General features: G+C 41.8%; 4 protein-coding genes, 1 non-coding gene and 1 pseudogene across 6 annotated transcripts in view; 4 read left to right on the top strand and 2 right to left on the bottom strand.

The window, feature by feature from the left end:
* The window catches only part of CADPS (calcium dependent secretion activator), a 480748-nt gene extending 446058 nt beyond the window's left edge, over positions 1-34690 (top strand). Inside the window, exons 33-34 of the mRNA XM_052657031.1 lie at positions 31154-31258; positions 34511-34690. Of these exons, the coding sequence (XP_052512991.1) occupies positions 31154-31258; positions 34511-34690 (285 nt within the window). The remainder of the gene's footprint in view (positions 1-31153; positions 31259-34510) is intronic.
* A 23720-nt stretch (positions 34691-58410) lies between these two features.
* FEZF2 (FEZ family zinc finger 2) lies at positions 58411-61228 on the top strand. The gene is made up of 4 exons (XM_052648182.1): positions 58411-59262; positions 59613-59747; positions 59950-60082; positions 60969-61228. The coding sequence occupies exons 1-4, from the start codon at positions 58411-58413 to the stop codon at positions 61226-61228; spliced, it is 1380 nt and encodes a 459-aa protein (XP_052504142.1).
* A 47949-nt stretch (positions 61229-109177) lies between these two features.
* Positions 109178-123040, bottom strand: C1H3orf14 (chromosome 1 C3orf14 homolog). Its single transcript, XM_052647896.1, has 5 exons — positions 122978-123040; positions 122273-122357; positions 120793-120916; positions 111355-111429; positions 109178-109312 (listed from the first exon to the last, which is right to left on the bottom strand). Exons 2-5 carry the CDS (start codon positions 122323-122325, stop codon positions 109178-109180), a joined length of 387 nt encoding a protein of 128 aa, XP_052503856.1. The 5' UTR covers positions 122326-122357; positions 122978-123040.
* A 46327-nt stretch (positions 123041-169367) lies between these two features.
* On the bottom strand, positions 169368-938167 carry PTPRG (protein tyrosine phosphatase receptor type G). 2 transcript variants are annotated; one of them, XM_052648333.1, is made up of 30 exons: positions 937396-938167; positions 736149-736259; positions 497472-497651; positions 481331-481479; positions 402522-402617; positions 344467-344533; positions 322043-322200; positions 309545-309737; positions 282504-282688; positions 279452-279560; positions 274515-274564; positions 272197-272959; positions 258296-258428; positions 247392-247478; positions 229779-229870; positions 215759-215850; positions 207024-207120; positions 201156-201238; positions 200832-200966; positions 199167-199301; positions 196867-197039; positions 194703-194838; positions 194073-194219; positions 192103-192196; positions 191139-191215; positions 190528-190656; positions 186480-186626; positions 185377-185519; positions 171046-171181; positions 169368-170486 (listed from the first exon to the last, which is right to left on the bottom strand). In XM_052648333.1, exons 1-30 carry the CDS (start codon positions 937478-937480, stop codon positions 170340-170342), a joined length of 4329 nt encoding a protein of 1442 aa, XP_052504293.1. In that variant the 5' UTR covers positions 937481-938167; the 3' UTR covers positions 169368-170339. The 2 variants fall into 2 exon arrangements, with proteins under 2 accessions (XP_052504293.1, XP_052504302.1); XM_052648342.1 differs by lacking the exon at positions 247392-247478.
* TRNAE-UUC (transfer RNA glutamic acid (anticodon UUC)) lies at positions 625432-625504 on the top strand. Its single transcript has one exon. It is a non-coding gene; the product is annotated as a tRNA-Glu (tRNA).
* Positions 890466-891455, top strand: LOC128055799 (60S ribosomal protein L23-like; annotated as a pseudogene).
* Positions 938168-1136663: the final 198496 nt, after the last annotated feature.

The following is a 1136663-nucleotide window of genomic DNA, read 5'->3' as shown; positions in this document are numbered from 1 at the left end:
TCTGTGCCATTTACTTCCTTACTTCCCAAATAACCTGCTCCCCTAATTTACAGAATATTGGTGCTAGGCAACCTAACTGATGTCGTGCAGGAAAAGTTCTTGAATCTGTCATGATTTTAAAACATTTGTCATTCGATAAAACCCAGAGCTTCTCAAGAAGCTTCATTACCATGCAGCCCCAGTAATTTAATTCAGTACTTACTGTTTTTCTATAATCTAGCAGCAAAACATCAGATTACCAACATGTTTGATTATCTTCGGCTTCTGTTTCCTCAAGTAGGATGTTTATTTCTCTACATATATGCTCTGGAAGGCCCTCATTGTCTACTAAGCTACACAAGGGAATAGGAATATTGAGGCAAAAAGGATGTCTGTAAAACCTCTCACCCTACATTTCTTGCTACCGTGGACTTACCCTTTCAACTTCATTCTTAATGATAGTGGTCCTAGGGCGGGTTTCTAAACAATTGGCAGAAAGCTATTGAGAAAAACTTGTTGATCTGAGAGATGTCTCTTCCAAATTGTTGCATTTTGATAAATGGCAAAAATGAATAATAGAACATTAGCATTTTGAATGAGGAAAATATGTATCTCCGAGATTGTTTGCTGTTTGGAGGTTGTTGATTTTGATTATTGTGTCATTCTGTTTTATAGTTCCTGCTGGCATCTGTCATTCAGAGGAGGGTTCTCAGAGTTCCTGTTGTATTTTTAACGGTGTTTCAAAGTCTCAGTTTAATTTACCTGGAAAGTCCTTTAAGCTCTTATTATTCAGGATTCTTTTCTTTTTCTTTTCTTTTTTTTTTTAGCCTCTGAGTGTACCTTGTGGAAGAGTCTGGATGGCTTTAGTGTGTATCTGTTCCTGAGAATGTTTAGACTAATACCCAGTCATTTAATGAGTGCATCTTCCGTTTTATCCAAGCACCGATCTCCGTGTTCTCTCTCTCTGTCTCTGTCTGAGCTGGGGTTTTTCTTTTCCTCGTCATTGTACTTCTGGCTGGAATTGGGTGTTTGTGGGAGATTATCGGCATAGCATTTGGGGCTCTATATTTAATGTTCTGCATTTTTATCTATTTTATTATGTAACTTAAGAACAGCTTTCCAAATTCATCTTCGCCAAAAATTTTTTTTAAACAGGCATTTTCTAGGTTGATTGAAGAAATACAGTCAAGCATAATGTTGTCTCACCAAGTCTTTTCAATGCAGTGAAAGTTTCCCTGTTTATTAATCACTGATTCACATAGTCCTCCTATAAAATGCTAGCAACCTTTTTAGTCATGCACCTAAAAAAAACACTGATCAGTTCAAAATTAAGTGCTGACAGGAAAAGAATCCTTAAACTGTTTTTCTTGGTGTTTCAGATATGTACATTTTTTCATCTGCATGTTTGTAATTTTTTTTTTTTTTTGCTAAAAAAATGGTGAGCCATTGTAAACCAGTTCTAATTGCTCAAAATAACAGTTTATAATATTTGGGGGGAAAGATGCAGAGGTTTAGAGCAAGCAGATATGCTGATATGTACAATCATAGGGAATCTAAATTATATTAAAGATGCTGAATTCTGAAAAGAGAATCTGATTGCTGTCAGACTCAAGTGAGAGCTTGGCCTCTTTGAAAATTATTGCTGACTTTTAAAGAAAATATAAAACATGAAGATGAATAATCTCCATATTCCTGAAGCAGCAGCTTGAAAAGGAAAGCACAGCCCAAGAAATAACTGGAAGACAGCAATTTAAAGCTTGAGTGTCCATAAATCATGCAGATAGCTTCCCCCCACCGCTGGTGATTAATTCACCATTTCCCCTGAAACAAAAACATGCTTTTGGAAATTAGAGATCAGATCATCAAGAGAAGCACCTAAGATTTCAAGGTCTAAACAAAAATTAATTTATTTTCTTTCCTCCTTGTACTTCTTGAAGACACAGACTGAGAAGAAAATCGGGATTAAAAGAGATGTGCTTAGGGTGAATTCATCTGCTTGAACCTCACAGGCTCGGAGATGAGTGATTAAAAAGCCATCTCAAACTTGGATGGCATCCACGCTGGGGGTAATGCTGCATGCGCACTGCCTTCCCCGGGCCCTCGTGTCACCGTGAACCAGGCCTAGCAAACACTGGACTGGAGATGATACGTGGATTATATAGGTCAATTATACACTTAATCTGCCTTCTGGAGGATTAAGTATTTGCAGATTGACTCTGCATTTGGCTTCTCCGTGGCAGTTATCAGATCAGGAAAGGGCCCCCTCACCACACCGCCTCGTAAGCACTTAATCAGGCAGCACAGTCAGGTTCGGTTGGGGCTGCCGCCCCGTATTCTCTGCCTTTCACAGATTTTAATTTGCTGTTCCATTATCAAATCATGTATTTGTCCACTTTGTGTGTCAGCCCAGTAATTGAGTGTGAATATGTCCCTTTAAAGGGGTAATTTGAAAACTGAAACCCCTGCCTATTAAAATATATTTGCTGTATTTATTTATATAAGATGCCACAGATAACCTGATTAAATTACAAAAGCACAACCTAAGTGAACATGTATCAATCAAAGTAGGAGCCATTCTGCTGGAGGAAGGAAGTGTACAGAAGACCAGGCAGCAAGAGAAACATTATGTTCTTAGGTGATATCTGTCAGGTGTGTGGCCAGCTATGCCTCAGAGGGAAGTTACCTCCAAAAGAACAAAAGTGGAGAGAAGCATACAAGATTCACCAATAGAATAGGTTGTAGTTCTAAGGGCTGATTAAAGAAAATCAAGGCATATGGCGTTCAAGACACAGAGACAGTAAGTTATCTCCTCTAGAAGCAGGAAGCCGGCTTGGCTGCCCCTTCATGGGAGTTCTTGGATAGTGAGCCCAGGCCTGTCTTCTGGAGCCTTCAGAATTCGCCCTTGATCCTCACAAGCTAGGTGACCATGAACAAGGTACTTAATCTCTCAGAGTTTCAGCTGATTCATCTGTGTAAGAGATGATAATAAGCAGAACCTTCCTGTGGAGTGGTTCTGAGGGTGGAGCACCGGGCACTCCTGCCAGCATCAGGCCCAGGAAGCGTTTGGTAAGTGTCAGCCACCACCACCACCATTATCACATCATCATCATCCCTGAAGTGGAAAGGCTTTTCCCAGGCATCTTTTTTTCTTGTTAAACAAAACCCCATATCCATGTGAAGGTGCTGTAAGAATCGTGCCGTCACTTGCAGGCATTAACTCCAAACTTGCTTAGAATTACAGGATGTACAGTCGCCTTGTACCTTTGGTAAAACATAGTTCTGAAGCAGGTAGAAGAATGGTGATCAGGGTTGGGGCTTTGAAGTAAGCCAGACAGGAGAAGGGGTTCTGTTTTTGCCGCTTCTTAGCTGTCTAACTTCGGGTTGATTAGTTTATCTCTCTAAGCCTCAGTTTTCTCACCTATGAAGAAACTGACTTCTTAACAGTTGTTTTGAGGACTGAAGAACATAATGAATATAGACTGGCATGGTTAAAAATCTAACAAGTCTTTTATCATCATCATCATCTCATAGAACTATCTGTTCATTCCATTGACTCTGAAATGACCTAGCCCTACCTCCTAAACAAAGCAACAGTATGTTGGCAAATAACTTATAATTGACCTTCTGATTGGGGAAGGGAAGGATAGGAAGGAGTGACTATACCTTTTATTATTACAGAGGAAACAAATGTACATGTTAGACATTTAGAAAATACCGCTAAGCAGAAATAAGAAAATGTTACATGTCCAGCAAGCAGAGTGTTTATTCTTTGATTCTTTTTCTGTTTATGTATATGATATACTTTTAACCAAAGTAAGTGAGGAAAAATTGTTATTTTTAAGTTGATGGTCTTGATTTTCAATGTCGGTAAGTGTTCATTTAATTCACTGTCCATATTCAGAATTTCCCACTTGTCCCCAAAATATTCTTTATAGTTGGTTTGTGCAACCCAGGCTGTGATTCAGGGCCACACGTTGTTTCTGGTGGAGATGTACATTCAATTTCATTTTTACCAGTACTGGCCCTTTTTTCATGATCCTGACTTAAAGGGACTGTCGTGCCAATTGTTCTGCAGACTGGAGGAGTTTATTACTATCTAAACATAGAACTAATTTAAGGAGAAAAAAATATATATCTAGCTGAATTCAACCAAGTAGCTCTTTTGGACATAATTAGTAACTCAGCATAATTCAACCAGGGTTGTTTTTTTTTTTTTTTTTTTTTAAAGCTGTTCTCTGTATGTAAGGAAAATTTCTGAAGCTAGTTTTAAAATAAAAAGCTAAACCACAAGGACTTCACAGAGGTCAAGAACAAGTTGCCCATATGAAGAGCTGTGGTGATTTTATTTCCTGCACTAAGGCACAGGTATCTGAGCTGAAGAAGGAAACCTGAGGTCCCAGTTCAGTGTTTCTCATCTCACTGTAACTGCTTTGGTGAAATCTTGGGCTGGGAACTTAGACTGGCCTCCCCCACTCCCCACCTCACATCGTTTGGAAGGGTTCTTGGTTAATTCTGCTAGGATTTTCTCTGAGGTTATCAATCTGAAATTAAGCCCTTCAAATCAGTCTGAAGCTGAGCTTTTCAATACTCCTCAGATCCAGCTTTAATTGAACTATGACCTCAACCCCATCATCCTCAGTGATGAGGCTAAAGATTGTTTTCTCCAGGCTCCTAGGGTATCCTTGAGAATCTGTGTGATAATATATACTTGAACAGGAAAACAGATCCAAAATGAATCAGGAAATACAGGAAAGGAAAGATTACTGATTTTTTTTTCCACCTGATCGTGAATCCCAAAGTAAACTCTGGCAGTTCAGGCATGTCCTGGGCCAAGTATCGTTTCCCAAGTAGAATGTGGAAACGGAGCACAGAGTCAGAGGGAATTGAGAAGTGGAAAACCTGTCCATCTCACCTTGATTTGTAACATTATAAGGAATATAAAATACAAACACACACACATATGATTAGGGTTTGAGTTCTTGCAGTGAACCTCAGACTCGGGACCGTTCCAAGCTGGAATTAGAAAACAGTTCACTTTCATGACTTTTATCCAGTGCTCCTTAAAGACCCAGTGTCTTCATGACTTCCCTGTTTCCCATCATGTAGATCTGCTTTTAGCAGATGTGCTATTTGCTCCAGTATTAAGGTGAAGAAGACTTAGTTCTGCCCTTGTTGGAATATTGGCAGTTTTATTCAGATATTAAGCCCAAAGAGTAAGGCATGAATAATGGTGATCTTTGACATGATGGAAAGTAAGCTCTACTAGAATGCGAGGGGATGGAAAGAAGAATGTTTTCATGCCTCTGTTGCCCTATGGCAGTAAATCTTATTTTCAAATACATATCCTTCACAATAACTAGTAAATGATAGCAGTTATTTTGCATTTCAAGTCTTAGGTATAGAAACACATTTCTGTTCCACAGGCTTCTTTCCATGCCTGAGGTTTCAATAGTCCTGCATGCCGAAAAGATAAGGAGGTATTAATAGATTTGGATTATTTGGAGTAATTGTATCAAATGAGCTGTTACTATCCAAAAGGAAGTATTTATTTTTTGTTAGCATCATTCTTACAGATTTATATTTCAGGGCCATGTCTTCAAGTAGTTCTTTCTGCTCTAGATGTTGTTTCTGAAGCCATTCACAGAAATAGATCTCGTTTACTTTCAGGCAAACTTGACATAAAACCAGTCTTCAATTTTTTCTGGAGCTTGCGCCTACCAAAGAGTTTTGCTAAGTATCTTTATCAGAACAGCTTTCTGTGTTCCAAGAGACATTTGGTGAATACAGTTAATTTGTTTTCTTTTCCAAGGGAGAATGTTCCAATAGTCATTCTAAGAAGCCAAGCTGATTGCTCTGTTACATTAAGGTCACAGTATCCTTGCTAACATGACCCACACAATACTTTTGTGTCTTAGAAAAGGTTTGTTTTTTTCTTATGACAGACTTATGGCATGGAGGCAGTAAGTGACAGACTCACATGTGCACACACACACACACACACACACACACACCATATATATAGGCACACACACAGTAGCCAAGGCACATTTTGTGGAACAAATATTATCACATTGAGTTTCAAGATAGGAGATGTACTAAATCCCCAAATACTTCCCTTCTTGCAGTGCTCTGTAGAGGTTACTATCATAAGATTTCACTATCTCTTGATGTCTAAGTCATAATCGCTTGCCCTAAAATTTTTTAATGAATAGATTTTAAATATCATCTAGGTTCTTATTATTCAAAGTGTGGTTCTATGGACCATCAGCATCTGTCTCCTCTGGGAGTACAGAATTGCAGCCCAACTCCAGCTGAAACGGATCTGAATCTCCATTTTAACAAGATCCTCTGTTGACTTAATGTTTGAGAAGTACCGGGTAAGATAAGTGACTCTCTTATATGCCTATGACTCACAATAGGAAGCACATTTTATATTACAACCCAGTATGTATTTATGCATATGCAACAACGAAAGTTTATGAAACAGTTTTCACCCTCTGTGAGGTGCAGTGTGATACCTTATTTTCCGTCTTTCAGAAATCTTGATGGTAACCAATGAGATGATTTCATTGTATGATTTGTAGGTTGTAAGAGGTCCTTAGAGAGCAGAGGTTCTCACTCTTGGCACTACTGACATTTCAAGCCAGATAGTTCTTGGTTATGGGTGTGCTGGCCTGTGTATTGAAGGATGCTAAGCAGCCTCCCTGGCTTCTACCCACCAGATGCCAGGGGCAACCCCTTCTCGACTGTAATGACCCAACCTCTAGACATTCCCAGAAGTACCCTGGGAGCAGGGGGGTGGGACACCAAAATGACTCCTGTTTGAGAACCACTGATCTGGATGACCCAGAGGTTAACGCTCCACATGAACAAGGGAGCCTTACGTCTCTATGTGTCATATGTCACTCTGCCACCACCATCGCACACATTTGAGAAGTGTGTTTAGCATCAGCAACGAAGAGTCCACTTGTCACCCCCAGAGGTGACATGGAGGCTGTGCCTGTTTTGGAAGTAGATTATATTTGGAGGGCTTTGTGCAGCGATGGTACAAGCGTGTGAGACATCCAGGACTCCCCACCTCCCTCACCATGGCTCTCAGGAGGAGTCGCTCAAAACCAGGGGAGGGATCCAGAGCAGCAAGTTAGGTCAGCAGTGCAGAGTCCCACTTTGACCTCCCTCAATTGCTTTGCTTTTTATAATTTCATCAGGACCTTGGTTAAAAAAAAATTATTTTTTTTTGCTTCTATTAGGTGGCTACAAGTTATTAGGTGGCTACAAGTTATTTGTGTGTGTCCAAAAACCTGAAAAGAAGGCTCAACTTGAATACTTCATTCATCCTAAATTCCCAGTTCTGAAGAGAACAGTTAACAGCTTCCTGTTCTGTTAAACTCCTGCTGAGTTCACTAAAAATCCAGTTAATGGAGTGTAGCAATTTGCCACCAGTATGAATATTCCTGTATCAGAAAGTTTATAATGATTGCGCGGCTTGCCACATTGGGTCACCTTGACTGCCTTTGGCAGAATTTTTCACCCTGACCATCCCTGGACTAATTAATGCCCATTATACCAACAAATCTCCAGGTCTTGTCCAGGATGGAATTATTATTAATTACCAGATCTTCATGCCATCCAGAATATAAAATATCCTATCATATTTTGTGTAAAAAAATTTTTTTGGCAAAGAACAAATAATACGTAAACCAAGTTAAATTCATGAGTTTTCCAGTACAATTCTCTAAGTCAGTAGGGTTCTTTTTCCCCCATTTGGCTTTTTAAAATTATTTTCTACAATTTTTAAAGGTTACTTTCCATTTATATTTATTACAAAACATTGGTTGTTTTCTACATGTTATACAATACATCCTTGAGCCTGTTTTACACCTTTTTTAAGGAAGAGAACCATCACCTCCTTTTGTTCAAAAAGTTCATTATTTGGCCTAGGGATCCATCCTGTTAAAGAGAAGAGACCTCACCGATTTGAGGAGTACTAGACCAGTGGTTTTTTTTTTTTTACCCAGAGGTGGTTTCACCTCCCAGAGACCATTCAGCAATGTCTGGAGACATTTTCAGTTGTCACAGATAGAAAGTTGCTGTTAGAATCTAGTGAGTAGAGACCGGGAAGGCTGCACTGGACAGCCCCACAACAAGGAATTATATAGCTCAAAATGTCAATAATTTAAAAATCCTTTGTCTGCAGTGATATGGGCTGTTTAACTTTAAATGTTGATAAAAAACATGCAATTATCTTTGGATCATTTTCTCACCAAGGGATTCCGATTTCTGTCTCTAAAGAATACTCGACTTCAGAGATTTATCAGAAACTAGTCTCCAAAATCCTTTTGACAAGCGTCATCCAAAGACATCTTTTTAGGGTCTCAAAAATAAAAACCAAAGAATCTTTAACACCTGCCTTTCTCATCTTGAACTTAACACTTATCCATGAGTGGTTCCCATGAAACTTCAGTACTTCAATAAACCTCCAATCTTGTCAGTTAAATGAATCACCACACCTTCCTTTTACTAAGAAGTGTCCTTTCAAGTTTTTAAGGAACTAACTTCTTTATGTCAAACAGACATGAAGAGCATAGGCTTTGTAGTAAGACAGCCCCAAGGTCAGTTTTTGGGTCTACGACTGCTTACCTGTTGTGTGACTTTGAGTAACCTCGATTTCCCCCTCTAAAAATAGATAAAAACAGTACCTACTTCTTTGGATTAGAACAACTCAGTGAGGCAATGAATAAACCATATGATGCTTGGCGCATTAAAATTGCTCCACAAATGCCCCTTCTTTTGCTGTCTCCATCAGTAGTGGTAGTACCATGAAACCCAACAGAAATTCTTGCCTAACCCTAAAACAAGCTTTGCAACAAAGAAAAGTAATGATACGTTCCTTGTCAACAGGAATTTGAAAAACCAGAGATGAAATAGAGAATATAATAGTAAGTAACAAAGAACCCAGTTGTGCTACAGGATCTCTAAAGAAAAAAATTTTTTTTCTAATTGAAGTATAGTTGATTTACAATATTATGTCAGTTTTCTGTGTCAGCAAAGTGATGGAGTTGTATAAAGAGAGAATTTTCAGATTCTTTTCCATTCTGGTGTATTGTAAAATATTGAATATAATTCCCAGTGCTATAAGTAGGATTTTGTTCATCTATTTTATATATAGTAGTTTGTATCTGCTAATCCCCAAATCCTAATTTATCCCTCCCCCACTCCTTTTCCCCTTTGGTAACCAAAAGTTTGTGTTCTATGTCTCTGAGTCTGCTTATATTATCTAAATCCATTTGTATCATATTTTAGATTCCACACATAAGTGATAGCATATAATACATATCTTTCTCTGACTTACTTCACTTAGTATGAGAATCTCTAGGTCCATCCAATCCGTGTTATTGTATGATTTCATTCTTTTTTATGGATGAGTAATATTCATATATATATATATACACACACATAGACACACACACACACACACACCATATCTGTTCATCTGTCGATAGACTCTTAGGTTGCTTCCATGTCCTGGCTATTGTGAAGAATACTGCTACAAACATTGGCGTGCATGTATCTTTTCAAATCAGAGTTTTCTCTGATATATGCCCAGAAGTGGCATTTCTGGATCATATGATAGCTCTACTTTTAGTTTTTTAAGGAACCTCCAACTGTTTTCCATAGTGGCTGTACCAGTTTACATTCCCACCAACAGTGTAGGAGGGTTCCCTTGGGAAAATCTGCTTTAAACTAGAGCAAAGTCTTGTAGGTTGGAGCCGCAGAGATAGTACCCCAGAGGAGCCAGCTTGGGCAGGTTGGGTTTGGGGAAGAGAAAGAGAGAGGATTCTGTGCTCAGGCGCTATACAGGGAAACAGTATTGCTTCTTCTGGGAGCATCCCTGACTCACCACCACCGTAGCTTCATCAGCCTCGGCAGGACTTCTGTTTGGAGATGTCCTTTCAGAACTTAAGTGATAGCTTCACTCAGGTTATGATGACTCCAGTCTAGGCATCTGGATATTTGCCACGTAGGCATCAGCTGCTCCATCATCTTAAGGGCTAAATTCTTTTTACGTTAATAGGTATTGTTTTGTCATTAATATGTGCTTGTTAACCAGGGGTGTACATAAGAATTACTTACATATTTTTGTGAGCCACAGTTCTCTCATACATTTTTAGCTTTACCTAATGTCCTTTTTCTGTTCCAGGATCCTATTGATCATATCTCATTATATTCAGTTGTGTGTCATGTTAGGCTCCTCTTTGAATCACATGAAATTTTAAGGAATGTTGGTCAGATACATAGGATACCCCTCTGTTAATTATCTGATTGTTTGAATCATATTTAGACAGGGCTTTAGAATTTGGAAGTTGTATATTTATATATATATATTTTTTTTAATTTAAAAAATGTATTCATTCCAGCCACAGATTCTGTATGCCACAGATTCTGAGTCAGTAGGTGTAAGATAAAGCTCAAGCATCTGTTTTTTTAAACAAGTCCAAGGGTTCAGCCCAATCATGAATCACTGACTTAGAGCAGTATTTTCTGCACCGTGGATCATTTTGCATTTGGAAATGATTTGGAGACGTTTTGACAGTCACACCTCTGGGGTCGGGGGAGGGGTGCTACTAAGATCTGATGGTAGATGGTCAGCATGACCCTGCACAGGACAGTCCCCACAACAGAGAATTATCTGGCCCCAAATTTCAACACTAGTAAGGTTGATAAGTCCTGATTTAGTCAAAAACACATGTTTAGTTCTATTATTTCTAGTAATAACCTCTCCATCTTGTGGCCAACAAAACTGCTTGATAACCTTTCTATTTATATATATATATATATAGCAAGCATACAAAGAGATAGAAGAAGGTACTATTGTTTTCATTTTTAAGATAGGAACCTAAGGTCCAAAAAGAGCTTGCCCAAGACCCCCAAGTCCAGGGACCCCATCTCTTGAAACTGTGGCCTTGCCACTGCTGCCGCCCTCCCCCACCACCACACTGAGAGCAGCACTATTCTCTGTCTTACTCACCATTGCACCCATGAACTCTCAGTCACTGTGTATACACAGGTATTGAATCTCTAACCTGTCTCATGGACCTTGTCAGAGATTTTTTAAAAGGATTTTGTAATTTCCAATTCTAACTCAGAAATAGTAATTCTTTAAATGTCTCACTATGGATTTTTGCAACTGTCACCTTATTTTTTGTTGTTGTTGTTCAGAAGCCTTGAATATATAGTATTCTGGTTAATTTAATGAGGAATGGATTGTTTGGGTCCATTTGGCTTTTCAGCTTTTCAGTTATTTTGAAGATTTATTAGAAAACCGTTTCTCTTTCAGCCCCTACTTTGGATAGACTTCCTACAATGTCTTAGGTCTATTTTCTGCCTTACTGAGCATTTTAAGCCAAATCTCATTCCCTGGGTCAGCATCTTTCAGGGCTCTGGCTTTACCCTGCTTAACCCCAAGTGACGCTGTCCAGTCATGAAGGTGTAGAAAGAGTGAGTTATCCAGTATTGCTAATAACCTCCCCAACTCCAAATACAGTGCTCCTCCTGTCATACCCCATGCCTTAGGAAGATGGGGCTGAAATGTTTATCAGCCCAGAACACATTTTGAAAGCTGCTTTTGTGAGCCAGTCCCAAAGAGGACTTGTGAAGGGAGGGAAGAGGATTGCTTTCTAGGTACAAACAGGGAGGAAGAGCTCCAATAATTGACAGGTTTAATAATAATGATAAAGTTTATTTAGTCTTTCTTTTAGGTATATCTCTTGACTGTTCATTGATGGTAACCACATCATCTCATTTAAAGTGTTATTTCTTGTAAGTCCTCTTCGCAGCCCTAGAAAGTAGATACCTAATGATCCCCACTTTACAGCTACTGAGGCTGATGAAAGCCAAAATTTATGGGGTACCATGGAGAAGGAAATGGCAACCCACTCCAGTATTCTTGCCTGAAGAATCCCATGGATGGAGGAGCCTGGTGGGCTACAGTCCATGGGGTCGCAGAGTTGGACACGACTAAGCGACTTCCCTCACTCATCTGTGTACCAGGGTACAGTTCTAGGAACTTAATGTAATCATTTCTGTAACTGTCATAACTTTCTTTTGAGGTGGGTTTTTACAGACAAAGAAGTTGAGTCACTGAGAGGTACACTGACTTCAGTAAATTCAGGAGCCAGGGAAGTGATCAGTCCTAGATCAAAGTCCTTTCTTTCCAATGCAGAGTAGACACCTAATCATGATATCTTTCAGAAAAAAAACTATAGTCTTCAAATACGCAGCCCCAAATTCCCATCCAGTGAGGGCTCTGCCTCCCACATTGATCTACCACACATGTAACAGTAACACAGTCATTATTTCCTGCTTGCTACCACAGCAGCACTCAAGACAGAAATTGCAGTTGTGACCCCCTAGTAGAAAGGAGCTTGTTAGTCACGGCTTGTCCACTAACAATGATGGGAGTTGCATAGCTAATCAGGCAGACTTTTTAATGAAAACTCAACCCAGCCTCTTCCTGAATGTGAGGATTTTGTCATCAAGCTGGAGTTCCACCTGTACCAGCAAATCTAGACCTAAAGGTGGGAGACCCCAGGAAGCTCTACTGTACCCACTTCAGGGTGAAACCCCATCCTCAGCAGAGAGGGACCGCAACACAGTGGGGAAGCTTGCATGCCATATGTGCTGCAAAAGCCTCTTCTACCTAGGCTTTCAGCCTTCAGTCTATATTTCCCTCTGGGTGCTGTCTAAGATCCTTTATCCCATAAGAATAAAGTTTTGTGGTTTATTTGAGGCAAGGGGGATGATGGTAACACAATACCATTACATCCCAGACAGTTGATAAATGGTTTAGGGTAGCAGCTTAAGTTCCTTAAGCAAACCTTGACACAAGTGGTATAATTCAGCAACAATGCCCCAGAGTCTCCTACAAGGCCCCATGGACTCCTTTAACCTGCCCACATAGCTGCGTTGTCAATGGCACTAAGTTTCACAGATCAGCAGGGCTTTACAGGAGGGGGAAAGTAATCCAGAATTACAGAATAACACGGTTATACAATCCATTCGTAACACAAATGTAGTTGCAACTAAATCTTTATGTGGTCATTATCCAACAATGCCCAAGATGTCAGCAATGTGAAAGTTTGCGATCGGGTTTCACCAAAGTCCTTCCTTGACTTATTTCCAGCCAAAGATTAGAATAAACAATCTGACAGGGTGATAAAAGAGGAAGGAAGAAGGGAAGGAAGGAAGGAGGGAGAGAGGGAGGAAGGAAGGAATTGTGTGTGTGTGTGTGTGTGTGTGTGTGTGTGTAAGCCTTAAAGAGCTTACCAGATAGATCGTCAGCTGTCAGCCAACCCTGGAAAGTAGCAAATCCCTTGGCCACTAGAAAGTCGTCTCTCCACATTGTTTCTAAAGAGTTTGTTTATTGAAAATATGTCTGCTTTGGGCATTCAGCTTCCTGAGTGCAGGCTCACGGTGGCAGCAAGGTCAGCAGTGGTACACTGTTCACTAAAGCTCACTTCTGCCTATGGTTTCTGGAAGTCACCAGCTAGTGGTGACCACCGCACGGGAGGACGTGGATGCAGACGTGCTAGGATTCTCTTAAAGGTGCCCCCCCTTGGCTTACAGAGAACTAGAGACATGAAGGCCTGATGGCCCATGCTGGTGCACATTAGAAATAAATTTGGGCACTCAGCTTAAAGAACTCACGAATGGCAAGATGTACAAAGACGAGTGATTCTGCGTTTAGCTCAGCTTTTGTAAGCCTGGCCAGGCAAGGGGGCTTATTACAAGAAGTATGTAAATAATGCAACCTGCTTTACAAAGGAAAACAGAATGAAATTAATCCAAGACATCCGTGGCATGATACTATTTTTTGTCCTCAGCTTTTCTATTTATAACTTGAGACACACAGCCTAACAGTCCAGTGCAAACAATATCATGCTCAAAAAAAAAAAAAAAAACCAGACCCAGGGCATCCTTCAGTCCTTAGGATAGAACTTGGAATCCAGTCTGCAGCCTGTCACACAGTATTATTATTAAATCTATAATGTGATCACAGCCAAATCTTTGGCTTGGGCACAATCCCCCCATTCTCCCTCCTTTTAGGGGAAAAAGGGGGGAAGCATTGGGAGGGGCCAAGGAACCAAGCCAATCAAAGTTAAAATAAAGTCTCTTTCTAGCAAGACTACTGTCTATAACATGTTGTTCCTTATAGAAAGTGGGATATGGTGGCATTTGCTTGATTAACTTGCTCGACAAAAGTGACAGCTGCTGTGGGTGCCTGCGGATAAGCTGCACGGCGCAGTTCCGCCTTTGTACATCTGTCAGCAGAAAGGGAAGAATAAAGAGTGAAAAGAGACAAATTGGTCCCAAAAGACACTCCATTCAACTTAGGAGGTTTGCCCCATTCAGGCACTCGCTGTGCGCCTCAAGTACTGAGAGCTTATTCAATTTCATTCACTCTTTCGAATGAACCCACAAGTGTTTAATTTCTTATTCTGTCGCCTCAAAAAAAGGAAGGGGGGTTGGAGAAGGGGGAGGGAGCCTTGTGGACGGAAAGCATTAATGGCAAGGCAGAGGGATTCCGCCTGCACATATTAACTCATGGCTAATTTACGGTTTAACTCTATGCGCTCAGGTCCTAGACTCGTCTGAATGCTGCGGCAAGGCACCTGACGCAGCCTTCCTGTCTCCTGGCTGGTGGATCCAGAACCGTCTGTAGACACTGAGGGCGCCCAGCAGGGTCTGGTGTGTGTCCTGTGTGGGGACAGTGGTCTGAGGTCCATGCCCTTTGCAGAGATGAGGTATCAAGCTCCCCCAAAAGGAGGTTTGGGTTAGTGATCTGGCGAATGTAAAGTTTTTTTTTTTTTTTCTTCCCTCCCAGAAAGGTAAAAAAAAAAAAAAAAAAAAAAGAGTCACACTGAGTGAGAAGTAGTAAGTGGGGAATATGGTTTACAGAGATTAAAAATAAAGCAAGAGGAAAGGGCGCCTTTGGGAAGCAGAGCCCAGCTGTACATGGTGAAAACACATGTTAACTTTAAAAAGCAGCACTTTGATTTTCTTTTCTTCATCTCTGAGCCCCAGGCATCAGAACTTACCTTCTGATCTCCTTTATATAGGGGTGATCACCATGTACCCCTCAATGTTTCCTCCTCAGAGTTTGAGAAGTCTTCACCAGCGCCCCCGCCATCTTTTCTCCTCCATTCTCATGCCACTGACTTGTCTTTGAAACCTGGCCTTCCTGAACCAGCATCCGAGTATTGTTCCATGGACAGCTTCTTGGAAATCAATGCCATCTCTGGTCCTAAAAAGATGGTACCCTTTCCTTATGGGAAACCATTCCCCAGAAAGCCCAGGTTCCCAAGGGCTGACATTGATGTAATTTTAAAACTGCTTAGAGAACTTTGGGAAAGGGTCCTGGACCCATAGATATAGTTGTTGGCTTTATTGTCTTAGAATCCTTGCGGCTCTGGACTCTGCCTCCTGGATGGTATATGAGAAGCACCCAATCATCTTCTGCTTGGAAACTCTCTGTGTGGTTGGACCAACAGCATCCCGTTTGTCTGTTTACCTGAATGTTTTCCATGGAATAACAAATTATGTGAAGGTGCAGATCATGGGTTTTGGTTGTTGTTGTTTTTAATATTGAGAGTAGTGACTAAAACAATCTCAGCCCAGAAAAAGAACTCCCTGAAGTCAATATGAATTTTCCCACATAAGAACTTCAACTTTGACTCACAAAACTCTCACGAGTCATGACTTTATAGACAAAGGTGAATATGTGTGAATTATGAAATTAGCCTCTTAATGTGATTAACCAACCCTGTTTTAAAAAGACATAGTTGGCATTCCACTTTATCTTTCCGTTCGGTACATGAGTTACAATCCTTATTTTAGAGTATGATTTCTATAATCATTTCTATATGGTATGCAGATTTCTTATTCAGTTGCTTACGTCAATATGCTTGTGAATTAATGCAGTTAACTCTCGATGCACTTCCCGTACCTATGAAGCAGTCGGGGGCGGGCAGATGCTGTTCGTGAACAATCTGATTTCCGCTCATGGGATGAATCTCTTTCCTCCCTCTAAGGTCCTTGTATGCGTCCCAGAGAGCAGTTTTCAGATAAGTATTAACCCTTCTCACGTGGATAATAGGTTAGTAGGATGTGCCACCAAAACTAGTTTCTTTTTCAACATAATTGAGCTTGAAGTGATTGAGATGACTTGAAAGTGTGAATTTGGATTGTAACTATACATTTTTCTCAAAACAGTAGGTTTCTTTGAGAGGACAGAGGCTCAAGGCATGGGGGTCCATTTTCTCAATGCACAGGGAGGCCCAGGACTAAATCCCCAACATATCCAGAGAAAAATAGGCCCTAGAAAAAGGTATTGTTAACCGGGGTGAGTTTGTTAATGTCCAAACTGCACACCTGCCCTGGGCAGCCCAGGCGGCAGACCAGGCCTGGCTAGAAGCTGATTGGGGATTAATCGCGTTTGGCTCATTATTTACGTCTCTCGGAGAAAGAAAGAGCCTGAGAAAATCCAGGTACCCGAGAGAGCTTTTTTCTTTTCCCTTAAGTATCAGGGATTGCTGAAAGTTAGGTATCAGCTTCTGACATTTGCTGAAGAACTTGTCTAGTTAATAAAAGTCCGAAACACAAGTATGTTCAGATTTACAGTGATAGGTCCCATTGGTCAGCCAGAGGATGTTAGAACAGCTGGTGTTGGGCCCATGTTCCATCTTCCATTCAGGGCTTGACCTCTAGTTACATTTTTATTCAATTACTTAGGTGTCCAGCAGTTTTAGAAATCACGTTGTGTACAGGAAAGCACAGATCTAATTTTGATACCTAGATTGGATTCTTTTTTTCAGGACAGCAGGGCATTGGAGGCTAATCAAAAGAGACAGAGGAGAGAGAGAGATTTTGCTATTTGAGTACCTTAAGTTCACAGGTGGAAGGATTTTGCAGGGAGTCATGCCTCACTCCTCATTTAACTTGATATTAAATAGGGCCTTGAGTTATAGGGGGAAAAAAAATATATATATATATATAGGGGGAGCTTACATGCTTCAGGATCTCTGGAAACAGGAAAAATAGAATGAACGTTAAAAGCCAGCTTATTACATATGGATTATATTTCCTTTTCTCCCTCTTTCATGGAGTATGAATCCATATCAGTATGGTGCTATAGAAGTGTAAAATGGAATTTAAAAAGTAACCATTTCTTGAGGTTGTTAGGAGAATTAAATGAGTTTAACCCATATAAACCGCTTAGAATAGTGCCTGACACATAAAAAGTGCTCGCTAAATGTTTACTCTCCTTATTTTTACTACTATTATTGTTCATTATTATTAGTTATGTCATTATAGGATTTTTTTTCCATAGTGGATTCAGCGGAACATTAGTACCCTGAAAGCTATTACTAGGTGGCTCATGAAAAGTGATTCTTTAGTCAAATACATTTGGAAAATAGGAAGCAAAGTTCAGTGGGTTTCTTTACTGCAGGACTTTTCAGCGCATTTAATGTGTTGGTGCAACCCTGTGGCTCTGAATCACCAGTAGTATTCAGGCCTAGTATACAGTATGCATGTGTGCAAACACATTCACAGGCCAGGTAAAATTGAAAAGCTTGAAAACGTTACGCTAGTATCACTTGTAATTCTTTTTAAAAGCTTGTGATGAAATTCCTCTGGGTAGTCATTTTGTCCTGTCTGCATTTGGCCCCATGGATGGGATAAGACAGCCAACGTCCCCCATTAAGAGTCTCCCATTTTTCCCCCTCACAAGGAGGCCCAAGGGGCAACATGACTATCGTGCAGCTGGGAGGTTGCTGGTCTTTACTTGGCATTGTTCTGTGTCTTCATAGTGGTTTTTAAAGACATCCCACAGCCTCCAATCCATAAACTTCAGAACCACCTTGGATTCAAAAGGTGAAAAGGCCTTACTCAAAATCTCAAAACAAGTTCTGATCTTGGTCAAAGAGAGGAGTAGCCTCCCTCTGGAGCTTTCCAGTCCAAGTATATGTCACCGTTTAAATAAATAAAAAGACACAAACTCTGCGGATTAGTTCAGCTGGGCTGGGAGCCTTGAGATAAGAGGTCACTGGTGTGAGTTACTATGGTAATTGAGTAGTATCAGCACTAGTTTTGCTCTCATGAGCATTAAAGCACATAATAATAGGCAAACAACAGTGGTTAAAGCAAGCAGGTAGGATTACTATGTTCTTTTGTCAGAAGTATATAATGTCTTGTAGTCAGTTTTAAAGACTTCTCAACCCTCAAATCCACCCCACCGTCACCTGCTGAGTAATTTTGTATGCTTAATCTCCTGCCCTCAACTCCCAGATCTCTGCTAATTTGAGGCAAATGGGTATTTCTGACATTAAATAGGGCAGCCAGGAAGCTCTGACCTAGAAAACCCGCATTCTGAAGCACTGAGAAAAAAAATATATTCTTTTACCAATTTTGTTCAGTCTCTTTTGAATGATGAGGAGGGGGGAATTAGCTTTCACTGCAATGGGAGGTTGCAGCCACCCAAGGATGGGGTTTTTGCAGAACCAGGAAAAAATAAAAGAAAGAAAAAAGAAAGAGAAACTTGCCGAGCATCCCCATTCCCAACTTCCCCCATAAAACTTGTCACTTCGCATTGCCATCCGCTACCCCAACAATAATCACTCCGTGCCTATTGCTAATTGCAAGCACAGCTGAGGCCCAGCGGGGGGCCCTTGCACAGTCTCAGGCCTTTATACGAGGCTCAATCTGTTGTATGGCACTTGTTCACACACAAAAAAACTACCAGCAAAGGCAGAAAGAGGCAGAGTCACAGGTTTCTTGTAATCCCTCCGCCTCCCCGCTGACAGCCCAGCCCTAGAAGCATTCCTGGTTTTGTCCTCCGCTTTACAAAATCTGAAGTGACCTTAAGCTACGAGCATGTCAGCTTTTGAATGTCGAGTTGCCGGCTTCTTCAGGTGCATTAAGGAGCAAGGGGGGTGGGGGGGCTACATCTGGCTTCTGCGTGTCTGTTTGCAGCACCCCTGGGGCGAGCTGTGGCTTCCTGTAACATGTAAAATATGAGTGTGAACTCAGGGTTCATGGCAAGGAACAGGAGGTCATGCCTCCATTCAGTTCTAAGTAAAGAAGCTGGGAGTTTGCAGATGTTTTTCTGTATGTGTAATGACACCACCCCCCGCCCCAGCCAGCGAGCACCCGAGCGCCGTTTTTTGATAAAATGTGCCACAATCAGTGTGCTACTTGCAGATTTATTCATATCAATTTTTGCAATTTATATATTCAGAGACAAGATTGCTATTTCGGCAACTTTATGTTGGATGTCATACGTTTGCATCTACAGAAAGAGGGAACGAAGTATGGGGTGGGGAGGGTGGGCAGAGAAAGAAAAGAAATTAAGTCTGTTTCTCGGGCCACCAGCTGGGGTGTTGTCAAGGAGACAAAGCGTCCAGCGGGAGGGTCTGTGTCCCCCTTTTGCCCAGCGGTCACTTCCTGCCCAGGCTTGGAGGTGGGAAATCTGTAGATTCTGGCCCAGAAGAAGGTCCTGGAATGGCTACAGTGAGGAGGAGTCAGCTTGGGAATTTGGGAGCGAAAGTCCCCTTCCATAGATGAGGCCCAGGCCACCCAAAGAAAGGCCTTCCCATCCTCCTTCAGGGTCAAGGACTGGCCCAAGGAGGTATTTGGCATGGGCCTCCAGTGGGTCTGGTAGGGGGCACCCAACCCTTCCTGTCCACCTTGCCACCCTCTAAGATGAGAAGGGAATTAAGCCTCCTGTGAGATCTCCGCTTACAGAAATTTCTGTTTCCAGCCCAAAGCCTCATACTGTATTTTCAGTGAAGGAAGACATTGGTCGAGCAGACATGGAGATTAATCCTCCTTAGCCTGGGGAATAAATGTTCCTCAATGGGGCAGTGTTAATTGCCGAGCTGGGTACAAAGATCATTTTGAGGCATTTAAGAAATACATGGTTTTTATTAGTATAACTGTTCCACGTAGGAGTTATTTTTCAGCAAAGGGCAAAAGCTTTGCCTGCCTCGCATTATTAGTCTAATTCTACTTAATTGTTTCCTAAAATAAGGGCTTCCTAAACACACATTCCAAACCTTAATAAGTCTGTTGTTGGGGGGTGGTGATTCTGAATGGTGGAGCCGCTGCCCTTTTGGGCAGAGGGAACCAGGGTCTCGGGGCTGAGCGCTGCTTGATCAAATCTGTACGGGGAACATCAGGGGGCGGGGAGCAGGAAGGGGACGGGGGAGTCTCCGTGAAAACATATGAGGTGATGTGTCACGCGGTGTGAAAAATGCATCCTTTCTGGCTGTTTGGACCCAATTCTCTATGAGGATTCTCAGTTCTCATCTCTGGGCTTCATTTAATTCTCTTTCACAGATTTAGAAATGTTGGCCCCGTGGCATGTTTTAAATAAACCCAATAAGTGACTGAGCAAATGCTACCAGATATGTTCTTTGTTCTGCACAGTCGCAGAGCTCGGCCTTGAGAAATCATCTCCTCCCGGCCCCCGTTCCTCATGCACATCATTTTTTGGCTTTTTGTGAAACACGATTGAGTGTTCCAGATTAGAACATGTACATTGCTACCTGGCCGTGCTTTCTTTAGCAAAGTTTCCTTTTCAATCAGGAGAGCAATACTGCATTTCCCTTCTTTTCGTTTTGATTGTGGTAAAAACAAGCATGATGTAAAATTGATCAGGTTAACCATTTCAAATGGTACAGTTCAGTGGTGGTAAGTGCATTCACACTGTTATGCAGCCAATTTCTGGAACTCTTTTAAGTCTTGCAAAACTGAAAGTCTACAGCCATTCAACAGTAACTCACCATTTTCCCCCTCCCCAGCCCCTGGCAACCACATTCATACACTGTTCTATGAATTTGACTACTCTAGATACCTTATGGAAGTGGAATCATAGTATTTGTCTTTTTTTTTTTTCACTGACTGACTTAGCACAGTATCCTTAAGTTTTCTCCATGTTACAGCATTTGACAGGATTTCCTTCCTTTTTAAGATTAAATGCTGTTCCACCATGTATAGATACCACCTTTTGTTTATTCATTCTTCTATCCATAGCCACTTGGGTTGCTTCTGCCTTTTGGCTCTTGCAAATAATGCTGCTTTGAACACAGGTGTGCAAATATCTCTTCAGGATCCTGCTTTCCATTTCCTTGCATCTGTGGAATTGCTGAGTCTCCCATCTTTTTATAACAGCAGGTACTCAGGTTGTGGAAATGGTGGAAGATAGGTATCCCAATGGAAGTTTAAGCTCCATTCACAGCAGAAAATTCACTTTCGTGCCTCCTTTCTGTGCCTTTCTGTCTTTAGGTAAATATCTGTGAGCTGATCTTTGAGTTTTTTTCATTCAGAGTTGGAAAACTTTACAGAAATATCTTGGAAGTATTAGGGAAGCAGACCTTTTGGATGCTATCTCAGCTCCTTGCAGGTGGCCATTCACCATACTGAGATGTGGGGTTGGGCGGGATACAAGGAGACTTGTGACCTGCTGGATTTCACATAGTTTGATTGATTCAGAACTGGCAAACTCATTTCCCATATGGCTTTGGGTGTTTTGGACAGCTTACTGAAATTGTCAGTTTATCAAACCATTAAAATATATATATATATCTTCCAAAGAGAGATCCCTGTATAACCTGTATAAATATAACCTTTGAATTAAACTCTCCTGCTTGATTTGATCCTAGAAAGAACCCTTTGGGACTCTTACTTTCCTTGTATTTTCTCCCAGGCAACTAGTAGTGATGGTATTGACTTGGTGAAAAGGCTACAGTGCATTTAGTCAAGAGTCCAAGTAGAGTCATTATTTTGAACATCCATTTGAAATGTCATTCCTGAAGACATTGCTTATTGCACATTTCTCTATATTTCAGGTTTAGACAGGTAAAATTTGGTCTTGAATAGATAACTGCTTATTTTGATAAAAGAATATTAAGGTATCACTTAGGCCCTTTTGAAGGAAATTAAAAATAAAATTGCTCCCATATGTTAAATTCTATATATGTTCCTATAGAAGAAGCAAAAATTTTAAAAAGTATCAATTTAAGTCAAAGTTTAAAAAAAATATTTAATTTGCAGTATCTCTTCCTTATGAGAAGAAACTAAAGGCAAAAGAGTTGCTGGGTTCTCTTCATACCATGTTGGGGTTCTCTTCTTAACACATTGTAGATAGCAAAGGTCTCTGGAACCATGGTTTCAGCAAGTTGCCTCTGATGTCCCCCTCAGTCTGGATTGCATCAGACTTTCAGAGGTTGCTGTCCAGAGTTTAGAACCCTGAAAAGCCATAGCATCTAGACAGCTTTGTAAAGATTTCAATGAAATGGTTTTTAGCCATCCAGAGAATTATCAGTTCAGTCACTCAGTCGTGTCCAACTCTTTGCGACCCCATGGACTGCCGCATGCCAGGCTTCCCTGTCCATCACCAACTCCCGGAGCTTGCTCAAATTCGTGTCCATTGAGTCGGTGATGCCATCCAACCATCTCATCCTCTGTTGTTCCCTTCTCCTCCTGCCTTCAATCTTTCCCAGCATCAGGGTCTTTTCCAGTGAGTCAGTTCTTTGCATCAGGTGGCCAAAGTATTAAAGATTTAAAAAAAAAAAAAAAACCTTCAATTTAAAAAAGAACACTTGGGACAGCCTAGAATGTCACCCTGATTATCTATACCCTCGGATTGTGGTATCTTTGTGCTTTTATCTGGGCGTCCTGAAGCTGTGACTGGAAATACCCACTTCGAGAAGCAGTTGTTTTGGTGAATCAAATCCTGAATTACAGTGTCACTCATGTAAGGCAAAAGATTGCATCTTTCAACTACATATCATTTTTTTTAAGGACTCAGATGATACACCCTCTTAGTGAAGCATATCAGCTCCCTTTGGGGGCTCTGACAAATTCTGAAACTTATGTGCAGTCTTTTAGTGTTCATCGACTTGGCACAGATGTCTTGAACATGCCAAGCCTTTGTCAAACCTTCTCTGAATCTGGAGTAGAACACCAAATACAACCAGATCCTTAGCCGTAAGAAACCCGTGAGGCTGTGGAATTTTGGCCCAGGTCAACAAAGCTTTGGAGACTTTGGTAGGAGTGTGGAGGAAACCTTAATGAAGCTTTTCACATGCTCCTAAGTTACCCAAATTGTAAGAAAGAAATATGCATTGAAAGCTTCAAATGTAAAATATTTCATTACAGTATTTCAATACAGCCATTTAAATAGGTTGCAGGTTTCCTTTCTGCTAATAATAATCTACTTTTGTCCCAAAAAGCAGCATGAGGAACATAGTCACATGGGTGTGGTCCAAGTATTATCTTTCTCTTTGACTCTCTGCCAACATATAAAGTGTCCTTTCTTCATTAAACTGCTGAGGCAGTTTCTCTGATGTCTGGCTGTGTTGCATTGGAGAAAGGGTACTTTCCAAAGAAAAGAAAAAATCTTCCAGGTTTCACTGTGTTTCCTCACTTCAGAAATACAGGTTGCTTATCAAGAAGTTATAAATTACCTGTTTGCTCAGGTCTTATGCAAAGAATGGGAACTGCTCAGAAAGCTTTGCACAACCCTGACTAGCTGGCACTTAGGAACGTACTATTAATATTTCTTATTCATGGAATAAGGTAGGACAGCAGGGCTAGATAGTAACAGCGAACACTTAGTATATGCCTGGTGCTGTTGTAAGCATGCCACATGTATTAACTCATTTAATTCCCACAACAACCCTAAGTGGTTTTTCTGATCATCCCCATTTAGCAGATAAGAAAACTGAGGCACAGGGATGATAAGGAATTTATCAGGATTCTAACACAGGACAGGCCTGATTCAAGTCCAGTCTCTTAAGCTGTACTGCATCTCAGCCTCTTGAGGCCAGGCTTCATCTCTTGCTAGCTAGTAGACCACTCTGCTTCTCTCAGTTTCAGTTTCCTAATCTGTGAAGTGAGGCTATAGATGATGATAAAGACTCAACTGTTCAGACTTTAGCCACGAATTGCCCAGGCACTTAGCACTTTGCCTCCCTGGCATGAGTAGGGTGAACATGCCAGTTTCAAACGAAACATGTATTTGGAAATGAGCCAACAGTAGAACTCAGATCATTGTAAATTTTGACTGTCATTCGTGAATAGGTTGTATAGGACAGAGTCACAGTTTTTAATCAAAGAAGGTGTATGAAGAGATGTGTTTGTGCATGGTGTGGTTATTGGTCCTTAACCAAATACCATAATTTCTGAAAGGGTACATTTTCATGTATCGGGCTAAATATTACCTTCTGTTGTAGGCATGTGCTTGGAATTTGTATGGAAATGCTTATGGTTTGCCAAAAGTGGTACACTATAGTGTGCATGTTATATACTTCTATAAAATTTTTCTTTGAAGAAAAAAGCAACACAGGAAGAACTTTTTGCACTAGACTATTTTCATTGGATTTGATATTCCACCCAAAATCATTTCCCTTTCAGCCCTTTCTGATGACACCCTATTTAACTGAACATGAAACTGAATTTCCCCAAGGCTCTCTTCCTCTCCCTGTTCACAGACAGTGTTAAAGCTTATGATGGATACTTTTTCGGAACTGAAATTTTGGTCAGTGTCATAACTTTTGTATCTCCAACACTCTGTTAGGAAAATTAAATCCATTGTGACAGAGGCAGTTTTTCTAGGTGTATTTGTCATTGAAAACTCAAACCGCCCACAGTGAGAGTTTTCTCTTAGTAGCAATTGCTGAGTTACCAACCTAAGAGAAAAGAAGAAGAAATGAGGTAGGACTACAGAGAGAAATTAAAAATACATTGATGCTAGCTAAGAAATAGCATCCCACACCCCCATCCAACTTTTCTGAATCATTTCTCTGTAAGAGTCAACAATGATTGTCTCTCATCCATTATTAGTTCTGTAAGGCTGTGGAGTTTTTTGTTTTTTTGTTTTTTTGTGGTGGGAAAACCCCTGACTCCACACACTATACCTAGCAACTTTCTAGGCTCATAGAAAGTAGAATATTTTCAATAACAGGCCAAGCTTAGACTCTGAGGGAGACAGTTCCAAAAACACTGGAACCCACCCACACACTTCTCCTTTGAGAAATTCAGAGCTGAATGACTTTGCTGAAAGGGTACCTGGCAAGTAGATCTGTTTCTATATAAACAAGCCATTGGTTTTTAAAAGTATTGAGCCAAGTGTGACAACTTACATAGGTGTAGTGGTAAATAACCAATTTGAAGCCTGCTTCACTGCTTACCAGTCATCTGAATATAGGCTACTTATTTAACTTACCTATGCCCCTTTTTCTCATCTATAAAACAGGGTTGTTAATACCATTGATACTTGTTTAAGTGTGTCATTTTGTTTTATATTTTTTATTTTTATTATTGATGTATTTACAATACATATTTATGTATTATGTATTTACAATATGGTGTTAATTTCTGCTGTACAGCAAAGTGACTCAGTTATGCACATGCACATATGCATACATTCTTTTTTATATTATTCTTTTCCGTTATGGTCTATCCCAGGACATTGAATATAGTTCCCTGTGCTATACAGTAGGACCTTGTTGCCCATGCATCCAGTATCTGATAGTTTGCATCTGTTAACCCCAAACTCTCAGTCCATCTCTCCCCTTATTGATACTCTTAAAAGTTCGGCTCTGTGGTGAAACTACATAATGCTGATAGAATGCTGTGCACTTTACTTGTACATTCCAAGGACTCGATGTTCAGGGAGTAGGTAGCTATATTAATTTGGGGTACTGTGTGTTTGTGTGTGTTAGGAATCCTGTACAAAATAGCACTTTGCCAAAACTATAGACTCTAAAGTCTTAGAGAATGGTATGGTGTGATAGGCAGCCATGTAAGGTAAGCAGATACGTTAGCCCTTGCGATTTAGTGAATATGGAAACACTACAGAATAGTTTTATCTCCTTTTCAGCCTCTATTCCTTATTTTCATTGCCACTCACGAATGCGATGTGGCTGGCTCTGAAAACAAATGAGTCATTAACAGTAAGGTCCCTTGGGATGTTGAATTAACATCAAGGTGGGGGAGGGTGGAAAATTTAGACTCATCTAGGTGGCTGTGCTGGTAGAGGAATGAAGGCAGCAACCTTTTCATAGTGTGGTAACACTGTATCCCGCTGATGCGGGGCTATCCAAATCCAGTATAACAACCCAAACATGTTGTCCAGTGAGGTGTGAATTATCTATCCCATCTCACAATCCTACGGCACTTCCAGAGGATAAAATTCCCAGATAAACAGTGAACCCAAGTATAGGGACTGGGGAGAGATGAATGAATCACTTCTCAGTTTCAAAATCTTAACGAGTAATCAAGGTAAATGTCTTAATATGTTTTTTAAAATTGAATGCAAGACATCCATAATGAACAAACTCATATTTGAGTTTGTAGTAATTAAAGGCAGCATCCAATCCTGCACTTTTGCAGGATCCTGCCTCACCCTAATTCTAGCTGCAGTGAAGCCCCACTTACAGAAGAGACATGTTCTGTGTAAGGATTCCTCTGCATGAAGTCAGTGTAGTTAGTTGCAGGACAGAATGTGTGACCTGAGTATATCTGCATGTTGATTTTTACTAGAAATGGATCATGAAAAGTCTTCTGTATTGTGTATTATTCATAAAAGGATATCTGGTCCATTTTGGGGAGTAATAATAACAATACTGGCTAAATTTTATTGAGTGCTTACTATGTGACAGTCACTCTGCTAGGCACTTTACACAATTACCTCTTTTCACTCTCACAGTAATCCTATAAAGTAGGTACTAATATTAACCCCAAGAGGAGACTAGGGGTCAGAGAGTTAAGTAGCTTAAGAGTTGAGTTTATCCAGCTAAGAAGTATCCAACCCAAGCTGAAGGTGTAATTTATCCATGTAGAGTTTGCAAAATCACTCATTACTTGTCTGAATCCTTTGAATCCAATATTTAAATCTAGGTCAATATAGTTTCAAATGTGTATAACGGCACTCAGGATGGTTTTATAGGTTTGGGTGATGCTCTAACACAAAGCCTCTCTACAGTGGGATTGCTTTGTTGAGAGCTAGTCATGTGTCCTCTAAGACTTAAGCATATGATCCCAGAGATATTCCGATAGGAATAATCTCTTCCACCACCGCATGGCTTTCTCTGGTCATTTGTTCTGTGCTCTTCCTTGTTTTATGGCATTTCTTGGCTTGAGAAAGAGACGGAAAAAAGAGGAGAGAGGTGATGGTGATGATGACGACGACGGTGGTGACCGTTGTTGTGATGCTGGTGGTAGTGTTCATTGTGGAAACAGCTAACATTTATTGAGGCCTTATTATGTGCCAAGTACTGTGATGTGAGCTTTATTAGCATTAATTCATTTAGCCATCAGAAGGGCCTGTGAAAGAGTGACTAATTCCCTTTGAACAGGAAACTGAGTCTCTGAGAACATAAGTAATTTGCCCAGGATCACAAACCTAGGTGAAAAGGAGGTCAGGCCTATGACGGTAACAATTGTGTGGAAAAAAGGAAGGAAAGTGAAAAGAAAAAAGAAAATCAACGGTAAGGTTTTAGATCAGCCTTCCAAGTTCTCTTTTTTTATTTTTTTGCATTCAATTAAAAAAATATTTTTTAATTTAAGTGTGGTTGATTTACAGTATCATGTTAGTTTCAGCAGCTTAGCTACCCAAGAAGTTCCCAACTCTCCAAGGGTTTACTAGCCTTTCTTCTTTTGGCTTCTAACTGTAAAACCTTCACAAAATTATTCCCTAGGGAATGTACTTTCATGGTGCCCAGGTAACTGGTGATTTTATTTCTCGAGGGCTTTTTTAGGATTAAATTAACCTTATGTAGGTAGTTTGCAGTTAATATACCTGAACTAAGGCAAGGCATAGTATATGTCATGCACTCGCAAGTTTTATTTCTAACGGTTTAGAGTGCATTTTACCAAAATTTTTGTGGCTATCTCTGGAAAAGGCGTATCTGAACCAAAGACAAAACAAAGCAGGGAGAACTTAAAATGTTGTATTAATTTCATCTTTCAAAGAATCATAACAAATCTGCTATATTAGCATCAATCTCAAATAAAGCAAACCTGATTAATAAGCACTGTAAACTGCATGAGGAAAAGCAAGAACACCCCAGACACCCAGTAATATGCTGATGAAATGCTTTAACAACTGGCTTTCTAGAAAGGAGAAGGCCCTAGTTGGTGGCGTTTGCCAATTTCCATAGGGTAAGAACTCCCACTAAAGCCTATTTCTAGCTATCAGTGTGATACCCCCCAAATGTAGAGTTGGGAAGAGATACACCAGATTAGCTCTCATGCCCAGTGCACTGTTACACCCTCCTAGGTAGCAGTCTTTAGATGATCAGCTTTTTCATGCCAGTGCCTAACCCTGCAAAACCGCCACTTAACGGACTCACTAGCAGTGTGACTGCGGGCAAGTCACTTCACCTCTCTGGGCCTTGGGTGCCTCCTCTCCAAGGTGGAGATCAAAGGAGGAAGATCCCTTTCACCCCTTAACGTTTTCAAGTTCTCGAAGGCAGTGACTCCTGCTTCCTCCAACATCCAAGTGCCTGTAAGCGCCTTTCTGGAAAACCAAGTTAGCACCGCACTTCATCCAAAAGTGTCTCCAATTTCATCTCCTGAGCATAAGGTTTGGAAAGGAGTGACTTACTCCCTTTTGCCTCTTGAAATGTGTAGCCAATGGGGCATCATACATTTTTTACACTTCTTTCACGCGATGTGAGATCCAGGAGGAAAAGCATGGATGTTCCAGGGCTTTCTTGTTCTCCTGGAGTGGAAATCTGTGAGTGTGATAAGCTGACGCATCCATCTCCCTTTCAGCAGCACAGAAAGAGTACTGAGAGCCGTCTACCTTTTTCTTGTTCTTGTTTGACTATCCAAAAGCCATTTTTTACAAGAAGGGGAATTACTTATATGAAATAGCGGGTGGGGGGCGCTCATTAGTTTTTTCTTCCCCTGAAAGGTGGCATGTCTCTCAGCAAAGAGAAAAAGGCATGTTGCACAAGGCTTGCTGGCAGCGATAGAAGCCAGCGCCGGTTTGCCTGTTGTCACAGCCAAAGCGAAATGCCACCTCTGCCTAGAAGCCCGAGTGCCACATTCCTCTTTTGTGTCCCTGAGATGCACCCATCATGGGGCCCTGGTCTGGGCGAATTGGCCGGGAGGTCACCCAGGTTTCCTTTGAGGGTCATTCTCCAACCGCAGGAGGTGGGAGTGGGGGGATAGGGGGACGTTGCTCATGACTCTCAAAATAGACTATTTGAACCCCCAGACTGCACGTCAGATAAAGCCAGTAAATGTGGGAATTTGAGACCTGGGGTAAACACAAGAGGGCCCCCCAGTTGCTGAGAGTAAAGCAGGGCTACACCCATAACCTAGTCATGTTCCTGCCCCAGCCCCTTAACAAACCCAGAAGTGGTGACAGCAAGAGCTCCAGGATCCCAAGGCAGGAGGTGCCAAAAAAACCCAAATAATCACATCCACCACCCCCACCAGAAAACAATGTTTCAGTAAATGTTCTTACTCCCAGAGGGGAAAACCTGTCCACGCCTAAAGTAGCTTGACCAGGGCAAACCCCCTCCCAACATGGGGTGAACTGCACATCTGAAGGAAAAGAACACCCCCACCCCACCCACTCTTTTGGGGAGGGACAGAAGGTTCCCCGAAACTGAGAGTTTCGCCTCCATGATCTTTAAAAGAGCAGAAGTTGGCTGTGAGGCTGCAGTGCTGCTTCGATTGGGGTAGTGTGGTCTCTGTTTGCGGCTGGGCTCCAAGGAGAGCCACAATTGGCTCTGATGAGGAAAGAGCCTCGAAATGGGAGATTGCAGAGAGGGGCCATGGCTGCGACTGTGTCGTTTCTTGCAAGGTGAAACTTGGCAGTTCTACCTTGCAAGTAAAAACCGAAATTAATTTTTTTTTTTTTTTTTAAGAAATTAAGTCAGAAACAAGGCTTCGGAAAAACTGTGAGTGTTAGGCATAAACTGATTTTGGATGATCTTTAGGTGAGAAAGGGTGGAGTTACCATCAGAAACATGTTTTTATTTATGCTTTTCAAATCTCCACTGGTGTGCGTGTGCATGTGTGCGAATGTGCGTGTCAGTTAGCGGGAGAGTATGCAATGTTTCAATTCTTTAACCACTTTTTTTTTTTACATCTTTTCTGTGCACAGTTCATATACTTCCCTATAAATAAATATATAGGTCCATCCACACCTTTTCATTTTATTTGTAAATTGTTTGGTATAAGCAGCAACGCGTAATGAAACCTGGTGAAGTTTAAAAGATTAGATTTTTTTTTCGTACTGACACTTCATAACACTGTTCATATGTCTCCGAGTGAGATTTATGAATATATGAGCAGTGCTGCAAAATTATACCGCACCAGAGACTCTCTTCACCACAGGGGTGGCAGTCTAAAGTGACACAGCTTCAAGCATTTTTCACAGACAAGAAGCAAAATTTAACCCCCTTAAGGGGAAGTATGATTTCAACAGCTTGAAATGAGCTCATTTGTAGATGTTTTTTTCCCCCCTCTCATCTTTCATAATTTTTGGGTGTTAAGATTAAAACAGATTGCACAGCCAATGTAAGGCCACATAAGCTGCCCAGAGTATAATTTGGCCGTTAAAGAGAAACCCTCCTTCATTGTTTTTATTCAGATGCCCCATTAGGGTAAATGAAGGTAAACTTTGCCCTAAATTCCTAAGGCTCTCAGTCTGATTCCCAGAACCATCCTAAGTAGACAGGGTCTGGATTTCTCAACAGGTAAGTAGCCAGTGGCATCAACTGGCTCAGTGGAGCCATCTTCCCGGACCCCTGAGACAGTGGCATTAGGACATACACAGTGACTTACATCTCGGCTGAGTAAAATGAACCAACAGAGCAAAAGATGGTCCTTATGAAATTGATTGCATATGAGGTGTGTAGAGTGGAAGAGTTCTGTGTTCAACCCAGAGTCCAAACCGCTCTCTTTTCGGCTGGCCTAGGACTCTGTGACTTTGTGTCAAATCACTGTTTGTGATCTCTGTGCTCTCAAATTCTAACCATTTTGTCTTCCTTTTGGAGCAGAGCAGGGTGCTCACACGTGGCCTGTTCCCTCTCTGCTGTTTAAATGCTCCACGATGTGTTGGCTGGAGAACTTTTGTCTCTTTTTTCAGCAATGGTACAACAGCTCCATGAACGTGATCTGTACCTGGCTGACGGACCGGATGGACTTACAGCTTCACATTTATCAGTTGAAAACTCTAATTAGGATGGTCAAGGTAAAAGAAAACATGGTGATTCTCCTTTGCAAATAGCTGGCTGAAATACATTGCATTGGCAAGCTGTAGGACTTCTCTAACACAAAGAATATTAGTTTATGTATAAAACAAGACGATTCTAAAAACAGTATCTCAGGCAAGAAAAACCGATGAAATCATTGTGGGCTGCCTGGTTAATTTATTATTCAGACATCAAAGGGAAATTTAATAAAAAGGCATTTGATACGTTATCCAGACTGGAAAAATACTTTATGTATTTGCCATGCAAATACTGCTGGAGCCATTGTGCCCTTTTGCATTAGACTTTCAGAAGCTGGCTTTGGGGTACCGCCATGCTAATCACCTCCATTATGAATTTCATTTATGGTTTAATTAAATTAAATTTTGCCACAATTAATTTAATAGAAATATTTACCTCCGGCTTCTTCTAAATATGTCCTGTGACCATTATCAGGATGCAAATCAATATTGTTCTCATAGTTAATTGAAGTAGTTTTTCTTGCAATGCATGTATACAATCAAATGTAAAGGATCACGAAGGTGAGGTAACATACCCTGAACGTAGCTTTTTTTCCCCCTGTTCTTGTGTGTGTGCCTTGGACTAATGATAATTATTTCAGCGTGAAATCTCAGTGGTTTACATGAAATAATAAGATCACAGAAGGGGGTAAATACGTTTTTGATCATTTCAGTTTCCATTTGATGCTGCACCGTAGAGGGTTTTAAAAACATTCGTATGCAAAAATCTCATTCAAAGCACAAAGTCTCTTTAAAAATATTTTAACAATAAAACAGGGCTGAATTCTATTTCTTAACAGTTTGCCAAAAGTCACCCCCTCCCGCCTGCCCCATTTCTTAGTCTCTTTCGGATTAGCACCATTTCATTCAAGGTACTCCTCTACCTCAGTGCTGACTTAAAACCAATTACTGTTCCGTTGAGTGTAATTAAGGAGAATTATTATCATATGCATTTGATCTCAAAAAGAGTCCTCCCAGGGAAGGTTACAGACAGTGTATTGCAGCTCCTAAAAAAGAAACGTATGCAGTCGGACTATGTACCCAGCCTTATTTTCATATTTTTAAATGTAAGTTCCTTAAGGCAACCTCACTAACCATTGCCTGATCCCTTGTATTCCATTTTCTGGCTATAAATACTCTTAGGGGAATTTTTTTCTATTTGACCTTTCCTGGGCAGACATGCATTTTAGTCTGTTACAATATCTTCCCATTACTGATATTTCCAGATTTTTGTTGAGACTGTTGGAATTAGCAATATTTTATTAAGAAAAAAAATATAAGTCAGAGAGGAGGTTGCTTCTTAGCCTCTGCCAAAAACAACACAGACATGAGCCACAGGGAAAGGGACACAGAAACATCCCTGCCAAAGGAACTCCTTCACTTTTGCCAAAAGTGGGCCCGGCTTAACTACAGCCACAACACAGAGGGATGAAGCAGAACTCACCACCTCTTTGCTAAGTACGTTAACCAGGGGCCTCCTCCTCCTTCAGGCAAACTTCCAATGATAATTGGCTTTTTTCCCCTGCCTCTCCATCCACTCCATTTATTCATCCATTCATTCGTTATCCAGCAAGCATTTGTTCATCCATCCAACCTCAGACAAATATTAGTTGAGCCCCTACTTATGTGTTACACAGTGGAGTATTTTAAAAAAAAAGAAAAACAACTCTATGTCATTAGACATGTGGAGTCTGGTTGAGAAACACACTGCTCTGGAATTTGAATAGAGAGGAGAATATTTGAATGGTCTCTACCTTTCTTTTCCCCATCATATTCTGGCAACCAATTCTAAGTGATTGAAAAGTACAGAACAACCAAGTAAATCGTCTGGATATCTGGTCTCCACCAGACTGGCCTCTAATCAACCTCTTACCCATACCCCCTCCAGGTGAAGACACAATTCTACTAGCTACCTAGCCTTGCAGCTTGAGCCACAGTTAGGGTGACCTTTGAATTTCTTTTAAGTAATTAGGATGTACTTTTTAAGTAGTTAGGATGAACGGATTACTTTTAAGAAAGAAAAGTGCTACAGATAATCATACTGGGACCACAGATAAAACCTGGCAAAGGGAACCCATGGTCCTCCTATTTATAATCTTTTGTTATTGGACTTCAAAATTGAGCTGAGCAGCATTCACGAGTTAACTCTGCAGTCATTACCACATGTGATTTTCAGGAGTGGTTGACGTGGTGAATGACACTAGGACTGCATCAGATGGACTCTAGAAACCAGAAATCCTAATGCAAGTGGTGTTGAAGTATGTTACTGTACCTTCCTTTGACCCCTTAGCATGCTTCCCATATCAAGAGGAGAAACAAACAGCAGAATCAGTAGCTGAAATGATATGCAGTGTGATGAGGAGAGTTGTAGTTAGAGAGGGACCTTCTGCAAAAAAACATGTCTTGTGAAGTAGACAACAGCCAGATGCTTCTGGTCATGTTCAATTAACGCAAAGGGATTCCTAGAAAAACAGTCCCTGGGATACCTCAGGAAATCCAAGAGAAATTGCCTGAAGGAACAAAGAAAAAACTGGTGGTACAGCAACACCAAACCATTGTTCTTGAAAAAGAGCCAAATTTCTTCCCTGAGACCACGAAGTTGTGAACAGAATAGATACACTTCTTTCCCAAGGAGACAAGCCATGAGTCACATGCCTGCAACATACTGATGAGGCATTAACGCTCCATCTTCCCCCTAATTGTGGCTGCCCGTGATCGGTTTCATACACCAATATGCATATGTCTGTCTTGTGAATGAGACAAAGGGATACGCAGTCACAAACCTCCAAGAATACTGAAGACCAGACTGCAGCAGCAATCACAAAATACCATATCACGCAATCCATTATTTATGTGTTACAGCTATTCACACTGTCTATCATATGATACTATACTAACCCAAGAGAAAGAACCAGACCCAAAAAAAAAAAATAAGGGAGAACCAAAACAATGATGGAACATTTCCCTTTATGAAACTGAATAAACAAGCTTATGTTCTTTGCTTTGTCTCATCTAATACAGTTTATCCTGTCACCATTTCTCATTTTCTGTCATTCAACAAATCTCTGTTTTCAGTACAAGTGAATTCTGAGCATGGTGGCTTCTCATGTGGCAGTGCATGCAGTGTGACACTTAGCTGAGGCCACTGTTCTCACCCCCACGCTCGCCTTGAGCCCCCTCCCACCCTCCATGGAGATGAGACCTCCCTCATCACTGCATCTTTTCCCTCTTTAGAAAACCTATAGAGATTTCCGATTGCAAGGAGTCCTGGACTCGACCTTAAACAGCAAGACCTACGAAACCATCCGGAACCGTCTCACTGTGGAGGAGGCCACAGCGTCTGTGAGCGAGGGTGGGGGCCTGCAGGGGATCAGCATGAAGGACAGCGACGAGGAAGACGAAGAGGATGATTAGAATGCTCAGGCTCGGGGTCCGTTAGGACAGAGTCTTGTAATCAATGCATGTCCTTAGTCTGTTAGTTAACCCCACTAGGGAATTTTCTGTCGACTACCATGCCCATGAGATATGTACTGAGACAATTGCCATTTTAGGTATGTGGTACCAAGATTAGCAAATGACCTTTCAAATACCATTTTGGAGAATACATAGCTCAATTGCTAGGTGTACCCCTGTGTACAGCAGAGTCCAGTGATGCTTCATTAATGTGCTGTGTGTGTACGTTGACAGTAAATGGATATGAGGGCGAGTACGCCAAGTACCTTCTTTATTTCCCATATGTGGATGCCAGTTACTTAAATGAGTACAATAAATTAATTTAAGACAAATAGATCTGCTTTGTTTTTTGAAAAACAAAAGGCAAGTCTCCAACAACCAACTTTTGGTTCCTTCTCTTCCCCTGAAACTGAAAAAAATGAACCCTTGGCATCCTTGTTAACCCATACTGTCATTTATCCAAACAATTACCCAAAAAAAGGATGGCTACATACCAGTGGCTTGATCCTCCTAATTGCTGTGGCACGAGCGACCCTCTCATGACATCCAGCACAGTTCAGAGCCACTGTCTTCTATCAAAGTTTATCCTATTAAATGTTACGCTTTTATGTTTCCATAACCATGTATGTAAAAAAAAAAGACCTGAATATTTAAATTATGACCCTAGACTATAAATGTGTTTATATTAAGATATGGATATTTCCTTCAGTAGATTGTAACCATAGTTTAAAATTATTTTGTTCCATGTTGGTTTTCATATCTGTCATGTACACTGCATTTTGTTCTGTAACTGCATGACCCTGGGGTCCTCTGCAGAGCTCTTTCTTTCTGTGTAAAGTAGTAGCTCCATCTTGCTTTTGCCTTATATAAAGCCTACAGTTATGAAAGTGCGGAAAACTGTGGCTTCTCAATAAATAACTATTCAGATGTCCCAAGAGTACTTTTGAGTCTTTTTTCCTTGCATCTCCTTTGAAAGCCGGAACTAAAACACACAAATCAGGAAGATGTGGACAAGAGGAGGCAAGGGGTCGTTTTCACAGAGTGTTCTCGAACCTGCTGGAGTGGGTAGTTTACAAACACTTGTCTCCACGAGAAACAGTGTAAAATTCCATTAATGCAGACTCCACTAATTCAGAATCTGTGGGCATTTGGACATGTTGGGCTGATTACACTTGCATTATAGGATAAATAAGGGTTTGCTAAGCAAGAGAGTAGTGTAAACGAGAGAAGTGTTTCTCCTGTATGAAGAGAAGGCCAACAAACTGTTTTTAAGCACCACTTTAACAGCAGTGTTTGCATTCAAACAAAGCGTGTGCCAATTATATATGATTCTTATATATTTGTTAAAGCATTTTACAAGATTCTGTAAGATATGGAGTACTCGTCTTGCTCCCCAGTCTTTGTCAGCCGTATAATCACCTAAGTTTAAAAGACAACCAAACATTTTGGTAGCCTTGCCTGTTTTATTTGTGTCTGCCACTAAATCAGTCTGACCTTTTCCTTGGGGCTGACAAAGGTCTTAGAGAAGCAACTGCTTTTTCATTAGGACCAGGCAAAATGCTCATCAGTTGGTCTCGACAGATCAACCCCTCTAAATACAGCACATCTCACTCTATTTAATCCTTAAGGTCTGCTGGAACAAATCACCAGTACTTCCTGCCCTTGGTACTGAGAATACCTCCCATTTATTGAGCAACTATTTTATACCCATAGTTGCTGTTATTGGGCAACTATTTTATTATCAAATGTACTCACTTTATACATTCTACATGTCTTAACCACATTCAGATTTCACAACCACCTTGGGGAGAGAGGACTGTAATTATCCTCATTCTAGACGAGAATACTGAGATAAGAAAGGATAAGGTAACTTACCCCATGGTGACACAATTCCATGTAGAAACACTCACCTAGAGATACCAGCACACAATTGTTCAGACAAATGATAAGGATACAGGTGTAAAACATCTCTGATTGCCACTGACTCAATGGACATGAGTTTGAGCAAGCTCCAGGAATTGGTGATGGACAGGGAAGCCTGGCATGCGGCAGTCCATAGGGTCACAAAGAGTCGGATACAACTGAGCGACTGAACTGAACTGAGGATGCATCTCTGATTGCCCAACAGCACAAAGTCAGGGTGGAAGAGTTAGAATGCTGTAAGATATACTTGTATCGGTGACATTTTGAATCGCAAAACTAAAGTCTGTTTCTTGCTGTGATTAAAAACCACTAAACAATGCAGAAGAGAGCACATCACCTGTATAGGAGTTGGACGAGGAAGAAAATGCTCAGGAGCCTGGAGCAGTGAGGCAACCAACCCAAAAGGCAGAAAGAGAAGCAAGTTAGAAAAGACCTTAAAGCAAGGCTGGTGGGTTTTTATTAAGTTTCCTCCAAAAGAAGAACTCAGCACAGCGTAGCACTGAGGCTCCTTTCGGACACCATCCCTCCATGGGGAGACCCCAGAGGGAGGGCTGGGGGAGAGAAAATGACATCCAAAGGGCTCAGAAACCAAAAACTGACCAAGTTCACATTCAGATTATCCTGAGCTCAAAACTGGGGAGGAGACCATTTGGGAACCTTGAGCTTTCTTTTCTATTCCTTTGGGATGTAATGTGAAGTTTGCTTCTCCTTTTTCTAAATAAAAATATGATATACCTGCAAAGGAGTATGCACATCCTAAGCATACAGCTCAGTGATTTGTGAAAGGGAGCACATTTTTTGAATCACCACCAGCTCAAGAACTGGCACATAAGGAACACCCCCAGATAGACCCAGGCCCACGCCCCTTCCCAGTCTCTCCCCCTCCTTAGGGGTAACCACTGTCCAAAGGTTACCACTATCCTGGTTTCTAATTGCATCAGTTAAATTGAAACTCTGATGCAGTTAGACTCACAGTACATAATCTTTTGCTCTGTGTTATACTGTTGGTGTGGCTGTGCTTCATTTCTTTTCAGTGCTCTATAAACTCCAATGTATGACTATACTACAGTGTATTTATGCTAACCTCTTTTGTTTTTTTCGGTTTGGGGCTCTTATAAATCATACTGCCATGAATTTCTTTGTGCATAACTTGTGGTACAATTGCTGGATTAGAAGGTAAAGATATATTGTTCATTTTTAGGAAATACTGCCAGTTTTCCACAGAGCAAGAACAGAGTTACAGTCTTACCAGCAGAGAATCAAAGTCCCTGACAACCATAGGTATTGCCCTTGACAGTACTAAGTATTGTCACTACTTTTAATTTTCATCATTCTGGTAAGTGGTGCAGTGGTTTATAATTATAGTTCAGTGATTACACAAATGGAATTGATTGCCTTTTAACTCATATAATAGCAGTTTGGGTAGCCTCTCATGAATTGCATGTTTAAATTTTATTCCCTTTTCTTAAAAGAGGAAAATCCTAGAGTTGTATGAACACTGGTAGGGAAGAGGCCGTAGGAAAAAGTGCCAGATGGATGGTGAGACAGAGATATAGAGGGAAGTGTGAACCTGATGGAAAAGCATTCACTCTATTAGCAATCAAGTCTGCAGAGAGTTGAGTCCTACTATCCGGCCAGTGCTAGAAACACCCAGGCTCTCTCTCTCATCCATTCCCTCTCATTAGCCAGTGGGTCCTTTCTAAAAGGTAAGTGTGATCTTGCCCATCCTCCAATTAAAAGAATTCAGGGCTCCCTTTGCCCATAGAATGAAGCCCAAATTCGTTGAGGGACATACAAGGTCATATCTGATTGGATCCTCACTCTCCCACAAGCCTCCTCTGTTAACTCTACCCCCCTCTCTCTCTAGGTTACAGCTATACCTGCCATCTTTTACTTCCTGGGCACCATGGTGCTTCCCACCTGGGCCCCTCCCCTAAGCACTTCATCTCTTCCTTCACATCCCAGCTAAGTAAATTTGACTTCCGCAGGGAAGCCCTTCCACACCCAACCCTCAGTCCAGCATCCACGTTCCTGGTATATATCCTCATGACGCTCTCTGCTCCTCTTTCATACTGTTCCTCACACTCTTCTTGGAGGGGCTGTTTGCATCATTACATGTTTCATGTAGCTCTTCCCCACTGCCAGAGGATGTGATCCTTGCCAACTTCCCTGCTCTATCCTTATTGTAGTCACTCCATATATGATTACTGTTCTCTTAGAACCTTTAGTCTAGCCAGTATGATTCTTTAAAAGACTTACACTGAATACTCTGAGATTCAAACGAGGGAAAAGGAAAGGAAGGCTTCCTGGAGGAGGGGGCCTTGAAGAGCCCAAAGAAAGGACAGGAAGAGACATGGTCCAAAGCAGACAGAGGTGAGGGGAATGTGCCACTTGGCTGAAGATGTTCTTTTTTTTCCTTCCTAAGATAGATTCCCGGTGAACATAGTAAGCACTCAACAAATACATGTTGACTTGAGACATTAATGAATATGCTTGGTGGGTTATGGGAACCTGGCTCCATGGAAAGATTTATGCAGGGGGTTAGAAGAGATTAAGATGGGAAGGGTGCATTAAGGTTTCAAGTTTCATTTAGTTTGGGTTTAATGGTCTGCATAACTAGGATTTTTACTTTTTCAAAATATTTAAAGAAAAAAATTTTTAAGTTAAAAAAAATCAAATAGAGCAGAATTCTATGAAACATGAAGTTGAAGCCTCTTCCTTCCCCAACCCATTTCCCCAAAGTAGCCATTGCTAACAGATGGGCCTATATTCTTCCAAATATGTTCAAATTATATATAAGTATATTGGATATATATTTATATATATAATACATATATCCAATATCCAGTTGGATATATTTATATTTTTATATATTTATATATATATTTAGAAATATATTTTCACAAATGGGATTCAGCCTGAGCCTACTGAGGCAAATCATATTTTTCATTTATCAGTGAAGGATCATTTCCATGTCTGCACATACAGATTTTCTGTATTACTTTTAATGGTTGTGCTGTGTTGAAGGAGATTGTCTAATCAAAGAAGAAACAAGAGCAAAATAAACTAAAATTCCGGGAGGAAATCTAGGATGAATCAAAACATAATGGTGGAAATGAGCCATCTGTGGAAGTGACCCAAGAGACTGTCTGAAATGTGACTGAAGAATTTCTGAAACACCCCAAATTCAATCCCGGTCTAACTGCACTATACTATACTGATTTGTGTGTGTGTGTGTCTTGTCTCCTCGACAGACTGCCAACTGCTTGAGGTCAGGGACTCTGTGTCTCTTTGTGTGCGCCATTCAGGTGCCTGGAATATAGTAGGCATTCAGTAAATGTTGGTTCAATTGAATGGGAGAACATCAGAGAGGCATACTGGAGTATGATCATAACTAAGAAAGTACAGACTGCATTTACTACAGTATCCTCTGTCTATAAAGAAAGAATTACAAAATAAAAAAGATGAATCTCAACAGCCTTAGGAAAACCATCCACCTCGTCACTAACATGACCCAAACTTCTGGTGCACGCAAGAATAGTCATGCTGTCATAAATTTGGGGTTCTGTAAAAATTTCAGGAAATCAACCAGCCAGGGTTGTATCATTATTGTTTCAGCATAAATTTTAAGAAGTTCATTTTACTTAAATTTTAAAATCCAAAATAAGTGTCCTTTGTGGCCAGTTTCCATCAGCACATGATTAACAAATCTGAACTGAAATCACATTATGCACAATTCTGCAATTCTGGGTAAACAAATTTTAAAAAATCAATATTCATCTTTTATTCAAGGTTGTTTTTTTTTCTTCATCTAAATACTAAAATTATCATCTGTTTCCCTTCTTATGAAACTATGCCTTTCATGTAAAGTTGTAAATCTGCCTTTGTGGTAACTAAGCAGAAACGGAGAAAAGGACTGGTGACAGTGCCGCCAGCCAGCAGAGTCCTCTCTTCTGATGACAGTACACTGAAAAGGTCAAAGAAGAGCCCTCCACAACAGTTTAATCACAGTCCCCAGCAAACAGAGGGATACACTGATCACAGTTAATACACTGACTACAAATAAGAGGACTGCAAAGGCAACAGAAAGCCAAGAGCACCCAAATAAAATTTTTCCTTATTTCCTAAGAATTGATGATGTGATGGCAAAAAGGAATCGTAAACATGGTTAAGCTGGCATATTTCCCTCTGTCCATCAGAAACAAGTTGGCTTGTTTCCTGGGTAGAGAATACAATTGCAAAGAATAAACAAGGCTTTGCTTAAATCTCCAAGCAGGAAACATGACTGAAGATAGTACGGATTTCAGAGAAAGTGTTGGAAATTTTGGAATGCACTTAAAACCAAAGGGAATATAAAAAGACAAATACTGCCAGTATTTCATGCAAACAAAAGTACAGATTAGGTGGACGGTATGACCAGGTCTCAAACTCTGATGTCACTATATGAATGGTCCTGAACTAGGCACCTCACTGAGATTCCCCAGTCACTGCCCAGAATGGAACTTGGAGCACAATATATTCCTCCACCGTGTTCTTCTGTGCAATTACTTTCATTTTAAATAAAAACCACCCTTCAAAAAAAAAAAAACCCAAACATCAAGATTATAGACTAAAAATTCCAGAGCATATGGAGAATACTGACATCGTAATGTATTTGGAAAGTTTGAACTCTTCAGAGGACGCTTTAATTAAACGACAGTCTCTGATCTCGTGATACTATAAGTTGAACCCCTATGAAGTGATTTTTGGCAGGCAGGGGAGATGTCTTTCTCTCTGGAACTCAGGATATCTCTGATAAAATAATTTTGGAGAGATTAACCTAGATTAATGATCTCCGAATCAAGGAAATGGTTTCTTAACATTGAAATGAAGTAAAACCATCTCTGATCCACTTCTTCTCTGACTCTAAGTGAAATCAATTCTTATGTTTCATTGAGTCAAAGACAAACCTTTTTCTTTTCTTTTTTAGCATGTCTGAGATTGGAGCTCATCCCTCCACTGCGAAAACAAACATAAGCTCGCATTGCGTCTACCCCTGCCACCACGCCAGCTCTGTAACAGCACTGCTGTACACATAGTGTTAATATTGCTTTGGGAAAATGCAAGGAAAAAGAGCTATCTATCCCAGGGGAAGGCCTCCCACACAGTGAACTGAGGGCATAGGCAGAACTAGGAACTGGCTCAGGAATGGATGAGAAACAAGCACCCCTTTGCTCCCAGGATGTGAGGAGAAGATGATCCTTGAAATGGCGAGGGGCCCCGATCCTGGTATTACAAAGGATGGGGGTTCAAGCCACTCTATGTAACGTTAAGTACAGGTGAAAGCAGGGGCTGCAGGATCTGCGGACCCCTGGGTGACAGTTACAGCACGAAGGAATAACAGGTGGAGATCAAGAGCACAAGCTCAGGTTCTGGAGTCAGGCTCACCTTGGTTCAGTTTTCAGCCAACTGGTGGGAACACCTACCCTGTGACCTCAGACAAATTACCTAATCTTTCCTAGGCATCAGTTTTCTCATCTATAAAAGAGAAATAACCAGAACAATACCCTAAGCATGACCTGTTGTTACACTGTGTTCATTAAAAGAAGGACCCCAAGGCACAGCAGCGTCAGACACGCTTCAGTGTGGCTGCTGGTTAGACCAGGGGTGTTTCCAGCGACTATGCATTTGCCCAACAGCAGCCCAAGCAAAACTGTTCCCAGGGCTCTCGTGTCTGCGCCTCACTTGACCCTTGGCTCCTGACTGAGCCTGTTTCCCCAGCCTTCAGTGGGTTCTCGGAGCTACCGCATCGGCTCCTTGTCTGTTGTCAGTTTCTGTTGCTGGTGACCAACAGCACTGAGTCGTACAGGAGGGCTTCAGAAGAATCTGGTAGCAGTGTTCACCTCTGGGAGAGGTGAAAAATGCATCTCTCGTGTACTGCTTTATGTTTGGTTCCTTTAACCATGTGCGTTCACTACTCTTTCAAATTAAAAATAGTTTAAAGGAGTGTCATTTAAATGAAGCTACTGTTTACAGTGTCCCAACAGAGCATCATCTGAACAAGAAAACTGTGGACTTGAGTACAGTAGTAGCAGCAGGTGCAGGATGGAACGTTAAGTTTTGCTCTCTAACCTTGGCTCATATCCTCTTGCAGGCGAGAGAGTCTGAACCTGGAGTGTTGGGGCCAGAATTCGAGAGGTCTGTGAACTTGAAGAAGAAAGAATAAAAAGAGAGAGACAGCAAACCATAGTAGCATCTGTGACTTTGTCACCAAGAGAAATCACAGATATTTTCATATCACATTACAGTTGTTGCAGTATCTCAAAATATCATTGACACTCATCAGTACTTCTAAATTTCCATAGTTATTACACCTGCCACCAGATCTTATTTAATGCATTAAAAAGGAAGCACGTATATCACTGTGCCACACATTGATTTTTTAAAGATTCTGATAACTGTGTATGAATGTGGTTGGCCTGCTTTGCAATTATATCTACTTTATGCCTTTTTAAACCATTATGCTGAGAAGAGGTCCATAGTCTTACCAGTCAAAGGGGTCTACTGTTTACATACTGTACACATATAAACACACTCATACACACACACACATGTGCACACACAGAGAAAAGTTGAACATTTATGCCAAAGCTCTTCATCTTTTGCCTCCCCACCCCACTCCTTGCTTTATCCATTGTTTTTCTTCCTAATTTCCTTGCCTATAAAATGGGGACTGTGTCTTTTCCTTTTTTATACACACCATGTAAGCTGTAGAGTTTTAATTTTTTGAAAGAAATTCAAACCATCAAACTGGCAAAAACAGTTTGACAAGTGACAGTCTACAATTTACTGTTCAAGGATATCAGTAGGTCATAATTTTGTGTTTCTAGACCGGATGGTTAGTGGCTAAGAACCATGGGTGTAGGATCCCATGCTGGCTAGCTCTGAGTGTTGCCTGTGCCTCTCACCTAAACATGTGGCCTTGTGGAACTTCCCTGGAGGTCCAGTGGTAAAAAAGATTAGTGCTTCCACTGCAGGGGCATGGGTTCAATTCCTGATCATAGATCCTCACAGTGTGGACACATCTTCACTGTGCAGCCAAAAATAACTAACACAAAACCAAAGACATACAGCCTTAGGCTAATTACCGATACCCCCTGAGTCTCATTTACTTCATCTGAAGAGGAAGATGCCCGGTCTACTTGCTGTACAAGTTCACACTATTTATGCAATAATAACAGTAACTGGTAATAATGATTAAGCTCACAGGATCTGGCACGCAGTAGGAAACCAAAGTAAGTAGTTGCCTCTGGGGAAAGAGGCCAGAGATTTAGGTGGGAGACTTGATTTTCATTGCATACGTATTACATTACTTGAATGCAGTTAAGTGTTAGCAATTAAAGTCATTCAGTCTAGAAACACAAAAGCTTGATCCACCAATAAGATCCTCGGTGATCAATATTAATTTACTTACTCCTTTATGTGTCCTAAGTGAAAATTTAATCTGAGAAGAAATCGAAGGAGAATTCTTCCTACCCTTGATTATGTTAAATAAGCATGTGCTCCAGTTTAATTTAACAAGAGGGATAGAGACATCCTTGCTACGGCTCTTCTTTCATTCCTTAAGCAAGCCCTTATTTATAGAATGTTAAGTTTCCCCTGTACCGAACTCTGTACCACCTCCACTTCCACCCCCAGGGGACCTATGGAGGTGTGGGTGGGAGAGCACTGCAGCTCTAAAGGAAATCTTTCTTCTGGAATTAAATACCTTCTCAATATCCATGGAAAAGTCTGAGAGGGCTGCCTTCTTTTCAGTGAACAGCCAGATTCCCTGGTGGCTCAGATGGTAAAAGAATCTGCCTGCAGTGCAGGAGACGCGGGTTTGATCCCTGGGTCAGGAAGATCCCCTGGAGAAGGGCATGGCAACCCACTCCAGTATTCCTGCCTGGGGAATCCTATGGACAGAAGAGCCTGGAGGGCTACAGTCTCTGGGGTTACAAAGAGTTGGACATGACTAAGCAACTAACACTTTAAAATATGAGGAGAATAAAAGCACCAGTATACACTCCAGAACCAAAAAAGATGAAAAGTCAGTTGGCCTTTGAACTAGTCATAACTCAGAATCTTGATCTGTGTGGAGCATCCTTATAGGTGGCGGTAGAGAAAACGTCTGTGTTTTTAAAAGCAGCATGAGATCTATCCTGTCCTTAGACACTAACCACACATGGGGGAAGAAATACATGTGATATAAAATGCAGGGCTGCAAGCTGAGTTCAGGGATGTACCCGGCAGAAATGTAATGAAAGAACGTAATTCTTTCAGGCATTCGATTCATCCAACCAACCAGATGTGCTTGCTGTCCAAGCGGTGAGTGCAAGTGGCTGCAGTGAGAAAACTGAACAAGAGATGCCCCTGCCCTCCAGGAGGACACAGACCACAGGACTTAGCAAAGATTTGCTCTCAAAGGAATGTTCACAGAGTGGCAGTGAGGACAACATCTGAAGACATGAGTTTTTAAAATTGCCAAAACTGTAGCTATTGTCAGCAAAATGTAGACTGTGAAAGAAAACTCTATAGAACAAAAACAACAGCAACAAAACCTGAGTTTTCATTCAAGAAAGAAATTGCAAGGGGAAAGAAAAGGTGGAGAGAAATCTAGAAATTAAAAGAGACTGATAAGGCATAACAACCAATTGTAATATATGGACCTTATTTGAATCATAATTTAAGCCAATGATTACTGAAAATTCTAACATTTAAAAATCAGAAATTGACATGCTGGGTATTTGATGATGTTGAGAAATTATCATTAATACCTTAGGTGAGGGTACTGAAATTATGGATGATGAAATAGTACGTCTTAGACTTGTTTTAGAACGATGTGAGGGGGTAAGTGGATGGGGACGTAGATGAGTCATGATTGGCCACGGACTGGTCTTACTGGGACTCTGTCTATGGAGTCATTATATTTTTATGTATTTGTTTTGTGTGTGTTGAACGCTTCTGTTAAGATTTGGTTATTTTTTAATCACCAGGAAAGGTAGAGAGGTGATGGAAATCGTGCAGTTCTCTGCCTGCAGAGAGGCTCAAGTTCAGCGCGAGACTCTCCTTAGACCCGCTCTTACTTGGGTCACATGTGCGGGACCATGCTTCTCATTTCATGTCATTTCCTTGGCCTGGGGATTCTGGTTCTTTTTCTGGGCATGGTGAGAGATTTTGAACTGGTCGAGCTGCCTTTGGGAGGGAGACAGACCACATTAGCCTCCTTAGCCCAGGATTCCACTCTCGAGGCTGGACCTTCAGCGACAGATTGACATCCACCTGCAGGACCTAGGGGCAAGCCAGCCTGCGGAAGGGCCAGATGGCCTAGAAGCAGTAGGAAGGGAGCAGCTCGCTTTCTGCTGGGCGTGAGGAGGCGTCTCAGGAAATGTTCAAATCCTACCGCAAACTAGGACCATTTGGATGCCCCAAAATATGTGACGCTGTCCCTCCTTGCTTTCTCTGGATGTTTCTCTCTCTCTGGGGACATCCTTTCCCATATTTCTTCCTCTCTTCTGTCACCCCAGTCTGTACCAACAGTCCTACATTCCAAGTTCTCCATAATTTGGCACCTGAGTCTGCCCTGGACAGGAACAGATAGGCAGAAATAGCAATGCAATACCATGTGGGGACTATCGGGTTGGTCAGGGTGTTTTAGATGATAATTAATGCCCAATGTTAGTGACGGTGCTGGGAAGGAGGCATGGCACCCCCTCTTGGAAGGGCAATCTGCCACTTGGTATCTAAAGCTTTAAAAATGTGCATATCTTTTGCCACAGTATTTCTCCTTCTGGGAATTTATCCTACAGGAGTTAGCTATGCACAAAATTAATGTGTGAGAATGTTCCTGATGGAACTATTAGGGAAAAAAAAAAATTTGTGAACAACCTACATATCCAGCGACAAAGGACTGTCTAACTCCTGTTAAAGCCAGGCAGTGGAGTACCATGGAGACATTAAAATCATGTCTTAGTTGCATATTTAAGACCAGGGAAACATTCATACTATATTAAATAGAAAAGCAGATTATCGAACAGTATATATCCTATGATGGTAACCATTCAAAGGCAAAGAAACAATATATACCAAAGCATTGTCTGTGATTTCTCAATTACAAGATTAGGTACAATTTTAATATAATTTTAATATGCTTCTTTGTAATTCTCTGCTTTTTCCAATATTTTTTCCACTGCTTACTTTTTAAATCAGGGGAAGAAAAACCACCTCACTTTATTTACCGAAAGAAGTAAAACAAGTACAGAGCAAAGTAAATGTTTGTGGCTGTCTTCTCCCATCTCACTACCCATCAGACTGAAGGACCATATCTACAAATAACAACACTTAGAATAATAATTATAGCAAATGCTCCCTGAAGGCTTTCCGTTGGCCAGTTATGGGTGCTGAGCTCTCTCTCTGCATTTTCTCATTTAGTCCTCACCACCCTGCGACCAAATAGGTGTTCATCTCCTGCCCAAGGTGGGCAACTCAGACTTGAAGAGATGTTTAGTAACCTGCCTGTAGACCGACAGCTCTCAGACAAGCCAGGCTTCTGACCTGATCTGATTCTAGAACCATTCTCTGGTTCAAAGACACTCAGCCCTTCCAAGCCCAGAAAGGAGTTTCATGCTATGTCCTAATATCCTAAGAAATGCCATGCTCCATCCAAACCAGAAAATTCTGTCTCTAGGAAAAAGCACCAGATGATAAATTATCAGAGAGCGGTCTACCTACCCATCATGGAAATGTCTCTAGAGAATTGGTATTTATGACTTCAGCCTGTGGCCTCTGTTGGAGTGAGAAGCTTTAAAATTTTTTAACTTCCCCATCAGGGAGTTCTCTGGTTATATTTTGGTTCTTTGGGTATATTTTTTACTTTTTCCCTCAAATTCTGCTCTCTTTAAGAATCTTGCACCACCTTAGCCACGCCCATTGTCTTTTCTCCATTTCTGAGCCCATAACCTGGTTTATAGAAGGTACTGATGTAAGTGTGTTAGTTGAATGAACAAATGTAGGAGGGATGATGGTGTGATCACTCATCAGGAGCCAGATATCCTGGAATGCGAAGTCAAGTGGGCCTTAGGAAGCATCATTATGAACAAAGCTAGTGGAGGTGATGGAATTCCAGTTGAGCTATTTCAAATCCTAAAAGGTGATGCTGTGAAAGTGCTGCATTCAGTATGCCAGCAAATTTGGAAAACTCAGCAGTGGCCACAGGACTGGAAAAGGTCAGTTTTCATTCCAGTCCCAAAGAAAGGCAATGCCAACGAATGTTCAAACTACCACACAATTGCATTCATCTCACACACTAGCAAAGTAATGTTCAAAATTCTCCAAGCCAGGCTTCAACAATACGTGAACCATGAACTTCCAGATGTTCAAGCTGGATTTAGAAAAGGCAGAGGAACCAGAGATCAAATTACCAACATCTGCTGGATCACTGAAAAAGCAAGAGAGTTCCAGAAAAACATCTACTTCTGCTTTATTGACTACGCCAAAGCCTTTGGCTGTGTGGATCACAACTGGAAAACTCTTAAAGAGATGGGAAAACCAGACCACCTGACCTGCCTCCTGAGAAATCTGTATACAGGTCAAGAAGCAACAGTTAGAACAGGAAATAGAACAACGGACTGGTTCCAAATTGGGAAAGGAGTACATCAAAGCTGTATATTGTCACCCTGTTTATTTAACTTATATGCAGAGTACATCATGCAAAATGCCGGGGTGTATTAAGCACAAGCTAGGATCAGGATTGCTAGGAGAAATATTAATAACCTCAGATATGCAGATGACACCACCCTTATGGCAGAAAGCGAAGAAGAACTAAAGAGCATATTGATGAAAGTGAAAGAGGAGAGAGAAAATGTTGGCTTAAAACTCAGCATTCAGAAAACTAAGATCATGGCATCATGTCCCATCACTTCATGGCAAATAGATGGGGAAACAATGGAAATAGTGAGAGACTTTTTTTCTGGGAGGGGGCTCCAAAATCACTGCAGATGGTGACTTCAGCCATGAAATTAAAAGATGCTTGCTCCTTGGAAGAAAAGTTATGACCAACCTGGATCATAAAAAGATATTAAAAAGCAGAGACATTACTTTGCCAACAAAGTTCCATCTAGTCCAGGCTATGGTTTTTCCAGTAGTCATGTATGGAATGTGAGAGTTGGACTGTAAAGAAAGCTGAGCACTGAAGAATTGATGCTTTTGAACTGTGGTGTTGGAGAAGACTCTTGAGAGCCCCTTGGACTGCAAGGAGATCAAACCAGTCCATCCTAAAGAAAATCAGTCCTGAATATTCATTAGAAGTACTGATGCTGAAACTCCAATACTTTTGCCACCTGATGCGAAGAACTGACTCATTTGAAAAGACCCTGATGCTGGGAAAGATTGAAGGCAGGAGGAGAAAGGGACAATGGTTGGATGGCATCACTGACTCGATGGACATGAGTTTGAGCAAGCTCCAGGAGTTGGTGAGGCCTGGCATGCTGCAGTCCATGGGGTCACAAAGAGTCAGATACAACTGAGCAACTAAACTGAATTGAAGAGGCATGAGGGTATGGATTGTGTCTATCTTGGTAAGCACTATATCTCTGGCATGTAGCTTGTAAGTACCCAATACAGAAAGTCTCAGATAGATGAGGCTAACTAATGAATGAATTACTTTATGTTGGGTCTTATCTACTTGCCAGAGAATTTTTATCTTTTTAGTCTGTCTAAATTATAGCTTACCTTCTTACCTTCTCTTTAATTGCTTTAGTTGTAGGTTCTTTAAGATTTCTTTCTTAAAGTGCTGAGATCAGATTTGCAACCATTGCCCCTGGTAGAATTTACCTTGGCTTTGCACAAAGGAATTGTCAAGTACTTGATTTCTGTGCCCCAAAGCTTTTTCCTGCTGAAATAAACTTCCCCACCCTCTCCTAAAGCAGAGCTGCTCCTTCTGCTAACTGGGTCACTTTGCCAGGCAGCCAAGACTTTTTTCCCCCTGGACTCCTCTGGGCCAGGAACCAGTGAGTTGAGCTCTAAGGACTTGCCAAAGCTTTCTATTAATGCTAGTCCCTACAAACATCCCATATCCCACCCTGCCACCTTCAGCCATAACTCCATCTCCCAGCGCAACCTGCCGGATTGTGTTTCTGAAAGGTTTGAGGCAGTTCCTGGCCAAAGGTTCTTTACCTGCTTCACCTGCAGCGAAGGGTACAGGTCCAAGTTCAAAGCTACCACCCCTACGCTAAGATCTTGGGTGAGCAGAATGCTTCAATTGAGTTCCCCTGATTAAGCATTCTTGAGCCCATTGCAGGTTCCCTGGGAAGTTGGATCCAATGCCCAGGCTCCAAAGACAATTGTCTTAGAAGTCTGGAAGCTGCTTATTTTTAAGTATGAGAGCCCAATTAATTGATGTGGTTGTCTGGTGCAAAGGAAGAAATGCAAGGCAAGAGGCAGGTAAGGAGCAGTATCTTTTGGGGAAACTGGGGACGGGGAGTGAGTTAGACATATTCAGGCTGAAAATTCACTTATTTAACAAATACAGAGATATTGGGCTTCCCTCGTGGTTCAGATGGTAAAGAACCTGCCTGCAGTGCGGGAGATCTGGGTTCAATCCCCGAGTCGGGAAGATCCCCTGGAGAAGGGAATGGCAACCCACTCCAGTATTTTTGCCTGGAGAAATCCATGGACAGAGGATCCTGGTGGGCGACAGTCCATGGGGTTGCAAAGAGTTGGACGTGACTGAGTGAATAACACTTTGACTTTAAGAGATATTATAATAGATATCTTAAAATGCGAACAGATAAGTGTATTTAACTGATATATAGAAGTTTACCAAACATATACAAAACATTCACATAATAAGTGTGCACAGTTCAAAAAATATTCACAAACCAAAATCCAGATCAGAAAACAAACCCTTACCAGCACCCCAGAAGCCCCCATTATGACCCCAAATTTTGCCTACTTTGAACTTTAAGTGAAATCATGCAGTGTGTAGTTTTTTGGATCTGGCTGCTTTGGTCAATATTATGTTCATGAAACTCATGTTTAGTGTAGTAGTGGTTAGTTGATTCTTATTGATGTATATTATTTTATCTTGATTTATTTATGGGTGCCACACTTGATGGTTATTCAGGAAATTTCCAACATAGGACTATTACAAATAGTGCTGCTATGAACATTCTAGTGCCTGTCTTTTGGTGAACTTAAGTACACGCTTCTGCTGGGTATATACTTAGGAGTGGAATTGTTGGGTTATAAGGAATGCACATATTCAAATTTAATTGTTACTGCCAACCAATTTTCCAAGTGTTTACCCTCTACTCCAAATTTTCCCAGTTTACACTCCACCAGCCAACTCAGGCTAATTGTCTAGATGGTGTTTTTTGTGAATTTCTTGGCATGGTCCTTAGGAGAATGGGTTCTTAAAACAGTCTCTTGCCAGCTGTGTGACCTTGGACATGTTATCTGTGTAATGGGCACATTGGCTATAGGTACTGACTTTATAGGACAAAACTGAGAACTGACTAGAGTGGATATTTAGCTACTCCTGTGCCTGGCATACAAAAGGCCCTCAGTAATAAGTAATCATCTACTGATGGCCACGTCTACAATGCGGGAGACCTAGGTTTGATCCCTGGGTTGGGAAGATCCCTGGAGAAGGAAATGGCAATCCACTCCAGTACTATTGCCTGGAAAATCCCATGGACAGAGGAGCCTGGTAGGCTACAGTCCATGGGGTTGCAAAGAGTCAGACACGAGTGAGCGACTTCACTCACTGATGGCCACCCTAGCTGAACCCCCAAAGTGGGAGGGTCTGTATGTGAGAGGGAGACAGGGATGGAACCAGAAAGAGATTTATTCATTCTTGGTGGAGCGCTACTTAGCACTGTTACAGTTCCTATTTTGTTATCTAAGCCCAACTGCAAACTGCAGAGGTGAGCACAGAGACGGAAGTCTTTACCTAGGTGAGGAGAAGATGGGATTCGCGTGAACTAGTAAGAACTCAAGAAAACTGGGCAGGAAAGAACTTTTCCGTTCTTACACACACCTAGCAAAGCCAAACCAAACCAACCAAGCAAACAAAACAGTACCAAGAGATTCACTTGTAGAGCGATCACAGAGTTCGGGATTCCTATCCAACAGGCCATCCAACTCAGACCTACTCTGCCCGGCAGACTTCTAGAAGTTTGGGCGAACCTGGAATCAGTTCCTCTTACCCCCTTGGCCCCTCCAGTCCCTCCTTTTCACTGCCGGCTTAACTCCAGCTCTTAGCACTTAACGCTAATACCTTTGGGCAGGCTCCACCGCGGAGTTTAACTAGCTGCCAAGTTAAATAACGCAGAGGATCCTAAGCCGTCTTCCCAGGGAGTTAGAAATCCAACAGCATCCGAGCTACAGGGTCTGTTACTCCTCCAAAATGCCTTTTTATTTCATATATATATATATATATAATGCACACTTATATGTATGTACATAGTGTATAAAATATATGTAAAATATAACTGTTCTTTGTAAACTATTGTTTCCTTTGAGTTTTACCTGGAAATCACGTGGCAAGAAAAAAAGGCATTTACAAGATGACTACCTGCCCCCACTACTGCTCGGGACTAGCAAACTGAGACATGCAGTTATTGGATTCAGAGTCCTAATCAAAAGGCATTTTAAGTGAAGGGTTGTGGAGAGCAGTGAACATATATACATATACATACAATATACTTACGTGTGCATATATATGCGTGAGTGTGGTTATATGTGCATCGAAAGCCGAGGGGACAGCAAGCACACCAAACCTGCGTGTAGGGGCTGCAGATCTGCTCTCTGGGGAGAGTCCCTCTGGCCAAAGAGTGCGCACACTGCCCCGGATTTCCAGACGAGATGGAAGTCCTCTGCAGAGATTGAGGTGGGGGTTGAGAGGGTCCTGGAAACTGTGACAGGTTCACAGCACCATCCCCCTCCCTCCTTGGCAGCAAAGCCGGCTGCCCTTGATGTACAGGCATCTCTCCTCTTCGAGGGTGAAAACCAGTCTGTGGGTGCACTGAGATTTGCAAACCAGTCCCCGGATGCGAGGGGCGCTGTGAAACAGCCGGGTGCAGTGGGCCGGGCGCTTCGCCACCCTGGCTGTGGGCGCCGCAGCATCTCCCAGGACGCGGGCAGATGCAGACGGCTCTGGCCCATCTGTCCCTGGAGGCCCGGGCCCAAGACTGTGCTCGCGCGGTACGCGTTACCGGCGACCGGGGCGCTCCGGGCCTTGCCTGGCCGGGGGATCAGGGCCTCTTTTGTCTCCCCGACGCACTAATCCAGCTCACCGCGGGCACTAAAGGCGGAGGCCCCTGGGCCTTGGACAAGCCCGCCGCTGGCAAGCCGGTTCGAATGTTTTCAATAAAATGCTTCCTAGGGGATTGAAAAAAAAAAAAGGAGATCGCAGAAGAATTTCTCTGCAGAAGTTAATCTATTTTCAGCGATTAAACGCAGCACCGGGTAAATCCGATCCTAAATATCCCTTTAGAAAGAAGAAGGAAGAAAGGGAGACTCCTTAAACCATGAAGTTTGTTTGGTTTGGGTTTGTTTATTTGTTTCCAAACGAGTTTCAGAGCAGCGGTGAAAAAGAATATCAAATATGCCCAGTGGGCATTTCCCCAAACTCAGCAGCCTCCAGCCTGCAGTGGCCCCCAAGCTACTCAGCTCCCTGGAGAGAGGACACAGGATGTTATATTATGTATTGCAACATAATAATAGGGTGAGGAAATAATTATAATCGTAATACTTAAAAAAAAAAAGCGCCTTTTGCCATCTAGCACCAGGAGACACAAGCCACCAGGGCTGGAATTGCAACACTTCTGTGGAGCAGAAATGCTTGCTTTTTCCCTCTGCCATCTCAGAAGTAATGCAAACGTGTGAGCTTTTGCTCCCGAGGTGGGTTTTCCTCTGAGGTTGTCTACACCCCAGGAAGGCGTCTGCTAAGTAATTTATTCTAAAGTGAGGGCGATTTCTGGCATTAAGACATTTTTGAAAACAAAAGTCATCCTTACAGTGTTCGGCTTAGTGACCATAAAAAGGCCCGAGGGAGGGGGTAAAGGGAGGAAGACTCTAGCCGTGCCAGTCATATTTAATATGCTTCCCACAAGAGAAGCCTCTGCAAAATCAATAGACAGCCGCCAGCTGTGCTTAAACCTGCGATTTCAATTAAAACATTGCGCTCCGGTCCCTGGTTGAGCCTGGATCCGCAGTCAGTGGTGTGCAAGCGGCTTGGCCCCGGGCGCGGCGTCCCACAGCCGCCGATCCCCGAGGTCGTGGTCCGGGTCAGGCCCAGCGGCGTTGCCGAGCACCGGGCCGTGGCACCCTGCTCTGCAGCGTGGGAAGAGCACCGGCCGCGAGAGGCGTCAGGCGCAACCCTGGCAGTGTTTCCCCACCGCGGCCGAGCTGTGGAGGCCCAAACGTGGGCCAGATGGGCCGAGAGGAAAGCGTCTGGCTTTCGGCGGAGGCGCCCAGGAGGAGAAGGGCCTGAAGCTGAGGCCACAGGGCCCAAGAGGACCCCACGGTGGGTCCAGGGCTGACAGGCCGAGCTCAAAGAGCTGCAGCCCGCGCCGTCCAGCAAGGCCGGCAGCCTCTGGCCTGGGTGCTCCGGGACTGCGGGCAGGCAACCCCTTGTCATCTGGCCCCTGAGGCACAGCGGCGTGCTGAGTGAGGCCTAGTGGGCCTTGCTTGCGCCGCGGCCGCGGGCCTCCAAGTCAGGCGCCTTGTTTGGGGCTGAGACCAAGGCACTGGCCTCTCAGAGCCACGTGTATGCTAGTCTGGATTGGGAGAGAGCCTGGGATTTCTTATCTATCTGGATAGTCACCGCTCACTCCTCTCCTAGAACCATTGCTTAAAAGGACAGGACTTGCTTAGAGTGGGAGATTTTGGAAAACAACTGTCGTGGAGGGATCCACATCCCTGAAATAGTTGCTCTCCGGCTAGCCTTCTATTGCCCTTACTGTAGAGTTACTCCAGATTTTTTTTCCTTCACTAAAAATGTGTGGGTGGAAAAAAGTTGTCCTTATTCTTGAAGAACCCCTCCAAGAACTCCGAAAATTTGTCACATTTCCATACTGTCCGTGCACCCCCCCCCCGCCCCGCCCCTTTCTAAAAGGCATTTCAGCCTCGGGGGAAAAAGATGCTGCGGTTGAGAATGATTTTAGAGGGCTGGGAGCAGCAAATCGAAATCTCAGCATTGCCTCCACCGAGTGCCACGGTTCCCCAGTCCTCTATTATTCTGCCTGAAATCATCTCGTTTACAGAAAATATTTGTTTGCACTATTAGTTGGTACTGGAGTTAATTACTCAATGTGTTAACGTGAAGTAATATGTATAAAAGTAGGATCAGTGTTTATTGTGTGGGTGAGCTGTTGAGCGGTGCTTGAATAAACTGCAATTAGGGTTAGATAGAGATTAATTAACATGTGAGTGGCAAGGTGTAAAATAGTTTCCAACCCTCCACTTCAATATAATCTGCAGGCAGGGAAGGAGAAGTTTGTGGAAGCTAATTAAATACTTTCATAAAAGCCAGTGTATTCACCCAACATTTGGAAAGAGAGGCACATTAGGGGCAACTTGTTTTTACCCAAATGTTTTCTTTCTGTGGAGGTAGCACTCCTTTGTGATGCTGGGGAGAGAGAGAGGGCTTCTGCAGCTACGGAAAGCACTAGGGATGGCAAGGCAGGTTCATGGGAAGTCTTTGGAAGCCTTTCAGCCTGATGGAGCTTTCAGACCAGCAGATCTTTCGAGCTGCTGCGGAGATCAACAATTACCCAAACTGGAAAGGGGGTTGGGGTGCAAGTGCTGATGGCTGAACAGGATCCACAGGAAAGTCGGGATAGAAATGCAGGTTATGAGACCTTCGGGTGTTATTGATACTGTTTCAATTTCAGGGTGAGTTTTTGATTTGTTTCCTGCTTGGTGGTGGGGTGGGGTAGGGGGTAGTTTATCTGTCTTGTTTTTACCTTAACATAGGGATGGGGGCATACTGAGTCTGGAATTCTGCCTCTCTGAACATCTAAATTAAATGGGGTATATGGAAATGTTCTCTTCCAGAGGAGTTAGCCTCTTTCTAGCTTTGAAATTTGGAAGTTGGGGGTGGCAGGGTTGGAATGCTGGATAACAGATTTAAGACTGCTGAATTTAGGGGTAGTTTCCAGGCTTGGCAGGGTGGAAGAATTAAACCACGGCTGTGGCCATCCAGGGCACTTTCCCCCGGAGACGTCTCTCTCTGCTCCCTCTCCTAGCGTTCCAAGTACACTTTTCCTTTTCTTTACCTGCCACGTCCATATCGTGTCTGCAGTTACACGTCAGAGGGGGAGTGGGTAGAAAAGAGAAATTCCAAAGGGGAGAAAGGAGTGGTTTGCCTGAATTTAAAACTAGACCTTTCCTGTCTCTTTCCCCTGCTGGTTTTCCTGGGATGTTTTGCATGAGAGAGGCCTGGGATGGGGCACTCAAGTGAGAAGGGAGAGGGTTTTCTTCCCACCAGCACTTTCTGGAGCTCCACAAGATCTTACACCTTTGGAGAGAGAATTCACTATCAAACCCTCAGCCCTGTTTGCTCATATTATACCAACCATAATCCTCTGAAACTGTAGTTGCTGCTACAAAGCTCCTGGTCTTGCAAAAGCCGGCAGGCAAGATATAATTGTCCAGCAAACAAAACCCTCCAAAAGTTTTTTTTTTCTTTAACCCCAGAATCTCCCTTCTCTTTTCCTAAACCTAATTCTCTCCCTCGCTCTCTTGCTAGCCGCTGTCCCGCTCCCCATTAGAACCCTCAACCTCGATCACTTTTGTTGTCGCCAAGAGCACCCGGCCTGTTGAAAGTGCTGGAGCGTCTTTGAGCAGTTTGTTGTGATACGCAGGTGGAATGGTCTGCAAACAGATGAATTCAACCCCTCCAAACCGAGCGCGGAGTGCGCTGCTTTTGTGGCGAGGCACAAAACGCTGAATTCCTCCGAACTTACTTGGGGCCTGTCTAGAAAAGGGCCTTTTCTTCCCTCTGCGTGTACCTCTGGCCACACTAAGTCTCTGCCCGCCCCCCTTCAGTCCTCCTCCCTCTCCCCTCTGATAATCCTTCTCTTTATTTTAGAAAAACACAAAACCCGGTTCCACGCGGTGCTTTAGTGGCTAAAAGTGAAAGAGCTGCCTTGGCAGAATTCAGCTCTATGAATCACTTCGGAAAATTGGTTCGACTGAATGGCCTTAGGAGGAAAAACGTTTTAATAGGATCCAGGGGAGGTTCTGCTGTTTCAATCTGCTCCTTAAACAGGTGGAGATTGGACCGTCTCAATTATACAAACAGTAAGTACCCGTCAGCGGGGAGACCTGCCCTCGGAATCCTCCTCGCTCACAGCCCTGAACCCGCAGTGGAGTTGGGCTTTGCCTCAGAAACCCGATCACAAATCAGCGATCCCGATCAATCAAGCTCTCAAACAGCCCTCCCGCTCAGGGTGCAGCCTCCCTCAGCCGCAGGCGGAGAGCGAGTCGGAGAGGGGGACGCGCACCCTCCAGGCGCCGAAACCCCCAGGATCGGGGCTCGCGGCCTTGCTCCTACGGACGCTATGGGGTCGTCCTTTGGCTGCGGGAGCTCTCTCCCGACCTCCGACGCCAGCCAAGGCGAGCTGGTTGTTTTTGCATAAATTAATATTTCCCCATTAACAAGTTCCCCCCTCCAAACGCGGCGCCCGCGTCCCTGCGCCACATCCTAATGAGGTAATTATCATTTGCGCGTGTTCGGGGCTGGCGCCGGCTCCGTGGGTAAATGGCAGTTTATTAGCACGATGCCCAGCGCGGCTGCAGAGGGCTAAGGGATACTTCGGTGACTAGACGGACACCCAGGGGCCCTTTGAGGCGGCGCGCCCGGGACCCCGTGCCCTCTCCACGTCCCCCAAACCTATAGGCCCCCAAAGTTGTGAATCACGCACGGAACTCTGCCTGGGTTTGGGCTCCCCCCCTTTTTTTTTCCACCGGCAAAACCATCACGATTCCTCCCCCTCCCCCTCCCGTCTCTTCCCTCCTTCCCGATTCGCGAACCGCTCGCACTTTCTCGAGGGGAGCGCGGGCGCCAGTTGCCTCCTTTTAAAGTTTGAGGGGCGGTGGCGGCGGCGGCCGGCAGGCGCGGTGGAACACAGGGGCCGCTACAGGAGCCGCGCCGCCGCCCATGTCATTCCACTTCAAGTGACTTCATGTGATGTCAGCTGAATGTAAAAGACAGTGATCTCACGCGGAGGGGAAGATGTTTGCCATCAAAATGTGACAGAGGAGACAGGCTGCATGGCTCGGACCGCATCTCCTTGGCGGTGGGGGAAAGAGGTAAATGCGAGGTGGCTCTCCCGGTCCTCTTTAACTTTGCCCCTTCACTATCTAGCTCCCAGCACGCGTGGCGGAGGCCGGGGTCCAGGGAGCGGCTCAGGGGGGTTAATTTGAGGCTCTTTTCTTTCTTTCTTTTTCTCCCTCTCTCTTCCTCCTCTGTAAACCCTCCCCCCCTTTCCCCCCTTTCAAAGTCCCGGGGCAGGGGCTGGTGGGTTCCTTTGCGCGGCGGGTTAATGGGCGGTAATTTGGTACCCTTGGGTGCACTTTGTTCTGCCCCTGTTCATTTGAATGCAAATGGGTGACCTGGACCCGACAAGGTGCTTATTAAATTGCGGTTTCCCTCCCTGCCTTTTCCGGAATGCAGACTTAGAGGAGAGAGGCTGCGCCCTGGCCCAGTCCGGTACGACTCGGCTCGGCGCGCCATGGCAAGCTCGGCTTCCCTGGAGACCATGGTGCCCCCGGCCTGCCCGCGCGCAGGAGCGTCGCCGGCCACTTCCAAGACTCTGGCCTTTTCCATCGAGCGCATCATGGCTAAGACGTCGGAGCCCCGCGCGCCCTTTGAGCCCCGGCCGGGGGCACTGGACGCGGATAGCGGCCAGGGCAAGAAATTGCTCAACCTCTGCTCGCCGCTGCCCTGTATGATCCCCCTGCAGCCCCTAGGCTACGAGGTGCCGTCCAAGACGCTGCTCAGTTACTCTGAGCTCTGGAAAAGCAGCCTCCGGGCGGGCGGCAGCGGCGGCGGCGGAGGAGGAGGTGGAGGCGGCGGTGGGGGGACCCCGGTGTGCGGCGCCAGCGGCTTGTGCAAAACCAACTGTGGCGTGTGCTGCAAGGCCGAGCTGGGCCTGGTACCGTCGGCGCTGCCCGCGGGCAGGGTCATCAAGCCGCAGGTCATCAACCAGGCGGTGGGGCTTCCGGCCAGCGGCTCGCTCTACTACTTCAACTACCTGGACTCCGCCACGTACCCGCCGTCTGAGCTCCTTGGCGGCCACCTCTTCCCGTCCGGTCTCCTCAACACACAGACCCCCGCTGCTCTGGCTGCGCACCCCAAGCTCTTTCTGCTGGAGAACGCCAAGTTGGCCGGCCTGACCGCCGACAAGTTTGCCCATCCAGCCCCCTACGCCCATAAGGAGCGCTTGCCTGCGCCGCTGGAGCAGGTGCTGAAGGAGAACTCGGGCCTGACTGCTGAACGCGGCGGAGTCAAGGGCCACAGCAAGCTGCCCGGGGGCTCAGCAGACGGCAAGCCTAAAAACTTCACCTGCGAGGTGTGCGGAAAGGTGAGGCTCGGGGTCCTCGGAGTCTGGGAGGGGTGAGCAGCTGCTTCCTTGAGGGGCAGCCTGGACGGCCCCTTTCTCAAATTTGGGAGCTCCCTAGTAGCTGTCTACTCGAATTGAGGGCACAGTTGGGCCTCAGTTTCCTTTTCTGTAAAATGGGGATGCCTTTGTCAGCTGCCTCACAGGACTGGCACGAACAGTGGATTCGGCAGCTCTTTACAAAATGAAAAGGGCTCTGGTTTCTGAAGGGGATATTGGTTGGGGGAGGTGGTCTCTGCGCGCCAGCCCCCCCTCAATCCTGCCCAGGCGGACTCGGACAGACAGCCACAAGGCCCCCTTGTGTGCTTCTATAGGTGTTTAACGCTCACTATAACCTCACCCGCCACATGCCAGTCCACACCGGAGCCAGACCGTTCGTGTGCAAAGTCTGTGGCAAAGGCTTCCGCCAGGCCAGCACGCTCTGCAGACACAAAATTATCCACACCCAGGTACGTGGGCCCCGGGTGTGGCCCGACCCGTACCCAACACCCGGAACTAAGTGATGGGGATGGGGAGAGAATGACCAAGGGTTCCCCTTATAACCTCCACCAGAGGCCCCTGTCCCTTCGGTGTGCCCCTTCCAGGTGCCCCCCAAGGTGGCTTCTCCTGGCCGGGGCCTCAGCCTCATGATACGCACGCCCTTCTCCGCAGGAAAAGCCGCATAAATGCAACCAGTGCGGCAAAGCCTTCAACCGCAGCTCCACGCTCAACACACACATTCGCATCCACGCGGGCTACAAGCCCTTCGTCTGTGAATTTTGCGGCAAAGGCTTTCACCAAAAAGGTAACGTGCGGGGCGAGGCCCTCTCCTCACCTCCCCTTGGGTCTCGGCAGGTCATCGCTAGCGGGAAGGCAAAGAAGGATCTGGAGAGAGAGCAGAGAGCGCGCGAGGGCCGCGGGCTCAGGCGCAGCATTTCTTTGGAATCGGGTTGCACGGGGTTTCGGTGGAAGCTCTCCGGGTTGGATTAGTAGAGCTCGCTGGACTCAAGCTGGTTGCGCGGGGAGACTGTGAATTTGGGAGATGGGAAGAAGGAAAGGGGTAGAGGGAAAGGAAGTTGGAGAAAGACAAGGTATCGCCCTATGGCGGAAGCATCCCTTTGTAGCCGGGATTCTTTTGAAAATGGAGAAAAAAAAATTTGAGGCGTAATCCACCTCCTGGGAACAATTTAGATTGGGGGAAACCGCTACTGTCTCCAGCATTCCGCTTGGATTTTCCCAGGCACGTTCGGATCTCCAAGTGGTAGTTAGGGGACAACAGGGAGTAACTTTAAAAATAATAATAAGAAAATAATAATAATAGGGGACGAAGCCCGGGTTCATGCGAATTTCTTCGAGCGAGGCGGCGGCCCGGACAAGGGCCCCATGCGTCTCTCTGGGCAGCACAAAAGTTTCCGGGCCGGCGGAGCTCAGCGGGAGGGATGCTGCGCGGGCCTCAGGCCCCGGCGGGGCTGGGACGCGGGGCGGCTACGCGGGACTCGGCCCTGCATCCTATAGTGAGAGCCCGGGGCTTGACGCGTACGAAGTTTGACAACTTCTTCACTCGGAGAGGTCGCGCCTGCCTAGCCAAGCGTCGCCTTCTTTACGCGGGCACCTGAGCCAACCCCGGGACACCCGGCCCCTCCCCGTCCCACTTTATCCCCCCCCCCCTTTTTGTTTTTGGTCTCCTGTAGGGAACTACAAGAATCACAAGCTGACCCACAGCGGCGAGAAGCAGTACAAATGTACCATTTGCAACAAGGCCTTCCACCAGGTCTATAACCTGACCTTCCACATGCACACCCACAACGACAAGAAGCCTTTCACGTGCGCCACTTGCGGCAAAGGGTTTTGCAGAAACTTTGACTTAAAGAAACACGTGCGCAAACTCCACGACAGCGTGGGCCCCGCCGCCCCCTCCACAAAGGACCTGACTCGGACAGTGCAGAGCTGAGAGCTCCTGCCTCACCCTCCCTTCCAGTCCTATCCAACCCCCAAACAGATCACACGTATAAACTTTCTAAAATTAAGAGAAAGGAGAGAGAGAGAGAGAGAAAAAAAAGCTATAGCAGAAAGGCTAAAATCTATTTATCGAAACCAGCATATTTTTGGAAAGCTAAACGTTTCCTCGATGACTGGCAGCAAACGCCTGGCTCCCCACCTTTGTATATTCGGGAAACTTATTTAAACCCAGCGCGCCGAAACGTATTTAATTCCAGGCCTCGGCTTCTGGCTTCTCCTACGGCGGCAGCGGGTTTTAACCCCAGCCTGTCACGTGAACGTCCCGGAAGAGCGCGGCGCCCCCAGCCATCTTTATACAGCCATGTAAATTCTCCTGTACACACGAACACGGAATATATACATATATAACTCAATAAACAGAATCCTTAGTGCGTCTTTTCTTTTACCCCCTCTCCCCTCGCCGCAAATCAGCTCAGCAACCCTAAAGAATGAAAAAGAAACAGGCGTTTTAAGCATTTCTCGGCCGCCCACATGCGACGTTTTCTGAGGGCACTGGAACCAGGGTGAGGCCAGATCGGTCCTCCTGCCACGCTAATGTGTTCAGATCCCCCCAGGAATCAAGGATGCAAAGGCCTACAACGGGCCTCACGTTGTACCAAGTTTTTATTTGCTAACTGTTCTGACCAAGGGATTCTGGGTGTTGCCATATTTGGGTGAGTTTTTTAAAAAGAAGGGATTAAAAGTGGCTAGGTGTTGGAGAGCAGGTTTGGGGTGCGTGTCCTAGAGCAAATAGCCGTGCCACAGTGGGGTAAATGGCGTGGGCACTGCCGCGCCGGGCGCTTCTAGGCACACCCTCTTGTCTGGGTGATGTAAAGGGAGCCACTCTTCCACGCAATCATTCCTGGCGGCGAGAACTGGGGGCCAAGTGTCCCAGCCCATCCGGAGCTTTGAGGCTCCGCGGCCCGCGCTGTGGTCTGGGGCCGGCCTCCGGGTGCGGTGCGCCCTGCCGCGGGAGGGCGCACCCGGGCTCCCGCGGCTCGCAGCCACCGCCGCCGCCGCCCCCAGCGTCCTGATTACCGCGCAGTTAGCCCATTTCCTGAATAGCTATCTCCGCCGCCGAGCACGCTGATGAAATGATCTCACGCTTGCTTTCTAAGTAATGACCCAAATTAAGAGAGAAAACAGAGACCCTTCAAACAGCATTACATTAATCATCTAATCATTCCCAGGAGGGGGCCGGCCGCCGCCGCCCCGTTTGATCCGAATCTGGATAATCAAGAGCTCGGATTACTGGCTTGGCGCGCCGGGCCTTCTCCTCCCGCCCCTAATATTCGCACCGCGATTCAGCCCACGTTTTCTGGAACAATGTTCCCCAGCGCCAGAAGGAAATGTGGCTCGGGGCCGGGGAGTGGGCTTCCACGCAGCCTCGCCACTGCAAGGGCTAGGGCGGCGGCGTCTGGGCGCTGATCCCACGCGGATTCCCACTGCAGGTGGAGGGTATTTGGAGGGAAAGATGGTTGATGCAAAAAGAAACTCCCAAGTAAGTCTGAAAGTGACTTGAGTGGGGATTATCCCAGAGCCCGGTATACAGTTGGCGCTTAGCGCTGTTTGCGCCAGGGACTCTCACAATCAAAGAAGCTCACATTGCCGGAGCGCTTGCTCCACGCCACTCAAACCATATTCTTTCGAACGTTCACAACCCGCAAGCTGGGGGGTGATTATTCTCACCCTGTGGAAGGACGGACAAATTGAGGCAGAGATCAAAACTAAATGACCTGCCTAGAGTCCCAGGACTAAGTAGGGTCAGGAATCGGAGTCTAGACTTTTAGAAAATCCCAACTGCCTTCAGTCCTCTTTGGTGGGGGAGGAGTGTCCCAGCTGGGACTCGGGAGAAGACGTTCGGCTGCTGGGTGGAAGTTCTCTCCAGGTCACAGCCAAAGGTTGGGTCCTCATCCCAACCCCCGCCCGATTAGCAGACCCATTGCGCCGGGAAGGAGAACTGTCGATTTTGTTTGCACAGAGGACAGCGACAGCTTCCTCAGGCTGTCGCGGGGGTATTTTTAGTACCTCCGATTCAGAAATAGGAACGTGTACATTAGAATTCCATTTCCTGAAAGGAGAGCGTCCTCGTTTTTTTTTTGTATTCCTCTCCCCCTCCCAAGTCTGGGAAGACGCAGCCAGGGGAGGGGGGCGAGGAAGCGAGGAGGAATTTAAATGTTAGCTCGTTCTGGCTGCATTTCGCTGAGGGGAGATTGGGACCCAGAGGGATATGCAGATTTAACTCCGAAATCTCGGTGGATGCCACAAACCCCAGGAAACCCCACATTGGGCGAGGAGGACTTGGCGGCTAAAGATACGGAAATAGCGCCTTGCTCTTCCCAGACATCTATCCCCAGGGGGCTTGTGGGCTGGTTTGAGGAGTCCGATCTTATCCCAGTTTTATCTCCCTAGGTTTTATTAGCCCCTCCTCACAGATACACACCCCTTCCCCATTTCTGGGAGCTCTTGGGTGCCCTCCGACTGTCTCAATCAAAAATCCTTTGCTTCTTGCATCTCTGGAAGGATCCTTGGCAGAGGGGCTTCTTGGAGACCAGACACTGGCCAGGACAAGCCCACCTTCTTCCTAAATAGTTCCAGAACTTTGGGCAAGGGGCAGACACCACAAAATTTAGCACAGAAACCTCCTCTTTAGATAATTCTTAGAGAATTGGGTTTTAAAAGTTGGCCCGCATTCGGGAAAGGTGATTCGGTTCTCCTCTTTCTCCTTAAGAAGAAAAGATAAATAAAAAATAGATGGGGCACTCCCATCCAGGGAAATAACTTTCTAACCATCAAGTGAGAGAATGGTTCTCTGAGGAAATTCTTCTGTAATGTTTTCACAGGAGAAAGACTAAAAGGGTTGCCCATCTCATAAACTGGAGACATTTATTTCCAGGTGACGGTTCTGAAGAGGGTTGAAGAGCCCATGTTTGCAAAGGACTGCAAGTGAGATAATACTAATACGTGGAACAGGAGGCATTTCTCTCTTGGACTGCTCATCTCTCTCTGCCGTCGGGGAGAGGTAAGGAATCAGAGCTCTGAGTGGAACCTGAGCAGAGTTACTTGACTACTCCAACCTCCTGGAGGTTGTTCCCTCATAACCTGATTGTTACTTAACCTTCATACCAGCGCCTGTCAACTGCTCTGCCCTGAGAAGGGTGTTATTTCACATCTGGTGGTAATTGTAGATAAACAGACTTCTTTCATATCTATAGGGCTTAGCGCTGCTTCGCTTGAAGTCCCTCCTCTTCAGTTTAAGATGTCTGCTTCCTTCAGTTGTGGGGGATTCAGAAAAGGATTTCTTCACCTGGAAAGTAGTGTGAGGAGAAAAGGAACCTTCTGGAGAAAAGGAACCTTCTATCTGTATGACTAAACACCTTTCGCAGCCAGTGCAGGCTCTGACGCCAACGCTAAGCTATTGTAAGTAACTGTCCTCACTGAAATCCTTCTAGGTTATTCCCCATGCATCGGAATTGATGGGTGAAAGGTTCTATTTTCTGTTTTTTTTTTTAAATTTGCCTCTTAATATTAAGCTGTTTGCATGACTTGTAGCTTGCATTATTAACACATGACTTAAACAAGGTAGTCATCAGGCACATATTAATATTCTAACTTTGATTAAATTGAAGAGGCCGCCCTTAAAAAATATTTCAAAAAAATCAAATTGCGGGGGAGGGGAATCCTGTCACAGACACAAAAAAGACTCCAATTATCTTTTCCCCTACAAGATGTTTGTTCTGTCCATGACTGCTCACACTTCAGCAATCTTGCCAGCAAGACTCAAAAAAAAAAAAAACCCTCCTTCTTCCAAAGCCACAGCCTTGTACATAACAGATTGTACAGTCCTATTGCCTTAGGCGAGTAAGAGGTTCCTCTCTGCAAAGAGCGACACAGAGAAGTTGCCAGCATCCAGACGCATTTTGGGGGGCACTTGTGCTCACTCTTGCCTCGGCTGCAGAAGTGTGTCTGTAAGGTCCCCATTTTGCTGTTTGGCTCACGAGAAGATAGGGAGTCGCCTGAGCCAGGCCCGAGAATCACAGCAACAAGGCATCCAGGTGTGCTGGTGGTGAATGAGCTGGGGAGTGAATAACAGTGAGGGGTGTGTGTGGGGGGGTGCTGCCAGAGAGAGGACTGGAGTCTTGAGAAAACGCTGGGAAATAAACAACCTCAAGGCAGCTGCGTTGCCCTTTTCCCTGCACTTCCCTCTCAAACGTCTGAGCAACCAGTTTGCTCCTAGAAACATGTTAATTGCCAACGGAGCTCATTAAGGCATGCACATGCAAAACACAGCAAGAAAGATTAATGGACAAAAGCGCAATAATGAACTGTCAACAATCGGGCCCATCTACGCGACCAGGATCACTCAAGAATGAGGCATTTAGAGGCAACAAAGGATTGTCTGGGACAGGAAGAAAAGACGACCTAGACTTTTGTTTAGTCAACACAATTGATTACAAATGAGAGATTAACAGGATAGCTTCAGATTTTTTTAAAAAGAGGCAGAAAAGAAAAGTCCAATTAAGTCCACTGAATGTTAACTACATTGCGTTCCATGCCTAGCCCCAAAGAAATTCTCATTAAACCATCCCTGGCGATCCCTTTTGGAAAGTAATTTGTCTCCCTGATGGAGCAGAGAAAGAGAATCGTGTAAAAGAAAGCGTTAGTTCTTGGCACAATGAGCTTAGGAGACACACTAGAAAGAGCCAAAGGGGGAGTTAATGAGCATCTGACAAACTGCTTGGATTCAGGCCTAGAGAACAGCGATGAAAAGATGAAATTGGCCAACAACTATTCTTTATATCAAACATAAAAAGGCCAATCTGAAATGGGGCTGCTCAAAACTGGTTGAAAGTACATAGCCCAAGAAAAGGGAGCCGCTGCCAGGCCCCTTGGTGGACACTGGACAGACAGAGGCAGAACTCAACCAGCCAAGAGCGAGGAACTAGGCAGAAAGGTGGGCTTGCCAGCACAGAGCAAACTCTACTACGAGCCACACACCTTTGGTGGTGCTGATCTGAAGCTCTTGGTGCCCACCATCAACCCTCTGGATGTTTCTTTCATAAGTAAAAAATGTATCAGGCTAGCCTTTGAGGACTCCCTACAAGCTCTAGTAATCTGGTTATTAGCTCCCAGCATTCTTCAAACTACACCTCCCCCTCTTCTAGAGTTAAGGTCACCCCCACCCCCTCCCACCCACTGGGATACCAGATATCTGTAATTCACATTCAGTTCTTCTACCCTCCATCCTAGTGACCATTCAAAACTGTCACCCACCCCACCCCCCACTCCCCCGCCCCCAGGTGACTGCCTTCCTAATTCTGCACAGGGCACAGAAGTGGAGAGAAAGACATTCATCACCCATGGCTTTGTGGACCAGGTGATCAAGTATTTAAACTATTTCTCCTAGCTCATCTGGCCTTAAGAGACTGCATCACTTTAATGTTTCCACTTTTTAACAAAGTAGGTCAACATATCTGTCTATTTCAGATGCATATTACATCCCAATTAAACATAAATGTCCAGACATTCCCAACAGCGGAAGTGTTTGGGGTTCTTTTACACTCAGTGTTCAGTAAAGCCAGGTAAAGAGAACCTAATGGTGTGTGATAGGGTTTTCCACTTCCAACTAAGGAGTGTGTTAAGTGTCCAACTCTTTGCAACCCCATGGACTGTAGCCTGCCAGGCTCCTTTGTCCATGGAATTCTCCAGGCAAGAATGCTTCAGTGGGCAGCCATTTCCTTCTCCAGGGGATCTTCCCTACTCAGAAACTGAACCCAGGTCTCCCGCATTGTAGGCAGATTCTTTAGTGTCTGAGCCGCCAGGGAAGCCCAACATCCAGCTAAGGAACCCAGAACAAATCATGCGGTTGCTTAATGCCTTATTTATTCCATATTTGACGTGGGACTGGTGCCACCTCAGATACTAGAGTGCAGCATTGAAATCTTGATTCTAGGTTTTGTATTCTTACTCTCAAATCCTTGGTAACAGCTATCACATTTCTGAGGTCTTGGCTTGCACTTCAGGCTTTGCTCATGCTTCATGAAAAAAATATATTGGTGCCTAGAAGTAAAGAATGGGGAAGAAAAAGTATACCAATTCAAAATAAAAACAGTCATCTAGGATGAAAGACTGGTTCTGGTTTTCAAAGCACAGAGGTGTTATACAATCTAGAAAGACAGATTTCAGGAAATAGAGGAGAAAGTGAGACGTTTCTATTGTAGATCAATCAGAATCTGATATAATTTGTTTTTTATCAGGACATCCTGTGAAGGCCATGTGACCCGACACATGACCTTTGTGGTTTCTCCTTCCATGTTTTTCAGTCCTAGGTCATTTTTGGAGTTCTTTTCTTCCTCAAGGAGTTTCACTGTCCTCATTTTGCCCCGCCCCCACAAAGTGGGTGGTGATGAATTGCCTTGGGAAAGATAACTTATTATTTATAAGGAGAAAATCCAGTGAGTGGTTAGGAGCCTGGGGTCTGGCATCAAAACAGCTGACTTCAAATCCTAGCTCAGATACTTCTCAGGGAAGACTACCTTCTCTCTGTTTCTTCATTTGCAAAACAGGAGTAGTTTCTATCGTGCCTGAAACTAATATAATGTTCTGTGTCAATTATACCTTAAAAAGAAAAAGAAAAATTTTTTTTTCTCACAGGGCTGTTGTGAAGCTTAAATGAGTTAACACGTATAATTAGAATAGTACCTGGCATGTACACAGGAAGAATTCCAGAAGTTAGCAGTAATTATTAGAAAACCTCAAGTAGCAAAACATGAATGCAGAGCTTTCTAAAGAAAATTTACCTGTGTTATCTTGTTGACTCTTCATTACATATTCATTAGGTAAGTTTTCTCAACCCCATTTTAAAGAGGGGCAAACCTAGTTGCTGAGAAGGTATGATTCCTGTTAGTTCTCATGACTAGAAGGCGATGGACTGGGGACTCATACTCAGATGATTCTGTCTAAATATGGGTCATGGTTTTAAAAGGAAGGTGTACAAGAACCGCATAACATTTTTGTTTAAAATGCATCTGATGGGAATATAAATTGATGCCGTCACTGTGGAGAACAGTATGGAGGTTCCTTTAAAAACTAAACACAGGGGACTTCCTTCATGGTCCTGTGGTTAAGAATGTGCCTTGGGATAGAGCACAGGTTCGATCCCTGTTCGGAGAACTAGGATCCCACAGGGCAACTAAGCATGCGTGCCACTATGAAAGAGCCTGTGTGATGCAATGAAGATCCCATGTACTGCAACTAAGACCAGATGGAACCGAAAAAAAAAAAAAACTAAACATAGAACTACCATATGATCCAGTAATCCCACTATTGGGCACATACCCTGAAAAAACCATGATCCAAAATGACGCATGTACCCCAGTGCTCATTTCAGCACCATTTCTGATAGCCAGGACGTGGAAACCTAAAAGTCCAGTAACAGAGGAATGGGTAAAGAAGATGTGGCGACATACACAGTGGAATACTACTCGGCCAGTCACAGGAATGGAATAGGGCTATCTGTGGAGAGGGGGATGACCCTAGAGTCCGTCATGCAGAGGGAAGTAAGTCAGAAAGAGAGCGATAAATACCGCATATTAACACATACACATGAAATCTAGAAACGTGGTACGGATGACCCTATTTCCAAGGCAGGAATCAAGATGCAGACACAGAGTGGACATGTGGACACAGAGTGGGAAGGGAGGGTAGGACGAACTGGGAGATTAGGATTGACTTGTGTACACTTTCATATATTAATGTAAATAGATTGCTAGTGGGAACCTGCAGTAAAGCACAGAAGCTGAGTTCATGCTCTGTGATGACCCGGATGGGTGGGATGGGGGCGTGGGTGGGAGGGAGGTTCCAGAGGGAGGCTATGTATGTCTCCACAAGGCTGATTCACTTCTTATATAGCAGAAAGTAACACAACATTGTAAAGCAATTATGTTCCAATAAAAGAATTTTTTTAAAAAAGGAAAAGGTACCTGAATTCCATTTACTGAGATGCTGGGTAGACAGTTCTGCTCTGTAGCCCAGGAATCTGCATTGTAACCTGAAGCAGTTGGTTCCTGACTACACTTAAGAAACACTGATTTAGCATCTGTGTTCTTTCCACCTCACAGTGATGCTGCCTTTAAAAGATGAAACGACTGTGGCCCACTAGGCTCCTCTGTCCATTGAATTTTCCAGGCAAGAATACTGGAGTGGGTTGCCATTTCCTATTCCAGGGGATCTTCCCCACCCAGCGATCAAACCTGTGACTCCTGCATTGGCAGGTGGATTCTTTACCACTGTGCCACCTGAGAAGCCCCAATAACACCATTAGGACTTCATAAATTAATACACTTATTCATCCAACAAATATGATAAGAACACCTCCAATGTGTCAGACACTATGCTGGGTACTGGAATTACAAGGAAGAGAAGAACATAGCCTCTGCCCCAGAAAAGTGTGAAAGTTAAGTTGCTCAGTCTTGTCCGACTCTTTGCGACCCCGTGGACTGCAGCCCACCAAGGCTCCTCAGTCCATGGGATTCTCCAGGCAAGAATACTGGAGTGGGTTGCCATTCCCTTCTCCAGGGGATCTTCCCTACCCAGGGATCCAACCCAGGTCTCCCGCATTGCAGGCAGACGCTTTAACCTCTGAGCCACCAGGGAAGCCCTTTATAATAGAGTAGGGGTGAAAATCACATACAACAAAAATCCCCATATGATACCTGGTCATGAAGATGAAATTCGCAGTCAGTCCTGTCTGCGGTGGGGTGTGTAGTGGACATCTGTTACTTTTGCCTGCTGATCAACATTCTCCCCTCTGGTAACAACATCAACATTTCCTTCTGAGACACCACCTCCCCTCCACTCTCCATCGGTATGGTTAAGGTGGGGTGGAGGCTGGGGTGGGGGTGAGCCCTCCCTCCACGGTGGGCATGTGACCCAGGTCTGAACAATCAGAGTATGGAGTCTTCCTGGCCATGGTGACTGGCTGAGGACCAGTCACATGACCCAATCAGAGCCTTCAAGTCGCCCCTGGCGTGGGTCAAGGCAGAAGCCGTGCTCCTGAGGTTCGCGAGTGGACTCAGCCTGTCTGGGGACCAGTGTACACGTGTTTGTTACAATGTTGTGGTGTATGCATGTTTGTTACAATATTCAGACTTTCCAGTACTGAAAGTATTATAGGCGGAGAGGGAGAGGAATCGAAAGCAGGCCCGGAAAGACCCCGTTGGACTCTAGTATTTGAACCCCGAGGCACACATGGACTTCATGGCTATTTGCTCTAAAATGGAGTCTCCCAGCTCTCACTTCTGCGACTCCTGATGGACATTGGGCAGAAAAAAGGAAAGTGTGAGATGTTTGGCTAGAGAAAGTCGTGCCTGCGTTGAGTCTTCAACAAGCAGAAGGCATTACCAACGGAGAAATGGAAGGAGAGCCATCTCATGCAGCCCACGTGAAAGCCCGCAGGTGAAAGAAGGACGGTGAGTTGATGCGTCTAGATGCGGTTGGGTGTGGCTGGGTTTAATATGAAGAGCGTGACTTTGAAACTTAAGTTGTGCCTCTGAGCAGCTGTAAGACTCTGCGCTACAGTCTTGCCTTCTCTGAACCTGAGATTTCTTCTCTGCGAAGTGGGGGCAGTAAAGTGGGCCATAAGGATTCGATGCAGTGGGGCTAATCAAACACCTGATCCGTTGCAGGTGTTTAGGTAAATGACTGTGATGATTATCACCAGAATGTGAGGCACCTTAACTCATTATTGACCAGATGATTTTTGCTGCAACTGCTGCTTGTGATTGGCAATTTTTATTTTGACAAACCAAAAATTAATCGTTATTTAAGTAACACTTTGTGGATTATTACATTCAATAATTACACCCAACACACCTGTAAAGTCTTCTCATGTACCATGAGTTTTGTTTTCACTTCCCATAACAGTCAGTCACTAAGGTTTTTGTCTTTCTCTTGGTCTAATATTGAGGTCGCCTGATTTAGAACTATATTCTGAAGGACTGTCCTCTTCAGAGACACTAGTATATGTGTTGCTCGAACAATCAGAGAAAGTTATCTGCATGAAATTCACCAAAAAATTATTCTTCACTCAAAATTTCACCATGCGCCATTTTTGAAAATTTTCAGTAATAAACTTGAGTTTATAATATACACAAGTTGGAAAAAAACCTAACGGAGCAAAATGTGATAATGATAGCAGTAAGTTGTATAATGAACCTTTGATGAAGTTTAAGCTCTAACAAACATCACAGCTCCAGTGATGTTAATTGTGTCACTCTCTAAAACAAATTGATATATCCCTGGTCAATAATGTTCAGATAACAAAAGACAAACCACATATCAACGATGTGGTTTAAGAGGGAGGGACTGTCGGTATTCTGATTTCCCACATGGTCCAATGGAGTGTTCTGCTGGAGTTTGAGGTGTCGTAGGGCAAAGATTGGTACCCTAGCGCCCTGTCAGCATCTGCCTGGCTGCTGAAGCCTGCCTATTTCTGAGTAAAGCAGGGAATATAGATCAAATATCATCGACTTTGTGGAGTACCCTAGACTAAGCTGCGTGACTGAGCTTCTAACGTTGAGACCCAGTTGCCTCATCTTTAAATTCTTTGCCAATAGCAATGCTGTTAGAAGGACTTAAGTGAGCTAATATGTGTAAAGTGGCTGGCGCATAGTTGACATGCAATAAATTATAGCTTTTTACTCTGACTACTAATTGCTAATACTACAGTTGTTACCCTTCAAATTTTGAGGTCCGTGATGCAATGTTTTGTATTTTTGTAATTTGATTGATTTGGGGCTGGGCTGGGTCTTTGTTGCTGCAGGGGCTGCTCTCTAGTTGCATTGCCCGGCCTTTCCATTGCAGTGGCTTCTCTTGTGGAGCACAGGCACTAGGGCACGTGGGCGTCAGTAGCTGCCGCGTGCGAGCTCGGTAGTTGTGGCTCACGGGCTTACTTGCTCCTTGGCATGTGGAATTCTTTACCACTGAGCCACCTGGGAAGGCCCTGCAAGTTCTTTAGCAAAGTAAGCGCTGCAAGGGCAAGGTTGTCTGCCTTGCTCACTGCCATGTGCCCAATGCTTGGCACATAGTAGGTACACGAAAATGAGCTGGATAAGAACTTCCACTGCTCCCCGTGGGCAGGGAGGTTACCTGCTCAGTCTTCTGGGCAGCCACTGGCCCTCTCATCTTGTAACAATTCAGTCCTAAAACATTTACTGAAGGCTTGCTGTGTGCCAGCCATTGTGGTGAGGATACAGCTGTGAAAATCACAGACTTTGACTTTGTGGATCTTAACATCCTAATGGTGGGACACAGGTGATGAACAAGCCAAGAAACAGCAGACAGATTCAGATGCTAGTAAACACCAGGAAGGAAATCAAAGAGGGTGACTTGATAGAACATATATGTGGGAGAAGGCTACTTGAAATAAGTCATCGGTACAAGTCATGATACAATTCAAGACCCTGTTGTATCCAGGCACCAGCTAAGAGAAGCAGCAACACAACTCAAGTTGGCCCCTGGAGTTAATCCACTTGGACTTAATCTCAAGGCCTCTGCTCCCCCACAACTCCTAATTATCCATTAGTTGGTACAGCACAAACCTGCTTGGGACTTGGTGAAAGGGTTTTCCATGGTATGATACACAAAAGAAAAAGCACCCCTGGGCAATGAGTGCGTATAGGCCATTGACCCACATATCATTTTCCCACTGAATGACACAGTAATTGATCAAAGTTAAAAAAAAAAATTTATAGAAAGAGATACTGCTGCCATGTTTTTAAAGCGCGCGTTTCTCAGCCAAGTCTCCAGATGGAATCACCGAAGCAACACATCCTTGACTTAAATGTGACTGTTTAACAGTTATATTGGGTAGGCCATATTTTTCCACAAGGAGGTGGTTGCTTGTCTTAGGAACTTGAGACTCTTAACAGACTTTTGGGTGAGAGCTTTCCAGGATACCAGTCTTTTTCTCTCACTTCCTGAAGTCACAGAAGTCAGAGACCTGGCCGAAGTGTCGGGAGAGGGGAGTGGAAGAGCAAATTGTTGCACAGCTTACGCTGATGAGCTCCGTGGGGTGTCCTTGCGCAGCGACTGCCGCTAATGATGCTGCATAAGCATAAGCATGGGTTGTTTTCGCCTGAGCATTCTCTGCTTTCCCTCCTGATTATCAGCCTTCTGGTTTTGCTTTGAGGGAGCTGCCGTTCTCCACTGAGCTCAGATCCCCGGTATTGTGAAGCAGTCCCCCCTGGGACATGTCCACCAGCCAGGGGACAGGTGTGGAGCTTAAGTTGAATTATGCAGATACTTTATTTGGAATTCAACTCTTGAGCAGAGGGACAAGACTACAGATAACTGGACCTCATTCATTCCAAGGAGACCCGAGGGTCAGCCTGTTACATGAGTTGCCCTAATTCCTGCCCTTCCAAACCTTCTATTACAACCTCCCCCTCTGTTCTGCTAGCTCCCTCATAACCTTCCAGTGAATTAATTTTCCACATAAATTGGCCAGAGTTCTCTTCTGTAGTTTATAACCAAAAATACTGAGTACTACAGTAATCTCAGCCATGACCCACCTTCTCCTTGTAATCCTTAGAAACAGAACGTCTGAAGTTCAAGATTGGTTTTCCTTGTGCCTCATTTTTATAGTCTGCCTAAATCCCTTCTTCTGGTTGTGAGAATCTTTCAAGTAGACATGTCCTACTTTGCGACGTGAAAGAAGTTTGGAGGAAGAAAACTCTATAACCCTATCCACACATCGTATTTATATACAGAATAAAAATGTCTTCAGAGGTGGGGCTGAGGCTGAGCCAAGGAACTTGGGGAAAAGTTAAAAATACAGCACCACCATGATGAGATTTAGGAAGATCTCTCAGGGAGGGAAACGGGGAAATGCTGATCAAAGGGTACAAACTTTCAGTTAGAAGTTTCATACGTTTTTGGGATCTGATAGACAGCACTATAAGTATAGTTAACAATACTGCGTGTTATACTTGAAAGTTGCTAAGAGAACAAATCTTCAGTGTTCTCACCACAGAATATGAATGGTAATTATGTGACGTGATGGAGGTGTTAGCTAACGCTGTAGCGGTAATCATTTCACAATATACGTCTATCAGATCAGCATGTCATGCATTTTATAATTGATATAACGTTGCGTCAGTTTATCTCAATAGAACTTTGGGAGAAACAGTAAAATACCCCTCTTCCCCACCAAAACAATAAAGAAGAATGAGCTCTTAGGATATAATCTGGTTATTTTTTGCAGTACTCCCATGATGTAGGAACAATTTAAGTGTGGTTGACTGAAAAAGAGGACATCTCAACATAGACTTTAGGAAGATACTGACTGAGGTCAAGTGGTACCATGGAAGAAGTCTGGTTTCCCTTCCTGGGGTCTGAACCTAGAAGTCTGTGCCTTGTTTGTTGAAGGACATGGACCCTAAAACCCGGTGGACCTAAGAGGCAAGAACCATCATTTATCATTTGTCCCCTTCCAAAAGTAAATCAATCTAATGTCACTCAAAACCACTTTTTAATTAGGTAGTCAATGAAAATATTCAGTCAAGGTAACATATGGGAGGAAACTAGACGAGCTACTAGGTTACTGAGAGAAAGCGTTACTGAGCTCCCAGGGCTACTGATGGAGACGGTCACTGAACTTCCTGGTAGCCGTAAAGAAGGACAGTGGGTTACATTCTGACATTTTCCAAGAGATGCCAGAAAACCGAACAGCTTCCTTGATCCAATTTGTCTTACTAGGTTTCAAGTTAGCTCTTTGGTCTTGAATATTGTGAAGTGTGCACCCAGAAACCCACATACAGGTTAACACCAGCTGGGTTGTATAGTAATAACTAGAAGGTGCTAGCCAACTTCTGTCATGTCCAGAGCTCACAGAGGAAAAAAAAAATGTGGAAAGTCAAAATGCTCTGACTTGTGGCTAATTCATGAAAATGCATGACTTTTAGATAAATTGTCCTCTTGGCCTGAATTTTCTCTCACATAAATTTCTCACATACTACACGCCTGTGCTAACATGTGCAGGGTTTCTCTGGGGAGGAGAGCAGAGCGGAGTTGGACGTCTTGAGTGAGCCAGAGTAAACGTGGGATTTAAACTGTAGGCCGGAGATTAATTTGAAGAAGATGCGGGGTCTCCATGGCTTTCTCTCAAATCTTTAAAATTGACATAAGACCACTGACGATCTACTGCAAAGGAATATTTTGTTGGAAGAAGAATGCACTGATGTTTGCAGTTGCGTCCCTCGAGAGGTGCTCTGCGGAACTCACAAGTGGAAGCTCTGTGCTTAAAGTACTCCTCACATCGCTTCTGCTTAGATCATGGGAAATCAATAGCTTCAGAAGTCAGTGTTAGGCATTCCGTCCTCTGGGAAAATAGATGCCAGAGTGCCTGCAAGAGAGAAGAGATTTTCTTTTCCCCATGAGGTTTTTATTTTTTTTGATGTGGCTGATTTTGTTTGTTTGGAGTTTTCCCCACATCTGATAGTTTGCACCTGCGCTTCTTGTTCTCAGCTGTAGAGTGGCCTCCTCTCCCTCACTGTTCTTGTGGCTGGCTCCTGCTCATCCTTTGGGCATAGCCTGCATCGCAAAGGTCTTTATTCAAAGGAAGGACGTACATAATATAAACTTGATAGTAACATTGGGGTTGGGTCTGGTCTTTGTGAGGCTTATCCTTGAAAAGAGCCCCAGCTCCCCTCACTCCACCTCATTAATCCTAGGTGGGCTTGTAGTAAGGCATGGTTTACTTTTTCTTTTCTTGTTTTCCCTGAGTACACTGGGAGGACCACAGTGTGGGGTTGTCAGTCATGTATGTCCCATGCCAAGTTCCATGCTCATCAAATCTAGATCTGAATGAAGCTAGGTACTTCCTCCTTAAAAAAAAAAAAAATCAAGTGTTGAAAAGGATATACAAAGTTCAGAAGATACCTGTTGCTGGTTTCCTCCTGTCTCTCTAATTGGGGGACAAGAACTTAAATCAGCAGCATTTATATTCTATTACGAGAACTCGCAGGCTTCCCTGGTGGCTCAGATGGTAAAGAATCTGCCTGCCGATGCAAGAAATTCAGGTTCGATTACTGGGTCGGGAAGATCCCCTGGAGAAGGGCGTGGCTGCCCACTCCAATATTCTTGTCTGGACAATCCCATGGACAGAGGAACCTGGCAGGCTATAGTTCATGGGGTTGCAAAGAGTTGGACATGGCTGAATGACTAACACACATGAGAACGAGTATTTGTTTGGCATTTACTATGCACAAGAATTTTGTGAATAGTAGTTTTTATTTCTCTCAAACCTTCCGGGCACATGCCCTTTCATTTAGGGGAAAAGGGAGTTCCCAAGGACTGCAGTGGGGCCCAGCTATTACAGGGCGAGTGCCAACGACAGGGTTCACTCCCTCTGTGCCCGTCCTGCCTTCACAGGGTCCTCTCCCCTCCTGGCGTGCCTCAATTCTGTGCCCCCTCAAAGCTCAGTTCAACATAACTTCCTTCCTCCAAGTGCCTCATTGAAAACTCTCACAGGTTTTGTCTGTAGCTCTTGTATAATGTGTGACATTTTTCTTCCTTGGATCACCAATGTCTTCTTCAGATCTCTTCCCCGGGGCTCAAGCACTTTCTGGTCTGCCCCCAGCCTGAGGCTACAATCTCACCCTCTGTCTGCTGTCCTTCATGCTTCGTGGACTAGCTGTCCTGGCGTCTTTCTGTCCTTGCAATAAGTCACACCTGTTCATATCTTGGGCCCTAGAATATGCAGTTCCCTCTGCCTGATGTTGGAAAGATCTCCTGGAGTAGGGCATGGCAACCCCCTCCAGTATTCTGTGATGGAGAATCCCAGGGACAGAGGAGCCTGGCGGGTCCATGGGGTCGCAAAGAGTCAGACACGACTGAAGTGACTTAGCACGGACTGCCTGACGTACTCTGTTCCCCATCATTATATTTAGCTCCTCTGTCTCATTGAAGACTCACCTCCAGTATCACCTCCTTGAAGATGTCTTCCTCAACACCTAGACCCATTCTCTAACCCCATCTAGCATTATGCAAGGATGCCAGGACCTGGATTTTGTTTTCAGAATGCTCACAAGCCACCATTTTTGTCAGCTGGTTTTTTTTGCTTGTGTTTCTGTCCTTCTCCAATCTAAGCTCCGTGAGGGCAGGGACCGTGTCTTCCATGCTGATGGCACATCCCCAGCACCCACATGTCAGGACAGCGCCTGGCTCACAATAGATGCCAGTAACTGTTTGCTGCAGAATATCAGCTCACGTCGCTCTGCTTGAAGCCCTTGAATGCTTTGCCATTTACCACTCAAGGGTAAAAGCCTAATTCTGACTTTCAAGGTCCCACACCCATCCCCTTAAATTGGCGTCTCAGCTCGTCTGCTTGTTCCCCCTCACTCGCTCCATGGCCGGCTTGATATTGCTCACACATGCTGGGCAAGCCCCTGCCTCAGGACCTTTGCACTTTCCATGCCTTCCTCTGGAACTTTTCCCCCCATGGATTATCTCTCCCTTCAGGTCTCTAGGAAGGCCTTCTGTGCCAGTCAGTTTGAAAGGTGAAACTTCCCTCCTTTCTATGCCCATAGACTCACACTCACTCCCATTTTTTCCCTCTTCCCTTTCCTTCTTTATTAGGGCAGGGATTTTTATGTATTTTCTTCATTGCTGTATTCCTTGGATCCCAGAATAGCACATAAGAGGTGTTTAGTAACTTTGGAATGAATGACTATCTTGGCCTTTCTTTTTTTTTTCTTTTTTTAATCTTGGCCTTTCTTATCTGCCCCATTGTTCTTCATGGCCCTCCAGGGTTCCAGCAAACATTCACTGAATATCACATCGAAGAATGAATTAATCTGTCCCTGGATAGTAAATGTGGTCCCTTCAAAGAGTGTGCCAGACATATTTGAATAAACTACAGGCTTCCCAGGTGGCGCTAGTGGTAAAAAAAAAAAAAAAAAACACCCACCTGCCATTGCAGGAGATGTGAGAGACGTGATTCTGATCCCTGGGTTGGGAAAATTCCCCTAGAGGAGAGCATAGCACCCCATTCCAGTATTCTTGGGTGGAGAATCCCATGGACAGAGGAGGTCTGGTGGGTTACAGTCCATAGGGTTGAAAGAGTCGAACATGACAAGCAACTTAGTGCACGTGCGTGCGCGCGCGCACACGCACACACGTCTTCAGCAAACACTTCGCAGTCTTTGAGAGAAATCATATTGCAGTAGTGCTGCAAAGCGTTAGCTTTCAGTTATCATTGGTGAGTCTGGCTAATCATGAATGAAATCTGCTCTCTTTGACATCTCTCCTGGCTTCCCCTCTGCGGACTCACAGTTTCTTTTCATTGAAGACCATCTCTGGGCTGAGATGCTGGCTTCTGAGGATGGAGCAGTTCTATCAATGAATGGGGGTGTATAAACTTTTGGTTTAGCTTTATTCTTCAGAGAGAACAAAAAAAAATCAGAAATTGTTGAAGAGGGTGGATTTATGAAGCATTTTTCAACCTTATTTCTCCAAAACTAAAAGCTGCAGTTCAAGAGTGACCTTAATTAGTATGGCTTTCTAGTCCCTGCAGGTCCCAAGGTGTGGGCTGGCAGCTGCTTCTGTAGCAGCTGGGCTGTGTGGGTCATATGGACCTTGTGAAGGGAAGTTGTCTGAGTTTGTTTTTGTTCATTTGCAGAAGTAGACCTTCCTTTCAGGGTATAAACCATTTTCCTTTCGTGGAGCTCTTGGGACGTGTTCCTGCCTACCTCGTTATCTCCCAGGGTTCACTTTCGCCCTTGCGTTTGCATTTTCTTCTCCGCCAGCATTTTGAGCTGCTCAACACCCTAGCACTTGGCAACCTCTGCTTCTTTCACCACTTTCCTCGCCCCTGCCCATCCTCATTTATAAGCTTCTTGAGCAGAGGGAGAGTAGGGGTTCCAAAAGGAAAAGAAAGCTCATGGAAAACATTAATGAAAAGAGTAGGGACTTCCCTGGAGGTCCAGTGGTTAAGGCTCTGCGCTTCCGACGCAGTGGGTGCAGGTTGGATCCTTGGCTAGGGAACTAAGTTCCCACACGCTGTGGGGTATGGTCAAAAAAGGAATTGAGGACACATAGGTGTGACAGAAGCAAGGAGCTAACCAGAAAGGATGAAAGTTGCCATGCATCAATTGTCCCGCCCACAAAATAAATAAGAATTTTTAAAGGAATATAATTCATTCTCCTCTTTTCATTAGTCATTTGGATTGCTAATTTACATTGCTAAATGTGAGTCACATTCTAACTACCCTTCTCAGATAATGAATGAAGGAAAAAAAGTCTCATTTTAACCTTTTAAGAAATTTAGGCAAAAATATTTGCAGAATCCTTGTCTCATGACCTTGATTTAAAAAACAAAACAATTACATCTTAGCACAGTTTAAATGCTTCTGAGAGAGGCCTGTTAGAAATCCCTTCTTTAGAGTATTTTTACAAAGTATGAACATTGATGAAAAAATTGTAAGGGTTAAAAAGCCATGAATTTTTATAAAAACTCATCTTCTCTTAATAAAAAATGTCCCTTAAGCCAAATAATTTCTAAATCTTACTTCAGAATTTGCTTCTGTTCTGTAGCACTTAGACTGATCAATTTTCAGAAGTTGTAGGAGAGAAAATAAATTCTGTCTCCAAACGATGTTTATAATCTCAAATCTAAATTAAAACATGTCGATTCCACAGCAATAGTCACTATGGAAATAGAAACATATAGGCCTCGATTCTAAATCAAGAGAGTGTTTAGCTGGGTGGTATATATTTTCCATCATGTTTTTGAAAAATCTGTTACAGTGTATGCATTTTCAAAGGCTTGGGTTTGATAAGCTTCTAAGAAATTGTACATGTGTGGGTCAGATTAGATTTAAATGTGCTTTGTACACTTTGCAAATGTGGTTTATAAAGTCTTGTCCCTATTAGTGAAAATCCCTGTTGAACCATTAGACTTATTTTATGGGATTTTAAATAATAAATATATTTGAAATCCATGGTAGCTTCTGTCACAGGCAGATATAGCTATACATTATCTCCATTCAAATTCGACTAAAAATCAAATGTTGCATTAATACTAACAAGTGTAGAATGGATTTTAAAGAGTTTAAATAGAATTGCCACTCACATCTCTGTTTACACCTAATTATCAAGCTTTCTTTAGTTTTAGAAACTGTTTAAAAATATATTTGCTAGTTTAAAAAACTGTCAGCTAAAAAAAAACCCCAGAAGTAATAATAGAAATAATTTATTCTAAAAGGTGTATTTTGCCAAAAAAAAAAAAGATTTCAAATTTATTTAGAAGTTTTGTATGTCAAGAAAGCTTTCCCCCCTATGTTTGGCTGAATAAATGTTCCACCTTTTCAACTTTTTCTAGTAAATACTCAAGAAATACTTCTTCAACCAGAATCTGCATGCCTACTATGTGTTGGGTGATGTTCTAACATTAAATGTCACTTAAGTAATGTAAAACAAAACATATGCTGTGATCATTTTGCTTTAAATAGCATATGCCAAGCATATAACTCCTTTACATAAAATACATAATTCCCATTTAGAAATGACATCATTCCTTTCTTTCAAGGAGCTCAAGATGTTTTTCAAGTCAAAACAGTTACCTTCACATTATCCTCCTGAACTTAATGAAAACCAAATGCTACCTACTGTTTCCTGTACCTGGCATGCCTTTCTAAAAATTAGGAAGAGTCCTTGGTGAAGACAGAGTGATACAGCACTTCTGCCCATTCCTTGCCTAGCTAATCGTTTCTCATCAGTTGCAAAATGAGGGTGGCCTAGCATCCCCTTTTCCCACGAAAAGATCTCTTGTCAAAATTCAGTCATTTTCCTTCTCTCTCTCTCTCCAGCCCTTAGATTAGATCAGCATCTCTCCTTCTGGTGATACTTAACTTCAGAGGTCACCTGCTTTGATACACCACACAGTACCATGCAGTCTCGTAATTAGCTGAGCTCTTTCTCACTTGCACTGACACCTTGAAGTCATGCCTCCAGACATTTTGAGATCCATGATATATGAAATTCAGACGTTTGAGTTGTTGCCCCCTTGTTCTAATCTTTTTGTTGTTGTTGATCTTTTCTTCTCTCTACTCAGCCTCACCCTGTTGGCTAGAGTACTCCTAAATTTCTCAGAGACTGGTACATTAGTGTTTTTCCCATCCCAACTTACTTTCGGTGTTTCGAGCTGAAATGACCAGCTGTTCTGGAGTCACACAGATCCACTCAGTTTAAGCTCACAGTTTACTTAATAAGTGATAGATAGGAAGTTTAGTTTAAAATACTAAAAAAGCTCATGTATCATTTAAGAACTCTTACCTGCAAGTGACATGCAAGAGGCTTAAACAGTAAGGAAATTGACCATTTCACATTGTAAGAAACTCAGAAGTAGGAGCCTCAATTCTTTGTATGTGTAATTGTCTTTGACTGTTTCTCCTCTATGTGAAGTTCTCTTTGAGGCTGGTAGAAAGATGCTGCAGGGGACCCAGCCTCATGTGCAGCTCTGACAGTGTTCAAGTGAATAATCTTCTACCTCTTAGAGGAGCAGGAGAAACTTTCCCAGAAACCCCCCCAACTGGCTTACTCTCCTATTTCATTGGCCAGAATTTTATCACATGTTCATTACTAAACCAATCAATGGCAGGGAGAAGGGGATTACCATAACTGGTTTAGATAAAAGGGTTTATGTAACCCAGCTTCCCTAAAGTGTTTGAGGCTTGGAAAAAGGTGACATTTGAATAAAATAAAGTTGCAGTTAAGCAGGTGGAGGAAGCAGTGTTATAAATGTTTAGATATCCAGTCACATTCACAAGGTCACAGTGGCATTTTGGAACTGATGGGCGATTTCCCCCAGGTGATCAAATGGAAGGCTGAGTGTGATATATTTATCTTTGGGATCATGAGCATTTTTTTCAATCCATATCTCAGTACAGTAAAAACACTGGGTGTATATAAATTTAATGTTGGAAATTCCCACATAAAAATATAAAATTCCCACATTAAAAAAAATAAAAAAATTGTCTTACATTTCAGCAGCATATACAATCACCGTGTTGTGTAAGTTAGCAATTATAACTAACAACAGAAATGATGCATTTGATAACCTATGTGTCCAAAGTTCAAAATATTATCAATGGAGATAATTAATTAGCTGAAATCATCTGAATACATTTTGTAATTTGTTTTCCTCTGAGTTGATTTGACATTTACATTAAACCCAGCTTTTGAAAAAAAAAATGTTTTTGATGCTACTTGGCATATCCTTGTACTACATTATGTGTTGCTGTAGAATTTACAAGATCAACATTTAGATGTCACCAGAGAGACATGCATCCTTGTACTGTGATAGACATTATCAGGCGCTCCCAAAGTAGCAGCAGCTATTTACATTGAACTTAAATAGACAACTATGGAAATGTCAGGAAGCATTACATTTTTAGAAGTTGGAAACATTGAATAGAATTAGGCTTTTTGTTTTTGATTTGCACTCAAGTGACCAAGATGTCTCTTTTGTGATAGAATGATTCCATATGGGCAGAGCAAAGACCAGGTAGCTATAAATCTCAAATCATGTACCACAAACCTTTAGAGCATCATTAAATTAACTTAGGGGGTCACCACCACCATTCTTTTCCCCTTTTATTATTTAGTTTTAAAAAACCCCAGAAATACGAAAGAGCGTTATACACAGCTAGGGTAAGAGCAGATTCATTTCCTTTGAACTTAATTTTTTTACTATGAAAAAGTTCAAGCATATACAAAAGTAGAGAGAATAATATAATAAACCCACATATGTTCATCACCCAGATCCAACAGTTGTCAAGATTTGTGCCATACCAGTTTTATCTCTTTTTTGGCTGATTATATTTTAAAGTGAATCCCAGACATTACTTCATTTTACTCTCATATATTTCAGGATGTATATATATTTTTAAGTGTGTGCATTTTCTTACAAAACCACAATGTAATTGTTACCGAACCTAATAAAATTAACAGTTAATATCATGTAATAACCAATCTCTAAAATATTCAAATATTCTAATTTCCCCAGTGAACTCTTTTTTAAAAACAATTTATTGGAGTATAATTAATTTATAATATTTATTAAAATAATGTTATTTAATACATTTGAGACATCATCCATACAAAGCTTTATTTTTTAAACTTTATTTATTTTTGACCAGATCATATAGCATGTGGGAATCTTAGTTCCCCAGCCAGGGATCGAACCCCTGCTCCCTGTGGTGGAAGCACAGAATCTGAACCACTGGCCCACCAGGGAAGTCTCTCATTTACAGTTTGTGTTAGTTTCAGGTATAGAGTGAATCAGTTATGCATTTATATATATCTCCTCTTTTTTAGATTCTTTTCCCATATAGGTTATTACTGAATATTGAGTTCCCTGAGCTATACAGTAGGTCCTTGTGTGTGCTCAGTCACATCTGAATCTTTGTGGCCCAGTAGACAGTAGCCCATGAAATTTTCCAGACAGGCATAGCTGGGGGGGGAGCCACTTCCTGCTCAGGGGAATCTTCCTGACCCAGGGATTGAACCCACGCCTCTTGCATCTCCTGTATTGACAGGTGGATTCTTTACCACTTGCGCCACCTGGGAAGCCCTCAGTAGGTCCTTATTAGTTATTTGTTTTATATATAGGTGTGTGTGTATATGTCAATCCCTACCTCCCGAATTACCTGCCCCACTTTCTCCCAGGTAACAGTAAGTTAGTTTTCTGCATCTGTGAGACTGTTTCTGTTTTGTGAGTTCACTTGTACCATTTTTCCCCTAGATTCCACATATAAGCAGTCATCATATTTGTCTTTCTCTGATTTACTTCACGCAGTATGACAGTGTCTAGGTCCATCCATGTTGCTGCAAAAGGCACTATTTTGTTCTGTTTGAATGTTTATAACATTCCATTGTATATAGGTACCACACCTTCTTTATCCATTCCTCTGCCAGTGGACATCTAGGTTGCTTCCATGTCTTGGCTATTGTAAATAGTGCTGCAGTGAACATTGGGATGCGTGTATCTTTTCAAGTTAGGATTTTCTCCAAAATATGCCCAAGAGTGAGATTGCTGGATCATATGGTAGCTCTGATTTTAGCTTTTAAAGTCACCTCTGTACTGTCCTCCATAATGGATGCACCAATTTACATTCCCACAAATAGAACAGGAGGGTTCCCTTTTCACCACACCCTTTCCAACCCTTATTGTTTGTATACTTTTTAAAAAATATATATTTTGGACATGTGCACACTACCGCATTTATTTTTTATGCGTTTGTTTTTGGCTGCTCTGGGTCTTCATTGCTTCACACAGGCTCTCTCTAGGTGTGGTGCACAGGCTTCTCATTGAGGTGGCTTCTCTTGCTGTGGAGCTTGGACTCTAGGGTGCACAGGCTCCAGTAGTTGTGGCCCAGGGGCTCACTCCTTGTGGTTCAAGCGCCCTAGAGTGCTCAGGCTTCAGTAATTATGGCACATGGGCTCAGCTGCTCCAAGGCATGTGGAATCTTCCCGATCAGGGATCGAACCCATGTCCCCTACATTGGCAGGCAGATTCTTACCCACTGTGCCACCAGGGAACTCCTGCTTGTAGATTTTTTTTTTTTTTTGATGATGACCATTTTGACCAGTATGAGGTGATAACCTCCTTATAGTTTTGATTTGCATTCTCTTATAATTAGTGTTGATTAGATATTGAACATCATTTCATGTACTTTTTGGTTATCTGTATGTCATCTTTGGAGAAATATCTATTTAGATCTACCCATTTTTGATTAGGTTGTTTGTTTTATTGATACTGAGTTGCTCTTTATTTCTTTTGGATGTTAATCCCTTGTCAGTTGCTTGGTTTGCAAATATGTTCTTCCATTCTGTAGGTTCTCTTCTGTTTGTTTTTGTTTTTATTTTTATGACTCTAGGAGGTGGATCCAGAAAGATCTTGCTATGATTTATGTCAGAGAGTGTGTTCTTCCTATATTTTCCTCTAAAAGTTTTATAAAGTATCCGGCCTTGCGTTTAGGTCTTTAATCCATTTCAAGTTTATTTTTGTGTGTGGTATTAGAGGGTATTCTAATTTCATTCTTTTACATGTGGCTCTCCAGTTTTCCCAGCACCACTTATCTTTTTAAAATTTATTTTTAATGGAAGAATAATTACAATATTGTGTTGGTTTCTGCCATGCATCAACATGGATCAGCCATAAGTATGCATACATCAGTTCCCTCCTACCTCATCCCACCCTTCTAGGTTGTCACAGAGCCCTGGTTTCAGTTCCTTGAGTCATACAACAAATTCCCACTGGCCATCTAGTTTATATGTTAGTGTATATATTTCCAGGCTACTCTCTCCATTCATCCCACGCTCTCCTTCCTACCCCTCCACGCCTGCTGTGTCCGTAAGTTTGTTCTCTATCTGCATCTCCATCCAGCTTCACTTATTGAAGAGACTGTCTTTACTCCACTGTATATTCCTGCCTCCTTTGTCATAGATTAGTTGACCATAGGCCCCAGTGAACTCTTTTTAAAAAATCTTTTTATAGTTGGTTTATTTGAAACATGAAACTTTTATTTATGTGTCTGTGTATCTGTGGTAAGTCACAATGAGAGATAGCTTTCTTAATATGAGTTGTAGTCAAGAACATTCTGGAAAGTTATTTCTGAGGGTATTGACTGATGCTTGTTGGGAACTCAAGAACAAACTTCTCTTCCTGTAGACAGCCAGTTTCTGTACATGCCAAGAGGTAGCCCAGAGTTAAAATTTTAGCCGTCAATTGCTTGTGTCATTTATATGGAGCTATAGAAATGCTTTGGCTCTTCACCCACCTGCCCCTGCCATGAGGTATAAAAATTTTTCTTATATTATGTATATACAGGCTACTCATTCTAAGAGGTTATTGATTTGACTATTTGTGGAGTTTGATTAAGTAACTCAGACCAGAGAAGATGCTGCAGCATTAGATTTGTAGTCTTATTCTCAAGCAGTGGATTTAAAGCCTTGTTTGGGACTTCTTTTTTTTTTTTTTTGAAAAAAAAAAAAAAAAAAGCATGATTCACAGTAAGATGGCAAGGTCAAGTGTTTAGTTACATGATATATCAACTTTATATTCTCATCATTTTTCTCCAGGTAAAGAAATTAGCAAACAGCAAAAAAACAAAACCATATTTTTTTCAGCTATTGTGTCCTCAAAGGCCCTTTGAAATCTTTGCATTCTGCGTTTGGGGCCACAGGATGTTTACTTACGCTGTTCCGTTTGTCAAGAGGAGTTAACTGCCTTATCCACTGCTGCAGAACATAGTTTTGTTTTGTTTTTTTTTTTCCTTTTCTTCCTTTAAATCTCAGTCTCTACCTCTCTAGAAAAACTTTCCGTGACCTTCTTAAGTCATATTCTCCCATTATGTGCTTAAAACACCACGGGCCATTCTTTTGTAGAACTTATTTATTGTTTTTGTTGTTCAGTCGCTCAGTTCTGTCTGACTCTTTGGGACCCCATGAACTGCAGCACACCAGGCTTCCCTGTCCTTCATCATCTCCCAGAGTTTGCTCAAACTCATGTGCATTGAATCGGTGATGCCATCCAACCATTTAATCCTTTGTTGTCCCCTTCTTCTCTTGCCTTCAGTCTTTCCCAGCATCAGAGTCTTTTCCAATGAGTTGACTCTTTGCATCAGGTGGCCAAAGTCTTAGAGCTTCAGCATCTGTCCTTAAATGAATTTTCAGGGTTGATTTCCTTTAGGATTGACTGGTTTGATCTCCTTGCAGTCCAAGGGACTCTCAAGAGTCTTCTGCAGCACCACAGTTCTAAAGCATCAATTCTTCGGCACTCAGCCTGCTTTATGGTCCAACTCTCACATCCATACATGACTACTGGAAAAACCGTAGCTATAACCATGCAGACCTTTGTTGGAAAGTGATGTTTCTGCTTTTTCAATACACTGTCTAGATTTGTCATAGCTTTTCTTCCAAGGAGCAAGTGAATTTTAGTTTCATGGCTGCTGTCATGGTCCGCAGTAACTTTGGAGCACAAGAAAATAAAGTCTGTTACTGTTTCTAGTGCTTCCCCATTTATTTGCCATGAAGTGAGGGGACCGGATGCCATGATCTTCATTTTTGAATGTTGAGTTTTAACACAGCTTTTTCACTCTCCTCTTTCACCTTCATCAAGAGGCTCTTCAGTTCCTCATGGTTTTTTGCCAGAAGGGTGGTGTCATCTGCATATCTGAGGTTATTGATATTTCTCCCAGCAATCTTGATTCCAGCTTGTGCTTCATCCAGTCTGGCATTTCCATGATGTACTCTGCATTTAACTTAAATGAGCAGGGTGACAATATACAGCCTTGACATACTCTTTTCCCAATTTGAAGCCAGTCTGTTGTTCCATGTCCGGTTCTAATTGTTGCTTTTTGACTTGCATACAAGTTTCTTAGGAGGCAGGTAAGGTGGTCTGGTATTCCCATCTGTTTCAGAATTTTCCACAGTTTGTTGTTATCCACTTAGTCAAAGGCTTTGGCATAGTCAGTAAAGCAGAAGTAGATGATTTTCTGGAATTCTCTTGTTTTTTCTATGATCTAACACATGTTGGCAATTTGATCTCTGGTTCCTCTGCCTTTTCTCAATTCAGCTTGTACATCAGGAAGTTCTCAGTTCACGTTATTGTTGAAGCCTAGCTTGGAGGATTTTGATCATTACCTTGCTAGCATGCAAAATGAATGCAATTGCATGATAGTTTGAACATTCTTTAGCATTGCCCTTCTTTGGGACTGAAATGAAAACTGACCTTTTCCAACCCTGTGGCCACTACTGAATTTTCCAAATTTGCTGGCATACTGAATGCAGCACTTTCACAGCATCATCTTTTAGGACTGGAAGTAGCTCAACTGGAATTCCATCACCTCCACTAGCTTTGTTCGTAGTAATGCTTCCTAAGCCCACTTGACTTCACAGTCCAGGATGTCTGACTCTAGGTGAATGATCACACCATCGTGGTTATCCAGGTCATGAAAACCTTTTTTGTATAGTTCTTCTGTATATTCTTGCCACCTCTTCTTAATATCTTCTGCTTCTGTTAGGTCCATACTGTTTCTATCCTTTATTGTGCCCATCTGCGCATGAAATGTTCCCTTGGTATCTCTTAATTTTCTTGAAGACATCTCTAGTCTTTCCCATTCTGTTGTTTTCCTCTATTTATTTGCATTGATCACTGAGGGAGGCTTTCTTATCTCTCCTTGCTATTCTTTGGAACTCTGTATTCAGATGGGTATATCTTTCCTTTTTGCCTTTGCCTTTTGCTCCTCTTCTTTTCTTAGCTATTTGGAAGGCCTCCTCAGACAACCATTTTCCCTTCTTGCATCTCTTTTTCTTGTGATTGTTTTGATCACCACCTCCTGTACAGTGTTATGAACCTCCATCCGTAGTTCTTCAGGCACTCTATCAGATCTAATCCCTTGAATCTATTCGTCCCTTCCACTGTATAATCATAATGGATTTGATTTAGGTCATACCTGAATGGCCTAGTGGTTTGAATTTCAGTCTGAATTTTCAGTCTGAATTTTGCAATAAGGAGTTCATGATCTGAGCCACAGTCAGCTCCTGTTGCAGTTTTACATTCTTTGTTGCAGTAATAAATCTAATACCTTTCCCTTCCTAGTCTGTAAATTCCATGAGAGTGGGGATTGTCCTTGCTCATCAGTGTAGTCTGAATACCTAATACCATTGAGCTCAACACAAGTTTGGGTGAATGATATGCTGGCTAATAGACTGAATGCTGTCACCATAAAGCAGTTAATTATGCAGGCTGAAAACATCTTTATAATTAAGCATCCTCATTTTTCTTTGAACTTCAAGTTTTTTCCTGGAATTTCAAAGAGATAGGGCAGGGTAATTTAATAGGTGCCATATTCAGCCTCTGGTTGTTTTTTTTTTTTAATGACGGCCAAAAGAATATAATGCTTTTAGCAGGGCAACTTTTGTACATCATAAAAGGGGCTTATCGGCGTGATGGTTGTGCAAGGCTGCAAGAGAATGTAATGATTTCAAATACATTTTAAAATGTATAGGGTCAGTCCTAATTATTGAGAGATTTCTCTTGGTTCTCAAAGCTACAAATTAAACTGGAGAAATGGATGAATGGTGTAGAATCACTGAATAAAGTCCACAAGACTTAGCCTGGTACACTAGCCTGTTCACTGCTTGCCCCAGGCAGCCTCCCTAGTCTCAATTACTGCCACTATTTGCCTCGATCTTACTGCTCCAGGAGTATATACCTATGTATTATTCTGTGCTTGGTTGCTCAGTCATGTCTGATTCTTTGTGACCCCACGGACTGTAGCCCACCAGGCTCCTCTGTCCATGGGGATTCTCCAGGCAAGAATACTGGAGTGGGTTGCCATGCCCTTCTCCAGAGGATCTTCCCAACCCAGGGATCGAACCCAGGTCTCCCTCATTGCATGAAGATTCTTTACTCTCTGAGCCACCAGGGAAGCCCATATATGTTCTTAAAATAATATAATGTACTTGTGGGCTTTCCTAGTGGCTCAGAGGTAAAGAATCTGCCTGCCAGTGCAGGAGATGTAAGAGACGCAGGATCAATCCCTGGGTCAGGAAGATTCCCTACAGAAGGAAATGGCAACCCACTCCGTGGATAGAGAAGCCTGGGGGGCTGCAGTCCATGGAGTTGCAGAAGAGTCAGACACGTCTTAGCAACTAAACAACAACAACAGTTCTCTCTGTAAATTACCTGTGAAATAGTAAGGTGTTACATATAAAGATGAGCTCCCCTTGAACAATTTACTTGATTTTGTGTCCTCCAACATACAAAAAACACTATATCCTTGTGAGATGTGTAGTAATCTTGTGTCTTCACTTCAGTTCAGTCGATCAGTCGTGTCCGACTCTGTGACCCCATGAATCGCAGCACACCAGGCCTCCCTGTCTATCACCATCTCCTGGAGTTCACTCAGACTCACATCCATTGAGTCTGTGATGCCATCCAGACATCTCATCCTCGGTTGTCCCCTTCTTCTCCTGCCCCCAATCCCTCCCAGCATCAGAGTCTTTTCCAATGAGTCAACTCTTCGCATGAAGTGACCAAAGTACTGGAGCTTCAGCTTTAGCATCTTTCCTTCCAAAGAAATCCCAGGGTTGATCTTCTTCAGAATGGACTGCTTGGATCTCCTTGCAGTCCAAGGGACTCTCAAGAGTCTTCTCCAACACCACAGTTCAAAAGCATCAATTCTTCGGCGCTCAGCCTTCTTCACAGTCCCACTCTCACATCCATACATGACCACTGGAAAAACCATAGCCTTGACTAGATGGACCTTAGTTGGCAAAGTAATGTCTCTGCTTTTGAATATACTATCTAGGTTGGTCATAACTTTTCTTCCAAGGAGTAAGCGTCTTTTAATTTCATGGCTGCAGTCACCATCTGCAGTGATTTTGGAGCCCCAAAAAATACAGTCTGACACTGTTTCCACTGTTTCCCCATCTATTTCCCATGAAGTGATGGGACCAGATGCCATGATCTTCGTTTTCTGAATGTTGAGTTTTAAGCCAACTTTTTCGCTCTCCTCCTTCACTTTCATCAAGAGGCTTTTTAGCTCCTCTTCACTTTCTGCCATAAGGATGGTGTCATCTGCATATCTGAGGTTATTGATATTTCTCCCGGCAATCTTGATTCCAGCTTGTGTTTCTTCCAGTCCAGCGTTTCTCATGATGTACTCTGCATGTAAGTTAAATAAGCAGGGTGACAATATACAGCCTTGACGTACTCCTTTTCCCATTTGGAACCAGTCTGTTGTTCCGTGTCCAGTTCTAACTGTTGCTTCCTGACCTGCATACAGATTTCTCAAGAGGCAGGTCAGGTGGTCTGGTATTCCCATCTCTTGAAGAATTTTCCCCAGTTTATTGTGATCTACACAGTCAAAGGCTTTGGCATAGTCAATAAAGCAGAAATAGATGTTTTTCTGGAACTCTCTTGCTTTTTCCATGGTCCAGCAGATGTTGGCAATTTGATCTCTGGTTCCTCTTCCTTTTCTAAAACCAGCTTGAACATTAGGGAGTTCACGGTTCACGTATTGCTGAAGCCTGGCTTGGAGAATTTTGAGCATTACTTTACTAGCATGTGAGATGAGTACAATTGTGCGGTAGTTTGAGCATTCTTTGGCATTGCCTTTCTTTGGAATTGGAATGAAAACTGACCTTTTCCAGTCCTGTGGCCACTGCTGAGTTTTCCAAATGTGCTGGCATATTGAGTGCAGCACTTTCACAGCATCATCTTTCAGGATTGGAAACAGCTCAACTGGAATTCCATCACCTCCACTAGCTTTGTTCGTAGTGATGCTTTCTAAGGCCCACTTGACTTCACACTCCAAGATGTCTGGCTCTAGATTAGTGATCACATCATCACGATTATCTGGGTCGTGAAGCTCTTTTCTATACAGTTCTTCCGTGTATTCTTGCCACCTCTTCTTAATATCTTCTGCTTCTGTTAGGTCCCTACCATTTCTGTCCTTGATCGAGCCCATCTTTGCATGAAATGTTCCCTCGGTGTCTCTAATTTTCTTGAAGAGATCTCTAGTCTTGCCCATTCTGTTGTTTTCCTCTATTTCTTTGCATTGATCGCTGAAGAAGGCTTTCTTATCTCTTCTTGCTATTCTTTGGAACTCTGCATTCAGATGTTTATATCTTTCCTTTTCTCCTTTGCTTTTCGCCTCTCTTCTTTTCACAGCTATTTGTAAGGCCTCCCCAGACAGCCATTTTGCTTTTTTGCATTTCTTTCCATGGGAATGGTCTTGATCTCTGTCTCCTGTACAGTGTCACAGACCTCATTCCATAGTTCATCAGGCACTCTATCTATCAGATCTAGGCCCTTAAATCTATTTCTCACTTCCACTGTATAATCATAAGGGATTTGATTTAGGTCATACCTGAATGGTCTAGCGGTTTTCCCTACTTTCTTCAATTTGAGTCTCAATTTTATTCAGTGTTTCATTTTTAAAATGTTAAACAATATGATATGTAGATAGGATTTGAAATTCTGTTTTTATCATTTACTATTATATTACAAGCGTGTCTCATATAATTTAGTGTCTTTACAAACATTACAAACAAATATTTTAACTTTAGATTCTTACCAGCAAGGCTTTTTTATTTTTTTATTTGCTTATTTTTAATTGAGGGATACGGCACCCCACTCCAGTATTCCTGCCTGGAAAATCCCATGGATGGAGGAGCCTGGTGGGCTGCAGTCCATGGGGTCACTGAGGGTCGGACATGACTGAGCGATGTCACTTTCACTTTTCACTTTCATGCATTGGAGAAGGAAACGGCAATCCACTCCAGTGTTCTTGCCTGGAGAATCCCAGGGACGGGGGAGCCTGGTAGGCTGCCGTCTATGGGGTCGCACAGAGTCGGACACGACTGAAGTGACTTAGCAGCAGCTATACAATATTATGCTGGTTTCTACCAAACATCAGCATGAATCAACCGTAGGTTTAACTGTCCCCTTGCACTTGAATATTCCTCCCACATCCCTCCCCATCGCACCCCTCTAGGTTGTTACTGAGCTCCGGTTTGAATTCTCTGAGTCATACAGCAAATTCCCATTGGCTATCTATTTTACATGTGGTAATATGTGTTTCCATGTTACTCTCTCTACATTCCACCCTCTCCTTCCTCCCCCACAGCTGTGTCCATAAGCCTGTTCTCTATGTCTGTGTCTCCGTTGCTGGTCTGCAAATCTGTTCATCAGTTGTATGTACAGATTTTTAATAGAAATGATATAGTGAATAATGGCTGCATGTTCCCTTTTCCACTTAGAAGTGTGTCTCACAGTGGTACACATGTTGTTATATGTAGATCAAGCTTCTGCCTTTTAACGACTGTATAATATCCCATTATATGAGTAGATAGCATGCTTGTCTCCATTTTCCTACCGAGGATGTCCAACTTGTTCCTAACCTTTTAAATTCTACAAACCAAGCTCCAGGCAGCATTCCTGTGTATGCCTCATTGTCCAGCTGTGTCAGTGTTTCTCTAGACTATAAATGGAAATATTGGATGATAGGCTGTGTGAATTTGGGGATTTTATAGATACTGCAAAGCTGCCCTGCAAATTGGCTGTACGGCCCCTCTTTACATTCATACCAGCAGCGTCCGAGAGGATTTTTCCCCATGTTTTTTACCGCTTACTGATACCATACTGTGTTACTTGCTCCCATCTGATGAGTGAGAAATGGTGTCTTGGTGTGGCTCATGTGTCCAGGATTATTCTCAAGACTCGGAATCATTTGCTACCTTGGGTGGCAGTTGTGTTTTTCTCTCCGCACCTCTCTTGCCTCTGGCTCTCCAGGCTGGCTGCTGCCTGTCTGCGCCCTGGTTCTCTGCTGTAGCTTCTCTGCTCTCTCTCTCTCTGTTTCTGGCTCTTTGCTGATTTTTTCCTCTGGAGTTATACTCTGCTCAAGTATAACTTGAAGTAGAAGGAAGGTATTAACTTCTTTATGTTCAAATTTATTTAAAATAATATTCCTCCAGTGCCTGCTAGGTGCCAGGCACTACAACAGAGTGTTGACAATACAAGAGCCTCTGCCACCCTGAGTCTGCATTCCAGTGGGAGAAAGGGACAACATATTAAGGGTGTGTGGCTCAATGTCATGTCCTGTGAAGATGAGGCGAACAAAGTGATGGAGGTTATGGGCATAAGGCAGGGAGAAGGTGGCCAGGAAGGCCTTTATTAAGAGGTGCGGTCTGAGCAAAGACCTGAATGCAGTGAGGGAAAGAAGAGCCGTCCCAGGAGATGCATCAGCAAGTGTAGAAGCACTGAGGTGAAAGTGAGAGTTCAGAGGGATAATGGTGTGGCTGGAGCCCAGAGGCCAAGGGGCAGACTGCAGGAAATGATGTCACAGAGGAAGCGGGATCCAAATCATGAAGGACACTGAGGTCCACGATAAAGGTGCTTGTATTTCCAGGGTATAGAGGTTTGTGGCTGGGATGGTGTTATTTAGGCGACTCTGGTGGTGGGAAGAGGGACAAGTGTGGCAGCATGGAGAACAGTCAAGTGCGTATTGCAGCAAGTATTGCAGACGCCCAGGCAAGCGGGTCTGGGATCGTGGCATTGGAGGTCGTGAGGAAGAGTGAGATACAGGATGTATTTTGTAGGTGGAGCTGGCATGTGTGGCTGATGGTGGATGATACATGTGTATGTATGGTACGAGGGGGAAAAAGAAGAGATGAGGGTGACTCCAAGAGTGATGTGAGCTACTCGAGGATACTGATGACACTTAGAATGTAGAGAAGACTTGTGAGGGGAGCAGGCTTGAGGGGACGAATCTAGAGCTCTAGGAAATATTACATTTGACATGCCTACTATGAGGTTGGTACCAATGTAACTGCAGTTTTGGACCATGAATTTTAAATCATTATAACTATGCTCAAACACATCTTCATTAATCAAAATAGGAACCATTACAGTCAACACATATTTGCCAACAAGAAATAATTTTATTACTGTAGTGTAAAAATCTGTGCTTGGGGATTTGATGAACTCTTGGAAAGCATTTTCTGCACCCTGTTGGTTGTAGAAGTGTTTTTCCCTGCAAAAAATTGTCCAGATGCTTAAAGAAGTGGTAGTCAGTTGGCGAGAGGTCACGTGAATATGGCAGATGAGGCAAAATTTTGTAGCCCAATTCGTTCAACTTTTGAAGTATTAGTGGTGTGATGATGTGTGGTCAGGCGTTGTCATGGGGAAAAATTGGGCCCTTTCTGTTGCCCAGTGTCGGGGGCAGGTGTTGCCGTTTTCAATGCATCTCATCGATTTGCTGAGCATACTTTTCAGATGTAATGGTTTTGCCAGGATTCAGAAAGCTCAGTGGATCAGACAGGCAGGCAACCACCAATCAGTGACCATGACCTTTTTTGGTGCAAGTTTGGCTTTGGGAACTGCTTTGGAGCTTCTTCTTAGTCCAACCACTGAGCTGGTCATTGATGGTTGTTGTATAAAATCTGCTTTTCATCACATGACACAATTTGGTAGATAAATGGTTCATTGTTGTTGCATAGAATAATAGAAGATGACACTTCAAAGCAATGGTATTTTTGTTTGTTTTTTATTTTATTATTATTATTTTATTACTTTTTTTTTTTTTGCTTTACGATATTGTATTGGTTTGGCCATACATCAACATGAATCCACCACAGTCAGCTCATGAGGCACCCACTTGTTGAGCTTTTTCACCTTACCAATTTGCTTCAAATGCTGAATAACTGTAGAATGGTCGATGTTGAATTCTTTGGCAACTTTCATGTAGTTGTAAGAGGATCAGCTTCGATGGTAGCTCTCAGGTGGTTATTGTCAGCTTCCACTATGCTCCTCATCTTCAAGGGTCTCATCTCCTTTGCAAAACTTCTTCAACTACCACTGCACTGTACGTTCATTAGCAGTTCCTGGGCCAAATGCATTGTCTCCGCTGCTTTGCAACCCATTTTGAACTCAAGAAAATTGCTAGAATTTGCTTTCTGTCTAACATCATTTCCATAGTCTAAAATAAATATAAACAGCAAGTAATAAGTCATCAGCCAAAAAAAAACCCCATAAAGCAAGAAATGTGCATTAAATGATGTGTAACATGACCACATTTAAGAATTATTGCAATTTCAAAGGCAAATTTCAACAATGCAAAAGCTGCATTTACTTTTGCAACAACTTATAGCTGTAGGTGTTGAGTTGGTATTAAACTTAAAAAAAAAAAAATCAAAACTGGGACTATATATTTGAGAGTAGTCCCCTTAATGGGCTTTCCTGGTGGCTCAGATGGTAAAGAATCTGCCTGTGATGTAGGAGACCTGGTTTGATTCCTGGATTGGAAAGATGCTCTGGAGAAGGAAATGGCTACCCATTCCAGTTTTCTTGCCTGAAGAATTCCATGAACAGAGGTGCCTGGTGGGCTACAGTCCATGGTATCGCAAAGAGTCGGACACGACTAAGTGACTAACACTAGCGCTAGCCTTAAGGGAGCATGCTTAATACAACAGACTGGATGTTATCACTGGAAGAATAGAGAGAACAGGGTCAGAGAAAGAGCTGAGGCTGCTCCAAATCTGGAGGCAGAGACTCGGAAGGAGAAGACAGTAGACAGGATTGCCAGGGCTCTGGAAACCAGGAGAAGGAGTTCAGGAATGTGAGATTGAGGAAGATGCATGCTTAGGACACACGTTGGACTTGGTGAGACAGAGGGCAATGGTGACTTTACTTGAGAAGTCTCAGTGGAGAGAGCTGGGGAAGAGATCACTTGATGAAGTGGAGATCCCCACGTTTATAAAGTTTGGGTACAGTGAAAGAGCTGTGGCCTTTGCTTCTCTGCTGTCTGAAGGCTGGAAGTGCCTTGGCCAGTTTGTGCTCTTCTACTCAGAGATGCTTAGAATGTAGCGCTGGTTTCTTCTTTCTCCCAGCTTCCATAGCTCCCACGCCTATCACCCCCCACCCCACCCCCTGCCATTCCTCAGACTGCATTGGAAGTCCCACCTTGGTCTTATCACTCTCCACTTTATCTCTGTCCAGGTGACTCCCCTAAAGACAAGAGGCTCTGGGACAGCCATGTTGTCGATCTCTTCCCGTAATCTTAGGCCATTCTGGGTCTCAGTAATAATTATTTCTTGAATTGAATTTCACTCTGAATTCCATTTTAAAAGGGGAGATGAGATAAAGGAGGCTTTGTTCTAGTTAGAGAAGAGTCTGAATTGGATGAGCATTGTAGGGAGTGGATGAAGAAAATATGTTCCATTAGATGAGCAGGCAGTTACAGAGTTGATATAAAAACAGCACCATACCTCCTGACATTGGTATTGCCCTACCAGCTGAGTAAGACAATTCAAGAATCTTGAAGTTCATGGTCAGAGCCTTTCACTAGTGAGTGACAATGATGTTAATTCCATTTTGAACTCAGACTATTTGTTAGTTTATGAGGTTGAAACATGTGCTTTGTGAAAAGTGTTTCCTTTCCACTTAATTTTAACTGGTAATTGCTTCTCTATGGTTCCTCTGGAGAACCTGTAGGTGTGGGAATGGGGATATGGGAAAGAGAAACTAACAGTTCTGAGTACACAGGTATAACAAGAGAACCCCTGATGTGACTTGACTGTCACTTAATGTCACATTTCACCATCTGCAAGTTGATGATTAATAGTAGTTGTCAGTAATGTACTTTTCCTATAAAAGATGCTGTTATCACCAAGTATTAATATTGCTTCCAATGATTACTAAGTTGTTCTGAGGAAAAACAGAGCTTTGATTTCAGTAGCCAACTTCTTTTTAGCTTGTACCATAGGAAAACCAATGCAAAATTATTTTATCCGGGTTGACGCTTCGTGCCATTTGATCTTTAATAATAATAATCTCATCAAATGTACCTTAATTAAGAGTCTGGTCAAAATGAAAGTCCTCATTTTAATATTGATGTAACATATTTATTGAACATCTGTATCTCTTAGGCATTGTACTTGGACTCAAGATTCTAAACATGAATGTGTCTAAATACAACTATGAAGATAAAACAATATTCTCCTCTGCTGTTAAAAAACTTTCACTTACCTTGTGAAGTTTTGGAAGTATGAAATGTCCATTAACTATTTAAGTTTTCCCCCAAATTCAGTAATTATTGTCTTTGTTCTTAAATATTAGAGTGGATTTTAGGAAATGTTTATAAAGCTCCTGATTCAGGGAATTGCTGTGGCTCTGAGAAATTGTCTAGTTTAATACTCTTCAGTAAAATATATTGCAAGGCCCATATGGAACTTTGAACTTTTCAGCAGTTACTTTAGAAAAAATTAAAAGAAATAAGTGAAATTAATTTTAGTAATACATTTAACCCATTGAAAGTATCTCAATATGTCATCAACACAAAAATTAACAAGATAAAAGCATTGCTTTGTTCATACTGTCTTTGAAATCTAGTGTATATTTTACACTGAGAGCACATCTGCACTTGGGTATGAAATTTTCATTGGAAATACTTGATTTCTATTTAGATTTCATAAAACAGTTAAAAGTTATTACAGACATATTTAAAGATTTTTTTTCTACAAATTTAAACTTAAATAGAAATTTAGCTTCTCAGGAGCATTAGCTCCACTTTAAATACTCATAGCCACGTGTGGTTAGTGGCTGTCACGTTGGACTGCACAGACACAGGACATTTCAACCACTGCAGAAAGCTCTGTTGCACCGCACAGCTCTAATTCAAACCACTGAGGAAATGGAGCGGCAGTTAGTGGCAGACTTGGGGCTAGAATGTTGTTTATAAGGAGTTTCATAGACACAAAACCACTGCCACTCTGGCTCTGTGAGTTTGGTTACTCTAGGTGTCTTACATAAGTGGAATCATACAATATGTGTCCTTTTCTGTCTGGCTTGATTCAATTAACTTCCTCAGGGTTCCTCCATGTTGTAGAATGTGTCAGAATTTCCTTCCCAAATATTCCATTTTATGGATAAGCCACATTTCAAAGTTAGGATATGATTGACCTGTAACATGGTATACAGTTAAGATGTACATGTTGAATTGATACATTTATTTATTGTCTTGTAAGTGCCTCTGTATCTTTAGCTAGCAACTAGTTCAAGTCATATAACTATTGCTTCTTTTTGTGTGTGATGAGAACATTTGAGATCTAGATTCCCACTAGTTTTGAAGTATTGAGTACGATATTACAGACTGTAATCAATATGCTGGGCATTAGATCTCCAGAACTCATTCATCTTCCACATCTTTCCAACTCCCCCAAGCCCCAGCCACCATATTTTGCTGTCTGTTTCTATGAGTTTGGCTTTTTAAAGATCCTGAATAAAAATGATATCATATAATATTTGTCTTTGTCTGTCTGACTTATCTCCCTTGGAATAACACTCTCAAGGTCCATTCATGTTATCAATAACGACAGGATTTCCTTCCTTCTTATGACCGAATAATATTCCAGTGTATACCACATTTTCTTTTTTTAAAATTTTTATTGTATATTGGAATATAGTTGGTTAAGTGTTATGTTAGTTTCAGATGTACAGCAAAATGAATGAGTTATACATGTATTTATTCTTTTTCAGATTCTTTTCTGATTTAGGTTGTTACAAAGTATTGAGTAGAGTTGTTTGTGCTACACAGTAGGTCCCTATTCATAACTTTTTTTTTTTTTTTGGTATATAGGTGATTTACAATGTTTCACCAGTTTCAGGTATACAGAAAAGTGAGTCAGTTATACATATACATGTTTCTCATACCATGTTTTCTTTATGCGTTCATCTCTTAATGGGCACTTAGCTTGTTTCCTATCCTGATTATTGTGAATAATGCTGCAGTGAATAATGTAGATGTCTTTTTGATATTCTATTTTCACTTCCTTTGGCTATGTACCCGAAGTGGGATTTCTGGATCCTATGGTGATTGTATTTTTAATTTGAGGAACCTCCAAACTATTTTTCATAGGGGCTGAACCAATTTACATTCCTTCCATTGGTCTACAAGTGTTCCATTTTCTCCATATTCTCCTTAACATTTGCTTTTGTGTGTGTGTGTTTGTTTTTTCTTGTTAGTAGCCCTTTTAACAGATACCTCATTTTTGGTTTAGATTCTCTGATGATTAGTGATGTTGAGTACTTTTTCATATACTTCTTGTCCATTTAGATACTTTCTTTGGGAAAATGTCTTAAGTTCCTCTTTTTTTTTTTTTAAATAGCATTACTTATTATTGGTGGTGTTATTATTGAGTTGTGTGAATTCTGTATATATTTTGGATATTAACCACTTATTCATTATATGGTCTGAAAATATGTTCTCCCATAGTTTGCCTCATCATTTTGCTTATTATTTGTTTTTCTGTGAAGAAGACTTTTTAGTTTGATGTAGTCATGCTTGTTGGTTTGTTTTGCTTTTACAGCTTCTGCTTTTTGGTGTTGTATCCAAAAAATCATTGCCGAGACCAATGTCAAGGAGTTTTGTTTTATCAGGTCTTATGTTTAGGTCTTTAACCCATTTTGAGTTAATTTTTGTGAGTGGTGTTAAAGTCCAATTTCATTTTTTGTCATGTGGTTATATAGTTTTCTTACCATATGTGGAAAAGCCTATCCTTTCCCATGAGTGTTTGTGGCTCCTCTATGAAATATTAGCTGACTGTATATGTGAGGGTTTACTTCTGAACTCTTATTTCTGTTTCTTTGGTCCATGTATCTGTTATTATTTTCATTTTTTTTTTTTACTATACTGTCTTAATTACTATAGAACTCCGAAATGCAGTACTTGGATGTAATATCAAAAACAACACAATAATCTCCAGTCGTTTCCAAGGCAAACCATGCAATATCACGTAATCCTAGCCTATGCCCCGACCAGTAATGCTGAAGAAGCTGAAGCTGAAGCTGAACGGTTCTGTGAAGACTACAAGACCTTCTAGAACTAACACCCCAAAAAGATATCCTTTTCATTATAGGGGACTCGAACACAAAATTAGGAAGTCAGGAAATACTTGGAGTAACAGGCAAATTTGGCCTTGGAGTATATAATGAAGCAGGGAAAAGGCTAATAGAGTTTTGCCAAGAGAATGCACTGGTCATAGCAAACAGCCTCTTCCAACAACACAAGAGAAGAGTCTACACATGGACATCACCAGATGGTCAATACTGAAATCAGATTGATTATATTCTTTGTAGCCAAAGATGGAGAAGCTGTATACAGTCAGCAAAAACAAGACTGGGAGCTGACTGTGGCTCAGATCATGAACTCCTTGTTGCCAAATTCAGATCAGATCTGATAGACAGAATGGCGGATTCATGTTGATGTATGGCAAAACCAATACAATATTGTAAAGTAAAAAAAAAGAAAACAAAAAACCTGTTGAATCAACAACAAAAAAAATAAATAGGCAGAGTGCCTGAAGAACTATGGACAGAGGTTCGTGATGACATGGTACAGGAGGCAGGGATCAAGACCATCCCCAAGAAAAAGAAATGCAAAAAGGCAAAATGGTTGTCTGAGGAGGCCTTACAGATAGCTGTGAAAAGAAGAGAAGTGAAAAGCAAAAGAAAAAAGGAAAGATACACCCATTTGAATGCAGAGTTCCAAAGAATAGCAAGGAGAGATAAGAAAGCCTTCCTCAGTGATCAGTGCAAACAAATAGAGGAAAACAATAGAATGGGCAAGACTAGAGATCTCTGCAAGAAAATTAGAGATACCAAGGGAACATTTCATGCAAAGATGGGCTCGATAAAGGACAGAAATGGTATGGACCTAACAGAAGCAGAAGATATTAAGAAGAGGTGGCAAGAATACACAGAAGAACTATCCAAAAAAGATCTTCATGACCCAGATAATCACAATAGTCTGATCACTGACCGAGAGCCAGACATCCTGGAATGCGAAGTCAAGTGGGCCTTAGGAAGCATCACCACAAACAAAACTAGTGGAGGTGATGGAATTCCAGTTGAGCTATTTCAAATCCTAAAAGATGATGCTGTGAAAGTGCTGCACTCAGTATGCCAGCACATTTGGAAAACTCAGCAGTGGCCACAGGACTGGAAAATGTCAGTTTACATTGCAGTCCCTAAGAAAGGCAATGCCAAAGAATGCTCAAACTACCGCACAATTGCACTCATCTCACATGCTAGTAAAGTAATGCTCAAAATTCTCCAAACCAGGCTTCAACCATGAACCGTGAACCATGAACTTCCAGATGTTCACTCTGGATTTAGAAAAGGCAAAGGAACCAGAGATCAAATTGCCAACATCTGTTGGATCATTGAAAAAGCAAGAGAGTTCCAGAAAAACATCTACTTCTGCTTTATTGACTATGCCAAAGCCTTTGACTGTGTGGATCACAATAAACTGTGGAAAATTCTGGAAGTGATGAGCATACCAGACCACCTAACCTGCCTCTTGAGAAATCTGTATGCAGGTCAGGAAGCAACAGTTAGACTGGACATGGAACAAACAGACTGGTTCCAAATTGGAAAAGGAGTTCGTCAAGGCTGTCTATTGTCACCTTGCTTATTTAACGTATATGCAGAGTACATAATGAGAAATACTGGGCTGAATGAAGCACAAGCTGAAATCAAGATTGCTGGGAGAAATATCAGTAACTTCAGATATGCAGATGATACCACCCTTATGGCAGAAAGCGAAGAACTTAAGAGTTTGTTGATGAAAGTGAAAGAGGAGAGTGAAAAAGTTGGCTTAAAACTCAACATTCAGAAAACGAAGATCATGGCATCCGGTCCCATCACTTCATGGCAAATAGATGAGGAAACAGTGGAAGCAGTGAGAGACTTTATATTTTGGGCTCGAAAATCACTGCAGATGATGACTGCAGCCATGAAATTAAAAGATGCTTGCTCCTTGGGGAAAAAAGTTATGACCAACCCAGAGAGGATATTCAAAGCAGAGACATTACTTTGCCAACAAAGGCCTGTCTAGTCAAGGCTATGGTTTTTCCAGTAGTCACGTATGGATATGAAAGTCGGAGTATAAAGAAAGCTGAGTGCCAAAAAATTGATGCTTTTGAACTATGGTGTTGGAGAAGAGTCTTGAGAGTCCCTTGGTCAGCAAGGAGATCCAAGCAGTCCATCCTAAAGGAAATCAGTCCTGGGTGTTCATTGGAAGGACTGATACTGAAGCTGAAACTCCAATACTTTGGCCACCTGATGAGAAGAACTGACTCATTTGAAAAGACCCTGATGCTGGGAAAGATTGAAGGCAGGAGGAGAAGGGGATGACAGAGGATGAGATGGTTGAATGGCCTCACCGACTTAATGGACATGAGTTTGTTTGAGTAAACTCCGGGAGTTGGTGATGGATAGTGAGGCCTGGCATGCTGCAGTCCACGAGATCGCAAAGAGTTGGACACGACTGAGAAACTGAACTGAACTGTGGATCCATAAAAACTTTAGGGTTGTTTTCTCTAGTTCTGTGAAAAATGCCATTTGAATTTTGATAGGGATTGCATCAAATTTATGCAGTTTGGGTGGTATGGACCTTTTAAATAAGTTTTCTGATGCACGAACATAGGATAGCTCTCCATTTATTTGTGTTTTCTTAAGTTTCTTTCACCAAAATCTTTTAGTTTTCATTGTTCAATCTTATACTTCCTTGGTTAAATTTATTTGAGTATTTTATTATTTTTGATGCTGTTGCAAATTGTATAATTTTTATTTAATGTTTCAGATATTATGCTGTTCATGCATAGAAGTGCAATTAATTTCTGTATGTTTATTTTTATATCCTGCATTTACTGATTACTGAATCTGCCTGCCAGTGCTGGAAACGCAAGAGACGTAGGTTCAATTCCTGATTCAGGAGGATCCCCTGGAGTAGGAAATGGCAACCTACTCCAGCATTCTTGCCTGGGAAATTCCATGGACACAGGAATCTGATGGGCTACAGTCCACAGGGTTGCAAAGAGCTGGGAATGACTGAGTAACTGAGCATCAATACAAGATCACACTTTTGATGTTTTTGTTGAACTATCCCTGTGTCACAGGGATAAATCCCACTTGGTCAGGGTGTATGCTCCCTTTAATGTGTTGGTAAATTCAGTTTGCTAATATTTCATTGAAAAGTTTTGTCTCTGTGTTCATCAGGGATATTGGTATAAGTTTTTGTTTTGTTTTTTCTTGTAGTGTCCTTATCTGGCTTTGATATCAGCATAATACTGGCCTTGTAAAAGGAGTTTTGGAGTGTTCCTTCTGCTAATATATATATATATATATATTTTTGAGAGTTTGAGAGGGATTGACCTTAATTCTTATTTAAATACATGGTGGAATTCACCAGTGGAGCCATCTGGTCCTGGGCTTTTTTCTGTGTTGGGAGGTTTTTGATTACTGGTCAATTTCCTTATTATTGGTTTGTTCAGTCTATTCAAGATTGCATCCTGGTAGATTGTATCGGAGAAGGCAATGGCACCCCACTCTAGTACTCTTGCCTGGAAACTCCCATGGATGGAGGAGCCTGGTAGGCTACAGTCCATGGGGTCACTGAGAGCTGGACACGACTCAATGACTTCACTTTCACTTTTCACTTTCATGCATTGGAGAAGGAAATGGCAACCCCCTCCAGTGTTCTTGCCTGGAGAAACCCAGGGACGCCGGAGCCTGGTGGGCTGCCGTCTATGGGGTCGCACAGAGTTGGACATGACTGAAGCGACTTAGCAGCAGCAGCAGCAGCAGCAGATTGTATGTTTCAACAACCATTTCCCTATCCATTAAGATTACATTGCTTCCAAATTAGTAGCAGTGGAAATGGTGCTTCACTGGACAACCCTAACTCAAGATCTATGAGTGGGGGTGTGGGGAGTCTCTATTCCAGTCATATTTTCTGTGAAACTATGACATTTGCTTTCTTTTTTTTCCATAGAGAAGACATTTTAGAAGTTCATACATTATTAGACATTATCATCATCTAGAGATCATGTGTTCTTTTTTGATTCACTGTCTTCAACTCCTTCCACCCATTGCCCACTCCAGAATGTAAATTCCATGACAGGTTTGTTGTTTTTTGACTGTATTGTTTATTGCTATATTCTTGGTGCTCAGAACTGTGCCGACTACACAGTAGGCAGGCAGTAAGATCTAGGGAATGGATGAATGATGCTCAAGTGTTATCCACCATTGTGTTTACTGGACATCATTTTAAAAGGCTCTAGATTTGGCTTCTTTTGAATAACTCAGTATTTGGTTTCCTAGAGTAAAACATGCTAGTACAAAAATATGTTTGTCAGTATTATAGACCTTGTAAATGTATAAAGAGAGAGGTATAAAAAATAATTATTGGGAGATGAAAGAAGCCAGAGATAGACTAGACAAAACAAGTGGAAGTTTGCTTCCTTCTAATTTAATAGTATTGTCTCCGAAGTGGTATTATGTAAAACATCAGAAACTTTTCAACATTGATAGCTTAGACTTATTAAAGAGTAAAAAGAAAACCAACCTTTGACTGTAAGGGTGGAGGTTAAATGATCCAGTTGGATCATAGTTGTCAAGATGAGAACAACTATCATTCCTGCTTTCTAAAATAAGAACCCTTTATTGTTTCCTCTCTGCAACTTTTTCTTGATTTGCACTGTGATCAGGCTACTCCTTTGACAGTCTCACACTCTGCCTGAGACACAAATTAGAGTTTTTAAAATAGGAAGAACTTTAAAACATTATTACAGTGTTGGAAACCCAGTCCTTTCTCTTGTAAGCGAGGAAACTTGATTCTGAGAGGTAAGATGATGTCCGGAAGCATTCTCCAGCCTCTTTTTTGTTGGACTGGTTTTCCTTGTCTTGGATTTTAGTAAGGATATAATCCCAGCCCCAGTTAGAAAGGGAGATCACAATGCCAGGTGTCAAATTCACAAATCAGTCCTCTCCATAATTGCTGAAGTTTGACATGTCCCATGTTTGTCCCAGGAAACTCTAACTGTTCTCTTATTAGCAGTAGGGAATTAAATTTCCTATGTAGACAAATTGACTTCTAAATTAGAAACAAACAAAAATACCAGCAAACAGACGCACAGACACACTTTCTTGTTTCAGTTTGAAGCTTTCTCAAAGTAATTTCTCTCCCTTTTCACCTTCTCCATATTTTCCACAGACTTACTTTTACTGTTTGAATTCACCATCTAGTTACTACCTTCTCTGAAGAGGAGATTTTGGTCAGCAACTCTTAAAAACAAACTTACTATCCTAATTAAAGTGGAAGAGTCAAAATAGACCTCTGAAATGAAGAATGTTTTAAGTTATATAGGTATTATGTTTGGGCAATTCTTGAAAAGCGGGGGAAAACTCTTCAGGGAGCTTTAGAACTTTTTGTTCTAAACAAGAGGATTTATTAAAAAAAAAAAAATAAAAGGATGTGAATTGGCTTAGAGTAAAAAGACAATAGACTTAGGAAGGAAAAGAATGTATTTTGTAGATAAGACAAATTCATGGCCTTGTGCATTAAATTTTACACAATATAACCCACATAGTGTAGTTTTAATGCTAATATCTTCCTCCTGTCTAAAATTAATGATGATTGGGCACCCTGGTTTTTCACATAAATGTTCCCTTACTCTACCCTAATCTGTCTCCAGTTGCCTCAAAAGTGACAAAATAACCTCCAAATTAATTTTGAATCAAAAAATGAATATACCCACACACCTTGTTTCTTACTAGAAAAAGAATGAAGCAGAGAACACAAAATGGTAAAGACTGTTAAAGATTATTTTAATTCTTATCTAAATCTTAAGCTAGCAAGTTAAAACACCTTGTACAGAAGGCAGAGAAAAACTGTCCTTTTGACATCACTTTCATTCACACTGCTCCCTACACATGGGAAAGAGCAGATGTCTGGTTTCCAGAGTATTAGGCTTATTCCTGAGTACTTTAGTAAAATTAATATTTCAGAGAAAAACTGCAGCTCCTTCTGATCTTTAGCATTTTGTAGCTTAATAATATTATACACTAGAAGTGTTTCAGCAGAAAATGAGCTTTGAATATTTATGCATTTGCAGTAACCCAAGAAAGGCTATGAAAAATTCTTGGAACAAGCTTTATTTAGAAAGCCCCATTATTCTGAAGGAAAAAAAAGAAACTCATAGTTTTCATAAAGACTAGTGGATATACAATATAGTATATGTAAGGGCACTGAATAAGAGGGAAAAGACTCAGTGGATGACACTTCTTTTTCCTTGTCTTTTTCCTACTAATTATGTACAAAATCTGTAGTAGATACAGTATTTCTCCCCTCCTTACAGAAAAAAAAAATTTGGAAATTCCTATCTAAAACTAATTTGACATGAGGAATATATCGCCCTTTAATGGGGGTATCCAGGTCCCTTTGGGAATTTTTTTTTTTCTAACATACACCATGTGGTGCAATCTGTTCCAGTCTACAAGGAGGGGACTGGGGAAAAGCTCTATGGGGGCCAGGAATAAAGTCCTCTCTGGGAGTTGTTGAGGTAGTAACTAGAAGTAGGGGAAATGGAACAGTCAAAGCCCAGAAATCCCTTCCCCTCTGCCCTAAATCATAACCCAGGGAACATTAAACTTAGGCTTTTTAAAAACATGATTTAGCAAGTTAATCAATTTGGGGGAGAAAAAACCTGAACCTTTTCTGAGATGGTTACATTGCTATTCATTTTGTATTTTAATCTAACCTACTGGTGATTTAATTTACAGAACTCAAAGGAAGCGTACTGCTCAAATATTTGAGGACGATCACGTATCAACCACTGTTTAATTTTGGAATGTGCCTACTTGCTTGACACAATATTTTACCATCTCAACAAATGTTTAGCCTTTTTTTTTTCACTTGACTAAAGAGAAATAAGTTTCACATTGCTTCATTCACCTTCTTATGTGCATATGCTGGGAAAGATTGGATGTTAAGAAAAAAAAAACTTCCTCATGTTCTCCCTACTACATCTAAATCTGTTTACCAATTTGAAGCTGCTAAAAAGCCCTGCATTCTCCTGCTAAATCAACTGGATGGCTAGAAACCAAACTGTAATGTAACAGGAAAAAAAATATATATCAATTTATTTTCGTGACAGAACATTCTTGAGAAGGTATAAAATTGTTCTGGTCTCTATGCCAGTTTTCTTTTTTCTTCCTTTCTCTGTCTTGCTTTTTAAAGGGCTTTCGGTTTTTAAGCCGATCCTTTTTATAGTTATGTAACAGTTCTAATATTTTGTGACATTTTGTATTGTGACACTATAGATGAAATTGTCATCGGACTGACACTCTGTGCTGTTTATTCCTTAATTACAACTGTTAACACTGTAGAGAAGTGTGCTCATCTGCCAGCACATATTATGAAAACAACATTATTGTTACCCACACCAACACCCACTCAACAGGATATTTCCAAGATGGTAGTTTAAAGGAACTTATCAGCACAATGGATTTTTTTTTTTTTTCCAGCTTGTCCTATTGTCATATTATAAAACCACAAACCGGTTTGAAATTGAAAGTCTTTCATTGTGATGTGGACTCCCTTTACTAAGCAGGAGCTGCTTTTATAATTAGAAAAATTAGATTTTTTTTTTTTGAGCTCTCTAGCAGTGGTGGATTGAACAGTCTCAGAGCTGTTCAGGGTTGTGACCCAAAGCTTTCTGACTGACAGTTGTTTGAGAACTAACAAAAATAGAAGGGAGAAGGAAGGGCAGATTTAAAGATGAAAAGATAAGAGAGGAGTTACTTGTATTCATAGGTTGGCAATCTTTAAATAATCAACTCAAAATCCAGTGACCATTCACAGCTCTACCAGTTCTTTTCTCAGAACCCAGTCTGAGCCCTCCTGAAACTAGCTGCTTATTGAATGCTTAACAGTTCACTTCTTTCTTCCAGAATTTGTACAGGATCAGTTATCTATGAGGGACAACATCCTATGACTCTATTTCCTAATCTCTGTTACTATACTAAAGCAGTTGTCATTGTCTTTTCACCTGTTAAAAAACTAAAATGTAAGCAAACCTCTTGGATCCTGTGCCTTATCCTCTTAATAAAATAACTGAAAAGTAAAGATTCTAGAAAATATCTAATCTGGTATTCACTGTTTAGATGAGAATCATGGTATATGATTAGATAAAAAAAAAAAAAAAAACAGCACACAACACTCGGTTAGCAACTTATTTACTCAACAGTCCATTTTCCAATATCAGCTTCTAACACACTTCCATGGATTTGGTAGAAAACAAATTTATGACACTGAAATAGCAGTGGAGCTTCCAGTGAGAACCTGAAAGCTGCCGGTAGATTCTCAACCCTTCATTGCCGCAGAGGAGGTGATGAGGCAATCTCTCTGAGTCCTGAAGTCCCCGCAGCGACCTGAATGCTCTTTAATGTACAGCTTTACTTGACAGGTTTCTGAAATACTATGTGGAGAAGCTATTGCTTCGCCCTCTTTGGAATGGTATCTTCTGCTTCATTTCCATTTTCACTACTAGCAGGATACGGCGCTCTTCCTAAAAGAAACTGCTCCCATTTGGGAATATATTCTTCTACTGATGCCCAGTAAAGAGTCTGGCGGGGGAGGGGGGGACAACATCCAAAAGTGAAAAAGCATATCAGGCAATTGAACTTGGCGCTTCATAATAGTCTAAATGTTTATTCCCTTAAGTGTGTGTGAGTGCATGTACACACACACTCACACACACTCACACATATACGTAGAATGCACTTCCTCTGCAGAATATTTTATGTTAATTTTAGAAAAAAAATCTGGCTACTTACTAGTGTTAATTTTCAAATTTCTCAGTAAAACCAGAGCCTGGCAGAATTACAGGTTTTACAATTTTATTGTGATTTTACACGCCCTCTTGTGGCCAATCATGTGATTATTCCAAGTAGTATCATTTATGGCCCCCAAATCATTAAAAGTTCTTGCTTAATGTTTCTAATCCCATACCAAATGACTCCTCATACTGTAATTATCACAATGAAATGATTCACTGTGAACAACTGCTTTAGAATTAACAGAAAAAGAAGTGACCTGGGATGAGATCAGGAACTGAAATATAAAGAGGATGATAACAGGATTTGGGTGAATTAACCCCTTAATTGTATGAGGGAGAAACATTTAAAATATGTATCCACTCTATCTATTCGAAGAGCACATTGGGACAAACTGTAGTTTCTTCCCACACTTTTTTGGATAATGACAAAATAATACCAACATCACCTAGCTCTTTTTAATTCAAATAACTTGGAAATTGAGGTGCTGTGTTTCTGCCTTGGCTGGAGCAGTCCCAGCTCCAGAAGCTCCAATTGCATCACTGGATCGCTGTCCACCAGCTGGGTGGTTTCTTGGTTGACTGTCCTAAGTAAGCTGCCAAAACCTCTGTGTCGTAGGAGGGCATTTTATATGAGATCGTCACTACCGGTCTCATCTTGGGAAATTCAAAGAGTTAGATAGCATTGGGGACACACTCTGAGCAATAAAAAGGTATGGGGTGGGAGGAACTTCCCAGTGGTCCAGTGGTTAGGGTGTGGCGCTTCTACAACAGGGGACTTGGGCTTGACCTGTGGTCAGAGAACTAAGATCCCATGTGCTGCATGACCAAAAAAATAAAATACTGTCATTAAAAAAAAAAAGATAACGGGAGTTCTGAAAGCTGAAAAAGGGACTCCACTTATCTGTGCATCTATGCATGTGGTCTGAGAAGTAGCCTGACATACTTAAAACAGGGGCCATCCTGCTGTGCGAGACTAGCTAAGAAAAATACCAGCCAGGGCCTGTGGTTGGGTGTTTCTCTGCCATTCACGGCTGGATTAACCCCTATTGTGTGAGCCCTGTGCAGGCCAGGGTAAGGTATTGGAAAATGCAACAAAGGAAAAGACATGCCCAGGGCACAACTTTGAACGGGAGTTTTTTCTGTCCTTGATCACTGCCTTTTCTTATTACCCTAGATGACACAGAAGATTGCGGGGCAAATTCTCAGCCTTTCATTTTTGAGTCTGTTCACCTCCTTGGTTAGGCAGCAAGCAAAACTGCACTTAGAAAAAGGTCATTAAAAATACAGTCAAACTATTTTATATGTAGCAAATTCCCGTTCAGCACACATACATGCATATACCAACTATGGTTTATTTTTGCCAGCCATCTTCTCAATCTGTTCTTGAACAGAGCAAAATCAAACAGACAAAAGCCACGCTGTACTGCATGATAATATGCATTTAAATAGCGTTGGTTGCATTTTTCGGTGAAGAGACTGAGCTGCTACTTGTAACATCAGCCAACAGGAAAAGCATTTTGGTGAGGCTGTCATCTTAAGATTTAGTGCATATTGTCTGTTAGGATTTAACAAGAAAGTAGTTTCTAAGTGACTCGGTGAAAAGACACAAAGTCTTGACAAAATTTTCACTCGACGTAAAAATTTTTTTAAAACCAAAATACTTACAGATTACTACAATGTACAAGGTATGGCACTGTGGACACAGATCAATCAGATACATTTGGTGTATTTTATTGAACGCAGAAAGCTGGGAAATACACAGAGCCACTTAAAATGCACTACTGACAGAATAGGGTCTCTTGTTGGACATTTGGTCCTTAAGATTCTCACCTCAAGAGCAGCCACCTCAGGTGGTAGAACTGGATGAATCCGGGTCTGTAGAGACTTCTCTGCCGCTTCTATATCCTGAAACAGATAGAAGCATTTTTCAAAACATTCACACACACACACACACACACACACACACACACACACACACACACAGCACCTGTAATAGCAGTATCTATATATTTCTAATCTCTTGCTTCATCTCTCCTCTGCATACACAGTTTAAACTCATGGAGATGATGCTGACAGAGAACTGATCACTGCTTAATTAACCAGTTGCAAATAGAGAAGGAAGCGTTTCTTGTTTTAAAATAAAAGGCAGGGGATGGGGGTGGTACATCTAAGTTCTGCCTTTTTCATTTTAAGTAGTTAGTAAATGCCAATAATTCTTGGAAAAAGAACTTCCTCTAAAACTGCTCAGAGGACTAACTTAGCTTTAAAATCCTTTAAAAACAGCCAGATGGATAAAATAGTCAAATATTCCGATACTAAAAACAATCAGATCCTCAGACCCACGCTAGGCTAACCTTCAAAGTAGAGAGTTCTAGTCTGTCGAAATCATGCACATGGTATATTAATGACACACCTTTCATTTATGCGGGACTCCATATTTGAATTTTATACATAGGCAAATATTCCCTATATTTAAAAGGTCCATGAGGTACCTGAGTACTCAGGCAACAAGAACCTTTCACTACGCTGTTTAGACTTATAGTACCAGGTTTCTAAGCTAATCTCAAAGGCAAATTTTATTGCAAGGTAGTGTATCCTTCAGCTCATGGCATTCAAGCACTGTGTGTTACTAAGTACTTCAACATGTAGATATTTATGTTTTCTCCTATGGATGTAGAAACACAAGAGTATTTAAGCTTGATTCATACTTCAGGAACGATTTTCTCTAGATCTAGACATAAAGTTCATGCCCAGAAACATAAGACTTTACCAGTCGTTACAGAGATACTCAAGCCCTGTGTGGTAAATTCTCCCCAAATCAGCACCTCTGCTGTCTTGTGCTTGCTTAGGTTTGTCAAGTTCACAGGGCCACTGGTGGGAAGGCTGTGTAAATTCTGTCTCTCAGCTTAATAAGTTGATAGAAAAGAAAAAGTTCTCTGCTCCATGTAGAAGCACAGGAGCGATCTGAGTACAGGGCTGTTGGACAGAAGGAGAGCGATGGAAAAGGGCGTGGGAGTGGGGTGTGAAGAAGCCAACGCTGAACAGGAGAAAAGAGATAGCAGATGGCAGCGGCGGGAGCAAGGAATGGGTGTGAAATGGAAAAGGGAAAAACAGGAAATTCCCTAAAGGGACTCCCCAAAGTTGCACAACCATTAGTGCACCTGCTGTCTGGAGGAAGGTGATTTGAAGGGGAAAGAAAACGATTTAGGGATAAAAAGCCCATCTATTAGCATGTCTATCCCATACCAGCAGTTCACAACCAACACGCAGGCTTAGAGGGCTTTTGATGTCAATGATACAACAGACAGGGGATACCAACTCTTCTGCTTACACCAAGATTCAACAAGGTTCTGGAAAAACCACTTTATACATCTAGGAATCAAACAAAACTCACAACCCCAATGTTACCATTATTCTATGAACAATTACAAAGTTGCCTGAACTGGGAGATCCAGGTGCTACTAGCACCTATAGGCAAGATTAAACATTTTTCTTAAAGATCAGAAAATAAGAACACCAAGTATCTTATAGAGAAGAGCAGATTTGCAATGGAAAGAGCAGACAGGTGGAGAGGGACGCATGGCCTGGAAAAGCAGGCCCAAGTCCGCTGAACCCGGCTGCCATCTCTGCAGCATTTGGACAAGGGATTATCACCCCTCCAGAGAACTTCTTCCTTAGCTCAAGTCGTATTTCACTTCCTTCGATGTTTCGCTTACCTCTCGGACTCCTCCTCCTCCTCCTCTCCTTGGCTGGCTGTTTTTTTCTCTCATTAATCCTCAGTGTGGGCTTTCTTAAGATTTGAGACATCTGGCCCCATCTTTTCACTTTTTCTCCCTCCAAGATTGTCTCTGATGTAGTATCAATTATTATCGTAGAAGGATGGCTAGTTTCTTTCCTGGCCCTTAATTCTCAACCTGATAAAACTAAACTCATCTTTTTCCACTGAATGTATTAAACGTATACTAGTGGGAATTCTATCCATTCAGATACCTATGCTATATCGTGTAATTCCAAATCTTATTCCTGCCATTTAAAAATTCAGCGCTCCCTATATTGTTCTTTCAGGATGTTTCCTCTGCCCTTTTCATGTGATTCTTAATGCTGTGGCCTTCTAATTACACTTATTCATTCAACAAATACTTAATGCTTACTTGTACTCATGCCTAGACCATATCGTACTTTAATACATACATAACTTGGAATTGATTAGCTCTGCTAAAAACTACTTTAAATATGTCCTCCCCTAGATTAAAAAAAAATAATAATTGGTACCCACAACACAGAGGATCAAGCAGGCATTCCTTAGCCTGACTCAGAATCTCAGCAATTTGACGGCAGCCTTCTGTAGCAAGTTGTATCTTAATCCTTCAACATAAGAACCTTCTTTTTCACTATATGCTTCCCAAAGGAAAGGACTGTCTCTTATAACCTTTAAGCATCTGAGAATCTAACAAGAGGGTATGTACTAGGTACTGAAATATTCATTAAGTAAATACAGGCTGAAGGGTCAAAGAATCCTGAGTATAAATCAGAAACTTAAGAAAAAAAAAGTACCCAAGGAGGTAGGGTAAGAAAAGGAAGAAAGAGGAGAACAGGGGCTTGCTGGCCAGCTTTACCTGACTATCTTGTTGTCCTGCTGTATAGACTTGTCACTAGACCATTGAAAATTGTATGCAGTTAGAAAACAACTGAAAAACCAGTCCCTACAAATTGAAAATAAATAGATCTAACTGCTATCTAGTTGGTGGCATAACCACACAGAGAATAAATATATCAAATGACCTTAGAACACGATGTTTTGAGTGAGCACCCCTAGTGAGATATACCCTAAGGACAGAAAGAATCTTAGTAAAAGCATCTTACTGAAAACCATTCTTTATAATCACATGGATGGTGACAGTGTTGTCTGGATCATAGGATATAAGGTACAGAAGTAGTTGTGCTGGTGTTGGAAACTTCTTTGGGAACAGATTTTGGATTTGAGAAAAAGAAGTCAGAGGTATGAAATCTATGATTTTAAGTTAAAAGCCTTGCAAACTGGAATCCTGGAATTTCTGATAGGATCTCTTATCTTTAAAAAAAAAAAAAAAAAGGTCACAATAAACACCACCATTGCCCAGATAGAGGGCTCTGAACATATTTTCTACCAAGAGGATCCACGGCTCCTTGGAACAGTGGCTGTTCCAGGTCTCAGCAACAATTGCACATGATGAGCCTGGAATGTCTCATCAGAACAGAAAGGAAACTGTCATGCTGCTAAGATTTCAGCAGAGGCATTCAGGAGCTAATCTGAAGAAGTTCCCACTTGTTAAAAATGGGACAAGTTGAGAATAAATGGGAATAAATGTTGAAATGTATTGAAACATTTCCAATCCAGGACACCTCAAAAAACAACAGCAACAAAACACAAAACAATATTAAAAAACAACCAAAACCAACAACACCTAATTGGTCACTTTTGTAGGACAGTAGAGAGCCAACCTATTATTTTGAAAACTAAATAGAATCAAGCATTCATCATGCTTTTTCCTCTATGAAATATACGTCAGTGTAATTAAATAATTGATGAGGACAAGTGTCTCTTAATATAACTAATCAGCAGTTGAATGAGAAGGAATAAAAGAATTTGAATACTGCTTTTCATAACCCCTAATGAGTATACTTAGGCAGTGATCATCAATGCCTAACATTCCAAAAAAAGAGAGACAGCTGGCATTATGGAAGTGTTCTTCCCCAAAACACAGAATCTGAATCTACTCAGGCCTCTCTAATCTGCACTGTTAATGGATTATTTCTTAGCCTCAAGTAGCTGCTGAGCACTCAAAATATACAAGTCTGAATTAAGATGTGTTGTGATGTACAATACACACTGAATTTTGAAGGTCTAGTAAGAAAATAGAATATAAAATATTTACTAACTTTTAATAGCAATTACATTTGAAATATGTTTGAAATCTTAACATTTTATTTAATCTGTTTAGGTTGACATTATTAAAATTAGTTCCTTGGAAATTTAAAATTACATATGTGGCTTGCACCACACTTCTGTTGCACAACACAACTTAGATCTGTCAATTATATTAAAAGGAGTGAGGGGGAACAGAGGAACATGTTAAATGAGAACCTCAGTGATGGAAGTAGCAATACCCAGAAGCTCAACAGGACAAATGACCCAGTTCCTTTAACAAATGTATTAAAAGGGGGGATAAAAGAGCAGGGAGTACTGTGAGAAATTTAGGAAACCTATCAATTACAAGTTGACTTTTATTTGGAACCTGATTAGCTATTTGAGGGTTTATTGTTCATTTCTTAGGTTGACACTGACATTTTGATTTTGGTTAAAACAGTCCTTATATTTTAGTGACAGACACTGAAATAAAGGGATACACTGAAATATTTACAGGTGAAACAATGCAGGGTCTGAGGTTAGCTTCAAAGTGATGTGAGGGGTAGAGGTGAAGAGTATAGACAAAACAAGCTGGCTGTGTTCTGACAATGATTCAATGTGGGTGATAAGTGCATGGAAACATTCTTTTATCCCTTATTTTGCATAGTTGTGAGATTTTTCATAGCAATTAAAAAACAAGCTTCCAGTGGATGACAGTATAACTGTTACTCTATGGCATGACTCGGGAGCCTGTATAAACAAGTTGACTCCTGAATAGGAAAAGGAAGGAGCATAAAGCATCATATACCAAGATCTGTCTTTCCTCCTCCCTGCGTACATCCATCCCTCCTCATCGAGCTGTGGCTGGCCTGGGTTTAATCTTTTAAGCTGCTGGAGGGGCAATTTCTGGGATACAAAAAATAAGATATTAAAGACATGAAGTGCAAGGGTCATTGGTACAAAGAATGCAGAGACATGTGTTAAACATATGCACTGGGGAAAGTGAGAAATGTGAGAGGAAAGAGGAGCACATGGGCCGGCAAGTACTGGCCATCCTGGGTGGCAGTTCTGACTGCCAGCTGCCCCATGGAGGCTTCCAGGATGTCCCTGAAGGAAAGCACTGGCTGTGTGTCTAATCTGCTGGAGGCCACTCTCATTCTTCCTCACTCTGTCCTGTTGGTCCATCTCACAAGAGGATGTCTGTTACCAAAAAAGCATCTTTTGGGGTTTAAACTAAATTTTGTGGAGGGAAAGGTGGGAAAGAGGGCGGTTTATATCATGGAAATATTTGTAGAAATAAAATATTTTCTGGCTTCTAAGTCCATTTATGTTTGATTTTAAAAGGCAGATAGAGTTCATTGTATTAACGGTAACAGAAAATAAAAATCACTGAGCTAGTGTTCAAAATCCACTGTCTTCTATGATATTTACTGACTAAACCCTCACTGTGAATTTTCTTCACTACTTACATTCATATACAGTTTTTACTAAGTTTGAATCTTTGATGGGATTACTCTTATTCCCCCTTTAAAATCAGTCTTTGATATTTGTGCTAATTTATTTATTCAAATGCAACTAAAGAACATTTTTCTTGGGATTTTACTAAATCTAAAAATAATTTTGTGACAGATGACTTAGAAAAAATAATAGTTTCCCCAGTCAGGATTAAGGCTTATGTCTTCATTTAAGTTTTCCCTTAAAACTGCCACTGAAGTGTAATAATTATCTTCATAGCAGTCATGCAGATCCTTTGTTAAGAGCATTCCCAAGTATGTATTTTATAATTTTATTGCTAATGTGAATGTGATCTCTATTTTCCACCTGTATACATAGGATTCGAAGAAGGCAATGGCACCTCACTTCAGTACTCTTGCCTGGAAAATCCCATGGATGGATGAGCCTGGTAGGCTGCAGTCCATGGGGTCGCTAAGAGTCGGACACGACTGAGCAACTTCACTTTCACTTTTCACTTTTCATGCATTTTCATTTTCATGAAATGGCAACCCATTCCAGTATTCTTGCCTGGAGAATCCCAGGGATGGGGGAGCCTGGTGGGCCGCCGTCTATGGGGTCCCACAGAGTCAGACACGACTGAAGCGACTTAGCAGCAGTAGCATACATAGGACTGCTATTGATTTTTATACGTTTGTGGTTTACCCATTAATTTTACTCAACTCATACTAGTTGTGAAACAACTTTGGCTTCTCTTAAGTATAAAGACATGTCATTGAAAGATACTAGTGTTTTATCTTTCTTTCTTAAAGCTCATGCCCTTTTAGTGTTCATGATACTGTTCAGAACATGGGAATAAGGTCAGATAATGGACAGTATACAGTCATCCTTATTTTGTTTACTATATTATAGGAGTGCTACCTGGTTTTAAGGGTACCATTTTCAATTGCACTCAGTACTTCAGTAGCTATCCTGCTATAACTTAATCTCTTTGTGTAAGTCTGTGTGTGTGTGTGTTCAGGGGTATCTTAATTCCTTGACTGCAGATCAAATCTGTGCCCCCTGCATTGGGAGCAGAGTCTTAACCACTGAACTGCCCAGGAAATCCTATTTAATCTGTTCTTGCAAAGGGATGTTAGGAGTGATACATGATGGTTTTCTCATCTCTATAAATTAAGGGATTAGCCCAGATGAGTGGTTTTCCCAGTTCTCTAGAGCCACGGCAGTATAGTCAAGGAATGGATTGTAGGACTTTGGGCCAAAGTAGGACCACTTTTATCTACTGTGTGTGCTCACTCATGTCTGAATCTTTGTGACCCTTTGGACTGTTGCCCGCCAGGCTCCTCCGTCCACAGTATTTCCCAGGCGAGAATACTGGAGTAGGTTGCCATTTCCTCCTGCAGGGGATCTTCCCAACCCAGGGGTTGAACTTGCATCTCCTGCATTGGCACGTGGGTTGTTTACCACTAAGCATAGGGGAAGACCTTTATTTTACATCTGTGGGAAAAGTTTTTATGCTAAAAAACAAAACAAAGCAAAAAAGACTTTAGATAAGAATCTAAAGCTATATGCTTTTTACAGTCTTTTCCAGCTCAAATTCTGTAATCATGTCCTATTTATCTTAACAATAACTTCTGTGGGAGAGCCACTAAAATTATATCCCTTGTATATAAAAATTATATGAGGGAAAGAAGGACAAAAAAAAAGGTTGCATATCCAATTATTCAAAGTGACTAAGCACACATGTTAAAAAATAGGGGGAAATTGTATCTCTAACTTTACCTAGGATTAAAAAATGTTTATAAAAATTGTTTATAAAAAGGTGAAAGGAAATATAGAAAAATATACTAATTTCTAGATAGGCAGATGATATAGAAGGTTTTCCATCTTTGCTCTTTCAAGTTTTTTTATAATGAGAGTGTATTATTTTTGGTAATTAAGGGAAAAAACACCATACCAAACTGGTTTCTCAAGACTATGAAACTAGGTTCATTACCTTCCCTCTAGATATGACAGTGATTTCTTAGCTACCTCCTTAAAACTCTCCATTTTTGAAATTACTTTGCTAAATAGCAAATGAATCTTTCTTTAAAACTCTTTCATATGTTTAAGTCTTGCTGTTTTTTTTCATTTTTTTGCTCACAACACTATATTATCTCTACATACCAAGTCTCAACTTCATTTTGTCTCACAATATATATTCAGCCTGTTTCCTGGGGCTCTCCAAGCCAGTTAGCTTAGGATCCCATGAACATTAATAGGCCATTCATTCTTCTTCTGGTCTTGGCTCTTCCTTGAAAACTCAATGGAATGTCTTCCCGCTTAGCTTAGCATCTTCTCTGAGACCTCATAGAATATTCTAGCTCTCCAAGAGTTTTTAACACTTCTAAAGTGCTAAGTACTTTAACACTCCTAAAGTGCTGAGTACCCTGGAGGAGGGCGTGGCAACCCACTCCAGTATTCTTGCCTGGGAAATCACCATGGACAGAGGAGACTGGCAGCTGCAGTCCATGGGGTCGCAAAGAGTCGGACACAGCTGAGCAACTGCGCGCACAGCAAATTGCTGAGTCTCCACAGCATGTAATTAATGTTTGATCATACAGGGTCTCTATTTTGTGCATATTTTAGGTCATGAGCAGAACCTGTAAGCTACTTAATGTAAAGGACCTAGCTTGTAGTTACTTTGTTACCCTCACTTTCTGCTCAGAACTAGTTCAAGAGTAAAGAGCTGGGCATTCGTCAAATACTTGGGCATTAAAAGGAAGACAATATTACCTGCACTCGCCGATATTACCTGCACTCGTCGTAACAAGTAGCAAGCAAGCCGTGAAGACTTCCAATTTGGATTTTCTGACTTTTCAGAGCAACTTCTAGATTACCCTATATATTTCCATTTAAAAATAAATATTGCAAATACCATTGGGCAAGTAAGACATATGGCAATATAGAATGCTTTGGTAGCACTATGGCTGTGACTTAAATTACTGTGGATCAAACTGCCAGAAGCTGAGAAGATAACTGAATTTTCCTCTTCCTTTATCCTCTAGTGAGGACAGAAGAGAACTACATCATGCCTATCGATGAAAATATTTAACAATAAAAAACTGAAAACACTGCTTTATAACTTAAATAATATAGCCTTACTACCAAATGTTTTAGTCATAGGATCTCTTGGAAGCTCGAATGGAAGCAAACTTTAGGGTTTTAATTATGGATGAAGCCATACAATTCTGGAAGCAAAGTACAGCAAGCAGCCAAAAATGTTACACATATGATTTTACTCCAAATGGGCACACTGGCCAAATGGTGAGGCCCTGCGCAGTCACATACTTTGACCACCTCCTCCATCACCATCAAAGAAGATCCTGGGAAATCTGTTACCTTAGATACGAAATCTGTATATTGACTGTGGCCCCAGGAGGGCAAAATCAAATTATTTAGAGCATATTATAGGTACTTTATCATGTTTCAGAATCTCCCTACAAATAAAAGAAGATGGAAGATAGAAGCTATGTCTTTTTTTTTTTTTTTGGTTGTGTTAGGTCTTAGTTGCGATATGGGCATGAGGAATCTTAGTTCCCTGACCACGGATCCAACTCACATCCCCTGCATCAGAAGACGGATTCTTAACCACTGGACTGCCAGGCAAGTCCCCAGAAGCTATGTCTTCTATTTATTACTTCTTGCACAAAGGTGACTTTAAAGTTCTTTTTATAGTGACTGATTTTTCATTAGCCTAAGCAAACATCAAGGCTTTCATTTTAATAAGTGAGAATCCATGCTTCTTGTCCAGTTAACATGAATTTAAATAGCAGTGTATCATTAATTCTATTTGTTACTTAAAGGAATTACATAAATCAAAGTAATGAAATTGAATTAAAACCTTTTTGCAAAAGTGGGGAAAACAGGTTTAATTCAGAGAATCTTACCTTTAAAAGACTAACATTCCTTTGTAAAGCAGCCTTAGCTGCTTGTGTCTGAGAGGCCCTTCCCTTGTTTTGATCTTCAGGTTTATTCTCCATTCGTTGAAGTAACATTAATCTTTGTGATACTCTACAAAAAAATGAAGATTATGTAAAGATTTTAAAAAGAAACATTTTATTGCTTGGCCAGTATAAATCATTGCTTAATTGCACCTCACTCCCAGTTCAACCTACTTTGAAAGCCAGTTACTATATGTCAGTTAATAAGACAGTGAAAAACTTAGGGAGTTCAGTAAGTCTTCAGTCTCAGTGAAATTATTTTTATTTTCATATTTACACTGTAAGTACACACTTGTGTTTTTTTAACCTCTCTAGTCTTGAAAGTATTTTAAAGTGTTGGAAAATATTTAGTGAAAATGCAAACTGTAATCCATATCCCTTTGTACACATACTTATATATACCTCCCCACACATACATTGGTATGACTTGCTATACAAAACCTTCTGCTTAACACTTCAGTACCCCTGAATCTTATGTTACACATTTAGAATTGTGCTAAACTTCCATATGTTTGAAGAAGCAATAAAAATATTTTTTTCCTCTTTTTCCAAGAGAAAGATGATGGTTCCATATATGAGTGAGAGGCTGTGTGTACACATGCATACTCACAACATGGTAAAACTAATCGAAGATGTAGAAAGTTGCAAATAAATTATCAAACTAACTTTGTTATATATAATGGACTTCAAAAGTTTCTCCATGGTTAAATACTCCTTTTATAAGTGTTTAGTCTTATTAAGTGATCAAATGAGAAAAAATACACCAGTTACTGGTGTTACTGTACAGTAACAGTCTAACTATTTCTCAAAGAGTTGAGGAGATTCTCAGGAAACAGTATGTTGCACAGGGTTGTTCTTGAGAGTAGAAATAAAAACCTAGGTCTTTGAAAAGTCATTTTCATAAGAAAAATACCTTAGAAGGCCATGGCAGAGAGGCTGGTAATTAATTAAAGAAAAGCAAAACATGAGAGCCCACAAACAGAGGGTAGAGAAGGGTTAATACTAAATAAAAGTGCAGGACTGGCCATATAATTTGCAGAGCCCAGTGCAAATGAAAATTTTGCTCCTAGACTAAATCTAGTGCAGGGCCTGTGACTATAAAGGTCACATTCTCATGAAAGCTGGCCTTGGTAAAAGGCTTAGAGAAGTTCATTGAATAGCAGTGTAGAGCATAGAGCGGGTAAGAGGGAGAGTGAATTTATGTAGGTATTAGTAACAAGAAGTTAAAAGACATAAAACATAATTAGACCTTTTAATCTGTGTTATTCTTGAGGGGTAATGACATTCCTTAAAACCAAAATCTCTCAAGTATCACAAAAAATGACACACAGATTTTTAAGTTTTCCTGTGCATACAGTGTCATTAATAAAGCCAGTACAGTGTATACATTGAGATTAGCCTTTTTAAAACAACAACAACAACTTACATTTCTTCATGTCTTATAGAAAGGCGAATTTCTTGAGTGAGCAGAGATGTCATCTTTAATCAAAGCTGCCTCGATAAGCTTTCTGCTAAATAGTAAGGACATTTAAAGTTATTTCTACCCCATGGCCTTAGCTTTGATCATTCAGCACCTCAATCTATTGGTTCTGTCTCAGAAGGGAAGAATACAGCTTGGGCTGTACTGATGTTTTTAAATGCATTCTTTCATTTTACATGTTTACTCACAATGCATAGTTTCCCAGGTGCCATATGCATCCCAGAACACTGACGCAGGTAAACACAGCATACTTCCCCTGTCCCCCCCCGCCCCAACCACACACACACTTTAACCTTAATCAGAATTCAAAACAAAGAAGCAGCTGGTACCAAGACTAGTAAACATTTTACTGAATCAACAAAAAAGAAAAAAAAAATCCACAGTGTATAATTCAGAGAAACACCATCCCTCAGATACACAGAGAGATAAACAAGTATGAAAACCAACTGGAAACTCATGGTCTTTCCTTTTTTTGGAAGACTGCCCAGTTCTACTATCTCTCTTCCAAATGGGGAAGTATTTTTCATGCCTAACGGTGAAGAAAAGCACATTAAAGTGGTTTCACCTTACCCTGCCTGCTCTGGACTCTTCATTAGGGGAGTCTAGGAAAACCCATTTTCACAACACACTGTACGCCATAAGCAAGCTCACCTTGGTAGAAGTGCCTGGGCCAATACAGACAGAGGTCTAGCGAACTACTTGGATGGCTGTGAGTCTGAAGGCAAATCATTTGGTTGGGTGCAAGGACTGAAGTTTCCTGACTGCACAAAGGAAGAATGCAACTAAACCGAAATAATATATATTTTTTTAAAAATGAAAATTCAGTCTTAGAATGAAGCACTGGCTTTCCTAAATTTTATGAAACAAATACTGGTTGTCTGCTCGTCGCCTGCGTGTCCAGCGCTTATTTAAAAATAATAATAATAATGAGCCTTTCCTTCAGCACACACAGAGAGACTCTGAGCAAAGCCGAGGAAAATGGAAATACTGCCCTGCCCTCAACGGGTTTCTTCCTGAAGATACCGCTCTGTTTTCAGCACCGCGGACAGCAATCGCGCGCAGGCTAGCCCGGAAGGGGTCGAATTACAGATTTCCGACGAAATCACTGCAGACCTTTCTCCCAGTTTTGAATGCGGTGTCAAGGAAATCGCTGGAAGTGAGTCCATGGTAACTTCTTTTCTGTGTCGACCAGCATCAGCACTTAGGAAAAGTCTGCCTTCGGAGACGAAGATCCGCAGCTTTTCGGAGTCATCAGCTCACCAACCACTGCAACTCTCGCTTACTCTGGAAGGACTCGGGAACTTTCCTCATCACCCTACCTCTTCCCCTTTAACAGCATCCTCGCCACCAGCGCACAGCTGTCCTTCGGACACTCGGGGCACTCACCCACCGGCCGTCCTACTGTTGGACCTCACTCACCGAGCCCCGTATTGACTTCTTCCGGGAAGGCGCGCCACAGACTGTGCGGACGTTAGGTCTCCGCGCAGGCGTGGGCGTGGCCACGCCACCAAGATGCGCAAGCGCAACGCGAAGTGATGTCATCACGTACTTATAAAAGGAGCGCGTCTAGCACCAAACGGTAGTGAAGTAAGGCGGCTCCGAAGGACTGTGAAGTCGTTGCAAGCTGAGTGGAAAATCACTTTGGTGGTAGCTTAAGTTCAAGCCTCTTTTAAGTGTACTTGCATGTATTGAAAATACTGTAGAGAGTGAAAATGGTTTCTACAAGCCAGAACATCACAGTAGAATGTGGAGGGGGGAAAAACACTTAAGAGTCCTGCGAAGTGTTTAAAACAGACTTTACAATCAGGGCTTCCCAGGTGGCGCTAGTGGTAAGAACTCGCCTGCCAAAGCAGGAGACTAGGAGAGGCGGTTTGATTCGTGGGTTGGGAATATCCCCTGGAGATGGAAATGGTGGCCCACTCCAGTATTCTTGCCTGGAGGATCCCATGGACAGAGGAGCCTGGTGGGCTACAGTCTGTGGGATCGAAAAGAGTAAGACTCGACTGAAGTGATTAATCACGTAAGCACGGTCAGGTCCACAAATGCCCAGGGAACAGCTTCAGAGAGCTTCACCCTGGGCGTCTGATGCCCAGCCGGACAGCAGAGCTCTTCCTGCTTGTAGGGCAGCCCCCATAGGGATAATAATGCTGATTTTTCACTTGTTGAGAAATACGCGTATCAGTCCCTGTATTTCTGTGGATGATCTCATTCTGAATCCCCACAAGGCCTGCTGAGATAGATGCCATTCTTCTCATTTGACAGACAAGGAAACAAACTTGATCATTGATTTAAGTGGTAGCTGGAAGCCAATCAGAGCCTCCATTAAATTTCCCACAGCCCTCTGGACAAAATCATTTGAGAATAATCCTTCGGTGCTGTACATTCTTAAACATTCCCATTGAAAGAACTTTGTAAGTTACATGGTAGTATCCTTAATTACAGAGTAAAATATTGAGGTTCAGGTGGGATAATGTTTTCTTTCTGAAGGTTACTGAGTTGGTAAAGGGCAAAGAGCTAGGACTCCATTCTAGGTGTTTAAATTATGTTTTTTCTTCCAGAATATCTCCTGCTTGAGGACTACTGCACTTCTGTGTTTTCTTGGCTTGAAAAGGCCTTTCCCCAGATATTGACAAGGATTCAGTTCTTATCTTTCAGTGCTGCTTCCTCAGTGAACTAGTCCCTGAACCTCCAGTAGAGGATCTCAAGTCTGCCTCTTCACCCTTCATGCTCCTTCTCCTCCTTTGCTTCTCTCCAGAACACAGTATCATTCCACGTATTTTCTAATCACTTGTTCATTTGTTTAGGAGGCACCTCCAACTAGGATTTGAACTTCCTTTTAATTTTCTCTTTTTATTTGCTGAGCTATTGAAACTGCCTGACTATAGTTGTTCAGTAAATATTTTTGAATGAATGGGTTAAATAACTTCCCCTGTTGAAATTTCATCATAATGTAGGAGAGCTGTGTCTTCAGTTGCTAGGACTTAAGCTTTACTTCAGTTCAGTTAAGTCTCTCAGTCATGTTTGACTCTTTGGGACTCCATGGACTGCAGCATGCCAGGCTTTCCTGTCCATCACCAACTCGTGGAGCTTGCTCAAACTCATGTCCATCGAGTTGGTGATGCCATCCAACCATCTCATCCTCTGTCGTCCCCTTCTCCTCCTGCCTCCAATCTTTCCCAGCATTAGGGTCTTTTCTAATGAGTCAACTCTTCACATCAGGTGGCCAAAGTATTGGAGCTTCAGTATTAGTCCTTCCAATGAATATTCAAGATTGATTTCCTTTAGAATGGACTGGTTTGATCTCCTTGCAGTCCAAGGGACTCTCAAGAGTCTTCTCCAACATCACAGTTCATAAGTATCAATTCTTTTGCCCTCACCTTCTTTATGATCCAACTCTCACATTCATACATGACTGTCAGAAAAGCCATAACTTTGACTAGACAGATCTTTATGGGCAAAGTAATGCCTCTGCTTTTTAATATGCTGTCTAGATTGGTGATAGATTTTGTTCCAAGGAGGAAGCGTCTTTTAATTTCATGGCTGCAGTTGCCATCTGCAGTGGTTTTGGAGCCCAGGAAAATAGCCTGTCAATGCTTCCATTGTTTTCCCATCTATTTGCCTTGAAGTGATGGGACTGGATACCGTGATCTTAGTTTTTTGAATGTTGAGTTTTAAGCCAGCTTTTTCACGCTCCTCTTTCACTTTCATCAAGAGGCTCTTTAGTTCTTTACTTTCTGCCATAAGGGTGGTGTCATCTGCATATCTGAGGTTAATGATATTCCCCCCAGCAATCTGTATTCCAACCTATGTTTCATCCAGTCCAGCATTTCGCATGATGCACTCTGCATATAAGTTAAATAAGCAGGATGACACTATACACCTTTAGTTTTACTTAGTAAAGATTAAAAAATAGACCTCTAACTGGTCTTGTGTTGTAGAAATAGAATGGAGTTATTGCATGGTGACAAGGCATTCTTGTTTATCTTTTATTGACGTTAACAAATAAGGATTTTTCTTAAATTGGTAATGCGTTGCATGAAGTAGAGAGCTGGGAGACAGCACATTAAAGCATTGGTATGCTGCTTAAAACAAGCTTCACACCTCTCTTCTTTATGTAAACTTGCATAGTGACACAACTGGGTCAAATCCAAGTCTTTGACCTTTGAACCCAGTTTCTTTCAGTCATTTCCTGCCTTGGCAGTGAACTATGGAATGCTTTGGAAATTTTCTTGCAATTTTTAAGAGAATGTAAGTAGGGCTACTTCACAGACACTTAGAGATCATTTATTTTCCAGTATTTACTCTCTGCCCAAAGATGTGCTATGATAGGCCCCCTCCTCCTGATGTAATCCATGGTTGATCCTCTCCTGGCTAGGGAGAAGAACCTCTGGCAATTCACAGGCTAGCTATTAACATATAGCTTCTGTATTCGCTATGTAAGTTTAGGTACTTTCTGGAGTGAGATATTCATGGCATACCATGAAAATTATGGTAACCTACTAAGTATCAGTTGGTCCGTAATGAGGCCTTCTCTAAATATGTGGTGGTTGTTGCTTCCTAACCCTAGACTAGTGCTGTGCATTAGTATACCATAATTATCCCCTTAGCCTTTCATGTCCATGGGGAATTCCATGGAGAGAGGAGCCTGGCAGGTTTACAGTCCATAGGGCCGGAAAGAGTCGCACACAGCTGAGTGACTAACATGTGATTTAGTTATAAAGATGTATTTATTCAGATGCAGTCTCTGCCCTCAAGGGCCTAGAGTCTGGCTGGGCTGTGAAGGCATATGCAAAGCTACAGGATGACGATTGACAGTATAAAATACCTATTGACTGCACGTTCTGTGGGAGGCTGTTGGCATGAATTACTCTTCTAACCCATGAGCAACAGTGCCAAACTCTTACCATCCCCGTGTTCATAGCTGAGAAAACCGAGACTTAGTTTTGACTAACTCAAATGACTTAAGAGCCCACTGCTAGGAAATGGACTCCAGCTTGTTTGATATTAGTATTCTAAGTAGTTATGTTTATTGTCTTGAGACTGTGTAGTTAAAATATATCATTCAGATATTGAGAGAGCTTGAAAGGTCAGGAGAGATGAGTCTGACTTGGAATAGTCTAGATGGCATTTTGGGAGACTGAGGTGGAGTTTGAAAAGGGGGTGGGATTTGGAGACTTTGCAAGTGGACGGAGTTTGGAGGTCTGTTTTTGTGATTGGGTGTACAGGGTGAGTGGGCTGGGCACAGGAGTGTGTGCTTGAGAACACACCTCGAATGAGGGCCAATAGAAAGGAAGCATTGAGAAGGGTGTTTTCCTCTCTTTCCCCCCAATTGTAAAGGTTTCATTTCTGGTACCAGAGAATATGAAAATAGAGGATTGACAGTAAGAAAGAGAAGGAGTGCTTTTGTAGATGAGACTAGTAAGTGGAAAATAGAAAAGAGGAGAGGCTTGATGATGAGAAAGGAAGGGCATGCTGTAGAGTAAGAAATTATTGAAAGAATTGCGGAATCCTTGACAATTTCAAAGACTCCAAGTTACTAACAGTAAATCCTGTTATGGTTTGTACAAAGGCCATCTTTTTAGATTTCATTTGGGTTTATTCTGTATATCAGTGTTAGTCGCTCATTCGTGTCCAACTCTTTTGACCCCACGGACTCTGTCCATGGGATTCTTTAGTCAAGAATACTGGAGTGGGTTGGGGGGTGTCAAATTAAAAAACCTCACTAGTTCAGAAATGCACTTGAGGAAGTATTAGAATTTTAAAGTTGACAGCACACATGATAATTCATAGGAAATTATTTGTGTATTGTATACATAGAAATATATACTTGTTACTTCCCAAGTTTTAGTAACTCAAAGCTCATGTGATCCTTCTGCCTTAAAGCAATGTGCTCATAGCTGTATAACTTATAAAGGCCTTTTTATCACCTCACTTCAGTCCTGTCTCCTTGATTTCGCAGTGGCTTTTAATTCATTCACAAGTTTCACTATAACTGTTTAGCTCGGGTTTTTCTTGAAGTAAGAATTTTCTCTTTCAGAGCCTTTCTGCCTGTTATTTTCTCCATCTCCACCTCCCTCCATTTTGCTCTTATAAGTTCTGTAACAGCTTTATCATTAGTCCACTATTGATTAAGCAATTGAAAACTTTCTTAAACATATGCTTGACTACTTGGTAAGGTAGTCCACCTTTTTAGAATGCAACGCCATTGTGTTAATCCAGACCATTCAAGGCTATTTGCTCCGTCTGGTTTTTCATCATTATTGTTTGGTATATGTATCTACTTGAAAACTTTATGTACTTTCCTTTTGAAAGAACAAAACTGGCATTTTCACTGCATTGCAACTTCTTAGTTTCAGGACCTAATGATTTGTAAAGATATTGTCAAAGAAGTTGTTGTGGTTTAATGTGTTTGGTACAGATTTAAAAAAAGAAAACACCCATATCACATTGATTTGCATATATTGAAGAACCCTTACATCCTTGGGATAAATCCCACTCGATCATGGTATATGGTCCTTTTAATATATTGTTGGATTTGGTTTGCTAGTGTTTTGTTGAGGATTTTGCATCTGTGTTCATCAGTGATATTGGCCTGTAATTTTCTTCTTTTGTGTGTGATATCTTTGTCTGGTTTTGGTGTCAGGGTGACAGTGGCCTCATAGAATGAGCTTGGGAGTGTTCCTTCCTCTGCAAAGTTATAGAAGACTTTCAGAAGGAGAGGTGTTAACTCTTCCTTAAATGTTCAGTAGGATTCTTCTGCGAAGCCTGCTGGTCCTAGACTTCTGTTGGTTGGAAGTTTTTAAACTAGTTTCAATTTGAGTACTTGAGATTGGTCTGTTCACAGTTTCTATTTCTTCCTAGTTCAGTCTTGGAAGATTGTACTTTTCTAAGAACCAGTTCATTTCTTCCAGGTTGTCCATTTTATTGGCATGTGGTTGCTGGAAGTGGTCTCTTATGATCCTTTGTATTTCTGTGGCATCAGTTGCAACTTCTTTTTCATTTCTAATTTTATTGATTTGAGCCCTCTCCCTTTTTTTCCTGCTGAGTTCGGCTAAAGGTTTATCAATTCTTCTCTTTGCAAAGAACCAGCTTTTACTTTTATTGGTCTTTTCCGTTTTTTCCTTCATTTCTCTTTCATTGATTTCTACTCTGATCTTCATGATTTCTTTCATTCTACCAAGTTTGAGTTTTGTTTGTTCTTCTTTCTTGCTTAGGTGTCAGGTTAGAAGGTACTGCTTTTCAGTCATGTTTTTCTTAAGCTGAAAGCTGAGCAATTTACTGGTAATTTATTCTTATAAACCTTCTCCTCAATTTGAATACAAATGCCATTTTTAATTTTTTTTTTTGGCTGTGTTATGCAGCCTGGGGGATCTTAGTTCCCTGACCAGGGATCAAATCTACACCCCTGCCTTGGAAGCGAGAAGTCTTAACCACTGGACCACCAGGGAAGTCCCTGGGTGCCACTTTTAACATAAGAATATTAAAAATGTTAATTAGTTAAATATACAGTTGGAATTTGGCTGATTTTCATAATCAACTTTTTCAGATATAAAAATGGAATAATTCTATAATATCTTTATATATGAGTGCTTTTTTCAGACTCTGAAAAAAATACAAATAGGCTGTGTATATAGAAATAGAAAGTTAGTTTTAAGTTGTTATTGTATTTCCCCAAGTCTAAATGTGTATTAGTTGCCCATTGATTTGTTTATACATTCAGAAATAATGTTTTAACTAGATTAAATGTGAGCCTCACTTTTTACTTAAAATATTTGCAGCCGGTAGAAATTTACTAGTGCTTTGAAAAGTTGGATAGTCATCCTTTTACAGTTTTGTTGTTTGAAGGAAAGAAGGGGTTAAACATGTTGGCTCATATGCCTAAAATTTTGAAGAGCAGTAGAGGGGAAAGGAAATGGATTCATTTTAACTCTAGATGGCAGTTAAACACAACTAACAAAGACCAACTTGTTTTTGAAATACAGAAATACAAAAACAGTAAAACACACACACATTCTGTTCTACCGTCCAGTTAATTATATTTCTCAAAATGATGTCTTGGATCGATATTACTAAACAAACACATATAAAACGTAATTGCACACAAATGAAATAAATAGTGGAGGCCTGTAATTGCAAGATTTTTTTTCAGCTGGTAATATGGCATACACCTGTGCAGTAGTGTATTGCCTGTATTTTATTTTGCCATTTGTGCTGACGTTTAATTCAGTGTAGTTTTATTTTATGTACAGTTATTTACCAATATCAATTCAAGCCATCTGCCACTGGGAAAACTGTTACATATTTAACATCTCGAAAATTTTTAATACAAGCAAAGCTTATTTTCATAAACAAGGTGTTCCGTAAAAGTCCACTCCAAAACCTGGCACAGATATCCCAGCGTGTTCGTTTGGGATCATTTTTGCTTTGCTTTGTCTTTGAAAACAGGCTTTTTCACGTGTTAGTATTTAATTCACAATGGTAATGTAACAGAGCAGGCGAGCTAGCCAGGAGATCTGTGTCCATGGCAAGCTGATGCCAGCCAGGGGCTGCCCCTTCCCAAATTCCCAGCAGCTACCAGAGTTCATTTTGCTCCAGGGGACCAGGAAGGACTCTCCCTGACAGGTGCCGGCCACCACAAGGCACAGGCTGTTTGGAGCAGAGAAAGGTCCAGAGCTGTGGTCCATACTTGGTGTCAGTCAGGCTTGTGCAGGCTAGGAATTCCGTCAACTCCATTTGGGCTGCTTCCCTTGCAGGAAGTGAGCCGCTTCAGGTTCATTCTCTTTTGAGAGCTGGCCTCTCTGCTTGGAGGCCTCTGTCTAGGAGTGGAAGTGGAGTTTTAGACTACACCTTCTGTGATTTTCTGTCTCTGTGACTATAGGTTATGTGTTGTTGGTGTGTGTGTGTGTGTTGCTTTGGAGTAAGCCCTCCAGTTTGTCCTTTTGTGTGGGGGACCATGTTTGTTACTTGTTTGTTCTATGTGTGTGAATCAGTATTTGCGCTGGCCAACTGAGATGTCTTTGAATAATGGAGCTTGCATGTGACGACACCAGGGATCCTTCCCTACTCCATTGGGTTTTGTCTGTGGTGGAACATTGATTGGCATTTTCCCTTTACAGTGTGTGGGTATCTCCCTTTCTGGTTCTAGGGAACTGTGATCCTGAGAGACTGTTTTGGTGAAAGTTACTCTGTCGTGACCGACTCTTTGTGAGCCCATGGACTATACAGTCCATGGAATTCTCCAGGCCAGAATGCTGTAGTGGGTAGCCTTTCCCTTCTCCAGGGGATCTTCTCAACCCAGGGATTGGGCCTAGGTCTTCAGATTGCAGATGGGATTCTTTACCAGCTGAGTCACCAGGGAAGCCCAAGAATACTGAAATGGGTAGCCTGTCCCTTCTCCAGCAGATCTTCTCAACCCAGGAATCGAACCCAGGTCTCCTGCATTGCAGGCGGATTCTTAACCAACTGAGCTCTCATGGAGACCATTTTGTCTTGCCTTTTGTTGTTGTTATTATTTGATAATACCTGCTGTGATAATCAGAGCTCTGTTTCATCTTATAGTTCCCTTAGGGTATAAGAAAAAAGATTTCTTTACACTGTGTGGCTCTGGAGGAGGGGAGATGGACATTGGTTAAGATGAAACTTCTGAAATTCCAAAACTGGCTCTTTTTGCATATGCAGTTTGAGAATGGTGGCTTGATGAAATGCTTTTTTTCAGAATTCTGATACTGAGAAAATAAAAATTTCTAGAAGAAAGCATGACGTTAACTCAGTAAATGTAACTTATTCCAGCCGTTATTTCTGGTTTTGTGTTTGTCAGGTGAATTGCCATGACACGCGTTCATGATTTCCTGTCTTTCCATTTGCACGTCATTTATTATTACCAAGAGGAGTCTTTGAAAAAATGGAGGAAGCTGTTGATCTTCACCCTTTTGTTTTTGTCCTGCAGGAACTAGATTTGGTTCTTTGTGTGTTTGTATTTGTCTTGTGTGTTAGTGTGCATGCTATGGAAACTCACATTTGTTTCCTGAATGTAGTCCCTTGAGGTGCATTCAAGAAATGGATCATTTTTGGTTATTATACTTCTGAGTTAAGTTTGCAAATGAGCTCTATTAACTGACTTAAAAGTAAGAACTTTCAAATTAAATACTTGATAATATTTAGAAAATAGGCCAAAATGAATTTCAAATCCTCATGATGTGGGAAATATTGAGTACTGAATCCATAATCTCATATTGAAGCTAGCTTGAGTTTGTGGTTTTGCTAAATGTAACAGTACTGTTGTACCTAGGTTTGTTGGAGATCAAGACCTTATATCTGTTGCAAACTTGTCAGCAAGAAATATCAGTAACTAGATATAATGAAACTTTAAGTCTATCAAAAATAGCCTCTCCAGATTTTGGTACATTGAAACTGAATTAAGTTAAATGGCAAGAATTCATTGACTATCTGGGTCATTTCAAATAGGATAAAATATTAGAACATTGTTTACTGGGCGAATCTAAGCGTACTAACCTTTGCCTTCTTAGGAGAGGAAAACTAAAGCTTAAGTTTCCAATCAGAAAATGCTGGTATGACAGACAATTCACAATCATTTGCTTCTTGGTTTTCACTAAAAATTAAGATGTTTTAGAGTTGAGGATTCTAAGCTAAATGTGTAGTTAAAGCTACTAAAAAGAAAGGGGAAAGTTTTCAGTATATAGTAGGAATGTAGGATATACGTGTTGAGTAAAAAGAAGTTTTATGTAGATCAGGCTGAGATTAGATTAAAATTAGATAAATTTATTTTGCTAATATATGTGGATAATTTTCAGAAAATATGAAGAAATGCTATATCATCACATTAAATTGGAAAAAAATCAGAATGTAAAATCTTTCCATGTAATACACAAACATAATTATGCTAAAATACACATAGAAAAATAACAGGAGAGAAATACTCCAGATTTTAATGCTGACTGTCTTTGAATGGTAAATTATTTTGTTTTCTTCTTTAAAGTTTTCTGCATTTATAAAATTTATAATAGAAAAAAAGGCAAACATTGGATTAGGAATCGATCTTGTAATGACTCATAGCATGGGATGTTGGGATTGCAAATGATGTCAGATGTTGGTCTTTTTACTTCGAAAGGGCAGTCATTCTTAAGGCTGAGACCAATTGCCTAAGGAAATCACCATCAGCTTTAGCATTCCAGTTCAGTAATGTCCTCCTGACATACAGATTTGAAATGTGCCTCCTTGTCAGAAAATAGTTGTCTATGTTCTGCCAGTTTAGGATTTCTCCTTTGTTGCCAGCATAAGAACTGCTTCAGAAACTTTAACTTCTGGGAAGTTTCCATGCAACCAGCACTGCATTAAAATGCTATAACTTGAAGGAGGTTTAGTCTCCCAAGAGAAGATAATATCAATATGTATTTTCAGAGGAGGTTCCTTTGAACCTATAGTTATGAGCATTTCAGGTTTCCTCCAAAATCTTCAACCACTAAGCAAAGATCCACATTGGGAGGAGCAACTTGGAGAAATTTGGGCCCCATTATTTTATAAGAGTCCCTTGGACAGCACGGAGATCAAACCAGTCAATCCTAAAGGAAATCAGTGCTGAAAATTCATTGAAAGGACTGGTGCTGAAGCTCCAATACTTGGGCCACCTGATGCAAAGAGCTGACTCTGATGCTGGGAAAGATTGAGGGCAAGAGGAGAAGAGGGCAATAGAGGATGAGATGGTTGGATGGCATCATTGACTCAATGGATTTGAGTTTGAGCAAACTTTGGGAGATAGTGAAGGACAGGGAAGCCTGGCGTGCTGCTGTCCATGGGGTTGCAAAGAGTCAGACTTGACTTAGTGACAGAACAGCAACATCAAATTTTACAAGATTGCTAGTGAAGACATAGGTGATAGCAGAATTAACTAATCTCACCACATTTATTTATCCTTTAGTCATCCATTTATTAAGTATTAATTGAGTACCAGATCTTGTGCCATAGTGTACATAAACTTCAGACTATATTGTCTTACAGTGACCAGTGATCTTATTTGACCAAGTATTTTGAAACTTTTGACAAACATCCCAAATATCAAATTTTAATTAAATTTCTTTTGACTTGCAGCTAACTTTGAAGTTCATTAGGGGTCCTTTTTATCTTCCCCTTGTAGCTCAGTTGGTAAAGAGTCTGCCTGCAATGCAGAAGACCTGGGTTTGATCCCTGGGTCAGGAAGATCCCCTGGAGAAGGAAATGGCAACCCACTCCAGTATCCTTGCCTGGAGAATCTCACAGACAGAGGAGCTTGGCAGGCTACAGTCCATGGGATCGCAAGAGTCGGACACGACTTAGCGACTAAACTACCACCACTACCAGGGGTCCTTTAAGACACCTCAAGGAGGAGTATATAGTTAATTTTATTTGGTATGTTGAGTTACATGGGAAGTATTTTCAAAGTGTTTTTCAAAGCCTTCTAAGATTATACTTTATGGGTAAATGTTACTATATGTCCTGGTATAATCTTTCAGCCATAATTCTGGTTGTATCACAGCAACTTGATTGAACTTTGTTAACACGTGATGAGATTGTTAATCTTGTCTTTTAAGTCTTTAATAGACAGTTAAGCCTCCAGTACTCTTGCCTGGAAAATCCCATGGACGGAGGAGCCTGGTAGGCTGCAGTCCATGGGGTCGCAAAGAGTCGGACATGACTGAGCGATTTCACTTTCACTTTTCACTTTCATGCATTGCAGAAGGAAATGGCAACCCACTCCAGTGTTCTTGCCTGGAGAATCCCAGGGACGGGGGAGCCTGGTGGGCTGCCGTCTATGGGGTCGCACAGAGTTGGACATGACTGAAGCGACCTAGCAGCAGCAGCAGCAGACAGTTAAGCTGATGGTTTGCAAAAGTACTTAATCTTCAAGAAGATTCATAGAAAGGACTTTTAAACAAACATAGGTCAGGTATATCACTGAATTTGGTATGAAATTTCTATCAAACTGGTGAAAAGCGAATCTTCCCTTTCGCTGGCAGCCCCAATGGGCCCTAAGGCTGTCTGCAGCAGAGTTAGCAGTGACAAGACAATCTTACAGTGATACTCACCCTTGAAGGGAAAGGGGTTTTGACTGTGCTGTATGCTAGTATTCAGGAATAAACAGTGAAAGAGGAATTGTCAGCTGCTTAATTAAGAGAGAGATGAAATACTGGCTTTGAAAAAATCTGATTTTCGTAAAACAGAATTGCTTACTTTGCCCCCTGAAACAGCACAGCTCTATTGAGACAATCCCTTGGCAGCACAAAGGTCAAGGGAGAAAAAACAATCAACTCGCAGGCGAACCATGACTCCTTTAGAGCAAAACAGGAACCGCCCTCTGAGTGTCTCTTATGCCTCCTGCATTGGCAGGAGGGTACTTCACCGCTAGCACCACCTGGCAAGCCCCAGACACGAAGATACAGAGGATCAAAATAGCCTTGAACATCTCAGGTCCTGGAATTAGCACCTTGCCTAGAGAATCCCATGGACAGAGGAGCCTGGAGCACTATAGTCCAGAGCATTGAAAAGATTCAGACACGACTGAAGCACCTGAGCATGAACATGAGCATCTGAGTTGGTAGAATACGTGTGAAGCAGACTTTGTAATAAGAGATGTGATCCCACGGTAGAGTCCCCAGTGCCGCTGGAGTTATTTCCCCAGACTGCAAACTCCTAATAACAGGTGTTGGTTTATAATAGTTTCTTGATGAATGCTTGTTGAATATAACTTGGCAGCATGATAAATGCTTTGTTTCTTTTCCTCTTTTTAAGCAACATAAAAACAGTCCTATGTTACCCCCAAAACTTTATCCATTTATTATACAGAAGTTTCTGTTAGAATTTTATAATGATTGATGCAGTTGCTGCTCATGTTTCCTTGCTTGAATATAAATTCGCGAAGCTTCTAATTTTTTTTAAGTGAAGACAGAAATTGAATTTTAATGTGAAATTTTCCAATATTTCAGCGTTAGCAACTAATTCAAATAAAAAACAAAACACACACACACACCCGTGCACCCACATACCAGTGGTCTGATGGTTTAGTATGTACCACTCTCACTTTGTAAGCTATTTTACAAGCTAAGTTTATTTTATTTTTAAAATAAAATGTTGGATCTTTTAGTTACGGTTGTCATCTTATCATACTTTCTTGAGGTTGCTCTTTAGTTCTCTTAAAATTAGGTTTGGGGATCTTTCTAAAAGTCTTCAATTTCATGTTCACTATCATTCTCTTGAGTAATAGCTACAGATATCCCATCCTTTGCAGTTTGATTCTTCCTAATTTCACTTTCAGAGAATAACCTTTAATTAGGTTTCGGAAGTAATTTGTTGCGGGTAGCACATGCCACCCACATAGGATCCAGATATGCAAGTACTAAAGACTAGTGCATGAAAACCTCCTCGTTAATTTTTTTTTCTACTTTTTTTCCTTTCTGCAATCTTCTCTCCAGTCACAGTGGGATTTTTTTTTTCTTTTTCAAAACTTGTAATTTCAGAACTTGTAATTCTCATCCTCAAACCCCGAGGTGATCTTTCATTGCCCTTCAAGGATGATCCATGCTCCTTCCCACGGCCCTGCTCGGTCAGGCCTGGTTACCTGTGTTCTGATCTTTGACCAGATCGCCCCTCATTTACTGTGACCTTGCTGATGCCAGCCAACCCAATCCTACCTCAGAAACCTTTGCACTCAGAGTTCTCACTGCCAGGAACATCTTCCACAAAGTTTTTCATGTCCTTCACATGTCGCTCCCTGAGAGAGTCCCTTCTTGCCCACCTTGTTAAAAATAATCCCATCACCATCATCTTCTATCCTATTATTTTTATAGCACTTACCTCTCCATGATGTATATTTGCGGACATATGTGTGTTAATATGTAGACATATACGTATATAGCTGCTATATTGACTGATTTGTTTATTGTCTGTCTTGCCCACTAGAATGTAAATTTGATGAGAACAGGAAGTTTGTCTTACTGACTGCTGATTCCTCAATACATAGAACAGCCGCTAGCCCTATGCGGCATAACAGTATTGTCAAATAAATGAATAAAGAAGATCTAGGCAGCAACTTTGATAGTGATAGAAGAGAGGCCTCAAGTTTGGAAAGGGGTGCAGAAGCAAAGTTCTGACTCAAGGGCCTTGGTGCTGTACATTCAATGTAGTTGCCCATCATCGTAGCCACTGACCCCAGAGGTTTTTCTTTTAATTTGTGTTATATGCTAGAATTTTAAAAAGATACGTTAAACATGCTTTGCACAACTACACTCTTCTAAGTGACTTACTAAATTCGTGGTGTGATTTTATATGTGGAATACTGTTATGATATAAAATCTATTAGAAAGTTATCCTTTCTGAGTTATATTCTCATGTTAATATTTGATGTTCACAAGAAAATCCTGGAGATGTTTCATAGTAATACTTTGCATTGAGGTCAAATAATTAAGGATTTAGGGAAATAAGAGTAAATACTTATTTATATAATTTTTTGTTTCACATATCAGTATATAAGTTCTTGGTAGAGAAATAATTCTCAGTAGACATACCACAGAAGATATGTTAAATTGTTAAAGTATTTCAGCATTGTTGAAATCAAGATATTCTTGTAGTTTCTGTTGTAATCTAGTTTTCCCTGTGAATTTCTTAATCTGTTGGTGTAAGACAACTTTTTTTCTGACATCTGGGAATGTTTTTCAGTTTTTTTAAGCCCATCATTTTATTTTCATTGATGGTTTAAACATAGTCTGTTGATAGTACTTATGAGACTTTACAGAAAGTTCTGTGAAGAAAAAAAAATGTAATTTATATTCATTTACTCCTGTGCCAACTTTGCTGTACAGAACTATATCCTTATAACATTTCTACCTTGACTAACAGTAGGTCAGCCTTAAACATGACACACACAGAAGAAGAGGTGTAAAAATAGTTCGTTTTCCTATCGCAGACCTTCTACAAATGTTAACCCAGTTTACGTTGTGAATAAAACTAAAGAGTCTGACCTTCACAACAGTTCGAACTGTTGAGGAACCGGGCCCTGATATTTGCCACAGAGGCAGCGTGGTAAAACAGCCAGATCACCGAGTCAGAAAACAGGGCTTCTAGCTCCAGATTTCCCGCTTAAGAACTCGGTTTCTTCACTGACCAGGCAGAGGAAACATCGCCATCTCTCTCAGCGTCAGCGGATGCTTGTGAGGGCCCAGTGGAAAAATGCATATGAACGTGCTTTCACAGTTGAGCGCCACTGCGGCATGCAAGGTTTCTTTTTTGAGTGGGGGTCGTGGTAAAGCAGATCTATTTTATTACACTGTATCACACATAGTCTTGTTCCATGTGGTAAAAAAATAAATAGAATTTGGGTAATTTAGAACATAGTTCGATCTCATGGACTAAAGTTTCCTTCACAGCAAGGCTGTGGTATGTTTTAATTACCACATGTAAGGCACAGGTATATTTTAATTCTGATTTATTCTTTGAATTTCCGGTTCACATCTTTTCAAAGATAGCATTTTCTCTCATCTCTGAAATAATGACCTGAAATGATGGCTAAACCACTATGTGGGGGGGGGAAGATATATATTTATTAAACATGCAAATAAAGGTACAGTTTTAACAATAAATCTTTAAATAGTATCCTGAGTTTTTTATTAGGCTTTGTGAACTAATTTTCTCATGCTTTTTAGACTCAAAAGAACCTAGTATCCACTTTCATTCTGAAACTTACAAAATTTAATTCTCAAAAGTGACTGATAAAGTGAATAATCTAAACTTAATTTTAAAAAGGTTTTAAATGCACATTGTAAAGATTTCCAAGAGAGTAGAATTAACAAGTCTATTGGAGTTTGAGGTATTGCTTGGAAGCGCAAAAGTATAACACTGTTTAATCCCTAGATGGCTGAAAAGAAATTCACTTATTTCTGGCTTAATTGTTTAAAAGAGGGAGATAGTGTAGGACAGGAAAACCTGGCATGTTGCAGTCCATGGGGTTGCAAAGAGTCAGACGTGACCTAGCGACTGAACAAGTATTCGTATTTAAATTTTGAAATCATTCCTAGGGACAGTTTTAAGTAGAGTGAGCCTTATCCGGAGATGTTCAGGAAAATCCTGTCTTTCAAAAAGAGGTATGTTTTCCTGAAAAAAAAAAATGTGGAGAAAACTGACTTGACTGAGAAAAATACTCTCTTCTGGGACTTCCCTGGTGGCCCAGTGCTTCAGACTTGGAGCTTCCATTACAGGGGTTATCCGTTCCATGCCTGGTCAGGGACCTGAGATCTCACACACCCCATGGCACTGCAAAAAAACAAACAGAAAAAAGGTTGTTTCATGGTCTTTCTTGGCTTTATTTTTGTTTTCTTTTGATTACTTTTAACTTGAGAAAACACTGAAGTATAGTTGATTTACAATGTTGTGTTTCTTTCAGGTGTACAGTGGAGTGATTCAGTTATACACATATAGATCCCCATCTTTCTGATAACCTTATGCTTATAGGTGACTGAAGAATATTGAGCAGATCTCCTGCTGCTGCAGAAGGAGGCCCTTGGTGATTATCTAGCCCATATTGACTAGTGAGAGGATCTTGATCCCAAGCTCTTAATTTATCCCCACACCCACCCACACCGTGCCTCCAAAACCATTTCCCCTTCAGAACCAGAAGTTTGTTTTCCATATGTGTGAATCCCTCTGTTCTGTACGTTAGTTCATTTGTATCATTTTTTTTAACTTAGAAATCACATATGACTGATGTCATAAGATATTTGCCATTCTCTGACTTACATCAGTTAGTATGATGATCTCTCAGTCCAGCTATGTTACTGAGAGAGACATTCTGTCATTTTTTTCATGACTGAGTCACATCTCAAGCTGTATGTGTGTGTGCATATAAATATATGTTTATATATAGATATGTATATGCATACACACCTATATGTATACACACACACAGATGATAGCTTACGGTGAACAATGTTGGATTCTTGATCTCCAAAGAAGATTTAGCTTTGGAACCAGGGTCCAGGAAGTACAGAGACAAAAATTGGTGTGTTAAAGTTGACTCCTTGAGATGGTCTCTCAGGGCTAGCCCTGTTTTCAGTTGCTTGTTTGTTGCAAACCTGGGACATTGCCTGAGGGTAGGTGTCCTTTCCAGCCCCCCAGGTCTTATGAATTTGAATTGCTCAGAGGATGAGATGGTCGGATGGCATCATTGGCTCAGTGGACATGAGTGTGAGCAAACTCTGGGAGATAGTGAAGGAGAGGGAAGCCTGGCGTGCTGCAGTCCATGGGGTTGCAGACAGTCAGCCATGACTTAAGTGACTGAACAACTGCAGCCTGGTATTTAAGCTGTCGTTATGGGAACTGTTCACAGGCGGCACACTTCTTCATGCCCCCCTTGAGTTCCTCAGGCAGCTGGAGCCCTAGAGAGAAACTCCCCTAGCAGGCCTGTAGATTAGACGGAATGTCACAGGCCTCATGTCTGATGACTTCTTCCCCTTCCCCTGCAATCCCTAGAGAAATCCCAAGGTCTATCCACACTGTGCTCCTGAGGTTGCTGTGAGCTTAGATGGGGTGACTTAGTGGAAGGAGGCTGCTGGTGGGAACCCCGCCACTGGGAGGTTTGGAGACCAGGTCCCGTTTCATAGCTCTTCATGCCCTTAGGTCCACCATTTTTTAGGTGCTCCTAGGCATACCTGCCTCTTGAGAAATCTGTGTGCAGGTCAGGAAGCAACAGTTAGAACTGGACATGGAGCAACAGACTGGTTCCAAATGGGAAAAGGAGTGCGTCAAGGCTGTATATTGTCACCCTGCTTATTTAACTCATATGCAGAGTACATCATTGAGAAACGCTGGACTGGAAGAAACACAAGCTGGAATCAAGACTGCTGGGAGAAATATCAATAACCTCAGATATGCAGATGACACCACCATTATGGTAGAAAGTGAAGAGGAGCTAAAAAGCCTCTTGATGAAAGTGAAAGCGGAAAGTGAAAAAGTTGGCTTAAAGCTCAACATTCAGAAAACGAAGATCATGGCATCTGGTCCCATCACTACATGGGAAATAGATGGAGAAACAGTGGAAACAGTGGCTAACTTTATTTTTTTGGGCTCCAAAATCGCTGCAGATGGTGATTGCAGCCATGAAATTAAAAGACGCTTACTCCTTGGAAGAAAAGTTATGACCAACCTAGATAGCATATTCAAAAGCAGAGAGATTACTTTGCAGACTAAGGTCCGTCTAGTAAAGGCTGTGGTTTTTCCTGTGGTCATGTATGGATGTGAGAGTTGGACTGTGAAGAAGGCTGAGCACCGAAGAATTGATGCGTTTGAACTGTGGTGTTGGAGAAGACTCTTGAGAGTCCCTTGGACTGCAAGGAGATCCAACCAGTCCATTCTGAAGGAGATCAGCCCTGGAATTTCTATGGAAGGAATGATGTTAAAGCTGAAACTGCAGTACTTTGGCCATGTCATGCGAAGAGTTGACTCATTGGAAAAGTCTCTGATGCTGGGAGGGATTGGGGGCAGGAGGAGAAGGGGACGACAGAGGATGAGATGGCTGGATGGCATCACTGACTCGATGGACGTGAGTCTGAGTGAACTCTGGGAGTTGGTGATGGACAGGTAGGCCTGGCGTGCTGTAATTCATGGGGTCGCAAAGAGTTGGACACGACTGAGTGACTGAACTGAACTGAGGCATAGATGAGCTCCTGGAGGGCCTACCTGGATCTGGAGATTGGGGTCCCATCCACAGGGGACCAGTCACTCCAGGTCCAAGGTTGGCAGATCCTGCCCAGCTCCCTCAGGCCAACCCACTCCCACCTTGGGACCCAAAGCTGCTCAGGCTCCAGGGATATGACTGGATCCTAGCTCACCCAGAATGAGGGAAATAACTGTTGACACTTGAAACATTTTGTATGTTAATTTTTATTGTACAGGGGAATCCAGTGGATTCACAGTGTCTTTTAAACCCCCCGATTCAGTTATAAATAGGCACATATATATTCTTTGGTTTCCTTTCCATGTAGGTGATTACAAAGTGTGAGTTCCCTGTGCTCTACTGGAGATCTTATTATGTGCTAAGGTACACTACTGTGCATACGGTCATCTTCACCCCGTAAAGTATGCCTCCCTTGCCCCCAGCTTTCCCCTTTAGTAACCAGAGGTTTGTTCTCTACAATTCTGAGCCTGTTTCTCATACGTAAATGAGTTGTTTGGTATTTATTTTTAGATTTTACCCAGAAGTACTATCATAGGCTTCTGGCCTTTTCTCTCTGGCTTCCTTCACACAGTGTGATAATCACCGGGTGTATCCATGTCACTGCAGAAGGCATCGTCCATTCTTCTCTGTGGCTGAGGCATATTCCATCGTGCACACAGCCATATGCCACATCTTCTGTGTCCGTCAGTCTGTCGGTGGACATTTTGGTTATGCACTGATCTCGTTCAGTGTAAATACTTGTACTTGAAACTTGTGGAGCATGTGTTGATTCTTACGTTCTCTCATCAAGTTGAGGCCCAGGAGTGAGCATGTCAGGTCCTGTGGTAGCCCAATTTAAAGTATTTTAAGGAACCTCCATAGTGTCCTTTGGGCTTCCCTTGTGGCTCAGCTGGTAAAGAATCTGCCTGCAATGGGGAAGACCTGGGTTTGATCCCTGGGTTGGGAAGATCTCCTGGAGAAGGGAAAGGCCACCCACTCCAGTGTTCTGGCCTGGAGAATTCCATGTACTGTATAGGCCATGGGGTCACACATAGTCGGACATGACTGGGCGACTTTCTCTTATAGTGTCCTGTATCCTGGTTGTCAACCATTTACATTCCTAAAATCAGGGTCGAAGAGTTCCATTTTCTCCACACTCTCTCCCACTTGTACTGCTTGTAGGCGTTCTGTGATGACCATTCTGAGCAGTGGGAGGTGATAGCTCATGGTAGTTTTGATTTGCCATTCTCTAATAATTAGCAGTGTACAGCGTCCTTTCCTGTGTTGATTTTTTTTTTTCTTCATTTTTTAAAGAGAGAGAAAGAGCTGTCAGGGGGAAAAGACTATAGTGTTAAAGTTGACCTCTTGAGATTGGTCTCTTAATGCTCGCCCTGTTTTGAGTTGCATTTTTGTTAGTAAACCCAGGACACTTCCTGAGGGCAGGCGTCCTGTCCAGCCCCACCGGCCTTGTAAATTTGAATAGCCCACAGGCACTGGTGTTGAAGTTGTAGTTATGGGAAACACCCACAAGGTGGCAGCACCTCTTGATGCCCCACCAGGGTTCCTAGGGCAACCCTGGAGAAAGTTCCCCTTGCAAGGTTGTCATTAGAGTGTAATGTCCCAAGGCTGGTGTCTCATGACTCTTCCCCATTCCCCCTCCCCGCCTCCCAGAGAAATACCCAGGTCTCGCTGAACTCTGCTCCTGAGTTGCTGTGGTTCTTAGGTGGGGTGACTCTGTGGAAGGAGGCTGCTGGTGGGAACCTCACTACCGGGAGACTTGGAGACCAGGTGACATTGCAGCTCTCCATGCCCAGCAGGTCCAGCGTTTTTTGGGTGCCCTAAATGCGGGGGAGCTCTAAGAGGGCTTGCCTGGATCTGCAGATTGGTGTCCCATCCACAGGGACCAGTCAGTCCAGGTCCAAGGCAGGGGGGGTTACTTTCCTTGGTGCATCCTCCCCAGCTCCTTCAGTTCAACCCAGCCCTGGGATTCTTGGGATGAGGCTGCTTAGGCTCCAGGGATGTGACAGCATCCCAGGTTACCCAGGCCTGAGGGAAGTGCTGTTGATATTTTTTTTAAAATTTTCGTGTTAATTTTTATTGTTTAATGGAATCCAGTGGATTTACAGTGTCCTGTGAAACCCGAGGTTCAGTCACACTTAGGCATGTGTGCATTCTTCTTCGGTTTCCTTTCTTATATAGGTTATCACAGAGGGTTGAGTAGAGCTTATTGATTATGTTTTCTGTGTGTGTTACTGTGCACATGGTCATCTTCACCCCCTAAGCTATGCTCCCTCCACCCCACCGTGCCTTTTAGGTAACCAGAGGTTTCTTTTCTATGACTCTGAGGCTATTTCTGGTCCATAAATGAGTTGTTCGGTACTGATTTTTAGATTCTACCCAGAAGTGATGTCATAGGCCACCCAGCCTCCTCTCTCTCTCTTTCTTCACTTAGTATGATCATCACCCGGTGTATCCCCGTCTTGCTGAAAAAGGCACTGTTTCCTTCTTTACTATGGCTGAGGCATATTGCATGTTATATATATTAATATGTGCCATGCCTTCTGTATCCATCAGTCTATCAGTGGGCATTTTTGGCTGCTTACCTACTCATCTAGTGTAAATCCTTCAACGTGAACCTTGTGGAACGTGTGTGGATTCATATCATGTTTATGTTTACCATCCAAGCAGAGGCCGAGGAGTGAGAGTGCCAGGTCCTGTGGTAGCCCAGTTTAGAGTATTTTAAGGAACCTCCCCTTTATCTGGGCTGTCACCAGTTTACATTCCCCCAAACAGGGTAGGGGCCTTCCCTCTTTTTCAAGCCCTCTCCCCCCGATTGTCCTGGTCGTTTTGAAGGTGACTGTTCTGACCAGTGAGAGATGGTACTTCATGATAGTTTTGATTTGCCATTCAGAATGGGTTGCCATTTCCTTCTCCAGGAGATCTTCCCAACTCAGGGATCGAACCCGGGTCTTCTGGATTGCAGGCAGACGCTTTACCACCTGAGCCACCAGGGAAGCTCAATAATGAGGAATGTAGAGCATCCTTTCCTTCGTTGGCTTGTTTTTTTCTTCTTTTAGAGAGAAAGAGGGCAGGGGGGACAGAGGCAAAGATCAGTCTGTGTTAAAGTTGACCCCTTGAGATTGATCTCTTAAGGTTGCCCAGATTTGAATCGCTTTTTTTTTCTTTTTTAAGCAAACCCAGGACATTGCCTGAGAACAGTGACCTGGTCCAGCCCCACAGGCCATGTGAGTTTGTATTTCCCACAGGCACCTATGTTCAAGTTGTAGTTACAGGAAATGTCCACAAGGCGGCAGCACTTCTTCATGCCCCCCCACCCCCTGCCTAGAACTGAGCCCTAGAGAAAGTCCCCTTGCTGAACGGTAGGTTAGAGTGGAAAGTGCCAGGGCTGAGACTTGGAGACCAGGTGACATTTCAAAGCTCTTCCTTCCCAGCGGACACATGTTTATTTCAGTGCCCTACACGTGAGTGTGCTCCTGGAAGGCCCACCTGAATCTGAAGGTTGGGGTCCCATCCACAGGGGACCAATCCCTCCAGGTCCAAGAGGAGTTTCTTTGCGGGCACACCCTCCCCAGCTCCCTCAGGCCAACCCACTCTTGGGGTGCTTGGGACTCAAGGCTGCTCAGGCTCCAGGAAAAAGTCCAGGTCACCAAGGCCTGAGAGGGATGCCGCTGGCATTTTCTAAACATCTGCATGTTAGTTTTCTGCTGTATAGTGGACTCAAGCCCCTGGCTGAGGTATGCAGCTGCATGTACGTGTCCCCTTCCGTTTCTTCGCCATGTAGGTGGTCACAGGGTTGAGCAGAGTTCCCTGTGCTCCACAGGAGGTCCTGTCGATTGTGTTCTGGGTGTGTGTCCCTGTGTATGTGTTCATCTTCACCCCACAAGGTATGCCTTGCTCTGCCCCACCGTCCCCTTTGGTAACCAGAGGTTTGTTTTCTAAGATTGTGAGGCTGTTTCTGGTATAAATGAGTTGTTTGGTATTGACTTTTCGATCCTACTTGTTAGTGATACCGTAGGCTACCTGGCCTTCTTTTTTTTTTTTTTTTTGTCTTTCTTCATTTAGTATGCTCATCACCAGGTGTATTCATGTTGCTGCAGAAGACATTCTTTCTTTCTGTTCGATGGTATATTCCATGTCATATATATTACGTGTATGCACCACATCTTCCATATCCTTCAGTCTGTTGGTGAGCAGTTGGATTCTTCCACGTCTCATGCAGGATAAACAGTGCTACAATGAACCGTGTGGAACACGTGTTGATTCATATTATGGTTTCTCATCGAGTGAGAATGCCAGGTCCTGAGGCAGCCCATTATAAAGTACTTTAAGGAACCTCCATAGTGTCCTTTTCCCTGGCTGTTACCAATTTACATTCTTAGAAGCAGGGTAGGAGGGTTCTCCTTGGAAAAGGCCCTGATGCTGGGAAAGATTGAAGGCAGGAGGAGAAGGGGACGACTGAGGGTGCGATAGTTGGATGGCATCACCGACTCAATGGACATTAGTTTGAGCAAGCTCTGGGGGTTGGTGATGGACAACAAGCCTGGAGTGCTGCAGTCCATGCGGTTGCAAAGAGTCGGACACGACTGAGCAACTGATGAACTGAGGAGGGTTCTATTTCCTATGCCTTCTCCCACTTTGGCTGCCTGCAGGCATTTTGAGGATGCCCATTCTGAGCAGTAGCAAGTGATAACTCATGGTGGTTTTGATTTGCCGTCCTCTAATAATTTACAATCTAGAGCATCCTTTCCTGTGTCAATTTATTTATTTATTTTTATTTTTTCAGAGAGAAAGAGAGGGCAAGGGAAATGGAGGCAAAAGACAGTGTGCATTAAAGTTTTCTCCTTGAGATTGGTCTCTTAAGGCTCGCCCTGTTTTGAGTCGCCTTTTTGTTAGCATCTGCCTGCAATGTGGGCGACGCGGGTTTGATCCCTGGGTCGGGAAGATCCCCTGGAGAAGGAAATGGCAACCCACTCCAGTATTCTTGCCTGGAGAATCCCATGGATGGATTCAGTCCATCCATGGTAGGCTACAGACCTTGGGGTCGCAAAGAGTCGGGCATGACTGAGCGACTTCACTTTGTTAACATACCCAGGACTCTGCCTGAGGGCCCACCTTGTGAATTTGAATTGCCTGCAGGCACTGTTATTTAAGTTGTACTTATGGGAAACGTCCACAAGGCGGCAGCACCTTTTCCTGTCCCACTAGGGTAACAAGGTGGCCCTAGAGAATGTCCCCATTGCAAGGTTGTAAGTTGCAGTGGAATGTGCCGAGGCTTGGGCTTCCCTGGTAGCTCAGCTGGTAAAGAATCTGTGCCAAGGCTGGTGTCTTATGACTTCTTCCCCCTCCCCTTGCCCCTCCCCCCAGAGAAATCGCAAGGTCTCGGTGAAGTCTCTCTCAGAGGGTGCAGTGGTACTTAGATGGGGCAACTCCAAGGAAGGAAGCTGCTGGTGGGAACCCCTCACTGGGAGGCTTGGAGACCAGGTGCCATTTGAAAGTTCTTTTTGCCCCATGGATCCACCGTTTTGAGGGGTGCCCTAGGCATGGATGACGGAGAAGGCAATGGCACCCCATTTAGTACTCTTGCCTGGAAAATCTCGTGGATGGAGGAGCCTGGTAGGCTGCAGTCCATGGGGTCGCTAAGAGTCGGACACGACTGAGCAACTTCACTTTCACTTTTCACTTTCATGCATTGGAGAAGGACATGGCAACCCACTCCAGTATTCTTGCCTAGAGAATCCCAGAGATTGGGGAGCCTGGTGGGCTGCCGTCTAAGGGGTCACACAGAGTCAGACACGACTGAAGCGACTTAGCAGCAGCAGTAGCAGGCATGGATGAACTCTAGAAGGGCCCGCCTAGATCTGGAGATTGGGGTCTCATCCACAGGCCATAAGGGACTCCTCCTCCAAAGGGCAGCTCCTTTGCTGATCTGTCCTCTCTAACACCCTCTGATTCAGTGCCGTCCAGCCTAGGGACCCACCGCTGCTCAGGGTCGAGGGATGTGCAAGAGGCCAGGTCACCAAGGTTTCAGGGGTATACCATTGGCAGTTAGTAGTAATTCACCATTTTTTAGGTTTTCTAGGTGTGGATGAGCCCTAGGAGGGCCTGACTGGATCTGGAGATTGGGGTCCCATCCACAGGAACCAGTCACTCAGGGGCCGAGAGGGGTTCCTTTCCTGGTACATCCTCCTGAGCTACCTCCGGCCAATCCACTCCCATCTTGGGACCCGAGGCGGCTCAGGCTCCAGGGATGTGCACGCAGCCCAGGTCACTCAGGCCTGAGAGGAATACCATTGCCGATTTTTTAAATTTTGCGTGTTAATTTTTATCGTATAATGGCATCCTGTGGATTTAGAGTATCTTGCAGAACCCCTGATTCAGTTATGTGTATTCATGTGTGTGTGATTCTTTGGTTTCGGGTCCCATACAGGCTATCACAGTGTGTAGAGTTCCCTGTGCTCTCCAGTAGGTCTTGTTCATTGTGTTCTTTACGCATGTTCATGTGTATATGGTCATCTTCCCCTAAGATATGCCTGCCTCTGCCCCTCAGCTCCCCTTTGGTAATCAGAGCATTGCTTTCTAGGACTAGGAGGCTGTTTCTGGTCCATAAATGAGTGGTTGGCATTGACTTTTAGATTCTACCCAGAAGTGACATCACTGGCTACCCAGCCTTTTCTCTCTGGCTTCCTTCACTCTTTGAGATCATCACCCGGTGAATCCATGTTGCTGCAAAAGGCATTCTTGCATTCTTTTCAATGGCTAAGTCATATTCCATGGCACATATAGTATATGTCTGTGCCATATCTTCTGTATCCATCCGTCTGCCAGTGGATGTTTTGGTTGCTCACCTATCTCATCCATTGGAAATACTCCTACCTGAACCTTGTGGAGCGTGTGTCAATTCATATTATGTTTACTATCCAAGGGGTGGCCACGGAATGAGAATGCCAGGTCCTGTGGTAGCCCAATGTAACGTATTTTAAGGAATCTCCAGTTAGAGATACCAGGGGAACATTTCATGCAAAGATGAGCACAATAAAGGACAAAAATGGTATGGACCTAACAGAAGCAGAAGATATTAAGAAGAGGTGGCAAGAATACACAGAAGATCTACATGAAAAAGATCTTCATGACCCAGATAATCACGATGGTGTGATCACTCACCTAGAGCCAGACATCCTGGAAAGCAAAGTCAGGTGGGCCTTAGGAAGCATCACTACAAACAAAGCTAGTGGAGGTGGTGGAATTCCAGTTGAGCTATTTCAAATCCTGAAAGATGATGCTGTGACAGTGCTTCACTCAATATGCCAGCAAATTTGGAAAACTCAGCAGTGGCCACAGGCCTGGAAAAGGTCAGTTTTCATTCCAATCCCAACAAAGGGCAGTACAAAGAATGTTCAAACTACCGCACAGTTGCACTCATTTCACCTGCTAGCAAAGTAATGCTTAAAATTCTCCAACCTAGGCTTCAACAGTACATGAGCTGAGAACTTGCAGATTTTCAGCCTGGATTCAGAAAAGGCAGAGGATCCAGAGATCAAATTGCCAACATGTGTTGGATCACAGAAAAAGCAAGGGAATTAAAAAAAAAAAACACCATATCTACTGCTTCATTGAATATGCTACAGCCTTTGACTGTGTGAATCACAACAAACTGGAAAATTCTTAAAGAGATGAGAATACCAGACCACCTTACTTGCCTCCAGTGAAACGTTTATGCAGGTCCAGAAGCTACAGTTAGAACCGGACATGGAACAACCTACTAGGTCATAATTGGAAAAGGAGTACATCAAGGCTGTATATTGCCACCCTGCTTATTTAACTTATATGCAGAGTACATCATATGAAATGCTGGGCTGAATGAAGCACAAGCTGGAATTGGTTGCAGGGAGAAATATCAATAACCTCAGATATGCAGTGATACCACCCTTATGGCAGAAAGCAAATTGGAACTAAGCTTCTTGATGAAGGTGAAAGAGGAGAGTGAAAAAGCTGGCTTAAAACTCAACATTCCAAAAACTAAGATCATGGCATCTGGTCCCATCACTTCATGGCAAATAGATGGGGAAACAAGGGACATTGACATTGAAGTTGCTCAGTCGTGTCCGACTCTTTGCGACCCCATGGACTGTAGCCTACTAGGCTCCTCTGTCCATGGAATTTTCCAGGCAAAAGTAGTAGAGTGGGCTGCCATTTCCTTCTCCAGGAGATCTTCCCAATCCAGCGATTGAACCCGGGTCTCCCACATTGTAGGCAGATGCCTTACCATCTGAGCCACCAGGGAACAGAGACTATTTTTTTGGGCTCCGAAATCATTGCAGATGGTGACTGCAGCCATGAAATTGAAATATGCTTGTTCCTTAGGGGAAAAGCTATGACCAACCTAGACAGCATATTAAAAAGAAGGTCCATCTAGTGAAAGCTATGGTTGGACAAAGGTCCATCTAGTGAAAGCTATGGTTCTTCGTAGTTACATATGGATGTGAGAGTTGGATCATAAAGAAGGCTGAGTGCCAAAGAACTGATGCTTTTGAACTGTGGTGTTGGAGAAGACTCTTGAGAGTCCCTTGGACTGCAAGGAGATCAAACCAGTCCGTCCTAAGGGAAAGTAACCCTGAATAGTCATTGGAAAGACTAATGCTGAAGCTCCAATACTTTGGCCACCTGATGTGCAGAGCTGACTCATTGGAAAAGTCCCTTTATTTGGAGAGACTGAAGGCAGGAGGAGAAGGGGATGACAGAGGATGAGATGGTTGGATGGCGTCACCAACTCAATGGACATGAGTTTGAGCAAGCTCCAGGAGATGGTGAAGGATAGGGAAGCCGGGTGTGCTGCAGTCTATGGGGTCTTCAAGAATCGGACACAACTGAGTGATTGAACAGCAACAATAGTGTTCTTTATCCTGGCTGTTAACAATTTACAGTCCCCAAAACAGTGTAGGAGCCTTCCATCTTCCTCAAGCCTTCTCCCACTCTTCCTGTCCAAAGACATTTTGAGAATGGCCATTCTGAATAGTGAGAGATGATACCTCATGATAATTTTGATTTGCCATTCTCTAATAGTGAGCAATGTAGAACATTCTTTCTTGTGTTGATTTCTTTCTTTCTTTTTTTTTAGAAATAGAGGGCAGGAAGAACTGAGACAGAAACCAGTGTGTGTTAAAGTTGACCACTTCTGATCAGGCTCTTAAGGTTGCCCTGGTGTGATTTGGCTCTTTGTTAATAATGCCAGGGCACTACCTGAGGGCAAGTGTCCTTTCCAGCCCCTTGAATTGCCTTGTTAATTTGAATTGCCTGTTGTTCAGTCCCTCCGTCGTGTCTGACTCTTTGCAACCCTGTGGACCACAGCACGCCAAACTTCCCTGTCCTTCACCATCTCCCAGAGTTGGCTCAAACTCATGTCCGTTGAGTCGGTGATGCCATCCAACCATCTCGTCCTCTTTTGTCCCCTTCCCCTCCTGCCTTCAGTTTTTTCCAGAATCAGGGTCTTTCCCAGTGAGTCAGCTCTTCACATCAGATGGCCAAAGTATTGGAGTTTCAGCTTCAGCATCAGTCCTTCCAGGGACTATTCAGGGATACTTTCCTTTAGGACGGACTGCTTTGATCTCATTGCTGTCCAAGGGACTCTCAGGAGTCTGCTCCAACACCACAGTTCAAAAGCATCAGTTCTTTGGCGCTCAGCCTTCTTTATGATCCAACTCTCACATCTGTACATAACTACTGGAAAAACCATAGGTTTGACTATACAGACCTTTGTTGGGAAAGTAATATCTCTGCTTTTTAATATACTCTCTAGGTTTGCCATACTTTTCTCCCAAGGGACAAGTGTCTTTTAATTTCATGCCTGCACCACTAAATTTAATTTCAGTGGCTGCACTGTCCACAGTAATTTTGGAGCCCAATAAAATAGTCTGTCACTGTTTCCATTGTTTCCCCATCTATTTGCCCTGAAGTGATGGGACCGGATGCCATGATCATAGTTTTCTGAATGTTGAGCTTTAAGCCAGCTTTTCACTCTCCCTTTTCACTGTCATCGAGAGGCTCTTCAGTTGCTCTAGCTTTCTTCTATAAGGGTGGTATCATCTGCGTATCTGAGGTTGTTGATATTTCTCCCAGCAGTCTTGATTCCAGCTTGAGCTTCATCCGCCTAGCATTTCGCATGATATACTATGCTTATAAGTTAAATAAGCAGGTGACAATATATAGCCTTGACATACTCCTTTCCCAATTTGGAACCACTCCATTGTTCCATGTCTGATTCTAACTGTTGCTTTCTGACCTGCATGCAGATTTCTCAGAAGGCAGGTAAGGTGGTCTGGTATTGCCATCTCTTTAAGGATTTTACACAGTTTGTTGTGATCCACACAGTCAAAGATTTAGCATAGTCAATGAAGCAGAAGTAGATGTTTTTCTGGAATTTGCTTGCTTTTTCCATGATCCAACGGATGTTGGCAATTTGATCTCTGGTTCCTCTGCCTTTTATGAATCCAGCTTTAACCTCTGGAAGTTCTCAGTTCATGTACTGTTGAAGACTGGCTTGGAGGATTTTGAGCATTACCTTGCTAGTGTGTGAAATGAGTACAATTGTGTGATAGTTTGGACATTCTTTGGCACTGCCCTTTTTTGGGATTGGAATGAAAGCTGACATTTTCTAGGTCTCTGGCCTCTGCTGAGTTTTCAAAATTCTCTGGCATATTGAATTGCCCTTCAGTTCAGTTCAGTCGCTCAGTCGTGTCCAACTCTTTGCGACCCCATGAATCGCAGCACGCCAGGCCTCCCTGTCCATCACCAACTCCCAGAGTTCACTCAGACTCATGTCCATCGAGTCAGTGATGCCATCCAGCCATCTCATCCTCTGTTGTCCCCTTCTCCTCCTGCCCCCAATCCCTCCCAGCATCAGAATCTTTTCCAGTGAGTCAACACTTCGCATGAGGTGGCCAAAGTACTGGAGTTTCAGCTTCAGCATCATTCCCTCCAAAGAAATCCCAGGGCTGATCTCCTTCAGAATGGACTGGTTGGATCTCCTTGCAGTCCAAGGGACTCTCAAGAGTCTTCTCCAACACCACAGTTCAAAAGCATCAATTCTTCGGCCCTCAGCTTTCTTCACAGTCCAACTCTCACATCCATACGTGACCACTGGAAAAACCTGTATTCAAGTTGTAGTTACAGGAGATTTCCACAAGGCGGCAGCACTTCTTCACGCCCCACTTAAATTCCTCCCGCAATGGGAGCCCTAGAGAAAGTCCCATTGCAAGGTTGTGGACGAGCGCGCAGTTTGCCAGGGCTCCCATTTCATGACTTCACCCCTTTTCCTTGCACTTCTCAGAGAAATCCCGAGCGCTCCCCACACTGCCCTGCGGAAGGTGCTGTGGCACTTATGTGGGGTGACCGTGGGGAAGGAGGCTACTGGCGGGAGCCCCGCCACCAGGAAGCTTGAAGACCAGATGGCCTGTCAAAGTTCTTCCTGCCCAGCGGGACCACCGTTTCTTGGCCTGGGAGGGGTTGGGGTTCCCCTGGTGGATCAGACAGTAAAGAATTTGCCTGCAATGCGGGAGACCTGGGTTTAATCCCTGGCTCAGGAAGATCCCCTGAGGAAGGGAATGGCAATGTACTCCAGTGTTTTTGCCTGGAGAATCCCATGGACAGAGGAACCTGGCGGGCTACAGTCCATGGAGTTGCGAGCCATGGATGAGCTCTTGGAGGGCCTGCCTGGGTCTGGAGATTGGGGTCCCATCCACAAGGGGTCAGTCACTCCAGGTCCAGGCGTGGGCTCCTTTGCTGGCACAACCTCTCAGCTCCCCCAGTCCAACCCAGTCCTGCCTTGAGACCCAAGGCTGCTCAGGCTCCTGGGATCTCCGCACATCACCCAGGCCTGCCTGAGGGGAATACCACTGGTACTTTAAAATTCTTGCATGTCATTTTTTATTTTATAATGGAATCCAGTGGTTTTACAGTGCCCTGGGAAACCGATGATTCAGTTTACATAAGCATATATGTATTCTCCTTCATCTTCCCATTCCGTGTAGATTATCGCAGGGGGTTGAGCAGAGTTCCCTGTGCTCTCCAGTAGGTCTCGTCGATTCTGTTCTCTGTATGTGTGATTGTGTACGTGTTCATCTTCACCCTCTAAAGTATGCCTCCCTCCGTCCCACCTTTCCCTTTCGGTAATCAGAGGATTGTTTTCTAAGACTGTGCACCTGTTTCTGGTCCATAAAGTTGTTTGGTATCGATTTTTAGATTCTACCTAAAAGTGATATCCTATGCTACCCACCCTTTTCTCTCTGGCTTCCTTCACATAGTATGATCATCACGTGGTGTGTCCGTGTTGCTGCAAAAGGCGTTCTTTCATTCTTCTCAACGGGAGAGGCATTTTCCGTGGTGTACGTATTCATGCGCCACAGCTTCTGTATCCATCAGTCTATCGGTGGACGTTTTGGTTGCTCACCTATCTCATTCAGTGTAGACACTTCTACTTGAAACTTGGGGAGCAAGAGTCAGTTCATATTATGTTTACTCTCTGAGAGGCGTCCGAGGAGTGAGAATGCCGGGTCCCGTGGTAGTCCAGTGTAAAGTATTTCAGTTCAGTTGAGTTGCTCAGTCGTGTCCGACTCTTTGCGACCCCGTGAACCGCAGCACGCCAGGCCTCCCTGTCCATCACCAACTCCCGGAGTTCACCCAAACTCATGTCCATCGCGTCGGTGATAATGAACCTCTGTAGTGTCCTTTATCCTGGCTGTTACCAATTTACATTCCCCGAAGCAGGGTAGGCGCCTTCCACCTTCTTCACGCCCTCTCCCACTTTCACCGTCTGTAGTCCCTTGAGGGTGGCCATTCTGACCAGGGAGAGGTGATACCTCCTGATGATTTTGGTTTTCTGTTCTCTAATAATGAGTGATGTAAAGCATCCTTTCCTGTGTTGATTGCCCAGCCCCCACCTTTTTTGAGAGAGAGAGAAAGAGAGAAAGAGGGCAGGAAGGACAGAGACAAAAATCAGTGTGTGGTAAGGTTGATCCCGTGTGATTAATCTCTTAAGGCTAGCCCTGTTTTGAGTTGTTTCATTAGCAACCGGAGGACATTGTCTGAGGGCAGGTGTCCTTCCCAGCCCAGCAAGCCCTGTGGATTTGAAACGCCCCTGCCCCAGGATTCTGGTTGTAGTTCCAGGAAATGTCCCCAAGGTGGCAGCACTTCTTCCTACCCCGCCTTGGGTTCCTTAGGCAACAGGAGCCCCAGAGAAAGTCCTGCGGCAGGGTTGTAAGTAAGGGTGGAATGTGCCAGGGCTCGTGTATCATGACTTTCTCCCCTTCTGCTGCGGCACTCAGAGAAATTCCAAGCCCTCCCCAACTGCCACTGAGAGTGCTGTGGTACTTAGGTGGGGGAGACTCTGTAGGAGGAGGCTGCTGGTGGGAGCTCCACCACCGGAGACTTGGAGACCAGGTGGCGCTGCAAAGCTCTTCGTGCCCATCAGGTCCATCATATTTTTAGGTTCTGTAGAAGCGGGTAAGATCTAGGAGGGCCTGTCTGGATCTGGAGATCGGACTCCCATCCCCAGAGGGCCAATCACTCCAGGTCCAGTGGGGCCTCCTTTGCTGGCACATCCCAGCTCCCTCAGGCCAACCCAGTCCTGCCTTGAGACCCAAGGCTGCTCAGGATCCAGGGATGTGACCGCCTCTCAGGTCACCCAGGCCTGAGGAATATACTCCTGACATTTTAAAAATAGTTCATATTAATTTTTATTGTGTAATGAAACCCAGTGTCCTGTGAAACCCCTGATTCAGGTATGCAAATGAATTGTGCATTCTTTGGTTTCCTTTCCAATACAGATCCTCACAGAGTGTCTGTCGAGCAGAGTTCCCTGTGCTCTGAAGCAGGTCTTGAGGATCATGTTCTGTATGTATGTTGCTGCATATGCTCATCTTCTCCCCCTAAGATATGCCTCCCTCTCACCTCCCCTTTCTCCTTTGGTAACCAGAGGGTTGTTTTCGAGGACTGTGAGGCTGTGTCTGTTTTGTAAATGAGTTGTTTGTGATCTATTTTTAGATTGTACCAAAAGTGATATCACAGGCTACCCGGACTTCTCTCTCTGGCCTCCTTCCTTAGTATGATCATCACCCGGTGGGTGTATCCCTGTTGCTTCAAAAGGCATTCTTTCAATACTTTCCTATGGCTGACATGTGCTATGCTGAGTCACTTCATTCGCCTCTGACTCTTTGTGACGCTATGGCCTGTAGCCCGCCAGGCTCCTCTGTGGGATTTCCCAGGCAAGAATACTGGAGTGGGTTGCCATGACTTCCTCCAGGGGGTCTTCCCACCCAGGGGTTGAGCTCTTCTGTTTCCTGCACGAGCAGTTGGGTTCTTTACCACTAGCATCGCCTGGGAAGTCCTGGTGTGCATACATATATGCACCGTGTCTGCTGTAGCCACAGTCTGTCAGTGGGCATTTGCTTGATCACCTGTCTTGCGCAGTTACATAGTTCTGCTTGAGCCTCGGGGAGCATGTGTTGGGTCATATTATGTTTACTATCTGAGTGGGGGCCCAGCAGTGAGAATGCCAGGTCCTGTGCTGCGGTCCAGGGCGTCAGAGAGTCAGACAGGACTGAGTGCCTGAATAAGTACAGCCCAATTTAAAGCATTGTAAGGAACTTCCACAGTGTCCTTTATCTGGGACGTGTAAATTACCAATTTACATTTCCCAAAACAGGGTAGGAGCCTTTTGTTTTCTTCAAGTGCTCTCCCACGATTATTATCATAGTCTTTCGAGCATAACCATTCTGACCAGTGAGAGGGGATACCTCGTGATAATTTTGATTTGCCATTCTCTAATAATGAGCAATGTAGAGCTCCTTTCTTCTGCTGATTTGGTATTTTTTCTTCTTTTAAAGAGAAAGAGAGGACAGGAGAGGAGGAGGCAAAAATCAGTGTGTGTTAAAGTTGATCCCTTGAGATTGATCTCTTAAGGCTGTCCTGGTTTCTCATTTGAGTTGCTTTATTTATTTATTTTGTAAAGCAAACCCAGGACATTGACTGAAGGCTGCTGTCCTTTCCAGCCCCACAGGCCTTCTGAGTTTGTATTAACGGGCACCTGTATTCAACTTGTAGGTACAGGAAATGTCCACAAGGCGGCAGCACTTCTTCATGCCCCACTTGAATTCCTGCTGCAACTGGAGCCCTAGAGAAAGTCCCCTTGCGAGGTCGTGGATTAGAGTGGAGAGTGTCAGGGCTGGGGAGACTTGGAGACCAGGTGACATTTCAAAGCTCTTGCTTCCCAGTGGATACATCTTTTTTTTCGGTGCCCTACGCATGAATGTGCTCCTGGAAGGCCCACCTGAATCTGAAGATTGGGGTCCCATCCACCGGGGACCAATCAGTCCAGGTCCAAGAGGAGTTTCTTTGCTGGAACATCCTCCCCAGCTCCCTCGGGCCAACCCAGACCCACCTTGGGATCGGAGGCTGCTTAGGCTTCCAGGGGTGTGTGTGCAGCTCATGTCACCCAGGCATGAGAATACTGCTGGTAATTTAAAAATTTTGCAGGTTAATTTTTATTGTATACTGGAACCCATTGGATTTACAGTATCCTGGAAAACCCGTGATTCAGTCAGGCATATGCATATATGTGTCCTCCTTTGGTTTCCATATCAGTGCATAATCACAAAGTCTTGAGTTCCCCGTGCTCTATAGGAGGTCTTGTTGACTGTGTTCTGTATGTATATTTCTGCGCATATGGTCATCCTCGCCCCGTAAGATGTCCCCCTTTACACCAGCTCTCACCTTTGCTAACCAGAGGTTTGTTTTCTATGACTCTGAGGCTGTTTCTCTGTAAATGCATTGTTTGGTATCAATTTTTAGATTCTACCAAAAGTGATATCATAGGCCTCCTGGCATTTTCTTTCTGGCTTCTCTCGCTTAGTGCGATCCTCCCATGGTGTATCCTTTCACTCTTTCTTGTGGCTGCCGCGTATTCCATGGTGTACATATCCATGTGCCGCACATCCTGTATCCATCAGTCTGTTGGTGAATGGCTTGACTCTTCCGTGTCTCACGCAGGGTAAACAGTGCTATAGTGAACCATGGGGAGCACGTGTCCATTCATATTACGGTTTCTCATCAAGTGGAGGCCCAGGAGTGAGAATGCCAGGGCCTGAGATCGCCCAATTCAAAGTATTTTAAGGAAGCTCCATAGTGTCCTTTTTCCTGGCTGTTACCAATTTACGTTCCTAAAAATAGGTTAGGAGGGTTCAGTTTCTCCATTCCTTCTCCCACTTTTACTGCCTGTAGACATTCCGAGGATGCCCATTCTGAGCAGTGGGAGTTGATAACCTCATGTTAGTTCTGATTTGCCATTCTTTAATAATTAGCAGTTAGACCATCCTCTCCTCTGGGTTTTTTGTTTGTTTTTTAAAGAGAGAGAGGGACACAGGGGTAATGGAGACAAAGACAGGGTGTGTTACAGTTGACCCCTTGTGATTGGTCTCTTAAGTCTTACCCTGTTTTGAGTTGCTTTCTGGTTAGCAAACCCAGGCTATTGCCTGAGGGCGGGTGTCCTTTCCAGCCCCACAGGCCTTGTGAGTTTGAATTGCCCACAAGCTGCTGTATTCAAGTTGTAGTTACATGAAATGTCCACAGGGCGGCAGCACTTCTTCATGCCCCACTTGGGTTCCTCATGCAACTGGAGCCCTTGAGAAAGTCTCCGTGCAGGGCTGTAGATGAGAGTGGAATATGCCAGGGCTGGGGAGACTTGGAGACCAGGTGACATTTCAGAGCTCTTCCTGCCCATGGGGTCCATCATTTTTTAAAGTGCCCTAGGCATGGATGTGCTCCTGGAGGGCTCACCGGAATCTAAAGATTGGGGTCCCATCAGAGGAACCAGTCACTCCAGACCCAAGGGGGCTCCTTTGCTGGCACGTCCTCTGCAGCTCCCTCAGGCCAGCCCAGCACCGCCCTGAGGCCCGAAGCTGCTCAGGATCCAGGGAGGTGCAAGCAGTCCAGGTCACCCAGCCTGAGAAGAATACTGCTGGCCTTTAAAAATTGTTCAGTTCAGCTGCTCAGTTGTGTCCGACTCTTTGCAACCCCATGAATCGCAGCACGCCAGGCCTCCCTATCCATCACCAACTCCCGGAGTTCACTCAGACTCACGTCCATCGAGTCCGTGATGCCATCCAGCCATCTCATCCTCTGTCATCCCCTTTTCCTCCTGCCCCCAATCCCTCCCAGCATCAGAGTCTTTTCCAATGAGTCAACTCCTCGCATGAGGTGGCCAAAGTACTGGAGTTTCAGCTTTAGCATCAGTCCTTCCAAAGAACACCCAGGACTGATCTCCGTTAGGATGGACTGGTTGGATCTCCTTGCAGTCCAAGGGACTCTCAAGAGTCTTCTCCAACACCACAGTTCAAAAGCATCAATTCTTCGGCGCTCAGCTTTCTTCACAGTCCAACTCCTCATATCCGTACATGACCACAGGAAAAACCATAGCCTTGACTAGACGGACCTTTGTTGGCAAAGTAATGTCTCGGCTTTTTAATATGCTGTCAAGGTTGGTCATAACTTTACTTCCAAGGAGCAAGCATCTTTTTTGAGGCTGCAGTCACCATTTGCAGTGGTTTTGGAGCCCAGAAAAATAAAGTCAGCCACTGTTTCCACTGTTTCCCCATCTAGTTGCCATGAACTGATGGGACCAGATGCCATTATCTTCATTTTCTGAATGTTGAGCTTTAAGCCAACTTTTTCACTCTCCTCTTTCACTTTCTGCCATAAGGGTAGTGCTAAGGATGGTGCATATCTGAGGTTATTGATATTTCTCCCGGCAATCTTTATTCCAGCTTGTGCTTCCTGCAGCCTCAGTGTTTCTCTTGATGTACTCTGCATAGAAGTTAAATAAGCAGGGTGACAATATACAGCCTTGACGTACTCCTTTTCCTATTTGGAACCAGTCTGTTTTTCTGTGTCCAGTTCTAACTATTGCTTCCTGACCTGCATACAGGTTTCTGAAGAGGCAGGTCAGGTGGTCTGGTATTCCCATCTCTTTCAGAATTTTCCACAGTTTATTGTGATCCACACAGTTGAAGGCTTTGGCATAGTCAGTAAAGCAGAAGTAGATGTTTTTCTGGAACTCTCTTGCTTTTTCAATGATCCAACAGATGTTGGCAATTTGATCTCTGGTTCCTCTGCGTTTTCTAAAACCAGCTTGAACATCTGGAGATTCATGGTTCACATATTGCTGAAGCCTGGCTTGGAGAATTTTGAGCATTACTTTACTAGCATGTGAGATGAGTGCAATTGTGTGGTAGTTTGAGCATTCTTTGTCATTGCCTTTCTTTGGGACTGGAATGTAAATTGACCTTTTCCAGTCCTTTTCCAAATTTGCTGGCATATTGAGTGCAGCACTTTCACAGCATCATCTTTCAGGATTTGAAAGAGCTCAACTGGAATGCCACCACCTCCGCTAGCTTTGTTCATAGTGATGCTTCCTAAGGCCCACTTGACTTCACATTCCAGGATGTCTGGCTCTAGGTGAGTGATCACACCATTGTGATTATCTTGGTCATGAAGCTCTTTTCTGTACAGTTCTTCTGTGTATTCTTGCCCCACCTCTTCTTAATATCTTCTGCTTCTGTTAGGTCCATCCCATTTCTGTCCTTTATTGAGCCCATGTTTGCATGAAATGTTCCCTTGGTATCTCTAATTTTCTTGAAGAGATCTCTCGTCTTTCCCATTCTATTGTTTTCCTCTATTTCTTTGTATTGATCGCTGAGGAAGGCTTTCTTATCTCTCCTTGCTATTCTTTGGAGCTCTGCATTCAAATGGGTATATCTTTCCTTTTCTCCTTTGCTTTTCACTTCCCTTCTTTTCACAGCTATTTGTAAGGCCTCCCCAGACAGCCATTTTGCTTTTTTGCATTTCTTTTTCTCGGGATGGTCTTGCTCCCTGTCTCCTGTACGGTGTCACGAACCTCCATCCATAGTTCATCAGGCAGTCTGTCTATCAGATCTAGGCCCTTAACATCTGTTTCTCACCGCAGGCCGTTTCTCACTTTCGCCTGCGGCATGCTCTGCAGTGTATATGTGCCCCACCTCTTCATGCATCCTTTTGTTGGTGCTTTGTTTAGCTTCAGCATCCTGGCTATTGTGAACAGTGCTGCAGGGAAAATTGGTGGTACATGTATTTTTTTGTGTGTGGGGGCTTCCCAGGTGGTGCTCGTGGTGAAGAACCTGCCTGCCTGTGCAGGAGACATAAAAGATGTGGGTGTGATCCCTGGGTCAGGAAGATCCCCCGGAGGAGGGCGTGGCAGTCCACTCCAGTATTCCTGCCTGGAGAATCCCATGGACAGAGGGGCCTGGCGGGCTGCAGTCCATGGCGTCACAAGGAGCCAGATATGACTGGAGAGACTAGCAGCCAGCATGTATTTTTTTGTAAGTATGGTTTTCTTCGAATATCTGCCCCCAGGTGGTATGACAGAGTCATGTGATAGGTCAGTTTGCAATTTTGTAAAGGAACATCCATAGTATTCTGTGTTTTGGCTGTTCCCAATTCATGTTAAGACTTTGTAGGATCTGTTTCTTCCTCCAAACTTTCTGTAGCATTTATTGTTCACAGAATTTCTGATGATGGCCATTCTGATCCTTGTTAGGTGAATGCATCAGTGCAGTTTCATGCCTGTGTTTGTAGTAATCAGTGATACTGAGCATTTTCTCATATGCTTCTTGGCCGTTATGTCTTCTCTGGATGAATGTGTTTGGGTCTTCTGCCTGTATTTTTGGGGGATTGTTTTTTTTGGTGTTGAGCTGTATGATCTCTTTGTGAATTTTCAAGATTAACCCCATTTTCATTGCTTGTTTGCAAATACTTTCTCTTATTCTGAGGCTTGTCTTTTTGTCCTGATGATGGTTTCCTTTGCTGTGCAGCAGGTTTTAAGTTTCCTTAGGTCCCGTTTGTTTATGTTTATTTTTATTTTCTTTACTGTGGGAGGTGTGTTTAAAAAAAGATCTTTTGTCCATTAAAATTCCTGGGATAATTCTTGAAAGTCAGGGGATGGTTTTAGAAAAGCATGGCCTGTGTGCTCTCATGTCTGCACCCACAGAAAGTATTGAGAAAGAAGAGTAAAACTGCCAATAGCACATGCTTTTTCTAGTCGGGAACAGTTGATTACTGGTTTGGTTAAAACTTAGAAGTAAAGAATCCTATGCAACTTGTTGCAGTAGCCCAACAAAAAATACAGTTCAAATATGTATTTTTTAATATAGTTCAAATATTCTTAAGCACTGTTGAGAGTTTTGTCCCACCAAAAGGTGTCTTGAGAAACAATCAATCCTACTAAGTTCATTTTAATTTTGCATGGTTATTATGCATCTTTCTATGAAAAATGGTGTTTCATACCCAATATCCTATTGTAACAGCTCATCTCATATTATTTTTAGAAGTTCAATTTTGAGACATAAGTATTAGGATATGTGTTTTTAATTCAGTTTTTTCATGGAATTCAAGTGTATTTAATACTGAAATCAGATTTAAAATGTTGTGAATAAAATTATAAACTCTCAAGACTTTTAAAATTAAAGCATGAGGCATCAATATTTTTTTAATTTCTTAGATTTATTTCCCAGACTTCCCTCCAGGAGGATATATTCATATAAGAGAACTTAGGTTGAACAGTATGAGATGTTCTCTTCAGTGAGATAGAAAGTAATCTTTTTTTCCCTGATAACCTTTTCATGAAGTTCTAAAGTTGCAGAAAAATACAGATTAAAAAATCTTCACTATCAGCTTCTCTGAATTATCAGATAGTAACAATTCCAGTTTTTATTCATATACGTGTTTGTGTGTATATATATTAATGACATATATATATATGTATACATGTGAACAGAAAGAGGTAAAGTTGTACTTTTAAAACAATTATAGTGAAATATGCCAAGAGGTCAAATATACTCATTATGTATTCTAATTATTTATTCCTACTTATTCAGTAGAGCTTTGGCAGAGGGACAGATTATCTTGTATATATAATCAGATACTCTGGAATACTGTGGTTTATAGGCTTTAAGAATCTGGTAAAGAGAAAGGAAAGGCCTCTGATTCGTGGCCACTCCTTCACAGTAGGATCATCAGAGGCTGCATAGGTCTGGGGTGAGGAGACGCGATGGTTGATGATGACAGTGATAAACTGAAAGCAGTGGGGAGTTAAGAAGAGAGAAAAGGAATTACCACTAAGTATACTCGTGTGTAGGCCTGAGGGTTGAGGGAGGGCAGTGTCACAAATAGTGCCACACAGTAATCTGCCCTTGGTGTTGGAGGTTAACAAATACGAAGCTTTTGGCGTCATTCTTCTGAAATTACAAAGCTTGTTCCTAAGAAAACAATTAACTTCCTTGGAATGGAGATTTCATCCATTAGAGGCTGAGACAGTCAGGCTTGGGCATCGTGACCATCTATCTGTTCTGCCCCTCCCGATTCTGGACGTAGGCTGTGTGGGTCATGCTCACCGTCCAGTTCTGTCCCCATTATCCCTCTTGGATCTGGTTTGAAGTGCTCAGCTTCCTTACCAGTGAAGGAAATTCCTCACCACTACTGTTAGTTGGGTAAGCAAAGGTAGCTGACTTTGTATTTCATGGTTGAAGAAAGGTCTGCTAAGCAAATTTTTTAAAATAAAGCAAACTTATAGGCTAGGTATGTAAGTTAGTATTCACTGACTTTCTCAAGAACTTCTCATTCACTCCTTGTAGCAGTCCTGCGAGGAAAACATCCGTTTCTCTTTTTCAGTTCAGTTCAGTCGCTCAGTCGTGTCTGAGTCTTTGCAACCCCATGGACTGCAGCACGCCAGGCTTCCCTGTCCATCACCAACTCCTGGAGCTTAAACTCATGTCCATCGAGTTGGTGATGCCATCCAACCATCTCATCCTCTGTTATCCCCTTCTCCTCCTGCCTTCAATCTTTCTCAGCATCAGGGTCTTTTCAAATGAGTCAGCTCTTCGCATCAGGTGGCCAAAGTATTGGAGTTTCAGCTTCAACATCAGTCCTTCCAATTAATATTCAGGACTGACTTCCTTTAGGATGGACTGGTTGGATCTCCTTGCAGTCCAAGGGACTCTCAAGAGTCTTCTCCAACATGCCAGTTCAAATACAGTTGTTAGATCCTAATAAACTGTGGCCAAACTTCATGATCCCAAAAGTCAGTTTTACCTTGTTGGTTCTTGATTTCTAGTTCCTATCATTTTCTAGTACCTTTATGTTATTTCACCAAAACAGGCAGAAATGTAAAAACAGTGCTTTTAATTCTGTCTGTGAATCCAGGCTTGGTTAGTAGTGACTCATTTCTAAATCTTCATGTGCTCAACAGTCTAACCTGTTTGAAAATGGGGTTTTGGACCAGTGGCTTTTGCACTCGTTTCTTTGCTCCATTCTTTGTAACAAAAATGAAGTTTTCTTGTCTTGGTTTATTTCCTTTGAAAGCCATGGAGTAGAGAATAGATTTGTTAATTATTTTGAACAGTCATACCTCCTGCCTCTTTGCCCCTTGCTGGCTTCCTAGTATTTTAATGATGGAAGACCAGTATAAATCCTTCTGCTGCTCCTTTTGGTTGATGATTTACCAGCCTGAGGCAGATGATGGTCTGAAAATTCATGGGCAGCTGCTCGGAGGATCCAGGCAAGGTAGACTGGTGATGGGCAGGTCGATGTGGTGGGACAGGCGTGGACTCTGGTGAACTGGAGAGAACACGCCTCACCTGAAGGGGCGACAGCTCCTCTTCTACGGGTCTTGATGCCCAAGTGAGAACAGGAGCCTGGGGTTTCAACCATGCACGTTTTCCAAAAGAGCTTGAAATCTGAATCTTACTGTTAAAAGTTTTCACTTTTTAGATGTTAGAAACTAATAACTGTGATAAAGATGATGGCCTCAATATGTGGAGGGAATATGATCTACAGGTCAATGATTTGTGACCACTCATGTACTCTGTGATAGAGAGGATTGAGTCCCTGTGGGTGTTTGAGGAAGACCAGGCTTCCCAGGTGGCGCTAGTGGGAAATCCACCTGCCAGTGCTGGAGATGCAGGAGATGGGGGTTTGATCCCTTGGCCGGGAAGATCCCCTGGAGAAGGAAATGGTGACCCACTTTGGTGTCTTTGCCTGGAGAATCCCATGGACTGGCAGGCTGCAGGTCCATAGGGTCACAGACATGACGGGGCAACTGAGCACGCAGACAAAGGGTTACATCAGTAGAGTTCCATTCTTTTGTACTGAGGGGTTGATGTAGGTACCAAAAGAAGGATTAATATGCTGTTTGTCAAATTCCCAGTTACTTTTGGAGAGTGAACTATCAATCAGTTCTTTATCTTGCTGGAAAGAAAAATTGGAGCCAAAGTGATGAGTTGAATTCCTGTAGTGCTGCTCAAAGTTCAGAGAATGGTGGACCCAAGCTGCCCAGTTGGCAACTTGTGTTTGGAGATGGCAAAATGTCGCTCAGTAGAAGGAGTTACAGGATCTTATGTATTTCATAGATCCTCCCAAAGTCTTGCCAACAAATGTCTCTCATTCTACAAAGTAAATATTTAGAGGGAGGAGTTGCTCCAAATCTATTTGATACATTGGATAAGACAATAATTCTACTTATAATTTAGCAGGAGGTTCATAAAGTGAGCACAGTTTCATCTGACATGCCGGTGAAATATTAGTTTACTCTTTAAAGGAGGAAGAACTCAGAAAAGACATTTCTGTGGTTTTCTGCCTGTGTGAAGATGACTCCTAATAATGATTTACTACCATGAAAACTAAGACCAAGGGTCTGTGTGTATAAACGTGACCCATTAAAAGAAACAAGTAATCTGATATTATTGGATGTAGGTATTTTCTTAGAAATGCTCAGCACTAATGAATACATCAAAAACCATACTTTATTTTATGTATAGCAATACAATTTACATATTAAATAACACTATAATAGAATGATTTGATATACTTTTAAACAGAAGAAAAAAGGGAAAAATTTCAGGTTACAAAACCCCTCCCCCCGAACAAATTAAAAAAAACAAAAACAGCACTTTATCCAAATGGGTCAATGCAACAAATGTATTCAGTGTGACTAATTATGTCTAATTCCTATTGCACAAATGGTCAATGAAATTAAAAAAGAAAACCCAACTGTCACAATCACTGCCTCAAAGAAATAACACATGTTGGATTCTTTTGGAATGCAAAGATGGTTCTTGCTACTTCAATACACAGAAAGTTGAATTCACATATCCACCACAAAGGAAAAAAAAAAAAAAACTATGACAGAATTGAAACTAGAAAAAAATTAGCTTTATATGAAAATATAAAATTCTATGATTATATACCATAGATACAAAGTTCCCAGAAGATGCTTATCCAAGCAACAAAATATTTACAGTTTTAATGATTTTCGCTATTTCAAAATGAAGTGAAAGAAACATGAATCCACACAAAGGCTGAATTTTTTTTTTCTTTTTTTTAAGAAACGATGGCTACTTGCTAGTTTCAAATGTCCTAACAAAAAAGGAGTCACTACCCCAAATGTTGGAGAGTTGCGACATTTTATAAAATCGTTTGTCTCCTTTTCTGGAGATGTTTTATTTCTTAAAACTCAAGATTATTTTTCTTGAAATTAATTATCCTCTGTAGAAAATGCTTCCCTTTGCAAATATTTAACAAAAATACTAAAAACAGTTTAACAGCTAAGACAAAGTAGAGGCCAAATACCATTCTTACAACTCCTTCCGGTTTGTCGCATGCCTTCTTTCTAGAGATAAGTGAAGCCAAAATCGTATGTTAGATGGCAGCTATGGGCAAGCGCAAAGGGGCAAGTGAGATTACAGCTGTTTCAAAAAAAAAAAGCAGGCATTTTCCCTTCATATAAAAATTCACTGGCACCATTTGAACATAAACTTTAGGACTTGGAGTTGGAAATGTATTTTCCAATATAACTTGCTAGATTCTGAAGACAAACTACATTTTTGATTATCATTTCCTAAATTATGATGAGTTTGGGTTTCTTTAACATTTTTTTGCTTACAATTAGTATGTGTCTTTGGTAAATTGGTATCTATATTTTAAGTTTTAAATACAGTATATATGCGTTTAAGAAAATTCATAACAAGGCAGTTGTGCTGTCATTATAAAATAATTAAGGTTATCTGTTGATTTCGATATGTCACTCCGGGCTAAAACCTACAGCCACCAGACCCTAAATGCCATAAACATCTCTGACCTTGCTGGACTTTTCAACTTGAAATTGACTCTGAAAGCTCCAAGGCATAAAAATTAGGAAAAGCGATTCACCTCATCTTAATCATCTTGAATTTCAGAAGGAAACTTTTTTTTAAAGTATAAAAGTATTGTGACTTTCAGATGCAGGAAAGTTCTTGGCGCAGTGAGGTGTGTTTTCTCTGATGTCCAGCATGGCCACGTGTCCTGATCTCTGCAGTTCATTTTGAATGTGTGCCTTCTGCTTACCTAGAACTCATACACTCTAAAAGCTTATTTTTATAACAGCACACAGTAATTTGCAGTAGCTATTTCCTTTCCTCCTGAGTGCATGGGCTAATAACCTTGTTATTTAGTTAAGCAATGTGCTTCTGTCTCAAAGAAAACACCATCTTTGAAACTCTTTGCCTCTGCAAAGATACAAGCGTATATTTGCCAATGCCATATGAATAATAATAGGATACACTCTGTAGTCAAAGGGAGGAACCGCTGACTATAACTATCCTCCACGAAGTGTGTTTGGACCATTTTGGCAAGATGGGCAAACCGCAATTGCTTGTGGTTCAGTGGGTTAGGGTTTGTAGACTGGTTCAGGCCCACTACAGACACTCGAATGCTCACAGAGAAATTCTAAGCCATCCTTGTGACGTTTCTGTTTTATCTCCAACCTATTTCTCTCTTTTATCATGATTCTGATACCCATGGAAGAAACGGTCACAGAATTGGAGGGTATGAATGTCCATGAATTGGGCCCTCTGTAATAGCACAGATAGTGAAGGACAGGGAAGCCTGGCGGGCTGTATTCTATGGGGTTGCGAAGTGTCGGACACGACCGAGTGACTCAACAATAGCACAGAAGGGAATACTTGCCACGTGTCCTGAAAAAATTAGAGGGACCACAAGCCCCAACCCGCATGTTGCTTCTGAAAGTCAGGTCCACTGTGCCATCCACTGAGGAGTCAGCTCATGTCAACACTCTACAGCTAAAGTGAGCTCCGTAATGGACTAGTGACCTAGCTCTTGCCATGCGGAGGTGAAACTGTGCTGAAACCTTCCCCTTCCTGGTCTCCCTCATCCAGCCCGTGGCGGTAGTGTTGGTGAGGTCAGGATTCTCCCTCAAGTGTTAGGAAGAGGCTCCGCACGTCACCTCTGATGGGAGTGGAGGGACGGTGAACGAGTCTGTGTTCTCCACCACTCACGGTTGGGCTCTCCTGTTCACATTTTCTCAAGCAAGCGCTCACAGTCCGTGAATAGTGGACTACCCTGTGTGGCTAAATCTGCGCGATGAGAAGATGAGATGAATCCTGGCAAGTTATGTTGTTTATGAAAACTTGGTTGACCTGGCCCGTGTGTTAGAAATCCCAGGCCAGGAGGCCTCAGCAGCTTTGGTCCTTTGAGCTCTGCTCTGACAAACTTCATAGAAAATCAACTCAGGACAAACAGAGTCTCCGTGCTGCTTATCACGGACGTTTTAATGCCTAGCCAGAAAGTATGGTCACAGCCAGTGTGACCTGTTGGTTGATGTTTATTGACATAAAAAACTTAACCAAAACCCTTTTCCTCTTCCCAGGCTGAGTCCTGGTGATGGCTTAACTTCTGACAGAAGTCACCCGTCAAAAGCAAATATGCACCAGAAGAAACAGATCTCAGTAAGTAGCTTATGTTTCTAACTTGCTGAACTGAAATTTCTTGTGAATGCTCCTGATTTCCCCATGATGGATGGCAGGGTGAATGTGGCTCTGGGAAATTGCCTCCTTGGGCTCTGTGTCCCTATGAGCAGTCTCTTTTACTGAAGTGACCTGTTTTTGAGGCTAAAATACACAAAAGCATACAAAGCTGTCTCCTACTGTTAAGAACTCTTTGAAAATATCACTGTTACCTTTCACTCAAGATTCTAATTCTCTCTCTCCACATCAGATTTCTCCATGTGGAGGAACCTAGATAGTCCCAAGACTTTTTGCTAATTAATTAATACAATATTTTCAGCTTAAGTAGAAGAATACATGTAGTTAACGAGCTTTATCATGAACTATTTGGCCAAAAAGAAAGGAAAGAAAAGAATGTAAAAATGTTAACTCTATAGGTAGTTTTTATTAGATTGCTATATGAGTAATAGGAATATTAGGACTACTTTCAAAATTATACACCTGCCAAGATTTGCATTATTCCACCTGCCAAGAGGTATGAAATTATAAACCATGAAGCATTAATGAAGACTCACTAAAGGATTTCATTACTGGAGTTATGTAAAATATTGCCATCTCTCTTTTGTAAAAGATGGCCCTGATTTGGGGGGCAGGGATGCAACTATTTCAGAGAGTCAAATGGAAATAACACACACTGTCCACATAGCTACTGTGAAAACTGTAATACAGAGATATCCTTTATTTTGACACAGTTGGGCATTTTTTAAAGCTAGGAATATAACTTTGAAACTAGGAAGTGATGTTCACATCAGATGACTCTTCAACCTTCTTGTTTCTTAATGGACACCTTCATCATCACAAATGGGACTCTCTCAAGGCCATGACATGGACAGGCCTTCAGAGTAGCCCCCCCGCCGCTATTCTTTAAAAGAAAACAGCGCTCATCCACTCCATTAAAACCCAGAAGGCATACAGAAGTACTGAGCAGTGTCTTAAAAAATAGGAGAGGATTGAGGAAAAGGACAGCATTGCCTGCTAGGAGGATGCAGCTGCTTTAGCAAGAGTAATAATTAAAAAAAAAAAAATTAAGAGTCACTGTCATAACAAAGACCTTCACTATACTGAATTAAAAAGTAGCATGTATGGTGTCGTGGAATGTCACATCAGGGTTTGCTGTAGTATCAGATTATAGGCAGTTAACACTGATCAGATAGTGCAAACTAGGAAAAACCGCGTTTCACTGTGGGAAATGAACAGAGGTGCAAATGCTCAGTAGGATACCATTAAGACATAAAATGGCAAAAAATAAATATCAAAACTTTTATCAGTGTAAAAAAGTAACTGGGTTATCATATAACCTAGACCTAGAGTCTGGCAAAAAAAAGGCCTCAAGAAAGTTCTCAGTCTTCAGAAGGTTTACAAATGAAGCACTCTTTCACGATTCCAGTCACACCAGCGACTCCATGCTCTCGGCAGGGTCCGACTCGTCCGCAGTGAGAGCGGCGCCGTTTCTGTCCACTGTCATGGGGCCATTTCCATTCTCTTTAGTGCTGACCAAGCTGAGCATCGCTTTGTAGACAAACTGGTACTGTTCCTGGAAAACGAGAGGAAGATGGTTTTGGAGCTGAAGAACAGCTTCATCTCATTTCACTGCAGGTAAAAGTACTGATTAAAAATCTAACTGAAAAATACACTAGAGACATGGGAATATATGTCTATGCTCCTGAAGAAACTTACACAATCATCTGTGGAATCTGTTATGATCAAAACCGACACCTGCTTTGTGTCCTTTGCATCTCTTACCTTGGAATGGTCCACTAAGATAATAAGAAATCTGTACTTTATCTTCAGAAAACACGACATACTCTAGAAAGCAGAGTTTGTTTGCTCAGCAGTTCTGACATGTGGGCCAGAGAATCCTTTATTGCAGAGGGCCATCTCAGGTGTTGTGGTATGTTTAACAATGTCCCTGGGCTCCACTCACTTAACCCCATCCCCAGTGGTGATCATAAAAAGGGTCTCCGACATTGCCCAACATCCCCTAGGGGGCAAAATTACTCCACCCTCACCCCCATTGAGAACTACTGTTGTACAGGATGAGGCTGAGTTTCAACTGATGTTGTACAGGTTTTGCAAATAAGCACAGTACTTACAATGTCTGTAAATACTCCAGGCCTCATCAGATTGATCATTTTTGCAACCTGGAAAACATCCACGGCATTTTCATTCTCCAGTTGCTGGGACAAGGTGGTAAGAGCACACAGCATTCCTGCTGAAACCGCGCCATACCTTGGGGGCAACAAAAGAAAAAGCTATTGCAGAATCACTAAAAGACTGAATATACTGGAATGAAGTCACCATCACGTATTTCTGTAGACGCTAGGGAGCCTGTATTGATACCTATTCTAGAACACAAAAATGAATGAAATGCTGACAAGAGATTTTAAGGTTAGCATAAAGGTGACACTTGTTCATAACGTGGCCTCTTTTGAGACTGGTTTATCAGTTGTTTCACTTGATGGCTAGTTTGAAAAGTTCAAAATTAGACTTGCGAGGGCAATAAGAAGATTTGACGTGAGGGAGGAGTTAGGTGATATGATAGGAAAAATAATATGAGGATTTTAACTGGAGGCTATGAGATAAGTAGAAAGAGGCAAAAAGCTCTGGAAAAAAATTATTTTTTAAATTCCAAATGGCTAAACTGAACTTTCAGAATCTGAATAAAAATGGAAATCTATGGCCCAAAAGGCAGTCAGAAAATTTTCACAGTGAGTTTCATATTTAGTAATTATTTCTGGCATGGAAGTGGAACTTTCCAAGTATGACCACCTTCTATAAAACTCTTGGAAAAATATGTTTCTGTTTGCTTCACACACAGGCACGAAAAAGGCTTAGAAAGGGTAGCAGGTATTTTCATCAGGCCATTTCAAAATGCTTTCTTGACCCCGGTATTTAAGAAATATTCTCCTAAAATTTTCTACCTCATTACATTTAATTGTTGAATTCATTGGAATCTTATTCTTATTTTGATGTAAGGCAGGGGTCTCATTTTAGTCATTTTTCCAACAGATAACCACTGGTGCCAGCATGTTATAGTGAACAGTCTCCTCTTTCCTCATTGATTTAGGCTGCCTTTTTAATAATTTGCCAAATTTTCATATACACAGGCGTATTTCTGAACTCTCTGGTTTGGCCCTTTAATCTGCTTGTCTGTCTTTTGATACTGTATTTCCCCACAGTTGCTTAAATTCCCTTAGGTTTTTAGTAGTCTTGACACTTGATGAAGCAGGTTTATACAATAGTCTTGGCTGCTAGCAGTACAGTTACTGTTTCACTTTTAGGGCTTCAGACATATGTATTTGCATTTTTCACTTGTACACTCATTTCCATGTCTACCCTCCTACCTCATCCCATTCTACCTTATATTAACTGATACTGGACTGTCAAGGAATATAAACAGTTGTTGGGATTTTGGTTAGGCTGCACTGAATATCTTAAGTAGATCTGAGGAAATAAACCTCTTTTTGAGCTTTTCTGTTCATGAAGATACCTTTCTTTCCATTTGCTCAGGTCTTTTATAGTTTTCAGTTAGATTTTACAGTTTTCTGCATATTGTTGTTTAGTTGCTAAGTCGTGTCTGACTCTTTTGGGACCCCATGGATTATAGTTGACCAGGCTCTTCCATCCATGGGATTCTCCAGGCAAGAATACTGCCATTTCCTTCTTCAGGGGATCTTTCTGACCCAGCGATCAAACCCCCGTCTCTGGCGTCGCCTACACTGGCAGGCAGGTTCTTTACCACTGAGCCACCAGGAAAGTCCAGTTTTCTGTATAGTCTTCCCCAATGTCATTTTAGGGTGATTCCTAGGTAGTTCCTGTTATTCCAAAGAATGGCCTCTCTTTAGGACATCAGTGTTTGGTTTCAGTGGCTATATATAGGGAAGTTATTGATTTTTCACATGGTGAACTTGTATTCAGCCACGTAGAACTTTTTTTTAAGTTCTAATAATCTGTAGATTCTAGAACTTTTTTTAAGTTCTAACAATCTGTGGATTCTCTAGGTTAGTTGGCTACACCATCATCCGCCAATAATGCCAATTATGTCTTTCTTTTATACCTCTTACATCTTTTGCTTTTACTGCTTTGGATAGGATATCAATAGTCTTCCATTCTGACACTGTGAAGAGTTACCATATTGTGTTATGGTAAAGCATCTACTTTCTTAATAATAAATAAAAGTATTTCTATAGGCATCTGAGAAATAACATTTAACAAGTTAAAGAGAATGCTTTTGACTTTAAGTTTGCTTAAGAGTGTTTTCTTTTGGGGATGGGGATAATGAATGCGTGTCATTTTATTGTATGTTTTCAAACATCTATAAAAAAAGTTCCTAAAGTCCTGAATTCACTGAGAACAGTTTTTTGGTACCATTTAACTAGCTCTGTATTTCTGGGAGAAATCTTTTTAAATGATGTATGTAATTCTTTCAATATAACACACTGGGTTTTATTTGACAGCATTTTCTTCAGATCTTTGTACCTGTATTCAAGTAAGTAACAATGGCTTACACTGTTCCCTTCCATTCTGGTGTTAGCTTTGTCTGTTTTCTTAATCAAGGTGACATTACATGTTTTCTCTGTGTGCTACAAGTGTAGCCTGGTCAAAACGCAGTGGGCCTAGACAGGTTGAAAACTGTAAATACCAGGCTTGTAAGTACTTTACATGTGCCAATGATTTTAATCCTCAGAAAAATCCAGGTACTATTAACATCCCCATTTTGAGGTTGAATAAACAATGTACATCCAGGTAAGTAACTGGGGTCATAGCTTGGGAGACGAGATTTTTTTTGCTGCGGCTGATACACATTGGGGGCTCAGATCAGAGACTGGTAAGTACCATATGTTCCCTAAGTATTGTTTATTATGATTAGGTAGGCTTAACAATTTATTGGTATAGCACTATAAATAGTTTAAAATGTTTATTTCATTTCTTTTAAAACATTTATATGATTTTTAACCTGTTAGCAAAATACAAAGTATAGTAACCCTCATGGCTCTGTCACTAAACTACAACAATCATCAGCTTGCAGCTGCTTGCGTTTCATGCCTATTTCCGCCACACGTGTTTTGAAGCAAACCCCAGATTTTTTATCCATTAATAAATCAGTGTAAAATTCCAAAAGATATGGACTTTAAAAATAAACATCATCTTATCACAGTTAACAATTTTTAAAACATTTGAGGACTACAGGTTAAGTGGGAGACTTTTTTTCCTTCCCCAATGGTAAATTATGCCTTCTCTGCTTTTTTCACCATTTTCCAGAGTTGTATCTCTTGTTAATAAAATTTAAGCAATAAAGTTGATCTGCTTCCCGGGTGGCTCAAATGGTAAAGCATCTGCCTGCATTGCGGGAGACCCAGGTTTGATCCGTGGGTCAGGAAGATCCCCTGGAGAAGGAAATGGCAACCCACTCCAGTACTCTTGCCTGGAAAATTCCATGGATGGAGGAGTCTGGTGGGCTACAGTCCATGGGGCCGCAGAGAGTCGGGCATGACTTCACTTTCACTTTCATCCTTGCCTCCATTTCATTACTATTTGCTCTTCTTAGTACATTTTGTGGATTTATTTAGTTCTTTTTCTGGGTTCTCCAGTTGAAAGCTTAGTTGTTCTTTTTTTAATATTTTCTCCAATATATGGATATATATATGTATATATAGATACATACATTTTTTTCCCCCTCTGAGTGTGAATCCTGTTAGGTTTTGAAAGTAACTATCAGAGCCTCTGTGTTAAAAATTGGTCATCAATTTGACTCCATGGTCAACGTGGGGCAGTACTGAGTCTGAGTAATGGACCGTAGCCTGGACCCTTATTCCAGCTTAAAGTAACAACTACTGTAAGTTCAAAATCCAATGAAGTTTAAATGTGACTCATCATCTGACGAGATTCTCAGTGATGGTCGAGGTGTTTAAGCAGTCTTTACTCCCCCCAGTCTGAACTACTAGTAGCTCCTCAACTATATACGGCGTTTCTTCCACTGTCCCTGCTTTTGTCTTTCTCGCCCCTATACTTGGAATGTCCTTCTCTTGGGTACAGACTTTAACATTTATGTATTTAATTTAGAAATGTTTACATTAAAAAAATAGAACTTTAGAAATATAGTTGACTTATAATGTGACAATCTCGGCTGTATAGCAACGTGACCGTTCAACACATGTATACATTCTTTTTTTTCTACTCTTTTCGATGAGAGTTTATGCCAGAAAGCCCCCTGTGGAATATACAATAGGACCATGTGGTTTCTCTGTCCTCTGTATAATAGGTTGCATCCACAGACCCCAAGCTCCCCATCTACCCCCCACGCCCCTTCTCCCGCTTCACGAGCACATGTCTGACCTCTGTATGTGTGAGTCTGCTTCTGCTTTGCAGGTAGGTGCATCTGCGCCGTATTTTAAATCCCACAGATAAGTGATGCCATATGGTATCTGTCTTTCTCTGACTTACTTCACTTAGTATGGTGTTCTCTAGGTCCATCCATCTTGCTGCAATGACACTGTTTCACTCTTTTTAATGCAGGTGTAGTATTCCACTGTGGATGTGTCCCACTTTATCCATTCCTCTGTTGATGGGGGCACATACCGTTATAGGCCACTACTGGACCAGCCTTGTTAACTGTGGTTTTCAGATCTTTTCTCTGAATGTTACTATTCTTTGTATCCTTGTATCCTGATAATTCATTTTAATATCTCATCCCTTTATTCAGTTATTACAGAATCTTCAGGCCATGATTTCTTCTCAGCTTTTTTCTTCCTCGTTCATCTATCTCTCCATAGATCATCCCTTAGATCGATGTCAGAACTTCTGTATCTGACTTCCATATCTGAGTCTAATTGCAGTTTTGTCCATTCTACTACTAGCCCGTCTCTTATCCTTTCCATTTATTAGCCTCTAATTTGTTCCAATTTCATAATCAGTGTTTCTGATTCATTTCATTAAATCTTTAGAATGATGACTGCTCTTTTAACTCTGATTCACTGTATTATTTTTTCTTGTTCATTATGTTGTCTTTCTTCAGATTCTAAAATGAACTGAGTTTACCTTCTCATTGTAGCATAGCTAGGATTTCCCACCTCCTCCACCCCAATCATTTGTATTAATGTTTTTCAACGTTTAACCTTTTAATCTCTGCTTAATTTGTTCTAGTGAAACTGTTAGGATCTTTTTTCCTTCTCCCTTTCGAGCTAACCTCAGCCATCAGTTAGGAAAGTCAGGTATTACGTGCTTTATTATGCAGTGTGCACTCCATGTGGGATTACTCTGCCCTTTGCCTGGGTTGTCTTTCCTTAATACTTAGCCACTCTTAAATAAGTATCTAAATAAAAGGAAAGTCCTACAAAATAAGACTTTAAACATGACTAGAAACTAGGTCAAATCAAATCAAATGCACAGATACTTTGAAGTATCAGTCTTGAAAGACTGAAAAAGGCCATTCTCTTTTAGAAGTTTAGGAATTCAGCAGGATTAAAGGAGGTTTGTCAAGTCTCATGCATTTGCACTTCACATTACAGAGACTTGGTGGAAAAGCAACACAGGTAATTTATAACTTAGCTAATACAAGAATAGTATATAAATTCACTGGTTTGGTAGTTTGCCACTTTCTCAAAGGGCCCCCTTGAGAGTAACAGTGCTTTAACTCTTAGCTGTTACAATGTATTCTCATCTTCCTCTGTCAATGCTTCAAACAATTGAAAGCAATTTCCCAATATACAGTAATATTTTTAAGTGGCTCTGTCTATATTCATTTGAAGAGACACTGGGGTTCCTTCTATCATCAGTATGTATAATACCTATGGCCTTTTGCCACTTAATTACACTTTTTACTACTTCATATAATTATTGCTGAAAGCAACTACTTCGTATAATTACCATTATTGTTGTTTTGCTTATGCGATGTTTTAAAAATCATAACCAAGATGGCAATGCAGGGGTAAAAACCCTGTCACTATGAAGGAAGTGAAGCTTCCTTTCAAAATCATTACGGCAGGAAGGAAAACAGAGTTAAAGCTTGAATATACTTTAATCCTGGAATAATGGCAACTCAAGCCTGTAAGACTTTTGGAAGTGGATGAGAAAATAAAGGCAAGTTATTCTGACTGGCGTGAGATCTGCCTAACTGTGCCTTTGATTTGCATTTCTCTAATAATGAGCGGTGCTGAGCATCTTTCCATGTGTCTGCTGGTCATCTGTATGTCTCCTTTGAGAAATGTCTATTTACGTCTTCTCCCACTTTTTGTCTGGGTTGTTTGTTTTAGGATGTTGAGCTGCATGAGCTGTGTGTATATTTTGAAGACTAATTCCTAGCTGGTTACAGAGTTGGCAAGTATTTTCTCCCATTCTGGGGGCTGTCTTTTTGTTGTCTGTGGTTTCCTTTGTTTGTGGAAAAGCTTTTGAGTTTAATTAGGTCTCATGTGTTTCTTATTTCCATTATATAGGAGATGGATCAAAACAGATAGTGCTGTGACTTACGTCAGTGTTGTTCTCTGAGTGGTGTTCTATGTTTTCTTCTAAGAACTTCACAGAGTCTGGTCTTGCCTTTAGGTTTTTAATTCGTTTAGGGTTATTTTTGTGTATGGTGTTAGCTGTTGTTCAAGCTGCTCAGTCATGTCCGACTCTTTGTGACCCATGGGCTGGAGCAGCCAGGCTTCCCTGTCCTTCACTGTCTCCCAGAGTTTGTTCAGACTCATGTCCATCGAGTCGGTGACGCCATCCAACCATCTCGTCCTCTATCGTTCCCTCCTTCTCCTGCCTTCAATCGTTCCCAGCACGAGGGTCTTTTCAAATGAGTTGGCTCTTTGCATCAGGTGGCCAAAGTATTGGAGCTTCAGCATCAGTCCTTCCAAAGAATATTCAGGGTTGGTTACCTTTAGGATTGACTGGTTTGATCTTGTAGTGAAAGGGACTCTTGAGAGTCTACTCCAAAACCACAGTTCAAAAGCATCACTACTTTGGCGCTCAGCCTTCTTTATGGTCCAGCTGTCACATTTACACATGACTGTTTCTCTTCTCATCTATTTGTAAACCTCCTCAGACAACCATTTTGCCTTTTCGCATTTCTTTTTCTTGGGAAAGGTTTTGATCACTACCTCCTGTACAATGTTATGAACCTCTGTCCATGGTTCTTCTGGCAATTTGTCAGATCTAATCCCTTGATTCTATTTGTCACTTCCACTATATAATCATTGGGTTTCCCTGGTAGCTCACCTGTAAAGAATCCACCTGCAATGCAGGAGCCCCGAGTTTGATCCCTGGGTCAGGAAGATCCCCTGGAGAAGGGATAGGCTACCCACTCCAGTATTCTGGCCTGGAGAATTCCATGGACTGTACAGTTCATGGAGTTGCGAAGTTCGACATGACTGAGCAACTTTCACTTTTTCAATGTCTAATCTTAAGAGATTTGATTTAGGTCAGACCTGAATGGCCTAGTGGTTTTCCCTATGTTCTTCAATTTGAGTCTGAATTTGGCAATAAGGAGTTCATAATCTGAGCCACAGTCAGTTCCCAGTCTTGTTTTTGCTGACTGTATACAGTTTCTCCATCTTTCACTGCAAAGAATATAATCAGTCTGATTTTGGTACTGATCATTTGGTGATGTCTGTGTGTATGGTATTAGAGAATGTTCTGATTTCATTCTTTTAAATGTAGGTGTCCAGTTTTCCCAGCACCACTTAGTGAAGAGACTGTTTTTGCTCCATTGTATATTCTTGCCTCCTTTGTTGTAGGTTAACTGACCTTAAGTGCATGGGTTTATTTCTGGACTTTGTATCCTGTTCTATTGGTCTATATTTCTGTAGCTTGCAGTATAGTCTGAAGTCAGGAAGCCTGATTCCTCCAGCTTCTTTTTTCTTTCTCAGGCTTGCTTTGGTTATTTGGAATCTTCTGTGTTTCCATACAAATTAAAAACTCTCTTGTTCTAGTTCTATGAAAATGCCATTAGTAATCTGATAGGGAGTCACCGAATCTGTAGATTAACCTGGGTGGTATATTTTAACATGTTCTTGGATTGGAAGCATCGATATTGTTATCCCTCTCCATCTGTTGCTATTGTTTTTAAGTTCTTTCTTAATAGTTTTCAGAGTGCAGGCCTTTTGCCTCCTTCAGTTCAGTTGCTCAGTCGTGTCTGACTCTTAGCGACCCCATGAATCGCAGCACACCAGGCCTCCCTGTCCATCACCAACTCCCGGAGTTCACTCAGACTCACGTCCATCGAGTCCGTGATGCCATCCAGCCATCTCATCCTCTGTCGTCCCCTTCTCCTCCTGCCCCCAATCCCTCCCGGCATCAGAGTCTTTTCCAATGAGTCAACTCTTTGCATGAGGTGTCCAAAGTATTGGAGTTTCAGCTTTAGCATCAGTCCTTCCAGTGAACACCCAGGACTGATCTCCGTTAGGATGGACTGGTTGGATCCCCTTGCAGTCCAAGGGACTCTCAAGAGTATTCTCCAATGCCACAGTTCAAAAGCATCAATTCTTCAGCACTCAGCTTTCTTCACGGTCCAACTCTCACATCCATACATGACCACCGGAAAAACCATAGCCTTGACTAGACGGATCTTTGTTGGCAAAGTAATGTCTCTGCTTTTCAATATGCTATGTAGGTTGGTCATAACTTTCCTTCCAAGGAGTGAGTGAAAGTGAAGTTGCTCAGTCGTGTCTGACTCTTTGCAACCCCATGGACTGGAGCCTACCAGGCTCCTCCATCCATGAGATTTTCCAGGCAAGAATAGTGGAGTGGGTTGCCATTTCCTTCTCCAGGGGATCTTCCTGACCCCGGGATTGAACCCAGGTCTCCCACAATGCAAGCAGATGTTTATCCTCTGAGCCACCCCAAGGAGTAAGTGTCTTTTAATTTCATGGCTACAGTCACCATCTCCAGTGATTTTGGAGCCCCCAAAAATAAAGTCTGACACTGTTTCCCTATCTATTTGCCATGAAGTGATGGGACCAGATGCCATGATCTTCGTTTTCTGAATGGTGAGCTTTAGGCCAACTTTTTCGCTCTCCTCTTTCACTTTCATCAAGAGGTTTTTTAGTTCCCCTTCACTTTCTGCCATAAGGGTAGTGTCATCTGCATATCTGAGGTTATTGAAATTTCTCCTGGCAATCTTGATTCCAGCTTGTGCTTCCTCAAGCCCAGCGTTTCTCAGGATGTACTCTGCATATAAGTTACATAAGCAGGGTGACAATATACAGCCTTGACGTACTCCTTTTCCTGTTGCTTCCTGACCTACATATAGGTTTCTCAAGAGGCAGGTCAGGTGGTCTGGTGTTCCCATCTCTTTCAGAATTTTCCAAGTTTATTGTGATCCACACAGTCAAAGGCTTTGGCATAGTCAATAAAGCAGAAATAGATGTTTTTCTGGAACACTCTTGCTTTTTCCATGATCCAGCCGATGTTGGCAATTTGATCTCTGGTTCCTCTGCGTTTTCTAAAACCAGCTTGAACATTTGGAAGTTCACAGTTCAGGTATTGCTGAAGTCTGGCTTGGAGAATTTTGAGCATTACTTTACTGGTGTGAGAGATGACTGCAGTTGTGCGGTAGTCTGAATATCCTTTGGCATTGCCTTTCTTTGGGATTGGAATGAAAACTGACCTTTTCCAGTCCTGTGGCCACTGCTGAGTTTTCCAAGTTTGCTGGTGTAAGAAACGCTGCGGGAAGAAGGAACCACCCCTATGGACCGTTGAACAGGGCCTTTTATTGGGCGGTCGCTCTCGGGCAGAACTCCCGGGGGCGGGTAAGCAGGAAAGCGAGGGCGGGGGGGGTCTGTGAAGCAAAGGGAGTCTGCAGGGTAAAGGGAGTCTGTGGAGTCTGCGAGGTGTGAGGGGCGGGGAAGGGGTTTTATAGCCCGGGCCGGGGCTCCCATATAAGGAAGAAAACGTGGGCTCAGCGGTGATTGGTGTGCAAGGGCTCCGTGTCGGTTCCTGATTGGACGGCGAGGGCTTCGTGTCGGCTCCTGATTGGTCAGCTTGGTTGCCGGCCCGTCTCCGGGGTGTGTCTGCAGCGCCCTCTGCCGGGGCATGTCCCGACATGCCCGGGCATGCCTCAGCACGCCTGACCTTTCCCTGACCTTTCGTCCTGACCTCGCCCTGACCTTTCGTCCTGGCCTTGCCCTGACCTTTCAGCTAGCATATTGAGTGCAGCACTTTCAAGAATCATCTTTCAGGATTTGAAAGAGCTCAACTGGAATTCCATCACCTCCACTGGCTTTGTTTGTAGTGATGCTTTCTAAGGCCCACTTGACTTTACATTCCAGGATGTCTGGCTCTAGATGAGTGATAACACCATTGTGATTATCTTGGTCATGAAGATCCTTTTTGTACAGTTCTGTGTATTCTTGCCACCTCTTCTTAATATCTTCTGCTTCTGTTAGGTCCATCCCATTTCTGTCCTTTATTGAGCCCATGTTTGCATGAAATGTTCCCTTGGTATCTCTAACTTTCTTGAAGAGATCTCCAGTCTTCCCCATTCTGTTGTTTTCCTCTATTTCCTTGCATTGATCGCTGAGGAAGGCTTTCTTATCTCTCCTTGCTATTCTTTGGAACTCTGCATTCAAATGGGTATATCTTTCCTTTTGTCCTCTGCTTTTCACGTCTCCTCTTTTCACAGCTGTTTGTAAGTCCTCCCCAGACAGCCATTTTGCTTTTTTGCATTTCATATCCATGGGGATGGTCTTGATCCCTGTCTCCTGTACAATGTCACGAACCTCATTCCATAGTTCATCAGGCACTCTATCACATCTAGTCACTTAAATTTGCCTCCTTAGGTAGGTTTATTCCTAGGTATTTTATTCTTTTTGATTTGATGGTAAACAGAATTGTTTAACTGGAAGTGCTTTACTGGTAATAATTTTTGAGCAAGGGGGGTCCTATGTTTTCACCTTACCGTGGACCTTACACATTAGTAGCTGGTGCTGGCTCTGATCCTTGCTAACCAGATACATGTGCACACAGGCCCTAGGACCTACCTTTGCAGCTCTCATTTCCTCACACAGGAAGAGTGGATCCTAAAATTACTCCCCTCATGGGGTGATTTCGAGGATTAAAAGAAGGACTCAATTAGTTCTAACTTGAGGGGGGTGTCTTTACAACAGCTGGTTCAGAAAGCAGTCCATATATTTCAGAAGCATTTGCTATAGACTATCTCAGGTCAAAATTAACAATTATTGAAAACCCCCTAAAAGAGCTTTTTCTTATTTGGCTGTTAGCTATCAGTCTTTACTGTATCAGACATTAGAGCTGAGAAAACATTGAAACACACCACCATGCAAGCACACATTCCCTTCGCTGTCAGAGTGGGGATGTCACCTGGGTCAGGTCACTCTGAGAAACTCCTCTGTACACTCAAGACAGAATAAAAGTGAACAAGGCTACCAGTATCTTTGTATTATTCTGAAAACTGTTGTGTCTGCCTGGATCACCTGGAAGGTGATCCAAGAGACCATCCCGCCGCCCTTCCCAATCGGGGACCCTCAGATCCCACTCTGAGAACTGCTGAATGAAATCAGCCTACTCTGGCATGCAACAGGGTGGTAGATTCACACAAGAAACCAGCCTTTTGGTTCTGTAAGTGAAGGTCTAAGCTACTACTGTCTCATAAAACGGTATAAGAACCATGACTGTGTTCCACACTCTTCTTAGGAAAATAGGCTGTGTGTTTACCATTTGACAGTAATGATTAATACAGATCAGCCTCTGGATAGGACTATCTTGAGCAGAAGAACATAGGAAGCTGAGAACAAAGCGGTTTGCCTTTAACCTATGCCTGGGCTCAAACTGAATGAGTGTACTTTTCGTTGAGGAAGTTTTACTCCTAAAGATCGTTTTATCTAGAAACTCCATTCACCTGGCACACAGCTGTGAGGACCAGGCAGAGAGCACAGAGTTTGTGCGCTAGAAGTTAACTCTCGGTCAGTGGAAGCACCCAGGCCTTTCCAAGCCTCCCCCCACCTATTTTTTGACAGGGTTTTAAAAACTTTGTAAATTGGCTTTATAGTCCACAGATAAATGTAAGCAGGTAAAATAACAATAACCAAAACAAAAACAAGGCTCTCCGGGCAAAGTTCATATATAAGCACATATCCTGAATAATGGGTAAGTCATCCTAACTTGAAACACGGTACCAACTCATATCAGTATTTTTCTACTGCCCACTGTGTGTCAGGCATGGGACTTCACTCTATGGAGAATGGGACAAATGAGTTCACACTGCTGGTCTCTGCAGTGTGGGGCTGACAGTCATGTAAACAAGCAGTGAAAGCGGATCTGATAAACAGGAATGGTACTGGTAAAGATGTGTTGTCTGTGAATGATCACCTCTGGGATGAATTAGAGACAGTTTCAAAGAGCGTGCCTTTTGAGGTGTGTGTTGAATGAGAAGACAGGAAGACTGGGATGATAGCTGGGGCAGAGTAGACTTCAACCAGGCTGCAGAAGGATTTGGAAAGTGTACTGAAAGCCTGCGGAGCATCTGCAAGCTCTGGGGGCCAATGATACATGGAGGTGAGGAGGCACAAAGAAGGACTTTGATGTCTTTCTGGTTTGTACAACTAAGTGGATGGGAGCAGGACGGGAGGCTGAGTTTGGACCTACAGATACTAGACTTGAGGTGTCTGTAGGCTAGCAGGAAGGGATAGTTAGAGGTGCAAAAGGTAAGATGGAAACTGAAAGGTAACTGGCATTCAGAGTGATGTACTAGAGCTAGCAACTACTTAAAAACTTCAAATTTGCTCAAGTAATGTAGAAAAATAATTTTAATGGACTCACTTCTCTCTTAAAGATGGTGGGTAAATGAATGAACACTTGATCGTTAGGGGCTTTTCATCCAGCTCACCTACGTAACATGTGAAGATGCACTAGTGTAGGATTAACTTGCTCTTTTCTTATTTAGACCTAAGAACAAGCTGTATCTGATTAAGTCCAGAGGTAACATATACAGCATGTAGTGTAAAGTGAAAATCACTGCATAAGACAATCCACCTCAAAGCTGTATATGGATGAATGAATCAAACAGTTCTGTTAAAATTGTACTTTTTTCCCCCTTTCTCCGTTCTCCAATATAAGATCAGCTGCATTCCTGAGTTAAGGGCAGATCCTTGGAGAACTATTAGTACCGCAAAATCCAAAACAAAACCAGGCAGCAACATCAGAATTTGGTCTGAGTTGCTAAAAGCTGGTAAAATCCAGAAGGTATTTGAAAAGCTAACCCAGATTAGTGGGGAGGAGGGAGACTCAAGAAGCAGTCCTCACTTTCTGCTATAACTGCATATCCTACAGTTGCTTAGACTAGGAGCAGGTACCTAGTTATTCTGAAGCTGTCTGTGTCATTTAAACACTACTGCTGGTTGTCACATTTCCAGGGATCTTACTTACTGGTGGTGGTTTAGTTGCTAACTTGTGTCCAACTCTTGGGACACCATAGACTGTAGCCTCTTAGTTCTTCTTAATCTAATTAAGAGGCAGGCTAACATTCTGAAATAGTCACTATTTTAAAAAGACCATCAGACTCCTTGGAAAGAGCCAGTCATGTGGCTTGCTTCAAACTGGTGACAGTACTGACCTCCGGCAGAAGTCTCATTTCCTCTGACCGCAACAGTTCAAAGCAAAGGCTTATTTTATAAGCTTCACTGTGAAATATATTAGTATCTACTCTAGCAGAGGGGGTGGTAATTTAATAGAAAATGCCTAACAACGTGCTGACTAAGGAAGCCACCTACCGTGGAACCTGGGCTAGAAGCTTGTGAGATTTGAAACCATCTGCCACTGTCTGGCAGGTCAAGTCCCAGCTATGAAGTCTGACTCCAGATATTCACACACCATTAGGTATATCTAGGACCCTGTCCCTCTCATTAAAGTGAGAGTATGTGGGGTCTGAACTCCATTCAGACACCTAGCAGCTTTGAGCTAGAAGCAAATCATGCTTTACCTTTAAACCACCAGAGACGGTAAACTTCAAAACACAATGTAAACTATAAATATTATTAAGAGTTAACTTTATGATTACTAATCAACTAAACATATTTTAAAAGGTTTTCTACCTAGTGTTTGTTGAAAATCAGTCTAAGGATTTAAAGATAATATAAACTATGACATTAAATTAATATAAATGTAAACATGTACATTACTGTCTAGTTTGCATTACTGAAACAGAAAACCTAGGAAAGCATGCAGATATATTGCGGTAGGCTAATACACAGTACTATCTAGAAAGATGAACCCTATAGCAGAACCTGAAGCCTCTGACAAACTAAAATGCACAACATTTTACACCGGTGCACACTAGAAACCGCATGTACCCAGTAGAAACCACGACATGTGCACATTAGAAATACCCTGGAATTGTCGCCCGCAGAGAGAGGGCTTGTCAGTCTCTCCCTCCTCCCTCCTCCTATCACAGTGCAACAAGAAAATGGAAAAAACCTGGTACATACTCATCATGCACAATGGTGGGGCCGTCCCTTGTCAAGGCCTCTTCCTTGATGACGTTGATGAGCTCAAAAGTACTGCTGATGGGGGCGTCTGGGTTGGGCCACTTGGGGCACTGGAAATGTCGGACTTCGAGGACATAGTCATCCTGCAACCAGCATGACACGAGTCACAGGTCACCCTTCACTTCACCCCATCTACAGTCTTAACAACTGGGACTTGCTAGCACATAGTACAGACCACTGAAGAACGCCATGATTGCCAGGAGACCCAAGCTGCTCTAAGGAGGAAAGTACTAGGGAGGTCTCTGCCTGACAGTTAACAAACGAGGTTGGTGGTGTGGTACTGTAGTTGCTACAGTTGTGTCTGAATCCTTTCTGATGCCATGAACTATAGTCCTGCTCCTCTGTCCATGGGATTTCCCAGGCAAGAATACTGGAGTGGGTTGCCATTTCCTTCTCCAGGGGAGCTTCCTGTCCCAGTGATTGAATCTGTGTCTCCTGTCCTGCAGGCAGATTCTTTACTGCTAGGCCACCAGGGAAGCAACAAATGAGGGTATCACAGTGAAATAGAATCCTGTTCAGGCAAACATTTTAAGGGACAACAAACTATAAGAGACTTTATATCCTATTCTATCTTATCTATAAAAATAAAAACAAGGAAGGGGAAAGGACATCAGTATTTAATTTACTAAATAAGATAACTCCCCTCTTAACCACTCCATAGAAAGATAGTTAATTACTCATCAAAATGTGTATTTTTTTAAATGTATAGTCTTAATATTATCACCCCTGCAACATATTATATTCTAAGGCTTACATTTCTGATGGCAAAGTAACTATAGAGCTCTAGTATATTGTTCTTATAATCAGGTCAACAAGCCTATTTGTATGCATGCTCAATCCGAGGAACTGCTACATTTCATCCTTCCACCTGGAAAAAGCAAATACTTGATGGCAGCAAAAAAGGAAGTGTGCACATTTAAAATTAGGTCATACTCAAGACGCCTGCCTGGGCCTGTCCTCAGGGTGGTAGATTACTTCACTGTGACTTAGAATCACCCAGGACCTCGGTACAGCTGTTACCAAGGACCTGAGGTTGAGGTTACCTGTGTAGCTTCAAGGATAAAGTCATGGATGATAATTTGCTCTTCATTAGAGAGGCACAGTCTGTCTTTGCTGATAAGGGTAACGGTAAAGGCCTCACAGTTCATGGATTCTTCTCGACTGGGCCAGTACACAAACTCATCTTCAGCCTACAGGCACCAAAGAAAAAAAGAAAAAAATTCTTCTGCAGGGCTGTCAACCATTCGTTCTTGAATTTTCTTACCAATTTCTTATGTTTGCAATTTCCCATGATTCCCAGATCATCTTTTAAGTTGGGTTCATAAAATTATTGATATACACATATTGCATCATGCTGAGGTCAGTGGTTATTGTATTTTATTGTAAAACACAATCACTATTTTTTGGCACCTCTCATCTGTGTTACTCAACCAACCAAAAAGGCTCCTTCTGTAGGGGATGTCTAACCCCTAGCTGAGAAACGCTGTGTAATGGTAAGTGTGAGAATAAAAAAGAAGATATGATCTCCTATCCTATCCATTTTATTATTTCACAGTGGCTTAGTGCAATTAAGATATGCTAATAGTTGTTCTATGGATTATGTTATTAAGAGTTCTACAGTTGACTAGCATTTTCCAAAAGACTTTTTGTAAACATTATCTTATGTACTTTTCTTAATATACCAGTGAGGGAAGGCAGTTTTCATCTACAAAGCTCAGACAGGTCCATAAATAAGCAGGCTGGCTATAAGTATAAGGTGCTTTGTTAAAGGGAAGTTAAACTGTCAATGTTAAGACTTCAAGTCCTTCAGTCTTGAATCAGGCAAGCTTCAAATGTTTATCTATTTTAAGATTAAACATAAATATTCAGTAACAGAAACTACAGTACATAAAATAGATAAGCAGTAACAATTTACAGCTCAGGAAGCAATATTCAAATATCTTGTAATAACCTGTAATGGAAAAGAATCAGAAGAAATAACTGAATCACTAAGCTGTACATCTGAAACTAATACAATATTCAGGCTTGATACTTGAATTCTTCCCCTGAAAACTATGAAGGCCTAAGGAAAAGATAACCGTTGCCTAGGTTGGAGACTGAGAAATCCAACCATTATGATGAGCCTCATCTCCTTTTTCTCATCAGTTCAAATGGCAAATTATAGTTTGCATGCAATATATAGATTTCTATGGGCATTTTCCTGAAAAAGCCTAGACACTATACTAGTGAAGTCAGAAATAATTCTGAATAATGTTCAAAGCAAGGTTTTGTTTAATCTTACATTGTTGCATTAGAAATGAGCCAACAGTCCAATAAGACTTATCACCCTTTCAAGTTTCAATATAGCTTATTGCCAAGTACATTTTTATTTTTAAAGCTCAGCATAAGGGGAAACAGATTAGCAATCGGGTTTAGTCTATACAAAAGAAGTCTGTAACTGTCTTGGATTTTAATACACTGTGCCCTAGGATATGGAATTAGGACCCTTTTAACAGGTATCCTGGTGGATGAGTGGTAAAGAAGACACTTGCAATGCAGGAAACATGGGTTTGATCCCTGGTTTGGGAAGATCCCCTGGAGAAGGGAATGGCAACCCACTCCAGTGTTCTTGCCTGAGAAATCCCCTGCACAGAGGAGCCTGGCTGGCTACAGTCCATAGGGTTACAAAGTCAGACACCACTAAGCAACTAAAATAGCAGCAAAGACATAATGATGAACAAGGCCTCTCAATTTGACCAAATACACAGATTAAGCATAGGACGGGATATGCCCCTGAATAATCTGACTAGGCCTTAATTTCCATGTTGGAAAAGTGGGAATAATAAAACTATATACCCCAAGTAACTATTATGATGATAATATGAATTAGAAATTCTCTAACTGGCCTACCAACTGCCAAAAGGAGTTAGTAATGGCAATCCACTCAGGTCTTCTTGCCTGGAGAACCCCATGGACAGAGTAGCCTGGTGGGCTATAGTCCACGGGGTCACAAACCCCACAGCTGAGCAACTAACAAAATGGTGGAAGAAAGGCAGAAAAATAGTTTTGAACACAAGACAGTAAACTAGGGAATAATGCCTCAACTTGACAGACTATTACAAAGAAGCAATGCTACTGACTTCAGTAGGAGCTCTGGTCTCATGGGTATTTTGCTGATGGATAAGGCAAAGATGCCTTGGCCACAGTGACTTTTGGGCCATCCACAGAATCATGGGCTTGTAGAGTTACAGTAGTGATAAATAACAAAGCAAACAAAAAATGCAGAGACATTATCATGTCTGACTCCTTGCAACCCCATGGGCTGTAGCCCACCAGGCTCCTCTGTCCATGGGATTCTCCAGGCAAGAATACTGGAGTGGGTTGCCATTTGCTCATCCAGGGGATCTTCCTGACCCAGGGATCAAACCCAGGTCTTCTGGATTGCAGGCAGATTCTTTATCGACTCAGCCAGCAGGAAAGCCCTTAGGAAACACTACATCTGACTTTCCACCTCTGAGCTATGAGCGCGGATGTGCAGGATTCCAGCATCGCCTCCGTGGCCCAAGACCCGGAAGTGGCAGGCCTGGCCCTGCAGCCTCACTGTCCGCACAGCAGACTCACTGGATCCAGGCTCCCACGTGCCTGCCCATGCAAATGAGCTTGTGGGTAGAGCCGTTTTCAGTGGCTGTCCTCTGTTCAGTGAGGATAACAAAACACTGACTCATCCAACAAATGCATGTTTTAACAACCCTAAATGCCTCCAATTTCCATATGCCAAACAGAATAGACCCCTATTGCCAGCTAATTTGAAAATTTACACTCCAGTTTTTAGCTTAAGATTCTCAACTCTGTTGCCATTCTATCACACAGAAGCAGTCTTGGTATTCTGAAGCTGGAGCAGAAAGCGACAAAGTGAAGTTCCTACTGACTGGGCACACAGTCAAACGCATGTCATCAAGACTACGGGTTCAATCACATGCTGTTCTTTCCTGATTAAAAAACTCACTACTCTTGACACTCAAGGAAGCAGATCATTTTTGTTTTTGTTTTTAGTCTGTGTGCTTCCATGTCCTCATAGTAACTTCCGAAGACCCAACTGATTGAAAACTTCAGGCAATGAAAGTGCAGCGGTTACACTTAAACTTGTTTTCATAAACGTGCTCACCCTTCTCCTCTAGGGTCTTACAGACCTCAGGTGTTGTTTAGTTGCTAAGTCGTGTCTGATTCTTTGTGACCCCCTGGACTGTAGCCCGCCAGGGTCCTCTGTGCATGGGATTTCCCAGGCAAGAATACTGGAGTGGGTTGCCATTTCCTTCTCCAGGAAGGAGAAGGTCTCCTGCATTGGCAGGTGGATTCTTTACCTCTGATCCACCTGGGAAGTCTGGAGACCTTAATAGGGAAGGACTAAAGGGAGGAGAAAGAATTAGTAGCTTAGTCGAGGTCTTTAAAAAGCACCGTTATTTTCCAACAAAAAAGCCTCTCCTTTTCTCCTTCCCTGTAACAGATCTGGCTTGCCTATGGAATGAGGGGTAAATGATGATACATTATTAGTACTTTTGATACTGACTTTTTTTTTTTTTTTGGCTAGGAAACATTTCTGTAATGTGGGGTTGGACATAGACAATAACAAAATAAGACAAGTGACTCAAATCATGGCCATAATTATTTGTATATGCCCCTGGGCAAACTAGGTCCCTCAGTTTTCTCAGCTCCTAAAGGAGGTGAAGACTCTTAGTACCTACATCATCAAATTGTAGAAATGATTTAATGAGCTAATACATGTAAAAACAAGGTCATATAATCAATACATGTTGACCACTGCTCATTTGGTTTTCAACAGTGACATGTAGCAACTAAGAGATCAGTGTCAGTTCATACACTAGTGAGGTTGGAAACAGAAGTTTTTTTCAAAACCTTCTGTCACCTACCGTGTACAGTAGAGTTGAGGGGTTCTACCACTAGGAATCAGAAATCAAGGATTGGAGCAGACCTATGAAATGAGCAGTCTACATTCCCTCCCCAGCGGGTGCAGACACTACAGCCCTACTGCAAGGTCATGAATGCATGCGGCCTCACAGGCCCGTGAATGCAGAGCAGGAGTGCCTCACTCACCAAGCTCTGGTTGTCTGGCAGCATGACAATGATCTGTGCATTGTGGTCCCAAATCATCCTCCAGAAATCCTTGGTGGTGTGCGGCAGAGGGTGCTGGGTTATAATAAACTCATTGCTCCTGTAATAGCCCTTTAGTTAGGAAGATGAAGAACCAGCGATTATGAGTGCCTTATTCTAACTCCACGGTAGTAAAACACATTCATGAAATAAGACCAGCATGGTGCTACCCTCACTGAAACAATCCAAAGAGGCTTTCAGTGCACTTGGCTAATTTTTAGACGTACTTCTGCTAACACGTAGAGACAGTTTTCTGTGTCCTATTCACTTCTCATTCCCCCTGCTGTTTTTACTTAACAGTCATTTCAACATTTATTCCAAGACTAGATGGGTGAAATCAATAAGAGGATCACTTCCTTAACAAGCTTGTTTCTTAAGCATTTTTGTGTCCTCATGGATTAGGTATTCTTTGTTAAAGGTTTCCAGATGCAGAAATCTCTCAAATTTTGATATTACACATTGAGAAAGTATCTGAATAGCCACATAGGTGGTGTCTGCTCTTTAGCACTATTTAGTGTAATCGACTTCACGTATAAGTAACTGTTGACTCTCACCATGATATAAGAAGCATTAATGTAGTCTGTTCCTTTCATTCCAGGCAACGGTGCAAGACCCACTCGAGCACGTTCAGCTATGACAAAAAAAAAAACAACCAAACACATTTGCCTTGGTTACGCACACACCATCAACAGCACCTTCTCAGAGTTACCTGATGAGCCAGAGTCCCTTGGCTCCTGTTTCTTTTTAAGACTTACCTATGCTGTTAACCAAGCTAAAACATTATCAGCTAAGACTGAATGTAAAAGGAAACTTTACACGTCCATCTGCACGTGCCCAGAGGGACGCAGGCATTATGCGAATAGCATGCAACTGTGGGAGACACTTTCTCAGCAGGTCACGAAGAAGCTAGAGACGAAAGAGGAGTTGAGGTCACTGTTGACCCCAGTTTGATGTTCCTATAATTAGACCAACATATTGCACTCTGCTCTTCTGCATCCCCTTATCTCTATCTTTCTGTTCAGGAAGCACTTAGAAAATCTTGGCCTTTTTCAATCAAGAGAATCTCTCCATTGATTCCCTAAGTCTGTTTCTACAGCATACACACAATATCCTCTGCTGAGTCCCAAGTTACTTACACGATGGTCACCACCTATCAAGTGTCCTGGTCTCAGTTGACAGGATAACTTATAACTGTAGTTCCAGCTGGACAGATTAAACCAGGACTTTCTATTTTAAGAGAGCATACATGCCACAGTGACAATGACTTTACCTTTCTTTTTAGGGTTTTAAGCGAAGACATGGTGGAAATAGCCTCACTCTTCAATCTCGAGGTGAACTTGAAGCTAGATTTCTTGTCCCATAGACACAGCAACTTCCTGGTGCTGACAGCTGCCCCTCCCATCTGTTCTATTTGTCCTAAGCATAACTTTTCCCCATGGTGGTGGTTGCCTCTTTACCGAACACACAAAATCTCAAGGAAAGAAAAACAGTCAAGTCGAACAGCTGTTAAGATCTTACATGGCACGACTGAAGAGTTTCGGTTTTTTTCTTTGTTGCACTCTTTCTGAGCACTGAAGCATTCCACATATTTTGCATTGCACTGTGTGACCAGCTGAAAGAAAAGCAACATTTTCGTCCTCACTCAAAGGACTATATCTGTACATGTGTTAACTTACTGTGGCAAACATTTTCCAGTATGCACATAAACATCAAATCATACCTTGTGTCCCCTGAACTTAGAATTCTATCTCAATAAAGCTTGGAAAGACAACAGAACAAAAACAAAGCTATAACTGAGAGCATCTGCTTGAAGATCTGGCAAAAATGCCAATAATCAGATAACTGATGACTTTTGAACATTTCTGCACCCTAAGAACACTTTGTGTCTGACTGGTGGTACTTTTCTCAACTGTCTCGGTGGAGTGCGTCTTGTTTCACTTACTTTTAGGCCTTAGGTTTCTTGACGGTGGGCTCTATGTAAGCAATATTTATTGAATAATGTGGACTTACTGAATGACTTCTTTGGATTTACTGAATTAATGTGGACTTTCCCATGCACTCTCTACTAGAATGTATGGGAATGCTCTCCTGCTCTACCGGCTTTACAGCTACACCGTCCAGGGCCCTGGAGGCAGCCTGAGTTTCTGTTTCTTGTGTTTTCTTTCTAGGTAAGTTCTATACCTGTAAAAGAACAAACAACCCGGTCTCCTTTGATGAATTTTTAAAACAAGGTATAAACAAATGTTTCAGGAACAAACGGCAGAATTTTAAAAATACTGGTACTCCACACTGCTATATTTAAAATGGATAACCAACAAGGAGGTACTGTAGAGCACAGGGAACTCTGCTCAATGCTATGTGGCAGCCTCGATGGGAGGGGGGTTTGGGGGGAGAACGGATACATGTCTGTATATGGCTGAGTCCCTTTGCTGTCCACCTTAAACTATCACAACATTGTTAACTGGCTATGCCCCAATAAAAAATAATTTTTTTAACAAAAGAAATATTAATTTTTAGAGAGTTCATTTTCAACATTCAAAATAAGACACTATGTCCTCACTATTAATTAACTTAATGGTTTTTAGAGTGGGTAGGACATTATAAAAGGAGACCTGGAAATACAAAGTTGTTATGACTGAACCTGGTGAAATTAATCTATTTTTCATTTCATATCACTTGTTATCACTTGCTTGACAGTCTCATTTCTTCAGCTGAGATTCAAAGGAAGGTTTCAGTGTCTATGGAAAGTTTTACCATGAAAATGAAAACTGCAGCGATTCATCTCATTCTTTTTATCTTGACACAAAATGAGAAATAGAACAATGTGCAAAAAGGACAGATTTTTAAAGTCTAATGAGAGACTGCTAAATAGGAGGCATTCAGTTACTTTTGAGATGGCTAAGCTGCTCTGACCTTAATTACTTTAATAGTTCTTATAGTCTCTCTTTTCACCTTATTTCACTCAATTCCATATAACCCTAACTGTCTTCACACCTTGTGCCCCTATCAAAGAGAAAGAAAACCCCATTTAGGAAAAATTAACCTTTTTTCTAGTATTGCTTAGTAAGTCTTTTTTAGTTTCTAAATCATCTACTGGGATAGTCTTTCAAAGAGCTCAGCTTTCAAGATAATGTCAACAAACTGCCGTTCTTCATAAGGGTATGATAAATTGGGTCAGAAAGAATACAGGGGATTTTTTTTTTTTGATTGGAACAACTAACAACATATTACGTTATTGTGGCCAGGGGCAAGTGTTTATGTTCAAATAAAGTTGTAAACTGCACAGAAGAAAATATAGCACGGCACTGTCTACTCAAGACACTTACAAACAAGTCGCAGCTTGATTTTCCCATGTATTACATCTCACGAGTACACAAAGTAATCCATCTCAGTCTAAACATTCATGCAAAAAGGACATGGAGCCCTAAACTCAAGGCATTTCTTTACCTCCTTGCTTTCTGCCCAAAGAAATGTATTCAAAGCAGTACCTTGAACTGTTTTTCCAGCCGCGTCTTGCCTCCTACTCCTGGTATGAGGATGCTGTTAACGTAACTGTGCAGCTGACTGGAAGACACTTCCGTCTCCTTTCCAAGAATGGCTTCCAACAAGGCATCGTGGATGAAAATGTACTGCTCCTAAAAGGCAGAGGACATGACGGTCACCGAGGTGAGCTGTGACGAGATACCACCTGTTTCCTGCAAGAAATCTACCTTCAAGGCACTCTTCCCCTGGCAGGGACCTCTCCGTGATTCCCTCAGCACTCACTTCCTAACGCGCCAGAAGCGGCTTGAGGGCAGGGACTGCACTGACGTCGGTTCTGTACGCCACACCATGCTCCGAACACGCAGTGGGGAAACGCATGTTCACTGGAGGGCTTTACAACCATCCTCTCGGGCCAGACAATGTTTAACTCCCAGATCAACGAATACACAGCACTAGGTATAGTGTCCCAGCTCCATTTCACATCCACACAAACGTGGGGAACAAGCAGATAGCCTCGTCAGGACACCTTCCAATCCAAACCCCTGTAGCTTCCTCCCAGCCCTGTCTGCTGACGCTCCTCACCCTTCCGTTCCAGCGCATGGAGACCCCACGGGGGCCGCACAGTCTCTCCTCACCTCAGTCTGGACGAGGTAGTTGCGCTGAGTCCTGATATGCTTCAGGAATCCCAGGACGTTGACTGTGCTTTTGTCTTTTATCTGTTGCAGCATGCTGTCAATGACGATGTAGGTGCCTGTCCTGCCCACACCAGCGCTGGAAGAAAGGCAGACGCTCAGCGAGCACCCCTGCTGCTCAGCCCTGGCATGAACTGCAGAAACCGTCCTCTGCATCTCTACGGCCCTGAGAAATAACCCTGCTGTTCGAGGGACCCGGCGCAGGTGATGACGAATGGAGAGCATCCACAAACGACAAGAGGATCCTTCCTCCCTCTTGAGTCTTGATGAGGAGGGAAGACTACTTCATTCCTTGTATGAAAATAGAGACTATGTATACTTAAATAAAATATATATAAGCGACATACGAGCTTCCTTGGCCTTCCTTGTAGCTCAAGCAAAAGGATCTAAGTCCATGATGCCAGGGAGCCCAAGGCATCCCTCCTGGCAGCCACGTGCCCACACCAGAACCACTCCCGCAGAGGCATCACCTGGCTCTCCTGCTCCCGCAGCGGTTGTGGGGGAGCCCATCGTCCTTTCAACATACGGGCTTTCTGCCCACCTTTCTGCTTTGAGCCCGGTGGGCTCAGTATTGGAAAAGTCCCTGTTGAAAAGGATACTTTCCTTTCATAATCCAGAGGTGGACTCTGGAAAAGCCAGCCTCTTTAATCCCACATCCTAACTGTTATTTCAGAGAAACAAAACATCCTAGGGAGACCCGAGTTCTGCCATATTGAACAACAAACTTCTTTTTGGCAGAATCTCTGCTCCCACCCCCCTAGAAGGTTTCCCGTCTGACACAACTCTGCTGATACACAAGCTCTCTGGTAGACTCTCTTCTATTTTAGTGATTGTAAATGGATTAGCAAAAATGGAGAGTTCTCGAGGCACTCTGAACAGAAGACAGGCTCCAACTCCTGCTGCTCTGTGGGCGCCTATTAGAGGAGCCACCCCAAAGAAGAGCCAAGGAAGCTGTGCAGCCGTGTAAGATACATCACAGAAGCAGCAACATCTGTCTGAACGCCAAAGCCAAGCAATCCAGTATGGCTCAGGAAACTTGAACAGGGGCTCTGTATCAGCCTAGAGGGGTGGGATCGGGTGGGAGATGGGAGGGAAGTTCAAAAGGGAGGGGATATATGTATACCTATGGCTGACTCATGTTGAGGTTTCACAGAAAACAACAAAATTCTGCAAAGCAATTATCCTTCAGTAAATAAATAAATATAGTAAAGGCATTTTTAAACAACCAGCTGAGGTTGATTTCCAGGTGGCTAAGTGTAAAGAATCTGCCTGCCAATGCAGGAGACACAAGAGACATGGGTTCGATCCCTGGGTTGGGGAAATTCCCCTGGAGAAGGAAATGGCAACCCAACTCTAGTATTCTTGCTTGAGAAACCCCATGGAAAGAGGAACCCAGAGGGTATGGGGTCGTATAGCTGGACACAACTGAGCATTAATGTTACTATTTACTAAGGTTGTTTACGGTAGTTTAGAAGGGAAAACAGGCTTTTTATGTGCTTTACAAAGGTATTTTATATAGTACCTATAAGCTCAAAGCCTTTCACCCAGAAAATAAATACTAATTTTTGGAGAAACCCTACAGAAAAGCCATATTCAAAAACTCAATTCAAAAAGCTCCTCAATGTTCTGTGGTGACCTAAATGGAAAGGAAATCCAAAAAACAAGGGATGTATGTATACATATAACTGATTTACTTTGCTGTACAGCAAAAACTAACAAACCCTCTAAAGCAACTATATACTTCAATAAAAATTAAAAACCAAACCAAAAAAAAAAAAACCTCAAAGTTTCTAGTGTGGGAAGTTCTAAACTTGTGTTTAAGGTTTTTATATATTAGGAGCTACCAACAATTGCCTTACAAAATAACACTGGATTTTATCAATAATGAGATGGTGTTATAAAAACTGGAGACTCATCCTCTAAGAGTTCATTCTGTTTCACCCTCACAAGCAGCAGGTGCTTTCTTACTGTTAGAGGACTATAGTGACCTCCTGTAACTCCACAAGTCTCAGTCGTCCCAGTTTGGGGTGGAAGACTCTAGTTCGCTGTCAAACAAAGCAGCGGCAGGCCCGCAGCCCCTGCCCTCCCCAGTCGGGTGGGTCCTCACCTGCAGTGCACCAGCACAGGGCCCATCTCCGGCGTGCGGGCTGCCGAGGACCTCCTCACGAAGGTCAGCACTGGGAGGGCGTACTCCGGAACCCCCATGTCGGGCCATTGCGTGTAGTGGTACTGGATCACTACCCGTTCGTTCTGCCGCCCCTTGGGGTTTCCCTTCTGCCCCTAAGAGAAAGGCAAGAAAGCACATCTTTAAGCCAACAGTGGGCATTCTAGATGAAGATGCTGTAAGGACGGCAGGAATCCCCAACCTCTGTTCTCATTCGCCTTAACTGCTGATATCCTCTCTGGCCACAAATGAGGACATGACCAAGCTGGATGAGATGGCGCAGATACTTCATAGAAGAGAATATGGTTACCTTCTGCACCAAGAATGAATGTTTCATATTTCATTTTTCTGGATCTGCTATCCAAAGAGCTCAGTAATTTGCCTACAAGACTTCTATTTCCTAGGTGCTTCCCTGATGGCTCAGCAGTGAAGAATCCACCTGCCAGTGCAGGAGACACGAGGTTCTATCTCTAGGTCAGGAAGATCCCCTGGAGAAGGGAAAGGCAACCTGCTCCAGTATCCTTGCCTGGGAAATCCCATGGACAGAGGAGCCTGGCAGGCTGCAGTCCATGGGGTCGCAAAGAGTCAGACATAACTAAGGAACTACTTAGCAACTACACAACAACTTCCATTTCCTGACGTCCTGCCCCAGCTCCTCTGACTGTGCGCCAGGACTCCCATTCTTTCTCCACTGTCCAGGCTGATCCTTTAGGGGCTGCAAGGCGTGTGCTGTGCAACCTCCAGGAAGTGTGGGGAAGATCCTTCTGAACCTCCAGAGTCCAAGGCAACAGTCGATTTATCTGTCCCTTTCAAAATGAATTTTTTAGAGTTGTTTTCCTGTAAGTGGCTGAACTTTTTACATTTCAACCACTTTGGTTGACAATCTTCTTCAAATAGATCAGTTTCTGAGATGTGTTCTTTATTACTATTATTACCAATACTTGTAAAATTTACAAATGTTTTTGGTGATTCAGGGTCATTAATCTGTTGACACTCAACACTGTAGGGTGCTTGGCTCCGTGCTTGGATGTCCTTGATTATTAATTCTCCAGTTACCTCTCCTTTTCCTTCCTCATTTTCAGTTCCTACTGTCAGTGTGCAAAACTCCAGACATTCCTGTTTGACATCCTCCTCTGACTTAAGCCATTTCTAAAATAAGAGTAAGTGGGCCACATTTAAATACCTGAGGTGTTTTCATGCCTAATGGATGTTATACTTCATGAACATAAACTGGTTATTGGTTAGCTTGAATCAACTAACAGCTCTGGTGTAGAGAACACAGATAAAGACAGTGCTACTGATCTATATATATAATACTTCTGCCATTCTTGGGAAGAAAGCTACACATGGAAAGGACTGTTAACCTTGGACCATGAATGGGCTTCAGAGCCACTGAAATGGTGTACAAAACCCTGAGTAAACGTGAATTCTTCTGGGGCAAGAGGCAGACAGTTTTATCACATTCCCAAAGATGTCCAAGCCTAGAAAAATAAATGAGGGACCAGTGCTACCAACAGCTGCCTACCTAAGCCTCCAGAGAGTGAGTAACACTCCACACTGTCCTAATGAGCATCTGTCCTGAGTTCCTAGGACCGCTAGAGTCTCAATGGGACAGTGGATTTTCAACAAGAGAAACTGAGAAAACCAGAACGTGCCATTTCCACAAGGGTGATTCTCAGGATGGTAAGAGTTCTTTACTGTTAAATCACATTAGGAAACACGACAGAGTTACATTGGTTTCCTAACCCTGGCACTCTGGGTACTTGTTTTCCTTGTAAATTTTTAAGGGGGAATTCAGGCTCATTTAGCACTCATTTTGCACACTTTGAGTTTTGCAAGCATATTGCAGGGCTAGTATTCCTTGGGACACACTTTGGGAAACAATGCTTTAAAGCTGTCAGAAAATTAGATTTAAAAAGCTAAATTACCAAACAGATGCTGCCATATTTGCTGGCTACCAAAACCTCAGAGGACCTTTTGTCCCTCCCCCCACTCCAAATGAAGCCTCTTTCATGAGGAGATTAAAGAACTCAGTCAGGCCAGTTAAATTCTATTATGTGCTTTGCCAATATCTTTCACACCATACATTGATGTCAATCAAAAGAGTTGTGAAAAAACGTTTCAAAAATACTTAAAAAAAAAAAAAAAACAAGTTGGTTATGAGAGTTGGCCTTGGTCGCACAGTGATTTTCATACTAGTTTAAAAAGAGACGCCCTGGCAGCCCACCCAACCCCTTCAATACCTTTTTCACTTTTGTATTTCTGACTGAGAAACGACGAACAGTATAGCAGGCATGTACTTTTGTGCTCTTCAGGGTGACAATAATGTTTCCATACTCCTCACTGTTCTCTGTGGGCCAATACTGATCACATTTTCGCTGCAAAAAAAGATAAATAAAAAAAGTTGTAAATTATAACTACAATCAATACCACAATGCCACTGTTGGTAATGTGGTTTCAAATAGCACTGTTGAAACACAGGTACTCTCACCATGTGGCTGACTCAATCAGGAATGAATGGGCTGAAGTCCTTGCAGGCAGCTGCAACCCCTGCAGAGGTTAATCTTGGGACACGTGTGGGCTAGCTCATTTGAGGACTGGGCCTAGTATTTGTGACCATCCTGCATCTCATGATGTACTTTAAAGGGGGTCTAAGAAAAGCCCTGTATATTTGACCCATATGAAATGTGGGTAGGATATGCTACCAAGGAAGTCTGAGTATCACTTGGGAGGTTGGCCTGCATTCACAGGTAAAAGAAAGTCTCTTGCGGGACTTCCCTGGTGGACCAGTGGTTACCACTCTGCACTTGCAATGCAGGGGTGCAGGTAGGATCCCTCATTGGGGAACTAAGATCCGATATGCCATACCATATGTGGCTAAATACACGAAGGGGAGAAAAAAGGAAAGTCTCTTCTAACTGTGAGAGCCTGTGTGTTAACAACTGGTCACCAATTCTGACTCCACAAAGTGAGGCAGTAGTGATTCTGAGTAAGGGACTACAGCCTGGAACCTTATTCTATTCCATTCCATTAATTAATTAATATCTAATGTAAGTTCAAGGAGAAGGCAATGGCAACCCACTCCAGTACTCTTGCCTGGAAAATCCCTTGGATGGAAGAGCCTGGTGGGCTGCAGTCCATGGGGTCACTAAGAGTCAGACACGACTGAGAGACTTCACTTTACTTTTCACTTTCATGCATTGGAGAAGGAAATGGCAACCCACTCCAGTATTCTTGCCTGGAGAATCTCAGGGACGGAGGAGCCTGGTGGGCTGCTGTCTATGGGGTTGCACAGAGTCAGACACGACTGAAGTGACTTAGCAGCAATGTAAGTTCAAAATCCAGTAAAGTTAAACTATGACTCACCATCTTATAAAAAAGATTCTCTTAGAGATGGTCGAGGTGTTTAAGCAGTCTTTACTCCCCTGGATTTGAACTACTAGTAGCTCCTCGAATATATAGTGCGTTTCTTCCACTGTCCCTACTTTTGTCTTTCTTCCCCCTGTACTTAGAATGTCCTTCCTTCTCTTTCCACATCTGTGTGACTCTTCTGCCTTCTCTTTCATTGCTTAAATCTCACCTCAAACATTAGCTCTTTAAAAAGTTATCTGTACTATAGAATATGTCCATGCATTTTGCAGCATCCTCCTAATTAATACCTTATTCATCTTTTTTTAAAGACTTTTATAAATGTATTGTTAATCTATTTGAGAAAGACAGATTAACACCTAAAGATACCCTGTTCACCTTGATCATCATGTTGAATCCACTCTGGTAAGTGACCACTTTCCTGGCATGGTGGACACTTCTCATTTCTCTAACTCGTCTGGCCTTATCAAGTTTCTGCCCTACAGCAGACACTCCACAAGTAATTTTTTGAATGCAGGTACATGAGTAAAAGTTCTTACTCTTCCTTTTTCCACAAGGTTCGTAATCATGACAATGATTCCAGTGTTTTGTTCCCAAATCATCCTCCAGAAATCTTCAAACGTGGACTTTAACGGTCCCTGGGTGGCGATGTAGGCTTTCGCTTTGTTGTAACCCTTCAAAGATGACACAGCACACAGTGAGATGAAAGCAGTGCCACAGACCGGTTAATAATTCAAGCGCCTTCCATACTGAGTAGTCTGTGTTTTTCATGAAAGCTCTGTGCAGTACGGAAACACATTCAACCGTCTCAGCAGCACTCTTCATTTATCAGAAACAAGTTTAGGAAAACATTTCTGACTTACATCGACATAGTTTGCATTAATGTAGTCGCTGTGCTTAGAGTCTTTTCCTGGTAAAGGTCTTAACTTCACTCTACTGTGATCATCTATAGAGGGTAAGAAAGCAAAAAAAGCAAAACCAAAATGTATGATTCAAAAACTAGCAGCATTCTGAAGCACACAACAAAGCAGAGAGGCAATGTGGCATCTCCCAGAGGGCCCTGGAAAAGCTTCTGGCAGACGAACCACTAAAACACTAAAGCTTCAGCATTGGGACCCCTCTCCATATCACGGGGACACTTCCACCACATGCTCTGAGCTGCGAGTGCTGATATGCAAGAAATGCAAATAGTGGTCCTTATTAGTTCATGCAAAACGATTCAAGATGCAACCGTCTGAAATTCCCTTATCCTACATTTTAAAACGAGTTTCCAAGATCTTTCATTACCTCTGTTCCATCCCCTCTCCACTGATAGATATAAAAAGGTGATTATTATCTCAAGTCCAGAACATCAATTTTTAGGAGATGCCACTCAGCTGGACTCCCCACCACCCCAGCAGACCCTGAGAAACTGAGGGAACGGAAGCTTGCTTCTCAGAGTAATCTCAATGCAGGCATCTGAAGTCCATGATCAGATTCAAGACCCACTTAACCTTTGCCTATGAACAAAGGGTGAGTGCTGATATGTGCCTCTGGTTGTCCAACAGAAGGAGTTTGTATTTATAAGGTAACAAACAGAAGAAAGCTGAGGTCATACTTTTTTTTTTCCCCCTAGCTAGAAAGAGAATGGGCAAAAGCTGATTTACATTTCTATTTATAATCATGATCATAAAAGGCTAGTTCGAAAGGAAGTCCAATGAGTGGATTAGCGTGGACATTACTGACCTCAGACTACATCATGCACTTCTGGAAACCCTCCACATTCTTGAACTCTGAACTGCTTTTGTGCTGAGAAACGCACAGACGCAGTGAATCTAAACAGGGGCTGCCTGTTGAATCTAAACAGGGGCCCCACATGAAAATATTCTCTTAAGGCATCTGGATTCAAACTCTTTGTAGCATTATATTGTTATTTCACAGACTGACAAGTAAGAACACACACTCAAGCTGTGTCCTTCATAGTCAATCAAAAAGGTAAAAGACTGGCTAAAAAAGATAAATACCGGAGGTGGCATACACGTCTGCTTTGAAAGCTGTGATGGTTCCATGAGAAAAGGCTCTTCCTATATTGTGTATCCAGCATATTCATGGACTAATTCTACTTGTTCCATGACACTTCCATGCTATTCTCTGCTATATGAAAGCATTGATATAGGGGAAGACCAAAGTGATGGGTGATGTGCCCAGAATCTGACGAGGTAGCCGAGATAGTACCAAAACCTAACTCTCTGAACTGTGAAAATGAAACACCTAATTTGAATTTGTGAACATTATACGTCAAGTAAACTTGTGAAAATACAAACACATCCAACCAGAAATGGTGGTTTTCTGGCAAAATATGATGACCCTTGAGCACATCACACAGAGTTGCTCTGACTTCCTCTTTGCCACATACTTTTAGCTAAGGCCGTGAGGTCACTAGAAGTAGAGGTTACCATGGTGGAGAGTGATGCGGACATATGTAAGGCATATATGTGTGTATATCTCTGCCTGACTTCTATGATCAGAAATGAGGTCTGTAGATGGACAATTCCTCACAGTCTCAGGAAGGTGAGCCTTGACTGAGTTGGTCAACAAACGCTGCCCGAGGAATCCATCCAGAGACTGGTGAGAAAAGTTTGACTCTTCTTCCTTGTTCTCCTTTTCTCCTTCTCTCAGATAACTGAAACAAATACTCTTACTAAAAAATGACTTTTAGTTCTTTTAAAACTTTTTCTAGAAGTAAAACTACACTCACAGATGACATGAGGTTGTACCTTAAGGTCATATAAGACAAATCCATAGCTAACATTATACTCAATGATGAAAAGTTGAAAGTTTTCCCTCTAAGATTGGGAACAAGACAAGGATGTCTATTCTTGCCATTTTTATTTGTCATGGTACTGGAAGTCCTAGCCAGAGCATTTAGGCAAGAAAAAGAAATGAAAAACATCCAAACTGAAAGGAAGAAGTAAAACTGTCACCATTTGCAGATGACATGACATTGTATGTAGAAAACTGTGAAAGACTCCATGAAAAAACTGTTAGAACTAATAAATGAATTTAGTCAAGTTGTAACATACAAAGTCAACATACAGAAACCTACTGAATTTCTATACACTAAGAATGAATTATCAGAAGGATAAATTGAGAAAAGAGTCCCATTTATCATTGTCTCAAAAAGAAGAAAATACCTAGGAATAAACTTATCTACGGAGGTGAAAGACCTGTATGTTGAAAACTGTAAAACACTGAAAAAGAAGCTGAAGACATGAATAAATGGAAAGATATGCTATGCTCATGGATGGACTAGAAGAATTACTATTGTTAACATGTCCGTATTACCCAAATCAATCTACAGATTCAGTGCAATCCCTATCAAAATTCCAATGCTACTTTCCACAGAGATAGCACAATCCTAAAATGTGTATGGAACCATAAAAGAACTCAAACAGCCAAAGCAATCTTGAGAAAGAAGGACAAGGCTGGAGGCATCACACCCCTGGTTTCAAATTATATTATAAAGCTATAATAATTTGAAAAGTACTTGCATAAAGACAGACACATATATCAATGAAACAGATTAGAGAGTCCAGAAATAAACCCACACATATACAATCAATTTATTTGTGACAAACAAGCCAAGAACACATGATGGGGAAAGGACAGTCTCTTCAATAAGTGGGGCTGGGAAAAATGGGCAGTCATATGCACAAGAATGAAACTAGATTACTATATTACAACATACGTAAAAATTAAGTCAAAATGGATTGAAACTGAATTTAAGGCCTGAAATCATAAAACTCCTGGGAGAAAACAGAGAAGAAAGCTCCTTGACATTGGTCTTGGCAGTGATTCTTTTTCATTCTGACACCAAAAGCAACAAAAGCAAAAATAAACATGTGGGACCACATCAAACTAAAAAGCTTCTGTATGGCAAAAGAAATATAAAAACAACTCATACAAATCAACAGCTAGCAAAACCAGCAATCAATTAAAACACAGGCAGAGGACCTAAATATACATGTTCCCAAAGCAGATATATAGATGGCCAATGGGCACATGAAAAGGAGCTCAACCACCACCAATCTTCAGGGAAATGTGCATCTCACACCTGTTAGAACGGCTATGACCAAAAAGATAAGAAATAAGTGTTAAATAAGTGTTAAACAACTGTTAGAACTAATAAATAAGTTCAGTCCAGTTGGTAAGATATAAGGTCAGCATACAAAAATCAATCACATTTCTATCCACAGTCTGAAAACACCAAGTAAACAATTCCATGCAAAAGAGTAATATACTTAGAAATATATTTAACAAAAGCTTAACACTTGTAACACACAGATCATAAGACATTGCTGAAAGAAATAAAAGATGACCTACATAAATGGAGAGATGCCCTATCTTCATAAATTGGCAGACCTAATTCTGTTAATATGGCAGTGTTCCCCGTATCAGTCTACAGAATGAACATAATCTCTATTAAAATTCCAGCTGTACTTTTTGTAGTAACAGGGAGATCCTGAAATTCATATGAAAAACAAAGGATCCAAAATAGCCAAAAGAATCTTAACAAAGAAGACCAAAGTTGACGCATTCACAGTTTCTAATTTCAAAACTTACTACAAAGCCATGGTCAATCAGTAATCAAGATAGTGTGGCACTGACATAAAGACACACACACAGATCAGCGGAAAAGAAATGAAAGCATGGAAATAAACCCTCACACTTACAGTCAGCTGACTTTCTGTGGAGTGCTTAAGACAATTCATTACGGGGAAAAAGAAACTTACAAAAAATGGTGCTGAGACCACTGGATATTAACATACAGAAGAATGAAGCTGGACCCCTACCTCACACTGTATACAAAAATTAACGCAAACGGGTCAAAGACCTAGATGTAAGAGCTAAGACCAGAAGATGCTGACAAAAAAAAACAAAACAGGTATATATTTATGATCTTGGATTAGGCACTGGTTCATTACATATGACAACAAGAGCACAGCAAACAAAAAAAAAAAAAAACAGGTTTCACCAAAGTTTTAAAAGTTGGTACCTCAAAGGACATTATCAAGGAAGTGAAAAGATGACACAGCGAATGTAAGAAAATATTTGCAAATTATGTATGTAAGATATTTGTATCTATAATGTATACAGAATTCAACAACAGAAAGATGAGTAAACAAATATAACAATGAGCAAAGGATCTAAATAGACATTTCTCTAAAAAGGACAGAAAGGTGGACAATAGACACTGGAAAAAAACGTTCAACATCACTAATCACTGGGAAATGCCAATCAAAAGTGAAACTACAGTGAGACACCACTTTAGGCTCATTATGATGGCTATTATCAGAAAAAAAAAAAACAAAGTAACAAGTGTTGGCAAGGATGTGGAAACCTTAGAACTTGCATATACTGCTGCTGAGAATGTAAAATGGTGCAGCCACTTTGGTTAACGGGCAGTTCCTCAAAATATTAAACATAAAGTTACCATATGACCTAGGTATTCTATTCCTAAGGATATACCCCCAGGGAACTGAAAATAGATGTCTATATAAAACCTTATACACCAATGTTCATAGCAGTATTATTAATGACAGAAAGTAAAAACAAATGTCCACCAAATTAGAAATGAATAAACAAAATATGGTCGATCTATACTGTGAAGTATTATTCAGGCATAAAAACAACGCCATGTGTACCTTTTAACAACATTATGCTGAGTAGAAGCATCTAGACACAAAGGGCACGTATAGTATGATTCCATTTAGATGAAATACTCCGAATAGGCAAATACACAGAGAAAGAAAGTAAATATGTGGTTTTTAGGGACTTGGGAGCAGGAAGAATTAGAAGTGACTGCTCATGGATAAGGGGTTTCATGTTGAGGTGATTAAAATATTCTAAAATTAGACAGTGGTGACGGTTGTACAACTCTTTGACTATAAAAAACCACTGAAATTAAATTTAAAATCAAATTATCTTTAAAATGGGTGAATTTTGTATGTTATATAAATTGTATCTCACTAAAGTATTATTAAAAATCTGTCTACAGCAGTGTGTAACTTTAAACACTATTACATGAAACTGTACATACGTTAACCATAAACATCTGTGCTCCTGCCCTTAATATCGAAGTGAATATTTTCAGCCAGTGAGTCAAGTCTCAGTGTCTGTGAAAAGTGGCCTGTCCTCCTAGCAGCCTTGAGGCTCTGTAAGAAGAACTCTTATTTATTTGCTCCTAAACTTCCAGGGTACTCATGGCCCTGGAAATGTTTTGGACAGGACTAAACACAGAGGCCACAAGGACTAGAATAAACCAATTACCTACTCTTTGAAAGACTGCTCTGAAATTCAGCTTCCTCAATTCAGCTCTCAGTATTTCCATTTGCATTAAAAGGCTTGGCTTTCACTGGTTAAAAACAATGTTAGGCTAGCCACGTGACAAACTTTGGTTCCCAACACTGGATATGAAATCACTTCATGTAAAAACAGTAAAGCTCAGAACATTTCCTTTGATCGCCTGATTATGACAACAAAGATCTGGCAGCTTCATGAAACACTAAGGGGGCAGAGGATGTCCCCACTTCTTCTTACACATTGTTGAAGAAGACGGGCCAATGAGAGGTTAACTTGCAAGTGTAATGTCCTCTTGGCATCCTGATTTCAACTGCTTGCATTTCAGCTCATACCCAGCAGGAAGATTTCATTTCCTTGCAGTTGAAGATAGTTTAAAGTTTATTACTCACATGCTAAAATATTGATGTATCTGTTTTTGTGCTTGTTATCTGGATGATTGGAATGTTCTGCAGTGATGTTCATATCAGCCGTGCAGCGCTGGACTTCCTAGAGAAGAAAATATACAGGGAGGTTACCAAGAATTTTAGACATGCTTTTAGATGCTGAACAACAGCTGAAAGCAAGAAACTACAAACATCCAAAAGCCCAGAGCCTTTACTCACTCCGCAGTCACTGGCCACCATCACCTCCCCAAACTCAACTTCAGAAATGAATACTAACATATTCATAACAGATGTATGAAGGATGAAAACAAAATAAAAGGATTTCATTCTTTACTAATTCATCAACCATCCATTTTATTCCAGATCTGACCTAGGCATGGGGATTACAGAAATAAGTGTCTCTTTTTGAATATGCTGCAGTCAGATGGGTGAGAAAAACATAAAAAACATGATAATAGTCAAGTGTGATTAGGAGAAGAGAGGCCTGAAGAAATGGATAGGAACACAGGTGAAGGTTTAGATGGGAGATAATTCACCTGGGTCTTAAAAAGATGAACAGGAATATTCCAGACAGAAGAATCATCTCCACCATGATTTGCAATATGCTTATATTATGGTCCTCACAGCCTTGTTTTATAACAGACTACCAAGTGACTATTCTCAGCCCTGAAATGACAGTGTGTGTGTGCTAAATTGCCTCAGTCGTATCTCTTTGTGACCCCATGGATTGTAGCCCACCAGGCTCCTCTGTCTGTGGGATTCTCCATGCCAAGAATACTGGAAAGGGTTGCCATGCTCTCCTCCAGGGGATCTTTCTGACCCATGGATCGAACCCACGTCTCTTATGTCTCCTGAACTGGCAAGCAGGTTCTTTATCACCAAGAATACCTGGGAAGCCCTGAAATGACACTGCTGTTGCTGCTGCTAAGTCGCTTCAGTTGTGTCTGACTCTGTGCGACCCCATAGACGGCGGCCCACCAGGCTCCCCCTAGAACCTAAAAACTGTCATATCTGACTTACCCATATATGGCTCTGATGCACTAATTTTTAACTCTAATTTTACTTACATGATCCTTCTTTATAAAAACAGCCATGGGAGAAGCAAATCTCCTCTGCTATTACCTTTGCCATGGATAGAAACATTATCCATTAGCCCAATAAAAGATTGTTAAAAAAGCCAAATTTTTCGACACCATATGCTTCAAATCCCAAGAAACCACTGGTGCTAACTAATAAAGGAAGTCATTTGGAGTGCACAGCTGCGACAAAGAGCAGGGCAAACGGACATGAGGGGATCAGGAAAAACCTTTCACATGTGACAGATGTAACTGAGTTTACGAGTGTGCAGACTTTTCTGCACAAAGGAGCTGCACAGCAAGTACAGATGATGTCCACAGCATGTTCATCATGCACAATGAAACCTATCAGGAACCAGGTGTCTTTTATATTCACAAAGTACTCAGGAGAGGCTCACCATGATCAAAAAACCAAGGCAAAAAACAACAGGTCACTAAATATTCAGAACCATACTCCCAGACACCTGATTCCTGGAGGATGTACACACAATTTTTCAGAATTGGAGGCATTCCCGGGGGAAGGAAGAATGAGAAAGAACAAAAGGAAGAAAAACAGGGGGCTTCCCAGATGGCTCCGTGGTAAAGAATCTGCCTGCCAATGCAGGAGACATGGCTTTGATCCCTGGTCTGGGAGGATCCCAGGTGCCACGGAGCCACTAAGCCCGTGCACACGCCTACCGGGCTCTAGAGCCCAGCAACCACACCAAGAGAAGCAAGAGCACTGCAGCGAAGCCCTGGCTCACCGCAACTGCAGAAAAGCCCACGCAGCAATGAAGACCTAGCACTGCCAAAAATAAATGCACAAAATTACATATTAAAAAAAAAAGGAAGAGAGAGAAGGAAGGAAGGAAGGAAAGAGAGAGAGAGAAAAGCCACATCCATTAGTTCAACACATGTCTCTGGACAAAGTGTGTATTTCATGACCGTGCGTTAGCTTTTTTTACTTTTACTAAATGTGATAAACTCTGAAACCTGCTGTTCTATCTAAAATGGTTTATAACCTACAGTTTGCTGAATGCTGGTTTAAAAAGGCCTGAAGGGTGCCTTTGGCTGTTTTCTCTGAAACAGACATAAAATGTGAGCATAATTTAATGAGTCTGCTGTTTTAACATCTCTAGGAACAGGAGCAATGGTAGCCGTACTCAGAATATCTGCCATTCAGGATTGCCTTGAAAGCCGAAGGCGTACTCTTCTGAACAGTTTCAGGGGCAGAAAACCTTTGAAAATGGATTTGTATTCCGGAAGACATTAATTCAGCCTGTATACAAATCTGTGAAATAAGCTGACATGCTTTGGTTCCTGGGTTCTGAAGGTCATACCTTTGGCATGTACCTCTTCTGGGCTGAGCTGTTCAGATATCTTGTGCTGAGATTTCAGCTTTGAATACTTTAGTTGGAGATTTGCCTTATTGATATTTTTTTTCCCCATTGTGTGACTCTGACCACACTCACTGGACTGAGGTGGGGCCTCTGTTACAGTCTAAGGCAATTGGCGGAGCCTGTGTGGGAGCAGCTGTCTGCACTGTTTAAAGCGGCCATTCAATATGGCCAATCAAACTCTGCGCTATCTAAAACCCTTAGTCTGATCTGTCGCCTCTATTTCACTTTTCCAATTACGTGAATGACAGAAAACAAAGAATGGCCATAAATAATGCTACATCTGATTTTACGAGAACCCAAGGGGTTGGCCTACGGCCTTCTGATTTTGTCTTGTGGGTAATAATGTCATCTGTAATTCCTTGCAGTACCGCCTGGTTCATTTAGATGCTGATAATATCACCCGATCCTAGAGTGCTTTTTCTCCAGCTGAACTGGCATTTCAAAGTTAATGTGATTTTAATAGGTGTTAAGACCCTTTGAAGTGACACTGGCCAATAGAATGTGTATAGTGCAGTTACTTGGTCAATACCCAAATAAAAAGTTGAAGATTTAAGCTTGTTTGCACTTTACTGTCTCTATAACAAGAGCCGGAATTCTCAAAATCAATACTATGCGAATAACCAGGACATACCACCACCAAGAAGAGCCAACTGAAAACAAGGGATCTACAACAAAGCATAACTTCAAAAAATGAACCAAAAGAGAAAAAAAGAAAAGTACAAGTTGACAGATACAGAATCCTTCGGAGATGATACGGGCTGCATCATCTGCTGCCTGGAGCTGTAGATGGAAGAGGCTGTCCAAAGGCACATGCTGACTTCCTGTCCTCCCATTCAGAAGCTTAATTGGAAAAAAAAAAAAAATAGCCGAAACAGATCTAGAAATCTTTCAGGTTACTCAGCTTCACAGTGAAGCAAGCTGAGAAGGAAATATTTTGGACCTGGTGACCAACGGTTAGGCTGAGCGTGTATAACAGCCTTAGTATCTGAGCTCAGGCCACCCCCATCTATGTTCAGGGGCCTGTCCTGCATGAGGATAAGTCAGGACCACAGCGCAGTGCTTGCTGAATTTGGACACAGAGCTGGCCCTCACCAGGTACTGGTCACACCATCTTCCGGCCTCTCCTTCCCTCCGCTCAGGCGACCACTACGGCCACACTGGTTTTCTTCAAAGGTTGCTTACCTATGTTCTTTTCTTGTTCAGACATCTCTTAGAGAGATTCCAAATCCCCGAGTCAGGCTTTCAGGGCCCCCACCTATGTACCTCTTCCTTTCCAAGGCCGGACAGTTTTAACTCGGTGCCCTTTGAACAGCCTGTACGACCTCCTCCTCTTTGCTTCACCGCAATTTTCCTTATTCAGGAAAGCCTGTGCTGCTCTTCATGCCCCTCTAAATCCACATGTCCTTATCTCAAGTGTCTGCCTTACCCTCCAGAAAATCAACCCATCTCTGAAGAAACTATCCCAGTGTCTATCATCCTGCAGCTGGTCTATAAAACAGAATTATTTTTTCCTGTACAACTTGGCTAACGTACTTTTTCCCTCACTCTTCTTAAGAGCCTCAACTTAAAAACCTCAGCTTCATCACCTAGGATTTCTTTCATGATAAGGGTTTACAAAGTTTTCCTTTGGGTCATGTAAGACCCACACTGGCATTTTGTCACTGAGGCTGAGGAAACTGCCAACCTGCAGGCAGCCTTCTTTCTGCAGTTTTCTGCCTCTGTCAGGAACTCCCCAGTATGTGTCATCAGCAACAAGGGAACTCTGCATCTTACCTAAGGCCATTGTGGCCACTGGCCCCTTGGTGCCTGGGCTCGGGTGGACAAAGCTTTGTTCTCTTGATGTAAGATGAGCAACGGGCCCAAATTCAGCTGAGCTGGAGTTCATTTTAACAGACTTGATCCCCCAAAGGATCTTATCAAGGGGGTATTGGACCTCTGGCCTCATCTCTGCACTCCACTTTTAAGCCTGTGATGCTCCTGACCTCTGCCTATTAATTCTGCTGACCCACAGGGCCTTGAAGGTCCACTGATTTTGAAAGATAATTTGCTAGCACCGAGCCTCTGGAAGACTCCTTGATTATGACCTGGGAGGCGGGGGAAGAGTGAGGCTGAAGTCAGCTAAGGTAGTCACGGGAATAGGGACTGAACACTATCCTGACACCAGGATTGATGCTATTTCCAGGGACTGCAAAATCTGCTAGAGGTATAAGGTCTCCAGCTTTTTAACAGCCTCCAAAATTTATCTGACAAGGACAAAAAGCTTGCATTCAGCCTCACCTCTAGACAAAGACTCAAAATTACCAGCAGATCATTTCTCATTCTCCTTAAGCAGCAAAGTTCTGAACATATGACAGGTATTCACCATTTTTTTTTTTTCCATTTCCCTCCATGATCTGAAAACAAAATGGGGCAAATAGAAGTTTCGCAGAAAAACCCAATCAAAATTCCTAGCAGCCTTTCTCCTCTGCTTCCCTGGCAGAACTTCATTCCTGGATTGGCACTTCTTTTGCTTTGACCTCTTTCTGCATTAGCTGTGTTCACTCTGGTCTCCCCCAACCAGAATGAACTCTCTGAGGGCAAGTTCTCTGTCCAGTCCATCTTTGTGCCTTATAAAACATCCAGAGAATAGCAGGTACTCAGTAACTGTAGAATGACTGGCTTCAACGCCTTTTCATGGGCAAACTGGAAAAGACCCTGATACTGGGAAAGATTGAGGGCAAGAGGAGAAGGGGACGACAGAGAATGAGATGGTTGGATGGCATCATGGGCTCAACAGACATGAATCTGAGCAATCTCTGGGAGATAGTGAAGGACAGGGAAGCCTGGTATGCTGTAGTCCATGGGGGCACAGAGTCAGACATGACTGAGCAACTGAATAACAACATGGGCAAATATTAACCGTTAAGTGGTTTTCTCTACAATCTTAACATTTGCTCTTGGGCTAACTTCAGGCCTGTATTCAGAAGTTACGTAAGATTTTTGTAAGTCAGATTCTCAGCCCTTTGGGAAGGATCTAGCCATGAAGATCATGTATGGGGCTCCTAGTGTTCTTAGCTGTGGGATGGGGTGGGGGGTGGGGTAGCTCCTTTATTCTAACCTCCCTCTCCTACTTTTTTTGCCAAGGAATTTACTGGTCCGTCAGATGCATGATCAGTTTTAGACAATCACTGATCATCTTGGTTAATTCTCCTCACTATAGGACACTACTTAGTTAAATGAAGAGTCTGGATGGCCTTAGGGTTAAACATGTGGGCTTGAATCCGAAAGCTTTGGTCTTACTGATCAGAAAGTGGTCCTACTGCTGCCACTTCATTACTGAACTAACCAATGCCTCAATCTTCCTCATCTGCAAAATGGGGACAAAACAGCTCACAGCTCACAGGGGTTATTTCTGCGGAATGAGTGAAATAATCTGAGCAATGGTGCCAAGCAGATACCAGCTGTAATTATTCCACATAAAAGGACCCAGAAATCTGGAGTTGAGGTTTCTACTCTCTTAACAGGATGAGGGTTTTGTTTTATTCTTGTTGAATTACACAAAATCTCTTGTCCTGACCTTATTATCATTATTATTTTTTTACAGTCTATGACTATCTCTTGGCTATAAAATAGCCTTGATAAGGGAATCTCCTCGTGGTCCACTGTTCAGGACTGCTGAGCACTTGGGTTCAGTCCCTGGTCAGGGAACGGAGATCAAGCTGTGTGGTACAGCCAAAAAAACCAGCCTTGATAGTTTGTTAAAGATACTATTACCGTTGTCCTTTTTAGCAGAGCTATGCAAAAGGAGCACTACTGTTTTAAAATACTTCAAATTTCTCCTAAATTAGAAGACTGACAGTATAGTAGTAGGCTTTCCTACTGTCTCATTTCCTTCTCTGCATGAGTGTCTTACTATTCTTTTTGGAAGAAAGGATGTTCTTGCTAGGGTGAAGAGCCCTGACTTGAAACCTTTCAAACCAGCACAGACTGTGAAATAACAATGATAGAACAAAGCCACCCTTCTCGTGCCCTCCCTGTTCCAGTCCCAAACATACCAGGTGATAAGCTATAGACTTCAATATAGGTGACAAAAGCTACAGCCGTAGTAATATTTTTTTTAGGACAGAAATAGGGTGCAGATGCCCAGGATTTGTTAAGAGGCGTGATTTTGATGCAGTGAAGCCCATTTTAAGTCAGAGCCAGTTTACAGAGGTGTAGCTGATTATTTTGAATAATTAAATGGTGTCAAAACCAGCTGTGATGAATAGCACTGGGGTCTCAAATCATAAATAATTGAGAAACTGGAGCTGCATTTGATCATCCTGATCAAATTCTCGTCTCGAGAGGATGAATGTTTGTCCGGAATACCATCAACATTGTTAAATGCCTCAATATTCTTGCTCAGTCATCCAGCCAACAGTCAATTGAACTAAATCACTCGAACACTCCACACATGTGCTGTCCTCATGAATGCAAAATGTCTGACTTCACACCATGTGCTCTGTACTTGGACAGGTACCTTTTTTTGGGTCAGCATCTAATAGCCGCATTAAGCACTGGACATGTGTTTTTGCTTTTTCCAGGAAACATATGACTCTGCAGAATACATCAGAGGGGTCCTTCTCTCTACCACCTTTGCTCTGCTTCTGCTCCAGAAATAAAACAAAGAACCAAAAAGCTAGGAGAGGGACTTCGTTTAAAACAAGTTGTCAATATAATTGCCTTTAGGATGGCCTTCAGGGACTCCCCAATTTGCATAGAAACAGGGCTTCTGGTCTTCTTTTTTCCTCTCTCTTCCTCCGTGCGAAAATAATTGAGCCTCCCAGCCGTATGGCTCCTAGGTGATCTCCAAGGGCTTCCCTTCCATTATTCCAAGTGAGCCCCCGGACCAATTTTGTGAAAAGAGGTGGGCAGGTTAGCACCCTCGGCGTCATTTCCATTTTAAAGGAGAAATGAGACAGAAAGGAACTGACTTACCCACAAAGCTAGAAGACAGCTGAGCTGCCACGAAAACTTGGCCCCCTCAGCACCACTCGTGCTGCCAGAGATGTGCCTCAGTGAAGCGCCTCAGTGAAGAAAAGGGCAGTCTGTTTAATAGCTCCTCATTGACACCCTGTCACTGCCGAGCTGGCGCGGGACCCGGAGCTGGCAGGGCCGTGCGCGCTGCTCTCTACCTTCCTTGTTCCCTGCACACCAGCTCTCAAAATCAGGAGGCTCTGCTCACCCGTGTCTCCTCTCCAGGGCTTAAGAATTGCGAAAACAAGAACAATCCACTTTTGCACGGGCTTAACTGTTAACAGAGAAGGCAATCGCAGCCCACTCCAGTACTCTTGCCTGGAAAATCTCATGGACGGAGGAGCCTGGTGGGTTGCGGTCCATGGGGTCATGCAGAGTCAGACACAACTGAAGTGCCTTAGCAGTAGCAACTGTTAACCTAGCACTCTCCTGGATGTTCATCATTCATTTCTGCCAACATGGTTGGGGTAGGATGTTGCTGCCATTTTAAAAAATGAAGGGCCGGGGGGGGCTTCCCTGGTGGCTGGGTGGTGAAGAATCCGCCTGCCAGTGTAGAAGACACGGGCTCGATCCCTGGTCTGGGAAGGTCCCCCGTGCCATGGAATAGCTAAAGCCTGTGTGCCACAGCTACTGAGCCTGTGCTTCAGCGCCTGGGAGCCGCACCGACCGAAGCCCGCACACCCTAGAGCTTGTCCTCTGCAAAACCAGAAGTTGTCACAATAAGAAGCCGATGTATCGCAACTAGAAAGGGACCCCTGCTCCCCATAGTGAGAGAAAGCCTGTGAAGCTGCAAAGACCCAGCACAGCCACATAAATAAAGAAAATCGTAAAAAATGAGGAAACTGGGGATCACAGGTGAAATGACTGACTCCAGAACGATCATGCCTGGTGGAGCCGGCATCCGACTCCTCAGACTGACAACCTGTGGTCTCCCCTGCACCGTGTGCCTCCCAGAACGGATGTGGCATTAGGAGCCTGTCCTCTGCATGATGGCCGCTGTCCCAGTGAGAATGCAGGAGGCAGAATCCGAGTCTGCCTGTTTCCTGCCACTGAGTCTGTTCTCTCATAGAAGTGCATGTTCAGGAAGTGTGCAGCCAACTCTCTTTACTCACTTGTACTGGGAAAGGAAGGCCCGTGAGAACTCTCAGTGTAAGGAAAAGACAGCCAGTCCCCACTTTCTTCAGTGACTGCTTTTGTGACGCTCGAGATACATTCATTTAAAGTTTACAAACAAATCCCTGTAAAAGAAGAGTTAGCTTTCTGGAAAGGAACGTCCAGTTTTAAAGCATACCTCAAAATCCTCGGAGAACCCGTGCTGGTTATTAGAATAGAGCTCACCGATGTGTTTAACAAACTGTTTGACAGGAATGGCTTCCATGTCATCTGTAGGAATAAAATAATATTCAGAGTCACATAGATTTCTTTCAGAAACAAATGACACCAATAAGGGAATTCCTGAAGACAGGTGTTTGATTTCTACAAAGAGTGATATAATTGTATTACCGGAAATAGGCATCTTTCAGAAAAATGCCTTCTCTGGATCTACTTGACATTAGGGTCTCATTATGATTTTTGAATGCTTATTGGAAAACACTCTGATGCTGGGAGGGATTGGGGGCAGGAGGAGAAGGAGACGAGAGAGGATGAGATGGCTGGATGGCATCACCGACTCGATGGACATGAGTTTGAGTAAACTCCAGGAGTAGGTGATGGACAGGGAGGCCTAGCGTGCTGCAATTCATGGGGTTGCAAAGAGTCGACTGAGTGACTGAACTGAACTGAACTGAACAGCTAAGTATGGTTTTTAAAATGGTCTATAAAGAATTACCTTTAGTTTTCATATTCAAGGAAATTTACATACTTAAAGCACCACATCATACTTTTAACTAAAATTGAATTTACCAAGTGTACTTGTTTGTTAAGAAATGTTATCACGACCCAGGTTTTTCAAGAATTTGCTGTTCAGTGGGGTCCAGCTTGAAGTTGGAACAACTCAGTTCTGTTTCTGATCTTTGAAGTCTATGCAATCTTTATACACAATCACAGACAGTCCCAGACAGGTGCCATTGAACCAGCTGGCTTTGGGTACACTGCCATCTACGTTTACGTGTTCACAATTTTCGTGCGAGACAGCTGTGTCTACACAATGCCAAACAACCAGTTTGATGGAATTAACTGGATTTTCTTTTGGTGTTGACAGAACTAGGTACAAATTCGGGAAGACTCCACATTCCAATTTATTTGTAATGCTGTCACTTCAAAAGGACGTTTTCAGTTTGTGAGCCTTGTGCGCGTTTTACGCTGATTTACCCAGCTCTGCTCTGCACCTTGAGGACGGCCACACCCCACCCACTGGAGCTGCCCGACCTCCCCCTTCTCTCCTTCCCTCGCCCCTCCCCCACAAATATTTCCTTTTAAAAATACTCTGCTGAATTTGAGATAAACAACAGACATGACATTTACTTTATTCAGAGTGAAAGATCTTTGGCAAACGCACAAACATCTAAACTGCCACAGATGCTTTTCTTAGCAAAGGGTATGAAGATCTGTATGTGTAAATGAGGTCCTACTTTGGCAAGAGTGTTAGAGATCCAGGCTTGACAATCTGATTTCTCTTCATCTGGTGACAGCTAACATTGACTATGTCATTCCTTCTCGACTTTCTTTCGAGAGAGCAAAGCTCTAAGGGTGGCTTTTTGCATCTATTGACATTTTCAAACTTGAATCATTCCTAAGAGGAAAAGAAGCGTCTCTCATATACTTTAAGGAAGGTGACTTATAAACGTTCGTAATCCAGACTGCCTAGCGAAGAAATGTGACTTATCAAATGGGGGTGCTTTGTAAGTACCAATTCTTTCTGTGTGAACCATTAAAGACCTAATCATTTTAACAGGCCTCCTTATGAAAAAAAAAATTGCCAAGTTATTTACAAATATTTCAGGATTGAAGATGTTCATGAATATGCAATCATTTTGCACGCCCAAGAAATCTATAGCGCCCATAATGATGTAACCGGCATTAACAAAGTGAGCTGAGCCAAAATGTTTCCCCGGAATATTTAGCAGAATGCACAGTTCAAGAAAAATTTCCCAAATTATCTGAGCACTTCACTTAAAATGTTTAGAAGTAAGCAAATTCTATAATAAAGATCAAGTGGCAAAGAAAAGATCTTAAGTAGAGAAAAGGCTAATGTGTACAAAACTAGAGTGTATCTAAGAGGTTAACCCAAGAATAAACTCATCTTTGAACAAGAGGCAACATAAATAAGATGGGACACAACCTGGCCCCACAAACACTCCAGCCTACAGACTGCAGGCAACACTTTTCTCCTATTTTGAAATGAAAGACATTTCATGAAAGACACTGTTTCCAAGAGTGGAGTGACATGGTTAATAGTTTATAGGTTGTGTGCCTGAGTCCCCTTGCACCTACCTGAAACTATCACGAAACTGTTAATCGGCTATGTGCACTTGTGTCCAGTCACTTCAGTCATGTCTGACTCTTTGAGACCCCATGGACTGTAACCCAGCAGGCTCCTCCATCCATGGGATTTTCCAGGCAAGAATACTGGAGTGGGTTGCCATTTCCTCCTCCAGGGGATCTTCCCGCCCAGGGATGGAACTTGCGTCTCCTGCACTGCAGGTGAATTCTTTACCTATACCCCAGTACAAAATAAGGTTAAAAAAATAGTGTACTAGGTTGAGGGCAACATTTATTCTGTAATGATAGTTTAGAACTGGAAATCCCCAATAAACTTCAGGTGCCATGATTAAGTACATGGACTCCCAGGTAGCATTAGTGGTTAAGAACCCTCCTGCCAATGCAGAAGATATCAAGAGATGTGGGTTCCAAATCTGGGTCGGAAAGATTCCCTGGAGGAGGGTATGGCAACCCATTCCAGTATTCTTGCCTGGAAAATCTCATGGACAGATAAGCCTGGCAGGCTACAGTCCATGAGGTCATAAAGAGTCAGACACAACTGAAGCGACTTAGCAGGCACGCATGCCATGATTAAGTACACGGACTCTAGTTCAAAATAAGACTGTAGTTCAGCTTCAGAGTTATTTTACTCCAAGGTACATACCACAGTGTTTTAAAGGGCAGAGTCCTGCTTGAGTCACTAAAAAAAAAAAATCACTTTAAGGTTAACAATTTATTATTTTTTCCTACAAAATGCTCAACTACACTATCTAAGCTAACACTACACATGCCTATAAATCAGTCGGTCCATTCCTCCCACGGTTAGAAGCAGCAAGACCCAGCAGAGCTCAGTTCGAGAACTGCATATGGAAATACACGACTCACTAGTCTCTCAAATTTGGTTCTTTATCCAAAGAAGTCTAATCACAATCCTCTAGGTTTCCAAGCACCACTGGTAACGTCACAAAACTACCAAACAACCAAACAGAAAGATATATACACACACATAAACACGCATGGTATAGTGACCATCCAGATAACACATTTTTGTCTTTCAATCAACATAAATGAAACTGAAGGGTCGTAAATCTTTTTTCCTTCGATATTAAGATAAATATAAGGCTGAAGCTAATTAGAAGTCCTAATAGTTTTCCTCTTACACTGGTTTCCTATTAAATTTCTCTCAACATGAGCCAGATAATTATAAAATTACTCTAACTAGCCAGAAGGCCAAGCAATTAGGACAGCATTGTAGACCTGATCTGCTCAGTTTATATCTGCAGAAAGTCTGTGTTACAAGAAGATACCCATCTGTGAGATGTTATTTCCACCTATACAGCCGAGTTTCATTAACAAATGTCACAACTATCAGCAGCACTATGGACCAGGCACCTTCTGTGCCCTTTACATGTGTTTATAAGCACTCATTCCTCCCAACATCCCTAAGAGATAGGCACTGTTTTCAATACTCATCTTAAGAGTTGAAAACACAAGCTTGGAAAGATGGACTGAAGCCTGGAGCATGGCGGTGGCGGCTGGCTGGAGAGCCAGGCAAAGAGTGCTTCTGGTGGGAGAGAGTGGCTGTCGTCTAGGTCACAGTGAAGGGGAAACCACTGGAAGAGGTGTTTAGTGAGCACCTAGGACTCAGCCAGATATTAGCGAGATGGTGTCTGCTCAAGGGCAACATGTGTTCTGCTGAACATAAGAAAGTGAGAGCAAGGACCATGTGAAATGACAAGGTGAAGACTGCCAGTGTCTTAAAACGGATGGGTTTGATAACTTGGTGAACAGGGAGGGACATGAAGAAGAGGAAAAGAGCTGGAATCAAAGTAAAGATGCCTTGGGACTTCCTTGGTGGTCCAGTGGCTAAGACTCAGCATCCCCCAATGCAGAGGGTACAGGTTCCATCCCTGGGCGAGTCAGGGAGCTAGATCCCATATGCCACAGCTAAGAGTTCCCATGCCACAAATGAAGATCCTACGTGCTGTAATTAAGACCTGGCACAGACAAATAAATAAACGATTTAAACAAAAACAAAGATGGTTTCACTGACCACAGGTTAGACGTTGGATGACTATGACACAGTGAAATGTCTAATGACAGAGTTGAAACAAATGTGAAGGAAGCCCTTACTGACTGCCAGGGATTATGCTCAGCCTTTTGCATACACTTATCTTCACAAGGACTAGGCACAGAGGATGCCGTTGTCTTCAATTTACACGTAAGGAACCTGAGGCAACTTGTCCAAAGCGACGCCATTACTAAGCAGCAGAGCTGACATTCGAATCCTGGTGTATTAAGCCCAAAGCCTGTGCTTCCATGTGATGGGACACACTGCCTTCATTCTCAGAACACAGTTGCAAGGAAAAGCAAGCAATTAGGCAGAGCGTGTCTGTTAATCTGATAAGATGTTTCTACACAGTATAATTTTGTGCCAGTATTTTTAAGTATAGAGCTTTCAGATACCAAAGGTTTAAATAAGGCAAAAATGGGATAAGTACTATCACCACTACATTACCCTGTTACAAAATATTTGATACAGTTAGTTGAGGATCAGGAAAAGTGGGCTTGTTGGTCTTAAATAACATTATTTATACTTTGTTCCAAGATTTTAGCCTTTTGTGGTTGGAATTAAATCCAGCACATAAGAGGTCCTTTATTTTGGTCAGTCCACAACAAAACATCCTTATGTACCACTTCTGATCAAGCCTGAAATTAGTTTCTGGTTCATATGGATCAAAAGCAGAGCATTTTAAGAGGCTGAACCTCCGCTGAAAACAAAGTATGAACGTGAGAGATTCCAAGAGGGAGGAAAGAGCTGGTTTATGTTGACCTCAAATGCAAAACTGTAAAAAATAGAGAAAAATGCATGTGAACATAAAGAAAAGTTGCTTTTACAAACTAAGTGTCCATTGACAAATGAATGAAGATAACAGTAATATATATATATATATATACACACACCCCCACAATGGGAATACAGCTTACCCATAACAAATAATAAAATTTTGTCATCTGCAGCAACATGGATGGACCTAGAGACTGTCATACTGAGTGAAGGAAGTCAGAAAGAAAAAGACAAACACCATATGATATTATTTACACGTAGAATCTAAAATGTGATACAGACAAATTTATTTATAAAATGGACACAGAGTCACAAGACAGAAAACAAACATGCAGTTACCAAAGGGGGAAGTGAACGGAGGAGGGATAAATCAGGAGTTTGGGACTGACATATATACACTACTATATATAGAAGGGGTAAACAGTAAGGTCCTACTATATAGCACAGGGAACTATATTCAATATCTTGCAATAAACTATAACAGAAAAGAACATGAAAATGAATACATATACATGGGTGTGTCTATATAACTGAATCACTTTGCTGTACACCAGAAACTAGCACAACATTGTGAATCAACTATACTTCAATAAAAACAGAAAGAAAAAAAAGAAAAGTTGCTTCTAAAATCTGTGGTTATATCTCTGTTGTGCTTGCATGCTCAGACTCATTCCGTTAGAGAAAACTCACCCATGCTAAATTTGCAGACTCTTAGTATTAAGGAACAACAGATAAACCAAAAGGAAAAACTCAGCAATTTTTCCTTTGAAATTGCAAAGAAAAAAAATCAGCACCTGAGGTGGTCCCTGAACATCCACCACAGGGGGGCGCTGCAGAGGGCCTCGCCTAGCACGCTGCAGGGTGGTAGGGTCTTTAGACTGCAACTCAGTGTAACTGTGTAGCCCTTATTCTCACCTGCCACTGCGGCCAGAATGCTTCCTGTGCATCAGGTACCCAGAGATAGTGGTGTAAATGGAAAAAGCCAGAATCAGTCAGCCTGGTGATACAGGACCTTACCTCTCTGTGACTGTAGTTCCTCATCTAATTGGGAATCAGAACCAGCTAATTCAGAGAGCTATGCAGAACAAACTGGAAAACATAAGTACTTACCAGAGAGCTTGGCATTTAGTAAGTGCCATAGTAAATCATAGTAAAGCTGTGATTTACTATGAGGTGAGAATCGCTATGCATGCGAGATCCTATGATCTGGGGGCTAGGAGAAACAAAGAACCTGGCCAAGGTCCACTGCCATCAATTGGCTGGGCCAGGCTGACCCCAAAGCTGGCTTCTTGGGCCTTAATGTGACCTCTCTAGGTCTTAAACTGAACATACACAGTGAGAGGGCAGAAAAGCATACAATACGTGTTAAAGAAGTTCTCCAACAAAAATGAGCTGAAATGAATCATTTTGGCTTCATAGGTAAACTCTGGTTTACCTGGAAAATTCACACTGATATTCTGGTCACCCTGAAGATGCCAGGTAAATAAAACACCATGGTATTTACCTTCCTGCCTTCCAAGAAGCTTAGCTGTGGGGTTGACTGGCCTAAGGTCTGTTTTCAGAAAATTATCGCTGCTTGTTTACTCTGGCAGGCTCTGGGTATACATATAAATTTACCATGAAGATTCCAGAAGGCCTTCAGTCACTTACTGAGGCCAATCTGTGCAAACTTCATTTAACACTTAGCATTTCCTTCAACCCTGTTCCAAATCCCAACCAAATCGATATGAGGGTAGGGAGAGCCTAGTACTTGGGTCCAGTTCAGTCATACTCAGGCATCTTCCTGACCCCAAGCCCCATGACTGGGCTGTTTTCAGGGACTGCTAACCAGCCCTGTAGTGGACAGACCTTAATGTTGAGAACAGTCTCCTTCCTTTCTGAGGAAGGATCAGCCTCTCATCTCAGAAGCCAAGTTCAGGCCTCTCTCTGTGCTTGGTAATACCTGTGTCAACTTAAGAAGATAAAGCAAATAGCAAATATGATTACTGAGATGTTTTAGCTCCTGATTTAGGACACAATAGATTTTTATCTAAATTAGACTCTTAGGATGCAAGGAGTGCTGTGGAGATGAGGACATTTTATTTCCTGCCATAAAAAAGAAATCTCTTTTCATTTATGACACAATGAAGTCAATAAAGAAAGGGCTTCATTATAGTCAAAAGACCAATGAATCTCCTTTGGAGATAATCTCTGTATAAATAAAATATGCCAACAAGGTTGGTTTAATCCCAAGGGTTTTAAACTGCATGTTTAAAACCCCTTTATGTGCTGACACCCTGCTGAAGCCAGTGACCTTCAAATTATTAAGATGTGTTTTAACTGCGGGAAAGGCACGAATCATTTCTGGATTTCTAAACTACTGGTTAGCAGCAACATTTTGTTTTGTAATGTTCTTGTTAGAAAGTTAGAGCTTCTAGTTTCCAGAGAAAAACATTTATAAGGACATTTGTGTTTGACAGTAGGCACATTTGGAAAAGCCCTTTCAACATGCTCTATAAACAGGCTAATTCAATGAGCTGAGTTCTAATTTTAAAAAGCTACATATGATCAAAGTCTAAAAGAATAAGTGGCATAATACACTGAATATAATTTGCAGATGACATACCATATATAATGTTTCATTAAGAATTAGAGTGAAAATGTAATTCATTAATAACTGCAGTGAAAATATAACGCAAGCTTGGTGTTTCAAAAGATTACCCCTAAGACGGAAACAGTAGATTTTTAAAAAATACTTGCAGATATTAATAATAATAACATCAATTTAATAATAATATGGATCAACTGCCATGGCGTGGGTTCAATCCCTGGTTGGGGAACTAAAATCTTGCAAGCTGCACAGCGTGGCCAAAATAATGATGATGATGGTGGTCTTAAAGGACAGAAGTTTGTGACTACTTCAATATCTTAGAAGACACACTACCAGAACGGGGCTGATAGCTAGGTCTTAACATTCAACTGTGCTTTATCTTCCCAGAGTAACAATGGGAGACCAGTGAGCATGGAACATTTGATTTTGAAAAGTGATTAGTGGGACGTATGAAGAGTCAAAGCCCCTTTCATTCTCCTGAAGAAGTCACAATTTAACTTATCTGGAAGAAGACTGCGTGCTTTTCTCAAGCATTATACACATAGCAGATTTCACAATTAAAAAAATTTCCTGATAGGGACTATCCTGGTGGTCCAGTGGCTAAGACTCTTTGCTCCCAATGCAGGGGACCCGGGTTCAATCCTTGGTTAGGGAACTAGAGTCTGTATGCCACAACTAAAGATCCTGGATTTTGTAACTCAAGATCCCACATGCCGCAACCAAGACCCAGCACAGCCAAAGAAATGAATGAATTAAAAAAAAAATTCCTAATAAAAGAATTGACATCACTTCTCTAGTGATTGGAACTGTCTGGTAAAATGTTTACATAAGGAGTTCTCTCTCATATGCTTGGCTAACCAACCTTCACTGCCATATTGGGTTTACAATTTCCACACTGTACAGGATTTAGGTGAAAAAAAAAGTCTTCCTTCTTACAGCACTATCTTTGCCAATTAAACCAGGACACTATGAAGAGTCTAAATTGCTAAATTTCAGTTAGAGCTAGTAAATCTGATAACTCAAATTTCCTCAAAGGTTCCTGTAAGCATCTATCTCCAAGAGATGAGTATCAAAAGGTTAGCAAAGCTTTCCTTAACCTTTCGTCTATTTTATAATATTTTTTTAAGAGCCAGTGTAACTTGCTGGTTCTACTTACGCTTTGGGATTTCAAGATCAGAGCTGTTTATCCGTGAATTTGAACCACAGCAGAATCACCCAAAAATTGGTGATTTAGAGTCTAAATTTATTCAAAATTCAACATGTTTTTGAGCTGTTCTCCAAGTCATTTAAATCATACAGCCCCGGGATTTCCCTAGCAGCCCCGTGGTTAAGACTCTGCGGTCCCAATGCAGGGGGCGCGGGTTCAATTCCTGGTCAGGGAATTAGACTCCACATGCCGAAACTAAGAGCTTGCATGCCACAATCAGAAGAGTCAGTATGCCCCAACAAGGAGTGAAGACCCCATGTGTGGCAACTAAGACCTGGAGCATAAAATCAATCAATCAATCAATCTCAAATTCCTACTTGGTACAGGGAATGGCGATATTGGTGGTGGTGGGGAGAGTCTTCTTCTTAGGAAAGAAAAGAATAAAGATGACTAGGAAACAAAGAGGAGAGTTTTGGTTTGTTTGTTTGTTTTTTTTTGATATGGAAGAAACTTCAACAGAAGAATGATGAAATGCTCTCATGGAGGATGAAGGGGAATTTAGTGGAAAAGCAAGTGGTCAGTGCTACTCAAAGAAGAATATCCAGAAAAAAATTTTAAGAGAACAGTCCACATGTATTTGAAGATACAAGCCTTGATTTAAGGAAGCAAAATCCAAATGAGACTGAAATCCTCAGATATCAGAACTGGCAGAGGAATATGCCAAGAGGTGGCAGAGCCATTTCTAAGCATCTGTGCTTTGAAGTCACACATAGAATTCCAATGCTAGCCCGCCATTTATCCATGCAACCTTGGGCAAATAAAAGGATGTCTCTCAGCCTCGGTTTCTTCATCTGTGAAATGGGGGTATGGACTGCACCACTTTCCCTAAAATTGATGTTGGAAAAAAAAAAAAACATAAACCACATAGTTTTGATCAATAAATGCTCAATAAATATCAGATGATGATGATATTTTCTGAGGAAGGCTAAGTGCAAAGTAAGTTCTTGGATCAGTATGTTACACCTGTTATAATGATGACTTAGGGACTCTACAACAGTTCAGTAGCTGAATTTTCAGTCTCACTCTGTTGCCCACACTTCAAAACTGTGTAATGGTTCAGTTTACTGGTCATTGTCTGGAAATATCTTTTTCGAAAAATCAGTGATAGAAAGTGAGGGGTTCAAATGATGAAATAACTGAAGTTGATACATCTAGGGCCTAGAAGTCTTCCTCTTAGGTTTCGAATATGGACAAAGAATGAGTGAAATCCAGTGGGCAGGGTAAGTAGTCCGTATTAATTCAATAAATATCCTACTATTTTTAGACATAAAAACAATTAGAGGAACTTCCCTGGCAGTCCAATGGTTAAGATTTCGCCTTCCAATGCAGGAGGTACAGATTTGATCCGTTTGGGGACTTGAGATCCCATATGCCTCATGGCCAAAAAACCAAGACATGAAACAGAAGCAGTGCTGTAACAAATTCAATAAAGACTGCAGAACTGGTCCACACTAAAAAAATTATAAAAATCAGATAATTCCTAAGGTAAATCATTTAACAGGGTACTAAGGAGGTCTCAGTTAAAGAAAAATTGTGCTGAAACTTAATAGAGTATAAAAAAACTGGTGATAGTTTAGAAATTCATGTTTTCCTTACATTGCCTTTTCTTATGCAAGACAACCATCCTGTAATAACTGGAAGAAACCTTAAGAATAAATACAATCATGGATCGTTACAATGAAATTATAAACTATGTTACAAATTTAGTAAATAGGACTCTGTAGTTTTAAGAAAAACAAGGGATTGTGATCTGGTTGAAAGATTTTTAAAGAAAGGTCATATAAGGTAACTTCTCAGTGAAGGGTGAAGTAAGTTTTCTGTCTAGGCACACCCCCACAGAAGGCTACTGCTATCTATAAAAACCTGAGGAAACACTAGAAGAGCAGCCTCACGTTTGGTTTCACCAGCTAAGTCCTCTAACACTACAGCATTTCAAGTCATTCATTCTCACAAATGTGTCACAACTCATCGAGGGGATGTCTACTAGGATTTCCCTAGCAGTCCAATGGTTAGGACACTTCACTTGCAATGCACAGGGCAAGGGTTTGATCCCTGGTTGGGGAACTAAGACCCCACATGCCTTGCGGCATGGCCAAAACATTAATCAACTAGATAAGCAACAAAGATTTACTATATAGCACAGGGACCTATATTAAATATCTTATTTCAAAAAAAGGATGCATCTACTACACCAAGGAAGATTCAACTGGATTCCATGGATTTCTCAGTTAGTGGAGAATCTTACGCCATGGAATTGTTCCTTCCACATATTTCTACCTTCAGTGAGTGAGAATCTCACATTTAAATAGGTATGTTGTTGGACTGTGAGTTTTTTACTTGTTGCTGGGAAATGAAGCAGAGAACATTCAAAGAGCATTTCTGGTCTAAGACACCTACTTAGAGGTGTGGCAACGCAGCCACAACTGATGGCATTTTCTGAGGATCCCAGGAATCTACAAGTCCTAAAATCCAAGCCCAAGAACGCGGTGAAGCTGGCTGCACCCAGTGTATGTGGATCCGTGTTTGGGACAGTTTTAACCTGGGGATTGTGAAAATGCTTGCTGTCTACAGATGCTGGGAAGAAGGATACCACGATTTGGGAAGGAGATATCCAAAGCTGACAACTCTGGCTTCCATGAATCTTTCCAAACTGCCCTGACACATACCACTTCATCTAATCTTTAATTTCCTGCTCACTTTGCAGATTCTGGAAACTAGGCTCAGAGAGGTCAAGTCATTGACCTAGGTTTCATGGTGGAGGCAGGGTGAGATCCTTGGCTTTCTGATTCCCCATCCAGGGGGAAAGAAACTAAAAATGCAAAGACAGTGCAAGAAGTATCTCTCACCACTTAACCTTTTAAAATGGATTTCAATTGCACAGCTACCCAACAGCTGTGTTTGTTGGCTGAATCAATTCAGAGGGGAGAGGCCCCAGGCATTTTCCAGAGGTCAACACATATTCTAGGTGATGCGAGAGGAAAATGATTATACACGCACTGCTGCACAAATGTGGTAGAGTCAACAAAACTTATTCCATGGGGATGGGGGGCTGGTTCCTGTCTGCCTCCTCTCAAAAGGCAAAGAATGTAATAAAGGGTGAGGGTTAGTGGAGAAGAACAAACGTAACACAAAACCTACCCATCTGTATGGGAATTGTTTGGCAGCCACAGAATGACCCAGTAGGGGACTTACCCAGAGACTTTTCTGCTACCCTCTCTTTGCTGTGTGACAAGCTTTAATGAGAGAAGCTCACAGAATGGCAAGAACATGGCCAATTCCAGCAATATCTAATGTCTTAACATAGAGAGACATACAGGGCCAAAGCAGTCCCCGACCACAACCATATCTAGAGAGGACGTGCAGACAACAGTAGCATTCCTTCCGGGGACTCAGAAAAGTACTGCATCTCCGAGCCTCATAGCAAAGGTCTTGAAAGAACTGTAAGGAAGCTTTGCTCATATTCATCATTCATCCAGAGAGTTCGAGAATCCCTACCATGTGCCAGGTATTTATTCTTGCACTAAGATGACATCCATTTGCCTTTAGGAAGCTCTCATTGTAGTTGGGGGAGACCACAAACCAAGTGAAATGTATGGTGTACTAGATGGTGAAGAAAACCATTCTAGAGAATGAGGCAGACAGCTGGGATCCAGGTCTGCAGGGGAGTAGGAGATGGCACCTCTGCTTACAAAAGAATGATGTCAAGAGGATCTGCGTACACATTGCTATAAGTAAAATGGATAACTGGGACTTCCCTGGTGGTCCACTGGTTAAGACTTTATGCCCCCAATGCAGGCGGCCCGGGTTCAATTCCTGGTCAGGGAACTAGATCCCATATGTCAACTAAAGATCCAACAACTAAAACCCAGTGCAGACTAATGAGTAAAATAAATATTTAAATAAAACAGATCGCCAGCAAGGACCTACTGTATAGCACAGGGAACTCTGCTCAGTGTTACCTGGCAGCCTGGGTGGGAGGGGAGTTTAGGGGAGAATGGAGACATGTATTACGTCTGGCTGAATCGCTTTATCGTATACCTGAAACCGTGACAACATTGTTAATAGGCTATACTACTCCATTATAAAATACAAAAGGATGAATGTATAAGATATCTGAAAATATGTGTTTCCAAGTGCAGAATGCAACCCAGAGAAAGAACATTTGATTCTGGCACAACAGGAAGGGGACACCAAATAAAAACGATGGAAAAGAAAAGAAGTGAGTGTTAGTGGCTCAGTTGTGTCTGACTCTTTTCAACCCCATGGACTGTAGCCCACCAGGTTCCTCTGTCCATGGAATTCTCCAGGCAAGAATATTGGAGGTGCGTAGCCATTCCCTTCTCCAAGCATCTTCCTGACCCAGGGATCAAACTTGGGTCTCCCACATTGCAGGCAGATTCTTTACCATCTGAGCCACCAAAGAAACCCAAAAAACGATGGGGGCCACCTTCAAATCACTCACACCATCTACCAGAGCTAAGCCACTAATGAACTTCTCACATCTGTGGCATTAGCTAAGATTTACTAGAGTCCTGGCCTGCAATGCAGGAGACCTGGGTTTGATCCCTGGGTCGGGAACATCCCCAGAGAAGGGGATGGCTACCCACTGCAGTATTCTTGCCTGGAGAATTCCAAGGACAGAGGAGGCTGGAAGGCTATGGGCCATGATTTCATAAAGAGTCGGACATGACTGAGTGACTAACACTTTTCACCAATCCCTACCCCAACAGCACCTGAGCATTTCCTACTTGTATCAAGGACAAATGAAACAGATACCAGACCAAGAACATCGTTCTAGACCCCCATACAAAGAGCCTGAGTACGAAAACTTTCAACCATCATGTAATTATTTTCAGAGTAAGGAATCTTAGAATAAAACTTTAAAATATATAACAGTATTTCAATTTTTTTTTTAAAAGCAAGCACACATTGCCTGTCCTAACAAAATCGAGTCCAAGTAGACTGCAAGTACATAAGTATGTTTTCCCCTTTTTTCTACTCTTTCTTCCCTTTCTTCATGAGACTCTATATTATGTGAACTCATAGTCATCTGTTCTCTGAAAGATGATTTCATTACATGGAAGAGATGTAAAGGAGCAAAGATCTCATTAAATTAAGGCTCTCTTAGACTGGGCAAGCTGGAAAAGACTAGAAAAATTATATCTGGTCATGGCTGTCGCATAACACTGAGAACAAAAAAAGAAAAACCATTAGCCCACTGGAAACAGGAGTTGTGTCTTACTTACCCAGAATAGGAATGATTGGAATACTTTCATTGGGGACCACCCGAGGTGAACTGCTATCTTCCACATAGAAATGAGCCGTCTGAAAACATTTTCTGTGCAGGAAAGAGAAAAGCAAACAGTGAGAGAAGAGAAACACACTTTGTCTGAGTTCACCATCTTTCAATTCTTCTTTCAGACTCTCCCAGCTTTCTATTTCACCCAGCACTGAGTACACACCCACGGGAAAGGAACAAGATACAGGAGGACAATGTCCAGCCGATCGGAAGGACCCCCCCCCCCAACTGCCGCTGAAGAATATCCACTTTTTTTTACACTATACCCATCCTGAGAGATAAAAGGGACACGACTTAGTCATGAGCCACTCAGACACATGAAAAGTTGGCATGAACTGAGGAAACTCGCTGTATAAACTGCAAGGATTAGCTCACAATCTTCCCCAATTCAACCTGCTCCAGAGGAAGAATTATTCGCTATTGTAAACTCTCAGCACCAAGTTCAAACGATACCTCGAACCCTCCCAAATGCAGTCATGGAACGGCCCAAGCACACAACAGCACCTCACTGTTAGCGCTCAGCGGAGGCCCCACCCCGAGCCCCAGACAGCTCCTGAAGGGGGTCAGAGGGCTTCCAGGGGCAAGCACCCTAGCCAGATCACGTCAGAGACCAGCACCCAACGCTGTCGAGTGTCGTCTGTATGTCAGGGGTTCTGTTTGATTTTTACCTGGACTTGAGACAAAGCAGGGAGCAGACACTGGTCATCACTGGACAGGCGGGGAGCAGAAAAGCCATCGGCGGCTCGCTCAGCCTCTGCCTGCTGCCGCCGGCCGGCCCTCGGTGTTCCCGCAGCCACGTCACTGCTCACTGCGGCCCTAATGAGCTGCCGGAAGCACCGGCTGAATATTTAATGAGGCTGCTCAGCGTGAATGGCTATTGTGACCAGAGACGGGTCCCTGTTCATCTGGCAGAGGGGCTTCACAATAGCTGGCCCCACTGCTGGGTCTTTGAGACAAGCAGGCGGCAGCCTTCTGGTGCTCGGGGTCCCAGGGACCCAGGCCACTCCTCTGGCGTCTCCCAAGAGCCCCGGGTAAACCCAATTAGAGCTCCACTTTTTCAGGGGTAGCCGATGGGTATCCCTACCACGGGAGTAAGTCAACTTTTCTTTGGAGTTGTCTTGGCTCACCTGATCCCAAGTACTCTTGCGATGATTCTGTTGGGTGTTTCCTGTTTCTACGAAGCCAAAGCAGAGGGATTTGGGGGGGAAGAGGAAATACCAGGGAACCTCAGAGAGTACAGAAGATCTTGGTGGGAGTGAGGAAGCCTCTGAGTTCTGCAGATTATTGGAACTGTAGGTTTGCACGGAGCTGTTGTAACTACACACAATCAAGAAGGATCACACATCCCACTGGGAAGTGTTTTCCTTTCAGTGGCGCCTGTGTTCAGACAGGAAGTAGTTCTAACCAACTGCATGCCCAGGCACGGCTATGGAAGCAGTCTGGAGGGCTGCTCCCTGCCATGAGGGGCTCCGGAACATAAATCACTCCCTCTCCTGGCACACATCTCACGGGACTGCTCTTGCAGAGCACTGAACAATAGTTTTTTCCTATGAACTGCCTGGCATTTGTAGTATAAATAATAGAACACGTTTTCACCACTCACCGTCTAGCTGTCTACCCCTAAATTTGGAAGGAACAGTCAGTCTGACTTAAGCTACAAGGACATGAAATGTACAAAGTATTTTAGGGCTACAGTAGTGACAGGATCTTCTACTGCATGTGAAATGAAGCAGATACATGTGAAAAGAAAAAACCATGATTTTGTGATTTCATGTAATAGTTTCTTTGTTTCCAAGCTCTTCATCAAATTTTCTATTTCTCCATCCCTGCCACCTCCCATGTCCCTGTCCCCAGTTTACACAGATTTCCAGAATGCAACCTTAGAGTTAAAACACAGAGGATGAGACTTTGCCAACCACCTAAAACTGTAACCACCCACTGCCATAGGTGAGGAGTATCTATTTTTCTTAAGATACTGGACCACTGAAGTATTTAGTAGCCCAAAAGAGTACTGTATGATAGTGAGTGAAAAGAATGGCCCAGTTTACCAGCTCAGATTTGAACTATGCACAAAGGGGGGGAAAAGTGCAAAAAAGATACCACACAACAAAGAATTAACTATTCTAAGACCATAATTACGCTACCTGATAAGGTTTCTAAAATATAAAGTATTAGTCAAAACAATCAGCATTGGCCAAGTAACTGTTAACATCAAACGACTTGGAAAGCATGAATTGACATGGCAGGTTCTTTTCCTGGAAGAAAACAGGCAGACGGTTCACCCAGACCCTCAGTTACACGTGAGGCCAGAGGCTCCATATCCTCTTTGGAAAAAGTAGCATGGACTGAAGCATATCACATGCTCCAAATGTGGCTGTTTATAATGGATTTTCCCTGGAGCAAAGGACTCTGGGATTGCCAGAGAAGAGCACACCCTGGGAATGAAGGTCAGAAACTCGGGGACCGAGGTCACTACATCCGCACCCTGAGGCAGGTCACACGGACTCGGGTGGGCACCCAACTACAGAACTCGGTGGCAAACGTCTTCCCTCGGAAAAAAGGTTTCAGTGGACCCGGTGAACATTTATTCAGCACTCACTGCTTAGTATGGTGCATGCAGAGAACACACTCTCTTTCTGGGAGCTTTAAAAACACCTCCTTAAGCCTGGCTAAGCATTTGAGTAATTAAAAATTAGGAACTATTGATACAAATGAAAAACAGGAGAAAAAGAATCCAAGTTACCCTCATCCTTCTCTTGGTAATCGTCACTAGTGCTATTTCAGGGTGTATCATTGCACACTTTCCCTCATCTAGTGACTGTTCTTTGATCACTGACAATGACAAACTGGGAGCAGAACAATAAACAAAAGACAGAGAAGGTCTCGCCCTAGTGGTGCTTATGTTCTTTCGGGGAAATCAACCACAAACAAGTAAACAAACAGTTTCAAAGCGTCAAGAGCTATGAACAAAATACAACAGGATGAGGTGGTGCTAACTGAGGGGGGAGGTGAAGGAGGGGTCCTCCCTGAGGAGGTGGCCTCAGAGCTGACACGTGATTGAGGAGGAAGGGTCATGGGAAGGTGCAGGGAAGACCATTCCAGGCAGATCCAGGAGCTGGTTAAAGAGCCTTAGCATAGAGTGAGCTTATCCATTGCTGGAACTGAAAGGAAGGCAGACTTAACAGCAGGGAAAGGAGGAGACCCAGAGAGGTGGGCAAGAGGCAGGTCATGCCAGATCCAAGGCCATAAACTTTGTTAGCATCTGTGGGCAATGAAAAGCCAACAGAAGGCTTTTATCCACAGACTGGAACGTTCTCACTCATCCCCTTCAAAGCACGTGCTCTGGCTGCTACATGATGAATGGAGTACAGGGCAGCAAGAACGGAGCAAGGAGCGCCATCAGGGGCTACTGCTGTAATCTCATCCACATACCGACAGGCAGACAGTTTTAACAAAAGGAGATCATATTATACATATCTCCTTGATAACAAATATGAACTGACATCCTCAGTCTGCTTACTTCTCCACTTTATGGACACACTACACTATTAGATGTTTAACTTCTTATTTCTTGAATAACCGTTGATGGGGGAGTCTACTTTGGTCAAGTGAAGTGAAGTCGCTCAGTCGTATCCGACTCTTTGCGACCCCACAGACTGTAGCCTTCCAGGCTCCTCTGTCCATGGGATTTTCCAGGCAATATACTGGAGTGGATTGCTGCTGGGAGCCAGTGTGGAGAATCCCACCCATGGCAAAGGTCATGAGGAAGAGGCCTGACGGGCAAAGGCGAGATCAGGACTCAAGGGACCCCCTCAACTTGCTCGAGCATCTACCCCCGAACCAGAATCTGTCTGTCTTATTATTTTATGTCTTTCACCAGCTCTTCTGACATTAGCAGGGGTCTGTCCCTGACCAAAAGAGTTAACATTGGGCTTTAGTTTCTAAATCTCCTGGGCATGAAAGGAGTGTTTCAAACCCTCTGTTAGCATTCTAGCTTACATGGCAGCTTTATCCAGACTCTTGCAACATTGTTGAGCCTATGCAATGCTTGCTGCCAAGTTCTCACATCCCTTATCCATTGTGTTCCTGGGAGTGCATATAGTCAGGATGTAGAAGAAGCAAGTAATAGCCTTAGCATTAGCAACATCAGACTTTGAGTTAATAAGTTCTTTCTTTGCTGTCACCTGCTGAATCTTTGCTCCATAAGAATGTAACTCTGTACTTTCAGGGTGACGCAGGCTAAGAATTTAAGAAGAAACACTTTAAGGGAAAATCACTGTTCTGATGTCCCGGCTGGCCAACCTTTATCAAAAGGAGGTCATGGAATATCAACAGGCCTCCGGAATAAAAGATGATGTACAAAAAATAAGACTTTTGCAGGAAGGAACCTGATATCGATAAAAGTTATTACTGATGGAATGTTGAGTTGACTCTGCATTTTTTCACCTTGCTGTATGTATAACTCAGGGTATAAAAGCCCCGAGAAGAATAATGTAAATGGGCCTCGCTCAAAGAAGCTTGGTCACTCCGTGTCTCTTTCTTTCGCCCTGAACAGGGTGCCATTGCCGAGGTCCAGCCTCAGCAGAGTCCAGGGATATCCTCAGGATGGACGACGTCGGTGAATGAAGAAAGATAGATAAAGAGATAAAGAAAGAGACACGGGGTGAGCAAGCTTCTTTGAGCAAGGCCCATTTACTTTATTCTTCTCGGGGCTTTTATACCCTGAGTTATACATACAGCAAGGTGAAAAAAATGCAGAGTCAACTCAACATTCCATCAGTAATAACTTTTATCGATATCAGGTTCCTTCCTGCAAAAGTCTTATTTTTTGTACATCATCTTTTATTCCGGAGGCCTGTTGATATTCCATGACCTCCTTTTGATAAAGGTTGGCCAGCCGGGACATCAGAACAGTGATTTTCCCTTAAAGTGTTTCTTCTTAAATTCTTCGCCTGCATCACCCTGAAAGTACAGAGTTACATTCTTATGGAGCAAAGATTCAGCAGGTGACAGCAAAGCAAGAACTTATTAACTCAAAGTCTGATGTTGCTAATGCTAAGGCTATTACTTGCCTCTTCTACATCCTGACTATATGCACTCCCAGGAACACAATGGATAAGGGATGTGAGAACTTGGCAGCCAAGCATTGCATAGGTTCAACAATGTTGCAAGAGTCTGGATAAAGCTGCCATGTAAGCTAGAATGCTAACAGAGGGTTTGAAACACTCCTTTCATGCCCAGGAGATTTAGAAACTAAAGCCCAATGTTAACTCTTTTGGTCAGGGACAGACCCCTGCTAATGTCAGAAGAGCTGGTGAAAGACATAAAATAATAAGACAGACAGATTCTGGTTCGGGGTAGATGCTCGAGCAAGTTGAGGGACCGAGTCCTGATCTCGCCTTTTCCCGTCAGGCCTCTTCCTCATGACCTTTGCCATGGGTGGGATTCTCCACGCTGGCTCCCAGCAGATTGCCATTTTCTTCTCCAGGGGATCTTCCCAACCCAGGGATTGAACCTGGGTCTCTCACACTGTAGACACTTACTTTACCATCTGAGCCACTAGAGAAGTCAAGAGACTGGTAATTTTGCTGGGTTGTGGCCTCCTTTCCACTACCATTGACCACGTGGAGATGAGTCTTCTCTGGGTACAAATTCTACACTGTGGGTTTCATGCCTAAGAAAAGTGGCTGGTTCAGAGTCATCACCACACGACATTTTATTTGACTTGCTCATCTCAGAGAAGGCTCATGAGATGTTTTTGGGGTTTTTCTGCCTTTTTTTTTTTCTTTAAACCTTCAGTAGTATCCAGGAATTAAAAAAGTAAAGGCAAGAGATTTTGGACAAGATGAAAAGAAAGTGTGAGTTTTAATGCCTCTAAATATCTAAATTGTGATGTGTTCCAAGAGGCAGTATTGTCTCTAATTCTGAACTCAGGAAAACAGAGATAAAATTTCTGAAGATGCCTCAGTGTGTCACCAAGTGTGCAATTTCAAAGTTCTATTTAGGTTCAATTCTCCTTCAAGTTACTGACTCTAACATCTCTCCTTGAAGGAAACAGATTCTTTGGATCAAGAGCCGTCCTATAACCTTATTTCTTCACACTGAGCATTTGTTTCTGTCAGTATCTCCAACAGGGAAATAAGTCAGTTGTGTTTGGAATAGGAAAAAAAAATAAAAAAACATTTTTAAGTTTAACTACAAATTACAGTCTCCTGGATACTCACCATAAATTTTGTATTCGCCTCTTCCCCCTTTTCTTACTTTCCTTTTTCTCTGCCCCTCCCATCATGTCTGGTTTAAGAACTTGAAAACATCCTTTTTTTTCCCCAACTAACCCTGACTGGCTCAGTAATGATCTAAATTAGTTATCTTTTACTTCCTCTCATCCACCTTTCAGCAGGTATTTTCCTGACACCCTGTGCTTCCCAATTTAGGAATCTGTTTTTTCTCTAATAATCTCTCTTTATTTCTTTAAGATTACAAATATAGTATTTACTCCCATGCTCAACTAGCTAAGCCATTTTCAGATGTGGAAACCAGCTAAGCAAAAGAAGAGGAGAAAAGGCTCACTTCACAACTCCAATTAGTAAGAGCAAAAACAAACAAAAAAGGCAAATAAAATTACTTGGTTTAACCTTACTTTCTACTACTCTTTTTTTTCTTTTGTAATTTATTTTTTTATTGAAGGATAATTGCTTTATAGAATTTTGCTGTTTCCTGTCAAACTTCAACATGAATCAGCCATAGGTATATACATATCCCTTCCCTTTTGAACCTCCCTCCCATTTCCTGCCCCATCCCACTCCTCTAGATTGACACAGAGCCCTTGTTTGAGTTTCCTGAGCCATACAGCAAATTCTTGTTGGCTATCTATTTTACATTCAATTTACAAATTTTTAAGTTCACCTTAGTTTTGGAGGGTCCTGAAGTCAATCAGCCCCTCTCTCTCAATCTCTCTCTCACACATACAAGAACACTCCCCACTGAAGTTTCAATCAAGTAGTGGTTATCACTCAGCAGCCCATTGCTCTTCGCCTTGGCCAGCTTTTAAAATCCCATGTTGGATGAGCCCCATTCCTGGCGATTTTAGCTGGGCAGGCCCAGGGTGGGTACACAGATCTGTGTCTTCTGCAAAAATTATCCCCAAATTCGGGTGTGATTGTCTCTGGTGAAGGACCACTGCAAGAGTGAAAATGGTTCCCTAGAGTCTCTAGGCCCTAAGAAACCCCTAAAGAAATAAAACAATCCTGGGTGGTGCCACCTTAAAAATGCCCAGTGAAGACTCTAGAATTTAAAGGGTCCTGTATGAGAAAATGAAACTGGAGTAAGAATTCAAGGATGTTAACATAACTCATCTCAAACACAGAAAGAAAACCTGTATTGCACAAAGCTTGAACAAAACCATGGAAGGTCTTCTGCTTTGTTTCTGTGAGAACCTAAGTTCCCAGACATAGGACGGAATTCTCTAAGAGAGACCAAGCGTGCTGCCACTGTATGTAAAACAAGCTTCAGAGCACAGAAAAAAGTCAGATTTCTCAAATGAAAGTTGTTCCTCCTACCGCTACCTTTTAAGCCACCTTTGTGGCTTTCTGGCTCTGCTTGTCTGCCAGCAAAATAAATTTTAGTTTCCATGAAGGAATTCCAGTTATAGATACGAACTTGACTGTCAAGTAGTTCATGATGTTCTGATGTCCTCAATTCCAAGCGTCCTGCCACTTGAACAATGAAAACCAGTCGAGTTAGAGGGCTTTCTAAAACCCACCCCTAGGAAGCAAGTACCACAATAAAGAGTTCCACCACACGTTCACTGAATGCTCCCAGATGGACGCAATGAAGAGGCATTCCAAGTTGGCAGGAGAGACTTTTCCTCAGTTCAACTCAAGTGGGAGCTGGATCAGAATGAAAATGAAACAGAAGACGTGAGTCTGTGGGTCCCACTTTACCTAAGCCTCTCACAGAGTAAGCATCTCTCACCTTTTCTCTCACCTTGAAGTCTGACACGGAAAGGTACGCACATCTCATACAACACAGTCCCTGAATACAAGCCAACCGCCTCCTTTCTTGACCAAAGGTGGTCCACTATGTGCATCTTACAGGAAGCTCTAGGTAGCTAAGTGGAAACAGGCTTTCTGTACTACTCTCCATTCATTCATCTCTTCTGAGAAAACCAACACGGGCTCCTGTGTTTTAAGATGTATAAGAAAGCTTTGACTAGAAGTCAAGAGGATGATACCCTACATTCCTCTCCATGTAATCAGATGCACATAGATCCTGGCTAGAAGCTCCTTGGTTTCAAGACCACACCCCACTGCCTGGGGCCCAGAACCCATTCAGGGTCTGAAGGCCTCGTGGCAGGACTGGATATGTATGTATGTATGGATCAGCCGGGCTTTTAAAAACCCATAGATGTTTTCAGCTTACAGTCACGAACAATGGGTGTTAGACTGAAATTTCTAAAAACAATTTTCCATTCTTTCAAGTCAGGCAGATACTTTGCAGAGAGACTTTTTCAGAAATCAAAAATCCTACTCTTGAGACAGCACAGCCTATGTACCAAGGACATCTTCCAGTCAAGTTGTAGCAGATACGGACTGAGATGCGAAAGCCATCAACACCAGTCCCCAGAGCTCCCCATGGGAACACACATGCTGCCAGCACAGGACAGACTGGGGTGTTTAATTGGCCCTCTTGACAATGAAAACCCCCCCACCCCCCACACACCCCCAGCTGCTCTAGTGGTGCCCGCTGTTAATAAATAGACTCAAGCTACAGAGGCTTCCTATTCAAACAAAACGTAGCCAACTACAGAGATAAGCAGGAGCCCTCCAGGTTCTCCCTCCTGGCCTCTCATTTCTTTGCAAGAATCACCCAGAAGGACCAGTCTTCTGCAGAAAGGCTTTCTTTTCTGCTCCTCCTGTTTTCCTGGGTATAAGCCTCTGACACATCCTCACAATTTCCTTACTCAGATCTCTTTCTGCCCCTCTAACAGGAAGCTGAGAATAATTTAGATGCAAGATACTTTTCAAAAGCTAAGTGCTGACCTCCAGTCCAGGAAGACTCTATCTCGTAGCTGTCTGGAACTCCACTGCCCACTGTTGCCGATGGCAGGCATCTGGATCTGCTTACAGGAGACTTTCTGAAGCCTCTAGACACCTGGGTCAAACTGGACATCTCTGGCGAGCTTGAGATGAGACCCTGTTCTCATCCAGGGTCCTTGGCTTATGGTAACACTTCCCTCAGCATCACTGTAACTGATGGGGCATGGGTGACAGTAGGGCCGCAGGACAATATGCAGACTCCTATGGAAACCTGGGATTATGGAAGTGAAAGTGGAAGCCGCTCAGTTGTGTCTGACTCTTTGCAACCCCATGGACTATACAGTCCATGGAATTCTCAAGGCCAGAATACTGGAGTGGGTAGCCTATCCCTTCTCCAGGGGATCTTCCCGACCCAGGAATTGAACCAATGTCTCCTGCATTGCAGGCAGACTCTTTACCAACTGAGCTATCAGGGAAGCCCATGATTATGAAACTACCAAATACTGATACACAGGGAACCAAATACTGATACACAGGGATTAGGAACCAAGTCACTGTCTTCAAATTCAGTTCAATGGCTCTGTAATCACACTGGAGTGACAAGGAGTTTGTCTATGGTGTGCAGCTCAAAATGCTAGGGGAGGCTAGAACAGGCGGGTGGCTGAGATGCTGTTGAATATTAATTAAGTAATCTTAACCGATCTGTATACTGCCCTCACCTAACATCACGGTGGCATGCTTGCTAATACTCTCATTTATTCTCATGCTGTCAAGCACAGAAATCATGTTAATATTTACTTTTGTAAATGGAACTGCTGTAGTAAACTGTGTATGAATAAGAGTCACTTATAAACAGAAAGTGGGAACACGTTCACGTGCCTTCGAGGAAGATGATTGAGGGCTATGTTAAAAAGACACGGATTGATATATTATGGCAAAATTCGAGTTCTTAAGAAATCGAATGGACAAAGACAATAACAGAAGGGAAAGGCTGTGGGAGTTGATGGGCTTTTTCCTCCAAGAGGAGGGTCTGCTAGAAGTAACGCAGGGGTCCCGCTTGGAAAGCAGTCCCGTGTCAGTTCTCAGCTGAGATGCTTTCATGTGCAACCACTCACTCATGTTAAGTTCCCTTTATTGCATCTGAAATCACACTGGAAAATTCGGTTTATACTCAGAGTATCTCTTCAGGAAGGCATCTTCTAGAAAAAAAGGAATTCAGACCTGCGCTTCTTATTTGCATATTCTTTAAACCTTCAAAGGGACGCTGAGATCTGATAAATACTAATATCCTTGTGGGCATAATCTAATGGCATAATCCACACGAGGGTGCTCCCAGGCATCCCAGGACACATGATTGTCATACCCTGGATCAGTGGGGCTTTTCTGCTGTGAGGAGGAGATGATGGGAGAAAGGAAGAGAAAAAGCGAACAAAATTGTTTTGGAAATGATGGGTGGGCAGGGTGACAGGGCAAACATACTAAATAAGGAGAAAATGTTTGGAAATAGTTTGGATCTCACATGGATAGGAGAGATGTCCCATCCAGCTCTGGTTACAGCTGGAAGGGACAAGACTCTGATTTCTGCAGTGAGAATTTTATTGAAGGATACAAACTGCCTGCAATTAACATCTTAGGAAAGTGGGAGAAAATTAACAAATAATACGCAGAGAAGCAGGAGCAAACTTCCAGGCTTGACATTAAGTTTTCCCGGAGACCCCTGCAGACACCCTTGAGTACTAGTTACGCTTTCTGGGAGATATGAGAGGAAAAGGTAATTTCATGAACCATATTTTGACAAGACCAGAACCTGAACAGGGCAGTGTGTACATTCCAGCTGGTTTTAAGACAGTGAGCACTAGACAGTCCTTGCCACACTCCTGGCTGTTAACTCAGAAAGAGGGCCTCAAGTCCACTCCTGTTCAGTTAGTGCCCCGGTCTGCATGTTCCCAATTTCTGAACTGAGGCTTCAGCAGCTCTTCACCTTATCTTTCCCACTGTTGCAAGAGACTGACACAACACCCTACTGACTGGAAGGGTTAACAGGGACAGGACAGTCCAACTTATTTCAGGCAGGAGCTAGTAAATGCAAATTCTCATTTCATTTATTGCACGTACGACTGAGTATCTATATCATAAAGTGGCCCGGTAAAAACCTTTGCCAAGTACTTATTTCACGAACATAGTGACTGAACTAAGTCCGTCAGGTTTTTGCTGTAAGAGCTATTTTAAGGATCGACTGAGGTGTTATGTGCCTCTCCACTAAACAGCCCCAGATTGTAGTACTTTTAAAATATTTGGGACCATCTGGGGGAAAAAAAACGATTCAGACATCACACTATCAGTCAGGTTTCATTCCAAGTGATTTAAGAATTCCACATTAACATTTGAAGCCATAAAAGTACCTTAAAAAAAAAAAAAGTAACCTCAGTTGGGGGAAAGACTTTCTAATGAGAATTCAAAACTCAGAAACCAAAAAAAGACTTTATGGATAAATCTGATTATATCAACATCAAAGAAGGAGCATAAACACAGTTAAAAGGCAATGCACAGACTGGGAAAATACATTTGCAACCTGTATTGCTGACAAGAGGTCTCTCTCTTGATTAGAAAAAGACCAACAATGCAAAGAAAGAAAGAGCAAAAGATCAACAATTTATAGTAAAAAAAAATACAAGTGGCAGAGCCATAGGAAAGATATGTAACCTTTTTATAAAATACACTAAGACACATTTTTCCTTTCCACCTGTGAAGTTAGCAAAAATACCAAAGTCTGACAACACGCTGTGCTGGAGAAGCTGTAGGTAAACAGGCAGGCTCACACATTGCTGGTAGAAGCCCACCTTGATGTCCCCTGGGGAGGGCAAACGGGCACTGTCAAAGTTATGAATGCATGTAGCTCAGAATACAGTCAATTTCTTGAATTTATACTAGAAATAGACCTATCAACTTGCAAAAGAACATATCAAGTTATTCATCACACGACTGTCAGTCATAATAAGACTTGGAAGCAACCAAAATGACAGCCACAGGGGAATGGTACAATAAATCACAACACAACTATACCAAAAAAAAAAGAAAATATCGTGCTTCTGTAAAAAGGAATGAGAACTACATATGCATAGAGAAAAAAATCATGTTATGTGAAACAAAGGTTGCTGATAGCATATGCAGTATTCTGCTCTGTAAAAGGAGACAAAGGAATATACTGACTAAATTCATATATATCCACACACACAGAAACACACGCACACACATACATAACCATCTCTGAGAGCAGACAACCAACTAGTACTAATGGTAACCATGAACAGTATGAAAAGGCGAAAAGATAGGACACTGAAAGAGGAACTCACCAGGTCAGTAGGTGTCCAATATGATACTGGAGAAGAGTGGAGAAATAACTCCAGAAAGAATGAAGAGATGGAGCCCAAACAAAACCAACACCCAGTTATGGATGCGACAGGTGATGGAAGTAAAGTCCAATGCTGTAAAGAGCAATACTGCATAGGAACCTGGAATATTAGGTCCATGAATCAAGGTAAATTGGAAGTGGTCAAAGAGAAGAGGGCAAGAGTCAACATCAACATTATAGGAATCAACGAACTAAAGTGGACTGGAATGGGAGTTTAACTCAGATGACCATTATATCTACTACTGTGGGCAAGAATCCCTTAGAAGAAACAGAGTAGCCCTCAAAGTCAACAAGAGAGTCCAAAATGCAGTACTTGGGTGTAATCTCAAAAATGACAGAATGATTTCTGTTCATTTCCAAGGCAAACCATTCAATATCACAGTAATCCAAGTCTATGCCCCAATCAATAATGCCAAAGAAGCTGAACGGTTCTATGATGACCTACAAGACCTTTTAGAAGTAACACCCCCAAAAGATGTCCTTTTCATCATAGGGGACTGGAATGCAAAAGTAGGATGTCAAGAGACACCTGGAGTAATAGTCAAGTTTGGCCTTGGAGTACAAAATGAAGCAGGGCAAAGGCTAGCAGAGTTTTGCCAAGAGAATGCACTGGTCATAGCAAACACACTCTTCCAACAACACAAGAGAAGACTCTACACATGGTTATCACCAGATGGTCAATACCCAAATCAGACTGATTATATTCTTTGTAGCTGAAGATGGAGAAGCTCTATACAGTCAGCAAAAACAAGGCTGGGAGCTGACTGTGGCTCAGATCATGAACTCCTTATTGCCAAATTCAGACTTAAATTGAAGAAAGTAGGCAAAACCACTAGACCATTCAGGTATGACCTAAATGAAATCCCTTATGATTATATTGTAGAAGTGACAGAGAGATTCAAGGGATTAGATCTGATAGACAGAGTACCTGAAGAACTATGGACAGAGCTTCAGCAATCAAGACCATCCCCAGGAAAAATAAACACAAAAAGGCAAAGTAATTGTCTGAGATGGCCTTACAAATAGCTGAGAAAAGAAGAGAAGCTAAAGGCAAAGGAGAAAATAAAAGATATACCCATCTGAAAGCAGTGTTCCAGAGAATAGCAAGGAGAGATAAGAAAGCCTTCTTCAGTGATCAATGCAAAGAATAGAGGAAAACAATAGAATGGGAAAGACTAGAGATCTCTTCAAGAAAATTAGAGATACCAAGGGAACATTTCATGCAAAGATGGGCTCGATAAAGGACAGAAATGGTATGGACCTAACAGAAGCAGAAAATATTAAAAAGAGGTGGCAAGAATATACAGAAGAACTATACAACAAAGATCTTAATGACCCATATAACCACGATGGTGTAACCACTCACCTAGAGCCAGGCATCCTGGATTGTGAAGTTAAGTGGGCCTTAGGAAGCACCGAAACGAACAAAGCTAGTGGAAGTGATCGAATTCCAATTGAACTATTTCAGACCCTGAGAGATGATGCTGTTAAAGTGCTACACTCAATACGCCAGCAAATTTGGAAAACTCAGCAGTGACCACAGGACTGGAAAAGGTCAGTTTTCACTCTAAACCCAAAGAAAGGCAATGCCAAACTACTGCACAAATTAATGTTCAAACTACTGCACAACTGCACTCATTTCACACGCTAGCAAAGTAATGCTCAAAATTCCCCAAGCCAGGTTTCAACAGTATGTGAGCTAAGAACTTCCAGATGTTCAATCTGGATTTAGAAAACGCAGAGGAACCAGAGATCAAATTGCCAACATCTGTTAGATCATAGAACAAGAGAGATCCATAGCAAGAGAGTTCCAAATAAACATCTATTTCTGCTTTACTGACTATGCCAAAGCCTTTGACTGTGTGGATCACAACAAACTGTGGGAAATTCTTCAAGAGATAGGAATATCGGACCACCTCACCTGCCTCCTGAGAAATCTATATGCAGGTCAAGAACCAACAGTTAGAACCGGACATGCAACAATAGACTCATTCTAAACTGGGAAAGGAATATGTCAAAGCTGTATATTGTCACCCTGCTTATTTAACTTATATGCAGAGTACATCATGCGAAATGCTGGGCTGCATGAAGCACAAGCTGGAATCAAGATTGCCGGGAGAAATATCAATAACCTCAGATATGCAGATGACAACACCCCTATATCAGAAAGTGAAGAGGATCTAAAGAGCCTCTTGATGAAAGTGAAAAAGGAGATGAAAAAGCTGAAGACTAAGGTCATGGCATCCAGTCCCACCACTTCATGGCAAATAGATGGGTAAACAATAACAGTGAGAGACTATTTTCCTGGGTTCGAAAATGTCTGCAGATGGTGACTACAGCCATGAAAGTAAAAGACACATATTCCTTGGAAGAAAAGCTATGACCAACCTAGACTGCATATTAAAAAGCAGAGATATTACTTCACTGACTAAGGTCCAGGCAGTCAAAGCTATGGCTTTTCCACCAATACTTTGGCCACCTGATGTTAAGAACTGACTCATTGGAAAAGACCCTGATGGCTGGGAAAGGTTGAAGGCAGGAGGAGAAGGGGGTGACAGAGGATGAGACGGTTGGATGGCATCTCTGATGGACATGATGGACATGAGTTCAAGCAAGCTCTGGGAGTTGGTGATGGACAGGGAAGCCTGGCATGCTGCAGTCCTGGGGTCACAAAGATTCGGACATGACTGAGCGACTCAACTGAACTGAAGTGAATGGTTACCTGTCTACAACGGGGCAGGAAACAGGTGGGTGTTTGGGTGAAGAGACAGTGATCTCAGGGTAAATATAATTTTATACGTTTTGCTTTCTGAACCATGTCAATGATTACCTATTCCAAATTTAAACCTACAGTTTGTTTGAAAAAGGAAATACTTGGATCTGATTTTTACTGCTTTTTCTTCTCCTTTCAGTAGGGTATCATTAACAATGATTTCTAACAGCCTTGGTCCTGCATTGGCAATGGTGTCCACTCTGGGACTGCCTGGGGCCCTCTCACCCACAAATGAGGAGGAGGAGTGTTAAGGTCAGTGAGGCTATCAAGGGAGACAAGGTGGGAGCCAGAGGGGCTGATGGAAGGGCAGCTTCTTGCAGCAGCCTGGGAGAGAGAGAGTACGGTGGGGTAGCCACAGGGAGGAAGAGCAGAAACTTGCAGATCAGGTCAGTATGGGGCCCAGGTCTTCACCAGGGAGTGGTCAGCGCAGCACGTGGGGGTGTGAGAAAGGTCATCACTCAGGACTCACACAACAGAGAGGGCCGTCCCCACTGGGTCACCTGAGCAGCGTGGCCCTAACAAATAACTTCTCAGAGCCTCGATCTCCTTGTCTTCTAACAGTGTAATAGATCTCACACAGTCAGTATTTCATACATATTACATTTACTCCTCACAACTCCACTACAAGGAACCATCACAGACCCATTTTCTGGAGGAGTCCATTGAGGTTCAGAGAGCTTAGGTAAGTAACTCAAGGTCATAGAGTCACAAAGAGGCAGAGCTGCAGTTAGAAGCTACTATTCCCTGAGCCAAGGTCTGTCTTAGCTGCTACACTATTAAAAAAAAAAAAGTAAAGTCAAAACTATGATTCACAAGTAGGTGAATTCTATAAATACTTGCAGTTTCCCAAGATAGTCCTCGGGAAACTTCTAGACCTACATAAAACTGTTCTTTCCCCAAGCTTCTGGCACTCAGAGGTAGAGAAGATACCAGAGGGACTGAGTGCTTTATAACAAAACATAGCCTCTCTAACGAGCCCACTCCCTCATTCGGGGCCAAGTACAAAAATCAGAGCTAGTAACAGTCCACCTGGCTGTGGCACTGTGTCTGGAAAGGACTTAGAAACTGGATGGGCATTTATCTTTGTGCCATTCACAAGGTAATGATGGCTTTTTAAAGTGTTAAGAGTCAAAACTACATTATATTTATAATGAACTGGGCATGAAAGTTGGTCATTTAAGTGAGGTCCCAGGTCTTTCTCTTAAGACTAGATCTTTGAATCTAAAACTTATACAGAAGGGTTTCTATTTCAATTTTTACTCTTGAAGTGCTGAAAATGGGATTCAAAATTAAAGACTTCAATAAGGAAAAAGAGACGATAGAAAGAATCATTGCATTACCAGTTAGCAGTTACTGCCTTTCTCTAAAAGCCCAAAATTGCACCGTTCAGCTTAAAAGAAGATAGATCATAGAATCTGTCATTGATCTTCCACAGTTCTTGTACTATACCTTCCTAGATCTCACAGCTATCCCCAATTATAGTGGGTGCATCAGCTACAATTTCATCTCATCATCTGTTTTACCCACAACCAATGGAGAAAAATAAGTTCATGCAAAAAGTCAAATATCAATTCAATAAACTGGTTTGTTGAAAAGGAACAAGGGGCTACTAACAACAAAACGTTGATTAGTGAATTATTCTAAGAGGCCATTTAATATTAAAGCATTAATTACCATCTTAAGTAGAATTTGCCTAGATAAGCCTTACACAAAGTATCAAGGGCTTACGTGTGGTGATTAAGATTATATAATCTGGACTGCTAAAGGTTTATTATAAATCTCTCCAGGACAGTAATTTTTTTAAGTACTCAAGCCATCAAAAACTCTTGTATTCATTTGAATTTTAGCCTTCTTATGGAAAAAAAATGCTGTAACCCCATTTATTTCTCTCTTCTCTTCCAGCCCTTCTCCTTTAACTCATTGACAAATTTAGGTTTCTACAAGATACCTTTCACTCATAAGGCTAAATGCATGCATAAAGTGTTTTTACAGCTCTCCAACATGCAAACATCTGAAATTGCAGAAAGAAAAGGGATGCAACAGACATACCAACATATAAACATAAAATATTCCCATCCTAGAAATAAAAAACATCCCCCTCCATTGGCAAAATCAAGCAAAGCAAGCACACGCGGGACATACTGGCATTGCTACCAGCTACCCGCCAGCCACACTGATGTTTGCAAGCCATCCTTTTGGGAGCTGGGGTAGAACAGGTGAGTTTCAGCGCTGTGCTGTCTGGAGGGCTTGACTCCCCATGGCAACAGAACAAAAATCCGGCAAGCCAGTCCCGGCCAAAGAGACCCCCTCCCCACCTTCAGCTTGACTGCCCCTCACCTGCTCCCCTTCTCTCCTCTCTCCCCAGAAGAAGGCACTTCACGGAAACGTCTGGGAAAGCCCTTGGACTTTATTTTGTTACACCCTCTAAATGGACAAAAAACAGAAGAGAACAGGTGTAGAAGACAGTACTTTCAATTGGCCACCCCTCCCTCCCATTTTGCACAGACCAACCCCACCACTGGACCTCGCAGGGGGCATGCTCCAAAGAGAAGGGTTTACCCACAAAGATAGCTTGGCTTCTTAAGGTTTTTTCAAAACTGAGGTAAGAAATGCAAAAAGGGAAATTCTGCTCTTAAAAGCTGTCTTTAAGATACTAGAAATCTGTTATCACCCCCAGTGTGATCAGAAGGTAAGGATACCACCGACCCAGTAACAGCTTCTGATGAGCCTCCCATCTTTGACAAGCTCCCCTGGCAAATAGGGTGGCTTAAAACACCACTGGGATAAACACAATTTGGCAGGAACAGGTTGGGTACCATTTGAACCTCAGCTCTGCCACAGATTTCTCTGAAACTGGTGCCATGAGACTGGTCTGGGGCTTGGTCTTTCCCCATGCATGTCACTCCTCTCTGGAAAGACGCTTTGATTCCCAGTGCAGGGGGTGGGATCACACGAAGGCAGCTCAGACACGGGCAGCTGGGGTGGGGTGGGGCAGCAGTGGACAGGTGACTGGAATACACTGGGTCTGACGCTGAATTTCCTCTTAATACTTAAATAAGCAGAGCATTGGAGGCTTGGTGCTAGCATTTGAAAAGATGCACTGTGGCCACCCTGAGAAGTGTTGCTTTAATTATATGCAACCCCCAAACCACCTGGGCTATAGGATTTCACATTGAAAGGATTTTCTTTCTCAACTCTGTAGGACAGTAGAGACTAACACGGATATGGAAACGTTCTCCTTTCTGGAAGTTCTTCTTAATCTCATGCAGAACTCTGCATTCAGGACGTGATTTCAAAGAACACTTGACGTGATTTCAAAGAACACTTGAGAACTTCTGATTGTCTTCTTCTCGGAATGGACTTTCTCTAATGCGTAGCTGTTAGTTTTTTCGTCTCCATCAACACAAGCTTTCCTTTATGTTGATAATTAATAGCCTCGATGGTGGGTAAAAGTGCTTGGTGCCGAAACCAAATGAGGGCTAAGTCAAAACTTGGGAAAATGATTAAGAAGTAGTGGAGGGGGGAAGGTGCTATAAATCAGAACTTCTTGTCTCCCTCTACTGAGCACATTGTGGAATTGCAACAACTGTCCTCAAAACCTCTCTCTCACATGCAGCGCGGCTACCAACATCAATCCCAGGGAATCACGAGTGTGTTGGGAGTGTTTTTGCAAATTTTCATAAGAACTTGAAATTTGCAGCTTCCTAAAATATTTAGACTTCTTCTCAACCCTTAGCCCTACTCTGAATTCTGCCAGACTCACTCTTTCAGGAATTTTGGAGCCGAGCCGGCTATCTCCGCAGTTTCTCCTCACACACAATCGCAGGCGCTTCAAACTCCCACCCTGTAAACTGACAACACTCCGCTGAGAAGCAAATGCTACAAAACTAATATCCCAAATAATCGAGGGGGCTACCTGAGAAACCCGACAAGGCAGACCTCATCAACCCTGGGAGACAGGACTCTTCATTCTAAGAAATCCAAAGAAAGGCACCGGGGATGTAACAGACACTGAATATGTCTAGGAGTTTCCCTTTCCTGCAAAGCGAGCGTGGTTGAAAAACGGATCCATTCACTTCTTCACAGAATCAGTCCTGTTTCTTAAGGATCACAGTGCATAAATGGCAGTCTTTAGTGGTGAGTCTCTCCCTGCTTTTGTCTAAGTGACTACGTGTTCCCTGGTTCCAAGAGCTTCGGCTGGCATCTCAGGGCCAACTCGACAGCAGGGGGGCTGGTTACTATAACAACGGATGGGTCTCCTGAATTCTGAAAGGGCCCTGAGTAGCCACTTGGGAAACAGTTATTGAGCAAAAAGTTGCCTGGGATCTGCCACGTGACCCAGATTCCCCTGCACACAGCTGTCCAGAGAAAAGAAAGAAAGAAAAAAAATAGGTGACCATCTTCATGAACAGCTGGGGTCTCTAAAGGCTCCCCACCCCCATGCCTTTTAGCATCTCAGAGCAAGACACCAGCAAGTCATTAGAAAAAAATCCTCAGAGGCAAGCCATGTTTCAGCATCAGGAAATGCGCTTTCTTCTCCCCACTGGCTCCACACACTGTCAGGCTTTGAAGAGCTGGATTGCAACAATTATTCCTAATGACTACATTAAAACCTTCTTGAACTATGGCTACAAGTCCATAGTTTTGGACAGAGATGAGTGACATGAGCAGTTACCGGATTAAAAAAGAAAAAAAATGATGCTTGGAATACAGGTGGCCCTGAGGGCACTTTGTTTCCAAAATGATAAAGGTGATTGCACAAAGCCACCAAAAATTACGACTTGGAAGCTTGGCTTTTTCCAGACTTGAGAAAAGTTGCACGTAAACCTGTCTTTTGACCCTCATTCCCTCCCTCACATGAGATGCAGAAGAGCAGCTCAGACTGACCCAGGGCCTTTGTACGTGCCCCAGATTCCCTTAAAAAGAATCTGAGGCTGCCCGTGAAAGTGGACTTTATTTTGCAAAGAGGAAGTGTGTTTTTCCTCGAGGAGTATCAAACACAACAAGAACACATGCTGCTCTATCAGCTCACACAGTTTCCTCCACCCTGAACATCTATCCTTCTCAGTTCTATGAAAATCAGAGCCAACCATCTCCTCCAGGAAGCCTTCCCTGACTCCCTTCTGCCCAGCTCTGGCGATGGTCAAGTACCTCCGGGAGCACAGCTTCCCTTCATCACCACTGACCTTGGGAATGCACATACGAGGGCAGGGCAGAGATGGGCAGACCGGTGAGCAGGGGGCCACGGTCAGGTCTGTGCAGCCCACCAGTGCCATGACAGAGTATGAGAACAGTGATCTCACGAGAATCCAGACAGTGGGAGTTTTAAGCAAAATCTTCCAATTTTCAAAGAAATTCTCGTTTCTGAAAAAAAGAGGTCAGCTACACAAAACTAGTACAACAGGGCACCAGTTTGTAACCTCTACTTGGGACAACCTTTTTCTACCTGCTCGTCTATTCTGTTAATCTACGCACTTTAAAAAAAAAAATGTAATTATTTATTTATTTTTGGCTATGCCGGGTCTCTGTTGCTACGCGGGCTTTTTCTTTAGTTGCAGCAAGCTGGAGCTAGGTTCTAGCTGGGGTGTGCAGGCTTCCTATTGCAGTGGCTTCTCCTGCTTCAGAGCAAGGGCCCCAGGGCATGTGGGCCTCAGTAGCTGCAAGACATGGGGTTGCTGGGGTTCCTGGGCTCAATAACTTTATTTATTGAGCACAGGCTTAATAACTGTGGTGCATCGGCTTAGTTGCTCCAAGGCATGTGGGATCTTCGACTGGGGATCAAACTTGTGTCTCCTGCATTGGCAGGTGGATTCCTTACCACAGAGCCACCAGGGAAGACCCCTTACACACTCCTTGACGCAGGACCTCTATCTTCTCGCCATATCTCCAGTGCCTGACACAAACTAGATGCTTAAGAAATATCTTTGAATAAACGAAAGGAAGGAAGGAATACATGAGCCACCTGTAAAGGGTCTTTTAGGTGAACAAAACAAAACAAAGGCCTAGGTTTGAGTACAGCTGACCCTTGAACATGGAGATAAGGGTGCCAACATTCTGCAGTCAAAAATCTGCATGCAATGTCCTTGGCCCTCTGTATCCACAGTTCCTCGACATCTGTGATTCCACGGATTCAACCAAACACCAGACTGCATACTCCTGCAGTGCTGACTACTAGAAAAAACTCCAAGTATAAGTCGATCCTTGCAGTTCAAACCTGCGTTGTTCAAAGGTCAACTGTAGGGACTTCCCTCATGGTCCAATGGTTAAGACTCCAGCCACACTTCCCCCTCAGGGAGCATGGGTTCAATCCCTGGTCAGGGAACTAAGAATTCACATACTGCATGGCACAGCCAAAAAAAAAAAAAAAAGGTCAATTGCACTTCTCAAAGGTACTAGCTTGTGATCCTGGGCAAGTCCATTCCCTCTGTGGACACTGTTTCCTCCAACGGGAAGGAAGGAACAGTCCCCAACACCATGGCCAACACCCGTGGCTGCTGGGAGGATTAAGTCATGTCACGTTTGCTTTGTGCTAATTCACCACTATTGGCTGCTGTAACTTATTATTACTGTGCTTATTATTATTATTTAATAATAATATTATTATCGTGACTTATTATTATCATGCTTCCTCCTCGCTAGCTTGTTCACAGTCACGCACGGGAGGAATCATTGCTATTGCCCCAGCTCCTTTGTGACCTTCCTGGGATGGGGGTGGGAGACAAATGTCTAAACCAAATCCAGTGATTGGCGAGCAGGCTTGGAAGCACCCGCTGCTACAGCAGATGGGCAGAGAGCCTGCACACGGCTCACAGTGCTCTGAGTGTCACTGCTGCTACTGTGGAATCCAGGAGGGACCAGAGCTCTGCTGGGCACACGTGGCCAACCGTCCCTCCAGCAAGAAGGATGTGGCACATGCCCACACTTGACTTCACATGCATCTGTCTGTTTGCCAGAGCCTCTGCCATGCCAGCTCAAACCCCGCACACATTTGCGGTTTATGTCCCTTCCTATTTATTACACTGTCTCCCCCTGAGCATCTAGGAGAGAGAAAAATTGCGTGTCAACAAAATACACTTGCTTTCACAAACAGCATTCTAAATGTGGAGGCACTGACAGAGGGCAAAATTTCTGGGAGTCTAAAGATGAAGAGTAAAAAGAGAGACCTTTCTCCACCTGCCTATGAAGCTAAACTGGTGTGGACTGATGTACCATGGAATTTACAGACGGCTCAGTTGTGTGCTTAAGAGGGATGTGGATTTCTCAGACCAGAAAGTGAAATCCTTCTACTACCAAACTTCAACCAACGGGGGCTACTTTTTACATTTCCCACTTAAGGCTTTTCAGTTTGCTGCTCCGGAGTCTCTGTACTTAGCTCAGCTCTCTCTGCATCTGAGAAGTAAAGCTGTTTTTACACTTCTGGAAAGTTTTCTCCCAAGCTACAGTTATGGTCAATGAGATGCTCAATTTGTCATCAGGTAAGATAGCACTGATTAGCTGGAACTAAGAATAGGACAGGTAGGTAGGATTACTCAGCATCAAAATCTAGTCTGCTTCTTAAACACCTGAAAATAGGGCAGGTCCTCAAGTTTTCTCCTTTGTGACTTTGGCAAACCCGAATCATAAGATCTTTTCAGATCTTTTCAACAAGCAAATGAGCTATGAAAACAGACTCTGGAAGGAAGAGAATGCCTCCAGACAAGCTACTCCTCATCTAGGCAAAATAATGTAACGATTCACATAGTGGGCAATGAAGTCACATTGTGCTGTGTGTTCTCAGTTGCTCAGTTGTGTCCGACTCTTTGCGATCCCATGGACTGTAGCCCTCCAGCCTCTTCTGTCTGTGGGATTCTCCAGGCAAGAATACAGAAGTGGGTTGCCACTTCCTACTCCAGGGGATCTTCCCGACTAGGGATTGAACCTGGATCTCTTGCATCTCCTGCGTTGGCAGGCAGATTCTTTATCACTGTGCCACCTGAAGTCACATTTGCGGGGTTCAAATCCAGGAGCCACTAGAGATGAATGCTCTCACTTATGATTTTACCAAGCCTCAGTTTTCTGATCTGCAAAATGGATGTAATAATTCCTAGGATTTGAATGTGGCAATGCAACCCATGTAGCACATGTGTGATTTGCTGAATACTCAGTAAAAGACTCTTGGCTGTTTAGACCTTAAGATGTATGAAGCCATTTCAGGGGTAAGACTTTCTTTGCTCATCAGAGAGAGAACAGCTACCTTCAAAGCAATTTTCTTCAAGGTTACAGGAAAAAAAAAATTAAAAATATTTTCCCAATCCTGACAATTCCAAGGGGACACTAATGTCTTACTTACACAGTATTAAGCTATTCCATCGAACAAGATAATAAACGAACAAGATGTGTGCCCTAGCATATGGTCTGGAGGTCCTGAATACAGCTCTTTCCCCAGCATCAGCCTTAAGTGATGCAAATTGCAAAGAAACCTTCTCCAAAATTTCCTCTTGTTTCTGAGTGGCAGCAGCTGGCTGCTCCAATCTTTTCAGGAACGCCAGCACATTAGTGCCATATAAACAGCTTGTCTTGGTGAGATGGGGGCTAGAGCTCTTGCAATGTACTTTGTGACTGTAGTCACTCAAAAGGTGCATTTTGTTACTGTCTGGAGGAACAGGGCCAAAATGGCACAGTTTAAAAAGTATGGAATTGATTTCTCCTCCTTCATTTCAACACCAACGACTACAGCTCTGCACCGTCGCATGCTGACATGGGCTGCACTATTTAAAAGGCACACACAGGGCACTACTTGTAAAATGAGGCAAGATTTTCCTCGAGTTTATCCTTATTAGCTGCCCCACCACTCTGTCCCTTATCCCCAAATGCTCTGCATGTTTATTTCTAGCTTTTCAGCAACTTTTGCATTGTTAGGGATTTGATTACATCTCTTCAAGGCAGACCCTGGCAAGGGGAATTTGAGAGAGAGCTACTAGTAACATCTCAGCCAACTAAGTTTCAAAACAAATTTCTCCCACAAACCCATGTTGATAACTGTAAAAATACTGCTCAGATGGTCCCCAAAGGACCTCTGTACACCTTCCAGTGGAACAAAAATATATGAGGTCTCCACCTATACTTTTTGCTGGTTTAGTCACTAAGTTGTGGTCTGACTCTTTGAGACTCCATGCCCACCAGGTTCCTCTGTCCATGGGATTTCCTAGGCAAGAATACGAGTGGGAAGCCATTTCCTTCCTTCTCTAGGGGATCTTTCCAACCCAGGGATGGAACGGACGTCTCCCGTGTCTCCTGCACTGCACACGGGTTCTTTACCACTGAGCCACCTGGGCTTCCCACCCTGTATTTTTCAGTTTTGGCCAAATGTTGTAACAAAACTAGTATTTGGCCTCCAAAGGTGTCCTTTTCAAGAAACATACTCAGCCCAATAATGCCAACATTTGAGGACACTTCTGATGGTGCTCCATGAATACCCGCGTACTCTCCCACTTCTCCCGTGTTCCTGGGGCTGTGTGACCATGTCTGGCCAATGGGAGTGAAGGGTTACACTTCTGGGCCATGCAGTTCAGCCTCAGTGAACACGCAGAAACCACAGCAATAGCTGCGAAGACTCAGTCCTCGGTTATGGAAACCGCCACCATGGCGAGTCGGTTTGAAACCTCAGCGTCAGGCCTGCCACCTGAGGGAACACTCCAGGAGGTTCTGATCTGCCTCTGTGCTCTACTTATGTCAAGCCTGCTTGCCAACCATCTGCTCTCACGGTGCCTCAAAGGCAGGAGAGGTGTACTGTTGTTTTAGCTTCAAAACCGCATCGCTGGAGGGGAACACCCATCCCTTCAGCATGTATGCATTTTCTCTGCGTACTCTCCCAACACATCTCTCTTTCATGTTCATAATAAAGAAAAAAAAATCTGAAAAAAGAGAAAAAAAAAGATCCTTGTTCCCTGTAGGCTGTTCTCATGTTTGGCCAACTCATCTGTCCTGATGCTAATCCAATTTCACTTTGCTTGTTCTGAAAGAAGTTTCTCCTTTGCACTCAGTCCTGTGTACTGGCATGTTAGGAGTTTGGAAAAAACTCACAGGCAGGGCTTTCCTGGTGGCTCAGTGGTAAAGAATCTGCCTGTTAGTGCAGGACAACACGTCTGATCCCTGATCTGGGACGATCCCACGTGCTGCAGAGCAACTAAGCCCGAGCACCACAGCTACTGAGCCGGCGCTCTAGAGCCTGGGAGCCACAACAGGCCATGTGCAGCCACTGAAGCCTGCGTGCTTAGAGCTTGTGCTCCACGGTGAGGGAAGCCACAGTGATGAGAAGCCTCCGAACTGCAGCTAGAGCGTGACCCCCAGTAGCCGCAACAGAAGAAATGCCTGCACAGCAGCAAAGACCCAGCACAGCCAAAAGTAAATAAATAAAATTGTTAACAACAACAACAAACAAAAAACCCCCCTCCAAAACAACAACAAACACCTCAACTCATAGGCAGTATCTACTGAAGGAGGTTTAAACCTCTCGTTACTTTAAAGCAAGCTTTGAATACACACATGTAATGTGTGTATCAGCTTCTCTAGCGGCTCAGATGATAAAGAATCTGCCTGCAATGCAGGAGACCTGGGTTTGATCCCTGGGCCAGGAAGATCCCCTGAAGAAGGGAATGACAACCGTCTTCAGTATTCTTGCCTGGAGAATTCCATGGAGAGAGGAAACCGGCAGGCTATAGCCCATGGGGTCACAAAGAGTTGGATGCGACTGAGCAACTAATAGTAACTAACTAACATGTAAATAACATGTACAAAACGTTATAAACATATTTTAAACATGAAATAATAATATATTATTCAATATGTATGTGCAATTCAGACTCACTGAGTTTTTCAAAAGTATATACAGTATGAATTTCTCATGGGGAAATACATCTTGAATGGAAGGACCTTAAAAGCTCTCTTGACGACATTGCACAGCCCCTTCCTGTAAGCAGCTTGCCATCAGCATGTCTGTCTGGTCAGCCTGGTATCCACATCTGCTTGACCGAATAGCCAGGGTCCTCAGTGGCCGGCATGACCTTTATCAGGGAGGCAGAGAACCAAGGTGGGCCAAGCAGAAATAACACTGAGGTTTGTGCTAGAACTACTGGGAACAGGAACTTTTTCACACTGGAGCTGCTACGGTTACCAAGCCTGGGGCAGCAGTGGGTCCTCTCTGCTCCTTCTTGCAGAGAGTCTGCAACTAAAACCACACAGCCCCAAGCAAAGACAAGAGGAGGGCGTGTAGACTCTTTGTTACCTCTAGGCACTCAGTTTAACCCATGTGAGGCAGCCTCCGATGTACCAATCAGTGGGCTCCAGAGAGTATCTGTTTGCAAACCATCATGTCTCAGAGAAAGGGTGACAGGGACCCGAGTCTAGCGTTCCTAGGCTCACCCTGAAACACAATGTCCGCTATCACCTAGCTGGACTATAGCGCGAACAGCACCACGGTTACCCTTAGACGGCAGCGGAAGCCCTCAGATGAACCCTTCCTTATTCCCTTGACCTTTCCGACTGAGAACAGACCCAGGGACACCATCTGTTCACAGATTCTGTTGATCCCACCTTCAGGATGTGTCTACAGTCCGTCAGTTCACAACCTGCGTGGCTGCCCTCAGCCGAGCCAGCATCACTCCTTCTTGGACAAGTCCGTAGTCCCCTAGCTGGCCTCTCTGCCTCTGCCCTGGCTCCTTTTCAGTGGTCTTTGCAACAGAGCCAAGGGATCCTGAATCACAAGACTTCTCTATCAAACACTCCTTCTGTCATGGTAAAAGGCAATGTGTTCCAGCGGTCTGGAGTGTCCACAAAGCTGTCCATGACCAACTCCCCTTTATCCTGTTTCTTCCTGATACCCTGTCCTACACTCTCTCCCCACACTCATCTGCTCCAGCCACAGCTCTTGGCTCTTCCTGGAACACAGCAGGCACATTCCTGCCTCAGGGCCTTTACACATGCAATTTCCTCTGCTTGGAACCTGCCCTAGATGGAGCCCGTTTGACTCCTCTGGACAAATACCCCTTACCAGGTAGGCCTTCTTTAACCACACTGAGGGCTTCCCAGGTGGCTCAGTGGTAAAGAACCTGCCTGTCAAGAGGAGATGAAGGTTTGATCCCTGGGTTGGGAAGATCCCCTGGAGAAGGAAATTGCAACCCACTCCAGTATTCTTGCCTTGGAAATCCCATGGACAGAGGCGCCTGGAGGGTTACAGTCATGGGCTCGCAGAGAGTCAGAGATGACCTAGCAACCAAGCAACCACCACCACCACCACTCTGACCACTCTGACCATTCACCCTAAAGCCTCAGCATCCCCCTCCACCTTCCAGACTGACTTTTCTCATTGTACACTTAACATCATCTTGTTTGCTTTATTTATCCCCCGTCTCCTCTACTAAAATGTGAGCTCCATGAGAGAAGACTGTCTGGCACACAACAGGGGCTCAAAATTCATCGAATGAATGGAAAGAAGGGAGGGAAACATGACGCCTGTCCATTATTGATGAAACTTGTTAAAGGGCAGAAGCTTCCTACATCAGTTTGAGAGGTGAAGCCTGCCAGGGCAACCAAGTGGGCCAGCCTATCTCACTCAGTTAAACTGGCTGACAGTGTGGAGCTGAAAAAACAGACAACTTTTAAATAGAAGCTTCAAATAGGCTTCCCTCGGGAAGCAGTGAGAACCAGTTCAAGGATGATGCTGGTATAAGGATGACTTACCATCAGCCATCTTTATGAGTATTAAATGCCACAGAATATGATAAATGTTCCATCACTGAATTTTCAGTAAAAGGCTATGAAAAAAATTTTAAGGTCAAGAGGAGCTATTATGTGGTTATGACAAAGTGGAGCATGGTCTCAGAGAAACTAGGAAAGCTCAGAAACTTATTAACTCATTTTGCAGGTTCAGAAACTAAAGCTCAAAGTGAGAAATGGGATTTGTAGCCAGCAAGTAGCAGGGCTGGTATTGGAACTCGCATCTCCCTGATTTTTGAGCAAAAGCCTCTTTGGCACTAAATTCTAGGAGCTCATCATGGGTGCCTTAATCTCAACAGCGGCTCTGTATCGCCAATTTCTTGCAGATAAAGCAGGTCTCCCAGGTGGTAACACTAGAAGCACCGCAGCCACCTTATCTTTCTAAGTGAAGAGGCCGTGGGCGTCCCCTCCCCTTGGTTAAACCCCTCTTATGGGCACGTGCTGACAGTGGAACCCAAGCCCCACGCCAGGGCTGCCTGGTGACTCACCTCCAGTAAACGAGCACAGCAATGAGAAGGATGAGGCACACGAAGGTCAAGGCTGATACCACAATCAGAGGGATGATCCACTCCATCCTCCCGGGGGAAGGCCGGCTTATCATCCCAGAGGTGTTCTTCTCTGCTGCAAAGAGAAACCGTGCCAGTCAGAGGGCAGAGGCGAGCCGAGCGCAGGAGCCAGGGGAGCCCCACTGTGCCGGAGAGCTCTGCTCCACTTCTGGGTGTTTCTGGAGAACGGGGCTGCCCGGTGATGAGGGGCAAACCACTGTCCTCGCCGTTTCCTGGGGAGGCCCAAGCCAAGCGGGGCCTGTTCTGCAGGCTGCACCCCGTCATCACCAGTGGGATGGGTTTAAAGATAAGAGTCAAGATGTCTTTGAAAAGACTTGAGCCAATGCCAGAGACCCAGCCTCGCTCTGAGAACGCTACTGACCCTGAGTGGCCTCTGGATATACTGAAGAAATACGCTCAGGTCTGAAAGGAGCACTGAGCCCGCTTCTGGAAAATGGACAGGGGAGCCTGGTAGGTTTGCCAGGGCGGGAGGGAGGGAGGGAAAGATGGGTTTTACTAAGACAACCTTCTGTGACTGATCGGGTGTATATTTCTTTGCTTAGCATCCATTACCCCCTCCTCTAGTCCTGCTGTGGGAAACCACCCTCCCTAACAGTCCTGGTGAGACAACTGTCCAAGAGTGGATCCCTCAGTCTCCCAGCCAATGGGAAGGAGCAGGACTCAGGCACACCCCTGCAGAAGCACCCAGGTTCCTCCCGCCCATCAGCTCCCACCACCCAGATCCCCCGAGAACCCATTTTCCCTCAAATCTGGTTCGAAAGCTTTTCCTTTGATCCCATTTCCCACCTGCCCCCTTACCCCATCCTTCTAAAGGCTCTCAGAGAGGCAGCCACATCTCTCTCTGCTCCCAGCACACATCAGCCACTCAACAGTAGCCAGCCTTGGCGGTGGCAGGGCGGGGTGGGGTGGGGGTGGCGTTAAGAGGGGAAGCTTGCGGAATTACTAGGATTCTCTCGGGTCGGCTAGCACCTCTTACCCCAGCAGCTCCTCCTCCTCTCTCTCAGGTCCCAAGGATCTTCACAAGTTCCCAGCAGACTCAGGTGAGAACCTAGTCTACAAACAGTGAGGTTGATGCCTGGAAATCTCCAGGTGGTCCACAGGAAGCTCAGAGGGTGGCGTGGGGTTGGGAAGAGCCCAGGAGCACAGAGATGGTCAGGAGACACACGTGTGAGAAAGCAAAGGTTCCCTGATTGCAGGGAGAAGCCCACAGACACCTCCACCACTGGCTGCAGGGCTCAGTGAGGATTCCTCCTGCTCTGCAGAAATGAGGCCAGCGTTCAGCCAGCCCCGAGCACCCCTGAGCTGGATGGACTACGTGAAGGGCTAATCAGGCTGGGTTTCCTGGAGAGAGGAGGTGGGCTGAGCAGGAAAGAGATAATTAGCCCTGGGAGCAGATTATTAAAGAGGCAAGACCTGGAGTGAGAAAGAAATGGGCTACAGCCTTTTTACTGGGTTTCCTCAAATGTGGTTGACCCTGATCCCCTCCTTTGTTTCATGCACAGGCGGGACCAGATGTATGCCCAGCTCACAGGTGACAAGACAGAGGCACGCATACTCTGATGAAAAACTTCAGCAGGGCAAACGGAGGTTTATAAAGAGCATCCCTAACCACGCTAGCCCATTTCTTGTGATAGCATGCCCCAGAAGCTTCTGTTAGGCATCTATCTGACTGCGTGCCAGGCATGGTGAGACGGGATGCGGAGGCAAGAAGACATCAGACAGGAACAGCTCTGTGTCTGTGGGGTGGGAATTTGAAGGGAGAGGAGCAGACGCATGAACAAGCAATTGGAATAAATGAAAGTGATGCCACAGGCAGCACACGGGGTCCAGGGGAACAGTGGTCTCAGCCTAGGGATTTGGGGCGGGGGGCTTCCTGATGTTCAGATGGCAGCTGAAGGATGGATGAAGATGAGTTAGCCAGGTCAAGAGCAAGCACGGATGTGTTCTGGAGAGAGAGGACTGAAGTAGAGGGGGTATGAGGATGAAGGGGGGTTCCAAAATGGAGAGCTGGAGGCCCCATCCGCCAGGGTTTGTAGGCTGGATTAAGGGAACCGGTTTTAGGCCACAGGACATGTCCTGCAAGACTGTAAGCAAAGACAGACAAGTGTCAGATGTACAATCTCTCCCTCATATCATGCTTTCAATATCATGCTTTCGCAAGCTCTGGTCACCAGCCGCAGAAAGAATCCAAGCTGCAAATGAAAATTTTGCCGGGCTCCAGCAGGGGGTAGCCCAGCCAGGTGATTATGTGGCTGGTGGTGGGGAATCTCAGCCAGGATGGTGCCCTTAATGGAAAATATGGCAGGAGCGCTGACATAAACGCCTTACAACCAGCAAACTCACTTTCCACCCTGGGAAGCCCGGGCATACCCAATGTTTTATTTCTCTCCTTTCCTTCTCACAGAAGAGTCTTCCTGTCTGGGCTACTGCATGGTTAGGCAGGGGTGGGGAGGAGGCAGAAGGCAAAGTCCACGTCCTGCTCGTCCTCAAATCACTGAGAACGACCCTCGCCCAAAACTCCCTCAGATTTCACAATGGAGCTGTTTCTAACATTTCATCACGCCTGTGTGAGCACTTTTTTTTTTTGAGAGGTTGAGGGAGTAAACATATCTCAAGTCCCTCTCAAGACAGCCCCTTGAATGGCGGCATTTGTGGAAGAAAACTCAGACCAGCAACAGCTGGCAGTGAGAGAGCAAAATCTAAGGATTATTTTGACAGCAGTTTGGTCTTCGCCTGGACTAATGACAGGCACCGGGATCTGCCTAGGTCGTTTACGTAAAAGCCAGGCAAAAATAGGAGTGATGCTGGATTTCCACTTGGGCACAACAAAGCTGACTGCATGTTAAAACTCAGAGTCCCGCTTTGTCTTCACGGTACCAGGAGCCTGGAATTCCACTCCATGGCCACACAGTCATGCGCATCTTCTCCTGAGGAATCCCGTCCTGCCCCTGGGGACAGCAAGGTCCTCCCTGAGTGGGCCTCCCCACCCCATCCTCTCCTGCTACGCGCCTCCACTGCAATGGGTTCCAGCCACATCCACCCATCCAGTGACCAGCTGGGCCATGATCCCGCCTCTCAACCTCTGACCCTGCTGAGCTCACTGCCCGGGAACACTGCTCCATCCTGTCCCCGGAAGGTCCTGATCCCTCAGTCCTGGCTCAGGCGCAGGGATCACCTTCTCTGTGAAGTCTCCCCAGACCCTCAGACTGTGCTCTCTGGAAGGTACAGTAGAGATTACAGGTTTGAACCCTGACTCTGCCACTTTCTACATGACCTCTAACTGATAACTTGCATCACTGGGGGCCTGGAGTTCTTTATTTATAAAATGGGGAGACAAGAACTTATTTCCCTGATGTGGCGGGAAAACTCAAGACACAAGCAGAATGCTTAGAGGTGTGCCCGGCACTGAGCAAAAACTAAATAAATCCTCTAATCCTCGCCATGGTGGTTGTCATCATGCACTTTCCTTACGGCACATGTAATTTCAGGTGTTCTGTTATTACTTACTGTAAGGTCCCCCAGAGAAGGCTGATGGGTCTCCATATAGAACAGTAATAAAGCTCTGTCTCTTCCTAGTCACGTGACACTTGGGGAGTTACTTAAGCTCTTTGGGCATGAGTTTTGCCATCTGTAAATGGAAATAATGATACTTCCCACTACAGTGGGGTGGGAGGGGGTGTGACGATTACATGAGTTAATTCGATAAAACCCTTAGCGTGTTGCCTGGCACCCATAAGCACCTACTTAACATTATCAACTGTGATGACCATCATCACCACCACCACCCTCTTCCTCTTCAGCACCCTAGCATAGCACCAGGAAGATGGAGAGCACTCGTCAGGTGTCTGCAGAATCTGAATCCCCCTGTAATATACGAGGGCTCGCGTGGCAATCACACAGAACCGCAGGTGGGTTCTGGGGACATCAGCAGTGGGGGCAGCCTGTGAGGTGACCACCAGTGAAGAGCCAGAACCTCAAAGTCTGTCCTAAGACTAGAGCTTCTTGCCGTGCTTTAGGAAGAGACACTTGTCCTGGTGCCTAACTCGAGGTATGGCCCAGCGGGCCCTCAAAGGAGAAAGTGCCATCAAACAGTCAACTACTAGAAACTAACTAGGAACACGTAGCCTGCCACCTGAGCTAGGTCTACACTCTTCCTCCCCTGCCCTTGTTCTCCCAACAATCTTCCCCACGCCAAGGCCCCAAACACTAGAACATGCTACTGACTTTTCAGAGAAACCAAGATCCTGTCCACCAGGATAGCAAATTCTGACTACACATCCTGCCTCATGCCTTTTTCACCCTGTGACTTGGGGTAAGTGACTGTCTCTGAGCCTCTCTGGTCGCTCCTCTATCAAGGGAAAACAGATGACAATGCTCACCTCTTGAGGGACGTAGGGGAATCAGATAACCTACGCAAAGCAGACTATGCTAGATGCAGAAGGAAATCATGGGGCCTCTTTTTCAAAAATTACTGAAGAGTTTCAAGAGCTGATGCAGAACATAAATGCAAACACACGGCCTTCTGAGCACAGGGCTGTGTAACTGCAAAGGTCGCATCCCCAGAAAGCTGGCCCTGAGCAGTCAAGCATTCAGCCCAGTACCTGCGTCCAGGGGACATTCGTTCCTCTCTTCATTTCAACCAGGCGACACCGCTGACTGTGATAAACTTAGATGCTCCCAACTGTTAGGAGTAGAAAATACCCTGATGCTGGGAAAGATCAAAGGTAGGAGGAGAAGGGAACGAAAGAAGATGAGATGGTTGGATGGACATGAATTTAAGCAAACTCTGGGAGACAGCAAAGGAGAGGGAGGTCTGGCATGCTGTAGTCAATGAAGTTGCAAAGAGTCAGACATGACTCAGTAACTGAACAACGGAACAGTTAGGAGCAGCTTACTTGTACTTAGAGCTTCACTTGTAACCCAGCTACCTCCTGAATGGTCCAGCAGAGCCAGGCTGCCCAGCTCCAGGAGAGTTTGCACGAACCCTGACACCAAGACAAGCGCAGGACCGCTGGGTTACCACAGCACCTTCTTGCCTCCATCTCTGATCTGTCCAGTTGGTTTGGTTTTACTAGCAGGACCAGCCCGGCCATTCCAGCCTGCCATGGGCAATGTGAACTGGCAGCCCACAGACGTGTGGGTTGGCACCCTTCCCCTGGGAATTATTAATTAAATTGTGAGGTAGGTGCCAAGATTTCATAAACAAGAGAGTTCAGCAAAACATAAAAATCAGAAATAAATTAAAAAAAACAACTCCCCCAAATCTCCTGTATTATTCCCAGACGGCGCACATCAGCTGGAAGCAAGCAGCATACACTCTAAGACAAGCTATGGCTCCTTGGCCTGCCACAGTCCTCACTGCCCCCTAGACGCAACGAAAGACCTGCTTTCTTTATCCCCCAGTCCAGCGGCCAGCTCCCTCTGGCCAGTCGAATTTCAATCTGTAGCATGGCACTCTGACCCAAGGAAGCAGCAGGAACGCACACACACGCACACACACCTGGGGCTTTTACAAAAGCCTTATCATCAAAAGCAAGAATCATGGTTTAACAGAACTCCTGACCAGAATTCTGAAAACACTAACGACTCAAGAGAGAGGCTGTACCAGGCAGCTTTTCCAATTCAGCTTTTATCCTGAAAGTGATTTTCGTTTTCAACCAATGAGAAGTGACTCAGATTGCTGCTCCATCTTTACAGCATGGGCCATTCCCCTCTGTGAACCTAGAACCTGTTCACACTCGTTCCAGGGCTGCATCTTGTTGTTCTGTGTAAAAGGATGAAAATGGGAAGGGGGTATCGACTTATGCCCCTTCTCCTCCCATGGATGTGATGTGCAGATGAGGGGCCGCTAGGAGGGTCAGAAGATGTCAGGCCAGGTAGGCCTGGGACTCAGAGAATGATCCAGTTTCAGAAACATCTTCCAGTGGAAATGTAGAGCAAAATACTAATATATAATCTTCTTTAAGCATTTGTGTGCTGAGGGTGGGGGAAGGTGAATGACCTCCCCACAGATCATCTTCCTCTTTTATTTCAGCATCCACAAGAATCTGAGTAAACTGCCTCCATTCTGCTTTCTCAAAAAAAAAAAAAAAAAGAAAAGAAAAACAGTTTTCAGTGGCATATGTCATCACTGAATTAATGCTGTTTGCCTTTTACTGGCTTGGCTCTCATCCCAGTAGAAGCAAATAAAAACGGAGTACAATGTACTATAAATGCTACAGGCAGGGAAATATCAGATGGACCCGTAGAAGATGCCTCCTACCCTGCAGGAAGGGCTCAACTTCTGCTTTGGGACAAGAACCTCTATATGGTCAATACTGAAAGGGGCTTGGATCCTGACAGGCCACTCTCAGGGGCTGGGCAAAGGTGGATTTGGTCACATTTCAAGGGAGATTGAGAGCAGGACAACCTGCACACTCAAAATCTATAGCTGGGTTTAAGTCACAAAAAACTAGACTGTGTTCGTTTGGATAATGCTACTCCTTCAAAACCAGCTGCAGCTATGAATTAAGGTGCTACTTAAAAAAAAAAATAGTGGTAAAACACACATAAAAGTTACCATCTTTACCATCTCCAGGAGTACAGTTCAGTAGAGTTAAGCACATCACAGTGTTGCTCAACTGATTTCAAAGAATCTGTTTTTCATTTATAAAATTGCAACTCTGTACTGATAAAACGACAATTCCCATCAGCCCCAGCCCCTGGCAACCACCATTCAACTTTCTGTATGACCTGACTACTCTAGGTAACTCATGTGAGTGGACTCGCGTGTGTGTGTGCGTGTGCGCTTGCGCACGCGTGCGCATGTACGTATGTGTGTGTGTGTGTGTGTGTGTGTGTGTTGTGACTGGCTCAAGGTTCATCTATGCTATAGCCCTGTGACAGAGTTTCCTTCCCTTTTAGAACTGAATGGCATTCCACTCTGGGTATATACCACATTTTGTTTATCTGTTCATCAGTCATTGGACACGTGGCTTGCTTCCACTCCTTGGAAACTTGGCCACTATAAATAACACTGCTACAAACATGACAGTTCAAATCTCTCTTCAAGACCCAACTTTCAGTCCTTTCGGGTCAATACCCAGGAACAGGATTCCTGGGTCATATGGCAATTCTATTTTTAATTCTATTAAGAACTTCCATACTGTTTCCTAAGTGGCTGCACCATTTCACATTCCCCTCAACAGGGCACAAAAGTCTTCATTTTGCCACATCCTCAACAACACTTGTTTTCTATTTTGTTTTTTGAGTCTTGCGCTAGCATCCCTAACAGCTGTGAAGTAAAAAGAAAGCTGCTTTTTTATAGGGCCATAAAACTTGTCTTTATTTTCTGAAGCCCTGGTATTAGCTAAACTGCTGTTGAAAAGAGACATGACTGTGAGTCACAAATACATATATTCTCCTACAACGGGACATGGGTTTCATGTTCCCATGACCACGTTTGAGCTTGATTTAGAGCATCCATCCTGTCTCTCCATTTATATCACCACTAGGAGTTGTCCTCAATAAGCCCCCTTACCATTTCTCACAGAGCTCAGACTCAAATCAATGCAAGTGTCACCTGTATTTCAATAAGGCACTGGAACAATGAAGGCACTTGATAAATCCCAATTTATTTCAAGTTCCATAAACACGGCAGGTCCTGGGTCCCGACCTACTGGAAATCACCACCATAGATGTTTCACTAGAACATCATGTGTCTCTGCCGTTAATCAGGACTCATGCCAGACACACAGCCCCTTACAACCGGAATCCTTTGCTCCAGCCTCTCTGGAAATCTGCTTGTTCTCGGTGAGGTCTGGTTTCCTATATCAAGAGGTATACAATTTGTCCTATTTCAAGATCACTCAGTGAGGGACAGAAACTTCCAAGGACCCAGACACTTTCTAGGAGGAAACTAAACCACACTGCTGCCTTCAGGGCACCCAAGCTAGTTCTTCTCAACACTTGCAGGAAAATCACAGTCAGGAGCCAGGGCAAGCCATATGACGCAGAAAAGTTCTCCCCACAACAGGAGCCTGAGCAACCAAAGCAGGAAGGCTGAAAACTGCGATGACAGTCCATACAAAATCCTGGTCTGATTTACTTTAAATAAAGCATGCAGGGACCTCCCTGGTGGGCCAGTGGCTAGGACTCTGCACCCAGTGCAGGGGGCCCAGGTTCGAGCCCCTGGTCAGGGAACTATATCCCACATGCCACAATTAAGCGTTTGCATGCCACCACTAAACGTTCTGCACACCACAAGGAAGGCTGGAGATCCCACACACTGCAACTGAGACCCAGCAGAGCCAAAACACCAACCAACCAACCAACCAAAGCATGAAGCCTCTCCCCCGCTCCATAAACCCCGGCTGAATTTCACAGTCGTAACGTCTGCTCTATATTCATGAGCCTGTATTGCTACTTATTTCTGACCTTAAATTACCTCCTATTGTTTCCTCCCAAGTAAACATCTTTGAAAAGGAACTTTATGTTAACCTATAAATCTGAGTTTCTCCACCATGGCACTATGGACATTTTGGACTAAGAAATTCTTTGTTGTGGGACTGGTCTGTGCCTTGGAGGATGTTCAGCAGCATCCTTGATCTCTTCCCATTACACGTTAGGAGCAGGCCCTGCCTCAGTCATGATAACCAAAAACGTTTCCAGATATTGCCCTGTGAGGAAAGGGAACAAGCTCATCTCTAGGTGACCTTGAGAGTCTGTGTCAAAAGTGAAAAAATGGTTTCTTTTTACAAGGACACATTCAAATATTCACTTAATAATTAATAATTCATTTGAATTATTTGCCCACTTGGAAAATAAGCCCCAAGGGCAGGAAGCCAGCAGCACCAGCTGGGTTCTGGGCCTGTGTCTGACCCCCGTCTTGCCATGTCTTGCTCAGGCAAATTCCTTAACCTTTGAGCCTTGGTTTCCCTAGGCCTCCCAGGTGATGCTAGTGGTAGAGAAACTGCCTGCCAATGCAGGAGATTTAAGAGACACCAGCAGTTCAATCCCTGGGTTGGGAAGATCCCTTAGGGGAGGGAATGGCAATTCACTCCGGTCTTCTTGCCTGGAGAATGGACAGAGAAGCCTAGTGGGGTACAGTCTATACGGTTGCAAAGAGTTGGATACGACCGAAGCGACTTAGCATGCACGCCTCGTTTCCCCACTGGTTTAAGGGCCACAAAGACAGCAGAGGCCGCCTGGGGTTATGTAGGATAAGCGACATCACATTTTGGCTTTTAGTACCCACATCACCAGCATGGAACAAATATTAAGCAGTGATGCAACTGTTTCTAGAAGTAAAGATTTCCAAGCTGGGCTTCCTTAGAGCCTATGTGTTCCCTAGAGGTACTCAAGGTTTGCCCAAAGCAGAGAGGTGACTGGAGCTTAGCACCCTCGACTCTGAGTCAGAGCAGAAGAGCAGCCCCAAGTCTCTGACCAACTGAGTGTGCTGCATGAGCATGCTCAGCTGCTTCAGTCATGTCCTTTTGATTCTTTGTGATCCCATGGACTGTAGCCTGCCAGATCCCTCTGTCCATGGAATTCTCCAAGCAAGAATACTGGAGTGGGTTGCCATGCCCTCCTCCAGGGAATCTTCCCAATCCACAGATCAAACCTCAGTCTCCTGCATTACAAGTGGATTCTTTACCACTGGACCAACTGGGAAGCCCATTTCTAGCTCAGGGTTAGGACCAAAGTCAGTCAAAGGCAAGATCTGGTCTGGAGACTCTACTCTCCCGACCCCTGAACTGGAGGAGGCACTCAGCCAGCTTTTGGTGAATGAGTGGTTACATAATGGGGTTCTGAGCAAGATGCAGTCTGAAAAAGGAGTTTCCCAGATATAAGGAAAGAAAAAGGGAAAAACCTCAGCATTAAATGATGAGTTTGTAGACTGCGCCCACCCTGAGATGCTACTGCCGGGGCATGCTGCGTACCCCAAGAACACTGTATTGCATCAACTGGCCTCTGGGGTTGTCTTCACCACATCTGGGCCGTGGCTGCTGAGGGAGGGACCCTGGCTGTTACCTGCCTGATTTCTGCATGTGTCTGAACTGGCCCCTTTCTTCTAGAGAATCGTTCTCTCTTCTTCCCTGCAAGTTAATACTGAAGATACTAGTCATAGGATTTTTTGAAAAGATGTTATCAAACATCAAGGAGATTTAAATAAGCCTTTTGGAGATGCTGGTAAAAAAATAACACAATTTGTTTAACGTTGACGCTTTTTTTGAAGAGACTAAATATCGACTGGAAGAATTGTTTTTAACACGAAGAAAAAATAAATGTGGAACAGATTTACACAAACGTACATCCAGAGTCTTTAAAAGAAGTCGCCGCTAACATTAAAACGATGAGGATTTTGTTTAAAAAAATAAACACCAAGCTGGAGGAGGCAGATGGAGAAAAGGAAGATGGATCAAGGCAAAGTGAGACCTTGGGGGTCATGCACAATGTGGGGTTTTACCCTCTAGTTACTTATATCTTTTATTAACCAATGGGCACACATACATTTGCCTTCAATCTTGCCTAGCATCGGGGTCTTTTCTAGTGAGTCAGCTGGCCATTAGGTGGCCAAAGTATCTGGAGGCACAAGGAGAAGAGGGTGGTAGAGGATGAGGTGGCTGGACAGCATCACTGACTCAACGGACGTGATGGGCAAATGGGCAATGGGCTAATTCCGGGAGACAGTGAGGGACAGGGAGGCCTGGTGTGCTCCAGTCCACAGGGTCACAAAGAGTCAGACACGACTGAGCAACACACATACACATTTCTGTGTAAAGCCACAGGGGTCAGCAAATGATAGCCTGCTGATCAAATCAGGCCCACTGCCTGTTTTTGAAAACTGAGTTTTACCAGAACTCAAATCACGTTCGCCCATTTGTGGGGTGTTTCAGGCTGCTTACATGCCCCCTTGCAAAGAGGTACAGTTGCAACAAAGACTTACAGTCCACAAAGCTGGAAATGTCCACTCTTTGGCTGTTTGCAGAAAACGTTTGTTCATCTCTGGCTTAACCAAGCCCCAACACCACTCTCAAATTGGAACTACCTGAAATTCTAAAGGAAGATCCCTCTGACTTTGGGAAGAAGTGGACGCTCCCATTGAGATGAAGGTGGAAAGGTAGAAGCTCTGCTTTACCAGTGTTGGGGACAGACTGGAGTTTCTGGAGAGTGTTTCTAGGGCCAGATCGTTGGGGACCACAGTCTCCTCCTGCTTTTCAAAGTCCCAGGATGACTGCTGGAGAGCTGCAAGGGGCTGCCTCATAGTCGCTCTTGCTGTCCTGTGGACCTCAGGCTGTGTGAAGCTCCTCTTCCCGTGTCACTGACAAGAAGGGTGACTGTTTATCTGCACCTCCTTCAGCACTAAGGGCTCTAGTTATGCCCACCTTACAGGTGAGGATGCTGAGTGGAAAGACTGGCATGAGGACCCTGTGAGAATAAAGGGCAGAGCCTCCTAGAAGAATCTGACTCCACAAGCTACTCTGCCAAGATCGTGGACACTCAGATGCATGCAGGGTTGAAGCTGGAGACTCACAGGTCCTGCACCTGAAGGCAGAAGCCTCCACAGGATTTACCAAGTGTTTCTGCTCCCCTCTCCCTGGAATCAGCAACTTGACTGCCACTGCCAGGACTCATTTCCGCTCACCTGGACTGAATCCCGGGCCCCCACCCTCACCAGTCACTCAAACTGCCAAAGCTTCAAGCTCTTTGCTTGGAGAGCTTTTCAGGAGTGTGGACAAAGAAATGTTTAAGAGGAGCCAGCTGGGAAGGCTACTTTGCCAGAGCCCCTAGTCTGCAAGCGAAACTGTTCAAGCCTGAAAATCAATTCCAGGTCCACTGCTCGTCTGTGGAGAAACCACACTGGTCCAAGCTGCCTCAGTCATCACCTCCTAACTCAATCAACTGCCTGTGTCCATTCCTGCCTCCCTAAACGTCCACAAAGAGGTGGAAATGACCTTCTGAAAAAGTTCATCAGATGAGTAACTCTGCTGGGGAAATCCACTGCTGGTTTTCCACAGTGCTTAGAACTCAAGCCTCAGCATGGCTGACAAGCCCCTTTCTGAACTGAGCTCTGCTCTAACTCATTCTGCATCCCTGATCTCGGGGGTCCAGACACACTGGCCCTCTGATGGCTCCCTGACTGATCCAAGTTAGCCCCCACTTTAGGGTCTCTGGACCTGCTGCTCTTACAGCCCAGAATGTTCTTCCATGCTAGCTCCTTCTCACCACCGGGGTCTCCACTCAAATGTCCTTCCTTGACCACTGAATGAAAACTGTCCCTGACCCCAACTCCAGCACTTGATGTTAATGCATCTATTTACTGGAACACTCTCAAGCTTTTCCATTAGAACATAAACCTCAGGAGAACACAAGCCTGACTAGCTCTAGAGTCTATTCCCAACGCCTAGTCCAGCGCCTGGGATTCAGTGGTTACTCCAAAAATATCTCTTTTAATATCTCCAAATCCAAGAAATCCAGCTTTTTCACATCAGTTCCTGTAGGGAATGTCACTGCTCCTGCAGGAAGAGCTGCAAACAGCTTCCCAAGTGGCTTGATACTTCCTTTACTCAATTCTTAGAGGGCTACTCTGCACTTTCCCCTAAAACTGGGACAAAGTGAGCAGCACCCACAGCAGACCCACACTTCAAAACATGAGTCCATACCATCTTTAAGGAGGGATGTAATTCAAAACATGAAAATTTATTCTAAGTTGTATCTTAACATACGAGGTCTCAGCTTTAGATGAATTTTAATGTTTACAAGTGCAAAAGCAAATAAATATTTACCAGTTGCTTTTTTTTTTTTTGCACTCTTATAACTCCACAACAGCTTAGACGCAAAAAAAAAAAAAAAAAGAAAGAAAAAAAAATTGTTACTAAACATCTTGTAGTCTGGCAAAAGAGAGACTTTGTTATTAAGAAAACCCCCACAACAATAACAACCCCTCATGTTCAGGACTCCCTTGTAAAAACTAACAGGATGTTTCAATAAGATATGAGCATAGGACAGAGCCACAAAATCACCCCTGGCTAGGAAGATGGCCATCATGTCCTCCTCGTGGAGGGTAGACCAGCTGTGCCCTGGAGTCATCATCCATAAAAAGCACAATTCAGAGCAAATGGGGCACTATTTCATAGGCTGGGGTGAGCGAATCCCAGTTCTCCCCACGCTGGAGCTTCTCACCCTTGTAGTTTTAATATAAAGTTACTTCCCCCAAGTGGCCCTTGGTGGTTAAAATAGCTCCCTGCCCTCTTCCTGATTATTTTCTTTGATATCACCCTATTTTTTTCCTTTACTATGACCGTTCACAGTCTCCAACAACCGTTAGCTACGTTTCTGGCTTGCCCATGGATTTGCTTGCTTGCTTTCCAACCTCTCTGTTTCCTAACTTCCCTGGTTCGGGCTCCTCTTTCACCCTGTGAGCTTCAAGCTGCAGCAACAAGCTCACCTCAGTCAGCACCCCGGCCACCGCCTGGCACCGATCAGGCAGCCCAGAAACACAGGGGCTGGGGAAGAGCCTAAGCAAACAAATCTGAAAGAATACATTTCTTAAGACGGATGCCTTTTCCCATCATGTACTTCATAGTATGGCCGAAGTGCCTGGAGTTACTCTGAGGCAAGTTGACTTTACTAGGAAGCAAGTATGAAGGCAAGACTTAGTCCAGCCACTTTAATAGAAGAGGTGATTTTTATCAGAGGAAAACAGAAAGAGACACACACACGCACACAATTCCAGGAATACTAAGCACTCTCTGGATCTTCACTCTCTACCCTCAAATATTTCTTCAAGGGTAAGACTGTTCACATCAGCTTGAGGGCTCAGGGGAGGGCCGGCCGCTTACCTGGGTTAACAGTGATGAACCTGCTATCCTCAGGAAACCGGTCCCCTGGGGGCACAGGCTTCCTGGATGGCACCTCGGGCCTCGCGGGATCACTGTCTTCGTCCTGCTCCTCTGTGACTGTGGGGGGCACTTGGGTGGGGGTGACCGAGTGGGGGTCCAGGGCGTCCTGGGGTCGGGCGGTGGGGATGGCAGTGCGGGCCCGCTCGCGCCCGGATGTAGTCTGATGCGCGCCCTCCTGGGCAGCGGTGCCGGGGGCCGAGGGCGCGGCGGTGGGCTGGGTGTGGTTGCGCGCCCGCGGGGCGTGGGTCACCCCGCTCCGCTCCTTCTTCTCGGAGTCCTTCTCGCCTTCCTCCTCGTGCTCCCGCTCGCCGTCCTCGCTCTCGCTCTTCTCGTCCTTTTCGCTCTCCTCCGCGCCCTCGCCGTCCTTGCTGGGCGCCGAATCGCCGTCAGCGCCCGGGCTGGCCAAGGCCTCGGTCGTGGCCAGGACGGGTCTGCCGGCCTGCTTGCTGGCAGAGGCGGCCGTGGGCAGGCGCGTGGGCCACACGGTGCTGGGGAAGGAGGAGATGCCGCCGCCGCCGAAGCCCAGGCCGGCCAGGAGCGTGCTGGTGACCACCGAGGCCACGGTCGCCTGGCTGCCGCTGGACGACGGGCCCATCCCAGTCGCCATGGAGACAAAGGAGAAGGGGATGCCGGAGGATGTCCAGGTGGAAGAGCCTGAGCTGATGGGGGCCATGTCCGCCGAAGAGGCCGGCGATGCTGTGGGCTTGAAGGGGTTGCCCAGGGAGGTGGGGGGAAGGGAGGGAGGAAGAGAAAGCAGAGTGTCAGTCACTGGGATTGGGAACCAGGCCCTGGATGCGACCCTCCAAGGGCTTCCACTCATCTTCACCTTTATTCTCAGGGTCTCCCAAAGGCTGGTGCCAAAGCTGACAACAGGCCATCCGTGGCTGACCGTCACCTCTCTTCATGTTTTTATAATTACTTAAAATTTGTAATCTACATATCAAACCCAACTTCAACTTTTCACTGATATTGCTCAGGAGGAGGAGGCTAAGTGGCAAAAAAGTAAGCAGCATTCTTCCTGTCGGGTTCTCTACACACCTGGGAAACCCTACAGGGGCAACACCGGACGGTCACGTGCTGCTGGGGTGACACTGGAGGGGGCAGGAGCTTTTGCATTCACTGTGTCCCTTGTGGACAACTCGCAGCCCTGAGGTCTACAGTAGCTCTCCAGGACCCGGTTGCGCATCTGAAAGCGAGGAAGTGGATGGACAGAGGACAGTGGCCGGTACATGTCTGCAGTGGCCGGGTCAGAAGTCGGGCTGCGCTCTACGCTGCAGGCCTCGGGAGCCAGTTTACACCCGCATCCCTGGGTCGGGTGCTGTACACCTGCCATATCTGATTTCAGACCCTCCAGATTTAATCATAGTGAAATACATGCTTGTATAGATGACAGTAAGAGTCCCATTTAAAAAGCTCCAACTGTGTGCCTGGGCATCCCAGGCTCTCCCGGGGACACACGTGAACATCACCCTACTTTAGAGGTGAGGAAAATGGGGCACAGAGAGGTTAAGGGGCAGAGGTGCAGCTGACTAGCTACGAGTCTCAGCTCATTCTTCCCATCCTACTACATGAGGCTGAGTTTTGAAGTTGGTGAATGAAATGCCAGTTGCCACCCACGATAAGGCACTGGAGACAGAGCAGTCAGACAGTCTGGCTTGAGCATGATGCCTCACTTGCTCTCTGGGAGATGCTGGGCACATTAACTCACTGAGCCTCAGCTTCCTCATCCATAAAATGGGAGTCATAGTAATACCAAACTTGTGGGATGCTGTGAGGGGTAAATAAACTAATACTCTGTGCCTGAAACCCAGGAAAAACTCAATATATTGTAGGATTTGTTATTATGAACACTGCAATTATTATTACAATTATCAGTTGTACTAGAAAGGAGAAAACATAGATACTGAGGCTCCAGCATGGGCAAATTCATGTAACTTTAGTCAAATAACAACCTTTCAATCTTAGCCTGTCCCTACTCCTTTGCATTCTTACATCCTATGATCTCACAAATTATAAACCATTAAAAATTTTTATCTTGACAAAAACAATACAGTATAACACTGCTGGCTTAACTCTGTTGCAAGGCTTTTTAAAATAATGCATTGTACTGAATTATACCGAGTGTATAATTTATTCAGTATTTTAACTAGGTCTCATTGAGCAGTTTGACAACATCATACTGCCACCTTGTGGTGACAGTTCTAAATGCATGCAAATTACCAACCAGCCATGACAAAGCAATTATATTCTCTACTTACCACTCCTGTTTTGACAATTCTGGTCCCTTGGAATATTCGAGTGGTATTAGCTGAGAAGCAAAGAAATTATACTGTAAATAGCAGAACTTTCTTGTTGTTCCAACAAAACTGTACTTACCTACACAAATCTGAAAAACATAATTTTTACATGTTATAAATTCTTTATTGTTTTCCCCCTAACTATCAAAAAATGTGAAACCCATCTCAGTTTGTGAGTCATCAAAAAACACGCAGATGGTCGTATCTGGCCATATCTGTGGGTCATAGTTTCCGACTCTTGTCTTAAGCTCTTAGTTTAAAACTTTACAAAATTGTCATCATTTTCTTAGTTAAGATAAAACTTACATAACAGCAAAATGCACAAATCTTCAGTGTAGAGTCAAATTAATCTTTACTGCTGTATAACTCGCCCTCATATTAAAATACAGACATTCTCCAGCACCCCAGCAGGTTTGTACATGCCTCCATAGAGGTGTTCTCACGACCGCTCTGACCTTTGTCAACATTCTGTCTATTTTTGAACTTCATATTATTCCATTGTTACTCTCTATTGTCTTTTTTTTTTGGTGATAATGTCTTATATTATCCTTTCAGGGACTATAATATGCATCCTAAACTTATTACAGTTTTCCTTACACTAGTACTTTTTATCTCTTCCTTAAAAAATGTAAGAACTGTAATCTATTTGTCAGACTCACTTTTTGTGCTGATCTCAAAAACAACAGTCCTATATAAAATAAACATTTGCTTCCCATACACACATGGCATTGAAAAAGGTGCAAAAAACCCACTAAATTCCCAAATAAATAACATTGTATCTGCTGGAGTTTTTACCTAAATTAGAAGTGGGGCAAGTACTGGAACTATTTTTTATTTGCCCTGCAAGCTTTTTGAAAAACAAAACAAAACAATGAATTTATTGTCAACATTTTAAACAGCAGCTTTAACGTGAAAATCCCAATTTCCTGCTCATCCTGAAAAAAATCGCAACTTTTGGCAAAAGTAAGTTCACCTTCCTGCAGGGCACATTTGGCAGGGGCTAAGTGTCCATCACCCCCTTTCAAAGGGCACCTCTCCAGTTTTCCATGATGGTCCTGCCTCATTTGTATGTGGTTCCCTGCTGGGCCACAGGACGTCTACATCTGCAACCCCCAACTTAACGATATATTCACTTTGCTCAGCTGGAAAGTGAAACGTGTAAAGAGACAACTGTGGGGAATAGACTGATCTACACGTCAATACAACCAGGTCAGATGAGGCAGCCCAGGACGCAAACAGTCCTTGCCTGGCACTAAATATAACCTCCCACCATCAGTTAGCTGCTTCGGGATCAATACTGTGCTGCCTCAGACAGGTATACACACCTCCCTTTGTTAACACAGGAAGAAAGCTTCCTAAGAGATCTGCTTTTCCTGCCCTTTACAAAGGCCTTAATTTAAGGCCAACAAACTCAGTGGCCACTCCATCACTGTGGCTGTTTTCATTGATCTTGAACAATTCGCACTGGGGTGCTACTTGTGATGACTAGGAAGCTTCTACAGGGCCTTTCAGATCACCAGTCCACCGGCCTGGTGGAATTCAGGGATAGGGGGAGAAAGAGAGACATGTCTCCACTGAGCTGTCAGGGAGATGTAGCTTCTTCTTGCAAGAGGAGCAGAAGCTTGGAATCTCAGCTCTCTTTAGCAGGACCATCCTGTGTCTCCGTCTATGATTGAAATGGGATATTTTCCTGCTGCCTTACAGTTGCTGGAGCTATTTTGAGTATCATTTATGTTCATTGCTACTCAGAAATCACCATCGCTAACAGACCCACCACTTGTCATTGAATACTTTCATAAAAGAAGTGCAGCAATGACTACATTGCCGATTTGCGTGTTTAAAATATTTTGACAACTGTATCTAAGTGTAATTGGTTTCCTTTCCTACGTATTTTAATTATTTATTTTAAACCATTCTGAGAGAGGATCTGATGGGTTGGCCAGGCTGCCTGATGGGTCTGTGGCTCAAAGAGAAGGCTTACAAGTCCTTATTTTGCATGACTGTTGAGACCTGCAAAAAAACTTTTGAATACTTGGCAATCAATCTTTTGAGCTGTTTGCTGAAGACCCAGGATACAGGATAATATTTATGCTTTAGGGGTGGTTTGCTGTTGTATATAAATGACTGGGCTTTGGAATAAGAAACTGGACTCTGCTTTGTAATCAAATGTTTTTTTTTGGTGGGAGGGAAGTTACTCAATTGCTCAGAACATCGTTTCTCCCTCTAGAAAATAAAGTCTGCATTACAAGCTGCCACGAGGTCAGATGAGATGACTTAGGGCCAAATGCTCTGTAACTAGGAGCTGCTCCACACACAATGATCACCATTATTATTATCATACTTACTACAGTAAGGTAAGCATAACTTATTTATGATGTTATACAGGACATAAATATCGTGTTATTTACTACGTGCTGTGCTGTGCTTTGTCGCTTCAGTTGTGTCCGACTTTGTGACCCCTTGGACCACAGCCCGCCAGGCTCCTGTGTCCATGGGATGTTCCAGGCAAGAACACTGGAGTGGGTCGCCATTTCCTCTTTCAGGGAATCTTCCCAACCCAGGGATGAAACCTGCGTGTCCTGCATCTCCTGCCCTGCAGGCAGATTCTTTACCACTGAGCCACCGGGGAAACCCGTGTTACTTATTATAATAATGAAAATATTCCACATGTCTTTCTCATGCTGCCAAGTCAGAGGCAAACTTTATCAAGGGGAAACCTAATTATTCTTAACAAAGTGCCCATGAAATTCCCTAAGTTTCTTTCTTTCCCTTTTAACACTGAACTCTTAAGTTGATCTGTCTTGAACTTTGGCCTCTACTGCTCACAAGCTCCTAGCTGGTTCACCAGAAAAGGTGCTAGATGACCTGCAGAGTTGATTTTTCCACTGCCCACTGGAAGATGCAGGGAAGATCCCAAGGCCACTGTATGTCCCTTGGTCAACATGCAGGGACAAACACTGATACAGAGAATGAGTGAATGCATGTCCACCCCTGAGCAAGGGAAGTCTTCAGGCAGAGGAGGCACTGCCATCTTTAAGGAGTCACCGTGATCAGACATTTTAACTATTCCGTGCTCAGAATTTACAGCTGACGAGGCTTTTGGGAACTGCATTATATTACAAACATTTCATTTTTCAAAGTCTGTGCAGAAGCCAGTGAGCTCAGGGACCTATTAATCAGGAAAGGCGGTTTTGCAGATTCCAGGTTTCTAGTTAGAGCGCATGGGCAGCCTAATCATGATTTATGTGCCCAAGTTGCCGGGCTCTGGCCTCAGCAAGCGTGCACCTGGCTTCCCCTCCTGTCTCCCATGGGCTGGCCCAGACAGACCTGGCCTTGGCCTGTGGACTCTCCTCAACACAAGCAGATGGGCCCGTGCATTCAGGTGGACACACGGTGAGAGCGATTTACTTGTGAAAAAAATACAGCCATGTTAATTTCAAGTAGTTTAAACGGAAGGATGAGCTGAGGTGAATGTCAGCAAAGGCTCTTTCAATACTAGAGGCAAACCTGCAAAGCTAGAAGGGATCCTTGGAGGCAATCTCAGCTGCAGGGGTTCCTACTCTGGGTTCATCACATACTATCTTTTATACTAAGCCTCACACTAAGGGGATATTGAGCATTGGTTCTAGGCTCTGTGCTAATTACGTAACATGAATCACCCTGTCACTTGACAAGGGCCCCATGAGGGCAGTACTCTCCTAACCACCACCTTCAGACTGTGAAATTGCAGCTTAGATACATTAGTCAACATTTTCAGAGTCACAGAAAGATCACATGGCAGCCAAGATTCAACGTGGGGCCCTCATGTCAGGCCCCGGCTCTGAGTCAGCAACTTCTCCATCTCTCATTGCATGCCTGGTACCTGAGCCATCTGGTTCAAATTCAGATTCCTGGGCTTCATCCTCTCAGATTCCGAGATGATTAGTCTGGGAGGGCCCGTGAATGTGCATTCTTCACAGGATTCCAGACAGTGAAGCCGGATCTATGGTTTACAGGTTTCTGAGACCCTGGAAGCTGTGATGCACAAACTTCTGGCATTTTCTAGGGAAAATGTCCAAAGTCTTCAACCCAGATACATAACTTACAAATGTGAAGAAGCATTGGCCTGGTTTGCGTCTCTGAAACCGAGGATTCAGGAAGTAAAGAACCTTCCCAGGGAGGACATAAGACAGGCAGAGCAAAGCCTGATGCCCTGGTCGCTCCCTCCACACTGGTCTTAGTGCGCTTCACAAAATTAGGTCTGCCAACTACAGCGCACAGGCCAGCTGCCAATTTTTGTCAATCAAGTTTTACTGGAACCAGGACTGAGATGATCGTGGGGCAAGTAAGACAGAGAATATCCTGTCTTCATGCAAAGTTTTGACTTTTTGTTGCTGTTCATGGGTATTTTACACTGATTTTGGTTTAAAAAATATTCCATTTAAAGATGACATCTTTAATGACATCTTGATGACAAAGTTTTTAAGAGCTCCTTTAAATTCTTCACCAAAGTGAATTCTCCTCTTGCCATGCCCCAAAGCTGACCTGAAACATTCCACTAGACCCTAAATCAGCTAACTGGATCATGCTGGAAATCCAAAGACAGCACTCCTCCCCGTGGCTAGGAGACGATTCTATGATCTGATACAGTAGCAGACACATGCTTGGATCGCCACGGTTGGAAAATAACGTTAATTTTAAAAAATAATCACTGCACCCTTCTTCCCCTCCTCTTGCCTGTGAAACCTCCTACCTACAAGACAGGCCAAAACAGCCTAGGCTTTTCAGGTGTGACTGCAAAAACCCACACTGATGTTTAGAGGCCAGGTTTGTAGTCTCATGTGTAAGTACCGGAACAGGAAAAAAGACAAAGCCCAAAGGAGAAGGGCTCAGGGCAGACGAGAAGGCCAGCTCCTCACCTTGGAAGAGCATGGTCTGGCTGAAGTCACTCCTCATGTCGTTGCGACACACGGCCTGGACCCGGAACAGGTAAAGGCTGTCAGGTGAGACGTGGCTGATGGTGGCTTTCTGCAGGGTGAGGAAAGGACAGGACTAAAGCCGAATGTAAAAGACTATTAAGCATCACATGTAGGTTTCTGGGTACCATGCAAGCCCAGCAAACACGGTGCTTCCTCACTGACCAAAGGCTCACTCTGAAAGGAAAAAGCATTCAGAAGCAACCTCACCTGGGAATATGTTCTCAACACAAAAATATGTAGAGTAAGAGAAGGGACACCAGCCTCGACACAGATGCTGGACTCCGTCTTGGAGCGTGCCTTCAGCCCTGTTTGTACCCATGAGGCTGGGACTTCTATCAAAACTGCTCTACCTTGTAAACGATAATGATTTACCATCTAGAATCATCAAGTGTACTGAATTTCCGGGGCCGTGCAGAGTTTAGAGAAGCCACAATGAAGTCTCTGTGTTACTGTTTCTTCGCAGTTTAAAGGCACTGTTGTACCTTGACCTTGGATAACACAAGGCGTGAAGCTGGAAGAATACCTGACCGGAAGTCAGAGGACAAGAGATCTGTGTCATGCCACTCACCAGCTCTGTGATTCTGAGTCAGCTGCTCAATGTCTTCTGGCCTCTGCTCCCTCCAGCTGTTAAGTGGAGAGAGTAAGATTTCCCTCGCAGGGTTCTTGTGATTGCCATACAACAGAGGTCAAGCAAGCCTTGACTGGTAGTCCTCACCACACAATAGAAACCATGCCCCTGGTCTAACACAGGGGTTGGCAAGTGACAGCCCACAGCCCCAGTCTGGCCCACTGTTTGTTTTCTGTAAATAAAGTTTTATTGGCACACGGCCACACCCATTCATTGCCCTGTTGCTGTGGCAGCTTTCACCCTTCAGTGGCAGAGTTGAGTAGTTGCCCACAGATGCCTTAAAACCTAATATCTTAACTCTCTGACTCTTTCAAGAGAAAAGTTTCCCAATCCCTGGTCCCAGGTCAGGAGCCAAATCCAGATCCCCATCCCGCAAAGCTTTACTCCAAGAGACTTTTAAAAATCAGAAAATGGAAAATGCCTAAAAAGTTGGCAGGGCTTGCTTACCCAAAGAAACAAGTAGCAAAAGCAACTGATTTTTAAAGACTCCCTGATGATGAAATGTCTCGTCACTGAATTCTGGGCCAGGTCCAGAAAGCAGCTCTGGGAGCTTAACCACTGAGTGGGTTTCCCCCAAGGTAGCTATTGAAAACCTCTGCAGAGGCATTAACAAGTTACTGTGGCCATGCCTGCTGCCTGCTGCCTAGCAAATGTATTCCTGGGTAGAGCGGGAGGTTAGGGTCCCGTTATTTCACTTTCAGCCTACCTTTTGGAAAAGGCAGGCAACAACACCTGTTCCCCAGGTTGGCAGTGAGGGTGTGTGTGTCAGGGGGATGCTGGCAAAAGCCAGGAAAATGCTTGGGGAATGTTTCTGGGCCACAAGAATCCTAAATTGGAGAAAAGCTTTGCTGCCACTAAGTCGGCACTCTCAACTTCTTGAGGAATTTAAGAAAATTAATTTTGTGTGTCCCCAAAGAAAAGAACCACCCCTAGAAATCCTTATAAAAAACTTGCTGTCAAAGCATGTTTTTCTCTACATCTCTCTCTTTCTCTGAAACTCATTTATGCCTCAGTCTCTAAACCTGTGACCTCGTCTTCTGTGCAGAGCAAAAATCTTCGCTTCCTCTAAGCAGGGATTTATTAGAATTCACTCTGAGCTGGTATCTATTCATCTTTGCATGTTTAATTATCTCCCACTTAGTGTAAGAAACCGAATAAGTGCCTAGCTAGTTTCTGCTGATTAATGCAAGCCCCTTCAGCTCAGAAAGAGAAACCTCCCTCCCAGACTTCGGGTCCTGACAAGAAAAGGTTAAAACACATCACAACCTTGGGTGCCTTTCAACAGATTCCTCTCTGATTTCTTGAAGCTCATCATTCCCTAATGTGACCCAGATAACAACGTCTAGTGGGGAAATTGAAAATATAAATGGAAATGAAGTGAAAGAATCGTCATCTGAAGCAATACGGAAAGTATTACTCTGTAAGTGATTGACCGGGCCCTGGGGACTCTGTATTGGGAAGAAAAAAAGCAGTAACAGTCATTAAGAATCCCACTCGGTGCTATTACATTTTTCATGTACATATACAATGATGGGCTTCATTATCCCAAAGACTTCTTTTGATTAACAATAAACGCCAGGCTTTCAAACCCAAATGTGTCGCTTTGAGTTTCCGGGCAAAGATGTAAAGACCAGCGCTTGTTGGAGTGATTGCTTTTCTAGGGGAAGAAGACTTGGCTTCTGCAAACATCTGTTCTCAAAGGCCTTGTTGGGGGCTGGCCACTAAATATTTATGCACATCTAAGATGAAACACGGAATTTGGCACAGGTAGCTCAAAAGTGAAGTCAGGTATTACAGGGTCTGAGAGCCTGAGAACTGTGGTTAAAAATGGTGTGGTCGCCGAGGTCTCGCAGGTAGAAGGCGTGAGGCAGATGAAATGTGACAGAAGGGAGCGGTGGGGACTGCAGAGGGTTGCCTGGTGGGGGTGAGGGGAGGAGGGGTGGGGAGGAGGAAGGCACAGGGGGAATAACTGCAGTAATGATAACAGCGAGCACTGACAGTGCTCACACCGTGGCGGCCCCGCTGTACAGTTAACTGTGTAACGCACTTAGCATTTACGCTAACGCTATCACATGATGAGGGCTTCGTGGAGGCTTTCTGACGTCTCTTTTTAAATAATGAAAGAAAAAGCAGTCAGTTTTGAAGGGCTTAACTACAAACAGATTAACTCTTCCTGGCAGTGTGGCCGGCAAGTTTAAGGGTGGGATGGAGCCCAAGCAGGCGCTGCAGCGCTGTCCACGGCAGTACCTGCTTCACCAGGAAGGCGGCCTGGGGCTGGAATGTCGCAGAGGAAGCACCCCCGGAGATGCACGGGGGCCCCCCTCATTGCCCTGGATGCCCCGACTCAGAACAAGGCAGTCTTACCAAGTCCTTGTCGCTGTCCTTGGTGAACGTCTTCTCCTTCTCGTCCTCGTTCTTGGTCCAGCTGTAGGACACCATGTAGTTCATGATGGGTGGGTGGTAGATGGTCTCCGGCTGACTCCAGGACACCTGCAGCGCGGTCTGGTTCAGCGGCTGCACTTTCATGTGGACGGGCGGGGAGCTGCAGACTGGACACACACGGCCGAGCTCAGCGCCTGGCGGCACCCCGGGCCCCATGCCCCGCGCTCCTGAAGGCCACAGCCGCGAAACGCCGGCGCGGGAGGACGGAGAGTGCCCACACTCCCGCCACTTAGAGCCTCCCCCTGCCAACATTTTCCCTGCTAACATTTCCCTGTTTTCCCTCTCTCCTCCTCCTTCTGTACACACACACACCACACAAAGACACAACACACACACTACACACACACACCACACACAGACACACCCCGCACAGACACACAACAGAGACACACACCACAGAGACACACCACACACACACCACACACAGACACACACCACAGAGACACACCACAGAGACACACCACACACACACCACACAGACACACACCACACACAGACACACAACACACAGGCACCACACAAACACAGACACACACACACCACACACAGACACACCACACCCCCCACACAGACACACAACACACACTCTACACATACACACAACACAGACACACACCACAGACACACCCCACACAGACACACAACACACACCACACACACACACCACACACAGACACACCACACACCACACACCACACGCACACCACACACACACAACAGAGACACACCACACAGAGACACACCACACACATACCACACACAGACAACACACCACAAAGACACACACCACACAGACACACACCACACAGGTACCACACAGACACACACACACCACACACAGACACACCACACACAGACACACAACACACACACCCCACACACAAGACACACAACACACCTCACACACAGACACAACACACACCCTACACACACACAACACACAGACACACCCCACACACACACACCACACAAGACACACACCACACACACACCACACACACACACCACACACAGACATATACCACACACACACACATACCACACACACACCAGACACACACACACCACACACACACCACACACCACACACACACAGCATACACACAACACACACAGACACACCACACACAAACACACAACATACACACAACACAACACTTTCCTGCTTTATCCCTGAAAACAAGTTATATACATTCTGAACTTCACTCCTTAATACTTGGGTCTGTATCTCCCAAGAATAAGGACATCTGTAATGACGAGGATCCGAGTACCTGTGTGCCCCTAAATTTATGTGCTGAAACCTAATGTCCAACGAAATGGTAACAGGAGGTCGAGCGTGGGGAAACAAGTAGATCGTGAGGGTGGAGCCTCTGAGAGTGGGATGAAGGTCCTGATAAGACCCCAGGGAGCTCCCTCACCCCGTCCCCACATGACAACACAGCGAGAAGATGGCCGCCTGTGCATCAGGAAGCAAGTCCTCACCAGAGAGTGAGTCCAGCACCTTGATGTCAGACCCCCAGCCCCCAGAACTGTGAGAAATAAACTTCTGCTGTTTTAAGACACCCAGGCTATGGTGTGTGATATAGCAGCCCATGCTGACTACTCTCGTACCTAAGAAAATAAACACTAACTTGATATTATCTGACTTATTGTGCACATTCCAATTTCCCCACTTGTCTCCAAAAGATTGTCTACAACCCTTTCCCCCCACATCACAGTTTAGACTCAGCTGTTATGATGCATTAACCTCTTTTAATCTTGCGTAGTCATCTGGCCTTTGCTTCCACAACAAAATTTTTGTTAGAAACCAAGGCTGTTTGACTTGTGGAATGTCTCAACTAAAAATAGTAGATCAAATTTTACTGTAAATAGACCAGAGTGTAAACAAATACAATTAAAAATGGGACTTCAAATAATTTTTAAAGCAAATGTACAAAAGGTCAGGATGACTCTCTTGGGAGCAGGAGGACTCTGTATAACTATTCTGATGTAGGTAGAGCACAAGGAAAAGTCAGGCTAATCCTCCCACTTATTCCTTCTGGCTGGTAGTTCTTAAGGGATGCCGTGGTTCTGTACCTGTCTACAGACAAGCCCATTTAAAGGCTGAGAGTGCTGAGTCAGCCTTTAAATGGCATTTTGGCTCTCCAGACGACCTCCTTCCCAGTGGCCATGGTTCCTGCCTCCATGGGACTTCCACTCTGAGGCAGGGTTTTTCTTTTTCTCAAAAGACATTTTTGAGTTTATTATTTAATTGGAAGAAAATTACTTTATAATATTGGGATGGCTTTTGCCATACATCAGTATGAACAGGCCTTAGGCATATATGTGTCCCCTCCATCCTGAGCCCCTCTCCCCCTCCCTCCCCAGCCTGCTCCTCCAGGCTGTCACAGAGCGCTGGCTTTCGGAGCCCTGCGTCATGCATCAAACTCGCCCTGGCTATTTACTTTACATACGGTGACATGAATGTGCTGTGCTGTGCTTGGTTGCTCACTTGTGTCCGACTCTGCGACCCCATGGACTGCAGCCCGCCAGGCTCTTCTGTCCATGGGGATTCTCTAGGCAAGAATACTGGAGTGGGTTGCCATGCCCTCCCCCAGGGGATCTTCTTAACCCAGAGATCAAACTCAGGTCTCCGGCATGCCAGTCAGATTCTTTACTGTCTGAGCCACCAGGGAAGCACAAGTTTCACTGCTATTCTCTCAAATCATCCCGCCTTCTTCTCCCCGAGTCCAAGAATCTGTTTTTCACATCTATGTCTCCTTGCTGTCCTGCACATAGGATCGACATAGTATCTTTCTAGATTCCACATGTATTCGTCAATATCTAATATTTGTCTTCCTCTTTCTGACCTACTTCCCTCCGTATTATAGGCCCTAAGCTCATCTACCTCGTTAGAACTGACTCAAATGCCTTCCTTTTTATAGTTGAGTAATCCACTGGCTTCTTGGGCCAGACGATTCTCTGCTTCTGGGGGCTGCCATGTGCCCTGTATGATGTTTAGCAGCATCCTGGCCCCTACCCACTTGATGCCAGTATCCCTCCCGCCAAGTTAAAACAAGCACAAATGTCCCCAAATATTGCCAAACGTCCCCAGGGTGGCGAACCATCCCTGGCTGAGAACTGCTGGTCTAAAGGGGAGAGACAGCGATTCACCAAAGAATGACATGTATGGAGTTACTGTTACCCTGGGATGGGGTGGGTAAGGGGAGGAGCGCTGTGCTGCATTTTCCAAGCACTTTCTCGGGAGATTTGACTCATGCTACGCAGTCCAGGGAAGGCCCCATTTGAAGAAGACACATCCAACTGAGGACTGAGTGGACACTCACTGTGTGGGAGTCAGGGGAGGAGGGGAGGGTGGGCCAAGGGACCTCAGGAGGCAGAAGGCCTGGGGGAATCAAAGACAGGCTGCTGGCTCGGGGTGCAGGAAACAAGGCAGGAGGCCTCACATGCTCAGAGGGAAATTCCAGCCTTCACCCTACAGCACTCAGAAGCCACGGGAAAGATCTGAACCACAGAACCACAGAGGCAGGTGGGCACTTCACAAAGCTCCCTGGAGCTTCAGCTGAGCTAAGGGAGGAGAAGAGAGGCCTGGGAGGAGGTGCTGCAGACAGTGGGGGTGCTTGTCGAGCTGGGAGAGAAAAGGAGGACAGGATCGGGTTCTAGAGCAAATAGGCAAAGGCGATGACGTGCTGGACAAGGAGGGTTATGGGGGCGAGTGAGCGAGGGAGGACAACGCTGCACAGTGGCAAGCAGGAGGGGGGCGGCCCTGGAGGACTGGAGCTTGGTGTTGGTTTCTCCCGGGAGGCCAACTACAAGCCAAGCAGCCCACACGAGCCAGAGTCCCCTATTTGTCACACGAGAGCCCCAAGCCCAAGGCAGCCTTGGGGAAGATGGCTTTCCTGCCAGAAAAGCAGGGCTTTAAGGAGCCAGCTGCTGGAGAAAAGTGGAGATTGGTTTTGACAAGGAGGCATCCTTTTTTGCTCTTCAACTGCCAAACCCCGCTTCAGTCGGACAGATTCGTTTTGTGCAACTGAGACAGGAAGGAAGGGATAAATTAATGAGGCATCCCCAATGCCCTGAAGAACCCCGGGAGGCATTTCGCTGCCTGCTGCACAAATGCCACCAGAGCAGAGACATCAAACAATGAATGTGATGGTCGGCTCCTCCGGAGACAAGGGGGTGAGATGACAGGGTGCTGACACTAGGTGGCGCCAACACATCATTAAAAAAAATACCCTAAGTGGCTTAGTTTCTCTAGAGAGTGTCAAGGTTGGGGGACGGGCAGGGGCGAACCAGGAAAAGATCTACATTCCGATCTATCCAAATACCAATAATGAACCAAGGAAATTTATATATTGGGAAGACTGTGTCCCCTCCAATGACGACCATGTCAGATTTTCTGACTTCTAGATCTTTTCTCACTTTCTCCCATGTTCTTACTTATCTCCTTTATTCTGAAGATCCAATTAGGGATGAGCCGTATGGGAATGCATGTGTCTCTACCAGTTACATCACAACCACATAAATAATTCTATCACCCACAGGCGGATGCAACCATTCTTCTTATTTGTTCTTTGAAATTAAAATAGCTGGCTTTTTCTTTACTGATTAAGATGATTCATGCTAATGTTTTTAAAAAGCAACCAAAGTCATCCAAAAAAGTAATAAGAAAGTTTTAAAAATATCACCCAGAATCTCAGTATCCAGAGATAACTGTTAACTTTCTGGGGATCCAACATCTTTGTACATTTGCAAAAACACAAACATACAATTTGACATAAATGGGATATAATGCATTGTGGCTCTATGAGTGAGTTTCTTGTTGTTTTAAGTCATAGAAATATTGTCTTATCAAGAAGAACGTGGGGGACTTCCCTGGTGACCCAGTGGCTAAGATCTAATCAGGGGGCCTGGGTTTGATACCTGCTCAGGGAACTAGATCCCACATGCCAGAACTAAGAATTTGAATGCTGTAACTAAGACCAGCATAGGCCAATAAATAAATAAATATATATATTTAAAAAAAAATCTGGTATGACTGTTTTGATGACAGTATAGAATTCCACTGCCTTAAAGGGCTAGAAAATATTGCTTTAAGTTCATGGAACAGGCAGGTCTAGCCTCACTCTAATGGGACCACCTGCCATGGGGAGAATTCAGTAACTGAAAAAAATGTTAGGTGCTCACTCGTGTCCAACTCTTTGTGATCCCATGGACTACAACCCTCCAGGCTCCTCTGTCAAATTTTCTAGGCAAGAATACTGGAGTGGGTTGCCATTCCCTTCTACAGGGCATCTCCCTGACCCCTGGATTGAACCCTGGTTTCCTGCATTGCAGATGGATTTTTTACGATCTGAGCCATAACTGAAGGGGCCTCCAAAGATGCATGCTTGTCAAAGGTTATACAAGGAAGCTGAAGGTCAGGGGCCTGCAGGCTGAGAACCCCCAGCTAAGCGTAAGGGAAGAGCAGGTGGGGCAGGAATTGCCCTTCTGCTCTCCTCCTCCCTGAGACGGTGGATGTTCTGGGCCAGACTGGGAGGAAGCACTTGCAGATCACGGGGAGGACTTAGGACAGGAGTGGGCACACTTGCCCCGTGAAGGGCAGGACAGTAAGTGGGCATGACTTCCCCAGCCACATGGTCTCTGTCACGACTACGCGGCTCCGCCTTTGAAGCACAGAAGCAGCCCAGCTCATCTGTATGTGACAGGCATGTACGTGCTCCAGTGAAACTGGTTATGGACCCTGCGTTTCCATTTCATACCATTTTCATGTGCCATGAAATCGTTCTTGAGTTTCTTCAACTGTTTAACATATAAACACCACTCTCAATTCCTGGGTGCACAAAAGGTGCTGGTGGGAAGAGTTTTGGCCTGTGGATCAATGGTTTGTTGATGCCACACACAGAAGCTAAAGAGAGGCCTAATCTTTGTTTGAAACACGTTTTGTGATTCCGTGGCCAAGTCGTGTCCAACTCTTTGCAACCCCATGGGCTGCAGCACACCAGCCTTCCATGTCCTTCACTATCTCCTGGAGTGTGCTCAAACTCATGTCTGTTGAGTTGGTGATGCCATCCAACCATACTGACTGCATCTGTGTTCTCTGCACTGCATTCGGCCCCCTACCCAGCCCAGAGCTGAGATCCTCCTGTGCTTGGTACCACTGACCTCGTGGACTGCCTGCAATGAGTAATGACACTTCACTGCTAGAATGTGAGCTCCACGAGGAGGCTGCACACTTCTGTCCTGTTCACTGCACTTTCCTCGGTACTAGATCCGAGCCTGGCACCCAGTGGGCTCCCTGTAAATGTGGGCTGAATGAGTGGCATGGATGGATTTGATTCCCTGGTCTCGCCCTGGCCCACAGGTCCCCTGTGACGTGGCCGCTCCGATGTCTCCAGCCTCACCACCTTCACGTCCTCCTCATGGGCTCCTCTCGGGCCAGCTCCACCCAGTCTCCCTGATGCTCTGGCCTTGTGCTTCCACACTTTGCTGGCCTGTTCAGGAACGCACACCCTTCCTTCCTACAACACCTCCATCAAAATTCCAACTATTAATCAGATAAAAGTGGCACTGAGGTACATCACAGAAGGGACTGGCACTGAGGTACATCACAGAAGGGACAGCTTAGAAGAGCTGGTATAATGAAGAAAGTGTGGACTCTGGAGCCAGACTCATAGAGACCCCTGTGTTCTCATCTGCGAAATGGGTGGCTGGTACCTGGCATTACCCTCCTCACAGGGTTGGGGGTAAAGATCACAGAGGACACTGTGGCTCAGCCAGAACCTGAGGGCCCGAGGCCCAGCAGCACATGCAAGGACAAACCACCAGGCCCACATGGGGATTACTGAGCAGGGGATTTTTGCAGAAACTAACATGGCACCCCACTCCAGTACTCTTGCCTGGAAAATCCCATGGACGCAGGAGCCTGGTAGGCTGCAGTCCATGGGGTCTCTAAGAGTCGGACACGACTGAGAGACTTCACTTTCACTTTTCACTTTCATGCATTGGAGAAGGAAATGGCAACCCACTCCAGTGTTCTTGCCTTGAGAATCCCAGGGACGGGGGAGCCTGGTGGGCTGCTGTCTATGCGGCTGCACAGAGTCTGACACGACTGAAGCGACTTAGCAGTAGCAGCAGCCACGCCTGTGGCTGGTGATTTGTTATGTAAGCGAATACTGAAACACTCTGGCCAATAACATTTGGGTAACAAGAGACGCATTAATATGTCAGTAAGTTGTTAAAAACTGGTATATTTTACATGTAAAGCCGGCTTTTCAGTTGGGTCTGCATCCACACACAGCAGTGGTTTCCCAGAGCTCCACCTTCAGATGGGGCTGTGCCCTCGTATTTGCCGTAGTTCCCACTGCCCTCCTTTGCCTTCACTCACAGCTGTCTCGCCCTAGGCAGGAAGCAGGTGTCCAATGCCCTTGACGATGACCGTCACAACTACACCTACCACAGGGCGTCGGCCAATCCTGATACATCCTTTTGCGCAAAATCAAAGCCTTTTAACCAGGTGGGAGGCACCACACCCAGCTCTCTGAACAAACATCCCCCATGAGGTGCTCCTGACATCAGCCTCCCCTTGTGGGGGCCTGATTACCTTCCCACTGGAGTCTGATTGCATTTCACAGGCATCTTGGCTGATGCTGGGCGCTGGCTCCGAGAATCCCTGCCTTTCTTCTAACCCACCTTTAATTATGATTCCAGCCCTCGTTACATAATGAAGAGGCTTCTAGCCGAGCACCCAAGGTCCTCTGATTCTCAATCAATGTCAGGAATATTTTCTTGGTGGTTCCACAAATATATGAGAGATTCCCCCTCCCACCTCCTCTTCATTTGCGGCCTTAAACTAATGGCAGGCTTTCAATGTGAAAGCCAGTGTAAGTTCCAAGTGCCTTACATGATTTGGATTTGAAATCATCCCCGGGGGCCTCCACCCGCCACCAGACCCTTCGAGTTTTGCACCTGAGGCAACAGGCAATTATTGATCTGGCGTCAAATGAACAGCACGGCTCTAACACAGTGATTGGGGCCATCCGCTCTCTCCCGGAGCTTGTCAACGGACAAGAGACTGCTGTCTCCTGTGAAGTGGGGACCGGGTGGGGATGATATCACATGGACCCAGCGGAGGACCGCAGGGGAGGCAGCGGGTCCTCGTGAGCAGGTGGGAACTTCTCAGCACCAGCCTGGCCTCAGACCGCCTAATGCCCGTCACTGCTTTCTCGCCTGGCCTAGCTCAAGAACCCTCGAATGTGGAGCGCTTTAGGGAAAATTTCCAAAGAAATGGCCTCGGGGAAGGATTTCTGTTTCTGAAGGGCTGTATCAAAAAGGTCTGGGTAAACACAAAGTCCCCCAAAGCTGATAGTGTAGGACTTCAAACCTGGCATCGTGGTACTCTGGGTGGGGGGTGTCACCTCCCCCAACACTGCCTAAGAGCTCCTGAAAGGGAAACCGCATGCACGAAGTGCCAGAACTGGGTCAAAGCAGGGTCCCAGCCCTGGCATTGGGGGGAAGGACAACACCCGAACTCTTACCTAGATGGAGCTGCCAAGCACCTGCCAGGGGTCAGGCACCGTGCCTTCCTCGCAGACGGTCCACAGGGCCACCCTCTCCCCGAAAGATGAATGAAGACACTGGCATTCAGAGAGATCAAGCCACTGGGCTGGGCTGTGCACCCTGGGTGGAAGGAAGACTCAGAACTGGCCCCAGCCTGCCGTACTTCATACCAAGGAGATAGGTGCAGTTATCACACACACTCTATCCATAAACACCTCCCATGTCTGTTCTCCCATCTGCAAGACGCTACTGAAGAGGTCAGGAGGGTCATTCAAAGGGCTTGAAAGGTGGAAAACGTCCCATACAGAAGACATAATACATCCCCGCTCCAGCCTCAGGTCTGTGCCTCCTCCCTGGTTATCGTTGTTTAATTGCTAAGTCGTGTCTGACTCCATGGACTGTAGCCCGCCAGGCTCCTCTGTCCGTGGTATTTCCCAGGCAGGAATACTGGAGCGGACTGCCATTTTCTTCTCCAGGGGATCCTCCCGTCCTAGGGACTGAACTTGTATCTCCTGCACTGGCAGGCGGATTCTTTGCCACTGAGCTAAGTGGAAAGCCCCCTGGTTAACAATACTCTATGCAAAAAGCTTTCTTCCCACCCGTTCTTTCTGGTTTTCTTTGTTCTCAATGACAGATAAGAGTGTGCATCTCTTGACAATTTCCAGCATAGCCTCCAACTCCTTCGAGGCCTTCTAAGACTGGGCACAGCCCAAGTACAGTTCCCCTCCATCAGAAATACAAACTAACCTTGTGATCCCCTCAAGCCACCATGTGGAGGCTGGAAACAGGAGTGGTAGAGCAGGGTGCCCACCCCAGAGACTTTGCTTGCGCTGTTCTGTGACAACATTGCAACAGTCACGAGTCCTATCAGAGGAGCCTGGTTCTGGGCTGAGTTTGTGCGTTTCACAAATTACATCAGCACATCCTCAGGTCATTCTGTGGGGCTGCTGGTTCCATCATTACCTCTGTTTTAGAGTCTGAGATTCAAGAAGGTCATTTACTCACTTTGTGACTCTGGAGTCAGACTCCTTCGGTTCTGGACACACCAAGTGGAGTTGGGATAAAGCTTAAGTGGAAGTATCAGGAATAAATCTATGAAACGTGCAAGCACACACTGGCTGCTGTGTTGGAAGGATGCTCTAAGACCTGGCAACTGTTAAATATTTTTTAAGCACCTACTATACGGCAAGGAACTAGGAATAAATGTGAACTCAAGATGACATGGTCTCTGATCGTCTAGAGATTACAGCCCAGAGGGGAAACTGACATTAACTGCTTTAACCCAGTTAAAACTGGCTTCTTAATTTGGGGTTCCTTAGGGGCTCTGGATAGAATCCACAGGAATGTGTTAACTTGAGTCGGAAAAAAATACACTTTTATTTTTGCTAATCTCTAACTACAATTTAGCATTTCCTTATATTTCAAATGTTGGAAACTGCGGTAGTCAGCAGAAACTGTGTGACATCACCAAGAGAAATCAGATATATTCCTATTTGATTGCAGTTACTGCTAATACTTCAAATTTTCCTTTATGTTCATTATTATTTTGAAATTATAATGGTTATTAGATCTGCTGCTAGGTTTTATAATTGAATGTCTTCATCAAGAAACAGATCAATTATTATATTACAATTAAAAATTACTTTCATATTATCTGAAGAAAATTGGCTTCTTCAGTAATCGATCGAAAACCATCAGTAATGAGAAGTCTGCGGGATTCACCCGATGGCTTAGAGTCCATGGCATCAAAAAGGTTAAATACTCCCAGCAGTAAGGAGTATGTGATTACATGCTTTTAAGGAAAATGTCATAGTCACTCTGTAAAATGGTTTAATAAAGAACTCTGACCTAGATTTGAGAGACTGGTTAGGAAAAGCTTACCGAGCACAGTGATACTTGAACTGAAATCTGAACAATGATTAGGTGTTTATAATATGAGCAGGAAGGAAGGAAACTTACATATGGAAGACAGAAAAAGAGTTTGTCCAAAGTCCCTGAGGTGGGAAAATTGGGAAGAATACTAGCATGACTTGGCAAGCAGAGAATGAGGAGGAGGATGGTGGAGACCCAGGTCTCAAAGGAAGGAAGTGTGTAAAGCTGAGTCCATCCTTGGCAGCTCTGACTCAAGGACCACTTTCTCAAGATGTGGGAGACTCCAAGTTTCCCCAAGCATGAGGACAACTCTGTTTTCAAGTTTTAAATCTATGCTGTCTTAAATCATGCAAACTCTAACCTGTTACAATAGAAAATATATATATTGGTCTTTGCCATGGGTTCCTGGCACACAGCTCCTAAAAATTTGTCATTTCCCAAGTGATACTAGAAACATCTCTTACTCTTTTCAAAAATTTCCTTTCAAAATTGTTCAATTTATTCCAACCAAAAAACAAAACAAACAAAAACTAGCTCACTTCTTTTCCCCACCCCTAAACCTTACCCCTGTCAGTTCCCTGTATCTATGCCCTTGGTTTTTGTTTTCACATATAAATGAGATCATATGGTATTTATCTTTGTCTGACTTATTTCTCTTAGCATAATACCTTCAAAGTCCACCCCTGCATCTGTGCTAAGTTGCTTTAGTCGTGTCCGACTTTTTGTGACCCTATGGACCAAAGCCCACTGTGCTCCTCTGTCCATGGGATTCTCCAGGCAAGAATACTGCAGTGGGTTGCCATACTCTCCTCCAGGGGATCTTCCAGACCCAGGGATAGAACCCAGCTAACTTACATCTCCTGCATTGGCAGGTGGGTTTTCTAACCATTAGCGCCATCTGGGAAACCCTTGAAAGTTCACCCATGCTGTTGCAACTGGCAACATTTCCTTCTTTTCTACAGCAGAATCACTTCAGTTCAGTTCAGTCGCTCAGTCATGTCTGACTCTTTGTGACCCCATGAACTGCAGCACACCAGGCCTCCCTGTCCATCACCAACTCCCGGAGTCCACCTAAACCCATGTTCATCTACTTGGTGATACCATCCAGCCATCTCATCCTCTTTCGTCCCTTTCTCCTCCTGCCCTCAATCCTTCCCAGCATCACGGTCTTTTCAGATGAGTTATCTCTTCTCATCAGGTGGCCAAAGTATTGGAGTTTCAGCTTTAACATCAGTCCCTCCAATGAACAGCCAGGACTGATCTCCTTTAGGATGGACTGGTTGGATCTCCTTGCAGTCCAAGGGACTCTCAAGAGTCTTCTCCAACACCACACTTCAAAAGCATCAATTCTTCAACACTCAGCCTTCTTTGTAGTCCAACTCTCACATCCATACATGACCACTGGAAAAACCAAAGCCTTGACTAGATGGACCTTTGTTGGCAAAGTAATGTCTCTGCTTTTTAATATGCTGTCTAGGTTGGTCATAACTTTCCTTCCAAGGAGTAAGTGTCTTTTAATTTCATGGCTGCAGTCACCATCTGCAGTGATTTTGTAGCCCAGGAAAATAAAGTCAGCCACTGTGTCCATTCTTTCCTCATCTATTTGCCATGAAGTGACGGGACCAAATGCCATGATCTTCGTTTTCGGAATGTTGAGCTTTAAGCCAACTTTTTCACTCTCCTCTTTCACTTTCATCAAGAGGCTCTTTAGGTCTTCCTTACTTTCTGCCATAAGGGTGGTGTCATCTGCATATATGAGGTTATTGATTTTCTCCTGGCAATCTTGATTCCAGCTTGTGCTTCCTCCAGCCCACCGTTTCTCATGATGTACTCTGCATAGAAGTTAAATAAGCAGGGTGACAATATACAGCCTTGACGTACTCCTTTTCCTATTTGGAACCAGTCTGTTGTTCCATGTCCAGTCCTAACTGTTGCTTCCTGACCTGCATATAGGTTTCTCAAGAGGCAGGTCAGGTGGTCTGGCATTCCCATCTCTTTCAGAATTTTCCACAGTTTGTTGTGATCCACATAGTCAAAGGCTTTGGCATAGTCAATAAAGCAGAAAGAGATGTTTTTCTGGAACTCTCTTCCTTTTTCCATGACCCAGCAGATGTTTGCAATTGGATCTCTGGTTCCTCTGCCTTTTCTAAAACCAGCTTGAACATTAGGGAGTTCACGGTTCATGTATTGCTGAAGCCTGGCTTGGAGAATTTTGAGCATTACTTTACTAGCGTGTGAGATGAGTGCAATTGTGCGGTAGTTTGAGCATTCTTTGGCATTGCCTTTCTTTGGGATTGGAATGAAAACTGACCTGTTCCAGTCCTGATACAGTAGAATACTATTCCATTATTTCATATATATATATATATGTGCGCACACACCACATTTTCTTTATCCATTCATCTTGAATTGGGGTGCTAGAGAAGACTCTTGTGAGTCCCTTGGATAGCAAGGAGATCAAATAAGTCTATCCTAAAGGAAATTGACCCTGAATATTCATGGAAAGGACTGATGCTGAAGCTGAAGCTCCAATACTTTGGCCACCTCATGTGAAGAGCCAACTGATAGGAAAAAACCCTGATGCTGGGAAAAATTGAAGGCAGGAGGAGAAGCGGGCAACAGAGGATGAGATGGTTGGATAGTATCACCGACTCAATAGACCTGAGTTTGAGCAAACTCTGGGAGATGGTGGAGGAAAGAAGAGCCTAGTGTGCTACAATCCATGAAGTCACAGTTGGACATGACTTTTTGTTGCTGAACAGCAACAATCAATGGTCACTTAGGTTGTCTCCATATCTTGGGTATTTGTAAATAATCCAATGAACACAAGTGTGGATTTATCTTTTTCCAGTTAGCGGTTTTGTTTTCTTCAAACATAGAGGAAAACACAGCCATACCCTGGGAGGGTGAACAGACCCAACAGCAGTGATGGAAGGTCCTGTGCTGGGGACCTGCTCAGACCTCACCCCATGTGTCCCTTCACCTCTGTCCATCTGTCACCTTCGTCACACCTTTCAAAAAACTGGAAGACATAGCTCCCTCAGTTCTGTGAGCCTCTCTAGCAAATTAATCAAAGCAGAGGAGAAAACTATGGAAACCTCCAGTTTGTAACCAAATCAGACAGAAGTTATGGGTAATTTGGGAATCTGCTCCCTGGTGGCTGGCATCTGAAGTGGGGTGGGAGTGGTCTTGTGGGCCAGAGGCCAGGCAGTGTGAGAGTTGGGTTACATGGTAGGACACTCAGCTGGTGCTGCAGAGAATTACTTGTTGTAGGGAAACCCCTGCCCCTACATTTGGTGACTAGGAATGAAGGATTCTACCTAAAAGGTAAAGGAGAAACACCCAGGAGGTGGAGAACCTACCCTGGAGGGAGAACGCAGTTTTCCTGACACACCCTTGGGGTTCTTTTCTACATCACCCAATGACATTCTATTCCCATGAACAAGCTTTGGTGCATTAATACAATTCGGTTTTTCGGTCAATAATTGAGTACCAGAAGCTGTGTGCCAAATACCATCAGTTCAGTCGCTCAGTCATGTCCGACCAAATACCATGGAAGACAGAAAACCGGAAAACTTTCTCATCTCATCGGATGTCTCCACGGTGCATATGATGGAGTCATAGGCTCCAAACACATCAGGGGACGTCCCTGGTGGTTCAGTGGCCAAGACTCCACGTGACCAATGGAGGGGGCCCAGGTTTGAGTCCTCGTCAGGGAATGAGATTCCACATGCCTCAATTAAAAATTCCGCATGCCACAAATCAAAAAAGATCCTGCATGCCACAAGAAAGACTGAAGATTCCATGCACTGTAGCTAAGACCTGGCACAGCTAAGTAAACGAGTAAACAAATATAAAACACACACACACACACACACACACACACACACACACACAGCAGCAGCAGCAGCAGCCACAGTCCTCCAAACACTCGGGTTTGACTTTCCCACATTCTGCTCATCCAGACCTCTCCCTCTTCCTTGGAGTCTTTGTGTCTGCATGATATCCGTCTTCCTCTGAGAGCTAAAGGCCAGGGGAGGTACCTCTGTCCTGTGCAGGAAATAGCATTGTTCAGCCTGCCGCTAAGGGAGGTGGCCAAGTTCAGAGTGACGCATCATCCCAGTCCTGCCTAAGAAGAGCTGCCTCTCAGACCCTGGGTGCAAGGCTGGATTCCATGTGCCCGAGAGCCCTTCCTTCCGTCCCAACATTAACATGCTGTGCTTGTCGGCCAGAAGGGCACAGTGGACCTATCCCACTTTAACTGAGCACAAGCATCGTTTCTCCATGATACCTCTTAACTTCACCTGCAGTCTTGCTCTAACTTATGGGTTGCAACGGAGGGTCGGTACCAGAAAGCAGGGTGCAGGCCTGAAGTGGGCAAATGCCCAGTGCCCTGAGACTGAGACTGAAACTGGGCCTTCTCTTGACTGGTCTCCTAGTTTCCACGGCTGATATGATGTTACGGTCTCGTTTATCATGAAGAAACAGTGGACTCATTGGAAAAGATGCTGATGCTGAGAAAAACTGAGGGCAAGAGGAGAAGCAGGCAACAGAGGATGAGATGGTTGGACAGCATCACCGACTCAATGGACATGAGTTTGCACAAACTCTGGGAGATGGTGAAGAAGAGGAAAGCCTGTTGTGCCGCAGTCCATGGGGTCGCAAAGAGGCAGACAGAACTTAGCGACTGAACAACAAAAGCTGTCCTCAGTATTGGGAGACTTTTCTAAACACCACTCACGATCTAAGATCCCATGAGCTATCTTTTTTAAGTGATCCCAATGGCCATGTCAACAGATCAACTAGTGAGCCACACTGATGTGCTTAGCCAGGCTTTTATTTAAATCTTTGACTCTAGATGACTATGACTCTGCAAGTCACAGTGCTTTACTCCTTTGCTTGAACTTGGTCCTTAAAGTACTTTTCCGCTTAGAATTAGGGATCACTCAGGTACCGACTATATCTAAAAGGAGTGTTCTGGCTCTCACCTCACATTCACGTTACTAGCTCTGAATCTGATTTCTGGCCACCTGCGTTTCTTACTTGTTTTGCCTCAAGGAAGCCACTGGATGTGCTCCACTGGTTGAATTCCAACCTTGTTTCAATCCCGAGATGTGGCACCTGTACCAACAGGTCATTTGGTAAGGATGGCCCTCTCTGGTCTGGTCCAGGGTCTTCCACTGAGGACTGGCCTCAAGCAGACCCTCCTGGCCTTGGGTAGGAGGACCCAAGAGATCAGAAATGGCACTTACATGGGAGAGACCAGGATGTGATCAAGCAGTGCTCCTAGTGGGCCCCAGGGGGGAACTCACCTGCACAGCATTTGGGAACAACAGCCCCACTTCTGCCTCCTAGCTACCCCCTTCCCCACCCCTGGGCACACAGATCCATATGCTCCAAGGAGCTGGGCTTCTAGCTGAATGGCGAAAACCAACAGCTTGAGATGCTCAGTATACTCCTTGTGGAGAAGGCTCCTCTCTTCTCAGAAGCCGTTTTTTGCATGGAAACCATGGGGCTCTGTGCACTTGATAGACAACACCTGTTAGCACTCAGTATCAATGGGCAGACAGCACCTTCTCTACCACAGTCGTACACGTGACATGGTCCAAGACGCTCATGTGGGTCCAAACCAGTGTTCTGGAATCACAAAACCAGTCCCGAGAGGACCCAGGAGTGAAGCCAGGAACTGTGACGACATCTGGCTGTGCTTGGAAAGAAAGAGGAAAAGATGGGGACTTCCCTGGTGGCCTGGTGACTAAGACTCTGTATTCCCAATGCAGGGAGCCCAGGCTGGATCCCTGGTCAGGGGACTAGATGCCACATGCCACAACTAAAACACCCCCGGGTGGCACCTAAGACCTAGTGCAGCCAAATAAATAGGTACATTTTTTTTTTCTTTTTAAGAGAGAGAAGAAAAAAATGATTCCAGAGGCCTCATCATGGGCTCCCGCCCTGTGCCTTTACACACAGTCTCAGGCGCTGGGGTGTGACAGCGCTGCTTACGCCCTCAGAAAGCCAAGGGTTCTGGCCGCGTTCCTTGTACCCAAAGAAAAATCAACCTCAAGGAGCCTGTGTTTGCTCATGGAAGAATGAATGAAGAATGGAGCAGATAAATCATCCGTCTCCCAGCTACCCTCCTCGCATGACTCCGCGGGGACGCACGCAGGCATCTTGGTGCCTCCTGCTTCTTGGGCTGTGAACTGCTAGTTAGCGACAGAAAGGGGAAGTATGTCGCTCTGGAAGGAAGGATGCTGGTGGCCTTTATTAACTTCCAGGCTGTGGTTCGCAAGCACCATAGCGCCCACACAGACAAACCCAACGTCACGGAAGGTTTTTTCTAGAGGGCAGGGAAAAGCTGAAGCTGTAAGAGGGTGATTATGTCGGCCCTGAAGGTGAAACTATGCCTACCTGCCTGGAGACAGAGGATTCAGTAATTAGCGGATATCGATAAAGTGTGAAAATGACAGACGGCCGCTGGCGTCTGGTACCAGTATCAGCTCAGCAGCTCCCAAGCCATAAAGCGGATCTGCCAGGGAGCACCCTGACACCAGCGTCTGACTCATTTGGGGCCTCCTTCCCTCTGCTTTTGGCAGTGGTGGAGGAGTTGAGTAGCATGGTTGTTCCTTGGGACTGAGAGGAAAGCCTTCTTTACATGGTGTTGTCATGCCTTTCCAAATCTTAGAGGCTTTTCTGATTTCAGGTCCTGGGAAAGGTGTGAAGTGCTCACTGGCTAAGTTGTGTCCGACTCTACGTGATCCGATGGACTATAGCCTGCCAGGTTCCTTGGTCTAGGGGATTCTCCAGGCAAGAATACTGGAGTGAGTTGTTATTTCCTCCTTCAGGGGATCTTCCTGACCCAGGGATCTGAACACACATCTCCTGTGTCTCCTGCACTGCAGGTGGATTCTTTATCATGGAAGCACTGGGGAAGCCTGGGAGAGGTGCGGAACGCTACTCCAAGTGCCTGGCCTAGCTCCCCCCGTTACAGCACCTAGTCTGGGCTAGATTATAAATGTCTCAATTGTGCCAATTCTTGTAGCAAGCATTCTTTTACTCCTGACCACCTGGCATGTACAGATTCGCTCCATCCATCCATTCCAGCATTTCCTGTGGAGCTAACAGTGAGCACTGTACCCACTCTCTAACAAAGAAAAAGCAACACAAAACAAAAGAACAATTTTACCACTTATGGAGCTTGTAAGGTAGTGGGAGAGCTAGGTATTAGGGGGAAAAAACACACAAGTGAATGTAAAATTTCGATGTTGAGAAGTGCTACAAAAGGGTACCAATGCCTTGAGAGTATCTGGGCCGAGGTACACTGTCTCACGTAAAAGTCAGGGAAGGAAATGTGATTATTAGCTCCATGCTACAGAAAGGAAACGGAGGCTTAGATATTTACCAGAGCAAAGACATGTAGGAGTAAACGACTGGTCTGGAATTTGAGTCCAGATGTGCTTGACTTCAAAATCTACATTCTTACCCACTGGCCTTATATTGTCTCCCCATTCATTCATTCAACGAACAGTAACTGTTTGCTTATGTTTAGGAACGGTCAGGTCCTGTTGATTCAAAGATGCACAAAATCCTCAGTCTAGGAGGCTCTACCATCCCCATCAAGTGGGTTCACTGACCCTCCCTGGGAGCAACCCTGTGATCAAGGCCTCAGCAGCCCCTGCCTTGAGGACTTAAGATAACCTGTCAAAAGTAAGCCAAGCAGATAAAGAGAGTCCAGTGATGCCATTCAGGAAGATAAACTTGATCTTTAGGAAGGGTATCTGATTGCCGCAAGGATGTTTAGTTTTAAAGCTCCTTCATTCAGAGAAAGAGTAATAAACTGTGCTGCTCAAGCCACCTGATGACATTTAAAAACAGAGGCCACTGCTTGCGGATCCATAGGGGAGCTGGCAGTCCCTCGTGAAATATAAAGAACACTGTATCTGAACACAAAGGGATCTGGGTTCACGTCTCAGTTCTACTGCCTTTGCTGGGAGGCTCTGGATGACCACCTGTTCTCTCGGAATCTCAGATACCTCATCTGTTAAACAGTAACACTGCATTTCTCTCTTTGCTTGCCCCCACCAACCCTCCATCCAAAGTGTTAGTAAATATTAGAGACTCTACAACAAAATGCAACCCTAACAGACAACTTTTACCTTCATCCAGATTGTCCTCATCCAAGCAATGTCATCCTGCCAGGAGGAGTATTTCTATCAGCCTCCAGCTGTCTTGCCAATTTCACCCCATGTCCTCTGCAAACATTTCTCACCTAACAGTCAATGATGGGTTTAAAAACCTGGTCAGATGGTTCCACAGCCCTGCTTAGCACCCTTCAAAGGCATCCCATGGTTATAGGAACATAGTCTTAAGTCTTCCCTTACCAAGGAAGGTCTTTCAAGATCTCACCTTCACTGGTTCCTATGCCTCAGGCAGGGCCTTTGCAAAGGACTTTCCCCTCTCAGAACTTTGTAGACTAGCCCACCAGTTGGACCATAGAGAAGGCTGAGTGCTGAAGAATTGATGCTTTCAAACTGTGGTGCTAGAGAAGACTCTTGAGAGTCCCTTGGACTGCAAGGAGATCCAACCAGTCAATTCTAAAGAAAATCAACCCTGAACATTCATTGGAAGGACTGATGCTGAAGATGAAGTTGTAATATTTTGGCCTCCTGATGCAAAGAGCCGACTCGTTGGAAAAGACCATGATGCTGGGAAAGACTGAAGGGCAGGAGGAGAAGGGGATGACAGAGGATGAGATGGTTGGATGCCATCACCGACTCAATGGACATGCAAACTGTGGGAGACAGTGAAGGACCGGGAAGCCTGGAGTGCTGCAGTCCATGGAGTCACAGAGTTAGACACAACTGAGGGATGGAACAACCACTCTATCAAGGGAAGCTTGCTTCCCCACGGCCTCACTACACTCTGCCACTCCTAGCAAACCACCCAATTTGATCTGCAGAAGAATACCGGAGCTTTATCATTGGTTGACCTGTTCGTTTCTTTCTTCCCCTTAAAACTTAAGCTCCATAAGAGACTCTTCTCCCTTGTTCAGCCTGATGTCTAGTACCTAATACTTGTTCATAGTAGATGCTCAACAAATATTTGATAAATGAATGTGAATCTTGACAAAGGCTGTTTTGAGGATTCAATAAAACAAATATGAATGGAAAAGGCCAGTATAGAATCTGGTCCATGAAAACCCCTATGTAACCATAGGTGCAGCAGGCACAGCTCCTAGAGAAAGCTCTTCATTGTAGATGAAGTTGCCTGAGACATGAAAAGAAATTCACTGCCTACAAACATGAGCCCAAAGTAGTTAAAGCTATGGTAAATGTCAAGTGTTAACTTTATGCCAACCAATCAAAGGAAACTTTTACCAACTCTCTACCTATTCACATAAAATTAATCATCATGGGATATCTGAGCATGAAAAAGTGTTTGATAGAACATGGTATGACCTTCAACAGCAATGAGAACCCAGAATCTGAGAGAACAGCATTGAAACATATACATTACCATATGTAAAGTAGACATCCAGTGGTTGTTTGATATATGACACAGGGAACCAAAGCCAGTGCTCTGGGACAACCTAGAGGGGTGGTGTGGGCAGGCGGTGGGAGGGGAGATCAAGAGGGAGGGGACGCGTGTAGATCTATGGCTGATTCATGTTGATGTATGGCGAAAACCGTAATATTGTAAAGTAATTATCCTCCAATTAAAAAGAAAAGAAAAAAAGTATGAGAAGCCAGGATGTTGGACAGTCTTAAAAAACCAGCTGTGTTTTTTTTTTAAACTTCTTTCTTAATCACTTTCAAGATGGGCATGGCAACCTACTCTAGCATTCTTGCCTGGAGAATCCCCATGGACAGAGAAGCCTGGTGGGCTACAGTCCATAGGGTCACAAAGAGTCAGACACAACTGAGCCACTAAGAACAACAGAAGAGGAATTTCCCTCCAATTACACAAAAAGAAAAAAAAAAAGTATGAGAACCCAGGATGCTGGAGAGTCTTAAAAAACCAGCCTTATTTTTTTTTTCTTTTTACTTCTTTCTTAATCACTTTCAAGAATAAAAAGTAACAGCTAGTAATAGTTACTTTTTAAAGAAAAGTGAAAGTGAAAGTCGCTCAGTCATGTCCAACTCTTTGTGACCCCATGGACTATATACATCCATGGAATTCTACACGGCAGAATACTGGAGTGTGTAGCTGTTCCCTTCTCCAATCTTCCCAACCCAGGGATTGAACCCAGGTCTCCCACATTGCGGGCAGATTCGTTCCCAGCTGAGCTACCAAGGAAGCCCAAGAATGCTGGAGTGGGTAACCTATCTCTTCTCCAGTGGATCTTCCCAACAAAGGAAATGAACTGGGGTCTCCTGCATTGCAGGCAGATTGTTTATCACCTGAGTTACCAGGGAAGCCACTTTTTAAAGAAGACAGGTAACAATCTTCTAAGGGGCTGCATTTAAATGTTATTTTCCTTATACTTCTCTATGCTGAAACTTTCTAGAAGTACTAAGGTAACTTTTGGGAAGAGTTTCTGGGAGCGCAGCTGCCTACAAAGGAATTAAGTGCTCATATCAGAATTTCTTCTATGAAGATAAACTGATTCAAGCTCATTAATCTGGTGAGTGAAAATGATCAAACTGAAAATAGAACAACATTAATATTTTCTCCCAAAATAGCAGAAAACCATGATTTCAATGTCAAACTCTTTTGAAAAGCAACCATGGATTTACTTCGTTGTTTGCTAATTTGGGTGGAAAACGGGATGCTCTTTCGCAGTGTGTTCTGATTTAAAATAGGCTAGTTACTTAGGCATTCTCACATTGGTATATGTCCTTAAAAACTGCCTTTTAACCAAGATAGGAAGCAATCTTTAGCACTAAAAATATAGCTAACAAAGAGATTCCTCCATCAGCAAAAACAAAGCAAAAATCATTCTCCAAAAACCGTGGCAGTGGCTTTAGGAGACTGGGTGGGACCCTGGCAGCTCACTGTCCTCTTCCTTTGCTTTCATTACATTATACAATGTCACTTTAATTAAGCCATCAAATCACATTATCAGATCAAGTGGTTTTGATCCCACTGTGGTTTGAACAGGTTTCATTACATTAATAAACCATATGTTTCATGTTGTTGGAATGAAAGTTATTTTTCTCTGTTCGCTGTTCCAAAAGTCTTCACAATAGACAGTATTCAGCACTTAATCACCGACGTGCTCTTCCACGCGCTCAGGATGTGTTAAGAGGAACTAAAATGACAGCCCATTAAATCTGAAAGTCTATCCAAGTTATTTACTGACAAAGGGCAGAGTGGTGACTTGAATGTCCCGTGAATAATCACGGAGCCTAAATATTGTTTCCATTTCCTGGAAACTAGAGCTTTATATTTTTTTACAGATGATATCCATTCTAAGTCTGTCTCAGGCATCAATACAAGATTAGATGACTTCTCCCCCCTCTTTGGGTGTCACATGCGGCCATGCATCTCCTGCTCGGGTCTGAAAGCTTGATTCTGCTTTTTCTGTTCCAGTATGTCGGATCATCCTGACAGAAGGGCAGGATGGGGGCACCTTAACTCAGGCAGCCTCCACGGTGCTGCTCAGTGAACACCAGTTGATGATCACAGCCAGTGAAAGAGGGAGGTGGGGCTCAGTCTCCTGAGGCTCTGCTTATACATCTGGAGTGGAAGATGAGCAGATCTTAGGGTGGACTGGTCAGTGAATGGTTACCAAGCTAATAAACCTCTTGCAGTGTCTTGGAAATGCAGAACCAAGCCATGGACACTTTCACAGTCATGGCCACCATGAAAATACCTTCAAACATGCCTAAGACTGGATTTCTCCATCTAAGTCTGAGCCATCCCCGAGAGCAGGGGTATGTAAACTACTGTTCCGTGGCTAAATCTGGACTGCCGCCTCTTATTACAAATAAAGTTTTATTAGAAGACATTTTCTACACCTACTCATTTATGTGCTGTCTACAGCTGCCTTGATGCTACAGAGGCAGAGCTGAGTAGTTGCAACAAGAGATCACATGGCCCAATACCTGGTCCTAGATTCAAAAAGCTTACTGGGTTTCCCTGGTGACTCAGTGGTAAAGAATCCACCTGCCAGTGTAGGAGACATGGGTTCGATCCCTAATTCAAGAAGATTCTACATTCCACAGAGCAACTAAGTCCAAGTGTCACAACTATTGAGTGTACACTCTAAACCCCTGGAGCTGCAACTATAGAAGCCCACATGCCCTAGAGATTTTGCTCCCACTTCTCTCTAGAGAAGCCACTGCAATGAGAATCCCATACACTGCAGCTACATAGCAGGCCCCACTTGCCACAACTGGAGGAAAGCCCACACAGCGATGAAGACCTGGCACAGCCAAAGATAAATAAATAACGGGATCTTCCTTTGTATCCACTCTTCTCCACTCAGGTCACTAAGCTCGATAATCCAAGCCCTTCCAGGCTTCCTGATAATTGCGAGGACTGGTGGCTGGCTTTCAGCCTTTGGTGCCATGGAAATATCTGAGTTTTCTTGTGGGGGATACAAGGAGGAGCATTTCGTCATGTGGACCATGGTTGTATGATATTTAAAACAAATAGAAATATCATTTAAATGCAATAGGGAAGAAAGTTCCCTGGAGGTCCAGTGGCTGACTCTGCGCTCCCAATGTAAGGGGCCTGGGTTCAATCCCTGGTTGGGGAACTAGGTCCCTTACACTGCAGTTAAAGAGCTCACACGCTGCAACTAAAAGAACTGGCATGCAACAACTCCAGATTCCACATGCTGCAACTAAAAACATCCAGTGTGCCACAACCAAGACCTGGCACAGCCAAGTAAATAAACACATAAATATTAAAAAAAGACCAGACACATCAGTAGTCATCAGGAAAGTGCAAATCAAAACTAGAAAGAGATACTATTTCATATCCATTAAGATGACTACAACAAAAAAGATACATAACAAGTGTTGGTGAAGATGTGGAGAAATCAGAACCTTCACACGATGCTGACAGGCATGGAGACTGGTACAGCTGCTTTGGGAAAACTGTTCGGCAGTTCTTAAAAACAAGGAAAACACAGAGTTACCCTATGATGCAGCAATTCTACTCCTAGGCTTATGTCCAAGAGAAATGATAACATTCATCCGCACAAAAATGTGAACATGAATGTTCAAAGCAGCAATATTCATAATGAGCCAAAAGCAGGATCTATCAATTGACAAATGGATAAGCAAAATGTGGTATATCCATACAATGATGTATAGTTTGTTCATGAAATGAAATTCTGACACGTGTGCAAATATGGATAAATCTTGAAAATATGATGCTAAGTCAAAGAAGCCAGAGACGAAAAAGTCAAGTATTGGAGGATTCCATTTATGTGCAATCCCCCTAACAGGAAACTCCATACAGACAAAAAGCACATTACTGGTTTCCTGGGCCTGGGCAGGAAGCAGGCATGGGAGAAAAAGGAGTGACTGCTAAGAGGGATGGAATTTCTTTTGGGGGTGACAAAAAGTCCTGAAGTAGATACTTGTGATGATCACATAGCTTTGTGAATACAGAATACCACTGAAGGGTACACTGTAAAAGAATAAACTATACGGTATGCAAATTAAATCTCAATAAAGCTGTTATTTTAAAAACTCAAACAGGGATACTACTCAGCAGTAAAAAGAAATGAGCTACTGATCTACAACATGGATAAATCCTAAAACCCTAAAGTCAATAGCAGAGTTGAGGTTAGGAGAAAGAACTGACTGCGAACAGGCATGAAGGAACTCACTGGGTGAAGAGAATGCTCTAAGAGAGGATGTGGTGATGCCTGCACAACTGTAAGTTTGATAAAAATCACTGAATTGCACATTCACTACACCTGAACTTTATGATATGTAAATTAGGCCTTGAAAAAAGCGTAAAAAAAAAAAAGAACACTTTCTTACATCACTGACAGAATTGTAAAGTGGTACATACAGTCATTCTGGGAAACTGGTCAGTATCTAATCAGATCCAAACATACATGTATCCTTTAGGCTGTAGTCATTTTACGACAGGGTGCATAACCAACAGAGACGTGTCCACATGTTGGTTAAAAGGCATGTTCAAGAACTTCCCTGATGGCTAAGACTCCATGCTTCCAATGCAGGAGACCCGGGTTTGATCCCTGGTCAGGGAACTAGGTTCCAACATGCTTCAGTTAAGGGTTCCCAGGCCATAACTGAAAAGATTCCATGTTTAGCAGCCAAGACCCGGCACAGCCAAACAAATAATTAGGAAAAAAAAACAACTTTCATAATTACCAAAACATGAAAATAAATCTACAACTTCATGTATATTAAAATGGGTAAATTCAGGTACAGTCACACACTGAAATTCAGCCACAAGAACAAACTACAACTACGTGAAATAGCACAGGTGACTCTTCAAAGCAGTGTAAAGCAACAGAAGCAAGACACACACAAGAACTTGGTGAACTGATTCTATTTATATGAAATTGATCAGGAGGCAAGACTATGATCATGGTTATCCTTGGGAATGGGCAGTGACTAGGAATGGGGAGAGCAATGTGCTTTGGGAAGCTGATGTGATGTTAGTTTCTGGATCTGGGTGTGTGTCACTCAAGTATATTCAGTTTCTGCAAAGTTATCAAGTTGTATGCATACTGTGTGTACACTTTTCTGTAGCTTATACTCCAACAGTATGCTAAAAAAATAAAGAAGACTGTGTCTACATCTCTGTCTCTAGAAAGATCACAAAACATTTTAATATTCAAACATCTTAAGAGTCAGCAATGGATGCACACCATGATCACTGTAACCTTGGAAGATGAAGAACTGATTCCCTCTACCTAAGGATGGGTGCTTGGTTCTGCTCAAAATCAAAGAAAGCCCATTTGGTGGAGGATACCGTCCACTCTGGCAATTTAACACAGTGGAAACCAGTTCCTCTCTAATTTCCTTGGGTAAGAAGGACTATGCACCCTCTCTGCACAGCTGGTATATCAGATGGTCAAGCCCATTTATTAGGAAAGAACTTTGTAACTGTCATAACGTCAGCATTTCCAAGCTACCAGATCCTATACTCACTTGTGATATAAATTCCCCATCCTGCAAATGTCCCACCTCTTGCAACATAGTCAGCCCTAAGAGTCCTCCTTTCCCTAAGCATGTTCTCTTGGGAGAAAGCTTTACAGTTTGGCCGTTTGCTTTATTTTTAACTTGGATTGAATAAAAAAAAAAAAGGCCAAATGAGGTTCTTCATGCCAGTCCAATCCAAGATATTTTACAGGTTTGCATGCTTCTCAACCTTCCTGCTGTTCCCAGTTGATAAATGATGCCCTTGACAAAGTGTCAGCCCCAAATTAGTTGATTCTCAATTATGTCTTGATGGAACCTGGCCAGACTAGCTTCTTCGCACCATCCTCTGACAGAACTACACCGACAGGAAGGAGATGATCACATTGTTAAAACTCCCTTTCCTCTTCTTTTAGCTCCTTTGCAGATACATGAGCCTGGAAAATGGGCTCATTCTTATCATCAAAGGGCACATCAATGCAGTTATTTCTGGAATATCAACTCACTCCTCTTATTCCTATAAAGGTCATATGCCAGTAAACTGGTCCCTTTTACTGGAGGGAGGGGTATGTACACTCCTGAAATAAAGCCCTTGCATATAACTCACGACGCTAAAAATACCACAGTCTACTGTCAACGTCAATAAATGACAAATGCTTCCCACATCACCCAAGCTCACTATTTCAAAGGAGAGAACTGATTTGGGAAAGACCCATCTCTTCAAACCCAAAGGAAATACCTTCTTTTTCCTTCCTCCCTTCCAAATACTGGGTCTTTGACAAGCCTTATTCCTCCAAGAGTTTCCTGAGCTCTGTGATTTTATGACAAATCACAGAGCTTGAGGGCTGAGGGTAGAATCAGACTTTCCAATTTCCTGGGAGAGAAATTCATGACCATTTCCCATGAGAAAGGAGAAATGGAAAAAGATTAGGACACAAGCAAGTTATGAAACTTATGTTTTTCAGATCTGGGAGTTGAACTGTTAAACAATAGATCTAAAAGGTTACATGATGTCTGGTGGAGGTGGAGAGCTGGAGGGGTACTTCTTGCCTAGTATGGAAGTTAGTAAGGAAGCTGAAGACTGGGGTGTTGAAAGCAAGTCTGAGGTCCTGATGTTTGAGCTCAGAGACAAACACCTGATTGCAGCAGGGAAACAGTTAAAAAGTAAGACACCAAAAAGCTTTAACACATCAACGAGTTTAGTGCTGACACTACAAGGTCAAATTACAGAGAGAAGGACTGATATTTCGCTAGTCAAAAGGGCAATTCCGAACATATCTATTTAACTGAAGTTATTCCCACAAATGCTTCTATTTATCACCCAGACAAGTCTCTTTTAGCAGAGAAACATGCTTTTAATGCCAAGTTCCAATTCTTGGCTGGTTCCGAACTCCTTTTCACTTAAAGTAATTTATGATAAGGAAATCTTCCTCTGGGCAAGGGCACTGAATCCAAATGTACCTTTAGAGGCTTCCGTCCCCAGTGGGTTTTCTAAGAAGTCTGTCATGTCGTGGTTCCAGGCGTCACGAACGGCAGACTTGTACACCACCCTGTTATTCAGGCCCTGCTGTGGCCGGAAGTTATTTCTCAGATACTCCACCGACTTGACGTGGTCTTGCTGCTCCGTGGTGAAGATGGAATAAAAAGCCTCGAGCTGAACACAGAACCAGAGAAAAGGAGAAAAAAGAAATTTGGTTAGAAGGCTACATGGTCCAAACCCAGGAGGGGTGATGAGAACAAAAGGTGCTGGGAGGTGCCCGAAGTCGAGTGGGACAGACTCAGCCAGACACAGGCTGCCGGCTGGAATCACTGCCAGTGGGCTTATCCAGCTGCGGATTCTTTTCTGTCAACTGAAAAGGAAAACACTTCATTGGAAGGTGCTTAGAACTCTTGCAGCTCGTGTCTCAGACAAGAGGCCGGGTCTTTCTGCAGCAACCCCCCAGCCATCCCTACCCCAACGCCTGGCAAGAATTTCCCTATTACAGGAAGCAGCACAGAGTTACATAGTGAAACTGTAAGTTTGAGACTCAGACTTCCTGGGTGGGAATTCTAGCTCCATGGTTCAACCACTCTGTGACCCTGAGAAAGTTGTTTAACTTCTCTTGAGCTTCAAATCTTCCTTGGTAAAATGGTGAGAATTACTGCAACATCGACCGGATAGGGTTTGAGTCACCAGTAAATGATTATCCATGCGTGGTCATTAAAACAGTTCCAAGAACAGAAGAACTTTAGAAATATTCGCAATTTATCAAAAATTCTTACTAAGTACCTCCTTATATACTAGGGATACAGTTCAGCAGTTACTAAGTTACAAAGTTGACAAGCCCATGATGTGCAGGTTAAACTACTGAAGTTCAACATTTATCAGATGGGTAATCATAGGCAAATTATTCAAGCTTTCTGTAACACAGGTTTCCTCATCTATAAAATGGATACGATACTAGTACTGCCTTTCTTGAGGTTGTTAAAAAGATTAAAATCTATGAAGCAGCCAGTAAGCCCGTAGTAAAGATTAGGTGTCATTTTTATTAATATTACTAGGAAACATTTTCCTCAAGACTGCTGTCTACACTTTCAGGGGAAATTAAAGAAAAATTCAGGACTCCAGGATCCTATTTATACTATCAAAAAGGATTCTTTATGGCCCTCAACATTCTGCATAGCATAAAAAAGGTCGTATGGAATCTATAAAAATAGTACAGATGAACCTATCTGGAAAGCAGAAACAGAGACACAGGTAGAGAACACATGTATGTACAGCAATGGGTACAGGGTGGCAGTGGGATGAACTGGGAGCTTGGGAGACATATATATACTACTAAGTATAAAACAGGTAACTAACGAGCATCTCCACAGGGAACTGTACTCAATGCTCTGTGGTGACCTAGGTGGAGGGGATTACAAGGGAAAATAGAAAGCCACTTCCCAAGATGAGATGGAGTGGCTTCCCTAAACTTAACAGGACCAGGAGGTGGTTAAGCCAATGGATAATAAGAGAATTAGGACCGGGATTTCTGGATGGACGTCTTGAAGCTTGGAACAAACCCCAGTGGTTCTCTAACAGCCTCACGGAATGACAGAAAATGACTGGCTTACAGTCTGAAACTCCTCTGTTTGCATGAAAAGGCACTGAATTTACACCGTCAAGAAAAATCATTTAAGTATAGAGATTCACTCATCATTCCACCTCCTCTCCCAATTCTCCTGCACATGGAAAGTGATAATAAACCATGAAACCTTTTCTGCTTTTTCCTCAAGGGAATAGAAACAGGTGGTCTTTCACCCAAAAGTAGCCTGTTATTCCCCTTTTATTCTAGTTCTCTACAATTCATAGAACTTCTAACAACTCACGTGGTTGCTATTTAGAATTTGTCTTTCTTCCATTCTTCCTTGTGATGGTCCCTGTTTATGTATCATGAAGGGACAAAGGCCATAAAAGCAGAATAATTAAGAAAACTGGACTGTTTACTCTGTCCACAGGTGGCCTATTCAGATGAAAATAACTGGAGGTGCTGAAAGGGAAAAATCAGCTCAACCTAGCAAGGTGCACACACTTGGTAGAGACTACCAAGATCAGAACTGCAAGCGTCTCAAAGTGAGAGGAGCTTTCAGGATTTTCTCAGAGAAAATAACTCCTAAAAATTACATGAAAGGAATTAACAAAGACCTTCTGGAGGCAGTCAAGGGAAAGACCAACCAACATGATGAAAGGGAAGGCGCACAATCCCCTGCGGAAAGGTTAAAGGAAGAGGAATTGTTTCGCCTGAAGAAAAGGCGAGTAAGGAGTAATTTGATTAAAGGCCTTGTATGTGAAAGATGATGACCAGCCCTTATCCACGTCCAGAGAAGGCCAAATAAGAGAAAACTGGTTTGCATTAAAGCCTTAAGAGACGTGAGTTGAATAGAGGAAGGAATTCCTTAACTTCAGGGTGATTTTTTTTTTTTTAAAGAAGAGTGGGCTGTCATACATAGCAAGTTAGACCAGAAATTTTTTAGAAGGGACAGCCATCTGTCATCAAATACTTTCATCTCTGGGATGCCAGGAAAGGATGGCCTGGGAGACCCTCAGCAATGTGACTCCAAGGTTTGTTTATTCTCTCAAATACTTGCTTCTTTCACAGCTCTCTTTTAGTACTCCTGAAAAGTTTATTTCTGATGCCTCAGGAAAGAATTAGTCATACAACTGTAAAAAGAGGCAAGTTCTGATTTCAACACAGCAGTGATTTTGCTCAAATTGCTCTTACAGTTTAATGACATGCAATGGCTTAAAAGCTCAGCCACATCCTTGTCATTAACTCAACTTGCCTGAAGATTTCAAAGGAAGGATGTGATGGTTCTGAGAGTGAACTGATGACCTGGGTGATATTATATTGTCACCTGGATCATAGCTTCTCTTGACAGTCGCATAGAAGAGGAAAAAAGGAGGACAAGCTTAGCAGGCTCATCAAATGTCCTTCGGTATTGGCAGCGTTTACTAAAATCCTGTCACTCCTCTCAGCTGGATAAAAACTGTCAGTGGCCTCTCCTGCTGGTGACGGGAATGCTTGGCCATTGAGTGGAAGCATCCATGGTCTCCAGACTGGCAAGGGGAACCTATATTTTTCACTTGGGCAGGAGGTCAGCGGTCATCTGGACCAGACAACTTCTGCAGCTCATCACACAGCTGCTGCGTGTTGTCCCTCAGTCCTTATCCTTGCCTTGAAACCCACAGTTGCTAAAGGTAACCCTGGCCACCACCAGGACCCTGACTTTGCTGGATTCCATGGGACGCTATTCACAGGGCAGGCAATGATAGGAAGGTGCCTCAAAGAGTTGGGCAACAAGGCAGCCCTATGTAAAGCGCCAGACATAGAACAAACTGCAAAGCTGCGTCTCTCCGGCCTCTGATTGGTCCACACATTTGGTGTGTAAACTGTTCAGTTCTTCTAGATCTAGTTAACTACATTCTTCTAGATCTAGCTAACACAGGGATCCTTCTAAAAGGTACACAAGATCCTTCTCAAATGTACCTTGGTCCAGCACCTTTAGACAGGTATTATCGGTAAGCATTTTCCTGCCTGGAATAATTCCCGACACAGAAAAGGTACTCAGTCAATATTACTGTCATTCGTGCACGCATCAGTGCATAAGTTGTGTCTGGCTCTTCTGCGACACCACGGGCTGTAGCTCACCAGGATCCTCTGTGCATAGGATTCTTCAGGCAAGAATACTGGAGTGGGTTGCCATTTCCTCCTTCAGGGGATCTTCACAACCCAGGGATAAAACCCAAGTCCTCTGCGTCTCCTGCACTGGCAGGTGGATTCTTTACCCCTGTGCCACCTGTCATGACTATTATTATTTTGTGAAGAATGTAGTAACTATGATTGTGTGCTACGCTTACAACAACCACAAGAAGTTCTTGGCAGCTTCTTTTTCCTTTTCTTTCTTATAGTATATATAGACCTATATATCAACAATGTACATTATACATATATATAGTAAACAATACATACGTAGTTACATGTATAATGTCATTATAATGTATCTATGTATATGTATCATGAATATTTGCATCTTATCAAACTTATTATGTGCCAGGTACCTTTGTCAAGCACTTCATAAACACTGTTTTGCTAACTTAGTCTTGGCTCAAAATAACACCGTTACAGTGACATTATTCATAATATTATTATGATATCACTAACACTAGAAACTAACATTTACTGAGTGTTGATTAGGCACAATGTGCTAAGAATGTTATCTGCTTTCTCCTACTTAATCCTCATGTAAATCCAGTACTGTTGGCGGTATTATTATTTTTTATTGTTTTGTATTATATTGTTTTGACTGAGCAGGAACTTCGGCTTAGAGACATTAAGTCACTTGCTCAGAATCACACAGAAAGTGAGAGGTGAAGTGAGGATTAGAAGCCTAGGTCTATGTGACTCTGGTTTTCACACTTTCACTTACTTTGTGCCACATGAGTGACAGGGCTTCAGTATTATTCACTGAAAGAGCAATACTGTAGTGGACAAATGGAATTTGATGTTAGTACAGATGACCCTAAACCATTCCTTTCAGCTGCCCTCCAAAGACCCTACCATGCAGCGCACCCACTACTGCCATTTCACTACTGGCAATATACATCTATTCACATTTTTCTGCACTCTGGAAAGACAGAGCCTACAACCCAACACAGGAAGAATCAGGAACTATGAACAAGACAGGAGGTGCAAAGAGAAAAGAGAATTCACCTCACAGAGCCTGTACTTTTCTTTCCCTTATTCTTTTCCAGAGGCACGTAATAAACACACTTGGATTAGCCTTGAATATAATTAACAAACTCTTTATCATTTAGGGAAAATAAATGAAAGTTTTTATTTCTGTAATATTAAATTGACTTTTTAACTTTTGAAGTGAACATGTAAAACATTTCCTTCTTTTATCCCTGCTTGGGGAGTCGTAATTGCATTTTAACTGGTGCTGTTTCAAGAACAATTTTAACCTTGAATTGCAAATGTGCTGGCTGGAAGTGTATATAAATCAATTCAACTTAAGTTTTTATTGTAAAAATATTACAGAGAATAATTAGTTTTTAATCTGTCAGTTTGAGTCAAAGGAAATTTGAAAACTATTCATACTGTTTGTAAGATCTGGTCCATAAGATGTGGGAGAGGACTATCATGGTTGAAGGGGGCAAATGAGAGAAAATCAAAAGTAATGTAATTACTGATCACGGAAAGGCTGATGTGCACGATATTTTATAGGCTGTATATAGAATGGCAATTAGACAAAGCCAGACGACTCTGGCTTTGTCTAATAATAATTATTCTTCTTATTATAAGAATAATAATAAACTCCAGGGTAAACATTGTGATCTATAATGTTGCACCTAAGGTCATGGGGACATGAGTTTTGTCATACATTTAAGAGGTATGTATGGCTTGGCTGCCGCATGAGTAAACAAGATAATAATGAGGGAATATGAAATTCCCAGTAGCCTGGAGCATTCACAGTTTTACTTATTGAACCATGGCTATAAAACTAAAATCTGAGAATGTTCCATGTCTGCAGGCTGTGCTCTCTCCCTGCAGCTATGGACAGTTTTGGGTGAAGGTGATTATAGAAAGGCCTTCTACAGAAAGAAGATTTAACCATAATTTAACAATGAAACCTACCTGTTATGGGCTAAAGTAGCATCTTCACTCACTATTAAAGGAAAGTCTTTATTCAAATCACTGCACGTTGTGTAGTGTTGGATAGAAACTTTTTGAATTACGTGATTCATCAGTTGTTACGGCCTTAAGATAAATATGAGAGGCCCAACCATCAGCAGTCACACATGGCCATTCTGCTGGAAATGTGGCTAGTCCTACACATTGAAATGATAGTATTTTGGATACATGAGGTTAAATAAAACTTATTATTAAAATTAATTTCACCTGTTTATCTTTAAATATTTTAGTGTGGCTATCAGAAAATTTAAAATGATATATGTGGCTTGTTTGTTGCTGCTGGACAGTGCTGTCTGAGTGGTTTCAGCAATTTAAAAAAAAAGGCAACAAAGCAACCCACCTAATATCTCCAAGTACTTCCTGTGGTGACAGGCATTAGTCTTGAGCATATCCTACATGCCCTCCATCAATGAATGTCTATAATGACTCCATAAAGTAGGTATTATTATTATGTCCATTTTACAGATGAAAGTTGAGGCAGAGTTAGTAGGGTAATTGATTAACTTGGATGAAGAATATAGCCAAAAAGGCAACAGTTTGGCTCCATATGGAACATGGTCTTAATTCAAAAGAGTTGCTCTACTCTTTATGACAGGGACAATATTGGTTGCAATTTTAAAAAGTCATGTCACTTAAAGACCCTACATACACACTATTAAAACTAATACACGAATTCAGCAAAGTACAAGGGTACAAGATTAACATTCAGAAATCTGTTGTATTTGTTTACACTAACAGTGAAATGCCAGAAAGTTTAAAAAAAAAATCCATTTTAAAACTGCATCAGAAAACAAAACATCTAGGAATAAACCTAATCGTTAGGTGAAAGACCTATATGCTGAGAACTATAAGACACAGATAAGGGAAACTGAAGACCCAAAGAAACAGAAAGATATCCCTTGCTTATGGACTGGAAGAAGTAATGTTTAAATGGCCAGATTACCCAGAGCAATCTATAGATTTAACATGATCCCTATCAAATAACCCATGACATTTTTCACAGAACTAGAACAAATATTCCTAAAGTTTATATGGAACTACATAAGACCCTATATTGTTAAAATAATCCTGGAGGGGTGGGGGTAAGAAATCAAAGCTGGAAGCATTACCGTCCCAGACTTAAGACAATATTACAAAGCTACAATAATCAAAACAGCATGCTATTGGGATAAAAACAGATGTATGGATCAACAGAACAGATGAGAGAGCCCAAAAGTAAACCCATATGTCAATGGTCAATTAATCTACAACAAAGGAAGCAGAAATAAATAAAGGGGGAAAGAAAATCTCTTCAGCAACTAGTGCTGGGAAAAGCTGGACAGCTGCATGTAAATCACTGAAGTTAGGACACACCCTCACACAATGCACAAAAATAAACTCAAAAGGCTTAAAGACTTAAATATAAGACATAACACCATAAAATTCCTGGAAGAGAAAATAGGCAAAACATTTTTGGACATTAATTGTAGCAATGTTTTCTTAGGTCACTTTCCCAAAGCAAAATAAATAAAAGCAAAAGTAAACAAATGGAATCTAATTAAACTTAAAAGCTTTTGCATAGCAAAGGAAACCATCAATGAAGCAAAAGCACAACCTATGAAATGGGAGAAAATATTTGGAAACAATGTGCCTGACAAAGGGTTAATTTCCAAAATATACAACTCAACATCAAAAAAACAAATGACCCAATCAAAAAATGAGTAGAAGACCTAAACAGACATTTCTCCAATGAAGACTTGAGAGATGCTCAGTATTGTTACTTATTATAGACATGCAAATTTAAACTACAATGAAGTATCACCTCACACTGCTAAGAATAGCTATTATCAAAATGTCTACAAATAATAAATGCTGAAGAGGGTGTGGAGAAAAGGGAACCTTCTTACACTATTGGTGTAAGTGTAAATTGGTACAGCCACTGCGGAAAATAGCATGGAGGTTCCTCAAAATACTAAAACTAGAGGTACTATATGATCTAGCATTCCCACTCTTGGGAATACATCTGGAAAAGACAAAAACGAATTTGAAAAGACACATGCACCCCAATGTTCACAGTAACACTATTTACAATAGCCAAGTCATGGAAGCAACCCAGATGCCCATTAATAGATGACCAGTTTAAGCTGTGCCCCCCTTCACATACACACAATGGAGTATTACTCAGCCATATAAAAGAATGAAATATTGCCATTTGCAATGGTATAGATGGACCTAGAGAATATCGTGCTAAATGAAGTCACAAACATTAGATGATATGACTTATATGTGGAATATAAAAAATAATACAAATGAATATATATACAAAGCAGAAATAGACTTATAGACATAGACAACAAACTTATGGTTACCAAAGAGAAAAGTGGCGTAGAAGGATAAACTACTGCACATAGCCAGGCACGTAACAGGATTTACTATGTAACACAGAGAGCAATACTGGACCTCTTGTAATAACCTATAATGGAAAATAATCTGGAAAATATATATATATAACTGAAGCACTTTGCTGTACATCTGAAACTAGCACAATACTGTAAATCAACTATGAACTCCAATGAAAAATCAACTAACTTCAATTTTTTAGAAGTCATGCAAATAAAACAAATAAACTCGTCTTTTTGATAGAACCTCCAAGAAGCCCTTCAATAAAACTGATGCTCGGAGAGATTATATGCAGTGTCATATTTCAAACTATAGAAGCCAACAGCCTTGGAAAGTGAAGGTTGGGAAAGTCTCCGATGGCCAAAGTATCACCGTCTGACAGCCACTGTTGGAGAATGAAACACATCCTAGACAGTAGACTAAAAGTCGTCACGTTCCCTGACTGATCATGAATACGAGGCAGGACCCATCTCAATGTGCTAGTCCTTGCTCCTCTGGCCTCCTGCGCCAGACTGAGGGTACCGCCGTTTTGTTTGGGTGACAAAATCATGGTTGGATTTTTGCCTGATATTTACAGTCGACCTGAGTTGGAGCCACAAAGCCATGCTGACTGCTGATCAACCAAGCCAACCAACGTGATTCCATTACCTACACCACATTCAAATCTAGATTATCACAGAAGCCAGTGTTAGAGCTCACTGGCTACAGGGTTGGTTTGAATGCCCAAGGAAACCCACAAAAGACGCTCATATTTACTCAGAAAGACATCCACATCGTACAAGTCAACAGGAGGGCTCAGCACTCTATTTTAGCGTGAACCTGCTCTCCTTTTCACGGCTGACAGATCCCCACCCTGTAGAAGAGAAGAGCCTTTGGAGAAAAGGAAGGATGAATGACTAGGAAAGCTTTTTTTTTTCCCCTGACAGAAGCAGACATGGAATTCTGTCTACTTGTCTTCTCTGAATTGGCCATTTGCCTTTCTGAAATGAACATTCTGTGCTAACTACAGAAAGAATGTTGGCAGGCTCAAGGTGGGAAGGGCTGAAACGATAATACTTGGATGGCTAACACTTTCCTGTCTGAGGACTGACACAGCGGTGACCTCCACTCAGCTCTCCAGCAAGGAACCAGTGCGGCCACATGAAAATGAGTTGCTTCCTCCCTTGGGAAACAGGAAAGGATATATGAAGCTGTGCTTGATGCAAGTGAAGCATTATCTAAAGGCGGCTCAGAGGCAAGAAACTGGGGAGCCAGTATGACTACTTTATTTCATCACTATTCTCTCGAAACAATAGTACCTACAGAGAGGTCATATACTGAAAAATCTCAGGGGGAAAAAAAAAACTCTTTCATTATTTCTCTTTGAGAGTATGAGTAGCAGAATAGAAGCATAAAAAGATGTTAACAAAGCACTTTTTAAGATACCCGGTTCCCAAATGTCAAAATGCTTCTTATTGACAAATACTTGACAAGACATCCAAGCCTAAAACTCTGTCTTTTGTTTAAGATTCACCAAACTGCAATAAAACCCAGTATGTGTTAAAGGTCTATTTCACCTCAGCCAAACAATTACCCCTCTATGCCTCCCTCTCACACGGCACTCTCCAAAAAAAACAAAACAAAAAAAGCCAAACTTGAATTTTCTAACCTCATTATCTCAAGCCTTTATATCTTTGAAGACAAAAGCATTTATCTTAATCGACAAAAAGGGTCCCTTTTCAAAGCTCTGTCCCCCGCCCCGAACCTTGAGGATATAAATATTTGGACTGCAGTTTTCTTACATTTTAATAAAACAATGCTGGCCTCACCATGAGGAAGAAAATTTGTTTTATATTTCATTATCTCCTTAAAGCCAGCAGATCCTGTTCAGCAACCAAATTGCTAGTCCTTCTTTTTCATGACAATGGAATTAAAAGGAAAAAAAGAAAAATCTGAAAGTAAAATGTCTGCCAACTGTAGTAAGGCCAAATTAACCTGTTTCCCCTGGTCACACAGCACCTACTGTTTCCAGTAGGGTCTCTCTCCTTCACATAGGTCCTTCTAGATAATCTGCTCCCTTCCCACCTCCCTCCCTGCCCAGAATGGCAACAAACACTGATGTCTCAGGACACAACCAGCACCTCTGCTGATTTATGAAGAAATGGACACAAGACCAAGGCCATCCAACTTGCTGTTGGCCAACTTCTACTCAGATCTATCTTCCCAAATACTTGACACAAGACCCAGACCACTAACAGCTGGCAGCTGGGTGGTGCTGGAGAAGACTCCTCAGAGTTGCTTAGACGGCAGGAAAACAAACCAGTCAATCCTAAAGGAAACCAACCCTGAATGTTCATTCAAAGGGCTGATGCTGAAGCTGAAGCTCCAATACTTTGGCAGTTGATGTCAACAGTCAACTCGAAAAAGACCCTGATGCTGACAAAGACTGAAGGGAGAAGGAGGAGGGGGCAACAGAGGATAAGATGATTGGATGGCATCACCAACTCAATGGACATGAGTTTAAGCAAACTCTGGAAGACTGTGAAGGACAGGGAAGCCTGGTGTGTTGCTGTTCATGGGGTTGCAAAGAGCTGGACACAACTTAGCAGATGAACAACAAACCATATTGGGCTCCAATCCCCTCCAAAGAAAACCATACTCAAACTGGGAGAGAGAGATGGCACCAGAGTTTTGCAAAAGGACAGAGTCACAAAGTTGTGGCAGAAACTCTTAAGATGTAAGAGCTGGTCCCTAAAAGAGAGTAAAACTCTTGTGCCTCACTTGCTAGAAACAGTCCTGGTCATGCTGTCTTCATCTCAGGATGTCCCTGCTCTGGTTTCCTTCAAATATTCCCTCTACTGAAGTGAGTTACTGTTTCTGATATCCCAAACAGCCCTGACCAGGACACCATCCAATTCTATTTCTCCCACTCCCTTTTCTGTACTCTCTGCCCTTGTTATGAAAATCTCTGGGCATGAAATTCCCATGCCAGCCAGGTTCTTAATCTTGTTGCCCGTGTCTTCTTCTGTTATATTAATTAATCATGTAATTTGAAAACATCCCCCTTCATCTACATTAGCTTCAACCCGAGCTGACCAACTTTAAGGATGCATTTGTATGGATGTCTCTGATATTAATGTTCCATTTTTCAAACAGTCCTGAGTCAACGGCTCAAATCCACGCATGGTCTTACAAATCCTACCAATCGTTCTTGGTCCTATTTTATGAAATCATGGAGTAGAAATCTACTCTTCTTTTACTGCAATACACATTGCTGCTGCTGCTGCTAAGTCACTTCAGTCGTGTCCGACTCTGTGCGACCCCATAGATGGCAGCCCACCAGGCTCCCTTGTCCCTGGGATTCTCCAGGCAAGAACACTGGAATGGGTTGCCATACACACTGCATTTTTCATCAAAAACAATATTTCCCCTCTCTTTCCCCCTTCTATCTATTAATCTTCATGGGGTGAGGTGATGTCAAGACCTCTCACCCTCTGGTGGCTCCTCTTTCTCTGATATTTCCCCCCAATCTCATCCCCATTTCACCAAATTCCTACCCACAGTTAAGAGTTCAGCCTTAGCCCACCAGACTATGACATCTGCCAGGTCACACTCAGAGAGACACAGTTCAATGTAGGGGTTGCCAACACGGGTTTGCAATTAGACAAACTCAAGCTTGTTTTTCTGGCTGCAACCTTCATTGACCATGAACCCCTGAGCATGTTATCCAACCTCTCCATGTTTTCCTTATCTGTACACCTGTGTGCAATATACCTAACCCTCAATGTTGTTTTGCAACGAAATTGATTGCATGTAAAATGCCTATCACACAGAAAGAGCTCCATTGGTGGCATTTTTTTCTTTCATTTCTTCATGTATACCAATTTCTCTTTTCTGAACTTTGGGGAGGTTTAGTAGCTCAGAGCATGACCTTGGGGTCAGACATCCTGGCCTCGCAGCTGGCTGTGTGACCTTGGCAGATCACTTCACTTCTGTTGTGTCTCTTCTGTAAAATGAAGGTACGAACAGCACCTACCTCCTAAGACTGCTCATGAAGACTAAATGAGTTAACGCATATAAAGAGCTCAACAGTTCCTGGCATAAGGTCTCATCATCACAGAGGGTGGCTTTTATCGGCTCAAGCCTGAATACTTACAAGATATCCGCTTTCATGCCTGCTATTCTCTTCAACTAAGTTCATTTGTGGCTGAGCAAGCATGTCTTATATTTTACAATTCTCGGGTGCAAAAATATGTAAAGAATCAGTGAGAAGCAAAGGATACCAAAAAACAAAATCGTTATCCTGGTTATACTCTAGCAACGTCATCAGGTTAAGTCAACACAAAACAAGTTAAGTATGGAAGCCCTCTGGGGGCTCAATAGCTACCTGGTGGTAAGAGATGGGGACGGGCCTCCGGAACACTATCCACTCCACAATCTCGCTACACGGTGGGGTCGTCAGAGAACCTGTGTACCTGTAATAGCTCCCTAGGGATGCAGGCAGGAGGTCCCGGAGGATGAAAGGATCCAGAAAGGTCTCTTTCTCTGTTTGGGAGAAGAGGGAAAAGAAAAGCACAGTGGTTAAGTCCTGCTACACGGCAGACACACAGTCAACACAGTCAAAACCCTCGGCAACGGGTGCCGCGTCACGAGTCTTGTGTTTGTTTACATCCTGAGAAGCACTAGCATTTGGTGGTGGGAGAGCCATGGAAAATAAAGCAGCATCTCCCAGGGTGTGTTCTGAGACTTCGCACAGCGCTGTGTTTCATGAAAAACAGGTTCCATGGCGAACAGCACCGGGCAACATGCAACCCTCTCTCTTTCCCCAGGAAACAGACAAAACATGAGCACAGCCGCGCCATTGAGCCCAACAGAAAAGAAACAGACGTGGTTTTGTTTACCTCATTCCGTTCCAACTTTTTTTAAGCTTTCATAAATTTTAATTAATCCACTGTATTTTAAATATTATTTCAATATTTAATCACAGTTAAAATTATTAATGAGATATTTTATATTTTTTTAACTAAGTCTTTCTATTTAACTTTTTATTTTACATTGGGGGGGTGCAGCTGATTTAACAGTGTTGTGAGTTTCAGGTGAACAGCAAAGGGGCTCAGCCATACATATACATGTATCCTTTCTCCCCCAAACGCCCTTCCCATCCAGGCTGCCACATAACACTGAGCAGAGTTCCCTGTGGTATACAGTAGGTCCTTGTTGGTTACCCATTTTAAATATAGCAGAGTTGTGCTAAGTCCATATTTAATGTCTGTTTTAATTTTTTAATTATTTATTGAAATATAGTTGATTTACAATGTTGTGTTAATTGCAGGGGTACAGCAAAGTGATTCAGTTATACCCACCCTTGTTGCATCATAGACCCCTTTTCCATCTAATACTGATGAACTAATAATCAGGTGAACAAACTCTAGGACACCCATGAGATGAAGTAGGAAAAGGAAACTACGGCAACAATAAACTGCAACTCCAAAGTTGATAATAGTTTCAGTATGGCTTCATCCAAGGCTTACTCAAATCAAAGTGAAATCAAACCAAGGTACGGCCCTGAATTTATAAAATGATGGCCCAGAAAATAGGCTTCTTCTTTTTACAAAAGTGGAGGGGTGTTCTCTTAGGTAGTGGAAATGCCATTTAAGTTGAGACCCAGCACTGATATTGCACAATAACTCTATGAGGAAAACAAGCGAGAGAAGAGCTCAGTTCCTGTGTTGCAGAGCTGGGATATGAGCCCAGGCACCTTGACACCAGAGCTTGCACAATTCTGATTCAGCTAAAGAAGCTAAAGTTAACTAGGTGAATACTGAACAGGAAAAGAAGAGCATTTTAAGCTGCGTGAACAGCATGTGCAAAGGTCCTGAGGCCGGAAGGAACAATACAAAAGATTAGGGGACTATATTATAACTCTCCCCATTAGACACAGTAGATCACCTAGCTTCTCTCATAGGTCAGAGAAGGTTGTGATCTCCACCTGGCTATTCAAACGACTAGGCTGGAATTCCTTTTAGGAATCCTCAATCCTTTCAGGGCTGTACTAAGGTTACTGTTGTCTAGTCACTAAATCATGTCTGACTCTTTTGTGACCCTATGGACTGTGGCCCACCAGGATCCTCTGTCCATGGGATTTTACAGGCAAGAATACTGGACTTAGTTGCCATTTCTTCTCCAGGTGACCTTCCCACCTCAGGGATCAAACCCTCATCACCTGTGTCTCCTGCACTGACAGGCGGATCTTTACTATTGAGCCACCTGGGAAGCCCAGTCCTGCTAACAGGTTGCCTTAGCTCCTTGATGGCCTCCTCCACAAGCACCCCTGGACACTTCTTGGGAACTGCAAGGCTCCAGGTAACTGCATGGACACTCCTGTGACTTATAGGAACACTCTTTCCAGCCTCACACCTTCTCCCTCCTTTTCCTTTAGAACAACCGGTACACAGGTATTTGGGCAAATGTGTTATCCTTAAACTTAAGAGGTCTATGTAACTGAGGGTTAAGTCAAAAAACCAACAGAAATCAAGTAATGAAAATGAAAATTTCCTTTTGGTAGAGATTTGTTGAACAAAACCTAGTATTTATTCCACTTTTACTATATACCAAGCACTCTTCTGAGTATTTACATGTTGCAGACATTTAAACTGGCTTCCCAGGTGGCGCTAGTGGTAAAGAACCTGCCTTTCAATACAGGAGACCTAAGAGATGGAGAGTTCGATTTCTGGATTGGGAAGATGCTCTGGAGGAGAGCACAGCAATCCACTTCTGTATTCTTGCCTGGAGAATCACATGGACAAAGGAGCCTGGTGGTCCATAGGGTTGCACAGAATTGGACACGATTGAAGTGACTTAGCACAGCACACCACAGACATTTAAACAACACTTACTGTATGTGCCAGGCCCTGTTCTAAGAGTTTTGCAAAGACTGATTTATTTAATACTTAAAGACAGTCCCATGAAGCATGACATCACGGGATTATTATTACCATCTCCAGTGCTGTGGTGTACAACCATGTAGCAGAGTTTGGAATTCAGGCTTTCATTTGTCTTAGGCCACCACCACGCCCTTTCCCTTTAGAAACCTTTAGAGTATGTACTTTTAATACTCCAATTTTCCAGATGTAGAACTTAAGGCACAGAAAGGTTAAATCAATAAGCCCCGGGTCACTAGTGAAGACTAAAGCACCAGCAGTTATTCATGAGGCTCAGAAACTTTGGCTGATTCTGCAGAGGTTTTCAGTTCATTTTTTAAAGGGGAAAATTAAATGTTAACTAACAAATGCATCATAGGGTGCTATAATCAAAACGACAAAAGCAATTTCTGTGGGATAAAAGGCCGGAAATAACAGAGTCACCCCCCTACCCGCTGGCAAGTCTAGGCTTTAATTTAACCTGGTTACCAGCCACCTAATGATAGGGGAAATTCTGTTAGTGTGCTTGGCCAGGGCTGGCTTGGCTGGGAAGAAGGACCCTTTTGGCCTCTGCTTGCTGCTTCTGGACTTCCTGGGCTGTGCAAATAGTCAATACAAAGCCCCATGCAATACAGTGTGCACAGGGTCTGGCATCAAAAAATGCCACCTTCATTCTTCCACAGTGTTGTAGGTAAACCTGGCATCACACCAACCTGCCTGAGGATCAAGGGCTCTAAACTGAAGGACAGGAAAATCTTCCAAGTTTTCCCCGAGGGGCCTGACCTAACATTAGGGTTGCAGTTAAGCATGCTGGATGCAGACAGGTAGTGACAGGACAATCCCTGTAAGCCCAGGGTAGCAAAGCCTTCATTGAAAGTACCCACTCTGGGAAGAGGCTGTGGCTTTAAAGAATATAGACAGATAAGTCAGAAAAACCTGCTGTGCCAATCAGAGGTGGGTGAATTTCAAAAGGGAACACTATTTCAAGGGAATCGGGACTCTCATATACATTCCTGTATAGGCTCTTAAATTCGGCAAGGACTGATGGGAACTGTAGGCAGGACCACTGCTACAAATACAGCAGTGTTTCTCTGTTCTAAACCAACCGAAGGGCTTCAGACACAGCTTCCAGTTTAATTCATTAGAAGAGAACCTACCCTACAGCTCAGGGAACTCAGTGCGCTGTGGTGACCTAAATGGGAAGGAAATCCAAAAAAGAGGGGATATAGGCATATACATAGACAGTTCGGACTTCCCTGGAGGCTCAGACAGTAAAGCGTCTGTCTACAATGTGGGAGACCTGGGTTCGATCCCTGGGTTGGGAAGATCCCCTGGAGAAGGAAATGGCAATCCACTCCAGGACTATTGCCTGGAAAATCCCACGGACAGAGGAGCCTGGTAGGCTACAGTCCATGGGGTCGCAAAGAGTTGGACACGACTGAGCGACTTCACTTCACTTTAGATGATTCACTTTGCTCTACAACAAAAACTAACAAAACATTGCAAAGCACCTAAAATTTAGTTTTTTTTTTTTTAAAAAGGTGCAGTAAGATGAGTGGTGGGACAGTTAGACCTAGTGATGGGGACAAAAAAGGGAGGGGCTTCAGTACTTATTGTTACCACACTGTCACTACTGTTAGACCTCCCTGGGTCACTGGTTTCAGGAACCCAAGAACCCTTTCTGCAAACCCCATCTTACACAGGAGCCAGGCAAGTCAACAGCCAGAGTGCAGCCACCAAGGTGGAAGCTGAGCTGGAAACCCCAGGGACACTTTGAAAACCACCCATCTAGTCCAATTCTTCAATTTTACAGCTGGGAAAACAGGAGACCAAAGAGGATTAATGAACCCAAGGTCAAAACTTAAGGAGAACACAGAGGCTGGGACTGGACTCTTTCTTCAAAGATACCACTGAGAATCAGAAAGTTAAGTCTGTGAGCAGGAAATATCACCAAATGCTGAAAACTTCAGCAGTACCTTCATTTCTCCATTCCTACAGAAATTGGTGAAATGAGCAGATTCTCATTCTACTGGGTTCAGATCCCAACTCTTCCACCTGTGAACTGTGTGATCTTAGTTACTAAACCTTCCCAGGCTGTTGTGAAGATTAAATAAATCAGTATGAGAATGGAGTTCAGAAAGAGCTGGGAACAGACTAAACATCTCATAAACGACAGATATGATTCTCACTCTAGTTCTTACTACTTGTATTATTACTATTATTATTATTCCTCTAAACTACTAAGCCTATACTTAGCCATGTACTTCCTTGAATGTTTCTGTGTGTGTGTGTTTTTTTTTTTAAACAGAATTACTAGTGCCTTAAAGGCACAGCATGTCTGATACAGTCTCCATCAGTCTGAGCACTATAGGTTACAATTTTCTTTGCCAAAGCTCTAGCATGAGCTTCAGAATCAACTAATATTCAATAGCTATGTGACCTTAGGAAAGGCTCTTAACCTCTCTGAGCTACTTCCCTTATCTGTAAAATGGAAAAACTGAGGCTATTTACTCCTCAGGAGTGACAATTAATCAGACTAATAAACATGACATTCTTATTAGCACAGTGGCTTGCAGCCGAGATTAGTTTGTGTTTTAAGCCAGGGACTAGCAAATGTTTCCTAGAAAGTGCCAGAGAGTAATATTTTAGGTACTGCAGGCCAAGAGGCAAAACCAAAGATGTTACATAGGTAGCTATATAACAAACACATTCCCACGACTTTATTAATGATGTTCAAAATGCTAATAACAACTGAGGATGGTTTAAAAAATATACATCTACTAATAGGAAGAATGGAATTCTTTAGGACTGGGGAGAAGGCAGGAATAAGATTATGCTTAATTAGGGTTCACATATGAGAACAATTCTTAGCTCAGGAGCCACACAAAAACAGTGACACGGATTTGGTCCTTGGGCCACACTGTGCCCACTCCCAATTTCAAGCCAAGCATTGGAAGGTGGAGGGGGGTTGTGTTAGAAAGTCATCCTAGAGCCACAGCAAGAAGCGGGGGTGTGCCAGGCAATTTTTCAGGGGCCTCCATCATTAACGAGGATTTCTTCTATGAACATACATTACAGAATTAACTCTCAAGGTGTTTTCTTTTTCCCTTGAGTTTTCTAAGTTCAACTCGAACATTAATTATTACTGCTATTTCTGAAAATTCCATTTTCTGCTCAGTCCCATGGTGCTCCACTGGCAAGATGGGGGCACTCATAATGCTTAACTGTTAGAAACAACTTTAGAAATGGTAGCCAATATTTCTGGCACTGCCCAGAAAGCTCTCACAGGCCACAAGACACTTAACTGGCTGGACTTAAGATCGAGAGTTCCTGAGTATAGCCATTGGAAATAAAGAAGAATGCACTTTTCATCTAAAAATTTACACTCCCTCACTAAGACAATCTTAATAAATATACATCTTATAAATGTATGGACTGCTAAAGCTAGGCTTCTGGAATTGAAACCTGATTAGTCTACCTAACACCTACCTAGAGTCTCTCAGTCATGTCTGGCTCTTTGCGACCCGTGGACTGTAGCCCACCAGGCCCCTCTATCCATGGGATTCTCCAGGCAAGAATACTGTCATTTCCTTCTCCAGGGAATCTTCCCCACCCAGGGATCGAACCCAGGTCTCCCGCATTGCAGGCAGATGCTTTAACCTCTGAGTCACCAGGGAAGCCCAATCTACCTAAAGGCCTGCCTAAGACAAGTTACTTTAATCTTTCTGCAACTGTTTCCTCATCTGTAAAGTGGGTTTATAACAGTGACTCATCTGAAGGCTTATCTTATCAGGAGAGTATTACATGAATCAACATTAGTTAAAGTGGAGTTGCTCAGTGGACTCTTTGTGACCCCATGGACTGTAGCCTACCAGGCTCCTCTGTCCATGGGATTTTTCAGGCAATAGTACTGGAGTGGGTTGCCATTTCCTTCTCCAGGGGATCTTCCTGATCCAAGGATCGAATCCGGGTCTCCAGCATTGTAGACAGATGCTTTACCATCTGAGCCACCAGAATCAACATTAGCTAAGGGCGTATGAAAGCAGAGAATAAGCAGAGATAAGTACTTGTTAAAATGAATCCTATTATAAAGGGCAGTTTGACTCTAAAGCCATCCAGATCAGGACACTCTGCCTCCAACTTTTATCCTAATTAGTAATTTGAATTTGAAACATTGCTGTCCCAGACACTTAACTAGTTGAGAAAAATATTTGAAACACTCTGCTTATCCCACCATTCATTCCATTATACCATAATAAGCAGGTACTGTGCATTACTAGATAAAAGAATTGAAAAGGAATGAATTTCATATTCCATTTTCAAGGATCCCAGTGCTGTATGCAGACAATATTATATTTTAATAATTAATTGTTCATCAAAGAAAAAGATGAGGAACAGGGATGCTAAATTCAAAGTTATTCAAATTGCAAAAATGAATAATGTATGACTTTTTTATTAAATACACACTGTATTAAGTAGTCTACATTTCACCCAACTCTGTCTTTTTCATTTTTAAGCATTTTGAACGACAATATGAATAATCAGTTAGGGGAGGTTTATTTAGAAAAAGAAATACCTTATTTGAATGCAAACGGAGTGTATCCGGAGATGATTAAATTTTTCTTATCAATTAGAAAATTTTGTATGAGGGCTTTAAAGTCATGGTCAACCATTAAATGCAGAGAGGCCCAGTTATCCTTGCAGTTTCCTTTCAACATTAAATTATATCTGGCTCAATTCTGTTCAATTTCTTATTTCTGATAGCAGTGCCAGGAGGCAATCTTTAATTAAAGAAAATTTGAAAGATTCAAACATGCATAATTGGATTAAAAATGTGATCATTAAAACATTAGATGATAATCATCTGATTGATTGCATTTTTCAGTGTGTTAATAACCTAATATTTTCAATGCTTTGGTTATATAGGAAAAAAGAAAGCCTTTATAAAATATGATGAACAATCAACACAGAGAGGAGACCTATGCACTAATCAAGGCCTAAGGAATTATACTGAAAACATATGCACACACCCCAATTTACAGAGCATTGCACTATAAAGAGTATGGACAGAATGTGATGGTGTCAACGGGAAGAAAATCCTCAAAACAAGAACTCAACCAATTTCAGGGACGTATATAAAATAGACTAAGAACAGAAAGCCCAAACTTCGATATTTAGCCCAAGGACTGGTTTCTTCAGTGTTTTCCAAAACTTTTTCTAAGGAAAAGCTATTAATTTTGCCCTAAAAGCTTATAATCACTGGGGTAGGACTGGCCTTCTGCTTCATACAGGGAAAGGCAGGGAGAGAATGACACTGGGCAAAAACTGGGGATTAGGTGACGCTAAATGGGAGAAGATTTATGATAGGGCTGCTGAAAACCAATGTGTATGCAAATCACCTGGGATGCCTGATATACTGTAGATTCTGAGCCAGTGGGCTTGGGAATGGGGACTGAGATTCTGTATATTTAATAATGCTGACCACACTTGAGAGTCAGTTTTTATGAGGACTGTGTCAGTGGGCTCCTCTGCCTTCTGCAGTCTCATCCTCTGCTGCTTTCTGACCCTTAGGCTAAACCACACGGACCTCTGGCTACTCCATGATCATATCACCCCAGGGCCTTTGCACTGCCTCTCCACTCTGCCTGGAAAATTTTTTTCACTGCTCTATTCATGGCTGGGTTTGAGACCAAATTCAGCTGCCAACAACTTAGTTATATTTGAATGACCCATTTCTCAATCACGTGACTCTCTCTGACTATTGTCCTGCAAATGGGGTTTTAACCACAGACCCCTTGAGATGGAAGCCTCTGACTGAAAAACCTGAAGATGGAAATGAGCCATGTGCCTACCTGGGGAGGACCTTCCGGGCAGAGAGAAAGGCCACTGCAAAGTGGTTCTGCCTGGTGTGTGATGAAGTGAAGCAGAGGAAAAGGAAAACTGAAGAAAAGTTCAAGAGCCCAAATCTGACAACTCAAGGAGGGGGAGGAAAAAAAAACATCAGTTGCTGGTTAAGGATAACCTGGAATATGGCTAAAAACTGTGAAGAGGCCAAAACACTCAACTTAAGTCAGCAGCTCTGGGTGAAGCCTGGACTAGGCACATGTGGACTGTGTGATCTGGGAGGGGCGATGGGTCAGACAAGCTGGTGACAGAAGGGCCTGCCGAACAAAAACAACAAATGGGAACTCATAATGGGGAGAAAGAGCCTGAGGGCCAGAACTCCAGGACTTCAGGAGCTTGGCACCTAGAAGCCCCCACGGAGGTTAGAGAGCATTACATTGTAATTAATGATGGTGGCAGAGGGACTCAAGGAACTCATTTCATGATCTAAATATAAGAAATGAAGCTTGCTCCATCTGACTGGATGGTGAGTATCAGACATGCCATCTCTCATCTCTAAGGAGGATTAAAAAAAAAAAATAATGAGGATAAAATGGCAAAGATGGGGCAACCAAGTGGAGCTGGACCATTTTCAAGGTGTAGCTTCGGCAAGGCTTCATGACAGATGACTTTAAGGAACAAGTACCACACTGAGGTTACACAAAGGGGATCCCTGAGGAGTCACCCCAGAACCACAGAGAACTGTGGGGTTCTGAAGAGTTTCAAAGCATGCTAGTTGTATTCCACGTACAAATAAAGAAAATGAGGTCCGGAGAGGGAAAGCAACTGACCTAAGATCACACAGAGAAGTGTGAGGGAGGCTGGGTATCCTTCTCTACTACCTGATTCCATGTCTCTGGGCACCTTGCCTGCAGCGGATACAAACATGATCCGGTGAAGAAATCTCCCTGAAGACTGAAGAACTCATTTAACCTTGTGGACATAAATCTAATCCTGATGCTGCCCAGCTCAGAATCCTCCAGTGGCTTCTCATTTCATTTACAGTAAAATCCAAGCTTCTCGTCACAGCCATGAGGCCCTCCAGGATCTAACTCTGCAGCCCAACTTCTCTCCACCCTCTCCCTTGTTGACCATCACCTTCTTCCTCACCTTTCTGTTGTCTTTTCCTTCCTGTGTTTACTTATTTACTGTTGGTCTCTTCTCAAGAGTTGGATAATTCCACAAGAGAAAAATACCGCATCTTTTTTGGGTACCCTGTACATCCAGCAACTAAAACACTGCCCAGAACAGAGCAGATGCCCAATCGCTGTGAAAAGAGAATGAAGGAACAAACACAGCAGCTGGTGTATTTTAAATAACCAATAAATCCTAGATTTCTTCACGGCCGTGTCACCATCAATCGTGAGATGAATCATTACTTCAAAAGTCATTAATAAAGGCAACAAGTTGCTAATTAAACAATGGTCATAGCTATACAATCTGTGTAATTAGTTAACAGTAGCCTTTTTTTTTTTTTTTAAAGCAAACGGAAACTCTATTACACCAAGACTGTGGCTCCTTACTGTATCCCCGGGGCCCAGGACAGTAACTGAGAGAAAAAGCCGACTACACAGGGCTGAAAACATTGATCAAAGCAAGTCACTAAGGAGCTTTAATTCAGAAGTAGGGAAACTGTGCCCCGAGGCCAAATCCTCTCTAGAACCTGCTTTTGTGAATAAAGTTTTACTGGAGCACGGCCATGCCATTGCCTATGGCTGCTTTCTGGCTAAAACTGGGCAGGTGAGTTGTTGCAGCACACAATGGATGGCCGGCAGAACCTAAAAGATTTTGCCATCAATCCTTTTACTGAGCAAGTTTGCTGACACTTGCTCCTTTGTGAAGGGTAGGGTGTTTAGAAGGAATGGGGACATGCAATCCTATTCAAATGTAAATGGAGCAAACTAACTGGTAACTCAGAGATGTGTGGAGCTTATTTCTGCCTCTGAAAGTCTCTGCCAGTGGGCAGAGAATTTAATACATGCCCCTTGGCCTTCACCATGGGCATGGTCTGAGAAAACCTGAGAAGTTCCCACGATGGCATCTTACTGCAGGGTCTGAGCAAGGGCGGCTTAAGCAGGAGAGTGCTCACCTGATAATCAGACTCCTGAATTCAAGGACCTAGGGTGGCCCTCCAAGGTTAACAGCCACTTTACGCAGGTTCAAAGACATCTAACCCCCTTGAGTTTAATGGCAGCTTCAGGTGGCCAAATGTGATATTTTGATTTAAAGACTGATGTTGAAGTGAAGCACATGCTGACATTAAGATTTCCAAAGAGAAACTACCCAAAGAGCAGAGTCCCATCAACAATTAGAAGGCACACGACACAGATTGTATATACAGAGTTATATAGTGACAAAGACCCAATGTTACCAGTGAACAGTTTCACTGCCTGCCTCTCTCCCTGACACGGTTCTGGTGGCCATAACTGACATGGTGTGTATATTCTTTTAGACATTCAGTTAATGACCTAATTCACAGAGGAGAAACCTAGGCAGAAACCCAGAGTTAAGTGATTTTGACAATAATTAGGAAGACAGTCGAGGATGGAAATGAAAACTGGTCCAGCAGAATGAATCTGAGTCTAAAACTAATGGGTTCAAATCACTGTTTCACTGCCATGAGCTGGGACAAATGAGACAGCTCTATGAGGCTCAGTTTACCCATCTGTACCATGGGTTCAGAATTCATATCTCCCTGGGCTCCTGTTGAGATAAATGACACTCTATGTTTAAAACATCCAGGTACAGCTCAGCACACAGCAAGAAGTTAACAGATAAAAGGTTCCCCTTTCTTCCTTTCAGCCTCTTTCTGGTTCCTGTGCCCTATGCCCTCACCTCGAAGGGACCGGCTATCCCCAATCAAATTTGTGAATATTTTCTCCCTCACTAATTTGATTTTTGAATGACCCAACTAAGTCAAGCAACACACATTCTATTTCAATAGCCAGGTGGTGATGGGGCAGAACTCAGAGATCCACAATCATTTCCTCTCACCTCATGGTCTCCATCATACCCACATCAACAAGTAACAACAGGGACTTCCCCGTTGGCCCAGTGGCTAAGACTCCAGACTCCCAATGCAGGGGGCCCAGCTTCCATCCCTGGTCAGGGAACTAGGTCCCACGTGCCACAACTCAGAGTTCACCTGCTGCAACTAAATATCCTGCATCCTGCAATGAAGACTGAAGATCCCAGTGCTGCAGCTAGGACCCAGTGCAGACAAATAAAAAATAAATCAATTAAAAAATGAAAAAATACCCAAGTAACAATAGTAACTTGTCGCTAGGAGTGGGGGAGGGCAGTGAAAACTGTTGACACTGGATGCTGACCGTGTCCCAGGCACAAGTATGTACAGTAAGTCACTGGCTCCACGAGACAAACCAGTAACTAATGTTACTATTACCACTTTACATGGCTAAGAACATTTAAACACAAAGAGATGAAGTGATTTGTGCAGGCTGTACAACTACTCAAAAGCAGAACTGAAACTCAAACCCAGAGCGTCTGCTCTTGGCCATGACATGACCTTGCCTCTACTACACCAAGGTGACGTGCACAGACTAGGGAAGCAAAGTCACCCCAGGGAGCCCCAAGCACTTGACCAAGTGCTTCTGCAGGACACAGTGGAGACATCTGAAAACTGTCTCTTTGCTCTCCACACCAGTAAAACAACCAGGAAAAGGGCATTTCCCTGGGGTCCCACAGTCCTGTTCTCATGATGACATATTGATAAAGAAGGCTGGCTAAATGAGAAGAAGCCTCCAAATTCAAATCTAACCTAAAAAGGAATCACTTCTGAAGGCTTTTTCTGTCTCAGTGATTGTTAGCAGCGTTACTGGTGATAAAAGCCCACAGCATCCCATTTCCTGGCTTTGGCTAAGAAAAGACATGGAAGTAGCCCACATCTATGGTGGTAGTTCTGACACACCTAAGTCCAGGAAACTGTGGAAATGGCTGAAGTGGGCCTGTTTCTAGAAGATTTTGAGATCAAAGCGGGTTCAGATAAGCATCTGCCCTTCCCGGATCCGCAACAGACGTGAGCCAATTAGTCCAGAGCAGGGTGCTGGGTATTTATAGCACACTTCAGGAAAGTTCCATGTAATTAGATGCTGGAAACATAAACTTCAAAGGGGAAATTTTGTCACGTGTTAAGATGTTCAAAACTATCAGTGGCCTGTAAATAATAGAGCAGTGGTTTTTCCCTTCAAGAGGGAGAAAATTTGAATGATTTCTTTCTGGAAGGTTAACATTAAAACAGAACCCCCTTTAATTCCACTGAAATATATTTGGATGATGTAGCAATTTGGGCAAAATCTAAACTGAAGCCCATGTCTGTAGAGTGTATCAAATGGTAAGTAATGCACATACCACTGCCATGAAGCAACACTATTAGTAGACCCAGAATAGGTCCCATTTAGACAAGGCAGGGTTGACACATTTTTTCTGTAAAGAACCAGCGAGTAAGTAAATATTTAACACTCTGCAGGCCAAAGAGTCTCTCTGTTACAAAACTCTGCCATTATAGTGTAAAAGCAGTCATGAAAGTGTTACTTCTCAGGTGTGTCAGACTCTTTGTGACCTCAAGAACTGTATGTAGCCCACCAGGCTTCTCTGTCCATGGGATTCTCCAGGCAAAAATACTGGAGTGAGTTTCTATTCCCTTCTCCAGGGGATCGTCCAGACCCAGGGATTGAACCTGGGTCTCTTGCACTGCAGGTAGACTCTTTATCGTCTAAGCAACCAGGGAAGCCCTAGTCAAAGACAGTAAGTAAATGAATGGGTGTGGCTGTGTTCCAATAAAACTTTACTTACAAAAACAAGGCAGTGGGCCAGATCTGGCCCACAGATTGTATTTCCTGACCTCTGATTTCAAGGACAGTGGACACATGCCAGGCACCCTTCCTTCTCAGTACTTTCCCTGTCTTAAAGCATTTATCATTAATACGAGGCAGATACTTTCATAATCACCATGTCCCCAGGTGAAACCTCAGGGACAAAGAGAACCAACGATTTGAACAGGATCACACTGCTCCCAAGCTTCAGAGCCAGCATTCAAATCTACGACAACCTGAACTCTATAGCCTTGGTCTAGAATCCTTGTTCAGTAATGTTCTGGAACAGTCAAATTTCAAATGAAAAATAACAAAATTCCATTCCTCTAAAATTATCCCATAAGCAAATTTTTTTAAAATAAAAATTCCTTTCAAAGTGCCAACTATAGTCATGTGAACACATGAGATGACTCTGCAGTCAAATAATAATCTCTTTGACCTTAAACAACAAGAATGGTAAGAACCAAAAAAAAAAAAAAAAAAAAAAATCCTCATGAGATTAAAATTTTTCCCAAAGCAGAGGACATCTAGTTGATCATTTTGCCCTCAACACCCAAACTAGCACTTATTAAGCATCTGATGGATGGACACTATGATCAAAGGGGTTCAAAGTTCACTTACACAAAACAGGCAAGACCCCCTCAAATCACATCAATTCATCTCTCCTCCATTTCCTTGCTGCTGGATTATAATAATACAGACAGACATTTCCGACTAATAGTATACTTTGTTACCAATGTTCCTTGTGCTAGGATGTCTTCTTCCAAAGTCCATGCAAGATATTTTCAGGAGATTCAGCCATTAAGTCTTGGACAGAAAGTTCAGGCTAAGCTCTTCGCTTCAAGGATAATCAAAACGGTGTTAGAGTGATGATGAGAATATGGTCCTCAAGTATTTCTTCACTTGCCCCTTCAACAAGTCTATATAATGGGCTTCAATCAACTAAAAGAAGCAAATGGTAACCCTGGCCAAGAACAGGGCAGGAGATGGCCTGGGAGTAACAAGAGGCAGTCTGAAGTCACGAAGACCTTGGTTCAAGTCTCCCAGGTACTGTCTGCTTGCCTTGCCTTCCTATGTAATGGGGAACGTGAGAGTTGTATCTCAGAGGGTTTCCAGAGGATTTAGTGATGGCTGCAGGGCAAATTACATCCTGACCTGGTGGCAGAGCCAGCATGTACCAGCACATTAGCAGTGAGGAGTTTCTGTTTTCCAACCTGTCACCTGCCACCTCATCCCCTTGGTTTCTGATTTCTTTTTTCTAAATTCCACAAGGAACTATTGGCTTCCAAAGTCATCACTTAATGATACAGTCCCAAGATAGCCATAGTTCTTTCCTGGGTCTTGCAATCAATTTGTAGAGAGAATAAACTACATGTCAGGGGTACTTATGATAAAAAGTTTATAAAAACAAAAACGCTGTCTGTCTGTTTGGTGTGAGGCCACTTGGTACTTGATATGTCCCTGAATAAAGCACTGCCTGAATCTCTGACTTTCTAATGCTCATCAGTGTCTTCTCTGACGGTGAAATTTAGCACACATGCAGACAGGTGCACAGACATAAATGTCCTGCTGACCAATAATCCTAAAGCGAACCCTGGCCTGACCACCACTCTGAACATGAAGAGACCTGCCACCCCTCCCAGGGTGGGGTCCTCCTCATTCTCCCTCCCCATCCCAAAAAGTAACCACCACCCTTTGCTTTTAAATATTCACTATTTCCTTTTCTTACACTTTCACCACCGACATGTGCACTCCGAAACACCAGGTCTTCTCTTTCTTTTTTTTAAAGTTTTATTCTTCAATTGGTAGAAAACTGCTTTACAATGTTGTGTTGGTTTCTGATTCCCCACCCCCACCTTTTTTTTTTTTTTTTAACATCCAGTACATTCTTTGGGCTCCTGCATCACCTTATGGTTTTCAGATGTGCCCATGCTGGCAAGAGCCGCAAGGTTCCACACGTTTTTCACTGGGGTGAATTGTTTCGTTGTATGACCATACTTCATCGTATTTATCCAGCTTGCTAACAATAGGCATCAGAGGTGCTTCTGGGTTTTGGCAGTCAGGAAAAACAATGAACGCCACATTCTCATACACAGCTCATGGTGTGCTGTTATCTGAGTTTTTCTAGGGGACACACGCAGCGGTGCAACTACTCAAGCAATTCGACTAGACACTGCCAAACCATTTCCAGGAGACCTGAGAATTCCTGGCATTCAAATCCTTGCCAACACTTGATATGGTCAGGACTTTTAATATCTGACTACCTGGTACATGTTGCCAGATTATTTTTGATCTTTGTGAATTTAAAACCTTTGAGAAATAAACATAATACACATATGCTATTCTTTAGTTTGCAAATAGTCAAATGCACGAATCTAAGGGGACAGTATGGTAAATGTTTATATTATACTTATGACATCTAATCATTTTCCAGATCTATAACACTGTTATTGCCCGGGAGATTTCTTTGGGTCCTTTCTCATTCAGTGTATGTACGCCTTTACCCCACTATTCTGCCTCTTACTACCAAGCTTCTATTTACTCTACATAAATAGAACCATGCAGCACATGCTCTCTCATTTCTGTGTGAATCAGGTTCATCATTTTACATTGCTGTAGACTATTCCCTTGTTATGACCAGACCAAACCTTGTATATCTAGGCTCCGCTAGGACATCTGGGCTGTTTACACTTGGGGGCCATTATAGACAAAGCTCCTGTGTACAAGTGCTTCTGTGGCCACTTCTCCTGGGTATATACCTACATGTGGAACTGCTGGCTCAGCGGGTAAGGCTACACAGCCTTTGTAAAGGCTGCACCATCTGCAGTCCCCACAGTACCTCTCCTGGAATGTCAACAGTGCTGTGCTCAGGGCTAGTTTTTTTTTTTTTTTTTTTTTAATAGTCTATCTGTGGCAGTGGCAGTTGACAAGGCAAAGCCTACCCACCTCTTTAGAAGGAATTCAGATTGTTTCATGACTGGAGTCTCTTCCGGGTTAGTGTCGATCATGGACACTTCAATCCTCGCAGGTGGGATATGGAGAACAGAACAGACGCAGACACACCAGATCTCAGCACTGAATGAAAACCCTTGGCTGGCAGTCACATAGATCTGCAGGATTTATGTCATCACTTCCCTTTCTGCAAGGTGCCTAGATTGAGTCTAGCTATTCTCGGACTTTTTCCATAGACCTGGTGAGTGAATGATGAGTATCCCAGAGCAAGGGAGAAGACGAGCTAAAAATACCCTCTAAGTGAGCCCAGTGAATAAACTAGTCAGTTAGGGGAGGTGTTCTGCAAAGAAAGTTTTGATCTTTCATAGACTCAACTTCCACTGTGCTGAGTTTTAACAAGTAAAGCCTGTGGGAGCCCATTGTGTGACACCAATAGAAAGTCACTCTCAGGTGATAATGTATGCGCACTTTCAGTGATAACTTTCTCAGAAGTGTGCGGGAAGGGAAGACAGAGAGAAGAGCCATCTTGTTCTGCCTAATGTCTGAGGCAATTTCTGTCTTCCTCACGTTTCCGGTAAATGAGGACGATACCTTCCTGCTCATTAAAGTAGTACATTCAGTGGAAGAAGAAATCACAAAGAGCAAGGGGATGACAAAAGAGAAACAGACGGTCAAAGCTCAGGACTTCCCTGCTGGTGCAGTGGCCAAGACTCTGCACTCCCAACGCAACGTTCAGTTCCTGGTCAGGGAACCAGATCCCACGCGCCACAACCAAGGTCCTGCATGTCACAACAAAAGATGCTGCATGCTTCAACTAAGACACAGTACAGCCAGACACATAAGTAAATAAAAATGAATGTCAAAAAAAAAAAAAAGACAACAGTCAAAGGTCACCAATTAAACTATCACTACTCTCAAATTTCCTTCACAAAACTCGAATCTTTCTTGGATGATGGACAGGAGGGAATGGTTTGTCTTCTGATGCCCGACAGCATTCTAGAAGAGGTGTATGTAGAGTCTGCTGGATTTCCTTTGGGTAGATATTATGAAAAAGAATAGAAAGCAGGCAATCTGAAAATTGAAAGAAAAATAATACATCCCTTTTCACTGAAAAATTATACAATGTCTATTTCTTAGCACTGGTCAATCGGGTACAAAATACTTACACAGGAATTGGTATATTTTTATACTAATTCAGGCTTTTATACCAATTCACATACAAGTTTATTTTTTTAATGGGTTTTGAAAAAATTAGAATTAGACTAAATTCTTTGAAACTAATTATTTCTATCAGGCGTGGCTGCTCACAAGTCCTGGTTCTTACATACAAAAAGCATTGTGAATGACTGAGTCAGTGCTATGAATATGATTCACAATTTCTTTCCTTTCCAGCAGATGCTAGTGGTAGTGTAAATAAATTCTCTGATTAGATACAGTTTAGTGCTTCAATCTGTGGCTCAAGAGATAGACAGGATCAAAATCAATGGCAAATCACCTCTCTTCATTCTATTTCTTCACGCCTCTCAAGTTTGTAAAAATCACAATTTACATAGAAAAATGAACCCTTAAGAGAGTGCACTTTCCGCTGCCAAGAGGTTTCCAGGTATCTCTCCCCAGCATGAGAGAAGCCAGGTTTCGGAGCTCAGGCTCTCAAACATGCCACCTCTATGCTGGTGCTGCTTGAAACCTTAGGCTCCCTTCTCGGCCTGGACAATGTTTACGCACTCTTTAGGTCTCAAGGGTCATTTTGTCTGAGATGCCTGCTCTGTAATCCCAAGTCTGAGTAAAGTCTATAATTCCATATTTAACCTTATATCTCTCCTGACTGTCTATAAACTCAGCTGTGCTCTCTCTCTAGGCATGGCTTCATGATGTACTTAGATTAGGTGCTTAATAAGTGCGCACAAAAGGAGCAAGCAGTGCCTGTAAGAAGCTCTGCGCATTTGAAAAGTGAGAGGCCCAAGTCATCAACTTTTTGGCAAGGTGATCAGGAGAACGTGTTTGGAAGGAAAACGTGAATGGCTGGACCAGTCATGGGGGAACCCCTAAGATCTTCCTTCTAGAGACAAGCTGCTGTGAGGAGGCTTGTCAGCCTCTGTGCCTCCAGGGAGACCGGTTGTGTTAGGATGCTCTAGTCAGTGACCACATAGAGGACTCCTCTTACAGGCAGCCTTGTCTCTGGGGTTCTCCAAGGGCCCAGCCAAAACTTCCTTAGAGATGCTTTCAGCCAGTCCTCCTAGCTTCCCTCTCTTTGGAGGTGTCAGACCTGTGTTGGGGTTCTAATGCTCTCCCCACCCACTCCTGCTCCCTCTCCTCTTTATCCTTCCTAGGCAGTCTCTTCCCCTTGAAATCCAATCTTTCATCTGCTTCACAGGGGACTCGAGTGACCAAAGGCCAATGGTTGGCTAGTGGAACCAGATTCCTCACTGCCATTTCAGCTGGAGGAATATGTAAGATTCTTCCTATTGAAAAAAAAATCACTTAATGAGAAATTAATATTCTAAGATAAGACTCCCAGAGCTGAGGAAATAAAAGACAGTGGTGAACTGGAACAGAAATCCGTATTGATTTCTTCTTGGTGCATCTCTCTATCATCGTGCCCAAGCCAGACACTCTGTGAAGGGTATGATTATTTATGTCTCATCACATTAACAGAGCATTCAAATCCCTCATAGGACCTTCAACTCAAAACACTTCTAGTTCCAAGAGCAGTTTTTGTTTTTTTTTTAAACCAATTTCAGATGTTTCTTCTCTTCTGGAAGAATGACAGAAGTGATGGGAGTTATCAAAACGAGAGTCAACCATGGCCCAGGAACAGAGGGCAAAATCAAGTTTCCAAGACATTATCCTACTTCTTTCTCTTCCCAACGAAAGCAAAGCCTGGGCAGCCTTTAGTTCCACCTCTTCTTTTTCCAATTTTATATTTTTCACCTATTTGCATCGTTACTTGATTCTCTCTTTTGGCTAACATTCCTGAGGATCTATTAGCTGTTAAATACACATGGGTTCTGCTCCCATGAAGCTTACACTTTAGGAGGTAATACAGGGGTAAATGGGCTTCCCTGGTGGCTCAGTGGTAAAGAACCCACCTGCCAATGCAGGAGGTACAAGAGATGATGGCTCGACCTCTGGGTGAAGACGACGCCCTGGAGGAGGGCATGGCAACCCACTCCAGTATTCCTGCCTGGGGGCCTACAGTCTACAGGGCTGCAAAGAGTCAGACACAACTGAGCGACTGAACACACTCACACAGGAATAAATACACAACATAATTTCAGATACCTTTAAGAGCTTCAAAGGAAGAAACCTAAGGTGAAATGACAAGGAATGATGGGAGTGGGGAGCCAGTGGGGAGCTGGGGAGGATAAAGGAAGAACTGTTTGAGGAAGCAAGATCTGAACCAAGACCTGAAATAATTAGAGGAAGACACCTGGGTTCACTTATCTGGCAGAGGAAACAGAAACAGCAGATGCAAAGACTAGAAGGGGTGACAGTCTGGGCAGGCTAGGGCGAGAGGGGGTGGCATTCATCTCCTCCTGGGTCCCTGAGGGCTGGCCTGGGTCTGTCTTCACCAGTGCATCAGTCCAGCAATCAGACTGAGTGGGCGTGCAACACCCCTGTGGAATAAACAAGTGAACCTTCTCAGAGGGGCTCCAGAGGCAGCTGTTGAGCCAGCTAGGGAGTGGCAAAGCCGAGATCCCCACCAAGGCCAGTCCGGCTCCAAAGCCCACACTCTCCCCCCACAAGAAGGCCCTGATGAGGCCTGTGCTGGAACATGGAAGGCATCCTCTCCCAGAATGGCTGGGACTCCCTCCCAGGCTAGGTCACTCTGTTCGCAGAAGTGACTTTGCAATTCCTCACCTCAGCTTGGCACACGTCTGGGTGCCCTTTGTGGTATATGTTACTCAACATAATCAGGATAAAAGCCAGACACTAGAAACCTTGATCTGAGTTCCATAACTGGGCATGATGAATAATTCAAGGGAGCCCTAGGGCTACGCCAGCCATGTGTGCCCAAATCAAGAGCAGCCTTTGACCAGAAGACTAAAGTTGAACCAAACATACTCACAAATAGAAATGCTCAAGCCTTCATCAAATATCAACGATTAATAAACAGATTTGGGGAAGAATAGACACATGTATATGTGTGGCTGAGTCCTTTAGCTGTTCACCTGAAACGATCCCAGCACTGTTAATCGGCTATACCCCAATACAAAACAAAAAGTTAAAAAAGGTGCATTTCCAGATTTTAAGAGACAAAAGAAACACATTCCCTTGTGTGTTAAAGAAGAAATCTGTCCACCCCTCCAGGGGATAATGACTTCTGAGTTACACTGACATGAATGCTGAGTTCTAAAAATTAAAAAAAAAAGAACAACAACTGAACTTCCTTTGCAGCTATTTTTCGCAGGTCTACTCTGACTTTTCAATTAGGAGGTAGAGTTGAAACCACATCGTGGGCATCCCTGCCAGAACAGGTACCACATCCTTACACATAACAGCCTCTTAGAGGGTAATTGTGGAGAATGAAGAAGGATAACATGATCATGCCAGCATGCAGCTCATGAACCAAACGATCGCAATGCAGTGCGTTTGCTGAGATCTGGGGACTTAGGGACTAAAGGACGCCTACTGCTTCTCTCTAACAGATGGAATCTCCTTCACTGATCACTGTGGAAACAACGCCAGATGCCACAGACACATTCAAGGGCCGCAGCTGACGGAGCATCTCCTCTTAGGCTGGAGAAGAGGTACCTGTTTTAAAGATTCTAGAATTCCTTGTGGGGTGATTGCATTATAACAAGAAGAGCCAGGGGGAAGGAAGGCCTGTCCATCATTCAGTACATTTGAACCCCCCGAACTTATCATCTACACAATGGGCTGGAATTTCAAGAAGCTGTTTCATCAATGGAGATTTCTAGGGCACCCTCTGAGAACAGGCTCAGAGAACACAGCGTGTTGCCCATGACACCAACATCCTGTGCATTTTTGAAACTGTTCAGAGTACAACGCAAATCTCCTCCTATATTGCTATCCTCCACCTCCTATGCTGCTCTCAACATCACGTCACCAAGGGGCAGACAGCCTAAGAGTTGGCAAAAGCGTTTTGCTCCCTAAGGGAACTGTCTGTACCATCTACTTCCCAATTTTGCGTGAGGGGATTTCTTTGGAAATGGAGAAACAATGGAAATTTCCAACGGTGAAAACCTCAATGGGGTGTTTTCAACTCATCTTACTTTTCTACATTGACTAGGTTTATTCTCGTTACCTGCTGTACGATTGAACGGGTCTAAGAGCAGAAGAATTAATCCCAAATCCTACTTGCTTCCACTGAACACTGAAAACTGGTTTTGTTTCCCTGAGAGAAAGTAGGTAAAATGTTTGTTAAGCTCGGCAGAGTTGGCTAATGTGGAAAGACACCCTCCCAGAAAGCTGTGAAGATGTTTTATCACAGCCATGGAGATGAAAGGGAGATTTATTATGGTTACTAATGCTACTTCTGTCAATGTCTTTGGAATTCTAATTAGATTATTAAAACTTTGCAAATCATTACATTACTTCTCGACTCCACACCTCCCCGTGACAGGGTACTTTTGAAACTAGACGATCCTGATGTCATAGGTAATGATGCATCGCCAATAATAAAGTTGCAGGGAAATTCCTCCAATAAAAAAAGGTTGGGTAAGACAGAACCCATCTATCTTACTTTCTCTCCCAGTTTTATGCCTGAGGATAAGACATGTCTGCTGCACAGAACACGGCCCAGCATTTTCCATTCCAGTAGCTGATGGTACTTGTTCACATGCAGCAAAGTTTAATGACTTGTCAGGGTTACTTAAACTTATTCCCCAAAATCTCAGAGGCAAATCAAGAAATTCATAAATGAAAAGTTACTTGAAAAGGGAATCAATTTAGGATAGCTATGAGGCAGGTGGCAGGTTCAGTGTGTATGAATGGTACCTCTTAAGAGGTTCTGATTTATAACATATGCATTCTGAGTGGTACCTGAAGAGAAACAAATGGCTTACTGTTAACCCAGATCCATTTGCAGGTAATAAATGGGTGTGCTCTTTACCCATCAAATAATGGCTCTCATGCCCTTCACCATCAGGGCATGAGGAATAGGTGTCACGCTCTGTCCTCTGCAAGATAACCCACTCCTTCAGGTGGAGACCTTAGCCCTCCCCACTCCAGAAAAAGGGAAGTGTACGCAGCTGCCTTACCGTGATGGACGACGCCCTTCAACCCGTGGATAATAGGATCCAGTGCAGAATTGTCCCTTGGACTGACCTATATGTAAAGGAAACATGATTGGTTAAATCTGTTCTGGCATCAGACACAACAGTCTCAGTTTAATCTTCTAAACAGAAGGGGGAAGGGGGATCTTATCAAGCAAGCTGCTTGGGTCTCACATACACCATGCCTCTCACCAAACACAGGAGATTTATGACATCATAAAATCAAGTGAGGAAGGCTAAATCAAAAGAGAGAAACTTCTCAGAATACATCAGAACAGGAGAGAAACACTGTTGTCCCAGCAAGATCTTAAAAAGCATGCAGACTTTCCCCTTGCTTTGTTTTATTAAAAGTAGACCCCAACCGACTAAAAAGTCATTGAAAGTCATCAGAGACCAATCCATCACTGACCGAATATTTCAATACCTTTTTGTGATTTTTTTTTCTCTTCTTTTTTGAAAATGGATTTGTTCCCTGCCAGCCTTCTCTCCTTTTTAAGGATCCCAGTCCCATGTGCCTTAACTTATGCTCAAAGAGGCATTTCTAAGAGTCACTCAGGCAGGGCAAATATAGATAGGAAAGGAGCTCAAACAGACAGTGTCTCCAACCTTGATTCCCCCCTGGAGCTTTCTTTTTTTTTTCCCTTTCTTTCTTTTTAAAATTTTGGCCATGCTGCACAGTTTGCCGGATATTTCAGTTCCCAGACCAAGGACTGAATGCAGGCCACAGCAGTGGAAACGCCAATCCTAATCATTAAACCACCAGGGAACACCCCTTCTCCTCCTCCTGGAGTTTTTAATCCCCTCAAATGTCAAGCTTCTTTGATCCTGACTCACATACTTTCCCCTTAACTTCTGATACTGCTCAGCATAACTCTCAATCTTCTCTTTTCCAAAAGATTAAAATTTTACCAGCATGCTATAATTTTGGTTTTTAAGTTCTTTCTTTGAGACACATATTCAAATAGCAACAAATGAAATGATCTTTGCTTCCAAAGAATTCAGCAGTGGGTAGCAGGGGAAGCAAGCAGGGTACAAACGCATCAGGACTGGCCATTAATCACATTTAGGATCTTAGGGCATTTGAATCAGAAGGGCCATGATGTGATTTTCTCTGCTTTTGTGTATACTGAACTTCTTCCAACTGAGTTTCTCCAAATCCATTATCTATGACTAGTGTATCTCCTGAAACTTCTCATTGTTTCAGGGATGTTATTTATATTTAAGCCACTTCTAACATAATAAAGTTAAGATATTGATGAACCTTTCAACATGTAGCAAGATCCAACTTGATGTTTCCTGGTTAGTCCAGGGGAATCCGGGGCCATCATAGGTTAAATTTTAAGGTGACCGAAAAAATGAGTGCACCTCTTCCTCCCTTACAATTCTCCTTGTCTGGTTGCCAATCCTAGTTTGCTCTCTAATAGAAGTCATACTTCGCAATGTCTTTCTCTCTTCTGCCTCAGCAGTGGTTCAACTGGAGGCATTTTTACCTATCTCCCCATTCCCACCCAGGGGCCATGTAATCATGTCTGCAGACACTGTTGGTTGTTATGAGTAAGGGTAGAGGAGGTGGGGCTATGAGCATCAAGGGGGTACAGGCAGGCCTGCTCTGAACATCCAATAACATTCAGAAAAATGCAAGGAATTAACTAGCCCATGATTCCAACCATGCATTACGTTGAGACAGAAATGCAGAATGGATGCTCTGAGTTAACAGTGATTACATATTAACGTCTGGAGCCCTGAGTTACGACTAAATTCAAACACAGTTGTCACTGTGTATGGGGTTATGTTTATAGACTAATAAAATGAGGTAGAATTTGGTGCTACATCAAAAAGACTACAAGTATTAAAAAAAAAAAAAAGGGATCACTGTATCAGAGCACAGTGGTAGAATTCCAGAAGCTGTCATGAGTGTTACCTCCAAAATAGCCTGAGAGGAAGCTCAAACCAGGGGTTTAATACACTGGTCGTAGAACAAAACATTCCTGAAAGGCAGACATCCACGGAACACCACACAATGAAAAAAAACAAACCATATTTGCACCACAGCATAGACTAATCAAACATTTTAAAAACTTAACCAAAATGGAAACACAATTCAAGAACGCAAGATAAGAGAGTCTATCAGTGAATGGCCAAACTTTAAGAGTGATAGAATAAAGTAAGACTCCAGACAAACACCTCGTATCAAATTGAAGTTAGAGACAAAAACATGGTCCCCCTTCTCCCTTGTCCAGATTCAGGCTGCTGGACATGTTAATGCCAGTTCAACTACTCAAAGTTATTCTAACGCATGTGGAAAATGGCAAATGGCCACCAACGCCTGCCTTCACTGTCACACACACCTTGGAAAGGTGGTTTTCTACTCCTCTCATCAAGAGCGCAGATCAATTTCTCTACTCTTTGAAACTGGGCTTGACCACATTTGCTTTGGCCAAAAAGACATTAGCAGGCATGATGCAGAGAGAGGCTTATATAGGCACTTGGGTGCAAGGGTTTATACTGTCTTGTTAATCTTTGAAATCTGGAAACCCCCAGGTGAGGAACGCCAGGCTGGAAACAAGAGAGGTCAAGAGACCACAGGAACGGACACACACAGTCTCAGCTGAAGCCATCCTAGACCGAGGCCAATGGGCAGACAGCAGAGTAAGTCTATTTGAGACCATCCAGCCTTAGAAGGACCACCTGCAGTCTGCAGAGACCACCCAAGTTGGCCTTGACCAGAATCACCAACCAGCTCATCTAGGGAATCAGAAAGTAACAAGATGATTGTTGTTTTAACTAACTGGGATCATTTACTAAAGAGCAACATTTACCTGAGTTTCATGACTGTGTACAGAGGTGGAAGATGGGGGATAGGCTATGATACCAACCATTTTCTTAATTAATACACTTTGCCTATTTATGGCTTGTCTGGATGGTTTCTCAATGAGATCTCACATCACCAGACACAACATTTACCATCAACCTGATCAACTCCTGTGCTTCTACAAAATGGTGTTACCCCTCTTCCACTGTGGCAACATTTAACAGATACTCTGATTTTTTTTCTTCTATTTTTTGGCCACACCCTGCATAATGTGGGATCTTGGTGCCCTAACCAGGGATGGACCCTGCACCCTCTGCACTGGAAGCATGGGGTCTTAACCATTGGACCACCAGGAATGTCCCCTGGATACTCTGATTTTTGATTCTAATAATAGGGGTATGTTCTGTACTCAGGCGAACCCTTTAATGCATTTAGCCTTATCAGACGATGTGAAACTTCAAAGAAAGTGTTCTAATCCCCTGTGACTTACATCCATCAATAATGTTGTAGCCCATGAAAAAAGAAAATTATCTGGGACCCTAATCCACCTTCAATTTCTGGTTGCTTCTGACTCCACTAACTCTGTGTTTGATTACTCAAGACTGGTCTCATTCAGGCTCAAGAGCCTGACCCTAGATTCTAAGCAATGCTGAAAATGAAAAGGCTTCTACAATGTCCATTTACCTGCACAGCCTCTATTGCTGGTTTATATGGTTGAGGTTTAGAAGACAGACAGAAAGAGGGAGAAAAATGAAGATTACTGGATGGTCAAAGTAACTTACTAATAATACAGAACCTGCTTTCCAGTTCATGTCTTGGATTTAAAAATCAGGATTAGAATCCTAAGAGCATATTAATACGTGGGTTTGTTCCAGAAGGCATAAGCCTAACAAATAATCCCATCCACTCACTGCTTCAAGCAATGTGCCACTCAAAAAAAATTCAGAGACATTAGCTTAGCAATTTGGGAAGCTCTGAAATATGCCTTCAGAGAAGGTGTACGAGGTAACTTCTGATCTCTGCCCAGGATAGAAGAGGCCAAGAGATAGGGGAAGATGGAAATCTTAGAGCTTCAGTGCCTTCATCTGTGACATGGGGATACAATCTCATGGCTTTTTTAATGATAAATTTTTTTTCAATTTTATTTATTTATTTGGTTGCACCAGGGCTTAGCTGTGGCAGGCAGGATCTTTCACTTGTGACATGTAGGATCTAGTTTCTTGACCATGGATCGAACCAGGCCTCCTGATTAGGAGCTCAGAGTCTTAGCCACCAGATCACCAGGGAAATCCCCAATCTCATCACGTTATGAGAATGCAATGTATGAAGCTTGGGATATAATGCTGAGTCCAAATGCAACTATTCATGTGGGCTGCATAGGACTGGGTAACAACCTGACCCAAACACTCAAATGTAAATGAATGTCAAACACTAGCCATCTTATCCCTGACACTTCTTAATGCACTTGGCTCTAAAAGCAATAATACCTCCTTGAGTTCAATTTTCAAAAGATGCAAATTTATTTGACATCCACTCCATTTTGTAATATGCCGCTCCCGCTAAAACCACACGAGGAGTTTTCCTGGCTTTTGAAATTTGCTTCCTTCCACTTTAGAGTCAAAGAAGTTATGCAGTAATATGGAGAAGGCAGCAATTGCACAAATGAGCCTAGAATGGATGAGGAGAAATAGACACTGCTTTCCCGGAGAGCAGTCCTTTCCTGCTCTCCTTGCATAACGTCGCTTCGGGCACTTCCAATTCAGAGCAGCTTTCACGGCATTAGTCATCTTTAAAAGGATAGCATGCTGACGCAACAGAGGGCTCTGAATTAAAGCTTTCAAGTTGTCTTTGGATATAATCAGAAGACATAGGGATATCAGCAATACAGGAAACCATGACATGTAGGTTTGGGTAAAAGGGCAAATTTATATCAACACAGATGATGCCTAAACTTCATAAAATTTTCCTTCTAAATTATAGCTGTAAGGATTCAGCCAGCTGTCAATTAAGTAACTAAGTTATCGATAATCTCCAGAGATGTCTCTCTATAATCTAGGCTCTACAGGCAGACATCCATTTATTCCTGCTGGAAGCAAAATGACATGGAAGTAGACAGGCCCTGCCAGACTGCGTGTGTCTGCATTCAGAGATGAGCTGCCATTTACTTTTTCCATCCACTGTGCCATGTAGCCCTTGACTTGGATCCTAATAATCTTCAATCTATCAAGTCCTGGCCATCTGCTGAATAGGATGGCCAAGACAACCTAGTTGCCTTGAATCCGACATCGCCAGCTGCTCCGTTAGTCCTATAAACGTCATATCCAGCCAATACCCTCATGTGGGAAAAAGGATTTATGCCTGCTGAGGGCGAATGGCTACCCCATTAACCACAACTATGAGGGAAAGTGACAAACAGCAGGACCAGAGGCTCTGCACATCCTTCCTGAATTGCAGCAATGATGATCCATCCATAATGATGGTTAGCAGGTAACTGTGAACTCAGAAGCTAAAGTGTTTATCAAGAAAAGGGCAGGCTGATTTCAGATCTGATTCTTCTCTTCACCCACAGCTATCACTTAAAGGGCCACACAGCAAGGATGCTGCAGCTTCTTCCATTCTGGCTCCAGCACCTTGGGTACCACTCACCAGGGTTTAGTTCAAGCTGCTCTCAAGACGTTCCTGACAAAAACCATTCATGACTGGGCTATTTTTACAAAACTGCATTCCAAGTTAAGCCTCAGAGGCAGAGCACTGACCACATCCCTTTATTAATAAAGAGTTGTGTCCAACTCTTTTGCAAGCCCGTGGACTGCAGCCCACCCAGCTCCTCTGTCCATGGGATAATCCAGGCAAGAATACGAGAATGGGTTACCATTCCCTTTTCCAGGGGATCTTACCGACCTAGGGATCGAACCCGGGTCTCTGACACTGCAGACAGGTTCTTGACCATCTGAGCCAACAGAGAAGCCATTAATAAATTAAATGCTTGTCAATAATTTCAGAATCTATCTACGTTCAAGAAGATAAGAGCATCAAACTACTGACACTGTTGAAACAATGCTGATCTATATTGAAGTATATTGATCTATATAACACTGATCTATGTTGAAAACATCATTGTTTTCTTGACTCTCCTTTTTAATACTCACAAATATGACTTCTCTTCTTGTACACCCTATACTCTCAGTTTCTAAGGTAGAAATTTCTTTTTCCCTTTTGACATCACAATAACATTTTCTATTCTCTCTGATTCTCTCTGGACTGTCACTGATGCGGTGGGATTGCAAATAGTGGAATCAGAGGTATTCAAGCGCATTTAACACCCCACACTGCCACAGAATAAAGTCAAGGAGAAAACAGAGACACAAGCCAGAAGGAGTCGTGCCTGGTGAAGAAGAGCTCTGAAAGGCTGCAGGACTTCTGAAATGAATGATTTTAGTCTCCTGATCAAGTAGTGGCAAGTAACCAAGTATGAATTCCTAAGCAGGAGGCTTGGATTAACTTCAAATCAAAAATTTCCAGAATCATAGTTAAGCCTAATCTAATAGATATGCAAAACATCACAGAGGTGTCTCACCAGAGAAAGAAGACTTCCGTCAGAGAGAAAGGTCATGGCCCCGTATCTCTTTTCCAGCACTTGACAGGACACACTCCTGGGACTGGTTTCCATCAGCAGATGAGAAAATTCCTAACTCCTCAGCCATGGGAAGGGATTAATATGAGAGGGCAACACAATCATAAATGCTAATAAAATTCACCCTCCTCACTTCCAGTGGCCCTTGAGCATGGACATGGGCTTACTTCCTGTTCATTCATAATATTCATGGAGACTAGTCAATTCACAAGTTATTCATCTCCAGAGAACTGAGATGCATGGCCAGAGAAGGCTACAGATGAAATAAAGTTAAAGCTCTTGGTCTGCTTAAACTGACCACTCTCTATCCCTCTGCTCCCACCTCCCCAGCTCACCAGAGGGTTTACCACTTAATTGTCAGACTTGGCTTGGAGGAGTCTATTACTGGAAAAGCCAACCCTGCAGGGTGACAGGGAGGCCCAGGAGCGAATCTGTACAACTGCAGATCTTGCCAGCAGCAAGCATGCCTACTGTCAATATAGGCGATTTCTCATTTTCATGAGAATCAAACTGCCCTGGGCTCGGTCTACAGTGCCATTTCCTCTAGCTGTGGACTCACTCAACTCTCAGTTTCAAAGCCAAAGCAGAAGAAAGCGAGGGAGTGGGCAGACGGGGGCACCTGGCAAATGGGACTTCCACAGGGGCCCACATGGTGGTTTTTGTCCTTCTTTGTCTTTTTAATGCATTGCGTTTCAAAGCCAAGAAGATAGTGGGGAGGGCTTCACAGCAGTTCAAGACAGGGTCCCTGAGCCTGCCTGTCCTACCCCTGCCAGTCTTCTCAATGTAAAGGCGGCTGTTGTACTGGGAAGAAGCAAAAGAGAAATTCCAATCCAGCAAAGTATGACCCAGAGTCTTAAGCTACTGTTTCACACAGATGTTCTCAGGACCTTTGAAATTTAAAAAAAAAAAAAAGAGAGAGAGAAGCCTGGGGCAAGAGAAGCTTATTTCAGGTTCAGTGCCTTGCCAGCAAGTTTCTCTTGATTTGGTATCGCAATGCTGGACAATGTTGACTTTCTCTTGTTCATAATCCTGCCATGCACTGAAAACCTCCAACAATAGCAGAGGCTTGGGGGAGAAAGCAGGGCTGTCTCCACATGTAGCAAGTGACTTCAACTAAAACATGAAATGTGAACTCTCACCCTTGCTTTTCCATTCCCTTGAAGCAAAAAGCTGCTCAGGGCAGTCCATTTACAAGAGCCTCAGAATCCAGGAAGCAGGATGTAGGGACTGTTTTAAATCCCCACCACATATGCAGCAAGAAAAACTTAAGGAGACAAAGCATATGATCCTTTCCTTGAAGAGATTCCTCCTTAGGAGTAGGTCAGGTCATCATTCTGGATAAACTTTAAGTCCAGTAACCAAAGATCCAAATGGCATTATGAAGGATGGGGAAGACTATATAAATATCACACAGGTATCATATATAAATTATTAAAACAAACCTTGCTCATCTTATAGTTACATATGTAATGGCAGGGTGGCGGGGGCGGGCGGGGAATGATAGGATCTCTTCAGCTCAAATCCTAAGAACCCAGCTCTTACGCTCATTCACTCAACACACACTCACTGAGTGCCTGTTGTATGCTGTGACAGGCTGACTCTTAACGAATCTCCCAATGGTCCCCATTCCAGGTATTCAGACCCTACAAGTCTCCGCTCTCTGAGGCCGGGCTGATCTAGTGGCCTACAGGAAGTCCCCTATATACAAGCTAGTTCTGTTTCGAGAGTATGTTTTCAAATCCAATTTGTTCAAAAGTCCAACAAAGTTAGCCTAGGTACCCAACTAACACCATCAGCTATATAGTACTGAACTGTAACAGGTTTATAATACTTTACAAACAATACATAACAAACACACACACACGAAAGAAAATATTTTTAATCTTACAGTTGTAGTTGTTTAGTGGCTAAGTCATGTCTGACTTTGTGACCCCAGGGATAGTCCCCTATCAGGCTCCTGTCAGGATCCTCTATCCATGAGATTCTTCAGGTAAGAATAGAAGAGGAGGTTGCCATTTCCTTCTCCAGGGGATCTTCTCAAGCCAGGGATCGAACCTGCATCTCCTATATTAGCAGGCAGATTCTTTACCACTGAACCACTGGGGAAGCCTCAATCTTACAGTACTATACCTTGAAAATGACAACAGCAGAGTATGACAGCTGGCATGCAGTGGCATGTTTGCATTTTTGAACATTGTAGGGGTCTTACTGTATATTTTTACAACAGTAGAATGAGACAAAAGCAAAGGGAAGTCACTTCTATGATTAGGCAACAAGGGATTCTCATCTCCATCTTGCTAGCAGACTTTTACCAGTCCCTACTCAGCTGTGAAGAACACAGCCATGCTAGAGGGGCAGGTGTGGCAAGCAGCTGCAGGAAACCGAGGTCCTCAGGAAAACAGCCCTGGAAGAACTGAATTCTGCCAACAACAGTGAGGGCGGAATGGATCCTTCCCCAGCTGAACTTTCAGATGAGACACCTGCCCGGCTGACATCCTGACTGCAGGCTTCTGAGAGACCACGAAGCAGAAGGCTCATACAAACTGAGATGGCAAGCGTGTGTTGGTTTAGCCTCTGAGCTTCTAGTAATTTGTGATACAGCAGTAGATATGCACATGTCAAGAGCAGGGCACTGGGATATGATCCTGGACAAAGCATGGCGCTTATCCTTTCAGAGCAGAGAGTCTAGCTCAAGTTCACATAGATGACCAGTTAGAATGTCTGCGATCCAAAAATCTGCAAGCAATAAATGCTGGAGAGGGTGTGGAGAAAAGGGAACCCTCCTACACTGTTGGTGGGAATGCAAACTAGTGCAACCACTATGGAAAACAGTGTGGAGATTCCTTAAAAAATTGCAAATAGAACTCCCTTATGACCCAGCAATCCCACTGCTGGGCATACACACAGAGGAAACCAGAATTGAAAGAGACACATGTACCCCAATGTTCATCGCAGCACTGTTTATAATAGCCAGGACATAGAAACAACCTAGATGTCCATCAGCAGATGAATGGATAAGAAAGCTGTGGTACATATACACAATGGAGTATTACTCAGCCGTTAAAAAGAATACATTTGAATCAGTTCTGTTGAGATGGATGAAACTGGAGCCAATTATACAGAGTGAAGTAAGCCAGAAAGAAAAACATCAATACAGTATACTAACACATATATATGGAATTTAGAAAGATGGCAATGATGACCCTGTATGCAAGACAGCAAAAAAGACACAGATGTGTATAGCGGACTTTGGGACTCAGAGGGAGAGGGAGAGGGTGGGATGATTTGGGAGAATGGTATTGAAACATGTATACTATCATGTAAGAATCGAATCGCCAGTCTATGTCTGATGCAGGATACAGCATGCTTGGGGCTGGTGCATGGGGATGACCCAGAGGGGTGCTGTGGGGAGGGAGGTGGGAGAGGGGTTCATGTTGGGATCGCATGTACACCCGTGGTGGATTCAGGTCAATGTATGTCGAAACCAATACAGTATTGTAAAGTAAAATAAAGTAAAAATTTAAAAAAAAAAAGAAAGAAAAAAAAATTCACATAGATGGGGTGAAGCGCCCAGGATTCCTTAAAGAATCCACACTTCCCCACTGTCCTCACCCTGCATCAACTATTAAAAGGCAGCTTCCACCCTTCTAAGTAAACCCTTATCCCTTTTAGACCTAAGCTGCTACGTTACACCACAGCTTGAGAGTTTAAGGGGACGCAATATGTTTAGAATCTAAGTTCTAACCAGGAAAATGTGGTAAAAAAAAAAAATAATAATAATCACCAATTCTTAAACAGTGTCAACAGTCATTGATAACACATTGTGAGCCAACAGTTTTCAGTAGCTCTTTTGTTTAAACAAACATAGAAACCACTAAGTGGCAGCACAAAAACTAATGCCTTCTTGATGAAACCTGCTCCTGGGCAAGGTGCACAGTGAAACGCATGGGCCTGAGCAGCTGCTGTTTCCAAGTCATGGCAAGCAAGCCAAGTGCAAGCTAATTACACATCCGGATGCGTTTTTTCTCTTTTTCTTTTGGAGGGGGTATTTCTACTTTGTGCTTTGTTTGGAGCACTGAATGACTGCTCCTACAGTGTAGTCTCTGAAGATTGATTAAGTATCAATCCACTCTCCCAAGCAATGCTTCACAGGGCATTTCCTATTTCAAACCACATGGCCCCGGGAGGGCTTCGGGGCCTGTCGCTCTAAGGCGCCTGCCCCTTGTCACGGCCGTCTACAATCAACCCCTGAACTGTTCTAAACATCCCACTTCGTCCACCAATAAACTGATGAAAACTGTTTTCAGCAGACAGTGTTAAAGCTGTCAAGTGTCTGATTCAAGAGCCTTCACTAAACGACATTTTGGTGGGGGATACAAAATGATTATTTAAGTGGATGAACGTCTTCAAATCCATAAATTAAAGAAATTCCCTCTAAGTAAGCGATACCTCTTCAACAAAAGCCAGCCCCATCTCAAGGAGGACACAGATGAATAGTAACTGAACAGTTCGGGCTTTGTATTTAAAATGCACCTGAGTTCAGCAGAGGATAAAATTAAACTGCAACAAGGAAAGACAAAAATCTTTCCCAGCAGGCCTTGACTGATAGAATGTGCCATTTGTAGCAGAACAAAAGGGAAAACCAGAAAGTTTGTTTGCAGCAATCATTGCCTCACTGAGCCAACTTTCTCTCCTTTGAGACAATAATATGTCTTCCTCACAGAGCATGTAGTCTACTTATTTAAGCAACAGTACTTCAGGATTCTTGAATTCCTCCAGCATCTCAGTTGAAGAAAATGGCCCCAGTGGGGTAAGTACAGGTAAAATTTAACCAAGATGAAGCTTATTTTATACAAACAGCTGTTGACAATAGCCTGAGAATAAAACTCCTTAAAAACAATGCAAATAGGTCTCCTGTAGTTGAATGTCACGAACTTACCCGAAACAGCAACTTGGGTTTCTAAGACTAGTGCTGTGACTAAGCATAGAGTTTTGGAAACTAGGTTGGTAGACCCAGGATTCAAACTTAACTCTTCCACTTAATAGCTGTATGCTTGTGGTGCTGGTGGTGGTGGTTTAGTCGCTAAGTCATCCGACTCTTGCGACCCCATGGACTGTAGCCTGGCAGGCTCCTTTGTCCATGGGATTCTCCAGGCAAGAATACTGGAGCAGACTGCCATTTCCTTCTCTAGGGGATCATTCCAAACCAGGAATTGAGGCCTGGTCTCCTGCATTGTAAGCAGACTCTTTACCAACTGAACTAAGTGCTTAGTTGTTCAATGGGACTTACGCTCGTGGGAAAGTTAATTTTAACCTCACTGTGCCTCAGTTTCCTCACGAGTAAAATAAGACTATTCCCCCATAACTTCAGAGTGTGGTGAAGGGGATTAAATTAACGTTTAGCACACTGACTAATATATCCAACATTCTTTACAAAAGCAGATATAGCCTCACTTTCCCCCAAAGAGGTACCATGACCAGGCACACACAAACATACACAAAGATACAAATATGACTCTACTTCAGGTTACAGACAGACCAACAGTTTGGGCAATTCCAAGCTAAATTCCCTTCTCCAGGGGATCTTCCCAACCCAGGGATAGAACCCAGCTCTCCTGCATTGCAGGCGGATTCTTCACCATCTGAGCCACCAGGGAAGCCCAAGAATACTAGAGTGGGTAGCTATCCCTTCGGCAATGGATCTTCCCAACCCAGGAATCGAACCGGAGTCTCCTGCATTGCAGGCAGATTCTTGACCAGCTGAGCTACCAGGGAAGCTGCAGCCATGAAATTAAAAGACACTTGTTTCTTGGAAGAGAAGCTATGACCAACCTAGACAGCTTATTAAAAAGCCAACAACAGTCTGTGTAGTCAAAGCTATGGTTTTTCCAGTAGTCATGTATGGATGTGAGAGCTGAACTATAAAGAAAGCTAAGCATCAAAGAATTGATGCTTTTGAATTGTGGTGTTGGAGAAGACTCCTGAGAGCCCCTTGGACTGCAAGGAGATCCAACCAGTCCATCCTAAAGGAAATCAGTCCTGAATAGTCACTGCAAGGACTGATGCTGAAGCTCCAATACTTTGGCAACCTGATGGAAGAATGGACTCCCTGGAAAAGACCCTGATGCTGGGAAAGATTGAAGGTAGGAGGAGAAGGGGGTGGCAGAGGATGAGATGGTTGGATGGCATTACCTACTCAATAGACATGAGTTTGAGTAAGCTCTGGGAGTTGGTGATGGACAGGGAAGCCTGGCATGCTGCAGTCCATGGGTTTGCAAAGAGTTGGACACAACTGAGCAACTGAACTGAACTGAAGCTAAATTCAGTCGATCACGACCCTTTCACTTTCATGTCAAAATTCCATTGCAATAAAATGGTATCTTTCAACCCAGTAGACTAATTGCCAAAAGTGGGAATTATTTTGACTCCTCCCTTTCTTTCCATACCTATTATGATACATCAGAAAGTCCAGAAAACTCCATCTCCTAAAAATGACTTCAGTTGGTCCACCTTTCTCCACCTCCTCCATTCTCACTCTAGGCCAGGCCACCAGCACCCTGAACCTAAGCAAACACTGACTGATTTCCCTGATTTCTTTACTGTACCCTCCAGGCAGTCCTTCTCTGTACAGCAGTTACACCAATGGTTCTCCCCTGGCAGCCTACTGCTATCACTTCTAATCAGTTCTTCAAAGAACAGAAACAGACAACAGCTGTTCTGATTGACCTGAGCTGTGGTCTGAGCTTCTGGGTATTTAAAAGCTCTCTAGGTGATTCTGAGAGTCACTGAGTTAGAATTATCTATTACTCATTATTATTTTTAGTTTGTCTTGTACAATCTGAGTTCTCCCAACAGAGACTGACCCTGTGCCCTCTGCAGTGGAAGCATGTAGTCCTAACCACTGGACTGCCAGGGAATTTCCATCTTTTAAAAAGTAAATCCAACGACAACACAGCCCTGCTTGGAAGTTCACCAGGATCTGGGTCAAGGCCACCTATAGATTCTTCCTGCAAAGTCTTAATTCTTATTCCCATGGTGTACTACAGTCCAGCCTCATTGGCCTCCTTCCCCTTCTTCAAATACGCTGAATATTTCACTGCCTCCAGGCCTTTGCCCCACTGATCCTTGGCTGAGAATGTTCCTCATTCAGCTCTATACAGGACAGTTCTCACTTTTCAGACCTTGGTTAAGTCTGATTTTATCAAGAAACCTTCCCTGAGTGCCCATCCAAACTGGCCCATCCTATATATATTAACCATCACTCTGCTTAGCTCCCTGCAAGCACCAATCTCTCTGCCTGTCAGTACCTGAAGGTCAAGGTATAGCCCAGGTGGTCAGTGCATCAGAGCCAATCTAGGATGAAGGGTCCAAGAAATTCAAGCAGGTCAGAGGTCCTCATCCCCTCCATGTGTGACCAAGGTATCACCTATAACACCTGCTCTCTCATAGCACTTTCTACTTTACTTTAATGACCTATTTAAACATCTATTTTCTAACTGTTCTCCCGACTGTCTCCCTGAAGGCAGGGCTCATACTTTCAATGACAAATTGAGATTATAATGGAATAACCACAGTTCAGGCATGCAAAAGTGGAGCGGGGCTCTTTGAGAATCTGGTCTCAAGACACATCACTGCACCACTGAGAATTTAAACTTTCTCTGAACTGTGCCAGACCAATGGACACCACCAGGCCTATTCAGAACACCTGGCAGCTGCAACCTGCTGGTCTCAAGGTCTCTCCTTTTAACTATGAACCATTTCAGACCCTAGCCAACCCTTGCTTAACAAGCACCCTTACTTCTTGCCAGCTCCAGTTATAATTCTTGATTAACAACTCATGTAACTAACTATAACCTTGTGATGTTTCTTGCCTTTAAAATCCTCATTTTCTAGCCCAGTGGAACACAAGTCAAGTGTTCCATAAATCTATGTCTCTCAGGCTACAGTCCCAGCAAACCCCAAATAAATGCCTTTCTACTTCAACCTGGTCCCCGTTTCTGAAAATCCGGTTAATGCATTCTTTAATTTGATTTTCTATTACCAGCTTCATTTTGGTGCCTACATAGAATAGGCACTAACAATGTCTGTTTTAAAAAAAGCAAAATAGGTAGCTATTGAAGAGGTTTAGAAGGAGAAAGAAAAAAGGGAGAAAGAGTTTAAAGGAAACTTTAGCCAGGGTATCTAGAGAGCTGAGAGAACTCTGGGATTTCTGATTCAAGTCCTGGTTGTATGTTGGCTGTGTGACCTGAAGTTAAGTGACTTAATCAGACATTTCACTGAGAAGGGCTTTCATTTTATTTTCTTTGAAGGAGATTTTGAAAGCTAAAATAAAAAAAAAAAAATTCAATAGCAATGATAATGGGAGGGAGAGGAGAATCAGTAAAGGACAGCTAAAGCAAGTTTCCCACTTTTTTAACAGATTGCAATTTACTCCTAATTATACATGGTCTTCAGAGTCATGTTGCTTTGGTTCAAATCAAAGTGCCATCACTGATGAGATGTGACAGGGGTCAGCAAACTCCAACTGATCAGCAAAATACAGCCATTGGGACACTCCCACAATCTATGTTTGTAAATAAAGTTTTATTGTAACACAACCCTGCCCATCGGTTTACATACTGCCCATGGCTGCTTTTGCAGTGTAAAACAGCAAGGAACAGTTGGCACAATACTTCATGACCTGAAAAGCCAAAAATATTTACTATCTAGCCCTTTATAGAAAGTTAAAGAAGCCCAGCTTTACACAAATAGATTATTTAACTTCCCTTAAGCATCGGTTTCCTGGATCTATGAAATGCAGATACTAACGGTGTTTTCTTAACAGAGCTATTGAAACAGTCAAATGAGATCATCTACATAAAATACTTCACAAAGTGTCAAGTATATATGAACTAAATAAATTCTGAATAATAAATAAGCAATAAACTTCATCCCTTCAACTATCTAACTATACTCATTCATTAATTCACTCAGTAACGCATACATTCAACAAATATTTACTAAGCATCTGGTAACTGCCAATGATTGAGCTAGAATATATTTGACTGCGGATACATCTATCAGATGAACAAAAGCAAAAAGAAAGGAAAGAATGAAAAATATCTATCTCTAATGTCCTTACAGCCTGGGAGTTATAAGATACGAGCATTAGCAGTTACAGTATTAGACTATGTTGACAAGACTTTGACTTTTGTTTTATTTGAAAAGGCACTGCATCGGGAAGCCGTTCCAAAGTCTGTGGGGGAATGACTGACTGATGGATGGTTGTTACAAAAGGTTCAACTTCCAGGTAGGGAGGCTTCCAATGATGGTATGAAACTGCCCCAGTTTTCTGATGTCGTAGAGGAACTCTGTCTATCTGTAAACACTACATGAAAATCACCCACAATCTAGAGACAGGTTTCACAGGTGGTGTTACTCAGATCTTGGTATCACTGCTAAAGTAATTCCAAAGGCTACGAGTGCACTGAGAAATGTGAGGGTTGTTTTCGAACGTTAAATCTGCAGAGTTCCACACTGTAACGTGAGGCGCAATGCAATAATTCTGTTCGCAGAACAGCGTGGAGAATGAGCCATGGAAAGCAGTCTGTCAGTGAACTTGCAGAGGTTCCCTTTAGGCACTCCAACTTTCTTAAACTTCAGATAAAATCTTTGTAAAAGCTACTGCCTTCTCCAAAACAATCTAAGCCTTAGTAAATTTTTTTTGTTAATTTTTTATTTTGTATTGGTGTACAGCTGAATAACAATGCTGTGATAGTTTCTGGTGATCAGTGAAAGGACTCAGCCATACATATGCCTGTATCCGATCTCCCCCAACCTCCCCTCCTACCCAGGCTGCTGCAGAACGCTGAGCAGTTTCCCATGCTACGCAGTAGGTCCCTGTTGGTAATCCATTTTAAATATAGCACTGTGTACACATCCATCCCAATCTCCTTAACTATCGCTCCCCTCCTACCTCTGCTGGCAATCACAAGTTTGTTCTCTAAGTCTGTGGGTCTGTTTCTCTTTCGTAAGTTCATTTGTTTCATTTCTTTCTAGCCTTTGCACGTCAGAAATGTCATATGGTGTTTCTCCTTCTCTGTCTGACTTACTTCACTCAGTATGACAATCTCTAGGTCCATCACGTTGCTTCAAATGTAAGTCTTATGATTAAAGCTGGTCCTTTGGAATTATAAACGGGTGACAAAAGTCTCACAAACCCAGAGTCTCAGGGTATTTGTATCCTTGCCAGGTGTCACCAGAAGCGAGGGCCTACCTGAGAGTTCCCTCGTGAATGCCGTACACGCACTTCAGGATATGGGTGGAGTGATGCATAAACTTCAGAAGTATTTTAAAGCTTCTCAAGGTTGTCAGATAACCGATCCACACATAAGTTGGATGCCAGTAAGAGGTCTCATTAGGCATCAACTCTGAGATGCAAAGGTCCAGAGATTAATTCACCCTTCACAGACACTGGGGCCCTGGATGAAATGAGTGCTGTGATTTACTTTTTAAGGTTGATTTTTAATTGAGATATAACATAAAATGGTAAAGTACACAGATTCTAAGTGCACAGCTGTATGGATTTTCACAGACATAGAGACACATCTCAGTCCAAATGAAGACAGGTATTTCCAGTACCGCGGAGGCCTCTTTTATGACTGCCTCCCAGCAGGCAGCCCCGTATCACACATGTACAGTAATGGAATTACACACCAGTCTCTTCTTTTACCTGCTTTCACTCATCACTGTATCTGTGCGATTCACCCAAGTTCCACAGAGCAGTAGTTTGCTCTTATTCCCTACTACGGAGAATTGAATCATATTAATCATACCATTCCTTACTTATCCAATACTCTGTTGTTTCAGTGGGCAATTATTTCTCTGTCATATAAACCATCACCAATTTCAGGCAGTTTATGGAAAGGTTTTCAGTCTAGAAAGCACATCAGGGTAGGGTACAACATTTCAGGAAAGTAAGGAGCATAGAAATGACATTGACTTTGACCTTTGTTCAAATGGTATCTAGGTCAAGATTCTCAATCAGTGCCTTGACCTTGGCGGTCAGGAGAGCATTACTGTCAAGCTCAGGGACTACGAGAGTTGGGTAAAACTTTGGAGTTTAGGCTACCTGGCTGACTTGGGCAAGTCCCTTAACCTTGAGACTCAATGCCTTCAACTTCGAAGTGAATCATCAGTAACCTCTTACTGCTGTCATGAAAACAGATGCAATCATTCATGCTTTAAGGAAGCAACTCCAACACTGGTTATTTCTGTATAACAATAGTACAATATATACAATACTTGGAAAAGTTGTTTTCAGTATAACTGATTGACAAAAACATCATAGCAAGATTATTTTTAAAAAATATTTTATCATTCTTATTCTAAAATTTTTTTAAAAATATCTGGCCATGCTATATGGCATGTGGGACCTTAGTTTCCCAACCAGGGATTGAATCCCTTACCCCTGCATTGGAAGCTCAGAGTCTTAACCACTGGCCCTGCAAGAAAGTCCCAGAGTAAGCTTATTTTTGAACAACTCTTTCACTTACATTGTCTCCCACTAAAGGAACGTGCCTTAGAACCATGAGTACTTTGCCTGGCACAATTCCACTCCATAATCTAAGTTGAAATTCTTACATAATAAAGAGATAATAATAAAATAATAATTTCTCTTGCTTGGGTTCAGTGAAGAGCAGACATGAGTTTCACAGTCTTTGCTCCGTCATCAACCCACCTACTTTTGATTCCCAACCCTTTGAAAATCTGTTGATACTCAAAACTACAAAACAAAATCTTAGTTGAGAGTCTGTGTCAAAGATAAACATTCTTTATAATCTCCTGAGGGAAAGGAAATTTTTTCTTTGTGATCTTTGGTCAATTGCATTAGTATTGAGATGATAAACCAAGAGAATGTTTATCTATGAATTTTAGATATGTATACCACCTCCTAGGAAGACAGAGAGAGATAAAAATTCTGCCTGGCTGGAAGTTAGACCACTGGGGTAAGGAATAATTGGGAGGTAGGACGATAAAGAGAGGAGACAAACAAGATGGCTGAAAAATCTGTATTTTCTTGATGACCTGAAAATCCAAAAGCTTTGTGCCTCTGTACAATGGAAGCATTCAGTTCAATCCCATTTTAGCAAAGCTATGGTCACTAATACTAGCCCAACTGAGTAAACTGCAATATTTATTTTGGCTTAAAAAAGTTACTTTTTATATTAGTATGTTTATAGGTCAACATTTCTTTCATTTCTAGTCAAAAGTTTCCTATTGACTTTCTTATATAACTTAAATAGTTGAGGCATATGAAGTACCTAGGCTACACAAATACAAAGGGGGAAGAATGAAGTTCAATAATAGCACAACATCCTTGTGAGTAACCTCGTACTGCTGTCATGAAAACAGATGCAATCATTCTTGCTTTAAGTAAGTAACTCCAACACTGGTTATTTCTGTATAACAACAGTACAATATATACAATATACTTGGAAAATCAAATCAAAAATGCCTCATGTTGATAAGAAACTTATCAAAGGAGCACGGCATGCTTCTTGGAGTGTTATAATCAGGTCACACCTTTTCAAAATGAATCCTGGGCACATTCAGTGACCCAGGGAATCTTCTAAGGAAAAAAAACAAACTTGAATACCTGGAGAAAAGGCAGAAAGATATGAATACCACACTTTGATGTTGTTCATTATATTGGAAACAACTAAAAAAATCCATTAATAGCTAACTGGTTAAATGGATTATGGTATTGCCATTCAGTGTAACACTATGAAGCTTGAAAAGGATAAGGAAAACATGTGTCTTCCAGCATCAAGACATGGCTATGACATATTATTAGGGTAAAAACCACTTTGCAGTAGAATTTCATCCTCTTTGGGAGACGCTTGTTTACAAATGTTCTTAAAACTGTAGATGGCAGATAGAGCAAACATCAGCAATTCTCTCTGGAGCTTGCGATCAAGGGCATACCATTTTCCCCTTCTCATTAATGGAACCTCATGCTGCTTGAAATTTGTACAACATGATTCTTTTTAGAACTAGAAAAAAAAAATCTGTTCATATTCTGGAAAAACACTGTATTTGAATGTTGATATATATGTAGATACCAACTCTGATAGATTTGTATATTCATCAAACTTGATATGTGCATTTTGTGATCCTGATTTGCATACATTTCAAATTTGGTGTGTTTATATCAAGTATATAAAGGATAAATGAAAAACTTCATATATGCCTATATTATGGCAAGCAAGTGTTTTGGCAAAGACAGCCTAGGGTAAGTGGTAGCAGCAGTGCTGTTTTGGTTTCCAATAGAACCAATATCCCATTTTGGTTCTTTCTGACCAAATGGAGTCATTCTGACACATGGTCAGGGGTTGTAAAACCACAGCATGATTTTTGGGTGGCTGACAACAGGTCACATTTCTGCACCACTCATCTATAATCCCTCTTTCCTCCCACGTGGACCTGGCTGGGGACAGAAGATGCCGTTCCTGAATATATCAATGGACTAAAGCGAGCCCAGCCTCCCCCTGACCTGGGCAAGGAAAACAAGACAATGATTTGCAGAGCATTAGCTGCTGTTTCCCCAAACAGGCCAAGAGTGAAATCAGCTCTTGGACAGGAATCGTTACTTTACACCTATGAATTGTGATGTGTGTGGTTCTCTGAACTGGGATAGGGTTTGAGGTGACATGGTTTACGGTGAAAAGCAGGGAAGACCTAAACAAATGCACCCTAAACTGACTGCTGGAAGAGCCATTGAGCAGATGGGACCAGTGTAGACACGCGATGCCCATCTGGAGGAGCAATTGCCGTGGGAGCTGCTGTTTTTCTTGCTTGTTCCTCAAGGGTCCCTCTTCACAGACATCAGCGCCCCCCACACACAGATACACCCATCTCAGTGACACGGTAATCTACCTCGCTTAGCCTGGTGACAGTTACAGTCTCTTCCATTTTACCAGCAGAACCTCTGCCAACCTAGTTCAAAATGATTTTGGTCACTGGCTCTCTCACATCCAGGAAGGATCTGCAGAGAACCACTCCCAAATACTGGCCACAGTCTGTTCTTTTTCAACATCAAAACAGTATCTACTGAGGTTACAATGTATCTCACAGTACACCTAGCGCTCTGTGGTCATTATGTCACTTTGCTCTCAACAACCCTATGAAGAACAAATCTTCACTCTCATGTAACAGATTCAAAAACTAAGGCCTGGAGGGAAAAAGTGGTTTTGGCCAAAAGTCACAGTCCATGGGGTCACAGGTGTCAGACACAACTTAGCAGCTACATCAGGACTACCAACACACACCTACAAATAGGTGGTAGAGGGGTCTTGCTGGTATATCCTAAGGCATTGCCTACATTGTCGTAATTCCTCTTTCCCATATGCACGTTTCCCTTCCAGCCCCAAGGCCATTTACCCAATCCTTCAAAGTCTTAAGGGTGGTAGGGACCATGGAAAATCTTTTAAAAAGCCAGATGAGGGGACTTCCCTGGTGGCCACTGGCTAGGATTTTGTGCTCTCAATGCAGGGGGCCTGGATTCAATCCCTGCTCAGGTAACTAGATTCCATATGCCACAACTAAAGATTCTGTGTGCTACAATGAAGACTGCAGACCCTGTGTGCCGCTACTAAGTCCTGGTGCAGCCAAAGAAATCAAGCAAAATCAATCAATCAATCAGCAAACATTTTCTTAAAAAGCCATATGGTATACATACACACACACACACACACACACACACACAGAGCTAGGTGAAAGCTTCTTTAAAGAAAGATATGCAAAAAATGGCCAAGTTCCCAAATTCACATAAGGAAAAGAAAACCTTGGTGGGACATCAGACATTTAAGAGGAAAAAAAAAGGGCAAGCAATATTTAAGGAATACCATGTTGGAAAATGATGGGTTCCTTTCATTTCTGGACTTATCAGAGAGTGCTTATGATGTGAAAACTGAACTGTCTCTGAGAGGGGAAGGATATTCTAGACTAGAAAACATTTCCTAGGTTTCAGTCAAGGCCGAGCATCTTCCAAGACTAGTGCTCTGAAGGGTGTGTGCCAGGGAGGGCTGATTGAGTTAATTTCAGAGCACCACCTTCAGCAATGGTTCAGAGCTGCAGACTGCAAAGGTATTGCCTGTGTGCTTTAACTTCTCTGCAAAAACCGCACAGAGAAGAGCACACCATTCCACTCAAGGGACTCACTAGAACAATTCTGGGAAGGGAACATCTTAAATATTACTCTGCAGAGTGTGCATCTCTGACAGGATACCAGACTACCAATCTGGCTTCATGTATCTTGTCTGCATAAAGGCTTCAAAAGTAGAATCACTTCACACAGAGCTCCACACTCCCCAAACCAATGAGATCCCACCCAGCACTCCTGCCTCATCCTGCACAGCTGGCTTCCAGTAATTTATACAGTAAAAGAAATGTTTCCTGAAGTCCCAAAGTGTGCATATTCAGACTCCGTCTCAAAGATCTAGTGTCATAAACTATTTTCATTGGCTACAGAGGACCTACCAATTTGCAACCCCTAAAACTCCTCCCAGCAAGTCCTGTGGATGTAGAGAAAACAGGAAACAATTGAAAAGACAAATGAATGCTCACACGGTTAGCAATGTGAATGGATTGTACAGAACAGAATACTGCTGTTCTGTAACATTACTTAGTTTAGAAATATGAAGCAATACAAATGCTAATGCGAACCCTATTGCTTTGTTGGTTAACTTTTCACACACCCAGGTCCTGTCTTCCTGACAAACTTGCAAGGCAGGGCCTGAGTATCATGCCTTTTTTAAGCACCTACTCCAGTGCCAAGTATGCCAGCACTGCTAAATAAATCTCTGCTGAGTGGATAAATGCCTTCATACTATAAACGCATAAAAGGGTATTTACCGGTTTCATACTCAGAAAAGCGATACTGGTAGGAATATTCAGCACCTGATTCTGGAATGTCTGATGTAAGCCACACTAAAATAAAATTAGGCATTAAGCAGAAATATCAAAGAAGGTCAAAGAAACTACAGTACTGGTCATGAGCTGGCAGTTTAATAGCAAGTAATTCTTTTTGCAGGAGGCTTTTTGCTTGTCCCTTTCCTTTCAGAAAAGGTCCATTCAGGAGACAGAAACCACGTTGGTAATCTGAATAGGGAAAATTTAATATAAAGAATCGCTATCAACTAAAAGATGGTTAACTCCCAAAAAGAGGGAGGGTGGAGGCGGGGTTGGGGGAAGAGAAAGGACTCTAAAGGGAACAGGAGAAACAAATGCAGAAAGTAGCCACTAACTTCAGAACAGAGAGAGTGGGCAAGGAGGAAATGAAGAACTCAGAAGGCTGGCACTGAGACCTTCTTGGGGAGGGCGTGGATGCCACAAGAACATGGTCTGGAACTCACAGCATGTAGCCTGCTAGTGTGTGCTAGCAATGGTCCAGGACACTGGCTCACTGGTTAGCAGAGAAGCGAGAGTCAGCTGGACAGCCTCAGATGAATGGTTTGTTAGATGGTGGCTCGCAGAACCAAAGAGCACAGCTTAGTACAGACACACTGCTGAGGAATCAAGTGGGCTGCGGTTGATCTAAGGAGCAGCCCACCTAGTGGTGAAGAAACTCGCTGGAAGGTGTGGGCTGGAGCTGCTGTGAGAGCTGCTAAGAAGAGAGCCACAGAGCCGCCCTCTTGCTCCCCAGCTGCCTCCCACTCCCCAGGAGGGGAAACTCACACCTGGCGGTGGACCCTGGCTCCCTCTATCGACAAAATCCACCGCTGCACGAGCTACTGAAGGAGAAATGTTTACAGGGCTTAGCTCAAATATCACAATAGGCAAAGAAGGGTGAATTTATAACTGAGAGCGGAAAAACGGCTCACTGTTAAAAGACTTTGACCGAGAAGCTAGAAACTTCCATGGATTCATCAGCAGATGCCAAAAATTTTATAAAATGCTGATTAAAAAGTCTCTCTCTGTAAAATAATTGGGAAAGAGTAATGTGGCACGAGGGGTAAAGAATCTGACTGCCAGGGCAGAAGACTTGAGATTCGCGTTCGATCCCTGGGTTGGAAGATCCCCTGGAGAAGAGCATGGCAGCCCACTCCTATATTCTTGCCTGGAGCATCTGATGGACAGTGGAGCCTGGTGGGTCACAGAAAAGTCCATGGGGTCACAAAGAGTTGGACACAATGGCAGAGACTCAGCAGAGCACAAGCTCTTGGTACAGTGCCTGTGCCTGCTCAATGAATTTGTAATCAATGAATGAACAAATAAACACATAAATGTTTGCAGTGTTTTATCTTTGATCAGGACACTGGTTTGTTTACCAGCTGCTGGAGGAAATATCTGTGTTCAGACAACAGAAAATATATTTTGCATTTTTTTCTTCATTACAGGGTAAGCTAGGACAACTTACTATATGTATCATATATTACTCAAAACTCAATTCACATGGAAAATTATCTCCAGAGAAGTCTTAATCCGTTTTATATAATGTTATATAAAGCTGAAACAAACATTTCTTCAAGTTATTAGGTTACTGCCTGAGAGTTAGAAACATTTTGGTTGAATTATAAAAAGCTGCCTTTATCATCACAGTATACATTGTAACAGTATTTCATATAGATTTTTAATGCTGCAGGCATATCAATATACCTTTTCTGGCCCAGAAGTTTCCTTTTTATGAAAACATGGGGGACATAAAATTGCAACTGAAATTTGGAGGTGATTAATCATTTTATGGGAGTATGCTACATGGTATAAATAATTTACCATACAAATGGTTGGAACAGCAAGCTCCCATGATGCACTTAATAATCTAATTCTATTGACAAAATTTTTATTGAGACATAATCCATCACAGGCATGTCCATTGTGAACAGTGAGATATAACCAACCATATGCCTGTAATTTCCATTTCTACAACTGGCTGTTTCACATTTCTCCTGCTCTCAATATTAATGGGAACATCTTGAACACCTCTAATTTACAGGTGAGAGAGATCATGGTTCGATACAGGAAATCAAGTTCTTAATGCTAAGAGTAGCCTGACATTGATATTTCTAGTGAAGATAATCAAGGAAACAGACAGCTACCATTCTTCTTTTCAATAAAGTTCTTACATGACTATCAATTTTTATACTCTTCTCATAAAACCATATGAACCCTGAGAAAGGAGAGTGGGCATAAGCTGTACACCCAAAAATATTCAGTGCTATGAACTAAATCAAAAAGATCTTCTTCAACACAAAACGGTTACATTGCAAAGAGTTACGTTCCAGGAAGCAGATCAGGGATCTGCTTTTAGGGAAAACATGGCTTTACTAAAGACATCTGTGAGGTCTCTCAGAGTCACAGGGGACCAAATGAAATCAGCACCAGGATCAGAAAAGAATCACGACCCCAAGAAAGACAACAATCAGCCAGTGCATCCCTAATGCAGCTCTACCCACACTGATCTGACTCCTGTCTGAGTGAGGCTTCTCAGTACTTCCCTGCTTGGTGTGTGGTATCTGCCGAGACAGTCCACCAACAGGCTAACTCACCCTGATGCTCGAGTACAGCTAATGTTAAAAAAGAAAAAAATACCCACTGTGAGTCAGGGATACCCTCCCTTCCCCTCTCTAGATTTCCAACTGTGTTTTTGATGGCAAAACCACAGAAGTGGTAGAAAATCTGCCTGCATCACCTCCTTCTCAGTTTTGGAATAGAGGATATAATTTTACCTGGGCAAAATATATTTTTACAATTTTATATAATACTCAGATTCAGTTGGAGACCATGAAAAGCAAATTTGGGAATTGTATTTTAAATATATGATAATAAAGATCAGTTTTTTGTGATATAACTTTGACATTGATAAGAAAGGTAGCAATAATCCTGACATTTGTGACTATTACTACAGAAACTAATTGTACTAGAAATTCTCACATGAAGGCCAGAATTGCATCTGCCATGCTCACTGCTGTATCCTAATAAATCACATAGTACAGGATTCACTTAACAGATGAAGACAATTGAAGGGACTTCCCTGGTCGTCCAGTGGTTACGAATCCGCCTGCCAGTGCAGGAAACATGGGTTTGATTCCAGGTCCAGGAGGATCCCACATGCTACCAGGCAACTAAGCCAGTGGACTGTAACTACTGAAGCCCAAGCACCTAGAACCTGTGCCCTGCAGTAACAGCCAGAGCACCACAATGAAGAGCAACCCCGCTTACCCCGACTAGAGAAAAGCCTGGGCACAACAACAAAGACCGCGTGCAACCGACAATACACAACGTTCAAGGAAGAAAACGGAGAAGAGCCCACGATCCAAGGTGCACTGTGAACAACAGACAACTTGCTACTAGGTAAGTCTATAGTTCCTGACGATCCAAAACGTGTCTAGGGTTCTGCGTCATCTTCAAAGGTTTTAGGACCAGCTGTCCTAAATCGGAAATACTGAATCCATCTAGATAGAGGCTCTACTCTATACCCCTTGAAGGTATTTTCTTTAAAGAATTTTTTTATTATAGTACAATGCTGTGTTAGTTCGAGGTGTACAGTAAAATGATTTAGATTTTATATATACATATATCTATATATCTTTAAGATTCTTTTCCATTATAGGTTATTATAAGGCCTTGAGTCTAGTTCTTTTCTTACGCGCTCAGAGGCAACTTCACTATACCTCTCTCCAGAATGTACTACACATATTTAAGTGTTAGTCTCTCAGTCATATCCAACTCTTTGTGACCCCATGGTCCACAGCCCGCCAGGCTCCTCTGTCCATGGGATTCTCCAGGCAAGAACACAGGAGTGGGTTGCCATTCCCTTCTCCAGGGCATCTTCCCAACCCAGGGATCGAACCCGGGTCTCCTGCAGGCAGGCAGATTCTTTACCATCTGAGCCACCAGGGAAGCCCAACACATATTCAAGGGGAAGTGAAAATCAAAAAGAGGCTTTCAACATTAAAGTAGGAAATCTTCACCTCCTCATGGACAGTGTGGTTTTATAGCTGTTGATTTCAGTTGTCTATATTAGAAATTCATTTGCAGCAAGACAGTTAACACCAATCCTGAATTTCCTCATGTTTTATTTGCTGGGGGAAAAAAGTCATGTCAAAGCCTAATAAAACTATGACAGTAATTAACCCAAATCACACACCAGAACATTTAATATAGCTATTCGGCCACTGCTGCTAATACACATGCCCTAGAAATACAATGAATTTTCCCACTGATGACAACTAAATCATGTTCTTTTGTCTTAGTGAAACTCCAGCCATAAATATCTGTGGGAAATTGTTGGATCCTCCCAGTTCTACTAACAATAAAGTTCCCACATCTTTTGGTGTAAAATGCAGGTACTCATAAGCCCCAAATGACCACACTTCTTTAATTAAGGTGTTTTCCCTTAAAACTCTAGTTAAATAACTATTTCTTAACATGTATTAAATGCTAAGTACTGTGCTACAGGGCTTCCCAGGTGGCTCAGTGGGTAAAGCATCCGCCTGCAATGCAGGAGACATGAGTTTGATAACTGGGTTGGGAAGATCACCCAGAGGAGGGTTTGACAATGTACTCCACTATTCTTTCCTGGGGAATCCGCACAGACTGAGGAGCCTGGTGGGCTACAATCCACAGCGTCACAAAGAGTCTGACATGACTGAATCAAATGAATACAGCATAGCACCATGCTAAAAGCACTTTAGGTAAATTATCTCATTAATTTTCACAATGATACTACTTAACTGATAAAGTATTACCACTTAAAGGATAAGGAAGAATTCAGGCTTATACCAGATATTAAGTCACTTTCCAATAGTCACCAAACCATCAACAGTGAAGCTAAATTCCCAGGTGCCCCCTCTATGCTTCCCAAATGTCTGAAAAGTATATGTAAAAAAAAAAAAAAAGAAGTTTCACTATTCTTCAACATCACTTTTAGTGGCTGCACAGATAGACCATAACACATGTAACCCATCCCACTACTGGACACATGGGTTATTTTAAACTTTCACTACTATGATTTTTTTAAGTCTGAATGAACGTCTTTATGGCTAGGTACATATCCATGTTAATTTCCCTAGGATAAACTTGTAGCAGTAGATTTTCCAGGTTAAAAAAAATACATTATGCTCTACTATTCTGGACCCATGATCACAAGTGGTGTGGCAAATGGTTCTAGATTTCACTCTCACAAGAACTGTTTGGAAGGACTTTTCCCAATGGAGTGTTTAAGTGAATTCTGTTCTCCATCAAAAGCAAGTCTAACGAAGAAGCAGAGAAATGTGCTCACGTCCACCATTATAAATGGTTGTAGGACTTCCCTGGTGGTCCAGGGGTTAAGAATCCACCTGCCAATGAAGGAACCTGGGTTCAATCCCTAGTCCGAAGAGACCCCACCTGCCACTGGGCAACTAAGCCTGTGTGTGACAACTACTGAGCCCACACGGTCTAGACCCTGCGTTCCTATAACAAGACAAGCCACCACAAGGAGAAGCCAGAGCAACTCCATGAAGAGTAGCCGCTGCTTGCTGCAACTGGAGAAAGCCCAAGCACAGCAACATAGATTCAGCGCAGACAAGCATAATAAGTAAATAAATAATTTTTTAAAATGGTTCTTGATGTCATAAACACAACCAGCACTCTTATTCTCCACTAAACACTGACACTGTCATGAAAAAATCTTAACAGTGCCTGGTGCATACTAGCCATTTCATGTAATTTACTAAGTGAATGAGTGAATCAGCAATTGGTGAAAGCCAAGATAATTGACCAGGGAAAGTCGATTTCCAGAAAACAAGGCAAAGGACCGAAAGCCCTTTAGGTCGGACTTCTCAGTAGCATGTAGAGCTCCAACTTAATTCTTTAATTCTGGCTATTAGAGTGTGATTCTGGAACTTCCAGCACTGTAGGATTTCATGCCTCAATCTCATATTTGGTTCAGACAAAAAAGCAAACGAAGACAGTAAGTTGCACATCATGGTAGCACAGGATGAAAGGAAAGCCATGCTCTCTCATACTGTCATTTCACCATGAGTCCATAAGTTGGGTGACAGGGCACCACAGCCATGTCCTTCTGCCATTTATAATAATGAAAAAAAATTATTTGGAATAAAAATATTCCAAAGTACTGTTGCCATAAAGGTGCATTTTGTAATTCAATAGGAAGTAAAGCACATAGGGCTCCCTTCTATGTAGCAGAAACTGTAGTCCTGGGCTTCCCTGGTGGCCCCTCAGTTAAGAATCCACGTTACAAAGCAGCAAACTTGGGTTTGATCCATGGTCCAGAAAGATTATACTTTCAGTGGAACAACTAAGTCTGCACAGTACAACCACTGAAGCCCGGAGCCTGTAGTCCACAATAAGAAACCACAGCACCACAACTAGAGAGTAGCCCCCACTAGCTACAACTAGAAAAAGCCTGCACACAGCCAAAAAGACTCAGTGCAGCCAAAAATTTTTTTAAAAAGTATTTTTTAAAGAAAGCTTAGGCTCCAGTGTGATGTGTGCTTTGAAGCAGAGGAAACCATACAAATAACTCTTATGAGACAAGTAAGTCACATCACTTTCTTCAGATTCAAAATCAGGCACAGCTTACTCTTTCCCCTACTATGGTCAGAGTACAGAGCCATGCTGAATCCGTTTTACCAGGTCAAGTTGGGAAAGCTTTGTTATAATTTGAGAGTCTTAGAATGCACTGTTGGTGACATTCAGGAGAGTGTTAAGTAGCTAAAATTATACATACATAAAAATGATTTGAGATAAAGAGACAGAGGAACAGGGAATCACAGAGTACTTAGAGGTCGATAAAAAGACATAGCTGACTACAGAGAAAACTTAAGCATCCTCTTCCTTTCCTCCCTTATGTTAGAAAAGGGTATAATGGCAAGAGTTCAAAGTCGTCAGCTCTTCCGTTTCCATGCTACCTTCCAGAATATTAGCTCGGCAAGAAGTTAGGGACAGAACTTTGTAAGAGGAACCTTTTAGGTTGGATAGTCCAGCTGACTTGAAAATGACATGCTGACTTGACAACAGATATGTCTAGGGGCAAAACTGCAACTTACTCTCTGCCAAAGCATAGTTCAGAGAAGCTAGGCTGGAGAACCAAACTATACCCAACGCTGTAGAACCTGAACTAGTAACAACGTTGGTTCATTAGAAGCAATGGCACAAAGCTGACTGCATTTCTCTTTCATTGATGATTTTATTCCAACAGGATACTACACCTGACTGTAAGAAAATTACATAAGAGAAAACATGATTCAAATGATGAGCAACTCTTGCATCATGCAGGCTGTTTACAAATTTGGATCTGACTACAAAATCACATCAAAATTACCTAAGCTGTTGGGACTCCAATACAGCTCTTCAGCTGGTGGGCTTCCCAGGCTGCCTACTTCAACTGCCTTTGTCCCCAGACAGTATTACTGTCTATGTTCCTGGATTCTCCAGTGACAGGTGTCATCAAAATGCAGACATAGACCCTCTGCCACATGGCCTGGGCTCACTGCTTTTATTCACCATCTGTCACAAAATGATATCAAAATGAAAAAAGAAGAAAACATTATAGGCTTGAATTTCTTCATGGGAACTGAGGAGAGGGAAAAAACTAGGCGGTAATTAAATAGTCCTTTCTAGGGCTAGCCTGACTAGGAACATCTCAGACCAGGGGAACATGAAAGATTTTTTTAAACATGAGACTGGGATCTCAGGTGTTTGAAGTGTATCACTCTTATTTTATTCCTCTAGAAGAATCCAGTGTAGACATGTGTGGGATGAGACGGGCAAAACCCTGCTTAACACTGTAGCTGGCGGGGAGCTGGTAAGAGTTGAGGGCTACAAAGTCTCATTAAGACTTTGAGTTAATGAACATCTATTCAGCACAGCCAGCATGCAGAAGGCTGGCTTCCCCATGTCATAAAAGAGTCCAAGCATGCTGTAGAAAGACCAGAGTCTTTAGGCTGAGTGTTCAAAGCTAGTATTACAAAACAAAGGAAATGTGGTGAGAAACAGAATTTATGAGAAAATGCTTATTAAAAAATTTTTATAGGACTAAAAATCACAGAGGACAGAGGGGAAGTAGAATACTAGCAAAGATGGGATCATAAGACACAACAAAAAGATGATGATGTGACTTTTAATTTTTAGCACCAACATCGAGAAATGGGTTTTAAAAAGTCACTAAAATAATCTAGAGCATCAAGCTAAAGAAGTCTTATCAAAACTTGTCAATCATTCTAAGTCTTTGATTTAGGTGATGGCATGAGCGCGAGAGATGTTACTGGTAAGTGTCATGTAAAAGGACCAACGTTCAAGTTGGCACGGAACACTCCCTTTGCCTACACGAGGCTCCTGGTAAGGGAAACAAAGCTCAGAATCATAAGGGCAATTCTTCCTGAGTTATAGCCACCGCCCTCTCAGACCCCCTCCACTGGCCATCTCTCAGTTGTAGTGATAAAAAATACTTCCTACCGAGGAGTATTAAAGACATTCAAACCCCTAATAAACCCCATTCTATTCTTCTCACTTCCAGAAGAAAGATGTTAACAAATGAATAGAGACAGTGAAAGTGTTAGTGGCTCAGTCATGTCTGACTCTTTGTGGCCTCATAGACTGTGGCCCACCAAGCTCCTCTGTCCATGGGATTCTCCAAGCAAGAATAATGGAGTAGGTAACCAAGCCTTTTTCTCCAGGGGATATTCCCAACCGAGGGATCGAATTCTGGTCTCCTGCATTGACAAGTGGATTCATTACTGTCTGAGCCACCAGGAAAACAGATTTTTAAGTACCCACCCGGCATTGAGCTCAAGACCAGATACAGAGGATGAGAAATGGGTCACACACAAGGATCTCTCAAAAAATCTACTTTTGAGAACAAGTAATGAACCTTTATTTGGCTGTAAAATATTACTATAGAATATATTAATAATACAATAGATAGGGACATAAATATACATTAAATTGAAAAAAAAATGAATCTCAATGAAAATCTGAAAAAGGTCCATCTTCAGTGACAATTGTAAGAGAAAGATTTATTTTGCAGGAAGGTACTTTGAAAGATAATAATACTTACTATTTATGTGTGTATGGTGTGACAGGAGCACTGCTATGTACTCAGTGGGAGTACAATTTCACTCAAATATTTCAGAAATTGTTCAGAAACAAATTTCAGGGATTTTAAAATAGCCTATTCTCTTGTGCCTGTGTGGTTCCATTTGTAAGAAATGGCGGGTAGGAGGAAAAAAGCCCATTTGCAGGAGTAAGTTTGGGCCAGACTAGAACATCTGGATTTTATTCACAGGTAATTAGAGATCCACTGCCAAGGTCTGGACAAGAATGATAAGGGACAAGTGCTACTACTTTAGAAGAAGCACACAGAGGGGCGTGGAGGCAGAGAGTCTGAAACCTAAGTAAACACAGATACACGTCTATGTACATGCAACTGAATCACTCTGTTGTACATCTGAAACTAACACAACACTGTTAATCACCTACACACCAATATGAAAAATAATTTTAAAAATACCTTTTAAAAAGGTGAACATTTCAGATACTTTTATAAAGTCCACAGGTAAGATAGGAGTAAGAGGTTCTAAAAGGCTGATAGTTCAAAAGTACAACTTGAACATATATAAAAATTCATTAAAACTATTCTCATAAGATTAGTTGAACTGGGGAAAAAAAAAACCGGTCAATTATTCTTTGGCACGGTTGAGCCTTGTATGCAAACAGTGTGATAGACTGTCAGAATTTATCACATTTCAGTGGTTTGTTTTGGCATCTTACAGATTAAAGTTCTATGCGACTTCCCTGAACGTTTGCCTTTCAAACTGAATGTGTCGTTTTCCATGATGCAATAGAATTGCTAAGATGGCAGTGAAGTCTGCTTCACTTTTTTATGATAATAATTTTTCAACATAAACAAAAATAGAAAGAGTCCTCTAATGAGCCTCTGTGTCCTCATCACTATGCTTCATGACCGATCTTTTCATTTACATCCTTATCTTCTTCCAAATATGTTGAAGGAAATCCTCAATCATATTTTCTTGGTAAATATTTTCATATGTATTCTTAAATGAACGGGCCTCTTTCAAATCGCTTTTAATAGATTCCTTTAGCATTTGGGGTGCTACTTTATCATTGCAAATTAGTTGACAGGGGAAAACATTTAAATATGGCTTAGCAGAGAGAGTAAAAAAACAAAAGAACTCTGGTTCTACTTTTCACCAGCAAAAGAACAACAAAAACAAAAACCAGGCTGTATCTGAAAGACCATAAACAACCCATCTGTCCATCGCTCAATGGAAACAGTGCCCCACTGAAAAATGCTTCCCATTATTCATTCCACGAGATCTTCACTAGTGTTCATCCCATGGCTAAAATGCCCATGCATTTAGCCAAATCACCTAAAAAGTTATGAGATGGGAACTGAGAGATCCAGTATTCAGATCAGACATTCCCAAGTGCCCCCTGAATTTTTGCTTATGATTGAAAAGCAGAGAAATGTCTAGGCAAACTTGCTTGGTATATGGGCAGACACGCTCTCTGACTGAGGTGATGCACGTCATGGTAGAGGAGACCTAACCTCTGTGGTTTGACTGCTCAGAAATGAACACATGGATATGACAGCACAGGATGGCTTTTCACCCAGTGGCAAGGAGACTCTGGGAGACAAAAAGGAGGCTTCTATGTACTCACTTATGTAACACTGCATTATAGACTTCGTTGGTGGTCCAGAGGTTAAGAATCCACCTGCCAATGCAGGGGGACAAGGGTTAGAGTCCTGGTCCAGTGGAGCAACTAGGCCCATGTGCCTCAGTTACTGAGCCCACACGTTCTAAAGCCTGTGCATCACAGCTAGAGAGGAGCCTCACTTACCGCAACTAGAAAAAGCCCAAGTGCAGCCATGAAGAGCCAGTACAGCTAAAAATAAGTAAATAAGTAAAAAAATTTAAAACTGCATTATGTTCTAAGAACAAAAATATCGCAAGTTCTTTGTAAGATACAGAAAAGACTAGACCAGGACTAAACCTCACAAACTCCCATCACACAGGTCACCAGTGCTGGAAACTGGGTCACTCGTCCTTCCAAATTTTCCACGCACATGTGAACACATTTTATAGCACTGGTGACATCATGTGTTAGGAATATTACATAGGAATTTTATGAGTAAATCAGAAAACACAGCTGTATTTGTAGGCTGGTGGCAATCAGAACTACCTCCTGTCTCAAACAAGTCTAAATTCTACCTTTGCATACAAATTCATCATTTTGGGAGTTGTTTGTCCAGTGACATTTAGATGCGCACTTTTGTTTCTAAGACATCTTATATCTTAATTCAGCCATCCCTACTAAAGTCAGAACACATTCTGTGGCTGCAGCCCTTTGAGTTGAAGCATCCAGTTCAGTTCCACCATTTGTTAGGGATGAGATATAAGCATGGAAGGTTAGGAACTATCAAAGACTGCTATTTTCCTAAGACTATATACAAAGACACTTGGCATGGCTTCCAGAATATTATTTTAACCTATCCATCCATGGAACCTAAGAGGAGGTCAACAGTTATAGAAACATCAGCTTTCCGGGAAGGCAGAAAAGGATACAGCATAAAAGCCAAAGGTCTGGGTGCTAGTTTTAACTCTGTGACCTTGAGCAAGTCACCTGACCTCCTATATTTCTTTCCAAAAACCTGCTAAGAAAATGACCAGAGGAAAAGCTGGGGCCAGAATGAAGGGTGTGAGGGGATCCACCACACCATATCTACCAACTTAAGAACCAAACAATATAAGTAAAGACTGGTGATAAATTGTCATGCTCTGTAGAAAGGTGAATTGGTACTAAAATATTTGTTGTCGTTTTTTAAATCAATTAGCCCTGTAATCTCTCAAAAGCTTATTATCTTTTATGAAGATAATCTCTAATCAGGATTAGTAAATCTCCAAATAGTGATCACTTGAACCTGGAAAGGTATGACGACAGTAATTATTGTTCTGAGATATTTACTGCTTATTTTCATGACTGAAGTTAATTTCCTAGCTTTATATTGTACACTGAAAAAAAACTTTTTTTAATCAAAAGTGCTTTTGAGAATCACAAATGCCTCTTCTAGAGAGTTCTTCATGAGATGAATATTTGGCTATGCCTGTCATCCATTTAAATATTTATAAAAACATAAATAATATACTTTCTGTACCTAACAAAATAACAGAAAAATTAAAAGAAGACTGAAGAGGAAAATCAACACCACTTCTCTGTATTAAAAATGAGTGAATGTAGTTTAACTTAGGTTTAGAATAGTGCATAGTAGAATAGAAATTGCATAGAAAAGATCCTCTAGGAAAATGAATTTCTAGTTTTTAGATATTTTCTGGCCATATTAGTCCATATTTATAATTTATTGAAGATATAATATGATGTTCATTATTATTTAATACCCAAAATATAGTGAAGTTAATTACGGGACTGTTCGGTTTCTTGAAAAGTCTATTTTCCGAGCACTCTACATACCAACAGTACCAAAAACAGAGTGCAGTTTATTTCATACAAGCGATATCATCTAGAAAACCTGTTTTTAAGGGAAGAACTAGGACTCTGAGCTTAGCAGATGTAAACTGTTGTATACAGAATGGATAAACAACAACATCCTACTATACAGTAGGAAACTATATTCCATACCCTGGGATAAAGCGCAACAGAAAAGAATATTTTGAAAAGCATGTCTACATGTACATAACTGAGTCACTCTGCTGTATAGGAGAGGCTGGCAGAACATTATAGATTTATTATACTTCAAAAAAAATAAAAAAGATCCTACTCTGCTATGGTACCTTTAACTGGGGAAAGGAATGTGGAGGGGGTTCGCTTTTGCCGCTAAAAGAACATGACCTTCTAATTTGTACTTACAGATCAATAACAAGAGCATGTCAAAAACGCAACATTACTCACCCAGTGTTCATTTATTTATGTGGAAACACTCAGGCCAGGAGTCCTTCAAAGAACACTGGGTGCTCTTGTGGAGTTTATTTAGGTTTTCATTCGCTGGACCAGCCCCAGGTTTGAAGCAATATCGCTTTGGCAGAACATCCTGAACAGCATTTAATAGGAATCATATTCTCACTTCTCAGCTGGAAGATGACATGAGCAAGATCTTTATAAAGGAACCAGGAAGGCCATCCTTTAGTAACTCAATTCTGTGCCATTATGTTTTACAACCAGTATCTCCTTCACAGGACTAAGTGGAGCAAGGCAACCAGGTTCAAAGAGAATCTGAGTTCACCCTCTGCTTCTTGTTGTTGTTCAGCCACTGAGTCATGTCCAAGTCTGCGATTCCATGGACTGCAGCACGTCAGGCTCCTCTGTCCTTCACTATCTCGTAGGGTTTGCTCAAATTCATGTCCACTGAGTCAGTGATGCTATCTAACCATCTAATCCTCTGCCGCCCCCTTCTCCTCCTGCTCTCAATCTTTCCCAGCATCTTTTCCAATGAGTTGGCTCTTCGCATCAGGTAGCCAAAATATCGCAGCTTCAGCATCAGTCCTCCCAATGAATATTCAGGGTTGATTTCCTTAGGGGGCTTCCTGCTGTTTCTGACAGTGGGTTACTAATGGAGTTATCTTCAGCCAGCTCAGCTCTATCATTTCACTTTTAAGATGGAAAGCTCTTTGCTTTGTGTTTTTAAAACGAGCTAGTAAACTGTGTTTGTTTAAAAATCCTTCTGTGCTATTGACAAAACCAAAATGGAAGGCTTTGGAACTGTAACCTGTAACAGAGTGTAAAGTCTGATTGGGATTAAAAGGCCTGGGACCATTCACTTCATTTGTTCTTTTATTCTGATAATTATAATGAAGCTTCAGTCCGGTCATCCGTCATTTAACAGAGGGTGAAGAGCTAACATGACATTCTGAATGACATCCCTAATTTTTATATATTAGACATCCGAAGACTATTTGCAGAAACACACTAATGAAACTCCCATGAAGTTCGATCTACAGGCTTACGGGCTTAACAACATGGCTGCAAAATTCATTTTTCACAATGGAAAGTAGTCAGCCTGTATTTGCAGACAGGGCATGGCGAAATGCACACACGAACTGATTATAATCACACCCTTGTCCAGCTCTCCAAAATTAAAATGGAACCTGACGAAGACAGAAGGCCCATTCAATACCCTTGCACAATGCACATAAAACAAGAAATACACACAACAGGAAGAAAAAACATCCAACACAACAATCAGTGAAAAGTGAATGTAGAAAAATTGCCGGCCTCCAAACAACAATGAGGATGTTACTACAAACTTGATCGTGAGCAGCGTTCATAAAACCCCTCTGACCTGCTTTCCTACCCTAGAAGTACTCTTTTCATTCATCACCAAGTTGCTTCAACTGCACTCTCCCAGAGCCTGAAACTAATTTTCCTCCTCCTACATAAGAACATAAAATTCCTACAATCTTGGTAATAGAAAGGGATCATTTTTCCCCAGGCCCCAACCACTGCCATCTCTTTTCTTTGTGACAAACGGATGACAGTGCCTCCTCCTTGTGTTTCTCTCCAGCTTGTCCCCCAAACACAGCTTTCCTAATTGGCTCCACAATGCTAACAAGTTAGTCTCCCCACCCAGCCAGTTTCTCAACGGCTCCCCTGGATAAAATCCCAGAGGAGATGGCCTTCTGGCTTCGTGGGGTCCAGCTGCCTGCCTTGTGGTTTCCCTTCAGGTCTACTGGCATTCTGTTCTCCTGCCTTGGGGCCATGGCACGGCACTACTATTCCCTTGAAGCTTCTTGACCTAGTGAAATTCTGGGCAATCACATCTTCTTCAGGAAGCCTCTCCTGACCCCCAGATGGGGCCTGGACCTCATGACACACTCTCAAAGCACTGAATGTCTCTTTCCTTCATTGAGTTCAACACAAGTTTAACCTTGCATCCAAAGCACATTTATGTGATTAATATCTATTTTGCTAACAGACTGCGATGTCCACAAGGACCAGAGCCACATGGGTGTGTCCTAACTAAGGCAGGCCTGATGTCCAGCAGAGCACCTGGCCCTTGCTGGGCTACGAGGGATACTTAGTAAACACTGAAAGAGATTAGCTTATTCTATATGCACGTGCTGGAAAGGTCTAGAGAGTTAACACGCTTCTTCCACTGAGAACTCAGGATAGCACATGACCCACTGTACTGGTGTAATGTTCCAATACTGCCTTAAAGAACATTTTTCTGGCCTTGCTGGGTCTTAGTCGCTGCACACAGGCTCTTGCGGCATGCTGGTTTCTTTAGTTGTGGCTCGTGGGCTTAGCTGCCCCATGGTATGGGGTATCTTAGTTTCCAGACCAGGGGTCAAACCCAAGTCCCCTGCATTGGAAGGCAGATTCTTAACCACTCAACCATCAGGGATGTCTCCCAATACTATCTTTTACAGCCGGAAAAGCCTTGGAAGTCGCCAGTGAGGTGACATCAAGGACAAGCTGCAGGAACCTCTTTGTAGAGCATCCTTCCTTTGCCTCACTGGAGGCCACACAGGGGTGTGGCTTTGAAATGCCCGAGAACTGATAGCATCGCTGCCTACCAGAGTGCCCTCTGACACCAAGACTGTCTACTTAGCAACTTGCGATGGTAAACGCTGCTCTCTCGCTTTGCTTTATGGCCCAAGAATTTTTAAATGAAGCTTTTATAACAAGGATGTAATTGAAGGAATGGTACTTTGCCGGGAATCTGGGCTGATTTTACACATTCTCCCGACAGAAGAATGCTGTGCAGCACTTCATCGAGTGTAAAGCTGGAGAGGAGAAGATGATTACGGTGGGGCTGTTCTGGCAGATGAACACACTGAAGGTGGACTTTCGTTCCTCTAGGCTAAGGGAGCCTGTGGATGGAAGTGCCCCTCTGCAGCAGGTCACAGCCCTTCTGATCCAGAAATGTTGAAAAAGAAAAGCCTGTTGGCAGACCACAGCCCAGATGTGAGCAGGACTGCTTCTGGGCTTCCAGAAAGTTTCAGCAGCACCGAGGGGTCCGACAGGCAACTGAGAACTCCTGGAGCCTCCCCAAGTCTCCCAATTCAAACACCTTTCTTGGCCCACAGCCTGAGCTGACTTCTCAGCATCAGCCCTGCACACAGCCTCAGTGGGGACATTGGGCTCGGGGGAGGTCTGGCTCGGCTCCCAAGATCTGGAGCAGGTGCTGCCAGTGCCTGGGATATCCAAGCAGAGAACATCCATAATCTTCCACTGAAGCAACCACACTCGGGAAGCTGCATGGCAACAAGCATAAAAACCCAATGTCGATGGGCTCGCAGTGAAGTTCCACGGGTAGCCAATTAAAATCATGTGCTTTGGAAGCAGGTAGTGGAAAACACATAGCTCTCCAGCCTTAGCATCTTCCAAATGTTAAGAGAGCTGCTGGCAGCAGTGACTCCAAAATATAAGTTTCCCCAATAAAGTCTTTTCCTGAAAGTTCTCATCGCTGATGTCCTGAGTGCTATCACCACAGAGCCCACCTCGAGGGCTGAGCAGAAACACTTTGAGGAACTGGCCTCACCCAGGTCCACACTCCTGGGAAGAAAAAGCAGGGAGGTAGGGTTTCCAGGATGGTAGGAACGGATCCAACTGAGGTTGGCAAGACAGGAAAAGCCTCCAGAGCAGGAAGAATAGGTTCTGATCCCACCGTTTTATATTAACATTTGTGTGACTCAGGGCAAGTTACAAACTGTCTGTTCCTTAGTCTCATTTGTCAGTCAGGGATGCAAGTTCTTACTGCACAAGTCTGAGCATCAAAGAAAATAACAGGTATGGATTGGCCAGACAAACATAGGACTTTCCTCCCTAATGTGATCAGTAACAGACAGTAAGCTGGAGGATGAAGACACAAAATGCACCCTAGCTCTATTCTCTTCTCCATTTCCTCCAGGCTCGCCAGAAATGGGGATCTGTCCCAACATGGATTTATCCAGAAGGGCCTGGGGAGCAACTCTCTCTGTTCCTTGGAACTCTGCTTCTAGTTCCTCTCTATAAGCCCCTGTCTAAGTTAGGGAAAGATGCGAAAGTCTTAGTCACTCAGTCATGTCCGACTCTGCGATCTTTTAAGACTGTAGCCAGCCAGGCTCCTCTGTCCACGGAATACTCCAGGCAAGAATACTGGAGTAGGTTTCCATTTCCTTCTCCGTGGGATCGTTCTGACCTAGGGATCTAATCCGGATCTCCCACATTGCAGGTGGATTCCTTGTTGTCTGAGTTACCAGGGAAGCCTGACCAAGTCAGGGAAGCCCCCCTAAATACAACTATTTGAAGAAAAGCAAGCTCAGCTGTTTTTCCTACACTGTCTTCCCAGTGCCCACAGCTACACTCTGGCCAGAGGGGAAGGCTGGGCTTCTGGTCTCCAGCTTTGAGCAGCCAGCCCAAGACAACAGTCCCAAGACCTTGCGCGTGGGTTAATGCATCAGCTTGGCCTTGCTCTGCCTACTCATCCTCTCCAGATGGGGAGAAGCTTGTAAACTCATCTGATCCTCAGTTGCAGTCTCCTTCTATCCGCCTCATCGCTAACAACTCTTACACCTGAATTTCTTCTGGCACAAACTAGGAGGTAGGAGAGACGACTAGTCTCCTCTACACCTAGGAGATTATTGCCATCCTGGGTAATAGGATAAGGTGGAGTCACCCACAGACAACAACACTTCCTGAAACTGTTCATTATAAACTGAGAACACAATGCATGTGGGACTGGTGCTACCCTGGGATATGAGAGTTGGGGTGTCATCAGCAGAGAACATGCCCTGTTAAGGAGACTGTCAAGTAAGGCCCCAATGAATCATTAGCTGCCTAAGCAGGAATGCAGGGGGTGGGGGGAGGTGGGTGGTAGGGAGGACAATTCAGGGGACCCAAGGGAGTCCCAGAGACTTGACCAGTGGCTCAGCGGTAAAGAATTCTCCAGCACTGCAGAAGCAGCTGGAGATGAGGGTTTGATCAGGAAGATCCCCTGGAGGAGGGCATGGCAACCCACTCCAGTATTTCTGCCTAGAGAGTTCCGTGGCAAGAGGAGACTGGCGGGCTACAGTCTATAGGATTGCAAAGAGTCAGACTGAAGAGACGGAGCATGCACGCAAGGGAGTCCCGAGAGCCAGTCACTGGCTGCGCACTGCATCTAAGAATTACACACGAGCAAGGGCAGGGCCGAGGGCGGGGAGAAAGACTGCTGCTCAGACCACCGCCCAGACCAATGACATCTAAATCCTGGGAGGGGGCCCCAAATACCAGGAGATTCACAGCTCTTTCAGTGATCCCACTGGGCAGTCACTAGGGAGGACAAGCTTCTTTGCTCCTGCCAGTCCCTGAGCTTGGCAAGGAAGAGGAAGAACAAACCGCAGATAAGAAGTCATGACCCCAATGCAGGGAACAACGCCCTTCCTCTCTCACACAATGCGGGTTCTTTACTCTTCCTTCCACATGACCGCAGCCCTCGGTGACCGGTTTTTGTTACTGCATAAATGATGATACCTGCTACTGCCTAGATTACAACAGAAGCTCACATTTTCTGAGAACCTACTCTGCACCACACACATGCTCATTCCATCTGTTTTCACGAACACAGTCCTCACGGCAATCCTGAAAGGTAGGTCTCTTTTCATCTGTTCCATTGTCCAGATGAGAAAACAGAGAGGCAGAAAGGTGAAATTTACAACTACTGACTGAAGTTTACAACTACTGATGAGCTGGACTAGGACTGAATCAAGCCAGCGAAATCCAGAGTCTCTTTGCTTCATCAAGCAGACTCTCTCAAGTAGTGATTTCTGCTTGTGTTCAATACCTCTGAGGGCTTCCCAGGGGGCACTGGTGGTAAAGAATCCGCCCGCCAATGCAGGAGACCCAAGAGATGTGGGTTCGCTCCCTGGGTGGGGAAGATACCCTGGAGAAGGGCATGGTAACCCTCTCCAGTATTCTTGCCTGAGAACCCCATGAACAGAGAAGCCTGGCGAGCCACAGTCTATGGTATCAGAAAGACTCAGACCCAACTGAGTGACTGTGAGCGCAGCACAATATGTCTGTGGTAAGCAGTGAGATTGTAGCAGCAAACAGAGAAAAGTTCTTGTCTTAAAGAGCTTACGTGTGTGTGTGTGTGTGTGTGTGTGTGTGTGTGTGTGCACGCACACATCCATGTGTGTATGCACGGAGTTGCGTCCTTGATAACACATGACAGGGTCCACAGCCTATTCAATTCTCTGGACACCATGCTGCCCACAGTACATGGGACACCATGTGGACTCTGCAGCTTTGCAAAGGGAATAAACAAAGAAGGCAATGGAACAGCCACAGGAGAGGAGAGAGGGACATGTGTATGGGCTGATCATATCCCCTTGGACAAGGAGGAGCAGAAAGTTAGAGCCGCAAAATGCAGATGACAAGCACCTCCCACTCACAACCCAATGAATGGAGCACAGTGACCATGGGGATGGATGAAACGGATTGCCAGCACAATCATTCTCATGCCATAGTATTAAGAAGCCTCCAGCAATCACATCATTACTGCTGGCACTGTCTCTAACCAAGCAGACAATAATAAAGGATCTCCAAAGAGAGGATACATTTCCAGCACAAATAAGGCCACATAAAGGATACCTGGTTTACATCTTTGACACTGGAGTGAAATTCACGACTAGGAATTCAGCAGTCAGTTGGGGGCAGAGCTGATGGGGGTCCTCTGACTTCCAAGGAGGACCCCACACACACCATGTGCAGGCATCTGGGCCCATATCAAGGTGTTCCTTGTTTCTCCCCCAGCTGACTAGCTGCTCCAATTAAATTAATATTTATTTCACCATCCCAGGTGTTGGGAGTAATTACTTTAGCTCCTCTTTAAAGGAGTAAGAGAGATGTGTAGATGCTCCTTGAAGAAATTTGAATCTGGTTACCTCCTCCTGAATTACAGCACCAATAACAACACTTAGACTTCAGAACCTTGTCTCACAGTCGAGGTAATCAGAGAGCTCAAGCACCCTCCACGAAACACAAGGAGCCTGGGAAGATGCATATACTTGATGTGCCCAAAGCAGTATGATTATTTTAATGTATCTATTCTGGGCCAGGCTTCAGGGTACAGGGAAGCAATCATTTGGAGTACTCCCTTTTAGAGATGATACAAACGAACTCACTTTATAAAAGAGAAACAGACTCACAGACTAGAGAATAAACAAATCTATGGTTGCTGGGGAGCAGGGAGGGAAGGATGAGGGGAGTGGATAGTTAGGGAGTTTGGGACAGACGTGTACACCCTGCTACATTTAAAATGCTTAACCAAAAAGGACCTACTGTATAGCACAGGGTACTCTGCTAAGTGTTATCTGGCAGCTTGGATTGGAGGGGGGCTTGAGGGGAGAATGGATACGTGTATATGTATGGCTGAGTCCCTTCACTGTTCACCTGAAACTACCACAGCATTGTTAATTGGCTACACCCCAGTACAAAATAAAAAGTCTTCTTAAAGAACACAGTATTCCCTTTTATTTTAGCATCTGGACTCCAGTTGTTACTCATTATCAATATCATGTAAATGATTACTTACTTATAGTCATTGAAATATTACAAATTTTATAGAGCAGTTCAAATTCTGCTCCATAGCACTTTCCTAGACACGATTTTATTTGAAGCTCATAACAAATCAACAGGATAGCACTATCTCCACTTTATGGACAAAGAAATTGAGGCAGCGAGAGAAGGAATAGCTTTGTCCAAATGAGTAGGCCAGTGAGGGGAAAATCTAAATTTCAGGATAGAATTATCATTCCAAAATGCCAACCCTTACCAAAAATTTTTTCCTAAACATTGATTTCACAATCAAAGGAAATCTAAATATCGGAGAAAAGTTCTGGAATCAGAAGCTCCTTCTCAGAGGACTGGCAGGAGCATTATAAGAGATAATGCATGCACAATGCTTGGCAGAACAGTCTCTTGACCAGGATCCACAACTGCCACCTGCTGCGTTTATTTTTTGTTTGTTTATATTCATAGAGAATTGGAAATTGTAATTCTTTTTTAGAAGTCTTGGAATTTTACCCGTCCGAAGTACTTTAATGGGATGAGGACATCTTTCACCTGTACAACATAAAACAGAGAGGAACCAAAGCTTTAGGTTGACTGCCATTTAAAAAAAAGGAGGGTAGCCAGGTTGCCAAGTTCAGATGTGGCCCTAGACATTCGTTTCCTTTCCTGAACGATCTAGTAATTGACCGTGTGTTAGTTAGCTGCTTGCATTTCTGAGACATCTGGCACTAAACCTGATAATCAGTACTCAAAAAAAAAAAAAAAAAAGAGCTAGTGCCTGGCAGCCACCATTGGAGAGGTGCCTAAAAACAGAAATAATTCATTGAAACCTTATCAGAATGGTGCTCAAGGATGCCAAGCTGCTTGGGAAAACCCTCCAGAAAGTCAAGTAAGACCTCACAGATACAGATAAAAGACTCCGGAATGGAATTATCTAAGAGTCTAAACTGGGTATCACTTTAGAAATTGTTGCTGTTCAGTCACTAAGTCGTGTCTGACTCCTTGCCATCCCATGAACTGTAACACGCTAGGCTCCTCTGTCCTCCAGTATCTCCCAGAGTTTGCTCAAATGTACAGGCATTGAGTCAGTAATGCTATCTAACCATCTTATCCTCTGCTGCCCCCTTCTTTTTTTTTTTTTGCCCCCTTCTTCTTTTGCCTTCAATCTTTGCCACCATCAAGGTCTTTCCCAATGACTCGGCTCTACGCATAAGGTGGCCAAAGCACTGGAGCTTCAGCTTCAGCACCAGTCCTTCCAATGAATATTCAGGGTTGATTTCTTTTAGGATTGACTGGTTTGATCTCCTTGCAGCCCAAGGGACTCTCAAGAGCCTTCTCCAGCACTACAATTCGAAAGCCTCAATTCTTTGGTGCTCACCTTCTTTATCAGCCTTTTTTATGGCTCAAGCTCCTTTGCCACAATAAGGCTGAGGTCCATGAAGAGGTCTCTAGAGACAGAGGTTTTTATTTCATTTTATGTGGCTCACACTGATGTGATTTTAGGAGTGCTCCTCACCAAATCCATTTATATGATACGTAAGAGTTCTCTGTTAGAACCAAAAGATTGGTATCAAATGAATACTACATAAAATTGCTAGATAATATTCAGTTGATACACACAGATTGAGCATTTCCTCTCACTGCAATGCAATCTATAATACTTCTGTGTCTAATTAATGCTTTCTTAAGTAAGTTTCAGCTTACCTCAACTTTGGACAAATCCAGATGCCAAATAAGCGAGATCTAAATTAATTAACTCTATGATTTTATATGCAGCAACCTATGAATTTGCATGAACATAAAAATCATATAACTTAATACATATTCAGAGAACTCAAAGGACTGAGAAAAATAGAATCTGCTATATAAATGTGTTCAGGCAAGTCAATGTATAGGTATGTTTAGGACTCCCACAAAACCCAAAGCAGAGGAATTCAATGCTAATATCTTTCTCAAAAGACAGCTGCTGCTGCCGTTGCTGCTAAGTCGCCTCAGTCGTGTCCGACTGTGTGTGACCCCATAGATGGCAGCCCACCAGGCTCTCTCGTCCCTGGGATTCTCCAGGCAAGAACACTGGAGTGGGTTGCCATTTCCTTCTCCAATGCATGAAAGTGAAAAGTGACAGTGAAGTCGCTCAATCGTGTCCAACTCCTAGTGACCCCATGGACTGCAGCCTAGCAGGCTCCTCCATCCATGGGATCTTCCAGGCAAGAGTACTGGCGTGGGGTGCCATTGCCTTCTCCGCAAAAGACAGCTAGGCAGTCCTAATAAAGAAACAAGGGGAATGTCACTCAGCCATTAAAAAAAAAAAAGAATGAAATAATGCCATTTGCAGCAACATGGATGGACCTAGAGACTTTCACACTAAGTGAGAAAGTCAAAGACAAGCATCATGTGATATTGCTTATATGTGGAATCTAAAGAAAAAGAATACAAATGAAGTGATCTACAAAATAGAAATAAGTTACAAATGTAGAAAACAAAATCACAGTTACCTGTAGATAAGGGGGACACTGGGATTGACACATACACACTACTGTATATAAAACAGATAACTAATAAGAACCTATTGCACAGCAGAGGGAACTGTACTCAGTGCTCTGCAATGGCCTATCAGGGAAAAGAATCTAAAAAAGAGTGGATATATGTGTACGTAAGACTGATTCACTTTGCTGTACAGCAGCAATTAACACAACATTGTAAATCAACTATACTTCAATAAAAAAATAATAGACACCCCAAATACTGTGTGTTTTACTATATCACATTTGGGTGCTTACTTGTTGCAAGTGAAAGATAGGAGGGTTAAAGTATTATGGAAGTTCTCCAAATAGTTTCTCTCACAAACCACAGGACTACATTCCTGAAAAATATCACAGTTGGCCAGATGGTATTACCAAGATCAAGATGACACAGGAAGAAGTGGATACTACAGAAATGAGGATAAGTCTCATATAAATAAAACTAAGTTTCTTCTTCATTTGTTACCACATCATGGAAAAATAGCTGAATTTCAACCAATTAAGAAGAGCTGTGCAAAACAGTTTGTCTTTACATTGAATCCCTGTGGTGTACCAGGCACCCAAAGTGCTTTGGGAGTATGGGTCAAAGGTATGCTCAAGTAAGGCAGATATTAGAATTTCCCTGGTGGTCCAGTGGCTAAGGCTCCACTTTCCTGATTTGGGGAGGCCCGGGTTCAGTCCCTAGTCAAGGAACTAGATCCCACATGCTGCAACTAAAGATCCCATATACTGCAAACAAGACCCAGTGCAGCCAAATAAATACTAAAAATTTTAAAAAAAGACAGGGCTCCTCCGGTGCTCCAGTGATTAAGAATCGGCGTTGCAATGCAGAGGACACCAGTTTGTTTCCCAGTCCGGGAAGATCCCACATGCCGGGGGCAACTAGGCCCACGAAGCACTACTGAGCCCACATGCTACGACAACCGAAGTCCTTGCACCTAAAGCCCATGCTTTACAACAAGACAAGCCAGCGCACCTCAACCAGAGAGGAGCCCCTGCCTTCTGCAACTAGAGAAAGCCTGTGCAGCAATGAAGATTCAGCACATTCCATGAACCAAAAATATTAACAGAAGACAGGTAAGCCTCATCCAGAGCACACAGAGAACAAAAGCTCTGGGCTTCAGACAAGCGCACTTGTATCATATATATTAAGATCCTATAGACAAAGAAAACCAACAGTAGTTTTCATGTAAACCCTGAACTCAGAATTGCAAGCTTCTCATTTGGGCAACTCAATGCAGCAGCACCACAGGTAAGTAACAATCGGATTCATCCAGCTCAAGATGGTTCCTCACTCCTCTGAGACAATGCCGAGACGGCCAAAGGGTCAAAACCTTTTGAGAGAAGCCGTATCAGACCTCTGAAATAAAATCAGCGTTAACAGCTTTAAAATCCTCCCCTAGGAAAGTGCAGGGACCGTGGGAACAAGAGCATCCTGTGATTCACGGAGACACAGTCTCCTACAGCCTACACCGAGGGAGCTTCCTTGATCTCTCAGTTTTTCAAACCAGCTCCCACTGAAGTCTAGTTCAAAGGCATTTGCACATGCTCTTAACCTTTGTTTACTTTTCTAGGTCTAAGTGAATGTACTATTAAATTGGTGCTTGTTTCACAAATCATTGCAGTGCCTGGGAACATATTTCCCCTGGGTTCTTTCATTTCTAGGGGCTGAGATGAGGTTGGAATACCTAGAAGCAGGGTTGATTCAAATTGCTCTACAGTGTTGGGTTGGTTTTTGCCCCACCAACAACACGAATCAGTCATAATTGTACATATATCCCCTCCCTTGTGAGCCTCCCTCCCTTCCCCACATTCCAGCACAGAGCACCAGGCTGGGCTCCCCATGTTATACAGTGACTACTCACTATACATTTTACACACGGTAGTGTATATATGTTGATGCTATTTTCTCCGTTCATCCCACTGTTTCCTTCCACCACTGTGTCCACAAGCCCGTTGTCTGTATCTGCGTTTTCATTTCTTCCCTGCAAACAGGGATCTAAGCCTTTAAGTCTTATCTTAGAATCCAGCCAAACCCTGGTTGACCAGAGTCCTAGGAGACTTCTCAGGCATGGGATGATTTCGTTATTCTTACAGCCATCAGCTAGCAGAATAACCCAAGCAGCCCTGACAGCCCACATCTACTGAGAGCGAAACCCTCTGGTGTCCTCATGCAAAGCTGGGTTTCTCAATGTGAGCGCTGACATTTGGGCCAGATCAAACTGTGTTGTGAAGGGCTCTCTTGTGCATTGCAGAATTCCGAGCAGCATCCCTGGCTTCTGTCCACTAGATGCCAGTAGCACCACTACCCCGATGTGACAAACTGAAGTGTCGCCAGACATGGTTTCAGGTCCTCTGGGGGGAAAACCCCCTGTACCCCTCCCTCAAAGAACCACTGCCATTAAAAAAGTTAATAAATGACTGTTCAAATCTTAACCCTGTTCACTCACAGTATCCTTATCTAACCATACCATTCATTCAATTCCCTTTATAGCCTTTTCATAAAAGGGAAAAGGCAGAAGAAAAAAAGCTGTCATCAAATCTATAAACTAATTACAGGCACAGAGTCTAAGGGAATTTAGCATGAGATCAAAGGTTTTAATTATGGGCAAAAAGAGTAAGGACAAAATTTTAAGTTACGAGAAAATACCTTTCGGGTACCGGAAAAATTAAGAGAGGCTCCGAAGCACATATACATATATAATAACTGGTACCAACGATATACACTTCTTTCTCTACCCTCTCCAACAGAACAGCCAAATTTTCTGATTCAGTTTTACACAAAGAGCAAGACCCTGGAGATACCCTACTGCTGTTGAAATACTGGCTCCAACATTTATTGGCTGATACGATGTTGAGTAATTTATACTGAAAAAAGTTCCATGCCTCACCTTGTACATCAGTAAAATGGATACAATAATACCTTGGGGGGGGGGGGGTCTCAGTAAAGATCACATGAAATAAGTCTGTGATAAACACTAACTTTTATTAGAAGTGCTTGCATTCTGTTTAGAAGCATCTTTTCAACTAGTTTACCTAGAGGAAAGAAAAGGAAAAGAAGAGAGTTGTCACTCACTTCTAGCCTTGGGATGCAAGACACTTTGTGTGTAGAGTTGTCCCAAGAGATCTAATTATTAATAGTTACAGTATGTACATCTACTTCAGGGAAATCAGAGCTTAAGAAAAATCAGACAACTGGATTCACAGTAACAAAACTAGAATTCTAAGCTTAGTAGATTTCAAAGAGCTATGGGACCATGGCCAACCACTTCACTCTCAGAAGCCAGTCTCTCTTCTGTCATTTTAATGGGATCACTATAGAGTTCCCAGTGTTTCATCTGAGACTACGACAATCAGATTCGGTGACTGGTCAAAACATCTAAATTCTAAAGTAAATGGTAGAATCTAAACTGTCACTTAGTGATGTACAAAGGCAAAGAACTTGGTGACTGTCCTTGAAGTGCAATATTTAATTAAAGAAGATTTTCACATGGTCTCTTTCAAAGTTTCTTAATTATGTAATGCTTCGCCAATTATAGTCCTCCATAATGTCCACTAAGAGGAAATTTGAATTACAGGCCATTTGCAGACAGGAGATGTACTGAAAACACCTCACAGGGCATAAATGCAATGCTGTACATCCACACATCTATTCCACGATTGCACCTGAACATAACGATGACTCTGGCCTTCACGTAATGGTAGGTCTTGTGAAATCAATTAGCTGTTAAAATAGTTTAATTGGAACATATGTATTTTAATTCTTGCGTGTATATTAAAAAAAAAAGTCTCTTAATTAGCCCAAAACATTCTGAAATTATACTTCTAGGCAATGTAGTGAAAGAACTGAACTTACAGCTGGATAAAACCAAGGATGTGGAAAATGTGAGAAGGATGATATTCAAACAGCAGCAACTGGAAAGGGATCAATTAGCAATCATATTAGTTTCCTTCAATTATTCCCAAAAGCAGTCTAAGGAAGAAGTTGTAAAAATCCATCACAAGTCCCTGACACAAATTCACTCAGTCTCTGACTCAAAAATGGTTCTTAGATTTTTTTTTTTTTGCTGGGCGTTTGGTAGTGGGTTTAATATTTTTTTCCTTCCTTTCCTTCTCACTCCTTCCTTTTCTCCTTGTTTCTCTTTCTCTGCTCCCTTCCTTCTCCCTTCATTCTATGGAGTAGAGGCATTCATTTCACCTTGCCCACAGGTCCAGTCGTAAGTTAAGGAAAAAAAAAAAGAAAATTATCTATAGCCATGATAGAAAATGTGCTGTTCATTAAAAAAGAAAAACCATTTCTCAAGATGGTTAAAAAAATAAATAAACTGAAAAGGTGACTTTAGGTCACCATAAATAAAAAAGGGTGGTTTATACTGGTGTTGTGCTTTGTAGAAAAATGAAAAATGGAGGAAACTCCAGTTTTAAAACTCACAAATAGGAAATCCATACTCTTATAATTAAATATTTATCATTGTGAAATTATACAGATATATAAAGACATAATTCTTGTACTCTTTTCTCGATACTTTATCTACTTAATTTGATCTGTCTTCCCCTACCTCCCAATGGAAAAATGATGCTACTGGTAAAGCAAGGATTCATAGGCCACCTCTTTTCAAAGCTTACAGTTACCTAACTACTTCGAGGGCAAGCTACAGTTCTGAGGATACCCTCGCCATGTTAATGAAAAAAGGCAGGAAGAAGGAGCTTAACATACAGCAGAAGGAGTAAAATGAGTCAGCACAGCAGAGATACAGCAAGAGCAAGAAAAAGGACATACATACAGATGAAGTGGAATACAAAGAAACCAACCCTAGGAAGGAAATGCGCCAGAAAAAGAGTCATGGTAGAATGAAAAAGAGCTAAACAATCCAAGAAAGCCTCTCTCTCCACCCATCATCTGCTGAGATAAAATCATTTCAGTGGGAAACTTATTATTATTTTTTTTAATTGGCCATGACACTGCCTGTAGGGTCTTAGTTCCCCGACCACGGAATGGAATACCTACCCACCCGCCTACTATGGAAGTAGAGTCCTAATCACTGAACTGCCAGGGAATTTCCTGTGGGAAACTTTATAAGAACAACTTCAGACACAGATATATCCAGGTATTCTTGGCACTAACACACTCCTTTAAGGCCTCTGAATGCACTGTACCTTTTAAGAAGTTTCAAGCCCTGATGCTTTTCCCAAATACATGCATAAGCAGAGATACAGTTGAGAGCAATGTTAGACCCAGTAGAGTCTCAGATTAGAACTACCTTCTCAATGGATCAGCAGTCTGAGAATCCTCATGGTCAGCGTCCTTCACCATTTCAAAAGCCTTACACTTCTGTAAAACCATCACCTTTTTCAGCTGAAGCTTACGCAGTTACCTAGGCACATGCTTTTCCAAAACCCACATCATCAGTCTTGTGGTGGGATCCTAAAAGGCTTCCTGTAACTTAGTCCTATCCACCACAAATATCCTGAGCAACAAGTTGAGGTCAAGACATCGATGCGAGGGCTAGAGAAAGGCGGATGGTGGGACAGGAAGCAGAGGAACCAGACATGGACCTCCACCTCCAAGACTGTAGTCCAGTATTCTCAGGTCTTACACTCCCTCATGGGCTTCTCAGGTGACTCAGTAGTAAAGAATCCACTTGCCAAGAAGGAGATGTGGGTTTGATCCCTGAGAAGCAAAGATTCCCCTGAGAAGGAAAAGGCAACCCACTCCAATATTCTTGCCCAGAAAATTCCATGGACAGAGGAGCCTGGTGGGCTACAGTCCATGGGGTTGCAGAAGAGTCGGACACAACTGAGTAACCAAACAACACTCCCTAATGCCTGTTTCTAATCACTTCTTCGCTACCAGGCTATCGCGTGCACCTTTCCAGTCAAGACTCAAGACAGCCTGAATGTGTTTGCACTGAATTCACCTAAGTACTTGCACCACCAAGTCACAATGGGAGTCACCCACAAGAGGTGCACTTGATGAGTAAGCAGAGGCTCCCAGTCCTCCGTGCATTCACAGTACAAAGTCAGAAGAAGCCGACTGATATCAGAGCGTGACTGGGAGATGGAGCGGTAAGAGAAGCAGTGCATCACAGGAAGGACAAATCACAGCTCCTTTGGTGGGGGGAGACCCAGGGAAGTGGAGAAAAAGCCTTCCTTGCCAGCCCTGGATGAGTCATCAAGAACTCCTCCTGCCTTCGTCACGTCTATAAATAATCCCAGGTGCTGCCATTTCATTTAATTACTAAGCCTCTCCAGATGGAGAAAAATAATTAAGCAGTCTGCACCACTGAGTGATATAAAGAATGGGTTAGCAACTCTGGAAACATTTGAGTTTTGAAGTTTGCTTTCAACTATGAAGGAAGGACAGAGTGCTGCTGCTGCTGCTAAGCCGCTTCAGTCGTGTCTGACTCTGTGCAACCCCAGAGACGGCAGCCCACCAGGCTCCACCATCCCTGGGATTCTCCAGGCAAGAACACTGGAGTGGGTTGCCATGTCCTTCTCCAATGCATGAAAGTGAAAAGTGAAAGGGAAGTCGCTCAGTCATGTCAGACTCTTCACGACCCCATGGACTGCAGCCTACCAGGCTTCTCTGTCCATGGGATTTTCCAGGCAAGAGTACTAGAGTGGGGTGCCATTGCCTTCTCCTAGGACAGAGTGAGGAAGACCCAAATGCATGAGCAACAGAACTTAGTGAAAATCCAATGACAGCAGTCAGTTTGTGGATAGAAATTTGAATTGGAAAAAAAAAAAATACTTGTGCAAAGGGGCTCAATGCTCCCAGAAGAAGTAGGAGCTAATATTAAATGAAAAAAGCTTCAATGGAGTTGCTGAAGACAGGCTGTGAAAAAGAAGTACTATAAGACAACCTATAAATACATCAACTTATTTCTTAAATGTATAAGAAACATGCTATTGATTGGGCCCCTGGATGCAGACACGGTAAAAATTTTCTTTGTGTCTGATGCAAAGATTCAGAAGTGATTATACCCAATAAGGTCTAACAAAGAAGTTGTAAAGAAAACCACCTGAGAAAAGTTTCTAAATATAAATATAGATGCTTTTAAAGAATCATGCATTTATAATTCTGAAGTTCAATAGAATCAGGAAATACAAATAAAATTTCTGGCATTTAAATAACAATGGCAACTGGGTAGCAATACAAACGAGACTCCTTAGCCATCACATATTCAAAGATAATCACGGGCTTCCTCAAAAGGAAAAAAAAAAACACACAAAAATCAAACGTATAAAATCAAAATTTTACAAGCTTGGGAATCCCAAACTTCTATAAGCAACAGATTGAAAGTCATTAAGACGGTTGCATGGTTCAAAGGCATTTTGATGCTCATGGGGATAATGGAGGAAACAGTTCAGAGAAATGATGAAGAAACAGATTGCAAGAAAGAAAAATCAAACCAGAACCCAATTTCAAGGGCAATGATAGAAGATTCTTGATCTAAAAAGCAATACAGGTCAAGTTAAACATAAGGTCACTCTGAGAATTGAGTAGTCTCTGCTCTATACAGAGTCCCTAACTTATAATTTTGATTTGATGATGCTGTGAAAGTGATACACCTCATTTTGAATTTTGGTCTTTTCCCAGGCTAGTGAGATGGTAAGATAAACTGTCTTCTGATGATAGGCAAGGCAGTGAGCCACAGCTTCCTGTCAGTCACATGATCACAGGGTAAATGACCAATACATATACAACCTTTCTGTATCAGATGACCCTTCCTTTTTTCCCTTTCAGTATTCAGTAAATTCCATGAGACAATGAAAACTTCATGCTGTGCTATACTTTATGTTAACAATAACAGGCTTTGTGTTAAGATAAACAGGTTCAATCATTGGCTAATGTAAGTATTCTAAGCATGTTTAAAGTAGGCTGGCCCAAGCTACAATGGTTCGATGTTCAGTAAGTTAGGTGTATTAAATGCATTTTCAACTTGCTACGTTTTAAATTTACAATGTTTACCAGGAGGAAACCTCAATTTGTCAAGGAAGATTTGCAACTTTACATCAAAAGTAATTAAACCTTTTTGAGTTATTTTCAAAACACAGTATCATCAACAAATTGCCTAATCAGTCCACTGTCATTTCAACCGTCCTACAAACACAGGCTTTCATCCTTCTTCTTTAAAGAGATAACCCAACTGGTGTGTTATCCAAATACGAGAATACATTAAAGGAGCATTTTGATGACTTCTGGCTTTTTACATTTCTACAGGACTTCAAAACAGGCTAATAGATAAGATTAAACAGAAAATACTTATTTTTTGTACTAATAAACATCTACTACAACATTTTTGTTGTAGCTAAACAAACATCTATTTATTCTCTTAGTGATTTAACAAGTATCTTCATGCCTCGCCTATTTTTTATTTTACCCTATTTTATTTAAAAAATCCTTTAAAATCAAACTTGACCCTTCCTTTCTCCTTTATCTTCCAGAGGGCCACTAGCCCAAAGGTGTGTGAACTGGAAAAGGGGTGTTCCTTCTCCAGATGCATTTAGTAACATGTGTTGGAAAACTGTACCATTCCACTCAGCAGTAGTTATCTATGAAATGAATGTGCCTTTTAGCACTGTGTGGGCCCAAAAGCGTAAAACCCTGTGGGGCTGCCACGATTTGCTCTGCTCTGTCCCTGGAAGCGATCCTTCCTTTACTGGTGTTCACACAAAGCACTCAGGGGAAACCTGCCTCACTCCATTTCAACACTGAGACTGACCTTCAATTCTGTCCGCAACCAAAGGATGTCAGGCACTATTCAAAGTTACTGGGGCCCAGGTTGGGGTCATGAAATCAAGGTCATGCTGACAGTGAAGTCATGGAAACTGCTTAGAGAATGGTTATTACCATGGAAATTCACACCCCCTCCAACGGAGACAGTCACTACTCAGATCTCAATTGTTACATCATCATCAGGAAATCTTATGTGAAATATTCCATGTTTAACTGAAGAAAATAACTGTAAGCACGATGGAGCATCCATCATTATGTCCATAAGCTACAACAGGACCACCTGTGCTCAGCCAATATGTTCCCTGGTCGACCATGTGTCTGATAGGTGTGTGTGCGCCTTGCTGTTTTGCAAACCACAGCAAAGGCAGTAAGAGAGCCAAAACTCCTGGGAGTAACAGGCAGAGGGTCAGGGGGAAAAAAAGAAACACAGATAATGAAAAATTGAAATTGTTGGGAAAATTATTCTAGCGTGTGGAGTAAGCTGGCATCAAAGCCACAGCATCTACACAGAACTTAGCCTTGCCTAGACACGCACTTGTAGGTCATTCATATCCTGAAATTCTCAAGAATGAATCTGTGCATTTATGGGCACCAGAGCAGAGTACAGCCAATTCACAAGTAGGAGACCTTCTCCTCTCACCTCTTTCGAGCCATTATCACATGGGACAATGATCCACTTCTAGTGGGCAGGAGGTGACTACACTTATCACATCTATTTAACATAGTAAGTGATACCATACTTGTCATCAAATCATTCCTGAGAGAATGATAAATACTTCTTTAAGACCAAAATGGAAGGTACTAGGTTTGCATTTGGAAATATACACAAGATTTCCTTACCTGGGGGAGAAATACCAAAGTCTCAAATCAAGCATTCTTATTAGAAAGATTCAAAACACAAAGATCTCAAAATACAGGTTCTAAAAAGACTGCCAAATTAAAATAGCAATAATATCGTCTTTCCACTGCAATGACATTGTGTGAACTCAGATGTATAAATGTACACGTGGACTTACAAGGAAAACAAAGAAAGCAGCCCCACGCAGCTGCTATCTAAAAAAAAAAAAAAAAAAACAACTATTCTATTTTGTATTATCTGTCCTCTATTTTGTGTCTATAGGACAGCAAGCCAAAACTTAGAGGACTAACCAGATGAAATACACATTATATTTCTTTGTATGTGAACGAGCACTTGAGTCCTGGAAATACTTGAAAAATCCAAACCTAGATTTCACACTGAGGTCTTTTGGTGGTTTTTAAACCTATGTGCCTCCCCTGCCCATACTCTAATTGGTCTTATATTTAAGAAGACTTTCTAGAGCTGGAAAAATAGAAGCCTTTTGGGTAGAGCATGCTGTGAAATAGACTTTCTAGTACTCATAAATAACATTTTAAAATTTTATTTTCCTATAAAAAAAGGTGACCTATAAAGTATTAATAGAACTGGGTTGGGTGAGGCATGGGTGGGCATGACAGAAAAGGAGGAAAGGGTAGGTATGAAGGTAGGGCTGCAGGGGTAGAGATCCAGCAATATGAAAACCAGTGTGCTAAGAGGAGAGTGATGAAAAGGAAGGATAACTATGTAAGTGCAAGGGCTTCCCAGGTGGCACAGTGTAAAGAATCTGCCTGCCAATGCAAGAGATGCAAGAGACACAGGTATGACCCCTGGGTCAGGAAGACCCCGAGGAGGAAATGGCAACCCACCCCAGTTTTCTAGCCTGGAAAATTCCATGGACAGAGAAGTCTGATGGGCTACAATTCAAGGGGCTGCAAAGAATTGAACATGACTGAGAGCACGCTCACACATACAAACAGTCTGAGAAGTTCAAGTAGCCTCAGTAATGCCCAAAACAAATCTATCACAGTTTAGATGCAGAAGGGGTTATGACAGAACCCACCTGAATTGCTAGCAGGGCTGTGCCCAGAATAGACCTCTGTTTATGCAGAGAAGACACATACACCATGGGGTCTCCATCTTATGAAACAGAAGTGGCTGGATATGGGTACGTATTTTGTTTGGCATTTACCAAATTTCTACTATGTGCCAAAACCCACACTAGGGACTTCATTTAAAGACTACAGTCTTGTTGATGTACAAGTTGCCATCCTCATTTCACAGATCACAACGCTGTGGTTGAAAACTTTAGAAATTCCCTAGTGGTCCAGGGGTAGGCCTCAGTGCTTTCAATGCCTAATGCATAGGTTTGATCCCTGGTCAGAGAACTAAGATGCTGTAAGCCACACGTTGTGGTCAAAAAATAAAAAGTTTAAACAACTACATCACCATTATGCAGTTAAGTGGAAAAGATGAGATTCAAATGCACGTATTTTTGACTCCACCGAATAAGCTTTTAAAACACTATGCTCTACTGTGATTCATGAAAATAATCAGGGGAAGAAATGCCTGGGAAAACAGTAGGAACAAAGAGGAGATTATCATAAAACAGAGTGTAAACAAAAAATTTCAAAATATTTCAGTATCACCCACAATGAGAAACACATTTCATATAATGACCCAATTGCTTGCATGTCTGTGTATGAGCAATGAAAAACCAAGTTCAAAGAAATTATTTACCCTTACTATGTGTGGTACACTTGAATAGTTTCTGTTCTGTATTATTCTATTTATTTTAAAAATGTTGGTCAAGACTCACTGAAATGACTTCATGGCGCACTACTAGGTCAGAAACCTTAGTATGAAAATTAGTGTCATAACCAATGCTGTGGAACGCCACTCTTATTGTTTCAGAAGTTTGGAGAGGATATTAGGCTTTTCAATTTTTCAAAAATCACATCCCCTTTGAGCCTTTATCCAAGGAAAGAAAGGGAGAGGGGTATTAAGAAAGAGAGACAAACAGTACAGAGAACTGTCCATTCCGTGTCACTCACTAAAAAGGGCAGTGAAATTAACACACTCCACACAAGAGTGGCTCCATCTCAATGACAAAGAAGCTTGCCTCAAAAGGCGGAGGTTAAAGACACATATTGAAGAAGGTTCTGATGTCTTTAATGTTCCTCTGAGTTGTCAGAAAGACATAATTTCCCCATGATGACTCACTGGTAAAAGGAACACTTGTTAAGTGGTCTTTAGGCAAATTGCAAGACTGAAAGACAAGCCATACACCTCCTACTCAGATTACCTTCCCACACAAAAAAAGCACCAGGTCTCCTCTAGGCTACTTGGTTAAGACACCCACTGATTAACACTAAGAAGCCTGGACAGCATTATCTGTGGAAGGATGCAATGTTTCACTTCTAGATATGGAACCAACACATGAGCCAGGAAAACTCCTTAATACAAATACAACAAAAAAGAGAAAATGAGTCTGGGAGATCATAAACATACTAACTTGGAAACAGTCTCAATAAGAATTTTAGTTACCATGGGGATTTCTGGAGGGGAACGAGGAGGGAGAAATGAAGTCTCTTTAGAGAAATGACTGATGCGATTTATTAATCTACTTGCAAGTAATGTCAAATTTTAAAGTTGCTCCAAAGAAAACCACCTTTTTTTAAACATCAGCTTCTTAATATGCTGAAGGAACCTGTTCAAAACGCTTCAGGAGTGAAGTAACTTAGATGATAAATGTGTTCTTCAATCTGTGCACCAGTCAAGTAGCAATAAAATCAGAATAATTCATGCAAAATTTTTCATTATGTTTCTAAACATACTTATTTACATTTTAAATCACACATTAGACAATATGAAATATCTTTCATTTAGACAGGTGTGAACTAGAAAACAGATGCATTCATTAAACATGGAACAATTCGGTGAATTTAAAAAAAAATACTCAAAGAACTCTGGTTGAAGTACTTGAGCCATTGTTAACTTACTTGAAAAAATATAGCCATAGCTCCGATTATTCTGTTTTCAGAAATGGCAGTTTGAAAGCTGTCAAAATCATCTGGATTGTAAAAGAAAATCTGCATCTGTAGAAAGAACAATAAAAAACATTAGGAGAATATACTAGGAAAACCTATGCAGAAGTAGAGAGAATAGTACAGTGTACTCAGATTCCCCAACATAATAAGATTTTGACCAATATATTCATCTATCCCTATTTCTCTTTGCTAAAGTATTTGACAGCAAACCCTAGACATTTTATCATTCTACCCCTACTTCAGTAGATATCAATAAAACACATGTCTTTTCACCTAACTATGATGACTTTAGGTCACACACAAAAATAACACCCAACATATTATTACCTAATACTCATGCCATGATGAACAGTCCCTACTAAGAAGCCAGATTTTAATGGAGTTAAAACAAGCTAAGGTAGAAAACCAAGGCTGTGAGATTCAGTCCACAAGTTAAAATTTTAAAGGCTTAAATGGACACGTCTTTATAGACGAGTATCATTTTAATGATAAGAATTTGATGGGGGCTCTCAGCTTTAAGAAATAGCCAATATGGGCTATTTTAGTCAATCCACAAAAATTTAATGGTAATGATGATAATAATACTCTGGATTTCACAGTTTGCAAAAAGGCATCCCATTCCTGATCTCACTTAATCCATCTAACAATCCCTGTGAAGGCTGGTCAGAAAGGACTACACTCAGTTACACATGAAGAAAGTGCTTCATAAACTTGATGCTCACTTGTTTAAGACAAAAACACTGTTGAGTGCAAAATCCAGGTACTCTCATCCCAACCTTGAATACCTTCTCTGACGTTTGGCAAGGGCTTCTCATCCTTTACGGTAAATCAACTTAAAATCATTACACAATTTGAATGCCTGAACATTCCTTGATATCTAATACAATTCAGAGAACAAAAACAGATCACAGAGTGTTCTTGATAGACTACATATGAGATAAGAATAAAAGATCTGGGCCCCTAACTCCAGCTTCCTCATTTACTTGCATGTGAGATCTCAGGCAAGTAAGCTAATTTCTAAGCATCATTCCTTATGTATAGAATCACATTCTTACCCTTGGTAAGATGAGTGTGGGGATTAAACATGTCAGTGTGGTACCCAGTGTGTGCACTATGCCTGGACCTTACAGGTCCACAAAGCCCATCACCATCACAGTAACACCTGGCAGGCATCTTCAGATTTCTAACTGCAGTATAATTCCACTGAATCTTCTTGAATCACTCCTCCTCCTCACAGAAAATCAAGACTCCTGCTATCATTGGTTCTCGTCTATGACCTTTATTTTTCCACTTTCCCAAATGACATGATGCTATTTTCTGAACAACCACACCCCAGATGGAATATGGAGACTTGATGTTAAATGGTAACTACCCAGTGGGAAAAGGGAAGTCAGACAGACTAGCTGAAATACAGGTCAAACGCGAAGAGTCCGGCTGACCGAATTCACCCACACGTTATGAACAAGCTGACATTTTTTTCCCCTGAAGGGTGTGATCAGGGAGCCCAAATCAGGACACTTTCTAGGAAAAGTCAGACACCCAAGTAAACTGGAGGATGGTAGATTCTTTTGGAGATTATTCTTTCTTATGCAGAATTGTTCTCCTTAGACTGTGAATTTCCATTGACGCTGGCACCACCCACTTACAAATGTGTTACCTTTATGTCTGGACAGCTACAGACATCATGAATTTACTCTGAGAAAAATGCATTCAATGAGGTGCAGATTAAAATAGTTGAATACTGGGTGAATTGCTCTGGGGACAATGAGACTAAACCAAGAAAGAAACTCTGCACAAGTATATTCAGAAAATTACACTTCACTTTCCTTTTAAAACCTAGACGCTCAGATGAAGTAAATTCACACAAGGTTTCCTTATTCTTCAGTCCAGGAGCAGGGGCAGCATTGTTTAATGCATCACCTGAATAGTGTGTGATACAAAATACTTTCAAACCTCTTCAAGGGTATTTTCATTTACAACTGGGTGAGGAAATTCATTTTTAGAAAATGTCTTTGAATCATGGCTCCACCCATCAGGATAATAAAATGTCTCATAAAGAGAACAGCAGCCATAGGTCTGAAATATCAATTTCCCTTGCCATCAATATCTTTCTCGAGTTGTAGTCTACTGAATTTTGTTAACTTTTAAAGATATCTTCAATGTGAAAGTAAGTAGATGGAGTTTTGCTGAGGGATTGGACTTTAAATTATTTTGTTGTTACCGTTGACGAGACAAATCCCCGCATAGTCTGGAAACTTATTTTACAAAAACATTTTGGGAACGGTCATGGTAGCTACTGAGCATTTTGAGTAGCCCATCCATTTTGTACATCTGTTTGCAAGCGCTGTGTTCGGACCATTCCTTCAGCCTCCCCCAAAGTGTGTTCTTTCCAATCATGTGAACTGAAGTGATGCTGACTGCATAGAAATCCTCCCTCTGAAGAAACATGGTGAACAGAAGCTGAAGAAAAGATCTGAGAAACTGGAAAATAAAGAAATCTATTAAGTGTTCCCTATAGCCTTTGCCCGGACCACCAATTATTTATATTTTACCTTATCTGCATGTTTCCTCTCTCCCCACAAACATTTCCCCTGAATCATTAAATAATAAGCAGGAGAAAATATGCCCCTTTACCAATACATACTTAAGTGTACTGTTTCTAAGAATAAGAATATTCTTTTATACATCCACAGTAAAATTATTAAAATTAGCAAGCTTTACTTTGATATAATACTATTAATCATATTCACAGTCCATTTTCAACATTTGGCAAGTGCCCAAATAAAGTCCATTATAGATCATTATTTATATCTTGGTCCAGGAATCTAATAGAGGACCAAACTGCATTCAGTTGCCACGTCTCTTTATAATGACCCCTCCGACCCCCAACTTTCATTTGGGACAGTTACTCAGCCTTTTGCTTTTTTTGGTAGTTTGAAGGATGCAGGCCAGTTACTAAGTAGAAATGGGGTCAGTTTCATAGTTTCTCATGATTAGATTCAAGTTGAGTCATATGTAAATGTACCACAATAAAGCATAAGATAGTAAATGGTTCAGGGTCATGGGAGGCATATATTAAATGAATATAGAATAATACAGGGAATGGACCAGGTGGGGGGGAGATTTTGCTGAAGTTGGACTTCCTATTTTCTTTTTTTTAAATTAATTAATTAATTAATTAATTTTTTAATAGTTTTTTATTTTTTTAATTTTAAAATCTTTAATTCTTACATGTGTTCCCAAACATGAACCCCCCTCCCACCTCCCTTCCTATTTTCTAATGTTGTAGCTGTTTGTTTAAATCAGCTCTCACATCCCTGTTGTAATGACAGCAAGAGGAAATCTAATGCAAGAGTGGGAAACCCAACAGAACTTTGCTTGGTGATTCAGAAAGCTCTACATTTTAATTTCCTCTCAGAACACATATTTCTCCAATGTGCACCCCTCCCACATACATGAACCAAGAAAAATTCATGATGAATTAAGGAAATGGCATGCAGACAGTCCAGAGGACAGGCAATATACTGGTAGATTCATCAGACACTTCCAGGATACTGCTGTTCGTCTTTAATAGCAGAAGAACACATAGGAAAAGCTTCAGGAAAAGAACACATGAGACGTAAACACAATGAGATAAAGATGGTGATGAAAAGGGCAACAGCAGAATTAAAAGTCACCGAGGAGGCAGTACATAACAGGACTGAAGAGGTGAAATGTAGTTTTCTGATCATGTTTGGGGCTACCATGTAGCCAGCCAGTTGAGAACACAGTAGTGGACAAAAAAGTCACCCAAGGATAAAAATGTGTAGTAAAGACAAAGAAGAAATCCAAACATAGTTAATGATCTGCTGCTTCTACTTGTTGGATGATTTGCAAATGATGATGTCACCAAGTTTAGGATAACAAGTTCTTGCTCTAACTTTATTTATTTTTAGATTATGCTGTACCTTAACAACTGAAGAGCCAGATCACACATATTCAACAATTCCTTCATTCTGCCACTGCCATCAGACAGGAAGACTGATGAGGGCAGGAAGGCTGCCTGCTTAAAGACTTTGTCTTGAACAGTGCTGTTTTTGTGAATACCATTAACTCATCCATGGAATGAATAAAATGAGTGGGGGCTCTGGATGACTGGAAGCAAGGCCAGTCAAATGATAAAGTCACAATCATTGCATTGAGGTTCTCGTTATTTCCAGGAATAAATTATACAGTCAGATGAGTAGCAAAGAGAGATAAGGATATTAAGAGAATGAATGGACTTAAAATTGCTGGAGAAAATGTTCAAGAAGGTGCAAATATAACCCCAAATCCTTATGAAATGACTAAGTGGAACCAGGTATGGTTCTGCAAACACCGGCAACATTCCTTTCTCTTTAATCTGCAAGGCATTTCAAACTGTTTTCTACCCAAGCAACTCTAGCCTGAAATTTTAATGATCCAACAAAAGAAAATCTAGTCACCTAAAGTGTGGAGAAAAATTATAAATACCCACTATGTATACTTTATAAGGAATACTCTGAGTTCAGAACTATGATATAGGTATTTTCTTTTGTATCAATCAACAGTCTTTACTCCCAGTTACTTTTTTTAAAGCATCATGATTTTATTTTTATCCCCTGCGAGGGTTAATTTTAATGTGTCGACTTTCCCTGGCTATGCTGCCCACTTGTTTGGTCCAACAGTATTCCACGTGTTGCTGTGAAGCTCAGTTCAGTTCAGTCACTCAGTCATGTCCGACTCTTTGCGACCCCATGAATCGCAGCACGCCAGGCCTCCCTGTCCATCACCATCTCCCAGAGTTCACTCAGACTCACGTCCATCGAGTCAGTGATGCCATCCAGCCATCTCATCCTCTGTTGTCCCCTTCTCGTCCTGCCCCCAATCCCTCCCAGCATCAGAGTCTTTTCCAATGAATCAACTCTTCGCATGAGGTGGCCAAAGGACTGGAGTTTCAGCTTTAGCATCATTCCTTCCAAAGAAATTCCAGGGCTGAAGGTATTGTTTTAAATGTGATTACTGTTTATATCACCAGACTCTCCATACTGTGGGAGCCACATCCAATCATTTGAAACCTGGAGGAAGAGGTAGGAATTCTGCCTCCAGAATGCCACAGAGAAATTCTGCCTGAGTTTCCAGCCTTCAGTCTTCAGCCTGCAACATCAACTCTTCAACACAACTCTTCATCAAGGCTGAAATTTCCAGCCTGCTCTGCATATTTCATACTTGCCCAACTCCACAACTGAGGCACAAGCACTTCTTTAAAAGCTCAGCCTGTCTCTCTCATATTGGTCTCACTTCTCTGGCGAACTCTCACTAATGCAACCCTAAATGTTACTACTAATCTTAAGTAAAATGTATCCGGATATATCTATATGTCTCTGTGCTTCATCTTATAAAACTGTTCTGTAACTTCATTCCTTTCTGAGTTTCTTTGAGCTCTGAGCTTTATCCTCTTCATTCGTCTAACAAGGTTCTCCCCTGGAGAATGTAGGCCCTGTTAACAACCCAGTTCACACTCTTGCAACTTACAGAAAAACATCCGTGAAACTGACAGACAACACAACTGGGTGATATAAAATGAAGACCAGACGAAATGAGCCACAGAATCAGTCCTGATTTGTATACAGAAGACGCCTGAGGTCTCTCAGGCTCAGTGTCCCCTTCTGTCAAACAGAGGTAATACTTCCCTCATGGGATGGTTGTCATAAAGAAAAACTACTCGCATGCTTGGAAAAAGTAAGAAGAAACTCCATAGCCCTCAGTTTTTATTACTATGTATCTTTATTACTTTTCTTTAGACCAGGAAAGAGATGCAAATTAAGGTGAAAATAAATTGTTTCCACTGACCAGCCAACAATCCCAATGAGTCATGCCACAAGGTGTAGCAGAGAAACCTGTAGCAGAGAAACCTTCACACAGCCTTCATTCGAAGAATATTTTTAGAAGAAACCTGACCCAAAGAATAGATGGCATTCAACATCTTTACAGGCAAGGCAGCATTTAAATAAACATTCTGAAGCATTTGCTTTATAAAATATCATTAACCATGGAGTGCACCTATCCTTAATTATTTCCCTTTTTCCCCCTGTCCTGTTATATGGAATTATCTTCAACTATGAACAGCATGAATCCAAATTTTTGGAGAAGAACCCCACGTGTACCGTAGTGGCATGACTCCTATGCAACTGGGTATCCAGGAATCCCTTTCAAGTCTCTTGTGTTTAACTTGTTTATGCCGTTGTGTCTTTATTAGTTGTTGTTGTTTTTTTTTTAATTTCTGCATCTGATTAGTCAAATACACATTTAACTTTTTCAGCTGTTTCCTGGTAGGGGAAAAACTCAGCTTCTTGCTTCCATCAGCGAAGGATTGACTATGTGTGATACATGAGCTATTTCTTAAAAGGTCAGCGTTAAGTTTGGACACAAATGAGGTAGGTTAAGCATCTGGCTACAGTTGGTCCCAATCTTATCATGGACTCCAGAAAGTTGAAGCTCTCCCATTTTCTAGCTGTGTGACCCAGAAGAAGTTAGTCACCCTCTCTGAATCTTAGCAGCTTAGCAGTAAACTGAGCATCAGAAACAAGTCATTGGGCTACATTGAGGATTAAATAAAGTAAGTAAAGTGCTTCCTACAATAGCTGACATATAATAGGCCCCCTAATGAATCATTTGTCTTTAAAAATTAGTTAATGGGGGGAAAAAGGAAAGGAAAAAACCCAAATATGTTAGTGCACAGGTTGTTTTCAATAACCCCAAATTGGGCATTACCCAGATGCCAGCCAATAATGGACTACCTAATAGAACACACAACAATGGCACGTAAGAGTATGAACGCACCTCACCAATGCAAACCACGCTGAGACAAATAAACCCGATTTTTTTTTCCTTTTAACAGAAAGGATATACTCTGTGATCCTGCTACAATGAAGTACAAAATCAGGAAAAACTCTTGCAGTTACAAGCCAACACCCGGTGGGTGGTAACTGGAAGAGGGGTCCTGGGGAGAAGCCGGTGAGAAAGTGCTTTTTCTTGATCTGGGGCCTGGTTCCAAGAGCGTGAAAATTCATTCAGCCGCACACTGATCATCTGTGAATTTCTCTCTGTATATAAATATTTCAATAATAAAGAAATAAAATTAGGGACCTCCCTGGGGGTTCCAGTGGTTAAGACTTCACCTTCCAATGCAGGGGGTGCAGGATTGATCCCTGGTTCAGAAGCTAAGATCCCACAAACCTTGCGGCCAAAAAAACAAAAACATAAAACAGAAGTAATACTGTAATGAATTCAATGAAGATTTCAAAAAAGTGGTCCACTTTAAAGAAAGAAAAAGAAATAAAATTAGTGAAATAGCTGTAATTTTCCAACTGGGATAAACAAAATATAGTCTCCTCCTATAATAAAGGAGCAGGGTGACATTGTTTCCCTGTTCTGTACCCTTTCCATGCAACAGAGGCTGATTTCAACAGGAGGGTATGGCCGCAGAGAACTGATTTGCTTCAAAGAGCAAATTAGGGTGGATGACCGGAAGTGTGTGCAGAATCACACCTGCCTAGGACCAAATAACAGTGACAGGGGCCCAGCTCTGCTTCTTTCCACCCTTCCCCTTGAGGGAGACGCTGCAGAATGAAGCCAAGAGGCAGCAGCAGAGGGCTACTTAAACGTATCGTATCCAACTCTTTACAATACTTGACATGAATTCATCCCTTCAATCTTTGGCATATATGGAGGGTGAGTGAGTGAGTGAAAGTTGCTCAGTTGTATCTGACTCTTTGCGACTCCATGGACTACACATACAGTCCATGGAATTCTCCAGGCCAGAATACTGGAGTGGGTAGCCATTCCTTTCTCCAGGGGATCTTTCCAACCCTGGGATAGAACCCATGTCTCCAACACTGCAGGTGGATTCTTTACCAGCTGAGCCACCAGGGAAAGTAGTATTATTCTCCCCATTTTTAACAAAAGGAAATTCAGGCTGAGATATTATGTCTTCTCTGTGAAGAAATAAAGCCAGGATTCAAACCCAGAGCCCAAACTTTAAAAATCCTCTTGGTAGATCATCCTGACAGAATTCCCATAAGCCATGAACACGACCTATTAGCTATTGCTAGGATCTTGGTACAAAGCCTCTAGGGTAGTATTCTCAAACAGGCTGATTTCTGGACCCCCGGGGACATCTGTCAATGTCTGAAGACATCTGTGGTTGGTGTCACTTGGGGTCAGATGCTCCTGCCGGCATATACTGGGTAGAGGCCAGCGAAGTTTCTAAACACCCTACAATGCATAGGATACCCCTCGCCAAAGCAACTAATTATCTAGCCTAAAATGTCAATGGTGCTGATGTGCACAAATCATGTCTACACCCTCTGCCACAGGAAGTCTAGTCAACGACTATGGGAAAGCTCGTTGATTTTCTTTGTCTTTCCTACTACTGAACTTACAGGGACGAGGAACAAGTCTGATGTAATGGGGCTCAAAGCTTCCAGGGTCTTGCCCTTACCCATAAACCAGTAACTTAAGACCTCTTTCACCTACTGCAGTGACTGTAATAACCTTCTTTTCTATTAAAACAACCTATCCTTGCTTGCTATTTTGTACCTAAGCCTGGTTCTGAAATGCAGTGGAGCTTAACGCCCTGGACACAGTGGAGGGGGTGGGGAGCCCTAGGTGCATCTGGAACTCATTTGTATTTCAAAAACAGGAAAATAACCACCTCAGTGTTTGTGCTCTTTGTAATGTGAAACTTTTTAGAAATTGCTTTGTACTTGGGAATAACAGCCACATGATTCACCATGAAATGAAGTCTGGAAAATCATTTTGGATAAATGGACCTATAAATTCAATAGAATTTCCATGACAACATAGACTGCAACACTCAACCACAAATAAAAGGTTATAAATCATTCAAAACCAACGAGGAATCAGCAATACGTCTCCCATTTTGAAATACAAGAAACCTGAAATACAGTTTATTTGTTACTGACTCACCCAGAATTCCCATTACGGTTCTGTCCTCATTTCTGATATTGTACTTTCTACCCCCCAATAGGTTCTGGGGAAATGATGACGCCATGAATCTGCAATCAAGCTAAATAAAACTAACACAGGTATAGAGTTAGTTGTTTTCCTCCCTTTCTCCCAGCGAAAAGTCTGCCAGAAAGCTTCTACATAAAGAGAAGCTGTGCACTTTTACCCAGAAAACTGCATTTTGCCCTTTGCAGCTAAATGTTGCCAAATTAAGCTCTCCCTAAGAAACAGGTTTATGCAAAACATGTCTGAGGAAGGACATGCGAGACAATATGAATGCTTTCCAAAGCTTTTTAGACTTCTATAAATCAAAACCTCACCCTCTTATGTTCTAAGGGTAATCTCCATAGGAGGCATTTTTTTAGATTAGCTGGGTCAATCAAACTAGAACGTCTGCTCCTTAAAACAGCTCTCTGCGACTCAGATTTTCTGTTTAATTTTAGTGAAGGGTGGCGCTAGTGGTAAAGCATCCATCTGCCAACGCAGGAGACTTAAGAGTCCTGAGTTTGATCGAGTTTGATTGCTGGGTTGGGAAGATCCCCTGGAAGAGGGGATGGTAAACCACTCCAGTATTCTTGCCTGGAGAGTCCCATGGACAAGAGGAGCCTGGTAGGCTACAGTCCACAGGGTCACAAAGAGTCAGACATGACTGAGCGCCTGAGCATAGGACATGAGGTGTCCTTATAATGGACTCTCCCAGGTCCGATGCGTTGGGACCTCTCCCACTGGGCAGTACTGGCCCCAGGACCAGGCACGCAGTAGTTACTCATTAAATGACTGTGGAATGAATAAATGTAAGGCGGTTATTTCTTACACAGGAGGACATACACTGCCTTGCTCTATTTAAACTCTTTCTGATTTTTAAGTCTCCCTTATAGGCAACAGCTTTGGGTAGATAACTGGTGGCGGGGGGCACCAATTTATGAAGCTATAAACTGGGGTTCTGCACATCCCTCGGAATACTGCCAACGGTTGTATGTGTGTGCACCGGACACTGTCTACCTCTTTTCATCAGATAAACTCTTATGGTTATACCTATTACCACATTTTCAGTCCTGATTGCCACGTGGTCAATGGCTTTCATCAAAATCTTCACAGGTCCTACAAGCCAGAAAGGGTAAAAATCACTGATAAAAAATATGTAAATATGCTTCTATGAGCACTAAATCTTTTCTATAAGACAGATCCCTAGAAGTGGTTCAAATTTTCCCCTGAAAAGGGTACACACCTTCTATATTCTAGCAGTAATGGAAAAGAATTCCATCTCACTAAACCACTGGTAACAATGGATTGGCGGATCCTTATTTTTTACACATTGGGTGAACATTCCTGTTTTCATTTTTTAATTTTCCTGATAATCAGTAAAAATGAGAATCTTAATTCATTTTTTTCTAATGATTTTCCTTTTTTATGATTTGAGGAGGCTCTTGACTAAGAAAATTTAAGATTTGCCAGAAGTGTAGCAAATACAAAGACAGACAGACAAGTAGATATATCTGTCCCATATACATTGGGGAAAAAAATTCACATGCATTATAAATAGAAGAACTGATAAGATAAACAATGGGGTGGAGAAAAGAAATTCACAAGTAGGCACTGACATTTAAACTTCTTGAAGATGTATTAGTAATGAAGAAAGTCAAGATGCAGGGTATATACACATTTGATTTTTAAAAAGCCCCACAACAAAATATTTGTTGTGTATCTATCTGCATCAGTGAATCCTAAAGGCAATCAACCCTGAATATTCACTGGAAGGACTGATGCTGAAGCTCCAATACTTTGGATACCTGATGCAAGGAGCTGACTCACAGGAAAAGACCCTGATGCAGGGAAAGATTGAAGGCAGGAGGAGAAGGGGACAACAGAAGATGAGATGGTTGGATGGCATCACTGACTCAATGGACATGAGTTTGAGCAAGCTCTGGGAGATGGTGAAGGTGAGGGAATCCTGGCGTGCTGTAGTCCACGGGGTCACAAAGAGTCTGACACAACTCAGCAACTGAACAATAAGAAAAAGCATCTGTACAGATATACAAAAGGAAGGAAAGAAAAGGCTCTGGAAAGTAACACCAACTAATAACAGTGGTTTTCTCTAGAGAGGGGACTTGGATTGGTTTGGGGCCAAGGAAGGTAGTTTGCTCTATTCCAATGGTTTAAAATACTTGCTGTTTCTATATAATAGTTTCTCTGTGTTGTGGGGGGGAGGAGGGGTTCCTTAAAAGGAGGGAAAGGAAAGGGAAAAATCAAAAAATAAAAGAACAAAATCAAAATCCCCATCACTACTGCAGAGGGGGAAGGTGAAGCTAATGGATTCATTTGGGGGACCAAACTCAGAAAATGTGCATTATCAGCAAAGTGCTCCAAAGGAATGAATCCATCAGCTCCTAGCGACAGAGAGCACAGCGTCACACAGGCTATGATCCTGCTCTATTCCTGACTTCACTCTGACACTATCCAATCTTCATTTATTTCTGCCTGCAGTGAAACACGACGATTTAAGTTCAGTAACACTCCAAAGGAGGAAGGGGAAAAAAAAAAAAAAAGACAGAGCTACTGTTTCTGACCTACAAAGACTATTCAATTCACTTAACACAGCTGCTCTGTTGAAAAGTATATTTACTTAGACTAATAGTTTCCCACCTACCTGGCCATAAAATTACAGTGTGCACACCTAGTATACACAAAGTACTAATGCTAACAGACTGTGTATTTGGTCAGGAAAACACCAGCAAATTAAGGAGGAAAGCAAGGCTGCCCAAAGCTGGGCAAAGCACTGGCTCTGCTGATGGACTGAGTACAACCTGAGAGCAGTGATTTAGGGAGAAGCTTTTAGGAAATGGTTGAAGGCCTGGGTGGTAATGAGGACAGAGCTCTGCCACCAATAGTGCTTTGATCATCGTTCATTATATTCTTCCTGAATGATCCTCCTTTCCACGAATTCCCCAGAGTATGACTTTGAATTTCAAAATCTTATAATCAGAGCAAACACATGATGGAGTAACACACATATGATTAGAACATCTAAGTTCCAGTTCAAGCTCTGCCTCATCTTGTGTTAAAATCGGAGGCAAATCGCTTAATATTCTCTAGATCCCAGTTTCTAAATATGAACAACTGATACGATATTAGGTTAATTTCAACAATGATGACTTAAAAAGAGATCTGATGACTGACGGTAAGTGTACAGGTTTGATGTTAGGACTAAATATCACAAAACCTATGGATGATACTAATATCTTCTTCCTCATTATTACTATGGTTATGATAATTATTACATGAAAATCCTTTTAAAAAATACATGTCTCTGTTCAGCTCGCTACTACTAAGTTCAATGACTGTATGATTTTAGTGCCAAGACCTCTATTGATTAGAGTTTCTCATTTCCCATTCTGTTCCATACTCCTTCCCCCTCCCAACATATTTTTATGAAGAAGTTTCAAACATAAGAGCAAAGTCGAAGACTATTACTGTGAACACCTATATATTGCCAACTAGATGCTAACATTAATATTCTAAGAAACTTGTTTTAGCAAATAACAACCGGTTCCTCTATCCGGACATTTTATCAGGTACTGCACTGTAAAGGAAAAAAGAAATTAGCACTTTCAGGCAGTCAACTAGTTATCTCAGTATTAAGAGAAAGCCAGGCAATGTTTTCCAGGTTTTGAGTCCAAGCCAGGGAATGTCTTGCTGGTTTGCAAGAGGGTTAATAACCCCATTAATGAGAACATCTTGAGATGCTGATAGCTACATCTCTGCAGGGAACTGCTTATAATTCGGAATAAAGACAGAGTTTAAAGGATGGGACAAAAACAACAAAATATCAAAGCTATGTCTTGAAGAAGCCACGAGTCTACAGGAGATAGTGTCAGTCAATAATCATGTTACTGATTGGCTCCATTCAGGCCCCACTCTGATGAGCTAACACCAGAACACATCCAGAGCGAGTATACATTAAGTGTAACCAGGCCTCAATGCTTGTGTCACTTGTCTTGAATTTATAATACATAATGTAACAGTGAACACACCCAGCAGTCTATCCAGGAAGTTTTATTCATTATCTCCACATCTGAGATTCAGCCACCGAAGAGACTCTTCCCCACAGAACTCCACCCCAAAATCTTAATGAAGAAGGTACTTTAAAATCAAAAGGAGCTAAAAATTGGCTGTCTTAGTTGGGATTCAAGTAGCGCTGTGTATGTTACAAGGGAGATTCATGGAGTTCAAGAAGCCTGATTGATAACAGCAAAATACTTGGTGCTGGGAAAACTGGACAGCTACATGTAAAAGAAAAAAATTAGAATACTACCTAATACCATACACAAAAATAAACTCAAACTGGATCAAAGACCTAAAGCTAGGATAGGACACTATAAAACTCTTAGAGGGGAACATAAGAAAAACATCCTTTGACGTAACACACAGGAAGATCTTTTTTGACCCATCTCCTACAGTACTGAAAATAAAAACAAAAATAATCAAATGGGACCCAATTAAATTGAAAAGCTTCTGCACAGCAAAGGAAACCATAAACAAGAAGAAAAGACAACCCTCAGAACGGAAAAAGAAATCTGCAAACAAAGCAATTGACAGAGATGGACAAAAATATGTATCTCCAAAATATACAAACAGCTCATGCAGCTCAACATCAAAAAAAACAAACAAGGCAATCAAAAAAATGGGTGGCAAATAAGACATAAGACATTTCTCCAAAGATGACATAAAGATGGCCAACAAAAACATGAAAAGATGTTCAACACCATTCATTATTAGAGAAATGCAAACCAAAACTACAATGAGGTTTCACTTCACACCAGTAAGAATGAGTATCAGCAAAAAAATCTACAAGCAGTGAATGCTGGAGAGGATGTAGTGAAAAGGGAAGCCCTTTGCACTGTTGGTGGGTATACAAATTGGTACAACTGCTATGAAGAACAGTATGGAGGTTTCTTAAAAAATTAAAAATGGGACTGTCATATGGCCCGGCAATCCCACTACTGGGCGTATACCCTGAGAAAACCATAATTCACACAGACACATGTACCCCAGTGGTCACTGCCGCACTATTTATACTAGCAAGGACATGGAAGTAACCCAGATGCCCATTGACAAATGAATAGATAAAGAAGATATGGGGTATATATACACAGTGGAAGTGAGAAATAGATTTAAGGGACTAGATCTGATAGATAGAGTGCCTGATGAACTATGGACTGAGGTTCGTGACATTGTACAGGAGACAGGGATCAAGACCATCCCTATGGAAAAGAAATGCAAAAAGCAAAATGGCTGTCTGGGGAGGGCTGCCAAATAGCTGTGAAAAGAAGAGAAGCGAAAAGCAAAGGAGAAAAGGAAAGATATAAGCATCTGAATGCAGAGTTCCAAAGAACAGCAAAGAGAGATAAGAAAGCCTTCCTCAGCAATCACTGCAAAGAAATAGAGGAAAACAACAGAATGGGAAAGACTAGAGATCTCTTCAAGAAAATCAGACATACCAAGGGAACATTTCATGCAAGGATGGGCTCGATAAAGGACAGAAATGGTACAGACCTAACAGAAGCAGAAGATATTAAGAAGAGGTGGCAAGAATACACAGAAGATCTACATGAAAAAGATCTTCATGACCAAGATAATCATGATGGTATGATCACTCACCTAGAGCCAGACATCTTGGAATGTGAAGTCAAGTGGGCCTTAGAAAGCATCACTATGAACAAAGCTAGTGGAGGTGATAGAATTCCAGTTGAGCTATTTCAAATCCTAAAAGATGATGCTTGAAAGTGCTGCACTTAATATGCCCCCAAATTTGGAAAACTCAGTAGTGGCCATAGGACTGGAAAAGGTCAGTTTTCATTCCAATCCCAAAGAAAGGCAATGCCAAAGGATGCTCAAACTACCACACAATTGCACTCATCTCACACGCTAGTCAGAGAAGGCGATGGCACCTCACTCCAGTACTCTTGCCTGGAAAATCCCATGGACAGAGGAGCCTGGTAGGCTGCGGTCCATGGGGTCGTGAAGAGTCAGACATGACTGAGTGACTTCCCTTTCACTTTTCACTTTCATGCATTGGAGAAGGAAATGGCAACCTACTCCAGTGTTCTTGCCTGGAGAATCCCAGGGACGGTGGGGGGAGCCTGGTGGGCTGCCGTCTATGGGGTCACATAGAATCGGACACAACTGAAGTGACTTAGCAGCAGCAGCAGCACGTGCTAGTAAAGTAATGCTCAAAATTCTCCAAGCCAGGCTTCAGCAATGTGTGAATCATGAACTTCCAGATGTTCAAGCTGGTTTCAGAAAAGGCAGAGGAACCAGACATCAAATTGCCAACATCTGCTGGATCATGGAAAAAGGAAGAGAGTTCCAGAAAACCGTCTATCTCTGCTTCATTAACTATGCCAAAGCCTTTGACTGTGTGGATCACAATAAACTGTGGAAAATTCTGAAAGAGATGGGAATACCAGACCAGCTGACCTGCCTCTTGAGAAACCTATATGCAGGTCAGGAAGCAACAGTTAGGACTGGATATGGAACAACAGACTGGTTTCAAATAGGAAAGGGAATATGTCAAGGCTGTATATTGTCACCCTGCTTATTTAACTTATATGCAGAGCACATCATGAGAAACACTGGGCTGGAAGAAGCACAAGCTGGAATCCAGACTGCTGGGAGAAATATCAATAATGTTAGATATGCAGATGACACCACCCTTATGGCACAAAGTGAAGAGGAACTAAAAAGCCTCTTGCAAAAGTGAAAGAGGAGAGTGAAAAAGTTGGCTTAAAGCTCAGCATTCAGAAAACTAACATCATGGCATCTGGCCCCATCACTTCATGGGAAATAGATGGGGAAACAGTGGAAACAGTGTCAGACTTTATTTTTTGGGCTCCAAAATCACTGCAGATGGTGGTTGCAGCCATGAAATTAAAAGATGCTTACTTTTTGGAAAGAAAGTTATGACCAACCTAGATAGCATATTGAAAAGCAGAGACATTACTTTGCCAACTAAGGTCCGTCTAGTCAAGGTTACGGTTTTTCCAGTGGTCATGTATGGGTGTGAGAGTTGGACTGTGAAGAAAGCTGAGTGCCAAAGAATTGATGCTTTTGAACTGTGGTGTTGGAGAAGACTCTTGAGAGTCCCTTGGACTGCAAGGAGATCCAACCAGTCCATCCTAAAGGAGATCAGTCCTGGGTGTTCATTAGAAGGACTGATGCTGAGGCTGAAACTCCAGTACTTTGACCACCTCCTGCGAAGTGTTGACTCGCTGGAAAAGACTCTGATGCTGGGATGGGTTGGGGGCAGGAGGAGAAGGGGACGACTGAGGATGAGATGGCTGGATGGCATCACCGACTCGATGGACATGAGTTTGGGTGAACTCCAGGAGTTAGTGATGGACAGGGAGGCCTGGCGTGCTGCAATTCATGGGGTTGCAAAGAGTGAGACACAAATGAGCGACTGAACTGAACTAGAATGTTACTCAATATAAACAGAATGAAACTGGGTCATTCATAGAGATGGACTGACAGTCTGTCATACAGGGTAAAGAAAGTAAGAGAGGGAAAAACAAATACTGTATATTAATGCATATGGATGGAATTTAGCAAGATGGTACAGATAAGCATGTCTGCAGGGCAGGAATAGAGAACAGGCGTTGAACACAGGGGGAGAAGGGAAGGGAAGACGAGCTGTGAGGTCAGCACTGACATACAGTCACCATCGTGTGTGCAGCAGGCACTGGGAAGCTGCTCTATAGCACAGGCAGCTCAGCCCGGCAATGACCTCGAGTGGTGGGGAGGGAGGAAGGTCCAAAAGGGAGCAGATGCATGTGTACATACAGCCGATTCCCTTCACTGAATAGCAGAAACACAACCCTGTAAAGCAACTATACTTCTATTAAAAAATGTAGATACTTTCATTGTCAATCCATGAGAAAAGGACTCAATAAATTGGGAGCAAACTGTGGAATATTATGCAGCTCTTAAAAAGAATGATGCTCATTCTATATCTGACATGCAAAGATGCCCATGGATATACCCATTAAGTCAAACACTGAAGTTACGGAACACTATGTACAAAATCATCTGATTGTTCAAGTAAAGGGAAAAAACACAGAAATACCAACAGTGAGGAAGAAGAAAACACTGGAACAATCTATAAGAAGTACAACTATGGTTACCTCTGAGAACTAAAAATGCAGAGACGGGGATGACAGAATTGATTCCGTTTTTACTTCATATGTTCAGTACTGCTTAAAGATCGTTTCAAAGAGGAAAGTTTCTTTTGTAAGTATTTGGTAAACAAAAAACAGCAACAACAAAGACTTAAACAGGAATCAGACAACAGAGAGAGGACAAGATGCATCATCAAATTTTACCAAGTACTGACATTCATATAGAACACTGCCCAGAGTAAATGCCCTTGTAAGTAACCTTGGTGAAGTTTCAGAGTGAGCACTCATGCAACACTTCTGGGCCCAAGAAGCCCCCTGTGTTTCCATCTGGTCACTACCCTCAAACAAGAGTAACCATCTCCTGACATCCACTAGCAGAGAGAGATTCATTCTTCTAACCAGATGGCTTTTCAGCTCATTTTAAACAAGAGATTCTACGATGCTTTAAAGCAAGTCCTCTCTTTGCCACCAGGCTTCAGTCCACATTCTTACAAGGGTGACAGCTGGAAGATCAGTGAGTTCTCGTTCCCTGGCTTTTTTTTTTATGGATGATGGGGGTTTGTAAGAGTGTTTGGAGCCTTTAGAGGCACCCTTCTGAGTTATTTTCAAGATGATTGCTAGGAGGTAGATGGGACGAGGTCCTAAGAAACAGGGATGTGAGACACGTCTCAGAGTCATCATCCATACTTTTGTGTGCTCCACTTATGGAACAGCCACTGGGCCATGTGCTTTACAAAAATTGGGGAACTTTTTCTGTCATGACAACTCCAACAGGGAGGTGCTGCTGCTGTCCTCATTTTAGAGACAGGAAAGGGGAGATGCAGAAAAGTGTAGAAACTGCTTCCAGGAACAGCTGGCAAGCAGTTGGGAACCCAGCCTTGCTGCTCCCCAACAGATCAGACACCTGGGATGTGCCCCATGGGACCCATCAAATGCTGGAGGACTATTCACTTCAGCCCATCAAAGGCGGTTCTACTGAGCAGTCCTTGACTCTTCCTGGTGTGATGACCACTCACGGCCACAGCACAGAGCACACCCAACAGCAAAAAGCCTCACTGGAAGATCTCAACTTGAATCAGCTCTGATCACCAGGGCTCTATTTTCTTTCTTCAGGGAGCATGGATGTACTTTGTCTCAACAACTGCTTTGCTTCCAATTCAAGTTCTGTCCAATCTGTGAGATGCTGTGAGCACCCTGAATCCACCCTGGTCCTTACTGCCTAGTAGAGTCATGCTAACCATCAGCAGCTAGGCATGCACTGCAGCCCAGCACAAGCCCAGTCTTCACCTACTTGGTACAGAAACTACCCAGGGCCACACACATAAGCCAAGAACAAGAACCAGCGGTGGTCAGAGGACTCTGGACACTAACAAAATCGGGGAGAGGGGAAGGATTCAGAATCAAGAACAGACCCAAATAAACTGAACATGCATCCAAATGTCATTGGTCATCAAGGTCTCTTCACTGTAAGGTAACTTAGCTTGCTTCCATAGTTACTAAGTAGAGGTTTGGGATGGAGTTGTACCAGACACCCCACATTAAAGAAACATGGCTAGGTAAACAGAATCTTCCATCCTGTTTCTAAAGGCTGGGTCCATAGGGATTTGCATGCTCAGGGGAATACAGTCACACATGCATTTTTGTATTTAAAGGGGTCACTGGTAGACGGGTATATTTTTATTCACAGCACCGTTGTTTAGTCAGTAAGTCATGTCTGACACTTTTGCAACCCCTATGGACTACCTCCCACCAGGCTCCTCTGTCCAGAAGATTCTCCAGGCAAGAATACTGGAGTGGGTTGCCATTTCCTTCTCCATGGGATCTTCTGAGCCCATGAATCGAACCTACAATGGCAGGGGGGTTCTTTACCCCTGCGCCACTTGGGAAGCCCACTGTATTCCACCTTAATGCAACAGCACATGTCCTTGTCTAAAGGTTGGCATACCGGGCTCTGTTATTTCTTCAAACACCTACACCTCAAGTATTTTTAACATGCTGGCTCAATGACTCCTACCCACGGATTCCTCCCCATGACTGTGTATTTGTGCTGCGTGGAAACACCGTTTTTTGTTCTCAGTCTGCGAGCACAGGATGGTGTAGAACACAGAGCTCTCTGAATTTTCTGTCTTAAACAGCATGTAAACACCCATCTGGAGCTCCTGGGCATTACCTTTTTGGAACATTAACTGCACAGCAGATGGATTTCTGCCTTCTATAGAGCCATTCTACTGGGCTTCCAGGCCATCAGCACTGGGGGCTCTCAGAGCTGTGAACCTCTTTGGGCCCTGCTCTGGCACGGTTATCTTTGTGAATTGGCTTTCCTGGCAGTGAAGCTCTGAGCTCCTTTTCCAGTTTTGTGAACTGTTACCAGTGTACACAACCATGTTAACAGTTGGGGGACGAGAGAAAACACACCGACAGATGTGGGGGCCTGGCAACACCCTGGGGTGTAGATACCCCAACACATCTTGGTAAACAGGGTTCTCTGGCTACCCTGGCAAAGCAACCCACAAAGAAGCATTTCTCCTAAAAGAAGAGTTATAGTTCTCCATCTTCCTCTTCTTTCAAAAAATAATTTTATTTATTTATTGGCTATGCTGGGTCTTTGCTGCTGTGCGGGATTTTCTCTAGTTGCAGTGAGCAGGGGCTACTCTCTCGTTCCAGTCCGCAGGCTTCACCGCGGTGGCTTTTTTTGTTGAAGACCACGTGTTCTAGGGCACGCGGGCTTCAGCAGTCGCGGCGTCTAGGCTCTAGGGCACAAGCTCCATAGCTGTGGCACGTGGGCTTACTTGCCCCACGTGGGGCATGTGGGATCTTCCCACATTAGAGAACGAATCCATGCCTCCCGCACTAGCAGGCAGACTCCTTACCGCTGAGCCACCCGAGAAGCCTCTCCATCTTCTTGAACAGGAGGAAACAGAGAAAAGGGGAGGGTGAAGGAAGAGATGAAACTTAAGTCAGAATTTCCCAAGAACACTCCTGTGTTCAGCTGAGAACAGCTGTGGCTTCCTACCATAAACACGCGGAAAAAAACTCACAAACTGTCCAGTAGGTATGACCAGGGTTTAATAGCCCTTCCTCTAAGACAGAAGGCCCATCAAAACCCTGATCTTAATTGCAAATATCTCCCAAAATAGTAAGGAAAAAACATTAACTTCAGGCCTGCCATCAGAATCATTTGTGTTTTTCTAAAAATGTGGATAACCCCTTGTATTCAGATGAAAGACCCTTATTTTTAATCTTAAATTTATTCCAAAATGACCTGCTTGCTTGAAATATCATCATATTGTTCAGTGAGCATGTTCAATGTGCACTGGGTCTTCAACTCTCCATCCTGCCTGTCGTCTTCCTTCTCATGTCCATGGACAGCACAGACCATTGAGTAAATTGAGCAAAAATAGCTGTCTTCCCTACACTCTCCACCAGCGACCACTTTAAATAAAGATGAAGTCTAGGCACGACACAGCAAGTGCCAGGCCAGCGTCATTTATCCATAATGCTACTCCTCCCTTTGTAGACCACTGATTCTCAAATTGGGGTGATGCGGCTCTCCCGGGGACACTTGGCAATGTCTGCAGATATTTCAGACTGACACAACGGCTCAGGTGCTACTGACCTGTCATAGGTGCAGGCTTGCGTTGTTGCTGAGTCACTAAGTTGTGTTCAACTCTTTGCAATCCCTTGGATGATGCCCCACCAGCCTCCGCTGTTCATGGGATTTCCTAGGCGGAATACTGGAGTGATTTGCCATCTCCTTCCTCCAAAGATCTTCCCAACCTAGGGACTGAACCTGAATCTCCCGTATTGCAGGTGGATTCCTCACCACTGCGTGACCTGGGAAGCCCAGGTAGAGGCTTAGAATGCTAGTAAACACTTCACAATGCACATGAGACGAAAGAGAATTATCCAGCCCACAATGTCCAGTAAGTTTCTCTGATAAGGTTGACTTTCTCTGTTCTATTCAGACTCAGTGGACAATGGCTCAGAGGCTCCTCATACACAGAAGATGGATCAAAAATTTCCAATTTCAAGATGACTGGACTAACATTTCTTCCCCTGGCTATTCTCAAATCAGTCGTGTCTGGACAAGATGTTCACATCATGCTGTTTGCCTACTGACTGCCGAGTTAAGAAGCACATGATGCACTTGGGTACAAACACTGGGGCTAATGCATGATGACGAGGCAGTCAGAGCCTTGGGCTGCACAGCCGATGTGAACTCGAGGGGGATTACTGTCTCTACTGCACTCTACCTGGGTGAACTCATGTAAAGCTATGGGCTGAAAAGATGTTGTGGGGACTTCCCTGGGGGTCCAGTGGTTACGAATCTGCCTTCCAATGCAGGGGACATGGGTTTGATCCCTGGCCAGGGAACGAAGATTGTCGCAAGGAAGAGCCAATTCTGACTCCATGTTGGAACTGTTTCATGATCCCACATGCCGCAGAGCAACTAAGCCCATGCACCACAAGTACTGACATACAGTCCTCAACGAGAGACACCACTGCAATGAGCAGCCTGCAAAAAACTAGAGAGTATCATCTGCTTGCCACAACTGGAGAAAGCCCGTGTGCTGCAATGACCCAGCACAGCCATTGAACAAGTAAATAACAGTCTTTAAAAAAAATGATGCTGTAATGCTAAATCCTACCTGTGAATGTTACCTTATTTGGAAAAGGGGTCTTTGCCACAAACAAGGGAAGATGCAGTCATGAGGATGGGTTCCAAACCAGTAAGACTGTGTTCTTATAAAAAGGAAAATATCTGGACATGAAGACACACACAGGGAGAATGCCTTGTGAAGGGGAAGGGGGTAACGCATTTGTAAGTCACAGAATACCACAGATGGCCAGCAAGTTGGCAGAAGCCAACAGGGAACCACAGACCGGATTCTCTTTCAAAATGCTCAGAAGGAACCAACCCTGCTGACACCTTGATCTCAAACTTTTAGCTTCCAGAAGTGAGAAACAGCAAATCTCTATCTTTAAAGCTCACCCACTTCCCCATACTTTGTTAAAGCAACCCTAGAAAACCAAATACAGGGAATTTTGCATATGTCTCAGCTTTCAGTATCTGTTAAGTGGCATTAAACTTAATAGTATCCAGTTCTTGAGGCTGCTGTGAAATGCACATGTGACAAAGCCCAGTGACTAGCCCATGTTAGATGCTCAACAGGCAGGAACTCTTCTCCCATTAGAACGCCCACCATCAGTGACTGGAACCGGTGAAGCTTCACTTCTATGGCACCTTCATCTTTTTTTTTCCCCAAATCATTTTGCAATTCTCATCCAAAATGTAAAGAAGTATGATGTCATCTTTAAAACAAGTGTAATGCTATAATAATAGTCCTATATTAATTACTGCTTTAAATTCTGCAATGCAGTGAAAGCATGGAGTCAATTCCGCTAATTCTTGAAACATAATTGGGCCTTAATTACAATATTAACCATAATAACAATGTATGATGTGAGGGTATCAATTCAGAACAACCAGAATCAGGAAAGTTCGAGATGTAATTTTACCTGGAAAACTTCTACTCATTATCTTTCAAGATTCAAATTAAGTGTTACCTGCTATGTAAAGTATATCTTAAGAAATATGCCAGCCTCCCCTCAGAACTCCAGAGGCAGGGATGACTTTCTGTGTCCAATTCAGACTGGAAAGGTCATCTAGACACTGATCTGGCAAAATACATGACTCTCCAGTCTGAGAATCAAACAGTAAGAAACTGCACCTTTTTCATCTTTGAATCCCCTATCATGTGTCATCACATGTTTAAAAAATTAAAAAAATAATGCAGTTCTGTTTAGACTGTGAACTGTGATACTTTAAACGGTACAAACATAATGGGTGCATGTGTGCTTGCGCTCAGTATTGTCCAACTCTTCGTGACCCCTTGGACGGCAGCACACCAGGCTCCTCTGTCCACGGGACTTCTCACTCAGGCTCTTAAATATGGCAGTGGGTTGCCATTTCCTCCTCCAGGGGATCTTCCTGACTCAGGGATTGAACTGATATCTCCTGCATTGCAGGAGGGTTCTTTACCAGTGAGCCACCTGGGACAAACATAATAGGGATTCCCATTTTGGTTCCATTTTCATAAACCTGAAGAAATTCTAATGTCCCAAAGAGATAAGTGGCTAGGCAGCTGTCTCGATCTCTGCTTTTAACCTTGCCCCTTCCTCCTTAGTCTTCCTGAGTAACCAGGTGAAGTCAAGAGACACCCAGAAGAACGGCAAACTTTCCAGATTCTTCTGGCCCACATCTCTCTGCCTGGAGGCCCCCACTACCATCCGCAAGCTCATGACATTCATTGATTGGTACAAATGAATTTGCAGACACTAATATCTTAACAAGCTACTCTGAGCTGGTGGCATGTGCACTGAGAAACAACTGGAGAGAGAAGATAAAATTACAATTCAAATTACTAGCTAACTAATAATGAACACCATCCATACTACTGAAAGCCCACGAGAAGATTCTGAAGGCAGACAGGGCTTTTCCCTGGTTCAGCACTATAGAAACTATAGAAGTTTAGTGTACCAATAATACTATTCTAACCCAGGAAGCACTAGGGTATCAGCAGCAATTAACTTTGGTCATGAACGGGCAAAAGGGGACAGAAAGGCCCAAAGTCAGCAGAAAGCTAAACTTAGTCATTCAGTCATATCTGATTCTTTGCGACTCCATAGACTGCAGCCCACCAGACTCCTCTGTCCATGGAATTTTCCAGGTAAAATCACTGGAGCAGGAAGCCATTCCCTTTCTCTAGAGAATCTTTCTGACCCAGGGATCGAGCTCAGGTCTCCTGCATTGCAGGCAGATTTTTTACCATCTGAGCCACCAGGGAACCTCCTGAAAGAGCCCTTCTGGGTGAGGACCAGGTTACCAACCAGGAAGAGACACTCGGCAGATGTTAAGAGTGATGGAAAAGTTTAATCTCTTGTTGTGGATGGTAGTTACCTGGTGGTGGTGGTGGTTTAGTCACTAAGTTGTATCTGACTCTTTCACAACCCTGCCAGGGTATAGCCTGCCAGGATCCTCTGTCCACGGGATTTCCGTGGGTTGCTATTTCCTCCTCCAGGGGATCTTCCCTATCCAGGCATTGAACCCTCGTCACCTGCATTGGGAGGCAGGTTGTTTACCACTGAGCCACCAGGGAAACCCTACGTGGGTATTTCATTTCATTCATTCAGTCACTCAGTCGTGTCCGACTCTTGGTGAAATCCACCAAGCTGCACACTTATTACATGACAGCTTGACTACAGGTATGTTATAGCACAATAGAAAAATTTTAAAATTCAGCACCGTATGAACAGCTTTCTTGGCAGAGCTGGGAAGCCAAATTATCTAACAGCCAGGTTGAGCCTCCAGACCCTTTAAAAGTGTGCAGTTGAGGGAGAGTATCAGGGATGCTGAGACTTCTGTTTACATTTAAATGAGAAGAAATCTCAGAATGGACACCATTCTCTGGAGAGCCAGTGAAGAACCCTGAATATAGCTCACTGCATCCTTTTGAGCACACCACAGGTGTGAAACACAAGTCACGCTTATCTTTCTGACAGCAAACAACTCGTGCCTTCAGAATATTAAGCACCAGTTACAGAAGTTTCCCATGTAGTAAAAGCAAGGCAGTGAAGTTTGAAATACAGATAATCGCCTACAAATTACTGATTTCCTTTGGAAAGCAATTACATTTATAAATATGAATACCATCTATATTAAACCCAGAAAAATGACACTCAAGTATCTGTCAAGAGTTTGATGCACCCTTAGAAAAAAAATTTCAAAGCCAGAGGGAACGCAAATGAACACAGCATTTGTCAAATGGTACTGCAACTGGAAAATCCAATGAATTTAAGAGACTCTGATCTAAAGAACACTTTAAAAATTAACGTGTTATATGAGCTGATCTGGCTACTCCGGGCATCTCCCTCTGTTCTACCAATAGAGCAAAGAAATATGTAAATAAATCTGACGGAGTGAAGACAATTTATGAACATGTGAAGACAGAGGAGTTATTTTCCTTATGGTTTAAATCTAACACTAAATGGCAGTTTTATTTTAAAGTCAAGCAATAAGGAAATGAAAGGCTGATCAAATCTACCATGATACGGGAGCCAGAGCTCTAAAGATTAGCTCTTCCTTTTTTTACAAAGCAGTGGTTTCTATTTTTTAGGTCATATGCCTAGCCCACTGATAGAAATTTTGTGTGTGCTGGCTTTCCTAATACTTTTGTTTACTGATAACTTATATATTTACATTACTGTACTAAACACGATGCTCTCATTCTAAAACACAGAGGTAGAAATTTTTAAAATGAATGCGGTAAGGGTGAAACAAACACTATTTCAAAATATTATACAACCACACCATTTAGTAATACTTAACAAAATATATTTCACGTGAGGTTGATGGCTAATGATAAGGGACAAAAAAGCAGATATCAAACTGTCTTGATAATTTATAGCTTTCATGTCAGATCTGATTAGATCTTAATTTTTATCTGTAAGAAGGCTGACAGCATGCTGATTAAGCCATTTGCCTATTTTGGGAGTAGGGATTCAGTTACAAACATAATATTAACACATAGATTCACTTATACAGGCATACATAAAATACAACTGATTGCAATATGGTGAAAGCAATTGAATGCTCATGTATTTTGGCATTCCTATTCTTTCCACTGGATACCTGCCACAGAGACCACGTGAGGGTGCCAGCTGCCATGGATATATCAAATATTAGTAAAGCTTTCTTTTAACTGACAAAAATAAAAATAACACACACTCTCTCTCAGCCTCAATGGGTCAGTGTTGCACAACCCACTTGGGGGAATAGCTTTATCATGTATTCAAATTCCCCAGGGAAGCTTAAAGAAAATACAGATTCCTGAACTCAAGAATACAAATTCCAATACGTGTAGAGTAGGAGTCCTTGAAGGGCCTTGCCAGGCGGCTCAGGGATAAAGAATCCACCTGCCAATGCAGGAGATGCAGGTTAGATTCCCGGGTTGGGAAGAACCACTGGACAAGGCAATGGCAACCTAATCTAGTATTCTTGCCTGGGAAATCCCACTGACAGAGGAGCCTGGCAGGCTACTGTCTATGGGGTTGCAGTCAGACATAACTGAGTGGCTGAGCACGCATGCAGGGGCCCTTGGAAACTGAACAGTCTAACATGCTAATTCCAAATCAGGAACTCCATACTCCTAACTTTGAGAAACTCCAGCTTGGTTTGCACATATGACAGAAATAATCCACAAATGACCCTTAGAGAGACATGTATTCATATTTAGAGCACTTCTTCCTAGCACAATAGTTCTCCAAACTGGCTGCTTATCAGTGTCATCAGGAGGCTCACTGAAAAAGCACATTTCTAGGCTCCCGTGCCAGAGATTCTGATTTCCTAGGTCCAGGGTAGCCGTGCCAGACAAGCCCCATGGCAAACAACGTTGGACATCAGTGTCCTAGTGCCTCTCCAATCCAAACTGGAATCAATTTGGCAATGATACTCTTGCTACTTTCTATATCTTGCTTGTGTATGACACTCAAATATGTTTTGGATTAATGGTCTCAATGGAAAGAATGGCAGTCTGATACAGTCAGGAGCCTGAGGAGAGCCTCAGTTCTGCCCGGAGGTAGCTCGAAAGTGCTACCTTCAAGATGCTAGGAGGTGTGACCCTTGCCTCTGGTAACCAAGTTCTAACTTTCTTTGGATACCCCTCTTCCCTATCTTTAGAAGAAACACACCCAGGCTAGAGGAATGGAAATGTGATCCACTCAGACGCAGGAAAAATTAGTGGCAGAGCGGGGGTGGGAACTTTCCAGGAAATACTCAGAGAGGATTTCTCATTCAGTGCGAACCTAGGAGGGTATGCTGGAGCTGAAGGAGGCAACCTCAGGAGTCAGCCTGCCTGAAAGGAGGAGCTAGGCAACAGAACAGCTTCATGGTGGCCATTTGTCTTCACTGCGATACATCAATCCCACCTCTGGATTCTTCAGTTAAGTGAGCCATTCCGTTCAGTTCAGTTCAGTTCAGTCGCTCAATCGTGTCCGACTCTTTGCGACCCCATGAATCACAGCACGTCAGGCCTCCCTGTCCATCACCAACTCCCGGAGTTCACTCAAACTCATGTCCATCGAGAAGTGAGCCATTAAACCCCCATAATTTTCTTCAGCTAAATGGGAATGAATTCTGTAGTTCCTAACCAAAGCAATACTAACACAATGGTGACAACCACTTAGTAGGAATGTCCCTCAATTTTCATAAAAACACAAGGTCACTGGGCTGTCTCTCAAGCCCCTGCTATGTCTGTTTCTATTATTTTCTACATGTCTCTATTGTGCTTTACCTGTTGAACTTTATTTTTCTATTGAGGATATATGTTTATTTTAGGACACAAAGCCTCAGAGTGGCTAGAAGCTGAACAGTTTAATCCATTTTTCGGTTTGTTTTGCCATTTTTCCATTTTAAAAAAATTGCTGAACTATAGTGGATTTACAACGTTGTGTCAGGTGTACAGCAAAGTGACTCAGTTATGCATACACATGTATCTATTCTTTCTCAAACTCTTTTCCCATTCTGTAATGACCTAGTTATTACAGAATACTGAGCAGAGTTCCCTGTGCTATACAGTAGGTATCTGTGGATTATTTTATATATAGTAGTGTATAATTTTAATCCCAAACTCCTAATTTTTTTATAGTCTTTTACTTTATTTCTAATTAGAAGATAACGACTTCACAATATAGTGATGGTTTCTGCCATATATCAGCATGAATCGGCCACAGGCATACATATGGCCTCTCCCTCCCACCTCCCTCCCCATCCCACCCCTCTAGCTTTGGCTTCCCTGCATCATACAGCAAATTCCCACATATGGCAATGGGTATGTTTCACTGCTACTCTCTCAAATCATCCCACCTTGTCTCTCCCCGCACTGTTCCCCAAAGTCTGTTCTCTATGACTCTATCTCCACTGCTGCCCTATAGACAGATTCATCAGTATCATCTTTATAGATTCCATATATATGCATGTGTGTATATATATATATGTGTGTGTGTATCCATATATATGTGTTAATATACAGTATTTCTCATTCTGACGTACTTCACTTTGTATAATAGGCTCCAGGTTCCTTAGAAAACTAGCAACAAAATTACCATATGACTCCGCAGTCACATTACTGGGCATATACCCTGAGGAAACCATAATTGAAAAAGACACGTTGTATCCCAATGTCCGCTGCAGCACTGTTTACAAGACCTAGGACACCGAAGCAACCTAGATGTCCATCAACAGATGAATGGTTAAAGAAGTTGTGGTATAGATACACAGTGCAATATTACTCAGCTATAAAAAGGAATGCATTTGAGTTGGTCCTAATGATGCGGATGAACCTCGAGCCAAACTCCTAAGTTATCCCTCCCCACCTTCCCCTTTGGTAACCATAAGTTTGTTTTCTATGTCTATGAGTCAATTCCTGTTTTATGAATAAACTGATCCAAGTCATTTTTTTAGATGCCACATATAAGCGATATCATATATTTGTTTTCCTCTGTCTCACTCACTTCACTTAGTATGATAATCTCCAGGAATCTCTTTTTTTCTTTAACAATTTTCATATTTAGTCATTATCCTTTTTTGATACTCCTGATGTCCACTGAAATGCTCAACAAGCTTAACTCTTGAATCCACAGGCATCTTTAACAAGCTTCTTGCTGTCAATTTAGTCATGTCTTCCATTAGTTCTAATATTTCCCCAGTTTAACACCATTTTTGGATGTTTTTCAAGGTCTGGGAGAAAGAAGTGAGAGAGATTCTATAGAAAGTGACATAAGGGAGTTCCATGGTGATAGAATGGTTAGGACTCCATGCTTCTACCGCAGGGGACGCGCGTTCGATTCCTGGTCAGGGAACTAAAGCTGCACAGTGTGGTGCTTGCTGTCTCTTATGCAGATAGATACATAGGTGGCTCAAATGGTAAAGAATCCACTTGCCAAGGAAGGAGCTGAGAGTTGGATCTCTGGGTCAGGAAGATCCCCGGGAGGAGGGCACGGCGACCCACTCCAGTATCCTTGCCTGTAAAATGCATGGAAAGAGGAACCTGGCGAGTTACAGTCCATGGAGTCTCAGAGCCAGACACTCTCCGTATCTGCTCAGTCGGACACGACTGGGCACACAAACACGTGTGAGAGAGAGAGAGAGAGAGAGAGAGAGAGAGAGAGAGAGAGACAGAGAGAGAGACAGAGAGAGAGAGAGTGTGTGTATGAGAGCCACATGAAAGTTCCTTTTTTTTCATCATAAAGGCAAGTAAATTTAATAACCAAAGCATAACACTGCATGAATAACATTTTGTTTATAACATATAGAACCTGACTCTGTGTTCATATGTATATATGAATGTACACACATGAACAAAAAAACTTGCATCTACCTGTAAGTATTTTAGATTATCATGATCCAGAAAAACTTGAGCAGGATTTCATAATATAATCACATATGAACTGTTAAGGAGTTTAAAAGATATTTTTTTAATATAAATTTATTTATTTTAATTGGAGGCTACTTACTTTACAATATTGTATTGGTTTTGCCACACATCAGCATGAATCTGCCATGGGTGTACATGTGTTTCCCATCCTGAACCCTGCTCCCACCTCCCTCCCCATATCATCCCTCTTAAAAGATATTTTAAAGCATGTTATTTTAACTGTAAGAGCCAGAGGTCATTTTTACTTTTTAACACCACTTTACTTCAACCAACAAATTTTAATTTTCCTCCGAATTTATCTCTACAGCTCAGAAATAATTTTCTTGCCTGCTTGGAATTCCCTTTGACTTATCATATAGGCTGAATTTTGCAGAACTCAAAATGTTTTACATGTACATTTCCCTTGAAAGCTTTCACATCAACATGTTATGGTATTCCAAACTTAGGCAAGTTCAAAAATTACCTCTCAGCGTCATTTGCAACTTACCGAACTGTTCCATTTCAGCTGATGATGTTAATGGGCACAAAACAATGAAAATCCTACACATCACTCGAAAAGTGAAAACGCATTTGATTACAGGAAGCAATAGCACATTTCAGAGTAAACTTCCATTATATGTGTACTGCCATGCAAATACATCCAGTGGAAAATATTTTTACCAAACTGGGACTTTCAAAATTATTTCTGAACAAATTTTCTCTACTCAGTATGTCAAAAGGCTGCATACCTATTAATTTATCTGGAAATTGAAAAACTATACACCACAACTCATTTTCAAAAGCAAGAGAGGCTTGCGTAATCTGGGTTAAAACCTTAAAAGAGCATACACATAGCTTGTATTACCTAGATCTCAAATGGACAGGAAATAGTTTGAGTCAAGTTTTAGTTGAAGGATACAAAAGGAGAACAATGGGAACACTTTCTTTTCCCAGATTCTGGTTTTAAGAAAATACTTTTCAGGATCTTTACCTACTCACTCTTTCTCAAGGTTATCATCTTCAAATTTGTGTCAAAGTCATTTCTCCTTTTCTAATATTTCCTCATTCAGTTCACAAAATCCTCAGTTATACATTGTGTCCCTTCTGAAAGGGCCAGAGACAGAAACAGGCAGCTGGCCACCTGTTCAACCTTATCTCAAACTTCCTTTATTCACAGTCCCTAATTAAATGAAAATTATGTGCCTTCACTGGACCAATTTTTGAATTATACATATTCTCTGACTTTGCTCCTTGCAGGAGGGGGAAAAAGAACATGTTCGCCTTTACAGAGCAAATTAAAAAGTGATGATACAGAAGTTATGTGGTGCAGGTAACTTGTATGATTCCAGATGAAGAATAAAGGACCACAAACATCTTCTAAAGACAGTCACAATGTTTTAATACATTGTCTCATTCATTTTTAGTCTACATATGATCAAGGGACTAAGAAAAACTTGGGAGGTAAATAAGATGTAAATGTATATAAAAGGTTGCTCTTTCTGATGATAACATCACAGTGTTTTCCTGCATCTCGACTTTACAAGAGGTGATTAATAGCTTCTGCAGTTTTCCATTGATAGACAAAGGATTTCCTTTCTACCTATCTCATCTATGCTGAGAGGTCACAAAGTCTGTATCTCGGGAGAAATAAGGATGTGCTCTAGACTGTTTTGGTACCAGCCACCCTCACCGCATTTGAGTTAAAGCCAAGTAGAAGAAAAGCCACAAATCGCCAAAGAGGCAGGTTACAACAACCTACCTGAACCAGACTAGTTTTCTTCTGACTTGTGTAGATCCTGCCTGCTGGGACAGAGCAACATCCATTTCCACATTCTTTCCTTTTAAAAATTTACTTTTTAAAGCAGGTTTTTTATTATCAGTATACAATTTACCCTCCTTTCTCCATGGAGCAGATTTTCTTAACATGCTATATTAAATATGAAACACTCTTAGATGGCTTGCAGAGGTAATTGTCTTACTTTCAGCAGGCTTCTATGAAAAGTGAGTTTAGCTTCCCAACATGAAATATAGTAATTAATGGAGTGTCAGGTTACTAATGCACACTAAAAAAAATATGAGTGAAGTTAGTTATGCATCCCACTGTTTTAACTGCAGACTGGTGCTAAACAACCATGCTGGCTTTTTGTATTTCTGTAAATTTAAACCTGAAATCTGTTTTAAGAAGGCAGGGGAGGGAGCAGGAAGGGTAGGAAAAGAGAAAAAGCTTACTGCATTTATGAACTCAAAGGCCTCTGCTGGAATGATTTACATCTGGGACGAAGGGGTCCTACCATCCTGAGGCATGTACTATCTCTGAAGAACTCAGCACTGACACCACCATTAAAGACAAGGGCAAATGCATGTTACATAAGGTGACAGCTGAATGGAGTACAGAAGTCTTACATAAAACTTGAACTTCATGCAAGTCTGGAACTGTGAGCAAGACATCCGGGGATACTGTATAAACAACAGGAAGTTGTGAACCAAGAAATGACAATCACTCCTGCACTCTAGAAGCTACTTTCAAATTCAGAAAAGGGCAACTACATAGAAGTAAACGGCGTTGTGTCACACCGAACATGTTAAACAGAAAGACTGATTTAACTTTGAGATGAAACTTGTAAATCCAGCAGATATGGGTTCTAATTCTGTGCACTACTTGTAGCTCTGGTACTTATGTGCATGGGCAAATTACCCTGTCCACATCCCATTTATATCATCTGTAATAATGGGGTGGTAATACTGACTACTCAGCACTCATTTGTGAGAATTAAATGACATAATATTTGTAATTAGCTCAGCACGCAATCTTGTACTCAGTAAGTACCACTAAAGGGAAGTGGTTATTACTAGCGTATTTTCCAATGCATATGACATCCTTTAAGGAAGAGTCAAAACAACCAGATAAATAGCAAATACCTACCAGTAAACTGAAGAATAATCCTCCCAAAAGGTGTTTTTTTTGTTTTTTTTCTTTTGAGTATTCTTCCTATGAATGAAATCATAAAATGATTTTGCATGGGAAAATGTGACTATTCCAAATTGGAGGTGATATATGAATTCTGAAAGCCTGATTTCAAAATAAATCAGCACATAATAGACAGAAAGTTCCCCCAAGCTGAACATAGGGAAGAAAGACTTAAATTAGTTGAAGGTAGCAAATGGTTTTAGTCTAGCATGTCAATGGCGGTGGTGGTGGCTCAGCTCTGATCTTGGATAAAGATTAGGAAATCCTATCAGACTCAGGGGAAAGAATTCTAGGATCAGTTAGTGAGGACTAGCATGGGCTTAAGAGGTATACAAAGAAGGTATCTGTTATTCCTCCATTTTACATACTACTGTTACCCGCCCTAAAGAAAGAGAAAATGGGTAGTCACATGGAAGTGAGGTTAACTGAAGAAATCCTGTAGGGTTCATCCCACGTGTACCTTCAAGGACAGGGCACCACTAGATAATCTTTGTGGGAGACAGCCTGATATTAATCACCAACATCATCCAACTTGAGCTTTACTCTACTTCCATTCTTACCTAAAATAACTGGCCTTCTGCAGAAGGTTGAGTGCAAAGAGAGTAGCCGGGAGAGCTAACTGGAACATCCCACAGCTGACAGTTAGGGCATTCCGTGACAACACGATGGTGAGATGCTGCTTCATGTAACCACTGCATGAGCAGAGGGCAAGGGAGCAGAGCAAGTCATGGGAATCAACTGCATCCTGATGAAAAATCTGAGCCTCTCGTGGCCCAGGTGGAGCAGTGTCCTGGAGACGATCTGGCCAAATGGTCACTAAAGTTTTGGGCCTTACTGCTGTGCTCCTCTTGGCCCTTCCAAAGTGTAACTCAACCTCATTTCAAATATGGTTATCTATGAATGAATGCAAAATCTGAATTATAGAAGTTAAAGCTTCAATATCGCTTTTCATGGAATACTGCTAGATCTTGGGAGAGGGAGGAGCTCAGAATCACAAGTTAAACAGATCATGACCTACGAAGAGAGGACCAAACACATTTTACTCAAGGTAATGACTGGAGAATGATAAGTGCTAAGTGACTGATACCATTCTCCATGTATTAAACTATCATAACTCATATTAGCAGCACTTGACATGGTATAGAAAACAGCAGTTTTCAGGGTGAATGCAATATACTTACCTGTGCCATTTACATATTTCAGAGATTTGCAGAGATTTAAATCTAAAGACTGGACAAAATGAGATTGGATTTATGTAATTCAAACCTTAAAGAATTAGGGAAGGAAAAAAAAACGGTCTAGTGAAGAGAAAAATGCATGTTTCCTTTTTTTGTTTCTTGGCTAACGGCTGTATGGCTAACTTGACACTAGCTTTGAAGCTTCCAACTGGGTAAATTTAAATTTCTTTCAGATAACATGTTTCCCCAAATGAGAAAATGCTATTTTTAATGAAACCAAATAGCCTTAATTGGTTGTGATGGGAAGTAAACTCAGAGATAAACACTGCATCAATAATTCAAGGCTTTCCATCTGGGGGAAACTTCTTCTTGAATTGCATAATGAATATTCGACCTAGAACAGAGTTTGCATCATTTGAAAAGCAACAGCTGAAATCTAAGCAAATATCCAAACACACAGCTCAGTGAAGGTAGCTAGCCTCCAGAGCAACTCTTCTGAGTTTCAGGAAATAGCTGCCTTCATTTCACAATACTATCCCTTCCCTAGTCTTGCACTGAAAGCCATCTAAAACACTCATGCAGGTCACAATCTTTTATCCTTCACTCTACCACAATGCTGTTTAATTTCAAATAATTACTATGGTTAGGCTTGATTAAAAGGATGCATAAGAAATGGTCCCAAGTTTCTAGGACATTGCTAACAAAATCCATCAAGTATTAAGGACTATAATAAACATACATAAAAAGTATAAAATACAAAAGGATAATTAATTCCAGTGGGTGAAGAGGGAAAGCTTAATGGATGAGCTGGCATTTGGGCTGAGCAATGACATATATGAGATTAGAGAGATATTAACAACAATGACAATATGGCTGCATAATATATGTCATTGATTATTTTTATTTTTTATTAATAGCCATGGCTAAGATTTTGGGAGTATTTACCGTGTGGCCAATGCTGAACTAATTGATTTAAATGTGACAGTTCATTTGATCCTACAGTGATCTCAAGTGTCACTGTTTCCCTTGATGTTAAAAACGGGGAAACTGAGCACAGAGAAGCTATATGACTTGCTCAGTAGTGCCCAGCTAGTAAGGAGCAGAGCTGAGGACGTGCATTCATAATCAGATTCTGGGAAAAAGGCTTCAGAGAGAGAAGAGAAGACAATGGGAGGGGCTCGTGCCAGAGTAGAGAGTGCTGGCTCCATGATAATTTTTAATTAATTGATTATATATTTACTGATTTATTTGGACTGTATTATGCCAGATCTTAGTTCCCCAACCAGGGATGGAACCCATGCCCCTGCAGTGGAAGTGTGGAGTCCTAACCACAGGAGCACCAGGGGATTCCCCGGCTCCATTCTTATTGGGAGCAAATGAGCCTCCAAGTGCCTTTATCCAAGAAAACTGGCAATGTCCATCGTAACTATTCTGGCTGCTTCTAGTTCTTTGTTGGGTGTTACCCATCTGTACTGGCCCACTAAGATTTTTGAAAAGCTGTCTTGTTTTCTAATAGCTTCTGATGGCGATTTCAAAACTGCTTTTCTAAGACTATTTTTTCTCCTTCATGTAGTTTCTTTCTAATGAAATTATACTATCCCTTGGACAAGGGTTGGGTCTTTTACTTTTTTTGAAACCCACAGGAGGCTATCACGATCCCAATAATAAAGCTGGCAGAACTTAAGAACTTGAGCCATGACTAAAGCTTGTTTTTGGATACCTACATCAAGATGCTTTAAATCTTAAGTGCATGATATAATCCACTGATAGGCTGTTTTAGACAGAGGGCCAAAAAAAGACTTTTAAAAACAGAGGACATCTTAACTGCCCTTTTAAAATAAACCAAAACCATTTTCCTTCTCTATTGTCTTTATTCTCTCACGCAAAGGGTTCTGGAGAGATTGTGTAAAAGGAAAAATTTTAATTGCATTATCCCAAGGCAGATATAAAAACTCTTTAATAAAATAAACACTGCCACATTAAAATCATTCCAAAACAGGCAGAAAAGTCATTTGGTGATAATTGAATGTTGATTTAAAAAGTCTTGATGTGCTGCTGGAGAGAGAAAATAGGATATGAAAATAAACAATATTGCATGCTAGATGACAAAACACTGGAGGTACATCCATAGATCTGATTCTACAAAATAAACAGAGAAGCCTAATGAAAAAACATATTGGGCTTCCTTGTATTTGTTGAGATAATTTTTATGTGATGAAATTAAATAGACAAGGAAAACGAGTTTTGCCTTTCCTTATGCCTTCTGTCTTTTAACAGTGAACATTTCAAACTGATGAACTTATTATCTACGTCTAGTCCAATGACTTCCTTCACACATTCCTTAGAAACAAAGTGTACCCTTGAAGGGCATCTTCCAACAAGAAATGTATTTTTACTACACTATGATGGCTTGTATGTAACTGCAGAATTTGACCCTTTTAAGACGCAGGTCAAAAGATAAAGAGTCACAATGCCAGTTCCTTAATTCCACGCTCCTTGAAGTGGTTCTCAGGTGCAAATGTGACATGAATTCATTCAAACAAGCAACTGATACTGACTAAGCCAAGGCAGGTGCATGGGGAAGGGAATGGCACCCCACTCCAGTACTCTCGCCTGGAAAATCCCATGGATGGAGGAGCCTGGTAGGCTGCAGTCCATGGAGTCACTAAGAGTCAGACACGACTGAGCAACTTCACTTTCACTTTTCACTTTCATGCACTGGAGAAGGAAATGGCAACCCACTCCAGTATTCTTGCCTGGAGAATCCCAGGGACGAGGGAGCCTGGTGGGCTGCTGTCTATGGGTTCGCACAGAGTCGGACACGACTGAAGCGACTTAGCAGCAGCAGCAGCAGCAAGGCAGGTGCTAAATGCTAAGCACATAGGGATGAACAGATGCCACAAGACTTAGCATCACCAGGAAGCTCATGATCTCTGAGAAAGACAAGGAGGAAATGAGCACTTCCAACAAAATGTGAAGGAGGCCACGAGAGGAGAACAACACCAGGGAAGAGAGGTACCAGATAGGAAGCTGAAGGTAAAAGGTGTAAAGAAGAAGCAATTAAGGCCAGACCCAGAGGAAAAGCAATAGTTAAGACTGGCTCCGTGAGGTGGGGGAGTAGTAGGAAGGAAGTTTTGGGCAAGGGCAAAGGAACATCATGTTTACAGATCATTTATATAGAACGGGAGCTCAAGACCTGGAATCATTGTTAAATGATCTCCAAGGCTAAACACAGCATGGTTTTCAGCATAAGGACAGACTGTAGAAATCACTGGTCTTTAAAATATGAACGGTGAGCCACCGTGGACTTGTTCTGAAGGCAAATGGTCTCTGGGATCCCACCTCCAAAGCCTGGGTTTATTCCACGCCGGCCCCTGGACACGGCTTTAGGAGAGGCCACGGTAGTGCTGGAAACCTTGTTCATGACTCCACCTCCAAAGCTGGCGGGGAAGTCCCAGGTCAGCTTTGCCTAAATTTGAGCTTACCCCTAATCCTAGGAGCTCCAGAAGGATTTTTAGTGACTGCCGCCACCCCCGCCTCCAACAGGAGCTAAAGTAGGGTCTGTGTTCTAATATGAACTCACCACTTCCTGGGTTAAAGCCCTGGGTAAACTAAAGCCAGCCCATTCAGGAGGGATGGTGATGATACAGAATGAAAGAGACTATGAGCTCAAGTACTTAGCATCGTACCAATCACATGATAACTGTCAACACAAGGGAGGTACCATCTCCATATTCACCACATCACATCTGAGCACAAAGGTCCAGTGAAAGATTTTGGAGGCAGATATGAGGAGATCTTTTTAGCTCACCGCATTAATCCAGGAGAACATCCTAGAGTGTCAGATGTTGGGGAAAATGACAAAGAGGCCAATTCTAAGCAAAGTGGGAGAAATAGGAACATGAAGAAAAAGGGGTCACATGTTTCATTGGAGGGAAGAGATTTTGGAGAATTTCCTTGCGTTACAAAGGGGAAGGCTTCCCTTGTGGCTCAGCTGGTAAAGAATCCGCCCTTAATGCGGGAGGCCTGGGTTTGATTCCTGGGTTGGGAAGAGCCCCTGGAGAAGGAAAAAGCTACCCACTCCAGTATTCTGGCCTGGAGAATTCTATGGATTGTATAGCCCATGGGGTCGCAAAGAGTCGGACACGACTGAGCAACTTTCACAATGGGGAAGATGTCCAGAGACATTCTCAGACCTTTGTTAATTTCAGGGTGAGCGTCCCATATATCCCTAGAATTCACGCATGGTATCATCCTAAACTTCTGACACCAATCTGCTCACATGTGGGAAAATATACTGATGTTTGTCAAGTCCTATAAGGAAAGTGACAAAGTTGTGTGTACCGGAGTGATCATATTTGGCACTGAAGAGGCTCCTAAGTCTGCAGGTCAGTGTTTTTGTGAAGCATGGCTGCAAAGAATGAACTCTGCAATTCAATGGCAAAAACACAATATAAAACAGTAAATAACAAACACAATATATTGTCGGTACTGAATAGAAAATCTCAGTATGCATCAGCTAATTTAATTCTCACAAAACCCACAAGAATCAGATACCATTATTCACATATTACAAAGCAATAGGCTGACATACTGAGGGGTTAAGTGCCTTGACCCAGACACACTCAGCAAAGTGGACACTTAGATCTCAAAGCTCACTCTATCCATCACCATCCCCTATGTCTACTCTCTACACTTGCCTCCTGCAACAGATCAACTCCAGGGTTTAGCTGAAGTCAGCTAACCCATCTCAAAGCTGACAAAATTATTGACAACTACTATAAACATGGGGCTTCCCAGGTGGCTCGGTGGTAAAGAATCTGCCTGACAATGCAGGAGACACAGGTTTGATCCCTGATCCAAGAAGATCCCCTGGAGAAAGAAATGGCAACCCACTCCAGTATTCTTGCCTGAGAACCCCATGGACAGAAGAGCCTGGCAGGCTACAATCCATGGGATCATGAAGAGTCAGACATGGCTTAGCGACTTAGCAACAATGCTCTGTAGAGAGTTCATCCTAACTTTGAGTTGAACACTATAAAGGCCTAGGATGAAGCTCTCAAAACAGAATCCAAGGGGTGGGCCCAGCTTTCTCTGCGATCACTGAGTAAGATCTGAATTCCTATACTTGACTGCCCTGTGTTCCACCTTAAATATCTACTCACGAGAAGCATGTGCAAGTTGGAATAAACTCTGTGAAGCCAGATTAACTTATCTGCGATGTCTTCCATGGGAAACAAAATTATATGCCTTAATCATCACCCACAGCACATTCCCCATAGGTACTTAACGCTAGATAAATACATTTCTTCAAGTGTGCCGCTTTGTGCGGCATCTTACAAGACACGAAACTGATATTTGGGGGGAAACTGTCTCCAATTTGTGCAACTTGGAATCTCCTTTGGTGTATGAAATATAAACATACTTAGAAAATGAAAATGCTTTCTTCTTATGTTCATTAAGCGGAGTCTTTCAAAATTTAGAGGCAATGCTCATGTTATGTTTTCTACACAGACGCACCAAAGCAGCTATAAAAGCAACTTTTTAAATATTGAAGACTTGGAGCTGGCTGTCAGCTGGAAAAGTAACTACCTATAAAAAATACTTAAGACTGAAAACCATCAGAAACCAACAATTTCTTATTAAATCTATTTAATGTCAAGAGTGTCTCACTCAGTGCAGTAACTTTTTAAAATATTTAACACATAGAGTCACTTGGAGGCTGGGAAGATATTTTTTATTAAACATACTTAATGATTAGCCCTGTGCTAATGCTGGGTAAAAAAAGGCAAGTGCTGTTAATTATTATAGAGCAAAGGAGCCAAGTGTTTACAGCTGTGCTGGCAGCAGACAGAGACGGTTATGAAGCACATTTAAAGGCTCAACAGCTGTAGGAGTCCCTGCATAGTGGATCGCCCGAAATGTATTCTGAGACCGACATACAGCCACATTTGTTTAGCCATTGTCTATGAAATTAATTCCTCAGGATGGCAAACAACAGTTCTGTACACAGACTCTCTTCATATCTACTAAAAATGGCTCTGAAGTTCATATTTGTGTACAAGGCCATGATCTGCCTGAAGTGAAAGAAAATGTGGGACAAACACCAGAGTATTTGGAAAACACCCTATGTTGTCACGTTTCTATTACTCATCTTATTTCCACAGCTTTATTAGAGGAAAATGGATTTTTCCCCTATTGCATGAAAGCACTGTTCTTACAGATATGGTAAGAAACTTTACAGAAGTTTCTTTTGTGCATATGTGTGTATATATATATGTATGTGTATATATATATTTTTTATTTTACTTAAGTAATACATTTAAGCACTCCTTCTTTCTCTATCGCTCTCTCTCTGTCCCATTTATTTGTGTAACAATTATGGTGACCAAGAAATAAAGCATAATTTTTCACTGCATACATTATAATACACTTTGCATGGAGTCGCAAAGAGTCCAGACACAACCGAGCAACTGAACTGAACTGAACTGAATAAAATGCTATGCAAGGGCTACACCAAATGCTACAAACTACAAAAAAAAAAATGCTAGTATGTATTTTGAAATTTGAAAGTAGGCCTTCATCACCCACCCAGGGCATGTATGAGGAGACTTTAGGAGAGAACAGACCAAATACCTCTTTCCTAGTAAAAATGAGACCCTTTAGATTGTTTCATTTAATCTCCAAAACAAACCCATGAAGCAAATCATTTTATCCCCATTTATTAACAGCAGGTCAGGAAATAGGCTAAGAAAGGTTAAATAACATGTCTAAATAAACTGGAACATGAATGAACTTTTATCTATTTGACTTCATGCTCTTTCTTTATCCTTTCAACATACTGAGGCTCAGGGCTGTGGACTGATGGTCTGTCTCCCCCAGATTCACATGTTGATGCCCTAACTCCTAATATGAGGGCATTTGGAGACGGGCCTTTGGGAGGTAATCAGCGTTAAATGCTGACATGATGGTGGGGCTCTCATAGTAAGATTAGTACCCTTGTAAGATGACACCAGACAGCTTGTTCTCTCTATCCCCGAGTGCATAAAGAAGAGGCCCTATGAGCACTGACTGAAATGGCTTCTGCCTAGAAACCAAGGGAAGACGTTGCAGAACAAACCTTACCTTGCCCTTGGATGTCCCAGCCTTCTGAACTGTGAAAAATAAATGTCTGTTGTCTATGCCACCCAGTCTCTGGTATTTGTTTATGACAGCCCAAACTGACTAAGACACTCAGCCACAACTGTTCCACCTGGAACAGTTTCCAGATAAATGAAAAGTTGGACTGGAGATGAAAAGTTTAATTTTGGCACACGAGAGCAGGTCTGTGTAAACTGAGCATCCAGACCACAGGTGCCTCAACTAGGGAGTGATTCTGCCCTAATGCCAAAACTGGGGGCACTTAATTGTCAAAATTTGCAAGAGGTGCTACTGGTACCTACTGAGTTAAGGCCAGGGACATTACCTAACTTCCTTCGGATCACAGGATGGCCCCTCACGGGAGAGAATCACCATGCCCAACGTCAGTGGTGCTGCATTGAGAGCCCTTGCTCCCAAGCACTACCTGACACATAGCAGACCCTGGACAAACACTTCTGAAAGAGGATCTGGGTACATTCAACAAGTACATACTGAGTTCTGCTAGGCACTACCTGTAGCTACAAAGAAAAAAAAAAATGCATGTACTGGTCTTTCTCCATGTACATTCGTAGTCAGCAAAAGGAATTAAGATTTTCCAGAAACACTATGAGAAAATTACAGTGGGCAAAGGTGACCAACATTATAAAGAGTTACATGGGAATTCCTTGGTTGCCCAGTGGTTAGGATTCGGTACTTTCACTGCCAGGGGCTTGAGTTCATTCCCTGGCTGGGGAAATAAGATCCTATAAGCAGCATGGCAGCCTTCCCCCTACCCCCCGAAAAAAGAGCTCCAAACTCATCAGACTTTTAGAGGAAGGAGAGGGTCATCTGTGTAAAAAGGACACACCAGCAAGGAGAGGTAGATGAAAGGTAACAGAAGAGGAGGGCTTGAGAAGTTACATCAGCCAATCAAGAAGCAGAACATCAAGAGACCAATTCCATGAACACTATTGTCTAGCATCATGTCAATAAAAAGGATTTAACTGGATATAACTGAATGTATTCTTGCCTGACCTACGGTGCCTAGCTGTCCGCATTTCCACACCAAATCCATCTATAAACTGAGGATTGAAAAAATACATTCCTCTGTAGATTTGCCTATTCTGAACAATTAATCTGAACAGAATCTCAAAATACATGGTATTTTGCAACTGACTTCTTTCTCTTAGTATCTGGTTCATCAATGTTAGAGCATGTATCCATACATCATACCCATTTTTGCCCAAATACTTAACTGATTGCACAACTCTGAATATACTAAATATCATTGAGTTTATACACTCTAAATTTGTGGATTGTTATGGTATGTGAGTTATACTTCAATAAAGCTGTGACCAAAATAAAATAAAAGCTATAAAAAAGGGGGGAAAAAATAAAGCACTGCTTTAATCAGATTACTGAGAGATTAGATAATGCACTCAGATTATTAGATAAGGATAGTAACTGGCTTGGGTATGGTACTAAGGGTGCTGGGGAGTAGTAGCAACTGAGCCTGAGTTATCTCAGTGCTGAGCTGTGCCCATGTATGCGCAGTCTCTCAGTCATTTCTGACTCTGCGATCCCATGGACTGTGGCCTGCTAGGCTCCCCTGTCCACGGACTTTTCCAGGCAAGAATACTGGAGTGGGTTGCCATTTCTTCCTCCAGGGGATCTGCTCAAGCCAGAGATCTCACATCTCCTGAGTCTCCTGCATTGGCAGGCGGATTCTTTACCATGAGCACCACCTGGGAAGCCCGTTCACTGCCCAGCCAAGAGAAAAGGAGATGCCCTGGAGGCTCCAGGATTTGCTCATGGCCATTTAATCAGAGGATGGTACAAATTACCCTGCATTTGTCTCTCGCTTGTTCCAGAGCACAAGGCTTTTCTTGCTGTTTATTTACACTGTTTCTTTTTTGGGACCAAAATCTCAGTAAAACTGCTCTGGGGACATTTTTATCTTTTTCCTTCCCAATAAGCTGCATGTATAAATGAACCATTAGAACTGAATCAGGTCAGTGAATCACAGTAAACGCCAATAAAAGGGAGGCAAAAGCATGCCTGAAGCCAACACCCCTTCCCATCTGTCTAACTCTTGAATGGATTTCCTGACAATCTGTGAATGTCACACACCAAGGTCACATTCTGAATTCTCAGGATTTCATCCTATTCCTGTCAGTGGGGCGGAGGGCAGAGGGTGGGCCACTGTCCCCAAATAATGCCAGGGCTTGGACAGAAGAAAAGAGAACTCAAGTTGAAAAGGAAAAAAGGGAAAAGATTTTCAGGTTCTAGTGACCCAGGATATATTACTTTCCAATGTGGATTTTTTTTAAATTTTTTGCCCATATAATCTGGAATTCCTTGTAAGAGTTCTGAGATACTTATCAGATTCACTTCCCTCAGGGCCTCTGCCTAAATGTCAATTTCTCAATGATGCCTCTTAAGCTGTACCTCCCAAGCAGGAACAAATCCCTGGCTCAATGAACTTGCATTACTTACTCTATTATCTCCCCAAATTTAATACTTAACACCTTTTAACATATGATAATTCATGTTTTTTTGTTTGTTTTTGGTCTGCCTACCCTTTGCTAGAATGTAGGACAAAAGAATTTTTATCTATTTACTGACATATCCCAAGTGTATATAATGGTATCTGACACACAGGAAGCACTTACAATATGTTAGATACATCACTGAACTAACAACTTATTGACCGGACACATATTAATATGTCTTTTGTCCCCTGAACATTACTGACTACAGTGTTTCAATATTCACTTACGTAACAAATCCCTAGCCATAGGCGCTGGTTTCTGCACAAATACCCCAGTCAATAATGTGTTAACATGGCATCAATTCTTCACCCATAAAATCAATAGTTAAAAGTTATTAACAGCGCTCCCACCTATTTGTCAGACATGCACCTACAACTGTGTGAGGCTTAAGAATACTCCAGTGGGAGAGAACAGCTACTCTCAGTAAAGGAATGCATTTAAAAGGAGGAATTTTGCATTGAATGCACTCCCCAGCTTTCCACCTGGAAGCTACCACTCCTCCATTAGAGAATGACAAATGTCACTGTCATCATCAGAAATTTTCTGTGGTTTTCAATGTGCTGGCTTCTAAGCTAAAAGCCAAGGCATTAATAACGCAATTGAAGGAGCAGGATTATAAGTCTATGAATGTCAGTGGCAAGGTTTCACATATGTCGCTTTGCAATAATAAAAGACTTCAGAGAGAATGCTGGGGACTGGGCAAAGCAGGACAATTTGGATTATTTTTTTAAAATAGAGGACAGTGAAGACAGGACCAAAAGCAAATAGATGAGAAAAATGAAGGCAAATTCAATTAATCAGCTCCCCTCCTGACACTTTAATGTGTTACTGTTACAATTACTCTGCAATGTCTTGGAAGAATCTTAACACCATCTCACCCACCCCACCCTGGCCATTTCTCTGGGCATGAAAGCCGAACTGTCTTGATTGGCTTTTATGTTTGGAGGAGCTATCTTCTTGTTTTCAGGTGCTGGGAAGATCATGAAATATCAGTCTTGCCTGATGACCAGGAATTCACGTCACTTTGTTCTAGCTTCGACTTGTACTTAAACAGAAAACAGCCCCCAAATGCAGAGTCCCAAAATTGTCATTTTCAAGGTGCAAGCAAAGCGTTAATGTTAAGCTTTCAACTTGAAGTCTACCCCCGGGTTGTTCTGTTATCCAGCGGCACTGACTTACTCAGAAGCGAGCGGTCTGCACACAGGGGAGGCCGCGATGCTGGTCCCTCATAACTGACTGTGAACGCTTAATATTCTCATCCATCAGTTGAATCAATATGGTACCGCCCCGCTCCCCAAGAGTGAGCCACGGACAAGGACAACCACACAGAGTAAGTTAATTTAAAAGTAATAGAGTGAGATTGCTCCCATTACATTTATCGAACCAGCATCTCCAGTGACAAGTCCACCGCACACCATCATCTGGAAAACCCAGCAAAGACATGGTGTTGATCTTATTTATTTTAAAATCATTCATAGTTTTCTTCTGTTGGGATGGATATTATTAAACTTTCTTTCAGGGGAGGGGGCGCTGACTGCTGGAATTTCTTTGTCTCAGTCACTTGACTGGGTTAGTCACCATCACAACAGAGCAGTCTAATGGACAGAGAATTGTAATGGACATCGACTGCTAAATAAGAGTAACTTTGAAGAGCTCGAAACACCAAAAGAGAGAGGGGCTTAAAAGACATCCTACTGAGTGACTCAGCACACGGCTGAGAGTAGCTGCCTTTAAAAAGAAAAACTCCACCATCAGACCTCATTGAGGAAGCCACGCCAAGGTCTGAAATGCCACTCAGTACTATTACTAGCTGGGAGACGCACCCTCTTTGTGCCTCAGTTTCCCCATATAGCATGCAGGAAGAGAGTACCAACACTGAAGGGTTCCTGTGAAAATTCAGATAATCCCTATGCTCAGCATGCAATGAGCACCCAATAAACATCAACTCATATTATCATCTTCTCTATGAAAATCATTAGTTAACAAAAAGGGTCATGAAAATGTCAAGAGAAGTCAGGGTTGGCTGTTACCAAATTTTCTCCCTTGTTCCCTCTCTCCCTAATGTGCCACCACTCATAAAAGCTCGGGGGACAATGAGAGTAAATAACAGGCACCTGCATCTCCCTGGCGGTCCAGTGGTTAAGGCTCTGTGCTACCAATGTACGGCAAGCAGGGTCAATCCCTGGTTGGGGAACTAAAGATTCCACACACAATGTGGCATGGTTAAAAATAATAATAATAAAAATTAATAAATAATAGGGACTTTATAACTCAGGAAGGAAGTGAGAGAAAAGGCTTCCACCAAGAATGACAAGGTGAATGGAGATTTTTAAAGGGGGAAGCAGGAGAGAAGAAAGTCCAAAAGTCCTGAGGCAGAAAGAAGCAAACCCCTTGGAAGGAAAAAGGCCATTGAAACTGGAGTGGAAATAATAAGAGAAAAACTATTTCCAGATGCAGCTGGGCTGGGAGGCAGGAACGGGGGTCACACACACGTAATATTTTTTTTATAGGATATCTGCACCAGCATGTCATGGGTAAATTGAACATCCAATGTGAGATTAAAACAAGATGAACTCATCGTGTCTCTATCTTAGAACTAGGTCGGTCATTCAACCATTTCAATATTATCTTGCAGGAGCGAATTTATAGATAAGCCTGTGCAAATTCTGCCATCTGACTCCCCTTAGCATTAATAGTTCTGCTTGACAAAACCATCTGCACTGGCCTAATGCTCCACTCTTTAAGTCTCTTACACATGAAGAGGCGTCATGATTTTTCACTGATCTGAAATTAAGATTTCCAGCCATAAAAAATATATTTAGATCCAAGGCTACATGTCACTTCTGAAATCTTGTCATTTAAATCACGTTAGGCGTTGAATGAGATATAGGTGAAATTTAACTTTCACTGCATTTTAGTCTCGATCATGGCAAATTTATAACCCAGGAGTAAATCCTGCTGTCAAGGAAAATGTCTTCACTAAATCAGATTTGTTGCTTCCCTCCTTCCTTCAATACTTTTGTGAAACTGGAACACTCTCCAAAAGAGCCCCGTTGCTTCATTCCTTCCTTGGCCACAAAGGGTCCATCGGTGTTGCCACTGTAGCCACTGGGACCCTTAGCCTTTCCTGTAATTGTGTATTCACTATTCAGGTTGGTTCAGCAAATGATACACTGAATATTTCTGTTTAAATCCATATTGATTAAGTCTAAAGCAACTGTTTGGGGGCGGGGTGGGGGTCACCACTAAGTCTTCCTGTAACTGAATTCCATCCCAGTTTTTTCTCCCACCTGACACAATGGACTGCTCCTGTATTTCTCAGAACAAATGTGTCTGTTCCTAGCTATATCTGTATGCTCAGGTTTTCTGCTGACTTCTTGGGCCAATACATCTCTGTCTCCTCTGAAGGTACCTCTTCCCTTAGGTGTGTCCTAAAGGCTGGTGGCTTGGGAAGACTGGTTTTCATTTAACCTAATGGCCTCTTTGTCACACTCATCAGCACCAAGCCATTCACTTCCACATGTGTGCAAATGCCTCTCAAATCTTTATTTCTGGTTCAGACTTGTATCCTGAGTGGCAGATCCATCTAACCAACTGGTTTCTTAGACACATCCAGTCGAATACACCTTGTGACTCTAGACCAGAACACATCCCGCCCCTTCCATAGGGCCCATGGTTTCAATAGAGCACTGTCTTGGACTCACACGTGCAAACCTAAACACTGACATCATCTATTTTCTCTCCACATCCAACACCAAGACTTGTCAACCTCACTTCCCAAACAGCGCTCCAATCAACCCACTTCCTTCCAGGCCTCTGCCTCCAGTTAGATCCACCATCATGTGCCTCTTCCACTCCGGAGCCTCCCCAGGGGACCTCACTCTGCAGTGCAGCGTTCACGCCACAGTCCTAGTCGCTTACCTAAGAGATAACTCTGATCACACCACTCTCCTCCTTCAGAGCACTTTAAAGAATTTCCATTTTCCTTAGGATATAATCCAAATTCACTAATGTCAAATCCCTGTGTTGGCATCTCTAGACTTCTTTCTTAACACGTTGTGACTCTGTCCACTCAACTAGCTGTCCTAGACTTTTCCCCTCATGTATGTCATTCTCTCCCTAAACTCTCAGCCTTCACTTGTTCTTCCCTTTGCCTACAACCTCCCTTTCCCCAGGTTCCCTTCACCGATTAGTCTACATTCTTCAGGTTTCAGGAAATATGTAAGTCCTCTCAGGAAAGCGTCTTTGAGCTTCTAGACTAGATGATGACTCAGGTCATTTTCTTTCACCATAGGTCACCTGTTGTTTTGTAAGTACAATTATTAAAGAGTATTACATCTTCCAGCGCTTCCCTGATAGCTCCGTTGGTACAGAATCCGCCTGCAATGCAGGAGACCCCAGTTCCATTTCTGGGTTGGAAAGATCCGCTGGAGAAGGGATAGGCTACCCATTCCAGTACTGGGCCTCCCTTGTGGCTCAGCTGGTAAAGAACCCACCCTCAATGCAGGAGACCTGGGTTCGATCCCTGGGTTGGGAAGCTCCCCTGGAGAAGGGAAAGGCTACCCACTCCAGTATTCTGGCCTGGAGAATTCCAAGAACTGTATAGTCCACGGGATTGCAAAGAGTTGGACACGACATGAGCAGCTTTCACTCACTCCACTTCTGCCGGGGCTTCCCTCGTGGCTCAGTGGCAAAGGACTGGCTGCCAATGCAGGAGACACGGGTTCGGTCACTGGGCTGGAAGATCCCCCGGAGAAGGAGACGGGAGTCCACTCCAGTATTCTTGCCTGGAAAGTCCCATGGACAGAGGAGCATGGCAGACTACAGTCCATGGGGGTCACAAAAAATCTGGACATGGCCGAGCAACTGAACAACAACCAGTACTAGCTCTGCCCTGGTCAGTCAGTGCTCCGTGCCCCTTCGCGGACTATCACCAAGGCAGTGGGATTCAGTCTAAATTACTGCCCCATTCCACAGGTCAAGTAGCCTTCACCTGAAAAGAAGTCAATGACAGTTCCTTGTCCTGTTCAGATTTTTGCACAATTACTCCCCCTACAGACTTCCTTGGGTTTGTCTGCAATGCAGACAAAATTCTTTATTTCACCCCGTTTGCTACGCATTAACTGTTCAGGATGGTGTCTTGTATCCCAAACTGGATTTTATGATGTTTGACCCCCCACCACCACTCAAAGACCTATGCCTCCTCAAGACTAATTTGAAAGTCAACTGATTGATCCATGATGGCATTTCTAGTAAAAACCCAATTCCTTCTACTCATCATTATGAAACATGCTCAAGCTGACTAATCCCCATTTAACCACAATTCCACAATAAATCCCTAGGCTGAAAGTTCTGATTTATAGAAATGTACCATCTATTGAAAAATGTTAATTAGTTTTATGTATATTTTGTCCTCTTACCTACCCCTAACATTTCCCTAAAGATATATTTCAATTAGACTGTTCTTACAGTTAATTAATTGATGAGAATTTTGACACTGAGAGTGAAATTAAGTTCTCATACAAATATCAGTAACAACTAAAACATTTTTGTAATAAACTAAGCTTTTTTGGGGGGATAATATGTCTAAATGGACTTTAAGAAATGAAGAAAGTGACGTAAGTTTAAAAACAGAGGGAAAATTCTTTCATCACTTTATTTTATTCTTATTTTTTTATGTGGGCCATGCTTAAAGCCTTTAATGAATTTGTTGCTATATCACTTTTGTTTCAATTTTTTGGCCATGAAGTATGTGGGTTCTTAGCTTCCCCAGCAGGGACTAAACCCTCATCCCCTGCTTTGGAAGGCAAAGTCTTAACCACTGGACTGGCAGCACATCCCCTTCCATCATTTAAGAACTGTTTCTCTATGTACCACACATAGCTGCAAAAAGTTAAAACCTGTGTTTGGATACACATGATTTCCCTAAAAACCTCATGCAATTTAAAAGAGAGCAGCTCAGAATACACAAATGATAGAAGCATTGTAAACAATGTATTTACTCATCAAACTTGTATTCTTTCACAGACCTTAAGGATAATCATAAAAGCAATTTATGCAGTCATTCAAGCAGAGCCAGAAATGCAGAATGGAAAATCAGATTGGACAATGCCTTGTGAAGGGGGAAGGGGGGGCCAGGCAAGAGAAGAGGCATTGTGTTGTTGCCAGAGTGTTACCTTAGCATGGTATTCATACTTCACATTTTATCATCATCTATAATACAAAGTTTAAAGTAAACGCAAGGTCTTAAGAAGGAAGATCTGATCCCGCCAAATAAACAGGAGCAGACAAATCTGTGTATATGTATTTCTCCTCTTTTCTGCTTCCTTTCAGTGCAATCAGAACAGGAAATGGCTGGCTGGCATGAGAGGGGTTTCAAGGTCACCCATGTTGTAGTCAGTTTGCCTTAGATTTTAATTTATGTGTTTCTTCAATGTGGACAACATCCAGATGGTAAGTTTTCAGATGGAGACAGATAAATTAATAAATAAATAACCTAGGCATCCGTTCAGAGGACATGCTGCTATTCTGACTTGTCCATAAATAATACCTAATGTTTTAGCAGTTCTTAAGGGCGTGCTAGGAATGTAAATTGCAGCTAGGACATCCCTGGTAACCTTTCGATAATGAGTTCATCTTTAAATAATAGATATCTTTCTCTTCTGTTCTAAGGAGGCTAGCTTGAAGCTTCTGAAGATGGGAGATGGATTTGTGAGAATGAAATGATAAGCAGTGTCTCCTGGTTGACTCTAACACAGACCCAGGTCAGTCACGCTTGCTAGACCGAGTTCAGATGAGGCACAGTTACTGCAAGACCACTACCCTTGAGATTTAGAAAAGGTATGGACCTCCTAACCCAACTGGACCAATCATGTTGTCATTTCTGGGTCTCTGGTGGTAGGCCCAAAGGATTATGGGTGAGTATCAATCCATCATCCACAAACTCAGGAAGTATCAAGAACCAGAATGTGTCACAGAGACAGAGAACCTGCTCATAGCAGAAGATACAGAAGAAGAAACCATGGAGACACAAAGCAGAAGTTCCACTGCTTTCTAGTCACATCTGTGCCCTTGAATTCCATGAGACACTCCTATGTATTTATAATAAACTATCCTTTTATGTTTAACTTGACTTCAGTAGGTTTCTGCTCTATGCAACCCATGAGTACTAACAGAACTACCATCTATGACAATGTTTTCCTTTCAAATTGTGACAGGTCTTCCTTTTTCTGAAGCTCCCAAGCAGTATATTAGACTATCATGACAAAATTTGACAATGGATAGTAAGGTATGTGCATGTTTGGAAATGCAATCATACTACCTTGGCACGCCTGTTCCTCTGATGAACTAAACAATTTTCTTCTCACTGAATTAAAAACAGGATTTGATGAAACCACATACTGTGTAACGTGTTTGGTCATGCATTTCACCTGTTTGGAGTCAGAGTCACTTCCCTCCTAGAATATGACAAATTATGCCATTAAAAATGTAAAGGCAGTAATTAGTGTATCATTGCCAGAAACACAGGAATATTTTCCAGTATAACATGGATGTCACTACAGAAAGATCGTTTTGAAAAAATTCTTTATAACTGAAAAATACGTCTCTTTCAAGAGGATATTAAAAGGATAATTTTAAAAGTGGTTTTGCTTTCTCTGGAAGACTCCGTTTCTCCCCGTCAGAACAAAAAGCCACGCAGATTTCGACTTCCCGTAAACCACTAGCTTATCCTTTCAGTAATTAACGGATGCTTTGATACCAAGGAATCCTAAAGAATATTTTTCAAACCTTAAATGCAGGCTGGGCTGATTCACACATAGCACATTTAAACAGATCCGGGGAATAAATAATCACGAGTTCAAAACACTTGCCTGGAGCATTCGGGTACTGACCAGATTTCCAACAAGGGATGTGATTTTTTATTATAACAAGGAAAATTACTTACTGAAACACAAAAATGTGCCTCTCTTCAAACCACTGGCCTTGTCCTATAAACGCACGCACACATTTCCTGGGTTATTATTTAGCAAATCCCTTTAAAAAAATAAATTCACACGGGACCTGAGGCACACGTTTTGACAGATTTGAAAATCTCTCCTGTGAAAGAAGTTTCTTTCTTTGGCTGGGCCTCAGACTAGGTTACAGTCTGATGAAGCTAGCCTACAGGCAAATTTTTGTCAGCTGCCTGGCTTAAAATAGGAGTCAGCACTCAAAAATATTTGGAGAAATTAGGTTTAGCATGGGATAGAGGCTTTTTCAGGTAAGGGACAGATTATTTTCAAGCAGACACTTGCTTTCAGCCAGGATCCTGAACATCTTCAATGTTCAGTCTGACTGCTCATTGGGGTCTGAGGAGACAGTGCCCTCAGATACAAGCTCGCGAGGCAGGAATTGCATTTTGCAACAAAGGGGGTAGGGGTGGCAAGAGGCACACTGGGGCCAGCAAACAGGAGTGAAGCTGCCAGTCAGTCACCTTCCAGGACCAGAATAAAGTGTAGACTGTGGAGGCCAGTTTAGGCAGGACAGCTCTGGGAGCAGTGGACGGAACACAGGTTCCCTTGCCCTCACAGGGTTCTCCAGACCTAGATCTGCACAGAAGGGAGGCCTTTTCTGCTTTATTCATTGGTGATTTTTTTTTTTTTTAAATCTCTTGCAGAGAAACAATTTTGGATGAACACAATGAGAGTCATCCCCAATTTACCCTATTAAATAGCCACATATGGTAAAAAAACACTACACCACAGGAAAATGGAATAAAACAGAGTTACTTTTTTTCCCCTTTTTTCTCAGGAGAATAAAATACATATGTGGCCTCAAAATGATTACTGTGATAAGTCTTGTTTTGACTTAGTAGTAAAAATAATAAGAGCAGATAATAATAGTAGTAGTAGTAATAACAATATTAATAATTTTTACCATTTATTTGTCCCTATGTTCTGGGGCTTCCCTGGTAGCTCAGCTGGTAAAGAATCCACCTGCAATGTGGGAGACCTGGGTTAGATCCCTGGGTTGGGAAGATCCCCTGGAGAAGGGAATGACTACCCACTCCAGTATCCTGGCTTGGAGAATTCCATGGATTGTATAGTCAATGGGGTCGAAAAGAGTTGGACACGACTGAGCTACTTTCACTTTTCACTTTGCCCTTATGTGAGGCACTCTGCCAAGTATGATCAACACATATTTGCTTTGTTTTGTATAACAATCTTATAAGTAGGATTTTCATATCTTTTTTTTTTTTAACTGACAGCACAGCATGGCATGCAAGATCAGAGTTCCCCAGCTTATAATTTGAACCCAGACCCGTGAGTGAAAGCGCTGAGACCTAGCCGCTGGACCACCAGGGAAATTCCCATATCCATTTTTAAAATGAGAAACCAGAGGCTTGCAGAAATCAAGTCACTTGCTCAGGTCATACAAGTAGGAATGAAGGCAATCCTGAAACCCAGGCACACACGTCTGAGTTCAAATATTATACACTTGCTCACCACCCCATTCTTTGTGCCTCTGAAATGAACACAATGGAGATGGCCATGGTAAGGGTAACCACAGCACTTCACTGAGGTATAGAAAAGTCCAGAGACATACAACATAAGGACGTGTCTAGGAAGTAGTATTAAAGACTAGTAGTTAATGTAAAAAACGTGCATTTTCAATCTATAACCATAAAGTTCTAGAACCTCTGTATCCAAGAAAGATTAAGAATAATCAAAGTGTTAGTCACCAAGTCATGTCTGATTCTTTGCGAACCCATGGACTGTAGCCCGCCAGGCTCCTATGTCCATGGGATTTCCCAGGCAAGAACACTGGAATGTGTAGCCATTACCTTCTCTTGGGGATCTTCAAACCCAGGGATTGAGCCCAGGTGTCCCACACTGCAGACAGATTCTTTACCATCTGAGCCACCAGGGAAGCCTAATAATCAAAGGCCAATGTTTAATACAGTTGTCATCAAACCCTTGTATGTGATAAACGCTGCTTCGTCCTAAGAGATCAATTCCATTATGGCTATTTATGCAGTGACACCAGTAAATCTATGAAAAATAAACTAGCCTCACTTACATCATTGATTACCAAGCCTTAAGACAGATGGCACTGCATCTCTTAATGCATGGGTTACAAAATCATTTTTCTCTTTAATAACATACACTTTATTGAAAAAGAAATCATTTAAGCATCATGGCAATAAAGCACTGCAATTTTTATTAACTTTTTGGAAAACTTGTGTTTAGAAATGTATCAGTAAAATATAAAAAAGAATATAAAAACGATTTTGCCTTTTAAACACCAATATTGATGAGGACACTGCTTAGGGTTTTCTCTTACAACTCTGATTAGATTTAGTCAGGTTATCATTGAAGTCTACACATAGCCTATCCAACAATGTTTTCAAATCAGATTAGTTTTTATTGTGTCTTTACGCTAAAACATTTATACTTTTTTTCCATTAGTTCAAAAGGGAGCTGTTTTGAAACTGGATGATCTTTAAGGATAGGCAGATACTCAAGAGAAAACCCAGTAGAATAACTGACATCAACTGGAAAGAATTCAAAGGCAAAAAAATTGCTTGAGAACAGCTACATTTCATGTTTGTCAACAGAACAAAACCTTGGATCCCTTTTGAAGTCTTAAACTCAGGTCATATCAACTCAAAAATACAGATGAAAATTTGGTTACTAAAACAAAGGAAAAACAGTCATGAAAAGAACTAAAAAATGATTTTCCACTGTACTGAACTGAGAATTCCTAAAAAATAGTTATAGGTAGAAAAACACAAACACCAAACATTCCCAAGTCCCAGTCTTTCTGCCAAGGTTGCAAAGCTGAATTTTCAAACACCAAAGCGAAACGTAAAACAAGGTTCCCCATAATAACAGTACATCTGCATTAACAATATGTTTGTTGCTATATATACACATTCAGACCTGTAATTTTTTTATAATAAGTTTTTCTCTTAAGCAGAGGTGCAGCATGACAGCTAAGACATCACATATTAAAAATTTCTAGTGCTTCATCCTGCTCCCTTTTATAGTGTTTAACTGACTTAACTGCCCACATATTGAAAGCCTTCTGGTCTACCTCCCAACCTATTACATAAATGTCTCCCTTCTAACTGGAGTCACAAGCATAGCTTTTATACTTCACAAGGATAACTCTCATATGGTAAGGACCTAGCAGAGAAGAAGAGACTAAGAAGAGGTGGCAAGACTACACAGAACTATAAAAAAAAGATCTTAATGACTTGGATAATCATGATGGAATGGTCACTCACCTAGACCCAGACATCCTGGAGTGTGAAGTCAGGTGGGCCTTAGAGGAAGCATTACTATTAAAAAATAGTGGAGGTGATGGAATTTCAGCAGGGCCACTTAAAATCCTTAAAGATGATGCTGTGAAAGTGCTCTACTTAATGTCAGCAAATTTGGAAAACTCAGCAAAGGCCACAGGACTGGAAAAGGTCAGTTTTCCTTCCAATGCCAAAGAAGGAGAATGCCAAAGAATGCTCAAACCACTGTTACAATTGTGTTCATTTCACATGCTAGCAAAGTTATACTCAAAATTCTTCAAGCTAGGTTTCAGCACTAAGTGAACCCAGAACTTCCAGAGCTGGGTTTAGAAAAGGCAGAGGAATCAGAGACCACATTGCCAACATCCGGTGGATCATAGAGAAAGCAAGGGAATTCCAGAAAAACATTTACTTCTGCTTCATTGACTACACTAAAGTCTTTGAGTATATGGATCACAACAAACTGTGGAAAATTCCTAAAGAGATGGGAATATCAGACCAGCTTATCTATCTCCTGAGAAACCTGAATGCAGGTCAAGAGCAACTCAGCCATTAAAAAGAATACATTTGAATCAGTTCTAATGAGGTGGATGAAACTGGAGCTGATTATACAGAGTGAAGTAAGCCAGAAAGAAAAACACCAATACAGTATACTAACACATATATATGGAATTTAGAAAGATGGTAACGATAACCCTGTATGTGAGACAGCAAAAGAGACACAGATGTATAGAACAGACGTTTGGACTCTGTGGGAGAGGGAGAGGGTGGGATGATTTGGGAGAATGGCATTGAGACATGTATAATATCATGTAAGAAATGAATCACCAGTCTAGGTTTGATGCAGGATACAGGATGCTTGGGGCTGGTACACTGGGATGACTCAGAGAGATGGATGGGGAAGGAGGTAGGAGGGGGGTTCAGGATTGGGAACTCATGTACACCTGTGGTGGATTCATGTTGATGTACGGCAAAACCAATACAGTATTGTAAAGTAAAATAAAGTAAAAAAAAAAAAGAAGCAACAATTAGAATCAGACATGGAACAACAGACTGGTTCAAAATTGGGAAAGGAGTATGTCAAGGCTGTATACTGTCACCTTGCTATTTTAACTTATATGCAAGAATACATCATGTAAAATGCTGGGCTTAATGACTCACAAGCTGGAATCAAGATTGTCGGAACAAATATCAGTCTCAGATATGCAGATGATAACACTCTATGGCAGAAAAAGAAAAGAAACTAAAGAGCCTCTTGGTGAGTGTGAAAAAAAGAGTGTAAGAGCTGACTTGAAACTCAACATTCAAAAAACTAAGATCATGGCATCCAGCCCCATCACTTCATGGCAAATAGAAGGGGAAACAATGGAAGCAGTGACAGATTTTCTTTTCTTCAGCACCAAAATCACTGCAGATGGTGATTGCAGCCGTGAAATTAAGGCACTTGCTCCTTGGGGGGAAAAAGCTATGACTAACTCACCATATTAAAAAGCAGAGATATCACTTTGCTGACAAACACTTTGACTGCTGAACAGTCAAAGCTATGGTTTTTCCGGTAGTCATGTACAGATGTGAGAGCTTGACCACAAAGAAGGCTGAGCATTGAAGAATAGATGATTTTGAGTTGTAGTGCCAGAGAAGAGTCTTGAGAGTCCTTTGGACTATAAGATCAAACCAGTCAATTCTAAAGAAAATCAACCTTGAATTGAATATTCATTGGAAGGACTGATGCTGAAGCTCCAATACTTTGGCCACCTGATGCAAACAGCTGACTTACTAGAAAAGACCGTGATGCTGCAAGACTGTGGGAAGGAAAAGGGAGCGACAGAGGATCTGATAGTTAGATAGCATCACCAACACAATGGACATGAGTTTGAGCAAACTGGGAGATAATGAAGGATAGGGAAGCCTGGCATGCTGCAGTCCATGGGTCGCAATGACTTGGACAGGACTTAGCGGTTGAACAACAATGCACAGAAGGATATTGCTCTAGTGAGGTCTAAATGACAAAGGTAGCAATCTGTTTTTAAAAACAGATTATTACTGAAAATATGGAAAATAATTTCCCATTATCTGACACTGAGAAATAAGAAAATCTCACAATGAATTATACAAAATAAAGCCCTGTTTATGATGCTAAACCCAGTAGCATGAATTCAAATCTAAAGCGTTTATCAGATCTATGAAGTTTAAATCCATTCATTAACTGATCAACCTTTACCTATCAGAGAACATGTTAGGGGTTAGAAAGCAAAGACCTGAACCCAAAACTTTTCACTTTCTTCAAATACTCACTTGATATAAAGGGTAACAAGCAATGAAATGGTCAAAAGATTCCACAGCGAAGTAAACAGCTAGAAAATCCACAAGCAGCTGATGAAACTCTGATCAACTCTAATTTGGTCTACTTTTCATTCCATTTCTGCTTAAAAGTATATTGAGGTGTCTTTTTCTCTTTTTTTAAATCTAGTGCTTCATTCAGACTTTAGCATTGTTTTCCTAAGTTTGATGGAATGGAAAAACAAAACAGGTAATGATAGTGACAGAGTCAAATGTTTTTTAGATGTTAGCTGGCATTTTTCTAGTACTAAACCACCCAAAAGATAATAAAGTGAACTTCTATTATAACTATTACCAAAATTAATCACATTATGGAAAAGTGAAGAGATGGGAATCAGTAGCAGTGACTTGATATTAAAAAAAAGCTCAATTCATTACCACCACCAGGTTGAGCTAAACCAAGTGTACTGAATTAAGATGAAAAAGACATGGAAAAAGATAACAGTGAGTGTCTAGAAAGCATTGGTAACACTGCACAGACATTCTCTAAGTAACCTCATTTCATTCATCTTTCCAGTAATGACCAAAGCTAGACTTCCTTGAACCTCTTCATATCTGTGAAGGCAATTATGATATGACCTCAGATAAATCTGCTTTTCAATGAAGATTTAAATATTTCCCATAAGGAATATGATTCATAACACAATTTAGTATTTTATAAAACAATTATTTTTTCAGCATTTACTATATTCTAAAACACTATAGAAACTAGCACCTTCTTTAAATTTACCATAAACTAGGACCCTATGTTTTAACCTTTTCATATTCAAGTCCCGGCACTGCCAAAGCTATTCCTGGGATCTCAAAACACTCTGCCTCTCTGGGTTTCCATATTAGTAAAAGAAAAAAAGAAAGAAACAAAAAGAAAAAAGGGCAGATTTTGGATACTTCTATAATTCAGAAAATTGTTATGTTAGCTAACCTAGGCTGGAAATTATTTTCTTTAAAATATATTTATACACAGAAGTAAACAAGGATGATGAAAAGAGAAAAGTAATACCTATTTTAAAATAATACTTGGATAAATGCATAGCAATAAGAAATATTCTGAACCACATGGACCACATACTAATAACTTTAAAATAAAAATGGTTATTGAAATCCTATCAAGAAGATGTACACAGAACTGGAAAAGACAGAGGGAGGGCTTTGGGTGAAATTTCCAAAAAGCTACACACTGAGGAAATACATATTTGTAGTACTGGTGCTAATGGACAGTTGACATAAATGTCATCATAAATCTATTTTTGATCAATCCCATCTCTAGCCAAGGAAAATTCTGATTTCTTGATAATTTCAATAGGACCATAAAGATAAAAACCTCAGTATCTGCTTATTAATATATTTATTACTGAGGCTGATTCAGGGTTACATATTTACCTTCAGTTAAATATAATAAAAAGGTTTAATTCACTGAACAGATAATAGGTACTATTGCTTTTTCCTATTTTATTAAACTATTTAGAACAGGTAATTTAACCAAAACATATGCATCAGTAAAATTTAACTGCAGCCTTTGTAGGTTAAATTTAATTAATTAGTGAAGTATCTTACTAAGTAATGAGTTCCTTTTCATTTGAATTTATCATATAATTTTAATAAATATGCAACGAGAAGGTTAAAGAACATATTTTCAAAAAAGAACAGCCAGGAAAAATAAAGCGCTTCAGATAAGCAATATGTCACCAAGAAATCAATTACCCATTTTTATTAAGGAAAATACTAGCCTGTATTTCTGTAGAAATAACAGTTCTACAGAAAAGCCACTTATAGCTAATGTACAAAATGCCTCTGAAGTACTAGTGACACTAGGTTTGTTATCTTAAGCTGCTGCTAGGTGAATTTCAGACCAAAAAGGTATATCATTCTAGTTCTTAGCAAATCAACTTACGAATGCATCCAAGACTATCAATTCTATAGCCAATCTTTCTACTTAGCACCAAAAACCAAGGTTGCATCCCCATTCATAAGAACATTAGACATGTCAAAACCTCCTATTCAGATTCCAGCTCTTTGCCCGTCCTCTTCTCCATCGTTCACTCTATAATCTACTTATATTGAACAAAGCCGGTTGAGTATGACCTGCTCAACTTTCCATCCTCGTTGAGCCAAGAGAAGGTGACAAGCATTGTACCTGCCACTCACTATGTCAAAACACAATCCCGACTGGCACTGATGCTGGTGCATCAAGAACTAGCTTTGACTAAAAGACAGGTTTTGTGAGCTAGTTCTAGTGAACCTGCACTGGAAGACTCCTTGTATGTATTAACTAACATAAAGAGCAATGGATCCATTCTTTAACTTTACAAAAAATTTACATAGGTCACCAATGATGTCCCGTGTTCTGTGCTTGGTGCTGAGAGTGTAGAAATTAATGAGAAAATGATGGTCCTTGTCCATTGGATGGTGGCAGAAGAGCCACTCATGTCTGCCTTCACTGTGAGTATTCAAAACTTTAGAAAATTCATGAGACTACTAATGAGGTTATGAATAAAACTATGCAAGTTTTATATATTCTAAATGTAAGAAAGCAAAAAAAAAAATGTCCTATAAAAAATCTTGCTTTCTTCCCAAATTCTTCACTCTTTCAGGGGTGAGGGTCAGAAAAAGAATCAGAAGACAATACTAGAGTCTGAAGGAAGCCATCCATTAAAAAAAGTCACATAGGGACTTCCCTGGCAGTCCAGTGGTTAAGACTTTGCCTTCCAATGCAGGGGGTGCAGGTTCAGTCCCTGGTTAGGGAGCCAAGATCCCACATGCCTTGCAGCCAAAAAAACAAAACATAAAGCAGAAGCAATATTGTAACAAATTCAATAAAGACTTAAAAAAGTCACATAAATGTACAAAATTTCACATGGAATTTCGGGAAGTTTATTAGCCCCATATTGGGAACTCATATACTGCATTCTCGTGAGAGAAACTAAGTATTATTATTATTATTATTATAGACAGTTTTAGAAACTGTATATAAAGCCACATGATACAATAACAAATCAGCTTTTCCTATAACATCCTAAATATTCTTATTTCATGAAGGTAAAGGCAGAGTGAGCTGTAACACAAGGAACTTGATCTTTAAGATTAAACATCCTGCAAATGAAATTCAACTGATCAATTCTAGCCCACCAGTAAGTTGTGAAGACCAAGAGAGTACATTTTACATAAACAGCGTAGCATCCACATAAATGCAGAGATTTGGGCCTTTTCAACCAGAGACTTCCAGCTTCTTTTGAAAAAGCCAAAAGTTCTGACTCATGTTGCTTTATATTCTCAAATGTCAACAAGCCAAATAGCATTTAGGACAATTCCAGTCTTTCACATTCATGTCACATAGCTGGTCGCTAGAGAACCTGAGTTAATCTCAAACACATGCTTTTAAATAGTTGTGATGGTTCTAACAGGGAAAACTGGAAAGAGCCAAAAGTTCCATCAACAAAGCATTGCTAAACTAATTAATGCCACATTCACACCATGGACAGGCAAACATTTATCTATCATCCTACTGTGCAACACTAAAACAAGTATTTTATAAATACAGTACTTTTAATTCCTCCAAAAATCCTCATCAGATAGTTAGTAGTACTAAATGTTGGTTTACAGATAGAGGAGTGGATTAAGTAGATTCCCCAAAGTCACAAAGCTACCAAATGGCAGTGATGAGATCTGAACTCCAATATTCTTCCTCAGAACCCAAGCTAGGCAACGTTTAACTAGCATGATGTAGAGAGCTACTTACTGTCAATGGGCGACTTCTTTCATCTAAAAGGGGAAATGAGCCTATAAAACTATGCACATTATATTGGCATTTTTAAAGAGTGCTACGTGTTTGCCAGAAAAACACGCCCTTTCTTCTTAACTAGTCTATTGCTTGGGTTACTTTATAATGAACATATATTACTTCAAAAATCAAAAAACTACAAAACTATTTGCATATTAAGAAAAAATACTTATGTTTTCAATATGCCGCCTTTGTACTTGTTTCTGCTTAGGAAAAAAAAGGTCTCAGAAATGACATTAAATTAGATTCATTGTTCTGCTTATTTTTTCCCCCAGATCTTAAAGTAAAATGTATTAATTATGAAAAATTGGTAGACAGCAGCAATGACAAGTAAGAAAATTAAAATTTTTGAAGGAGTGAAAAATATTTCAAAACCTGGAAAATGTTCACAATATGTGAAGTAATAAAGCAGGTGATGATTGTATTCACTTTCATACTGACCACAGTTATATCTTTTCTCACCCTCCTGCTAAATATTGGAAGGAAACAGATCCAGATGTTAACAGGGATCATTCTGTGATCAGTAGAAAACAGCATTTAACTCAGATTATTAGCCTTCGTAGATGATTTCTACCAAGACAACTTCAGGAAACACTGAGATGTGTCTCAGGACCTCTCTAACCTCATTTTTCTTACTAGAAAAATAGAGATACTTGTTATTAACTGCTGTTTTCATAGAAGGATATTTTTAATAAGTGATTACTGAATGACATAATATGTGAAGAACACTCTAAGTATACACAGGAAGTACTTTTTGCAAAGTTAACCATCTTTACCATCCCAGGTGCAGTTTTTGATGGCAGAACTTGGGACGGTAGCTTTTACTTCTCAACATCTGACTCAGAAGTTCCCTGGAGGGACTGAGAAAATTAGATGTTGAAAAATCCCCCCTGAATTATGTGATACAGAAGCAGCTATGGTAGGTACCTGCTCCTGGCTTGCGTGCTGTGCCTGAGCTGTAACCAGTTTCTTTAGTAGGCTCAGTTCTATTGGTCTTGGTTCCATTCTGGGCTCCCAATGAGACTCAGTGAGACTCCGTCCACAAATATCGAGACACTCTTACACTCTGCACACCCCACTGTTCAGTCAGATCATCTGCTCTCCAGGCGTGGCTGGCTCACTGACGGCCAGGCCTAATCACTACTGGTTTGAGGGCCTCCTCTCTCCAATCCTTCCCTGGTAGCTCAGCTGGTAAATAATCCACTTGCAATGCTGCTGCTGCTGCTGCTGCTAAGTCGCTTCAGTCGTGTCCGACTCTGTGCGACCCTAAAGATGTCAGCCCACCAGGCTCCCCCGCCCCTGGGATTCTCCAGGCAAGAACACTGGAGTGGGTTGCCATTTCCAAGAACACTGGAGTGGGTTGCCATTTCCTTCTCCAATGCATGAAAGTGAAAAGTGAAAGGGAAGTCGCTTAGTCGTGTCTGAGTTAGCGACCCCATGGACTGCAGCCTACCAGGCTCCTCCTTCCATGGGATTTTCCAGGCAAGAGTACTGGAGTAGGCTGCCATTGCCTTCTCCGTAATGCAGCAGATCCTAGTTCAATTCCTGGGTCAGGAAGATCCCCTGGAGAAGGGATAGGCTATCCACTCCAGTATTCTTGGGCTTCCCTGGTGGCACACCTGGTAAAGAATCTGCCTGCAATGCCGGAGACCTGGGTTCGATTCCTGGGTTGGGAAGATCCTCTGGAAAAGGGAAAGGCTACCCACTCCAGTATTCTGGCCTGGAGAAGACCATCGGATCGCAAAGAGTCGGACATGACTGAGCAACTTTCACTTTCTCTCCAATCCACACCCCCATTCATATATCCAATCCAGACGTTCCTTCTCCCACGGGAACCACTGTATCCAGCCTTGTCCACCTTTGCTCACTCAGAGTTGACTTCCTTTGCATCTTTTATGTTGGTAGCACAGCGCAGCATGTGGGATCTTAGTCCCCTGACCAGTAATCAAACCCGCCTCCCAGGGAAGGCCCTCTTTTGCATCTTATTCTTTTTGAGCTACCTCTGAAGCAGGATATGTTCCTTTTCCTGTGTTCAAGAGATAAAACTGTCATATATATATATTGCTCTTCCCTTATATTAGCATTTGAAGAGGCAGCAATACTTGAACTCAGAAGAATTTGAGACACCAAACCTTAAGATAAACTTGGCGATCCACAATCATTCAAAGAGACCGGCCTTCTTAAAAGAGGCAGTATCACCCCCAGGATCTACAAATCATTTTCTTTTTTTTTAAACTCCAAATCCAGTGCTGGCTTCCATCACAGGATTCTAGTAAACTCCACAAAGGAGACAGAGTACGTGAGCATCTCAGCACAGGGGAGAGTATGGTGCCCACAGGAGGAATACACGGCATTTTACTGCAATGTCAAAATACCAATCAATGAAGCATTTTTAATTTTTTTTCCTTCACTTACCATTAATTAGGAATGAATGGAAACCACTTGAACTTGGTTTAGGAAAATTAAAAAATGCTGCCTTGATTTTGATGTAAATACCAGTTGAGATTCTCTCTGCTGGTCTCTCCGGTGGCCTGAAGTCAAGGGGCTTGTTTATCTTGTTCACCACGAAATCTCCTAATGCTCGACACAGTGTCTAGTTATAGACAAATACAGAGGAAGGCACTGGTCTAGGATGCGGGTGAGAGTGAGGCAGAGGAGGGGAACTGGCAACCTCGTAATCCTTGTATGTGGATACAGGAGAACCTTCTAGCGAATAAGTTGGTGGAGAAATGCTACACTTAATTCTCAGGGGTCCTGCTTTAGTTCATGAATGAAAACTGATAATCTCAATCTACAATTCCCAAAGGCACACATTTTTAACTCTGCTACAGTAATCGCTAATGTACATATTAACAGCTCTCAAAAACCTGGACCTCACTGACTAATTGGAACAATCTATCTTGATATGTACATGTAATGGTTGTTAATATAAGAGTCCTGGGTGTTCTTTGGAAGGAATAATGCTAAAGCTGAAACTCCAGTACTTTGGTCACCTCATGCAGAGTTGACTCATTGAACAAGACTCTGATGCTGGGAGGGATTGGGGGCAGGAGGAGAAGGGGACGACAGAGGATGAGATGGTTGGATGGCATCACTGACTCGATGGACGTGAGTTTGAGTGAACTCCGGGAGTTGGTGATGGACAGAGAGGCCTGGCGTGCTGCAATTCATGGGGTCACAAAGAGTCGGACACGACTGAGCGACTGAACTGAACTGAACTGAATAGTATATATACTTAGGAATATACTTAGGAAGCATCACTACAAACAAAGCTAGTGGAGGTGATGGAATTCCAGTTGAGCTATTTCAAATCCTGGAAGATGATACTGTGAAAGTGCTACACTCAATATGCCAGCAAATTTAGAAAACTCAGCCGTGGCCACAGGACTAGAAAAAGTCAGTTTTCACTCCAATATCAAAGAAAGGCAATGCCAAAGAATGCTCAGACTACTGCACAGTTGCACTCATCTCACAAGCTAGTAAAGTAATGCTCAAAATTTTCCAAGCCAGGCTTCAACAGTACGTGAATCGTGAACTTCCAGATGTTCAAGCTGGATTTAGAAAAGACAGAGGAACCAGAGATCAAATTGCCAACACCTGCTGGATCATCAAAAAAGCAAGAGAGTTCCAGAAAAACATCTACTTCTGCTTTGTTGACTATGTCAAAGCCTTTGACTGTGTGGATCACAACAAACTGTGGAAAATTCTGAAAGAGATGGGAATACCAGACCACCTGACCTGCCTCTTGAGAAACCTACATGCAAGTCAGGAAACAACAGTTAGAACTAGACCCGGAAAACCAGACTGGTTCCAAATAGGGAAAGGAATACGTCAAGGCTGTATATTGTCACCCTGCTTATTTAACTTCTATGCAGAATACATCATGAGAAATGCTGGACTGGATGAAGCACAAGCTGGAATCAAGATTTCTGGGGAAAATATCAATAACCTCACATATGCAGGTGATACCACGCTTATGGAAGAAAGTGAAGAGGAACTAAAAAGCCTCTTGATGAAAGTGAAAGAGGAGAGGGAAAGAGTTGGCTTAAAGCTCAACATTCAGAAAATGAAGATCATGGCATTCAGTCCCATCACTTCATGGCAAATAGTTGGGATAATGGTGGAAACAGTGAGAAACTATTTTTGGGGGCTCCAAAATCACTGCAGATGGTGGTTGCAGCCATGAAATTAAAGGGAGAAAAGTTATAATCAACCTAGACAGCATTTTAAAAAGCAGGGACATTACTTTGCCAACAAAGGTCCATCTCGTCAAAGTTATGGTTTTTCCAGTAGTCATATATGGACGTGAGAGTTGGACTATAAAGAAAGCTAAGTGCCAAAAAATTGATGCTTTTGAACTGTGGTGTTGGAGAAGACACTTAAGAGTCCCCTGTACTGCAAGGAGATCAAATCAGTCAATCCTAAAGATCAGTCCTGAATATTCATTGGAAGGACTGATGCTAAAGCTGAAACTCCAATACTTTGGCCATCTGATGCAAAGTGACTCATTGGAAAAGACCCTGATGCTGGGACAGATTGAAGGCAGGAGGAGAAGGGGACGACAGAGGATGAGATGGTTGGATGGCATCACTGACTCAACGGACATGAGTTTGGTTAAACTCCAGCACTTGGCGATGGACAGGGAGGCCTGGCATGCTGTAGTCCATGGGGTCACAAAGAGTTGGACACGACTGAGCGACTGAACTGAACTGAAGAGTATGTACTCAAAACTGGTATATAACACCTATTATGCAAATACCATTAGAATACTATAAAACATTCAAGAAAGATATAAAAGTATATTTAAAAGCTAAATTAAATACAAGAAAATCCTACAGACTAGTGACTGATCCACAGTTTTTCTCTCCTCAAATTGTCTTTTTTTCTCCTAATCAAGACATACAAATTTTTTCTCCTGAGATAACAGCAATATTGTATCTCCCTTGATTAACATATTCTTCCATCAAACAGAATTCAGCCTCAAACAAAATTCAGCCTCTTCCTACTGGTGCCATCTATGGCACACACATGCTAGGATACTCTCTCTTGGAATACTACAATCATCTTCTGACTTCTGTTCCCTACACTCAAGTGCAGCCACAAAGATCCTTCTCGAATATAAGCCAGATAATGTAGCTCCTCTGGTTACTCACCTAGAGATAAAGCCATGTAGCTTCACACAGTCCACGAGAGGTCATATCATCAAGACCTTGATTATTTTGCTGACTTTGTTCCCATCACTCTGCCCCCTTGCTTGCTCAAGCAGGAGAGGCAAGCTTCTGTCTCAGGGCCATAGCACCTGCTAAAATAAAGGTTCCTTGAGGCCAGGGCATTTTCTGGTCCATGTAGAGAAGGCTCTGTCCACTAATTTAACAAGCAAATACTTGTGATAATTTAGAAACATAAAGGAAGTTATTTAAACGTTTATATAGCTAGCAGCTAGATGTCAGAAGGAGCTGTCCTTGGAACTATGTGACACTGCATGTCTCCAAGTATTTATTCTCCTCCTCATTAGTTTATCAGAAGGCATAAATAAGAGGAGTTCTGTGCTCACCTGAGCTCAGGAAAGTCCAAGTCAGATGAAAATTAAGCAGGCTACTCTACTGAAATATTCCTCAAGTATTATCATATTAGCTTACCCTCAAGCTATTAATATAAGAGGAAGATATATCAAGCAGGATTTCCTACATCTGTCTGACCACAGATCACTTTTTATACATTTAGACCCACTAACAAGAAGGAAAGGGGTGACAGAGGATGAGGTGGTTGGATGGCATCACCAACTCAATGCATATGAGTTTGAGAAAACTCGAGGAGATGGTGAAGGACAGGGAAGCCTGGCATGCTGCAGTCCATGGGGTCACAGAGAGTCAGACACGACTTAGCAATGAAACAATAACAATCTAGAAAATAGACCAAGGGCATATTTTCCCAAGGGCACTGCCTATGTATACTTATGATATTTCAGCCCATATTGGCCAGAAAAATAAACATAAATAAGGGATGAAAAACAAGAAAAGAAAAAAGAAAGAGACAGGGAGATAGAGACAGGCAAAATTAAAGTCAGAGGCAGCATGAGCAATGTCAGAAAATCACAGGATTTTTTTTTTCTCACCCTGAGCTTTTCTTGACCAGAGAATGGCCAACACCGAGGCATATATTAAGAAGATTCCATGAATGTTGAACTTTATTAACCAAAGCAGTAAAGGTTTTAATAGGGAAATTAAAAAACCGAAGCTCAGTCTGAATAGAAAGGGCTGGGATTTAGAAGGTATTTTACTATTAACCCAAGTATCTTTCATGTATTAACCTGAGTTTTACAGCCCAGTCTTCTAAGACATCCTCAAACACTCAGGAGATAAAATTTTGCATTTTTAACTAAAATGGGGTTTTGGTGACTTTGCCCAGCTGGCCTCAGTACATCACAGGAAATGTACCCAGACTGGTATCTCTGCTGCACAGACAGGGTGCCAGGCCATGCAATTGGAGCGGGAAGCTGTACGGATCTGCTCCCATCTCATTAAAGAGGGATGCAATGAAATTCTATGCCAGGGATTTGAAGGGGAGGGAGGAAACAGACTTTCTTTCAATCCTGACTTCTTTCTATTCCTTATAAATGTTTCCGACTGTCCTTTGTGAGTGATGCTGACACTAAAGAACTAGCTAAAGGCTTTAGATTTAAGATGACTTGAAACCTTCCTGCTTAAATTTTGACAGGATAAAAAAAAAAAGTGATGGTGGTGTCCGTCTGTGATGGTATGTGTTTCTGAGTCCAATGTCCATAAATCGCGCTTGACCTGAACTTACAATGCAACCAATCTGGCTGCCTGAGGTCCATCCCTGCCCCCAGGGCACAAAGGTCTCCCCAGTAAGCTTTATTGGACTTCCTCAGCCTGGAAATGGATTCTGAGAAGAATAGTGCTCATAGCCCCAGGAATGAATGTTGTAAAATTAAACAATGGGAAAAGACCTGAAAGTCTATAAAGGAACAAAAGAAATCCTATATCACATCCAGGGGAAGGCTTCTCAACAACCAACTCAGATCCCAACACAAAAGTGAACTACAGAGTCTGTTTTACTGTTGGGAGAGCAGAAGTGCAAAAATTACCAGAAATTCAGCACAAAGATTCCTCTTAAAGAATCCCTGCTACTCTTTTGGCTAGTTTATTAACTGTGTGTGCTGTTTTAAGTTGCTTCATTCCTGTCCAACTCTCAGACCCCATGGATTATAGCCCACCAGGCTTCTCTGTCCATGGGATTCTCCAGGCAACAACCGTGGAGTGGGAAGTTATTCCCTTCTCCAGAGTATCTTCCTAACTCAGGGATCAAACCCAGGTCTTCTGCATTGCAAGCAGATTCTTTACCATTTGAGCCACCAGCAAAGCCCAGGAATACTGGAGTGCGCAGCCTATCCCTTCTCCAGGGGATCTTCCCAACCCAGGGATCAAACCGGTGTCTCCAGCATTGTAGGAGGATGGATTCTTTACCAGCTGAGCTACCAGGGAAACCCCAGTTTATTTTCTAAATTTTGCTATCGAGGTCTGGTGCCATAAGTCTTGTACATTGTAGGTACAGTAGCCACAAGCTATACATGGATCATGAGTCTGAGTGAACTCTGGGAGTTGGTGATGGACAGGGAGGCCTGGCACGCTGCGATTCATGGGGTCGCAAAGAGTCGGACACGACTGAGCGACTGAACTGAACTGAACTGAGCCTCTGAAATGCAACCAGTCTGACTTGAGAGGATCTCTTAAATGTAAAATACACATCAATTAAAAAAACAAAAAAAGGATGTGAAATATCTCAGCTTTTAATCATGATTACATGTTGAAATCCTCCAAGCCAGGCTTCAACAGTACATGAATCAAGAACTTCCAGATATACAAACTGGATTTAGAAAAGGCAGAGGAACCAGCTTTCACATTGCCAACAATCACTGGCTCACAGAAAAAGCCAGAGAATTCCAAAGAAGCATCTACTTCTGCTCCATTGACTACACCAAAGCCTTTGACTGTATAGATCACAACAAACTGTGGAAAATTCTTCAAGAGATGGGAATACCAGTCCACGATACCTGCCTCCTGGGAAATCTGTATGCAGGTCAAAAAGCAACAGTTAAAACCAGACATGGAACAGACTAGTTTCAAATTGGGAAAGGAGTACATCAAGGCTGTATATTGCCACCCTGCTTATTTAACTTCTATGCAGAGTATATCATGGGAAATGCCAGGCTGGATGAAACACAAGCTGGAATCAAGATTGCCAGGAGAAATATCAATAACCTCAGATATGCAGATGACACCACCCTTATGGTAGAAAGCAAAGAAGAACTAAAGAGCCTCTTGATGAAAGTGAAAGAGGAGAGAGAAAAAGCTGGCTTAAAACTCAACAGTCAAAAATGAAGATCACGGCACCCAGTCCCATCACTTTATGGCAAAAAGGAGGGGTAACACTGGAAACAGTGACAGACTTTATTTCCTCGGGCTCCAAAATCACTGCAGATGGTGACTACAGCCATGAAATTAAAAGATGCTTGCTCCTTGGAAGAAAAAGCTACGACAAACCTAGACTGCATATGAAAAAGCAGAGACATCATTTGGCCGACAAAGGTCTGTATAGTCAAAGCTATGGTTTTTCCAGTAGTGATGTTCTGCTGTGAGAGTTGGACCATAAAGAAGGCTGAGTGCCAAAGAATTGATGCTTTCTGTGGTATTGAAGATTCCTGAGAGTCCCTTTGAGGGCAATGAGATCAAACCAGTCAATCCTAAAGGAGATCAACTCTGAATATTCATTCGAAGAATTGATGCTAAACCTCCAATACTCTGGCCACCTGATGAAAAGAGCCAACTTACTGGAAAAGACTCTGATGCTGGGAAAGACTGAAGGCAGGGGGAGAAGGGGACAACAGAGGATGAGATGGTTGGATGGTATCACCAGCTCAATGGACATGAGTTTGAGCAAGCTCCGGGAAACAGTAAGGGAAAAGCCTGGTGTGCTACAGTCCATAGGGTCGCAAAGAATCGGACACTATTGAGCAACTGAAAAACAATGACATGTTGAAATAGTAAAATTTTACTCATTGCAGCCCCATGGACTGTAGCCCACCCGGCTCCTTGGTCAGTGGAATTCTCCAGGCAAGAATACTGGAGCGGGTAGCCCTATCCCTTATCCAGGGGATCTTCCTGACCCAGGGATTGAACCTGCATCTCCTGCATTGGCAAGTGGATTCTTGACCCTAGTGTTGCCTGGGAAGCCCAAAATTTTTAAATAATTTGGTGAAAATAATAGATAATTAAAATTGTAACAGTGATTATTATATAAATTATAGAAAATAAAATGAATTATTAAAATAAAATTAAAACACTTTTTACCTCTTTTAAAGTGGCTCCCCCAAATTTTAAATTACAAAGTATGGTGATATTACACTTTCTATCAGACAGAGCCGCTCTCTACATGATAAAGAATAGACTAAAGTGGTAAAGCTAGATAAAACATGTAGTGCTTGCTACAGATATCTCTAGGCAAGGAGCTGATGGCATTTTCTGTTCATTTCTCTCTTTTTTTTTTTTTACTCTATGTTCTACTGCTGGTTCAATCATCTTTGGACATTTTAAGTTATTTGATTTTTTCTTCTCCTGTTATATAATAAACAGTGGTTATGATGTCAACAAAACTATTTCTACTGGTGATACTAAAAACAACCTACAGTGACAATAAGAAAAATAGTGAAATAACTTATCCAGTAAAATGAATGGTCATTATTGGAACCAAGATTTTGGAGTACTAACAGTAAACCTCAGCTAAGCCATTTAGCGTCCCAGAAGGTCAGTTGTGCCATGTGTAAGATGGTTATTATGAGAGCACCGCCTTCATAAGGCACATAAGAAAATTAAACACCTGAAACATTCTAGACACAAGTAACATTTATTAAATGGTGTCCGTAGTATCGCTGTTACACAATCATAACTACCAGTGAGACAGGTTGGAACCTGGGACCCTTAGCTTCAGTGTTTACACTTGGACAAATGTCTCCTCAAGCAACAAAATACAGAGAAACTATAAGGGTCTAAAAATAGCCAGGGACTTCCAGTGGTTAAGAATCCACCTGTCAATGCAGGAGACACGGATTTGATCCCTGGTCTGGGACAACCCCAAGTGCTACAAAGCAACTAATCCTGTGTGCAGCGACTACTGAACCCACAAGGTCTAGAGCCCAAGGTCTGCAATAAGCGAAGTCACAGCAATGAGAAGCCCGTGCACCACAGCAGATGAGACCCTGCTCCCGACAATTAGGGAAAGCCCACATGCAGCAAGAAGATCCAGTGCAGCCAGAAATAAAAAAATTAAAAAAAAAATAAAAATAAAAAGAACGGCATGAATGCAGCAGTCCCAGTTTCAACAATTATTAACAGTAAGATACCAAAGGGCCAAACACCAAACTGCCATTGCTGAGAGGCAAGAGCAAAAGCAAGGTGTGGTCCCTGTGCGCAGCAGCACCCAGAGCGAGGCAGACCACCACCGAAGCCAACCCTCCAGCCTGGCCCACCAATCTGCCCTTACCCTCACCCGTTTCACAGAACCAGCCCAAACTCCTCAGGTTCCCTCAGCACTAATTTCCAGTGAAGCGATGCTTAAATTCCACCCGTGGCCTTATCACTTTCTACTGAATCACGAGTCCAGGGACCTGACTTGGTAACAGCAGCCCCATGTCTGACACCATCATGGCCTCCCTAAGTCTTTTTTCTTTCGTTGTCCATGCCACCCTCCCCGGCCCCCATCACAAAGTCTTCACGTTTCTATACTGAGAATGTTTTCAATTTAACCAAGGTGCTTTTCACAGAGTGTCCTCTGCTTGTCTGAGCTTTTCAGTGCGGGGCACGCAGCTGCCAGACCCCACATGGCAGCGACACAGCATCAGGCAGCCCTGAGTCACGTTCAGATCTCAGGATGACAGTGCATGGTGAGGACTGTTGGGCACCACGGACACCTTCACATAGGGGACTGAGACCGCTTCCATCTCACAAAGTCCACTCTCCGGCTCTGTACAGCCACGCCGGAGCTTCTCCACTGAGCACACTTTAGCTACTGTGTGTACTCAATCGCTCAGTCGTGTCGACTCTCTGCGACCCCGTGGACTGTAGCCGGCCGGGCTCCTCTGTCCTTGGGGATAAGCATTAAGTCCTGGGGCCTCCTCCAATGTTCTTCTTCATGAACACAGGTGTGCATGTCTGCACAGTCACTCAGTCATGTCTGACTCTTCTGTGACACCATGGACTAGCCCGCCAGGCTCCTCTGTCCGTGGGATTTCCCAGACAAGGATACTGGGTGAGTTGCCATTTCTTTCTCCAGGAGATCTTCCCAACCAAAGGATCGAACCTCTGTCTCCTGCACTGGCAGGCAGATTCTTTACTGCAGAGCCACCAGGGAAAGAAGCCCAATTAACATGGGACATACGCATTCCAAAAAAAAAAAAAACCAGCCAGATGGAAATTAAATATTTCATGGAATCCTTATTTCAATCAAGTCCTTACTTAAAGTCCAACCAATTCCCTTGCCATGTGATGGGAGCCACTAACGAAAAACAGGACTGGACAGGTCGCTGCAGAGCCAACACTAGACAAGCAGGTAACAATGTCTCGAACACTTCCTGTGTTCCAGGATGGGGCAAGGTGAGAAAACCAGGCCCTCTCCTGAGCTCCACCCACTGAGGAAGCTCTGCCTACCAAGCAACTTTTCCAAGAACCTGTAACAACTGCAGGAATTTACGTCAAGAACAAGGCAAGGCCAAAGAAAAAGGATGGTACTGCAAAAATTATTTTTGGTAGAAAATGTCTCAATCTCCTAATGATAGTTTTCTGTAATGACAAAAAGCAAGATAGCATCGACTTTATAAAGACACTAAACAACTGTTCTGTGAACAAGCCTTGCCGGTTTTATAGTTTTCAACATGACAGAAATCCAAATCATCCTGTCTGTCCTCTGAAAACATTTATTTGAAGAGGACTCAACTTCTTACAAGGAATATGGACTGAGGGAGGAGAGGAGAAAGTTATGAACCTCATTTCCGAGAGAGTGATATGCCTAACTTACACGAACAAAGGAGGGAGACGGTAGTTATTAAGTTCAGAAAAATACCAATTTATACAAAGGTAAACACATTTCCACTTCCCTGGTAGCTCAGGCAGTAAAGTGTCTGCCTGCAATGTGGGAGACCCGTGTTTGATCCCTAGGTCGGGAAGATCCCCTGGAGAAGGAAATGGCAATTGACGCCAGTACTCTTGCCTAGAAAACTCCATGGACAGACGAGCCAGGTAGGTTACAGTCCATGGGGTCAAAAAGAGTTGGACACGACTAAGCGACTTCACTTTCACTTTTCAAACACATTTCCTCAATGGATGACTTCTAATAGCCTTTACAATGCCATTGCATACAGTAAGTCTTCAAGAAGGCATTTCATATGTCAACCTTTATTTCCAGCATAAAAAAAGAAATTCATACAAGAGTAATGGGCAAATTGCCTTCAGCCCACTTAGTCCTCTTCTAGAATGTCATGCTTGTAGCTAGGACTCCATGTGGCAGTTCGAATCCCGGCTGGACTGGTCCACATCTGGGTGATGCAGTAGCTGCCATGCTTCTATGAGTGGAGAGACGGTGACAGAGTGTGAGGCCTCTGTGGTGTCACAAGAGCACGAGTGTACTCTTATCACACCCATCTTACAGATGGCACGGCTGAGCTTCCGGGATGCTAAGTGCCCCGACTGAAGTGCAATGTTAGAACTCGAGAATCTGGGTTCCAATGTCTCCAAAATCTTAACTAGGATTCATTTTACTTGTACATTATGTCACTGTTTTTCTTGTCATCACTTGAGGTTGCTTTTAGCATCTTACCTGGGAGAAGGAAGGCAGATGTGAGTTACCTGGACATAACCTAGGGGTTTAAGGTAAGTCAACTATCCAACCAGAATAGGACAGAAGCACTGGAAGAGCAAGATTCATTTCACAAAATGAAAGGAAAATCACCAGGCTGACTCTAAGCACAAAAGTAGGTGTTGGGCAGACAAGAATGAATACACAGTAGGTCCAGGTAACACATCCAGAGACGTGGATACTGCAGGAGGATGCAGGCAAAAACAGAACGTTAAAATGGGACTGAATCACACACTAAGGTCAGGCTAACACGAGTACTTTCTTGCCCCCTGGACAAAACCTAACTTTGACTAAGAATGTTGTATGGTGTCATGGCCGAGCGGAGCAGGCAGCAGGATGAGAGGGGTACCCAGACACACACAGCCCATCAGGGGGACAAGGAATTTAGTGTGTGCTTGTCTCATGGGTGGAAATAACCTACACTCTTTAGAACATAAACCAGTGCCACACTGTGGACCAGTTTTTAAAATGTGGGTCCATAAATCCTTTATCAGTGACTACGAAACCTCAAAAGCTTCTAAGATCAAAGTTGTTGTTATTATCGATATTTATAATTTTGGTACAAAACTAATTCAGTAGTAAAATCGGAGGTGGAGAGATGTGAAGCTATTTAGAATCTTGATATTTCCTACTTGTGTGAATATTCATCTGTATGCTGCAGAAATATAAATGCATTCAAGGGGTATAGTCCCAGACCCCACTATGTGTCTTCTGTAAATATAAATGGCATATGCACCATCATGCCTTTCTAAAAAAGATACTGAATTCTAAAACATCTGGCCTCAAGGGATTCAGCTAAGGCACTGCAGACCTGTGCCATATGGTAGCATGTGCACGGTATGGATTAGGAAAAATGTCTTTGCTTCTACTCACTTGCTAAGATGCTCTAAACTGAACTGAAGTGAACCAGCTGTGAGTTTCACTGGAAAGGGCACACACAATCAATTTGGATCACTTAAGCTTATTGAAGACTTCAACTCATAAAGCACCGATAAGTCTGAATCAACAATTCCCACGATCTCTTATTGTAATAAACACGATTTTAATTACCTCAGAAAATAAGCATGCAATGAACCTCCACCTTAATGGAGCTCTCAGAGGGTTTCATCTGGAGGTTCCTCTTTGCATTAACTCCAACTTCAGTTATTAGTGAAAACACGGCATGATTCAATTCCTATTAGTGCTACATGAACCTTTATTTAAAACAGGGAATGAGTATGGAGTAGGGAGAATATTCAGACAGGGCCATCACAGATAACTGACTGGACAGATAAAGTAGAGTACCATGGAAAAACTCCAACAGAACCCCTGTTCTAATCATAAGAATATTTTAAACCTTCTGACTTTAAGGATACTTAATCACATCTGCAAAGTCCCTTTTGCTGGACAAAGTAACAAATAAGTTCACAGGTTTCAGAAATTAGTGAGTGAACATTGTTTGGGGGGAGGGTATTATCCTATCAAAACCCCAACTTGATCTCTCTTAATTGCTTAAAGGTACCTGTAAGCAACTAAGTATTACCTGTCTCAGGGACTTTGCACACCTCTGTTCTTTGGGCAGGCTCCAATTAATCTCTTCCCTCTTAATAAATACCTGTCTCCACTGATGTCTTCCATCTCATGACAAAATGCCCTTCTCCTTCAGAGACTGTTTCACAACCAATATTACAAACTCGTATATGTGAGTGTTTGGCCAATATCTGTGTCGTGACTCGAGTATAATTATCTCGATGAAAGGGCTCTCTGCCTCTTTGGTGTAACCCAGCATCCACATGACAGAAGGCACTCCAGACAAATCTGCTTCTAGACAAGAGATAAAGCTGAATACTAGGAGGTGAGTGCATCTGAGGGCCCAAAGTGGGTCTAGTCTCCCTAGCCTCATCATCTGATTTCGACTTTCTTTTCTAATTTTAACAGAGCTGTAAAGAATGCCACTATTGAAAGGCTTTTGTTTTGTTTTAACAAGGACATTTATTTCTTCTGTTAGGCTGGATGTTTTTAAGCGCAGGAACGACAAGGCTGAGGCCAGGATTTCAGCCAGGAAAACACGGAGAGGTTTAATTTCTGAATGTGTACAAAGTTGTTGCAGATGACCTCAAAGAATTCCTGGGAAGCACCAAAACATCCAAGGTTCGGTTTGTAGCAGTTTACCCTGAGGGAGCAGATCCAGAATCTCATGGGGCATAAACTTAAAATCCAACCTGTAGCGCTGGGGCCGAGGCAACTGAGGAAACAGGAAACACTCAAGGTCATGACTTTATCCCAAATGGAATCTAAAGGAACCAGGACCGGCAAGACTCTGACCCAGGAGGCAAGAGAGGCAATTTAATCTCTAAAAACTGCAGGAGGATGGAACAACTCTGCCATGAGGCTTCTTTAGTCAAATCTACTTAAAATGATGCCACACAAAGAAAGGAAGGCTGGATTCCACTATACACACAGCTTTCTCGTCCCGAGAGTCTCCCAATAGTGACAGTGGGGCTGTCCTACGAATTAGGATGTTTAGCATCATCCCTCACCTCTGCCCACTAGATGCTCGTAGCACACCACTGCCCACAACGGTGACAACCACAAGTGTCCCTGGAAAATGCCTAATGTCCTCTGCAGGGGAGGATGCTATCTCCAGTGGAGAATCAACGGTGCATTTGACCAATCCCAGCCCAATCGCCCACAATGGCTCTTCCTTCTCCGGCTCTCTATAAAAGACCAATAATATCCCCAATGCTGATAAATTACCATGTGGTACATTATGATTTTCTCCCTTTCTTTCTAACCTCTTGAAAAGCAGTGTAGTTATGTGGGAAGATATAAACCAAGTCTGAGATGTTCAAACAGTGTAAAAATCTCAGGAAGGGCTGGTGTTAATCAAGAGCTCAAAGCAATTTAATTCTTGTGCAAAACTGAGCAACATTTCTGTGCATATTTTACAACTAAATTTGATCCCGTTACCTCTGATCTCTGAAATTCAAGTTCCTTCAACTACAACCACTAAGTAATTTAACATATTTATCACATTAAAAAGAAAAACAAGTTAGGAACCAGATGGGTTTCAATGAAGCACCCAATTACTATAGGCAGCTTACCATCCGACATTACTGAGAAGAAATAAATTCAAAGAGCTTGGTCAAACAGTAAGTCTGGGCATTGTAGCTGCCATTTCTAATTAGTTTCTAAATTTCATGGCCCTTTCTGAGTTAAAAAAAAATTCATTTAAAGCAATAAATTTTCAAAAGAATATGTATCTAGTCTATTCATCTTTCCAGAATCAAACAGAAGGAGGAGATAGGCACTAGGAAATGTGATTTCAGCATGAGGCAGGCGTTTCCAGTTTTTTTTCTTTCAGAGTTTGTCTTTTCCAAGCCAGCTGCCAAATTAAGTTTCCCAAACTTTCAAGTACAGGTCTTTTGTCCAGATCAACATTAATTAGACAAATGGCAGGCTGATTCTAAGATAAAGAAGCTTTAGAGCAAACCTAGCTGGACAGAAACTTTCCCTTCAGCTACACTGCCAATGCGAACTGGCCAACAGGAACAAAAGAGAAACCCCAAACTTCAAAACCGGATGCAACTTGGCTTCTAGGAATCAAGTTTTCCAAGTACAAATCAAGCTACGATTTCTAAGAAATGATTCATTCAACATAAAAGGAGAAAAAGTGCCCATTAAGTAGAAAGTCTACTCATAAGGCATAACATTAATGTGACTAGGACAGGAAGTCCCATCATAGAGGAATGTTAATGCAGAAAGAATTTTTAATACTGTGAATTCATCAGCTCAACAACAACAACAACAAATACGCAGCACTTTCTCAGAATGGTGATCTCTGGTTTCTCCAGTAATCAGGGAAAAGAGACAAATCAGTATGTGAACATAAACATGTATCAGCAAAGAAATACTATTCATCTCCACCTCTTGTAGGGATTTTTCACCTAAGCTTCAAAGTTACCTAAAAGGCTCATGAATGGGCTTGAGGAGTGAGGGTGAGTGACAAAACCCTACAGATTACGTGCAAATACGTGTGTACACATTTATATCTTTTCTCTAAGGAGAAGGACTGAAAGTATCCATCAGATGACCCAAGTAGGTCATGACTTATTGAAGTCATAAACAACGAAGAGAGTTGTCATTCCATGTTTTGAGTTCAATCACAGGCCTGGGTACAAGCCTACCTACTTCTTTTACAAATTTGTAAAGCTTACCATGTGGGCATCCAAATAATCAACAAATACGCTTGTCCCAAGGGAGGAATATTTACATCCTGACTGTGATTAAAGATATAAAAAAATGAGGCTAGCAATAGAGCAGATGCGTTGTCCCCACCAAGATTAAAACAAGAGCTTGGAGAACTGCTCCTTCCCTCTCTCACCCAAAGGATACACATGACCTACTGCACCCACCCTTCCGTCTGCATGGATCTCTGAGAAAACAGACAGAGGAGGCAAAATGACACCATCGATCCCAAAAAGGTAACAGTGAGTCATATGACCAGTGGTCACAGCATCTTCTTCAGCAGCACACAAACCTTTCAAGCATCTTCCCTGTTGAGAGATGGTTTTGAGACTCCCATTCACATATCAACTACCTCTTCGCTTTTGTAAAATGTCAAAACGAAGACAGAATTTCACTTTTAGAAAGCAGGGTTTCAGGAATGGACAGGGAGAAGAAGTCATGTCAAATGAAACCAGGGGTTTGAAATCATCCACCAAAGGTTTAAGTCGACTCAGACCACAATGTTTGTAACTTCTATATGTTGCGCCCATTAAACAAAGATGAGAAATTTGAGAACAGCTATTCCTCTGTCATGCTGTATATGTAGGATTTCCAGACACAAGGAAAGAATGGTACAAGTTTCACTGGCAAAAGGTCTGGGGGGTAAAGACAAAGCACTCTGTTAACGCCAAGGCCCAAGACACGGCTGTCCCTGAAATCTCAGGTTGCACTTACCTCCACGGGAAACCGCCTGCCGTTGACACTGTGTTCAGAGCCTGCAGAGCCATTGCTGTGGCCCCAGTGAAACTCCACCTTCTCAGCTTTGAATCTGCCAGGCAGGCCAGCACCGCTGACAAAATAGTCGTCTTTCAGCAGGATGGCAACTGTGAAAAATAGGGTGCAGAGGTGAACAATGAGTTTCCAAACCAAACTTAAAAGATATCTTCTGGTGCATGAAGCTCGTGGTTATATGATGTGAATTATTTCCTCGTGTACCTGGTAAAAGGCAAATCAAAAACATCAGTTTGCATACATTAGCACATTCTAGGTGAAGAAAGCTCTCAAGAGTCAGTTGACTCTAACTCCTGAAAATACCCAGGGAATGGTCTCAGAATTTATCCATTTCATAGTTGGAAAAGAAAAAAAAAAAACCCACAAACCACAGACAGTGACAGAGTAAGTTACATTGAATCAGGCCTCCTAAATCTGCTTGATGATCAAACTTATTTCCCTTTCTTAAACACTGATTTCAAGGGCTTCCCTAGTGGCTCAGATGGTAAGGAATCTGCCTGCAGTGCAGGAGACCCAGGTTCGATCCTTGGGTTGGAAAGATCCCCCAGGGAAGGAAATGGCAAAGCACTGCAGTATTTTTGCCAAGAGAATCCCATGGACAGAGGAGCCTGGCAGGCTACAGACCATGGGATCGCAGAATCAGACACAACTGAGTGACTCACCCTTTCCCTTCTTTCACCTGCTGAAAGATCCACTCTGGAATGAGACGGGAAATACACAGAAGCCAGATGCAAAAGACATGTTTCTTCAATCACAAAACTTAAGCAAACTATCAGGTAATAAAACTTGCAGGGTCTACAAATACTAAGGTGGGCTTTTCAGCGGTAAAAAACCCATCTGCCAACGCAGGAGATCCAGGTTCAATCCCTGGGTCAGGAAGATCCTCTGGATGAAGAAATGGCAACCCATTCCAGCATCCTCGTCTGGGAAGTCCCATGGACAGAGGAGCCTGGCGGCCTACAGTCTGCTGCATTATAAAGAGCTGGACACGACTTAGCAACAAGAAGCCAATATTAAGGCGACAGTAAAGGGAAGACAGCCAGCTAGTAAAGTCATGCTCAAAATTCTCCAAGCCAGGCTTCAGCAGTACGTGACGTGTGAACTTCCTGATGTTCAAGCTGGTTTTAAAAAAGGCAGAGGAACCAGAGATCAAATTGCCAACATCCGCTGGACCATGGAAAAAGCAAGAGAGTTCCAGAAAAACATCTATTTCTGCCTTATTGACTATGTCAAAGCCTTTGACTGTGTGGATCACAATAAACTGGAAAATTCTTCAAGAGATGGGAATACCAGACCACCTGACCTGCCTCTTGAGGAATCTGTATGCAGGTCAGGAAGCAACAGTTAGAACTGGACATGGAACAACAGATTGGTTCCAAATAGGAAAAGGAGTACGTCAAGGCTGTATATTGTCACCCTGCTTATTTAACTTCTATGCAGAGTACATCATGAGGAACGCTGGACTGGAAGAAACACAAGCTGGAATCAATATTGCCGGGAGAAATATCAATCACCTCAGATATGCAGATGACACCACCATTACGGCAGAAAGTGAAGAGGAACTAAAAAGCCTCTTGATGAAAGCGAAAGAGGAGAGTGAAAAAGTTGGCTTAAAGCTCAACATTCAGAAAATGAAGATCATGGCATCCGGTCCCATCACTCCATGGGAAATAGATGGAGAAACAGTGGAAACAGTGTCAGAGTTTATTTTGGGGGGCTCCAAAATCACTGCAGATGGTGACTGCAGCCATCAAATTAAAAGACGCTTACTCCTTGGAAGAAAAGGTATGACCAACCTAGATAGCATATTCAAAAGCAGAGACATTACTTTGCCGACTAAGGTCTATCTAGTCAAGGCTATGGTTTTTCCAGTAGTCATGTATGGATGTGAGAGTTGGACTGTGAAGAAAGCTGAGTGCCGAAGAATTGATGCTTTTGAAGTGTGGTATTGGAGAAGACTTTTGAGAGTCCCTTGGACTGCAAGGAGATCCAACCAGTCCATTCTGAAGGAGATCAACCCTGGGATTTCTTTGGAAGGAATGATGCTAAAGCTCAAACTCCAGGACTTTGGCCACCTCATGCGAAGAGTTGACTCATTGGGAAAAGACTTTGATGCTGGGAGGGATTGGGGGCAGGAGGAGAAGGGGGTGACCGAGGATGAGATGGCTGGATGGCATCACGGACTCGATGGACTTCAGTCTGAGTGAACTCCAGAGTTGGTGATGGACAGGGAGGCCTGACGTGCTGCAATTCATGTGGTCGCAAAGAGTAGGACACGACTGAGTGACTAAACTGAACTGAACTGATGGTGTACAGGAGAGCGCGGTCAAAATTCTCATTAAGTCACTCAAATAACTGCAGTTTAGTAGATTACTGTTTTTTTTAATTCTAAGAAACTTTTGCTTAGGCCATCTGAAAAAAGGTCAATCAATTCAAATAATAAATTTCAAAACCACATCTCTCTTCCTTAAAACCTGGAAAACAAAAATCAAGAACAAAAAACACGGACTTATACTAGCAGAAAAAATATTTTTCTAAAAGGAATGTAATACTCAAATGGATAAAAAAGATTTTATTTTGTAAGTCACATATTTCCCCTTCCTTGTTGTTTGAACTGAATTCATTCATTCAAACACTTATTGGCTGCTAAATACAAATTAAGTTCCAACCAATATATTAAATGGTTTGTGATCAAAAGCTAAGCTTTTTTAAGGCAGGGAAAACCTTTCATATCCTCATCATCTGCTCTTCCTAAAGAGATCCCAGTTCGAGTCTTAGAGAGAAATCCTGCATGAAAATTAGGTCTCCATAAAAGATAGGGACTAAACTAATGACCCATTTCTAAAACAAGTATAATTAGTTTCTGCACTTCTCTATATTAGGAGCACTAAAAGCAAGTGAAGGAAACCTGTTGGTGTAAATCCCTTTTTACTGCATTCAAAAGGCAGTTTTCCTCCAACTTCTGAAAAATATTCAATTAGTAGAACAGAGATTAAAGGATAAGATGAAACAAAAGTGTTTCTTAGGCTGACTGAATATGCTACAGCATTGTTCCACCTTTATTTCTGTTATCATGGATTAGAAGAAGGGTTGGTGAACTTCTTCTGTAAAAGGTTAAGATAAGACATACTGAAGGATTGGTGGGTCTTTTGGCTCCTGTTTCAATTACTTAACAGTGTTCATAACACAGAAGCAGCGAAACACAGTAAGTAAATGCTCAGGTGAGGCTTTGTTCCAATAAAAACTTATCCATACTATAATTTGGATATAATTTTCACAGGTTATGGAATATTCTTTTTTCTTTCTTAAATTTTCTCAACCATTAAAAAAACGTAAGAACAAGCAGTAGGGGGTTGTCATTTGGTGATCTTTGTTGCTGCTGCTACTAAGTCGCTTCAGTCGTATCCAACTCTATGCGACCCCATAGACGGCAGCCCACCAAGCTCCCCTGTCCTTGTGATTCTCCAGGCAAGGACACAAGAGTGGGTGATCTCTAGGATATAATATATTTTAGAAGACAAACTATTATTTTGAACCTGCGTGCCAAAGCCAAAATACCTATGAATTAGCTCAGTAGTGTCCTAAACACTGCTGATGACTCTCAGCCAGTTACAGATTCTATACATACCATTTTGCATCCAAAGGATGGAGGCAAAGCATTTGGAGTGCATCTGTTACAATACATCCAGGGACTCAGCAGCATCTTATAAATATTTGATTTTACCTAAATCATTTATGTCCCTGTCAGGGGTCATTTTACTTGTTTTACATGAATAATTAAAAGCATAATTAGGCAACCGTACAACCTGAAACACTAATCTCATTTTTCATTTTACAGTATCTCTCACTAGAGAACACAGCATGCTACAAGCACGTACTGCCCCCACCTCCCGAAAGCAGCTTACGGCTGACATTCTTGTTTTCATGGAACACTGGGAAGAGAGAACTTGCCCAGCTACCATGCAACAAGTTTCTGCCGACCACAGGTAACACAGCTCTGCTTCACAACAAAATGTACCAAAGGTAGTTGCTGCGGAGCACAGAATGTGCTAAGAGCCTCTAGCTCAGAGGACGGACAGACCTGGGTGAGAATCTTGTTCTGCCACTTAAAAGCTGGGAGACCTTGGGCAAGTTATCTGACTTCCCTGTGTCTCGGTTTCCATCATTACTCAAATGGCATTAACAATGCCTACCTGGTGAGGCTGTTTTGATGTTTGAAGGAAATCACACACAGCAAGCGCTGAACACAGCGCCAGCAATTCAGCAAGTGCACGGTCAATGTGGGTTATTGTCAAACTATATACAGCTCAGATGGGTGACCACACCTGTACTTTCACTTTCAGACAGAGTTCCACTCTAAAGCAATATTGTTTTTCCCACAAAACAAAACTGTGTCCTTGAGCAGAAACAACAAACAGCAAAGGCAGATGTGGCCCAAATACTTGAGATGTTAAGTGTTGAGTAGCTCCTTTGAATTTACTATAGCATCGAGTAAAAAACAAACATATTTCCATTATTTTTATCCTTTTGGGCTTATCAATGGAAAAGATAATCTCAATTGGATGTCTAATATGCACTCCACACTTCAAATGATACTCATTCATTTCCCCCTTTTACCAGATGTATTTAAGCTAGAACATAATAACACTGGTACCTTTGATTTACTTTCACAGCATATAGACATAATTTTTTACATACGTCTATCACATGTCAAATAGCACGGGTTTTTGCATTAAGGTGTTGATAAAATGTTTTGTTTTAAAATCAATTCATTTTAATTAAAATGAAGGGAGTCAACTGAAAAACAGTAATATAGTATGACAGGTAAATGAAACTATGATAATAATAAACAAGTACATTTTAATTTAAATTTTAAAACAATAGCACAAAAAAGTGAATCTGGGTAAGGCGACATTTAAGAAGGTAGCAAACAACAGCTAAAGACTGGAGAAAGATGGGCTAGAAGAGGATGAGGAGGCAGGTAAGTTACCCAGGAGTGGACTTTACAGAACGAGTCCCTCTGGCTGTTCAACTGCTAACATGGATTTTGATGAAGTCAAAGCAGAATGATGGAGGATGTGGAAGAAGCTACAGGTTTCAAATTCAGAATCCTTAACCTGCAGTCCAAAGTCCATAGCAACAGCTACTCACAGATTTGGGCATCTAGGCCCTTCTAAAATAGGAAGTAAAATTCTGAGCATGGGGACACAAATGGAATTGGACTCTGGAGCCACTTGGGTCTGGATTTCAGACCTAGATCTGCCACTATCCAGTTTTGACAAAGTTACTGCAATTCTGGGTGCTTCAGTTCCTATTCTTAAAACTGGAATAATACAACAGCAACTTCACAAGTTTGTTGTGGGGTCACAATAGTTGACATAGGGTGCATGCCCAGAAGAGTAATTCATTCACCACATTACGGCGTGAAGATGGCATTGTAAGCACCCAGAAATAAATCCATATATATATGGGCAATTAATTTACAAGGAGCAAAAAAAAATATGATGGAGAGAGGATAGACTTTTCAACACATGGTGTTGGGAAAACTGGGCAGTCACATACAAAAGAATGAACACTACCATTTCATATCATATGCAAAAATTAACTCAAAATGAATTAACGACCTGAATATAAGACCAAAATCATAAACTTCCTAGAAGAAAACATAGGTGGTCAACTCTTTGACATGGGTCTTACTCCTTTTCTGGATCTGACTATAAAGACAAGAAAAACAAAAGCAAAAATAAATGGGAATATATCAAAGTGAAAAGCTTCTGCACAGAGAAAGAAACCACCATCAAAATGAAAAGGCAGGGGCTTCCCTGGTTGGCTCATTGGTTAGGAATCCGCCTGCCAATGCAGGGGGCTCAGGTTCAATCCCCATTCTGGGAAGATCCCGCATGCCGCAGAGCAACTAACCCTGTATCCCACAACTACTGAAACTGTGCCCTAGCGCCCGGCAGTCACAACTACCGAAGCCCTTGCGCCTAGAGGCTGTGCTCTACGACAGGAGAAGCCCCTGTGAGAAGCCCCCATGCTGCAGCGAGACAGCAGCTCCCACTAGCTGCAACTCCAGAAGGGTGCTCCACAGCAATGAAGACACAGTGCAGCCGTACAACAAATAAATACTCATCTTTCAAAAAAGGAAACACAATTTAAAAGAAAGGAAAAGGCAACCTATTAAAGGGGAGAAGGTGCTTGCAATGTGTATACCCACTAAAGGGTGAATACAAAGAACTCACAGAATTCAATGACCACAAGACAAACAATCCGATTGAAAATTAGGTATAGGATCTAAGTAGACATTTTTCCAGAGAAGACATACAGATGGCCAACAGGCACGTGAAAAGATGTCCAACATGACTAATTAATCAGAAGATGCAAAACAAAATCACAGTGCAAATCACTTGGCACCTGCTACAATGGCTAGCACCAAAAAGACAAGAAGTAAGTGTTGGCACTGGTGTGGAGAAAAGAGAAACTTTGGGCACCACTGGTGGGGATTTTTTCACTATAGAAAACAGTAAGAATAAGTAAGAACAAAACTGTCATTTGACCTACTTATTCCACTGGGGCATTTATCCAAAGCACATGAAAACTAATTTGAAAAGGTATGTGAACCTCTATGTTTAAAACAGCCATGATATAGAAACAACCTAAGGCCTCACAGAGAGACGAACAGATAAAGACGACGTGGTGTATGTAGACACAATGGAACACTACTCAGCCATAAAAAAGAAAGACATTTGCCATTTGCAACAACATGGACGGACTTTGAAGATATTACTCTAAGTGAAACAAGCCAGAAGGAGAAAGACACGTGCGTTATTTCAGTTATGTCTGGAAACTAAAAAAAAAAAAAAAAAAAAAAATGAGCAAACTAAAATGAAAATAAACTCACTGATACAGAGATCAGAGGAGCAGTTACCAGGGCTGGGTGAAATGTGTGGAGGGAATCAACTGTACGGTGACTGATGGTAATGAGACTTGGGGTGCTGATCAGCTTGTAGCGTATACAGATGTCAGATCATAATACTGTATACCTCAAGATTATATTTAAAAAATAGACGGCATTGTATAACTACTGTTTAGAACAGTCTTCCAGGAAGAGGATCCACAGCTTTCATAGATTCCCCCTGTGTCCAGGGCTCCCCACAATGCAAAAATGCTCTGCATAGGGGCAGGGGAGACATACGAGTCACACCATGGATAAGGAATTACTTTCTGAATGTGACGGGGTGACTGAGGACCAGGCATTCGCTGCATTCTTTGCAGGACATCCATTAACAGTTAATAAATTATACTCAACGTGTCTAAATAATGCTGGCCTATTTTCACTTTCATGCATTGGAGAAGGAAATGGCAACCCACTCCAGTGTTCTTGCCTGGAGAATCCCAGGGACAGGGGAGCCTGGTGGGCTACTGTCTATGGGGTCGCACAGAGTTGGACACGACTGAAGCGACTTAGCAGCAGCAGTAGCAAAGCAAGTATTCCCACTAAAATTTGACTAAGTAGCAACAGATGCCAAAAGTTTTTTAAAAATTGATGTGAAAAGGAAAATAAGCCCCTCAGTATCTTATCTCCACCACTTGTCAACCAGCTTTCAACATGACAAGATGGGGAAAGACTACCATTATTGGATCATTAGTGCTGAGACCTCCAACCACCCACAATTCCAGCGTGCATCAGGGAATGCTTTGGGGCTCCTGGTCAAAAGAGAAACTCCCTGGTCTGGAAATCAACACACACAAGTTCAAGTGCTAACCTTCTACTGACTTCCCTATAGGCACCAGCATTTAATTTATCTAATATGTACCTGCACCTACTGGGAAGGAAAGGAAAGATTTTAAATGAGGTATTATCTCCCGTCCTCACAGAGTGTACAGTTGGTGGGGAAAACAGGTCCCAGCACCTGATGCGAAGAACTGACTCATTGGAAAAGACCCTGATGCTGGGAAAGATTGAAGGCAGGAGGAGAAGGGGGCGACACAGGATGAGATGGTTGGATGGCATCACCGACTCAATGGACGTGAGTTTGAGAAAACTCTGGGAGATGGCAATGGGTAGAGAGGCCTGGGGTGCTGCAGTCCATGGGGTTGCAGGGTTGGACACAACTGAGTGACTGAACTGAAACTAAGCAAGATGGACAAGGCAGAATAGTTGACCCTTTAGTCATAAAATATGTTGGATGACAACCCAGTAGAAGGTTCTATGCCCTAAAACAGCAAAGTGGGCTTTAAAAATTATCCTCCAAGTTCAAAATCTATATGAGTCTAGTTATATAACAAAGCACTGGTTTGCCCATTCTGTAATTGGTAAATTAAGCTTCAGTTTACCCAGAAGATAGCTGCTACTACCTGAGCGAGGGCTAGGGCTGGGGGAATAACAGAAAGGATGTGGAGCTTGGCAGGCAGGAAACAGAGCTTGCAGTGTGTCTTGCAAAGAGAGACCTGGGGAAATAGCTCCAACTGGAATTTCAGGGTTCAGACTGAAAGCTAACAGGCTGACAAGAATCCAAGAATCTGGATATCTGATTTTTTAAAAACTTTTTATGTTGTATCGGAGTATAGCCAACTAACAATATTGGATAATTTCAGATGAACAGTGAAGGCACTCAGCCATACATACACATGTATCTGTTCTCCCCCAAATTCCCTTCCCATCCAGGCTGCCGTATAACACTGAGCAGATTTCTCTGTGTTATACAGTAGGTCCCTGCTGGTTATCCATTTAAAATATAGCAATGTGTACATGTTCATCCCCAACTCCCTAACTATCCCTCTCCCCTGCAACCATAAGTTCATTCTCCAAGTCTGTGAGTCTGTTTCTGTTTTGTAAGTAAGTTTCTTTGTATAATTTCTTTTTAAATTTCACATATAAAGGATGTCATATGATATTTCCCCTTCTCTCTCTGACTTACTTCACTCAGTATGACAATCTCTAGGTCCATCCACGTTGCTGCAGATGGCTTTATCTCACTCTTTTTAATGGCTAAATAATAAGGGATCTGGATATTTCAAATAGGAAAATCTTAAAAATGAAAAGCCAACGCACATTTAGCATCCCCCAAAGAAGAACGAAATTTTTTCTTAATTACACTTAAATTTTCTTTTTTGGGCAACCTTGAGCTAACCAGAGGTGCTGCGGAGTATTACAAACACAGGGTTGGGCAGGCCCAGTGTCAATGCTGCGGAACACCCAGATGCTTTCAAACATCTGTCTACTTGGCTGATGCTCTGCTTCTAACCAGAAAGCTTGGCAGCCTCTTTGTGAGCAAAATGACCAATTCATTAATGGCATAAATAACACTCACAGCTTGAAGAAGAAAATGTGATCCAGGGGAAAAGTTCCAATGCCAGTCCCTCTTCAGTACCTATCAAGGATCACTAAGATAAGGTGAATGCAATATCACTGCAATAGGCTGTGGATGATAGAATAAAAATAAGTAATGGTTTCTTATCAAGCCAAACTGGAAACCCTAAGAACATGGACTTGGGAGATCACTGTATTTTCACTTGTTCCAAAAACCTATCCTACATCAATATGCCAGGAATAGCGGTTTTATTGAAATGAGGACACACTAAGATTTTCACCATCAATGCTGGGCACTCTACTCCGTACACAGAGTAAGCAAAACCCCTTTTCAAACCGTGGTTCTCATCTGCGACTAGCTATAAGGACAACAGGAAGAAGGGAGAGAAAGGGGACAAAGTCAGGAGCTGGGAGTAAAGACAGACCAACAGGCAAGAGCCAGTCTTGTTACAGGAGAGGGGAAATTCAGGGAGATGTGAGAGAAAAGATGGGAGAGGGCGAAACCACAAAAATCGAAAGCATGTGGAGATATACACATGAACAGACAGAAATAGATTAGTAAAAGAAGTACACAATAGTAACAGAAGAGGAAGCGCAAACAGTGAGAGTCAAGAAGACAAGCACACAGAGAATTCCTAGAATATTCCACCAATCTCAGAGCTGTTAAAGGCTTTTCTATGCGTGTGATACCTGGACAGTCATGCTGAAACTATGGAACTCCCTCCTGAGTGAGGGCTGAGCACTGAAGTCCGTGAATTTGGCCAGAAATCAAGCATCATGAAAATCACCACTAGAAATCCTGTAAGGAGCCCATGATGGCTCTCAGGAAGGCTGGTGTCCGTTTCTCCACCAACCTTGCTCAAAACCCTGACTCTTCAGGGCACCACGGAGGCAGCAGTTGATCAAGCGGCAACTGCAATGAACGTAGAGTGTCCTTTCTGGTCCGACACTCGCTTGGCTGGGGTGGAGTGGGGCTTACCAGGTGAGCAAAAAGAGAAGCAGTGTCAAATGCTCCTCGTACTGAGCTGGGTTGACATGCTCAGCCACGGAACCAGCATGTGGAAATGACTGAGGTTGTTTTTAAGATTGTATTTTTCTCTTTCTACCAGGCTGCAGTGAGACTGTTCATTGAGACTTAGTTTAAGTGTGTAGGTTCTTATGAAACTGCTTTATCATAAAAGCTCCAAGGACTAGGTGAAATAGAGTAGATGCAACTGTCTCCTGATCTTTGTCTGAATTATATGGGCTCAGCAACATATTAGGACATGGTTCCTCCACAATTTATCTATGCAGACTTTCCCAATTGTTGATCTACTTTTATTAACAGCTACTTTTTTAATCCTCTATGTCAGGTATACGTAGACAAATAAGAAAGAATGTAGGCAAAGAAAAAATAGAGCAAATCAATATGAAGTGTGAAAATAGTAGTAACGTGCATTTTGGCAAGTGTATTTACTGTTTGTCCTTAGTGTAAGGTAACAGAAAAAGAGGTGGAAAAATAAACACATTCCAAATAGTTAAAACTCACAGAAGATCATGGCTTATTAACATACACCAGAACCACTATCTACATCTTAAATTCCAATCATTTATTTAGAAGCTAATGCTAGGAACAGTAAGATTTTCTTGAAATGTTCTTGTTGAATGCATTATCTTTTCGTTCTACAAAAATGAAAGAAAGGGAAATAACTTTAGATGAAATCAAATGAGAACTGGCACAATAGAGAGTTAGGGCTGTTCGGAAAGAAACAGAGAGATGCTATCTGTCTTCTAAAGATATTTTAGACAACTTTCGAGAAGTGGACTACGGACAACCACATTGCTCTGTTGATTATGCTGGATTGGATATATGATCCTATTCACAGGTTAAGACAGATATGAACATTAGAACTGTTTTATGGGAAAGTTACTGTCTGTATGTAACAGGCCACTTTAAATATTAACTTTCTGTATTCATATTTTAATATCCAAAAGACAGTCTATTTTACAGATAAGTGACCTGTAAATTTCCAACAGAAAAAAGAAGTATCTCTTCCTGAATTTATTTTGTAGAAGTGCAAGTTTCAAGAAAAGACTTTGGGGGCTCAAAAGTTAATGACTGAAGAAAAATAAGGTTTTTTTGGCATCTAGGCAAGAAAGTTAGATCCAAAATGAATGATGATAACAAAGACAATGTGGCTTATAATATACTTTTTTTTTAAATTAAACTTTTAATCTTCCTGATAACTGTAGATCCATGTGTAGTTCTAAGAAATAATATAGAGGTCCTGTGTCCCCTTTATTCAGTTTCCCCAAATGGTCAAATCTTTTAAAACTAAAGTACAATGATATGTACTTTTTTAAACTAATATTATCCAGCTTGCCTATCAACACTATTCACTGCTGGTATTATCAACTCCCAGAGTTAATTCAGATACACAGCATCCTGCCCTGTATTTGTACTGTGTTCAACTCAGTTTATATGATCCAGACATAGACAAAGCAAATGGATCCTCATTTCTCTAAAAATACTGGAATATTTATGAACTTATCTGGCATTTTAAAAACAGGAGAATAAAGCTGTTCCTAGGTTCATAAATATTAAAAAGAAAAAAAAAAAAAAAAAAGAACAGGACAGGTTTTCCAGCACCCAAGTTTCTAGAGAAACATACATTGAAACTCTTTTAAGAGAACTAAGATACAATTTGATGTTTATATTTAACACTGCATACCTCAATGTTCATTGCAGCACTGTTTACAATAGCTAGGACCTGGAAGCAACCTAGATGTCCATCCGCAGACAAATGGATAAGAAAGTTGTGATACATATTCACAAAAGAATATTACTCGGCTATTAAAAAGAACACATTTGAATCAGTTCTAATGAGGTGGATGAAACTGGAGCCTATTATACAGAGTGAAGTAAGTCAGAAAGAAAACCACCAATACAGTATATTAACACATATATATGGAATTTAGAAAGATGGTAACGATGACCTTATATGCAAGAAAGCAAATGAGACACAGATAAAAAAAACAGACTTTTGGACTCTGTGGGAGAAGATGAGGGTGGGATGATTTGAGAGAAGAGCGGTGAAACATGTATATTACCATATGTGAAATAGATGACCAGTTCAAGTTTGATGTATGAAACGGGGCACTCAAACCTGGTGAACTGGGACAACCCAGAGGGATAGGAAGGGGACAGATGTGGGAGGGGAGTTCAGGATGGGTGTCACAGGTACACCCATGGCCGATTCATGTCAATGTATTGCAAAAATCACCACAGTATTATAAAATAATTAGCCTCCAATTAAAATAAATAAATAATTGTTTTTTAATAGTTGGTACTTAAAAAAAAAATCACTTCTGCGGAATCATGTTAGATTGATTATCTATGGGCTATTAGCCTCTCTAGCATGATATCATAAATTTTGAAGTCATAAGCACAGTTTGAGAAGTAACAAAGATTTATTTCGGCTTCTCAGAAAGCCGTGCTTCTGAATTTCGGAGACAGATGTATTCATATTTGGATGGCTGTGCTCTAAAAGTCAGGCGCATGCGCCCACAGACAGGCAACAACTTGTGGTCACTCTGGAGGCCCGGAGAGTGACAGAGATTGATAATCAGCTTCTAGAAGACCAAGGTCATGAATCAACTTGCATTGAGTGAACCCTACACTTGTCTAAAACCTGTCATTGGAGATACCAAGCTGAAAGCTGTCACTGAAACATGTTATCTTTGCAGAAGGCTGTCAAGCGTTGCAAGTCAAGTAGAAAACCGTATCACAGAGCCCAGCAAATTGCCTTTGGCAGGCTTCCGGAATGTGGCACCAAGGTGGCACTCAACCCCCAGATCTGATTACCCCAGCATAGCAAAGCTCTCGTCCACCACATTCAGACTGTCTGTAGAGTAATATTCCCATCACAGATCTCCAAAGGATACTCACATTTGAAATACAAAGCAGAGCTACTGTTAGAAAAAATCTGAATTGTAACTATAAACACACCATCTAAACTCAGGGAGTAGAAAGGTGCAGGTGAAAAGGTGTGTACAAATAATATCACCAGTATACAAGTTTGTCCTGAGCAAATGGTCAAATGGATGAATCGAGGAAAAGGAGAAGGTAGCCTGCTATAATGCTCGAAGACCTGTTTATGGGGACATTATGAAAAAGAGCTCGAAGCTAGGAACCACTGTGTTGAGTGGAAAACAATTCTAAGATCAAGTCAGACCAACCCAAAGAAATCAGCCACAAAAAAATCTCTGAAAAATGCTGGTTCAGAGAAAGAAAATAGAGCCCTAAAGTTCTACGTGCAGCCACTTAGATGTTTTTTTTCTTTTTAAGGCAACTCAGTGACCCACAACATGAATGGGACCAAAAGACAGATAATGAAGTCATTTTAGCTTCGCATGAGGGCTTCAGGCAGCCAAGGCTCCTGGAGGGATTGCTAAGAGTGCTCTGTACTGACATCCTTGGTTACAAAGGGATCGTTTCAAAGAGAGAGAGAGAGAGAGTCAGTTTTAATGGGTTGGGTTATAAAAGTAGAAAAATAAGATAAAAAATACCTTTAGCACCACAGAATCCCAGTTAACACTAGGCACAAATGTAATACAAAACCCAGGCATTTATTTTCAAATCAAACAGTGGGGCAGAGCAAGGCAATCTCTGCTACTTCCATCAACAATCTGTAATTGTTATTTGCATGGTAGTGATTAAGAGGGAAGTATTTTGCATTAGCAATTCTGAAAATGTGGTATTTCATACTCATGGACCCTAAGTGAAAGGTGAGGTAGGTAAAATGAAGCCGGAGGATCAAACTGCTGGTCTGATACACAGAGGGATAAGACAGAGTTCATCTGTATTATAATACAAAACAAATATTAACAAATCAAATTCTCAAGGGAGACAAGAAATGCATTTCCATCTGTGCATTTGGCATGGTGATGTCTAGTAGAAATTTCTGTAATGACAGAATGTTCTCTGACCGTGTGGCCTGTTATGGTAGCCATTAGCTATACATGGCTACTGAACATACGAAACGTGGCTAGTACAATACTGCCAAAAGAGATCTATAGGTTCTTTGAAATTCCTATCAAAATTCCAATGGTGTTTTTCACAGAATAAGTTAAAACCATCCTAGAATTCCTATGAAACCACCAAAGACCCTGAATAAGAAAAGGAATCCTTAGAAAGAAGAACAAAGCTGGAGGCATTATACTTCTTGATTTCGAATGATACTCCAAAGCTAAGATAATCAAAACGGTATGGAACTGGAATAAAAATAAACACATCAACCAATGAAATAAAATCTAGATTCTAAGAAATAAACCCACGCATAGGAATATTTGCTCATAATTGACAAAAAGAGCCAAGAATACTCAACGGGAAAAGGATAGCCTCATCAATAAATGGTGCTGGAAAAATGAGACATTCACATATAAGAATGAAGCTGGACCTCACATCCCTCATGAAAAGTAACTTGAAATGGATTAAAGACGTAAACGTAAGACCTGAAACTATAAAACTCCCACAAGAAAACATAGGGAGAAAGCTCCTTGACATTGGTCATGTCAATGATAATTTGGATATGACGTTAAGAGAACAAGCGACAAAAGAAAACCAAACAAATGAGACTCACCAAAATAAAAAGCTCTGCACTGCAAAAGAAATGACCAATAAAATGTAATGGCAAAACGTTATATGCCAATTATATCTTAATGTGTGCTCAGGCACTCAGTTGTGTCTGACTCTTTGCAGCCCCATGGATTATATCCTGCCAGGCTTCCCTGTCCAGGGAATTTTCCAGGCAAGAATACTGTAGTGGGTTGCTATTTCTGACTCCAGGGACCTTCCTGACCCAGTGATCTAATACATGTCTCTTGCATTTCCTGCACTGGCAGGTGGATTCTTTACCACTAGCGCCATCTGAGAAGCCCTATATCTTAACAAAGCTGAAAAAAATAAAGGTAACCCTATCTCTATCCCCAAAGTACAAAGATCTGAACGTGTGTCTCCTCTGCTTTCCAACATTGCAGACAGACACCCTAAGAAGGCAGGAAACAAAAACAAAACTGTACATGGAATAAATTTTAATCTTACGGAGCTTTAATTAATTTAAATTTAAATATAGCTAACATATGGCTAGTGGTCCCCATACTAAAACAGAGGTCTCAAAGTTCATTCTATATAATTTACATGGACTGACCCACTCAAATCTTTACAATTCTATGAGATTGATACAATTTCATTATCCATATACGTTTTTATCTTTATATTTTTACCCTGCTGCTGCTAAGTCACTTCAGTCGTGTCCGACCCTGTGTGACCCCATAGACAGCAGCCCACCAGGCTCCACCGTCCCTGGGATTCTCCAGGCAAGAATACTGGAGTGGGTTGCCATTTCCTTCTCCAATGCATGAAAGTGAAAAGTGAAAGTGAAGTTGCTCAGTCGTGTCCAATCCTCAGCGACCCCATGGACGGCAGCCTTCCAGGCTCCTCCGTCCACGGGAGTTTCCAGGCAAGAGTACTGGAGTGGGGTGCCATTGCCTCCCTATCACACTGAAAAAAAAAATCTGTAAGCACAAAGTGGTTAGGCAGTTTGCCCAAAATCACACAGCTAGTAAAGCAAGCAGCGGTTCTTAAACCGAGGATCAAATCCAGAGCTCTCACTCAGCTGTACGTTTATAGGAACATGCACAGCTAAAGGAGCAAGTCATGGTTAAGGTACAGACCAGAGACACCAGAAACTTTTCATGCTGGCCTACAGACAGGTAAAGAAGATACTGTACCTGTTTTCCCTGTGTTTTTCATCCAGGTTTTGTTAGAAGACTCGTTGTCGAAGCCATCGAGTTGCAAGTCCTGGTACTCTTCACTGACACGTGCATGCTGGTCTGAAATGTCTATAGGCGACTGCTGATGGCCCCCACAGCTGACACTGGACGTGACCCAGTACTCAGGACCGTAGGCACCTGTTAAGAGAAAACAAGATTTCAACTCCTGTGGCTCAAAGGACATGGATGGAATGAATAAGACACACAAAAGTCAAGCACGTCATCTGCCAAGATACATTCTCCTATGTAAACCCACCCTAACAATGTTAGTGCCTTGGAAAGCTATCAGCCCAAGCCACTTGCTCCGTAGGGCAAGAAAATGTAAATAAAAAATGTTACTTCAGACAGTTTTGCTTCTTGATTTGTAACCAAATATTTGCTCATTTTTTTCTGTTACCCAATTAAGAAAATTGAGCAGAAGGGTTGTCAAGAGTTATTCACATTAAAATAATTGTTTTAAACATATTTTTCCTAAAATAAACAGAGCATTTATTCACAAGAAAACACCTTTATCAATTTAACATGTTCTGCTATTGTGAACATTATACGAAACACAACTTTTTGTTATGTTTCTAGGAATTTCTGAACTGGAAAAAAAATTGAAAGCAACACAACACTGGATGAGAGTCACCACAAACAATGTAGTCAATAGGATATGGTTTTCCTTTGGCTAATTGTGAGATTTTTCCGTGTAGCCAGTTTGAACATGTATGTATTAAGGCACCCACTTCTCTTTCTCAGCTCCTCTTTCATAGGAGATGGCGATATAAAACTACCTTAGGACTGGACTCAGCATTCATATAAATAAAGATTTTGGAGGGACATATGCCACAGAAATAGACAAAGAGAATGCAGCTATCATGCATAACCCTGATGAGTGTCAAGCAGATATAGGGAGAGAAATTTTTACAAGCTTTGTGACATGACAAAGCAGAAGTAGTCAACTAGAAAAAAAATCATTTACTAGAGAGATTACGATACATTTTTTGTTTGAAAACCAGATATAGAAGAGGTCTAAAAGGTATACTTTTTTCAATTTTTCATTTTATATTGGAGTACAGTTGATTTATAATGTTGTGTTAGTTTCAGGTATACTGCAAATTGATTCAATTATATATATACATATTCTTTCTCAAATTCTTTTTGCACAGAGGTCATTACAGAATATTGAGTAGTTCCCAGTGCTATACCATAGGTCCTTCTTAATTCTCTGTTTTATATATAGCAGCATATAATAACTGCATAATAATTAGAAGATAAAACTTAGACTTCTCAATCAATACAGTTTAGTTTGTGTATAAACAAACATATATACAAACTTGTATTCCTAGCAGGATTTTTTTAGCTTTAAATTTCTTCACATACCAAGTAAAAGAGGATGAATGGCCAAAGTGACTTTAGGTGATCAACTCATCCATGAACCCATTCCTTTCTGCCTCATTCCATACTTAGCCTTGCATGATGGAAGACAGGAGGACATCTTAGGTCTCCCTGCTACCAAATACGAGTCCACACCTGTGCCCAACACCCACCACACACTCACTGACCATGGATTTCCCCATTCCCCTAGGTCTGATACTGGAGAAGGCAATGGCACCCCACTCCAGTACTCTTGCCTGGAGAATCTCATGGGCGGAGGAGCCTGCTGGGCTACAGTCCATGGCGTCGCAAAGAGTCAGACACGACTGAGCAACTTCACTTTCACGTACTGGAGAAGGAAAAGGCAACCCACTCCAGTGTTCTTGCCTGGAGAATCCCAGGGACGGGGGAGCCTGGTGGGCTGCCGTCTATGGGGTGGCACAGAGTTGGACACGACTGAAGCAACTTTGCAGCAGCAGTAGCAACTAAGTCTGATACAGCTCACAGCAGATACAAATAGGGGTACCATGAACAAAGGGGTGACCACAAAAAACCTTTTCAGTCACAGTAATGGAAGCTTCATGGCTGCAAGAGTAACTGACAAAGCTGCCCCCAAAATGATTCAAATGCTTGCTGTCTGGCAAAGAGCTCAGCCTCACTCTATTCCTGGGTCCTTTTCCCTAATCCATATCCCAAAGACTAAGATAAAAGACTATCAGAAAGAACACGTTCACTGATGGGCAGAGATTCAGCAACCGCAGGTTACATTTCAAAATTACTTGTAAGTGCCAGAAGACTTTCTGCAAAAAGTTAGCATCACCACTTGCTTTACTGTACGATTCCAGCTACATTAGGAATTGTCAAGGGCTGTTTCCTCATGTCATGTCACCTCTTGGTCAAATTCCCTAAGACTGAGTGAGATGAGTCACGAAGGAACAGAATGTGCATTTGCGTATGTTTCACCTTGCATCAATATACTTGAAGAAAAAAAGGAGAGGAAAGCGGACGGGAATGGCTCCAATTATCCTATTTGCTCTAGATTTTCTTCCACATACCAAAAAGATTCCTATGAATAAAGTGCCGTTGATGTATTTGATAGCTGAGCACCATGTTAATTCTGGCTAAGCTACAACTGGGCCTGTATGTTGGAAATATGGAAACTTAAGTGTTAGAATATTGTGTGTGTGTATGTATGTATACAATGTCTTTCAGAAACTCACTACTACAATAAAATTACACTCAATGGAAAAAGAATGCATGGTAAAAAATCAATTCTAACACACGTGACTCCAAAGAACTAAGAACACAAGCCATCATTTGTAAAAACACCTAGACACCTGGCAGTTATCCTACTAATAAAAAAAAAATACTCTGTAATCTCTGATAGATACTTGCCATTCACATTATTTCTCATAACCTGCCAGACATGGGTGAAATATAAGTTAGCACTCTATAAAAATATAATCAGGGTTCATATCAGTGAGATTCATTTGTTCACTGGAAACAATCTGAAGATTTAAGCCAACTACCATGCTTGCTTTCACACTTCTACCCAATATATGCTCAAGCGCAATTTTAATTGAAACTGATCTTCCACTTCAGATTTTAAATTAATTCTTCTTTGGAGTGTTTCATGATCCAGACACCCTTGCTTTGCAAAAACCCCTTATGTCATTAGTGGAGGAAATAGAACACTTTTTCCAAGCTTGCAGGTATCGATTACCTATTCTCACGCTGAAGCACCACTGCCGTTCCACACTGTATAAATCTCTTCAGTGTTCAGACACTTTATAAAGGACTGAGAATTATATCATTAATCATTTCCAGATGCACAAGTCTCAAAGCATTGAATGCTTTGTTTTTCAAAACTATGAGTAAATGCCTTTAAGCTAAAAACATGACTCAAAACAAAACAAAACCACTGTGGTTAACTGAAACCTAGTTTTGAAGGAGGGAAAACAATTAGCAAGAAGCCTCCTCTCTTGGGCTTCCCTGGTGGCTCAGAGGTTAAAGCATCTGCCTCCAATGCAGGAGACCTGGGTTCGATCCCTGGGTCGGGAAGATCCCCTGGAGAGGGAAATGGTAACCCACTCCAGTATTCTTGCCTGGCAGGCTACAGTCCATGGGGTCGCAAAGAGTCGGACACGACTAAGTGACTTCACCTTCACCTTCACCTTCCTCTCTCAGGTCTGGGATTACCCATCTAAAATAAGAAGAAAAAGTCACGTGCATTGTTGCTTCCTCTTATTGACTCTTTCTCAGAATATCTGCATTTTAACAGCTGGACCAACCCTGACATGACAATCTAACATGCAAGGCTATCTTCTCAAAAAAGGGGAGGCATGGGGCTCAGAGGTAGAAACCGCAGCATAGCTCGGCTGCCAAGAGCAACTCCCTGTTCACCTGTTAAGAGTCTAGTATGAATTAGATCTGATTGAGACATACTGCCAACATATTAGTACCAAGGGAATTTAACAGTGACTTTCCCTCAATCTAGAATGAGAAATATTTTCTTTTTTTTTTGGCAGGGAGATCTTAATTCCCGGACCAGGGCTCGAACCCATGCCCCATGCAGTAGACGTGCGGAGTCTTAGTCACTGGGCTGCCAGGGAATTCCCAGTATTTTCCTTTTAATAAATTTAATGCATACATCTGAAACTCCTGGCTGAAGGTTTTGACCTCAGTGTAAATATCCCCTTGCCAAGGAGGCTTTTGTGAGAAATGCACAGGGGTCTGTATTCTCCTGGCAATGGGTTCTTGTTTTCCTAAGGACATCTGATCATCAATGTAATTATTTACTCTTTACTGTCTGGCTTCCCCACCAGCTCATTACTCTATGAGAACAGGTTCCTTCTCTACATTGTTTGACTTCATTCTACTGTCTACATAGAACTGTATAGACAATGAGCTCCTAGTATACATATTTTTACCACAAATACATAAATTGGAAGATGACATTAAGCAATCTTCCATAGGTCTGTCTTCTCATGACATGTTCTCTGTCATTACTGTGGTTTTAATTTTACACTTCTATCTGCTGATTTCTTCCTAAGTCTTCATTTCCTGGACTCAAGATGTCAGCTCTCAAAGTAAACACTCATTTCTTCATTAAGACATTACATTAATCTGAACAGTGATACAGTGTTATCAGCAAAGACATGATGTACAGGATAGAATCTATGTGCAAACTTAACAAGTCCACCAACGGCAATTAAGGTTTTTTAAAAGAAAGGAATGTGATAAAACTTTGCTTTCTAAACCTTTTGGGAACCGATTATTCTTAAGATGCTCATTTTTTCTACGCTTTAGCAGAGCTCTCCAATCAAAGGTCAATCAAGGAGGAAACGAGTCTTGCTCATTACTTCATCAACAAAGTCACTTCAATACTGACTCAACAAATGCTCAGTACCAGGCTCAGTGCTAAGAAATGGTGGTTGAGGGGTGGAGATGCGACGGATGCCTCTGTAAGCTCATCTGTCAGCTCATCTGTACAACAAACGGGGAACATCAGTAATCAGACCTCAAAGGCTGGTTATGAGGATCAGATGAGATAAGCCACAGAAGATACTCAGTATAAGAAAAAAACAATAGAAACTCGGTGCATGGTGGTTGGTGTGATTATTGGCACTGTTACTGTGTTATAAAATACACAGCAATCCCTCCTCAAGAACCCGACCATATATAATGAAGGAAATAACCGTGCACTCAAGCAAGGACTACGGTAGGTGGAGGTGGGGATTAAGTGCTACACAGGGAGAGAGGAGAGACACCTGAAGGAGAGAAATTTACATCAGAAGTGGAGAGAAATTTACTAGGTCCCTTGGACTGCAAGGAGATCCAATCCATTCTGAAGGAGATCAGCCCTGGGATTTCTTTGGAGGGAGTGATGCTGAAGCTGAAACTCCGGTACTCTGGCCACCTGATGCAAACAGTTGACTCATTGGAAAAGACTCTGATGCTGGGAAGGATTGGAGGCAGGAGGAGAAAGAGACAACAGAGGATGAGATGGCTGGATGGCATCACTGACTCGAGGGACGTGAGTCTGAGTGAACTCTGGGAGTTGGTGATGGACAGGGAGGCCTGGCGTGCTGCGATTCATGGGGTCACAAAGAGTTGGACACGACTGAGCAACTGAACTGAACTGAAGTGCTTCCCACATGGGCAGAGGACAAGAGTCAGAAGTACAGCTGATCCCTTCAGGAGGTGAAGTTTAATCCTAGCACCTGCTGCATTTAGGGACTAGCTTCCCAAGAATAAGGCAGAAAAGCGGGGGAAAGGCAACTTCTCAATGGAGAAGCCTGGTAAAGAGCACCTCAGCCAAGTGATGGAGGTCAAACCCACCTTCGGTATCACGGGTTATCACGCACATCCTGACAGGATGTGGTAAGAAGGGTACAGAACCACTCTTTGATTTTTGTTTATTTTAAAATTTTATTATTTTTTTAATTTTAATTTTTACTTTTACTTTACAATACTGTATTGGTTTTGCCATAGATTGACATGAATCTGCCACGGGTGTATATGAGTTCCCAACCCTGAACCCTCCTCCCGCCTCCCACTCCATATCATCTCTCTGGATCATGGATTCTTTTTTAAAAATCCATAACCCCCATGATGAGGAAGACATCAGACACACCCATACTGAGGAACGGAACATTCTACAAAACACATGGCCAATAGTCCTTAAGGTAATGACAAGCAAGCAGAGACAATAAAAAACTGTCACAAACCAAAGAAGATTTAGGAGCCAAGACCAAAACTGCAATGTGGTATTTGAGACTGAATAATGGAACCAAACATGGAAATTGGTCAGAAAACCCATGAGCTCTGAATAAAGGCTGGAAGAAAGAGGAAGACATATTTATGAAACTCACAGAAAGCAAATAAAACCTAAGTTGTTAAGTGGGCTACATTTTAATATCTAGCTTTTACTGACTTTACTGTTACATATTTGGGGGTAGCTCTATGGCCTAGTGGATGAAGGAGAGGGATACTGATTTACAGATAATGCTGTGCTTATTGTCACCCTCTTTGTAAGAAAGAAATTTGCACAGAGCAATGCCAAAGGAAAAGAGAGGTGGCCTAAAGAAGGATATTTCATTATTTAAGGTTACATAAAAATCTTCAAAAGTTGGACAAATTATAGCTAAGGAAAAACATTATTAGCTTAATTTATGGCTTATTTGTGCATGAAAAGAACCCACCTCTACCTCCACGGTGTACCATTAACGAGTCACTCTATTTTCTCATTTTGAGATGCTTACACTGCAGTAGACTAGCACCAAGAAAACGTATTTCTACAGGAGGGTAAATAAATCACAACTGGAGATTAATTCCAACTGGCCTCTTTAAGGCAGACAATTCCCCATGTGAAAATAATGGCAAATACTGTAAATCTGGGTTCGCGTCTGAGATCCTGCTTAATCTGCACTGCTTCTTTAAGGCATATTTAACTCAAAGAACTAGGTTGTGAAAATAACGGCAAATACTGTAAATCTGGGTTCACGTCTGAGACCCTGCTTAATCTGCACTGCTTCTTTAAGGCATATTTAACTCAAAGAACTCAGTTGACATGCATAAATTCTGAACCCAAACTAAGCTAATGTGTTCAAAGAAAAATAAAAATCTGAGAGACACATCTCAACCCCCCTCCACATCTCCAACAATATTACTTGAAAAACTAAGAGGAGCAAATATAACTGGTTAGCAATACGACTTTTCTATAGTGTAAGTAAACCATCTCACTTCAATGTAGTTCGCTACTAATACCTGATATGAGAAAAAGAGATAAAAATGCTATCTTTAGAGTATATAAATCATACTTGTGTCTAAAAGCAAAGAATTTCCAATGTCTATTTCAAACAATGGATTCTTTAAATACATAAGAGATTCTTTGCAGAAAATAAGCATATACCTTGAGTTTATTTTACTAATAACATATCCAAATAATGATTTCTATTCACTAATGAAAAGCCATTAAAAATAATGAATTCTGTCTAAATCTAATTAAAAACAAAACTAATATACATGTTATATGTTGTTACTAGTCAAATATGCTTATTAATGCCTCCCTCAAGGAATTTACATTAAAAGCATTACCTTGATCCAGGCATCTAGGTGTCTACTTTTAACCAACAGCAACAATCCAAAAATAATGTATTTTTTAACCTAAAAGTATAATTAATGTTTTTTCTCCCAAATCTAAAACACGTATTTAAACTGTTCTATTTTTTAATTTAAAAAGTTTATGTGACTTAACTTATGACTATTCTGCATTTTCCACCCCTGGTAGCTAACTACGTGTTGTAAGTTAAACACTGTATACATGAAAAATGGAAAAAGGACTAAAAAGCATTCATGTTGCTGATCTCCAGATCATCTCTAAAACTCCAAAGAGTTCTAAATGTTACAAGAATACTTCCTGTAACACCTGAAAGAATCAAACAGGCACATTAAATTTTGTTGACATTTTAGCTAACATTCACTCTCACTGTATACAGTCCTGAAAGTAACCACAGGATCTGGTGAGGATTACACAAATAATTACAGAGTGCATCCGCCAGTACATGGCACGTACTAATAGTGCTCGGTAAGCATGATTATCTGTACTTTCACCTGGAAACCACAACCAAAATTAAATTCTGGATGATGTGACCCTGCTCCAGGGCTCCAAAAATAGCACCTGATTGCTCATCTGGCCGTTAGTTTAATTCCATTGTCCTTGACAAAAGACTGACTCAGGAAGGAGTATTAATCCAGGACTAAACCATTGAGGAGAGGGGATTTTCCTGCTCAGAGGAAATGTTTTAGGTGGGAGGTTTAGAGAAGACTCTTGAGAGTCCCTTGGACTGCAAGGAGATCATACCAGTCAATCCTGAAGAAAATCAGTCCTGAATATTCATCGGGACTGATGCTGAAGCTGAAACGCTAATACTTTGGCCACCTGATGCAAAGATTGAAGGCAGGAGGAGAAGGGGACGACAGAAGATGAGATGGCTGGATGGCATCACTGACTCAAAGGACATGAGTTTGAGCAAGCTCTGGGAGTTGGTGATGGACAGGGAAGCCTGGCGTGCTACATTCCATGGAGTTGCAAAGAGTTGGACATGACAAAACTGAACTGAATTGATAGGATTCAATGTAACCTTTGGCAACAAAGGTCTGTATATTCAAATCTATGGCTTTTCCAGTAGTCATAAACAGATATGAGAGGTGAATCATAAAGACGGGTGAGCATGAATAATTGATGCTTTTGAAGTGTGGTGCTGGAAAAGACTCTTGAGACTCTCCCCTTGGACTGCAAGGAGACCAAACCAATTAATCCTAAAAGAAATAAACTCTGAAGATTCATTGGAAAGACTGATGCTAAAGCTGAAGCTCCAATACTCTGGCCACCTGATACAAAGAGCTGACTCACTGGAAAAGACCCTGGTGCTGGGAGAGACTGAAAGAAAAAGGAGCAGGGGACAGCAGAGGATGAAATGGTTAGACAGCATTGCTGACTCAATGGACATGACTCTGAGCAAATTCCAGGAGATACTGAAGGGCAGGGAAACCTGGTATGCTGCAGTCCATCGGGTTACAAAAAGTCAGACACGACTCAGCGACTGAACAACAACATTCAAAACCAGGCTCCAGATTTTTGTTCTGAGTCTGAGGGAACAACCTACCTCCTCCCTGAATGGGAGCAGAGAAGAGGCGAGGAATGGACTGATTTTGAATCAAGATTGAATGAGGTGGAGGCCAAAGCTGACAGGGAAAAAGGCAGGTGGTGAGGAGAAGGGGTAGGACCTGACCAAACAAATGCTGAGATTCAAATTTGATCTCTAGACTTCTCAATTTTAAGTGTCTTTGTAGTCAAAACTTCTTGATTAGGCTTTCTGCTATTTGTGATGGAAGAAATATAGGAGATAATCAGAATGTTAGTTTAAAAATACCAACAGTTAAATCACTCAGCGCTTTCCCCATTCATCACTAGGAAGAAAATGTCAAATTATAAAGATAAAAATCAGGAACGCATGCTGGATGGAATGTATAAGGATAACATCTCCGGATTCCCCTTCCTTCCTTTCCTCTCTCCCTAGAGGAGAGGATAAATTTGGGTAAGGCTTTTAAGATCTCATTTAGACAAAAGAAGAGGGAACAGGTCCTGAAGTCCCTGACTATAAATTCACAATGGGTAAAACAGAGGCCATGGGACAGGAATGTCTGACTTAATGGGACCAGATGCCTCTCTCTGAAGTCCTCAGCCTCAGAGACAAGACACAACGCAAGTCACTACCTAGGGAAGACCTGCCAAGGTGACCACGCTTGATTCCCAAAGGTCACAATTTCATCTCAGGGTGGGGCAAACAAGACAGACAATTAGGATCTAGTTCAGTCTGGCTCAGACAGTGCTGGAACTTCCTGTCTTTGAGTGGAAGGCCTTTTTCACACCATTTCTCTCTACAGTAAGTACCTAGTCTCATACTGTGTTGTAGAACAGAAACTACTTCAGCTTATGAGAAATCCCCATCATGAGAAGGAACAGGGAAACATTTCCAGACACATTTTAAGAGTTTGGTGTTTGCAAGGGCTAAGAGTGTACAGACCAACCCCATGATATAAGGGCTGAGAGGAAAAGAACAAGGAATTAAAAATCATTTTATGAGGTGTTCACTCAACAGCTGAGCTGGGGTGGAGGGGGTGTGTGGGTCTGGGAAGCACTTCAGAGGGTAGAGACAGGATGATTCACACCCTTCCTGCAACAACTATAAAAGGAGGAATGTATGCTCCAAAATGTATTAACTATTGAGTGCCATCCGGGGAAATGTCTAGACGTAAAGTGCCACATTTATGAGGTGACGCCAAAACAACACGATGGATTCTGTGCCTCTGTGACACACTGTGAATAGTTCACTTCAACTTACACTCTCCTCTATTTCAATCAATTTACAGTGTGGGTAACATCCAACGAAGGGGATCTATAAGGAAAACCTGGAGAAACCAGCAGAAGCAACAGAGAAAAAAAGAACATTAACTCCTTTCAGTGCATCAAATCACAGGACACTCTGCTAACTTAGCTATTTAAAATAGTCTTCTCATCCAAGCTGTATTTCCTTGACCTCGTGCATTTCTTTCGAGTATACAGTTCGTGAGAAAATAACCTCCATGATGTGAAATACTTGACTACTTGGTTCACGCAGTACACAGAAGGCACTCAATAAATAAGTATCAAAAGGGCCAGTATTAAGGTGAAGCACTCACCCAAACTTATTTATCAAAATAGAAAATATTCCAATGAAATATTTTAAAGTTTGAAGTGAATGCCAAAAAAAAAAACCTATGATGAGCAAAATATTTAAAAAAATAAAGATATTATCATTAACAAAGTCCTGTACAAAGTCCTACTGGAGTCTGAGGCAAAAGGGAAAACCAGCAATTGCAAATATTGCATTAAAATGTAATGTCTCTTGATTACTGAGTTTTTTTGACACTCTAGTCCCAGCCCGACTAAAAATGACTGAGTGATACTTAATAGTATACAGCCATCAAATGACATCATTAAGGAGAATCCATTTGGAGAATAGTCACTTTGTGCCAGGCATCGTGATGAAACATGTTATAGTTTATCTTCTTTGAGCCTTTAAAAAAACTTGTCTCAAGTATATATGTTTCTGTTTCTCGGGTTAAGAAATTGAAGCTCAGAAGCCAGGAAACTTGCCCTGACATAGTGACAGAGCATGGAGTCAATTTCAGATATACGGGAATAACCCGTACTATGAAACAAAGAGGTCGCAAACTAGGGCATGTGCGGCACACATAGCCCACCACCTGGTTTCGTAAATAAAGGTTTATTGGAACACAGCCACAGCCATTCACATATGTATTATCCTTGGTTTTTTCCAGACTGTAACTCCAGAGTTAAAATCTTAAGAGAGACAAAAAAATAAACCCTCTAAAATATTTATCATCTAGCCTTTTGTTTACAAAGTGAAAAAACTGGCAATAATGTAAATATCCAACAGTAGGGGCTTGCTAAGCAAACTACTTTCATATTTAAGAGTTCAAAAGTAGACAAATCCTATTCTCAGATAAATTCCCAATGGTTACAAGTGTTAAATATTTAAAATAAGTAAAAGTACAAGAAGCAGTTGTGAGGAAGTTTGAAGTAGGAAAAGTATTTCTACATATGTAAAATCCTAAGCATCAGGAAGACTAATAAAATCAAATTTATTAAAGAAATATTTAATTTTCTGATAGCAGAATGCACCATAAGAAACAACTAAAAACAAATGATCTGCAAAACCATTTGCAATTCAAACCACAAAAAGGAAAATGTCTTTATTATACCAAGGGATTCTAGAAACTGATAAACCCAAAACTGGACATAAAAATGGGCAACAGATATGAATCAACAGTTGAAATAAAAAAGGAAAACACAAATGGCCCCTTAACACAAGAAAAGCTGCTCTGCCACACTAATACTAAGAAACACAAATTAAAATTGCATAGATGCATTCTTTTACTCACTCAATCTGTAAACACCAAGATGTTTGAATATACACTGATGTGTTTGAATAAGTATATTTATTTATGCCACAGAGAGACTGAAACAACCTTCATAAAAGAAAATTGGATAACAAGTGTTTAAAGGAAACAGCTTCCCAAAAGGTGCCAGTGGTAAAGAACACCCCTGCCAATGCAAGAGATGCAAGATATGTGAATCAATCCCTGGGTTGGGAAGATCCCCCAGACAAGGAAATGGCAATCCACTCCAGTATTCTTGCCTGGAGAATCCCATGGACAGAGGATTCTGGCAGGCTGTATGTAGTTCATAAGGTTGCAGAGAGTCAGAATTGACTGAAGCAACTTAGTACACACATGTACATTGAAAGGAAAAACGTGCACTCCTTTAAGCCTAGTGTTAATTCTTCAGGTATACTTGTATTCATACAAGTTAAGGTTAAGGTTAGTTAGGGGCTTCCCAGGTGGCGCTAGTGGTAAAGAACCTGCTTGACAAGCAGGAGACCTAAGAGACACAGCTTGGATCCCTGGGTCAGGACGATCCCTGGAGGAGGGCATGGCAATCCACTCCAGGATTCTTACTGGAGAATTTCATGGACAGAGGGTCCAGGCGAGCTTATGTTTTAAAAAATGAGAAAATAAATGATCATATATATAACTATATATGTATACACATATATTCTTACTGTAGGTATATAAAATACCCCTGGAAGCATATTTCAGAAAGCATAATACTAGTAAATGAAGAGAAAATAAGAAGAGGATATTTTTCACTAACCTATTTAAAAGTTAAACTTAAGAACACATAGAAACTTAACATGCATGGAGGAGTACCTGATATCATTCAGTGGTAATATTACAGAGCAAATACTACAGAAGTATATCAGATCATGTACAGAAAAAAGTTAAATAAAATTAAAACCAGAGACAAAAAACAAAGATTACAAAGAAGCTTGCTAAACTGTAAATGGTGGTTAGCTCCAGGATGGGAATCAAAAGATGCATGTACATGAATGTGTGTGGAAGGCTGAAATGAACACCCAAGTAGTGAACATCAAATAAAGTACTTGCACATGAATATAACATGCTAATATGATCTAGAAAGATATTTATTTTGAGGGTACATGTAGTGCTTTATTTAACAACAAAAATTTTTTTTTTTTAATTTTGGACACACTTCTGAGATTTTGACCTAAGAATATTCTTGAGGGACTCTGGAAGTCCTGGGGTCTTATAACATGATGGTATCATTCTAACAGGGACGCCAGTAGGGTAAAAGTTTGTTCTTTGTGGGAAAATAAACTATTTTCATCTTTAAAGCACAGGCATGTATGTATGTTTGTAATCAGATGGAGGTGATTAAGGGGATGTTATCCATAATGTTAAAATTTCACATGTTAAGGGCTGATTAGGGGGAAAATATCTAAAACCTCATTAAAAATAAAATCCATTTTTCTGAGCTCCCATAGCAGCACCTTCAAGAGTGGGATCAAGGAAGCTTTTCTGAGAACAATGAAAAAAGTCACAAACATTACTCTGAGCTGACACAGTACTAACTACTACAAAAGACAGTGTGTTTTACAAAAACTCTCTTGTAAAAATATCTAATTAGGCAGTGGGCAGTAACAGAAAATAAGGTTGAGAAGAAAAAGATTGAAGAATTCTGTAGGCAAAACAGATCCTCAAGTCTTTTTCTTTTTGTATGAATTCATTTATTTTAATTGGAGGATAATTACTTTACAATATTGTGGTGGTTTCTGCCACACATCAACATGGATCAGCCACGGGTCCACATGTGTGCCCCTATCCTAAACCCCTCTCCCACCTCCCTCCCCATCCCATCCCTCTGGGTTGTCCTAGAGCAAGGCTTTGAGTGCTCCACAGGTCTTTCTCAAGCGACTGTTGAGTCAGATCCATGTGAAAGTAGAACTTCTATTTTAACTTTAAACCGAGGCAACTATTTAAAAAGCCAATACTACTGAGAAGTCTTATGTTCCTCACTGTAATTTTACGTCATTGCTGCTGCTGCTGCTAAGTCGCTTCAGTTGTGTCCGACTCTGTGCGACCCCATAGACGGCAGCCCACCAGGCTCCCCCGTCCGTGGGACTCTCCAGGCAAGAACACTGGAGTGGGTTGCCATTTCCTTCTCCAATGCATGAAAATGAAAAGTGAAAGTGAAGTTGCTCAGTCGTGTCCGACTCTTAGCGACCACATGGACTGCAGCCTACCAGGCTCCTCCGTCCATAGGGTTTTCCAGGCAATAGTACTAGAGTGAGGTGCCAATGCCTTCTCCGAATTTTATGTCATTAACCCATAGGAAAACCCTATGGTATATTAGGATTATCCACTGTAAATATAGCAGTGCATACCTGCAGGAATATGGGTTTCACTTTTAATGAAGTTTTCTAGTCATCAAGTCCAGTACTGGTCTTTCAGTCATCATTTTGGAATAATTGTTTTCATCATTCTACTATCAATCCATTTTATCCTCCATTATTCCAGTTTATCTTCCATTATTCCATCATAATACTAATATACTAATAATACCACTAGTATACCCATTATTACAAAAGGAAAACTGAGATTCACTTACTTGGAGTGCAAGTACTTGAGGCTATGATTTGAACCCAAGTCTGCACAACTACGGAGTAGGAAATGGCAACCCACTCCAGTGTCCTTGCCTGGAGAATCCCAGGGACGGGGGAGCCTGGTGGGCTGCCATCTATGGGGTCGCACAGAGTCAGACACGACTGAAGCGACGACTTAGCAGCAGCAGCAGCAGCTGCACAACTGTAACTCTTCATTTTGGCTGCACTGCCTGTTGCTTCTCTCCTACATCCTACTGAATTTTCACCCATCATTCCTGCCTCACAGGCGCTGGGGAGATCCTGATTTTGTCATCTAATTCGAGACGTAGGCCTCCCAGTAACATGCCAGTCACAAATTTAATAAATCCATCTCCTTTGTCAAGTCAATGATAAAAATGCTCAAAAGGCCAGGGCCCAAGATAGAACTCTCCATCATTACAGTGGTGTATTATCCAGAATTCCCTGGGAAGATTTTTTCAATCTACCATGAATCCTCATTTCTCCATCTTAACTCTAAGAATATCAAGAGATAGGATGTCAAGGCTTTTCTCTGAAATACAGATGCCTGTGTTGGTTGTGCCTGAAAATTCAGCAATGTGTTCAACACATAGCAGAGCTTTAAAGAGGTAGGGGTGCTAACAAAGACCTTTCCTGCAAATACCAGCACACAGTGCTTTGAGGGCAGGACATACTTTAATTTCCTCACCCTTGCGACCCATCCTAGGAAGAGCAGGCAGTGGATAACTAAGGGTTGCAGAAATGGGGCACAGAATGGGAATATACAAAAAGAGCAAATCAGTGAGATGACAAAATGGCCAACTCTGTTGCTCATTCTGCCAGGAATTTGTGATCAAAGTAAGATTCCTGATGAAAATCTCATCAACTTTAGGAATCACTACTGGAGAAGGAAATCGCAACCCACTCCAGTACTCTTGCCTGGATAATCCCATGGACGGAGGAGCACTGTCGGCTACAGTCCATGGGGTCGCAAAGAGTCGGAGATGACTGAGTGACTTCACTTACTTACTTACTTATTATACTTTTAGGGACTAAACTGATCAGTGATGAGGAAGAAACAATTGCAAGGAGGGACAAATGTAGGAGGGACAGATGGGATCTATTTATACTGATAGCAAAGAAAGTAGTCACTGTGAAAACCAAAAGTGTACAGGAAAAACAGCAAGGAATTTATCTTCAGGTGAAACACACTTTCATTTCAGGATTTAAGTAGCAAGGAGTGGTAGCCCACTGATAGCCAAGAATGATAGAAACAGTGATTACAAAATGATGACCCAAAGCCCAGAGATGGACTTGATAACCAGAAAATTTCATTAAAAATAAAAATTTGTTAAAGATAATACATATACTTCACTTGAATACCTGTGGCTGATTCATGCTGATGTATGGCAGAAACCAGCACAATACTGTAAAGCAACTATCTTGCAATAAAAAATTTTAAGAAATAAATATAACCTATATTCCTATGGGTATATGCTGCTATACTTAAAATGGATAACCAAGAAGGACCTACTGTATAGCACGTGGAACTCTGCTCAGTGTTACATGGCAGCCTGAATGGGAGGAGGTTTGGGGGAGAAAGATGGCTGAGTCCTTTTGCTGTCCACCTGAAACTATCACAATATTCTCAACCAGCTATACTTCAAGATAAAATAAAAAGTTTAAAAAATAAAACAAAACTGATATTTCTGAGCTCTCATATCAGCACCTTCCAGAGCGGGATCAAGGAAACTGTTTTGAGAATTCAGAAAATAGCCAGGAACAGTATTAAGAACTGATACTGTCACAAAAGACATTGTGCTTTTCAAGAATCATCTCCTGAAATCAAATGTAAGCAATAAACTTCACTATTATCCTTATTATCCTATTATATACAGGGTTGGCCAAAGCGTTCATTCAGGCTTTTCTGCAGGGTGTTATAAAATAGTCCAAACAAACTTTTTGGCCAACCCAATATTATGAGGAAGATCAGAGGGTATGCTAATCTGCTCAAAATGATCCCTCTAGTAAGCAGCTTTTACCCCCATTTCAGATGCATTTATAGGCCACTGACAAGTGATTAGAATCCATGGATTATCTTCTTTGCTCCTGACAATACTATCTTCATTTTATGGATGAAGATACTACACCTAGAAAGGTTTATTTATCTGGTATTTAGGTCAATCCATTTAGTAAGTAATGGGAGCCAGAAGTCAAACTTAGATGGCTCCACAGACAACTCTTTAAATATTCTGCTATAGTAATAGTTGAATAGGTGGACACTTCTAGACAGTTCTGATGTTAGCCAAATCTAGAGGTCAACTTCAACTCAGATTATGTGTCCAGGTCCAAAAATCTGCTCCACAAATTTTGAATAGCCTGCTAGTAGCTTTGACCTTGGTTCTTCATAGTCAGCAAAGAAAATTCCATTATCAAAGTACTAACATTTTTCAGTAAAAACCATGTGTCTGTAGGTGGGGCCCAAAGCTAGGCAGGCTGATTAGGGAAATGAAGTAAGTAAGCAACCATGGTCACAGAAAGGTCTAACATCCCAGAATTACCCTACTAAACCTGAGAAGACTAATGCCATGAACACTGAGAGATTAAGACTGAAGGAATAACTGATGGGCAAATTACATGAGTATCTAAAAGAAAAATCACATACCTTTGCATATTAAAGAGGGGCTACCCAATTTCAGGTAATAAAAGTTTTTTAAAACATTATCAGTTCACTTTAAAGGATACTTTTAAAGGTATCAAAGCAAATAACTGCGTTAAACATGTGCATGAAATGAACAAACTTTGGCGTAAGGTGTGGCTGTGCAGTGTTGGTCTTGTAATTCTTCAATAGGTGATTTAGTACTGGTAATACCATGAGAAAAAAAAAACAAAACTTCCTTCTGACTACATTTGAGGTACATTATTAAGAAGACAGAGCACAATTTCACAGTTACATCGGGACTTTCTATTCATATAAAATGCTTAACGAAAAAGAGAGGAGAAACTGTTTTTTCAGAGAACTGAATGAAGAATTGTATTTGGCAAGATGCCTAAGAAATATGATTAATAAGAAACTGAATTTAGGATCCACAGCTTGGGATTAGGCAGGAGACAGAACATACATTTTTCCTTTTGCACTTTTAGAACTCTGACCGTGAACAACACAAGCTTAAGTGGAGTTCTGGCCACCATCATAATGGATTTAGTGGGAATTTTTTACTTCAGGACCTTACATTCCAGAGAGAATGTTTTAGTGATTTCCAGAACAATAGGCTCTTGGTTGTGAAAAACAAGCTCTTTAATAGCATTTTAGAAGTCCCTTTCTTGCAGATGAAGTTGCTAATGCAGGCAAAGACTTAATAAAAAATTATCATTTTCAGAAGACATTGGACAAAGAGGAGGAATGTGCTGTAATCAGTTTTCATCCTTTTCGCAAGCTTTATAGTCAACTGTGGGACCACCTTCTAAGGAAGGAATGCAGACCTTTTGAATATCTAGGTAAAAGAGGTGGTTTTCATTTATTAGCACTAAATTTTCTCTCCAAATTCCTCCAAAAACACCTACATCAGAAAAACAAGGAAAAAAACTTCCCAAAAGAAAAGACTAGTTCTTTAAGCAGCCATCTCTTAACCATGTTTACTAGATCACAAGACCAAACCCCTAAACTACTGTGGTTCTAAGGATCACTTAAAGTACTATACTTAATATTCCATTCTGAATTTGCTTCGCAATATGTGTTATTAGGGCTGTTTCCACCCTTGGGTGAGATCCCAAAGAGAAATAATTCCATGATAGCAAGGGAAATCAAATAACTACTCCACTGGCTGTTTACACACGATCAAAGCCAATAGCAGTAAAGCCTAATACCTGCACTGCTCCTGCCCTGAAGTTCTTGATAATGCGAAAGGTCCTGAACCCCAATGGGCATGGGTAAATCTGAGAGTAGGGGTGGATAAAGGAATCTCTGTTAACCTCAGCCTAACACTTCCCTGCAAGCTGGGATGGCTACTGTTCCAACCCCTCATGAGACACTCAGCAGAAGCTGCAGCCCCTTGGGGACAACTGATCACAAAACCCATGTCTTGAACCCATCTCATGTATTACAAGCATAAACCTAAAAGTTTCCAGAGCTTTCCTCTATCCTAAACTTGGCACGATGCAGTCTGTACTATTTTACAAGCATCCTTCAATGCTCATGGCAAATCCTTGATGTCTTTCCTCATTCCTTCTTGATAGTATTCAACAGATTCAGCAGCAAAACGCTAGCCTCTACCCTTCACAGAGATCCAGAAGCTGACTACTTCTGCTCATTTCCACCTGCTACCACTCTGGTCCAAGTCACTGTCACCTCTCCTAGGGACTGCTATAGCTGTCTTCCACAGTGTCTCCTTGCTCTAGTATCAACCCAGCAGCCAGTGATCTTACTAAAACATAAGCCCAATCATGTGACTTGGTTGCTTAAAATCCTGCAATAGCATCCTTTGACATTGAGAGGGAATAGCCTGAGACCTGGAAAACAGTCTGCAAGACCACACACATCTGCTCCCTGCCCCCAATTACCTTCCTGATCACAGTTTCCACTTCTCTCCGCACTGACTCTATGAAAGCCACACAGGCCACCTGGCTGTCCCTTGAACACGTCAAGGATTTTACTGCTGTCCTATCTAAGGTAACAAGTAACCCCTCACCTTCTTGAGATCATAACTCGTGTCATTATTTTCAAAGTCCTGCCACTCAAACTGCATCCTTCATGCCTATGTGCTCTTTTTTATCTTTTCATCCATTGCACTTATTTTCTCATATTGTAACATACTTATTTCATTTATTTACTGTCTGTTGTCTATTCACCGTTCCCTCTGAAATACAAACTCTACAAGGACAGGGAAACACGTTAGGTGCCTTGCTATATATACACAGGTCAAGAAATAGCCTGACAAATATCAACAACAATGTAGTCTTAGTTTACAATAGAGTTTTTAAACAATTTTATGGAGGTATATAACATATATGCTTAACTTCAACCATTTCAAGCATACAGTTCAATGACTATTGGTTGCATAACGCTGTAAATTTATTAAAATAACCACCACAAATCAGTTTCACATCACTTCCATTATAGCAAATGATTTGGAGTGGAAGTTTTAATTGGGTTCCTACCTCCGTGACATCTCCCTTGTTGTATTATACAACACAATCAAACTTCTAGGAACACTGAATATGAAGTAACCTGTTCATGAACTACTGGTACTGATCAATCTACAATTTCCTTTTGTTTCAAAATGCTGATTTCTTTTTCGTTCATATACAGTACCCAGATCACTGAAATTGATGGAAGATGAGCAGAATTTGAATCCTGTTCTTTAACCAGAAAGATGGGTAATACATATGGGAAACTACCATAAAAACACTGAATTCCTAACATTACCTCTATCAAATGGGAAAAAGATCTTCACTGAATGGTTGGATATATTCCCAGTGGGACCCGGTTCCTCAACTATTCTTTGCTCAGATATGCCCAGCTATGACTTTCCATGATCAGGAGTTTACAGTTAGCAACCTACACTTTAGGAAATCAAGTGCTCCTTGAAACTATTATTCACTAACATTCAAGCCACCTTGACACTTTAATGAACTAATGAAGGGACAGAAAATAAAAAGTTAATCAATATGGGACTTTTTACCTTCGAGTTTTTGAATACTTAAAGAAATTTAGCCTAAGTGGGAGGTAAAAGTTCTTATACAGTCTAAGTTGCAGGTAGAAGTTCTTATATTTGAACTAACTTGGATCAAATTCCTTTCCTTTGTGTTTTCTTCCAAACCTGCCATTTCAGCCCTATCAAGTTCAAAGGTAAGAAATAAATATGACTTTAAGATCCAGATTCAGAAACTAGAATTTTCAGGGAGAGTTTAAAATAAATACTGAACATCCACCTTAAAAAATTACAATTAAGAAACCACTATTAATCCACCTTGGGCTTCCCTGGTAGCTCAGCTGCTAAAGAATCTGCCTGCAATGCAGAAGACCCCGGTTCAATTCCAGAACTGGGGAAACAGACTCTTGGAGGGCACAAAAAGAACCTTGTGCTCCAGGATTCAGGAGAAAGAAGCAGTGACCCATAAGAGACTGACTCAGACTTGCCCGCGAGTGTCCAGGAGTCAACAGTGAAGGCGTGGGTTGATGGTGGCCTGCTGCAGGGTCCAGGGCAGTGCGTGCATGGGGCCTTTTGAATGAGGTTGCCACTATCTTCATTAACTCCACCATAGTTGGGCCTCAGGTCAAACAACAGGGAGGGAACACAGCCCCGCCCATCAACAGAAAACTGGATTAAAGATGTACTGAGCATGGCCCAGTTCCCCCTCAGTTAGTCTCTCCCATGAGGAAGATTCTATAGGCCTCTTATCCTTATCCATCAGAGGGCATAAACCAACTGTGGAAAATTCTTCAAGAGATGGGAATATCAGATCACCTGACCTGCCTCCTGAAAAATCTATAAGCAGGTCAAGAAGCAACAGTTAGAACTGGACACAGAAAACCAGACTGGTTCCAAATAGGGAAAGGAGTACATCAAGGCTGTATATTATCACCCTGCTTATTTAACTTTTATGCAGAGTACATCATGTAAAATGCTGGGGTGGATGAAGTACAAGCTAGAATCGAGATTGCTGGGAGAAATATCAAGAACATCAGATATGCAGATGACACCGCTTTTACGGCACAAAGTGAAGAACTAAAGAGCCTCTTGATGAAAGTGAAACAAAAGAATGAAAAAGTTGGCTTAAAACTCAACATTCAGAAAATGAAGATCATGGCATCCAATCCCATTACTTCATGGCAAATAGATGGGGAAACAATGGAAACAGTGAGAAACTATTTTGGGGGCCTCCACAATCACTGCAGATGGTGACTGCAGCCATGGAATTAAAAGAAGAAAAGCTATGACCAATCTAGACAGCATATTAAAAAGCAGAGACATTTTTAATGTCAAAGACATACTTTGACAACAAAGGTCTGTCCAGTCAAAGCTATGGTTTTTCCAGCAGTCATACACAGATGTGAGAGCTGGACTATAACGATAGCTAAGCACCTAAGAATTGATGCTTTTGAACTGTGGTGTTGGAGAAGACTCTTGAGAGTCCCTTGGACTGCAAGGAGATCCAACCAGTCCATCGTAAAGGAAATTAGTCCTGAATATTCACTGGAAGGACTGACGCTGAAGCTGAAACTCTCATACTTTGGCCATCTGATGGGAAGAAATGACTCCTTGGAAAAGACACTGATGCTGGGAAAGATTGAAGGTGGGAGAAGGGGACGACAGAAGATGAGATGTTTGGATGGCATCACTGATGCGATGGACATGAGTTTGTGTATGCTCCAGGAATTGGTAACGGGCAGGGAAGCCTGGCATGCTGCAGTCCATGGGGTCCCAAAGAGTTGGAGATGACTGAGCGACTAAACTGATCTACCATTATTAGTTATGTCAAACAACTCTTTCTAATCCCAAAGGTGTTTTTTTTCCCTTGCATATTTATAGATAATTTATTACACATTAACAACTAAAATTCACAAGCAAAACACACTGGGTATCTTTCAAGTATTACTATTCACAGCAGATGAAGCTATTAAATTGGCTTCCAAAAAGTAGCAAATAGTAAAACCAATTTTGAAGATAAGGCAACTTTGTTTTCTTCAGGCCTCTTGAAACAGAGATGTTCCTTCCTGTCTCCTGCATTTCTTTCTTTTTTAAGACAAGGGAGAAAGGAAAATTCCTTGAGAATGGTCTTCTCCCCAACTCTAAAACACAGATAGAAGGCAGAGGTTACAAAGGAATTAAAATCATTCTTTCCTTTTCCTCATGGGAGATGTAGTTTCTCAACACCATCCCAAAAGTCACCCAAATATTCTGTTCCAATGAATCAAGGTAACCTGAATTGACATTATAAACATGAACAACTGGGAGATATACCTCACACAATTCCAAAAAAAGTGGCATTTCAGCGCTTCATTAACCTGCTCAAGAAATTTATGGCTAAAGACAAATGAACGATTATCCATGCTAAAACGAAACAACAGGAATCTATCTATGGCTTGAGATAGAACAGCTTCCCAATTATCCCATGCTTACTTTGAAATATCTCAAAAACAACCTCCCTGATTTCATATTAATTTGCACACTCATGTAAATAAATCGATGTTACACATATCACAGAGAAGGCACATGGGTGAGTTCCATATCCCCACTGCAGCTTTTCAAGGGGAAAAACATCATCCAGGTATTTCTCCACCCCCATCAGAGTCACGAGGCATGCTGGGCCAGGTGCTCAGCTCCCCAGGCTGGCCGTGCAGGTAGACAGTGCCACACATCTCAGTCCTGAATGGCCAGATGTGCTCACCAGGGTCCCCGAAGCACACGCAAGCCGGAGGAAACGAAGGACATTGAGCCTGCAGCCTATTTGTGGGACAATCAATCTATGCGCTGTAGTTTGTGAAGCACAGACTCATCTCACCTCCTCACTGTATTTTCTGAATACCCTCCACTAACCAATCTGCCCATGACCTGCCCCTCTAAAAGAAGCCTTTCCCATCTTCCTTGATGCTTTTGCTGAGAAAGGTAACTTGAATCACACAATTCAGTACTGGACTCCTGTGTGCCAAACTGTTGTTTTGTGGAAATAATTAGAATTCTGCAAGAAGAATAATTAACTTGCTCATAACACATTGATAATCATTTACTGTCCCCACCATGCATTCACTGATGCAAATATCACATTCAAGGGTGTTTCTCCCCGCCCTCCCCACCCCCCACCCCCCCCCCCCGGGGCTCATTTTTACTGAGCTCTGCATCCAGGTATACTGGAACTCTGTGGAGGGATAAAATTTTCTGTCTCAATAGAAAACACATTCTTGCACCTACAACCACTGCCACAATAGATATATTAATACTACCCGGCTGCTGCTAGCAGTGAACCATTCACTCAACCAGACAATCGGCCTGCAACATTTCATTTTACTCCTCACCCCACCCTGTGTCAAATATAGCTGCATTTCCATTATACAGATGTGGAAACTGATGCATGAACAAGTCACATTGGGTAGGAATACAAATTCCAGTGAATCTATGACTCATTTGTACTCAGTCATACATGACATCTGCTTTTTGATAAAATGTGTGGAGCAGACACCATGTCTCAGAAGAAATTAAGGGCTTAAATGAGGGTATGCTATGGAACTAATTGGAGAAGGAAATGGCAACCCACTCCAGTATTCTTGCCTGGAGAATCCCAGGGACAAGGGACAGAGGAGCCTAGTGGGCTGCCGTCTATGGGGTCACACAGAGTCGGACACGACTGAAGTGACTTAGCAGCATGGAACTAATTACCCTGCACACGTTCATTTGTTGTTCTTATTCAGTTGCTAAGTCATGTTCAACTCTTTGCAACTTCATGGACTGCATGCTAGCATGCCAGGCTCTTCTGTCCTCCATTATCTCCTGGAGTTTCATCAAATTCATGTCCATTGAGTCAATGATGCTGTCTAGCCATCTCATCCCCTGCTGCCCTCTTATCACATGTTCTTTAAGGTGGATTAATTGTTACCACACATTTACTTTGTATAATCCCCGTAAAGAGCACCACTGATCCTAGGAAGTACTGCTACTGCTACTGCTAAGTCACTTCAGTTGTGCCCGACTCTGTGCGACCCCACAGATGGTGGCCCACCAGGCTCCCCTGTCCCTGGGATTCTCCAGGCAAGAACACAGAACTGGTCTGCCATTTCCTTTTCCAATGGATGAAAGAGAAGTGAAAGTGAAGTTGCTCAGTCATGTCCGACTCTTAGTGACCCCATGGACCGCAGCCTACCAGGCTCTTCCGTCCATGGGATTTTCCAGGCAAGAACACTGGAGTGGGCTGCCATTTCCTTCTCCAATGCGTGAAAGTGAAGTCGCTCAGTTGTATCCATCTCTTCGCGACCCCATAGACTGCAGCCTACCAGGCTCCTCCATCCATGGGATTTTCCAGGCAAGAGTACTGGAGTGGGGTGCCACTGCCACATCATAATCCTTCACCACAGCCTTCCTCATTTCCCATTCAACAGGGAAGAGGGCTTCAGTGAACAGTCCAAAGGCAACTCAGAAATGGTAGCACCTTGGTTTTATCATGGTCAGAACCTTTATCAAACAGATCTTCTCACAAAAGAAAGCTACCACTAATCAAGAGTACGAGGCTAGAGGTACCCTCAGACAATGCCAGAGGCACCACATATATTTTGGACAGAATTCTTACAATATGTATTTAATGCCTTCACAACCTTCACATTTAAATCTAGTGGGTCTTTATGTGGGAATTCAAGAATCCAGGAAAACCCAGTTTAATAAAAGAAGAGGGTGATCTGCACAGATAGACTTCATCTCCTGATTCATATTGCTAAAAGGAAGAACAAACTTCCTGGCCCAACAATGAGAGGCTGTAATCATTTGGTGGAATATAACATAGCTCTAAAACATAGCTGGGAAGGCCATTCAGCAAGAGAAATGATACTGAAAAGCAGAAAAACAATGTGAAATTAACTATCCATCATGAATCTACGAACAACCACAAAGCTTTGATAAAATAACACACTTTACATTTAAGGGTCCAGGACATTTTATTAGCTAAATGTAGTACTTTCACAGGATCAAAATGGCATCAACCACTTAGCTTTATGCTAGAAACAGTTATTTCATGAAAGAAAAAGGTATCTTCGTGGCACAATTTCTCCTCATTCAAATTCAACTTCCAATAAGGCACGCTTGAAACATTAACATAAACATTCTCCAAGAAGACCACGATATTATATTGAATGTTAGTCATATAGCATTTTTATTGCTATTTGAAATACTTCTTTGACATGCTCCCTAGAGAAAATCTAAAAGCCATTTATATACACGTAAATACCTATGTATTCACAAAATACATGCACCCTTTTACATAAGCATCTTTAAAAACATCCATTGACTTTGATCCATGAACTCCACTCCAAGCACATTTTTCTATAACATTAGTCAGAGATAAACATGGCTCCCTTAATTAACATGGAAATCATTTGTCTCAAGCAGCGAAATTTAAGTTTAGTCAGTGTTTGGCAGCACTCACCTGCACTATATTCAGGAGAATGGCACTGTGTCTGATCAGAAGGTCATGATTATCAATTATCCTTAGTCCGTTTTTGTGTTTAAACGATCTACTTTCTCTTCCCAATGAGGGAATGAATTTAGACATCTAAAATGCAGCTTAGGGTGTTGATGCATTACTAACATTTGAAACAAGGCTTGAGACCATTTCTATGGTGGGTTAATATTTCTTACCACTTCTGACAAGTGGAGCAAAGATTAGGGAGCTGAAAAAGCTGAGATGAATTGAAGGTCTTATTGATAAAATGAGTAGTAATAAAATTTTTCTCACAGAGATTTTTAACTCCATTCTGCCTAGTCTATTAAAAAGGCTTTAACAGTTCAAGGTGAGAAATCAAATCACAGGCAATCAGAAGTCCCCATGACAGGCCCATTTCCCCACCAGCAATGTGGATACAGGTTAGCCAAGACACTGTGGTAGAGCTGCCGTCCAGTGCCCTAGTGGCCAGCTCAGGCCCAGCCTCTGGGTCGCATGTAAAAATTCCAGCTCAAGAGACTTTATTCAAGGAATTCGTCCTTGGTCCCCATTTCTAGGTCAGTTTACTTGGTCATAAACTGCAGAAAAATCACATTGCTTTCCTTTGGGACTGCTAATCTTAAATTTCATTCATTCTCCTAAAAGAATTTAAGCCTATATTATTCATAACAACTCCAGCCTCCCACCAACCCAACTGTTAAGTGTCACGGCAGCCTTCACAAATAGCTACAAGAGACTTCTGCATGTGGGCCTCTCTAAGATCACCTAAGTAAATGACAAGCTGGGACTTCCCTGCTGGTCCAGTGGCTAAGACTCTGTGCTCTCAGTATAGGGAACCCAACTTTGCTCCCTCGTCAGGGAACTAGATTCCCCCATGGCACAGCTGAAAGAGTCTATGCCACAACTAAAGATTCCTCATGCCTATGGGCACCTAAGATCCAGCACAGCGAAACAAACGAACAACAAATGTTTGTTTAAAAACCAAACATACGAGCTAAATAAAAGCACAGTGCCTGCCATTCCATTACTGCAAGGCAAACTCCAATAGCTCCAACTTCCGCCCAGGCTGTAGTGGCTGAACCTTATATAAAAATTCTAAAGCCACCTGCCCATTCTACTCCTCATTATTCCCAAGAGGATAGTAAAAGCATCTGGCACGTAACAGGCACCTAGTAAATCCTTCTTGACTGAATAAAGTGAGAAACAAACTAATAGATGAGTGGGAACTAAATCGGAAGCTCTATTGCTCGGAACACATTTCTTCATATGGAATTGATGTGGCATTACAAACGGCATTATAAACACCGGTCATACAAGTGTACGAGTGCCGCCAGAAGTCAACCTCACATCAGCACACCTACTTAAAACATCGGTTCACAGGCTCAACACTGCATCAGAACAAGGCATACCTAGCCCTCTTGACATGCCCCATCTCATCAAGATGACTCATTAACAGCCCAGTGTCGGCTATCTCAAGTAATGTCTCTCATCTTCCTATCACTGGGGGCTGCCCATCTGCAGCACTGCCCGCTGTGCATACAGGTAATTAACTCGCAATGCTTCACTGGCTCTGATACATGCTATGGCATTGGAAAATTCAGCAGCAGGTAGTTAAGCATGCAAGCTGCCTCCTGACTTACACCCGATAACCAAATATCACATGTAAGTGTCACTCAATATGGAGGACCGTGTTGACACGGAAGTCATATGTCAGCTGGGGCGGCATGGTAACTATGGTTAAATCTCTTTGAACTCTGTTAATCTGGAACCTATGGCAATGCAGAGCTGGAACAACAACTTGCTTTTGTTATGGAAGAAAGGTCTTAGAGTCCTTGAAATAAAACTGTATGGGATAGGTTCAAATGGATGACAAGTTGAATAAGGAAAGAACATTCCTGTAGGCTCAGAGTAAAGAATCTGCTCGCAATGCAGGAGCCCCGGGTTCAATACCTGGGTTGGAAGATCCCCTGGAGAAGGAAATGGCCACCCACTTCAGTATTCTTGCCTGGAGAATTCTATGGACAGAAGAGCCTGGAGGGCTACACTCCATGGGGTCACAAAGAATCAGACAGGACTGAGCAACTAACATTAACACTTCAATAATAGCCAGGACACGGAAACAACCTAGATGTCCATCAGCAGATGAATGGATAAGAAAGCTATGGTACATATACACAATGGAGTATTACTCAGCCATTAAAAAGAATACATTTGAATCAGTTCTAATGAGGTAGATGAAACTGGAGCCTATTATACAGAGGGAAATAAGCCAGGAAGAAAAACACCAATACAGTATACTAATGCATATATATGGAATTTAGAAAGATGGTAACGATAAACCCATATGTGAGATAGCAAAAGAGACACAGATGTATTCAATAGTCTTTTGGACTCCGTGGGAGAGGGCAAGGGCGAGATGATATAGGAGAATGGCATTGAAACATGTAAATTACCATATATGAAACAAACCACCAGTCCAGGTTCGATGCATGATACAGGGTGCTTGGGGCTGGTGCAAAGGGATGACCCAGAGGGGTGGGATGGGGAGGGAGGTGGGAGGGGGGTTCAGGATGGGGAACACATGTACACCCATGGCGGATTCAAGTCAATGTATGGCAAAACCAATACAATATTGTAAAGTGAAATAAATAAATTAATTTAAAAAATAAAATAAAGTTATTATAGAAAAGAAAAGAAGCCACGCATAATCTAAGGGTAAAGATCATGAATTCTAGAGCTAGACAACCAAATCTGAACTTTGCCACTTGATAGGTAAATGACCATGAGCAAGTGAGTTAACTTCTCTGCACTTCAGTTCTCTTATTTGTAAAATGGGAAAGGTAACAATACCTAACTCACAGTGCTATAAATGAAGCAAAATTCTTAAAATGATGCCTTGCAAACATTGAGCACATGACATGTGAAGTATTAACTATTAGTACCCTGAGCATCTGTTGTTATTGTTCAATCGCGTCGCACTTTTTGTGACCCCATGGACTGCAGCACGCCCGGCTTCCCTGCAGTTCACCATCTCCCGGAGCCTGCTCAAATTCATGTCCATCAAGTCCGTGATGCCATCCAACCATCTTGTCCTCTGTCATCCCCTTCTCCTCTTGCCTTCAATCTTTCCCAGCATCAGGGTCTTTTCCCAGAACATTATTAATATCCAATATGGAACACACAGCAGGCCCCCAACATGACCGTGCAAAAGTAAAACTTTCTCTCTGCAGATACTTAAGACGGAACCTACATCCAAACAACTCATACATTCTCTACTCATCAATACAGGTCCCTTCGAAGAGTGTCAAATGAACATTGTGCATGGTCTAGACTCCTTACGAACTACAAAGTTATCTCATTTTGAATTTTTTTTTCTTTGAAAGGCCAAATAATTCTGTGAGACACTAATCTAGACTGCATTTTCCTCTGAAAGTCTAGGGCAATCAAAGGATAGGTGATCAAATGACAATAGTGAGGGTTGGAACTACCCAGCAAATCAGCAAAAAGTCTTATTTAAAAAAGCAGAGAGAATAAAGCCTCAAGATCAGGCTGAGCCACGTGTGTAAAGCCATGAGACAGCAAGACAGACAAAGAAACCACAATAAAGGGTGGAGAAAAGAGGCTGAGGCAATAAAGATGAGGAGACACATGAATAGAGAATAATCGGCTGCAGAGGCGCCTGGAGAAATGTGGAGGAGGTCGTTATCATTTTCTCCTACAGGGAAAGGCAGCTCAGATGTCTGGAATTTAGCAACATTGGACACGGGGTTTTGATCTCCAACTAAGCACATGCAGTGACCATTAACTCACAACCCCACAATAAATACAGAGGACAGTGTTGCCCAGGAGTGGACACTATGGGGAGGAGCATTAAAGAAATTCTCGAAATGTACAAAAAAGGACTCTTCCCCTGGGTGTTTCCCACCTCATTCACCACTTTACACCTCAGTGATGACTACTGATGAATCTCACCCTCTCTAAGTCACAGTTTCTGTTTATGAAGCCATCTTGGCGATATTGTTGGGAAAGTCTCTGACCCACGTTATGATGACAGAATGAAAGTGTCTGCTTCGTCTCATGAACTTTGTTTTACATTCCTGAAAAGATCACACAGTAACTGTTGTGGTCTGCTCCTTCCGAAGCAGATGCCACATGGTTGATTCCTGGCAAGTTATCCTTTCCTGGATACTTTGAACGAGCTACTGTTGCTAAAGCACTGTAAACAATGCTATTTGAGAGCATAAGTAAAATCACAACATTCATTTATTTTTATGCTTGTTTATTGTCTTTTCCCTCCATCTCCAAGTTGGAAGCACCATAAATGCATGGATCTTGTCTCAACAGTTAGTTTCCTGTGTTATCCTAGCTTCTAGAACAGTGCCCAGTACCAAGTAAGCATTCAAAACACATCAACAAAAATGAGTCATGTAGGATTTATGAAATATATGGCTCATTGATTAATCGAGAAATAAGTTCACCAATTTTGACTATAAAGAGCTTGATGGTGAACATAAAAAATGAACCTTGAATTAAAGATATTTCCTGTATGCATACTACTGAATTCTCACCATTTGCTATTGATTGTATTATACCCATTTCACAGATGAGCAAAGCTGTGCTCAGAGACGTTAAAAGTATTCATTTAAGCCTTGCAGTTTAAGGAGCAAAGCTGAAATTTCCCAACCAACTGTACCTTATCCAAACCCCAGCTCTCCAGGGTACTTGGGAAGAACTGATTCTCTTCTATCTGGAAGAATAAAATTAATATACTGTCTTTAGGCAGTCTATTATCCAGATCTTGTCTTGAGAGTGAACACAGCTGTCAACAGTCTTCCACAACGTTAAACAGACTCTTAGAGATAAATCCCTCTCACCATGAAATTCGTACTCAGGCTTAGAGAAGCTCAGGGGACTGAAAAGCTTAAGGTGTCGGATCTGTTTGAAGTTGAATGTAAATCAGCCCACAAGGCAACCAAACTCTATAAGCCAAACCAGTCCCCAGACAAAAATACCTCTAGGTACAAGGGAGATCATTTAATGCAGGGAGTAAAGCTGGGTGTATAACAGAGAAGACGGAGGACTGTGGAAAATATCAGGTCACAAGCTAAAATAATGCTGCTCAAACTCTAGTTCTATGGACATTACCAGAACAGAAAAGAGTCTCAGAATTTCAAACTTAGAAGCCTTGGGCAGGAATCTGGAAATGTACTCTTTTTTCTTTTTCTTTTTCCTAAACAAGTTCCCAGGTGATGCTAGTCCAGGGACCACACTTTGAGACCAATCTCAACAGACCAGCTTCCATTCAGCTCCAGCCCATTGTTGAAACTAAATGAGGGAGACCCAGAAAAACTTTAATACCTTTCAAGCAAGACTGACTTTTCCCATTAAATGTTTATCTTTAAAATAGTGTGCAGAACAAAACTTCAACCAAGAGTGTCTAACCCTTGAGAAAAGATGTGCCTAAAAGTGATTATTAACATTTAGGGGACAAAACAAAGCATCAAGTCACACTTCCCCCAAGGAAAAAGAACCCAGTCTGATGTGGGTAATAAAGTGACATAAAATGGTTTCCTTTTGCTCTACACAGTCAAGGGACTTGTTGGATTTTAAGATGACCACGTGTATCTCAGCCATAAGGGATCCCTGCAGCTGAGGGACAATGGTGCACAGGTCTGTCCCCACAATCAACCCCTAAAGGCATCATTCAGAAACAATAGGTGAAGATAAATTAAAAGCAGTGAGTAATAAACAAACTCCTATTTATAAATATTTATCTTTCCCAAGATAATGTTTACACCCATTTCAGTATCACCCTGTACCTCCTGGATTCCTTCCAGGTATTATCTGTGCCTCCTTTTAAGGATCTCTCTGAGAGATGATGCTGGTGGTGATGTCAAAGCTTATACAACACTCAACTGCTAACTTTGTGTTGACGGTACCAATCGTCTGAATCTGTAACTAGATCCCTGCACAGACAGTGTTATTGCTATCCCTGTCTTATAAAAGACGAAAGGAGGCTGATAAATTAAATTATTTGCTGCAGATAACGAAGCTGATTAGTGGAGGGGCTGGGATTTGAACCCAGTCTGTAGTGGGCAAACCACACCACTAGCTGCCCTTAATTCTAGAGTTCAGAAGCTGGGATACTTGGCAACCTGAATCAGAAACACTGGGACTCATAAACCCCCCAAGTCGTACTACCAAGTGGTTATTTCTCACCAGCAAGACGAGAAGGCCCAAACCATCTCATCCTCTGACCCAGAAGCAAGGAAGACGAAACTGCTTACTCTGCTCAGCAGAAATACAAACCACCCTTGTCATGTCTGGACGATTAGCCCTGCATTTGGGAAGCAAAAACAATGACTCTAGTTGGCTGTCAAGTGGAGTGTATTAAATTTCTGGCTCCTGAGACAGATCCCATTGATCTGTTTTACTTAGACTTAGTCTCTAGAGTTGACTTCATAACTTAAGTTTATGACTTTATCAAATGATGCAGAAAAACAACCCCAAAAGCTAAATGATTCTATTATGCACATTACAGAGTGCTGTATTCGTGGCAGGGCAGCTGACTACACAAACAGGGAATTTATCACCCTGATGCCAATGGCCTGATGCACAGTTCAGTTTCAGTTGTTCTAGAAGAGGCTGTGTCATACCTCTGAGAGATGGATGACAGCTAGACAAGCACAGGTTAAAGCCACGTCTGTGGGGCGCCCAGTGCATGTCAAACACTGGGACCCAAGCTGCACAAGGCAGAGATGGCCTAGGCCTTCAAGAGCTTCCTTTCCAGCAGGGGAGAAAGGCATAGGACAAGTAACCAAGCATACCTATATGTAAATGCACCTTATGAGAAAGAATCTGAAATTACTGAATGTGAAGTAAAACTCTTGGGGTGGGGAGAATTTACATAATACAGGGCCTCTTCAGGAGGTGACATTTAAGCTGAGCCTGGATGGACAAGTAAAGACAAGGAAGTGGGGCTTCCCTGGTGGTTCAGTGATGAAGGGTTTGCCTGCCAACGCGAGGAACACACGTTTGATCCCTGATCCGAGAAGATCCTACATGCCATGGGATTAACAGAGCCTGTACACCACAATGACTGAGCCTGTGCTCTGGAACCCGGAAGTCACAACTACTGAAGCCCACATGCTCCAGGGCCCACGCTCCACAGTACGACAAGCTGCTGCAATGAGAAGCCCGCATACCACAACTAGAGAGAAAGCCTGTGTGCAGAGGCGAGGACCCAGCACAGCCATAAATGGATAAATAGACAAATCTACTATACAAAAGATGAGGGAGCAGTATTCCGGACAAGTGGAAGAGTGCCAACAGAAGCTGTGATGCAGAAGACAAACCTCAGAGCAGCATGGAGAGCTGGGGAGCAAGGAAGAGATGGGCAGAAAACAGATGTGAAACGAAGGAACTGTTAGTGCAATCGCTCAGTCGCGTCCGACTCCTTGCGACTCCATGGCCTGCAGCACGCCAGGCCTCCCTGTCCATCACCAACTCCTGGAGTCTGCGCAAACCCATGTCCATTGAGTCGGTGATGCCATCCAACCATACCATCCACTGTCGTCCCCTTCTCCTCTAGCCTTCAATCTTTCCCAGCATCAGGGTCTTTTCAAATGAGTCAGCTCTTCACATCACGTGGCCAAAGGATTGGAATTTCAGCTTCAACATCAGTCCTTCCAGTGAGTATTCAGGACTGATTTCCTTTAGGATGGACTTGTTAGATTTCCTTGCAGTCCAAGGGACTCTCAAGAGTCTTCTCCAACACCACAGTTCAAAAGCATCAATTTTTCGGCACTCGGCTTTCTTTATGGTCCAGCTCTCACATCCACACATGATTACTGGAAAAACCATAGCCTTGACTAGATGGACCTTTGTTGGCAAAGTAACGCCTCTGTGCATTTCTCTAAAAGTTATCAACTGTGTATTTCTCTAAAAATTGTAAGAAGAGCAAGATTATTCTGGGCTCCACTGGTCCAGGAAGGGAAAAAGAACTATAGAGACAGAACTCCATAGAGGCTGAGATCACGAAACAGCAACACCACCAGTTCAAGAGATACCCACAGACAGATAGAGAATGGAGTTGGCCGGGCTTTCCCATAAATGGTCTCTGTTTCATCCTGTGGTGGTGGTGGTGGTGGTGGTGTAGTCGCTAACTCGTGTCCGACTCTTGTGACCCCATTGATTATAGCCCTCCTGGCTCCTCTATCCATGGGATTCCATCCTGAGTCCTGGCCAAATCTACTGTCCAGTCCTGTGTCTGAGGGAAGCCCCTGAATCCTCCAAATAAACCCCTGCCTTTGCCCAAAGACAGTGGATGTGGGCTTTCATTCATCCCACCCAGTGATCCTTGACTGGTACAATGAGGATTTGGGGGGCATTCAGTCTAGAAAATCTGACCATCTCCAATTTAACACGCAATTATCAAGCACGTATTCTGTGTTCTGCAGAGCAAAGCAAAGATGAATGAGAGTCAGTTCCTGCCTCAGAAAACTTAGACATGCAGTAGGGAGATGGTCATAAATATGGCAACTTTTGCAGGGCAGGCTCATGGAAGAAGGTAACAGGGGGAAAAAATAATCCATAACTATGGAAGGATCCAAAAGAGGGCTAGTTATTTAAACTAAGAGAATCAATGATGGCTTCACAGGAGAGGAAGTATAAAAAATTGTTGATCCTCATCTGTCTGAAAACACAGGCCACATCACTGTGTTGCTATTATTTTACCAGATTCAAGAAAATTCCTTAAAAATTAGAAGCCAGCCCAATGGCAGGCAGAAATAATAATAATAAAGCCTACAATGGTTTGCTTGGGGGAATGGAAAGTGTATCCAACAAACCAGCAAAACCCATAAACCTCATTAAGGCAAATCCTCAGATAAAAAAAGTGAAGAACAAGAGTCACACACTATTAAACTGGCTACAGACATCTGCTTTCAGATTAAGAAAGAGGTGGCCAAACCACCTAAGTGCCATTGTTCTAGCCCAAAGACCCTATCTGAGGCTTTCAGGTGGGGGTGATTTTCAATAGTGCAAAACTGGCTGCTGAAAATCAATGAAAATGGAATTGCATGAAAATGGGGCCTCTTCACAAACAGATGCAACAGGAAAAATATCAAAATTGCCTGCAACACACCAATACATACAATTCTTTTGGACCATGCCTGTGCATTCTAGGAAAATGAGGAGTGGATTTCTTCCACCTTCCTAATAGAGAAGCTACTGACTGCCACCTGCACTAAGAGAGGAGACAGGCATTTCATGGCAAATGTAATGATTACCTAATTGTTCCCAGGGATGGGGAAGAATTGGCAATTACCCACCCCAGAAGACTTATGTTCAGCAATTACATGTTTGCATGCTCTCCGTAAAAATGCAGCATCCAAGTCAATAAATTGGTGGAGTGCATTATACGGCAGAGTGCATCATTCACCTACAACTGCACAGCCAAAGAAGCAGAGCAGATGGCAAGTGAGAAAGAAATATTGATCACCATGAATAATTTTTACTAAAAAAGCATATAAAAACTGGATTTTAAAATATTTCAAAATAATTTATTCACTGTGGTCTCACTGTTTTACATTTCTGTTTATAAATATTTACAATGCACTGCCTTCATAAAATAATTATTATTCAGTGTTCACAGTAAAGGGAAAGGCATCAGAGACTGACTGACTGTGAGGATGCCTCTACTAATCTGTGTGACAATATTTTAATTTCGCATTAAGTTTCAACTCTTCCCAGTTAAACATACACGGCTTTATCTGCTCTCTGTTTCAGGTGATATTTATAGACAAACAACATACATCACGCTACCAGTTTTTATTTGTAGTAATTCAGTGATATGAGGGACAGACTTGGAGGTAATATTAATGTGGAATACTAACAGGTTTCCAACCCAACTTCCTATTTACCTTAAACAAGTTAACAGAATAAAGGAAGCGAATCATAGAAACGGCAATGACACAAAGCAATGTCATTAGTCAATGTTTAGGAGGAAGGACAGATGCACTGAGGTACTACTCTAGGGGGCCTTCCCAGGTGGTACTTACTGGTGGTAAAGAACCCACCTGCCAATGTAGGAGGTGCAAGAGACAACAGTTCAGCTCCTGGGCTGGGAAGATCCTCTGGAGAATGACACGGCAACCCACTCAAGTGTTCTTGCCTATGGAATCCCACGCACAAAGCCTGCTGGGCTACGGTCCATGGAGCCGCAGAGTCGGACACAACCGAAGCGACTTAGAACTCACTCGCTCTCTATTCCAGGACAAAGACAGACAGCTAAATAGCCGATAACTAAAACCCCCTCCTGGGTGTCACATTGTTAGCCTGGTCAGAATTGTCCCTATGTCCTGCCTGAGATGCCTCTGAAGATAAAGGCAAGCCTTCTTCCTCTTTCAATGGTGACAAAAAGCTCAATATATGGATGTGGGAGTCTTTCTTAGAATATTCTTTCATTTTAACAGACCAGTAACAGTCCTTTTTGCCACACTACATCATCCTTAGGTTATTTCATTTTCCTACATTTCATCTCTAGACTTAGGGCCTGATGCATCCATTGAGTTGAATATTCAACTCATTTTTAGAACAGAAACTGGCAAATGGCCAGCCTTTTTAGATCACTTGAAATTAACTAGACTGTGATCTACTGGATCCTCATTAAATATTTCCTCAATAAATAGCGACACTGAAAGACACAGATGGTAAGTCAAACCAAAAGCTGCAGCAAGAAGGGTTCTGAGTTCATTCTGCATATAGCTGCACTATCAGTATCAAACCTTGTCTCTTGTTCCATTTCTTCCTTCTCCTTTGGAACAAATGTCTGAGCACATGGTGAGCATGAATGTTGATGTGTACTTGTATGAAAGCTGGGTGCCAGGAGGATAGAAGCAATGTAAATAATTAATTGAACAAAAATTAAACATAATTCCTCATGGCACTGTTGGGCAGATGGTCATCACATGTCTGTTAGAACTAAAGACATACAAGATAACTGCAAGGCAGAAAATTCAATTTTTAATAAATACATTTCATTAAATTCATATACTTTCATTCAGCAGGTTAAACTAAGAGGGTATTTATTCCTTTCCAAAGAAATAATGAACTTGGCAACTCTGTCTCAGAAACTGAAATTTTGTTCTTTAATGAGCATAACATATTATATTGTGTTACCTATTTTAGGAATGAAGAAAAAAACAAGAATTCTGGGATATTCCACAGTGACATGAAGCAAAGCATATTCATCTTCAGACAATACTAGCATCAGCTATTGTTAAAGGAGAACTTTCTCAAGCACATTTGTATATACACACAGATGTGTGTGTGCCTGCAAATGCTATTATTTCAGTGGAACTGAAACATAATACCTATCTTGAATTCCCGAGAGTAACACAGTATGATAACTAAGAGGTACATTCCCCTGCCAAAGTAAATTTAAGACCAGCATATTTTTAATAATGGGTAACTGTAGGGGAATCTGACATTTAGTCATAATTGAGCAGGTAGGCTTCTAGCCAGAGAGCTATATTGTTCAGGTTCCAAACATACATATAAATAGATTTAAACTATAGTTATTCTTTTAAGCCATCTTCTTCCTGGTGCCTAATTCACATACATATACATAGATGTTCATAAATTTTTTCTAAATCCAAAATAAGACAGCATAGTATTACAGGTTATAAATATTATTTTAAAATTAAAAACAATGTGAACATTACCATATCATTAGCTAATGGTTTTCATCTTCCTCTGGGACAATGAGAACATTAAAATTCAATTTATACAACATTTACTTCTCATAAAAAAAATGGTCATTAACACTTTCTAGTTAAAAAACATCTAACAGCCTACTGAGTCACAAATAATAAAGACTGGCTCTCAGTGATAAAGATTTGAAAATGATGGAACTAGAAAAAATAATAACAATAAAGTTCAATGACATGATACATATACATAGGTCCAGAACAGTCAGTAATTCTTATCCATCATGTTTTCAGCCTAAACTACAGCTTATATCTAAGACCTAGGATGGGGGTTAATGTTAGATTAACTGCTGAGAGATGTCATTACGCATGGTCATTAAATTGAAGTGATACTCTATGATTGTAACAGTGCAGTGTATCACAAGATGATTCGATCAGATCATTATTAGGGCAGTTTCCCAGGATATGTTGGTGTTGTTCAATCAAAGTCTGACACGTGCATCCCTTTTTACTGGAATTGATTTCTCTTCAGCATCTCCTTCCCCATCTGATTTGTTCAGCCCTCAGCCCCACACTTCATTGAGATGTCCTCCCCTGTACGTCCCCTGATCCTTCTACTTTACGCAGCAGAATTCCCATCATTTCACCACAAAGTATTTCCAGTGGACCTCTGCTATATCTGAGCTCAAGAAAGAATAATGGGTATAGTTTTGGATTTCATAAGGGATAAAGGGAAGTATCTTATGAGTGTCAGACTCTGAAAAATCTTCCATCTTAAAATTCTCCCCGTTGCCTCTCTTGAGTCTGGGCTCCCCTCTCCAATCTTGCCTGCCAAACAGTGCCATTTTTCAGGGTTGTAAGAAATGTCTCTCGCATGAATCTCTTGCAGGTCCCTATTGCTTACTTCATTAAATAGAAAAGCTCTACGAGCCAACTCTGCTTTTATCTATCATTTCACCTTACACAGTACATCGAGGTGATGGGAGCGGATGGTATTCATAGCTTTTCCCAGTCCAGAGAGTCAGGGACCCTATGATTGATTCCACACCCTTGCCTGTTCGGACTACTCTGTCCACACTACCATCACCCGTAAATAAATGTGCACAAACTTCACACTGGACAAATGTATAATAACACGTATCCATCATTACAGTAGTACACAGAATGTTTTCACTCCCCTAAAAGTCCTCTCTGCCCTGGGAGAGGTGGTCCACTAAGCTAATACCCCATGCTCACAATGAAGGGAAGCCAGGTTTTATCCTTGATGATGGAACTAGATCCCACATGTGGCAGCTAAGAGTTCACATGCCACCACTAAATATCGAAGATTCTGCAGACCACAACTAAGACCCGGCACAGCCAAATAAACAAATTTTAAAAGATCTCTGTGGTCCAAATATTCATCCCTACCCCAACCACTAACCCCTGGTCTATTTTTTTTACTGTTTGTATAGCTGCGTCTTTTCCATAATGTTACATAGCTGGAATCATATAGTTACATAGCTGGAATCATATAGTATAGCCTTTTCAAGTGAAGCCCAGGTTTTTAATTACCAAAGACCAAAGTCAACAAGGACAAGCCTTTCCCTCCCTTTGGCCTGAATCCCTACACCGGTATCTCTTTTCCTTCTGTTTTTGCTCCTCTCAAGTCAAACCTTGACCATCAGTAGTGGAACAACAATGTAGGGTGTTGGGAGAACGAGCAAAACGCTCTGATTTGACGGCAGGTGAGAGAAGTAATTTAAGCCGAGCCTTGATGCTGAGTTAGACTCTAACCATGTGACAGTGGAGAGGCAAGGCTGGAAGGAAGGAAAAGACCTTCCAGCAGACTTAGATGGCGATGAAGGGCTCCCAGGGGAAACTGTGTACCGATGCATGGCAAGGGAGGCAGGCAGGGTGACGTCACAGAGAAAAGCCACCGTTGGAATGGATCCTTGGACTGAAGGAAAAATCACTTGAAAGGCTGTCAACATAGGAGTCGCGTGATCACAGTTCCACCTTTAACAGCTGCTCCAGACTTCTGTGCATTCCCAGGCCATAAAACTGCGCAGAGTCCTCCTGTATTGCTCAAAGCAAAACTGTCACAAAAACTTTAAAATCCTGGCTGATGGTTCAAGTGCCAAGGTGGGCCCACGAGGTCAGTAGTGGTCTCCGCGGATCCTGGGGTTACCATTCTCCCTAATGCTGCTGAGCAGGACCTGTGTCCACTTCGGAGGTCCAAGGAATGGCAGCATTCTAACTGGCATTTTTGATTTGGGCTTGAGTCATGGAACAGATCAACAACCCCATCAGCAACAGAGTAACGGCTTTCAGCATTTCCTACAAAACCAGTAGTTACTCTCCTGTTGCCAAGAAGAAATCCTTGCACCTTCACCTGTGAACACGGTGTGAAGACTCCCTTACAGCCAGCCACTGCATATACCCAGGAATATTTGGGGTCCTCTCTGGAAGATCAAAGAAGGTAGACTGGAATACATCCTGCTGCCAACGGTCCAGATCTACGCAGGTGAAGAATTCCTACCACCACACGAAGATGAACAGTGTTTCTGAAAAGGCTGCCTGAAGAAAAATACAGCCTTGATGTGAAGTCTACAACAGCCTGTGAAAGAATCGATTTCCAAAACAGCACAAAGATATGGTCGACAGAGGCTAAAGAAATGGGAATATGAAGCCACTCTTGAAGAGCTAGGATTATTACAAAACCACGACCACGAGAAGCTTCAGCTTGAAGGGCTTCCCTGGTCACTAGAAAACAGCATTGCCCTTCCTCAATAGTGACAGGAAAAGGGCTCATAGAAAACAGTGGACAGACTGGATTAGACGTGATTTGGCACTTCTGATTCTAGTAACTAGGAGAAAGAGTTCAACTGGGAGGAAAGAAAATTCTTTTCTAATAGAAAAGATAAAATGAGAACTAGCTGAAAAAGACAAAAACATTCCTAAATTCTGCATGGGTGTGCAATGATTAGTGGGACAATCTATGACCTCTTCTACTACTGAAGAAAATTAGTTTTTATCTGGATCTAAGTACCTGCAAGTTTCACAAAACTAGTGCATTGGAAGGGAAAAATGATATGGCTTGGAGACTCCTGGGTTCACCTATTCCAGAACTCCTTGTTTATACCACAAGACAAAGAATTAGTGCTAAGCCCCCATGGTTTATCTCAGGACATGGTATTTATCAACATGAAAATGTTTATGAACATAGCATGTCATGTGTCACCTGAGCTCTCTTTCCAGGTTTGACTCCTAATATTAACGGTTTAAACCTAAGGACCTAAAAATATCCAATCTCACATTTTCACTGCAAGCATAAATACGGTGAAATAACTGCAAGGACTGAATCAGCCAGTTCAGGTACACTTCAAGATTTCTCAGGTGAATGAAGATTTTTTCATCCAATTACTAGGAGCACAAGAAAGTAAATGTAATCGGTTCCTGATACAAACATACAAAAATAACCCAGAGTTGATTTTTTTTAATATTAATAAAAAACCATTTAAAGCAAGATTGTTGCTCCTAAAATTCTTCTTGGGGCTTTAGTCTGAAAAGAAATACCAACAATTACAAACCCTCTCAAATCTACCATATATCTTTTCTTTCCAGATTCACTTCATCAAATATCTACTATGTGGAAAAAAATAACAAGATACAACTTCTGCAAGACTGGAATACCCCTAAAACTCCCACAGTGAAGAATACAGAAAAATACAACTGGAGGCATCCTTCTCATAACAGAGCTGAAAGCAAAAGTGCAGGGCATAGCAGCAAACAAGATGGCAATAATTTGGAAATAGAAGGAGGTGGGAACAAAACGGAGGTCAGGAAGGAGTCGACGATTTTGTGCAGAGGTGGGGACCACATAATGGAGCAGGTTCAGCCAGAACTCTGTCATCCAGGTGAAGCAATTTGAGACTTTATCTTTCTGACCATGCAAAGGCATTCAGGGAATCCTTAGAGGCCGGGACCTGATCACCTTTGCAAACTTTACCAGATGCTTTCAGAAATTCAGGGCAGTGGCTAAAACCCAAAGGCTTAGGAAGAAGAAATGTTCTGACCTTCTCTGTCTGAACTGCCATTTGTCACCAGTGGAAACTTAGCTCCATAATCTCTCTCCATTGCAAATTCCTCGTTTTCTACCCTTTGCAACCCCATGGAATATACAGTCCTTGGAATTCTCCAGGCCAGAATACTGGAGTGGGTAGCTGTTCCCTTCTCCAGGGGATCTTCCCAGCCCAGGGGTCGAACCCATGCAGAGTCTTTGCAGCACATTGCAGGCAGATTCTTTACCAGCTGAGGCGCCAGGGAAGCTCACATGTACCATTAGGAAAATACTGATTTCCAGGCAGGGTGAGCTGAGCGTAAAGTAAGATACTCCAGGCTCTTGGGAAGCAAGAGGCACAAGGTTCAAGTTACTCAAAGCCTCACCTGAACTATGGTTTCTCCCCCTCAAAGATACCCACACCTAATTCTCCTCCACAGACTTGATTTCTGATGTTCCTATCCTTATCAGCCTGTATCAGACCCTTCATATTTGTACATTTCTCAAAAAATAAACAGCTACAGAAGTCTCATTCTGTTACCATCAACAAGCAAAACTGTCTTCTTTTTATTCTTCCACCTGCTCATTTAAATCTGATTCTTTTCTCAGTTATAAAAAGCCCCCCGTCACACTCATTCTGTTGCTGCTATTAAGTCCTTGTGTCAGACTCTTAAACAAAAAAGACCACTGAGGGGGGGAAATCGGGTCATTAGTGAGATCCTTTGGGCATTCCCATTAAAAACCACCACATGTTAATGCCCCAGGGCATGATTTTGCTTATATATTTCAGGAACTACCTTTGCATCTTCTTTGGAGTGTTAGCAAGTTGAGCTCCCTTACTGAAAGTGAACAAGAAATGCCTTTCTCTTTTCCTGACAGCTATATTCCCACTGTGACAAAGATAATCATAGACATTAACTGCGGTAACACGCTATTAGATCATCAACTTGGTGCTTCTTCCAGGGCAGGCAAAGTATCTAAAATAACACAGTATCATGACTGCCTCCTCAAAGGTAAATACATTAACTCTCACTCCCAATTAACAAAGGGGCTCTTCACACACTTATGCTAAATCCCTCTGTGCTGTATAAAATACTCGAGGTATCCGATGTCAGCCTCCTTTTTGGCAGCATTCAATCATCTCTCCATCCTTTCTTTCCTTGTCTCTAATACACCCCATCTCCTGTTTCCTTGATTATTTTGGCCACTTGAGAAGCAGTCAATCCCTCTGCCCTTTACTGTATCTATAGCAACCACCACTCCATATCTGGAGAACACACTCCATTCCTGCCTCTTCCAACAACAGCATGAAAATGTAATAAGCTCTACAAAGAAAAGGATTTAGGAGAGTTTTGTGCATCACTAGACTCTGGGCACCTAGAATGATGCCTGGCCATGATAGGTGCCCAATAAGTATGTGTTGAAAGGATGAGTGAATGAATGAATGATCAGACCGCAGTTTCTTCTTTGATTCCCTACAAAATGGCTGGTGTTCAGATGCAGCCTGCATCAATTCCTCCCCTTCTGATGACACACTCATCTTTCCTTTTGGGCAACTGTCTCCTTAATCCATACTCAGTGTTTCTCAAAAAAGGCAACCAAAGCCTGATGTCCTCTGAAAAAGTAGGCAGACAGATATCCAAAGCTGGTAACTAGACACATCCCTCCAGACGCAGGAGTCCAAAGGCTTTGCATGAAACAGCAGAGAAACAAGTTCTCGTGACACTGCCATTGCAAGCCATTAGGATGATTTAAGCCTATGGAGGCCAGGGGCCACCACAAAGAAAGCCACACCAGGAGAGGCATAAAGACCCATTCAAGCTAAATGAATCTCAACCCACTCAGACCCAGTCCCGAACATTCCAGTTACTTTAATCAATACATGCCATTTTTGCTCCAGTGAAGTATGTCCTGGATTTTCTGTTACACACTCCTGAACAAGTCCAAAAGGATACACGTACCTCCTCTCACCTTCATTTGGGCCCTCCCAAATCTGCAGATTCTCTAATTATCACCCAAATTCCTTCACTAAGAACCTCTTCGCACTTGATCTCAATCTCTCATCCTCCACTGCCCAGACATTGTTGGTCAGAACCCTCCCACTCAAATCAATCCATCCCTGGTATCCTGTACATTTTATCTGTAATTCCTCACAAACAAATCAAGAACTGTTCACTCTGTGCTGTAAGGCAGTTTTGGAAATTGTTGTGGATTTTTAAACAATCATTCTATATGCTTTGAAGAGATGCTCATTACACAGGCCAGCTGCAAAACTGACCTTTAGTCTGCAAAAGTTTATCTCCTTCTACAGGCCCACATTAGCAGGGGATCAAAACCCCAACTGCTGACATAATTAAGCTGGACTAATTATCACCGCTAATAAAAGCGCCATCATCCCAGTCAGCCCTCTTTGGTGACTTTGTTAAAAAAGAAACCTGAGCCTTTTCTTTAAAGGACTAAATCTCTGCTGGAAACCTCTGAAACCCTGCCTGACTTAACCAGATCACACCTCCCCCAAAAAGAGATTTTTAGATGAACACGCTTTCCTTTATTAGAAGCTGTCATTTCTCATCATACCATGTCTAAATTTGTTCAAATGTTTTCACTCATTTTCAATAATTTGGTAGAAATGTTCTAGAAGAGATGAGGTACCGAAAGGCACTCAACCTCAGAAAGCTCGTGTCCTACATATTTGCTGTGCTTGAAAAGGTCTTCCAGAGTTGAAAGTAAACAGATGTCTTCACGTCTCTGCAACAGAAGACAGCAGTGCCAAAACAGCATGCGGATGCAGTAAGCGATACTAATTACTGAGCAAGGTATTTTTGGCCTCTCAATTATAAAATTGAGACAGAGCTAAATGCATAGCAATGGAATATACCTGTACTTGTCTTAGTTGCAGATAAATTTCCCATCTGGATGAAAATGCACAGATATCCCTGCAATAGGGAGATGTCTGGAGAAAGAAGTAGACTCCCTGTAAAACAGATCCCCAAAAAGTGTGGGCTTGAGGGCCTGACACTCTCCCTTCATTCTTTTTAATTATAACCGAGATCTGTATGAAATCATTTCTAAATTAAATCTTTCTCGCTCCCTATGTGAAATCCTTTTCTATTCCCCACTCCAAACCTCTGAGGTAGAGCCGGAATTAACATTTTTATTTATCACATGAAAAACTGTATTTTGTTTCTCAGCTCCAGCCAGTTGTGAACTGACTCAGAGCACAGCCTTGTTGATACATCTGACAGACAGACAATCTCAAACTTGTTATCTCATATAATTTCATTTGCTGATACTGAGGGTGGAGCTGACTTTAGGATTGGACAAAGCAGACACAAAATACTAATCTTCCCCTGTGTCTTAAAAACCTTCCAGTGAAATGAGCTCTTAATTTGGTGCTGTCTGAATATTCAGTAACCGAATCACAAGTCCAATGTTCTAAGTAACACTTTATGGTTGGGTACAAAGGGGAGAGACAAGAGTACAAACAGTGTGAATGGCTCCATCAAAAAACCTGGCAAGAGAGGCCAAAAGCCATTTCAAAGGTGATGTTTATTACATGTAGAGCTTGGGAAAGCCACATCACGTTTCTGAGTTTCACATCCCTCATCTCTGAGACAGAATTGGGGATCAGGTAGACCTACTGATGAGACTAGCCTTATGGATGCTGTAAGTGTTAATTCTACATTCAGAGTTCTCAGGACAGTGTCTGGGTAAACATTAGGTGCTCCACAAACAATAACTCTTGCAAACTTTATGAATTTAGCGACACTACTTGAACAGAGAAAATAAATGGAATTTCCCTGGTGGTCCAGTGGCTAAGACTCTGCGCTCCCAATACAGGTGGCCAAGGTTTGATCCCTGGTCACGGACCTAGATCCCACAAGCTGCAAGTAAGAGTTCACATGCCACAAGGAAGACTGAGTGTCCCGAGTGCTAGAATTAAGATAAAGATTCCACATGGTGCAACTAAGACCCAGCACAGCCAAATAAATAAACACATAGAAAGTAAGTAAATGTATGCTTATCGTCTACCATCATAGTTTCCCAGAGAAACATGTAGACAAACCGTTTGTGGCTCAGGTCAGTTTCCACAATTTCCCAGATGTGCCTCAATTTAAAGTTTTTCTTCCAAGGGCCTTCCCTGTCAGCGGGATTAGGTAAGTCATCAGATGTTTGTGAAAGAATACAGGGGTTGCTACTAAACTAGAATGTTTCTGGTACTTTGCTTACAATTTGTCAGCCAAGACTGTATGCCTTGAAACATGTACTGACAGTCTGTTTAAGGGTCACAAAGTCAGCTCTGCCCTTTGTTATCCACTGCCGGGATGTTTCACAGATGAGAACAGTGAATTAGAGGAGAAACATAATTACTCTTTTTCTCAGTCTACTCACTTCTGTCTGTAGGACAGAACTCAGGGAGCACTTTACAAAACAGCTTTAACACCATGGGGATTTCAGCAGGGGGTGGAGGGAGAAGTGGGTGTGGAGGGGAGATCACAGTTGGCCATCTTATCTGGGTCCCCAAAAGTTTTCATTCAGTAGCTAAAATCACACACATAAATGCAACATCATGCACTTAAAAAAATATTTAGACCGGATCCAACTTGTGACTGGATTTAAACCAGATCCAATCTATGACATTTCACAGGAATACGCTGAAAAACAATTTTTCAGGATTATACTTGGGCAATATAGAGCCTGACAACTATCTCAGGCATCTTCCCTGATGAATTCAAAGGGCTGGACAGACAATTGATCGTTGTGTGTCTGACCCTTTGGAAAAGGGAGAGTCAGTCTGTGAAAAAGTCACAGAGTTCAAACTGAGAGGAACTTCAATTCACCTAGTCTAGTCTCCAGACTTCTATTGCAGCCAGGAGACCATGAGCTCTGAGAACGGGGTGAGAGGAAAAGATGCTGCTGCCGAAGCACTGGGTTCATCCATCACACAATTCCATCCACACACCACGAGGAATCACCCCTGCCAACTACTTACAGAGGGTCGGACATAACTTGTTTAAGATGCATCCCCATGACAGGATGACTAGTACATGAAAAGCGTGAATCATGAAACTCAGCAGCTGTCCAGCAGGGGCGTTTCTATTCTCCAGGGGACATCTGGACAATGTCTGGAGAGATGTGACTGTCACAACTGGGAGGTGATACTACTGGCAAGTGGGTAGAGGCCAAGAGTGTTGTGAAACATCCTACGAAGCACAGGACAGAAGCCACAAAATGTCAGCAATGCTCAGGTGAAACTTTGCTATTACCGATGAAACATGATATTTTGTCTGCTGCTGCATTCCAGACATACAGCCGTTGATCGATGTATGAAATGTGAACAAGGGGGAAATACAATGCATAATCGCACCTTTGAGACTGCCCCCAAAACTCTTCTTGGTTTTTTCTGTTTTCCACTTTTGGTGACTGGTGATCATTTCCACCCAATGAGCTAAATAGCAGCTACCCAATCCTCTGAGAGTGTATGTCTTCTCATTTCATTCAGGCTTTGTTTAAGAGGACCCACAAAGTGACTGGTATGAAAAATTTCCAAGTATTCCATCAAGACAATGAAATATTTTAGGGCATGACGATGGTGGTGGCAAATCAATGACATGAGGAAAATATGTTTTATTAAGAATCTATTGGGGTTTCCCTGGTGGCTCAGTGGTAAAGAATTCGCCAATGAAGGAGACGTTTGCATCCCTGATCTGGGAGGATCCCACATGCTGCAGAGCCAATGGGGTCATGTGCCACAGCTACTGAGCCTGTCTGTGCTCTAGAGCCCGGGAGCTACAACTACAGAGCCCATGTGCTGCAGTTACTCAAGTCTGCACGCCCTAGAGCCCACGCCCTGCAGCAAGAGAAGCCACCACAATGAGAAGCTCATGTACTGCAACTAGAAAAAAGCCCACACAGCAAAGACCCAGTATGGCCAGAAATAAATACAATTATGTACTGCTTTGTGGTCCTTGGTATTGCCTTGTAACCCTACAAGGGAAGGACTATAACCTTGGGTTGGCCAGAATGTTCATTCAGGTCTTGTAAGCTGGTTAGGAAAAACCCAAAAGAACTTTTTGTCCAACCCAATATTACACATTTTTATTATTATGTTCAGAAAGCAGGCTTAGTACAATAAAATGATATACCCAAATCCCAAGTAGGATATGGTTATTAGGCCCAAAACCTCCCAAACCCCATTCCCAAAATCAATTCTCTTCATACTACAAATAATTATTTTTTAAGGTATCTACATTTTATATGGGGATTCTTCTGCACATCTGGTACGTTAACACCAGGGCGGGGGGGTGAAAACTTGAAACGAAAACACAATGACCTATACACATGTGACCCATTGGTATAGCTAGTTGCAAGGCAAAGACAACATTCTGCATCTGGCGAGCAGATCCACTCTCAGCCACATGACAAAAATCTGTGTACCAGTTTCCTTCTTCCAGTGATGAAGACTGCCCTTCTCCTGACTAGCAAACAATAGCTTTAAAATCTGAAATGTCTATTCCAAAGAGATTTCACCATTTATTTCCCATCCTCATTTAGCTTTGGGAAGAAAGTCCCAAAGACTTTATGGAGAAAGTCACATTTCCATACCAAGGATTGTTTTTTTAAAAAACAAAGTTAATAAAGAAGCAATGCTTTCTGGGTTATTTTTAACATTTAAATAAAAACTGACCATTCTTTAAAAACTGATTTTTAATTGAAGGATAACTGTTGCCCATGACCATTTCTTTGGTTCAAGATGGGGGGAAGAGTTTTCCTGGCGTGGCAGAAACAAAAAATTAACTGTCTGACTCTTCTATTTTAGAGCTGAGTAAATTCAGGCTCATTCACAATATTCTCTGAGCCTTAATTCTTAATCTCTTAAAGTGAAATAATGATAATAATCATTATGTATTTCAAAGACTGAGTGGTTGAATGAGATACGTAGCATAAAGTAGACAATAAGTATTAGTTGAACCTGATTTTTCTCTGCTAATAACATCTGCAAAATCAAAATGACTAAAATGACCATGAAGTAAAGAGGGTCATGGCAAATACTAAACAGGAGATAAAAAACACAGGTATTTCACTTCTTAGTCCTGTTACCTGGAAAACACCACCACATGTGTGGTGACAAATAACCATTAAGTTGGTGGCCTCTTACTCAGAGCTCAGCAGGTAAAGATGGGGACCTGACCTATCCTGTTATCACATCTAACATGATAGCACATGTCCAGGTAAAGAGAAGAGTACCAACTTGGCTCTAATATTTCTCATGCGGCAAGCAAAGTACTATGATTATTTGAGAAAATAAAGTAAAATCTGTTTTTACCTGTGGGATAACACATCAAACATTTATTTGAAAACAAAGTATTAACTAAAGTATGATTCACACTAAGAGCCCTATATGTCCAAGATGGACAATTTGGAAACTATTCGAAAAAAGAAAAAAAAGGGTGGGGGGGAGTGGGGAATGATTGTTGGCTAAATTTAAGCGATCATTCAGTACAAAGTGTTATTTCAGTACAAAGTGTTATTTTATGGCACCCCTAAATCACTAGCCTCTTTTTCTTCTATTTTTAAAGTTATAAAGTTTTATTTTTCAGAAATGAGGCTAAGCCCTTTATATGAATGATGTGTTAGGGAGTTACCAGAAAACGGTTCCTACAGAGTCATAGTGGGTTGTCATCTTTGACCCACTCAACAGTTTTGAAGACTTTTCTTTCCCCGTGTCATACATGATGAATGTACCGAGCTGTCAATTAATTTGCTCAAGTAGCACCAAAGGCTTCTGTTGGGATTAGGATGCCAATCTGTCCAACCTCAAGTGCAAAATTGCTTCCAATGGACCACATATGTTTCACACCATATACAGCAATTAGTAATCCAGAGAACGCAGTAAAAAAAAATAATAATAATAAAATTTGGTCTCTTCTGGAGAAAAATGTAGAATTCGATCAATATAATAAAACTGTAAAGACTCACAAGATGTATATGAGCAAATGCCAAATCAGGTACAGTGACAGTTAGGGCAGAAGCCACCAACTGATGAGAACGAAATCTCAGAACTGCTTTCAAAGTATTCCTAAAGTTTTGCAACTGGAAGTTCTGAAGTCCAATGTCATTCAAACTTCATTCATTCATGTGTGACCTTTCAATTGGTGCCCTGCCAAATCACCACCTAAATGATTTATCTCCTCAGTGCACTGTGTGTGCTGAATCATGTCCAAATCTTTGTGACCCCATGGACTGTAGCCCGCCAGGCGCCTCTGTCCATGGGATTCTCCAGGCAAGAGGACTGGAGTGGGTTGCCATGTCCTTCTCCAGGGGATCTTCCCGAACCAGTGATCAAACCTGCATCTCTTGCATCTTCTATACTGGCAGACGGATTTTTTTTACCACTGTGCCACCTAGGTAAGCAGTATTTTCCTATAAAATGACTCGTGTTCTTTTAAAGCTACAGGGAGTAGAGAGGAATTAAGCAACACAACCACATTAAAAACAAGTTGGTGATGAAGACAAGATGTGGACCCAGTCCAGATTTCATTCAATTCAATATGTCTCCAGCATTTTCCTTTGTTCTATTTCCACATCTATCATGCGGACACCAACCATGTGCACTGTGGTCAGAGGGAAGCACATGGAGCAGAAACTCCAACTCTTCATCAAACAGCAAGCTGGAGGTTGCTATTTAACATTCCAAAACAGACAGTTATTATTTCTTAATAAAAGTCAGTGAGACTTGGACCCTCATCTTAAAGCATGAGAAGTTAAGCAAACCTCTCAAAACATTTTATTAATAAAAACTATTCATACAAAACACTTCATTAATAAAAACTATTACTAGTTTATTATTAATAAAAACTGGAAGACTGTGATTTCAGGAACAGAGTATGGATTACTTTCTCTAAAATGAAGTGCCTTACTTCTTTTACATGCAGAGAACTCAAAGAAATCATATAAAGTCTTAGGAAATTTCTGTGTATTTTGCCTGGCATTTTGCTCTGAGGCCAGATTAAGCAGTATATCTCCACACTGCAATTTCATTAAGCATTGGCTTTTTCTTTAGGTTCAATCACGTTTGACTTTTTATGAGTTCTGCACATATTTACTCAATTGTGCTATGTAAGCACCCTCTTGTAAGACTTATTGGAGGAAAGGAGCTTATCTAAGGTTTGTTTGGAGTCGTCTGATGTCACCTTATTACACAGAGCACTGCAATCCCCGTGTAACTACAAGGTGTCTGCACCAGAAAACAAGGTTTTATTTTTAAAACTTCCTTAATTTGTGCAAAAAGGACCCATCCAAAACACACTGCAGTGAGACACCCAATTTGGTCTAGTCTGCACAGTATTCAAACCACTGCAAAAATGGCGAGCATGCACAAGGCAGCAGTACCAATTTCTGGTTTGCAACTAGTCTTGGTAATTTCCACATGTAGTAACCGAAATGACATACCTACACTGAATTGGAGCGGGCCACTTCAAGTAACTGTTGTTGATGTCTGAATTGACGTTCCATTCGCAGAAACACAGTGGGAACACAAAGCCACACATGAAGCTTTTCGTGCCCAAAACATGAATCTGGACGCCAGCAACACCCAGATATTGAATGATGAAAACGTGAAGCCATGCTACCATCTCTTCTCATCCCAGAATATCAACCTGTTTGTTTGCTTTTTCAAGAAAAACAGACCATGATAATAAAAACTATCATTTTCCATTTTAAACTCTGACCGCACCCTAAACAAGGAACTGGCAACAGCTTTCATTAGCCAGCACTTCTGAAAGGTTATTAGGAAAATATAACCAATATAAGGAGAGCACTTACACATTTCAAACACGATGATATTCATCACATCCCGAATGCTAAATCAATTTCCCTTCTCTACTGGCATTTATAGATTCCTTAAGAATACCTAAAACAGAACTTGATTCATAATAAATTTCAATTTAAATAAAACTCCAGGGAAATAGATGAGACATACCCTAAGTTCTTTTCTAGATCAGAAAGTCTCTAATTCACAGGGTAAGACTATGTAAATACTTTCTTAAAACCCATTTTCAAGCTTTATGGATACACACACAAGTTTATATACCCAGGCCACATGGTTATCTAAGCAAATATGGAGAAAATTTTGGAAGTTAGGAAAAAAAAGCAGACCTAGAAAGAGGGAAAATACATCTAAGAAAACAAACAAACATTTAAAAAATCCTTCTTAGCACGAGCCACTCAGACTTGGCTAACTACAGAGAGAAGAAATTTAGATTAAAATGAAGAATACTTTTAAAACCTTTATCAAGGTAAGATAGAGAACTTCAAATGCAGCCTTAGAACAGTGCGGAATCTTAAGTCCACACAGAAGTAAAAGATAGTACTATAGTCTTAAATTTCAATAAAAGCACCCACAGCCAAAGACTATTCAAAGATAATTCAAAGAAGAGGAAGAAAAGAAAATCAAGATCAAATGCAGGTTGTCTTTTCTTCTCATTTACAGCTTAAAAGCTTCTTGGCAGCACCACTAATCTGTCAGAAAGGGTGAAAAATTGTGCCTAACAGATAATTTTAAGACTTTGCTCAAAAGATGTTAATAAATATCCCGGAGTTGGGACTTGGATGTGGCACCAGCAGCTCTCTGTTTGCTGTCACCTGTTATGAATCTAAAAATGTGATCACTCTGACTGCATGTTTCTTGCCTCTAAAATAAGCAAAAAGCTGTGAAAATTTCTCCAAGTTTCCAAGTTACAAAGATCTGAACAGAGAACTCATAAAGGGGGGCTTTTTGAGCTACATTCATCAAAGGTAAATTGGGTTTACGGTTCTAAGCATTTGTTTTGGAGAAGGCAATGGCATCCCACTCCAGTCCTCTTGCCTGGAAACTCCCACGGGCGGAGAAGCCTGGGAGGCTGCAGTCCATGGGGTCACTGAGTCAGACACGACTGAGCGACTTCACTTTCACTTTTCACTTTCATGCATTGGAGAAGGAAACGGCAACCCACTCCAGTGTTCTTGCCTGGAGAATCCCAGGGATGGCGGAGCCCAATGGGCTGCCGTCTGTGGGGTCGCACAGAGTCGGACACGACTGAAGCGATTTAGCAGCAGCAGCAGCAGTAGCAGCATTTGTTTTAAAGAACAGAACTCAATCAGCTTTAAATTTTCAGTGAGGAGAAGGATATTTCAAATCGTTTCGAAGACACTGTATCTGACAACCAGTATCTAAGGGTGGTTTGGGTAAGACTCTGGGTTTAGTTGATAAGGACTGTAGTGCACAATGTCTGTGATGGGAGAAAGCAGTGTGCCCTGTCGGAGCACCCTTGGTATTCAGAAAGACGGTTTGCAACATTGGTGAAACCAGAGTCGAAGTGAAATGGATGGCAATTCCTTCTTAAAGTGAACTGGCGGGAAAGCCAAATCTGCAGCCATATTGAGTCCCTCCACTTGCTGACTCTCAAAAAGGCAGTCACTTTCATAGGCAAATAGATGGGGAAACAATGGAAACAGTGACAGACTTTATTTTCGGGGGCTCCAAAATCACTGCAGATGGTGACTGCAGCCATAAAGTTAACAGCTCCTTGGAAGAAAAGCTATGACCAACTTAGAAATCATATTAAAAAGCAAAGACATTACTTTGTCAACAAAAGCCCATCCAGTCAAAGCTATATACAGTAGTCATGCATGGATGACTGGACAGTTAAGAAAGCTGAGTGCCAAAGAACTGATGCTTTTGAAATGTGGTGTTGGAAAAGACTCTTGAGAGTCCCTTGGACTGCAAGGAGATCCAACCAGTCCACCCTAAAGGAAATCAGTCCTGAATATTCATTGGAAAGACTAATATTCATTGGAAAGACTGAACCTCCAATACTTTGGCCAACTGAAATGAAGAACTGACTCATTGGAAAAGACTCTGATACTGGGAAAGATTGAAGGCGGGAGGAGAAGGGTATGACAGAGGATGAGATGGTTGGATGGCATCACCGACGATGTGGACATGAGTTTGACGAGGTTCCAGGGGTTGGTGATGGACAGGGAGGCCTGGCATGCCTTAGTCCATGGGGTTGTAAAGAGTAGGACACGACTGAGCTGAACTTCATAGACTAGAAGTCCTCCATCTTTCAAGGAAACACATTTGCAGCTGAAATGCTGAGCACTTTCTTTTGATTGGGTATCTCATCGAAGTGACAGGGGGCAACAATGTTCTGTCTTTAGAGAAGATGGTACAAAAAAGCACAGAAGGTATTCCCTCCCCATTATCACTTTTGGTAATACTCTTCACGAGTTGGCTATAAACTACATGACTTCCACTTTAAGAATTTAGAGCTCTGAGAGATAACTCAGAGCCATCACAGTGTTCACTTCAGTTCAGTTCAGTGGCTCAGTTGTGTCCGACTCTTTGCGAAACCATGAACCGCAGCACACCAGTCCTCCCTGTCCAACACCAACTCCCAGAGTTCACCCAAACTCATGTCCATCGAGTCAGTGATGCCATCCAGCCATCTCATCCTCGGTCATCTCCTTCTCCTGCCTCCAATCCCTCCCAACATCAGAGTCTTTTCCAATGAGTCAACTCTTTGCATCAGGTGGCCAAAGTACTGGAGTTTCAGCTTTAGCATCGTTCCTTCCAAAGAACACCTAGGGCTGATCTCCTTGCAGTCCAAGGGACTCTCAAGAGTCTTCTCCAACACCACAGTTCAAAAGCATCAATTCTTCGGAGCTCCAGCTTTCTTTATAGTCCAACTCTCACATCCATACATGACCAGTGGAAAAATCACAGCCTTGACTAGACAGACCTTTGTTGGCAAAGTAATGTATCTGCTTTTGAATATGCTATCTAGGTTGGTCATAACTTTCCTTCCAAGAAGTAAGCGTCTTTTAATTTCACGGCTGCAGTCACCATCTGCAGTGATTTTGAAGGCCCCCCAAATAAAGTCTGACATTGTTTCCACATCTATTTCTCATTAAGTGATGGGACCAGATGCCATGATCTTTGTTTTCTGAATGTTGAGCTTTAAGACAACTTTTCCACTCTCCTCTTTCACTTTCATCAAGAGGCTTTTCAGTTCCTCTGCCCTTTCTGCCATAAGGGTGGTGTCATCTGCATATCTGAGGTGATTGATATTTCTCCTGGCAATCTTGATTCCAGCTCGTGCTTCTTCCAGCCCAGCATTTCTCATGATGTACTCTGCATATAAGTTAAATAAGCAGGGTGACAATATAAAGGCTTGATGTACTCCTTTTCCTATTTGAAACCAGTCTGTTGTTCCATGTCCAGTTCTAACTGTTGCTTCCTGACCTGCATATAGGTTTCTCAAGAGGCAGGTCAGGTGGTCTGGTATTACCATCTCTTGAAGAATTTCCGACAGTTTAGTGTGATCCACATAAAGCAGAAATAGATGTTTTTCTGGAACTCTCTTGCGTTTTCCATGATCCAGCGGATGTTGGCAATTTGATCTCTGGTTCCTCTGCCTTTTCTAAAACCAGCTTGAACATCAGGGAGTTCACGCTTCACGTATTGCTGAAGCCTGACTTGGAGAATTTTGAGCGTTATTTTACTAGCATGTGAGATGTGTGCAACTGTGCAGTAGTTTGAGCATTCTTTGGCATTGCTTTTCTTTGGAATTGGAATGAAAACTGATCTCTTCCAGTCCTGTGGCCACTGCTGAGTTTTCCAAATTTGCTGGCATATTGAGTGCAGCACTTTCACAGCATCATCTTTCAGGATTTGAAATAACTCAACTGGAATCCATCACCTCCACTAGCTTTCTTCATGGTGATGCTTTCTAAGGCCTACTTGACTTCACATTCCAGGATGTCTGGCTCTAGGTGAGTGATCACACCATTGTGATTATCTTGGTCATGAAGATCTTTTTCATGTAGATCTTCTGTGTATTCTTGCCACCTCTTCTTAATATCTTCTGCTTCTGTTATGCCCATATTATTTCTGTCCTTTATCAAGCCCATCCTTGCATGAAATGTTCCCTTGGTATCTCTAATTTTCTTGAAGAGATCTCTAGTCTTTCCCATTCTGTTGTTTTCCTCTATCTCTTTGCATTGATCATTGAGGAAGGCTTTCTTATCTCTCCTTGCTATTCTTTGGAACTCTGCATTCAGATGCTTATATCTTTCCTTTTCTCCTTTGCTTTTCACTTCTCTTCTTTCCACAGCTATTTGTAAGGCCTCCCCCGGCAGCCATTTTGCTTTTTTGCATTTCTTTTCCATGGGGATGGTCTTGATCCCTGTCTCCTGTACAATGTCATGAACCTCTGTCCATAGTTCATCAGGCACTCTATCTATCAGATCTAGGCCCTTAAATCTATTTCTCACTTCCACTGTATAATCATAAGGGATTTGATTTAGGTCATACTTGAATGGTCTAGTGGTTTTCCCTACTTCTTCAATTTAAGTCTGAATTTGGCAATAAGGAGTTCATGATCTGAGCCACAGTCAGCTCCTGGTCTTGTTTTTGCTGACTGTATAGAGCTTCTCCATCTTTGGCTGCAAAGAATATAATCAATCTGATTTCGGTGTTGACCATCTGGGGATGTCCATGTGTAGAGTCTTCTCTTGTGTTGTTGGAAGAGGGTGTTTGCTATGACCAGTGTGTTCTCTTGGCAAAACTCTATTAGCCTTTGCCCTGCTTCATTCCGTATTCCAAGGCCAAATTTGCCCATTACCCCAGGTGTTTCTTGACTTCCTACTTTTGCATTCCAGTCCCCTATAATGAAAAGGACATCTTTTTTGGATGTTAGTTCTAAAAGGTCTTGTATGTCTTCAAAGAACCGTTCAACTTCAGTTTCTTCAGTGTTACTGGTTGGGGCACAGACTTGGATAACTGTGATATTGAATGGTTTGCCTTGGAAATGAACAGAGATCATTCTGTCGTTTTTGAGATTGCATCCAAGTACTGCATTTCGGACTCTTTTGTTGACCATGATGGCTACTCCATTTCTTCTGAGGGATTCCTACCCGCAGTAGTAGATATAATGGTCATCTGAGTTAAATTCACCCATTCCAGTCCATTTTAGTTCATTCTCAGTGTTAAAAATGGTCAAATGTGATTACCCTTATTTCATAAAGACATGTTAAGGAAGAGCAGAGAGATGTGATTGTAGCAATGTAGCTGCCATGGAAATAAGGCCTTTTCAACACATAGCTCTTCAGTCCGGTCCTCCTTCATATCTCCAGTGAACCAGGCTCAGTTCTGTTTTCACTGGTGGGTACATGCATATGTGTACATGCTCAGGTACACTCACCAGGGAAGAGCAAGGGTTGCTGCGACTGTTGTCTGGCGTTCATTTATCATTTCTTTAATATGCACTGAACTAGTATGACAGCCATGGGGTGCCCTGGTAAAAGCGAAGCTCCAAAGCTGCAAGTGAATATAGTGGAGCTTAATGATCATCAAAAGCATGAGGTCTAGAATCAGACCTCCTGGTACCTGGTACTGAATCTCATCTCTGAAGAAAAAAAAAGAAAAAAAAAAAAGCTGGGCTGGTATTTGCCTTGCTTAGGCTGAGTTTTCTTTAAGAGAATGGAAATGCTACCCCTTCCACTAGGAGGTTACTAAATATTCCAAACGAAATGCCTAGACCAAAGTCCAGGTCTTACTCAGGGTTAGGTGGGAGTGGCAAATAGTAATATAATCTTAAGATATACATAAAGAGCAACTCTTTACAATCGAGACATTCTGCAAATATGTAGAAATCAAAACATTAAGAAATTGAAAATGTGAGAGCATCTAAGAATGAGGGCAGGAAAAAGGAAACAAAATCAGCAGCAAAAACCCTACACCAGTATGATTACCCTGAAAGTGATATGGAAAGCACCACTGAGCGAGCCGCTTTTATGCCCAAACTCTCTGCACTGCTTAAATGGTGCTTCTTCCAGCTTCTAGAGAAGGGTCCAGCAAGTTCATTGCCTCCATGTGCTATGGAGGTTACGTAATGTGTATTTCTGGCAGGGTCGCGTTATGTGGGTGGGTATGAATGCACATACATATCTTTGCCACCCTGAGCCACATGGAAAGAAGCAGCAGTCAAGAATTTGGAGACGACAGGGTGTCCATCAAAAGCACATGAAACAGACCGCTTTCTGTCCATCTGTTACTTGCAAAGCTGAGAAGCTGTGCTCCATTCTGTAGATCACACTTTTAAATGAGAAATGAGCAAAACTGGAATGTACTCGGAGGTGAGAGACAAGGATGGCGGAAGGACCTCAGGAAATGCTTACAAAAATGTGTAACAGCTAAAAGAAATGTGGGTGCTGGGCCTGGAGGAGGGGGGGAGTTGCACTTGGCAGTTGTCTTTAAACCAAGTAAAGACACATACGTGGGTTGGGGGATGGAGTCATTCTATAAAACCCTGGAATAGAAAGAGCGACAAAAAGATGGAAGAGATTTGCGTGGAAATCCACACAGCAAGTTCCAAAAATGAGATGGGCTCTGGGCTCCATGTTATTCATTCATTCAAGCAATACATGCATGGATGACATGCCACCAATCATGTCACTCAATAGGCTGAGTGAGAAGCTTAGAGAAGTCAACTTAATTGAAAGAAATGAGTAATAGATCTCCTAAGTTTTACCTGGGCAGGTGGCCAGCCAAGCTCATGACTACCTTTCCCAGCATTCCATGCAGCTAGGAATGTATTTGCAAGTATGATCACCAGGACTAGAGTGAAAGCAGCATGTACATTTCAGACCTTCTTTTCCCCCTACACACCTTCCAGCTGGCTGGAGGACAGATACAATGGCAGGGCAGGAGCTGGGGCAACCACCTGAGATCATGAGACTTACTATAGATGCAGCCTGGGTCTCTGACACTTTCACTGTATCAACATTCAACTGCTTGGGTGTAGACTATTCCATCATGGAGGAGGGCATGGCAACTCACTCCAGTATTCTTGCCTGGAGAATCCCGAGGACAGAGGAGCCTGGTGGGCTACAGGCCATAGGGTCGCAAAGAGTCAGACACGACTGAAGTGACTTAGCACATACACAGACTATTCCATGAGAATGAAATCCACTAGACTGTTTAAATCACTGCTACTAGGGCTACTGTTATAACAGATGAACAAAAATCCAAATACAGATGCCTAGAAAAGACACTGTGATTTTGTGAATGACAGACCAGTACTAGAAAATTCAAGTTTCAGAGCAAATGCAAGAACATAATTTAGTCTGTAAATTACCTAAGCATCCCTCTCAAGGGGCATTCAGAATATTCAGCAGAATATGTAATGTCAGAGATTCTAATTTATATAAATACATATACATGCACACATATATATACATATATAGAACTTAATGTGATGAAAGCTGTGTTTAAGATTGATACCTTTTTTTTTTTAAGCTCTAACGAGGATATGTAACTTGCATACATTTACCCCATCACTGAGACTCAAAACACCCAGTAGAACAAGCTAAATGTTCTCACAAGCGAGGTAATTATAGCTGCATGAGTCCATAAAATATTCAGGCACGAAAACACAGGTGCAGGAGTGAGAGATGGGACCCCAGGCTGACCCACATGTGGTTAACTTGCAGAGAGGAAATTTGCTTTTCCCTGGGCTTGATGGCACAGATATCTAATGGGGTGATTTTCTACAGTGGAGACTATTTTCAAACTAGCTGATCTACTGATTACATGTTTGATATAAATGCCAAAGAAAAAAAACACGGGCATCATCGAGACAAGAGGGAAATCTCTTAGATTATCTTACTACTACGGGTGAGATACAGAATCTGAAAAACACCCTCCAAAATGGAGAGAAACAATGGGACTAAGAGAGCAGCAGGAGATGGGTGACAATGACCACTGTCAAAGGAAATCCTAGCTGGATGGACTCAGATGACTTCTTCCACAAGTTTATTTGCTAGCACGTAAAGCAAGGTGGTAGGAAGCAATAATCAATGAGTGGCAACTACTATTAAAAGCCAATATTTGAGCTATCATTTACGTTCACAGGACATGATAAGCAAAGTGTACTACATACAGTTTATCCCCTCAACAATCCTGCGCTGTAAACTATTAGTCTGGATGGGCATTTGACAGATGAGGAAACTAAAGCTTACAATTAATTCACAATGGAGTTAATGAGTACCATGTACAATTAGTAACTGTGAGCAAAAAAGGTTAAAGACAGACAAGGTCTCTGACTTCACAGGCCAACATTATTTCTGCAGAAAGCATGAACTTGGATCTTAGCAACATTCAGATCTGCTAGGGTGTTTTAAAAATTTTGTCTTTGTTACTTCATTAACTTACAAGAAGCACTCATCCTACCATATAGGCTAGGGCTCCATCAACCTCTTGTCTCCTAACTCCCCTGTGTGAGGTATTTATCATCCTTGACTGACCTTCCTGCAGATATTTATTTGTTTCTGGAACCCCAATCACAGAATTGCAGCAGAGGCTCTGCTCAAACACTTCTGCTTGTCTGACCACAAATCCTTAGCCATATGGGTTTCCTAATTGGCAGTCCGCTCTCCAGACAGACGGCATAACCATCCTGTATATTAGCTTCTATAAACATAAAGAAAGACAGCAAGTGAGGGGGTTGCTTCCAACTCTGATCTGGTCAAGATGAGATTTCCCCCTCGGCCTGAGAGACCACCTGCCTCTCAGAAGATACTGGGACGAGGAAAAAAACAGGGCACGATACCCCTGGAAATCTCCAAGAGAAAGTCAATAAAGATCAAAGAAATGGTGAGACAAGTCAACTAGTTCTAACATTGTGACCAAGACTGCTGCATTGCACTCGTGGCTCTGTAAATTCTGGAGTCAAAGAACATGGATTAAAATCCTACCTCTTTCTCCTTCCATACAATTTTTGCAAGTCTCTTGACCTCTCTGGGCCGCCATCCCCTCAGTTATAAAATACGAATCTAACACAGTACTATGGTGAGGACCAGCTGTGATAAGGCAAATGAACCATGAAAACAGTGCCTTGCACGGTCAGAACTCAGCAAATGATGGGGATTAGATGTTTTTCTACTTGACCCTTTTAAAGGCTAGTGCCAAAGGCACTTGGTCAGCTCATGCTGGGAAGCTCATAATACATTTAAGGATTCATATTTTCCTACATCCTCCTCCTAGCTAAGATGCCTGAGGCTGCCAGAAATAATCACACTATTTGTGATCCTATGTTTATGCAACAGAAACGAAATGGAATTTTATGGTCGGCTGTGTTCAACACCAATGCCCACATTGGGATAATTCCATGCGGTGCTGTGGAACAAGAATTTATGCAATATCCAATCCAGAGATGCAGTTCCCAGGCCAACAAAGCTTTACCAAACTATCAGTTTAAAAAAAATAAAAAACGGAGCAAGCCAGCCCCACATCTGTAGACCCCATCTTACAGCCACTTAGCAATAGCTCTTTAATTGACCTGGAGAGTAATTCTGATGTTATTCATTTAAAAGGAAGAAGCAGGTTTCGGCAGAGGAAATGCTTTCCACACGAAAAAATGTGTTCCAGATAGCAAAAACACAGAGTGAGAAATGAAAAACGCAAATGAAGAACAATTGCCATATTTAAGATAAAATAAATGTTGCCAATTGATAAGAAAGGACAGCAACATAGATGAGCCATGATTCAAGAATTTTTAAATGTTAGGCTGAAAGGTTTCCCTTTGGCGCTAAGAACAGAACACCATGAGGTTGTTACGGTATTCACCCAACAACCTACAGGGAGCGAAACACTGAGTAGAATTTACACGATCATCACTCTTGTTTTTCTTTGGATGCTTCACGCAGCATTAGTTCTTAGTTTCCTGACCAGGGGTGGATCCTGCGCCCCCTACAGTGGAAGTGCGGATTCCTAAGCACCAGAACACCAGGGAAATCCCATCACAGTCATCTCTCTGCAATCTCCTGGCATGGTCTTTGGTTTTGGTTTTTGGTCGGATGGGGGATTATACTACAAAGTACACAGCACTGACTCCATCGCTGCTTTGGTGCTCCCGAAAAATGCAATCAAGGGGGAACATAAACTTAAACACTGTCCTCCCTGGGCCAAGGGAAATGAGGACGCAGCCTGGTCATGAGGTGGCTGGGAAGGCAGCTCTAAGAAGAGGCAGGACCTGTACTTGGAGCAACAACCCAGCTGGAGCCAGGCACATCGCAGGCTTTCCAAAAGATCTAGTGAGCTGAACGTTACTCCAGAGGAACAGCGTGGAGGGCACAGTGGGCAGAACTAAGTAGGGAAGAAACCTAGTGTCTGGGGACATGCCATCCCCTCCCAGCATTAAATGGGATGAAACAGGAATTTGCGCTTTTGTAATTTAGTCGCTCGGTGGTGGCCAACTCTTTGGGACCCCATGGACTTCTAGCCCGCCAGGCTCCCCCATCCATGGACTTCTCCAGGCAAGCATATTGGAGCGGGAAGCCATTCCCTTCTCCAGGGGATCTTCCCCATCAAAGAATCAAACCTACGTCTCCTGCTTGGCAGGCTAATTCTTTACCACTGAGCCACCTGGGAAGCCCAAATTGCGCTTAACAACAGTCTAGCTATCAAATACTGTCAAGCAAGACTCCAGAAAAATGGATGTCTGCTCCTTTTTTTTTTTCTCTTTGTTTGTTTGTTTTGGCTGCACTAGATAGCTTAGAGGCTCTTACTTCCCCAACCAGGATTGAACTCAGGACCTCAGCAATGAAAGCACACAGCGCCAACCACTGGATCACCGGGGAATTCCCGGATGTGTACTCCTTTAAACGTTAACATCATTATGATGTAAATAATCTGGGGGAAAATTGTATCTATCTGTTCACTAGATTTTTAAGGAGTGCTCACTCCATGAAGTGGGAGGGATAGAGGATGGGACCAGGCAAGCACAGTAACTTCCTTCACAGAATTTACATTCCTGATACAGAACTGTAAAAAATAATAATACTGACGTGACTACAGCTACAACAAGGAACGAGCCTTTAAAAGAAGATGCTGAGGGTGAGAAGAAATTCAACTGGCAAGAGCCAGGAGCAGCAACTTCGAGAGATGGAGAGCAAAGACCCGGTAATGGGAGGCTAAGTCGGTGGGGAGGGGGTACGGCGGGAGCCAGATGGCAAGATTCACTGGGTACCCAGAGACCTCAGATCCTTTCCCAGCAATGCATGAAGACAGCACGCCTTCTCTTATAGGTCCCATCTGCAGTGGTTCAACAGCACTATGACCCTTATAACTTAACTTAAATTTTGCAACATCCAGAGATGATGTCCAGCCCCACACAAAAAGAATCACAGGCCACGGTCCATTCAGAGTTTTGAGGTGATTTGATTTTCAAAAACCCTTCAACATTCTTCCTCCAGTCTTGCTTAGAATTTGTCCGTAGCCATCTGACAAGGAAAATAGTTGTTAGGAGCAAGTCAAAAGTAAAAGGTAATTGGTAACATACAATCGTATACCCCAAAGTGAACTGAGGGATCATCCTTGGGCTAGTAATTCTTCACGACACTCCTGAGAAGAGAGAGGGAAATAGAAACAGAGAGACAGACAGACAGACAGATACACACACACACACATACACACACACAGAAAGAGCCAAAACTTTGATCATCCAAAATCACAAGCATTCTTCCAGATGAAATTTGTTGCAACTAATTTTCTGGTGTCACAAGTCAAATTTTCTTCCAAAGTCACCCTTAAAAGTAAAAACTCATACAAAACATGAAAACTAATTTATATAAATACAGATCTACACTGAAATCTTGAAAACACACACATCTGATACAGCCAAGATGGCTGTCACCATCACTTTTTGTGTGTTCGGCTGTATTTATAGATACAGTGTAGGTAGCTCCGTCTTTATCTCTCTCTATAAATACTTACACTGGCAATTGTCAACCAGATCGTGGGGAATTAAAAGCAATTTGTAGGCGTTAAAAAAAAACACCACACTGTCTGTTATTCTATCATAAATGTGTCAATATCTATGCACCCAGAGCAAGAAAGGGCAAAACTTTAATTACAAGTTGATATTCTATTACTGATAACTCAATGCCCTTTTATTGAGTAGAAACTGGGATACATGAATCTGCTCCCATAGGATACATACCGAAAGAAAATAAAAATCAGGCAGTTCAAACTGTACGTATGAAAACATCAATGCTGTTCAAGGTCAAAAGGACGTCACTTTGCCAAGAACCCACCCATCTTTCTCCTCAGACACTGCAGCCGAAGGGCTGGAGCAGCCATGATACCTGTACAGAGTCTGAAGACATGGGGCTCATGTAATGCCTGAACAACAACCTGTGCCTCATTTTTCAAACGCACTTTTGTTCATCTCAGGTCACAACTGCAATGGGCAGAACAATTTAATTCATTACCTTTTGGGCAGGGATCCACACTGAAAAACCCACATCCAGAGGACAATTTGGCTCAATTAATGGGCTTTTCTCAGAGGACGCTCATGATGAAAAGCATATGGAACCAGCATAGCGTGTTCTTTCTACAATGAAATGTTGACTTCCAGTCTGGGAAACGAACCCTAGAACTAAGCATGGGTTCGTTGGAAAATCACTGAATTAACAGAATATGTGGGTTTGTTGGAAAATCACTGAATTAATAGACTATGGCCAAAGAAATCTTGCAAAGTCCACCTTTGTAAACCAATGTTATTTTAAAAAACTTAAACATAAGGCTTCACAATACACCAGGAATGTAGAACGTAAAAGGAAAAAATCTCAGTCTGCCTTCCCTAAAGAGAGAACAAGCTCTACGAGACAGTGAGGTTCAGAAGTCTCATGCTTATTATGGTAGAAAGCAATGCTTTTTCCCTGTGATGTGTGGCATTCCGGACATGCTTTTGGTAATGTCCCAAATGTCACCTGAAGAACGAAAGCTCAGAGACAGAGCATTTGGTTTTGGTTATGACACCGCAAGGTTTCTCAATAGCAGCAGCATTCTTATTTCTGGCCACATTAACTCGTTGGTGTGGGGGGGGCGGGGAGCGGGGGGGGGGGGGGGGGTCCTGTCCTGTGCACTGTAGGACTTTAGGCAGCATCTCCAGCCTCTACCCACTAAGTGCCAGCAGCAACATCCCTCCCTATTCTGATAACCACAAATGTCACCAGTGCCAAATGTCTTCAGCAGGGCAAGAAAGAAACAAGAAAATCACCTTTAACTGAGAAGACTGCACTACTGCAATCATACTGTTTTATACTTAAATGTCACTTGATTACATCTGAAGACTGTCACAATACAGTTGATACCCTTATAAAAACATATCAAGATTGAAAAGAGATAAGGCATTTTCAGCCTCCTTATCTCCAACATCTTTGTAATCTGTAAAACACATCTAAAACTTTTTAAACAGAAGGGAAAACTAAAAGGAAAGAAAAAAGAAAGAAAGAAAGAAACCACCAGTGTCTTGGTCTCCCACTCTTATTATCACAGGGGTGATTAAAAAAAAAAAAGCTTACATTTTATGGAGACCACCAAACAACATCCTATCGTGTAAAAGCTCAGAAACTTTAGTAACTGGGTCTAGGAAACATTGGTCCCATTTCTGAAAGATAAATAAATTCCCTCCTCTTGCAGTCTGACACCTGCTACGATTTTTCTTTCAATAAATTCCTGTAATGTAATCTGCCCAATAGAAAGTCGGGGATAAAAAAAAAAACAAAAGGGACAAGGAGGCAAAACGACAAGTTTAATTTGGAAAATATGACTGGGTTTCAGCCTGTGTTCAATAGAGACGGAAAATGGTCGCATCCCGTGTGGTTCACGTCTACATGCCTGTTACCACCTCTGGTTTTCCTGAGCTCTCATGGCGGAGCTGCCTTAGAGAAGGGGAGACCAGGCATGCTATGTCAGCATGCCTGCAAGGTTTCTGGGGGTATGCTCTCAGGGGAAAGAAGCGGGAGAGTCAAGAGGCAACAGCATAAGCATTCGAGTGAGCTATGCACCTCTGCGTTGTCCTCCACTGAGAAATGAGCTGTGTCACTTAACCTCTCGCCTCATACTCCTTACAGCAGCTGAAGGATGGCTAGTAATCTATCACCTGGCTCATTTATCTTCCTCCACAACTACATGGAAAACTCTCCATCAGAATCAGATGGGTGGCTGACAGAGAAAGAACACCCAAGGTACAGAGGGCTTCTGAAAGAGCCCTCTCCCACGACCTCCCAGGCCCCTTCATTTTGAGTACAAGTACCCTGCACTTTGGGAAGTGAAAACACCCAACTTAACCAAATAATTCTGAGATCTTTATAGATGAATCTTATGTCCTGTTTCTATTAAATGTAAACGACCGCCAGTACAAGAAGAAGATAATCCGATTTATAAACCATAGAAATGACACAACTTTAAAGGAGGCCTCAATTTTATAAAGCAAGGAAATCCTATATTGAGCTTTTAAACCTAACAGACAAACCACACCAAATACAGCCCCAGGGTTATTTTGTCCCGGTCATGCTCAAAAGGCATCATTTTGCAGACTCAGATGGTTAGCAGCAAACCACAGCCAGTTCCCCAATGAAATCATGTACTTCTCAGAACCCAGCCAGCACTGCTGCATAAATGGGATAGAGGGCTTCTGGCTGACACTCATGGCCAAGTTCATCCTGCTTCAACGGTACAGGATATAACCCTTCTCCAAACACCCAAGTGGGAGACTTGCCCTCTTGGCAAAGACAGTCTTCGGTAGGCCTCTCCCCACACTGAGCTCCCAAAACACACTGGCTAATGGAATTCCAAGGGTCAGTTGAGAGTTCTGCCTTAAAATGTGGGGCGAGTCTTACAAAGATGACAACAGGCACAGACCTGCTGTCCGGATCCGACAGATGTACCAGGAGGCCAGCCATATTTCCAGTTAGGCAGGCTTTAATTTCCTGGGGAAACTCTCAGCATTTTCAATAGAAGAAAGCTAGAAAAAAAAATCAATTTTTTCTCTTCATGCCTGGGAAGCTAACGTGCCTACCGATGGAAAAGATCAAACGAACAGAACAAAAAATAGAAACAGAATCCTGAAATGCAATTCGGCTGCTTAACTGTGGAGCTTCCTGTCATCAAAAATAGAATCCAGACACTTGATGGTCATATGAATTCATGCAGTGACCTGTCATGAAAGATGGCAAATTATTTTCAAGATAAAAGCTAGACACGGCATGTCACCTGTGTGCACTATAACGTGGGTCAAAACAGAAGCAATGACAATGTCTACAAATCTTGCTTTATTCTCTCCACTTTGTTTTTATTTTCAATCCCATACCACCATGAACACTGCTAGGACTTCCGGGGGAGAAGGAATGAGATAGGTCCTCTAAATAACTGTAGTCTACTTTGAATACTGAACGCCATAAAAAGTACCAAGAGTTTAAATGCAGAATAACGTTACAAACTGGAATCATAAGAGCACATTCAGGTGCTTAATCGGAAGCCAAGGTGAGATTCACCAACCACAACCACTCATTCCACTCCATCGCCCATTCTTGGTTTAACCATCCTCAAAATGGCCTTTTTTGAGGCCTCAAAACGACCCTGTAGACCTGTACCTCTCCAACTTGAAAGTGTCTGCAAACCACCTGAGACTCTTGTTTTAAAGCAGTTTCTATTCTGATTCTGGGTGGGGTGCCAAGTCTTGCAGTTCCAACAAGTTTCCAGGAGATGCCCATGCCCTTGGTCCAAAGATCAAGCTGTGCGTAGCCGGGAGCTCGGTAACTATGGAAACACTGTGGGCTCCCTACGGGCAGCCTTCTCTGTCTTATCAAAGAGCGGCAACCTAATTAACCTGAGGGCTGAGTCAGGCTGGAGCCAACCCAGTCCCAGGAACTGGAGTCCTCTCTGATAGAAACAGGTGTAGGGTAGGCACAAGGTCCAGCTTGAGCCAATGATTTTTTTATGGGGAAGTCAGCTGGACTTCCCTCCCAGCTTCGCTCCTGCAGCAGCCTCTGCCATGTGAGTCTGGGCTACAGGGGGCCGAGAGAACCATCTGAAGGCCAAGGACAGAGGTGAAAGGGCAGGTACAGAAGACCACAGAATGAATGCAACATGAGAGCCCAAGATAAAAGGTCACAAAGCTATGAGCCACAGGCCAAATCCAGACTGCCATCTGTTTTTTTAAATAAAGTTTTATTAGAGCAGAACCATGCCCATCCATCTACTGTTTATGGTTAGGTTTATGCCTCAGTGACAAAGATGAGAAGTTGCAGCAGAGGCCATATGGCTCTCCAAGCCTCAAGTGTTTATAACCAGGCCCTCTTCGGAAGAAGTTTGCTGACCCCTGGCCTAGATGGTTAAATCAACTCCCCATATGCTTCATGCCATCCTGCATTTCACCAGCGTGACTGCTGCAATAGCCTCCTCCCCTGTTGGACAATACACTCCTTAGCTATCTTGTTTACTACTATCTGCCAGTTCTGAGCACAGTACCAGGCCCATAGGGGCTGCACAATGAGTTGTGAAATTTGTAATTAAGCTCCAATGTTTTAATCAAGATATCTGCAAGTTTGTGCTCCTTTCTCTGCCTCAATATTCAGTGTTTAGACTATGCTAAAAATGACAGTTCTTAATATAACCTCCTATTAATAGCAATAACCTGCCTTTCATCCTCCACAAATACCACTTCCTTCCTCTCCGATCGGTTACAGGCAGGACAGGATGGGGCTGCCAAATCCGGACTCACTGTATCCAGAAGCAATACAGCCCGGGGCCTGGAAGTGCAGGTCAGAATTTGCATGATCGCCAGTCCTTCGGCCAACAGCAGGATGGACGGCCTGCTCTCCAGCCAACTTGAGTCCACAGCAGAGAGAACACACAATAGTGGGCGGCCTTCTGTGAGCCCAAGAGGAAACATTAATTTTGAATAAAGGAAGAAAAGGAAAAAGAAGTAGGAGACCCCAGGATGATAAAAGGCCCAACTTCCTACAGCAAAAGAGCTACCAGAGGATATCCTACAGAGAACTCTGAACATTATGATAGAAGTATCTTGTTGCAAAATGCTATGATGGAAATGGATGCTCACTAGTTATTTTCGAAGATGACGAGTTTTCTTGACAGAATTAGCAGTTGATACATTCCTTTTACTGTATTTTTGTAGCCTAATAGCACAATGATGAAGAAGGAAAAAAAACGACAACAAAAAACCATGCAGTATAGAGCTGGAACTTGGCTAGAGCTCCTGCTTAGGGATGGGGGTAAATAATTTGGCCTCAGTTTTCTAATCCAAAAAATAGACACAATACTAACACTTCTCTTACACATTTGTTGAGGTGAATACTCAATAGATGGTAGCGATATATCATTGTTGGTATTTTTAAAGTAAAGAACACATAGAAATCATTGAAATACATTACCTAGCAACCTTTATCTTTTAAAAATTTTACTTCTATCTTTCCCTACACACTGTTGACATTATCAAAAAGGAGTCTCCCCTACCCTGTATTATATACCTGTGCCTAAAAAGTTATATATAGTTGGGTTTTTTTAATTGGAGTATAGATGTTTTACAGTCTTGTTTGTTTCTACTGGACAACATGAATCAGCTGTAAGGATACATATATCCACTTCCTCCCGAGCCCCCCTCCCACCTCCCAATCCCACCCCTCTAAGGTCATCACAGAGCATGGAGGTGAACTCCCTGAGCTACTCACCAGCTATCTATTTTATACATGGTGGTACATATACGTCAATGTTACTCTCCCAATTTGTCCCACCTGTCTCAGTAATATATAGTGGCTCATTAATCTATGCCAGGCTATGTCTCAATATTCTTCCTCAAAGAAATGTGAATAAGAAATAGACAATTTCGATATGAGGCCTTTCCTTTGGGGAGAAGGTTGGCAGCTTCACTCGGCAAGTAAAGAAATACCCAGGAACAGCAAATATCATGTATCTTTGAGCCCACTGCTAGCACTGCTCTAAAGCCTTTATTTCTCATTACACAGCTCAGAGTCACAACCTAAGCACCTTCAAGACACAAGCTTAGTTTTGTGATGTTTACTGGTAAGTCACTTCAGTCGTGTACGACTCTGTGCGACCCCATAGACGGCAGCCCACCAGGCTCCGCTGTCCCTGGGATTCTCCAGGCAAGAACACTGGAGTGGGTTGCCATTTCCTTCTCCAATGCATGAAAGTGAAAAGTGAAAGTGAAGTCGCTCATTCGTGTCCGACTCTTCGCGACCCCATGGACTGCAGCCTACCAGGCTCCTCCACCAATGGGATTTCCCAGGCAAGAGTACTACACTCATAGTTCCTCATAATCGTCATTTCCCTGTCTTGGGTGGATGTCCACTGTGCCCCCCTTACCAGGTCCATGCTCGGCCCTGGTGCTGAGGGGCAGAAGCACTGGATTTTGTTCCTTCTCAACACCAAAACTGAATCAGGACTTTTAATGAAGGCAGGTGAAGACAGAACAAATACTACGGGTTTTTAGCTAGTTTAAAAACCAAATACAAGTGGTTTTAAGTACAGCATAACTGGATCCCATTCATTTCCCACAATTGTACTAGTTTTATAATTTGTGAAGGAAAGGGGTACAGTAATGCCTAGAAACCTGAAAGCTGGCTAAGAGTAAAATGTAAATTACTTGATGTTACTGTGATGTTTAGGGGAAAGAAAGAAAGTGTCTTAAAGGGCTCAAGTTTATGAAATGGACTGAGCTGATGTGTCAGCTTTAGGTAAGGAATAAATGTAATCAGTTCCCACTAAACTCTAGGCACTAAGAAAATGTGGTTCAAAGGGTTAAGTCCTAAGAGTGGAACATGGTAAAAATGGCTGGCGGGATCATTTCTCTGAAGACAATTAAAGGAAGTGCAGAAAATGACGCAGAGCAGACAGGAGTACTGTCCTACAGGGGCTTATGGGCAGGCCTTCCTGGGAAGGTGAAGTTTGAACAGAGACAAGAACTGAGTGAAAGAATAAGTTCCGTGCCCTGCGGTGAAGGTCTGGGTACAGGGTGAAGAGGGAAACGTGCTCCAGACAGCAAAGAGTAAGAGCAGGCTAGTGAGTCTGTTCCAAAGAAGGGTTCTCCTTGGGTCCCAGGACAATAACACGCACACTTACTCCCTCCATACTTACTCGCTCACTCACTCCAGCTGCAGCACGTGGGATCTAGTTCCCTGACCAGGGATCGAACCTGAGCCCCCTGCACTGGGAGTGCTGAGTTTCAGCCACTGGGTCCACCAGGGAAGTCCCAAGGGTAACAACATTTTATTCAAAAAAGTTGCTTTCCTGGATCCCCCTGGTGGCCCAATAGTTAAGATCCAGCTCTGCCAATGCAGGAGGTACAGGTTAGACCCCCGGTCAGGGAACTAAGATCCCACGTGCTGCATGGCAAACAGTTTCTTTTTTAAGGTTGCTTCTTATAAAGTGGGTAGTGTTCAAAGATAAATTGAAGCATTAAAAAAATTTTAAGAGTTTATCTAATCAAAAGTCAACTCAGATAGGACAATATTTACTGGCAGGAGCTGAGGAGAGGCTTTCATAGAGAAAAAGTAGAAACAAAATAAGGAAATTACTGATTGGCTGAAGCCCAGCAAGTTGTTTGTGATTGGTTGGTGTTAAGTGTCAATTTCATAACCCTGAGGCATGTGCAGGCTTGGCTTTGGGTTTGCTACACAGGCCACTAGGGCATCAGCCCCACCTCAGTCTCATGGCCTCTTTAATTAATATGACAGTCGAATAGTGGGTAAGTAGGGGCTTTCCTGGTGGCTCAGAGGTTAAAGTGTCTGCCTCCAATGCGGGAGACCTGGGTTCGATCCCTGGGTTGGGAAGATCCCCTGGAGAAGGAAATGGCAATCCACTCCAGTATTCTTGCCTGGAGAATCCCATGGATGGAGAAGCCTAGTAGGTTACCGTCCACGGGGTTGCAAAGAGTCGGACACAACTGAGCGACTTCACCTCACCCTACCTAGGTCCATGAATAAGTGAAATTTGGGTATGATCTGGTTCTTTATTGGCTTTCTAGTTGCTGCGGCATACACTAAAACTAACCATTTAACCACTCTCTAGGTGTCCTGCTATTTCTATTACATCCCTTCCTTTGGAAAGGCCTACAGTACTCTCCCAAGTGGCCATACGCAACCAGTCACATCTGCATTTCTTTCCAATCCCTTCCACACAGCACCTGGAATGCAGCAAGAGAAGTGATTATCTGTCAACCAGACTTCCTTTAAAACCACTCCCTTTGCAGCTCCAAAGCCTTGGTTACCAAGGACAGCACCCTTCTGGTTCAGGTCTGTAATTTCAAAAGCAGGGGATCACAAGAATTACAAGCACCAATGCCCTGACCTTTCAGGAGCATTTCCACCACTGGGGACCAAGTGAAAAACCAACTCACCTATTATAGTGTGGGAGCAGACTGCAAAATTTCCCAGTCCCATTCTCATAGCCACAGAGTTCTCCTCAAGAAGTCATTAACAGCATTAACAGAAGGATAAAAGGATGTTTAGAGAACTGGGCTTTCCCCAGGAAATGAGGTAGCTTTTTGACTCACAGTATAAAAGAAATCAATGAGAATCAGTTGGCCAGCGATATAAAGTATATGTTAGACAAAAAGAAAGGAGAGGTAGAGAGAGATGGTTTAAATCACAGCCATATTCAGGGGATGGCAGGGCATTTCCCGCTCCTGCCCTCCAATCCATTCATGGTGACTAATTCAAGTACAGCCTTTTCAAAACCTTAAAGGGGCAGAGGACTCTATTTCAGACATCTTCCTTGTCCATGTAATTTCTGAGTTCACAGCTGAAACAGACAGACATTTGCAGATTTTACTAAAGGCATATGGCATTTACATACTATTTCCTATCTTCTCTATTCTTTGTTCAGAGGGATGTTATACTCCTTATTAGATGAAGCTGGGAAAGAGTCACTGCTATCTCTCTAGCTGGTACATCACACAACTGAAAAACGATAGAGCTGAATGTCAAATCCAGGTTTTTTAGGAGTACCATGATGCATCTGAGGGTAATTAAATATAAATACATTAATAAAAATATTTATCTCCAGTCAAATATTGACTTCATCCTCATTTGTAACCTGGTGAGTAGAAATACATCTGTGTCCTCACAACATCATTTAGGAACAACTCTTCTTTCCAAGTGAGTCTCCCAACAACACACTGCCCTTTGATGTTGACATCAGAATTTCTGCCCACAAACCGACCAGCATACATAGAAACCATCCTTCTCTCTGCACCCAATGCAAAGACTTTCTGTCAAGCTTCTTTCTTGAATCATATCTCCAGCACACTGCCTCTACTCATTCCTTCCCTGCTTCTCATTCATCACTGGCCAAGCTATATAGGAGGGGAAATACAGGAGTTCTATAAACCAGGGGTCCCCAACCACCTGGATACAATGCCTGATGATCTGAGGTGGAGTTGATATAATACTAATAGAAATAACATGCACAATTAAATGTAAGTGCTTGAATCATCCCCAAACCACCCCCAGCCCCGTCTATGGAAAAACTGTCTTCCACAAAACCGGTCCCTGGTGCCAAAAAGGTTGGAACTGCTGCTATAAACTGCTTATTACTCAAAATTTTCCTGCCTCAATTTTACTGATCACTAACACTGCATTATGTCTTTTCTCAGGGTGTGATAACCTCCTGGATCAATATCTGTTTGGGTTCTAGACTTCAATCTGAAAAGCAACCTTAATTAAACAGCCCTTGTGAGCAAGATACACATAACCGCTATTTGAAGAAGTGTTTGTGGAGCTCTCAGGATCCTCCCAATATTAGCATATCCAGAAAAAGTTTGTAGGAGGAAAGTGTGTTACCAGACTTCATACATGGCTCACACCAAGGCAGGGTGTCATTCTAGCAAGACGCAGAGAACCTGCAAGACGAAGAAGATGAGTTGGGCACAGAGCGACTGCCAGGCAACGTGGCATGTTCATCCCTTAAACACTCCATTTCATTCCAAGGTACCCAAACGATAATAGACTTTATTCTAATTGGATTGTCTGCAATGAGCCAATTTAAGTGCTAAATGCTGCGAATTATTCAGCCTGACATAGCAATGCACTGATGTGAGCCGATGCAGGGCAGGAGGTTTGTACAAAGCGTAAGTTCCTGAAGCATAAGGAGGAGCCTCGCGCATCTAACTTGGCAGACCTCCACCGCAGATTCAGACTGTCTGCACAGCTGCAGGAGACCCAGAAAGCATCGGCTGCCACCTTGACCCCAAACACATCTGCCATCAGCCAGGATGGCTGATTCCATAGCGTCACAGGGGCAAAGACAGGTCAAAGGCTTAAAAGGAGAACGAATGGCTCAGAACACAAGGAAAGATTTTCCACAGGAAAGGACATCCTTCACCATCACTCTGGGTTCTGTTATTTTCACATCATATTTTAAGAATTTAAAAACATTTTTAGACTTAAATTTTTAAATTTCAGAATGTTTAAACTCATGAGGGTATTGGCTAGAGGTTTAAAATTAGTGTTTAAAAGCTTGAGATTTGGAATGGAAATCGATCCATCACATGCCAAGGCAAGTTACTTAATACTTCTATACTTCAGTTTCTTCATTTAAAAAAATGGGCATGATAAAAGTGTCTACACTGCCCCAGACTAGGATGAAGATTTAAATATACATAGGGATTCTACACAGGTATGGAGCCTAACATAAGCCAGTGATTAAAATGTACAGTATAGATACAGATGTGTAATGTATATATTATCTACAAAAACATATAACAGCAATTACATGGGAGTTTTCTCCCAAAACAGATTTAAAGAGAAATAACTAGACAACATCTACAGAACTCCATCTGGAACCTAAATGATCACTATTTCATGTTACAGGACACAAAAGAAGGTGCCTGATTTGAACAGGAGATTTTCTTCTCAGCACAGTTCCGCCATGGCTTCTCCTGTAGAATTTGTTTATAAAAAACACTGGAGGGGGAGGTCAAAATAGATGGTCTCTAGGGTGCCACTTAGAACTAAAATTAGGATTTTCAAAATCAATTTATAACTATAATAATCTTCAAACTAAAATGATTTCCAACACTTCCCTAGTTCTGAATCAAGCTATATTTTCATGAAATACTATGGCTCTCTACACAGAGCCCACAGGAAGTCTAGGTCATGGTAAAAACTCAATTTACAAATGCCAACAACAACAACAAAAAATACAGAGCCAGCTTTTAATGGCTCAAGAGAAGAATGTTCCTTCAGTTTCCTGACTAAAGGGTTAATTAAAATCTCTTCCATGTCAAATGCAACGGATTCAACTCAGGCGGAGGGATTGAAGTGCCATAATATTCCTATCTGACTGAACAGTGCTTTCTGTATATATTCTATTCATAAGAATCAACAGTTGAATAGTTTGACAATTTTCCCCTTATATGTGCTAAGTCACACAAACCTAGTCACGTTCATTCAAGAATGGGCTGTGATTATTTGTGCTGTTCTCTTAGGAGCTGTGAAAGCAACCTAAGCCACTTTAAATTCAGAGTCACTATGTGGCATTTCCTATATTATTCAGATTTGTGTGTGTGTCTGTGTGCACTCGCCTAGTCATGTCTGACTGTTTGTAATCCCATGGACTGTAGCCTACCAGGCTCCTGTCCATGGAATTTTCCAGGCAAGAATATTGGAGTGGGTTTCCATTTCCCACACCAGGGGATCTTCCCAACCCAGCAATCGAACTCCCACCTCTTTTGTCTCTGGCACTGGCAGGCAGATTCCTTCCCATGTGCTACATTCAGTTTCAGGTATCTGACTTTAAATCAAATGATAATATGAATGAAGCTGGGTAAACTCTAATAACATCTCCTAAGATGTAGTGCTCTCATTGAAAAATTAATTTCAATTTCCAGCCTATCTGAAAAATAACACTCCCTGAACTTGCGGGGCTGGGGTTGGGGAGTTCCTATTAAGCCTCACTCAGCAAAGTCCAAAACTATAGCTTCTGAAGAAGGATTCACAAACTTTGCTGTGCTAATCTCTAGAAACAGGCCAAGGAATAATAAGATGATGACAAATAAGATATATTCCGCAGCTCTATTTACAGAACAACACCTTCCTGCAAGTAGAAGCCATCTCTTGCTAAGAACGGTAAAGAAAGAAACGTAAATACATTAATCAGGATTTCAGTTCAACTCCCTCACCACTGCCATGCTCCAGTCAACGAGAGAAAAATGAGAGATATTCTGAAATAATCTGTAAACACAGAACAAACCAAGCAGTTGAGAAAGATTGCCTTCCTTCAGAACACGCTGCAAGGGCAGGGAAGGCAGGGTTAATCTATAGCGCTCTTTATCGTAAAATGCATTTTAAAATTCTGCCCACATAAAAATTATTTTGTAAGAAACAGATTCTCATTTTAAAAGAGTTAATCTAGTCATGTTTAATGAAACCAAAATGAATCCCTTATAAAGCCTGCTTCTTCTTCCCCACCCTTTCCCTGCTCCTCTTCAGGGCAGAGGTAGCAATTTTTTGGGTGTATTTGTATGTGTACATATACATACACATACACATTTCCTTATCTCTCCACTGTCAGTCACTCAGTCATGTCCAAATCTTTGCAATCCCATGGACTGCAGCTCTCAAGGCTCCTCTGTCCATGGAATTCTCCAGGCAACAATATTGGAGTGGGAAGCCATTCCCTTCTCCAGAAGATCTTCCCGACCCAGAGATCGAACCCAAGCCTCCCACATTTCAGGCAGACTCTTTACAGTATGAGTCACTAGGGAAGCCCTATCTTTGTATAACTCATTTAAATATTAAGGTAACACATCTTTTCTTGAGGATCCATCTTTCACTTGGTATTAAGCTAGGAAGAAGACTGAGCTAATAAAATCAGGCAGGTAGTTCACTCCGAAGAAGAAAGACACTCATGTCATTTCAGAACAACATCTTTACTCATGATGATAAAGCTGGTTCTGACTTAGGAAGAATACTATCAGATGCTTAAACAGGAAAACAAGGGGATGGGCAGATACCTCCCTCCTACACGGATGTCTTTACAGAGGAAAAGAGACCTCGACAATGATGACAACCAGATGGCAACGAACTGCTGAACAGAGCCGAGCGTCCCCAACACGGGCCTATAAAATGAGCAAGGAGCAGAAATCTCAAATCCCTGGAGGCACTGATTTGAACTGGGTCTTAGAGTAAAAGATTCATCTTCAAGAACATCAATGAACCTTATATCTGATTCCAACGCAAAATCACAAAGAAATGATATGTCAAGTAAAATGAACTTCCAACACAAGAAATCTGGGTCAGACGACTTTAAAAGCCAGGTATCAGTGGCATCTTTATCTTGACCTTCATCCGATTTCTGATCCTAACGTCTGTGACAGAACCATCTGCCTGAGACCTGGTCCACTGAAGATGGGGACTGAAATGCCTCCGATGAGAAGCAAGGCAGCTCCACCACTCCCGTTTCTATTCAGAGAGGGAATAAACCGGAGCCTTTGTGCTCCCACTGTGAACTACACCCAATTAGCCTAGAAAAGGAGGACGTTTTCTTTCTGTTATAGCACAGACACAAAAGGAAACGGTCTATCAGACTTGGGCTAATCTCTGAGGGCTGAACTTTTGGGCTAATCTCTGAGAGCTGAACTTCTCTCATAAGACCATACCTCTCATTTTACATGGCTTTGAAAAAAACCAGACATTCCCAGTGGTGACGAGAAAGCATTGGAAAGAACTGACAGCTGAGAGCATTCCCTCAAAGGTTAGTAACATAATGGAGGACACTGATTTGAACTTAGATGAACAGGACAACAAGAATCTAGTCAAGGTGTTAACTTATTGAGGAATATGCTATAAACAGAAAAAAAAACAAAAAAGGTCCAGACCACTGGGTATCCCTTCTTGGAGGATCATGAAAGCAAGACTGCAAAAAGACAAAGGAAAAGAAACCCTGATAGAAATACCCAGAAAACTCTTAGCAACTGCTGAAGTCACATATCTGTAGGGTGGCTCTACCTTCACATAGTATATTTGTATGAGGTAGGGGAAAGTGCCCCTTGCTCTGAAATGTGGCCCTCATCTGCCCTTGGGCACTGCTCCTGTACAGTGATCATCCTGCCCAGCTGTCAAAGGCAGCCCTTCTTTCACATGTAAAAGTCCAGGTTATTTTCAGCCTGAGAGAAATCAGTAAAGAGAAAAGAAACTAGAAGAAAAAGAAATATTTTTAAATCGTGGGGGAAAAAAAAATAACTTCAAACCTAGCCATCAAGCTATGACTTGTTTCAAATCCACGTAGTCCATTTCCTCCCGGTAACCCAAAATACCCTAGCAAAGCACTCTTGGAATAACTCTAGGCTCTGCATAATTTAAATGTTTTAGAAGAAACCCCTGACTGCATGGAGAATAAAGAAATGCCAACCTCCCAAACCTAGCTCCCAATTGACAAGAATAAGGGGAATTAAATATCAAAACTATGCAGATTATTCAAGTATATCAAACAAAAAGGCAAAGATCAAAAAAACCACCATGAAAGTTTTGGAAAAGACTGCCAGTCTTCTGTGCACCAGAATCAATCATAATGACAAATTCCGATGGATTTTTTTCTTTGCCTTTTTTTTTTTTTTTGATACATTAAAGGGTAATTGAGTCATGCTTAAGTGAAACTTTGCAGTTTGAGTTCAGTAAGCAAAGCCTAATTCTAAATGATGCTGAGATACTATGGAATGCAAATCCATAAATAATTTTTACATTTAAAAGGGAACCAAGAAAACACACTCTCTGATATATGAATTTCTATCTTTTCAGGGGAAAATTTCTCACCCAAATGAACAGAAGCCCTACTGTTTGGGTTTAGTTTTAGCAGTGCTAAGGGGCCATGACTATATTTAAATGGGAATTATTCATAAAGAAGGAGCATATTCCAAAGCTGACTGTATATTGTTACATATTTTTGAAAAGTATCAGAGAATATTCTTAGAAATATACCTGCAAGGTTCCAAAAACACTCTAAAACACAGAAATCAGGATGGGGTCCTGACTACCTGTACCTTTCGCCACTCACAGAAAGGAGAGATTTGATTACTTTGGGAGGACATCAAAGGATGCACACCAACAATTTAAATAGAGGAAAGAGAGGGTGTAAATCATCCTGATGGAAAACGCACAGATTTACCAGGAGAGAAAGAAATGTAAATTGAAACAGCTTTAGAGTTACACTTCAGAGGTATTAAAATACAATGAAATTATAAAACTCAATTTTGGTGGGGCTCTAGATAAACAGGTACACACTGCCTGGCAATGAAACCAACTTCAATCTTTCTTAATGATCGAGCAGCCTTTAATAAGAGCTGTTCAAAAGCAGTAATTCCAAAGAAATAACTCGGGGAAAAAAGACATTAATTTATACCAAGAAATATTATATTTCATTATAGAGTAATGAAACTGAAGACAACCTAATGCTTCAAAATAGCGGAACAATTATACAAACCACGACACAGCAGCACCCTATGTGATGGTACTTAAGCTAATACTCTGCACACACAACCCTACTGAAAATTAAACCTATAGCTAGTGTTAATAACAGAGAGAAATGTATTTAAGTAAACATATTCGATCAGCAAGGAAAATGCAATTAAAGGTATTTTATATCATAAATGTAAAAGGTAGCCTTGAAAGAAGGCTCAAATGGATAAATCCATCCAAATGTCTAGTGAAAATGAGTCACGAAGCCAGAGTCAGGAAATTTGCATTTAATGTGCATCCATTTTTATTCCCGTATCAACAAAGATTAATTGCACTTCTGTGTCTCAGGTGCTAAGTTAGATGCTTGGGAAACAACAGGGAAGAACAAAGACACAGGTACTGACCTCATCAAATTCCCAAATGCCTCTGTCCTCATCCTTTTGTCTTCAAGCAGAAAAAGGATTAGATATCACAGGTATAGAAGGAGTTTCAAAGAAGAAAGCAGAGGCTGCCATGGGGGAACTCGGAGAGACCTCGCCTCGTATGAGGATACAGGAGGGCTTTCCTGGAGATGCAGTGAGAAATCGGGAGGAGTCCTTATTAAGGCGCAACAGCTCAACAGTGAGAGCACAGGGCACAGCCAGTGGGGCCGGAGAAGTCCCTGGAAGGGTAAGGAAGTAGCCTCTTGGGGCTGCGAACAAGGCATAGGGGATGACCAGACTCAAGGATTACCCAAGGGGGGACATTGAGACCCAGCCAAGATGCAGACCTTTCCCCTAAAAGCCAAGGGGAGCCACTGGAGCTTTTCAGCAAAGCAGAGACCTGACAGGGTTTGCTCACTTCGGCTGGGCTGCGCTGCAGGGAGGCAGTAGCTTATGGAAGGAGCGGGTGCACAGGAGGAGCAAAACCTGAGGTTGTTCAAGGCAAAAAGAAAGGCTCGGATTAATCTCAGGGGTATCTTGCAGTCACAAAGTCAGCCCCAAGTCCTGCAGGAATGAGTTCATGTTCAGCTTCTTCAACACAGTCAAGAAAATACAGTAACTACTCCAAGAAAAGGAAGAGAAACACAACATTCAAAATAGAAATAGATTTAAGCAAGCAATTTCCAAGAGGGGAAAATGCAATGGTTAAAGATATAAAATTATGTTCAACCTCAAGAGCAACACAAGGAAGGTAGAAGTAAAAGAATGAGTTACCATTTCATACCCACTGGGTTGGTAACCATTAGAAAATCAGGCAAATAACTGGTACACTCACTGAATTCCAGATACAAAGGATGAAAGCATAACAGAGTGATATGACCATTCTGGGGGGCTTCCCTGGTGGCTCAGACAGTAAGGAATCCCACCGCAGTGAATGAGACCCGGGTTCAATCCCTGGGTCAGGAAGATCCCCTGGAGGCGGGCATGGCAACCCATTCCAGTCCTCATGCCTAAAGAATCCCACGGACAGAGAAGCCTGGTGTGCTGCAGTCCATAGGGTCACACAAAGTCAGACACAGCTGAAGTGAGCAAGCAGCAGCAGCAGCGTGGTCATTTTAGCTAAGGACCAAGTAGATTGTGGTGAAATTCGGTAATAACCAAAGTCAATGGTAAAACTCCAGAAGCCCATTTTGGATGGATGAATACACAAATGCACAAACATGCACACACACACATATAGCTATTTCCCTCCTCCAGGGGATCTGTCCCATCCAGGGATCAAACCCATCTCTCCTGCATTGGAGGCAGATTCTTTACCTGCTGAGCCATCAGGAAAGTACACACAGACACACACACACACACAGATACACACACACACACACACACACACACACACACATACACACACACGTTCAGTCACTCAGTCACGTCCGACTCTTTGCAACCCCATGGACTGCAGCACACCAGGCTTCCCCGTCTTTCATCAACTCCTGGAGTTTGCTCAAACTCATGTCCATAGAGTCAGTGTTGCCATGCACCTCTACACATACACATCTTTATACATAAAAGGTCCATAAGGCAACAGGTATAAAGATCCTCATGGGAGCACTGTGAATGAAAAACACGTTACAGACAACCAAGGGGCCTTTTCCTGTAGGAATGGGTAAGCAGAATGGGGTGGATGGATGCATGGAACACTGCACAACAATCAAAAGCAATGAACACATAAGATGTAAATAAAACAGTGGAGAGAAATTTTCAAAGCTGGCATTGATTGAAACTGCACAATAACAAATTGAGTTCTAAACACAAAACATGCAGGTGAATTAAAACCATTACTAGTGAGGTTCTTTGGAAAAGAAAAAATGCAATCAGAATGAAGGGAAAAAAATAATGAATATAACATGTAGGATCTTTTCACAAACTGAGTATGATAACACAACATTAAGTATTTGATGCCTTCTGAATCTTAGGCCTAAATGTTACAAGTTAAATTTCTAAATTATTTTGAAATTAACTTTAATATTTTCCAGTGATAAATATCATGGTACCAATATTCGCAACTGTATTTTTCTAATAAATCTTACTAATTCAAGGTTTTTTTAAATGACTGTACTACCTTTCACATCTAAACTGCCCAGTACTAAAAACGTAAAAACCTGAGCTGACAGATTCATATTAGCTTGCTAGAAAGGGTACATTTAGCCTGAGAGAACAGTTCCACTATGGTCCCAGAAAATATTTACGTAACTTGTATCATTTCCTTGACTTCATAACAGGAAATCTGAAATATCTGGTAACTGATCTCTGATTTTTCGCAGAGTATGTGAGCTCCAACACGCTCAAAAAATTATCACAAAATCGGCCAAGGACTGATGCCAAGAATAGCCTTACTATTAAAAGTACCTGGTTATTCAAAAGGGGTGGGAAAAGCCATTTCAATATTACTCTTCGAAAACACAAAAGCCTTTTTAGAGTTTCTGAGAAAAGATGGTATTAAGTGCCAAGGAGAGTCAAGGAAAGGAACAGCCCATGTCACGTTTCATGGGGTGTCACATTGCTGGGCAATGTTTCAGGGCCCCTGCCTTGTCAGTTTTCACACAATGTCCAGCATTCAGGGACTTGGGGCCCTGTGTGTAAGCACGAGCCCCTGAAATGATTTAAGTCTGCAACCACAGCAACATAATTAATGCTCTGTCTTTTAATGTCAGTATTATTCATTTTTATGTAGATTGGTGGTAACTTCTGCCTCACCAACAGATTCTCATTATGTCTGCTTAAGCACATAAAAATCAAATTAATTCATGTTTGCTTTCTTCCTATCTGCCCTTAATTCCTGCAGAGAAGAAACACAGAAGCAGAAGGGTCCAGGGTTTATTACTGTGCTGAGTCACTAAATTATACAGGATTGAACTGCTGATCCTAAATTACTCACGATTCTAACCATGCCTTCCAAAGTTTATACCCAGAATTGGGGTCAAATGCACCCTGTGACCCTCCCGAACATATGTATCATTACTAGATTTCCATTTCTAGGATACTGATTTTAAATATGGATTCGAACCTGTCCCTGTTGAACACTTAGAAAGGAAACAAGTTCTTTAGCTTTTACTACAATTGAGAAAGAAGTTCCAGAGACAAGTCTGATTTCAGATAAAATCAGAGCAGCTCAGGATTTTCCAAGGTGGAGAGTGATCATCTGTGTTCTAATTACAGGAGCTTTGATCTGCACTTGGCTTACGGTTCTACCTGGTGTTTGGAGTAGCCATCCAAACTGGAAATATAAATTTGTAGAATAGAGTAATTTTTTGCACTTCCCTTCAGGAGAGTTTTGCCTAATAAAATGACCTACAATAAAGATACACGCATTCAAAGATGACATGCAGATTTCATCTCAGCATGGAGCCAGTGTGCAGAGCAATGCTGGGAAGAATTAGGAAAGTAAATCGGGCTCTGCTAGGAAGACAGATCCACTGGTAAAGAATCTTCCTGCAATGCAGGAGACCCCGGTTCAATTCCTGGGGCGGGAAGATCCGCTGGAGAAGGGATAGGCTACCCACTCCAGTATTCTGGCCTGGAGAACCCCATGAACTATACAGTCCATGGGTCGCAAAGAGTCAGACAGGACTGAGCGACTTTCACTTTCACTTCCTTGAGCACAGAGAAAAAGGAAATACTTGTAGGATTAATCTAGGATTAAGTCTTTCCAGTTGCTGGGCTTAAAATGAATCTTTGAGACCCACTCTTAAGCTTTTCTCAGCAACAATACAAACCAGGCATATTCTGTAATGAGTATTTATTACGGAAGACCATTCATATGAAAGAAGAGAAGAAAACTGAGAAGGCAGGAGCACACCGAAACAGAAAAGGCTACCCCCAAAACAACTGCTCAAGAAAATGCTGTATAATTTCAAACTTTGTGTGTTTTCAATTGTCCAACTCAAACGTGCAATCACATCACTTAGTGGATCAGTCAATTCTGTTTTCTATTAAGGGAGAAAAACAGAGCTCTTTCCAAAAAGAAAGCTCTTTCCAAAAAGAAAGCTCAACACTTTTCTTAAAATGTTTAAGCCAGAAGTAACAGTAGTCAGACCTTTAAAAACCTAACTCAAATAGGTTGACTACTATGAATACAATCTCATGATATAAAAATTTCAGAAACTAAAATGTTTTCTTCAAATATGATTTAGTTTCTCTAAAACTTTACTTTCTCCATGATAAAGAAAAATCCTTTCCAACTCTAATGATAACACATGCAACCTTGAAGCTAAATGAAAACTTAAGAAATAAAGCTAAGTACATTTACGGCTCTCTAAAATTAAACACATTAATGAGAAAATTAATATTCACATGGTTCTTTCTGAAGAGCATATTTCTTCCAAAACACAGAGGATTTGCTTCCTGAAAACACAAAGACTATCTGAAGTGAGTATTCAAATATTAAATATGTTTCACTTCTTCTAGACAAGTATTTGGAAAGTCAAATGGACACTGAAAAGAGTAAAGAATTATTGGTTCTTCCTTTAACTTCTACTGACAGCACTGAAAGTTCCTTAATAGTACCTCTGTTTATCCCACAAGAGCAAGACTGAAAATCAACTACAATTGGGCAAATATCTGAATTCTGTAGGTTTCCTTTCAGAATGTATAGATCTTTCATTCAGATAAATGCCAAAGCTTGGAAAAGATTCTCCAAGATTCACTTAAGACACTTGAGTTCTGGGGATTAACGTTAAGTGTATGACAAAGAAATGGTTGAACTAGGAAACTATGGCAAGCAAACGTTACTTAAAGAACCACCTACATCCTGAGGAGGAAAGTTCAATCTGGGAAATTAAGTTTGGAAGGCAGACAAAGAATCCTGAGGACTGAACAGAATCAGAAGACAGAAGGGGAAGCGATCCTAAAAGAACTAAACAGTCACCAGACATGTGCTTGGACAGAAGATTCTAATGTGTCTCCTGGAAAGTACATGGCAAGTCTATTTAAAGGAGCAGAAATTAATCTTGGAGTCCTGGGTTCACAGGGTACCAGCCTTATGATCATAGGCAAGCCCCTATACTTCTCTAACCTCAGTTGACCCTAATGAAGTAGACATGCCCAGCTTACCTCTCATCGAGTACCATATACATGACTGTAACATATACTATACGGGTCACTGCAGTCAGACTACCCAAATCCTCTTCAAATGATTACATCTGATTTTCAATTATGTATAGTACAGCACCTTTTGAGCAGGGAGGAGTCTTCTCCTTTAAGGAAAAAAAAAGGGGGGGGGGGCTTCTTTGAGGTCTTCCTAGCGCTGATAAAAGCCCTTCCTTCATCAAAGTGCGGGGAAAGGTAGACAGCAGGAACCAAATGCACAATTTTCCACCCATTTACAACTTTGCTCTTGAGCATCAAAAAGAAAGTCTTTCTGATTAAAATCAAAGATCACTTTATACTTTGGTAATATTTAACAATCTACTTGCCTGAGATGAAAACCAAGTGTAAAATTAAGAGGTTGATTTTTGTCAACTGCAAATACATACATATGTGAAATGCCTATATATACATATACATTTAAATGCCAACTATACTCATATATATGCCTTTCCTGGCTTTTACAGACTGGATTTACACCTTTGTAAACCACCTAGGGGTTGGCTTTTTTTAAAAGACTACATTAAATTCTGAGTAACAATCTAAATGCAGTGAAAACCCCAGCTGTATGCTTGGGGATTATGTAAGAGTTAGAAAGCTGACCACAAAACTAGGTAGATATGAGCCAGAGGCCTGTGGGCATCTGACAGGAAGGTTTTAAATCCTATAAAAGAGGCAATCTATAGTCATGCTGCAAACGGCAAAACACTGTATCACAGTAAGTCTCAAAGGATCCTGGGAGGCTGAATTAGCACTGCCCACATTTGCTGGGGCCTGTAGGGAGATGGTTAGTCAAATGACATTAAAAAAAAAAAACACACAGCGGAAACCACAGGCCCTGCTTTTAGAGGCAGAAAACAGAGGGTGTTTGCACTTCTTTCTCTTGGCACAAAATTTTTCCTTTTCATGAGACTTTTACAGTCTCTTGAATCCTGCAGGGTGGTGGTGGGAGCGGGCGGGGGGTGGGGTAGAGGAGAAAAAAAAAAAAACAACCTACTCAGCTCCTTCTGGATGGAGACTTAAAATCACAGCAAGGCCTAGTTTCAAGTGGCGGGGACTGGCAGGTCTGAGGCTGAGGAAGTCCCACAGTTGCACTTGGGTGCTGAAGACGAGGAAGAACACAATGAGGTTCTGCCGGTGCGGAGGCAGAGAGCAGCCCAGGCTGGATCTGTCCTGGGTATGGGCCGGTGGGGGTGGGGGTGGGGCGGGGAATATCCAAAGCTCATCAGATTCTCTCAGCACCAGCAGGAGAAACTGAACAACCAGATGTGGAAGACTATTTACAGAAGCTACTCTTGCTGCCAGTACCTGAATGACATCCGTCTTTCCAGATGACAAGTTTAAGTTAGTCCAGAAATGTGAGAAGACAGAACACATACATATAAAAAGGAAAGGGGTGGCAGAGGGCCTTCAGATTTTAATGACATGCTTCCTGTTAATAAAATATAAAAATAATTGAGTCAGTGCAGGACTGCCATATGACCCAATCGGAAGGCCGCGGACTTCATTTGGTGAAACCAGAGAATATTCATCGGTGTAATTCGGGGTGACTTGCTGATGTGCATTAACAAAAACATGTACCTCTGGGGTGTAACTGTTTTTCACTGGGCTTCCTAAAGCAACCTGTATCTGTGTGGCTATTGTATTACATGCAGAGGGTACCATCACAGAAACAAGGGCACAGAAGTACAGGGGGAAAGTCTACGAAGATAAACTGCATTCAAATGGATGGATTAGCAAAGGCTTAGGGGAAGAGGTAGCTTCTGGGACTGCTAGGCAACTTGCATGTCCATGGCTAAGGGCAAGATGGAGGGACAAAGAGCAAGGGGAAAAGGAGAGAGCTGGGGCATGGTCTGGTTTGTGTAAGAGATAAGGTGTCCAGATGGCGAGGTACACAGAAGATGCTGGAAGGTAACAAAACTGTAAAGAGCTTGGCAGATGTTGTATGTATACATGCTACTGACACACACAATCAACCATAAGGTTATGGCCAAGAAAAGCAGCTCTTTCGGGTGGAAAAGGGGAGCTTAGCTTGGGGTCAACGATGCTGCTTACTAAGGAGGTAGAGGGTCCTTTTTTGCCCACAAGGAAGACAGCAAGCTGCACCATTAGTAAGACATATGTCTACTTTGTTCACTGATATGTGCTAAATACAAAGAACACACCAGACAGGTATTATACACTCAAAAAAGATTTACCGATTAGGAAGAAAACCCCACTGGGACACAGCAGTAAGTTAATGATGACTGAGCGCTCCCTATGTGTTAATACTGGTAACGTACCGGCAATGTCTTAACTATTATGGTCCTTACAAATTTGTGATATGATTGCTTACACATTCGAGAACTCACACCCTATCTCCCTGAAATCAGGACAGATTCTAGAATTGACAGTATCCTTAGCAACGTGTGCTTAGTTGCTCAGTCGTGTCTGACTCTTTGCCACCCATGGACTGTAGCCTGCCAGGCTCCTCTGTACATGGAATTTTTCAGGCAAGAATACTGGGGTGGGTTGCCATTTCCTTCTCCAGGGGATCTTCCCAACCCAGGGATCGAACTTCGGTCTCCAGCGCTGAAGGTGGATTCTTCACCATCTGAGCTACCAGGAAAACCCACTCACTGCAATATGTCACAGGTAAATTAGTAGTGAGATTTCCTTCTTAGTAGTACATAAAAGAGTGGTTAAGTTTTACAAACAGTGGATAAACCTAAGTGGATAAATGTAAGTATAGTTAATGACCAATTTGATGAAACAGTAAAAGGATTAGTAAATCCCAAGGTACAGGTGATAGAAACGAAGGCTCCATGAATTTAACTTTGCTCTCTCGGGTCTAGACACGTCCAGGCATGTGCTACTCAGCACTATGCTTCCCAGCGCTGCAGTATTAACACATTATTGACCAGAGATATCTTAATACATTTTCTGTTTTCCAAATGTTATTCACCAGAGTGTCTCAATATTCACGTACATCCACTGCAGGCCACAGGTGTTAGATCAATGGAAATAAGCATAGGGCAAAACTCACCCAGTCAATAATGAGTCAACAGCCACACTATGAAAAGCTCTTCTCTGTCTATTCTCTGACCACATGCTTCCCTCCAAGCAGGCACAAAGATTCTCCACAGCTACCCTGACTGCCGTGCCATCTTTCTCAGTTCTCACCAGCCCACGAGAAAACACAGGGAGGCTCTCCCCAGACCTCAAGAGCAAGCTCCCAGGTCTGCACCTGGTGTGCCTCATGGTGGGAGAGACGAGGACAACTCATACTGGGTGATAACCAACCAACCAGCGTGAACCTGTTCACTCTTTCCAAGCCAAGCTGATAGAAGAATACAGTACCTTGTTATCTCCTTTGCTCTTCATTTTTAACTTTTTATTTTGCATTGGGATATAGCTGAGTAACAATGTTGTGATGGTTTCAGGTGAACAGTGAAGAGACTCAGCTATACATATACATGTACCCAATTCTCCCCCCATCTCCCTTCCCATCCAGGCTGCCACATAACTTTGAGCAGAGCTCCCTATGCTCTACAGTAGCTGCTTATTAGTTGTCCATTTTAAATACAGTAGTGTGTACATGACCATCCAAACTACTTAACTATCCCTTCAATTTGCTCTTTATTGTCATGTTTCATCACAAGAGAAAAATCTCCAATGAGAAAGGAAAGGCATTAAAACTGGGTGATCATACCTATGACACAATATTATTTTTAAACGTCATTTTTTTTATTAAGTAGATTCTTTTTGCTCTTTTAATGAAGCAAATATCTGGCAATGATATCCATGTTAAAACATAAAAGAAAGAGAAGGTATTCCAGCAAAGTGGACACTGAATATGTCTAAAACAGGATGGTTTAGACCGTGGTAGCAGGTGGTCACCGTGGGAGAACAGGTGGCAAACTGGTTTATCTGCAAGGCAGTGTGAAAAGTCTCTAAGCTTTCTGGAGTGAGATTCTGGGCCGCTATTCACACTTGCTGCAGTCTCAAGGGACAATGCAACAGGAGACCACGTCTCTGCAGGTATAGGGGTCTCCAGGAGAAACTGGGGAGCACACAGTCTATACACCTACCCTGCAGATTTACCTTCTGCAAGGGAGCTCAAGCTCTGCTTTCTAAGGTTTTCTTCCTTCTAATTCTACCTGATCTGAATATATATCACACCCAAAGGGAGCAACTGATAACACTTTCCTAACATCAACTATCGACAGAGACATCCATTGATTGGACAGCCATGTGATAACGTTTTTGACAAGAAAAGTCAAAAATAAGAGGCAGCTCTTCACTTACCCATCCAACCTTCATGCTCACTGGCCTATAAACACAATGTGAAAAAAATCCACACAACAGCATCACTCTTGTGTGGTTTCCATCTGTACTGACAACCGCAAACATACATCCCCCATGTTCAAAATATAATTCAAAAGAAAGTATTGTAAAAATGGAAAAAATACACATAGATACATCTGTTGGTTCCTGGGTTTAACAATATTTCAATGCAGACCAATCCGACCTCTGAGATCCACATGCTCGTACTTTGTACTTCTATAAGGGACCACTGCATTTATCAGCAGATAGGCCTTCTTAGCAATGTGCAACACTTAATACGCGCGCCAAGCCTCCAAAGAAGAAATTTCTATGCTTATTTCCCATTGATCTTCACAACATTTCTGTGAGATAATTACTGGGAGTCTTCCCAGATTAAAGAGGAGGTAAAGGACGCTTGGTGAGGTGACATCTCTTGGGACTGGCCAGTCTAATCTCAAGGCAACTATTCTATACTGCCACCTACATTTCTTTTTAAAACTACAGGCCATGAATATGGAGATAAATGTCTAAAACGATGTGTTCTGAGTTCCTACGGATATTCCTATCTAACCCGTCTGACATCGGGTGTAACCTCAACAACTCTGTCAGCAATTTTGGGGGTGGAAAATGAGTTTACAATCTGTAAATCCCAGGTGTAACTTCTGCTTCTCTGCACTGATGAGCTTCCACTGCCTTACTATCAGAGAAAGGGGTGGTGTGGGGAAAGCGCGGGGGCATATTTGCCGGGGAGCACTTTCAGGCTCTCCTACGAGGATGAATGAACGACAGGAGAACACACCTTGCATCAGGGGACAGGACCAAGAGCGTCTCTGCCAACACTGCAAACACATTGCCCCCATTTACAGACGTCTATCAGATCCACAGATGTGTCTGTGATGGGGGAGCAAGCCTTTAATTGAGAGACTGGGGAAGGGAGGATGAGCATCACAGCAGCAATCACAGAAGTCACTTATTTTTCCAATAAATTCTCAAATTGGTGGGAGTGGCCTATTAAAAATACAAAACAAGCCAGAAGGGAAAATGTGAACTTTAGAGGTTGGCATCAGCATTATTTTTTAATGACAAAACAAATAAAGGAAGACATCACCACCTTGTGCTGTTTCCTTGATGTCTCTAAACTTTGGGTTCTGGCCACCATGATACCATGTCATTGGATACTTATAATCTGAGCTGATGCACTTGACAAGACTGTGTTTAAAACTGTGTTAAAAATATACAAGCAACTTATGCAACTCAATTCCAGAAAAATAAACGACCCAATCAAAAAATGGGCCAAAGAACTAAATAGACATTTCTCCAAAGAAGACATACGGATGGCTAACAAACACATGAAAAGATGCTCAACATCACTCATTATTAGAGAAATGCAAATCAAGACCACAATGAGGTACCACTTCACACCAGTCAGAATGTCTGCGAACCAAAAATCTGCAAGCAATAAATGCTGGAGAGGGTGTGGAGAAAAGGGAACCCTCCTACACTGTTGGTGGGAGTGCAAACTAGTACAACCACTATGGAAAACAGTGTGGAGATTCCTTAAAAAATTGCAAATAGAACTCCCTTATGACCCAGCAATCCCACTGCTGGGCATACACACAGAGGAAACCAGAATTGAAAGAGACACGTGTACCCCAATGTTCATCGCAGCACTGTTTATAATAGCCAGGACATAGAAACAACCTAGATGTCCATCAGCAGATGAATGGATAAGAAAGCTTTGGTACATATACACAGTGGAGTATTACTCAGCCATTAAAAAGAATACATTTGAATCAGTTCTGATGAGATGGATGAAACTGGAGCCGATTATACAGAGTGAAGTAAGCCAGAAAGAAAAACACCAATACAGTATACTAACACATATATATGGAATTTAGAAAGATGGCAATGATGACCCTGTATGCAAGACAGCAAAAAAGACACAGATGTGTATAGCGGACTTTTGGACTCAGAGGGAGAGGGAGAGGGTGGGATGATTTGGGAGAATGGCATTGAAACATGTATACTATCATGTAAGAATCAAATCGCCAGTCTATGTCCGACGCAGGATACAGCATGCTTGGGGCTGGTGCACGGGGATGACCCAGAGGGATGTTGTGGGGAGGGAGGTGGGAAGGGGGTTCATGTTTGGGGCCGCATGTACACCCGTGGTGGATTCATGTCAATGTATGGCAAAACCAATACAGTATTGTAAAGTAAAATAAAGTAAAACTAATAAAAAAAAAAACCTGTGTTAGAAAATTACATATCTTTTAAAATGCATGTATAGAACAACTCCTACTTGCAAAGCGCTTTCCAGTTTGTCTGTTTTTTTTAAGTTATTCTTTACAACAACCATGTAAATTGAAGTTTTTATCCCTCATGCCTCCTCTTTCAAAACGCTAGTTACAAAAGGGAACTTCCCTGGTGGTTCAGTGGCTAAGACTACATGCTCCCAATGGAGGGGCCGTAAGTTCAATCCCTGTTCAGGGAATTTGATCTCATGTGCTGAAAACTAAGAACCAGTGAAGCCAAATAATTAATTTAGAAAAAGAAAGATACAAAAAGGTTAAGCGGTTTTCCTAGGATTGCACACAAAATTGGTAATGGAACTTACCAAGCTATGACAACTGTTAAATGTCTAATGATGATGTCATCCCAGTGGTTCTCATCCTCCTTCTTTTAATTTTCTTTCATAATTATTGAGGATCTTTGTCTCAAGTAGTATATGAAGCATCCTGGGCCCTCCTCCAAACCTACTTCCTAAAGAATCCAGCAAGGAGATTCTGAAAACCTGTTCATGAAACAGGTGTTCCCCAGATGAGTCTGCAGGGCAACCTAGTTTGGGAACCACTGTTGGTGGTTCTTTGGGAAGGCTCACCCCTTCATCCTGCAAAGCAGCTGAGAACCATCAGCACCATCATAATCAAGTTGTGCGTGCATGCTAAGTCATTTCAGTCGTGTCCGACTCTTTGCCACCCTGAGGGCTGTAGCCCACCAGGCTTCTCTGTCCATAGATTTTCCAAGTAAAAATACTGGAGCGGGTTTCCAGGCCCTCCTCCAGGGGCTCTTCCCAACCCAGGAATTGAACCTGCGTCTCTTACGTCTCCTGCACTGGCAGGTGGGTTCTTTACCACTAGCACCACACCTCCACTTTGAGATCTTGCCAAAGCAGAAACTGGCAGCTCCCCCTCAAGAAGCAAAGGCATTAGAAATCACTTTCAAGTCACATGCCTTCAACACGTTCCCTCTCAAAACAACTGTTTCAAGTATTTTGGCTTTTATCCTGAAAAAATGTCCCTTAGGAGCCTCTGACCTGATAAAAGGAGCAATTACATTTCAGCATTCATTCTGTGACCACCTCTCCTATTCATTCTTCCTCCCTGCTAGAATTATTCACCAATTCCACGTACAGCAAACACACTGTGACCAGAACTCAGCACCATTTCAAGTGAGCATACAAGGTTCCTCAGCACCAGGCAGCACAAGTGACTTCCATCATTTCATTAAACCTACCATGTGAGAGATGGCACCGTTTCACAGATTTCAAAAAATCGTAAAAGGCTAAACAAATTGCCCCAGGACATACCAATATCAATTCCAGATTTCAGGTTCAAACCAAACCCGAGAAACAACACAACCACTTTTTCTTTTTCTTTGTTTTGTTTGTTAAACCATGGGAAAATCACATAGTGAAGAAGTGCAATGGCTGGAAGAAACAATGCTGTGAAACCTGTCACACTCATTTTCAGGGTCAAATCAGAAAGGCTAGCTTTAAATACGGACTCAGATGATTCAGATGTCTCAAGCTAACAGTACCCTCCTTCAACTTTTCTGGCCTGGACTATCTGAAGCGTAACTTGAATAAATATGACAAGAGAAACAAAGATAAAGTCAGAACAAGATGAAGACAGAATTAGAAGAGGCACAAAGGCAAACAATAAAGCAAGTGTATCTCTGTGCAACGCTGACAAAGATGTAGGCTTCGTGACTTTCCTTTCTGAAGCCTGATGTCATGAAAATATGTGTGAAACTGAATATCACCAAAAAAAAATAAATATATATATATATATAGGCCATGGAATCAACTTAAACAAACAAAAAAAATCGTGTGATCATATTCACTGCCATAGAAAAGGCATGACAAAATTAAATATGCATTTATGATAAAAACTCAGGAACTTAGAAATAGAGGGGAATTACCCCAATGTAATACAGAGCATCTACCAAAAATAAGGAAGTTCGCCTAACATTATACTTAAGGATGAAGAACTGAACGTATTTATTCTAAAACTGACACCAAGGCAACTCGAGGTGATGCAACTTTTAGCTGCTAAAATATCATGGTACCAAGTTCTAGCTGCTAAAATAATGCACAAAAAAGAAGGAAAGACAGAAAGAACATGAAGAAAGAAAACTACCTCCATTTGAAGATGAGATGACTACCCATATAGAAAAGCTCAAAGATTATACAAAAGAAGACATCTTAGAAATAAGTGAATTCAGTCAGGTTTCAGGAAAAAAAAAAATAGCACAGAAAAATACAACACAGTTCTATATACTAACACAGCAAACAGAAACGCACATAATACCATTTACAATTATCCCAAAGTAAATACTTAGGTACACTCTGGACAAAACATGTCCAGGGTCTGTATGCTGACAATTCCAATGGCACTGAAAGAAATCAAAGAAAACCTAACCAAATGGAGACACACTGTGTTCACAGACTGTATGACACAACATAGTAAAACTGCCAATTCTCCACACACTGATCTATAGCGCTAATGAAATCCCTATAAAACTCCCAGCAAAGTTTCTGTAGACATAAACAAGCTTATTGTAACATTCATATGGAAAGGCAGAAGCCCTAGAAGAGCTAAACCAGTCTTGACAAAGAAGAATAAAAAGGGAAGAATCACTCTGCCTGATATTAAGACACAAGATATAGTCACAGTGATCAAGACTGTGTGGCACTGGGGAAAGACAGATACATACATCAATGGGACAGAAGAGAGGACCCAGAAATAGGCCCATAGGAAGATATTCGACTCCTTTCAACAAAGACTTAGAATTAAGCAAGTATGGTGTTTTCAGATGCACTATCTGCTAAAGCTAGACACCTACTGGCAAAAAAAAAAAAAAAAAAGGCATAGTGACCGAAACCCCTCATCTTATACAGAATTTCATTCAAAATGGATCACAGGCCTAAAGGTAAAATGCTAAAACTTTTAAGAAAATACAAGAAAATCTTTGGGATCGAGGACTAAGCAAAGAGTTACTGGACTTGAAATCAAAAGTATGATTCATTTTAAAAAAAGGCTGATATACTAGAGCTAATCAAAGTTAATAAAAACTTTCGCTCTATGAAGGAAAACCCATACAAAGGGGATAAAAAGCCAAGATACAGACTGGGAAAAATATTTACAAATCACAAATCTAACAAAGGACTAATATTTAGAATACATAAAGAACTCTCAAAATTCAAAGTAAAAAGAAAAAAAAAAAGGCCAATTAGAAAAGAAATTGGGAAGAAGACATGAAAAGATACTGCACTGAAGACACTATCCAGGATGGAAGACAAGCACAGCAAATGATGACCTACATCATCTTCCATCAGAGAAATGCAAATGAAAACCACACTGATCACGACACACCTATTAGAATGATAAGATGGAACACAGGGACAATGCAAAACTTGCAAGGACGCAGGAAAAACCGGATCACTCATAAAGTAAAGAATGTAAAGAATGTGCAGGGCTGTAAAGACTGTAAAATGGTGCAGTCCCTCTAGAAAACCATTCACCAGTTCCTTATGAAACTACACGTGATGACCATACAAGCCAGCAATTGCAGACGTGGAACATCTATCGCAGAAAAATGAAAATACAGGTTCACACAAAAACATGTACAAGAATAAGCACAGCAGCTTTATTTACAGCAGAAACTATAACAAGCCCAGATAACCTGCCAAGTAACAGGTTAAACTGGAACACCCCTATCTAAGAACACTGCTGCTGCTGCTAACTCGCTCCAGTCATGTCCGACTCTGTGTGACCCCATAGATGGCAGCCCACCAGGCTCCCCTGTCCCTGGGATTCTCCAGGCAAGAGTACTGGAGTGGGTTGCCATTTCCTTCTCCAATGCATGAAAGTGAAAAGTGGAAGTGAAGTCGCTCAGTTGCGTCCGACTCTTCGCGACCCCATGGACTGCAGCCCACCAGGCTCCTCCGTCCATGGATTTTCCAGCAAGAGTACTGGAGTGGGGTGCCACTGCCTTCTCCGATCTAAGAACACTACTCAGCAGTAAAAAGAGATAAACTACCGATGCACACAACTTCTATATCCCACCAAATAACTGAGTGAAAAAAGCTGATCCCTAGCTTACACACTGTCTGACTCCAATTATATAACTTTTGAAGTGATAAAGTTTTTAAATATGGAGGACAGATCAGTGGTTTCCAGCAATTGGGGCAGGAGGTAAGAGCGAGCTGGGTGTGGTTGATAAAAGGGAAACACCAGACATCTTAATGGTGTTGAAACTCTTCAGCATCTTGACTATGGTGGTGGATACATAAACCTAAACAGATGATAAAACTGTACAGAACACACACACACACATGATAAAATGTCAACACTCTGTGATATGCTACAGTTTTGTAAAATGTTACCTTTTGGAGAAGCAACTGAAAGATGGAAGAGGTCCCTGTATTATTCTGTACAACAGCATGTGACTCTTCAATCTCAAAAGAAATTTTAATTAAAAAAAAAAAAAAGATACAGGCTTAAATTTTTTAAAAAGATATAGACTGAGAAACCTGAAGCGTATCACTTTAAAATTCATCAAAGCCAAGCCCAAAGTGTGTTTTGAAAAGCCAAGGACTCCCTTTAAAGGCAGAGGATCACTTCCAATACAACACTCTTTCTATTGAGATTTAGCTAGCAGAATACTGAATACTAGATACTAACAGAAGTCACCCAAAGAAACAACTCATGCTTATCTGCAGCCACAGGAGGTGAGTCACAGCACATCACTGAATCCCAGGTCTCATTTTTATCAATGGTCTCAACCTCTATTCATACTAAAATTTTGCCGTGAACTGCTACCAAGAAAGCCCCACAAACAGATACTTAGGAACACCAAAGTTGACTTCCTAACATAAAACGTCCTTCTGGTGGTATTTTCAAAGTAAAAAGGTGGCCTCCTCTGTCTTAAGATATGCCGATAACTACTATTCAGTTCGTAAGATCAAAATCCTACACATTTATATGCACGGCATGCAATTTTATAAGCTGGCGAATTTGAAGCAAATCATTAGCTGAACTGTAAACTTAATCAGCGGCAAGACAGGCCGGCAGATCTAAGGAAGATTAAAAGGACAGGGAGAAAAGCATTTAGATACCCACAAAGGTACTACACTCTGGAGGCACAAATGGCTTGTAGGAAAGGACATGAGTCAACTCTTTGGGGGCACTTCCTCCAAACACAGGATCAAGAACTAACCCACATAAATCACTGCAGTTTCCTTAGTTCCTGCCCGGACCAACTAAATCACAGTAGTGCTCAAAAAGAATCACAGTGAAGAAGCTATCAAGTGACTTTATACACATGGAAGTCACAGGACCCTGTTTAAGCAATTGCTTACAATTCATTGGTCTCTCCTTCAGAGAGTAGTCTGAAGACATTTCTGTCATCACAGCTGGGGAGCAGGGCGGGGCTGGCTATGCTACTGGCCCCTGGGGAGGGGCAGCCGCGGACCGCTGCACGCTCTGCAGGGTAACGGCAGCCCCCACAAACCAAGAATAATGGGGGCCAAATGTTATTGGTGCTGAGGTTAAACTCCTTGACATAGAGGGATACTAGAACTGGGTCCAACCAGAGGAATACTCACATACAATGTAAAATAAGGGGACAAATATTTAGAGCTATTTATAGCCAATAACTTAGAGCTTTCAAGTGGAGGTGACCTCCAGGACAAAGGTGGTTCTTAGTCCTCCATCTTCTGATTCAACTCCAAGAAGATGATGCTCTTTTTGACCATTATTTTAACAACATTGATTCTCAAGCCACAAAGCCCAAGTTGAAATTCCAGGTTTGCCCTGTAATATCTGAGTGACATTGGATAAATATGTTTGCTGCTGCTGCTGTTAAATTGCTTCAGTTGTGTCCGACTCTGTGCGACCCACAGATGGCAGCCCACCAGGCTCCCCCGTCCCTGGGATTCCCCAGGAAAGAACACTGGAGTGGGCTGTCATTTCCTTCTCCAATGCATGAAAGTGAAAAGTGAAAGTGAAGTTGTTCAGTCGTGTCCGACTCTTAGCAACCCCATGGACTTCAGCCTACTAGGCTCCTCTGTCCATGGATTTTCCAGGCAAGAGTACTGGAGTCGGGTACCATGCCTTCTCCGAAATATGTTTGCTAAGTCTCAGTTATTACATAGAAAGGAACATAGATATTATTCTTTCTAAGAGCCCTTAGGAAAATAAATAAGATACGGGGTGTCAAAGAAACCACATTTGTTACTGCTAATGAGTTCTCTCCCTTTCTCACCCCACTATATTTTTATTTCTTAGCTACCAACAATGTCAACCACTTCTGATTCGTCTTTTCCAAGATAAATCGGATTACTTTTTTAGCTTAGTTTCCTCTCTTCCAGCACTCAGTAAGAGCTGCCCATTTCTCATTACATATACTTAGTGTCATTTGCTTTCTCTGTGAAAAACCCTACTAAGCATCTTTATCAGCCATGTAACTCACTTCACTAATATTCTTATATAAGGGATAACATTACGAGACAAACACCTTTTCTATGATCAAAGCAGTTCAGAACACTTGAGACTAAAAGTTTTGCAGTTACATTCCTAAAGAGTTGTCTATATAAATAAAATGCTTATTTTGGACCCTAAGGATGCAAACTAGATGCCTCAGCTCAGAATTCAAAGTCTGGCAAACAAATATTTATCACACGCCACTGAGGCGCTGGCAACGCTGGATACTAAGAATAAAATGGTGAACACACAGGCACAGCTCCTTCAAGGTTTAAAAAGAAATGTTTCTATCTTAAGACTTAAAAATGCAACAGGGTAACTAATCAGATGAAGGAAAACCTTCCTGTTACAGGAAATACCACCCAGTCTTCAAGTGGATCTTAGCAAAAACATGAAACCACCAAGGCGGCTGAACCCAGAAACTTCCTTAAGAACTCAAGCACCAAAGCCAGGTTATGGTTCTTCCAGGTACAGTTGGTATAATCTAACCATTCTGGGTCTTATTTACTCAACTGTTGAAAATAGGTAACCAAAGTACCTACCTTGTGGGGTTCTTATGAGGATCAAATTTGTTATTACGTATGCAGTTGAATACTAGCTGGTAATCAATGATGCTATTATTATGCTTATTAGCAAAGGAATTTGAATCTTACAACCTTGGCCTTTTATAGCTCTTGATTCTTCTAAGCATCTACTAGAACGTCTTTCAGCAGCTTGTAGACACATATCCTTTCCCAAAACATGCTACCTCCTAAAACCTCAGTAAGTTCTTAAATTTTCCACACTCTGAGCACTCCAGTTAGAACTTCCCTCCCCATGCCCCTGCAGCATACAGCTCCCAGCAGGACGCATCTGCACTTCATCAGCAGGTGGCGATAGCAATGTGCCACCCATCAAAGTAACAGTCTAAATGCAACTACATCTGCTGCCCTGCTACCTTAGAAACTGAGAACGGATGCCTTGAACACATCAGGTCTGATTCTTATTCTGTATTATATCTTCTCCTAGTTACTTGCCAGGTTAAATCCTTAAGATAATCTTATTAAAAACTGAACAGAGCTTCATGTTTTATCCCACTAACTGAAGCATGTAGATGTTGATAACGAACAACAGGGTTCAGCTCCGTCAGCGTTGCAATCACACAGGGTGATAAACGGACATCTAAAATTTCTTCTACTTTGACTAACTGGATGGATTGGAAAATGTTCCTTGAGCTCTCTGAGACTTATTTTCTCACCTGTAAAATGGAGATAACAATACTACTTCACAAAGCTATTGGAAAGATTCAATAAATTTATCTCTTAAAAACAGCACAGCGCTGAGCACATTATTCACAACCAGTAAAACAAAGCTATTATTATTTTCATAGAGACTACTATGAAATTATTTGAAAACTCAGCTAAATTCTTTTATGCCAAAAAATAAAAATGATTTTAGAGAAGTCACACAAGTGTACTTTAAAAAGTGCTAGCTTGCAGAAGGATTGACACTTACATGGGTGAACATCTTATATCAACAATTTTCATTAAAGTGAAAAAGTCAATGTTTTGCATAGTAAGGTAAAAAAGTTTCATTAAGTACCAGATGTATAAATCGTAGGCTTACAAATCATACTGGCCTGTACTAGAACCATCTCCCTAAGATTCCAGATGAATATGCCTTTTCCACTTTAAAACCAACTTCTGGTTCTCTCCACTGCTCTCAGTCACCCCATGCTCTTTCCAGAATATAGACATCTACATACGAACATTTCTTGACCTAGATCTTCATTCTCTAAATCATGTATCTGTTCACCATCATTAGGGCATTGCCAAGTTGACTTAACCAAAAAATGACTAAGACTTTAGCCTGAAGACCTGCCTTTCCTACTGTAAGACAAAAAGTAAACTGTTTGCACATTAAAAAACCCATGTAGACTCCTGTCATTCAGAACAGAAGAAAAAGATTGCTTAGGGGGTAGACCTGAGCCAGCTGAGATCAAATGCACAGTGGAATGAAGGATGAGAAAAGCCACAGGGAGATCAGCCTTTATATTTTTTTAAAACAGATAGAACAGAAACTGGAAGTCAACAGCTTCTATCCATAAAAATATTGAATTTTCAATAACAAATGTCATGATATTAAACTGGTCAAACTCTGCAAAAGGACACAACTAATTATAAAACAAAGAGGTATTTTACACTGATGTAAAGTACAGATAGTGCAAACACAATTTGCAAAAACACCCTCGTGTTTCCTCATGCTGATGTTAGCTATGTCTTCTGTCAGAAACTCAATGGCTAAAACAGGGTTTGAGTCCAAGTCAGCAGTAAAAGCCCATTTTTATACCAAATACCCTTTCTCAAATGCAAGAGTTCGTGAAGACTGGATTTCAACCCTCTGCACATTTGGAACAAAAAAGGATGAAGCAGAGTAACACAACTATTTCAAGGAATGCCTGTAATTTCACTGTTGGTAAAGCTTCCAGATGTCTTAGCTCAAAGACTACAGAGCTACTGAGTTAGGGCTTAAAAATTGACAAAACCTTACAATGAAAAGGCCACAAACCCCCATAAGTACCCCTATCAACCATCACCTTGGGTAGAAAATGCTGAATGCTTGGCTCATCCAACACGCTAAGACAGGTATTCACTGAAAAGGCAGAAAAGAATAATCAAAAGTACAGAAATGACGACATGCTTTGTTACGTTGTTTCTATGGTTAAATTGGGCGATCTGGTTAACCTTAAATATCAAGCCATGGATTATTTCCCATCCAATAAATACCTCAAGGATAGTAATTGAGTTTCAAGTCTGACCTTCAGACAGCAAAATAAATCATACTCTGCTACTAAAAAGAAAGCAACAGCTGGCCCCATACACCCTGCAGAAAAGCTGAAGTGGGAGAAACTGAAAATATCTTTCTTCAGAAAGTATGAGAATAGTTATGTGCAAAATCTCAGGCTTTGCCGGCACCTCAGCAGCTCGCTTGCTGAAATGATGCCACATGTTTCAGAGAGAATCCTCCCAATTTGGCTTCTCAGACATCACTTCTGTAACTTGTCTGCAGGTATGCCTCTGTATTAGAAGTCTCTGTGTTTTAATTAAATCTAGATTATGAATCTGGGTCTGCTGCAGAAGTGACGAGGGAAATAAGCTAAATATTAAAACAACAAGAAGGAAATACACACACAGTCACATCTGCAGTTCATTATGGAAATACTTGAGCAGGGCATGACTGACTTCTGGGCCAGACCATGTTGCCATCCTCATAAGAATCATCCACTTACTGGAAAATTCCACTTTAAGACAACATTAATTAACTCTAAGTAGATGCTAATGTCTAAATCAGCTAACGACTCCAACATACACACCAGAAATAATAACAGCCTTTTGAACTCACAAAGTAAAATACTGGTAGAACAGGACAACGCGATAAAGGTTAAGTCTTCACATCGTATAGAAATACGCCTCTACTGTGTGAAATTTCAACTTTCCTAATCAAATCAGACACAATATGGACACAGACAAATGATACAGGAATCAGCTTAAAGCGATCGCACTGGTCAAATCTGGAACAATCAATTTCAGCACCAAAATAATCACAGTAATAGATTACATCCCATTCAATAAAGAAATAATGTATGAGCCCTAATGATAAACATCAGTGGGTGGGGAATAACTGGGGAAGAAAGTACTTCCTTTTAGTAGAATGCCAACTAACACAGAGAAAGAAATACAAAGGAATCGCAGAGTTAGAAACCACCACCATTTGGCCATTTTCATAGTAGTATCAGCAATTATCAATGGATATTAAAACTAATAGGAAACATTTGATGAAAAATAGCATATTAATACAGCTGCAAAGTATCATTTGACAAATAACTGAGGAAAGGAGTAGTTTTAAAGTTCAGAAATCTGGTGGACACAAGATTTCATCTTAAATGTTGAAAATCCACATCACCATGTGTTGTGACGAGACACACTGAAAAAACACAGCATAACCTAAGATAATTTCTGCCGTAGGTGCATGACCTAAATACAATCAAAGGAAACACTGGGGGAAATCTAATTTGAGTGATACTCTGAAAAATAGCTAGTCTATGCTCTTCAAGATGTCAACCTCATCTGCTCCAGGTTAAAGGAGACTAAAGGGACATGACAAAAAAGGGCAATGTATGATTCTGTATTGGAGAGCAAACAGTCAGAAAGGACGTAATAGGGGCAAACAGTACAATCTGACCACAGACAGTGACTTTATGTAATAGTGTCATGCTTGCTGTTTAGTTGCTAAGTCGCGCGCGACTCTTCTGTGACCCCATGGGCTGTAGCCCCCCAGGTTCCCCTGTCCGTGGGATTTCCCAGGCAAGAATATTGGAGTGCGTTGTCATTTCCTCCTCCAGGGGATCTTTCTGATCCAGGGATCAAACGTGGGTTGCATTGGCAGGCAGATTCTTTACCGCTGAGCCACCAGGGAACCTAATACTGTCGTTAACACCACCAAATTTTCCTGATTTAGATAATTTACTATTGGTGTGTAAGAAAACATTCTTATTCCTAGGATATAAATAATAAATTATTTGTAACTAATTGGGCATATTGTTAGCTATATAAAATACATACATACACACAGTGTCATACAGAGGGAAAAAATGATTAAAAAAAAAAAACTGGTTAATCTGGATCAGAGATACAAAAACGGTTTTCCACAGTTGTTGCAACTTCTTTGAAGACTGAAATGATTTAAAAACAAAAACAAGAAAAGGTCTCCCCCACCCAAAACTCTCAAGGGCACAGAAAAAGACACGAATGATTACCCAGTTACAAGACACATACCTTCTGTATCTCTGACTGTTTGCTTCTGTTTTATTAACACATATCCCTGATTTGATTTTACATCAATCCATTTTGATAATCTACAGAACTCTCTAATTCAATCTACAGCATTGTTCCTATGAAAAATTAGATTGAGTAATGTTCCTTTAAAATCTTTGCACTTCCAGGAATGTGACCTCAGCAATATTTAGATAAGTAGTATATTAATTTTTGTTTAAGAGTGAAAAATATATGCAAAGATACTCTGAGGGCCTCTTTTTCTGGCCTAAATAAACATGGATGATTTAACTCTTCACTCTTTTCCCCCTTTTCTCTCTCTTTGGCTTACTAAAAGCAATCATCCATAATTAAAGCTTGGTAACACTTGGCTTACAATTTGCAAAACAGCAGGAGTTCAACCATGTAATGCTATTATAGCTCAAAGCCACCCCTAAATCCAACAAAAGGTTAAACAGCAGCTCACATACACAGTCCTCACAATTTCATTAATTGGTAAGTAAATGTCCCTTCTGGTGAGTGTGTTTTTAGTTTCTCTTTGCCTTAAGAAATCCGAGTACACTTCAAGACTGGGACATGTTTGTAAACCATGCATTGGGAAATCTCTCTGTGAGAAAATCTTCTAAAGTTTTGCTGGACTCTTTATTCTTAGCGTGTGTCTTTCGCTGTGTCTAGATGTCTTGTTAAAATGGACTTAATGACTCTTGGTTAGGGCGAAGAAAAGACTGCCAGCAGTTTAGAAATCACAGCAGAGTTTCATCCTGCAGATCTGTTTTCACTTTCTTTACATCCTTTCAGAAAGGGCTGAATTTGTCTTAGCAGGCTGAAATGGGTATTAAAGATGGCACCAAAAAATAAGATGCTATGGTTATTTATACTTTAAAAATAGTATTTCCAGATAATGTTTAAGTGGAAGACATTCAGAAAAGTGGAGTTGGAGAGGTGTTTGTTTTTTTTTCTTTATTATTATTAGCAGAGCATGAAAGATGCTTCATTGCGTTGCTTGATCATCCATGAACACTGAGCGCTGCTGGACTTCATCCCTAATCAAAGCTTCACTTGAAAAAAAAGAAAGAGAAGTCCAGTCCTCTTCCTGATCAATTCTCTAATGGCAGAAAAATACCACAACACTCAGAGTCTATGAAGCAAACATGTAATCAATTGCTTACACTCAATTAAGCAGAAAATAAAACCCTTCTATTTGGAAGAAGATTATAAAACACAAATCTGAAAAGAAACAGAAAATAGAAAGGGTAGTTAATAAAGCTCAAGATGATTGTGGTTCATGACTAACCAGGAAATATTTTCTGTTTATGTGATTCAAGTTGTCTACCTTTCCCTCTTTCATTCTTGGGGATCCAAACACCTACAGGTGGGCTCTAGCAGGCACCCAAGATGTGGAGCAACCAACATCAGATGTAAGTGTTTCTGATCACTCTTCTCTTTACTCCAGGGAATGGTTTTTTTTTTTTTGGCAATGGTTTCCTTTGGATTTCAAGAAAAAAAAATTAAGTAAAACAAAAGTAACATAAAAAGGTATTGTCAAAATGCCGGTAAGTAAATGAACTATTAGGCAATCATTAAATATGACATTAAAACTGGAAAATTCCAAGAGGAAATGCTTACTCATTTTTTTCTTGCCACACTGCACAGCATGTGAAACTTCCCCAACCAGGGACTGAACCCATGCCCCCTGCACTGAACACTTAAGAGTCTGAACCACCAGGAAAGTCAGGAAATGCTTACTTTTATCAATTCAGTTCAGTCGCTCAGTCGTGTCCAACTCTGTGACCCCATGAACTGCAGCACGCCAGACTTCCCTATCCATCACCAACTCCCAGAGTTTACCCAAACTCATGTCCATTGAGTCGATGATGCCATCCAACCATCTCATCCTATGTCATTCCCTTCTCCTCCCACCTTCAATCTTTCCCAGCATCAAGGTCTTTGCCAATGAGTCAGCTCTTCACACCAGATGGTCAAAGTATTGGAGGTTCAGCTTCAACATCAGTCCTTCCAATGAACACCCAGGACTGATTTCCTTTAGGATGGACTGGTTGGATCTCCTTGCAGTCCAAGGGACTCTCAAGAGTCTTCTCCGACACCACAATTCTAAAGCATCAATTCTTTGGCGCTCAGCTTTCTTTATAGTCCAACTCTCACATCCATACGTGACCACTGGAAAAACCATAGCCTTGACTAGACGGACCTTTATGTATATTTTTAAATAGATTGAAGGCAGGAGGAGAAGGGGACAACAGAGGATGAGATGGTTGGATGGCATCACGAACACAATGGACAATGGAGTTTGAGCAAACTCCGGGAGTTGGTGATGGACAGGGAGGCCTGGTGTGCTGCAGTCCATGGTGTCGCGAAGAGTCAGATACGACTGAGCAACTGAACTGAACTTAAATAGTTTTACACTCCTTCCCTATAAAAAAGTAGCCATTTCTCCATCACATCCCCTCACCAATGACTCTCCTGCAAAAGGAGAAGTAACTTGTATACTGACAAGGAAGTAGAGTCGAGTGTTTTACAGGGTCTCTAACTTTGAGGATAGCTTTTTCATTTTATTCTCTTTCTCTAAGTGGTGTGAGACATGCGACATGTTCCTGTAATGTTGTCTAGCTCTTCCTTGCATGCCTCATCTCCTCATGGTCCCAAGACGTGCACTTAATGTGAAGTATAGAGATGCTCCACTGTGACTGCAGATACAAATGGTGACATCCTATCAGCATTGCTTTTGATTAAACAGTTTTGATCTGATACCTGATCTTTATCTCAAAGCTGGGTGAAAGGATAACAAGAAAGGATAATAAGACTGCACACGCATGAGTTCTTACATAAATTCATGTAAATATGCATGTACGGAAAAAGAAACTAGGAAAAAACACACCATTGATGGCCAGCCCTTGGCGGCAGGAGAACAGGTAATCATTTTTCCTTCTTGAACAGCTGGAGTATGTTCCAAATATTCTACCATATTGAAAAGAAACCCATACAACTGTTTTCAGAAACAGTACAGCAGGACAGAGATTTTACAGGCAAAACTTCGGATAAGTTTTTGCTGGTTTTAAGCAAAACTGTCACAGTTTATGGTGTTATGTGATCTATGAAATTTACAAATCGGTTGAAAAGATAGCAAAAATCCCACCTGTGCACCTCATCTGCTTGTATTTTCATAAAAGAGCATGGTTTTCGAATTGGCAGATGGAAATAAATGACATTTTGCTCCAGCCGACAATGAAAGCAAGCACCCTTGTCAAGATTATTTACCAACTACCAATGCAGGACAGATCTCATAAGCGGCTCTGGGCAGAAGAGCAGGTCCTCCGATTAAACTTGAGCTTCCCTCTTTCCCAAACTTTAACCATGCTTTTCCCTCGGGTTTTCTTTCGCTAGGGGCATTTAAAATCTGTCAGGAATCAAATTTGAAGATCACTGCCTTAGAGTTTAGTAGAAGTGGCATGTGGGAATCTTGCAGCACCGTGTGGCCTTGTATAAACAAACACCTGATTTTTCAAACCAAAAAGAGAGAAGGGCCCTCAGACACAAAAAGTGCATTTCTTTAAAGACAATGTTGAATTTTCCAAAAACATTTAAATTACTACTCTGATTACAGAGACATTCCTCAGTTCTTTAAACTTGTCAAGCTACTGCCAGGCCGGATCGAGGCCTTTGTGTAAACTGCTCTCTCTCTCTCTGCCAGAGACAACACGCCCACCTCATGGTTCAGCTTATATGCATTGTGAAAAGACCTTCTACAACCTCTATTCAAGACAGACCAACTCTCAGAACTCTTACTCCAGAGGTCTCACCACAATCTCCAACCATTTAATGCAAAGAGCCCCAAACTTTTTGGCAATAGGGACCAATTTCAAGGAAGACAACTTTTCCGCTAAGAGGTGAGGGAGCATGGTTTGGGGATGATTCAAGCGCATTATATTTACCGTGTACTTTATTTCTATTATTATTACATCAGCTCCACCTCAGACCATCAGGTATTAGACTCCAGAAGTTGGGGACCCCTGGTTTAATTAATTCATTTCTTACCTTTTGCAGTCTGCCCCCTAGACTCAATTCTAGGGCAGGTCCAGCATTTTATAACCTTAAAGCTGATTACATGCAGCTGACACATCATATGCCTTCGTAGCAAGTGAAAAACACCAATTTTAACTCAGTTACTAAATCAATATTCTGTCTCTTACAGCATTTGATTGGGTAACATATATAGCGATTTATCAATCATATAGGTCAGTCTGAAAAGGGGAATGAGAGGAGGAGGGCAGGAGAAAATAACGTGCAACTCCCAAAACAATTTAGGGAAGGCAAGAGGAGAGATGGAGCTTCAAGTGTCCAGAAGATGTCAGGCACCGTCACTGTCTTCTGCCACATGAATCACCAAAAGCAAATCACCAAAAACTGAAGGTAGTAAGAATATTACTGAGAATATAACAAGCTAAGTCCGGTAACCTGTAACAGGTATCTGTGTATACATATGTACCTGTAACAGGTATCTCAAACTTTATAACATGTATTTTTATATTGACATAATCTCTGGCTGTATTTTATGTACTAACCCTCAAAGATATTGGGTTTTGTCCCTATGAAATGTTTATTGACCCTTACCCTGTAAACCACCTTAATTCCTTTTTTTTTGGAAACAAGGTGACTGCTGAATTACTAAAAGAAGAACTGGGAGCACAGGAAGCCCTGCCAGGAGACGGGTGGCCGATAGTCTGACACATTAATGAGAACAGAGAGAAGCTGAGGGGTGACTTGCTTAGGAGACAGGAAACAGGAAATATAATTCAGCATGTAAGTTTCATATCATTTTTCTTCCTTTTTTTTACCCAAAAGGTTCTATTAACTTTATACAAGTGAATTTTTTTTAATGTTTTTTTTTTAATCCTCAAGAAGGATACAACTGTTGGTCTAGCCTCAAAACCTCTGTCCCAATGAACTTCCAAGGATGACCTGGTGACCTCCCGTGTATATGAACAGCCTTTATGACAAGTTCAGAAAGCTGAAAGTTATCAAGTGAGTTTTATCTGCTCAGAGGAAGCCTGGCCTTATGGTGACTATCAAGCATCTCCTGAAGCTGCCCAGCCACAAAGGCAGAGGCCTGAGATGGCAGCAGATGAAATGGAAGCCAGAGGCCAACCACTGGAACAGATTTAGGAGGGAGAGACAGAGGAGCCTGGGTCATCCCTGTAATCAGCAAACACCTCCTGTGCGTACACACGTGACACAGAAACAGGCGAACACAACTATTCCTAACAACCACGGCAAAGACAAGCAAGTGAACAGGCCATTACAACACTAACAGGGATTCCAACAGAGGGAAACCCAGAGCACCGTGAATCCAGAGAGGAAACACTCTGAAAACCAAGATGTCAACCAGGTGAGCGGGAAGGTATTTAGACACACAATTCTTGTTACTGTTGTTTAGTTGCTAAGTCAGGTATGACTTCTTTGCAACCCCTAGGGCTGTCCACGGGACTTCCCAGGCAAGAATACCACAGCAGGCTGCCATTTCATTCCCCAGGGGAATCAAAACCTCATCTCCTCCCATGTCTCCTGAATTGCAGGTGGGCTCCTTTACCACTGAACCACCAGGGAAGCACATGAATCCACAATTTATGAACTTTGCCGTCCATGGGAATGTGTGGGGCTTGTAAACTCTTTTGAAAAAAAATAGAGAGACAAGTAGCACACAGCTTGAAAGCCCTTACACTTCATGCTGTGTCACCAAGATTGGATCAAGTCAAACCTACGTCTATATACGAGATCCATGACTCATCTACCTAACTCAATTAGGACGCCACAGTAAATGCATTCGTGTAGTTTCAAAGCATGTCATATCAGGACAGCACAGTTTCCAGGACATTTCGGCCTCCCAAAGGGTATAGAGCGATTTAACAAACCTAGCCTTGCAGAAAGCATATCCATCTAAGCAAGCCATTAAGTTCAGGGGAAAGAGCTTTCCAGCCAGCCAGTCACTGGCACTGTGGAAACAATACATGCAGTTGACTGACCCACAATTTATGAGTTACCCAGATGCTCTTTAATTATGTTTCAAAATGCCAAACAAATTTTCCATTCGGAAAATTGCTCCCAGCTTATGTTCCCAGGAAATGAAAGATTTGGCATGTACTTCATTGAGAAGGAGGGACATTATCGGTACCAGTGCCACATAGCTGGGGGTCAATCAAATGTGGAATTTCCCATCACACAAAGTCCTTACTCCCAGCAGGGGGGAAGCAGTATTCTTTTATATGTGCCTATTGTTATCTGCACGTTGACCGGGGGTAGAGGTAGGAGGTTTTAAGAATATATTTCATAGGAGTGGGTAGCACGAATGAAGATTAAAACCCTGAAATAAACACTTCTTTCAAAGGAGTTACAAGAATGTTTAGAAATTGCTTATACACACACACACACAAATTAGAAATAAACACACTAATAAAACCATCTATTATAGTGTTTGTTCTCTGTTTCCAAGTTCTACACCATGTGTTCTGTCTGTATTTACTCTCATGAGTCCTATGAGAAAGGTATTACTAAAATCCATTTTAAAAATAAATCATGGAGGAATGAAACCCACCATCAGTCTTTTACTAAAGTTGACGCTTCATCACTAAAAACTATAAATATCCTCAACTGGGTATTAAAGACTGCAAAGTCGTAACTAAACTAATATGCCGGGAGCCAGCGTGGAGAATCCCACCCATGGCAAAGATCATGAGGAAGAGGCCTGACGGGCAAAGGCGAGATCAGGACTCAAGGGACCCCCTCAACTTGCTCGAGCATCTACCCCAAATCAGAATCTGTCTGTCTTACTATTTTATGCCTTTCATCAACTCCTCTGACATTAACAGGGGGCTTCCTCAATCACATTTTTCTGGAAAGAGTTAACTTAGGGCTTTAGTTTCTAAATCTCCCGGGCATGAAAGGAGTGTTTCAAACCCCCTGTTAGCATTCTAGCTTACTTGACAGCTTTATCCAGACTCTTGCAACATTGTTGAGCCTATGCAATGCTTGCTGCCAAGTTCTCACATCCCTTATCCATTGTGTTCCTGGGAGTGCATATAGTCAGGATGTAGAAGAGACAAGTAATAATAGCCTTAGCATTAGCAACATCAGACTTTGAGTTAATAAGTTCTTTCTTTGCTGTAACCTGCTAAATCTTTGCACCATAAAAATGTAACTCTGTACTTAAGGGTGACGCAGGCTAAGAATTTAAGAAGAAACACTTTAAGGGAAAATCATTGTTCTGGTGTTCTGGCTGACCAACCTTTATCAAAACGAGGTCATGGAATATCAACAGGCCTCCGGAACAGAAGATGATGTACAGAGAATAAGACTCTTACAAGAAGGAACCTGATATTGACAAAAGTTATTACTGATGGAATGCTGAGTTGACTCTGCATTTTTTTCACCTTGCTGTATGTATAACTCAGGGAATAAAAGCCCCGAGAAGAATAAAGTAATGGGCCTCGCTCGAAGAAGCTTGGTCACCCCGTGTCTCTTTCTTAATCTCTTTATCTATCTTTCTTCATTCGCCGACGTCGTCCATCCTGAGGATATCCCTGGACTCTGGTTAGGCTGGACCTTGGCACTAATATAGACCCAGTGGTTCTCCACCAGGGCCAATTTTGACATCCCAGCCATCTCTGGCCCCTGGGAACCCTTGCGATGTCTGGAAGCATTTGGATTATCATGACTTGAGGAGCAAAGAAATACTGGCATCTAGTGGGTCAACGGTCACCAATGATGCTAAACATCCTACAGTACAGAGGACAGCCTCCACTCCAATCAGTGAATTGTGTCTGTGTGTGCTTAATTGCTCTGTAGTGTCCAATTCTTTGCGACATTATGGACGGTGGCCTGCCAGGCTCCTCTGTCCAGAGAATTTTCCAGGCAAGAATACTGGAGTGGGTTGCCATGCCCTTCTCCAGGGGATCTTCTTGACCCAGGAATCAAACCCACATCTCCTGCATTGGCAGGCGGATGCTTTACCACTGAGCCACCAGAGAAGCCCAATCAGTGAATTACATGGACCCAAATGTCAACATGAAGAATTGATGCTTTTGAAGTGTGATGTTGGAGAAGACCCTCAAGAGTCCCTTGGACTGCAACAAGATCCAACCAGTCAATCCTAAAGGAAATCAACCCTGAACATTCATTGGAAAGACGGACGCTGAAGTTGAAGCTCCAATACTTTGGCCACCTGATGCGAAGAGCTGACACATTAGAAAAGACCCTGATGCTGGGAAAGATTGAAGGCAGGAGGAGAAGGAGACAGTAGAGGACGAGATGATTGGAAGGCATCACTCACTCAATGGACATGAGTTTGAGCAAACTCCAGGAGATGATGAAGGACAGGGAAGCCTGGTGTGCTGCAGTCCATGGGGTCACAATGAGTCCAACGTGACTGAGCGACTGAACAATACCAGCAACATTCAATAATGCTGAGGCTGAGGAAGACTGCTATAGAGGAATGCAGATCTCCAAGGATTATCAGAACCAGTGACTTTCTGTGTCCATTGGGAGCTATCTAAGCAAATGAAAGCCAAGAGGATACAGATCTGGATTAAAATTCTCTCTCCACTTATGCATACTGGGGAGTAAGGGTGTTGTATGTAAGTATTTGAGTGAAGTACTCCACACCTAAAATAATCAATCTAGTCAACTCTGTATTTCCAAGAAAAATGGTAACTAAAATATTCTTTTGAAAAGAGGCTATTACTCTTACTGCCACTAAATTCCTCCCTATTCTGCCCACAGATCATTTGAACAGCTAGAAAAATCTCCCTGTAAAACAACATGACAAGGATGCCAAGAAGGTATCCAATGAGTGAGACGTGCCAAAAGGAGACAATAAGGAATGGAAGAACTGCAGGGGAGAAAAAGCATGCTCTATCTAAAGCAGTCAGTGGCTACCCATCTAACTGGCTGCAGCCAAAGAGACACTGACCCAGTGGATATCTCCTTATTTAAAGAGACTAAAATCTCTCTCACTTTAACATCCACCCATTGGCCACCAGTCTGAAAGCTCATCAGTATGTTCCTGCATCCAGAGGACAAATACTTGTAACCATTATTATGTAACTTCATTCTCTCCTCACCCACATCCCAAGATTCTTGGCTAAACAGCAGGCAATCATTTTCTGATGCTGTTGGCTCTTCCTCACAATACATTATTTTATACCTTCTCACCATGCCATATGGCCTTTCCTGAAGGCACCTGAAAATAAAAATTCTAGAAAAGGTGGCGGGTGAGGAGGAGACAAACAGACAAAACACATTTTATATCGATCAATTTGTTAATCAGTCTGCCTCCAGCAAACAGCCTCTAAGTTTCTTACGAACTGCTATTTCTCCGGAATATCAATCATGCCTGGGATTTGGTAAGCATGCAATAAACATTTGCTGACTAAATGAATATTTAAATCCTGATTAGTATGCCTGATGTGACCATTCTATTAATAAAGCCAGAGAGTGTGATGCTCCTTTTTTACAGTACAATACAATGAAGACATACAAAAAATTAGACTATCACCAGAATCATCACCAGGTCAACTTTTACATGAACATAGAACAGGTAAAGTCCAGAAAAAGGTGGTATGCTACAGTGAAAACAACCTCCAGTTCAGTCTTCTACATCCTCAACTATAAATTATTTTGAGTTTGTTTCATTCTAACATGAAGAATTATAAAAATACCATGTAAGATTATATAAACAATCTGGGAAGCAAAAAAAAAAAAACGCACCTTAAAATACCTAAGGAAGCCAATGATGGACAATCTTACCACTGTTATTCTATGCTGTACCGGAAGTTCTAGCCAAGGCAAGAATACAAGAGAAGAAATAAAAGTCATCTAGATCATAAAGGAAGTAGTAAAACTACCTCCAGTCACGGAAGATACAATCTTACATGTAGATGATTTCAAAGAAAACCACCAGAAATGATTAGAGCCAATAAATGAGTGAAGATAAATACATAAAACTATACCCTGGAAATGAACAGTCCAAAAATGAAATTGAGAACAGGAAAAAGAACAAAATTTCTCAGAATAAATTTTACTTAAGTATAAGACCACTGCATTGAAAACTACAATGAAATCATAAAAAGCAATTAAAGGCCTAAGTAAAATGACAGGCATCCCCTGTTCACACATCAGACTTTAAATTATGCCAGTGTTTGAATTGGAACTAATTCTGAAGACACAGAGACAGACAGCCTAGAAGCCTACAAAGAAAGCTGTCCTTTAAGGTTTTAATCGCCTTAATGGTTTGCTCACCATGTAAGTAAAGTAAGTAAGTAAAGCCACTCAGTCGTGTCTGACTCTTTGTGACCCCGTGGACTGCAGCCCACCAGGCTCCTCAGTCCATGGGATTCTCCAGGCAAGAGTACTGGAGTGGGTTGCCATTTCCTTCTCCAGGGGATCTTCCCGACCCAGGGATTGAACCCAGGTCTCCCGCATTGGAGGCAGATGCTTTAACCTCTGAGCCACCAGGGAAGCCCATGTAAATACCACATTTTCCAATGATTTTCATAAGAAATCTTCAGATGTTTGCTTTCTTTCCTATCAAAATAGGAAATGAGGTAAATTCCACAGGCTTTATTCGTGGTGAACCTACACTGGCTACTTGGCAGTTTTTATAACCCTAATTAGACTTTTTTCTAAGACTCTATGGCAGTGGTTGAAAAGACCAAGGAATTCTGATACACAGGTTGGTGATCTTATAGAATAACAGGCATTGCTGGTGAAACCATGTCACTTGATACATCTGCCAACTGACAAGGCAACTAAATGTCTTGCACTCCAACTTCAAAATGCAGGATAATTCTGTTGTGCTTTACAAGTCCAGGGAAAATGTCAAGTAACAACAAAAAGAGAAATGCAAATCAAAGAAAACTGGTGTTCACATATTGTATTTCCTATAATATGACTGACTCTACAGTGAACCATTAAAGAGAACCGAAAGCAGGAAAAAAAAATGAAATTCTACTGGCTCATCATCACTACCCAAGTCACGGAATGAAGAAGGCTCTCCAGGGCAAAGGGATCTATCACTCAGGCTTGTCAGGTCTCCCAAAATTAATTTCTTTCCATGAGATGCAGCAAATTCGCCAATATTCATAAAAGGCTCCATCAATAAAACTGAAAATGTTAAGTGTTTCAGTGAGTTTTGGTGATAAATGCCAGAATATGTGCAACAATTCTGATACCCTGACACTTCGGGTGCAAATTATCTCCTATAGAAAGTCCCAAATTTAACAACAGAGATCTCAGGAAGTACTTCTCTCACTTAATAAGCTTTGGCAGCGTTTCAAATTAAATACTCTATTGTGCAAGGAGCTAATTATGTTAAGATTAAACCGAAAGAATGAGCGGGACATTTACTGTACTTTCAGTAATTATTCCAGTGTTCTATATTCAAAATAAGGCCCTCCTCATGTTAAACGTTGTCACTGCTAATCCAATAAATTCCACAAACACACAGCTTGCTCAATGTTCAAATATTTTGGAAACGAAGAGGTATTTTATTTCACCAACTAGCATTCATTTTACACTCTCTCCTAGCTGCCATTATTTTCATTGTTTCCATCCCACTGCATCAGAAGTTTCCATATGTAAACACATTAACATCCCCTGAGTGTGTTTCTGACATGCAATTGAACAATTAATGCTTTTACTACCAAGGCCTACACACAACTACTGAACATTATTCTAATTTAGTGTATTTTTATCAAACACTCAAAGGTGATAAATTTCTGCAAGCTGTTTGGTCAGCTGTTTCCTCCTCATTTCTGGCTTAATGATAAACTACAAAACAACCAAAATTAGGCACCTGTGTGGTTTCTCTGCAGTTTACATATTAACCCCCTCCTGGGGACCTAAGCATTTGTACCAAAGTTCAAAAACACAAAATTAACTTCTGAGGGCCAGGTTAGCATTGTCAAATAACCATCCACTGATGCAGAACATTCACAACCTCAATACTTAGGGAATAGCAATAAAGATACAAAGTCATGCTTCTGTGCTTCTGGGTCCACACTGAACTAAAATTACATAAAAGCTAAGAATCACATAATTTAAATATGCCTTCTCTTCTTGGTAGACTGAATGGAAAATGTTCTTATATTTGGATCCAGGCATTTGATGTCTAGGAATTTACATTTTAGATACACTTCAGATACAAAAGAAGTTTAAAAAAGGAATACAACGATTGCATAAGGCAAAGACCCAGACTTTCTTTCTAATATAAAAATTCTTTGATATAAAAATGTAGGCCTGAATTAAAAGCTACCTTTCTTAATATTAAAAAAATTTAGAATACACAGAGAGGAAGAGATGTTAACACTTCATGAATATAACTGGAAGACAGCTGAAATTCCAATAAATAAGTAGTCAGACAGTATTATCTGAACCAGTGAACATGAGTTTGAAGGAACTCCAGGAGATAGTGGAGGAGAGGCAAGTCTGGCATGCTATAGCCCACGGGGTCTCAAAGAGTTGGACATGACTTACCGACTGAACAAAACACATTATTATAAAAAATGCAAAAGAAGTACTACTTGACAGAAAATAAATGACATAAGGTAGAAATACGGGTATTGAAGAAAGCCATGAATTACGGTTAGGTGGGAGCAGAGGAAGGTAAGTTATAGAAAGGCTTTGACAATGTGATCACATTCTGTCTAATACATATTACCTAGACAGACACTGGTGAACTTCAAATCCTGAATCTGTACCTCACTTTTAACAAACGGAGGTGTAAGCTGTAAGTAAGGCAGAGTGGAAAAAGGAATGAAGAACACTTGTTTCTACTTTTCATTATTTAATTTTTCACAGTAAGCCTGCTACTTCTATACTTTTTTTTACATTCCAAGTACTAAACACAGAAAGTTTCCTAATGTACCCCACTGTAAAAAAAAAAAAAAAAAAATCACCATTTAATATTTGGAACTGATACTTCCATGGTTTTATAATTCATAAAACTAACACATTTGTGAACTATTTATATGAAATGGCATTTAAACTATATTTGGATGAGCAAACAACAGAAACTATTTAACTTGTTTCACTCTAGACAATAATTACTGCTTTTGAAAGCAACCAATTTACACTGAACAGATTTTAGAACTATAGAAAAGTTGCAAAAATAGTATCATTTCCCTCATTCAGCTTCCCCAAATGTCATCTTATATAACCACATTCCAATGATCAAAATCAGAAAATTAACATTGGCAAGACACAAGGAACTGAAAGACAGACCTTACATGAAATGTTCCAGGTTTTCATTCATATCTTTTCTAGTTCTAGAATCCCATACTGCATTCAGTAATATCTCCTTAGTCTCCTCCCGTCTCTAACGGTTTCTCCGTCTTCCCTGATCTCGCACCATCTCAACAGAAGAATCTTGATCCACAGCATGTCCCTCAGTCTGGGGCATCTGACACCATCCCAGGACTGGAGTGACATTATGCATTTTTAGCAAGAATACCATAGAATTAATAGTATAGCCTTCCTGATTACTGTTTCTAATTGTAAGAGAATCTTTCACTGATATTGGGTATTGAATGCTCACATTTATTAGCATTATCTGTAATGCCCTTTTTTTCTTTTTTGAGAGAGAGAGAAACTGCTTTTAGTGAATCATGGTTAAGACTTCAAAAAAGTAGGAAATGGACTTCAGTTGTAAAGTTTCCCCATCACCACTCATGTCCCTCACATTGGGTTGGTTCTTTGTATCAAGGGGGCACCCGGCCCTACTTTCCCCTGATTTTAGGCACAGGAAGGGGGTGGAAAAAAAGTCAACCATCTCTGCAACAAGGTTTGTTCTCCAGTTACATCCCTAGAAAGGAATGATGGCACTCTTAAGAACAGAAAGCCCCTTGGCAAAGGCTTGAAGCCAGTCTATGAAACGTGTGCTTATCACTGCGGCACCTCCAAGCAGGGAACCCTCCACCTGATAGATGTCTGAATCACTAACTATCCAAACACCAAAACACAAATGCAGAGCCAGCACTTCTTTCGAGACACTAGGTAACCTTCCTTTGAAGCACTTCCCAGTTTCCCTCGTTTACAAAGATAGACATTTACTGATTAACCAAGTAGACGGTGTAGTTATCATTAAAAACATTATGATTCTTTTAAAGGAGGATCCTCTCTCTCTCAAAGCCTTTTGCCTCACAGATGGCACTCAAGTACTCCTGACACCATCCCCAGGCAATCCCAGAGGCCTTCTGAAACGCTTCCCTGCGTGGTATCAATGGGAACCACTCAAGTGTCAGTTGCTGAAACGGGATGCCGAGAAAGATGGCTGCAGCCTCTACCAACACTCCGTATTCTAAGCCGGTCTTGTGCTTTGGCATATGATTTCTACACACTGAAAAGAGAGGAAGAAAATCAGAAGAGGGATCAAAAGCCAGAGCAAGAGATTTTGTGAGATTGTTATCCACTGTGAATCTCCCTTCTTTAGATAAGGGCATGTGGCAGAAGGAAAAGAGGAAGGAAAATTTCTAAAGGCAATGGCTTTTTATTCCTACTGATTCCTACACTTCTTAAAGTCTTGGGATAGTCAAAGAAAAAGGTAGGGGGAAAAGGGAAAGGGAGAAAAAGAAAAAAGTATGGTGGATATTTAGGTGAAAAGGAAGACAATTTACCTCTCTGGCCCCCAAAGCACCCCCATCCTGGAAGTCCCTATAAATGTGAAATTAGCCTGGAGATAGTAAATACAGAACACATCAGGACACTGAAAACCAGTGTGCATAAGGTAGATAAAATCCTGGGAAGAAAAACTTGTGATGAGACCCAGTCAAACTTGGGGAGATAAGCTTCCCAAAGTTGGTGGAGAGAAAACAGCACAGGCTGCCAGGCCAAGCCCACATCTCAAGGCCTGAAACAGAAAATGGGGGACGGCCCTTGTTGATGACACTGGCCGGGGAGCGCCTGAGCTGCCAAGGTGAGCAGATGACCGAGAAAAAGGCGCAGACTCAGGGCGCCGTTCTGCATTCCTGTGGCGGGGACGGTCCAATCCACAGCTTTCATTGCTAGGGTCTACAACTGGTTTTAGAGTGCCTTTTCCCACCAAAACGCTGTCTAGGATTTGAATCAACAGAAATAATCCCATTCATGACCCACCACTCTCCTGGACATTGTTTGACAGAGAGGCGGCAGAGCAGAAGACGACTGAGGCTCTCTCCTCTCACCGCGCAGTCAGGAGGGGTGGGAACGGCCGCGAACCCAGAAAAGCTGACTCGGTGGCCTGATCACTTAGCTGCTCATCTACGCTGCCTTCGGAAATGTCATTCACTCTTAGTCACGTTAGAGAGCTAATCGGTAAAAACGTCTTCCTGGTAAGTAAGAGAAATGAGGTGGAAAAACCTACCTTCCTTCGGCGCTCCCATAAACATACACCCACATTCATCACTATACCACACATTACCGATTTACTTTCCTGAAGGAAATAATATTTTATAACATGAAATAAATGCCAAATGCAACCCATAAGCCATTCTACAGTACTTTTCTTTTTCTACCAGCTACCTAAAGTTGAAAAATGTTTCTAATGTTCAGAAAAAAATATAACTGATGGCCACATTGCTACCACTATTTAAACAGGATTCAATGTTTCAATATATTTACTTTTGATGTTTTGTTGTTTAGTTGTTAAGTTGTGTCCAACTCTTATGGACCCCCATGGACTATAACTTGCAAGGCTCCTGTGTTCATGGGACTTCCCAGGCAAGAATACTGGACTGGGTTGCCACTTCCTTTTCCATAGTATTTGCTTTAACATTAAGGAAATGAAATATTACAGGTAAAGCTAAAAGTTTATTCATGTTGACCTATGCGTCTTATTTACTCATTTCAGCAGCTGCCTGGTCCCCCAAGGTATGAATGTAACACATGAATTCACCAATTGCATGGTGAAAGTCATTGGAGGTTGTAGCCAGTTTTCTGCATCACAAATAGTGCTGTGATGAGTATTTGACATGTCACCCAGGCTACTTATAAAGAGTTTTTCTCAGCTACAAATGGAATTTTTTGATCAAACAGCAGAGAAATCTTCAACTTCACTGAAGAACTTCCCCAAATGGTGGAATCCATTTGCTCCCAGCCAATGCCTGTCTTGAAAGCGGAAGAAAACCCAAGCCACATTTGGCAATTCAATTACTTCCCTCTTTAACTCTTTGTCATTCCAGAGATGGATGGTTCTGATTCAAAACAAATTCCTCAGATTTTCTAAAGATGGAACTGCAAATGAGAAACATAATTTCAGGGAAAAGCTCTTTCTTTCCAAACATAGCTGTTTTACCAAGCTGGGTATTCTGTTTCCACCACGACCTTTGGATTCCTCTGGGAACACACAGTCTAGATGTGCAGAAGGCTCACATACACCCTGGCCCAGCTCACTGAGAAAAAACTGTTGTGACCCTTCACACATACACGGGGCCTTCCCTGGAGAAGGGAATGCTACCCAGTCCATCATTCTTGCCTCAGAAATCCCATGGACAGAGGAGCTTGGCGGGCTACCGTCCAAGAGGTCGCAAAGAGTCAGACAAGATCTAAAGACTAAACTACCACCACCACACATATACAATGGTACACCTCACGCATGATTGTGCCATATGCTAAGTGAGCACGAAGGAAGGGCCAGACCAGCCAAGCACTGATACAATCACCAAACCAGCCTCAACACTAAGTGTGATATCATTTTATAGATGGAGAAATCGGGGCTCACAATGAATAAGGAATTTGTCCAAGATCATAAAGCCAGCAAGTCACGGAGCCAAACACTACAAAAGCAACTCATCCTAACTCCCAAATCAATGACACTGCGTTTCAAACACCCACTTCAGTACAGAGACTGGACTTAGTGCAAGTGCGTGCTACTTCCACAGGAAGTGTGTTTCTTTGGCCCAGTCTACTCCATAGCCAGACCTTTTGACCAGTTTTTCTCTTACTGAGGTTCCAACAGTAAATGAAATATATGGAGAAAGCTCTGTGATCCAAGAATTCGCTGTCTGCTTATTGGTTACAGAGTGACGCGGTATTTTTAGCTGTTGAGAGCTTTGAGCTGGGCATTAGAAACGCTGGGTGAAAACACTCAGGTATAAAATACAGATCTCTGAAATCTGAATGCCAGTGGCCTTTAAAGTTAAACAGCTGTGCTGAGACACAGAAAGGAAAGTGAGAAAGACAGTCATTTATCTCCTTCAAAATGGACCGCAAGCCAGCAGTGTTGCTTGGGAGCTGCGATTCTAAAAGGCCTCGGTGATTCCCAGAACTGACTGCCCTGATGACCACGACTCCTACCCTAGAATCGATTGGTTAGCGGGACCCAAGGTGAATTCTAAAGCGTAAAGTCAGAGAGAAACAGGCCTCTCCCCTTTTCCCCCGTGCAAACCTGTCACTTTTAAGGTAACTTAGCTGGAACCCAACAGATCCGAACATGACAGCTCAGTCCTGGCAAGAGAGACAGAGCAAATATTTTTTAAGCAGTCAAACTTTCTTCATTTCATGGAAGTCACTACAGATTCTGTCAAATGATCCATCCCTTCATCCAACTGGGCCCAGAGGATGGTATTCTCCCTACTAGAATCAAGCACCCAGTTCAGAGTCAGCAATTTTATGCTTTTTAACAACAAAAGAAAGCAGGAAGAAACTGGAGCCCTGAAGGGATGGAGCTCCTTCAAGGAAGCAGGAAGGAAACTGGAGCTCCTTCAAGATGCTCTACTTAACGACCCTCCATTCTAGAAGCCAGGAAACTGACGTACACAGAGACTGACTATCTGAACAAACTATTCCTTTTTTCCTAAAACCTCTGCTTTGAATGTCATCTGTAACTCTATTTCACTGCTGATTTCTAAACAGCAATGTTTTAAAACGAATTTCATAGACATATTCATTAAGGGATCTTATTGTATTAATTGATTTCACGATGTAAGGCACACACGACCTGGTTATTGTTAATTTTTACAGTTCTATTTTAACTAACATTTCAAAAGAACTTGGCAGTTTGTACAGCACTGTCACAAAACTGAGAAGGAAGAATCATTTTCCCCACTTAACAATGGAAAACTCAGTCAGTAAAGTATATTGTGTATTAAAACTATTTTCATGTATTTCCAGCAAAAGGCAAGAAAACAATGGTATTTATACAATAGCATATATAGACACTTTTTTCCTAAAATGATATAAAGGACAATGCTGAGAATTTTGTATTTCACATGTACAACTGCTTGGATGATCTTAAATTATAACTTTAAATTAAATAAGACAATATACAACATGCAGTCTACTCCCTCATTTAAAGTTACTTGTATTTAACTTTTAGAACTACATATTTAAGTGTTTTAAACTGTAGAAGTTGTAATATGCACACACCTGGATAAAACAATTTCCGCTGATTCTTTACCAGCTGATCCCCAAGGGAAGCTCAAGAATACTGGAGTGGGTAGCCTATCCCTTCTCCAGTGGATCTTCCCAACCCAGGAATTGAACCAGGATCTCCTGTACTGCAAGCAGATTCTTTACCAACTGAGCTATCAGAGAAGACTGATACTAATCTACATATCAAGAGAAATAAAAATACAGACATTCACCAAAGCAAACTTAAGTTCATTTAAACCGTGGCAGAGAGATGCAATAAAATAGGACAAAGGAAATGAGACACCAGACTACGTAAGTATAAGTAACAACACAGACAAATCTCACAGACATGAAGAAAGAACACCCGAAACATAGAGTACATATGGTATGATTCCATTTGTAGGAAGATCAAGAACAGGCAAAAGTCATCAATGGCCACAAAAATGAAAAGAGTGCTTCCCTCAGGGAGAGGGGAGTTTATAGGTAAGGAAGAGGCACAAGGGAAGCCTCATGAGGGACCAGGAACTGTCTTTGCACCCACCCGCGTGGTTGCAACCTGCATCTCAGTACACGTATCATTGCTGAACAGTGGAAGTGAGTTCACTTTATACAATGCATGTTCTTGTTGTTTAGTTGCTCAATTGCATCTGACTCTTTGTGAGCCTGTGGACTGCAGCACTCCATGCTTCCCTGTCCTTCACCATCTCCCGGAGTTTGCTCAAACTCAAGTCCATTGAGTCGGTGATGCCATCCAACCATTTCGTCCTCTGTCTTCCCCTTCTCCTGCCTTCAATCTTTCCCAGCATCAGGGTCCTTTCCAATGAGTCAGTTCTTTGCATCAGGTGGCCAAAGGACTGGAGCTTCAGCTTCAGCATCAGTCCTTCCAATGAATATTCAGGGTTGATTTCCTTTAGGATGGACTGGTTGGATCTCCTTCCTGTCCAAGGGACTCTCAAGAGTCTTCTCTAACACCACAGTTCAAAAGCATCATTTCTTTGGTGCTCAGCTTTCTTTATGATCCAACTCTCACCTGCATACATGACTACTGGAAAAACCATAGCTTTGACTAGATGGACCTTTGTTGGCAAAGTAATGTCTCTGCTTTTGTATATGCTGTCTAGGTTGGTCACAGTTTTTCTTCCAAGGACCAAGCATCTTTTAATTTCATGGCTGCAGTCACCATCCGCAGTGAGTTTGGAGCCCAGGAGTTACTGGAGCCCAATAACAGGTACATCAGAGCAAAAATAAAACCCACAGCAGAAAAAGCCATCGGACTACCAAACTCCACCCTCCTCAGGGTAAGCAAAACAGGGAAGCCACAGAGAGAATAGGCTTAATTTACCAAAAATGTTCCTAGAGATAACCAACTTCAAAGCCAGCGATTCTACAATCCTGCTAAAATCTAAAAAAATTCTAAGCAAGTCATCAAGTAAGACCTTGTTATAAATGTGCCTGCTGAATTAAATATGAGGCTATTTCAGGTACAAAGACCAGTGCCCAAAGGAATTCAAACTAACATGAGATCTAGAGAGCCTGGCCCTAGAAACTTCAAAAACTGCAAGACACAGCATTTGACCTTGACCTTGAATCGCTGGCCTTACTTGTGCTTACTCAAACCACCAAAAAAGCCCCATAGCTTTACTAATAATTTTGTTACGAATTAGCCTCAGGGAAATTCTACATGCCAAATGTGTTCACTTTGCCCAACAAAACCTTCAGAATCAAACTCACACAGCAAAAACGTAACAGGGAGAGGTGAGACAGCCCAGAAGGTGAGAAGAGGAGAAAGGAGAGGGAGAGGAAGGCAAGAGGGGGCAGTGAAATCCAAGGCCCGGGGTGGGGGAGCCCAGGAGGCCAAGAAGATAGCGGGGAGGCCAGGGTGCAGGGGGCTGGTGGAGGGCGACCAGAAAGAAGCAAAATCAGCAAGCCCACCAGGGGTAAGCCCACAGAAGGCCTTTTCTTCTAAGACTTAGGGATTGTGGAATCAATTCTGAGAAAGGAAAGGAATCCCAGGAGAACTGTGGGCAAAGAAGTTACATAAAAGATACCTGACAATCCCTGATCTTGGGGTTCTTCCATCATCAGGTAAGACAGAACATGACTCACTGCACAGAGTTTGTGTAAGGATCATATGAGATAACTAACGATTTGCATGTCTAACCCAGAGCCTGGCACAAACCTGGGTCTCAAGACATGTACCCTCTCTTCTCCTTGGTGAAGGGACTATTTGGGGGTAGGGCAGAAGGAGGAAGCTTAAGTAGAACAGGAGATCTTAAAAACAGGGGTGTACTAGCCAACCCTACTTGTTAAACCACACCCACAGGACAGTCAGAAGAAGGCAACCACTCCTATATCTCATGCTCTAGGCTGCTGGGGAAAAGGTGCTCAGTCCAGCAAGGCCACAAGGGCTCAGACTCTCAGTGGAAGACAGAGCACTGGGCTCAAACTTTATAACCCACCTCTAGGTCCCAGGCTCAGGCAGGAGCTCATCAATGAGCCCCACACAGTCTCATCTTCAAAGGGTCAGAAGCATGTGTTTGTCCTATGACAAGTTAACTGTGAGTTTTTTTAAAACGGCTTCCCAAGTGGCACAGTGGTAAAGAATCCACCTGCCAATGCAGGAGATGGAAGAGGGGAGGGTTAGATCCCTGGATTGAGAAGATTCCCTGGAGTAGGAAATGGCAATCTGCTCCGATATTCTTGCCTAGAAAACTCCATGGACACAGGAAACTGGTGGTCTACAGTCCATGGGGTCACCAAGAGTCACACACAGCTGAGCACACACACACATGCACTAAGAGAAGGGCTATTTCCCCTATCTCTATGAGCTCCATCAGCAGCCTGATATAGGATGCATGCTCCAGGGAGACCCCTGAGGAAGGGAGGGGGAGAGGGGTCACAGCGAGATGGGGAAGAGCTGCAGCATAATGGCTTGAACTGTCAGGGAGTTAGACCCACCCAAGGCCCACTTCTGTCACTCCCCAAAATGACCCGATTCCCTAGTTTTACTAGGGAGATCAGTCATGAAAAGATCAAGTGAGCAATGGATGAAAAGAGCTATAGTGTATGGTTCATAAAAAGTAGTGAAGAATGAAAGTTACTATTATAAAACAAAAGGGAGGGAAAGAAGAGAAGGGGACAGGCTCACGTTCTGCAAAGGTCACCCATTTCCGCGCCTGCTCCATACACACATCCCCTCACAGTGAACCAGCTACCCAGCAGGGACATGCCTCCCCTGGCTTTCCTTCCATCAGTTACCCATTTAGCCATTCTCACTTCAGGCAACCAAGTCAGCTCAACGGGGGCCGCTGGTATGTCTCCACGTGCAGCCACTCCTTGGCCATGGAGGCGAGCTGTGGGCAGCAGCGGGGAGAAGCCATGCCAGGCCCCCGGCAGGGGCACCATCAAGCCTGCTGCTGCTGAATCACAGTGACAAGAACACCCTGATGGGTTCCAGAAGGAACTTCTGGGGCCAGGAGGCCATCTGGTAGGGCTGCTGTCCCAATCCTGGGCAATCTGACAAAGCATGATGCTTGGCTAGGAGGCTGATGTTCCACCCAGCCAACAAGCCTCCTATGACCACATCCAAGCTTCATATGACCTGGGCCCCAGTGCTGCTGTAGTCTCTCTTCCCATAGACACGTCTCCAGTAGGATAAAACAGCACCCAGTTCCGAAAAGGGGAAAACCCTGTGAAGTGTAATTTTTACAGGAAGGAGCAATGCTCACTTCTCTGTGCTAACTTCCAGCCAGGTGTTCTAAGATGGGGATGTGCTTGCCCTTCTTCCTTCTAGTCCTTAGCCCCTGTCTCAATCTCACCGGCCTGGACAGGATGGGTCAAAAGCCTTCCAATTCCTAAACCGCCACCTTCTGCCTCTCTCTGACATGAGAGTTACTGAAAGCAATCAGAGTCAAGTGCCAAAAAAAGTGTGTATGACCAGGAACAAAATGAAGAATGCATCTTCACATGTATCAGGAGTGGGGAAAGGAAGTACAGATGTTTAACAGGAAGAGTCAAATAATAAACTAATAGCCGGTGACAGCAACAGGAGGCAGTGTTTCTAAAGAGTGGACAGAGCAAATTCAGCCTGTTCCTGGATGTAAGGCGAATGGCGCTGCATGAGTTACCCATCGTACATGGAAGCAGGGATAGATGAACCCCCTGGTTCATTTATCAAGCAGCCCCATCAGAGGTCACCATATTCTTATACTGGCCATAAAAGGATGCAGATTAGACCTATGGACAAACCAGAGTCCCTCTGTCCGGCAAAGGAAGCCTGGATCAGCACTGACTGAACTCCACCGACTTTAACCCCAGCACAACACCCCAAGCCTTCTGTGGCTGTCCTGGCTACATGGCCATCAGAGGAGATATACTTTATCCTTGGGGTAATGGGCTCAGCTCAGAGATCTGGCCCCAGTGGCACATGGTGCAGATACAGCAAAGTAGAACTTAGTTAATGAGAAGGCAAACATGCTTTGCCTTGCTCATGGAGTACAAGCAGAGTGTTGCCACCTACCCTGCCAGCATGGGGGAGGGGGGTGCCCTAGGCCAACACAGGATGATTTTATGATGATCAGGTAAGAGGCCATCTGGAGCAGGAAGAAGCCTTGCCCCACTTACTCCACTGCAGAGAGTAAGGGGATGGCGCACAGTCAGTACCCACTTGACGCTAGGCAGAGGTGATCTGAGTTTGCATCTTGGCTTCACCACTCAGTAGGTATGTGCTTCAGACTGAAACCTCTAACACTCAGTTTTTTTCAGCTGCTGCTGCTGCTGCTAAATCACTTCAGTTGTGTCCAACTCTGTGTGACCCCCATAGATGGAAGACCACCAGGCTCCCAACCCTGGGATTCTAGAAAAGGAGAGAAGTAAGAGTACTCTCCTCAAGTGACTTTTAGAGAAGATGAGAACAATGTAGCTGTCTAACTGGTAGCTGCTTTATTCTTAACATCACTGTTGCGGCGCTGGTTGTGTAACAGGGTTGAGAACGGACACTGAATGACAGCATTCTAAGCTGTACTGTTTTTGACCCCACAGATTCACTGGTCATATACATGGTGCACTTCCCCAGCTTGCTTCAGGACAAAAAGCATCATCATCCCCAGTGATCAGCAAAAATGATCCATGGTCTCTGGATACCTGGACACAGCTATGAACCTGTAGACTGGAGGGGACAGAGCTGGGGTGGCGGCAGAGGGGCGGCAAGGGAATGACAATTTGACACTGGCAAGCTGACACAAATGGCCCTTCCAAGACACTGAAACCTCACAAGACACCTTCTGCAGAACCACTGAAATAGTATGGAGAGGAATATCGGGGAGCAATCTAGGAAGATCAGGAAACCAACACTGTATGTTACAAGGAGCTGGATCCTGGAGTCTCCTTCAGATTGTATTTCGAATCTGTCATTTCCTCTCAATTTGCAGAGCACAGATGTTGAAGAGAAAACCTTAAAACGTTTGGGTTATTGAACACTCCGGGTGATTGCTGAACCAGATTTTAAGAGGGCAATGGCAGCCAGAAAATTACAGCTACAAGGTGAAAAATCAAGAGCTGAAACAAACTCAGTTCACTACACAAAGTTGAACTTGATAGTTTTTTAGAGCAAAATCAAGTGACAAGCAAATGACTCTGGTTCCCTAATCCCCCTGGGATTTGCCTTAATTCCCCCTGAATCCCTGAGACGCTCAGGGTAACTGATTTGCTTACAATTAAGTGGCATTAAAAGACTGAGGGTCTCCACGCCCGGCAGTTAGGTGTCAGGGGGAGTGTGATCCACTGACTGATGGACAGACAAAGATGGACATCTTTAGAGATCAGCATCACAAGGCCAAGTCCCAACAGTGCTGTGAGACAGTGGAACACTTTCGTCTTCTGGGCTACTGCACTGAAGTCCTGGGTGAGTAAACGAAGGAGTAATATGAAAGAATAGGCTGTAATTATGTGGCAGGAAGAATTCTACCACCCTAGCTAACATTCACTGATCCTTATCAATGACAGGTGCCACAGGGAGGGCTGTTTGTTTGGTTTTGTTCTCATAAAAGTCCCACATGGTAAGTGATTTTATTCTCCCCACTTTACAACAGAGAAGAATGAGGGATGCAAAGGAGTTAACTGATTTGTCTAAAGTTCCATTAACTTAGGGAGAGCACGACCTAGGGTTGGGACCCGGAGCTACCTCGATCTTACTGCTGTTTTTCTTAACCAGCATGCACATAACCTTGGACAACCTCTTCAGAGCTGGTATAGATGAATGAGTTCTGCTAAACATGTAAGGCACCTCTGAGGTTCATTCCAGGTAATATTCTTACTGAACTCTCCTCTAGTGAAAGTGGAAAACAGTTGAATTGGGGTTCACTATCTATATAAATCTGACCTTTCTTTTAAATGTTTAAATGACGTGTTCAGAATTTAATGATGACCCCCCTCCCATCCCAGGGCAGGGGGGACTCACCCCAAGGCTTGAAAAGAGCAAGCAGGAGCAGAGGCCTATCGTGGGGCCCCACAGTCGTGTTGCTCAAGGTAACACAGGCGTTCTGGAGCCCCACAATGGGAAACTGGGATGCGCTGCCTTACACAGCAGATTGGCAGAGAAGACACAGGGAACGTGGAGACATCCTTCGCCCACTACACATCCTTGCCCTGGAGACACCTGTCACTCCAGAGGTGAGCCCTGATGAGCCTGCCACAGCCAGGAATTAAGTCTATGCTATTAGGACCTGTGGCTAAATACACACTCTGCTTTGGTCCCAAAGTTACAGCAATAAAATTCCCACTATGTTTTTTCCCCCCTTCCTATTATTTTGAGAATGTTCAAACATACAATACTAGAAGTACTTTTATAGTGGACACCTACATGCCCACCACCTCAAAGCTCTCCGTGACATCACCACGGCAGATGCACAGATGAGGCAGGAGAGGGGTGAGGAAAGGTGCAGCCACAGCAGCAGGTCGCTCTGAACTCATCATCAGACATGTCCACCCCGTGTCTGAACCTGAGCACCGGCAACCTGACGGGACTGGCTTCCATAGAGAACTTCAGGCAACCATATCGTCTCATCACCTTCAATGCAGAGAAGGCCAGTAGGTCTTCTACTTTATACCCACAGATTTACTTTCACTGCTAGAACTGAAGAGGAGTTTAGGGGTCAGCCAGTGAAACCTAATCTTTTATTTTAAACTCGAGGCAAATAAGATTTCAATAGGTTAAATGCCATATAGGATCACATATGGATCACATAATCGGGGGAATTAAAACTCTCCAATAAGATACCTGGAGTATTTCCTAAAATACAAATTGGCCTGATGGCAGATAAGAACTAAGCCAACAGGAGGGAAATGCTTTGCAACGGGTTTTAACGAGCAAAATGCAACTGTACTCTTTCAAAAGTCTGGGAGGGAATTCCTTGGTGGTACAGTGGGGAGGACTTGGCGCTTTCACTGCCATGGGCCCAGGTTCAATTCCTGGTCAGAGAACTACAATTCTGGAAGCAGCGCAGTGGCCAAAAGTCAATGAATGAGTGAATAAACCAACAAAAAATAAGAGTCTGGGAAACACTCACATTATTACCAACGACCTTTTAATACTAATTAGGGTTCCTTAGCCAAAGTTCAAGAAAGACCATTCTTCTAGGTGACAATGTCAAAAAGTTTCCACAACATTTATTGTATGATAATACAAAGTATAAAAACCCCATCAGGCTCTGCTTACGTCTTATCTTAATTCTGCCCCTAGAAGATTCTTTCAATCTAATCTGACAGCACATAATAGATCTGGGCCTCTCAGGTGCCTCAGTAGTAAAGAATCCAACCTGTCAAGGCAGGAGATGCGAGAGATGTGGGTTCGATCCCTGGATAGGGAAGATCCCCTGCAGGAGGAAACTGAGACCCACTCCAGTATTCTTGCCTGGAAAACTCCATGGACAGAGGAACCTGGCAGGCTACAATCCATGAGGTCACAAAGAGTCAGACTTGACTGTACATGCAGACAAAGGATGTCAAAACCATTAGTGCATTCCAATCATAAGGATACATGGCAGAAACCTAAATAGTGTGATAAAACCCACTGGCATTGGCAGGCACTAACTGCCAGGACTGCTGAGGAGTGCCCCAGTCTCCAGAAGGAACGCCAAGGTGATGGAGCTTCCGGCCACCTCTAATTAACACCAGTCTGTGCCTTCTTTTAAGTCTGTGCCTTCTTTTAAGGCTTGTGAAAATCACTGCAACTGACCTGGGCTCACCTAGAGATGAAAATTACTTTGCCAATAGCAGAAAACAATACCTTCCGCACAAACAACAACAAAGGCAAGCCCCTTTGTTGGGCCCTGCATCATTTTCTTTTATGTGGAGCATTTCTCCAAAGCTTTGAAGACAAAGGACAAGACTCCAAAAAAAGCACCGTGGCGAGAAAGTCAAAGGCAGACAGCATCTTCTGCCCTCAAGGACTGACTCCTACACTGGTATCTTTGATCAGCATCTTCGCAGGGTTTTGTTTGTGGGCCCCTAGTTTGACACAAGCTTTGAAGAGTGATGTCTGTGCCAATTTGGGGGGCTAAATAAAAGCTGCTCAGTGGAAACTCTGGAGAATGACAATTATAGCAGACAGTCTGTACTTGACACCTTATGTCACTGAAACTATCATAATAAAAGCTGGTTTTCTAAAGGACCATCTTAAAATAGCAGTTCACATCTTCTTCAGTGGGCAATAAGAAGAAACCACTTATTGATATACGGCAATTGGGGTGACTCACTACAAAGGCAGACTGAAGTAGAAAAAGCCAATACCAAACAAAAGGTGATTTATTGTATGATTCTATTCACATGACATTTTGAAAATGTTCAAAACTTTGGAAATGGAGTTGTATTAGAGGTGGATAGGGACTGGAGACTAGCAGGAAGGTAGGTGTGGGTATAAAAGGGCAACACCAGGGATCCTTGCGGGGTTGGAACTGTTGACTGCGGTGGTGTATACATAAACCTACAAAGGTGATAGAATCATGTAGGATTTTAATACGCACACACATTAATGCACATTGTGCACATACATGCACGCACACACACACAAATGAATACAAGAAAACCTTAGCACTAAATCTGACAGGTGGATTGTTACCAATTTCAATGTCCTGGGTGTACAATTACACATTAATTCTGCAAAATGTCACCAATGCAAGAAACTAGGAAGACAACTGTACATGAAGTATCAGTTACCTCAAATTTTTTTATTTAAAAAATCAGCTGTACCTCTATATCCTAGAAGGGGAAAAAAAAAGCCTTTCCCCCACCCTTTGCTAAAGGCAAAGAAGGAATCATCCAAGAGTCTATGGCAGCAGAAAAGGACAAGAGCAACTGTCAGCAAAATAAAACATGACTGGGGGACATGTTAAAATTTAAGAAAAGGATTTCCTTCTCAGTCTAGCACTGATATCAACTCATTATGAGTTGACATCACTCATATCAACGATTTCAATTTTGCATCCTTACCTTGAGGCACAACTTTTCATTCAGAAACAAGCACAGAATGTTTCCTCCTCTATTATCTCAATGTCTTTAGTAACATGACAAAGCAATCATGCATGATTTTATGGATTGATGTACAAATTAGGAAACCTCAGCATCTTTCCGGAGTTTATTAAATTTTAAAAGGAAACATGGGACTTCCTGGTGATCCAGTGATTGAGACTTTGCCTTCCAGTGCAAGGGGTGCTAGTTTGATCCCTACTTTGGATACTAGGATCCCAAATATCTTGCAGCCAAAAAAAAACCAAAATGTAGAAACAAAATAATATTCAAAACAATTCAACGAAGACTTTAAAAATGGTTCACATTTTTTAAAAAATGATATGCTAGTTAACAAATGATGTGCTCTATTGATCAAAACTAAGGACGTAAGATAAGCTGTTGTTGGGTTCAGGTCATTAGTTTTTGCAACTATTTCCAAGTGCCTGTCATTCACCAGCTTCCCATTCTTAACTTATTCCCCTTATTTAAAACAAACAAACAAACAAACAAAACAAGAGTCTTGACCAGCGACCACTTCATTGGTTGACAAGCAAACTCCTAGCAACCAAAACTATGGATTCCTTACCAGGGCTACAAGCAAGAAGCTCTCCTTACATCAGATGTATATAGGACAGAGCTATGGGAAGAAGTATAATTTTATTTCATGATGATTCTGATTTTTCCTTATGTGATATTCCATGATTTAAGATAAACGGTAATTTTAAATCAGACCTGGCTTGAATCTCAGGTCTGTGATTCAGATAACACTGTAACAGGAGCTATTTAATAATTTTCCTGTGTCTCAACTTCCACATTCCTACAAAATTATTATATGGATTACAGTGAGACAATGCCCCGAAGGCCTTAATGCCTGGCACATAGTGGGTGCATAATAAATGGTCAATTCTGATGATCAACAATTCCCAAGCACCTTTAAATCTTCAAAACTTTAATACTGGGAATTCCCTACCCATTCAGTGGTTAGGGTTCAACACTTTCACGGCTTAGGGCCTAGAGAACTAAGATCCCAGGAGCTATAAAGTTCATGTTAAAATATACTTAATTATTTTGCAGAAGAAAGCTATTGCTTCTAAGAGTCTCCATTAGATTAACCTGTTCCACTTCAAGTTTTTAAAAACCAACCCTTAAGCGAGTCGTAAGACACAACCATAAAAATTTCAGTATTAGTTCAGGAAATCTTTTGTCTCTACTTTCTTATTTTTCTCATCACGACCTGCATATACAAAACAATGAAAGTCATGTTTGCTAAACCAGGCAAAGAAGGACAGTCGTTATTCTTAAATTTATTAGTGGACAGTTTATTAAAAGGAAGTGTGTAATGAGCTAGTCTATCATGCAAAATGTACGTACCATGGTTATTATCTTTAAAATTGAATTTACAGTCGGATCCGATTACACACAAAAGCATCATAATTAAAAGTTAAGGCTATTTCACCAGTATAAAAGAGGCATTAGGCTGCCACAACTCAGCTAAGCCCAACTGGCATCTCATGACGTGTTTTCAACAGAAGCCATGTATTATATTAGTGAGCTTAACTAAAAGTGCTAAAAGTGAGTAAAACTTCATTTATCTGTTTCAAAAATTGGACAAAATACCTAATCTCATAGGGAAGACAAAAAATGTCTTTTTCTATACCACAGTGAGAAGACACCTGACGTATCAAAGCTAATTTGGTTGACTACCATGATGATACAATCTTTTTATTATAAATACTATGTTATTATAGGTTGTTTTTTTCCCATTCAGTGGCCAATTTGTATTCATTGCCAAGAATAAATTCAGCTGCAGAAGCACTGCTAAAGTTGCATATCCTTTGGAAAGAAATAAAAGGAATTGGTGATACTAATAAAAATGGACTGAAATATATTTACTCATTCACCTATCTTCTCCATGAACTCTCTGCAGCAGCTTTTGGTAGTAGTGTGCCACCTATTGTTACAAAACGAGTTTCTGTACTTGAAGATTTCCTATTTCTTTCTACAGGGAAGCAAAGCATCCTACTGTCTTTTTCAAGATAATGAGTCTTTATTTTCCTTCTTTCTTTCCTGTCACTTCCCACACCTGAAATACAAATGGGCTACAGAGAAACTAACCTTTTAAAAAATGTATTACAACCCACTTCAAGCATGAATCAGTTTAACTCCGTGGCTATCATACAGGGGTGATCTTTTTCCCGGAGGAATCTGTCAATGTCTGGAGATACACACAGTTGTTAAGACTGAGGTGCGAGGATACTGGCTTCTAGTAGGTAGAAGCTGGGGATGCTGGTAAAGCATCCTACACTGCGCAGGACAGCCCCTCACAAGGGAGAATTACCCAGTCTCAATACCCATAGCACTGATGTTTAGACACCCAGATTTAATTAAAACCAGTATATCCTTTCTTCCAAAGTCAAAAGAAAGCCATATATGATGGCAGAACAAAAAATAAAAAAGCCAATTTCACAAATTCAACATTCAACAGCAATATAGTAATTAATAGTGGTTAAAATATTAGGAATTACATTACTCTTGTCAAGACTAGTAGAAAGATATGATAACAACACCCATGACCAATTTATAATTCAAATACTCATTAAAACACACACACACACTAAAGCACATGTTGGCCAACTGATCCAAAATCCATGTAAGGAATAAGACCTCAACTTGACTTTGTGATTGGTCTCCCAAGCTGACTCTTGGAACCCTTGACATGTAATAAGGGTTCTCAATTCTCAAGCCATACTTAAGAATCATCCTTGTCAGTATGGCACGCTGGGGCACAGTGTATGGCATGTCTACCACAGCTGGTCGTCTCCTCTCCCCTTCATGGCAGGCATCATTAACTGATCAAAGTCTCAACTTTTCTTATGTGGTGCTCCAGTCCATGGAACTGGCGTGGGAGATGCTACAGATATCCATGATGAGATATGATTTCAGGAGGACTGAGTTCAAGTCTCGCCTTTGTCACTGAAGAGCTGCATGAACTCAAAGTCACATAAGCTCTCTGGGTCCATTTCCTTCAATTATGTAACATTCCTTAAGGAATCTTTAAAGAGTCTTTTAATTCTAATTCTAAATAAGATGTTACAATATAGCATTTCTAGAGTAATAAAGTACTTTGCACTTCAACTGCAGAACTGCTAAATACTAAATGACTAAGGCTATGCAGATAAAGAAGAAAGATTAGCCACACAGAAGAATAGGAGAGTAGGATGGGAATTCGCCAGAAAATAAATGTCCAATGGAAAGGGGCATTATCTTCAAAAAAATAAAGGAACAGCATGCAATTATGGAGAAAACTCACTGGAATTAGAGTCTTAAGACCTTACTTTGAGTAATCACGTCATAGAGCAGTAATATGTCTGTGACTTAAGATAAATAATTTAATCTCTCTCTGAGGTTTAGGCTCTTTATATACAAAAAGGGCTAATTGCAATTGCCCAGCCCTTCTCACAAGACTTTCTTTAAATTAATTACTGAATCTTCAAAAGGCCACGAAGAGCAGCATGATTGAGTAATTTATGGATGATCCAAACTATGAAATATTACAGAGCTGCAAAGTGAATGAGTTAGAGCTGCTCGCAACAGACTGGAGAGATGTTCATAATATATATATGCTGCTGTGCTCAGTCACTCAGTTGTGTCTGACTCTTTGTGACCCCATGGACTGCGGCCAGGCTCCTCTGTCCACGGGCGTGCTTCAGGCAAGAAAACTGGAGTGGGTTGCCATGCCTTCTTCCTGGGGATCTTCCAAACCCAGGGATCGAAGTCAGATCTCCCACGTTGCTGGCTGATTCTTTACTGTCTGAACCACCAGGGAAGCCCCTATATAAAGATAGCTGCAGAGAAATGTCTATACTACAATCCCATATTCATAAGCAACAAGGAAATGAATCAAAGATATGTGAATACATGTGTGTGCAGGCTAAAACAAACAAACAAACACGGTGAAAACACATTCCAAAATGTTTAGCACTGAGATTGGGGTGGCACAGAGGAGTGGTTGAAAGAAAACTGAAATTGTGGGTCACACTGTGGGATTCACTTCAGATTTGTTCTTTGGGCCAGTTCTTATGCTGTAGCTTAAAAAGATGAATGTTTTTAATTTTCAATTACCTTCAACAATTCTTGAAAAGTCAGTCAGTGGCTGGCAGGAGCTGGGGGGAGGAGGAAATGGAGAATGAATGCTTAATAGGTAAGCAGTTTTCATTTGTGGTGATAAAAAAGTTCTGGAACTAGATAATGGTGCTGGCTATACCACACCATGAACGAACTAAGCCCCTGAACTGCACAATTTTAAATTGTTTAAATGGTAAATTTTATGTTATATGTATTTTTCAATTTAAAAACTCTTCTAGGTATTTGGGGGGGGGGGGGTGCACAACATAGCTTGCAGAATCTTAGTTCCCTGACCAGGGATTGAACCTACACCCTCAACGAAAGCATGTAGTCCTAACCGTTAGACTATCAAGGAATGGAATTTCCACAATTTAAAAATTCTTGATCTTCAAGTTCTGTGGAAGTAGAGAGACTGTGGTCACTAGAACCTCCACCAGGAGATATTGAAGCAACCAAGGAAACAGTTACGGGAGGAAAGGAAATTTGTAAGTTCTTCTAGGAGCAGAAAGAGGTGGAAACCCAGGTGAGCCCAGAAGGATATTTAGATATGTGCTTACCTATAACTCACAGTAAGCCCAACCCCAGGCTCTATAACACCCGAAGATCCAGTAAGTGTCTCCCCTCCAACCTTCTTTGGTTTAATACTTGTCAATTCTGCCCCAGGTTCTCTACGAACCCCCTGCCAGACACTGTTCAAACAACCCAAGGCTTTTAACCTCAGCAAGATCCCTTTGTGAGGCTTGAAGCACTATTCAAACCAAGAACATGAGAAGTAAAAGAAATTATTATAATTATGTATGTTCTTTACTTTTAAAAGGTCTCGCCTGTCATAATTACTGTAGTTCCCTGAGTAAAACATTACAGAACTCTCAGGTCTACTTTAACACGAACTTCTTAAAGCTATTTCAAACTGAGTTTTGAAGTTGTAAATAGAAAACCAAAACAAAGGAAGTAAAATTCTGTAAGACTCCAAAGAGTCAGAGCATTCTAGGATACACTCTGAAAACCACCAGGCCTGGGCAAGATTCTGTTGTTTTTAGAAAGACGAGAGCATCTCCATCTATACCATGAAAACAGGGAAGAGGTTAACTTCAAAAGACTGATGTGTAAGTTGCAACAACATGATCATAAAATCCATGAATCTCAGAAGTCCAGTGGGGAGCGGGGGGAGGAGGGAACAAAAACCCAACAGAGAAGAACAATAGAAACAGTTCAGCTGTCCACTGGTGAAAGCTTTTCATCTTACTACTGTCATCCCCTAGGTGCTCATGTCAGTACGGACCAGAGAGTTTAGCAGTCTTTTTAGGGCCCTAAACATGGATCTGGGCACAACATGGACAAGGAAAGCCTTGTTACCAAACATGAGAACCATACAGTAACTGTGCTCTCCTTCCAATGAAATGAAAATAAGAAAAAGCTAAATCATAGCCATCTTGAAAAAAGGAAATCCATAGTAGCTCTCCAGCTTCACTAGAAAAGTTAAAGCAAATATTTGATTCGCAGCAAGGGTGGGGAAAGACTAAAACAAATGGAGTATCTTATAATCTTAAAAGTGTAAGATATACATAAGGTAGATACGGGCTTCCCTGGTGGCTCAGACGCTAAATAATCTGCTTAGAATGCAGGAGACCTGGGTTTGATCATTGGGTTGGGAAGATCGCCTGGAGAAGGGAATGGAAACCCTTCTCCAGTTTCCTTGCCTGGAGAATTCCATGGACGGAAGAGCCTGATGGGCTACAGTCCGTGGGGTCACAAAGACTCGGACATGAACAAGCAACTAACCACTAAAGCCGATATACCTTCAGCTCTTTTTGGAAACCAGAAATATAGCAAGTCCCTCTCCACTGCTCTGACATTATTCCCCTTCTCTATACATTCCTCATCATAGATTGTTAGGATATGTGGTTCTCCATAGAGTAATACTCTGACCTGGCACCTGGTTTAAACCTCAGGTCAGTACTGCCCACTGGAAATGCTTATATACAGGAAAAGACCGGTTTATGTCTTACCAAAGTCTGTCCACTAAGAATAGCTCTTGATAAGCCTACACATTGTTAATGCCATACATGTCTGTGTGTATACATATATAAGCACACACACACGTATAATACATAGTACACTAGTACAGTCCTCCTAGTAGGGCAACTAAGAAACACACACACACACACACACACACACACACACACACACACACACACACAGCAATTTAGTTTTTAAACTGTTATCCAAGGTTCTGGCCCCATCTTCTACTCTCTGTACAGCACGCTTGGAAGAAAATCCACCAAGACTGACCCTCAAGAAAGGTCAAAACAATCCTCAGGACAGTCCTTTGGAACTGACCAGAACAAGAAAAAGTCAGAACTCTTGGAAAAGCACAGTGGACAACATGTAAAATGCTCCTTTTCAAAGGTTATTTTTTAGGAAATGGTGGCAGCAGAGAGAGAAAACAGAATATTTAGTATTTTCTTTTAAACATCTTAGAAAGAAGGCTGTTAACACAGATGGTTTTGTTAAACTCTCTAAAATCGAGTCCCAAAATCATCAGAAATGTTCCCGTCAACCCAGAGTATAGCCTCAATTGTGTCAGTACCACATTCACTACCAAGTGTTATTTAACAAACTACCTGAAAACTTCGTAACTTCAAAGCACTAACATTTATTACCTCACCATTTCTGAGGGTCATCCTATCTACATAATCACAATCATAGACAATCAAGTGGCTCCAATTTAAAATTATTATTTCTTAACCATACTTTCTAATTTTTTTACTTTCAAAATTATGCCATCAAAGGACAAAAGAAAAGAACAAACTGAGCATGCTAGCTCTACCAGAATCCCAATCAGAACATTTGTTTTCTATCATTTTAAATAAAGAATCACAGATCCATCAAAAAGAGCCTAATAATTCCAAGCCACTTAACGCCAGTTCTCAGTCATTTAAAAATTCAAATGTGTTACATGCACTTCATCTTAGTCTAATTCTTTGAAAGTGTTTATTTCAAACAAGCAGTTCCCCAGCTATGTAAGTAAACAAGTATTATATGTGAAAACTGAATTTTGATAACATAAGCTATAAAATATATTTGTCAAGGTAGTCAATGGCAGGAGACAGTATGTTTTCTGGCCACCGAGCATCTGTCTTCTCTGCCTTTTGCTCAAAGTAGATGGATTTCCTTCTGCTTTAACTTTTTTTTTCCCAGCTAGGTCTTCTCTTGATGGACCATGCAAGCAGGATATACACCTCCTACACTAGGCCCATCATGTAACCAATGTCTTTTAGACACAGACATTGCGAGTAAGTCTAGAGCAGATTCATCCCCCCAAATAATTACTTTTTGAGGGACTTTTTCACCTAGCCAGAATTTTCACCAGGTCCCCTATCTTTCTGCAATAAAGCCCATCTTTAAGTTTAGCCAGAGTAGACTTCTGTTGCTTGCAATACTGACCGATGCAGCCCAAGTTAATTTTCTGTTATTTGTGGACACAGTGGCGGCAGCATGGAGCAGATGGGCAGCAGCCAGGGCATTGCACTCACTGAGCAGCAGAAAGAGTGAGAGGAACCGTCTGTGCTGTGAAAAGCCCACCTTACATGGACCTGAGCTCACAGATGCTGTCCGCTCTTAAGAAACCTAGCGGCAGGCACCCATGGGAGCTTCCATTATCAGGCATCTTACAGGGAAGCAAAACCGAGATCCACTTTTAAATGCATCCTATTTCACACAAAGGCACATTTCACTTTGCAAACAGTCCCCCCAAACTGCTGAAAGGTGGTGGTCTCATTTTGCAGTGTTTACTAAAATTTTAAATGTGCCTCCCCCCAAAAATAGCACATGTGTATAAGGGGGCAGGGTAGACAGATGTTCAGTCAATTTTCTTTCTTAATGTCAATAAAATAGAAACAATGTAAACATCAAGCAATGGATAAGCAAATAAACCACCAGGAAACAGCCACAGTAAGGAAATACCTATGGAGCAGTTTAAAACATGACGCAAGCAAATATGAACCAATGTGGGCAAAAATGAAAGGCACAAACAGGGGGGAAAGATTTTAAAAGCATAATATTTACACAACCATACACAGAATCATACAGATTACACCTTCCGCAGCTAAAAGAAAAAAAGATATTAAATATTTCCCAAAGAGATATGAAGACATTCAAATAACACATTAAAAGCAAAACAGCAGTATTTACAAAACTGATAGCTTTTCAGAGGAAGGACTAAAAGGGAGGCCTGAAATTAGGGAAAGAATCAAGGAATGAAGTATGTGCAAATCATTTCCATTCTTGTCAGTAGTATATAACCATGTGTTGCTTACAACAATTAAAAACTAATCAGAAAAGTATAGTAATCTGAAAAAGCTCAATTCAGCTATCAGAACTTTGCAGAAACAGACTCAAAATGTAAAAGGAGTTTCAACCACTATGGAAAGATGACTCTAGGCATGAAGACTTGGGGTTAGATAGTTAAGTAACCCCAATACTTCTGGAGTTGTCATGGGTATACTTTGCTGTTGCTGTTGAGCTGCTAAGGTGTGTCTGACTCTGTGACCCCCGTGGACTGTAAGCCACCAGGCTCCTCTGTCCATGGGATTTCCTAGGCAAGAATACTGGAGCAGATTGCCATGTCCTCCTTCAGGGGATCTTCCCAAACCAGGGATCGAACCATGTCTCCTGCATCGTAGGTGATTCCTTACTGCTGAGCCACCAGGGAAGCCTGAGTATACCAACTATATGTTTTATGCAATTTTGGCTACTGTATCTTCGTTAACAAAAAAAAAAATTCAGTGTCTAAAGACAGTCGTTTTTTCATTTGCTTAATGTGTAAATGTCCCTCACACATCATGGCCTCCTATTTCATCGAGTTCATTCATTCTTTTCAATAACAATAAGCAGCTTCTGGGCGTTAGGAAAGTCACAGCAAATTGTGTTCTCATCAGTTATGCTACAGCGTCCTGTTCTATTTCAAATCCATTTTCTAGGGAAAGCTTTCAAATAGTTTAAATCATACCACACTCCTTTCCCTCAACTACCCCTATCTTTTTGCTGCATTTCCAGTTAATAAAATAAGGCTCTGGAAAAATATTCATGGATTTCTCATGCAGCAGGTTCCAATACTTTATTCAGGTAAGAAATGTATAAACTGAACCGTCCACCATTATGCTGATTTGAAAGCACTAATTGTGGCAGTGGTTTTCTAAAGAATGTTATCTATTTCCATCCTGTACAAATTTAGGAGAAACTGTGGTTTCCTGTTCCAGGGTGTTGTCCAAAAACCACTCTACAGAAGTCTTCAAAAATAATCCTTGGCGTTTTTTGTTTCAAGAGGAATACTTGGAGTGTTTCCCACTGAGAAAGGAAATGGGCTTGTCCCGACTGCAAAAGGTCCCCATGTACTCCAAAGACTCCAAGAACAAACATAATTTTTAATTGAACAATACTTAATGGAGTTGCTTGTTCACAAGCTCTCTGGTCAGGGGGTGGGGGGCGGTGGTGCTGTGCTGTGATGTCAGATAAGCTTTCTGCTGATCGCCAGCGGGTGGATCTGTTATGTGTATACGCGTGCTCACTTGCTTCACTCATGTCCAACTCCTTGCAACCCTATGAACTGTAGCTCACCAGGTTCCTCTGTCCATGGGTTCTCCAGGCAAGAATACTGGAGTGGGCTACCATGCCCTCCTCAAAGGGAATCTTTCAGATCCAGGGATCGAACCCACATCTCCTGTACTGCAGGAGGGTTCTTTACCACCGAGCCACTGGGGAAGCCCTATTATCTGTTATGAGACTTCTCTAAATGTCAGTTTCCTCATCTTGGTTTTAAGACAATTATTATAGCTGCCTCTTTAGAAGATTTATTGCTAAAGGTTAAAATGAATGCCTTGAGCTGAGCAGAATGCCTGGCACACACTATGGCATGATGATGGTTTTATAACACACACACACTTTTTTTCCCATAAATAGAATATTAGATTGAGTATAAAACAACCCAAGAAAGAGAATACTGAGCTATTTAGGGAAGGGTGTTACTTTGCATTCCATATTCATTATAGCAATGACTTCAACTTAACAAAACTTATGAGAAAAGTGGTCTGAAATAACAAATCTAATATGAAAAGACCAAATAATTTTTCAAGACATTAGTTGTTATAAAAGGGATATTAAAAATACACTGAAGTATCACCTCACTTTCAAAAGACCTTCCTTAACTTGAAAAGGTAAAAAAATGCAAACATTTCTCAGCCTCTTCCTCACTTGACTCACTGAAGGCCAAGTTTCCCAAAGGAGGCATTTCAGGGTCGAAAGGAGCAGGTGGGAGATCAGGTACACAAACTGTTTTCCCTGGATCAAGGACTTTCAGCGCTGTCCCAGCATCCAAGGTATAACCTCCTGAAAAGAGGGCACGGACTGCAGAAAGGATGGTGACTCTGCCCCACCAGAGGTCACAACCACTGCCAGCCAATTCACATCCCCTCCAGGATGAAGGGCAGCACCCACAGGGAAGTTTTCACCTCTGCTCCAAGGAGGCTTTTCCCTGCCAGCCCCATCCCCAGACAGGTTCTCAGGCACTCACTCTACAGCCAAAGTAAAGGGGCCATGAGAATTTCACAGTATGTCCCAGCCATGGCTGGGAACTGGGAAGGACTCCGTGACCCTTCCACATGGTGAAGCACTTAGAAAACTGGAGCAGCAAACCCTCATCTGTCCTGTCTATTTACAGCTCATGGGAGGACTGGAGAGCGGGGAGGACAGGGAGACGAAAAGCCCTATTTACAGTTCATTGGTTGGGGGAGCAGGGGACAGAGAGATGCAAAGCATCTTGCAAACACTTATATAGTTGCAGAAGAAAACAAGGGGGGAAAATAGAGCTGGATACAAAGGAAAGCTCTATATATAGAATGCAATTATGTAAGAGTTTAACCAGGGAAGCAGAATCAGAAATTCATCCTGCACAGAAGACAAGGCTGCCTTGGCCGGTTTCTCCATCTCCCCCAGAACAGGAAGTCCCCATGAATACTTGGCTGTCTGACCAGCACATATTTAAGAAGAGGTGTTTTTTTTTGTTTTTTTTGTTTTTGTTTGTTTTACCTTTTACATCACTCACGTGCTTTGTCCTGAATTTTAGCACAAGGAACATACTTCATATAACTCATTCAACCTTTCGTATTTTTTTTTTTGCTTAAAATTTGAACAGCATGGAATCCCCCGAAGAGTATTATCCAAGAGTGCTTTCAGTAAGGACAGCAATGCTCAGTGTCTCCACCATCCAATACAGTAGGCACATGTGCCTACTCAGTGCCTGAAGTGGCAAGTGAGACAAGTGTAGCAAAGTATCACAAAGTGGGTGGTCTTACTGCACATTAAGCGTATATACAGACTCTAGAAAAATGATAGAGATGAATCTGTTTGCAGAGCTAGAACAGAGACGCAGAGGTAGAAAGAAGGCTGTGGACATGTGAACCCAGAGGGGGAAGTGGGGCGTGGGAAAAATTGAAAAGTAGCAGTGACGTGTATCCACTACCGCCTGTGAACAGATGCCGAGCGGGAGGCGGCCATACAGCACAGGCAGCTCACCTCCACCTCCGCGATGACCTGGACAGGTGGGGAGAGAAGGCGTGTATGCAGACATACAGCTGATTCACCGTGCTGTACAGCAGAAACAAAGGGCAACACTGTAAAGCAATTATGATCCAACAACAACAACAAAAAGTAGTTGGCTTAAAGAACTAAAATTCACTGCCTCCTGATTCTAGAAGCTAGAAGTCTGAAATCAAGGAGCAAACAGGGTGGATTCCTCATGAGGTCTGTGAGGAGAACGTCTCCCAGGCACCTCTCCTAGCTCCCAGTGGTGTGTAGGCCATCTTCAGTGTTGCTTGGCTTGTAGAAGCAGCACCCTAATTTCTGCCCTCAAGTTCACGTGCACTCTCGCTATGTATACATTTCTGTCCAAATCCCTCTTTTTTATAAGGAAGCTAGTCACACTGCACTAAGGGCTCATCCTATTCCATTATAATCTCATTTTAACTAATTACACCTGCAATGACTATTGCCGAATAAGTACATTTGAGGTGTTAAGTAGGACCCCAACACATAAATCTGGAGAGAATGCAATTCAAGCCAAAAGTCTGAGGATCTTTTTTTATTTTTTAAATTTTGTTGGAGTATAGTTGATTTACAATGTTGTTACAAAGTTAGTTTCTAGTGGACAGCAAAGTGAATCACACACACATACACACACTCATTTTTTTATTTTTTGCCATATAGGTCATTTCAGAGTACTGAGTACAGTTTCCTGTGCTATACAGTGGGCTCTTACTATCAATAATAGCTACCTATTCTATATACAGTCGTGCATAATATGTCAGTGCCAACCTCCCAATTTATCCCTCCCCCTTGCTTACCTCCTGGTAACCGTAAGTTTGCTTTCTACATCTGTAACTCTATTTCTGTTTTGTAAATTTGTACTCTTTATGTTAGATTCCACATATAAGGGATAGCATATGATATTTGTCTTTCCATGTCTGATTTATTTCACTCAGTATGATCATCTCTAGGTCCATCCATGTTGCTACAACTGGCGCTCTCTTCTTTTTTTTACAGCTGAGTAATATTTCATTGTATATAGGTACAACACCTTCTTTATCCATTCCTCTGCTGATTGACATTTAGGTTGCTTCCATGTACTGGCTATTGTAAATAGTGCTGCAATGAACATTGGGATATATGTGTCTTTTCCAAGTATGGTTTTCTGAGGATCTTACTTTTATTTCATTCTAATTCGTGTCACTTGTGACTAGGTCTACTGTACTGGACAGCATAGGCCCAGAATATTTCCTCTCTTTCACTGTACTCACCTCGTGCATGGCTTACTGTACTCCAGGCACTGTGTGAAGCTCAGTGCATAGGAGGTACCATCACCACCAGTTACCCAAGCCTAACTTTAGAGTCGGGCTTCCCTTGTGGTTCAGCTGGGCAAGAATCTACCTGCAATGCAGGAGACCTGGATTCGATCCCTGGGTTCCAAAGATCCCCTGGAGAAGGGAAAGGCTACCCACTCCAGTATTCTGGCCTGGAGAATTCCATGGACTATCTAGTCCATGGGGTTGCAAACAGTCAGACCCAACTAAGCGACTTTCACTTTCAACTTTACAGAGGGTAAATACGTGTACTTTGTCCAAAGACACAGATCCTGTAAGTTAGGACTTGATTTAACACGTGGCATTTTCTTACTTCACACAAGCCCATGCCTTGCGCTGATACAGCAGCTGCTTCCATTACACTTTAACTTCTGAAACTGTCCTGGAACACACAACAGCTACATTGAGGACTGTATTCCTAGGTGTTTCTTACGGGAACATAATGCATCACTCAGATATTAATTGCTATTATAAGGATTAATCATTTGCTTTTGGAGTTTGGGGTCTTAAACAATGTAACAATAATTATCTCTTGAACAGTATGTGCATAAATAAAACATGGCAATTGAAAATTTTACAGCATTTCTCAGATGTTCGACACTGAAGTGAGTACGGCATTATACAGACTTCCTTCAATTTCATTAACTTCTATTATTTGTCCCTACTTTAGTAGATGAGCAAACCGAGGCTTTCAAAGGTTAAACGGTTTGCCTCAGGTTACAAAACGAAAGAATAGTTCTCAACTCACATCTGCTAGGATCCCCAAACCCTCTCCCTGAACCAGGCTGCCAAATGATTTCATACAACCTATTAATACATACACTAATTTACCAGTAAAAAAGAATGGAAAAGACTATATTATATGAAGTTTTTCATAGGTTCCAAAGGCATTCGCCTTGCCAAGAGCCCTGCCATTAAACACAGAGCACCAAAACACTTTTTTTTTCTAACCTTCTATAATACACATCCTTATGCCAAGTGTGTTCCTTGAAGATATTTCTAGTAAGAAAGGTTTAGCTCAAGTAATGGTTTTTGCATGAGAGTTTAAAGATGAAGCATGTGATTTAAAAAAAAAACAACATCATGGCTTTTCAAGGGGAAAATTGAAACCCTATTTCAAGTCCCCAGATAATAAGATCAATAGACAGCTTCCCAGTTGGAGGCGCTGCCTCCAACTGACTAAAGCAACAGTCTCCACAGTTTGCCTTGTGAGGCCACCCCGCAGTTAAATCGTCCTCACTGTTAGGTTTTCTGTTCACATCTATAGTCTAACATTCTCCGTGTTACACTTCCACATGGTAATCACAAGCTGCTCTCCCCAAAAAATCCCTCTCAGTGGTTATGCATCCACTAAACACCCTTGACTGGCAACTCTCCTTGCATGCAGTCCTTGTGCATTATGTACAGAGGTGCCTTTCAAATCACTCATACAGTTGAAAACAAACAAAAACAATATGAAACAACCTCCACCCACAAGGCGATTAAAACAGGCTACCAGGGAAGGTGTTAGAAACCTCAAAGAAAGAAACGAATGAAGGACTTTTTCCTTAATCAGTCATGTTGATGGATCACAAAACCATCACAATACTGTAATCCTCCTCTGATTAAAATAAATGATTTCTAAAAAAAGAAATGGATATTGAGCACCTACTACGTGATAGGCATTGCAGTACAATTAGGAACAAAGAAACAAATGAGATACAGGCTTATCCAAGTTTATTCAGTCTTAACATGTCAGTATTGCAATATTTAATTCAGTTATCCCCAAAGTGTCAAAGTACTTAAAATCTGTTTTTAAATCATATGATGAAACTAGTTTGCCAGGTTTAGCAAATAAAATACACGTGACCAGTTAAATTTAAACTTCTGATAAATGACAAATGATTTTTTTTATTCTTCTGTGAAGTATGTCCTAGGGTTTACAGGTGACTCAGTGGTAAAGAATCCACCTGCCAACACTAGAGACAAGGTTCAATCCGAGGGCCAGAAAGGAAGTGGCAACCCACTCCAGTATTCTTGCCTGGGAAATCCCATGGAAAGAGGAGTCTGGCGGGCTACAATCCACAGCATCACAAAACTCAAACATGACTTAGTGACTAAACAACGACAATAAGTATGTCCTACATTGGATCTGGCAAACCTAACACATCATTTAACCAATAAAAGGATGTAAAACAAACAGGAAATATATAGATTTTTGTACCAGAGCCCTACGAGTTAAGAATTTTAGGCAAAATACTACGTAACAATCCTCAGTATAAATGGTGGGAACATACAACAAGAGAACCTGGGTCACCATCCAATCCCATGACGCTCGTGAATGGAATTCCCTGGGTGAACCAACAATGAAAGGTTAATGTTTTGTTTATGGGATTGTGGTTTCTAAATTTTCTGGACAAATGTGTTACAGAAAACAATGTACTATTGAACAGGACAAGAGATAAATAAGCCTGTCTTTAAGTATGCTATCACACTCTATGCCACATTTAATTCAAATAAGTCAAGGTTAGCAACCTGCCCCTCCAAACGTTCATCAAGTCTGTGTGCGTTCATCACTTGCCAGCAGTAAAATTTCTTACTGTTTCTAGAGAGAGTGCCACATGCTTCAAGGAAGTAGATTCTCTGCAGCACATACATGCAAACATACACACAGATACACTTGTACCTTCTCTCACCAGCCTGTTGTTGTCATTCAATCGCTAAGTCCTATCCGACTCTTTGTGACCCCCATAGACTACAGCATGCCAGGCCTCCCTGACCTTCATCATCTCCCATATTTGCTCAAATTCATGTCCCCTGAGCCACTGATGCCATCCAACTATCTCATCCTCCATCACCCCCTTCTGCTCCTGCCCTCAATCTTTCCTAGCACCAGCCTGGTGAGCAGCATTCCTTGGCTCAATCTTCATGCTTGACTGTTGTCGGTACCAGAAATGTACTCAAGGGAAAACGGTCCAAATCTACCTTCGTTCTGTGTCACTTTTATTCCAGAGCCAGAGAGGCAATATACTCAGGGTCCTCATTAAAGTAACCCAATGTATGTCAGTGTGTGCTGGGCACTGACTTAAATGCTGCAGAGACATCCACTGCTACAATAAACCCGGTTTCCTTTTCTTCCTGTGGATCCAAATCGAGTGCATTTCCCAAACTCCTTCATTAGTACTGACCTATGTGCACGATAGAAAGCAAATGTGATGTGCACAGCTTCTTGAACTGGCCTCTACAATGCTCCAAGCTAGAGGGGGAAGCTGAGCTACAAGACAGGAGGAGCCTGGGTGTGTTCATGAGAACCAAGACTTGAAAGACTAACTTTGCATGCATTAAAAACAAATTTTAGTCTGTGGATGATGGAACAACCTGTTAGAACCACTACTGTATTAAGATATACTCAAGCTTTTGCAATGCAAATGGAAATCTAAGTTATATTTCATGAAATGAAATTTAAAGAAATCTTTCTTATGACTCTGTCCCTCCAGCACAATTTAGAACACTTCTCCATTTTAGAGTAAAAGTCTCTTTTATACCAGTTTCATGTTGAATTATTCTGCAAAGAAAACCCAATTTGGCAGCATGTGTCCATTTAAACTTCGATAAGCCTCCAATTCCTTCATTACCACCAATGTTTGGAAATGGCTAGGTTAAATGTACAGCTCATGCACCATTAAGCAATTTGAAAGAAGGAAAATAAATATGAAGCAATCTCATTATAAAAAGTACATTCTATATTTAGTACTGACAAAGCAATAGCTAAAAGATAAACAAAACATACATGCAGGGCCTAGAACAGCCCCATGTACAAATGGGAACTGAGAGAATTATAAATGAATATGAAATAGTATTTACCTTCAGGGAGTATTTTGAGACAACTTACAGTAGGGAAAAGTAACTGAAATGTTTTGGTGAAGAAGCTGAACTGCTGATTGTGCTTGTATGTAAGATATTTTAATAACTTTGGCAGTTCCCAAATTGTTCAGTCCTCCCCAAATCCATGAGATCTATCCCCAAGGCAATTTTCCTCTTTTTTATTACCAAACCAAAAGTATTTCTTTCATCGGCAGGATTCCATTGACTAGAAACGATTTTGCCTTTACTACTCTAAAATCTCTAACAGAGCTACAGTGAAATACATTATTAGCTGACGCTAACACCTGATACCCCAGGTACTGAAGCAGAAAATCACCTAAACGTTGAATGTTTCTTAGGAAAAAAAAAAAAAAAGTTCCCAAAGTTCTTAATTCCAGGCACTAAAAGGCCACAAATCGCAGGAAAAGTACAACAACATTGCAGTTTATGTTCATACCATGGATAGCTTAGAAAATCAATAATTTACAGCTATTCAAAGAAACATTTTTCCAAACCCTCCTTTCAGGGATAAATTCAAAGAGGAAAGTTTGGAAGTCTGTCTACCTCTTGTTTTCATTTGATATCAACTTAAGGATAATTTATATAAAATAAGATTCACCCCTTTAAGTGTACAATTTGATTATTTAATAAAAAAGGCAATTGTATAAGCAGCAGCACAATCAAGTTATACATTTCCATAACCCAATATGTTCTAATGCCTTTGTGGTCAATTTTCTCCCTAACACCTGCACACTACCCAAATGATTTCCATTATAATAATGATTTCCATTATTCTAGAATTCTATAAAGGGGAACCATGAAGTATACTGTCTTTTACATCTGGCTTCTTTCACACACGTGATGTTTCTGAGATTCATGCGGTTGCGTGTGTTCACAGCATGGTCCTTTCTACTGCTGAGCTGAATTTCTCTGTATGAATACACCACGAAGTTTCTACTCACCAGCTGATGGACAACTGAGTTGCTTTCGGTTTTTACCAATTGCGTAACAGTCTCAATGAGGTTTTTGTGGGCCTCACTGCTTTAATCACTGAATCACTACACAGAGTTTTGAAATCAAGTAGTTTGAGTCCTCTAACTCTTCTTCCTTTTCAAATTTGTTTTGGCTATTCTGATTCCGTGTGTTTCCAATGAATTTAAGAATAGGCTGCCAATCTCTATAAAAAGTCATGGTGGTACTTTCACTGGGATTGCATAGAATTCACACATTAATTTTTAGCTTTAATTTTAAGAAATCCAATATGTGGGTTCCCAATCTACCCTGTCTTCCACGGATGCCTCTGTCCACCCTGACACTGGACACTTAGGCCAGGCTCCTAAACCACCAGCCTGGCAAGCAGTCAGCCTATTTCTGAGCATCCCAAAAGGCTCACTGTTGGTCCTACCCTTCCTGCGGACTCTGACACCCCTTCCCCTCCACCTAGCTAAACTCTCTTTGGCTTTGACTCTGTTGGCAGTCCACACTTGCCTTCCTTGATTCTACAAAAATACTTGACCCACTCCAACTATGCCTCTAGAATTTCCCATGGGCTCTGGCTGCAGGACCTCAAAGTAGCTTTTCAAGTAGACCATGGCTCCTAAGTCAATCTCACACTGAAGCTGCAAGAAAAGTGAGCGTCCCACGCACAATGAGTTAGTTCCCTTCCCCATGTCACACATCCACTCTGGTCCTTTGCTTACAGGGCTACTGGTACCCAAGAAGCTTCAGTACTCCACAGCAGTCTCTTAATTTCACTTAGCAAACTGCCAGTGGATGGAAACACACAACTGTTCTTCTCTTGGTGCCACTCCCTAAGCATGAAAACACATCTTGGGGGCAAGAGGGTGGTGGTGAAGAGGGCTAAGTTTAATCACATCTCCTTTAACTTGACAGTCAAAAGGAATCAATAAAAAGGTTTAAAATAGAGTCTACCCTGTAGTTCAACGCCTCATTAGTCTCAGTAATGGCTTTGTATCTACAAGACAGATCTTTTCTTTTTTCTTTTGAAAGAAAGAAACTCCATTAAACTAAAATTACTATAGAGGAAGCAACTATCTTAATTTCTCCTCCCAGAACATGCACTGGAAGTTTTCATTTTAACTCATGTCCATTCAACCAGCAGCTGACTTGCAAAAACAAAGAAAAGTTGTTGTTGTCATTGTTCAGTTGCTAGGTCATGTCCAACTCTTTTACAATCCCATGGACTGCAGCATGCCAGGTCTCCTTGTCCTCCAATCTCTCTCAGAGTTTGCTCAAGTTCATATCCATTGAGTTGGTGATGCTACCTAACCATGTCATCCTCTGCCACCCTCTTCTCCTTTTGTCTCCTTAATATAATGGCATTATCTTATAGACACATAAAATACCTCTTTAAGGTTTTTTGTTTTAGCTTCTAAACAGTCGCAATGCATAAGTGGATGTTTTTAATATTTTCCTATTTGTTCTACTCAGCGAAATGTTCAATGGACAGATAAAAGGTATCCTAAAAAAAAAAAAAAAACCAGAAACATCGATCTGAAATTATCTGTATCTTCTATATCTGTTTGCTAACATATTCTTTATCTCAATACCATTCTTCCCTCCTCCAATGGCAACTTTAAAAAAAAATAACTCTCTCATTCACTCACACCTACAAAGTGTCTGGGACAGCATTATGCAATTAATAATTCTTTACTCAATAAAAGATTCTTTATCCCACGTTCAAATCAGCATGACCAAAGCAAAAAATAGTTACACAATTCACATTCTGACATCATTTATAACAAAAAGCAATCGTCCTCGTTACGTACTTACTAAATTTTTTTAGTTTAAGAGATGAAAACCTAATTTTTTGTTGCCTTAAAATATGATAAACTTGCCCAAATCATAATTCAATGTTCACCTTTTAGGTAACACGAGTTTACAACCCCTAGTATTTTAAACTTTAAAGATTCAGTACCTGGAGGAATGCCAACACAACAGGTCATGGATATTTAGACAGAGAATTCACAAAGAACATCCTTAAGGAAATTAATTACATTTAAAAGTCTAACCTTTTATAAAAGCAACCTAAATGACTAAAGCAGAATCTTATCACTGTATGCACAATCATACAAAGTAATAATGCTGAGCTGTTAAAAGAGTTGGTAAGACCTTAATACTACTAGGGAATGCACATACACAATATCAAGGGATAAAAATGCAGGGACACATTGAAATATATATGTGCACATAAATTTTAAGTGTGGCTATAAATATATGTGTGCTCTGTTCCCTAAATTCTAAGACTCCATGAATTCTGAAATTCAGTCGTTTTAATAGCAGCTTTTTTGGGGAGAAAAAAGAAATAGCACCACATAAAATACACACAACTCTAAGACGCATTAGGACTACAAAACAAACCAAATGTTTGAGAAGGGTGATTTTATAATGAAGAAAATCTAAGAGTTGGAGGATGAGAGCTGAAAGAGTACCTGGTAGGAAAAAGCTGCTGCAAAAAAAATCCACAAATTGGCAAAAGCATTTCTTCTTCCTTAATAAAATTCATCGGCATTTTTTATTTCTCTGTATTTCTTTCTTTTCCACTTCTCTATATTGAGCACTCATTACCTCTAACCTTAAACGTCATCAAAAATATTTTCAAGGTGTTGTTTCAAATGAGAAAAGTAATGTTGCTTCTATAAAGTTGTATTAAGCAAATTCCTATCTTTTCAGTTCAAGCCCCAACTCAATCAAGCTCAGTTTACATTTTGGGCCAAAGTTCTTGGAGCTGGTACACCCTAGAAATTCCACTCTTTCTGGCAGCTGAAGAATATTTACTGTTTTACTTAAGTTTGTTTTTGCATTTATCTTCCATGCTGATCTGAGGCTTCCATGAGCAGCTGGACGTTTTTAAAGAAACTGGAAAATATCCTCATGCCCAAGGCATCTGAAATAAGAGGCTGACTTTCATTTTATAGAGGCCAAACTTAGATCTATTGAACTGCAAATATTTTTCAGCTATAATCAACTCAAGAGCTATGTAATATAGTTAACACATCAGGTAAGCTTCACCTGCCACTAATAAAAAGGACAGTTTCCTATGAAACAAAAAAATCCTATTTCTCTTTACAATGATGTTTTGTATCACAATTCAGCTTTTTAAAACCTGTAAATGAAAGTTATTATCTTATACAAGAGATAGACCTTCTTGGTTTTAGATCTGCTTACATTAAAAATTCTCTGGTAGTAACACATAAATCAGAAATCTGCATCCTTCTCTCTGTCTTTATTGAATTCATAAAGCACTAGTCTTTCAGACATTTTAATTAATATGTGCTAACTTCACACTATTGTTCACTTTTAAAAGACCAGCCCATTAAGCATTAAGCATGAAAAGCTTAAGGTTTTCTATAGCTCCCTTTTAAATGCAATCTCTCAGGTTTCTGGAAACAAAGACACTAATAACACGCTATCAATTTTATTTACAGAAACACAAGACAAAAACTAATTCCAAATGACAGTTTTAGCAGAAGAAAGCAAATGAAAAAGAAAAACCTTAGGGAGAATCATAAGAATACTCAATTTCTCAATTTTTTGACCAGTCACGTGATATAAAATATGATGATGCTATTGAAATAAAACTTGGTCAGCTATTTTTAAAGAGTTTTTCTAACTTGGTTTGCCTCAAAAGTTTTAGTCCATATCAGCATATTTAAGTATATTACTTTACTTAAAGGATCATCTTTACGTAAGGGATTTGCAGTTATAAACTCCTATGTAGAGTTTTAAAGGAATAGCCTGGTTTTAATCACCACGCAGGCCAGAATACCACACTTGAGGCACTCCATTCATTTTAGGCAAGCTTGCAGAAGCAGTTTAACTGATTCAAGAACATGGAAAGCTCAATGGCATGCTAAAACTCACTAGGTTAAATCTGACAATGTTATTTTGTAATTCAATCAAAAAGGGACCTTTCAGACCAAATACAGACACACATATACACCTGTGCAGTTTTGGTGCCCTTATTTACACTCAGCTATAACATCTAGAATTAATCATTTAATACAAAGAAAACTCTTCAATGGATCGGAGGAAGGCCACCCAGCAGTACAACCTTCCCAGCAGTACAACAGTAACTGCTTCGCACTAAGTTGAAGACAATGCTTCTGGTACATTTCCCAGAAGGTTTCTGGTAAATTTCTGACTTCTTGGTCCAGTTCCCTCTCATTCACAGTATCTGGAATTTCAGGCCAGTCATTGAACCTCCCCTGGGGTTAAGGACTGAATTAGGCCGCCCCTCCACCATTGACTGGGGAGCCTGGTGGGCTGCCATCTATGGGGTCGCACAGAGTCGGACACCATTGCTTCCACCATTGATAAGTTGAAGCCCTAAGCCAGCGCATCATAGTGTTTGGAGACAGAGCCTTTACAGAAGTAATTAAGGATGCAGTCATCAGAACTGAGCCCCAAGCCAACAGGACTGGTGTCTCTATAAGGAGAAGAGGCACACAGATGAAAGAAGTATGGGGACAGAGTGAGCAGAGAGCAGCCAGCGAGCCAAGGACAAAGGCCTCAGGAGAAACCAAACCTACCCACACCTTGAACCTGGACCTCCAGTCTCCCAAACTGTGAGAAAGCAAAATCGGTTGTTTAAGCCACCTCATCTGTGGTATTTTGGTATGGCCGTCCAATGCACCTGAGTTCAGTTTCCTCACCTATTTTTGTGGATTCCCCAAAACTGAAGAACTCATTATTGGAAACTAAAAAGGTGTCTAGAAGACAATATAAGTGTCATAAATAGTCATTGCTAAACTTAGAACTATGGTGTTGGAGAAGACTCTTGCGAGTCCCTTGGACAGCAAGGAGATCCAATCAGTCCATCCTAAAGGAGATCAGTCCTGAGTGTTCATTGGAAGGACTGATGCTCAAGCTGAAACTCCAATACTCTGGCCACCTGATGTGAAGAGCTAACTCATCTGAAAAGACCCTGATGCTGGGAAAGATTGAAGGCGGGAGGAAAAGGGGACAACAGAGGATAAGATGGTTGGATGGCATCACCGACTAGATGAGCATGAGTTTGGGTAAACTCTGGGAGCTGGTGATGGACAGGGAGGCCTGGCGTGCTGCGATTCATGGGGTCGCAAAGAGTCGGACACGACTGAGTGACTGAACTGAACTGAATACTTAGTAACAGGATTCCCAGGTGGCACAGTGGTAAAGAATCTGCCTGCCAACCCAAGAGATGCAAAAGATGCAGGTTCAATACCTGGATAAGGAAGATCCCCTGGAGGAGGGCATGGCAACCCACTCCAGTATTCTTGCCTGGAAAATCCCATGGACAGAGGAGCATGGCAGGGTACATTCCATGGAGGTCACAGAGAGCCAGACATGACTGACTGACTGAGCACACACATGCCTACTTAGGATCACTAACCTTAATGAAGTTGGCTGGCAGTCAGGAAATGGCAACCCACTCCAGTGTTCTTGCCTGGAGAATTCCAGGGATGGGGGACCTGGTGGGCGGCCGTCTCTGGGGTCACACAGAGTCGGACACGACTGAAGTGACTTAGCAGCAGCAGGAGAGATGAAAACCTAGTGACTTGTTCTGGAATTAAGTCTATCACCCTTGATTACCAACCCTACAACTCAGAATATTACAATCTCAATCTGCATTCCCTCCAGCTGTTTATTTCCAAGTGTGCTACATGGTCAAAAACAAGGTGGTAAGTCAAGGGTATTTTTTCGATGATAAAGCAGATGTTGGCAATTTGATCTCTGGTTCCTCTGCCTTTTCTAAAACCAGCTTGAACATCTGGAAGTTCACAGTTCACGTATTGCTAAAGCCTGGCTTGGAGAATAAGCAAGAGAGTTCCAGAAAAACATCTATTTCTGTTTTATTGACTATGCCAAAGCCTTTGACTGTGTGGATCACAAGAAACTGTGGAAAATTCTGAAAGAGAAGGGAATACCAGACCACTTGACCTGCCTCTTGGGAAACCTATATGCAGGTCAGGAAGCAACAGTTAGAACTGGACATGGAACAACAGACTGGTTCCAAATAGGAAAAGGACTACGTCAAGGCTGTATATTGTCACCCTGCTTATTTAACTTGTATGCAGAGCACATCATGAGAAACGCTGGGCTGGAAGAAGCACAAGCTGGAATCAAGATTGCCAGGAGAAATATCAATCACCTCAGATATGCAGATGACACCACCCTTATGGCAGAAAGGGAAGAGGAACTAAAAAGCCTCTTGATGAAAGTGAAAGAGGAAAGTGAAAAGTTGGCTTAAAGCTCAACATTCAGAAAACAAAGATCATGGCATCTGGTCCCATCACTTCATGGGAAATAAATGGGGAAACAGTGTCAGACTTTACTTTTGGGGGCTCCAAAATCACTGCAGATGGTGACTGCAGCCATGAAATTAAAAGACGCTTACTCCTTGGAAGGAAAGTTATGACCAACCTAGATAGCATATTCAAAAGCAGAGACATTACTTTGCCAACAAACTTCCATCTAGTCAAGGCTATGGTTTTTCCTGTGGTCATGTATGGATGTGAGAGTTGGACTGTGAAGAAAGCTGAGTGCCGAAGAATTGATGCTTTTGAACTGTGGTGTTGGAGAAGACTCTTGAGAGTCCCTTGGACTGCAAGGAGATCCAACCAGACCATTCTGAAGGAGATCAACCCTGGGATTTCTTTGGAAGGAATGATGCTAAAGCTGAAACTCCAGTACTTTGGCCACCTCATGCGAAGATTTGACTCACTGGAAAAGACTCTGATGCTGGGAGGGATTGGGGGCAGGAGGAGAAGGGGACGACAGAGGATGAGATGGCTGGATGGCATCACTGACTCGATGGACATTAGTCTGAGTGAACTCCGGGAGTTGGTGATGGACAGGGAGGCCCGGCATGCTGCGATTCCTGGGGTCTCAAAGAGTCGGACACGACTGAGCGACTGAAGTGAACCGAACTGAACTGAAGTCAGGAGTGCCTCGACCTGAAAGGTCAGTGGCTAGTGGATGAGATAGACAAGATTCATAGTCACAGACAGAGAATAAGGTTTGAAAAGAGGAGAGAAGACTGGGCAGGAAGGACTCCAGTCACAGATCTAAGAACAACGCTTGAAAACATCCAAAGAGCTTGCTGTGGGGCCAGAGTATCTGTACTTTTCACACATGCTCAAAGTTATCCTGATGGTTAGTCACTTTGAGAACCACTGAGGTAGAGTTCGAGCTCCACTGAGGCCTGATCTTCAAGGAGTTGGATGGTGGCAATGACGTGACTTGCCTCACTGAGAAAATTGACTCCACCACAGAACATCAGATTCAGGAAGGGCTGACCAGAAGCTGATGGAATAATCTCACTCCTGTTCTTCCAAGAAAACTTGGAGGTGGAATCACAGCAACAAGGCTACCAAATGCCAGAAAGCCTCTCACCCAACGTGATAGAGATAAGGAAACTGCCAAACTTCTCAAGATAATTCTGAACACAAAGGCAAATAATCTTTCAGTAGACCTGATAGTCATGATGATGGACTATGATATTTAATTAAATTAATGATGGACAACACAGGCAAAAGGTATGCTAGTAGGAAAGAAAGCCCAAAATATAAATATGTAAGCCTACAAATTAAGGCTTGGAATTACAATCTGGCTGAAATAAAACCACCCAAGCCGGGAGCCTTGGATTCCTGATATATCCACTGTTCAAACTCTCAGGATGAGCAACCAAACTCAGCATCATGTATCAGAATCAGATTTCTAAATAAATTAAGCTCAACAGTAAAGAAAGTTCTTTACTTTAAATTGACCACCTACCAGGGAGAATATTTTTAAAAGAAATCATCTTAAGACCAAAAAAGAAATCTTCAGGAACAAACCTGACAATAAAAATATTCCAGGTGACACTAAGACCAATTTTTATTTTTTATCAAAACTCATCCAAACAATTTTAACTGCAGGAAATTTTTTTGGTCAAAAAATGACTTCAGAGAGGCAGCATGTCAAAAGAAGATGCTATAACAAATAATTTCCTTTCAAGGCAAATGTCGTTTTTTGACAAAGAAGGTAAAAGAAAGGATATAATAAGCTATCTGTAATGTTTCCTTACTTTCTGAAGTCCTAAAACTGACCTTCACTTCACCAATCATAGGTGGTTGTAAGTAGTTACTAACTGAACCAGTAAGGGAGGTAAGAAATTAGGAAAACCCATAACCTTGTGGATAATTATACCTAACATTTAGGTAAAGCAATCTTTTTAAATATGAGGTTGCACGGAAAACACTGCCACCCTAAAGACAAGAGGTACACAGGGATATAAGAGAGGGTTGGGAATAAGTCACACTGGAGGACGCATACCTGGGTTGCAAACAACCTCGCAGGGTCTCTGCATTAGTGTAGAACCATCACCAACACTATCTGAGAATAAAACCTAAATTTCTGAAAAAACTGGATTAAATCAGTAAAAAGCTAGTAAATGCTCTTGCAGTTTCTTCTGCAATTTTTCAACTCGAGGTGCTACACCAAAAGGATGTGCCCAACTTTGACAGATGCAGCAAATTGCCCTGCAAAACTATGGCTATTACGGTATATGCCCTATAGAATATTTTGTCTCTTGTGCAGAATTCACTTAAAAACTTTCAATCAAGGCACTCCACCTACACCTCACCCAATTCTACTCCACCCATCCCGTAAGAAGAAACAGGAAAATAGAGAAGATAAGAATACCACCAACTCTCTGGACCCAGTGGAATTACTCTGCATCCCAGTTTTCTAGCTGTAAAATGAAGACAACACCTAACCTATAAGGGCACTGGGGGAACCAGGAGAGATGATGCGAGGTAAGGGCCTGAACCCTGAAGGCAGCAGATTACAGGGCGACCTCTAAAGCCAGAAAAGCCTAGGTTCAAACTCAGACCCGTCTCTTACCAGCTGTATGAGCACCAGACCAAATGTTTATCCTCTCTAAGCCTGAAGACTTTCTCACCAAAAAGGAGATTGTAACAGTACCTGCCTCTGGGTTGCTAGCAGATTTATATGAGTTAGGACAGGCGTGGGGTTTTCAGCAATGCCTGGCACATAAAAAAAAATTTAATAGACATTATTTTAGGCAGGAAATTCAAATTCCAAACCCTATTTCCTAATCGAATAATTTTCAAAGTGGCGCTTCTATCACCATGTCAAAACTAAAAGCACAGCTGTGAAGAGAATATGCCCGGTACAGCGAGATGGAAATGTGAATTCATTTGCATGGAATTGTGCATGCAAAGAACCTCCTAATTCTTGTTAGGCTGAACACCATGATTACATTTATTTTGGCAGATAGAATTTCTTGATTGACTTTTTCTAGGATATTTTATAAGAAATCAATGGATAAATTCTTCATCTGGAAATATCTTTTAAAATATTACATTTTTTTAACTCTACCTGGAACAGGTATAAATAATTAAAAGTGAGTTTATCCTCTTTTCTCCTTCAATAAATGTTTTTTAGTTTTCCTACCCTAAGCAGTTAGAAAAATCCTACCACCATAAATATCCATCATATCAGTGTTAATGTATGTCTCTGTGTGTCTAACTATATGTACACATACACACCGTTAGAATCAACAATTCCCATTAAAAATCTATCCTTTTTTCAATGAGGAAAAAGTGTCAAAACTGTCATCTCCCATAAAAGATAGGTCAAAAAAACACCCTAAAATTGGTAGTGCTTTGTCTGTGTTTAAATGGTCACTGGCATTGTCCCAACTGACCCATTCCTGATATTTCCAAGTAGGAAACATTGATAAATGTAGCAACTGGATTAACAACACAAAAGGATAACAGATGAATGAGACTGATGAAAGAGGAATGAATGGTCTGACTTCACTCTCACCTAGGTTAAGCGTGAAGCAAGAGAAGTGATATGGAGTAAAAAGCAGGTGTCACCTGAAATAAAAAGTGCAACCAAAGGCCCATTCTGTTTGTGATAGGCTTACAATATTAATAGGTAAAAATTCTCTATTATGTTATGCAAGTTTTATGACAAACTGTTCATTTAACTGCTAGATGTCTTAATCATCTTATTCTTTCTCTTCATCATAAATGGGTATTTTATTGTCTCATAAAGTTTGTAAAGCAAATGTTTTACATGTATTATTAATATATTTCAGTGGAAAAGTCTATAACATCAGCTAGAAATATTATGAATTTGATATCTCCATTAAAATATGATAGATATACAAATGGTATTACATCAGCTTTAAGTATACATATCATTTAAAAAATATACTTTATAGCTAAATGTCCTCCCCTCTCCTGACAGGCTTCAAAAACTTGAGAATACCAGCCTGAGAAAGGTAAGGCTTCAAAGGCTGAACTAGAAGTATTTGCGTTAAATGCTCTCATTGAATCTTAAAACAGAAAGGAAGCCACCAAGCAAAATCAAAGCAAAAATTTCACTTTGGCTCGACAAACCATGATGTAGCTTATCTCTTAGCTTCTGATGAGGAGAGCCATACCAGTTTTAAACGATGCAGTCAAAAAAAGAGAGCAAAATTGTCAACAAATCTGTCAAGGATCAGCAATACTAGAGAAGACTCTCCACTTTCCATTTTTAAAAAATGTACAGACACATATATTTAATATGTATGTTTTCTTTTCTGTTTTACACTTGAAATATAGCCACACAACTAAATTAAACATTATTAACCTAAAAGACGATAGCATCCTTCACTAAGAGAGAGTAAAGACAGCTCACAGCATATAATTCCAAAGCCTAGCAATCTGAGGCTTCCAAAAATACGATACTTTTGATTTGCTACTCAGGTTCTCAGAATTGGCAGTGTTCCAGGGTTATGCCAGGTGACATCACAGCATTTCTCAGAAGCAGCTTTTAAATACATTTTTAAATGAGTAAATTTGACCAGGCTTTGAGGCAAATCTAACACTTGGGGACAATTACTGTTGTATAAGAAAGATGCTATCTTCACACTGCACTGTATGACCATCCCATGCAAAGATTTTTGTCTTCTCTGAACCATACCATCATGTACTTATCAAACTATAATGAAAGGAATGGGCTTCCTTAGTTGTATGCATAACCAACAGAGTCAAGTAAGTCACAAGCAAAAGTGCCTTTTTCTCCAAGTTCAGGGTCATGACAAACCAGCTAATTAAATTAACTAAGCAAATTTCTGGACTTCAGCCCTATCCTTTGAAGGTGGATAAAAATTTTCAACGGAAAAAGAAAATCTTTACAGGCAACTGTGCCATACAAAATAAAACAACAAACTCTGCAAGGGTCATTCATGCTGGACATAGACTTTTGGGGTGAGATAAGACTCGCTTCTTGACAACACTATCCAGTGACTTTATTCAAACTCTAGTCAAATCTGTCTCTGTTTGTAAGACAGAGACAGAGGCAGTAGGGAGGGTCAGGCAGTATTCGCCTTTAAAGTGATTAACCCACAGAGACTTCGTTTTGCAATGATCCTTCAAGCCTGAGGAATATTTTCCCTGGTGGGAGGGCTCAAGGCAGCAGCAGGCTAAGTGAAGTGTGAAGAATGGCCCCCAGTCTGCACCAGAGACAACACAGGCCCGTTGGCCCTGACCATGGAGACAGAAAGGTCATTCATTACCCGATGTGAACAGAGTGTACATCTGTGATAAATAGTGGTCATTATTGAACTACAATGCTCTCTGGGAATTCCTCGACACTTCCTTGACATTAATGTACTTTTCGTGGAGGGCTCAGAAAGGCTCCCTTGATATTATTTAGTGCCTCAAGTTTTATGTAGGATACCACAGATCTTCTCCTTTGTTGGGGTGAATGGGTCTGAACAAACACCAAATGTCTTCTTTACTGGTATAGCATACCAAGTCTGTTTTTCCTCAATCAAATGTGCACATGCGCGCACACACACATACACAAGCATGGGCTACGGCTGTGTATCTGTGTCAATGCAAGCAGATACTAACGAAACATATTCCTGACAGGACTGGAGAAATGGTCCATTCTGAGCCTTGACCTGTTCTGAGTTAAGAGTCAGTCACCTAAGTAACTATGTTACACCCACGACCCAGTGGAACAAAAGAAATACAAAAGATGTGGGCCCAAATAAAGATATTCCTCAGGGAAGTGATAACCACAGTTTATCTTTATTTTTTTCACATAATCCTTGCCACTGGGCCCTTCACACAAGCTGCTGTCACTGCAGGCAAGACTTCTCACCCTCTCTCCCATAAGCCTTCACCAAGCCGATTCCCAGTGGCTCAACTCCAGTATCATTCTACTCGAAGCCTTTCTAACACATCCCACCCCAACAGTGTGTGTGCAGTCACGCCCTCCTCTGGGTTCACACAGTGGCTCCTTGAGAGGCTAAATAAAACACATGTCAGGGGTGTGGCAACTGGCTGTTTTGAGTTGAAATTCACTTGGTCACTATTTGGTGCGAATTATCTGTCAGACACCGTGCAAACCTTGCCTACCTCATTTCACTCTAGTCTGAATTCTCCCCATGGAACAGAGAGATCTTCTTCATCTATGTATTCCCAGATGCAACCGACGATGCCTGGTACCTCCAGTTACACAACACGTGGCTATGGGCAAGGAAGGACAGGTAGATATACGAAATATGTTTCCTACCATGTCACCCAGGTTTGATTGCTGCATATGGAAAAGTGACTTACCTGTTTGAAATCCTAGGCTTTTAAACCTTTAAAATATGAATGACAGTTCTTTTATTTCATAAAAATGCTTGCAGTATAAAATCCATGTAATGTGTCTCGATACACAGAGAAAAGGCACACAGAAGAGTAAATTCACATACTCTTGGCAAAAATGTAGCAGAGATTCAGTATTCACAGCAAAGCAAAACTAATTATTGTACGTGGAACACAAGCCAATTGAGGATAATTGACTGGGTCCAAGGATCATGAGTTGATTTAAGGAAACAACTGAAGGAAAAACATAGTTCACTGGTAAGAACAACACGTAATACTTTCAAATAAAGTAAGGCTCAACATCTCTCTTCAAGTAGTACCTGAGATAATACACTACTTATTATCTCTTAATAAAGATGTTTTTAAGGTACTGTAAAATGAGCACAGCATGAACTCTGTTTCTGAAATAATTCTACTAAGTAGACAGTATCTCCTTGGGTCCCTAAACTAGCTCTATAATGACAGAACTACCAGTGACAAGGTATTGTTTCAGAAGACAAAATCTCTGCATTTTATCTACTTGATATTAATATTATTTTGATAGCTGCGTAATCTAATACTGAGAAAGAGACAGGTAAGGTAGAGTCTTCTGGACAGACAGATATGAAAATATTTTATACACATGTGTATCAATATATATACACACACATACATATATACACATGCACATATATACATACACACATACATGTATACACATGCATATATATACATACACACATACATATACATGTATGTCAAGAAACTATTCCTACAGCCAGGAAAATTTCTGTGAACTAAAGGACAGATCAGGAATGTCACAGTATGTCAAGAAGCCATGGGAAAAAATTGCAGTGCTTAGATGGGACCAAGAAGATATCTACTTCTGGACCCGTAAGACTAGCACCCAGATTCCATTTGCCTTCCTCTGTCCTGCTATGTGATGTGGAGGGAGAAGAGGAGCCATGAAGCAACAGAGCACAGAAAGGTTCCAGCGGGAACTAGGAATCAAAACTCGTATTAAAGATGAAAAATAATGGCGGGGGGTGGGGGTGGGGAGCTATGTGTGCACATATGGCTAACTTATGATGTTGCATAGCAGAGACTAAGTAATAATTATGCGGCAGTTATATTACAATTAAAAATAGCAAAAAAAAAAAAAGATGAAAAATAGAAGTCTTATTTTTGACACCATTTTTCTCAGGGTGAGTAAGTTTATATTGAAGAAATAAGCAGTTCTCTGAAAAAGAAACTTCAAACAACAAAATGCTTTCTCACTCCTGCTGCACATATGCCAGTGAGGAAGACCAGGCTCAACACCATCCTCATTCAGGTCTCTGCACTTCCCCTCACTCGTTCTTAATAAAGTTTCCACCTAAGGCAGCAGGGCTCCTATCTACTGAAATTCTACTTGTCCCAGGACCACACCCACCTCAGAAGAGACCAGGGACATGTAGTGCTATCATCTGCCCAGGGGTGTAGAGCTCAAAATATTTCTTGAAGCACAGTAATTACTACTTCAGTCACCAAATAATTTCAGGACAAGTTAGGTTTTGCAGTCATATGATGATATCACCGACTGAATGGATATGAGTTTGAGTAAACGGCAGGAGTTCGTGATGGACAGGGAGGCCTGGTGTGCTGCAGTCCATGGGGTAGCAAAGAGTTGGACACGACTGAGCAACTGAACTGAACTGACCAATTTCTTAACATTTCCATGTTCAGAAACTTTCATATTTGAGCATGTATCTTGGGGACTTCAGACCTAGGGTTCCTAAATAGATGGTATGTGGAGTCACTCATCTTTGCTTACAGAAAAGGTTATACAGGGTGGGAGAAAAAACAAGTGATAGGATAACAAGTATTTTTATCACCATAAAAGAATCTTACCTAAGTTCAGGCTGACATTAACATAAACATGAAACATTTAGCCATAGTGGAAAGGGGGAAAACAGTAAAGACATCAGATGCTTAGGTTCTGGAAGACGTGCCCAAATAACACTGGGTGATCCCAAACCTACTGTCAAAAACATCTGCAGGGGTGGGAGGGTCGGGTGAAAGGACAAATGCATTTCCCCATGATCCCTTGTGACCTACATTAATCATCGATGACCTCCGTGTCAGGATCATGTCAGATCCACTTAGCATCACTGCAGGTTAATATTCTGGTGCCTCCAAGATTTGAATGTATTCAAATCTTGAATATCAATACATTGATATTCACCATATGCAACTCATCATCGGGGAGACAGGTTCCTTTGACAGAAAAGGGACGAATGTTTTTAGCATATACAAACTGAATCTTCAAGAAAGAAATAAACGAAGAAGCTTCTCCAGGCCCTGCCATCCAAAAACTACATTCATCAATAATTAAGATTTTTCTAAAAATTTCAGAAACCTATTTATCCTCTGAAAAGTATACAGACGCTTGTTAATGACAATGGTGGTCAAGAAATTTTAAGCACTCTATGCGCCATGCACACTAAGCAATTTACAGAGTATTTCTATGAATCTTACACAATTCTTAGTTTTATCTTCATTTTATTAACAAGATCATAGAATCAGGAATAGAAGACATGAGATCAAATCTTGGTCTTACTCAAATTTTGTGAAATTTAGCTACTACATGATATTGTCTCCTATGTAAGAAACACTTTTAACTTTTAATACACATTGTAAAACCGAATAATTATATATGAAATACTTAAATGTCCATGTTTCCCTGTATATTCGAGTCTTTACTATTTCTGTGGTTCATGAACAGAAGAAAACCCACCTCTTAGACGACCATAAGGATCTATTTGCATTTTTCTGAAGTTGTCCCATTTATACTATATTCCATTGGACTAGCCTTCTACTTGAAGCATTTAACTTTCTGGGCTATAAAATAAAATCTGAGAAAACAGTAACCTCATTGGGTTTCTCTTATTTGATGATTTCTAAAAGTGCTGAGGATGTGAGGGCGATCTGGTTGCGACATCTGTCACCCCATTGATCGCCAGGGTTGATTCGGCTGATCTGGCTGGCTAGGCGGGTGTCCCCTTCCTCCCTCACCGCTCCATGTGCGTCCCTCCTGAAGCTGCGCGCTCAGTCGAAGAGGACGACCATCCCCGATAGAGGAGGACCGGTCTTCGGTCAAGGGTATACGAGTAGCTGCGCTCCCCTGCTAGAACCTCCAAACAAGCTCTCAAGGTCTAAAAGTGCTGAGACGCTTAGAAGGGTGAACACCCCAGAATCTCCCCAGACCATGGAAACAATGGAAGTTAGCCTCCTGGTCCATCTTCAGGGTTCTGACTGTTCTCACACATCATTCTCAGAGCAGACACTTGGGGAGCCAGGGCTGGAGGACAATGTCTCCTGATCACTGCTCTGGAAGGTTGACATCTGTCTGCCATTCTGTCACTGTTCATACCTCAGGACAAGACTCTGGGCCATACTTCATGAAATCAGACCTCCAAGAGCATATCTCCTCTCCTGTCCTGGCTCTGTCTTAAGTACGCCAGCTAGATGCTGTATAGCTTACGAGCATGAACATATCAAAGGAGTTTTAGCTTATCTCCTACACAACTGATTGTGGAGAAATTACACTTTTACATAAGAATCCCACTGACGCTGGAAACTCTCACAGTGGAACGACCTTGTAGCCAGGTTTTCCCTACTGCACGGGGAACTATCTTCAGTGTAAATTTTGGTTTGCTTTGACTTAACTGTCCTACTTGAGCAGCCTGGTGGTAGAAGGCTCTATGTGGTAGAAGGCTCTATATTGTTTGCGGGTGAAAGCTACCTACTGTCTTATGAAGTACAATCTTGCCAGCCAAGGAAGCTAAAATATGAAAGTTCAACTCGCTTCCCATTCCCAGAAAGAATGAACATATTCATTTAAGAAATAAGTATTCGCTACAAAAAAAGTCCAGGGATATTTTCAAATTACTCAACAGGAATACTTGGTCTGGTTTGAGAAACAATTCATGGTCCTCTGACCCAAATCTCATAAGTGTCAATGTTTTAGACTCATTAAAAAGCTGATATATTACATCAAATTGCCATAGCATATACTTGGTATCTTACAGTTTTGTCAATTATACCACACTTAAGCTTAAATTTAAAGTATAAGATTAAATAAAAAATATTTTTTAAACCCACGGATACATATCATCAGTAAATTGGCTGCACAGACAAATCTAAGAGCTAAAGATATTTCTACACGTTCTGCTTCATCAATTTCTACTTCCATTTTGAATCCATGTAAATTTTATCTTCATGATAATCAGGGGTTTTTCTCAGGAAGAGGGGGTTATAATTTGTTTTGCTGTATCTGTATTTGTTTTGCTGTCTACAATATAAAAATATTATAAATAATGACAACTTTTAAGTTTTCCATCACTTTTCTTAAGCTCAAATTTACTCGATTTTAATTGCACATACTTCTCACACCAGAAATGCATAGCCCATTAAGCTCTACTTGCCTTTGCATTGAGTAATAAGATTCCATTAATTAATAACCCTTCTACAACTCGTCATTAACTCTAATGCCATCCATCTCCAAACATAGCCAAACTGTGAGGAGCAAAGTGCACAAAATGGGACGAAGTATAAGGCACAAAATACTCGACCAAGGATAATAAAATGCCTTGAGAAGTCCTGACCAGGAAACGTAGCACAAAGAATGTTGTACAGAAGCTTGCCCTCTGCAGTCTTGTTCTCTTTCCCCGAAGAGACACACCCTCAGCCATGGAAAGGATCTGTCGAAAACCAATACTCCCTTTCTCCTTGTCTCCTTTTTGGGGGGAAGGTCTGAGGACACAGTTATAGAGGAAATTCTCCTGCTGTGTACAGCTAGAAAAGTAAGGATTGCTGCACCAATGAACAGTGCCAAAAATACCCAACTGTTGGCCATAAGAAAAATAACTTCACACTGGAAAATTGCTCAGTGCTTAAATTGGAAAGAAAATCTCTAGGCTACTAGCACTTTCACAAACACAACTTTCTCAAGAACGAAGCTCCTTTCCTTCAAGTGCCTCATTTATTTATTTATTTTTTTTGTCCCTCCGGTTTTTCCAAACAGGAAAGATTCCTGTGAGAACAGAAAAGATTTCCTTCTTTCCTTTTCTACAGAAGGTCGCTGTGAACATTCACCACCAGTGCTGGCTGAGAGAGCTCGCATTGGTGAGTTTTCACAAATAAAGTTCAGGGACACCATCAACACATTACTCCTCATTACCAGGAAAGTTAAGCCTCGAGTCAGGGACAAGAAAGAAAGTTTTTCAACGTCAAGCCGGCATTCCCAACAGGCCAGATTACTTTTCAATTACCTTTTATTTTTTGCAATTATTGTGTGAAACCCAACTGTTACTTATGTCATACTTGGGAACTCAGATGGAAAGTGAAGAGGTGAACAGTAACAAACTGGCAAGGAAGTCAAAGAAACTGTACTGAGAAGACAAGACTGTGGCCTTAAAGGAGCTATTCCACAAGCAAACTCATTGAGAAAAGTCAAAATAATGCTTCCCTGTCAGAAAACAAGCAAGCTTTTCTTGGCTCTGCCATTGATGGAAACTTAAGTGCTTAGGGAAGTTGCTTAACCTGTCTGGGGCACTTAATCCCTGGGAGAAGGATTTGGAAAAGTCACTAGGATGTGTAACAGGAATTAACATTACTGAGTCATGGCCCCATACCTCTTGGCTAAGCCTACCCAGTGCAACTTTATACATAAATCCTAGTGCCTCCATTTACTCATCTGCAAAATGGAGAAAATAATGGTGGTGATCTGATAGAGGTACTATGAAATCCAGGAGGTCTGAGCATCCTTCCGGGAACAGTGTTATCTATCGTTATGATCATTAGTACTGTCAGCACTTATAGTTTTCCTAATTCACATGAGGGTGAGTGTTAAGTCGCTTCCATTGTGTCCAACCCCTGGCAATCCTATGGACTGTAGCCCTCCAGGCTCCTCTGCCAACGGGATTCTCCATGCAAGAATACTGGGGTGAGCTGCCATGCCCTCCTCCAGCCGATGTTCCCCACCCACGGATCGAACCCATTTACAATGAGCATCATCTGGGAAGCCCCTCATTCACCAACTTGCTCACAACTCACGATTCCTTAAAGTTTACACTTTTTAACATTTCTGTCTCTCCCTCTTCGCATGCTTCTTTAGAGTCGCCCTAGGTTCAATCTAACTCTCTCCCTTTAGATTTTATTCATAACAAGTCACTTATCACTTAATCTCCAGTTTTCTGGTGTTCCAAATGAAAGAAATATGACCTTCCAGAGTTTTAAGTAGTGTCAAAAATGTAAAACTTACCAGGTCTTCTGTCAATCTGAGAAGAGCAAGCAATTTAGAACTTAGGGGGAACAAATGAAAATGAAACAAGTATGATTTTTGTTATTAGTGTTACTGTTTCTGAATTTAAGATTCTGAAGGTGAAGAAGTAGCCCTCTATAGCTACAGAAAACCAACATTGAGATGAATACTACAAAATGTAAAGTCTATTCAAAATGGCATTTAAAAGTTCTGACTAAGAAAGACACAGAAGACAAATACCGCATGTTATCACTTATATATGGAATCTAAAAAATAAAACCAATGAACGGATATAACAAAAAAGAAGCAGATTCACAATACAGAGAACAGACAGAGGCGAAAGGGAAGTGGAGAGGAAAGAAACAGAGAAGGGGATTAAGGAAGTACCAACTATCACATATAAACAAGCTACAAGGGTCTATTGTACGACACAGGCAATAGAGCCAGTATTTCATTAAAACTTTAAACTGGAGTATAAGTAAAATACTGAGTCACTGCTACACACCTGAAACTAACATAACAATGTAAATCAACTAGACTTCCATGAAGAAACAAACATTAAAAAAACTAAGGAAAATAATATTTGAAATCCTCGGTGTACAAAAAGGAGTAAGCCCATATATGTCCACCGTGAGTCAAAACAAACATATCTTATAAAGATGCAAGAGGTAACAAGTAATCAGGTTCACCAAAAGGTGTGCAAAATATAGGAAATTTCACTCATATTCAATTTCCCACTCCCTTAACAGAGGAAGTGCAAAAAATGGACCCCTGAAGATGAACACTGGAGCTGTTACTGGAGTGATCCCCAGGCACCAGGAGACTCAATTTACTGAATAGCAAAACCTGCTTTTTCTTTTCTGAGGACCACAGTGATTCAACACCAATGAATCACTGTGTGATCACCTACAGCCAAAAGGAAAAAAGGAGCGACGGGGATGAGAAATAAAAATGCTTTAGTTTTATCTCAACTTGATTACCCAGATATTTGGTGAAAAACTTTTTCTGGGTGTGTCCATAAGGGTGCTTCTAGATGAAATTAGCATTTAAATCCATAGACTGAGTAAAGCAGATGGCCCTTCTCAATGTGGGTGAGCATCATCCAAGCTGTTGAGGACCTGAACAGAATAAAAAGGCCAAGGAACAAGAAATCAAGCTCTTCCTGACTGGTGAGCTGGGATTTTGCTCTTCTGAAGGCTTCAGACTCAGATGGAGCTTATACCAGAGGCTCTGCTGGGTCTCATGGGACATTTCAGCTTCTATATTCATGTGAGCCAGTCCTATATTAAAAAATCTTTCTACTTTCATTTATCTGCTTTAGCTTTGATTTAAACGCATCCTACTGATTCTGTTCACTCTAATACATCTACCAAAATCCTATAATCTCTAACTGGTTGCCCAGACTTTTTCCGCAAAATTTACTCTTTTTCACTACTACTAGCAAAAGCCAAAAGATAGTAAAATATTTAAAAATATGAGTGACCAATTCAAAACAAAATTCTATATTCACATTTTCCCAATTTCAATAGATCTTTTTCTCTGTTTCACAATTTGCTGGATTGATCCAGGATCCAAAAAAGGTCCATATATAAACTGAGGCAATCCTAAATCTCTTTTAACCTATAAGCTCCCCCTTTTGTCTCCTTTACCCACTGTGTTTTAAGACTTAAGTCTTTTGTAAAGTTTCCATGGTCTGAATTTTGCCAGTATTACTCATTATATCCCCATGGTGTCATTTAACTTGTTACCACTATTTATTTTCTATAAATGACAGACCTAGAGGCTTGATCACACTAAAGCTTCATTTCTGGCAAGACTACTCCATTGATAAGAGTTGTATTTGGAATGCTAAAGTAGAAAGTCAAGAAACACCTGGAGTAACAGGCAAATTTGGTCTTGGAATACAGAATGAAGCAGGGCAAAGACTAATAGAGTTTTGCCAAGAGAATGCACTGGTCATACCAAACACCCTCTTCCAACAACACAAGAGAAGACTCTACACATGGACATCACCAGATGGTCAACACCAAAATCAGACTGATTATATTTTTTGCAGCCAAAGATGGAGAAGCTCTATATAGTCAACAAAAACAAGACCGGGAGATGACTGTGGCTCAGATCATGAACTCCTTATTACCAAATTCAGACTCAAATTAAAGAAGGTAGGGAAAATCGCTAGACCATTCAGGTATGACCTAAACCAAATCCCTGATGGTTATACAGTGGAAGTGAGAAATAGATTTAAGGGCCTAGATCTGATATATAGAGTGCCTGATGAACTATGGAATGAGGTTCGTGACACTGTACAGGAGACAGGGATCAAGACCATCCTCACGGAAAAGAAATGCAAAAAAGCAAAATGGCTGTCTGGGGAGGCCTTACTAATAGCTGAGAAAAGAAGAAAGGCAAAAAGCAAAGGAGAAAAGGAAAGATATAAGTATCTGAATGCAGAGTTCTGAAGAATAGCAAGAAGAGATAAGAAAGCCTTCTTCAGCAATCAATGCAAAGAAATAGAGGAAAACAACAGAATGGGAAAGACTAGAGATCTCCTCAAGAAAATTAGAGATACCAAGGGAACATTTCATGCAAAGATGGGCTCAATCAAGGACAGAAATGCTATGGACCTAACAGAAGCAGAAGATATTAAGAAGAGGTGGCAAGAATACACGGAAGAACTGTACAAAAAAGATCTTCACGATCCAGATAATTAGGATGATGTGATCACTAATCTAGAGTCAGACATCTTGGGATGGGAAGTCAAGTGGGCTTTACAAAGCATCACTACAAACAAAGCTAGTGGAGGTGATGGAATTCCTATTGCGCTATTTCAAATCCTGAAAAGATGATGCTGTGAAAGTGCTGCACTCAATATGCCAGCACATTTGGAAAACTCAGCAGTGGCCACAGGACTGGAAAAGGGCAGTTTTCATTCCAATCCCAAAGAAAGGCAATGCCAAAGAATGCTCAAACTACCGCACAATTGCACTCATCTCACATGCTAGTAAAGTAATGCTCAAAATTCTCCAAGCCAGGCTTCAGCAATACGTGAAGCGTGAACTTCCTGATGTTCAAGCTGGTTATAGAAAAGGCAGAGGAACCAGAGATCAAATTGCCAACATCTGCTGGATCATGGAAAAAGCAAGAGAGTTCCAGAAAAACATCTACTTCTGCTTTATTGACTATGCCAAAGCCTTTGACTGTGTGGATCACAAGAAACTGTGGAAAATTCTGAAAGAGATGGGAATAACAGACCGCCTACCCTGCCTCTTGAGAAATCTGTATGCAGGCCAGGAAGCAACAGTTAGAACTGGACATGGAACAACAGACTGGTTCCAAATAGGAAAAGGACTACATCAAGGCTGTATATTGTCACCCTGCTTATTTAACTTCTAGGCAGACTACATCACGAGAAACGCTGGACTGGAAGAAACACAAGCTGGAATCAAGATTGCCAGGAGAAATATCAACAACCTCAGATATGCAGATGACACCACCCTTATGGCAGAAAGGAAAGAGGAACTAAAAAGCCTCCTGATGAAAGAGAAAGAGGAGAGCGAAAAAGTTGGCTTGAAGCTCAACATTCAGAAAACGAAGATCATGACATCCGGTCCCATCACTTCATGGGAAACAGATGGGGAAACAGTGGAAACAGTGTCAGACTTCATTTTCGGGGGCTCCAAAATCACTGCAGATGGTGACTGCAGCCATCAAATTAAAAGAGGCTTACTCCTTGGAAGAAAAGTTATGATCAACCTATATAGCATATTCAAAAGCAGAGACATTACTTTGCCGACTAAAGTCCATCTAGTCAAGGCTATCGTTTTTCCAGTGGTCATGTATGGATGTGAGAGTTGGACTGTGACGAAGGCTGAGCGCCGAAGAATTGATGCTTTTGAACTGTGGTGTTGGAGAAGACTCTTGAGAGTCCCTTGGACTGCAAGGAGATCCAACCAGTCCATTCTGAAGGAGGTCAGCCCTGGGATTTCTTTGGAAGGAATGATGCTAAAGCTGAAACTCCAGTACTTTGGCCACCTCATGAGAAGAGTTGACTCATTGGAAAAGACTCTGATGCTGGGAGGGATTGGGGGCAGGAGGAGAAGGGGACGACAGAGGATGAGATGGCTGGATGGCATCATTGACTCGATGGACTTGAGTCTGAGTGAACTCCGGGAGATGGTGATGGACAGGGAGGCCTGGCGTGCTGCGATTCATGGGGTCTCAAAGAGTCGGACACGACTGAGCGACTGAGCTGAACTGAACTACCTATCAAGAAGTACATTGTGTTTAGGTGTTCCCATATTTATAATGATAGAAGCCTTCAATGATCATTGCCTACATCTGCAAATTTATCAGAGGTGGCAAAACTATATCACTACTGGCACAATTCTCTCTGAATTCGCTGGAAACTATAATTCTAGTAATCTTAAAGGCAGTAGTGTGATGTATTATCTGAAGTACTTCTAAAAGAGAAAGACTCTTTACCGACCATTTGGTTACCAGTGTGGGCATGTTCAGTCTCTCAACCATGTCCCACTTTTTGAGACCCCATGGACTATGGCCCATCAGGCTCCTCTGTCCATGGCAAGAATATTGGAGTGGATTGCCATGCCCTCCTCCAGGGGATCTTCCCGACCCAGGGATCAAATTCTTTACCACTGCACCACCTAGGAAGTCCATTTAGTTACCTGGGTATACTTATTTCATCAGCGTTTCTTCAGGCTCTAAGGTTGTCTGAACCAAGGAGCACCAAGAAGCTAAGACTTTACTAAACTTTCCAGGAAAAGCTCATGGGAATAATATTCCCTCATTTCTATCACAGTCACAGTAATATGTCTGCTGGTTTATACTTGAAGATCTGCTTGGTTAGTTATAAATTCCATGGTTCACATTTCTTTCCATGATTATCTTATTTATGATGTTCTATTGCTTATCTGGCATAAAGCACTGCTGTTAAAAAAAGGCTCATGAGAACCTAATTTTCTTCCTTATAGTGATGAAGTCTTTTTGCTTGCATGCTCAAAGGTATGTTTTCCTTGCATTAAAGGCCATACTATGTCTCAGTGATGATTTGAGATGATTTCATGGGGAACAAAGTGGCCCTTTCAATATACAGCTTCAAGGACTCTTTCTTCAATAAAGTTTTCTAATGGTTTTTTATATTACTTTTTTTCTGTTTGATTTCAATCTCATAGGTCTCCTGTTATACATACTTGGTTATTCTTTAGGTAGTTTCTATACAATATTTCCTTAAATTCTTTTCATTACTATATTTTCGTTTAACTGTTGAAACATTTCATCTCGTCTTCTACTTTTCTCAAAACATAAACTGTTGTGTTTACCTGCTCCTGTGTATTTTTCTACTTTTCTCTTAATTTCTAAAAATCAGTTTTATCTGTACTTTTTTCATGAACTCTCCCATCTTTCTTTTCAAACCATTTCTGTTTCTCTAATGACCTTTCACACTTCCATCATGCAAATACTTTGTCCCATTTTAAAATATCAGGTATACAGTTTTCAGCTCTTATGAGTATTGTTCCTTATTTTCTGTTTAACTATAACTTTGTATGTAGTTATTATCCTAGTCCCATTTTTTTCCCTATAAAATAAATATCCCCCAATATTTGAAGGGTTTGTAGCTGTGTTCTTGTTCAAATGAACAGAAGTGTTGTCACAACGAAAGTCAAAAGCTGTGACCTTCTGCTTTTACAGATCTATCTTTTCAATGCCCACATATTTACCGAAACCCTCTTTCTCTTGGACCCTCGTTGCCCAATTTTATTCAATCTGGGCTCTACTCCCAGCACTTCTCCCTTGATGCTGACTCTTACCTTGGAAGGGACATTCAGGATGTTAGCTTATAAAATAACAGAGCCGAGAGATTACCAGACCTTACTGTTTCCCAGTCTCCTGAACTCGCCCTAGAACTAGAGAGCCTGTTACAACTCTCAGCTCTTCTACATAATTCCTATGGGCTCATCACACTTTTCTTTGGGATCTGCAGCTGACTTGGGGGATTTTGGATCATTCACTCCCTTCCATGCCCAATTCCTACACAGGTCTTAGAGCTATCACTGTTTTGTCTCATCCACACATACTCTGAGACTAATGAAGATACCTTAAATCCTAGTTTTATAGCAAATATTGTGTGTGGGTTTCTATGTTAGCTCTCCTAGTTGCTGCAATTTTTTCATGGAGAAGTTTGAGGTTTAAAAACTATTACCACTGGTATCACTTCCCAGAACTCACTGGAAACTCAATTTTTGAGTCCAAAGCCAACCAATTAAACTTTTAGTATTTCTTATAGATACTAAAAGTACATTAAAATATTCCAATTTCCCCTAAACCAAAGACCCCCACCTCCTCATGTTTTCCATGATTTTTTTGCTTTTCAACATAAAATTATTTTAGAGATTAAACCTAAAAGATTTAGCAATAAGTTTTTCTAAGATTATCATTGGCCCTTTGTAAATTCATCATGAAATACACAAACACACAAGAGAATCAACTAATGATATCCTTATGTACCTACCAATAAACTTTAGAGCATTAAATTTAATGTTGTGAACAAATTATCCCCCCCAAAAATATCCATTTCCATTCACATTTTCAAGTGAAACTGTTCTAATCAGCACACTGAGACATCAGCCTTCAAACCTGCTTACCCTTTATCCCATTGCCATTCTCAACCAAACTTTCATCATCTCTCACCAAAGTCACCAAAACCAGCCATCTATATCCCTCTTCTGTGTGGATCACAATAAACTGTAGAAAATTCTGAAAGAGATGGGAATACCAGACCACCTGACCTGCCTCCTCAGAAACCTATATGCAGACCAGGAAGCAACAGTTAGAACTGGACATGGAACAACAGACTGGTTCCAAATAGGAAAAGGACTACGTCAAGGCTGTATATTGTCACCCTGCTTATTTAACTTCTAGGCAGACTACATCACGAGAAACACTGGACTGGAAGAAACACAAGCTGGAATCAAGATTGCCGGGAGAAATATCAATAACCTCAGATATGCAGATGACACCATCCTTATGGCAGAAAGGAAAGAGGAACTAAAAAGCCTCTTGATGAAAGAGAAAGAGGAGAGCGAAAAAGTTGGCTTAAAGCTCAACATTCAGAAAAAGAAGATCATGGCATCTGGTCCCATCACTTCATGGGAAATAGATGGGGAAACAGTGGAAACAGTGTCAGACTTCATTTTTTGGGCTCCAAAATCACTGCAGATGGTGATTGCAACCGTGAAATTAAAAGATGCTTACTCCTTGGAAGAAAGGTTATGAGCAACCTAGATAGTATATTCGAAAGCAGAGACATTACTTTGCCGACTAAAGTCCATCTAGTCAAGGCTATCGTTTTTCCAGTGGTCATGTATGGATGTGAGAGTCGGACTGTGAAGAAGGCTGAGCACCGAAGAATTGATGCTTTTGAACTGTGGTGTTGGAGAAGACTCTTGAGAGTCCCTTGGACTGCAAGGAGATCCAACCAGTCCATTCTGAAGGAGGTCAGCCCTGGGATTTCTTTGGAAGGAATGATGCTAAAGCTCAAACTCCAGTACTTTGGCCACCTCATGAGAAGAGTTGACTCACTGGAAAAGACTCTGATGCTGGGAGGGATTGGGGGCAGGAGGAGAAGGGGACGACCGAGGATGAGATGGCTGGATGGCATCACTGACTCGATGGACGCGACTCTGAGTGAACTCCGGGAGTTGGTGATGGACAGGGAGGCCTGGAATGCTGTGATTCCTGGGGTCTCAGAGAGTCGGACACGACTGAGCGACTGGACTGAACTGCACCGATATCCCTCTTCAATCCATTTTAAAATAATATATAAACAAATAGAATACACAACCAAACCAGCAAGGAGCACACAGAATCTGAGTCTAAAGCAGCCTTGCAAGAGGGAAAACGTACTGGATTTGGAGCTAGGCAAACATGAGTTTCAATTCTATCGCCATTATTGGCCTAAGTCTTAGCATCTTTAGAAAACTGGGATGATAACTGTTGCTCCCTGATAGAGTTGCTGCCTGGGGTAATGAGATCTGGCACACAACAGTATTTTTCTGGGGAGATGTCCAAGGAATAATTGGCTTCCTAAACCTTAAAAACCAGTAGAGCTAATATTGTACCTTTCCTGGGATACAGCTTAACAGTCTGCCATTTTTCTGGTACTATGAATTCTTTTCAGGAATACCAAGACACAAAACAGCAACAAGTCAAAATTTCTCCTCTGAACTAAAGAAAAGCTACCTTGCTATCTGAACTCCACATCCCTGGGTCTCAATTTCCTCACCAGATAAATGTAAAAACTTCAATAGACAATCTTGAAGTCATCTTTATAGATTTCGTAACAAACTTTAAAAAGTTATTTGACTGCAGGCAAGGAACACTAGCAAACTAAAGGCATGAGTTCTGCTACTGAATGATCTTCATTTGCATTAATATTTTCAGGGGTTAAGGATGGTCAGTAACCACTGAGTTTCTGAAGCAAGTGTGAAAGTGAAAGTATTAGTCCCTCAGTCCTGTCTGACTCTTTGCGGTCCCATGGACTATAGCCTGCCAGGGTCCTCTATCTGTGAAAATCTCCAGGCAAGAATACTGGAGTGCGTTGCCATTCCCTTTTCCAGGGATCTTCCCGACCCTGGGATCAAACCTGGGTCTCCCACATTGTGGGCAGAGTCTTTATCCTTATGAAATAAACTGCAGTTAAATAAATAATAAAATAATTAGATGTACATTCTAGAATTTCTAAGCACTAGTCATGATTCAAAGCAAATTAAAAAAGTGATCTGCTTTGTTCACGTCTGTATCTGCAGTGCCTGTTAACACTGCCCAGCATGTAACAGGAGCTTTGTAAGTATTTGTTGGATGGATGAATTGGCCTCTCCAAACCTAATAAAAGCCACAGTATTGTTCATCTTGTCTGGTAATGACCAAGATCAAAAGAGCAATATGGTTCTCAACAAGCTCTGGCAATACGGAACTGATAAACTCCTTTTTGCTCAGTGAAACAATGAGGCCCCATCATCTGAATTCCTAAACCTTAACAAAATATAAGCTCATATTCTCCTGTTAGCTTAAATCAGAGATGGCACTGGGAAATGGTTATCTGCACTGCAATGTAATGCCCATCTCCATCCTGCAGTAGAAATGGAATTACAACCAGTAAAAAGAAGCAATGGGATTTCTTTTAATAATGAAACTAAATTTGAGAAACCAAAAGCCATTAACAATCCAACTAGGAGGCAGGTCACAGAACTCGAGTCTGAAATGGCCTTGCAAGAGGGGAATATATACTAGATCTGGAGCTGGGCAAATATAAGTTTGAATCCTGCCTCCCCTACTGGCCTAAGTCTGAGCATCTAGAGAAAACTGGGATAAAAACTGTAGCTCCTTCACAGAGTTGCTGCCTGGGGTAATGAGATCAGGCACACAAAGCACTTGGCAATATACTTGGCACAAAGCAGTCATGCAATGAAATTTATCTTCCAGAGTCCCTTCCAATCATCCTAGATAAATACATGATGGTGTGAAAAAAAGACAGACGTAGAAAAGAAGAGAGATACTCCACAAGGGTATGTACGTGTTTACATATGTACATCTTTTTCCTTTAGCTTATCCATAAAAGACTATACACCCTAGGTAGCGAAACCAAACTTAACAGAATTTTAAGTAGCCTTCCACATAACTCACAGTTCCCGAAGGTCTAAGTAGACTTTAAGAGCAGATCTTAAAGGATAAACAAAAACCAAGTGAAAAAAACATATGGGGCGACTAAAGCGAGGCTGAACCACAGCAGATCAAATCTCAATGAAGTAAAGTTACCACTAGACATAGTTCTCTTGGTGAATTTCAGATTTGCTTTCTGTTAAAAAACAAGCAAAGTCCGTCCTTGAATCTGTTCTATTATACAAGAGTTGGAATACTGTAATGGCTACAGAATACAAATTCTTTCCAGGCTACAGAATCTACCCACAATGCAGGAGACTCTGGTTCAATCCCTGGGTCAGGAATATCCTCTGGAGAAGGAAATGGCAACCCACTCCAGAATTCTTGCTTGGAAAAGCCCACGGATGGAGGAGCCTGGAGGGCTACAGTCCGTGGGGTCACCAAGAGTCGGACACGACTTAGCAGCTAAACAACCACCGGATACAAGCTCCTCTGCAAGATGGTCCAAGAACAAATCCCAGGGCGATGTCCATGCTGGGTTAGTTAATGATGGACACAGTTGAGGAGCCCACTCTACAGCCAGAAGGCCCAAGTTCAAATCCTCCTCCATCATTTATTAACTGTAACTTTGGAGAGGTGGTGCCTTAACTTTTCTCCACTTCAATTTCATTGTCTTTAAAAATAATATCTCAGAAGATTTCTGTAAGGATTAATGCAATACCTGAAAGGCACTTAGGAGAAAGCTTGGCACATACTAAAACATTATGTAAATGTTTGGGACATAAAGAAACACTTTGTCATGTGAGAATATTAACTGCCCCTTCATCATAAGTTTGTTGGGATAAATCAAACATAATAGTTCACGTAAAGTGTATAGCACTGGGCCAGGACCACAGTATTAGTTCAATAAATGACTATTAACACTTCAAATACAACTACTACTGTTATTTTAAAGGCATCCAGAACTCTTCAAAATTAAGACAGCTGAAAAATAAATCAGTAGAAGTAAGCATGTACACACAGACACACAGACACACACACATTTTAGTTCTTTTATTCCTCACTCTTTCTAAAACCTTGTTCCCCATCCTGTGCCATTAAGTTGAGCCCCACGCAATACCTCATTCTAGAAGGTTTATTATGTCCCACACCATACTAACGTGCCCTACTGTCTCAAGACCCTGGTGTTTGCTAAACAATAATGGATGAAAAGTTGCTTAAGGTAATCTAAGCAATTATTCAGTGAGTGTAACAATACTGATCTTTGGATTTAAAATTTAAATTTCTCCATAAGGCATGGGGCATTTAAGACCATAAGACAGGTATGCACATTTAAATGAATCCAGCATCTGAACCAGTAGGTGCACATTAAATATTCATCAAACCAACAAAACAGTTGTTCACAGCATTTTTATCAGCTTCAATGACCTCAAACACTTCCACACTTTTATCTGTATCACCCAATTTAACTCCAGGCTCTGACCAATTTGGGAAGGACTACAGAAGGTGGATTATCAGCAAAGCCCCAAGGGCACAGAACTTCTTTGAAGACCCAGAGCCATTTAGGTGATGAGGCTGACCCTTAGGGACTTCCCAGGTGGCACTAGAGGCAAAGAATCTACCTGCCAAGAAGGAGAAGTAAGAGATGTGGGTTCGATCCCTGGAAGAACCCCTGGAGGAAGAAATGACAAGCCACTCCAGTATTCTTGCCTGGAGAATCCCATGAACAGAGAAGCCATGGGGTCGCAAAGATTCAGACACGACTGAAGTGACTTAGCATGCATGATGCCTCGTAAGAATCTGCACTGTGGTTGTTCTTGTTGCTGTGGTTCAGTCACTCAGTCATGTCCAACTCTTTGCAACCCCATGGACTGCAGCTCTCCAGGCTTCCCTGGTACTGTGGAAAGCAGCTAATTGAGGAGCTCCCTGAAAACTTGGGAAATTTAATGTTGAATCTGAGTTTAAGTTGGTGAGCAAAGACACATATTTGTAGAAGAATCCTCAACCTCTACTGCAGAAAGCAGCTCTTCAAGGCAATATATGCAAGCTTAGGAAATCTAATAACAAATCTGAGTTAATACTGGTGAGTTTTCATTGCACTGTAAAATGTCCATATCCATTTTGAATAATCTTCAACCTTGTATGACAGATGATTATGTACAAAAGGAAAATTGATCGTGCCCTGGAATGAAGGTGGAGAATAAATATTTGTTATTTGTTGAATGGCTAACAAATGGACTGACAGCGAATGAATGAGTGAACGGCAGGAGCCCTTGCTCAATTACCCCGAGGACGGTAAATCTAATGTCATTGCTATGACACTAAAAACAAAACAAACAAAAAAAACTAAAACCACCAAAAAGAAGCTGCCAGGAAATCTGTTCTTTGCAGCAAGGATGTGCTCTATCAGGGTACACACATCTCTTCATCCTGCAAAACCACAAACATTTTAAAATCTGTTCTATGCTAGCACTTCTACCTCTCGAGACACTGAGGAAACACTCATGGTTCTCGCCACTATGTCCTCGAGCACAATAAAAGCTTCTTTTGAAGATGGCCTAATAATAAATTAAATTACTTCTGTTATGCCACAACTAATGGAGAGAAAGCACACCGCTCAAGATTAACAATAATCTAACCTGTTAGATCTGATTTGTAACCTAATGGTATTCTGGTTCTGGCAGAGGAACAAAAAAACACCCAAGCTGTAATAACAGGCAAGGTGTGTTGGCAGCACTCTGGAGGGAGTTTTTATATCTGAAGCCTGCGGGAATTTGGAAAAGGTCCATGGCACTATTTTTTTCCTTATCTGACTGACAGCGCCGATTATACCTTTAAATTAAGTCTAATAATGCACACCAGCCTTTGTTAATCAGAATATGAAAGCTAAAGTTGTGTTTTGTGGAAAAGCAGATCATCCTGCAGTACTGAAAACAGGCGTGATTGACGCGGGGGCTTCACTGGAATTCAGCTTCGGTCAAACAGAGAGCGGGTTACGTGACCTTGAAAGAGATGGATTCATTTTCCCACATGGCTCACCACGCCCGCTCCTCAGTTTTCTGAACAAAGAACAGATACTTTATGAGTTAACTTGGCTGCTGAACAGGTCACACTTCTGTTCTAATAATATTGTGTGACTCCCCCAAAAGGAAAAGAAGCATGGCAGTGGACCACAGAAAGGCTGCTTTCTTGATCACTGGGGTTCAGGTACACTGGGTGACATCATGATGCGTAAAGCTAAAGGTGGGGGCCAGGATGCCCTCTACCTCTCATTGTGGGACCAGCAGCAACCTGGGTCATGGTCCACTTAAGGCAGGCGGCAGGGCAGAGAGACCAAGAAACATCATGCAAGGACATGGAAGCCCTCTACCCACATGCTTCCAGTATATCCCACAGGACAAAGTCCAGTCCAAATTCTAGGGGACAGAAAAGTGTCCACCTACCTGAAGGAAAGAGCAGAGTCACTCAGCCAAGGGGCTGCAAGGGCAGTTATAGGAAGGGAGCATCCAGTCTGCACAACAATCAGTTCTGCCCACACACAATAATCAGATCTGCACAATTCACCTGAGCTTGCCCTCCTGCTGACACCCTCTCATTTTCCACCACAGGAAAGAGGACGTGGGACGCAGGAAAAACCCATTCATTGGCTGACAGGTGCCATTCAGATCCTCATTCTCTCTCTCTCTCTCTGATGTTCACTTGGTGATAGAACCCTAACGTAATATAGTCCACAAAAGCAACTTCAGCTGTTCTATTTACAGTCCTTCTTGGTGACTAAATTTCTTTGTCCTTGAATTCCCTATAATTCATCATATTGAATGCCCACTCATTCCAATTAGTTTCAGCGGCTCTGCCACTTGCCAGTATGGTCTGTAAAGAGGCCACAGTGGCAACAACAGAATTTCTATCTAGACGGTGATGACAGGAGAAATCTGTCCAAAGAGCTGAGTCTAGGAATGGGCCCCCAGACCCAGAAACTTGTCTTCTAGCACAGATTGTAAAATTAGCACATCACTGTTCTTACTGAGGCTATGTGTCTCAAAGGAGACTGGGGACTAATGGAATCTTTTTTTTCTTTACAAATATTAAGTGAAGATTCCCTTTAGCAACATCACTGCCTTTGAGAAGCCGCCTAAAAAGAAATCACTTCCTTTGGCTCATTATTTGTTTTTCATCCATCCCTCTCTCATCTCTCCTTCTTTGGGAATCTTGGTATTTCTTTGTAACCTTTCAAGTGAATGATTTCCAGATCAATACTTGCAGCTGTGCACTCAAATCCAAAATTTCTCCTGCCTGTGGACCACTTCTTCCTGGATAGCCTACTTTCCCCCTGAATGCACTCTACACAACCCTCTACCACTGCCCATATGCCCTTTATAAATGGTATTTTCTTCCTTTCTCTTGCATCTCCTACTGAGCACACTTTTGGGCTCCAATATGCCATTTGGGGCAGATACCACTGGCTGCATCACCACATTCCAGGAACCTCTTTTGTAGCCATGAGATGGGCAGGAGATTCAATCTCAAGCAGAAGGGACCCAAGGTGGAATGTTCAATGGGGTTTCTGGAGAAGGTCTGACTTCCTGACAGGAAGATAACTGTGGAAAGAAACTGTTCTTTTTCTGATATTCTCCCAGGCATTGTATTGAAATCATGAGAGGACAGAGCATCAAGGTCTCTGCATTTGATCAAAATGCTTCCCTAGTCCCCAACTGTCAAGTGAACAAAACCTAAACTCCTGAGGTCAGTATTAAAATGCCTTCATTATCCAGGGCACATCCATCTTGCCAGCTGACGTCTATTTCCCTTCACATCAGTTGGGAATAACTGTATGACTAACCACTGGTACCGAGAGCTTATGATGCACCAAACGGCCTGCTAAACACGCTACATACAGTACTCACTAACTTACTCCATACAACCCAAGGTGGTCAGTGTTATCACACCCATAACACAAATCACAGGACAAGAACCCAATGCAAGTTTCTCTCCATAAAGCCCAATACTTTTCAACCATTGTTTCCTGGGTACCTACTATGTGAAAGAGAAAGTGAAGTCGCTCAGTCGTGTCCAACTCTTTGCGACCCTGTGGACTGTAGCCCTCCAGGCTTCCCTGTTCATTGGATTCTCCAGGCAAGAATACTGGAGTGGGTTGCCATTTCCTTCTCCAGGGGATCTTCCCAACCCAGGGATCGAACCGGGTCTCCCGCATTGCAGGCAGACGCTTTATCCTCTGAGCCACCAGGAAAGCCAGACACTAATACATCCTATCCTTTCCACAACCAATTTATCTTTCTAATGATCCTACTCCTTTAGACCACTCCCTCTGGGCTTAGCTCAAAAAGCCACATCACAAAGGTCAAAGTCACCTCTTCTCATAAGATGTTGCAAAACCATAAGCAATTGTGTTTTCCTTTGATAAAAAGAGAACTTGATGACCAATCTAGACAGCATATTAAAAAGCAGAGACATTACTTTGTCAACAAAGGTCCATCTAGTCAAGGCTATGGTTTTTCCAATAGTCATGTATGAATGTGAGAGTTGGACTGTGAAGAAAGCTGAGCACTGAAGAATTGATGCTTTTGAACTATGGTGTTGGAGAAGACTCTTCAGAGTCCCTTGGACTGCAAGGAGATCTGACCAGTCCATCCTAAAGGAGATCAGTCCTGGGTGTTCATTGGAAGGACTGATGTTGAAGCTGAAACTCCAATACTTTGGCCACCTGATGTGAAGAGCTGACTCACTGGAAAAGACCCTGATGCTGGGAAAGATTGAGGGCAGGAGGAGGAGGGGACGACAGAGGATGAGATGGTTGGATGGCATCACCAACTCGATGGACATGAGTTTGGATAAACTCCGGGAGTTGGTGATGAACAGGGAGGCCTGGCGTGCTGTTGTTCATGGGGTCGCGAAGAGTCGGACATGACTGAGCGACTGAACTGAACTGAATCTGACAAAAAATTCAATCAGTTTTCTCTTTTCCCTTTATAGCCTTCAGTCCTTCTTACTTGTACTATGGTAATTTACCCATACCTTACATGGAATTTCAGGCTGCAAGCTCCTGACTACAATCTGATCAGCTACACATTCATTCTGTAATCTCCCCGCCGCCCAGGATAGTAAGAAGAGATGACATTAATTGAGTCTTTCCTATGCAGAAGATAATGCTTTACACATTCTTTTATTTATTCCTGTGATATCTTTACAAATTCTATTACCCTCATCTCTATCGGGAGGTAACAAGGTGTGGCAAGGTAGAGTTACCTGCCTAAGATTATATGTCTAATGGAATAAAAAATTCAAACCCAAGAGGTTCCATACGAAATAACTTTAATATTATATTAACACTCCAGTTTTCATTAACTAAGATAACAAAAGATCTAACTCAAACCACTTGGATCAAAAGGCTCCATTAGGAGAGGAATCAAGTTTAAAAGCCTTTTTCATGGCCAGATATGAATAACAGGCTTGGATTTGAGGATAACCTTCACTGGGATACCTTAGCCAATTTCTGTGTGGGAGAGCAAGAAAGGGTGGAGTTTAATTCAATGTTATCTAGACCAACAAACCTGTGTTCAATGTTCTGTATGTTCCAAAGATTGTCGGCCTCACTTTGTGTGTCTCATGAAAAACAACAGTCTGTGTTACATAATTAAATCTGCTCTAAGATCCAATATCGCATTATGGAATTTAAATGACTTACATTCAAAGAAATCAATTCCTGCCAGAGAATGTTACGATAAGGTTGATAACCTGTATTACGGATTCCCAAATCAAACCAAGGGACCACCTGCATACAAATTTTCTGGGATGCTTGGGGGGAAAAAAAAAACCAGATTTCATAGTTATGGAATACGGGAGGGGTGTCACTTACAAAGGTCCCCAGGGGTGCAAGACTTGAGATGCCTGGATTCTAGTCTACTCCACACCTTAACCACTAACACTTTTGTACCTTACTTGCTTGAAAATAGCTGTGCAGGGGAAAAAAAAAAAAAAAAGATCAGTGGATTCTCTTATGGTTTTTGGCTTTTGTCTCCAGCAACTACAGTTTTGAAAAGCTCCTGACAGAGGTCATCATGTCTCCTGCATATTTGGTTACATCCACACAAAAGCCCTGACCCTGAAGAATCTACTCTGAGTTCCGGGAACATGTGCTGAGAGTTGATTGTATTTGGATATCAGGACGCTGCCTGGATAGGATTACATAAACTCAGGGAGCACATTCTGAGGAAAGCAGGCTTGCCTTTCAATAATCTGATAAACAGGTGCTAATCGAAGCACCACAAGTGCTGACCACCTAAGCCCGTGCACCTTTGCTGAACCGTATGTCAGAGTGCTCCTTGCTCCACACAAGATCAAAACTGCGTCCTCACAGATACAGTCATTCTCTAAGCCGCTTGCAGGGAAAGACAGAAAGAGCTTTGCTTGTAAGAACGGTATGAACAGCCTCAATATGTGGTTCAGAGTTTGAAAGAGTAAATATCATCCCAATAGCATTCAAATATACACATATAAACATACGTGTACACACGCACATATATTTACACGCACATCTGGTCTGTTATCAATACAGCAGAAACTAACAGCACTGTAAAGCGACTATACTCCATAAAAATTTAAACAAAATAATAAAAATAAATTAAAACATACATTAATAAGCTTAAAACCTCCAGGTCTTATATTGATTAACACCTGTGACAGAGAAGGAACCAAGATTAAGAGATAGTCACCACCTCCTAAATCATGACAAGAAGCATGGAAAGAGGATAAAAAGAAAAACCCACACCTCTAGAAGTCAAACCTAAGTTCTGAAAATGACCCTGGCACAGTTAACACACGTCTGTCCCAGGGCCTGAGGAGAAGCAAACGTGAGTAACGACAAGTAACTTTAATTAAACTCTCCATCTGCTTATGAGCTTGATGAACTTCAAAATGAACTTGCTCACTACTAAGTCAGGGTCTCTCCAAGCAGTAATCCTTTCTTATTAATCTTTGACAAACTATTAAATTTCCCATTTTCCCACTGACCCATGGTAGAATGCCCTTTTTCTCTCTGTGATTTATAAGGAGTCTCAGAAATTAGAAAGTGATATACAGCTCATGCCATTCATTTTAACAGGAATTTGAATGGCTTCTCTTTTTCTTTTTCAAAACACAATATCCTGAATTGTCCACTCCAAGCAGGCGATAAATAACTTGGGTGCAGAAAAAGAAGAATTTTTAAAAGCAAGATAAAGGGGATGATCCCGTAGTCTCTCTTTATGAAGTGATAAAAGCTGTGGTCCCGCTGTGTCTCCACCTGCAAAACTCCTGTTAAACCTAATAGAACTCAAGGTACACAAGCCGCTGAGGATGAAACCTAATTTCCATCTCAGTTCATTCAATTTCCTAAAATTACATCAACAGCAAAAATCAGATAGATGGTGGATGCTGGTTTTATGCTTCTAATAAGTAAAACTCTATTTTAGTATTTAAAGAATAATTACCACTCTCTGATTCAGCCAGGGCTCATGGAAAACTATTTTCTCACCTCCTCTCCCTTCATTAGGCCATGAACATAACCAGCACAACCCACTAACTATTCAATCATATTTTTAAGATCATTTAAGGAGGAAAAAAAAGAGATACTCATTAAGATGCACTATAAATCCAAAAGCACAAAAATCACAAGAATTTCCACGACTCAGAAATCAAAGGGACTTAATCATTAAATTCAATTTTCCACTCGTTGCATCTTAAATGAGTCCCAGAACAGACAGGGCATATGTATTTAGAACTTGGAAGAGGAGGATGGAGAAACAAAGTCTTAAACCCATCCGCTGCAAATAGGCTTTGATTTATTCTGGAAGGAGATTGCCCACATGCACTTGTTCTGACAGATGGACACATTCACTAACTTTAGAAACCCAACTTTGTTTCTACCCAACACCACTATTGCCCACAAAGTCCACTCCAAGATTATTCAATCAAGTGTTCTTGCTATAATTGGATTCTCTCTCTCTCTCCCTGCCTCCCTCCCTCCTGAAAGAACAAAATGGTAATGCTGAAGTATCACTGAAGTTTTCCCTGTCCCATGAATGCAAACCCTACTAGACACACAGGCACATAACACCATACTTAGCACATTTGATACTTGTCCATTCAAAGAAAAAAAGTAGGTCCAAAAGTCTATCCTAGAACTCTAGCAATCATCCCACCAGTCTCACTATGCATCAAAATCTGCAAAATGGTCTGTGGTCTCTTCTGAAATGGCAAAGAGAAAATAAGATTGACGGCTTAATAGAAAACACAGTTCCACAAGGTAAAAACAAAAGGTCATGTCACACTTTGCAAAGTGTAACATTTGTAAATTCATTTCCCCCCCTTTTCGCTATCCAACACCTACCATTCACAAGAAAGCACACATTAAAATGAAAAAAGCATGAGTTTTCCCTTAGTACAAATGACTAGAGAACACTGCTTCTAGAAAATAGAAAACACATACATCATGAGGTATAATTGCAGCTTCTACCATTACACTTCCTAGTGGGGTGGCTCATCTGGGGACCAAATCTATGACGCCCTTTAGAAGAGACTTCATGACCTTCTGGGCTCTGTTAATTACCGCAACCCAGAAAACAGCCCTCAGAGGGAAAGATTTAATATCATCCGTGGGTAACTCGTACCATGGGGCCACTTGTGTGTGTGTGTGTTTTTTTTCCTCTCCTTTTTGCAGGAAAAGTAGACTTGGGATTTCCTTTAAGATGGAATTTATTATGGATATAGTTGGTGGCTTTTCACTTTTTAGCATATTTAAGAAACAGAAAAACAGAGGAGAAACAAACACACAGGCCACAGCTCGACCCTAGAAAGCATCCTTATAGCCGGGCTTCTCAACCTCCTCACCAGGGACAATTCAAGCCAGATGCTTCTTTGCTGCGGGAGGCTGTACTGTACCATGTGGCTTTATAGGATCTCAGGCCTCGATCCATTAGATGCTGGTAGCCCCAGCCCTGTTGGAACAACCAGAAATGTCTCTAGACATTGTCAAACATCATCCTGGACAGAAAATGGCCCCAGTTGACAACCAAGGCTTTAGAGCTAACGGGATAGTCCCTTTTAACATTACTTAGGCCACTCCTAGCATTGCTGAGGAGCATTTGCAGGTCCATCCAGTCTCTGTGGATATCCAATGCCTCTGCCACCATCACCAAGTACGCAGGGTACCAAAAACAGCAACTGCTGCTGCTGCTGCTGCTGCTAAGTCACTTCACTCGTGTCTGACTCTGTGCAACCCCAGAGACAGCAGCCCACCAGGCTCCCCCGTCCCTGAGATTCTCCAGGCAAGAACACTGGAGTGAGTTGCCATTTCCTTCTCCAATGCATGAAAGTGAAAAGTCAAAGTAAAGTCACTCAGTCGTGTCCTAGCGACCCCATGGACTGCAGCCCACCAGGCTCCTCCGTCCATGGGATTTTCCAGGCAAAAGTACACACCTATCTTTACGTAAATGATCTGCCAAACTCTTCACAATGCGTGCTAACAAAAAACTGAAACCCCCCAAAAGGCAAATGCCAAGAGGTACGTAGCCTTCATACATCAGGAAAGAGGGAGATTCTAGGCTTTAAAACCGCTGCTCTGGTAAATGCCTGATGCTTTGAGACCTATTTTTAAAAGTTGGGGAGAGGGAAGCCACAAAGAAACGAAAAAGTCAAAGTACATTGACAACATCTTTTCATCTTTTTGATGTATCAATAAAGATTTTTTTGAGAGACAGAAAAAAAAAGTCAGTAATTCCTGCAGTAAAAATAATGAGCATACAAGAAAGTAAAGCTGACCATCAGCACTTTTAAACTACCCTTCAACCAAAAGGCACTGATGACCAGGTTTATTTTAACCCCTTGGCAGACGAGGTTGCTGAATACAGTCTACCGCATGGTACCACTGGGATAAAGATGGTTGCAATACCTGTTGGGAGATATTAAAGCAAACCACATCCGACTAGCACATGAGATTACCCTCTCTGCCCAACACACTGAGTTATTCAGGTGACAGAACTCAGAGCCCAATGAAGAGAATGCTTAATCTAGTTCTAATCATTAACCCGAGACTGCACCACAAAGTTAGAATCCTAATAAGAAATGTAGTCTAGGAAGCAAGTCTTTATATATCAGGGCTCAAATGACAATGGTGGGACTTCCCTGGTGGTCCAGGGGCCAAGATTCAGTTCTCTCAATGCAGCGGGACCAGGTTCAATCCCTGGCCAGGGAACTAGATTCCGCGTGTTGTAACTAAGAGTTTCCATGGCACAACTAAAGATCCCACTTGCCTCAACAAATATCATGCCACAACTAAGACCCGGTGCAGCCAAGTAAATAAATTTAAAAAAAAATTTTATGGCAATGGCAACCTGGGAGTAATCCAAAGATACCTTTTATAGTGAGTTGGCCAGGAATAATTAACACTACTCCCCTTCTCTTGTGTGTAAGATGCTACAAAACTAATACACGGGACAAGGTTCAAGGTTCTTACAGAAAGTTCATGGGAAATTAAGTGACCGAACACTTTTTCCTAAGGGCCTTGGACACTGTTCTTATTCTTCAAACCTGTATTCTAACTTCTCCATGAATGAATGTGGTCTTGGTTGCACGATGCATTTTCCAGAACTTCCCACTGAACCATGAATCAACTCCAAGGAAAAGGTAGTGATTAATACAGTAAATGGATCCAGCCATGGCAAATTTTTCATACCTGGCAGTTCCATCCTAGAGGAAGTAAAAAAGACCCTAGTGTTGCTAGTGTTAACGTCCCAAATGCTTGGTGATTATTCTAACAGATCAAGAAGATCTAAGACAAACAGATACTGTGAATCCTCCTGAGGAAGAAATGACTTACCAGCACCAGGAAGCCACTCCCAGACATCGTATCACCAGTGAAGAGAGCCAAGGTGACCCAATGGATGTTCACATTGCCACACTGTTCTTGTACAAAAGCAATATTCAGGAAGCAATAAGAAAAATATTTGCAGGAAAAACACCTCATCAACTGTTCAATAAAACATGAACATAAATTGAAAAGGTACTGTTGAGTTGCAGCACCCTCAGACAGGCTTCCAACATACATTCTAGAACCACATTATCCAGTACGGTGGCCACGAGCACTGTAGGCACTTAAAATGTGGCTTAGTCCAAATTGAGGTGTCATTACAATGCTAGATACACACTAGATTTCCAAGACTTAGCAAGAAAAAGAATGTAAAACATCTCACTGATAATTTTTTGATCAATCATATGTTGAAATGATAGTACTTTGGAAATACTGGGTTGAATGAAATATACTATTATACTTAATTGCACTTTTTTTCTTTTTTATTTTTCTAATGAAGTCACTTGGACTGCAAGGAGATTCCACCAGTCAATCCTAAAGGAGATCAGTCCTGAGTGTTCACTGGAAGGACTGATGTTGAAGCTGAAACTCCAATACTTTGGCTACCTCACGCGAAGAGCTAACTCACTGGCAAAGACCCTGATGCTGGGGAAGATAGAGAGCAGGAGGAGAAGGGAACGACAGAGGATGAGATGATTGGATGGCATCACCGACTCAATGGACACGAGTTTGGGTGAACTCCGGGAGCTGGTGATGGACAAGGAAGCCTGGCGCACTGCTGTCCATGGGGTCGCAAAGAGTTGGACACGACTGAGCAACTGAACTGGATGAAGTCACTAGAAAATTTAAATTACAAGTGTGACTCAATTTATGGTTCCCATGAGATTCCTAACAGAAGCGCTGTTCTACAATGGGAGTCGGCAGACTGTCAGGGCCCAACAGTAAATATTTTAGACTCTGTCTCTGTGTGTGGTGCCAAAGCAGCATGGACACTATATAAACAAGTGGGTACAGCTGTGTCCCAGTGACATTTTATTTGCAAACCAGGCAGATGAATCTGGCCTGTGAGCCCCAGTTTGCCTCCTTCTCAGGGACCAGATCGTTAACAGTTCCCTATAAAGAGGAAGATGAATACATCAAGGGCATGTGATATGAATTTAGTCACATATACGTTTTTATATCCAGCATGAGTCTTGAGCAAACCTAAACATGAGTATCTTTAGACTGGGCCTGGCTGTTTCTGATCCCATGGTCCCCCATCACTCTCCAAGTCTACCTGGCCTCCCTCATACCAGGACCATGTGCATGCCTCCCTCTGTGAAAGTGATGTCCTAGGAGGCGGCACGCCAAAGAGCCACATGGTCATGGAATCAGAAACCGGGAGTTTCTATCAAGGGCTACATCAGTTGACTCATATCATTAGTCACCCAAACCATATCATTTCTGAGGCAGAAAAAGAGGTTTAATTAATAATTGAATTTGGATTAGTCACCTTCCATCAGAAAGTATATACTGATTCCTACTGAAAAAGAAACCTAGGCCTACAGTGAAAACATGGTTAACTTTCCCCAGCATGCAGGCATGAACAAGAAGAGAAAGCAGGGGCCATGCCCTCTGCAGCGCCATGTATGACTATTAAACAAACCCCGCCTGACACATCTTGTGGCTGGCCTTACCCAGTGTCTGTGGAAGGAACACAGTGGTGGGCTTCCACACCCTCTGGTCATCTTCCTAATGCCAATTTCAACATGTCTGGGTGACAGAGTTCGCCGAGGTTGGCCACCTTCCCTATCCAAATCATGACCTCATGATTAAAACCATTCCACCCAAGCTGCTTAATGAGTATGAGGGCTGGGACATTACTCTCTTGACTTCTGTGTGTTACTGGTCATTTTCATAGTTTAAAAATTAATTTGCAAGGTTACACCCAGCCTTCCAGGTTGCAGATGCACTTCACTTAGCCTAAGATAACCAGCTGCTGTGGGCAGCAACACTGCCATTACAATGGGGAGCCTGCATCAGGATGAGGCAGACACTGTGGGTGGCAGAGCCCAGAGACAGAAATAGACAGCATCTCTCGCCATGGTCCTGAGCAGCTGGAACCAATGAAAATTGAGGACAACAAAGTTTATCTTTTTCCTTTACTGTTGAAACTGACTTGGGTTGAGTTTCTGCTTTAACTTGTCAATGGAGTATTCCTAAAACCAACGCCTTCCTCTTCCTCCCCTTCTTTCCCAGCAATCTGTATCTGGAAGGTCTATGGGTGTTTATGGGCTTCCCAGGTGGCTGAGAGGTAAAGAATTCACCTGCCAATGCAGGAGACACAAATACGCAGGTTCCATCCTTGGGAGACGAAGATCCCCGGAGGAAGAAATGACAACCCACTAAATTATTCTTGCCTGGAAAATCCAGACTGTAGCAAACTACAGTCCATGGGGTCGCAAATAATTGAACAAGACTGAGACATTGAGGACACGCACACATACTTTTATACCCTCCAGGTACAGACCACTGGGAAGTATCATGAAAATATACATGCTCTTGAAACTATGTTAAGCAGTCAGGAACCATTTCCCACCTCACAAGTACCTCCATGGGCTGCCAGTGCATCTGTTTATAGGAACAGCTCGTCACACACTCTGTGCCTCACCAGAAAGTCACTTCCCAGATGGACACTGTAACCTGCAGGGCAGGGTCGGGGGCTCCCACCTAGAAACCCCTCAAATAGGACTTCGAACACATTTTGGTTTCCTTCTGATCTTTCTCCTTCCATAGAAGAACTGTTACAGAGTTATGTTGACAGCACAGGTCAGTCCTCTCTGCATCCTAACACCTCGGGGAAATGTTACTTTCTTCCTCCAGCTTGAAACACCCATCTTGAGAGACAGGAAAGAGAGCTGAGACGGGAAAGAGAGCTGGGACAACCTCACAGAGAACTCTCACGCTTTGGAGGCTTGCTCATCAAGAAACACCAACCTCTAAAGTAGCAAAGGCACTGAGACGCATCTCCGAGAGTCTATGTAGTCTCTACACCTACTCCCCTTCTCTTGAAAACTCTAGTTTCTATCCGGGCTCAGGATATTTTTAAACCACGGTTTCTTATTTGATTGTTCTCAACTTTGAAACTGGGACTGCAGCAGCCTGTCACCTGTCTTCAACTCACCTAGAAATCCTACCACCTTCTACAAAATTGCCTTTATGAAAAAACACATCAAAATCAATTTAAGAACAGACGTGTAGAAACTAGTTTGTTTATATAATCACAATGGTATTTATTAAGCAATACACATTAAGAACTTGCCATGTCCTAGGCTAAGCACGGAGAAGGCAATGGCACCCCACTCCAGTACTCTTGCCTGGAAAATCCCATGGACAGAGGAACCTGGCAGGCTGCAGTCCATGGGGTCACTAGAGTCGGACACGACTGACAGGACTTCACTGTCACTTTTCACTTTCATACATTGGAGAAGGAAATGGCAACCCACTCCAGTGTTCTTGCCTGGAGAATCCCAGGGACGGGGGAGCCTGGTGGGCTGCCGTCTATGGGGTCGCACAGAGTCAGACACGACTGAAGCGACTTAGCAGCAGCAGCAAGCTAAGCACTGTATCATAGAATATTTCATTTCGTGGTCTCTATACTTCTGTTCAGTTCAGTCACTCAGTCGTGTCTGACTCTTTGTGACCCCATGAATCGCAGCACGCCAGGCCTCCCTGTCCATCACCAACTCCCAGAGTTCACTCAGACTCAGCCCATCGAGTCAGTGATGCCATCCAGCCATCTCATCCTCGGTCGTCCCCTTCTCCTCCTGCCCCCAATTCCTCCCAGCATCAAAGTCTTTTCCAATGAGTCAACTCTTCGCATGAGGTGGCCAAACTACTGGAGTTTCAGCTTTAGCATCATTCCTTCCAAAGAAATCCCAGGGCTGCTCTCCTTCAGAATGGACTGGTTGGGTCTCCTTGCACCCCTATTACACAGGCAGGAAATAGCAGAGATGAAATTCACATCCCACTGGTCTGGCTTGATCATCTTAACTATAATAGGATACCACCTCCCAAATTAAGAAATATTCTACCCCTCAAATTAAGAATCAAATTAACTCCTTATTAATCAATACACAGTTTTTCAGGAGAGGGGGAAGGAGCTCTCAAGAAAGTAGAGCAAAACACCCAGCTCCTTAAAGTCATGACTGAACTCTCTCCAAAGAATATAGTACGTGTGTGTGTAGTGGGGTGGAGGATAAATTTACCGTGAAGAAACCTAACAAACACTGCCAGTGAACAGCACCAACATCAACAGTCACAGTGTTAATAGAATGCACTTTTGATATGAAGTCATGAAAATGGTACTTTACGTCTGTGACCTACCACCCAAAAATCTGCAACCCCAATCCAATCATGAGGAAAACACCAGACAAATCTAAACTGAAGGACAGTCTATGAGGTACTTGACAAGTACTCTTTAAAACTGTCAAGATCATCAGAAACAAGGCAAGTCTGAGAGAATATCACAGCCCAGCAGAAGCTCAGGAGACATGACAACTAAGTGTACTGCCATATCCTGGATGGGACCCTAAACAGGAAAGGACACTAGGTAAAAAGTGAGGAAATCTGAGTAAGTAGAGAGTTTAGTAACAATGGATCAACTCTGGCTCAATAATATGATAAAATAAACAGGTCAATATTATCAGCAAACTGGATATGGAGTACGTGAGAACCCTGTGAGATTTTATCAATGTTTCCATTAAACCTAAAAGTATTCTAAAATAACATGTTTATAATTGTTTATGTCTCTAATGGGCTTCCCTGGTGGCTCAGTGGTAAAGAATCAGCTTCCCAGTGTAGGAGACATGGATTCAATCCTGGGTCAGGAAGATCCCCGGGAGAAGGAAATGGCAACCCACTCCAGTATTCTTGCCTGGAACAGCCCATGGAAAGAGGAGCCTAGTAGGCTACAGTCCATGGGGCTCCAAAGAGTTGGACATTACTTAGCGACTGATAACAATGTCCCTAAAACTTGGAAGAAAAGTATATACAAGTCAAGAAATCCTCCAAAGTTCCAGTCCTCGGACTGGGGAACTGTATTCAGGAGCAGAGGCTGGCCTGACTGCACAGCACTGCCTTATCAACAGGCACTGTAAGACCCATCCTGCTTCCACGCTGTTCTACTGACAGCTTCATTCTCTAGTCACTCATGCATAAAAGCTGGTAATTTAAGTCACTAGTCAGTCCTTTGACCCCACCCTTGAGTTAGTACACTGGCTATTTTTGAGCCAACTATCAACTGAACACTTTTAAAAATGAAAAGAAACAACCTTCCTTAAGGGACATTTCCAATACAAAGCTAAAACTCAAAGATTAAAAAATTTTAAAGCAACAACACTTTGAGAGTCTTAGGAGGGTGGCCAAGAACAGGCTTTTTAAAAAGCAAGCGGACTAAAAATTAACTCCCACTTGGGCCAGCTTTTGTACACAAGCCTCAGAGGAAGGGCAGTAAGTTGCAAATGATTTCAACCAGCGCTACACTGATGGTGGTGGCTGTTGTTTAGCTGCTCAGTCGTATCCGACTCTTTGTGACCCCATGCATGACAGCACACCAGGCCTCCCTGTCCTTCACTATCTCTTGGAGTTTGCTCAAACTCACGTCCATTGAGTCGGTGATACCGTCAAACCATCTCATCCTCTGTCTTCCCTTCTCCTCATGCCCTAAATCTTTCTCATCATCTGGATCTTTTCCAATGAATGAGTCAGCTCCTTGCATCTGGTGGCCAAAGTATCAGAGCTTCAGCTTCAGCATCAGCTCTTCCAACGGATATTCTGGATTGATTTCCTTTAGGATGGACTGGTTGGATCTCCTTGCAGTCCAAGGGACTCTCAAGAGTCTTCTCCAACACCACAGTTCAAAAGCTTCAGTTCTTCAGCACTCAGCCTTCTTTATGGTCCAACTCTCACATGCATATACAACTACTGGAAAAACTATAGCTTTGACTTATATGCACCTTTGTTGGCACAGTAATTTTATGCCTGACACTATATTCAACGCCTAATGAACCTTTGTTAACTACCCCCAAAAATTAACTAGTTGTCATTTACTGTCACATATAGGATTTTGGTGGGAATTTATGAGAGAGAAGGGGGTCTAGAATGTTGAGTTAGAATGTACATTTCCAGTTGTGTTCATTACTTCTCACAATCATCTGAAACGTTTCTTTCCCACATCACAGCCAGTAAACCCTTTCGAAGCCCCAAACTAAACTGAGCAGGGTAAGATTTGAGAAAAAGAAGACAATAAAAGTTTATTCCTGTAAGAAATAGTTCATGCAATTATCTCAATGTTAAAATGCAGAGAAATATTTTAAGAAAAAAAAAAAGTAAGTAACCAAGTGTCCCAACCAAACTACTCCATGCTTAGATTGAGCAGACAGTCTCAAATTCCTGACTTCTTGTACTTAATGCCGGAAAAATTCCATATGCCCTGTTTTTCTTTTCTTTCTCTTCTCGCCTTCCTTTCTTCCTTCAACCTTCCTTCATTTTCTCCTTCTTCAAGCCCCAGGGCCCCACTCATCTTCTCTCTGTCTTTGTGACATTACAAATTAAAGCTGAAGACCAGGAAACCCAGGAGTGGAAATGCTGGCTGCTCTTAAGTGCTCTTCTGCACATCAGGCTCACAGCAGTCAGCAATGAACAATTCTGACATCTGCCTACAGTCCTGGGGCTTGGCTTCACAACTCCGAACAAACAGCTCCAATGAGCCAGTGGCAAACAGCGGCACTACAGAGGGAACCTCTTTACAAAGCCAGATCCTTGCCTGACAAAACCGGGCAGAGGGACGGGGAATGACTACCATCTACAGCTAATGCTGATTCCGCAAAGGAACCAGCCTCCCAGTCCCCAGGCCTGTGCTTCTCCTTGCACAGGAAGGCGCCTTTCTTTCTCAGTGATGTTTGTACCAATGTTCTCGTCTCCTTTGTTACTGAGGACAAAGATAAGGAAACAAACATTTACAGGTCTAACAGCTATACACCTCCAGTAATTACCTTATTTCATGAAGTTGAGAATACCATCCCAATTCCACTGATGTTCAAATGTTAAAAAAAAAAAAAGCCCCAGACAATAGTTTTCAAACACTACTAGATGGAAATTACATCCTGATTTCAGAGATATTAAAAGGTGAAGAAGAAGGGGGAAAATCTTCAGCATCAATGAAATCCATGACATCATTAAGTCCTCAGGGGAAGACCGCAACATGTTAAACATCATCTCTGCCATTCAGGGATAAAATGGAAATCAGGCTCAAAGAGTTGATGATGGACATGTTAGTCACGGAGAGTAACAAGAACACGTGTGTGATCCCCAGTCTCTAATAACCTGAGAGAACAGGGATGTGCTTTCTGCCTTTTCCTATGGCCCTTCACCCTGATATCTTCCACACTTATCAAGGTGGGGCCAAAAACTAACCCTCCAACTGGGAGAAAGCAGTGGCATCATGAAGTAAACCAATCACTGATGCCAGCATTCAAATCGTTTTTGAGAACAAAGTGTCAGCAGGCCCTGTAGTGATTCCGAGTAGACAGTGGAGAGACGAAGTCCTTACCTGGTGTCTAGTAAGAGGCAGAAACAATAAACAAGGTGATAGCAATGACACAAAGCGGCAGACGGAGGTACAAGTGCTCTGGAGGGGCCACACTTAAGAATTCACATTTAACCTGGGCTGCACTGGGGGCTCAGGAGGTAAAGGATCCGCCTGCAGCGCAGGAGAGGCAGGTTTGATCCTTGGGTTGGGAAGATCCCCTGGAGGAGGGCATGGCAACCCACTCCAGTCTTCTTGCCTGGAGAATCCCCATGGACAGAGGAGCCTGGTGGGCAACAAAGGAGTCCATGGGGTCTCAAAGAGTCTGATTAGACCAACTAACACTTTGCTTGCACTGCAAAGAGAGAGGATTCGGCCACCTCGCCAAACATGCACTTCTCACCCAGAGGCCACACAGGCCTTCACTCTCTCTGAGCTTCATCTGCCCCAAGGAACCAGGTTCTACCCATTCAGGCTCTCGAACGGGCAGCTATCAGCTCTCTAAACTGCTGGATTTAATGATTCCTCTTCAATAACCCCAAGAATCAGAGTCACTATTTATCACAGCCCTCTTTTGTTTTGAGTCATGTAAGAGGAAAAAGTATCAATAATCTTTGCTCCAAGACAGGTTTCTACAACCTTGTTTTCTATTTCTGCAGTGAAGATTAAAGGACCACTGATGCTCAAGAAACCCAAAGCCAGTTACCTGCGTGGGGACCACTGGATTAATAACACCAGCCAGCGGGCGCCCCAGTCTCTGGTCTCTTCAATCTTGCTCAGTGGTGAACGTTTGGGAAACGCTCCCTCGTCTCCCAGAGACATTATTTTCAGTTATAAGCTATAAGGATGTCCCCTCTGGTCATCAAATTTAATGTGATGATTATTAAAGGGAATTTGCTAATATTAATGCCCACTTCAACTTGAGGGACCAAGCTACAAATTTCTCCTCATTTTGGCTGGTGGAGAACAGGCCAAGGACGAAATCTGAATAAAGTTAAGGAGAAATCTACTGCTGTTCAATATTTTAATATATCATGTACAACAGAGGTAGTGATGCATTATCTACCTGAAGATATGATTACACTCAAAGCTATAATGAACTTTTACTATCCTGAGGCCTCTACATCATGGTGGGGTGGGGTTAGGGCAGGAGGAGGCACAATATATATCTACTTCTACAGATAATACTAATCAATAGCCTTAATTACAATGATAATAGTAGTATTTACTGAGCACTTACCAGTCAGGCATCTGTACTTTGTCATTTAACCTCAGTTTGAAGGCAGCTACTGTTTCCATCTACTTTACCTAAGACTGAGAGGCTCCAAGGCCTCCTCACCTTCACAGCCGGTGCTCTTCAAGTCTACACCACACAGAAGTGCAATGCAGAGACTAGGTTCAGACCTCCCAGGCTAAAGCCCCAGGTCCCCCATTTTTTCGTTGTATGACCTAGGAAAACCAGCTAACCATTCTCACCCTCAGTTCTCTCATCTCTCAAATGGGGCCATCTAGGGATCAACACATGAGAGCTGTCTGGAGGATTCAATGGGACCCTGGGCAGTGTCAAGCAGACCATGAAGCTAATCACTGATCCTACTCAAGCCATTACCACTACCAAGGGCAATACTGCATCCCCAGTTGACTCTACGTCATTAACTTACTACTCTTTTATTTTAGCCATGCATGTGATGACCAAATACCATCACTAATACATAAACCAGAGCATAAACCACACCCAAATTCCTTTCTCATTCCCATGGGGAAGTCTGAATTCATCACCAGGAAAGGCCCATTGTTGTAAACCAATTCAGAGAATAAATAAACCACTTTTTAGATATCCTCTGGGAGCAACAAAATCTCCGTTATAACCTGATGGATATAACTCATGTTTCAGAGTATACAACCTGTAGATTATGGTTAAAATGCATAAGGGGAATTCTCCATGTTTTAAATACGTGTGCGTGTTTAATTTGAAGGCAGCAATCTGCTCGGGTATAAGCAAAGCATGCTATCACTGACATCTTACATTTCAATTTTTTTACACCCAAACAACAAAATATTTAAACAGTTAACATCTGCTCAAAGACCTAAGAGATGGAAGACTTCAGAACGCATAGGCAGTGTGTTGACTATGGACAAAGTCAAGTTACACAGGGGCCAGATTTTTGAAAACCTGACCTATTGTGTCAGGAAAGAAGGGCCAAATGCCAGAGAATGTATGGAGGGAAAATTGGAACTGTAAACAGTCTGAGAAAATTTAAACCAACAGATGGCAACAGAAAAATAAAGACAAGGAAAATTTTAAAATTAACAATAAACTCACATGTCCTTTAAAAAAAGATACCCCAAAGACATGTTCATAATAATTAATCATCATAAATTTTACTGATTCTTTAAAATAGTAAAATGGGAGTGAGTATAAAAAACAGTAGAAAGTCGTAGAAAAAAGAAAAAAAGATAGGATTTATTTAGATAAAAGCATTTAACTAAAATCGTCTTCTGTGCTCACAGAGCCATGAGGCCCTTGAGCAAAGGAAAGACAAAAGTGACCCTCCAGGACTAAGCAGATACACAGAAACTGGGTCATTACCCACTGCGGAGGATGTCACCCATTCCATGACCACCAGTTCACTCCACAAACATTATCTGGTGGGAACAACTTCAACATGCCATGGGAAAACATCCGTTTGGCTACAATTGAATAATCAAAAAGGTATTTATTTCTGTACAGCAGGGAGAAACAGAGCACATGATTCACAGTTTCTTTTTTACAACCTGGCCAAACTTGGAATTAATTTTGATCCTTTCAGCTAAAAGGAAACTGGCAAAGAAGGGTGGGGTGGTGGTGATGGTGGCTGCCACAGCAAAGACAAGTAGACCACATCCAGAGAGTTGAACCTGGACCCCTGTCAATTTGCAGGTTAAAGTCCTGTACTGGGAATACCAGCTTGTTGTTGTTGTTTTAATCGTGACTGTGTGCCCCTCTCCCTAGTATAATACTTGGGTAGCTTCTGATTGAAAGGGACATGAATATAAGTGGATAAAGAGGAGATAAGGGGAATTAACTGACTTAAATTGGAACCTGAAGATATGAGCTTTCAGGTACGGCTGGCTCAAGAGGCTGCAGATTTCCTTTGTAATTTTCAGGCCAAGGAACTGACCTCAGAAAGCCAAAACTGAAACACACTCTCTTCTGGATAATAAACACATGAAAAGAAGATAAACTCTCTGTTTGTAAGGAGTCCATCCAGCCAACTAAAGTGAGACACTTATCAGTCTCGCCTGGGATATGCAACCAGAACAAAATACATTTAATATGAATAAAGTAGTCCCAAGAATCCGAAACTGTTACAAATACCTGCCTAATCTCTGTCTCAAGCAGATTATCTATGCAATAGAATCATTTTAGCTCCTTGCTGCTAAGTCACTTCAGTTGTGTCCAACTCTGAGCAGCCCACCAGGCTCCCCCGTCCCTGGGATTCTCCAGGCAAGAACACTGGAGTGGGTTGCCATTTCCTTCTCCAATGCAGGAAAGTGAAAAGTGAAAGTGAAGTCACTCAGTCGTGTCCGACTCCTAGCAACCCCATGGACTGCAGCCTACCAGGCTCCTCCTGATAATGTTGTAGCAAAGGCTGGAACAACATGTCTCAACTACCTCTCAACTACCACTGGGCTAGTTAAGTGGCCCACACTTGTTCTGAACCATGTGATGGACAGCCAGACTAGAACTGCGTAGAGGGTGGGATGGAGAGGGGACCTAGGGAACAGACCTAGGGAGACTGGACCACAAGAGACAGATCTTGAGATGCTGCCAAGAGTGATGCCCACTCAACCCCCCCTCCTTTCCTCCACTAGTTTCTTGTGCCATTCTCAACTCAACACCTTTCTTTCAATATGCTATTTAATGAATGAATGGTAAGCTGTGGGCTGGGAGAAGAAAACAGAGAGAAAAGTGTTTCATGGAGAAAAGAGTTAAAGGGAATGTTTAAAACACATCTGAGATCTGAACGCAAATTCCTGAATTCATTGGTGTGAAGGGCCAAGATCTGCGAGAAACATGGCGTGTGCCCACAGGAGGTCACTAACGGGAGGCTCAAGGCTGAGCGAAGCCAGAAAGTCTCAAGGGCTGAGGACAGGGTTAGGGCTCAGCATCCCTGTCCTTGGGGCCCCTTCTGGTGACAGTGTACCAACTGTAAGGCTACAGATCCTATCAGTCTGGCCCCGCAAAGCTCTGTGCCATGAGGCCACAGCAACCCAAGCAGAAGATGAGCTCTAATGACTGAGGTGCTCCAGCCTCTAGAACTCAGGATCCCGCTTATTATTCATGAAGATGCATTTAAATATGTACTTTCCTGCTTTCTTCTTCTCTTAAAGCTCTGCAAATCATTAACTAAATCCAAAAAAAGGGATAAGATTAAAATAAATTCAGTAATAACTACCCCGGAATACGAGAGAACGCCTTAACATCACAGCTAGCACACAGACCTGCAGTTTGTAGAATGACCGCTGAATACAGATACATTTATTATGAATCAAGCTGTCCTGAGAACCTGAAACTGTTACCAATACCTGCCCAATCTCTGCCTCAAGCAGATTATCTATGCAACAGGACTGTTTTAGTTACTCCAGCTACTTTATGATGTGGAATCAAAGGTTGGAACATGTCTCAAAGAACTCTTTATAATAGGAAATCATCTCCAATCTCTGTGGGAGCAAACCTGAATTACAAATCTAAGAAACAAGACATTCTAAGCATCCCACATAAATGCTGACTTTGTTCATCCCGCCCACTAAAAAATGTTGGTTTCCGGCTCCTCAGAGCCACCCCCAAAGCTAGAGATCTAAGAGCTTAGGATTAATTGCATAAATACATGCACATAAGTAAAATCAAATAACAAAAATCCCATCACATCATACTCCTTTTCCCTGTTTCAAGGTTAATTTACAACAACTGATTGGACTTGACTGGACTGTTATTTTAAACTGATGACCCATGACTTATCTTAACACAGTAAGAGGAAAACAGAGGTGGTGATTATTTATAATTCATCTCAACCAAGAATTCCTTTGGTAATATATGATAGATCAAAAGATCAGATTTTACCTGATCTGCATCTTATTGATATACAGAGACTTAACAAACCAATCATTATACCTATTTATGGAAGAGATGAAAGACTTATTTGGACATATTTTCCCACATAAAATAATTAAATCACAACATGAATAACTGAATTCCAGGAAAAGAACTACCAAAAAAAAAAAAAAATCAGAGAAGCCAAAGTAGTTTAGAGATGGAAGGCATTCAGAGGCTGAGAAGTTGTCTCAGTGAAGGAAACTGTGACATCAATGGCAAAGTAAGTAGCTATAAGGGGCCAGTACTCCAGATGCATTTAGTCACTTGTACATGTAAACATATAGGGCCTCCTAGGTGGTGCTAGTGGTAAAGAACTTGCCTGCCAATGCAGGAGACAGAACAGACATGGATTCAACACCTGGACTGGGAAGACCCCCCTGAGGAGGGCATGGCAACCCACTCCAGTATTCTTGCCTGGAGAACCCCATGGACAGAGGAGCCCGGCAGGATACAGTTCATAGGGTCCCCAAGAGATGGACATTACTGAGGTGACTTAGCATGCACGCACATGTATAGACATTATATATTCATCACTTTAGAAGAAATATTTGATCCAGAGTCTAACCATGAAGGTCAGTAACATATCAGCAGCAATTCTGTTCTCCACAATAGTTCTTATTCTAACTCCTGAAGCTGAAACAAACTCAATGTTGTTTTCAGAAAAATAGCTTCTGGCCTGAGTTTTGCCATCAAGTGTGATTTTAAACCAAACCACTGGACAAAAGCACCTTTTATTCAACTCCAAGTTCATGATAAATAAGGTCTTAGGATAGCTGTGAACAAGCTAGCTCTCACATGGACCCTGGGCTTGTGACAAAAAGAATGCAAGGAAGAAACCAGCAACTTGTTGGGCTGCAGCCAGCGGGTCTACAAGCTTTGTGCCTGTGCCGTTTAAAGGCCAAAGAAGAACCTGGAGTCAACAACAGAGACATCAACAGTTAAACGGATGTGGGAGCTTACAGGTGTGAAGCAAGGTCCTGGAGCAACACCCTACCTCGAGCAATACACGGAGAGCAGGAGTGTGGAGGGGAGGGTGGATTACCAGTAATAAAGGAACTGACATTGACTTCAGGTGGGCAAATTAGCTACCATGGAAACCAGTGGAGGCGCACACAGCACACAACCCGTTTGATAAGAACAGTCCACAGCTGGGGCCTGGGGCAAGTACCTAGGAAGATCAGTCACATGCCTAAGTACAGGTGAAGCAAGCACTGGTCAGGCAGGGAATGGACAGAGGGCAAGAGAACAGCCATCGTGAGTGGCCTGACCATACACATCCTACTAGCCCACCACGCAGCAGTACATCCCCAAACCTCAGTGGATAAAGACTTATTCGATCCATGGAAAAACACTCAGTCCTCAGGCTTCCTGCACTTTAGGTGTGAGCTAGGGCAAGGGCAGTCATCCTCCACCCCTGCCACCCAGGACAGAACCCACCAAGTGATCGCACGTCTACCCCACAGAGCTCAGGTGTAGCCTGTGACCTCTTCACACTCGGGTGAACACCATCCATTGGAGAAAACCCAGCAGATAAACACCCAATGGCCACAGAGACCCTGATAGGAACAGGGAAGAGCTGCTCAAAGCGAAGCTCTGAATAACCTGATGAACAGGATCTTAACCAAGGCAGCATACACCAGCTGTGGAAATGCACTCTTCACACAAAATTCACTCCCCCAGATTAGAGGACTATGTTTTACATGTCATCTTTACCTCTTCTCATTTGAAAGAGAAACCTAAAATTAACACCCACTCTTCTGAAACAAAGCATATCCAAAGTAATCTGCTATCGCTATCTGTGAATAATCCTCCATGACCATAATCTAGACACCTATGACTTCTAAACTCTCCGCTCTTTTTAAATAAAACATTCATTTAGATATAGATTGATTTTCTGATACATCAGGCCATGAAAAGATAAAACTCTTTCCTATAAAAAGGACTGAGTGCAGGGACTGAGAAGTCACCTGAAGAAGAAATGTGGTATTAATTTTTGTCCTCTTGATGGACCCAGTAACATTTTATGCATAGCTACTGTAGCAATAATAACACTGAAGTTACCCATTTATGTGTTGATTTCCCCAACTAGTTTAAGGTTCTGTAAGAGCAGAGAGTATGTCTTCATCATCTTTTTGTATTTTAAGAAACCAGAGACGGCAGGGCTTGAGGCATATGTTCATTAAATTGAATGTAGTGCAAAAGAAATGTAAGATGGACACAGCACCCAAACAGCAACAATAAGAAAGTCACGTGCGTAACACAGCAGTATCAGTGATTAAGGCCCAAAGTGAGGATCTGTCACCAAAGGTGATAAGTGAGTCTTGGCAAGAAGAAATTTCCTCCAGAAAAGAAGCAGCAAACAATGGCCAGGGGCAAAGGTCAGATCTCTGTGTGTCTAAATCAAGTCTTTTTGGAACACAGCCGTGATCGCTGGTTGAGGCACTGCCTCTGGCTGCTTTCACGAGGCACAGCTGAGTAGCTGTGGCAGGCGCTATATACCCAACAAAGTCCAAAGTATTTATCATGTTGGCATTATAGGAAAAGTTTGTGACCTTGGTCTAGAACAACCTGCAGTAAGAACTCAGAAGGAAAAAAACAATTGTTTTTATTCTCAACATTACACTGGTCATTGAATTAAGCATTTCTTTCAATTTACGAACCTAAGCAAAACCACAGTACTTTTAGCAGTACCTACTTGAGAATATATCATCAGAAACCATTCACATGACAGCTGCTGCACGAATCTCAAAATGTCATGTGCATTCATGACAACTTCTACATTAACATAGTTGTCAGACCTCCTATGAGATCTGGAAAGTACCAGGCTGGTTGAAATGACCTGGAGTCTTGATCCCTTCCCTTGTGACTCAGTTGGGAAAGAATCCTCCTGCAATGCAAGAGACCTGAATTTGATCCCTGGGTTGGGAAGATCCTCTGGAGAAGGGAAAGGCTACCCACTCCAGTACTCTGGCCTGGAGAATTCCATGGACTATAGTCCATGGAGTTGCAAAGAGTCGGACACGACTGAGCAACTTTCACTTCACATGAGATCTTATTAGGTAATATATTTCTGAAAACAGTTCATGTATTACCAAATCACAAACTGTAATACTTTGTCTCAGTACAAGCAGTGCCCTCTGAAACACTACCTACTCTGATTTCTGCAGTTAAAAATATTGATTATGAATGTAAGTGGCATGAAATGTGAATCCCAGCCTTGATACTAAGATTGTACCCTCTGATGCTGAAAAATAAAGAGTTGGAACCATGGGAATAAATAGCTATTTAACTGGGAAAGGGAAGAAGTTGGCCAACAAGCCAATTCTTAAGACACAAGAAGTGAGCAGCAGGAGTCTCTGAAACTGGGAGCTATTGTCTTCAGTTGCTTTGATTATTGCTACAGATCTTTAGGGCTTCTCTTGTAGCTCAGTTGGTAAAGAATCTACCTGCAATGCAGGAGACCCGGGTCTGATTCATGGATCAGGAAGATCCCCTGGAGAAGGAAATGGCAACCCACTCCAGTATTCTTGCCGGGAGAATCCCATGGACAGAGGAGCCTGGCAGGGGGTCACAACAGTTGGACATGACTGAGCGACTAAACCAGTACAGATCTTTATTTTTCTCAGACAGACCCACTTGTTGGCACTCTTCCGCACACCAGGCACCATCTTCAAGAAACAAGTACAACAGTGCAGACAGTGTCCTTGGGGGAATAAACAGCCTACCTTCAAGACTTTAACAGGCCTCCACTGGGTAATAAGGTACAGCCATCGTGGGCATGCATGCCTGCCTAAAACTCTAATTCTTGTCATAGATGGAAGTAGCTTTACAGCCCATCAAGTCAATAAATCGGCCTTTTTAAGAAGTTTCAAAGAACAAATTGACTTTAACAACTCCATAGGAACCACTATGATATCGTTGGGTCCAGCACATCAAAATGAAAGGCTTCTAATAAGCAATGATGGTTAAGGTCCAGAACAGGCAAAGGCAGACATTTACAGTCCATGGGGTCATTATGTGCCCCCCAGAAGCATCTAATAAAGCAGATCCCAGTGACTTGGTTACTGTCCACACAGTTCTGTGTTCACAGGGACCTTTTACTCCACAGATCACTGCAGATGAAAACAGTAATGATACCACTAGGAACCTCCACCATTTCAAACGCCTAGGAGGTAACTGATCCACTGAAACTAAACACAGAGAAGTTTTCTCAAACTGAGAAAATGTTTTGAGCAGACCAAATCAGGTCCGCTCAGAAAGAAGGCAGAAAAGGGAGTAACAGCATGAATTCAATATTCCTTGTACAGAGTTTTTCTCGTTGCTAGTTTCTTTCCAAAGTCATTTTCCTTAACTTTCATCATCAAGAGGAAACATAAGGAATATAAATAGAGAACAACCTAGTGGTTACTATGGGGAGAGAAAAGGAGGGAGAGGCAAGACAGGGGTGGGGAGCACCTCAGATTACCTACTATTTACCCCTCAGGGAATTATGTTAAAAGCTGAAACTGTACTTTGCTTAGAAAAGCCAGCAGTGAGACATGGAACATCACCGCGGTGGTAACTCAGGAAGAACTCAGCACATCTTTCTTCCCTGTCATTTAAGCACAGGTACAGTGTGTGCAACTTCTATTCCCAGTGGGACATTTCAGAGACAACATGCTAATTTTCCTCAGATTTAGCATATTCTAAATTGACATAATAAGACAGAGAATAATTATTTTAAAATATATTATATTTCCAAAACTTGATAGGCAGATGTCATTCCTTATGTTTAAATAAAAATCATTAGATACAAATACAAAAAGAGAAGGACCATGCAAGGAAACGCAGCCCTTTTCTCCAAAAATCATACTCCTGCCTGTTCCTAACACTCCCTCTATGGGGTGCGTTCCTTTCCTCTTTACCAGAGCTCCCCTACCTTGACTCTCCAATCACCCTTGAATTCCTACAATTATGACAAACCCAAATGGTCATTTTACAGTTTTTCTTAAAGCTCTGCAAAGAGAAAGGACCGTAACTAACGACTAGCTGATAACAAAACCGTTTCTAAGGCTCAGCTATCAGGTCAGCCCACAGCCAAACATTGTACAAAACTAAGTGTGGTTGTAGCATGCCTTCCTGGTCACCAGGTGAGCTCAAGCCACCGGCTGTGTTCCCTTCTCATGTTAGAAGCTGGAAACGAGACAGAAGAAAAAGAACAAAATGAAATTTCCAGAAGCTAAAATAAAGTAACAACTGCCCAAGGCAAATTTTCCTCTTTTAATTTCTGAGCAACCAAGATGATGAGAACATCTGACACCACCTACTCCACCTCCCTCAGATAACCGGGGAAAAGTATGTTTTCTGAAATTCCACAGCGGAAGGAAAGAAAAGGCTAGAGGCACATGCGATTTGGGAATCTATATAGGACATCCATTTAAGGTGGCATTTATTTATAAATCTAACTACTGGCTGTCACTGTCAGTTTAGAGAGGGGCCCACAGGAAAAGGGTAATGGGCAGCTGCAATGAGGGGAAGGGGGCTCCCACCAGGCCAAGGGGAGCACAGAAATCAAAGAAAGAGAAGGGGTGAGATGAAGCTGAGTTCATTTCCAGTGAATGCTCGTGTGTGTGTGTGTGTGTGTGTGTGTGTGTGTGTGTGTGTGTGTGTGTGTGTGTGTGTAGGGGTGAGATGAGGTTGGGTTCATTTCCAGTGAATGCTCATGTGTATGTGTGTGTGTGTGTGTGTGTGTGTGTGTGTGTGTGTGTGTGTGTGTAGGGGTGAGATGAGGTTGAGTTCATTTCCAGTGAATGCTCGTGTGTGTGTGTGTGTGTGTGTGTGTGTGTGTAGGGGTGAGATGAGGCTGAGTTCATTTCCAGTGAACGCTCGTGTGCGTGTGTGTGTGTGAAGGGGTGACATGAGGTTGAGCTCATTTCCAGTGAACGCTCGTGTGTGTGTGTGTGTGTGTGTGTGTGTGAAGGGGTGACATGAGGTTGAGCTCATTTCCAGTGAACGTGTGTGTGTGTGTGCGTGTGTGTGTGTGAAGGGGTGAGATGAGGTTGAGTTCATTTCCAGCGAACGCTCGTGTGCGTGTGCGTGTGCGTGTGTGTGTGAAGGGGTGACATGAGGTTGAGTTCATTTCCAGTGAACATGTGTGTGTTTGTACAGGGGTGAGATGAGGTTGAGTTCATTTCCAGTGAACGCTCGTGTGTGTGTGTGTGTGTGTGTGTGTGTAGGGGTGAGATGAGGTTGAGTTCATTTCCAGTGAACGCTCGTGTGCGTGTGTGTGTGAAGGGGTGAGATGAGGTTGAGTTCATTTCCAGTGAATGCTCGTGTGCGTGCGTGTGTGTGCGTGCGTGTGTATGTGTGTGCGTGCGTGTGTATGTGTGTGTGTGTGTGTGTGAAGGGGTGAGATGAGGTTGAGTTCATTTCCAGTGAACGCTCGTGTGTGTGTGTGTAAAACAGTCTGTTCATTAGAATATTATCACAACACTACATATGTGTTCACTCCTGTTTATATGACTTCTAATGAATTCTTTATTGCTGTCTGTGTATATGTTGATAAACATGCTGCTGTATTCTAAGGTTTATCAATATGAGGGTGAGCAGGCTTCTGATGTGATAGGTAATGTTTTATATTTCCCACTGTATCTTGTCCCTGAAGAACATCTGTTGTTCAAGAGGGCACTATCAATTGAAGCCAGGTCTACCTCAAAATAGAGCAAGACTGACACAAATTATAAAGCTAATTTAACACCCCCAAATCTGCTTTTACCAGAAATATGCAGCTAATAGAGATCTAAGGATTTGGGAAAGACTTTAATTAGCTTGAATTATCTGGATAATTACATTGATTTTTGCTAAAGTAAATTCATTCCTAATTGGTAAAGCTAATTATATAAATATATATCTTCTACAATTTTCTAGATTATTCAACCCAAAGGGTTTCTCATTTAAATTTCTGAGGTAAGTGGTAAATTTTGCACTTCATTTTACACTTGTATAAACAAACCCCTGGTGTGGATATGACCTAAAAAAGCATGTGTATCTCCTGAATTGTCCTCTGTCTAATTACATCATTCTGCAAACCAAATACAGCAGAGGTTAATGTGCAGAACCTATACTTAATTCATAAACGTGGCCTGGAAAAATGGTTTGCAGTTGCCTGTTAGAAGCACAGCCCTGAAAATTTCCATCACAGTTTTGCATGTAATTAGCCTCTTTTTTTTTCCCCTCTGCTATTTATAAATGCATAAATATACCTGCACTCTACGTAACAATGACAGACAGTGACAACATGTTGGTATACGGTGCCACTTCCTAGTTGGAAATGAATATTTCATTAGCTGAGTTATCACTGCTGGGTTACGACCTTCAACTCTCTAATTTTAAATTCATCCGTTTTCAGACTATTAAGATGTTCTTGAGCACACCACAGAAATTACAGATGGATAGGTAAATTTTCAAGATAATTTTTAATTCCAAGAAAAGGTCAAGGATATGCATACTAAAATTCTTGAAAAGAACTGTATCTCATAATGAGAGCAAATGGGTCATTTTGGTTGTTAATGGTATTTGCTTCTACATGTAAAAAAGGTGGGGTGGGGGTAGGGCAGAAGAAACAGATCATGATCACCGGATGATACCATCAAGCTTCTAATTTCCCAGTGCCATACACAAGAAACTTTAAAATGACTAACTATGAAGATCAACAAACTTACACCTGTTTTGTGCCTCATAAAAGCTAATGGTAAAACACAGATGGCAGCTTGTAAGTCTGCCTCAGTTTCTCTATTTACGGTACCCTTTCCAGGAATAACCTATGATACCTTTTACACACACACACACACACACACACACACACACACACAGACATATTTCTGAGGTTAAAAATATGCCTTTGCAAAATCAAAAACATTTATGTATGACGATACACATTTGGAAGACTATTAGTTAGAGAATAGCTATTTCTTGCCTGTAAAATCCCATGGATGGAGGAGCCTGGTGGGCTGCAGTCCATGGGGTCGCTAGGAGTCAGACACGACTGAGTGACTTCACTTTCACTTTTCACTTTCCTGCATTGGAGAAGGAAATGGCAACCCACTCCAGTGTTCTTGCCTGGAGAATCCCAGGGACGGGGGAGCCTGGTGGGCTGCCGTCTATGGGGTCACACAGAGTCGGACACGACTGAAGCGACTTAGCAGCAGCAGCAGCAGCTACTTCTTGACAAATAAACACCACCCCCACCATCACCCCAACTATCATGTAGCTTTGCCGTGCAGGTCAAGTGCTCAGTAAAGGAGGCAGACTCCTGTGAGTCAGGCCCAGTGGCACCAATTAAGGCTCCTCCTTAAAATTTCTGAAACAGTCTGTGCTTCACTCAACACTCCAATCTCACTATGCATGTTTCACCATCTCTAGCCTTCTCTTTTGAGGTCTCTCTCCCATTAACGGCTCCTTAAAAATCTGTATTTCTCAAAGGGAATGTTGCTCTATAAATTACCCTTCAATGATTTTAACTAATCCCAAGTCTTAATCGCACGCCAAACCTCAGGCTCAAATAGCCAATGGCCCGCTGGACTTTTCCAATAGTACACCCTGCTAGCACCCCCAAATTAACCCAGTCAATCTCCTGCACAGATTCAGTGCTTGGTTCTCCATTTCAAATTTCCAGACACAGCACAAAAGGCTCCCAACAAGAAGGCTCCTGGTTGGAAATCCAAGCTCGTGGACCTCCACTGCCTGCCCTCAAATTCACTTCAGGGCTTGGGGCATGGCTGCGTCTCCCCAGTGTGAACCTGGCCAGCTCTGATCTCCACATCTTCCTCACACTTTGTCCGCTGCATCAAATCTGCTGCAAACAGGTCCTATCCCACTAAAAACAATCTCATTCTCAAACGCCAACACACTTCATCCAATATTTCTCAGCCAGGTGACCTCTAGCTATTGCCTGTGATTGAGGACAAGAATCACCTTCTTACCCACAAATTTTCTTTGTCCACCATCTAATACCTCAGGACAATTTCTAGCTCAGTTCCAAACCCCATATACACTTTCATAGTACTGCACTTATCACATAACAGCATGTGAATTGTCCTCTGTGTCTCCCACCCGAACTACAATGAACACCCATTAAGTCCTTGAGGATCCAGGACAGTGGTTAGCACAAACTGGATGAGATATATATATATTTTTTTTTTTTTTTAAGTGAATTACAAAATGATACAAACAACGACACTCATGTAATGGTTACCCTAGGAAGAAACGGCACATCCTGGATATAACCTTGAGCTGAAATATCATACTGGCAAGCAAGAGTTCTGTGATGACCCAGGTCAACTAGGTTACATCTTCTTCTTAAATATTCTCTTTGATCCTTGTCCCTCTAGACCACCCTACCTCAATTACCACCACTGCTTTCTCTATTCCTTAACACTTCACAGTTTCTGGCTCACCCTACACTCTTGTTTAACTACACACCAAACTCTTCCTCTAAATCAATGTGTGGTGACATCATTTGTCTCATGTCTATCTTCCATCCCACCTGAGTAGGAAGGCAGGGTTCACTGGCCTAGCTGATGGTTCACACTCAATTTATTGACTGATTTAACACATGATTCAACTGGTGCATAAAGCACTGTAATCATCTATCATTGAATTAGCACTGATAGTTTTGTCAAATTAGCCTAGTGATAGTTTGGAAAATAAACAATGCCTGACTTAGCAAATGCAAAACAAGTTTTAGGGACTTCCCCGGAGGCCCAGTGGCTAAGACTCCGTGCTCCCAGAGCAGGGGGCCTAGGTTTGATCCTTGGTCAGGGAACTAGACCCTATGTGCCACAACTAAAGCTCCCACGTACCACAGAGAAGACCTGGCACAGCCAAGTAAATAACAATATTTACAAAACTGTTTCCATGAAAGCGAAAGAAAGATGGAAGCACGAAGGACCTTGCTCCTTGCTGTACAAATCCTAAAAAGTCATGCTGGAATGGATGTTTCCCTTTTAACACAGCACTTCTACAAATTACCTACAAAGATGTAAGCATCTTTGCTCACAACGGGAATTATATTCACTCAGAGGCACCACTGGTCAACTGCTGATAAGCAGAAGCCCTGACAGAGTTAAATCACATTTATTAAGAAAAATGGGAAGAAGAGTTATTAACAAATTCAGTTAACTGAAATAATCAACACTCCTCACAATTCAGTTGAAAATCAACTCTTTGCGTATATTTATAACTAAATCTTGTTACCATGCTGGTAAAAAGCCTATCATCATGACAGACAAAATTTTCTTCAGTGAAGGGACCAAAACAGGAGAAGAAATGACATGTGTCCCAAATCTGTTGTTCCACGGTCTCTGTTGTTCATCAGTCTCCAGAAAATACAACGGACTTGAAACAATGATCTTTCAAAGGACAATCCTCAAACTGAAGTTACAAGGGTTTTTTTTTTCCTATCATTTATGCCTAGAAAAAACAAGACTTTGAATGCTCATAAACCCAGTCATCCTTCAATGGTTTAACTGAAATGCACACACAAGTAAACCAATTTTATAGGAACCACTATGCAGGTTCCATTTCACTGGCTCTTTCACTCCTAAAGGTTTATGAACTTTTTAAGTGGAGGTAGGAGGAAATCAATGATGAATTTCCCAGTATGTAACAGCAACAGCATCCTTCCTCCTACAGAGGTCATCACAGAACCTTTTCTATCCAAATCCTTTTAATATCTATACGTTCCCTCAACTTTTTGGCAGACACTCTGAAGTCAGCTGAAATTAACTAACTAGAGACCCAAGTTAGACACTCTAAGAGCTATATAATAACAAAAATCCCTCTCCATTCCTTCTGGAGGCGTGTTCTGGGACAGCTCTGAGCTAACCAATGTTTTCGTTAACATTAACTCATAGTATCACACCATTAAGTAGATTGCTCTCTAAAACAAAGAGGATGGACAGAGATGCATTTTAATTTCACAGATCTTTTATCTTCATATTGAAAGCTAATTTGCAGGAGTGACTTAAGAATTAAGTTTTTCAAATAGTGAATGAACTGAAAACAGATTCTCAGATGCTGGATGCAAATTCAACTGTCTCCCTAGACCAGACAGATAATGGAAAATGCCCAGTGAAAGAAATGGCTGAGCAGCAGGGTGGGACTAGAAAGAAGCACTATAGCTCTGCAGGAATGAGGGCTCCATGTGGCCAGAAATTCTCACTTTTACAGTTCCTTTTAGAATGTGTGCACTGTGATTTTCATTGAAGGAAGACATTAATAGTGGCCTTTTAAATGAAAATCCCCAATTTTTAAAAGTTGGGAAACTAGGAATACCCTGGCAGTCCAGTGGTTAGGACTCTGTGCTTCCACAGCAAGGGCCATAGACAATCCCCAGGTGGGGAACTAAGATTCCATATGCCACACAGTGGGGGAAAAAAAAAATTTTTTTTAATTTTAAATAAAAAGTAGAAACTAGTTTAAAGACAGACACACAATTTGTAGACCAAATGAAGCAGAATCTAGTTTGCCTCTGCCTTGTATCACACAGGACACTCACGACAGCTTCCATGGAGCACTCCCAACGTTTTCACAAAGTGCCTAAATGTCTGCCTGTCTCCCACTCAATATTCTATCTTCCAGATTTACTTTACAAAAAGGTCCTTCCTGCAAAATGACAAAGGAAAGTCTGACTGTCATCACCTAGCTGCTGCTAAGTCACTTCAGTCGTGTCCGACACTGTGCAACCCCATAGACAGCAGCCCACCAGGCTCCCCCATCGCTGGGATTCTCCAGGCAAGAACACTGGAGTGGGTTCCCATTTCCTTCTCCATGCACGAAAGTGAAACATGAAAGTGAAGTCGCTCAGTCGTGTCCGACTCTTCGCGACCCCATGGACTGCAGCCCACCAGGCTCTTCCGTCCATGGGATTTTCCAGGCAAGAGTACTGGAGTGGGATGCCATTGCCTTCTCTGGTGTCACACAAACTGATTGCAAATCAAAAAAAACTAATCGTTTTGAAGTGTCTTTTCATTCTATGCAGCAATAACGAACCATTTATTAATCAGATCAGTGATGTGCAACGAAAAGTGGACTTTATACAACTGGTGATGACCACCTCAGTGGCTGGACCAAGAAGCAGCTCCAAAGCACTTCAGTTCAGCTCAGTTCAGTCGCTCAGTCGTGTCCAACTCTTTGCAACCCCATGGACTGCAGCACGCCAGGCCTCCCTGTCCATCATCTCCCAGAGTCCACCCAAACCCATGTCCACCGAGTCAGTGATGCCATCTAGCCATCTCATCCTCTGTCTCATCCCCATCTCCTCCTGCCCTCAATCTTTCCCAGCATCAGGGTCTTTTCCAGTGAGTCAACTCTTTGCATCAGGTGGCCAAAGTACTGGAGTTTCAGCTTCATCATCAATCCTTCCAATGAACACCCAGGACTGATTTCCTTTAGGATAGACTGGTTGGCTCTCCTTGCAGTCCAAGGGACTCTCAAGGGTCTTCAACACCACAGTTCAAAAGCATCACCTAGAGCTACTGACTAAATGACTAATTTCCAGTAAATTCTCATGACCTGATTATACTTTATACAATAATCCTGACTTTGTCTTTTTCAGAGAAATGCAACCTTGGTTTCATATGTGACTTCCTTATCTGGTAATGAAGTTTTGTGGCCATGAAGTTGTTGTGTCAACTCTTCTTAATATCTTCTTAGCCTAGGATTCCCCAGAAACAGACACTGAAGACAAGACTCAAGTAACAGTACTTCATTTGAGAGGTGACCCAGGAAACAACCGGGAGACAGGGAGTATTATTCAAATCTGCTCGATTAATGGCTGAAAGCTATTGGCTCCAGGGCATGGATTTCCCCAGCCCTCCCCAACTGCCATGTGCAGGTTCCTATGGCCCTGGAGAACCCTCAAGCAAAGACCTGCAGGTGAAATGCACGCCAGCATGCAAAAAAGGAAAGCAAACAAAACAAAAAACGGGGGCCTGGAAAAGAGAAGAGGAAATATGAACAGAATGCAACAGCATCTATGCTACTTCAACTTCTTGGCATACTTTACTGATTATGGCAAAGGCTTACATAAGAAAAGTTCAGAAATCAATCTTCCTAAAGCTAGAAGGTTTGACCGGATGGGTCCTCTCTGAGCTGGCTCATGTCTCCCTTTCTGCAAAGGCCTTCTACATAATGTACATCACTCAACTCCCCCTGTCAGCATCTCCACTGCCTGGAGGACTTAAAATAGGCTCATCCCTGGGAGATAGTTTAGTCTTCTCTCTCTAGGGACAAGTCACCCGGGACATATAGTGACAAGCACCAGGTCTTCACCTCCCAACACTGGCATGTGTAATTAGATAGGCAATTAGGGACAATCACACTCTTCTGGCCAATTACTGCCTCTCCTAACACTTAAAATTAGATCAGGAGTCAAAACCTACTTGTGCAGTACTATGTCCTCCATTTTTGTTTCTCCAAGGATTCATCAGATGTTCCCCCAGTCTGCTTAGCTTCAAGCACTCCCATGACAATGTAGAACTCTCTGCAGTTTCTTAATGGATCTTCGTCTAAGGCCAAGAGAAGGCTACCTCAAAAGAGCAATGCAAGTGACCACAAGTGTACAGGAAATTTTAAGATCAACTAAGACTCTGCACACTTCTATCTTTTTGAGTGTGCGTGTATGCAAGTAAATCTTCTTGAAATAAATATAAATACTGCCCACCCTTAATGATTTCTCAGATTCCTTAGGATTCATTCTGTGTAATACATCCTAGAAGATTTTGTAGAATCTGGCTCCTGCCTGTCTCCTTCGCTCCTTCTGGGGCCTCAACTCAGAGGATGCCAATCTCCCTTACTTTACTCAGTGTCACAGTCTTCGATGCTAGAGCAACCCATGCACTTTCTCCCACCACCTGATCTTTGTTGGACTGGCTCTCTCAGCCTGGAATTCTTTCTCCCTAAGCATCACATGATTAGGAGATTTTCATTCACTGTCTACGTAAAATAGATTACCTATAGCTTCTGTCTATCACAAGCCCATTCATTTCCTTCATGGCTACAGTAGAGCAGTTTTATCTATTGATATTCAGGAATATATTGCCCAAATAACCCACTAAAGTGGGTCTCATGGAACCTGGGACCAAAAGGGTCATGTTCTCCAGTGCGGCCCCAGCACCTGGACGGGAGCAGACCATCAGGTATTTGCCATATAGACGAATGAGTGAATCAGCGAAGGAATGAGTTTCCTGTGCCCCTTCCACACGACAGGCATTGTGTTAGACAGTGAAGATGCAATTACCGTTGGCCCTATAGAATGGTGGTTTCAACTGTTCCAGGTCTACTTATAGGTGAGTATTTTTCAATAGGAAATACTACAGAACTACACGGTCTCGTGGCTGGTTGAATCCTCGCATGCAAAGGAACTGCTGACACAGACGACCAACTATAAATTATACTCAGATAAACCTTTGGTTGTCCAAGGGTCAACTATATAAGCTAAGTACACCTGGTACCTGAAGCCTTGGAAGTTTAAGTGCTACAACTTAGAGATAAAGAAATGGATGAAGTAATAGGACTTTGATGGGAGTCTTCTTCGGATACAGTTAATCAGTCGCTTGATGAACATCTACCATGTTTCAAGCATCTAGAAACAGACTGCTAATGCACTCTTGCGGTGTCCCAGTAGACAGGCTCACTTCAAGTGACCCTCCTCTGTGATGCCCACCTTGACCTCTCCAGTACTGCCCACAGTTTCATTTTAGCTACAAATGATCCATACATTTATAGCACCCTCTTCTATATGTTCCCAATTCTATCTTGACAGCTTCACAATCTGTGTCCTGTATCAATGACTAAGGGATCTTGTCAGCTTCTCTGCAGTATTCCAAGGGCTTCCTGAGTCCTGGAATTAAAATAAACGTACCTGGTATCTTCATGGTCTAGAAAAAGCATTACCTAATAGGTATTTAATAAAGATGGCTGAAATGAAAAAGGAAATGACCCAAATTAAACTATTTCTCTGCCTGTGCAGTACAAGATAGTAGCCACTAGCCAATAGCTGTTATTTAAATTTAAAGTTAATTAAAATTAAATTAAGTTTAAAATGCTGTTTCTGGTTACACTAGCCAAATTTCTCATGCTCCATGGCCACATCTGGTTACTGGCTACTGTGTTAGTTAGCACAGGACAGAATACTTCCATCATCAAAAAGAATTCTACTATACAGTACTGATATGTATCTTTACAAATTAAAGCTGCCAAGTAAATATTTTATTATTTATTGATTAGAAGAAATGTTATTTCTGAGTTCCACAGAGACCCCTATTTCAATAAAGTCCTTGAAATATTTATTTAGGAACTTCTCTCTGTGTGGTACCAAGCCAGGCCCAGCAAATTTTCAAAGAGGAAGGAAACTTGAAGCTTGCCTCTCAAGAATTTCACAAACAAGTATGCAAAGCATAGCAGTTCAGTCAATAACTAGCTAAAAATTCAGTGCAAAAATAATAAATAAGGAAAGTTATAGAAGCATGGAGTCATTAGGTCAAATTGGATCAAAATTTTTAAATCTGGCAACATTTAGGCAAAGAAGTGGTTTTTGAAACACATAAGACGGGAAAGATTTTAAGAGACAATAAAAATAGCCATTCCAGATTCTAAAATCTGTGTAAATTAAGATTCAGCTGCAGAGAAAAATCAGAGAAAGTTCAGGAATAGCAAATACTGTTGGTGCTGAAGTATGAAGTATAGAGAAAGAGTGGCAAAATATAAGGCTACAGATCACCACAACCACAGAACATCAAAAAAAATGGAGCATCCAGCTGAAGGAACAGGATTTGCTGCACAGAAAAAATGTGGAGCAGCCCTTCGTAACGTTCCAGGGCAGAAAGTAGCTTCCTGGCTCCCTCTCAACGGTAGCTGCTGAGTTTCAAGTCTGAGGGGCTAGTGTGATCAAGAGAAAATAACAGACACAACTGGTCCTTCCCATAACCATCAAGGGATACCTAGAATTTCTACTCCTCTGGCAACAGGGGAAGGACCTGTGTCAGTAACAACCTTTTCAAGAAAACTAAATTTAAAATTCCAATCATAATGGGAACTTGGGGTTAACAGAAATCATCTAACTGTTAAAAGAAGTAAGTCAATTTCATGACTCTCATTCACTGCAAGGGAAAAAACTGGTAAAAGTACGTTTAGACAGGACAGAAGTACCATCAAGTACTATCTTCTAGTCGTTTAAAAGTATTAGAAAATACTCTTTCTGATTTTCTAATACTAATGCAGTACTGTCTACTACTACTTCCCCTTAGCAAATAGTATCTCTGGGCCTCCACATCACTCCCAGTAGGGATCCAGACCAAACTAATACACTGCAATCAGAACCTTCAACTCAGCCAGGATCTGATAGCGCTCGTTTTACATAGAAATGAGCTACATATGTGAAGCTATTGTTAAGGCTGGTGAGCCTTTGATAAGACTGAGCTTATCTTTTTATATCAGCTACGTTATCCAAAGGAAGATTTCCCAAACATTTCTCTAGCAACACTATTTTAGTATTTTTAAAAAGTTGTTGAGTTGCTCAGTCATCTCTTTTCAAACTCCATTGACCATAGCCCGCACAGTGCCTCCGTCCATGGGATTTCCCAGGCAAGAATATTGGAGTGGGTTGCCATTTCGTTGTCCAGGGGATCTTCCCGATCCAGGAATCGAACCAACGCCTCCTGCATTAGCAGGTGGATTCTTTACCACTGGGAAGTCCTTCCTTTTAAGAAGACACATACACGTTCAGGAAATGAGGCAGCCACATCTATGCTGTTTCACAAGCTTTCCTACAGTCTTGCAAGTTAAAAAGGTGAAAGAATTTTCTTTGAGGTATAAAAGCATCAGACATAATGACAAGTTGATCAAAACGATTAATTGGGGGTGAGGAGAGAGGACACTTGCTGGGAACTGAGAACTACAGACGGCACAAAAAGGAGTCCAACTTGAAACAAGGCAGACAATTAAATTATGAAACAATAAACTCTTCACTAGAAGACACGATCAGATATAGTGCAAACCCTGGGTCACTGAGGCACTGATTTCAATCTTGTTTTAACAACCTTTATAGGACTGTGATTTCACAATAACCTGAGGAGTTGCTCAATAGTCACCTGTGGACAGGAAGTAGGGAGCAGACACGAGCAGGCAGGCACACTTCATTCCCTGCTGGCTGCCTGCACAAACCCATGCAACATTCCGGGTGTCGATTATATTGACGCAGATTATGAAACAACGATTTTAACATTGAAACCTCCCAAGAGAGTGGTCAAGACATACCCAGTGTAATGAATACAAAACCGGTGAGCCTCAGGTGCGGTCTGGTGCTGCTCTGGTGAGACTCACACAAGAGCTCCAGCACCGATTCTCACATTACTTACATAGAGAGCCAAATTTCCAAGTGCCGGCAACAGACTCCAGGTGAGATATTTATATATACCTGAACTGTTATCTGCAAAAAGGATTAGCTGAAGCATGTAAATGAATAATGATGCTGTCTGGTCCTGTCCCAGTGTACTGTCCAGACTAGCATGAGTGTCTCACACTGTGGAGACCTCTTGGTCAAAGTCATTCAGACTCTGCATTGAAAAATTAGCTAGGTTTTGAGGGGAAAAAAACCTTTAGCGTCATGTTTTGCTGTGTGTTCTGTGTGGTCCACCTTAGGGAAGGACTGGAATCTCTTAAGACACTCTCAAAGCCTGGCATGGACAGACAAGTAGAAGCTTTGAAGTTTTCTTAACTCATAGACCAAATTTTTGCTATGTGCTAATAAGCCCTTTCCTAGGATCTGAGGACAAAGCCACGCGCAAAAGGCGAGCTACTTAACTCTGTGTTCCTTGATTTTCAAACCTTAAGGTCACCATAGTAACCATGCCCTCCCCTCCGGACTTATGGAAGAAATTAAGAGACATCATTCACCTGAAACACGTATATACAAAAGTAATATTCAATAAATTAATATTTTCCCAATAAACACCTTCAATCCAAAGGCTCTCCTTTTGGCTACATGTATCAAACTTCCAAATCAACAGCAACCCTGGAATTCGCCACCGTTTCTATCAAACTGGAGTTCTTTATTACTTTGCTATCATTGATCAATAGGTCGGTCAACTAATCAAAAGATTAATAGGTTAATCTTTCCTATTTCTCCCTCCTTTAACTTCAGCTCAAGTAAAAAATAGTTTCAAAGCTATGAACAGCATACAATAAAACAAGCAAACTATTGGATCACTTCAATTTCTCAAATATCATATCTGATAAAATTTCTCCTAAGTCTCTAATTCGAAGTAATTGTTATTGTAAAGATTCTGTCACTTTTTTTCTGAATAGTTTCCACATGACTACATTTGTCTGGAAACTCTTTCAAAGAGTTTATAGCATAGATTCAGTTCCCCCAGAGAAACATACCTGCCACAGTATCCTATACCAGCCCTCAAGACATATACTTGATAAGACAAGCAACCGCCTGTTCTGCAAACCAACGTCTGATGTTTGCCAATAAAAGCAATTTTTTCATGGTTGATCGATTTGTTTTCAGCCTCTGTATTATGGAGCTGTTCCACTCATTTCTTCCATTCTTTGTGATAAAGAATCAAATCTTAAAAGCCAAGTACCAAAGGGCACAGGAAAAAAATAATACTATATTCCTTGATCCAGCAGCCCTATTTTTGACATCGTCTTTTATAAAACTAAAAGCATCAGCACGTCAGGATTAATACTAGGGCACTGTGGTGGTGTCAGAGAGCTGGATACAATGCAAATGCTGATCAATGAGGAATGCTCAGATAACTTATGGTCTGTCTACCTCTATATGATAGAATGATATGATTTTTTTAAAATAAATTTATTTATTTTTGACTGTGCTGGATCTTCATTGCTATGCACAGGCTTTCTCTGTTTGTAGCCAGCAAGGGTCACTTCTCCAGTTGCAGTGTGTAGGTTTCTAACTGTGGTGGCTTTTCTTGTTGCAAAGCATAGGCTCTAGAACACCAGCTTGGTAGTTGTGGCGTACAGCCTTAGCTGCCTCATGGCATGTGGGATCTTCCCAGACCGGGGAATGAACCCATGTCTCCTGCTTTGGCAAGTGAATTCTTAACCACTGGACCACTAGGGAAGTCCATCAGGTTATTTTTTTTAAACGTGAATTTTTATATATTGATCCAGATAAATTATCTATTCTAGATTAACAGAATGTTACCAAAAATCAAATGTTTAAAAAAGAAAACCACGTGTGTGTGAACGAAAGTTAAAATCGTTATCACAGCTTTTCTATCTGCTCAAGCTACCCCAATCCTTTAGGAAAGAAAATGGAGAAAGAGAGAAAACAGGAACATGGTATCATTTTAACATTGTTCCAAAAACAGTTCACTGAAGTAGCAAAGAACGCACTAAGGCAAGGTGGCAAATTTGAGTTGTGTAGGTACAATAATTATTTTTGGTACTAGATTTATATCTCATCTCCATGGTAACTAAACTGCAAAAACAAAATACGTTATGAGGGAAACTGAAGGATTCAAGTACTAACCCCTAGCACCTTAAGGATCTTTAAATGTGCATTAACACACAGACAGAAGTCACATATGATCAGCTTGCATGGTTTAAAGAAAACTCAAAGAACTACCAGAATATGAAATTAATATGCCATTCAAAGCACACAAAGCTTTTTTTTTAAAGGATAAGATAAAATCCTCCAGTTTCTGCAACCCTTTTTTTCTTCCTTCTGAGGTGCCAGAGCAAACTTAAGCTGAACACAGAATAAGAGGTTTGGCAGATTTTCCAGCCTCCACTCAACATTATGGGAACTAAAAGCTTAATTATGGTCAAGTGTCAGAGTTTCATCATAATGTATCTTATTTTCGCTTTGTTCTGCTTTTTTAAAAAGGCATTGTACAGTGTAAAAAAGAGAAAAGATTTCACTTTCTTTTCACTGAACTCGCTCCCCACCTGCATCAACCTCCCCAAATATAAGGCATAAGTAGGAGAAGTAAAGAGGACCACAGCCGATACTGAGGTGCAGCTGTCTTAAGAGAGAAACGAGTCAGAGAGCACGATAACCTCACGGTCCAGCGGAAAGTAAGCGGGGAAGGGAGAACATTCTGCCAACAGAGTTTAAAGGCCCAGGACCCAAGGGCAAAAGGTTTAAAAAAAAAAACAAAAAAAAAGGTGTGACAGAGGGCACTCCTGTCCATGCCAAGAAAAAAGATGCTCTGGTAGGCAAAAAGAAAAGTTAAAAAGCTCCCTTTACACTCCCAAAATAAAAAAGCAAACTTTTAATTGCATTCACATATGAATTAGAAAATATTAAGAGTTATTAAGCTATAATTCTAGATAAAATTCTAACCTGGATAAATCTAATTTCCGGTTTTGTTTTTTTTTTTAAGAAGATCTCAAATCACAGCTCGTTTTAAATTCTTTATGAAGCCATTTCCACCGAAATCAGAGATGTCCTGAATGGAATGAGATTATATGCAGGGGGAAAAAGTGTATGCAAAATTAAGAAAATCATCCAAAAAATTAGGCCCACAATCAGACCCACCAGAAAGTATATGTATGCATGGCTGCATATGCGGCAGGCCAACATACTCAGATAAGTAATAGTATGGGCTTGTCTACTTTTGTGATTGAACTCAGGCAACATCTTTTAACTATACAGATCAGGGGTGAACATGTAAGTGTGTGTGCATGATCAGTCATGTCTTTGCAACCCCATGAACTGCAGCCCAGCCAGGCTCCTCTGTCCATGAGATTATCAGGCAAGAAAACTGGACAGAATGGGTTGCCACTCTGTCCTCCAAGGGCTCTTTCCAACCCAGGGATTAATTCGGCAACCAATCATTGTTCTTCGTCTCCAGTGTGAGTTACAATCAATTTCATCCATGCTTTCCAAGGCTGACATGGCAGAAATCAAAGGGAAATGAAATCCATGCCACATTTGTTACCCCACCCCCCCAAAAAAGGTAAGAAATACTTAAAGTCACCCACTTGCAATAAGGAACTTTTCACAATTATCTTAAAAAGCTTGTCAGGTCAAACACCATAGTCAATTTTGCCATCTAAAAATTCCATGATATGCTATTCTGTTATGACCTATTATCATTATGTTTTGGGCTTCCCTAGGAGAAGGCAATGGCACCCCACTCCAGTACTCTTGCCTGGAAAATCCCATGGATGGAGGAGCCTGGTGGGCTGCAGTCCATGGGGTTGTGAAGAGTCGGGCACGAATGAAGTGACTTACTGCTAATGCTAATACTTGGGCTTCCCTGGTGGCTCAGACAGTAAAGAATCCACCAGCAATGCGGGAGACCTGGGTTCGATCTTTGGGTTGGAAAGATTCCTTGGAGAGGGGCATGGCAACCCACTCCAGTATTCTTGCCTGGAGAACCCCATGGACAGAGGAGCCTGGAAGGCTACAGTCGATAGGGTAGAAAAGAGTCGGACACGGCTGAGTGACTAAGCACAGCACAGCAGTGATTCTCAATCGAAAGCGAATCTACATTGCCTCATTCCTCATGGCAATGTATGGAAATGTGTTCTACCGTCTCAATCTGAGGACCTGCTATTCCTTTTTTCTCCCAACATAATCTGGCTCAGGAGAGCCAATCTCCAACCCACATACTCCCCACCCCAGACCCCTTTGCCTCTTTTGTCTTCCCCTCCCTTCCTAATGGATTGTATGAGTACACAATGAAGGAGACGTGTCCAATTCTTTAGTAAGAGTGGATTATTAAAGGTTATGACAAATCCTGCAGTAAAAATACCTACTATGTTCACCTCAGCAATTCCCGATCTTCCTTGCCACCAGGACTTTCCTGCCATAAAAAGTCTTTTAACCACCTACTGAACACAGGTGGCATAGACTTGGTAAAACTCTCTGAACAATTACCTTTACTTGGCCCTCTGCCAAAGACCGCTTACAATGAAACTCAGTTCAGAAGGAAACACAGAGACACTCAAACGATTCCATACTGATGACACTCTTTTTGTTCATAGAAACTCTTCTCGAAAAGGCTACACCAAGAAATCAGTAAAATTATTTAAACCTTCAAGTAACTAACAGTTGAAATGGTCATAAGTCTCCCAATGTCTAAAATTAATTCCTGCAGTAAATGCCCTGACCAAAAAGAGACATACATCACACCTGTAAGTTCCAGAAATATAAATTCACAATCCATTGTGATAAATGGTGGGACCGCTGGCTTTTCAGATGAATAACTCTCTCTATATCAAATTCAAGACCATAAACATGGATTTTAATAACTGTATTTATGACCAAGATTTTACAGACAGAAATCTGAAATCAATTAATATATTTTTCATTATTATATTTCCTGTCCTCACTGCATAAATCTATTTTGTTCTGTAATGAGAGCTCAAAATCAAATACCAAATATTCATCTGAACTTGTATTTTAAGCATTCTACAACCCACTGAAGTGTCTTTGAACCCTGAAAGTGTATATTTTCTACCTTTTATATTACAGCTGCACTTGATTCATGAAAATCACTTAAAATATGTAAATGTCAAGCAATTCCTATGAAAAAAGGGATCTTAAATGCTCTTAAGATCCAGTAAAACATATTCTGCAAAGGGCAGCACTCAGGTGCAGCTACCTTTAGACAAATTACTTGAGAATCTATGTATTTTGTCATCATCTGCATGATGAAATTAGGAAAAATAATTTACTACAGTGAAATCATGATGTATCTGAATAAGCCAAAAAAAGATAGTGTAAAAGAGCATGGTGTTCCTTTCTTACTACAAAAAACTACTTACTTTAAAAAATGGAGTATGGTTATCTTAAGTAAAATTTTAATAATAAACAGCTGTTTCATACTAAACATTTCTAATTGGAAAAAACATTTTAATATAATAGTGATGTTAAATAATACATTTGTAATAGAAGCATACTATCTTTTTATAATTTAGTCTGCATTTCCATCAGAGGGTTGGAAAATCCCAAATCTACCCCTTTTATATATAGATGGAGACCTGGAAAAGTTGGCATCAATCAGAGCTGTTAGATTCAAAAATCTAGGAGAAAAAAATGAAAGTAAAAGAATATTCCAAAAACAAAGTCTCCTGTCAACAGTAATGACAAAGTCCTTTGGAATCAGTCTTGGATATGAGAGAGAATCCAGGGCAGGAAAAAGACAATGATAATTCCAACTTTTCTTTGGGAAGAAATGTGCTTCTCACATAACCTTCAGCATAAATAGGCATCTGGATTTGAATCCTAAATTGGAGATGGAGGGAGCTGCAATAATGCAAGTCTGAACACAGTTTAAATGGAGATGTAAATACTTACATAAGATGTTATCATTCCAATTTAAAGAAAGAGTATTTCTGGGTCACCCTGGTGTATGAATGACCTTACACCTTTTCAAGCTCTCAGTAGAGAGTAATACTTCTATAGTAACATAGAAGTATCAGGATAAATATATTCAATGTCAGTATGTTCAACCTTCTGAGTCACTGACTATAACTGATAATGGATTTCCTTTTCAAAACAGAGAAGAAAAGAGACTTTGACCTCCTAGAGGCAGTGACCACACGAATCTGTCTTTATATCTAAACATGAACAAGAGGGCTTGGAACACAGCAAGTAGATAATAACCATGTGCTCTATAGAAAGTTAAGGGCACCGTGACATGTACGAACACATTACACACTCTTATATCCCCTCCACATATAGTATACTTTTTGTTTAAGCCATACACAGAAGGTAAGGAATCCATTCTAGGAGGGACCTGTGGTCATTATTAAAACAGGTACATAAGTAAAATACTTAGCTGCTGATATCTGACAAAAAGCTGGTTTATGATTACCTGTCTGTCATCATTCACAGCTCTATTTTCCTTTCCACTCCCTTTGTTAAAAGTGATTGCCCAAGAAAGTGTGCTATGCCCTGCTCAACTTTGAAGTGACTTACCACGGTTCACACCAGCTAACTAAATTTTCTCATGATGCTACAGCAGCTTGATCAGGTATTCTGGAGGGTCCTTCATGGTTAGCAATACTGAGATAGGTATTATTTCATAACCGCCTCTTAGGTCAAAGGATTGGCACACGGAATAGTCACCAGGGACCTCAAAAATACAACAGTAATAATGAAAGCAATCTCATCACCTCTTTATTGCAGCCTGGCTATCATTCATTGCCTCCACACAATATGAGATGTGGGCTTTTCACCACAACCAGAGTTGTGATGCATTTCTTTATGATTTCATGCAAAGACTTCCAGAATGGTCAACTTGTCAAGCTTTCTATTTCTCCTCTCCAGTCTTCAGAGAGGGCTGAACAACATGCCACTCACCTGGTCCTGTAATACCTTAGGAAATCTGCACAACACAGCCTGCCACAAGCTCATCATAGAATACTTGCTCTGTTCAGGAAATGGATCCGTTGCTAGCTAGAAAGGGGCAACTCTTTCTTACAGCATCGTGGGGGACAGACTTTAAGAAAGCAAGGAACTGTGGCGAGCCTCCAACATGCAGTTTCTCAACCTTGACACTATGACATTTGGGGCCAGGTAACTCTTTCTTGTGGGGACTGTGCTGTGCATTGTAAGACACTAAGCAGCACCCTGGGCAACTGCAAGTTCTAGAGTAACTCCCAACTAAAGGTAACAGAATCAGCTTTCAAGTTCCGTGCTCTCTCCACTTTTGCTTCTGCCTTCATTGCCTGGCTTGAGTATCTACTTGCCTTGGTCATCACATGCAAGGTTGCTCCTCTAATACCACCTCATCAGAGAGACCTTCTCCAGCTTCCCCTTCTGAAATAGCACCTCTCTCCAGGTCATGAATCTTGCTGGCCTTATCTTACTGCCTGGGGAGCAAGCTAGAGGCCTCTCCCAAGCAATGACCTGTCTGCTGGCCCCACCCTCCTAGTCATTGGAGCCAAGTTTGGAAATGGGACAACCTGATACTGGCATCCATTCTCATAAGCGGAACGCATTAAGTACAGATGTGGATTTAAGAGCTTCCTGAAAAAATGTGCATATGATCCAAGACATATGCATGCTTTTCAGACATACACAAGCTTCTCAGATTCAGGAATGCGCCATGTAGGCCTCGCTTCCCTTTGCTGGAGGTAAGAGTATTTTTTATAGTACTATTTGATGAGATTACATATTATTTTGTGCATGTAACACTGTCAGTCTCCACCAGGTAAAAATGGAATTTTGTGTATTTTATTCTCTGTTGTGACCCTAGAACCTGGACTTAAGCATGCCTTGTGGCCAGTTTTTGAGCAACACCCTTTCAGTGAAAAATTCAATATACTGAACTCCGGAGAGCACACACACATACACAAGTCAATCACTATCAGTTCTTATTTTAGGCAAAGATACAGATTCTTGGCAAAATTCATGCTTAAGAGCTAGAACTCCCCAAGATTGACAAAGTGAAACAAGGTCTATGGGGCCATTCCTGAATTTGAGAATCTTGAACACTTGTAGCATATGCAAGTTTTTCAGGAAGATCTTAAAAAAGCATCTGCACCTAATGCTTTCCACTTAGGGGAATGCATGCAAGTATCAGATTGTCCCACTTTCAAACTGAGCTCCAGTGACTAGGAGGGTGGGACAGGCAGACAGGGGTCACTACTCAGGAGAGGCCTCTAACTTGCTCCTTGGGAAGCCACTTCCCCACGGAGACTTTCCTTTCTGTAAAAAGGGCGTATCTCAGAGGGCTGGTGTGAACAGCAGTCAACAGAGACAAAGCAATTCCCCCCAGCGCCTGAGACAAGACTCAGTAAATGTTAACTGCTGCCTTCCCTGTAATGTATAACTCCTCTGAACAGCACTGTCCAGAAGTCTTTTGTGCAAAGATGGAAAAATTCTGTATCTTGAGCAGTATAAAAAGGTAGCCATTAGCCATTTGTGGCTACCAAGAATTTGAATTTCAACTAGTATGATTTTTCATTTGATTCTAATTAATTTAAATGGAAATAGCCATGGAGAAGGAAATGGCAACCCACTCCAGTGTTCTTGCGTGGACAACCCGGGGGTTGGGGAGCCTGGTGGGCTGCCATCTATGGGGTCGCACAGAGTCGGACACGACTGAAGCGACTTAGCAGCAGCAGCAGCCATGTATAACCAGTGTTAACAGGATTAACTAGACAGTACAACCCTGAATGTTATAAAGACTCCCTGATTCATGGAAATGTATTACTTTATTTACAACCACTTCAGACTTCTGAAATCAAGAACTCAGCTCAAAAGGAAAAAAATGTCTTCCCTGTAACTCTTTTCCTTTAAGTTCCGTGAGATCACTTAGCTTTTAAGACCTGAAAGGACAAGGGTAGCAAGCACCAAGTGCTTAACCAGCCAACTGCCAGGCATGCCCCCTGCTTCTTCTAGGTACACTGACTGGTCTGAGCCAATCAAGCTAACCCCATTTCTCTTGCCAGTGACTGGATGAATCTTGAACACGTGATTCAGTTCTGACCAATGAGGTGGAAAGGTTGCTAGTCCAAGGGCGGGGTGCTCTGAGGCAGAATTTACTTGCTCTTAAACAGAGACATCGAAAAGGGATACTTTCTCTTTCTGTGGACGTCATACCTCAGCGTTTGACCTCCGCAACTGCAGAAGTCATATTACAGCCATGAGGAAAGGGATTCAAAGTACCAATTCTACCAGCTAAGGTTGGTTGGTGTAACAAACAGCATGGAGTGTACCTTACAGTTGGCAGAGTACAAAGGTGCTCTGCCCTCTAGACACATAACTTTAGAGATACATTGCTCTTACTATTAAGACAGTCGAGTCCACAGGTCTTTTCCAGATGCTAAACCGTGGTAAGCGATACAAAAGCAAATCCTTATACACAAATATGCCCCTGGAAATGACTGCATTATGAACTGGGGAGAAATCCTGGTAATACCGCCAGCCAGGAATCCTCAGAACAAAAGAAGCTAATCTTGACTTGTTCTTGCTGGCACAGCAGGTCCATGGTCCAACTGACCATAAGTGTTGAAACGTCCTTTTCACACCCCAGTGAATGGTGAGAGAAAGGGCAAACTTTACACAAAAAGGATGTTATAAAGATAGCTCATTAGGAGGTGGTGTAAGAATATAAAAGCCACAGGACATTCAATAAGTGTCAAAATCACTTCCCGAGAGGAGAGTGTGGACTGTGCACTTCGCAACAGTGAGGAAAAAATACCTCCCATTATCACAGAGAGCCCCAGAAGCAGAAACACACCACAAATGGCTTCTCTCATCTTTGCAGACATTCATCATAGAATCTAGTTACTACAGGCTCATATTTCATTTTCCTGCTAAAGTTTCTCAACAACCAATCAATACCAAATGTACTAATGGCAAGCACACCCTGCTCAAAGAAAGAGTGCTGTCCTAACACATGGAACTAGGGGGAAGTGTGGCAGAGAGACACACTGGTTTCCAGGAAGGAAAGAGGCCAACAATAATTGGGACAGAGCAACTAAATGATACCTTTGGGAGCAGCAAATTTTCATGCAGTTTCAAGAAGAAGCTCGTTTTCCTCCCAGGGAGTGGCCATCAGACTGGGAGAATGTGGATTAACACAAACAGGAAATCTCGATCCAGTGGCTTCCCAAACTCAGTGAAGATCTCAAGGTAACCAAAATTCATTAAGTGGGTCGCAGAGGATAACATATAACAGCCCACAGTCCACACATTCACTGTCTGAAATTCACTCCATCATGGATGCAGGAATGATAATGTAAAATATTTAACAAATCAGAGGCAATGAACACTAACAATGGATAGTAGAGGGCAGGTATTCAATCCTAAGGTCCCAGAACAGGAGTGGTTGAGGCAGAGATGAAGGGGTAATTCAGGGGGATTGGGGCAGTGTGTTTTTCAGATTTTTAATCATCTACATGGCTGTACCAGAGCCAGGACATACAAAGAGTTATACTTCTTAAAATTAGGACACTAAATAATCTCCTAAATTTTTAAGCCAATTTAAGAATCTCTACACCCTTCGTGATTTTTTTTCTCAGCAGAGATGCATGTTGATTGTATGGCATATAAGAGGCTTTTCAATCCTTCCAAAATGGTGATAACATCTCCTAGCGAAGACTTATTTTGTGATATTGGAACACCCAGCTGTACAGTTGCTGACTTTTATTATTAAACTAGCTAACTTTTTATAAAATCTTAAATATGTAATTAACAGGAAACTTAACACACCAAAACAGAAAACTAGCACAGCCTTTCATAAATTAGGGATACCAGGATATAATGAAAGTCACAGGATCAAATTCTAAAATACCCTTCCAGGTGAAGGCCCTGGGCAAGACCTGTTTCTTTCAAAAAGTGATATTGGCAAGTGACAGACAATTATTATAGACCTATTAGCACTAAATTGTGAGTTTCTCCTTGATAGAGAACTTAAGAAGAAATGACTTTATTATGCTAAAGTCAAGTACTTTAGCATATGACACAGTAGAGTCATTTTTCACATGACATAAAAATCACATTTAATACTACACTCAGGGAAAACATTATTTATTACACACTGTAGTATTATTAACGAAAAGCAAGGACTCCTAAAGTTACCAGAAAGCATTTGTCAAAAAGGCAAGGTTCCACATGATACACCTACTACCGATGCGGTTTTTTTTCACCTAAACAAAGTCTTAATTACATGATAAAATACATAGTTTAATATAACTGAAATGGAGGAAAGGTTAACTTTTAATAGCAAGAAAGAAAACCAAGAAGATGTACTATGTTTAATGCTACTGATCTCAAATAGAGTCATGGGAAATTAGCAGCTGAGAGATGGAAGTGAGATTAATTTCAGGATCACTTAACAAACTATTGAAGACCAAAGACAGCATTTTGCATGGGTATCAGACAGGAGCAATATTCACGGTGGACTCACCACAACACAACCATATATCACTTAACACTTTTGCTCAAACACAAGATTAAACTTGAGCTTAAACTAAGTTCCTGTCTATATGTAAACAAATAGAATAGCCCTCTTTAGGCACACAGTAGACATTTCAGCCATGTAATGGCAATACTATTGATAAAAGTTCAAAAGCTAATGAAATTCAGTAAGCTTTCCCTTACTTTTGTAAGGCTCGCCTCAGCAAGAGAAGAGACAAGATAAGGAATAAGAGTGTAGTTCATCTTAATGATTGTAAGGGAAATCCAATAAAATGTTACTCAGCAAGATATATATGAATAATATTTTATTTGCCAAGAAATTCCACATAACAGAACTTAACAATACCCAAAGGGAATGACAGAAACGTTCCTCTCTTTTATGCAGTCAGAAAGTGGGTTTTACGAACCAAATTGTATATAATAAATGAGTACATTTTGTTAGCTTACAAAGGAAAATGAGTAGCCTTTAAGTAAATCACACAGCACATTGCAAATCACTGGCTCTCCAATTATTAGGCATGTGTAAGGCTAGGTATGCTATTCCTTTGACTCTTTAAATTAATCATGTTCCTCTATTAACTCAGACTCACCCGGCCCCTGCCCCAAAGATACCAGTTTTAAAGGAGAGAGTATCATCCTTTCAAATTTATGACCAGGGAAAAAGATGTCTGACTTTGATCCATCACAGGTATGCAAAATGCATACTTATAGATAATTCTCTATATGCCTTCTGTAGGCCCACTAAATGTAAAGATTACTAAATGTTAAGATTTATGTTATATCAAAGCAAATATTGACCTTACCTCTGCCTGCATCAATATTTACTGCTTTGTACAATAAATCTTGATGTTCAAACTGCATCAATATCAGTGCATTAATTTCTGCATGGCTCATATCAGCCTCTTATAAAATTTGAAATGCCAGTGAAAATATTTCACTTGAAAAATGCAGATATAGCCAATTAAAGAGACAAAAAAGGCTTTTCTTTCCTTCTGGCTTTCTTTACAGTTTTTTCTTCTTCCTCTCCCCTCGAAGTATTAATAGTTACAAAGAAAACTGCCCAAATTTGATGAAACTCAGCCATCTATTATAAAAGAATTATCTTAGGAAATATTATGGATGTACTGGCATAATAAAATATTCCAGATATAATCCTATATTATAATATACATATAAATATAAAAAGGCAGTACCCATCATTTCTCACTGATAATCACAATCAACCTTTGTGTACAGTCTCTCAACTTCTCAGTTCTATTTATTGATGAGACCTTATTACCCAAATTATTTTATACATCTTGTAGCTCAACCTCATTCATATTGGTACATGTTTACTAAGCATTTCATGATAAGGATGTACTAAAATTACCCAAGTCCCCACTGATGGTTATATAGACTGTTACACTCACAATGGCACACTGGGGATACATACAAGTGTTTCTGAAAGACATTCCTAGAAGCAGAGGCGCTAGATCAAAGCCTATCAACATTCAATATCTTCATAGATTATGCCAGAGTCCTTAAAAAAAGGCTCCATCAACCTGCTACCTTCAAGGCCGATTTAAAACCCAAACTTTCAGCCTTCCATTTACCCATGTTTTAAACATCTCATCATAGCAACAATTGAAACTTTTATCACTGTTACACAGCACTTGATACCAACCCAACCGTGAATAAAACTTTATCTTCTAATACGCTTTTGCCAAGGGTCACAAGGACCCTAAGGAGTTTATTGATGTCCTCTTACAACATACAATAACATCTGTTAGCTTTACAAACACTTGTGAAACCACCTCCAGAAAGAAGATGCTAGGAAATGTTCACACTCAAGTAGCACAGATTAGAACAAAGTTAAAAAGAAGATAAAGAACACATCTCTAAGTTAATAGAATAATTTCGTTCAAACGATGGAAGAGAAAAAAGCCAAAGTCTTCACTGAAAAATGTTCAAAGTACCTTAGGCATATGGCACCACATTTTTCTCTTTTATACATAAAGTCCTGATTACTGTGTGACCACATGTGTTTTTTTCTCACTCTATCTATCCTTGTAATCACAGATCAAGTGCAAAAAGAAAACAACAACAACAAGTACCTACAGGAAAAAATAGCTTGTACTTTGTCCTACAAACTATTTCTATTTCAAAACATTAAGGTAGAAACAGGGAGATACAAAGATTAATTATAGACAAAGGTTCTGCTCAAGGAACATAAAGTTTAAAGGGTGTAAGAAATATGAACAAAAGACTATACCATGTCTTAATAGGTTCAAGTCCAAATTTATCTTTACAATCAACCCACCATTCCTCACATACTCATTTAAATTAAATGCAATGCCCTCTTCAATCATTCTGGGGAACATCCAAGACAATTCATTTGCTTTCTCTTTCATATACAAAATGTAATCAATTCCCACGGGCTCTTTCATATCTCAAATTCCTGACGATACAACCTCAACATTTCTCTCCGTTTCTGCTCTCTTCCCCTGCTGACCAATCCTTAATGCTACAACCTGAGGTCTCACTCAAACATAAAACCAACTTAGATCATTTTCACCGTAAAATCCTTAAGTGAGTCCCTCAGAGAGATGTTCTAGGTCACTAGAAGAATTCTGTTAGACCCCTCCTGGTCTACTTCCGATACTCTGCACTATTCCTTAACTTGTTCCACTTGACCACACGCCCCAGACCCACTGAGGTACTACTCCAGCTCCCCAGTCAAGGCTAGGCTGGTTATGCCTCCAGGCTTCTGCAGTCCTGGAAAACACCTGTCCATCTCTAAGGGAACCTGCCAGGAGCCATTCTGAGGAATTTCTCTGGCCCCTCCCACTACACCACAACACCTGGCACACAATAACTTCTGCTTTAAAACTGTAAACAGATTACTAGAGAATTGTAAAGAAGAGGGAAATTCACTGTCAAAAATAAAGAGGAAACTGATCAGTGAAGAGAGTGGGGTCAGGTAGACATACCCTTGAGCCAGGACTTAACGAGAATCAATCTCAACAGTGTGGACCCATCAGATCAGAAGGTCTCTACTGCAAAGGGAATGTCTCCGGGGAAATGATTCCCTTAGGAGACTTCCTAGGAGGTATCAGGAGGGGGGCACACGATATGACAATATAAACATTACACTGGAAGGTTCCACAGCGCCTTCCATTCTTCTCATGACAGAAGCAGACCTGGGCAGGCATTTGTGTATTTTGCTTTACCCCGTATAGATGTTATTAAAAATAGGCATGGAAATGTTATTTTAGGAATTTAATTATGTCTTAAGTTCACCAGGGGAGCTCGTTACTTAAAAGGATCCAACAGTGAAACCTTTTGTAAATCACCCACTAACTTATCTGGATTTCATGGCAAGATCCCCTTAGTGAGTTCCCAACCAAGCACAGACTCTGGTATGAATTCATTTATCCATCCATGCATTCACCTATTTGAAAAATATGTTCCAAATATATACAAGAGGAGATATTCTGGCACATAGCAGGAAAAACAAGGAATAATAAGCTATAATCTTTGTCCTTAAAAACTCTACATTTAGCTCAGGAAAACTCTCTCTCTCTGCCTCTTCCCCTTCCCTTTTTCCTTCTCTCTCTCACACACAAACATACACACACATGCATGGTATAAAACAAGATGTTCATATGCATAGTGCAGTGGGGTGGCCATGTGATTAACAGCCATAGCAGGTGATTACATATATTACTGCTAGCTCTCAGAGCCATATAAGGTATGTCCTGTCATCTCCATTTTACAGCTGAGCAAGTCACCAAACCCCAGGACAATCAGTAAGGCCCTTGGAAATCTCATCCCACAGTTTTCTGGCAAGGAAGGAATGCCTCTTAGAGCAATCCTGCTTGACCTTCACCTAGTGCAGCACCAGACACTTCTTTCAAGGAATTTTGGTCATGGCATGTCTCAATTTTGGAGTCCTCTAAAAGTGAGAAATGCTCCCCCTTGTATTGATTCACAGAATCTATCTACACAAAAAGAACATGAGATAAAGATTATTAAAAATGAAGAAAACCACCAAGGAGGATAAATTAAAACGGCATGGGAGGAGAAACCCACCACCTGTTTTTCCCTAAGTCTTTGAGGGGGCGGAGAGGAAACAGAAAGCTTTATAAAAATGCCTCAAATTTCTACTTGAACTTGCTGCAAATTTGTTTCTCATTTCCCTTTCCGGCAACAATGACCTACCTAGCATGTGTTACTTTTTGTGTAATACTTACAGAAGTTCTGGGTGAACTCCAAAATTCATGAGCTGTCATCACCTCAAATAACACAGAAAAAATATCTGTATTTTAGTCAAGAAAACCAATAGAAGAGAAGTAAAAAAAAGTGAAAGTCGCTCAGTCGTGTCAGACTCTTACTATACAGTCCATGGATTTCTCCAGGCCAGAATACTGGAGTGGGTAGCCATTCCCTTCTCCAGGGGAATCTTCCCAACCCAGGGATCGAACCCAGGTCTCCTGCATTGCAGGTGTTTTAATATTTCCAGTAGACACCTAAATTATTGTTACTGTTTTTCTCAGCGTAATTCTGTATGAACTACACCAAAAGGTGTTCCCCCCTTTTTCCTGTTCTTGGTATAAAGAAAATATATCCAAAGATATAAAGCAATCTTGAAGTTACATTAACAGTTAATGATAATAATCTTACATTTATGTTCTGTTTCATTTCTCCAATGCATGATGTTTTCACACTAAACTCAGACATTATGACCACTCCTTTTTAGAGTAGAAATAACTAAGAACCAGAGAGACAGTCTATCCTCAGATGGGCACAATGGGACTAAAACACCAGTCTCCAGGCTCCTCAATAAACAGTCCTCTATCCTAAAGCTGCTGGTGTTCACAGTGGCATCATATGATAAGCCTATGAGTAAGGTTGTTGATCATTTTCAAATATAAATAGGTTGCAGACATTATCCAAGATGATACAGTGACATTGAAATCACTTAGATAGTCTAACGTGGTAAGTCACACTATTAACGAAATACGATCATGACAATATCCTTAAAGCAAGTTCTCCACAGCTCAACTACTTACGTAACTCTCCTCAAGTGATCGGTGGGCTGACTGGGTGGGCTGCTACCAGAATAACCAGATCAGCATCATTCACCAAACCCCACCCTGTACCCAAAGGCAACCTAATGATGAAGAAGGACACCAGAACCCAGGCGCCCCAGGCCCACCAACACTGACTCCTCTCCCTGTTCCACCTCCTAAAATATATCACTTCCTCATCTGTATTCTTCCCAGAACTTTGCAAAAGCAGGAACACAAGGATCACTAGAATGCTAACTAGAACATTTGCTGGGGACATTTCAGCTCAAGGGAAATGCCAAGGCCAGAAGAAAAAGAGAGACATGTTCCCAATCTCCACACAGTTTTGTTTCTGAGTCAGGCTAACAATAGGGGCAGGAGGAGAAGGGGACGACAGAGGATGAGATGGCTGGATGGCATCACCGACTCGATGGACATGAGTTTGAGTAAACTCTGGGAGTTGGTGATGGACAGAGAGACCTGGCATGCTGCGATTCATGGGGTCGCAAAGAGTTGGACACGACTGAGCGACTGAACTGAACTGAACATCTGCTCAAAACCCCAGGCTGCACCAGTGTGATCAGGAGCTGGCAAACCTTTTCCGTAAAGGGCTAATTGATAATAGTCTAGGCTTCTTGGTCAAAGTTCTGTGTGGTAACTACTCAACTCTGCAGTCTTAACAGGAAAGCAGCCATCAACAATAGCCAACAAAATGGATATGGTTGTGTCCCAATAAAAGTACACACAAATACAGGTGGATGTTTGTAGTCTGCCAAGCCCTGAACGGGAGGATAGTTTGTTCGCTGAACCTTCATTCCCAAATCTCAAATGGGCGACTCTTATGAATTACGGCTGATATAATTTAGCTTGCTGAGCTCCAAGTATTACCTAGGGATCTCCCAGTAACAATCATAGCACCCAAAAGAGAATTCCAATAACAACAGTATCACCAGTAGCAAAAGGACTAATAGTGTGAAAAGCAGCAAAAAGTAACATTAGGCACTTTATGCCCACAATTTGTTAAATTTTTCACACACATCTCATTTCATTCCCATTAATAGCTTTATGAGGGAAGTGCTATTAATTATTCCTTTTTCAAAGATGGGAAGACTGAGGCTCCAAGCAGTTAAATGCCTTCCCAACATCATGAAGATATTAAGAGGTATTAATGGTAGATATTAATCTGAACCACAGTCTACATACGTGACTTGAAAATTCACATTGTCACACACAACACCGCCCCCCGCCCAAAGTATAACAATGCCTTATCTTAGGAAGAACTAATACAAATTTGTGAATTAGAGTCATGAGGTTAACATCTGGGCCATTAAACCCCTCTCTCATGAAGTGGACTACTTCACTATTGCTCAATTCAAAACCATTTCCCTTTGCAAATAATGACCTTTCATTCGGCAGTTCAAGCGCCGAAGAACACCCTAAGAGTTCTTGACGTGAAAACCAGTATTTCACCACTTTGCTGAAAATAACCATTGATACCATGGAATGTTCCAGAAGATGACTATCAACCTCAACTGGTAACTCTCTTGTGCTTTTCTTCTCCTTGTACTTTTGTTTTTCCCATTATGCCTAGCAAGTTACTTCAGTGGTTCTTCTAAGCCAGTCTATACTCTTCTAAGGGATTCTTCAAATAACTGCCTTATCCTGGCTCCAGAATAAAGCGCAACTAAAACCAGGGTTGACAAACTATAGCTTGTGGACCTTATCCAACCAGCCACCAATTTTAGTACAGCCTGCAAAGTAAGAATGGTTTCTCTATTTTTAAAAGGTTGAGGGAAAAAAAACTAAAATGTAAGATTTCCTGACACATGAAAATTATAATAACTTCAGATTTCATTGTCATAAAGAAATTTCTGCGAGGACACAGGTGGTCTGTCCAGCTACCTACGGCTGCCTCTGCACTACGACGAGAGTTGAATAGCTGCAACGGAGGTTGCAGCCCTGCAAAGCCCAAGACTACCAGATTCGTATGAAGAGCATGCCGACCCACTGAAGATAAACTATGAGCTTTTCCACAGACAGAAGCAGTTTTCAAATCCAGACACAATGCATTCCAGAAATACAAAATGGAGATTCATCAAGCCCAGGGTTAAGAGGATCAACCACTGCTCCACCCCAAAGTCCACACTACTAATTACGCCCAGTCTTAACTAAATAATGGGAAAAGTCACTGCCATCTGCAGCTGTATATGCTGATGTCATATAATTTCCAATTTCCCAACAGCATTATTTTCAAAATTGATGAACTATAAACATTAGGCCACTTTATGCCTCTTCGTAACTTCTATCAGAGACACAGAGAACAAAATGATAAATTTTCTTTGGGCTTCTTGGCAGGAAGCTATATATATATATATATATATATATGTAATTTCAGCCTTCATCTCCCAATTTCCTTCATTTATCAGAAATGGTGACAAAAAAGTTCTAATTAGATAATTCTAATCACAAGGAATGGGGTGTGATGGAAGACTTCAGAATCACTATCTGTTCTTGCAAAACAAAACAGATAGGCTATTCTCCCTGGAGGGGCAGGAGATTTATCAATAGACAAAAGGATGCAAAAAGCCAATAGATAAGGTATAATTAAAGATCAGGCCTATAAATTTTATACTGACATAAACTTAACAGGATTTGCAGGTGGAAACTCAGGATTTAAGACCAAGGTATAATCATGACAATAATACCTTTCAGTTCTATGAGCAACAACATAGAAAATGCGTACATTTATTATTGAGACTAATACTCTGTGCCTCCAAGCACTTTCACAAAAAAATTTGAATTATTCAGTGCTATAGTGATTTCCAAAGTGGTCTATCTTGCTCAAGAATTCCTCCTTAATTAGCTAAAAATACATTTCCCATATATTTTTGAGCATCAGAATCTCTTTTAGAAATAACAATCAACCTGTCTTCTTTTTGATAGTTGTTAGACGCATAAACCAGAAAGGCTTGTATATTCTTGTAGATTTTTTTTTCTGCCCCTTAAAATCTAAGAAAATTATTTCCAAAGTAGTATTCAGAGTTGTAACAATATGTACTCTCTCTTCACTGACTCGAAGGCGAAAAGTGAAAACAAAACTTGAAAAAAGCTACAGAAATATCGCAGTGGGCTGAAATATATAAAACTAGCAAGATCTGATTAGAAAATAAAGTTGCATTTCTTAGATTAAAGCATAATAGGTCGTTTTGATACGTGATGCTTTGCAATATTTAGCAGATATTTAGCAGCTCGAGACAAAGCTTATATTTTCTGCTCTCTGAAATCACAGCCTCTGGGAAGAGACAAAAAAAGGCTACGTCTTTCAGAAAATTACAAGTTTGGTACAATAACTCATTAACAAGTAAAGTTCAGAAATAAATGCAAATTGAGGGGAAAAGGCAGGTTGAGGAAACAGGTGGGAGAGATAAATTAAGGTTTATCACCTTGAGGAAAAACAGGCTTGAATATTTCAACTTTCAGGGAACTACAAAAGGTTTGAACAAACAGAAATCAGGCGTGAAACTGATTAAAAGTGTGCCTTTGAGTGTAATGGGACGTGAACTGGCCTGTATGATCGCAATGGGAACAAGGCAACTTACCCGAGTAGGCCCAGTATGGGTCGCCGGAAGCCTTGCGCCTGCGGATCTGCGCCTGCACCGAGCTGCCCTGTCTGTTCTCGTGCAGGGTCCCCACATAGCCCTCCGTCAACGCTGCAAGACAGGAGAGACACAGTGAGTCAAAACCGTCACCCTGCCGCACACGGGAGTGGTGTCAAATGCACACAGCCCTGTGACCTCCTGGAAGCACAGACCTTGTGGTAGCTGAATAGAACTTCCTGACTTCATAGAAGAACAACTACAGGAGAACCTCAAGAGATTACAAGGACCATCATTAATACTACTATGCGTTAGGTCACTCAGGCATGTCCAACTCTTCGCGACCCCATAGATTGTAGCCTGCCAGGCTCCTCTGTTCGGGGGCATTTCCGGGTAAGAATACTGGAGTGGGTTGCCATTCACTTCTCCAAGATCTTCTTGACCCAGGGTTTGAATCCTGGTCTCCTGCACCGGCAGGCAGATTCTTCACCGTCTGACCCCAAACTACAGTGAAACTTTTCTCCGTACCATGAACCTGAGGTGCACTAAACCCTTTACATGCATTATCTTATATAATTTGCAACACACCACCATGCAACAGATGCAGTGTTTCAGTAACGGGCCCATTCTATTGATAAGCAAAATAAAGCTTAGAGTAGTTGAGTAACTTTAACAGCTAGTAGACCTGGAACTCGCAGTTTTGGCTCCAACTGTGTGTATAAGCCTATATCCTAGGTGCAATATGCTTCCAGCCTTATTTAATATTCATTGAGCAAGGAGTCATTCCATCTCTTTTGTAGATGGAGGAATGAACGCTCAGGGACACTGAGTATGCAGCAGATCAAGGAATCCAACATAAGCATGCATGCCACAAAGCTCGGGCCTCTACCATCCAAACACAGCACAGTCTCAGGCCTGGGAGCCACCCCATGGTTAAGAACCAGTCCTCCACAAACTCTGGATCCCAGAGAGTCACCTATTATATCTGAAGATATGAAACTTGAAACCCTCCAAGGCCAGCAATGCTCAGAAAAGCAGCACCGTTTAATGATGCGTTCCTTTGAAAACTCAAAATGAATCCAATTTTCTACCCCATTATCAAGAGCTTCCATCTGCCTGCTATAGTGTTCAAAGCCCTCCCCTCCCAACCACTTCATGGATGCAAATTGCTTCTGTGGTGAGCCCACACCTGGCTGCACTGATGTGTGAGAAGACAAGTATCACAGGTGCCCAGAATCCAAAATGAATTGGAACTACACTTCAAACAATACATCCCAGCTGTCTGTGTTAATATTTAAATGTACCCAAACAAAATCAAGTGTGCCTTTGAAAAGCAAGGAAAATGGTTAGAGGAACTATATATTCAGTTTAAGACTCTGAAGGCACCAGGAAAGCACAATACAGTCTCTATTACAAATTAGCCAGAGTAGTGATAAAAATAATAATTTCACCATGATGGCATTAATTTTGTCCACAATGTGATGGTCATGAAGGAAAATCAGGAAATATGTAAGTATTATACTTTATGCTTGCATGTCAGTTGCCAGGACTGGCTTTAAAAGAAATAAAGCTTGAACAAGAGCTACTCCACAAATACAAGCCCTTTGGAGGGAAGTGAGAATCTTATAAAATCCAAACACACATCAGCAAAGTAAACCGGGTGTCATGTATGCCCGCTGTTTGGTCCTGAATGACAGAGTCAAAACCTAAGGTACTAACCATTTTATAAGAATGGTGACGGTTTAGGTACGGATGATCTAATCCATCCTACACTCTTGCAGGTGAGCCATTCTCAGGAAGTGGATCATTCTAAGTTTCCAGGGATCAAAAACAAAATTTCCCATCTCTTCATCTATTTCTTTCCTCCACTAAAGCAAATTAGTTGGTTGACTTCATGGTCTATTCATAGTAACTTGTGTTATCTTCATAATGACCCTATGAGGTTGCTATTTTTAGCTCTATTTTACAGATAGGGAAACTGAGGTTCACCCACATAGCCAAACACCCATTAAGAAGTTTCCTAAATTGTTCAGCTTATGTCTGTGTATATGGGAGACATTTTATGTATCTGTTTACTACACTTCTTAGAGCTGCTGCTGTCACTTCACTCATGTCCGACTCTGTGCGACCCCAGAGACAGCAGCCCACCAGGCTTCCCCATCCCTGGGATTCTCCAGGCAAGAACACTGGAGTGGGTTGCGATTCCTTCTCCAATGCAAGAAAGTGAAAAGTGAAAGTGAAGTCGCTCAGTCGTGTCCGACCCTCAGCGACCCCATGGACTGCAGCCTTCCAGGCTCCTCCGTCCATGGGATTTTCCAGGCAAGAGTACTGGAGTGGGGCGCCATTGCCTTCTCCGTTCTTAGAGCTAATTCACTCTAAATAATTACTCCCAAATAATCCTTCCTCTTTGCATGAGGACAATGAGTAAAAACCGTGCCCCCGTTCCTATACATACCACTGGGGCCAGGGGCATGGTTTGCAGTGATTCAGGAGAGTAAGTCAAACAAAGCCCACCTTCGGAGCTGCCAGGGCAACAGGACTGGCTGTCCCATCCATGACTTGTGACCTAGCCGGTGGAGTAAGGTATGGAGATTACCAAAAACAGAGACACTGCAACAAATCTCGACTATGTTATCAGGTATTTAAAAAGCACCACATGCCCAGAGCTGAAAAATGTGCTTTGCTCATAGTACCTGGTATCATCCTTTATACCAATCTTGTGAGGCTGGTAGGTTTAGCTTAGTGATATATATGTTTGGGAATGGGGACACCAGCCAGTCAGAGAGAGTCTTCTTTCTCTTGCTGAAGGTATTATGACAAAAGTTGAAGCCTCATGGGGGTGGTTGAGGGTCGAGCACAGGATCAGCAAAGGTGCTCAAAAGGAAACCAAGCCAGAAAATGCAAAATCTATGGATCAATTCGGTTGAAAAAATTGAAGATCAGGACAAAGCCAATTTGAAATCAACCCCTGGAAGGCTTATAGTTACATGACCAACTACCCACCAATGCTTACTTTTCCCCCAATGTCACTAACATGACCTTGGTGATGTCCTTTAAACAGGATACAATACCCAATAATCAATTTTTCCATGCAGAAAATGCTATTGTTGGACTAGAGTTCTCTCAACCCAAGCCGCTTTAAAAACAGAACAAAAAATAGAAGACCCTATGCACTGGACCCTGCCTCCAGAGATTCATCTTTAGTCTAAGGTGTGGAAGCAAAATAGCAGTATTTGTTGTTGTTGTTGCTAAACATTTTCCAGGCTATTCTATTTTTCAACCAGCGGTAAGAATGACAAACCTCCCTGCAGAGCTGGACGTTAGGCCCTGTTCATTGTGACACTGTCCACTCACGCTCACAGCCTGTAATTTGCCAGGTTAAATAGGCCTATCTTAATTTTAGTAAAGACCTGGCCAAAGAAATGAATAGCCTACTGTAAGAATCACACCAGTGTGGCATCACCCTGAGCAGTTAAGACAAACCTGAACCGAACCAGAGTTCCAGCCAGATTATGCTCACAAACAAATGAACCAGGTATAAAAGTAAAGAAGGAATGAGGTTATCCTTAAGGATATTATACACTTTATACCAGACCCACTAGAATCACAGTCTCCATACCTAGTATCCCCAGTTGTTGTTTTGTTTTTGCTAGAAAGTGTTTCATTTCTCAGTCAGTCATACATGAAGCATGTGTGCATGCTAAGTCAATTCAGTTCTGTCTGACTCTATGTGATCCTATGGACTGTAGCCCACCACGCTCCTCTGTCCATGACAGGATTTAGAAAGTGAAAAGTAGAAGTTGCTCAGTCGTGTCTGACTCTTTGTGACTCCAGGCCAGAATACTGGAGTGGGTAGCTTTTCCCTTCTCCAGGGGATCTTCCCAGCCCAGGGATTGAACCCAGGTCTCACACATTGCAGGAGCATTCTTTACCAGCTGAGCCACAAGGGAAGCCCAAGAATACCAGAGTGGGTAGGCTTTCCCTTCTCCAGTGGATCTTCCTGACCCAGGAATCGAATCAGGGTCTCCTGCATTGCAGATGGATTATTTACCAACTGAGATATCAGGGAAACCCTAAGAATATTGGAGTAGGTTGCCATTTCCTCCTCCAAGGGATCTTCCTGACTCAGGGATCAACCCATATCTCCTGTGTTTCCTGCATTGGCAGGCAGTTTCTTAACCACTAGTGCCACCTGGGAAGCCCCTTTATTTCTCAGAACCTTTGAGAATATTAGGGAGCAGCAAAGGAGAACAAAGCCCACCAGCAGTTGCATTACCCATCCTGCCGGCAGTGTGGCGCTAGAGTTCAAAGCTTCATCAGGTAAGTACTTTAGCCAAGTACTTAGAAGGAGACGGTAATCCCGACACTCTTTAACTGACTGCATACAAGCCATAGGTTTTAGGGTCTCACACCCGGCAGCTCTCCAAGCCCACTAAACTATTAGTGATAAAGCACGTCTACAAAGATATGTCCAACTCAAGACACAAGGGAGGTACACATCAGAAGATGCTCCCCTGACTGTGTGAAGTAACAGAACCCATTCCCCGAAGTGCAGTTATTTTCTTAGCCATCCAAACACATCCCAAGGTAGTGCAAGGCATCTGCTCTGGGCAGTGGGACTGCCTGTCTAAAGGGGGTTTCGCTTGGGCCAAAAGTAAGGGGCATGGCTTTGCTTATAAAGACAAACAGACCAGAAGTGACAGAGGGCGAGGCTATCCCACGGAAGGTGGGTTAACTTGGTCATCACATACCCCAAAGTACTGACGAATGACATAGGCTGAACCCAGCAAGGTGAGAATGAGCAGGAAGACTTGCTTTGGATGGACATGCTGTACAACCTATGAAGAGCACCAAGGTCCCTGAGACAAGAAGCTCTCAACCTACCTCACACGACAGAGCTTGATACATGGGATGCCCTCAGTAATGAGTGACTGGAGTGATTGAATGAACACACAAACACCAGAAAAACCGATGGTGTCTATGTTCGAGTCTAGAGTGTGTGTGTGTGTGTGTTAATGTGTGCTTTCATGAGCCATAAGCAAAAACACTGTCTTCCTCCCTAGTGTTTCACTTTTTAATCACTGCTCACCTATCAGAAAGAGCAAACATCTAAAACATGAAGCTAGAAGGAACTAGCTGGAGGATCTAACAGGCAATTTTTAGGAAGCATCTCAGAAATGAACCAGGTGGCAAAGATCTTTACCACCCCAGCACCAGATTTCTTTTAACACAGCAACTATTCATTAAAGGTAACTATATTTAGTATTTCCTTTTATTCTATCTATGTCAGTAGTGTGTGATTTTTTCCCCCTCATGATAACATAATCATGTATTACTTGTATCGCATAACTGAAAACACAATTTCAAGTCCCTTCTTCAAATGTATTTTGATCCTATGACAAAGTGCTCCCTAAAAGCAACTTTTAAAAATTATTTGAACAGCAGTCAAAAACTGTATACAGAGTATATTAAGCAACCTAACGTCTCACTGGCAAGGAGCAAAGATTTACAAAAAGAAACAATCTGTGGTTCCCAAGTAAAGATACAGACTCAGCATACCAAATTCAATCAATTTTAATACTCTCTGCACTCTTCTGAACTCCAACAGCCAACCAACGGCAGCATGGCAATGATATGGTGAGGTTATGAATCATGCTATTGATTTTCAATATCTTCTGTGAAGAAAATTAAATTATGTAAATGCATGCCTTTACGGATCCTTACCTTAATGTGAAATTGCTTACTTGCTTATGTCAGCAACTTAATTACACAATTAAAAATGGTGCATGCTTATGAAAATATCCAGTTTTACTTCTTAGAACAGACAGGAGTGTAAATCTGCCTATGGTTATCAGGTGACTATTAAGAAGGAGGAGTTGGTATTATGCAAACATATATTCCATATTCTTCCGAGTTCTGCAGCACCAAGCCCACTATGGTTTATGGAGGTGAAGTCATTTGAGAGCAAGAAGCTCAGAAGAGCTTGCAGTGGTTGGGTTCACAGTGATATAACAGGTGGAGAAGAAAGAAAGAATGCCCAACACTATATACTGCAATGCACTCCGCTTCAAAGAGGTGGTGTCTGATGACACTTGAACCAACACACACACACACAGATAACAAACCTGGACATGAGGAGTATTAAACTCGGGTAGCTTTCAAGAGTCTGGATAGTATAATAATATGACAAGACGATTTTACAAAAGGAAAATCCAGCTACTCCCATCATCCAGGAGAATGTGTCTCTCAATGCTGACAGGATAAAAGTAGAGATTTCAAAACCAATAGCGTTAACTAGCCAATGATTCCCAGGTCTCACTCAGCAGGGGGAATCTTCAGTTGGTTGTTACGCAGAAACCTGACTGAGTGACAGGTCTTTTCATCAGGGAGTCTTCATAAACTATCACCTCTCACAAGTTTACAGAGCCTACCTCATTTCCAGCCTAAAGCGAAAAAGATAAAAACGTTTCCAGACCCAAGGGCCCAATCCTTTCCTACAAAAATATCCTAAGAGCTTACCTACCACAGAAGATATCACCAAAATGATTTCCTATGTGCATGATTTAATTTCCCAGAGCCACCGGACAGAGTTTGTAACAATAAATGTTTTTATTCTGGGAATATAAAGGCAGCTGTGTATCCCATCTGCCTTAACAATATCTTCAGAAGGCTTTGGTGTGATTCTTTACTCTCAGTATTTTACAGAACTGTTGACTTGAGAGGGGACAGAAAGTTTCAAGCCATGTTTACTTGCTGGCTGAATATTTCTCACACAAAGAGACCAGCTCATTTAACACCATATTAAATAACGTTCCTGACATAGATGTCTTTCCATAGGTTTCCCTGTGAGAGAAAGATCACTGAAGCTACATAAGAATAAATAGTTACGGATGGATAAATAATGTTCTCTTTCAAAATTACAAATGTGTAAACAGAAATTACAGAGTCTGTTAATTAATGTCTGTTTTTGACAAAAGGATTCCATTTACACATGCATTTATATACGTGAAAATGAAAGAAAGTCAGAGGTGCCTCCAAAGAAAGGAAAACAGTGGCCACCAAGTCTTTCAAAATGACCACACTCTTCCTCCACGTTACTGTTTTATCTTACCAAAATGAATAACAATGTCCACTTTAGCACAGCAATGTTATGATATAGGGGAATGGGGGTGTGATGGTAGTTATGTAAAGGGGAAACCAGAGTCTGTTTATGAGGAGAACAGCTCCAAACTCCATCTACAACACAGTCACATATCTTGTATCCAAAACAAAATGTGTAGTGACACTTGAGGGTATTTCCACTTAACTATATGTCCAGTTCTAGGTAATTCCAAAGGGACTTAGAAGCCTGGGAGAATTGGTTAGCTTCCATCCAAAAATGAAAACGTCACAGAAATTCTGGTTCCCCAGTGCCAGGATGAGAATTACTTAGGACGATGGATGGATGGCTCTCATATTAAGAGTCCTAGTTCTCTGTCAGAGTTACTGCCAAAAAGCAGCCCACTACAATACTAGTAATAAGCACTCACATTTTCAAATGCAGAATGTCTATTTCCAGAATGGCAGACAAGCAGTTAAGCAGCCTGTTTATATCTATTATAACTGCTCATACAACAAACAAATTAAAGATCCCTCAAGGATGATGAAATCTCTATCAAGTATAATTTTCTCTAAATTTTAGAGTGCATTTAAGAACATTAAGTCCCACACAATAGTCTAAAATGAATAAATCTTTATCTTTTTTGTGACTACAATGGGCAAAAGTATCAAATTATAGTTAAAGTAATTAAATATTCCATCAGGCTCTCATCTCCTTTTGTGACTGTATTTCAATTAATTGCAGGAAAAGTACTTAGTGAGCTTCCCAAAAAGTAGAATCAAAAAGTGCATTCCTTTGTAACTACTGCATTACAAATGTTCCCTCCAGTTGTTTGTGATACTGAGCTAACCTCAAATACAATAGATTCTATTACAGTAGATTACCTATTTTATCACATACAAATGTACTTACTGTCCCAACTATAACAAAAAAAGTATTTTTCATCATCTAAAGTGATAAAGATACCTAATAAAGAGCCATGGAACTTTTAAGTAAAACAGATTACTAAAACTCAAAGGCAGTTCAAAGAAAGAAGAAATCACACAGCAATATAGTATCCTAGGGCTGGGAAATAGAAAACATTTTTACAGGCTTGTAAAAATGGCTTCAGACAGGTAGAGAGGCAAAATAATGAACTTCTCTTCCATATTTTACACTAAAATAACACTGATTAAAAAAGGGAAGAATTTTTTTCTTTTTAAATCTGACAGAGCTAAAAGAGACCCAAAAAACTAGAGTGATTCATCTGCTCTCAACTATGTCAGTTTTTAAAAGTTCAGAAATAAAAAAACACACTTCACAGTAGATCTGAGAAAAGGTACACTTAAATAACTGATTTAAATGGGGGCTCATCACATGTGTGATGAAAATCTGAAAAATATCTCTGTTCACTCTTGCTCAGAGGCACCCTCCTAAAAAAGAACTGGCCTCCTGACTTCAGACATCATACAGAAACAAGCAACCCTCTCAATCCATTTTACTACTGCTTGGTTCTCAAAGAATCAAGTCTCTAGATTCTTCAAAATTCTTGGGAAGATCATACATAGATAATATTGTAATAATGTCAACTGCCACAAATCTGTACTTCTCGTTTTACAACTGTGCCACCTGTTTGAATCCTTAGTGATCAACAGAACTGGCAGATTCAGCTTAGCCATCCCAACGGGTGGCCACCATGGTGAATGCAGGCATGGACGCAGATGTTTTGTTTCACCCACTGTATGTGTATACATGTGTTTAACTACTTGTCAACATGAAAGTGTGAGAAAGAACTCTAATATCTGTATTTATTCATGAGAAATCTGAACTTTGTTCTCAAACAGAAAAAAATATGCTATATAAGCAGTGAGTAGGTCTTCAGAGAAGAATCATGACCCCATCCAGTCCCACTGGTGATGTATACTTCTTATCTACTTTCTATAGGCATCTGGGTTTTCCACCCATGGCCTAACTCAGTAATAAGTTAGTTACTAACTCAGTCTTTGTCTATGAAAAAGGCACTATTAAAAATACCATCAACATAGTGACTCACATACTTCTTCCAATAAGGCTGCGGCTTAGGTACAATTATTCAAAAAAGGCATGTAACTTTTGTTGTGAACAGATAGCCTTGAACCAGATATTCCTCTCAAGCCTGCATAACTGACCCTATGCTACAGCAATTCTTCACAAAACTGAGTTTTAGGATTCATAACAACATCTGTGATTAATAGTTACTCCACCTGCTCAAAACTAAATAAGCATCACAAGTGATAAAGTTTCTCCATGGGCCTCTGAAAACTAAAACCCTAACAATTTCAAAAGAAAGAATTTGTCAAAGCCACTCCTCCCACCACTATTGCCAATTGTCTGAGGTAAAATCATGTTCTGATAGTTCCACCAGAAAAAAGTAGAGTGATTTTCCTAACATGATGTGGAAAATATCCAATTATAATTATACAAACATTGGCAATTTGTCTGTAAAAAGAAAGTCTCTTACACTGAAGCAGAAAGAAATACAAAGTTAAATTTCAGTTAGGGAAACAAACTGAGACACTAATTAATAAATTTCCTTCATTCATATTTTCTTTTGTTTAAAATTTATAGCTGGGACTGCCTGACAACTTTTTATCCCCGAGAAACAAAGAATAAACTTTAGAACTTGGGCCTTTTATATAGCTGAGGCATATATATACATATAGTCCCTATGAAATAGTGAATGAAAAATATTCAATGAGATGGGCATTTTTCATAGAACAAAAAGAAACCGGCAAAGAAAAAAACCCAACTTAAGTATTGTTGGGTGCCCACTGTAAAACTATGGCACATCATATCAAGTCTGGCAAAATGTGCCATAATGCACATTTCCAGAATTTGGAGAGAGTAAGCTCCACAGTGACAGAAATACCCACTAAGATAATTCCTGACCACAGAAGATGGTAGAAACACACTGAAGGCACAAGCCCTCAGGCCCTGGGCTCCAGGGTCACATACAGAGGCATTCCAGACACAACACAGCTTTCCCCTAGACCAGTCAGTCAAATGTGGTCAGACCTGACTAGCCTAGTGAACCCAGAAGCCGGTGCCTCTGGGGCCACGTTACAGGCACTACATAAATCCTGGCTGGCCAGCCACCCCGTGGCCCCCAGCTGTCTATGTCTCCAGAGTTCTGTACTGCTAGGCAACAAAATACCCACTCGACCTCCTAACCCTTTCTTGCCAAAAGGAAGATTTCTAGCAAACATGGTAAGGCAGGTATCCCTGGTCTTTCCAAGGCAGAATACGACAACACCAAGGAACTCAACAACACACACCATATAGGGAAGCCTGGCGTGCTGCAGTCCATGGGGTAGCAAAGAGTCGGACACGCCTGAGCAACTGAACTGAACTGAACTGAACATTACCCCCACCATCTTGAAGCTTTCTTTCCACTAGCAGGTTCAATCGATCCATAAATAAACTATCATTTGTGTACATGGTAAAACAAATACAAAAAATAAGTGAAACAAGCATGATGCAATAGGGAAAAATACTAGTAGGGAAGGAAAGTAAAAAGATCAGTCAATAAAGGAGATATCACTTTAGCTGAAGGCACTGATGCACCATATGGGAGGACAGAGGTCAAGATGGGGGGCGGGGGGAGCATGGATGAGGATACTGAGGCAGGAAAGATGGTGGCGTAAGGAGGCCAGCCTGGCTGAAGCTTGGTGAGCCGGTGTGGGGAGGAGGAGGGAGAGGGAGGGGGAGGAGGAGGAGGGAGGGGAGGAGGGGGAGGGGGAGGGGAAGGAGGAGGAACACATGCAAGACCCTGCAGGATTAGCTCTGAGTCAGTCTGGGAAAACAATGAAGGACTCCAAGCAAGCAATCAATGTCTCATACGTGCTTTCCTTTAAAACAGCTTTCTTGATACATAATGGGCCTTAGTATATTTACAGAGCTGTGCAACCATTACCATAATCTAACTGTATAACATTTTCCTCAATGTATGCTTTGAAAAGGTGACTCTGCCCTGGCTGGGATACTGGCAAGAGCAGAAAACAGTGGCTCATCACCTAGGCCCCCAGGGTGAATAAAGACACATCATTCATAAAATGTACATTTGCACCTGTGTCGAGGGTGGGGGGGGGGGGCGGTGGTGGGAAAGGGTTGTTCATGGAGAGAAAGCTTAAAACAAACAGTAGCCTAATATTCACATACACCTGACCAAAAGCCTACTTGGTTTATTTTCAGTTTTATTTTACTATTACTTTCTACAATTTTCCCCTTTGCACCTTTTCACCTGAATTAGGATTTGCACTAGTTTAATCAAGCAATTAATTGCTTTTACATGTCCAATTAGCAAAAAGATAATTAATTAGAGGCAAATCAGAAACATCTATTTACAAACACAATGGAGGAAAAGAAAAGAAGGTAAGAATACTTATTATCACTATATTTTCTTTTAGAGCCAAATAGTGCATAACTATATTCTCAGTATCTTAATAAGAAAAAAAATTATATATAACTGCCTATATATAATGCTTGCAGAGGTATACACTGCCCTACTATAGATATTGAAGGTGGGTGAATTTTTTTAGCAATTTTATCATCATTTAAACATGGACAAGCATATGGCTTTGAGGCCAATTGGCTTCTCTCTGCCTCCCCAAATGATTCTCAAAAAAAACAAAAAACCCTCTATATTGGCATAAAGGCAGACACACAGATCAATGAAACCCTAGAGAGCCCAGAAAAAACCCACACAGATATGGACAATTAACTTACAACAAAAGAGTCAAGGATATACAATGGGGAAAGAACAATCTCTTCAAAAAAATGGTGCTGGGAAAACTGGACAGCCATATGCAAAAGAATTAAAACAGGCCACTGTATTACACCATACACAACAGTGAACTCAAACTGGATTGCAGACTTGAACGTTAGACCTGAAACTATACAATTCCTACAAGCGAATGGAGGCGGTAATCCCCTTCACATTGGTCTTAAAGAATTTTTTTTTTAAAGGGAGGGGATATGACTCCAAAGTCAAGAGAAACACAAGCAAAAATAAACAGATGGGACTACATGAAATTAAACAGCTTATGCACAGTGAAGGACGCATCCATGAAACAAAGAGGTAACCAGCTGAATGAGGGAAGATATTCGTGAATGATGTATTCAATAAAGATTAATATCAGAAATAAAGAACTCCTGTAACTCAACAACAACAAAAGAACCCAATTTAAAACATGGGCAGAGGCCAAAGAGACTTTTTTCCAAGACATACAGATAGTCAAGAGGCAGATAAAAGGTGGAAAGATGTTCAACATCACTAACAGGGAAATGCAAATCAAAACAACAATGATGTATCATCTCACACCTGTCAGAATGCTGTCGTCCAAAAGACAGCAAATTACAAGTGGTAGCAAGGATGTAGAGAAAAGGGAACTCTTACATTGTGTGTGGAATTGGAAACTGCAGCCACTATAGAAACTAGCACAGAAATTGCTCTAAAAATTAAAAACAGAACTACCATATGATCCAGTTATTCTACTTCCAGGTATTTATCCAAAGAATAAGAGAACACTAATCAAAAGGATATATGTACTGCTATGGCCACTGCAGTATTATTTTCAACAGCCAAAGTATGGAAACAAGCTAAGTGTTCACTGATAGATAAATGGATAAGAAGATGTAGCAGATACACCATGGAAGACTGTGTGCTAAGTTGCTCTGCTGCTGCTGCTGCTAAGTCGCTTCAGTCGTGTCCGACTCTGTGCGAACTCATAGACGGCAGCCCACCAGGCTCCCCCGTCCCTGGGATTCTCCAGGCAAGAACACTGGAGTGGGTTGCCATTTCCTTCTCCAATGCATAAAAGTGAAAAGTGAAAGTGAAGTCACTCAGTCGTGTCCGACTCTTAGCGACCCCATGGACTGCAGCCTACCAGGCTCCTCCGTCCATGGGATTTCCTAGGCAAGAATATTGGAGCAGGCTGCCATTTCCTACACCAGAGGGATCTTCCCAATCCAAAGATCCAACCTGCATCTCTTGCATCTCCTCCATTTCCAGGCAGGTTCTGTACCACTATCACCACCTGGGAAGGTGATGGAATACAACATAGCTATAAAGAAAAAGAAAATCTTGCCATTTGCAACAAAATGGGTGGGCTTTGAGGGTATCATCCTAAGTGAAATAAGGTAGAAAAAGATAAACACTATGACTTCACTCATATAAAATCTAAACAGCAAAACAAATGAATAAACAATATAAAACAACAACAAAAATCACAGATACAAAAGCAGGAGGGTAGGGAGCACAGGGGGAGAAAGCAATGGCAAGCCACTCCAGTGTTCTTGCCTGGAGCATCCCAGGGACGGCGGAGCCTGGTGGGCTGCCGTCTATGGGGTCACACAGAGTCGGACACGACTGAAGTGACTTAGCAGCAGCAGGAAGCACAGGGACAGGGACAGGGGTGTAGGGGTGAACTTCATGGTGATGGATGGCAACTAATGGTGGGGATCACTTTGAAGTATATACAAACACAGGATGATAATGTTCTACAGCTGAAACTCACATTATATACCAATTTTACCTCAATTTAATGAATAAATTATGTTATCTGCTTTAATAAAATCAAAAGCTACACTCCACTGTCACAACAATGACAAAAAAAGCGCTGTCTCTTCCACAGGTGTGAGCAACAGAACAGTAAGGAACCTGAGTGAAGAATAATTAATAAATTAAACTACAGGAGTTCATCTTTGCACAAGAACAGAAATTTTGTCCTTAGTAACTATCCAGGAATGTCTATAGTTACAAAAACGTTTTCAGGGACAAATATACTTTGTGACTGGTAGGGCAATAAATTGCCAACTTACTTCTCTCTTCTTTATTCTAAGTCCATACACAGGACCATTTCTACTTCCTGAAATACTGAGAATCAAACCTTCCATAGTAAAGTGAAAGTGAAGTCACTCAGTCGTGTCCGACTCTTTGCGACCCGTGGACTGTAGCCCACCAAGCCTCTCTGTCCATGGGATTCTCCAGGCAAGAATACTGGAGCGGGTTGCCATTTCGTTCTCCATAGGCTTGATTTAATTAAGGTAGATCTGCCCCTGGAATTTAAGAGAAAAAAATTACCCAAGCAATAGGGTAGTATTGCCCAGGCAACCACTTTAATGTTGATACTCGGAATATCCCCGGGCTTCAAGTGATTTCTGTTATCTCCATTTGTATTAAGCATCAGCTTCACTTCCTTTCCAGCAATAATGTGGTTTGCTTTGTTCTCAACTGCAGAAAGAAATCATCAGAAGAAATATTGCGCATTCTGCTTTGCTTCAAGAGGAGTTATTAACTTCAAATAACACAAAGCAAGTCTCAAGGAAAATAATTTAAAAGGGCTATTACAATCTTAAATAAAATGATTTAATTAAAAACTCTAACCACATGGAAATTTTCATCAGATCCCATCAAGATGGCTAAAGCATTTATCCCTAAATCAGCTTTAACTAGCTCTATAAGCAACGGCTTCAACTAATTGTATGAAAAAGACTCATTTTGCTTTTTTACGAAAAAGAAGTATTTAACCCAAAGTCTGTTTCTGATGAACAACTGGCAACTACTAAATAAGCAATTTTATTCTTGTTTTCATTTTTGGTTGCGCCTTTTCTAAAACGTCTGACTCTGACCAATTATACTGCAAGATCCATTTGAAGAGTCAAATGGAAAAGCAGTTTTATGACTTTAGAAGAGTTAAGTTCAAAATTGAAAGTTCAGTTCTGTTCTCCTCTCCTATTTGTATACAAGAGGGTGAATAAAATCAATTTCAAGGAGACAATATCAATTCTCAATGTAAATCCTTTTATGACTCTGCAATATAGTCAAAGTGGGGTTAGGAGGGGGAATAAAAAGACAGTTTCCTTTATTTTTTTTTTAATATAATGATGCCAAAAGGCAACTTTATATCTTTGGAGGCTCTCCTATCAGGCAAATTGAATGGAACAAACTGTTCCTTTGATTTTTAGACAGCAGATGAGAAAGATATGCCATAAAACACTCTGAAACAAATTTGTACAAACCATGTACCAGAACTACAGGCGTGAAGATTACAGAAATCCTGAGTGAATTTTGAAAAATAAACACTCCTTTAAATATTGCTTGCAGAGGTTTATTAAACACATTCACTCTTAAATATCATTTCTGCATAATCAGTGAGTGAGCATTAAGTGAAAATGTGAGAAAAATGGATGGGGTTAGAAGCTGGCAGAAACTTCAGGTTTTCCTTTGGTACCACCCCACAGTCGGCAAACCATTTTTCTGATATTTCCCACAATGGAACCAAAAAGGCTGCATATTTTAGGCAATGTAGAAATCATATATGATCTCTCAGGTTTTATTCAGGAATCAATGTTTCCGAGAAAGGACTTTGTGAAACACATTAAGGACTTTTCCCTTCACTCAGTATGGGAGAACGGACTTTAATAGAGATGCTATAAGCAGAGAGTTCATATTAAAATCATTTTACCCAGAGTAGAACGATGCTAAACCCAGAACAAAACAGTAATGGAATGGGGGAGTGGAGCTAAAGATACTGTGGAAGAAAAAAAAAAAAAAGGTTGTTAATTTGTTTCAGAAAGAAGTATTTTTTTAACATCTCAACATCAAAAAAAAAAAATTTCCTATAATTCCTCCTGCACTGTCGTGTCTCTAAAATTAACAAAAATAACTAATAAAGATGCTGAGATAGTTAATATTTCTTTAATACTTAACTATGTATTGGGAGGTACCACATTCTTCAGCTGGATGATCTCATTTAATCTTCACCAGAACTTTGAGGGGTAAATCCTCCCAGCTTTCTAGTTCCCAAGGCACAAAACTATTAAAAACCTTGTCAAAGTCACATTACACTGGACAGGACAGAGAGAGGAATTCAAACCCAGACACTTTAAAGAAGACAGAAGAGGGAAAATGAAGCTCCACTGAGACCTCCCTACAAAGTCTGAGGGCCTGTAACAGGGAAATAGATGGTGCATATTTAGTCCTTTTTTAAAAAAAAAATTAGAGACCTAAACATTAACACAGAACATGTTTGGACTGCTACAGTGACCTTTGAACCTGGGGTCCATTCTCATATTACACATTCTGTTCCAAGGACCCCTCAAGATACTGAGGTTGCCCCAACCTGTGTCCCCCAGAAGAAACAGTGTATTTTCTATTGTCCTTTAAGAGATTTCACACTGAGAGAATCTCCTATAAAACTCTCTAGTTGCAACTAAAAATACTATGATAAAAGTGATAATTCCTGAAAATTATTACAAGAGCTTGCAAAGAGAATTCTAACACTACAGCCTACACAGGAAGGCATTATCCTAACACCAACTAACTGCTGAGAAAACAACTCATTCTTGCTACAACAGAAAAATAGGATGTTCCACAAAGGCATATGTTCACATCTGAACTGAGAACTGGGGATGAGAAGAAACCCTTCCAACTATACTGTCAAATATAGGAGTCACCTGGGGCAACCCTGAACTCTGCTGTGCTATAAAACACACAAAAGGATTTCAAATGCTTAGTAAGAAAAAAATTATTATAAAGCATCTCATTAGTATTTTGTTTGGGATACATTTCACAATGATATTTTGAATATACTGTATAAAATGAATCTCCACCTAAACTGTTGGAAACATGTTGCTTACTTCCTCCTAACACTCCTGCCCCTAAGACAAAAGGTGACCTAGACTCATTCGGTGAAACCCTCCTTTTCCTTCTCTCTACCGACCCCAGTCCCACCAATTAGAGGAACTCAATTGCTTCTTTTTTCCCTCTTCTATTGGGTAAGAAGCTAACCCAATGGAACGTTGTGGAGGATGGATTTTTATAGAGCGATCTGGTCCCCTGGTTTCTGCACTGCTCTAGCTTTGCAAATGTAGGGCTCATGAATATGCCTGGAGGTCTAATGCCTTGCCACTGAAGAATATAGGAAAAAAGAAAAAATCCTAGAATTTGGCATTTGGACCATTCTGTTTTTCAGAAGACCTAAGCTGAAAGGACACAGAGCATATACAGAGAAGAGAACAATTTCAATTCAGACATTACTATTTCCGGAAAACGTAACTAATGAATCACCATGTTCACCCTGGGAATACAGTTGCTCTTTCTGCAAGGACCATCAGCATTTGCCTGGTAGCTCAGTTGGTAAAGAATTCGCCCTCAATGAGGGAGACCTGGGTTTGATCCCTGGGTTGGGAAGATCCCCTGGAGGGCATGGCAACCCACTCCAGTATTCCTGCCTGGAGAATCCCCATGGACGGAAGAGTCTGGCAGGCTACAGTCCATGGGGTCATCAAGAGTTGGACATGAGTGAGCATCTAAGCACAGCACATGCCTTTAGGATCATTCCCAAAATCTTACATCCAAAAGCAAACTTTCTAAGAAGCCTCGGTATTCCCGAAGGTGCCCAGTTGCCTGCATCTCAGTGTTGGCTTTCTAACTTCATGCCTACCTCGATACAATAGGAGCTGCCTGGGGATCACACAACCCTAAAAGCCCAAAGTGAAAACTGTCAGTCGCTCAGCTGAATCTTACTCTTTGTGACCCTATGGATTGTAGCCCACCAGCCTCCTCTTATCCATGGAATTCTCCAGGCAAGAATACTGGAATGGGTAGCCATTCCCTTCTCCAGGAGATCTTTGCAACCCAGGGATCAAATCCGGGTCTCCCACATTACAGGCAGATTCTTTACCGTCTGAGCCACCAGAGAAGCCGAAAGTCCAAATCTCTGGTTTAAAGTTTTGGTGAAGGAATACACCCCTAAGATCACAATTCTCTTGGTCTACAGTGAGGCTCCAAAATAAATATTTTAACCAACTCCTTGTGGGATCAAGTGTAGGAGATCAACAGACCACACTGTAAGGAGTACTAATTTGCTCAAATCATCATTAACTTAAAAAGCCACTGCTAAAGAGGGCAAAGAAAATGAAAATCTTTTACAAAATAAGTTTAGAAAATTATTTTTAACTAAGCCCTGTTAACTGACATGTCTGCAGAAAGGCTTCAGATAAAAAGTGTGTTCTGCATTTCTTTCCGCTTTGGGTTTTGAAGGTCATGGGACTGACAACAGATGTGGCCTGGTTTGAACCATAAAGGTCTGCACGGCTAATAACAGTGTGTAAAAAAGCGCAACAGCTGAGGCACTGTGGCTGCAACAGTTGGTGGGCTACAGCCCAGTAGGACAGCCCTTGGCTCTGCCAAAACAGACGGTCTCCCCTTGCAGGCCAGCTGCCCAGGGGCAGGTCCAGCAACTTACATGCCCCACGGTAACCACAAACCCATTCCAGCAACAAAATCACCACAGGCCTAGGAAGACCCATCTAAGCATACCTAAATAGCACAATAAGATGCACCATCATTTTCAGGGAGCAAATGAAATAATGAACCATTACTTTTTTAGCAACAATCTTGGGGCCATGAAACTGATCAATAATCATATTATCACACGTCAAGGCATTCCCATGATATATTCTTTTTTTAATAGCATTTATTGCTTTTTCTGATTATAAAAGCAATAAATATTTGTCATAGAAGCACATTAGGCAAAGTACATTAATGAGCAGAGTACATTAAACAGACAAGAGAGTACATTAAAAACCATAAAAAAGAAAATAAACATAGCCATAACCACTGTTACAGTGTTGGTTTTTTTCCCACCCCTGTTTCAATAATCAATGCCTTTTTTTTTTTTAATGTGTGGCGAATCTTTCAAAAATGAGTATGTGTTAAACCTTATAACCCCTAAAGTGGAAGAATATGGACAAATACAGCCTATTTTCATAAAAATTGTAAGTACCACCACTAATGGGCCACATGACTCCACCCAAACACAACTGTCTCATAAAAAAAAAAAAGCAGGAAGACTAGGAAAATGCTGTGATCACTTTAAATTGTGACATGGTCTACCGTGAACAGCTTTACCTTTCTTGTGGAATAATCTAAAGCAACCAAAGGCAAACACGGCAAACTGATGGCCCACTACATACAGCCCAGAACACAATGTTCAATGTTTCATGTATGCTGATCAGTTCCAACATTTACAAAAGGGAAAGGACATGTGACAATCCAAGCTCTACTTCTCTGTTTAAAAATGTTAATATCAAGTCATACAGAACCACATGACAACAGTTGGCCCAAGACACAGTTTCAGGACTCTCCACCAGAGTCCCCACCAATCACTAATCTTCCCTCAGCTGGGAGGCCAATTGTTCCTGCTCCCGTGTCTTATTTTCAGTAAGTTACTGTGTGCCCCCCTGGTGGTGCTTTTAAGCGAGTGAGTTTGCAAACCGTCTAGGGAACATCTAGTGTATAAAACAAGATACTCCCCAAAATATATATATGTATGTCTGTATACAGCTAACTTAGAGATCATCTTAATCAAACACATACTACTGTGCTAAGCACCATTTTTATCCTTTTATCTTTCAATTCTCAGAATATCCCTACAAAGTAAGCACCAACTGTTCAACCCATTTTAGATGACCAAAACAGAGGTTTAGAGGTTAACTGATGTGCTCAAGGTAACATACGTGAAACGGACATGACAAAGTCATGCCCAAGTCCAGGTCAGCACAGTAAGTAAACCGTTCAGGACTCTATACTTCAATCTTCTCCAATCACCCATTCTTCTAAGAGTAAGAATAAGCTAAGTCAATAGGAAAGACATGAATGCTTTCTAACAGAGTGAAAGAAGGAAGTGAGGATAGGGATAAGACTGAAAGTACTGTAAGTCAACAGAAAAGGGGGAAAGTAATGAAAATATCACAAACAGTTCAACTACAACCTTGTAAACGGCTTCACCTTTAGGACAGGTGGACTAGCCGTCCACACTAGAGTAAAGTAAATAAAACTCAGGCATTGCCCGTCTCCATGGTGTGACAGTGCCTCACAAACAGCTGATGAGAAAAAATTATCCCAAACGTGGAAATAAGGTAAAGAGAATGCAGCATGTCCTTTCAATGTCACTGGAGTTGTATTTAACAAAGTCATCTCAAAATTATTTACAATTTCTACAGGAAGGTATCATTGTTTGACTTGCTATTCACTACAATTAAAGACCAGGCTCAGTGAAGTTACAGATTAACTTGTAGATTGGGAACCAGTTTCAAGAAAGAGAAACAGGTTATGGTTTTATAACTCTGTAGGAGACTGACTGCTATTGAATCAAAGCTAGCAATCACCTTTTCACTGTGAGCTACAAATACTGCTTCCAAATGCCCTTCCAACCAGCTTGGCCATATTACTATCTCATTAACTATTTGAATTTTATGTGTGTTAATTCTGTTTGAGTAAGAGTCATGGTTTTAACTTTTTAAATTAATATAATAATTCGATACTGCAATGCCTTAAACCACTTTTCTGAGTAGCTAGGACTCCAAGTGCCTCTTTCCTCTCTTCCATTTCCAAACTACTGTAAATAGAAACATGCCACAGAAAATTAAAATTAAATTTTACACCCCAATCTTAGTATGTGGAACACCTTAACATATCAGAATCTGAAGGAAAATAAGACTGTCTAATAGAGAAGATTTCTAGCCATGCAAATAAATATGAACAATCCTTATTTAAAGACAACAGAATTCAACCACTAGCCTTTAATAGATTATAAAATGGTCTTACAAACATCTTATTCATCCCAAGTAGAAAACTGTCTACTTACAATCATGCTTAGCAATATGATGGTTCTTTCTATTTAATGGCTGTATAGTTTCAATACAAAAACCCTTAACACAAATGAGATCAGATAGTACATTCTGTTAAAATTACTCATCCAGCTTTTCTTGCTATACTTTAACAATGAATGGTTTTTAACCATTAATCCATGTACACCTCTACCCATGGTGGCGGTGGGGGTAAAAACATCAAATCAGAAATCAAGAGATTTCAGAGAATCCCGTTCACTTGAAAGGGATTTTAAACAGCAGACAAAAGGACAACCAGATGCCCGGAAGACAAAGCCACGACACATAAGCCACAGTAATGAAACTTGGCTGCAGGTTGAAGATAAGAACTACAGCTCCTCTCAGATTTATGTTACAAGGTCATAGAGGAGGATGATTCACTGGAAATATTTAGGTTAGATTAAATGTGTGGGCAAGGCCTGCCCTCCACCACCCACCTCAGCCACAGTCATAAACGTTTGGCTCCTCTCCAGCTGAGATCCAACAGTGCCTTATTTGATACCAAGAAGGCAAACACCCAGCGTTGCCTCTTCCATGAGCCCATCCTAAACGCAAAGCAGGCAGTGCTCACATTTCATAGCACAGCTGGATTCCAGAAAGAGAACAAAGTGTCCCAGACTGCAAGCAGACATCACTAATCCACTGGAAGTAACCCTCAGGATGAAATATGCCACGTGAAAGTCAGGACTTCCCGGGAGGTTGGGGGGACCGACACACGGAAGTCATCTGCGCTGATCACAGTGATCAATCCAGGCAACAACAGCAAAAGGTGGAGGACAGAGAATCAAATCTTCAAGAGACTATAATCATCGGAGGGGAGAAACGTGTGAGAAATCTGTCCACTCAAGTTTAAGACTGGTTACACAGCCATAGTAATCAATACTGAGGTATTGGTAGACAGAGAGACACATATATCAATGGAACAGAAAAGAGAACCCATAGAGAGACCAGCACCGTGCAGTCAATGGTTTTTGACAAAGGAGCAAAAGTAATTCAATATAGGAGGCATAGTCTTTTTCAAAAAATAACATTAAATAAACTAGATGTGCATATGATAAAGGAAAATAGGAGGCGGGAGAATTGAGGAGGAAGAGGAAGGAAAAGAAGAAAAGGGAGGAGAAAGTGGAACAAAAAGAAGCATCACACTGACCTAAATTTCATACTTTGTACAAATATTAACTCAAAACAGATCATAAATTTCAACACTAGATAAAAAAATATAAAACTTTTTAGGGGGTAGAATAAGAGATGATCTTCTGGACCTGGGGCTTAGTGAAGAGTTCTTAGATATGATATCAAAAGTAGGCTTCAAAGAAATGAGTAAGTTAACCTTCCTCAATATTAATTAAGAGCATCTGCTCTACTTAAGGGGCTTGTGGAAAGGATGATGGGGACAGGTAACAGACAGAGAAAAAATATTTTGCAAACCACATACAACAAGGGACTAGTATCTGGAGGATGTATACAGACACTCAAGACCCAGTAGGAAAAAAAAAAAAATCCAATTAGAAAGTGAGCAAGGGACACAAAGAGATATTTCACCAGAGGATAGCAAATGAGCGCATGAAAGGATACTCAATGCCATTAGCCATAAGGGAAATGCAAATTACAGCCATGATGAGATACCACTGCATACCTACTGGAAAAGCTAAAATGAAAACCAGTGACAACTCAGAGCTGGTGGGGATGCAGGAAGCACAGATCTCTCACGCACAGCAGGTGGGGATATGGGATGGTCCAGGTATTGTTAGAAAACAGTTTCCCAGTTTTGTTAAAATATAAATAAATATATTTACCATTTGTAGTTGTGTATTTAGGCCAGAAAAGTGAAAATTAATGTCCACAAACATCAGTATGCACCTATTAATAATTGACTTTGTGCAGAAGCCACCAGGAATTAGGCAAAAAAAAAAAAAAAAAAAAAAAAATTCTTCTGTAAAAGGTGAATGTTTATACAAACTTGGGTATATCCACATGAAGGAATACTGCTCAAAAATCACTGCCCACAACAACCTGGAAGGTGATCGGGGACATTATGCTGAGTGACGAAAGCCAATTTCAAAAGGTCCCTTCTATACAATTCCAGGAGTGTTAACATTCTCAAAAAGACAAAACCATGCAGAACTACAAACACGGACATCGGTGGTATAGCGGTGAGCATAGCTGCCTTCCGGACATAAAGCAGATTAGTGGACTGGGGATGGTGGGGAGGACAACTGTGTGCTTATAAATGGATGGAAAGAAGATCTCTGTGATGATGAAATCATTCTGTATCTTATTCCAGCAGTGGTTACAGCAATCTGCACTGATAAAATAGCAGAGAACTAGATACACACCTTGTACCAAGGTCAAATTCCTCTTTTTGATACTTAACTATAATCACGTACGATTGAACCAATGGACGAAACCTGGTAAGGAAGACACATAAGCGCTCTGTACTGGTTTTACGCTGTTCTGTAAACCTGCAGTGATTTCAAAACTGAATGCTTTTGTGTTTAGCGTGTGAACACTTCTGACAGATCATCTAACAATGGCCACACTTTTTGCTTTTTAACCAACCGATTTTGATAACTCCACATGGAAGTAAGGAAATCGTATCAGGCAAAATGTATGCTGGGGACCAATGAGACCATGAGAGTTTTCATTTTTCTTGTTCTCCTCAAAACGTACCCAAATCTTTAAATTCCCATTTCAATCCCCCAGATCATTTAAATTAAAACAATGCTACTATCTGCAGGCTAGCACCTTCACACACTTAACATACTAAGAATCTGTGTGCCAGATAGCAAACTAAATCCTTTTTTTAAGACATCTAAGTTTTAAATTTTAACCAAAATAGATATTAAAGAATTTACTATTCTTAATTCCCCAATCACACTATCACACTAACAGGTTCATTCTGAAGTTGTTCACTCTTCACTTTTTGAGTTCACTCCAAAAAAATGCTCCAAATGCCCACTTCTCATCCAAGCAAGTGGGATGAAGGCCCATGTGTCCCCCACCTTCCTCACCCCTCTTCCTCCTCCAGGTCAGAACCCAGGTTCACTGGCCTGAGTCCATCCTCCACCACTCAGCTGTGAGCTTCAAAGAGGCTGCCCTATATCTCAACTCTGGGTAACATGGGCCTAACGGGCCTATCACTATCTGTGGGTTTGGATGGCAGATTTTCTATAGCTCCATTTTGCCACCTCGAAAAGAACACCTCTGGGGAAAAAACAGATGGCAGAGCAGAAAGATGGAAACCATTTGCATTCACAATGAACAGTGGCTGGCCATTGATTACCTGGAAATCTACCACCTCTGGATATATAGCATGAATGGTAACACTTTTCTATATTTTCTCACTGCTCAGGGTTGAGTCTCTCCTGACTCGCGGCTGAGAGCATTCTAAGTGATGCTTGGGTCTTGCTTACAGGACAGCCCTATGGGCTGGCGGCGGAGAGGGGCGGAGTGTGCTGTGAGTATTAAGAGAATCAAGTACACAGGACATGGGTTTTAAAAAAGAGAACACAAAATTGGTCCTAAAATATATTGCTTTTCTTTCTGATCTTTAATGACTGTGTGATATTCCATCCTGTGGACAGGCAAGCCCCACAGCCAGTTGATACGTTGCTTTGTATGAGGAACTCTGGACACTTCTCTGCTATTTGCCGGGATAAAGGCCGAATAACTTCACTCATTAGTGATGTACTGATTCTTGAGTTTGCAGGCACATATACATATAGAGGAAGCGCTAACCAAAATTCTCAGAAGCCACTGCATCCTGAAACTCACTATCACATCTCAAATGGTTATCAATATAATCAAATCTGATGACACTGCCTACAGTAGCTGCAATCCTAACGCAGGCATCCAACTGGAAGAGGAACCCACACTCCCAGAGTCCCAGATAGTGGCCAGTAACCAGGAACAGAAATGTGCAATAATTTCAGCTAGGAAAGAATCAAGACCAGAGGGCAAGTTTTGGTACAAATTTATTACGCTTGGCTGAATTTACAATGTAGTTGAAAGGCCAGAAGAAGTTAAATAATCCTGTAAGACAATCACCAGAGAGATGTCTGATTAAGTGCCTAGCAAACAGAATAGACAGTAAATTAAAACTACGAGCAGGAAGAGTGAACTTACAGAGATCACAGGTAAAATACTTAAATAATCAAGGCCAACACAGCAGAAACAAGTGACACATCAAATAGGCTAAGTCATAGTAGCCAGTGTCTGGCAAACAGATACTTCAAAAGCCTCTAACTACATTTTCCAATGACTGAGATTAATCTACAATTAGAGACCAGCATTAGAAATCTAGACATACAGGTTTCTCTCCCAGTGGTTTTAATAAACCCAACTAGTGTTGACTTTGTGCCCACCATGTGCTATGGATACAGCAGTGAAAAGTCCCTACCAGGGATTCAGGATGGTAGTAGCCCTTAAAATGGAAAGAAGTGACTAGGAAGACGAATGAATGGGGCTTTCTGTGCTGCTGCTGTCGCTTAGCGGCTAAGTCATGTCCAACTCTTTTAGAACCCTGTAGACTGAAGCCCGCCAGGCTCCTCTGTCCATGGGATTTCCCAGACAAGAATACTGGAGTGGGCTGCCATTTCCTTCTCCAGGGGATCTTCTCAATCAAGGAATCAAACCTGTGTCTCCCGTATTGGCAGGCAGGTTCTTTATCACCGAGCCACTGGTGGCTAGTTATATATATGGGTATATTCAGATTGTGATCATGTGTTGAGTTCACTGTAATATGTAAACTTTTACATTTGCCTGCTGCCATTCAATAAAAATGAATGGAATCATGACACATGTACTCTAGGGAGGTTGGAGGTGGAGGGGACAGAGGAAGAGATAGAAATAAGTTAAATAGATAGAATGCCAAAAGAAGCTCAGAGGATAAAAGCACATCAGAGAGAGGAAATAAAACAACTGGGGAATGGCTGTAATTTGAGATGGAGTGGCCAGAGAAGGCCTTCCAAGCACGGCTTGCTGTTGTTTAGTGGCTGAGTCGTGTCTGACTCTTTGCAACTGACACCATGGACTGCAGCACGTCAGGCCTTCCTGTTCTTTACCATCTCCCAGAGTTCACCCAAGTTCATGTCCCTTGAATCAGTGATGCTATCCAACCATGTCCTCCTCTGCCGCCTTCTTCTCCTTTTGCCTTCAATCCCAACATGGGACACCCAAACAAAGACCCACAGGTAGTCCAGAAGAGCCATGCAGGTCTCATTGGCAAAGATCATTCCAAGCCAAAGGAAAAGCAATTACAAAACACTGAGGTAGGACGGTGCTTGGGGCATATGATGATCAGTGAGTGAGGCCAGTGTGGCTGGAGCAGAGTGAGGTGGAGAAGTAAGGGCCGGAGCGGGGGAGTCAAAGAGGGGCTGGGGACCAGACGGCATAGACGCTTGACGCACATGGTAAGAACTGGCCCCTGGAAGAGGGGTGTCGTTCAGAGGAGCGACAAGATCTGAGTTGATGTTTAAGCAATACTCTGCTTGCTGTGATTCCAGATACACAGACATCCTTTTGCTTTTTAATAATGCAGATCAACTTTCATTGTGACAGCACTGGACACAAGAGAGTGCTCACGAGAAACACAAAGCCTCCCCATTCAGAATCATTTCATTCAACCCACTTACTTATCCACTTGTCTGATAAGTGAGAATCAGAGAACCAACACCAAAGCACATGTTTTCTGGTTCTGAGTTTTTATTTTTTTCCTCTACACTTCTTTTTGTAACCAAACAAACTGCTAGCTTTCAGTTTTCCTCCGTTCAGTCATTCCACAAGTATTTACAGAGGCCCTACTATGTGTCAGGCAGGAGGGAATTAGGTAGCAGGGGCTGGTCCTCAAAGTCGACAACAGGCCACCATGATCCAAGGAGTCAAGAGTCATGGTACCAAAAGGGTAGATGCATGGGAGGAGGCATGACTCTAAACTTGAGGAAGAAAAGAAGGCTTCCTGGAGGAAGTTAAGAGCCAAGGGAAGGCCAATGGAACAAACGGTGTGGGGCAAGCGAGACCAGAAATGTAACAAAGTCCATGGCTTGGCACGTAAGTGATGAACCCAAGTGATGACAGCTTCCAGCTGGACTAGCATTGGAAACGCCAAATCTCTCCTCTTACTCACTAACCCATAATATGCTGGAGAAGTTCACTGTGGATTGTTGAAGATGATTCACAATTCGCATGACTCTCAAGGAGTAAGACCTCTAATTCTTATCCCACTAATTTAGAAATTGTGATTCTTTGGGGGCAATGATTAGTTTGGCCTTGTCTAGGAAAAGGATTGGCAATCCAAATTAAAACAAACATGATAAACTAGGTTAGGAAACCAGTTTGAAGTATTTTGATATACTTCAGACAGATAAACCAGCAAGTGAAACATGTGCCAGGCAAGACAGGTCCATATGTTGGCCAGAGATGTGTCAGTATAGCAGGGCTTCTCCATCTGGGCACTTACGACACTTGAGGTAGGCTACTATTTCATTGGGGACTGTCCTGGGTGTTGTGTGATGTTAAGCAGCATTGATAGCCTTGAAGCATTAGACTTAGCATGCCCCTCCCCCTGAGATACAACAACCCAGAATGTCTCCAGACATCACCAAATGTACCCTGAGTACAAAATCACCCCCAATGGAGACGCACTGCAATAATGAAGAAGCAACAGACATCTTGGAGTTTTTGAAGGAATGCAAGAGAGAAGAGAAGCAAAAAAGAAAGAACTTGCTGCTCTCCCTGCCCGCATAACACTTTTCTGTCATTCAATAAAGATCCATTGAAGTGATGATCAGAGAGGGTTTTCCCTGGTGGTCCACTGGCTAAGCCTCCATGCTCCCAGTACAGGAGGTCTGGTTCGATCTCTGGTTAGGGGACTAGATACCATATGCCACAACTAAAGATCCTCTGTGTCTCAACTAAGATCCAGCATGATCATAAATAAATAAAGGTTTTTTTTTCCTAAAAAAGTGATGATCAGAGAAATTCAATTGTTAGCTCCACCTTCCCCAAGCCTCACACACAGACTCAGTTCAGAAACAAGACTTGTAGAACACACAACCACTCTGAAGAGAAAATGGCATGAGAAGAAGATAAAAAGGGTAAGGAAACGAAATGGAGAAAGACGGACCACTGTAGAGTTTTATTGCACCTCCTTGTGGTTCCCTTTCTTGACCACTACACCAAGCCTGCCACCAAAGCCCTGACCTGAGGGTGCACCACAGCTGGATCACACAGACCTAGAAGAGCCTATAGCAACCACGAAGCATAAAGGACATGAGCTCTTGAGGACACCACTCCCCAGCAGCTTTCATAGGAAAAGGCCTCCATACCTCAGTCACCCCCACAACGCCAAGGTCAAGGCCCCTTGATTAATGCTTGAGAACTCTGGGACTCTTTTCCTTTTAATTCAAGAGTCTTGCCTCGATTATACTTTCATATACAACACCAGTGTCACATACAACATCAGTGAACAAAGAAATTCTTTTCCCAAAGTGTGTATGAGTCATACTCAATTGCCCTTGGTCTCTCTCCATGGTAAGATTTTATGGTTGAACAGCAGGCAAAGCAACATAACAGTACATATATGGAATCCATGCCGTTTGTGAAAGCTTTTACAAGAGTTAAAACAGAGATCTTTGCCTAAAATGAGGCTTAGGGATTTCTAGAATTTTCAGTAAAGCCAGGTTGATGGCTGGTATCTGTCTGTACAATTCAGGAGGGCTTACTAGGGACAATTTATAAAACCAATAAAGCTGTAACAGGTAAGCATTCAATGTTGATTATTTATCCCCATTCAACTTAAGACCCAGGCTTCAAATTAACTGCACACATCACAATTCAACAACTGCTCCCAGTCAATAGTATTGAATTCCATGTTTCTATTACAAATGGACCAGGATGAGAGGGACAAGAGCAGCGGGCCAAAAGGACATCAAAACCTCGCTGCAAACTCCAGCTTTCAGGACTTCCCTGGGGGTCCAGTGGTTACAACTGGTCACTTTCACTGCAGGGGGTGCACGATCAATCCCCAGTGGGGGAACTAAGATCCTACATGCTGGGCCATGCAGCCTTTTAAAAGAAAGAAAAGAAAAAAGAAAATCCAGCTCTCCTAGGCAAGCTCATCAAGCTGTCCTAGAAATCTCTGAGCCACGTCATTGCCCTCTGTCTTCCAAAGGACCTGGTTTCTGGTTGCCAAAGAAAAGTTACTAAGCACGAATCTCGTCCCCAAGCTCCTATTCAGGACACACCCAATTTTTCTGCTTTCTTTCAGAGCAACAGAGATACTGGCAAAATTTCCATCTTCCCTGCTTTCCATTTCAATCTTCATAGAAAATATAAAAATGTCCAGGATTTAAAAGCTAAAGGGTGGTATCAAGACATCACACCATTTTAACTCACTAAAACCGAAAATGCATTAAAGTGGATATGACATGTGGAATCCTGCCTTCCCCAGCACACAATAAGAACCTACATGACATTTTGCCATTCATTTCTACACCCACCATTGCAGAGGGCTAAAGTGAAGCACAGTTAAGAATACAAAAAGAATCTTTTAATAAAATAAGTAACGTCATTAACAAACTCTTCCCTGAATGTAATACACAAACAGTAAGAAAATGAAGATGTTTATCAATCTGTTATGGTTCTCTGAGCCTTACTTTTTTATGAATTGTGTTTTGATTCAAACAAGAGCTTTAATATATTCTAATACCTATAAAAAATTACAAACCACTTCCTACAATAACAGGCATGTTTCTCCTTCAAGCATAAAAGTAAAGTATGTAACAATTTACTGTTCATGAGAAAGAGGAGTGATTTTGATTTACCTTGATGGAATTCCAGTTGAGCTATTTCAAATCCTGAAAGATGATGCTGTGAAAGTGCTGCACTCACTATGCCCGCAAATTTGGAAAACTCAGCAGTGGCCACAGGACTGGAAAAGGGCAGTTTTCATTCCAATCCCAAAGAAAGGCAATGCCAAAGAATGCTCAAACTACCACACAATTGCACTCATCTCACATGCTAGTAAAGTAATGCTCAAAATTCTCCAAGCCAGGCTTCAGCAATACGTGAACTGTGAACTTTCAGATGTTCAAGCTGGTTTTAGAAAAGGCAGAGGAACCAGAGATGCAATTGCCAACATCCGCTGAATCATCAAAAAAGCAAGAGAGTTCCAGAAAAACATCTATTTCTGCTTTATTGACTATGCCAAAGCGTTTGACTGTGTGGATTACAATAAACTGTGGAAAATTCTTCAAGAGATGGGAATACCAGACCACCTGACCTGCCCCTTGAGAAATCTGTATGCAGGTCAGGAAGCAACAGTTAGAACTGGACATGGAACAACAGACTGGTTCAAAACAGGAAAAGGAGTGAGTCAAGGCTGTATAGTCACCCTTCTTATTTAACTTCTATGCAGAGTACATCATGAGAAACACTGGACTGGAAGAAACACAAGCTGGAATCAAGATTGCCGGGAGAAATATCAGTAACCTCAGATATGCAGATGACACCACCCTTATGGCAGAAAGTGAAGAGGAACTAAAAAGCCTCTTGATGAAAGTGAAAGAGGAGAGTGAAAAAGTTGGCTTAAAGCTCAACATTCAAAAAACGAAGATCATGGCATCCGGTCCCATCACTTCATGGCAAATAGATGGGGAAACAGTGGAAACAGTGTCAGACTTTATTTTGGGGGGCTCCGAAATCACTGCAGATGGTGACTGCAGCCATGAAATTGAAAGACACTTACTCCTTGGAAGAAAAGTTATGACCAACCTAGATAGTATATCCAAAAGCAGAGACATTACTCTGCCGACTAAGGTCCGTCTAGTCAAGGCTATCGTTTTTCTAGTGGTCATGTATGGATGTGAGAGTTGGACTGTGAAGAAGGCTGAGAGCTGAAGAATTGATGCTTTTGAACTGTGGTGTTGGAGAAGACTCTTGAGAGTTCCTTGGACTGCAAGGAGATCCAACCAGTCCATTCTGAAGGAGATCAGCCCTGGGATTTCTTGGGAAGGAATGATGCTAAAGCTGAAGCTCCAGTACTTTGGCCACCTCATGCGAAGAGTTGACTCATTGGAAAAGACTGATGCTGGGAGGGATTGGGGACAGGAGGAGAAGCGGACGACAGAGGATGAGATGGCTGGATGGCATCACGGACTCGATGGGCTGAGTCTGAGTGAACTCCGGGAGTTGGTGATGGACAGGGAGGCCTGGCGTGCTGCGATTCATGGGGTCACAAAGAGTCGGACACGACTGAGTGACTGAACTGAACTGAACTGAGAACTAGTTTTGAGGCAGAGGTCTCTCAAGTTCTGGGTCTTCTTACCTTTGGTCCAGGGAACTTGGGTCCTAGTTTCCTCATCCATAAAATGGAAATAACAACAGACTGTATCTCACTGGGCCATGGTCACGGTTATGCATTGCTTAGGAGACAGTAAGTTGTAACCATGACTATTACTACTGCTACTATTTCACTTTCCTTTGGGCGTTCAGAGATGAATAATAGGAGGAAGAGAAAAATAGCTACACTGGACTGTTTGAGAGGCATAAAAACTTCTTACAACACGTGATTTCAAGAAACATTTATGAAAATTGGACAGGAGTATCATTTATCTCTTGCAACAAAGGCTAGAAGAGCTTGGGACAAAGAAGTCACCAAGATAGGTTATGGAGTCAACATTCTTGGGAACTTTTATAAAAAGATTAGGCAAATATTTTTACAAAATGGTTTAAGCACAAGATGGCCTTTCAGCCCTAAAATGCTGTGAACATAAAATGCTTCATAATCCTAAATAGAGAGTAAACAGTGAGGACACAAATGAGATGAACATACAATGTCTTTATAAGAAGGGACAATAATTTGAGGTCCTGACTTAATAATAATAAATAACACTTGCAAAATATACTGCTTTCCCATAGGGTAGATGACCTCATACGTTCTGCTTTGCTTTGTAATAAGAAATTGATTTCTCTCTTCAGGTTGAGACATTTCCTTGATAAACACCAAAATTCACTGGCTTCCAAAGATATTAGGACTCTGCGGGTAAATTACTCATAAAGAAAAACCATAAAATTATCACAAAATAGCACTTCAGAGGCCAGAAACATACCTCCGCAGGGCTCAAGATGACATTAGATTCTTACGAGTTGAGACTGAAGCCCCTTTTCTGGGAAAAGAGCAAACAAACCATTCCCCAAAGAGTTCTAAAGGGAAGGGGAGTGGCAGGTGGCAGTGGAGCAAAGACAGCAAAGCCATTTCCTCAGTTTCCATGTGATTCTGCTTCTTCATTTTATTGTATATGGTAGAATCACAATGTTGTGTTAATTTCTTATGTACAGCAAAGTAACTCCATCATACATATATGTATTCTTTTAAAATATTCTTTTCCATTATGGTGTATCACAGGATACTGAATATGCAAGGACCCTGTTGTCTATCCATCCTACATGTAACAGTTTCCCTCCACCCATGTGATGCCATTACGTCATGCATATTAGGGAGCCCAGGGCTACATCACCACAGGGAGGACCCTCTCCATCTGTTACGTCATCACATCCCCCTCGTATCTGACACAGCACGCTGTGCACAGCAGCGTGCACACAGGAACACAGAAAGAGACTCAGCACTCACTTCCTGAGGGTGGGAAATTAAATACCGAAAAGTAGACCCTTGGTGGGAAATCAGTGTACATTCCATTGCTTTACAGATCGCATGGTGGTGCGGTCACGTACTGTCACTATCTTCTTTTACTTCTTTCTCTTCTTTTTGCCTTTTATTTCTTTTTGATACTCATCATCCATCCCCCAGCTCAGCAGCAACTTCAATTCTTTTTGGGGAAAGTACATGCCCTTCACTGTAGGTATATAGTTATATATATAGTTGACCCAGATGAGCATGTGCCCAGTACAGAGCTAGAGGGAAAGAGCCAGGACACGTGATGCACACCTTGACACACGGACACCCTGCTCTCATGGCAGCTCTGAATCAAGAACGAGCTCCTGAAGGAGAAAAGGCCAGGCTGTACTTCACTGTCCCAGACAACAGGAGCTGCGCCTCTGACCAGACTCCCAGCCCTGCAGGCACCAACCTTCAGCACTCAGTTCCTAACCTCCCCTAACTTCTTTGCTCCCAGCCCACAGCCAGTGTTGATTATTTCAGCTGCCTCTCTATCCTGTGGGCTCTTGATAACCTTGCAAAGCACTTCAATCAGCCACCTAAATGCCCACTGACAAATGAATGGATAAAGATGTGGTACGTATATACAATGGAACAGTACTCAGCCATAAAAAGGAATGGAACTGGGTCATTTGTGGAATTGTGGATGGATGGAGCACAGGGAGTTAAGCTTGGTGCTCTGTGATGGCCTAGAGGTATGGGAGGGAGGTTCAAGAAGAAGAGGAGGCATGTATACATTTAGCTGATCCACATGGTTCACAGCAGAAACTAACACAACATTGTAAAGCAATTATATCCCCATTAAAAAAAAAAAAGCAAAACACTTCAATCAACATACATTGCCCAGAGGTGGTGTCTTTTGTTCACAAATCAGCAAAACATAGACCCCCAAAAATCAAAGAAAAAGTCAGTGATCTATTGACCAGATTGAGGTCCAACTACCACTAATGGGCTTCCCTGGTAGCTCAGCTGGTAAGGAATCTGCCTGCAGTGCAGGAGACTCTGGTTCGATTCCCAGGTCGGGAAGATCCGCTGGAGAAGGGAACAGCTCTCCACTCCAGTATTCTGGCCTGAAGAATTCCACGGAGTCGCAAAGAGTCAGACGCGACTGAGCTACTTTCACTTTCACCAGTAATGAAAATGTCAAAACAAAGTGGCTGAACAAGCTGCTGCTGCTCAGTCGTATCCGATTCTTTGCGAACCCATGGACTGTAGCCCGCCGGGCTCCTATGTCCGTACAATGGTTCAAGAAAGGCTAAACAAGCTCAGGGTTACTACTGTCTACCATTAATGGCATACAGGGTGGTCTGGAGATGAGGCGGCGCTCCATAGTAAGAGGGCTCCTGTGGTACCTCTGAATAAATTAGAAAAAAGGTACCCCTCCAGTTGAAAGTAGTCCTGTAGGTACATAGATTTTTAAGCACATGATCTTTTTGTATAAAGGAGAAGGCCCAACCTTTCCCCATGTGCACTCCTTGAGAAGCAGAGCCTGGGATGAACTTCAGGCCCTTAATCAACTTCTCAGCCAGAGGCCCTTCTGCAAGAACACTGTGGAATTGTGTATACAGCCTCGCCTGTACTGCTAACTTGTGACTCTGCCTGAAATACCAACCTCAAGGTCCTAAGAAACTGCTCAATATCCAGCCATCATGTCCACATTCCAGCCAACAGCAACGAAGAAGATATGAAGGACTTGCCTCCTTCCCTTTAAGGAAACTTTCTGGAAACTGCATGTTATTTCCACTTATATTCAAATAAAGCAAAATTAAAATCACATGTAATTACCACAGCAGAAGTCTGGTCTTTCGTCCATGTAGCTTTGTGTTCCCTGAGAAAAACAGAGTTTCTATTTCTGAGAAAGAAGAGAATCAGCAATCTCTAGAGCACTATCCAAGGTTCAAAAGGCAGGCTGTGGCCTCTCCTTGAGGTTTTCAGAAGTGTGACACCATTCATGTGGAGCTCTTACTTTCAAACACCAGAAAGAACTTACTGGAAAGGATTTTAGAGAGCGTTCAGTTCAAATCTCTCATTTGAATATTAATGTTTCATAACATATCCCACTTTCCAGAGATACATAATGCTGTATTTTAAAAATATGGCATTATCATTCATTTGTAACCTACCAATCCTTTGTTAATTATTACAACAAATGCTTTAATGCCTTTTTAACATTTAAATCACCCATGCAATTAGCACAATGTCTAATAACAAAGGGAAATGGGCACATAACTTTTGCAAGGCATTTAATAAGAGCGTAGATGCCTCATTACCACATAATAGATAAGGTGACCACCTTCTATGAACCAAAAACTGGGACACTGCCTGCCACACACAGAAATGATTGTAAGTACTGCTGAACGGCTACGCACTCCAGTATTCCTGGGCTATAGGAATTCTATGGACAGAGGAGTCTGGAGGGGCTACAGATTCGGACACAACTGACCGACTAATACACTTTCATTACTAATTTCTGGAAAACTCATACTACAATAAATTGGAGGAACAGAGAAGAGAATTGTAAACACCTGAATATAGGCTCGATGGGAGAGGGTTAGTCATCTCTCTCTCTCCAGTATCCTCCCCAGTCTGGCAAAATGCCTGGAACCCACAGAGAGTCAAAATATTTGTTGCTTCAAAGGATCTATCAAAATTCTGATAAGAACATAAAGATCCGAAAACCAAAGACATGCATTCTAGGAATTTGCAAGACACCAGAAAATCAAAACAATAAAATATTATTATGAAAGAGGGGGATCTGTGTTGCCAGACAGGAATTCCTGAAGTTGGTATAAGATTGTAAATACACTGGCCTCAAATCCCCAGAACATCAGAAAACATGACTCATCTAATTTCTCAAGAGTATTTACTCAATAAATTGTCAACACACAACCGACTCTAAAGTCGTATGCTGAAGCATATGACTTCCCTTGCATTTTAGTTCTGCTTATGCATGGGCTTCCACAGTGGCTCAGACAGTACATAATCTGCCTGCAATGAGGAAGACATGGGTTCAACCCCTCAGTTGGGAAGGTCCCCTGGAGAACGGAAAGGGCCACTCCAATATTCTGGCCTGGGCTACAGTCCGTGGGGTTGCAAAGAGGCAGACATGACTGAGGGGCTGCTGCTGCTGCTGCTGCTAACTCGCTTCAGTCGTGTGCGACCCCACAGATGGCAGCCCACCAGGCTCCCCCGTCCCTGGGATTCTCCAGGCAAGAACACTGGAGTGTGTTGCCATTTCCTTCTCCAGTGCATAAAAGTGAAAAGTGAAAGTGAAGTTGCTCCTAGCAACCCCATGGACTGCAGCCTACCAGGCTCCTCCGTCCACGGGATTTGCCAGGCAAAAGTACTGGAGTGAGTTGCCATTGCCTTCTCCGGACTGAGGGGCTAGTTATCTGTAAATAGGCATACACAAAACCAGGTATCATTTTGGGTAGGAAAGGAAAGAGAAAAGATGTTTAGGGATTTAACAATTCTCTAGTGTTAACTCTTTAAAAAAGAAAAATCTTTTAAACAACTGTGTTGGGCTGCACCCCGTAGGCCTACAAGTCCTGCCCTAGCTAGCCCAGCTTCAAGATCAAAGAAAAGAGCCCAGAGTCAGCAACAGCAACATAAGGAGTTAAATGAATGTGGGAGCTTACATGTCTAAGCAACACCTCACCTCGCGCAAGACAGCGGCGGGAACATGGAGGCAGTCTTCTCTCCCAGAGGGATGGAGGGGGAGGCTGGATCACCAGTTAGAAGGGAACTGACATTGACTTCAGGTGGGCTCATTTGTTACCAGGGAAACCAGTAAGGGAGCGTGCAGCTCACCACCCCTTTGATAAGAACAATCACCAGCTGGGGTCTGTGGCAGGTACCCAGGAAGGTCAATCAGGTGTGTAAAACAGAGGTGAAGTAGACACTGGGTGGGCCACGGATGGACAGAGAGCAAGAGAACAGCCATCATGAGTGGCCTGACCATACAAACAGTGACAACATAGTCACATCTGCAAACTGTGAGTGAATGGTGTATTTTCTCTTAGTAAAGAGTTTTCCATAATTCAAAGTTTTAAAAATAATTACGACAGTTACAGTAGTCACAGCTTTTTCTAAGAAAAAGATAATGCTAACAACATTTTGCCAAATGGGCCCTTTTACCCTCCAGAACAATATTTTTGTAAGCTAAAAGAGATAGAGTTCTCATGTGGTAGCCACAGTGGAGGGTGAATGCAGGGGAGGAAGCTGTATCGTAGACAAGAGTCTAAACTATTTGTGGCCACTTGCCACACAACTGTGACAGGAAGTTCCTTCTTACATCTTATATTGGCCACACCCCATGGCTTGCGAGATCATAGTTCCCTGACCAGTTATCGAACCAACGTCTTCAGTAGTGAAAACACAGAGTCCTAACCAGCAGACCACCAGGGAAGTCCTTCCTTACTTTTAAAGGGACGACACTATCATCTAACTGCAGAGGATTATTATAAAAGTTCTATACAGAGCAGAGTACATAGCAAATTATCAGTTAATTGATACCAATTATCACTTAAATAAGGTGTTTAAATATATCTTCAATATTTACGATTAAATGAATGAAAAAGTTGACGTTCTGAAGCTCTATCTCCACTTTCAGACAGCTGTTGCCAACACAGGTTAAATTTCTTCCTCCTCAACACAGAAGCCTTCTTTGCTGAATGTACATTTTGTTGGTCTACAAGCCTAGGGCCCTAATTTGGAGGGGCTACAATTGCAAATAACTGGGCTGAGACCCTCTCACAGTTCCACGGCCGATATCCCTAACTTCACTCCGTCCCCCTTGCTTATTGCTTCTAGTGTGGTCCAGGCCCAGCAGAGTCCAACTCCCTGGGAAACGGTTAGAATGTCACTTCTGCAGTCACACTGCAGATCTCAGGGATAGGCCCAGAAATCTGTGTTAGAACTCACCCCATACCCACCACGTGCTTCTGACCCATGCTAATATTTGAGAACCACTAGCCTAGCCAACTTCCCCACTTGAGTGAAGGTATTTCTTTTCAGTCTTAGGTAGTTAAGAACTAATAGTCAAGAGAAGAAATGGCACCATTTTCATGTAAAGGGCTAAATATTGAACATCTTAGGCTCTACGGGACAAGAGGCAAAATCAAGACAATGTAGGCATTTATTTAATCCCTTAAAATGCAACCATTTAAAAATATAAAGCCCATTCCTACTTGGTGGGCTGTGCAAAAGCAGGTGGTGGGTCACATTTGTTGATCCCTGGTCAGGAACTGGAATTAGGCAGAGTTTCATCACATGCATTTGTCTGGCTTACCCCTTACTAACTGTATCCCAGGCATGCAGGCTGCTTCCTGTCTGCCTCGGTGGACTCACCTGCAAAGTGGGGAACATGACAGCTCTGACTCCATCAGGCTGCAGAAAAGAGTAAAACACTAAATGGAAACAAGAACAGCCCAGCCATCCACTGGCTTATTGAGGAAATAACCTACCTTCTACTTTGTTTTTACTATGGTCTCACCACGGGTGTTTTATTTTCTCTGACAGATTTAGAATCCAAACTGGCCAGACTTTGTGACACTTTCTAAAATTATCACAAAGTATGATTCTTTTTCTTAGGGCAAGGCCCTCAAACGCAATTTAGAAGTAACCACATGAAAAACAGTATGTTTCCAAAACATTTTAAGAAACTCAGACTGGTTTCTGTTGTGATTTAAACTTAACAGACGGCTCCATTTAATTAAGAGCCAGCTCATTAGGAAAGATCCAACAAAGCAAGGTTTTGGTGAATTAACAGTCTACCTGTTAGGGTGTGAAAGTGTCACTGGAGATACACAGCCACTCCTGGAGGTGGCGGGGGGTGGTCACTGCTCAAGTGATGACCTAACCACAACACTCACCTCATTCTTAGAGATCAACAATATTCAAGTCACCACACCCCAGTGACTCAATATTTTATAACAAACTTTGATCACCATTTGGCTAGAATATGGAGAAAGGAGTATGGTCTTCTCAGTCATTGCTGATGGAAATAACATAAGGTGACATAGCATTTTGGAGGAGGTATAATATACATTAAAAAATTTAAAATACCTCTAATAACAGCTCCAGAGAAGGCAATGGCACTCCACTCCAGTACTCTTGCCTGGAGAATCCCATGGATGGAAGAGCCTGGTGGGCTGCAGTCCATGGGGTCGCTAAGGGTCGGACACGACGGAGCGACTTCACTTTCACTTTTCATTTTCATGCATTGGAGAAGGAAATGGCAACCCACTCCAGTGTTCTTGCCTGGAGGATCCCAGGGACAGGGGAGCCTGGTGGGCTGCCGTCTATGGGGTCACACAGAGTCGGACATGACTGAAGCAACTTAGCAGCAGTAGCAGCAGCAATAACTGCTCATCTGCTGTATGTTTAATCACAGATAAAAATACAAAGGTGCACAAAGATGCATGTACTAAGTCAATCTTTTTACTGCACCATTATTTGTAGCATACAACTCTGAATAGCTATGTGCTCTATAAATCATGGAATAGCTATACTGTAGAATAAAATGCGGCAGTTAAGAAAGATGTGGACACTATTTACAGAATGACCTCTGAAATTTCGAAGATATATTAAGTGGAGGAAACACACAGATTGTCTAACAATACACATATATGATTTATGTAATATGAAAATAAGGTATTTTCCGAATGTAAAAGCACAGGGTAGGCACAAAACTCATATTTATTTTTCAGAAGTGTCTGGAATTAGGAGGGGCTGGGCAGGTGTATTTGTCTATTGTCAGTATTCTTTAAACTGGGAACTATTCAGAGATTACTTTTTTAACTAAAAAAAAAAATCAAAATTTTAATACTCTGGTAAAAACAGAAAGATAAAAATAATAGAAAGAGGGACTTCCCTGGGGTCCAGTGGTTCAAACTCTATCCCCCACAGTGCAGGGAGCCGGGGTTCAATCCCAGGTTTGAAAACAAAGACCCCACATGCCACACAAATAACTAAAAAAAAAAAATCAAGGAAAGAAACTGAGTTTATGTTGTTTCTATGCTCATTATCCAAAGCAAGAAATTAGGGTCTTCCATTGCTTATAGCTTTAGAGATTCCACATCACTACATATTATTAATTACGATAAAAAAAAAAACAGGTCAGGGCCTTGGTTAGGATTGCAGAGGTAGTTCCTACTAGACGTTTGTTCAAGGGGTCAGCGCACAGCTGCATCCTGGTAATTCGCCCAAGTATTTTTTTTAATGGATTTTTTAAAGTCATAGGTACCCCCAACTCTATAAGTTTTCCTTTAAGCCTCAGTGCCCAAAGCATTTCAGAATGTGAACAGGCTACAAGCACTGAATCCTGACTGCATTAGGCTTTCAAATCAGCCATCCCTCTCCAGACCTGGGTGGGGAGGACACCAAGGGACTCGCTCCTTGGCAACACACCTGTCCCGGAGGGTACATACGAACAATGGGAAACGAAAGGCAGAGAGAGACTTGCCACATCTTGGGATGCAGAGGGATGCTTGTGTATTGCTTCAGTTTTGCCAGGGCAGCTCCAGAAAGGGCAAAGACAAGGGCAGAGAGAGGAGGGCAGGGAAAATGAGAGATGAATGCCCTGACCCAGGCTGGTTCAAATACACTGGGGGCCACACAGCTTCTGCTCAACCACCCGTCGTCACCAAGACTGGCAAATAAAAAACACTGGTTCATTAATAAACCAGTCCCCCTCTTCAGGCAGTAAAAGAAACGAAGCAGTCCACGATGACATCTTTACCTGGCTGAGGTGGAGGAAGAAAAAGTTAGGACCACTGGCAACATTCCATAATCCTGTATCTGTTCAACATAAACAGTTCAGTTCAGTTCAGTCACTCAGTCGTGTCCGACTCTTTGCAACCCCATGAATCGCAGCACACCAGGCCTCCCTGTCCATCACCATCTCCCAGAGTTCACTCAGACTCACGTCCATCGAGTCCGTGATGCCATCCAGCCATCTCATCCTCTGTCGTCCCCTTCTCCTCCTGCCCCCAATCCCTCCCAGCATCAGTCTTTTCCAATGAGTCAACTCTTCGCATGAGGTGGCCAAAGTACTGGAGTTTCAGCTTTAGCATCATTCCTTCCAAAGAAATCCCAGGGTTGATCTCCTTCAGAATGGACTGGTTGGATCTCCTTGCAGTCCAAGGGACTCTCAAGAGTCTTCTCCAACACCACAGTTCAAAACCATCAATTCTTCGGCGCTTAGCTTTCTTCACAGTCCAACTCTCACATCCATACATGACCACAGGAAAAACCATAGCCTTGACTAGACGGACCTTAGTCGGCAAAGTAATGTCTCTGCTTTTGAATATGCTATCTAGGTTGGTCATAAACAGAAACAGAAACAACTCCTCTTTATTCTATAGTCATGTTCCTCATACTTATTTGGTGACAAAACATTTTTTTCCTTTGTGCAAGGCTGATGATAATACATAGTAACTTTTTTTTTCCTTTAAACATTCTTATTGAACAATCTTAAAAACTAGTCACTTCACATCAGTCTTCTAATTTTACCTTAAACTGGTCCACAAAATCCAAAACCAGAAACCAAATAATATCCTTGAACAAAAAAAGGATGATTAAAGAAAGAATCCGAATCTACTCATGCATCTTCCGACATCTGACTCCCTCCCCCTCAACAACCAAAACCCATCAGAACCTGCTATTTCACTCCTGAGTTTCTAAGCACTTTCTCAGCACTGTTATTTCCACCTATTCCTCACACCCATTCACGGGCATCCTCACCAACTCCAAGCCCCAGGTGGCCCAGACACTTTGATACCTCTGGGGTGTGTGGTGGTTAACACTGCTTGTGTCTCAGTCACCCCAAGTCCTTGCTGTGTGTGTCAGCTAAGCTCACCGGCTGCCTGTCACAGCCCACACCCCCCAACAGGTTAGTGCTCTCAGCAAAGCAGCCTGGCTCTATCGTGACTTAGGAGGTCTGTTCCGAGCCAGGACAAGAACAAACCCTGTCTGCAGGATGCCAAGGAGGCTGAGCTGCAAACGGGCAGGTCGCAGAAACCATCACATTACACACAGCAGCCAGGAGCAGGCGCCAGGAGATACCTACTGTTCTCCAAGAGGCAGGTAGGTACTAATCCCACCTGAATCAATGTGGTTCATCTCATAGAGTGCATCAACAATTCAGTCAGCAGGCTACAAACAGACTTTTGTTAACTGGGCTTTGTTAGCATTTTGTTTTCGTTTCCCATCAAGAGGGCATCAGGGAAGGAATTATGACTTCTTCAAAGGCGTTCTTCCTTTAAAGGAAGTGTCACTAATAATTTCTCCAAAGTATTTAGAAAACGGAATTTAACAGAACACTTTGTGCTGTTGTTGTTTAATCACTAAGTTGTTTAAACACTAAGCCTTTGTGACCCCCAAGGGCTGTAGCCTGCTAGTCTCCTCTGTCCACAGGATCTCCCAGGCAAAAATATTGGAGTGGGTTGCCATTTCCTTCTCCAGGGGATCTTCCCAACCCAGGGATCGAACCCACATCTCCTGTATTACAGGTGGACTCTTTTCTGCTAAGCCATCTGGGAAGCCTATAAGGGAAGACCAGTGGTCCTCGAAGGATTGAGGAGAGGCACTCCCCCCACAATGCCTAAAGACATTTCTGATTGCTACACATGAAGGAACCTAGTGAGGAGAGGCCAACGATGCTGCGAATCATCCTAAAACGTGCAGGACAGTGGCTCCAAAACAACAATATGGTCCAGAGTGCCACACGATTATAGGTCGGTCCCCCGGCACGGATTCGTGTAAAGCCTCAACCATCCTTATGGGTGGGTAGAGTTATTATACTCTTTAACAGATTAACAAACTCAGGCATAGAGAGGGTTAAATGACTGGCCCGTGGAGATCACTCCGGTCTACCTGTGTCTACCTCCAGAACCTGTGGTCTTGACTATGGCACTGCCTGACCTCCAGGCAGTCATTCACCAAGTCAGGTCCTTCCACTCCAACAGGAATCTTCAGAGAGACAGGATTGGAGTACGGTTTATTTACTTTTCCACAACCCCAGCACAAGGCTGCCTCGGAGTAGTAGTCCTCAGAGATGTTCTTAACATTGGACCAATGATTGCATCCAGTTCACGTTGGTTATTGGGTGACTATGGAATATCATCTTCATTTTGGTAATGACAGTATATACTGGCATCCCCCAGACAAAAAATCTGATACAAAAAAAAGATTTCTCCTTCAAATGCAGAGAGGTGAACTTCCATCTAATATTAGAATTGGAAATATCCTTTATAATCAAGAAATCCTGAGCAAATATGCATGAACAAGTTCATATGAAATTTAACAGAAATTCGTATTTGGTTTTCAAAGGAGAGAGTCACCCTTCAGATTACCAAAGGGATCTGAACCACCAAGGCAAGGTGAAGAATTCTATACATTCGGGGCTTCCCTGGTGGCTCAGTGGTAAAGAATTAACCTGCCAAAGCAGGAGACACAGGTTCGAACCCTGAATGGAGAGATTCCACGTGCCTCGGAGCAACTAAGCCCGTGCTCCACAATAAAAGAAGCTACTGCAAAGAGAAGCCCATGTGTTGCAACCAAGAGTATTCACTGTCACCTCCATAACTAAAGAAAAGCTGGCACAGGAACAACGACCCAGCACTGCCAACAATAAACGCATAAAAATACTTCAGAAGAATTCCATACATCTTATTTTTAAAAGGAAGTGGAAGTGGCTTTCACAAGGCCACACAAGCAACTGGCCAAAAGGGGGCATACGATAGATGATGTCAAGTCCCCCAGTCCGTGGAATGTCTTGTTGCCTTTGTTCCATCGCTCAGTCATGTCCAATTCCTTGTGACCCCATGGATTGCAGTGCATCAGGCTTCCCTGTTCTTCACCATCTCCCGGAGTTTGCTCAAACTCCTGACCATTGAGTCAGCGATGCACCCAACCATCTCTTCCTCTGACAACCCCTTCTCCTCTGGCCCTCAATCTTTCCCAGCATCAGGGAATATCTTAGAAACATCATTTCTCCTTTCTGAATATGAATCACTCAACATTTAGTACCAAGACTTACTATTAAATAAAATAAAGTCATAATAGAAAAAGCATCAGTCTAGTTAAACACAGTTACATAGTTCTAATCTTGTGGAGTTGGACATTATTATAACTGAAACTTCAAAACCATTTTTTAAACAAGCAATACTGATAAGATGCCGTCCTCTCGTGTTCCTTATTTATTTTACAAAAAAAGCATCAGGTTGAAAAAAAACTGAAAATGATTAACAGTTTAATGGTCTGGTAAAAGTGGGGCAAACACAAGTTGCTAAGAAACATCTGTGATGTTATGACCTATAATAACAAATAGAGGTTTGGTCTTTGTCCCAGTTCCTGACACTAAGCTCTAAAACCCTTGGAATTTCCTAAGTGATAAAAGCTATAAAGATGAAAGCAGTGTTTTGCTATTCATAACCAGCCCCTTTCAACCACACCTGAGCTTATGTTAATGAGGCGATTTTTAGTAAGCCTCAATAAAATCCCCAGAGAAGGAGGTAGACAGCTTTCAGGTTGGTGAACCAGGATGGAACCAAGTACCAGGAAGGTGACAAGCCTCCAAACTCAATAGGGACAGAAGCTCATATTCTTGGGACCTTTCCACACCCTACGTATCTCTTGACCTGACTCTTCATTTATAAGCTTTAATACATCCTCTGTAATAAACTAGAAATCTAGTAAGTAAATCTTTTCCCAAGTTCTGTGAGCCATTCCTGTTGTTGTTCAGTCACTAAGTCACGCCAACTCTTTTCAGCCCCATGGATTGCAGCACGCCAGGCTTCCCTGTCCTTCACTGTCCCGGAGTTTGCTCCAATTCATCATGTCCATTGAGTCGGTGATGCCCTCCAAACCATCTCACCCTCTGTCTTCCGTTTTCCCTCTTGCCTTCAACCTTTCCCAGCATCAGGGTCTTTTCCAATGAGTTGGTTCTTCCCATCAGGTGGCCAAAGTATTGGAGTTTCAGCATCAGTCCTTCCAGTGAATATTCAGGGTTGATTTCCTTTAGGATTGACTGGTTTGATCTCCTTGCTGGACAAGGGACTCTCAACAGTCTTATTCAAGACCACAATTCGAAAGCATCAAATAGGAAATGATTAAATCAGAGGAAGGGGTTGTGAGTAGCTCCATCTTGTAGCCAAGTTGGACAGAAGTTTTGGGTAACCTGGAGGCCCACCTGTCATCTGATACGTGTGTGTCTGTGTGTGTGTGGTGGAGCAAGGAGGACCTGGCTTGTGGGACTAAGCGTTGATCCTGTGGCATCTGATGCCATCTCCAAGCAGACTGAATTAAATCGTAGGACAGCCAGTTAGTGTCTGCAGAGAACAGGATAAATTGCTTGGCGGGGAGAAATTCCTATGTCTGGTGCAAGTTTGTGAGATTGTGGCAACAGCAGACGGGAGAGGAGTCAACAGATTACTGTCTTCTCACATCTCCAAGGACCAGTTCACCAAGCTTTCACCAGAACAACCAGAACTCCATCACCTCAGGAGATTTTTAAACTATGGGCACCAGCAAAGGGCAGTGGTACATTGACATGCCTCTGAGAATAAAGGACCAAGGTTCAAATCCAAGCTCTGCACCCACCATATGATTCCCAAAGGTAGGAACCCAAGGGAATTGCCTATGAATGTGCACCGGTGGGCATTTACAAGAATGTTCTTTGTAGTTGATTCCTAAAAACTGGAAAGAACCCAAAGGTCTACCAGCAGGAAAGGTCAACTGTGATGTATGCACATATTAAATGAAAACTCAGGAGCAAGACTGACAGCAGGATGAGATGAGGTGACAGAAGATGAGATGGTTGGACGGCATCACCAACTCAATGGACATGAGTTTGAGCAAACTTCAGAAGGTGAAGGACAGGGAAGCCTGGCGTGCTTTGGTCCACGGGGTCACAAAGAGTCAGGCATGACTGAACAATGACAACAACAAGAAAACAAAGTATCCCACACAACATGAATGACTCACAGGCACTATACTGAGCAAAAGAAGTCAGACACCAGAGAGGACATACTGTGTGATTCCATTTGTCTGCAGTTCTAGAACAATCATATCTTATCTATGGTGAGTAACAGCAGGTATTTTGTTGGGGGTAAAAGGAGTGACTGCCGCGGCTGGGGAGCTGAAAATGGTCTCATCTGGAAGGTGATCACTCAGGTGAAAACAGTAACTCACCTATATGAATATCTCCAGCCACACACTTCAAATGTGCTGCACACATAAAAGAAAAACTTTAATTAATATTTTTATTTACTTTATATGTTATATACTTGGCTCAAATGATAAAAAGAATCCACCTACAATGCGGAAGACCTGTATTTGATCCCAGGGCTGGGAAGATTCCCTGGAGGAGGGCATGGCAACCCACTCCAGTATTCTTCCTGGAGAATCCTCATGGACAGAGAGGAGCCTGCCAGGGTTGCAAAGAGTGGGACGCAACTGAGCAACTAAGCACAGTGCATATTTATAATATATTGTCTATAATGCTAATATTAATATTATGATTAGTATAATTCATGTTATAAATCAATTTGCTTACTAATGCATATTTGCATATAAATGCATTAATTTGCCTATAAATATATAAATTGATTTGCATGTCAACCTATGTTTTAATTGAATTGCAAAACTAACTTTTAATTGTTTAAGAAAAGGACAAAGGAAAAAATCTAGCTATTACTTACTACCTCAGATACTGAAAGCGAGATTTTAACTTCCGGGGCCTCAAATTCCCAGTCTCGAAAATGGAGATAACGTTTTAGAGTTCCCTTTCTTATCAAGGGGTGGTAAAACTGTGACCAGGGTAAGGATGAGTGAAATCTTACCATGATCCCTCAGCACACACAGGCTGCTATGAGTTCTATCATCATTATGATGATAGATAACAATTCTTAAAGATATTTCTGCACTTATTTCAGGTCATTAATATACTGCAGCAGTAAGAACTAGCCACTGAATGTGGGCTATGGTTTTTTTAAACCCCTATCTTTTGGTTAACAACAAAACTCAGCAAAAACAGAATAGATAAACTATTGTGATAATTATATGCAACTAGAGACACACCATAAATAAGAAAATGTCACCAGCGCCGCTTCCAACTCAGACCTACCAGAAATTTTGAAATGAGACCAGACTCTTCAACTGCAGCTCCTACCCTACGATCAAGGTGCTGCTGCTGAGGAATTGCCAGATACCTTGTTAGCAGTAGGTGCAAATGTGAGAAGTCTCACGCTGCTATTCTGCATGTTCTGACAAGACCATGAGGAAACAAGTCCCCAGAGATCAGACTGCCCAGCAGCAGACTCATTAATCACCAGAGGAGAAAGCCCATATGGTCTGATGGCGGAGGGCGCCATCAACACACAGGATGAAACTTGCAACCAGCAGTAAACAGACTGAAGGGCAAACGAGAAGGGCAGGGATAGGATGGGGCAGATAGCAGCCTTAATCTTCCACTGCACACGTTTCCAGAACACCAGGAGCCTTACCCTCCTGCACTGTTTGCCCTGGGTGCCTGCCTGCTGGGGTTCCCTATATGGCAAGGCCTTTTGACCCAGCTGGAGGCAAAGCTTGCGGCTGTAGCTTTAACAATGGGGACGTGCAGCTGTTTCTACCAGAGTTGTTAGCGTGTTTTACATGTATTTCCCGTGGAGTATAAAAGCACACCATGTAGCATTCACAGAGGCAGGGGAAATACAAGGAACAGATGTAACAAATGGGGAAAGGGAGGCTACACAGAATGAAAGTGATACAGCTAAAAGAGTCTGAGAAAATGAGGGTATTTTACCCTTCCACACTGAGAAGAGAAAACCCCAAATGAGAACACTCTGGAACAACAGAGGATTGTTTCATTGCCCCACCTCCCTTTTTTAACAGACACCCTAGATTTCAACCTCTACTGCCAGTCAAATTCACTATCTCCAGAATACATAGTCATATTCTCACCCAAGTATCAATGCCTATATGAGGTAAGTCAAACAAAAATATGCTATGATATGTAATAAAATTAGGCAACCAGGGAATTCATTGAGCCCAATTTAGTTATAAATTTCCCTTAAAGTTAAGCTAAATATAAGGAAAAGGCAATTTAGGTACAGGCTTTTAGCCCTGTGCAGAATTACTTTAATCATCTTTTCGGTCTAGTCATTGCTACAAGCAACTTCACTGTTGAACATTCTCAGCTTATTTGTAGTTTTATTCCCAAACATCCAAGAAAAAAACAACAACAAAACTACTCTGGACAAAGTAATTCTACCTTTACAAGGAAAATCTCACATTTAAGGGATTGTATTAACATCTCACAGAATGGTTTTAGCAACACATGAGTCAACTTATTACTTAGTTCAAAAGTCAAATCTTACAAGCAAATGGAAACCCTTGGGTGGTAGTGGCTGCACAGAGGAATACGGACAAAACAGATATGAACACTCTCAAGGTTTTCCAAGTTAACTAAATAAGGATTAATCACAAGAAGACCACGAAAACACACTCTCTTCCCCAAAGAATCCACAGTTCCAGGTGTCTTTGCCCTAGAGTTCAAGGGTTCTCAACATTAAAGTACAAAACATTTGCTCTTGAAAATCCTGAAAAGTACTTTCAAAAGCAGCCATTCTAGGGTTGAATCTCCTTTTGTATTTAACCTTAATTTTTTGGAGCTTTTCAAGTGTTTCACTTTTATGCAAATAATTCCTGGAGGCTTCTTTGTCATCAGAGGCATTTTTCCTGTTCTGAAGCTCCTCTGTTTTGTTCCTTTTTACTCCAATGAATTCAGACTATCTGCAGGCTTTTGTTTCTCTACAGTAGTAAAATTCCACTGTGCTGCAGCAGCAGACAATTTAAGCTAAGGTGACAATCATTTCAGAAAATAAAGCAAGCCCGCTTTCATAAACTCTTACCACATGACTTAAATATGCTTTCTGTGACAGGAAGAAGGGGAAAACACTGCAGCCTTCACTTCCAGCTCAGAATAAGATGACAAAGGAACTTGGAAATAACAGGTAAAAGCAGCTGGCGCTTATAAGGTAATACCTAATTTAATTCCTCTTAACAATGTCAATAGAACAATGATTCTCAAAGTATCCTTTAAGAAACAAAGGGGTCTCAAAATGGCCCCCTGAGGTTCCCAAGATGCTTTCAGGAGATAGACTGTGAGTTTCTCAGAAACTATATGGCTTGGAACATCACAACAGATTGAGTGCAAAAGCAGTAACGGAAATCCAGCTGTCTTCTATTGAGTCAGACATTAAAGAGATTTGTAAAAATGTAAAGCAGTGAAACTCTTCCCAGTAAGATTACTTGCTTTGGAAAATAGTTGCTTTTCATGAAAATTATGTCAACATGCAACGGTTTTATTGGTGTTATTTTCATGACTTAGTAACTTTTAAATAGCTCAATTTAAAATGTTAACAGAGTAAATATCAACAGGAACAGCCCACATCAACAAAAGCTCTTAGGGGTCCTCCTTAATTTTTAAGTCTATAAAGGACTCCTGAGTATAAAAGGTTTGAGAACTACTACTACAAAAGATCAGCAGACCACATCCCATGGGCCAAATTTAATCTGCCTGCCTTTGTATGTAAGGTGTTACTGACAAACAGCTTCGTCTGTTTACATAGTATATATGAGCCAAGTCCAGTCTATTTTTATAAATGTTTCATAAATGTTCTTAATGAATAAAATTTTACTAGGACATGAGTTCAGTTCAGTCGCTCAGTCATGTCTGACTCTTTGCAACCCCATGGACTGCAGTACACCAGGCTTCCCTGTCCATCACCAACTCCCGGAGCTTGCTCAAACTCATGTCCATTGAGTTGGTGATACCATCCAACCATCTCATCCTCTGTTGTCCCCTTCTCCTTCTGCCTTCAGTCTTTGCCAGCATCAGGGTCTTTGCCAACGAGTCAGTTCTTCGCATCAGTTGGCCAAAGGATTGGAGCTTCAGCTTCAGCATCAGTCCTTCCAATGAATATTCAGGACTGATTTCCTTTAGGACTGACTGGTTTGACCTCCATGCAGTCCAAGGGACTCTCAAGAGTCTTCTCCAACAATACAGTTCAAAAGCATCAATTCTTTGGTGCTCAGCTTTATTTATAGTCCAACTCATATCCATACATGACTACTGGAAAAACCATAGCTCTGACTAGATGGACCTTTGTCAGCAAAGTAATGTCTCTGCTTTTTAATATACTAGGACACAGTCACACCCATTCACTGAGGTATCATCCATGGCTGTTCAGCAGTTGTGCTGAGATAGTAAGGCACACAAAGCCTAAAATACCCTCTACCTGGCCCTTTCCAGAAAAAGACGATGACTCTGCAGCAGCACTGCAAGGTCACAGGTGTGGAGCCCTGAACCACGGGCACGGGACAAAAATCGGTAGGACTGACCGAGCTCCGTAACAACTGCTGCTGTGAGCCTCTGGATCTATACCATCCTGTTCCCTGACCCCACATTAGGTAAAATACCCACGCTATCACCCACCCTGGAGCATTCTAACCAGTCACCTAATGCCACCCTTCCTGTCTTGAGGCTATAAAAATTAGCAACTAGTTCACGAAAAGGGTTGGCTTGCTGTTCTAAGAGCATCTCCCACTCTAATAACCTGTATTCCTCTCTCATTCTGTCTCATGTCTGGAAATGCTTTTCCAACCCACGCACAGACCATAACAATGACGGCAGCAATGGCTGATCAATCATAAGTGCCCATATCCCATGTGCCAAACACTGTGTCACGACCACTTTCCATGGGTCCCATCAACCCTTCCAGCAAAGGCATGAAGGCAGATTGCCACACTCCCACTAGAGAGATGAAACACGGAAAGCTCAGAGGTGAAGGCACTTTCAGATCACAGGACTGTATCACTGGAGCAGGCAGTATTCAAAACCAGGTGTGACTCCAAGATCAACCATGAACAAGTGAAGCATGAAAACACTAAACAGGCTAGCTTTTCAAAACACTCTCTGAGGGAGGAAAAAAAAAAAAAGATAACTCTTTTTTGTACACCGCCCTACACTAGCAAAAGCCAGGAACAGGTATTTTTCCATTGAAGAGAGCACAGGATGCCAGTCATGCTTCCTACGTAATCTACACACACAAGGTAGGGGCTCCATGCATTGTAAAAGGAAAATCAAAATGAGAATCAGTACTGCTGACAGAGTTCCCTAACACAGAACCAGCAGGTCACTGAGGAAGCATGATTTACGCACATCTCAGCCTAAATGGAAACGCAAACTTTGAACACTACTGTGTAACACAGGCATCCAGAACATTTGCTCGATGTTCTAGAACTCCAGATAATTATCGGAATCTTTACCCTAAAGTAACTCCTGACAGCCTATGCCTGAAGGACAAATATTCCCTTTCTTGCGTCAAAGTCCATCACAATCATGGCCAGACAACTCTAACAAAGTTGTGGCAATACCTTCATAACTCCTCGACTTCATGACAGAACAGTCTTTGTGACTCTTTTCGCCAGAATACTCTTTTTTATGTTACCCAAATCTGTATCTCTGCAATTTCTATGCCCTGAAATAAAAGTCTTCTTTTGTTTTCAACCATCTGCGTCTCTTGGTCGACACAACCCATCAGCGAGAAAGCCTTTAAAACGAAGAACAGTATCACATTAGAAATGACCGTGGGTTTGTTTTTTTTTTTTGTATACCAATTACACCACAACAAAGTTAGGAGAAGGAGGAAGTCATAGTGGTGATGATAATAGGAATCCTTTGCCATTCTTGACCTCTGAGGGAAAGTTTTAATACTGGCCTTGAATAAGATGTTGTTTCTACACTTTTGGCAAGGACTACTTACAAGGTTCGGCTTCCCAGGTGACACTAGCGGTACAGAACCCACCTGCCAATGCAGGAGACAGACGCGGGTTTGATCCTTGGATTGGGAAGATCACCGGGAGAAGGGCATGGAAACCAACTCTAGTATTCTTGCCTGGGAAATCCTGTGGACAGAGGAGTCTGGTGCCCTACAGGTCACAGGGTGGCAAAGAGTCAGACACAACTTAAGCAACTTAGCACACAGTTAACAAGGTTAACAAAATTTCCTTCTACTGCTAAAAAAAGAATAGAGCACATGGTTTGAATTTTTTAAATGGCTATGCACGTAAGATGTCAATGTGTAGCCCTCTACAATAACAACAAAAAATGCTTACCGTAACCAGAGAAGCACTAGGGGAGTTATAAACTCTACAACATGAGTAGAACCATGTGATGGGGCTTGTCCTCTAAAGACCCTCAAAGTTTTAATTTAAAAGCTCTGTGTTTGAATTTCCCTGGTGGTCCAGTGGTTAGAATCCACCTAGCAATGCAGGGTGGAGAAGGAAATGGCAACCCACTCCAGTGTTCTTGCCTGGAGAATCCCAGGGATGGGGGAGCCTGGTAGGCTGCCGTCTATGGGGCTGCACAGAGTTGGACACAACTGAAGCGACTTAGCGGCAGCAGCGGCAATGCAGGGGGCACCAGTTCGATCCCTGGTCCTGGAAGATCCCACAGGTAGCAGAGCGACTAAGCTTGTGTACCACAACTACTTAGCCTGCGCTCTAGAGTCTGCAGCTGCAACGACTGAGCCCATGAGCCAGAACTACTGAAGCTCACGTGTCCTAGAGCCCGTGCTCTAGGAGAAGCCACCGCAATACGCCCGAGCACCACAGCTAGAGAGGAGCCCCAGCTAGATCAAGTCCGCACACAGCAACCAAAGCCCAGCACAGCCAAAACGAATGAATGTTTTCCATCAAAAATAATCGGTGTTCATATTCCAACCAACTCAACCCCACACTGATGGGGCAACAGAACGTTCACAAAATGTTTCCTTAAATCCCTATATACAACTCTCTTGCCAAAATAATATTCATTCACTCATTCTCACTACCGTTTTTGAACCAGGAATATATTAATGTGTACTTAAATTCAGTGTGTATTTACTATAATACTGTATTATTAATCTGAAATATGAAAGCAATGTTTCAAATGCAGAGGGTAAATGAGGCCCCACAAGGCACAGGATTTCAGAGATGACAAAGGAACAAAGAAATCCTTTAGTCAGAGGCACTCCTTCTCAAGGGAAGAAAATTGAGACCTAGAAACTAAATTAAGCAGCAGAGCATGGGATATAACTGAACCCACAAAGTATAACAGTTTTAAGATATCAGGAAGCCTCATGCCAATTGCAGGAATTTTTTTTTTAAGGTTTTTTTTTTAATATTGAAGGATATTTGCTTTACAGAATTTTGTTTTCTGTCAAACCTCAACATGAATCAGCCATAGGTTTACATATATCCATTCTCTTTTGAACCTCCTTCCCATCTCCTGCCCCATCCCACCCCTTGAGACTGATACAGCCCCCCCCCCCCCGTTTGAGTTTCCTAAGCCATACAGCAAATTCCCATCGGCTATCTATTTTACATATGGTAATATGTTTCCAAGTTACTCTTTCCATACATCTCACCGTCTCCTCCCCTCTCCCCATGTCAATGAGTCTATTCTTTATGTCTATTTCTCCACTGCTACCCTGTAAATAAAATCTTCGGTACCATTTTTCTATATTCCACATATGTGCGTTAGAATATGATACTTATCTTTCTCTTTCTGACTCACTTCACTCTGTATAATGGTTCTGAGTTCATCCATTTCATCACTGACTCAAATTCGTTCATTTTTATGGCTGACTAATATTCCACTGTGTACATGTACTACTACTTTATTTATTCATCGGTCGATGGACATCTAGGAATTTTGTCAAAGGCCCATGGAGACGATCATATGGTTCTTAGTTTTCAATTTGTTAATAAGCTGTATCACATTGATTGATTTGCATATATTGAAGAATCCTTGCATTCCTGTAATAAACCCAACTTGATCATTGTGTATGAGCTTTTTGATGTGTTTCTAAATTCTCTTTGCTAAAATTTTGTTGAGGATTTTGGCATTTATGTTCATCAGTGATACTGGCCTGTAGTTTTCTTTTGCTGTGTGTTGTCTTTGCCTGGTTTTGGTATCAGAGTGATGGTGGCCTCGTAGATGAGTTTGGAAGTGTTCCTTCCTCTGCAATTTTTTGAAAGAGTTTTAGAAGGATAGGTATTAGCTCTTCTCTAAATGTTTGATAGAATTTTCCTGTGAAGCTATCTGGTCCTGGGCTTTTGTTTTCTTGGAGATTTTTGATCACAGCTTCAATTTCAGTGCTTGTAATTGGGTTGTTCATAATTTCTATTTCTTCCTGTTTCAGTCTTGGAAGATTGAACTTTTCTAAGAATCTGTTCATTTCTTCCAGGTTATACATTTTATTGCCATATAGTGTTCATAATAGTGTCTTATAATCCTTTGTATTTCTGCATCATCTGTTGTAACCCATCCTTTTTCATCTCTAATTCTGTTGATTTAATTCTCTTTTCTTTTCTTGATGAGTCTGGCTAAAGGCTTGTCAATTTTATCTTCTCAAAGAACCAGCTTTTACTTTTATTAATCTTTACTATTGTTTCTTTCATTTCTTTTTTCATTTATTTCTGCTCAGATCTTTATGATTTCTTTCCTTCTACTAACTTTGGGGGTTTTCTGTTCTTTTTCCAGTTGTTTTAGGTGTAAAGTTAGGTTGTCTGTTCAATGTTTTTCTTGTTTCTTAAGGTAGGATTGTATTGCTATCAACTTCCCTCTTAGAGCTGCTTTTCCTGCATCCCATAGGTTTTGAGTTGTCACGTTTTCATTGTCATTTGTTTCTAGAAATTTTTTTATTTCCCTTTTGATTTCTTCAGTAACCTGTTGGTTATTTAGAAATGTGTTGTTTAATCTCCATGTGTCTGTGTTGCTTAGTTTTTTTTCCTGTAATTGGTATCTAGTCTCATAGCACTGTGGTCAGAGAAGAGAGACGATTTTAATTCTCTTAAATTTACTGAGGTTTGATTTGTGATCCAAGATGTGGTCTATCCTGGAGAATGTTCCATGTGCACTTGAGAAGAAGGTGTATTCTTCTGCATTTGGATGGACTGTCCTGAATATATCAATGAGTATATCCATCTCATCTAATCATTTAAACTTGTCTTTCCCTACTAATTTTCTGCTTTGATGATCTGTCCCTTGGTGTGAGTGGGGTGTCAGTCTCCTACTATTACTGTGTTGCTGTCAATTTCTCCTTTTACGTCTGTTAGTGTTTGTCTTATGTATTGAGGTGCTCCTATGTTGGGTGCATAGATATTTACAATTGTTATGTCTTCCTCTTGGATTGAGGCCTTGATCATTATGTAGTGTCCTTCCTTATCTCTTGTAATCTTCTTTACTTTAAGGTCTATTTTGTCTGATAAGAGGATTGCTACTCCAGCTGTCTTTTGCTTCCCATTTGCATGGAATATATTTTTCCATTCTCTCATTCTCAGTCAATATGTGTCTTTAGGTCTGAAATGGGTTTCTTGTAGACAGCATATATATGGGTCTTATTTTTGTATCCATGCAGCCAGTCTGTGTCTTTTGGTTGGAGCATTAAATCCATTTACATTTGAAGTAATTATTGATATATATGTTCCTATTGCCATTTTCTTAATTGTCTGGGGTTGATTTTGTAGATCTTTTTTTCTTCTTTAGTATTTCTTGACTGTAAAAGTCCCTTTAACATGTGCTGTAAAGCTGATTTGGTGGTACTTAATTCTCTTAACTTTTGCTTGTCTGTAAAGGTTTTTATTTTTCCATCAATTCTGAATGAGATCCTTGCCAGGTACAGTGATCTTGGTTGTAGATTTTTCCTTTTCAGTACTTTAAATATATCCTGCCATTCCTTTCTGGCCTGCAGAGTTTCTGCTGAAAGATCAGCTGTTAAGCGTATGGGGTTTCCATGTATGTTACTTGTTGCTTCTCCGTTTCTGCTTTTAATAGTCTTTGTGTTTTAGTCTTTGTTAGTTTGATTAGTATGTGTCTTGGTATCTCCTTGGGTTTATCCTGTATGGGACTCCTTGTGCCTCTTGGACTTGATTGACTATTTCCTTTTCCACGTTAGGGAAATTTTCAACTATAATCTCTTCAAAAATTTTCTCATACCTTTTCCTTTTCTCTTCTTCTTCTGGAACCCCTATCATTCGAACGTTGGTATGTTTGATATTATCCCAGAGGTCGCTGAGATTATCCTCAGTCTCTTCATTCTTTTAACTTTATTCTGCTCTTCAGAAGTTATTTCCACCATTTTATCTTCCAGCTCCCTGATTCGTTCTTCTGCTTCAGATATTCTGCTACTGATTTCTTCTAGAGTATTTTTAATTTCAGTAATTATGTTGTTTGTCTCTGTATGTTTATTCTTTAATTCTTCTAGGTCTTTGTTAATTGATTCTTGCATTTTCTCCATTTTTGTTTTCAAGGTTTTTGATCATCTATTATGATTATTCTGAATTCTTTTTCAGGTAGTTTGCCTGTTTCCTCATTATTTATTTGGACTTCTGTGTTTCTACTTTGTTCCTTCATTTGTGTAGTATTTCTCTGCCTTTTCATTATTTTTTTTCAACTTATTGTGTCTCAGGTCTCCTTTTCCCAAGAATCAAGGTTGAATTCAAACTTTTTGGTTTCTGCCCTCCTAAGGTTGGTCCCGTGGTTTGTGTAAGCTTCCTATAGGGTGAGATTTGTGCTGAGTTTTTGTTTGTTTGTTTTTCCTCTGATGGGCAAGACTGAGTGAGGTGATAATTCTGTCTGCTGAAGACGGGGTTCGTATTTTTGTTTTCTTTGTTGTTTAGATGAGGCGTCCTGCACAGGGTGCTACTGGAGGTTGTGTGATGCCACGTCTTGTATTCAGGTGGTTTCCTTTGTGTGAGTTCTCACTATTTGATACTCCCTACGGTTAGTTCTCTGGTAGTCAAGGGTCTTATCGTCAGTGCTCCCGCTCCAAAGGCTCAGGGCTTGATCTCTGGTCAGGAATGAAGATTCCACAAGTGGTTTGTTACGGCATTAAGTGAGATTAAAACAAATATCCAAAAACGAAAACCAAACATGAATCCCCAAAAAATGGTAGTTACAAAATCATGAAAATAATAATTAAAATAATGGAATGTACATATATACATATACACCCATGAGCAAAGTCAAAACAGTCCAACAACAATAAAGTACAGTAGATTGACCCGGTAAGCAAAGGAAATTGAAAATTATATTTACCAGTTAAGAACAAAAGCGACTAAAGCACAAAGTGGGAAACAAAACTAAAGCAAAGTGCCAAGTGAGGAATAAAGCAACGAAAACAAAATTAACAAATATGTTGAGAGGAAAGGAAAGGAAAGAAAGAAAGAATACATATGCAAAGTTAGAGGTAGATGAAGATTTATATACATTAAAGATTAACTGCAAAAAAAAGAAAATAAAGATTAACTGCAAGGGGGAAAAGAACAGTAGGAAGACAAAGAAAGGAATAAATGTAGAAAAATATGACAGGTATGAAGAATTAAAATTTTAAAAAGAGAAAAAAATAGAAGGAGAAAGGAAAAAAAAAAAAAAAAAACAGGAAAATGCCACAGAACTGTGAAAGCCCAACATACAGACAGAGGTTTATAACAATAATAAAAAGTGTGACTGAAGATACACATATACATATACTTCCATAAGTAAAGTCAAAACAGTCCAACAAAAATAAAGTACAATAGATTGACCTGGCAAACAAAGGAAACCAAAAATTATATCTACCAGAACAAAACTGACTAATGCACAAACTGGAAGAATAAAGCAATGAAATAAAGCAATGAAAATAAAACTAACAAATATGTTGAGAGGAAAAGAAAGAAAGAATAGAGATGCAAACTGAAATAGAGGCAGATGAAAATTTATATAAAGAGTATCTGCAAAGGGAAAAGAACAGAAGAAAATGCAAACAAAGGAATAAATGTAGAAAAAGTAATAATAGGTTTAAAAAATTAAAAACTAAAATTCCAAAAAAAGAAGAAGAAGGAACACTCCCCAGAACTGCAAAAGCCCAACATAGAGGCAGAGGTTTATAACAACAATAAAAAATGTGACTGAGGAAAAAAATAAAAGCTCAAAAGCTTAATTAGATTTCATAGTGCCAATAAAATCAACAACTACAACAGAGGGGGGAAAGTGGGGGAAAAAAGAAAAAATCACCAAGGAATCTACAGAACAAGTCAAAACATAAGAATAATAAATGTTTTTCTTGAGTCACTGCTGTCAGAGTCCTTTCCCTCTGTGAGAGTCACAATCCATCTCACCTCCCTAAGATTCCCTCCAACACTATGCTGATCTCCAGACCTGCTATGGGGGCAGCTCAGATTCTAATCTGGCCCTACTCCTGTGTGTTCTTGCCTCCAGTGTCCACAGCTATCAGAACTAGTGAGTTTTCTTTTGTGGGAGCTCTCAATGACCTCTTATTTATTCCACAGACAGAGTCTGCCTAGTTGATCATGTGGATTTAGTCTGTAGCTTATACAGATGGTGGGAAGGTTTTGGATCTTCTTCCTTAGTCACGCTGCCCCTGAGTTTCAATTGTGGTTTTATTTCCACCTCTGCATGTGGGTCATCCACTGGGGTTTGCTCCTGAGGCTGCCCTGGAGGACTAGGGTTTGCTCCTGTGAGGCCAGGTGTGGAGGTGGTGCAGCTGCTTGGGTCACAGGGGTTCTGGCAACACTAGGCACTCAGGGGAGTTGGCAGCTAGGGCTGCACAAAATATAGTGCTCTAGAAGGGTATGGCAACCAGTACTGGCCAATACACTCCCGTATTCTTGCCTGGAGAACTCCTCTCCCTGACAAGAGAAGGCTGGCAGGCCACAGTCTACAGGGTCGCAAGGAATCAGACACAACCAAAGCAACTCTGCATGCACAGACAAAAGACGTTTTTGCCTGTGGCAGCTCTGCACCAGGGAGAGTTGAGCATGAAGGTGGCACCGCTGCTTGGCTTGTGGGGACCCTGGCAGCGCCAAGTGTGCAGGAACACGCACTGCCTCTGCCGCAGGAGTTACAGCCCTATCAGAGTCTTTTTTCAAGCCTCTTGTAGCTGGCGATCTGAAGGCCTCTTTGGCCAGTCTTTCTCTGTAGCTCTACCCGTTCAGGCATTTAGAGGGCACCCTTGCCTGGGGTCCTTCTCTATTGTTCGGAGTGTCAGGCACATAGAAGGGCCCCCTGGCTGGGGTCTTACTCCACAGATGAGCGCATTAGTCACTTAAAGGAGCACCCTGGGTGGGGTTCTGGTCTGTAGATCAGTGTATCAGGCATTGGATGGGCCAGCCTCTCTACTGTTCAGCTGCCAATGCTGGCATGTGGGGAGAGAGAGGGGCTACGGTGATGGCCCCACCCACTACGCGTGACCCAGTCGTATCACCTTGCTTCCATGGCTGCCTGGCTTTCCTTCACAGGCATTTCCCACCACAGTCTCCTCCCTCACATCCCTGGATCTGTCGCTCCACAGTCAACAGCAACCCTAGCCCTGGGATTGCTCCATAATCCCTAAACTCCAGCTTCCCAGCAGCTGCGCCTTCCAGGGGTCCCTGTCCAGGGTGTGCATGGCTGCGGCAAGGACTGTCTGATTCTCATTCCATTTAGCCTGCCACAGATCAGCTACTTCACTCTCAGCCTTAAATGTTTCTCCTCTGACTCTGACAACTGCCCTGATGTGGGGACTGGACCCCTGCTTCAGTTCCCCAACCCGCCAAGGGAAGGTCCAGTGCTACTAACAACTCCTGGTTTTCCCTCTAGTTCCTTCTTCCCACTGAGTTTCGCGTGGTTCTGTATATTCTCTTCCTCCTGTCCGCTCTCAGCAGGCGTTCTGCACGCACTTCTGTGTCTGAAGGTGTATTCCTGATGTATCCGTGGAGGGAGATGTACTCCACGTCCACCTACTCCTCCGTCATCTTGTTCACCCCCCAGAATGTTTATCTTTAAACTTGCAAAACCAAAGTACACAGTAACAGAAATCCAAATAGTTCAAACGAGTAGACAGTGAAAAGCAGGAGTCCCTCCCCATTCTTCAGTATTTATTTCACATCTTTCCAAAGACCCTGTGTGTGTGGAAGACAGAGACAGAAAGAGATGAAGATAGAGACATAAGAGAACCAGAATGTTCCTCTCTCCTACACCTTCACTGAGAAAAAAAAAGTTAGACTATCACACCAATCCTGCACATGACCGTTCTTCACTCCATACCTAGATCAGAAATCATTCTAAACCAACACGTACACAGTCACCTCTTCGCTTCAAGATGTCTACATATAACACACCATATACAAGTATGTCACAAGCAACAACCCCAAATATGTGTATTCAGGCTGTTTCAAGGTTCATGCTATCCCCCAAATGGCTGCATTTACTATCAATGAACGTAAATCTTGGTACAGATATGCAAGTTTATTTATCACAGGATAAATTCCTGTAAGTGGGAATGTGTATTTCCTACCATTCCCACAAGTGGGAAATACAAACACATATGTGTATTTTTCACTTTCTGTGGAAGCTTACAGACTGTTTTTCAAAGATTACAGAACCAAGTATCTATTTCCACTGACACTGTTCTAGGCCCAGTGAAGGTACATAGTAAGAATACAGCTGACCCCTGAACAACCATGGGTTTGAACAGCATGGGTCCACTTATACGTAGATTTGGTTCAATAGTAAATACTACAGTGCTTCAGGACCTACAGATGGTCCACTAATGAGGAGTTGTGGATACAGAGAACTGTGGAAACACAGGGCCAACTGCAAAGTTATACGCTCATGTTCAATGGAGGTGAGGAGGTCAGTACCCCTAACTCCTGCATTGTTCGAGGGTAAACTGTACTTTTAATCCACACTCTAACTAATTTGAGGTTTTATCAAACATGTTGTTCTTTGCCACTCAATAATAAGTTATCTCACTAGAGCGTCAATATGTAAGGAAATTTTAGAAAATCCATTCCTATATCATCCCTTACCAGCTTTAATTTTTTTCCTAAATATCAAACACCAAGGTAGTAAAAAAAAAAAAAACCTCTGGTCTATTCTGGATCAGAAGAGGAAAGAAAAAGTGAAATCAGAAAAAGTGCAGTTGGAATGTATGAGTATAATTAGTCATCAGAAAGATGTAGGCAGAAGTCTGTATGTCTGTGTATGTGTATAAAATGGATTGATGTTGACTTAAACTATAAATATCTTCTTACTATTTAATTTTTTCTCCTCTCCAGCTTTTAACACATTCTAAGAAATGTTTATATTAACTATTGAAAGCGATATTAATGTGATTGGACTGAATTGAAAGGTATAATATATGGTTAAACAGTATGGTAGAATTCAACTTTAGTAGGAAAGAAGAAAAATCACTCTCCTTCCTTTCAAATATCTAGTTTGGAGAGGAAGAGACTAGAAAACACATGCTACCAAATCAAGAAAGGCTGGAGTCAGGAACATGAAAAATTAAGAGACTAGAAAACACAAGCCACCAAATCAGGAAAGGCTGGAGTAAGGGTCATGAAAAATTATATTTACCTAGCAGTTCTTTTATTTCAGCTTTACTGAGCTATTACTGACAAGTAAAATTATATTTAATGTGTACATCATGGTGATTTTATACACATATACATTGTGAAAGGACTCCCCCTTCTAGCTGGTTAACACATCCATGAACTCACATATGTATTTGTGTGTGTGTGTGTGTGTGTGTGTGTGTAAGAGACAGAAAACATGTATAGGTCTTCACAGTTTATTCATCTTATAGCAGAAAGAATTTTCAAGCACAAGTCATTTCCTACGCAATTCAAACTTCACTTACTTTTGAACAGCTTGCCTCCTTTACCTCCTCTCCATCCAGGAGCCCGAGCAGAGTCAGATTTCACTGTTGTCTTCCCCCTCTCCCTCACCAACTCCAACACAGACAGTTTTTAATATCTTTGTTCTGCAGAAGATTACACATCTGTCTCTTTTCTTGGGATATTTCAGCCCACCTTTCCAGGACAAGGATCAACTTTCTTTTGGGGTTCATTAGCACTCTAATCCAGCCACTTAATGGAAAGAAAATGCCTGCTTAATCTACTGCATCCTGGCTAACAGACAATACAGATAATGAATGTATATTCAATTCTAACACGTTACCTAGGCATTTCACCATAAGAGTTCAGAATATATTAGCAGATAAGGAATACACTGCCAACTTTTAGGACATCTCATGGGTAATAAGCAGGAGTATTTGAATATTCTCTAACATAAAATATATTATTTCCCATCACAAAACCTAACGGAAACATAAAAATCATTTATTCTAACAAGTTTTGGACAGGTGCTAAATTCGGAATTTCTCATATATTAATCATTTATACATCATGCTAAATAGTTGGACATTAATGCAACGCCTACCTCTCCATAAAACTGAATCATCTAATGTAACAAATGAGCAAATTGCATTTTTAATATTCTTTCACTGTTAATCTTTTCTTCATTTTGATTCCAAGGAATAGCAACCGATTAATAAAAATTCTTAGTCTCACATCATATCCTATTGCTATAAAAACAATGATTAACGAAAGGACTGTGAAGATACTGAATGAAATGTACACCATACTCTTAAGTTTTACATGTGCTTACACAGAAATGGCTAACATTTGCCAAGAATTTTTCACTTCTGATCATTTCCACAGTAACAGCAGGTTAACAGCTATCAACAACACAGTCATAAACTGTACTTACGTTGTACACTACTTCACGTAATACTTCCATCAACTGTATACAGTTAAGTGATTTTTTTTTAATCACACCTCAGAGCTGAAAACCTCCAGCAGAAACCTTATTATAAGAATGTAGCGCAAGTTGTACAAGGGAAACTTGTCCGATAACTTGTCCAAATCTGTAGGGCATGATCTTTAGCACCACCTAAATTTCAACTCCTTGTTTCTTACAAACTGCCAGTTCTCTATCTTTTCAAATTTTAAAAATGTTATTTTGTGACTTATGTATAACACAAACCTCTGTATCAAACCATTAAGTAGCACCATATATACTGAAGGGCAGCTGAATCCTTAGAGAGAGGATACTATATGTGAGCAGAAGAAAATTTGTTATTTATCATATATTATTCACAGTTTGGCAATAGAATGTACAAAAGGAAAAATAACTATAAATACAGAATGGAATGCTCATTCTTTATCTTTCTTATCTTATGTAGTCTTCATAACCTAAAAAGTATTTCAATCTGTACATGAAGTAATATGCCACTTCTGTTCCCCCAAGTAAATTCATTATGAGTCGGGCTTCAAAGATTAATCCTCTTTATTAATATTATTCCAAAATGCCTATCAGTTCTTAGCAAAGCCCCACCTGACCTTCAGGGTATTAAAATTACCCCAAAATGCTTGGTGTTCTCTCTGTTCTTGGTGGGAACCCAAATGGTAACCGAAGACAAACTACTGACAGCATTAGTCTTGTTGGGATACTTTCCAGAATTCATATGCCAGCAAAGAAGGTCTGTTTAGTTAAAGCTATGGTTTTTCCAGTAGTCATGTGTGGATGTGAGAGTTGGACTATAAAGATACCTGAGAGCTGAAGCACTGATGCTTTTGAACTGTGGTGTTGGAGAAGACTCTTGAGAATCCCTTGGACTGCAAGGAGATCCAATCAGTCCATTCTAAAGGAAATCAGTCCTGAAACTCCAATCCTTTGGCCACCTGATGCAAAGAGCTGACTCATTGGAAAAGACCCTGATGCTGGGCAAGATTGAAGACAGGAGGAGAAGGGGACGACAGAGGATGAGATGGTTGGATGGCATCACCAATGCGATGGACATGAGTTTCAGTAAACTCTGGGAGTTTGTGATGGACAGAGAAGCCTGGCGTGCTGCAGTCCACGGGGTCACAAAGAGTCAGACACAACTGAGCAACTGAACTGAACTGAGTATATACACATATTGTTGTTCAGTTGCATCCAACTCTTTGCAACCTTATGGATTGTGGCCTACAGGCCTCCTCTGTCCATGGGATTTCCCAGGCAACAATTCTGGAGTGGGCTGCCATTTCCTTCTCTAGGGGATCTTCCCGATCCTGGGATCAAATCTACTTCTCCTGTTTGACAGGATTCTTTATCACTGAGCTTTCAGGGAGCCTTTGAACTGTGGTGTTGGAAAAGACTTTTGAGAATCCCTTGGACTGCAAAGAGATCAAACTAGTTGATCCTAAAGGAAATCAGTCCTGAATATTCATTAGAAGGACTGATGCTGAAGCTGAAGCTCCAATACTTTGACCACCTGATGCGAAGAAGGGACACAATGAAGAGATTCTTATGCTGGGAAAAAAAAAATGAAGGCAAAAGGAGAAGAAGGTGGCAGACGATGAGATGGTTGGATGGCATCACAGACTGAATGGACATGAATTTGAGCATACTCCAGGAGATAGTGGAGGCCAGAGGAGTCTGGCATGCTATAGTCCAAGGAGTCACAAAGAGTCAGACACAATTTATCGACCGAACAACAACAATGGTGAATAAATATATCCTTGCTGCGCAACATCAGGACAATACATAGGTCCAAACGAAGTATGCTGGACACCGTTTGTCCCCTTCTACTCAGTGCTCTTTCATGTTTCTGAAAGAACACAGTTTAGTTTACAGCTAAGTGTTTACAAATACAGACACAAATATATACACAGAAATTTGTATATGTTTAAAATACATACACAAATACAACCACAGAAATATACATATATAGGCTGGTCTTTACAACCCTTTCAAAAACACAAATAGGATTATACTCTATATTGTACAAGTTGCTTTTATCATCCAACAATACAATAATTTTTCCAAGTCAGTATACACAGACTAATATCATCTGAAAGTGCCTAATATTCCACATTTTTGTTGTGTCATAGTTTATTTAATCATTCCTATATTGACAGATAGAGTGATTTTATTTTGTCAATGTAAAAACAGCAATTCTCTACAAAAATCAATCATTCTCTAAGCAGTTTCATCTGAGGTCACACACAAAAAAAATACTAACGTGGCTTTCGACGAAGATGGTGCTGAAATCTAAAACTGCTAGGCACTGAATATTGTCTATTAATTTCCTTTAAAAAACATAGTTCCTAGCAAAACCCTGACACAAGCTAAAAAGCCGACGGAGGGTTGTTCTAACTCAAAGAGCTTTGTTTCCGGTCAAATGCTTTGAAGGGCATTTCAAACAGAATTGGAGTCAACTACCAAACTGTGAGTGCATGGTTTTCTCTTGAGATGTGTAACCTATAAACAGCACAATGCTGGCCTTATGAGTGGTGATTAGGAGAAGGAAGCATCAATTCAACATTTCGTGGACCTGAAGAGTGAAGACACACTGAGTGGTTTTAGGGTCCCAGGCTCTGCCTGGTTTTGTTCGTGTCTGCTCAACCCACCTTCCACTGTTTTGCACATTTCCTCCACTTTGCATGTATCAGATGTCCAAGAGATAGAAAACAAGAACGACAAGGTCCTGAAACACCTGGTGTGTGTACCATGTGTCCCCATCAAGCACAGGGACAATGAAGCAATTGCCTCTTGTCCTGGAGAGAACAGGTTGATGGGCTACCCTGAAATAAACACTAAGAAGGGAATGTGACTCCGCCCCTTCATGGGTTTCTGCCATCTCACTCTGTCTCCCTTCTTAGCTTTAGTGGCCTGGAAGAACCAAGGAACCTCTGCACTTACAAAAAGTAACAGCAACCACCCAAACCACATGTGCAAACAATAAGAGGTTGGTCAAGTTGTCACAACAAGCGAAGTCCACTGCCCAATTGGGACTAATGCCAGAACAAAACCTGGCAAAGTTCTCCCTTATCTCCTAACCCAGGGGAGGGTTTGGACAGTGCCCAGAGGGAGGCAGGAAGCACGCAAGCAGAAGGCGCGCCCCTTCCCGGGCTCATGATCCTTCTGCTGATGTGCTTTCAATCCAAAGCATTTGAGAGAACGCTATTTCTAACTCTACGAACCCCACTTCATAGCTGGAGGATTTTTTTCAGAACACAAACTGATCCTCCTAAAACCCTTCCAGTAAAAATAATTAAAAGCTGGTTAAAGCCTCAAATTCTCTGATCAAATAATTCAATGATGGAATAAGGACACTCTACAAGGAGGCAGACTTCTATTCTGTCATCACTGTGATTATTGTTACTAGCTTGTTCGCCTTCATTGCTTGAGAAAATTATTCACTGTCAATAAATAGAAAGCCTAAAATCTCTGATGCGACACAGAAATGCCCCTGAAAGAAGGAGATACAATGAAAACCAATGCCTGCCATTCACATTTGCCCTTGACACTTCAGCTTTCGTGCCTAAATATCCAAGGATGCTATGGTGTCAGCATCACATCACAGAGATACAGTCTTCCCAGCTGGGCAGTCACCATCATCGCCACTGAGTCTCATTCCCTTCCAGCTGCCCTAGAGGAAGCTGATTATCTATTTATTAGGTGGTGCTTTCCCAAAGGCCCCTCCACAGTGAACTTCATGAATGCCACAAACTATCATAAATATGCATGTAGTCTTACTGAAAATCCTTCTAGAGTTTTTCTAAGATTGAGTAAACAAACTGTCATGGGGTGTGTGTATGTGTGTACACACATGTGTGAATGTATACAGAGTTTCAACTCTTTATTACAGATGATGATAGAGTTATATTATATTATCATTGGTAGATAGATGATGATGATAGAGTTATATTAATCATTCCCCCAAATAGGTTATTCCAATCATCAAATCACTTCTGGCTGGCATTAGGGATCTTTGTTACAGGAGCTTCAAATGTGAATTACAAAATATTTTCCCAAGGCTAATGGTAAATATAATTTTCATTCCTAGAACATAAAGCCCAGAGTGATGGATTATTATGATAATAAAAGTCCTCAAACAAGACTCAGGATCCCAGGGCTGAGGAAGGTCTAATATACCAACACGGGCTCCTTAACCCGTGGCAGGGTCCACTGCCAAACCCCCTCAACCTTTGTCCTCCCAGTAAAGTGAAAGGTTACACCAAACATGTTAGGATATTTCCCCTGATGCACTGAGATTCGAGGTAGGACAATTCATGAATTCTGCAGGCAAAAGTCAAGGTCAACCCATCCTAAGATTTCTGCTATGGACAAGCCTCACACAAAACCACCTAGAAAAAGAAAGTTGGGCTATGGCAATGTTGCCATTTACTAGGCTATGACCCAGAAAAAGGAAAAGGACACCGAATCAAAAGTAGCAGCTGACAAGGCCACTCACAACTGAATTCTGCAAACGTAAGAAGTTATGTCATTTGGCAAGGAAAACACTAGGAATGGAGGGCTGGACCTGGAGTTGCCCACATCCCTTCCAGTGAGCAGCCAGATCAGATGGCAACAATGATGCTGAGGCTGAAGCTCCAATACTTTGGCCACCTGAGGCAAAGGGCCAATCCACTGGAAAAGACTCTGATCCTGGGAAAGACTGAGGCAGGAGGAGAACAGGACGACAGAGGATGAGATGGTTGGATGGCATGACTGACTCAATGGACATGAGTTTGAGCAAGCTCTGGGAGATGGTGAAAGACAGCGAAGTCTGGCATGCTGCAATCCATAGCATCTCAAAGAGTCAGACATGACTGAGCAACTGAACAACAAATCCATCAAAGAGCCCCGGGCCAGAGGCAAACACAAAGGGCCTTCCCCACTGCAGGGCTAATCACTGACAAAGGTCAAGACCACTTTCATGGCTGGGAGCCTCTGAGTCACTGGAAAGATGGAGGCGGCCAAGGATCCGGGGCCTCAGATGAGCACATGCTTTACCTGCTCTCTTTCCTCAAAGATCCCCAGCTGGGATGACAAACTCTTGGATACAGAGTCTAGGTTGCCACTTGGGGACCTGCTTCCTAGGTTGGTCAGGACATAGCCCTTTTGTGACCTGAGGTCAGGTAACTATTTTCCAGGGCAAGATTGGTCTAAATCCTGGTCTTTGCCTAATCCCCAGTAAATAATACAAATCTGGCTGAAAATATGGATTACTCTGCATATAAGTTAAATAAGCAGGGTGACAATATACAACCTTGACATACTCCTTTTCCTATTTGAAACCAGTCTGTTGTTCCACGTCCCGTTCTAACTGTTGCTTCCTGAACTGCATAGAGATTTCTCAAGAGGCAGGTCAGGTGGTCTGGTATTCCCATCTCTTTCAGAATGTTCCACAGTTTATTGTGATCCACACAGTCAAAGGCTTTGGCATAGTCAATAAAGCAGAAATAGATGTTTTCCTGGAACTCTCTTGCTTTTTCCATGATCCAGCGGATGTTGGAAATTTGATCTCTGGTTCCTCTGCGTTTTCTAAAACCAGCCTGAACATCTGAAGTTCATGGTTCATGTATTGCTGAAGCCTGGCTTGGAGTGCATGGGGTCACAAAAGAGTCGGACACGACTGAGCGACTAAGCACGCCCACAGATACACAGAAGCTAAGGTTCTGGCATCAGCAATACAAGATCCCTGACAACCACCTCCATGGGCTCTGGGTAGAGAAGCTGATGTCAGCCACAGCTCAGTAAGGTCAGACCCCCTTAGAAAAAGGGCCTCAGTGGATACATCCCCAAACCATGTAATTATCGAGGAGCTGTACTTCAACCACTCCTGCTAGGAAGCAGATTGTAAAAGCTGGGTACCCAATTCCACTTCTGGAGGCTCATCTGAGCTTCCCACACCCCTATCAACATAATGGCATGTGATTAAACTGTCTTATTCTGTTAGCCCTTGAGCACACATGGAAACAAAAAAAGTCATAATCCTACCATAAAGCTGTCATAGTTTGAGAGCTATTTAACAAATTGATTTCCCAAAAAGCAGCAGGTATGGCTGCATAGTATACACCACCCCCGCAAATGTTTCTCTAAGTGAATGCAAATTGGCCTCTAAAGAATTTGTCTAATGTGTTAATAAAAAGATTTCTATGACCAATGAAGCTGTGAAGTCCTACTTAAGAAATAATTCACGCTTTCCTAACTTCTCATTCTTTTTCATACTTTTGTATAAATAGGAAAGTTCACGATTTCATTTTCTTTTCATTGCAGTCACTTTGTTTGGGAGAAAAAATAACATCAACCAGTAACTTCCAAAAGGGTCCCACACAGAGTACAGACTGGTGGATGCCAATGGGGAGGCGGCTGGGAGAGGGATAGCATGGGAGATTGGGATTAACAGATGTAAGCTTTTACATATAGAATGGAACACAGAAGCTCCTACTGTATAGCACATAGGATATATTCAAGATTCTATAATAAGCCATAATGGAAAAGAGTATAAAAAGAATGTGTGTGTGTGTGTGTGTGTGTGTGTATATATATGTTTTGTTGTTGTTCAGATGCTAAGTCATGTCCGATTCTTTGTAACCCCATGGACTGCAGCACACACATATGAGTGTGTGTGTGTGTGTGTATATATATATATTTTGTTGTTGTTCAGTTGCCAAGTCATGTCTGATTCTTTGTGACCCCATGGACTGCAGCACACACGTACGTGTGTGTGTGTGTGTGTGTGTGTGTGTGTGTGTGTATGTTTTGTTGCTGTTCAGTTGCCAAGTCATGTCTGATTCTTTGTGACCCCATGGACTGCAGCACACACGTGTGTGTGTGTGTGTGTGTGTGTGTGTGTGTTTTGTTGTTGTTCAGTTGCCAAGTCATGTCTGATTCTTTGTGACCCCATGGACTGCAGCATGCCAGGTTTCCCTGTATATATATAGATATGTATTCTTCACTGGAGAAGGAAATGGCAACGCACTCCAGTATTCTTGCCTGGAGAATCCCATGGACTGAGGAGCTTGGTGGGCTACAGTCCACGAGTTGCAAAGAGTCGGACACGACTGAGTGACTTCACTTCACTTTCATGCTTCGCTGTGCTGTGCTCAGTCATTTAGTTGTGTCCGACTCTTTCCAACCCCATGGACTGTAGCCCGCCAGGCTCCTCTGTCCATGGAGATTCTCCAGGTAAGAACACTGGAGTGGGTTGTGATGCCCTGCTCCAGGGGATCTTCCCAACCTAGGAATTGAACTGAGGTCTCCTGCATTGCAGGAGGATTCTTTACCAGCTGAACTCCCAGGGAAGCCCCATCAGTTCAGTTCAGTTCAGTCACTCAGTCGTGTCTGACTCTTTGCGACCCCATGACCACAGCGCACCAGGCCTCTCTGTCCATCAACAACTCCCAGAGTCCACTCAAACCCATGTCCATTGTGTTGGTGATGCCATCCAACCATCTCATCCTCTGTCGTCCCCTTCTCCTCCTGCCCTCAATCTTTCCCACGTCAGGGTCTTTTCAAATGAGTCAGCTCTCCGCAACAGATGGCCAAAGGATTGCAGTTTCAGCTTCAACACCAGTCCCTCCAATGAGCTCCCCCCCATATATACGTATAAATTAACTACACTTCAACAAGAAATTTTAAAATTAAAAAAAAAAAAAAAAAAACTAAAAGGGTCCCAAAGCCACCTCTTCTCAGGTCAGGCCAGGTTCCCTAATGTCCACCCCAAAGTCTATTTATGGTCTTGAGAGACACATCTGAATGGTCCCCACCCAGCCCGGAATTAACCATTGTTATCTTGAACAGAGCTAACACAGACAGCACATGACCCTCCACTGCAAATCTGGGTCTGTGAGCACCCTGGCAAATGGCTACATTCCAGTTTGAGGTGCCACTGAAGGTCTCCCAGAGCAAATTCCAGACAAGCCAGATAAAAAGATTTTCAAGTGGAATTATTCCCAGTACTTCCTCCAAATTTGGTGAAAATCTCCATGATGCTTTTCCTTCAACTGGAAATAAAGGGAGCTTTCCTTTTATGTCAATGTCTAACTGATCAACTTTATATGATTTCTTTTTAGTCCTAATGGTCAATACCTAATTCATTTTGGGTTAGTTAGTTTGGGCAGATTTCTTAATTGAAGTTTTTTGAATGGATCATACACACATATATTTAAAAAGTCAAAGTCAAAATCAACAGTGGATACGTTCTCTTCTTCCCTCACCTCCTTCCAATACATCCCTCATGGCAACACCTACTACCAAGATGCTAGGGAAAAGTAACCTAATCCAGGTACTGTTATGGACCTTGCTTCCCCCCTCCATCCCCCAGCCCTGCACCAATTAACAAGATATGCAGGGAAATAAAGATAGGGGTATTTGGATAAACATATGTATCCATTCATATAGAGCTACTTAACTGATTTCAACAGCGACACATATGCCATTATTTAGCTTACCACAATTTAATAAAACGAGCTTCCCCAGTGGCACAGCGGTAAAGAATCCGTCTGCCAGTATAGGAGACGTGCATTCAGTCTGTGGATCAGGAACATCTCCTGGAGAAGGAAATGGCAACCCACTCCAGTATTCTTGCCTGAGAAATCCCATGGACAGAGCAGCCTCACAGCCTAGTCCACGGGGTCCCAAAAGTCAGACATGACTGACAGAGTAAACAACAACAATTTTCTAAAACAGCCCCTAGTAATGGGCTATCGGGTTGTTTCTAAACCTCTTCAAGTCCAAAGACTGCTACAATGAATCACCCTGGAATTAGTCATTTTGCACTTGTGGAAGATCACATGCAGGAAAAGCACCTGGGGGCAGAGTTGCTGGATAAAAGGTCATGTGTATGTATAATGGTGATGAATATAGCCTAACGCTTTCACAGAAACCATACCAATCTCAAATCCCTGCTAGTGACAACTCAGGTTACCCAAGTCCCCACAGTCTCACCAGCAGAGGTCAATCCGAAAAAGCTATGCACGCATAGAGAACAATGAGAGGTTCAGGGGACTGGTGTGGACCAAAACTTCCTTCACTTCCTTCCACTAACTCCCAATCCCAGCTGCTTCAAGATAGCAGAGCAATGCAGATCACAGTACTCGCGGGCAGAAAGAGCTGAAGTCCCATCTCTGCCACTCCTAAGCTGAGTGACCCTGGAGAGTCTGAATATCTAAGTTCTCTAAACTCAGTTTCCTCCTCCATAAAGTGGTCACACACACATGTATCCTTCTACTAAACAACTACAAGCGGGTCCCTCCCCATGCTGGAATGCAGGGAGGGTTAACGAGACAACCACAAAGCATGGCCCCATGAAGCTCAGCCAGAGTTCCCAATGGCTGCGTCCAACAACAGGTAAGTAATCCTTCCAAGCCCAGAGAGCATGGCAGTAAGACACCTGACCTCATTCAATGCCCGGCTGCCCAGAAATGCTCACTCTGTGCCCATAAGGTGTGCCGGCAACCAGTTAGACAGGCATGGGGCCACACTCTGGTAGGAGAGATAACGTGTACACAGTTTTTATTACAGTTGATGATAAAAGCCTGTGAAGGAGATAAACAAAATGGAAACTAAGAACAGAGACTCCAGTATAGATGGTAGAGTAGCTACAGTGAGCAGGGAGGATTGGGAGGGGGTACCTGCCACTTGGAAACCCTGTCAAGGAAAAACTTGCTACTCGGCTGCAAGATGCCTTCAAGATCCAAGCAACTTTGGGGCCGAGACAAGGGGCTACAGAGGGTGGGGGTACTGGGGCTTGGTCATTTCCACCCAAAGCTGTACTCATGTAATAAACAGTGAGCCAGCTTTTCTCCCGAGTTTCCCATGGGGAGGGCTGGCACTGTGTCAGGTCTGCAGTGAGTTCGGAGGCTCTCCCTATCAATCTTGCCTCCTATCCCTTTTTCTGTTGCAAAGTAACTCCCCCTCTCCTGCTGTGAACTCCTTGCACCAGGAGCTCAGCGTCTACACCCCTGAACTGACATGAACAGGGTACCCTGTTGGGTTCATCAAGGGTACCCTCTCCATCTACACCAAACCCTCCTCACCTTCCTCATCAGATCTTCCTTTCTAACGGAGCTAACCCACCCTCCAAAATAGGGCTCTCAGTCTCAGCCTTCTTCATGAGCACTCCTGTTTATACATGCCAGCTTCCCAATCTTGCCCACTTTCTGCATCCACCGATAATGCCAAATTCTCAATTAATAAGTGCAGGCACTCTGCCCAACTCATCACAGGCAATGGCCCAAGTAATCATCAAAATCACCTTACGGGGGAGGCAGGTACTCTTGCGTTCAAGAAAGAGAACAAGAGGGAGTACAAACAGGGAAACAGAGACAAAATGAGAGAGGGGAGAGGGAGAGAGAGAGAGAGAGAGAGGAGAGAGAGAATCACCTCCAGAAGACTAGACTTAAGTTAAATACTGTGTCTCAGGCTCAGTCAACCGCAGAGAAGGAACTCACACCTCTGGTGACATAGATCGTGCCCATCTTCACTGTCTTCTGCAAAGTCTTTAAAAACTTGGTACCCAAACCCTGGGACTTCCCTGGTGGCTCAGACGGTAAAGGGTCTGCCTGCAATGCGGGAGACCCTAGGTTTGATCCTTGGATCAGGAAGACCCTCTGGAGAAGGAAATGGCACCCCACTCCAGTACTCGTGCCTGGAAAATCCCATGGACGGAGGAGCCTGGTAGGCTACAGTCCATGGGATCGCAAAGAGTCAGACATGACTGAGCGACCTCACTTTTACTCACCCAAACCCAGCTACTCCAGGAATCCTTCTCAAAAAAACTGAAATCCACAAGCCCCTGGACTCTCACAGGCAATCGACATTAATCCACATTTGCTGACTCTTGGTTTTGAACCTGTTCTCAGAAGCTTCCCATGGTCTAGTTTGGGTTCCCACTTGGAGCTGTGAACACTCCCGGATGGGAGGCCACCACTTTTGTGACTCTTCATTTCCTGCAGTACTTGGTGTGAGACTTCCCACAATAGGAACCAGGTCTGGAAGCTCCTGTCACGTGCAGAGAGAGCCCCTCTGGACTTGGACACGTTTCCTGTGTTTTTCCTAAAGTCTCTGGAGTGGGGTAACTACTGGCTCACAGAAAACCCACACTCAAATGACTGTATTTTTGAAGAGCCTTAAATGCTCCAAACAAAATCCTCCAAGGCAAAACTAATCGTAGGTTCACTTGAAAGAACAGCCGGCCCCTTCCCGAAGGACACACACAGACACAGCCCCGCACGCTGACCACAGTATGCTAATCGGGAAACAGCAGGTAAAACCACCCCTGCCCCCACACCCCAACCGCACACCCACATGAGAATCAGGGGAGATGGCATGGCCTCCTAAGACAGAAAGCAACCCTTCTGTCTGAGCTACTCTGAAAAATCCAGAAAACATCTCCAATCACTCCAGAAGTCAGGAGAAAACAGTGGCAAGTGGAGGCCTGGTTCCTCATGGCTGTTCTACCCCGGAGAACGTCACAACAGTGTGGACAAGACCAAGTCATGCCGTGTCTGCTGGTACCACGGAGCAGTCTCATCTAAACCACGGATGAAGTTACGACGTTTGTAAACGTCACCAACATAACAACATATTCTAATCACAGCCCCAAGATAATAATCACATAATTCCTACTTTGTGCAGCAAGGTTATTATTAAATGCCTAGACTCAAATAGGAAGTCTTTCTTGTAACTAAATTTACCATGTTTTTAAAATGTGGGTTTATTTGCTCACTTGATGCCAAACCAGAACCTCAACTCTTTCCTTGGTGTTTTTCAAGAAAGCTTCCAAAATTCAGAAGAGGGTTAAGTCCTAACTGGAGAGAGGGCTCCAAGGGCACAACGGACCATAACAGATGGGAGAAGGGAACATGATGTCCTCTGATGAGGGGGAAGAAAAAAAATTCAAAGGGATTTCCAGTTTAGTTTGGCTACTGAAACCATGGTTTTTAAAAAGGCCGCAAATTTCAAGAGTACTCCTGAGACAGCCAAACAACCCCAGGGATAAAGGAGCTGTTAACTGTCATCTGCAGCAGAATTTGGATGTTGGTTAACCAAAGAGCATGGGAACCACACATTTCCTAAAAGGGGAAAAAAATACATCCTTGACTTGGAACTGAAAATTACAGTTCCACGGAGAATCGACTACTAATTCTAGGCCAATCCATAGCAACAGCTGTTATCACCGCTTCATTTACATGTCACCCATTCAGAAAACTGTCCTGAGCCTGAGCGACGGGTGTCCTTCTCATTCTGCTGTGGCCATAAGCGCCCGGGCTTCCAGATTGGGGAGGCTGTCAATGCTCAGCCCAGCTGTCTGAAGCCATTGTATTCATCTTTATAGCCCGACTTTTCCGATGCAGACTGCAAAGAGCAACTCCACTTTACAGAAAATAAACACACCTCGATGGCTCCGTAATGACTCACTTTTTCAGCCCAGGTGTGACATCCCTGTAATTAGTCAGCAAGACACCTTGAGCTTCGTTAGACCTAAAAACAAATCCATTTATCTGCCATAGAGGAGCTATTCACACCACATGGAAAATTAAGTAAGGAGGGGAAGAGGGGAAAAAAGCTTTCCACTCAAAGGCAATTTGGCTAATAGATCACATATGTTCAGCTTTGTCTTCCTCTTGCCTTTTTCTGGTTTTCAATTTTATTACCCTGGGGGATTTGCACCAAACAGAATCTTCTTCGTTGCTTAGAAATTAATCCACCCCTGCTGTTTCTTCCTCATTTGAGTCATAATCCCCTGTTTGTGACATCACAATTAGCCACTTGTGGTGATGATTATAATGTCAGGAACAAAAGACTATGATTTGGAGTTGGAAATGAAACAGCAGGAACATTAACCACTGGGCAAAGAAGTTCCACTTTTCAAATAACCATACCCGGGAGTGAAGAATTGAAGGGTAGGAAAGGAAAGCAGATCAGAAAACTCTCTAACAGGAAGGAACTCACATTTTTTTTTCTTATCGAAGTATAATTGATTTACAATATTGTGTTACTTTCTGGTGAACAGCAACGTTTGATTCAGTTATACATACATATATATTCTTTTACAGAATCTTTTCCATTAAGGTTATTATAAGATATTGACTATAGCTGCCTGTGCTGTGGAAAAAGATGGGGGGGGGGGGGTGTGTATAAAAACACAATGGGATACTACTCAGCCATAAAACAGAATGAAACAATGCCATCTGCTGCAACATGGATGGATCTAGGGATTATTATACTAAGCGAGGGCTTCCTTTGTAGCTCAGAAAGTAAAGAATTCACCTGCAATGTAGGAGCCTCGGGTTCAATACTTGGATCGGGATGATCCACTGGAGAAGGGCATGGCAACCCACTCCAGTGTGCTTGCCTAGGAAATCCCATGGAAAGAGGAGCCTGGTGGACTACAGTCCACAGGGTCACAAAGAATCAGACACAACTGAGAAAGGGGTAAAGTGGGGACATATTGGGAGTAAGGGATTAACAGATATACACTATCACATATAAGATAAACAAGGGTTTACTGTAGAAACCACTTTTGGATGGGAGGCTCTAAGAGAACTTAATTGAACCAGTAGGTTTACCTGGTGAATAAGTTCCAGCTATATGTTTTTTTCACCGTCTCACCGTTTCCAAAAAAAAATTTTACTTTGAATAGAACAAACAACTCCTATACATTCTTCATCCACACCCATCATTGTCACCATTTAGTGGCACCTGCTTCATATTCTCTACATACACATTTTTTACCTCAACCATTTGAAAGCAAGCTGCAGGCATCATATCCCTTCAACCCCGAACACATCAGTACATTTCTTAAGAATAGGCACATTCTCTTACATAACTACAGTACAACTATCAAATTCAGGAAATTTAAATATTGCCATAACTTAATTCTATATTTGAATTTCAGTCTATATTTGAATTTCAATTATCCTTCAAATTTCATGTCATTTGTTTTCATTCAATTCAGTTCAGTCTCTCAGTCAGGTCCAACTCATTGTGAACCCATGGATGGCAGCACACCAGGCTTTCCTGTCCATCACCAACTCCCAGAGCTTGCTCAAACTCACATCCATCAAGTTGGTGATGTCATCCAACCATCTCATCCTCTTTTGTCCCCTTCTCCTCCCACCTTCACTTTCCCACCATCAGGGTATTTTCCAATGAGTCGGTTCTTCTCATCAGGTAGCCAAAGGATTGGAGCTTCACCTTCAGCATCAGTCCTTCCAGTGAATATTCTGGACTAATTTCCTTTAGAAGAGACTGGTTGGATCTCCTTGTAGTCCAAGGGACTCTCAAGAGCTTTCTCCAACACCACAGTTCAAAAGCATCAATTCTTTGGTGCTCAGCTTTCTTTACAGTCCAACTCTCACATCCATACATAACTACTGGAAAAACCATAGCTCTGAGTAGATGGACCTTTGTTGGCAAAGTAATGTCTCTGCTTTTGAATACGCCGTCTAAGTTGTCATAGCTTTTCTTCCAAGGAGCAAGTGTCTTTTAATTTCATGGCTGCAGTCACCATCTGCAGTGATTTTGGAGCCCCAAAGCCCCCCAAAATAAAGTCTCTCACTGTTTCCACTGTTTTTCCATCTATTTGCCATGAAGTGATGAGACTGGATGCCAAGATCTTAGTTTTTTGAATGTTGAGTTTTAAGCCAATTTTTTCATTCTCCTCTTTCACTTTCATCAAGAGGCTTAGTTCCACTTTGCTTTCTGCCATAAGAGTGGTGTCATCTGCGTATCTGAGGTTATTGATATTTCTCCTGGCAATCTTGATTCCAGCTTTCGCTTCATCCAGCCTGACATTTCGCATGATGTACTCTGCACGTAAGTTAAATAAGCAGGGTAACAAATATGCAGCCTTGACGTACTCCTTTCCCGATTTAGAACCAGTCTGTTGTTCCATATCCAGTTTTAACTGTTGCTTCTTGACCTGCACACAGATTTCTCAGGAAGCAGGTCAAGTGGTCTGGTATTCCCATCTCTTGAAGAACTTTCCAAAGTTTGCTGTGATCCACATAGTCAAAGGCTTTGGTGTATCCAGCAGATGTTGGCAATTTGATCTCTGGTTCCTCTGACTTTTCTAAATGCAGTTTGAACATCTGGAAGTTCACAGTTTATGGACTGTTGAAGCCTGGCTTGGAGAATTTTGAGCATTACTTGCTAGGGTGTGAGAAGAGTGCAATTGTGCGGTAGTTTGAATATTCTTTGTCATTGCCTTTCTTTGGGATTGGAATGAAAACTGACCTTTTCCAGTCCTGTGGCCACTGCTGAGTTTTCCAAATTTGCTGGCATATTGAGTTCAGCACTTTAACAGCACCATCTTTTACGACTGGAAATAGCTCAACTGGAATTCCATCATCTCCACTAGCTTTGTTCATGTTGATGCTTCCTAAGGCCCACTTGACTTCACATTCCAAGATGTCTAGGAATCTGGGTCATGAAGATCTTTTTTGTACAGTTCTTCTGTGTATTCTTGCCACCTCTTCTTAACATGTTCTGCTTATTTTCATTACTAGCTCATATTTCAATAATCAAGAAAATGAAATCAGCATCCTTTTTTAACTCTCCTCGCTGGTCAACAACATCATTAACTCAAAACTCAAGATTTAAAAAAGAAAGAAAGTTAAATCTGGGGTAAGAGAAATCAAAACAGCTACCATTTATTTGATGCCTATTATGTTCTCATATCAAACATTTTATATGAATTAGCTCATTTATGCCTCATTAAACAAACAACAAACTCAGACTTCCATGGTGGTACAGGGGACAAGAATCCACCTGCCACTGCAGGGGACAGGGCTTCAATCCTGGGAAGATTCCACACTCTGCAGAGTGACTAAACCTGTGCACCAGGTTTAGTGCAAACTATTGAGCTTGCCCGCTAGAGCCCAAGGCAATTACTGAAGTCTGAGCACTCTGGGGCCCTCGAGCTGTAACTACTGAGCTTGTGTGCCGCAACCCCTGAAGCCCACCGCCCGAGAGCCTGTGCTCCGAAACGCAAGAAGCCGCCACAATGAGAAGCCCATGCGGCACAACTAGAGAGAGGCGCTCACTCACCACAAGCAGAGAAAAGCTCACGCAGCAACGAAGACTCAGCACAGCCGTAAGTGACTAAAAAAACTGCACGGGGCCTGAGTGCTCACAATCCACCTTTTATAAAAGAGGAATGAAAAACTATGCAGAGAACGAAACATATATTAGGAAATACATCAAGGTGAAACAAACCTAGACTTATCCCTATGACAAGGATGCCTCTAAGGAGCTGAATTAAAGCTGGTCCTAGCAGGCACGCTGACATGAATAGATTACCGAAATCCAGTCAACCTTCAGGACAAACTGCTAAAAGCAGATCAATACTGCACTGTAAATGAAGACTGCAATTAAGAATGCAGATTGTAGGGTCACGGCTGATTGTAATGTTTCAGCATTTGATTATTACAGAATATTCCAATACATGTCCTGCCCTCGGAGCAAGTTTTACAGTTGGCTGTACAATGGGCAGCTTCTATGGCATTATTAACTGCCTATTTAACAGATCCAGGAATGCCATTTATTCTAAACATAGAGTACAGGTTTTAAAAGCAAGAAAAGAAGCTTTTCACAGGCTAAAAGCTTTTAGGATGGGATAGACCTTAAATCGCCTATTTCACAAAGACAGAAATGGCTCCAGGGATGCCGGGACATTACTACACTTTTTTTTTTTTTCCCCCTAAGAACATAAAGATATAAGATTAACTCAACTGGACACAAAATCAAAGCTGTTCACCTAAAACACGTTGTGGAAAGAAACAAAAACTCATGACCTACAAGCCATGGCCACATTTGAAAAATAATGATTTCTATTCCACTCTTATTTCCCATTAAACACATTCCATGATGCACCAGACATGTGCCATGTACAAATTTCCACCACCCAGCAGGTTATACATAGACACCAAAGCCACGCGGGTACCAGTATTACTCTACAGCATCCTGTATCTCTAGTCATTGCCACCCAGCACTTTTGTACCAGAAGCTAATGATCAGAAATAGGCAAGGGAAAAGTCTGCTCACCAATGAATCCCATATTAGAGGCTGGTATCTATCCATGTCTTCTATTTTCCCTCTTTATCACCTGTGTCTGTGGTTTCCTGAGTTTTGCTTTTCCTTTCGGTTTTTGAAGGAAATAGAGGACTTTCTTCAAAAGCAGCCAATGGGTCACCCACATATTTTGCATGCCCCACAGTTTATTATAAAGCTGAATAATTTTAATTAATGAAAATTAATTATAAAGCTAAATAATTGCCAACAGTTGAAAAACTTTAAAAGCTTTCCCTAAAAATCCAGATTTCTGACTTCTCTTGAGATTCAACTGGGCAGCACTGGGCACACAACCAGCCAGGGCAGTGCTGGTCAATAGAGTGCCAGCCACCACCACACACCGCCCCCTCAAGATGAGGACCCATCCATACACCCCCCGGCAGCCTATTCACTCACCCTCACCCTTTCCTACGATGACCAAGTAATTAGCTAAAACAGGATGCCTTTGAGTGTGAAGAGGAGGGACTGTTAATGATGACACCAGGACAAGCTGGCATTATCGGGACATATGGTCACCCTACTCAGGTTCCCACTATTGACTCCAGCTTCAAATCTCTGCAGCAGGCACGTCTTTGTTCTTTTCTAGCCCGAATGCTTTGGTTTGCTGTGTTCATCAGTTTTGCTTTGGGATTGAGAGGCTGGGAAATTGTAATGTCTAATTAGTACATTGCTTGAGGGGACAATCGAAATTGAGAACATGTTCCAGTAGTGGGGCAGTTGAGGAAAAGTGGGACAAGATGAAGGGGGCAAAGTGTCAAGGATTTTTACTTCTCCTGGGGATCTTCCTAAACTTTCCATCGAATTCAATTAAACCTAGTGAACCTCTGATTACAGAGGTTAGCTGGAATCGAACGAGGAAACGTTGCGACCACACTGTTAAAGGTTCTTCGAGTGCCAACCACAGTCACTCTCATTTGGCTGGTGGCAGGGGTGCAAAATGTATAGAATCTTTTAAGGAAAAACAATACAAGCTCCACTGAAACTAAACAACTCCTCAAAAAACCTAGCATGCATCCTGTCGTCCTGATGAGTTATCAAGAGCTCCTTTTATAATAAATTCAAGGCACAGTTGGATCCCTTACCAAATGCGGCAGCCATTAGCTTGAAAACAGTTTGAAACGCTCAAGCTTTGGAGTCATGTAATCAAAATCAATTAATGTACCCGTTTGGGACTTTTCATACACGTCCATCCCTAAGGCAGCAAGCTTTCCAGAGTATGCAATTTGACTATGGCACAGTCTTGCAGTGTTTCTATCAGACTGTACAACCACCTCAGCCTGGTGAGTATCGGGTCCTTGTGAATATCTCTCCTTCTCCTAGTCATTTAAACTTAACTTAGCAATGATTGTCTTCATTAAAGGGGGAGAAAAGAAGGACACTATTCCAGAAAAGTATATGAGTAAGAAAAAGGAAACAAAAATCTAATGCAGAGATTTGTATTGAAGAGTGGACATTCAGAGGCATCCGTAACTTAGGGGTGGCACGTGGTTATAACAGGATTGCAAAATAGCTCAGGAGATTTTTTTCTGAAAACATGGGATGACACAGTGAGAAACTTGGAAGCCCAGATGGGAGATGCACTTTGGGTTCTGAGTCAGTGAACTTTTTATTTCGGCGGTGTCCCTCTTGTTGAATGATACCTTGAGCTAGAAAGCTCAGAGACCCAAAGAGAAAGGGGAAAGCTACAACGGACATAATTCCTTTCAAAATGAAGATGAGGATGCAGGGAAATCCCATCAGGCTGTACTTGACAATTCTAATCCGACCTGGCTCCTCCCTTTCTTGACTCGCACTCTGTGCACTCAGACAACTTTATTTGAAAAGAGCTAGACTACTGAGCAATCGCTTTAACACACACTGGTGACTTCTTCCCTGGAGCAAACGTGAACATTTATTTACCCCTTCATCCATTTTTAAAAACTCACCAGGCTACCCTGTCAGGTATTTTCAACGGTTTTCACAGCTACTGGTTTTCAAAAAGACAGGTATTTTACATGTATCATCCATGTTCGTTCAGCTCTGGGGCGGTCATGGCTTTGGCATAACGATGACTGGAAGCTGCTCAAGAGGACTCAGCTACTCCCAGCCACAGCCCCAGTGGACCAGTTGGCCTGCACCCTATGTCTAATGATGATTAAGCATCCCATTTGCTCTACATGAGGCTCTGCTCAGGCCCTGTGAACTGCTAGCAATGTTTCCAAACAAGGTGTCTGTACCTCTGGGTATTGAATTTCCCAAACAGCCTTCATAAATTTTAATTCGGAGAAATTGCTGAACAGAAGCTACCTTTCAAAACTCTGCCAGTCACTTCCCTTCCCCTCCCATCGCATGGCCCAGTAATCATAAACACTGTTTATAACTGATGTCTGTCCTAGGTCTTCCACATCAAAGGGGGCTGCCAGTTTTCGGAAACTGCTAACAGACAAGCAAGTCGCTTTACCACTCTGGGACCCTGCACTTTAGAAGTCAGATTTATTCCAAAATCAAGAGAGAATGACAATGGAATGAGGGTAAGATTTAGCAACTGAGGCATGAATACGAAAGAAACTTTTAGACAGGTAATCCCAGGGCTAACATCCAGGGCACTCTATTTGCATACATTATAATTAGTAAGTAAATACACATCAACCAAACCTTCACCACAGATCCACTGAGATTTTGATTCAGACTACTAAACGGGTTGACTACATGCTTCCCAGGTGGCGCTAGTGATAAAGATTCTGCCTGCCCTTGCAGCAGACATAAGGGATGCAGGTTCGAGCCCTGGATCGGAAAGATCGCCAGGAGGAGGGCATGGCAACCCACCCAGTATTCTTGCCTGGAGAATCCCATGCATAGAGGAGACTGGCAATCTACAGTCCACAGCGTCCCACGGACACGACTGAACCGACTTGGCATGCATGCACGCATAGTGTTCAGACATCTCTATTTAGCAGGGTTGCCTTCCCTGAGCAGGTTGCTTTACCACTCTAAGCTTCATTTTCTCATCTGAAAAACGCGAAGACTAGAAACTGCCTCTGAGCCCACTGTGAAGATTCAGTTGGATGAACAAGTACCATATATAGCACAGAAGCTGTCCCATATTTAAGCTCATGTATCAAGCAGTAATTAATATTCTTTTGATAATATTTATTTATTTTTGGCTGAGTCAGGTCTTAGCTGTGGCAAGTGGAATCTTCGCTGTGGCATGCAGGGTTCTTTCTAGTTGGCCTCGTGACCTTAGTTGCCCTGGGGCATGGGAGGGTCTTAGCTTCCTGACCAGGAATCAAACCCACATCCTTTGCAAGGTGACTGCTCACCCACTAACCCACCAGCCATTCTTAGTTGTTCAGTCATGTCTGACTCTTTGCAACCCCATGGACGGTAGCCTGCCAGGCTCCTCTGTCCATGGGATTTCCCAGGCAAGAATACCAGAGTGGATTGCCATGTCCTCTATGGGATCTTCCCGACCCAGGGATCAAACCAGGGTCTCCTGCATTGGGGGTGGATTCTTCACAGTTTGAGCCACCAGGAAAATCGCTACAATATATTCTTACCCAAATTAACTTTGAGGTTCATGGAATACATGATATTCCTCACTCTGAATTCTCAATCACCCATGTAGACACAAGTTCAGTTCAGCTTAGTCGCTCAGTCATGTCCAACTCTTTGTGACCCCATGAATTGCAGCACGCCAGGCCTCCCTGTCCATCACCAATTCCCAGAGTTCAACCAAACTCTTGTGCATGGAGTCGGTGATGCCATCCAGCCATCTCATCCTCTGTCGTCCCCTTCTCCTCCTGCCCCCAATCCCTCCCAGTATCAGAGTCTTTTCCAATGAGTCAACTTCTACACATGAGGTGGCCAAAGTATTGGAGTTTCAGCCTCAGCATCAGTCCTTTCAATGAACATAAACTTTATTAACTTTTCTAAATAAAGATTTCTGGTGCTCATCTTTATAGTTATCAGAACTTAAGATTCCTTGGTGATTAATGAAAAAAAAAATTTTAACCAACAAATTCTTAAGAGAATGACCAAACAAGTTTGCATCCATTTCCAAGAATGACCCTAAAACTGTGATCTAACAAGTCAGTGATGGTTACATTATAACTATGCTACAAATTAGGGTCCATGCTGTTAACAGTATCACATGTGGTTCAAATGAATGAATGATAGCACTGTTCATCTATAGACCTGGGAAGATGTTTATGACTAACTAACACACACACACAAATTATTTTATTAAAGAAAACTCAAATTTTGTGCAAAATAAGAGTATAATAAATCTTTATGTACCCATTACCCAGCTGAAGAAAGTTTTTGAAAAATCAAGCCTAAATCTTGTTTCAGCAGAAACACTAGACATACCCTCATGGTGCCCTTCAATTATTTGAAAGGCAATATCAGATACCATATCAACTGTGAAACTCTACTAAATGGAGGTAAAAGGTAATTTAAGGCTGCTTATAAAGCATAATCTTGTATTTTAAAAAGTCAAAAGTACATACATATTAGGAAAAAAAGTAAATGTCATCCAAATGGTAACACTGATAGCTATGGCTGAGGAGAATATAGGGCTAGGTTTCCAGATGGTGTGTTTTTAATCAACTACTCCTATAATGAACCAATCATACAGTACTTACATTATAAACTCAAACTCAAACTCAAACTCATCTTGTCCTTAAGAATATTTCAATACTAAAAAGGAAACAATCTCAGCAGTCGTCTCCACTAATAATAATCCAAATGTACTGATATATCTTATTTATGTATCTGCTAAGTCTTCCAAACCTTACCATTCTAGGTTAGTCTCCCCCTCCCCTACCCAAAAAGGACCCAGCAATGTAAAGGTATTATAAGCGGAAAAAAAACCGCATGTACGCAGGCAAGAACGCAAACACAGACATGAAGTTTGTATAAATAACCTTGCTTCCTATACATCACGTGCCAGTTTTTACTAGAAAAGAAATCATTATTCAAAAAATGTTAAGAGTTGATGCAAATTTATAGGGCAACAGTGCTGAGTGACAGACATCTGTGGTAGGGTAATGCTAGGCTGTTTCTTGCTTTGTTGATTCAACAATCAGCACTGAATGTCTTCTGTTCTAATTTATTTTAACTTCTGCTTAATTAAATGCATAAAAGAACTAATGTGTTGGATTTGGGGATTTAAAATGACTTTCACCCAGCTGTTTTTAAATGTGCCAGAAAATTTCTTGAATATAATTGTTCTTTTAGAGGGGGGAAAAAAAAGCAGCCTGTAACCATGACACACACACAGAGAATTATCACCTAGTGACACTAGCTGGCAGCTTCTAAACAGTCATTCCCATTCAGAGTTTGAAAGACACTCCAGGACTTCTCCAACTACTTCATACAAGGTGACAGAGAAACTGCAAAAAGGAAATTAAAGGTCAAGATAAAATTATTTTAAATTCATTTGCAACCAATTCAACAAACAGGTGTGCAACAAAGAGGCGCTAAATAAACAGACACCAGCACCACATCAATCTAACTTTTTGGAAGAATGAGGACTCTTCTCTTTCTACCTCTACTCCATAAAAATAGTGTATGTTATTTACACAACAGAAAGAGAGTCACAAATTTATAGCTACAGAGGGGAAAGGATGGGGGATAATTGGGGGATTGGGACTGACATATACACACTAGTGTATATAAAATTGGTAACTAATAAGAGCCTACTGTATAGCACAGGGGAACTGTACTTAACACTATATGAACCTATATGGAAAAAGAATCTAAAAAAAAGTGGGTACATGTATATGTATAATTGATTCACTTTGCTGTACATCAGAAACTAATCCAACATCATAAAACAACTATATTCTAATAAAAATTAATTTTAAAAAAAGAAAAATAGAGTATGCATTTACACTTCGTGGTAGGTCAGCAGTAAAGAATCTACTGCCAATGAAGGAGACTCGGGTTCAATTCCAGGATCAGGAAGATCCTCTGGAGAAGGAAATGCCAACCCACGTCAATATTTTTGCCTGGGAAATTCCATACGTGGAAGAGCCTGGTGGACTACAGTCCATGGAGTTGAAAAGAGCTGCACATGACTTAGCAAATTAGCAATGAAACAACAACAACAAATTCTGGCTTTAGCTACATAAGGTAATAGTAAAACCCAACACTGAAAGAGGAGGTAATAGGAATCAGTATCCAGATCGTCCTACTCAAGTCAACATTTCCCATCCAGTCAAGCGCTGTTTCAGAGTTCCACATTTAAGAAGATGATCACTCATGAGGTTTTACTTTCTACTCAGTCTGATACCTAAAGCCAAGTTCGCACTCAATGCTGAATTATCCCAGATGGCTCAGTGGATGCACCTGCCAATGTCAAAGACACAGGAGATGACGGTTCAGTCCCTGGGTTTGAAAGATCCCTTACAGCAGGAAATGGCACCTGCTCTAGTATTCTTTCCTAGAAAATCCCATGCACAGAGGCGCATGGCGGGCTACAGTCCATGGGGTTGCAAAGAGTCTGACATGACTGAGCATGCCCACATAGCAACATTTTTATCATGTACTGCCCTCATTTAGCAGGCTGAAATATCACAACGGGATCCCACCTTTGAAAAGTCTCACATCTAGTATTTTATCCCATGGAGTCATTCAGGTTCTTGGTTATTTACCCCAAAATTCAGAGTTTTAGGAAGAACCTTGACCAAGCCATGACTCCACAGAAATTTTAGTTCCTTTGAGAAAGGAGGAAGAACTGGCTTTAGAAGCAGGGACAACTTTTGCTTTACGTACGGAGTAGGAGGCAACTGAGTGACGTACCCAGACACAACTGATAACTTTCATTCTTTAAACCACGAGGTGCTCTAAGAAACAGTGTTCTCTGCAAAGCTTTCATCCCACATGAAGGAAAACTCTAAGACCTCAAACAATAGTCAAATCACTGAGAAAAAAACGGCTTCCCATGAATATCTAAGTCTCTCGAGGATCCCATTTCAGCCTGGAGACCATCATGTTCTCAGCTGGAGTCAACTGAACTGGCCTTACCTGGCCCAATTCTTCCACTTTTCCAGTGTTTTTCCTTCATATCTCCCCCAGGTTAAGGGCGAGTCCAGAGAAGGCTGAGATTTCAACAACCACAATGAGAACAAAAAACGTCAAGGAGAGGGTCTTCTCTGCTGTTCTACTTAATTATGTCTCAAAAAAACAAAGCAACCATTCTTCAATGGCAGCATAGACCCACCCATCACAAATCTGTGCCTGCTGCATGAGAATTTGCCCTAAGGCTAATGCCTCTGACTGGGACTCAGGAACACGCAGACTCAGGAACTCGGAAAGAGATTTTAAATACTCTGTCTCTCACAGCCAGTCCCCTTCAGGAAGGTTTATATTTCACGTCAGAGAGGTTAATGAGTTAGTGCGTCTCCTCAAGGTCTAGCTTTGGATTCTGACCATATGGCAAGCAGAGATAAGCAAGTAAAAGATGTGATGCTGATCAATATGGGGGCAGATAATACTGTTTTGAACACAGATTACAAGCCCGAAAAGCTCTGTAAAATAATTTAAACAAATATTACAAAATGCACTCCTCCCAAGCAAGGTGTTCTTAAGAATAACTTTGGCATATCTGAAAGCCATGGTAACATTTTGAGACCACTGAGAATGAGTTAATTCTTTAGCAGCCTTAGATGACACCTTGCTGGCCTGAAAGAATTTCAAGAAGAACTTGATTTTAGGATAAGTCAACCCCCTTGTGGGTCTTCCCAAGTATTTGAAGATTAGCCACAAACCTACAGACTTGAGTCCCAATCCTTCAAATTTAAAAAGCTAACATTTAGAGAGCATTTACTGCAAAGCAGACCCCGTACAGTTTTTCGTTAGTAACACTGTCCCGAGATGCTTTATGAGGCAGGTATTTAACCCCAACAAAGAGACAAGGAGACTATGCTCTAAGTGTTTGTGTCCCCCCAAAGTCTTATATTGAAATCCTAACCCCCAGAGTGATGGTAGCAGGACAACCAGGAGGAGGATTTAGCCAGGAGAGCAAAGCCCTCATGATTGAAATTAGTGCCCTTAAAACTGAGACCCCAAGGCTTTCCTGATGGTCCAGGGATTAAGAATCTGCCTTGCAATTGCAGGGGATGCCGGTTTGTTCCCTGGTCTAGGAAGATTCCATATGTCACAGAGCAACTTGAACCTGGCCTTCCTACCCTCCGGAACTGTGAGAAATAAACTTGTTCATAAGCCTCTCGGTTGATGATATTTTTGTTACAGCAGCCCAAATGGCCTGAAATAGAAACTAATGCTGAAAGAAGTTGAATAAAGTTGTCCAAGGTCAAACAAGCCAGTGAGCTGGGTTTGGGACAGAAGTCTAAGTCGGCTGGACACCAGGACTAAGGCTTTAAGCACCTTATCAAGCTGCCCCTTCGCCAGCAGGAGCGGCCGCACACCCCTGCACTCATTCCCAGACTAAACACCTTCTGGCCCGTGGGACCTCCCAGCCCCACCTGCCACCTCTTCATTGCCAACCAGTGACCTGCGATGCCAGGACATGACACGTCTCTTCTCAATCTGTGCCAGTCTGTCTAATTTTTGCAGCAATGAAGGGCACATACCTCAAAAAAGTTACATGTTCTATAAAATGTTGTGATAAACCTATACGATGTAATTGATTATAAGCAGCAAATTCCCTGATTCAAAGAAGAAACCATCCAAACACTCCTACATTCAACAGTATACTGTAGGTACTGGGGTCTCTTAGTAAACTTTTAAATAGACTGACTATCTGAAATAGACACAGAACTGCAATTAACTGTGGTGGTCAGGCTGTAACGGGCGTGAGAAGAACAGGACTGGAGGTTCCTGAAGATGCTGACAGCCACGGGCAGGCAGCAGGTGTCACTGTGCTGTCGTTACTATGAGCTTTCCTCCCAGCCTCTCAGTAACGAGACAAGCGCCCGAGCACGCCACACTGTTTGGAACTGGTCCTTCTGACTCAATTCTGGGTCTCAGTGAGCGACCCGTAACATCTCAAGCTCTGAACTACAAACACCATCCATCAATCCCAGAGGAAGGGAGGCAAAGGAAAAAATCTCCGCTGAAACAAACCTTTCTGCACTTTATTTCTGTTTTGATCTACACAAGATCAGTTTTGATGAGTCCCCCCCTGAACCATAAATAGAAACTGCAAATAACCAATTCAAGAGAGTGGCTAGAATCCTTCACTCACAAGCACTGAGGAGTTGTCAATAATAAGAATGCAATGCACAGTGTTAGTTTTACCAAGGGACAGAAGTATAATTATAAAGCATTTCTACATTAAGTAAAAGTCAGCGTAATAAAGGAGCCAAAAAAATTAGGCCACCGTTGATTTAATATATACTAAATAAGTATTCCGTGAATTAGGTGTGAGCAGAAAGCCTTAATGCTGCAGCTCATAGTAATTTCAGATAAAGAAGCGCTTGTGTGGTGGAGTGAATCCTCCTGGTAAATGAAGCCTCCCGTAACATACTTTTAGCCCAAAATAATATCGTCTCTTGAAAATATTGAAGAGTCACATTTGTTTTGCTTTTACTAAAAGATCTCATTAAACTTCAGGAAGTGTCTACAATGTTCAGCAGAGGGTAATGCTCACAAAGTAACCTTTTAAAGAAAGCGATAAAACCATAAAACCAATTAAAGCTTTACACATTTCCTCTAATACTTTTTGTAAAAATTTGCCTAATTTCTGATTTGACAAAAGAAACTCATTTCTTGTTTCTCCCTCCCCCAACCTTGAGCCATGGTGTTATAAAGATCCACCCTTCAGGCTGCCATTTACTTTCCAAAAAAAAACAAAAAAACAAAGGCCATCAGTTTCTATTCTGAAGCTCTTGCAGAAAAGCCCGAAGAAGAATGGAAACCTGAAGAGGGCGATTTTCAAATTTTGCAGGGAGTTGAAGCCCATTTTGTAAAGCAATTCTGTCCACACCCATTCCCATTTCTGCAGTGCCTTAATTACACACTCACTGACAAGTGTCTCTCTCTGTGTCTTGCCAAGCTCTCTCCCATTTTTCACATATTTAACTCTATGTATTCCTTTCCCCTCTCCCAGAAAGAACTGCTGGGAATGCCCTGAAGAAGGGATGCAGCCTATAAACACTTTGACATCCACCATAACTCTCAGAATGACACCAAATACTTAGACCTTCAATGTATAAGATGAATGTTAGCTAACTCCTATTTACAAGTTAACGGAAGTATGATTTCTTTCATTTTCTTACCCTTATGGACCACATCAGTGGGTGAGAACAGTCTTGATCTTGTGCAGGAATGGGCACACTTTTTCTGTAAAGAACCCAGATGGTGGCCACACAGCCTCTATCGTACCCACTCAACTTCGCCACTGTAGCAAGACAACAGCCACAGACAGCAAGTCAACAAACAGTATGGCTGTGTTAATGAAATGCTATGAACAAAAATAAGCAGGGGGCCAGATGTCTGCCCACTGGCTGTGATCTGCCAACCCAAGGTCTTGAGAATCAAGTCTTAGAATTCATAGAAATGAGGTTAAAGATATAAGCTGCCACTTAATATGGCATTTACTTAATATGAAGTAAATGTGGGCAAGTTACTTTTTTTTGGCTTTGGTTTCCTTGTCCATAAAATGCAGAGAGAGATGCCACCAAGACCGAACCTACCTCATAGGGTTATTCTAAGAGAGAATAATACAGAAGAGAATTAATACAGAAATAGAAGCTGGTACATATTAAGTACCATAAAGTTTACTATAAGCATTATTTTTAATGTGACTAATATCTTTATCCCAGAATCAGTACCAAATACATATATTTTTATTTCTACTATGCCTATGTTAAAGATGCCAGACTTTCTAGAAGTTGGAAATTTTCTCTTCATCCCTCTGAGAAACAAACTTTTTAAAGAGATTTATGGAGGTTAAAATGGCAAACAAAACTAACTTTTTTTTCAGTTTGTTGGGAATGAGGTTACCTTTTGCAACTTACTCTTAAGATTTTTATGATTCTCTTTGGATTTGAGTTTTCTAGTACTATTTGGAGTCACAGGAGAGCATTACTCCTATTATTTTCAAAGTCCACCCCAAAGCAATTAATGCTAGTTGAACTCAAGCAAGAGGAAGTAGCAGACAGCTTGGCTTAAGTATTAATAAAATCACCTTTTAAATCATCAGTTGAATGAATGAGTACATATTACCATTACAGAATTTCTTCACTAAATACAGGAGGTAATAGTAAATGAAAGTCACCCATTCATTCCAACTTCTACACCATTTTGGATCAAAGAGGAAAATCTGACATCAGACTTTCCAAAGTACCTTGTCATAGGCGATCATAACCAAATCTGTCTGGAAACATCTTTGGTATCACAAGTAGGGGGAAGGAGGTTCCAACCAGAATCTAGTGGAAAGAGATCAGCGAGGCTGCTCAGCATCCCATGGTACATATGGTACTCAGCGACAACAAAGAATTATCCTGCACAAGATGGTGCTAAGGTTGAGAAACCCTGCTTTGTCTTTGAGAAAACCAATAATGGTAGAAATCACTTATCAAGTACAATGTGTTTATCACTTCATTTCACCTACATAACAACTCTACAAAGTTGGTTTCCCTTCAGCCCACTGGCAGACATCAGAAAAGATGGCACAGAGAGGGGTGAGGGTGATCGGCCTTCTCCAGAAATCAGGGACCCAAAGCAACTAACAGCAGAGAACTGAAAACAACCTTGGCACGTTTACTACACACACTTCGCAGAAGTGGAAATTATTTGGCAAATGAAGACTGGTAGGTCTAACTTCAGAGAAATAAGATATCCAGAGTCTCTGAACTGCTATCAAAAGAAAGTCCCCATCTCCATCAGGTCCAGAAGTAATTCAGACAGACAGCAGGAGGGGAGAAAACGCATCACCTTCGAACAAGGAAGGAGCCTTCCACAGCTCAGCAGTGGTGCCCTGATCTTGACCAGCCAGCATAAGACGAACAGAGGTTTTATTGAGCTCCTGCGAGTTTATTACATTCTGCAGCTCCTTCTCTTTTATAGGATTTTCTGCTCAAACTCAATCTTCACCAGCATCGTGGAGAGGTTAACCTCATTCTTTACTTACCAAGTAAGATACACAGCCACCTGCCTCTGGTTCCCTGTGTAATTAGTCACTAACGCAAAGAAAAGTGAGACTTGAAGAGCCAGATTTCAATCCTTTCCAATATAATGTTATTTGATGTGATTCTGGGGACTTCTTGAATTCACACATAAAATTCCCAGTAAAAGAGCTTCATCTGTACATTTGATTTTTAGAAAAATAAAACCTTTAAATATGTCTTTGTGTGTTTTCACTCAGTGTCTTTGCTTTATACTTTTAAAGTCAGAATTCAGACCAAACTTGCAACTGAGCTTCCATAAAAGGTACACACATCTTTATAAAAGAACCACTGGCTAAAACAAACCTATTTCTCTGGCTTTCTGCAGTAGATTGAAAATCACATTTCCAGGAAGAGGACAGTGAAAACACAGAGAAAGGCAAGTATTGCGGAAGGTCAGACAATGTATTTCTTGGATCCACATTTCTTACCTCTTCTAGGTTCTCCAGTTCGAAACAGTACAAAGGTTAAGAGCTCGCAAATCAAGATGACCCCCACCTACTACACAAGATTTCCTTTCCTCAGAATTCCACCCCTAACCTCACTGCCCAGCAATACAAAAAACACACACACACACACACACACAGAACAAAATCTGACATTCCCAGGCCTTTATCAAGAATAGTAGAAAAGCTTTTGTACACGCATGTATAAATAATATATATGCATTTGTATGCTTAGTCGCTCAGTCGTGTCCAACTCTTTGCAACCCTAGGGACTATAGCCCACTAGGCTCCTCTGTCCATGGGCTTCTCCAAACAAGAATAATGCAGTGGGTTGCCATACCCTTCCCCAGGGGATTCTCCCCATCCAGGGATAGAAGCTGGGTCTCCTACAGTGCAGGTAGATTCTTTACCAAATGAGCCACCAGGGAATAGTATGTATAATATATATATTTTAGAAAACGTACCAATTTTTTTCTAACTAAAAAATTTGACATTTTGATTCCACTTGTTTGATTTATTTAATATGAATAGGATGCTAGATTTCTAATTAAAGAAAAAACAGACATGCAACAAGCAACAAAGGATTACTGGGAACTATAGTCAATATTTTGCAATGACGTACAATGGAAAATAATTTCAAAAATAGTATAATGTGTATATGTATAATGAATTTGGGGTGCCTTGCTGTGCACCCAAAACATTGTAAGTCAACTGTAATTCAATAAGATATACAGATACTAAGAAAAAAAATCTGACATTAAATACAAATCCCCCTATGACAATCCCCATTCAAACAGGCGTGATACTGATAGTAGTGTTAAGAATTATCAGAAAGTCATTCGCCAGAAGTACCAAAACAAACATCACTAACACAAAAATAGTGTTATGTCCAGTTGCTTAAACTTCTTATAACCCTTTAGACAGACAATTCCTACTATTTTTCCACGTTTCCTTTTTTTAACCTCGAAACTGAAACTATCATTCGTAAGTATTATTCACAGCAAAAAAGGAGAACTGTTTTTACTGAATATCCAAGATTTTTATGAGGTCACTTGATTAAAACAATATTAGTGAAAGAAACATTATCTGGGCAGCCTCTTGGACTGAAGAGTGTAAGAACAGGAGATGGTCCATCAGTATTGACAGCTCAGCTCCCAGTCGCCCCATAAATGAGACCCAGGAATGTCCCTTCCTGTGGATAACTATGACTCAGAGCTGCCATGTTAATCTTCTTGGAAATGAGAAGGGTGTGTGACATCAGCTCCACTGAAAGGAACTTGGAGAGTGGAAGCCTGGTGATAATCCACTTAATATGATACATATATGAAATCAAATCCTTCCATTCACTTTCTGAGCTCAGCACTGACAACTGAAGGAACTAAAATACCCAGACTCATTCTGCCAAAGCAGAAAGTGCAACATGAACAGTTTCACATTCATTCTCAGATCAACACAACCAGAATTAATTCTGAGGACTTTGAGAAATATATGCCCACCTCCTGTCGGCCATTCATTCCAAGACCTGCTTTAAACACATGGTCTCCAGACCTTGTAGTAACCTTGTGAGATAGGAATTAGTTATGCCCATTACACAGAGCAGAAGATGGAGGCTCAAAGAGATTACATCACCAGCTCAAAATCACATGATTATCTCCATTCCATGTTCCATGACAGCAGACGTTCAGAAGTTAATGACAGAGACACACTGCGCTCTTGGTGGCAAGTACAATTCAAGTCTGAGTGGAAAGTCAATATTCTAGTTACTTCCAATGAGACTGAAAACTCTATAAATGCATCACTTCAGGAGCAACTGGAGATTTCAAGATAAACCAGAAGCCAATGTTTGTATTCTGCATCTAGAGCACTGCTCTGTCTTCCCTTGTTTACCTACAGACTGACAGCCAGGTGTGTCAAGCCACCACCATCTCTTAGACAGGAGATCATCAAAAACTGCAATTGGAAGAGATCTTCGTTGTGTGTGCAAAGTACTAAATCTGACCCCAGAATGATCTCAGCTCTAGCTCTAGAAAGGACCTTCCCAGGGTCCCCACCATTGCTGGCTTCCATTTAAAGAGAATGCTAAGGAAAGGAATCTGCTTATGGATTCAGTGACGACTGCTTGTTCTTATCCATGTGGCCCAACCATTAACTTGTATTAGCTATCTACTGCTGTGTAACAAATTATCCCGGGACAGAATGTCTTCTAACAACAAACACTATCACATTTCTATGGGTCATGGATTGCAGGGCAGTTTAGTTGAGGCAGGGGTGGGGGTGGCTCTGGCTCAGGAGCTCTCATGAGGTTGCAGCTGAGATGTCAGCCAGGCTGTAGTGTAAGTAGCTGACTTTGAATGGAGGACGCACTTCCACACTCACATGGCTCAGCAGAAGGCCTGCTTCTCAGCACATGAGCCTAAGGGATGCTCGAGCAGGTGGCTTCCCCCAGAGTGAGTGACTGAGGAAACCAAGTCTCTTTATAGAGACTGAATCTATAAAGGTACTATCACCTATATTCTTTTCCTTAGAACCGTGTCAGTAAGTCCAGTGCATACTCAAAAAGAAGACAATTAACTTCAGCTCCTGAAACAAGGAATATCAAAGAATTTGTGGACATATTTTAAGATGACTGTAAACTTATAACCCTGTCTAAGATGAGAATAAATTAGAGCTTCAGGAAAACTCAAGCCTATTAACCAGAAATTAAGACCTAGAAGTTTAGAATTGGTTTTTTTGGTTGGTCTGCTAAGTAGATCTCATTAAAAGTTAGCTGCACCGAGGTGTGTATGATTACAAGGAAAGAAGTTCATCCTTAATGGGGCTTTAGGCCTAAACTTATTAAAATTTAAATTATTGGTGTTTTGAAAAGAAACTGAAAGAGATTGGTTTTTATGACAGACCATTGCTCCTAAACCATTATTCTCTTTTCCACAGTCATGTTTCAGAACTATTTCATAGGTGCTGGGTTTTTAAGTGTCTGAGACTGAATTCTTTACATAAGAATACTGATATCTATGCACAAATGGATATCTACCTTTTACTCACTCTATAGAAAGGACAATAAACGCCAAGTGATTTGCAAACAAAGTCTCTTATTTTCTGCAAAATAAAGGGGGTAGGATTTACAAACAAAAATGAAATAAACTTACTTTTTAATTTCTAGTGTTTGATATTTATAGCATAATAAAATGTCTCAGCCTAGAGTTATTCACCAAAGATGCCATAATTCTCAGAAATATTCAGCTGCATAAATACTTACATATTCTGAACTGCCTCAGGCAGCCAGATAAATAAGACATATACAAGCACAAGAAAGAGCATATAAAAACTAGGAGAGAAATAACATATTCACCAAAGTCAAGATCTGCAACTCCTCCATCCAGAAATAACTCCTTTAAACAAAAAAGGCCAACTTTCAAAAAATAAATAAAATGTTAGACTTCAGAATAGTAACAGCAATCAAGTTAGCTTTTTTAAAAGTGGGGGGCGGGGGGATGCTCAAACCTGCTTAATGAATCCTTCTAAGTTTCCTATGTCCAATAATCCTCATTATTGTCAACATGTGGTCGAATGTGGGCTTTCCTGGTGGCTCAGACGGTAAAGAATCTGCCTGGAATGCGGGAGACCTAGGTTGGAAAGATCCCCTGGAGAAGAGAATGGCAACCCACTCCGGTATTCTTGCCTGGAGAATTCCATGGACAGAGGAGCCTAGCAAGCTAACTGAACTTGGTTGTAACTGAACACTAGGTAGGCATGCCTGTTTTGTCCATATTCATGAAGCGGAAACTGAGGCACAGGGCAGTTAAATAACTTGATCACTCACTAGGTACATGAACATTCATTAGGCAGTCCAGCTTCAGAGCGCACGTTTTTGACCACTCTTCCTCACCGCTGTATGTCAGGCCTCTGTATGTAAGGCCTCTTACTGCTGCTAAGTCGCTTCAGTCGTGTCCGACTCTGTGTGACCCCATAGACGGCAGCCCACCAGGCTCCCCCGTCCCTGGGATGCTCCAGGCAAGAACAATGGGGTGGGTTGCCATTTCCTTCTCCATGCATGAAAGTGAAACGTGAAAGTGAAGTCACTCAGTCATTTTCGACTCTTAGGGACCCCATGGACTGCAGCCTACCAGGTTCCTCCATCCATGGGATTTTCCAGGCAAGAGTACTGGAGTGGGGTGCCAAGACCTCTTAGAGAGTGATTAAGTAGGCTTTGAGTTCAGATCTAACCTCAGTCAAAACAGAAACTCAACATAACACAATGCCTCTGCACTCTTTAGAAAAGGCCTTCTCAGGTGGCTCAGTGGTAAAGCATCTGCCTGACAATGCAGAAAATGTGGCTTCAATCCCTGGGTGGGAAGATCCCCGGAGGAAGAAATGGCAACTCACTCCAATATTCTTGCCTGGGAAATCACATGGACGGAGGAGTCTGGCAGGATAAGAGTCCATGGGGTCACAAAGAGTCAGACACGACTGAGAACGCAGTTGTACTTTTAGAAATCACAAACTTCCACCTGTCCTAAAACCCCCAAAACAATAAGGAAACTGTCAGGAAAGTTAACATTCATCTACTTAATGTTTCCAGAATTTCATTCTCTCTCAGACTCTGTTCATGGTTTCCACCATATCGACATGCTCCCTTATAACTCACATCTATCCCCTTATTTAAAAAGCCAACTCAGTTCTTCCAATGAAATGAACTTGGTTTTTGTCCTTTTTATTTTTATTTTTTTAAGAAATTTTACATGACATCCAGGTTTGACTTCAGAATCCTTCTCAGCATAATGTTCCAGGCAGTCTGTACCTGTTAACCACCAGGGACATGCAAAATGAAATCTAGTAGCCAAACTATATAGAATCTTATCCACTCTTCAGACAGAGGAAGAATTTAACACTTAAAAGTTTTGCGGGTTTTTTTTTTTAATGTTTATCTGCTTGAGGGGTTTTTTTAGGAAGGGTGGGGAGTTGGAGAGTGCGACTGCTCAAAATCAGGACACAGGTCCTTATTTTCTAACTCTCCTCTCTTCTACGCTCCACTGCCTGGAGAAACTATCTGCGAAGCCTGTTTCACTTTAAGAAACGTACTCAGCACCATCAAACCATCTTCCTCTCCAACAGAACAGAATGCAGTCGGTCAAGAGCTATCGAAAATTGAACTAGAAAGTACTCAACTGAGAGGCACTGTTTGGACTTGCACAATCATTGCCTTTGTTGATGAAAGAAAATACACATTTTTGATGCCTATATGAAGCCCTGAGAACATCTAATCAAACTGACAGCTGTGGAGTTGAAAAAAAAAAAAAACAAAAAAACCCCCACCAGCATTCTGCCTTTGATGTTCATCAGGTCACAGCTCAGGACCCTTAAAAGTAAGGGATCAGCAGGTCTCTGAAGCTGCAGGAGTCCTAGGGTGCCCCTGCCAGGCCGTGGGGCAATGTCAGAAAAACAGAAACAAGAGATGAGGCGGTGGCAGGAGAAAAGACAGCAGAACTCATGCAGAGAAGTGTCAGCAACTACTCCCAAAGACACCCTCCAGAGCAGGCCAAGAGAATGAGTGTTACATTCTTGGTCTGAAGACAGACTCGGAAGTTAAACACCAAGGACATGATGGGCAGAATCCATGTCTAAAACACAGACATGGGCTGAGTTCTTACTTAAAGATGATCCTTTCTTGCAAGCAGCAAAGAAACACGGGCCAAGGAACACAGCATAATGACCACAAGCCTTTAGCAAACATTCCTTTCCTCTACAAATATTTTATCTATTACGTGCTGGGTGCTGGGATAGAGCAGCGAAAAAAAAAAAAGTGAATAAAGTCCCTGACTCTCCAAGAATTTATATCCAAGCTGGAGAAATAAACAAGAACAACAAGAAACACCTATCTTGGCTATAAATGATAAATAAAACTTGAAATCACAAGTGTGACTGATGGGGGTGGGTTGGGGGGCAATAGAAACCAGGGTGGCTAAGTTAGACATTTAGACCCCTACTGAGGGATGGAGAAATAGAACATGAGCTCAAAGTGTCCTCCAGCTTTGCCAAGGTCACAGAAAATAGGTAATGGCAGAACCCTACCTGACTGTAGGGCCAGTACAAGCTCCTGATCAGGTAGCACAATGCTTCCTATAACCCTGTACTTGTTCCTGAGACTTCACGTAGTCACTCCCCTGGGTCACCTTCCTGTGGGGGCCATCTGGACTCACAAGGTCCAACTGCAAGACCAGCTCTGAAGACACAGGCATTGGTAATCTACTTGGTCCAGGATAGAACATTCCTATCCTGGCAGCTTTCACAGCCCCTGCAAGTTAGGTCCTTTTTCCATCCCATTACAGAGCCTGGAGTTTTTGTATTTGCCAAACATCTTCTTCATGGAGATATGCACAGGGTGGGTACCCAGTGTATGTGCCCGGGACAGCACAGCAACCACTGTGGAAGTGCACACTCACAGGACCAACAGCAGAAAGGCTGAGCCAAGTAAAGCCCAGCTGCTCAGCCGCCCACTTTTCAGAAAGCAAAGCACAGGCATCTCTACTGCTGACCGCTGACTATTGGCCTAAGGACAAGGAGACCCGCACAGCACTGTGAGCAGCCCTGTGAACCACACTCTCTAGGAAGGGAAAATCCGAATGCACCATTGTGAATAACTGCGTCAAAGACGCCTATATTCATTCCATTTTTAACCAAATGTTTTCATTTTAAACTAAAAAAGCTGGAGGAAAGGGAGAGAGCACATCCAAGGGAGAAGAGGACATAATGAATTCTCTGAAAACAAACCCAAGATACAGACAGTGATCTAGCTGTGAACTTGTACTATTAAATAGAATATACGCACCACGAGGGCAGGATCTGTTTGGTTCACTGTTCTACCCTGGGTGCCTGGTATAAAGTAGGTTGTAAATAATATCTGGAGAATAAGTAAAAACAGTGCTTCAAAAAGCAAAAAAATGATGGAAAAAAATAAAGTCTGTGAGGCTAGAAAGTAAAGAAACAAGAAAATATCTTCAATACACAAGAATATTGAGCACTATCCAGGTAATCCATCTAAAACATAAAATTAATGTTTCAAAATCACGAAGAATTTGAATTCTAATAGATTCATCAAACAAAATCTGGGTGAACTATTACGAGGTTGAACCTGGAGAAGAAACTCTTGAAAGTTAATTTTTAAAAATAATGTCAACAAAGGGGAATGGCCAGCATTAAAGTAATCGGCACTAGTTTATATCCTCTTTGCTCTGGAAACCCATTTACCACAGGATTTGTTCCTTAAAATGCATTTTTGCTGGTTTCCAATTTTGTGGAACAATCAGCTCTTAAATTATTCATATATAAACTAGAGGTTAAACAAGCAATTCAATTCTACATTTCCTAACCCCCAAGACTTGGACCACTTCTGAGTCACCTCACCTTTTGCATCAGGAGTGGGATGCTGATGGAAACCCTTTGATGAAATAAATGGCATCCACCAGTAAGAGCGAAACAACCAAACTGTGTACCCAGGCATTAGCATATATCAACTTGAATACACCATGAAGAGAAACAGTTGAGTTGAACTGACATTCCTTCTTGACTGAGATGTTTCAATAATAGCATTCACTCAGGCACATCTTCAAGCACCGACTTGGTATCAGGCACTGTTACAGGAACACACAGTATAGAAATGAACAAAATGAATACTGTCAATCTTATATTAATCCACAGGATAAAGGAAGATCCATAAACAGGTCAACAAATACGTGAAAAAATGTAACTTACAAATGTGGTGAAATGCTGGTAAGAGGAGCATCAGAAATGAAATAAGGAGAAATAGTGGAGGGAAAGAGAATAGTCTTTAAGGCAGTGCTATGCCATGCGTCAAAGAATTGATGATTTTGAACTGTGGGACTAGAGAAGACTCTTCAAAGTCCCTTGGACTGCAAGGAGATCCAACCGGTCCATCCTAGAGGAAATCAGTCCTGAATATCCATTGGAAGGACTGATGCTGAAGCGCCAATACTTTGGCCACCTGATTCGAAGACTGACTGATTAGCAAAGACCCTGATGCTGGGAGGGATTCAAGTCAGGAGGAGAGGGGACGACAGAGGATGAGATGGTTGGACGGCATCACTGACTCAACAGACATGAGTTTGAGCAAGCTCTGGGAGATGGTGAAAGAGAAGGCAGCCTAGCATGCTGCAGGCCACGGCGTCACAAAGAGTCAGACACAACTAAGTGACTGAACTACAGCAACACGCCATGTGAAACTCAGGACCAACCGGGCCTCAGAGACTTAACCATCCCACCTGCAGGATTACTAGGCAACCAGGGTCCCTTCTGCCTCACATCTAGACAAGAGGATAAGAAAGCACAGAGAAAGCCTTGTTTGTCAGAGGCTGGAAGTTAAAACCACCAAGCCCTAGGTCACGTGGACAGAATGGTCAACAGACCAGAAAGATGTTACAAATGTATATTCACTAACAACTGAGCCTCAAAATATATGAAGCAAAAATGGACAGAATTCCACCTATGTTGATCTGGTATGAGAATGCATGTCAAGGGACTTTCCTAGTGGTCCAGTGGTTAAGACGTCACCTTCCAATGCAGAGGGTGTGGGTTCAATCTGTTTGGTGAGGTAAGATCTCACATGCCCCAAGGCCAAAAAAAAAACCAAAACAACATTGTAAAAAATTCAATAAAGACTTAAAAAATGGTCCATTTTAAAAAAAAAAAAGGAAGAAAGAATGGCAAATATCTGCTCTACAGCATGTCCACAGCAGGTACTCACAGGATGATGCCAAATGCTGTCCAGTGGGAACAAGACCAGTCTCCATTTCCTCGAGTGATCACCACTTCCCAGACCCCATTCCAAATGCAACTCCCACATCCGATCCACATCTGGCAACAACTCTAAGAGGCACAACAGTAAACTGAGGCCCAAAGAGACTAAGTTATTTGCGAAGGTCAAAGACTCAGGAAAGGCATGCAACCTCACACCCTCTTCAGGCCTCTCCCGTGCTGCACGGGGCTTCCCATGAGGCCAGCCAAGAAAACCAGGTCAAGAAAGACACCATTCAGTCACTCTCTGTGTAATAATAACAGACTAAATTCCTTAATTAGCATTACATGTTTCCTGACAGCTCCCCCAGTCAACCAAGCATACACATGCTATTTCCCGTAGATTCTGACTCATGCGGATTTCACTAGAAAACCGGCAGCGGTCTGAGTCAAGGCTAATTCTAATCTCACAAGCAAGCAGATTCTACAGCTTTCCTTTCACTGAGGCTGAGCCTTTACACTACAAAGCTGCTGTCCAGAAGAGCAAAGGAAATCGGAGTGGGAGACGACAGACAGACAGAGGAGAAAGCATAGGGCACAGTGAACCCCAACAAACAAAGGAAGATACGTACAATGGCGAGCTACAGATACTAGCTGGACTGTAAGAACCTTCAGGGCAGAGGTTGTTTTTGTTCACTTGTTCTCTCTTGGGTACCTAAAATAGGAATGCTTGCTACCTAGAACATTATAAATGAACACTTGGGGAATAAAGCAAAGCATTATTAGGAACAAGGAAAAAAAAAACCCTAAAAAAAAATTAAATGTCCAGCAGAAAGATAGACATTGTTCCGTTAACTGAGGATTACTATTGCAGTTGTTAAAAATGACGAGCAATAGCTGAGAAGGTGTACTATCCATTATAAACCCTCCTGCAGAAGCAGACTTAAAAGAAATGAGAAGTGTTCACAACATAAAGTGAAAGAGTAGACAGCAAAACACCATGGACAATATATCCCTTCTATGCCTGTCTGGAGACCACGTCTTTCTCAGACATAATACGTACAGATAGAACACTAGCAAGATGAAGAGCAAAACGCCAAGCCACCGCTATCTCTAGCTGGTGAGATGACTTCTTAAATGTTCCTCTGTGTTTTACTTACAAGTACTTTTTAAAAATTGCCTTTCCCCTATCTCATATTTATCAAATGTTCTAGCATGAATACGAATACATAATTCCTACCTCCATGACATGTGGAGGTTGTGCCGTTAAATCTCCCCTCCTTTGACAGGAAGATTCTGCAGCTGCCAAAACAGGCTTCTGACCCTTCACCCAGTGACAAATAGCTGGCAGTTCCTTTAGAAGAGTCGTTCCCCAATGGGGGGCATTTGTCCCCAGGAGACATCTGGCAGTGCCTGGAGATCTTTTTGGTGTCCATCTGAGGGGCAGGGGAAGTGTTAGAGGCATCAACTGATTAGAGGCCAGAGATGCTGCTGAAAATCCCACAAGGCACAGGACAGCTCCACACAACACAGAATTGCTGGACCCCAGTGGTGCTGATGCGGAGAGCCGGCTCTTCAGAAAAGACCCTGATGCTGAGAAAGACTGAGGGCAGGAAGAGAAAAGAATGGCAGAGACTGACTTGGTAGGATGGCATCACTTACTCAATGGACATGAGTTTGAGCAAACTCCGGGAGATGGTGAAGGACAGAAAAGCCTGGCGGACTATAGTCCATGGGGCTGCAAAGAGTCAGACATGACTTAGTGACTAAACAATAACAGCAGCCAACAACAACAACGGTGCCGAGGTTAAGGAACTCCATCTGAGACTTTAAGGATGAAAATCTTTCTATGGGGAGTCTAAAGGCCTATCCTAAAAAGAAAGAGGAAAAGAAAAATTACTATTAACTGTCCTTAAAATGCTTCATTACCAGCAGAGCAAGTTTTACCGAGGACAGAGATGGGAAACATCTGTTCTTTTATGGCCCCTTAACCACTGTCCACAGCACAGAGCTGGGGTTCAGCACGTGCCCCATCCAAGAGAACACGGAGTTGCACTGGAGAGAAAATTCCAACTGCAAAGCCAGGCACACGGAACTTGAAGATCGGCTCTGACAACAGCTAACACACTCTGTATTTGCAAAATGAGGATCAGAGCACTATTCATTTAATTCTTAAATGACTTCCAGGGGATAATGTTTATGAAGCTTTTAACACTGTCCAAGATACACGAGAGCCTCGACAATAAGAAGTGACCCACGAAGTTCAACATACATACCCCCAAACTTGCAACAGGTGGGTGAATGGAAACTGCTTAGCTTCAAGCTCCATACCAATGAATCCAGGGAAAGTCGATTCCCATACAGACCAGGTGCCATCTCCTCGAGAAAGTTATGTCCCATGAGCTTAATCCTCCAGCCTCATAGGGCCTTTTCAGACATCCGATCACCAATCAACTAGGAAATGCACCAACATATAAATAAGGCTTGTACTATCTACCACCAAAACTGCTAATGAAAGTTCTAAAAAAAAGATTAACAATAGGACAAAATACAAACAACTTTTTTAAAGTAGAAATCTAAAGGGGGGTAAGATTACCTCTGTTAAGACTAGAAATCAGTAATCAAAGACTTAATCAACAAACTCAACATCAAGACACCAGATGGTCTGCTAAGTATTTTGGGATTTTTATCTTATAGCCAACACACACATCTGGAAGCAAACAGAAATTGCGTTTTTCCTTTAAAAATAAAAAGAGAGGAAGACATTGTCCACATACACCTGTATAATTGAGGTTGATGAATAGGGTCCTAAAAGTATAAGGCAATTAGGAAAGAAATATAAACAGACACACAGATAAATGTATAACTCATCTAAGTCATTACAGTGAGCTGAATCATATAAATTTTTTACTAGACAATTCCACGGCAAAAAATATATGTTCAAGTTGCTGAATCACTGTTCAGATGTAAATAGGATTCCTAAAACTTTTATTGGTAGTTAAAATTAAGTTTACAGCACAGAGTAAATTAAACAAGCAAGCTATAAAGCCAAACACTGGTGAAAGTCCCTTGCAAAGGGACACATCTGACAAAGAAGCGCATTTGCAAGTCAAGAGTCAACACAAAGCAGCAAAAAAATGATGGCATTAATAAATTTTAGAATAAAACTTGACTGCATATTTGATGATGAGATGTTTAGTTAATTTGATTGTATGTTCACACTAGTGCTCGGAAACATTTATTCCGCAGCAAAGAACACTGCCGGTTAGAAACACATGGGCTCAAACACGAAACTTCTTGCTAGCACAGTCATCACCCTGAGGTCCCACGGTGTTCCTCATGAAAACTGCAGACACATCTAGCAGTTGGAGACCTATCACATCCTGTTAAATTAGGTGCCAAATTCCCCTTCTCCTGGCCAGGGCTCAATCATTCATGAGCTCCTTTTTTTTTTTTTTTTTTTTTTTGGCTGCTTCTCAGCAGTTTTGCACAGAACTCTCCACCACACTTTTCAAACATTAGTCTCTTTCGACAAAAATCTTGTGTTACACATTCCAGCTGATGTTCCCGGGGACGTGGCAGTGGCCAATACCGTAATCCTTCGCTGGCATTCAACGTTTTTAGGATTATGGTTTATGCAGCCTCCACTCTTAACTGTCTTGATTGGGTTTTATGACTCAGATGCATCAAAAGATCATTTCTCAACAGCAGCATGCAGCTCTGCCCCTCATACTTTCACTCCGCATCACTACATTTCTACTGGGAAAAACACAACTGCTCAGCATTGTAATGGAGAAGGCAATGGCAACCCACTCCAGCCTGGTAGGCTGCAGTCCATGGGGTCGCTAAGAGTCAGACACGACTGAGCAACTTCACTTTCACTTTTCACTTTCATGCATTGGAGAAGGAAATGGCAACCCCCTCCAGTGGTCTTGCCTGGAGAATCCCAGGGATGGGGGAGCCTAGTGGGCTGCCGTCTATGGGGTCACACAGAGTCGGGGACACGACTGAAGCGACTTAGCAGCACTTAGCAGCAGCACTGTAACCCTTGGTGCTTAAAAGCTTTATTTTTTTATTTTGGGAAGAAAAGAGAGAATTAAGAACAAGGAGACGTCATGAGAAACCAGAGATGCCACTCACTAAGTTTAGGAGTAAAACCCAGTGTCACGTTTATTAGGATTTGGGGGTTATTTTTGGTAAAGAGTGATCTTTATTTATAATCTGCTTTTGATGAGCCAGAACATCAACTGCTGGTTGAAGTAACAAGCTTAAGGACATCACAAAGCAAGGTCCAAACTCTAAGCCAGAGCTCCACCAGTTATTCATACAAGCCCTATCACCAGCCATATGATCCTGAGCAGAAAAATTAAAATGTTAAGTCATTTTGCTAATCTATAAAACAGGACAAACTACTTGAGAGGAGTCAAGATACAACCAAAGAACCTGGTGTTACATTTTGGCACAAGGAATCTCTAGTTTTTGTTCCAATGGAAACCAAAGTTGCCACTAGATTTTTTTTTTAAACTTCGGTAGTAAACTCACATCTGACTGGTCCTTAGCATCACTATATATATTATACTAAACCTGCATGCATTTTTTAGCTTGTGGGCTTGCTGTGGAACTTCAAGGAAAGGACAGTCTATTGCTTCAGCAAAGACCAGAATTTAACGTGGAGAGGCACTATCCAAGCCTCACTCACCACGGCCACCACAACTCTTCCTACTTGGGAGTTTGAAATACACAAGGAGCACATGAAGATAGTCTCTAGAGAAACAGACAATATGCCATTCTTCTTCCAATACTGTGTAATAGAACCTAAGAGAATATTTTCTACCCCCTCTCTTTGGAAGCAGTGTATTCCAGATGGCAGCCAAATGGGTGATCAGTAGTGTGTGCTGAGCAGCAGAACGCAGAGGAGATGCAGGCATACCCTTGGTCCATTAGCCTAGGATCATCCCAATTTAAAAAAAAAAAAAAAAAAAACTGCGTTTAGCTGTTGGCACAAAATGAAATGCCTTTTTTCTCAGGATAAAGGAATTTAGGTATTTTAACATGTGCATTACAGAAGAAAATGTCTCCTATCCCATAAGCAATTGAGAGCATTTCCTTCTTTCCCTGGATACTCTCTTACTGTTCAGTTTCCATGGCTCCTTCGTGGAGTGAATGTGTGCACCCTGAGAGGAGCAGGCTAAGTGTCTTCTGGCTGGATCCTTGGAGCCTAGAACTGTGTCTGAAACACATGAAGGCATTCAAGGAAAAGATGGGTTCCTTGGGTAAGCCAGGGACTCTTCTGTGCTTAGGTACTGATAGCTAGATATGAGGGCTTGGGCACAAAACAGGATCACATGGGAAACAAACCTACAAGCTGCAGGAGTGTATTGGGATTATTTGAATCTGTTTAAGTCTTCATTCTCACTGTACCTGACTACACCATCCAACAGTAACTCTTCACTACTTCCACCGTGAAGACCTTCTCAAATGATCATGCAGCAGGATCTGTTAGGCCAAACATTAAGCCTCCGCTTGCAAACTAATGGAATGCCTTGGGCGTCATTTATGTCAAAAGCAAAAGGGCAAATAGAATCCAAAGTGGCAGAGGATTCGTGGATAGGTGAGAGGGAGTGTCAGTAGGTGGGCAGGCTATAATGGACCCCTAAAAAGGCCACAGGGCTTCCTCACTGGCTCAGTGGTGAGCCATCCGAGGCTTACCTCGGAATCCGCCGGCAACACAGCAGGCAATGCCAGAGATGCAGGTTCAGCCCCTGGAGCAGGAAGATCCCCTGGAGGAGGGCACGGCGACCCACTCCAGTATGCATACCTGGAGAATCCCAAGGACAGAGGAGCCTGGCGGGCTACAGTCCATATGGCCACAAAGAGTCAGGGACAACTGAAGCAACTCAGCACCACAAAGGCCATAAGGAGCTTCAGGACACTTTGTAAGGGAACATCTCAATGCATCCGGTGCACTGCAGGAAGGCAGTCTAGCAAGGCGGTTAACAACACTGACTCCAAGACAGAATGTGAGCTGCTGGACCTGCCTCTTGATGACATGGATGAACTTGAACAGGTTAATTACACACACCGATTCAGTTTCCCTCTCCAGAGAAGTAATGGTATCAACCCTCCTTTGGAGAGTTATTATGAGGATTAAACAAGATAGAATAGTTACGGTGCTTAGCATGATATCTGTGATGTAGGAGAACTGCAATCACTGTTTGGGAAAATTAATTGAGATAATGGCTTGAAAGAGAGGAAAATGAAAGAGAGAACATTTCAAAAACTGCCCATTCAAGTTATCACACACTTCTAAGAGTTCGGCAGTTTTGTATAAAACTGAACATGCATTTACCACCTGACCTAGCAATTGCACTCTCAGGCATTTATCTCAAAGAAACAAACAACTAGGTTGAACTCCAAAGAACTGTAAACTTACTTCTATAGGAGCTTTGTTTGCAATATTCCAATTCTAGAAAAACCCAGATGTCCTTCAACAGACGAATGATGGGACAAACTGAGTTACATCCATCTGTACCACAGAATATCACTGAGGGGGGAAAAAAGGACCAGCAACCTAGCAGTCAGATGAATTACTGCCGAGTGAACAGCCAGCTCCAAAAGGTGACACACTATACGACTGTATCCATCCAATATGCTTGAAATGATTGCTGGGAGAAATATCAATAACCTCCTATATGCAGATGACACCACCCTTATGGCAGAAAGTGAAGAGGAACTAAAAAGCCTCTTGATGAAAGTGAAAGAGGAGAGTGAAAAAGTTGGCTTAAAGCTTAACATTCAGAAAACAAAGTTCATGCCATCTGGTCTCATCACTTCATGGGAAATAGATGGGGAAACAGTACAAACAGTGTCAGACTTTATTTTTTTGGGGGCTCCAAAATCACTGCAAATGGTGATTGCAGCCATGAAATTAAAAGACTCTTATTCCTTGGAAGAAAAATCATGACCAACCTAGATAGTATATTCAAAAGCAGAGACATTACTTTGCCGACTAAGGTCCGTCTAGTCAAGGCTATGCTTTTTCCTGTGGTCACGTATGGATGTGAGAGTTGGACTGTGAAGAAGGCTGAGTGCCAAAGAATTGATGCGTTTGAACTGTGGTGTTGGAGAAGACTCCTGCAAGAAGATCCAACCAGTCCATTCTGAAGGAGATCAACCCTGAGATTTCTTTGGAAGGAATGATGCTAAAGCTGAAGCTCCAGTACTTCAGACACCTCATGCAAAGAGCTGACTCATTGGAAAAGACTCTGATGCTGGGAGGGATTGGCAGCAGGAGGAGAAGGGGACGACCGAGGATGAGATGGCTGAATGGCATCACGGACTCAATGGACGTGAGTCTGAGTGAACTCTGGGAGATGGTGATGGACAGGGAAGCCTGGCGTGCTGCGATTCATGGGGTCGCAAAGAGTCGGACACGACTGAGCGACTGAACTGAACTGAACTGAACTGACAATAGGTAACTGAGAGCCAGGGGTCAAGGGTGGGCTCCATGTGGTTGTAAAGGGCAACAGAAGGAATCTTTGTGATGGTGGAACAGTCTTATACCTTACTTGTAGTGATGATTACATGACTCTACGCATACGATAAAAACGCAAAGAACTGGGCTTCCCTGGTGGTCCAGCAGTTAAGAACCCGCTTGCCAACACAGGGGATACAGGTTCAGTCCCTGGTCCAGGAAGATGCTACATGCCACGGAGCAACAAAGCCCAGGCCCCACAGCTACTTAGCCTGAGTACTGCAACTACTTAAGCCCAAGCCCCTACAGCCCATGCTCCACACCAAGAGAAGCGACCGCGATGAAAAGCCCACCCACAGCAATGAAGAGCAGCCCTGACTCAACACAACTAGGGAAAGCCCATGAGCAGCAAAAAAGACTCAGTGCAGCCATTAAAAAAAAAAAAGGCAGAGAACCACACATACACATACACACGCACCCCACAGACACAGCTGGGTACGTGTAAATTGGTGAAATCTGAATAAGGTTTGTGGATGTGACAATGTCCATTTCTTGGTTTTGATATACTACAGTTATAAAGAATGCACCATTGAGGGAAGACTGGCTACTGTGTATCCAGGACCCTTGCAGGGGAAAATGCTTGAATGGAAGCATTTCTGGATACGTAACTCCAGAGCTTTGAGCAAAGAGAATACTTCCAATTAAGATTTAAATTAGGTACTGCAGAGAATAAGGAGAGAGAGCCATATTTTACTCTCAAAGAGCTGCCATCTCTTTGGAGATAGGACAGTCCTATTTGTGTCTGTGTAAAGCGGGTAGGATTTTACAGCCCCTACATGTAGTAAATTAAACCTAAGGAATCTGGAAGTAAAAATGCATATCCTAGAGGCAAGCAAAATAAATCTACTCCAATCTAAGAAAGAGAATTTATGGAAAGCATTAGGTAGCTCATCTCCCAGGATCACTGGGCAGGCACGATTCGGGATTGGCAAACTACAGCCAAATCCACGCATGGCCTACAGTCCTTTTCATACTGTAACAGCAGAACTGATTAGCTGTAACAAAGATTGTATGTCCCACAGAGCCTGAAATATTTACTAGGAGGCCTTTTATAGAAAACAACAAACAAACACAAGCCAACCCCTAGGCTCAATAACCAAGCTCCGGGGACTTCCCTGGCAATCCAGTGGTTACAATGCACACCTGCAATGCAAGGGGTGCAGGTTTGATCCCTGTAGGAGAACTGAGACCCCACATGCTGTGCCAAGAAAATTTTTTAAAAGTGAGAGAGAGATAACCAAGCTCAGGAACCAAACCAGTGAAGTCAGTTAGGCCCCTCCACTGCCACCACCGTTGTAGTCACTGACAAAACTGGCGACTTCGTCTCTGCAAGACTAGCAACAGATCCAAAGTCCAGAATAGCTGTATGTCATTGGTGAGTCCAGGTTACATGTCCCCACCCTAGCTGCAAGGGAGGCTGGAAACTTGAGCATCACACAGACTATGCCTGCACCAGGACTCATAGAATGGGGAAAGCCCAATCAAGAAAGTGATCTCAGAGAGCAAGCAGCCAAAAACACAACAGAGGACAGGGATGTGGAGTGTGGACAAAACCATCAACCACAACCCAACTAGGTAGTTATTATTTTCTGCGGTTCAACCCAAACACTGGGTTTACTGCCAACTTGACCAATAAGAGGTGTTAATTGTTGTCAATATTTGCTAAGCCTGGGTTTCTATTTGTGTACTTTCATTTTCAGTTTTTCCTTATATCTTTTACATTTTTTATCCTTAGTCTAGAAATGCTTCGATTATTTTAAATGCTCTTAGTTGGGTAGACAGGAAAGGCAATATCCAAGTTCAGGAGTCTCTTCAAGTGTGTGTGCTTATGAAACTAATTTTAAAAGACAGAGCAAACCAGGCAGACTTAATGTTCTAACAACTTCCTAGCAGCAAACAGGTTCTGTCAACCATAAAGCAACACCGTCTTCTCTCCTGGATTGACTTTAAGACAAACGACTATCTTGTCTGTACAAAGCAGGAGGCAAAAAGGCCCCGTAATGCTTGCAAGTAAAGAAAGACAAAGGTGGGGAGAAGGTGGTGTTTTCAAAGATTATCTCATTCACAGCATCCTTTCATTTTATATGGTTCCATAAACCTTAAGATAGCATGGATCATATTCCACATCTAGGATTCCTAACTGAAAGATTTCATTAACTTCCAGTTAATGAAGGCCAAACTATTACCAACTGGGATGGAGGTGGAACTACTGACGGGATGAGGTTGGTGTGCGGCATATATGAGATGGGTATCCTCAGTGCTGAAGCCAAATCTTACAAGATCTAAGATCAAGGCCCTTCAAATACAGTCATCTCCCCAAAATACATCAACACCCACTGGGTCTTAGAATTGTCCTTGAATTCCCTTCAGTAGCTTTTCGTTCTTCCCCGGGATGACTCATAGTTCATGGGGTCCCTCTCTTTCCTTAAGAGATGAAAAACTATGGTCACATATCAGCGACCCTCCTCTTCAGAAACGGGGCATGGAATTTCTGCTCGTGGGAAGCCACATCAATTTCAAAGGAAGACACCACAACCCCAAAAAAAGATAAAACCAAGAGTTGCGGGAGACAATATTCAAAACTTAAAGCCCAAAGGTAACTTCAGCACATCTGCCAAAAATGATTTTCCAGAGCTGAGCAGAGGCTTGACACAGTAGGTGACACCTCTTTATCAGCTCCAAGAACTCCAGGGCACATGATTAGCACCCAATTAGTTATTAATAACTAAATATTCACACATCTGCTGAATCTCTGTAGGTGCACAACATAATTTACATGTGATTGTGATTATCTGTTAGGGTAGGTGCTGTATACATGATGGATTTGATTTCACAGAGCCTGAAGGGCAAGGGTGGTGGCGGGGTTGGGAGGACTGGGAGCCTAATCTCTTCTTTTCTTCAGGGTGTAAATGGTCAACTCAGGCAGGATCGATGTCCCAGCTGATCTGAAGAGGTAAACTAAAGTATCATAAAATACAATCAGACTGACCATGTAACATGCATATGCCCACTACAGTCCCCGGTGCTACAACAGATGCCTTAAATGCTTCTCAGAAAGCCACTGTATTGATAATTATTTATAAAGCCATTATTACACACCAGGCATCCCTCTAATCACTTCAAACACACGTAGTATTTCATTATTCCATTTACTCCTCAGAAGCACCCTGTGAGGTGGGCCCAATTCTTATCCACCATTTTACATATAGGGAATCTGAGGCATGGGTTCATGTGTCTTGTCAAAATCACAAAACTACACGTGGCACTCCAGTTTCCAAACTCAGTTCTATGTACACGACGGCCTTTGCTTTTAACCACTAAGCTAGAGTTCACCACTGTCCTCTGAGGCTTTTGACAGAACCCACAACAAGGGGTTTATAAGGCTAAGGAGGGGCCCTGAGGACCCCCTGTTTGCTGGGCTCCCTGCACAGAAGGCTTGGTTGGGGGTCATGCTTTCACCATCAGTACTGTGACTTTAAATGAGTGACTTCATCTCTCGATATTACTGCCTTTCATGTTTTAAAATGGGACTTCCTTGGTGGTCCAGTGGCTAAGACCCCATGATCCCAATGCCGAGGGCCTGGGTTTGATCCCTAGTCAGGGATCTAGATCGCGCAGGCCGCACCCAAGAGTTCAAATGTCTTAACTGAAAGATCCTGCAAGTCGCAACAAAGATCACTATCCCATTGCCACAACTAAGACCAGAACAGTCAAAAACATTTTTTTAACATTTGTTAAATAAAAATTAAAAAATAAAATGAGCCTCCTACAATGTTTCTGTTGTATACAGGCACAAAAAAAACCTCTCTCAACACCCTCCCATGTCCAAACCAAACATCTCACTCTACAGTTACTAAAGTTCCCTTCTGCAGAGATGAGAAATGGACAGGCTCTTGGGGGGAATTTGGAAACACAAACCAATGTCATATCCATCCTTCTCAGGATGACCAAGGCCCACATTCAGACCAGCGTGACATTCAGACCAGCGTGAGAAAAGGAGAAAATAGAACAGAGATATGCAAAGGGAAGAACTCTCATCACAAACTAAAAGTTTATACAAAGTCTCTAAACAACCCTAGCAGCTGGCTGCAACCAAGCCACCCAAGGCAAAGCAATTTGAAACAGTGAGTCTTTTCCCAAACCTGCATGAAATATGAGCGCCAGAGAGTCATCTTGCAGTTTCATTTTCAGTGTTCCATTCTTCAGTTCCAGCTTCCCTGGTGGCTCAGAGAGTAAAGAATCTGCCTGTAATGCAGGAGACCTGGGTTCGATTCCTGGGTTGGGAAGATCCCCTAGAGAAGGAAATGGTAACCCACTTCAGTATTCTTGCCTGGAGAATCCCATGGACAGAGGAGCCTGGCGGGCTACAGTACATAGGGTCGCAAAGAGTCGACACGACTGAGAGATTAACACACATTCTTCAGTTCAGTTCAGTCGCTCAGTCATATCCGACTCTTTGTGACCCCATGAATCGCAGCACACCAGGCCTCCCTGTCCATCACCATCTCCCAGAGTTCAACCAAACTCAGGTCCATCGAGTTGGTGATGCCATCCAGCCATCTCATCCTCTGTTGTCCCCTTCTCCTCCTGCCCCCAATCCCTCCCAGCATCAGTCTTTTCCAATGAGTCAACTCTTTACATGAGGTGGCCAAAGTATTGGAGTGTCAGCTTCCAAAGAACAACCAGGACTGATCTCCTTTAGAATGCAATGGTTGGATCTCCTTGCAGTCCAAGGGACTCTCAAGAGTCTTCTCCAACACCACAGTTCAAAAGCATCAATTCTTCAGCGCTCAGCTTTCTTCACAGTCCAACTCTCACATCCATACATGACCACTGGAAAAACCATAGCCTTGACTAGATGGACCTTTGTTGGCAAAGTAATGTCTCTGCTTTTGAATATGCTATCTAGGTTGGTCAAAACTTTCCTTCCAAGGAGTGTCTTTTAATTTCATGGCTGCAATCACCATCTGCAGTGATTTTGGAGCCCCAAAAAATAAAGTCTGACACCTTTTCCACTGTTTCCCCATCTATTTGGGACCAGATGCCATGATCTTCGTTTTCTGAATGTTGAGGTTTAAGCCAACTTTTTCACTCTCCTCTTTCACATTCATCAAGAGGCTTTTTAGTTCCTCTTCACTTTCTGCCATAAGGGTGGTGTCATCTGCATATCTGAGGTTATTGATATTTTTCCCGGCAATCTTGATTCTAGCTTGTGCTTCTTCCAGCCCAGTTCCATTCTTACAAAGGGAATTTTACCTTCAGATGAACACATATGAGAGCATAGGCTGGGGCTCACTGCTTTTAGCTGGATGAAAATATTGAATATTCAGTACATTTCATAGGTGCTACACAGCCAATTGTAACTAACAGAAATGGCAGCTTCCTTGCCAGGCTCCAATAAGAATACTGTTTCTTTTGAAAATCCAGGGAAAAGGTAGTTGTGTGAATATTCACGGACACCTAGACAAGTTTATAAGATACAAGGATACTGAAAATATGGGGCCTGAATTCAAGAAGCTTACTATTCTGGAAGGAAAAAGAAATTTATCCAGAAGAAAATTAAGAACACTTCACATGCAAAGCATGTAAGCAAAAGCTATCAGAAACACTGGGGATGGATGGATATTGCCTTAGCACTCCCAAGGAATCTGTTTAAGGAAAGAAAGATATGTGCTCAGTTTTAGTTAGAAGAATTTTAATTACAGCATTCACTATAATACAAAAATCATAAGTATCATTTATTTAACAATAAAAAAATTGTTCCATAAAATCATCATTAAAGATTAAATGCAAGCATTAGAGACTTCTTGACAGTCAATTTTCCAAGTTTTTAAACAGTATTTAATGGCCTAGGACAATATGGAAAATAAACAATTCACTTAAAAGAGCAGGTTATAACAGAGGATAACAGTATTCACTTTCACCCAAAAAAGAAAAACCTAGACACATACACAGATACAAATAAACAAAAATATTCAAAGCAACTAACCCAAAGATAGATTATTTTATCTGCATTTATTAAAATGAACACATATGGCTTTCATACAAGGGAAAGCTTTTTTGGAGAGATCTTAGCATATCTGTCTTTTTATTTCCAATTATGGAAAATTTCCAACACTGATATAAATAGAAGCCCCATATACTCAAGGCCCAGCCTCACAGACCATGAACCTATAGCTAATCATGTTCCACAATGCCTACCTATATTCCCTCCTGAGTATTACTTGCAACCTACCTGAATTATGGGCTTCCCAGTTGGCACTAGCAGTAAAGAACCTGTCTACCAAAGCAGGAGACACAGGAGTTGTGGGTTTGATCCCTGGGTCAGGAAGATCCCCTGGAGGAGGAATTGGCAATCCACTCCAGTATTCTTGCCTGGTAAATTCCATGGATAGAGGAGCCTGGTGGGCTACCGTTCATGGGGCCACAAAGAGTTGGGCACGAGTGAGCACACACAACAAAGATTCTCTAAAAAAATCTGCATTATATAATATCATCCAAAAATATTTAAAAGACAGGGCTTTTTAAAAACACACACACCAGAACTATTATCACCCCCTAATAATTTAAAGATAGCTCCCTAATACTGTCCCATTTCTAATGCCTAGTTTTTACTAGTTAATTCATTTGAATTAGGATTCAAGTAAGGTCTATCCAGAGTCATTGATATGTCTTTTTAAAATCTTTACAGATTTTCCTCTTCATTTGCCCTTGCAATTTTTTCATTAAAAAAATCCAGATCCTTGGCTAGTGTGGAATTTGCCTATTGTATTCCTGCAGTGTCATTTACCATGTTTTTCAGTCCTCTCTAATTCCTGGAAATTGGTAGTTGGACACTTGAACAGGTCAAGGTGTTTTGTTTATGGCAGGAGGAGCAGGGCATTGCAAGAGTACTTCTGAAGAGGTTAATGTGTTCCACTATTAAAGGCTCATATTCTGTTCCCGCCGTGATATTACACGTTGATGCTCTATGCCTAGATCCGTCAGTTCCTAAGTGGAATGCAAAACGGCCATCCTCAATTTTTGTTACTGAATCATTCATCGTTTTTAGCTACAACAATTTCATAGAGGAAAAACATCCCCTCAAGCACAACTCGGTTACTCAATATTAGGAGCTATTCTTAAGTTTTAAAATACATACATACATGCATATCTAAGCTTCCAATACACCGAGAAGGATCAGAAGCTCCAACCAAAAGCCTCATTACTGTCAAGTCAAATCTGGAGTTCAAAGGGTTCCCCAAAAGGTCAGGATGGACATACCTGAATTTAAGTCACTTGGGTCTACTCGCCTGAGCACGGTAAAGCCAGCCTACTGACCCCGGGTAGTGGAGAAGGAAAGTGTAGCATTTATTCTAACATACCAGGAGATCCCCTGGAGAAGGGATAGGCTACCCACTCCAGTATTCTTGGGCTTCTCTTGCGGCTCAGCTGGTAAAGAATCTGCCTGCAATGTGGGAGACCTGGGTTTGATTCCTCGGTTGGGAAGATCTCCTGGAGAACAGAAAGGCTACCCACTCCAATATTCTGGCCTGGAGAATTCCTTGGACTGTATAGTCCATGGGGTCACAAAGAGTTGGACATAACTGAGTGACTTTCACTTTCACCAGGACAAGGAATCTGAGAGCTAATACTCAAAAAGCCTAAACTCTCACATGAGTTTCAGGGAAGCGTATTTAAAGGCAAAGTGAGGGGCCCAGGGTTGTGATCAGCCGGTGCACAATTCTCTGATTCGTGGACGGTGTCACAGGAGGCTAGTAACGTGATCAATCCTTTGTCTCCACTAGGTCTGGGGGCTCAAGGTCATCAAATAGTTTATCTCTTGCATTTGGTGGGGGGGGTTTAGCATCTGTAAAACAGCTCAGGAAATGTGTGCCTGATATTATGATCTAAGAACTTCAGAGAGGAGCTAAAGCAGAGGGGATGAGGGAAGGGCCTGTCCCAGGACGGCCTCAGCGGGTCCTGCAGGGTTACACACAGCACAAAGGGCAGCCTAGGGCACACACATGGAATCCACATGGAACTCACTCTCCGCAGTGCCCGGCAGCACAGTGCAGACGTGTGCTAGGGATGGGGGGGGCCACCTCTCCCCGACATGGGCCCAGCTGAGTCCAGCTCTGGGAAACAGCCCACTCCTCCATGGCTCTTCCAGAACCCTCAGAGGACCCTGGGCTACACCCCGAATAGGAAACAAGCATCACGAACCACACAGAAAATCCCCAGAGGCCAGCAGAGAAAAGTCCTCGCAGGAGGGCAACAGATTAGAGAGAAGTGACAAACTGTACATGAGAAAAATGGAATCCACAGTCGCAACGCAATTTAACGACGGCTTTACAAATCGAGAGGCTGGCGGGCCCGAGGCAAGAACAACGCACACCCCGCCACTGGGTCAGGTTCTGCGGCTGCAGGGCAGCTCCAAGGCTGTGAAACATGGCCAGAGAAGAAGACTTAATAACTCAGGGTCAGCACACGGGCTTCTGCCTTGCTCCTTTGATTTCTATAAACTAACAATACAGGCGAGTGGGGAGCATGAAAACGCCACCACAGGTAAGGCCTACCTTGGCTTCCGCGGCCAGCCCACAGGATCCCTCTCTCGGGCTTCCACGGGGAGGCTGGCCATGACCTCCTTACTGTCCACCAGGTCTCCTCAGAAAGCATTCATTAGCTACATGTACACCAGCCCACAGGAAGGGGCCAGAGCCATTAAATATAAATGCAAAACATTAGACCCATCCATCCTAAATCCCAGCTCTTTGCAGCAGGCAGAATTTACTTCCTGCTTTTAATTTTTCTAAGAGGCATAAGCAACAAAATTCTAATAGCCCAGGAGTAAGCCTCTAGATTTGGGCTCCACTCCTCCCAAACCAAACAAAGAAATGGTTTTTTTTCCTTAATCACTGTCAGATTTCAGGGGGCATCTGCTGACACTCCTAAACCGGATTAAGTTTCTATATAAATACTAAAGGACCATCCTTTTAAACAAGAACCACAAGCCTATCTGGAGCAGGTCAAAACAGAAACGATGGTAAGCCTTAAATGAGCTGGAAACATTTACCTAAATGAAAGTCAGAACAAACTCAGTGCTTTTCCTTCAAAAATTAAGAAAAAGGGTGGCACAGAAGAAAGCAAAGAGGAATGAACATTCGCAAGATCTCTCTTCATCAAATTAACATACATAATTATTAGCTAACCAACCACTCACAATGCACCTGACTTCCACAGGATAGCCACGTGCTGTGGCTTCCTGCTCTCCTGAGGTTTTCATTTTGTACCATGCACATAAAGGCAGCTCACAAGTGGCACAGTGGCAAAGAATCAGCCTGCCAATGCGGGAGACACAAGAGACCCAGGTTGGATCCCTGGGTCAGGGAGATCCCCTGGAGTAGGACAAGGCGACCCACTCCAGTTTTCCTGCCTGGAAAATCCCATGGACAGAGAAACCTGGCAGGCTACAGTCCAGGGGGTCGCGAAGAGTTGGACAGGACTGAGCATACACACACGTTCACATAAGCACTCAAAGGGGCAAAGGTTTCCATCTGCCTCTATTCATTGTCCTATCTCAGTTGCAGGCATAAAGCTTTATGGTGGGTGTTCTCTACATATTTGAGAAAAGGTAGGGAAATGAAGAAGGGAGACAGGAATTTTATCCATTTCACTAGAATCAGGGGTATTTCAGAGCTAACAGGATACTCCAAGGAGATGGCCAAAGAGCTAAGCTTCAGATTCCTCTCTGCAAATAAGTCTTCATTTTCATGAAATCAGAAAACCTGCCTGGACCTTCTCCAGCTGAAGTTGGCAGAGCTTTCCTCCGATCTCCTGTCAATCTCCACACTATCTTCTTCAGAGTCCCCCGCCACAGTGAAGGGGCACCATGCAACCCATCAGCTTCTCTGATCTGCAAACACCTTCCCTCTTAAAGCACTGAAGGAGGAGGAAAGGAGCTCCAAAGACAGAGGCCCTATTTCTGTGTTAAGGTTCATTTCCTAAAAACCTGAAATCCAAAATGAACAAAAAGGAGGACTGTATAATGATAAAACTCAGGCTGTGAAGCGAACAATGCAGACACACGCATCACAAGCAGCGTCAACAGGTGACTTCTTTCCTCTAAGTCTTGTCTGCCTCCTCAGTTAAACAGTAGCCCCTTTGCAGGGGTAACAGTAGCCCCTTTGCAGGGTCATATGAGGATTCAATATGATACTGTACAAAAAGAACAGAGTCTGACCCCAACACATGCTCAACAAGTTGTGTTCCGCAGGAGGAAGAGAATAATGAACATGAGGAAGATGACAAGGAGGATGAAGACGATGAGCGCATCTCTCTCACACACTAGAGAGAGGGCCTGTTTTTAGTGTTGGAAACACCCAGGTTATATATACCCCGCGTCCAACTCTTGATTTCTCCAGAGGGTAGCTTTCATTCTGGGGAGAGACAAGACAGTGATGGCTGTCCCTTGCCCACCAACCGCTTCAGCTTCATTTCCTCCCTTAAGGCTGCTATGAATTTTTATGTTCACGTGAAGCGCTCAACCGGGAAATGAGGCTGTCAGTCGTGGACTGTGGGCAGGACACTCTGAGAGGGAAGACAGGGTGAGAGAAATGTCTAGAAGGCTGGCAAGTGGTAGGAGGCAACACACTGAGCATCTCCAGAGGAATACAGGTCCAATTAAAGACAGGCATAGCCTCTCGAATGCTCTGAAGGGCATCCCCCCATGCCTACCCCCAAGCCTGGTACATGATGCAACAGGAAACCAACACATCACCCTGATCCATGGAAAGAAAAGTGGCAGTTCTCAAAAGTGAGTGATATTCTTCCACTGAGCATCCAGTAATGTACACTGATCCTTTTCTTTCTTTTTTGCTGTTTTTACTTTTTTTAATTGCAATATAGTTTATGTACAAAATTATGTAAGCTACGGGTATACAGCATAGTGATTCACAATTTTTAAAGTTTATACTCTATTGATAGTTACTATAAAATACTGGCTATATTGCCTGTGTTGTATAAAATATCCTTTCAGGTTACTCATTATATAGGGTTTCCCTGGTGGCTTAGAGGGCAAAGAGTCTGCCTGCAATGTGGGAGACCTGGGTTCAATCCCTGGGTCGGGAAGATTCCCTGGAGAAGGCAATGGCAATCCACTCCAGTACTCTTGCCTGGAAAATCCCATGGACAGAGGAGCCTGGTAGGCTACAGTCCATGGGGTTGCAAAGAGTCGGACACGACTGAGCGACTTCACTTTCGCTTTACTCATTATATACACCAGTGGTGGCTTTTGTCAGCTAGAAACAATCCAATGCTTCAGGTTTACAGAAGTGGACTGAACAGTACTATCCCACCACCAAGAAGATAAATCCACATAGTAACGCCCAGAACCTGGGAATGTCACCTCACATGGTCCAAGAGTAAATATCACTTTACTTAGCAAATGACGTGATTAAGGATTTTGAGAAGAGGTATTTATCCTAGATTATCCAGGTGGGCCCTAAATGCCCTAACAAGTAATCTTGTAAGAGTGAAGCCAAGGCAGGGGAGGATCACAGAGACAGAGACGTAGCAACAAGTCAAGGGATGCAACAACCACCAGCAGCTGAAAGAGGCCAACAACAGACTGTCCTCGAGACCCTTCAGAGAGAGCAGGACCTTGCCGCCCCCTTGACTTTTGACTTCACATTTCCAGATCTGCGAGAGAACAGGTGTGCCCTAAGAAACTAAAACAGTTACCTCATTCACAAGGTCACAGAGCTGAGTCACCATTTCTTTCCTCTCAATTAGCCTCAGAGTCACAAGTTCAACCAGGCAAGTACGAAAGAAAGAGCTGTGTCAGAAAGCAACAGAGCAACAGGGCAGCTCAAAGGGCCAGGAGAGAATCCAAGGATGGTGCAACAGGACCATCAGGTGTGTAAAGAAAAGACTCTGAGGCTGGGAAAGATGGAAGGCAGGAGGAGAAGGGGACGACAGAGGATGAGATGGTTGCATGGTATCACCGACTCGATGCAGATGAGTTTGAGCAAGCTCTGGGAGTCGGTGATGGACAGGGAAGCCTGTTGTGCTGCAGTCCATGGGGTCAAAAATAGTCAGACACGACTGAGCGACTGAACTGAACTCAAAGAAAACATGGATGCTGGTTGTGGATAAGACGGATATTTGAGATTGATAAATACCTATTTATATTATACACACACATATATGCATTTAATTATGTTTTAATTACCTGCAAACTTGAAAACCTCTGGTTTACAAAATCACAGAAAAGAATACATCTTATAACCAGAGTTTCATGGATGTACAGCCTGCAATCTCCCGGAAACAATCAGATCCCTCACTTTCTATCAAAAGGCTCATCTCTGGGGCAAGGTTTCTCAAAATGGGGTCGAAAGACCACTGGGATATTTTCAAAACAAGTTCAGGATTTTTAGTTCTACGATAATCAAAAAAAAAAAGCATCCCTATTTATGAACATCAAACCAAGCAAGAACTCTGATAAATGGCAGTCAAAAGACATTTCAATGCCGTACAACAAGCATCTTCTGCTTGTGGGGCTTGGATAAATTCACAGGGTTCTTGCAAAGTATTTCCCCCTTTGATAAGGGGTCTGTATGTAAATTTGAGAAATACTACTCTCTGTACAGTTTTGACATTTCACTAAACAGAAATCATCTACATACAGATATTAATTTAAATAATCTTAATCTTGGATACCAAAAAAAAAAAACAGCAACTCAGAATCATTTCCATGACAGTATCTAAAGAGAATCAGTAAAAAGATGCCTCAGGCTTTTTGGTTTTTCTAAGCCCTCAAAGGACCAGGCTAAATGAATACCTAAAAATGGTAATTTAGGACCACAAAACTACAGCTGAAGGTTTGACAAATCTCAGGACAAGAAAGTGCGTTTTAAAAGGCAACCAAGAATGTCTTCTTTAAATTATGTCCTTAAAATTCCACAAGACTGAGTCAGAGCTCCAAGTGATAACTGAAATCCAATTATAATGCACAGATTATATACAGTTTTCTTAACAAGATTATTCCAGTGTGAATAAATAACAACTTCAGATTTGAATGATAAAGTGGCTATCCTGGTTTATCCTCATCACAAGCAGATAAGATCCTCAGTCAAACCTGGACTGTGTTCTAGTGCAGGACTTTTCTGGACATAGTGATCAGCTGAGTTTCAGATGTGACTGACGTCTTTGCAGCACAAGGGCAACAATGATAAACACACACACAAAAATGCTGGACAGCACTGGAAACCAGGATTGCGTGCATGCATGTTCAACTCTTTGTGACCACATGGACTGCAGCCCGCCAGGCGCCTCTGTCCATGGGGATCCTCTAGGCAAGATATTGGAGAAGGGTGCCATGCCCTCCTCCAGGGGAAACTCCCCAACCCACGGATCAAATCCGTGTCTCCTGCATTGGCAGGCTGATTCTTTTCCACTGAGTCACCTGGGAAGCCTTGGAATCTGAGCAACTCCCAAGAAATCAGAAGGCCCACAGGTGTGTGCTCCACCATCACCAACAGCTTCATTTCCTTCAGAAGCCGAAGCCCTAAGGGAAAGAGGCTCCCAAGCCACAGGACCTGCCTGATCTGTGTGGCTCCAGCTCTGACACTGGGACAGCCACAGAAAGTTCTCTACCCTCCATCTTCTTCCCTGAAATACAGCCCTTACCAACGTGCCCCCCACACACTGAACAGCTGGTAAGGATCCTTTCATGCAGTTCGTTCAGTAACCTTGTAAAATAAGTTCTCCTATTGGCCTCATTTTCCAGATGAGAAAATAAACCAAAGTAAACTTCAGGGAACCTGCCCAAGGTCATTCTGATAATAAATGGTGCGAGAGTCAGGGTTCAGATTCTCATCTGAGCTGGAATAGGAAACAACTCAATATAAGAAATTGGCACAGATAACCCTGTCATATCAAAACAACTTGGTGCTGGAAAAAATAAAAGGACATTTTTATAGCCTTAAATACTTCATATTAGCATAAAAGAATACCAGTTCCATAACTTCCATAGTGGTCCAGTGGTCAGGACTCCATGCTTCCAAAGCAGGGGGGTCCAGGTTCGATACAGATCGGGAAAGTAAGATCCTAGGTGTTGTGCAATGCCACTAAAAAATGAATAGTCTTCTAGATAATTTTTTTTGTTTCCCTATTTGCACACAGACCAGTAGCTAGAGATGTTACCTCCTCCACAGTAACAAGTCACGTGACTGAGAAGCCACCCCACACTGAACAGTATTTTGATCTACAATTTGGATGAAGCCAAAGGCTCGAAATTTAAAGAACAGACAGTATACAAGGTTGAAATGAACAGATCACACAATCAATCAAAGAACCAAAATGTCAAAGAATCCAGCAAAGTGGAACCTGACTAAAAACCAACAATAGGAGATTTTAACCATATAAAATACTGTATTCAGATTGATCAATAAGTAATGCAGTCCAGAAACATAAAGAGACCAGACTTTTGACTGAACAGTTCAGTCAAAAAAGCATTTGGAACAAACGTTAATACCGGCATGATTCTTAACAGCCAAACAGTGAAAACTACTCAAATGCCCATCAAGTGATGAATGGATAAACATAACATGGTATATTCATGAGTGGACTATTATTTGTCCGTAAAAAGGAATAAAGTTCTGATACATGCAACAAGACAGATGAGCCCTGAAAAGCATTCTACTGGGTGAAAAAAGTCAGGGACAAAAGGCCACATATTTATGATTTCATTTTTAGGAAGTGTCTGGAATAGGCAAATTTATAAAAATACAATAGATCAGTAGCTGCCTAGAGCTAGGAGGGATTAAGGGAAAATGAGGATGGGATGACTGAGAAAACGTGAAAAGAAAGGTTTCTTTTGAGGGTGATGAAAATGTTCTTAAATTGAACCTTGTAGTGGTGGCTTCCCTGGTAGGGCAGCCATGTGGGAGACCCAGGTTCGATCCCTGGGTCAGGAAGACCCCCTGGAGAATGGAATGGCTACAGTACTATTTTATACAGTACTATATATAAAATAGCTAAGTAACAAGGACCCACTATATGACACAGGGAACTATACTCATTACCTTGTAACAAACTATAGTATAAGAGAATGTTAAAAATACATATATATTTATATATGTATGCTGGTAAGTCGCTTCAGTCGTGTCTGACTCTGTACGACCCCACAGACGGTAGTCCACCAGGCTCCCCCGTCCCTGGGATTCTCCAGGCAAGAACACTGGAGTGGGTTGCCATTTCCTTCTCCAATGCATGAAAGTGAAAAGTGAAAGTGAAGTCGCTCAGTTGTGCCCGACTCTTAGGGACCCATGGACTACAGCCTACCAGGCTCCTCCATCCACGGGATTTTCCAGGCAAGAGTACTGGAGTGGGGTGCCATTGCCTTCTCTGATTATATATATATATATGTATACCTGAATCATTTTGCTGTACATTTGCCTGGAAAATTCCATGGACAGAGGAACCTGGCAGACTACAGTCCACGGGGTCACAAAGAGTCGGACATGACTGAGCAACTAAAATAAAAAAGGAACGGTGGTGACACAACTGTGTAAATATAAGAAAAACCGTTTAGATGGGTGAATTACATGGCATATAAATTCTGTGTCAATATAGCTGAACTACACCCCTCTCCAAAAAAAGAAAAAATCTGGAGTATTTAGGTGCCTATAAATTTAAATAGAGACAGCAATATATTATAATTGTTAAGAAAGCTAACGACACTCAGATTGGCTCAGAGTAAGAAAGAACTTCACAACAGGGAAAAAGATCACCGACATGCTGTAGTGAGTTCTTCAGCACTGAAAGAATTTAAGCAGGGACTACTGGACATTTCAGTCCGACTACAGCCAAAGGTATTTATTTCAACTGTGGGCTGAAAGCCGGAAGAAACTGTCTCTACAATACTAAAATTCTAATATTTGTCATGGATGACACCTACGTGATTGCAGAATTAGACACTGAATTAAGAATGTTTAAGTACAAAACGTAGGAGTTTTATAGCGTCCAGTTTTACATTTGAATGTTTAATCCATTTGCAGTTTAGTTTTGCAAGTGGATGAAAGGATAAGGAAGATGTGGCGCGCGCACACACACACAGAGGGATATCATATACAGCTGTAAAAAATGAAGTAATACCATTTGCAGCAACAAGGATGGACCTCGAGATTATCGTATTGATAAAATAAGCTAGGCAGAGAAAGACAAATAGTATGATTTTGCCTTTATGTGGAATTGAAAAAACTGATAAAATGATACAAATGAACTTATTTACAAAAAAGAAATAAGAGTCACACATGTAGAAAACAAACTTATGGTTACCAAAGGGGAAGGGGAAGAAGATAAATTAGGAGTTTGAGATTGAAGTACACACACTATTATATATGAAACAGGTAACTAACAAGAACCTACTGTATGACGCAGGGAACCATACTCATTATCTTGTAACAAGCTCTAATAAAAGAGAACGTTAAAAATATATCTATATATGTATAACTGAATCATTTTGCTGTACTAACACAACATTGTTAATCAACTATATTTCAACAAAAACAATTGTTTTAAGTACTAAATGTGGAGGTAAGCTGTGTGTGTGTGTGCACGTGTGTGCGTGTGTGTGTGTGTGTGTGCGCGCGCATGCCCTCAGTCACGTCTGACTCTTTGATACCCCCTGGACTGTACGCAGCCCTCCAGGCTCCTCTGTCCATGGGATTTTTTCAGGCAAGAACACTGCAGTGGGCTGCCATTTCCTTCTCCAGGAATCTTCTTGACCCAGGAGTCAAACCCAAGTCTCTTGCCTCTCCTACAGTGGCAAATGGGTTCTTTATCACTGGGCCACGAGGGAGCTGCCTGGAATCACACCCATACTCCACCATTTAACAGTATGACCTTACTGAAGCAATCAGCTCAAAACTCAGTTTTTTGTTTTATACAATGGATTTCCTCCAATTAAAATATAAATTTTTTTTAAAGTTGATTTTAAAAAGAATGGATTCAAGCTGAAACTGTATCTTCCATGGGGGAAAAAAATGGAGTCAATAAAAACATAAATCAAGACTGGACAGTTGGTAAAAACCAACAACAGGATGATGAGGCTTTTCCCAGAGCGTCTCACTTAATTTTAACCTTATGAGCCATCACCATAACCTCTCAATATTTTTAGTACCACCACATCAACTACATAACAATTTCTAACTAAAATAAAAATACCACCCAATAGCATTCACTAATTAAAAGGGATGGAACCCTCTCCTAAACAGAGATCCCAACATATACATATTTTTCCAATATATATCCAAAAGTTCTAAAAAATATTAGTGCTTTTTTAATACTGCAATGAAGACACAGTATCATATTGGACAGTAGAATGTTCCCAACAAAAATACTAATGTCAAACTATTGATCTTACTAAATTAACATGACACAGTTATACGGATATCCTCCTTTTTCCTTCTTGCTTAGGCTTGACAGCTTGTTTTTTTCACCAACTCACTTTCCTGGATGTTATTTTACCATCACGAATTGAAGTCTCATGCAACCCAATCACGCCTGTAATATGGCTGTTTGACAGGCTCTATCAAGTAGAAGTTAAGTCTTTATTACTCGTTCAGGAAGTCCATCTGTGTGTTTTACAAGGTCTGCACTCTCCGTCGAACCTTGTCTATTATAAATACAGGCTTTAGATATAGTCTCTCTCTGAGATCACTTACACCGTTGACTATTTGCAGGGCAAACGAATACAATCAAACACTAAAGCTTCAAGGAGATTAGAGAACTGCCAAGGTCTGAACTATATCAACAGCTCAGAATCCACTCACTCAACAGCGCTTTGACAGTATCATACCCGAAAAACAAACGTGGCAGCGCGTGCACATCGGATATGGCATCACAGTCCAGCAGTTTGTTTCCCAGTCATATAGGGAAACATCTCATCACTAGCACTGCTCCCAGAGGGCAACACAAGGCATCATTCTCAGACAGTGCAGCCCGTGACAAATGATGTTCCAGACAGGGCGCTCACGGGAGGAAACGTGGAAACTCCTAAACCTCTGCTGAGTGGGGGTCAAGAAAGCATCTTACAAGCGGTGCTTTAAAAAGAAGTGCTGTAGTCTAAAAGTTTAATTTTCTGCAGAAAAAATCATAGGACAAAATCCAACACCCTTCCATAATAAAAGCACTTGGCAAAAAGAGGAATAAAAGGGAACTTCCTCAAACTGATACAGGAAGTCTATGGAAAACCCACGGAGAACATCATATTCCAAAAACTGTGTGCTTTTCCACCAATGCTAACAAGGTAAGACTGTCTGCTCCCACACCACTTCTATTCCGGGGGCCACTGTGATTCACTTCTACAACGGAGGTGTTAAGCAGGGCAATTAGGCAAGAGAAAGAAACAAAAAGCCTTCAAGACTTGAAAGGAAGAAGCAAAACTACCTGTTTGCAGCTGTCATGATCCTGCATACAGAAAATTCTAAGGAATCCACCAAAAAAAACCTATCAGAGCTAACTGTTCCACAAGGTGGGAGGATACAAGATGAATATGCAAAAATCAATCACAGTTCTATACATTAGTAATGAACAATTGAGAATTAAAAGTTTGTGTTTCACATCAAACTTATCCTGATTAAACTCCAGATTTCCAATCTATAACCAGAAAATTATAAAGTCACTTCAGTGCTATTCATTTCTGGCTCTTGGAAAACTATTCCAATCATACCTTAAGCAATGAAAGACTCTTGTTTATTCAGTAAACACTTACGAAGTATTTCCTATATCCCAGCCACAAGGGAAACATCAGTGAACAAAACAAAACAAAAAAATTTCTGCCACCCCACTTTATGAAATTCACATTCCAGTTGGGAATACAAGACATTCAACAGATGAACAGAAAACTAAAACTTCTGATAGTGCTAAGTGTCACAAAAGTAGCTCAGAAAACAGAGAGGGAGGCTGATGAGAAGCTGGGGGGAGCTTTAAAATGCAGAGGTCAAGGAAGTCTCCCTGAGGTTTTTTAACAATGAACCAAAGCAAGAAGGCAGCTGGAGTTGGTTTTCAAAGCAACTAGAAAATCATGTGTAAGAATGCTGGGGTGGGGCTTCCCTAGTGGCTCAGCGGTAAAGGATCTGCCTTACAATGCAGGAGATGTCGGTTCCATCCCTGGTCCCGGAAGATTCCACACGCTGCAGAGCAACTAAGCCCGTGCACCACAACTGCCTAGAGCCCTGGAGTGAAAACTCCTGAGCCCACGAGACACAAGAACTGAGGCCCCCCACCCTAGAGTCCGTGCTCCACAATGAGAAGCCCGCCCCAATGCAATTAGAAAGTTGCCCCTGCGTGTCGCAAGTAGAAAAAAGCCCTAGCAGCAAGAAGACCCAGCACAGCCAAAAATAAATAAATAGAAAAGAACGCAGTGGTGGAAACAAGCCTGGTATGTTCCTGAAACAGCCAGAACACAGGGTCGGGGGGAGGGCCCGGGAACTTGTCCGAGGCTAGTCCTAGTAGAAAATAGGAGCACATCATATGGAGCCTTACAGGCCAAGATCCAGAGTGAAAGCTTCATCCGCTGAAGCTCTGGGCAAGGAGGGGAGAGGAGAACAATGGAAGTCATGATGTGCTAACTCTGGTTCTTTGTGGAATAAAGGTCAGAAATAGTAAACTCAAACACAGGCTTGTGTAATCACCTGCTGTGTGACCCCTTGGTATGTCACCCTACCTCTCTGGGCCAATATCTAATATATCTCAACTGCCTCCCAGATTTTCTGTGGAGCTAGCTGATGATATATTGGATTGCCCAAACAGTTCATTTGGGTTTTTCCATACAATGGTACAGAAAAATCTGAATGAACTTTTTGTCCAATGCAATACTTTGAAAGTTCGATACCAACTGAAATTTGCTGCACAGTACAGCAAAATTATCATTAATCATACTGAAGCATCCTTACTCTAAAACAAAAGTACTTTCTTTCTCGAAAAACACAGAGCACTTTAATTGTCTACCTCTTTTAACACATCACCTTTTTTTCAATATTGTAAGCGTTATCTATGTATCTTATCACCTCTTCTAGATGTTAGATTGTTGACTCAAATCTCACTTTGGCAGAATTGATAACTCCCTATTACTGATTTCTACTGCTTCTACTCTAGACTACAAGCAGAGCATCTGTATCATTTTATTGCAATTGATTATTTACCTGTCTTTCTTTGTCACCAGACTATGAATTGTTTCAAGGACAGATTCATGTCTTGTTTAAAGCTATACCACCACTAACTACATCACTGAAAAACCAAGGGTATGCTTTCCATGTGTCTACAATATTCCTTTTCTCTATTGAGTAAGTGTCACATGTTAGTAGAATAAAGACTCTGATAGTAATCTGTTTATAAAAACAAAGGGTTTCCTTGGTGGTCCAGAGGTTAAGACCCTGAGCTCCCAATGCAGGAGGCCTGGGTTGTATCCCTGCTCAGGGAACTAGATCTCACATACTGAAACTAAAACCCAGCACAACCAACCAAACAAAAATTTTTTAAAGGGGGCACTTTGAAAACTTTGGCAACATCTGTCTGTATAGCAAGCATAATTTTTTAAAAATAATATACTCACTTAACAAATCTGAGAATTAAAAGTTGCTAGCGACTTATTCATTTACCCTTTTTTAATAACTGTTCCAATTTCAAGTTAGTAAAACAAGAACCATTAGCTCTGATTCCTCAATGACAGTAATAGGTCTTACGCCACAGTTTCAAGACTTGGATTTCAGTTAATCTTAAAGATATCATCTTTTTTAATTGTAACATACTTGATATATAACATTGTGTGAATTTAAGGTGTAGAACAAACATAAATTTGTTACACATATGTTGTAATATGACTATCACTGCAGTGCTAATTAACACCTCTATCACATTACATAATTATCTCTTCTTTAGTGGTTGGAATAATTAAGTTCTAGTATCTTAGGAATAATTAAGTTCTAGTATCTTGGCAAGTTTGTTGATTAAGCAAAATACTGTCTATAGTCACTAGAGTACATTAGATCTCCAGGGCTTATTTATTACTTGTTGTAAGCTTGTATCCTTAAACATCTGTCTTATCCCCCCACCTTCATCTCCTGGTAACCACTGTTCTTCTGTTTTTATGAGTTTGGTTTTTATACTTATTTTTTTAATAATACAAAATGTAAGTTATTTTATTGAAAAACACCAAATAATTAACTTGATTTCATGTAGGCACAATTATTTTAAATCTAATGATTTCCAAAAAATGTTTAAAATCCAGTTCCTATTGAGTGATATCCACCCCACCAAAATTATGCAAACAGATAGACGCATCAAAGTACCTACAGACACAAAGCAGAAGACACAGAAAGCTGAAGCTCCTCTTTTCTAAGTTAGGAGTCTATCTTTCTGCTTTCTTGGGCTTTCCAGGTAGAGCTAGTGGTAAAGAATCTGCCTGTCAACGCAGAAGACACAAGAGACACAGGTTCGACCTCTGGGTCAGGAAGATCCCCTGGAGAAGAAAATGGCAACCGATTTCAGTGTTTTTGCCTGGGAAATCCCATGGACAGAGGAGTCTGATGGGCTACAGTTCATTGGGTTGCAAGGAGTCGGACACAGTTGAGCACGCACCCGTCTCCACTTTTATTCAGTTGGAAAGAGCGGGGCAGGAAGACAGGAGATGAAGATGAAACTCAGTGAACGTCCAGTCTCTCCTGAGGTCCCTTCTCGCTGGGCAGGAATCAGTTACATGCCTGATCAATACTATTAATAGCTCATCCTTTTCATACTGAAACCTTATTAGCAACATGAGGAATTAATATCCATCTACACCAGGTGTTCATCTCACACGGTTTTATGAATCTGCTGGTAGGTGAGCAGTTCTCAAATTCCAGACCAGCCTAGAGACAACAACAGTGATATGAGAAACACCATCCCACCCAGGACCTACAGAGTTAGAATCTCGGGGGTGCGGGAGAGGAGTGGGGAGAATGGCAGGAGTGAGCAATCTGTGTTTAAAGAGTCCCGGATAAATCTGACGCATATTGAAGTTTGAGAACCACTGTGCTATGCAAATTAAAAAGGGCCTCTCACCCTCCACAGAACTTACAAACTTCAGGAAAATAATTGTTAGAACAATTATGTTTCAGTGAAGTCATGCACAATGGGGGATAAGAACTTGTTTATCTCAGGTTATCATAAAAGAATCCAGAGAGGAGGCTATGCTTCAATTAAACTTTTAACAAATTTCCAAAAGAAACAAGTGAAACAAGCATTCTAGATAGAGAAAACTAGAATCATTAGATTTGAATTTAGACTATAAAGAGGCAAAAAGCAGCTGATGTTTTAGATCTTCGATAAAATCCCTGATCTGATGTTCATAACTTATTTCACAGTTAACTACTTAGCCAGTCTAAAGGAAACACTGGGGAATGTCTAGAAACCAGACAATACAAGGAAGCCAGAATCATAAACAGGAGGATAACACAGTGGTTGGAGATTTCAGTCAGAGAAAGAACTGACACAAATAGTTTCTGTGTCCTTGGTTCTTAACACCTGAGCATAATCAGTACTTCTGTGTCCACAAGCAAGTTGCTTCATTTCTGTGAGTTAGGTTTCTTGCATGTAAGTTGAGATACAGGTACTTCTATGTACGCATGCTTAGTCGCTAAGTTGTGTCTCTTTTTCACACTATAGCCCACGCCAGTCTCCTCGGTCTGTGGGATTTCCCAAGCAAGAACACTGGAGTGGGTTGCCATTTCCTTCTCCATATCACAAGACTATTGCTTTAGGGGATTACTAACTGAGATAAAGAATTTGAGTTTTTACTGATATTTTTTTTTTGACCACGTGGCTTTCAGGATATCAATTCCCTCACCAGGGATTGAACCTGGGTCACAGCAGTGAAAGCACAGAACCCGACCACTAGACCACCAGGGAATTCCCTTTAGACAGATATCTTTGTTTTTTTAACTTGGGCTTTTTTAGATTCCACATACAGGTAGATATCACACAGTCCTTGTCTTTCTGCTTGACTTATCTCACTTCGCATAATGCACTCAAGGTCCGTCCATCCATGTCATCACAAATGGCAAGATGTCCTCTTCTCACGTTAAAGATACATTTCTTAAGTAGTGGACAATTACTAAAGCACTTTGGGGAAAGCACACTAATATTTCTTTCTACCCTTGTTGTTGAAGAAACTTGACAGGATACGTATTTTCAACCATGCCAAACTACAAACACATTGCAAAAAATGTCAACTGAGCTGGAAAATTTCTTCTGCTGAATTGATCTTTTAAAAGACCCCCCCCACCCCACCGCCGCAAAGACCTCTCCAAAAAAAAAAAAAAAAACCAAGACAGTAACTTCTTTTTGTGACTGGGGGTGGATGACAAGACAAAGAATCTTTGACTTGGGAAAAAAAAGTCACTACCATAGGAAAGCATGGACTACTATAGTCCTAAAGAGACATCCCGCAGGTTAATACCTAAAACACTGAAGAGAGGTTAGTTTTATTTCTCTGTGGCTTTTTAATTCATATAGGAACGTGGACTACCAGCACAGTGGAATCTGTTCATATTAAGTGACTTAGCTCAAGTAAACTCTTTCAGACTAGGAGCATGACAACCTCTTTATCTAAATGAGTACTTTCTCAAAATCTGCTCCAGCCAACAACTCCATCGACAGATTTGGAGTAAGATCCAGAAAGCAAGCCTCCAGTTCTCTCCCCATCATTTTATTTCCTTAATAACACCATCCATTTAAAGCACACATCCAGCTGACCAATTCCTGCTGCCCCGTGGCCAAGAAACACTACTTAAGTGCCCGTCTCCGTCATCAGCCTGTGCTTGGCATCTTCGGGCACAGCATCCCAGCTAGAGTAACTTCTCCAATTTGATGATTTAGTGTCCATTACTTGAAATTGCTGGTCTCCATCTAACTGTTTCCAAACGTTCTGTTCCAACACCAGGCTTTGTTCCTGGCACGATGCTCCTCACCAGCCTGACAGAAGAGGTCTTGAAGGCAAAAGGAGCCCAAAGTTGAAGATGGCACACTCACAACACTGGTTAATGTAGAGAGCTTCTAGATCAACTAGAATTTGTTTACTACACTTCACAACACCCCAGGCCTTCAAAACAATCTCCAGGAAGCTTTACTCTTTTTATCTCCTTCTTACCAGAGACCACAAAATTTATCACCAGTTGCAAGCCTTAAGAAGATACTGTTGGACTTTTCTGGTGGTCCAGTGGTTAAAATTCAGTGCTTCGAATGCAGGAGACATGGATTCGATCCCTGGCTGGTGAATTAAGGCCCCACATGCTACATGGTGCAGCCAAGAAACTTAAAAGTACATAATTTTTTAAAATTCTTTGAAAAGAAGATACTGCTATTCTGCGATGCCTAAGGCTCATAAGCGTCTATGTTCACAAAGATCTCATCATGGAGGCCCTTTCAACTCTCTGGTTGAGACAAAGCAGTGCTGCAAACAAGCAGCTAGCCCATCTATTTTACAGTAACCAAGTCACCGGTGTCTGTCTGTCCTTCCTGTGCCCCTGTTCTGTCCAGAAGGTATTTCAGTTAAACATCAAATTTAGGCCAACCTGAAATTCATGCAGGTGTCCAAAGTGAAAGCACAGAAGCCTGACCCCTCTCCCTGCCATTCAACTTCTCATACAGAATCAATATGAAGGAACATCATAGAGAAAACGAAAGGCTGAGGTTTCACTGAAAAACTGCCCTCATCACCTTCACCCCGGGAAACGTACACGGCGAGTTGGTTAAAAGCACCGTTTTGCACAGACAAGGCCACACTGACCAACAGAGATACTCAGGAGTCATGAGGACTGATCAAGTCACTCAGGCTGCCTGAGCTTCCTCTCCTTCCTTGTAAAACGAGTGATTCTTAAACTTGCAGGATTTGGGGATGGCACAAAGGAGGTATTTCTTTGGACAGTACCTGCTACAGGGTCAGAGCGCATACATGTTAGCTCCCCACCCAACTCTAAACTGCTTCAACTTAATCATGCCTTTATCCCAGATCCAAATAATTGAGCATCACCTTGGGGATTACAAACTGAGATAAGGGATTACAAATTCAGTCATTACAAACTGAAGGGGCAATGTTGCCAGAAAAAGAGAAAAGTAACAAAGACAAGAGAATGGAGGCAATGGCAATGGGGAGAGATGAGAAGGCGCAAAAGACAGTTTACAACCAACTTAAGACAAAAGAGCAAAAAACTCTGATTTCAGTTTGTTTTGTTCTTCAGTGCCTAGCCCAGAGCTGATTACACAGCGGGTACTTCACACACACACAAAAGAGCAACAACAACAAAAAAAAAACCACTTAGCATGAAAGAAAATGGAAAAATGGAAATAATGCCTCAACACTGAGAGAGGGAATAAATCTGTACATAAATCCCAGCTTATCTCAACCATCTTAACGTAAGGTCTAAGGTATGACACGAGGAAAAAAAAAAAAACTTTGGCAGTGTTCCATTGTAGCTGTTGCTCTCTTCACACAGGAATGCTGGACCAAAGGGCAGAAAAACTTTCCTTTTGGCTCAGTTTACAATGAAGCTGCAAAACATTAAGCCGCACCTCATTTGACCTTAATAAACCCAGGACGCAAGAGAACATTTATTCAGCCCCTACCCCCACCAAGTTCTCCCATTTGATTCTTCCATATTTCAAACTTCTTTTAATGACCTTCTACTGCATTCAGCAAATAAAGAATCCTCCCATTGATAATTAAACACCTGCTAATTCCTACCAAGCCATCTGAAAATTTATAAAAAGTGAAGTCTGATGAATAAAACATTCCTGTTATTCCACAGGGCTGAGTTCAAATGAAGGAAAATGGGTCATTAAGCAAAACCTGACAATTTTTGGAGGCTGGGCTGCCGCAGTTAGTGACCATATTTATATCTGGATTACTTTGAGGGAAAAGGTTATATATTAAAATATTCATTATGCCAAGAAATCTTAAAAAGAAGTAGGTCTTATCAAGTCAACAGCCATCATGAAGAATAGAAGACAGGTAGGTCATTCATACGATTCAATTATTTGCTATGAAAATTTCAAACATTCGAAAATATTACAGTCCCCACATACCTATCTCCTACCTTCAACAATTATCATATATTGAAAATCCTATTTCTTGTTATCTCGATCCACTCCCTGCTCCAAGTGGATAAACTTGAAGCAAATTCCAGACATCATCAGTTCAGTTCAGTTCAGTCGCTCAGTCATGTCCGACTCTTTGCGACCCCATGAATCGCAGCATGCCAGGCCTCCCTGTCCATCACCATCTCCCGGAGTTCACTCAAACTCACGTCCACCGAGTTGGTGATGCCATCCAGCCATCTCATGCTCTGTCGTCCCCTTCTCCTCCTGCCCCCAATCCCTCCCAGCATCAGAGTCTTTTCCAATGAGTCAACTCCTCGCATGAGGTGGCCAAAGTACCAGATATCATAATTTCCCCCATAACTAATTCAGTATCTATCACTAAATGATAAGGATAATATCTAATTCAAATTTCCCCATCTTAAAAAACAAAAAAAGAAAAAGTTTAACATTGATTTGATTATGCCAGCATCTAACTTCCAAAGTTCACAGACTACATTTGGTTGCTACGTCCCTTTAAGCTCTTTTAATCCAAAGGTTCTCTGTCTCTCTAAACTGTTCAATATATTGAATTAGAGAAAAGGGTTGTTCAGGTTTTTTGTAACACCTTACAGGAGAACCAGAACGAACTTTTTGGCCAACCCAGTATCTGCTGAACGAAGGTGGGTGGTTTAAAGTATAAAATTTCCCTCATTCTGAGTTTTGCTGATGGCATGCCACGTCTGCCCTTTTACATCATGCTCTATCTTCAGCATCTGATGGAGAAGCTTGATCTGATTCGATTTACTCTTTTTTTTTCCAAAAATACATCGTAAGAGGTGAGATGGATCATATAAATTAAACTGACAATTTAATGTCTCGTCAATCTGACTTCCTCCCCTCCACCAAGTCTTTACTCCTGACACTGCTGGAACATTGGCACCCAGCAGCAAAACATAGCACATCAGTTGAAGAGGGGCGGTCTTCCTCCCCAGGCTGAGCTCCCTAGTATGAGAAGCTTAGTAACTGGGGGGATGCCGAAAACTAACCCCAGTATCATCATCTTCCTGCTCACACGTAAACCCTTCCCAGTTCCTTGCACACATAGATTTTGAACAGTAACACCCAATGAAAAAAAGACCACATTCAAGTCACCTACCTATTCCACAATCTGCCAATACGGAAAATGTAACACTTTATGTTAAGTTTTAAAAAATGGAATTCAGGTTACAAAATCCCTTTTTAATGGCAAATCAGCAGGCAAAAATAGATTTTCAAGAAATAAGCAACGTCCACTGTAAATGGTAAGGAAGGGGATAAGAGCAGCCCTTCTTTGGGGCTGCTGTCAGGATGGACAATTAAGAGTACTGAAAAATGCACTTTGCGTTTTTTAAAAAGGCTTTATTGAGAACTTTGCTCTTGCTGTTTAGTTGCTAAGATGTGTCCAACTCTTTGCAGCCGCATGGACTGTAGTCCACCAGGCTCCTTTGTTGATGGGATCTCCCAGGCAAGAATACTAGAGTGGGTTGCCATTTCCTTCTCCAGGGGACCTTCCAGACCCAGGGATCAAAGCTGCGTCTCCTGCATTGTCAGGTGGATTCTTTACCATTGAGTCACCTGGGAGGCCCTTATGAGGAACTAGGCCACCATAAAAGCAATATCTATAAAACAATAATGGATGTCATCAATTTTACCTTTTATTTGAATCCCACTCTAGATTCCTATTCAACTGTGCTCAGTTATGCCTTTTATTTGAAGACAACCCTCTCCAAACACGTAAAGTCACCTAAAAGTGAGCTTCAAAGAAAAACCCTGTTAGGACAGGAAAATTATTTATGTAACACATAAAGTACTCTGCTTCACTCCAGAGGTAAATGCTTAAAATATTTGCAAAGGAAAAGAAAGCAGCTGTAAGAACACTAGCTTAACTTACTTCCAGATTTAAAGAGAGTTGAGGAAATTATCCAATGGTGGAACCGTCAGCATTTTTAACTAATTATGCTCAGAATAGGATTTAAACAGGTCCTCTGTTGCTGAACTCACCGTAATCTGAGTTGTTCACGGGTATTGTTTTAGATGCTGTAGCCTGGGGCATCGAGACTTTGAAACACAGTAGATGACATTCTGGGACATCTCAGTCACATGAATTCACCGAGAGCACTAACAGCCCACGTGTATGACTGTAGCCACATCAATACTCTATTCTAGGACTTGCCTGGTGGTCTGGTGGCTGAGAATCCAGTGCAGGGGGACATGGGTTCAATTCCCAGTCGGGGAAGATCCCACACGCTACGGGGCAACTAAGCCCATGCACCACAGCTACTGAAGCCCAAGCTCAGCAACAAGAGAAGCCACCACAATGAGAAGCCCAGGCACAGCAACTAAAGAGTAGCCCCTCCTGGCTCCAACTAGAGAAAGCCTGCACACAGCACCAAAGACACAGTGTAGCCACATAAAGAAAGAAAACATTTAAAAATTAAATATTCTAAGGAATTCCAAAATCTCTGGACTGATGCACAGTAGACTACTGTATTTCTCAGTAATGAGCTTGCAACCTACCCAAGAGAACACCCAAATCCAAGAGAGTTGTAAGAACACACAAGTGAAAGTGAAGTCGCTCAGTCGTGTCTGACTCTTTGCGACCCGTGGAGTGTAGCCCACCAAGCTCCTCTGTCCATGGGACTCTCCAGGCAAGAGTACTGGAGTGGGGTGCCATGTCCTTCTCCAAAGAACAAACAAACGACTGCCCAAAACCGACAATGAATTTGGAAGCCCTTGCTGATTCCAGGATCTAGAAATAAGTAAGTTAAAAGTCATTAGCAAAAAAAGGACACTTGGGGGTAATTTCTCATAAATAACATGATTTTTTTTACTGAAGAGTTTTTGTTATCAGAAAAAGGGTGAGAAACTGAAACCTCACTGATAACACGTTACACATGTACTGTTATAAGCTGAATTATGCCCACCCTACAAAGGATATACTGGATATATCTCAGTCCCTAACAAAATGACCTTATTTGGAGACAGCATCTTTATAGAGGTGATTAAGTTACAATGAGTTTTATAGAGTGCCCTAATCCATTATGACTGATGTCTATATAAAAAAAGGGGGGTATCTGTACACAGACATGCATACAGAGAGAAGACAGACATCTCCTAGTCAAGGAGAACTGTGACTGTTTCTATTTCATAGATAAGCTCATTTGTGTCATATCTTAGATGCTACATATAAGTGGTATCATATGCTATTTGTCTTTCTCTTTCTGATTTAGTGTGGTAATCTCTAGGTCCATAGATATTGCTGCAAATGGCATTATTTCATTCTTTTTATGGTTGAATAGTATTCCTTTGTATACATGTACCACGTTGTTATGTCAATGGACATTAAGGTTGTTTACATGTCTCGGCTATGTAAATAGTGCTGCAAGGATCACTGGGGTGCATATATCTTTTCAAAACACAGCTTTCGCTGGACATATGCCCAGAAAGGACTGCAGGATCATACAGCTACTCTTATTTTTTAGTTTTGGAGGAACCTCCATACAGTTTCCACAGCGTCTGCACCAATTTACATTCTCACAGTGTAGTAGGCAGGAACTATATTCTGATGCTACTATCAGAGACCCACTAGAGTCATTTCATATAACAAGTCGGGAGGTAGGGGCCTGCAGGGAAAGATATCTCAGCCTCCGCAATTCCCTTGGCCTTTCCCTCATGGTCTTAAAACGGATGCTGCAGCTCCAAGCTATCACATCTGTATTTCACATTAGGAATGCAAACTATGAAATATCAAAAAGCACACACTTCCCGAATGAATGAATCCCTTCAGAACAACTTTCCTGGAAACCCCAAAACATAACTTCCACTTGTAATTCAACCATCCTTATTGGCAGGGGAAGGTAAGAAATGAAGGGTTCTTATTAGGGTTACTGCAATCCCCAATGGTACAAAGATTCCATCAGAAGGAAGGAGAGAATGAATCTTGATTAAGCAAATCTATCAGAGGCCCTAGCAACTTAGAAATTTGCCCAAGTTCACAAGCATTAAGTGGCACCATCCCTGGAACCACCATGCTATACCGCAACTCTCCAAAAACCCAAAACCTTATGAGAGGGTAGTCCTAACTGAGAAAGAGTTAAGAGTCACTTGAGGATCCCAGAAGTGGCTCCTGAGCTCAGCGACCTCTCCTTTTGAGTTTCTGGGTAAAGTGAGAACTCCTGAGTATCCAAGAAAGCTGTAGGGCCAAGAGTCCCTCAGATGTGCCCTCAAACATCAGTGTTTTCTGCATAAATACCGGGTTGGCAAAAAAGTTTGCTCACGCATTACGGAAAAACCCAAGTTAACTTTTGGCCTACCCGATACTAGAGGCTTCATTCAGTGCTTGGCAGTAAAATCTAGGAATACACCTACCCTGCCGGCTACTAATCCCTTGGATGTTTGTTTAGTCAAGTAATATTTATAATCCTCAAACAGGTGAAGCTTTTCGCAGGTAGTCCTTTACTTGGCTTCTTGGCTTCTACAAACAGTAACTGGAAGCTTTCTTCACATCTTTTTTAACTGCACCTTTCCAATCATAGAAGGCTTGCATTTATAGGCATCCCATCCACTTTCCTTGTCAATCTCTGCTAACTCAAAGAGGTTTTCTTTCCCAATGTTAGATAACATTACTCAGGAACTACATTCTTTAGCCTGACGCTGGATGTAAAGGTAATAAAAACTAAGCTGAGCCTCACTCACAGCAGTAGCACCCCCTGAACAAGTCACCCACTCATTCCCCTGAGGGGCTTGGAGCCCTTCCTGTTCCAACATTTGACAATCCACTCTGACTGGAGCCACAGTGAGGATAACCTTAAGAGAAAGACATCTCAGGCTGTAGTTAACCTCATGGTCCTTTCCACTCACTTGTCCAGGTTGTTGTTCAGTCGCTCAATGTGTCTGACTCTTTGCAACCCCATGGAGTTCAGTACACCAGGCTCCCCTGTCCTTCGCTATCTCCTGCTCAGATTCATGTCCACTGAGTCAGTGATGCTATCTAACTTTCTCATCCTCTGTTGACCCCTTCTCCTCCTGCCCTCAAGCTTTCCCGACATCAGGGTCTTTCCCAATGAGTCAGCTCTTTGCATCAGATGACCAAAATACTGGAGTTTCAGCTTCAGCATCAGTCCTTCCAATGAATATTCAGGACTGACTTCCTTTAGGATGGACTGGTTGGATATCCTTACAGTCCAAGGGACTCTTCAAGAGTCTTCTCCAGCACCACAGTTCAAAAGCATCCATTCTTCAACACTCAGCCTTGTTTATGATCCAACTCTCTCTCACACCCATACATGATCACTGGATAAACTATAGCCTGGATTATATGGACCTCTGCCAGCAAAGTGATGTCTCTGCTTTTTAATATGCTCATCTAGGTTTGTCATAGCTTTCCTTTCAAAGAGTAACTATCTTCTATTAATTTTCCTAATAATGTCATGGCTGCAGGCACCGTCCACAGTGATTTTGGAACCCAAGAAAATAAAATCCATCACTGTTTCTACTTTTTCCCCTTCTATTTGCCATGATCCCCCAATTTTCCTCTGCAATATCCATGCAGGCATTCTGTCCTGCCCAGCCAAGTGAACCAGAACCTCTCCGAGAAATGGATCTTAATCTTGAGCAGAGCATCTTCCCTAAAAACAAGACACAGGAGGGGCCGATTCTTTCCAAGACCCATTGGTCATCAGCTCCCTGTCCTGGTTCCAGGTGTTCCCAAGTCAGTGACTGCATTTTTCCTTCATCCTGAGAATAAACCTGTAGTGCCCTTCCAAAGCCAAATTTTGACTAACTCCTTCAGAATCCATCCCATTACTGGCAATCAGGAAAACCTCCTATCAGTTTGATATGTATGTGAGATTATTTCCCTGATATTAAGATACATCATGGAAAATTAGCCTCTCCCTCAGCTTCAGGGGGGTGATGCCTGAAATTCTTTAACAGGGAAGCAATATTACCACTTTTCGTAAAAGTAGCAAAATACTAATTTGGTTTTATTGTACATAGGGTAAAAATGCGCCTTCCTAAAGACAACTTGTAAAAGAAGAAGTGACTGAGGCACTTAATCTGATTCATTAAGAGGCTGGTTGCTAACTGGAAATAACCAAAATATACTGTCCTTTATCTTTGTTCAGTAGTCCACACAGTTTATACTTCTTGCCTATGAAGGTAAGACTGTCACAGAACAAACAAAACCAGAAAACAGAGTCTAAAAGACATGAAAAGTTTTTACTTTGCTCAGTTCTAGGGTTTGCCATAATTTGCATAATAAATCAGAGAAAAACACTTTCCGTGGCAAGAGGAAAGCAATTTACAAGATTCTCAAGTTCCTGTTACTTAGTAAAATTAGGTCTTTACCTGCACTGTCTAAAATTCTAACAACATAATCTTCCATATCAAAATGGGTGGCAGGTCCTAAAATATGTATTGCAATCTGTCACTTAAAAATAATAGCAAAAAAAAAAAATTTATCATCCAAAGTGATTGACAACAGGAAACTACAGAAGTGTACCAACTTCTGCTCAGCACTAATTGCAATTAGCAAAATCTCCTTTCTGAAATCCTTCTTTCAGCTCCCCACAACTCATTCACTTTCTCTAATTCCAAAGTAGGTCTTCTGATAAAAACAAAAGCAAGGTCTCCTGACTCCACACATGCCTTTTCACCTCACAATTAACAGTTCCTAGTTCCTAGATCACTCACTCAGCCTGGTGCTGGGGAGGGAGGCAAGAAAAGGTGAGGTGAAGACTTGGTTTCCACCCTCCAGAAACTGAATTTACCTGGGGAGAAGGAAAGGAAAAGAACACCTCCGTGAATGATGTGATAACTGTGCCCGGCTACACTGTAGCACTAGTCATTTTGGTGTCTAACAGCTCAGACAGAGGTCGGGGAAATCAGTGTTAGTCAGAGTGAGTGAAGACGTTCGAGAAATACTTCCAAGAATTCCTAAAGAACAGGAACTGCTGAGAATAATTACACCATAAATAAATGAGCACTTACTTAATGCCAGGCCCTGTGCTGGCTATTTCACACACACTTCACTTAACACCTCAGAAAACTACAGGGGTTAGCCATGATCCCCACTTCACAGATAAAAGAAACAGAGAATCAGAGGAATTTACCAGCCTGCCCACCAAAATCATCTAAGCAACATAGTTTTCACTAAGGGGTAAATCTATTAATTCTTACATCCACTATTCATTGGCTGTAATTATTTTAACTTGAAATCTCCTATTTCTTTTTTTTTTTGGTCCGCATCCACAGCATCCAGGATCTTAGTTCCCTGACCAGGGGTTGAACCCATGTCCTGTGCAGTGGAGTGCACAGTCTTAACCACTGGATCACCTGTGAAGTCCCAAACCCTCTACTCTTAACCTACAAAATCTAATTGATTCTCGGAGAAGAAATATATTTGGAATTACTGTGTCCCAGTTTCCCCTAGCACCAAAAAAAAAAAAAGGAAAGAAGTTAGGGAGGTAGGGACCAAAAGGAAAAAAAAAAGGAAAATAACTGAGATAAATCAGGAGGTAAACTTCTAAGGCATAGAATTCAGATAAAACATGAGGTCAGCTTTAGCTGACTTACTCTATTTCTGTTCCACACTTTGCAACTGGGGAGGCGAACCACTTCTGAATCTTTAATATTAATCCAATTTCATCTGCAGTTCACACCACACAATCACAGTAAAGTTTCAAGATTAAGTCACTTATTTTAACGAGACGCCTGCAATATGGAAGGAAGGCAGCCCAATCTTCTCCAGTACTGACAACGCCACCTAAGGCGATACCAGCGCTTCTCGTCTCCAGCGCCAGCCACCCAGGGGTACGTAAGATGATTCCTCGGGGATGAGAAAAATGCAACCTCTTCCCATAAATGTTTTTACTTCATGTGTTATAGTGTTTCACATTTTTTAACTTATATAATGTTTTAGTGCAACAACACATATACATAAATGAGAAAAATGAATATGCATATAATGAGGGCAAGGGTCCAATTTTTTTCTTACAAGACAATGAATGAGATCACTGAAGACCACTGGTCCACATGCTTATTATTAAAAGGGTAATTTCTTAACTTCCTGTGCCCTCAAGAGCCAAACTAAGCGACATCACTTTGGAACCACTCCATTAGCTAGTTTTAAAAAGAGAGAGAGTGAGAGAACTCAAGTTTTATTTCAGTCTTCCTTTGAAAGGTATTTGATTCCTAGCTGATTCTGGGCACAAACAATGGCTGACCATTACAAATCTGTGGGGCCACCTCATTACGAGTTCATACTGCAACCAAATCCCATTTTCCCTCTGCAAATTCAATTCACATCAATAGCTCCATATATCACTGGCTACTGCTGTTGGCTGCCTAATTTTGAAACATAAAATTTTTTTGGAAAGATTACTGCCAACACATAATAGGCAAACTGCAATTTCAATTCCCTACACATGTGCTTGAAGGAGCAGGGGGGCTAGGCAAGCTACAAAATGTAAATGAAGCCTGTTGTTATCAGCTGTTTATAAGTCCCATGACATCTTCCTCGCTTATTCCTCCAGTCACGTATGTCAGGGGTAGAAAAAAAAACACATCAAAAGTGCTGCCATTCAAGAAAGTCTTGTTATTATTCTGCTCAAGACTAGTTCTCTGGTCTCTTAATTTTCTGAGCTGTGTACACAAAATGCAACAAGATTAAGCAGTGGTGGCTATACACAGCCAATCTTCATTAGGCAGAATTCATTGTGAAGGAGGAACATAGTTGTGTAATGTTGTTTATTAGGATGTTTTCATCATCAACTTTTGATGAAACTACCATGTATAAGTTAATATTTAAGGGTGACATCTACTTTAATATAGGGAGACTTCCAAGAGGAGACAAAAGCAATCCACAGCCCCCAAGGCTGGTTACACAAACTCTGGCTGTCTCCAAGCCACACATACCTGGTTCATCACTCCCATCAACTTCCTTGCTGAATTCTTCCAGAAAACACTATTTCTTAACAATTCATCTTTATTTCACTGCACTACCCACGGGCACCGCACTGGGAGGTTAAGATGGAGTGTGTGTGTAAGTGTCTCAGTCGTGTCCAACTCTCTGTGACCCCGTGGACTGCAGCCCCCCAGGCTCCTCTGTCCATGGGATTCTCCAGCCAAGAATACTGGAGTGAGTTGACATTCCCTTCTCCAGGGGATCCTGCCAAACTAGGGACTGAACCCGGGTCACCTGCATTGGTTGAAGCCAACTTCTTTACCATCTGAGCCACCAGGAAAGCTGGTCCGTGGAAAATCCATACCCATTTTGACAGTGGGAAACAAAGGCAGGATAAGTTTTCTGCTTAGTGCCTCATTACTGACATTTTACACCAGATAATTCTTCCCTGTGGGAGGCCGGCCTGTACACTGCAGGACCTTTAGCAGCTCCTGAGCCTCAACCAAGCAAAAGACAGTATCACTACCTCCCACTTCTGACAACTGAAAACGTTTCCAGGCATTACCAAACGTCCCCTTGAAAAAGGTGGAGGTTGGGGGGAACAAAACTGTGAATGCCTGGTTACGCTGGGAACAAGAAATGAAAATCCACTACATACTCAAGCAATGTCTATCTATAAAACCTTTCTGGGACACTGAACAATGTCAAGTTTGCCTACCAAATAGAAGAAGCTTAAGCTAATTTTCATCAGTAAAGGTCAACGAGAGCCAGACATCCTGGAATGTGAAGTCAAGTGGGCCTTAGAAAGCATCTCTACAAACAAAGCTAGTGGAGGTGATAGAATTCCAGTTGAGCTATTTCAAATCCTGAAAGATGATGCTGTGAAAGTGCTGCATTCAATATGCCAGCAAATTTGGAAAACTCAGCAGTGGCCACAGGACTGGAAAAGGGCAGTTTTCAATCCAATCCCAAAGAAAGGAAATGCCAAAGAATGCTCAAACTGCCGCACAACTGCACTCATCTCACACGCTAGTAAAGTAATGCTCAAAACTCTCCAAGCCAGGCTTCAGCGTTATGTGAACCATGAACTTCCAGATGTTCAAGCTGGTTTTAGAAAAGGCAGACGAAACAGAGATCAAATTGCCAACATCCGCTGGATCATGGAAAAAGCAAGAGAGTTCCAGAAAAACATCTACTTTTGCTTTATTGACTATGCCAAAGCCTTTGACTGTGTGGATCACAATAAACTGTGGAAAATTCTGAAAGAGATGGGAATACCAGACCACCTGACCTGCCTCTTCAGAAACCTATATGCAGGTCAGGAAGCAACAGTTAGAACTGGACATGGAACAACAGACTGGTTCCAAATAGGAAAAGGAGTACGTCAAGGCTGTATATTTCACCCTGCTTATTTAACTTATATGCAGAGTACATCAGGAGAAACGCTGGGCTGGAAGAAGCACAAGCTGGAATCAAGATTGCCGGGAGAAATATCAATAACCTCAGATATGCAGATGACACCACCCTTATGGCAGAAAGTGAAGAGGAACTAAAAAGCCTCTTGATGAAAGTGAAAGTGGAGAGTGAAAAGGTTGGTTTAAAACTCAACATTCAGAAAACGAAGATCATGGCATCTGGTCCCATCACTTCATGGGAAATAGATGGGGAAACAGTGGAAACAGTGTCAGACTTTATTTCGGGAGGCTCCAAAATCACTGCAGATGATGATTGCAGCCATGAAATTAAAAGACGCTTACTCCTTGGAAGGAAAGTTATGACCAACCTAGACAGCACAGTCAAAAGCAGAGACATTACTTTGCCAACAAAGGTCTGTCTAGTCAAGGCTATGGTTTTTCCAATAGTCATGTATGGATGTGAGAGTTGGACTGTGAAGAAAGCTGAGCACTGAAGAATTGATGCTTTTGAACGGTGGTGTTGGAGAAGACTCTTGAGAGTCCCTTGGACTGCAAGGAGATCCAACAGTCCATTCGGAAGGAGATCAACCCTGGGATTTCTTTGGAAGGAATGATGCTAAAGCTGAAACTCCAGTACTTTGGCCACCTCATGCGAAGAGTTGACTCATTGGAAAAGACTCTGATGCTGGGAGGGATTGGGGGCAGGAGGAGAAGGGGACGACAGAGGATGAGATGGCTTGATGGCATCACCAACTCGATGGACGTGAGTTTGAGTGAACTCCGGGAGACGGTGATGGACAGGGAGGCCTGGCGTGCTGCAATTCATGGGGTCTCAAAGAGTCGGACACGACTGAGCAACTGAACTGAACTGAAAGGTCAACGAATAGTGAAAGATTCTCTTTATCTTAAAATTTAAAAAAAAAAAACTGCCACTTTATTACTGCACTGGATCAATAACTATCCAGAGAAGAACACTTGGAAAATATCTGTCACAGTTCTTCATATTCAACAACAGAAAATCCCCATAAAGTACAGTTTTATGGGCCAAAAATTTTTACTTAATCAATTCTCAAGAAAATCCCTCAGAAAAATTTTTTCAGAGTCAAACCCACTTAACAGAAGATGGATATACTGTGAGATTCAGTTTAACGGAAATGAAGAGTTTTGTAAAAGTGTTCCTTTTTTTCTCCCCAAACAACCACTGCTGAACTTCTACAAACCAATCCAAAAAAGGACAATTTTTATTTAACTGTTAAAGAAACCAGCTTCCAAAAGCTCAATTGCTATCTACAATTATAATCAAGCCTCATTTAGAATACCCCATCATGTTTTAGTCTTAATTAAAAACGGCAAATCCTTACAAGGGAATGCAATGTGAATTTACAATACCTATGTGAGCAACGCACACACACACACACACACCCCACACTAGATTCTAGGCTTGGGAGACTTAACTGTTTTACCAGTTTCCTAATGTATTAACTTCAGTATTAACTTTAACTTTCATATTTTAAATTAGAAAGGCATAAGGATTATGTTAAGACAATTTGCCAGAAATACAAATAGTTTTTCTAAGCCCGTCATCTTTCACACAGCACATGGCTGATCCTGCATTCCAGCCACTACTATCTTTACTCTGCATAAAAGGCATAATGTTTCAGTATAATATTTCCACTGATGGAAAACAGTTTTTCCACCACGCTAAATAATAAGATTTACCAAGCACCACTTGGCCTCTTTGTAAGCTTAGCATTTAGTTATAATAATGTGCCCCTGCATGTTTATAATTTGGTGTAATTTTTATATTACAACTCCTTAATATGGTCTCCAGTACAATCAACCTTCTCTCTACAGGACATTCATGCAGACACTATCTGAAAACCACCTCACAAACTCCAGCCGTCGGTCGAAGCCACTTAAAATGAGACAAATGAAAGAAGATACAGAATGGACAACCTCAGAAGAACACGTGCCAGGTTTTAACCCACAGAATTAAAGAGAAGTGCTCTCATATCTATCCAGTATGTGATGATTCTTTCTAAAAATCCAACTTCCAAAATTCGTTAACACTAGCTTCAGGTTTCCCTGCTGGAGCAGAGCCTCAGGCAAGGAAGGCAAGAGAGGGGTGAAAAGCTGTAATCGGTAAGCACGCCTCCCATTGTAAGCCTGTAAAATTAAGCCTCTCTCAGTTGGACAATTAGCTTTCTATAGCTAATCAGGAAGAAAGAAATGAAGGCCATCTGGTTCTTGGAAGAAGGTCTGTATCTGACTAACACTGTCTTCTTGAAAGTAAACTTCCTACAAACAACAGAGAAGGAGAGAGCAAGGAGAGGAATCCCCTTTTAAACGGCCTGCACACACTGATAAACCCACATGCAAATCAAGTCCCTGACTTTCATATCCAGAAGCAATACAAAAGTGATTAAATGCCGACGTCCTAATTGGACAGACCTCATTTGATTCCTAGCTCTCCCACTTATTCCTTTGGCGAACAATTTGACCTCTTCATGGTGGGCTGGATGGTTCACCCCTGCATCCAGGTTCTTTGCCAGTCTGTGCAGTTCCATTAACTTGGGGCTTGGACCTAAGACTTGCATTGAGGTAATTTAACTTCAAGAGTGAATTTAGTGTAAGAACATGGGGCTGTCGCTCAATACCAAAACAGGGATGCAGCTAGCCTCAGACACAAACGAGATCAGGCACTCAGTTCCTCTAGGAAGCCTCCAAAAGTCCTTCATCTCCATGTTCTCTCTTTGCATCAACTTTCTTTTTTGTCTGTCCAACCAATTTCTTGTCTTCCAGGGCCAAAGGCAAGAAGTCAGCTACCAGTAAACTCCTTTCTCAAACAGCCAACATCCTCCAATATTCAAATCTCCTTGGTTCAACACAGCAGCGAATCTCTGAGAATAGCAGCAGTGGGTTAGGAGCCCACCATCGATCAATCCAGTGTAGCCCAGCAGGAGACTCATCAAGAGCCACATAAACTTGGATACTCGATGTACAAGACAAAGGTCAGTCTAGAGTAGTGAAATGCAGCCCACATCCTCCATGTGCCAAGCTGAGTACCTCGGCACAGGGCTGCTCTCTGCCAGGAGATAGAGCTACCATTTTCTTTCCATAAAAGCACAATCTGTTCACAAGGGGTGCCCAAATATAGTGAAGGCGGCTTCTGGGTCTGCAGGATAGAGGGGAGTGAGCGAAAGGGGTAGGGTGAAGGACTTGGATGGGCTATTGGTATCTGAGAGTTAAAAAGGATGTTTGTGTGGAACAGTGGCCCAACAGAGGGAGCAAGTCACTGAATAACTAACAATATTCAAGTTAGTCTGAGTTTCTCACTGCCAGAGAAGGGGAGTTACAGAAAGGAGAAAACTAAATTGAACCATGTGGTGTCAAAATGGAATTGGAGGTAGTGAACTTGTGATTCCTAATACATAAAAACCCAGTAATACATAGATAGAAATGTGTGTGTGAATGGAAAAGACTACTGTGCATGCATGCTAAATTGCTTCAGTCATGTCTGACTCTTTGTGACCCTATGGACTGTAGCCCACAAGGCTCCTCTGTCCATGGGATTCTCCAGGCAAGAATACTGGAGTGGGTTGCCATGCCCTTCCTGACCCAAGGATCAAACCCGTATCTCTTATGTCTGATGCATTGGCAGGCAGGTTCTTTACCACTAGTGCTAAGGGGGAAGCCCCACATACACAGACTTATACAATCCCTATTTGTGTCCACTAAGAGGGTCTGGGAACTGTAACATCTCAGGAGCAATGAACTTCCATATAATGCCCAGTTCTTGGTTTCTCAATTTCATTCTCCTCTAAAAGGAATCAGAGCTCCATGGCTCCTCAACACCTTGGCCAAACAAAAGAAACCTAGAACTTCTTGTTCCAGAAAGTAAGGAAGCACTGAAATAATGATAGCAACACATGTCAAAAGGACACAGGAACTGGCTAGAAACAACACCCACTACCTAAATGTGGGGGGATTGTGAGCATCAGAATAAGGATAGTAACAGATTATAACCCATTAAGTGAAACAGAAATTCATGATTTCCAACTGCTGTATAAAAAAACAGTATGAAAGTTTAAAAAGAGAACGGCCTTCTAGTGGGGGAAAGAGACTTCTCTGGTGGTCCAGTGGCTGGGGCTTTGCCTTCCAATGCAGGAGGTATGGGTTCACTCTCTGGTCAGGAAACTCAGATCCCACAAGCCTCGAAGTGAAAGAACCAAAATGTAAAACATAAGCAATTCTGTAATAAATTTAATAAAGACTTTAAAGGCAGGGGGGAGTTAACTTTACAACAGAGAAGGCTGGAAGATGTTGTCTTTATCATCATCACCAGCAAAGGGACATAAGGAAATCACATGCCACCTGATTAAGATTGGATGAAAGGAACACAGCATTATTTCAGTGATATTTCTGCCCTGACACATAAACCAAATTTACTGGTGAAGAGTCCTCAGATAAACCCAAATTGATGGACAGTCTACAAAACTATTGGTTTGTTAACTTCAAAATAGTGATCACAAAAGTCCAAGAAAGCCTGAGGAATCTTCCAGAAATAAAGGATGCTGACACATGATCTCAAATGGCTCTGTTATTAATTGGGAGAATCTGGGCACATTTGAATGAGGCCCGATATTTAAATGACAATGCTGTATCAAAGTTAATTTCTCAGTTGTGATCGACATAGTGTGGCACTACAAGAGAGTATCCCTGTATCTAGGAAATATATACAAGTATTCAGAGATGACAGGGCATGAGGCTGGCAATAAATTCAAACTGGTTTGCAGGGGGTAAGTTTTATTCGTTGCAATTTCTTTTTTTTTAATTTTGTATTTATTTATTTTTGGCTATGCTGGGTCTTCATTGCTGCAAGGCCTTTTCTCTAGTTTTAGCGAGTGGGGGCTACGCTCTAGTTATGGAGAACAGGGGCTACGCTCTAGTTGTAGTCTGTGGGCTTCTCATTGCGGTGCCTTCCCTTGTTGCAGAGCAAAGGCTCTAGGCACTCAGGCTTCAGCAGTTGCAGCTTCTGGGCTTTGGAGAGCACAGGCTCAATAGCTGTAACTCACGGGCTAAGTTGCTGCACAGCACGTGGGATCTTCCTGGATCACAGGTTGAACCCGTGTCTCTTCACCACTGAACTACCAGGGAAGCCCTTTTTTTTTTTAATTATAGTATAATTAATTTTGGGGCTTCGCTGGTGGCTCAGACGGTAAAGCGTCTGCCTGCAATGTGGGAGACCTGGGTTCGATTCCTGGGATGGGAAGATCCCCTAGAGAAGGAAATGGCAACCCACTCCAGCACTCTTGCCTGGAAAATCCCATGGACAGAGGAGCCTGACAGGCTACAGTCCACGGGGTCGCAAAGAGTGGGACACAACTGAGCAACTTCACTTCACAATTAATTTACAGTATTGTGTTAGTTTCAAGTGTACAGCAAACTTATATACTTTTTCAGATTTTCCAACTGAAGTTACTATAACATATTGAATATCGTTCCCAGTGCTATACAGTAAATCCTCATTGTTTATCTATTTTATACAGAGTGTGTTATCTGCTAATCCTCTATGTCCCCCATGACTCCCTCTTCCCTTTGGTAACCGTAAGTTTGTTTTCTATGTCTATGAGGCCATTCATTTTGTAAGTAAATGCATTTGTATTCTTTTACAATTCCACATTTAAGTGCTATCACACAGTATTTGTCTTTGTCTGACTCATTCCACTCAGTATGATATTCTCTGGGTGCATCACGCTGCTACAAATGGCAAGATTTGATTCTTTTAATGGCTGAGTAATATTCCACTGTTTAGAGGTACCATTTCTTCTGTATCCATTCTTCTGTTGATGGACATTTAGGTTGCTTCCAAGTCTTAGTCGTCCGTGTGGCTATGAACACTGGGGTGTATGCGTCTTTCTGGATGAGAGTTTTTGTCTTTTACAGATACATGCCCAGGAATGGGATTGCTGGATTACACGGTAACTCTGTTTTTAGTTTTTAAAAGACCCTTTACATTGTTTTCCATAGTGCTTGCACCAATTTACTTTCCCACCAACAGTGTAGGAGAGTTCCCTTTTGTCCACCCTCTCTCCAGCATTTGTTGTTTCTAGACAGTAAATTCTATAAACAAATGTTTGTAGACATTCTGACCGCTGCTATGCATTTCTCTAATAACTAGTGATGTTGAGCATCTTTTCATCTGCCTCTTGACCACCTTTAATCCTTCTTTGGAGAAATGTCTACTGAGATCTTCTGTCCATTTTTTAACTAGAATTCTGTTTTTTATTTAATTGTTTATTTATTTTTGGCTATGCTGGGTCTTCACTGTTGCTCCCGCTTTCTCTGGTTACATGGAGCAAGGAGTGGAGGGCTACTCTCCATTGTGGTATGCAAGCTTCTCATTGCAGTGGTTTGCCTTGTTGCAGAGCAGACTCTAGAGCACGTGGGCTTCAGCAGTTGTGGCTTGGGAGTTCCAGAGTGTGGACTCAAAAATCATGACACACTGGCTTAGCTGCTCTGTGGCACATGGAATCATTCAGAACCAAGGAGCGAACCCATGTCCCCTGCACTGGCAGGCGGATTCTTACTCACTGCACCAACAGGCAAGTCTCTGCTTGCTTTTCCATATTGAGTTATGTAAGCTGTTTGTATATTTTGCAAATTAACCCCTTAACAGTTGCATTGTTTGCAAATATTTTCTCCCATCCCATAGGTTGTCTTTTCTTCTATGGTTGAAAAAAAAATTTTTTAACTGTAATGGGTAGACTGCAAGGTGGCTATGGAAGGCATGAGCACTTTCAGAAAGTGAATAGGGAAGGTCACTCAGAAAGGACACTTGTGCTGAGATATACATGAAAGGACCAAACACAAAAAAATCGTAGGGGTAGAGAAGACAATTATGACGCTGACTGTACAAGAAAATGGTATCATCATCTAACTCTTATGCAGTCTTACTGAGTGCAAAGCAATGGGCTAAGTGCTTTCCACATTTTAACTCATTTATTCCTCACAACAACCTTATGTAGAATTTTTATTAAGTATTTCAAGTAGAATTAGTGTTACACCCAACTTAAAGATGAGGAAGCTGTGACAAAGGTTTCAGTAACTCATCCAGGTTAGTTAGTAGCACAACCAGGATCTGAACCTATAAGTGTGGTTCCAAGGTCTATACTTAAGTATTACACCATGAAGGCAACCCCAGGCAACTTAACTGTCAGGATGCAGAGACAGGAAGGAGGCAGAACTTTAGGACCATCCTAGCCACAAAACTGGAAGAAGGGAGGAAGGGAGTGGATGAGGATGAGTACAAGATGATGTACGAGAAAGCAGGAACAAAGGTGAGAATCTGGGTTTATCATGTGTCACAGAAGATGCTTCTGAAGTAGGGCAACCACTTAGAAGGCTGTCTCCTAGGCAGGATGGTGGCCGAGACCAAGTCAATATCATAGCGAGATAGAGAGCTCTGGCCAGACTTATTTTTGAGGTAAAGCCAGTAGGACATGGATAATTGTTCTAGAAAGCCAGGTTATGAGTCCACCTTCTAAACAAAACTGTATATACCATCCTGGTTCCTTGGGTCAGAGTGCATACAGGTCACAGTATACTGCTGGTGCTTTTCTGACGATGATCATCTCCTAATTCTTAAAAGAAAAAAAAAAAAGAAAAAACAGGACAAAGAACCCACCCCACCTTTGTATTATGAGGCCTTCAGTGATCCAATAATGGCGCATGGTTTACCGAGACTACACCATGCTCAATCTATGCAACTATTTCCCCGATCATAAACAATGTCCACTTCATTATGATTTCACAGCTTTCTTCCTTACAAAGAGAATCTCTCTCCCACAGATTAAGTCATCTGTTCTGCCTGAATCTCATCAAAGATTATACCTGGCACTGTAATTGGGAGGGTTTTAAATAGATAATTTAACCTTGAAAAAATGTTCATTTGACTCAACACATCCTTCCAATCTAAGAAACACACAAATTCCCTTTCACCTCAGCATGTCTTCCTTAATTGTGACAGCACTGCCGAGAAATTCATTTTCAAAGAGCTGACTGAGCCACAAGGGAATATTAATACCTAAATATTGAAGCAATCCTGATGCACTGCTTTAAAGAGGGAAGTTGGATTTGCTAGATGAAAAGACTCCAAAATGCCTCTGGTTTAGGCCTTAAAATATATATATTTTTAGCATTTTTTTAATCTCTCTGCTTTAAGTCAAAAAGTAAAAGACACAGTCTACTTCTCTTAAAAACGGGGAGAGAGGAAAAAAAAAAAGTCCTTCGCTTTCTATTGCTGGTTAACTGCATTTGCTAGAATGCTGCTAGATTTTTTGAGTGTCCTAGTGTGAAGGGTGTGATTTTCTTCACTTTTGAATATGGAGGAATAAATGTTCTTTCAACTCTGACAGCCTAAGTCTATTCCACTCTGCAGTGCCGACCATGGCTATAGTAACAGCATTCCACATTCCAGATCTGAAATTATAACAGGGTAAGCGCAGACAGAGAGAAAAGGAGAGTGTGTGCAGGACAGCTGACCTGTTCTTTGTCATTCTCTGGTTCACAGCAAAGGCCGTTCCATCAAATGATTACAGATACAAAAGAAAAAGAAAAAAATTAATTCCAGGAACCAGAGAATTCAGAACAAGTAATAAGATCCCATTCCCCCCAAAGCTGATATCATCAAATTCTCTCACATCATTTACAACCTGGCAATCTATCTCTTTCCATTGATTATCCTGCTATTATGGGATATAACTGCTCACTGCCCATTCCAAGAATTCTAAAGTGTTGCACTGAGAATACACTAATGCACCTTTAATGTGGAGAAGACAGGAGGGGGAAAGAAAAAAAAAAAAAAAGGAACAAAACAGGCTGGAGAATGCATAAAGCTGAAGTTCCTTTCAAAAGCAGTGGAGAAGTTAACAACTTTTCAGGCAGGCAATCAAGCAATTCATCCCCAGCAGCTACCCAGGCTCATAGCACTAACTTTCCTAACTGCAAATAGGCCACATGTACCCTGAACCAGAAGCAGGCGGGCACCTCACTCTGGACCAAGGCCATCGGAGAAAATAGTGATCAAATTGCAGAATCACCATGAATGTTACTGAAAGATGCTTCAGATTCCAAGACGCTGGCCAGACAAGCTCTAAAGCCCTCATCACTGCATACGTTATAAAATGATTTATCAAAACTTTAATGTTAGAGTCTACAAACACTGATTCACTGTCTCCTTTCTCATAGTCTTCAAGCTAAGAATGGTTTTTATATTTTTTTAATGGTTAAGAAAGTCAAAAGAATAACATCTTGTAACACAGGAAAAGTTTACAGAATTCAAACTTCAGTGTTTGTAAATAACATCTCATTGGAACCCTGTCATGCCTGATCACTGACATATCTTCCCTGCTTACTTTCAAGCTAGAAAGGAAATGAGTGGATACAGTTGCGTTGCACTACCTAGAAAGTCAAAAACCTCTACCTGGCTCTTGACAGAGTTTATGGATGCCTGCCGTAATTCACCCACAGATTTGAGGAAAACAGCTTCAAACTAGAAAAATATGAAAGAAACACTGCTCTCTACCCACTAACTAGGCTCCCTTCTCAAAAGACTTAGCAAAATATGGCATAGTGTACATAAAACGACCAGAAAAGCTTTTAAGTTTGCTGATTTGGTAGCAAGACAGTGGTTTGAAATAAAGCGGCAGAAAAGATAAAATTTTTAAATGATAAGGAAACTTTCTGTCCCTTTCTGGCATTCAAGATGTCAAAGCAAGGACATGGTGAGTCCTCTGGTGCAAAATTCCCAATTTCCTTGGGGCTTTCCTGGTGGCTCAGATGGCAGGCATCTGCAAATTCGAGCCACGTAGAGATTTTTTACTTTCTGGCTGCGCATCACAACTGTACCTACTCATTCCTTTGTAGCTTGAAAGTAACCAAGGAAGATACGTCAGTGATCAGGCATGACGGTTCCAATGAGATGTTATTTACAGACACTGAAATTTTAACTATGTAAACCTGTCCTGTGTTACAAGATATTATTCTTTTGACTTTTTCCTAACCATTAAAAAAATATAATAATTCTTAGCTTGAAGACAGTGAGAAAGAAGACAGTGGACCAGTGTTTGTCATTGCAGGTAAAGAATTTCCTGCAATGTAGGAGACCTGGGTTTGACCTCTGGGTCAGGAAGATCTCCTGGAGAAGGGAATGGCTACCCACTCCAGTACTCTTGCCTGGAAAATCTCATGGACAGAGGAGCCTGGAGGGCTATCATCCATGGTGTCACAAAGAGTCGGACACAACTGAGCAACTAACACTTTTCTGTCTTCCGGCTGGGGCCATGATCAATTGTGCTGACAACACAGAAGCCAAAATCTGTGTATTATCTCTGTGAAGGGGATCAAGGGACGCTGAACAGACTTCCTGCTGCTGGTGTGGGTGACATGGTGATGGTCACGCTCAAGAAAGGCAAACCAGAGCTCAGAAAGAAGGTACATCCAGCAGTGGTAATGGGACAACAGAGGTCAGACTAGAGAAAAGACGGTGTGGTCCTTTATTCTGAAGATAACGCAGAGGTCGTAGTAAACAATAAAGGTGAGATGACTGGTTCTGCCATCACAGGACCAGCTGAAAAGGAATGGGCAGAGTTACAGCCCAGGATTGCCATCAAATGCCTGCAGCACTGAATGATTCTTCAGTGTATTTGGGGGAAAAAATTAAATAAAAATTATTTGCTCAAAAAAAAAAAATTAACAAGGAAGGCACTGCGCTAGTCTCTTTACATACAGGATTCCATTTGACGAGCACATCAGGTTCTGAGGACAGGTTATCCCCATTTTACAGATGAGGAGACTGAGCCCAGGAGAAGCTGTCTAATGTCCTCACAAGATCATGGCAGAATATGTGTCTTCAGACCTGGAACCCAGGTTTTGTCAGCTCTCAACCCCATACGTTTTAACTATTACACGGTGACTAAGATTTATGTTCAAAAACTCATACTGCTTTTGCCATCCAGAGAAAATGAATGAGAAAGTAAGAGAATAAGTAACATTTAAGTGAATAAAATGAGAGAATGAGCTACCTTTGAAAGGAACAGCCATTTAACAGACAAATGTTTGTTTTATTAAATGCTGCATGCTTTAGTGTTGAGCTCTTAAATAACAATCAGTTCCTGTACTTACATCACCCTGAGTACAGCCAAATCCATCCTAGGCAAACACAGTACATAATCTCTTTATCCATCTGCTATGAGGACTGCTGGCTGTGGACCAGCATCCCTGCCCTATGGGGACTCTTTCTCCCATGCCTGTTTCCCAGGGCAATTTTTTATATCCAGCGATAAATCACTCGTAATCTAAGAAAGAGCGACACTACATCTACCAAGTGATTCAGGTCTTTCAAAATCTCTTAACGAAACCTGATGATACAGCCAGTAGCAGCAGTCTTGCAGATTTTATTATCATTATTGTGATGATGGCTAGTACCAAATACACAGAGCACTGACAGTGTCCCAGGCACTGGTCCAAGCACTTTAAATGGGCTCATGTATTAAACTGTTAATCTGCACACCCCTACAAGGTCAGCACTATAATTGCTTTTATTTTACGGATCAGGAAACTGAGGCAAAAAGAAATTAAGCAATTTGCAAAGCTCCCACAGCCAGCAGGTGGCAGAACCGGGATTCAAAACCAGGTAGTACAGATGGGAGTGGACACCTCACTGCATTTCCACATCAGGTCAGAACAAAACATTTAAATGTGAAAATCCACGGCGCATAACCAGGCTTACCTATATTATTACAAGGAGAAGGACTATCTTTAGTTTTTAACTAATTAGAAATAGACTGTGAGAATAACCTACATAAACTGATAAAAATAACAAAAAACATTTTCTCTAAAACGCAGTGTTAGGGACTTTCCTGGTAATCTAGTGGCTAAGACTCCGAATTCCCAATGCAGGGAGCCCAGGTTTTGCATGCTGCAACAAAGACCTGGTGCAGCCAAATAAATGAATAAGTATTTTTTAAAATAAATAAATAAAATGCAATGTTATTTCTTATTTGAAAAAGGAACAAGAAACATCTGAACTGTTTTAGAGATGGTGGGGACGCTTCCAGCCAATTTTCCTTCACAGTAAAGATCAGATAGGGACCTCTTTCTGTTTTGCACTGTTCCAAGAGCCTAAAACTTTCTAGATTACATTAAACACAACTCAGTCATTCCTTGGGTATAGAGGCAGCAGTGGCTCAGACAGTAAAGAATCTGCCTGCAATTCAGGAGACCCGGGTTTGATGCTTGGGTCAGGAAGATCCCCTGGAGAAGGAAATGGCAACCCACTCCAGTATTCTTGCCTGAAGAACTCCATGGACAGAGGAGCCTGGAGGACTATAGTCCATGGGTTCGTAAAGAGTGAGGCTCTTTCCATCATGAAGGCTTATAAACCTCAAGAATAATTGTCATAAATGGAAAAGGTCATAGTTTCATTATATTAATCTATATGAAACCCTCTACAGAGGCCAAAGACCTCAGTAACGTGTTCAGGCTGAATCTGACCACATGGCCAACATACAGTGTTGCTCCCCACTTCTCACTCTGAACCTCCTTCCCCCTTGGTGGGTGTAACTGACAAAGCCCCCCTTCCCCATAGAGTTCATCCTTCTCAACAAAAGAATGCAGTATCATTTCGGTAACACTAGACAGAGCCAGGCAACCAATAACAAGGGATCACGGTAAAGGTATAAGACATTCTTTTAGCATCTAACCCTCCATCACTGACAGCGCAGCCCAGCATCATGGAAGATGGTGGGGGTGCTTAGAGCCCTACTTTATCACCATCAGTTCACTGGGTCTACAAATGGACTAAGGCCCTCTCCCTGGTCAACTTCTCAGCCTGACCAGCACTGATTTAACAATGAAGAATTTATTATGTCACATAAAGTCCACTGGAAGGGCAGGCCTCAGGTAGATTCAGCAGCTCAAAGACATCAGCAAGAATCCAGCTTCTTTCTTCCCTTCCTTTCCAGGTTGGCCCTCTTCAAATGTGACTTCATCAAGGGGAATAATGTCTGCCTCTAGGCTAATATATATGGATATGAGAGCTGGACATCCTGCGGTTCACGGGGTCACAAAGAATCAGACATGACTGAGTGACTGAACTGACTGACTGACTGAGAGCTGGACCATAAAGAAAGCTGAGCACCAAAGAATTGATGCTTTGGAACTGTGGTGTTGGAGAAGACTCTTGAGAGTCCCTGGGACTGCAAAGAGATCAAACCAGTCCATCTTAAAGGAAATCAGTCCTGAATATTCATTGGAAGGACTGATGCTGAAACTGACACTCCAATACTTTGGCCACCTGATGCAAAGAACTGACTCACTGGAAAAGACCCTGATGCAGGCAAAGATTAAAGGTAGGAGAAGAATGGGACGACAGAGGATGAGATGGCTGAACGGCATCACCAACTCAATGGACATGAGTTTGAGCAAGCTCTGGGAGTTGGTGATGGACAGGGAAGCCTGGTGTGCTGCAGTCCATGGGGTTGCAAAGAGTTGGACACAACTGAGCGACTGAACTGACAGGCTGACTCACGGGGAATTTAATTCTAAGGAGAAGCATGAGAGAGAAGTTCCTAATCAAAAATGTCCAGCTACATTCTCAGACCCCCTGAAAACAAAGTCATGTAAGATTTGAAGAGTTTGTGGAGCTGCCCTTTCATAGCAAAGAAAAGTCCTATAAAACAAGCATGTCAGTGTGCTTCACTCTGTACAGCCTCAGATTTGGTGCAACGTTTGATCCATCTGGCTAGAATTTGGCCCCAGGCATTTCAGCTTTAATGAATCCCAAAGAACATAGCTTGAGCCGACTTCTGAATTCATGTGGCATTTTCTCAGGACAGTGTTTATAAGTCTTTAAAGGAGGCCCATGTCAAGTAGATGGAGGATTTACACAAAAATAAAAACCTACCAGGGACTGCCCATTACTCAAAGCTTGTATTTCACACGCAGCTGTCCAAACCATTTCTGTTTCCCTGGCAAAGGTGCTAAGGAAGGAGGGATAAGAAATTCCACGCCCAGACCCCTGAAATTTTATCAGGGGCATTCACTCAGGATATGTCTGTCACTCCAGGGTCCAAAGAAGAACTTTCACTTGTTCAATGCTCCTTCTCTCTTCCACTGGTGAAGACCCATCTTTTCTAAGGGAAACCCATTCCAACAGGCTAAGGTAGGGGCGTTACCTTTTACCTCAGTCACAGTGGTGAGGACATTATCTGAGCCTGTCCAGTTATTAGTCCAGCCAAATGTGACCCAGGTCTTGATAATTAAGAGTAAGACATGGTATCTAGGCTCAGGAAGATTTCTTCTCTGTAAAAATATGGAGGAGAAGATTCAAAAAGACACATGTATCCATTGTTCACTGCAGCACTATTTACAATAGCTAGAACATAGAAGCAACACAGATGGCCATCAACAGACAAATGGATAAAGAAGCTGCAGTATATATACACAATGGATTATTACTCAGCCATAAAAAGGAACACCTTTCAGTCAGTTCTAATGAGGTGGATGAACCTAGAACCTATTATACAGAGAGAAGTAAGTCAGAAAAAGAAAGGTAAATATAGTATTCTAACATATACAGAATCTAGAAAAACGGTGCTAAAGAATTCCCTTACAGGGCAGCAGTGAAGAAACAAACAAAGAGAATAGACTGACGGACATGCGGCGAGGGGAGGAGAGGGTGAGACGCATGGAAAGAGTACCATGGAAACTTACGTTCAGTTCAGTTCAGTCGCTCAGTCATATCCGACTCTTTGCGACCCTATGAACTGCAGCACGCCAGGCCTCCCTGTCCATCACCATCTCCAGGAATTCACTCAAACTCACGTCCATCGAGTTGGTGATGCCATCCAGCCATCTCATCCTCGGTCGTCCCCTTCTCCTCCTGCCCCCAATCCCTCCCAGCATCAGAGTCTTTTCCAATGAGTCAACTCTTCACATGAGGTGGCCAAAGTACTGGAGTTTCAGCTTCAGCATCATTCCTTCCAAACACCCAGGACTGATCTCCTTCAGAATGGACTGGTTGGATCTCCTTGCAGTCCAAGGGTCTCTCAAAAGTCTTCTCCAACACCACAGTTCAAAAGCATCAATTCTTCAGCGCTCAGCTTTCTTCACAGTCCAACTCTCACATCCATACATGACTACTTACCATATGTAAAATAAACAGCCCAAGGGAATTCGCTGTATGGCTCAGGAAACTCAAACAGGGGCTCTGTATCAACCTAGAGGGGTGGGATGGGGAGAGAGATGGGAGGGAAGTTCAAAAGGGAGAGGATATATGTATACCTATGGCTGATTCATGTTGAGTTTGACAGAAAACAAAATTCTATAAAGCAATTATCCTTCAATAAAAAAAATTAATTAATTTAAAAAACAGAGAGAGAGGAGATCTCCCTGTGGTCCAGTAGTTAAGACTCCATGCTTCTAATGCAGGGGGCAGTGGCTTGGGAACTAGGATCTCACATGACAAGCAGCATGGACAAAATTTTGTTGTCGTTGTTAGAAAAAATAAAAGCAATATGGAGCACTATGTCAACAAAGTCTGTGGATTTTGGGGGATTGAAGGTGGCCATTTATCAACATCAAAAGAACTGCCCCAAAAGGGTAGTTTAAAAAGGAAAAGAGAGACCTGATACATGGGTGGAGGACTTGAACCCAACCTTGCCTGAACCTGGTATACCCTTACAGTATGGCATCAATACGTTCTTCTATCCACTGGAGCTACTTCGTGTCAGTTTCTTTCCTTTCCAGCTGAAATGTCAATAGAGTGTTCCCCTGTAGCATGTGCTGATGACCATCGTGTAAATATTCCCACCACAGCTCATTTCACCCTGCTCACGTGGCAGCATTAAATGTGAAGAGGAAAGAGACCTACAGCAGCACATCATCAGACAGCATCTCTACCTACAGATACACCAGGCAGCAGCTCAAGAGCACAGACAACAGTAAAACGCATTCAAACACTTAGGGGGCTTCGCGCGCGGTTCAGTGGTAAAGAATTCGCCTGCCAATGAGGGAGGCTCAGGTTCGATCCCTGATCCGGGCAGATCCCGCGTGCCACAGGAAAACTCAGCCCTTGCACCACAACTACTGAGCCTGTGCTCTAGAGCCCAGCAGCCTCAACGACTGAAGCCCTAGTGTTCTAGAGCCTGCGCTCCACAACAAGAGAAGACACGGCAATGAGAAGCCCACGCACCGCAGCTAGAGCAGCCCCTGCCCTCCACAGCTAGAGGAAAAACCCTCACAGCAACCCAACCCGGCCAAAAATAAAAAATATAAATAAATACAATTTTAAACTGAAATAATGAATTGAGCAGTATTTTTTACTTCGTAAATATGATTTGGCTGTAAATTTTACATAATGTTTTGCTTTATAAGACTGTGTTTAATAACGAGCTCACAAAGTTCCCGAGACCTTCAGCACCAGTTCTGCCCAAGTTGCAGAAGCAGCTTCCCGACGCCAGGCCAAGGAGGAACAGAGCAGAAGGGAAGCACACAAAGCATCAATCCTCCGCCCGCACAGGCCTCAGCCACTCCTGGCCCTTGGAAGTTCGGTCTTCTAATTCAAGCCCTTCTGCAGAAGAGTAGTCACACTTGCTGTTGGATGGTAATACACAGTGCTCGCTTAATTAAGCAGGTTTTAGTGCCGCTAAAACCCAGGGCCTATCTTCTCCCTGATCCCATAAAGCATTCATGGCAGTTTGGGTTTTAACCAATACAGGAGTAATTCGAAATCAATTTCCCCTCTCCTTGATGAACAATGGACTATTTAGTGTGACCCACAGAGAAAATCAGAAGCCTGTGTATGTGAGGCAGCCGCCGCGAGCCCCAGCCAAGCATGCTCCAGGATTCTACCACACAGCTGCATGCCTGACTGAAGCCACCATGAGGAAGCCGGTCTTCCCCTGCTCTGAACACCATGATCCATCACCAAAGCAGCTACGAGCTACGCGCTCTGATGAGTGAGCAAGATGGATACAGCTTCAGCCCCTCTGGCACACACAGGCTGGCAAAAGGCGAGGGGGGCCTGAAACAGAGGCCTAAGAATGTCCCATTAACACAGTCACAGAGGGACATGGGTTCAATGAGCCTGGTGCATCTTGCACCCCTGGCTGGAATCCCACCATTGTTGCCAAGGCCCTTGATCTTGGACAGCATGCAGGCATGCTTAGGCGCTCAGTCGTATCCGACTTTCTTTGACCCCACAGACAGTAGCCTGCCAAGCTCCTCTGTCCATGGGATTCTCCATGGAGAATACTGAGAGTGGGTTGCCATTTCCTTTTCCAGGCAATCTTCCTGACCCAGGGATCAAACCTGAGTCTCCCACATTGCAGGCAGATTGTTTACCATTAAGCCACCAGGGAAACTCCTGGACAGCTTGAGCCTCAGCTTAATCATTACAGTATCTACCCTCACGGGGCTACTGTGGGACACAAACAGGATTATGCAGGCAAGTGAGCTGCCTGCCCTATTTGCAAAATAAGTTCCAATGCTAATGGCAGACTTGAAAACACTCGACCTTAAGACTATTTTTTGCACCCCCAATCAAAAAAACACCCATCATGATCAAACTTTCACTTAATTAGCATGGATTACCAGATAGGGTAGTGAGGTTACATTCAAAAGTCAGTGTACAAGGTTTCAACAAGAGTCAGAAGTATCCTTGTCAATTTCCTTGAAATCACCCAAAAAGTGCACAGCATGTTTTCATGTTATAATATTGTACACATACTGCATAACACCAACATTTGTCCCCCCTACTGAGCATGAATAAATCAAAGTCTTCATGCAAACTATTATGCTTTTCGATACCCAGAAAAAAAACAGATGGGAAGATTCTAGAGAGTTCCTGCTCATCTACAGGGTTTACTGAATTCTATTCCATTATGAAGTCTGTACTAGCTTCATATGCATGAATATATTTGTTTGCTATAGTAAGGAACACAGGTTATGTCAAACCTGTTTTTTTTTCCTAGAAAAAAACATGAAATACAGTGTATGCTTACTCATTTTCAATCTGTAGATGGCTTGACTGAAACCACTCTGACTTGTAATTTTAAAGACATAAAACCAGCCATGTTACCACTTGAACTGCGTTCCCCAAACTCATACATTCCAACCCCAGGACCGAATTCCCCAGCACCTCAGAATATGGGCTCAGCTAGCAACAGAGTCATCACAGAAGTAATTAAAGATGAAGTCATTGCGCTACCCTGGTGATCCAGTGGTTAAGAAACTCACCTTGCAATGCAGGGGACACCAGGTCAATCCCTGGTCCAGGAAGACCTCACATGCCGGAGCAACCAAGTCCATGACACAAAGTCCCAGCACAACCAAAAATAATTAAAGATAAAGAAATTAATTTTTTTTAAATATGAAGTCATGAGGTGGACCCTAATCCAATACAATTATCACCCTTATAAAAAAGGGGAACTGTCCACACAGGGAGACCACTATGCGAACACGAAGGGAGGTCAGGGTGATGCTCCTACAAGCCAAGGAATGTCAGACTGCCAGCAAACCACCAGAAGGTAGGAGAGAGGCAGGAACTAGATTCTTCTCACAGCCCTCAAAATGAGCCAATGCCGTCCACCCTTTGATCTTGGACTTCGAGCCAATGAGACAATACATTTCTACTGTGTAAGCCATCCATACTGTTTACTACAGCCCAAGCAAACGAATACGACAACCGAACCGACATTTTCTCCCATGGTCCCACGACAGGCCATTGCACCCAAGCTCTTGGGCCCTGGTCTTATGACTCTGAGCACAGTTACCAATTTAACTGATTCACGAGTTACTGAGTGTGTCTGACAACTCCAGTCTATCATCCACTGATAAACCTTAAAGTCAGGGACAGGAAGGGGGCAGCACACGATGAGCAACCCATATCCTGGCTCACAGGTAAGAGAAAGGAGTCTCCGAGGGGACAGACAGAGACGCGAGCTGCACTGCCCCCTCACGCAAGGAAAGCCGTTCTCAATTTCTCTACTTTGCTGGCCCGCTCCTTTTCTTCCCGTGGTGAATAAAAACACCCGAGGGGAAATGAAAACCCATTCATCAACATTCCTGGCCAGACAGTGAGCCACGTAATGGCTTTATCGATTCCTTGTTTTGCTCTACATTACGTGTTACATTGGCTCAAGAAGTCCATACAAGAAGAATCAAGATGGTGTTGGTAAAAAGGCATTATTTCATTTTAAGCTTGTTACCACTGAGACCAGTCAACCTTGAACAGAAGTAGCCTAGTTTCAAAACAAGCATGTGCAAAATTTCTATTCACTGCATGCCAGTGGTCCTTCCCATAGCCAATGTCCCTTGGTTCCAAAGGCCTATCTTAGTTGGTGAAGAAAAACAAACGATGGCAATAACTGTGCCCGTTAAGTGGATTTCCCATGCTAGAATAATGTTTTATGTTTTATATTCCAAGATAATGGTTCCAAAGGCTTTAAGGGGATAAGTTTCATATTAGGAGAATGACTCTAATTACTAACACAAAGCACTCTGTCTATGCATTTTGACATAAATATCACTATAAGGCTAAAATAAAACAATTAAATGGCTCACAAATTTATCAAAGACATACAGGATCTTCAATGCCCTTGCAAATGTGTCCATTTTAATACTTTTAAATAAACATGCTATAAGCAAACAACACATAGGCTGTTAAAACAAGTTTTCTAAATTCAAGACAATGACCTAATACCAGATTTGACATGGTGAAAAGAGTAAATCAAACCTTTTAACAAATGAACTTGGCTGCTTTAGACAAGGTAGGCAGTTGGCAATAACATACCACTAAAAGACCAGGGAAAAAGTGAAAACTGACATTAAATGTTCTATACCATTTACATCAATCACTTATATAGTTACTAAAAGTTGAGTTAAATGGCATAAAACCCTTGAGAAAATTATTCAATTCTGAAAAACAGCTGAGACTCTGAAATTGTATGTGTTCAATTATCATTTTTGTTCATCATCCTTTCTATCTGTCAAAGAGGAAATAATCAGGAATAGCAACTAAGAGTTGTGAGGTTCAAACCCACCTCTACCACTCACTCACTAATCTGAATGAGTCTCGGACACCTCAGACCTCACTATCCTCGTCAAAAAAAAAGGGGGGGAGGGGGAAGGGCTGGCCTATATCAAAAACAAATACTGGGACTTGCCTGGTGGTAGATGAGAATCCACCTGCCAATGTAGGGGACACAGGTTCGATCCCTGGTCTGGGAAGATTTCATATGCCATGAGGAACTAAGCCTGCATATCACAACAAAAGAGTAGCCCCCGCGCACCACAACTAGAAAAAGGAAAGCCCATGCAGTCAAAAAGAAAGAAAAAAAAAAAAAAAAGTACCTATTGTAAACTCTAAGAGGGCAAGGGTCTCATGAGCAGCCTCCCAAATAAGCCAAATAAATGAGGCATTTTATGTGTTTCATATTCTGTGCTTTAACAAGAACAGTAAGATTTGAAGGAAGTATTCTATGCTTTAAAAAAAAGTTTGAAACCCACTGGTAAGTTTGGTTTTTTTCAAAAGTAACTTGTAGAAATGAATGTGTATATTGTTTCACAATCACACAAGTAATGTGAACTTCAAGATTCCACTTATTTTTAAGCTAAATGTGGTATCCAGTGTCTTCACATACAGAGATAAAACAAAGCTGAAATTAATTTTAGGGGAATTCAAGAAAGGAGAGACCAGAGATGAATTTTTGCCTTAACCCAAGCATTTCACACTAACTTTTGAAGAAAACTTTGTCTTGAGATGTTTCTTGGCCAGAGTTACTGAAAATTGTTCTAAAAATCATACCTTTTGCCATACCTGCTGATACTCAATTCGGATGAAGAGTGTTCAGATTTGTTTTCAAAACGAATCGTCCACCTGCCTAGGTTTTGCCTTGAAGGTGCATAAATTAAAAGAAAAGATGCTTTCTTTTAAAAAATATTTTAATTTTCAGATTGTGCTAAAGAATATAATGGTACTAAATAAATTTTCTAACCTTTACCTTGAGGCGAATATTAACTAGACTTCTTATTCATTATATAAGCCAGCTACCCAAACCTATAAAACTGATACAAGACTAAAACTCAGATCTAATCCTATACAGAAATCCACCAAGAGCTACAGAGCTGGTATGTGTATATAAATGGGGCTCTGCCTTCTACTGAATAGCTTATGAATATGATATTACTTCATTTAGTAGAAGGGTCAAGATCTAGGGCCAAACTACAAAGTTATAAATGAAATTCTCTTACATGCTCCCTCAAGTAGCAATAAGAAATATCCATTTACCAAAGGTTCTGGTCCCCTTCCTGGACCTGCAACATTGTTGACCTAGCATGGAGAACACCCAGACTTTAAGGCCACACTCCCAATTGTAAGGAAAGACATGACAGTTTCCATGGTTTTACTCAGTTAATTTCTTTGAGCAGTAACAGTATATAATCAGACTGTTCTCCCTATAGGCAAAAGGTAAGAAAACAATGAATAAAATTCTTCACATGTTAATGACTGTGCTGATCCCAACGTCCACCGTAACACAGATGGCAAAGCACGTTCAGGCTACAAAGGAAACACCCGACGCCTTGCTCAGTTCTGTCCAGGGAGGTGGGAAGTTACCACTGTGCTCTGCACTCAGGCACACAGAGCATGTCCAGATGGAAACCAAAATCTGCAGACTATCATCTGTGTGTTTGAACTAAATGACAAACATCTGCAAACTGACAGACTTTCTCACTTTTCATCTGGATTAAGGAAAACGTCCATTTTCCCACAACAGATTAAAAATGATTTAACAACGACAAAAAAAAATTTAATTAACTGTAACCATTCCCTGTCCATGTCAGACCTTAGCTATGCTTGGATCAGGCCAATTTTGTTGTAACATCGTGTTTCTTCCTGTAAGCTATTTCCCCAAACACACTGTGCAGATTTCTCTGTCATGCTTTATTGATAAAGAGTCGGGCTTGAAAGCAGGGCTGCCAGATTATTACCATAGTATAAATTACAGGCATGCAAAGCGCTGATGGATGTTGGCTGTGCTCTCGTGACAAACCAAATGGTGGATTTGAGGCTTAAACTGCTACACCAAGGACCTAGCACAAAGTAGATACTTAACAAATATTTGCCAAACTGAGGAACACTCCACCTGACAAATATGAAACATCATCCACTCCTGGGTGTGCTTTAACAGAAATAATTGATTCGGATGAGGGAGGTGGTGAATGAAGAAGGGTGCTCAGGCAGCCCTCGGAAGCAGCTCTGGCCCTTGAAATAAGCAGCATTTGCAATTGCTGCCCCTTCCCTTCTGCCTGGACTCCCCATGTCTGACCGCTACCATTAGGGCCTGAGCTGCTTTACTTGAGCCAACAGCACATCAGCTAACCCAGTAAATTCATACTTGGTCTGCTCAGAATGGAGGAGATGCTCTCGCCACTAACAGCCCACAGCTGCACCCCACACCAGTAGAGATGCAGGGCTGCGCACTGTAATCCCCGCCTTCCCCCCCCTCTCCCGGATGAGCATTTTCACCCTCTCTTTGTGTTTAAATCCATTTTGGTCCACAGCATTCTGATTAGTCGGCGCTGGGCAGAGAATAGGCTCCCGAAGACTTGTTGATCCAAATATTCAGGTTGGAGACTCAGTAGAGAATCAGGGCTGCCTGGTACACAGTTTAGATTCCAATTTCGAAACCTTTTTTTTTTTTAAGTAATTCTATCAATACTCATTTTATTACATGCCACAGTGAACACCCTGAGATGCATTCTATTTTTTAAACTCAGCTGTCTATCCGCTGCTGAAGCTCTAAGTCATTAAGGGAAAAAGAGAGACTTCGTTTGCTGTGATAATACACAGATCTGTGTATCTTTCCAACTGCCTTCCAGGTTGAAAGAAATGAGGTCTTGATGAGTACCAGCTAGCTATTAATTAGATTTAGTAGCAACAAAATATTACTTTTCCAGCACTTTAAGAACTGAGAACAGCTACCAAGCTCAGCAGAATTTTTCTGTCTTTTCATTTCCCTGATCCCCTTTTTCCAATTTATCTCATTAAAAATGCTTCCATCTGAAAGGAAATGAAGAGAGCAAGAACAAGAACTGAAGAGTAAACGCAAGTGATTAAATAAATGCAAGTGACTATTATAAAGACCTCACTCATCTATCCCCAATTTTCAAAATCCCATTTCATTTTGTTTAGCTAAGAAAGACAACTGTATATATATATACAGTTACACAGTTACACAACTTACCTTTAAGGAGTAGACTTTTAAGTCTGAAGCAGTGATTGCAACCTATGCCACTACAGCTCTTTTTTTAACAGTTAGGACCACCTTTTGTCCTTTTTTGGTAATTTAATTATTTTTATCTAGTCGACAAAGGTAATGCTGATTCCTGGGCTGGAGGAACGTATTGCTGTTGTTTGGTCATTGAGTTGTGTCTGACTCATTTGTGACCTCACGGACTGTGGCCACACACTGTCAGGCTTCTCTGTCCATGAAATTCCCCAAGCAAGATTACTGCTGTGGGTTGCCATTTCCTCCTCTAGGGAACATTCTCAACCCAGGGATTGAACCTACGTTTCCTGTATTGGTAGATGAGTTCTTTACCATTGGGCCACCTTGGAAAGTGAAGGAAAGTACAGGGCTTCCTAAAAGTAGTTCAGCCCAGTTGGGCCTTTCCTGGCACACACACATAGTTTTAGGATCTCAACAGTGTCTGTCCTGATGGGGGACAGAGGTGCCTATGGTTATGTGGGGAAATGCTGCAGAGAAGGAACATACAGATGGGGGCCAGGTGGCCCCGTCTTCTCCAAACTTTCCATGTGCTAAGGAATCACTTGGGCAGTTAGTTGTGCTAAGAACAGATCCAGAGTGGAGGCTGAGACTGTTAAGAATCTGCATTTCTAGCAAGTTCCTGGGTGATGTTGATGCTGCTGGTCAAACACCACCACTTTGGCTCTTAAGATTTGGAACTGTCTAGAATAACTATCCTATATTGGTTCTGCCTGCCCAGCATCTACTGTGGGACTACAGCGAACCAATCAGACTTCAAGAAGATCTAAGAGCGTGGTTTCTTTTCCTCCACCACCCCCTGCAGCTTTATTGGGGTGTACCAACAAAGAGAAGGCGATTTTCAAAGACAACCTGTGTACCCAGTTCACAAGAGGGGACAGATCCATCTCCTTTCCCCCAAGAGGGGTGTTTCTTACAATGACTAAGAAAATAATTTAAAATCATTTTGGTTAGGTATAAGCGTCACATTAAAAAAAAAAAAAAAAGAAAAAAAAAACTGGTATGCTGCAGAAACCACTGGCTTTACCACAGTTTAAGCTGCAGAGAGAGAGAAGATTCAGTCATGTTTTGTTTTGTTTTTTCTCTCCAGTGCCTCTAACAGAGAACTCCAAGCAGTTTCTCTGCCTCTTTTGAGCTCATTGTGGTGAGTCAGACAGTAAAGAATCCACCTGCAATGAAGGAGCCTGGGTTCAATCTGGGTCAGGAAGATTCCCTTGAGAAGGGACTGGCTACCCACTCCAGTATTCTTGCCTGGAGAATCCCATGGACAGAGAAGTCTGGCAGGCTACAGTCCATGGGGTCGCAAACAGTCAGATAGAACTAAGGGACTAACACTTTCATTATTTTTTTTAAAACTTCGCATATGCTCCTTTAGTTACAAGTCTTAGTTACCCTTTCTAACCTCAGCACCAAGCTCAGTAACTTGGACTGAGCATAGAATTAACAGTTAGCACTTAGTAAATGTTAGGCAACTGCGCGTGGCCCTTCACATCCATTATCTTCTGGAATCTCACCCTCGAGGAATAATTCTCAAGGATCCTCACAGAAACTCGGGTTCAGAGCAGGATGACTACCTTAGCTGGTTAAACATAAAAAAAGGATTCAAACAAAATCTGATACCCATTTCCAAAGCCTATATACCACTCCCAACCAACAACTGTATCCTGGTGCTTTAGCGGGCACAGCATTTCTAAAGAGGAACAGATCATGCATTCACTTCCAAGTTCAAAACCTGTCCCCTGCAGCTTCTTTCTAGTTCCTCCACACCCCTCACTGGCCTCCCCCTCTTTCTACTGCCTCTTCAGCTAGTTTTCACACCACTGACGTGGAGGTGGACACCTCTGGGCCCCTCTTGCTAAGACAGGTCGGCATGAAGGCAAGGATGCCCAGGCAAATGTGACACACCTGTGTAACACAACAAACCGAGGGAAGAAAACCCATCAAGAGGCCAATGACGGAGTACAGGGGGCAGCCCTGGACTCCTGCACACACGGCCTGCAAATACCACAGCAAGCTTATTTTCCTGCGCTCTCAACCTCCACAAAGAAAAAGAAACAGAATCATACCCTAGGGTGTCCAAGACCAGGGGGAGGGACGAACTGACCAAGACTTGCATTTCTACGAACCTATGACCCAGCACTTCCAATTCTCTGTGTTGACCATAAGCCAATACTGACACATGTGCACAAAGAGATATCCATAAAGCCTATTCTGTGTCAAGTGACTTCAGGGCCCACCAGCAAGAAAGTACCTCATCACCTCTGCAGCCCATTCTTAACAATGGAATCCCACACTGCAAGTAACAGGACGGTGTTAAAATTATCAGGCATCATCCATGAAAAAATTTTTTTTAAATCATTGCTGAATCCCTCCAAAAAGCAGCAGCATGCTATATACAATATATTATTTATGTAAAAAGAATCTATATATTTGTAAGTGTGTGTGAAAGGGTTAGTTGCTCAGTCGTGTGTGACTCTTTGTGACCCCATGGACTGTAGCCTGCCAGGGTCCTCTGTCCATGGGAATTCTCCAGGCAAGAGAACTGGAGTGGGTTGTCATTCCCTTCTCCAGGGGATCTTCCCAACCCAGGGACTGAACTTGGTTCTCCTGGATCACAGGCAGATTCTTGCATGTGTGACTGCATGCTAAGTCATTTCAGTCATGTCCAACTCTGTGTGACCCAAATGACTGCAGCCCGCCAAGCTCCTCTGTCCAGAGGACTCTCCAGGCAACAATACTGGAGTGGTTGCCATGCCCTCCCCCAGAGGATCTTCCCAACCCAGGGATCAAACCCAAGTCTCTCTTGTCTCCTGCACTGGTAGGCGGGTTCTTTACCACTAGCGCCACCTGGGAAGCCCATATATTTTTATAACTATATGTAAATCTATTAAAATAGCTTCACACTCTGGGAAGGCAGGATAAGAAGTAGTCAACAGATTAAAGATTTGGCTGAAATGTTCTAAGAAAGAACATGTTATTATCTGCAATTTTTTTTTAAGAAAAAAATAAAGGACAGGGGTGTCAACAGCCACCAGTAGATGCTCCATGTTCCTGGCCCATTATTTCTATCAGAAACATAAGATGTCAGCATCCTGAGAAAGAACCAGTCCTTGAAACAGAGACTACACCCAGGCATTAGCAAAGGACTGTGCTGTCCTCGGTCACCACTCACTCGAATATGCAGGAAACCTTAGGTCTGACACCCTGGGTGCCTCCAGCCTCATCTCTCACTACCTCCTCAACTTCCTGCCTCAGATGTCCTAAGGCTATGAGACCCTCATCTAGCCCACCGCAGTGGCTGTTCTTGGCTGGTCTAAAGACTGAACCTGACCATAGCCCCGTATTCCACTTCCGCTTTCCAGACTGGGTTTGGGTGTCATCTCTCCATCCATTCACCCATCCTTTCACACCGAGCAGTTGCCCCATGCCCAGCATGCCAAAGACACAGCAATAGGGAAGACTATCCCGACCGCACAGACCAGTCTAGTGGCCCAGGCTACCTGCATCCACACCCAACCCATCCCAGTAATCACCCAAATTCTCCAAGTCCAAAGTGAGCCTGAACCACCAACGGCTAAGGTGCAGAACAGCTGCTTTCAAAACCCCAGCCCCTTCACCTCACTATGTAACTGGGGAAAATTTTGCTCTCTTCAAAGCTCCAAGGTTCTCATTTTTAGATGGACATAATATCCCAGAAGGAGGTATCTTAGGCGACCTCTCCCTCATGGGGTTGTGGTGAGGGTTAAATTAATACCTGCAGAGCTCTAAGTTCATGACCCAGAACATATCATTCAGCAAGCGGTAGTTTCATTAATAACGTGGTGTTATGGGAGGAGCTGGCAAACGTTTGCTTTAATGGGTCATAGTTTATATATTATACACATGAAACAGTTTAAGCCTGCAGGTCAGACAGTACGCTCCTGCTTGTAAGCACACAAGTGTGGTTACGTTGCAGTAAAAACATGAATTACCGACCTCTAATGTGAATGACGTATTTTCAGGTCTCAAATTATTTTTTTAATTTTTTTCAACAGTTCAAAAATGTAAAATAACATTCTTAGCGCACTGGCTTGGGCAAAAACAAAGACCAGGTCTGATTCGGGCCCAGTCTACAGTTTGCTGACTCCTGTATTAGAAGAAATCCTACGAAGTAGAGAGGCTCCCATCAGGTAACAAGTTTTTCCTGTCTGTAGAGATGTAACTAGCTTCCCTGGCAGCTCAGCAGTAAAGAACTGGCCTGACAACGCAGGAGACGCGGGTTGGATCCCTTGGTTGGGAAGATCCCCCAGAGAAGGAAATGGCAACCCACTCCAATATTCTTGCCTGGAGAATTCCATGGACAGAGGAGCCTGATGAGCTACGGTCAGTGGGGTTACAAAAGAGTTGGACACAACTTTGCAACTAAACAACGACTGTTAACTCCTAGATGTTGCAGGAGTCTCCAGCACTGGGCTACTTGAAGGAAAAAAAAAAACAGAACAACTAAGCACTCACAGACACGTATGTATGCATATACATGTATGTGTATATACACATATATATAAATAAATATGTATCTGCCATTTCCTCTCAAATTGTCCAGAAGAAAATAAAGAGAAACTACATGTGGTAAATTTAATATTTGGATACTCTGGGCAGAGGGGATACAGAAATTCCTTGTACTAGTTTTTGCACCTTCTTGGGAAATCTGAAATCATTTCAAAATTTAAAAATCTAAAGACTAAGAATAAATGATTCCAACAAGTTCTCTGTCTAAAGACCTTATATAAAGAGCATGCTTACTTGCTTTCTATTGTTTCTATTTCTCAAAATAGAAGGCAAAAATTTGCCTTTGGAAGGTGACATTTGCCATTAACACTGCAAATTTTTTTACTTATTAAATACTGTAAAAAAATACTTTGGCCATTTGATGCAAAAAGCTGACTCACTGGAAAAGACTCTCATGCTGGGAAAGACTGACGGCAAAAGGAGAAAAAGACGTCAAAGAATGAAATGGTTAGATAGCATCAGCGACTCGATGGACATGAACTGGAGCTAACTCCGGGAGACAGTGAAGGACAGGGAAGCGAGGCATGCTGCAGTCCACGGAGTCACAGAGTTGGACATGACTTAGTGACTAAACAACAACAGAAAACGGCTATCAGTTCAGTTCAGTCACTCAGTCGTGTCTGACTCTTTGCAACCCCATGGACTGCAGGATGCCAGGCTTCCCTGTCCATCACCAACTCCTATAAATCAGCTAACTATAAGTCAGCTAAAATCAGGACGGTGTCTCACGTCTTCACAAGATTGAAGTGAAGTGAAAGTTGCTCAGTCGTGTCCGACTCTTTGCAACCCCATGGACTATACAGTCCATGGAATTCTCCAGGCCAGAAGACTGGAGTGGGTAGCCTTTCCTTTCTCCAGGGGATGGTCCCAACCCAGGTCTCCCGCATTGCAGGTGGATTCTTTACCAGCTGAACCACCAAAGAAGCCCAAGAATACTGGAGTGGGTAGCCTACCCTTTTCCAACAGATCTTCCCAACCCAGGAATTGAATCAGGATCTCCTGCATTGCAGCCGGATTCTTTACTAAGAAAGCTATCAGGGAAGCCCTTCACAAGACTAAGAACAAGTCAAAATACCCTCAAGCCCTAACAGTGAGGCCATCAGAGACAACCGCTCTGCCCAGGGCACCCACCAGGTCAGTCTCATTCCTTCTACACCCCTCCTGTTGGCGGAGGAGTGGAAGCTAGCAGACTTACCTGGGGGATACCTAGCCCCATAAATGATAAAGGAATAAACAAGGAGAGAAAAAGGTTACCCAGTCTTGTCTCTTGATGTCCTGCCATTTACCTAATAACACTAGTCAAAGAATCCAGGTAGATTCCTTCCAGGGAAGGGAGTCTCCTTCCCTTACCACCCCCACCCCACCCAAGACAAATGGAACCCAGTCCCGAAGGACTGTCCCCCAGCAGGTCCCGTTCCTTTAATTCCAGTCTGTTGATTCTCACGACTCTCCTGGCCTCCTCTCATCACATGGCCAGTGCCTTTCCGGGAAGGCAGCCTCTCTCAAGAAGAGTAACTTTTTCACACTAGCGGCCCTGCAGACAACCCAACTTTAGAACCTGTGGGTTCAGAGAGACAGAAGGAACAGCAGAGCTTCTGTTTCCCATCAGTGACCTGTGGCAATCCCAGGCAACAGGATCTGAAACCATCCCCAATTCCCCAGCACTGAGAAGTTGCACACTGGTTGCCATACCATCTTCATACACCAAGTTCAATTCCAAAACCCTCACCTGAGAATGACCTGCTAATTGGGTCTCCAGTGCCTCCATCATAAATAGATACTACAAACTGGCAGTGTAATTAGCAAGCTTCCGCTGCCAAGACAACCACCGTTTTCCCCCTCCCCCGTTGGAGAAGTTGTCCTTCCTGACCTTAAGTTTCAAATCCTAGATATTTTCGGATGGAAAGGTCTGCTCAATCAGAGGAATCTATCACCTAATGAAAGCAATTAAACTGGCAAATAATTCAAAATCCACAGCAGCAAAACAAGACCAAAAAAAAGGAGCAAAGTGAAGCAAAAAGTAAGCCTTATTAATAATTCCCTTGGTCTCAACTGTCCAGAAAATGCATGATAGGGTTCAAAAGCCCAGTCAGTGTCTTAATTGTCATCTTACTCTCTGACTACCCACATATGGGTCCCACAGGCAGGTAGCAGTATTTGGCACACAGCAGGTCCCTAACAAATGATACAGGTTAGGGAGGAGAGATGGAGAAGGCAATGACACCCCACTCCAGTACTCTTGCCTGGAAAATCCCATGGACGGAGGAGCCTGCTAGGCTGCAGTCCATGGGGTTGTGAAGAGTCAGACACGACTGAGCAACTTCACTTTCACTTTTCACTTTCATGCACTAGAGAAGGAAATGGCAACCCACTCCAGTGTTCTTGCCTGGAGAATCCCAGGGACGGGGGAGCCTGGTAGGCCGCCGTCTATGGGGTCACACAGAGTCGGACACGACTGATACGACTTAGCACCAGCAGCAGCAGGGAGAAGCTCTTTCTCACTAAGAATCTCCTGTCCTTGACCAAAGGAGAACTTGGACCTTCATCTTCATTTTCTAAGAATTAAGCTTTATGCTGAATTTATTATGTTTTAATATCTTTCACAAAATGATACCAACAACCCACCAAAAGGCTGTAGACCAACAACTAAATAAATGTGTTGAAGTTACAGATGATTTTCTTTTTTCTCTACGTGCCTTTATGAATTCCTCTATTTTCTATGATGAACATTTATTACATTTCTATTAAAGAAAAAAAATGAAAACCAAGTAGATGAAAATAACATTCTCATTCAAACAGAGAGCAGTCTTTAAACTCCAAGGTGCTCCCCAGTCACCTGCAGGTCTTGCTGAAAGACAAATTCCAGTTCCATTAGTCTAGGGTGAGGGTGAAGACTGACATTTCTAACAAGCTCCCACGCAATAGCTGGACAAACCCAATGGCACTTTGATTGCCAAGACTCTATAAAACACAAAAGTAATTCAGATGCCAACAATCCCAGTTTTAAAGAGACGATGATGGTAACAAGGCCTTAAATCAAAGCAGGGCAACACTAGCAAAGCCCACACTGAAAAAGGAATGCCTTTTGGGCTCCAGCCAGAAAGAAGCAAAAAAAAACAAACCAAAACACAACTGAACTTTACTTGGAAGTACAGTACTCTGCTGGAAGCGCTTGTCTCCATAGTTAAAAACAAATGAAATTGCTTCCTATTGATTTTAATTTAGGCTGGAACACTTGCTGTCCAATAACGCCAGCAAAGGAAACCGTGAGTGAGGACAAGATATGATAAAGGAGACAAACTCTAGAGGCCATCAGATACTCGGCCGACCTCCGGTGTCAGCTGTAGTTAAAACGTGATGGACAGGATTAGGTGCGGGCAGAACAGACACCCAGATGCACCGTTTTCCATTCATCTCATCCTCCAGGGCCTCTTACCATTATGGACTCTTTTTATTATTTTTTTAAATTCCAGCTCTAAATGTTGTTCAATTAAGTTTTACTCATTTCCTTACAGATCCTTAGGATTCTCATTTACAAATAAAATCAAGAGACGCAGTTAAGGCTAAGTGTTATCAGCGTGTCTCCTCAAGAGAGGCTGTCCGCTGCATCAAAATAAAAGTCCTCCTATTCCTGGAGATAAAAAGCTCAAAATGAATGAACTCGAAAAATCAAAGGGAGAAATGAAACCATTATGAAAGGACTATTTTTGGCAGGCAAGGAAGATGGTTCCTGTCCTTCTCAATGTACCTAGTTACCTTCCCTTTGATGTACTTTCCAGCTGATCCTGGTGTTCTTTGATTGAAAATGACCCAAATCAATCTTTGGTTAACATAAGCAGAAAAACAATGTATGAAAAGATTCTTGGACATCTCCTTACAAATAACTGAGAAAAGAAAAGATGAAAAAGGCAAAGGAGAAAAGGAAAGATATACCTGTCTGAATGCAGAGTTCCAGAGAATAGCAAGGAGAGATAAGAAAGCCTTCCTCAGTGATCAGTGCAAAGAAACAGAGGAAAACAGAATGGGAAAGACTAGAGACCTCTTCAAGAAAATTAGAGATACCAGGGAACATTTTATGCAAAGATGGGCACAATAAAGGACAGAAATGGTATGGACCTAACAGAAGCAGAAGAAATTAAGAACAGATGGCAAGAATACACAGAAAAACTATACAAAAAAGATCTTCATGACCCAGAAAACCACCTAGATCACTCACCTAGAGCCAGACATTCTGGAATGTGAAGTCTGGTGGGCCTTAGGAAGCATCACTACAAACAAAGCTAGCGGAGGTGATGGAATTCCAGTTTAGCTCTTTCAAATCCTGAAAGATGATGCTGTGAAAGTGCTGCACTCAATATGCCAGCACATTTGGAAAACTCAGCAGTGGCCACAGGACTGGAAAAGATCAGTTTTCATTCCAATCCCAAAGAAAGGCAATGCCAAAGAATGCTCAAACTACCGCACAATTGCACTCATCTCACAAGCTAGGAAAGTAATGCTCAAAATTCTCCAAGCCAGGCTTCAGCAATATGTGAACTGTGAACTTCCAGATGTTCAAGCTTGTTTTAGAAAAGGCAGAGAAACCAGAGATCAATTGGCCAATATCCACTGGATCATCAAAAACGCAAATGAGTTTCAGAAAAACATCTACTTCTGCTTTATTGACTATGCCAAAGCCTCTGACTGTGTGGATCACAATAAACTGTGGAAAATTCTTCAAGAGATGAGAATACCAAACCACCTGACCTGCCTCCTGAGAAATCTGTATGCAGGTCAAAAAGCAACAGTTAGAACTGGACATTAAACAACAGACTGGTTCCAAATAGGAAAAGGAGTACGTCAAGGCTGTATATTATCACCCTGCTTATTTAACTTATATGCAGAGTACATCATGAGAAATCCTGGGCTCATGAAGTGCAAGCTGGAATCAAGACTGCCGGGAGAAATATCAATAACCTCAGATATGCAGATGACACCACCCTTAGGGCAGAAAGCAAAGAAGAACTAAAGAGCCTCTTTGTGAAACTGAATGAGGAAAGTGAAAAAGTTGGCTTGAAACTCAACATTCAGAAAACTAAGATCATGGCATCTGGTCCCATCACTTCATGGCAAATAGATGGGGAAACAGTGGAAACACTGGCAGACTTTATTTTCCTGGGCTCCCAAATCACTGCAGATGGTGACTGAAGCCATGAAATTAAAAGATGCTTGCTCCTTGGAAGAAAAGCTATGACCAACCTAGACAGCATATTAGAAAGCAGAGACATTACTTTGCCAACAAAGGTCCATCTAGTCAAGTCCAGTGGTCATGTATGGATGTGAGAGTTGGGACTATAAGAAAGTTGAAAGCCAAAAAATTGGTTTTGAACTGTGGTGCTGGATTTGATGCTTTTGAACTGTGGTGCTGGAAAACTCTCGAGAGTCCCTTGGACTGCAAGGAGATCAAATCAGTCAGTCCTAAAGGAAATCAGTCCTGAATATTCATTGGAAGGACTGACGCTAAGGCTGAAACTCCAATACTTTGGCCACCTGATGTGAAGAATTGACTCATTTGAAAAGACCCTGATGCTGGGAGGGATTGAAGGCAGGAGAAGGGGACGAAAGAGGATGAGATGGTTGGATGGCATCACCGACTCAACAGACATGAATCTGCGTAAGCTCTGGGAGTTGGTGATGGACAGGGAAGCCTGCTGTGCTGCAGTCCGTGGGGTCGCAAAGAGTAGGACACGACTAAGCAACTGAACTGAACTGAAGTGGACATCTCAAAAAATCCAATCAACCATCAAATAATTCAGCTTCTGAAAGGCAAGGAACAGAGTAGCTCAGGGGATTCAGGCAGGAGAACTGAGAGCGAGATCTTCATGTCACTTGCCTCAAGTGTCCAATTCCAGGGCGAGAAGGTATGACTGGCCTAGCCTGGCTTCTGAACCTCAAGAGCCCCTTGAAGTGCAAAAGAGAAGTCGCTCCTCCGTCCATGGGATTTTCCAGGCAAGAGTACTAGAGTGGGTTGCCATTTCTTTCTCCAGAGGATCTTCCCGACCCAGGGATCGAAGCCGGGTCTCCCACACTGTAGGCAGACACTTTACTATCTGAGCCACCAGGGAAATCCAGGATTTCCCTGATGTGCAAAAGGTCCCCTCAAGACCATGGAGGAGGAATCAATAACCAAAGAGGAGGGAAAGAAATGGTAAAGGGATGCTGGGCAGGCAAAAACAAGGGCACAATAATAATAAGGCAACTGTCTCTCTCTGAGCCAGCCCTTGTGTCTACCCACATGTACTCTGTCTTCCTAATAAATACTTTACGTGTTTTGCTACAAAAACAAATAGACAAATAACAATTAATGACAGTCATGTACTTGCTAGGACCAGAGCCTTATATTCTCATTTAATTTTCACATCAACTCTATGAGACAGCAATCATTATTCTACCTTGTAGAAGGAGAGATAGGGGCTAAAGGACACAAAGACAGTCCATGACAAAGCAAGATGACATTGCAGTCTGAGTACACAGGACCACCGTAGAAAGTCATCCAGCTGTTCCATGTGCTAACTTACGGTCTCGAGATAACAATGGGTGTTTGTTCAGTCACTCAGTTGTGTCCAACTCTTCGTGGCCCCAAGGGCTGTAGCCCACCAGTCTCCTCTGTCCATGGAATCTTCACAGCAAGAATACTGGAGCAGGTTGCCATTTCCTAATCCGGGAGATCTTTCCAACTCAAGGAACACACCCACATCTCTTGGGTCTCCTGCATTAGCACGTGGATTCGTTACCACTAGCGCGACCAAATTCAAGCCCAAATGCCTAAGTCTGGCATTCAAAGTCCAGTCAACGCATCCAACATTGAGAGCCTCTCAAATCGCAACAGTGTCCACAATGAAGATGACAGTCACTAGTGGTTTTATGCCATAAGGAAGTAGCTAAGATACAAGGTAGAACCAGTCCGAGTGCCAGAACTGCATTACTTTGCCCACTAGTCAACCACCTTCACCAGCTCATTACTGCCTCTGCTCACCAGTTCCCTTGGTATATATATAAAATAGTATCCAAGCTTTCAAGTACCTACTACCAGGAAGGTATCATTCTCATTACTCTATTGCTCCTGAACACTGAGGGACTGAATCAGTATTCCGGAGCTCTATCATATGGATTTAGCGGCTTTCACTTTATTTTCCCAATTTGCACACATTTTTAGAACCCCCGTAACACCAAGCACATCTATACATGTGAAGTTTCCATTTACATTTGACTTGAACCTGTAACTTTCCTTGCAATACTGTGCAAGAGGATGCCCCCCTTTTGAAGTTAAAAAACATACTGCCCCACTGAACAGCTCAGGCCTGCATTTTTTTATCTATGGACTCAAAACAGTAAAGTCCAGAAGTCACTGATTTCACCCAAGAGTGAGCCTGGTCATCCTCTGTTTCCCAGCATCTCAGTGACACAGGAGTACATGATTTAATTCGACACTGATCCCATTCTTGTCAAACATAGGAAAACGCTGGCTGGGTTCAAATTATGCTACTTCCTGGCTGCATTTTCCCTTCGTGGCCAAATGGATCCATCTCTTATTGTCTCTCTGCCCTCCAAGACAAGGAGTATCCATCTCAGAGTCATTCCAATGCGATGAGAGATAACGTATTGAAAAAAAATTTATCACTCTGCCTAAATCTACTGATACCCTTGTGGTTTTTAACACTGATATACTATAATATAGGCTTCCCTTGTGGCTCAATGTGAAAGCATCTGCCTACAACGCAGGAGATGCAGGAAATGCACGTTTCATCCCTGGGTCAGGAAGATCCCTTGGAGGAGGAAATGGCAACCTACTCCAGGATTTTTGCCTAGAGAATTCCATAGACAGTGAAGCCTGGCGGGGATCGCAAAGAGTCAGACATGACTGAGCACGCACACATACATACATATATTGTAATTTACCTGAGTATTTTATATATTCAATAGCATTCCCAGTTAAAAAGATAGGCACACAGCAACCGCCAAGATAAAAGACACAATTCTGGGTGCTCTCATTTACCCTTTGCATTCTTCGCCACTGCTCTCTCCCGCTCACATTCTTGTGGCCACATGCTCCCAAACTGCTAAGCACAAATCTTACATCACAGCGGAAAAAGCCCCACAGCTGTCTGTAGCCCTGCACTCAGAAATGACTCAAACACCGAGGCAGGAGCAGAGGAAAAAGGAGACTGAAAAACCTTTCTATTAAAACAAGGGCTTTGGTGGTAAAGAGACAAAGCTGATCTGACCTTCCTTCTCACCCCTGAGCTTTCACGCTTGCCTGCTGATTAGCTAGTGTCTGGAACTAATTAACAGGTGTGGCAAGAAAGAAAGCAGGGAAAAAACAAACCCTGGCAACTTTCTCTCAGGGAACTGATGAGCCTAGATTTACAACAGCTCCTTTAGGACAGAACTGGCAGAGAACTCAGTGAGGCGAGTTCATTATTCACAGAGTCCACCTATTCAGGCTTTTAAAGGACCCACCGTCAAGAAGCAAAAGTTAAGACTTCACCCCCAACTAAATGATGGTTCCCTTGACTACAGATGGTGCCCCAAACATCCCGGACAAAAACATTTGAGCAGAAGTCTGAAGCCCAGGAGCAATCGAGGACGAGGACATGTGTTTGCTAGGCTCTGGGGTAAGACAACAATGAAGGAAGCACAAATACTTTACCTCCATCTAAGACAACACTTTTCTAACTACTCAGAAACCTCCAGAAACTAAGTACAAATCACACACTAACTTGCAAACATGCCCTCTGCAGATGAAAAGTATAATTATATTCTGTTACCCAAGGTAACTTACCAAGAACTCCTGAAAGGTTTCTGCGGCCAAAAGAATAGTCTCTAAGTCCTTTTATTTTTTTATTCTTAGCCATAGGAATAAAATACACTTACCCAGTAAGGCTTTTTTTCCTTACTTCTATTAACACACATTATCATTTATTGAGTTTAAAATGCAATGTAGCATTTCATCCACCTTCCGTCAGAATACACACAGAGTGGATTCCATACAGTGGCCAAGAATGACAGAATGAAGACATCTGTCCAACCTGACCTTCAGTTCTCACTCACCTGGCCTTTCCCCTTTTCAGAACTCAGATGTCAGTCTCAAACTACACAGAGTTCAATCCAGTAAGTGCAATTCATATGCGTGGAGGTACTCATCTATGTATGAATAAGTATCAATAACAGTGAAAATGAAAGTGTTAGTCCCTCAATCATATCTGACTCTTTGCAACTCCATGGTCTGAAGCCCACCAGGCTCCTCTGTCCATGGAATTCTCCAGGCAAGAATACTGGAGTGGGTTGCTCTTCCCTTCTCCAAGGGATCTTCCTGACCCACAGATCGAACCTGGATTTCCTACACTGCAGGCAGATTCTTTACCATCTGAGTATCAGTAACAGGTTGTTAGGAAAAACATCGCTAGCTTTGGAGGCAGAAGTCTGTTTCCACCACTTTCAAAGGTATCTGATGCTGGGTAAGATTCTTAATTAAGCAAAACTTCCATGTGTTCATCTGGGAAGGACAAGGATGAATATGAAATTAGATGGGTCCAGCCCCTAGCATGGTGCTCACCACGCTGGCAGCAGCTGCTCAATAAATGGCCGTACCACACTCAGCATCACTGACTCAATGGACATGAGTCTGAGCAAGCTCCAGGAGATGGCGAAGGACAGGGAAGCCCGGTATGCTCCAGCCCACGGGGATGCAGAGTCGGACATTACTTAGCAACTCAACAACAACACAGTAAACACATCTGCAGGAGTAATAGCAGAATTTCAAGATACCCTCCCTCTTCCCTGGAAAATTGGCTGGGCACAAGGGTGTTCATGCTAGAAATCAGGGCCTGGGGCTTGACTGAGGGATCAGTGGTAAAGAATCCACCTGCCAATGCAAGAGACATGGGTTCAACCCCTGATCCAGGAAGATCACGCATGCTGAAGAGCCAACTAGGCCCGTGCACCACAACTGTTAAGCCTGTGCTCTAGAGCCGCGGGGCCACAACTGCTGAAGCCCACGCGCCCTAGAGCCGATGCTCTGCAACAAGAGAAGCCACCGCAAGGAGAAGCCACGCACTGCAACAAAGAGTGGCCCCCCTCTCCCCAGCTAGAGAAAAGCCCGCGCAGCAACCCCAGCACAGCCAAAAAACAAAGAGAGAAAAGAAATCAGGGCTTGAAGCAGGAAATACTACCCAGGAATAAAACTCCCAGACCCAGGGAAAGGACAAGGAAGTGGGCAGCTGTCAGCAGCGGCACACAGGGGCGATCACACCATCCCTGAAAAGGGACGGACTTGCCTTAATTCAGCAAGGGAAACACTAAAGCTCTCTGTGGACAGAAAGGCCTGGAGGGCTATTTGCCTTTAAGAGTCACCCTGAAATCTGGCTCTGCTGAAGAGACTGAAAAGGTCCATAGGGAGCTCCTTGTCTTCCGCTTCCCCAGTGGGTACATACAGCTGCTCTCATCTCTCCCCTGGGTTTCCAAGGCAAGCTCAGGGCAGGGGGTGGGGGTGGGGACGGAGGAGCCACTGACACCCCTTCAACACCCTAGCTTGAAGACTTCAACATCCTTGGTTATCCCTCCTAAATGAACTTACAACTGAAGCCCAGGTTCTTATCAGCTGCACCAAAGGGTATGTGTCCACCATGCCCATCGTCCCCTGGGAAGGAAGTGGCCCCATCCACAACCCGAAAGAACGGTTAAACGGGGATGGATTTTCCCAGCCAGCTCACTGCTTGCTCTGCTCCCCAGCAGCAGCATCTCCTACCCAAATTCTTGTCCTGGACATGTGCAGGGACATGCAGGACCCTGGCTAGAAACCGCTGTAGGCAGACCTGAGCTTTCTGATACAACTACATTAGTTTCTTGCATTCACCCTATTTTCCACATCGAAATTAAGCAGTAGGTTGGCAAATTTATTTTTCTTCAGAGCAGCTCAGTTGTGTCCTACTCTTTATGACTCCATGGACTGCAGCACACCAGGCTTTTGTCCTTCACTGTCTCCCAAAGTTTGCAAGAACTCATGTCCATTGAGTCGATTATGCCATCCAACCATCACATCCTCTGTCATCCTCTTCTCCTGCTGCCCTCAGCCTTTCCCAGCATCAGGGTCTTTTCCAGTGAGTCAGCTCTTGGCATCAGGTGGCCAAAATATTGGAACTTCAGCTTCAGCCATCAGTCCTTCCAATGATTATTAAGGGTTGTTTTCCTTTAGGATCGACTTGTTTGACCTCCTTGCAGTCCAAGGGACTCTCAGGAGTCATGTCCAGAACCACAGCTCAAAAGCATCAATTCTTTGGTGCTCAGCCTTCTTTATGGTCCATCTCTCATATCCATATATGAGCCTCTCACTTTAACAGTCTGTTAGAAGAAGGAATCAAACAAGCTCTAGGGACGTTTAGGAAGTCTCTACACTGTACTAATGCAGAGACACCACCCAATCCACCTCAACAATTCCACAGTTGTGTTAAAGCTTGGATCGCTCCCTGGTAATATGCAGAGTTCAGTGTTCGGATCTGGTACGAGATTGGCTAAAAATGGGAACTTGGGCCACAGTAAATCCGAACACCCAGGAGAGTAAATGCAAGAGCCTGCGAGGCTGTGTGAGGAAGGATTCTATGGCTTCTCCAATCAGCAGAAGAGAACGGGCACTGTGACCCATTAGCAGTCTCGTCAGGGAGTTTCTGCAGACCCCTGCAATCTCGAGAGATCTCTAAGGCCCCCTCTGCTTTTTGAACTGCTGAGCAAGCATGCAATCAGAATGCTCAACTCTATACAGTCCTAGATTTCCTCCGTAGCAGAGGCTGGCATCTCAAAAGCATTCAGGCCTGTTTGTAACCCTCCACAGGCCCCTCAGGGCATCACCAGCTAGAAACCAGAAAGGGGAGACACAGAAGTCTGGAGCTCTGCTAAATCCCCACTCAGGACCTAAAACGATAATGGCTATTCTTTTCAAGTGCTTTGTGTTTGCTAGGCCTGTGTCAAATGCATTCCATGACTTACCTCAATTACTCCTTCACCAACCTCACGGAGCAGGGACTATTACCCCCTTTCACAGTCAGGCAAACAAAGCCCCAGCCCTCTATCCTGATACCACCCAGGCTCCAGTGCTTCCTAGTGACAGTGCTTTTCAGAAGGAAACACTCTATCAATGACAAAGGTCTCTCTTGGTCCTGTGGCTTCAAGGGGCAGGAACGGAAGATGTGACTACTGTCACACAGGGACTACAGCTATGAAATGCTCTTGTGAAAGGTCAGGAAAAGTCTGAAGGAGCACCCTAGACCAGCACTATCTGATGAAGACACAGTGCAAGCCACGAATCGGAGCCACATATATCATTTTAAATTTTATGATAGTCATGTGAAACAATAAAAAGGCAGTGATATTCATCTTAATGTTGTACCTTTAACCCTATATATCTAAAATATATCTAAAACATTCAATAGACAATGTAAAATTTTAATATTACACATACTTGTTTCAGGGATTCCCTGGTGGTTCAGATGGTAAAAAAATCCATCTGCAATGCTGGAGACCCAGGTTCAATTTCTAGGTCGGGAAGATCCCCTGGAGAAGGGAAACACAACCCACTCCAGTTTCTTGCCTGAAGAATCCCATGGACAGACGAGCCTGCCAGGCTACAGTCCATGGGATCACATAAACTACAGCTTGCCAGACTCCTCCATCCATGGGGATTCTCCAGGCAAGAATATCGGAGTGGGTTGTTGTTCCCTTCTCCAGGGGATCTTCGTGACCCACAAAGACTGAGCAACTAAGCACACACCTACTTGTTTCACGTATCTTTGAAATGCAAGGTGTATTTTATACTTAAAGCACATCTCAATTTGGACAAGTCACATTTCAAGTGCTCGATGGCCACATGTGACTGGGGGGGTCCCCATACTGGACGGCACAGCTTCACAGACATTTCACAGTAAATTAGCGAAGGCTCAATCGTACAGACTGTTAAATTAGCTAAGGATCAACAGTACAACGCACAATTGCACTCATCTCACACGCTAGCAAAGTAATGTTCAAAATCCTCCAAGTCAGGCTTCAACAGTATGTGAACCATGAACTTCCAGATGTTCAAGCTGGATTTAGAAAAGGCAGAGAAACCAGAGATCAAATTGCCAACATCCACTGGATCATCGAAAAAGCAAGAGAGTTCCAGAAAAACTTCTACTTTTGCTTTATTGACTACACCAAAGCTTTTGATTGTGTGGATCAAAACAAACTGTGGAAAATTCTTCAAGAGACGGAAATACCAGACCACCTGACCTGCCTCCTGAGAAATCTGTATGCAGGTCAAGAAGCAACAGTTAGAACTGGACATGGAACAACAGACTGGTTCCAAATCGGGAAAGGAGTATGTCAAGGCTATATACTGTCACCCTGCTTATTTAACTTATATGCAGACTACATCATGAGAAATGCCGGGCTGGATGAAGTGCAAGCTGGAATCAAGATTGCCGGGAGATCTATCAATAACCTCAGATACGTAGATGACACCACCCTTAGGGCAGAAAGCAAAGAACTGAAGAGCCTCTTCATGAAAGTCAAAGAGGAAAGTGAAAAAGTTGGCTTGAAACTCAACATTCAGAAAACTAAGATCATGGCATCCGGTCCCATCACTTCATGGCAAATAGATGGGGAAACAATGGCTACAGTGATAGACTTTATTTTCCTGGGCTCCCAAATCACTGCAGATGTTGACTGCAGCCATGAAATTAAAAGATGCTTGCTCCTTGGAAGAAAAGCTATGACCAACCTAGACAGCATATTAAAAGGCAGAGACTTTACTTTGCCAACAAAGGTCCATTTAGTCAAGGCTATGTTTTTTCCAGTAGTCTCATATGGATGTGAGAGTTGGACTATAAAGAAAGCTGAGTGCCAAAGAACTGATGCTTTTGAGCTGTGGTGTTGGAGAAGACTCTTGAGAGTCCTTTGGACTGCAAGGAGATCCAACCAGTCCATCCTAAAGGAAATCAGTCCTGAGTGTTCATTTGCAGGACTGATGCTGAAGCTCCAATACTTTGGCCACTTGATGCAAAGAACTGACTCATTGGAAAAGACCCTGATGCTGGGAAAGACTGAAGGCAGGAGGAGAAGGGGATGACAGAAGCTGAGATGGTTGGATGGCATCACCGACTCGATGGACATGAGTCTGAGTGAGCTCTGGGAGTTGGTGATGGACAGGGAGGCCTGGCGTGCTGCAGTCCATGGGCTCACAAAGAGTCGGATACGACTTAACTGAGCTGTACAACAGTAGAAGGCTTCCCAAGTGGTTTAGTGGTAAAGAATCCATCTGCCAATGCGGGAGATGCAGGTTTGATCCCTGCGTCTGAAAGATCTCCTGGAGAAGGAAATGATAATCCCATGGGCAGACGAGCCTGGAGGGCTACAGCCCAAAGGGGTGGCAAAAGACTTGGACATGACTGTGCAACTAAACATTGGAAGGGATCTCTGGGGAGGAGATCCACACCCAGGAAACAAATACGGGCTCACCTGGGGTCACCCAAGTATTAATACTTGGTGCATTCAGAACACCATAAAGTTATCTGATGTCAGCTTCACAAAAGAATTCCTTTTGCCTTTTATCCTAACTCTCCAATTTCCTTATCAGAAACAATACTGATCAGAGGACCACTCAGATTTTGAGAAACAAGCTACCCTAAAGGAAACAATGAATGTATTCACAATAAATACAAGACACTTTACCAGGTATAAACAACAGAGGGAAAGGATCCATTTATTCAGTCACAGTTTTAAAAGCTGCTGTCACCAAGCCATATTTAACACTTACTTAAATAGCTAAGAATTCAGAAAGGTGTTGCTTTGGAATATAAACAGTCCTACAAAAGCCATAATATGATGCAAAACCTCTGGGCTTTGAAGAAAGGAAAAATAAGCAACTAATTTTAGATCCCCAAATCTCCATTAGTAAGGCTTGCCATTAGAATATGATGTAACCACCGCCTAGAGATTGGACTTCCTTTCCCCTGAATAAATGAATGTGAGTCAAATACAAGCCCAAATCAATTTCATGGATCAGAAAACCTTTGCACAAGGTACTTGCTATCAATACCTGCTCTTTTGGGTCAATTTCAAAACAGCTATATAGCTTTAAAATTGCTTATATAGCAGCAAACATATTTGCAAGGATGTAAAAGCTCCCTAGATCTGCCTTTCCTTATGCTACTTTCACAGGTTGGCTAACATGTCTCGGTATTAGCACAGGGACGGCACTAAAGTCCTCTCCCAGTTCAAACCTTGCAAAGGCAGGAAAGAGTTCTGTGATCAATGAGCAGTATCTGCCATGGCTACAAGTAAAGATGAAGGGCCTCACATGTCAATTTGCAATCCCTGTGCAGAAAAAACTACAAAATAACACAAGGGCAGCAAAGAGAAAAACACACGTGGTACGTTACAGACTGCCACTGAATGTTTCCATCTGTACGCACACAGGGGATGTGAATAGCCTCATACTAACAGAGATACACAAGGTATGTACATCCTACCCACGGATGTGAACAGCCTACGCTAACAGAGATGCTAGCTAACAGAGACTGTCAACAGACAATGCTCCTCAGTGGCCACGTGTACCTTAATTCATCCACTGCGTACTCTGCTAGCAGAGAAGGAACATGATATCATCCAGAAAGCCAAGTTCAATTCTGTTGCGCTACTTCATTAACTGGGGATCTCTGTTCTCCCCGAGCTCTAGCCCTCCTATCTTTTCTCAGGGTTGCGTGGGGTTAACTGACAGTAATGCAAGTGCTTCTTTCACAAATCTTAACCAAGAGCTACTAAAAGAAGGTACCACTGATACCGTCCTATGTGCTTAATGCTTTCCTGGTGCTTTGCATACAGAATTTCATTCCATCTTCACAAGGACTCTGGGAGACTTAAACTCTCATTATCCCCATTCTACAGATGAGAAAACCAATCAGGTAGGTTCAGGGCCAAGTTAGTACAGGCCAAAACTAAGATTCACTAACTTGAGCCAGTTAACCCGACTGACAGATCTGTGCAATTCTAAGAACATGCATTTGCCACTGGCTTCTTTCATCTGAATCCACCCATCTCAAGTCTCATTTTCTCAAAATCCTATTAAAGGTCCCCAGGCATCTGAGAGTTATTTCCACAAACTGCTTTGTTTATCTGGTCAGAGTGCTTACAGTTCCCCCAGATTCTCCAAAAATCAATTTTCCCTCCGCTCAGCATCTCGAGCAAAGGCAGAAACCTCCGGAGCCAGCAGCTCCCTCAAGTCGGTTAATTCACTGCAGTAACTGAGGTGTTTTTCTTTTAAAGAGCACATCCTAAAAAGTGTTCAGGAAGAACTCTCCTGCCAGACTTAGCCACCCTCCATCACATAAAACAATTTCAGCAGCTTCTGCACAAATTGACCAATTGAGAAAATGAGGGGCTGATGCCTAAAACTGTCAAGTGATTTTCCACACCCTCCACATATGGCCCCTTGCACACATGTAAGCTGAGAAAATGACTAGTTTTAGAAGAGAAAACAACTAGTTGGGAGAGGAATGAAAGAAGGCAGGCATCGACTGGCAATGTGTTCTAGAAAACTTAACTTCTGCCTAAGCATATTTGGAATGACATGATGCACAGTCAACATCTGATTAATTAAGGGTAACTGACAGGATAGTCAAGCAGTACCTGTCAAGCAAGCCCAAGTGGTCATGTTTGGCCCTTCTCCTAGATCAATCTGCCCAAAGCCATTCCCAAGCAACAGATTACACTCGGCTCTCAGAAGCTCTGCTGTCCTCCACAGATCTAGGGTCACTGTCAGCAGGACAACCCAAGCAGAAACGAGACTGCCTAATTCTTCTGGGTCAACCCTACAGCCAAGGGCATTTCTGATGCAAACGAACACCAGATTCACAGAATTTAGCCTCAATTAGTCCATAAGAGAAGAAAACCAAAGATCTGTGACCATCAAAACCTAGTCCTGCTGCCACGTAAGACATTTGACCTTTAATTAGAATATGTCATTTTCAGCAATAAATACCTTGGTGATGAGTAACAGAAAGCACACATTTAGCTTCTGTTTTCAAAGATGGACTTCAGACACCATGACAACATATATTATATACATTCCGAATTCTCTTAGTAAAGATGCTGACTTTGAGTAATGTGTCTTTTAAGAGGATACAATGAGACATTTTTAGAAAGCACATACAAGGATGTCACTGTCTTATACAACGTCCTGTAATTTGGCAATTTTTCTAATTTTTCTAATTTTGTTCAGTTTCCCTGACGGCTCAAATGGTAAAGAATCCACCCACAACATGGGAGACCCAGGTTCAACCCCTGGGTTGGGAAGATGCCCTAGAGTGCTACCCACCCCTGGATTCTTGCCTTGAAAATTCCATGGTCAGACGACCATACAGTCATGGGATCACAAAGAGTTGAACACGACTGAGTGACTAACACTTTCACTTTTTTTATCAGTAGTCAAATATGACTACCACCACCTAGACACTGAAGATTCAGTAGGTAGAGGAAGGATGTAAGTCCTGCCCTCAGAGGGCAAAACAGCAGAATCTAATCAGGCTCTAAATCATAAGAGAACAATTTACATAGATGGCATATTATAATGACAAAAGGAGCTGGAATTAGGGTGAAGAAATCACCTTCTCAACCTTCCAACTGCTCACATCAAAAGCAGCACACACTACTCCATCCAAAGTCTAGGTTTTCCTATGTTGCTGTTGGAAAAATTAAGATTCCTGATATTTCTGTCATGTATCAGAAATCCATACATAGGTGTCACACATGAAAATATTACTGGGTCAGGGATTTTATGTGAAAAAATTAAGCTCCTTGGGAAGGGGACATCTCCAATATTACTTTACTCACATTCCACTGTAGTGGTCACCGGCCTTCCCGTATCATCCCCGTCTTGGGTAGTTTGGTCACAACAAAGCAACCAAGGGCCCTAGTTCTTCAAAGTGAAACTTTGGTTTAAAAAAAAAAAAAAGTAACTTTTTTTAAATTGAACAAGCCAACTGCGATTTAGATCAGCAGGAAATCTGCCACATTACGGTGAAGCATCCAAGTAGCAGCCTACGTGCAGAGCCAAAAAAGGACAGACCCGGGACGGCTGAACTTCAGGCACAGGAATGACGCACGGCTTCAGCCAATGATGGGCTCCATCACGCTAGCACATGCGCACACATACATATTTACACACAACCAATCTGGGCAATATAAAACCCCAAACAAGCAACAGCAGTAAGATTTTTTTTAAAAAAAAGAGTGTCCCTCGGGTAGAAATCTAGAAATCAGGCATGCTGGTGGCAAACACCTCCAGGGATCAGCTGAGCATTGTAAACAACCACTGCGGGCCAGGTGAGTGCCCCTCTCTCAAGGGGCAGCCACTATTTAATTCCAGCTTACTACTGTCTCGAAGGAAGACACGTGCCCTAGGCTGCTGTACCTGCCGATTTTCCAGGAGTTATTCAAAAGCAGAGACATTACTTTGCCGACTAAGGTCCGTCTAGTCAAGGATATGGTTTTTCCAGTAGTCACGTATGGATGTGAGAGTTGGACTGTGAAGAAGGCTGAGCGCCAAAGAATTGATGCTCTTGAATTGTGAAGACTCTTGAGAGTCCCTTGGACTGCAAGGAGATCCAACTAGTCCATTCTGAAGGAGATCAACCCTGGGATTTCTTTGGAAGGAATGATGCTAAAGCTGAAACTCCAGTACTTTGGCCACCTCATGCGAAGACTTGACTCACTGGAAAAGACTCTGATGCTGGGAGGGACTGGGGGCAGGAGAAGGGGACGACCAAGGATGAGATGGCTGGATGGCATCACTGACTCGATGAACGCGAGTCTGAGTGAACCCCGGGAGTTGGTGATGGACAGGGAGGCCTGGCGTGCTGCGATCATGGGGTCGCAAAGACTCGGACACGACTGAGCGACTGAACTGAACTGACCTAGATTTTTTCACGATGAAGGCAGGACTCTCCATTTGTTTTTGTCACCACTATCTCCCCAGTGCCTGGTGTGCTGCAGGTATTCAGGACACACTTGTTGATGACATAAATGAGAAATGCTCTAATTTTTAATTCAACCTTTTTTTCGACACAGTACAGCCAAAAATGCCAGATGCCCCCTGCAGACCTCCAGATAACCCAAATGACTGTCCCTTCTCCGCTTCTCTTTTCCAGAGCACGTTCTGTAACTAGGTTGGGTGGTTCATTTTAGATAAAGAACCCTGCCACCACTCTCCCAATCCTAAATCACATTCAGTAAGTTTTAAAAGCCAGGCATAACTTCATCGGCATGAGCAAACTTCCGATCTTTTTTTTTAAACAAGGACTCCAGGAGAAATGAGGTTTCCTGTTCAAAAAAAAAAAAAAACAGCTTACAGGCATTTCATTAACCAAGATCCACTCACTATCCCATTTGCTAATTCCCTCAGGACATTCTGCAGCAGGGTTTGAGAAATAATGAAAGGGTTTTTAGTGTCTTAAAAAAGCCAACTGTCAGAGTAAAACTAACCAGAAGGACCCCTGACAAATCACATTATAATATGGACTGGGCATTGGACTTGAGCATAGCACAGAAGTCACAACCTCTGAAACCATCCAGTGTGGAATCAACAATCCCTAAAATTCCAGAAGAATGTTTCTTTAAGGGTGAGGAAGACGACCCCAAAGAAACCTAGGGTCTTGCCCAGATTCCACAGCTGGCTTGGCAGGCTTCCATGGTGAGTTCTCAACTCCAGAGGAAAAATCCAGAACCCAAACTTTCTCCAGCCAAGTACAACTTCCCTTAGACATTTTCCTGAAGTCATAACTTGAGCCTGCAGCCCACATTTAAATGACAGATGGGATGATAATAATACCCCATTATTATAACATAACCATCTTTAACACCCCAAACAAAAGTTCTTGAATTATAAACTAAACCAATTTAGATCCTTTTGAAGAGGAGTCAGAAAAAATACCAACAAACTCACTCTATGCACAGTTATTATCAGCTTATTCAGAAGCTAAAGTAATTTGCTGAAAGGTCATCTCTTCAATGTAACCAAATAAAATCCTATACTAATTGCATTACTTCCTTATTTAATTGTAGCAAATACAGGAAGACACCTTTATTTCACCCAGTGTTTATGGTACTTGGCTTCTATAGGAAAAGCAGTAGCATGAAATACAAAAGGCTGGGTCTTTTAATCTGCCTTCCTGTGGAATTAGGAAAAACATCTTCCAAAAGAACAGAAACCATTCTGATTCAAAATAATTCTGAGAGACAATTAGAGAGACATATTTTAGCTACTCTCACTAAGAACAAAGGTAACCTTGAACAAGGGACAACTTCCTTTTGGTTTCAGTTGCCTCATCTTTAAGTGAGGATATTCATGGCTTCTTCCAGAGGGGATTAAAGGAATATAAAAAACTCACACACAGCAGCAAGTGCTTGGTGAGTGTGGGCTGTTATAACCAATGTCACCACTTTAGAGATTTAAAAAATGAGGCAATTTTCTCAACATAACATAGAATTAACAGAATTTCAACCTGGACCTCTGAGGTCCTAGTGTAGTTTCCTGAATAAGAGGTGTGTATAACTGGGACTCACACATCCCCACTACCACCCAACTCCACTTCAACAGGATGTTGAGGAATTTGCCCAGTGGCATAGTGACATGCCAGCTAACCAGTGACATAGCCAAGGCCATGGCCAGCTCTTAACCTTCACATTCGTTGAATCAAAACACTTCAGGAAAAGTGATATTTAAAAAAAGAAAAAGAACAGAACTCATTTGTTATAAATAACTATGGCTTTGAAAATAAATCCTTTTGATGACTCGTGACTAACTTGACTCTTGAAAAGTCAATGACATTTCCTCATTAATCTGGATTATGCTTTTATATTTGGTAAATGGCTAACAGCTATGTCTCCTATCCAAATTATTCTACACTGATGAGTTTATCTGATTTAAGTACACTGTGAAATTCATGTGGCTGAAATGGTGTCAGAAATCAAATACCTCTTGGATTTATCTAATAGCTCATATGGATTCCTCAAAAGTATACCCACTGCAGTATCAGTTGGCAACCTGTTTCCTCCTCCTCGTTAAGAAAACAGTATCACAGACCCAAAAATAAGACCAGTTGTTCTATTTTCTTACATGGAAGTGTTACATATTCCATGAACTATGCTTTCATTGCTTCTTTCTTAGTTGCTAAATTTCAGCAGCCAACTGTGTCACTTTGCGGCAGCCCTGAAATAGCTAAGTTGAGTAGATTAAATTGTATTCTGTTGTTTGGTCAGAAAACCATCATGCTGATTTGTCTGAAAAAACCTGATTAGAGGGCAGGAGTTTTGCACACACAGTGCATGCTTCTCTCTTGTATATGCCGCAGGTCTGAATCCATGAAGATATGGAGACAAGGGCATGCATCAAGTGTCATTCAAATACAAAATAAAAGCAACACCCAAAGACTACTGCTTGCTTTCCGGTAGTGGCACACAGCTAAAATCCAGAAATGACAGTCACAGGTAGATCCATTCTCCTTAAATACCACACAGCACAGAGGCCTTAAAGGGGGAATGGGCATTCCCGGGTGCAAGAGCAAGCAACACTTTCTACAATGCGTAACACCACACAAGGACCTGGAAGATTCACATGGTACATTTTAAGCCTGCAGATACCACGTCTCATCTTTAAGCAGGCAAAGAACAGACCTCCTTTGAGGTGGGAGTAAGGAGGTATCTTAGACTTCACAGAAGCGGTCTCATTTCTTTAAAACTCAAAACATTAACCATTTTACTAATTATACATGAAATGTCCCTGTGCCAGCCTAGCTTGCCCTCAAGAGCAAATCCAGGCACAAAACTTATCATGCAAGTTTGTATAAATTTTTGAAAATGTTTTTGTTTTTACATACAGTTGGTTTTTTTAGTTGTTTTCTCCTTTATTTATATTCCTACTCAACTCTCTTGGATACACAAAAAATAAACGTGGTTACTTTATTGAGCACTTGCTGTTCACCATGCACAGAGCTAAGTCCTTTGGCAAGCATGCTCATTTCAAGCCTCATGAAGACCTTGGAATTCAGGGTCCTCACACAATGCCATTTTGCAGAAAAGAGAGGGGGGAAAAAGCAAGGTACAGAGAGGTTAAGTGACTCATCTAAAGCAGTACAGCCAGTAATGGCACAGACCAACTGGCTTGAGATGATATTCTGATGTATTTTGAATAACTTTCCATAGCTACCTGGTTTAGTAAGGAAAGAAACGCTATTAACAACATTCAAAAAGCTAAGATCATGGCATCCGGTCCCATCACTTCATGGCCAATAGATGGGGAAACAATGGAAACAGTGATAGATTTTATTTTGGGGGGCTCCAAAATCACTGCAGATAGTGACTCCAGCCATGAAATTAAAAGACACTTGCTCCTTGGAAGAAAAGTTATGACCAACCTAGACAGCATATTAAAAAGCAGAGACATTACTTTCCCAACAAAGGTCTGTTTGGTCAAAGCTATGGTTTTTCCAGGAGTCATGTATGGATATGAGAATGGAACCATAAAGAAAGCTGAGCATCAAACAATTGATGCTTTTGAACTGTGGTGTTGGAGAAGACTCTTGAGAGTCCCTTGGACAGCAAGGAGATCCAACCAGTCCATTCTAAAGAAAATCAGTCCTGAATAGTCATTGGAAGGACTGATGCTGAAGCTGAAGCTCCAATACTTTAACCACCTGGTATGACAAGCCAACTCATTGGAAAAGATCCTGATGCTGGGAAAAATTGAAGGCAGGAGGAGAAAGGGATGACAGAGAATAAGATGGTTGGATGGCATCACCGACTCAATGGACATGAGTTTGAGCAAGATCCAGAAGTTGGGTGATGGACAGGGAAGCCTGGCGTGCTTCAGTCCATGGGTTCGCAGAGTCGGACACAACTAAGCAACTGAACTGGGATCTCTCCTTTCCATAAGCAGATAAAACAGCACAGTGATTCTCCTGCAATGTGGAACTTGCCTCCCATTGTCCACCCAAAGTACAGCAGCCAAATGAAAGGGAAAGGGAAAGTCGCTCAGTTGGGACTAACTCGTTGCAATCCCATGGACTGTATAGTCTATGTATGGAATTCTCCAGGCCAGAATACTGGAGTGGGTAGCCTTTCCCTTCTCCAGGGGATTTTCCCAACCCAGGGATAGAACCCAGGTCTCCCACACTGCAGGCGGATTCTTTACCAGCTGAGCCACAAGGGAAGCCCAAGAATACTGGAGTGGGCAGTACAGCAGGAACACTACCCAATTCAGTTAAGTGGGCTTCGAAAAGAGAAATCAGGCACATCTAGAACCTGGTGAGCTGACTGGCACTCCCCTAACCAGCCCTCAAAACACTTTTCACAATGTTTTTTAAAGTAGTCATATCAAGTGCTGTATGTAGTCCTAAGAAATTTCAAGCCTGCAACGGCCCGACAAGCCAACTCACATAAAAAATTTTTTCTGTCAAAACAGCAAACATTTTCCTATGACTGATACCAAGGAAATGGCCTTTCCGATTAGAGGTGTCCTTACAGGAGGAGACTTGCACACGGAGCCCTCTAGCTACCTCAAGCAATCTTGCACATCCATCGGTGATAAACCTCACTGCCCTTCTCATCAGAGGAGAAAACCCACAAACTTGCCTGTTATATATTTCGGTCATCACAGACTTTTGAAAATGAAATCCACCTACATTACCTTCAGATCTTTTTCTTTTTTTTTAAGACATAAACAAATCCTTGGTCTTGAAAATTTTAGATAAAAAGGAATTGTAGGGAAAAAAAGCAGGGAGAAGTAAACAGGGTATTTAAAATATATATCATTTTTCAAGTGATTTTTAGGTTACAACTGCACAAAAGTAAGAGTGGTTCAAGATGGTGGAGTAGAAGGATGTGTGCTCACCTCCATGGAAACTAAAACATTCAGGAGTCAAAGCACAGTCTGTAACAGGTAACTTTTTTTCACATGTGCATCTGATCTTCTGAGGGCACAGAACACTGCCATAGTTCTGGGCCTGGACCTTATACAAGCAAGAGAATCACTCCCATTTCTCAGGCAAACAAAGGTATCAGATCATTTAATCATCTGGGATTACTTACTGAGGGCCCAATGTGTGCCCAGGCACCCTCATTCTGGTTCCAATGCCTCATTCTGGTTCTGCAACAGCCGCAGAATTCCACAAGCAGCTCTCACTGCCTGTTGGGGGCAGGCTCTTCTCAGAACAGTCTCACTTTCCCGAGGCCCTCCCTGAGTAGTTACCAGCTTTGCCTAAATCAAGCTCAGACAGAGAACTGAGAAGTGCAGGCAGGGCACATTCTCTACACAGACAATCAAAAATGAAGTTTCAGGTCATTACCACCCATCACCTAATAATGTTCAACCTATAACCAAAACATAGGAAGAGCTTACATAAACTAATTTTTGAAATGTGACTCTAAGAAAGATATGCCCTAGGATTGAAGTGTTAATCACAATTTTTTTCAGTTTTGCAACTCGGAAAGCACACCCCTTTTACCACTTTATCCTGCTTAGAAATGACACTGCATTGTCCTCCATGCTGTAACTAAAATGTTGAATGTTATGTATTCAGGTTTTCTTTTTTAATTTTACCATAAAAGAAAATAGGAAAAGCAACAAAGCACCAGCAATATTTAATTTCTTTCCTCACCCTAGGTCTGGCTGACGTGTCCAGATTGTCCTTGTGGTCAAGAAGTTTCTAGGAAAATGAGGAAAAGTAAAGAAGTAGGAGGAGAGCTCTAACAGCAATTGCTCTGGGGCATCTTAAATGCTCTTTCATGAGAGGCGAGAAGGTTCATTTCAATTAGTGCACTGATATGTAACTGATTATACCACATAAACTTGGGAGTTTTTCAGAATAGAAATAGAAAGATGAAATCAGAAAGGGTTTTTGTTTTATTTAGCTGTGTTAAAATATCAGCATTCCCTGTACTGCCTCATGTAAACAACATTATCTTTTATTCTGTGAAAATGGGTCCATAATTAAGGGGAATTGCCCAGAGCTTCACAATTGGTTAGTTTTTTTTCTCATTCCAGCCAACCTTCCCAATAACCCTTCTGCCTCCGCCAAGAGCAACTTCCCTACTTCTTTCTGTCATGTCTATTTGTACTAATATTCTAACTTCATCAACTCTGTGACATGAACACTGTTTAGAAGGAAACAAAAGAGTTTATTCCATCACAGCATCAAAGGGACCCAGTTTCAAGACTAGACAAAGATCCTTCATTTTCAAACAAGACACTTTAGGAAAGGAGGTGGAGGTGCGTGACTTCTCACTCCATCCCTCAAGAGTAAGACTGCTGACTTATATTACTTATGTGTCTTTCTAATAAGGCCATGAAGGATGGCCACCAGGACCAAAGCATGTACATGCAAATGTACCAAGAGCCAGCTCAGAGGGAGACTCTGGAGACATCAATCACAGGCCCTCTGATTCTGACACATCCAAGGTACACAGCAGAGCTTATCCATCTAAAACATTTCCAATATCAGCCTCCTAGATGTAATTATCCTACAAAACATAACAGAATCATAGAGAAAGATTTCTCTCTGAGGGTGGAAAGAGAAATCAATTTAGAAGAAATTTTTTTGTAAGCTTCTTTTGAAAGCTTAAGAATAGAAAATACACAAAATGTTAACCCTTTCAAGTAACAATGTATATGCTGTAAGATGAACTTAAATTCCCAATGATTAGACATATATACCAAATGCCTATATGAACTATGGATAAGATTTGAAATAATGGGGTTTTGGGGAGGTGGGTAATGGAAAAGCAAAAATTGAGTTGTAATTGTTACAGCTGGACAGAGGATTCTCAGGGGCCCCTTAAGTTTCTCCATTTTCATAAAATTTTCCATATGAGTATTTCTTTTTAAGATGTCAGAAAACAAGATACTATGCACTACATCATGTAAATAACCCTTATGCTCCGCAAAGTGGAAAACATCACTTTAAACACTAAGGGTGATGCGGATCCCACAGCTCCCACACCGTTGTTTCCCCTCTTCTGGAGAAACACTCACGCCAGAACGATGTTTCCAAAACATTTTCAAATCACAGCTACCCTGTATCCTGAACAGGAGCTGAGAACAAAACGTTATCAGAAAAGTTGGCGCGATTCTGAGAGGGAACACAAAATAACAAGGGGTTTTGGTTAACATGTCACAAGGAGGACCCTAACTCAAACCAGAAGCATCTTTATCCCTGGTACCAACCAGACAAACGCTTTCCAGGTTTGAGGGGGGCGTCCCAAAGCGAACTCAGGTCCCCACCGCTCCTAGGCGGTTTGGAGCCACCCAGGAGCAGCAGGGCGGAGCTGAGACCGCGTCTCCGCTCCCAGGCGCATCTGCAGCTGCCAGCCGAGCGCCCCAGCCCCGTTCCCACCGCGGCCCCAACCGCACCGAGGCGGCCGAGTCCGACGGGCGGAGGTGGCGGGAGCCTGACTAGCGGCTCGGGGGCGCCCCCTGAGGTCCAGCGGCGTCGCGGCACTTTCGGAAACCCCAAAGCCGACGTCTCCGGCTCTGACATTTTAACTTTGGTTGCAAACCCTGCCGCTGCAACCCTCTCAGGCGGCACTCTTCCAAACCACAACCCTCCTTCCCCGGGCACCGCTGCCCTTTCCCTTTTAGACACCCTTTGACTCCCGGACTACGGAATGGGCTCTTTGTTTACCTCGCAGCGAGGGCAGGCATAGGAAATGTGGAAGATGAAAACTGTCCCAGCTCGAAACAGGCGGCATCACTGGCGGTCCAATTTTGGATTTTAGGCTTCCTCAGACATCAGGAAAAAGAAAAATCCCGCCTGGCCCACTGACTGTACACCCGAGTGTAAAGTAAACGCCAGAACTGGAATCAGAAATTCCTTGTATTTCGCAAGGCTGCTAGGCTGCTCTCTGGCTGCTTCCCACTGCCCCCATTTAAGCGTGACCCTTACAAAGCTAAACCCCAGTGTGTGTGCGCCTGAGTCCACTCTGCCGGCAAGTCCAAGGCAAAGAAGAATCTAGAAGGGGCAAATGGTTAACACAAATGCTGAGGAGTGGTGGAGGGAATGTTTAGGAGTAAATGTCAAAACCGCCTCCAGCTCCCGGTGGAGGCAGGAGCCTGGTGGACAAACCCAGGCCTCGGGTCGAGTGTGGACACACGTCCTGGCTCCGCATCCGAGCTGGGATTCAGGACTGTGGCAGGAGTTCTGTGCGGTTCCAGGGACAGGAGGATGCGCAAAGGGAAAAGCGGGGTGCCGAAACAAGACCATGCTTTGCCTCTCTGCCCCTCGAGGCACCCACTTGCCTGCAAAGGGGACCCTCGCTGCCAATCCCCGAGAGCAAGCAAGAGCGCCCGCACCCTGCTCCAGGGCGCACGACGCAGCTGGGGGACCCGCTGCACCAAAATCTGCGCTCGGGCCACCAGGGGACAGGCGGCTGTGACCAGCGGGAGCATAAACATGGGAGGGCACGTTCCTTTTTTCTGGATAACCCCCACCTCTGAATATCCAGGAGCTGGTAGATGAAAAGGCAGAAAAACGGGGGCTTCCTTGTCCTTAGGAGAGCAAAGGATTAAAAATGAATGGTCCCCTTCTTCCCACCCTTTCCCCGACTAGAAGAGGGGACGTGGCCTCCACCAGGGAGAGGGGGGTCGGACAGATTCAAGGGAGCTCGAGGCTGCAGCCTGGTGTAAAGGGGGCTGCAAGAGGGAAGAGGGAGGCAGCTGGCCTCTGCCCTCCCCTAGCAGAAAGAAGGCGGGTCGGCCGATGGAGGGCTGGAAGTGGAGGATCGCCGAGCCGCACACCCTGCGTGTGGTGATTTATTATCTTCATCAGTGGTCAACAGTGTTCCTATCTTAACCCGACCAAAAGGTGAGGGTGTGGGTCCGCCAGCTGCTAACAGCCTGCAAAAAGGCAAAGATGCAGGTAGGCAGGGCACGAGACAGAAAAAAAATCCGCCCGGGAGCGAACAGCAACCCAGCCGCCGACCCGCGCCCGCCCCCCACCCGAGCAGCCCAGCCAAGCAAAGGGGGCCGCGGGCCCGGGATGGGGGAGTCACGGATCTCCCTAAACCTCCTGCTCCCTGCTCTCCCACCGCGCCCAGGTCCCCGAGCCAGGAAGGTTCCCTCGCGCCGGCACCGTCGCGCAGCCCGCGCCCCAGCCCCGAGCTGAGATCGTCCCTGACCCCCGAGACCCGAACGCAGGCTGCTCCCGACATCCCCAATCCTCCACGGTCAGCCTCGAGCTTCCACTCCACGAACATCAGCCCCTCCAAAGAGTCGCGGAGCAACAAATCCAATCCCCCCTTCTGAGCTCCTTCAATCCTCGCCTGAGCGGGGAACGCACCCAGGGCCCCCACAAACCCACAGAGGCATCCTCCCCATGGCCCCACTATCCCCAACAGCCTCAGAGCTGTAGCTCTCTTGCACAGCGGCGGAGCTGCGGAACGAGTCTTCTCCCGACTCCGGATCCCCTAGGCCCCCAAAGCCGAGCGAGAAATAGACCCCTGCGGCTCCCGTTCCTCTCCCCGGCCAGCTCTTTGCTTCCACCCTCCCCAACCACAAGCCTCCCTAAATTACGCCGCCAGAGTCAGCGGAGCGGATCCCTCTCTCCTCCCCGGGTGCTCGACCCCCACTTAACCCTCTCCAGGGTCCCCGGGACGGGCGCCTGAGCTCCATGCCCCAGCGGCAACTCCGCTTCCCCCTCGCGCGCTGGCCAGGGCCGCGTCCCCTCGGCGGTCAGCACTCACCGGGGAAGCACACGACATAATGGAGCACGGAACTGGTGATTTTCAGGAACAAAATCCACCAACACGGTTCCAGTAACCTCCGCATGTCCGAAAACGCACATCGAAAAGAGGAAGGCAGGGGGGGTAAACTTGTTGAGTAAGTTCTTGCCTCGGTGTGAGCCTCCGCTAAACCCCGGCTCTTCGCCTGCTCGCCTGCTTTACGGGGCCCCCGCGCTCAGCGGCCCGAGTCCCCCTCTGGAATCTGGGAAGCCGCCGAGCGCCCCCCGGAAAATCTCAAAAAGTGGCCGAGAACGCGGAGCCACGCTGGGGACGATCCTCGGCGGAGAAGGGCTGCTTTATGTTCAAAAAGGAGCGAGTCGAGCGGGCAGAGCGAGGAGTCGGCGGGCGGCGGCGATGCCCGGAGCCCCGGGCAGGCAGAGACCGCCGGCGGCGGCGGCGAGTAGCCGAAGATCCCCAACTTGAGTCGGCAGCGGAGCCCGAGAGCCGGCGGGCGGCGGCGGGGCTGAGCGCGGCGCGGCGTCTCCGGGCTTCAGGCAGGCAGCTCCTTCCAGGGCCCCGGGAAGGAAGGAGGCATGTTTGCAAGCGGGGAAGGGGAGGGGAGAGGCGGGGGGAGAGCAAAGAGCCCCCAAAATAGAACAGCCGGAGGAAACCGAGGAAAACACAAAGGCTCTCAGAGGGGCGCAAGGGCGAGGGCGCCTTCAGTCCATGCTCCTGAAAGTTGTGGCTCTGGCGCGAGCTGGGGAGGATCGGGGAGCGCGGGGCTGGAAACTAGCCATGCCTCCATACAGGAAGTAACATGTGAGCATGGATCCTGGCAGAGACTTTAAAGCCGGCGAGCGAGCGAGCAGGGGACGCGCGGCGGCGGCGGCGGCGCGCGAGCAGTGGGCGCGCGGCGACCGCGGGGACGCGCAGCCGGGCTGCCGGCCGCGGGTGCGCGCGCCGCGAGCTCTTAAAGCTGCAGCGCGGGGCTCCCGCCTCGGGCGTCCCACAGCTAGGTTCTCCCCGCGCGCTGCTGAGCCGGCCGGGGCAGTTTCGGGACTGGGGACCCGCTCTGGTCGGGTCTCGGAGAGAGGGAGGAAGGCGACTGCTTTCGCGGGCTGGCGAGTCTTTGCCTGTTTCCCGTCTCTCGAGCTCTTAAAGACGCCACTCTGAGCGGGCTTGGCTCGGTCTCCCCCCGCCCCCGTCTGCGTTGCTCGCGGATGGCGAGAGTCGGGGGGACCCCGGCTCGGGTCCGAGGAGAGGAAGGGGCGGCCGGCTGCGTTTATAAGGCGGCAAGGTTTCATGCTGGGTTTCTTCGCCCTGCCAGCGCCACGGCGGGGCGCGCCCTGCTCGTCCCCTGCTCGCGCCCCCAGCCCGATGAATTCCCCGCCAGGAAACAAAGCCGAGCGGCCTTTGCACTCCGGCTCCGCTTCGCGATTTAATTTTTTTTCCCCCCTTTTCGGGCTTCCATTGGCCTTGTTCCCAGCTGGGGAGGGGTGGGGGAGGGGAGGAATACCGATCCTAGGCTTGCAAGATCCAGCCCTTTCGAGTCCCACGCCCCCTTTCCCCACGGCACGGCTGATCAGTGGCCGAGATTTCCCAACTCGCCGCTCCACGGGAGGAGGGAAGGTTCCCGCACTCCAGCCTGGTGGCGGGGAGGCCGCAGGAAGTGCGCCTCTTACCCCTCGCTGGGTGAAAGCTGCGCCCCGGGGCTGGACCGATTTCCTGGCAGCTACGCGGGGAGCGGCAACCTCTTTAGCTATCGTGGAGAGGCGTCCGAGGGAAATGGGAGAACAGGGCTTATCTGTAATGAGTTTTGTCCTTTAGTTCGTGGAGAGAAAGATCTTTATCGCTTAGGCTTCTAAGCGCCCTATTTTCCTCTCTTAACGCCGGTGCTAAAGTGGGGGAGGCGGGCTTTTGATTAAACGTGTAACTGAGCCAAAGTAATTAGCCATTTGTAATTTTTGCCTAATTTTTCTGCCTCTCTTTAAACGCCATCTAGACTTGTTTTTAACTTGCCCCTGCTGCTTCAGCCCACCCCGCAGGGTCCCCCACCCACCCAAACAGCCCAACCGGATGCTCGGTTTTCAAATGTACAGATGTTCCAGAGCCTCCCCCAAGATGTTATTAGGGAAGCACTTTCACACCCACACTTCCAGAAGAAAAACCTTTGAAAAGTTGCATTTGGGATTACGAACTAATAAAAGCCAGGAAGTTCCCGGGGAGGGCCCGCGCTCTATCTTTAGCAAAACGGGGGTGAACACTCTCCCCCAGGGTGGAGAATCAGTCGTTTGTTTGCTTTGGCATTTGGTCCTTCCTGGTTTTGTTCGAATCCGACTCCCCCATAAATGCTCGGAGAGGGTCAGTTTTCTTGGGAGTGTTGTATTTAAGGGATGTCCACTGGTTAGTAGGAGTTTTCAGAGAGGTGCATAGGACCCCTGCGTGTCTGACTAGCTCGTTAAAAACTGATAAAATGGGGAAATCTCTGGAATTTGAATCAGGACAGAACACCTGAACAGACATACCCAAGTGACTTTCCTCTGCAAAATAACAATAAAAACTGCCGGTTGTGGAATGCTTACTATCTACCAGCTACTGTGCTAAATTCTTTCTCTAAATTGTTCATTCTATAAATTCATTGAGCAATTATTGAGGAAGGGAAGGGGACACACCCATGAACAAAAAGAGGAGGTCCATGACCTGTGTGGACCTTCCAAAGTAAGGATTCATCCCTCACAACCCTACAACAGTTCTTACAGCAGTAAGAAGTATTCTCCCCATTGTAGACAAGGAACCATGCACAGGGGAGTAAAATAACAGATACCCAGCTGCTGCTGCTGCTGCTACTAAGTCACTTCAGTCGTGTCTGACGCTGTGTGACCCCATAGATGGCAGCACACCAGGCTCCCCTGTCCCTGGGGTTCTCCAGGCAAGAACACTGGAGTGGGTGGCCATTTCCTTCTCCAGTGCATGAAAGTGAAAAGTGAAAGTGAAGTCGCTCAGTCGTGTCTGACTCTTAGGGACCCCAGGGACTGCAGCCTAACAAACAGGCCCCTCAGTTCATGGGATTTTCCAGGCAAGAGTCCTGGAGTGGGTCACCATTGCCTTCTAGGCTAGGCTAGGCCTTCAAAGCTAAGATATTCAGGTCTGTCTGCCTCCATAGATGTGAAAAGGCAAAAAAATGATGGTTTGAGAAGACACTGAAATGTGGGATGAGGAGGAATGACTCTGGAGTAGGGAAATACTGTTACAATATAGAAGGCCCACAATCAAAATTAACATTTAATTAGGTCAGGGCTGATGACTATGGTGGCCCTAGGATGAAGTATACCAAAAAGTGCTCTTGGAAGCACCAGCCCATGACCCAGGCCCCATCAGTTTCCATAATAAAATAGAATGTTACAGGCATACCACATGAGAAGCCTTTTCATTCATTCTACAACCAACTACACACCGGATATTCTGTCAAGTGTTAGCAGCACAAAATGACAGGCAGTGGACCTGACAATACTCTCACCTGCTGATTACGACCCCCTCCCCCCAGGTGATGATAGGGGCTGCATCACACAGTGAGCACTCCAGGATGGCTGGTATGAAGGATCTTGTGAGTGCCAACAAAGGTGTGAACAGCCCTGGGAGTGCTTATCTACCCCATGTGAAAATAAGGCTGCAGAGAGAAGGTGCTGGTTTGGGTAATAAATTATTCCCAAACTTAGTGGCTTAAAACAATCTAGCATCCATTTATTATCTCACAGCTCTGTAGATCAGAAGCTGGGCCACAGCGTAACTGGGTGCGTCTGTTCCAGGTCTCTCTAGCATAAAATCAAGATGTTGGCCAGGGGTTCTCTTCTGGAGCTCAGGATCCTCTTCGAAACTCATTCACGTTATTTACAGATTTCAGTTTCTTGCTTTCATTTTATGACTTGAGTTGTTTAGAGGTCCCTATTTTCTTGCTGGCTGTTGGCTAGAAGTATGTCTCAGCTAGAAGCTGCATTCTGGTCCCAGCCACATGGCCCCCTAACAATGTAATATCTTACCTGTTTAAAACCAACAGGACAATAAAGAAAAGACAGCGTCTTTGATAAGTGGTGCTGGGAAAACTAGACAGCTGCATGTGAAAGAATGAAATTAGAACACTCCCTAACACCAAACCCCAAGATAAAATGGATCAAATACCTGAATGTAAAACAATATATATAAACCTCCTACAGGAAAACATAGGCAGGATACCCTTTGACATAAATCGCAGCAAAATATTTTTTGACCCACCTCCTAGAGAAATTAAAATAAAAACAAAAATAATCAAATGGGGCCTAATTAAACTTTAAAGCTTTTGTACAGTAAAGGAAACCATAAACAAAATGAGAAGACAACCCTCATAATGGGAGAAAACATTTGCAAATGAAGCAACTGATAGAGGATTAATCTCCAAAAGGTACAAACAGCTCATGCAGCTCAATATCAAAAAAGCAAACAACCCAATCAAACAATGGGTGAAAGACCTAAATAGACATTTCTCCGAAGATGTTCAGATGACCAACCGACACATGAAAAGATGACCAACTAAATACATCAAAAGATGCTCAACTAATCAATTTGCATTAGAAATGGAAATCAAAACTACAATGAGGTATCACCTCACACCTGTCAGAACTATTTAGAAAATCTACAAACAATAAATGCTGGAAAGGGTGTGGAGAAAAAGGAACCCTCTTGCACTGCTGGTGAAAATGTAAATTGATACAGCCACTACTGAGAACCGTATGGAGGCTCCTTAAAAAAATTGAAAACAGAATTAGTATTTGTTGCTGTTGTTTACTCGTGTCAAACTCTTTGTGACCTAATTAAGGAGTGACTATCCTTTCACAGTCACAGGTCTCACCCATATAAGAAGATGGTTATATACCAAGGGTAAGAATCTTGAGGGTCATCTTAGAATTCTTCCTATCAGTGCTGTTGATCTCTTTTGAGTATTGCATCTACAGTCACCAAGTTGTGTCCAACTCTTTTCGACCCCACAGACTGTAACCTTCCAAGCTCCTCTGTCCATGGGATTTTCCAGGCAAGCATACTGGAGTGCGTTGCCATTTCCTCCTCCAAGCGATCCTCCTGACCCAGGGATAGAATCCTTATCTCTTGTGTCTTCTGCCTTGGCAGCTGGATTCGTTACCACTGGAGCACTTGGAAAGCCCCTGTTTTGAGTACAGACTGATTGATAATTAAAGGCAACAGCTCCCAAGCCAGTCTGTTTGGGTTCTAATGCTTACATCTGCTTGACTATGGGCAACTTAACCACTTAACTTTTCATCACTTGAGTGCCTCAGTTTCCACATGTGTCAACAGGGAATAATAACTACACCTACACTTAAATCGAGAAGATTAGAAGGAGTTAAACAGAACAAAGTAATTAGAGCAGTGCCAGGTTCCTAATAAGCAATTAATAAACATAAACTATTACTGTTATCTTTTTAATAAGCTTTAAAAATAGGAGTGAACATTTGTTATTTTTTTACCTGCTCAGCTCCCATTTCTTTTCTTCTAAAGAATGCATTCCAGCTTCCTTTGTGCTAATCTCCTATATGGTCTTGGGAAGCCTGACCCCTTCTTCCCCACATCTCTACCCGCTGCCTCTCCACCTCACTGGCTCACGTCACCTGTCCCAGCTTGACTGTTGAGACCATCTCAACCTTCTGGCCTGACTGACTTAGATATGGCTACGTGTTTCTACCTGGTGCAATGAAAGTCAAATTTCCTCCTGGGTTTATCCAAGCTGGATGAACTTCAGCCTCGAGAAGCAAGGAGGCTTGAGAAGAACCTGCTTGCGGTGAAGCTGACACACAGGGGAAAGTGGGGTGGGGTGTGGGAGTGCTAGGGGCCAACAAACCTCTGATATCATCACTTGTGTCTTTGGGTTAATCTTACTTAAACCCGGGTCAGATGCTGGACTTCTCAGTTTCTTAAGCTGCTAAATTCATTTTATTCTTTTTACCTATTTAATTTGGGTTTTTATTCAATTGGAACTAAAAACTTGAAACCTGGGAGTCATGGAGAAAGATTAGTGAAATATCCACATTTTATATTTTTTTTTATAAAGAAAGAAGCAGGAGCTCTTAGAATTAAGTAATTTACCTGAGGTGATTGAGATAGTAAACAACAGAAGACTCGAGCTTCTGACACCCAACCTACAGTAGCAAACATGTCTTTCTTGTGTAAAAAAATCAGTCCAAAATTTAGTCACTTGAAACAATAGCCATTCTGTTTGTTCCTGATTCTGTAGGCCAGTAATTTGGGCTGAGCTCAGCTAGGCAGCTCTGCTAGTTTTGTCTGAGGTCACACATGCAGCTATGGCACCAGCTTCCAGAGGCTCAACTAGGTCTGCACAGGACAAGATAGCCTCAGTCACATGCCTGCCAACTGGTGGGGGCTGTTGGCTGAGGCCCCTCAGATCTCAGCCAATGACTTCTTCAGTAACCTCTCTCAGACTTATTCACACAGAACTCTCGGGCCAGTGGGACAGAAGGTGGAAGCTGCAAGGCATCTTGAGATTTAGACTTAGCAGTGGCATTACATCACTTCCACAGCATTTTTTTAAAATATTTATTTAGTTGGCTGTGCTGGGTCTTACTTGCGGTGTGAGGAATTTAATTCCCTGTCCAGTGATTGAACCTAGGCTCCCCGCATTGGGAGCTCAGAGTCTTAGCCACTGGACCACTAGGGAAGTCCCTTCCAGAGCATTTTGTTGGTTAAAGCAAGTCTAAAAGCCCAGATGCAGGGGAAGGTGGAAACAGGACCTAGTCCTTGAGGGGAGTAGGTTTCCCAGGCTGCACAGTGGTCAAGAATCTGCCTGCCAATGCAGGAGACATAGGAGATGGGGGTTCGACCCCTGAGTTGGGAAGATCCCCTGGAGAAGGAAATGACTACCCAATCCAGTATTCTTGCCTGGTAAATCCCATGGCCAGAGGAGCCTGGCGGGCTACAGTCCATGGGGTCCCAAAGAGTCGCACATGACTGAGCAACAGCAACAGACAGGTGCAGAGGGAAAATGATGTGCAAACACATGGGAAGAAGATGGCCATGTGACAGGAGGGAGGCATCTACAAGCTGAGGAACACCAAGGATTGATGGCAAATACCAGAAACTAGGATGAGGTAAGAAAGATTTCCCCTCCATGTTTCAGAGGGAGCATGGCCCTGCCGAAACTTTGATTGGACTCCAAGCCTCCTGAACTTTGAGACAATACATTTGTGTTGTTTTAAGCAACCCGATTTGTGGTGCTTTGTTACAGCAACTCTAAACAGAGCCCTCAAATGATTTTCATGTGTAGACAAATCACAGTGGTGACCATATTTTCCACCTCACAAATGAATGTTTGCAAAACTGTGCAGAAAACCTATTCTAGTCATTCTGACTTTGCATTTTGAGGCAATGTTTTATTTTAGGAGAAAAGAAATTTAGACTTAGCATAACTGCTTATTCTGAAAAACCTGACAAAGAAAAACCTCAAAGTCCTCTAATAATAATGATATCCATTATTACATAAAACTCTATATCCAGCTGCCTAAACAGAATAAACAAGTAGTGGGGCTAGTTTAATATACTATCTCAGAAGTCAGATTCATACTAACAGCAAACATGACTGATGAGGCTTTTTTTTCTTTTAGTGAGTAGGAAGCCTAAAACAAGTCAATTGGAGCCAAGAAAGGAAGTTACGATTTGACACTGCTTGCAAACTCAAGACTTTGGGTTAGACTGGATGCATGGACTCCAGTGATGCCTCCATGCACCTGCTTAAGATCTCTTGGTTCTGCTTTCCCTTACTTTGATTTCCTTAACTGGCTCCTGTGACTCCTGTTCTCAAAAAAGGATCTTCCCCAGTGTCGATATTGATTCCCCTGGATATATTTTGATATCCCTCTCTTGGGTCCCATAACTGCCTGGACCAAAGTACTGGACTTGACCAGCCTGGTGATGGAGGAGGCAGGGCTCCGTTTTGATTTCCATCACATTAGAAGAGCAAAGAAGGATAGTCAGAAAAGAAACTTCTTGACAACAGTCTTTTCAGATTGGAAAGATTATTATCCCTGTTTTAAGGGAACAATGGGAATAATTATAGATGAAAAATAAAGGATTGAGAAGTTAGGTACTTTGATGTGAGGCTAACAAGGAGCTGGGGATTAAAGCAGTTCAGTCACTGGAGTAACTTAGGCTCAGATATAAGTTCTGAAACCTAGTTACCAGACCTAAATGCTAAAGGAGTCAGAGCCAAAAATCATAATAACATGACTCACAAACATCATAGATCCAGAGTAATCAGAGATGGTGATAACAATTCATGAACAAGAAGCCTCATCACAGTATTTCCAGGTAAAGAGTAGAAAAAAATTAATGTTCAACTGTGGAGGGGGGGTCAATTAAATAATTATTTCCCTGTTTAGTGGAATATTATGCTGCTATTCATAATAATGCTTTGACATTGAATGTGCTAAATGCTAAAATATTTTTCATACAGCTGTAATAATCTTTTTGACAATTTCAGAAAAAAATATGAAATAATGTGAAAGCCGTGGGTTTAGTTTTTTCTGTTTACTATTTTTCTATTAGTGAAGAAGAATCCCTATTTTTTTCTGAAATGGCTGATTTTTCAGACCTATAAAATGTCTTGGCAACCCAACCTCTTAAAAAAGCAAACAAGGAAGAAAATTTACATATAAAGTGTTCCTTTATATGTATGTATATATATATATATATATATACACATATGTATATATATGGACTTCCCTAGTGGTCCAGTAGTGTAAGACTCCTGGTTCCCAAGGCAAGGGACCTGGGTTCAATTCTGATCAGGGAACTAGATCCCTCAGACTGCAACAAGATCCCACTTGCTGCAACTAAGGCCTAGTGCAGCCGAATAAATAAGCAAACATTTGTCTAAAAAACGTGTGTGTGTATGTGTTCGGTCTATTTAGTCGGATAGGCCTCTTTGCGACCCCATGGACTGTAGCCTGCCAGGCTCTTCTGTTCATGGGATTTTCCAGGCAAGAATACTGGAGTGGGTTGCCATGCCCTCTTCCAGCAGACCTTTCTGACCCATGGATTGAATCTGCATTTCCTGCATTGCTGGCAGATTCTTTACTGCTGAGCCACCAGGGGAGCTCTTAAATAAGGTATTCCTTAATAATACTAAATTTTGGTAACATGCAGTGAAAAGGGTACTCCTATATATCAGTGGAAGACAAATTGTAGATGTTCTGAAAGACAAATGGTCAGTGTGTATCAAAAGCCTCAAAAACATTCATATTATTTGACCCCAAATTAAACTTAGTACCCTTAAAACAGACTGAGCTAGAGCTACAAGGGTAGCTCAGTCAGTAAAGAATCTGCCTGCAGTGCAGGAGACCGAGGTTTGATCCCTGGGTTGGGAAGATCCCCTGGAGAAGGAAATGGCAACCCACTCCAGTATCCTTGCCTGGAAAATCTCATGGACAAATCTCACGCAACCCTGGTGGGCTGCAGTCCATCGGGTCGCAAAGAGTTGGGCACGACTGAGCAACTAACTCACTAACACTTAAAACAGAGATAATCAGAGACAGGGTTTCCCAGGTGGCTCAGTGGTAAAAAACACGCTGGCCAATGCAAGAGACGCAAGAGATTCTGGTTAGATCCTTGGGTCGAGAAGATCCCCTAGAGTAGGAAACGGCAACTGGTTCCACTACTCTTCCCTGAAGAATACCATGGACAGAGGAACCTGGCAGGCTACCGTTCATGGGGTTGCAAAGAGTTGGACATGACTGAGTGACAAAGTGCACACACTCAAACACACACACACACAATCAGAGATAACCATAAATGCCTCAAAAATATTTACAAAGATATCCTTTGCAAAAACACTTATAATCCAAGTTGTATATAACAGTATGTTGAAACACCTACTATAGATTACTGCATAGCCATTTAAATGTTTACAAAGACACTTTATATATATAAAATGATTGGGAGAAAATACACTGCAACCTTTTAAATGTTTATCTTAGATTGGTAAAATTACCACTGATTTTTATTTTCTTCTTTACATTTCTAACACATTTGCACTTTTCTATGAGAAACTTATTTTTTAAAAACAGAAACATTTGTAGTGGCAACATAAGATATCCCTCATTTTTGTCCCCGAAACAACAAAAATTTGGCATTCATCCACAAAAGGGTTGTGGGATCCAGCACTATACACCAAGGCACCTGGCAGGTGCCATGCACTGGGTAATACATAGTCCAGCCTCAATCCTGACTGTGACTGAAGTAGCCTGTAAACACGCCCCAGCCCCTCACAGCGACATTTGGGAACTCCTGGAAAACACTTGGAAAATCTCCCATGAATGACAGAGCCTATATGAGAGTTCATGCTTCCAGAGGAGAAGTTACAGCATACCACTGGAGGAAAAAAAAAAATTATATATGAGTGCGGCACACTGGAATGGGTGATTAATAAAGACTGGAGAAGGTGTCTCCTGCTAGAAATGCAAAAGTGAAGTCGTTCAGTCATGTCCGACTCTTTGCAACCCCATGGACTATAACCTACCAGACTTCTCCATCCCTGGGATTTTTCCAGGCAAGAGTACTGGAGTGGGTTGCCATTTCCACTAGAAATGCAAAGACAGAAACAGAAACATTAGGGAACTTGGAAGGATCAAGGAAACATGAAATCTTCAAAGAATCACAAAAATCTTTTTATAACCAAAGCCATAGACATGGAGATCAGAAAGGTACTGGATAAAGAATTCAAATAGGTATTTTAAAGAAACTCAGTGAGCTACAAGGAAATACACAAAGATAATTCACTGAAGTCAGAAAAACAATAACGAAGTAAAGAGATAGGAATTGTAAAAAAAAAAAAAAAAAAAAAAGAATCAAACAGAAATTCCAGGGCTGAAGAACAGAATGAATAAAACTTCAAACTGTGACAGAGTGTATCAATATCAGAATAGATCAAGCCAGGATAAAGACTCTGAGGCAGAAGACAGGAACGTTGACATTATCCAATCATTGGGAAGCAAAGAGGGAAAAATGAAAAAGAATGAAGAACGCCTATATGACATGTGGGATACTAGCAAAAGAAGCAAACTGCAAATTATTGAAGTTCCAGATGGAAAGGGAGAAAGAAAACTTACCTAAAGAAATAATGGCTGAGAGTTTTCCAAATCTGGGCAGAGATTTGGATATCTAACTTCATGAACTTCATAAGTCACCAAATAAACCAAACAAAATCAATTTGAAGAGAACTTGTCCAAGACACATTATAATAAAATTGTAAAATATTTTTAAAAAAGAATCTTTAAAGCAGTAAGAGAAAAAAATCTTGTAATTTAAAGTGATCCCCCATAAGGTTACCAGCAGATTTCTCAACATAAATCTTATACATCGAAACAGAGTGAGTTGATATAGTCAAAGTTTTGAAAGAAAAAAATAAAAAAAAACAACCAAGAGTACTTAATGAGCAAAGCTGTCCTTCAGAGATAAAGAAGACAGAAAGATTTTCTTAGACAAACTAAAGCTAAGAGAATTCACCACCACTGCTAAGTCTCTTCAGTCGTGTCTGACTCTGTGCGACCCCATAGACGGCAGCCCACCAGGCTCCCCCGTCCCTGGGATTCTCCAGGCAAGAACACTAGATCTGCCTTAAGAGAAATGTTGCAGGAAACTCTTTAAGCTGAAATGGAAAGGTGATAATTAGTTACATGAAAATATACAACATACTGATAAAGGTAAGTATACAGTCAAATTCAGAATACTATCATATTACAATCTGCTGAAGTGTTAACCAACTAGTCCTAGTATAAAGGTTAAAGGAAAAGAGTATTAAATATAATCATAGCTACAATAATTTTTTCATGAATACACAATACAGAAAGAAATAAATTTTGACATAAAAAATGAAATAAACTAAACCCCCAAACCAAAAAAACAAAAACAATAAAAGGCAAGGGAATAAAAGGGTAGAGTCTTTGTATGTGTTTGAAATTAAGTACTTACCAGTGTGTAATAGACTATATTACAGCTATGGGATGTTTCATGGAAGCTTCACAGTAACTATACAAAGCAAAAATCTACAATACATTCACAAGCAGTAAAGAGAAGAGAATCCTTATACTAGGATTAGGTATTAGGACTAGGTGCTATGCTCAGCTGCTTCAGTCGCCTCTAACTCTTCGTGACCCCATGAACCATAGCCCGCCAGGCTTCTCTGCCCAAGGGATTTCCTAGGCAAGAGTGCTGGAGTGGGTTGCCATGCCCTCCTCCAGAGGATCCTCCCGACCCAGGGGTCAATCCTGCATCTCCTGTGTCGCAGGCTAATTCTTTACCTGCTGATCTCTCCAGGAAGCAGTAACTCCTTGGTATGGTGGTTCAGTTACTAAGTCGTGTCCAACTCTTGAGACCGCATGAACTGTAGCCTGCCAGGCTCCTCTGTCCATGGGATTCTCCAGGCAAGAATACCGGAGTGGGTTGCCATTTCCTTCTCCAGGGGATCTTCCTGACCCAGGAATTGAACCTGGGTTTCCTGCATTTCAGGCAGATTCTTTACCAACTGAGCTATGAGGGAAACCCTTACTTATCAGTAATTGCTGTAAATGTAAATGAATTGGATTCTCCAATCTAAAGACTGGATTAATGGATTAAAAAAAAAAAAAGCAGACCTGTCTATGTACTACTTACAAAAGACTCACTGCAGCTTTAAGGAAACACATAGGCTCAAAGTAAGGGGATGGAAAAAGATATTTTATGGAAGTGGAAATCAAAAGAAAGCGGAGGTAGCTATACTGAGACCACATAGACTTTAAGCCAAAAAAATGGTAATTAGAGACAAAGAGGAGCATTATATAGTTACAAAGGGGTCAACTTACTAAGAGAAATAACCATCATAAAGATATACACATCCAATATCAGCATACGTAAATATGTTGAGCAAATATTAACAGATTTCAAGGGAGAAACACGCAATACAATAGTAGTGGGAAACTTCAATTTACCCCGTCACCAATGGACAGATCATCCACACAGAAAATCAACAATGAAATATTAGACTTGAACCATTCTTTCAGCCAAATTGACTTAGCAGACACACATAGAATATACTGTAATGTAGAGTACAGATGTAGAACATTTCCATCATTGCAGAAAGTTCTACTGGATTAGACTAGGATATAGTTAACAAATGTGCAGAAGTGATTCAACGGAGGAAGGACAGTCTTTTCAACAAAAGGCTGGAGCAGTTGTGTATCGACAGTTTAATCATAAATATATATAATATTAGATTTAAAGTCAATAAATTTAATTTAATTGTAAATATAACTAAAGTAGGACACAAATGAACTTATCTAGTAACAAAGACACAGACTTGCAGACACGGAGAATGGACTTATGTTTACCAAGGGGGAGGTAGCGAGGGGTGGAGTGGGAGTTTGGAGTTAGTGGATAAAAACTAACATATATAGAATGGGTAAACAGCAACATCCTACTGTATAGCACAGGGAACTATATTCAATATCCTGTGATAAACATAATGGAAAACAATATTGAAAAAGAATGTAGTTATTGTATAACTGAATCACTTTGCTATACACCAGTTGATTCACAACATTGATTGTGAATCAATTATACCTCCATTAAAAAATTATATATATCTATAAAAAGAATAAACCTATGCTTAAACTTTATAATTTGCAAAAATTAATTAAAATGGATCATAGATTTGTGTGAAATATAAAAGTATAAAATTTTAGAGGAAAAATGAGAAAACCTTCAGAGTTCAGGGCTAAGGAAAGAGTTATTAGAAACAACACCAACAGCCAAATTCAAAAAAAAAAAGAAAAGACGTTGATTAAATTTGACCTCATCAAAAATTTAAAACTTTTTCTCTCTGAAAACTCATAAGATGAGATTGAGAAGATAGGTACAGAGTGAGAGAAAATATTTACACGCCATATATCCAACAGAGCTCTAGTATCTAAAATATTTAAAGGTGTCTCAAAACTCCAGAGTAAAAACAAATAAACCAATTAGAAAATGAACAAAAGCAATGAAGAGACATTTCACCCAAGAGAATATACAGATAGCAAATGGAATTTTTCTGTATCCTGACTGTATCACCATCAGTATCCTGGTTCTAATATTATATTATTATAGTTTTAGTAGATGTTACCAGTGGGAGAAACTGGGTAAAGGATATCTGAGACCTCACATGATTATTTTTCTGTTTTACTTTTTAACAGCAGCTTTATTGAGATATAATTCACATATCATAAATTTTTAAATTCAAAAGGTGCAAGTCACCTTCAGTGGCTTTTAGTATACTCACAAGGGTGTTCAACCATCACTTCTATCTAATTCCAGAAGATTTTCATCAACCTCAGAAGAAACCCTATGCCTATTCAGCACTTACTCCCTATCCCCCATCACCTAATCTTCTCTAGCTTCTTGCAAGCCCCAACGGGCTTTCTGTCTTGTGAATTTGTCTGCTGTGGTTATTTCATATAAATGGAACCATACACTATGTGACCTTTTGTGTGTGGCCTTTTTCACTTAGCATAAAGTTTTTAAGGGTCATCTGCCTTATGGCATATATCAGTACTTCATTTCTCTTTATGGCTGAATATTATTTCATTCTCTTGATATACCATATTGTATCCATTCATTGGTTGATTATCCAGTCATCAGTTGATGACTATTTGGGTTGTTTCTACTTTTCAGCTATTATGAATAATGCTATCATGAGCATTTGTACACAGATTTTTGTGTGGACATATGTTTTCATTCCCTTGGGTATATATTAATGAATGGAATTGTTGGGTCATACTGTAAAACTATGTTTTATACTTTGAGGAATTCTGTTATTTGTTATAACTATGTATCAGTATACAATCATCTGAAAATAATGTTTAATTGTTAAAAAATAAGTTGCAAACATTAAAGAATATCTGATTCCATTTTTAGACAGTAACAAGCACATGCATATGTTACTGGGTACACATAAGAACTAAGTTCTAGAGCAGTGTTTGCCAAACTTGGCTGCATATTAGAGTCACTGAAAGAGTTTTCAAAAATCTTGAGTCAGAAATAACAGCCCTGATCTTTACAGGTAGATCACAGACGTCAATATTTTCAAAACTTCCTAGGTGATTCTAATTTGCAGCAATGTTTGATAAATACCATTATAGACAGTACATACAAAATGTTACTAATGTGGTTATGTGATAATATAATAAACTAATAATATTGCAAGTAATTTATATATACTATTTTTTACATTTTGCTGTTTAAATTTCTTATAACTTGTATATACTACACGTATAATCTCAAAATTAAAGCTATTTCTAAACTTTAGAAAAATTTACTACTGTGATGTAAGTCTAGGAATATTTACTAAAACAACTGTAGAAACTTACACAGGGATTTAATTTTACTGTACAATTTCTATATTCACTGCTTGTGAAATAGGAGAGAACTTTTCTCTTTTGTGTAAGCTTTCTTATTCACAACATTCAGCAATTATTGTACTTTCTTAGGAATTGTCACAGGACTTGTTTGAAACTATAAATACTAGTCAGGACTCATAAGTTACAGAAACCCAACTCAAATTGGCTTAAACAAAAAAATGGGACTTTACTCAAACTATTGGCAAATTGAGTCCAGCAATGTATAATAAGAATAATATACCATTCTCAAGTATAATTTATCCCAGGAATACAAGACTGATTCAATATTTGAAAAATCAGTCATTATATTTCCTCTTATTAACAGACTAAAGAAGACTACATGGTGATATTAATTAAAGCAGAAATAGGATTTGACAAAATTCAACAACCATTCATGATAAAAAAAAAAAAAACTCTTATAAAACTAGGGAAAAAGGGAAACTCCTTAATCTGATAAAGAGCATCTACCAACAAATCAACAACTAAAGAATAAATTGTAAGAGACTAAATTCTTTGCCCTCCAGGCACACAACAAGGCAAGGATATATACTCTCATCGCTCTTATTCACCATTATCCTAGACACCTTAGACAGTGCAAAAAAGGAGAAAGCAAGAAATAAAACTTCCCCTATTTTGATAATGACATGTTTGTTCTTGCCTGGAGAATCCCAGGGATGGGGGAGCCTGGTGGGCTGCCGTCTATGGGATCGCACAGAGCCGGACACAACTGAAGCGACTTAGCAGCAGCAGTTGTCTATATAGGGGTCCCCTGTGCGTGCTAATTTGCTTCAGTCGTATCTGGCTCTTTGAGAACCTAAGGACTGAGCCTGCCAGGCTCTTCTATCCACAGGATTCTCCAGGCAAGAGTATTGGGGTGGGTTTCCACACCCTCCTCCAGGGGATCTTCCCAACCCAGGGATCGAACCTGAGTCTTTTATGTCTCCTGAAATGGCAAGTGGGTTCTTTATCACCAGCACCACCTGGGAAGCCCAAGGAGTCTACAACAAAATTTCTGGTGCTAATAAATCAATTTATAAAGGTTCTAGGATACAAGGTCAACCTACAAAATTAACTTTTATGTTTTCACATAAGCAGTGAATAACTGAAAACTGATATTCAAAAACTTATTTACAATACATCTAAGAAAATGAAATACCTTGGTATAAATCTAACAAAATGTGCAAGATTAGTATGCTGAAAACTAACCGACGATGGAAGATATCAAAGTAGAGCTGAATAAATGAGACATATCATGTTCATGGATTGAAACAGTCATTACAGTTAAGATGTAAATTTTCAACAAATCTATAAATTTAATGCATTTCTTTAACATTTTTTATTTTAAAAAACATTTTATTGAATTATAGTTGATTTATAATACTGTGATAGTTTCAAGTGTACAGCAAAGTGATTCAGTTATACATATATGTAAAAAATATATGTATTCTCATTTTTACATTCTCTTCCATTATAGGTTACTACAAGAACTGAGTATAGCTCCCTATGCTATACAATAGGCCATTGTTGGTTAGCTGTTTTATATATAGTAGTGTGTATATTTTAATCCCAGACTACTAATTTAATGCATCTCCAATCAAAATCCAAGCAGGACTTTTTGTAAATACAGACAAGGTGGCTCTAAATTTACGGGGAAAAAATGAAATAGAAGAAGCAAGTAACTATGAAAAAGAAGAATAAAGTTGGAACTTCACACATTGCTTGATTGTTAGATGTACTATAAAACTACACTAATCAAGGCAATATGATATCAGTGGAGGTATATATACATAGAGGAGTAAAATATATAGAACAGAGATCCCAGAAATAGACTTACATCGGCATGGCAAGTTGATTTTCACAGAACTGCAATGTCAATGACTATAATGTCAGTAGTAAAGACAATTGTTTCAACAAATGAAATGAAACTATTGGACAACCATGTGCATAAAAAAAAGAAGTCCTCAGTCTAAACCTGACACCTTAACCAAAAATTAACTCAAAATGGTTTATAAATACAAAATGGTGGTTGTTGTGGGGGAGGGGGGAAATCAGGGGAGGGCTGGAGTGGAAGATTGGGGTTAGTAAATGTATGCTTTTAATATAGGATAGATAAACAACAAGGTCCTACGGCCTAGCACAGAGAACTATATTTAATATTCTATGAAAAACTATAATGGAAAAGCATATAAAAAAAGAAAAAGTGTATCCATGTATAACTGAATCACTTTGCTGATTACAGAAGTAATTAACACAGCACTGTAAATCAACTAAACTTGAATTTAAAAATAAAATAATAAAATGGGTTATAAATCTATAGGTAAAACATAAAATAATAAAAAATTTAGAGGTCAGAATCTTTTCCATCTTGAGTTAGACAAAGAGTTCTTCAATAAGACACCAAAACACAGTCCATAAAAAGGAAAAAATGGTTACTAAGACTTTATCAAAATAAAAAACTTGTCATCAAGATAAAAAAGATACTGTTAAGAGGATGAAAAGTCAAGCTAAAGATTCTGAGAAAATATTTGCAAATTACATATCCAACAAAACACTTGTATCTAGGATTTTTAAAGAATTCTCAAAACTCAACAAGGAAACAAGCAGAAATGAGCAAAACAAATGAATAGACATTTCACCAAAGGGATATATACATGACAAGTAAACATGTGAAAAGTTGTTCAACACTATAATCCATTATGAAAATGAAAATTAGGTTATAATAAGGTATCACTGTATACTTATTAAAATGACTTTTAAAAAAAAAAGATTGACAGTACCTAGTAGTGGGTAGGATGCCTGGCGTACAAAACTCTCATCTGTTGCTGGTAGGGATTGGAATGCAAAAGTACAAAGTCAAGTGATACCTGGAGTCACAGACACATTTGGCCTTGGAGTACAAAATGAAGCAGGGCAAAAGTTAACAGAGTTTTGCCAAGAGAACGCACTGGTAATAGCAAATCGCTCTTCCAATAATACAAGAGATGACTCTACACATAGTGAAAAAGTGAAATCGCTCAGTAGTGCCCGACTCTGCGACCCCATGGACTGTAGCCTACCAGGCTCCTCCATCCTTGGGATTTTCCAGGCAAAGGTATGGGAGTGGGTTGCCATTCCAAATGATCAATACCGAAATCAGATTGATTATATTCTTTGCAGCCGAAGATGGAGAAGCTCTATACAGTCAGCAAGAACAGGACCTGGAGCTGACTATGACTCAGATCATTAGCTCCTAATTGCAAAGTTCAGACTTAAATTGAAGAAACTTGGGAAAACCACTAGGCCATTCAGGTATGACCTAAATCAAATTCTTTATGATTATACAGTGGAGGTGATGAACAGGTTCAAAGGATTAGATCTGGTACAAAAGTGCCTGAAGAACAATCGACAGAGGTTCGTAACATTGTGGAGGTGGTGACCAAAACTGTCTGCAAGAAAAAGAAATGCAGGAAGGCAAAGTGTTGTCTGAGGAGGCTGTACAAATATGTGAGAAAAGAAGAGAAGAGAAAATAAGGGAGAAAGGGAAAGATATACCCAACTGAATGAAGAGTTTCAGAGAATAGCAAGGAGAGATAAGAAGACCTTAAATGAACAATGCAAAGAAGTAGATGAAAGCAACAGAATGGGAAAGACTAGAGGACTCTTCAAAAAAATCAGAGATATCAAGGGACCATTTCATGCAAAGATGGGCCAAATAAAGGACAGAAATGGTAAGGACCTAACAGAAGCAGAAGATATTAAGAGGAGGTGTTAGAACACACAGAAGAATTATACAAAAATGGTTGTAATGACCATGATAACCACTATGGTGTGGTCACTCACCTAGAGCCTGACATCCTGGAATATGAAGTCAAGTGAGCCTTGGGAAGCATTACTATGAAAAAGCTAGTGGAGATGATGGAATTCCAGGTGAGCTATTTAAAATCCTAAAAGGCTGCACTCAATATGTCAGCAAATTTGGAAAACTCAGCAGTGGCCAGAGGACTGAAAAGAGTAGTTTTCATTCCAGTCCCAAAGAAGGGCAATGCCAAAGAATGTTCAAACTACCATACATTTGTGTTCATTTCCCATGCAAGCAAAGAAAAGAAAGTGAAAGTCACTCACCGACTCAACAGACATGGGTTTGGGTGGACTTCGGGAGTTAGTGATGGACAGGGAGGCCTGGCGTGCTGCGATTCATGGGGTCCAAAGAGTCGGACACGACTGAGCGACTGAACTGAACTGAACTCTCCAACCTTTGTCTCTCTTATTCTAGGCTGGATTTATTCTAAGCTTGGCCTTCCCTGTGATGGAAGTGACTAGCATTTGACCAACTTGAGTCCATTGTCTTCCTGGACTTCTCCAAAAGATGGAATATGCTGACTGGCTCAGCCAGGTCATATGCCTACTACTATCAGAATGAGAGACAACAACAATGAGGGGCATAAGGATAAGTGAGAGCCAAACTGATCCAGTCCACATGGACGGAGGATGTGGGGGCTGTTGCTCCCTGAAGAAAAATCAACTTGCTATTACTAAAATAAAGAGAATATATGCTAGACAGGCAGAAATTATAGATACCTGTCTTCCATCCAACATTTCTTTAATTTTGGATTATACTATACACTGTTGTCTATGTCAGGGGTCCCCAGCCTCCAAGATGTAATGCCTGATGATCTGAGGTGGAACTGATATAACAATAATAGAAATAAAGTATACAATAAATGCAATACACTTGAGCCATCCGGAAACCACTTCCCCAACATGCATGCCCCCTCCCCCCCCACACACACACTGCCCACTAGTCCATTGGAAAAATTGTCTTCCATGAAGCTGGATCCTGCTACCAAAAAGGTTGGGGACTGCTGGGCCTATGCCATACCTCAGTTATAAGCCATGCATTCTTTGAAACCAAGTTCTTACTGTCTTGTTTTTCTTTTTATATTCCAACATCATACACATTTTTTTTTCAACTTAGTAGGTGCTCAGTAGTATTTGTAGCATACATGAGTGATAGAATGACTGATAACTAAGTATTTATGAGTATGTTTATAAAACTATACGTTTGTGCATTAAAAGCCTCTAAAGGCACATTATTTCATGTTTCTCTGAACCACATTAATAGCCACATTCTTGTTTAATCTTGCTTCGCTCCAGTGAGGTTTTAACATGTACAGCTCAGTGTTCCAGCAACGGCAAATCAATCATTACATCATCATCCATCATGTCTGAGTTCTCAGTGATGAAGGTGTCTTTCTTCCCACATTAGCAGTTTGGGTGGGCAAAAGAGCCATAAAGATACATGACAGAAGAGTGAAGAACTGGATTAAACAAGGTTAAAGAAAATTCCATTTTCTGGATTCCTCTTCACTACAGGAATTTTGTTGATCCACAGAATGAACGGGCCAATTGTTTGGACATTTTTTTCTTCAAGCTCTCAGAAGAGACAATTTTTTGCTCTGTTATTGGAATAGCAGAGAGCTGGGGAAAGCAACCAAAAACAATGACTTGGGTTGTTTTTTTTTTTGAAGTTATTAAAAGAAATACTTTATCCACCCAAAATCATAATTTACAACAGCTGTGGGGTCCAGGTTAATCATTGCTAAAGTGTCATTCCCTGACCACCATATCAAACTGGTCTCTTTCTGTCGCTGCACACTATCTCTTTCACAGTAAATTAGCGCATGATATATGTGTCTGGTTTTGTTGGTTTATTTACTCCAGTGGAGCATGAGTCCTATGCAGGCAGGAAACTCACAAATCTGAATCGATCACCGCTGAGCCCTCAGAACATGGACTACAACATGCATATAATTAGGGCTCAATATGTACAATTAAACATGTTGGGTTAATGAATGAAAGAGGGATAGCCACCAGGCTTTTTACCAGCTCAGTCACTGGCATTCCGCTACTGAGGGTTTCTGCTTCTTAATCACTCTCTTAACATTTCTTAATGTCTCTATCTTGGGTTTAATAGGAGCAGCAAACAGGAATTATTCCTCAGATGAGCCCTGACTTTCCTGCCTCCATTCTTCTCCTCATATCATTTCTTAAGCCTGAGTGTCTTTTCCCTCATTTTTAGCCAGTTTTATTCTTCCCAGACTTGAAAATCAGACTTAAATTTTACCTCCCTCTTCAGAGAAGCGTTGAATGTCTGGAGCCCAGGAACAACTTCTTACCCTTAAGGTCCCCGCTCTGCCATTAGCGCACGGTTTCTCCTCCCCGCGCCTCCTCCCCCACCCCATTCTTTCATCCAGCACCTTAGAATCTGCTTAAACCAGAGAGGTAGTGAAATAAGACTTGTGACCTCAGAGTCCTTACAGCCCTGCCAAGGAGACATAGGTTGCTGCTGCTGCTGCTAAGTCGCTTCAGTCGTGTCCGACTCTGTGCGACCCCATAGACGGCAGCCCACCAGGCTCCCCCATCCCTGGGATTCTGCAGGCAAGAACACTGGAGTGGGTTGCCATTTCCTTTTCCAATGCATGCAAGTGAAAAGTGAAAGTGAAGTTGCTCAGTCGTGTCCTACCCTCAGCGACCCCATGGACTGCAGACTTCCAGGCTCCTCCATTCGTGGGATTTTCCAGGCAAGTGGGGTGCCATTGCCTTCTCCAAGACATAGGTTAGGGAAGTGCTTAAATCACAATGGTTTCCCATTCACCTGCCAGGGGACATTTAGCTTGTTTCCAAGTCTTGGCCATTGTGAACAGTGCTCCTATTAATACAGAAAGGCAAGTATCTTTCTGAATTATAGTTTTGTCCAAGTATATGCCCAGGAGTGGGATTGCTGGATCATATGGTAGTTCCATGTTTAGTTTTCTGAGGAACTTCCATACTCTCTTCCATAGTGGCTACACCAACTTACATTCCCACCCCCAGTGTAGGAGGGCTCCCTTAAAACCAAACCAAAACTAGCGCAGCGGTTAACATTTACACTGTGAACAGAGTGTACACGGAAGATCTCAGGGGACTTCCGAACGCTCTGAGAAACATCTTTCACTTTGTGCTCATATTATAGGTGCTCATATATGTAGATTTCTCTCCCTTCCTAGATTTTCAGGTCCTTCAAGACAGACTTTATTGTCATTATTTTCATCTCTGTAGGTGCCCTCCCTAGCACTCAGCACAACATTCTTAACACAGCAAACATCCAATAATTGCTTACTGAATCAGGGAATAAATAGTTTGCTTTGAAAATACTGATAGGGAGAGTATTTTTTTCTCCCCCTCTAATTTGAAAAGAAAATACATTTTCAGTCACTTTACTTAGCATAGGACATCTCTACTGGGAAACAAATAAAAAGTCTTTTAATTTATTTGATTCCTCAAAAGACACAATGAAAACTTGAAACTGAGAGGAAGTCAGGCTCCTGAGTGGGGAGCACATGGAAAGAAACAAATATTAAAAGTCATTCAGACAGGAGAGGGCTGTTGAACTGGAAGACTATTAATGGTGTTAATCAGTTTCCACTCAGAACAATGTTGAAAGCCTCTGGAAGACACATTTGTAAAGTCAGAAAGCCACAGCAAACTTTTATTTTCTGGTCTGTCAAATTTAGAAAACAGAAAAAAAGTATAAACTTTTTTCTAAGTGTGAGAAAGAGGTGGTTTTACTTTAGTTTACATGGTCATGTCATTTATGGGGTTCCAAATTGTTCCATGGGGCTAAAAATAGAGAATCTGAACTCGTAGTTCATAAGATGTTAACAGGAGGCTTTCTCCCTCAAACTCAGGATAGATGCCTTCCTTTTGGCATGTGTTCTGAGCCCTGAAAATCGTGGCATGAAGAACCCGCTGAGATTCAGACGTGGGGGCAAGTCAGGCAGATGGTGAGAAAAGGGGTTTTATTTCAGCATAGTCATAGAAATAAGTGGTGCCAGCTGTGATTTATAGTGACATAAAGACAATTCATCCAGAGTGCTGGGGAAAGCAGAGTGGGAGGGAAACCAATCCAAGGTAGGGAGGACTAGAAGTGAAGAGACAGGCCATGGATAACCTGAAATTCCACTTTGCCAGGCAGAAACCCTGGCAACAAGGAGAGGAATACTGATGCTGGCCTCATACGTGCCCTTTGCTCAGTCACTCTGTCTTATCAGATCCTTTTGCAGCTCCATGGACTGCAGCCTGCCAGGCTCCTCTGTCCATGAAACTTCCTTGGTGGCTCAGATGGTAAAGAACTTCTGCGTGCAATTCAGGAGACCCGGGTTCAATCAATGGGTCGGGAAGATCCCCCCAGAGAACGGAATGGCAATCCACTCCAGTACTCATGCCTGGAGAATCCCATGGACAGAGGAGCCTGGCAGGGTTGCTAAGAGGTGGATATGACTGAGCATGAATAAGGACTAAATTAGATCATGTATAAGCATTTTGTACTTTGTCTGGCACCTACTAAGCACTCCATAAGAACACTGCAGAGGGTTGCCATTTCCTCCTCCAGGGGATCTTCCCCACCCACGGATTGAACCTGTGTCTCCTACATTGCAGGGGGATTCTTTACCATCTGAGCCACCAGGGAAAGGGTATTCCAGGCACAATGAATGGATGGCATGTGCAAAGGTCTAAAAAGAGTCCTTGGTGAAATCTAGTGTGGATTTCAAACAAAGGATCAATTGAAAAGCAAACAAACTTCCCCAGATTTCTGATCTAGCATCAGTGGATAAGAGCTTGGAAAAAGACTCAACATCCAACTAGGGTCCTGTGCTACTGATATCAGCCAGTATAAGAGAGTCCTGTTTCCTGAACACCTGGCATGGGATGGGTAAATGTAGGTATCATTATAGAACCCAATTTCGTAGATGAGGAAAAAGGCTCACAGAGGTGAAGTACTAAAAAGCCACACAAGACAGTAAGCTGCAAAAGCAGAGTTCAAAGCCAGTTTTTTCTGGTTCTATAGTAGACATTTTCCATCTACACCCTTGCTCCTCAAACCGGTCCCAGCAGCATCAACACAACCTGGGGGTTCAATAGTAATGAAGAACCTGGGTATCCATCCAAACTTGCAAAATCAGAATCTGTATTTTAACATAATCCTCAGTTGATTGATATGCTCATTACAATTGGAGCACTGTCTCAGATCTCAAACCTTGCTACATATTAGAAAAACCATTAAATCCTGGGAGATATTTAAATTAAATGCTTGCTATACATTAAATCACCATTAAAGTAGGGGATACCTGAAGGATACCAGAGCCCATCCTAGAACAATTATATCAGATTCTCTGGTCATGAAATCTGGACATTCAGAGTAGTTTCAGTTCCCCAGGTGACTCTAATTCTTAGCATTGAGCAGTCTCTGAGGCTAACCTTGCAAGGCTGTTTAGGTGAGTGAAAAGGGAGAGAAGGCCTGTTTCCAGATCTTTACAGAGCCCTTGACTCTTTTTCAAGCCACTTAGTCTCATCTAGTGATTCTCCACCCTTTCTCTACTAAAACCATCAGGAGCTTTTTAAAAGCCTTATGTGCAGACCGTACCCCATACCAATTACATTAGAAGCTCTCGGTGAGGGACCCTGGCACATGACATTTTTTAAGCTCTGTGTTGTTTCCCATGTGGAGCCAGGAGTGAGAACCTCTGCCCCAGTTAGAATCTCTGGGACCTACATCTCATGAATTCTTCAGCAATGAAAGCCAGCTTTCAGGAAATGCGGGTAATAGAAGGACAAGCGAAATAACGCCATAGGGAAGCAACCCTCCAAGTCAAGGAGGAGTGGCAACCCAGTTTCTCTAACAGACACATCAGTGGCATTACAAAGGCGGAAGACATCTGATACTCCAGTTTCTCTGTTTCAGGGTACAGATGCTCATATTTAAGAAAAAAATTTTTGGCCATACCCTTTGGCATGGGAGACCTTAGTTTCCCAACCAGGGATCCAACCCATATCCCCTGCAATGGAAGCGCAGGATAACCACTGGGCTGCCAGGGAATCCCCTGTTAACATTTTTATAATAAAAAGATTTTAAAAAAATAATTGGAGGTAAAGCCAAAGAATCTGTATTTTAACCTTGTCCTGTTGAATAATCTTATTTTGAGGACTTCTGTTCCATAGCAGGGAATTCATTAAGGCTCTGGGAATTCTTGGATCCTACTTGAGTGGGTTCCGGTGGTGAAAGCACAGTTTTTCTCAGCTTTTGGACTGGCTAAGTTTTTGCTAAGGTTGGCTAGACCTGCACTGCTCCAAACAGAAGCCATCAGCATATGTGGCTGGTCCAAATTGAGATGTTCTGTCAATATGAAATATATATCAGGTTCCAAAGACTTAATAGAGGAAAAAAAATCGTAATTTTATATTGAGTTCATGTTAAAATATATTTTTAATAAATTTGGTTAAATAAAATATATTAATTTCTGTTTTATTTTTATAAGATAGCTTCTAGAATACCATAAATTACATACATGGTTCCCATTATATTTCCATATAACAGTGTAGCCTGGGGCTTTGCTATTCAAAATGTGACCCACTGACCCATAGCAACAGCATCTTCTGGAAGCTTGTTAGAAATGTGGGCTTGGGGACTTCCCTGATGGTCCAGTGGTTAAGACTTTACACTCCCAATACAGGGTTTCTGGCTTCAATCTCTGGTTTGGGAACTGGATCCCACATACCAAAACTAACAGTTCACATGCTGCCACTAAGGATCCCGCAAGCTACAACGAAGATTGAAGATCCTGCAGTGCCACAAATAAGTCCCGGCACAGCCGAATAAATAAATAATAACAAATCAAAAGAAAAAGAAATGTAAACTTAAGCCCCATTCAGGGGTACTAAACCAGACTCTGCATTTGACCAAGATCCTTGTGCCTCTGCTTGCCTTTCAACTTTCATCTTTCAACTTTTTGCACTGCATGAAACCCTGTGGCTTAACCAAACCCGACAGACCCACTTAGTCTGCCCCCTTGCCCCAGGCAGCATTGCATTCAAATTCTCTACGTCCTAATGATGGCATTATTGTCATCAAGTTATCCAGCTTTCTTCCCTGAGCCAGGAAAGCGAACATTTCCTACTTTTTTAACCTCTTTCCTGCAATTTAAATCTTTTGATTTCCAGCTCTGTTCCCAGTCCCTAGAGAACATCAGTTACTATGTTTCTTTTTCCTTAATACTTCCTCTTCCAGGCTTTCTTTAGATTTTATTTTCCTTTCCTCAACTAATTTCATTCTTCTCTCATAGAACCCATTCCCTACCCCTTCTCATCATGATCTGTCTCTTTTTGGAGGCACACTGTCCCTCTGAAACAAATCCACCAAGTACTGGGGTGCCCCCAGCCTGTTCTTCATGGTAAATCTGAAAGTGGTTAGTGCCAACCAGATCATTCGGAGAGAGGATTTTGATGAATGTTCCTGTCTTAGGAAGGTCAGACAAAAGGAGAAAGAACAGGGAGGGGCTGAACTCCTCCAAAACCCAACAGGAAACAGTAAAGTGAAGTGCTTTTGCCAGGAGTGGTGGGGGTTCAGGAGAGGCAGCCGAAGGGGAGTGTGCAGGAACTTAGTGATTCTAATTTTGGCTCTTTCATTAGCTTCCATCACAGACTCAGGAAAAGTCACCAAGCCCAACAGCCCCGATTTCCTCCAGTCAATGGGGACAATAGTGCTCTTGTATTCCACAGGGGATTTTTAAAGGCTGGTATAATAAAAAATAAAAACGATGAGTTTTCTTGCTCATAAGCAACAGTTATTTTACATTGGCCGTGGCAACGATTCCCTCATTCGGGATTTCTTTGTGCACTTTATTGGTCGAATGGATAACGCCTCCATTTTGAAAGGCTAAAGAGTTCTTTAAGCAATTCATTATTCTGGAACACCTCACCAATCTAAACCAGATCGTAAAATGTATTACATTGACTTGGTGACTCAGGGACTCTCACTTCCACAAGTAAAATGAGCAATTTAATACTCAACAGAGAGCCTCTTTGTGACAAAGAGGAAATTTGAGTGCTATTATGCCCATATTAAAAACTAGAGGTATTCAGTTCTGGGAATCTTTGGAAACTGGAAAAAAAATTCACTTTTACAAAAGGGATCTCATGGAGAAAGCAATCATGTAAAATTCCTAGTGCTTTTTTTTTTCCCCTCCAATTTTTAAAAACTTGCCTCCTGAGACTTCTCTGGTGGTCCAGCGGTTAAGAATCCACCTTGCAATGCAGGGGATAAAAGTTCAATCCCTGGTCAGGGAACTGAGATCCCACATGCCTTGGAGCAACTAAGCCCATTCACCACAGCTACTAAGCCTGAGGGCCACAGTTAGAGAGTCCATGTGCCACAAGGAAATATCTCAGATGATGCAATGAAGATCCATATGCGTGCAGTAACTAAGACCCAACCCAGCCAAATAAATTAATAAATTTAAAAAAACTTGCCTCATCTTCCAAAGCTCTTCTTGGCTCTGCTCAAAATGAATCCTGACTCCCAAAAGTAAAGCATTATCATTGCCATCCATGTTTTGCTGAAAAAAAAAAAAAAAGTGTTAAAACAGTTACATTCCTTCCACAGTATGATAAAATTCCTTTGGACTTAACATTTATGTTTTACCCTTTAAAAATTAACCATATTCTGCATTTCCAAACACTTTACTTCTACTAATTAATATCACAGTTGGGGAAGTGACTTTTTATTCTTTTCTCCAGGCAAACAAGCTGAGAATTTAAGTGATTTACCCTTTCTGAGAGAAGAGGTCACAGACAGAATTCCAAGGATTTGAACCTGTACAAGGACCATTAAGGCAATTTTTCAGGGACTTAACAAACACCCACCTGGTGATGTTAAACTGCCTTTGAAGAAAGCAGCTGTTGGCCCAAATTGAGTCCTACAATGAATCCTGTGGATTTTGAGGGTAAGGAAGAGCTATACAAGGCAGGTTGATTTCCTTCCCAGGAGGCGGCCATCTGGAAGACAAACAGCTCAGCAATAGCCATAGCTAACACTTTTTGAACATTGATAGTATGGGCAGAACTTTACTTGCTTGACCTCATTATCTCTCCAGTGGGATGAATTGTGCACCTTATTATCTCCATTTTACAAATTAAAAAATAAAAAACTTACAGAGATATAACAATCTGCCTAAAGGTTAAAATTGAACCAAGAAACTGCAGCTAAAAACTCAAATTCTAACTGATACCCTCGTGATTTTAATCCTGTGATTATATCTGCAGATGTCTTTCACCTTCTAAACCAAATATCCACACCCACTCTGATTCATTTACAGACCGTCAGTCATAATGATTGCTTATTTAAATTTGAAATCCTGGTAGATTAAATCTTGCTGGCTCCATAGTTCACATTGTTAAAGCAAGACATCCTACATCATTATTTCTATTTCTTAATTGTAAGCTGCATTTTAGGACAGAATAAATTTTGGAGATGAAGAGAATGACAAGGACATTGATCATGCAAGAGTATTAATGGCTCTTATTTTTATTTCTTTTATTTTTTTCAGCCATGTCTTGTGGCTTCTGGGATCTTAGGGATTGAACCACCCCCCAGCTAAGTCCTAACCACTGGACCACCAGAGAATTTCCAATAGCTCTCATATTTAAATCACCAAAATCAAGAATCTGAGTTTAGGACATATCTGTATCTCTATATCTTTATCTACTTCTAATTTCATCTATTTTTAAAGGGCAGTTTTCACTTGTTCATCTATTATTCATTGAAATACTACATATTATACTCAGAACTAGTACCAGAGAAATGTATAATATGGTCCTTGCTTCTAGCTGACATACATGGGGTATATTTTATTATTGTTGTTGTTGACTTTTGGTCATGCTGCAAGTCACATGGGATCATAGTTCCCAAACCAGGGATCTTAGTTCCCAAATGAGGGACTGAAGCCTCATCCCCAGCATTGGAAGCAATTAACCACTGGACCACCAGGGAAGTCCCTATTTTCATCTATTTCTAAAAAATACCATAATCGCTTTATTTTCAATAAAAGGAAAGGGCAAAAATTATCCAGAATATTGCAAAGTTGATTGTAAATTCATATTATTGAAATGCAGAAGATTTCAATTTCTTCCAGATACCACTATTTTCTACTCTATTTCTCGAAGACTTTTGTGGCAAGCCTGAAAAACATTATAACATTACAAAATATAGGCATCTATTAGTGTACAAGCTCATTAGTAACACTAAGATGACAGCAGAGCTTTCTGTGAATACTTCTGTCTATCTGAGATTTATATATGAACATCTCATCTTTCCCCACCTTAGCTAAAGTGTTACTTTATCATTTAGACCTTGCTTATCATGTCCTTTCTTGCTTGATCTTCATGTTCGCAAGTCTAATGGTACTTGTTCTATACACATTCATACAATAAAAATCTATCAAGCAATTACCATATGCCAGGTATAGGAAGATCCCCTGGAGGAGGAATGACAACACACTCCACTATTCTTGCCTGGGAAATCCCATGGACGGAGGAGCCTGGTGGGCTGCAGTTCATGGAGTCACAAAGCAGCTGGACATGACTTAGTGATTAAACAGCAACAGTATCATATCCCTACTTTTGCTCATGTCATCCAGAAATTTTGTTTTCTAGTAAACATTTAGACATTGTATAATGGCAAACTGTGGTTGAATTAGGTCCATTGACTTTTGTCCTCCAGAGTGTTTTGATAACATTTGAACGATTTACTAACATTAAAACTCTGGAAATTTCATACACAGGTCTTTATTTTTCACTGTCTCTTGAAAAATCAGAAGATTTGGGTAGACTGAGCGCATATTGTCCCATGTGACTTGGTAGAGAATGCCTTCTGTTAATAGGTTACATATTCCCCATTTCACCCATCCCTATTATTACACTACATGTAGGGGCACCCAAGACAGATGGGTCATGGTGGAGAGTTATGAAAAAATATTATTCACTGGATAAGGGAATGGCAAGCTACTTCAGCATCCTTGCCTTGAAACCCCATGAATAGTATGAAAAGGATATGACACTGAAAGATGAACTCCTCAGGTCAGTAGGTGCCTAATGTGCTACTGGAGAAGAGTGGAAAAATAGCTATGGAAGGAATGAAGAAGCTGAGTCAAAGGGAAAACAATGCCCAGGTGTGGATGTGTCTGGTGGAGAAAGTAAAGTCCGATGCTGTAAAGAACAATATTGATTAGGAGCCTAGAATGTTAGGTTCATGAAGGTAAATTGGAAGTGGTCAAACAGGAGATGGCAAGACTGAACATCGATATTTTGGGAATCAGTGAACTGAAATGGATGGGAATGGGCAAATTTAATTCAGATGACCATTATATCTACTACTGTGGGCAGGAATCCCTTAAAAGAAATGGAGTAGCCATCATGGTCAAAAAAAGAGTCCAAAATGCAGTCCTTGGGTGCAATCTCAAAAACAACAGGATGACTTTGGTTTGTTTCCAAGGCAAACCATTCAGTATCACAGTAATCCAAGTCTATGCCCCAACCAGTAACACTGAAGAAGCTGAAGTTGAATGGTTCTATGAAGACCTATAAGACCTTTTAGAACTAACACCAAAAAAGCATGCCCTTTGCATCATAGGGGACTGGAATGCAGAAATAGAGATACCTGGAGATAGAGGCAAGTTAGGCCAGGGAGTACAAAATGAAGCAGGGCAAAAGCTAACAGAGTTTTGTCAAGAGAACACACTAGTCATAGTGAACACTCTTCCAACAATACAAAAGATGACTCTACACATGGACATCACCAGATGGTCAACACCAAAATCAGATTGATTATATTCTTTGCAGCTGAAGATGGCGACGCTCTAAACGGTCAAAATATAAGACCGGGAGCTGACTGTGGCTCAGATCATGAACTCCTTATTGCAAAATTCAGAATTTACTGAAGAAAGGGAAAAACCACTAGGCCATTCAGGTATGACCTAAATCAAATCCCTTACGATATACACTGGAAGTGACAGATTCAAAGGATTAGATCTGATAGAGTGTCTGAAGAACTATGGATGGAGGTTTATAACATTGTACAGAAGACAGTGACCAAAACCATCCCCAAGAAAAAGAAATGCAAGAAGGCAAAATGGTTGTCTGAGGAGGCCTTACAAATAGAAAAGAGAGAAAAGAAGAGAAGTGAAAGGCAAAGGAGAAAAGAAAAGATATACCCATCTGAATGCAAAGTTCCAAAGAATGGCAAGGAGAGATAAGAAAGCCTTCCTAAGTGAACAATGCAAATAAATAGAGGAAAACAATAGAAAGGGAACACCTAGAGATCTCTTCACGAAAATTAGAGATACCAAGGGAACATTTCATGCAAAGATGAGCACAATAAAGGACAGAAATGGTATGGACCTAACAGAAGCAGAAGATATCAAGAAGAGGTGGCAAGAATACACAGAAGAACTATACAAAAATGATTTTCATGACTCAGATAACCTCGATGGTGTGATCACTCACCTAAAACCAGACATCTTGGAGTGTGAAGTCAAGTGGGCATTAGGAAGCATCACTATGAAAAAGCTAGTGGAGGCAATGAAATTCTAGCTGAGCTATTTCAAGTCCTTAAAGATGATACTGTGAAAGTGCTGCACTCAATATGCAAGCAAATTTGGAAAACTCAGCAGTGGTCACAGGACTGGAAAAGGTCAGCTTTTATTCCAATCCCAAAGAAATGCAATGCCAAAGAATGTTAAAACTACCACACAATTGCACTCATTTCACTTGCTAGCAAAGTAATACTCAAAATCCTTCAAGCTAGGCTTCAACAGTATGTAAACTGAAAACTTTCAGATGTTCAAACTGGATTTAGAAAAGGCAGAGGAACCAGAGATCAAATCGCCAACACCCACTGGATCATAGAGAAAGCAGAATCAGATTAAAGAGAATACCAGAAAAACATCTACTTTTGCTTCACTAACTATACTAAAGCCTTTGACTGTGTGGCTCACAACAAACTGTGGAAAATTCTTAAAGACATGGGAATACCAGACCACCTTACCTGTCTCCTGAGAAATCTGTATGCAAGTAAAGAAGCAATCATTAGAACTAGACATGGAACAATCACCTGGTTCAAAACTGGGAAAGGAGTATATCAAGGGTATATGTTGTCATGCTGATTACTTATTTAACTTAGATGCAAAGTACATCATGTTAAATCCCAGGCTGGATGAAGCACAAGCTGGAATCAAGATTGCCGGGAGAAACATCAATAACCTTGGATATTCAGATGACACCACACTTATGGCAGAAAATCAAGAGGAACTAAAGAGCCTCTTGATGGAGGTGAAAGAGAAGAGTGAAAAAGCTGGCTTAAAACTCAACATTTAAAAAACTAAGATCATGGCATCCGGTCTATCACTTCATGGCAAATAGATGAGGAAACAATGGAAACAGTGAGAGACATTATTTTCTTGGGCACAAAATCACTGCAGATGGTGACTGCAGCCATGATATTAAAAGACACTTGCTCCTTGGAAGAAAAGCTATGACCAACCTAGTCAGCATACTTAAGCAGAGATATTACTTTGCTGGCCAAGTCTATATAGTCAAAGCTATGGTTTTTCCAGTAGTCAGGTATGGATGTGAGAGCTCAGCCATAAAGAAAGCTGAGTGCCAAAACCTGATGCTTTTGAACTGTGGTGTTGGAGAAGATTCTTGAGAGTCCCTTGGACTGCAAGGAGATCAAGCGAATCAATCCTAAAGGAAATCAATCCTGAATATTCATTGGAAAGATGGATTCTGAAGCTGAAACTCCAATAATTTAACCACCTGATGCGAAGAGCTGACTCATTTGCAAAGACCCTGATCCTGGGAAAGATTGAGGGCAGGAGGAGAAGAGGATGACAGAGGACCAGATGGTTGGATGGCATCACTGACTCGAGGGACATGAGTCTGAGCAAGCTCCGGGAGATGGTGAAGGTCACAGAAGCCTGGCATGCTGCATTCCATGGGGTCACAAAAGTCAGACATGACTGAGTGACTGAAGAACAACTATTACATATTCTTATCTGAGTCTGAGTGAACTCCGGGAGCTGGTGATGGACAGGGAGGCCTGGCGTGCTGCGATTCATGGGGTTGCAAAGAGTCGGACACGACTGAGAGACTGAACTGAACTGAACTGATACTTGTCACCTCCCTTTCCTTAAACATGGGTTTGTGGTCTCCTCCACCCTGCTCCACCTCCTACCTCATCTGTTTTGTTTAGAGATGTATTCCAAATTTCTAAGGCAAAACCTGGCACACAGTAATTGCTTGATAAATATTTATTGTATGAACATGGATAGAACAAACACTATCAGACTTGCAAAGATGAAGATCAAGTAAGTGCCTTGTGGAGGTTTTCAAATAAGTCTACAATTTAATTCGCACTTCTCCCTATAAATGGTAGAAATGAATTCTCCTCCCCTTGAGTGTGGGACAGACTTACTCACTTCTTTTTTAAATTGGGAAATAGTTGCTTTACACTGCCGTGTCCATTTCTACTGTACAGCAAAGTGAATCCGCTATCTGTGTACATACGTCCCCTCTCTATTGGATTTCTTTCCCATTTAGGTTCTACAGAGCACTGAGTAGAGTTCCTGTGCTGCACCATTAATCACTTACTTCTAATGAATAGAATGTGGTAGTGGCCATATGTGTGATTCCTACGTCTGTATTGTATGAGATATTGTCATTGTCACCTTGCTGTCTTTTGGCTCATCCACTCTGGGAGAGGCATCCTCGATATCCTGAGGACACTCGAGGATTCCTACGGAGAGAGGCCACCCTCTAGTCCCATCCTTCCAGGTGTGTGAGTGAGCCACCTTGGAAGCAGACCTGCCAAACTCAGCCAGGTGACTGCAGTTTTGATTGACATCTTGACAACAACCTCAGTAAGAGACTCTGAGCCAAGACTGCCTAGCTAAGCCACTCTTGAATTCCTGACCCATGGAAACAGAAAGATATAAAATGCTTATTTTCTTAAGCCACTAAGTTTTGAGGTAATTTGTTACATAGCACTAGATAACTAATTTGTTGGTGTTCAATTGTTCAAGACGTGTCCGACTCTCTGCGAGCCAGGGACTGTGGCAAGCCAGACTGCTCCATCCTCCACTCTCTGTCAGAGTTTGCTCAAATTCATGTGCAAATTCAAGTTGGTGATGCTACCTAACCATCTCATCCTCTGCCACCCTAATACATGCCTCAAATTAACCTAAGTCAATTTGGTTGTTCACAATTCATGTGTTCTTTTTGACGGATATTGGTAACCTTCAATAATTAGAGTAGGTGAGGGCTCTAATTCTTTCTGACAATATGACTGAACAAGAAAACGATGGCTAACCTCAGATCTAATTCTGTGGTGGAGACAAGTAGAAACAAAATAATCACACATTGAGCCTTCTGAACTCAGTAAAGTCCCCATCCTTTGTCATTTTAGGCCCATTGATATTAATAGCACTTCACATGAAAGGTTTATTCCGAGATAAATGTGACTTTGTTGCAATGGCAGGATCGACTAACCTTCTAGCTGAATTGGATGAAAGAATCCTCCAGAAAGTCAGTCTGGGTGACACAAAACTGAACTGAGTTATAAACTTCAGGTGTCACTCAGGGGGCGGTAGGCTTCTGGGCTCACCAGATAATTATACCTCATCCACGCCAGAATGAATTGCCTGTACAAAATTTCCTGCCAACTTCACATCATTTCACACACAAGAACTTATTTTTAACATCTCCTATGTTAATTAATGAAACTTCTGGTGTGGATTCAGTTAGGGATATTTGAAGCTCTGGGTGAAGGGGTTTTTCCAGTGTGTTGCTTTCTGATTAAGATCCTTCCTTGCCAACTGAGTGTGGATTCTTGCTTTCTGTACTTTGTATGGTAATTCACCACACCTTGGGCAATGCACATAGATAACATATACACTTTTTTGTCCTTTTTAAGTCTTTACTGGACTTGTTACAGTATTGTGTCTGCTTTACCTTTTGGGTTTTTGGCCCTGAGTCATATGGGATCTTAGTTCCTCCACCAGGGATTGAACCCACACCTCCTGCATTGAAAGGTGAAGTCTTAACCAATGGACTGACAGGGAAGTCCCCTTTGTCTTTATGTCTCTTAAATATCTCTACTGACATGTTTGGAAACAAGTTACAATATAAAAATAACAGATGTTTGTGGGAAATTACCTGGATGCAATGATAGTCTCCAAAGAAACTGCCAGGCAAGCTAACTCAGAGAGTACTTAACTAAAAGCCTTATATACCAAGTAAGATGTTCAAATCATGTGGCTTATTGAAGCAATTTAAAACACACTTTGCACGGTCTCCCCCAGTGGTCCAGTGGCTAAGATTCCGAGCTCCCAATGGAGGGGGCCTGGGTTTGATCCCTTGTCAGGGAACTAGATCCCACATGCCCCAACTGAGAGTTTGCATACCACATGCAACTAATGAGTTTGCATCCCACAGCTGAAAGATCCCACCTGCTGCAGTGAAGATCGAAGATCCCATGTGCCTCAACTAAGACCCAGTGCAGCGAAATAAATAAAGAAGTAAAAATAAAGATTAAAAAAAACACATTGCAAAGCAAGGGGGACAAGATGGGACAGACTAACATAATAATATAGGGAACCCAAGAGCTGAAAGTTTCAAACCATGTTTGCGTGTTCCTTCTCTCTTACTCTCGCTCTCCTTCTCTCTCTGTCTCTGCCACAGCAGTCTTCCTGGCAATGGTGTGTTTATGAGAACTAGAAGTGAGGTTTGAATAAAATACCCTAAAATGAAAGGTACCAGGGACAAGCCACACACTTGCTCTGAGGTGCCTGCAAGTACCCCTGGTCAACATCTGTACTCCAGAAAATCAGATGAGCAGAAAGCCTATTTTGGGGCAGAAACCCTGGAACCAGGATGAGTGTCATTAATAGGAAGCAATAAGACCTCACAGATTGAATAGTGCATGATTCATGTACCTGGAGGCAACTGCATCAGTGTAATTTCCTACACAATACCCTTAAAAAAAATCTTGTCCTTATGTGTATAGCAGGAATATCTGGTGCCTCTCAATTTTTCCTCTCGCTTCCTGTCTATGTTTAGCCTGTCTATTCCTCTACTTCGTTTATCTACATCTAATGTAGCTCATAAAATACTTGCTTCTATGTTTAGTTTCATCTCTTCTCCCTATTTGCTTCTCTTACTTTCCATTGCAGAATTGAATAATCTTAAATAATACAGCAAACACACATTACAAGAGATTATCATAGAATTAAGAGATTTTAGAAAAAAAATACTGGTTTGAGAAATGATGGAACCTATTGTATGAAATTCTTTTAGCTTATCTATCTTTGGAAATAGCCAAGGGGAAAACCTTTTTGTTGGTGGTTTGTTTATCTAGGGATTATACCTCTAAAAAGAGAGGGCTCTGAGGAAGGCAAACATTGCAGAATTAAATTCAAAGTGAATTTGTGCAAATGAAAACTGGAGACTGGCTAATTCAGTTAATTTCTATTCATGCCATCAGTGAAACAGGAACTCTAAGCATCAACTCAGATGCCAGAAGTCCAGTGTCCTGCTGGAACAGGACACTGGAAACCAAATGGCTTGCCCAGAATTCCAGGTCCGATAACCATAAGAATATTGGTGGTTGAATTGTATGGATCAACTCAGAACCAGGACCTATGGTTCCTTTATGAGGCCTGAACCTCCATAGAACACATTCCACAAGGGGGAGCTGATTTGCCTAAATGAGGGAGTTATTTCACTTCATAAATCACTCTCCTGGTAATTCACCTGTTCTTCAAACTCATGCCACCTCTGACATGTTGTGAGTTGAATGTAAAAAGAGGCTTCCTTGCAGTGAAAGAAAACAGTAAGCGTAGAAAGCAGTTACAAACAAGTTTTACTAACACAGACTCTCATAAATGGGCCCTCACTGTGGGCTTCCCTGGTGGCTCAGATGGTAAAGAGTCTGCCCACAATGCGGAGACCCAGGTTTGATCTCTGGGTAAGGTAGATCCCCTGGAGAAGGGAATGGCAACCCACTCCCAGTATTCTTGCCTGGAGAATTCCATGGACAGAGGAGCCTGGTGAGCTATAGTTATGGAACTGCAAAGAGTCAGTTACCACTGAGTTACTAACACTTTCACTTTTCACTTCACTGTGAGATTCAGCTGGGCAGTTGATTATTACATTTCTGGGCTTCACTGGAAACCTAACCTATTGAATTAAAATTGCAGGATCTGGGGTCCAGGAATGTGCATTTTAGACAAACTGCACAAGGATTCTTCTGCACACTGAATTTCAATCAACAGAACTAAGGAATTATTTTAACAACATTCAGAAGGATGGAGTAGTCTTGTCTGGATAGAAGTTAAAGTTCTTTGTGTAGAAGTTGAAGTGTTTTCTTGTAAGTTTGCAATTAGAACCACAAATGGGTATAGATGAAGTGCAACGAATATCTTCTCCATCCTTATTAATAAGGATGATAAGGCAGTGGGCCAATTAAAAAAATTATCAGGTGACACCTGGAGAAAATTTAGAATATTTGGTCATGTTGGGGCTTTGGTCACTTTTTTTCAAGTGAATTAAAATGGCAGGACATGTTGGACGCTAATTTACTTTAGAGTAGGATTTATGCCTCTTAACTCAAAGCCTAGTGATTTTTAAAAAGCCTGAGATAAGACTTCCAAGCAGAAACTGGATTTACTTGAATGACAGTTTCCAGCTTAGACTCCTTCCTATCTTTTCAGCTTCCATTTCCTTCGTTCGCACTTGACTCCTCACCAGGAGGCTCTTTGGGCTTTGGAATTCTCATCTGTAAAATTGGAAGGATAACAGAACATACCAACTACCAAGTGTTTTCATGAAGAGTAACGGTAGCCAGTAAAACAGTCCCTGATTCACAGTCTTGAATATTCTTTTTGTGCTGTAGCCACTTAAGGGTATAACTCATCCTCACCCATGTCCAGGTTATTGGCTGGAAGACTTTTTTTTAAGAGAAAATAATGGTAAAAAACCAACAAGCTGGATTTTCCCCTGGTGGTCTAGTGGTAAAGAATCCACCTGCCAAAGCAGGGGACATGGGTTCAATTCCTGGTCCAGGAAGATCCCACGTGGTGCGGGGCAACTAAGCCTGTGTGCCGCAACGGCTGAGCCCACGCTCCAGAGCCCGTGAGCTGAAGCCCATGTGCCTGGAACCTGTGCTCCGCAACAAAGGTACCCACAGCCCTGAGAAGCCCGTGCGCTGCAACTACAGTAGACCTTGCTCGCTGCAACTAGAGAAAGCCACGCACAGCCACAAAGACCCAGCACAGCCAAAAATACAACACTAAATAAAACTGGAAAAAAAAAAGAATCAACGACTTTCCATTTTCCATTTGTCCAGAGGACTGGTATGCATTCCATCTATTCGCCCACCCAGGGTAACCCTGCTCCAATGACCTGCCAACTACTGAAACAAGAACTGCCCTCGGGGCAAGGTTTTCCAAACTATCCAGCTCAGAAAAATCACCAAGGGCACTTTTTTAAAAAAAAATACAAATTTTAGATCTATTCGTAGATAATTTGATTTAGAGCACAGGGGAGGAGAGGGTGCAAGCACCAGCAATTTAAATGAGATTGCCCAGGGGATCCCTAAGATTAGGTCTGTTGGGAGAGTTGCCTGAGGGCCTTCCTGCCCCTTATTAATCACGAAACTGATTTCCCTTGCAAAAATATCCAGCCTTTTTTTTTTCTTTTTTCTCTAGAGACCAACAGGCTTGAATGGGACTGGGCAGCCAGGGAACTGATTTTTAGTTCCCATTGACCGCTATTTAGATGACTTTGTTCTTGTCCATTTCCTCAGCTATAACAGTGAGGATGAGGGGCTCCTTACAAGGATGTGGAGAGGTTGAGCTCAGAATGTTGTTGTTGTTGCTTAGTCGGTAAGTCATGACTGACTGCAACCCCATGGACTGCAGCACACCAGGCTTCCCTGTCCTCCGCTATCTCCCAGAGTTTGCTCAAACTCATGTCCGTTGAGTCAGTGATGCTATCCAACCATCTCATCCTCTGTTGCCCCCTTCTCCTCCTGCTCACAATCTCTCCCAGCATCAGGGTCTTTTTCGATGAGTCAGTTCTTCACATCAGGTGGCCAAACTATTGGAGCTTCAGCTTCAGTATCAGTCTTTCCAATGAATATTCAGGGTTGACTTTTTTTAGGATTGACTGGTTTGATCCCCTTGCAGTCCAAGGGATGGACTCTCAAGAGTCTTTTCCAGCACCACAATTCAAAAGTATCAGTTTGTAGGAGATTTAATAATAGAGACAAACACAATTATAGCCAACTGTTTTTAGGGTATTCATTCAAAGTGTCTCAGAGAACATGTTCAAAAGGAGTGTGCTTCCTTCTGTTTTTTATCTGACCAGCCTGGCTTGTCTGTGGATGCTCCTAGCCTTCCAGAATTCAGCTACACTAAGTGAAATTAGGAGGGGCTGAGTCCCTTCCGCCCATAGTGCTCGCTGTCGCCCTCACTATGTCACTGCTTGAGATTAATCATGGCCTGTTAGTAAACTACATTGCAGAACTCATCTGGAACTTTTCTCGTGTTAGACGACCTTGGGGAAACTATTCAGGAAGCCACATGTGTCGTCTGCCACACATCCCAGGCTCATTTGGCGGGTGGCAGCTCTGGGCACTGTTCCCATCACCACTCATTCTCCAACTTGGTCTCAGAGATGCTACGTTGCCCGCTGGGCATTGCAAAGGACGCACTGACCTTTTCCAAACCGACAGAGGGAGATAACAGAAAGAGCACTTGGGTGTGGACGGGTCTGGGTTCCGCCATGGCTGTGTTCTTGTGTGTGTGAAGTGGGTGTTTCCAAGCCTCACAGGGTGTCCTCACCTGTGAAAGGGGAAGTGTAAGGCCTCCCTCACAAGCTTCTGAAGATTCAATAACATAAGTTATCCAAAGCACCTGCCAGACTCCCCAGCCAGAATGCCTGCTAACATTTTAGCTGTTCTTACTATTACCAGTTTTGTCAGTTCTTAGACGTACATTGTTTTTTCCCCATTTTTAACCTTTTCAGAAATGTGGCTGCGTCTCACAATCGGTGGCACACAACAAGTTAAGTAGTAGTGCTTTTTCTTGGTTGTTGAGTTGTGACATGCATGCTCAGTTGTATCCAACTCTTTGGGACCCCAAGGACTGCAGCCCACCAGACTCCTCTGTCCATGGGATTCTCCAGGTAAGAATACTGGACTAAGTTGCCATTTCCTTTTCCAGGGGATCTTCCTGACTGAAGGATAGAACTCACATCTCCTGTGTCTCCTGCAATGGTAGGTGGATTCTTTACCACTAAGCCTCCTGGGAAGCCCTTTTTCTTGGTGGTGCATTAAAAAGTAGCATGCTGTACAATTCATGCTGTTTTAGGGCTGAGTGAGAAATGGCTACAGCCGTCACTGTCATAATGGCACCCAGATTACTGAGCCACAGGACTTGTGTATCCTTGGTAGAACCGTATAGCAATGTCTAGGTAGTTTTTTCATTGTTTGGAGTGGAGGCTGGCCAGTGAATTTTATCTCTCTTTGACCTAACAGATGAGTCTGCAGAATGACCCAGAGTCCCTAGTTCTGAGTGCCTGCTTCAAAAGAATATTATCCACACAAAACGTGCTTAAGTTTCTCCCCCGAAAAAGCAGGCTGCTCTCTCTGCTTGCCGGCACCTAATTCAAAAGCCTGTCTTGGGACTTGGGACTGTGGTGTGACATCTGATCCCTTTGTTGTTCCCTCCAGTGAGAGGCCAATACATGAGTGGACGAGACAGAATCGCCGTGGACTCCTGTGGCAGAGAAGGAAACAGGTGACGGCTGTGGCCCAAGCTGGTCTTCATGCAGTGCAGCTGTTATGCTCATCTGGAATGTCAAAGTTCCCCTCCAACCACCCCAGGCCTGTACACCACCTCTGCCAATCATGTCTGGAATCTGCTCTTCCTTGAATTAACCATGTAGACATTCTTGCTAGTAAGAGTCTACCTTCATTAGCACCTACTGGAAAAGGTCAGTTTTCATTCCAATCCCTAAGAAGGGCCGTGCCAAAGAATGTTCAAACTACCATACAATTGTGCTCATTTTGCACGCTAGTAAGGTTATGCTCAAAATCCTTCAAGCTAGGCTTCAGCAGTACGTGAATTGAGAACTTCCAGATGTACAAGCTTGGTTTAGAATAGGCAGAGGAACCAGAGATCAAGCTGCCAACATTCGTTGGACTATAGGGAAAGCAAGAGAATACCAGAAAAACATCTACTTCTGCTTCATTGACTATGCTAAAGCAGACAGAGAAGCCTGGTGTGCTGCAGTCCATGGGGTCGCAAAGAGTCGGACAAGACTGAGCAACTGAATAACAACAAAGCCTTTGACTGTTGGATCACAACAAACTGTGGAAAATTCTTTTTTTTTTTCTTTTTGGAAAATTCTTAAAGAGATGGGAGTACCAGACCACCTTACCTGCCTCCTGAGAAATCTGTATGCAGGTCAAGAAGCAACAGTTAGAACCAGACATGGAACAACGGACTGTTTCAAAATTGGGAAAGGAATATGACAAGGCTGTATATTGTCACCCTGATATTTAACTTGTATGTGGAGTGCATCATGTGAAATGCCAGGCTGGATGAATCACAAGCTGGAATCAAGATTACCAGGAGAAATATCAACAACCTCGGATAGGCAGATGATACCACTCTAATGGCAGAAAGTGAAGAGGAGCTAAAGAGCCTCTTGATGAGGGTGAAAGAGAAGAGTGAAAAAGCTGGCTTAAAACTCAGCATTCAACAAACTAAGATAATGGCATCTGCTCCCATCATTTCATGGCAAATATTAATAGATGGGGAAAAAGTGGAAGTAGTGACAGATTTTGTTTTCTTGGGCTCCAAAACCACTGCTGATGGCAACTGCAGCCACGAAATTAAAAGATGCTTGCTCCTTGGAAGAAAAGCTATGACAAACCTAGACAGCATATTAAAAAGTAGAGACATCACATTGTCATCGAAGGTCCGTATAATTAAGTTATGGTTTTTCCAGTCATCAGATACAGGTGTAAGAGCTGGACCATCAAGAAGGCTGAGTGTCAAAAAACTGATGTTTTCAAATTGTGGTATTGAAGAAGACTCTTGAGAGTCCCTTGAACTGCAAGGAGATCAAACAATACTAAAAGAAATCAACACTGAATATTCATTGGAAGGACTGATGCTGAAGCTGAAGTTCCAATATTTTGGCCACCTGATGGGAAGAACTGACTTATTTGAAAAGACCCTTATGCTGGGAAAGATTGAAGGCAAAAGGAGAAGAGGGCAGCAGAAGATGGGATGGTTTGATAGCATCACCAACTCAATGGACATGAGTGAGAGCAAACTCCAGGAGATGATAGTGAAAGACAGGGGAGCCTGGTGTGCTGCAGTCCATGGGGTGCAGTCCATGGGGTCACAGAGTTGGACACGATTTAATGACTGAACAACAGCAACATCTCATTCCCATCTACATCATCTCATCAAACACCTACATGATCTCACCCACCTACAGCCACATAAGACAGGATGCAGGGTAATGGCCGTTATACGGAGCAGCCATAGAGATTTGCATTTAAATCCTTACTTCCCTACTTACTAGCTGTGTAGCTTCAGATAAGTTGCTTAACCTCTCTGGGTCTCAGACTCCTAACTTTAAAACAGAGGTAAGGAGCCTTCCTTGGTGGTGCAGTAAATCTGCCTGCCAGTGCAGGGGACACGAGTTCGATCCCTGATCCGGGAAGGTCCCACATAGCAATGTGTCGTTAAGTCCATGCACCACAACTACTGAAGCACGAGCTTCAGAGTCCACACAGCTGCAACTACTGAGCACACACTCCCTAGAGCCCGCCCTGCAGTGAGAAGGCCATGCACTGCCGCTAGAGTAGCCAACACTCCCCACAACGAGACAAAGGCCTCGTAGCAAGAAAGGTCCTGCACAGCCAAAAATAAATAAAGAAATACAAATCTTTAAAAATTTTTTTAAAAAGGTAAAATAATACTTGACTCTGAGTCTTAATATAAGGACTAAGCATTGTTATCCCTATGGGCTTCTAAGAACTGCACTGGCACATTGTCAATACTTAACCGAACGTTTCCCATAAGTGGTTAGTGCTGTTTCCACAGCATCCTGCATGCTGCCTGGCACACAGTAGGTGCTTAATAAAAGTCAATTTATCAGAGGGAGGAGGGGAACAGGAGAGGGATCTAGGGGAGTGCCTCAGTAGACCGACTTCTCTTAACATCTAAGCCAATGAAGGAAAACGCAGGGGCACAGGCAAACAATAATGGCAATTTTTATTTATGTAGTTTTTGTATAGCTTATGAAGCACATTAAAATGTTTTCATTTCAACCTCTGAATAAACCCAAGACAGAAAGGGTATTATCAGTATCTCTTGAGGAATTTGAGGTCCAGAGAGGTTAAGGAGCAGAGAAGTACCCACGTGCCTCTACAAATGAAGGAGGATGATTATAAAGCAGAGTTTGTGGGTTTAGCAATAAGGAAGCCCTTGGTGACTTCCAGAGAGCTCGTTCAATTGAGTGGTGGGGAGAGACACCAGATATTGGGGACTGAGGAAGGTACTGATGGAGAGGACATAAGAACCAGCCTCTTGGTAGCAAAGCAAAGGAAAGAAATGGGACGTGAATAGGATCAAATAATGGCTTTTTCAAAATAAGAGTGACCTGTGTGCAGTTATCCATTGGAAAAGACTTATTCAGGCTGATTTGTGATGACTGAAACTTAAAACGAAATAAATCATGGTGCTTGAAGGATCACTTTGAAAAATGAGTCTTTGCAAAAGAATTCTCAATAGACTGGGGCCAAGATTGGGGGGAGATCTAAGTGGCCGGTAAAAATAGGAAGAAACACTCATCTTCCCTCATACTAAAATAAATACTAGTAAAGTAAGAATGAGATACTATTTTTCACCAATGAAATGACCTAGATGAAACTATTTGATAAAATGGAGAGGAAGGGGGAGCATAGGGACCCATACACTGCTGATGGCAGGGGAAGTGGGTGTATTCTTTTGAAGAATATATTTTGAAAACATTTACCAAATGTAAAATGTACATGCTCTTTCACTCAGCAGTTTTACTTGGTAATTATCCTAGAGACATACTTGCATATGTGGGCAAGGCTATTTATTGGAGCATTGCTCTGTGTGTATGTGTGTGTGTGAGAGAGAGAGACAGAGAGAGACAGAGAAAAAGAGGAGAAAGAGGGAAAATCACCCAAATTTCCCTAGGTAGAGCAGTACTAACATAGATTGTACATGGTACATCCATTCAGCAGTTGAAAGAATGAGGGGGTTCTCTATGTCTTAACATGGAGTGGAGTTTATCACATATAGGTGAATTTTAAAAAGCAAATATTCTATAAAATCATACTGAAATATGCAGCAAAAGTGGCTAGAAAACAAGAAAGTATTAAAACTGACTATTTGTGAAGAATAAGAAGAGAAAGGGGTGATATTATTTTTCATATTATTTTCCTCTCTCCTGTAAGTGGGAGGTTTTTTTTTCTTTTAAAAAAAAAAACACAAACATGAGCATGTATTACATTTAAAATAAAATACTGACTTGAAAAATGCCCCCACATGATCCCTTTAAATCTTTAGGTCTTGTAGTGGTACACTTGAAAAAAATTCCACTTATAAAAATTTGATTCATATACTCTTTTTTCTGGAACACATTTACTGTATTAAGGTACACCAATACAGTTCAATGACCCATCACCAGTGGGTTTTTCTCCACTGGCCATTTCCTCTGCTGTGGAGACTACCAAATTGCCAAGAAGTTAGTCTCACAACCTAAGTGATTAAATACCTTTCAACACTCTCAGTGCAATCAGGCTCATTTGGCATGAGTCCAGGATAACAAAAGAGTGTTTGAGGACTGTCCCATTTTGAATTAATAGATGGAGTCTCCCAAATCTGACTGATCATTATAATCTCTGGGGTGCTCTTTTAAAAATATACACTTACTACTCATCCTCCATTGTGACCTAATACATCAGAGTTGGTGCCCTGAATTCTCAGTTTGTGCGTGTTGTGTGTTTTTAATTTTCTGAATTATGGGTTTGTGTGTTGTGTGCTTTTAACTTTCAAGAGCCAGGTTAAGGAATTCCTGCATTGCATTGTGGCAACTCTCTTTTTTCTTAGAAATTACTATGCAATGGTGCCAGTCATTCTCTCTAGAACAGGAGTCCCTATTTGTTGGCTCAGTAACTGGGAACATGTTTCCAGTTGCCAGAAGTCTATTGACATGCAGAGGGAAGGCAAAGTGAGGATAGTGTCCCCTAAGCTTCTCAAATGGAGACTTTCAGTCACAGAGAAGACCTTCTAGAAGATCACAGCTATGACATCTGTTGAGCTAAGATTGTGGGAGGCAGGGCTCATGGGAGCTGTATAAAGCAGCACTTTCCAACACTCTTAAGGATATACAGTGTTTGTCAAGGCACTCTGCATGTAAGTAGGGGCCCTTGCTGAAATGATTCCCTCTGATGTCTACCGTTGCCAAAGCTTTGCTGGTGGTTCGCTTAACAGAGATGGATATCAGCCTCAGAAGAAACTCAGTTTGGTCTTGAACGTAGATATCCTTCGCCTCCAAACTATCTAAAATATCATCCAGAGGTTTGTACAAAATGGACTTGGAGAACTGCCTATCAAGACCTTCACCCTCACCGCCTTGAAGACTTAAGCTGCTTTTCTTTGGTTCTTTTTCATTTAAAATGAAAATTATATTTTCATCATGAAAAAATTGTGTTAGCTTTGCAGGCTCTCCAGATTAATCTCTCAGTGCTGCCCCTGTTTTTGTACCTTAGCTCTGACCTGAAGGCTTGCAGTTCCCTAAGTGCTCCAAGATACTTCATACTCCATCCCTTCACACATGCTGTTCTTTTGCTCTTCCTTGCCTTTTTCGACTTGGCTAACTCCTATCCTTCAACTCCAAACTCAGCATCTCTCCACAGCTCTGATCTCATCTTCAGTAATTATTTTATGCTCTAAAAATTCTATTTCCTTGTTTATATTTGCACAAAATATCTCTGGACAATTATTAGACATTAGTAACAATTGTTTAGGCAGTGGAATGGCAGTGGAAACAAGGGTGGGAGGAAAGATGCTTCATTGCTCATTTTCTGTTTGTTCCTTTGAACTTTTGAGCTACGTAAATTTACATCTACTCCAATCAATACAATTCAAATTTTAAAACAATAACACATCTCAGCTTCAGAAGAAATCCTATTCTGTACTCCTCAAAGATTAACAACTTTTAGGCATATTTCCAAATCTGTCTCTGAAAACAATCTTTATTTTTAATTTCACAAGTAATATGTAAATTTTCTCCATTACAAATGCCAATGCAAATTAGTCTCTCTGCTACCAGGCTTCTCTCACATGATACTCATGTGATTTCCATTCTTGTCTTAAATATGTCTTTGATATTAAAAAAGAAATCTCTGGTGTGTATTACAAACCTGAAGAGGGTCAATTGTTTATACAAAATGTTGACTTGAGATGCTTTTAAATTAATAATGTTGGGTTTTGCTGAAATGGTTCATTAGGGTGACAGTTGTCCCAGTTTCCCCAGAACTAAGAGGGTTTCCAAGATGTTGGATTTTCAGCATTAAAACCAGAGATGCCTAATCAATTAGAATGGACACCTGCCCAAAGAGAAGGGACATGTGCCTGCTCAGTTGCTTCAGTCATGTCCAACTCTTTACAACCCCACGGACTATAGCCCGCCAGGTTCCTCTGTCCATGGAATTACCAAGGCAAGAATACCGGAGTGAGTTGCCGTTTCCTTTTCCAGGGGATCTTCCCTATCCAGGATCGAACCTTCGTCTCCTATGTTGGCAGGCAGATTTGTTACCGCTCAGCCACCTGGGAAGCCCGAAGAGAAGGGATACTTTATGTGAAACCCCACACTGGGTACTGGTGCATGGCAGCTGATTACTAGCCCTGGTTTTGTAGCTTTCCTTATCTTTCCAGAAGCTCTGTTCATCAACTCCATGACCTTTTTACAACCTAGATGTCCATCAGCAGATGAATGGATAAGAAAGCTGTGGTACATATACACAATGGAGTATTACTCAGCCGTTAAAAAGAATTCATTTGAATCAGTTCTGATGAGATGGATGAAACTGGAGCCGATTATACAGAGTGAAGTAAGCCAGAAAGAAAAACACCAATACAGTATACTAACACATATATATGGAATTTAGAAAGATGGCAATGACGACCCTGTATGCAAGACAGGAAAAAAGACGCAGCTGTGTATAACAGACTTTTGGACTCAGAGGGAGAGGGAGAGGGTGGGATGATATGGGAGAATGGCATTCTATCATGTATACTATCATGTAAGAATTGAATCGCTAGTCTATGTCTGACGCAGGATACAGCATGCTTGGGGCTGGTGCATGGGGATGACCCACAGAGATGTTACGGGGAGGGCGGTGGGAGGGGGGTTCATGTTTGGGAACACATGTAAGAATTAAAGATTTTAAAATTAAAAAAATAATAATAAAAAAATAAAATAAAAAGATCTTAACTTCTACTTTAAATTTCAAAATGAAATAAGTGGCATAAAGAAAGAATTTCTACGACATTTGATGCTGCTATGTTCTTAACTGAAGCTGGAAGATTTATCACCTTTAATGGTGCATGCAAAGTAAATCTTATTTTTAATTTTAGACTCAAAAAGAAAATATACCATTCTGAAATAGTCCAACGTTTACTAAGTCAAGAACCATTCAATCTAATTGTGTAGTATGGTAGAAATAAGTAATTAAAAAGTAAATTAGCAGATGAAAATAATGAGTTTGTAAGTGGGAGGGGAAGAGAGGGCTATAAATGTACTCAACCTAAGAAAAAAGTGAAGATTAATTTCAGTTAGAAGTTGATCTAGAGAGCTCACTGAGTTTTCAGCTCAAAACTAAAATGCGTGTTGAATAAAGCTGTTCCAGACTCCATTAACCAGTAATCTATGTACATAAGAGTGACACTGAGCGAAAAAATGTTGCAGAGCAAAATATATAAGTTTTTAAAAATAAATGTCCTTTAACAGTAGTTGGCTATTAGTTAAAATAATGAAACAGCTCCAAAAAGTGAGTCTATGAAGTTTTTCCCTTTCATGCTTCCTCCTGCCCATTCACAATTTTATTTCCTCATTTCAGGAACCTCCATAAAGAGAGCAATTTTATATATTCTGTAGATCTTTCCAAAAAGATGAAAGATACATATTGAAGGTTTTGTCCACAGATGAGTTTGGCAGATCACACAGAACATTTAAAAATGGTTGTTTGGCCACTCCTGATGGCTTGGGGCAGCCAAAAGAGGAATTCTTTATCTGGATGCCTTTCTGGAAGTATAAAGCCATCTGAAATTTAGAAAAAAGTCTGCAAAGTTTGGTGTTTATGTGTACATGGAGCAAAAGCAAAAACAAAACCCAGTTGTGGATGGGACTGGTGATAGAACCAAGGTTCAATGCTGTCAAGAGCAATATTGCATAGGAACCTGGAATGTTAGGTCCATGAATCAAGGCAAATTGGAAGTGGTCAAACAGGAGATGACAAGAATGAATATCAACATTCTAGGAATCGGCGAACTAAGATGGACTGGAATGGGTGAATTTAACTCAGATGACCATTATATCTACTACTGTGGGCAAAAATCCCTTAGAAGAAATGGAGTAGCCCTCATAGGCAAGAAGAGAGCCTGAAATGCAGTACTAGGATGCAGTCTCAAAAATGATAGAATGATCTCTGTTCATTTCCAAAGCAAACCATTCAATATTACAGTAATTCAAATCTATGCCCTGATCAGTAAAGCTGAAGAAGCTGAAGTTGAACAGGTCTAGGAAGACCTGCAAGACCTTCTAGAACTAACACCAGAAAAAGATGTCCTTTTCATTATAGGGGACTGGAATGCAAAAGTAGGAAGTCAAGAGATAACTGGAGTAACAGCCAAATTTGGCCTTGGAGTACAAAACAAAGCAGGTCAAAGGCTAACAGAGTTTTGCCAAGAGAATGCACTGGTCATAGCAAACACCCTCTTCAAACAACACAAGAGAAGACTCTACACATGGACATCACCAGATGGTCAACACCGAAATCAGATTGATTATATTCTTTGCAGCCAAAGATGATGAAAAAATCCTTCAGTTCAGTTCAGTTCAGTTCAGTCGCTCAGTCGTGTTGACTCTTTGCGACCCCATGAACCACAGCACACCAGGCCTCCCTGTCCATCACCATCTCCCGGAGTTCCCTCAAACTCACATCCATTGAGTCGGTGATGCCATCCAGCCATCTCATCCTCGGTTGTCCCCTTCTCCTCCTGCCCTCAATCCCTCTCAGCATCAGAGTCTTTTCCAATGATTCAACTTTTCGCATGAGGTGACCAAAGTACTGGAGTTTCAGCTTTAGCATCATTCCTTCCAAAGAAATCCCAGGGTTGATCTCCTTCAGAATGGACTAGTTGGATCTCCTTGCAGTCCAAGGGACTCTCAAGAGTCTTCTCCAACACCACAGTTCAAAAGCATCAATTCTTCGGCGCTCAGCCTTCTTCACAGTCCAACTCTCACATCCATACATGACTACTGGAAAAACCATAGCCTTGACTAGACGGACCTTTGTTGGCAAAGTAATGTCTCTGCTTTTGAATATGCTATCTAGGTTGGTCATAACTTTCCTTCCAAGGAATAAGCGTCTTTTAATTTCATGGCTGCAATCACCATCTGCAGTGATTTTGGAGCCCCCCAAAATAAAGTCTGATCCTGTTTCCACTATTTCTCCATCTATTTCCCATGAAGTGATGGGACCAGATGTCATGATCTTCGTTTCCTGAATGTTGAAGTTTAAGCTAACTTTTTCACTCTCCTCTTTCACTTTCATCAAGAGGCTCTTTAGTTCTTCTTCACTTTCTGCCATAACGGTGGTGTCATCTGCATATCTGAGGTTATTGATATTTCTCCTGGCAATCTTGATTCCAGCTTGTGCTTCTTCCAGTCCAGCGTTTCTCATGATGTACTCTGCATATAAGTTAAATAAGGAGGGTGACAATATACAGCCTTGATGTACTCCTTTTCCTATTTGGAACCAGTCTGTTCCATGTCCAGTTCTAACTGTTGCTTCCCGACCTGTAATTTAGGTTTCTCAAGAGGCAGGTCAGGTGGTCTGGTATTCCCATCTCTTTCAGAATTTTCCACAGTTTATTGTGATCCACACAGTCAAAGGCTTTGGCATAGTCAATAAAGCAGAAATAGATGTTTTTATTTATAGATGGAACTCTTGCTTTTTCCATGATTCAGTGGATGTTGGCAGTTTGATCTCTGGTTCCTCTGCCTTTTCTAAAACCAGCTTGAACATCAGGAAGTTCACAGTTCACGTACTGCTGAAGCCTGGCTTGGAGAATTTTGAGCATTACTTCACTGGCGTGTGAGATGAGTGCAATTAGGGAGGAAAATTATCCAGATACTAATACTTTCCCTTCCGAGTTTCAGTGTGGTCAACATTTCTAACTGATTGGGGAGGCCCTGAATGAGGCCAGTTGAGTAAAAAAAAAAAAAAAAAAAAAGGCACCCCTCTCCAAAGGTGAAAGTAACTCTCATTAAGGTGAGGTCTGAACTGATAATGTGAACTCTACATGTAAGTCAACAAAAAAGTATCTCAAATTTAGAAATAGGACAGGTGTTCCTGAATGTTGTTTATTTCAGTTTTAAACTGACTTTACACTGTCAGGGACATTTCATCACTCATAGGAGGCAGAGATTTTGTATATTTTTATCTGATAGGATTTAGCCAGATGAAATTAAATTCTATCTGGTAGAACAGAAGACCATTATGGGTATACTTTATGATTTTGTTGGACATTAATCAATTCTGCAAAAAAAAATTGAGGTAAAATTTATACAACAGAAAATTAACCATTAACTATTTTAAAGTGTGCAATTTAGTCAAACTTAGTATGTTCAGAATCTTGTGCAACAGTCTCCTCTATCTAGTTCTAGAACATTTTCATCACCCCAGGAGGAAACTCTGTACCCATTTAACAGTTAATCCCCATTCCACCATATTCCCAGCTCCTGTCAACCACTGATCTGCCCTCTGTCTCTATGGAGTTGCTTACTCTGGATATTTCTTTTGTGTCTAGCTTCTTTCATTTAGTATGTTTTTGAGATTATCTATGTTGTAGCATGTATCAGTACTTCATGCCTTTCTATAACTGGGTAATATTCCACTGAACATTTAGCTCACATTTTGTTTATCCATTCATCTGTTGATGAACATTGGGTTCTTTCCACCTGTTGGCTACCATGAACAGTAGTACTGTGATCATTCTCATATAAGTATTACTTTGAATGTTTCTGCTGCTAAGTCGCTTCAGTCGTGTCCAACTCTGTGCGACCCCATAGACGGCAGCCCACCAGGCTCCCCCGTCCCTGGGATTCTCCAGGCAAGAACACTGGAGTGGGTGGCCATTTCCTTCTCCAATGCAGGAAAGTGAAAAGGGAAAGTGAACTCGCTCAGTCGTGTCCGACGCTTCGCGACCCCATGGACCGCAGCCTACCAGGCTCCTCTGTCCATGGGATTTGCCAGGCAAGAGGACTGGAGTGGGTTGCCATCGCCTTCTCCGGACAAAGGTGCAAAGACCATTCAATGAAGAAAGAATAGTCTCTTCAAAAATTGATCCTGGTAAAACTGATTACCCACATGCAAAAGAATTAAGTTGGACTTTTGACTCATACCATATACAAAAATGAACTCAAAATGAGTCAAAGACCTAAAGAGCTAAAACTATAAAACCTAGAAGAAAACATAGGAGTAAATCTTCATGATTTTGGATTTGACAGTGTTTTCTTAGATATGACACCAAAAGCAAAAGCAACAAAAATAACCAAAAATAAACTGAACTTTTTCAAAAGAGTGAGAAGACAACCCACAAAATGGGAGAAAGTATTTGAAGATCATATATGTGACAAGAGTTTATTTAATGTCCAGAGTATATAAAGAATACTTATAAACTCAACAACAGAAGGACAAACAACCCAATTTAAAAATAGCAAAGGACTTGAAAAGATGTTTTCCAGAAATACAAATGGCCAACAAGCACATAAAAAAAAATGCTCAATGTCATTAGTCATTAAAGTAATACAAATTAACACCACAATGAGATCACATCCACTAGGTTGGTCACAACCCTTAGAAAAGGAAAATAAATGTTGATCTTGCCTGGAGAATCCCAGGGATGGGGGAGCCTGGTGGGCTGCCGTCTATGGGATCACACAGAGTCGGACACGACTGAAGTGACTTAGCAGCAGCAGCAGCAGCAGCACCTTTGTCAAAAATCAATTGACTAGAAATGTATAGGCTTGTTCAATTCTATCCGTATTTATCTCTGGACTCTCTTTTTATTTGGTTCCTCTTCCAAAGATTCTGATGTGATTGACCTGGGACTGGCATGCGCTCTGTTTGTCCTTTTTTTTTAAGCTCCCCAGGTGATCCTAACAGTACTTGGTGCTGACAATCACTATCTTAAGGGAAGTTCTACTGAAACCACTTCTGATATAGTCTCTTTGGTGCTTCAGGACTCTCACTGGGAAAAGTGGATGTGAATGGGTGTTGCTGGAGAGAGTTCATGCTTGGGGACTAGCGTTATGTTGACTGTGAGCTTAGGTGAGACAAACACTAGGAAAAAGGGACATTTCTTATATATCCTCTCACTGTTGTGGCTCCTTTGTGTTTAAGAAAACTAAAACCAAGTCCTTGACACAGTCTAGTGTCTCCAAAACAATAAGTAAAACAGCAACCTACACCTGAAGTCTATCAGATGATAAATACAGTATTAAACAAAGAGCAATGAAGGAATGGACAGCATAAAAGCAGGAGTTTCGGGAGAAGAGGTTGGTGACCTTGGCAAGCTGGTGAGGGAGATATTTTGACTACAATGGTACCTTCTCTGCTTTTTCAGACAAAAGTGGAAATATGGAGGATTGCGCTGAGAATGATTTGGTGACATGGGGAAAGTCTCTCACATTGTTAGTCATTTTTTCCAGTGTTATTTCTTACACTTGGAGCCTCTCTGACTTCCTACACTGTCACTTCTACACATCTGTTCTTTGGACTAATTCCTCATTTCCGCCTCTTCCTTCTGAAGCAGGCTTATTTCTATGAGTCAGTTTTGTGTAGGGGCTTGATATGCAGGCATTGGAGCCAAACTGCCAGGGATTGTAGCTCTGCTCTGCTACCCCCTACATATGAGCTGGGCAGGTTACTCAGCACCTTAATTTCCTCACCTGTATAGAATCCTCTTTATTGAATTGTTGTGAGCTGGTAAATAATCCGCCAGCCAATGCAGGAGGTGCAAGAGATGCAAGTTCAGTCCCTGCATTGGGAAGATCCTCTGGAGAAGGAAATGGCAACCTACTCCAGTGATCTCACCTGGAAAATCCAGGGACAGAGAAGCCTGGGGGGCTATGGTCCATAGGGTCGCAAAGAGTCGGACATGACTGAGAGACTGAACATACACACACAGACACACACATTAAAGCACTTAAAATATCACCTGGCATGGAATGAGTGCTCCATAAACGCTAGCTATTTCATTATTACATTATTATCGCCCAGGAGTTAGAGCCATCAGCTGGAGTAACAGTGAGGTACAGAGTTACCTCTTTGGGATCATAGAAGAAGGCTGTGAGGATTCTTAGTGAAACCATGAAGGATGTGTGGTCTTGAAGACAACAGTGAGAAATTCTGCACAAAGAATGACTTGCCCAGAAGTAGATTGGATTGATCTGGCATCTGCTTTAAACAACCAGGTAAGTAGGTTTTATCTCATTCCTGATTGGCCTGACAGATGCAATTCCCCCTTGTAAATGCAACCCTGTCTTGGGATGGGAAGCCGGCTGCCCCGTGGGGATTTCATTTGCCATTTCCAGCTACCTTGTCTCCAGTACCTTCCTAGACTGCAATGGATGACTCAGGAGCGTTCCCTGTTCACATATCTGATACCTCTGCTGCAACAATGTAGCCATTTTCTAAGCTGTGTCAAAGAGGTGGAGAACACCTGACCTTTCCTATTTGCCCCCAATTTCTGGTCAACACCTGATCTGACCACAGACTACTCTATCTCCCAAAGCAAAATAGAAGTATGGAAGTATGTGATTTCAAGATGGAGTTCTCTAGCTGATTTATGGACCTAGGTTCTTTCCATCTTTCTGCTTGGCCGTTTCCAGTGTATCAGTGAAAGGTATAAGAAAGCTGTTACAGTAGCAAAAAGCGACAGTGTCAAAAAGCAGGAAGAAAGATTTATTTCAATCATTTCTTTCCTCATCTCAGAAAATATTGCCCTTTCAGTCCTACTGGACAGGCCTGAGTCACACTATACCTTAACTTCAAGGAGGCTCCAATATTAAACATCTGGATTTTCAGCTTCCTTTGGAATACAGGAAGGCTCTGCCGGCAAGAAAGAGGGTAGGAAAATGGCTGTTAGGTCGGCAACTAAAACTGTCTGCTTTTTGACCCAGTGGTAATTGCACTTTTTGTTATCTAATCACTTTACATTTTAACAGACCACACTTGAGCAGGCTGGCATAGCTTATTGGGATAAAATGAATTTGCTTAAAGATGCTACAGTCTGCAAGCAAATCCTGTGTCTTTCACTGACCACTCCATCCAACTAAATCCTGATTCAATGTTGCTCTGACTAGGGAGCCCTATGTGTCTTCCTCCTTTATGCTTCTGTAGAATTTGTGACCCCCCTGAGCCAATTTAATTTAATTAATCTAATAAATGACAGCACAGGAGAAGGTTGCTTTTCTGCTGCAATGCTCAGGAGGTAGCTCTGTATTTGCTTATTTTTTTTAAGTTTGATTAAAAATTCAATAAAACAAACAGGTTACAAGGTATAATTATCATTAATTTCAGACCAGATTATTTTCATATACTTCTGAAAAAAATACTCCAGTAATCTTATCTAGCCTTGGAATTTAGAGGTAAATTCACTGAAGAATTCCTCTTTGTTTTTATTCAAGATTCTGCTCTGTCCGAATATTAGAAAATTTAACTTATGTTTGCATATTTTCCACCTTTTTGATCAATTGTTATTTGTGCAAATAAAAAATGGCTTAAATTAAATTATTTTTTTCTGGGGATATTTTCTGGGATGAAGAAAGAAATGATTGAAAGAAATCTTTCTTCCTGCTTTTTGACACTGTTGCTTTTTTGCTACTGTAGCAGCTTTCTTATACCTTTCACTGATACACTGGAAATGGCAGAGCAGAAAGATGGAAAAAACCTAGGTCCATTTAAATTAAATTGTTAAAAGAACCTTCTCCTGTGCTGTCATTTATTAGATTAATTAAATTAAATTGGCTCAGGGGGGTCACAAGTTCTACAGAAGCATAATGGAGGAAGACACATAGGGCTCCCTAGTCAGAGCAACATTGAATCAGGACTTAGTTGGATGGAGTGGTCAGTGAGGGACACAGGATAAAGATTTGTTCAAATCTTTAAATAAAAAATACTGTTTAACAATGCATGTTCACTGTAAGAAAGAATACAAATAATATAAAACTACACAAAGTTAAAAGGAAAAGTGCCCCTCTCTCATTCGCATCCCTTGCACCCCAGCCAGTTTTCCATCCTAAAAGACCCCTTCACAGAGCTGCCCACAATTAATAACTTAATTTTTGATCTGTGCAAGTCAGTCAGTCATGTCCAACTATACAGTCCATGGAATTCTCCAGAATGCTGGAGTGGGCAGACTTTCCCTTCTCCAGGGGGTCTTCCCAACCCAGGGATCAAACCCAGGTCTCCCACATTGCAGGTGGATTCTTTACCAGTTGACCTACCAGGAAAGCCTAATTCTTGATCTAGGCCTATACAAATATAAATATGCATTTATAGACATGAATTTTTAAAAAACAACATTATGTATTGTTCTACAACTGTTTTAAAAAAATTTACCAGTATATCCTACTCAGCTTTCCATATGCTTATGTATAAACTTATTTAATTTATTATCAAATATTATATTCATATAATGTACCTTTTGCAATTTTCAGAATATTTTTATCTTCCACTCCCCTTTTTTTTCATAGAAAAGAGCTCCTCTTGACTAACACTATAATGACTCTTTAAAGAGTTTTAAAAATGGCTCTAATAAACTTTAAGAATACTAAAGTCTTGATAGAACATAACCTTTTTTAGGATGGAATTGGATAGAAGAGGACTATGATTTTATAATGATGATGATGATTATAACTCCTACTTGTGTTTATACATTTTAAGATAATCTTCTATAAAGAATCTCATTTAAACTCCATCTAATGTTATTTTGTTCCAGAAGTGCCTGCAGATTCTCCTGATAACACTATTTTTATTGTAATAAAGTTTTACAGGCTGAGCTGGGAACAGCATGATAATGTTGTTATTGCTACCCATGCAACCATTATTTAATAAAGATGAAAATTAATAGCTCTAACACTGCTCCATGCCCAGCCTTACCCAGCTTTGAATGAAGATTTCCTAACTATATCCTGCTGTTTCTTATTTCTATGCTTCAAAATACATGAGGGAACAAAGGACAGAATTAAAGGGAGAAAGATAATTTTACAGCTATAGGTCTAATTTTTAATACTCTATCACAAGAACTGAAACAAAAACTAGACCAAAATATTTAGTAAGGATGTAGAATAACAACACTATCAACCACCTTGGTCTGATTAATAATAGGAATATACAAGGAAATGCTGAGTACACATTCTTTTCAAGGTCTCACTATACTTTCTTAAAAATAGACCATAAGCTAGGTCATAAAACAAGTCTCAATAAGTGTATAGGAAATTAAATCATGCAAAGATGTTTTCTGACTGCAGAGGAATTAATTTTAAAATTAATAACAATAGAATATCAGGAAAATATTGAATATTCAAAAATTAAACAGCATACTTCTAAATGATTCATGAGTCAAGGAGGAAATTACAGAGAAAAGTAGAAAATATTTTGAACTATATGATAAAGAACATGTAACAGGTATTTGTTACTGTCTGGATGAAGCACAAGCTGGAATCAAGATTGCCGGGAGAAATATCAATAACCTCAGATATGCAGATGACACCACACTTATGGCAGAAAGCAAAGAACTAAAGAGCCTCTTGATGAAAGTGAAAGAAGAGAGTGAAAAAGTTGGCTTAAAACTCAACATTCAGAAAACTAAGATCATGGCATCCAGTCCCATCACTTTATGGCAAATAGATGGGGAAACAATGGAAACAGTGAGAGACATTATTTTCCTGGGCACAAAATCACTGCAGATGGTAACTGCAGCCCTGAAATTAAAAGATGCTTGCTCCTTAAAAGAAAAGCTATGGCCAACCTAGACAGCATATTAAAAAGCAGAGACATTACTTTGCTGACCAAGGTCTGTATAGTCAAAGCTATGGTTTTTCCAGTAGTCATGTATGGATGTGAGAGTTGGACTATAAAGAAAGTTGAGCACCAAAGAATTGATACTTTTGAACTGTGATGTGGAGAAGACTTTTGAGAGTCCCTTGGACTGCAAGGAGATCCAACCAGTCCATCCTAAAGGAAATCAGTCCTTAATATTCATTGAAGGACTGATGCTGAAGCTGAAACTCCAATACTTTGGCCTCCTATGCAAAGAACTGACTCATTGGAAAAGACCCTGATGCTGGAAAAGATTGAAGGTAGGAGGAGAAGGGGACGACAGAGGATGAGATGGTTGGATGGCATCACCGACTCAATGGACATGGATTTGAGTAAGCTCCAGGAGTTGGTGATGGACAAGGAAGCCTGGCATGCTGCAGTCCATGGGGTCACAAAGAGTCGAACATGACTGAGCGACTGAACTGAACTGAACAGGTATTTGTAGAATGAAGCCAAAACAGCATTTAGGTGAAAAGATAAAACTTTAAATGTTTATATCAGTGACCAAAGGGCTTCCCTCATAGCTCAGTTGGTAAAGAATCTGCCTGCAATTTAGGAGACCGTGGTTTGATTCCTGGGTTGGGAAGATCCCCTGGATAAGGGATAGGCTACCCATTCCAGCGTTCTTGTGTTTCCCTTGTGGTTCAGCTGGTAAAGAATCTGCCTGTGATGTGGGAGACCTAGGTTTGATCCCTGGGTTGGGAAGATCCCTTGGAGAAGGGAAAAGCTACCACTCCAGTATTCTGGCGTGGAGAATTCTACGGACTGTGTAGTTCATGGGGTTGCAGAGTCGGATGTGACTTTCACTTTCACTTTTCATCAGCGACCAAAAATCATATATTTACAGGTAGCTAGACTAAAGAAAAAAGGGGGATCTTCCTTGGTATCTCAGTCAGTAACGAATCTTCTTGCAATGCAGGAGATCTGGGTTCAATCCCTGGGTCAGGAAGATCCCCTGGAGAAGGGAATGGCAACCCACTCCATTATTCTTGCCTGGAGAATTCCATGGACAGACAATGGGGTCACAAAGAGTTGGACATGACTGACTAACACACGCATGCACACACACACACACTACAAAAGGGGGAAAATAAAAGATAAAGATAAAGAATAAGGTAACAGATAAACGTAAACAAATAAACAGATAAAGAATAAGGAGAATTAACCAATCAAGAAGTTGAGTCTTGAAATTGATCAACAAAATTGATGACGCCCTAGCTAGAATGATCAATGGAAAAACAAAACACAAATCACCAACATCAGGATTTAAATAGATATTTTTGTTACAGATCCCACAGGCAATAAAAGGATAATATAATATTATAAAAAACTTTATGCCAACAAATTCAACAGGCTGGATGAAACTGATAATTTTAGGAAAAATACAATTTACCTAAACTAATACGAGACAAAACAGAAAATCTTGATAGTTTTATTTCTCTTAGAGAAATGAAATATATTATCAAAGTTCTTCCCACAAATAAAACACTCCCTAAGCCCAGATGATTTCACTGGTGAATGGTATCAAACACTTAGGGAAGATATAAAACCACTATTACACAATCTCTCTCAAGAAAGAGAGGAGAGAATACGTCCTTACTCATTTTATGAGGTCAGCATAACCTTAATACCCAAACCCGAGAAAGACATTACTAAAAAAAAGTTACAGATCAATATCCCTCAGAAGTGTTGATGCAAAAATTGTTATCCAAAAATAAGCAAATTGAAGGCAACAATATAAAAAGGATCAGATATCATGACCAAATGGGGCATTTATATGCTGAAGTGAAAATGTTAGTCACTCAGTTGTATCCAACTCTTTGCGACCCAGTAGACTGTGCCAGGCTCCTCTGTCCATGAGGATTCTCCAGGCAAGAATGCTTGAGTGGGTAGGCAATTCCTTCTTTAGGGATCTTCCCAACTCATGGATCAAATGTGGGTCTGCTGCTTTGCAGGCAGATTCTTTACCATCTGAGCCACCAGGGTTGCAAATAAAAAATAAAATGTAAATTCCATGTACAGTAGTGCTCCTAAACACAAACTTCTTGAAAATCTGCTAATGCTATCCAAGACTTTTACAATGAAAATATTGCTGACATTTTAAAGACCTAAATAAATGGATATACAAATACCATGTTCATGGGTTGTAACATTAAATATTATTAGGATGTCAATTCATACCACTCTATCTATAAATTCAACATGATCCCAGTTTAAATTTGTCTTCGTTTTAATAGGAATTGACAATAGTATTTAAATTAAATGTAGATGCATTGGAGAAATCTCTTTTAGAATCTGCCCACTTTAATTGTATTTATTTATTTATTTTTGGCTATTCCAGGTCTTCCGTGCTGTGTTCAGGCTTTCTCTAACTGTGGCAAGTGGGGGCTACTCTCTGGTTGTAGTGGGGAGGCTTCTCACTGCAGTGGCTTCTCTTGTTGTGAAGCACAGGCTGTAGAGTGCACAGGCTTCAGCAGTTGCAGCAAGCAGGCCTAGCATCCAGGGCTCACAGGCTCAGTAGTTGCATGGGCTTAGCTGCCTCGCAGCATGTGGAATAATCCTGGACTAGGGATCAAGTCCGTGTGCTATGCATTGGCAGGTGGGTTCTTAACCACTAGACCACCAGGGAAACCCAGTTATCTGTTTGTTGTTGTTGCTGAGTTGTATGAGCTGTTCCAGTACAAATGTCTTTAATAGAATATGCTGAACTGGTTAAAGTACAATGATCATTTGATACTTATAGGATTTCAACTTGAGAAAAATAGAAATATTGGGCATCTAACCCGCTGAGATTGTGGGCAGGACTCTATGGTGATAACATCAGAAATGTAGCCAGCTTGTTTTCTTTCCAAGAGCCATGTCCAAAACCCCGGGACTCTGATTTCCATCTAACACATGGGGAAGTTCCCTAGAGGTTATTCAGTGAATTTGATTTTACATTAAGGAATTACTTGGAATCTGACTTCAGCCAATTCTAGATTTAATTATTCATGACAAATATTGCTTGCCAATTGACATCTTGGTTTATAGTGAAGCTGATGATTCCCATCTTTGATTGTGTGTGACTTTCTTCCTTGAGTTTTATGTATCACTCAGTACTTCAAGGTAAAGTAGAGGGACACCTTTCAACACTTAAGGTGAGCTCCTCAGTTCTGGGTAGCATCAGCCAATGGATTTTCATATCTTGCCAATTCTCTAATTCTTTATGCTTAATTCATAGCCTCATGGACTTTATAAATAGCTTTGATAAATCCAAAAGGCCATCCACTTTCTCTTCACAGAAGTTGCAAATTGGTATTGGTCCATGTTTGAGTATCTCCAACCAGTCTTCCTATCCAAACTTGTTTATTTGCAATGACATCTGGCCCAGTTCAGTGTCCACTGAGATTATTCATAATGACTTTTGAAATCATCTGTTTTTTGATTATTTATCTTCAGGAAGCTTCACAGCATACTATTGAAGTCATCCAGTCGATGTCTGTTTTTCCATTCTTTAAGTCATTAAAAATAGCACTGAATCAAGTGTGAGAAGATTTTCCCATCTGGGGAAACAAAGATGCTCCTGATTTTCTGCGTTTCTCATTTTCACATTTTTCTGACCAAGGAGGTTTAAACAGTGTGAAAATAACCCAAAATAAATAATCTGTTCAAAATAAATCAATCTAACGGTGACTCGGAGGGTGATTGTGGGGTATATGAATGGGATAAATGCATTAAATTACCAGATTCAATTTCACAGGTAGCACCTAGCTGCAGATGGTCTATAGATAGCATCCACCAGTCAATGTTTGTTGAGCATCTGTAACATGCCGAGTTAAGCACTAGGAGGATTCTGGAGATGAAAAAGGCAAGTTTCCTAGACAGACATATGCAAATCAAGCAAGGAAGTATATGATAAAGATCAATAGATATGCATGAATTAATACTATTGCAGCTGAACAGAGAAAGAACCCTACAAATTGCTAGGCTTTAGAAGATTTCATGGAGGAACATGGTGTTGGAACTGGGCCTTGAAAGATGGATAGCAGTTCCACGGCAAGGAAGGATATGCCTGGTGGATGAAATGGCACATGAAAAGACCTAGAATTCGGGAAGGCAGAGGGTGTTAAATCTGTCTATCGCAGGCTTTGTGCATGCTCTTCTGGTGAGCAAAATTTAATATACCAGCTCTTTCATTCATAATGGTGAAGAGATAGGAAGCATTTGACCATTGATACACTTGACCAAGAGTCATCTCTGTACAGAGGCTGTCTAGGGATTTCTTTAAAAAAAAAAAATCAAATAATTTATTTGGCTGTGCCAGGTCTTAGTCGTGGCAAGTTGGATCTAGTTACCTGACCAGAGATCGAACCCAGTACCCCTGCTTTGGGAGCATGGAGTCTTAGACACTGGACCACCAGGGAAGTGTCTAGGGATTTCTTGCTGGAGGGAGTGGAAATTATTTTTCAAAGAGTAGCTTACTAACTCAGCAGAATCCAATCCTTATGAAAAGGTTTTATCTTGCACATGTATCCAATCAGTTGATTCAGACAGTAAGGAAGCTGCTTCAATGTGGGAGACCTGAGTTTGATCCCTGGGTCCGATCCCTGGGTCAGGAAGGTCTTCTGGAGAAGGGAATGGCTACCAACTCCAGTATTCTTGCCTAGAGAATTACATGCACAGAGGAGCCTGGCAGGCTACAGTCCATGGGGTTGCAAAGAGTTGGACATGACTTAGCGACTAACACTGCACACATACCCTGGTCATGTTTCCTTTCTGTTGAATGGGGTTGAGGGAATTAGGGCAGGATATTGTTCGATGAAACCTAACCTTGTTAGGTTAGATCCAAAGGTATAGAGCTTTCCAAAACTAGAATTTCATAGAGCTTTGATGACCAATGCTTGACATAAATATCAACCTTGAGAATCCCAACATTTCTTAATTATGTTTGGGTTAAGCTAAATTAAGAGCAGGTTGCAAATACTGTACTCGCTCTATGAAGAGTAGATGCAAATATTAGCATGTAATATATATTGAGCACTAAATACATGCAAGGTCTTGAACCAAGAATTCTCATGCATTGTTTCAATCTTTATAACAGGATATTAAAGTAGATAACGTCATTTGTATCTTACCTTTGAGGAAGCTAGTGCACAGTTAATTACCTTGATCAGGGTTTTATAGCTGGTAGGTAAAGGAGCTGTGATTGAGACCTAGGCTGTACGGCTCTACTCGTCTCAACTGCTAGGCTTAGTACAGTGGGGATAATAATGCTGTATTTCTCAAAGCATTGTTATGATCATTTCAAGAGCTAATGCATGTCAGCGTCTATTTCAACATCTGCTGTTTCAGTTTAGTTCCGTCCTTCAGTCATGTCTGACTCTTTGTGACCCCATGGACTGCAGGATGCCAGGCCTCCCTGTCCATCGCCAGCTCCTGGAGTCTGCGCAAACCCATGTCCATTGAGTTGGTGATGTCATCCAACCATCTCATCCTCTGTCGTCCCCTTCTCCTCCTACCTTCAATCTTTCCCAGCATCAGGGCCTTTTCAAATGAGTCAGTTCTTCGCATCAGGTGGCCAAAGTATTGGAGTTTCAGCTTCAGCATCAGTCCTTCCAATGAATATTCAGGATTGATTTCCTTTAGGATGGACTGGTTGGATCTCCTCGCAGTCCAAGGGACTCTCAAGAGTCTTCTCCAACACCACAGTTCAAAAGCATCAATTCTTTGGTGCTCAACTTTCTTTATAGTCCAACTCTCACATCCACGCATGACTACTAGAAAAACAATAGCTTTGAGAGCTTTGTTAGCAAAGTAATGTCTCTGCTTTTTAATATGCTATTTAGGTTGGTTGTAACTTTTCTTCCAAGAAGCAAGCATCTTTTAATTTCAGGGCTGCAGTCACCATCTGCAGTGATTTCAGACAGAAAATAAAGTCTGTCACTGTTTCCACTGTTGCCCCATCTATTTGCCATGAAGTGATGGGACCAGATGCCATGATCTTAGTTTTCTGAATGTTGAGCTTTAAGCCAACTATGTATGGAGGTTCATGACATTGTACAGGAGGCAGGGATCAAGACCATCCCGAAGAAAAAGAAATGCAAAGAGGCAAAATGGTTGTCTGAAGAGGCCTTACAAATAGCTGTAAATAGAATAGAAGCGAACGGCAAAGGAGAAAAGGAAAGATATACCCATTTGAATGTAGAGTTTGAAAGAATAGCAACGAGAGATAATAAAGCTTTCCTCAGCAACCAGTGCAAAGAAATAAAGGAAAACAATAGAATGGGAAAGTCTAGAGATCTCTTCAAGAAAATTAGAGAAACCAAGGGAATATTTCATGCAAAGATAGGCACAATAAAGGACAGAAATGGTGTGGACCTAACAGAAGCAGAAGATATTAAAAAGAAGGGGCAAGAATACACAGAACTATACAGAAAAGATCTTCACGACCCAGATAATCACCATAGTGTGATCACCAACCTAGAGCCAGACATTCTGGAATGCGAAGTCAAGTGGGCCTTAGGAAGCATCACTACAAACAAAGGTAGTGGAGGTGATGCATTTCCAGTTGAGTATTTCAAATCCTAAAAGTTGATGCTGTGAAAGTGCTGCACTCAATATGCCAGCAAACTTGGAAAACTCATCAGTGGCCACAGGACTGGGAAAGAGCAGTTTTCATTCCAATTCCAAAGAAAGGCAATGCCAAAGAATGCTCAAACTACCATACAATTGCGCTCATCTCACATGCTAGTAAAGTAATGTTCAAAATTCTCCAACTCAGGCTTCAACTGTACGCGAACTGTGAACTTCCAGACGTTCAAGCTGGATTTAGAAAAGGCAGAGGAAACAGAGATCAAATTGCCAACATCCGCTGGATCATCAAAAAAGCAAGAAAATTCCAGAAAAATATCTACTTCTGCTTTACTGACTATACCAAAGGCTTTGATTGTGTGGACCACAACAAACTCTGGAAAAAATCTGCTGTTTAGTAACTACTCAATAAAAACTGAAAACTATTATTGGAAGATGAAGTTACTCACCCAGAGTTGCATGTAGCCACACTCACTAAAGAGCACCATCCTTTTAACCCTTAAAATACTGTATAGATATTCTTGACTTTACTGTAGTTATGTCATCTCTAGTTGATGCTGTTTTATTTAATTTTGTTTCAGAAAACTTAACTTGTTGCAATATTTGACCAGCCAGTAAAAGTAAAACTTGAATTTCATGTTTTCAGTTTCAGTTTCAGTTCAGTCACTCAATCATGTCCGACTCTTTGAGACCCCATGAACCGGAGCATGCCAGGCTTCCCTGTCCATCACCAACTCCCGGAGTTCATCCAAACTCATGTCCATTGAGTTGGTGAAGCCATCCAACCATCTCATCCTCTGTCGTCCCCTTCTCCTACCTTCAATCTTTCCAAGCATCAGGGTCTTTTCAAAATGAGTCAGCTCTTCGCATCAGGAGGTGAAAGTATTGGAGTTTCAGCTTTAGCATCGGTTCTTCCAATGAATATTCAGGACTGATTTCCTTTAGGATGGACTAGTTGGATCTCCTTGCAGTCCAAGGGACTCTCAAGAGTCTTCTCCAATACCACAGTTCAAAAGCATCAATTCTTTGGTGCTCAGCTTTCTTTATAGTCCAACTCTCACATCCGTACATGACTACTGGAAGAACCATAGCCTTGACTAGACGGACCTTTGTTGGCAAAGTAATGTTTCTGCTTTTTAATATGCTGTCTAGGTTGGTCATAACTTTCCTTAACTGTCCTTAAACATGTACAAATATAAACACAATCGTTGTGACATGCATTTAAAAAAATATGCCATATTCCTAGCAGTATAATTCACAATAGACAAAAGGTGGAAGCAACCCAAGTGTCCACTGATGAATGAATAGATAAACAAAATGTAGTATATACATGCAATCCTGTCACGTGCTACAACATAGATAAAACTTGAGGACATTAAGTGAAATTAAACCAGTCATAAAAGGACAAATACTGTATGATTCAATTTATAGGAGGTACCTAGAATAATGAAATTCATAGAGACAGAAAATGGGATGGTAACTGCCAGGACTGGGGGAGGGGAAGTAGGGATTTATTGTTTTAGTTTTATAAGATGAAAAAAGTTCTGAGCATAGATGATGTTGATGTTTACCCAATGATGTGATTGCACACAATGCCACTACACTGTACACTGGAAAATAGTTACAATGGTATATGATTTCAATGTAAAAAAATCTATACAAATTGAAATTCTACATATTCAGACAAATTTTAAGAGCTTCATGGTCATCACAATAAAAAGGAGACATTTTGAAAACAGGTATAAATCATTTCCCTTCTTATGCATTGTGACTGCAACTTGATAAAATTTTTGTTTATTTTAAATATCGAAACTTATTAACTGAAGCCTTCGGTATTCAGCAGCCGAACACGGGATTTCAGTAATCCTCTTCTGTGCTGTTTTTCTGATGTTCTTATTTCTAAAACAGAATTCTCCTGGGGAATGTATTACTCCTTTTTAGCAGATGAACAGTGTCTATAATTTAAATATTCAAAAATCTGAGGTGACTTTGTGGTGGGAGGACACAGTAGGGAGATGCTATTATGTTGGGGACACCATATTAAGAATAAATTGGATCCTCCATTCCCTTCTGGAAAAGGGTTGGGAACTAATAATTTTTGAGCACCCATTACCATCCATGGTTTGAACAACCATTCTGGGAACTTTACATATGTTATTGAATTTATTCTTACAGGATAGGGATAAAGAAAATACATTGAATGATAAGAGATTGTGGGTGATTTCCTTCCCCTGTTTCTAAAAGAGGAAGGCTGCTGCATTGGTTAGGGAGCTACCTCTGTGGTGCAGGGTCCAGGTGTTCCAAAATGAAAAGAAAATCAAGAGATGGAGAGACTCATCTACATCCTTGACACCTTGATGTCTTGGGCCAAATAGTTCTTTGTTTTGGAGGCTGTCCTATGCATCGTAGGGGTTTAGTGGCACCCCAGTCCCTACTTGAGAAATACAGATGTATGTGTTTAAGGACTGAGACCTGGAGGGGAGAGGGAGCGTCACCAGGCGATAGAGTGGTGATGAGGACAATTTTAGAGGGTAGAAGAGAAAAAGGAGAATTTTTTGAGCCTCTGCTACAGATTTTTGAATAGATTTTTGAGAAGTTATTAATAAGTTTTCTCCTTTATAATCTTCTTGAAAATTTGCATCACGATGTTAGTTGCTCTGAATTGTGATTTTTATCTGTGTTTCTTTGAATATGAGTCTGTGTTGAAACTGGACCAGATAGTAGGGGTTTGTGTAGATTTTGTATGAGTTACACTCATAGCAGTCTTTTAAATTCATAGTATCCCCATTTTTATAGACAATGTCCTAAGCTCTCTGAAAGGTAAGACTTCCCCTCGTGCCATGCTGCCTTCCTCTTCCCTTTGCCTTCACAAAAGGAACATTTCATTTTCTCAAGATTTTAAAAAGACTAGTATGAAAAGACACCTTTTTTTCTTTATTTAAATGATGATCTTACATTCAGATGTAATTTAACATCTAACCACCCCTACATATATAGAGTGGAATATATAAAAAGGAATGAAACTGTGCCATTTGCAGAGACATGGATGGACCTACAGATTGTCATACAAAGTGAAATAAGTCAAAGAGGAAAACAGATATCATATATTAATGCATATTATGGAATCTAGAAAAATGGTACAGAAGGACCTATTTGCAAAGCAAAAATAGAGAACAAACTTATGGATACCAAAGGGAGAAAAAGGTGGGTTGGGATGAATTGGGAGATTGGGCCTGACGTACATACTTACTATTATGTCTAAAATAGATAACTAATGAAAACCTACTGCATAGCACAGGGAACTCTACTCAGTGCTCTGTAGTGACCTAGATGGGAATGAAATCCAAAAAAGAGGGGGTACACGTATTTGTATAGCCGATTTACTTTACTGTACAATAGAAATGAACACAACATGGTAAAGCAACTATACTGAAGTCAGAAAAAAAGCTAACCATCATATGATTCAGAAAGGTATGTCTGCAAGGTTTTCAGTGGTGCTGTAACAAACTACTACAAATTAAGTGAGTTAAAACAGTACAGATATGGAGATCCACAATCAGTCTCAGTGTACTAAAATCAGGTGTTGGCAGGGCTACCTTCCTTCTGGAGAATATAGGGGAGAATCCATCTCCTTGTCTTTTCCAGTTTCTAGAGGCTGTGTGCTTCCTTGAATTATGACCCTTTATCATTTCGAACTCTCTTTTTCTGATCTTATGTACTTTTCTCTTTGACTTGCTGTCTCCTTCTTAATGAAGATACCTGTGATTACTATGGGCCCACCTGAATAATTCAGGAGAATCTTTCCATTTCAAGACCCTTAATCGCATTTGCAAAGTCCTTTCTGCCATGCAAAATAGCATATATGCAGGTTCCACAGACTCGCATGTGGACATCTTTGGGAGCTGTTATTCTGCCTTCCACAACAAGGATGTAAGAACTTGTACGTGTAGTCTCATTCTGATAACATGCTTGAATTGTTCCATATTGACTTGATTTTTTTTTTATGTGAAATTCTTAGGCTTAGCTGACATTTAATTTTCGCATTAGAAAAGGGATAAGGATTAATCAAATTACAATAATATTGATGGAGATACTGAGAAAAGTTTTAAATACTTACTCAAATTCCTCTTTAATTTCATTCCTAGTATCTAATTACCAAGCCCCTCAAAAGAAAGCTGTGACTACAGCACATTCAGTGGTCCTCCTTACAACTGGTCTTCCTGAGACTTACTGCATATCTAGTAGTTAAATATGTGGGATAAATCATCTTTCAACAGATTTAAAAGTGTCACCTGCCCAGCACAGTGCTTGGCACAGAGTGGCGGTCCATGAATGTGGCTTAAATGATTAAAAGATAGCATGATTACATCTGTTTTTATTTATGTTGAAACATGTTGGAAAGAGATGAGATTGAACACGGTTATGTCATGTATTATGTACTTGGAGATAATGCAATTTGACCTGCACCATCTAACTTCTGGTGAAGCTCATGGGTTGGTTGTATCAGGGTTAAGGACATTTCATTTCACTTCTTCCTTGTCAATATACTCAAATTAGTTTCTCAGAGGCGTCTTCTCCTGAACTCATTTTTGTATTGTGTTTGAAAACTTGCTTTTTCGGGAAGTTCAGCATGAGTTTGGCATCAGACTGAGCATGTATTTAAACACTACTTATGCCACCTGCTGAGAAGAAGCAAGCCCATTCTGAGCCTCAGTTTTCTAACCTGAAAGGGATGATAATAGTGCCTACTGAACTGTAGGGTTATGGTGAGGATTCAAGGAGAACTGTGTGAAATGCAGAGTCAGTGCCTGGCTCACAATGACCACTTAGCAAATGAGTTAATATTTGTCAGATTGAATTATTAAATTACCTATTAACCAGTAATACTGAGGAAAGGGGCTCCTGTACTTTCCTGTGTCCATGACTATCTTGAGGAGATATTTTGGGGAGAGCCTATCCTTCCCCTAGAGGGAGGTGGGTGGGGAGTGGATGTTTAATGGTTGTAGGATTTTCTTTTTGAGGTAATAAAAATATTTTATAACTAGAAAGAGGTGGTGGTTGTACAACATTGTGACTATATTAAATGCCACTGAATTGTATACTTTAAAGTGGTTTAAATGGTAAGTTTAATGGTATGTACAGTTTGCCATAATTAAAAAAAAATACCATGGGACAATCTGAAGGTCTTATTTCTTCTGAAATTTAGGAAACGTAAATGTGAGGGAGTGTAGAGATATTTACATAAGCATCAGCTGGAATTTGAGGCTTTTAAGCTAAGAAAATTAGAAGTTAAAAATTATAAGAATAATTCCTCTAATGGCCCCTTAGTTTATTTTATCTATTGAAGTCAAATAAAATCAAATATTTTATTTAAAAACTATTGAAACTATCTGATTTTAATAAAGTATTTCTCAAATGATTTATCTATATAGCCAACCTTTCAGTGTACACACAGAAAAATTTCCATAATATTGTTCACCTGATGTAAATAATAATGATTTCTAGATGGTGAAATTTAGTGTAATTAAAATAAACTTTCTTCTTTTCTTCCTGCATTGTTTGGATTCTTTATATTGAACACATATCATTCTTTGTGAACATCATTTTGTGATTTTTCTTGAGTCAACCAACTAACCTAGAAAGCAAACATGGAAAATGGGAGCAAGTAAGCCAAGACGTGTGTGATTGTTTGTGTATGTGCTGAGTTATGTCTGACTCTCTGTGACCCTATGGACTGTAGCCCACCAGGCTCCTCTGGCCATGGGATTTTCCAGGCCAGAATACTGGACTTGGTTGCCATTTCCTACTCCAGAGGATCTTTTCGACCCAGGGATCATACCCCCATCTCTTGCATCTCCTGTATTAGAAGCCAGGTTCTTTACCACGAGCACCACCTGGGAAGCCCCAAGCCAAGATGTAATGGCAATTAGTTCTGGGGTAAGTATTGCTCATTATTATTTCTTTCTTTGTTCTTTTTTGGGGTACTTTTTAAATTCCCAAAGCAATAGTTTAAAAATGCATAAAAGTTAGAGAAACATTAAGAAAGTTGTCTAATGTCAGAAAGCTCCTAGGGGTGGAGATGGTGGGAGTTCATAATCAGAATTGCTTGCCTCCAAAGCTCAGTTCTCAGCTTTGAGTTAACCTTGCCATAAGTAATATGGTTTTATTTTTAAAACATTTAACCTAACTGTCTTTTCCTCCTGGATCCTAACTACTGACTGAATCCTGCATCTGTCCTTCAAAATGCCAAGACTGCAGAGGAGGGCATCATCTCTGCCACCTCTTAAGAACATGAAGAACTTGATTAATTTCCAGGAAATTATCCACCTACTACCAAAATGCCCAGGGATGGAGCATCTGTTCTGTACAGGGCACAAATAAGAAGCACTGATCAGAGAATCTGAGTCTGAAGTTGTTACAAATTAGAATGTCCAGTAGCCTGCAGCAAAGGGGGATTTCTGGTAATAAGACATTAATTTGCTCATTTATCTGTTTACTCACTGTTTATCAACTTCTTAGGAACTACAAATGTTTGATGTCTGATTATCACTAATGTGCTCCTTAAGACATTTTTGGCTGCATAAAACAGAAGCCACGTTAAACTAAAGAAAATGGGAGAGTTTATGACAGAAATACTGAGTGACTCTTATAGCATGCAAAGAGAGCAACACATCCGAAACGGACAAAATGGAATGAGAGAAGGGATGTGGTGGTTTAAAGCAAATGCTCTGACAGATTGAGTTTGAATCTTTGCTCTGACACAACTCTGATCTTGAACTGTTTACTTAAGTCAGTGAGCTCACCTGCAAAATGGACATAATAGCAGCTTCCTCAAAGGTGATTCTTAGCAGTAAGCAGTGATGCACGTGAAGGACTTATCAAAGAGCCTGCTACTTACTAAGCACTCAGCAACTGTTTGTTCTTTGAATTCTTCTTAATACAGCATGTGACTGCAGACTTGATTTCTTAACTTTCCAGTTTGTATAGTTAAGAATGACCACTCAGTCCTACTGATTTTATAGGTTTCTGCATTAGTCACAGGGAAGAAATTAACTTGACATTCTCTTAGTTCCAAAGTCAAATTTCTAAAGGTAAGCCCTTGACTTGTTGCAATGGACATACATTTCAGGCCTAATAAACTAAACCCAAAGGTTTGTATAGTGAAAGCTACAGTTTCTCCAGTAGTCACATACAGATGTGAGAGCTGGACCATAAAGAAGGGTGAGTGCTGAAGAATTGATGCTTTTGAACTGTAGTGTTGGAGAAGACTCTTGAGAGTCCCTTAGACTGCAAGGAGATCAAACAGTCAATCCTAAAGGAAATCAACCCTGACTATTCATTGGAAGGACTGATGATGAAGCTGAAGCTCCAATACTTTTGCCACCTGATGCGAAGAGCTGACTCACTGGAAAAGACCCTGATGCTGGGAAAGATTGAAGGCAGGAGAGCAAGGGGACAACAGAGGATGAAGATGGTTGGATGGCATCACCAATTCACTGGATATGAGCTTGAGCAAACTCCGGGAGATGGGGAAGGACAGGGAACCCTGGCTTGCTGCAGTGCATGGAGTTGCAAAGCGCTGGATGTGACAGTGACTGAACAAGAGTGGGCAGGGCTAACCACAGTTGCCAGGAATCCAGCGTGGTAACCATGTGGATAGAGAAAAGGGGTCAGGTGGTAGACGTTGGCCAGACAATCCGGTATATGATATGTCAAAGAAACCTTTAAATGTGCTACTTTTTGGTGGTATTCAATAGGAAAAGGGAAAAACGAAGCAGACAAAAAAACCAAAAAAAAACCAGTCTTTGTTTTATCTTGGTTATTCAAAAAATATCTCTGTGAATTCTTATCTTTCTTCTTAAAAACAAAACAAAATAGTGTTCTTGGATTAAACATTTCATGAAGAAGACTGCAAATTGCCATGGAGATGATAGAGGAAATTATACGCTTGTTCTTTTTCTTCTTCACAGCCCGTGCATAGTGAATGGACTGAGGTATTAGCCTCAGCTCTTTTTTTCACAGTGAACTAAAATGTTTTAACAAAATGTGCCATTTTATAAGCAATAATAGACTTTTCTACATGCTAGTGTTAAAATCTTTTCATTGTTATAAAGTAAACTTTTCTAAAAATCAGGCTACATTTGGTTGTCAAGTCAAATACCCTACACTGTCTAAGCTTTGAATCTGGATAATTTTATTCAACTCTGTGGGTTTTTAAGGTTCTTCTAATCTAGTTTCAGCTTCTGTTAATAATTAGCTAAATTACAAGTATCTGTTACTTGCATTTATTTGGTTGCAAGTAACAGAAAGCCTAATTTGCATTAGCTTAAACAATAAAGGGAATTTACCAGCTTATTTAACTGAAAAGTTAAGTAGTGGTGCAAACTTCAGGTATAGATTGATCTAGTAGTTCCCTCATATCACTAGGGGCCTAGTTTCTTTTTGTTTCTCCATATTGTCCTTCCCATCTTCACTTTCTTTCTGCTCCCCCCTTTTCCTTTCATATTTCCTTGGCCGTGACACACGGCATGTGGGATCTTAGTCCCCAGACCATGGATTGAACCCATGACCCTTTGCACTGAAGTACAGAGTCTTAACCACTGGCCCGCCAGGGAAGTCTTTTCATTTAAAGATGTCCACAAAAGGCTGGAAGCAGGGATACAGCCCACACTCTTCTGTTTTAGCAGAGAGGAGAAAAAATTATTTTAGTATCTTCTCCAGAAAAGAGAGGACACTTCTTTCTCAGAATTCCTCCAAAAAATCCCAGTCACTCCAGCTAGGAGAAGCAAGCACAGGTTGAACAGCCTGTCTTTAGATTCTTAGGAGAGTTCAATTCCAGCCAAATCTCATGACTGAGAAGTTTGTGGGTTTGTTTTTGTTTTTAAAGAGAGAAGCCTACAAGGTACGTGGATAAGGCAACCAAAATATGTTCTCTCCAAACTGCCTCTGTTTCAAGGCATGTTCATTTCATGGTCTTCCCTAGACTGCAGTGCAATACACCTTTTGGCAAGTTTTGGTGAGTGTGGTCAGATGTCTGGCTTTTGTTAGAAAGCAGTCATCCACCAACCTATTTTAGACTGCCTTAGAGATAAAGGGCTTCCCAGGTGGTGCTCATAGTAAGGAATCCACCTGCTAATGCAGGAGATGCAGGAGACGTGGGTTCAATCCCTGGGTTGGCAAGATCCCCTGGATGAGGAAATGCCAATCCACTCCAGTATTCTTGCCTGGAGAATCTCATGAACAGAGGAGCCTGGTGGGCTACAGCTCATGGGGTCGCAAACAGTTCTACACGAATGAGCAAGCACACAAACAGTCCAATTAAGAGGGTGGGCTCTAGCTTTTCCTATTGAAGACATCCATCAGAAAGATAAGATTAATATTAATTCATTAAAGAACTATCTTTATGTTTAATGAAATGCTGTGCAGACCTGTTTTTATAGTTTGAATGGAATCATGCTGAGACTCTTGATTTTGGATTTAAAACAGTTCCACCCAGACTTCCAAGCTATGTCCTCAGAATAGAGCTACTATTTATTTAGGCAATGGTGAACATTAGCCTCATTTCATTGTCCATCAATAGATAAATTTATGGTGATGCCTGAATTACTTGAAATTACATATATTAGGAATGTCTGTAAAAAAATATTGAAGGGTGGGCAAAACATGTAATAGAGGCAAAAAAAAAAATCCATTTGGATGAAATTCAGGGCCTGATTATTTAAATGATGTGCTTTGTGGCCTTCACTGGTTCTCTTTGAACAAATAAAGCAAATTTGAACATCTGAAAGTGTGCAATTATCAGAGGAAAACACGGATATGTCAAGGTAATTATTCCCTTTATACTAATTATCCCTGGTGACCTGAATACATGTAGGGATCTAACTTCTTTTCCTCTTCTTCATTTGTCTTATACAAGCTTTTGAGATATTCCTGGTGTTAAATGCTTCCCCAGTGCCCAGATAAGTCTATTATTATTTCTGGTGAGCCTGAATATTGATATAATTAAAGAAAAGTATGAACTCTTATTAATTTAGCAAATTAACAAGAAGCATCATTTCACTTTGCTCCAAAATATCCCCAAAAGTTTTATCTCATTTTTCTCACATGAAAGGGGGAAAAAAAAAGTAAAAAAGAGAGTTAGGAAAATAGCTCAGTCATTTTTTATGTTAAGCTACTTTTCAACATCTTGCTGTCATAGCTACCTTTGGCTGCTGTCCTTAAAACTCTCTATGATTTCTTATTCATTCAGATGAATGCATAGCTTTTCTTGAAAACTGTTCATATGGTTTTTTTTTCTTTTTGCATTTTTTGTTTAAAAAAATATGATCGTTAAGTGTACCTGTGTAATAAAAAATGAATGTTTTTTAAAAAATTATTGTAGTTTTAAGGATGAAAAGACACAGCTGTTAAATTATCCTGTCCTATTTTGTGTTAAATTTTATTCTGAAAGTGTTGTTGGATCACACAGGTAGAATTCAGACTGCAAACCCAGGTGAAGTCTGGTTTGTAGTTACAGACTCTCAGGGGAACTTTTTTCCCTGTTCACCCAGAGCTGTTTTCTTCTGTATTCCTTTCAGTACACAGGTTTATTTCTCCTTGCTCCTTGCACTGAAAGTACAACCTGTTTGGGTCTCTACTTTATACACCTTCACCTGGTACACCAAATTAGCACCCCTCTATACCCCCAGCCCCATCCCCTCAGGAACTCACTCTGAACTGTTTTCATTGCCAAAAATCAGTGTCTATAGTCTCAGAAGAACGTCTCCCAGGTACCCTGCTTTTCTGTTCTTGGCCTCTGGAGAATCTGTCTTTCCATTCCAGTCCAGCGAAGCACTTAAACAGATGGTTTTTATATTTTTAATCCAGCTTTTTACTCGTTTCATTCAGCAGTGTTGTTTATTTAGTGTCTGCCCTGCTGAAATCAAAGTCCTGAATTAGTTTCTAAAATGGTCTCTCAAAGACTTGTTTATAAATAATATAACTCTTGGATTTGTGAAGTTATACACTTAGGAATACTTTCTAAATCTGTCTTAAATTTCTCTGTCTTTTAATTTGTTTTAAAAAACATTATCAGGTGACCTCCATAATCAACCCAAACTAACATTGTTGAAGTTGGTTCTGTTTTAATAATTTGTTCTTCAAATTAAAATATTTGAGCACATGTCCTATATTGAGAGACTTGATAAGGACTTAAATACATGTCAACTCTCTTCATTTTGGTGGATAAACATTTGAGAAAATTAAAAGTTACCTTATATTCATGCATATGTGATGCTCTTACACAAACACCCATTAGAAATGCTCTATTCTCTATAGTGTAAGTCTGTATAGGTCTCAGTGTCTACTTAAGAGCCTTGAGTTTCTTGAGGCTAAGAGCTGTCTTACTTATTTCTGTGTCTCTTACACCCAACATCATAGCTGGCCTTTGCATCCAGCATGCTTATGAAATGATCGAATGAAATAATTGGTTGTCTTTGAAGAGTTTTTTTTTCTTTTTCCACTGTGTTTCTATATTCTTTCCTATTTCCATGTTATTCTTCATCAGTTTGGCCATAGTTGAAACCAGAGTTTCCATCTGCTTGGGGAATTATATGCTTCCTCTATGCATAAACTTGAGAGAAAACCAAGGGAGGTAGTAAAAGATGCATCTATCTTGGCTGACTGTAACTTTTCTCTTTGTGTCAACAGAGGTAGAAAAACTTACTGTTATCACATTCTGTGGAGCCCCTGCTTCCTTTCCATTCCTCATTGGGGTCCATGTTTCAGGGATAAACAACATTTACAAGATCACTTACTGAGGGCAGTAAGTCCCACACTCACCTTAGTGTCTAGTTGAGGCCAATTAAAATGCTTTGCAAGGCTGGTTGTATTATTCTCATTTCTGGCATAGCTCAGAGGGTGGCCCATAGCAGTCAGTCATGGTTTAGAATAAATAAATGAATCCACATGCACTCTGAGAAAGAGAGAGAGCGAAGATGAATTAGATTCAAAATTCCTGGTAATGCCACTGAAAATATTTAATCTCAGTACAGCTGTAAAAAATCATATTGAGTACAAGCAAGCAGTTTTATTCTTGCCTTCATTAGGGCCAATAACAATAATAATAACAATAATAATAATAATGTTTTTGAATGCTTATGATCCATGTACTAGGAAGTGGCCCAAGCATCTGGAATATGTCACCAGTTGGGTTCTCCAGAAGCAGATGCTAAGATAGAGCTTTGCGTACAAGATGTTTGCTAGGGATCAAAACTGTGAAAAAAAGGAGGAGGAAGCAGGGGAGGTAAAAGGAAGAAGATTCCCACGCAGTTTTCATCCAGGCTGGTGGGGAATTCTAAGGTGAGTATTGACTATCATGTATACTGCATTAGGCTCAAACAGCCCAGCCTTTATACCTAGGGTTGAATATTTACTAGATTCTTAAAACCTCGTGTTGGAGCAGACCATACATCTTCTTACTTAAGTCAAATGCTAAGGCTTAGACTTTTCAGTGAGAACATTTACTCTACTACCATCTATCTTGTATCATTTTTGCACATGGAGACACAGATGATGATTCAAGTTGGCATTTGAGGGGAAGAAAAAAATGCTAAAAATAAATTAGTCAAAAGAAACATTTAAAGGGTGGGGGAATATGTGTCTACAATTTCAATCAGAATGATACAATTTCTAAATGATTTACTTCTGCTTATTCTTCCTTAGTCCCCAAAGAAGCATTGAGTACCAGTTCTATCCATTTCTTACTCTGAGTGTTGTGAATGTCATGGAGAACAAAAGGAACAAAGCCCTCTCCTCAGGGATCTTATTTTCTGGTTTGGAGGGTAGATGTTGAATAGTTATAAGATGGATAAATTTGACTAAAATCTTAAGTCCTTACTGTGGCCTATGAGGCCTCATGTGGTCTGGTCCTTGTCTATCTTTTTACCTTGTCTTCAGCCTTCCTCCTTGCTCTCACCAAGGGCTTCCTTGTTGGCTCAGGCGGTAAAGAATCCGCCTGCAATGCAGGAGACCTGGGTTCAATCCCTGGGTAGGAAAGATTTGCTGGAGAAGGGAATGGCAACCCATTCCAGGATTCTTGCCTGGAGAATCCCGCGGACAGAGGAGCCTGGTGGGCTACAGTCCATGGGGTCACAAAGATTTGCATTTGACCAAGCGACTCACATCCTCCTGCTAGCATAGCCATGCTCATTCTTACTTAGTCTTTGTATCTGCTGCTTCCTCCGCTCTTACTCCACGTCACCACTGAATGGATCTTTCTTATTATTTGGGCCTCAGCTCAATCATCAACGCCTGGAGAAGACTTCCTTGACCACACTGTCTCTTTGCTTATTTTAGGTATTTATTGCTTTTTTTTTTTTTTTTTTAATATGGCTGCACTGGGTCTTAGTCGTGGCGTGCAAGGTCTTTCAGTGCGGTGCAGAGGCTTCTCCCTAGTTACGGCACACAGGCTCTAGAGCATGCATGTCCAGTGGTTGCAGTGCAAGGGCTCTCTCGTTGTGAAGCTTGGGCTTAGGGGGCCCGTGGTGTGTGGGATCATAGTTCCCAGACCAGGGATTGAACCCATGTCCCATGCATTGGAAGGTGGATTCTAAACCACTGGACCATCCGGGTAGTCCCTGGGTATTCATTGTTATACAAAGCTAGTTTCTTTGTTTATAAAACTTCTTGAGAACAGAGGCCCTGCCCATTTGATTCATGCTTGTATCCCCAATACCTAAAGAAATGGCTGGCACAGGTAGGCACTCTATACATTCTTAATGAATGAAGGAAATAATGAATGACTGCATGACAGGCAAGTGCTATAAACTACAAGAATTCTTAAAAGTGTCAACTACCTAATTAGAGATCAGGTACATACAGGACACGTGTACATATGATCTTTTTCTTCAAGTCAACTGTAAATCTCTTAATCTTATTAGCACAGTGTTTTAAATTCTGAAGGTACTTACTAAAGCTATTCAACTGCAGATTCTGGACAGAATCTGAACTTTTGAACCCTTCCACGGTTGTGCCTATCATTTTGTTGTTGTTAAGTTGCTAACTTATGTCCGAATCTGCGACCCCAGGATTGCAGCGCGTGAGGCTTCCCTGTCCTTCACTATCTCCGAGACTTTGCCCAAAGTCATGTCCGTTGAGTTGGTGATGCCATCATACTTTATGCCAAATTTTCAGTTGTATATCTGTGTCCTTTGTCAATGAACATTTTGAATCTTACTCCACTGTATATCACACAGTAGAGTGAATGAATAAATGAATGCCTTCTAAGACTTCCTTTTCCTAGTAATGGGCAAAACCTTCCAAGACTTCCTTTTCCTAGCTTCTTTGCCCAGGAAGTCAGCCATCATTATACCATGTAAATAGTGTGCAGCAACTAGGAGATGCTTAGTAAACAGTTACTGACAGAATAAATTGTACAGCCTGGTGCAGCCTAGAGAATAAGTACAATGCATCCGCAATGAATGGCTCATGATGCTATATTTCAGTGACAGGTGAGGAACTCTGGGCTCTAGTTTAGCTCTACGGCAGAGCTGTCAAGTGACTCCAAGCATTCTTATGTCTCTCTGCTTCTCAGTTTTCCCATCTGTGAAATTATGTGGCTGAGAGCTGATATGTCTCGATCATGTGGATTCCTATCTTGGTTCCACGATTACTGGCACCTGTAACCCTTGGGCGAGTGTAACTAGTCTGATTTCCAGGGTTCTCATTTCTAAAGGGAGAAATAATAGTCCTCACCTTCTAAGGCTGTTGCCAAGAATAGAGTGCAAAATGTAAGGGGATGCCAAACACTGAGCAGTCAAGATAAATAATGGTTTAATACCATATTTTAAAAACCAAAAGTAATGCAAAAGTTTATCATGAACATTTTCAATAAGGATATTATCAGTAATAGTGCTGTTTTGGAGTCTGAGGCAAAAAGAAAAAGGATTAAATCAGACCCTGCTTGTAAGGTATTTAGCACAAAGCCTTCTACTATAGTCAGTACACAATAGATGTAAACCAGTATTACTAAATAATCTCCAAGGTTTCCTCTAGTTATAAAATTGCTTAGCTACCAATTCTCCTCACAGTTTGGAGTCTTTTTAAAAAATGGCAACTACACTGAATTAATTTTATGCAAAAATAATGTAGGGTTGGCATAATGCCTATCATACTTCTATAAAAATGTAGAATTAATATTGGAGAAAAAGAAAATAAACCACACTTCTAAACTTCTATGTGCACTTAGGATACAGTTAAACATGTTGAACTATGAAAATAATTTCAGAACCAAGGTAAGTCTATACGGAGAATCACAGTCCAGCTAAGCACAAACAGCCCCCAATTGCTCATGATCACAGAAGTATCCATCCACCAACTCAAGAAATTCATATTTTTTGGAATTTTATCTATTTTATTAATTTATGTTTGGCTGTACTGGGTCTTCGTTGCTGCATGGCCTTTGCTCTACTTGTGGAGAGCAGCGACTGGGGCTCCTCGTGCAGCGGCTTCTCTTGTTGCAGAGCTTGGGCTCTAGGCACACAGGCTTCTTCAGTTGCAGCTCCTGGACTCCCGAGCACAGGTTGTGGTGCATGGGCTTCGTTGCCCCGCAGCATGTGGGAACTTCCCGGATCAGGGTTTGAATCTGAGTCTCTTGCATTGGCAGGCGGATTCTTTACCACTGAGCCACCAGGGAAGCCCAGAAATTCATCTTGAAGGCCTACTGTGTTACACTACACTGATCTAGAAGCTGGACACACAAAGCTGAAACGAGGCGTGGATTCTGCTCTTGTTACGCTCTGATGGGGAGAGAAGACTTGCCTGAGAAGACAGGGAGTTTATATCACATGTCAAGGCTATATCTTGGGAAAAATGCAACTCACAGTGCAAAGATTTATAATGGGAAATTATTTCCATAAGAATTGTAAAAAATCTAGACACAGGCTCAGAGCCTGACTACTCAACACTTTATTATCCATTAACACTGACCTAAAACACATTTTAAAAACACTTAAAAGGCATTATGTAAATACTGAAGGAAAAATAAAAGGCCATGCGCAATCATTTGCACCTTAAAATGTTGAGCTTTGGCTTGGTGGAGGAATTTTAGGGGTACAGTAAGATGTTGCACAAAATACCATGGAAATAAAGAGTATATCCTTCACTGTGAGGAGTGATGAGGGGAGAGGAGGAGAGTAAGGGTTGTCCAGAGCCACTTCTTCCACCTCTACTTCTACATCAACTTCACATCTGTACTGGGGAGAGGAGATGCACGTGGGTGAGAAGGAGCAGGTTGGTGAAGGGCCAAGAGAAGGTCTTTTTCTCCTTTATATCCTTCTCACAGAAAACAAAGAAGGAATAAGCATCAAAGTGTCCTGTATCCCCAGTTTTAGAGCTGTGTGTTAGGAATCTTCCAGAGTTTGCGATGAGATGGGGTGGTGGGGGTGGGAAGAAACATATGGGATAGAGTCTGAGAAATCTGGAGAGCTGAGGCTCACTCTTAGCTGTTTCCATTATATACAGTCAATTTATCGGGAGAACTGTCTTCCTGGTGTATCAAATTCTCCTTTTTATTTCACAGTCACAAAAGCTAATATGACCAGAGACAAACAGAGAGGTGCCTACTGAGCCTATTGTTCATCTCCTCCTGGTTTCAGAAGCTGAGTTTAAACACTCTAATTTCTGTGCTTGAGAATCTGACATGAGTGACCCCTTGTGTTTTGGTGCCTGTAATTGATTTTACATTATGTCAGCTGAAATAGCATGATCTAAGCATGTGGTTGATTAGTTTAAGCTACATCCTAGGGGCAGTCAGTCTCTGATTGGGAATGTGTTCCAGAGATGGCCAGTTTTCATTTCTTCATAAGACCGCACTCCAGATGAATTTAATCACAAGTGCTTTAACTATATTTATCCTTGACCAATACCAAAGGTCTCATTAATTAGTATAACAATGTTAGAAGTGGGTCTTCACTAGTAAAATGACTGGTGCTCAAGATCTGTAGATTGGCTAAAATGTTTTAGAGATATTTCTCAATCTTAAATGAAGAAGACATAAAACTCTAGTGAGTCTTTTATCCTCCAACTTTCAAAACGATGCCTGTGGTTTGACTCTAATATGGTCCTATCTCCATCCACTAAGTGAGATGATTCTGCTTGCCTGATGATTCTAGGAAGCTTACTGAATCTTTCCTCGAGAACGTTGTGTGTATCTCAAGATAATTTGTCATGCAAAGCATGATTGGAACACGTTAAAGAACAGAGAGCAGGGATGTTATCAAGGTTAGAGATTATTTGACTGTTTTGTGCCTCTTTGCTGATAAATACTTATCTAACAAATGTCTGCGGGATTGAACATATTACTGGATATACCTTTATTGCAGCAAGGTTTGGGGGAGGCAGTGTATACTTACCTACCTCTAACTATTAAAAGACATACTGAAGCAACCTAAATGTCCACCAACAGATAGACAGATAAAGAAGATGGAATATTACTCCACCATAAAAAGGAAGGAAATTGGGTCACTTGTAGTGATGTGGATGGACCTAGAGTCTGTCATATAGAGTGAAGTCAGGAAGAGAAAAAGAGATATTGTATATTAATGCATATGTAAGGAATCTAGAAAGATGGTACAGATGAGCCTGTTTGCGGGGCAGGAATAGAGATAGAGATGTGAAGAATGGATACATGGACACAGTGCAGGAAGGAGAGGGTAAATTGGGAGAGTAGGATTGTCACATATACACTACCACGCGTAAAACAGGCTCAAAGCTCTGCAAAGACCTAGAGGAGTGTGATAGCAGGGTAGGGAGGTACAAGAAAGAGGAAATACATATATACGCATAGCTGATTCACTTTGCTGTACAGCAGAAACGAACACACTATTGTAAAGCAATTATACTCCAATTAAAAAATTACTTACTGAACAACTATTATGTCCCTTCCTGGAACTTCTATGCTATTAAATAAACCTAGTAGTTTGTACTTAAGCAAATTGCCCTGAGTAAGTTCACACTGTTACTATATACTCCCAAGCCAGAGATAGACACATCCCAGAGGAGACTTTTGTTTCGACACCAATGGTTATAAAATACACCCTATGTTTCTTCTCTTCCTGGATTTTATCAGGAGAACAATTTCCATGAGACAAATACAAGAATGTCCTGGAAGTTTGAGAGAGCATTCATATTTTAAAGTTCTAGGCTTTTCCCAAATACCTCTCTGGAAGACCTTGGCTTCACACTTGTGTCTTGATTACTTGCCTTCCCTGTCTCCCAGTGAGAGCTGCTACTCAATGATGCCACTTTGTAATGCAGTGATAGCAAAATACGCTACATGTAAGTGAATGATGTGCTTCAAAAGGGACACAGGAAGGGTCAGTTCGCACAGCAGACTTTTCTAATTGCAGTTCAACCAAGTGAGTGACCTGCAAGAGATATAGAAAAATCACGGGTGTTTCGAGGAGAGAGTCCTTGCCTTGAGCTGGGGATGATAGAGGAGAGGCTTAAAGAAGTAGGTGGCATTTGAGCTGGTTCTTAAAGAGTGGCCAGGGCCTGGATACACACTTAACATTTGTTCCGCCTTATGAAGAACAGTTGACTCATTGGAAAAGACTCTGATGCTGGGAGGGATTGGGGGCAGGAGGAGAACGGGACGACAGAGGATGAGATGGCTGGATGGCATCACCGACTCGACGGACAGGAGTTTGGGTGAACTCCGGGAGTTGGTGATGGACAGGGAGGCCTGGTATGCTGCGATTCATGGGGTCACAAAGAGTCAGACACGACTGAGCGACTGAACTGAACTGAACTGAACTGATGAAGAATAAAGGTAAGAGGTATGGAGTTAGAGTGAATTTTTCAAAAGGACCATTCAAGACGGTCACATATAAAATAGAGTGACTCCTCAGTTCTCTATGGGGGAAAAATATCATGTGAAAATCAAGGTAGTAGGGGAGAGATATGGATGGGATATGCACTTGTTAAGGCTAGCAAATTTAAGATGAGGCTGACAGAAAGGAAATTAGGCAATGTGGAGGGAAAAGGGAATTAAAGTGTATGAAAAGGACTTTTAGCTGCATATTAGCATGTAGGGTAGTTTTGGAAAAAAAAAAAAGGGATTTGCTAACAAATAAGGAGGGGGTGAAATTAATAAAGCTTTGGTAAGTGCCTAAGGCATTAAGCCCCCCCCCCCTTTTTTGGTTCGTATCTAATAAGACTAATCAAAAAGAGAAAATTGGTAAAATTAAGAAAAATTGCACAAGGAGTACATGGTAATGAGACTATTTTACTTACTTTATGTACAAGTGTAAATTGAAAAAAAAACTTTTCCAGAGAGAAATTTGGCAGTGTGTCAAATAATGACACAGTAACCAACAGTCGAAATGATGGTGGTTTGAAACAACACATGTTTATCCTCACTGATCCTGTATGTTCTTGGTGAGTGAGCTGAGGCTTTGGTCCACACTGTCCTCACTATAGGACTCAGGCTGGTGAAGCAGCCAGTATCTGGAACATTGCTGGTCACTGTGGCAGAAGATAAAGGATGCCTGCAAGGCTTCAGACTGGCAATAGAATGGTGATGACACGTGTCCCTTGTACTCACAGTTTACTGATCAAGTCGCATAGCCTTTCTACTGGCTAAGGGACCAGAAGGTGCAGCCCCAATGAGGCCTTGGAAGGCAGAAAGCTGGAAATATTCTGGGAGCGAAACAGATGACTGCCTTGGGTCATAACTATTAAAATTAAAAATGGACACAACAATTCCATTTTTGAGATTCCACTGAGAAAACACTCCCATAGAAACTCAAACCTTTGTGTTCAAGAATGTTCCTTTCAGCACTGAGAACCTAATTTGAAAGCCTAAATAACTGTCAATAATGGAATGATTAAGCAAGTAATGGAATATCAATGCATTGGTATTCTAGAATGTATTAAAAAGATTAAGATAGGTGTCCCAGGGAACTTCCCTAGTGGTCCCAGTGGTTAAGAATCTACCTTGCAATACAGGGGACGCTGGGGTGATCCCTGGTTGGGAAACTAAGATCCCACGTGCTGCAGAGCAACTAAGCCCAAGCACCGAGAATGCTGAGGCTGCGGGCCACAACTAGAGAGTTCAGGCGTTGCAAAGAACGATCCCGCGAGCCCCAACTAAGACCTGATGCAGCCAAAATAAAGATAGATGTCCCAGATAAATTAACTGACAATTTTTTAAACACACACACAGAATGATACCATCTGCATTAAAAACCAGATGCTGTGTTGAAAAATTATGACCACATTTGCAGAGGAATGATAATGTAAGGCTATAACTATCAAGAATACTAACATAGCTACTGTTTCCTGGGCATTCTCTACAGTCAGGCACTGTACTACGGGTTAAACTTCACAAGTATGATTCCCATCTGTGCTAATAGGAATTATCACTCCTATTTTACAAATGAAGACCTTAAGATTCAGAGAAGTTTAGTGACTTGTCTCAGTTCACAAAGATAAGGAGTTATGCAGCTAAAGCCCCAGTTTGTCTGAGAATCATGGCGCCTCTGGTGTTGGGAGTTATTGGTAGGACAGAGAAGGGAAAATTTTTACATTCCATTTTATGAAGGTGAGCGCTTCCTTGGTGGCTCTAATGGTAAAGAATCTGCCTGCAGTGCAGGAGACCCAGGTTCTGTGTCCGGAAGATCCCCTGGAGAAGGGAATGGCAACCCACTCCAGTATTCTTGCCTAGAGAATTCCATGGACCTGGTGGGCTACAGTCCATGGGGTCACAGAGAGTTGGACACGACTGAGCGACTAACACTTTTATGAAGTTTAATGAGCTTGAATTTATTTTTCTTACAACAAGCTGGTATTCCTTTTGCAAAAATAATTTTAAAATATACCTTTTTGGAAAAAAAAAAACAGGAAGTGATTTAAACAAAGGGAAAAAAACGGAAAACTGTGTAGACACGATGGAGATTGCTGTGTATATATAAGTAGAAGTTGAGGATCGTTGGGGGGGAAAATCTACAAATGTACTAAACACCTATCCAAGTGTCTGAGTCACAGTGCAAGTGAGAGGGTAATCGCGTGTCAAACTGACTGAACGTTTAAAATGAAGGCAGGGTGAGGAGCCTGGGGAGAGACGCTGGGGGCAGGGGGTCTCTCAGTGAGGCAGAGAGGACTGGGGAGTGGACATAGGAAGTTTCTGACAGCCTCCTGGAGAAAACTGTGAAGCCCATTTTGACAATTCTACAAACACTGAGGACGATGGATTTCTGGAAACAAGCAGCAGTTTTCACAGGAAATAACTCATGTTGGACAGTTTGACAGCCCTTTAAAAATGGAATTATTAGGTTAGTGAATAAAAGAGCCATTATGAGCCTTAGCATTTGGAGCTCAGCAGGACTGTCTTAAGAACCCCTCCCATATAATTTTTTCAAATGGGCTCCTGCTGGGGACACAGGCATGGATTCAGAGACTGAAGATAGTTATTTACACACTCAAAGATGCAAAAGGTACATGTATAAGGATGCTCATCCTAGCACTGCACGTAATAGGGAAAAAATGGAAATGATCTAGATGTCACCAGCTGGGGATCTGGTCAAAGTATTTTGGAGTACCCATGGAATGGGCTATTGTTTAAATCAGCAGATGACAATCTATGGCCCATAGACCAAATCTGCCTCAGGAATTAAGAAAGATTTTTTGTAGTTTTAAATGGTTAAAAAATTCAAAGAAGAAATATGTCTCAGGACACGTGAAAATCATATGAAATTCAAATCACTATGTTCATTCATAAAGATTTTTTGGAACATAGCCAAGCCAATCCATCAATGTATTGTTGCTGACTGGCTTCAACCCTTCCATGACAGAGTTGAGTACAGTATTAATAGTTCAGCAAGAACTGGGTAGCCTGAAAAGCTTAAAATATTTACTATCAAGCCCCTTAAAGAAAAAGTTTACTGACTGCTGGTCTAAAATAGATCACTAAACAAGATTCTTTCGAACAGCAGATTCATTTTAATCCCCTGTCCTTCCTAAACTGCCTGCTTTCCTTTCAACTGTGGGTTTTTTCCTAGTATTCTTTGACCTGGTTTATTTATTTATTTAAATTTAGTTATTTTTATTTATTTTCAGTTGGAGGATAATTGTTTTACAGTATTGTGTTGGTTTCTGCCATATGTCAACACGAATCAGCCACAGGTATACAAATATCCCCTCCCTCTTGAACCTCTCTCTCACCCCCATGATCTGGTTTATTTCTTGCTTTGTTCTGTGCTTTCCTTTGTTTCTTCTATCTCTGTCTTAATAGCTGCTGCAGACCATTCATATTCCAAAAGCGAAAAAAAAAATTGTTTGCATTAGTCCAGTAATACCTAATTGTTACTTTAAAAAATCAAGTGGTCTCAAGTATATAAGATATTGATGTCAGTTTCAGCCACTGGAATGGAAACTCCCCTACAACAATGACCATATTCTGCAGGGAGCACAGGGCCTGGCACATAACAAGGCCTCAGTAAAGACAGTTGAATGAATTACTGTGTGAATGAATGAATAATAGTTTCATATGTATATACATGTGATCACATGCAGCATATTGTCTTCAGCATGCTTTCTTTCTATGTGATGGTATGTGGGAGATTACACTGGACGTGCAATGAGAGGGCATATTTTCCTTTCGTCTTGTCAGCAGAGTATACACTCCTTTTCATGGGAGCCAAAGCCCTTATAGTAACTTGCCTCTGCACGGCTCAGAGGAAGCCTCAGGCAGGCAGAGTCGATCACAGTCATGAAACATTTAGCTAATCTGCTTTGGGGGTGACACACAGGCAGGGACCCAGGAGAACTGTCGTGGGGCATTTCCTGGGCCCCCTTACTTAGGAGAGTGAGTTTTTGTGCCGTGGGCAGAAACCTTGTTGCTCTCCTTCCTGCCCATCTTCCCTTTGTCTTTATTTTCTGACTTGCTTCTCTGCCCTTCCTTTCAATCCCTTACGTTTTCCTAAGATGCTGTGCATGTAGGTGAGTTGTGTACGTGTGTGCTCAGTCACTCAGTCGTGTCCAATTCTTTGGGACTCCATGGACTGTAGCCCACCAGGCTCCTCTGTCCGTAGATTTTCCAGGCAAGAATACTGGAGTGGGTTGCTATTTCCTACGCCAGGGGCTCTTCCTGACCCAGGGAAGAACCCATGTCTCCTACACTGATAGGCATATTCTTTACTACTGCACCACCCAGGAAACCCCCGTACGTGAATTAGTAACCCTGCATTTCAATCAAGTGGTACTGTGCACTGAGTCTTTCTAGACTTAGATTGGGGCTTCTCTCAGAGCTCAATTGGTAAAGAATCCACCTGCAAGGCAGGAGACTCCGGTTTGACTCCTGGGTTGGGAAGATCCGCTGGAGAAGGGATAGGCTACCCACTCCCTTATTCTTCGACTTCCCTTGTAGCTCAGTTGGTAAAGAATCCGCCTGCAATGTTGGAGATCTGGGTTCAATCCCTGGGTTGGGAAGATTCCCGGAGAAGGGAAAGGCTACTCACTCCAGTATTCTGGCCTGGAGAATTCCATGGACTGTATAGTCCATGGGATCATCAAGAGTCGGACATGACAAAATGACTCTCCCTTTCACTTACAGACTTAGATTTATGGGTTATACTGGACAGGTTTGATTTGTTGTGCCTATATTTCATAGATAAGTAAACTGAGACACAGAGAAGCTGAATAACTTGCCCAACTGGGAAGCCTGGCTGCCAAAGTAGTGCTCTAATCACTTTGCTAAGCTGCCTCTCCAGCATCCACATCTGCCTCGCACTCCGGTGCTGTTCCCTGCTAAACGGACAGACCTTTATTGACTTCTGTATCTCCAGTGCTGCATATAGAATCTGTGCCCAGAAACAGACACTTCGTAGACCAGGTAAAAAGACGGTATAGAAACAAAATTTATGATGCTTACTCAATATTCCATGTGCAGCTGTCTCATAAGCTCTTTCATACAATGCTCAGGTGAGATGGGGTGTACTTAGTCTGAACTTTTTTTGGTGGCAACTTAACAATATGGAGCAAAATGTTCTTACTATTGGGCAAAAGCAATTTTACTTCTAGAAATTTGTCTTAAGGAAATAATCACACGCGTGTGCGTGCTAAGTTACTTCAGTCGTGTTCGACTCTGTGACCTCACGGACTGTAGCCCACCAGGCTCCTCTGTCCATGGGGTTCTCCAGGCAAGAATACTGGAGTGGGTCACAATGCCCTCTTCCAGGGGATCCTCTTAACCGAGGGATTGAACTCGCATCTCTTATGTCTGCTACATCGGCAGGTGTGTTCTTTACTAGTGCCACCTGAGAACTCTGAAATAACGAGATATGTGTATGTAAAAAATGTATATTTAATGATGTTCATTGCACTAATATACATAATTGTGAAAAACAGCAATAAAAAACTGGTTAATTCCAAACTCCCTGACTGTCCCTTACCCCCATTCTTTCTCTAGCAGTGGCAACCATAAATTCATTCTCTAAGACTGTGAGTTTGTTTTTGTTTTATAAGTTCATTTGTATCATTTCTTTCTGGAGTCTGCATATAAGGGATGTCATACAATATTTCTCCTTTTCTGTATGACTTACTTCACTCAATATGACAATCTCTAGGTTCGTCCATGGAATGGACATTACACATTGCTATATTTAAAATGGATAATCAACAAGGACCTACTGTGCAGCACATTACGCTCTGCTCGAGGTTGTGTAGCTGCCTGGATAGGAAGGGAGTTTGGGGGAGGATGGCTATATATGTACACATGGCTGAGTCCCTTCACTGTTCATCTAAATCTATCATAGCAGTGTTTATCGGCTATACCCAAATACAAAATAAAAAGTTAAAAACTTTTAAAGAAAAATAATGGTTAATTATGATACATTGATTATGTATAGACTATGATACATTTCTATGAGGGAACATTATGCACCCAGAAAAACTCCCTACTTAGTGGAGAGAAGATAGGAATGTTACTCTAGAGGTTTATACAGAAAGCTTCAACTGAGTTTGTAATAATTAATTTCTTAAGCTGGGGAGTGGGTATAGAGTGCTCATGGTATTGTTCCTTATGCCTCTTCAAATATCTGAGATGTTGAATAATTAACTGAAAAAATAAAATTTAAAAGTAGCATTTAGAATTTTTAATGATGTGGAATAATGATCATAAAATATTATGTTTAAACAAACAGGTTGTAATAAATACTGCTAACATAATCATAGCTTTCTAAATCAGTGTGTATGTTTGGTTATAAAAGAAATGTACTACCCAATGTATAAAACAGTTAACTAGTGGGAAGCTGCTCTATAGCACAGAGAGCTCAGCTCGGTGCTGCGTGATGACCTAGAGGGGAAGGATGGAGGGAGGCGAAGGAGGGAGGTTCCAGAGGGAGGGGATATGTGTATACCTATGGATGGTTCACATGGTTGTACAGCAGAAACGAATACAACATCGTAAAGTAATTACACCCCAATTTAAAAAAAAGAAGAAATGCACTAAAGTTTTAATTGTGTTTGTCTTTGGGCAGTGTGATTATAGGGAATTTCTATTTCTACAATTAAACAGCATTCTTTTTGTAAAAGAAATGAAAGCAATACTTTTAAATTTGTGAGCTCTAATTTATGGCTATTTTCTACTTTATGTCTAGCTTCCTAAGCAACAAACTCCAGAACGATTTCTAATTTGTCTTTTTCTTTGTATTCCCAGTCCAGTTTTTGCCAGATTTTACTATTTTTTCTTTCACATTCCCCCAATCTTTTCTTCATCTGTAGTCATTCTCCGTAAGGTTTTAGATTTTATTTTTGTTATGTATGTAAAGCAGTGGTCATGTATGGATGCGAGAGTTGGACTGTGAAGAAAGCTGAGAGTCAAAGAATTGATGCTGTTGAACTGTGGTCTTGGAGAGGACTCTTGAGAGTCCCTTGGACCACAAGGAGATCCAACCAGTCCATTCTAAAGGAGATCAGCCCTGGGTGTTCATTGGAAGGAATGATGCTAAAGCTGAAACTCCAGTACTTTGGCCACCTCATGTGAAGAGTTGACTTATTGGAAAAGACTCTGATGCTGGGAGGGATTGGGGGCAGGAGGAGAAGGGGACGACAGAGGATGAGATGGCTGGATGGCATCACCGACTCGATGGACATGAATTTGAGTGAACTCCGGGAGATGATGATGGACAGGGAGGCCTGACGTGTTGCGATTCATAGGGTTGCAAAGAATCGGACACGACTGAGCGACTGATCTGATCTGATCTGATCTGATGTAAAGCAGAGGCTCTTTGGGCCAAGTAAACTCTGGTCCAGTGGTATGGAAATCCCCTGTGTTTTCTTTTTCTTTTCTTTTTTATTTTTAATATTTATCTCTTTACTTGACTGATTTGGGTCTTAGTTGCAAGTGTAGGATCTTTGATCTTTGTTTTGCTGCAGGTGGGATCTAGTTCCCTGACCAGGGATTGAACCCAAGTCCCCCTGCATTGGGACCGAGGAGTCTTAGCCACTCAACCACCAGGAAAGTCCCCTTGTGTTTTCATTTAAGCATTCTGAGCTTCTCTTTTAAGTTTCTTGACAGAAATCACAGGGTCTGGCTATAAATTACTTGTGAGGGGTCAAGAATGGTGATAAGCTGCAAACTGACTTTTTAACTTCATACTAATGAGGCATGTTGGACTACTCACTAGTTCATCTCATCACATCAGAAAAGCCATTATATATCAGAGATCTAGTGTCCCTCACTAGGGTGTGAATGCATTAAGAAGTGGAGTGTGCACATTAGGATGGATACAGGGAGGTGACCTGTGTTCTCTGAGTCTTCTCTCTGTGACTCACTCTGATGGAGACTTTGCCTGAAGTATTGGGTGGCCATGGTGGGTTTAATGACCTTGGCCTCATAGGAAGCTGTTCTTGCTTCTTACAGAAAAACACAAGCGGAAGAAAGGCATCAGGGGACGAGGAGGCCAGTCATTCACACAAAATGAAATGCTTTCATTAAAAGAGAGAAACAGCAGAAGTCAAGTTCATTTGGAATGTTTCAGCATATGTTCTGAATTTGAAAACATTGTGCAGAAGGAAGGCAAGGAAACAAGATTTTGCTGAAGAGCTTAGGAAATGTGTGGGAATGTGTTTGTAGCAGAAGAATTCAATTATAAGAGCTTCCTGTCCTTCCCGTATGCCTATGCTACTTTTCCTCCTAGACCAGAAAGAGTAGTTCAGAAAGTTGGGCGGGGGTGGGGTGGGGGCGTCAAAATATTGTTTCTCATGTGAATTACTCAAGATTTTTGTAGTTGCAAGTGACAGAAACCCAATTCAAAAAATAACTTAGGCAAAATTAAAATGGAATTTGGTGGCTGGTATAGTTGAAAACTCCAAGTGGTAGATGTACCTCAGTCATGGCTGGATTCAATGATTCCTACAATGATACCAGGAATATGTCTTTCTCAGTCTCCTGGTTCTGCTTTTCTCTGAGTTGATTTGATTCTGATATTGCCTCTCCCTTCCTGATGGCAAAAATGGCCTGGGTCTAACTAGCTTAATGAATTCAGCTGAAAGCACCATTTCCCAAAGGAATGGTCTGTCTTGTGCCATACTGTCTAGCTTGGATCAGTCACTCTGGCCAGGGAAACGGAATGCCCTGACTAGCCAGGCCTAGGTTCTATTCCCATTCTTGGAAATGATGAGGTGGTGTTACCCTCATTGAACATATACAGACTATGATGGGCAAATGGTAGTCTCCCAGAAGCATATTTGGATGTCACTTTCAGAGAAGGGGAAAAATAAAGATGTTGGCCAGTCAAAAACCCCAGAGGGGCCTTTCTTGGTGGTCCAGTGGCTAAGATTCTGTGCTCTCAATGCAGGGGGCGGGGGTTAGATCCCTGAACAGAAAACTAGATCCCACATGCCAGAACTAACAGCTAAAGATCCCACATTCCACAATGAAGATCGAAGCTCTCCAGTGCTGCAACTAAGGCCTGGCACTACCAAATAAAGAAATATTACATCCTGCCCGCCCCTCGCTAAAACCCCAGAGGTCCACAACCCACTAGAAGCTCATTCTTCTGAAGAGCAAGATAACTGCGGCATCCGGAACTAGTTTGTTAACAACAGTACATAACACAAAAGTACATAAGATCGCCTTAGCTGGGGGAAATGAGGGTCACAGTCCTTATTCTTTTCAGCTACAATTTGTTCTGCAATGACTAACTCTTTAGCCAAAAATCTGTGACCATGTGCTCATTACCATAGAAACTTCCTTTGGGGGAACAATTAGCATCTATTGTTATCACTGGAATGTCATCATTTCATGAAGAGTTGCTAATAACATGACTCCTTTGGTTTTCCATGCTTTCCTATGGATCTTCACGTTGCAGTCAGTTCCTAGAGGTCATGGCCTACATCAACACACCACCAGCCACCTAATTAGTGGCTTGTCAGATGTCCACTCGGTTTCTCTACTTTTAGGATAATAGCAGCTCCTGATGTGCACAAACAGAGAAAAGCTAGTAAGAGTAATTGTGAGTTTGTCAGCCTAAGAACAGCATGTTGGAGTTCTTATTTAATAGTGAACAGGACAAAAGGAAAAAAAAAGGATCCTCACTATATACAGAGACAACAAAAGAAAAGGATTAAAATATTGTGAACACCGGGTATCCTTTTGTTTTTGAAAAGATTTGACAAGTTTACTCACGTGGGAATGATGGCTAGAGATAGCTAGAACTGATTACAGGCCCTTTTCCAAAATGACCAAGTAGAGAAGTACTAAAAATTAAAGGCCCTGTTTCTCAAAGCGTCTTTGGATCCCTTTCCAGAGTTATCATGGAATATGCAGACCCCTGGGCTTCCCTGGTGGCTCAAATAGGAAAGAATCTGCATCCAGTGTAGGAGACCTGGGTTCAATCCCTGGATCGGAAAAATCCTCTGGAGAAAGAAACAGCAATCTACTCCAGTATTCTTGCCTGGAAAATCCCATGGACAGAGCGGGCCTGGAGGGCTGCAGTCCATGGGGTTGCAAAGAGCTGGACAAGGCTGAGTGACTAACACCCACATGTCAATGCATCTAACGTTGTTCAAAATAGAACAGCACAAGAGTCTCTATCAAGCCTCTTTCAGGCATTCATGGACTAGAAAATTACTGAAGACTGCAAGCCTATTCTCCAAAAAACGACATGCTATAGAGACACAGCAAGGCTGAGTACTACTGTGGACCAAAATAGAAATGAACCCACCCCCTTTTCCTGCATTTTGCCCTCTGAAGCTCAATACAAGACTCAAACCCCTCTTTCAGTGCAAATGCCACTCTATGAGTCTCGTCCCTTTCTTCTCTTGGAAAGTGAATAAAAACTCTCTTTTCTCCTCTTGCTAATATTTCTATGAATTCTTTCACAACCTGCATTGTGAAAGTTGTGATACTAACAGAGTATCACTTTAGTTGCAAGCATCAGAAACTGATTAGGTAACTTGAACAGGAAATATTTGTTGAAAAGATACTTGGGCAAGTAGGATGAAGGACAAGTTAGGTCCAAGGAAACTCTTGGATGGAGTAGGACATCTTTGTTGAGCCGCAATGTTTCCTTTTTTTTTTCTTCCCCGAAAATTCAAAGTCTTGCAAGACTCCACACGATTGGCTAACCTTAGTTTACCTGAAAATTCCTTAGCAAAACCAACCGATGGGAAAAGAGGTTTGGCTTCTATGAGAATGAGTGCCTGGATTTACCCTCCCACTGGGATCAAGCCCAGCATAGAAGTAATTCTCTCAAATAAAATTGGGTTGATTTTAGGTTAGGAAATGGATAATGGCAGCTACAAAGTAACAATTGCCTCTCTCTTTAGGTAGGATGCTTGTTGAAACGACTGATGCTGTGTTCAAAACCTGTCTTATGGAATGAGAATCTCAGAATGTGAAGCCCTGACATTTTTGTTTTTAACGAGCTCCCGAGGTGAGACACATATATCAAAAGTGGAGAATCACTGAACATTGTGGGCAGGGGTACTCAGAGCGGAAAAAACTACGGCAATCTCTGAAGTATGAGCTTGACTGAGTAGGCAGAAAAGATCGATGCAGCTAGTAACCGAAGTTCTAAATATGGATTTTCCCTTCCCTCCAGAATTTTTCAGAAAGCATGAAGGACCTATTCTTGGCAAACATTTAAGGATTGCAGAAATTCCTTGAATATTTGGCATGCAATGCCTGCAATCAATCCATGACACCACAGAATAAACTCATTGAGGGTTAGACTTGGAAGTGGGGGGTCATACTCACTTACTATTCACTTATGTTCACAACATCCATATTCAGTCATTGAAAAAGGTGGTTGAGTGGTTAGGCACTTGGGTTCTGAAATCAGTCAGAACTAGGTTCAAATTCTATTCAGTTACTAGGTTGACGGTCATGGACAAGTCACTTAACATCTCTGTTTCACTTTCCTCGTATGTCAAATAAGATTTAGAGTACCAACCTCACATGGTTGTTCCGAGAAAGAAATTCTTAGTACAGTTCCTGACATGAGGTCTCTGCTAATTTAGTAGTAGTTATTATGATTTAATAACTAATGGTAGGTATTTACAGATTTCTTACAGGGGTAACCAAGAGAAGACGTCCAGAAGGAAAGAGGTGGTTACCTTTTGGTCTGTAAAGATCCTACCAGACTGGGATATGGAGAGCTTTCTCATTGGTCTCCCTGCTTTTTTTTCCCCTTCATTGGACCATTTAGGCTCCTAGCCTCAGGTCGGTGAGTTTTTCCTAGCTCTAGTCTGGTGGTAATGGAAAGTTCTTCCTGTGTGCTGAGTGAGCAAGCTTTCATATTCACCAAAGGGGAGCACCTCTAAGAAGGTCAGAGCTTTCTCTTTTTTACATTGACCTTTCCTCTAAAAAAAGCTACTCTTTTTTTCTCAACTTGAGCAAAGGCTATCCTACCAAAACCAATGAGGAGAGAAAAGAAAAGGGTGAGGGGGTAAGAAAATCACATCAGAACTCAGACACTGAAAGGTATTCCTCTACTTGAGCAGCATTAAAGACTTTACAAATCAGTTGTGATGGGAATCATTATCAGCTAGTAAAAATAATACTGAAGAGAAAATTGGTACTACATGTTGGAGAGGATGGGGAGCAAGTAGAACTCACATGCAGTGTTGGTGGGGACGTAAAATGGTACAACTTTGGAAAGCAGTTTGGTAGTTTCTGAAAAAGGTAAACATACAGCTATCATACGATTCAACCACCGTACTCCTAGGTGTTTGTCCAAGAGAAATAACTGCATCTGTCCGTACAAACACTTGCAGGAATGTAAGTACAGGAATATTTACCATGAATTTATTTACAACAGCTCATAATCAAAAACAACCCAAGTGTACATTAACAGGTGAATGGCTGAACAATTGCATTATAGTCACATAATAGAATATTATTCAGCACTGAAAAGGAATGAGCTATGGACACACACACAGTGTGGAAGGATTTCAGAGTAACCATGTGTGTAAAAGAAGCCAGCCAAAAAAAAAAAAGTACATAGTTTATGGTTCCATTTATATAAAATTCCCAAAAAAGAAAACTTACAGTGATAGAGAGTAGATCAGTGGTTGCCTGGGAATGGAGGTACAGGGAGGGATAAAGAGGCATAAGGAAAATTTTGAAGACAATGAAAATATTTATGTCTGTTCTAGTGATGGTTTCAGAGGTTATACACATGTCAAAATGGATCAAATTGTACACTTTAAAATATATGATTTTGTGTCTTTCGATTATACTTCAGTAAATCAAGCTACTGTTTTTAATAAAAAAGAATGCTGGATTAAAAATCAGAAGGCAAGGGTGCCAGTTCTGGCTCTTACACAAAGTCCGAGTGTACTCTTGGACAAGTCTCTTTTACTTCTATGTGTCTTCATTCTTTCATTTTTAAATTGGAAGTGATGGATTGGTTTATGTCCAGAGTCTCACCTGGTGGAAAGATTCTCATTATCGAATGGCCTTGTGGCCAATTGATAAATCCATCAAAGTATCAGGTTTTCAATTGATCCTCTAACTCTGTGTTAATTTTTTAATCAATTTACTGAATTCTCAGATCTCAAACACAGCAGAACAATAAAATGAACTTTTTCAAGCTTTGAAAAAGAGATCAATATAAGTCTAAAGCCTTCATGTTAAGTCTGTTGTCAGTACCAGCAGATTTAAAAGAAATTCTCAGATGCAGAATGTAGGTTAACAATGATTGTTGAGGGTAAGAATCAAAATAGAAATATGATCATGTTTCCTTAAGATCAGCTTAATAGATGATAGAGTTTCAGGACCAGTTCACACACTGTCTTCACTACAAAATTTTCCTGTTACTCTTCTATGTAACTAACATCTTTGCCCTGTAATCCAGAAGTACTTTGCCCCTGTTCTTTTTGTACTAGTGTGATCTTGGGGAAATTACACATTTTCTCCATACTTCTCATCTATAAAATGGTATAATAGCATAACTACTGTGAAGGTTAAAAGAAATATTGCATGCAAAATATTTTAGAGTAGTTCTTGGCACAATTAAATGTTAATTGCAGTTTTTCTAGTTAATAACATCACTGTGTAATACAGTTATTTAAGTACATGTGTCATCTCTTTGAGGGAGCAGGAACTGCTTCAGATCCATCTTTGTTTTCCCTAGGCTGAGCACACAGTAGGTGTTCAATGAATGTGTTTTGGATGGAGGTACAAATGATGACTAACAGCCAATATGGGACTCAGGATGTTGATTTCTTCATCGGACACACAGCCTCTGTACGAATCTTGCTGACTGACTGCAAAGGAAATGTCACCAACTGTCAGAGACACAGCAACACATTGCTCAAGCATATGTGCCAGGGAAGCCAGAAACTTGTTATTGTATGCATGAGAAATCACAACCAACACAGCCAAAGAAATTCTCCTGGATTCTTCACTGGACTCCAACAACGTATTTATATGTGTTTCCTCCTATCATGAGTTGACAAGGTCCTTAAGGTCATGGGGCAGGATTATAACCCTGGCTTGGTGGTATTCCTCCCCCTGTGCCTCCTTGCTGGTTCTCCAAGGCTTTTTTCTTCCCACAGGCTTGACTCACTCACTTTGGAAGCTGCAGCAAAGACTTTAATACTCAGAGAGAGAGACTTCTGGCTCAAAGATTTTAGGTGCATGTTTTTGGAGTGAGTTTCTCTCCTCCCTAGAACTTGATAAACCTCTGGCTAGGGAACAGGGGAAAGGAGAGGGAGGCTCCATTTAGACCTGTAGCTGATTCTGTTCCAAGGTCACTTTGGGTGCTATGCAGAGGAAACTACCAACTGCCAGTGGCCAGCTCATCTGCCACTGGGTCCAGTTTGAAGTGATAGGAGTCGGTGTCTTGGAGACTCTGGCTAGTTCTGTTCACAAATGTCCACCAGTCTACTGCATAGAGGAAACCTCCATGTTCTGCTCTAGAAATCCCTTCAAACACTCAAACAAGGATGTGAGGCAGGGACTTCACTATGAGCTGATGGTGGTACATTCATAAAACCTCGATCAAGACAGGACAGCATAGAAACTGTTGGAACTTACCTTACGAGCAATGGCACCTATGGACAGCATCTTCATTTCCAGTAAGAATGAGTCTAGAATCAGTCTGCATGAGTTCTCGTTCTATTTCTGTCCTGCTGCTGCTGCTGCTGCTAAGTTGCTTCAGTCGTGTCCGACTCTGTGTGACCCCAGAGATGGCAGCCCACCAGGCTCTGCCGTCCCTGGGATTCTCCGGGCAAGAACACTGGAGTCGTTTGCCATTTCCTTCTCCAATGCATGAAAGTGAAAAGTGAAAGTGAAGTCACTGAGTCATGTCCAACTCTCAGCGACCCCATGGACTGCAGCCTACCAGGCTCCTCCATCCATGGGATTTTCCAGGCAAGAGTACTGGAGTGCGGTGCCATTGCCTTCTCCTAACCCCACCATTTTCCAGCTGTGTGACCTTGGATACATTTCTCAACCCATCTTGTCATCTTTTCAGTGATAACTAATGTTCTTGAGTTATAAGCAACAGAAACTGGCTCTAACTTACGCAAAAATAGTTAATTATGATGATATCATGGATTTAAAGGCAGCATGCACCGGACATTAAGAAGAAGGAAGCCCAAATTATGTCTTGATCAGAGAAGTCTGGTTTGAATGCAGCCCATTTCCATCTCATTCTCTCCCTGCCCAATATTCAGATTCCAGGGAGGGAGCACTTGCTTGGTTTAGAACACTTGCCTGGGTTACATTTTGACACTTGGCTGGGGTGGGTGGCGCCTTTGTCTAATGGTCCCAACTAGAGAATGTCTCTGGGAAGAATAATTTCTCAAGAGAAACAGTGGCTGTTAAGAACTGTGGATTCTAGGCAGTCTTCAAACAAACAAACAAACAATGCCTATTATATTAACTTACATGATTTGCAGAAACATTAAGATGAGGTAATGCATGTAAAGCTCTTAGCACAGTGCTTGGAATGAGAGCATTCGCCCAATAAATGTTAGCTGTTATCATCCACTGGAGTGTAGGCACCATGAGACCAGACACAGCGTCCCTATGTTTCTACCACGGCTGGGTAATACTAATGAGTCATTGAATAGTTGATGAATGAGTGAATGAGTGACTGTCAGTATGTAATCAATGTGTTTTACTGTATGTTTACAAAATTCATAGTATATCCAAAACCAGATGCAAAATGTGAAGAGTGGGATTTGCCATTTCTCTTGTTTTAACAATCAGGAAACATTTAAGCTAAAAGGTCCATATCCTTGAGCCCTGAAGTAAATTCCACAATGGAAATTTGTGGATATTTTCCCATCAGTGCTTCTAGTTATCCCTGGAAGCATCTGTCTGGTCACTGTAGATGGTGATGTGGTGTGCTGATTTTGTGACCTCTAGGTGAGAGCTTCCAGGTGTCACTAGTGGTAAAGAACCTGTCTGCCAATGAAGGAGACATAAGAGAAGTGGGTTCAGTCCCTGGGTGGGGAAGCTCCCCTGGAGTAGGAAATGGCAACCTACTCCAGTATTCTTACCTGGAAAATTCCATGGACAGAGGAGCTGGGTGGGCTACAGTTCATGGGGTCACAAAAAGTCGGACACGAATGAAGCGACTTAGCATGCACACCCAGGTGAGTCACTTCCTGGAATAAGATAGAATCTGTTAAGTGATCTTAGAACCTTATCCTTTGCCTGAGAGTCATTACTGTCTTTTACTAGATAAAAGTCAGGCACGATTGGTATTTTTTTTCTTTATCAGGGACCTAACCTTTGTGATCTTTAGGCACTTGAGTCGTGATCTTTAACAATATTTAGTTGTTGGGTTTATGCTCTTAAGGGAGTTTTTTTGTATCAATCATTCATTAATTCATCAAACAGACATTTACTGTCTACTTTGTGCTAGGCAGTGTTAGGAGAGAGACAGTCACATGGTCACAAAAGTAAACATACTCGTGTCTCTGTGGATCTAAGCATTTGGGGGTAGAGACTGACTTGTATCAAATACTCACAAATAAATGTAAAACCATCAGTGATGAGTGTTTTTAATATGGAGAGGTAAGTGTGATTTATGATAAGCCTTGTCCAGGCATCAAGAAATGTGATGTCTGAGCTGACAATAACTAGGCCAAAAAGAGAGTGAAAAGAATTCTAGGGAGCGTGAACTGAAATATCACATGCTCTGAGGCTAGAAGAACTCGGCAAAGAGAGGCTAAAAAAGGCTAGAGTGGTAGAGAGCTGAGTTGGGTATCAGATCACACAGGGTTTTGCAACTCATGTGAAGGAGTTTGGGCAGCAGTAGATTTTAATCACGGACATGACCCACTATCACTTGCATTTAAAAGACCACCGAAGTGGTGTTGAAAAAAGGATTAGAGGGGGCTGCAGTGATGGCAACACTCCAGTATATTAACTGTGACTCAGAAGTCTGCAGAGAAATGTCTTAGGTTGGTGTGTGTAGCAGATGACAACTGTGGTGAGAACTGTTCCACCAGGCATGTTGTCTCCCATTTATTACCAACATTTGCTAAGTGACAACTCAAGTACTGTTTAATGCTGGCCTCCACAGAGCTCTCATTGGCAATTAGAATTCTACATCATCTCTCAAATAGATCACAGTGACTCCCATAAAAAGAAATGTGGAAGAAAAAAAGACATAAAACAGATGATACTTTAATTATCTCTGCCCCAGCTAGATTTTATCCTTCCTGTGTTCATTCAAAAAAAAATAGTTGTAACCTTTCTACCAATCTTGCCTTTAGTTATTTTTCATTCATTTACTCATCAGACAGTTTATGTTTCCTATGTCCACTCTTGCTCTAGGTATTGGTGTATCCAAGAGGAATAAAAGAGCATCTCCCCTCTTTCTGAGAGAACACATTCTAACAGGAGTTGTTTGCTTGCTAAGCCTTGTCTGACTCTTTTGAGACTCCATGGACTGTAGCCTGCCAGGCTCCTCTGTCAAGAATGAATACTGGAGGGGGTTGGCATTTCCTTCTCTAGGGGATCTTCCCGACCCAGGGATCGAATCCATTGTTTCCTGCATTAGTAATCGGATTCTTTACCACTGAACCACCAGGGAAGCCCTATAACAAGAGGGATGGGACAGCATATTAGGTCATTGCTTACATTCTGTTAGAGATGGGGGGAATCAAAATGTAAACACTGATCTAACACACTGTGGTGGGTTCTGTGATAGATACGTACACATAAAATGATGTGTGAGTATTAGAGTGATGACTGCTTCTATAGTGGTGACAGGGAAGCTTTGCTTAGGGGATAATTTTTGCTTACTTATAATAGCCATGAAATTAAAAGACGCTTACTCCTTGGAAGGAAAGTTACGACCAACCTAGACAGCATATTAAAAAGCAGAAACATTACTTTGCCGACTAAGGTCCGTCTAGTCAAGGCTATGGCTTTTCCAGTAGTAACGTATGGATGTGAGAGTTGGACTGTGAAGAAGGCTGAGTGCCGAAGAATTGATGCTTTTGAACTGTGGTGTTGGAGAAGACTCTTGAGAGTCCCTTGGATTGCAAGGAGATCCAACCAGTCCATTCTGAAGGAGATCAACTCTGGGATTTCTTTGGAAGGAATGATGCTAAAGCTGAAACTCCAGTGCTTTGGCCACTTGATGCAAAGAGCTGACTCATTGGAAAAGACTTTGATGCTGGGAGGGATTGGGGGCAGGAGGAGAAGGGGATGACTGAGGATGAGATGGCTGGATGGCATCACTGACTCGATGGACGCAAGTCTGTGTGAACTCCGGGAGTTGGTGATGGACAGGGAGGCCTGGCGTGCTGCGATTCATGAGGTTGCAAATAGTCGGACACAACTGAGCGACTGAACTGAACTGAGCTGAATTGAACGTATGGATGTGAGAGTTGGATTAGAAAGAAAGCTGAGTGCCAAAGAATTGATGCTTTTGAACTGTGGTGTTGGAGAAGACTTTTGAGAGTCCCTTGGACTGCAAGGAGATCCAACCAGTCCATCCTAAAGGAGATCAGTCCTGAGTGTTCATCTGAAGGACTGATGTTGAATCTGAAACTCCAATACTTTGGCCACCTGATGCGAAGAGCTGACTCATTTGAAAAGACCCTGATGCTGGGAAAGTTTGAAGGTGGGAGGAGAAGGGGACGACAGAGGATGAGATGGTTGGATGGGATCACTGACTTGATAGGCATGAGTTTGGGTAAACTCCGGGAGTTGGTGATGGACAGGGAGGCCTGGCGTGTTGTAGTCCATGGGTCACAAAGAGTCGGACACGACTGAGCGACTGAACTGAACTGAATAGCTGATAGCTATCACTGAAGAAAAGGAAAATCTACTGTATCAGAGGAAGGAAAATATTTTAGGTTAAGTATTAAGTATGTAAGATATATTTGGTTAGTGCCTATATAAATATATCATGAGTGCTTTGAATATATGCTGGGAAATATTTTTTACGTTACATTGGTCAAACAGGAATGTTCCAATCTTGTGTTTGTCCAGTCTTGTAGTCACCAGCTGCAGATGGCTATTTACATTTCTAGTTAATTAAAATGTAAAAAAAAAGTTTTCTGATAACAGTAGCCATATTTCAAAGGCTCACTGGCCACATATGGCTAGTGGGTCCCATACTGGACAGTTCAGACACAAAATTTTCCATCACCATAGCAAGTTCTATTGGAAAGTGTTGTACTAACCTAATTGGCTTTAGCAGAACAAGAGTTGATCAAAGTAGCTGTAGGAAGACCTCATGAAGGTCAGTAGGAGAAGAGGTCGTGGGGTGTTTAGATTCTTGTGACCATGAGAGTGAGATGAGCCAGATGGAGATAAACCAAGTAAAGCAGAGGATTTGACTGACACACTTCTGATTGCCTGATTGGAGGGGTTTTCATGTCATATTAGTGACACTGTAAGGAGAAAGGCCATGTGCAAACAGATAAACAGGAATTGTTGGTGGGCTGGCTAGTTTCATGGTGAAGGAAAGCTGGGGAGGGGAGAAATTGAGGAGGCATGTGATCCAGAAGAAGGATGAATGTCAAAGGAATGGTGGGGCTTTAAGCAGGATGACTGATCCACCTCTTTGAGCTTGAGAACTCACCAGGTCTGCAGACTCTGCTGATACGGCAGAAGCTGCTGAAAACAAGGTGGGTGGTCTTGTCTGCTGACATGGCAGCCTCTGCGCAGAGGAAACTGCACTGGGTGAGACAGCAGCCCTCCCTGGGAACTGACTTGGATAACTAAGTTCTGTCAGCTTGTTTCTCAATCAGTTCAGTTCAGTCGCTCAGTCGCGTCTAACTCTTTGTGAGCCCATGGACTGCAGCACGCCAGGCTTCCCTGTCCATCACCAACTCCCGGAGCTTGCTCACACTTGTGTCCACTGAGTCGGTGATCCCATCCAACCATTTCATCCTCTGTCCTCCCTTTCTCCTCCTGCCTTCAACATTTCCCAGCATCAGGATCTTTTCCAGTGAGTCAGTTCTTTGCATCAGGTGGCCAAAGTTTTGCAGCTTCACAGCTTCAGCATCAGTCCTGCCAGTGAATATTCAGGACTGATTTCCTTTATGATTTATTGACTGCTTTGATCTCCTTGCTGTCCAAGGGACTCTCAAGAGTCTTCTCCAACATCACAGTTCAAAAGGATCAGTTCTTCAGAGCTCATCTCTCTTTATGGTTCAACTCTCACATCCACACATGACTACTGGAAAAACCATAGCTTTGACTAGACAGAACTTTGTCGGCAAAGTGATGTCTCTGCTGTTTAATATGCTGTCTTGGTTTCTCAATACTTTTCACCTTTCGCCAACGAAGAGGGTTCAAGCCTACCAAAAGGTGTCAAGTTGTATGGAAGAAAAAAATCAACAGGGGGAAGAAAAAAAAAAAGGTAGCTTGGAAGTCCATTAAAGCAGCAGGGAAAACTTGTTTAAAAGCATGAAGCAGGAAAATGCATGCCATTTTTTGGAAAATAATCCCATGACTGAAACAAAGGGGCTATGAAGATTGTAGAGGTAAATGAGGCCAGACTGCCAAGGGTCTGCTGAGATGCTATGTTAAACGGGGGCTCAGTGGAAATATCCTTTGTTTTGGAGTTAGAGCTCCTCCACATACTGGTTCTGTGAACTGGGGCAAGTCAGGTTATTTTTTTGTGCTTTAGTTTCCTCATGATTGTATCTGTAGAGCTTTCTACTGAAATGAGTATCAACATTTTAACTACTATAATTTAGATATACCAAGAAAATAGCTTCTTTATTTCCCATAATTTATCTAAAATTGAGTGCCCATTTGCTTACCTTTGCTTAGACATTTGGGTAGATTTTCAGTTCTGGTTCTCTCAAAACGTTACCTTCCTTCTTCTTTCTCCTAAGCTGGTGCCTGTGTATATGTATCACACGCATTGCCATGGACAGACTCCTGGATTGCAAATCCACAAGGCTGGTCCTTCCAGGACTTTGTTGGGTTTGTGAAGATTTCCTTGGTCCTACTTGGTAACCATCATTGAAGTTGAGAGATGGTAAAACTTGTGTCTTATTTTCTTGGTTAGTTTTCCTAGGTGTATGTTCCTCCCTTCCTGTGCTGCTGTGGGCTTTATTGATGCAGATCCCCTGAACCTCAGCAACATCCTGCATCTGAGTGCCTGGTCTGGTTGTCCGCTCCTAGCCTCTTCTATAAAGTCAACTCTCGTTGAACTGCTGTGTCTCAGCCTGGAGGGATAATCTAGTTATCCTTTTGTATTCCTCACCAGGTGCCTGCAACACATCTGGATTCCTCCCATGCCATCTCTGCCACCACCTTGCCATGCTTTTCTTCTTCTCTTCCACTGGTGTACATTTGTCAGAAGAATGCTGAAAATGATCTTCCAGAATGACAAGAGGGAAGTGGGTTGCAAATCCCTGAAACTTTCAGCTCCCACCTAATGCTGCTGCTGCTGCTAAGTCGCCTCAGTCATGTCCGACTCTGTGCGACCCCATAGACGACAGCCCACCAGGCTCCGCCGTCCCTGGGATTCTCCAGGCAAGAACACTGGAGTGGGTTGCCATTTCCTTCTCCAATGCATGAAAATGAAAAGTGAAAGTGAGGTCGCTCAGTCGTGTCCGACTCTTCGTGACCCCGTATCTGGCATTTTTACTGCCTTTCCCTCAAATCATCTAAGCTCTTGATCATGAAGGGAAGTCACCCTTGTGCCTGATCACTGGCCTCCATTCCTCTTTCTCCACATTAGTTCCAGATTCCCCTATTATGAAAATATTCTCATTGCCTGTCTGGGCTGCTGGGAAATTTCCTTATGTCATATCATAATTTCCAGGTTCCTATAGCTTGTGTTCAAAATGTGTAGTCTGATGTTAAAGCTTAATCTTTGATACATTAAAAGGAGATTTTAGAACTGCCTTTTCTTTCTCAACTCAGCCTAGCTTCCAAAAATCATTGTTTCACTGGTGCGTCATGTCCTAAAGAGATGGTGATTAATGGAAACACCAACAGATGAAGTTGGATGATGTAAGAATCTTAAATGGCAAAGAATGTAGAAACAGACCATTAGCTAGAGCAGAATTTGTCACTGCATGCTCGCAGAGGGATGGCTTCTCAGTTCCCCCAAGTTCTTCATAAGAACCTACAGCAATGAATGCTCCTAACTGTGCTAAGTGAGGAGTCTCCCCCATATGAGATGCTCCTTTGCCATTCTAATTTTTTTCTAACTCTTCTGACCTCTTTCCCTGGAGAAGGAAACAGCATCCCACTCCAGTATTCTTGCCTGAAAAATTCCATGGACAGAGGAACCTGGTGGGCTACAGTCTATGGGGTCGCAAAAAGTCAGACACATCTGAGGGACTGAACAGGCAGGCACACTGACCTCTTTTCCTGCCTGACTTATCTGGAGATTCTGACCCACCAGGTGTGCCATATGTATTGGTGCAATATAGTCCCAAATCCTTCCTTAGTGTTCATTGTAATGCTGAATGAAGCAAAGGGAAATTCCCAGAGGGATCCACCCATCAGCCTCTAAGGTCCACCCTTGTAGCATGAAACTCCAAACCCAAGTTTCATGGTCATAGCTGAGCAATATATTTTATTGTTTTAGCCCAGGGTTTCTCAGCCTCAACACTAACCACATTTTGCACTGGCCAATACTTTGTTGGGGTAGGGGTGGGGGGCTGTCCTATGCATTGTAGCACATTGAGCAGCATCCTTAGTCTCCACTCACTAGAGACGAATCACCACTTCCCAGTTGTGGCGATCAAAAATGTCTGAACATTACATATTCTCTGGGGCATGAATTATCCCTGGTTGAAAACCACTGCTCTACTCTGTATCTGCTCCACTCGTGAAAAACCAGAGCCGTTTACTCATTAGATGAAAAGCCACAGGGCACATCATTAAAGAGAAATTTAAAAAAAAATCATTGCTTAGTAGTTTATAAAAATACAGCAATTGTTCTGCTATTAAATGAAATGTTTATAAAATGCCCAGAATATAGGTTTTTACAAATGGTTATTATAAGGATTTTGGACTTAATCCAGTAAGAAAGTGGTTTGCCGCTAAAGATTTTTAAAACAGAGTCCTGACAATATCAGATTTATATTTTAGAAAGGTATCTCTGAAGGCACTGTGTAGGATTGATACAAGGAGGTAAGGTTGGTGACAGCAAGATTAGTCAGAGTTTAAAAAGAGAATTCTTATTTTCTCCCCAACACTGATAGAAGAGTCTAGGCTGGAAACGTGTATATGTACTGGCTGAAGCTGAGCTAATTAGCTGCAATCAAGCAGTCATTCAGACATTCTGGAAAGACTGGGAAGTCAATGGATGAATCTCCAGTCAAACAGGTTTGGTTGTAGGACATTTTAGTATACAAGATTGTAACATAAAAAGCCTTCTATTTTTAACACCCTAGGTGGACTAGACTCCAATCATAACATTTCAAATGTGCTAATATTATGAAAGTCTGTTTCTTGAAGATGGCTGTCTACAGGTTAACATCATTTACAAGGCCCAGGACTCTCTTCTTTGTTAGAATAGAGTAACTCATTGCCAAAAGCCATTTTGAAAATTTCCAGGGAGAAATGATGGACTGTTTGTGTTCAGTTTTAGTACTGATAACCTCCTCTGTTTCATAATTTACCTGACTAAACGAAACACTTGGCTTCTAAGAATCCCAAGACATTACTCCATTTGGCCACACTACTGTGTATTTGGTATATGTTTCATTCTTGTGGATAAGAAATGGCCATGGTTGCTACAAATATGAATTTAGAACTTGAATGGCAAGTGGATCAGTAGACTGTCTTGAGGAGAGGGAGCAGCAAGCTAAATTCTGGAAGCTGCCCAAATATGGGTTAAAACTTGTGCATGCTTTTATTTCCATTTTGAACTAGGTGTTATCAAATATCAGTAGTTCACAGACATAACAATGCCATGTTCTCATTAATTTTCACAGGTGTGGCTTTCAATGAAGGACAATTCTGAGCTTTCTTTCTCCTTTTGTGTTAGGAAACTGCAGAGATTTTTTTTTTTTTTTTAAACTGGGCTCTGCCATGTCTCTTTCCAACCTGCAATCTTTTTTTACTCTCCCCTCAATAATTAGAAAAATGAGCTTTTATGATAAATTCCCTCCTAAATTAACTTGATGAACATTCCCCTACAGATTGTAATGTTAAATGTCTCCCTAAAAATCAATTAAGTCCTTGAAAAGTTTCAGTGTGCTGAAAGAAATAGCTTAAATAAAAATCTCCAGCATTTTCCTCCAGAGTTGGATGTTTATAGAACTCTCTCTTACTTTACACTGTACATAACAAATCTCTTAGGTTTTGCTTATGCTGTACTGACTTGCCACTTTCGATTTTTTTTTAATTTAAGCCTAAACTAGCTACTGATATCCTGCTGCTCAAACCATATAGTTCTTCCGATTCAATGCCAGACAATCTCTCTCAATATAAAAGTCATGTCTATAATCCTTTGGCAGTCCACCCAAAGTGGTGTTTTTATATTTCAGAGTTGTTTTATTGTACACTTCTAGCCTGTAGCTCTATAAAACAGAAAGTTTCATAACAGTTGTAATTACTAAGTTCATTTTCCCCATACACTAGGCCAAGATTTTCTGGAACTTGTTGCTTTTCCCAAGATAATGGGCTCCCTTTCTCCTTCAGCTCTCACATTCTGACTCTCTTCCGCATCATGCCCTTAGGTGGGGAAGGTATTGGAAGCTCCACTGTAGTCTAATAACCTTCTTCTCAGAGAGAAAATAAGACTCAAGCCTGCTTGAAGAGAGAGCAGGACAGATGGCATTTGCATTCCAGAATGATGATGATGACGCTGTTAATGATAATGATGATGACTGTCCTACTGTTAATGTAACACAGCTAATATTTGTTGAGGGCTTATCAAGTACCTAGCTTGCTGCAGGTGCTTCACATGTACTACATGACTGAATGCCCACAACATTTATGCAAAGCACTATTACTATTCCCATTTTACAGATGAGAGAAGCAAGGGAAGTTATGAATCAATGGTGATGATAAAAAGAAGGAATAAAAACTTTCCTGGATGTTAGTGGTCAAGGGCATTACCTGGTGACACAGACTCACTCATTCATTCACTAATAAAAATTTAACTGTTACCTACATACCAGGCCCTAAGCTGAGCACTACTGGGCTTCCCAGGTGGCTCTAGTGGTAAAAACCTGCCTGCCAATGCAGGAGACATAAGGGACGTGGGTTTGATCTCTGGGTCAGGAAGATCCCCTGGAGGAGGGCATGGCAACCCACTCTAGTATTCTTGCCTCAAGAATCCCATGGACAGAGGAGCCTGGTGAGCTATAGTCCATGGGGTTGCAAAGAGTTGAACACAACTAAAGCAACTTAGCATGCACATAAACAAGCTGAGCACTAAGCTGTAGTACTCTCCAAACTAGTCCTTATTGTGCCTAAAGGGATGATTATTTTAGACATTCATCAAAAACCTGTGATTATAGAAAATCTTTGCTGACATCTAAATGAAGATTTGCCAAGTTGAAAGCCTGGTTACTTGAAAGTCTAAAAGACACAAGTCTTTTGTAAGATATTGAACCACATAGGGAAGACATTTAGCCCTCTTACTAACAATACTTAATCCAATTAAAAAATTAAAGTTATCTGTTAGTTATAATAAAATATTTTAGATATATTTAACACTAAAAGTGAAAGTCCTAAGTCTAAGTCTCATTTATTAATTTCTATTGATGTGAGTGGATTTTTCTTTCTAAAAGTATCACAATCCATTAAAAAAAAAGCAATAGTGAACTCTGTTTTGCATATAATATGTCCCCATAAGTTTACAAGTTTTATATGTACTTTGAGTTAAGAATAAACTCATCTTAATCTTGAAATACCAGGAGGAGGGGGATACTGAAATATAGGTTGGGCAAAGGAAATCTTTTTTTCATATAAGTACTAAATTAATGGAACCTGTTTCCTGAAGAATGGTTTAACACAACCATTCAAATTGCTTTAAAAAAATGCTATGTCAAAGTTTATATGACAGCTGAGGAAAGTGGCTCTTTGAGTTTGATGTCAGAAACATTACTCATTTTTGGAGCTTTTTTTTTTTTGACGCACCATACTGCACACAGGATCTCAGTTTCCAGACCAGGGAACAAACCCTCAGCCCCTGCAGTGGAAGGGTGGAGTCCTAAACCACTGGATCACCAGGAAATTCCACCTTGGCATTCTTAACAGCCACCATTTGTTGAGCAAATACTATAGGTAGGCACTATGTTATGCAACTGTTTAGTATTATATTAATATATATTTTCATCCAAGCTACTTTGTCAATAGTGTTGCCAAAATAAAACTTGTTTGATTATATAGATTAAGGATCATTGCTTTCAGCCTTTAGTATGAAACAAAGGGGCTTCCCTGGTGGACAGAGGAGCCTGGTAGGCTATAGTCCACGGGGTTGCAAAGAGTCGGACACGACTGAGCGACTTCACCTTTCAAAGGGGCTTCCCAGGTAGCGCTAGTGGTAAAGAATCTGCCTGCCAATACAGGAGACATAAGAGACGCAGATTCGGTCTCTAGGTTGGGAAGATCTCCTGCAGGAGGGCATGGCAACACACTGCAGTATTCTTGCCTGGAGAATCCCATGGACAGAGAAACCCGGTGAGCGACAGAACATCGGGTCGCAAAGAATAAGAGACGACTGAAGCGACTTAGCACAGCCCAGCACATGAAATGAAGAAGAGAAACATGGGTGTAGTTATCAATACAGCTATTAGTGCTGTACTAAACACTGCAGTCCTGTTTCGAATGGCTGAAAATTGGAAACAACCCTAACGTCCATCAATTGGGTATTTGTTAAATAAGTGATTGTATTAGGATTCTCCAGGGAAACAGAACCAATAGGGTATATATGGATATGTAAGAGGCAGCTTATTGTCAGATTTGCCTCACAGGATTATGGAGGCTGAGAAGCCCCATGATATGTTATCTCAAGCTGCATAATCAGGAAGGCTGGTGGTATAATTTAGTCTGAAGGAGAATGTTTGGGAACCAGGGGAGTGGATGATGTAACTCCCAATCCAAGACTGAAAGCCCTGGATACAGGCACTCTGATGTCTGAGGGCAGGGGACGATGGATGTGTCAGCTTCAGAAGAGGAGAAAATCTGCCCTTGCTCCATCTTTTTGTTCTATTTGAGCCCTCGAAGATTGCATGGTTGCCCACCACACTGGAGAGCACAGATCTTTACTCACCCCATTGACGCAAATGCTAATCTCTTCCAGAAGCACTCTCACAGACCGGCCCAGAAATAATGTTTTGCCAGCTCTCTGGGCATCCCCTTAGCCCAGACAGGCTAACACATAAAATTAACCATCACAGTGATATACAGTGTAGTCATTAAAACGGCAATGAAGAAGAATGAAGACATCGGGAAATGCTCACAAGCCCATTCCTAATAGTGTATACAGTGAGATTTCATTTTCTAAAGTTTTATGTGTGTATAGAAAGTTGATTAGAAAGGACATCTTCTAAACATTGGCAATGGAAAGGTTGATGTTAGCCATGGCTATTTTGGGTAGTAAGACCATGGGTGGTTTTATGTTCTTATTTTTCCTTATCTTTACTTAAAAAATATCCTACATTACTTTAGTAAAGTAAAAGTTGCAAAAGTGATAAGAAAAGAAAGAAAAGAGAGAGAGAAAGAGAAACATAAAAACCTAATATAGCCTGAATAGGCCAATGTTTGAAAAGATGGAGGACAATATTGTACTGTGTAATTTAACTTGTTCTTTCTCTTATATTTCTTAGGTTCATTTTGTGTGTGTGTGTGTGTGTGGCTCCAATTGTTTTGGACAAGGGATTTAGGTTTGACTAGGCAAATAAACCTTGTGATTTGCCCTGTGGTATAAAATCCTTGACCCACACATTGCTCTGCTACAGAGATATCTAAGCACTTTATAAATGTTTTAAGTATCACTGCAGACAGATGCTTCTGTAACAGGCATGATTTTTGAAATCATATTTATAGTTTATGAACTTGTAGAATCACTGAATCCATTTCTTGGGCCATACCACTCTCAGAGTATAAGTGAAATACAAAAATAAATACAAAACAATGATGGTGATGAGAATGACTAAATCACATGAAAAATCAAAGTATAGCTACTTTACTTGAATCCTGGAGAAATATAATTTGGTTTATAAAGGTAGGAAAATGTGCTTTTTCAACTATATATAAACTATGTTGGCATTAAAACATAGAGGCGTTACACTGTGACTTCCTCTAATTTGAATGTGCTCAGGTGATTGAAAATTATACTGTGGATGTAGACTAGGATTAGGAAACAGTAAGATTTGTAGGGTTTGGAAGGCTGTGTGGGTGGCATTATGCAAGACTCCTCATTTGAAATGTATTAAGAACCTCAAGATCAAGACAACAACACGCGGACATCTTGCAGTCTAGTGGTTAAGAATCCACCTTCCAGTGCAGGGAACGTGGGTTTGATCCCTAGTGGGGGAAATAAGATCCCACATGCTGCATGGCAATTAAGCCCATACTTTGCAACTAAGATCACACATGCAACAACTAAGACCTGAGCCAGCCAATTTAATCAATTAATTAAAAAGATAACAGCACACTAATCCAAGTGCAGAACTGTCTCAGCGAGAGGAGTGAGGACCCTGGGCAACTGTACAGGTGTACACCACAAGGCCAGCCTATACGGCAGTGGGCTAAGAGGGTACAGGTTCAGTTCTGCCCCCAACTATATGACCAAGCCAGTCACTTTGTCCTCCTAACTTGCATATTTCTCATCCTTCACATCAAGAGGATATTTTTTGGGAAACACTTTGTTGAAAGCAATGGAGATCGAACTCTCATTAGCTTAAATTTGAGGGGCTCCCATAACAGTTCAAGGCTGGCGGTGATCTGACTTTACAGCAGGAATCGGTGAACTTTTCTGTAAGTACTAGACAGTAATATTTTCTGCTTTGTGTGTGTGATGGTCTCTGTCACAGCTATTCAGTTCTCCAGGTGAAGCATGAAAGAAGCCACAGACGAGATGTAAATGAGTGAGTGTGGCTGCTTCCTAGCAAAATTTTATTTATGGACACTATATAAAAATTTCATATAATTTTCATGTGTCATGAAATAGTATTCCCTTGAATTTTCTACAACCATATAAAAATGCAAACGCCGTACTTAGCTCATAGGCCATACAAAAACAGGTAGAGGGCTGGATTTGGCCTTCAAATGTTAAGTTTGATGATTCATGTTCTAGACACATAAGGCATCGGTTATGTATATTTTGCCCACAACAAAAAAAAGTAAAAGGAATGCAATTGAAGCAAATTACGTTCCAGAGGACATCTTTAATGTTCTGTGCAGTCTCTCATAGGAGCTGTATAATTCGATGAAAAAGTATCCTCATTCTAGAGACAGCCAGCCGTAAGATTGAACCTTAACCCCATCACTTATGAATTGTGTGACCTTGGATAAGTTACTGACTTCACTAAGCCTCACCCTCCCTAGCTCTGGAATCTGCATGATTAACAGCAGCAACAAACCCCTGGATAGTCATGAGGGTGGGATAAGGAATGCAGGATGCTTAGCAAAGTGCTTGACTACAGCAAGCTTCAGTGAGTTGAAACTACTAGTATGATCTCATATATTTTACATATGCTAAATAATAAGGACAATTTATGGAGTTTTTCAAAGAGTTCTTTGCCTCCCAGGCTATCATTTGGGATGGAATCTCCATGCAATTATCCATTTTCATGGATGTATGGACCCTTAATATCTTCAGTTTGCTTTAGTCTCACTCCCCCATCATCTGCCTAATGGACTCAGACCTGCAAAGGATGAGTGAACCAGACAGGTGAGGCTTGTCAGCCATCCTTGGCAGAGATCCATGACATGGATATAATTTAGCAGCCATTCTCACACTGTACATTCTTCCCTCGTGTCACAGTACTGGTCCTCAAATATCTGTCTTTATGTTGGGACAAGTGATATTTGTGGTGCATTTGGTGATATGATAAAGCCAGAGGCTACATGGGGTATTATTTAATTAGGACAGACCTGTCGACATGTTCATTTAAGAGGTTGTTTCTTATCTTGCTACACAATTCCACAGAGCATATCTGAGGGATGAGTTCCCATTCAACTCTGTGAGAGATTTGCTCTCAGATAAGCATCACAGCCTTTGGAACATGAGCAAAAAGTAAGTTCTTTCAAGATCATTAACTAGTGTGGGTGAAAAAAAAAAAGCTATGTCATAACACAGTAACAGAGTGGAAAGCTTATCTTAAATATGGAGAAGAATATGTTGATTTTACTTGTTAGGAATTTGGGCAAATTTAACCATTGTTTTCTTGTACTATCTATGAAATATGGGGTTATAAAATAAATGAGTCAGATAAATAAGCTAATTTGGGTAAACGTTTAAACACTTTTGAGAATCAATTGTTTTTTAAGGATTTAACTGGGCCAGTTTCCAGGAATTCTCCCAAACTTTTTGCTATAGTCTAATCTGTCTTTTTACATTTCCCACTCCTTCAAATCTTCCACTCTCCAATTTACCTTCTTTCATGCTATTTTATTATATGTCTTTGTCCATTAGTCAGGAAAGTCTGTTCCTCTCTCCTCTAATGCCAACTAGCTTATAAAACATTGACAAAACATTGAGTATATGTCAGAACTTGTGTTAAATGCTGGAGAGACAGATAAATGAAGCATGAAGGCAGATGGCTGCAGGGGTTAAGAGCATGGACACTGGTGTTAGATAGACATGGATTTGAGTCTATCTAATGACTCATGAATTTGAGTCTGTCTAACGACTATATCCAGAGAAGGCAATGGCAACCCACTCCAGTACTCTTGCCTGGAAAATCCCGTGGGCGGAGGAGCCTGGTAGGCTGTAGTCCATGGGGTCGCGAAGAGTCGGACACGACTGAGCGACTTCACTTTCACTTTTCACTTTCATGCATTGGAGAAGGAAATGGCAACCCACTCCAGTGTTCTTGCCTGGAGAATCCCAGGGACAGGGAAGCCTGGTGGGCTGCCGTCTATGGGGTCACATAGAGTCAGACACGACAGAAGTGATTTAGCAGCAGCAGCAACAACGACTATATCCAGAGAAGGAAACGGCAACCAACTCCAGTGTTCTTGCCTGGAGAATCCTAGGGACGGGGGAGCCTGGTGGGCTGCCGTCTATGGGGTCACATAGAGTCGGACACGACAGAAGTGACTTAGCGGCAGCAGCGGCAGCAGCAATGACTATACCACTTAATGGCTGGGTCACTGGGCAAAATTCCTAATCTCTGTGAGGCTCAGATTTCTGATACCTAAAATACAGAGAATTATTGATACAACATCTTCTCCTGGCAATGAGAGAACAAATGAAATAGAGAATGTCTGTTAAGCAGGTATTTATAATTGCAAGAGTCAGAAACAGAACCCAAAATGGCATAAGCCCAAAGGAAGTTATAATGGCTCATAAAACTGAAAACTCTAGGAGTGGATTTCAGGTATAGCTGAATCCAGGGGACTTAATGTTGTCATGATTCAGCCTCTTTTTCCATATCTAGCTTTTGCTTTCTTCTGTGTTGGCTTCACTTTCAAAAGAACTTTCCCAGTTTTCATTATTATTCTTATAGCTAGTCATCATAGTAGAAGGAGATCATCTCCCTCCAGAAAGTTCCATCAAAACAGGGAGCAATTCTCTTGGATCAATCTGGCTCAGCCCTGACTAATGACCATAATCGGGGAAATGGAATATTTTGAGAAGGCCAACCTGTATCACAAGTCCACTCACCTAAATCAAGCAAAGTGAAATCTAGATGCTGTTTTCAAAAGAAAAGGAAATGGATGCCTGTAGACAAAAGTCAGATGTTCATCAGAGAAGGTTAACACAGAGGCTGGCATCATATAGGAATATCTGTTGTTATCATTATAATTATTACTTTGAAAATAAATAAAATAAAAATAAACTTATCAGTAAATAGTTAAATCATGATTTGATTAAAGTAATGAAAATGATTCAGATGGAAATAAAATGGGAAACTATGCAGTTTTCCATTACAATGGAAAGTGTAAGCAGTAAATTAGAATGGAGCAGGGTTGTTCCTAAAGGCATACAAGCAGTAGTTGAAGAAGACACCAAGACATCAAGTGACTGAAAATATTTCAGGGACGGTTTGCTCCTTAACAGTTCTTGTAAGTCCCACTGAATGGTAGTACATGTGCAACAAATGCCAATGATTATCTTATCAGCTTATGAAATAGCTTCTTTTTAATATTGGGGGGAGGGTCTGTGACTATTTTGTAAATACTTGACCCTCTGATTGGGTGGGCTACTCAATAAATCATCCCTAAGAAAGCCAGATTTACAAAGTTCTCTTACATTTTACTGATGTCTTTCCCAGCATTTTGTGGGCATTGAGTAAGGACCTTAGTAAAAACTTGATTAATACAGGTGAAAAGAAGCAATTAATGCACATTTACAAACATGTCTCATATACCAATTAAACTAGCTCTAATATCAGGCCCAGTACTTTGTTAGCCATATTTTTCATTTCAAGGGCATGTACTAGAAAAGTATTTATTTTCTTTTCAAATATTTTCCTGTTACATTTTACTAATTTAGACCAGCTTTATACTCATTAATCCAAATTAGTGCCATTTTATAGTATGCTGCTGCTGCTGCTAAGTCGCTTCAGTCGCGTCCGACTCCGTGAGACCCCATAGACGGCAGCGCACCAGGCTCCCTCATCCCTGGGATTCTCCAGGCAAGAACATTGGAGTGGGTTGCCATTTCCTTCTCCAATGCATGACAGTGAAAAGTGAAAGTGAAGTCTCTCAGTCGTGTCCAACTCCTACCAACCCCATGGACTGCAGCCTACCAGACTCCTCTGCCCACGGGATTTTCCAGGCAAGAGTACTGGAGTGGGTTGCCATTGCCTTCTCTGATTTTGTAGTATATAAACTCTCAAATACATATTCCTCCATTCCCATACTGTTTAAAAGCGGTTTCCATTTTCAAAAAATGTGATTATTTCCAACTCTTTAATTTTAAACTCAGGTATCTTTTAAACACAATAAGATAAAGATAAATATCTTGCATACTAACCCTTAAAGACAGACACCTCAATTTCAGACTTATTTCTAATTCCATTATGTCCCTAAGACATTAAGTCATGTAATGTTTTGGCTTGATTGATATATTTTCTTTTTTCATTTTCCATTAATGTAGGAAGATCAGTATCTCAGGGTTTGAAAAATGTGTTTCAAGATCTATTTCATTTGGGAAGATCACGTGATAAACAGGAAGTATAATCAGTTTACCATTGAAATGCTTTTGTTTTTGTAATGAACTTTTTAATAAGTTCATTCCATTGTATTCCATCCATCATGCCTTAAGGAATATGTTCTGTTTGATTTATGATGTATAAGTTCATTATTTTCCTGAGTTATAATATATTCAAGCTGCTCTGTAATTAAGAAACATTTTATTATTTGTCTTTGCATTTAAGAATTTTCAACTCTTGTTTTTTTCTTTTGTTTTTTGGGGGAATTTTTGTTGTGCATGTCTAGAGACTGAGACCAGTACTTTTGGGTTTTCACTCTCTTTTGATGCTAATCCTTTTCTTTTCTTTTTCACTCCAGACTCTACTCTAAGCCTTAAAAAATCTCCTTAACTAGCAGTTCCCTCCTTAACTATCCTGTCTATCTGTGACTGCCCTTTATGGGGATCACCATAGGAATTAATCAAACATTTACTGGCTCAATTTGATCATCAGAGAGAAAAATCTTAGAGGGACCCATATCATACCATCTGGAGCAGTTGAGTAAAGACCATACAAACATACACATTGAATGCATATTTATATATGCATACTTACATATACATTAAATTTTTAAAAACCCAACTAATCAACTTGTTTAGGGCATTCACAAAATATTTTACTTTTAAAGTCAGTTTTAGGGAATTTTCTGATGGTTCAGTGGTTAGGAATTGGTATTTTCACTGCCGTGGTCCAAGTTCAATTCCTGATCAGGGGAACTAAGATTCAGCAAGCTGTGTGTTGTGACCAAAAAAACAGGTCAATATTCTTTATATCATACCTGGCATAATTTATGATTTATCCATGAAATTGGAAAAAACTTAAAAAAAATTTAGAGCACAACACTCCATGGCAAAGGGTAGAAAGAATAGAACAGTTGAATAATTCCTTACTTTCAAATCATGTATTCAAGCACTGTTTGAGCTGCAAGATTGGAGTTATGGTCAACTGAATGTATAAGAGTAATTTTTAAAATTGAATTATAAAAGTATCTATAAAATATCTACACGTGATATTGCTATTTTTAAAATCAGTATCAACATCCTCCTCCTTTACCACTCAGGAAATGAGTGGTGACTGATTAATATTTTGATTATTTCCACATCTTTATGTCCTTGGTGGCTCAGCCGGTAAAGAATCCACTTGCAATGGGGGAGACCTGGGTTCAGTCCCTGGTTTGGGAAGATCCCCTGGAGAAGGAAACGGCTACCTACTCCAGTATTCTGGCCTGGAGAGTTACATGGATTGTATATTCCATGGGGTTGCAAAGAGCTGGACACAACTGAGTGGCTTTCACTTTCATATCTTTATGTCATTTTCAGGCTTAACCTCTTCTACATGGAAAGATATTATAGAAGCATTATGATATATATTAGTGAAGAATGTAATGTACATTCTATATACAATAATGGGGCATTCTGTATTAGGCAATTACATTATAGTTTCTATGGATGCTTGAAATGACCAGCTGGTTCTACTTTGTGGAGCAAGGAAATGGTCCTTATAATAACAGTGTGGGTAAAATACCTCCCCAGATGAATAAATTATTTATACTGTGGGGAAAGATTTCACTGGTCATCTGGGCCATGCAGATGAAGAAGAAGCTACCACAGTCAATGTGGGTGGGTGGAAGAAGGTTCAAGAGGGAGTGGATATATGTATGCACATTGCTGATATATGTATGCACATTTACTTTGTTGTAACACCAGAAACTAACACAACATTGTAAAGCAATTATATTCCAGTCAAAAATACTATCTTAGCTTTAGTTGGTGATTTTATCTCAACACAATTTCATTATTCTTTACAGCCTGAAATGAATGGTTTGTCCACTCTGATTGTGCTAGGATTATTTCTGTACAAGCTACACTATAAGAAGATGTGAAATAGGCAGAGGACTGGGTGTAAGACCAGTCAGAAAACAGAAAAAAATAAAATTAAGGATCACCCAAAGGGCTTTATCTTACAGAACCTATATGGCCGATTTTTGTTCCATGGATTTTTAAAAAAGCTTCAGTTCAATTTAGTTGCTCAGTCGTGTCCGACTCTTTGTGACCCCACGAATTGCAGCACATCAGGCCTCCCTGTGCATCACCACCAACTCCCGGAGTTCACCCAAAGTCATGTCCATCGAGTCGGTGATGCCATCCAGCCATCTCATCCTCTGTCGTCCCCTTCTCCTCCTGCCCCCAATCCCTCCCAGCATCAGAGTTTTTTCCAAAGAGTCAACTCTTCGCATGAGGTGGCCAAAGTACTGGAGTTTCAGCTTTAGCATCATTCCTTCCAAAGAACACCCAGGGCTGATCGCCTTCAGAATGGACTGGTTGGATCTCCTTGCAGTCCAAGGGACTCTCAAGAGTCTTCTTCAACACCACAGTTCAAAAGCATCCATTCATCGGCACTCAGCTTTCTTCAAAGTCCAACTCTCACATCCATACATGACCACTGGAAAAACCATAGCCTTGACTAGACGGACCTTTGTTGGCAAAGTAATGTCTCTGCTTTTGAATATACTATCTAGGTTGGTCATAACTTTTCTTCCAAGGAGTAAGCGTCTTTTAATTTCATGGCTGCAGTCACCATCTGCAGCGACTTTGGAGCCCCAAAAATAAAGTCTGACACGGTTTTCACTGTTTCCCCATATATTTCCATGAAGTGATGGGACCAGATGCCATGATCTTCGTTTTCTGAATGTTGAACTTTAAGCCAACTTTTTCACTCTGCTCTTTCACTTTCATCAAGAGGCTTTTTAGTTCCTCTTCACTTTCTCCCATAAGGGTGGTGTCATCTGCATATCTGAGGTTATTGATATTTCTCCCAGCAATCTTGATTCTGGCTTGTGCTTCTTCCAGTCTAGCGTTTCTCATGATGTACTCTGCATATAAGTTAAATAAGCAGGGTGACAATATACAGCCTTGACGTACTCCTTTTCCTATTTGGAACCAGTCTGCTGTTCCATGTCCAGTTCTAACTGTTGCTTCCTGACCTGCATATAGGTATCTGAAGAGGCAGGTCAGGTGGTCTGGTATTCCCATCTCTTGAAGAAGTTTCCACAGTTTATTGTGATCCACACAGTCACAGGCTTTGGCATAGTCAATAAAGCAGAAATAGATGTTTTTCTGGAACTCTCTTGCTTTTTCCATGATCCAGCGGATGTTGGCAATTTGATCTCTGGTTCCTCTGCCCTTTCTAAAACCAGCTTGAACATCTGGAAGTTCACAGTTCACGTATTGCTGAAGCCTAGCTTGGAGAATTTTGAGCATTACTTTACTAGCATGTGAGATGAATGCAATTGTGTGGTAGTTTGAGCATTCTTTGGCATTGCCTTTCTTTGGGATTGGAATGAAAACTGCCCTTTTCCAGTCCCGTGGCCATTGCTGAGTTTTCCAAATTTGCTGGCATATTGAGTGCAGCACTTTCACAGCATCATCTTTCAGGATTTGAAATAGCTCAATAGGAATTCCATCACCTCCACTAGCTTTGTTCATAGTGATGCTAAGGCCCACTTGAATTCACATTCCAGGATGTCTGGCTCTAGGTGAGTGATCATACCATCATGATTATCTTGGTCGTGAAGATCTTTTTTGTACAGTTCTTCTGTGTATTCTTGCCACCTCTTCTTAATATCTTCTGCTTCTGTTAGCAAAAGGAGTACGTCAAGGCTGTATATTGTCACCCTGATTATTTAACTTATATGCAGAGTACATCATGAGAAACGCTGGGTTGGAAGAAGCACAAGCTGGAATCAAGATTGCTAAGAGAAATATCAATAACCTCAGATATGCAGATGACACCACCCTTATGGGAGAAAGTGAAAAGGAACTAAGAAGCCTCTTGATGAAAGTGAAAGAGCAGAGTGAAAATGTTGGCTTAAAGTTCAACATTCAGAAAACGAAGATCATGGCATCTGGTCCCATCACTTCATGGGAAATAGATGGGGAAACAATAGAAACAGTGTCAGACTTTATTTTTTGGGCTCCAAAATCACTGCAGATGGTGATTGCAGCCATGAAATTAAAAGACGCTTACTCCTTGGAAGGAAAGTTATGATCAACCTATATAGCATATTCAAAAGCAGAGACATTACTTTGCCAACAAAGGTCCGTCTAGTCAAGGCTATGGTTTTTCCAGTAGTCATGTATGGATGTGAGAGTTGGACTTTGAAGAAAGCTGAGTGCTGATGAATGGATGCTTTTGAACTGTGGTGTTGAAGAAGACTCTTGAGTCCCATGGACTGCAAGGAGATCCAACCAGGCTACCCTAAAGGAGACCATTCCTGGTTGTTCATTGGAAGGACTGATGCTAAACCTGAAACTCCAATACTTTGGCCACCTCATGCGAAGAGTTGACTCTTTGGAAAAGACTCTGATGCTGGGAGGGATTGGGGGCAGGAGGAGAAGGAGACGACAGAGGATGAGATGGCTGGATGGCATCATCTACTTGACGGACAGGAGTTCGAGTGAACTCCGGGAGTTAATGATGGACAGGGAGGCCTGGCATGCTGGGGTTCATGGGGTCGCAAAGAGTCGGATACGACTGAGCGACTGAACTGAACTGACCTGATAGCCTGGACTAACACTGTAAAAATAAGCAAAAATAATTCACCTAAAGCAACAGAACAAAGGAGGTTAAATGAAAGTAATAAAATCTACAGAGTGGAGGCTCTGGAGAAAACTCCCAAAGCAGAAAAAAAAAATAGCTCCTCCAAGACTTTAGAGTGATTGGAAAGATTGTGGGGGGCAGGGGTGTAGTCCCCATTTTTAAATCTATCTCACTCTCCAGAAATTGACAGGAGTCTACAAAAGCTGAGGCTTCTCATAGACTCCGTAACTTCGACATGCAGGTAAACCAGTGCGTTTCCTTGCTTTTGCTGCACTCCTGACCAAAGCACTCTGAAAAGGACACTGGGAAAGCAAGTGAACGTGACGTGAATAGCTAACGTTATCTCCTGCGGAAGTGAAAGTCCCATGACCGGTAGTGAGGAAACAGCCGCCGTTTCCCAGGCGGTGTTTCTCCAATGAACACCTTGATGTGAGCTCCGCAATTTAGACACCTTCAAGAGGAAACGAAAACTCAGGGATTCTAGGGTCGCTCTACGCTACCTCCAAGATTGTCCAACAGGAGAATGGGGAGCCCTGGACACTCCCCACCAGGCACCCTCCAGACAGAGCTTTGAAGGAAAGGCTTGAAAGCTACAAGGCTTGAAAGCTACATGGGGGTGGTGGTGGGGGTGGGGAAGGGCTAAAAACATTTCTGAGGTTTTAAAATTGGCACGGTTTTCATCAAGAGCAACATTAATACTGAGTGAGAATTGTGTCAATTTAAGCAGAAGCCTACCTGCCAAGTCAGACTATGCCCATCCCTCGGCCCACCATGACATTGTTCCTGGTCTGCCATGCCTCTGTTGGGGAGAAAATAGGAAGAGGAGTAAGTTAACAGCAGAACTAACATCCGCTTCCATCTGGGTGATCTACTTTGTGAAATAGGGCATGTGAGTGCAATCATGATCTTTAAGATTTCTTAATCTGTGAAAAAATTATACAGTGCCTTGATTCTGTCTGCAGCCCCGTTGAAGATCACATGTGCTTGCTAGTAAATTTCTGCTGCTTGAAAGAAGGTTAAGTCACTCTAGCACTAACTTCAGAACCTGTACCCTCACAACTCAAGGACTGAAACCTTGAACTTCTGAATTTGCTGACCTGTTTGAAATGAGGTGGGAGGGAAAGTATTTTAGTAAAAGATACTGCTTAATCTTTGGTGTGTTCCTCAACGTCAAATGAATGGAATTGCAGTCGTTGGGCAGTTTAGTGAGATTCTTTATAGCAAGCTTGGCTCCTACCGGCGGAATATCACTCTAAAAACACTCTGGGAGCAATTACACACTCAGTAACACCTTATTAAGTAGCAATTTTATCTAACCTTACCCTTTTCTTTCTGAGTGTGAGAATGAAGGGAGAAATGAAATAAAATATATTGCGGGGCTCCATATGCTCTCCCCTTGGACAATATGGAGAGCGTTAGGGTGGCATAATACATGCGTGAGTGCCATGCCGAAGTTGAGGGAGGGGGAATTTTGGTTAACACTTCCCACTCTCCACCACCCACACTTCAAGTCAGTCCCAATTCCCAATGCTGACAGAGAAATGGGGAGGTGTGAGAGGGAAATAGCGACTTGCTGGCGCCATCCCCATTTCAAGCAGCAAATGGGCATGTAGCACTAATCCTGTTTTCCAGCTGGGGGTCTTAACCTGAGTCTAGAAACAACTGAGAAACAGCATGAGATAGTCTCTTGAGGGGACAGTGATCAGCTGATTCTTTATTCTCATTTCATCTTAATTCTTGGTGGTAAGATTTTTAACATTTCCTGAACAGACCGAAATTAATTTATGACAGTCTACGCCAGTGTAATCGGTGCTGAAACAAATGCATACAGATAAGTAGGGAGATAAAATGAATCTGCAACTAGAAGACCCCAAGATAATGCATTTAAAATGTTTTTACTGACATCTTTCCCGTATGATGGTTCCAAAGTACCTAGTAACAGATTTGCTTTCCTTTTTATCCTCCCTCCTTCTGCTTTCTCTATTTCCCCAGGCCAGTGAAGAAAATGAAAAAAAATGTAAATAATGAATATACTTGGATCCCTCCACCTTCTCCTTCTTAATGCGGGAATCTTGGTTACCATTCCCTCTGCCCTTAGTTCTGAAAGATTGGTTGCCAATAATCATGAGACCTCGTGAATATTATTACTTTTCTTCCTTGATGATTGAGGGTAAAGTCTTGATGGGGACAAAACTAAATTTTAGTTTTTCAAAGATCACTTATTTTAGGAGTTGTCTAGCTTAAGAGACAGTACTGTATTTTGGACCCAGAAATGTGTGTCCCTAGCTGCCCCAGTGTTACCGTTTACTGGGCACATTTCTTAATCTTCTGCCACTGTTTTCACCCATTCAAAACAGGGTTGGTAATAGTATCTACTTCCTAGGATCATGTGGAGGTGAAAGAGATCTACATGTGGAGGGAACATAAAACCATGCCTGGCATGTAATAGGTCAGTACTGAAAATTCTAGAATTCATTTAGGGAACCAATATTTCTTGAGTACCAAATGGTATGAGGAATTTGTACAAGCATCTTTAAAGGAACAGGCCTAGAACATGCTATTTAGGAAAAATTTTACACTAAACAATATTTTGGTAGTGTTTTTTCATATTGTATAACATAATTTTCAAAACAGACTGCATACTATTCTGCAATTTAGCTAATCTCTTGGACAATTAGATTGTTAGATGTTCCCCTTTTAGGCGTGAATGTAGCTGTTGTAAACATTTGATCAAATTGATCATTCTTCAATTACTTAAATGTTTGCATTCTATTCTGTCTTTTAAAAATGTTTTCAGGCATGTTGCTTGAAATGTTTTGATGCATGTTGCCAAATTAATATAGGTTCCCTATTTGATTTTTTGTTGGATGTGTACTATACCAGAATGCCATCCATAATATCTTCCCCTTTTGCATATTGCCTTCTTTTTTTTTCTTAGACTTACTTTCTTACTTGGTCTTCTGGCCTCTTTTTTCCCTTTTGCTGGAGGATGGGTAGAGTGATGCTTAGTCACTCAGTCGTGTCCAACTCTTTGTGACCCCATGGACTGTAACCCTCCAGACACCTTTGTCCATGGAGATTCTCCAGGCAAGAATACTGGAGTGGGTGGGTTGCCGTTTCCTTCTCCAAGTAGAGAAGTAGGGTAGAGTGGGATAGGCAGTTAAACTGGGCTGACTGGAAACAAAATAAGATGATTGGCACCTCCCCTGATCTGACTCCCATCTAATCCACACAGGTGGTATTAAAGATCCCATCTCGCTCCAGGCTCTGAGATCATTCTGTATCCCTTGCTGGGAGAAACCTGTAACTAGGTCTACTTCTTCAAGCTTCACTTGCTTATTTTCATGTGGTCTTGTCATGGGTTTGGGTGGTGGAGTCTCTGCCTTTGCCTCCTATGTGAGACCCTCTTGTGGTTCTCAGTTTAGCAACCTGCTTCCATGTTAGTTCTGTCTTGTCCCCAAAGCTTTGTAGAGCCTGTTTCTCTACCATCTTGTTGACCAGTTATCTAGATACTACTTCTACTCTTGGGTGTATTCTAACTACCTCTTTTGCACTATGGAATCAGACTTGTTATCAAGTCCCAGTCAGCCCAAATCTGATATGAAAGGAGAAAAAATAAAAGCAGCCACGTCATTTCTTACTTCCTTGTTCTGATCATCTACTACTGAGTGTAACCAATCACCCTGAAAGTTAGTGCTTAAAACAACAGTAGCTGTTTCTTTATTTGTCATGGTTTCTCTGGGTCAGTACTTTGGGAAAGGCCCAGCTAGGCAGTTTGGCTTAGAGTGTTTCATGCAGTTGCAGTCAGAGATGGCTGGGACTGGAGCATCTGAGGGCCAGCTAGACATTTCTTTCTCAGGGTTTCTCCATGCAGTCTGTGGATCAAGTAGACTGGGCATCCTCATAACATGGCACCTTCAGGGCTGTGGGAGTTCTCCCACAGTTGCTCAGGGCTCTAGGAAGAGTGTTCTGGTGAAAAGGGCAGATGTGAAATTTTATGACTGAATCTTCCAAGTAGTATTGTGTCTGCCATTTGCTACTGGTTGAAACAGTCACAAAAGCCCACTCACATTCAAGGAGAGAATTAGATTCTGTCTCATGATGAGGAGTGTGGCCATCTTTAGAAAATGTGATTGATCACATTCCTCTATCACATTCTCTTCTCAGTGTTCCTCCAGCACAATACACTGAGCTCTTTGGAGAAATGGGTAGACATTTTCCTCTCACCTGGCTAAGGAATTCCTCTGCATCTGTTAAACCAGATCATGTCTCCCTTTAGTCTCTAGAAGGCCTTTCTCAACTCTCTACAGTGCTGTCTTTGCTTCTGAGCTATGAAATAACAGACATTGGAATACTGCCTTATATTTTACAAATCACAGTGCCAAATATTCCACTTTGTATCTTTATTCATGTTGTACTGGTCTGTGTGTTTTCCTACCTAGGAACAGGAATCCTGCATTATGAATCTTGGTGTTACCTCCCACCCCTACCACCACTGTAGCATTGAGATCCACATTAGCTTTACATGGACAACTGCTGAATGAAAAAATGAATGAATGCATGAGAATTAAAAAAAAAAGGCATAAGCATGTGCTGAAAAACATAATTCACTAAGAAAACTGGGCTTAAAAATGCCTTCCTTTAAAATTGTATTTGGCTCAATATATCCTTTTTTAGTGGGCAGTCATATGGTCACAAAGTTCTAAGTCCTGCTATTTACCCTGGGCATCCCTTGGACTTTGCTGCCTTCTAAGCTTAGCAGACCAGTTAAAGCAGAGTTTATGGTAAAAGAGAGTGTAAATTAAGGGGCTGGGATACATCATTAGACATATGGTCTCCTAGGAATTTAGATCTTCCTGTAGTAGGTGGAATTTGTAACATTCTGGCCTCTAGGACCATATGGTTGTATTTAGAGATGCCAACAGAAATAAATACTTGAATTCCAATGCAAGATTCTTTTTTTTGCTGGCCCTCCCAAACAGCCATATAAGTTTCCTGTGCAAAATTTAAAAGGACAGAATTAGCAGTTAGATCTCATCATTTTACTGATTTGTTCTTGATCATTTAACACAGGGTATAGAATGGGTTCATCAAGGGCCAATCCTGCTGAGGGTCAGTGACCTTGGGCCATCCCTGAGGTGAGCAAAGATATGTACCTAATCTGTACCATATGACTCTGCACTCTTAGCTGTAGCTGACTAGACTGGGTTCATTCCACATCTCAGACAACAACTTGGGCCAGTGCCTTAAGAAATGGCTTGGTTTTATAAGATCTGCTTTAAATAGAAATGAAGCAAAAAGAAATTCTTCTAGCAAAAAACAACTGGAAATTAAAATTACAAAAACAATGCTATTTACACAGCATTGGAAAAATAAAATACTTAGGGGATACATCTGACAAAAGATGTTCCAGATCTGTATACTGAAAACTATAGAACATTGCTGAGAGAAACTACAGGTGATACACAAAATGAAGAGAGAATCCATTACATGAATTGGAAGATTCATTATTAAAGTGCTGATTCTCCCCAAATTAAACTATAGTCTTTGTAATCCCATTTGAAATTCCAGCAGATTGTTTTAAGAGCCAAAAGAAAAAAAAAAAAAAAAGAATTAAACTAACATACCTGATTGTAAGATTTACTATAAAGCTATAATAATCAAGACAGTATGGTATTGAAGCCAAGGTAGATAAATAGATTAATGAAGTAGAATACAGACTCTAGAAATTGACCCAAGCATATCTGATTAATAGACTTTCTGACAAAGGCCCCTCAAAAGGCAGTTCAATGGAGAAAGAACAGTTTTTCCAACAAATTGTTGCATAGCAATTGTATATCCATGTGCCACAAAATAAACCTCAATGCATACCTCATACTATATACAAAAATTGACTGAAAATGATCCACAGATCTAAATGTAAAACCAAAAACTGTAAAATTTCTATGAGAAAGCAGGAGGACCTTGTGACCTTGAGTTCAGTGTATGTTTTAGATATAACATCAAAAGCATGAACCATAATAAAATTAATAAATTGGACTTCATCAAATTATGATTTTCTTCTATTTTAAAGGAATGAGAAAGTAAACCACAGAGTGGGAGAGAATATTAACAAATCACATACATGGGAAAGAATTTATATCCAGAATACCTAAAGAATTCTCAAAGCACAACAAGCAAACAAATAATCTAATAAAGTGGGCAAAAGATTTGAATGTGTACTTCAGCAATGAAGATGTACAGATGGCAATTAAGCACATGAAAAGATACTCAACATTATTATTCACTAGAGAATGCAAATTAAAACTACAAGTAAGTAGCATCGCACTGATTAGAATGGCTAAAGTTAAGAAAAGATTGACATAACAAGTGTGGGTGGGGGTGTGGAACAACTAGAACTCCCATACATTGGGTGGGAATGTAAAATGGTACAACCATTTTGGAAAAGAGTTCAGCAGCAGTTTCTTAGCAGTTTAAATATGCACTTCCTATGAGACTCAGCTGTCCCATTCCCAGGTATTTACTGAATCACAACGAAAATGTGTGTTTCTACAGAGATTGTACACAAATATGCATAGAAATCTTATTCATTACTAGTCAAATAACTAAAAACAATACAAATAGCTATCGATAGGTAAATGGATGAAAAAACTGTGGTATGTCCCTGTAGTGGAATACTGTCAGGCCACAGGGAAAAAGAAATGGAATATTGCTATAGGCAATGTCATGGATGAATCTCAGAATAAGTATGCTGAGTAAAAGAAACCAGACAAATGAGTACATACTGCATGATTCTTTTTATAAGAAGTTCAGAAACTACAACCTAAACTGCATGTGAGCAATTAATTGCATGGGGGTGGCGAGAGGAAGTAGAGAGAGGCAAAGAGGATTAAGCAAAGATTTAGGAAATTTGGGGGATGACAGATATGTTCACTCTTTTAATTGTGATGATAAATTCACAGATGGGTGTATATATAAAAATTCAGCAAAGTGAATTTTAAATATGTCAGTTATAACTCAGCGAAGTGAAGGAAGGAAGGAAGAAAAAGAGAGTGAGAGGGAGGAGGAAGGGAAGAAAGGAAGCAAATGAGGAAAGAAAAGAGGAAGGAAGAAGAGGGGAAAGAGGGCGTGAATGTGAGAGCAAGCAAACCAAGAGAAACAGACTGACCAAGAAAGGCTGAGTTATGCCAACAGCAGAACTCTAGGGGGCGCTGAGGAAACCACAAGATAACCAGATGGCTAAGGTGTCTTAGATTCCAGAGCAGTCCGGTTCAGTCCTCACGAGGAGCGACAGTCAGTTCCACTGTTCTTGATGAGATTCTATTATTATTATTTCTCCTCTTCTCTCCTTAATTAAGCTGTATCTTTGCCTTTTGTGCTTGTCTCACAGTTTCCAGACTGGGGTATATGTGAGTCTTCACTTTGAGTTTGTAGATCACCCTATAAACATAGGAGAGGGAGAAGGAGCAGGCCAGAGACTACCTTGCCTTCCCCTGGAAGGATGTTCATACTTGAAAGCTGGTGCTTCTCCAACTGGCTGTTGTGCAAGACGGTAGCATCACTTTGAAAGCTACTGGAGGGCAAGGACTGTATTTATCTTTGTGGACTTCCCTGGTGGCTCAGAGGGTAAAGCATCTGTCCTGTCTGCGGGAGACCGGGATTCAATCCCTGGGTTGGGAAGATCCCCTGGAGAAGGAAATGGCAATCCACTCCAGTTCTATTGCCTGGAAAATCTCACGGACAGAGGAGCCTGATAGGTTACAGCCCATGGGATCGCAAAAAGTTGGACACGACTGAGCGACTTCACTTTAGCACAGTGATGAGCTAGATAGGTGCTCAGTACATGCTTATTAAACATATATTTGAAATTAGAAGAGAAATTGCCTCATGTTCGGTCACAGAGGAAGCTTCCATCCTGACTTTATAATGCTCAAAGAGAATTTCCATATAAACCATTTAGAACTATCTGATTTCCAAGTTCTCTCACTCACTCATTTCACAAACATTGATATTTATTGAGTACCTGCTATATTCTGGGATCATTCCATTCAAGGTAAGCTATGAACAAGTAGGCCTAAGTTCTGCCTTTATGGAGTTTAGTTGGGGAGACAGAAAATAAATGAGGCAAATAAGTAAAGCTTGTAGTGTATTAGATAAGTGCTTAGGAAAAAAGATAAGTGTAGGAAGGGGTTTAGGGAATTAAGGTTATAATTTTATAAAGGATGAGCAGGAGAGGCTTAAAGGGAATTCAAAGGTCATACTTCCAACTGGAATGGGTTATGCTACAAAGGGAATTTATTAGTTCACATAAGTATAATGAGTCCATCCCTAAGCACAGCTGGATGTGGTGTCTGAAGTGAAGATTTCTGAAATCTGTTTCATATCTTGACTTTGCTTTCTTCTCTTTGGTTTCAACATTGAGCTGGTGGTCTCCCAGTAACAAAATGGCTGCTGGATTTGCAGTCTCTTAACTCAGAGGTCCTAGGGAAAAGACATGTTTTTCCAATGGTTCCCACGTCTTGATATTCAGTCTTATTGGTCTAGCTAGGATCACATGGAACTGTTAGTATGCTAATTATCTGGGCTCAGGCAACTATGTGCTCTGGGGTGGAACTTGGAAAGTGAGGTCTGATGATGCAAACGCCAAATGCTGAAGTGTTAAGGTAGGGGGTTTCCACCAAAAGGAAACACAGGAAGGCATTTACAACAAATGAACACCATCCCAGCTCTTACTTGGGGAGGAAAGGCTGCATACTGAGGCTCACCAAGCATCTGCTCTGCGTAAAAGCATAAAACAGCCATAGGTCAGAACTACACGGGATGCTTGGGTTCCTTGCAAGCCATTTCTCTGCTGGGCATTAGCCTAAGAGTATCTATAGATGACCCTTCCTTACTTATGGACCGACCATTCCAAAATGCTTAATCCTCAAGACCTCAGATTCCAAGGTGATATTGTTAAATTGAGAACTGAAATATGTCTGAAGCAAGGGAGACGGATTATATTGTAGAGGCTTGATGTCAGGAGTAGAGTGTTTACAATGGATTCCCTAGTGAATCCCCTCCAAGATGATTCCAGGTTGTAAAGTGACTGCTGTATAGGTAAGGCTGCTAGATGAGTAGGCTGGAGTCCCATAATCCATTTAGATTTCTGTTCCAGAGAGGCAGGAGAATACAGCAGTTAAGCGCATAGTTCAGAGTCAGAGAGATACGGGTTATAAATCCAGTTCTACCGCTTCTACTGAATAAGTTGGTTTACCTATGTCATGCCTTTGTTTTCTCATTTATAACATGGGATATGCCTAAGATCTGCATCATAGGATTCTTCAGTTAATACATATAAACTTTTAGTTCTTATTATTATGATCATTACCACTTGTGGCCCAACAGGTAAGTCAGGGATTGTCCATGTGGTATAACTTGGAGACGATAGAAAGCATGTACTCAAAACATCTTCCCTACACACCTGCCTTGGTTTCTGAGGCGCCCATGCTCTTTCGTGCCTTTGGTTTAAGGAAGAGTTTGTTATGTATTCTGGAAGTTTTAAACGTTCCAACAGTTGTGCTTCAAGGACCACTAGGGAAGGGAAGGGGTGAGAGGATCAGATAACCCTTGGTCTTCTCACCTACTACCTTCAGCAGAGAAGTTTTATCTGTTTTACATACTGACTTCTACGTGAGGGGCTTGCTTAGAGAATTCCATGGACAAAGGAGCCTGGCAGGCTACAGTCCATGGGGTTGCAAGGAGTTGGACATGACTGAGCAACTTTCACTTCTACCTGAGAATTTCTTTGATGAGGAGTTCTGTGGCTGAGAACAAAGTTTAGAAATGACTGCATCAAAGCATCAGTGGCCCCTGTTAAAGCATCATTATATCATCTGGAGAGGGATTGGGGGTGTTTTACTTGAAGAAGAAAAACCACAGGTGGGATGATGCTGACTGTTTTCATGAATCTGGTCATCACCATGTGGGGTCCAGAGAATCAACATGAGGCTAATTTCACCTTGATGGGTAAAAGGAGGAAGATCTTTCTAACAATTCAAGCTGTGCTTCCAGTAACTCATTTTTAGGATAGAGGCACACTGCTGTCCTTGGAGACATCTTAGCAAAGGCTTTAGGCTGTCAGGGATAGTAATGAGGGGGTTCCCTCAAGAGTCGAATAATGGACTGGGACTGCCAAGATTTATTTGAAACTGTAAAATTCTGTCATTCTGAGTAACACAGAAAGCTATTAAGGTGTTATACCCCCATGTACTTCTTGGTGAAATTTCATCACCTTTGTTAGATTCTTAGAGTATGACTTTAAAAGAATGTACCATAGACAGTTGAATTTTGAACTTATTTTAGACTTAGAGAAAAGTTTTGTGAATAGTTCAAAAAAAGTTTCGGACTTCCCTGGTGGTCCAGTGGTGGTTAAAAATCTGCCTGCCAATGCAAGGGACATAGTTCAATCCCTGGTCTGGGAAGATTCCACCTGCCCCAGGGCAGCGAAGCCCATGTGCCACAACTACTGAGCCTACTCTCTAGGGCCACTGAACTGCAACTACTGAAATCCATGCCTCAGAGCTTGTGTTCTGCAGCAAGAGAAGCCACCACAATGAGAAGCTTGAGCACCCCAGCTAGAGAGTAGCCCCTGCTTTCCGGAACTAGAGAAAGCCTACGTGCAGCAACAAAGACCTAGTGCAGTCAAAAATAAATTAAATTTTTTTTAGAAAAATTTAAAAAGTTTTCATTATCCCTCACCCAGCTTCTCTTAATGTTAATATCTTGTATAACTGTAATGTAGTGATCAGAACCAGGAAATTAACATTGGTGTTATACTGTTAACTACATTAAAGATCTTATTAAAATTCCATCAGATTTTTCATTATAGTCTTTTTCTTCAACAGTGAAAAACTAGATTTTATTATTTACAGTTATCTTTTGTTATTTGATCAATGTTAGGAAAAATGGCATGAGGTGGTTTTAAAATTATTAACTGTTACCCCTTGAAAGAAACATGTTTCCTGTAATTTGTGGAGCTCTATTATCCAGAATTATGTGATTTTAGAGTTTAGATGTCATCTTAGCAGTCACAGTTTCTCTTCTTCCTCTTGAGGGAGTCCCTTCAATATTGTCCCTGACAGACCATCTTGGGGAACTCCTTCTCATGGGTTTTATTCAGAAGTATATTGTCACTCATTTAACAAATACCTATTTAGCACCTAGCTAAAGGTATATATCAGACATTAGGGATAGAGAAATAATAGACATGACTCTTGCCTTCTAGAAATTTGTACTCTGGAAAGAGAGAAACACATGGGCAATTATAATGGAGCAGAATGTGGGATAAAAGAAGGAAAGCAAATAACAATTATATAACATGGGATAAATGCTGGGGTAGGATAAATACTATGGGAGCATAGAGTGGATATCTTACCCTTCCTGGGGTATCAGAAAGACTTCCAAGAGAAGATGATGGGTGAGCTGAGTACAGAAGGATTGGATCCCTAGAATCAGTTCCTCCAAAGTCTCCTCCACATCCTCCATCTTCAAGGAGTCTGATTCTGAAAGTGATTGGAGGATCAATCTCTCATTCACACACACAAACACACACACACTCATACATATATACCCACACACAAATACATATATATTTAGTGAGCTAATTTATTAAATCTATAAGGCACTTTACTGTTATTGCTTGTTATTTCATTGACATTTGGTCACAACCTTGGCAGATCTAATGGGTGGTGTTTGGCTACTGTGAGGAGAAAGACTATAAGAAGGAAAGAGTGGAAATCATGATCCAGGCCAGAGATGATGTATCTTGGACATACAGAATGAGAAATTAGACTAATGTCTGTTGGATCCCTTAGTAGCTTTGGGATCTTGGTCAAGGTACTTAACCTCTCTGAGCCTCTGTTCCGTTATAGATCAAATAGGATTAAGAATGCCTATTTCACTGAACAAATGTGAGAATTCAGAATAATATGTAAATTGAGGTCATGCATTAAGGAATATGGCTGCAATGTTTATTACTTATCTGTCAGGGTCCCAGCAGGAAACAGATGGTGCACTCAAATGTGATAATTCAAAGAGGGTTTAATTATGGGACAATTTTCAAAGCTTTGGGCATGGTTTAGGAAAACTCATAAAGAATAATGTAGTATTCTAGAAGTCCTGATCATGTCTAGGCTTAAAAGGACAACCTGGGGAGTGATTGCCAGATTTAGGAAGAAAAGTTTGAGTATAGAGGGCAGTCATAAAAGGGGATGAAATGTATAGCATGGTGGCAGTGGTTAATAATACCATATTGTATACTTGAAAGTAGATCTTAAATGTTCTCAGTACCACTACCAGAACCACAAAGGTAATTATGTGAGGTGAGGGATATGTTAACTAACCTTATTGTAATTATTTTGATATATAGATGTGTGTGTCATACCATCATGTCCGTCTTACACAGTGTCACGTTTCAGTTATATCTCCGTGAAGATAGGGGTGGGGAGGAGCTATGATGGTTGGTTGAAGGATAGAACAAGACTGAAAGGACCCTTTCCTTCTTCCCTTAGATCTTTTGCGGGTGTTCCCCACTTACCAACCCCAACCAAAAGTCAGAGAGAGGGTCCAGAAACTCTTTTTGTCATCCTTTCAGTTCAAGCTTCTGGAATAGAAAGCAGGGCTTGAAGGATGCAGTGTGGCTCTGGAGAGGCAAATAGAAGAATCTGGTTCAAACCATGAGGCAAATGGAAAAATTCTCAGAGAGGGACACCAATGAGAAGATATCCTCAGAAGGGTCCACTGTACTTCCCAACTCATTGTCAGTTTGCCTCCCCATGCCCTATCTGCTGGCCCATCTTTAACTGGAAATGTCCCCATCTTTTAAGGGGACATTTGTTATTTTCTGTTCCAATCTCCATTGTCCTTTTTTCTAGCAACAATACTTGCTGTCTCCCCTGCCTCACCACAGAGGATTCATTCTTCCCCTATTGTCAGTCTGTCCTGCAGGGCTGTGTGTGTGACCCAGGCCTGAATCAGTCAACATACTCCATCCTGCTGTGTTGGTCCAGGACTGAAGATAGGGTTCAGTCAGAACCTGGCAGCCACAGTGAGTCTTTTCTTACGAATGCGGGAGAGTGTCGGGAGGAGCTGCTGCTCCCATCCTGCCACCAGGAGGGACAACCTTTGGGTCTGAAAATGAAACCATTCTGTCAGAAAACCAGCCTGGGAGCTCTGAATCCAGCTGTGCCGGTGGTGATGGAAGCATCACCACTGAACTTTGCAGTTAAGAAAGTCAGTGTATTGTATTTCCACTGTGTTGTTTTGAGTTGGATTTTCACATATACCAAAAAGAGTCCTGATGTAGAAAATGCTCCACACATTACTTTTTCCTAGATGATAATTTTAATGTAAATGTGAATTTAAAACTAAGTGTTAGCCAGTGTCATCGTTGTTAGAGGCTGTTGCATACATCCTTTACTTCATACTGTACTTCTTAAAAGAACAGTATTAGTGATATTCTAGCATAGCATAAAAGCAATTCACATGGTAATCAGCTGTAAATGTAATAATAGGGTAGTTGAGATTTGTGTTTTAAAACACATTCTTGAACAATTATTTCCCCCATTAAATTCATACAGAAAGCTGAAGTTGGAAATCAGGATTGATATCACATATCTGCTAAGTGGCTGTCTGGGTAGAAAATTAAAATCGTGCTAAAAGTTAAAATCCACTATTTGACTGAATTGACAAAATAGTAAAATTCCAGTTGATCTAATTCCCAGTGGCTGGTGCTTTTAGATTAAAAAAACAAAAACTATTATTTGGGAATTACAGGGCTCTCTCTCTAAATCATTGATCAGCTATTCTTGTTTAAATGCCTTTTTCAATATAATTGTTAAATTTTGGCTCATTGAATTTTAGAATGCAAGAAGCATTTTAAAAAACATGTTTTTAAAATTAAAGACTTTTAAAAGTCAGTGTTTTACCTTGTTTTTGCTTAGAGATTTAGATAGAAGTTGTTTTCTCCCATGACATAATAAGAGGGGCTTTTTTTTTTTTTTGGGTTAACAGCTTTGAGATATAATTCACATGCCATAAAATTCACCCTTATGAAATGTTCAGTTCATTGGTTTTCAGTATATTAGCAAAGTTGTGCAGCCATTGTTACTATCTATTTCTAAAACATTTTTTATCTTCCCATAAAGAAACTCGGTACCCACTAGCATTCTGCTCTAGTCCCTTCTCTGACAACCACTGATCTTTCCGTCTCTATGGATTTACCTATTGCAGACATTTCGTGTAGATGGAGTTATTCAACGTGTGGCCTTTCGTGACTGGCTTTCTTCACTTAGCATTGTGTTTTCTTGATTTTTGCTGGCACTGGGTCTCTGTTGCTGTGTGCAGGCTTTCTCTCATGGCCAGCAGGGGCTACTCTTTGTTGCAGAGCGTCAGCTTCTCACTGCAGTGGCTTTCCCTGCTGCGGAGCACAGCCTCTTGGTGCATGGGCTTAGCTGCTCTGCGGCATGTGGAATCCTCCCAGATCAGGAACTGAACCCGCAGCCCCTGCATTGGCAGGCGGATTCCTATCCACTGGACCCCCAAGGAAGTCCAGCATCATGTTTTCAAGGCTCATCCGTGCTGTAAAACTGGAACTCTTTTTGCCTGAGCTTTTAAGAAATAGTGATTTGGTAAGATGCTGGTGCCAGTCTCCACGCATCCTCTCCGCTCTGCTTTACCAATACATTCTCTACACCACAGCAGGATGATTTGTTTCATCTACATCAGTTGATGGCCTTTGTGTCTTATCTACCCTCGACATGGCCCAGTAGGCCCTACCTGACTGCCCTGGCCCAGCTCCCCAGCTCCCTCGGGCTCCTCTGTTCTCTTGCATTCTAAAATGCTCCCTGCTGCCAAGGGCAGCTACTCATGCTCTCCCCTCCACCTGCAGCTGGTTGTCTTCTGTCACTTTTAGTTAATTCCTTTGATTCCTTCTTTAGATCTTGTGTCACTTCCTTAAGTTCAGGTCATGTTCTTCAATTATTTTCCTTCATAGCACTTTTTCAGTTTCTAATTATACCCCCATCATTGTGACTGTTTCATTAACTTTTATATCCACCTACTAGACAATAAACTTTCAGAGAAGAGAGCTCATATCTGTGGCTCATTAAAAAAAAAATCTATAGTTCCTGGGCATAGGAGGTGCTCCCCTTGCCTCAAAGAATTTCTAAACTATTTTCATATAGTTTTCATGTTCAGGGTGTTTATGAATAGTAGAATACTCTGAATATTGGAAACTCTGTCAATTGGAATATTGGATTGACCTTTGCCTGACTAGGCTGTGTAATCGAGTTCACTGTTCTTTGTTTAATGTTGACCACACTGGTCAATAACAGTGGGTTAGAATCATGCAGAGAGCAAAGGAAATTGGGAGTTAACATTAAAAAAAACCCTGAATTTTGAATTAAAACAAGCCTCTCCCTCACCTTCTCCCTTATACCGTTTCTCTCTCTCTCCTTCCTTCTCTCACAGCCAGAGGATAGCATCTTTCCTTTCCAAATGAGGATTAGCACATATATATGTTTTTTTTTGAAAGCAAACCTATATTTTTATAGAACAATAAGTGATATGATCTCATCTTTTTACATGGTAATTATATTGGAAAAGTGCTTTAAAGTTTTACATAGAGTTGATTTAAATGCCTTTTAAAACATATAATAAACAATGGCAGATTTCCTCTTACAAAGAATAATTAATATCCCTTGGGATCAAATAAAATGTTACGGGAAATCCTGCCTTCACAGATGTTATAAAATTTAAGATCTATACTAAATATCAATCTATACTAGTTCTTCTTAGCTGGGGTAATTCTGTCCCTCCTTTCCCACCAGGGGATATTAGGGGATAGTTTTTAATAGTTACAACTAGGAATTGGGGAGCTATGGGTATCTAGTGTGTAGAGGCCAGTGATTCTGCTAAACATTCTGTGATGCTTAGGACAGTTCTTAAAACAAAGTATTATCCAGCCAAATGTCACTAGTACCAAGGTCAAGAGACCCTGTTGTGTATAAATTAAGTGTTTTGAGATGTTATTAACATAAAACTAAATGGTAATTTATTCCTTTGTTAATCAAGTTTATGGAAATTCCCGAATAGTAAAATGCCTTCCTTTGTTCACTAAACCAGCATTTCTTTAGCCTCTCCTTCATTCCAGGCACTGGACTAGGCACTGTAGACACTAGGTGAAAATAATTGGGATTTACTGTTCTGCTTACAGTCAGAGAGACAGTCATAAAACTTGGCATTTAATACATATGGGAGAGGTTAAAAGAGCAATGTCACAGGGTGCTCTGGTCATACCTACTAAGAACACTCCTTTACCTGGGTTTCAAAGAGGCTTCTCAGAAGACATGATATGCCTGGAATGCATCCTGAAGAGAAAGAATGGGCTTTATTGTCAGAGGGACTAGCACAGCAGAGGAGAAGTGGGAAGCAGAATTAGCAAGCCATCTGATGTTAGTAGTGAGGGTTGAAAGCAAGGAGAAGCAAGAGACAAGGCTGAAGGGATAGGTAGGACAGTGATGGAGAGTCTTGTGTGCAGACTCAGGAACTAGAGGACACAGGTTTTAAGCAGCAAAGCAATATAGTCTTATTTGCATCTCAAATATCTAACTCTGGCGCTTCCAGGGTAGCTCAAATGGGACAGAATCTGCCTGCAGTGCAGGAAACCCAGGTTCAGCCCCTGGGTCAGGAAGAGTCCCTGGAGAAGGGCATGGCAACCCACTCTAGTATTCTTGCCTGGAGAATCCCATGGACAGAGGAGCCTGGCGGGCTACAGACCAAGGAGTTGCAGTTAGCCAGACGACTGAGCACCTGATACACACATGTACAGCTAACTCTGCCTACCCTGAAAGGGATGGATTTAAAAGGTTAAAATTGGATGCAGGGGAAGCAGTTAGTAAGCTATTTCATAGCCCAGGTAAGAAATCATGAGTGCCTGGACTTAGGCAATGGCAGTTGGATGGAGAGGATCACTTGGATTGAGAGATGTCAGTGAAAAAGGACCAGCAGAGTGGTGCTCGATTGGATGTGAAAGCTGAGGGAGAAGGAGGCCTCAGGAAAGACTCACTGGTGTCTGGTTTGGGCAGAATGAGATGTGAGAGCTGAGGGAGAAGGAGGCCTCAGGAAAGACTCACTGGTGTCTGGTTTGGGCAGAATGAGGACGGGAAAGGAAGAGCCAGTGATAATTTTATTGTGGACATATTAAATGATACATATTTGAAACTCTTAACGCTAGAGACATTGATTTGGGAGTCTTTAGTGCATCAGTTCAGTTCAGTCACTCAGTTGTGTCTGACTCTTTGCGACCCCATGAACCACAGCACGCTAGGACTCCCTGTCCATCACCAACTCCCGGAGTCTGCGCAAACCCATGTCCATTGAGTCGGTGATGCCATCCAACCATCTAATCCTCTGTTGTCCCCTTCTCCTCCTGCCCTCAATCTTTCCCAGCATCAGGGTCTTTTCAAATGAGTCAGCTCTTTGCATCAGGTGGCCAGAGTATTGGTGTTTCAGCTTCAGCATCAGTCCTTCCAATGAATATTCAGGACTGATTTCCTTTAGGATGGACTGGTTGGATCTCCTTGCAGTCCAAGGGACTCTCAAGAGTCTTCTCCAACACCACAGTTCAAAAGCATCAATTCTTCGGCGCTCAGCCTTCTTCATAGTCCAACTCTCACATCCATACATGACCACAGGAAAAACCATAGCCCTGACTAGACGGACCTTTGTTGACAAAGTAATGTGTCTGCTTTTTAATATGCTGTCTAGGTTGGTCATAACTTTCCTTCCAAGAAGTAAGCGTCTTTTAGGCCAGAGCTAAATTCATGAGAATGGATGAAACTGCTGAGTGAATAGAAAGAAAGGAAGTTGACCCAAGAATGGAGACCCAGGTGACCCAAGGATAGAAAGTTACAAGGTACTAATTATTTTATGTCAATATATATGCATGCATATGTAGGTATCAATATTTGTGTGTATATATGTAATATTTGTTAGATTAACAAAAATACACAAGACACAGAAGAAAAGAAAATGAGTTGTAGAAACCCACTGCTTGGATTACCTCTGTTAACATTTTAAACCAGTTAAAAGTTAAGCATAGCGTTGTGGGTTGAACTGTTTTCTTCAGAAAGATACATTGAAATCCTAACCCCCAGGACCTGTGAATGTGATTTTAATCGGAAATAGATTCTCTGCAGGTGTAATCAAGTTAAGATGTATTCATTCATATGGGCTCAGACGGGGAAGATCCTAATACAGTCACAGGTGTCTTTGTAAGATAAGGAAAAATCTGGACACAGACACACACAGAGGTGAATGCCATATGACAACAGAGGCAGAAACTGGGGTGTTGGATCTACAAGGCAAAGAATGCTAAGAACTGACAGCAAGGCTGGAAGCTAGGGAGATGGCGAGCAAGAGATTCTCCCCCAGAGCCTCCCCAAAGGAACCAGCCCTGCTGACACCTTGCTCTCAGACTTCCAGTCTCCAGAACTATGAGAAAATAAATGTGTGTATTGCGGATCCACCCAATTTATGGTTCTTTGTAATAACAGCCCCACAAAACTAATATACATGGTTGGGTTATATAAAAATAAACATAGAAAGCTAATGATAAGTGAAAATATCTCTCTTTAAAAGTTTGTGCGATACTTTAGAAATTTATCTACATCAGCACAAACAGAACTACTTCCTCCTTTTAAGCTGCTACCCAGTGGTAATACTAATATTTGGTGGTTGGGCAGAGAAGGAGGAGAAAAAATAGGGAGGGAGGGAGGGAGGAAGAGTATTAGCTAAAAGTAGCTTCTTGAAGGTTTCAAGAAACCCTAAGTAGTCGGTTGGGTACAATGGAGAAATAGATCCAGAAAAGTCAGGACTAAAAATATTTTGGTTATGGGCACCATGGAAATCTTAGGCAATCAGTGTAAGAACTTCTGTGGAGGCAGAGTAGCAGAAACTAACATTAAGTAAAATATCTCCATTCTTCACATGCCCATTCTCTGAGATAGGACAAAATAATGAACAGGACAGTTGTGTAGAATGATATATAGGCGAATGTGAGGTACAATGGAAAATTGAAATAGGAAAGAATTTATTACATAAGGTGTAAAACAGCAGTGTTATATTTTAGCATGGTTTCAGAAGTCAACACTATAGATACATACCCACCTTGGGCCCTGTCTGAAAAGATGTCAGAAAATAAGTCCCTGATGCTGGGAAAGATTGAGGGCAGAAGGAGAAGAGGATGGCAGAGGATGAGATGACTGGACGGCATCACCAATGCAATGAACATGAACTTGGGCAAACTGTGGGAAATGGTGAGGGACAGTGCAGTTTGGCATGCTACAGTTCATGGGGTCGTAAAGAGTTGGACACGACTAGGTGACTGAACAACAACAAGTTTCACCTCTCCTAGGGTTGCCTACTGTCAGGATCGAAAAAAACTATGTTTTTAACTATGTAAATGTACCCTTCTAACATTGAGCACTTACACCATTCTGGGCACTCTGCCCTAAGGATGACCTCATTTTATTTTCACAACCCCCTGTGAGGCAGGGCCTTTCAGAATCCTCATTTACAGATCAGGAAACTCATGCCCACATAAATTATTTTCTAAAGTCAGAAAGGAGAGGTGCTGGAACACAAATCCCAGACATAGCCGGGGTGAGGAAGGGAGAGAAAGTAGCATTCCCCTCTCATTGTTTAGGGGTGAATTGCTGCCAACAAAGTTCTAGCTGCACTGTGTCCAGACAGCATTGTCTAACCATCCTGAGCTGATGGAGATAATGGAGGAGCAGAAAACCTTTTGGCTAGATATTTTCACCTATAGGTAAAAACAATAGTTCATGAAGGCTTCCTGGCATATTGTCAAATTTAACTTTGTGTCTTACTATATAATATGATTGCATACCATTCTCATTGCCTCCCAAAAATATAAGCCATCAGTGGAAAAACTGAGTTTGGTTCTAAGACCCAGTATAGAGGACAGTCTCTTAGCCACGTTCATCTCGGATATGAACTTGCTGAGAGGGAGTTGTGGGGGTCAGAGCCTAGGGGTCTAGAGCAGAGACCTCTGGATGCAGTGGCCCCCTCTACTTTACACACAGAGATGAAATGCTTTGGAGATAAACAAGTGAACGGGCTATATTGATAAGCACAGTTGACCAAAACCTCTTTTCATTCCAACTCCTAAAGAAATGCTTTTCTTCACTGTGATAGAAGAACAAACTTTTAGGTAGTGTTTTTATAAGCAAATTTCTTTACTCTGCCTGCTATATTATTAGCATTAAATAAGTGCTGTTCATTTGATTTCTAATAAGGCATGGACTAAATAATACATATAGTAGTTTTACATTAAATAGAATCATGGGCTCTGTCTACACGATGGCAATTTTTATTCACCGCATTGTCTTACCTAAAATGCTCCTTCTCTTAGATTTTGATCTTTTAAAGGCCAGAAAGAAGGTTAAATAAGAAAAAAGAGAAAGGGGATAAGAAATAAATAGCCAGTGCTTTTGTTGCACATAGTCATGGGGGTTACTTTTTATATAGTTATCACCCTGTGCTGTGCTGGCAAGTCACCTGTGGTTTGTGTGGAAATCCCCACTGCAATACACCAGAACAAATGTATTTATTGCTAATTTTTGCTAGTAGAATATTTATAAGGGAAAGTCAACTCCCAAGTTAAGAAAGAGCATCCCTGTCCCTTATAATGTTCATACTTGTTACTTAATTTGTCTGATTCTTCTGAGTCACTTCATATGGCTGTAATGCAAGGACTACTTCTCTCTGGATGCATGAACCCTATCAAAAAGTAGTAGTGGCACAAGTGTTAGATAGATCTAGGAGATAATGAAACTTGGCTTATCTACCTCACAGGTTTCTTGGGAGGATCAAATGAAGAATGGATGTGAGCATGTTTTTAAAAAGCAAAAAGTGCTGTAAAATTCAAGGTAGTATTGTTTTGTGCCTTGGCTGCAAAATTGTTTTGTATCACAGTCATAGTTTATTAGCTCTTCTGCACACATATGCATATGGAAAAAGCATTCCTGCTGCTCTTTCTCTATCCTCAAGAAACTAGAAAAATTTCTGTTCCTTTATGAAGGTAGCATCATTTAGACTGTCATGAAATTCTCAATTCCCCATTTAGTGTTTCTACACCATACAGGGTGAGTTTAAGACAAGTACATTGCTCATTCTCTGAGGCCTAGTCATCTTTGCACAAATCTAAACAGCACAAATGAAAGGATCTTTCTGGGAGTAACATCTTTGGGTCAGTGTCATTAAATTAATACCGTGATATATCCACATGTCACCTATGTGAATAATAATATACCCACACTTAATTTATAAATTTCTCCCCCCTGCTTTTTTTCCTGAAATGGAGGCCATAACGATTTCAGACTCCCCATTCAAATGTATCTTCTTAGTCTTTCTAAGTCATAATTTTTTTTTTTAATCTTAGCCAGTAATTTCTTTAACTCAAATAGCTGTCCATCTGCAAAAAGAGATTGAAGAAATAATGTAATAATACAGTGGAATGATTTTCATTTTCTAGCAATGTGTAGCTTTTTATAAATAAAACCAAAGACATGAAACTAGAAATAAAATGAAAATGTAGGCTGTATATATTTTTCTCCGAATGCTACTTGGGTAAGGAATGAGTCCCCAGATGAAAGCAGTATGAGTCATTTCAAATCTAACAACCTCATATTATCATAAAATTGTGTTGATGTATTTGTAAAAATCTATGAAGAATTCTATAAGGGGCTTTTGATCTTGACAGGATCCAGGGGTAGGGATGCAGACTGAAGAGGGAATATTTGTGTTTCTTATCTAGTGGATTTTGCAACATTGTCACATTTAATTTACTAATAAAAGAGGTATCAGATTTTTAGACTAAATTAATAAGGATGAGATTTGAAGGCAAAAATAATTGCTTTTCCTGCATGGAATGTTAGAACTGAGAAGGGATTTAGCATCTAGTGTAAGTATGAATTTTTCCACATCTCCGTAACATTGCTAATTAGTCTCTGCATTCCTTCCTGCTAAGCCTGTAGATGACCCCAGGATCCTTTTCAACAGACCTGCAGGCAGCCATTACTAGGCAATTAGAGATGACATATGAGTGAAATCTTTATCAATCCTCTTCTATAGAACATTTCAAATAATTATCTTTAATTTCCTTCAAAAATATGTTGCAAATACTTCTTGTGCATTATTACATTCCAGACATTGGGTATACACACAAATAGAAAAGACCTGAATCTCAGCCTTAAAGAGTATATAGTTTAGAGAGGGGAGAGTGGAGCTAACAGGTGATTAAAATATAGCATACCAAGAGCCAAGATGAAGGTATGCATAAGCTACACATAGGAGGGGCTCATAACACAGCAAATGATACCTGTCTTTATGTTGAATATACAAGCAGAACTTATTCAGGGAAAGCTGGAATGTTCTAAGACAGCAGTTCTCAACTTTTAAAAAAATCTCAGATCCCTTTATACTCTTGAAAGTTATTGCAGACTTCTCAAAAAGTTAAAGAATTACTGTGTAACCTAGCAATTCCACTTCCAAGTATACACCCCAAAGAATTAAGAATACAGTCTCAAACAGATACTTGTATACCAATGTTCATAGCAACATTATTCATGAATTAGTCTACTGTATGAATGAATGTATTACAATTTGCTTATCCATTTACCTGTTAAGGGACATTTGGATTATTTCTGTATTTTTTTAGTTATTAAGAGAAAACATGATATGGATTTTTATGCACAAGTCTCTTTTTGGATGTATGTTTTTTTTTCAGTAAGTAACTAGTTGTTCAGTGGCTTGGCCATAGAATAGCTAAGTGGTTTTCAGCTGGGGACAATTTTGCACTCTGGAGGACATTTGACAGTGTTTGGGGACATTTTTGTCATGAATGTGGATGTGCTAGTAGCATCAGACAAGTAGAGGCCAGGAATACTTCAAAACATTTTGGAAGGCACAGGACAGCTCCCATAGCGAAGAACCATCTGACCCAAAATCTCAGTAGTGTTGAGGCTGAGAAAACTTGGTTTAGGTACATATTTAAAATTTAAGGAGACATCTAAACTCTTTTATAATGAAATTGTACAATTTTGCATTCCCAGCAACAAGGTATGAAAGTACCAGTTGTTCTGTGTCCTTGCCAACTCTTGGTATTGTCAATCTTTTTAATTTTAACCATCCTGTGAGGAGTAGAATAGCATTTTTTTGTGATTTTTAATGTACATCTTCTTGGTCACTAATAAAGTTGAGCATTTTTTTATTATTGCGATTTAAGAGTGCTGTATATAATCTCCTTGTTTTGCCGTTTTTATTGTTAAAATATTCATAACATACAATTTATCATTTTAGTAGAGTATGCAGTTCGTTGATAACTTTATTCTTCATTTGAGATCTTTATTAAATATTTTCACTCAATCTGAGTTTGCCTCTTCAGTTTCCCTCCACGATCTTTTGAAGAGCTATGTTTTAAATTTTGTTATAGCTTAGTTCACTAATTTTTTTTTATGATTAATGCTTTTCCATTATCTTATCTAAGAAATATTTGCCTACCACAAAAGATGAGGTATTTGTGAAGGTATTCTACATTTTTTTTCTAGAAGTATCATCATGTAGTTTTATGTTTCGGTCTATCTTTCATTTCAAGTAAATTCAAGTAAACTTTGTATATAGTGTGAGGCAGATGTTGAGTTTCATTTTTTTCCCATACAGTATACTTTTGATCCAGCACAGTTGATTGAAACAACTCCTTTTTCTCCCCATTGAATTATCTTGCTATTTTTGTCTTAATTACAGTAGGTTTACAGTAAGTCTTGAAATCAGATGAGAGTCTTAAATTGAGTCTTTTTACAGATGTATTCTAAACTCTGAAGTTCCAAATAAATGTTAGAATTACTTTGTCTATTTCTACAAGAGAAATCCTGATAAGATTTTGATCAGGATTGTTGCATCTAGATTCATTTAAAGAGAACTGACATTTTAGTAATACTGAATCTTCTAATCCATGAAAATGGTATGCCTCTTCATTTATTTATGCCTTTAATTTCTCTCAGCAATGTTGTATTGTTTTCAGTGTATAGGTTGTACTTTTTTTCCCTTAAACTCATAAGTGTTTATGTTTATTATGCTATTATAAGTGGTATTTTAAATTTTAATTGTCACTAATATAGAATAATGCAATTAATTTTTATATATTGACCTTATGTTCCATAATCTTGCTAAATTCTCATTTTTAAAAAAAACTATGGGGAAATCTGGTAGTTTATGGCTCAGTTTATTCATCTGTCTATTATAAACTATGTGAGATAAGGAGGCAGACTTTAAGATCTTACTAGCTTTTGGAAGTGGGTACAAGCCCAACAAAACATGTTTTAAATGTAGTTAATTTATTAAATTTTTGCCACTGATTTAAAAAGGTGAAACACAGTGAAATTTTTCTTTCTATACATGGGTCTAGTTTTCTTGCACCTTGCTTACTAGAAACCACAATTTTTGGGGTGTGTTTTTAGAATTTGTGCACATGCAAACAAATACTAATTTGTATTTATTTTCTCTTTTTATACAGTAGTAATATATTATGCATAATGTTCTATACCTTGCTTTCTTACTTAAAAATATATCCTGTAATATTTTTCCAGTTGCATATTGTACTCTGTATTGATGTACCATGTATCATAATTTATGTAAACAATCTTCTGTTGATAGACATTCAGATTTTAACAAATATTTTGCTGTTTAAATTAATGCTTCAGTGAATAGCCTTGCACATAAACCATTTATGTGTAGGATAGATTCCTACAGGTAGAATTGCTAGATCAAATAGTATTTGCTTTTATAAGTTGTTAGATATTGCTAAATTTTCCTCCACTGGCAAGTCCAAGTATTTCAGAAGTATTTATTTATTAGGTCCTTACACTATTCAGATTGCTGGAAGAACTTTTCTTCTTTGAACCAGAGGAAGGAAGAAGAGAGAAAACATTTTTTGAGACTATTTTCATAAGCAACTTAAACATACTTATGAAACAAAGAAAGGATGGAAAAGAAAAACTATTTAAATTTTACCATGTATCATATGTTATTCTTGGTTGAATCCTTACCACCGCCACTACTCTGTGAAGCTAGTTTCATTTTTCTTCTTCAAAGAAGAAAAACTAAGGCCCCAAAAGGTTAAATATCTTACCCAAGGTTGTACTAATGATTGTTCAGTAGAATCCAAAAGCATATTTCTTCTTTCTTCAGTGAGTCATGCCTATATAACTAAGAAGATTCTATTTTCGGTCATGATCAAGGTCCATATGCCCTTTGATGATAAGTCCATCTTATCCCTGATTCTTGTGTTAGGATGAATTACTGGGACCATAAATTGTAACCATTGAGTTCTAATTTACCAAAACTTAGTTGAACTATGAAACTCACTGTCAGAAGATGGCACACAATTAAATTCTCTAGGACAGACTTTTTCCCATAGTTCTGTAGAGTATCTTATCTAATAATAGCATTTTCAGTTACACAATGTAAGATAAGGCAATCAGATCTTTTGCTTAGGGATATAAATTAATTGCTGACAGAAGTCAGTCAAGAGAAAGAATATATGTTTTGACTGGAGTCTAATGACCAAAGAATCTTAATTCAGGCAGGTCACTGATTTCCAGGTGGCCTAAGGCAACATATTTAACCATGACTGTTTCATCACTCTATCTGTAAAATGGGGGGGTTGTTACTGATAACAATCGCTCACAATGTACTTGGCATAAAATTGGTTATCATTTCTGATGCAGCGTGAAATGTGAACTGGATAAAATAACAGACCTTGTAGCCAGGCACAAGTAGGTTTGAATCTCCTTCTGCTCTTTATTGGGTATGTGACCTTGAGAACTTCACCAATTTGCTGAGCCTACTTTTCTTTATCTAAAAAATGAAGGTATCAGTAGTACCTACCTTATAGGGCTGTTGTAAAAATTAAATGAGCCCACATGGATTAAATGTTTAGCATAGGGCCTGGAACATAGTAAGTACTCCGTAAATGGTAGCTGTTGTTCTTATTGTTATTATTGTAATTATTATTTAGCGTTACTTCTCATTTCTGTCCTGAGATCTCTTAAGCACTGCCTGTTGGGGCAGATTTCTATGCTGTGTGAACCAACTTTGTATGTTTAATATGGCTTTGTGCTCAGCTAAATCAAAACACAGAGGTAAACCTCTACATGACCTTGTTGGCGATTAGCTTTTGCCTTTTCATGCATGAGATTTGATTATCTTTATCAGTGTTTTAGCTTGTGTTACATACATATCATAAAATTATCCCAACCTTTTAATACCCTGTCACAAACATTTATCTTTTTGACCTTCAATGGAACTGTAAGATTGCCTGCTCTTTAATACATCTATCTTTCCTGTATAATGTGAAATTACCAGTTTAATATTTACAGGATGGTCACTTAGATGCCATGAGTTTTGATTCATCCTTGCCACTAGATGGCAGTGTAATAGAACACATTCATTACAGTTATCCTTTACTGTCTAGGAAGACATGGCATAGCAATAGGAGCTAAGGAGTAGTCTTCACATGTGAGTCTGAAGTTGAGAGGAGTTTGAAATCGGGAGATTTTGTAAGTGGAAGAATTTATAGAGTGTGAACATGATGTAATTTGGGTTCCTCCAAAAGCATGCTTTGACACAAAGACGTGTGAGTGAATGTATTTGAGAGGTGATGTTGAGGAAGGGGGGCAAGAATGAGGGAGCGGGAAGAATGAGATTGGAGAGAAGAAAAAAGAAACATTAGGGTGATATTTGGGCAACAGGGCTTAATTCCACGGAAACATCCTAAGAAGCACATGAACATCCTAAGAAGAATGAGTCTCAGAATTGTCTACAATAGTTTGCAGGCAGGAGTGTTTATTTACTAAGTCTTCACTAACTCCTGTTCATTGGTCAAGATTGCCCCTGCTGTTTCCACGCATGTACAAAAACTCCCACCAACATCCAAGAGGGTCATAGGACAGAAAGTAACGATACTCAGTCTTGGCTGTAGGTGAGATGCTATCAGGGAAACAGATCTAAGCTTGCATTGAATTACCTACTCCAACCTGGCTAAAATCAGGCATAAGTCTGAGTGGATGTGACTCAGGGCACCAGATGTGTCTGCTGCAGCTACCTAATAAATCATGTACTCTGTGAATTCTTCTATTTGAAATAAACGAAGAATCCTAATGAACCATCTGCAACTCCAAATCCTTGGGGACTACTCAGTAGGTAATCTGGCAAACATTAAGTGAATAAAATGTAAATGGTTACTTTATAAAATTCACAGAAAGAGCTTTTTCCCTTTACATTGTAGTATTAAAGGTCCGAATATTGCCCTTTATATCCCAACATGGAAGGATTCCCAAGTCCTTTTATCCTTATATACTGGTATATAGGAACGGGAGGTATTGGTTGTTATAGGAGCAGGAAGATTCTGCTGATACACAAACACTGGGTTAAGTAGTGTATATAGAGAGAACTACTTTGAATTAGGAGCCAAGACAGTTCAGAATATACCTGTGATGCTGGATAAATCATTTAGGTCATCCTAAACTAACTTTTGGGACCTCGGGGTCTTTTTCTGTAAAAGGAATATATGGCAGAGTTCAGTCATCTTGAGGTTTCTTCTAGTCCTGAAAGACCATGAAAATTATACATACAGGAAAAGAGTTGATTTTTGCAAAGGAACACATTGTATTTATATGCATGTTTATGTCTACATGCATGATGTTATGGTTTTAGACATTGGGATTGATTATGCAGTCTATGGAAATCTCCTTGATCTTTAAAAATAAAAATTCCTTTTGTTTGTTTGTTTGGCTTCAGAATGATGTGTCAGACATACAAGTAAATAGAAGAAATGCTAATTCTAAGATACATACAAACAATACATATGAAATCTCTGTTTTTTAATTGTTTAGTCATATGGCATTCTTTTATAAGTAATTAATAGTTATTTTAATGGAGGCAGGAAAACGGATAAAAATCGCCTTTGAAGGTAAAGTGATCATATAATTTACTGCACACACTGGACACTTTTGAACATGAAAGGGGGCACTAGTAATCATTGTTCCAGAATAAAAGCCATGAATCAGAACCATCCCATACAAACTGGGATATGATATCACCCTATTCAAAGGTTGGCTTCAGTTTTGTTAGTGGTTGAGCTAGTTGTAACGTAAACTGAAACCAAATTCTCTAGCATTAGTTTGCCCTTCCCACTGAGAACAGTGATAAAATCTCAGTAAAATTCAAAATAACAGCTGTTTGAAGCCATCAGACAATAAAGGTGCCTAAAACTTGAAGGGTGATTATCTCAAAGAGAAGGGAAAAGCATAAGGTGAGTCCTACATATACTGATGCTTTTACCTTTAGAACCTTTGTTTATTTGCCTTGCAGGACTTGGAAACCAAAATAGGGAAAGCAGAGATAGCAATATTACTAGAATGGGGAACCTCAAACTTAACTTCAGGGCTATTTAAATAGCCAAGACTTAAGGAGCCAAAAATCTGAAGAAATGGGAACTTCAGAGAAGTGATCCAGAATTCTCTATGCAATTTCCCTTCAAGGAATTAGCTAATTCCTAAGCTGGGCATAAGTGGAGTGAGAGGCTAAGAAACATCAAAAAGTAGTTGCTAGGGACTAAAAAAATAATCACAACTTTTGGCCATCTTAGCTTTTAATTCTAAGGAGAGACAAACATTACAATTTAGAAACTGCCAAGGAGAATATATCCCAGTAAATTCCTCAAGCTTTTAAAACAGCCCTCTGAAGTATTACAGCTGATGACAGAGGTAAATTAGTAATAGATGAGGCCTCACAAAGTCTTAAACACCACCTCCAATTATTTCAGTTTCTGTTTGGATTAAGGTTTCCTGCCTGTCAGGCAGAAGAAAATAAAATATTCTCTGGAGAAATATAACATCATCCATAGTCTCTGAAATCACTCATGCTAATGTCAGCATTCAATCCAAAATTACCAGCTATGCCAGGAAATAAGACCAAATGACAAAAGCTAAGAGAAAAAAATTGACAGTAGAAATAGGCTTTTATGGAATTCTCTGGTGGTCCAGTGGTTAGGACTCTGTGCTTTCATTGCCAAGGGCACAGCCAAGAAAAGCAAACAAAAACAATAAAAAAATAACAAGAAAAATAGGCCTATATGTAATACAGATATTGTGGTTAATAAAAATAAAATTTTGAAATAAATATGATTATTAAGTTAAAGAAAGTAGATAAAGAATAGAGACTGCCACCATAAAATTAGCATCTGTGGAAGTATTACCAAATGAAAGTTCTAAAGCAGAAATAATTAAAAGTCAAAAGATGTGTTTAACTGCAGATTAGACACAGCAGAATAGAGAATTAGTGAGCTGAAAATAAATAAATAGAAAATACTAAATTAGAAGTGCAGAGAATAAAAATGAATGGAAAATAAAAGAGAGGGGCAATGGAGCTGAAGAAATCTTTGAAGATAAACTTGCCAAAATCTTTCAAAACTAAAAAAAGATAACAAACTGCAAATTCACCAAGCCCTATAAACCTCAAACAAAATAAATACAAAGTATCATAGCAAAATGTAATGACACCTATAAAGAGAAAATCTAAGATAAATTCCCTTTAAAAAAGCAACAGTAAAGTGACAATTGACCTTTCAAAAGAAATGATGAAAGCCAGTGGATAAAGAATGATGTATATATACACAACGGAAAGAAAATAACTGCCAAAGAAAAATTCTATGCCCAGTGAAAATATCCTTAAAAAATGAAGGTAAAATAAAGACATTTTCATTCAAATAAAAATGGAGAGAAATTGTTACTAGAAAACCCACACTAAAATAATCACTACAAGGTAGGTATTTTTCAGCAGAAAGTTAATGATCTTAGATGGAAATGTAAGAAGGAATGAAGAGCAACAGCAAAGATAAATATATCTAAATAAGTAAATACATATTTAAAAGTCTAAATGTTGACTTTATAAAACAATAAGGTCCAGTGGCTTTAAACTATGTGCAGAATTAAAATGCATGACAACAATAACACAAAAGGTAGGAGAAGAGTATTAGTCATTGAAGTGTTGTAAGATTCTTGCATTATCTAAGAAGTGGTATGGTTACTAATTTAAGATAGATTAATAAGTCCTGAATATATGTTGCAATATCTAGGGTAAATACTAAATAAACAAAAAAAATGTATGACAATCTGATTAAAAAAATAAAATGGAATGATAAAAATTACTCGCATAATCAGAAAGTATGCAAGAAAGCAGAAAAAAAGGAACACAAAAGAGATGGGACAAATGGAAAGCAAATAGTAAGGCAGTAGATTTAAATGCAGATATTGAGTTGGCCAAAACGTTCGTTTGGGTTTTCCCAAATTTTTATCATTTTCTGTACCATCTTACAGAAGAACGGACTTCCCTGGTGGTTCAGACGGTAAAGTGTCTGTCTACAATGCAGGAGACCTGGGTTCAATCCCTGGGTCGGGAAGATCCCATGGAGAAGGAAATGGCAATCCACTCCAGTACTATTGCCTGGAAAATCCCATGGACAGAGGAGCCTGGTAGGCTACAGTCCATGGGGTCGCAAAGAGTTGGACACGACTGAGCGACTTCATTTCAGTTTACAGAAGAACCCAAATGAACGTTTTGGCCAACTGTAAATGAGTGAGACATTTTTAAAAGCAAAGATTGTCAGATTGGATTTAAAAAATAACACTATATACTGCTTACAAGAGACATGCCTTAAATGTAAGAACTATACTATAGTTTTTCTCTTCCATCATCCAAACCAGGCTAACATACTGTAATTAGTCATTATGTCTCATTAGTCTCCCCTGGTCCATACAATTTTTCAGTCCTCTTTGTTTGGTTTTATAACTTTCACAGTTTTGAGAAGTATCTGTTGGTATTTTGTAGAAGGTCCCTGAATTTCAGTTTGATAATTTCCTTATGATTGGATAGAGATTATGGGTCTTAGAAGGAATAATCTGACATTTGTTAATACTTGCTTTATGACTCAGTGGATGGTTTATTTTAATAAATGTTCCATGCTGCTGCTACTGCTAAGTTGCTTCAGTCGTGTCCGACTCCGTGCGACCCCATAGACGGCAGCTCACCAGGCTCCCCCATCCCTGGGATTCTCCAGGCAAGAACACTGGGGTGGGTTGCCATTTCCTTCTCCAGTGCATGAAAGTGAAAAGTGAAAGTGAAGTCGCTCAGTCGTGTCCGACTCTTAGCGACCCAATGGACTGCAGCCTCCCAGGCTCCTCCGTCCATGAGATTTTCCAGGCAAGAGTACTGGAGTGGGGTGCCATTGCCCTCTCCATGTACACCTGAAAAAGAATGTGTATATTTGCATTTGTTTGGTGCATGGTATACAACACACACATACACACACAGGCAAGTTTGTTAATTGTATTACTCAAATATTTTATATCTCTACTAAATTCTCTGAGAAAAATGTATTAAAATCTCTATGAGGATTATGGATTTGACTATTTTTCCTTTTATTTATATCTGTTTTCATTTTTGTATATTTGAGTCTATGACATTAGCTGTAACAAATTTGACATTGTTATATCCTCCTTTTGAATTGTCTCTTACTCATTATGAAATGATCCTTTTTATCTCTAGTAGTAGTTCTTGGATCAAACTTTGTCTACCACTGCTACAGGTAAACACCTTTCTTTTAGTTAGTGTTTGCATATCCTATCACTTTCCATCTTTCTCATATCAGCTTTTATGTAAATCTGAAGCTGTCCTTACTGCCCCAAAACTTACTAAAAATAAAAAGAGGTAGACAACTTAGTACAAACATAAGCAAAAACTTGGAACTTAAAAAAAGCTAATATCGAAATGTCCAATACAGACAAGAAAAGATGATCAATATAATCACTTATGAGAAAAATACAAATTAAAACCTCAATGCAGTACCACTACACATCCTCCAACATAACTAAAATGGAAAGGACAGACAATAGCAAAATTGGCTGAGTGAATGGAATCTCATATTCTGTCAGTGGGAGTATCAATTGTTAAGATCATCATTGTAAACTTTTTTTTGACAGTGTAAGCTAGGACTGCAGGTAAGCCAACTTACCACCCAGCAGTTTAAGTACACATGTGTGCTAAATAAACATGGACAGGAATGTTCAGAGTCATTTACTCATAGTAGCCCCACACAGAAATGTCCATAGATAACTTGTGACACAGCTATACAATGAAACACTAGATATTGATGATAAAAATATGAACTACTGTTAGAAACAAAAATATGAGTGAATTTCACAGACTTAATGTTGTAGAGGAAATGCGCACTCTCTGGTTCCATTTATTTGAAGTTCCAAAGCAAATGAAATTGATCATTGGTGATGGAGGTCAGAATAGTGGTTACCTATGGGGAAGGTACAGGATGGACATGAGTTTGAGCAAGCTCTGGGTGTTGGTGATGGACAGGGAAGCCTGGCATACTGCAGTCCATGGGGTCGCAAAGAGTCGGACACCACTGAGTGACTGAACTGAACTGTGGGGAAGGTAGTGATTTAGAGAAGTAAGAGGGAGCTTTCTGAGGTGTTGGTTTTCTAAATCTCAGCCTCGCTAGTGGTTACAGGAATGTGTTAACTTGGTTAGAATCCATTGAGCAGTGCCCTTAAGATTTGTGCATTTAATTGCATGAATATTATCAATAAAAATGTCAAAAACAAATTCCCCTGGAAACCTGAATTTCAATAAAAATTAAAACATATTTTTACCCTCTCTGCTGAATAATACAAATTATAACAAAATGTTTTAGGCAAAAATTCTATAAGATTTAGAAATGGAAAGTGCAGCTGTTGTATTATTCAAAGATAATGGAAAGAAACAGTTGAATGTCTATTGTTGTGCGCATATGTGTATCCTTTACAAATCAAACAATATATAGAATAATCTTGGTAGAAAATATCTGCACAGTACTTTGATAACTAGTTAATCAATTTTCCGTGCTCTGGGATTTATTTTATTCACAGCATAATTGGGACTTCCCTGGTGGCTCAGACGGTAAAGCGTCTGTCTACAATGCAGGAGACCTGGGTTCGATCCCTGGGTCGGGAAGATCCCATGGAGAAGGAAATGGCAATCCATTCCAGTACTATTGCCTGGAAAATCCCATGGACAGAGGAGCCTGGTAGGCTACAGTCCACGGGGTCGCAAAGAGTCAGACACGACTGAGCGACTTCATTTCACTCTCATTTTTCACTTTCATAGCATAATTGGATCCAGGGAGACCAGTTGCAATTATTGTACCAACTAAGGCCAAATTGGGCCATAGATTGTCCTGATGTTCTAATATTTTAAAATATGGAAAGAACTGTTTGAATGCTTAATGGTGCTTTTACAAAATGCTGGCACCTCACAATCAAATACTCATGGAAGAGTTAACTAAGAGAAAATATGAAGGTGACTCAGTATCCCTGAGAAGAGATTGAGAAATGTAGAGAGCATGACAAGAGAGGTTTTAGAGCTTTGGGGCTTTGTCTTTTAAAACAGTAATTTAATATCAGCAAGATACAGTTCTTGAACATTTACTTTTTGTTGTGCAATATGGGAAATTTCTTCCCTTCGCTGTCTCTCTTTGTGTGTGTGTGTGTCTGTGTGTGTGTGTCTCTCAAGACAGATAGATACATAAAGATATTGTGCAATCTTTTAAAAAATTCTCACAACTATGGAAGATACTCTTGCTGTTCTCACATTTCACAGATGAAGAAACTGAGGTTTAGAGAGATGAAGCTGCTTGACTAAGGACACTCTGTGCCTGACTGGGGAGCCATGGTTCAGACTGATACAGTTGCCTCTGGAGCCCACGCTCTTATTTTGCTCTTATTCATAGCAGTATTTCTGGAAGTATGAATCATGTGCCACCTGCATCCCCATCCCGGGGGACACCTGTCAAGTATAGATTGTCAGAGGCCAGAGCAGGCAGACTCCCTGAAATGTGAGGTAATGAGTTTCAATTTTTCTTTAGGGCCCTGAGGTTGTGAACTACTGCTCTTTGCTCTAACATTTTATCCAAAACTGACCTACCGCATTTGTACAAATATCAGGTGACAGAAAAGACTCATGCTCCCGCAGTGTATATACGCTACTCTTGTCATACCGTTCTCCCATTCACTAGTATTTCATCTGAGATTTTTAAGAGTATAGTTCCTTTTCTAGTCAATTTCAAGCTGTTTATGTGTTGAATATACACAAAAGGAACATTGAGTTTGTTTAAATAAATGTTTATGACTCCCAAGAAGAGTATATGCCTATTGATTCTTTCTGTTACATTCTAAATGTCACGTTGAAGCAGTAAATTCATCAGAAGGAGTATTTTTCTGCCTACACAGTTTTCTATATCGGATGCCTTGAGAATGGTGGAAATACCAAGGCATGTATTTTTTTCATTATAAAATACAAGACAAAAAATGATGTGGAAATGATCACGTATCATTTTACAGCTAACTTTTTCAGATTTAAAAAAATAATTTTAGCATGTTCCCTTCCCTCAAAGAATCACTTTCTTGGAAAAAAAATGAAGAAAACATGGCTAAATGGATAAACAGAGGTGGCTAAATGGATAAACAGAGGTTGCTAAATGCTTAAACCTTGTGTTTCTTCTCAGTTTTTGGAAAGAAATGTCTAATATCATGTTCTGAAAATTTTTTTGTGGTACAAGAAGAGAAAAATAATAGTCAATAACTAAGACTCTTAATCATTAGGAATATGAGATGGACTTAGACCTGGGTTTGAAGACTCCTCTTAATGCAGCATTGTGATCTGGCGTGAGTTCCTTATTGTGCGTTTCCTCATCTCCAGATGTGATAGATAACAGTACCTATTTCATGGCACCGAGGATTAAATGAAATAATGCATGCATGGTGTGCACGGTAGATGGCATGGTGCCTGGAACATAGCAGGCACGCAGAAACATTAGCTATTCTTGTAATTGTTGCTGCTGCTGCTGCTGCTAACGAAGGCAATGGCACCCCACTCGTCTGTTTATTCTGTGATACCTACCATTTATGTTTTAAAGAAAGTTTCTTTTTATAGAAACTGGGTATGAAATATACTATTATGACTTTCATGAGTTAGGGAACAGATGAAATAAAAATAACAAGAGATCATTTGACAATGTTGCCAACCCTGTGTGAGTGTGAAGAGCTCCCTTGTGTCAGGTATATGCTGCCTTAGACAAGTTCCTCATTGTTTTCTGGATTCTGTGCTATGGAGCTTTTTTCTTTTCTGGTTTCTTCCTGGAGGAAGAGTTGCAAGTTCCTTTTCTGTGAATTAGGAACTTCCTCACCACGGAGAGAAAAAATATGAGGGAAAAAAGTTGTCTTGTGGTGTTGAGCATATTGTTGATAGGCAAAGTTGTCAATCCAGTATGTTTCTGAAGGTTTTAGTTCCATTGCTAAGTGAAGAGTTATGATAGAAATGTTTTTCTTTTTAAAATAGTTTTCCCTTCTTATTCAAAGAATGTATGCTTAGTATAGAAAAATTAAAAGATGGAAAAGTAAAAATATAAAAACAAATACTGTCTAATCCTAAAGGAAATTACAGTTAATATTTTGGATTGTTGCATTAGAGATTTTTCCTTCTTATGGAGTGAGATATATATATGTGTGTGTGTGTATATTTAAATAAAATTGTGTGTGGAGTTTGTATCTCTCTAAGAGTGTTATGATGCTTCTCAGAAATGAACATTTTCCCAGCTTTAAAAATAAATTTTAAAAGGATTAGAAAACTCTAATGCTTAAGTGTGATTTTATTATCTTTTGACTTAAATTTTTAAAACATTTTGTTGATCCATTTAATCATCAAATATTTATGATGTGCCCACTACGTGTGAAGTACTAGATTGGGACTTTTTGTAGCAGGGAATTTGGAAGTTTTTCACACACATATTTATTCTTTGAACTGTAATGTATTTGCACTTGGTCTGCTGAGATCACTTAAATGACTTCCATAACTCCCTCTCAGTTCTCCCATCAACCTTTCCAATACCATCTCATAGCAGAGTATGTACTTCATATGTAAACTCAAAGTGGAGTTAGGCAGAAATTGCAGTTTCCAATCTAAAAAGGTAATTTCCTCTCTCAGGTTTAAGATTAAAAACTAATTTGGGCTCAGGAAAATGGTCTGTCCTACAAGAAAAAGGACTTTTTCCTTTGTGATATTTTCTTGTTGAGAGCAGGCAGGCAAAGAGGGACTCAGCCCCAAACTTATTTAGGTCAATTCATAAGACATAAGACCTAGGAAGTCCCACTGCAAGAGATGAAGAGTAATATGGACTCTTTCAATTATCTTTTTCAATTTTCTTGGCCTCGTCTCTGCCTGTAAAACATGCCTATCATACTGTGACTTTTATGTTTGTGTGACAGGTAATGTTTATTTGACTTTTATGTTTGCGTAAACTAGTAATGTTTATTTGTTAGCTCAGTATTACGTTTTCAGGGCTAAATTCAGAACAAAGAATACCAGCTCTCCTGATATTATACAAAAGTTAGGGAAATTGCCTCTTAGCCACTGCTTTACTGTTTACTAATATTTTTAAATGGTTTTTTATATTTTTATATATAATTACCCCTACCATAGTTTATGCTAGGGCCAAACTACAGGGAGGGAACATAGCCCCACCCAATCAACAGAAAATTCGATTAAAGATTTACTGAGTATGGCCTTGCCTACCAGAGCAAGACCTGGTTTTCCCCACAACCAGTCCTTCCCATCAGGAAGTTTCTATAAGCTTCTGATGCTCATCCATCAGAGGGCAGACAGAATAAAAACCACAGTCACAGAAAACTAACCAAACTGATCACGTGGATCACAGCCTTATCTAACTCAGTGAAACTGTGAGCCATGCCTTGTAGGGCCAGCCAAGACAGATGGGTCATAGTGGAGAGTTCCGACAATATGCGGTCCACTGGAGAAGGAAATGGCAAACCATTTCAGCATTCTTGCCTTGAGAACCCCATGAACAGTATGAGAAGGTAAAGAGATATGACATTGAAAGATGAATTCTCCAGGTTGGTAGGTGCCCAATATGCTGCTGGAGAAGAGCAAAGATATAGCTCCAGAAGGAATGAAGAGGCTGAGCCAAAGTGGAAACAACACCCAGTTGTGGATGTGTCTGGTGGTGAAGGTAAAGTCTGATGCTGTAAAGAACAAAATTGCATAGGAACCTGGAATGTTAGCTCCATGAATCAAGGTAAATTGGAAGTGGTCAAACAGGAGATGGCAAGAGTGAACATTGACATTTTAGGAATCAGCTAACTAAGACAGACTGATACTGCTGCTGCTGCTGCTAAGTTGCTTCAGTCGTGTCCGACTTTGTGCGACCCCATAGATGGCAGCCCACCAGGCTCTGCCATCCCTGGGATTCTCCAGGCAAGAACACTGGAGTGGGTTGCCATTTCCTTCTCCAATGCATGAAAGTGAAAAGTGAAAGTGAAGTCACTGAGTTGTGTCCAACTCTCAGCGACCCCATGGACTGCAGCCTACTAGGCTCCTCCGTCCATGGGAGTTTCCAGGCAAGAGTACTGGAGTGGGGTGCCATTGCCTTCTCCAAGATAGACTAGAATGGGTGAATTTAATTCAGATGACCATTATATCTACAACTATGGGCAAGAATCCCTTAGAAGAAATGGAGTAGCCCTCATAGTCAACAAGAGTCCCAAATGCAGTACTTGAGTGCAACCTCAAAAATGACAGAATGATCTCGGTTCATTTCTGAGGCAAACTATTCAATATCAAAGTAATGCAAGTCTATGCTCCAACCCCTAATGCTGAAGTGTGGAAATTGAATGGTTCTTTGAAGACCTACAAGAGCTTCTAGAACTAACACCAAAAAAAAAAAGATGTCCTTTTCATCATCAGTTCAGCCACTCAGTCATGTCCAACCCTTTGCGACCCCATGAACCACAGCACACCAGGCCTCCCTGTCCATCACCAACTCTTGGAGTCCATCAAAACCCATGTCCATTGAGTTGGCCATCCAACCATCTCATCCTCTGTCGTCCCCTTCTCCCCTTGCCCTCAATCCTTCCCAGCATAGGGTCTTTTCCACTGAGTCAGCTCTTCACATCAGGTGGCCAGAGTATTGGAGTTTCAGCTTCAAAATCAGTCCTTCCAATGAACACCCAAGACTGATCTCCTTTAGGATGGATTGGTTGGATCTCCTTGCAGTCCAAGGGACTCTCAAGAGTCTTCTCCAACACCACAGTTCAAAAGCATCAATTCTTCGGCGCTCAGCTTTCTTCACAGTCCAACGCTCACATCCATACATGACCACAGGAAAAACCATAGCCTTGACTAGATGGACCTTTGTTGACAAAATGATGTCTTCTCATAGGGGACTGGAATGCAAAAGTAGGAAATCAAGAGATACCTGGGGTTACAGGCAAGTTTGGCCTTGGAGTACAAAATGAAGCAGGACAAAGACTAAAAGAATTTTTCCAAGAGAACACACGGTCATAGCAAACACCCTCTTTCAACAACACAAGAGAAGACTCTACACATGGACATCACTAGACGGTCAATACTGAAATCACATTGATTATATTCTTTGCAGCTGGAGATGGAGAAGCTCTATAGTCAGGAAAAACAGGACTGGGAGTTGACTGTGGCTCAGATCATGAACTCCTTATTGCAAAATTCAGACTTAAATTGAAGAAAGTAGGGAAAACCACTAGACCATTCTGGTATGATCTAAATCAAATCCCTTATAATTATACAGTGGAAGTGACAAATAGATTCATAGGATTAGATCTGATACACAGAGTGCCTGAAGAACCATGGCTTGAGATTTGTAACATTTTATAGGAGGCAGTGACCAAAACCATCCCCAAGAAAAAGAAATGCAGAGGCAAAATGGTTGTGTGAGGAGGCTTTACAAATAGCTGAGAAAAGAAGTGAAAGGCAAAGGAAAAAGGGAAAGATATACCCATCTGAATGCAGAGTTTCAAAGAATAGCAAGGAGAGATAAGAAAGCCTTCCTAAGTGAACAATGTAAAGAATAGAGGAAAACGAGAGAATGGGAAAGACTACAGATCTCTTAAAGAAAATTAGAGATACCAAGGGAATTTTCATGGAAAGGTGGACACAATAAAGGACAGAAATGGTATGGACCTAACAGAAGCAGATGATATTAAGAAGAGGTGGGAAGAATACACAGAGAAACTATACAGTTTCTCTGATAACCATGATGGTGTAATCATTCACCTAGAGCCAGAGATCCTGGGGTGTGAAGTCAAGTGAGCCTTAAGGAAACATTACTACAAATAAAGCTAGTGAAGGTGATGGAACTCCAGCTGAGGTGTTTCAGATCCTAAAGGATGATGCTGTGAAAATATTTCACTCAATATGCCAGCAAATTTGGAAAACTCAGCAGTGGCCATAGGACTAGAAAAGGTCAGTTTTCATTCCAGTCTCAAAGAAGGGCAATGCCAAAGAATGTTCAAACTGCTGCACAATTGCACTCATTCACATGCTAATGCTAGCAAGGTAATTCTCAGAATCCTTCAAGCTAGGCTTCAACAGTACGTGAACCGAGAAATTACAGGTGTATAAGCTGGATTTAGAAAAGGCAGAGGAATGAGAGATCAAATTGCCAAGATCCGTTGGATCATAGAAAAAGCAAGAGAATTCCAGAAAAACATCTACTACTGCTTCACTGACTATGCGCAAGCCTTTGACTCTGTGGATCACAACAAACTGTGGAAAATTCTTCAAGAGATGGGAATACCAGACCACCTTACCTGCCTCCTGCGAAACCGGTATGCAGCAACAATAACTGAAGCAACGGTTAGACCTGGACATGGAACAATGGACTGGTTCCAAATCGGGAAAGGAGTGTGTCAAGGCTGTATATTGTCACCCTGCTTATTTAACTTATATGCAGAGTACCTCATGCAAAATGCTAGGCTGTATGAAGCTCAAAGTGTAATCAAGATTGCTGGGAGAAATATCAATAACCTCAGATATGCAGATGACACCACCCTTATGACAGAAAGTGAAGAGGAACTAAAGAGCCTCTTGTTGAAGGTGCAAGAGGAGAGTGAAAAAGCTGGCTTAAAACTTAACATTCAAAGAGTGAAGATCATGGCATCTGGTCCAGAATAGAATGGGGAAACAATGGAAACAGTGACAGACTTTATTTTCTTGTGCTCCAAAGTCACTGTGGACAGTGACAGCAGCCATGAAATTAAAAGACGCTTGCTCCTTGGAAGAAAAGCTGTAACCAACCTAGACAGCATATTATAAAAAAGAGATACTACTTTGCCTCCTAAGGTCCATATAATCAAAACTATGATTTTTCTAGTACTCATGTATGGATGTGAGAGTTGGACCATAAAGAAGGCTGAGCACTGAGGAATTGATGTTTTTGAACTGTGGTGTTGGAGAAGACTCTTGAGAGTCCCTTGGACTGCAGAGAGATCAAACCAGTCACTGCTAAAGGAAATCAGTCCTGAATATTCATAGGAAGGACTGATGCTGGAGCTGAAGCTCCAAAACTTTGGCTATCTGATGTGAAGAGCCAACTCACCAGAAAAGACCCTGTTGCTGGGAAAGATTGAAGGCAGGAGGAGAAGGGGATGACAGAGAACGAGATGTTCGAATGACATCACCGACTCAAGAGACTTGAGTTTGAGCAAACTCTGGAGATGGTGAAGGATAGGGAAGCCTGGTGTGCTGCAGTCCATGGGGTTGTAAAGAGTCGGACACAACTAAGTGACTGAACAACAACAATCAGAGTAATATGCACCCATGTTGAAACAAATTCAAAAATCAAAGACTGAACATGAAATGCCGTTGTCCCCTGCTCTACTCTTCCTCACTACTCTTTTAGCCATTTCTGTTTTTAAGTGATTACTTCAATATATCTAAATATGAAAGTGAAGTGAAAGTCTCTCAGTTGTGTTTGATTCGTTGGGACCCCCATGTCCTATACAGTCCATGGAATTCTCCAAGCCAGAATACTGGAGTGGGTGGCCTGTCCCTTTTGCAGTGGATCTTCCTGACCTAGGAATGGAGCTGGTGATTCTTTTATTGTAGGCAGAGTCTTTACCAATTGAGCTATCAGGGAAGCCATATCTAAATATAACAACATTCATTTCCTACAACTGTTTAATTTATCCATTTTGGATCGTTGACTGAAGATTCAGCAGACCACCAGAAATATCTGTTGATCAAGCAAAATTAACTTATTAGAATTACTGTAGTAGGGAGAACACTGTCATAGAATCTTACCAGTTTCTTAGAAAGGTAAGGTCAGAGAAGACTATTTTATAGAGCTCTGGATGATTTTAAGGCAAGACTTGCACGGTGGAAACTGATTGGAATTGGGCTGAGTTTTGTGGGATACTTATTTTGGGTTGGTGGGCACAAGATGAAATTTTAAAGCAAATGTTGATGAGCACGATGTTTGACTTGGTAAGTTACTTGAGTCGTATCTCTCAGGAGCAGGTATTCGTTGAAGCAAATGGTTTATTTATAGTTTGGTTCTACTATTGTCTAGCACAGAAGCAGAAATCAAGTTTGGTCTGAGTGCTAAGGACAGTGTTGAGTAACTTCTTGGTGTGATTCACAAAGATTGAAATAGGTTCTTCACATCACCTCCTTACCTCATCTCTCAAAGCTAATTCCTCCAGTGACCTACTCAACTCCTTCATGTAAGAAACTTAAACCTTCTACCTTTTGTTCAGTCACAAGATAACATCTCTTTATTATTCCTCTTCATGACCCCCAAACTTTGTAGTGGGCATTTGTTCTGTGATCCTTCATTATAAGGAAACATATTTCTGTAGTTTGCCCAACTACACTGGGTCTAACTCAGACCTCAGCAATCTAGTTGGCATGATGTCTAATCAGCATTGTTTTCAGCCCTCTTCGCAGGGCTCGAAAATGGTCCCAGGCACTTGAGTGTCCAGAAAAACCAGTTAGTAGTGACTGTTCTACTTTTCCCTAACCTGGGTTCATTTGAGGGAGGGTAGCTCTGAAGATCCCCTTTTGCCATGCCAGACTTAGCGATTGGAGCTTCATACCATCTTTCAATACCATTAAGCTTGATGCTCAGTCCTGTATACTCACCGCATCAAAGCTTTTGCTTACCCATGGGTTTGTGTGGATATGGGGCATCTTTATCTTTAATGCGCCCTTCCATTTCCCTGATTTTAGGAGGATCCAACTATCTAAAGGGATCAGGCTACTTTCCTTCCCTTCAGTTTTTGAAAAGCTATGTCTGGGCCACAGTGAGGTTCTCGCATTCCAGTATGCATAGTAGTTAAAATCATAGGCTCTGCCCAGGCTGAAATTGTCAACTTTTTCCAGAGCTATTTTGCCTTGGACCTTCCTAAGCCTCAGTCTCCTAGCTAATGGAAATGATAATAAATCCTACTGCATAAGGTTGTGGTGAGGATGAGTTAATTTGTCTTAAAGATTACTTTCCATTGTGCCTGGCACTTAGTAAATATCAGCTATTATTACAAGCATCATTATATTGCTGTGTGATATGAAGGTTTTTAAAAACAAAGATTTCAGCTCTGAGTTCTCCAAAATACAAAGCCTTGCCTCCACTCCAGGGAGGTTAGGAGAAAAATACCAAGGTGGTTTACAGATGATTTCTGAACCTGTGTACCTTGTCACATTAGAAGTATTGGTTTTAACATAGTGCAGAGCTCCCCAAGACCAAGAATTGGCAAACTAGGCTTCTAGGGCCCTTGCTTGATTTTATAAATAAAATTTTATTGGAGCACAGCCATGCCCATTTGTTTAAGTTGTGTTGTAGTGAAAAGCAGCCACAGACTAGATGTGTGTCCCTCAAGATTAAAATGTGTGATGTCTGTCCTTTTAAGAAAAAGTTTTCCGGTTTCTACCATAGATCGGTGAGATTGTCTTTGGATTTAAGTTAAAGAACATTGAGATCTTGACTCATGGGCCTGGGTGAGTAGTGTGGGGGTCAAGTGAACTAATCTACTTGGTGATGCTCAGCCTTCCAATGAGAGGAGGACAATTACCAGTCCTTCACATTCTCTGAGAAACAAAGAGAAGTTTATTGAGTGTCCAGTAACTATTTGACTGCCTTGCCCATGTGCTGTAGTGGACATCCCCTAAGTTTCTGATGGTTTTCCACTGTTAGACACAAGCAAGAGAAGAACCAAATTTTAAATGATCCCACATATGACAAATATCCAGGCACCAAGATTGTTTTTTCTTTTCACTCTTGTAAGAAAGTTGAGTAAACAGTTGAATGTATGGCAACTAAGGAAGAGAATGACCTTTGAGGATGCAAGACTGAAATCTTGCAAGTGTGGGAGGTGAGGGCTGGGAGAAAGTCACAGTCTCTGTGCTAGGCACAGTTCTAGACACCAGGGACAGGGGTGAGCAAGACCAGAGTTTCCTGCCCACAAAGTCCCAGTCTCAAACTTTGTACATAGTGGGCAATCATAAACATCTGATGATCAAATGAATACATAAATAAGCAGGTATCTAGATGGACCATGTTCCTCAGATAACCGGGTGGTATAATTTTGGGCTTTTTTAAAACAACTTTTTGAGATATATTCATATATCATACAACTCATCCATTTAAAATGTACAATTCAGTGGTTTTTAGTGTATTCACAGCTATGTAACCATCACAACAACCAATTCGAGAGCATTTTCATCACACCGAAACAAAACCTGTATCTATTAGCAGCCACTCCCCATTTCCTCCCAACCACCTCAGCAGTAGACAGTCTCGAAAGTACTATTTGTCCTTCGAGCTTTGCCTGTTTCAGGAATCATACGATATATGGTATCTTGTGACTGCTTTCACTTAACGTAATGTTTTCAAGGCTCATCATGTCATAGCACATACAGCTATGTCACTCCTTTTTATTGACATATATTCCATTGTCCATTCTTCAGTTAATGGACATGTGGGTTGTTTCCACCTTTCGGCTATTAACAGTAATGTTGCTGTGAATGTTCATGTACAAGTTTTTTGTGTCCATGTATTTTTACTTCTCTTGGCTTCCTTGGAGTAGAATTTCTGCATCATGATACTCCATGTTTAACTTTTTGAGGAAGTGCCAAATATTTTCTATGGTGGTTGCATTATTTTATATTCACACCAGAAATGTCTGAGGGTTCCAACATTATCTTTCTTCTGTCTTTTGGTTATAGCCATTCTAGTGGGTATGAAATGGTATCTCATTGTGGCTTTGATTTGTATTTCCCTAATGAATAATGATATTGGGCATTTTTCCAAATGCTTACTGGCCATTTGTATACTTTCTTGGGAGAAATGTCTCTTCAAAATCTTTGCCCATTCCTAAATTGGGTTACTTTTCAATTATTGATTTGTAAGCGCTCTTTATATATTCTAAACACAAGTCCTTTATCAGATATATGATTTGCAAGTATTTTTTTCTCAGTCCATGTTTTATCATTTTCTTGATGGTGTCCTTTGAAGCACAAATGGTCTTAATCTTTTATGAAGTCTAATTTATGTTTTTTCTTCTGTTGTTTGTGCTTTTGATGTAATATCTCAGAAGGTTTTGCCTAACACAGTCATAAAGATTTACTTCTATATTTTCTTTTAAAAGTTTCATAGTATACCTCTTACATTTAGTTCTATGATCCGTTTTGAGTCACATTTTGGGGGGGATTGTGGGGATTAAACCTCTTTACTTTGTGACTATCCCCAAACCATTTGTTGAGAAGACAAGTATATCCCCCATTGAATTGTCTTGGTACTCCTGTGAAAAATCAACTGACCATAGATCAATTGAGGTTACACTTATGGATTTTTAAGTCTATTTTATTGATTTATACATCTGTCCATCTGTTACCAGTGTCTTGATTACTACAGCTATATAGTTAGTTTTGAAATTGAGAACTGAGTCTTCCAATTTGCTCTTCTTTTTTCAAAGGTGGTTTAGCTATTCTGAGTTCCTTTCATTTCCATGGGAAATGTAGGACCAAGTTGTCAATTTCTGCAAAAAGGCCAGCTGAGATTTTGATATGGATAGCATTGAATCTGTTCAAGTTAGACAGTATTACTATCTTAACAGTATTTACTTTACTAATACTTGAATATAGAATGTCTTTTCCATTTATTTAGGTCCTCTTTAATTTCTTTGAAAAATGTTTCCTAAAGAGTATACACTTGATACTTATTAAGTTTATGTCTAAGTATTTTATCTTTGATGCTACTGTGAATGGAATTGCTTTCTTAATTTTGGCTTTGTATTTTTCATTGCTAGTGTCTCAAAATATCATTGATTTTTACACATTGATTTTGTATCCTGCGACTTTGCTGAACCTGATCATCAGTTCTAATGGTGTTTAAGTCCAGTTACCACTCAGAAGTCCAAGCTGGGAACCAGTCTAGGTTCCATCCTGTCTTGCCCAGCATATCTGTGCTATTACACAGTCCAGCAGGCTTTTAACATCCAGGCTGGAGGGCAAGTCCTAGATATTGGGCCTAGTACTTTGGGTGAGATGCTGCTTGATTTATAATTTCTAAATATTTCAACATGCTATGTGTTCTCCATTTGTGCTCCTTCCCTGGGTCCCACAAGTAACAGAGGTGGGCTTATTTTCTAACTGTAACTGTACTGTCTCACTACCCTCACCACTGCATACTTGCTTGTAGTCTAATGCATAATGTTCTGTTATTTAGATATTCATTTTCTTGAGTTAAAGCATTCCTTTAAGACTTCTCTTTATCAGGGAAAGATTGTGAAAAGAGGCTGGATGACTGACTACTTGTCAGGCCTGGTGTAAAGTAAATGTGATTATACTAAGAACGTGTCTTTTGGGAGGGGAAGGGTTTGCAGGGAATCGTGATCACAGTAGCTATAATGCTTTTCCCTCTATAAATGGAAGAAATAAAAGATAAACTTTGTTTCTTAACATCTTAATTCAGTAGGAAACTAGGCTTTTCTCCAAAATGATTTTTTTCCCTATCCATTTTATTTTCCTCTTTTTATTATTTTTATGATGTATTAAATTGAACCATTTACTTGCAGTATGCTAGTTAAGACAATTTCCTTAGCATTTGCTGAATGATTTGGCAAGCTAGACATCCTAGAGCTAAATTGTAAAATCCCATTAAAACCTAGTCATATAAAAATAAAAGATGCTGCCTGGTGCACTCCATGACACGCTATGGTGAGGTCTCATCACATTACAATAACAAATGCCAGAAAGAAGTGACTACTGTGTAATAGAATGTGATGAAGAGAGAGGAGTTTATTAGTGATGCAGCCAACTGCATTTAATTAAATCCCATGTCCAAATTAGTTCTCTGATTGGCATGTTAAAAGAAAACATGTTTACTATGATAATTCAAGTAGCACAGTTGTTGTTTTAGCAGACAGGCCTTTTAGCCTCTTTTCTTTCTTTTTTTTTTTTTTTGGTCTTCAAGTTTCTTGTCATCCTATGGATGAAGTAGATATTACTAAAGTCTCTCATCTCTCAGGTGAAGAGACAAGTGCATATGGGGAAGTAGCTTGCCCAAGTCCTCTGCTAGAAAGGCGCAGAGCTGGAATACTAACTTAGGTCACAAAGATTCCAGAGTTTGTGCTCTTTCATCTGTGCCAAGGGTTTGCCACTATGGCCTGCAGGCCAGATATGGCCAGCTGTCTGTTTTTGTATAGTCCGGGAGCAAAGAATGGTTATTATATTTTTTTAATGGTTAAAAAAAATTAAAGAACAATATGATGTGAAAAATTTCTGAAATTCAGATTTCAGTGTCTATATATAATGTTTTATTGGAATCTGGGCATGTTTGTTCCCTTATCTGTTGTCTACAGATATTTTCACACTAGAGTAGCAGTGTTGATTAGCTGCAGCAGAAATATATGGCTGGCAAAGCCTCAAATACTTACTCTATGGCTGTTTTATAGAAAAAGTTTGCCAGTGGCTAAGACTCCACCCTCCCAATGCAGGGGGCCCCTGTTTGATCCCTGGTCAGAGAACTTGAGCCCACATGCCACAACAAAGATTGAAGATCCCACAATGAAGCCAAACAAATAAATAAACATTAGGGAAAAAAAAAAGGAAAGAAAAATTTGCTTGCAACTCCCTCACATATGAAATTAGAAATTCACTTGGAGGCTGGGGTCCAGGGATTTGTGTTTTTAATAAATTCCTAATATCATTTTGAATACTTTCCAAAGCAGTTCTTATTACTGCTTTTTTCAGTACATCCTAGTTATTTGTGTATTTCCTCCCCTTTCTTGTCAATTATTGAGAGCTAAGACCATGCTGAAATATCTTTGAATGAAGATATGATGGTAGAGTTCATGTATTAAATCATTAGGCATTTATTTCTGAGTTTCTACTGTATATCAGGTAGTCCCTGGGGGATAAAACAGAATATCTACAGTCCGGGGAGATAAGCAAAAGGCCTGTGATAAAGCTACATTATAAGAGACCCACATTAGTGAAATAAAATAATTTCTATTTTATTTCTATTCATAATGGCAACTATTTCATTTCATTTCTATTCATAATGACAACTCATAAGACCCTTCCAGTTTCAAAGGTTATATTACTATGATTTCATTTTAGTATTAGATGTATCTTACAGAATTTAAGGGGTTATACATTGCCAATGCACAAGTTAGCTGTAATGTGTACATATTATTGGAATTTGGGGGCCAGACAAGAGGGTGTTAACTATATTTAGAATGGAATGGTGAATTGGTGTGAATCCTTAGGACTCTTTTGTACAGCTGTTGTCTGGCTATTAGAAAGAAAACAGATGGATGTCATTATACCATAGATGGAACTAGATAGGGAGAACCCATTTTAACTTTAATAGGAAGGAGGCTGAAGATCAATTTTAACACTTAGTATCATTGTGATATGTACAGTGTTTTAATGAATAAACTTAATGGATTTTAAAGTAGCTTCTAAACTTTGATTTAATTATAGTTTTCCAGGAACTGTTTAAAACTCCCTTTGTAAATATGCTAGGGTACCATATTAAAATAAGAAAACATTCAGTTGTATTACAGCCTCCATGGTCATGGAAGGAGCAGCTGTTATCACATTGCCAGGTTAATTTTTAAGAGACAGAAGTAATTTTATGAAGAGCAGAAAGTAGATAATGACAATGCCTTGGGGGGGGAATGAAAAATGTGACAGAAGATGTTTTTCTATAGATTTATGTATTAGCTGTCTATGGCTATGTAATAAATTATGCATTCTTATCAGCTCAAAACAAGTGCTTTTTATCTCATAGTTTCTGTGTGTCAGATATTCAGGGATGGATTGGGTGGGTAACTGTGGCTCAGGGTCTCACAAGATTTCATGGCCAGCATTGCAGTCATCTCTAGACTCAACTTAGGCTGGAGAGTCTACTTCCAAGTTCTCCCATGTCATTGGTGACAGAATCCAGTTCCTCGTGAGCCCCTGGACTAATGGCCTCATTTCCTCACTGGCTGTTGGCGGGGCCTCCCTCAGTTCCTTGTCACATGGACCCTTTGGTAGGGTGACTCATAGCATGGCAGCTGGCTTCCATCAGAATAAGCAAGTCAAAGAGCAGTCGAGGACAAGACAGAAATCAGAGTCATTTTCTAAGCTAATCTCAGAAGTGACATTCCATTGCTCTCATTGTATTCTTGTTAAAAGTGAGCCAGTTGATCCAGCCCACCCTCAAGGAGAGGGACTTACACAAAGGCATGACTATCAAGAGGTCGGTTCAGTTCAGTCACTCAGTCGTGTCCGACTCTTTGTGACCCCAAGAATCGCAGCACGCCAGGCCTCCCTGTCCATTACCAACTCCTGGAGTTCACCCAAACTCGTGTGCATCGAGTCAGTGATGCCATTCAGCCATCTCATCCTCTGTCGTCCCCTACTCCTCCTGCCCCCAATCCCTCCCAGCATCAGGGTCTTTTCCAATAAGTCAACTCTTTGCATCAGGTGGCCAAAGTATTGGAGTTTCAACCTCAGCATCAGTCCTTCCAATGAACACCCAGGACTGATCTCCTTTAGGATGGACTGGTTGGATCTCCTTGCAGTCCAAGGGACTCTCAAGAGTCTTCTCCAACACCACAGTTCAAAAGCATCAATTCTTCGGCGCTCAGCTTTCTTCACAGTCCAACTCTCACATCCATACATGACCACAGGAAAAACCATAGCCTTGACTAGACGGACGTTTGTTGGCAAAATAAAGTCTCTGCTTGTGAATATGCTATCTAGGTTGGTCATAACTTCCAAGGAGTTAAGTGTCTTTTGATTTCATGGCTGCTATCAAGAGGTAGTAAACCACAATTTATTTTTTCCTGATTAAAGAAGTGATAAACACATAAAAATTTAACTGTTGAAAAAAACACCATTCATTGATAAAATATATATTGAGTTCCTACTATGTGCTGGTTGTAAGAGTGAAATAATGTTTAAAACAAGCAAGTTTCCCTGCCTTCCTGTAGTTTACATTTTGGAAGGACTGACACATTTAGAAGCTTACTGTAGTTCCTGGTATACAGAAGGCTCTTGAAAGATGTTAGTTATTTTTATTTTTGCAGGGTAGACATCCTGTCACAGAAATAGAGCCAAACTACCCGGTCTGTGGCATCTCTAATCCTATTGTGGACAAATATGATTTGCTTAACCAGAGCAGAAATGGCCTTTCTTTCACTTATGCTTGAAGGAGGCAATTCATAATGGTTTACAACACTATAGGCTTGTAACGGACTTTCTCACATTTGTGTTTTTAAAGTGGCTTTTGCCAGAAAAAAATAAACACTACAGGGTCCCCCAGAAATAGCTGTCCTAGTAGTTTTCCTGTCATGCCCTGCTGACCACCATATCCTTTTGTATTACATGTGCCAGGCTGACCTAAAGTCTTCCAGTTCTGAGTTATTTTAATTGCTTTCTTTTCTAGATGCATCTTTTCAGTCTCTCAAGTGCTCTTTAAAAAATGGCTTCTTGAACTACAAACAAGATTTCAAAATAGGTGCCTGTGTATGCCGGTATTCTGTTGTTGCTTTTGCTAATTAATATTCCAAATCTCAAAAACTGTCCCAAGATTTTAATTGACTTTTGTCACCTCCATCTTATTCAAGTACTGTGCTGGCTATCCTTGTATGTTATTATTAAACCATGCATACCATGCTTTTTTTCCCCCTGCCTGATATTTAGTTCTGTCTTGATATTTGTTTTGAATGACAGTTGAAGGATAATTTATGTACTGGTCTTCTAACACTAGTACAGTCAGCTCTAGGTTGCTATACTAATTGGGAAAAAACAGTCAAGGCAATTACTCATTTGTGAGAACAGAGATAGCTTATTTGTCCTATACATAAGTTCTTTTACATAACCCTTCCACACACACACACACACTGTTGAGAGGAGTATAACAAGTCTGAGCTATAAAATAATTGTATAGGAATGTTGATTTAGTCTTCCAGGTTTAGAAATATATTCTCAAAATATAGTGAAAGGATAAGAATTTAGATGGATAGAGTAGTTGTTCATTAAAATGGGTTCTTTGAATGCATTCTTTACAACATTTGGCTTAAGTTCGTCCACTCATCATTCTTCATTGATAACTTTATAGGCTGTGCTGAATTAAACTTTCTACCAGAACCTTTCCAAGACATTTCACATGGATTGTCACCAAATTAACACCACTGATGCAGTGGTAGTTGTCCGTCTAAAATCTGTTGGTCTTCCCTGTGGGTTGATCTACTCATAGGCATGGAACATCTATTTGTTAAACTTTTCCCTGTTCAAACAGAACATTTTCTAGTGCTCTTTTTAAGTTCATGTATCCACCTGAAAGGGGAACATAGCCAGCTTCTCAGATCATCTCAGTGCATGGAAACTACCATGCAGGTAGTTAGTTTCACCAATGAATGGAAAAAACAAAACACATCACGAGCCTTCTAGCTGAATAAAGAATAATTACTGAGGTGGGCACAGCAATGCCTTTGTGCTTATTTTTCCCCAGTTATCAGAACACCAGAGTCTAAAGACAGCATAGTCACAAGAATAAATATTTGTGGTTATCTTTCAGGCTACGACATTATAGCCAGAGTAAAGTGGATGGATTTTAAGGAAATCATCTGGATGTTTTAGGGTATGTTAGGCTGGTTTTCCTCCTCCTCCAGACACACACGGGCTACCCAATAATACATTCTTGTAGCTTCTGAGATATTTACTGTGTTCTTGCCATTAGCACATACTTCTCTTAAGAATTGTTGACTTCAGATCCAAGGCAGCTCTAAAATAACTATTCATCTTTTTGCCAGGCATCTATTGCCTCCATATTTGCTCCCTGCCTCACCCTTCTCTACTCAGTGTCCAAGATTTCTAACTTCTGTAAATGACATTTCCTCTGACATGGGGCTTCCAGCTGTTTTGGCCATTGGGAGGCACTGGAAGGGGACTGAGGAAGAGATGTCAGGGGAGCAGCCAATGCATTTTTTCACCGCCTGTCTCTTCCTCAGGTTGGGGGTAGTCCATAACCGGTCTCCAGCTCCTTCAGACCCTCTGTTGGACAGTCCTTCCCCTCTGTGGTCCAGTCTCCCATTGGGCAGCTCCAACTTTTAGGCTCTGATTACAACATGTACTGTGTGTGTACTGTTAGTCCTAGGGTAGAAGCCATTTTCTGCTGTTGCAAATCTTTGGGTGGTCTCCTTATTCACTGTTTAGCTTTTCAGTTCATCCAACCTTTTGTAACTAGTTTCCTGTATTCACTTTTCTGTTTCAAACTACCTGACCTGAAGACTTCTGCTTCAGGGAAGATGGAATAGACATCTTTTGTCCTATTCCTTCTGCTTAGTATAACTAAAAACCCTAGAAATAATGTAATTTAACATTTATAGAAATACTAACTACATATATTGTCAATTACATATATGTATAATCATTATTATCATGCATTATGTTACAAATACAAAGAATATATAAGAATACTGTGAAAGGCAGACTGACTAGAGACCTCAGGACCCAAATAGTAACATGGCAGTGAGCCCCCTGGGTTTTGTGTAGTTGTTTGTTCTGTCTCCTACATCCCAGACAGGCTGCCAAAGAAACTGGCAACTTGAAATGACCAATGGGTCCAGGCAAAATGAGCCCCAACAAAAGCCTGCTTTTTTTACCCTAAAGACTGGAAAAGGGCAGCCTAGCAAGATGAAAAACTTTTAGAAAACAGCTGCTGTACAGAAAAAAATTACTGTCCTACCCTTATTCCCACCTATGAAGATGGACTAAGCGACTGAGCCCCATCCTCACCAGGTGATAACTGAGGTGCCAAAGCAACAGAGCTGCACAATAAGCAAAACAAAAATGATAGAGCTAAGACATGAAATGGACAAATCCATGATTATAACTGAAAATTGATAGAGCAACTTGACAGGAAATCAGCAAGAATGAAGAACTCATCATCACCACTCACCAGTAATCTAACTGACATACATAGAACACTCTACCCAATGAAGCAAAATACACATTGTTTTTGAGGGCTTATGGTACATATACTAATACAAACTATATGTGGGCCATGAAACAAACCTCAATAAATTTAAAAGCACCGAAACCATGTGGAATGTATTTGACCAGAAATGGAACAGAAAACTAGTATCAGAGAGATAACAGAAAAATCTCCCAACAATTTTAAACTAAATCACCACACTTTTAAATAATCTGTGGTTGAAAAAGAATACCTCAAGGGAAATAAAACATTGAACTGAATAAAAGAATTCATATCAAATTTGTAGGACACAGCAAAAGCAGTGCTGAGAGGAAAATTTATAGCATTAATGCTTATTTTAGAAAAGAGGAAAGATCTTAAATGAGTAATCGAAGGTCTCACCTGAAGAGCCTTGATTGAATAGCACTCAGTGAAGGGACTATTGATAAAAGGCTGGGTTAAAGGAAACTCACAAGGGATGGTGTGGTGAAGCACCCCAGGATAGCAGTGGTAAGAAAGCACTGTCACCCTGTAGGCCTGGAGGCACAGAAGTAGACAGTTTCTGCTGAAATCCGGTGAGAACTGCAGCTCTAGGATAAAGTGGCCTGGGAGGTGCTTGACATTTATCAAAGGAATGAAGCCACTGCCAACTTGTAGGAAGGCAGGGGAATAAATACCCCTTGCTTTCTGTCCTTTGATCTTCTGTGGTGCTGTCCATTGACTGAACCTACAAGAAAGCTAGAGGGTAACAAAGGCCTCCCATAGCATGAAATAGGGTGGAAAATGAAGGAGCGTGTGTCTGAAGGGATGACTGGAGAATATTCAGCAGTTTGTTTCAAGGTTTAATAAGTAAGAGAACTATTTATAATCATCAAACATGTAAGGATTTGAATAGTGGTGTTAGATATTAAAGAGCTTGAGATTCTTCAAAATAATTGTCTCACTTATTTTAATGTTGCCCTTTCCTCTGTCCTATATATAATCTACAGTCTATTAAGAAAACATTGCTAAGGAATGATAGACATTAGCTTGGGCCTGAAAGTATCATAAACAGAGTAGTATTTGACCCTTGGCTGTGCCCTTCTCCCACTGGGTGACCTTCAGCAAGTTACTTAGCCTCTCTGAGCTTCTATTTACTCATCTACAAAATAGATATAATAATGTCTACTTCCAAGAATGGTTGTGTAGCTGAGAGAATTCAATAAAAGATGCTTGTGAAGGCACCTGGTAGGAACTCAATGCATTCTGATTGAATTTGAATCACAAATTCTAGATGAGTGGTTTCAAAATTCATGAGGTAAGGCCACATGTTAGAATTAAGAATGCATTTTTAAAGAGAGAAGAAAATCTGTGTTTAGACTGTTAATGTCATCTATCAATCAACAATTATGATAATATGATCAGCAAACTATTCTTTAATGATGGATTTTCACCACACTTTGATTACAAGTGTGAAATTTTACCAGGATTCAGCTCGTATTAGGAATTCAATGAAATTCTTAATTATCTGATAATCTGCCAAAAAAAAAAAAGAGCAAGTTCTTTGGCATAGGATGCTGGTTACATCAAGAATTTGTACTTCACCCTTTTAATCAAAGATGAGCACTATTGGTGAGTATCAGCTATAGAGATGCCTTAAGTGCATCTTTTTGCATCCCTTCTCAAACAGGTTGCCATGGTAATGTTGACAATCACAAAATCTTAATAGCGTCTACTAAGGGTGTAAAGAAAAAATAAATATTGCAGGTAGAGTTTTGATTGAGAAATATTTTAATTCCTCCAGTACTAGCCAGGTTTCCTTTTCAGTTGCAAGCTCAGATTTGGTTATTATAAACATTTATCAGTTTTAGCAATCTTTGTTTTTATTAATTAGCCTTTTATTGGCATACTTGTCAAGAACAAGGCAGCTGTACAGTTCTAATAGGCAGGTGTATTTTATACATGAGAATTACTCTGCTGTGTCAGAGCCATGCTCTTTGTAACTTGCCTGTGACAGAAGGCCCTAGAATGATATCAATTGTTTTCCCTTTCAAAGCAATTCTAAGACACCCAAGGGTCTGCTACTACTAGATTTTTTTTTAAAACAAAGGCATAAAATGAGATTTTTTTTAAAAACAAAGGCATAAAATGTAAGGGATCATCTGTATTTGGACGGTCAAAATTTATAGCAGCAGACTGTTGCTCCCCTGCATGTGTCCATATACAAACAAGTGTGTGCACGCATGCATGCACACACACCCACACATACAATCTTACAAAATCCGTTATATAATTATAAGCACCATGAGAACAGGAGTCTCATTTGTTCCATGTGTGTGTCATCCCTGGTACTAGAACAGTGCCTGACAAGTAGTACATGCAGTAGTTTGGAGCAGGGTTCAGTAAACTTTTCTTGTAAAGGACCAGGTAGTAAATATTTTAGGGTTTTCGGACCATATGATCTTTGCTGTGACAGTCCAACTCTGCTGGTGTAGTGAAATCAGGTTTGCTACAACAGGCTTGAACAACCTGTAAACCAGTGAGTGTGGCTGTTCCAATAAGACTTTATTTACAAAAACAGAGGACCAGATTTGGCCTATGGGCTGTAGTTTACCACCCATATCTTCCAACCTGTACTTTACAGCATGAACTCTACAACTGGACTACCTGGGTGTTTCTTCTGAAACTACTGCTTATAAGCAGTGCAGCCTTGTTATTTGGGGCTTCACAGGTGGCTCAGCGGCAAAGAATCCACCTGCCAATGTTGTAGCCACAGAAGATGTAGATTTAATCCTCGGGTCGGGAAGATCCCCTGGAGGAGGAAAAGGCAGCCCCCTTCAGTATTCTTGCTTGAACATACCATGGACAGAGGAGCCTGTCAGGCTACAGTCCACAGGGTCACAAAGAGTTGGATACACTTGAGCAACGGAGCACACACAAGCAGCGTTGTATTCAGTTATTAATATGAAGAGTTAAGTTCTCTATAGTTCAATTTCTTCATCTGTGAAAAGGGGGCTAATAATAGAATCTTTCTGCTATTTTCAGGTTATATGAGTGAATATATGCACAACTTTAGGAATGGACCTGCCTTATGTGTCAGTATTCATTATCATTTGCTATGTCAACATTAAATAGAGAAATCATTCTTTAAGAATACAAAACAAGTATATGCCTTTAAATACATAACATCTTCCTTTCTTTAAAAATAGCCAGTGATAAGCTCGGGATCACCAAATGTGAAATTGCGAAATTTGGATAAGAGATGCAATTTTCTGTTGGTCCCAGCAGCATCCTATTTATTTTGTTCTGGTTGTACAGTATTAGGAAGCACTTAATAATGTTTTTAAATAGTGATGGTGTTAATTATCTCATCATGTAATCTTAGGAGACTCTTCTACTAAGCAGAGATAGCAAAGGAATTTTAAATCTCAGGTTTATATACAAATTTGAGTTAATCCAGCTTCACAGATTAATGAATGTAAATTTGGAATATGATATATTTGTGTATATTTTGTTTTTTTTTAACATTTTATTTAAAATTTGTCTTTATACACATGAAATGTGAATCAATTATACATGGATTCTCCAGATGCCTTATAAGTGTGCATGTGTGAGTGCAAGTACACACAGATGCACATGAAATGTGACTCAGTTTCATGTAGATTCTCTGGATCCCTTGCTGAAATCCTCCCATGCTTTCTGACTGGTTCTGTTGGAAGCTATGATGTGTGGTGGTGGATTATAGCTGTGATTTACTCCTGTGTTTCCTGCCCTCTTCCAATCTGTTCTCCACATAATAGCCTGCGTGATCTTAAAATTGCATCACCTTGTCTCATGCCCTTGATTAATATATGCTTTGCTAACCTCACAGTGCAGGAGCTTCAAATCCTAGTTCCTAATCTTGTCCTAAAAAGCCCCCTGTGGTATGATTTCTGCCTAATCCTTAACTTCAACTTGCACCTCTCCTCTCACTATCCACACTTCAGCTCCCATCACACAAGTGAAGTACCTGAGGACTCTTCCTGGACCCCTCCACACATGTCCCACTCCTGCCTCCTTTGGTCCTTTACCCTTGCTTGCACTTCCTTGTTCTGAGCCTGTCTCTGGGTCCTGACAGGCTAGCTCCTTCTCAGTCTCAGGTCTCATTAATAAGTGTTACCTGTTCAAAGGTGATCACCCTATATAAAGTAGCACCTACCCATCCACGTTTACTTTATCTCACCCCCCTATTTACTTTCTTTTTAGCAGTCATCACCGTCTGTCATTATCTTGCTGTTCCTTTGTTATCTTAAGCTGGAATGGCAGCTTTGTGAGGCCAGGGACCTGAACATCTCGTCATTCCCCTCTTCCTGGGACAACTTGTATGTATTTATAGGATAGATACCTCCAAGCAGAGCCTGCTACATTATTTGCAGGGCCTGGTAAATACAATGCAAGTCAAAATAAAAATGCAGGTCCCCTTGTTTAGAAGTTATTAGGAATTTCATGATGTCTACAGTAGAGCCCTTCTAAAGTTGCATCTCCAAGAATCCAACCCTGTCTCCAGGCAAGTTACTTAATCTCTTTGGACTCATGTTCCTGTTCTGTAAAATGATACAGACAGTAGTAACCCTTCCTGTGGTGCTTTTGAGCCTTAAGTGAGGTCGTACACACACTTACTTGAGGTTCCCTGCCTGCAGCCATCTCCTGTACGTATCAGCATTATAATTATCAGTCTCTCATCCGTGTGATGCATAGCCCCCAAAGTACAAATTTTCCAGCATTCCTCTTTTCTGAATAACCTCCCTATCAACTCTTTCAAGTGACTAACCTAACTCTATCACATGGGATGGGGATGTGGGTGTCACTTACAAATAATATTGACACATTCAAGGTATGGACCGACAGCATATTTCACTTGCTGAAAAGAATGTGTCAAATGGAGTTAGGCTGTTTTGAAAACTCCTTTGATGATAGGTAAATCATGTCACTCTCTGAGCCCACTAGTGACACTGGAATGATAAATAATGTCTGCCACCCACCTTCCTGACAAGAGTGAAGCAAGAGCATGAATTGGATTAAGAAGAATCCAGTCAAGTGCTTTGATTTTCTTAGAGAGGGCCTGTGCAGGCGCTGCTTGCCAGAGTCTGCACACATTGTCAGACACCCTGTTTGCTTGGTCTGTGTGCCTCTGGTTACTGTGTGCATTGTGTAACAAATCAATTGCACCTTGAATGGCAACTGTTCACAAACTCTCACATTTTGATTTATTTTTGTGGTACAGCCAGTGATTCAAGTTAGTTTAGAAATGCAGAGAGGAAAAGCAGCATGTCTTTCACATTTATATTGTGGCCTCCCTGGTGTTTTGGGACTGTGTGGACTGCGAGATGTGGGCTGACTTCCTGGGAGGGAGCTTTAGTTCGTTTGCTGGGGGGAGCACCCTGCGTACGGAAGATCTGGACACTCTGATTTTATCAGTGGTTTCTCTTTGCCAGTGGAGGCTAAAATGAAGTGGAAAAATAACATCTGTGAAGCATGTTTTATGTATATGGCACTCTGCCTGGATTTTTACTTGCTCGGAGAGATCACGTAGCATAGTGATTAAAAGAATATGCTCTTCTTTGTTAGGTATTCCTCAGTAAAGCTAGAAAAAAGAAAAAAAAAAAAGTATATGCTCTGGACCACAAAACGTAACTTGAACTTTCCAGTCTGTTTCCTCATCTGTAAAATGGAATGGGTTGAATGTTTTTTCCTCTGTCCCTCCACATCTACTCTCCACCCTTTCTACTCTGATTTCCACTCCAGGAGACTGTCTGCTGTCATCAGCAGGCTGTGGCACCCTATGCTTCCTGCTCAGATTGACCAGCACACCGCCTCCACCATAGCTGGGAGGAAGAGGAGTGAGGTGAGAGTATTCTTTTCCTAGGTTCTCTTGCTGTGAACCTGCCTTGGGTTAACTGTCTTCTTAGCCAAATGCCATGGCTTCTGTCAAGTTTCTGAGACCATCTCTTTACATCTTACTCTCTTTTTCAGCTTCCGGTAACTCCTCCCTCCCCTTGTCCCTGTAGGCCTAAGGGTGGTGACAACTCTGTTGCTCCTATTCTTGGGTCCCTGCTTGCTCCTTCATAGTTTTCTACACTCAACTTGCTGTTTTTGTTGTTTAGTTGCTAAACCATGTCTGACTCTTGTGACTCCATGCATTGTAGCCCACCAGGCTCCTCCGTCCTAGGGATCTCCCAGGCAAGAATACTGGAGTGGGTTGCCATTTCCTTGTCTAACACACAGCCTCAGTTCAGTTCAGTTAAGTCGCTCAGCCGTGTTCGACTTTTTGCGACCCCATGGACTGTAGCACGCTAGGCTTCCCTGTCCATCACCATCTCCCAGAGTTTACTCAGATTCATGTCCATTGAGTCGGTGATGCCATCCAACCATCTCATCCTCTGTCGTCCCCTTCTCCTCCCACCTTCAGTCTTTCCAAGCATCAGGGGCTTTTTCAAGGAGTCAGTTCTTCACATCAGGTGGCCAAAGTATTGGAGTTTCAGCTTCAATAGCAGTCCTTCCAATGAATATTCAGGACTAATTCCCTTTAGGATGGACTGGTTGGATCTCCTTGCTGTCCAAGGGACTGCTCCAACACCTCAGTTCAAAAACATCAATTCTTCTGCACTCAGCTTTCTTTATAGTTCAGCTCTCACATCCATACATGACTCCTGGAAAAACCATAGCTTTAACTAGGCAGACCTTTGTCAGCAAAGTAATGTCTCTGCTTTTTAATATGCTGTCTTGGTTGGCATAACTTTTCTTCCAAGGAGCAAGCAGCTTTTAAATTTCATGGCTGCAGTCACCATCTGCAGTGATTTTGGAGCCCCCCAAAATAAACTCTGTCACTGTTTCCACTGTTTCCCCATCTATTTGCCATGAAGTGATGGGACCGGATGCGGTGATCTTAGTTTTCTGAATGTTTTAAGCCAACGTTTTCACTCTCCTCTTTCACTTTCATCAAGAGGCTCTTTAGTTCTTTGCTTTCTGCCTCTTTGCTTTCTGAAGGGTGGTGTCATCTGCATATCTGAGGTTGTTGATATTTCTCCCGGCAATCTTGATTCCAGCTTGTGCTTCATCCAGTCCAGCATTTGTCATGATGTACTCTGCATATAATTTAAATAAGCAAGGTGACAATATACAGCCTTGACGCACTCCTTTCCCGATTTGGAATCAGTCTATTGTTTCATGTCCAGTTCTAACTGTTGCTTCTTGACATGCATACAGATTTCTCTGGAGGCAGGTCAGGTGATTTAGTATTCCCATCTCTTTCAGAATTTTCCAGTTTGTTGGGATCCACACAGTCAAAGGCTTTGGCATAGTCAATAAATCAGAAGTAGATGTTTTTCTGGAACTTTCTTGCTTTTTCCATGATCCAGTGGATGTTGGCAATTTGTTCTCTGGTTCCTCTGCCTTTTCTAAAATCAGCATGATCATCAGGAAGTTCACGGTTCACATACTGCTGAAGCCTGGCTTGGAGAATTTTGAGCATTACTCTGCTAGCATGTGAGATGAGTGCAATTTTGCAGTAGTTTGAGCATTCTTTGGCATTGCCTTTCTTTGGGATTGGAATGAAAACTGACCTTTTCCAGTCTTGTGGCCACTGCAGTGTTTCCCAGATATGCTGGCATATTGAGTGCAGCACTTTCACAGCATCATCTTTTAGGATATGAAATAGCTCATCTGGAATTCTATCCCCTCCACTAGCTTTGTTCATAGTGATGCTTCCTTAGGCCCACTTGACTTCTCATTCCAGAATGTCTGGCTCTAGGTGAGTGATCACACCATCGTGATCACACGCAGCCTACACCTTTGTAAATAGTCTCTGCAAATAAGCCCTTGTCAAAGTGCTTTAACTTAAGCTTGTTGTTTGCTTTCTGTTAGGCTTCTGATTGATACATGCAGATAATCAGAATAGCTATCTCCTGGGTTAGAATGTATTGATACCTACACGTGCAGCTCTTAAGATAGTATCTAGCACATATTTGAGACTCGTGACCTTTCTTAAGGTCACAAGGTGTAGTGAACTTTTGATGGCTTCTTCACCAGCCTTTGTTCATCTTTCCCTATCTCACCCATTCCAGGTTTCAACTGGGAACTTTTAGGAGTTTGAGAAAGCTGATTCCATCTCAGGAATCAGCCTATAACTTACACTAGGCCAGTCAGCACATCCCATACTTTCATTGGCCATGGTTGGGTTTAAGAGTAGGCAGGTGGTTTAATCTAGATAAGTGAGTATGGCTTTCTTGATTTGTGTTGGAAATTCTGGGGCACAGATATACTGGGGTGCCATGCATTGGGTGTGGTTGCAGTTGGCTTAGGTGGGAGGAACATTTCATCACTGGCCTTGTCTCAAAGTGCCTCTGTACTGTAATGATAATAATAGATCCAATTTCATTGGTTTTATTGCTGTTTTAAAATTGTCTACAGTTAATGTGTGGACCACCCCTGCTCTCTGCTCTCAGTGTACCACTGTACAGTTGCTGTGTGCTCTGGGTGGTGAGATGCAGTCAGGTACAGCTGCAGTGGGAAACTAGTCTGAGAGTGAAACTGCAAAGGGCAGAGAAAAACTTTGCAGCAGAAACAAAATTGGAGCCCTGCTTAAACCACACTCAAAGTCTTCCCTGCCACTGAGCTTATTCAGTTGTGCCAACCAATAATCATCTTATCTTTATGATTAAAAAAAAAAAACAAAACCAAAAGCATTCTTACAGATAGGCCCTGATTACATTTGGGTTTGAAACCAGGTCTTTTTGGCTCTGGAGCCTGACAATATTTTCATCTGCTCATTTTCCTCCTCATTCGACTTTTATACATCAAACCATGCATCATTTTCCTTCAGATATTTTCACGATTCATTTTCTAAAGTGAGTTTCAGGGTGGAGGTCAAGCCTGTGCTGGGATCTCATCTGATCCTCTTTACTGACTTTGGCAAGTGCTTTTCCTTGAGTCTCTGCTTTTCCATCTGTGAGGGGAGGAGGGTGAACAGCATGTGTCATCTCTGGTTCTCACATTCTGCGAGCATCCACACGTGTGATGAAAACCAACCTCTTGAGTCGGTACAGCCTGTTTGGTCAGAGGCTAATGTGCGTTTGTGCCAATTAATAATAAAAATGGAACAACCTTGCTCATTAGTATAGAATCATGGGCCATTTTTTCCACCTTACATTAATTTTCCCTAATTCAGGCTTCCTGAAATAGTTATGCTCCACATTTGGGCATTTTAGCATACACTGTCTCGGGTGTTCCTGAATCACCTCACATGTGAAAGTCTCTTCCCTCTGGAAAAGTATTAGGCAGCTTGCAGGCAAGATCCGCTCTAACGGCTTCAGGTGTGCTGCATCTAGTCTCCATCCCAGACCTGTCGCCTCCATGTCCCTTAGGCATCTCCAAAGCAACTTGTCTATAGCTGAACCTTTTTTTGTGCTTCCGATTCTGACCTTCCTCTTGTGTTTCTCACCTCAGCAAAAGCACCACCATTTGTCTAGTTGGCCAAACCAGAAAGCAGGGAATCTTTTTTCATGCCCACTCAGTCTTGTTGATTTAGTCTCTTTAACATTTCTTTAAGTCTTGTATTAGCTGCTGTAACAGATTACTGCAGACTCAGTGGTCCAGCCAGCAGAACTTTATTCTCTCACGTTTCAGGAATTTAGAAGTCCAAAGTTAAGGTGTCAGCAAACTTGGTTCCTTCTGGGAGCTCTGAGGGAGTATTGCTTCATGCTTCTCACCTAGTTTCTGGTGGTTGAGGAGATGCTGAAGGTGGAATGGCCATCTTGTGACCACAAGGGTCAAGTATGTCCTAAGGATGCTGTGCTGAGTGACAGAAGGGCCCTGAGTCTGTTGCGGCACCATTATGCTTCTATACCAGTCCTAAACTGCCTAACCTGGGAGTCATTGTACTAGGGGGAAAAAAAATCGAAACTTTTTAAGTTGGCCAAAGGATATGAAACTTCAGATATGCAGGATAGTGAGTTCTGGGGATCTTATGTACAACAGAGTGATTATAGTCGATAATAATGTATTTATTGTATGTTTGAAATTTACCAGCTTTGTATATCTTAATTGCTCTCACCAAAAAGAAAAAACAAAAACCAGGGTGACTGTGTAAGGTGTTGAATATGTTATTTAACTTGATTTCAGTAAACATTTCATATAATATATGTATGTCAAAAAATCACATTGTATACCTTAAATATGAATTATTTGTCAGTTATACCTCAATAAAGCTAGAGAAAGTAAACAATTAAATAGAAAAATATAGTTTTTTGTTTAAGACACACTTTGGGTGACTGTTATTCAGATCAAATACAGTTTGTTATGATTTTATACAGCTGTCTACCTAACACACCTCCAGCTTCATCTCCTATTGTTCCCAGCCTGGAATCCTGATTTGGGGCCATGCTATTGTACCATAAATGCTCCATGTTCTGTTGTTCACCACTGGGCCTTTGGAGGAGATGCTCCCTCAACCCTGCAGTGAGGGTTCAACCTCAACCCTTTTCTTCTGAGTTTGGCCACTTTCTAGTTATCTTTCAGATTTAAATGCCACTTTCTTATTGGGGCTTTCTGCCCCTTGTAGGCTAGGTTTCATACTGTTATCACTCCATAGGTGTCTCCAGCCTAGTTCTTTATTGCAGCAGGTTGTAATAATCTGTTTATTCGTCTATTCTCTGAGTTTCTAAGGGAAAAGGATCAGGCATTTCTTCTTATGCCAAGCACCTTGCACAATGTCAGCCACATTGTTGTTAAACATGTGAGTGTAGGATGGATGAGTCACGTGCGAAACACAGTACCAAACACACAGGAGGTATTAAAGAAATCCTATTCAATTAGATCTACATGGGCCACATTTCATCCTTCATAATGCATATGACTATGAAAACCACACATAATCAATTCTTAGTATGAGGCTTCAAAGCAGATTAGTCATTTGTTATTTAGCAAACATTTATCAATTGACTATTAAACATTCTCTCAATGGTGGCGTCCTTACCTAATTCGTATGTGCATTCCTAACAGGGAGTATCTAGTAGTTGAAAAGCACATGGTAATACTCATTTCCTCCAGTAAGTGGGTAAAAGTACAAATCAGTGCTGTGAGTTTTCAGAAGCGGGAGAGGACTGAGAAAAGAATCACGGGAGAAGTGACAGTGGAGCTGGATGAATATGGATGGTGGGGGCTGGGACTCCAGCAGCAGCACCAGCAAAGGCAGACGTATGAAGAGGGAAAGGCAAAGAGAGTGGTGTCTAGTCTTGTTTAATAGAATTAAAGGTGAGAGATAGAACTGAAAATGTGAGATGGGTCAAATCCTAGAAATCTTAGAGTAACAGGCCATCTGCTGCTCTGACAGTCCTGTTACCTGTAGCAAAGGTTACTGCTTGCCTCCCCTTGCTTTTAGTAACAGAATCTTGATGTTTATCTGGACACATTTCACTGCCTCCTTTACAGCTGTCCGCGTCCACATGAGTAAGTTCTGGCCAATAAGAAATAAACAGGAGTCATGTGGGACTCTAGGAGGTCTGTTGAAATGGATGAGTATACTCTTCCTTGCCCTTTCCTCCATCCTGTTGTAAGAACAATGATGTACACACAAAAATCAAACAGCCATGTTGGACTGGGAGAGTGGGGCTGCCATCTAGGCATCTCCTCAGGGATGAATGGGAGGAGACTGGACCTGCATGACATCACAGAGCTGCTAGACCAGTCCGCAAATGACCTCATCCTATGTGAGAATTCTAGGTAACTGAGAAGCAAGCTCATTTTCCTGTGCTACTTGAGAGCTTTCTGTTTTACATAGCTGAACCTAATCCAGTTGATATGTCACCCAACTTCAGTGTTAAGGAGTATTTGGAAACTGGGATGAATTTTTCCATAGAGCAATTGTTACTCTTGGACATACTCCCTATGCCTGGCTATCTTTCTTTTCCAAAGCTATGATGACATGTTCATTTTCTTAAGGGTCCTTTCTTCCTAGGACTGGCTGTGGAATGGGACTGAGGGTCCTGAGGCCTCCCCTCCCTTTTGTTGCCTCTTAAAATAAGTACATTGTCCCTTTCTGTTGTAAGGATGTTTACAGATAATTATTCTGGGTAGATCAACCAGGAAATAATAAACAGGTCAGTTATAAATGGTCTTATACCATTTTCATAGCTTTAATTCCTTTTTATAGTCCTGTTACACTGGAAAGTGAAAGTGAAGTCGCTCAGTTGTGTCCAACTCTTTACGACTCCATGACTATACACCAGGCTCCTCCATCCATGGAATTTTCCAGGCAAGGATACTGGAGTGGGTTGCCATTTCCTTCTCCCAGGGATCTTCCCAACCCAGGGACCAAACCCAGATCTCCCACACTGCAGGCTCTTTATCATCTGAGCCACCAGGGAAGCCCATGCTTGGGGAAGCCCACCAGGCTCCTCTATCCATGGGATTCTGTAGGCAAGAATACTGGAGTGGGTTGCCATTCCCTTCTCCAGCAAATTTCCAGCAGATCTTCCTGACTCAGGGATTGAACCTGGGTCTCATCTCCTACACTGCAAGCAGATTCTTTACTGTCGAAGTTATCAGGAAAAGTGTTAGTTATTTTTTGCTGCATGACAAATTATACTGAAACCTATCTGTTTGAAACAATAAATGTTTCATATTTCACACTCTCTGTGAGTCTGGAATACAGGCATTAGTTGGATGCTTCTGACCCATAGAAACGGAAATATGAAACATTTATTCTTATAAGTTGTCTACTAGAGGAAAATTCACTTGTCTTCCTGCTCCATTCTCTAATTCTTGAAGGTATTAATTCACCTCCTAAGAAGGTTTCTTTTCTGAGTTGGTGAACCCAGTGGTATAGTCATTCATTTAACAAATACCTATTGAACACAAATGTTCCAGGGGATAGACTGGTCAGTATAATAGATGGGCTCACTATTCAAAATCTCAGAGAGGTTCCCTGGGGAAAACTGTGTCTGGGAACTAGTTACATTCCCCCCGCTGGATATGAGCAAGTTGAGGTAACCACACAGTTTGTCTCTGTGCCTCCAGCCTTAGTTGTCCTTCTCCTCTGACCTGCCAGTAAGGGTCCCCTGGATTCAAGTGAATGATTATGAACTTCTCCTCCAGCCAGGACATCTTCCACCAGGACTGTACTGAATAGGGCTGGTAAGGAGGAAACCTCCTGGAACAGGCTTGCATTCATTCCCATCTTCATCACTTGCATTATAATAAATGCTGTTGTTCACTCTATTTCTCTAAACCTCATTTTATTATCAATGAAATGAAGTCAAAAGTAGTGTCTTCTCCTGGTTCATTGTGAGGACTGCATGAGGAAATATATGGGAAGTACTTGGCAAAGAGCCTGGCACATGATGGGCACTCAGAAGATATTAGTGATTCTGAATCATTATTTTGTTATTAATTTTACTACTACTGTCCATTTGGAAGTAGGAATCAGCATAGGAAAAGAATGCTTCCCCAGATAATCCAGTCCATCACACCATGTTTGAGCTACTTCAAATCCTCTTGCCATAAGCAGGGTGGGTATAAATAAATTAACTAATGAAGAAAAGAGGCTATGTATTTTGACTTGGTATAACTGTAATCCTTTTTGCAATTGGAAAATAATCCTTTAGTAAATAGAGAAGATAGAACATGTTCAGACTAACAGCGTTTAGTTAAAATGGTCAAATATTTAGCATGCCTGGTACCAACGGAAGTCATTCAACCTTTAGAGCTGTCAGTGTATGCCCTCCCCTTCTGGCATGCATTCCAGCTTCTAGACGCACACCCAGCCGTTTCAGCGCTTCCTGCTTTAAATTATTCTGAGTTTTTTTTACACACGCGCACACGCCAGGAATAATAAACGGCAATTTTAGGAACACATCGTATAAATGCCAATTTCCAGATGGATTTGTTTTGCTACAAACTTAGTTAACACTTGATTCATGAAATAGCGGGTGGAGAGAAGGTGTAGAATGAGTACTTAGACCCAAATAAGGTGCGACCTGCCAAGGGAAGGATGGCCAAAAAGAGCTGAGAACTGAAGCAAGTACTCAAACTATTTTCAAAAGATAACTCATCAAAACTACAGAGAGAAAGTGAAAGGCAAAAAGCAAACAAGCTGGTGGGTAAATGTTAACCCTTTTTAACATTAAAGCTGTAACATAAAGCTGTGAATTGGTTCTGTCTGAGACTGCCTGTTTTGTTTCTGAACGGCTGAATATGTGCAGTAAAATTAAAACCTTAAGTCTATTATATAGCTTTCTATCTTTCCCTTTCCTTGTATCCCTTTTTCTTCTTTTTAAAAAAGTAGCAACTCTTGGAAAAGGCACCACTCAAGAACTCAGGAAGGCATTAGAGGGAAGCCTGACATAGTAGACTCTTTCTATATTGAGATAGGCTCAAATTTAAACCCTGAAATTGTGATTGTGCAGTTGCTCTCTCCAGTTACTTGTAGGCTGATTTTCCCCGAGAAACGCAGTAAGAAACATTGAAATAATGAATGCATGATGCCTGGGAGCAGGCCTTTGGGACCTTTTGCTAATGCCAGCTCTGCCTCCAACTGGACATATGATGTTGGAATCATGACGGTAGCTCTGAGCTTTGTTTTCTTCATTTGTAAAGCACATGCTTCATTGGGTTTCTGTAATGACTACAGCATTCATTCATTCATTTTGCAAGTACTTATTGAGCATCTACTGTGTGCCAGCCCTGATCTCTACATTGGACTTGACAGTGTGTGTGCGCTCAATCACACAGTCATGTCCAACTCTTTGTGACACCATGGTCTGTAGCCTGCCAGGCTCTCCTGTCCATGGGATTTCCCAGGCAAGAATACTGGAGTGGGTTGGCATTTCTTCCTCCAGGGGATCCTCCTGACCCAGGGATCGAACCCTAGTCTCCTGTGTCTCCTGTATTGCAGGCATATTCTTTACCACTTGAGCTGGATGACCTAAATAAAGTCCCTGCTCTCAATGGAGCTTACAGTCAAGTAGAGAAGACAATCAACACAAAAAGAAATGTCTGTTTTTTTAGGATAAATAGCTAGCAGCAGAATTAATTGCTCTCATGTATTTAATTTGACTAAGTCACTGTTCATAATGTATGCACTTGTCCATCCTCCCCTACCCCCAGCAAATGACGACACCTTATACCTGTACCCTCACCAACCCTTAGCATTGTCCAACTTTGTGATTTTTCTGGGCTCATGGATTTAATTTGATTTTTTGAATTTAGTAATAATTTTGAACATTTTTTTGTATCTTAGTAGTACTTTCTCTCATGTAAATTGCCTATTCATACCCTTTACCCATTTTCCTATGGGAATTGACATTGTGTGCATGCTCAGTCACTCATTCATGTCCAACTCTTTGGAACCCCATGAACTGTAGCCTGTCAGGCTCCTCTGTCCATGGGATAACCCTTCAGGAACATTGGAGTGGGTGGCCATTTCCTCCTCCAGAGGATCTTCCCAATGCAGGTATTGAACCTAATAGGAGTTATTGAACTGAAAGAATTCCTTACGTATTGTAGACCTGTACTATCTAACACAGTAACTACTAGCCACATGTAGTTGTGCAGTTATAGAGGGTGCCCTGTTCAAAAGGGGCCCGCGGTTTAAATGTCTTGGGCCCTGAAATCACCCTGAAAATTCTTAATAATTTTACATTTGAATTTATGTTTTGTAGGTGAAGTCCACGGGGACAGCAGGGTGCACACATGAGCAGAGGAGACAGGTGCAGTATACGGTCCTCAGTTTCTTGCCATGCATTCACATATAATGTCAGACGATGCCACATGAACACAGAATTCTGAGGGACCAGAGATGTGTGGGAGTTCAGTGAGACTCAAAGCCATTACAAGGTGACTGGTTTACATCTATGACTAAGTAGAGGCTGAAGCCACATTTGTCATTCAAACAGAACTTACTTCTGACAGAGAAAGAAGGCTGTGGCATTCTAAGAGACCTAAGTGACCAAGGAACCCTAACATATCCTTTCTTGTTACTTCTCTGTATCAGACAACCACTTATACTGAAAATTACAGAAAAAGAAAGGGAAAGATGAGCAATCCATAGTTGTTTTTCTTAGCAGTCCTGCCTTAGTCATCCATAAGTCATGGAAGAGAGTATTGGTATTAATAGAATATGTGAACATCAAGAAGTAAAATATAAAACAGTTGAGTTAGTTCTGTGCAGCTCTTCCATTGTTCTTATAAGAATAAAATACATATGCATGAATGAGCTACAAAATATAAATTGTATAATTTCAGTGATTTTTGCACAAATGCGCTTATATTTGCACTTAAAACTACACTGTACAATATAAAGGTAAATGGTACAATTTATGTTAATAATTTAAATTTTAAATTTCTTTATATAAAGTAGCACTAAAAAGCAACTAAAGACACTATGACAAAGCAAAAGAGAAGCCAAAGAAGAAAGAAAGAGTTTTATACTTTAATATTGTTGGGAGGGAGGAAAACTTTTCATCTTCCCTGTTAGCTTCAATGCTTGGAGGCCTGCAAATTAAACTGACAAAAGACAGGTTAACCTAGCAAAAGGAAAGACAGATCTTTATTCATATACATATACAATAGTGCACAGAAAACTATGATGAAGAAATGGCTAGAATTTGGGGTGTATATACCATCTTTACAAAGAAAAGGGTTAGGATTTCAAGGGACAGTAAATGGTAGGCACAGAGAAATATATGGAGGGGGGAAATTAATAGAAGGTAAGTTTTGCTTTTGTAAAGCCTACTTACACAATTTCTTACCCCAGTGCCATCTTTCTCACCTGGTGACAGGAGGTGAGAAGACCAAAGAAGAACAAAGAGTTCTGGTTGCTTGTACCCAGTTCTACAGGATTACGTTATCATATACTGCTGTTGCTGACCAACAATGCCCCTTGAGAGGAATTTAGGATGAAAAACAGGATGAGGTGCTCTGTGTTTTGGAAGACCAGCCCCTTACAAAGTTAGATGTGTATCTCAGGAAGTATTTTTAATGAACCCAGATTTGTGCATCTTGCCATATGTACAAAAGTACTAAAATTATTAACTTGAGATGTCTGTTTTTTGTAACTGGCCATAATCTTTTACGGAGAAAAATGCTTGACTGCATGTTTTCACTAGCCCAGAATCATAGGTAAGCTGGTTGTTCCCCTGCCTCTTTGGAGCAGAGCGACTGGGGGACTGTTTCCCAGGTGATAGCTGTCAGTAAAAGCTGCAGAAAAGTTAAACTCACAACTTCGACGATGTGCATTTTTCCTTAAAGTCGACAGGAGTCACTGTTTGCCCCGATACAGGACATGTCCCTTGGAGGGGGGTTTTTGGCAGTTGAGTTCTTTCGGAAGCCTCTGTTTTAGACAGAAAATGAGAGCACAAACAAAACCTCTTCCTGCATCTGTTGATTCTCAGATGTCTGCAGCTCAAAGTTATATTTATGCTACAGTGGTATATTCTGAGTCTTTTCAAATAACTTGCATTTCCCCCCTGCTTTTTGGAAAGGGAAGGGATTTCACATTTCATTTTGCTCAGAACCCTGCAGCCTATGTAGCTGGCTATGGAAGTGGGGTTGGGGGAGACTAGTCCAGAATTCTACCCAGTAAGCCTGTCTCTGCTTGATGCCCATGAGGCATCTTAGTGGATTCCTAGTCTCTACAGATCTAGACCAATAAAGTGACTGGAATTTCCCTGGCTGGCTGGCTGGATTTCTTTTGCTTTTTGCTTGTATGTAAGAGCAAAGACCGTAACTTCTAAAAGGAGCCAATTTTTCCACTGGGCTATATAGGTTGTACAACTCGAGGAGTATGTACATGGACTCAACGTAGATGGTGCTCTCTAATGGTTGTGGCACGGTGGCCCTGCCTACTTACTGCTATAGTAAGGCCACAAAACAGGAGTGGTTGGAAATTTGGTGAGAGAAATCAACTTTGGACATTTTGCCTTCAGTTCTGTCTCTCCTTCATTGACCAGCTCCAACATGACATCCTTCAATTCCACCCCTGATTCCCAGTTCCATTTCAGCTTGTCACTGGCAAAGGTCTTTAATGATTTCCAGGAAATTAAAATAGAATCTGGGAAATCAAATTAAGTCTAACCTTTTTTTCTTTCTTTTCCTTTGTGCTTAAGCTAGTTTCACTTAACTCACAGGGTGCCTGCACCCAGCACCTCAGACCAGAGTTCCTCATGCAAAATGGCTGCGCCTGACACTTAAACTTGGGGTACTATGTGCAGAAACGCTGTACACAGCACTTTAAGATGGCAATGGCAGACCAGCACAGAGGTGCTGCACCTAGCATTTGGATCTGGAGCCATGAGCAGCAGCACAAGAAGCAGCCCTGCCAATGGCCGTTTGGAAAAAACATGTACTCTTGAGCTCAAGCTTGCACTTCTTGATTTGATCATCAAAGAATAAAAGTTTGCTTTGCTTCTGAATGGAACTTGGACTCGTTTTATTGGCTCAAATGACACCAGGCAGGAGGACCCTGGGACCTGACTCAAAAGGATCAACTTTTGGCAACCCAGATGGCTTTTTCATCTGTACCGATTCACTTAGCTCTGGGCTCATTAGAGCTCAGGGCTCCAGTCCATGGATGGTGTAGGCTTTGAAGGTTCACTTGGGAATGCCTGCCTCTGGTCTTTGAGTGCACTCTGACAGGTGAGAACAGCAACAGTCTTTAGCCAAATTCAGAACAACTCTGCCCAGCAACCTGAGACCTGGGTGTGGTTCTCATACAGCATAGCCCCCGTCCTGTGGCATCGTTGGGGATCAGAGGCTGAAACTCGGGCATGTCTCCCTGCCGCCTCTGGCTGGCCTGCCAGTGATAAAAGATCTGGGGATGACGGGACCTATGGATGTGAGGGAGCCATGGCAGTCTTGCTTCTGCGTCACCAGTAGTGCTGTCCTCTGTACAAGGCACTAGTTGCCATGTCAGGGCCTGTTGCCCACCTTGCAGACCTCCAGGAGCCAATAATAGCATTCTCCATAGTCACTTTCAGTTTGGTAAAGGAAAGTGGCCAGACCTGTGAGCTAGGAGATGACTGGGAAAATCCCAGGTAATTAAGACCGCCTGACAAAACAAAACAAGGACACGGGCTTTGAGTTGAAGAAAAGGCACCGGGGACACTTGAATGCAAAATGTTCCCAAGGTAGGTTTGCCCGTGACTTGACCTCTTCTGGTCAGGTTGGTTTCTCTGAAGTGAGCTGGGGAGCCCTGTGAGCTGGTTGCAAGACCAGGAACCCCATCATTCAGGAACACTGTGAGCTGCTGGCAAGACCAGGAAACATCCACCGTCTGACCTCTTCTCCCTATCTGGGATGATCCTTTCTTTATCAGTTAAAGTTCCCCAGGTACCTCTCCCATTATCAACACAGAATACCAGCTGCCCCAGTGATCTGGTGAGTGTCGCATGGGAATTCCTTATACTTTTAGCTCTCACCACAGGGAAGTCCATGAACTCCTCCTTTTTGGCTAAAAGGAGGAAAGAGAAGACCCCCCATTTCTGACATGTGTGCCACCCATTAACAGACCAAGTTGGTTGGGAACTAACGTGGCTAAGCTGCTCTGGCCAAGAGGCAGTCCTGTCTCACCTCCTGTGGGACATTCTGCCTATCTCAAGCATGTGCCATTATACATTCAAGAGAGACCCCAGTTACATCAGAGTTCCTGACATTTGGATGCTTCCTATATTGGTCTTTCAAGGAATCCATTAACAGTTTGGTGCTGGTTCCAAATTTCCCAAACCTGAATTCTTATTTGGGCCAAATCTTACGACGTTTGCTTCCCCCACCCTCAACCAGTAGTTGGAAACATATCAAAAATAGAACATCTAAAGTATGGGAAACCAAATGTCTACAATACAAAAGGATAGCCCCTTGGGGTGTATCCTGCAGAACTGAAGTTTTTCCAGTATTACCCTCAACCCCAAAACATTTTATCTTCCTATGTTTTACCAGTTGGCCCCAGTATGGGGCTTGGAGATGAGAAAGTTGATCCATCAATGAGTCTCTAATAAACACTGGTTTTCAGTTGGATCTGCTATGCCAAAGACAAAAAACGGGATGAATTTCCCTATGTCTGTCTTTTTTTATGGCCTTAGAACAGTGGCCTTCTCAGATATCCCTGGTAACCCAGTGATTAGGACTCCACACTTCCAATGCAAGGAAGGGCTGTGAGTTCAATCCTTGCCTGGGGAACTAAAATTCCACATGCTGTGCAGCACACCAAAAAAAAAAAAAAAATTTCCAAAGGGATGTGGGCTCTCCTCCACTGCAATAATACTGGTGCTTGACCCTCCCCCTGAGAACCTTCTTGATATCTTCATTAATCCTTCTCCTACTCTTCCCTCCCTACCCTCTTCCTTCCTGTGTCCCAACCTAGGCCCTAGGCCCCAGGGATTCCCTCCATACAAGTCTCCTCTGCCATAGCCCAGTTAATCAACTACACAAAGCAGGACTAATTACCAGCCAGGGTCCAACACCCACCAGGGAAAGTACAAAGGACCTACCTCCTTTTGAGGCAGGTTCCCAATGAAGAAGGAGGGCTTATCTAGGTACATATCCCACTTACCACTTCTGATCTGTGTAACTGGAGAAGTACATACATGATCCAATAAAAAACAGTACCTTCTCCATCAGGAGGCTTTGCTGGGCACTGTCCCTATTAGGGTCTTATCAGACCATGGCAATCAGCCTGTAATATCCTTATTCTCCCTGTAGGGAAACCCAGTGGGGAATACTGAATGGTACTGAAAGCCACTGAGGATATACATCCAATCTACACCCTACAGGGTGCTCTGCTGTCCACAGGGGCCTGGTATTCTGTGTTACATTTTAAAAATGCCTTTGTGGGCTTCCTTGGTGGTCCAGTGGTTAAGAATCTACCTGCCAATGCAGGGGACACGGGTTCACTCATCCGGTAAAAATCTCACACGCTATGGAGCAACTAAGCCCATGTGCCACAACTAATGAACCTGTGCTCCAGAGCCTACGTACCACAACTACTGAAGCCCAAGTGTCTACAGCCTGTGCCACACAACAAGAGAAGCCACCACAATGAGAAGCCCACAATTTGAGAAAGCCCTCTTGCAGTCATGAAGACCCAGCATAGCCGAAAATAAGTAAAAAAACCTTTAAAAAAAGACATCGTCTTCTGTATTCCATTAGCCCAGAGTGACAAGACATTTTGGCTTTTGAAAGGCAAGAGTCAGACACACAGGAAAACAACTACTGCTGGAGAGTCCTGTCTCAAGTGCTCAAAAATTCCCACACCATCTTTGGGGAAGCTTAAGCAAAAGACCTAAGAGATCAGTAGGTGGATGACATTCTGAACTCCTGTGTGGCAGGCCCATTACCCAAGCCCAAGAGAAGGAACAGCCGTTGCAATGGAACAACTCAGGAATATCCTCCAGGTAGAAGAAACCATGGAAGCTCTCACGGAATATGGTCACCAGGTGCTCCGGCACCCACCAGTCTGGCCCCACATGGCTTCCAGCCTGAGACCTAAAAACCTGACAAACCATCAGCCAGCAAGACCCGCTCAGTCCTGAACGGAATGGGCTCCACTTGTGATTCCATCACCCGTTCTGTCCTGAAGCTGCTGGGGTTCACTCATGGGGGCATAGCACTTAAGTGAAGAGACAACCCCGCCTGCCCTCCCACCACCAAGCACCAAACTCCAGAGAGAGAACCTTGGGCAACAAGGGACACCCTTGACTAACTGCTTCTGCGAACATCTCTCTAATCTGAAGCTTCTCTTCTGGAAAACAACAGAGATGTGACCAGGAGATAAAGGGCCTGGCAGTGAACATAGCGTCAGAGTGCTCTGCAGACATGCTCTAGGTCTAGATACCAGAGTCCTGAGGAAAAATTTGACTGCAGGAAGCAGCTACAGAAGACCACTCCCCTTCATAGCCCCTCAAGAATGAGGAGCAGGAGGAAAGCCAGATGAGGGATTTGTCACTGGCAAAGCCCATTAACAATTTCCGGGGAATAAAAGTAGAATCTGGGTAACAAAATAAAATCTGACATTTTTTCCTCTTTCTTTTCCTTTGTGCTTAGTCTAGTTTCATTAGCTCATAGGGGGCCACATGCAGAGGCCTTGTTGCCCCAGCACTTTAGACCAGAGCTCCTGGCGCTTAACGGCTGTGTGCGGAAGCCACAGGCCGCTCAATTCAAGATGGCGGCAGCAGGCTGTGTCAGAGACGCTGCGCGCGGCACTGTGACCTGGACCACAAGCAGCACAGGGGTGCCTGCCTGTGTCCTCCTCTGCGCCGAGCCACAAGAAGTTTGCCCCGTCCAGGGGAACAAGAACTCTATAAAGCAGCCCTACCTGCGTGTGCTCTAGAGCCAGAGCTCGCCCCTCTTCTTTTTTGATCTAAGACTGGAACTTACCTTTTCTTCTGAACTGAACTTAGGTCTCGTTCTGTTGGCTCAAGCAACTCCACTGGGGACGATCCTTGTTGAAACACACTGACGTTTTCTCCCTCTTGTAAATTCCTCTGTGTTGTATTTCTGTCCCTATAACTCTGATTTTTCTTTTTTGGTTATCAAAAATAACGTATTTTTATTGCAGAAAATAGAGATGATTTTATGAAAAAGTGAAAGTAAACAACCACTCAGTGATACCACCAGAAGATACGCATTGTTAATATTCTCTAAATAAATACTTGTTTCTTTTTGTACAAAGAAACCAATGTAAAAATTGTTGAGTCCTTCCCCAGGCCAAGGTGTGAAGCCTTGTACCAAGACCACAGAAGTGGAGCCCAGAACCAAAGTCACCTCTGAAGCTAACTGAGTCCCTTTGTAACTGTTGCCAAAAGCCCCTGATCATTCCTAATAAGCTTCCTGACTCCAGATTAGGCAAAGATGCCCACTCCAGTGACCATGCTGTAGCCCCCTAACCAATCACCTAATGCCACGCTTCCGGGAGGAATTTTCTTTGTCTTGAGGCTATAAAAATTGGCTATTAACTCAGGAAAACAGTCGACTCTCCCTGGTCTGTGAAGAAGTTGGCCCACTGTGCTCGCAGTGCCCACCTTATCATTGCTCTTCGTTTTTAATAAACTCACTCTCTTCTGAAATGCTATGCGTCTGGAAATTCTTTTCCAACCTGTGTTTGGACTGCGTCAACAAAAATATTTTTTTCTTTAAAAAATGGAGTACAGTGTACATAGTATTTGGTTAGTTATTTTTAAACTTAATATTTCATCAACAGTTTTCCAGTCCTTAAATGTTTTTTCCTACATTAATAGCTGCAGACTAAGATTCTGTGCTTCCACTACCGGATGTAAGGGTTCAATCCCTGGCTCGGGAACTAAGATCCTGCGTGCCAGGCAGTGCAGCCTAAAGAAAAGGTAATAGGGATGATTAAAAAAGTATGACTCTTAACTACTCTCTACTGAGTAGTTTTTCATTACAATAATGGCTTCCATGAAATCCCCGTAGGCAACTTTATTCACACATCTGTGACTATTCTCTGAATGTTTCCATGTTTAATCTTGTACACATACAGATCATTTCACTTATTAGCCAAGTTTTGAACTTCTTGACATCAGCATTCAGGTCAGTCCATCTCTGTTTTCCTCAGAGTGCTTTAAAATTAAGAGGCCTCCCAAAATGCTTAAAAATGAAATAGTTTATTGGTATGCTTTCTTCCTCAAACAGAATAAAAAGATAGCAAGATAGGAAAAGAGGTCAAGTTCACAAATTTATGGCTGACTTTAAAACTGGATATGCCTCAGTCTTCCGACATGGGGGCTCTGTGGAGTCCCACCCCCATCCCACTCCTGTCTTTTCATTTTTGGAGTAAAAAAAACATCTGGCTGCATTTTAAATTGATTCACACAATTTATTTCACCAGCCTCTAGGTCTCAAACTGTTTCTGGATATGCATCAGTGTCTTCGCTGGTAGGCAATGGGGGCTGTACCTTTGCAAGGGGGAATGTAATCTACCCTTGAGTCATTATGTTAAGATGATTCCCCACGTTGAATTGTTTAGTGTGAAATAGGATTGTTTGCATTCCATTTACTCTTTACTGTGTTAATTAGGGTGACCTCCAGCTTGAATCCACCAACTGTTGGATTTTATTATATTTTTCCAGGAATTCCTCCTTATCACAGGAGGAATGACATTTCCTGGAGGATGACATAAAATTCATTCTCCTTTAGAAAAAGTAAGCCCAGGTCTTCACTGAACAACTATGAACCGGATTCTAGGAACAATGGAGTTGTGTTCTTGTGGACTCTTTCCTCCAATGCTGCATGTAAATATATGGCATAAAGCAGCCCTGTCTACAGTCTAGGGTTCTAGGGCCTGTCTCCAGGGGAAATCAGGACTTTATTTATTTGATGAAACTTTACTTTTTAGTATTATTTTTCTTGAGTACTGAAGTTAATGTGTGAATCTGCCTTTCTATATTCTTCCTATAAAGTAAAACCAAAACACAACAGTGGGTGAAATATTTGTGAACCATATTGCATGGCTTGATAAATGCACCTGATCTTTATATTTCTGCCTGTGGATTCAGCTTCATCTGGCCCCTCCTTAGGATTCAAGCCAACTATAGGATGAAATTGTAAGGCCTTGGGATGAAGTGGCCAAAACAATTATAAGGACTCTTCCCTGCCTGCTAGACTCTCACCCCTCCCTAGTTTCTATGGGGTGAGATAGCTCCCACCTCTATTTTTTTTATGCTGCACAAGTCATGTGGGATCTTAGTCCCCGCTTAGGGGGTGTAAGGGGATCGAATTTACAACTCCTGCATTGGAAGCGTGGAGTCTTAATCACTGGACCGTCAGGGAAGTCCCCTACTTTTTAATTGATGTCTGTAGCTACCATCAGGTCTTTTTTGTTGAATTTACTGTTTAATACTTGATCTCCTAATCTTGGATATTCTCTGTCATCTTTACTCTCAATTTAACTTTAAATCTCTCTTTATTTGTCTGTAAGTGTGAGTTTCTCCCACCCTCTATCCCTCACCCATCACAGAGAATCATGATTTCGGTGGTAACCCTCACAAATTCTGAACTCCTCCACACACACAAACACTGCCATGTCTTGTGTGATGTTTCCCTTCCTCCCTTTGTTCGGGATGCTCCTCTTCACGTCTCCTAATACTGTTTTTTCTCCTAATACATCTCCTAATACATGCTTTTGGACTCAGCCTAAGTATCATTTCTTGGAGAGGCTTTTCTAGACCACCTAGTGTGATGATGTACATATATCCAACGGATCAGAAGAGACTCCAGTATTAACATTGTTTTCTTGTACTGAGGCTAACCAGGTGCATCCAACTCTTTTTTTTCTGATTTTATTTTTTATTTTATCTTTACTTTACAATATTGTATTGTTTTGCCATACATTGACATGAATCTGCCACGGGTGTACATGTGTTCCCCACCATGAACCCCCCTCCCACCTCCCTCCCCATCCCATCCCTCTGGGTCATCCCACTGTACCAGCCCCGAGCATCCTGTATCATGCATCAAACCTGGACTGGCGATTTGTTTCACATATGATATT

Source organism: Budorcas taxicolor, chromosome 1 (genome assembly GCF_023091745.1).
Source record: "Budorcas taxicolor isolate Tak-1 chromosome 1, Takin1.1, whole genome shotgun sequence".
In the NCBI taxonomy this organism is placed as follows: Eukaryota; Metazoa; Chordata; class Mammalia; order Artiodactyla; family Bovidae; genus Budorcas; species Budorcas taxicolor.
Note: the sequence above shows the minus strand (reverse complement) of the source record. Positions and strands in the feature narration are given on the sequence as shown.

Bases quoted from the DNA above. Each gene is read 5' to 3' on its own strand.
- PTPRG (XM_052648333.1), bottom strand. From the start codon at position 937,480: ATGCGGAGGTTACTGGAACCGTGTTGGTGGATTTTGTTCCTGAAAATC. The intron at 272,960-274,514 runs GTAAGTAGAGAA...AACCCCTTCAAG, and splicing joins GAATTGTCAAAACAGGAGTG to CCCACAGCATCGCCGGCCTC. The intron at 170,487-171,045 runs GTAAGTACTGTG...CTCGTTTTCCAG, and splicing joins CTGGAGTATTTACAGACATT to GAACAGTACCAGTTTGTCTA.
- C1H3orf14 (XM_052647896.1), bottom strand. From the start codon at position 122,325: ATGACATCTCTGCTCACTCAAGAAATTCGCCTTTCTATAAGACATGAA. The intron at 111,430-120,792 runs GTAAGATTCTCT...TATCTGTTTCAG, and splicing joins GGAATGTTAGTCTTTTAAAG to GATATAGAAGCGGCAGAGAA. The intron at 109,313-111,354 runs GTGAGAATCTTA...CTCCCCCGCCAG, and splicing joins CTGAGGTGGCTGCTCTTGAG to ACTCTTTACTGGGCATCAGT.
- FEZF2 (XM_052648182.1), top strand. From the start codon at position 58,411: ATGGCAAGCTCGGCTTCCCTGGAGACCATGGTGCCCCCGGCCTGCCCG. The intron at 59,263-59,612 runs GTGAGGCTCGGG...GTGCTTCTATAG, and splicing joins CCTGCGAGGTGTGCGGAAAG to GTGTTTAACGCTCACTATAA. The intron at 59,748-59,949 runs GTACGTGGGCCC...CCTTCTCCGCAG, and splicing joins ACAAAATTATCCACACCCAG to GAAAAGCCGCATAAATGCAA.